General features: G+C 42.6%; 8 protein-coding genes, 3 long non-coding RNA genes, 5 other non-coding genes and 3 pseudogenes across 32 annotated transcripts in view; 11 read left to right on the top strand and 8 right to left on the bottom strand.

Annotated features, from left to right (window-relative positions):
- Positions 1-328088, top strand: part of MYO5B (myosin VB) — a 370702-nt gene extending 42614 nt beyond the window's left edge. The window contains exons 1-39 of one of the 2 annotated variants that reach the window (XM_054537888.2): positions 52735-53137; positions 96379-96489; positions 111695-111866; positions 114999-115143; positions 151656-151812; positions 160617-160760; positions 162529-162610; positions 168253-168360; positions 172521-172630; positions 178410-178675; positions 189983-190064; positions 190609-190749; positions 198568-198690; positions 199581-199664; positions 213582-213734; positions 214623-214720; positions 221312-221398; positions 238777-238888; positions 244303-244514; positions 246104-246260; positions 248110-248349; positions 255747-255980; positions 270359-270443; positions 271724-271872; positions 272932-273051; positions 274992-275132; positions 278596-278661; positions 286433-286672; positions 287492-287592; positions 297161-297359; positions 301139-301232; positions 303490-303633; positions 307389-307540; positions 309329-309418; positions 311492-311642; positions 312986-313271; positions 313906-314080; positions 315368-315448; positions 324252-328088. In XM_054537888.2, the coding sequence (XP_054393863.1) occupies positions 53114-53137; positions 96379-96489; positions 111695-111866; positions 114999-115143; positions 151656-151812; positions 160617-160760; positions 162529-162610; positions 168253-168360; positions 172521-172630; positions 178410-178675; positions 189983-190064; positions 190609-190749; positions 198568-198690; positions 199581-199664; positions 213582-213734; positions 214623-214720; positions 221312-221398; positions 238777-238888; positions 244303-244514; positions 246104-246260; positions 248110-248349; positions 255747-255980; positions 270359-270443; positions 271724-271872; positions 272932-273051; positions 274992-275132; positions 278596-278661; positions 286433-286672; positions 287492-287592; positions 297161-297359; positions 301139-301232; positions 303490-303633; positions 307389-307540; positions 309329-309418; positions 311492-311642; positions 312986-313271; positions 313906-314080; positions 315368-315448; positions 324252-324404 (5469 nt within the window). In that variant the 5' untranslated portion in view covers positions 52735-53113 and the 3' untranslated portion in view covers positions 324405-328088. Of the gene's footprint in view, positions 1-52734; positions 53138-96378; positions 96490-111694; positions 111867-114998; positions 115144-151655; positions 151813-160616; positions 160761-162528; positions 162611-168252; positions 168361-172520; positions 172631-178409; positions 178676-189982; positions 190065-190608; positions 190750-198567; positions 198691-199580; positions 199665-213581; positions 213735-214622; positions 214721-221311; positions 221399-238776; positions 238889-244302; positions 244515-246103; positions 246261-248109; positions 248350-255746; positions 255981-270358; positions 270444-271723; positions 271873-272931; positions 273052-274991; positions 275133-278595; positions 278662-286432; positions 286673-287491; positions 287593-297160; positions 297360-301138; positions 301233-303489; positions 303634-307388; positions 307541-309328; positions 309419-311491; positions 311643-312985; positions 313272-313905; positions 314081-315367; positions 315449-324251 lie in introns of those variants that run through there. The other variant, XM_024235813.3, reaches the window with a different exon arrangement.
- On the top strand, positions 59609-60873 carry LOC129051590 (ER membrane protein complex subunit 2-like). Its single transcript, XM_054537890.2, has one exon. The coding sequence runs from the start codon at positions 59641-59643 to the stop codon at positions 60532-60534; it is 894 nt and encodes a 297-aa protein (XP_054393865.1). The 5' UTR covers positions 59609-59640; the 3' UTR covers positions 60535-60873.
- An 8367-nt stretch (positions 328089-336455) lies between the features above and the next one.
- Positions 336456-336538, bottom strand: LOC112129995 (small Cajal body-specific RNA 18). The gene has a single exon (XR_002912318.1). It is a non-coding gene; the product is annotated as a small Cajal body-specific RNA 18 (non-coding RNA).
- An 84-nt stretch (positions 336539-336622) lies between these two features.
- On the bottom strand, positions 336623-336766 carry LOC112129998 (small Cajal body-specific RNA 17). Its single transcript, XR_002912321.2, has one exon. It is a non-coding gene; the product is annotated as a small Cajal body-specific RNA 17 (non-coding RNA).
- A 244-nt stretch (positions 336767-337010) lies between these two features.
- ACAA2 (acetyl-CoA acyltransferase 2) lies at positions 337011-365485 on the top strand. The gene is given in 10 exon segments (NM_001131319.1): positions 337011-337422; positions 348016-348182; positions 351561-351689; positions 353277-353393; positions 354726-354873; positions 356696-356871; positions 357423-357552; positions 361650-361720; positions 363680-363834; positions 365070-365485. Coding segments are annotated over 10 exon segments (1194 nt in total). The 5' UTR covers positions 337011-337406; the 3' UTR covers positions 365155-365485.
- Positions 365486-480719: 115234 nt separating this feature from the next.
- LOC100432967 (single-strand selective monofunctional uracil DNA glycosylase-like) lies at positions 480720-481536 on the bottom strand (annotated as a pseudogene).
- A 59964-nt stretch (positions 481537-541500) lies between these two features.
- LIPG (lipase G, endothelial type) lies at positions 541501-571046 on the bottom strand. 3 transcript variants are annotated; one of them, XM_024236098.3, is made up of 10 exons: positions 570495-571046; positions 566459-566640; positions 564332-564511; positions 562411-562522; positions 556382-556603; positions 552679-552921; positions 551857-551977; positions 550565-550783; positions 547521-547625; positions 541501-543888 (listed from the first exon to the last, which is right to left on the bottom strand). In XM_024236098.3, exons 2-10 carry the CDS (start codon positions 566495-566497, stop codon positions 543867-543869), a joined length of 1263 nt encoding a protein of 420 aa, XP_024091866.1. In that variant the 5' UTR covers positions 566498-566640; positions 570495-571046; the 3' UTR covers positions 541501-543866. The 3 variants fall into 3 exon arrangements, with proteins under 3 accessions (XP_024091866.1, XP_002828255.1, XP_009250645.1); XM_002828209.5 differs by lacking the exon at positions 570495-571046 and adding an exon at positions 569551-569930; XM_009252370.4 differs by lacking the exons at positions 556382-556603; positions 570495-571046 and adding an exon at positions 569551-569911.
- Positions 571047-605993: 34947 nt separating this feature from the next.
- LOC103892986 (uncharacterized) lies at positions 605994-638642 on the bottom strand. 2 transcript variants are annotated; one of them, XR_008515938.2, is made up of 3 exons: positions 638524-638642; positions 608163-608278; positions 605994-606409 (listed from the first exon to the last, which is right to left on the bottom strand). It is a non-coding gene; the product is annotated as an uncharacterized LOC103892986 (long non-coding RNA). The 2 variants fall into 2 exon arrangements; XR_008515937.2 differs by lacking the exon at positions 605994-606409 and adding an exon at positions 606956-607176 and having other exon boundaries at positions 638524-638637.
- Positions 638643-638708: 66 nt separating this feature from the next.
- Positions 638709-642852, top strand: LOC103892987 (signal recognition particle subunit SRP72-like; annotated as a pseudogene).
- Positions 642853-645141: 2289 nt separating this feature from the next.
- On the top strand, positions 645142-649053 carry RPL17 (ribosomal protein L17). 2 transcript variants are annotated; one of them, XM_024236009.3, is made up of 7 exons: positions 645142-645212; positions 646081-646133; positions 646220-646260; positions 646730-646864; positions 647110-647208; positions 647995-648186; positions 648968-649053. In XM_024236009.3, the coding sequence occupies exons 2-7, from the start codon at positions 646094-646096 to the stop codon at positions 649013-649015; spliced, it is 555 nt and encodes a 184-aa protein (XP_024091777.1). In that variant the 5' UTR covers positions 645142-645212; positions 646081-646093; the 3' UTR covers positions 649016-649053. The 2 variants fall into 2 exon arrangements, with proteins under 2 accessions (XP_024091777.1, XP_024091776.1); XM_024236008.2 differs by having other exon boundaries at positions 645206-645412.
- On the top strand, positions 645936-646001 carry LOC112129994 (small nucleolar RNA SNORD58). The gene has a single exon (XR_002912317.2). It is a non-coding gene; the product is annotated as a small nucleolar RNA SNORD58 (small nucleolar RNA).
- On the top strand, positions 646318-646382 carry LOC112129992 (small nucleolar RNA SNORD58). Its single transcript, XR_002912315.1, has one exon. It is a non-coding gene; the product is annotated as a small nucleolar RNA SNORD58 (small nucleolar RNA).
- On the top strand, positions 648237-648300 carry LOC112129993 (small nucleolar RNA SNORD58). The gene has a single exon (XR_002912316.1). It is a non-coding gene; the product is annotated as a small nucleolar RNA SNORD58 (small nucleolar RNA).
- A 1154-nt stretch (positions 649054-650207) lies between the features above and the next one.
- On the top strand, positions 650208-655792 carry C17H18orf32 (chromosome 17 C18orf32 homolog). Of its 2 annotated transcripts, none has more exons than XM_009252368.3 (3): positions 650208-650311; positions 653687-653874; positions 655046-655792. In XM_009252368.3, exons 2-3 carry the CDS (start codon positions 653710-653712, stop codon positions 655109-655111), a joined length of 231 nt encoding a protein of 76 aa, XP_009250643.1. In that variant the 5' UTR covers positions 650208-650311; positions 653687-653709; the 3' UTR covers positions 655112-655792. The 2 variants fall into 2 exon arrangements, with proteins under 2 accessions (XP_009250643.1, XP_009250642.1); XM_009252367.3 differs by having other exon boundaries at positions 650265-650452.
- A 10966-nt stretch (positions 655793-666758) lies between these two features.
- Positions 666759-667409, bottom strand: LOC112129935 (proline-rich protein 13-like; annotated as a pseudogene).
- A 9705-nt stretch (positions 667410-677114) lies between these two features.
- On the top strand, positions 677115-1090778 carry DYM (dymeclin). Of its 11 annotated transcripts, XM_024235728.3 has the most exons (18): positions 677115-677463; positions 706386-706578; positions 745775-745827; positions 757651-757744; positions 758704-758837; positions 774180-774252; positions 809501-809626; positions 811363-811505; positions 855643-855825; positions 860035-860213; positions 869958-870083; positions 883537-883650; positions 884934-885028; positions 923357-923521; positions 968705-968807; positions 1013624-1013806; positions 1034971-1035084; positions 1088081-1088481. In XM_024235728.3, exons 2-18 carry the CDS (start codon positions 706439-706441, stop codon positions 1088228-1088230), a joined length of 2175 nt encoding a protein of 724 aa, XP_024091496.3. In that variant the 5' UTR covers positions 677115-677463; positions 706386-706438; the 3' UTR covers positions 1088231-1088481.
- LOC129051589 (uncharacterized) lies at positions 1006013-1016258 on the bottom strand. Its single transcript, XR_008515936.2, has 3 exons — positions 1016050-1016258; positions 1013027-1013189; positions 1006013-1006282 (listed from the first exon to the last, which is right to left on the bottom strand). It is a non-coding gene; the product is annotated as an uncharacterized LOC129051589 (long non-coding RNA).
- On the bottom strand, positions 1083805-1108626 carry LOC112129919 (uncharacterized). The gene is made up of 5 exons (XR_002912228.3): positions 1108590-1108626; positions 1108020-1108107; positions 1106178-1106294; positions 1092210-1092278; positions 1083805-1084153 (listed from the first exon to the last, which is right to left on the bottom strand). It is a non-coding gene; the product is annotated as an uncharacterized LOC112129919 (long non-coding RNA).
- A 2458-nt stretch (positions 1108627-1111084) lies between these two features.
- On the top strand, positions 1111085-1113010 carry LOC100432207 (uncharacterized). Its single transcript, XM_054538145.2, is given in 5 exon segments — positions 1111085-1111175; positions 1111620-1111859; positions 1112260-1112458; positions 1112460-1112865; positions 1112867-1113010. Coding segments are annotated over 5 exon segments (1080 nt in total).
- The last annotated feature ends 40423 nt before the right edge of the window (positions 1113011-1153433 follow it).

The raw sequence follows: 1153433 nt of genomic DNA, 5'->3' as shown, positions 1-1153433 counted from the left end.
TCTCAGCACTTTGGGAGGCTGAGGCGGGCAGATCACTTGAGGTTAGGAGTTCAAGACCATCCTGGCCAACATGGCGAATCCCTGTCTCTACTAAAAATACAAAAATTAGCCAGGCGTGGTAGAGTGCACCTGTAGACCCAGCTATTCGGGAGGCTGAGGCAGGAGAATCGCTTGAACCCGGGAGGTGGAGGCTGCAGTGAACCGATATCGTGCTACTGCACTTCAGCCTGGTAACAGAGAAAGATTCCATCTCAAAAAAAGAAAATGGAATATTTCTCCCATGTCTCATGCTGCTTGTGGTTATAAATATATAATAATAGATTCCATCTACTAGGAGTGTCTTACATTCCAAGTCATGCCTCACTGTTAACACTGACATCTCTCGTTGCACAGGGGATCCTTCCTAGCTTGAAAGTCACTATTTTGAAGTTAACACTTGGAGCACTGAAGTCTTATGCCTTTTAGAAAACATCCTTATTTTCAATGTTTGAAACATTGAACATGACCCAAATCTTATTGTAATTAGTGTATATAGTATGAACGTGCCACATCTTACTGGGTAAGCTGGAATTTAACTTGGGTGACTAATTGTGCCACAGTACATTGATTAGTCTTTGGAATGATCTACCTGGGAATCCAAATTTCCTGCTTTATATAGCTATGTCAATAAGACAGCCACTTCAAATCTGCATGAATATACCAGCAGTAACTTTAGTTTGATTTCCTGCATTTTTTGCAAGGAAAATAAATTCTAGTTGTTACTTGCCTGAAGGGTGGAATCTATTATAGAATTCACCAATGTGTGAACAAGGGACATGTGTTTCTTTTCAGTGTGATACTGGTTTTTTTTTTTTTTTTAGTTTTGAGGATACATACTATTTCTTTTAATGAACACCAAAAAATATACAATCATAGTTTTTGTTTACTCTTTGTAGGTTTTAAGAACCCCAATATCAGAACTTAGGAAATGGTTATTTTAGCTTTCCTGGGTTTTAAAATCAAAATATAAAAAAAGTCGTGATAAAATACATTAGGCAGATTTCTTAGGCCAGTTGGGCCTGCCTGTTGGTGGCTGTGTGAACTGATTACCTGCTCTCATGTTGTAGTTCTTATGTGGCAAAGCTTGTGATGTCAAGACCTGTGGGTTGTCCGTCTTTAATATGTGATTGGGATAATGGAGTATGCTTTTCATACTCTCTTCTGGTACCCATTCTCAGAGGTTTTGGTAAATTCTGAAATAAAAATCACCAAAAAGTTGTCCTTTGGAATCATGCTGAAAGCAGTAGCACATTTACTAGAGTTTGTCATCTCTCACCTGTCTTAATACAGAAAGGATGACTTTAGTTTCTTAACCTAAACTGATCATCCCAGAATATTCTGCTCAGATTTCATTCAGGGAGTGCCCTTGGTGTGGGTTAAGCCCCTAAACACCTAAGAAAACCTATGAAATTCTGTGAAGCAGCTTACGCTGTGTGATTAGGCAGGTGGCTTTTAATTATTGCCCGCCACCTCAGCAGAAAACACGGGGCGGGGGAGGCACCACTGGGACTCGGGATCGGTAGGCTGTGCTTTTCACGAAGGCCTGTGAATCAAAGTGCTGTATAATGTATTGGTCTTTGGCTGAGGAATTGTGGTCCAGCGAGGATTTAATCTTTGATGACTCAGCACTCTTGTTTACATAATTCATTTCTGTCATCTCTCTCACTGTGCCCCCAGCCATCTTGGATCAAAGTCAAGGAAGGATCTGAATGGGGCGGATGGTCCCCCAGGATGCAGGCTCTCTGGGCTGCAAGTCTTGTGCATCCCTGGAGCTGGAAGGCAGGCTGAGGAAGCTGGAACCCAAGAGTAGTATGATTTAGGGTGGACCCTGCCCCCAAAGAAATGGGTAAGATCACCACGATTCAGAGAACTCATCCTCACTCACATCCTTTGAACATCAGAGTACAGACTCCAGGGAGCCAAAACAGAATTCTCTGATACAATACAATCCTAGCTGTGTTTAGGCTTAAAAAAAAAAAAAATCGGTATTTTAGAAGAAGGGAAACTAGTATATATATACTTTTACTAGAGCCAAGCATTTTTCTTGCATAGTTTAATGCACATAACAATGTGTTGGAGTTTATGCCAATTTTATAAGTGATGAAACTCTTACAGCCATACAGTTAGAAAGTGATGGAGCCTTTATTTAAACCTACATTTTTCTGACGTAAAAGTCCACCCCTATCGAAGAAGTCTTTGAATAGTAGAAATTTAAGATCATATTTGTATCATGATCCTTCAAATTTAGACCCTTCATGAGGGTGCTGAGACCCAGAATCGCTCAAGGACCACCTCAAGTTGACATCTTCTCCTTGGTCACAGAATTGGGGAAGAACTGAGTGACATGCAGTCAGTCCACTGTTCTCAGGAAGAACTTGTGGTGGGCTACAGTACGATGGAAATTCTTTATCCTTGGAATTTCAGACTAGCTGCTAACTCTGAACTACAAAGCCTTGGTACATTTATTTTTCAGAGCTGTTTTTTCCTGTGGGAGTGGGATTAAAAACAATAAGAAGCAAAAGTGAACTTTGGAGTAAAAAGGAAGCCAATGTCTCTCATCACCACATTTAGGGAAAGACCAGAAGCTTGACCCAAGAGACAGCATCCCAGCTAGGCATCCGGGAGGACAGAGGAAGACTCCTGAGAGCTGGCCTTGAAAAGTTACCCTTTAAAACTGATGCACACACTTGCTAGTGACTGTGACCATTTGGGGGCAGAGGCCTTACCTGTGTGAAGAGAGGTGTGCAGGGGAGCACTGAGTGTGGAGCTGTGGGTGTAGCTTTATTTTCAGCTATCTGTTGTGGCTTCCATTGCCCCATTTTTCACATCTGCCAATGCTGGTAACAGTTTCTGCCTCCTATTTACCTCACAGGATCCCAGGATTTGGCAATGTAGTTGCTTATTGAGCTCCTTAGAAAGCAGATTCCTTAATATTTAGTGTTTAGGGACTGTGCAGGCACTGGAGAGAGATGAGGGATAGAGTAGGGCCTTTGTACAAAAGAGTTTCTGGTGAGGTCAGTGAGGTCATTGGGGCCAGGCTCAGGAAGGGTCTTGTGTGCTACCAAAGATGTTAGGATTTTAGCTGAAGCAATGGAAAGCCATAATGGGATCTTAAATTTGATTTCATCACTAGAATAGGCACAATGTCTGTTTTGCTGACAGCTGTATCCTCGGGGCCTAGAATAGTGTCTGGCACAAAGTAGTTGCTCAGTGAAGACTGAATGAATGAGTGAATTTCTTCAGCTTCATGTGTTAAACAAATCCATGTACCCTGTGGCGGCTGGACTGGAGGCAGAGAGTACTAGAAGAAGGGATACTAATCAGGAGGTCACTGCAGTAATTCAGGTGACTCTGGACAGGGCAGTGGCAGGGATTAGAGGAGAAACCTGCTTTGGGAGAGAGGTTCCAGAAAGACCTTCAGACTCACTGGGTGTGGCAGGTGAAGGGAGTGAGCTAAGGGTGACTCCTAGGATCCTGACTTGAGTAGTTGGAAGAAGAGAAGCCACTGTGGGGAAGATGAGGGCTCTGAAAGGCGTGTTGGGCTGAGAAGTTTCTGGAACAGGGTAGGGTTGGCCTGTAAGCTTTTGGACATACTGTTCTAGAGCTCAAGAAGGCAGTCCAGGCTGAAATAAGGGTTAGGGATTCATGAAGGATCAGGTAGAAATGGAAACTGTCTGTAAGGAGACAAGATGATGACCACTGGTAGAACCCTGTGAAGTGTGATGCTCCTTAAGGGACAGGGAGAGAATTTATGTGGGAGATTGAAGGGCAGTGAAAAATACTCTGAGGGGGACAGGGAGTACAGAATTATACAAAAAGCCTGCCCTTCCTCCACCCCTACTCCCAGAAGTACCTGCAGAAGACATTTTGTCCTATATCCTTCCAGCTATTTTCTGTGTCTACACAACACTAAATATGTAAGTTTTTTATTTTTACCCAAATGGATTTCACTTTGTTCACATCCTCTTTAAGAGTCTGATTCACAGAGAAAAACATCTAAAGAGATCGCAAAATACAGATTGAGTCTTAGCACTGAGTTAATTCAGATGCAATAGCCCTTGATGAAAGTATAGAACTTAAACATGTTCATCCCAAACAGCAAGGGCTAGCTTGTTTGGAGGCCTTTGTGCTTTTTCGCTAAAGACATCTAGATGCAGGGTGGACACAGGGTCAAGAGCAAAGCCCTCGCCCTGCTCCCCAGCCTTTCCTACCTGCCATTTATGTTCTGGTGCAGGTTTCCTCACTGGGGTTGCCAGGCAAGCCCAGTCTCCTGACTGCACTGAATTGAAGCTGCTGGCACTCCAGCGGGCAGTCAGGTCATCTTGAGGGCAGGCTCCTGGTTTGCTTGCCTTTAGCCACAATGTCCCATGTAGGAAGAGGGCTTTCCAAGGTCCTTCTTTCCAGTTGGATAAGACTCTGCCATTCACTGGCTGTGTGACCTTGGGCAGGTGACTTCACCACCCTGGGTTTTGATTTCCCCATCTCTAAAGTGAGGGGCTTGGACTAAGAGCTCCAAGATTGTGTCTGGAGTAAATATTTCATGACCCCTGGCCCATCAACCTGCTAGGGGTTAGACTGAGTGAAGGCAGAACCTGCAAGTGTGCTGCAAAATACTACAGACTATAATTTGCCCTCAATAAATCATAATTAAACTGAGCTACTGTCTTAAGTCACATTTCCTACCTTCTAGGGAAGTGGCATAGTAATTTGTATATTGGGAAGGGCTGCTTCTTTAATTTACAAAACAAAGTTAAATACTTTGAAATGTATCCGTTTTTGGTAAATGGTTTCTTCCATCAGTGTCACAGGCACCAGTGAAGACCAATGGTGTAAACAAGTTTGCAGGCTTAATGAGAACAACTTTTGAGTTTCTAAAACACCTTGTTAATGGAAAACCATCCATTTTTTCTGATATACTTTGGTATCCCTCAAATGACATTTTTTTTTCCTTGTTTGCAGAAATCTTTTCTGGGACAGCCAGTGGTAGGTTCAGTTCCAACCTCTTTTGACTTTTGTTAGAGCTGTTTGAATAATCTTTTGAGAGATTTTGTTGTTGGTTGAATACTTTTTAAAAAACTAATGGGAAAACATACTTTTATGATGAATGAAATACATGTTTAAAGTCTTCCGATCAGCATTTTTAATTTAAATACTTTGCTTTTGGGGATGCTTCTGAGAGAATTTTTTTTTTTTTTTTTTTTTTTTTTTTTTTGAGATGGAGTCTTGTTCTGTCACCCAGACTGGAGTACAGTGGTGTGATCTCGGCTCACTGCAAGCTCTGCCTCCCAGGTTCACACCATTCTCCTGCCTCAGCCTCCCAAGTAGCTGGGACTATTGGTGCCCGCCACCACACCTGGCTAATTTTTTGTATTTTTAGTAGAGACGGGATTTCACTGTGTTAGCCAGGATGGTCTTGATCTCCTGACCTCGTGATCCGCCCGCCTTGGCCTCCCAAAGTGCTGAGATTACAGGCGTGAGCAGCTGCACCCGGCCAAGAATTGCTGCTCTTAAAACTTCTATAGACACCCGGAAGTAGGTCACTTTGGATTCCTTCTAATTTTTCCATTTTGGTGGGAGTAGTAGCCTCAACTTCCACTGTGCTGAAAAAGGCATGAAAGTTCCAGGCAGAATGTTTCTCCTGAAGGGAAGCACTGAGTTGTTGCCTCTCCCAGAAGTTACCTGTTTTAGGGTAAATAGGTGATTGATTCAAGGCCTGTATTGAGCCCTGAGTGTCCCCAACACTCTGAGGGATTTGAAGAAGTGTGGACATGAATCCTGCTGCCATAACTTGTTTTTACCTGGGATTTAGACTCAACCACCTGTGCATGTGAAGTGATCTGGGGGAGGGGTGGCCTTCGTCTTCTGAAGGGCCTGGAAGATGTGGATGAACTGTGTATACCTATTAGGTGCTATTTTAGGTATGGCAAAGGGCCGTTCACATTCATAATCCATACACTTCTTCCTGTAGACTCTTACTGGTATCTGAGTTAATATTTCACTCAGTTGGAATATCAGCATTTTCCTTCATCCCAGGCAGTGCTTTATATAAACCCTGAAGAATAAATGTCTTTCCCGTAGGTCGTTTGGGGGTTATTTCCAGGTTAATTTGCTACTGTTCTGTGTATATGTAGCTCATGGAGAGCATCTTCCAGAACCTCAGTTATATTTTCCACTGAAGTCCTGTTTCTGGATGGGAGAGTGAAAGGGGACTGTCGCAAAGGACTGCTGTTGGGAAAGTTCTCTGCCAGAACCCTGCCTATCCTCTTTTAAGTGAAGGGCAAGCTCAAACCAAAAAAAGGAGGCAGACCAAATCCTCCAGGTTGGGAGGCAATCGAAGACTTTGTTCAGGGGGATCATCCATATAAGGCAGTCTTGAGTTGGCAGCAAGACGAGGTAGGTCTTTATGCTTCCAAAGCACGCCTGTCTAGTCTTCTATACCATGGGAAGAAAAGAGAAAAAGTTACTGATGCTGTGTCAAGCCATCTGGTTGCTTTCTTAATCTATCCCTTTCTACTTAAAGGGATTATTTGGGTTTCCTACAATCTGGTTAATATTTCTAAGGGGGGTGGGGCAGAAGTGGTTACCTTGATCCTCTGGTCTCTGTGTTCTGTGACTCACTTTGATGTTACATGCCCAGAAGACATTTTCACAACACTTGAGTGTTCAGTGCAGCTTGCCTCACCAGCTTCCTCACCATAAGACAAAGCCTTTGGATAAGAAGGTGATAACATTCTGTCTGGCTAGTTGATGAGGCCCTCCAGAAAAATGGATATTCCATGCCTATGGTGTGCTTGGCCCTAAGCAAGACCCCTGTGGGAGCAACGAATAAGGCAGAATGTGCTTGCAGGTTGCCAGATGGATTAAGGCAGGTGCGTAGGAGACAGGATAAGCCTGTATACAAATTGTGTGTTGCACGCTATGTTCTGACCTTCTATTGCTGCCTTTCATGGTGCCCATCAGAAAAACATCCTGTCTATATAGATAGCCTCTAAGATATTTTTTCCTTAACAAATGCCTGCCTTCTATTCCTTCTACCTGTAGTCATTTGGGGGTTTTCTAAATCTCTAGCTATGTTATAGAACTTTTTATTCTTCCTTATTCCCAGCCTTCATATATCCAGATAAATATTGGCGTGATTAGTCACTGAGAAGCCTTAGACCCATACAGATCAACCGCTCTAATGCCCCATCCTGTGGCTGGTGTCAGCCGGTGCTGTTCGACAACACCTAAATACAGGATGCTGTGGTTGCTGAGCCTGTGGGATACTCACATTGTTAGAAGGTGGTTCTGCTCTCAGTAACTGAGGGGGGCCTCCTGGGTCCCACCTACTGACTCCACTTTCTGCCTTTGGAGTTAAAAGAAACCTATTTTATTCTACACAGCTGCCCTTCATGTTTTTCAAACAGATAACATCCTTTCCAAGGCTTCTCCCAGCTAAATAAATGTCCAATTCCCTCTTTCTCTTGTAACAGACCCCTTACTACTCTCTCTGTCCTATGAGTACTCACTAGTTTGCCAATGACCTTCTTAGTGTGCAGTGCTCAGGGTTAGATACAGTTACTTTGATGGATTGGAATGAGCAAGATAAAGCTTAATAGAAATGTTAAGTGCTTCATTTAGATTAAAAATATTTGACAATGCAAGTACCACATTCCCCTTGGCTGGACAGAAGTCTGTGTGAAGAAGTGATGGCGTTTTAGTTAAGCTCGCAGTGAACTCAGTTGGTAATTCATCAGGAGTTTCTGTGATTCATGCTCTTTCCATTCTTAGGTGTTTTCCTATCGTATGTCTGCTGGCACTCATCTTCACTGTGATTTCTTATGACCGGAATGATGCTGTTGTGATTTCACATGGTACGCCTCGGTGCACTTGAATTTGCAAATCAAGGCAAACCTGAATGCTGTTGCCATTGTTAGACTGAGGTTACCCTTTAAGCTCTTGGTCCAGCTCTGGCCATTATAATCTTAGGCTGTAATGGTCTTTTGGGGGCGGGGGTTGACTACTAACCACCTGTGATGTGGACTGGGGAACTTTGGTGCCCACACTACAGAGCAAGGCAGACAAGTGAAACTGAAACAATTCTGCAACTATTCCATGTTACTCTTTGAGTTCAGAAAACATCCCCTATATACCTTGGTTTTAAAATGAACAACACAAACCCCCCATATTCCTAATCAGATCCCCTTCAGCCCTTGTCAGAGACATAGATGAGGAGATTCCTACTTTGGTTGGGAAGTGGATGCAGTAGTTGTTTGGCTGCTCATGAATATCTGGTTCCCTTTCTCCTGACCACTTGGTAGAATTGCACTTCCTTACAGTTTAACTTGGACATGACGATGGGATTTGGTTTGATTAAGGAAATATGAGCTGAAGCCACTTTCATAACATTTCTGATAACACATTTTGCCAAGCTCTTCCTTGCCTGCCATGGTAGCCAGTACTGTTCTGGGAGGGTTGCTCCATCAACCTGAATTCCAGAACCCCAGGCAGCCCATGATGAACATGGAGCAGAAGCCAAAAGCAGACACCTTGTGTGTGCCAGTGAAATGTTGGATGGGGTTTGTGACCACAGTAGAACCCAGTTGGTCCTGACAGATGTATTAGATTGGTGGGCTTCTGGGTTAGCTTCTAGAAAAGCAGCTGGAGAATTACTTGGTTGAATCAGAGCAAAGAAAGTCTCATTGGTCCTAGAAGCAATAGCAGAATTCCCAGAGAGAAACTATCCCCATTTTGAGGAAGAAATGGAATTCGGATGATTTTCTCTTTCTTGAATTAAGCTTCCAACCCATTGTCACTACTTTGGTCTTTACCCCCTTTAGAGAGAGGTGAGGCAGGGAATGGGACTGGGCAGGGCTTCAGCTCCAGGAGGCAGGCTGACCTTGTTTCTTGGTTCTGTGTTAATGGTCAGGATAACTGACTTTATGCCTGGTACAGCCATTTGCTGCCTGGGTCTTAAATAATTTAACCTTGTCCACAAAGGGGTCTTGCCTTTGTTATGGGCTCAAAATATGATTTAGGGTAGGGGCTGGCAACCCCAGAAATACCAATAATATGATTTAGGGTCAGGAGCTGGTCATGCCATAGGGTAGGGTATGGCCATATCAGAAAGATTGATGCAGGGCAGGTAAGCTCCAAAGTGGGGCTTAGCCCATGAGGGTTCTTGGCTTCACCCAGGAAAAAAATTCAAGGTGAGCTGGTGGTAGGGTAGGAGAAAACAGCTTTCTTGAATTGGTAGTGTTACAGCTCAGGCAGTGTTACAGCTTCATGACAGCTCCTGCAGAACAGGTCTACCCCATAGGTAGTGTGCTGAAAGCAGCAGCTCAGGGCAATTTTGCAGTCACATTTATATCTACTTATAATTACAGGTAAATTAAGGGGAGGTTTATGCAGAGATTTCTAAGAAAAGGGTGGTAACTTTTGGGTCATCAGGTCCGTGCCATGGAAAGGGGCAGTGACTCCTGCGTGTCGCTATGGCAATGATAAACAGACATGGCTCATGGGTGGGCCTGTCTTATGGAAAGCTGTTTCCTTGCTGTCCTTTTTTAGCTAGTCCTCAGTATTGTCCAGTGTCTGAGTCCTGCCTCCTACCTCAAGAGTCAACTATGCCATTTAGGACGGGGGCTGGAGATTGAGGTCAGCCATGTGGCAGTAAACCACACCTGCATAATGAAGCCCCAGTGAAAACTCTGAACACTGTGGCTCAGTTGAGCTTCCCTGGTTGGCAGTATCTTGAGTGTTGTCACACATCTTTGCCAGGAAAGTAACACGTTTCATGCTTTTCCTGGTCTCTGTCCTATGCATCTCTTCCTTTGGCTGGTCTTCATCTGTATCCTTTAGCTAAAATAAATACTGTACCATAAGTACAACAGCTTTTAATCAGTCTTTCTAGTGAATTGTTGAACCTGCGATGTCTACTTGTGCAGTTGGTGTTAGAAGTGAGGGCAGGTGTGTGGACTGTGGTTATAACTAGACAGTTGGCCCTAATGGTTTGCACCCCCTTCTACTTCAAGGCTCTTCTGGAATTCATTAGATCTTCGTCCTAGTGCTCTGCTGAATGGAAAGAATTGGTTTTCATTCCTTTGGAGGCTGTTTGCTTCTTTGATTGTAAATGCCAGAAGGAAAGATTGAGAATGTTTTTCTATGGGCTTGGAGGATTTTCTTCCTATAGTGGGTGTGGGAATAAATACACAACTCATTCTTCCAACTGCAGGACCATTAGCCCAGGTGAGAAACAGTTTATCTCCATGTTGCCCAATAGCCCCAGGAACCTGAGACTTCTCTTGTGTCAATCAAAAATTAATTTCTGTGCACTGAGGCATTGCTTTAGTTTCCTCCCTGTTCACTCACTCAGCACCATGTTTGGGAAGAGTTGCTGCCTTTTAGTTTCAAAAAAGATAATGTGTTGCTTTCCTTGAGCATTTTGCAAATAGCCATCATTTATTTTCCCAAAATGGTAATTAATAAAGATAGCCTAGAGCAAGAAGCATAAAGTTATTTTAGATGTGATATCTAGAACCAAACAGGATTTCTGGATCTTTTCCAGTTACAGTGAGCTTTACAGAATGACCTCTGTTCCACATAGGAGATAAAAGAAGCAAAATTATACATCTACTCTGTATTGGATGCCACTTTGTTATTACTTCAGCTGATTGGTTTTTTAAAGTTTTCTTTTCCCCCTAGGATGTTTGTAATTTTAAGAAGTACAACGTTCTGAATTACACTTTTCTGATGAGAAGTTGATTAATTCACTGTCAGCTATGGTGTTTGATAAATTTATTAAGTGTATATTTATGTGTAGACTACACCAATGTAGATTTGTTTCTGGAGATATTAGGTTGGTGCAAAAGTAATTGTAGTTTTTGCTATTGGAGCTGTGAAGAGAATGGGACAATTTGCTGGTTGGGGGTGGTTCTGCCTGCCGGACCTGCTGCTTTGCTTTGGAGCTGGTGGGCTGCATCTTCTCTGGACATGTGGATAGAAGGGAAAAGCATGGATTCTCGCTAAGCCCAGGGCCCTTATTACTGATTGTATTTATAGAGTGGCTTGCCAGGCAGTGTGCTTTAGGGAAAGGCTGGATCCTTTGCTGGGCAAAGGGCTCCCCAGCACCACTGTCCTCCAGGAGCTTCCTTCACTCACCTGTGTCTCTTCCATGGCCAGCCTGTGACTTGGTTGTCTCTAAATCGTGCCAATGAAGAAAGCTAACTTTAAAAGTGTCCATAACTCAAAAGCCAAGACTCTTGTAAGGAGTTACTTAGAATTTCTTAGTTGTTGGAACAGAAGTAAAGTTGGGAAGCACCCTGTTCGTTCATGTGCCATGTTTGAGGAACCTCTGGGACAGAGTGTGATTTGCTAGGGTCCAGACCAAGAGATTTTTTTCTGACTCCAAATGAGTGTCCACTTTGTAGCATGATTGAGTCACCTTAATGATCAGCTGCAAAGTTGGGAGAGGGTCCTGGCTGTACCCCTGCAGGGCCCCCCACATCTCACATCTTGGAACCAACGGTCTTCTGAAGAAAAATGAGATGATGGGAACACAGATTTTGAGAACAGGCACTTCAAAGGCCTGTGGACCTAAATATTTCCTGGCTCTGGTCTGCCTAAATACTCTGGCATCCTCACATTAGATGAACATTTTTGTATTATACATAAGTTATCTGGGAAAGGTAACTGGCATGTGTTAACTTGGATTGTTTATTAGTTGAGAACAGGGTCCTGGGAAAATGGGAAGAGAGGCAGATGTTGAGGGTGAGAGAGTTTCAGATCCAGGCCTGCGTGGGCCATGGGGATGGTGGCACCACGCCCCGACACCTTGGGCCCTGCCCTGCAGAATCACCAACCCAGGCTGAGGCAGGATGGCTAGGCTCTGGTACTTAAGCAAATACATGGAAATTTCCCCTTGGAACCACCAGGAAATGGGGTACTATTTCTTCATCTGTGGATAACAAGGGCTTAACTAATTAGGCACCAAAGTGAGTATTTTGGAAGGACTTATCAAACCTCTTAGAGGTTATTGAGCATAATTTCACTTCTTTTTTTTTTTTTTTTTTGACTCAAGAGTCACCAAAAAAGGTCAACATTTCACTGTGGTTTAGCATGAGATTCCTGCAAGCTCCAACAAGGTGGACAGGGCTTCTGTCCTCCTCCTAAATGGAATCAGAGCAATTTAACACTGTTCTGGTGCCTTTCTTTTCTTTTGTCCTCTCCTGAGCTGCCACTTCTTCTGCAGTCTCTGTTCCTGCTTAAAGCAGCATCCCATTTACTGCTCCTGCCCTGCCCCCCGCCAGTTGGGCATACTCCAGATTCCCTTTCTCCTGTAACTTCTCAAAATAATTCGTTTCCTGTGTGGGGAAAGAGGGCAGGAAGGAGTGCTGAATACTGAAATCTTTGTGGAGATTGAAGTGATTCAGCTTTGATATAGAAAACATTCCATTTAACACTTTCAACCACACTTCTAACTACATTTAGAAATACATACCCTTTTTTTTTTTAATTTTAGGTTCAGGGGTGTATGTGAAGGTTGTGGGTATATTTTAGGTTCAGGGATATTTGTGGAGTATATGTTCAGGGCTACATATTTTAGGTTCAGGGGTAAATGTGAATGTAAACTTGTGTCACAGGGGTTTATTGTATGAATTATTTCATCAGTGAGGTATTAAGCCCAGTACCCAATAGTTATCTTTTCTGCTCCTCTCCCTTCTCCCATCGTCCACCCTCAGTTAGGCACCAATGTCTGTTACTTCCTTCTTTGTGTTCATAATTCTTATCATTTAGCTCCCATTTGTAAGTGAGAACACATGGTATTTGATTTTCTGTTCCTGCATTTTTTTGCCAGGGATAATGGCGTCCAGCTTCATCCATGTTCCTGCAAAAGATGTGATCTTAATTTTTATAGCTGCATAGTATTCCATGGTGTATGTGTACCACATATTCTTTATCCGATCTGTCATCAATGGGAATTTAGGCTGATTCAATGTCTTTGCTATTGTGAATAGTACAGCAGTCAACATTCGTGTGCATGTGTCTTTATGGTAGAATGATTTATATTCCTCTGGGTATATATCCAGTAGTGGGATTGCTGAGTTGAATGGTGGTTCTGTTTATAGCTCTTTGAGGAACTAAGAGAAACTTAGCTGTTTTGAGGCAATTTATTAATGGGCTAATTGACAGAGCTGCAGTAGTCATTGAAGATAATCTATACAACTTCCTCGTTTCCAGCTGAGAAAACTGAGCCTAGAGGTTGGCAGGACAGGACCTTGTCTAGGTTCCTTCACCATTTGCATAAATTTTTAGTTGATGGCATTCTTTTATTTGAGGGCTGCTTTGAAGGTGGGTTCCATGTCTTAGTCATCTTTGGCTTTCTTGGGGCCTTGTACAGTGCTGGCATAAAGCAGGCCCTGAAATAACATTTGTTCAAAATGTAAGTGGAGTATAGATTTTCCCTTTTGGTAGATAGGCTAAGAATCCTTCAGGGGAACCTGGAGTGCCTCGTTGGTATGCAGCTCTGCAGAGCCTTTTGATTGTATGTGAAGTAAACTGCCCTCGTGGCCACTGTTCTTTTCGCAATTGCTTGAAACTTGTTTTCACTTGAATTAGTTCATTTCAAAATATTGGAGCCCTTACTATCATCTTCTAAGAATCCATGAGGGACATAAAAGTAAGCACTACCCTCCCTCCCAGACCCTACCTTGTAAAGTGTTTAATCTATTTGGGCAGATAAACTGTTACCACTAATGGCTATAATACACAAGTGCCTGTAACAGGGCCTATAGATATTTTGGCAATTGAAGATGGAGTTTAGGAGTTGGGTAGTTAGGGAATGCTTTGTGGGGCTAATGGTAATTTATTGAATGCCTTTGTGATAAGGGGTCTGACACCATCGTTTTCTTTCATCTTTGCTATAATTCTCCAAGTGTAGGAGGTTGTCTCCTTAGTAACATTTGAGAGAAGTTAAATGAGGACACTACTTTACCAAAGAGCCACTAAGTGGCAGGGTTAAGATTTGAACCCAGATGCCTTAGACTCTAAGATCTGTACTCCTTCCATGCAGTTACCAACTTTGGTTGCACAAGAACTATGCATGTTTGTACACACACATACACACACACACCCCACCTCCAAAAAGTGGCCTTTTGGAGATCAGTTTTGAACTAAGCCTTGGAGTCTGATTTAGATTTGAAGAGGTTAAAAAGAATGAGCAAGAGCCATCTACCTAGGGAAGATGTCAGCACACTTGTCAGCTAATGTTTACTTGTATCATCACCTGGTAATATTACCATCCCGACTTCCTTTCTTAGCAATTTGCATGGATGCAAAAAAAAAAAAAAGTAAAAAAAACAAAAAACAAATATCCAGTTGATGTCCTTTCAGAGACTAAAGACAGGTAGATAGTATTATGGGTGTATCTTAGACCCTAACGTGGCCACTCCAGTTGAAAGGGTTCCTCTAGTTAAATGGCAAGACCACAGGAAGGCTTCCCCAAGTACATACTGTGGGACCTTGGGAATATCACCTGAGTTATCAGTTTCATCCTCTGTGAAGCTCCTGAATTAGCCGGCCATGTGAGGCCACAGAGCTCCAAAGCTGTATGCATGACAGACATGTGATACCGTGGAAAAATGCTGTGGGGCAGGCTTAGAGGACCTGCTGCATTCAGGCTGTGTGACCATGGGCAAACTACTTCACTTCTTCATTCCTCGCCTGTCAAATAGGATGATAATGAACACTCTCTGTCTCACGGGTTTTTGTATGGATGAAAAGAGAGGACATAAAAAGCGCATTGTAAATTGACATACTGTAAAACTGTTAGACCACTTGCAGGCACACCTATCAAGGGCCTGTTGTGCGTCCTTGGCACTTAGCACTGTGCAGTGTTTCCTCCCAAGTTCGTGGGCAGGGTCTCCAGGTCACCTCCTAGCAGTTTCTAACAGTCTAACAGGATGTAGATGTTTAAAAACCTGCTTTTACAATAGTAAGACAGCATGCATGGAATCTCAATTGTCTTTAACCAATCCTACTTCTTTTAAGGAATACACCAAAAATGATGAAATTAGCAATTTAAATACCTATTCTCTTCTCTCTGGGAATGATTCATCTAGATTGAATACTTAGCCCTTTCAACCAGAGAGGTGTCTTTGGGACATCCTTGGAATCTTTGTCTCTTTACCTAGAGGGTTTCAGTCTGTCCAGAGAAAGGTGTGTGCGTGTACATACAGATGGGAGTGATGTCAACTGTAAAGTGGATTTTTGAATCTGGCAAAGACGAATATGATCATCTCTTGACATGTTGGATTATCCATTCTCCTTTCATCATTACGTAATTGATGTCTTTTCACTTTCCCTAAACTTTGTAGGTTGAAAAGTTGAGTCTTCTGGACTCGCCTGTTTACTAGTGTGTCTTGAAAAACCTCAAAGCAAGCAGGCTTTCTTGAAGGGAGGAGAGAAGTGAAATTGGAAGGAAATGTGGCTATTTTTCTCTTCCAAAGGAGTACAGGGAGTAAGAAGTGGGAGATGGTCTCAGGAATATGAGGCAGGATACAAACACTCGAGGGCAGAATTTTGTTGGCAGTTGGGTCAGGAGAAATAGGCTCTTGTTGCCCTATGTATTTCCCGGTTGATATGTGTATTTAAAGAGGGAGAGTGGAGGGCATTATCTTAGAGGAACACACTTATTACAATCAGGCAGAGCAATCCAAAGCAGCCTGTATAACAAACAGTTTAGGAACTTAATTTCAAAGCTCTGAATCTAGTTATAAATTATTGTTTTATCTCTTGCAAAGACAGATCTGAGTAAGCGGCTGTAGGCATTGATTAAGTGACTTTAAGCATCAAGGGAGATAATTAAGATGGTTGAGGAATAGTCTGTTCTTTCAAAGAGTTAGCAGTTGACTTGGAAGACAAAAATTCCATGAAGAGAATATATGAAGTGCCTCATGAGCAATCCCCAGGGCACCGTCTCCCTCAGCAGGTGGATGGAGTGTCTCTCTTTGACTTCTGGAGCCTCGGTGCAGCCCAGGCAGAAGAGAAGGGTTCTTACATGCAAGAAATCACTGAGAGCTCTGGAATACTAACCCTTGAGGCCGCTATCTTTTATTTATTTATTTATTTATTTTTTGAGATGGAGTCTCACTCTATTGCCCAGGCTGGAGTGCAATGGCGCGATCTCGGCTCACTGCAACCTCCGCCTCCTGGGTTCAAGTGATTCTCCTGCCTCAGCCTCCCGAGTAGCTGGTACTACAGGTGAGTGCCACCACACTCGGCTAAGTTTTTGCACTTTTAGTAGAGATGGAGTTTCACCGTATTGGCCAGGATGGTCTCGATCTCATGACCTTGCGATCCACACACCTTGGTCTCCCATAGTGCTGGGATTACAGGCGTGAGCCACCGAGCCCCCCCACGCTGCTATTTTTATCCCTTAATCACTATTTTTACTTGTTTTTATGTGCCTCTGTCTACCCCTTTGAAGTTTGAACAACAAATTTATTTGATAATGTATCTGTGTAGTTAAATTCAAAGAGCTGAAAAGCAATATGGTGATGTTTCCCTTCTGCCTTTGTCCCCAGTCAGGCAGTTCCTTTTTCCGGGAGCAACCAGTGTAACAGGTTTCTTGTGGATCTTTTTAGAGATACTCTATATGTATATATCTCGTATCTGTCTCACTCCCATCTTTAAAAAAAACTCTATTTTCATTGCCCCATCTTTTCTTATACATAAGGCAGCATGCTAAACACACTGTTCTGCACTTGTGTCTTTCTCTTAAATGTATCTCAAAGATTGCTCCCTTTTGTGCTTAAATAACTCCCCCCACCTCCCTCCTTTTTTTTTGTGGCCATATGGTTCTCAAACTTTGTGTCTGGAATCACCTGGAGAGCTGATGAAGAATGCGGAGTCCCAGGCTCCTGGAGGTAGGAGGGGCCTGGGCCTTTGTGTTTTGACCAAGTGCCCCAGGTGATTCTGTTAAAGATCAGAGTCTGGCAACCACCGCTCTATAAGCCCCACCTTGCAAAGTGAGGAATAAGCTGGAGTGTAATATACCAGGGCAGTCATGGTGTTGCAGTGGGGGCATGGACGGATGGATGGACAGAGGGATGGAGGGATTTCTGGGCTCATCACATGACTTCTCTTGGTTCTTGAGTCAACTTCCTTCACTGGGCAGCTTCAACAGTTGTGTCTGCACCTACCTTTGCCTTCCGGGTCATGTTTCTGACGTCTGCACCATATGAGCTTTCACTCTTTCTATCGAAGGTTCTTTTAATACTTTGGAATAGCATTAAGGCCTAAACATGAGCCTCGTTTAAGGTAGCAAGCACTCTCATGAACTCTCTGATCTTGGGATGTAGTATCTTCTTTGTGGTTATTTTGTTTGTGCTTATTTTTACCTTTTCCAATTTAAGAAGAGCACTAGAGAAGATAGAGAACAAAAATAGTGTTTCTGTATGGCTTGAATCTCTTTTTGCCTGGGCTATGATAGTCTGTGTTGAAGTACTTTGAAGGGGGCCATGGATAAGGAACTTGAGACTCACTCCTCCTCATTGATATTTTTGCTTTTACAGGAAGGAAGCAGTCATATTCTGGATTAATTCTGCCCTCAGCAGCATAGACTGGTCTTGGAGAATCATCTTCCAGGCTTATTTAAAATAAAAACCAAAAAACTATGAACTTGGGTCTCTCTAAATTAGTAGAAAAAAAATTTCCCTCTCCCGTTGATTTAAATTAAGAAGACTTTTAAATACATCCCAGTGGTTGAAGCTATGGATGTATATGTAACCAGGGAGCTGTGAGAAGGAGGTGGAGGAAAGCAGTGTAAAATGATTTAAGGGATTAAAAGATATTTCCTTATAGAACTTACCTACCTTTCAAGCTTCAGCTGAGGTACTTGGAAGTTTTTGTGTCATGCTCCCACTTTACTATGTTTAAACATTGGAGGCTTAACCCATGTGAATTTTCTCTATCCACTTGCTCAGGGGCAACCACCATAATCTATTCCTGGGCTAATTCTGAGCAGGCAACCTTATTCCCAGGAAGAGAGATGGCAGAGAAGAGGGGAGCATGGTGGAGATAAGCATCTTACTGAGCACAAGTGAAATAAGTATTAATGTTCATTTTCTTCCCCAGCCTATGGCAGACTGCTGTTGACTGAGCTTGTCTGGCCTAGAAAGAGTTAATGTTATATATCAGCATTATTAATTTACACAGAACCATTGTGATGTCATATCACAGTACCTGGAATATGTATTAATCTCATATTCAATCTTTACAACGACGGAAGGACACAAGTCTCTACTACCTCAACTTTACATAATTAAACTGAAACCCAGAGAGGTTTAGTAACTTGGATAAGGTCACACAGCAAAGAAGTAGCTGCACCAAGATTTGAGCGCCTGATGTGTAACCATTATGCTCTGCTCCTCCAACCATGCTCGAATGTTCTTAAATTTCCAGAGGATCCTAAAAGGACTGCCATGGCCACTGTTTCAAAGCGGAGAGCAAGTGAGGGTTTGGGGGATAATGCTTGTGTTTTGTTCTTGATTTTATTCTTAAAGTGGGGAGGAAGTATTGGCACACTTGGGAAGAGGGAAGAAAACAGGAAATGTGGTATATTTTGCTAAGCCCACTGTGGAAGCAGCAGCCCCTTTCAATAAATAATTCTGCAAATTATTGTTTGGGAAAAAATAGTGCCAGTGGGGGAAAACTGCAGGTACAGAAATGAGAAATGTTCTCTCTTCACAAAAAGTTCAGGCCCAGATCTGATTGTGGATGGTGACTGGTTTGGTATTCAGCCTGCTGAATAATTAGAGTGATTCATAGTTCATGCACAGTGTGTGTTTGGGAGTCCAGCATTGCTACAAATAATAGAAGGGAGGTGGTTTCCCCTGCTGTTTGAAACTTGTGAAATGTCACATTGTCACCTCCTGTCATGGTGACAAATGAGCTTTTTCACTGATCTCAGTACTGTATCCAGCTAAATGCTTTCAAACTGCCTGTTGCCCCCATAGGTTTTTGAGCTACAAATGCTTTTAATGCACCATTCAGCCTACCTTGCTATCAAAGAATAATAATACTTACGATGATAATTTAGCTCCAGGGAGTACAAAGCACTGGGCCAAGTGCCATGCCAATATTGAAATGCTTGGGGCCAGTGTCAGAAAGGTGGCTTGATTGAGGGTGTCTATAAGAAGTGGCAGGAGTGAGGGAGTGGGCTCAGCACCTATTATTTTTCCTTGGACTCTAACTTTGGATGTGATTTGGTGAGGCCATTTTTGATAGGGATTTGGCTGCCTGTTTCATAGTCCTACTGGTGTGCTCAAAGAGTCATGGTACAAATGTGCTTGGATGAAGTGGGATGTTTCTTCCTGGTAGCCAAAGTCTGGCAACAAAAGGCCAGTCAGTTGGTGGTTAGAGCCTGCAGTGTGAGTTTTATCAAATAGTTTTCAAATTAGGACTCCCTTTCAGGACTAAGTTTCTATGCATTATATTCTATGATTCCATGCAATTAATGACTAATATTAGCTAGTATAGGGCTTTAATGCTTTTAAAGTGCCGTGCTAGATGTCATCTCATTTGATTCTCACAGAAAGCCCTGTGACCTAAGCAGAACTTGATTCCTGTCCATCAGTTTTAAGAATTGAAAATTGGAGGAAGAGGCTTGCTGCACATTCCATAGCTGGAACATGATAGGCATGGGGTAGAGTTTTTTCTGCCATGTAACTACCCAGCTTGGGATAAATGACTCCTAAAGTCCCCTGGAAGGAGAGGAGCTTGGTTAGGGTGCTAAAGCCAAAAGGGAAACTACCTTTTCCTGAGAGATGAGCTGATTCGGGATTCCTTACCCATTTCCTGTTAGCAGTGCACATCACAGTCATTTTGTAAAACGAGTCTTTTGCAAATTTGAGCAGATGAAAAATGGCCAGGGAAGAGTTGGTGGCATCCTGTGTAGATGATTTTGTTGGTTCATCTGAACTGTTCTAACTGGCTTGTATTTTACCGGTGTTCTTAGAATTCAGGCCTGGTGTTCATGATTAAACAGTAAATCCACAGAGGGTGTGCTTTTAATTTCCCGATTTCTGCATCGGTACCCACCAGTTCAGGTAGGGTGGATACTGCTTATTCTCATTCTTCTTGTCCCCTTTTGAAGGAGCCCTTGCCAATGCCCAGGAAGACCTTCCTAGAGCCACAGAAATGAACTGCATGTGTGTACATCTCAGGGTAACCTCCAGAAGCTGCCAAGGTTGTGCAGATTTCCTTCTGGAAGCCCTAAGGAAGTGCTCAGGTGTAAGCCATCTGATTGCCATTCGTCAAATTCTACAGGTCAACTGGGAGTTTTTCCTTATCCAAGAAAACTTAAGTATAAGTCCTGGTGCCTTCTGCTGGCTAATCGTTAATGAGCAAAGCTTTTTATTTCAAGGAAGTTCTTGAAAAAATCACAAGAGGCTTAAAAAAAATATGGCTGATGTATTTTTAATTGTACTCCCAGTATTAACCAACATTTCTTAATCGGATCACTAGGTAGCTGACAGCTGATTCCAGCCCAGTCTCCTGGTGGCCTGCCTGGCACTCAGCCTTGCTGTGGTTGCATCAATGTTTCTGTTTTTGAGGAGCTAATTCAGTGCAGGCTGTGCTGAACATGCTGAGTGCTCAGGTAGGGTAGAGAGCTCTGAGCTGCACTGCTCCTGGGAAGGGTTTGAAGGAAGACTGCAGGGGGTGGAGGGGGGGTGGTCGTTGGGAAAAAAAAAATTGGTTTAGTTTTCATTTTTCTATCTAAAGAAGCACTTCATGTTCATTTTAGAAAATTGAGAAAAATCAGGAGACAAAACAAAGCCCCTCTTCTGACTTTTCTTGTTGGTGGAGGCTCCTGTACTAGTCCCATGATTTGGTTTAGAGATGCAAGGTGTAGAGGATTTTTGAACTTTGGCACTCTTGAAAAGGGCTCAGGTTTTGGGATCTAGATTCTTGCCTGGACTCAGATTCCAGCTCTGCTACTCACTAGGGACCTCGGGCAAGTTATTCCGCTTCTTCACATTTAGTTTCCTCATCTGCAAAATGGAGATGATGTCTCATAGGGCTGTGGGAATTAAAGAAGTTACTAGAGAAAGGCTCTAGGAAATGCACTGGCATATGGTAAGGTGTCTGTAAGTACAGCTGTTATGATCACGTCTCTGATATTAGCTTGTGGATCATTTGCCTGCATTCCTCAAATCAAAATGCTGGACAAGAGCTCCAGTTATTTGAGTCTTCTGCCTTATCGGAGTTCATTTCCTGTTTCCTTTCATGGAATATATATGGTGTTTTAGTTACATCGGTGGCATGACAATTAATATAGGGCAGAAGCTTGTCCGTTGAAGTTCCCTTGACGGGAGAGGGATGCCCTGGGTTTGTGGTAAGTGTGCTGTGTGGACAGCATTTGCCGGAGTCTATGGGATTGTAAATGTGAGATAAGCTCTAGCTCCAGCTCGAGGAATTGCTGTACTGGTAAGTCCCTGCCCTCTCCACAGTCCTGCTTGGGCCCAGCCCTCCATCCCTGTCCATCCATCAGGCCGTGCTCCCCACACCGTGGGGCCTGGCCTGGGCTCCTTTCACATCACTGAGCGTTCCCTGCCACCTCGTCCTCCTGAGCCGGCTGTGACAGCCCTGCATTAAGCAGTGACTTACCGTGAGATTTGGCAGGTGGTTCTTTTGTGATTTTAATTAGGCCCTGGGTGTGTTTTGTGAAGGTGATCCTCTGCAGGTTTGTCAATAAAAAGCCTGCTTTTCCAGCCGGCAGCCGCTGATTGGGTATTCTGAGGCTTCACACCAAAGCAGTTTCCAGTGGAAGGTGGTTTCCCCCTTCTCACTGGGCCACTTCCTCCTCTAATGTTCTTTCACATTTTATCCTCACATTCCTTCTGGTACTCATGTCACAGGGAGGGAAACTGAGGCGCAGAGGACTTGAGTGACAGACTGGGGATGTGTAAAGGATCTCGGATTCTTAGGTGCTGGCATGTGGCCTTCTCCCTGGGCTCTTTGGCCTTTGTACCTGGGCAGGGTGCAGAACTGCTCTCCGAGCTGTTGATAAATCCAAGGGAGTGTGAGAGTCTTCTGTTCTCAAGGCACGAGAGACTTCCTGTCACTGAGCTAGGCGCTGCCATCCCACTCCGTACGTCTCCTCCTACCTGGACAGGTGTATGCTGCTGGCCTCCTGGGCTCCAGCCTTTTCTATGCTTATCCATGTGGGATCACTTCTCCTAAACTCTGCTTTTGTGTGATTCTCAAGATCACAGGCACCCCATCTACCTGTGTGGAGGGTCATGTTCAGAATCCATCAGCTGTTCTCAGATCAGCTGTTGCACCTCACAGTCCTCATTCCTGTTTGTTCTCTCTCCCCCTTCAAAGCCATTTTCTCATGGCCTTCCTATTCTCTCATTTTTTCACATCTTCTCTTTTCATTCAATTTCTTAGACTTCTGGAAGCTTTCCTCCCCTTTTACTCTCTGCCAAACCCACAGTAGTGTATTAGGATTCTCTGGAGAAAGATAACTAATAGGAAATACACATATTTATATATTATGGAATTGCTCACACAATTACAGAGGCCAACGGGTCCTAAGATCTGCATTCAGCAAGCTGGAAACCCAGGAGAGCTGATGGTGCAGTTCCAGGCTGAGTCCAAAGGCCTGAGAAGCAGCAGAGTCAGTGGTGTAAGTTCCGAAAGCCAGCAGGCTTGAGACCTGGAAAGAGCTCATGTCTCAGTTTGAGTCTGAAGGTGGGAAAAATAGCAGTGTCCCAGCTCATACAGGCAGGGTTCTCTCTTACCCAGACTTTTTGTTCTAATTGGGTTTTCAACTGATTGCACGAGGCCCACCCGCAGTGGGAAGGGCAACCTGCTTTACTCAGTCGACTGACTCAGATGTTAACCTCATCTAGAAACAGCTTCATGGATACACCCAGAATAGTGCTTGGCCAAATGTGTGGGCACCCAGTGGCCACATAAGTTGACACATAAAATTGATCATCCCAGTAAGCAATCTTTAAAGCCCCACCTAAATCCCACCTCTTCCATGAGGTTGTCCCTGGTTACATCAACTTACACCTGACTGGCTTAGCTGGATTCCTCTACCTTTTATGGACTCCACCAGGGCTCAGCAATTAGTGGTACCTGCCCCTCCATTGTTCTCTTTCAGCTGAGGACTCCTTACCTCCTCTACCAGGTGTGAAGGGTGGCAGATACCATGAGTTTGACCACTCTTGTCTTCCCTGTAATGTAGAGCACTGCATCTATTGTAGGTGCTCAGTAAAAGCTTGTTCTCTTAGCCCAGTTTTCCAGTGCATAAAGTGAAGTGTTCAAAACTTGGCTGCTGGGATTACAGACCAAGGTGATGGGCTTGGAGAACCTGGGTTCTTGGTTCCTACAGGCACCAGAAGAAATGACGGCCAGTATCTGGTATATAATAGGTGCCCAAATGTGGTTGAGATGCTAGAAATTTTCATCAAATGCTTTTGAATTATTGTAAGTGCCACAGTGTGGTGGGAAGAGTAGGGGGCTCTAACTAGCAATGTAAACTCAAGCAGCTTGCTCTTCCTTTGCCTCAATTGCCTATGTTAAATGGGGGCAGTTTGATCTTGCCCCACCTGCCTCCTGGGTCTTGTGAGGATGGAATAAGGTAATAATGATTATGAGAATAACAGCTAACTCTCTATGTGGCAAGGATTGTTCTAAAAAATACTTTTTAAAAACTTGTTTTTTTCTGTGACACTAACCAATGAATTGTAAAAACTTCCTATATGTCAACTCATTTAATAACCCTATTTTACAATGAGATGCTGAGATTCAGAGATCTAGTAACTTGCCCAAGATTACAGAGCCAGAGAGCAGCAGGGCTGGCATTCAAGCCCAGGAAGTCTGGCTTCACCGTGCACGCTCTTCACTACCATAGTGTGCTAGAAGATGGTGTGAAAATGCATTGGAGGCTTGGAGAGCTGTGCTGCTGTTCTGAGACACATTTGATCAGGTCCTGGAGATGATTCACGCGTGACTGCTGTTCACTAGGGAGTTTGCCAGAGCTTGGACCGTGTATGAATTGAGAGCAGGAATGTGTGCAAGCTCTTGACTTGTCAAGGCCTTTGCTCACCAGAATGACATGTAGGGTTTGCTGATGACATTTCAGATAACTCGGGATTCTGTAGCTTCCTGGCAACTTTGCCCTGACAGCCCCCCTTTGTGGTCCCCTGTGATCTGCCCTCTTAGCTCCATTCTTCACTTTGTGGTCTCTGCATTAATTGAATTAAAAGATGGTTGATGTGTCCCCCCAGTGGAATGCAGGTTCTGTCAGGGCAGGGCTGGAGGCTGTTTTGTTCACTACTGTGTCTCTAGTGTCCAGTGTGTGGTGTTTGGTCTGGCCAGAGGTGCCCACATCTGGAAAATAAGCATTATAGTAAAGGACCTGTTTCCCTGTTTCAGAGTAGTTTGTTTTTATTATGGTAAAATACAAGTAAAATTTACTGTTTTTAAATTTTAAACATTTTTTAGTTGTGGTAAAATACACATAACAATTTACCATTTTAACCATATTTTCACCATTTTTCAGTATACAGTTCAGTGGCATTAAGTACGTTCACATTGTGTGCAATCACCACCACCATCCATCTAAGAACTTTTTCATTGTCCTAAACAGAATCTCTGCACCCATTAAACAGGAACTCCCTCCTCGCAGCCCCTGGCACTCACCAGTCTACTTTCTGTCTCTATGGATTTGCCTCTTCTAGGTCCCTCATGTAAGTGGAATCATACAGTCTCGTCCTTTTCTGGCTTATTTCTCTTAGCATAGTGTCCTCAAGGTTCATCCATGTGATAGTATGTGTTAGAATTTCCTTCCCTTTTAAGGCTAATAATAATGAATTGTATGGATAGTCTGCTTGTTGATCCACTGATCTGTGAATATTTGGGTTGTGTCTACCTTTTGTCTATTGTGATGAATGTGTCTGTGAACTTGGTATACAGCTATCTGTTTGAATTCCTGCTGTTGATTCTCTCAGTTACATTCCTAGAAGTAGAATTGCTGAATCATCATAAAGTCATTCTGAAGATTCAATAACCTAGTATTTGAACTGTTCCTGACATGTAGCAAGCACTGTATATGAGTGTTTGCTAAATAAGACTTTTCTTTCTTTTTATTATTATTACTATTATACTTTAAGTTCTAGGGTGCATGTGCACAACGTGCAGGTTTGTTACATATGTATAAATGTGCCATGTTGGTGTGCTGCACCCATTAACTTGTCATTTACATTAGGTATATCTCCTAATGCTATCCCTCCCCCCTCCCCCCACCCCACAACAGGGTCCAGTGTGTGATGTTCCCCACCCTGTGTCCAAGTGTTCTCATTGTTCAGTTCCCACCATGAGTGAGAACATGCGGTATTTGGTTTTCTTTCCTTGCGACAGTTTGCTCAGAATGACGGTTTCCAGCTTCATCCACTGATGCATCTCTTAACATTCATTGTTCAGTTTGATATTTAGAAAGGTGTACAGCATAGTGCCCTTGAGAAAGAGAAGCTGTAAACGTAGTTTTGCGCTCTGTTCAATACCATTCAGATGGCTTGGAGACCCTGGTGCTTGTGCCAGGCCTTGCAGTCAGCAGGGGTACCATCTGTGGCAGGCCCCCCAAAAGTAGGGCTAGGAGTCAGGGTGGGCTTGGTTTCTGAAGACTTCTGCTCCAGCTGCTTATATCCAGTCCTTGATTTGAGTCTGGTTTCCAGTACTGTAGTCTCTTTATTGATCTTTGCAGCCTCTGTCCTTTCCCAGTCTGGGGAAATTAAAGTGGGGCTTCCCAATTCTTATGTTGTTATCTGCAGTTTATTAAGAAAGACTGTACACATTCCTGAAATAAGTTGACGCTTAAAAATAGCGTATACTATTCAAAATGATCAAGCGGGGTGTGGGGTGGGGAGAGATGTGTCAATTGCAAGCAGTGATGTGGAGTTAATGATAGGAAGGGCACCAGGGGGTAAAGATTTCACTTTGCTCACAGCAGGCTTATGCATATTCCAGATGAGGGATTTGTGCAGGGATTCTATGCAGGCTATATATGTCTTTCCTTCTGGTTCCAAAGCATTTTCTAGTTACAGGGTATTATTCTTCAAAAGATTTTTTTGTTGTTGTTTTCTTTTTTTTTCTTTGCTCTTTAACATTCACTTGAAAACAACTTGAAGTAGACAATCATACTTTCCCTAATCCATTTAATAGAAGAGCAGAGTGACGACTCCCATAATAGGAATGCTGCTATCCCATGACTTGAAGGAGAGTGATGGGACCATGTGCATGGGAAAAGATGCACCAATCCCCCTTTGGGAATGATTATCTATTCAACCAAAGCCACATGTTGAGGAAAATGTTTTTGCACTATGTATTGGAAAACTCTGAAAGAATCTCACAGTTTTATAACAAAGTCTACAAAGCTTCGAGAATAAAATGTTCAGTTGCCAGAACCTCTCTGCACTGTCAAGACCCAATTTAAGTGAGGCTATGTTATCGGAGGATGTATCTGGTATTTGCACATAGGTTATAAGGACATTGTGTGTTAATCATAGGGTGTAGTGTGACTTTGTTGAATTTTTAGATGGGAATTTAATCAGATTTACTAGGCGCAAAAGCACAAATAATGTGCCCATGGTGGAAATGGTCTTATTTATAGAGACATAATTATGGGCATATCTGCAATCACTCAAAAGACTCACTTAGCTTTGATTGGGAGCAAAGGCTGCCTTCTGTGGATGGCATGTATCTGTGTGTGTATCATATATATACATAAAATATTTGATGCTAAAAATGATCCACTAGGCTGTAAGATGTATGAGGGCAAGTACCAGCATTGAGTCTGGTGTTTTACATGTAGCAGGCTTCCAGTAGGTATTTAAGGAATGACTGCAAAAGGCTGACACATCTATATCTTTTTTTAAAAAGTAGAAAGCCTTTTATCATCTTATAGAGCCTTAACTTTTTTTGAGACAGGGTCTTGCCCTGTCACCCAGGCCTGGAGTGCAGTGGTACGATCATGGCTTACTGCAGCCTCGACCTCCCAAGGAGCTGGGACTGTAGGGTGCACCACCATGCCTGGCTAGTTTTTTTAATTTTAATTTTTATTTTTTGCAGAGATGGGTTTTCGCTACGTTGCCCAGTCTGGTCTCGAATTCCTGGTCTCAAGCAATCTTCCCACCTTGTCCTCCATCGCTGGGGTTACAGGTGTGAGCCACCTCACCTGGCCAATTTTTAAAAATTGAAGTGAAATTCACATAATATACAATTACCCATTTAAAGTGTACAATTCAGTAGTATTCAGTTCATCCACAATGTTGTGCACACACTCCCTCTCTCTAGTTCCAAAATATTTTCATAACCCACAAAGGAGACCTGTACCCATTTCTCCCTCCTGTTGGCCCCTGGTAGCCACTAATCTGCTTTCTGTCTATGCATTTGTGTATTCTGGATATTTCATATTAAATGGAATCATATAATGTGTGACTTTTTGTGTCTGACTTCTTTGAGTTAGCATATTTTTGAGGTTCATCTGCATAGTAGGGTGTATGAGAACTTTATGGCAAATAGTCCGTGGTATGCAGCTGATAGACACTTGGGTTGTTTCTACCTTTTAGCTGTTGTGAATAATGCTGCCATTAACTTTCATAGAAAAGTATTTCAGTACCTATTTTCAGTTATTTTGGGTATATAGCATGCAGTGGAATTGCTAGATCACATGGTAATTCTGTGTTCAGCTTTCTCAGGTGACATCAAGCTGTTTTCCACAGCAGCTGCAGATGCAGCATTTTACATTCACATCAGCAGTCAGTGTCTGAGGGTTCCAATTTCTTTACGTCTTTGTTGACACCTTATTTTCTATTTTATTTTTTATTGAGGCCATCCTAATGGATGTAAAATGGTGTCTCATTGTGGTTTTGATTTGCATTTCAGGGTCTGTTATTTTTTAATTTTTATTTATTATTTTTGAGATGGAGTCAGTCTCTCTCTCCCTCCCTCCCCTTCCCTCCCTCCCTCTTTTTCTCTCTCTCTCCCCCTTTCTTCTTCTCTCCCTCTCCCCCAGGCTGGAGTGCAGTGGCACAAATTCTCCTTCCGGGGTTTAAGTGATTCTCCTGCCTCAGTCTCCGAAGTAGCTGGGATTATAGGCACCTGCCACCACACCTGGCTAATTTTTTTTTTTTTTTTTTTTTTTTTTTTTTTTTTTTTTTTTTAGTAGAGACAGGGTTTCACCATGTTGGCCAAGCTGATCTCAAACTCCTGACCTCAAGTGATCTGCCTGCCTCGGCCTCCGAAAGTGCTGGGATTATAGGCATGAGCCAACACAACTGTCTAGGGTTCTGTTTTTAAATTAAGTACCATCAAGGAAGAACCACATTTCTACTTAGGGCAGATATCCTACCACTTAGTGGCTTTTAAAATGAATTTGTGTGATCGGGAGAAAGGTGTTTTGGTGGTGAAAATTGTCATTGAGCAAATGCGTCATCTGTGCCCGGTGTTCTGGTGCTTTCTGCACTTTATGTTTAGTTCTCACAGCACCCTGCTTTTTCCATGAGGAAACAGACTTAGGCTAAAATTATGCACTTGAGGTTGCATGGTTGCAAAGAAGCAGCTTTGGGGGTTGGTTCAGGGCTGCCTATTTGACTGCAAGCCTTATGAACTTTCCATAGCCAGTGTGAATCTTGGAAGCAGGAAAAAGGAAACTAAGGGTGATGTCCATTTCAAATATTTTAGTCTAAAGCAAAGACTTTACAGATTGCAGTGAGAAAGGACTGTTATTGATGGTTGCATGGGATCCTGGCAGTCTTTGGTTGTCTGCTAGTAGATCCATGAGTCAGGACCTACATTGCTGGAGGTATCCCTGGGCTAGAGGCTAGCTGCAGTGAAGACATTAGTGAAGACAGTGCCTGTTTGGGTTGTGGGGCTATAGGGTCTTTTTCTTGTCCCTGTGACGCACTTAAGTGGGTGCTTTGTATTTACACTGAATGATGAGGTGAGGAGGCACACAGGGCAGGCCCTGATCATAGTGAGTTCTGAAGAATGCCTTCCATTGGTGATAGTTAATTCTCAGTAAATTGAGTGAGAGTTCCTGAAAAAATCAATGTCAAACTGAATTCTGTTTTAATGCAGGGGCACTTGATATTTAAAGGAGTCCTCTGGTGAATCCTGCTACACATAGCCCTTTGATAAATCTTTTAGGTAAATCCAATTTTCACATGCTAAGTTTGTTTAGAGTGACATACATAAGACTTGAAATTTCACTTAAGAAGGTCATTGATACTATAATTGTCTCACTATATAAAGCTACCAGTGTATGTATATTAACAATGTTTATTAGACCACTTTGGACACCGGAGTGAAGAAATAAGTGAGGCCTTGAGGTGCTTATAATCTAGAAGGGACAGATATGCAAGCTGTGGAATGAAGACCACGTGGGCACGCTGGAGGCTGATGGTGCCACTGCAGGAGTTCAGGGAAAGCTTCACAGAGGGAAGGAAAGAGACTTCTCAGGACAGAAAGGATTCACAGAGGAGGAACCCACACTGGGTCTTAAGGACTGAGAAGCAGAGGAGAAGGGAAAGCATCTCAGATATGGGAGTGGGGTTTGAAAAGGCCCAGAGGAGAGCAGGTGCATCTGCACTGACCATAAGTTGCTGGTCTTGCTGACTTCCGGGCTGGAGGGCAGGCTGGAGATGGACAGAAGAGTCCTTCATTCTCTAGCTGAGGAGTTTGGTCTTAGAAGCTCCTGAAACATTGGAAGCCTTTTAAGCGGTGTGCAGGTCAGCTTTCACCATCTACCAGCTGACCAGGAAGTAGCAGTGCTCATCAGCTGCTCTAGTGAAGGTGGGCCAGCCTGGGGGTGTACATTAGGAATGGGGACTCCCCTAAAACCAGAGGTAGCCTTTTACCCTGGCACAAGGTATTCTCCACCCCTAGACTAAGCAGGGATTATTGTCTCCATATCACATACAAAGAAGCTGAGGCTCAGCTATGACCTGCTTGAGGTCAAGCAGCTTACTCAGGAGGGCCAGGCTGGACCCAGGAATGCTGGCTGGCTCCTGTCCAGGGCATTCCGCATGCCACCCTGGGGGAAGAGGGGTGAGAATGGTAGACAGATGTTCCTGGTGGCTCTGACAGTTCCACTTTGTAGGTGTGCTTCCTTAGGACATGGCCCGTTGAGACCTCACATGGGGTTCTCTGCGTCCCAGAAACGCAGACCAACACTACCCTGAGAATTGAAGGGTCACCCTCCTGCTGCCTGCATCTCCTTCCATGTTTCACCTTTAGTGAGTCAGGCAAGGGGTTCAGAAGACAGATGCTAGAAACCTATGGCTCTGGGAAGCCAATCTCGAGCAGACGTTGCCTTCAGACCTCACTTGAGTCTTCCACATTTACACTCGGTGCTCCCTGGAGGAGAAGGAACACTGTCTGTGAAGGTTGTGAAGCTGATCAATTAAACTTCTGGCCCCCAGAAGACATTAAAATTGAAAGCACTGCTCGATAAGTCTTTGTTCCTTCTGTCTATATCATAAATGCTGAAGTGGATTGCTTAAATACTTAAGAAGTTTTGCAAATGCACACACAACTTTCTGTGGAGAACACAGTGGTGTTTCTGTTTAATGCCTTTTTGAGTGCCGTATGTGCTAGAAGCTAGACCTTTTTTAAAATATGTTCCCAGGGAGCCCAATATTCAACTTTGGAGCTATGAGAAGACTGCCCATCTCTCTTGGTTCTAGCCCACTGTTGAGGAAGGGTCTAGTTCACCAGTTCATTTAAAATATTTGTGCTTCTCAGAAGGTATCACAGCAAACTATTTTTTTTTCCTTTTTCAGCAAGACCTTCTCTAGCTTATTTTCTTTAAAAATTTTCTTTGAATGTCTGGGACAAGTACTTGAAAAAGAGCTGGAGTGCAGTTCAGTGATAAGTGGCCCAATGAACAACTCAGGCTGATTTATATTGGTGGGGTTTTCCCTTTAATACATCCCTCCCTTAGGAGAAGGAGACATGTAAATAATTGAGCTGGAGATCATGAACTAATTCCTGCCGCTCACTGACCCTGGGTCTTTGGGCAAGCTCCGGAATCTCCCTCTTTCTCATCTTCAGGATGAGGAAATTATCCTTTCCAGTTGTCTCTCCCTGACCCTGTCATGCGAACTGGATAGATCATTGAACGGAAAACTTCTGCAGCCCATGAGATTACTCTGTTTGCAGTGACAGCAATCTCTGAATCCACAGACAAAAAGTTGAGGGAGATGGAATGCAGCTGTTGGTGTAATGAGTAGGAGAGAAAACAGAATTTGTTGAGGATTAAAAGAATAGGAAGCTGAAGGATGTGAAAACTGTAGGGTAATTGCTACTCAGCTTCATGTTTAAAATCAATGTAAATGCCGTTGGAGGAGCCTCTCGTCTGGGATAGAACAGTGCAGATCCATGTGGGCCTCTCTGCAGCATCACCGGGAGCTGGTTATAATCCAGATTCCTGGGCCCCACCTCAGATCTGCAGAATCAGTAAGTGGGGAGGAATCCAGGAATCTGTTTCCACAGAATCCAGCTATCTCTTTCTGGGTGATTCTTATGCATGCTAAAATTAGAGAAACACTATTCTAGAAGTCCAGAATTTGAAGCGCTGTTGATCATTTACATCTCATAGGTAGAGACAAGACCAGAGAGGTTAAATGGCTTCCCAGGAAGTCTGATAGTTGACTCAGGTTTTCTCAGTTGGTTATAGGTGAGCCGTGGTCTAAGCTGGTACTATTCTTAGTGTGGTCTGTGACTAGCAACAAACAGTAGCACCTGGGAGCTTGTTAGAAATGCCAACATGGCACATGTATACATATGTAACAAACCTGCACATTGTGCACATGTACCCTAAAACTTAAAGTATAATTAAAAAAAAAAAGAAATGCAAATTGAGTCCCACACCAGACCTGGGGATCAGCACTCTGTGCTGTAGTAAACCTTTCAGGAGACTGTCAAATTTGGGCATGCATATGAACTACTAACCTAGGCTCTTAGCTCTTAGTTGAATGCTTTTCACCAGAAAGACACTGACTTTAAGTTACTAAAGGCTGTGACAGCCTCTTCCTGCAACTCTCATTGGGCTTCAGATTGGACACAGGTGGTCCTATCTAAGATTTGTTTTTCTGCAGCGGCAGCCATAGGTCTGCTGGTCCTATGGTGACCAACCATCCTAGTTTGCCAGCCTTTCGTTGCTGAGCCAGGGAAGTTCTGGGCAAACTGAGACAGTCACGCTAGCTGGTCTCAGGGTTTAGTTGGGGGCGGGTGGATGGGCAGTTGTATCCTACTGAGTTGCAATCATTTGTCAAACATTTGCTTGATTGCATTGAGTGAAGGAGGCTGAGGCACTAATAAAAAGGCCATTTTCATCAGGCCGGTGGTAATGTATGGCTGTCATCGACTTGAATTTATTATCCTTTCACTTCCATGTGAAATCCGGCAGTGCAGGAGCACAGTTTCAGGAGGAGATGGGACTGCCCAGCACTGACTTTGCTCCTTTCATACAGTAAGTGCTTACTGTGTAAAGCCAGATCATGAGCCCCTGGACGCAAGCATGGCGTACTATGTGGTGGTGGTATTATATAAGCCAGAGACCTGTTCTATGGGCTCAGGCCTGAGGAGTCTGAAAGAGGAGGGATGTTTTTAGCAACAAAATCACTCCCATTTGTGAGCCGAAGCTGGGAAGCTGTTTGGGTCTGCCTGTAGCTTTTCTTTCTCTCCTGCTCTGCTGGGAATTGCTGGTACCTATGGATAGAGAATAATGACCCTGTTTTCTTAATGCACTTTTTTTTTTCTTGGCTTTTAGAGCATTTAAGGAACAAGTAGGTATTCTAATTCTCCCATTTTGTAAGTTACAAGTTTTTCCTCTAGAGAGGAAGAAAGTCAGACTCCCAGGGAGAAAGGGGGCGATGATATGGTATATAGAAAGATATAATCTAAACTTTGAAAATTCCATAACTAATGTCTTCTGCTGTGCTTAGAGATCATGGAGGCCTGTTCCTCATCTGTTAACGGGGCTGGAAGTGCTGTTCCAGGCCTTAGACAGGCTTTACAAAGGTGTGGGATGTTGGGTCTTCCTGGAAGAGCCTTGAAGAAATAAACCCATAGAGTTTGGAATTCATGAGCATGCTATCTTTTTTTTTTTAAATGAGAATTTGAAGTTTCCTCTCTAGACTTATTTGTAGAAATTTACTGCTGCCCTTTTTTATAGGGGCTTGGTCATATTCATATTCACCTAAGTTGCTTTTTTTTATCACCCCAAATTGGGACCAAAGAACATAATCGTATCTTGACCAAAAAAGGGCATTTTTGAAATGAGCTACCAAATATAGATGAATATTCAGAGATTGCTTATTATCAAAGAAGATAGGGTTAATGTTTATCTCATAACAAAATGTCAATTGCTGCTACGTACTTAATAGTACTTACGTGCTGTGACAGTGTGTCATTGTCAAAAAGGTTGGGTATGCGAGTCTTATGTAGGAAATACCTTCATAGCTAAATGATATCACAGATGCTGATTCTTCATTGTTGATGTTGTTTGTGGTTTTTGGTTTTTTTTTTTTTTGGTAACTCAGTGGTTCTCAGACTTCAGTGGGTATCAGAATTGCCCAGAAGGTTTGTTAAAGATTCCTGAATACCCTAGACCGCTAATTTAGTGGGTCTGGGTGGGGCCTGAGAATGTGCATTTCTGACGAGCTCCCCTGTGAAGCTATGCGGCTGATCCAGGGACCACACTTTGAGAACAGCTGTTCAAACCAGAGCAAGGGTTAAGCCGCTTGAGGTTAGGAACGGCCTTATTCACCTTCTGTGTCCCATTGTGTTAATTGAGAACTTGGCACATTGGAGAACTCAAGAGATGCAGCAGGTTTTTTCTTTTTTTGGATTTAAATCTGAAGCTGTCTCTTGCTACAGAGGGGAATGATTCCAGTTTGGGTAGGCAAAGTTAAGCCTGTCTTCTTTATTGGCAGAACTGCTTCTCAGCTCATGCCTGAGCTTTCCTCTTTTGGATTTGGGGAACAAGCATCCTGCCTCCCAGGTATTCATTTAGTAACAGTGAAGTTTTCTACGGACTGACTGCAGAGTGCCAAGTGATGACTGTGGACTAGTGATCAGACTGCTCCACCCCTCAAGTACTCCGCCTATACCACAGAGAGAAGGCTGTTGTGGGCATGGATCGCCGCACATTGGGGGATGATGGTGAAAGATAAGTAGCCATGCCCATGGCCAAAAACTTTGGTCTATTAGGATCACAGGGATGACATGATTGCTCTTAGGAGTCTGTCTTAGACTTTCAGTTTTTCCTAATTTTGTTTAGTGATCCATTTTAAACCTTCTTTTAGGAAAACCATTTTGGTTAGTGTCTTACACCCTGGAGAGATGGTGGGATGGAAAGGTAACAGGCTAGGGAGTAAAGGTCCCATGGTGTTGCATTGTTAGTTTCTTTCCTCGTGCATCTATGATTAGTGATAACTGGAAACATTCAAAACCTGCTCATTTAAAAGTAGAAGGCAAGCAGCCATTAACAACTACCTTTTTAAACAATGAAAAAAACCCAGAACTTTACCTACCACTACCCTCCCCCCTCCCACATACCCACAGAATCCTGACCAGAGAAACTGTTCCCCGTACACTGTCCTTAAGAATTCCCTAACATATGAGGCCAGATATCCGGTAATGGGGATTTAAATGTTGGAGCTGGTTATTAAGTGGCTCTAGACTCTTCTGTAAGATTCTGAAGTCATGCTAATCATTAGACTCCCACCATAAGGGGATTTGATCAGCTTCACTAGTAAACTGTCAGCTCTGAGGATAGGGACAGTTTATGTATGTATGTGTGTGTGTGTGTGTGTGTGTGTGTGTTTTGTTTATTTGTGTCTGGCCACCAACTTTCTAGAGCCTGGCACAAGACCTGGCCCTGGTAGGTGATCAGTACATAATTTGGTAAGTGAGGAATGCAAGTTCTGCAGGAAGGGAGAGGGTTGCATAACTGTTGACTTCTGTTATGTAAGGCTGAAGTCTAGCCATAAGATTGAATTCCATAGACACTTTCTGAAGGTTAGGCAAGGGCTCACTGCTGTCTGAGTATTGTGAAGAGTAGGGGAGAGGACCTTGTGGTGTGTCTGAAGAGCTAAGTCATGCCCATGGGATGCTGTTGGAGAGCATCCTAACACAGTGTGCAGGTGGCTGCCCACCTTGGGGATCAGGATCCCTGGGAGAGCTGTTGGCATGACTGGGACAGGTATGATGGAGCAGAGAGGAGGAAGGCACAGTTGTGGGGACAGGTGTAAGTGGTGGGCAGATGCAAACTGAGATACAGCATTGAGTGGACCATCAAATTGTGGAATCAGAAGGGTGCTGTCCTCCAGCTTTGTCTCTGTTCTCTGCTATGTCTGGATTTTCAAAATGTTCTTTGGAGCAATTGGGAGCCTCCTGGGTGTGAAAGCAGGAGGCAAGTTGCCATGTGGCTTCACCCAACTTTGGTGTGGAGGAGGGTTCTACAGATAAACAAGGTCTTGGGCAGCACTGCCTCCTGTCATGGGCTTTATCAAGGGGGCAGCCACCACACCTGCTCCACCTGTCGAGGTAACACCAGCATTACTGGTCTTCCCCACACCTCCTGGCCTTCCATTTTCATTGCTGTTCTGCTCCTAGATGCAGTGGTGCTGGCCACTCAAGTAGAAGGATGAACTCTTATTTCTGGTCCTCTAGTTCTTTGCCAAGTTCCGTCTGGAGCAGTGTGTGTCGAGGCTCTGATGGAGTCAGCTGACACTTAACATGCTTGCCCAGCTCAGACAAATGTCTGAATTGGGAACGGTTTATGTAACTTTATTATATAATGTGATTCTCTCCAAGGCCTAAGTTACCCCTTAATTAGAAGGCAGCTATCCTGGGAAGCCGGGCTCTACCTCTGGGTTCTTTGAGGATTGTGTGGACACCCTTTCCCAAGAGGAGCCTTGGTTAGCTTGGAGGAGTCAGTGTGGCTTTGAATAGGCTGAGAGTTAGTTTAAGCTGAAGCTCTGGGTCGTGGTTGAGACATGCACATCCTTTGTTTCTTTGCCCAGCCATGACTTGACTTTCTGTGCATTCTCCAAAATTTATATAACATAAACTCAGTATTATAACAGCACGGCAGTTTAAAGAAACCAAGTTCTACCTCTACCACCTTTTTTAATTTTTTTCTTTTCTTTTTAACTGTTGCTGGCCGGCATCTCAGTTTACTCATCAGCAAAATAATACCATCTCCTCATTGCAACTGCTTATTACCTTACAGGGCTGACATTAAGCCAAAGGAAATAATCTAACATGATTTAAAGAGAAGAGGCAAAAGACCACGAAGCCAAGCTCAGGTGGCAGATAGATTTTTAATGCCCTAAATGGGGCTGTGAGATGGAAGTTTAATCTTTTGAAATCTGATCCCATTTGTTCAGTCTAAGGACTTAACTTGGGAAATCGATAAAATGAGTTAATTGTGTGTTCTCTTTTTCAGTTGGTGTAGCAGCTCTTTAGGCTTTGGACAAAAGCTAAACTTCCATGTACTTTAAAATAGCATTTGAGATGCCTGGGTGATAAGAACAGCAGCCTGAGTCACTCCTGGTGAGCATAACAATCAAAGCCAGAAAGGGGAGTGGGTAAGAGAGGGCTTCTCTAAGCGGCTCTCACTGATGGAATCTGCCATGAGAAAAGACCCTCACACTAACTTCAACCCTTCAGGGCCCCACAGTACCTATCTTTGTGTAGTTGATGCTTTTGGGAATGTTCTTTAATGTACAGAAATGTATTGCAGTTTTCTGTGTGCACCTGATAATTGCGAGGCCACACTTGATGTTCAGGCATAAAGAAAAGGAGATAGCAGCTTCCTAACTTTAATAATTAAACCATATCAGAGCAGTGTTCCATGGTCCAGCAACGTGTTTTCTCTAACGTTCAGTTGTCCCCCATCTTAACACAAATGTGAAATGTAGTTATCTGCCTCCAAATCATGGTGAGCCCTAAAGTGCAATTGGCAAAAATGATCACGACAGCATCACAGGGAGGCATCAGTGACTCTTAGGAGGGAAGGCGAGGCTTTCGGTTTTATGTCAAAGCACCCCTTGATATTGCTTTAGGATGTGAAGCTTCCTGAGGGCAGGGAAGACTTTTTGTCTTTTTTGTTCACTGTTTTATGCCCAGTACTTAGAACAATGCTGACAACAGGTACTGAGCAAATATTTTTTGAGAATGGATGGGAAGCTACAGAAGATGCCTCCTCACACTCAGCAGTGTAGGTGGTGGGGACAGGCAGGGAATTGAGGCACACTTGAAACAGGTCTCAGGGAAAAACGATTAATTCTTGGAGATGAGAAAGTGTTCTAATTGTGCATTATTTATAAGCAGTCACTCAACGTCCATGTAACCTTCATTACATGGCATGATTTTAAAGTTTAATGTGGGTGACAGGGTTGTGTGTTTGTGATTTAATGACTATGTTGTGCTAACAAATGTCTTATTGAAATAAATGACCCAATTTGTTTTAAAAAAAATTGCTGTGTTGAAAGTGTAATAGAAAGCTGCTATACTGGATGTTACACTGCTGAAAATTGGTTCACAAACATTTTGACAATAGGGATGTTACTGTCGTTAGTCATTGTTATTTATTATAATTCATCAGCTACTGAGCTGCTACTGTGTGCCAGCTTAGAAACCTTCAGTCCAGTAGGGAGTGACTTACTATAGTGGGGGTTTTCTTGTGTATGTACCAGAAGGGCCTGAGTTGCCTTGGGGCAGACAGAAAAAGGTTTTTCATGGGGCATAACCAGTCTCAAGTGTCATGCACAGTGCATGCTCAAAGGCAGATAGGGCTGGTGGTGCTCAGCTGGTTAAGGCGCCGTGGGGGTTCTGAGCCTGGGAGCACAGGGGCCACCCCATGCGGCTGTCTTTGGAGCCCCGTTTGGGTGTGGGCAGGTGGGTGGGTGGCTCGGCAGGAGCCTTGCTTTTGCCTCTTGATGGGGACGTCTTGGTGTTGATGCTTTGCTGCTCTGATGGGCCAGTATTGTTGGGTACGGAGGATTCCATGTTTATCCTTATAGCAGTATTTCTCAAAAGGAGCCCCTTGGAGCTGTGATGCAGTTGCTTTGGTGGTTTGCTACAGTTATGGATTCCTAGATGTATCCCAGATCTCTCAGGAGTGGGGCTTCAAATCTCTTTATTATACTTTATCCCTACTCAATATTTAGGAGGTTTGCTCTCTCATTTCCGTCCTGTTGCTTCTCCATTACCACTTCCTTAGAGAGGCCTTCTTTGACTACTCGATTTAAAATAGCTCTCTTCCTTTGCCCACTTGGGTTGTTTCCAAGCCCCTTACCATACTTTACTTTTCTTCATAGCAGGTGTCTCTGTATCTGGTTTTGCCTGTTTCCCCAACTAGGATGTGACCTCCATTAGTGCAGCGATCTTGTCTCTTCCTTCTCTGCTCCAGTGCCCAGAGCCTGCATGGCACATAGTAGGTCCTCAGTAGATGCAGTGCATTGAAGTCTCCAGGTGACTTATGTGCTCAAGGTGCCTTATAGGAAGAGGGGATGAGTTGATAAGAGGCAGAGTCTTCAGAAGGTCAAATAAATGAATGAAAGGGCTAAGACTTAGAAATTCCAGTCCCAATGTTCAGTTAGTAAACTTAGTTTTATTTTACCTTAATGAGATCCCTTTACCAGCATAAACTGCAGAGAATTTAAGGACCTTAATAACTACTGCTATAATTGCAAAAGGTTCTGCAAACATACAGCAATAAAAGCAACAATAACCATTATAGATCTCAGTTCATGACTGATCCCTTAAGGAAGATAGGGTTTTAGCAGGTGCCTGTTTCTTTTGAATTCAGTCTTATCTAAATTTACCCAAGGAACATGTATTTGAATGAGAGATACAATCTGGAGAATTTGCCCCAGAACTTTCAAAGAGAATGAGAACCAGAAGGATCTGTTTTTCTGTCTACTAATTTAAATTATTATCTTGACATTGGGTGTGTATCTTCCAATCTGTGACTAACAAAATAATTTACTACCCAGTGCCCTTTGCAGAGTAGAGATTTTGTAGTTTTATGAATAGAATTTACTTCTTTGAGATAACTGCAGTTTAACTTTTTGACACTAGCAAAAAATGCTACAGATTATAAATGATGGCAGTGAAACCCTCAGTGCTGGCCTCATTACATACCTCTGAATTGGTAGTAAACCAAGGCATCAACATTACTGAGTTGACACAGCCTCTGTTCCCACTCTAGTAATCTTTGAGCTAATCTGAGCATTATCCCTTTCTTCTCTTTTTGTCTGTTTGCCATTTCCTTAATATAGTCTCCACCAAAGAATGAAAACGTTAACCTTATGAGAGGGGAATTATGTGACATGCTGAAGAGAAATCTCAATGTTGTTGAAATCTCATCATTGTGAACATTTTAAAGTAGTTTTATCTGCTGCTCTCTGTTTATGGTACACTATGATTGCAGGATCTTCTTCTGATATGTTTTGTATTTAGTAAGGCATTCTCTGAATCTGTAGGTGTTTGCCTGTTTTCTCCTTTATCTGATTTTTATGCTTCCATTTTTATTTTTCTAACAGACTCATAATCTACCTTGTCTAGATCTTCTAGGTGGTTAATAGCATTTAAACTCATCATTCTCGCTAATCCATGCTACAGACATATTTGGAAATTGTTTACTAATGAAGTAAAATTTGGTTCCTTAACTTCCATCCTCAGTGGGCCCTATACTTCAACATTCTGCATTTGTGGAGTGTGATTGGTGAGTTTCAGTGACATGCACTCAGGGATAAGGAAAGTACATTTAAAAGGAGAGGCAGGAGGGATTCAGAACATTGCTTTGGAGCTCTACAGACCTAGGGTCAGATTCTGGCTCTGGTACTTTTCAGTAATGTGTACTGGGCAAGGTACTTAATCTTGCCAACCAAGTACCCCACTTTCTTCTTGTATAAAATGAGAGAAAGCACTATCTTCCAAATCCTTGAGTTCCTATCAGCTGCTGGGCATACCTGGAGCAAATGAGGGAGGAAGGTGGGAGGGTTTAGGCCACAGAGAGCTTATCTCACGGGGAGGGAGATAAGCCGGATAAAGTATTTAGGGCATAGATGCTGTTGTTGCCGGGAGGAGAAAATAAAGCAGAGAAAGGAGATATGAAATGGGGTGAGGAGGTGATGGTGAAATTTGAGGCCACACAGAGAAGTTCACATTTGGCCAAACACTTGAAGCAGTTGAGGGAGGAAGCAGCGTGGATATCTGGGAAAAGAACATTCCAGACAGGGAAAGCAGGTGCCCAGGCCTGAGGCACAGCAGGCCTGGTGATTTTGAGGAACAGCAAGGAAGCCTGTGGCTGGAGCTGAGTGGAGGGAGAGAGGGTAGTATATGAGGTTAGAGAGGAGAGAGAGGCCAGACTGGGTAGGGCCTTTGAGGCTGCTGCAAGGTTTTGACTTTTGCTGGGACAGGGAACCAGTGGAAGATTTTGAACAGGGCAGTGACATGATTTGTTCTTGTTCTCGGTGCTGCCGTTGGCTGGATGAGGGTGCCTTTGCCTACCTTGGTTCTGCTGCCTTTGAAAAATCATGACTGCTGGTCGCGGTGGCTCACGCCTGTAATCCCAGCACTTTGGGAGGCCAAGGCGGGTAGATCATGAGGTCAGGAGATCAAGACCATCCTGGCTAATGCGGTGAGACCCTGTCTGTACTAAAAATACAAAAAAATTAGCCGAGCATGGTGGCGGGCACCTGTAGTCCCAGCTACTCGGGAGGCTGAGGCAGGAGAATGGCATGAACCCAGGAGGCGGAGCTTGCAGTGAGCCAAGATCACACCACTGCACTCCAGCCTGGGTGACAGAGCAAGACTCCGTCTCAAAAAAAAAAAAAAAAAAAAAAAAAAAAAAAAAAAAAAAATCATGACCAGTGGACCAGTTGTGGTAAGACTGGCAAGTTGGTGACAGAGCATGTTTTGTGAACCTCTGAACTTTTCTGGGGGCATTTCTCATAATTTATGTCTTCCTGTCTCCTGGCTTGGGTGTCTAGCATTCATGGTTTTTCCTGCTGGTCCCATAACAAATTCTGTTTTCTTGGAAAGGTATGTGGTCTGTCATGTAGCTTCTAGTCTTGGCTGGGATTCAGTTGCCATTTGCCCTCTTAGAGTATTGACACTGGAAACTTTCTTATCGTGGTTCTTCAGTGGAAGTTTGGTGGAAGCTGTGGATGGGGGAAGTGGTGGGACGGGAAGATAGGGTTTCTAGGGCTTTAAAAATCACTCAGTGCCAATGTTCAGTTAGTCCTGGTCCATTTAGCTAGTCTTGGTATCATCACCCCAGTGACTTTATTCTTCTTGGAGCCTGGGTCAGAGAAGACAGTTTTAGCATGTGGGGTCATCTAAAGCCAGGTGAACTGTATTGTGTGTGAGGAAAGGAAAGGGTTGCCTCACCCAGCTAGCCCAGCTGTATAATGGAAGCAGCACATACAGCCTCATGTTAGACTTGAACACTTCAGAGCTGGCTGGGGAAAGATAATCAGTTTTTATCTACATACCTGATATCCTCAACAGTAGAGTTACTACATATGTTTACTGATTCTGGTTTATCAGCACACAGCAAGGCCTTATTATTAGAACCTGAGATGATTGCTGCATACCTCCTCATAAGGCACTGTGGATTGTCAAGGATGCATGTTTGTCGGGGGTCCATCTACATAGTTTCCTATTCTTGGGCTTCTGTGAAACATGTAGCCAGTCTAGGCTGCCTGGAGAACTTGGCCTGTTTCTGCTCTGGGTATTCAGGTATTTTCAGTACAATCATGTTGAAATCGTGTGGACTCAGCTGATTCAATGTTAAAAACATAGGAGAAACACCATCAATATTTAAAACAAATACATTGTGGTATGTTCATATACTAGAATAGCACACAATAGCTCGAATGAATGGACTCTGGCAACACATAGGGACATGAACATATCTCACTTAATGCAGAGCAGAAGACTCAAACTATAAAACAGTACACACTCTGTGAAGTTCAACTATAGGCAAAGCTCAGCTGTTTGTCAGAGATTCTTACATATGTGGTTAAATTATAAGAGAAGCAAAGGAGTTATTTCAAAAGACAGGATAATGGGCTGGGCATGATGGCTCATGCCTGTAATCCCAGCACTTTGGGAGGCCAAGGCAGGCGGGTCTCCTGAAGCCAGGAGTTCAAGACCAGCCTGGCAACATGGCGAAACCCCATCTCTACTAAAAATGCAAAAATTAGCCAGGCATGGTGGTGCATGCCTGTAATCCCAGCTGCTCAGGAGGCTGAGGCAGGAGAATTGCTTGAACCTGGGAGGCGAAGGTTGTAGTGAGCCAAGATCACGCCACTGCACTCCAGCCTGGGTAACAGGGTGAGACTGTCTCAGCAACAACAAAAAAGGATAATGGTTTGCTCTAGAGGGAGGGCCACATGGGAGCTGGGGACTTCAGGGTGTGGTATCCTTGGCTTCTTGGGGCATGGTTATGCAGATATTCACTTCTGAATAATTATACTGTAAGTACATGTATGCTATGTGAATGTTAGCATATACAACTTAAAAACACGTACAACAAAGCAGTGAGAGGATGATTAACCAGGGTATTTTGCCTCTTACTGTTGCTCCACAGATATGTAGTGCTGTATGGCATGAAAACCAGGAAGAATGCCGGAATCACAAGGCTGGTTTCTAGCAGGAAATGGCTGTGTGGCTGGAGCCAGTCCCTTAACAACTTAGGGTTTCAGTTTTGCATCTGTAAATTTAGGGGATGATAATGGAATTTGGGATCTTGTTAAGTGTAAGTTGCAAAACTCTGAAACACAATCTTAATCGAAGCTCAAGATGTGAGAATAAGGTAGAACTCCCCTGGTTGTGGCAGGAGGGCTGTCTTATCTGAGCCCCTCATTTCTCTGGTGGTTGGTGGATCTTGGAGTTCTTCAAGAGCACCCTGGGTATCACAAGGTCAGGAGATCGAGACCATCCTGGCTAACACGGTGAAAACCTGTCTCTACTAAAAATACAAAAAATTAGCCAGGCATAGTGATGCATGCCTGAAGTCCCATCTACTTGGGAGGCTGAGGCAGGAGAATCACTTGAACCTGGGAGGTGGCAGTTGCAGTGAGCCGAGATCATGCCACTGTACTCCAACCTGGGTGACAGAGGAAGACTGTCTCAAAAAAAAAAAAAAAAAAAGGCACCCTAAGGTATTAGGAAACCCTGGACCAGGCAATCTCCAAGCTCTGTCTAGCCCATGATTCAGAGTCAGGGCAGCTGGAGGTCCCATAACTAATCCTCATTGTCTGGCTGTTTAGGCCAAGATGTTCTCCTCCCTTTGTGCCCTCCCTTAGTGAAAGCAGCAGAGTGAGTCTTGGCCAATGAGCATTTATTTCTCCAGGGTTTGCTTTATGAGATGGGAGGGACATAGAGTTATGTGGCCATACGAAAGGCACAAATTATGTCAGCAAGGCTTGAGTTCCTGTTGTAATAGGCACTGAGGATACAGCAGTGAATAAGATGCCTTTCACAGGCTGGGTCTATCAGGGACACAGATGAATTGTCTGACATGTGGAGTTAGCAGGGTTGTGTCAGGGGAGGCACAGAGGGGCACATGCCGCAGGCCTGGGGAGTTGGGAGCACTTCCTGGGGGAAGTGACATCCAGGCTGTGAAACCTGAAGAGGAATAGCCAGATAATGAGAAATGGGGTGGGTGAGCATTCCAGGCACAGGGAGGATACTGTAAAGGCCTAGCAGTAAGAACATGAAGCATTTAGGGAAATGGAACTAGCCTTATTTCCAAGGTAAAAATGGTAAGAGATGAAACTTACTAGGCAGAAACCTCGGGACAGGGCCAGAAGATGAAGGCCAGATAATGATGACCCCTTTGACACGCTAGGACTTGGGTCCCAAGAACAGTGAGGAGGGCATCTAAGAGCTCTGAGCAAGGGAGGGAAATTATTTGATTTGCATTTTTGAAATATCCACTTTGGCTGCAGTAAGGAGAATGCATTGATGTGGGGTCATACCAAAGGTCAGGGTTTTACCCTAGTGAGAAAAGGTGAGACCTGGACAGGGATGGCAGTGGTGGAGGGGATGGAGAAAAGCAAACAGATTTGGGAGAGAATCGGGAGATCTGCTTGGTGAATTAATGAGGTAGAGGGGAAGTGAAGACAATGTCCAGGGTGCATTGCTGGGCAAGTGAGTGGATGGTACCACTCTCTGAGGCAGGGAAGGGAGCAGGCGGAGGATGCAGGGGCAGGATGGGAGGACGAGTTCTGTCTTGAATAGTATGAATTTGAGGTGGTTCTATAAAAAGTAGCTGGAGAGGGTGAGTAGGGTGGACAGCCTACAAAGGAGGCTTGTTTATGTGAGTCTTTGAGAGTCAATAAAGAGCTCTGTTTTTGTGCCAGAAACACCAGAAGGTGCTGAGCTAGGAGGGCTGGAGTGGTGCTCATAGGAGTGACTTCATGGTTTTGTCCTTACTTAATTTGTCCAGCCCAGCTCCATACTCCAAATGGCATATGCAAGGCCTTGTGCTTTGATATTCTAGAGCAGTGGTTTTCTTAACCTTTTTGGGGAGTTTCATATTCCTTTGAAATCAGGTGAAACCTGTGTGCAGAAAAATACACACTGCAAAAACAAAAAAAAAAAAAAAAAAAAAGCACCCTGCAAACATAGTAATTTTTACAAAGTTATTTAACCTGGCAACCACTGACCTGTCCTCCATCACTATAGTTCTGCTTCTAAGAAGGTCATAAATGGAATCATGAAGTACGGAGCTTAAGGAGACTGTCGTGGGGTGCAGTTTTCCCATGTTGGATTCTGTGAACCTGGTTCAGAGCTCACACGTTAGGGAAGAAGCATTGCTTCATAGCTACACTGTTTTGTTTGGTAGAAAGTAATTGTTTAAGACTCCAGATGGTAACGATATCCTGGCTTTCACATCCCTCTGAACAACATAAAGGGGAGCCCCTCTTTATCCTGTCATCCTGCTTGCCCACCCAGCTCCAGTACCAGCATCAGCAGCTATTTTATCTATCTATTTATTTATTTATTTATTTATTTATTTATTTATTTATTTTTACCATGCCTTGACCTCTTGCTTACACCCTGACTGCTAGTGACTGGTCCCAGTCTTTTTTCTTCTTCCAGCCTCATCTTGGTCTGATTCCTACCTTGGTTTCCTTTGTAAGTATCCCAGTCAATAGGGAAACCATTCTCCTAAACTCCAGAAGCCAAGTCTTAACTTCCTGCTCCTAGATGTCCTCGTGTACCCCCTCTTGAGTCCTCCTGGTGGTTGAGTCCTGGTGGTCTCCAGAGTGCTCCATCCCAATTCTTCCATCTGAGCATCAGCCAGCCCACAGGTGTTGCTGTTCTGGCCTTTGCAGTTCTGTGATTGCTGGTGTTTATGCATTTTGGCAGGGCTGGGATGTCTCTTGTCCATCTACTTCCAGTTTCAAGGTTAATAAGGGGCAGATGCTACCTGTGTGGTCCATGTCTGTGCATTCTCTGGATAAAAGAATTTTCCCCTAGGACCTAGCAATTTCAAACTTAGGGAAAAGGCTATGAAAGATTATTATCAACTTAGCTGTAATGTAAGAGCACATGGTCTGAAACTTGTCATTACTATGAAGTACATTAGTCATTATTTGTGAGGAACTGGTTACATAGTTGTGGGAAACCTAAGAAGGTCTTAGGTTTATGATTATAAGCCCATGCTTATAATCATTACTCTTCATCCCCAAATAAAGACAGGAACCATCATGACAGTGAACAATTGTATTGTATGATCTTTGTAGAAACGTTTCTTCTGAACTAAAATACTAGTCATTTAAAGTAAAATTTTCCTCATTGAATAAATTAATGACCACAAATAGATGATCAGATATTTCACAGTAGAGACATAAACTAAGTAAAAACATTTTTTTAAAATTGGTAAATTTTTTTTGAATTTTTGTTCAAAGAATATGAGGATTTTCCTTTTTTAAATTTTTTGAGATTCATGAGATATATATATATATATATATGGTGCATGTATAGATACCCAGGAATCTTAAATTTCTGGCCAAAGACACCTTAAAGTTCTTAATGTCCTCCTCGCTAGGTATAATTTTCTTTTCTTTTCTTTTCTTTCCTTTTTTTTTTTTAATAGACAAGGTCTCATCTGTTGCCCAGGCTGGAGTGCAGTGGCATGATCATAGCTCACCACTGTAAACTCAAACTCCTGGGCTCAAGAGATCTACCTGCCTCAGCCTCCTGAGTAGCTAGGACTGTAGGTGCACACTACTACATTGGGCTAATTTTTTTTTTTTTTATTGGCGATGGGATCTCACTATGTTTCCTCAAAACTGATACTTTTAACTAAGAAGGTGAGCCTTATGTTACATTTAACGTAATTTGTAAACTCTGTTCCCGGATGATGATGCATGCTTGCCCTACCCATTTGGAACTCCATGTGCTTGATGGCAAATTATTATTTAGAGTCCATCAAGTTTCAAACAGTGATTGGTGGTATGATGTTAGAGTTGCTAGGTGTTTGGAATCTGTTTTTTGTTTTGGTGGGGGCAGATGAGGAGACAAGGTCTTGCTCTGTTGCACGGGCTGGAGTGCAGTGGTATAATCATAGCTCACTGCACCCCCAACCTGCTGGGCTCAAGCCATCTTCTCAGCCTTCCCAGAAGCTGCCACAGGTGCACACCACCATGTCTGGCTGATTTTAAAATTTGTTTTAGATATAGGGCCTCACATTGTTGCCTAGCTGCTCTTGAACTCCTGGCCTCGAGTGATCCTTCCACCTTGGCCTCCCAAAGTGCTGATATTACAGGCATGAGCCCCCATACCCAGCCTTGACCAGAATCTTTATAAAGGAAAAAAAAAATGGATTGAGACTTAACCAACCCACACCAGGTAGGGATTTTGAACAAGCACAAGATTGTAAGATACTGATTCTAACTTCCAGGGAGGGCCAGGATAGAGTGTCTTTTACCCTTCCCAGCCTCCATAGTTTAGGTTGGTAGAATCTACACAAAACTGGTTGGAAATGGAAACTAAGATAGTGGCTTAATGAATGGTTAGGCAGCACCTAGTTACCCTCAAATTTAGGACCTTTGGTCCACTGTTGAGGTCATGGCTTTGCCAAAATGCCCAGAGAGCTTTGCCCACAAAGTGGGCCTCCTGACTAGTTAACCACAGGAGCTGGAAGCCCAAGGTGAGCCTGTAGCCATGAGCACAGTCAGAACAAGGACAGGTGGGATAGGGGAGAAGTGGGAAGGAGAGAGCACAGCCTGTTTCGAGAGCATTGCATTTCCACTCACTGATCACATACAATCTGTTGGATTCGCTACTCTTCTCCTTTGGGGGAAGGACTGAGTTCCTGGGGAAGAAAAAAAAAGGACTCCCTCTTCATTGCTCCTGGGAAAGGGCAGAAAAGTCTCTTATGGGCTGAGGCTGGGGAGGGGAAGGAAAAGACTTTGAGAAACTGTGGGTTGGTACAGGATTATCTAATTCTTTGGCCTGGGGGGTTGTGGGACAGGCTCATATTTTAATGTGCATGTAGAACACTGGGGATTTTTTTTTACTTCATTGGTTCTGAGGTTGGAGATTATGTATTTCTAACAAGCTTACAGGTGCTGCTGCTCCTGGTCTAGGGACTATACTCAAGAGCCAGGTTCTGATTCTCTCATCTGGGCTGTGCAGGGCTGGCTTGGAGCAGCCTTCACCCTGCATCAGAGGTATTTTGCTAATTGTGGAAACTCTTTGTCTGGCATTAGTATTCCTAATCTGTAGCCACTCTTGCATTTCTAGCTTTTCACTGGATCTGTGTGTTGCTGGACCATTGAGGAGGTTCCTTACCTGGCTTTTCTCCACTTGGGTTGTATTCCTGCTGTGAATTCCCTCCCAGCAATCTGTCTTCCTTTTCTAAGAGTTAAGATTTGGAGGCTTTTTTTTTTTTCTTTAAGTTCTGGGTAGGATACATGTGCAGAACGTGCAGGTTTGTTACATAGGTATGCGTGTGCCATGGTCGTTCGGTGCACCTATTAACTCATCCCTCCCCTCGCCCCGCAACAGTTCTCAGTGTGTGTTGTTCCCCTCCTTGTGTCCATGTGTTCTAGTTGTTCAACCCCCACTTATGAGTGAGAATAAGTGGTGTTTGGTTTTCTCCTCCTGTGTTAGTGTGCTGAGAATGATGGCTTCCAGTTTCAACCTTCCAAGGACACAATCTTTCCTTCACCCAAGGACATGATCTCATTGCTTTTTATGGCTGCATAGTATTCCATGGTGTATATATACCAGACTTTTTTTTATCCAGTCTATCATCAATGGGCATTTGAGTTGGTTCCATGTCTTTGCTGTTGTAAATAGTGCTGCAATAAACATACGTGTGTGTGTCTTTATAGTAAAATGATTTGTATTCCTTTGGGTATATACCCAGTAATGGGATTGCTGGGTGAAATTGTATTTCTGGTTCTAGATCCTTGAGGAATTGTCACACTTTCTTCCACAATGAACTAATTTACATTCCCATCAACAATGTAAAAGCATTCCTATTTCTGCACAGCCTCACCAGCATCTATTGTTTCTTCACTTTTTGATAATCACCATTCTGATCTGCATGAGATGGTATCTCATTGTGGTTTTGATTTGCATTTCACTAATCAGTGATGTTGAGCCTTTTTTATGTTTGTTGGCTGCATAAATACGTCTTCTTTTGAGAAGTGCCATATCATTTTCCCAGTTTTTGATGGAGTTGTCTGTTTTTTTTCTTGTAAATTTAAGTTTCTTGTAGATTCTGGATATTAGACCTTTGTCAGATGGGTAGATTGCACAAATTTTCTCCCATTCTGTAGGTGAGGCATTTTTATAGTTATTTTTCTTTTTAATATGTGTCAATCAATATGCCTAGGACTTACAGAGAAGATGGCCCCGTACAGGAATATGATGGTCCAGGACTCAGGGATGCCTGGCTGGTGCCTCACTAAGTGCCCCTCTTCCCTGTGACCTTCTTTTTCCCCTCCATGTAGCTTTATCAAAGTACAGTTGACAAAAATGGCATTTAAGGTGTACAACTCGATGCTTTGATGTACATATACATTGCAGAATGATTATCATCATTAAGCTAATTCACATACTCATCATCTGTCACCTCACAGTTACCATTTTTGGGGATTTGTTTTGTGGTGAGAACGCTTAAGATCTACCCTCTTAGCAAACTTCAACTATACAGTATGCTATTGTAAACTATTGTCCCCATGCTGTAGGTTAGATCCACGGAGCTTATTCATCTTGTAACTGATTTTTCAATACCTCCCCATTTCCCTTCCCCCGACCTGTGGTCTTCTTAAGGAACAATTGCCAAATAGTAACTGAAGTTCTAGATTTTCATTGGCCCAAGCCCTCTCCCTCCCAAAGCAGAGTTCTGGGTGGGAAACTGCAGTTTCGGGTGATGCTGCTGGCTCCAGCTCTCCCTCAGCCACTTCCATGTCTAGGGGTCTTGCCATGCTCTGATTGATTGATCCTTGCAAAGTAAAGACAAGAAGAAGAGAGCAGAGAAAGAGCCCAGTGCTTTAGAAGGAATCTTCAGCTCTGGTTTGGTTTGCTGATCCCTAGACTGGGAAAAGAGAGGGGAGATGCATGCATGGTATGTGGCTTTTGGCCCCCAGTGACTGTGTCTGAGCAACAGCTAGTACCAGGTAATGTCTTGGACCCCGACCAGTCAGTACGATGTGCTTTGGGGAAAGAGGAGAGAAGTAGAAAGTGGGGAGGGTGGGAAGCAGAGGGGTAAAACTTCCCTTCCCTCCATACCATGCAGGCCGTTTCTCACTTGAATATAGTTGAAGCATAATTCTGTGCACTAGTTGAAGTCTTCCTGTGGTCAGTGGGTCTGTTGACTTGCAGTGATAGATGCTTCACAGATACCAAAGGAAGCTGGGAGCCTTGTGTCTGAAAAGGTTATTCTCTCAAGCTTTTGCTGGTGCAACACAACCAGCATCATATGTTCCTGCCTTCAGTGTGACAACTCAGGAGGAAACAAGATCCTGATTTAGCAGAAGCAGATGTCGCATAAAATACTTTAACCATGACAAAGTGAAACTGTGAATTAGTCATTTAAGTATTTACTCTAGTGAATATCCAAACAGATGTGCTCATATAGAAAAGAAAATAAGCTCCTTCCTTCTGTCATTGGACCACATGTGCATGTCACTTTATAGTGTTCTTCCAGTTTCTAGCCAGGTTGTTGCTGAAATATCTTGGCTGTGTATCTTGGATCTGAGCTTGGAAGGCACCTATAGTGATGTGGGAGGTAAATCCCTGAAGGTTGCTTTAGGACACTGGGAATCTGTGTGTAGACTGTGGAGCCCTGGTCCTATGTCCAGTGTCCTGAACTGGCCCAGTGAACCCATGGCAGGCACACACGGGCCCTACTATATAGTAGTCTATATTTAGCCCTTTTGGTGGAGGATAAAGTTTATATATCTAATGTCAGGTGCCCATTGGCATCTATGAAGCCAGTTGGCTTTATAGGGGGAACATAACTACAAGATACCTTGTATTTCTCAGCTAACTTCTGCAAATTCATGTAAAGATGGTTGCTGAAATTATGTGGAACTTCATCCCCACCACTTAAAAGCAGCTCAAAGCTCCAGTCCTTGCCATATGTTTCCTGGGGGCCCAAATCACCCCTAATTGAGAACGTCTCACTTAGAGTAAGGTCCTTGTGTTCTGTGGTGGCCTGTTGGTAGTAGAACCCCAAGAATCAACTACATTTTACTTACAAGGCTGGCTGACTGGCTGGCTTTGCATCTAAGCCAGGCTTTTGGGAGTGAAAGGAACCATGGCATCTTGTCAGACTTCTGTTCTTCCTGTTCCCTAAGTCTCTACTGTGTGTCCCACTGTTGCTAAGTATCCTTGAAGCCCAGTCTTCCTGTGTCGCTTATCCACTCTGGAACATCAAACAGCTGCCTGTGTTGAGAAGCCTCCATGATCCTGTCCCACTCTACCTGTCCAAACCTACTTCTCATTATTGCTTGACATGCCTTTTTTGTTTCAGGTGTTTTGGGTTTTATTGTATCAGTTGTTCTTATTCTGAACAGTAGGTACAAAAGATACGAACACTGTTGTGTCTTAGGTTGGAAATGTGCATCCTCAGACTTTAAGAAACTCCAGATTGAGACATGCTTGGATGTGGATTGAATTCATGGTCAGAAGATGAATTAAATGGAAAGAAAAAAAGGCAACTTGTGCTCGAAGCCTCTAAGCAGTTGCTGAGACTCATTCAACTCTTGTAGTTGTGCTTGGATCGTTCATACAAAGGCCATTTTTATCTGTTCTTCAGGTTCATTCAGGGGAGTATAAAGGTTTACAACTTTGACAGTGGGGCTGGGTGTTGAGGGAGGTGACTAGGAAGCTGGTGGCCTTGGCATCCTTAGGGTTTTTTTCTGGGATTACAGGAGCTGGACTGCAAGGGTCAGAGGTTCCATCATCTGAACTGCTGTCCTCTGGTGAAGATTTCTTTCCCAGCTGCTCAGTTGACCACTGTTGGTACCTGGATTGCTTATGCTCCAAGAGCATGTATTGGAGTCATCACATTAATGATACAGAGGAGCTTACTACATTGTACATGTTATCTACGTTATTTCATTTCTGTTTCTAAGACTTTCTTTTTCTTCTGCATAAATCCTACCATCTCTGCAAGCCTTTCCCAGTTAATCCAGTCCCCATGCCACTGTGCTTCCAATCTGTACCACACAGTTGGACATTTAATTTTTCAAAGCTAAGTTGTAGCTTGTAAGCTACTTGAAGTAAAGGCAGTCTATTTCCTTGTTGTGTATTTGCTTCCTCACAGCCAGCCTAGTACCCAGTAGATATTTTGGTATTGATTTTGATGGGACTCTTTATGACATCTAATATGAATGTTATAACTTCATTGGAATCCATAGAACATGGCAACTAAGTTTGGAGCCTGTAACTCCAAAGCAACAATTGCTAGTTTATACCTTGCCCCTTAAACAATTGGAACAATACACCTATAAGATAAAAAAAACTGATTTTAAGTAACATAGTGTTTCCACGAATCTGTTGGTATTAACTGTTGTTGAAGTATACCGCTAAGTAAATAGACAAACTGACCTGCTTGATGGAGGATGTTGGATATAAGCAAGTTATATTGTGGAGTAAATGTTAAAGTAAATATTTTATTTTGAAGGGAATTCTTTACTCTGACTTTGAGAGGTGCTCTCTTGGCTTAGACTTTGAATGTGGTTCAGGCTGTGAGAATTTGGTCATTCTTGTCCTTTCCTGACTCATACCACTAGCCTCTTTGGCAAAAAGCAGTGTGTAGTTTCTTTGTTTAGGGTAGAGCATTAGTTTCCAGGGTGGTGACTTTTCTTTGCTGGTCTGAAGTCATGCTGTCTCCAGTTTCCTCTGTTTCATTCTCTGCTCCTCCTCAGTTTCACCGGGGTGTGTGATCCACTGCCCTCATTTCCTTGTTGGCAGTGGGTCCTTTGGCACCTGCGGCTGCTTCATGGGCAGTCAGGGTTTGCCTGTAGGCCCCGAGAGGCTTGGGACTTGCAACAGAAGTTTACCGTCCTTCCCTAAGCACTGGCTTGTGTCATTTGATGACTACTTATTCAGAACCTGGAACTTTCTGCCTGTGAGGTCAACATAGCCATCATGCTTATTGCCTGGAGAGGAAGCCCTACATTCTGCTGCTGCTGCAGTGATGATTTTTAACAGACCAGAACTTACATGTCTAAATGAGTGTTGTTGTTGAGTGAAGTCACCTTAGGATGATGATTTAAATAACACCGTGATTTCTCAAGAAGTTTGGAACTTCTCTTATGGTTGAGTTCAAAGCCATTTTATGTTATATGTGGCCCAAACAAGTTTTATTAGTACAATTAAATCTTTATTGAGGACTTTTGATGGACCACATAGTGAACTTGGACTGGGAATCAAAAGAATGGTAAGGCACGGTATCTGCCTTCACTGTGCCTGCAGTCTGGCGGAGATGCACATGTGAACCACACTAGCACAAGCCAGCATGCACTGGCCTGTCACAAGAGAGGTGAGATCAATTCTCGGGATGCAGAAGTGGGAGTGATGACATCTGTAGGGAATGGGGGTGGGAGGAAAGTCAGGGAAGACACCAGCAATGAAATATTGGGAGGATTTGAGAAGAAAGATAGGGGAGGAAGGACAAGGGAACCATATTAACAGCAGTGTTGAAAATCTGGGGACTTGCCTGGGAAATGAAGTCATTTCGTTGGACTGACAATGCATACTGCAGTGTTGGTTTCCCTTCATAGGTGGAGCCAGGCCCAGCATAAGCACTGGCCCTGTGGATGGATGCCAGGTGAGGCTGGCAGGTCTGCTGGCCCAGGTGTTGTCTCCCGCAGGAGCTGGGAGCAGACGTTGTCTGAAGGTAGGGGTATATTGTAGCCACGCTGAGGAGCCAGCATAGAAGCCAGTGTTGGGCCTAGGGAGCTCCAGCGGGAAGACACTGGGGAGAGACATTGAGGAGAGGAAATAGAAATGCAAGGCAGGGCAAAGGGGGTTTGATGATGACGGTGATGATGATTTTTTGAGAGTATGTATTGTGAACAAAGTGGGAAAGGACTTGGGCTTATTTAAAGTGGACAGACTGGTGCTGGGGCAAGTGGGTACATCATAGAAATTAGGATGAAGGAGAGATGGAAATGGTGACCAGTGGAGATCGGCCTCAATGGCCTTCAATATAGACTAAGAAGTGTGACCTTGATCCAGGAGGCTCTGGGAGCCACAATGATCCTTCTTGAACACGGAGTGACATAGCCAGACCTAAGTTTTAGGAAGAGGGATCTTCTAGCTCTTGGTGGGATGGATTGGAGGGGGGAGAGGCTGAAGGCAAGACAACCTTGGCCTTCACAGCCTAATTTAAAAAGTAAAGAGCAAACACTTGAATCAGGATGCTTCAGATGGGGAAAGGGGGGAATTTGGTGTGAGAGGTAGATGTTGAAAGGATTTTGGGGATGGCTTGCATGTTGGGTGAGCACAAAATCCTTGTTTTCCCCAAAGTGCCTAGTTTAAGCCCAGTGTCTCAGCATAAGTGAATCATGGAGCTGCCTTTCTTTAGGTCAAAAATGGCCAAATGTGGCTATTTAATGTAGTCCAACGTAAGGTTAAATGTGCCTCCTTTTCATATGTGGGAAGTGTCCTGGTTTGGACAGTAAATGATTTGGTCCCCCTAGTTAGACATGGTGAGATATGGCAGAACAGTTTTCTTTGAAGTTCTAAGCTTGGTGACTGGGAGAATGCCCTGGTACCAGAAGTGAATTGGGATTGGGAGGTGGGTGATATTGACCTACCTGCTCACCAAACTTGGGACCGACTCACATTTGACTTTCAAATAATTCTGTTCCCTCTCCAAAGATGTAACAGTTTCATCTCTAAGGATATTGGAAGCAAAGAAGCTCTGAAGGTGGTTCCTGTAGAAGCTCTTGAAAGATTGTTTTCAGTGGCATGACCCGTATGGGAGTGTCTAAGTTCTGGTGGATGTGTTCATGAGTGAGGCTCCCTGCACTGTGGGCATTTCTCACATGGGTAGTTAGAGTAGGTGGCTGGCCATCCCAAGGTGCATGGGTCTTGTTCACTTAACTGTATCCATTAACTGATTTCAGACTCTTTCCTGAAAGACAGTTAGGCTCACACATGCTCATCCTTATTCACAGTGGGGCTGGGCTTGGGTGTGTCTAGGGGCTCAGTGCAGACCCACCCACCCATGTGTGCATCCCACAGAGTGCCCAGCAGAACCACTCTCATTCTGAACCCCAGCACATGTGCCTGCTTCATGATTTAAGCAAGTACCAGGTATCTAGTGGAGAAGCAGAAATGTCACGGTGATTAAACTTTTCAGTTTTATGAGATCTTGCTTCAGTCCCTTGAATACACAGGTGAACTGCAGGGCTTGCTGTGCGGAGGAGGGAAATGCAGGGAATCACTCCCACTTCTATTTCATGGGTGGAATTACTAGCTATACCAAAGCATCAGTTCCCAAGGATAAATAAATAGCTTTGTCAGGCCAACTATGACAATAGAAGATACTTCAGTGGAAACACATTTTTCTGAAATGGTTGCACTCAAGATTGTTGGTGAGGGGATACTCTGTGAGAAAGGTTGTGCAGGGAATGTTGACAGATTTCGGTCAGGTGTAGTGGCTAACACCTGTAATCCCAGCACTTTGTGGGGTTGAAGTCAGTGGATTACTTGAGGCCAGGAGTTCGAGACCAGCCTGGCCAACATGGCAAAACCCTGTCTCTACTAAAAATACAAAAAAATTAGCCAGATGCAGTGGTGCACGCCTGTAGTCCCAGCTACTCAGGAGGCTGAGGCATGACAATCACTTGAGCCTAGGAAGTGGAGGTTGCAGTGAGCTAAGATCACATCACTGTACTCAAGGATGAGTGACAGAGCAAGACTGTTTAAAAAAAAATGTACAGGTTTATATTACTGAGCAAGTCCAAGGCAATAGATCCTGGTTTCGGTTTTTAGTGGCCTAATGGCTACAGAAAGAGTCAGTACCACATCAGTGTGTTATGTACCAGGTTTATGGATGAGGAGATCTACAAACACCAGAGTTACCCAAGTCTCTGTTGTCTTTGATAAAAGCAACACTGGTCTCCATACAGGTTTTTTCCCTTGTTTGGTAAATGTTCTCATGGGGCAGCAGTGTAGCTCAAGGGTCATTTCTGCATTTTCTGCATTTTTCTCCTCGATGGCTTATTTCTTCTCTTTGAGAATGAACTACTCCTTTCTGTGCTTCATTATGAAATCTTGAGGTTTTAAATTCTTTCCAACTACAAAAAAAACTCAGTACTTTAGAAAACTGGGAGAAAACCAAAAAGAAGTGTCGTCCATAATTCTAGCATTTTTTTTTTAAACCACATTTTTCCCTCCCTGTTTCTAAGCCCACCTGCTCAGAGTTACACTGCTCAATTTTGGTGTGAACCTGTCTAGTCTAGCCTTTTGCTTACTTAAACAATGTATCCATAGATTGTTTTTTAAACACAAGGATTATACTATAACATTTTGTAACTTGTGCTTTTTGGTTAATAAACCTTGATTATCTTTCCAAATCAACCCATTAGTCTACTACATATTAGTGACTACAGGATTCCCATGGACGACTGTTTTACTGGAAAGCGGTCCTGATACAGACCGCGAGAGAAGGTTCTTAGATCTCACACAAAGAATTCGAGGCAAATCTAGAATAAAATGAAAGGAAGTTGATTAAAGTAAACGAATTAAGAGTGGCTACTCCGAAGGCAGAGAAGCCCCAAGGGCTGCTGGTTGGCCATTTTTATGGTTATTTCTTGATTACATGCTAAACAAGGGGTGGATTATTCATGAGTTTTCCGGGAAAGGGGTGGGCAATTCCCAGAACTGAGGGTTCTTCCCCTTTTTAGACCATATAGGGTAACTCCCTGAAGTTGCCATGGTATTTGTAAATTGTCATGGCACTGGTGGGAGTGTCATTCTTTTTTTTTTTTTTTTAGCATACTAACGCAGTATAATTAGTGTTTAATGAGCACTGAGGACGACCAGAGGTCACTTTAATTTCCATCTTGTTTTTGGTGGGTTTTGGCTGGCTTCTTTACCACAACCTGCTTTATCAGCAAGGTCTTTGTGACCTGTATCTGGTGCTGACCTCCTATCTTATCCTGTGACTTGGATGCTTAACTTCCTGGGAATGCAGCCCAGCAGGTCTCAGCCTCATTTTACCCAGCCCCTCTTCCAGAAGGAGTTGCTCTGGTTTAAATGCCTCCAACAACTGCATGATGATTTGTTAACATCCCACTGAACATGAGGCAATTCTCAATTTTTGCCCTTGTAACAACACTACAGTTAACATCCTTATTATTTACTCTTCCCATCCTCAAGCTAGTGTTACTGTAGGAGAGTCTTCTAGACTTGGCATGACTGGATCAAGTTGCTCTCCAGGGTTCATCCATTCTGCAGTTTTGTCAACATGAGCATGCTTAGTTTCCTATCTTGGTATTACTAATCATCTTTTGTGTGTGTGTGTGTGTGTGTGTGTGCGCGCGTGCACAAAGCTTATAGGTTAGTAGTATTTCACCATTTAATGGTCATTTCTTGAATCATGAGGGAAGTTGAGCATCTTTTCATGTTTATTGGCTCTTTGTGTTTTTTGAGTCTATTTACAAATTGTTCATAGTTTCTTACTGATTTGATAGCTTTGAGAATAATAGATATTGAAACTTTCTCTGCATGTTTGTTAAGGTTTCTTCTGCCATTTGTTTTTGTTTGTGGAGTCTTTTAAAAGAAAATGCATGCTGTCAAATCTGTCAGTCATTTTCCTTTATGGATTCTGAATTTTATAGCATGCTTAAGGTTTTAAATTTTTGAAAAAAGTATTTTTGGAGCCTAACACTCTTGACATTTATTCAATTATTCAATAATTCAATATTAGAGTATCTACTTAATGTGTTCTGTTCCTGCTAATTACCATATCATTTCCTCTTCCCCTTCAGTTCCATTTTGGGCTCTAGTATTTTACTGGCATTCATTCATGATTGCAGCTTTTTAGGAAATTGAATATCACCCTGTTGAAAAGCCTGAAAGTTATGGTCTAGCCAAGCAGCTGACCAGCCTCTTCCAGGAACCCCCGTAGTTTCTGGTCTTTATAACCCTTTTACAGTTCTTTGAGCAGATTGGGTGCTCTTGTGTTTAAAAAAAAAAAAAAAAAAACTGATTGTTAACAAAAGTCAAGGGCTTTAGACACACCCTGCTTTAGTGTGGTGTGTTAGAACGCAGCAGCAGGATGGCTATAATCTTCCTTCTCCATTATGCCGTGTGACCTTGGGCCTGTCCCTCAACCTTTTGTAGTCCCCTCTGCTCACTTTTCAAATGCAAGACCCAGTCTTCCTTTTAATGCTGCTCCCATCACTGTTTCTTGGTTTAATGATTCTTCTGAATTTCAGCTTGAGGCTGCGTCTGCTACTACAGTTTTTTGGCTTATCATTTTTCTCTTCTAATCTTTTCTTCCCATCTTTGAGCCTCTTATTTGAAATCCCTTTAAGGCAGGCATTTATTCATTTGGATTCTTCTTTGTTTCTGCTGGCCCTTATATGTGTCTGCTTCATTTCCTGGTCTCTGTCTTTGAAGCTGAAATTAGAAACCTGCAAAAGCATAACAGATGCTAGAATCTCATGAAGTAACAGCCCTGAAATAGCCCAAGTCTACTGGCACAGGATTTGGCCATAATTCTAGTGAAAGCTCACAATGTGGCTGCCCTGACTAATCACGTTTGTCCCTGTTTCTCACAAACTTTTGAGGATGGTCTCAGTGCATTGTCATCCCCTTAGCCAAAACCCTTGGCTGTTCTAGTGCCATTTCTCCTCTTTCCCTTTTAGAATATTAGCGTTGAAAACTTTGGGAAATTTTCAGTGCAAGCCTATGTATTACAAATAGGCATTTAAATCTGTAGAAGCTGCAAGCAGACACGGAACAGAAGTCAGGGGTGCTGAGATACATGTAACAGGGTGTGGTGGTGTCAGGTGGCTCAGTTGATAAATGGCTGCCTAGTGCCCTGTGAGACTCCTACAAAGACAGAAACAGCCTCCAGCAATGGGAGGAAGGCAGACAGTTGCCAGATTTGGGTTGAAGTTTCGGGGCTACCAGTTACTTTTTGTTGTACATACACCCGTTAGGCTCTCTGAGTATACCTACCCCATAGGATGGTTGTAAGGATTCAGGGATGAGATTGTGTATGTTAATTACTATGAAGTGCCATCTATACATGGTAATAATAGGTGATTAAATTTCCAAGAATGCAAGGATGGGTATGCAAATAAGCTTGAATACGAGTAAAATTTATAAATGCCCTCAGAGACTTTGCAGATACAGTGCCAAAGAACTTGAGAGGAGAAAGCTTCTGTCAGTCTGGGTATTGGAGGGGAATGCATAGCATTGATGTTAGTAAATACTCAGTAGTTGATCAAAGCTGCTATGAGATGGGCCTCCACTCCCTTTATAAACTTCCAGTGCATCTGAATGATAGTAGAGGACTTTGTTTTAGTCTCCTTTGACCTGGTGGCAAGTGGCTGCAATGCATCTATATGCACAGGTGGGGCTGTTGCCCTTCCCTGTCTTCAGGTGGGGCCTCCACTAACTGGGGGAATTCCCTTATGCTGGTGGTACCTGGACACCCAGGCACATACCTGCTGGTAAGCAACTTAAAATGAACTTCTTCATAGAAACATGTCACTATATTTTAGGAATACAGGCTGTGTAGGCTGTCCTGGGAAACTAGTATGGCTAGAATTGTTTCTGCAGAAAAAGTGAATTCTGAATTCCAGACTCAGAACTTGGAACACAGCTTGTTTGAACAGGAAGCCCTCACTTAATGCTATAGGAGGATGGGGGATGCTGTTGTAGGGAAGGTTGTGATACAATGAGGCTCTTTCTGGTTGTATCCAAGAGGCAGCAGCTCCCCTGTGCTGCATTATAAAGCACAGCAGGTCAGTTGTAGGCAGACTTCGGTAGAAAAGTGCTAGGGGAGGTTCTGGGAAGATGGCGAAGGTCTCAGAGCTTTACGATGTCACTTGGGAAGAAATGAGAGATAAAATGAGAAAATGGAGAGAAGAAAACTCAAGAAATAGTGAGCAAATTGTGGAAGTTGGAGAAGAATTAATTAATGAATATGGTTCTAAGCTGGGAGATGATATTTGGATCATATATGAACAGGTGATGATTGCAGCACTAGACTATGGTCGGGATGACTTGGCATTGTTTTGTCTTCAAGAGCTAAGAAGACAGTTCCCTGGCAGTCACAGAGTCAAGCGATTAACAGGCATGAGATTTGAAGCCATGGAAAGATATGATGATGCTATACAGCTATATGATAGGATTTTACAAGAAGATCCAACTAACACTGCTGCAAGAAAGCGTAAGATTGCCATTCGAAAAGCCCAGGGGAAAAATGTGGAGGCCATTCGGGAGCTGAATGAGTATCTGGAACAATTTGTTGGAGACCAAGAAGCCTGGCATGAACTTGCAGAACTTTACATCAATGAACATGACTATGCAAAAGCAGCCTTTTGTTTAGAGGAACTAATGATGACTAATCCACACAACCACTTATACTGTCAGCAGTATGCTGAAGTTAAGTATACCCAAGGTGGACTTGAAAACCTCGAACTTTCAAGAAAGTATTTTGCACAGGCATTGAAACTGAACAACAGAAATATGAGAGCTTTGTTTGGGCTTTATATGTCGGCAAGTCATATTGCTTCTAATCCAAAAGCAAGTGCAAAAACGAAAAAGGACAACATGAAATATGCTAGTTGGGCAGCTAGTCAAATAAACAGAGCTTATCAGTTTGCAGGTCGAAGTAAGAAGGAATCCAAATATTCTCTTAAGGCTGTCGAAGACATGTTGGAAACATTGCAGATCATCCAGTCTTAAGGTTTCAAAAACTCTTTGACATTAGATTTCACAACTGCACAATTGAACTTATTGGCCTGTAACTTATTTACTAAATGCCCAGTGCTATTTATATACTACAGTAATTTTCTGTTAAGAAGGCAGTTGTAAAGAATGTGTTTATATAAACCTAAAAATGCCTTTTACTGCTAAGTGGGAAGATGGGGGAAATCCATGGAAGAGAGATTTAAGACTTATTGATTGTACATCAGTCTCTTCATATCACATATACATATATATATAAAACTCTAATGTAGAATAACCTTGTTAAATAAACCATGATGATTTATTAAAAAAAAAAAAAAAAAAAAAAAAAAAAAGAAAAGTGCTAGGGAACTTTTCTGCTTTGATTTTTAAAACCACATTTTGTAAACCTTGGCTTACAGAAAATCCCCAAGAAGCCTAAAAAGGGTGGAGACAGCCACAGTAGAAACAGGAGCAGAAAGGCGAGATGGTTTGATTTTGGCGGTGGTTTCCCAGTTGAGTGTAAATTCTGACTGTGGAGCACATGGATGTTAGTTGATGAGTGTGGTGACAACTCAAGGAGAGATACTACCTAATATCCTATGGCTGTCAGTTCCTGGACTCCCGTCAGCAATGGCTGCATTTTTATGAGCAGACACAAAGTGTGTCTTACATGGACATCATTTGTTAATTTCCCTCAGAGGGAAATTTTTTTTTTTTTGAGGGTCTTGCTCTGTTACCTAGGCTGGAGTGTGGTGGCATGATCTTGGTTCACTGAAGCCTCAACCTCCTGGGCTCAAATGATCCTCCTGCCTCAGCTTCCCCTGTAGCTGGTGATTTGGTTCCTCCTGGAGTGGAGGAACACCAGGGTTCTTTGTCCTCATGCTGGTTTAGATAAAACAACATGGACATATGTGGAGTAGTTTTAAGGAGTAGATAATTTAATAGGCAAGGAGGAAGCTCCCTCAGAGACAAAGGGAGTGGGGCTCCAAAGCCGAGAGAGGGAACCCCAGTTGGGGTGGAAACCAACCAAGTATATATAGAGAGGCTGGAGGAGGTGGTGTTTGATTTGCATAGGTCTCAGGGGATTGGTTTGACCAGGTATGTCATTCACATAGCCTTCGAAAAAGCTGGCCGTCCCACCGTAGCTTTTTAATATGCAAATGCAGGGTGCCATGATGTTCTGCACATGTGGGGTTATGCGGGGGTGGCCATGTTGCCAGGAATATGTGGGTCAAGGGCACAAAGGCCCAGGGAATCACCGTGTTGGGTGGATATCAAAGGTTGCTGACCTGGCTCTAAGAGCGAGGACTTTACAAGAAACGTTTGTGTTTGCAGAGCAGCGTTAAAAACAGAAACTTCCCAAGGACCCCTTTTCCTTTCCATCTGCCTAAAATAATTTATTAATAACTCCTACGACACTGGGACACAGGCAAGTACCACCACACCTGGCTAATTATTTGATTTTTTTTTTTGGTAGAGATGAGGTCTCACTTTATTGCTCAGGCTGGTCTCAAACTCTTGGGCTCAAGCAAATCTCTCACTTTGGCCTCCCAATGTGCTGGGATTACAGGCATGAGCCACTGCACTTGGCTTTAGCGGGAATCTTTGGTTTGCTTTTTGTGTCTCTCACCCTTGATAAAAGGTTCCTATAACTTTTTTTTTTCTTTTTTGAGACAGTCTCGCTCTGTCGCCCAGGCCAGAGTGCAGTGGTGTGATCTTGGTTCACTGCAACCTCCACCTTCTGGGTTCAAGAAATTCTCCTGCCTCAGCATCTTGAGTAGCTGGGACTACAGGCACGTGCCACCACTTCTGGCTAATTTTTGTATTTTTAGTAGAGACGTGGTTTCACCATATTGGCCAGGCTGGTCTTGAACTTCTGAGCTCATGATCTGCCCACCTTGGTCTCCCAAAGTGCTGGGCTTACAGGTGTGAGCCACTGTGCCTGGCCAGGTTCCTATAACTTGAGCTCCAGATAAACTTTTTAAAAATGGTACTTAAAGGAAGCTGACTTGCTTTCCAGAAGTTTACTTTTGCCAGGTTACTGACCAGGAAAAATGAGCATTTTAGGGAGACTTTTCTCCCCTTAGATGATATTCACAAGTCTAGGGGCAAAAAACATCAGCTAATAAAGATCTGTCAAGCACTAACATATGCCTTCTGTTGGGCCAAGTCTTTTGGAAGAACCAAAAAGGTGTAATATGCAGGCTTTCTTCAAAAGAAGTGTGTAGTTGGATAGATAAGATAGATATGCAAAACAATGACTGGAAAAGACAGTATGAAATGAATTGCTATGCTATAAATCACTTTTGGAAGATGGAGGATATAAATTATACATGTGTGAATGCATACATTTTAAATGGCCATGTGCTTATACATAATCTAGACAATTAGTGAAAATTGATAATTTCTGAAAGTGCAGGCTTGAGCTAGTCCTTGAAAGAGGGTGAGGCTGTGGGTTGTGCAAAAGGATATGTCAAATATAGATTTAAAAAATATTGCTCCTTCAATTTTATTCCTAACAAACCTGGAGTTAAATGGAGAGGAACACAATTATTGTTTTAAAGATTTTAAAGTCACCTGAGAAATATTTAACATTGGTGGTTTTACCAGTGCTCCACTTGTATTTAAGCTGTGTCTAGGGTGGTAATAAATGGATAGCACATCACCTATTTTTCCTGTGTGTGGTAGGTGTTCCTATAGATGCCTGTCATGTGGAGTTTCCTGAGGCTCAGTTCCAATCTCACCTTTGTCTGTTGCGGAAACTTTCAGTAGCCTCCAGTAGCTTACAGCATGAAGTCCTCTCTCCAAGCAGGGTGTTTGGGGTCCCCATGGTCCACCTATAATCCTGACTTGCCACCTTTATTTCCTTCTACCCTCCTTTGGACACCAAACCCACAGTCAGCTTACAGCAGGTCACCCCACACTGGCCCTGCCGCTGTGTGTCACAGGTGCTGGCTTCTTTCCCTGGTCTATGGATTCTGTCTCTGCATCTTCAAATCTTCTACCTCCTTCAAAGCTTTGCTCAAAGTCCCTGCTTCCATGAAACCTTTTCTAACCTTCCAGCCAAAAGAATCTCTGCCATCTCAGAGTTTCTGTGGCACCCAACCCCTGCTGCTCTTGTGGCTCTTAGTACTCTCTTCCTCACACTGTTAGTTACTGTGCTTCCCCATTAGCGTGAGGGCTGAGTCCCCAGGCCTTTCTCATCTTGGTTTTCCTGCACCTAGCATCACCTCAGAGACCTGACCTCTTTGAGAAGGGTGCCTCATCAATCAAAACTGGCAGCCTCCAGTGAATGCCCTGGGCTTCATGACACAGCCCTATCTAGGAGACACCTGGGCCTCTTGTTGCTACCTCTGCATGTTTATTTGGAGGTTTTTACTGATGTCTGCATAGACGACAGACACAGGCAGTTAAACATAGTGTAATTCTTAAAACATTCGTTTTATTTATTTTTATTATTTATTTATTTATTTATTTTTGAGATGGAGTCTTGCTCTGTCACCCAGACTGGAGTGCGGTGGCACGATCTCACCTCACTGCAACCTCCACTTCCCAGGTTCAAGCGATTCTCCTGTCTCACCCTCCCTAGTAGCTGGGATTACGGGCGCGTGCTACCACACCTGGAAAACTTTTTTTTTGTATTTTTAGTAGAGACGGGGTTTCACCGTGTTAGCCAGGATGGTCTCAATCTTCTACTTCGTGATCTACCCGCCTCGGCCTCCCAAAATGCTGGGATTACAGGCGTGAGCCACCGTGCCCAGCCAACACTCTGCTTCTTAACAGTCTCTAAGATGTTTTATCCAGGGTAGAATCCTCAAAGCAGCTGGAGGAGTAAACAGGCAATCATTAGAGACACTTGGCAAACGTCGAAGTCCTACCTGGCTGTTGCTTTAAGGAAGTATCTTGCAGAATACTGAGAGAGAGCTGAAATAGGACGTGTCCATGGCTGCATGTTCTGGTATTGAGGAGTGTCCATGGCATGGTGGTTACCTTGTTCACAGCTGTGAGACTCGCTTAGCAGTTTCAGGTGTGCTATTATTGTGAGTCTCTTTCACAATTTACTGTAGAGGGTTACTATTCCCAGTCAGTCCGATTTGGGGATATTGGTAAAGTGATGTCCTTTTTGGTTCTATGTTGCTGCATACAGACCACTCCACTATATGTAGTGGCACAAGAACAGTTTGTCTTTTGCGTTTCTGTGAGTTGACCAGTTGTGTGTGTTCTTGTGGCCTGCTCATCTCCTCTACTGGCGTCACCCTCCCCCTGTAAGCAGAAGACTTCTAAGCCTATTTCTTAAGTCTTTACTCTCTTCTGTGCTCCAGACATGAAGATCCAACTGACTGCTGGCATAGTCAGTGCAATGCCGCAGCCTTGGCATTTCCACAAATGTGGAAATTATCTTTGGTTCCAAATGCAAGGGTTATATAATTTCTCCGTGTCTCCAGTGCCTGCACAGTGTATGGTACACATAATAGGTTCTGAGCAATATTTGAATCAGTGAGTAAAGAATACTTGTCAAGGTCCACCAGTGGGTGTTAGATATGTCAATTGTGATACACACACGTGCACACACACAATGGAATACTGAAACGAGTAAGCCAGATCTATGTGTATTAACAAGGAAAAAAATCGATGGTGAGTGGAAACAAATGTAGAATAGTATATGCTACCATTTTTCTTAAGTATACAACCAAACAATATTACATATTTACAGGTGTATCTAGTCATGGTACACAGATGTAGATGTGAGGGAATCACTCCACTGTCAAGATAATGGCTATCTTTTGGGACAGAGAAAAGGCAATGGAAGAGGGAAGGAACTCTCAACAGTAATAAGTTTATTTTTAAAAATCTGGAGTGAGTAGGAATAGGCCATAAATACGTTAAACAGGGTGTTGAGGATATGGATGTCTGCTTTAACTCTGTACTTCAAAAAAGTCTGCCATATTTTAAAATTAAAATTTTTTTTAAAACTTTATGATTATACTTTAAGTTTTAGGGTACGTGTGCACAATGTGCAGGTTTGTTACATATGTATACATGTGCCATGTTGGTGTGCTGCACCCATTAACTCCTCATTTAGCATTAGGTATATCTCCTAATGCTATCCCTCCCCGCTCCCCCGACCCCACAACAGTCCCCGGAGTGTGATGTTCCCCTTCTTGTGTCCATGTGTTCTCATTGTTCAATTCCCACCTATGAGTGAGAACATGTGGTGTTTGGTTTTTTGTCCTTGCGATAGTTTGCTGAGAATGATGGTTTCCAGTTTCATCCATGTCCCTACAAAGGACATGAACTCATCCTTTTTATGGCTGCATAGTATTCCATGGTGTATATGTGCCACATTTTCTTAATCTGATCTATCATTGTTGGACATTTGGGTTGGTTCCAAGTCTTTGCTATTGTGAATAGTGCCGCAATAAACATACTTGTGCATGTGTCTTTATAGCAGCACGATTTATAATCCTTTGGGTATATACCCAGTAATGGGATGGCTGGGTCAAATGGTATTTCTAGTTCTAGATCCCTGAGGAATCACCACACTGACTTCCACAATGGTTGAACTAGTTTACAGTCCCACCAACAGAGTAAAAGTGTTCCTATTTCTCCACATCCTCTCCAGCACCTGTTGTTTCCTGACTTTTTAATGATTGCCATTCTAACTGGTGTGAGATGATATCTCATTGTGGTTTTGATTTGCATTTCTCTGATGGCCAGTGATGATGAGCATTTTTTCATGTGTCTTTTGGCTGCATAAATGTCTTCTTTTGAGAAGTGTCTTCATATCCTTCACCCACTTTTTGATGGGGTTGTTTTTTTCTTGTAAATTTGTGTGAGTTCATTGTGGATTCTGGATATTAGCCCTTTGTCAGATGAGTAGGTTGCAAAAATTTTCTCCCATTCTGTAGGTTGCCTGTTCACTCTGATGGTAGTTTCTTTTGCTGTGCAGAAGCTCTTTAGTTTAATGAGATCCCATTTGTCAATTTTGGCTTTTGTTGCCATTGCTTTTGGTGTTTTGGACATGAAGTCCTTGCCCATGCCTATGTCCTGAATGGTACTGCCTAGGTTTTCTTCTAGGGTTTTTATGGTTTTAGGTCTAACATTTAAGTCTTTAATCCATCTTGAATTAATTTTTGTATAAGGTGTAAGGAAGGGATCCAGTTTCAGCTTTCTACATATGGCTAGCTGGTTTTCCCAGCACCATTTATTAAATAGGGAATCCTTTCCCCATTGCTTGTTTTTGTCAGGTTTGTCAAAGATCAGATGGTTGTAGATACGCAGCATTATTTCTGAGGGCTCTGTTTTGTTCCATTGATCTATATCTCTGTTTTGGTACCAGTACCATGCTGTTTTGGTTACTGTAGCCTTGTAGTATAGTTTGAAGTCGGGTAGCGTGATGCCTCCAGCTTTGTTCTTTTGGCTTAGGATTGACTTGGCGATGCGGGCCCTTCCCAACTAGAAACAAATTGTTGTCACTACCATCAGAACAAATGTCGAGATTTGGCCATATAGATTTGGTTTGAAAGTTCCCAGAAGGCAGGAGAAACATAAAGAACTTTACGGGCCTTCAGTAAGGGAAACAATTGCTGCCTCAGTGATGAATTTCCCTGCCCTGAGAGTATTGAGGCTCAAACTGGATGACCATTTTTGTGCCAGAGATTCAGAAGAAGGGATTTGAAAATTAAGTAGGCAGTTCCTCTCTAACTCTATAGAGAGAGTAGTAAAAATGGTTAAAGCAGAGTTTTAGAAAAACAAAACTGAGTATAACCCAGAAAGAGAAAGCTAAGGGAGGACGAATGAATTCTGGGTCAAAATTAATACTCCATTCATCCTGAATAAAGGGTTAAAGGAGCACAGAATCTTCTTTTCATTTTACAGATGGAAAATTGAAACTCTAATTGGCAACATATGCTGCTAAGTGTTAGCAACTAGGTGCCAGATATTGTTCTGAAAACGTTATTATGCCATGGAATTCTCTCATATACCTTTTGGAAGAGGTTCCATGATAAACTGAGGCACAGGGAGATGATGTGACTTGCCTGAGTCACATAGCTATTAAGTGGCAGTAGTACCATTCTGACGCTAGGGTCTTACTATGAAACTTCTGTGGCAGTTCGGGGAAATGATGACGTCATCTTCTGTAATTTGCATTTAACTGTAAACTTTCCTTGGGGTGGACTGGGATGGTGTGCCTGGGGGTGAATGAGTTTGAGATCCCTGGTTATCTTGGGTATCAGGTTGGTGACACCCACTAGAGGGTTTACCTCCTCCCAACTCCAGCTGTAGGTGGCCTTGGTAATCTACCTTGTAACTGAGCTCATGTAGTTGCAGAATGGTTGAACAGATGAGGGGAAACCCTCTGAGGCTTTGAATTAAAATTAACTGCTCCTGAACAAGGATTTAATTCTGGCTTGCCTTTGTGTGCTCAGTGCTGTGATGCCCACATGTCACATGCAGCATGCATGCCTGTGATAAATGTGTATATTTGGGTCTTTGTCCTCAGTTCTTGGCACACAGCTCCTAAAACCCTGGTAATCTCTGGACTGATAAAAGTGTCTTTTGTATGCTACTGAGATGGCTGGTGGCCCCTAGATATTATAATAGTTTCAGGATTGGGGCTGAATATCGGAGAGACCAAGACATGATTAGAGGGTTGGAATTGTCCCACTGCTTGACCTCTGGGAGAGGAAAGGGGCTGGAGATTAAGTCAATCATCAATGGCCAATCTGTCATGCCCATGTCATGAAACTTTCATTAAAAAACTCTAAATGGTGGGGTTTGGCAAGCTTCCAGGTTGGTGAACACATTGAGGTGCTGGGAGGGTGGTACACCCAGAGAGCTCACAGAGACTGTGTGTCTTCCCCCATACCTTGCCTGATGCACCTCTTCTATTTGGCTGTTCCTGAATTATATTCTTTATGATAAACTGATAGTAGTAAGCAAAGCACTTTCCTAAGCTCTACGAGCTGTTCTAGTGAATTACTGAGCCTGAAGAAAAGGGTCATGGGAACTCCCAGAATACAGGTGGGAACCTTAGACTTGGCACTGGCAGTGGGTGTGATCTTGTGGAACTGGGCTCTTAATCTGTGGGGTCTCCAGGTGGTTAGTGTTAGAATTGAATTTTAGGAGGAACATCCAGTTGATGTCTGGAGAATTGGTTCTTGGGTGGAAGAAGCCCACATATCTGGTGTCAGAAGTCCACATTTCTGGTGTCAGAAGTGTTGTGAGTAAAAACAGTTCTTTGCCTAAACTGGCTATTTTCTTCCTCAAATTTGCAAGTCTTTCCCTTGTGTTAAGGTGGTACCATTCATTTTTTAACTGAAGTAAAATAAGCATGCATTGTCTAATGGTCTTAGCTCCTAGGAGGGACAGAAGTTGGAAAGGATATCCATGAATAGAATTGAGGTCCCAATCCTACAGTTAATATTAGGCCGCACATTCCCTTGAGGTAGGAAGGATTGGGTCTCACAGTATGTTGAGTGACATTAGTATATTTTATCAATCTGCAGATAGCCTTTGCTTTAAGCAGAGGAAACACTTAGGTTCTTGACCTGAATTGGTTTTAAACAATGAATTGTACATGTTGATAGCTCCTAATAACATGGAATATCCTTCTAAATTTTTCTGTGTTCACATATTTGGAGTTTCAAGATGCGTTTTTCCACTAGAAACAATCTTTTTGCAGGTCACTGTTTCCAGGTCAACCTGTTGGTCCATAACACACTTGAGCTTATACTATTCACAGTATAAGGCTGAGGCCTGGATCCTGGAATCCTGGAATCCAGTAACCACAGGGAATAGGATTTGGTCCATGGTTTAGTGAGGACTTATGTCTGGCACTTTGCCTGCCTCCTGTTATATTTAACCCTCTCTCCAAGTCTCCTCCAGTCCTTGGTACCATTGTGGGCCTTGAGCCCCATCACACTTGAGGCTACCTTAATCTATGATAAAAAGACATTTCCTCTTAGCTGCCAATCTCAACTGTTTTTCTGCAGATGGCACTGAACTGACTTGTATGGGTATAAAGATATAAATACTAATATATTTCTTTTAGAGGTGTATTTTCACTTTGAGAAAAGAATTTTGTTAAACCAAACAAATTACTTCTTGGTAAAATTTCAGGTTCCATAACCAAGAATTTGGGAAGTGTGAAATATGAATTGATGAGGCAAGAAAGACCATCAGGCTAGCCTCAAACCCTTCTCCACATCCACAGTTGTCTTTTTGTATACAATTGTGAATTCCTCAATTGTGGGCTTTATTTTTTTTTTAACAAAGATTACAGAGCAGAGGGGTGGAATAGAAAAGGTTGCATGTGTGAATCAGAATGTTAAATGTTACTTGGACTGAAAAAATTTCCCCAGAAATAAGACTTTTGTCCCCATATAAGCCTTTTTGTCCCAGGACACCTGATTTATTTACTATGACCAAAACCAAACACAAAACACTGAAATCAGCCCCAAAGTATGGCAACCCTTTATTTGGGAGTGAGCTTTTAAATTGTATTACAGTGCAGGGATTGTGTACATTCACAATGAGGATGTTTCTCTCTCATAGTGTTTTCCTCCCTTTTCCCACTACCTTTACAGTAGCTGGTGGATAAATCACCTGTGTGTAGAGTGTATGAATCAGCTGAAAGAATCCCGAGCCCTCAGTTAGCTTTTGTTGGCTGTTAGCTGGTTATTTAAAAATAGTAGGTCTTTGTTTTCCTAAGGGTTGGGCAGCCTCCCATTGGGAGCGTGGGCTTGGAGGGTCCTTTTGGCTCTGGGAACAGGTCATCTTTGGTCAGCCAATCCTCTGGTGACTTTAGGAGATAATTCATTCTGAGGGCTGCTGGCCGCAACAGAAGGACCCACTGAAGAGGTTGACCTAAATCCAGGCTTTGTCAACCTTAGGAGAGGTGAAGGAGGAGGAAGGCAAAGCTGGTGAAGTCACCTGAGAAAACAGAGCAGATTCTTTCTTGGAAGGTGTGTTTGAGTCTCTGGTGACTCATAACTTTATTCCAAGTTTAGCTTGCTACTAGTGGCATGAAAATATATATATTGTTAGATTCTACCTCCTAGTCATATTTTGGCTTAATGATCAAATTCAGTATTTTAAAGAAACACACACCATGAAATGTGGAGCCTCCCACAGAGTGGGACGTGCTGGCAAGTGACTTAATGATGAAAGACCCCTCCTATGCCTTCCTCCCTGCTGCATGAACACCTCAGCAACCTGGATGGGAGAGCCGTGCCCCTGTGCTTATTTTGAAGTTCTCTTATTTGCTTCATCCCAGCTTATCCCATCCCAGCATGGGAACCTGGCACCATCGTTTGTACATAGCAAGTGTTGTGTAAATGTTAATTGTTTAGTATAACTCCAATGAGGCTCTTGATTCAGTAGCCTTTTTCAGTTTGTCCCCCTTCCTGTTGTCATCATCTAACTCGAACAGCTAATACTTGAGGAGGCTTCTGGTGACTGTGGATGGCCTACAAATGGCATGTGGCCTCTTGCCAAACTGTGACTATTAGGGGCAGCTGTGGGGCAAGTCGCCATTGGTTTCCCCCACATGCTCTATAAAAATGTCTGCCCTTGGAATAACATATGTCAAGAGCATTGAAAGGATGCAGGGAGAGAAATTGGCATAGAGTGAGGAGAGGCTCGCCTGTAGATTTGCTCTCAGGGAGGTAGTTGCTTTGATTGGCTGCCCTGGAAGTGAGGGCAGCACCTCCCCACACCCCACAGATGTCCTCCTTGAGCCTAGATGCAGATCCTTTAAGAAACTGTGTAGTTAACGTGACCTTGTCACTAACACCAAGTTGCTGTAGTGTCAGTCTGCTCCCAAGGGCTTGCTGAGATATTTACTCGTAGTTCCTTCTCTCGTGTCTTTTTAAAGTGGTACCGGTTGGTGGGTTGTTTCATGAGTCCAGAACTTGTTTGGGATGATGAAAATTCTGGAGATGGACAGTGGTGTTGGTTGCACAATAATGTGATTGTATTCAGGGCCACTAAGTTGTACATTTAAAAGTGGCTAAATTGTAAACTTAATATTTACCACAATTAAACTAAAATTGTGAAAATGGCACTGGTAACAGGAGCAGCCCCTCCCCATACTTGTCATCTCAGGCATCTGAGTTGTGACTGAACAGCACCATTGTGCTCCTGTGGCAACAAAACCCCTCTGCCCTAGGATAGACTGACGCTGGCAGAATTAAGGAGGGCGGGCAGGCAGGCAGGCATTCCACTGGAGACTGCCCAGCTGGGCTGTTGCCCAGGGGTTACATAGCAGATGCTTTGCCCTGGACTTGGACAGTCTGATTCTGCTGCTACAGAGGCTCCCGTCCATCCCATGCCACCTTTTGCTGCCAGCTGCCTTGAGGCCTGGGCTTCTTCCAGGAGCTGGAGAGTGGCAGGTGGCTGTGCAGAAGAGGAGTCAGCCATTCATAGTTATCCATTCATATTCTCCAACGTCAGTGAGACCAACAGGTATTTGAAAGGGAATGTGATTTCTGTATCCCAGGGTTTGAGGGAAGGGCTCTGCCTCAAGGCGGGAGAATTTGAGGAGTTTTATTTTGGAACACTCTGTCTTTTAAGTCGAAGTGTGAGAGGGAGGCAGTGATTGGTCCAAGGACCAAGGGGTGGATGTTCTCATCCCCATCTTCTGATACCTGGAGAGTGTGGGACAGCATTCTGTGGAGGAAGAGATACCACAAGTTAAATGTGGCACATTTTCCTGGAATATGAGTTATGAAAGATTCTGGGGGAGACAATATAGACACACATGTGGTGAGGGTGTTAAAGCAAGACGGAAAATTCTCTAACTTTCTTAAACTTTTTATTGAAGTAAGATTTATATCCAGAAAAACACATAAGTGTATATCTAACTTGATGTATTGTCACATACTGAACCCACCGATGTAACTAGAACCTGATCAAGAGACAGAACTTACCAGCATCCCAGAAGTTTCCTTTGTGTGCCCTTGCAGTCACTATGCCCTTCCCCAGAGTCGCTTGTCCTGACTCTAGTAAACAATGGTAAACACCATTGTTTACCTTTGCCTGTTTTTGAAGTTTCTGCAAATGGAATAGTTTAGTATGTATTCTTATGTCCACATTATAGTTGAGATGTGTCCTTGCTGTGGCATGTAGGGGTGGCTTCTTCCTTCTCATTGCTGTATGGTATGCTGCTGTGTGAATATACTGGGATGTATTTGTGCATCCTACTGTTAATGAACATTGGGTTTTTTTCTAGCTCTTGGCATTTACAAAAAAAGCTGCTGGGCATAGTCTTGTACTTGTCTTTTGGTAAACATATGTATGCATTTCTTTTGGGCATATATCTAGGAGTAGAATTGCTATGTCATGGGTGTGGCGGGTCTTATGCTTAGCTTTAGCAGATACTGCTGAAGAGTTTTCCAAAATGGTTTTACCTGTTTATACATTCATAAATATTCAGCTTGTTCCACATCCTTGCCAATGCTTGTTTTCTTTTCTTTTAGGCATTATGTTGAGTGTAAAGTGGTGGTGTGTGTAATGGTATCTCATGTTTTTAATTTGCATTTCCTTGATGACTAAAGTTGAGGGCTTTTACAAATTCATGTTCATTGTAAAGGTGAAATGTGTCAATCCAGATTTTAGTGGGTGGACAGTATGCATCTACTCCCTCCTGCCATTAGGGGACTTGCACAGAAAAATTTGCCTTAAAGCCCACCAAAATGTGCTTTCTCACCTTTGTCTGTGCTGTGATGTAAACCAAGCATGATCAAAAGGCACCTAATCTACTCCCAGGATGCTCAGGGATCTGAAGCTTATTTATAAGAAGGTACCAAGTGCTGATCAATTTCCTTTCCCTGTAGGACCTCCTGTGGAAGGATTTAGTTTAAAGAAACCAGATCTTTTAGCTTGGAAACTCTGCTATAGGCTTTATGTGATCTCAAGCTAGACAGATTCACTTAGGGTAAAGGGAATATTCCCGCTTTCCCTAGGATTCCAGTATTGACCTAGCTTCTGTGTTGTCATCTTGATTCCTCAACTTCCCCTGCCTCCAAGGAAATAAGTCCAGGCTATGATGCCTTTTGTGCTAATGTATGTCTTTTCCCCAATATAGGATGTGCGGTTCTCATGTGGAATTTCCAGTTCTGAGAGTGTGCTGAGTAAAGGTCAATGGATGTGTTATTGTAGTATGTAGGAACCGGAAACTTGCAGTGGGCCTTAGGGTGAAGAGGGTGTCTTATCCCTGGGTTACAGAGCAAATGAGCAGCAGAGAGCCCTCCTGACTGCTGTTCAACTGTTCTTTCCTCTGTGCCTTTGTTTCCCAAAGTGCATTTCATGGAACACAAGTGTCTCTCTTGAAGTTGCGTTGTTTTATGATAAAGCTTCTTTGTCAGGTGTAATTAAGAAATTCTGATTAAACAGATTTTAAAAACTATGTAGTTAAGCACTATGAATCTATAGGAGATGAGTGGGAGATGCAACATTCCTGAAATGGGCTGGACCGTTGAACTCCTTTACTGTGTGTGTGTGTGTGTGTGTGTGTGTGTGTGTGTGTGTGTGTTTTGCCTTGATCACCGATCACCTTAGCATCTCATGGTAGGCATGAGGTTTAAGCATCCAGATGCGGAGCCACTCTGAGTTACAGCCTAATTTCTCTTAGAAAGGGACTTCCGAGTTGTAATCTAACATGCTGTGAAGTAACAAGCGTCTCTGGTTTCTGTAACCCCATTTATGTGCAAAGCTATGGTGTGTTATATAAACTTGAACACATAGAGCAGACTTTAGGTTTCATGAACTAGAAAAAATAGTAAAAGACCGACAATAAGAATTCACTGATGTAAGTTCTTTTTTTTTTTTTTTTTTTTTTTGTTACTTTGCTACAATAAATTAACCCTAAACAAAAACACCAACTGCCATTTACTATCCCCATTCTGTTTCTTAAAAGCAAAGACATTTTAACAAGGGCATCCTCACAGCATAAAGAGTAGTCTGTTACATATAAAGACTGATGACATCTTTACAGGCATAAAAAGGAAATATATTTAAAAAAATTTCTAATGAGGAAACATTGCCAAAATTTTATTTTATACTACTGAATTTTTTTTTTTTTTTTTTTTTTTTTGCAACATCAGTTTTTTAGTCTGGGCTTGTTTATTGTTCAGTGTAACAGAAAGTGAAGTGTGAATGTCCCAACTGGTTTTTATCACAATCATTGTCAATCCACTCACTGGACATTACTTCACCCAATTGGGAATATTCTGAACAATTGAGAGACACACACAGGAGCTTCTGACTGCATCTCTGGCTTTTCCGGAAGAAGCAGGAAGGCAGCGGGGACAGTGGGCCAGGTGTGGAAGTCACGCCTGCTTGTGGTTAGTTGATAGGAGAGGAATCACATGACCACCTTTTAGAATTTTCTTATTTAGACCAACTGCTGGATCCCCTCTGCTCATTTCTAGGAATTTGACAAGCCCAAGGCTATGTCATGACAGGGACGGGAAGGACAGGAATGAATGCCAGTGTGTCCTGACATATTCCGTGCTTTGAAAAGCGCTTGGGAGGCCTCACCGGTGGCTGCCATGGCTGTGTGATCTTCGCTTCCTCTCCTTCTGCCACGCCTTTCCCTCCTTCCTGTTTTACCCTCATGCTACTGAGGCAAGTCATGTGTCTTTGGTGGCTGGTGCCCCTTACCTTCAGGGTGGTTGGGTGTGGATGGAACACGGTATGATCGTCCACTGCCACCTCCTCAACCATGTCAGCTCACAGTTCAGCTCACTTTCCGTTCAGTTCTGCAGCCAGGGGAAGGATCTTGACGTCCTCCTGAGTGTTTTCCCTTAGTTTAGCAGTGAGTGAGTTCTGTCTCTGGCTGCAGGTTGCTCTCTGGCACGCCTTTTGCAATTAAAAAGAAGAAAAAGGAAATATCTTGCCAACCCTTCTTTCTTGTTAACCTCCTAGCTGTGGCTTCTTTTGAGACTATTTTTCAAATAATGAGATCATCCAGGAGATGTCAGTGGAGGGTTAACAGGGGTTTTCCTTGAGGCCTTCCTGGATTCAAATTGCAGTTTGCAGTCAGACTTTCTGAATCAAAGTCCAGCCCTTCTGATCATTCTGCAGCGTGGCATGGCCTGGCCTCTGATGTGCATTTACTGGTAAAGCTGTACATTGCCACTGATACTTCTTTTGAAATGGGCTGGTGGTAGCAGGAAGGAATGCCAAGAACTGAAAGCTGTTGGCCTGAGGTTCTGGCTCCATGCTCCTGTTAGAATGAAAACTCATCTCTCCTGGATCCAAACTGAGTGCCACAGCTTGTTTTCAGGGGACTTGGGCTTCCTTCCCTGTGTTCTTCTTTCCCCTTTTGGCATCCACTTCTTTGAATCTAGAAGCCGAAAGCCTGTAGTCTGTCTTGGGGAACACAGTGTAGCACTGATGGAAAGTGTAGGACCTCACACTAGGATCTAGGCTTGCTCTGTCATCGCTGCATGGCCTTGGGCTGAGAGGGAGGCACCTTCTATGGGCTGCGGTCCCCGGTAGTCACAGAAATGAGGGTATTAATGTTTTACCAGAAGAGTTATAAGGATTAGATGACAAAGGATAGAAAATACCTGCTGCCTTCTTTACCCTGCTATGAAGAAGGGCAGTGATAGGCTAATTTCACCATGGGATTCGTGGTATACTCCTGTGTATATGTAGGTGTTTAAAACTTGGATTCTTCATGTCTTGGCACACACCTGAGATGTCTTTCTTCCTTCTCCATCCTGCCTCTTTTCTGTGAAGTCTCTCCAGTCTTCCAGACCCATGGAATCCCAAGAGACCCTTCTCTCCCCTGAATCTTAGCACTGGGGCAAGGACAACTGGAATGCACTCCCATGGTCTGTTCTAGCTCAAATGGTGTCCCCTACAAATATCTGAGTATACTTGGCACTAGAGAAGTAACTGAGAAAAACAGGTCTCCAGGCCGGGCATGGTGGCTCACACCTGTAATCCCAGCACTTTGGGAGGCTGAGGCAGGCAGATCATGAGGTCAGGAGTTCGAGACCAGCCTGACCAATGGTGAAACCCTGTCTCTACAGGGTGATGGCATGCGCCTGTAACCCCAGATACTCGGGAGGCTGAGGCAGGAGAATCGCTTGGACCTGGGAGGCAGAGGCTGCAGTGAGCTGAGATCACGCCACTGCACTCCAGCCTGGGTGACAGAGCGAGACTCCATCTCAAACAAAAAAACCCCAAAAAACCGTGGGTCTCCAATCTCCTGGAACTTACATTTATGGGCATGAGACAGGCAAGAGATGAACCTGATCGTTTCAGATAAGAAAATCTGATAGTGGGGTTGGTGGAAAGTGATTAACAGACCTGTTTTTATATTAGTTGGTCAGGAAAAGCTCTTCAAGGAAGGTGATGTTTCAACTGAGATTTACATGACAAGAGCCTTGTGAGACTCCCTGAGCAGAAGATCAGGATGCAGATTCAAAGGCCCAAGAAAAGAAAAGACCTATTGAGCTAGAATTGCAGTGTACTGGGTGGAAAGAGATGAGGTTGGTAGAGAGGATATGCAGGATTCAAGAGCCTCATTGAGGAGTTCAGGTTCTATTAATGCAGTGGAAGATTTTAAGCAGGGAAGTGACATCCAATGGGCCTTTTCAAAATGATTCTCTGACTGCTGTTTAGGAAATGCATGGTGATAGGTTTGGCTGTGTCCTCACCCAAATCTCACCTTGAATTGTATCTCCCAGAATTCCCATGTGTTCTGGGAGGGACCCAGGGGGAGGTAATTGAGCATTGGGGGCTGGTCTTTCCCGTGCTATTCTCATGATAGTGAATAAGTCTCATGAGCTCTGATGGTCTTATCAAGGTTTTCTGCTTTTGCTCCCTCATTTTTCTCTTGTTGCTGCCATGTAAGAAGTGCCTTTTGCCATGATTCTGAGCCTTCCCAGCCCTGTGGAACTGTGAGTCCAATTAAACCTCTTTTTCTTCCCAGTCTTGGGTATCTCTTTATCAGCAGCGTGAAAATTGACTAATACACATGGTTTGTGGAGGTTGAGAGCAGAAGCAGAGACCAGGTAAGAGGGAATAGGAGCAGTCTAAGAGAGGAGGGGGTTGGCAAGGTGAATGGAGAAGGATCAGATGCAAGATACCTGTTGGTAGTAGAGTGAATGGGCCTTGCCAATGGATTGGATGTGGATAATAGGGTAAAAAAATAGGAAGCCAGGAAGATGACATCTTCAGACTTTTGCTTGAACCACAAAGTAGATGGACGTATCATTTTCTGAGGTGGGAAAGACTAGGAAATAAACAGGTGAGGGGTAGGAAAGGATTCAGGGGCTCAATTTTGGCTTTTTAAACTTTCAATCTACATACTACACACCCAAATAAAGGCACTGAGTTGGACATGAGGGTTGAGATCTCAGTGGGAAGGTGGGGGCTCAGCTGCATACATGAGAGGTAGCAGCCATGCGGCTGGACAAGATCCCAGCAGGATTATGTTACATGCACAGAAGAAGGGACAGGGCTAAGTAACAGGTGCATGGAGGAGGGGAGCCAGGGAACTGCTCAGCAAACAGGTGGCCAGTGTGGAAGGAGGAAGGCCAGGAGTGTGGTCAAGAAAGCCAAGTTGTTTTGGGAATCTGGCTTCTCACGATGCTTGCATGTAGAGGAGGGCTTGTCCTTCCCAGTTCACCTGGGTTTGAGTTCATTTGCTTAGCTTCCTTGGCTTTTCTTATTTTGCCAGTTCCATCTGGGTGCAGAGTTTTGTTGAGTGATAAAATTGATATAAATTATTTGCTGGTATGCCTCATGGTGGTTTATAATGTTTTTATTCTGCCATCTGGGGACCCTTGACAAGGTCCCGGCTTCAGTAGTAGGTACCAAGAATAGCAATGATAACAATTAGCATTTGTATAATACTCAATCGTTGTAAGTATACTTTCTTTTATCCGGATCACTAAACTACTCAATCAACTTCTGGCTTCTCCTGTGTGAAGGATTAGGTGAGAGTCCCTTGGCTAGGATTAAATCTTTGGCTACAATGTGACTCCAGCCTGCGTTTTGGAACTTGCCTCCCACCATACCTTTCCACAAATCCCTGGCTTCAACCCAGCTGATGGCCTAGTTGGGCCCTTCCCTTGCACACTCCAGCCTGGAATGTGAGCCCTGGTTGCTCTCCTGCTTCTGGTCATACAGGCCAAGTTCTCTTCTGGGACTTCCTCCTGGACTCTTCCTTCCTCCAGTGGGAGCTCCCCATCGGCATCTCAGCGGGCTGGTTCCACTCACTAGATGCAATCCTGTGCTGATTTCCAATAACTGTGTGTCCTGCTGCTTACTTTCCATTGATGATTAATGTTTTCTGTTTTTATGCTTTGCCTGCTTAACTACACTGTTAGCAAAAACCTTAGAATGCACCATAGCGCCTGGTGGTGTCATCTCATGCCCACATGAGGTGTTGAGTATCTGATTGGAATTATTCTCTTTTGATGCCCTTGTGAGGTAAGATAGCTCCTACAAATGAGGAAACTGAGGAAGGACGTGGGCCAGCAGTTTATCCCAGGACACAGAGCAGTTAGGTTTGGGGCCAGCATTCACACCACCAACCCCCATTTCTAATTTCCCCCCAGGCTACACTCCCTGAATGTGATGCCCTTACCTGCTCACTCTTGTCTCTCTCCCACATAAATGGGGCTGCTTTTTCACCAGCTGCTCCACAGACTTTGGACTGGATCCCTGAAGCTTGGAAGAGCCTCAGCTAGACTGTGGCCTATTTTCTGTGTCCTCACAGGTCAGAGGCTAAATGTTAGTTTTTTTTTTCTCTTTTTGAAAGTGGTTCCTGGTTATGTAAGTTGCAAACGTACTCTAATCCCTTTTTCTGGGCAACCGCAGAGTGTCCCTCCTCCATAACATCAGTTCCCACAGGACTGAGATCAGTGTTTTCTGAAGTCCATGGAGAACTTCCAAAGGGAGTGCCTAGAGAATTAACAGGGCCTAGTGGTACCAAGGAGACCTTGATGACTTCCAGCTCCTATTTCCCTTTAGCCCAAGTCTTGGAGGGTTGCTTGTCCCCAGTGATGGAAGCTAGATGGTCTGTGTTATGCAGCACATTGTAGAAGTCAGCTGTTGATTTGTCTCCTGTTAATAGAAATGGGGCCTGGAGCATGGGACTCAGTGAAATTCCTCTCAGATGCTCCCCTGTAGCTCTTAAGCCTGTGCTAAGGATCCTGCTCTTGGCATTCGTCCATTTAGTTTTAGAGAAACACAAAACACTGTATTCATTTAACACACCCATTGCTTCAGAGCTTTCTAAATCTGTAGGACCCAGAAATTCCCACGGAACCAGGAGTAGTGACAGATAAGACCTAGAAGTTAGAGGAGCTGTGGCTGTGCTAACTCTGCAGAGAGAAGTGCAGTGTCGTCAGACTCCATACTGGAGTTTGAAGACAGAGCTGTTCTTCCTTGTGCGCAGATGTTCTCGAGCTGGTGAGAGCCCTGTGCTGATGAGTTATTTAGATAGTACTATTTTTAGCCTTTCTGGTGGGAGAGAGGCCATAGCTTCTTGCTATGAGAAGCAAGAATCTACAGTGCTAGAGTGTGTGTGCATGCGTCCGTCCATTCAGCATCTGCTTTGGTGCTTTGCAGGCCCTGTCCTGTATGCATGGGGCATCATGATGAACATTTTATCGCTACCCTTGAGGAAAGAGAAACGTCTGTACAAGTGAATGTAGTAGAATTCAAGGCTTTTATAGTAAAAACACGGAGAGACCCCTGGGAACAAGCATGAACAAACAGGCTTGACAAAGGGAGTAATGTTTATGATGGTCCTCAAAGGGTGAATAACAGTGGGGGAGGTGGAGGAAGGGAGGAAGATATCTTTAGCAGAGGAACCAGCATGAGCAAGGCCTACTGGCAGGAAAGCTCAGGAAGGATTTAAAATAGGTTAGTGCTGGGCACGGTGGCCCACACCTGTAATCTCAGTATTTGGGGAGGCCAAGGCGGGGAGGATGGCTTGAGCCCAGGAGTTTGATACCAGCCTAGGCAACACAGTGGGACTTCATCTCTACAAACAATACAAAAGTTCATACAAGACTGCAATTGGCCCAAATGTCCTAGCTACCCAGGAGGCTGAGGCCGGAGGATGCTGCAATGAGTAGTCATCTCACCACTGCACTCCCACCTGGGTGACAGAATGAGATCCTGTCTCAAAACAGGTTAATGTGGCTGGAGTGTGGGATGAGATGGTATGCAGGCAGGGGGCAGTGGGGGTGTGCGGGGACCGGGGGCTGCAGGTAGAATGGGGATGTGTCCAGAAAAGTCATTTGGGCCAATTGCGAACAGTCTTGTATGAACTTATCCTGTAAATGACATGGACATTTTTAAGCAGGGGAATGGTATGGTGCAGGGTGGGGTGTTTTTGTTTTTGAGATGATTCTAGAACAGAATTTCTCAACTGTGGCATTAATGGTATTTGGACTAGATAATTTTTTGTTGTCAAGGGCTATCCTTCATGTTGTGGTATGTTGTTATAGCGGCATCCCTGAGCTCTACCTACTAGATGCCAGTAGTACCCTCTCCCCAACCCTTGTGATAATCAAAAATGTCTGAAGACATTGCCACGTGTCCTCTGGGGACAATTTTGTCCCCTACCCCAGTTGAGAACTGCTCTATAAGCAAGCAGTCTAGAAAATCAGTTGGAGTGGGAACAAATTGGTTGCAGGAAGACCAATTAAGAGTAAATTGCAGCTGGGCACGATAGCTCACACCTGTAGTCCCAGCACTTTGGGAGGCTGAGGCGGGCGGATCACCTCAGGTCAAGAGTTCAAGACTAGCCTGGTAAACATGGTGAAACCTTGTCTCTACTAAAAATACAAAAAAATTAGCCAGATGTAGTGGTGGGCGCCTGTAATCCCAGCTACTCGAGAGGCTGAGGCAGGAGAATTGCTTGAACCCGGGAGGCAGAGGTTGCAGTGAACCGAGATCACGCCCCTGCACTCCAGCCTGGGTGACAGAGTAAGACCCTGTCTCAAAAAAAAAAAAAAAAAAAAAAAAGACTAAATTGCAATATTTCAGGTAAGAGATAAAGTCCAGAACTAAGGCAGCAGAGTGGAAATTGAGAGTGGATCCTGAATTTGAGTTTGATGTTGACATTATCTGGTATGTTCTAGGTGCCTGAATAAATGGGGATGAACCAACAGGTCTTGGTGATTGATTGGAACTCTTCAATTAAACTTGAATATTGGGTTGGGCTTGGAGAAGTAGAAGGAGCACTGGCTGGGGAGTCAAGTTCTATTTCTGGGTTCAGTTTTTTTTAGGGATCTGAGCATAGCTAGGTTCCTTAACTTCCTGGATCTCAGTCTTTCATCTGTAAACTGTATCTAAGAATCCCTGTGCTTCCTGTCTCATGGAATTCTAGGAATTACTATTTGCATAAGCCCTTTGAAAACTGCAATTACTCTCTGAACAGTGCCCTTCTAGCGGTACCAGGCTGAGGAGTGAGGGCAATAGGGACGAGCATGCTCAGACATGAGTGTGTGAGAGAGATACTGTGAATAGACAGTGGACAGTGTGTCACATCTAGCTGTAGACTAATGGTCGGTGAGGCTGGACAATACTGAAGACTCGGGGGATGGGATGTTGGGACTTGGAAGGGAAAATTTTGCCAATGTTGTGGTGCTTAACGTCCCTGCCGTGAGTGGTGGAACACTGTCCTGACATGATGCTGTTCTTCATCCTTACGTCAGCGGTCAAAACAGACTCCAGAGCTCAGCGTTAACCCAAATAAGAAGGTTCTCTGTTAAACACAGGCAGATAGTAGATACAGCAGGAGACGGAATGGCCAATAAGGGGTATGTTTTAAACATCCAATGGTTATTATTATTGCTATTTTTTTTTTTTTTAACCAGGGAACATTGCCCTTTTACCCATTTCCTACTTGCACCCAGGACAGTTTTTGGACTCCATAGATGAGTGTTCTTGGGCTAGGCACTGATCCTCCTGGGAGCCTTGTTTCCCTTACCTGCTAAATAATGATAGAACCTTCTTATTCTGAAAACAAAGCACTAAACTGATTGACTTCTATGGTCTCTCTGATTAGCGAGAGGCCTATGTGTTGAGCCACAAACTTTGATCTTTCCATGGATATATTAAAGGTGGACATTAAAGATGTTGCCATGGGCAAACGTCTTACCGGGAAGCAGGAAGGTGGTTAAATGATAAGTGCAAATGGAGTGTTGAGAGCTTAATTTACTTAACCTACTGATTGGGAAAACCGAGGTCAGGAGAATGTGAATGATGTGTCCAATGCTGTTTTGCTATTTGGATACTGAGGGAGGTCTATGTGCCTTGGTAACCTATTGACCAGAGCCATACTTCTTTCACACCAAGACCTAGTTGCCTTTTGCTTGACATCTCCAGCTCCATATTCTCAGTCATCCTGGATAGAATAAATGTGACGTGGCCTGTGTCCAGAACCAGGGTGCTTCCTTTTCTTTCATTCTGTTTCCTTCTATGCATTTCCAGTTTACTTAAGGTGGGACTGCTTGGATCACTTAACTTTGTTGGAGGAGTTTTGGTCAGTCCTTTGTGATGTTCTCCCAGACTCTGATCTATGAGGGCTTGGACCCCAGGAAGGCCTTGGAGCCAGGGCAATGGCAGGGGCCACTGGGGAAAGCTAATGCTGTAGATCTGGGATGTGTCCCTATTTTGACACCTAAGTAGTACTGGAAGGAATACAGTATGACTCAGGCTGTATCCAGAACCTGGATGATTTAACACCTGGTGTGGGTTTCTATTTTAAGAACTGGATGTATACTTGTTAAAATAGGGATGTGCACCTATTTCAGTATCTACCATTAATCTCACATATTTGACAAAAGCTTTATTGGCTACCTAGTATGTAAGGCATCTGTAAGAAAGTGAGAATTTTATTGAGGAATAGGGTTTGCTTATGTTGTCCCAGAGATTCTGAGCTCCTTTGGATTTAAAATATTTCCACTCTAAAAGTGTTGTGTGTGCATGCATGTGTATATGTGTGTGTGTATATATATGTATGTATGTGTGTGTATATATGTATGTATGTATATGTGTTCTAGAACATGTCTGTGGTATATACTTCGTAAGGAAAACAGCACCAGCAAGACTGGAGTGCTTTTGTGTTGCCTTCCCCATGGGTCACTGTTCTTAATACTAATTGTCTTACTCCGTTTTTAGTTGCTATAAAGGAATACCTGAGGCTGGGTAGTTGATAGAAGAGGTGTATTTGGCTCATGGTTCTGCAGACTGTACAAGAAGCATGATGCCAGTAAATGCTTCCGGAGAGGGCCCCAGGCTGCTTCCACTCATGGCAGGAGGCAAAGGGGAGCCAGCATTTGTGGAGATCACATGGCAAGAGAGGAAGCAAGAGAAGCAGGGAGGTGCCAGGGTCTTTTTAACAACGGGCTCTCGTGGAAACTAAGAGTGAGAACTCACTGCCTTCCACCCTGAAGGGCATTAATCTATTCATCAGGGGTCTGCACACATGACCAAACATCCCCCATTAGGCCCCATCTCCAATATTGGGGACTGAATTTCAACATGAGATTTGGAGGGGACAAAGATCCAAACTATAGCAGTAGCAATGGTAACTGGGACTCTGAACAACAGCATCTGAGGGCAGCACCGCCCATCGGATGGGTGTGTACATGCTGCTCAGGTTTGGGTTGAAGGAAGGCAGCAGGCAAAGGCTTCTGCTTGTAACCCTTGGGTCCAGCCATAGCTCATCCATGTACAGACAGAACAGGGAATATAACCGATCTTCCCATTTACTTCATAACTCCTCAAATGGTTTTCACAGTGACACCTCTCTTTTTTTTATTATTATACTTTAAGTTTTAGGGTATATGTGCACAATGTGCAGGTTAGTTACATACATATACATGTGCCATGCTGGTGTGCTGCACCCATTAACTCATCATTTAGCATTAGGTATATCTCCTAATGCTATCCCTCCCCCCTCCACCCACCCCACAACAGTCCCCAGAGTGTGATGTTCCCCTTCCTGTGTCCATGTGTTCTCATTGTTCAACTCCCATCTATGACCTCTCTTTTTGTGCAAAGTTTTAGATTGAGAAGATGGGGCACATCTCTCATTTTACCTTTTCTCATTAAGATGAATTCCCCCTTCCATATTCATAGTAGAGTGGATAAAGGGTGCATTTCACGCAACCTCATCTCTCCTTCTGTCTTCCTAAACTGTACTAAGTCTTTTCTTATGAGGAACACAGAGTGTCAGGCCAGTTATCTTTAAAGTTGCAGACACAGTTTTCAACTGGACATGAAAGGACATTTCAGGATGAAGCTGCACCTGAATCTCTCTAAAACACGTTCATTTGGCCTAGAGGAGTTTGAGGTAGCTGTGGTCATTCTAGGGGATCTATGGTTATCTGACAGCTCAATTTGTTTGATATTAACACTAGATAGAGCCCTCCAGAGAATGATTCGTTTCCAAATAGGCAGGCTGTATTATTGATAGTGTCTGCTCAGTAATTCATCTCAGAAGCAGGATGGAAATCAGAGGCAGCTTTTTAAGGTCTTAGGGTAATAGAAATTTAAGCAGCAGATACCCACTTAACTTTCCTAGCTCAAAAGTCACAACTGGTTTATTGGCTGCTACTCAGTGTGTGTGTTGATTTGGGAACATTTTTTCCTTTCTTCTGATATCCTAGAATTTTAGATGGTATTATTGTGCCATTTTGCTAATGTACCCAGGGTGAACATTTCTTCTCTATTCTTAGCATTAAACTTTTCCATTCAACCCTCTGAAACAACAAATTAGCTCCATATTGCCTTATGCAATGAAAAAAGTTGGTAGACCTGGTTGATAATGACATGAAATAATACATGAATAAGGAGGTTTCAAAACTGTATAAGTATTTCTACAGAAGTGTGGTGGGAATGGCAGTTTAGCAACTGGGTGTGATACAAGTACCAAATAAAAGGAATATTCAGGGGCAGAGTTTCAAAAACAGTTTATTTGGGGATAGTGGTAGGACAAATGATGTCCGTGATTTCCTATCATTGTTAGTGCTCGTATGAGGACAAAGGGAAAGGACTGGGGTTATGCACATTGCAAGACTGAACTATCACACTGATAATAATTCTTCCATATACACTCCATCTGTAAATCTGATATTTTTATCATGCAGTTTTGACCATGTCCTTTTCCATGTTTGAAATCCATGTGTAGTTTTCCACTGGCTATAGAATACTTTAAAAAAAATCTGTAATGTGACCCCCAAGAACCTACTGGTTCTGGCTTCTGCATCTCTTGCCAGTGTCATTTTGAGCCCCTTTCACCACTGTCCTCTGTCTCCCACCCACACTGGCCCTCTTTCAATTCCTTAGCGAGCCCTCCTCCTTCATGCCCCAGACTTGTCACACAGGTATCCTCTCAGCCTGGAAACCACCTCCTTCCACATCTTGCCCAGCTACCTCCTTATCCATCTAGGATTCAGCTTGAATCATCTCCAGTGAGGCCTTTCCCGATGACCCACAGTGGGTTGGGTCCCCTGTCACATGCTGTGAATGTCGGTGCTGTTGATGCATTTATGACCATTGCAGGAGATTAGCTGCATGTGGTCTGGGATCCTTGAAGGGCCCTGTGATATGGTTTGGCTCTGTCCCCCAACCCAAATCTCATCTTGAACTGTAATCTCCATATGTCAAGGGAAGGACCTGGTAGGAGGTGATTGGATCATGGGGGCAGTTTTCCCCATGCTGCTTTGCCTACAGTGAGTGAGTTATCATGAGATCTGATGGTTGTATAAGTGGCAGTTTCCCCTGCACTTTTTCTTTTCCTGCCACCTTGTGAAGAAGGTGCTTGTTGCTTCTTTGCCTTCTGCCATGATTGTAAGTTTCCTGAGGCCTCCCCATCCATGCAGAACTGAGTGAATGAAACCTCTTTCCTTTATAAGTTACCCAGGCTCTGGTATTTCTTTATAGCAGTGTGAAAACAGACTAAGACATCATGTCTCCTCTTCACTGTGCCCAGCACCTTGCACAGTGCCTGGCTGTTGTGCAGAGGTCTTCAGTAAATACTTGTAGAGGATTAGGTGAACTGGAGTCCATGCTCCAGTCTGTAAGCCTTGGTAGCCTATTAGGGAGATATAGGAGTTGAATGTTTATTGAACAGCTTCAAAGATAGGTGTTTGACTAATTGGAAATGCGTGGGGGAGACTGACATGCTCCCGTGGAAGGAAAATTGAGAGCTCGCTTGAGTTCCAGATGCAAGTATGTGAGGTGTGTAAGTTCTGAGATAGGTCATCTCTTGAAGACAGAGTAAGGACAAACCAACTAATGCACCCAAATACAAGGTGCAATTTCCCCCAGGTTATTTCTTAAGAAAGAGTGGTGCTCCTGTGCTTTCTCTTAATTATTTTGGTCAATGAAGTGGTTTGCAGAAGAGAATTTAGCCTAAAATAACTTCAGTCAGTGCTTGCTTTGGTTGCTTAGAGAAGTCAAGTAATGGAACAGGTTTTTAAAAAGAAAAAGGAAGCAAACTTAGACTGCATAAATATTTATAGGGCCATGACCTTTCAATAAGTGTTATGGTGATCATAAACTGTTAAGGTTGTTTCTCTGGAGAAAGCAATATACTGGTCTTTTATAGAGATGAGAATGTAAATCCACTGGATGAAGAGGAAAACAACTATCCTGTGATAGAATCAGATATGGATTTTAAAAGTTGGATTATGTCAATGAGCTTTGAAAATGAAGGTGGTATGCTCTGGAAAACTATCTTAAGTGACTTAAAGATTTTTTAATATGATAGTAGATTGCTTAATTCATATACTTGATTGCTCTGTTTAGGGAGCTTTGACAGTCTAAGGAGCTGAATTATGGAAGTAGGATTTTAACAGTTTTAGCTACTTGATTGGATCCGGACATATCCTTTAGCTGCATGATATGCACTAGCTTTGAGGAAATCTTTTTTAGCTTTTTTGGCAAGCAGGTTAATGGATTCAGCATTGCAGCCTTAAAAAGCCGACTTACTGTGGACACATCCCTTTTTAAATGGGAGCTTTCAGTGATCTTTCATCTTAGGCCATTAGGTCATTCACAGTCTCCAAACAATGTTCCCTTGTGCTCAATTCAGACTCAGAGATTTACAATCCAAGTTCATTGAAAGTGGACATGCAGAAGGTACTAAACTGATATGTCTGTTGTCCAAGTAGATTGTGGGAAGTCTTGAAGTGAGAGCATCACCGCATTGTTTGATAGGTATTTCTAAGCCTCTGCTATCACTGCTTCCCTCACCAACAAGTATACTACTGGTATAAACCAGCTGGATAAAATGACTCAGCAGTGTTCCTCGTACACCAAACGCTTCCCATCTTGTCAATTCATCACTTGAGGATGCACTGCTTACTCTGTTAACTACATTTGTAGGGCAGTAAACAGGTAAATTTTGCCTTCATCAGCCACATGGAGACTTGATTCCTTATTAGCTTCAAATACAGATATAGAATGTGTGATAAATGGAATTGTGACTGGCACAATGAGATATCACAGAAAGTTGACTTTCTTCTCAAGAGACTGGGTTGAGATGATACGATACCATAGCATGTGGATTTGCCTTTTGGTTATAATTGACTTTTGTTTCATTTAAATGGAAGGAAATGTTGAATGTTGTTATAATTGTGCTATGTGACTATGCAGTTACCACATCAGAGTGACTCTTTCTTCTCTGCTTTTTTCTCCTCTCCCCCCAGGTTACTCAGTGGCTCTCTGCTGTCCCCGTCTGTGTGTATTATGTTATAGTTCTTTCTCCTGGTGGTCTGCATACACTGGTTCTCTGTCATTTAAGAGAAAACAGCAGCAAGATAGGGAGGCATCTGGGTGGGACTTGGGAGTCTACCTAATTGGCTCAGAAATCGTACCTGAATTTTTAGTTACTTAGGTGGCTCTGGACAAACAGGATATTTACATGTAATTCCTTGTGGCTCTAAATTACAGGGAACTTTCCAGTGGAAAGCATTTGGGGAAAGGGGAAGGTTATTACTGGTTCAGGAAGCCTTTAATGGAAATGAGTAAACGGAAACTCAGAAGCATGGCTTGCCGCTGGGGGAGGAGGAGTTAACTCGAGAAATAATCTGGAAGCACTGAGCTTCTCTGTTCCCATGACACTTTATACGCACATCGTTCTGTTGGGATTATTTGGCTGGCTGTGCTCTCCTAGAGGGAGTCCTCTCTGGTTTTATTCACTCCCAGGGCCTGAGTCCTGCCATAGTAAGAACTACTAAGTACTTAAAATGTGCCAGATACTGGGCCAAATATTTCATATACATTATTTAATCCTAACAACAACCCTGGTGCAGAAGACATTTCCACCAGATGATGAATACCTTCTGAGGAAGCCGAGGCTTAGAAGTGTAGACCCTTATCTGATGATGGGAGTGGGGACCAGCACCCTATATCTGAATCTTCACCTCCTTGCTCTTCTGTCTCCCATAGTGGGAGCCCAGCCCAATAAATATGAAGGGAAGATGACCAACAGCACACCAGTGGGAATGTTCTTGATTTGGGCTCCCCAAATTTGCAGGACTAATCATCACCACTGGGTTCAGGATGCGGTGTCTGGGCCCATGAACACTCCTTCAGACAGCAGTACCTGTAGAAATGATTGTGAGAAGTTCTACTGGGAGGGGGTGCAGGGCTTAGTCTTTATCTTCTAAATTCTTACCTTGCAAAAGAGTGGAGTGTGACCCACTTTATGCAAGCACAGTTAGGTAAGGTGTTTTCATAGTTCCTACAACACAGCAGTATCCTTCCAGGTACCAAGCCACTTGGGAAACTGCTGTTTTGCTGGTGTTAAATGAAACTATTAGTTTAGAAATGTTTTTTCTTCCTTCTTTCTTCTGAACAGACCAGTGTTCCTGTTCTTGGTCCCCTAATCACAGGAATGGACACAGGGAGTTTATACTGCCAGCTATCAAGTTAGGCTGTGGGATCCCTTGTCCATTCCCAGGGGACTCTGCCCAGACTGCCCTGCTTCCGGTCAAGGCTTTATTGCAACTGAAACTTCAGCCTGTCTGATGCTTAATGCTGAAACTACCTGTGGCTTAACTTGGCGTGTCGTTGTTAATGGGCATTTGTACATTTTTTTTGTGTGTGTAATTACAAAGCACTTTACCTGTATAAGATACATACTCAGCAGGACTCTGGGCTGCTGTAAGCAAATCAATATTTCTCCAGGAGTGGGTTAGACAGTGGAGGACTTAGAGTCTGAGATCTTTTCTCCAGGCCTGCTTTTGACTAAGCTCTTGGCAACTTGCGCAAATTGTTCAGTACTTTTAACCCTCAGGTTTCTCCTGTATAAAAGAGGATTGATAACCCTGCTCATCCTAATTCAGTTTTGAAACTAAGTTGAAATGACTCAAATACTTAAGATTAGTTATGTTAGTAGGAGGGGATGGAAGTAGCATTATTATTAATTCCAGGGAGTGCAGATTTCAAATGTCCCTGTTCGCTTCTCCCTGAAGGTCCACCTTGGCTCCTGAGGTTCACTCTGAGATAGGAGTTTTAATTCTGACAGTGCATTCATCACTTGGGAAGTTTTTAAAAAATACAGTGTTTGGGCCCTACCCCCAGAGATTTAACTATTCAAGTATGGGATATGGGTGTTAGTGGTTTTGTTTTTTAAAGATCTGAAGATCTGCAGATAATTCTTATATGCCAGCCAGCATTGAGAATCACTTCTCTCAGGTTTTTGGAGTAGAAGTAGGTATTTATTTTTAAGGTAAGACATGGCTACCTATGTATTATGACCTACAGGACATCTAAAGGATCCCAGTAACATGGACCGCTTTAGGTTTCTTATTTTCCTTTTCTAATTTTCTAGTTCTATCCAAAATCCCATCAGGATTTCTCAACAAAACTGTATAGTAGTATCACCATCATCATCATCATTGCCTAATACTTATGTGCTGTGATAGTGGGCTCTCATTTAATTCTTAAAACACTTCACGAGGTAGATAGAACTTTTACCTGTTGTTCAGCTAAGGAAACTGAGGCTCAGACCCATTCATCAACTTACACAAGCTAATAAATCGCGGTTAGAATTCCTCCCCAAAGCTGTTTGACTCTAGAGCCCACACACTTGACCACAGTGCTACAGCCTGATAATTTATATACATGTGTAAATGCTGTGCTCTTCTGGACATTGTATTTACATTTTAGCTGGGGCTTTTTGGGAAAGAGTTCTTTAGCTCTGGGGAAATAATCTGCAGGCTGGAGTTTAATGTTTAACCACAGACTGGTAGCGAGAGGCCTGTAGCACATGAGGGTCTGTGATACCCTTCAAATCTGTTACCCAGTCAGCCACATGGAAGTACATTTTCAAACTCGCTTGCATATTAATTCATCTGGGGAGCTTCAGAAAACACTACCTGGTTCCCACCCCCAGAGGTTGATAAAAGTAGGATGGGGTGTTGCCTGGCATGGGAATTTGTGAAAGCTCCCTAGGTGGTTCTAATGTGTAGTCAGGATTGAGGCTCTTGTCATAGATGGCCACTCCCTCCAGCTGCGTATATAGGAGAACAGCTGCTGGAGCTGGCCCTGCAGTGGAATAAAGGAACAGGGGGTTGGAGAATAGCTTGGTACTAATGCATTTACATTTGATGTAGGCATCTGCCTTCTCTAGGAAATATGTGGGGCTCTTTTCAAAAGATCTTTCCAAAAATCACAAGCTATTCTTTGATAATTGGGGTCAGACTTGGCATTTTATTTACTTTGATATGATGGAATTAAGTGTTATTAAAATAGGGACAAATTGAGTGGCATGGTAATTGGGTTGTATGAGTGAGTTTGTCTTATAGTCTGTTGGCTTACAGTAAATCTGGTAGTGGTCATATTTGTTTGAAGACATTCCTTGAAGGTGAGAAAAAAGAGGCAACACAGATCCTTGGTTCTAGAGAGTTTGTCTGGCTCATAAAATAATGGCTTTCTGTGAAAATATTTTACTGCTTTTTCATAGACTAGTAATGCGAACCGATGCCAGAAGAGAGCATGTACAAGATACTGTTTGCATTCTCTACAACCAGAACAGTGTGTGTGTGTTTAAACTGAGAAAAAATTTACATAATATAAAACTAACCATTTTAAAGTGAACAATTTGGCACTTAGTACATTCAGTGTTCTGCAACCACCATCTCTGTCTGGTTACCAAAACACTTTCATCACTCCAAAAAGAAACCCTTCCCCTCTGAATCCTTTCCATCTCCAAACCTCAGATCATGTCTGCCTTCCTCAAGTCTTTCCCAGCTACTGTGGTCTTCTCTCTCCCTTCTTAGTTCATGTGTCTGTTTCTTGGCCATATATTTTGTACTCATCATATACTGCTTTGTACTTGATTACAGAAGCAATGTGTCTCGCAAAGCCAGCATGTAAGGCAAAATTTGATTATGGTTAAAATTACCCTTGGAAGATCTATAAATTTCTCATTATATGCAGTATGGATGACATTGGGTAAACAGCCCTGCTTAGTAATTTATAGACACTTTAAGCTGAGAATCCTTAAAGTAAGATAAAAGTGAGGAGGCAGAGCGGGGAGGTGGCAGCTGGCAGCTGTGAACCATCCTGCACGGAACAGGGGGTTCACTTCATTCTGATTTAACAATGAACTGCTGTAATCTCAATGCGTGTCCACGTGTCTTTATTGTGGAGATTGACTGGACACATATCTTGTGCCCAATATTTACTAGATATGCATCTAAAGCTTGCTTGATCAGATCTGCATATTCAAAATCCTTTTAAACATCATGCAAGAATTTGGCTACCAACTTTCTCTCTTCCAAAGTCGGCATTAACTTGTTTCCCCCTCTCTCCCTGTCTTCCTTCTCTCCACTGGATAGATGTTACTATCCTTAGGAGTTGGTCACATCACCCCATTAGGGCATATTTTTATGTGTGTTATCGACCTGACTTAGATATACATCCCTTAGGTTCAGGAGCTACATCTCCATGTTCATACTTGGTTACATGGTACTTATCACAATGTGTTTTAGGTATAAACCAGGTGCCCCATGAATGCACATTCTCTGTTAACTGATTCCTATACTCAGCCTGAACATTTAGTGAGCATCTGTTCCGTGCCAGGATGTGCTAGATCCTAGGGATACAAAGATGCCCAACGGTATATATGGAAGATCTTGCTGTAATGAGATGAAACTGATGTGAAAGAAATGACTGCAAAACCAAAAGGAAAGCTAATCATAGAAGAATTCATAGTGGCAGCTTATGGTTGGGTATGGCTAAACTCTATGGGGAACAGGGAAGGAAGTGATCAGTGAGGAGATGGTGCTGGAAGTTGGACCCTGCCCACATGGACAAGTGAGGAAGGGCACTGTGGCCTGAGGAAATAGTAAGTACAAGGACAGAGGTTGGCGTGCTTTCCTGTAAAGGATCAGATAGTAAACATTTTACTATGTGTTTTTTTTTTTTCTCTGAGACAGAGTCTTGCTCTGTCACCCAGGCTAGAGTGCAGTGGTACAATCTCTGCTTACTGCAACCTCCGCCTCCCAGACTCAAGCAATTCTCCTGCCTCAGCCTCCTAGGTAGCTGGGATTACAGGCACCCACCACCATGCCTGGCTAATTTTTGTAATTTTAATAGAGACAGGGTTTTACCATGTTGGCCAGGCTGGTTTCGAACTCCTGACCTCAAATGATCCCCCTACTTCGGCCTCCCAAAGTGCTGGGATTACAGGTGTGAGCCACTGTGCCCAGCCTACTATGTTTTTAAAATGGCTTTGAACCATAGGGTCTCTGTCATTACTTTTTGTTTTTTGAGACAGAGTCTCATTTTGTTGTCCAGGATGGAGTGCAGTGGCACAATCGTAGCTCACTGTAACCTTGAGCTTCTGGGCTCCAGGGACCCTCATGCCTCAGCCTCCTGAATAGCTAGGACTACAAGCATGCACCACCACATCTGGCTAATTTTTTTTTTTTTAAGTTTTGTAGAGACAGGGTCTTGCTATGTTGCCCAGGCCAGTCTCAAACTCCTATCCTCAGCTCCCAAAGTGCTGGAATGATAGGCATGAGCCACTGCACCTGGCCTTCAATTCTAGCATTAAAATGTGAAAGTATTAAATAGATAATACATCAACGAATGAATGAATGTGGCTGTGTTCCCAGGAAACTTGATTTATGGACATCAGAATTTGACTTTCATGTGATTTTTTCATGTTAAGTGAATATCCTTCTTTTGAGCTTTTTTCAACCATTCTTAACTCATGGGCTGTAGAAAAACAGGCAACACAGGCAGTGTGCTAGATTTGTCCCATAGCTATAGTTTGCTGACATATTCTCAAAGGCAGGGGAGAGTGAGATGATGTTGTGGGAATGGAAGAGTAAGTAGTTAGTATGAGGATTCTGATGCAGTGAATCTGGGGGAAGCTGAAATTCTGTGCTTCTAACCTGCTCCTAGGTGATGACGATGCTGAGGTCCTCACCTGGAGGAGCAAGGAGCTAAAGTACCATTGGGGTCCCACTGTGCCCCTTATGTTGTGATAGGTTTTGTGGGTATGGGACAATATGAGAAGCCAATTGTATGCCTACCAGGTGCCCTCAGTCTCTTTAGAGAGGAGAGATTTATATAACTAGAAAAGTACATGAACTCCCCTAGAATAAAAGTTGAGATCAAGCCAGGCAATGAGATTCTTCAGTGCTGGATGCAACTAACCACCCCACGAGTGGCATATGGGCCACAGGGTGATGGCCAGCCAGAGTCCTTGGCTGAGCTGGGACTGGGCTCCCTGGCTTCCAGGATCTATACAACATCACCTCCGTTCGGTTCCTGTTGGGATTTTCCTGTTCCTTTATGGTTATTCCTCATTCTGTTATCTTGAGCCGTTCCTGGCATGATTTACATGGAGTGGAGACTTTGCTTTAGGTAAAAATTTCTTGGGTGTGCTGGCTGAAGGGGGAGTCCCAGGAGTGGAACTCAGTGACAAGAGAGAGCTGTGGTGAGGCTGAAGGATGGACACTCACCTGAAGCTTAGGGACAGGAGCTTAAAGGTCATCACAGCTGGATGGATGGGATGGTGGACTTAAACAATAGTGGAGAAAGTGAGGACACCTGGGGGTAGAAGAAATGTTGACAGTTAAGGTCAGCATATGCTCAGAAGGTTTTCTCTGGAGGTACCTCAGAACATTCCTTATATTACTCTGGAGCTCTCAGATGCAATAAAGCTCTTTGTTATTTTAAAGCTCTATATTATTTTACTATAAAGATATGATAATATCTTGCCATAAGGCAGCAGGCTTAAGAAGCAGGGAGAAGGTTAAGATTCTGTGAATTTGTTTCTTAGTTAATGAAACAGATGACTTTGGCTTGTACCCTGAGTTGGGATGTCAAGGATGCAAAGTGGTCGATGTTTGCTTCCTCATTGACTGGTATTCTGATTCTATTGCCTTACAACTTTCACTGTTCCTTAGTGAATTAGAGACAAGTGTAGGAGGAGTCAGGATCTTGCTTTCAAAAAAAAAAAAGCCTCTGATTACCTGGAGGAAAACACTGCTTTGAAAAAAAAAGTCAGGACCAAAGTAAAGCCAGCTGGCTGCATGTGCACAGGTGACAGACTGGCCCAGGGTCTGTGCTCAGCTGTCACTCCAGGAGTGAAGTGGATGATGCTGACCCAAGCACATGTTCTGGTTGAGCTTTTGGTCAAAAGAACCATTTGTTTCAGGTTTCCTGATAATATTCTGTGGCCAGGAAGCCAGATATATGTGTGTGCACTGACAGCTTCTACAGAAAATAGGCCCTGTGGAAGTTGTCTACCTATGAGAGGAAAATGCAGAAATTGTTCTGACAGCTGTGCAGTGGGATCCCAGGAGATCCAGATGCTGCCATTCTGCACTCGTTAGTGTCTCTGGGAGCTTTTATGTCACCTCAGATCCTGACTGAGTTGGTCTGAGGTACAGCCAAGCATTGATATTTTCCAGGCTCCCCAGGTGATTCTGACTGCAAGTAGGGCTGGGAACCCCCTAGTCATGTTGAGAATGTGCCGGGCAAGTCACTGACAGTTAATCCTCTATCACTACTTTACCAAGGGCTGTGTTCTTTCCTGCCAGAACTTGGCCCCATTCAATGACTTTGTCTGCAAATCAGGATAGCTACTTGGGGGAAGGTGAGTGAAAGTTTTGGGTTTATGGCTTAAAGAATGGACAAATAGGCCCGGCATAGTGGTTCCTGTCTGTCATCCCAACACTTTGGTAGGCTGAGATGGGAGGATCACAGGAGTTGGAGGCTGCAGTGACCTGTGATCACACCACTGCATGCTAGCCTGGGTAACAGAGTGAGACCCCATCTGAAAAAAAGAAAAAGAGTGGACAGATAAATTGAGGTGGCTGACAACTAGAGGATACTTAAATACACTTTCCATTTGCTGACCACTTTCTTTCACTTCTGCAGGAAAATGACTTTGTCTCTGAATGCAGAATATCAGCAGAAATTCCCAAGCTTTGAACATTTGCTATACTGTCTTGGCTTTTCCCTGTGTTGTTTTGTTTGTAGCCTGCTAAATAACTCCCTCTGACATCGCTATTTTGTAATACCCTTTGAGTAATGGTGCAATATCTAGTGTATATAAACAAATGCAGGCTCAGCAGTCTCTTGGGTAGAATTTTAATTTCATTGATCTGCAACATTCTTTTAACATCTAAAAGGTGCCCTCTGCTACCAGTCCTGTGAGTTGTTCCCCTGTTATCATGATATCGGATCACGTTGTGTCCTGAAATGAGAAGGTGGGGAGATGTGTGCAGATAGCTTTAGAAGTTCTCCTGGTGGGCACTTTCTAGGTAGTGACACACATTTAGAAATCTGAGAGCTTTGTTCTGTATCTAAGTTTCTTCTGTTTTAATCTTTCAGTGCACAAGGGTCTGGATCCCTGACCCTGATGAGGTATGGCGCTCAGCTGAGTTAACCAAGGACTACAAAGATGGAGACAAGAGCCTGCAGCTCAGACTGGAGGATGAAACGGTAACAGCCAGTCTGGGGTGGGGGTTGGGGGGTTTTGGGGGGTGACGGGGAGCTCAGGTGTGCAAGGAACAGGAGTAGATAGTACATTGTGGGCTGGAGTTTTCCCTGGACATTGGAGCTCCTGAGCCCTTGGATTCTTTCTTGTTGCTATTGATGTATGTGAAAGTGCTAAGCCAGGAAGCTGCTCTATGGATGTCACACAAAAAATAAGTGTTTATTGGGGTTAGCAGCTGAGAGATCATTGGTGGTCAAGGCAGGTATCTTCTCAGTGGAGTGGAGGGAACAGGAGGTTGAGACCTCACTGGGAAGTGAGGGAGAGGAGCTGCTACAAGAGTTCCTGCAGGGCACAGTGGTTGGAGCCAGCCTGCCTGGGTTGGGATCCTGGCTCAGCCATCACTAGTTTTGTGACCTTATATCAGTTCGCAATCTTTCTGTGCCTGTTACTTCATCTATAAAATGGGAGTGCTAGTTTATCTAGGGCTGTTTTGAGAATAAGATGGGTTAATATGTGGCAAGTACTTAAAATAGTGCCTGGCACATAAGTGCTCCCTATGTGTTAGCTGCTGTAGTGAGCATTTTTTATTTTTTGACCTTCAGGCTGTTTCTTTCAAGTGGAAGACAAGGTAGTAACTGTGAAATTCTATTCCTCCTAAAAAGTCTGATTTAGTTTCCCTTCTCATGAGCCTTTTGTGACCACTGCCTCTGCAACTGGTGCATTTCACAAATAATGGATGCTCACCCTATATGCTGTGCCAGGTCCCAGGGGGGCAGAGGGTAAATGGTTGTGGCCCTGCTGTTTCAGATAGCTCAGTGCTAAAGGGGGGCAGTGAACATGAACACAAAAGTGAGACAAAGTATTACCATAAATGGCAGTAGGCATGGAATTGAGTGCATGAGGTATAGGAGAGAAAAGGAACCCACTCTTTTTATTTTTAAAGAGATGGGATCTTGCTGTGTTGCCCAGGAGGGCCTGAAACTCCTGGGCTCAAGTGATCCTCTTCCTGCCTCAGCCTCTGGAGTAGCTGGGACTCCTCTTGAGGAGAGGGGGTTTTGGGAAGGAGCTGGCCATGGAAGATTCAGGGGTGTGGTGACCAAGAGTAGGGTGTCCCAGGCAGGAACTGTGTGTGCCAAAGCCCTGAGACCTTCTTGTGTTCCAGGAAAGGGAAGGAGGCCAGTGCATCTGGGAGCTGTCAGGGAAGGAGACTGTTGGGTGGCTTCAGACTGAGGATGCAGGCAGAGGTAGTTCATGCAGGCTTTACAGTGGGGGAGACGACTGGGGGAAAAATAGGTTTGGAACAAAATGGTTGGTAACAAATTAAGAGTTGGCTTTGGGATGGATTGAGTTTGGGCTGCAGAACAGACATTGCTTGGAGAAAAGGTTCGGGTTGGAGAGACTCTTTCCTCTCTGAATGGCAACAGCACTAAAAGTGTGTACCATATCCTCTGTCCTTTGATCATTTCCTGCCTATTCTTGGTCTTGTCTCCTTTTCTAGATGGTTGGTGATTAATTTGTTGATTGAACATCCTACCACTAACTTCTGTTTTGTATCAACTTAAGCATATCACTTGGTAAACCCAGAACATGAGTTTATTAGAAAACGTCTGTACCGAGGTGTGCACCCCTCACATTCCTCTTCCTAGTAGGCAGCCTTCGCTAGCCGCCTCTTGCTTTTGAGATGAGAAGCACAACTCCCAACAGATGGAATTATGTTTACCATGTTGAATAACTTCCCACCCCACGCCCGGGAAAAAAAAAATGAAATTAGTCCACCCACTTTGAATGGTGTATCTTCTACTCTACTCCAGCAGATTTCATTTCAGTTGATCTTTTCTAGTGGGTGGGTGTTTTTAAAAAGTTGCACGGAGGTAGTGAGGAATGATCTGCCATGTTGCTAAAACAGAGCAGATGCTCGCCCACCCTGCTGAAAACGAATTTGGCCCTGCGTGACTAATCGTGGCAGCTGCCCAGACCCCATCTCCTCCTTCCCCTGCTACAAGGCCGGGCAGCATGTAATTGGAAGGGAAGCCTGGCGCGGGAGATTAGCAGCTCTCGAGAAATAATGGGCTCTGAACATCTGAGTCTGTCCAGGTTGCTCATGGGCAGTGGCTTGTCCACGGCTGGCTCTGAGCTATCATTACGAGTGACTTGGCAGAGCTGTGGACTAGAGGCAGGAGCACAGAAATTATGTGGCCACACTTTGAATGCAGAGAGTCTCCTCTGAAGTTGAAATTATCCATGGCGTACTATGCTGGCTGAAAAATCTGCCCCAGCAGCCTCTTTGAACCAACCTCATGCATCCTCCCTCCCCCTGAAGTTCAATAGTGTGGGTTTCACTGCATCAGCAAAGGATTAACATCAGTTAGATTATCTTCCAGGAAGACAATGATATTCCTAACCTCTGACTTATGATAGGACCTTCCGCCTGCTTGCTAACTTGTCCCCTCTTTAAGACAGTCAAGCTTCTCTCTGTGCCTCTAAAAGGTTTTTTCACTCTTGCTTTCGCTCATTCATTCATTCATTAATTTCTATTGTGGTAAAATATATGTAGCATAAAATTTACCATGCTAACCATTTTTAAGTTAAAATTCAGTGGCAGTCAGCAGCAATTCAGTGGTATTTACATTGTGTAACCATCACCACTATCCTTCAGAACTCTTCCTCTTACACAACTGAAACTTGGTCCCCATTAAACACCAACTTCCCAATCTCTTCTCTCCCCACAGCACCTGGAAACCTCCATTCTACTTTCTGTCTCTGAGTTTGGCGATCCCAGGTACCTCATAGAAGTGGAATCATACAGTATTTGTCCTTTTGTATCTGGCTTATTTCACCTGGCATAATGTAAGATGTTTCATATTGAAGTCAACAAGATGATAAACTTCTTGGGGGGAATAGCGTCTTATACCTTTTTCTCCCCAGAGCCATGATGGGTACAAGGTATCTAAGTGTGCCAACTCTTAGCACAAGACTGTTTTTAGAGTGGATCAGGCTTTCAGGGGATGCAAAACTTGGTGATGAGGTAGCTTCTGCATGCTCTGCCTGGAGCACCTCTGTGCAGGCCAGGTCTTCTCTCTCCTGGCCCCACCTCCCTTTTTGACTGCTTGACTCCTGCCCTCTAGTGTCAGGGAAAACTCTCCTTGTTTCCACGGTTTTTAATTTAAATTTCATTTTCCAACTGAGTTTGTATCTACCATCTATCACCCACCTTGATGATGAGTACTCCCTCTGGGCAAGGCCCTGACTTAGCATTCATGAGTGAGAAGAAGACAGGGGAGCATGTGAGCTTTTCAAAGAGTAACACACTCTACCGTCTCAGTATTTCCAAGCCCACCCTGACATTTGGAGGGCCAGGGCAAGAGAATGTAACCCTACATCTGTTTAAAGTATATTTTATCAAATTATTTAAATCTCATATTTTTAATTAACATTTTAAACATTTACTATTTTAAAAATAAAGATAGTTGCAATTCTATTCAATCTCTATCCAGCTGCCAATATACAGAATCACTATCTTGGTTTGGGCATGTTATACCTGCACATATGTGTAAACACATAAGAGTAGTATGAATTGTTCAGTATTGCAAAGCATTCCTCCTCTGTCATGTTGCAGGGGTTGCAAATACTTAGCACCCCTGGAACCACGACAAGAGCACATGGAGAAGCAAGGACTTGGACGCTTGGCCTAATTGGAAAATGATAATCCATTATGTAAGAATCTTTTGCATGTCCTATCTGAAAGGAAGGATAATGAGTTTGTCCTCCCTTTTACCTAAGCCTCTTTGCTGCCTGATTCTTCCCCACACTCCAAAGCGTAATTTCTCCAGTGCTGGTAGTGTTACAACCCATGAACCTCAAGGCAGCTGGGCACTGTTGTCTTATTTCAAGAACACAGGACAAGGTGTGCAGAAGCGTTTCTCTGAGGCCTGAAGGTGTTAGTCACCAGAGCGGTGTTGAGCATTTCAGGTCATGCTGTGACAGCACTGAATGTTGATCCCAAGGACGGAGGCACACCATGTGTTCTTTAGTAATTTATATTTTGTGATATTTAATGTCCTCTGCAACACAGTATCAGGGAAGGGGTCCATCTTGCTCAGGTCTAAGGATGGTACTGAACATATGAAGACATTATAGCAAGGTCCTAATCAAACATGTCCTCATGTCAAGAAGCTATAGTCTCACAGAACCACTAGGACTATTGTCCTTGCATATTAGTGCACTCAGACTCATTCACCTTGAGAATGCAGAGCGCTTGTGTACTCAGTGCAACTTAAATGCCTGCTGTGCACACATCTGGCGAAACCAGAGAGCTAAGAGTGTCTGAGGATACCCTTCTGGAGCCACCAAAGCTTCTTAGTAGAGGTAGAGTTTGATTACTTCTTTTAGCTGGCCATTTTAGTTCTTATAATGCTGGTTTTGGGTCTCCTAATAATTTTTATTTTTATCTTCATCTTGCTTTCAATTGCTCAGTTATGGTTATATTGTACACACACAAAATGTTTCAGCATAAAGTATAATGCATATAACTATCTACTGGTAATATTGCTACCACTAATTAGTCATCTTGTCTAAAGAGTCAAAGTGTAAAAAGAAAAAAATTGTGGTAAAATACACATAATGATTCAACATTTTCACTATGTTTAAGTGTACTCTTCAGTGGCATTAAGTATATTCACAATGTTGTGTGACCATCACCACCGTCTGTCTGCAGCTGAGTACCCTTGAAGCTCTTTCTAATTTATTGTCATTGACCTATTTTTCCTGCTAATTTTTTTCCCCATAGGTTAGAATGCTTTGCCCAGCTGCCTCAGATTAGAGATGAGTGGGGCAGCAATTTGCACCCCTGCCCCGAACATTTGGCAATGTCTGGGCACAGCTTTGGTTGTCACTACTGTCATGAGGAGGATTTGCTGCTGGCATCTAGTGGGATGCTTCTCAGTGCTCTGTAATGCACAAGGTGGCACCCCCACAACAGAGAACTATCCAGCCGCAGATGTTAACAGTGACAAGGCTGGGAAACTCAGGTTTAAGCCCATAAGGAAAGTGGTCTGGTCTGTCTGTTGCTGGAGTACACCAAGTTAGGAGTTAAACTGGGGCTCTATGGTTCTGACAGAATGTGTAAGCAGTAGAATAAATTGAAGTCAAAAGATGAACTTTGACTCCATATTTTTATGCTGCTGTAATCTTGTTTATAATTCAAACCTCTTAATTGTGTGTTGACCAGGCAGTTTATCAATAGCTTTTCATTTATAGACTTTTCTCCTAATTACTTGCATCACTGTTGATTTATCATTCATTCATTAAAAATTATTGAGCAATTATGTGCCAGAGTCTGATTATACAGCAGTAAAAATGACATATCTGTACCTTTGTGAAGTTTTCCATCCCACTTATGATGAAAATATACAATATAGGGTTTAGAATATGAAAAACTCAATTTCAAGAATCTGTAGAAGTCTTTCTAAAACAGTGGTGGCCATGGCAGGATATTTGGCGCTACTCCACCCACCCTTGTATCTGAGTCTCTGAGTCCTCCAACTTCACACTTTTTTTTTTTTTTTTTCCTGAGATGGAGTCTCACTCTGTCACCCAGGCTGGGGTGCAGTGGTGCAATCTCGGCACACTTCAACCTCTGCCTCCCAGGTTCAATTAATTCTTGTGCCTCAGCCTCCTGAGTAGCTGGGATTACAAGCGTATGTCACCACGCCAGCTAATTTTTGTATTTTAAGTAGAGACGGAGTTTCACCATGTTGGCCAGGCTGATCTCGAACTCCTGAGCTCAGGTGATCTGCCAGCCTCTGCCTCCCAAAGTGCTGGGATTACAGGCGTGAGCCACCATGACTGGCCCACACTCTTTTTGAAATCCTTTTGGATACTACTTGGATTTCCTGCTGACTTCTCAAAGCAGGAACACTTAGGGTGGCAGAGATGATACCTTCATGCTTTGCCATGGTTCCTAGCCACCTTGCAGTTCAGTGGGACCCTGTGATTACTTTTGTCGAGTGGGCACTAAGTAGAACTGATGTCCATCACTTCAGGTGGAAGCAGAGAAGAACCCACAGGAGTTTGCTGTGCTCTTCTCTTCCTCTGCCTGGTGACTTTCAGGCAGCATGTTGGTGTCAGTGTGACCTTAGAAAGCAGAGCCTCAGTACCAGCCAGCCTTGTGCACCTAGCATAAATGAGAAATAAACCTTTGCAGTATTAAGCCACTGAAGTTTCAGGGTTAATTTGCTACTTCCTCATAACTTAACTGAATTTCCTAATTGGGAAGGTTACATAAATCGGAGTATTTTATTTTTCAAGTAATTGAGTGCCTGTGTTGTGCTTCATGGTGCAAGAGGAAGAATAAGAAGGTTCTCTTTAAGGAGAATAAGCTTTCTGGGGACTGGAGAAGATGGCGATAAAACTTAAACACAGGACTGTTAGAGAATGAGAGACAGCAGAACAGTTGTTAAATGTTTGTGGTTTTTTTGTACACTTTTTATTATACTTTGTTTTAGGGTACATGTGTACAACGTGCAGGTTTGTTACATATGTATACATGTGCCATGTTGGTGTGCTGCACCCATTAACTCGTCATTTAGCATTAAGTATATCTCCTAATGCTATCCCTCCCCACTCCCCGACCCCACAACAGTCCCCGGTGTGTGATGTTCCCCTTCCTGTGTCCAAGTGTTCTCATTGTTCAATTCCCACCTATGAGTGAGAACATGAGGTGTTTGATTTTTTATCCTTGCGATAGTTTGCTGAGAATGATGGTTTCCAGCTTCATCCATGTCCCTACAAAGGACATGAACTCATCATTTTTTATGGCTGCATAGTATTCCATGGTGTATATGTGCTACATTTTCTTAATCCAGTCTATCATTGTTGACCATTTGGGTTTGTTCCAAGTCTTTGCTATTGTGAATAGTGCCGCAATAAACATACGTGTGCATGTGTCTTTATAGCAGCATGATTTATAATCCTTTGGGTATATACCCAGTAATGGGATGGCTGGGTCAAGTGGTATTTCTAGTTCTAGATCCCTGAGGAATCGCCACACCGACTTCCACAATGGTTGAACTAGTTTACAGTCCCACCAACAGAGTAAAAGTGTTCCTATTTCTCCACATCCTCTCCAGCACCTGTTGTTTCCTGACTTTTTAATGATCAGTGTTCTAACTGGTGTGAGATGGTATCTCATTGTGGTTTTGATTTGCATTTCTCTGATGGCCAGTGATGATGAGCATCTTTTCATGTGTTTTTTGGCTGCATAAATGTCTTCTTTTGAGAAGTGTCTGTTCATATCCTTCACCCACTTTTTGATGGGGTTGTTTGTTTTTTTCTTGTAAATTTGTGTGAGTTCATTCTAGATTCTGGATATTAGCCCTTTGTCAGATGAGTAGGTTGTAAAAATTTTCTCCCATTCTGTAGGTTGCCTGTTCACTCTGATGGTAGTTTCTTTTGCTGTGCAGAAGCTCTTTAGTTTAATGAGATCCCATTTGTCAATTTTGGCTTTTGTTGCCCTTGCTTTTGGTGTTTTAGACATGAAGTCCTTGCCCATGCCTATGTCCTGAATGGTATTGCCTAGGTTTTCTTCTAGGGTTTTTATGGTTTTAGGTCTAACATGTAAGTCTTTAATCCATCTTGAATTAATTTTTGTATAAGGTGTAAGGAAGGGATCCAGTTTCAGCTTTCTACATATGGCTAGCCAGTTTTCTCAGCACCATTTATTAAATAGGGAATCCTTTCCCCATTTCTTCTTTTTGTCAGGTTTGTCAAAGATCAGATAGTTGTAGATATGCGGCATTATTTCTGAGGGCTCTGTTCTGTTCCATTGGTCTATATCTTGTTTGTGTTTTTTTGTGCTTGTCTAGGACATAGCACAAAACAACCTTTTAATGCATATTAAATGAACCTAGAGCCACGTGCTTGCTACTGTAGTGAGGGTAAGTGGACTTAAGCTTTGAGGCCTTCTCTTACCTGGGAATAGAGTTTCCTTAACATTGTTTTTCTTCTAGGATAGCTGTTGTAATTTGACAAATAAGAAAACCCTTGCACCCATGGACCTAAGTTAAAAACCTTCAGCCAATGAAGTTGGAATGACCCATGAAGATTGCTGAAACTAGGCTTCCCATCTTACAATTAGGGAAACTGAGTTTCCTGGAAGTCAAGTGATGGGCTCAAGGCCTTACAGAACTTGGGTTCAGTTTTTCTCAACTGTGGCTGTGCATTACAAACCCCTGGAGAACTTAAAAGGCAAAGCCTAGGTTTCAGCCAGACTAATTAAAAAATCTTGGGATGGGATGTAGGTTATCTTAAAAGCTCTCCCAGGGATTCCAGTGTGCAGCAAGGGTTGAGAGCCACTGCTTTGATGGACCAGGACTTGAATACAGGGGTTGACTCCTATTTGGTGTGATTTCCACCTCTGGGTCAATACCAACTTCTTGCCAGCTGGTAACCCTGTTTTTACTAGCATATCTTTTTTTCTAGATCTTCTGGTTCCATGGGTAGATTATAAAAGCCAATTCTTTCTCCTCTTCTGTCCACTGTATGATTGTTATGTTCCAAATCTTTGGGAGTGTCATTCAAAGATGTTTTTATGATTATACCATCTTGCTGTTATACTATGTAACACAGACATAGATTGAGGTATGGGAGAAGTTATCAGTGAATCAGACATTTCACTCAACTAATATTTTTTGAGCACCTACTAAGTAGTATAGGATCATAGGCCCACAGGGCTTAGAACAGTCTAGGCCAGCGCTACCAATAGAACATTGGCTGTGGTGGAATGTTCTGTATCTCAGTTGTCTAATGTGTCAGTCACTAGCTACATGTAGTTATTGGACCCTTAAAATATGATGTGAAAGAAAATATATTAACTCTTGGAGGCCAGGATCATGGTGGCTCACACTTTGGGAGGCCGAGGTGAGTGGATCACCTGGGCAGTTCTAGGCCAGCCTGGGCAGCATGGCGAAACCCTGTCTCTACCAAAAATACAAAAATTAGCCAAGTGTGGTGGCACATAACTGTAGTCCGAGCTACTTGGGAGGCCAAGGCAGGAGGATCACTTGAGCTCAGGAGGCAGAGATTGCAGTGAGTCAGGATTGCCTCATTGCACTCCAGCCTGGGCAATAGAGCAAGACTCTGTCTCAAAAGAAAAACTCTCAGGACTCCAAACTCATGTGCCAAAGGGAAATTTAAGCTTGGGAACTGAGTCACGCAATACTACTTTCCTTCTGTTCCCAAACAGCTGTAATTTTGCAGCCCTGTGTCATAACCTCATCTGTAAGCCGTGTTCCCACAGTGATAGAAGACCACATTATCTCCCCAGGTGGCTTTCCTCACAAATGGCTTACAACGAAATTTCTTGAGTCCCTAAATCTTCCAGGGTACATGTCACTCCTATAAACTAGGCCTACAAAACTGAGTTCTGTTGACTCTCACCATGACAATGTCAATTACCAGCTTATCTTCACAGGTACAGCACAAGGACAAGACCAGAAATCATCCCTCTGCCTACTCTGAGACAAATGCACAATGGACTTTTTAATTTTCTCCCTCTTTTCACATGTAAAATATGGATTTACTGAGGCTAATCAGAGCCTCACAAGAATGTAACCATTTGTCTCACTGCCTACCCTCCCTCTCCCTCCTTTTTTTCCCCCTCCTGCTTGCTCTTTCCCCTTTAAATACTGAAGCTCCCAAATCCCCTTGGACAAAGCATAGGCTGCAGATCTCCTGCATCTTATATTTTTCCCTGCCTGCATCCTCAGCCTTGTGTAGACAAACCTCCATTAATCGAGACCTACCTCAGTCACTTTGCATTAACAGTGGCTAGTGTGACTGAGAACTGAGGTTTCAGTTGAATTTAATTTTATTAATTTCACTGAAACAGCCACATGGGGCTAGGGGCTACCCTACTGGAGAGCTCAGGTATAGACCAGTTCCTACTCTAGGCCTCCTGCCATTCTCACTCATCTAGTCCTGCTTGTCAGGCAGGGACCAATTGGGGACCTCCATCTGTTCCTGATTCCCAGCTCCTAGTTGCAGAAAGGAGCCAAGGTCCACTCTGAGTGGTGACTAAGCATTAATTTTGTGATAATTGTTAATATTTAGCCTCCTTTTCACCTCTAAAGGCCCAGTTATTATGGAGTGGATTGAATCTTTTGTGCCAGAAAGTTCATGGCCCCGATCACTGTCATAAACACTTAGATGTCAAATAAAACCATATTAGCTGTAAATGCCAGACACTAACAGCAGTATTAGAAGCAAATTCCTGTTACAGAAAAAAGTCTGTTCTCAAGTCTCTGACTCCTGCCTTCCCTCTGGATGTCCACACACCCAAGAATCTGTAACTTTGGCTGCTGAGCTTGCAGCCCCCCCTTCTTTTCTGCTGCTCTGGGCATTTTTACTACTTATCAGTTTTACTGAAACCGATACCACTTGTTTATTTGTGGATGCAGTTTTCACAAAACTGCATGTGTGTATGCCTCCACGTGCTTTTTTTTAAAATTTTTTTTATTGTCATAGGTTTTTGGGGAACAGGTGGTATTTGGTTAGATGAGTAAGTTCTTTAGTGCTGATTTCTGAGATTTTGATGCACCCATCTCCCAAGCAGTGTACACTGAACCCAATTTGTAGTCTTTTGTCCCTCACCCCTTTTCCTCTAAGTCCCCAAAGTCCGTTGTATCATTTTTATGCCTTTGCATCCTCATAGCTTAGCTCCTGCTTATGAGTGAGAACATACGATGTTTGGTTTTCCATTCCTGAGTTACTTAGAATCTCTAGTCCCATCCAGGTTGCTGCTAATGCCATTCATTCCTTTTTATGGCTGAGTAATAATTCCATTTTATATATAAATTATAAATTTTATATATAAATTATAAATTTTCATATAAATTTTATATTTATGTAATATATTTTATATATATTTATATATTTAAATATGTATTTATAAATATTTATTTAAATGTGTATATATTTGAATATGTATTTATAAATATTTATATATTTAAACATGTATTTATAAATATTATTTAAATATGTATTTATAAATATATGTTTAAATATTTAAATATTTATAAATATGTTTATAACATATTATAAATATATGTTTATAACGTATTTATATATTATAAATATGTTTATAACATGTTATATATTATAAATATATGTTTATAACATATGTTATATATTATAAATATATGTTTATAACATATGTTATATATTATAAATATGTTTATAACATATAAATACGTGTTTATAACATATAAATACGTGTTTATAACATAAATACGTGTTTATAACATATATTAAATACGTGTTTATAACATATTAAATACGTGTTTATAACATATATTAAATACGTGTTTATAACATATATTAAATACGTGTTTATAACATATATTAAATACGTGTTTATAACATATATTAAATACGTGTTTATAACATATATTAAATACGTGTTTATAACATATATTATAAATACGTGTTTATAACATATATTATAAATACGTGTTTATAACATATATTATAAATACGTGTTTATAACATATATATACGTGTTTATAACATATATTATAAATACGTGTTTATAACATATATTGTAAATACGTGTTTATAACATATATTGTAAATACGTGTTTATAACATATATTGTAAATACGTGTTTATAACATATATTGTAAATACGTGTTTATAACATATATTGTAAATATGTGTTTATAACGTATTTATATATTATAAATATATATTATATATATAAATATGTGTAAATACATATAAATAATAAATTCATATATATTATATAATATATATTTATATATTGTATAATATAAATATATATAATATATAAATATATCATATATAAATATATATATAATATAAATATATATAAATATATATAATATATAAATATATAAATATATAATATATAAATATATAAATTTGTATATGTTTATAATATATATTTATAATATATAAATATGTATTATATATTATATATAATAGATAATGTATAATATATATTTGTACATTTATATTATATATAATATTTATATAATATGTAATATATATTATATAATATGTAATATATTATATAATATGTAATATGTAATATATTATATATTATATAATATGTAATATATATTTATTACATTATATATTATTTATTATATATTATGTATTTATATAAATATAAACATATTTATAAATATATAAATATGTGTATATATAAATATATATGTGTATGTGTATATATGTGTGTGTATATATGTATGTGTATATATATATATATACACACACACACACCCGTTTCTTTATCCACTCGTTGATTGATGGGCATTTGGGTTGGTTCCAAATTTTGGAATTGTGAATTGTGCTGCTATAAACCTGCATGAGCAAGTATCTTTTTCACATAATGACTTCTTTTCCTCTGGGTAGATACACAGTAGTGGGATTGCTGGATCAAACGGTAGTTCTACTTTTAGTTCTTTAAGGAATCTACACACTATTTTCCATAGTGGTTGTATTAGTTTACATCCTTGGGGGGAGAGTTGAAGAGATTCATCTGAGAATCGAGAGGAGGCCAGCATTTGTGCCTCAGGAGTTGAAGCTGTTGGGCTCAGGTCCTGGCTTTCTAATCTGAAAGAGGAGTGCTCAGGTCCCGGCTTTCTAATCTGAAAGAGATGAGCTCTGTGGCTCTGCAGCTGGCGGTCCCTGTGCTGCCTGCTGAGCTGGGTGCAGAGCCTGGGAGAGGAGGGCAGCTGTGCTCCCTCAGGTCTGGGGACATCTCCACCAAGGTGTCGTTGGGATGCTTTGTGGGGAGGGAGGTCTGATTAGAATCCTGGTGATACCAGTAACAGTGGATGAAGAAGCCTGCAACTCTAGAATTGAATGAAACAAAAATCAGCCCTCGGACATTGTCCATTTCCCGCTGTTCCCACCTTTTGGAAATTTTTCTGCATCGTCTGCGTGATAGTTAATTGTTCACTGGTTTCCTGTGTAGACAAAGTTTCATATAAATAAAAAATCTTTTCACAAAAAAAGAGCCTTCATTAATGTAAAGAAAAAAACAGGAAACTGTATAAAGGAAATCCCACTAACAGAGATAACTAATGATATTTTGCATGGTCATCCATCTAGGCTTTAATACAGTTTTAAATAAAGGGAATCCTCTTACAAACTTTATTCTTATATCATACTTTTTTTTTTTTTAATTCAGAAGAATGCTGTGGGCAGCTGCCTGACTGTCCCTGTAGTTTTTCTTTCACTGTGTAGCTTCAGTGAGTCCATATCTTGGCTCACTTGTGAAATTATTTCATGAGACCAAGGAAGGAAGAGTTCATCCATGAAAAATTCTGATTTAGGTATTGCCTGCAGCCCTCCAGAGATAAACCAATCTGTCCCCACAAGTGGTATACCTGTTTGTCTACTCTTTTCCTTGTTAGGGTCTTGTCAGTCTGATAATAGTGCTGATAATCTTTTACTTGAATCTCTTTGGTTACTGATGAAGTTGAATAGTTTTTCATCTGTTCATGTGCTATTTTGTGATTTGTATTCTAGGTACGATTTTCTGTTGGGGTGTTGGTTTTCTTTTGAATTTCTTGTAACTCTTTGTATATTAAGATTAGGAATTCCATCGTATAATGAAGAATCCCTGTCCCCTTTTCCCTTTTCCCATTTGACTTTGCAAATAGTAGGTTTTATGATAGGTTTAAAGTTTTAAATTATAGTCAAATTTATAAATATTTTCCTACATGGTTTTGGCTTTTGCATAATTCTTCAAAAGTTCTTACTTCCAAAACTTACACAAATACTTGCCCAGTTTAAAAAAAATTTTGTTTATGTTTGTTCTATCTAAACTTATTTTGGTAAGAGAGAATAAGAATACTGGCCTATTTTTTTTTCCCAAATGGCTAGCTAATTTACTTGCCAATACTACTTGAAAAGATCCTTTTAACCTTTTATTTGCAATTTAACATTAATAACACACAAATTTTCTCTATGTGCTTGTGTTTCTTTCTGTATCTGCTACACTTGATTTATCTGCCTATTTTAGCCCTTTCATTGATGGGTTTGTTAATATACCTTAACATTTGATAACCGAGTCCCTCTAAAGATGGGGTGGGAGGAACATTGACATTTATATTATCTTGAAAATTGACTGTTACCCCAGTAAACTGAGTCTGTGTCCATATGCTTTCCTAAAAGATTTATGTAAAACAGAAATTCTTAAAAATTATCTAAAAGCCACCTGTATCAGAATTACTTGGGAATGTATTTTAAATTTCAGGTTCCTGAATCCTGCCTCAGAATTCCTGATAAGTAAGTTGGGCTCAGGAAACTTTATAAGCGTCTCAGAAGACTTTTAGGAACACCTTAAGAATCTTAGCACTCAGTTAAAACATGGTGAGCAGCAGCCAAGTTCCTCCTGTTTAAATGTTTAAAAACATCCCCACTACCTTCTTATAAACTACCTGTGTTAGATGTACATGTGTGCATACAGGTACTGAGGGTTACAAATGTATCCTGTCAATGAACATTTTTTAGTGCTTAATGTTGTCCAAGTGCTAAGAATACAAGGATAACACCTCGCATCTGAGATTTGACCTTAAAATGTGTAATCCTACTCCCTGATTATGCACATAGATCTCAAACTCCTAATATATTTTAGGTGAAAGCAAAATTACTGCCCTAGAAGAATGTGCAGTTAGTTGGGGAGAAATATATGCACAAATGGTTCAACTTGAGGCCGCTTATAGAGGACAATTCATCAGATACAAGATGATCCAGATAAAAATGGAGTGTGTTGGTTAATGGGGGAGAGTGTATGAAGTAACAGCAATAAATGGGGCCAATCAAGGAAGTTTTTCTAGATGGAAGAAAGAACAGCGTTCCAATTGCAACTGAAATTAAAGACTCAGTATTTTTCCCTTAAGAAGCAATAGAACACTCTCTTAGACCTGGTTATGTTTCCTGAGCTCTGTGTGTCAGTCTTCTACCTTAATATTCTGGGGTTATGTTATCAGCAAATTTTCCATCTGGACTGGTCTTTCATGGCAACACAGGTATTTTGTTCAGCTTGTCTTTCTTTAAAACATTATCTTCATTACTTACTATCATGTTAAGATGGTGATTCCAGCTAAGAAGACAGGACATTGAACACAGGCTTAGTGCTTCATAACCACCTTTTTGTGTCTGCTACTTTCATCTCTTTAGATTCTGGATTACCCAGTTGACGTACAACGCAACCAGCTGCCCTTCTTACGGAATCCAGATATCTTGGTGGGAGAAAATGACCTGACTGCCCTTAGCTATCTTCATGAGCCTGCAGTTTTGCATAATTTGAAGGTCCGTTTCCTGGAGTCCAACCATATCTACACTTACTGCGGTAAGTGGGGGGCATCTGTTGGCTGCATGCGTTGGAAAGTGCTACCAGCTTTAGACTTGCTCAGCTCAAATGCTTAGGAGTCCTCATTTCACTCTCTCATTTGTAAGTGTCTCTCCACTGAGACCCTTGAAAGGCTTGCAATCAGTGAATGTGGCTTAATTAGGCTGCCCCAGTCTCTGTGGGATGATGGGTGTTAATCATGGATCAACCAGGGAAGAAATGGGTCACACCATGTGGTGCGACTGGCTTAGCTCAGTCCTTGGAGTCCTGGGTCCTGGGAGAGGAGTAAGTACAGCATCGTGTCTGAGCTGGGTGCCTGCTCTCAGCACCAAACCCTTGTTTTGTTTTCTGCTTGAAAAGCCTGCTTTTCTGTGATCTTCTCACTTGCCTCTGTTTGTACTGACATAACACCCAATGAGTATTTGTCAAAATAGTGAGAAAAATTCATAACATATTTTAAAAGTCTTGAATTGTTATATTTGATTTTCTTAAAACTTCTCCTTTCCACCGGGTGCAGTGGCTCATGCCTGTAATCCCAGCACTTTGGGAGGCTGAGGCGGGCGGATCACGAGGTCAGGAGATCGAGACCATCCTGGCTAACATGGTGAAACCCCATCTCTACTAAAAACACAAAAAATTAGCCGGGTGTGGTGGCGGGCACCTGTAGTCCCAGCTACTCGGGAGGCTGAGGCAGGAGAATCGCTTGAACCGGGGAGTCGGAGCTTGCAGTGAGCCGAGATTGCGCCACTGCACTCCAGCCTGGGCAACAAAGTGAGACTCTGTCTCAAAAACAAAAACAAACAAAAAAAACTTCTTTCCTATATCACAAATTCTGATCTCTCTCTCTCTTTTTAAAGAGTATTGCTAAGTGGCATAGCGAAAATAGAACCCTATAAACCGTTGTTTGAGAGGTAAATTGAGGATCTGGTTGGGGATTCCGGCTGCAGGGCTCCTTTGTGGGAGTCACTCCTTTATGGTCTTGTCCTGGGAGGGAATGCCTGGCATGTGCCCTCTGGTCTTGCTCATCGTCATAAGTGACACCTCAGGCACTCAGGGGTTTTTCACTTTTATATTCCACTTTGGTTTGGAATTGATAGTTTTAGCTACTAAGTTACGGTGAGTTTTTCTTCCAGATTTCAGGAGCTGTCAATAGCAGGTTGATTCCAGTGCTCGAGAGCTGTGGTTTCCCAAAAGCTCCTTCACTCCAACTGCTGGTGGGAGTTTTATTTGAAACAAACTGTCAATTATCAGAGCCTTTAATAAGATATTTACTTCAAAAAGGAGATTTTTAAAATTCGACTCCTATTTTAGGAACAAAAGATAAGTGACCATCAGGTTCTGTTTTTAAAGGAATAACCTCTAAGATGTCCCAGTGTCTGTACATATTTATCCAAATGCATTTTGACTCCTCCAGTTCAAGCTGTTCAGAGTGACTGAATGGCACAGAAGTCTGAGTCATCCAGGAAGCACTAGATGCTGCTCTGGAGGGGCCAGGATGTTTAAGGAAAACACGTGACCTCGGAGTATGATACGGAAATGTGAATTGCATGCTACGTGAATTAGAATCTTATAGAACTCTATAACAAGCAGAACATGTGAGGCTGTTCCTAAGAGGATTCTCCAAGTGATTAGCCGCATTAGTGGAATTTATTAGGGTTCTGGGCCTTATATTTTGGTCTTTTCAGGCAAACTTCTGTCAAGAGGACTTGAGTGTCTTTTTTACCCCCTGGCCCTTTCCCCTTTATGTGGAATAATCTGGTTTATTACACTTCGTGTTCCCAGCCTCGCTTTTCAGACACCAGAAGGGAACACGATGTTGGAGACTTCCCATCTTAGCAGCTGCCCTTTCATTGCCTTCTCCTTCCCAAGTGACTGGAAAAGCTTCTGGTTTTTGTACCTCAGTCAGTGGGTCTTCTGACATCCAGAATGTGATCTTATGGGAAAGAAAAAGGCATATCTCTGTTTTGTCTGAAAGATCAAATTCACAATTTTTTCCTTCTACAGGCTCAAATATGAACCTGCCTCACATCATCCATAAAAGATTATCTGAACTTTATAGCATTTTCTAGTTGCTCAATCAATGTGTATTTACTGAGTCCATCATTGCAATGCATTCTTTAGGGACACAAGGTGTAAGGGAAAAAAGTTGAGATGTGGTGTAATAAAAAATAGCCAACATGCAGTGCTTACTATACAAGGCACTGGTCTTAAGTGTTCTCTTTTTTTTTTTTTTTTTTTAAGACAGGGCCTCACTCTGTCGCCCAGGCTGGAGTACAGTGGTGCCATCATAGCTCACTGCAGCCTTGAACTCCTGGGCTCAAGCATTCCTCTCAGCCTCCTCGAGCAGCTGGGACTACAGGTCCATGCCACCATGCCCAGCTAATACTTTTTTGTAGAGAAGAGGTCTCACTGTGTTAACCAGGCTGGTCTCAAACTCCTGGCCTTAAGCGATCCTCCTGCCTCAGCATCCCAAAGTGCTGGGATTACAGGCATGAGTCACCATGCCTGGAATTTTCCCTCGCACAATTCATCATTTTTCCTTAGGAAGTCCCAGATAAATGCAATTGTTATCTCCATTTTATATAACAGTTGAGGAAACTGAGGTACTGAGAAGTAATTGCCAAAAATGACATAGTTGGCTGAGCCAAGATTACATCTCAAGATATGTAAATTTTATTCTCTGTCCACATGTTATTTGTATTTTAGTTAAGATAACCAATATACAAATGAGAAAATTTATAATCCTTTCCCAGATTTTAGTTCTGAGATGGATTTTTAAGTCTCTCTAATATATACTGGTAGAATTTAATATCCTCTTCTCTCTGATCCTGGAACACCTTGCACATGTTTATTTTATTAAATCAATTTTTTTTTTTTTTTAGCATTTGTGAGTGAGTGTGTGTGTGTTTGTGTGTGTGCATGTGTGTGTGTGTATGCTTATTCCAGGCTGTAGGGTATCTGGAGACCTGAAGCACACAGATGAGCCTTGATTGAGCTGATTGATTGGTTAAGACTGGTTCTGCTGCCCTCTCTTTCTTTGGTTTTTGGCCTGTGTATGAATGGGTGGGTGCCTTGAGCTAATGCCAGGTGTCTGCTGTGCTGTCAGAATCTGACCACCTTGTCTGTTTGCAGGTATCGTACTTGTTGCCATTAATCCTTATGAACAGTTGCCAATCTATGGACAAGACGTCATCTATGCCTACAGTGGCCAAAACATGGGAGACATGGACCCCCACATCTTTGCTGTGGCAGAAGAAGCCTACAAGCAGATGGCCAGGTGAGAATGTCCTCAGCCCAGAAGTCCTCCTGAGTAGTCAGTGGGCAGGAAGGGGAGTTTTTACCTTCCTCTGCAACTGATGCTCACAGGGAGGTGGTGAGACTGGGATTGAGGAAACATCTTGGAAACAAAGCAGCCCAAGTTCTACTGCCTACCTCATTTCCTCATGCCTTTATCTTATTCTTGTTAACTTGAACCTAGACTTGGAGAGCAGTGGCTCTTTAGACTTATTTCATTTTTTTGAGCAATGGAATAAATTCCTTGCATTTCATCTCTCTTTGACTTCCTTTTGGCCCCTTTTCCTCCCTTCATGGTATAATATAATTCATTTGATAGCATCTCCATTCACTCACCCTAGCCTGAACTACAGGTAGTCTCACTGAAGACTCCCTTTTGAAGAAACCAGGACTCTTTGACAACTTCTTGAGATGCCAAGCACTGGAGGGCAGAAATTGAAGTTTCAAATTGGCAGCTGTGCATAGTGGTTTGGGGTCTGTAGCCTGGAAGTGGAGCTCTGTTTAGGCATTTAAGTAGATCTCCTCCTTATTGCTGTTATTCTTTTCACTCTGAAAAATAGCAGGTCTGTTTGTTCAGAAAATGGGTTGGGTGATAGGCTGTAACTTCAGCATAAAGTAGGGAAAGATAGCTTTATCAATGTTTTGGGGGAAATGCAGGTCTCAGTTAATGCTAAAATGCTAGATTATTTCAGTCGAGTTTTTCTTGTCACCTCTAGAGAACATTTTCTGGAGCTGGCAACATATAGCAAAGTCTTTTTGGAGAAGGAAAGCTATTTAGATTAATTTAGCCAAAGGAGTTAGTGATTTTTGTAGAGGGAGAATCCCATTCTAGGTGGTCTGTGCTTCAATGGATTTCAGGGTATCATTTTCACCCCAGTGAAAATTTCCATGAGGGAAGACTGTTTTATGGGCATCCTTGCAGATATATAGTGCTTTATTGCTGGCTGTAGAGATCAGTATATAAAAGGTCTGCTTCATTATAGATACTCAGTGATGTATTCAAAATAAGCACTGATTGGAGAGCTGAAAATCTAATAAACAGAATTATCTGTAACCATTTTATTTCTCCAAAGAGTGGAGCTAAAATTATTGCAACCTTTCACTTTTCTCTAATGCCAAAAGAAAGACCATACACTATATTAATGTGCTATCAGGGCTCAACTAGGAGTCCCTTAGCTTGGCAACTCATTGACGTGTACCTCCTACCCAATGGTGTGTGGTTCAGAAGATTGTGTGGAGAGAAGAATGAGCATTAGCATGTTGCACAGTATGCAGCCTGTGCATGAGTTTCTGTTGGAGGACATGGGTATGGCACAGAGGAGGGAGGCCTTGGGACTGAATGGATTCTGTGCTTTGGAAGAATCTATTCACCTGAGTCTACATGCACTTCATGTGAGAACAACGACACTCTTTCCTCCTTTAGAAGATGGTTTCTTTATGGTTCTGAAAGAGAAGGTAGGTGTGGCTTGGTTCTTACCATGTTCTACCATGCCAAGAGCTCTGACAGCTCTCTAAGACTTGTGCTGTCATGGCTGGTTGCTTTCATCCCATTCTCTTAGCCATTGCACTTAGATGTGTCAGAAGTTTCCATTCTTCATCAAAGCTGCTTGTGGACTCCTGTAGGCTTGAGAATCTTCTGGCTTTCCACCCTGTGGAGTCTTCTAGCCTTATCCACCCTGTAGACCCTTTTGACAAGATTCCTCTGTTCTTCTCTGCCATGCCTGAAGCTGAGTCCATGATTATCCTACACTTGGGTTATTTCACTTGCTTGGGACCTTTGCACCCATTATGGGGAAGAGGATGTGTGGGAGTCTGGGGTGATGGGTGTGATACCGTCTTGCTCTAGGGTAATGAATTTGTCAGTAGAGAGTTCGGATGTTAAAGCTGAACTGGGATTGCTTCCTTAAGGATTTTCTTTAAGGTTTTAAGGTTTATACTTGTTTTACCACTGGGTCCCTAATTTTGCTGAAGTTCTTGTGCAATTTTTGCTTATGAACATGCGTTAGAAGTAGGAAGACCAGCACATGTGGCCACAGGGGAGAGCTTTTTGTTTGTTTGTTTGTTTTTTTGAGATAGAGTTTCGTTCTTTTGCTCAGGCTGGAGTGAAGTGGTGCGATATCAGCTCACTGCAACCTCCGCCCCCCAGGTTCAAGCGATTCTCCTGCCTCAGCCTCCTGAGTAACTGGGATTATAGGCGCCTGCCACCATGCCTGGCTAATATTTGTATTTTTAGTAGGGACAGGGTTTCACCATGTTGGCCAGGCTGGCCTGGAACTTCTGACCTCAGGTAATCCACCCGCCTCAGCCTCTCAAAATGTTAGGATTACAGACATGAGCCACCACGCCTGGCTGAGAGCTATTTTTTAATTAGTTCTGTTGTCAGCAGCTCAGGGTTTCTGTTATTGATCTGAGATGTACATTGGAAACCTCAGCAGAATCTGTTGAGCCAAGGAAGAAGGGTGACCCATTGGTTAGATGCAGGACAAGTTTTTGCTGTATTTCCTGTATGGGCCTTCTCTATCAGTTTTGGATACTAGAACACATTCACTCAACAGTACTTGTCAACTGTCTGTTGTGCTTTTTCTGACTCATCAGTAGTCATTGAAATAATTATGTGGTTCAAGTAGCCATAGGCTAGCACAGTGTACTTTGAATTTGAACCTGCCTAACAGCTGGGTGAAATGAAAGGTGTAAGAAACTAACATTAATAGTTTTCAGTCTTTGGAGACTACAACTCAGGTGGCCTTGGACTCAGTGATTCTCTTGATTCACTGGGGACTGGATTTTCTTTCTTGATGTGGCTCACACAGGGACTCTTCATGCTTTGAGTGGGTGGGGAGACTCTGTGAGAGCATGAGGGGCTAAGTATAGATCTTTATTTCCCCCCATACCCACCCCCCAAGAGTTCTAGGAGAGAACTGCTAGTGCTGGAGGAAAGTTAGAGGAGATAGCAGTAAGAGAAGAGGATTCGTTCACTGTCCCTATCTCTGTCATATTCACCAAGTCTGGGCTTGAGGGTGAATGCAGATTCACAGTGAAGAAAAAGGGGGTGTTAAAATCCTACGAAACGTCATTTTAATGAATTCTGTCCACTGCATGAGAATCCTGTGAGGAAGGGGCTGACCTCCACTTCTTAGCTCTGTGCTTTCTACTCTTCCTTCCCTATCTGAGACTCAGAAGGCCCACTCACTCATTTTTACCTTCCTCAGCTCCAGCCTCAGGTCCTCCATCAAATCATTATCAGCAGATGTTTATAAAGTATCAGTTGTTTGATAGGCTCAATACTGGCCACTAGGAAATGTAAGACCTCACCCTGCTTCTTAAGAGGCTCACTGTCTGTTGGGAGAGAGAAGACGTACGTAGGCCAAGAAGCCTATAATTGCAGGAAGTATAAATAGAAACTGTGCCATGGTGTCATTTAAATTGCGCTTGGAGACCTAATGTCACAGGTCGTCCAAGAAAACTAGGATTTTAGCTGGGTCTTGATGAATTGGTAGGATGCACAGAATGAGAAGAGGGCCTCTAGGTGGATGGAGTAGTGGACCATGACCTCAGAAGTGGGGCATCAAAAGGCATCACGAAACCACAAGATACTGCCTTGCACTCACTAGGATGTCTACAATCAAAGATATGATAATGAGTGTTGACAGGGATGTGGAGAAATTCGAATTCTCACACCCTGCTAGTGGGAATGTAAATTGGTACAACTGCTGTGGCAAATAGTCTGATGGCTTTTTTGAAAAGTAAAACAAAAATCCCCCTATGACCCAGCAATTCCATTCTTAGGTATGCACCGAAGAGAAATGAAAACACTTTTTTTTTTTTTTTTGGAGATGAGTTTCACTCTTGTTGCCCAGGCTGGAGTGCAATGGTGCAATCTTGGCTCGCTGCAACCTCCGCCTCCCACGTTCAAGCAATTCTCCTGCCTCAGCCTCCCAAGTAACTAGGATTAAAGGCACCTGCCACCACACCCAGCTAATTTTTGTATTTTTAGTAGAGACAGGATTTTGCCTTGTTGACCAGGCTGGTCTCGAACTCCTGACCTCAGGTGATCCACCTGCCTTGGCCTCCCAAAGTGCTGGGATTATAGGCGTGAGCCTCCATGCCTGGCCTGAAAACACATATTTACACAAAAACTTACACATGTTTTTAGCAGTGTTATTCACAATAGCCAAAAGGTGAAAACAACATATATGTTCATCACCTGATGAATGGATAAACCAAATGAGGAATATCCATACAATGGAATATTATTGGCCTTAAAGGGAACAGAGAACTGATACATGCTACCACATTGATAAACCTTGAAAATATGCTAAATCAAAGAAGCCAGATACAAAAGACCACGTGTTGTCTGATTCCATTTCTATAAAATTTCCAGAATAGGCAAATCTATAGAGACAAAGTAGATTTATAGTTGCCTAGGGCTGGAGTTGAGGCAAAATGGAGCGTGATTTCTGAGAGGTATTTTTTTGGGGGGGTGGTTGTGGCAGGTGATGAAGTGTTCTAAAAATTGGTTGTGCTGCTGAATGCACAATTTGGCAAATGTACTAAAAATCATAGAATTATACACAGTAAATGAGTGAATTGTGTGTTCTGTGAATGATACCTTAATAAAGCTATTATAAACAAAAAGACATGGCCAGGAGACTGTACCTAGGCAAGTTTAACTTACATGGTGAATGGATCTGCAGGGGTGTTCTGGGCTATCAAGTTAGAAACAAGGTAAAGCCAGACTGTGGAGGCCTTTGCAGGCTGGGGGATCTTTGGGGAAGAAGTGTATTCTATTAACACAGTACAAAGATGGCCAAAAGAGTTTGGGAAACCGTGGGTTAACCAAGTTAAACATCTTCCTTGAAGGCAGAGCTTCCCAGAGGCCTTATGTTGACACGCCTTCTGAGTTTCCAAGATAGGGATCCATTATGCTGGGTTTGCAAATCATATTTAGACACAAAACTGTTTTCAAAGATTATTTCAAGGGACTAATGTTCTGTGCAACACTGTTTGAGAGATGCATAGGGCAATGGAGAAATTTTAGTGTCTTGGATAAGGAAATAATATGATACAAGAGATGTTCAAAGAAAAACTTTTCTCCGTTGGGTCCTATTTCTTAATGATATTTTCTTCTCCATATTCCTGTACATTTCCAAGGATAAGAGTACCTTCTCATCAGAAGCTTAGCTTGTTGTGGAAAGAACTTATCTGTGTATAGCGTGGAGGAAAGGCAGGGAATTAGAAAGTGTGAGACTTTGTGGCACAGTGTAATGTTCTGTTTCTTTTATCTTCCATGCTTTACCCCAGGGCATGTGATTGGTGCTCAAGAAAGAATAGGAATTATTCTCATTAATGCATTTAATTCGCAGAGTTGCTGTCTGAGATTAGTTATCCCCACAATACAGATGAGGATAGAGACTTTCGGATGCTGAATAGTTCTCCAAGGTCATGAAGATAGTAACCGGGTACGGACGGAGTTCAGACCCAAGCCTCTTTGCTGCACAGCTTCCTCCATTAGCTGAGAAAAATGATACTACCTCCCTAAATGGGCAGAGATGGAACCCAGACCTAATCTGATTGCCCAATGCTTCCTGCATTAGCCAAGAAGCTGTTCTACTTCCCTTAATGGGTAGCAATGGAATTTAGACCCAATCTGTTTGCCCCAGAGCCTCCTGCATTAGCAAAGAAGCCCTACCGCCTCTCTAAATTTTGTCTGCTCAGCCCCAGTCTTTCAGAACAGAGCAGATTCTGGTCCCCCAAGTAGCACTAAGGGGCAAAAGGGATAGATCTTTGTCCTTACAGTTTTGGTGTGTTTTCCAGCCTTGTTGGTGGGAGTGTGCCGTCTTATTTGGCTGGCGGTGTCTGATTGCTTTTTTGAGCCATGTGTTTTATTTGTGCCTTTTTTTTTTTTTTCTGAAGGGAAGTGGAGATGCTGCAGAGCAAATTTATTTGCTCAGGTAGCCAAGGTAATAGAGCACCCACATTCCCATCTGTCTCTGCTGTGTTGCCAGCTGTGACTAATAATGAAAGATGAGATTGCTGTTGCCTGGGGTCCCGGGGAGGGGTGTGCAGCTTGGAGGCCTGTGGAGGGTGGGGCTGGTGAGGAATGAAATGCACCCTTGCCAGAGTGGGAGCCATCCTGGAGACGGGATTTGGAGCCCATGAGGGTGAGAGCCTGTGCTCGGCAAGGATAGGGATTCTAGTTAATGGTCCTGGTTGGGCTCTTGGAGGAGGGTCTCTTGCTCGATTTGGATCCCCATAAGTGTGAAGAGCATGTAGAGAATTTGATGGTCTTCCAGGGAAGCAGTATGGAAATGAGTGTCCACAGTGAAAAAGCCCAAAGTGTCCCTCTTTGGTAAACAGGAGGGAAGAGGTTGCAAGGCTGATCGTATGAGTGGAAGTGAGAGGCTGTCCTCTGTTGCCAGGACAACCCTTAGTGAGCACATTGACTCCTCAGGGCAATGAGAGAAATTCCTGATTGTGGAAATACATTGCAGAAGGGAAAGGGAGTGAGGAAGCTATGCATTTTCCATTTTTGGAGGTCAAAACAACAATTAAAAATAGAATTGACAACTTTGTCTTCCTAATGATGGGGATGGAATGCTCTGGGATGCATGAGAAATGGACTCAGGACTTTTGCAATCAACTCCAGGCTGCAGATTCTGTTGAACTTGGATCTTTGGAAATACATCTTTCATAAAAGAATTATACAGAGGTGACCTAAATCTTCATGTTGCTTTGAGATCAAGTTTTAAATAAAATAATGTTGGTTTCTTCCTTCGGTTTTGGCATAAGGTGGTTTGTTATTCTGGGCTGTTACATTGTTTGGGGAGGTTGGGGATGTGGAGTGCTTCCTAATTGAGCCTCAGGTTTTCGGTGAGAGAATGTCATCATGCTGATGTGAGTGTGGAGCCAGGTTTTTCCTGTAAGTGCTATGCTGTGCAGGAGTATGCAAGGGTCTGCCCCCGGTAACCTCTTCTCTCCCAACCTGCCATGTGTCCAGAGGTAGACTCTCTGACCTCTGTGGTTCTCAGCATCTTCACACTTTGAGGAGAACATTGGCCTTGCTTCTGAGAGGAACTTGGATCCAGTGAGAAGTCATGAGGAACCTTTGAAAGCTCTTGAGTGCTGTAAGACTTTGGGCACAGTTGTTACAGCTGACAGATTCATGGGCTATGGTTGAGTACAGTGAATGGTGGAGTCCTTGGGGAGGTCAGTGAGTAGGGAGCAATGACTGGGTGAATTTTATAGTAAAGTCTGAAACCAGGACTTCAGTCAGCCCTGAATTTTGGATGAACTTTTCTTTCCCGGTCAATATAATTTCAAGTCAGGGTTAGTCAGAATTGCTTTAGGACAAGGTATAAGAGATGCTTAAGATGTCTGAACACAGGAGTGGTTTTTAATCTCTTCTCCAGCCCTGTCTCTTATTTCTTGAGCATGCCCTGAGCATTCCACATTCAGATTCCTTCCTGGGATGCTCTGGGCTGTTCACTTGTCCCTGTTCTTCCCTGTTCACCTGGGTCTCTCGTTCTGTGACCTCCTGCACAGCCATGCCCGTGCACACCTATCTCCCTCCCCTAGGGATGCTACAGCACTAAGGTTTTGTGAAATTGTTTTGATCCTTTCCAATGTCTTAGATGGTATTATTGTTTGTGTCTACCTATCATATTCAAATTGCTAGTTTTATTGTTAAAATTTCCGAGTAGGGGAAAGTTATTTAAGTGTGCAGTGAGTATGGCTAATGATGACATCCCTATTTTAAAAGAAATTGATAGTAAATGGATATTGCCATCTCCTTTTAAAATTGTGCATTTAGGAAAGAATAGGAGAAGCAGTTTTCTTTGCCTGCCTTCTATGACCCTGCAGAGGTCATAAATATTATTAACAGTTGCATATCTGCAGTGTACCCAACATGATTTGTGAGGTTAAATCTCAAATTGAAATCATAAAGCTAAGAGATATTTTAGTTTCTTAATATTCACTACTTTACCTGGAGAAGCACAGCATGTTAGAAAGGAGAGAGCCTGCGTCACCCGGTGGAAATTAGTTGTGCAGGATACTGTGTTCTGGCAAGCGGTCTTTTGGATGCTGCCCTACCATTCCCAGTATAGGATACTTTCTCAAATGTGTTACATTTTTAACAGCTTCCATTGTCAGGAGTTTCTCTATCACACAGCACTTTGCTGAGTCTCCATTTGCCTTCACCCATGGATCTGAGCTCTTCCTGTGCAGCTGTGCAGGATAATGATCATTTTCTTATATGGCAGCCCCTTCTGTCCTTGCCCGCCACTCTGGCCCAAGCCTCCTGGCTCCCACTGCCATTCCTTATGAGCATGGCTTTTCAGATACTCTCCTATCTGGCCACCCTGAGATGTCATCTGGTCTTTCTGTCTGATGTTGACGGTCGCTGGATGTGGTCTGCAGAATGTGGGGTGATGAGGTACTCATGTAGAATTTCTGATGGAGCCTGAAAATGCATTTATTTTTGGCAGGTGTTTCACGTTGTTGACTTATTGTAAGTTTACAAACCACTAAATTTCCATCCCTTTCCCTGCCCCACCCACATGCATACTCAAGAACTGTTTTTAATCACAGCTTTAATGGGATGTAAATAACTAGCAATAAACTACACATATTTAAAGGGAAGTCACACACATTAAATTGCACATACAATTAGACATTGTATAGTATACACCCCTGAAACCATGACCACAATCAAGATAGCAAACATTTCCTTAACTCCTGAAAGTTTTCTTGTGTTTTTTCTTTTTTCAAAGTCTCCCTCCATCCCCAGGTAACCCCTAATTTGCTTTCTGTCAGTGTAAATTCAGACTGCTCTTAAGGTATGTTGCCTTCATCCTGCACTTGCTCAATTGATTTTTTTTCCCTTTGGTATGCTGAGCAGGATTCTATCCATATTAAATTTCACCCTTGTACTTGTGTTCTGTTATTTTGTGAATGTATCTTTTGGAATTCTGATTTTTGCATCTGATAGGTCAGGTCTCCCTAGCTTGATGCATTGCAGATGTAACAAGTCTGTTGTGTCGTTCTTATCCAGAAGTGGTAATCTGGATAGATTCCTGTAATGTGCATAGATTCCTGTAATGTGCATGGAGCAGTTTTTTTCTCCAGGTACTAGTCACTTAATCTGGTAGAACTAAACATTGAGTCAAGTGCTCATGTGTATTAAGTCTTGCTAAAACCTGCACACACTGGGTTGGTCAATCATGACTTGTTCTTGGAGCACTCTTTGTTGTGTGTGAGGTGGACTAGCACAGACCCCAGTTAGCGTGCCAGCTTCACGCGGGTCAAGCTCCTTCACTTAAGGTGTGCCATTTCTTTATTGGAGCAAGGGCATGTGTGTGTGCACTTGTTTCCTCAGGTCACTGTAAGGCATAAATGGGCTCAAGTGTTGGAGCACTGAACACGGAGCCCTGTGCAGGCAGAACCCTCCTGGGTGTGGGCTTCTGTGGCTCCTACATGTCGTTCTGGTTACACAGCGTTTTCCTGATGTCAAAGTCAAACTTGTCACCCTACATGGATTTCTTTTGGAATTAATAGTGGTGCTGACATGTGAGTAGGATTTAGTTTTTCAAGGTGTCCAAAATAATTTTCATTAAAAAAAAGCTAATAGAATGTGAAGCCTAGCAGGATGAAATGGCATTGCTATTTACATCGTAGTAATGCCTTTCATGCTGTGTTAACCACTCTTTCTTTTTCAACTGTGTATTTTCACATTTATATCCCAGAAGACAGAGCAGCTGAAAACCTAGTCTGACAATGGGCCCGAGTTTTGCAGCAAAGGAAGATGCTGGGAAGCGAGGCGGCTAAGAGTTGAGTGTCCAGGGACAGTAACGAGACTGGCTTAAGTTCTTAAAACACAGTAGCTGTGTGACCCTGAGCAAGTTCCTCAAGTTCACCTCAATTTGCGCCAGGGTTTGTGTCTCTAAGATAGGGATAAATGTCATGTCTAACTCACTAAATTGTTAGAATTAAATCAGTTGATAAATGAAAATGCTTAGTATGATTTCTGGCACAGAGTGAGGGTTTGCTGTATGTCAGGCACAGTGGTGGTGATAGTACTGATGGCACATCATAGGTGTCATATCCTTCATCATGTCACAGTATCCAAAAGAAGGAAACAATGGAAGAATTCATAGTTGAGTAAGATTCCGTTTATAGGTTGTCCTCAGAACAGATTTTACTTTCAGGGCCAAGTGAACAGTATAAGGATAGCCAGTTCTATGTGCTCAGTGAAATTCTTTTGGACTTTTTAATAGGTTTGTGCTTGGCAACCAATTATAACTTCTATAATTCTAATTTCAATTTGTCTAGAGGAAATATAGCATAAACTATACTATGCTTATGCATTTATTATATATGGAAAACAAGCAGCTTTCAGTTCTACAGTTAGAGTGAAATTGCACTGTTAGTGGCTGAGCAGCCCCAGAATAGCGTTTAAATGTGGACTTTACTGCCCTTTTGGTGACACTGTAAACTTAAACAGAAAATAATATGTTCCATCGCGGGGACCAAATAATTATTTGATTGTATATAGCCAGTTTTTTGAAAGATGGCTAGCCAGACACCACTGATCATGTGGTGGATGCCAGAAAGCAGCTTTTCTTAAGTGGCTGGAAGTGATAGTCCCTTCTGGTGCTTGCAGTAGTGAATCAGTTGGTTAGAGCAGCAATCTTCAAACTGCTGGGGTGTACCAGTTTTTGGAAGATGATTCACTAGAGTATGTGAAGAAAATATTAAAACTTTATTTTTTCTACATCTTTTTAAAACTTAAAATATCATTTGTGTGTTTTATACTGTGCATAATATAGTACAGTGTCACAGAAAACAATTTATAAACTATAAGCATGCTCACAGTTTTCTTTATCGATAGGGATGCATGTCAAAAGTAAGATAATGAGTTTAATGTCCAGGGAAGTGTCTAAAGCCACATATGCAATGATCTTTGTGGACTAGTTCATATTTCAGAGGAAAAGCTGTCCCACGGCCCCTGCTGGGGTCCTTGTCATTGTACCTTTACAGTGGGGTGAAGATGAGAGAAGGTGGCCATTCCATCATAGGGAATATAACTGAGAGTGCAGGCCATTGTCCCTCTATTAGTGTCATCTGTCTAGGCTGGGTTAAAGAGCACTGCACTGTCTAGTAGCTCTTTGATTCTATTAGGATATAATGAACATATACTGTTACAGGACCAACAGGTTCATATGCCCACTGCACAGTAACAGACCAGTTACACTGAGACAGCAGGGTTTGCAGCAGAGAAAGAGTTTAATGATTACAGGGCACCAAGAGAGGAGATGGGAGGAGATCCTTAAATCCACCTCCTTGAGGAGTTCTGGGCTGGGGTTTTTAAGGGGATCACAGAGGGCAAGGGGCTAGACAACTGGGGTTGTGAACTGGTTGGAGGAAAGGTGATGAAATCATCCGGATGTGGAAACTGCATTCTTTGAGTTAGTTTCTCCTAAGGTCCTTCAGACCAGCTATGTTAGTATCACTGGTATGCAAGTCTTGACCTGTAGATGGTACTTAATAGCCTTGAGAATGGATGATGTCAATCAAGGAGAGATTGTTAGGGAAGTGAGAACTTCCCAGATCTCTGAAAGAAAATCTTAAATGGAAAATGTTTTTTAATGTTCAAGTTGTTATCTATAGAGCAGTGAAGGGGAGCTATAGTCTTGTAACAGGGTCTCTGTAATTCTAGGACAGTAGGCACCACACAACTATGAGGAAGAGAGTCAGAAAGCAAGCCGACCTCATGAATACTGAATGTGCTGCAAGCTTGGTTTATTTTCATTTTCCCACTCCCTTCTTCCCTGATTAATTTTATACAGTTCATAAGGACAGTTTCAGTATGATAATGAACAGTGTTTTGACTTAAAGGAACTCCCCAAAGCTCTTAAAAAAATCATGGAGATAGTTAAAATTAAGTCCCAGTGTATGGCTAGTCTACCTGGTCTTTGTCTACAGCAGACACTTGGGAAGTCAGGGAACCTCTCTGGGTGAGGAATACTGCAGAAAGGCCTGCAGGCAATGCAGCACGGCCAGGAGAAAGCCCCATGTCTATGTCCTTTAGAACCACAGTGGACAGGCTTAAAAGCAAATGCCTTTGAACTTTCCTGGCTCCTGCCCCTATTACAGATTGATAATGTTGGAAGCCAGAGGGAGGGGTGTACCTACAGCCAAAAGATGATGGAAATTAATTTGGTCCTCCGTATTCCCAGAACTAGAGAATAAAATGATTCATGATTGATGACTTGCTTTTAAAAAGATGTGCTTTTTGGTTAAAAAGAGAATTAAACCTTCTCTACAAGAGCAAGTACCAAGAATACTTAAGAATTACGGGATGTCTTTTGAGAAAATGTCTTGCACCTGGTAGCAGAGAGGAGAGAGGTGGAATCCCAGCACCCAGGACTTCTCTGCTTAGTCACCCTTCCTAGCTAAGAATGACTGCACCCCTGACCTTGTGTTCCTGAGAATGTTAATATAAGTGTTTGAACTATTTAGAGTCTCTCTAACCACATTTAGTTTAAATGTATGGTACTGATCTTCAGTTATGATATTGGGGATCAATATATGCTCACTCGGGTTTTTTCTGCTTCCCCACTGGGTCATTGGGCTCCTAGAGTTTTATTCCATTTGTCATTGCACATATTGATCCGTCATAATTACGTGGTGTGTACGAACTCTAGCTCAGCAATCTAAAGCAGAGATTTTTCTTCCTGCCTGTGTGGGGTTGTCACTTCTACAATTTTGTCCATTTTACTTCCTTATATTTATAGAGCCCCTTATATTTTATTTTGTGGAGTATGTGTTGATGTAGTGCATAGAGTGACGACTTTTTTTCTTCCTGAAGTTGGAAGGCTCTTCAGGTCAAACAGCATAGGACAGGGTTTCCTTTTTCAGCATCTTCAACGCATGGTACCCGGTCTAGGCTGGAAACTTCTAGTGTCTCCGGGAGGGAGCCATTCCACTTTTGAAAGCTCTTAGAGGTGAAGAGATACCAGCCACCCTGCCACCTACCACAGCCCCAGGGCCTGCCTCTTTCCTGGAGCAGCTGCTAGAACAGACTATTCTGGGAACGGTCTTTTAGTCTTTTTTCTCTAAGCGAAACTCTTCCTCATCTCATTAGCATTCTTCATGTGATAGTTTACTATTCTGATTGACTTTCTCAGAATATATTTCAGTTTTTCTAAGTATTTCATAAAATGTGGCTTCCGTAATTGAGCCAGGATTCTAACTCAACTGGCCAGAGAAGAGGCTCATGGCCCTCTCCTATTCTCCTGGTATCTAGATACTCTGGAGCTGCATTAATAGAAGCTTACTAATAGCTTCATACTATGATGGTTGATAATAACCAGAATACTCCAGTGCTTTCCATCTGAACTGTGGTCACACCACACCTTGGTTTGGTATAATACCCTTGTGAAGTGTCTTGTGGGCCTACTGTAGTTCAAAAACTTGTTTAGGTCATGTAGGCTAAGTGGCAGTGTCCATTTAGAATCCAGGTGCTCCCATTCTCTAGAGCTCTTTCCTCAAGAACTGAGGTGGGCTGATGATGCAATGTTCTTAGAACTAATGAAAGATGGCTTTACTGTCATGGTAGTAAATCACCAAAGTGACTTTTTTTTTTTTTTTTTTGTAAGACATTGTAGGATTTCTCACGTAGGAAATCTGTAAGAAGAATAGATGGTTTATTCTTAAAGAAGATGCCTAGAAGACCCTTTGTAACTTTGACAAAGCAGCAAATTCCACCTCCCATCCTGCCCCTAGTCCCATCTATGGGTTTATCAATTGCCTCCTCCAACAATGCTGGTCTGCTGTCATCTTAAACAGCAGCATACCAAAGCTGAACTTAGCTTCCCACTTTAGGCTGGGCTTCTTCCTTAGTCTGGTCCGGGGATTCCCTTAAACCTGTCCTAGAACCAGGAGGTGGGGGTAAAGGGCCTGCGTGGGGAGTGAGGACACTGGATGCTTCCCTTAGTTCTTCTGTGACCCTTCCCCCAGACTTGCCTCCCAGCCACCTGTGGCAAGCGGGACTTATGTCACTTTACATCCTGAATTCTGTCTGACCGTGGTGCAAAGTTCATATTCTTTAAACCTCACTCTTGATATCTGAGTAGGAATCTAACAAACTTTTGAATGTTCCTTTCTCCATGGCAGCAGGCAGGATTTCAAGACAAGTATCATGCTGAGACCCAAAAATCCTGTTCTGATCGTCAGAAGTTGAACTCTGTGGCATTTGTCCCTTGTCTTTGCCTTCTTACTATAATATTCATAATCCAGTTGAGACAAATTAATGCCTTGAGTTGAGGAAGGAGAATGTCATGTAAAAGAAATGTGGAAGAGAAAAGTGTATTAATGTATTTCAAAAATATTTCCCTGCTTTGATATGTGTAATAAGAGGGAATGTTTCTTAATATCATAAGTGATATATGAATGTTATTTAATTGCCATTAGAACAGTATCTCAATTTTATAGATTTGGCAATGGAATCACAGCGGAGTTATATATCTTCCCTAAGGCACATTGCTGGCAGTTGGCAAACATGATGTGAACCTGGGCGCCCTAACTCTAAACTGTGTGCTGTTAACTGGTTTGGTACACTTCTGGGTTTTTGGCTTGGGAAACTAGGTAGATGGAAGTTCTATTTGCTGACTCTGAGAAAATGGTCGGGGGGAGGGAGGGAAGAGACACTCCTAGGGGTGAAAATCAAAGAGTTAATCTGGAACCTGTTATTGTCTAAGAATTTCCTACCCTGCTTCTGACATCCAAGTACAGCTGTCTGGTAGCTGTACAATGCAGGTAAAACAGGTCTTGACCTGTAGATGGTACTTAAAGCCTTGGGAATGGATGATGTCAATCAAGGAGAGAGTGTTAGGGAGGAGAGAACTTCCCAGATCTAACCCCAAGGAATGTTAACATAGATCTGGTAGAGAAGGAGGAATGTACAAGTAAGAAATCTGTTCTAGAGAGTGAATCTCAGCCGGGAGTGGTGCTTCCTCCTTAGGGCAATTTGAAATGTGTATAAGATTTATTTATTTATTTTTTGGCACAAATGGGATGGGGTGTGGTGGAGAACCACTGCATCAATTGGGCATTGGTTAGGATGCAGAACCTGCAATGTGAGGGACAGTCCTGGGCATCTAAGAATGGCCTCTCATCAGACAGAGCATGACACCCAAACTGATCTTTAACACTTCTTGTAACTCACATTATACTGCATTTTAATTTCCAGACCTCTTTTCTCTCCCTTGCCTCATGGCTCTTGTCTTAACTCCAGGATTGTGGAAGGGCAGCCTTTATTATATCCCCTCTTGAGAGCTGAGGCCCTGAGAGGTAGAGCGATGGCCAAAGGCACCGAGTTCATGAGTGGCAGAACTAGTGCTGGAACCTGGTTCTCCCTCCTCTTACTCCAGTGTTCTTGCTGTTCAATTCTTGTGTTTCTCTCGATGGATTGAATCTGGAGAACCTGAGTTTCTAGCTGTCCTCCAAAGTGTTGCCAGGCTTGCACTAAATAATTTGCTCCATCCATTGGAAGGTTTTCACAGCTGTGGCATGGCAGGACCTCCTCGGAGGCCCTGTGTGAGCTGACCTGTTTGACACTCGATGGCTCCTCAGAGGAGGATGGCAGTGCAGGTAATTATGCTTGTGTGTGCATATATGTTCCTCTGCATGCACTGGGAGTGCAGAGCCAGTGTGGATTTCACAGGTTTGCTACACCATGTTCTTAGTGTACCTCTGCACACTGTATGTGCTCCATGTGGGCAGCTGCTGGGTACACATACAGTTTGAGCTACAGGAATGCCCTGTGTATCAATTTCTGCCCTAGAAACAGAGCAGCTTTTAAAATTCTGAGTAGGTAAGTAATTATGTAATACAAGTTAGATGACTGTCCACAGATTCTCCTACCTAAAAACATCCATCTCCCTGGCCTAGCACTTTGTTTAGCTGAGTCAGAAATTGTTAAAACATATATTTTCTGATAGACAAAGTCATCTATGCCACACCTCTCAAATGTGACTTGGGTCTGTTGCCTTCGATTTCTACCCCTGCTGCCTGAGTTCAGGGCCGCCTCCTCCACCTGGTTACTGCTGCTGCCTCGGCATGAACCACATCCTTGCTGCGTGTCTTCTGACTCCTCGGTCCATCCCCCTCACCGTTGTGGTCATTTTAGGTAAATGATTTCAGCATTGAATATGCTGTTGAGAAGGAGCCTGTAGGCAGGGAGGTTGAAGCTGGGAGAGTGGGAGGCAGAGAAAGGGGGTCACTAGTAGATTGAAGTCCTGACATTCAGGTAGGATCCAGAACTTAGATGGTGGAATTTTGCTCCATAAGAAGGCAGAGTTCTTCCCGTGTTAAGGGGAGGAGGAAAGCTAGGAGCTGCTGCAGGAAGGTTGGTGCATGTGTTGGTGGGAAGTTGAGGGACTGTTCCATGCCTTTTTCTGTTATCTTTTTTTTATTTTTTATTTTTTTTCTTTGGCATATGTGTGATAGCAGTTTTTTTTTATTATTATACTTTAAGTTTTAGGGTACATGTGCACAATGTGCAGGTTAGTTACATATGTATACATGTGCCATGCTGGTGCACTGCACCCACTAACTCGTCATCTAGCATTAGGTATATCTCCCAATGCTATCCCTCCCCCCTCCCCCCACCCCACAACAGTCCCCAGAGTGTGATGTTCCCCTTCCTGTGTCTATGTGTTCTCATTGTTCAATTCCCACCTATGAGTGAGAATATGCGGTGTTTGGTTTTTTGTTCTTGCGATAGTTTACTGAGAATGATGATTTCCAGTTTCATCCATGTCCCTACAAAGGACATAAACTCATCATTTTTTATGGCTGCATAGTATTCCATGGTGTATATGTGCCACATTGGACGTGAAGGACCTCTTCAAGGAGAACTACAAACCACTGCTCAATGAAATAAAAGAGGATACAAACAAATGGAAGAACATGCCATGCTCATGGGTAGGAAGAATCAATATTGTGAAAATGGCCATACTGCCCAAGGTAATTTATAGATTCAATGCCATCCCCATCAAGCTACCAATGACTTTCCTCACAGAATTGGAAAAAACTACTTTAAAGTTCATATAGAACCAAAAAAGAGCCCGCATTGCCAAGTCAATCCTAAGCCAAAAGAACAAAGCTGGAGGCATCACACTACCTGACTTCAAACTATACTACAAGGCTACAGTAACCAAAACAGCATGGTACTGGTACCAAAACAGAGATATAGATCAATGGAACAGAACAGAGCCCTCAGAAATAACGCCGCATATCTACAACTGTCTGATCTTTGACAAACCTGAGAAAAACAAGCAATGGGGAAAGGATTCCATATTTAATAAATGGTGCTGGGAAAACTGGCTAGCCATAAGTAGAAAGCTGAAACTGGATCCCTTCCTTACACCTTATACAAAAATCATTCAAGATGGATTAAAGACTTAAATGTTAGACCTAAAACCATAAAAACCCTAGAAGAAAACCTAGGCATTAGCATTCAGGACATAGGCATGGGCAAGGACTTCATGTCTAAAACACCAAAAGCAATGGCGACAAAAGCCAAAATTGACAAATGGGATCTCATTAAACTAAAGAGCTTCTGCACAGCAAAAGAAACTACCATCAGAGTGAACAGGCAACCTACAGAATGGGAGAAAATTTTCGCAGCCTACTCATCTGACAAAGGCTAATATCCAGAATCTAGAATGAACTCAAATCTACAAGAAAAAAACAAACAACCCCATCAAAAAGTGGGCGAAGGACATGAACAGACATTTTCCTGTCATCTTAATGCATAGTAGATACTGAAATGTTGGATGCATAATGAGTAGATTTTATGTTTCTCATGATGTTGATGTCCCTGGCAAATCCCTGGGGAGTGGAGATAGGATCAAGTCACTTGGAGAAGAAAGTGTGAACCTGATCCTGCAATGTATGCTGTGAGCTGATGCATAGTCGATGCAAAGGTGGGTGGGTGGCTGGATGAAATGACTGTGTCTCTCATGAGACAGGTGACTGAGGGTAGGGGGTGGAGCTGCAGGCTTTGCTAAACAGCCTGGGGTAGATGAGCTTGGTGAGCTGGAGTGTGATGTTGAAGACATAGCCATCAGTGTGCAATGCTTGTGGACTCATCAACCATGCCCTGGTCTGTGACCACAGACCCTCTCACCCAGGTTAGCTTGCACTTGTCATAGGTAGGGTAGACAGATTATGCAAGAGAAAGAGGGACACAGCCAGAGACCTTGACAGCTGGAAGGATCCTTAGATATTTTTTGGTCCAATTCTTTTATTTTAAAGCAGATGAAATTGAGTACCAGGGAGGAAAAGGGACTTCCTCCTGGGCCCTGCCTTGAATTTGTGTTGAGGCCACCAGGTACGAGACTCCCAGTCTTGCGCTCATTCTAATCTTCAGTAAAATGGTAAAATCCCTGGGCCAGTATTAGACCCCAGTTCTGCTCACTGTTGTCTTGACATGAACTGAGAAAGACCTTGAATCCTAACCTCCTCATGCCTTGGCCAAGATGAACATCACATCAAGCCATAATGGCAATTTAGTTTTGTGTGACCATTTTTCAAAGAAATAGCTAGCAGAACGCTGGGCTGTGGAGGCTGGACCACTGAATGAAAGAGTTTTGCTGGGTGAGATAGATCCGAAATAGAGGATTGTGTTTGTAGAATAGCATAGAGCAGCCAGCATGAGAAGCACAGGTGTGGTTGGATCCAAAGACGATCTGGGAGGGAAGTGGGGAGGGTAGCAGGGGCCGACTCACCCACTGAGCAGGTTGTGCCCTCTCACTGTGGCTTAGTCATTACCCATCTCATAAAAACTGCAAGGAAAATATTAAGGATGGAACTGTGACTTCTATAGGTTTATATTACATAATAGCTTATGGTTTCTACTAGCTACGTGATTATGGTATATTTTTAAAGCACGTTTATGAACTTTTTCTCTTGTCAAATGTCAAGGAGGTTTCATTTAGTGGTCAGTTGTGACTGTGCTGTGTTAGATTTGCCGTCTTGCCTCCCGAGTGGATAATAAATGGCTCTGGAGTGTAACACGGTTTCACATTATTCTTCCTTCAGAAAGTGAAGTCCAATAGAGTAAGTGGGCAATCACGTAGACTGGGGAATAGGTCTTCATCCCAGCTGGTCAGAGAAAAGTGCTACCTCTTTAGTTAGCTTGGGATATCTATCTCTACCTACTTTTCTTTTTTCTTCCCCTCCTCCCTTCTTTCCTGTGATTCTTAAAAATGCTTATTAAATCCGCCTTTCTTAGCTTGAGAGTGGTAGTTGAAATGGCTGCCCGCTAAAACCGTGTGTTAAGATGTGATACTAGCATCCCCCTTTATCATTGTAAGAAGCAGTGTAATGTGATAGCTTAGAGCCTGGATGCCAGAGCTAGCTGGCCCAGTAACCAGCTGTGTGACCTCAGGCAAGTGATATCAGCTCTCTGTTTCCTCATCTGTATCATGGGGATGATAATAGGACCTTATTCTTAGGGTTGTATATCTGATGATCAATTGATATACAGAAAGTGCCTGCCACCCGGAAGGTGCTATATGAGAGTTAGCTATTATTATTTTCATAAAGCTTGCCTTGACCATATTAATCCAGTTTAAAAGTTGTCCTCAAGTTGACATTTTAAAGATTGCGAAGGCTTCTCTAGACAGTTATAGCATATAAGGAAAGAACAATTTAGGAAGTTAAGATCTTAACATATCTTTAAAAGGAGGTGAAGACATGCAGAAAATATACATGCAAATGCAAAGTTCTTTAAAACATAAGGTAGACGGTATCATCAAGCAAAAAAAAATGGGTATATGTATGAGCAAGCAAAAGGATATGAGTGACTAGCTGGGCATGGTGGCATGTACCTGTAACCCCAACTACTCAGGAGGCTAAGGTAGCGGGAGATTGCTTGAAGCCAGGAGTGCTAGGCTGTGGTGAACTATGACCACATCTGCAAATAGCCACTGCATTCCAGCCTGTACAAGATAGCCAGACCCTGTCTCTTAAAAATACGTATTAAAAATATTTCTTTTGAAAAGGCTGAGTGACTGGAGGAAAAAAACACTTGAAAGAGACCTATTTGAACTCATATTTGAGTCACATGCAAATAGCAGAAACAACTACCCAAATAATCATATTGAAATCCCTAAATTGGTTTCTGTGTTTAAAGTACACTTGAATACTTGAAAATTTCTATAGGCAATTAATTAGAATTTAATGTTAACTGGTGTTTCTGGGAGTGAGGAACGTTAAACCAGTCTAATGATGAGTGGTATTACATGGTATCACAGCTTATTTAGGGAATAGTGATTGGAATGATTTCTGAACAGTATGCTGTGTCTCATCTTTTGATTTAACAATTAGATTTTGATGGGCTCAAAGTATGAGATTTTCAACAACTGTCCTTCAAGAAAATTCACAAAGCTACTATTATACCTGTAAAACATTTAACCCAAGAAAAATGAAAACACATGCTTACATAAATGCTTCTTCATGAATATTTATAGTAGCATTATTCATAATGGTCAAAAAGTGAAAACAACCCAAATGTCTATCAGCTAAAAAATTAAAATATAATCTGTCCTTACAATGGGATATTATATTGTTTGGCTATAAAAAGGAATGAAGTATGGATATATCCTACAACATGATGAACCCTTGAAAAAATTATGCTAAGGTAGCCGGGCACGGTGGCCCATGCCTGGAATCCCAGCACTTTGGGAGGCCGAGGCGGGTGGATCATTTGAGGTCAGGAGTTCGAGATTAGCCTGGCCAACATGGTGAAACCCCGTCTCTACTAAAAATACAAAAAAAATTTAGCCAGGCAGTAGTGGCACGTGCCTGTGATCCCAGCCACTCGGGAGGCTGAGGCAGGAGAATAACTTGAGCCCAGGAGGTGGAGGTTGCAGTGAGCTGAGATCATGTCGCTGCACTCCAGTCTGGGCGACAGAGTGAGACCCTGTGTCAAAAAAAACAAAAACAAAATGAAAAATTATGCTAAGGTAAATAAGTCAGTCACAAAAGACCACATATTCTATTCATTCCATTTATGTGAAATGTCCCAAAGAGGAAAATCTGTAGGTACAGAAAGTAGATTAATGTAGGGGATGGTAGGGTAGATTGGTGGAGTAGATTTAAGATAGGGGTAGAGATGGGGTGAAGGGGGTAAGGTTAAATTTGGGGTAGGGGTAGTTTTAGGGGTTAGGAGTTAGGGATGGGGTAGTGTAGGAAGAAGGGTAGATTTGGTGTAGGGAGTAGACACAAGCTGGGGGTCAGGGGGTTGGTTTAGGGCAAGGTATGGGGATTGGTAGGCAATGAGAAGCAACTGGTAATGGGTATGGGGTTTCTCTTGGGCGTGATGAAAATGTTCTATTGTGATGGTTGCACAACTCTGTGAGCACCTTTGAATTGTATATTTTAAATGGGTGAATTGTATGATATGTGAATTACATCTCAGATGTCACCATAAATAAGGCAAAGTGACAGGTTTGGAGAAGATATTTTAGAGAAGGTGGACAGGAAAAATGTCTCTTAGATGGTATCATTTGAGCCTAGATTGGATAAAGTGAGATTGCGACCGGTGGGACGAGGGCAGAGGTAGGTATGAATAATACACATTGTAAAGAATCCTGTCCAAGAAGATTGGTTTGTATTTCATAGGTATACATTATGTTGAAGAATTCAGTTACTGCATATGCTAACCAATATGGAAATAAATCTACCTTTTTATTTTAAAGGGGGTTTTTCCAAATTAGATGCCAGCCTTTAAACTCTAAGTTTTATTAAATGTAAAATGAAGGCTTAAACCCTTAGGAATTGGGTTCACATAGGATTGGATCATGGGTTAATACATATTTTGGTGGAATTGAGAGTCAGGCACAGTAAGGCAAACAAAAGAAAAAGAATGAGATTAATGAAACAGTTAATCAACTGGCCAGCAGAGTCCTCAAGTTCTGGGTTGCTTGGCACTCTGATTGTGCTTTCCTGGGATCTGAAGGCCTTGCCTACTGTCTGATACCTCCCATCTTTGGCCCTTTCCCTGTGTCCCGTCTCTACCAGTTGCGAATCTGTAAGATGGCTCTGCAAAATTTATCACCAAATTATGATTGCTGAACAGGTTTTCGAGGTAGGCTTTCCAGCCTGGTCTTGGAGCCCGTAGTGCTCAAGATGACCAGGACTGGAGGTGACTCTGGTTCCAGCAAGAATCTTAATATGTTCCAGATCAGCCCTTACCAAATGTCCCATGGAGCACAATCACAGTGCTCATACCAGAGAGCTCCTAACAGGCAGGATGTGCTACTTACAACAGGAGCTGTTTATTCAGTAGGGGCTACTGCAAGCACCTGGAGGAGGTGTTTGCTCACCTCGATGGCACAGAAGGTTGGGGCCTTGGAAGCTGTATTGGGATAAAACAATGTGGTATGACTTCATGTGTCCCCAAAGAAGATGATTGACAACTACCAGGAAGCCGCCTTCCCTTGCCCTGGGCACACCTGCTGCACCAACAGAATATTTAACTTAAAACTGAAAATGCCTGTAGATTTTGACAGATGACACTAATAAAACACTAAAGAACACTAAAAAAATTTCACCTTTTGGGATTTTACAAATGTTAAGAGACTTCTTATAACTATTACTGAAAATAGCCAGATTTCAAGAATTAAAATTATTAAAGGAACACCCAGAATAGTTTAAGAAAAAATTTAAGCAAAACAAGCAAATTCTGATCCTGGAAATATTTGAAGATTGCTTTAATTACATTGCCCAGTCAAAGGAGTGGTCAAATAAAACAGTTCCCCTACTCATGGGGAGAGCCATAGTTTAATTTTTGATCAAAAATGAAGTTCACTAGGTCAGAGGGGTTCATTTCCCTCCTGTGCACAAGATAGTTAAGAACTTGTTTGTACCCAAAATTGTCCTCCCAGAGAAAAAGCCCACACATTTCTGTCTTTGGTTCAGCCCCCTGGTCCCTGTCCAATGAACCCACTGCAGAGGAAATTCCTATTTTTCAACTTCCCTTCTGTCTGTGCAAACTTCTAATTCTTGGTCAAGATCAACCTTAGGGCTGTTAACATTTTGAAATCTAACAAGACCCCCAATTCCAGAAGACTTCCCCCAGGGTCATCTTCTCTGAGCCCTCAGATTGTTGACAGTCTATTTTGACACAGATGCTTCTCTTTGTCTTAGATGTGCTAGGTGTGGTCCCTTACTTGAGCATCAGCCCCTCAAGGGAGCACTTTTCTTACACTTAGTTACACAGCTCAAAATTTTACGCAAGGGAGCTGTGCAGTAAAAAATTGCCTGATGGATGGAACAGCTGAATCCCACCTTAATTCCCTTGGGGCCGAGATGTTTGTAGGTACTTGGGTAGAACAGACATCCTTCCCATCCTACAGGGAGAGAAAACATTCCATGTAAAATAGCAGCTGTCCCCTTTGGGCTCCTCATCCAGCCAGAATGGTAGAGTGGGAACACTTAAAAAGCTATGACAGATCTGTAAGGAGAGTCTGGGCTTCATTTACTGTGGGAGATAGGGCGGTAGGTGCCACATTACAGTGAACTAATGTCACCAAATTGTAGGCTGTATCTCGCCCAATCTGATGGCACTTTACACACCTCACCACAAGGCGTAGTGAGACAGTTAAGGGATCATTAATACTTCCTCTTACAAATGAGGAAACCAAGTTTTATAGAAATGAAATAACTTGCCTGAGGTGGAAATGCCCTTTCAAAGTCTTTTTAAAGAAGACCACTGCATTATCATTAATAAATAACACTGTATAGCTTCTGTTGTAAGTTAACCATACCCGTAGTTGTTTTTGTTTTTTTTTTCCTTTCTCATCCATTTTCTCTATAATTTTGGGACTTTTTTTAAGTAGACATTTGTAAAAGTATTTACTACTTAATCAGTTTTTCTGCTTCTGCTTCTCTTAACTGTGAGCTCTTTGGGCCCCGGGTTTCTCTTCCTAACACTGGCCACCTCAATGTCATTTTTATGATACAACCTGGTTTTACTACTTTCTTAAATAAAGAATTTGAAGGAAGAAGCTAGAGAAATTGACTACAATTGAGGGAGTCAAAGATTCCTGACTTGGAAGTAGAGCTCTGTGTCTTGGATTCTTGTCCATGGTGACTCAGCAGGCATACCCAGGGGCACCTGGGGCTGTAACCTGTGGGATGTTCTCCCTCCCAGCCCCTCTGCTGGGCTAGGCAGTGGAGAGAGAAGGAGCAGCACTGGGTCCTGCCAGGGAAACCCAAGCTTTGGATAAATCTTTTTGGCTCTGTACTGTTACTGTCTTTGTGAAGCGAGTGAGTGTTTTCTGACCTGCCTCATGTTGTCAGAAGGGAAAACTGAGGTTTCAGATGTGATCTTGAAGTCAGGTAGAACTGATAATGATTGTGAGTTTTGGTTGTCTGTGTTACCTAAGTCTGCTATTTTATTGCTAACTCTTGGCCACTTACATCTGTGCTGTATAAAAGGACACTTGAGAGAGGGCAGGGAGGTGAGTAATCCATTGGAACTACTACAAGGAAGATCTTGGGTTACTGTCTCACTGAGCCCAAGTTAGTGAGGGAATCTGTGATTCTCTCAAGAGGGCTGGCTGCTTTTGGCCTGGGGCTGCTATTGCAGAAGCTCAGTGCTTGACATAAGTGTCATTTTCTTATCTATTGAAATGGTGTCATTTGTCATCTTAAAATCTCAGAGTGTAGGTGCAGTTGGGAGGGATGCCTCAGAAGCCTAAGGTGTTGTGTGGAGGCATGGAGTTGGCATGGAGTTGGCATACTCAGACCTGTAGGCCAGGATTTCCCAGATGTTACCAATCCAAGACTGGTGTGGCTGAAAGAAGTGGGTAGTATTCTTCAATTTTAGTTTTGTTAGAGATGTTTCTGAGGTCAGCAAGTTTTCCTGCCAGCCTAATAAATGATTGATTTGTTTTTCATTATTGGGTCTTTTCTGGCCCACTAAAGCGAGTCTGTCTTTCAAGGACTCAGATGTGTCTAGCGACCTTATGGATGTAATTCATTTGTATCCCAGGATCCACAGACTTTGAGACATTGTACTAAAGAGACTCATGAATAAAAGAGTACTTTCGATAAGTACAGCCAGTGCTCACTGTGTGCTTGCTCTGAGTTCCAAAGTTACATGAATTATCTGCTAAGCCGTGAGGTTGATTATGTCTTTGCTAGAATGCCTTCAGTCTGAAGCAGATTGTTTACGAAGCAGCCTCTCCTGTGGTTGGACCCATGATGTGTTTGAAGGGTCCTTGCATGGGAGGAGGAAGGAATGCTGACCTTTGTCTACTTTGGGCTCTGAATTTAGAGCATGGCTTTCAACAAACCATTCAGCTGCTTTGCAGTCAATGTCACCCAGGAGAAGAGAAGGTAGCAGCCACAGAAGGGGCACCCAGGTGCTGAGCAATAGTTCCCTGGAAGGGGAAGCACTTTCTTTTCTGGTGAATTTTCAGGGCAGGTTTTCTAGGATGGCCTTTGAATTGGGCCTGGGGGATAAACAGGATTTGCACTTGAAACTTAATGCATGTGCGTCTATGTGCCTCTGACATCCAAAGCTGACCAGTCTACATCATTATTTCAATTATATGGCTGTCAACAATGTAAGTCCAGTGAATAAGGAAACTGTTTGTATTTCCAGGTGATTTATCATAAGCGAGTAGCTAGAACTTGGAATTAATAAAGGTTTCTGTTGTCTTCAGCCAGTAAGAGCAGTTAATACATTCATAAATTAAAGGCTGTTTAGTTTCTTCAAGCTCATCTTTCAGTTTAATGGTACATTGTATTAGGCTAATGTTGACCATGAACAAGTTACAAGGTATTTGAATTGCCGCCAGTTCCTGAACATGTTTATGTAGTGACCCATTTCATAAAGCTGAGTCTGCAGCAGTGCTTCTTAACCCTAGCAGAACTCATGTTCTAGTGGAATATTAGAAGCACTTGTGGAATTTTAAAAACAAATATCTGGGCTTCACCCCCCAGAGATTGTGATCTAATTGGTCTGGTGTGGGATCCAGCAGAAGTAGTTTCCTAAGCTCCACGAGCACTTCTCAATGTACAGCCAGGGTTGAAACCACTTTATGGTGGGCAAATAATGGTTCTGCAGTCAGCATTGCCTCTTCCCTGAACATTACCTGTGCTGTCCCACTCTTTGCACAGTCTGGCACCTCTGCTTGGAATGGTCTCTGGGAACAGCTCATGCAGGGCCTGGAGTGCCAGAGGCCCTAACTATACCCACCGTACTACAGGGTCTGGTGCAAGGGTGCTAAGCAGGGCCTGGACACATTCAGATGAGTGTTTTGGAAATGTGTTTCCAGCAGCAATGAGGGGGAATGGATTGAGTAGGGAATAGAATTGTCATGGGACGACCAGTTCTGCTGTGGTAGCATCTAGGAGGGAAAGGAGGAGGAACAGGGCTTCTTGGGGTGGATTAGAAAAAAATTCAAAGCAGTACAGTCAGCTTGGCCTCAAGGAGTAAAGGAGAGAAAGGAGTCATGGGCAGTTCCCAGATTCCCTGCTCATTGCTGAGCCATCCCTTGGGAAGGCAGGATGAAGAACAGATTGGTAGGGAGCTAAAGAGCACTGTTACGGACGTGCAGGCCTTGGAGCGCCTGTGCACCTTCCGCGTGTAGTTGTCCAGTGGGCAGTTGTGCATATGTGTTTGGCTCTCAGAGGAAGTATCTGGGTTGGGGAAATACCAGTGTGGACAACTTGTGGGCAGCAGTTATAATCACAAAGGAAGAGGAGATCACCTCAGAGGCCACCTGGAGAAGTGAGGAAGGTGCAGACATTGACCTTCAAAGATACCCTAAATTTTGAAAAATGTATGGATGAAGCAGTATCTATCAAAGGAAAAATACAAGACTTGTATCTTACTGGTGGCATGCCAAAGAGACAGTGTGGTATAGAGAAAGAGGGTGGGTTTTGGAAATGAGGGACTCATATGCACCTGGCTGAAATGCCAGCTTTACTACTGGCCAAGGAAAAGTCATTTTATTTGAATATACTTGAATATACTCCCTCGCTGCAAAATAGTTTCCAAGAACAAGTGAAATAAGTGAGTTTGAAAGTGATGTTTATTTGGTCTGACAGGCTACACATTCTATATGTGTACATCATAGTTCACACCTAGCTAATGACAACATTAGAATAAGTCTGTAAAGCATAAAATCACAGGAAACATGTGCCTCTGTTGCTCACTTTCATCTAAACCTGCAGCTTTCTGAATTCCAGTGTATTTTGGACATTAGCAGTTCTATAAACTTCAGTTGATATAGAATGTATCACACAGCTCCCATATAACCTGGATCTGGAATCACAGAATATAGGAGTATTAGGAGATCCTAGGGATAATCTTCCAGACCCTTATTTTAAGAGCAAGGGAATTGGCACATTCCCGTTTACACCGAGGAGTGCCCTAACCAGTGCTCTGTCTCCTTCTGTCTGGCCTGTCTGCCCAAGATGGGGTGGGCTGGGTGGCACTCCCCGGGTTCTTTCTGTGATGGTATCTCATCTGAGATGGAGACAGCCCCACTTGGGAATAGCCAGCAAGAGGAAGGGACAGATTCATTTCGCTGCTGTCTATATCACACTACACCTGAGAGGCTTATAAATAGCACTTAGCACTCCAAGGGCCACTGTTTAACTGAAGTGGGAAAATGATATTGGATATTAAATGTACTAAGTACTTATCTCTTACACTATCAGAAGGTTCATTTTCATCTTACCAAGTAGACACTTGGGACTTTACCTGCCAAATGCCAATTACACAGTTTCCGGTGAATATTCATGACAGCCTTCCTGAATGGCTTGGCTTCAGTTCTGGGCTGTGGCTGAGTAGTGCCCTGCCCTGGTAGGGAGGGTATGGTAGGGTAAAATGTCAGCACCTGGTGGCAGACTGCATGGGGACATCCCTCTGCCATTTTTACCCCAGGAACCTAGGACCTGCTCAGCCCTTGGGCCTGGAGAACCCCTCACACAAGTGCCCTGCCTCCAGGTGCCTGAGACACATCTTCTCACTTTCAGGCCTGGCTGTCTTGTTGGAAGGGTTTGTAGACTCTCTTGCTTGGAGCATTCCGGCCCAGCCCCTTCTCGCAGCAGAAATGTTATTTATAGTGCTCCCAACCTTGGGAGGAAGCCCTTGAATGTTAGAATAATTATAATTATATGGCTCTGTTTTGAGCCCAAATCTGACTTATGGTAATTTTCCATATACCTTCCCACCTGACTTGACCTCTATCTTAACCTACCTCTGCTCCCCAACCTTACTTTTCTCTCCCCACATAACCTTTTGTTCCCCCAATCTGATTTTTCTTTCCACTGGACTCTTCCTCCTATCTAACTTTCCTCACTATAATAGGATTTTTATATTTAATATAGTTTTATGTGTTTGTATCTCTTGGTATTCTGTTGTTTCATTTCACTTGTTTGAATTTATCATGAAAATCTACCATATTTAGTTTTTGTTGTTGTTGTTGTTGTTGTTGTTTGAGACAGTCTTGCTGTGTCGCCCAGGCTGGAGTGCAGTGGCGCAGTCTCGGCTCACTGCAACCTCCGTCTCCCGGGCTCAAGTGATTCTCCTGCCTCAGCCTCCCAAGCAGCTGGGATTACAAGCACCCACCACCCCACCCAGCTAATTTTTGTATTTTTAGTAGAGATGGGATTTCACCATGTTGGCCAGGCTGGTCTCAAACTCCTGACCTCAAGTGATCCGCCTGCCTCGGCCTCCCAAATGCTGTGATTACAGACGTGAGCCACTGCGCTCGGCCCATGTATGCTATTATCATTTTAAGTCACCATTGTTTCCAAGATTCATTGTCACTGTATTTTTCTACCCTGTCTTCCAAGTATTAATACTCTCCATGGTACTTATACAAATGTCTTTGTTGAACAGAAATTATTTTAAAATTGTATGTATTCTATTCTCTAGCATAGTCCTTCTTTTTAAAAACCATTGTCAGTGATCTGTGTTTTGGTGATGGTGTTGACTATATGATTAGAGCGTGTAGACACAGACAAGAAGCAGTAGATTGATTATCCCATTAGTGAACAGAATATATTCTGTTGACACACCTAAATCTTCAGATGATTTGTCACAGAGGATGAAATGATATAGAGGGGCTTCATGACCGGTTTGGAGATGAGATGTCCTTTCTGTGGTGGCTTGGCAAGCCAGGCTTCCCCTTCTTCCTGTTTTGCAACCACGGTGTGTGTCAGGCCTAAGTGAGTGTTGTTCCCACCTGTTCATCCTCTCAGGGAGTTTCCAATTCAGGTAAATAGAGTTGTACCTGTCTGAGGCTCAACTCCCTCCCATTCCCCACACACACAAGTCAGTCCCCTTCCTGTGGGTGAATCATGGAAGGCTGAGCATAGGACAGGGACGACAAAGTTTGCAGGCAGTAACTTGTACAACTCGAAGGGGGCTCCAGACGGTGGGCTCAGCCTGTGCTGCTATACATAACAGCGCTTGCTGAGGACTTCCTCTTAAAATCCAGGTGCCAGACCACTCATCCAAGTCCTTGTATCTCAGATTGACCATCATGGGATTTAGGTTCTAGTGGGAAGACCACGGTGGGAAGAACACTAAGTAGATAAGGAAAATGTTTGTACACTGTATAGTGAGTGCTATGAAGGTAGGATGGTTAAGGGTGGGTGGTGGGGGCCTTCTAGAGAAGTGATGTCAAGCCAGCCAGCACTGATGACCCCACTACATATTTAATCTTACACTGAGGCTAAGTTTGTTATGGAGGGATTTGTTAAATGCTGCTTTATTATACAGGAAGGAGTGTAATGATAATACAGAGATACAGGAGTGTAATGATAATACAGCATAACCTGGTGGAAAATTGTGCAAGGAGATGGAAGCCTGAGTTTGAATCTGGGCTCAGTGTCTCACTAGCTAAGGAATTCTGGGTGCATCATTTGACCTTTCTAAACTTCTGTTTTCTCTTATTTATAATGGGAAGACTGGCATCCAGTGATCTTATGAATCTTAAGCAAAGTCTATATACTAAGAGTCTCATAAACCATTTGAGCGTGATGTAAGTAAATGGTTAGTTAATTACATTAAACAGCAGTTATCGATGGGCTGCCATAAGGCAGGATGTGATTGAGTACCAGGCATTAAGAGCTATGAGATCAAAGAAGGGGATTATCAGTTTGAACTGGGACAGCTTCAGGCCACTGCAACGTGGAAGAGAATAAAGCAAGAAGCTCTGTGTGGCTTGAACATGTCCAGTAGAAGAGTGGCATGCACTGAAGCTGGAGAGAGGTGCTCAGTCCCCCAGAGCCTTGAACACAGTGGATGTGGGTCTTATTTAGAGGGCAGAAGGATGCCATTGGAAGGTTTAAAGCAAGGGAGAGGTATGGTCTGATGTTCATTTTCAGAAAGTTTCATAAGAAGGACATGTTAGAGGAGGAGGAGAGTACAGGCTGGAAAGCTGCTATTGTAATGTATGCCAGAGATGATGATGGTGTGGACTAAAAGGTACAGAGAAGAAAACAGACTACACCCTGGAGAGAAGTTCAATAGGGTGTGCTAATGTAGGGCTTGAGGGAAAGGGAGAAATCCCCAGTGACTCTTAGGTTTCTGGCTGGAGTGAATGAGTAGATACTGGTGCCACTTACATAGAGGAGGTGCCAGGGATAGGCTTGGATGCCAGGAGCCCTGGGAATTTGAGGTGAAAGCACAGAGCCTGCCGACAGCAAGCCCTCACTTAGTGATGTGTGAACTGAGTGTGGCTGATAGAACCTGATGTTTGAGGAGGGAGGATACCACGGGTGCCACCCAAGTCTGCAGTGGGACACTTGGCCTCACTGGTCACAGCCAAGCTGGTTGCTGGGGAGTGAAGCCTCTGGAGCTTTCCTGGGGATGCTTTGTCATCTCTGAGATGCTTTGAGTAGTGCTGCCGTGTGGGTTCTGTGTACATATAGCTGATTGGGAGACCACAGGTGACAAATTACGCCCCTCAGGAAACCCAAATAAGATAACACTTAGTGGGATTTCTCAAAACAGAGCTCCCTGGGTGCCTCCCTGGCTGATCAGCAGGCCTCTTCTTTGAGCAGAGTGACCTCAGGTGCCCTGCCAACCACCTGCATCACTCTCTTTCCCTGTGGCCCCACCCAGAAATGAGGAGGAAGGGCTTGATCTTGCTCATCAGCCTAAAGCACTGCAGTGGTTTGGTGGGAAACTTCTAGGAGGAGTTAGGGTAGTTTAGCAGAAGCTAAGTCCTGCCTCTCAGGTGTCACAGAAGGGGGCCAGTGTGAACTGGGGAGGTGGTGTGTGTGTGGATGTGTTGGTTGTCAGGTCTTTTGCCTGGAAGCTGCAGAATGGCTAAGTTCCTTACCTCAGGCTCCTGTACTCTTGTCTAAGTCCTTCAAGAGCCTTTTGCTGTTTGACTTTCTGAAGACCATGTGGACCTGAATCATGGCTGAGTACTAAATTCCTTGCCAATGGTTTACTTCCTCTAAATGAAAGGAATTTCACTGGGCTCAGGAGAGGTGGCTTTATTGAAAAGCGGATTGATGCAAGTTGCCAGCCAAGTCATTGGGGTGAATGGATGAAGCCACACATTGGTTATATTTTTGAAGGACATTGGGTCAGATTCTGTGCTTACAAACATCTCCCCCTTAATGAGCCCTAAATAGCCACAGTTTGAAACTAAGCTTTTCCCTACCCCTACTTCCTGTTAGGATTTTAGTCAGAGGATCATCAAATGTCAAAGTTAGGCAGTATCACTTGGGAAGTCCAAGTCACAGCCTTTTACTTTAGAGATGAAAAGATGGAGGGCCAGAAAACAGAAGCAACCCAAAGTCACACAGCAAGTGAAATGACCTCACTGGGACTGACTTCAAAAGAAGGCGAAATATGACAAGGTCTTAAAAGGAGGACAAAGCAAGTAATGGGGGACTTTACAAGCTGGTGAAATAATTGCCTTCTAGGATGCCTGGGTGGGGAGTCAGGGCAGACTGTCCAGGCATTGGACATGGACAGGACTGCATAGAAGCATATATATTGAAGGTTACCTCAGGTAGAGGGAATACCAGAAATGGCAGTGGTGGGAAAGTGTGTGGGCATTAAAGACAAGTAGTCCTGTTGGGTTGAACCTCGATACCATCATCTTATAAGAAATATAGGCCAGGTGGTAGCTCACGCCTGTAATTCTAGCACTTTGGGAGGCCAGGGTGGGCAGATTGCTTGAGCTCAGGAGTTCAAGACCAGCCTGGACAACATGGCAAAACCCCGTCTCTACAAAAAATAGAAAAATTAGCCAGACGTGGTGGCCTATGCCTATGCCTATGATACCAGCTACTTGGGAAGCTGTGGTTGGGGGATTGCCTGAGCCCAGGAGGTTGAGGCTGCAGTGAGCTGTGATTGTGCCACTGTACTCCATCCTGGGTGACAGAGTGAGATCCTGTATCAAAAAACAGACAAAAACATGTAGAGATCATCTCACAGTCTTGCAGCAAATATATAAGATGGGGAAGTATTCTCTATAATGTGGGTAAGTGGCTTACCAAGAGTTTGTTGGCAGCAGAACCAGGACTCAGGGCAGATCCTTTAGATTACAACCCCAGTGTCCTTTTCACAAAACCCCATACTTATCAAGGGTTTTAGCATTAGGAGTATGCATTGTAGAAGGGTTTACATGCTCAACTAAAAAGCTTAGACTTGATTTGATAAGCAATGAGTAGTTATTTAACTTTTATGAGTGCGAAAAACGGGATTAGAACTGTGCTTTAGCAATTTAATCTGGCAGGAGTATTAGAATGAATTAGAGACCTAGGTATCTTAATCATTGTGACTACTTAGAAGAGCTTGGGCTTCAGGGATCAGAGTTCTAACAGACTGAACTGAGATGATCTGAAGGTCAAATAAGTTAACTACTTTGTCCAAAGTCAGATGGCTAATCAGTGGTGCGACCGAGGTTCAAATTCAAGTCTGTCTTTAATGTCCATTTCTGGGGTTCCAGCTCCAGGAAAGTGGATGTGTACATAGAACACAGTGGGAGAGCTGCTGCACGCTGCACTTTGCAGGCTGTTACAGAATAGTGCGTATATGCCTAATGTGCACCTACCCCTCCTCTATTTTTTTTAAGAGTTGAAATCTTGCTCTGTTGCCCAGTGGTGTGATCATAGCTTATCATAGCCTTTGGACTCAAGGGCTCTTGCAATCCTCCTGCCTCAGCCTCCTGAGTACCTGGGACTACAGGCACATGCCCAGCCCTACTCTAGGCTAGGGAGGGAAGTGCCTAGTATGTGTAAAAGAAGTGCAGTAAAGCTAAGTAAAAATCATCAATTTTTCCAGACATTTTACCTCTGAATTAGGGAAGCTGTTGAATGGTGCTTGTTGGTCTAAGAAGTGAATTTATCTGACTTTAGCCTACATATCAGCATCAGATCTAACATCCGTGAAGTTAGGCAGAATTAGCACTATTGGTGATTTCCAAGACTTGTTCCCCAAAAGAGCCTCAATTGTAAAGATTTTTTAAACTTGTGGTTTTTTTTTTGTAACTCTTGATAAATTTCTTAGCCATGTATGTCCACTTTTATCAGAACACCAAAATTTGCCTTTTGCATCCTGCCAGTTTTACTGTTCCTTTGCCTTGATTCCTTCTTTTTGAATTCTTGACAGTTGTCATGTGACCTACACCCCTTTTTGATTCCTGGCCACTTACCCCCTCAGAAGAGCCCACTTTTTCTCCACATCTTGTATGAGTTGCTCTCTTTCCTGAAAAGGGCATGACTTTCCAGCCACTCCCCAGTGATATGCAGGGGAATTCCCTTATTGACGCCGTAGGTGAACAGTGACAAGCATCACTGGTGTGTGCCTCATTTGTCTCTGCCGAGTGTAACCTGTCAACTGGGTCTCCTTGTAGTCCAGCATCTTGTGTGTGCTGTGTTGATGCAGGAGCCTGGCAGCACTTACCCATCTCCCCTCCTCCACTGATGGGATTCATTCCTTCCTGGCATCTGTGTGTTGCTTCCCCGGGATCCTTATTAAGTACTTGGGATAGTATATACTTCTGCATTCTAACTGGTTCTTTGATAAGGATCAAGGCTTAGACACATTCTAAACTTATCCATTTATCTGGGGCTAAACACACAAATTTGGGACATAACTCTATACTTTTGGGTGTGGCTGCTATAATCTAGTTCTCCTTATTGCAGATACCCAGGAAGTTTTAAAGATGGTATCAAACTTGTCTGTTTCAGAGGTACAATGCCAAACTTGTGATGTTCTTACTTGCCTGGGATGGTTGTGCTCTGAGCAGTTCTCTAAGGACTTGATAATGAAGATATTAAGATTAGAGGTGACACCTGTCATTATCCTCTAGGTTTAGGGATGTATTATAAAATTAAATGAGAAGAGGCGATATAAACATCCCCAGGCTGCTTTAGAGGCTACCTTTCAGTGTCGAGATTTCACAGCAGCAAGGAGAGAGAAGCAGATGCTCTGACTACAATGATGTCCTAGAACTACAAGGGATCTCAGAAAGACACTGGTAATTCTATCCCCCAAATACTGGGTAGGATTCAACATACATTTTCAAGTAGTTGGTTGTGTATCAAATTTGAAATATACATTTTTTTCAGCTTTGTCTTCTCAACAGTGTGTACTAGCCACCCACATCCACTCAGGTCCGTCCCCATTGCTAACCGTTTGTATGAGCTGGGACACTTCTTGCTGACCTTGAAGAGCAGCTCATAGTGAAGGATTTTTTCATCTCAGCTACCTCATGACTCTGCCTTCGGCTCCCACCTCCAGCCTGCTGCTTTTCTGTCTAGGCCGTCTCTAATTGGACCATTCCCTTGTATCATCGCACCATGTTTCCAGCTGTTAGCCTTGATCAGAAGAGAGGCTGACATTCATTCCCCTGTGCTGATAAGCTACAGCCTACTCATGTTGACAGTTAGCAAGGCAGGGCAGGCCCCTGTGGTGCTTCTCTGTTCTTTTCTAGCCCACACTGCCCTAGGAAGCAATGGGAGCTGGTGTAAAGAGGGCCAGGCTGACAGGGGACCCAAGTTCTAAACCTGTCTTCATATGGAAAAGAAGGGAATTAGATTAGTTGAGAGCTAAGTTGCTTCCGGTTTAGTGATATATATTGAGTTTGTACTTTGTGCCTGGCACAGTTATAGACACTGGGGAGTGAAAGCAGAGTGCCTGCCCCCTTGACAGTGGGTTTGTGAATGGGAGGTAGGTGGTGGAATATAGCACTTACAAACCATTTCCCAAAACTGCGATCCAAACTTTTGTCCTCACTCCCTGCTTTGAGCATCCATCTAATCTAACTGCCTTCTTTTCCAAATGAAGACAGGTTTAGAACCTGGGTCTCTTGGCACCAGCCTGGCCCTCCTTCCACCAGCTTCTATGGCTTGCTAGGGACATCCATGTTCCTTGGAGACCCACTGAGCTGTTCTTTCCATTGCTTGTCTGTCTTCCTACTACCTGTTTTAAAGGGATAACTACAGAGGTATTTCTATCTGATGTAGAGTATCTTCTTTCTGCCCTCTGTTCTGTCTGACTCAGATCCCACTTATTGAAATTGATAGTTTTATCAAAGTTCTGAGAAACTTCAGGCAAGGTTATTTTGGTGGCTAATAGCATGCCCTTTGTGACCTACCTGTATGAACAAAAATGTTCAAAACTCTGTCTGCTGGCATGCTAGGCTCAAATGCAGGAGGAGAAGAAAAGATCCGTGTTTTTGAAAAAATTGTAATGTATACAGTGACACAAGATGGAAATGTTAGAGAAACAAAGGGGAGATGATATAACTGAAAGTGTGTGCTTGTGAATTTTTTTTTTTTTTTTTTTTTTTTTTTTTTGAGACGGAGTTTTGCTCTGTTGCCCACGCTGGAGTGCAGTGGCATGATCTCGGCTCACTGCAACCTCTGCCTCCTGGGTTCAAGCGATCCTTCTGCCTCAGCCTCCCGAGTAGCTGGGACTACAGGCGTGTGCCACCATTACCCAGCTAATTTTTTTGTATTTTTTTTTTAAGTAGAGACAGGGTTTCACCATGTTAGCCAGGATGGCCTCGATCTCCTGACCTCATGACTCACCACCTCGGCCTCCCAAAGTGCTGGGATTACAGGTGTGAGCCACCACACCTGGTCTGTGTGTGCTTGTGAATTCTTAAAGGATGTGTGTAAGGGAGTGATCTAGGGGCACTGCACCCAGATGGAACTTGGGAGAGTGGCCATTTGTCTGCACCACTCTCGCTCTAGGCCATAAATGAAGGTATGTGCCCTGTTAGAATTGCTTTCTTCCTCCTGCTTTCAGGATATTTGCAGGTGTCAGGGAGGGCAGACTATTTTTACACTGTTCCTCTGCGTTTATCCGTTAAAGTAGGAGAGATGCTCCCGGTGAGGCTCAGGCCCTTGTCAGACAGAGTCCCTGGATGGCAGCAGAGCCTTTCCATGGCCAGTGACTTATCAGAGCTTTTTTCCTTCCAGAGATGAGAAGAATCAGTCCATCATAGTCAGTGGGGAGTCTGGAGCCGGGAAGACGGTGTCAGCCAAGTATGCCATGCGCTATTTTGCCACCGTTGGTGGCTCGGCCAGTGAAGCCAACATCGAAGAGAAGGTGCTGGCATCCAGTCCCATCATGGAGGTAAAGCCTTCTAAGTGTCCTGGCCTTCCTGGCTGGAGCTCCTCCCACTGGCAGCAAGACTGCTGGGTGTCAAGCCTGGGTGGCAGCCTTCACACCTCTCCCTGAGAGCCCTCTGTCCACTGTGGAGGAAAAGTTACCAAGGTGCCTCTAAAACCGTGGATGTTGACCTGGTTGTGTCTTTAGGTTCCCAGTACTGGGTAGAGTGTCCTCATATTCTCCATGTCCCTTGACTCTGCTGAATGTTGTAGTGACAGTGACTGTCCCTCCCGACCTCCTCCACCTCTGTTGCTGTCCCCTTCCCTGCTGACATCACGTGTCAGAAATCAGTGTTCCACCGAAACTCTTAGAAGTTTTGAGGGCCTGCTGGATCAGAAAGGCAATTTTCATGGGGGATGGGGAAGCCTAGATAGAATATTTTTTCAACCCACAGTATTTGGGCATCTTATCTTTTTAGTGGGGAGGTAAAGCCAAAAGGTATGTGATAACCTAGGATCTGTTGAAGCTTCTCAGAAAACAGTTCCCTATGATGGCATGAATTGGCCAGGGCAGGCCCCATCTGTGTCTTCACTCCTCAGCCTTCATGATAGGGGCTGGGCTAGGGTGGGCTCAGAGCAGTTGACACAACTACAGGCCAGAGAAGTTTGCTAAAAACTAGATCTTGCTATAACTAAGCATGCTTTAGGATCAGAATGCTGTCTCTTTTTCTCCCTTTTCTGTTTGAAACCTTTGTTTTGATGGATTAGAATGAAATGGCCTTGTAGTCCCTGGGACAGCTTTCATTCCCCACCTTTGAAGCTAAAGCTCTTTGTTGTCTTGGTTACAGTTGTTAGGAGCAGGCCCTTCTGCCAGCCCTGGGCAGTCCCTTTGTTTTATGTCTGTCTAGTCCATCTCTAATTGGACAGTTCCCTTCTATCATCACACCTACAATAGTAAGAAGACATTAGTTGAGCCACAAGCTGCCAAGATAGCATCAGGTTTCCATGCGGAGCCCTGAGCCCCATCGACTAAGACACAAGTCACCATGGGGTTTGGTCTTTCAGATGATTTTGGAGCTTAGGGAAACAAGAATCTGCCTGGACCTTCCCCAGTCCCCTCTTTCTCTCTTCCTTTATCAAATGCAGGAGTAAATTGTGAGTCTTGATTCATAGGGGTTCACTGATTATCCAGGCAAAATCTCCTGCTTTCAGAGTTGCATTACTTGGAGGACTTTAATTCTCTGCTAAGTAATAGGATACAACCTGTTCACTAAGAATTTTTGAAAAGCAAGTTTCAGTATTTGTTCTTACAAGATTTGGGAAATGGTGAATACAGTTGAAGGCATTTGTACTAAACAGATAAAAAGAAAAACTTTTATTCCATTACAGTGCTTCTCAAACTTGAGGGTGCCTGAGAATTGCCTGTAAGACTTGTTAAAGCACAGATTGCTGAACCCCACTCCAGAGTTTCTCATTCAGAAGGGGTCTGGGAGGGGCCCCCCAAATTTGCATTTCTCGCAAGTTCCTAGGTGATGCTGGTGTTGCCTGTCTGGGTACCACACTTGGAGAACCACTGACCTATTAACAAGATAGGAAGGGCTCACTGGAAAATATGAAAGAATGAAAGGAAATAATCCCCTTTAATACTACAGCCTGCTGATAATCATCCAACATTTTGGTATATTTTCTTCCAGCTTTTTTACTAACTATTATAGCATAAGCCTTGTCCCCATATCATTCAACTTTTTATGAACTATCTTATTGGCTGCAAACATAGATTAATAAATGGCTTTACCATAATTTGACTCTTCTTTTCTGACATTTCATTGGTAGCATATTTACTCCGGCATTTAGTCTGAGCCCCGAACTGAGGCATGGCCATGGCCCAGGTCAGAAGCCGTTTGTGGACTGTGGCCTTGGCCTCCTTAGACCATGTACTATGCCTATATTGAACAGCTAAGACATCTGCTCCACAATTAACCTCATGTTCTACCTCAAATGAGAGTGAAAGCAGGATCTGTCCTTTGACCAAGTTTCAAGATTCTGTCCATCTTTTAGGCAGTAAGATATCGGAGACACAGTGTACTACTTCTTTTAGAAATAGTTATTCTGGGCAAAACGAAAGACAAGAAGCCTCTTTGAGCTCCAGAGACTGAAAAAAAGGAGTTATTATTAGTCATGTTGGAAATTTAGTGAAGGCAGATCACCACATTAGTAAACATGTATGAGACATGGGGAAATTTTTTACAATTTTGTCATAAAATACACATAGCATAAAGTTTACCATTTTAGCCATTTTAAGTGTACAATTTAGTGGCATTTGGTACATTCATGATGTTTGTACATCCATCACCACCATCTATTTCCAGAATTTTTTCATCATCCCAAACAGAAATTATTTACCCATTAAACATTAACTCTCCATTCTCCCTTCCTCCAGCCCCTGGTAATCTCTCTGAATTTGCCTATTCTAGGTACCCGACACAAGTGGAGTCATATACTCATCCTTTTGTGTCTGGCTTATTTCACTGAGCATAATGTTGTCAAAGTTCAATCATGTTTTGGCATGTATTAATATTTTGCTCCTTTTCATGACCAAACAGTATTCCATTGCATGGTCATACCACATTTTGTTTATTCTTCTACCTTTTGGCTATTGTGCGTAATGCTGCTGTGAATGTGGGTGTGAAAGTATCTGCTTTGGAAATGCTTTTTAAATCACAGTGGTCTGACATTATCTAACATTTGGAATATCCATTATAGCCTGAGTAGGCTGCTAGGCTGTGGGAATGCAGGGTGCTTTGACACGGCAGAGATGAAAAGCAACATGCACACACAGACATATGCTCAGTGCTTCAATTGCTAAGGTCTGAAGGACGAGTGTGTACATGAACCAGCTTAACCTTACATGGTCATGTAAATAAATGCTACAGTGCTTTGAGCTCAAAACATTAATTTTCTGCCTTGTGCAAATTAGTAGTTTGGAAATTATGTAAGTCCTGAGGGTTTCTTCTGTCAAATGGAGAATTTTGTCATCCTAGAGACTGTCCCTTGAGCTGTCATTAAGTATTATGTTTGAGAGAAGTCTTGGCTATGAACACGGAAAGGAAGAATTATAGCCAGGAAGAACCCTGAGTAGGATCAGAAAGGTTGTTGCCAAGCAGAGAAAGAGGCTTTTGCACTTCCCAAGTCTGAAAACATAACTTTTCAGAAGTTGAGTCTATCTGGGACCTTGTATCAGGAAGCCCAGTCAGTTTTGTGGCTGCTCAGAATGTTATAACCAGCACAGAGCATGTCTTAATCAGGGGACAGATAGCTGATTACTGATTGATTGCTCCGCCCCGTCCTAGGGAAGGATGGCACCTCCCAACAAAGCAATCGGTTATGGTCACAGCGTTGTCTCATTGCGTCGGCTGCCCAGCAGCTGCAGACACCTCTTGGGGAGACCTAGAGTTGAAGGTCTGAGGAGGCGGAAATCCCAGTGGTCTATGCTAAGTGGCAGTTGTTGGAATTAAAGGCGACTTGAGGATGGATTGAGATTGGTTGGGGTGCACTGGGATGATTTATTGTCACCACCAGCACTCTCTGACCCTGTTCTGTTTAAGAGCTTGTCAGCATCCCAGGAGTGATTTGTTCACAAGTCTGCACTGATTAAAAGAACATTGGTAATCAAGAGACTGTTAGAGGAGGAATAGAACCCAAGTTTAGGCCAGAGATATCACATCATTTCTCGGGGTGACTGGACTTTGCAGGCAGACAACTCTGAGAGCCACAGAGAATGCCTCTATTCTGGGAGAAAGACAGGAGGCTAGACGAGATCATGCCATTGCACTCCAGCCTGGGCAACAAGAGGGAAACTCCATCTCAAAAAAAAAAAAAAGAAAGAAAGAAGGAAAGGAGGCTAGAGTGAAGCTAGCAAAAATGATGACTAAGACCAGATATGTTATTTTCAGGATTTGCTTTTTTTTTTAAGACAGGACCTTGCTTTGTCACCCAGGCTGAAGTGCAATGGCATGAACACGATCACTGCAGTCTCTTCCTCCTGGGCTCCAGCGATCCTCCTACCTCAGCTTCCAGAGTAGTTGGGACTGCTAGACATGCACCACCATGCCCAGCTACCTTTTGTATTTTTTAGTAGAGACAGGGTCTTGCCACATTGCCCAGGCTGGTCTCAAACTCCTGGGGTCAAGCGATCCACCCACCTCGGCCTTTCTAAGTGCTGACTTACCAGTGCCTGACTAAGTGTTCACGCTTTTTAGGGCAAAAAAGAAAGCCAGACACTGTTAACCCATTTTTACAAGAATATGCCCCCAATACACCTTACCAATCTTATCTCCTGTTTTCTTTCACGTATCAACATACTTTAGCCACTTCAAACTTGTTTATTTTGTAACATAACCGTGTCCGTTTGTCCACACTATATTTATAGAATCTCTTCTTCTTTCCCACTGTCAGAATTCTGCTCACTTTAAGATCCACTTCAATTTTCCACTTCTTAGAGCTTTTCCCATACTGGGGCATGGTGGTTTTTGCTCCTTATCTGTGTTTTCATACTACTTGATACATACCTCTTTATTGTACAATCAGTTACACTGAAATTATTTCAGTCCATTTTTATTTCACTGTGTATTTCTGTATGCATCAAAAAGATTGTTATACCGTATGTACTTGGTATATCATATTCCATCAACCAGTTTGCAACTTTTCACTCTACATTTTTTTTATTAATCCATGAGCTATGTTCTAGTTTATTACTATTAACAGCTTTATGGCATCTGATTGTGTGAATATACCACATTTTATTTATGTTTTCCCTACTGGTGAACATCTGGGTTGTATTTCTTTTTTATTATTAGTCTGAATGGAACATTCTTGCCAACTTGAATTATGTGAGAATTTCTCTAGGTAACACCTAGAAGTAGAATTGCTGATTTGTTAGGTGCATGCATGTTCAGTTTTACTAGATATACCCAATTTTCCTTCAGAATGGTTGTTCCAGTACTTTTAGATCTATCATATCACTTTGCAAAGTAGCCTAGTAAAGTAAGGAAGGCCAATCTTTTGGCAATGATCTTTAGACCTTGGGCAAAGTTTTCCTAAGCTATCACAAGGAATGATCTCAGATATGGTAAGAGGTCTTATTGCTATCTTAGAAAATAAGAAATTTGAAATTAAAAGTTTGAAATTGAAACTTATCTGTTGGAACGAGCTTCTCCTTTAGAATTTTCTACAAACTGGCCTTTGCTGATTACATTTGTATGACATTGTTTAACATGTGCCTTTGTCCACTTTATTTCCTGTAAAGGAATAGTAAAATTTAGAGGCTGCTTTAGTTTCTGTTTTGTTTTGTTTTGTTTTGCTTTGCTTTGCTTTGCTTTTAACAGGAATCCTTAAGATGTGGTACTTGGGCCTCCATTAGGAGGCACAGAAAATCTGGCTTTTTGTGATGTGAGCAGCTATTGATTATGCCTAGATCTATTAATTCATCAGCAGTTACAAAATGCTGATATTGTCATTCTGTTACACCTCCTGCATGTATTAGCTGAATAAATCTGTGCAGAGAAACGTCCCCTCACCAACTACTTAATTGCCCTGAGATACAGTTTACACTGGAAAGTAGATGTTTGAGGCTTTATTTACTAGGTCACGTAGTAATTAGTTGGTTTTCTAGCATCTTCTGAGAGGCTTCTCCCTGCTTTTACATAAAAAGATATAAGTGAGGATGCAATCCCAGCACTTTGGGAGCCCGAGATGGGTGGATCACGAGGTCAGGAGATCGAGACCATCCTGGCTAACACAGTGAAACCCCGTCTCTACTAAAAAAAAAACAAAAAAAATTAGCCAGGCGTGGTGGCGGGCGCCTGTAGTCCCAGCTACTTGGGAGGCTGAGGCAGGAGAATGGCGTGAACCTGGGAGGCGGAGCTTGCAGTGAGCCGAGATTGCGCCATTGCACTCCAGCCTGGGCGACTGAGCAAGACTCCGTCTCAAAAAAAAAAAAAAAGAGGCTATAAGTGAGGATAAATATCTATCTTTATCCTTTGACTTGATTTGGCTATTTGAGCCGTGAGAAGTTGCCCACACGTGTGGTGGCTTTCTGTCCGGTAGTGAGTGGTTTGGAGGAGACAGCATGGAGGAGTGCTGTGACGCCATGTAGGTAGAATGAACGCACACTTTGGATTCAGGTATATCTGAATTTCTATCTTGGGGTTGCCACTTCCTAGCATGTGACCTCAAGCATGTGACTTGACCTTTCTAAGCCTAAGTTTTCCCATAAGTGTGGTGAAAGTTAGTAATGCCTATCTTGTAGGGTTCTTGGCAGCATTAAATGAGATTATAAGGGGCCCAGCCCAGGTCCTGGCTTATGTTGAAGGTCTGGGAAATGCTTTTTACCAACATTTTAGGAAATATAGCCTCCTTTTCCATTTTTCAAGTAGAAATTGGCTTATTGAAGTCTGGCAGTCTGCCATTGTCCTGTGGGGCCTTAAAGGCTAAGACTCTTTGGGGAAGGAAAGTGGGTACACTGAGGCCTCTGCTAAGATGACAAAGTTGGTAGGTGCCAGGAGCGTGAGTCCCCATCACCTTTGGTTGGAGGAAGCTGATGACATAAACTCTTCCAATTAGGTGACTGAGAGTTACATCAGGCTGGCTGGGCTCTAGCCTTGCCCTGACCTTGGGCATGTTCCAAGCACCAAGATGCCCTTCAGAGCAATCCAACATACCAAGGTTGTACTTTCTCCCCCTACACTTCCTTCCAGAGGTATATACTGTGTCTGTTAACATATAGGTTGCTTTATACACTTTATACCCTAAAGTAAAAAGTGTATATTGTGACTCTAACTGGTTTTTGCAAGACTTTGCAGTGGCAAGTTATGTATGAGGACAAGGAGTTCAATACTTACATTTCACAAGAGAAAAACTGAAACCCAGGTTCATTTACTCTTTCTCTTAAATATTTTTGAGTGCTTACCATGTACTGGGTGCTAGAGAATCTGTGCTGAAGCAGATGTATAATCTTTGCCCTGATGAACAAAGAGGGTTAACTGCATATGGGCTAAGGGGAAGAAGAGGGAAGTGTAGGGCCTGGAAGAGCATATGGCAGGAGGTGCTCCCCTAGCCGCGGGATCAGGGAAGGCCTGCTTGCCTGAAGAGGCGACATCGATGCTGAGACCTGAAGGAAGATGAGTCAGCTAGGTGCAGGGAGCTGTGGGAAAAGAGGGAACTGTATATGGGAAGCTTGGGTGAGGGCAGAGAGAGCGTAGGGCTTTGGAGAAAGAAAAAGGGAGTTTGGATTGTTAGAAGCCGGGACCAAGGGCAAGATTAGAGGCAGGGATGGGTCGGTTCCTGCCAAGCACATAAGCCATGCTAAGGATTTGAAAGTTTTATCTCAGAGGGCAGTGGAAGCCACTGAAGCATTATATACAGGGAGTATAATAGGTTTACATTCTAGAGGAATCACCCTGGCAGTTGAGTGGAGAATTGACAGCAGGTAGAAGATGGGAGTGGGACCAGGGAGACCATTGAGAGCCCATTGAAGTTGTTCAGGAAAGAGGTGACAATGTTGTAGGCTAAGGCTATGGCAGTAGGATAGAAATACGGACAGTTTGACCCATTTGGAACTTGGCATCCTCTATACTCGGAGGGTGGTGAATGGAGGCCAGTCCTGGGCTCAGCAGCTTCCCTGGTGCAGAGCTGGGTCTAGATTTCTGTGAGTGGGTGATTGTATTACTCAGCGCCTCCCTCTACTTGTCTCAGTAACAGGAACAGTTGTTCAGTAACAACTCAATGGTGGCATGTTTTCAGGAGCATTAGTTATAGGTCAACTTTGTGACCTTTTGCTTCTCACTATTCTGCCAGCCTTGTCAATAATAGGTGGCCACCAGGCATCGTGGTTTTGGGATGTCAGGAGACACTAATAGTTCTTCTGCTTGTATTGGGCTGGGCGGGACTTGAAGGGTAGGTTGGGATTTTGGCTTTTCTTTCAACTTCTTTGTGCCTCAAATTTTCTAGACCACTGAGAACTGATAGCAGATGTTTTTCAAGTGTTTTACCACCTAAAAATGTAAGCATGTGAAAGGGATTAAATATTAATGTGTTCTTTACCAATGCATTGGCAACATGGTGTTTTATAGGAAGCAAATCTTCACACGATAAAATTAGTCCCATATCCACTCATTTTAAAAATTATCGTCTAGTGTTTTGAACTGTAACCCTGATGCTGCAGAAGAAATACCAAGAGGGATGATGGCTTCCTGAGGTGGGAAGGAGTGTCGATTTGTGGCCTATTGCTAGGAAGGTATTATTTGTCAGTTGGGAGTGACATTTGGCTGACTACTCATGTAGAATTGATCAAAGTGTATTAAGTACAGGAAGGTTTGTTTTTTCCAGAAAGTTCAGAGCTAGTGGGCACTGGTATTGTTTTAGTGGCTCAAGAATGTCACAGCTAAGGTCTCTGTGATTCTTTAGGCCTTTTCCTCATGGTTCCAAGATAACTGCTATAGCTGGTGCCATCACGTGTGCATTCCAGGCAAGAAAGAAGGAAGAAGAGAAGAGGGATAGTGGGACGCACCTTCCATTGCACCTGGGTAGTCCCCTTTGAAGAGCCCACCAATGAACTCATTACTCTCATTGGCCATCCTCAGGAGTAAGAGGCTGGAAAAGAAGAGTTTCAAGTTTTTGTTTTGTTTTTTTTAGCTCAGTTCATTGTCATCCCAAGAACAGGGTTTCTGTAAGTAAGGAAGAGAAAGGGGACACATGCTGCCACAAACAGACAATCCTGAAATCAAGAAAGCCCTCTTTTTTTTCATACCTTTGTCTGTCTGGTCTGTGCAGGCCATTGGAAATGCTAAGACCACCCGCAATGACAACAGCAGCCGTTTTGGCAAGTACATCCAGATTGGCTTTGACAAAAGGTACCACATCATCGGGGCCAACATGAGGACCTACCTCTTGGAGAAGTCCAGAGTGGTCTTCCAGGTGAGTGAGAGGACTTGAGCCCTTTTGTGTATTTCTCGTGGACAATTAACCTTACTTCTGCTCCCTGCCCCACTCCCTGGGCCCAAAGAGAATCTCTCTTGTGAGCCTGGAATTGAATGTAGTTGTTCTTTTGGTTCTTATCTTTTATCAGTAAGTGTTCATTCAGATGGTATAGGGATTAGATCTCAAAAACCTTTATACAGTACTGTTTTTAGATTCAATCAACAAACACTGAATGCCTATTATGTGTTAGCTCTGTCCTAGACACCAAAGATACAGTAAAGGACAAGACAGACCTTTTCCTTATGGATTTTAAAGTCTTATCAGGGGAATGTCATAAATACAGAGTCTGGGTTTTAGGTTTCCTGAAAACTTCCTTATTTAGTAGGTTTAAAAAATAGATTATACTTGGCTGCCTACTTTGTTTTCTTTTCAAATAAGTGGATGTCCCACTTTTTAAAAAAAATTATACTTTAAGTTCTGGGATACATGTACAGAACATGCAGGTTTGTTACATAGGTATACACGTGCCATGGTGGTTTGCTGCACCCATCACCTCATCATCTACATTAGGTATTTCTCCTAATGCTATCCCTCCCCTAGTCTTCCACCCACTGACAGGCCCCGGTGTGTGATGTTCCCCTCCCTGTGTCCATGTGTTCTCATTGTTCAATTCCCAGATGTCCCACTTTTCACCTGACTTGATTCTTCACTGTTCTTTGCTTACCTTTAATTTCCTCCTGCCAGCTACTCTTTGCCTCTTTGTAATCCTTCTCCTCCTCCACCCTGACTTTAGTGGGCTTGGTGCAACTCACAACGCCAACAAAAGTCCTCCTTCAGCTCCCTTTGCCCTCCCATCACTGAACCAAGATGATGGTTCAGGTCCTGGTTTGAGTCTGCGGCAGACTCTTGCCTTGGGTTAAATGGCTTCCTGGTCGTCAAGCTTTAGCTGCCTTTAAGGAGACCTCAGAATTGCCTCAGCTGTTTGTTTCTTGGTGACATCTCCATGCTGATGATAGCAAACATCTAATGAATTTTTTAACCAGCTCCCCATGCTTTTGCCTGTGTTTTATCTGTACGTCACAGGTTGGCTTGATAATCCCCCCATCCTGCTTTACACCACAGCCAAGGGAGCAGCTTGCTGGGTTGGGTGTGGGTCTGATGTCTTGGTCATGGCTCTTTCCTGGACACCCCTGGAGCTTCCCTCTTCCTTAGCTCTCTTTGCTCAGGCCTCCTGAATCCCCACACCCACACCCACCCCACTGGTGTAAGGCCAGTCCAGCTGCAGGTGTTCCCCAGACATCCTGTCTCACTTGTGGGCCTTTCCTGTCTGCCCAGCCTGACCTGATGGGCATGCACAGCTTCCACTTATCTCTGAGCCTCCCAGAGGAGAACAGGAGCTCACAGAAGGGAACTGACAATCCATGGGACATCAACCAAGCAGCACAGAAGACCAAATAAGTATTTGTTGATTGACTGACTCACCATTTGTGAAGAGCAATGATGTCCTATATAGAAGGAAAAAAGAAAATACATACATGCTTTTGCATAAGTCAAGACATATAAATCCTCAGGTTGGAAGAAGGCCCCATAAGAGTGAATAGAAAGTCGGAAAGTGGGAATTGAAGGTGGCAGAGGTGTGGAGGAAAACACTGGGAAGAGTGGGGGGCTCAGCCTCCACCACCTGGAGCACCCTGGGATTAGAATGGCAGAGGGAATGATCTTAGAGGTCACTGCCCTAAAACTGCTTCACTTCTTCCTCCTCCAGGCAGATGATGAGAGGAATTACCACATCTTTTACCAGCTCTGTGCTGCTGCCGGTCTTCCAGAATTTAAAGAGCTTGCACTAAGTAAGTTAACAGGTGCATGCCTATCCTCTGGGGTGGGCTACTGCTCCAGTGGGTGCACAGCTGGGGGCTCTGCTCAAAGCCCTCCATCATGGATTCTTGTCTCGGCTCTGCCTCTTATGTGGCCATAACCCCTAGGCCTCTCTAAATTTCACTGCTCAATTAGTAAAAGAAGGTTAATTGTACGCAGTCCACCTGGCACAGAAAGGTGTATGAGAGGATAAGAGGTAGGGGTGGAAAAGTGTTTTGCATGGCATGGAAGTCTTTTCATGTTTTATTATCCTGAAAGATATGTTTGCACTTTAAGCATCATAGGAAGTGTGTCCCAAACCTAAGAATCTAGAGATAAAAGTAATATACATCATGTAATCATAACCAGCATGTTTTAACTCATAGTTAAGCATTGAGGCAAAGAGAAAGGGGTGAGGATAGAGCAGAGATAAAGCGGGGGTGGCTCTAGAGCCATATGGATGCAGTATGGCATGGCCACAGAGGATAAGAGGGGGCTTTGGCATGTGAGACTCTGGACTGCCAGGCTGTCTGATCTCTCCTGGACTGGCATGGAAGCTTCTAGCACATCCTCACTGGAGGGAGAGAGATGGAGCAACCCAAAGTGCCTCTCCACAAAGGCTGAGGGGATAAGGCACCTTGTCATCATCCCCATCAGATGAGCACCACCCTTTGTTTCCACTCCTGCTGCTTCCTGAGGGGTGTTAGCAAGTTTCATTTGCTTTGAGGCTATTGATGTGGAGCCAGTGGAGTAGTGAGCAGGCTTTAGTTCTTGACTCCATACCACAGAGCAGCTCTCCTTGGGTCTGGAGCCTTTGGCCCTTCTCTGTGTGGGGCCTTATCAGGTAATGACTGATTTTTGCTGCTGAGTCTTCAGACACATGTGTAAAGAGGGCAAGCCTTGAGCCCAGCAGCGTCTTGGTGTCTGCCACGCTTCCCGTCCCTGTCCTGCTGTCTGTGTTTTGGGGGCATGTGGGGAGGTCCAGTACTAGCAGATGGTATGAAGATCCGGGTGTCTAAACAGGGTAGTTGGTCTTTGTGCAGCTGTGCAAGAAACAGACTTCTGAGGCTTGGCTGTCTCTGATCCAAATCCTGGCCATCCTAAGAGTCCAGCACCAGACCCACCTGTGCTCCCAGTAGCTGAAATCCATCAAGTGGTTTCAGCGCAAGTCTGCCCTCATAACTCTTACTTGCTTATGAATCCCTGTATCTTCAGTGCTTGTACCATGCAACTTAGCAATAATTCTTGCATTTGTTCATCAAACTCTATTCAGGCCATGTTAGGCCCCAGGGATCCTGCAATGAGCAAAATAGTTGTGGGTCCTACCCTGCTTAGCTTGTCAATTATGATGCAGAGTGCTAAGGGCTGTGCTGAAGGAAGCAGAGCTGAGGAGGGCTGGGAGGCTCCCCCTGGGAAGTAATATTTAAATTGGGACCCCAGGGAGAAAACTCTGGCTGACGTCCATTGTTAGTTTTGTCCTGTTCTCCAGCTGGTCAGTGCTTGCAAGTCTGATTTTCCCAGGAACACGATGAACATGATAAAATCCTTGAGGACAAGGAGTATGTGTTCCCTGCTAAGCAAAACAGGTGCTGAGCACTCTTTTCACACTGTCCTGAGCTGGAGCCTGTGGCTCTGAGGGTGGCTGTCAGTCTCAAGCAGCCAGGTATGCCTCCATGTTAGGGGCCACTGCCATCCTCCTCTTTCCTTCCCAGAGCAGAACATAGGCCTAGCAGGGTTTTCAGGGCCAACTTGCAGGAGGTCAATTTTTTTTTCCTCAGGTCAGTTTTGTAGAAAATAAACAAATACTGGCAAGACCCATCTGGATGATTTGGATCACTTGTCCCAATTGTAATTCTAAGGTAATGGGGAAGAAATCCTCCTAAATTTCTTTTTCAGTTACATTAGTCATATTGAGGTTAAACATGATTTCCACTTATTCCCTGCCTCTGCAAGGTGCATGGGCCCCAGGATGCAGTGCTTGAAACTACCCAATTTAATCAGTTTTTTCCCCCACTCTTTCACCTTCATGTGCCCTCTGAGAATATTTTGGAGTGAAACAAGAGCCTTTGACGAGCGCTTGTGCTCTGGTGTCAGGCTGTCCTCGGCCTCATGGGTGGATCGGCTGAGGGCCCTGAAGCTTGGCATTTAGGTCCACTAATAACCCTAGTCGAGTAGCTGAAAAGAGCAAATACATGGACTAGCCAAGGGCTCTAAGTGAATATTTGGACCTGCTTCATATCCTTCTTCCTCCTCTTCACCCAAAACATGCAATTCAAATGCACACAAGTCTCTGCAGGAACCCTTGGCTTGGTGTAAATTTTGTGCATTTGTCTGAGAATGGAGGGTGCAGATTTGCATCCAGTTGTCCACAGTCATCTTCTGCCCCATTGTTGGTGGGCCATTGCATTTAAAATGACCTCAAGAGAAGATTTTTTTTTAAAGTCCAATGAATAATTTGTTAAGGTGTGAATAAATGATGGTAAAAACCATACAGGCCAAGGTCAATACCCTAGAATAACCTCCTGGCCCTTTTGTGAAGTAGCTGTACTCTACCTTCCACTCACAGCTTATTTCCTCCCCATCTCTGTCTTCCAGATACACCAATTTCTGGTGGTACATCCAGTTGTAATGGGCCCATTTTCCCTTAAATACAGCCTTTAGGGGATAAGAAGTAAATTCCTTTTCTTCTTTTTCATTTCCGTGGTTGTATGGATAGTTTTATAAACAACTTCTCTGGCCTTGCATAGGTCAGAGCGTAGCCTCCCCAGGTGATGTGCAAGCCCATAACCATGGCCTTGGTGGTCCGGTGCTCTAATCACTGGGTTCACATTCTCCTCTGTGTTCTGTTGACTGCCTGATCCAATCTCTGCCTGTTGAACTAGTTAATAGGAGGTTTGTGGTACATTTCTCCTTGGGAATTCTTGGTAAAGAGAGATCTAAACTGGAGGATGAGAGAAGTTGCTTTGGGATGGGATAGTCAGTGTTCAGCTTTAGTTGCTTTGGGATGGGATAGTCAGTGTTCAGCTTTATGGGCCTGAAAGGAGGGCTGAGATCCAGGAAAGCCAAGCAGGTGGGGGAAGACTGAGTCCTGTTTGGATGTGTCTTATTAAGAGGGTCCAGAGAGTGATGTGACGGAGCTGATTGCAGACCTTAACGCATATGGAAAGATGATCATTTTGATTGGTTTCAGATCATTCAGTAGAAAATGCTGTAACTGATCCAGGTGGCCCCTGCAGTAACAAGCCTCAGCCTGAGGAAGTTGCCCAGCTGGGCCTGAGTTGGGGAACTGGGCCTGACTTTGGGAACTGGGATCTGGGAAGACGGGGTGTCTGTCTGATTCATAGCAACATCAGGCAGTAGGGCCTTGGCTATTGACAATGAAAGGTCTTCGAAAGATGCTGAAAATGCCTTCCTTCCAATATGGAAGTCTAGTCTCCTCCTTTGGAGTCTCATGTGACTCTTTCTGATGTGTTTGGCTGACACTTGATGATGAGTTAGTTTGTATTTGTGGCAAAATCATGAGATGCCATAGATAAATTGTCGTTTTTCTACAATAGGGTAATCAAGTAATGGAATCCCAGGCCTGACCAAACCCTGGGTGACCCTGGGCACCCCTTAAACCCCATGTTACTCAGTTTGCTTTTCTGAAAAATGGGAGTAAATAATATAGACGGTCTTCTTCGGTGGACACTGTAAAAATAATCAAATGAGATACTTTGAAAGGTGAGTGTAAAGGGAAAAAATAATTGGTACTTTTATTAAGCCTTTGAAACTGTTGTATTGTTCTGTACTGGTGCTTGCTGAGTGATTAGGTAAGAAAGAGCTAAAATGCTATCTTCTACAAAGATCTGATGTGGTTTTCCTCATTAAAATGTGCTTCTGCCGAGGCTGTGAGTAACCACAGGGCTGGAGTCCTTCTTCTCTCAGTTCAAGTGCCTTGGCCACTGGTCCTCAGATTTTGTTACTCCTCCAGGAAAGCTTCACTCACAGAGTACAACTGATGTTTTGATTATTTGTGTCTGTGGGCAGGGTCACCTGGTGGTCATAGTTCAGGTTGTGTAGTCAGACTGGGGTCTAGGGTTGAGTTCTGTCTCTCCTTGGCTAGGCCTGTCCATGTATGCATAATGGACTGGAGGAATGGGCAAAGCTCAGTATGGCTTGGAGCATAGGATGCAAGGTGGGACATGGGGGGAGGTGAGGAAGGAGAGGTAGGCAGAGACCACTGAAGGCATGGACAGAGGGAAGAGCTGATGCATGATAATAAGGAAACTGGTGTATCTGGAACATAGAGATGGGGAAGGAATAAGCCATGAGTCTGGAGGGTATGCGGTGGCCACTTCACAAAAGGGCCAGGGGCTGTCCTAGGGTATTGACCTTGGCTTTGTGAGCAGTGGGACCTCTCAAAGGGCTTTTTAAGCGGAGGGGGTGGTATGATCAGACATACTAGCATTTTGGAGGTGGATTCGAAGGGACGGGTGCAGAAGCAGAGAGATTGAAGTAGTGTCTTTTTCAACAATTCTGACAATGGAGCTGAAGGGCAATGGCAATCAGGATGGAGAAAGGAGAGAGACTTCAGAAATTCTTGAGATCGAATTGCAAGGACAGGTGTTGAAAGAGCATTGGGAGTTGCAGTGAAGCTGCATCTAAACACCTTTAGCTAATGTGTTTCAGCCCTGCATGCTCAGGTCCAGGGAAAAGAATTTAGGGTTTTCAGGGAAAAGGAAACTCGGCTAGTGTCTCCTTTTTACATCCTATCAAAACCAAACGTTATACACTTAGAACATGAAGTACCAGGCAGGATAGTACCAGGCAGGATAACCATACAAGTACCATATCTTGTGAAAGATTTAAGCAGTTTTTAAGGGTAACTTCGATTACATGCAATTGTTGCCTTAAATGCTCACTTTTAAGCCCTGCTTCCTCCTAAGCGCTAATTCTGCCGTCCTCTTTATAGGGCAGATACTACCCAGGGCTTGTTGCATTTGTGTCCTCTTCTAAGCTTGGCTCTGAATTTTAAGACACCACCTGGGCCCTTCCTTGCCAGCTGTCCCCTAGGCTGTTACCAGAGGCCTGACTGAAGAAGAGTTAAGCTGGGGGATGACAGCACACATGTAAGGGTATCAACCTCCATTTGTGCATGTCCCCAGAGAGTTCAGGTGTGCCCAACTTTGTAGAACAAGTGAACAAAAAAACTGTCACCTCGGGCACATCACTGTTCCTCATTTGTCAAATGAGCTTGTCAGACTGAGATTATGTAAGTCTTGGAAGTCCGGTTCTAGGGTGGGGATACATTTTACTTGTATCAGATCTTTTTAAAAACAAATCTGTGATGAATCCTATTAAATTGAACTGTCTGTGACGTATATGCCTTTTGTGTTAACATATGTTTCCCAAGCCAATTTTACATAAATACAGCAGCACATTTCTGTCAGTGTCGTATAATTTTCTTGTACTATTCAGTTTTCTCTCCCATTTGCCATTGTGGATAAAGACTATTTTAAAGAGTTTCACATCCAGCTGGGCCTAAAATTTGGTCTGGGATAGCTTGCTAATGGAGTAGAATTTTCATGGGTCACGATCTGTGGGATGAACTGTCTTCCAGTGTCTCATGCCTTATTTCCTCGCCCCCCCACAGCAAGTGCAGAGGACTTTTTCTATACATCACAGGGAGGAGACACTTCCATCGAGGGTGTGGACGATGCTGAGGACTTTGAGAAGACTCGACAAGCCTTCACACTCCTCGGTAAGGAGCTTCTGAGTTGGGGAAGCAGGCCCCAAGGGCTGATGGCACGGAGGGTAGAATGCAAGGCGATGTCCCACTGTGCTTGCCAGCAACCTGCAGGAGCTAACGGGAGATGCACTCTTGCCCCTGGTGAATGTCATCTTACTGTCTTACCCATTCCAACCCTCAGGCTCTAGAACTTAAAATTCGGAGCTTCGTTGCCTTTTTAAAAAATAAGGTTATGAGAGTCCCTCTCCCAGGCACTGTGCAGTGTCCTTTTCCACTCGTGCAGGGTGTTGGAACCAGTGGAGACAAAGCAAGTGTAGCCACGTCTTCTCGTGCTGTGGTCTGGGCTCAGTGTGCTCTAGCAGGAAGAACACAACGTTGCGCCCACCCAGTGCACCTGTGCACCACAGCATGAAATCAGAGTTGGAAGCAGACTGTGAAGGTCTGGCAGCTGCATCACACATACAGCGTTAATTCTGTCAGCTGTTTCCATATAGAGCTTTAGCATTGGAATCCTTCAAACAAGAAGTTCTCTGTCCTTCAGGGGCATAAGGGGACAGTATGACTGGAGGAAATTGCCCTGCTCCCCTGCCACTTTTGGGGGAGAAGCGGTAAAGTAGAAGGTAAGCCTTTCTCAGTTGGGAAATTGAAGTGTTAAATTCCTGGGACCTGCAGCCAGAAAAAGGAAAGCTCCAGAAGTCAGCCTGAAAACCCAAGTGGCGCAGGATGGCACTTGTGTCTTCCCCAGCCCCTTCTCTGAAAGAGACAGAACATTTGGCTTCTGAGCCATGTGACTAACCCAGAGCAGCATGTTAGGTTCTTTGGAGGTCAGGGAAGTTCTAGCCAACGTCCAAATAAAACGTGGTCAAACAGGACACACCCTAACCTCTCTATGGGGAGGCAACCAGACCCTTATTTGCCACACTCCCAGAGCCAGTCAGTTCTCTGGGAAACTGGTACATAGTTCATGGGTACAAAAGACAAACCCTATCTGTCAGTCAGGAGACACAAACCACACTGGTTATTCCAAAATAGAAAAATTAATATAAACAATTGTTAACTACAGCAGTAGCAGGTGATTGACTACAAAAGGGATAAATGAGGACTTTATAGAGGGTCCAGAAGTAGCAGGTACAAAAGAACAGCTGCTATTCCTGGCGGGGGCCGGGGTGGGGTGGGGGAGATGAACAGCCAATAAAGGTAAGAGAGGCCTCCATCCTAGCTGAGCTTTAGTTCACTTCTAAGAGGATGTGATGAAGAAACTTGCCCAGAGGATGCAGGCCAGAGCTGGTTTGTACAAGCAGGCTGTAGGTGCCCCAAGGTGTAGGGGGCCAGAACTGCTCAGAAGCCACTGCTGATGGGGAGACAGGCCTGAGGGCAGAGCTGGAGCTCATCTGGAGGTTTCTGGGCTCCCTGATAAATCATGATAACTATGGAGGACCAGAACCAGAAAGGGAATTGTCTTCATGTTCTGTTGCCTTGCAAATTGCCAGAATACCCTCTATTGAGCAAGCTTGACATTCTACCTGTAGGCAAAGGAGAAATGTTTACAAGGCCCAGCTTCAGTTTGATAAAGCAGGGCAAAGGGGATGCTTTGAAGCTGAGAGATAAGTTGATAACTGGCATCCCTGACTTCCTCAGCACTACATGCCTGTTCTAGTCTCCAGAGTTGGGCAGGTTTGGAGCAGACTTGACAGTGTGCAGGATACATTCTTCTCTGAATTTATCAGAGAAAGGAGAAGGCGTCTGGCAGCTGCTCTTGTAGTGCTGATGTGGGCAGTGGGCACAAGCTGATATAAGGAGAGGATTGCTCCCTCCAAGGCTCTAAGGAGACTGGATACTTTAATGCTCAAAGCAAATTGCTTTTGTAAAACTAATTATTGTAATAAGACTTTCTTCTCTATTCTTTAATAAACATGTCCCTTTTTTAATTGCAGGGGTTAGCAAACTTAAAGGATAAGATAGTAAATTTTTTAGGTTTTGTGGGCCATACAGTTTGTTGCAAAGCATTCAACTGCTGTTTTGTGAAAGTAGCAATAGACAGAATGTAAGAGAGTGGGCATGACTGTGTTCTAATAGAACTTAGTTATGAAAACAGGCTGTGGGCCATAGTTTGCCAACCCCTGTTTTACTCCTTAGGTCTGATTGATTGATTTTTGTTTTTAGATTTTTTGCTTCCCATAGCGTGAGGTACCACTTACTCAAAGAATCCCACAGCTGGAAAGGATGTTCTTTCTCATCAGTGTAGTGCGAGGATCCTAACTATTGTTAGGATTCAGTATTCATTCTGTGTCTACCACTTAAATTCCTACCATGACAGGGTGGTTAGGTCTTTGGAAATTGACAGGGCATTGGTTCTCAAGAGTAAACGAAGTAGGCCAGGTACAGTGGCTCATGCCTGTAATCCCAACACCTTGGGAGGCTGAAGCAGGAGGATTGCTTGAACCCAGGAGTTCTGGGCAACATGGGAGACCCTGTCTCTACAAAAAATAAAACAAATTAGCCGGCCATGTTGGCACACACCTGTCCCAGCTACCCAAGAGGCTGAAGTGGGAGGATTGCTTGAGCCCAGGAGTTTGAGGCTGCAGTGACTGTGCCACTGGACTCCAGCCTGGGCAACAGAGCAAGACCCTCTCTCAAAAAAATAGATAAAGTAGAAAAGCTACTGTCTAGGGAGTATATCCCTCTTGTTCTGTGATGGTACCAGCACCCAGCTCCTGTCTAGTACTTTCAGTGGGACTTGACTTAAGAGCAAGATACTCTAAGCTCAGACAAAAAACCCCGGTGCTTTACCTCCTACAAGTGTGCATAAGCGCCTAGCTTCCTGTCTTGTCCTGAATACCAGCCTCTGGCTTTAACCTGTCTTCCTTTCACCAGGTGTATTCAGTTATGCTGAACCAAGATGGATGCTTAAATTCTTTGGTGTTTTTTGGGGGGGATTTTTAGGCTAATACCAAGTATTCGAATAATGCATATGTTTTGGTAGCTGCAAATACTTGCAGCCTGTGTAGCAGCCATTGATCCGATCATTCTACCATTTAGGTTTCTGAGCACCTGCTATGTTCCAGGCAGTGTTCAAGGCCCTGGGAATCTAATGTTGAAGCAAGAACAGGGATTCATTATATTATTTACTTTGTTATTCTTTACTTTGTATGTTTTGAAATTTTACATAATAAAGTAAATCTATGATGCTTACATGGTAGTGGCCATCTAACATAAAAGCCTAGAGTTAATGTTGCTTGGGTTGTCCACTTTGTAGATTATCGGGGGAAATTTTTTAATCCTAGCATGGCACATCTGTGCCTCCCATTTTTACAGGTGTTACTGTTTTTTAGCCTGAATAAAATATTGCCTTAAAAAATAACTGCAGCTGGGAGGAATGGGGAGAGCAGCTGTATTTCTTAAACTAAGTGGAAGGTTCACTGGTATTCATTCTATTGTTCTGTAGTCTTTTAAAAATGAGTCTGAATCATTTTGTAAAAATGCCAATGCCTTGCAAACTAAATACAAATTAAGAGATTATCCATGCCTTTGATGATTCATATACGTAAATAACAAATCTGACAACACGTGATTGCTGCCACAGTGGTTCTGGGGTCAGTGTGCCTGCCTATGACAGTGCATATAGTGTGGCAAACAGTTGCTCCCATCTGGGGATGGCCAGGGGCCAGCTGGCCATCCAGCCCCAGAACAGCAATCCCAAGAGAAGTTTCTCCTCTTCTTCCCTCATTGGCACTGGGGATATGTGTCACAGATGTTTACAGGATATTATGTTGGAGAAAAAATGATTGCAGATACATGACCATTCTTATTAAACTCATAAAAACATCCATAAAGTGTTTGGTTGAAATGAAGCCCAAAATGAGCCTGCAGGATTGCTGCCTCTCCTTTGCTCTTTGAGAAGTTAAAATGGCAGCATGACCCATCTGGTTTGGTCAGAACGATCATAGTGAAGATATTTTCTTTTTAGTCCAAGGAGCCCCTTTGCCCTCTGAGCTGTTACTGTGAGTGGTAATTACTTGGTGAGGAGCCTGGATCATTTTAGGAGTCATCGGGTCAGAAAGAAAAATCAAACCTTATTTAAAAAAAAAAAAAAAAAGTCCTTAAAAGGGGTAAAATGTCCTTTCCGTCCGACCATGGATACTGAGTGTCATCCATTCATTTTTCTTTTCCAGGAGTGAAAGAGTCCCATCAGATGAGCATTTTTAAGATAATTGCTTCTATCTTGCACCTTGGAAGTGTGGCGATTCAGGCTGAGCGTGATGGTGATTCCTGTAGTATATCGGTAAGTTGCACACCAACACCAGAGATAAAATGTACACAATTTACCCTGTTCTTACAGCTTGATATGACTGAAATGTGTCTTTCCAGTTAGAGGACACTTATAGGTTATTTATTCTTAACAGTAATGGTTTCTGTTCACTTGCTGATAATTTTTTAAAAGAGCCAACCCTTTAAAAATCAGCTGCCATCAAGTTTCTGTTGCCGAGGTCAGGGAATGTAGTGGCTATTTGATAAATTCTTTTTGTTGGGTTGATTTCCCAAGTATCCTGAAGTACACAGAATTCTGCTTGTTGTCAATCGAGTACTTTCTGAGTGCCAGACTGAGGTCCCCACTGCAAGGAGATGAAAGGGCACAGGGCACCGTACCTGGTGATGCTTCAAAGGGGCTTACAGTCTAATTGGGTGGACAAGACAGGTGGCAACCCTTGCCAAGATTCTCACAGCACAAGGCAGGCTGTTAAGTGAGACATCCATGTGAAAGTACTGCAAGCTGTTAAGTGCTCCGTGAAGGCTCATAATGAAGGTTATTTTCCTGATGCCCAGTGTAGTACTGATATGTGGTAGATAAATGTCTAAGTGGATGGACGGGTGATGGAGTAAGCACCAGGGAAGTGGCACCCACAGCAATTGCTGTGCCTTCTGGAATTTAATGGTGTTGGGAAAAGCTAAAGCTGGTATTCTAACCTTGGATAGGTGAATCTGCAACTGTTTATTCTATACCTCTTGTGCCCATTTGTGGCCAGGTTCTGGGGAGGTACAGAATATGATTCTTGCTTCCAGGGACTTGGAATTTAAATAACCAGACACTGGAAAAATACAAAAGACAACACTACCTGAGGACACGTGTCCATGCTGCTCACAAGCTGATGCTTATTCAATTGAGTGGACGTAAATTAACCTTCTGTTTGTCTAGAGTTGGGGGTTATGAGAAGTTCAAACTGGCCCTGTCTTCAGGGAGAGGAAGACCTGAACTGTAGCTGGGATTCAGTAGAGCTCATTGTGTATCATCCATGGACAGATACACAATCTGTGGGGAATGATCTAGGATTTGAGAGGGCCCCTGGGCCTGTCTGGCCTGCTGCCGTCCCTGGCGTGGACTCTGCAGCCTCGTGAGAGCCTTGAAGCTCCCCTGTCGGGCCCAGTGGAAAAGGAGGAGGTGTTGGTGCTGGTAGTGTTAGGTGCCCTGGAGCTGTTTTGGACATCTCCTGCTTATATACCTGTGTGGGTGCTCACCTTAGGGGGAAGGAGGGCATGGTACTGTGGAGTTGGCAGCAGTGATGCCATGGGAAGGACTGTCATGTTCGGAGGAGAACCTGTGGCCCAGGGGGTGGTGGAGGAACCTCCAGTGCAGGTCAACCCTCCCATAATCTGAGTCTTCAGGGCCAGTGATATATTGTCCCAATGTCTTTCCCCTGATGAGCAAGGCATAGAACATCTGTGCCTCCCCATGCACACAGCTCAGTCAATGTCCCGTGGTTCCTTAGGGCAGTTGTACTCTGTGTCAGGGACAGGTGAGATGAGGAACACCTGCAGTGACCAAGGCCTGACTGAGGCTGGTAAGATGCAGGAAAGGTGACAGATGTGCCCTGTGGTCTGTGGACCTCCAGCCCACCCAACACCCTGCTCCTCCCCAGGCCCTTCACAGGTCACTTTTTCTTTCATGGGTTCTTACCTCTCTGTGGGGCTGAGCATTGTGTGTGTGTGTGTGTGTGTGCGTGTGTGTGTGTGTGTGTGTATTACTTGCTGCCTGCCTTTCTCCTTTGTGACACTCCAAACTCTGAAAGAGTAGGGTCAGTTCTCGCTCTTTATTCTATCACCAGCATCTACTGTGGTGCTCAGCACTCACCAGGTACCCAAGAATTAGATGGATGGATGACTGAGGCTCTCCAGGCCTCAGGCGTGGCACACAGGAGAGTAACAGTGGATGGGCAACTCTGAGATCTTAGTGAGGCTGGTGGTTAGCATGAGAACCAGGGCTGGGGAGTCCCTGGGCACCTACCTGCATTGGGGGGTGAGACCAGCAAAACTAAGGCTTGAGCCTGTAAGTGAAGTGTCTCTGATCTTATAGTTGACCCTCTACACCCAGCCTCTGGAGAACGTTCAGGTGAGAAGGGAAGTGAGTGTTTATTAGGACTGTATCTGTTGGGCTCACTGTTCTCCCTCTAGTACCCACTGAGTGTTTATGTGGAGATAGTATGAGGGTGGGAACATCAGGGCCTCTTAGGAAGGCATGGATGGAGGATGCAGGTGGTAAAGGGGGCAGGAGGGAGGAGGCCTGAGAGGTTGAGGTTTGGATGCTACCTGGTGTGGCAGCCCTTTCTCTGCTAGGTGGCAGGAAGTTCCAGAAGGCATTTGAGTGCAAGTTTGTGATCTAGGCTGGTCTTCCACTGTTCTGCAATCAGAGCTGTACAGAGAACTAGTGGACAGCAAGGACTCTAAGTCGAGATGGCCAAGGTTCATATCCTGATTCTTCTTGCTGGATGTGTGACTTAGGGCAAGTGTGCTAACCTCTCTGTTTCCTCTTCTGTAAAGTGTGGATGACCACCTGCCTCAGTGCTGGAGTGAAGATCCCAGAAAGCCCTGTGTGGAAAGATTTTAGCACAGAGCTCGTGGTGAGAGAGTCTTTGTCCAATATCAGCCTTGTTATAGCCAGAGTGGACCTTAAGAGCATCCCTCTTGCTGTACAGGGAAAGAAAAAATAAGGCCCAGAGAGGGGAACCTCTTTCTCTGAGGTCAGAATGACAATGGCAAAGGTGGGACAGGGCCCAGGCAGTGTTCAGTCCCTTTCACTCCTGCCAGCCCGGCTTCCTCGGCTGGACTACAAGTCCTTGGGGAGGAGACTGCCCTCTGCTTGCCTGGTGAGCCCCATTGGTGCCTTCACAGTGCCAGGCACAGAATGTGTGCTTGAGAGATGCATCGTTAATAGTTGCTACCGAGAGCCCCACTGTTTGTGGTTTATTCCTCGGGCACATAGGATGGGCCTCCTATTAGAAAGGCTGTCTTTCCATACACAGTGTGCCTTCTGCTCAGTAGTTTTTATTTTTAATTAAAGCATGAGAATGTGCTCCATGACTGCCAGGGTTACCTTGGAGATGCAACAGCATTCAATTTGTTTCTTGAATTTAGCAATATGGGCCCATAAAACTGATCTGCTACCTATGATGTTGGCTATTTTTAATGGATTTAGCATCATTTAATTTTGCCTAAATGTAATTGCACGATGTTAAATCAGTTTCAGTCAGCACCTTCAATCAACAGTCGGAAGAGGGTGAGAAAATCAAGCCCCGCCCCACTGTGGTGGATAAAAGCCGGTCCCCAGGGTGGTTTCTCAGACAAGTCTCTAACTTGTGCTTTCTCCACTGCACTCACAGCGCGAGGCCTCAGGGAGGGGAGGGTGCCCATGGGCATGCCTTGGGCAGTCATGGTAGCTGCTGGCAGGCCACTTAAATGTCAGGGAATCCATCTGCAGTGCCGTGCCTGGCAATTAAGAATTTCTTGGAAATAGGTCAGATGAACAAATTGGACGCTTGCCACCTCTGAACTTGTGCCTGCCAAGCGGTCCCCAGGCACTTAACTCTACCACATATGGCTTTATGTTTAGGGGAGCGGGGGAGACAGGTTGGCTTCAGAGAAAAAGGATCTTGGCTGGGAGAAGTAGCCATGGAAACTCTCCGCTGAGTGTGAAAAGATGGGGGCTTCTCCACACCCACCCAGCCCAAACCAAGCTGATTGTCCTGCTGGGCTGGGGTTAGGAGCTCTGGGCCAGAAGGCAGGAGGCCTCACTCAGCTTCATCTGAATAATAAGGGACATTGGATTAGAATGCAATTTCTTAAGAACATAAGCATTCTCTGGTCAAATACATTCCAAAAATGCTTCTTAAAACATCTATCTCTTGGTGCTACATGGTGTATTAAACCAGTTCAGCTGTGTTTAACCTGGTCCTATCCTCTCCTTCTGTTAAGTAAAGCCAACTAATGTTCTTTGCAACTACTGTTCCATAAACCATACATTGGAAAAACACTGGCCTTAGTGATTTTGGATTCTATTATTCTGGTGTTCTATTATTTTATAACTGTTTTGGGTAGATGGATTTTAAATATATGTAGGAGGAAAAAATTGCCTGGGGATATGGTGTTAAGGGAAAAATAATACAGTTATCTGTGTTAATTTTCATTAAGCCCTCATTTAAATCCTACAAGACAGCCTCATCAGAAAATGAGTCCCACAGCAATTGAGGGCCATTAGGAGATGGCACATCATGTTCTGAAGGATTCCCTTTCAGCCTCAGCATTAATAAGCTTTCCAGTAGGCTTGAGGCTGGGCTACCAGCTTTCCCAGATGGATTCAGATGAGGAAATGAATAACAGGTGAGAGAATGAATAACAACGATGAGCAGGTTTTCTCAGAGTGCCCCAAGTGGGCTGCAAAGATTATCCAAGGAATTTGTACATTTTGGTGAAAGAAGACAAGACCCTGGGGGAAATGTGGTTCTCCAGTGACTCAGATGTCAGGTGATGTGGTTGGTATTTGCGTGAATGAGGGTCAAGACTCACACATAGTCCCTAGAAGCAGCTGGGTAGGCAGGAGATACATCGGGCAGGACAGTGGTAGAAGCCTTGTGCTGGGGGTGGGATGGGGGCCTGGTTGAGTAGTTGTACCTCTCTGGAGCTCAGCTCAGCTTTTTGCCTGTAGGAAAAGAGGCCTATACTGGAGGAATTCCAGTTTCTTTCCAGCTCTGAGCATGTGTGATATTATCAGTGGAAGTGTTCCAGATGATCTTCCCAGGTCAAGATGTGGTCCATGGGTTTGCCATGTCTCTTAGCTTTCCACGCTGAGGAACTTTGTTTACATACTTAAAACACTTGCTGCTTGGGGGAAAAGAAGTTCAGTTTCTAAGATTTTAGCATCACTGAGGCTAAGAAGAAAGCGAGCCTCCTTGGAAGCATAGGACAGTGCAGGGTCAGTGCTGGGAGTGACATCGTCCATTGCGTTTCAGCCTCTCACCCAGCACATCTGAACCACTCACTGGTATTATGTACAATTTCAAAAACTCCTCAAGGTGGTTCTCACTTAAGCTACCCACCCAGAAGAGAATCATTGATCTGGCCCATCATGTTATTTTACAGAGCAGGGAACTGACTTCTAAGGGAGGGACATGGCTAGTGCCTTCGAAGGGCCCATCCACCTTAGGAGCCTGGGGCTTGTTTCTGAGCATACAGCTGGTTAGATGGGGTGGGTCAAAGGCAATGCCTGTAAGTGAGGAATTATAAGAGAGAGGAAGAGAATTGCTTTCTGGGCTGTGGGTCAAGCACTGCATGCATACCTCAGCAGATGCAAAGTGCATTTGGTGTGGATCTGTTCGTTACTCCGAATGGATTGCATGGTCATAAGCGCTCAATTCTCTTTCTGTTCCCTTCACTCCGGGACTCGCCTCTTACCAGTTACTCAGCAGCAGCCTGGCATGGAGGGAGGGGACAAAAAAGATGGAGAATGTTTTGGTTTTTAAAGTCCTATAATTTGATCATTAGCAGGTGGAATGATCAGTTTGAGCATTGCTCTCTTATGGGCTCTGTCATCTCCACTTAGCAGTGTGTGTGTGTGTCTGTGTGTGTGTGAGAGAGACTGCTGGGCTGGCAGCAGGGGATGTGCTGGGATTCTGGAGGGCTGGGAGGCCTTGAGTTTGGCTTGTTTTCCCTCTGGGCAGGAGGGTGGAAGACATTGGTGGGGGGCGGCTTGTCTCCCACACTCCTCCTGAACCTATCTCCCCCATCTCCCACAGCCCCAGGATGAACACCTAAGCAACTTCTGCCAACTGCTAGGGGTGGAGCACAGTCAGATGGAGCACTGGCTGTGTCATCGCAAGCTGGTCACCACCTCGGAGACCTATGTCAAGACCATGTCCCTGCAGCAGGTGATCAATGCGCGCAACGCCCTGGCCAAGCACATCTATGCCCAGCTGTTCGGCTGGATTGTGGAGCACATCAACAAGGCCCTGCACACCTCCCTCAAGCAGCACTCCTTCATCGGGGTCCTGGACATCTACGGGTAGGCCTGCCGCCTGTCTCACTCTATCTGCTACCTGGGAGTGGCTTCCTGCTCATACTTTACAGCCAGCGGGGACATTGGAGAGCTTCCTGGTGGTTCTCAACTTAGGGCAGTTTAAAATGTGTGGGGCCATTTTTAGTTGATTAGTTGACACAATGATGGGGCCTGAGGCCAGGGAGGCTTAGTAGTCTATAATGTAAGGGAACAGTCCCCAAGCAAGAATGGACCTGTCAAAACACCAGGAGTTCCCCAATGAGAAACCCTGTAAGCGTCCGTTTTTACACCTGAGAAAGTGAGGCCAAGAGAGGGAAATGACCTGCCCAATGTGATTTTGCAAGTTACTATGAGAAATGGAACTTACATTCAAGTTCTGTATCTCAGTAATGTTTTATTTCAATCTACCATTTGACCTCATTGACTGTAACAGTCAAGGTGGCTATTTTAATACCATAATTTTGTCCAGTGCTGTGCAGATTTGTGTTGTGTGTGGTCATTCCTGGGAGGTTTCTCTTCCTTTCAGAATTCCAGCCTGATTGAAAGGACTATTATTTATAACTTTATTTTTGGCAGGGAGAGCCACCGTGGTGTGGTGAAAGTGTACTTGCCTAGCCATCAGGAGACTGTCCCCAACCAGCTGAGTGAATCTCCACAGATCACAGCCCCTCTCTGGGCTTTCATTTCATAGCTTCAAATGAGGTTTTGAGCCACAGTCTCCTTGAGGTTCTTTCTAGGTCCTTGTTTGAAGTTAACACGAACTGGGTTGCAACCTGCCTTGCACTTCTTTTCTGACCAATGTCCTGTCCTCTTTAAGCTAACAATAGACTAAATCTTCCTGGATCTTTAAATTATAGAAGTCATGGCATCTTAAAATAGAAATTCAGATCCATAGAAGTGAAGCGTCATAAGAACAGTGACACTCTAGTGCGAACAACTGCTTAGCAGGCTGGAACTCACCCGGTACTCACCTTATGATGAGGTTGGAATAAAGTCCAGTCCCCTGTAGAAGCGGCCACTTCCCCATGCGGCATGCAGAGACAGGCTCTCCTAATTACATCTCTGATGCTGTTGCTCATCCCTGGGTTTCAAATTGAACTATGTTGCATGCTAGGGAGAAAGAAGACAATCTTTGTGATTTCTGACATCATAAAGGCCTCAGGAACATGCTAAAGAGTTGTCTCATGCACGAGTTAAGTAACATAAGAGGCATCAGAAGAAATTGTGGAAGGGTCTATTTGAGGGTTCGGATGCTTCGTGCTGTACAAGTTTCAAGGCTGGAGAGGACACGCTTGCACAGTCGGGAAAGCTTTATGTGGGAGCTAAGATTTGAACTGGATCGTATAAACAGGGGTAGAATACGGAAAGTGAGGGAGGCACCTTTGACAACAGGAGTGCAACCAAGATGTGAGGAAGGAGCAGTGTGAAGACAAACCTCCTTGCTGATAAGGAGCTCACAGTGGAGAATCACCGAGAGCGGGAGGTGAGAAGAGGCATCCTCCCCAGGCCTTCAGCTGCATGACCCCAGGAAGGCCCCTTCTCCTCTGGTCCATCGAGTGCCTGCCTTGTGCTCAGCTCTTGTAGTTGCTCTTGGGAGAGTGTAGAACAGTGTGCTCTCTGGGAACTTCCAGTCTCATTGTCAATCATTAATTCTGTGTTGTTCTCTCTACTTTGAGTATTTTCAGGTAATTGGATATCCCAAAATACTGACCTTTCGGTATTACCATCCAAGTAAGACCTGGGGAAACCCAAGCTGACCCAATTCCCTTAATCCACTTGTAGAAGGATGTAATTTTACTGAGGTTTTGATTTAGGAAGATTAACATGCAGACTCGTCAATAGCATGTAAAAATTTTGATTTCTGTACTACTGCTACATAAAATACCATGCCTCAGTTCTGTTGTATTTATATATCATCTTAACAGTGCCTTGAATTTAAATAGTCTGCTTACTCCCTTCCCTGTGATCTTCCGCTGGGTTTTTTCCTGTTCTTAGGAGGCCTCTGTGAGCTGGGCTCCTGGGGCTGCTGAGTCCGCAGATGTCAGCCCAGTTTGTGCAAGCTGGGATTTTATGTTTATATTTGCCATTTAATTTTTGTAATTGTTTGTTTTCTCTAACATCCTGTGACTGCCCAAAGGGGAGAAATAGATCGCAAGGATGGCTTGTCTGGTTTGAAAACAATAGTTTTCTGTGAATGGGGTGGCAACCTGGAGGACTTGGTCTCCTGTTCCTAGTGCCAACTCCTCACTTGTGTCTCCTTCATCTCAGAGTGGCCTCCGGGCTCCTTTGAGACGATCTGACAGCTCTTCCATGAGGGCAGGGTCCCGACACAGGGCCATCAGCATAAGGCCATTTTTGGGAATTTTCCTACCCTTTGTGCTTTCTTCCGGGCATGCTATGTTGTTTTTTTCTTAATCTTTATTCTTTCTCAGAAGGCAATTCACTTTTTTTGTTATAAAGTTGTCATATTTTAAAAGTGACTATTCTTCTTGAGAGAAATAAGTCCCCATGCACAGTTACTCCTCTGTAACTCAATGCAGTGCTGAGTTCACACTCTCTCTGAGTTAAGGATAATAAGTTAGATACAAGGGAATTCAGAGTGAACAAGCTAGCTGTGTGCCTGGGCCATTGGTTGCCAAGAAAGCACTTACATACATGCCCTAAATATGGAAGTGCATGCTACTCAATGGTCTTATTCACCAAGAAATTTTACAAATGTGGACTGACCCAGGCTCTCTTTCTGGTAAGAGGGTATGTAATGAACTCTTAGGAGAATTCTTAGGAGATTAAAATCAACAAATTAACAGAAGAGCAGGTGGCTTGAGTCTGGAGGTACTTTCTAATCTATCAGGTCAGTGACATCATTTCTTAATCTGGGAGAAAACAACACAGAACCCTGAGTGGAGACTTGGGATAGCTTGTGTGAGCCGTTTACTGTCACCTGCCCCTTTCCACTTACAGTGTCTTATCTGCCTTATTTCCCTTGGACTTCACATACCTTCCAGAAACCCACCAAACCTGCCTTTTTTGTTTTTTAATGTGATCATTTCTTGGTTACCTGGAAGTGGGCATCACACTCAGCCCCACTTCTCGCCCTCTCTACTCACCTCCTTCCCAGTTCAAACTCACTCCACTTATTAGGCTTTATTCTATTCATGACTGTGGAAAGTGATTCTAAGGAGCTTTTCATCCTCTGTGGCATAAGAAAACCCAAGCGTTGTTTATTTTTTGAGTTTTCTATTCATATCCCTGGCCATCAAACCCTGGAGGAGAAGACCATCTGTCCATTGTCTCACTCCTTCTTAGCGGGGGTGTGGGGATGCCTGGGTACCCATAGAGGATGCCCTGGGGCTGACCTGATGTCTTTGATTTTCTCACTTCTCCTTGTCTCTTTTGAGCGAGAGTGGCAAAAGTGGAGTCCAGAGAGAACAGAAAGAATACTGGGATGAGTTTCTGAATACAGCCAGCCACATCCAGGAAGTGGAAGAGAACAAGGCGTTGCCTCCCTCTCAGGTTGGAAATGTGCAAAGCTAGGAAATGAGGGTGGAACTGCCCTTCTTCACCTTGACCCCACCAGTGGCCACTGATTTCTTCCACTGGGATAACTGTCCCTGGATGAACTGCAGTGCCTATCTAGGGCATTCCTGGCCTGCCAGTGAAGCTCACTCATGAACTGAAATAATTCTGTACCAAACATGAGCCACTCCACTTTTTCCTATAAATGTGTTAAATGTTACTACAGAATTCACAGCCAGAGTGAATACACACTCACTTCTCCCTATAAGCAAGCAGTACACATGCCAGCATCATATACACACATTTCTCCCCATCGCTGTGTTATGACTCATAGTTAGCTTGTAGAGGAGAAAGGCTGTGGGCTCCTAAACAAATTAGCATGGGCCACAGCTGCTTCCACCATGACTGTGGTGAGTGCTCTGCTCAGAGGCCCTTCTCCAAGGCTTTTCTCAATGGTTCCAGACCCCCAGTGTCTGGTGGAAGCTTCCCTACATCTTGCTCCTCTGTCCCAGCTCCACAAAAAGTGCAAAGCAAGCAGTACCCAGAGCAATTTAGCCACCCCAAGCTGAGCTCTTCACCTTAACCAAGGATCTGTGAAGTCGCCTTCAGGGTATTTTTGACCAGGCAGGGCATGGAAATTAATAGGGGAGATCCTGGCAGCTTTTGGCTGGGATTCCCTTTCCAGGTTGCATTAACCTGCATTTGCCTCTCTAGGCCTGATTAATTGCAGTCTCTAATCCTTTATACTTCTCCTCTCCTTGAGTCTCTAATCCTTTGTTCCTATCCTCTCCTTGAGGCAACAAGAAATAAATGGCTTCAATTTGGGAAAAATACACATTTACTTGTCTTTGATTTCAGCCTTCAAGATGCCAAGGTAGCAGAGGGCTTTAGCTATGGCCAGCCCATTCTTGCTGAGGACAGTTGGCCTGGGAGCAACACAGGCTGTAGCAGATTCATGTGTTCTGCTGCGGAACAGTTGGGGAGAGAATGGGGTAGAAGGCGGGGAAGTTTTGACCCCAGGAAGCAGGACATAGGATTTCCTGGGATTTTATATACTCCTCAGTCCTCTGTTACTTTCTTGTGGTACTTCCTAATAATAAATTAGCATCCAACTCTATTCGGTGCTCTTTAATGTTATGTTTAAAAATGCTTTTAAGGTCAGGCGCGGTGTCTCATGCCTATAATCCCAGCACTGTGTTGTTAATGGTGGAGGGTGTCCAGGTTCTTGGCGTCTTGAACAAAGAATTGGACAAAACGCACAAAGCAAGGAAGGAATGAAGGGATTTATTGAAAATGAAAGTACACGCCACAGTGTGGGAGCAGGCGGAATGAGTTTTACATATTCATTTACAAGTTGTTACATATTCTGGATATTAATCTTTTATCAGAAATATGATTTGCAAACATTTCCTCCCATTCTGTAGGTTGACTACAATGATATATTTTTAGTAAACTTCTTAGACCCACTGTTCACCTTTGTTTGGTGGGGAAAATATATTTTTTTCTTTAGTTTTCTTGGTCTCACTCTCCAAAATAAACATAAATAACCTCAAAGCTGCAATAGTTATTTGGAGGCTATCCATCTCCTCTCTAGCCAGTATCAAAAGGTTTCACAGAAAATGGAGGGGGAGAAATCAGTGATTGCATTAACCCTTCAGCCTGTGACAGTGTCTTAGCCCTGGACAGCCCAGAAGATCCCTGGACATGCCTTCTTCAGGGAGGACATGCATGGCTGGCCACAGTGTTCTCAAACCTTGCAGATCATGGGAAGCTCTTGGCTTCACCCTGGAGTCTCCCAGCCTCCTAGGAAAGCCTCATAGCTCAAGAGGGCTCTAAAGCCAGGCTCCACCTTCGCGAATTGTTCTGAGATGGCCCTTTGGAGCGTGCCTGGAGCCTGACACCACTGTGTGCTTCTGAGGCTCAGATGAAGTTCCATTTTCTCTCTGTCCATGCCAGTACTCCCACACTATGTGGCAGGCCAGGTCTCACTAACGCAGGCCTCTATAGCAACTGTTTCAGTACTGAGTGAGTGGTTAAGTTAAATATTAAAAGGTAAAAAAGTCAGTGCCCTCATACAAAGGCTGGAATGTAACAAGAGCCCACCAAGAGTCTTGCCTAGGCCCTTCCTGGGCCTTAAAGCATGACAAAATAAGGAAGGAATTCTTAACAGGACCCGTTTAAGATTAAACAAGTTTTATTGTGGGTCTGAAGAAACTCCCCAGGCCTCTAGAAACAAGTTTATTGGGGGGCCTGAAGGAACTCCCCAAACCTCCGTGATTTAGCAGGAGACAAGATAAGGGTAATCACCCTAGCACCTGGACCCATTTAGCTTAAGTAAATTTACTGAGGCTCCAGAGGAAAGTCTTAAAGACTCAGATCTTAGTTATAGATTAGAAGTTAATCACTTATGTCTTTGGATGAATGTACACTTACATGTAGACGTATAGCTTAGAAGGTATATAAGCTCTGGAAAACTTTGTAATTTTGAGTTGGGCTGGCGATAATTTCCAGGCCTTCTCCCTGTAACTGGTTGCAGAAAGTAAAAACTCTGTTCCTCCCCAGCTCATCTGCATCTTATTATTGGGCCACGAGAATAAGCAGCCTGACCCTCAGTTTGGTTTGGGAACACTATGGCCTCATTGTCTTCTAAAAGCCTACAGCACATACAATTTCTATTCCTTGGGGAGGCTCTCATGTACTAGTTTCCTATCGTCTGCCCAGTAGCTCTTCTGGGCAGGGACTGTGGCTTGCTCATCTTTGCAGCCTTCATAGTTTGGGACAGTTGGCTGTTAGGTTGGGAGAGGATCACCATATAGTGGATGTTTTCCTGTCCTGCGTTGGAGTTTCAGGCCTGAAGATGAGCTGGGAATTGGAGCATTTGGCAAACTGAGTGGATTTAGGTCCTCAAGAAGAATAACTGACCTTCACCTTGGGGTTTGAACAGTGCCTGGGATTGTGTTCTCTCTAAACTAGTCCTGGGTGGCATCTAGGCACAGAGAAGCACCTGAGCAGAATGCAGGCCCCACCATTCCAAGGTACAGCCAACATCCCGAGGTTGTTCAGTAAAGAGATCAGAGGGGTTGGCCTTTCTGACAGACCCAGGGTGGCCTTGTGAGATTTTATAGGCTTCAAGATGGAAAGGGACCTTGAAAGGATGTCTGGATCATTTCTCTGACCCCAATGCATGATGGCCCTGCTTTTAAAGGCTTCTCCAGGGAGAATTTCCCCATGTTATATTTTCTGTGTGACTTCTAATAATCATTCCCTGGAAGCTATCCTCTGTATGTAATCTATAGTCCATATCTTTTTAGTCTACCAAAGGCAGAATGCTGGAGAGTGAGCTTTATAAATTGGAAAGACCAGGCTGAGCTAGGAGATTTTAGTTCCTTTGACCAGTGCCAGGGGAACGTAGAGTTTCCCAATCTTCAAAGCATCTCACTGCCTCTCACTGCCTCTCTGTTCTCTCTCCAGGTCATGGAGTGAGAGGTTCAAGGAGGCTGATCATTAACTTAGTGACTAATTGACTTTTTATTGCAGTTTCACTTTCCAATAGACACTACCTTATTTGTAGAGGCATCTGTGGCCCTTACTACACTCTGAAGTTAAGGTAGAATGAGAAGGAAATTGCATACTTTTCGACTATGAAAATAGAAATTGAAACAGTGTGATCATTGTGCCATCAAGAGACCAGATGCCACATTTCAGCAGCGATTCTTATTCTATGTTTTGACCTTTCTCCGGCCCAAGGATTCTGGTTTAAATATTTTCAACATTGATTTTACAAGAGAAATTCAGTTCTCTTTAGCATATAAATTTCTTTGTGACACTTTAATGTTGTGAACTATAAATTGATTCATTGTGTTTATTTTAAAAAGTCTTCTCTGTTGATGGGAGGAATTACTACAAATACAATTCCATTGTAAAGGAAAAGTTACCCCATCTCCCTGACTCTGGCTTTCTGAGGTCTGTCATTTTAGAGGTTTCCCCGAGCTGCCCGAGCCCCTCATTCATTTCTGGGCCTCCAGCATTAAAGTAATTATGCTAGATGGCAGAGGAATTGTTACCAGATAATATCTTAGAAATAGGAAAATTACAAGCTGATTTCAGGCCATCTCAAATTAATGAGAATGTTCTTTGTGGAGTGCTACCAGTGTAAACCTTTAGAAAATGACAAGTGGGAGATATTTAAATCCTCTGTGGAGCTTAGCACAGCTCTGCCAGCACACCCAATTGCTATTATCTGGCCAATTGCTGGGGTGGCTCTTTTATCTCCCACCTAGGTTTTATTAATTCAATTTCCTCTGGGGCTTGGCTGTCATCAGCAGCCTCTCTCAGGGTGGAGGATCGAGGAAGGCCGTAAGGTTCTAAGGGACATAGCTCAGTCTTTAAGACTGTCATCTGGGCTGGAAGGGCCCCAATTCAAGGCAGTGACTGGCAGACACAGTGCTTCTCCTGCTTGGTCTGGAGTGCACAGGGGTGGCCTCCTTCATCCCAGCATACACTTTACATCTTTGATCTTGTTTTTTCAACACATGGGCACGGCCAAAGACTGTGCTTTAATGTGGTTTGTCTCCAAGCAGTTGACTCATTTAATCTCTGAATGATTTCCTACTCCTCCATGTTTTATACCTTGATGGGGGAGGTGAGCCCCAGGGAGGGAGAAGCCTGATGCATTCTGGGCACCGGCCCGGCCCCTTTGGGTATCTGCCTCTGTCTGTGGTGGTCCCTCTGCACAGGTGCTATCTCTCCACCACCACCATCCTCAGCCCCAATCAGCGCCAGCTGCAACATTTCTCTCTGGGGTGGTACTGAGGGACTATGCTCTATTTGGAAGGGCTTGCATGACACTTTGTATGACACTGAGAAAATTTAGTTGTACTGAAGAATGGAAAGGGTAGAGACATGGAGTGGGCTGAATGGAGCCTGTGTCCATTGCTGTTACCTCGTTGGTATTACTGGCCCTTTCCCATTCACCATGAGCTCAAATACCTCCTTCTAGGACATCATCCTCCATATTCACAGCCCTTCCACCTCATCTGTTTTTCCTTTTTCATGAAACTTTTCCTCCTCTCTGAATTAAGACTGTGGTCTCAGAAATCATACTGTCTGGGTTCACACACTGCTTCTCTGCCTACCGACTCTCTGGCCTTGGGCAGCACGGCTTATTCAGTCTCCCTGCCCATCAGTTTCTTCAGCCACAGGATGGGATTAATAATAAATCCTAACTCTTGGCTGCTGGGGGCATTACTCAGAACTCCTGGAGCACTTGGGCTTAGTGTTCTGTAGGCTCTCATTAGTGGGGCCACTGCCGCCCATTTGGTGCATTGGGCGGTATAGAATGAGAAGAGGTGTGTGTGTGTGTGTGCGCGCGCGCACGAATGAGAAGAAGTGTGTGTGCGCGAATGATAAGAAGTGTGTTTGTGTGAAAAGAAGTGTGTGTGAATGAGAAGAGGTGGAAAATGTCCATCTCTTCTGCATAGGCTTCTGCCCTTCTCACCCCTCAGCCTGATGCTGCTGTGGAGCATATGAGGTGGGCTGCAAGTATTTGTAGCTAAAGCTGCCAACGTGTGTATAATGTTGCCAGCATGGTGAGTGTGACCACATCTATCCTGTTGCCTGGGTCTTATCTGCACATCCAGTTGGTCATTTGAGGCTCTCTCATCCACATCTTCCTTCATGTCCAGAACCTTTCTATTGGTTGGCCACCAGCAGTGTACGTCAGGCCCTGACTGGATCTTTCTGGCTTCCTACTGTAGTAAGAACTACCTTGCTCACCTTCGTGCCTCCAGGCTTGTACACCCTCCCCCAGCTCACAGTTGTTCTCCTGCCGGTCTCTAAGGTGTGGGTCAGGTTGTCAGTTCTTGACATCCTTCAGAATCTCTCTGCTGCCGCCTGGTAAATTCCAGACCCCTTGGCATAGCCAGCGTGGCCTGGGGGATGACCCCTGCCTCTGCCCACTATGCTGCACATCATGACCCCCATCCCCTCTAACGGTTCCACCTTCCCCTGCCCAAAGATTGGGCCATATTGCACACGTTGGAATTAAGCAATGAATGATAGTGTTGATATTCTAAGATACAAAGCGCTCAAGTTAGTCCATTTTTAAAGTTAAAATCCAACAGAATTGACCAAGCATCAGACAATTCATGAAGTACAATGACTAGTACAGTCAGACAGAAAAATGTTGAGCTGTAGTAATGATAAGTTAAAATTCAGACTTTTTATGTTCCAAGGAGCCAAAGACTTTAAAAAGCTAACATTACACAGTTGACCAAAGAGCTGTGATACACTACCATTCCCAGACTCCCAGTGAAGAGGGGCAGGACCAGATGGGGAGAACACTGGAGGCTGACCCGAATGGAGCATGGGGAAATTTTCCAGGTGACGAAAATGTCCTCCATCTGTGTTTGCATATTCACAGAACATCTCGATCTAAAAATTCTCTATCAAAAATGCATCACCCATCAACAGATGTTGAGAAAAAAAATTTAGGAAAAATGCATGAAAATATACACTTAAAATTGGTGTATTTTACTGTGTGTAAAGGCCAACTCAATAAAGATGATTAAAACAAAATATTGTTAACCAGTATTAGAAGAACAAGACACTTTCGTACATTGTGAGGCTGGAGGTGGGGTCATAACATACATTAGTTCCACCTTTCCAGGAGTTAATTTGCTCTACCTTTTAAGAAAAGTGGTACTGTTTGACATGGTAATTTCTCTAGGATAGCATCCTAAGGAAAGAATTATGAAGTCAAAGAATTTGTCACAAAACTAATAGCAGCTAACAACTGAGAATAAAACCAAAATGTCCTCAATGGGGGTGTGGTTAAATGATGATGCATCTCTATGGGGGCCACTGCCAGCTCATGGGCACCTGTGTTGAATTAAGAAAAGGTGTCCCCTCCGGATGGGACATATCCCTCTGGGGCTTGCGAGGGGGCTGACTGAATTTCAGCACCACCTGTACCCTCACCTGGACACCATTGCAATTCCCAGGTCTAGACCACGGCCCTGATCTATACAGTGGTTGATGAGACAGATGTTAAAACTGATGCCTTCAGAACAGTGGTGTGGGGAAGTGTTTTCAATGGAATGTTAAATGATAATAATAGAAGGTAAGGCCAGGTGTGGTGGCTCATGCCTGTAGTCCCAGCACTGTGGGAGGCTGAGGTGGGTGGATCACTTGAGCCCAGGAGTTCGAGACCAGCTTGGACAACATGGCAAAACCTTGTCTCTACAAAAAAGTAGAAAAATTAGCTCGGCATGGTGGCAGGTGCCTGTCGTCCCAGCTACTCGGGAGGCTGAGGTGGGAGGACCCCTTGAGACTGGGAGGCAGAGGTTGCAGTGAGCCAACATTGCGCCTCTGCACTCCAGCCTGGGTGACAGAGTCAGACCGTGTCTCAAAATAAATAAATTAATTAATTAAATAAGTAAAACATTACATAGTTCTGACTTTTTTCAAAAATGCAAAATTCCTAAAAGGAAACCCACCAAGATATAACTGGTGGTCAATATGAATGATAGAATTATTGCTGGCTTTCTTTTTTAAACTTTCTTTTCCAAAATTTTCCTGCTGTCATTACTTTTTCTAGTTTTGAAAATAGACATGTTCTTTAATTAGGCTCTGTGTAAGTGCTAACATTTGCAACAGTGGTCTCTCTGAACACAAGATGAGACAATGGGGATTCTGTGGTGGCATCGGGGGAGACCTGGGTCAGAGCAGCTTTGTTGAAGTCCCAGTGATTCCTTTGTTGAAAGGAGATGTCTCTTATCTTCTCTTTCCCTTCTGTAGGTTTGAGACGTTTGAGGTAAACAGCTTTGAGCAGTTCTGTATCAACTATGCAAATGAAAAGCTCCAGCAGCAGTTCAACTCGGTAGGCTTGGTTTCTAGACCTGGGGGTACCGGGATGGGGGAGACTCCTCTGGGAGGGACAGCCAGGCCACTTCTCTTCCTCTGAGGTGGGTGGGCCCTGGCTATGTTCTGATATCCCTTGGTTTTCCTGGTGGTACCTCCAGCTTTTGGAAGGGGCTCTCCACTGTTCAGGAGGGAGAACTGAATGGGGGCAACTGTGCTGAGAGGGGAAATGATCCTCTCTTTGGCTTTGACTCCCATTCCTCTGAGCCTAGGTGTCTAGGGTATTTAAGCAACAGCAAGCCAGATATGGGGCTTCCTGTGATTGAATGGGAATACGGCAACTCAGGTGATTGTTAAAGTGCCCCCAGGAAGTGTTCATCCAGGCATGAGGAATCGCCTAACTGTGCTTTGCTTTTCTGCAGTCATAACGATGACTTAGCATCCAAACCTTATCTGGCAGTTCTCTGCTGTCCTCCAGAACCCAGAACTCACTGAGCCCCGGGGGGAGGTGAATGTTAAGGTGTGCCTGCAGTTCACTTGTGTGACCTTTTTACTTGCCCTAGCATGTTTTCAAACTGGAGCAAGAAGAATACATGAAGGAACAGATCCCTTGGACCCTGATTGATTTTTATGATAACCAACCTTGTATCGACCTCATCGAAGCCAAGCTGGGTATCTTGGACCTATTGGATGAAGAATGTAAGGTAAAACTGATGATGCAAATTAGTTCAATTCTAGGTTAGGGATGTGGTACAAGGGAATCACATAAGATCTCAAAGGTGGAATTTCATCTGTGATCAGCTGGCCTTCAGTGTGCTGGAAGAAGCATTGGCATGCTGCATACTAGAAGTGTGTACCATTCTGCGTGCTAGAAGGCAGCATGTTTAACGTGACTGGCAGGTGTTGCTACACTGGTAAACATGTGCCTCTCTTTGGGGAGCCCGGGTGGCATGGGTTGGCATGATATGATGGTGGTTTGGACTTGATGTCCCAGGTGGCCTAGGTGCCAAAAGAAGAACTGCAACATCTAATGGGCATCCCTAGGGAGTGAAGACTGAAGTCTGGGATTGCTAATGCCAGGTCAGGTGGCTTGTGAGTGATAGAGCTGCATGGCATGGTGGCAGGTGAAATTCATAGATTCCCCCATCTGGTTTCTGAGGGGCTGTACCTGGTGGGACAGGGTGAGTGCTGACTTGTTAGACTGGAGAGTGCCTGGCAGCACTGGGAGGGTAAGGTTTAGAGGATCTGGGTTTTATCAATTACCTAACTTCCTTAGCCTCTGGTTTCCTGCTCAATGATAGGGGTTGCATCTAATCTGCAAAATCTCTCCCAGTTGGGTGGTTGATTGCTAAAAGGGGTAAATATATACCAGTTCCTCCAGGGATGAAAACACTAATCAACAGGTGTAAAAGCCACATGAGTCTTGCTATTGCAAGGGAAAGAACCCACTTGCTTTTACTTTCTGCTCTCCCACATCTTGCCTGTAAAGGCTTAAGTGTGGCTTGATGGTTTGGTAGGAGGTGTTTCCTTCCAGAAGGGCTCTCCTAGTTTTGTTGCCTTTGAAAATGAAAGGGAAACAGTAGAAGACAGAGAAAAATATACCAGTTCTACAGCTTGCATATTTTTTTTTACCTCCTGAAGATTTTTAGCATTTCACTGGAGATGGGGGGCTTCATCCTCAGAATCAGTATCCAAGCAGAGATAATCTCTCAGTGTAGCAAGTGTTTGTCCAGGCTTGCCTAACCTGAGAGGTAGCAGTAAAGGTAAAACAATTGTCCCTAGATGGAGTAGCATTGGCTAAATGGCTGAAGTCACAGCCTTGGCCATCCTGCTGTTCATGACTTACTTTTATTTTCTTGGTTTCAGCATCCACTACCACCACCTCCCTTCCCAAACTCAGCCAAGGTCATGCTCCTTTTCCCCACTCTCTTTTGAGATTCCCATCAGTAACCGTCTCCTCCAGCTCCATACCCCCAAAGCTAAAGGCAGCACCATGTCCTGTGTTCAACCCAGGCCTCTGGGATGCTAAGCTGGTGTGGCTCCCTGGGGCCAGTACTCAAGGAGGACCCTGGCTTTTCACTCTCCTCCCAAGTGGTGAAGGTGAAGGTGGTACACAGTTCTCAGGGCACATGGAGTAGGCAGTTTGTCCTACACAGGTTTGTGGAAAGCCTGGGTTTCCTGCCAATCAGGCTGGTGGGGGCTAGACATGTCAAGACACTGGGTGGTACTGTGGATGTGACATGTGTAAACTCACACTGGTGGCCAAGGAGATGAGTTGAACACCACATTAAGGAATAAGACAAAAGTCCACAATGTGGAGACTTTTTGTAACAGGTTTAATTGTTCTGGGAATTCAGGATGATTTAGCATAGTCTGATAGAGCATCAGTAACAGGTGGATTTTAAGCCAACAGGTGTTATTACATTTGTCAAAACTCACTGAACTGTACGCTTCAGTGAAAGGGTGCATTTTACTGCATGGAAATTATTCTGCAATGAACCTTACTTTAAAACATAGTCGGGCCTGGAAGCACCCATGTCTCTGAGCCTGAGAAGGTTAGGGAATCCCCCTGGAGTTGCCATGGCTGGGCAACTCGGTGCCCCTTGGGAAGGATCCTGTTGGGCTGTGGAAGCAGCCTCGAACACATCCTTTCCTCCCTGTCTCTCAGATACTTTGCAGGGTGAGAGCGAATAATACATTGCACTGTGAACAGTTGAGTTCTGTGACCGCATGTGACAGGACATAAAGTCAGACGAAAGATTGGACTCATGGTGCAGAAGCAGCCTGTGGGAAAATCACTTTTCTTGGGGAAGCTGTGCAGTGGCAAGCAGGGTAGCGAGCTGGGGTTTAAATAAGAAGTGTGGAGATGGGGTGGCTGTGGGTTTAAAGGGGGAGCATGCAGGGAGCGCTCCCCAGGGCCTGTGACTGGTGCCACAGCTGCAGAGGAGAGTGCAGACTGGACCAGGGTATTTATTAAACCACCTGAGGTGGAAAAGCCCCTTTGCGGACAGGCCCCAAACAAGCCACAGACTAAAATTGTTCCTCCATTACCCAAGCCCACTCCTCCAAGAAGGTGTTTGATTGTCAGAAATGTTAATTTCCAGGCTGCTCTTAACAAGACTCTCCAAAGATGTCTGGTGGCGGGTGGGGCGTAGGTGCCCAACAGCCCCTGCTGCCTTCTAAGCCCTATTTGGGTTGGGATTTCCTAATATCTTCTTCCCATTCATCAGTCCACTTTCTCTCAGAGGAACAGGCAACCTTGAACCCTGGAAGCAATTCTAGTGAGTGAAGCCCAGGCGCTGTCTCAGGTTGGAGGTGTTGGAGCAATCAACGGCAGGTCTGAGTGGGGCGGCAGGCTCTGCCCTGTGTCCTGTGATGAGGATTGTTTCCTGGAAGAAAGGAAATCACTCAGGACTGTGGAGTGAAATCAACTCACTCAGTGGGGACGCCAGTGTCCCCCGCCCCCTGTTTCCTCACCTGGCCCAGCCTGCTGTCAGGAGGGTTTACTCTCTATTCAGATCAGGGGATTGTGGTTTCTTAAGAAGTGGCCCCACAGGTTTCCTTGTCTAGTGCTTTCGTGTAGAGGTGTGACTCCTGTGTTGGAGGGAGGTGAAGTGCCCTTGCCACATTTATGTATTCATTCACACGAGAAACCTCATGTTCATGGAATAGTGCACTGAGCCCCTGCTTTTCAGATGTCAGCACTTCTTGAGAGGGTCAGGTAAGCACTGAAGTGTCATCTTTGATGACAAAGAACCGGAAACACTGGAGGAAATGACGGAAGAGCGTCATGGGGAGAGCGTTCCCAAGCGAAGTCAGATGAGGAGGGGGCATTCTAGGTGAAGGGAATGTCACACTTGGAGAATTTGAAGTGATCTGATTTGTCTGGAACTCCTGGTGGGGGCAGGTAAGGTTGGAAAGTAGGGACCATGGGAGAATGAGAAGCCACGTCCACCCTGAGCAGGCACTTGGGCTTCACCCTGAAGGCTCTAGGTATCAGCCCACGGGGGAGAAGCAGGGGAGAGGGGGTCAGATGTGAATAATCAGATCAGCAGGTCCCCCAGACTGTGCGCAAGCTGAGGTGGGGAGGGCCTGGAGGGGGCAGCACCCTGAGGCCATGCGGTAGGCCAGGCGAGAGAGAACCAAGGCTTCCAGGAGCTCAGCAGGGAGAGGGCCTCCGTGAGTCCCTTGGGTGGAGGACTTCCTTCCAAGGGAGTTGTTGGAATGGAAGCCTAATTTCGGTAATTTGAGGAGAGCAGGAGGTGAGGCAGTGGAGACAGCGAGTTTGAACTCTCGGAGGCTTGGCTGTGAAAAGGAAGTGGCGTGAGAGAGGAGCATGGGCTTGGGTGTACTGCGGCCCTCCAGGAGGCAGGGGTAGATGGTTGGAAGGCCAGCCAGGATGGAGGCCTTTCTTCCATGAGAAGGACAGAAAGGTGGGATGGCTGTGGGTGCAGATGAGTTTCTGCACGTTAGAGCAGGAATTGGGGATTTCCTGCTTGACAGCCTCTATTTCCCCATGAAGGAGGAGATGAGGCATCTGCTGAGAGGCAGCAGGGTCAGAAGCTTGAAGAGGATGGAGGAAGGTGGGAATGGCTGCCCAGTAAACAGAAAGAGAAATTGCAGAGTGTGCAGATTGTTTGGCTGAGGTTAAAGACCATAAATTGAGGTTTAGGAGTTGTTGAGATCAACTTCCTGCTTAGGTCTAGAAACAGTGTCTTAATCCATAGAAGTGATTCTCCGAGTGAAATTCAGTTTTATTTTTTGGCTGCAGTACTTGTATAAAAGTATAATGGCAGGGCTTGGTTAAAGGAAGATGAGTTGATGTGTGGTCTCATCCAGCCACCCAGGTATGGGTAAGAAGAGAATGGGTAGTTGGATTCATCTAGAATTAATGTTTTGCTGAGCGTACAGACGGATATTTTGTAAAGGTGAAAAATAAAGGCCTGGAAGCGGCACTGGGGGTGGCTGGCAGGTGAGGAGGAAGGAGCTGCCTCCATTCCAGAGAGCAGTGAGGACTGCAGAGTCCTGGGGGGCCCAGCTGGGCTTCTGTGATGGCAAAGAGGGGAGGGGCCAGAGGGTACTCCTTAAGGAGGCTGGGGATCCAGAGATATTTATGGTACAATGATTTGAGAGGTCAGCAGGGGTACAAGGCATGAAGTATGGAATGGAAGGAGACAGTGAGTGACCAGGAAGGTTGGTGCCAGTGGCCCAGGAAGACAGGGATGAGAAAAGAAGCAGACATAGAATAACTGGCCTTGGGGTCTGGTTTTTTTTTTTTTTTTTGGCCTTTTGTTTTGTTTTGTTTTGTTTTGTTTTGTTTTGTTTTGTTTTGAGACAGTGTCTTGTTCTGTCACCCAGGCTGGAGTACAGTGGTGTCATCACAGCTCTCATTGCGGCCCCCATCTACCAGGCTCAAACGATCCTCCTGCCTTAGTCTCCCAAGTAGCTGGGGCTACACCTGGCTAATTTTTAAGTTTTTTGTAGAGATGAGGTCTCCCTGTGTTGTTGCCCAGGCTGGTTTTGAACTTCTTGGGTTCAAGCCATCCTCCCACCTCGGCCTCCCAAAGTGCTGGGATTACAGGTGTGAGCCATTGCGCCTGGTTGGCCTTGGGGTCCTTAAAAGTCAGCTCCTGTCAGCAGCTTTGTTGGGGGCAGGCTTTGGCCTCAGAAGATGTCCCAGGCCAGCAATGGCAACATCTGTGATAGAGAGTACAGTTTCTGTTTAGAGTTCCATAGGGAACATTGAGAGGGGCTTAGGGAGCCCAGAACTTGTACTCCCCCACTGCCATACCTGCTTTTTTATTTTTTTCTATTTTATTTTACTAGCAAGGAGTGGAATGAGGTCTAATGTATTTTAAACAGCTTTAATGAGATGTAATTGACATACCATACAATTCACCCATTTAAAGTATACAATTTGGTGGTTTTTAGTATGTTCACAAGGTTGTGCATCCATTACCAACCACAGTCAATTTTAGAATATTTTCATCACCCTGTAAAAAAGCCCTTTAGCAGCTACTCGCCATTGCCCCCCTCCAGCCCCGGGCAACCACTAATCTACTTTCTTTCTGTATGGATTTGCCTATTCTGGGCATTTAATACAGATGGGACCTTTACTTTTTGATGTGATCAGTCCCAGTACCACAAGGTCAGAGGGATTTAGGCCTCTGAGGGACAGAACCTGCCTAGACGAAGACTGAGCCATAGTCCTGGCTCCTGGCTCAGTGGTCTCTGCATTGCATTGAGAAGAGCGGAAAGAACTTCATATAAGCTGTATGTAGATTTCCTTTTTAAAGGATTCAGTTCAGCTGCATATTATGGAGCTACCAATATTCATGACCCAGAAGTTATCAAAATATAAGATTTTTTTTCTTTCTCCTGTGGCTGTTTAAAATCTATTTCTATGGAAAGATTTTTGGAGATAAGCACCTTCTACCTTGTTCTGCTTTTGTGGCAGCCTTTAAAACTCTCTCATCAGGCAGGAAGAGTTAACTTGTCATGCTTGGAACACCAGCTCTGCTATTTAATGGCAAAAGCCACAATTACTTTTGCACCAACCTAATACTTCCCCATTATGTGACCTTGGCAAGTTACTTAACCTCTCTGTCTCCATTTCCTCATCTCTAAAATGTTTACAAGCATAGCACCTAGCTGACATGATTGTATGAGGGTTAAATGAGTTGATACATCTAAAATGTGTAGAAAATGGCCTGGCAAACAATAAGCACTGTGGGCACTAACTGTGAGTATCATCTGAGACTCTTGATTGTTGTTAATTCCTGCCGGCCCTTATTTTTAGTTGGAGGTGGGGTGGGCAGTGAAAGGAGAGACTGATCCTTGTCAGAAAATATGTATACACTTGGCCTTGGTTGTTGGTTTCCTCTGCTTATTAATTCATGCCAATCTGAATTAGTGAATATGTAGGATTATGGAGTCTTCTCACAGAAGTCCAATTTCATCTCCAAGGCAAGATGATTTTGTTCCTAGCCAATTTTACCTGTCTGCCTATGTGGGCTTCCCACCATGGTTCTGTCTGCCCCAGTTTTGCCGGTCCTTCTAGGTCCGTCTTGTGCCTGTCCTCTATCCCACCCGCTCCTGACAGCCATACTGGGAAGACCCCTCCTTCCTTCACACCTGGTGGTTCTAAACACAGAATGCTTGGAGACAAATATAAAACAGTATGTATAGAAAGTGCTGAATTAAATATATTTTATTGTCTGCCCAGTACAATTAATAGCCTCCTTCAAGATATTTTTATTTTCTTTAATTTCCTATGGTGCTTAGCATTGAGTATTCAATATTAGTTATGCCAAAATGAATCTTGAGCAAAATCAGTTTGCTTACAAAGGATTTAAGAAATTGGTTCCCAAGTATGTAAGCATTTTCTTTATGGTGCGGATTTTATTTGTTTACCATAAAAATCCCTTTGTAAATGGCTAGTGCAAGGGTCACCTTCAACCCTTCCTGATCCAAATATGCAATCTAAACCAAAGAAGGGCAGGTCAGTCAGTGACCCGTCACTGAGGACTGGACTGATTCTGGTCAGTAGGTGTGTGCAGCGATGACCAGGGATGACAGAGGAGGGAGCACTTTCCCGTTGGAAGAGTTGCTGTCATCCTTGACAATTTGAATGGTGGTTACAGTGACTCTGTTACATTTTCAATGAAGTAAGATGCTTTTTACTTTTAAAGCCATCCATAAAGATATTGAAAGGGGCTGCCCTTCAGAATTCTTAATGCAATGGAACCTCTAAGTCTGACTTTAGACAGTGAGAGATGCAGAGATTAGCACCATGTAGAACACTCACTAGGTACTTAGTTCCCACTGCACGGCCAGAGCCCAGTTCTAAGTTCTTTCAGGGACACATAAGCAATGTAATGCACAGCCAGTCCTTGATCACAACAAACTTACAGTTTGTAGTGACAAAACCCAAAACTCAGGGGTGCACAATATGCTAGGGCACGTGTAAGAGCTTGATTGTGAGGGATTCCAAAGAAGAGAGAAGCGAGATCAACAGTGGTCAGGAAAGGACAGACTTGAGCCAAACCTGGACGATGGTATTTAGGTGAGTTTAGGGAGGGGGAAGGTAGGCTTTCTCGTGGCAGGAGTTCACCTGGGTGAGTGGGTGAGCTTGGCACTGCAGGTGGATGTGTTTGTGATGCTGATGTCACAGCCCCAGTTGCAGGGAAGTACCTTCAGGTGATCCTGTGGGCTGTGACTCTGCTCCTGTGACCTTGGCTTTCACCGTCATCCTCCCTAGCACTTCCAGTGTCTGCCAACCAGCAGGCTCAGCTGCTCCCACAGGTCCCACGGGGGCCAGCCCACATGGGATGAGGGCACGCCGTGGCCGGATCCTGAACATGTATGGTTGAATCATTCTTTGCACTGTCCAGTTAAGGTCCTGGTTCGAGGACTGAATCAACCTTCACAGAGCCAGCCTACTGATCCCATCCCTCTGCTGCAACCCAGGGCTTCCTTCTTACTCTTCACAAAGCACTCTGTCCTATCTTGTTGTTCTGCAGGTCCCCAAAGGAACTGACCAGAACTGGGCTCAGAAGCTCTATGACCGGCACTCCAGCAGCCAGCACTTCCAGAAGCCCCGCATGTCCAACACGGCCTTCATCATCGTCCACTTTGCAGACAAGGTGGCTCTCCTCTCTGTTGGCTTGGGTATTCCCTTGGCCTCTCTCTAAGTAGACTCAATGGGCTCTAGACCTAGAGAGAAGGCTGTCCCTTATGAATTCAAATGGCCTGAAGCCTCAGCTAGGTTCCCCTTCCATCCTCTTTTACTCACCCCTCTACTTCTAGGAGATACCAAGCTTACCACAAAACATAACTTCACAGGGGGTGCTATAGTTGCCTAGTCATTCATATATATATATACACATACACACACATACACACACACACATATATACACACATATATACATATACACACATATGTCTGTATATAGTCTATACACACACAAACACACACATATATATATGTATATATAAATTCTAAAGCAGTTAAGAGTCTACCCTCATGGAGCTTGAGAAAGAAGGGAGGGCTGAAAACAAAGTACTGAATGGTTTGGCTTCTTACCTGGAGCCAGTGTAGCTGCTCTTCAGGGGTCTGCTTTCTCAGTAGCTGGTGCATGCATAGAATTTTTCTAAGTGGATTTCTGTTTGCTATGCACTAGCCCGGTGTTTCTTAAATTGCAATGTGTGTATGAATCACCTAGGGTCTTGTTAAAATACAGATTGATTCACTGGGTCTGAGGTGTGGCTAAGAAGCTGCATTTATAGAGCCCTAAAGAAACCTTTTATTATGGGAACTCCCTTTAAAACAATTTCTTCCACAAAATGAATACTCAGTTCCCTGTATGTAAATCCTGACCAGTTATTGGGTTTGCATTTTAAGTGGAAACATCTGTGGGTTTCCTGTCTACTCACAGCTCTTTTCAGAAAATGCTACATGGATGAGATGAAAGTGGTTGAGAAACTGCTGAAGCACTAACGACTGTGTCTCTCTCTGGTTGCTGTGGCCCCAGGTGGAGTACCTCTCTGATGGTTTTCTGGAGAAAAACAGAGACACAGTGTATGAAGAGCAGATCAATATCCTGAAGGCCAGCAAGGTAAAGAGTGTCAGAAGTGGGGAATGGAGCAGGAATGCCCACGGCCAGTGCTGGACAGGGAGTGGTGATGCAACCCCCTTGGGGTGGAAAGACAGAGATGCTGGGCAGGGAGGAGGCCAAGGGGTTTGTTGGTCATTTCAGTATGAAAACACTTGAATGGCCATACCACTGTGAATGTGTCCAATCTTGTCTGAAAACACTTTAGTATGGCCTGATGGAGGGAAGAAAGCAAGGAGTGTAGGGGTAGGGGGAGAAAACTGGGAAAGATGCCTGCTAATAGAGGGGATGGGGAGCATGGGAGGTGACAGGAAGAGAGAGGACGGTGAGCACAGTGATGGAAATGTAGCTGGTGTCTATCATGTCATCTGTCCTCCGTCTCCTGCCTGCAGATGTAAGATTATTTAAACCCCATCACATCTAGTATCTGCATTTAATTTGTTCAGCAGTCTATAGAACCTCTCTATAAGCAGAAACTTAATGGAATAGAAGGTGGGATTTAAGGAACACTTAAATCTACTACTTTGGACTCTTTCTCTGTTATCAGAATTTCATTTATTTCCAAGCATAGGAAAAAGGTAGCAAATATTGTGTCCATTCTACAGGTAGAGGAAAGAAGGCACCAATTCACCCAAACATATCTTTACTAAGCACCTGCTTTGGAAGGCACTGCCCTAAACACACCATTTTCACACAAAGATGAGCAAGACAGAGTCTACACTCTGGTTGCTCCCCTTCTAATGGGCTGTGAGTGGGTAGGTAACTGTGAAAGGAGAGAAGGGGGCAGGGGGAGAGGGTGGTGCAGTCAGGGGAAGCATGTGTGCTGGCATTCTAAAAGCCGACTCTGATGCAGATGCTGTTGCTGGCTTTAGCCCTGCAGAGGAAACCTAGGGCCGGTGGTGGGGGAACTTCCCAGGATTTAGGAGGCTTTCTCCCAGACCACATGATACTGAACTCACTGCAGGAGCCTGATAACATTGTAGAAATGGCAGATTAATTTCTCTTTGTGATAAGCTTTAGATGAATGCAATAGGATGAGATGATAGAATGGAGAAAATATATCCAGCAAAGTGGACCCAGGACATAAAGCCAAGTAAACCCTGTTCTATCACGTGGTGAGGGGTTTAGGGAGGATTTGAGTCAGTAGCAGCATGCAGACTGCCAAGAACAGACCCCTGCCCAGTGTGATCTCTGGATATCTGGAACATCAGAGAATTAGTCATCACTGGGACAAACTGGCTGTGGGTAAAAGTGAATATCACTTAGGGAGCTGCAAGGTCAGTCTTGCATTGAATTCCAAATTTTTTAGATCTCCAGTCTGTGGTGGTTAATGTGACTTTTTCCATTTTTTTCATGAGGGTGGTGGCATAGGGAAGAGTCCCAAGGCACAGGGAAAGAGAGTAGATGGAAGAGTTCTGAACCCTAGGAGCCCCTTCCTCATTATGGTCTCTTACGATGCCTGGAGGCCTGTGACAACCTATAGGGCCAGAAAACTCTGTTGTCTTGGTAGAAGTTTCTCCTTTCAGATTAGGAGCAGAAATGAGGTATGGAGGGAAGAAAGGTGGGTACTTTTCATTTAATACAGAGTCTGGTTCTGCCATTGTGTTGATTTCTGAGCATCTTAATTTGAGTGACTCTCGAGGATTCCAGAATCTAAAAAGGAGTGGTGCCAGGAAAACTCTGTTATACTCACTCTCCAGCAGGTTATCTTTTATTAATAGCTGAGCTGCTTTTCCCTTATTTTTATTTAACAACTTTATTGAATATTTGTGTAGTATATAGTGGTAACCAACACATGTAGTTAATCTCATGGAACTTAGTGGAAAAGATGCACAGTTTAATTACAAATTGTGGTAACGCTAAGAAGGTCAAGAAGAAGGTGCTATGGAAGAGAATGATAAGGGTAGGTTGGTGGCCCCCAAGACCACTCCCAGGTTCAACCATTTGCCAGGAAGACTCACAGAACTTAGCATATAGTTATGGCTATAATTTGTTACAGCAAAAAGTAAACAGCAAACTCAGCAAAGGGAGAGGTGGATGGGGCAATGTCTCTGGGAGACCAGGCACAAGCTTCCAAGAGTCCCTTCCACCTGGAGTCATACAGAATGCATGTAATTCCCCCTAGAAGCAAGTCATGACACTTCTTTTGAAATGCCTACCAGGGAAGGTCACCTGAGCCCAGGCAGCCAGGATTTTTATTTGGGGTTGATTATGTAGGCACTCTTAGCCTAGCACAAACCAAAATTCCAAACTCCCAGAAGGAAAGCAGATGCTCAACATAAATTATTGTTTGCATGAACAATTTAGGCACAGTGAACAGTTCTTATCAGGGAATGGTGAAAATCCAAGTTCCCCTAACACCAGCCAGGGGTCAAGCAGCCTTTCTAAGGATAGCAGATGCAGGCCTGCTGTGTTAGCTCTTTTCTATACAAGAATATTGTTTTAGATTGTAGGTACTGGGTTTGTATTAGAAATTAAATATAAGCTCATAAAAAATTAAAATAGTGTAGAAATATATAAAATAAGTCTTCTTTCCCACTCCTTGACCCATTTTTTGATGGGTCAGAATATACCCTATTCTGCATGTTGGTACATCTTTTTAAGATTAAAATAAGTGCATTATAGACACATAGTCCTCTGTAATTTAATTTTTCAGTTACCATTGTATCTTGGTTGTCTTAAACAACTGCTGATAATTTGCTATTTCAAATAATGTAGCAATGAATATCCTTTATGTGTATCTTTGCATACTTCTGTACAATTATGTCTATTGGGTAAAATTTTAGAAGCAGATTGATGATGGTTCAAAGAGTATGCACATCAAAAGTGTATAGATGTTGCTAAGTTGGAGGACAAAATAGGTATGATCTACTCTTGAAATGCAACTTCTTCCTTCTCTTTCCTGCCCACCAAGCACAATACTAGCTTTCCCCCTCACCAGCTAAAATGTCTAAAGAGCCAATGACCTTGTTGCCACCCCTGTCCCCATCCCAGCAACACCCCTGAGATGCGGTGATGTTGGCTAGCAGCACTGAGATTAACCAAGAAGGGCTCTGGCCGACCAGACCTTAGCTGGAAGAGGGCTTGAGAACTCTCTACCCTGAGCCCCTCCTAGCTTGTTTCAGACGTCTCAAAAGACAGAAAGCAAAGATTGATGCTGTATCACCATAAACCTGCAGATGGGCTATACACAGACTGCAGCTGCAAATCAAAGAGTGATTCTAAGTATGCTCTACACCATTCAGGCAGATGGGCATGTCTGGCAGCATCTGTCATTTTAGTATCTTTAAAGCTCATCATTTACTGAGTGAGTCTATTTTCTTTAAAATTTTTAGTTTTCATAGTAGCCCTATGAGGCATATGTTTCTAACTCCATGTTAAAGAAAAATGAAAACCTAGAAAGATACAAGGTTCTATGTCATTACATTAAAATTGTAATGCTTAAATTTTTATTGGTTTTCATTTAGCACAGCTAAATCTCAAATCCTGTTTGTAAATTCATAATTTTACCTAAAGTACTTTTATTTTATGAGAGACTTTTTTCCCCCCATTGGGTGACATCCTTGATAAGAAATTAACAAGTCATCATGAATAATTAAGCAGTAGGGGGTAGAAGACACCCATATACTCTACCAACCAAAGGGATGTTCGAAGAACTCCCACTAAGAGCAGTGAAATAACAGGGCGTTAATGAGAATGTAATTAGTGAAGCCAGTTCCATTGTCTGAGTGGTTGTAATGTAGCTAATTGCTTTCTCAGCTATTGGATCTATAAATAGAGACTTAAGTAAAGAAATGCCTCTTTAAAACATGACTTCAATTTATTAACAGACTCATTTTCTTTAAATACTAAAGGATGGAGGTTTTCCCTTCCAGTTTTTATTTATTGTGAAAAGGAATAATTTATCAACCAGGAGAAAAAGAAAACTTTAAAAGGAGAATGTTTTTCCTCTGACGATTTCCTATTCCTGGCCACCACTACATGTAGGTCAGAGGGACAAGCTGTGGGTCACGTGTTTATGCCAGCATGTGCTGGGCAGTGAGGGTGTACTGGGCAGCGTTTCTGGGCTATGGGACAGGCATTCCAATGGCATCTTTCCACTCTATCCCAGCATAAGGGGTCTTGAGATGAATGTGGTCCAGAGGCCACCTTGGCCCAAAGCTACGTACCCTGAGTTCATGAACCCTACACCTCCTTCCCAGAATTAATTTTCCAACAAACTCATCCCCCTCTGAATCTCAGAGATCCTACCACTTCCAAATGCAGTCTCAATGACAGGGACCTACAATTAAAACCTAGATTTTAAAATAAAATACAAATTCACCAGACTGAACCTTGGTCATGTTGGTACCCAAATTACAGCACAGGAGTCGCAGGAACAGCTCAGACAAGGCCCAGGTGTTTACTCCCCTTCTCCCTCCTGCTGCTTATGGCTTGACTTCGGCTTGTCAAGGAATGACAAGTACACATGTCCATTGCTTTCCACGCTGATGTGTTTTTAAAAGGTTATATACACACACCTTGTTTTGACCAAACAAGTTTGCTTTTTAAAAATCTTATGTTTACTTTTAATTTTTTAACTTATTTTCTGTATAGGAGCTTGAGATAATAAACATACTATAAAATGTTCTCAAATGTACTTTGAGTGCTTCCCGTTTAAGATGTGCTGGTATTTGAAAAGCTTCTACCGATTCTTAAACCAAGCAGGGCACTATGTAGGATGACTTTTTAGTTGACAAAATAATATCATCTCCTTTATAATACGGGACAGTCCATGTTGTCTTCCAAAAAAAATGAAGTACTGAGACTTTTCCTCCAAAGCCTATTTAAAACCCTTTTAAAATATTCATCTAAATCTCAGAGATGTTTCCCTCCAAAGGGTACCATTAGTCATGTAAAAAGAATTGATTGACGGGAAAATGTGTTTATTACATTTACAGCCATAGATTTCTTTTTAAAGAAAAGATTCTGGGGAAGAGACACCCAGTCAAACTGTTCTTATACTGTGTCTTATTTTAACTTTATGTGTCTGTTTCAGAGGAAATATCTTTTATATTCTTATAAACACAAATGAGTAGGTGTGATTTCCAAGGTAACAGCTATGTCTCAGCTGTAATTGACTTTTTCTAAACTGCCAAATGGCCTTTAGAAAGTCTTTTCATGCTTCTTAGTCCCTTTTTGATTTGCCCCAGGCTTTTAAAAGCTATATATAGAAATGAATAGCAGAGAATACCAAAGCCAGTCCCTATATACAGGTTTTAAACAAGTGACAGGAAAGTGTTGGTTTGTCGGGAGGTGCTACCTTGAGTGTTTGAGTTTGAAGGGGACAAATTGTGAGAAATGCCCAGGTGGCTGCCCTAAGGTAAATTGTGGCAGCTCTCTTACTGCTCAGTCAGCTTAAAAACAGACTGCTGAATAGCTCTAACACATAATTGGAGTTTGTCAGTTGCCCTGATCTGATCACTATACGCTATATATGTCAAAACTAGGTACCCCATGTATGTACAGTTATTATGTGTCAATTAAAAAATAAAAATTTAAAAACTTCCTTTCACTCAGAAATTGATCCTTTGTATGGGTCCTTTGTTAAGTAAGAGCTTGGTGACTACGGCTGGGTGCGGTGGCTCACACGTGTAATCCCAGCACTTTGGGAGGCTGAGGCAGGCGGATCACAAGGTCAGGAAATCGAGACCATCCTGGCTTACACGGCGAAAGCCCATCTCTACTAAAAATACAAAAAATTAGCCAGGCGTGGTGGCGGGTGCCTGTAGTCCCAGCTACTCGGGAGGCTGAGGTAGCAGAATGGCATGAACCCGGGAGGCGGAGTTTGCAGTGAGCCGAGATCGCGCCACTGCACTCCAGCCTGGGTGACAGAGTGAGACTCCGTCTCAAAAAAACAAAAAGAGCTTGGTGACTACTTTTCATTGTGACACTGGGCTTGTGTATAGTTGGGACACTCCTCAGGTGAGGTATCCTTACCTAGCCCAATCTTCTTAAGGGATGGGTGTGGATGGAACCAGTAATTTGTATTTCTTGCCTGGGTCTTTTGTGGTTGTCTACAGCCCAGTGTTGAACATGGTATCTCTTAGTCTTTCAGTCCTGTCATCAAACTAGATCTCTTTCTATGTTCATTGAGTTTATAAAACAAATTTTGAATAAAATATGAAGCATACTGTACCTTCTTTTGAGAACTAATATTCCAACACAGTCATCTCCCTCTAAATCCCAGATCCTACCACTTCCAAATGCAGTCTCAACAGCAGGAACTTAAACGAAAACCTAGCTTTTCAAATAACATACAAATTCTTCACACTAAACCTTGATTATGTTTGTATCCAGATTATAGCACAGTGCCAGCTTAGGTACAAATCTGCCTTGGACAGTTTTTACTTTCTGTTCTTGAGTTACAAAGTCCCTGTTTAATGTATACAATTAAAAGCATAGATAGCCTTTCTAATGGAAGCAGAGGAAAGGGCCTGAAATCTTAAAATTCTCCCATTGGTGATTCTGATTTCCAAGTTCCTAGTGTGATTTTTCATACAGATCAAGCATCACAAATCTAGAATGCTCTAAAATTTGAAACTTTTTGAGCACCAATATGACACTCAAAGGAAATGCATCTACAGCCGTACTACCCCGAACGTGCCTGATCTTATCTGATCTCAGAAGCTAAGCAGGGTCGGGCCTGGTTAGTACATGGATGGGAGGAAATGCTCACTGGAGTATTTTGGATTTTGGGTTTTCAGATTAGGGATGCTCAGCCAGTAAGTATAATGTAAATTCTCCAAACTCTGAAACACTTCTGGTCTCAGGCATTTTGAATAAGGGATACTCAATCTGTACCTGTTACTGACCTTAGGGCTTAATATATTTTTTCACAGTAAAAGCTACTATGAATGATTTCTGTAAATTTGACCCCCTCCCCACCACCCAATAGTATAGTTATGCAGATTGGTAACTTCTACCCGTGCCTCAAACATCTTGAAAATTCACTTCAGAAAGTATATGAATTAGAATTATTTAATAAGCCAGTGTTTTGCTTTGCCATGACAGACAGGCATGAATCACAATAACATCTTCAAAATGTGAACCTGCCTCTAGCCTCCCATTATTTCCCCATGGAATTTTCTCAGCACCAGTCTGACGGACCACTTTGTCCTTTCTTACCTGTGTCTTGGCTCTCTGGCCCTGGTCCATGGAGCCCCCAGGCCCAACTCTTCTCTCCTCCCCTCCTCCCCTCCTCCCCTCCTCCAGCCCATTCTGCTCCTGCCACTCTCAGTGTTTAGTTCACCTGAACACTGTTCATCTATGGCTTTCTGCCATAGACAGTGAGGACAAACAAATGGGCCTTTAACATGTGGCTACTGGATAAAGTTTGCATCCAGAGAAAACTCTGGCTGTTGGTTGGAATGTGTTTGGGTGAAGGTGTTCCCAGAGGTACGCCCTCACGCTTTCGGTGACTGTGGTGATCCAGGAGAGAGCTGGGTAGTCCTGAGCTGGAGCAGCAGCTCCAGCTCCAGCTCCAGCTCCAGATTAATGAAAAAAAGGACTGCGTGATACTGCCCCATGGGCAGAACCTAGTACTTGGTTGAGATATAGGAAGTAGGGTGAGGACAGGATTCTAGCCTAACCTAGGAAGTCAGTGGGTGAAGGTGGTTTGGGCTGTATTGAATTCGGAGTTCCCAGTAGAACACCTAGAGGGAAGAAGAGCAAGCTGGAATTGTGAATCATAGTAACGGGAAAAGATCCAGACTGGAGTGGCAGGATCTGGGAGGGATGGTTGGAGCCATGGCCTAGGGGAGACTGTCCCCAGGGACTGAGGTAAGTGGTGAGGATGAGGCTTTGGAAAATGGCAATGCAAAGGAGGGAAGTGCAGGAAAAAGCTCCGTGGGAGGTTCTGGGAAGGGCTCCGGGCAGGGAGAAGATTGGAGGAAGCAGAACTGCTAAGTCTCAGGAAGGGACCTTTACAAGGAGTCATGGGCAAGTGGCACAGAGGCCTTTGAAGAGGTCGAGTAGGATCAAAAATGTAACCACACCACTTCTAGCCATTGGACTTGACAAGCACTGGAGTTGCTTTCAAGGTACATTTTAGCAGCATGGGGAGGAGGCCATCTGGTAGAGGGAGGTCTGAGGAGGAGCGGCGTGGAGGGCGGCGTCCATCTGTGGACGCCTTGCTCGAGGTGATCGATGGTAAAGTGAGAAGAGAGACAGGCTGAGCAGGGAGGGGTTTGAAGCAACAGAGAAGCTTGAACGTAGCTGTATGCTTGGTGGATAGAAGCCAGGGGATGGAGCGATTCAAGTATAAGAAAATGCAGGAATCCAGGTCAGGGAGTGACTTAAAGGAATCATCTGGTCAGCTCTTCCATTTATATAGATGAGCAAGTTAAAATCTGGTAAGCCTGAGAGGTTTGCCATGGGCCACACAGCTATCACGTTGCAGGGTCATATCTAAAGTTCAGGTCTCCTGACCCAGCCCCATGCCCTTCCTGCTATACCTCATTACTTCTGAGCTCCCTGCTAGGTTGTAAGCTCTTCTGGTCTCCCTGGTCTCCCTTGACTCCCTTGACTCCTCTAGGCACCCAGGGCAGGGCTTCACATGCAGTGGACTCTTCCTTGTGCTGTAGCCAGGGATCTGTTTAGAAAGAACTGCCATTGCTGGTTCTAGTCATTGCCGCTCTCTGTGGTGCATTGTTGCTTGGACTCTGGAGCCAGGCTGTCTGGGTTCAAATCCTGACTATGCTACATACAGCTCTGTGATCTTGGGCCCTAAGTCTCAGTTTCCTCATCTGTAAAATAGAGTGCAATGGTGCTTACACCACTGGGAGGCTTGGAGGAGTTCATGTGTGCCAGGCATAGTCAACGTGCTCAATAAATATTAGCCCCTGTTATTTTAACCCTTTAATGGCTTCCCATTGCTCTTAGGATAAAAATAAAAATTCTTAACTGAGACCTACATGAGCTGGTCCCTCTTACTTCCTTCTCACTGTGTACATTGTAGGTTGACCGGCTTTATCTTAGCCCCCTGAATGCACAGAGCTCCTTCATAGGTGCCGTTATTTCCACCCCATAACATACTGTCCTCCCCATTCAATGTCCTACAGTTCAGACTTCCCTCCCTAAGAGAATCCTTTCTTCATTTCCCACATCCCAGACCCCCGATTCAGTAGCATCTTTGTTGTTGATTTCCTTTAGGATATTCATCATCTTCTCATTATGTTTTTAATTGTGGGTTATTTTCATTAGCATTCACCTTCCACGCTAGACCATAAACTCCATGATGTAGAAGAGGCTAGGCTTGTTCTATAACACTTTTGTGTTACCAGTCCCTAGCACAGCACTTGTTGCATATTTGAGAGTCAGTTACTGTTGATAGATTAATGCGTGGATGAATGAATGAGTGAACAAACTAGTCAGTCTAGTTTTTTGACAGTCAGTGACCTAGTATTTACTTTCTCACCTTTGACTGCACATGGAATTGAGTACCTAATGAAAATATCGGTTTTTTATGATGTTGGCATACAGATTTTAGCCACAGATCTTAAATTGTGTTTTTATTTCTGACAGCTTGCTAGTTACCTTGCCGTCTAAAAAGACAATATTTATGACTTTGAAAAGCCATGCATGAAGAGAGGGAGGAAAATTTATTTCAAAGATGCTGAGAATAGCAACAGAATTGTCACCTGTTGGCAGCTAACACTTGGGGGCATCCTTAGTGATGTCACTGGGGGACCCTCCAGGGTACCTGCCTGACAATAATATCATCAGTATCCTTAGCAGGGATTTGTCTCTATTTCCTTCCATGGAGCTATTTATACTCTGCATGTTGTGAATAGGATCATCCCTTCCATGCCCTCAGGCAGGGATTTGAGGTGTGCTTTGCTCAGAAATATGGTGGCATTCTCTAGTGCTAATCATGGTGTCAGCAGCCTATTGTAGCCACAGAATAGCCAGCAGTGAGAATGGGCTTGCACTGCTCACCAGAGATGGCCTTAAGATCATTGGTTGGTGCTTTTAGACTGAACTTAGAACCCAGGCCAGGGAACTAAGGAACTGCAACTTTTATTTGCATGCAAGTCACTCTGGTGGAAAATGGGAATTGGATGCTTCTAATGGTTGGTGTGTCTGTGAGAAATGAGGAGTGCAAGGGAAAAGTGAAACTGACACGTGTTGATTCCAGCATGGTTGTGCATGTAGGTGCACATGAAACACTGTTGTTTCATTGCTTTATAACCCATTAGACTAGCTCCTGTGCTGTGTAAAACAAAACACTGACTTGTGTTAATTTCTCTTGACTCTTAAAACTGAAACTACTGAAATGTATGAACTTTGTAATAACTAAGAATGAGGTAAGAGGAACTAATTTTTTTGTATGTTTTTAGTTTAAAATGCTGGATGTAGAAGATTAGCCCATAATTTTCACCAGCATTAGGTGCTGTTTTAAGCATTAGGTATTGTTAACCTTGTATGTATGTGCAGGTGGGCACACTCATTCTAATCCACTGCGATAGTGAAGTGTTCCTGCATAAGGTGAGGCTTAAGACTTGCTGAAAACAAACCCTTGGATCCGTGGAATTCATACAAGTTGTTTTATGCTTGATCTTATCCAAAAGGCCTAGAAGCCTAAATATGTGAAAAATACCAGAGTCATCAGACTGAGGGGGGTTCACTGAGCAAAGTGTCTGCATCTCTCCAGTTTCTCCTTGGACGTGACCTGGGTAGTTGCTGATGGTCTTATGCCTGCCCTAAGCGAGGTCAGGTTGCAAGAAGCCCCATGGAAATGGGATGGTCATCGTGTGTTTTATAACCCCCGTCATATCACCCTGGAACTCCAGCACAAAGGTACCTAATAAGGTTGCAGAAACTGCCTTTGAGTGTGCTAAGACACCTGAATCTGACAGGTTCTGAGAACAGTTGTAGTGTGCCACAAGTACCATCTTGCTGCTCTGTCTGGACACTGTAATGTGTTAATGTGACACCATGACTCTGTACTGTCAGGTATCTCTGACTGCAGGAGGGAGATGAGCCAGGGCCCACTGTAGACTGTAATGTGAAAAAGCTCATACGCATTGCCTTGTTTTGATATGCTTCTAGGACTTTTTGAATTCACCTAGAATAGTGAATTATTTTGTGAATTTTGGACCTATTCTTACATGATTCTTTCTTTCCAAGCTCTTGGCATGATTCTCTTGGTATGAAAGCCTTTGTAGGTGCCAGTAAATACTCCATTAGGCTGGAACTTAATTTATTGAAGGTCTCGGCAGTGCAGAGCATCACCAGAACATGAGCTGTCACTGCTATATGGGACCTGTAGCCATACGTGAAGATGATGCTGCATCTTCAGTAGGTAGTTTGCCTTAGCCTGAATCTCCTACGAGTCTCAGGAGATGATGTCAGCTAAAGAAATGTTTCATGGAAGTGTTATCTTATGTATTTAATTGTTGTTGCAAGTACCTCAAAAGTCAAGGCTGTATCTGAAGCCCTTTTATATTTCTACTTCCTTGATATTGTGGGTTTAAATGACAAGGCTATATTTATGTATTGAAACAAACTCTGACCTGGGCATCCAGAGGCCGAGGTTCTAGCCCAGGCTCAGCCACTGACTAGCAGCCCTTTGAGAGCTGGTGCTGACCATTGTGCTTGGTGGCGGAGGGAACAGAGGTTGGAGCAGGATTCCGGTAGTTTCCTTCTCCCCAGTCACCTATATCCTCACCTGCCACATGGAGGTGAAAGTTGACCTTTACATTTGTTCCAGATCTAAAATTCTATGTTGTTTCTTCAGATCAAAAATACAACTTTCTTAAGCATCTGTGCTTACGTGGTTTAGAAAGATCACTCATGTAGGCCAGGCATGGTGGTTCACACCTTTAATCCCAGCGCTTTGGAAGGCCGAGGCGAGCGGATCACGAGGTCAAGAGATCGAGACCATCCTGGCCAACATGGTGAAACCCCGTCTGTACTAAAAATACAAAAATTAGCTGGACGTGGTAGTGCACGCCTGTAGTCCCAGCTACTCGGGACGCTGAGGCAGGAGAATCGCTTGAACCTGGGAGGCAGAGCTTGCAGTGAGTCGAGATCGCGCCACTGTACTCCAGCCTGGTAACAGAGTTGAGACTCTGTTTCAAAAAAAAAAAAAAAAGAGAAAAAAAAGAAAGAGTGTTCATGTACATTACTTAGTAAAAGTAATAAAACTAGATAATGTCTGAGCCCTGTATGCTGAGCACTCTTCTACATGCTTACACGGATTCTCTCATTCAGTTCTCTCCTCAGCCCTTGCTCTCGGGAGGAAAGGAAGTCTCAGCAAGCGTAGAGCTCAGGATTCAACACAGACCTCGGGGGGGTGAGGGCGTCCCAGGGCACCACAGAGCCTGTGGGAGACACAGACAGGAGTGATGGGTGCTTTGGGAGAGGGTCACGGGAGGGGCAGGGCTCAATCTTGAGAGAGGGGCCTCTCAGGATAAGTATAGAAGAGAAAGGGGTGGGGGTATTTCAGGTGAGAATAGTACAGTAAGCAAAGGTATAGAGGCAGGAGTAGTGAGCATTGTGCCTATGAGACAGCAACATGACCAGCTGGATGGTTTTGCAAGGTATTGTCTGAGAGGGGTGAGTGGGATCTGATCAGGGAGCCCTCAGACACTAGACTAGGGAGTTCAGACACAATGGCAGGAGAGGGGAGCCATTCATTTAAGTGGGGGTTAAAGGAAGAGGGCACAGGGTAGGTAAGAAGGAGCAGAGCCTAGCATCTGAGGCTCTAGCATTTAGCCTCTCTTCTGTTGAGATTGGAAGTGGCTCAGGATTAGCAAATGGGGCCTGTATGTTCCTTTTCCCTCCCTCCTTTTCCCCTGACCCCTGCAGGAGTGTGGTAAAAGCCTTGTAATACTTTATTCTAGCTGCAGCATTGACTTCCCCAAGGGATGATGGCAGGACTGTGTTCCTGTCAGACTGAACGTCTTGATGGCTGGGACTCTGTCACCAGCGCCTCATCCAAGGCCTGCATCTTCACCTTGTTACAGATGAAGATATTAACCTCTTATTTAGTATTCATAACAACCCCATATAACAGGCATAGGCTTATCCCTATTCTGATGAGAAAACAGGTATCAGGAAAGTTAACTTGACAAGGTGCAATAATGTAGAAAAATAGAACTTAAATGTAGGTGTATTAAAGTGTAGCCACCTCCTAACACACCACAAGGAAATGAAGTTCTGCCCATTTTGTAGTTGAAGATTGAGTAAGATTGTATGGGAAAGCAACTTTTTTCCTACCATTTAAAAAATTGAATTGTCATTCATACATTATAAAATTCACCCTTTTGAAGCACACAATTCGCTGGGTTTCAGAATGTTCACCAATTTATGCAGTCATCACCACTATAAGTCTGGGAATATTTTTATTACTCCAAAAAGAAATCCTGTCCCCCTTAGCAGGCACTCCCTTTCTTCCCTTCTTCCCCTTCTTCCCTTCTTCCCCTTCTTCCCCTTCTTCCCCTTCCTCTTCCCCTTTCTCCCCCAACCCCTGGCAACCAATAACCTACTTTCTATTCCCAGGATATTTCATGTAAATGGAATCACACACTATACTGTCGCTTGTGTCTGGTTGCTTTCACTTGGTATAATTTTTTTGAGGTGTGTCCATGTTGTGGCATGGATCAAGAGGTCATTTCTTTATATTGAATATATTAATAATGTTGAATAATCCATTGTATGGAGGTACCACATTTGCTTGTCCATTCATCAGTTGATATTTGGGTTGTTCCCACCTTGTGGCTCTTGGGAGTAACGCTGCTGTGCACATTGGTGTGTGGGTTTTGGCGTGGACATGTGTTTTCCGTTCTCAGGTATATATTGAAAAGCAGCTTTGAGAGGAAACATATAAGGTGCAGGAGATATCACTTTCATCATTCTTACTGTGATTGTTTCTAGTTCCCACTAGTGGCTGACTTGTTTCATGATGACAAGGACCCTGTTCCTGCCACCACCCCTGGGAAGGGGTCATTTTCGAAGATCAACGTCCGTTCTGCCAGGCCCCCCATGAAAGTCTCCAACAAGGAGCACAAGAAAACCGTTGGCCACCAGGTCAGCCCTGGACCAAAAGCTATGGGCCGAGGTGCATGTGCAGGGCTGGCCTCTCTGTAGATGCAGGATGGCGGCAGGGTGAGAGGGAAGCCATCACAACAGCCTTGACATCAGTAGCCTCAGCCACCCAGCTCTATCTTTGTCCTTAGAAGAAGGAAACTCCAAAACCTTCACCACAGGGAACTAACAGAGGGAGGAGGGAAGGGGCCGACCATAGCCTCCATAAGTATGTTAATGCCTGTGGTGGGGCTGTGCCACAGGGCCACAGACACCTAGTGTGGGAGGCAAGAGGGCCTGGAATTTATAGGTTAGAGAGGAGGCTTAAGGAAGCTGTGGATCAGGAGACTAAAAGCAACTTCTCGTGCTGTGGGGTCTCTGTGGCTGTTCTGCCCATTGTGTCTCTGGAGAGAAGAGAATGCTTGCCAAGTCCCTGGCAGCCACCACCTAACATTTATTCCTATGGGTTTGCCATTCTGGACATTTAGTAAAACAAATTATTTCCAGGATGCCCAGGCATCGGGGTCAGGGCCCCAGGCCCTCAGGTTTAGGAAGAGCAGGCTTCTGGTGCACAGTGACCAAATCTCTCCGACAGTATTTGCCCACCTTTCATCTTATTTGATCCACAGCACTGGGAGTTAGGCACATTAGGGGGTAGTCTCTCCCCCATGTAATTCGAGGAACCCTTAAATAGGAAGGACTTGATTTTGGTCACAGCAAGATAGCAGTGTCAGAGCTGGAATCTTACCCCAGGTCTCTGAAATTTCTTCCATCCTTCTGGATTAGTAATATAATAGTAACAATAACTACCACCACCTATATATGAGTTTTTCTTTATCACACATCCACAACTTGTTAAAAATAACCAAGCACTGGCTTTTGTCTCTCTAGTTCCGTACCTCCCTGCATCTGCTCATGGAGACCCTGAATGCCACGACACCTCACTACGTCCGCTGCATCAAGCCCAACGATGAGAAGCTACCCTTTCAGTAAGTGCCTGCTGGGCATTAGCCTGTCCAGCCCAGCCTTAGAGGTTCAGGTGGAACAGGGTGGGCCAGGCCTTGCCTGGGGGTCTGTGGCCTTCAGCATGATGACCAACTGGACTTACATTCCCCAGACATCTTACTTGCTGCAGACAGACTGACAGACACTTGCTGAGTACCACCTGTCTGCTGTCCAGGAGGTCTCAAGAGAAAAAATGCCATTCCCCGATCCCATGCAGCTTATAATGGTGATCAGGAATGTGCATGCTTGAATCAAATAGAGAATGTTAAATGTAGCCATGAGTACATCTCACAGCAAGTGTTAAACTCAGACTTGGAAAGGTTGCTGGAGTGGTCAGGAAAGGCTTTTCTTGAGTTGAAGAATCAAGACCTCACATGATGTGTTGGACAATAGGACATGAACATGGTCCTGTTTCTCACATTCCCCTCTGCTGCTAAGCTTCCAGAATTATCCACATTTGCTCCCCTTTTCCTCACTCCTGAACCTACTCTGATCCAACTTTTGCTTCTACCCTGACCTTGAAACTTTGTTCTGGTTCTGTCCATGCTCCTGTGGCTGACCTCATCCTAATCTGTAGAACTCTTAATGATCTTTGTACATCTTAGTTTCTACTAAATTCCAGACAAGTGTTTGTGCAAACCTACTACAGCTTCGTTATCCACCTTGCCCTCAGCACATCTGAGACCACACTCTTCATCTCCTGCCACCCCCCAAGAATGGTTCCTTTTTAATTGGTCTTTGTTGTAGTAAGAGGCATAACATTTCCTGATATCTCATCCACCCACGAGACCTGATCTCCCAGACTAGAAGTCTCTCTAACCTGCTGTGCAGGGGAAATCCCTGTGATGATGGGTATGTGCTGTCATCTGCCTTATCCAGCGTGGGAGCCGCTTGTCACACGCGGCTATCGAGTGCTTGAAACCTGTCTAGTGTGAGTGAGGAACTGAATTCTGAATTTTATTTCATTTTAATTTATTTTGGATACCCTGAGATGCTAGTGGCCACCATACAGCATGGTTTAACCCTTGATTCTTCCGTCTCCTTCACTTCCCAGTGTCTAACTGATGTCAAAGTCCCATGAAGTCTCCATGCAAGTTCCTCACCCTGGTCTCCCTTTTCTCTTCCTTATTCACCTTGTTCCAGATCCTCTTTTCTTGCCTGAAATACTACCTTAAACCTTTAAAAAAACATCCTCTCACTCAGCTCTGCAGTCTCTTCTGCTCTGGGCCTTCACACATGCTGCTCCGTCTGGCCAGAGGAGGTGTATTTTTAAATTTTTTAAGCACCTTATTCCCATCTTTCCTCCCCCATGATTTCTGTTTCGGGCCTAGTATAATTTCTTTCTGTGAAATAACTTACGTACTTTGACAATTTTGACTCTCAGACTGAATATCTGAACTGCCTTCTACACTCCTGTCATGTAATAAAGCTTGGCTTCCATTCAGATGGGCTCTGTGTGGAAAAGGTTAAGGAGACAGAATGTTATCAGTTTTCTTTGCGCTGTGCTGCTTGCTCGCTCTTCCCTTCCTCCAAATCTCTGAGACATGCTTAGGAATTCCCCCTGGGTGGCTTCTGTTTACCGGCTGACTCCAAAAGAGAAGAGGCTGTTAGAAGTGTAGTGTGTGTGAAAGACTCAGATTCTGTGTGGAGGGCAGAGTGCTGTGCAGGGCTCAGGGAAGAGGAGATGAGGGCTGTATACCAGCTGGGCCAGACCAGCTGTGGCCTTGGGCCCTTCCCTCATCAGAGTGTGGCCCTGCTGTGGGACAGATACTCTGCTGGGTCTCCCCTCTTAAATGAGAGAAGACACTGGGGACTTTCTAGTCCTGAGGTCCCACTTTTCTAAGACACTCCCTTACCTTCAGAACCAAAATCTTCCTCCCAATACAAAGAAAAGGTGGGAGGAATACTGACCGTGTCATGATACCTGGATTCTAGTTTGAGCTCACTGCTGATTTGGCCCGTCGCAAGCTAGTCTTTTGCTCTCTGTGTCTCATTTCCTTACCTGTTAATTCTGGTGAGGGCCTGGTGTGGTGGCTCATGCCTGTAATGGCAGTGCTTTGAGAGGCCAAGGCAGGAGGATCACTTGAGGCAAGGAGTTTGAGAGCAGCCTGGGCAATATAGCGAGACCCAACCTCTACAAAAAATTTTAAAATTAGCTGGGCATGGTGGTGCATGCCTATAGTCCCAGCTACTCCAGAGGCTGAGGCGGGAGAATTGCTTGAGCCCAGGAGTTTGAGGCTGCAGTGAGCTATGATTGTGTCACTGCACTCCAGTCTGGGTGACAGAGGAAGACTGTCTTTCAAAAAAATATAAATATCCTGATGAAAGAATCTGAATAGGAATTATTCATGAGAGTATAAAAATTTATATGATTACAGTTATTAGTTATGTCATCCTAGAAGGAAGTTTCTGTGTCTCTCCACCCATTTCCTGTAATCGGAGTTGCTCAGCCGCAGCAGCACTGACATATTGAGTCAAAAAATTCTTTGCTGGGGCAAGGGGTGCTGTCCTGTGCATCACAGGATGTCGAGAAACATCCTTGGCCTCTACCCACTAGATGCTACAAGCATCCCACCATTGTGACAGCTAAAAATGTTTTTAGACATTGCCAAATGTTCCCTTGGGGACAAAATTGCCTCCAGTTGAGAACTCCTGTCCCACATTAAATGCTTTGATAGCATGACCTATACAAAAGTCTTTTTCCTGTGCTTTCTTCATTCAAGAAACATTTATCATACCTCTTACTAGGCACTGGGCTAGGACAGGTAGAATGACAATAAGACATGTCCCCCATGCTTAAGGAATTGTCTGTCACAAGCAACTGGCAATGCCACAGAAGTGGCTGTCAGTGGTTCTGTGAAAGTGCTGACAGGGCAGAGGCAAGAGAGAGATGAAGTATCCAGAGCAGTAGTGGCCTGGGGTGGGAACGCTTCGTGGAGGACCTGGTCACTGGTTTTCCGAAGGCCAGCCCAGGTCTCAGAGTCTCAGAGTTCTGAGATGTGACTGCAGGATGCTGCTGAGCCTGGGGAAGCAGGTAGGGAGCTTGCAGCCCATGGAGAAATCAGTTCCATGGTGGGCGATTGTGGAGGTAGGGCTCGGTTCTAACACAGTGGGATCCTCTTTTTGCATCCAGCAGGCTCCAGGGTCTGTTAATCCTATTGGGAGAGGAAAGCATGAACTTCAGTTTCAGCACTGTGACCTTCTATATCTTTGATGATTTTTCTATGTTAATTGTCCTTGCTATGGTCCTCCAAGATTTAATAGAAGGAGGGCTGGTTTTCCATTCCTAGTCATCTAATAGTGAATGCAGTGAGGCGGATTGAGAGATGCATTTGACGGTGGGTTTTCTTTACTGTTGGGGAGAGGAAGTACAGGAGACCAGCTGGCCTCACACATCCCCTTGGGGTATGTGAATAGGGAAAGATGATGGCAATATCTTCTTTGTATAGTGTCTGTTAGCTTTTTCTAAAAGCATTCTTCTTCTTTTTTTTTTTTTTTTTTTTTTTTTTTTTGTAACATAGTCATTACAGCCACCACTGCTTTATAGTTGGGCAGATATGTTGAGCTCTCATTGAGTAAATGAGGAAAGTGAGGTACAGAGAGATTGTGTCTTGCCCAAAGTAACACTACCTGTTAGTGGCAGAGCGGAGGCCACACTGAGTTCTTTGCCCCAGACCACAGGGGAAAGCAGTGTTGCCTTCACAGGAGGACAGAACAGGTGTGGCAAAGGGAGGGGATTTGCTGAGCTGGTCATAAAGAGGGAAGAATGTTAAGGCTGAGTTCAGAAACTCTGTGCCAGGTGCCTTCTGGGGACCAGCTCCAGGCACGATGTGTGGAGACTCTAAGAGAAAACCGATGTCCCCAACCCTACCCTCAAAAACTCATGCTGTGCTGTGTGAAGGGAGGGGACCAACACTCAGTGAGCCATTGCCTGGCCCTTCAACAGGACAAAACTGGGATGCCAGAGGTCAGGAAGCATGATGTGGGGATACCAGAACAGAGAGGGAGGGGACAGATGGGGAGGAGAAGCAGTACTTTTAAGGAATGACGGCGTTCTCAGTGAGCTGCTGCTCATTTTGTTAGTACTATGAGGAAACAGTAGGAGGTCCTGGAAGAAGAAGGGACCCCCAGCTGGGCCTGTAGCCCACGTGGGACCTAAGGGTCCCAGATGCTCCTGAACACGCTGCCATCCCCGATGTGTACAATGGGCTGAACTTGACCCTGTGGTCATGCTGAACAGAGGAAAGAAGCCGGTGGCTGGCCTGGGGAACACGGCTGCTGTGGGCAGGGGCAGAGTGCCTGGGGAGGTGGTCTACAGACCACAGGATGCCTTTTCCAAAGCACTGGGGTGTCCGCTCTGCCTTCATGATGCAGGGCCTGGCTGACAGCTTTAGCAGTGAGAGCATGTGAGCAGGGGAGCCCGCAGCCCGAAGGCTTCTGATCACTCGCAGTCATGGGCAGCCTAACAGCTGCTTATGACTGGTCATTGCCACCCCTGGTGATGAAGACCCCCTTGGATCCTGGAACTGTGTTTCCTCTTGTGGCAGAGCAACCACAGGGGGCATTGGAGTGAGAGGGTGGGCAGGCAGTGAGGTGCTCAGCACATACTCCCTGCTGTCCTGTGAGACCCTCGCACTAAGGGGCTTTTACTCAAGTTAGAAAGATGAAGTCTTCTGAAGGAACTGTTTTGTTCAGAGCTGTGTAAATCAATGTTCCATTGTGCCTCACATGCTCAGTGCCATGGACTGTTGGAGCTGGAGGAGTTGGGAAGATTTTATGGAGAAGCTGGGTGTGGAAAAAGGTGGGGCTCGGGAGGGCAGAGGGAAGCAATGAAGCCCCAGTGAGCACAGCCTGGAGGGGAGAGTGTGGGTGTCTCACGGGATGAGACCCAGGGCTGATGTGCAACATGGAGTGTTGCCTGGGGTGAGGTGGCATCTTGCAGTCATCAGTTGCTTGGAAAATGCCCACTGTTTTCCAGTGCCAAGTGCCCACTGAGCCCAGGCACTATCTATCAAGCACTGTGTCCCAGAGTGAAAGGAGGAAAGGAAGCATAACTCTTGGCTTCAGCTGAGCTGCAGGACAGTCAGAAGGAAAGGGAGCATTTGTTCTTCATCCCTTCTCATGGAGTGGGGCAGTAATCTTAGCAAATTAAAAATAGTGATTAATTCTAGGTTGCCTTAATTCTTTCTCTATGAAGACTCCCTGCTTACCGTAGACAATGGTGATATCTTGCTCTCTGCCTTGTTTTTTTTTTCTTACTAGTGTTTTTATTTTTATTTTTTTTTGAGACGGAGTCTCGCTCTGTCACCCAGGCTGCAATGCAGTGGCGCAATCCCGGCTCACTGCAACTTCCGCCTCCCAGGTTCACGCCATTCTCCTGCCTCAGCCTCCCAAGTAGCTGGGACTACAGGCGCCCGCCACCACGCCCAGCTGATTTTTTATATTTTTAGTAGAGATGGGGTTTCACCGTGTTTGCCAGGATGGCCTCAATCTCCTGACCTCATGATCCACCCACCTCGGCCTCCCAAAGTACTGGGATTACAGGCATGAGCCACTGCATCTGGCCCTTCTTATTAGTTTTTATGATTTGTGTTTAACAACCTCAGACAATTGCTCTCTGGCTTCTTTTGACATTTTCACCATGTTTGTTATGTACTGTCTTGTATAAGCTTTCCTCTTTAAGTGGGGATACTCAGAAAGCTCACACAGCATCTGGCTTTTTATTCTACAGTGCCATACTCAATATATGTTTAAAAATGTACTGGGTTTTGAGTGCTAGCCTTAGCTTTGTAGGACATGTGAGTGGTTGAAAATGGTGCACATATCTCTGAAGACTGGAAAGTAATCTGTAATAATGTAAATGAAGTTTATCTACATGATTCTTAACTGAACAGCTGTTGCGATCATAGCTAACAACATACACAACGTATGTGCCCTATGCAGTGCTAGGCACGGTTCCACCTGCTTTCAGGGACCATTACATTTAAGCTTCACACTAACCTGATAAAATAGGTACTGCTGTTTTCCCCCATTATATGGATGAGGGTACTGAGGCCCAAGGGGACATGAAGTGACTTGCCCCAAAGTAGACACCCAGCTGGTAAGTGACCATGTCGTGATCGAAACCCAGATCTGCCTAGTCTAAAACTCATCCTTTTAATGCTTGAGCAAAATAATGGTGCTAAGCGTATATGCTTGGGACAGTGGGTGAAGATGCATGCCCATGTGGATAAAAACAGTAAGAGTAGGCTCTGGAGAGGAGCAGGAATGATGAGTCTTGGAGGGTGGGGAGGATTCAGGTGGGCAAAGAAGAAGGGTATCCCAGGTGATAATAAGAATGTGCACAAAAGCCTCAGGCACAGAACAGAAGATGCTGAGATGGCTCAGGTGCCTGCACATTGGCATCTTTTAGTCTATGCCTAATCCCTGACTTGAGCTCAAGGGTGCCTGATGAGCTGTAACTCAGTGGCAGCAGGTACTTCACATGCTGCAGGAAAAGATTCTTTTTTGTTTCTTTTTTGCAAATGTGGCCACTCATCTCTTGTCTTGCTTTTTTTTTTTTTCTCCTTTGGCAGCTTTGACCCAAAGAGAGCAGTACAGCAACTCAGAGCCTGTGGGGTGTTGGAGACGATTCGAATCAGTGCAGCTGGCTACCCATCCAGGTAACTAACGTGCCCGCCAGCTGCCTCCTGGGGCTGCCCTAGAGCAGCCAGAGTTTGGTTCCCCAGGGAGCCCTCTTGTGTACTGTCAGCCAGAAACAGATCCTTCAAAACAGTTCCCAAACATTGAGGCCCAAGCAGGATGCTGATGGAAACGAGACTCACATTAGCCTGAACAATTGAGAAGGTTAGCAGTCACATCCTCCTGGCTGCTTTTCTCTAAAGTCCTTTTCAGATTTCAGATTTTTGGTGTTGGTCTAAGTGATGAGCTAGCTAGAGTTGCAAAGAGGATTTCCCCTTCTCTCAATTCCTACGTTGTCCCCTTTACCATTCCCCCACCCTTTCTAACAGTGGGAAAATATACGTATTTACCATCTTAACTACTTTTTAAATTTTTTCAATAGGTTTTTTGGGGGAACAAGTGGTGTTTGGTTACATGAATAAGTTCTTCAGTGGTGATTTCTGAGATTTTGGTGCACCCATCACCCAAGCAGTATACACTGTACCCAATGTGTAGTCTTTTATCCCTCACCATCACTCCCCTTTCCCCCAAGTCCTCAAAGTCCATTGTATCGTTCTTATGCCTTTGCGTCCTCATAGCTTAGCTCCCACTTATGAGTGAGAATGTACAATGTTTTGTTTTCCATTCCTGAGTTACTTCACTTAGAATAATGGTCTCTAACTCCATCCAGGTTGCTGTGAATGCCATTATTTTGTTCCTTTTTATGGCTGAGTAGTACTTCATATATACATACCACATTTTCTTTATCCACTCATTGACTGGGCATGTGGGCTGGTTCCATATTTTTGCAATTGCAAATTCTGCTACTATAAACATGCGTGTGCCAGTGTCTTTTTCATACAACGACTTCTTTTCCTCTGGGTAGATACCCAATAGTGGGAGTGCAGTGGCATGATCTGGGCTCACTGCAACCTCTTCCTCCTGTGTTCAAGTGATTCTTCTGCCTTAGCCTCCTGTGTAGCTGGGACTACAGATGTGCACCACCACATCCAGCTAATTTTTGTATTTTTAGTAAAGACAGAGTTTTACCATGCTGGCCAGGCTAGCCTCAAACTCCTGACCTCAGGTGATCCACTTGCCTCAGCTTCCCAAAGTGCTGGGATGACAGACGTGAGCCTCCATGCCCGGCCCAAATGGTAGATCTACCCTTAGTTCTTTAAGGAATATCCACAGTTTTCCATAGCAGTTGTTCTAGTTTACATTCCCACCAGCAGTGTAAAAACATTCCCTTTTCACCACATCCATGCCAACATCTATTTTGTGATTTTTCAGTTATGGCCATTCTTGCAGGAGTAAGGTGGTATCCCCTTGTGGTTTTGATTTGCATTTCCGTGATAATTAGTGATGTCGAGCATTTTTCCACATGTTTGTTAGCCATTTGTATATCTTCTTTTGGGAATTGTTTTCTCATGTCCTTAGCCCACTTTTTGACAGGATTGTTTTTTTTTCTTGCTACTTTGAGTTCCTTGTAGATTCTGGACATTCGTCCTTTGTTGGATGTATAGATTGCAAAGATTTTCTCCCACTCCGTGGGTTGTCTGTTTACTCTGGTGATTATTTATTTTGCTGTGCAGAAGTTTTTTAGTTTAAGTCCCATCTATTTATCTTTGTTTTCGTTGTGTTTGCTTTTGGGTTCTTGGTCATGAAGTCATTGCCTAAGCCAATGTCTATAAGGGTTTTCCCAATGTTACCTTCTAGAGTTTTTATGGTTTCAGGTCTTAGATTTAAGTCTTTGATCCATCTTGAGTTGATTTTTGTATAGAGTAAGAGATGAGGATCCAGTTTCACATTTCTACATGTGGCTAGCCAATTATCCCAGCCCCATTTATCGAATAGAGTGTCCTTTCCCCACTTTTTGTTTTTGCTTTGTCAAAGATCAGTTGACTGTCAGTATTTGGCCTTATTTCTGGGTTCTCAGTTCTGTTCCATTGGTCTATATGCCCGTTTTTATGCCAATATCATGCTGTTTTGGTGACTATGGCCTTACAGTACAGTTTGAAGTTGGGTAATGTATTGTCTCCAGATTTGTTTTTTTTTTTTCTTTTTTTCTAGTCTTGCTTCGGCAATGCAGGCTCTTTTTCGGTTCCATATGAATTTTAGGATTTTTTTTTTTTTTTAGTTCTGTGAAGAAATATGGTAGTATTTTGATGGGAATTGCATTGAATTTGTAGATTGCTTTTGGCAGTATGGTCATTTTCACAATATTGATTCTACCCGTCCATGAGCATGGGATGTGTTTCCATTTGTTTGTGTCATCTATGATTTCTTTCAGCAATGTTTTGTTGTTTTCCTTGAAAGAGGTCTTTCACCTCCTTGGTTACCATCTTAGCCACTTTTAAGTGTACAGTTTAGTGGTATTAAGTACATTCCTTTTTTTGTGCTACCATCACCATCATCCATCTCTAGAACTCTTTTCATTTTGCAAAACTGAAACTGCGGCATTAACAATATTTCCCTATTCTCTCTCCCCCAGTCCCTAGCAGCCACCTTTGTACTTTCTGTAAATCTGGTGATTCCAGGAACCTCATGTAATTGGAATAATACAGTATTTGCCCTTTTGTGAGTGGCTTATTTCAGTTAGTATACCTTCAAGCTTCATCCGTGTTGAAGCATGTGTCAAAACTTTTCTTCCTTGTTAAGGCTGAGTAATAATATTCCATTGTACGGATATACCCCATTTTGCTTATCCATTCATTCCTCAATAGATTCCTTTAACTTTTAAATATAGAATGAAATCTGTGGTGGAAAAATGAAGTTTCTTTGAGTTAAAAAATAACTATCATGCTCTGATTTGCCTTGCGGATAAGCCACTGAACCAGTCCAGAGCTTGTTGGAGCTATGCCAACATTGGATCCCCTCTGGACACTTGCCTGAAATAGGGGTGAAGGGTGGCTGGTGACCCCACTAGCTCTTGTGAAATCACACTGCCTACCAGCGTCATGTAGACCAAACATCTGCCGTTAATTGGAGCTGAGCTGAACAGTGTAGCAGCCCAGAGCCTGTCCCACTGGGACCCTCTCTCCTAACAACTCGCTCGTATCAGAAGGTGGAAGGAACCAGAAGTGGGAATGAAGAGATGTGATATGGGCCTCCCCTCCTCCCTGTCTTCTCTCCACCTGGCACTTTCCCACTGTAGTAGAGGAACCATTTCGTATGCAGTGGTTAATTTCCCATAAACAACTTAACCACAAACAATTCCTAAATGTTTGGCCTGAGAAGGAAGCTGCTGATGGAATTAGGAATTTACATTTGACCTGGAAAGTACAAGAGCTGTCAGTAATCTGCAACACCCGGGCAGCTTTTCAAAACCCAGCGGGTCCCAGCATTGTTCAGGATGAACTGCTCTAGCTAGGTTGAAGGCTGTTGTTATTTTCTTTTCAACCACATCTGTCACTTCTTAGAAAAAAGGACAGACAGTGTCCTGGGGCTGCGTCCGATTTTTTGACCTTAGGTTCTGAACACAAATAGCTAACAACTCTGTTAATGAGGTGGGCCAAGCTTGTCACCTTAGATGAAAGCCTGGCACTCCTTTTCCCAGTCTGCCCTGCAGTCTCCTACATCGGCCTTTTGATGGAGGGGATGGGGCTCAGGCAACGGGTGCAGTAGTTCAGTTTTGAGTTCAAGCCACTAGTCTGACAAATTAGACTGCCTTTCAGTGCCTGCTTACAAGCCCAGGGTTCAGATCAGACATATCTTCATCCAATTTAAGAACAAGAAGAGGACCTTAGGGAGCTGCGGAGCTACTTGTTTTCAAACCATCTTCCATGGGCAGCTGGCTGCACTCCTGCTCCTGGCTCTTGTATCTGCCAGGCTTCCAGGAGAGGATACACCTACAGAAAACATTTTCTTATCCACTGTTTCTCAGAACTGTGCACTGCAACCCATTTATGGGTTAGGATATCAATTCAATGGGTTGTGTCAATGAAAAGAGTCAAACTATAGAATATTTGAAGAGATTTCTTCTGAGCCAAATATGAGTGACCAATGGCCCATGACACAGCCCTCAGGAGATCCTGAGAACATGTGTCCAAGGTGGTCAGGCTACAACTTGGTTTGATACATTTTAGAGAGACATAAAACATCACTCAGCACATGTAAGATATACAATGGTTTGGTTCAGACAAGTGGGATAGCCGGAAGGTGGGGGCTTCCAGGTCACAGGCATATTCAAAGATTTTCTGATTGGCAGTTGGTTGAGATATTATCAGTAGAAAGGACCGTCTGGGTTATGATAAAGGGTGGTGGAGACCAAGGTTTTATCATGCAGATGAACTCTCCAGGTATCAGGCTTCAGAGAGAATAGATTATAAACGTTTCTTATCAGATTTAGAGTCTGTTCTATTAGTAATTCCAAAGGGAGGAGGGTATAATGAGGCATGCCCAGCTCCCCATTCCCAGCATGGCCTGAACTAGTGTTTCAGGTTAACTTTGGAATGCCCTTGGCTGCGAGGAGGGATCAATTCAGATACTTGGGGCTTTAGAATTTTATTTTTGTTTTACAGTTGTGACCAATATACTGTTTTTGTTTTTTTCATGAAATAACTTGGGGTGGAAAATGGGAGAGGGCAATTTGTGGGAGAAAGGACATTGTGGCATGGTCATAGTTCAGTGTTATCTATAGGGATGGGTGCATCAGGATGTAAAGTGCATGTTTACAAGTGAGACACAGACAAGGAAGGGAGCTGCTCAAGATTACCAACCTGGTTGGTGGTTGAGTTAGGCCTAGACCTGCCATTCCTCTGCCCCAAGCTATGTTGTTGCTGCTGCCAAGCATCTTACTGCTGGTGTGCAGGAAGTGTTACCATCCCAGCAAAGGTTTATCAGAGGAGGAAGAGGTGAAGCAGGATCCTAAGAGACTGCCCTCTGGGGCTGCCTCCAAACCTGAGACAGTGCAAAACTCCCTCCTGTTTCCAGCTTGTGGGAGTCCAGACTGCAGAGCTGTGGCCTGCCAGAAAGCTGAAAGAGCCTGGTAGTTGAATTCTTGGACGTTGGAGTCAGGCCTGGATTCAAGTATTGACTCCCACACTTCTTGGCTGGGTGATCTTGGGGAAGTAAATTAATCTCAATGAACCTAGGTTTCCTTATCCTTAAAGAGAATGATCATACTCACTTGGTAGGTTGTTGTCAGGAATTAGGTAATGTATCTAGAGTTCTCAGCCAGCACTGGACACTTGAGCATTTAGTAAGATATTTATTACTTACTGGGATATGAGCAAGAAGCTACCTCCCTATGGGTGTAACTATCTGGGTAGAATGTGTCTATCTCAGAACTTTCTGGTGGTATTTTTGTGAAATCCCAACATGTGTGGCCACCTGAAAAGAGCATTCTGAAATTCCCAGACCTCTTCAAGCAATTAGAAAGCTCAGTTTAAAAAACATGTAAAGAAGTCTGTCAAAACAGACTGGAGCTGAATGTCCCATGTTAAACTGTTGAGGATCACTGTACAAGAAACTTCGGGATTGCAGGTCCTCACAACCATCCTGTGCTGTACAGTGCAGAGGTCTGGAGGTGAGCAGAGAGACCCAAGGTGCTCATGGAGGACTTGTCAGGTAGGAGGTGTGAACATTAGGACCATGTCAAGCAGGGGAGAAGAAACAAGGGAAGCGTGTGACAATGAGATATTCTAAGGCAGGTGGAACCTCTGGGACCCCTCTCAGTATATAAGGTGCCACCGAATTCACAAAGAACTTTTTAACAGAATGAATTGTCCAATAATAGAACAACAGACTACACAGGATGTTGCTTCAAGGGTTTCTCCTTGGAGAACGTTAGGGAGGAGCTAGAAGTCCATGGATCTGACGTGGTTAACCATAGACCATGCTCAGGCAGAGGTCTATACACATCTCTGCCACCTTGATTCATTGGCTGAGCTAGCTTGAAGCCTCGCTGTGTGAAATCAGAGTGACAGTGTGTGTCACCCACACTCCTACTGGTCTTGCTTTCTCCATGCAAAATGGTCTGTTTTAGAGGGGGAAGCCAGTGGGGAGAGGGTTTTGCTTCTAGGGGCTTACATGGGCTCTATGTAGAATGAGAACAGTTTTTGGCCTTTGTGGTTTCCTTCTCTCCTGGGAATCTTTCTCTTCCACATCTCATCCTGCACCGAGCATCTAGCCCTGTGCTGCTTCCTGGGAGGGAATGAAAGATGCAAGTCATGGGACCTGCCCAGTAGGAACTCACAGTCTCAGGGAAGTGATATGAGATTGAAACAGAGCAACATATAACCAGATGCAAGGTTGTAGTGCAAGTGCAGGAGGAGCTGCAACTTCACTGAGGAGTTGAGACTTGAGCTGGGCCTTGAAGGGTGGAGAGACTGCCTGCCAGGGAGCAACATGATGTCTGGTGCTAGGAGGCACAGTAAGTTGCAGAGGGCTTCTCTGGCCACTCACTGCCCTGTTCCTACTGCTTACACCCCTAGTTGTAGCATGCTGGGAGACCAGGTGTGATTTTGCCTCATCCAGGCAACCTCATTTTTAGCAGCTAAAAGAATGCATTTCCCCAAAGTCTTTAGACCCATGTGGAAAATGGGATTCTCCTCCTGTTCATTCCACCTTGCTGCGAATCAGAGCTGCCAGCAGAGTCAAGATGCCCACAACCCCTGGCCTCTTAAGGGGCAGCTGATAGCTGTCTTTTACTGCTATTCTGATTGTTCTGGACTTTTTTCTAGCAGATACTTACAAGGGTATTTGTACCATTTCTTTTTGTAATTAAAGGTATTGTGGAAATTGTAGGGAAGGAAGGAATGACTGTATTTCTGGTATCACAGGAACTGTTCTGTAATTCTGTGAATTAAATGTGTGGACTTAGATCTAGAATGCTGCCTTCCTTATCCTCCTGGCATTTGCCATCTTAGCAGGTTTTGCTAAAGGGTCAAAGAGAGGATTCCCTCCCCAAACTGCTATTTGAAATGTTAACTTTGCAAAGAGGCACTGTGTTTTGTGTCACTTTTGTTAGTACTGTATTGAGCTGCAGTCGAATCATCCTCACCATTTAATCCAGAGCCTAATCCTTTTCCTCTCACCACAACCAAGCCACAGCGTGTAGGATGGCATTGACTTTGAGGATGAGCAGTGAGAGCACAGGAAGCTATTACACCTGTAATATTTTGACTCAGCACCGTTGCTTAATCTTTTCCATCTGCCAACCATGGTAACCATTTGGAGTGATGTCACTGATTAAAATAATGATGCTACCTAACTGCTTAATCCAGGAGATTGGTATATGCCTACTGTATCTGGGGATAAAGCAAGTGAGGTTTAGTGGATACTGTGTGCCCAACAAGGTGTTAGCTACTGAAGGAAATATACAAGTGTAATGTGTGCTAGCTTCAGTGTGGAGTTGAGCAGTTATTTTGTTGTGACTTTAGGAGACCTTCATGGGACCAGAGGGACCTCAGTTGGGTGCTGGATAAATTGGGAGTTTTCTACAAAAATTCAGCTCTTTGGCTGCTGAAAACTCAACACAGCGAGGTGATTCAGCTCATATTAGCTTGTCAAGTAACTATACAACTTTGCACAGCTGTTTCCAAAAGAAACTTCAATGGCGCTCTTTGATTAAGGGAATTACAATTTATGCCATCTCCAACAGTTCTTACAATTTATGCCATCTCCAACAGTTCTTGTGTGGAAGCAGCCAAAGTGAGGGAGATGGCAAAGGAAAAGAAAATGTGTCATCCCAGGACTGCAGAAGCCTGTGATGAATTATCCACAGGGCTGCTCCCAAGAGCCCGAGCACAGGGCTTTTTCAGCAGAGTTCCTGTGTCCAGCCTACCGACGCCCCGGAAGAAGAATTCTTACCCCCCTTCCCCAAATTAATACATGCCGGTTACCACCAAAATTCGCCAAGCCAGAGAGCAGGAATGCAGCATTGCAGGACAGCAGTGGCTGCTGGGTATTCCCTTAGCCTGCCCTCGGGCTTCCCTATACCGGTCTATTTTTATCCTCCCTGAGAATTATGGCTCTCTGTGAGTTTGATTTAAAATGAAAATGTGTCACTCAATTTGAAATGCTGTGCAGTGGCTAAGAAATATGTCCATTGTTATGCACATAAAGCCCTGTGATAAATTCACTGCCCAGGAAGAGAGGCTTGTCCACCCGCCACCCAGCTCCTGGGTCTTGTGCCTGTGCAGTCATCTGTCTCCCTCTCCAGAGAGTCAGCAGCTTTGTGTCCTGGAGAAATTGTGAAGCAAATACTGCTTACCCCGAAAAGTGTGTGTGTGGCGGGGGGACTACTTAAATGTACAATGTTGATATTAAAAAAAAAAAAAAAAAACACAAAACTCTGCATGAACTTGAGTTCTCCTCCACATCCTCCCACCTTCACTTCATAAAAGTGGCGCTTTCTGAAAAGACTTCCACTTCTTCCTCAACTTTCTTCTCCCCAATCCTGTAAAGAGTAAATAGCATAAGATTGGAGAACTAGAGGGAAGCTTTAGAAGTGGCCTGCTTCCTCTCCCTATTTAATCATGGTTGAATTTAAAACAGATGCACAGTTACTTCCCTTGCTATTAAACATCCCACAGAGGAAGAATAATACAGAACTGATTTTGGAATGATATGAGTCATTACCTCAGGATCTCACAGCCTTTGGGTCTGACTCTTTTGCCTGAGATCTGTCTTCGTTCCTTTGGACTGGAGCCTGACCCAGGGGTTTTCACGCAGGGCTGCACGTCAGTCATGGGGACATACTCAGCAGTCTCAGAAGCTGGGCCCCCTCAGACCTATTAAGTCAGAGCCTGAGACTGAGCCCTGAACATCTGCATTTTGACAAGTTTCCCCAGGTGATTTAAAAATGCATCCTGCCTTAAAATCATTACCCTGAAGGCATGTGTTGGCCCCTGGGTAAACTACAAGCCACTTCGTCACATCCAGGCAGTGTTAGGATGGATTGGGTTTTCCTGTGTCCTCGCTTTGTGTCTCAGCTCCAACTCGGAGCCAGTGGGGAGGAATTGTGTTTCCTTCCCTCTGCAACAAAGTTCTGCAGGTCTCAGATCTAGGGCCACTAATGAGGCTGAGCCTGTGTTCCCCTAGGAGGCCCAGGACATAGTTGGGGGATAAAGGGAAAGGCAAACATGGAGTGTTTCTGATGGTGTGGGTGCTGGGTGAGCATCTGACAACCTTTGCACTAGGAACCCCTCCGTGAGTTTCAGAGCTGAAAAATCATATGTATTACTTTATAAAGGCCACCCACAAACCTCTAATGTTTTCATCATGTTATCTTTTCAAAATTTAGATATAATTTATCTACTATAAAATTCACCCCTTTAAAGTATGCAATTTCAGTTATTTTCATTATATACAGAGTTATACAACCATCACCACTGTCTAATTTCAAAATGTTTTTATCACCCCAAAAGGAAACCCTGTGCCCATTAATAGTCCCCACTCCCAGCCCCTGGCAAGTGCTAACCTACTTTCTATTTCTATAGATTTGCCTAGTTTGGCTTTTTCATATAAATGGAATCATATAATATGTGTCCTTTTGTGTCTGGCTCTTTTCACTCAGGGCTGTTTTCAAGATGTATCCATGCGCAGCATCCATCAGTAGTTTATTCCTTTATATTGCTGAATATTATTTCATCAGATAGATGCAGCACATTTTGTATTATCTGTTCATCAGTGGATGGATGTTTGGTTGTTTCTACTTTGGGGGCAGTAAGAATGCTGCTGTGAACACTTGTGTACATGTTTTTGTGTAGACACATTTTTTCTCTTGAGGGTATACCTTGGAGTGGAATTGTTGTGTCATATGGTAACACTCTCCTCTTCTGAGGACCTTCCATATTGTTTTCCACAGTGGCTGTACCATTTTGCATTCTTACCAGCAGTGTACATGAGGGTTCCCATTTCTATGCATTCTCATCAACATTTGTTCTTGTCTGTCCTTTTCATTATAGCCATTCTGGTGGGTGTGAAGAGGTATCTTGTGATTTTGATTGGCGTTTTCCTGATGACTAATGATGTTGAGCATCTTTCATGTGCTTGTCCATTTGTACATCTTCTTTGGAGAAATGTCTATTGATCTCCTTTGCCCATTTTTTTTATTGGATTACTTGTCTTCTTGTTGAGTTATAGGAGTTATAGCAGTTGTTTATATATTAAGAATATGAGAACCTTATAAGACATACGACTTGCAAATATTTTCTTCCATTCTGTGAACCATCTTTTCACTTCCTTAATAGCGTTCTTTGAAGCACAAAAGCTTTTAATTTTGAAGAAATCTGTTTATTTCTTTGGTTGTGCATTAGGTGTCATTGCATTAGGTTGTGCATTGCCTAACCCAAGGTCACAAAGACTAACATCTATGTTTTCTTCCAAGAGTTTTACTGTTTTAGGACTTTGATCCATTTTGAGTTAATTTATGTGTAAGATGTGAAGTAAGAGCCCAGTCTCATTCTTTTGTATGCATTTATCCATTTGTCCCAGGACCATTTGTTGAAAGGATCCCATTGACTGTTGAGGAAGGCAAGGTAGACAGTGACAACTTCATAAAGGGATAAAGAAATATACCCAAGAAAAGTGAAGTAATCAGATCAAGTCCTCCAGATAGAAAAGAGCCACCATACCGCATGTCCACAGGTTAAGGATGCCCGTTCCTGTGAGCCTTTGAGAAGGTGTCCCTCTCTTCTCTGATTTTGGCCTCTTATGTCCCTTTAGAAATTTTGTCCATCCCTAGTACACTTCCAAGGGAAACTCTTGTATCCAGCATCATCTATTTCTCTGCTGATTTGTTCCTTCAAAAAGGAAAAGAAGTGTATGTTGCTTGGTGGCATAATGAAGATTATCCATGTCTCAATATCCAGAGAGAGCCTGTTGGTCCTGGTAGGTATGCCTCACAGCATGGCCAAACAATTCTGCCCCACAAATTGCTGCTGGTTTCCATGTGAGACCTTGTAGGGAACAAAGTCCTGCTGAGGCTCATAGGTTCCTGTAAGGCTCTTTAACTAGAAAAGAAGCATACCTTTTGTATTCCACCTCCATGTGACCAGAAATCCTCCAGCTAGGTTGCATGATGGTATAGTGGAGTACCTGAAAGGATGGGTTGACCCACCTAATTCTGACTGGAAGAGCCCTGAGGGATTCTTTACCATTTTCTAAGGGAAACTTAGGTTACCCATCAGGACATCTTTAGGGATTCTTTTTGTGGACTGATGTCAGAAGTTGTGTGATTTAGAGCCTTATGCCATGGTCTTACTGGAGGGACTCTAGGGTTTGTCTGATCCAGCCAGTCCCCTCATGAAGAAACATGCCCGAGGGAGAAGAAGCACAAAGTGCTGTAACTCTGCAGCTCCATACCGTCTGTCCACATTGGTCCACTGGGGCCCTTGCAAGCAGGCATGTTGTTCTGCAGAATATTTGCACGTGCAGATGGTTAAATCCAGTGTTAGGCTCTGTATGGGAGCTCCGTTAGCCAAACACATCCCAAAGCTACTGCGCTTCCTGCACCATTCTTAGCAGCCATGTTACCACTCCCTGCCTTGAGCCTGAGGAGCTCATTACAAGGAAACATCTTTCCAGACTGGTGGGTTCTGCTGAATGCCTGTCCTGGCTCATCCCATATTGGCTTTTGTTACTGTCTCTGATCTCTCCCTCTTCTTACCAGGAAGCAGTCACGGGTCCTGGGCTTCTCCCATACACCCAATTGTGACTCCTTGACCCTGTCAGGGCGTCTGCTCCCCAGCAAGCTAGAGGCATTCCAGGTGAAGAAGGCCTTGATTCTGGAGGAAGCGTGCCACTGAAGTCCAGAATGCTCAGCCAGGCCCCTGACAAGCAAGTCAGAATCCAGGGAGAGCAGGGCTGAGTAAGAATTATGTTCCTGGAGTCACTAGATTTGGGATGAGGGCTCTTCTCCCACCATTAATGTGGAATGGAATGGAAGAGCAGCCAAGCCAGGATTGGGTGATTGGGTTAAAAGACGTCTCCTGGCCAGTGAGCCACAGAGCCACACTGAGTAGGGAAAGGCGTCTCCATGGCCATCTGATGAGGGTGGGGGTCATGCTGTGGAGGTGATGGAAGTCGAGAAAGTGTCTTGTTCTTCTGGAGTAAACATTTACAAACCATGTTCTGGAGTAAATGTTTTACAAACATTTGGGAGCATTTTTGATGTCTCAGTGAATGGGGTCAGGGATAATGATCCAAAGATGCTGCATGGTGTTAGGACTGTCCCACACCCAAGGGTGCTGCCCCAAAGCCAGTAGCACCCTCTGTGAGAAACACTGGTAGAAAAGGTTCACCGTGTTGAATGGTCAGGAGAATACCCATTTTTAAAACTGTAATTGGCAACTGAGTATAAAGACACCATGACATAGGTGCTGTAAGGGTTAAACGTGGGTCAGAGAGAGACTTGAAGGAGGTGCAAATCTCGCAGAGGAGCTACCCCTGCACGAACATATCCACAACACGAGGTGGAATGCTCTCTGTCCCACAGTGGACTCAGAAATAGCTAAAATGCTGTGAGAGGGGGAGATTCCGTCATGGCAGCCTCAAGAAACCCTGGACAGCCCGTGGTCTTCATGAGTGGGCTGTTCCAGCTTTAGGTGATTGCAATGAACACACACCCAAAGGTCCCCACCAAATCAGAATGCCCCTTTAAAAAGTTCTATTTTTGGAAAAAGAATCACAAATTCTCTTAAGCTTTACTTTGAAGATTTTCCTCTTAAAGGTGAGGGAGCCTTTCTTGTGAGAGTTTTATCTCTGAGGGTTTTCTCACAGAAATCCACAGAAAGGAGAATTCACATTTGATGCTGGGTCCTTCGGGGAGCGACATCTTTACAGCCCTTATGCCCAGACCCCATAGTGGGTACTGACCTCTCTTGGTCCCTTCTGAGGGTGTCGCCACCCTCACGGCCACGAAGCGATGGTGGTGCTTCTCAGTGGACGGTTTGCCTTCACACAGGAGCTGGCATCTCCTCCCCTCTCAGCCTCTCTGCACACCCTGTCTGTGGTACAGCTGTGTGTGAAGGACACCTTTGTGAGAAAAGGGGAAGGGAGTGGCTTAGGCAGGAAACAAGAGAATTCCGGTCTTTGGAAGCTTTGGAGCTCTCCATACGCCCCATCTCCTGAACTCCCTGGCTACTAAAGCCCTGTGGTGCTTGTATGAGATGGGTGATGTTCTCTCCACTGAACAGGTAGGGGAGGGGAGGCATCCAGGCTGGGACTGGCCCCAGTCACACTGCTGGCCGGCATCAGAGCCAGGCTTCTGTCCTTCTGTTCTCCAGGTTCGTCCTGTACTGGCCTTGATGTCTTTGCAGCCACAGCTCCTCACTCTAGTAATTTCCTTGAGTTATGGATCTGTCAGCAGTAAGAGGTTTTCAAATTAGAAGCATTTAAGGTTTTTAGCCCAGCTAAATGATGCTTTAATTATTTCCCCAGTGAAATTGCAAACTCTTAAGGAGAACTAAAACAAGTGTGTACGCAAATAACCATGGTGCATAATGTGGGCAGTGCCCTCAGACACACGGAAGGAAAGGGCAGGGCAGCTTTAAAGGGGGAGCCCGCACCTGAGCAGGTGGGTCAGCAAAGCCAAAAGAGTCAAAGATGGATGGTGAGCACTGGGAACAAGGGGACTTGGACTCTGTGAGGCCCTTTTTCATATGGTTTCTTCCACCTGATTCTTACCCAAATCCATCTCACCCCAAGAGAAGTGTCTATATTTAAAACTTGGGGGCCGAGACAGGAAGAACCTGGGAGAAATTCAGCCATGCTGGCATGTGTTAAAACGCACATCTGATGGGCAGTTTATCGGTTCTGGCTCTCTCTTCCCCAGGATTTCTGCATTAAGTTGTTCGAGTATGGGTCAGGGCTTAGGAGAGTTCTGGATATTTATTGCACATGATAAAATAATTAAAACAGCATATAGCTAGGCAAATAACCTTAAATGTTTCCATTTTTAAAGCCTCCTGTTAGAGATAATCAGCAACTCAATGGGTTTGGTTCACAGTCTTTCCACTACTAGAGGGACAGGAAATAGTTTCTGCTCGGTGAGTAAAGGGCAAAGGGCAGAGCAGCCCTTTCCAGGCCATAAGACAGAGGCCTTGGTGCTCTAAGCGCCCTGCGCCCTTCCTTCTGAAGGGAATCCACATGGATCTGATGAGCAGGGCCTTGTAAAGACTCATGAGCTCTGAGCAGAATACGGGCTCTTGTTCCCTTGTGCCACTACGTGCGTGACAGATGGGACCAATTAAAGAGGGAACGGGCATAGAGACAAAGTAGGTTAGTGGTTGCCAGGATCTGTGAAGAGGGGCGAATAGGGCAGAATAGGGTGTGATAGTTGCACAACTTTGCAAATATACTAACAATTATTGTACACTCTAAAGGGATATATTTTACACTATGTGAGTTATAGCTCAAACTTAATTTTATAATGGTAAGGAGCCATTTTACGTAGAGAAAAAAAAAGGAAAAGGGAGAGATGTCATTTTGTTATTTGCTCTTATACTCACCCCTTCTCTGAGACCCATGGCTGTGTTAGACATCTTCCACCAGACCAGGAAAAGTGTTTGCAAAGGAGCAATGAGGGAGGGGGAAAGGCAAGGAGCTCATCCTCCATTTTCCTTCTCATCCCAGGCTGCTGGGAGGGACAAGGCCTCCTAGGAACCCAAGGGCTGCAATGCTGGAAGATCTGCAGCTCTGAGAGAACCTACTCCAGGCACGGTGTGCCCCTACTGCCCACCATGCTGCAGCTGAATCCAAAGCTGTATGTGATACTCCACAGTACTTGTTTCTTTTTCTTTTTTTCTTTTCTTTTTTTTTTTTTTTTTTTGAGACAAAGTCTCTGTTACCCAGGCTGGAGTGCAGTGGCATGATCTCGGCTCACTGCAGTCTCCACCTCCCGGATTCAAGTGATTCTCCTGCCTCAGCCTCCTGAGTAGCTGGGACTACAGGCATCCACCACCATGCCCAGCTAATTTTTGTACTTTTAGTAGAGACAGGGTTTCACTATATTGGCCAGGATGGTCTTGAACTCCTGACCCCAAGTGATCCACCCACCTCAGTCTCCCGAAGTGCTGGGATTACAGGTGTGAGCCACCACACCTGGCCAAACTTTTACCTTGTTTCTTTGGACAACATTTTTAAAGGGCCCTCTTAAAAGGCAGAAGTGCTTCAGGAGAAGGGATACAATCTACTTACTCTCTTTTAATATCTCAAAATGAGTGAGTTTACCTGAGTATGAGACGGGAGAGTTCCCTGGCCCCCTGTCACAGGGTGTGCTACGGGGGTGTGGCTCTCTGTTTGCTGCTGTAAGCTCAAACCCCTTATGGAATGGGGAGCAGGCAGAAGGGCAGGTGCTGGAACCGGGGCAGGCCCTTTTGGGCTCTAGCCCCACAGCAACATCTAGGGGTGGGAGCCTGCAACTCCTGAAGCCCCAGTGTCACAGTGCTGTTTTAGCTCTGCCGTCGGTGGATGGCTTAAGTGTTAACCAGCTCAGTGCCCACTTGGTACCCGGGCCCTTGTCCAGGGTCCTGGAAGAGTCGGGTCACACATGGACTTGAAGGATGGTTGCTGGGGGGTGGTTATTGAGTGGTGGAGGTGGCTCTTAGTGGAATGAATGGGGAACTGGAAGCAGGGGATATAGTGGGAAGATGATCTTCCCCTGGAGTTTGGCCATCCAGTGGCTGAACTCCTCTCCCACCACCCCCAGGTGAACTCCTCTCAGTGTTCAGATGCTCTTTCTCTTCTCTCTTTCTGTTGTGCTGTTCTGCCATTGATCTGCTTGTCTCTTTGTCTCCTTGTCTGCCTTTGGAGCCTGGAGTTTGGAGTTTATATGGGTATAGGATAGGGGGCGTGGTGGGCCAAAAGGCAACTTTTTGGTCGCAAAAACAGGAATGCCCATCCTCATTTAGGGCCATGGGTATCCAGGCTTGAGGGTAGGGCCTTTGCCAGGGAACCATCCTCTTCTGTCCAGTATTTCCCTGTCTCCTGTCCATATCAGGTAGTTGGACAGTCACATAAATTACTTCCACGTGAGGGGTATGGACAGCACATGCCTCGGAAGATGAGAGTGAGTGGGGGGGCTGCCTGTACACCTCCACTGATGACACAGAGAAAGTGGGGATAGGCTGGACTGACCTTCAGAGGGATGTAGAGTGAAAATTCAAAGTCTCCTTAGAGTAGGGATTGTGCTGAGTCACCACATGACTATATGAAGAAGTTGTTGAATACCTCCCAAAAATTGAAAGAAGAATTAGTTTCAGGAGAATGAGCCTATGTATGAATCGAGACCACCTTAATGAGAAAGGGACAGACCCTACCTGGAAATAGCAGATTTGCTCATTGGAAAGACTGCATTTGTTTAAGCAGAGACCATTTCAGAGGCTAAGGGGAAAACTTAAGGCTTTCTTTAAAGATTCCCCTCCCACACAGACCAAAACAGCACTCACCTACATAGGTAGGGGTGTTGTAAATGCTCTTAATTATGTGAATTGCTGGACATTTTCTTTACAGTGGGCCTGTATTACTCTAATAATCAGAAGAAAAAAATCACAAGCAAAATCTACTTTGGGGAGAAAAATGGTTCCTTCTATACTGATTAAAACATAAACCATGTTATCTCTCCAGGGGTTAGGAAACGGCCACTTGTTATTTGTTAACATACATATTTCTGCATTTAAAAAGCTGTTTACAATGAGCAGTATTCTATAAGAAAACCAACATTTGAAAATAAAGCTGTGCTCCAGGTAAGGCTCCTGCTACTGAGGAGTGGAGCACTGCATGCTTGGGCAGTATATTAGACTGTTCTCATGCTGCTAATAAAGACATAATCAAGACTGGGTAATTTATAAAGAAAAGGAGCTTTAATGGATTCACAGTTCCACATGGCTGGGGAGGACTCACAATCATGGCGGAAGACAAAGGAAGAGCAAAGGAACATCTTACATGGTGGCAGGCAAGAGAATGAGAACCAAGTGAAAAGGGAAACCCCTTGTAAAACCACCAGATCTCATGAGACTTATTCACTACCACCAGAACAGTATGGGGGAAACCACACCCATGATTCAATTATCTCCCACTGGGTACCTCCCTCAACACGTGAGGATTATGGGAGGTACAATTCACGATGAGATCTGGGTGGGGACACAGCTAAACCATATCAGGCATAAACCTCCTGTTTAGTCCTCTAAGAAGTACCTTCAAAACTCACCTTTTTTCCAGCCCTCCAGCCACAATTCCAAGAATCACCTTTACACTGAAATTCTTGGAGGGCCCTGGGGAGGACAAAACTCCCCTGGGACTGTTCTGCTGCTCTGAGAATGACTTTGTGCCACAGTGTTGACCCCATGGGGAACTGTCTGAGGTCACTCATGGCTTTTGTGTGGCCAAGAGGCAGAATGTGTCACCGGATGCCCCTTTGCTTTCCCTCCAGGTGGGCCTACCATGACTTTTTCAACCGGTATCGGGTGCTGGTCAAGAAGAGAGAGCTCGCCAACACAGACAAAAAGGCTATCTGCAGGTCTGTCCTGGAGAACCTCATCAAGGTGAGCCACACAGCCCAGCTCCAGGAGAGGCCTGACCAGGGCCCCTAAAGATTGAGGGGGTGGCGTCATTATCTACATTTTTTTTTTTTGGTCTTCATCCTTCTTACTGAATCTATTTCTGGGATATTAATCCATTTTCCTACGTCAGTGACTAGAAAAAAAAAAGCAACCTGTTCACCTATCTAGAGCACTTCCCAACCTTTTTCACAGCTCAGCAGGCATAGAAAATGGAATTCTGTGGCAGCGCTACTCTCAAGGGCACCAGCTGCAGGGAGTCTGTCCCTTGCAGACCCCTGACCCAGTGACAGATGAATAAAGTACACTGACACACAGATATTCTGCTCTGCCAGTCCAGCTGAGGGTCTGAGCCACTTACAGGCTCCCTGCTGAGTCCTGTAAACAGTTGCGACTGGGCCCTGATCAGCTAGTCAGACTTACATTTATTCAGTAAGATTAATTAACAAAAGCTTGAGTCAACACCACTAGAGGGTAATTGACATTGTGGACTTCCCGAGTAAAAAAGCACTTACACAACATTGGTACATCAAAGGTTAGTCTTAAGATTATATGAGTAAACAAGCTAGCTAGGTAAACTACTCTGCCTTTCTTTATTACTATTTTAATTTGTTTATCTAAAGGTAAAGGTATCAGGCCACCTTCAGCCAGATCTGTTACCAAAGTTATGCAAACTTCTAGGCCTTCCAAGAAGATTTGTTTCTGTTTCTATAACTATCTCTAACATTTCTCCCACCAGCCTGACTGAACCCTAACAGAATTCTTTGTACGGCTTGCTTGGGTTTATGATGAGGCTACTCCTAACTGCAAGCTGCTGGCTCAGGATCTCTTGTTTCTCCAATTCTCAGGGGCTACATAGCACGGCCCATCTGGTACACCTGGGTAAGGGCTCTGATGTGGAGCCCAGGCCTAGCCCTGAAGCCAGCAGAGGGGAAGATAGCTGCTGCATCTAGCTGGTTGCATCACCAGCCTCAGGCCCTCCCCCAGATACTTGTTTTAAGTAAGGCAATAGATTTTATGTTTTAATTGAAACAATTTGAACTCACACCTGACAGCTGAGACTGGCGAACTATAGAAGCAGAGCTGTTGGGGCCTTTTGTGAGGGGCAAATCCTTAAACATTTCCATGGTGCCAGACATTTCAGGGATTACAGCAGAGTATGATCATTAATGGCTCAATAAAGGTTAAATTATATCAAAAATCACTTGAACAAGGTAATAAAAATAATTACCTCAGAAATTTTAATTCTTCAAGTTTTCTGTTCAGAAAATCTGTTCATCTGGAGTAGCTCATTGCCAGATGATCAGGATCTAAGGTCATGTTTTATTTTGTAAATGTGTCGCAGCCATCTTCCGAGCATCATCTTAGCTGCTCAAGTCTAGCTATAGACAGTGCAGAATATTATAGTAAATATATGCGTAGCTTTAAATTTGCCTTTTTAAAAAGAAGGTCTAAATACTAGCCCACCTTGCCATGCCATATATATTTTTTTTTTTAACAGGGTAAGGGGGTAACAGGCTGGTTAATCAAGGGCTATAGTTAGCTGGACTCTGGTTGATTGAGGTTTTTGCTGTGGTCCACCTATCAGTGTCTATATTTTAACGTCTTTTTATGGACAAGAAAAATCTCTGTTAAAGGTCAGCTGATTTCAGGGCCTGCGAGTAGCCCACTCTGCCATGTGGCTGCCTTCTCATTTGTCTAGGGTCATAGTTTCCCTCTTCTGTTCCTTCGCTGGATTTCTCCAGGATTACCATCAAGACCTCTGATTCCCAAAGAGGGAACTCTGGAGGGGACCTAGATCAGACTGGCTGAGTCGGCCCCCACACTGGGCTCTCCTCCAGTTAACGGGACCACATGCCACTGCCTGGGGCTGCTGCTGTGATGTGTTCAGGACACTGGGCCTTTCCTGGCACAGCTGCCTCTTCTCTTCACTGACGGGGAGCCTGCCCGCTTCTCAGTGCTAGGCTTCAGTGCAGCTTCTCCCTCCTGCTTCCCGTGGTCTAGCATGTGGCACTTCATGTCCCTCTTAGAGCTCATGGCATGCTGACCTATGTTCCAGATGTGTGTGTCCTTTTTTGTAGAGGACACTGTCTTTATGTTTACACCACCTCCTTAGTTATGAGCGCTGAGCCTAATACACGGGAGGAACCTACCTAATATTTATGGAACGAATGGAAGAACAAGTAACTTGCCTAAAGAAAAAGTATATGAATACATGCTGTTTCCTCTGCCTGCAATGCTTTTTCCCCTCTTTTGCCTGCCTGACAAAGTGGTATTCTTCCAAACTGAGCTCTGAAATACCTCCTAGCCTCCCAGATGTTGTTAGCTACTCCATCTTCTATGGGCCAGCAGCACTCACCTCCTCCCTTCCTTTATTGCGTTCATCCCCTTATTTGTAATTGAGGGCTTGTCATTTCACCAGACTGTGAACACATAAATGACAAGGGTCCTGTTGTGGCTGTGTTCTTAGGACAATTCCTGGTTGTCACAGAAATACATGAGTTTGTGCAGCTGGCTACATGGGAACCAGCCAAGAGCTGCTCATGACTAGAAACCTGCCAGTAATGGCTCATCCTATGAGGACTATACAGAAATCACCCTTATTTTACAGATGAGGAAACTGAGGCACAGAAAGCTGATATAAATTGCCCAAGGTCACATAGGTGGACTGATTCTGACTCCCGCTGTCTAAACTACATTGCCCTCTGATCCAGTCTGATTGAGTAATGTTACTGAGCGCAGTTATCCTTCCTGGAGACTGAATAGAGACACTAGTGCTAAAGATTTCCCTGGGGCCTTCTATTTCCTCCTTTTTATTTTTCTCCTCTTCTTTGGCCACATCCGGATACCCATACTTCTGATGCTGAGTGACCTGGGACTTCGTATCAAGACACTAAGACTCGACAGAGCTGCATGTTAACTTAGAGGAGCACATGCCAGTTCCCCGCCCTGTCCCGAGCAAGTGCTAAGTACGTTTTAGAACAGAATGATGAGGAGAGAAGTGGGGACAAAGGTGGCCTGCAGGACAGGCACCAGGCACTTAAAGAGCACCTTCCTGGAGGGGCAGCCTGGGGCTGGGGGCTGCTTCATTAGGCTGTCAGTGAGGTTTTAATAAATTGTTGTGGTGGTTTAGGGGAGAAAAGTGGATTCTGGTGGCCTCTCCCCTGCAAGGATTTTAGGAATAGCCCCTATCATTCTTAACCTGAGTTTGTTTATTCTTTAACTCCACACTTACTGAATTCTTTGTACTCTAATCTAGAGGGTTTAGTGTGAGGGTTATAAAAAGAGTGCATTATATGGACCCTGCCCTCCAGAATTAATAATAGTCTAATGTGATGATGGCCATAACTGTAGAGGACCACATCATGGAGACTGGCTGTCATGCAAGCCTGAACCTTCATCACAGTGGCGAAGGAGTGTATTAACAAACATCTACAGGGAGCCCACGGAGCACAAGGATGTGTGCGAGCACTGTGTAGAGGAGATAGTGTCACGAAAGGGGATGCTGCAGTTGGAGACTTGGGGCCTGGGAGACCCAGATCTGGGGTTATCCTTTGATATTTGCTCAAGTCACCTTGAGCAAGTCACTTCAGTACTCTAGGCTTCAGTTTTATCATCTGTGAAGTAAAAGGAGTGGCTTTGAATGGATTGCTAAGGTTGCTTTCAGCCCCTGCAGTCTGACTCTTGGAGAAAGGTTCTCAAAAGATGATTGATTGACTGATCAGTGAACAGTCAGTTCTAAGGGTTAGAGGAAGCAGATCTGGGTGGGAGATGTTCTGGAGACACACAGGGTGAGGACAGTGTGGAGATGAGGCTGATGGGTGTCTCAGTGGAGCAGGTAAGACCCTCAGAGAAATCCTTGTTCAGAAAAAGTGGCCTTGCAGAGCATATCATCCCTTCCTGTTTTTTTTCCAGAATAGGGAATGGAGTGCAGGTACTGCTGTTGCTTGGATGCAGTAGGCAGCCCCCAGCCTCTGGCTCTGCTTAAGCTGGAGGACCCAGGCTTGTCCCCCGACTCGGGGGCTTAGCTACCCTGCTTTGGCTGAGCCATGGAGGCTCCCCCAGCAGGGCAGAGATCAAAGCAGGGCCGTGGCTGCCTCAAAGCTCCCAAGCCCCATCCAGCCCTTGTTCCTCTCAGCATGAGCTGATGGCCCAGTGGGTGCATGGCTCTGAGCAGACACAGGGAGGAGAGCCAGACCCGGAGCCCACTCTTGGCAGCTTCACGAGCAGCCTGGCGCGGGCCGGGGACTGTCAGTGACACTTAAGCTGGAAGCTGTGCCGCCAGCTCAGTCTTAGCTCAGGCAGGACAGCCTTCCCAGTGTGTGGAACCTGACTCCTAGTAACCCAATAGGGTTTAACCTATGAAGAATGATGACTCGGCACTTTTCAGGGCCATTTGCCAACATGAAACGCAATGTTGTGTGTGTATTTTCCTTGGACTTGGCTCATTCCTTCCTTTCTCATTATGGTCTTCATGCCAGTGAGCAAAATGAGATGGCAGTTGATTTACAAAGAACTCTGTCATCATGGGTTACTCTCCCAGTGCTCTGTCCCAGGCTTGTCCACAGGAACCCTGCTGGGTTGTCTTTCCTCATCCACAGGGGTGAGCCCAGGGAAGGGCAACTAATTTTAACCTAATGGATGTAATTAAGACAGTAATTACAGGTCCAAAACAATCTCATAGTTTTATTTGGGGGTTATTTGCATCCTGTAATTATGCATACAACTGTGTGGCCATCTGAGGATAATCTTTTTAAAATGTTGATCAGATCAGGTCATTCCCTTGCTCAAAGCTTGCCTGTGGCTCTCACCCCAATTTTATGCTGCAACCTACAAGGCCTTTGGTGATTGGCTCCTCCCACCAATCACCTTCAATTCCCCCAGCTAGCCATCCTGGCTCTCCTGATCGTCAGATATACCCAGCGGTTGCACCACTGGACATAGGCATCCACTCTGCCCTTCTCCTGAAGCTTTCCTCCTTCCTTCTTTTCTGTGGTTGCCTCCTTCAGCTCATTTAGGTCTTTGCTCAGCTGTCACCTCCACAGAGCTGCCTTCCTTGAGCATCCCCATCCCACACTCACCAGCCCCCGGTTTGTTTTCTTCATAATCCTCACCATTCTCTGAAAACAGAAAGCATCTTTATTTGCTTGTCTGTCTGCCTTCACCATAATGTCAGTTCCTTGAGGGCAGGCATCTTGTTCACTGCCATGTTCTAGAGTCTGGCCCGCAGTAGGGTCTTGGGGTCTGTTAAGCAAATGCTGAGACTGTGTGTCCATCTACAGAGAGGGGTGCATGAAGTCTGGCCAGGGGATTCTGCATTGGAAGAACAAGGGTGGTGTGGGCCATGTTATTTCTCTGCTCACTGGTGACCAACCAGATCCCCTCCCTACCTTGTAAAGGACCCCGACAAGTTCCAGTTTGGCCGCACCAAGATCTTCTTCCGAGCAGGCCAGGTGGCCTACCTGGAGAAGCTGCGAGCTGACAAGTTCCGGACAGCCACCATCATGATCCAGAAAACTGTCCGGGGATGGCTGCAGAAGGTGAAATATCGCAGACTGAAGGGGGCTACCTTAACCCTGCAGAGGTACTGCCGAGGATACCTGGCCCGCAGGTGAGCCAGGCTGGGGCAGATCAGGGCAGCAGATCATGGCGGGGAAGATGGGGGTCTGTCTTTCTCAGCTACTTGGTTTCTCTCTTCCTCTGTGCTGAGAGTGGTTCCTGTTGGGGCCATGTCTGCATCTTGGCTTTTCTCTGGCATCTGGGCCTACCCCTATAATCAATGCCCTTCTCACCTCAGGGGGTAGGTCTAGTTTCCACATCTCCTGGTTTCCCCAGGCTCCCTCTATCCTACCAGCATTAGAACCAGCTGGTTTTGCCACAAACAAACCATTTCCCCTTTGCCTGAACCCCAAAGTAAAAAACTAACTACTTTTAGGAAAAGAGACCAATATAGCCTGGCACAGTTAACCTGCACTTGGCCTCATTATTTATTCCACAGATTTCATAATGCCTCGGAGTTGGGCGATTAGGGCTACAAAGGTCCTGGGAGGTCCCTTTTGTGTTACTGCACAAGCCAGGATGGAGAGAGAGTGGCTTGTCTAAGCACGAGTGTTGACCTAGGGGTAGAGCCAGGATGCCAATCAGCCTCCCCTGCCTGCCCCCAGCTTGACCCCAAGCAGAAGAAACTACTGCAGGGTTCCTTCCTCACTGACACTGGGCTGATGAGGCACTACAGCAGCAGGAGTGTGTCAGCCAAGACAGGCTGAAGACAGCCTGCCCTCTGACCCTACCCTTGGTTGTTAGGTTTTGAGCCCAGGCCTGGTTCAAGTCCAGTGCCCTCTCCAGAAAAGAATTTCCTTAGAGAAGTGACAATAATTGCCACAAAGTTTTGTGTTTGGAGGCCAAACAGAGAGCTAGACTAGGGAATCAGATGCATTTCAGCAAACAGGTGACACATGGGCTGAGTGGGTCACTTTCTCCTTTGAGGCTTTGCTGAATGATTTCCAAGGTCCTTTTTAGTATTTCACACTGAGTCTCTAATTGAGCACTTGTTATAGTTCAGGCAGCAAACAAGACCCTTCAGAAGGGGAGGAAGTGTTAGACTGGCTTTATTTGGGAGGTGAGATGGGAAGGCAGAAAGGCAAGAGAGGAGAGGAAATGGCCACATTCAGTGCATCTCGAGCAGAAACGGTTGAGGAGATAAAGGAAACAGAGATTGGTCTGGGCCTGAGAAGGTTTAGTCACTCAGCAAACACTTACCCAGTGCCTGCAGTGGGTCCAGGATGATGGAGAGACAGCCCCTGGGATCTCCAAGCCTGGGGAGGTACAGAGGACAGGCAGCAATGTGAACACACGATGTAGAATGCTACTGGTGAAGTAGTTGAGGACTGCCCAGGCACTGTGAGGTAGAAGAGTGCTCAGATAAGGATCATAGAGGAGGTCAGACTCTGACTGAGTTTGAAGCTTGTGGGAAGCCTTTCAGGACCATAAGGAAAGAACTAACACTGCTTTTCTAGCCTCAGCGTCAAATGCCTAAGGCATTGCTACATTTGTTAGAGGTGAAGAGAGTTGGCTTCCCCTGGGTGTGTTCAGGTAGGGCCACAGAGGGAGGGGTTTGCATTTGCAGATGTCTCAGGGTCCTCTGCATCAGGGCGGTCAATACTGTCTCCCTCACACTGCCTGTTTCCTCTTGCTCCCCAGGCTGGCTGAGCACCTGCGGAGGACCAGAGCGGCTGTGGTGCTCCAGAAACATTACCGCATGCAGAGGGCCCGCCAGGCCTACCAGAGGGTCCGCAGAGCTGCCGTTGTTATCCAGGCCTTCACCCGGGCCATGTTTGTGCGGAGAACCTACCGCCAGGTGAGTAGCCACTCTGAGGGCCTCACGGCTGCAGATTCAGAACTAAAGTGGCAACAGATGAATTACTGCCAACATGAACCTCTGTCAAGCACTCCCAAGTTTTTTCTAAATGCTTTCACATCTCTGTTCTCACCAAATCCTTTCTGAAGTCCCACAAGGTAGGAAGGGTGTGCATACTGTTGTCTTAGTCCATTAAATGTTGCTATAACAATATCTGAGGCTGGGTGATTTATGAAGAAAAGAGGTTTATTTGGCTCACAATTCTGGTGGCCGGAAAGTTCACAATTGAACATCTGCTTCTGGAGAGGGCCTCAGGCTGCTTCCACTCATGGTGGGAGGCGGAAGCCGGTGTGTGCAGAGATCGCATGGTGAGAGAGGAAGCACAAGAGTGGCTCTTTTAACAAGCAGCTCTAATGAGAACTAACAGCGAGAAATCACCCTTGAAGAAGGGCATTTATTTGTTCATGAGGGATCCGCCTCTATGACTCAAACATCTCCTGTTAGACTCCACCTCCAACATAGGGGATCAGATTTCAACATGAGTTTTGAAGGGGGCCAGCATCCAATCATGGCAGTTTTCATACCCCTTCTGATACCTGAGTTGCTCAGAGAAGCCAGGTCACCGGCCTGAGGGCCCAGGCCAGCCAACAGCAGGGCCAGGTGACCCACCTAGGTAGGGCTTATTCACACTTGAGAGCAGGCAGTGGTATTGGGCATCATCAGGTCTAACTCCTCCACTTAACGGATCAGGAGCTTGAAGCCCAACGTGGTGAGGTCAGGAGGGAGGCACCGACCTCTTCCCTGCCAGGTTCTTGCTCTTTGTGTTGTTCCAGTGAAGCCAAAACCCTTGGGTTCGGGAGCCCCACATCAGGACACATCTGTTCAACCGGTAACACCAACACATCTGAAGCACAGAGCTGACTTGAAACACGAATTGGAAGGAAATGTCTAAAATGGTTTTCTTTTTCATTAAATGAACATCTGTCTCTTCTATGATCACAGAAGGTGTGATTTTCTAAATAATAAAAGTAAAGCACTAAATTGATAATAATAAAAATGTGGTCAGGGTGGAGCACACCCTGGTGTAATATGTAGAGAAACCCAGGCCATTGGGAGAAGGTTCTGTGAGTGTTCTTGGGTGATGGGTGGCGTTGGTGTGCTGCTCCCATGGAAGGGGCAGGTGATGTTTGGGAGTTTCTCAGCAGGGGCAGCATGTGCAAAGAGTGAGCACTGATGTGGCTCCCAGCTCTGTCACTCATGGCTGTGGCACTGTTCACTGCTCAGCCTGTTTGCTAATTTACTCATTTATTCCACAAACATTTATTTTACCAGGTATTAGGGCAAGCACACTGATGATGCTTTGATTTCCTGAGTGGTTTTTTAACTTGGTAGAAAAAAACCGAAACAAAACAATGAGTTACACACCAAGTTTGTAATTATAAGCCATTAGCCTGCTGTGGACACTCACTGAAGTATCTTACTTCCAGCTCAGTGCCACCAGGAGGGGACCTCCACCTGGTAAATGGATAGAGAGCAAGTGGATGATCATTAGGCCCCTACAACCTTGAGGTTTTCAGACTGTGGTTTCCTAACCCATAAAACAAAAAGGAAAACAAAGCTGAAAAGAGTTTGACAGCTGATTCCCTGTGGATATGTGGGCTGCAGAACCTCGCTGAAATGTGTTATAAAACAAGCACCAAAGCCTTAGATCTTAGGGGGCACATTCTCTGTGTAACTCCTAGAACCAAGGCTGCCCTGGCCTCTCCCCTCCACAGGCAGTGATGTATGCTTCCTTCACTCCTGTCCTGCAGTGCAAACCCACAAGTTGTGTATCCTTGTTTCCCGCCAGGTCCTCATGGAGCACAAGGCCACCACCATCCAGAAGCATGTGCGGGGCTGGATGGCACGCAGGCACTTCCGGCGGCTGCGGGATGCAGCCATTGTCATCCAATGTGCCTTCCGGATGCTCAAGGCCAGGCGGGAGCTGAAGGCCCTCAGGATTGAGGCCCGCTCAGCAGAGCATCTGAAACGTCTCAACGTGGGCATGGAGAACAAGGTGGTCCAGCTGCAGCGGAAGATCGATGAGCAGGTCAGTGTCTGCAGCTCCCTACCTGGGTGTCGGGGGCTGGAGTACTGGAGCATTTTGAGAGAGCCCACGGCTTCCTTGGGGAACGGCACATGCCGAAGACCCAAGGGAGCACAGATGTCCTCAGACCACAGCAGATACCAACTGTGGCAGGCAGATCAGTGACCCTTAAAGACCCTCAGCCCTAGGATCTGTGAGTGTGTTACCTTATATGGCAAAAGGGACTTTGCAGATGCAATTAAATTAAGAACTATAGGATGGGAAGAGTATCCTGGATGAGCTAGGTGAGCTTGATATAATCACAGGGGTCCTCCTAAGAGGGAGGCTGGAGGATCAAGTTCAGAGAAGTGATGACAGAATCAGAGGTGGGAGGGATGCAGGCAGCCTTGAGAAGCCAGAGAAGATGAAGACATGGACTCTCCCCTAGAGCATCCAGAAAGAATGCAGCCCTGCCAACCCCTTCAGACTCCTGACCTCCAGAGCTGTAAGATAATGATTTATGCTATCTTGAGTCATAACTTGGTGGTAACTTGTTGCAGCAGCAGTAGGAAACTGACACACTAGCCCAAGGTGCTGGTGTTTTGCCCTTGCAGGGGTGACATAGGGTAACGCAGCAGCAGTTGGTGTGCATGGAGGGCTTGCTGTGCGGGGTATGGGGCTGGCGCTTTGTCTAGAGTAGCTTGTCTAATATAGCGGCCCTCCTACAGCAAGTATTACCATCCCCCTTTTTGTACAATTGAAGACACTGGAAGGGCACATGGCATCCTAAAGTCACGCAGGTGGCAGTGACAGGGTCGAGGTTTGAACCCCAGCTGTTTGGCTCCAGAGCCCATGCTCTGCATCACTTTGCCCTTCTGCCTCTGTCTGTCTATCTGTCTGTCTGCCTCTTTTGGAAAGAGTGTTTGCTTTGGAAATCAGAATTCAGTTCTTCTGCTTAAAAGTTGAGTGACTGATGTGACTACTCTGAGCCTCTTTTCTTATCCATAAAATGGGGCTGACAGGGCTGAAAGAAGAATAAATGGTCTAATGCATATGCAGGGCCTGGTATGCAGTAGGAGAAACTTGAAAAATGGTTAGCGCTCTTATTTTTAAGCTTTGTCCTCTTTTTACCCTAGCCACCTTCCCATGTCAGCCAATCACAGGAGTAACAAGCCATTGGTTAAATCCCTGTAGAGGGTTGGGTACCGTGCAAGGTAGTACAAGAGATTCGAGACAAGCACAGAACACTCAGCTTTGTCTAATGGAATAGACGAGGCTCACACGTATGCATGCACAAATCTGGACCCCCACTTTTTGGTGGCCCACATGGCCAGTCCTCCTTCCCTTCAGAAGACCTTTATTGGATGCCTGGCTGTTTCAGGTGCTTTGCTGGCCTTGCTGGACAGAGGATGGCTGTAACATGTGTCACATGCTGTATCACAAGGGAGGAAATCTTATGCCAACAGGCCGAACAGCATTGATCCTAAGGATTTTCCAAGCACCCACCATGTGCCAAGCTCTGCGATATGTGTTTTGTGTTCACTCTTATTTTATCTTCATACAATTTTGTGAGGTCATTTTGTATATGAGGAAATGGTGGGCCAGGGACATCAAGTCCCTTGCCAAAGTCACAGAAATAGAAAGTGCTGGGACCAGGATCCTACCCCAGCTCTGATCCAACAGCCATAATGAGGGCATTGCTGGTTTTTTAACCCCAAACATTATTGAAGGGTTTCAGTCCTTTCCCATGCATGCCTACTGCTGCCTTTGGCTCCCAGAGTTGAATGGAGGCCCACTGTTACTTTGTCCATGCAGGTTGTGGAGGTGACCACAGAACCAGGCTTCTGAGGTGCCCCAGAGGGTGCCTCCTAGGGAACGAAAGGACGTGAAGAGTGTGTATGGCATGGAGAAACAGAGAATTTTAGAGTTGGTATGGCCTTGGAAGTCATTGGAATTTAACGTATCTATTCTATACTGGGCATTTTTAAAGCTTCTCATGACCTAGTAGGGCAGGAAAAAAGCATTTTACACCTAAGCCAGCTGCCCTGAACAGGAGCCCAAAAGTAGTGCAGAGATAGCAATAGAATGCTTCTGTTTCCCTGCTCTTGCAAAAGACAAGGCTTTCTGAGAAGAGACTGTCACTGGGTGTTTCTCTGTGTTAGTTCTACAGGGTACCTTATTTGGCTTGGCTCCTTACTGGGGAAGCAAGGCAGAGAGCCCAGGCACAGGGTGGGCACAGGGCTTGTGCCTGCCCCTGGTCAGCCTGCTGTGATACACCAGGTCAGGGAGGAGGGCACATCCACTCAGAGGGAAAAGAGTACAAAGGAAAAGATCTGCTGTCTGGCACTGGCCCTTTGAAAAACACAAGCACAAAGCATGCCAAGGTGGCAGTGGCTGTTGTGGCTGTTGACAAGAAGAAAATACTTGCTTAGTCAATTGTTGTAAGTTAACCTTCCAGCCAGAGTGCAGTCTCAGGGATGAGTAGGCATTGACCGCTGCACCCTGCTGGGAGCCCCGTGCTGGCTCCCCCAGCCCTTGCTTTCCAGCCATGGGGCTCTGCATTGGCATTGCTGATTTCTAAAGTTAACTTGAAAGGATAAAAATAAATCTAGCATTTTACAATCCACGTGCTTGAAAAATCAAAGAAAAGCAGATTTAAATGGCCTATTTAAAAAAAAAATAAAAAAAGCTTTTTGCCTTAAGCTTCCTGCTTGACAAACATCTGTGAGTGGTGGCAGGTGTTAGCTACCCTGGGCAGGATGCCCTGTGTGTAGAGGGTGATCAGAAAAGATGGGAGGAGTGGATAAGCTCTTGCTTTCTTGTGCCCTTGCCCACACTACCTGATTAGGCACGCTCTGCTCTTCTCACATATTAACTCATTTAATCCCCACCAGAACCCTAGGAGATAAATATTAATATTATTCTCATTTTAAGGATGAAGGAACTGAGGCACACAGAAGTTAAATAGCCTGACTGAGGTCAAACAGCTAGTAAGTAGCATGGCTGGGATTGAAACTTGGCAGGTTGGTTTCAGGGTATGTTCTGCTACCTCTGACCAAACTATAAGATATCTAGCTATTGGGAGACTCTTGGAACATGTCAGGAGAACTCCTCAGTCCAAGGGAGACTCTTAGCCTTAGTTTGGGTTCATGCTCATACAGATAGCATTGTCCTTGGGACTGGCTGGCATTTAAAGTGGGGAGTGTGACCCAGTGTCAAATAACATGCTTGACACTCTCTTCCAAGGGGAAGCATTGACATAATCTCCATTAGAGCTCTATATAGGGGCTTGTTTCACTGAAATCTCTTAGCAGATGGAGCCAGCTGTTTGCAAGTGAATTTTTTTTTTTCCTATAATTCCTGGAGACAACTTAGGCAGTGGTCCTCTGGTCACACAAGGTTTCTAAGCCAGAAGGAGAGGATCTGCGAACACCAAGGACACCACAGGTGAAGGTGTCCCAAGGTATTTGTCAGAACAGCATAGGGAGTAGACAGAGTGCCCACTGGACAGAGGCCTGGGTTCTGTCTCAGTTGTATTCACAACCAGAGCTGATAGCTTGGAAAGGATTGGGCCTTTAGTTCTTCCAAGGGGATTTGCCTGAGATCTCTAAGGTAACATCTAGCTCAAAAATTCCCTGATAACCATGATCTGGCTAGAGTAGGGTTCCTATCCCCAGACCGTGCTCTAGAATCCCCTGGGGAGCTTTTTTCTAAAAAAGTATCCTCACTGCCAAGAAGTCAGTAAGGGAGGAAAGAAAGATAAAACCAGGGTAAGGTTAGCACCCGACATTCATATCCTAAGGCCTTGTACACCCAACTGGAAAGAAAAGATGCAAATTTGGCACCAAGTTTCTATGCAAACAGTAACAGGAAGAAAACTGAGTGGCTTGAGAGTTCTTAATAGAAAAGAATATGCAGTTCAAGAGGATTTGGAGCTGTCCATGGTGCTGACTTATTTTTCCTGTGGGCTTTCATAATCTGTGACGTGACAAGCCACATCCTTCACCATATCCTACAGTGATATATACAGTGCTGGTTCTTGAGACCATTTCTTACAGTGTCCCTGGGATAGGCTGTGGTATGACATCATTCAGTAAAATGATGTAGTCTGTGAACTCGGCTCTCTGCCAGCCTGACTTTAGTCAAGCACACATTTAGAGTTGGCCAGTTTAACTTACAATTTATTTATAATGAGAGTAAAGTTCCTTAGACACTTATGAATATAAGGTTATCCTTAAATATATTTTATATGAGAAATATGACACAAATATATGGAGTCAGTAGCCTTTTAAATCAATTTGATTCCATATACTTAGTAGTCACTTTGTAAATATGTTAAATTCGTTATATGTAATCATGCATATATGTCATATACAGTCATGCATCTGTTAATGACAGGGGTACTTTATGAGAAATGCATTGTTAGGTGAGTTTGTAGTTGTGTGAACATCATAGATTTCACTTACACAAACCTAGATGGTGTAGCCTGCTACACACCTAGGCTATGTGGCATAGCCTATTGTTCCTAGGCTACAAACCTGTACAGCATGTTACTGTACTGAATATTATAGGCAGGTGTAACACAATGGTAAGTATTTGTGTATCTAAACATATCTAAACATAGAGAAGGGATAATAAAAATATGGTGTAAAAGATGGCACAACTGTATAGGGCACTTACCATGAATGGGGCTTGCAGGCCTGGAAGCTGTGTGGGGTGAGTGAATGTGAAGGTCCAGGACATTACTTTCCACTCCTGTAGACTTTATAAACTGTCCACTCCTGTAGACTTTATAAGCCGTACACTTAGGCTACACTAAGCTTACTAGAAAATTGTTTTCTTCAATAATTAACCTTGGAGTACTGTAATGTTTTTACTTTATAAATAAGACTTTTAACTTTTGGCTCCTTTGTAATAAGGCTTAGCTTAAAACACAAACATGTACAACTCTACAAAAATATTTTATTTCTTGATATCCTTATTCTGTAAGCTTTTTTCTATTTTTAAAATTTATTTTTGGGGTATCCCATTCTTCATGATGTGCTTATTTCACATTGCATATCTATCAAAACATTTTATGTACCCCATACATATACACACCTACTATGTACCCAGAAAAATTAAAAATTAAGTTAAAAATTTTTTTTTTTTTACTTTTTTTTTGTTAAAAACTAAGACACAGATACATTCATTAGCCTAGACCCACACAAGGTCAGGATCATCAGTATCACTGCCTTCTACCTCCATATCTTGTTCCACTGGAAGGCCTTCAGGGCAGTAACATGGCAGGGAGGGTTTCTGGGGTCTCTGAGTGGACACCCCATGCCCTGCCCTCTGCCAGGCTTGGCTGCATGGCTGTGACACCTGCAGGTGCAAGGACGAGCCTTCTGGGGCCTGCCCTTCTGAAGTCAGATGTCCAGAACAGAAAATGCACTGCCTCCACAAGCCCCCAGTGACAATATCTGGATGCCCATGAAAAGACATAGGAGCTCCCCACCCACACCCCCGAGAGCCAGAGACTCGGGCAACTCTCCAGGGTAGCCACCATCTCTCCAGGGTTCTCCATAGAGAACCTGAACAAGGAAGATAGCTGATGTTTACTGAGCCCCTCGCAAAGTACTTTATCTCCCTAATCTTGATAACCACCCTCTGAGGCAGGAGTTACTATTATATTCCTGCTTTACACATGAGGACACTGGGGCACAGAAAGGTTGGTTGATTAGGTCAGATGTACACGGCTGATCAAGGATAGAGCTGGGATCTGAGCACAGGTCTGTCCCGCTCCAGCCACTCAACTCCCTGACATCCCTGAGCCACGTCTCAGGCGGTATCAAGATCAATGCAGCTGGGCCTCCTGGATACATCATACCTTGCATTAGAGTCCTGAGGTGCCATCTTTGTCAATAGCAGAATAGGATGTGCCTCCTGTTACCATGTGTGCCTCTCTTCATCCTCCAACAAGCTCTACCTAGAGACCTCCTGCCTAGTTATCCTTCCACTCCTAGTGATCTGACCCAGGCTGTGCCATGTAGAGAGAGCAACTGGGCCAAACCCCACATCCAGCCCAGAGCAGAGATGAAGTCAGAGGGTGGCTACTCCAGCATGTGTTCCCTCCCTGTGCCCCACTCCTCTGTGCAGAGACCCTCAGCCTCCAGTGGAGACCCAGACTGGAGTGGATAATACAGACATGCATTGGGGTTTTCAAATAGAATCTGCTTGATTGGATTTCTTCTTTGTGATGCCTTAGAACAAGGCTGCAGGCAGACCAGGCTTGAAGGTGTGTCAGGATGTAACTGGAAGGTTCCCACAGAGTGCTGGGGAAAGGGTAACATGTCTCATTCTGTTGTGTCGGTGCAGGAAATGGACTGCTGGCTTGTGTATTGCCGTACTGGTCACAACCACAAGGCCCCACAGCATCTGTGGCATTTTACAGTGTCCAAGGGCTTTTCTTTTGCTGCTCTTCACTGTTTTCTGTGAAGTTTAATTTCTTATGTGAATTAATCGTTGATTCCTGATGCTCCAGTTTATCAGTGATTTGGCTGCTAGCTCTGTTCTGCCTGGTGCTCCTACAGACCAGAGCAATGAAGAATAATCAATGACCATTGTTGCCTGCTTGATGATTTGGAGAGCCCTATTTCTTTCTCTCCATTTTCCTCACTGACCACTCTTAGCTAATGCCCTCAACTCTTGTGGTGCTGATTTCTTCCCATAATTTGCAGTAGCACTTGATACCAGCACTAGCTGCTTAGGGCTCTGGGCCCATGGGGGATGTTTCACACCTGTGTGTTGCCTGAGTGGGCTGGGATTGCATATCCCATCTGCAGGAGCATGGTGTGGGCAGGGTGGGTCAGGGCATCAGTTCCCTGAGTCTTAGAGTCTTACGGGGCAAGCCATGGCTGACAGGGGTGAGAGAGATTCCAAGACCCCATGGAGGGCCTCCTTGGAAGAGGGGATGCTGAAGGGGTCCTTTGTCTCAGAGCCAGCGATTAGGTTGCAGCTCTTTGTGCTGGCGAGTCCACAGGCAGGAGGGCTCTGTATGAAAGAGCAAAGAAACCTAAAAAGTGAAGGCTGCAAACCCAGAGAGCCAGCTTCTTTGTTTCTGCAACTTAAAAATAAGGTGTAGGATCCACCCAGCCAGACATAGAGCAACCTGTTACCAAGCAGTTTCCAGCTCTGCACAAGCTCATGAAAGCTCCTTGAACTCTTTGAATGTCGGTGTTGCTGTTCTTTGTTTTCCCCTATTTCTGTAAGTTCACAATAGTGTTTTGTTAGGGAGATGCCAGGCAAGTACTTGAGTGTGCAATGATTGTGAGACTTAATCCTACCATGGAAGTTCCTTTTTTGATTGCCTTCATGCTTTTTTCCTGGTAAAATAACACTTTCTCCCCTTACTTCTTCTCCCTTCTCCTTGTTCTCCACAGAACAAAGAGTTCAAGACACTTTCAGAGCAGTTGTCCGTGACCACCTCAACATACACCATGGAGGTAGAGCGGCTGAAGAAGGAGCTGGTGCACTACCAGCAGAGCCCAGGTGAGGACACCAGCCTCAGGCTGCAGGAGGAGGTGGAGAGCCTGCGCACAGAGCTGCAGAGGGCCCACTCGGAGCGCAAGATTTTGGAGGACACCCACAGCAGGGAGAAGGATGAGCTGAGGAAGGTATGCTCAGGCCAGAGGGGCAGGCGCTGGCAAGCAGAGTGGGTGGGCACACGGAGCCACCCCTCAGAGAGCACTGCTGCTTCAAGTGGTAAAATTGCCATGGTCTTGGGGTCATGTGCACAGACTGACCATTCATCTGTGTCTAGACAGAAAGTGGCATGCTTTGGGGAAACCCACACAAGCATGACTGTGCTTCTGCTGTTAGCTGGACACTGTGGCATCCCCTGGGAGGGGCACATGGTGTCTGCCTGTGAGCATTGTTTTTATGGTCTCGAGTTAGGCCCAGGGCTGGCTCTGTGGTCCACATCCTTGTTGGCAAGAAAGCTGTGACAGAGGCTGGGGATGATCTTGATGCTGCCTGCAGGGGAGGGCAGCCTCTGGGCACCCCTGCCCATGACGCAGCACTGTGCTTTGGTGGAGGTGCCTCACCTTTGAACACTTAAAGTCTCAGCCTGTCACACCCACCCTGGTGGGCTTATTTCTTACCCCATGAAATAGAACTTCCTGAGCTTTGCCCCAAACCTGAGCATCAGGCAACCGTTCCAGCCAGGGAAGTCCCAAGGGCCCCTGGAGAGCCCCTCACAGACTTGGGTCATTGCTGTTCTGCCTCCCACCACCGCCCCCCCACCCCCGACCACCATCTCTACAAGCCACGAGGAAAATAGCATGTTGCCCACTTTTTCAGTGTTTGTCCATCAATGGGGAGTCACAGTGGATGGGAATCTAAGAGGGAGAGATCCAGTGTTCAGGGTGTTGGAGTAACAACTTCAAAATTGGGGCAGGCTGGATGCTGCTGCAGGAAGGGCCCTGCAGTAGACCTTGGAGTCCCCAGATTCCCATCCCCACTCTGCCATTCCCAAGCATGTGCAGAAAGCCTCACTGGCCTTAGTTCCCTCATCTGTGTGTATATTTATAAAAGTTGGTTCAGATCATCTCCAAGGCCCCTTCTGGACTTGCACCTGGCCGCCACCATGAGATTGTGTTTGGCTTCTGGAAGGAGCAGAGGCCCTTGGCCCTACGTGGGAGTCCTTCTGTCTTCTATTTCCCACTGCCTTTTCCTGGCCTGAGCCCTCATATGCAGCTGAGGAACACACAGACATCCGTGGAGGTTACAGAGCCTACAGTGCCGGCCGGTGCTGGGCTTGCATAGATCTTCTGCCCACCTCGGGCCTCAGCACCATCAGCTCCTGCCTTCACCCAGACCCCAGGGATCTCCAGGGGCCAGAGGTGAGGTCCAGGTGTGGAGATTAAGGGAAGAAGAAAGTAAGATGTGGTCTTCCCATAAAAGGCCACCGTCCTGATGTGTTGCTTTGAGGTACCACAAGACCCTCTGCCCAGATAAGTCACCTGCCAGCCTGCCCACCATGAGGCATGAAGTGGATTCATTCTTTGGGAGAAAGCACATGGTGCTTGGAAGCTCCTGTTAAATGTGGCTACAAGCCTTGTAACCTACAAATCATGGAATTCCACACTTGCTGTTTGTCTACCCTTGGGAGCAGATGAATGGAATGGTGACCTTCCTACATGAATAAAAACCAGAAGGTGAGGTCCAAAGCCAGAAAGGATCAAGAATAGAACTGGAGACTCCTGAGACTAGTGACCCCGGGAGAGAAAACATTCCCTGCATGTGTGTCCCAGTCAGATCAGACACCTGCAAAGTCTGTTTACCCAGCAGATCCACAAAATCAGGTCTCACCTGTCTCTGCCCCAACAGATAGCACTTGACTCATCAGCTCCCCAGCCCCGCATCCCTGCTTGCTGCTAAATGCTACAACTTGGGGACTTCAGCACTCTAAAAACCCAAGTCTCCATCAAAGGGAGTGCAGAAGAGTTTATAATATGAAAATCTTCATTGGAGGAGCAAAACAGAGAAGCAGACTTCCTCCTCCTCTCCTTAAGAAATGTTGCTACTCTTCCCTAGCAATAATATGCTGACCTAGGTCTTAAAGAAAATTAGAGCTTGGAATTGGTAACAAAAAATTAAGGACGCTGCAAGGAGGGGATTGCTAGGAGCAGAGTAGTGCAAAAGCCCCTTCCCTACCCCAAATGTAAGCAAATTCCAACTTAGAAACACTCAGAAACCAACAGGAGATGACTCATGAAGTGGCATGTCCACCTCTTTCCTGGAAAAGAAAAAGCGGAAGCAAACATTCTTTAGAAGCTTCAGAATCTTTTTGTTGTGGTGGTTGGAGGTAGGTAGATGAGCTGGCTGGCTTTTTTTGTTTTGTCTTCTGTGCCTCCTCAGGGTATAATATTTATCAAAGGCACTGTGTCAATCTCAATAAATGCTGAGTAATCAGACAATCGGTTTCCTCCAGGGCTTGAGCAGGGGCCTGCTCTGCATTGAGCGAGATTGATGAGACCAACCAAGCACAGTGAGGGGGCCAACCACTAGTAGATGTTTAATGAGTTTGATATTTCCATCAGCAAAGGCAGCGAGTGTCATATTGGAACTGCTATGCTGGAAAACTCTGGGCTTGCCATCTCTGACGATATTAATTGGTGGGCCACGTGGCTGCCCTGCCTTGGCCTGTGGGAGGCCAAGTCTCCCTGAGGGCAGGAATTCATCTCTGTGTCCACAGAGTCCAGAGCAGCTCTGTCGCATAAGTTAGATGACATCCTTTTCTACTAAAGGTATCTGTTGTTTTGGCGCCTCCACGGGGTAGTCCACACGCAGGCCCTTAACCTCCTTCCCTTTTAGCCTGTGCATTGTGTACATTTTGGTCTTTTTGAAAGCTTCAGCGATCCCTATGCCGGCTGCTTTTGTACAGCTGTGCTGTTTTGCATGGCTACTCTGTTTGGTGAAAGAGAGGTGGCCCTCAGGTTTGCCCTAGGCACAGAGGTGACAGCTCATTATTCAGAATCTTCTCTGAAGGCTGCTCAGTGGGGCCAGAGCAAGGCTTAGCTTGGTGCAGGGCTGTGGTGGGTGAGGAGGAACCACCCACAGCCAGGTGCCTGGCTCTCAGAGGGGATCCCTGGTCCTTGTGAGAGATGACTAGCAGGCCTCCAGGCACTGAGCATTCGGACTAGTGGGGCTGAATTGTGCATTGTATCAAGACATCAGTCATAGAACCACTAGCCACTAGTTGATTGCCTTGGGTAGTTCAAGTTATAAAGATTTTGATTTCTCCAAATAGAGGTAGAGAGATCTGGCTTGGGGAATGGGGGCTCTCATAGCAGAGCGTGTTGAGCCTTCTCCCCGAAGGTGTGGAGCAGAGCTACTTTGACCAGCCAAGAGGGGGTTGTGCTTTCAGCAGCACCAGGACTCATGGTTCATGTGGAGGCTGAGGATTATTAGGAAGGGGACCCTGACCCATCCCTGGAAGGACGTTGTCTTGCTGCAGAAAGCACAGAAGCTCATGGTCCTTCATTCAGCAGGTGTTTGAATGCCTGTATGTGTTAGACCCTGTTCTACACACTGGGGCAAAAGGTGAATGGTGTTTGAAAAAACCCTTCTCATTTTTAAGGAGCTTAAATGTGTGGGGATGGGGGAAGAAAGTACAGACAGGAATCTAACGTGAATTACCCCCCAAGGGCTACAAACAACAATGAAGCAGAGTAAAGGGGATGGAGGGCGACCTGTGGGGGCCTGAGGGGTATAGTTTCACTTTTGATGGCCACAGAAGGTCTTTTTGGGAAGACATCTGAGTAAGGGGAGAAGATAAGCCAAGGCGATTTGGGGATAACAGGTTACAGGTGTGGCACACTTGCACGGGCCTTGGGATAGGAGTAGGCTGGGTGGGTGTGAGGACCAAGGAGGTGCTCACTGGGCTCAGGTGGAGTAAGTGAGGAGGCAAACAGCAGGAGCACAGTGCAGCCAGGTCAGGAAGGATCTTCTGACTTCAAGGGCAGCCTTGACCCATGAAACCTCCAGAGAGATGAGCAACTCTGTCCTAGGCACTTCAGCTTCTGTGAGCTTAGGGGTGAGAGAAGAATTAAAACACATCTGCAGGACCATTTTGAAGATATTTTAGCCATTGTTTCAAAGTTGTCTTACTATCCAAGGGAAGTTGATTTTCAACTTTTGCTTTAATAACTACTTTAAAAAACAAATTCATACTATGCTTACTTAGAAGAACATTCTCAGAAAATGGTCAAATACTTTAAGATTTTGGAGAATTAAAGGTGTTGTCCCTACCTAGGGCCATGCCTGTAAATGTGGTAACTGCACAGCATCAAGGACAGATGGCAGAGGAATCTCTTCTGATTGGCATTGTCCAACCAGTTTTCCCGTGTTTGCTATTAGAAACCTTGCGCTGGGTCTTCTTACAGTACTAATATCCCACTTGAAAAAAATAAGACAAAGCCCCTAGCTACATTTGTATCCCCAAAGACAAACTAGTAAAGACAGTTCTTTAGCATGTTGCTGGGGCATTTACTTAACTTAATATAGGTACTGTATTAGTCTCATAGATACAGGATTTTCCTCCAGTGTTGATTCTGATAAGCTGTCCCAAATAAGCTTTTAGAAGAAACAGTGAGTAATATTGCTTGCAAGATTTAAGACTAACCACTCCCCCCAGTCCAAAAAAAGGAGCTGCTGAATGGTGTTGAATGAGTCCTGAAACCTAAGGTGTTATTTATCATGCTCAGGGGATGCAGCCACCTGTTTTATGTTGTTAAAGCATCTCCCGCTGCACCCTGCAGCCCTGACAACCACAAAGTGGGGGCCATTTGGCTGCAGAAGTTTGTTACCTGCTGTGTCTGCCAACAGCTGTGTTAGCTGGCTGGGAAGACTGGGGTTGGCTGGTACCTGGGGAAATATGATCAAGGAAGCATTCTCTCACCCACCTGGGGTGTGGAGCTGAGTGTGGGATTGGTCCTTTCCTGATGTTCATGAAAGATCAGGAATATGGGCCTACCTCCAAAATTGTTTAGGCAAGCAAGAAAAGCAAATCCCCCTGATGCCACTTTAATGTATGGCTTAGAATAATAAAGCCAAGTCAGAGACCTGCATTCATGAATCAAAGAGAGAGACAGAGGGAAGAAACGAGCCTCAAAACAATAGGAGGTGTAGGTGGCATACATGCTGTGTTAACCATGGCACTCCCAGACTGTAGTCTTGGCTCAGGTTTTAGATCATAGGTTGTTGCAATGAAATCATGTGTTCTTAGGTGGCAGTCATAGGACTGGAGATTTCAGGACCCACTTGGTGATGATGTCATGCACTCTGTGCTGGTCAGATGGCATGTTCCATTTCAGAGTGATACTGACTGTGTGTAGGATGCTCAAAGGATGGCGAGGGGTCTTGGTCTTCTCAGGTGACCTACTGCTCTGTGAGCCATCTAGATATTAGGAGGATGTTAAGGGGAAGCAAAGTTTTGCTCCATGGTAAGGTCTGGTTACTTCACAGCCTGCTGTAAAACCTACCAGTAGTTGACTGATTCAGAGGGTATGGCCTTGTTCCTGGCAGGATGGGGCAAGACCCCTGCCTTCCTAACTGTGACATAGATCATGCTTCATTGCCCCACCCTAGGCTTTATTTTGTAGGAGTACATACCATGTGGTTTCTCCTGTTGGGTTGTTTTCAGTTTGATTTTATTTGTATGTCTAGAAAAGTGAAATCTATTCTGATAATTTGCCAACCTAATTTAAAGGTGCTCCTGAAGTCATTGAGTGAACTACCTCCAGTAATAGCAAATTAGATGCATTTGAAGAGTGTTTTTCCTACATTGTATATGCTTCCTAAGTTGAATTATTTGATTAAACAAGCTCATGTATTCTAGATATTTTAGTCAACTATGAACACATTTATTTAAAAAAAAAAAAATTTTAAAGGGAGCCCTTATTTGTGACTGAGGGAATGCAAGCTGCTTAACTTGGTCTGCAGGGCCCTTCTATTCATTTGATAAGCTTTCAGGTGCTGGCGGTGGCCTGGGTTTTGAGGATGTGACAGTCTGGTGATATAATCCCTTGGTCCATGTTGAGGACTCTGGTCCAGGCTGAGCAGGCAGATGTATGAGGAAGCACTGCTGTCCCACAGGCTCTGAAGGGATGTGCAGGCCCTGTCAGAGCAGGACACTGAGCATGGGGGCAACCCCACCACCCCGTGTGGTACAGGAATGTTTCCCAGGAGAGTGCTGGTCAAGAGCTAATAATGAGAAGAAAGTAACCGGTAAAGAATGGGAACGACAGAGCCCTAGCAGAAGGAACAGTGAAACATTCAGGCATATCCTGGAGGGCAGGAAGAGGCTGGGGAGAGGAGCTGGGCCCACCCAGGTCGAGTTAGGAGAATAAAAGGAGTTCAGTGTTTCCTGAGGACAAAGGAAGAGAAGCCATTCACAAGCTGATTCTCCTTCCCTCTACCTACCCAGCCTTAACTTTTCTCATTGCCCCTGCCGCAACCACACGTTTTGGCAACGTAGAACTCTTCACATTCCCAAACCCGTGCCCTTCCTCCTTCCAGACCTTTAGGCACTTGTTCTTTCCACCTAGAATGGCCCTCAGCTGCTTGAGACATCCCACTTGCAGGCCTAATCCAGATGACCCCCACCTCTTGTGAAGCCTTCATGGACCCTGAGGCTACCTTCTTTTCCTTCTAAATCATCTTATTGTAGTGATTCTCAGTCGGGGTGATTTTGCCATTAGGGGACATATGGCAGTGCCTGGAGACATTCTGGTTTTCACAAATTGAAGATGGGAGGAGGGTGTGTTGTATTGGCATCTAGTGGGTAGAAGCCAGGGATGCTGCTGAACACCCAGTAATGCACGGGAGAGTCCCCTACTCCCCCAAGAAAGAATTATCCAGCCCAGAATGTTGACAGTGTTAAGGCTGAAAAACTTTGCTTTATAGGAAGCTGCTACAACCCTTATTGATATCATTACTATGTATGCACCTGTCCCTCATCCCTGCCAGGCTGGACACTCTCTGAGGGCAACTACTATATTAGACTGTTCTTGCGTTACTATAAAGAAACACCTGGGCTGGGTGCGGTGGCTCACGCCTGTAATCCCAGGCCAAGGTGGGTGGATCACAAGGTCAGGAGTTCCAGACTAGCCTGGCCAATATGATGAAACATGTCGCTACTAAAAATACAACAACAAAAAAATTAGCTGGGCATGGTGGTGCACACCTGTAATCGCAGCTACTCAGGAGGCTGAGGCAGGAGAACTGCTTGAACCCAGGAGGCAGAGGTTGCTGTGAGCCGAGATCGCGCCACTGCACTCCAGTCTGGGTGACAGAGGGAGACTCCATCTCAAAAAACAAAAACACCTGTGGGTGCATAATTTATAAGTAAAGAATGTCTAATTGACTCACAGTTCTATAGTCTGTACAGGAAGTGTAGTGCTGGCATCTGTCCTGATGAGGGCCTCAGGGAGCTTCCAGTCATGGCAAAAGGTGAAAGGGGAGCAGGCATCACATGGTGAGAGTGGGAGCAAGAGAGAGTGGGGAGGTGCCACATGTTTTTAAACAACCAGATCTCATGTGAACTCAGTGAGAACTCATCCCTCACTGAGTTCACTCTAGGACAATGAAAACGTTGCTTCCCCTTAACATCCTTCTAATATCTAGATGGCTCACAGAGCAATAAGTCACCTGAGAAGACCAAGACCCCTCGCCATCCTTTGAGCATCCTACACACAGTCAATATCCCTCTGAAATGGAACATGCCATCTGACCAGCACAGAATGCATGACATCATCACCAAGTGGGTCCTGAAATCTCCAGTCCTATGAATGCCACTTAAGAACATTCATTGCACTTAAGACTTCATTGCAACAACCTATGATCTAAAACCTGAGCCAAGACTACAGTCTGGGAGTGCCATGGTTAGCAGCGTGTATGCCACCTACACCTTCTATTGTGAACTCAGTGAGGAATGAGTTCACCAAGGGGATGGTGCTACAGCATTCATGAGGGATCCACCCCCATGACCCAGTCACCTCCCACCAGGCCCCACCTCCAACACTAGGAATCACATTTCAACACGAGATTTGGAGGAAATGAACATCCAAACCATATCAACTACCATGAGTCGATCTATCTCATTTGATATCCCCCAGCCCTGGCAAGGCTCCTGGTACAGAGGTGTATCAGGAAATGTGTGATGGATGAGTAACAGCCTTGCCCTGTGTCATACTAGGGGCCAGAACTAGGCTTGGTGAGTGGGTGCCTCTACGGATAAAACATCGTCACTCTCGGTTGGTGCTTTTTCTTCTGTACCTTGCCCTCAACACCAGGTCACATTTTAGCCTCTGAAGACATACAACATCTGTTGCATTAATTATTATAGGCAATAAATATTATAGGCAATAAATGTTATTCTTTGGCAAAATAAATTGCCAAAGAATAACAACTTGGTATAATTAGTTTGATGCATGTATATTTTTATCAGCTTTATCTGATTTGACCTCCTGTGGGGCAGAAAGCCAGACCCTTTGCCTGGCTCTCCATACCGAGAGTCCCTGACTATGCTTATCATTTACTTGTGGGGTAAGGAGTTCTGCTGGATATAAAGACATAAGACCAGCAGCTCTCAACCTCTAGAGCTTCAGAATTACCTGGACGACTTTTGAAAACATGCTTGTGAGAGCCTCCTTCTTGTAACTCATGGAAGCCCATCCACAGATAAACGGATGAGACAAATTGAGTCTGCTTGAATTGAAGGGAAAGAAAGATTGAAAAACTCCTTAAATTTGAAGGAGTTCTAGACTGTTAAGAGTGTTGGTCAGGTGCTGGTGGCTCATATCTGTAAACCCAACTACTTTGGGAGGCCAAGGCAGGCAAATCACTTGAGCCCAAGAGTTCAAGACCAGCCTGGCCAACATGGCAAAACCCCGTCTATACTAAAAATACAAAAATTAGCTGGGCATGTTGGCAGGCACCTGTAGTCCTAGCTACTCAGGAGGCTGAGGTGGGAGGATCACCAGAGCCCGGGGAGGTCGAGGCTGCAGTGAACCGAGATCTCACCACAGCACTCCAGCTTGGGTAACAGGGTGAGACCTTGTCTCAAAAAAAAGGGTGTTAACAAAGTGCTTGGATCTTTTTGCAAGCCCTTAATAGTATTATATTGTGTATCCTACTTTTCTATATGAGGTCTTAAAGGACAAACCTAATGTAAGGCCACTACAGACCCATCAGCAGCTCCCCAGAGTGGCTGAGGCACCTTTAAGTGAGAGTCGCTGCCTTCTGAGTTCCTGGGGTGGGGAGAGCCAGTGACCTCAATCCTTAGCCCCAGTGTGTTGCCATTTTTTCCTGTCCCTTTCTACGTGATGCCGAGGGTGGGGCAGCTGCTCCCTTATTAACTCACCTCTTGGTGCCTTGAGCTTAATTTAAAGCCAGGAGAGGAAGGAAAGATGGCATTTAAGCATTGTAACCAGTTGAAATTCAAACTTCATGCAGGCTTCTGCTGGTTTAGTCCATATCCCTAGGGCCACTTCTCTTGGTTTTAATGCCATAAAGTCTAGAAGAGTTTGAAAGGTGCCTCTCTGATGGGGGTGCAGGTGGGTACTCAGGGGTCTGTATGGTCATTTCTCCTCTGCTCCACGTGGTCATCTCCTAGATTGCAGTCCCACTAGTCATCAATTAGTCCCTCTGCCATTGCACACTTGCTAGTCATTATGTGTTGTGGTGCTGTCCTGAGGAGGTCATTTTTGAGACTCTTTCTACACAGGTTGAGACGAGTTCTCTGGAAGATGACTGCATCCTGTGACTTAAGCTAGAAAGGGTGAGGTTGTTCTTTGTGTCAGTCAGCATACAAGTTTTTGTGTGGACAAGGTTTTCACTTATCTTGGGTATATGCCTAGGAGTAGCATTGCTGGGTCACATGGCAACTCTATGTTAAACCTTTCAAGGAATTGCCAGAGTGTTTTCCAGAGCTGCTGCACCATTTTATATTCCCACCAGCAGCATATGAGGGTTCTGATTTCTTCATATTCTCACCAACACTTGTTATTGTTTGTCTTTATTATAGCCATCCTAGTGAGTGTGAACTGGTATCTCAGTGTGGCTTTGATTTGTATTTCCCTAATAAGATATTGAGTGTCTTTTCTGTGTTTATTGGCCATTTGTATATCTTATTTGGAGAAATGTCTATTTCAGTTCTTTGCCCGTTTTTAAAATTGGGTTGTCTTTTTATTGTTGAGTTGCAAGTGATTTTTATATATTCATGCTATGAGTCATGTATCACAGGAGTCTCCAACCCCCAGGCCACGGACCAGTAGTGGTCCAGGAACCAGGCCACACAGCAGGAGGTGAGTGGTGGGCACGTGAGCAAGGCTTCATCTGTATTTACAGCCGCTCCCCATTGCTCGAATTACTGCCTGAGCTCTGCCTCCTGTCAAATCAGCAGTGGCATTAGATTCTCACAGGAGCACAAACCTTACTGTGAACTGCACATGCGACACTTCCTTTTAAGACTCTAATGCCTGATGATCTGTCACTGTCTCCCATCACCCCCAGATGGGACTATCTAGTTGCAGGAAAACAAGTTCAGGGCTCCCACTGATTCTACATTATGGTGAGTTGTATGATGATTTAATTGTATATTACAATGTAATAATAATAGAAATAAAGTATATAATAAAGTGCTTGAATCATGCTGAAACCATTCCCCCCTCACCCTGGTCCGTGGAAAAATTGTCTTGCATCAAACTGATCTCTGGTGCCAAAAAGTTTGGAGACTGCTGATGTATCAGATAGGTGATTTTAAAATATTTTTTTCCCATTCTGTGGGTTGCCCTTTCACTTTCTTGATGGTTTGAAGCATAAAAACTTTAAATTTTAATGAAGTTCAATTTATTTTTAATTTGGTTGCTTGTGCTTTTGGCATTGTATTTAAGAAAACACTGCCTAATCCAAAGGTCACAAAGATTTGTTGCCGTGTTTTCTTCTGAGAGTTTTATAGTTTTAGCCCTTACATTTAAGTCTTTAATGCATTTTGAGTTAATTTTTGTATATTATGAGGTAGTGGTCCAGCTTCATTTTTTTCCATGTAGATATCCATCTGTCCCAGCACCTTTGATTAAAAGACTATTCTTTTCCTCATTGAATTGTTTTGGCACGGTTGTCAAAAATCAATTGACTGTCAGTGTGAAAGTCAATTCTGTTTCATTGATCAGTATGTCTGTCTTTATGCCAGTATCACGCTGTCTTTATTAGTTTATCTTCTACTAAGTTTTAAAATTTAGAAGTGTGATTATTCCAGCTTTGTTCATCTTCTTCAAGATCCTTTGGGTATTCTGGATCCCTAGATATTATATACGAATTTAAGGAACAGCTCATGAATTTCTGCAAAGAAGCCATGCAGGATCTTCATAAGGATTACATTGAATCTGTAGATGAATTTGAGGAGTGTTGCCATCTTAAAAAGTGTTTTGATCCATTATCTCAAGATGTCTTTCCATTTATTAAGATCTTTAATTTCCTTCAATAATGCTTTTTCATTTACCGAGTATGAATTTTATACTTCTCTTGTTAAATTTATTCCTAAGTATTTTATGCCATTATAGTGGAACAGTTTTCTTAATTTATTTTTCAGATTGTTCATTGCAAATATGTAGAAATACAATTGAGTTTTGTATATTGAAATTGGACCCTACAACCTGAACTCATTTATTCTAATAGTTTTTAAGTGAATTTCTTAGGATTTTCTGTATACAACATTGTGTCATCTGCAGATAGCATTCATTCTGGATGCTTATATCTTTCTTGCCTATTGCCCTGGCTAGAACCTTCAGTACAATGCTGAACAGAAGTGGCAAGAGCAGACACCCTTGTCTTCCTGATCTTAGGGGAAATGCATTCAGTCTTTCACCATAAAGTGTGGTATGAGCTATGGAATTTTTATCAGGTTGAGGATGTTCACTTCTATTTGTAGTTTGAGTGTTTTTATCATAACCACTTGCTAGTATTTAGTTGAGGATTTTTGAATCTATGTTCATAAGAGATACTGGGCTGTAGTTTGGTTTTTTGTGATTTCTTTGGTTTTGGTATCAGAGTAACACTGGCCTCACAGAATGGAATTGGGAAGTGTTCCTTCTTCTAATTTTTGGAAGAATTTGTAAAGAGTAGATACTGTTTAAATTTTTGGTAAGTGGTGGAATGGTTTTAAAGTGTGTATTTCCATTTCATGCCCAGTAAGAGTAATGTAGAACCATCCACATATATTGATCAACTGCTCTATGCAGTGACTTCTGCTTGGTACTTCACATGCGTCATCTCATTGAATGATGAGAAACTCTGTGAAGTGGGTTTCCTTTTTTTTTTTTTTTTTTTTTGAGATGAGGTCTTGATCTGTTGCCAGGCTGGAGTGCTGTGGCACGATCTCAGCTCACTGCAACCTCTGACTCCCTGGTTCAAGCGATTATCCTGCTTCGGCCTCCCAAGTAGCTGGGATTACAGGCACACACCACCACGCCCAACTAATTTTTGTATTTTTAGTAGAGACGAGGTGTCAGCATGTTGGCCAGGATCATCTCGATCTCCTGACCTCGTGATCTGCCCACCTCAGTCTCCCAAAGTGCTGGGATTGCAGGCGTGAGCCACCGTACCTGGCCAGGTTTCCATTTTATAGAGGGGGAAACAGGTTTATAGAGCCCATGATCTGTGTGGCTGTGAAACTTGTTGTCTTTGCCATATACCACACTTAGGATGTGATCACAAGAGATTATTCTGTGGGGAATGGTGATGGATCAGCCAGCCATGGGGGAAGGGAGATCTCAGGTGTGGAGGCCTGAATTTTGAGGGGGCACTGGCATGTGTTCCTCATTCTCTCCCTGCCTGTTTTTTGCAATGCTCAACTATGTCCTCATCCATGTCACAAAGGCAGGGATGTGATTTTAGTAGGGAAAATTACTTGACAGCCTCCTGCAGAATGAATCTCTTGGGGATCCAAGCACAAAGGTGAATCAATTGCAATTTAGCCCCCATGTTGTAAAAGACCCTTTCCCATCCTCCTCTATACCAACTAATGATTTCAAATTCTCTTAGAACACAGCTGAATTGTTACTTTTTAAAAACCCATACAAATAGTTGCTCTAATAATAAATAGCGAAAACATTTTTTAAAAACTTTCTTCACACTTTTTTTTTTTTGAGACGGAGTCTCACCGTCTCCCAGGCTGGAGTACAGTGGCATGATCTCGGCTCACTGCAAGCTCCGCCTCCCGGGTTCACGCCATTCTCCTGCCTCAGCCTCCCGAGTAGCTGGTACTACAGGCACCCGCCACCACGCCTGGCTAATTTTTTGTATTTTTAGTAGAGATGAGGGTTCACCGTGTTAGCCAGGATGGTCTCGATCTCTTGACCTCATGATCCGCCTGCCTCGGCCTCCCAAAGTGCTGGGATTACAGGCGTGAGCCACCGCACCTGGCCTCTTCGCACTTTTAATTCTTACTCCTCTTTGAGTAGACTACAATTTTTCTTTAATTAGTATTTTTTCTTTTATACCTTTTTTTTCTGGTAATAGTCACCTTATTTTGGTTTTGTCAACATCATCAGAAGTCCAACACTAGATTAGACAGTTGAATGTCAATAGCACATCATCTCTTTTCTAGAATTTGAACTGTACTGGTCCAATAAGACAGGTAAAGCAAGTGGGATGAAGACCAGAGATCATTTGTTCATTGTGAGCTTTTGGCCTTCCTAAGACCAGATTTGAGAGCTCAAAATTTAGTAAGACAGGCAAACAAATACAAAAACATGAAAGCTGACGTGGACCCAATCCCTGTTGGACTGAACAAAAGGGGATGAATGCGGGAATAAAGACAAAGACAAAAGAGTATATTTGGAAGAAGGGGTCGGGGGCTCCTTGCTTCCAGTAAACAAGGGCCCTAAGCTTTTAGCTCCCTTTGTATTTATTGAGTAAAAGAGATAGGGAGAAGGGGGTGGTTGTCAGTCAGCAGCTTGACTTGGTGCAGGCTTGCACAACTGCATTCTCTGAACAGTAGTCCAGATGTGCCAGTAGATAACCTCAAGAAGCATGGTGCCAGGGACTGATTGCACTCAGCAAACCTTCTGGTGGCAGGTGCAGATGTGAGTTTGCCCACATCCTGCATTCATGATAAACAGTTTGCTGTTGGATCATATAGCCTCAGTGGAATGCTGACTTGGTCATGATCCACAGGCCTTCAGCTCTCTACAGGCCTGTTATCTTTGCAAGTTCCTCAACAAGGCATGTGAGCTTGTGATAGACTTTTCATGACGTGTTTATGGACATTAGATGACCATAAATAGTGCTGAGCTCATCTGTCTTGTTTTAATGGGATTTTTCTTTCAGTACACAATTTTTCCTTGAAAACAAAAGAAGCTTTAACCAAATCAGTTTTCTTAAACAAAAAGAGCATTTACACATATCCAGTTAAAATTCAAATCCCACAAAAGGAGCCTCTCCTCTTCCCAGCATCATGAGACATTTTCCCCCTGTTGCTCTCTTCCAGCGAGTTGCAGACCTGGAGCAAGAAAATGCTCTCTTGAAAGATGAGAAAGAACAGCTCAACAACCAAATCCTGTGCCAGTCTAAAGGTAAGTACCAAAGCACTTGAGTTTTATTTGGGGGTTTTAATCTCTTTTCCTCACTGACTTCCCTCAAAGACTCCTAGCAAGCGTGCAGTTAGACTAGAGGCTACAGTGGGGAAAGGATTTTAATAGAGGAAGATGAAGAAAGAATAATGACCTTTAAGATCCCGCTAGGATATTTGGCCTCAAGAGTCTAAAGAGGTGAGACACGTATAATGGGCAACATAGTACATGAGACTTGGAGTCAGGGAGGCCCGCACTGGAAGCATGATTCTGCTGTGTGCTTCTGTATGGCCTTGAATAGGCTTTCAGTTTGTTCCTCTACTACATGGACATAAAGGTCCAGACATCAGGGGGCTCATGGGAGGAATGAGGAAGAGGCTGCACGTGAAGTGCTTAGGAGGGTGCATGACATGCAGCGAGCACTCAGGAGCTGTCACCATCGCTGGGTTGCACATTTGTCTTTCGTGTCCATCCACTTGTTATGGTTTCTTCTACCCAGTGGGTCATCTGTTAATGTTTACTGAAGAAAGGGTCTTGAATCAAATCCCAGGTCAGCCTCTCTCAAGTGCCCACCAGCTCCTGGGCTGCCATCAGTCCTCATGTGCCACTCGGCTGTGGAGGAGCAGGGAGAGTCCACAGACCCCAGTTTCTACTCCAACTCACTGTGATTTTGAGCAAATCCCCTTCTCCCATACTCAGGTTCCTCATTCATGTCACAAGAGGATGGAACCACATGACCTCACAGTCCCACCCAATATCAATCTTTTTGAAAATGTGAACTGTTTTTAAATGTCCTTTTAAAACAGTTTTCTGTCAATGTGAATAAGTTTTGGCAGGAGAGTAGCCCATCCTTCTCTGTTTGCCTTCCTTCCTTTTACCCCAGTCGCCTTTAATCTCCCTGCACTCCTAAGAACTGAAAGATCAGGACTAGGAAAGGAGTGTGGAATAAGCCTTCATTCTTCCAGGAATGCTGCCAGCAGTTGCTGTGACAGTTGGCAGAAGAGAGGCTGGGGCATCAACTGAGGGAATTCTCACCTACGCTGCCAACTTCTCTCTCCCCATTCCCTGAGAGCAGGGTCTTTCTCTCCCTCTCTGAAGACTAAGCCAGAGTAATGAGACTCACCTTTGCTCTGCAGTAGGTGAGGAGCATAATAGATTCATCAAGAACCTCTGATGAGCTCATCATGGGCAGCCTCTTAACAAGAGATTAATCAGAAAGCATGAGTCAATACATGTGAGGGAATCCATCCAGAAAAACTGCAGCTTATCATGTTGCTTTCCAGATGAATTTGCCCAGAACTCTGTGAAGGAAAATCTCCTCATGAAGAGAGAACTGGAGGAGGAGCGATCCCGGTACCAGAACCTTGTGAAGGAATATTCACAGTTGGAGCAGAGATATGACAACCTTCGGGATGAGATGACCATCATAAAGGCAAGGGGGGTGCTTCTGCTGTGCCATGGCACAGGTCCCCGGCTCCTGTCCAGCTTCTGACCCCGTGATCTTAGGCACTGCTTTCTGATATGTGATGCTCAGTCCATGTGTCATATGTGCAGCACTTGCCATTACTGCAGAGAGGCAAAAGTAGCTGGGCTGGGTGATTCATTCCTGCTGACAGCTCCTTTTCCAACTTTGGGGTCATGAAGATCTCAGTTATGAGTTGAAGGAACATTCCACCCAAGTGTGTTATCTTTCCTGTTTCCTGTTATGGGAGCATTCCTGTGTTGAGACAGTAATGGGGTGCGGGAGTTCTCAGCTTCATTAGTGTGTGTGTGGCAGAGAGCCCACAAGGGCCTGATTGTGTCTCCTAATCTGATGAGATGCAGTATACATAGAGACAATTTTATGATATTTTAGGGTCTGTCATTCTTTTTTACCCCATGTAAACATTTCCTCCAGAAATGAGTATTCAAACAAGATGGAGTAAGTTAATTGCATAGAAGCCAGGAAGAAAAGCTGAATAGGAACATCCAGAGAAGTCTAAAATTGTCCTACCAAGCTCAGTTTTCACACTGACAGCCAAATCAGATGCAAGAAAAAAAAAGTATTTTTAAATGAACAGTATAAATAGTAAACTATTTTTAATATGCTACTATTTTCATAAAATTTGGGGAGTGCAGGTTGAAGGGAGGGGCCATTCTGGGCAGGTGTGGAACATTCCTTTCAAGGGAGAAGTGGGTAATGTGACTGCCTTTGTGCATTTCAAAAGCAAGACTGGGAGTGAAAGGTTTTTCCAGGACCTCTCGGAGAAATTGACCCAAGTGTTAGGAATTTGCATTTCATTAAGAGATGAAAAGTGGATGACTACAGTAAGAACTGTAGGTGAAATGTTTCATAGGACTAGCTCTATTTAGCCATCATTCCAAGAAGCAATGATACCTATTCTTGTTGACAAATTAGACAGAAAGATAACTCTAGGGCCTGCCACCATGAGAGGTAAATTCTCATGAACATTAGTTCCTAATGAGCTATCACATTTTTCTTGTTGAACAGCAAACTCCAGGTCATAGGCGGAACCCATCAAACCAAAGTAGCTTAGAATCTGACTCCAATTACCCCTCCATCTCCACATCTGAGATCGGAGACACTGAGGATGCCCTCCAGCAGGTGGAGGTGAGTGATGCAGGCTCTTGGGTACTGTCCTCCTCCAGAGGGAGTGTGTGTTTTTTTCTGTGTGGAACTGTCCAAGAGAAATTTACTCTTCTGCTGATGGTGACCAGAGTGCCCAGGGGCTAATTCTCAAAAGCAGGATCACTTGGACTACAGTGGATTTAGAGACAGTTCTCTGGAGTTAACACTTACTGTGCAAAGCAATACATTATTGTTCACCTTACGCCCTATCCAGAAAGGAAAGAAGAAGGTGGATCTCTGATTCCTTTTGAAAAACCAAGAAACTGATGCAGAGAGGTGAAATAGGTGGTTTAAGAAGGAACAGCTAAGTCATTAAAATAGATACAACTTATCCCCACTTAATATCATAGTGTATATGGTAATATCAGTAAATAAACAAGAAAATTGCCCCCTCACTTAGAAGCTGGATAAAACTCAGAACAACAAAAAATATTTGGAATGAAAGTATGCTGGGTGACTGTATCTTTGTTGGTAATAGCCTCTTAGTTGGTCGCTAAATATATCACACAGTGGAGTGTGTGGTCTGTGTGTAATTTTGTCAAAGGTACAAAAGATACAATTTTTCCTCTGGCATTTGAAAAAAAAAATCACAGGCACGTGTGTGCGTGTGTGTGCGTGCACACACACACACACACAACCTTGTAAAGTATGTGGAAATAACACGGAAGAGAGACAGAATAAAAACAAATGGGTTTGGAGCAGTTCTTTGTGCAGGATCTCCCGGTCAGTGCTAGAGAAACAGTGGTGACTGAGCCAGAGAAGTCCTTGCCCTCGTCTGACAGAAAGCTAGTCAATGAGCACTTAGGGAAGAAACATGTGATATGATTGCAGGTCCTGCTAAGTGCTATAAAGAAAAATAAGAGACCATGAGCAATAGAGAATGCTGGAACAGAGGGTGGAGGGAGAGAAGGAGGTCCCCAGTACTGAAGGTCTCCTCTCTGTTGTGCGGTTCTGCATGGCTTGCTGCCTGCCGGACGCACTTAGTAAGCCTTGCATAACTGCTGGCTTGAGACGCTTGGCTTTGCATTGCGGTCTTCTAAGTCTAGGCCCCTGGAGGTTTCAGTCAGCCTCAACTCCAGGCTTATCACCCTGGTGTTTGTATGTGTGACTATCTACATGTAGACATAAGCATTGTCATCACGGGGTTTATGTTCTTTAAGGAAGCCAAGACTGGTCCAGTGCTGGTTAAACATGAAGCATTGGTGGAACCAGTGCTCATTAAATCCTGGTGGAACCAAATTATATTGTCTCACATGTACATACATGTGCTTAAAAATCCACATGGATGTGCTCATACACATTACCCATTCACAGGCAGATACACGTGTTTGTACACCCCTATCCCCACACATTAGGGTCCTGGAGGGCAAACTCAGGCATGAATCCAAAAGGAACAAAATCTGGGAAATAGATGCTTTAAGATCTGTTGGATAAATAGGTTCCGGGGCAGAGCAAGCATTGATTCCATTTCAAGATGCAATCAAGTGATGGCTGACAGCACATTGCAGTGATTGGTAACCACGCTGATTCTTCATCAGGAAGTGCTACGTCCCAAGTTCTATAGTTTCTCTGGTGTGAGACCATTTTCCAGAAGTGAGCTCTTTTAACTTCCAAAGAAAGTGCCTGTGTTTTTATCCATTTGTTCTTGGAATATATGATTGGTCATTTTAAGTGGCTCACACAGGAGGAATATAAATGGCTGAGACTCAGATGTTATCTGGACAGAAAATGAGCCTGGAGCACCAACTGTGATATGAGAAATGTTAGTTGGTTGTCATTGGCTTTGTATTTGAGATGCAAATTGATGTTTGGGAGGAGAGAGGAGACAGATGGCTGATAGAGAGGCAGGCAGTGAAGTGCTGTGTGTTCCCTAAGGCATGTATTTAGGAAAACCTTTTTTCTGCGCCTGTCTTCCTTTGAAGGAAATTGGCCTGGAGAAGGCAGCCATGGACATGACGGTCTTCCTGAAGCTGCAGAAGAGAGTACGGGAGCTGGAGCAGGAGAGGAAGAAGCTGCAAGTGCAGCTGGAGAAGAGAGAGCAGCAGGACAGCAAGAAAGTCCAGGTTTGTGAAGGGGCTGCAGTGCTCTTATGGTGCTTGGATGAGAGAATAATCTAGCTCATGTGTCCAGGGCTCATGTGGCATGTGTGACCACATGGGATTGTGCTCCTGCTAAGTCTCAGAGGGCTCCTACTTAGTGCATTGGAGTCATGCTGAGTCTTCTCTGAATACCCCTACACCACCCAGCTGAATAGGAGTAAGCTCCCTCATGCCCCGGGTTTCTGCTGGTGAAGCTAGGGGGAAGTCTGTGGCATCATCACCTACTTGCAAAGAGGGGAGCTCCCTGCCAGGAGGACCAGGGTGTGTAATAAGAGTGTAAATACAGCAGAAGTCAAATGTTCACAGAGATGACCTATCACCCTTTCATACCTGGGATCTTGCATGGGCTTGGGTTCAGCCTTTTTGGGTCAGAGGCAGACCCAGTGTGTGTCACTCACTCTCCTCTCTCATGGCTGCACCCTTGCCTCAGTCCAGATTATCAGCAGCCTCTTGGGTCTAGAAAGGATATTGTTTGAAATCTTAGTAGCCCTAAAAGTAATCGTTCCATCTCAAGGAACTATTGGGCACCCATGCTGCATGCAGAACTATGCCAGTGCCAGGCACGTAGTAGGTACACAAAATGTTCATTAAAAGACAGCAGATAACAATATAAGAGAAATTCCCAGCCATTGAGGAATTTAAATGTTATGAGGAATTTAGATGTTATGTCTGGGAGAACTGGACATAACACAGGTGAAAAGTAAAAAATAACATTGGTAGCACTTAAATAAATGCAAGTTGAGTGCAAACAGGTTGGTGCCATAGGAGTAGGGAATCCATTGACTATAGCAGTGCTAAGGAGGAAAGAACCATTTATTTCTTTGGAGATAGAAGGACCACTTCTAAAGGGTACAAGGCCAATTCTGCCATGGGTTATATCATCAGCTGACCTCATGGTTTGAAAAAGGCCTTTGGTATGTTCTCAGGCCGGAATTATTAATTGTGGAGTTTGACACCTACCCCATGTTCTCAATCCCTACCCCTTCCCTCACTTCTGTGTCCAGTCATTTTTTGCAACACCTGTATTCCCTTTGCAATCAATTGTGATACAGATTCCGATCTATATTGCTAGCAAATTCTTGGTTTTTTTCCCCCTGAGCAGTAAGTGGGGAGGTAAATCTTGCCGATGGGTTTAAATTTCTTAGGTGGACTTGATTCAGAATGGAAAGTGAAAAGATTAGGTTTCTAAATGACTCATTGAATTAGAAGGAAAGCTGCCCTGACAGGCAAGTGCAAATCAAATCTATGAAAAGCTACACAGATGACATCAGACGGTGCCTGATGTACAAGTTCTTGGCCTATCCAGCTGTACCTAAAGATTCATTCTCCAGGCTCCCCATTGCAGACATGCCAACTAATTTTGGAATCTTGGCTTTAGAACCTCTCTGGATACCAAATAAAAAAGGGTATCTCTTTCCTCCAAAATAACCACTGAACAATAGTTAGAACTCTAGGGTTGGGCCATAGCTCTGTCATGCATATTAAGGATCTCTCTTTAGGAAGAATGGCCTTGTTTCTGACAGTTTAAGGAAGGAAAGGCAGGAGTGGGTTGGGAGAGGGTATGGGATCTCTCTACAGCACCCTGAAATGGAGCTTTTGGAGGTCAAGTTCTTGGATTTTCTGTTGCTCCAAAGAGGGATCCTGAACTACCTGGGTCTTCATTCTGGAGAGAGATGGCTCAGGTCTCAGCTGCAGAGAGAGGCCATGCACTGAGTGAGGAATGGCAGGGAAGCCCGTGGGATGTACCATCAGTATGGAGTGACTGAGGCGCCGTGAGGGTGGGGCCTCTATGACAGTCTACTGTCAGTGAGTAGACTCCCACCCATCCCTTTGACCTCCCACCCATCCCTTTCTCAAGCCTGGCAAAGTCACCTTGGCCAATAGGGTGATTCCTATGGGCTTCCCACTTACAAACATGACTGCCAGCCCATCTTAATAGAGCCCCTTGAGTCTGAGTAGGTGATCTCCATTTTCTGAGAATCTAGCGTACTCAATATCATCCACGGACACATGGCAAATCCATGCTACATAGAACACAAGTACAGAACTCTCACCGGAGCAGCATGTTGAATGCAGACCCTGGACAGCCACAGCCTCCTGTACCACTGGTGGTGGTGGTGGAGGCAAAACAAACACTGGTACCTGGGAGTGGTTTTAACCCCAGGTTGCAGGGCTGGAAACAGTGCGGTAACTGTAGGCATCCTTCAACTGGGAGGAGTACAGGAGATGCTCAGATCCTGTTCCCGTCTCCAAGCCTGGGGCATGCTAGTGCATCCACAGAGGGAGGACTTAACACTGCTAGCTAGCACATAGGTAATCTCATTAAGTGATGTGTCCATTTTTACCTCCAAAAATCTATCTTATTCAGGGACTAACACCCACTACTTGAAATTACTCCAAGTAGTTAACCATTTATGAAGCTGTTTCTACCCCTTCTCATTGGCAATTTAAGTCTAAAAGCAGCTAAATAACTGAGGAATTATTTGCTCAGCTGAATCCTAGTGAGTTGTTATTCCAGAAATTGCCATAGACAAGCACTAGCTTTGGAGTTCTGATGTCAGACAGCATTACAGAGTGTTGTGGGCCATCTCTACTACCTGCGGTAGTGTCATGGAGGAAGCAGCTCTCTGCAAGGTGCTTAGAGTTTAGTTGGGAAACAACACACTGGGGAGCTTTCCTCCCTCATAAATTGGAACGTAACTTGTTAGCCTTGTTACTAGAGACGTAGTTTTACAGTGTGTGTTAGCTTCCTAGAGCTGCTGAGACAAAACACCACAAACTGGATGACAAAACAACAAAAATTCATTCTCTCTGAGTTCTGGAGGCCAGAAGTCAGAAATCAAGGTGTTGACAGCCTGTGTTCTCTTGAAGCCTTTAAGGGAGAATTTGCTTTATGCCTTTCTCTCAACTTCCCATGTTTCTGGCCATCCTGGTGTTCCCTGCCTGGCAGCTGTGTGGCTTCAGCCTCTGCCTCCATCTTCACGTGGTCATCTTCCCTATGTCGTCTTCTGACTGGATTAGTGTCCACCCAAATTACCCCAGCTTAACTTGATTACATCTGCAAAGACCCTATTTGCAAATAAGGTCACATTCACAGTTTCTAGGGGTGAGGACTTCAGAATATCTTTTGGGGGGCAAAATTCAAGCCATAACACAATGCTATACGTATTCAACCTATAAGTGCCTGTGGGGACCATGTGAGTGAAGGTGGGGGTGGGGACAGGAGGGAGGTGTTGATGGAACACTTCATGGTAGGCTGGAGTGTTGAGCTGCACTTTGAAGGTGGGAAGGAAGTGGACTTGTGGAGGGTGGGGGTGTTGGGTATTCACGCACAGGCAGGATGAGCAAGTTTGACCACAGTTGGAAACACCTCTGTGGAATATCTTGTTCGAGGTCCGCGCTTATCTTTGTGTCTCTATCCATGCAGGCAGAACCACCACAGACTGACATAGATTTGGACCCGGATGCAGATCTGGCCTACAATAGTCTGAAGGTAAGATTCTTGGGGGACAGGCTTCCTGGAACGCTCCCCTGGCAGAGGGCAGATGACAAATCTGGGCATCAGGAAATCAGGCCCTGAGCCCCAGTCTGCTAACAAGGAGAGCAGTAAGCAGGTAGCTTCCCTTTTCCATGCTGTAGTTTCTTTACCTTTGGAATGAAGAAAAATTTGTATCTACTACAGGAATGATAATAAATACATAACCTACCCAATACAATTTCAGTTAAAATATGGTCACTAAAAATCACTTAGGAAAAAAATCAAGGCTTGCATGGGCAGACATAGGGCAGAGGGATCAGCCAGTGTGTCCTCTGCTGGCACGCAGGGAGACAGGGCGGTAGAACAGTGGGAGGTGAGCGGGTCCCACAGCAGGGAGGAACGCACAGAAAAGGGGCTTCAGAAGAGGCCCACCCCATTCCCATCCTCAAAGATGTAGTAATGTGGGAATTTAGCCTATCTGCCAGTCACTTACAGGACTACAAATAACTCTGGCTGGTTGGTCTGAAGGTAGTGAGTTATCTCAATGGGCTGTTCACAGTCTGTTACAAATCGAACTCCTTGTTCTATTCCTTCCCCTGTCTTACTGCTGCACTTGACTTGTCAAAAAATAAAAAACTTGTCAAAAAATAAATAACTCTGGTAACAGCTACATTGCCCAGGAGAACAGCCTTGAATCATTCCCATGGCTTATTTCTAATTTTTTAAAGTGTGGTAAAATACACAAAAATTTACCATCATAATTAACCCTTTTTAAGTGTATAGTTCAATGGTATTAAATACACTCATAATATTATGCTAGCATCTCACCAGCACTTATCTCCATAACTCTTTTCATCTTTTAAAACTGAAGCTCGTACCCATTAACAACTTCCCAGTTCCTCCTCCCCCAACCTCTGGCAACCACAATTGTACTTTCTGTCTCTCTGCATTAGACAATTCTAGGTTGCTCACATAAGTAGAATCGTATAGTGTTTGTTTTTTGTAATTGGCTTATTTCACTTAACATTTATGTCCTGATAGTTGATCTCTATTGTAGCATGTGTCCATCTTCTTTTAAGACTGCGTCCCATTGTGTGTATAGGGATCACACTTTGCTTATCCATTTGTTAGACATCTAGGTTGCTTCTCTGTTTTGGCTATTGTGAGTAATGCTGTACTGAACATGGATATACAAGTATCTCTTTGAGACCCTGCTTTCAGTTCTTTTAGGTATATACCCCGAAGTGTAGAGTTGCTGGATCATGTAGCCATCCTATTATTAATTTTTTGAGGAACTGCTGTACTGTTTTCCATAGCAGCTACACCATTTTACATTCCCACCAGCAGTGCACAAGGGTTCCAGTTTCTCCACATCCTTGCCAACACTTAGTATTTTCTTTTCTTTTCTTTTCTTTTTTTTTTTTTGATAGTAGCTATTCTGATAGGTGTAAGGTGATATCTCATTGTAGTTTTGACTTGCATTTTCCTAATAGTAATACTGAGCATCTTCTCATGTGTTGATTGGCCATTTCTATGTAGTCTTTGAAGAATGTCTTTTCAGACTTCTGCCTATTTCTGAATTACGCTGTTTGGGGTTTTGTGTTGAGTTTTAGGAGTTCTCTACATACTCTAGATATTAATCCCTTATCACATACATGATTGGCAAATGGTTTCTCCCATTCTGTGGGTCATCTTTTTACTCTGATAGTGTCTTTTGGTGTACAAAATGTTTAAATTTTCATGAAGTCCAATTTGTCTATATTGTTGCCTGTGCCTTTGGTGTCATGTTTAAGAAATCATCAAATCTGATGTCATAAGGCTTTTGCCCTATGTTTTCTTCTGAGAGTTTTACAATTTTAGGTCTTACATTTAGGCGTTTGATCCACTTTGAGTTAATCTTTGTTGATGATGTGAGGTAAGGGCCCAACTTAATTCTTTTGCTGTGGATGTCCGGTTTCCCAGAACCATTTGACTTTTTAAACAACCAGGGCCACACAGATGGCATAGGAGGGTGTATCATAGAGATCTCCTTCTGGAGTTGTTTATTAGACTTACTTTCCTTATGTGATATTCTAAAGATTCAAAACCCTCCAAGGAGCCTGGGAGTCTTTCAGTGGGATAAATGCCTGCAGCAAGGGGACTTCTGCATGCCAGCCTTCACCCGCCTTTCCCAAGGGAGGCTTAGCGCCTGGGGATGAAAATGAGCACGTGAACTATTATAGGTAGCACTTTCAGGGCATCAATCCCACCCATCCTTTTAGAACTAATGAGAGGGGCCCAGTAGTTCCCCAGGAGTAGATGTGGGACTGATGGCATCAGCATCGCTGAGCTTACTGGAAATGTAGATTCTCAGGTACCCGCCCCAGACCTGCTGAATCAGAAGCTTGGGATAGGGCCCAGCCATCTGTGTTTTAACAAGCCCTGCAAGGGATTCTGTTGCCCACTCAAGTCTGAGAACCACTGTACTACCCTACCCATGAAACTGCCTCCCAGACTCCTGCATTAAAATCAGCGCAAAAACTCCTCCTCCCATTTAGCTGTCCTTGAGGAAGATGCCCCTTCTTGATTTTACAGGCCTCATCTCCACTGCCAAGCATGGGGCCTGGCACAGAGAGGGCCCAATAAATATTTGTCTTAAACTGCCATAAGTCTAAATAGCTGCTCCACTCTGCTGCTGTTGACTTAGGCCAGGATTCTGAGGGTGTGAGACCTGGTTTTCCCAGCATTGTCTCTGATGAAATGATTTTACTTGTGGGCCTTGTCACAGAGGCTGGTCCCGGGGACCCCTGGGGTTGAAACTACCCACTGAAAGGAAGTACTCATGTTGAAGAGGCTGGCTTGGGTGCTTCTCAACCAGGCCCAGCCCAGACGTTCAGGGGACTTTATTACCACTTACTAGTATTTTTTATAATAATGGAAATCGGGCTCTTAGGCAGAACACTGTCAGCTTATATTTAGTGAGCTCAAGCTGTGCACATCCCTCCTGAATGCTCTGAAGTGTGCAAAGGGATGGGAAGTGTACTGTGCCCTCCAAAAGTATAGACTGTACCTGAGCAGGTAAGTCAAAGCGCTAAAATGATGAGTCAATACACCTGGCCACTCAGCTGCCTCTTCCAACCTGATCCTTATCCAGTTGGATTTGAAAAAGCTGCCCACAGGTAAATGCATAAGATGAAGCTACTCTAGGAAGACCCCTTGACAAGTAGTGATTTTTTGCTTAAACCCTTTTACCAGAATTTTAGAAATTTCTGCTGATCCTTCTGGAATGCAAAAAGTAACTGCAGCTCTCGGCAGAAGCACATTGACTACGTACCCTGCACAAGGCTTAGGTGCCCCCATTTGGGGTAAGGTCATGTAGAAGGGTTCTCAGGGCCAGTCACTCCTGCAGAGCATTGTCCCTGGAGGCCTGAGTAGGGTGGATGGAAGATGGGTCTCCCTGCAGTGACTGTTAGCCCTGGCCAGTGTGCAAAAGCAGAGGAGAATGAGTGGTAGGGATGGTGAGGGCAGGAGGGGTGGCTCTAGGGTCAGCAGAGGGGGAAGCTCACCATTCCCTGGTGCCTGAGACAGGCCTGGTAGTCAAAAAGAGCCATGACTGTGCTGACCTGGAAGCTGGCTGGGCAGACAGACCCTGCTTACGGCCAGCAGCAATGTTGGTTTTTCTTTATCGACGTGCTATCAGCCAGAGCTGGATTCAAATCAGGAGATGGTACCCACTGACTCAGTTTGTGCAAGAATGATAGAGAACTAAGAGTCCAGCTTGGCACTTAAACACTTTTCACCTCAACTGACTATCCAGCCATTGGCTTATCCAATGTTGAACGTGCATCAGAAAAGACTCAATTGAGAAGATTCTTTGAGTGTTTTTTTTTCTCCTTAATGTGTCCTTTTTATAGACATTTTTCATTTTATTTGTAAATTTATTAAAGTAATTCTGTTCATCTTAGAAAAATTTTAAAATACAAGAAAATCTAGAGAATTTTTAAAAAATCCATATTCCTGCCACTTAAAGGCAGTCTCTGATATTATTTGGATATTTATTTCTAATGCTTTTTATACGCATATTTATATAGTTGTTATTCTTCTTTTTTTCTCACTATAACGAGCATTTTTCTACATGTCTTTGTAAACATGATTTCCATGGTTGATTACAATTTTATGACATGATTATCACAATTATCCATTCTCTAATTGATGAATATATTCTCATGTTTTACTTTTATAAATAATCCTGTGATGAAACTAGGCTTTTTTTGAGAGAGAACTGGACTATTTTATTAAAATTCCTCATAATTTTAAAACAAACTGTATCCATTACTGTTTACTGTGGCTAGATTTGTGAGAGCCATTTTCACAACTTTAGCTTGTTTTATGGAACACGGATCAGTTTTACTGGTTTAAAATCTTACAAAGTTATAGAATGGTGGTATAGTGTTGACTATATATAGAATTTCCATGAACCCTTATTCAAAATTGTGCCACCTCCAGTGGTAACGCTCATCCCGTGTGAAATATCTACTTTGTAGTGGTCATCGTCATAGGGTGCTTTCCAGGGATGGACTGAAGTTTAAGAAATAGACACCCAAACTCTCTATAGAAAGGTTTCCTGCCCAGTCCAATGTCCAGCTAACCTAGGGCTACCCAGGGACAGGAAATCGGAAGCATGTGGTGTGCAGGGCCTCAGCACACTCTCCCGGGGCAGTTTCACCCCCACCCACCCACACATCCTCCCAAGACTTCAGTCCTCACCAACATACTGATCCATCTCTAGCCCATAATTTCAACTGCTCACTGCACTGTGGGGACTACAGCTGCACAATGTGAACCCTGAAACCCCATCTTGTCTCAATAGATGACACACGTCACCCAAGCATCTAGACTTTCTTCCCACTCACTTCCCACATTCAAGCAGTCTCCAGGTCTTGACAATTCCACCTCCTAAATCTCTGCATCTCATTCACATCTCCCTCTGCTCCCTGCCATGGGCCATGCCATGTTGTACTCCAGCCAGGTGGCCCATCTCCCCATGCAAACCAGGGAAACCCTTCTGAGGCTCTGCGATGACCAGCTCACTGCTTTTTCCTGGATCCAGCTCCCTTCCCTGGGTTTTGGAATCTCTTGACCCCCACCCCCTCTGCTCTGCCTTCTGCATGACAGCATTTCCCCGGCAACTCCTGCTTGTTCTCCTTCTCTAAGGCCTTTGTACCTGGAGGCCTCTTGTCTGTCTTTTTCACATAGCTAGCTGTTCCTGTCCTTTAGCTGTCAGACCTGTTCCCTCCCCTTACCCTCTGGCCCTACCCCTCTGAGTCAGTGGATGGCATTCTTCTGCGTTCCCCAGTCACTCTGGATTCACTCATGTCATGGTGTGTTCCAGGCTGCAGTGCCATGATCTGTACTTTAGTGTAATTGATAGGTTCTAAGCAGGTGTTGTGCCTGCAGCATCTAGCACAGTGCCTGGCCTGAAGAAGGCAGATGATGATTGGTGGGAGGCAGGGCCGGGGAATGGGACTCCCTTATTCTTCAACTGGAATGGCATAGCATTTGGGTGCATCAAAAATATGTCTTTCACACAAATTCATCTGTTTCCATTTATATGAGGTACCTAGAAGGGTCAAACTCAGAGACAGAAAGTAGAATGATGGTTGCAGCAGATGAGGAGTGGGGATGGGGAGTTCATGTTTCATGGGGACAGAGTTTCAGCTGGAAAAGATGAAAAAGTTCTGGAGATGGATGATGGGGATGGTTGCACAACATAAATGGACTTAATGTAAATTAAGTGGACTGTGCATGTAAAAATAGGTAAGATGGGGCCAGGTGCGGTGGCTCCTGCCTGTAATCCCAGCACTTTGGGAGGCCGAGGTGGGCAGATCACAAGGTCAGGAGATCGAGACCATCCTGACTAACATGGTGAAACCCCATATCTACTAGAAAAAAAAAAAAAAAATTAGCCAGGCGTGGTGGTGGGCGCCTGTAGTCCCAGCTACTCAGGAGGCTGAGGCAGGAGAAAGGCATGAACCTGGGAGGCGGAGCTTGCAGTGAGCCGAGATCATGCCAATGCACTCCAGCCTGGGTGACAGAGCGAAACTACATCTCAAAAAAAATAAAAAATAAAAATAGGTTAGATGGCTAATTTTGTGTTTTATATTTTTTACCACAATAAAGCATGCATATTCTTTTGGCACTGTTGGCCAGAAAGGATGATGAGGGAATGGTAGTGAGCCTGTGGGGGAGGAGAGGGGAGTGGAGAGGAGAGGTGATGGGTGGGGGACCAGTGGGGTATGGTTAGGGGAGATGGTGTCCAGGAATGGTTAGAGAATGGGATAAATAGAAATGTCACAGATGTGCCCTGGGTAGAAATCCTTGAAAAACAGCCAGAGCTTTCAACCAACCTGGCTCTCTTTGTCTTGAGGCACAATCTCACAGCTGAGTAGGTCCTGGCGTGGCTGTCAGCACAGGCACCCAGCCAACAGCTGTCACCGAGCTCAGTTCTGGCCTGTCACGGCTGGAGGAAACCTTAGCCACCAGCTGTTCTCACTCCCTTAAGCCACACCTGAGGAGGCTAAGGTTCCAGGACTGTGCAGTGTGCACCTTGAGCCAGGAGGGGACCCAGGGCTGCCTCCACACCCAGTGCTCCTCTAGCATGTGACACTGGCTCTCCTGAGGATGGCCTTGGCTGCCAGAAGATCACCCAGGCACTGAGGGGATCCTTAACTCCTGAACTTAGTAAATAGACTCACCATAGGCTTGGTGACTCATCAATGATCATTATTAATCACCTTATTTTGGGGCCCTCATCATGTCTGCAGAGTTTCTATCTCTGTGCATCGTTCTAAATCTTCTGGAAATCACCACATATATGGTGGAGTCATGGGGGCGCCCTGGCCCTCTGTCCTGGGTCAGTCTCTAAACTTGCTGTGAGCCTTCCCCTCCCTGGGCTCAGCTTCCTCACTCAGCAAATCAAGAGATTCATTCTCCCCAGCGGTCTCCTGGTTCCATCATGCTATGGCTCTGTAACGAACATGCAGCCAATGCATACTCATCCACATCTTTGGGTTTCCTTTGGGAAATTTTGAATCTCATGTATCCCAGGGTCCTGCCGGCAGTTTGTGTGTGATCATCAGACCTCATCTCAAACACAAAGTTAAATGTACTATCCAGAAAATATGAAGTATGTTCCAAAGTTGAGTTCCAATAACACATTCAATTCTGTATGTAGGTATTTTTCCTCTGCTGACAGTGACAGTTGGTGGCTTTCTATATGACCAAAACAACAAAACTGTGTCCCTGGTGTATCCTCTAAGTCTAATTAGTCCAGGACAAAAATGATGCTTCCTGAAAAATAGGGAGCAAGGGGTTCTCTGGGCAAATAAATTTAGGAAATCCTGCATTCTTGTATCTTTTCTTGGAAAGTCACAAAGTGTGTGAACATATTTGGATTCTAGGAATTCTTATGTTTACTATGTCATTTAAAATTGTGAGCCCAGCATTTCCACAAGGAGGAGTTTCACAGCCAAACGTGTTTAGAAACACGAACACTGTTGAATCACTTGGGAGACTGCCGCTCTGGAGGCATCGTGCAGGTGCTTCACACTTGTGACTTGAAGTCATGAGTTCACATCCAGGCCCCAGCTTTGACTGCTTGCTGATGGCAGTCAGAACTTTCCATGTGTTTCAACGTTTAAAGAGCGAAGTTTCCCAGTGGACAAAAGAAGAGGAGGAGGGGAGGCCCACACAGGGAGAGGGCCCTAGGGCAGGGAGTAACGGCAGCGGCCCTTGGGCTGTTTTCCAGAGACAAGAGCTGGAGTCAGAAAACAAAAAGCTGAAGAATGACCTGAATGAGCTGAGGAAAGCCGTGGCCGACCAAGCCACGCAGAATAACTCCAGCCACGGCTCCCCAGATAGCTACAGCCTCCTGCTGAACCAGCTCAAGCTGGCCCACGAGGAGCTCGAGGTGCGCAAGGAGGAGGTGCTCATCCTCAGGACCCAGATCGTGAGCGCCGACCAGCGGCGACTCGCCAGCAGGAACGCGGTAACAAGATGGCGGCCCGCGGTGGGGCTGCTGAGGGGTGACCCTAGGTGGTAGATTAGGGTTTTTTTAATGTATCTTTACCCACGAGGGTCTAAAACCTGAAAGAGCAGAGTCTCTCGCTGTGGGGTCTCCTCTAAAAAGGCAGAGCAAAAGACTTGCTGCCCTGTGAGCATGACCTTCCCTGGGGGATGCAACTACAAGCTTCTAGACTCTTCTGAAGTTAATATGATACGAAGATGTTTAATAGGTAACCTCAGGGTGGCCTTTTCACCTCATACCCGTTGCTGTTTGCTTTCTGAAGTGGAGAGAGTCATTGTGCCTTCTCAGTCCCCCAGGGTGGCAAGTCCTAGTCACTGTATTTTCCTAATGTTCTCACTTTCTGGGACAGACTAGAGCCAGAGGATGGGGACAGAGGCCACGTGGGTCACTCCATGGGCTCTAAAAGCCTGAGCCACTTCTGGGCATGAGCCTCGGGACAGCTGGGGTAAGCAGGTGCTGACAAGTGTGGAGGATTCCAGCTGAACCAGGGTCTACCTGTGTGCTCTGGACTTGGGTGCTCTATCCTCCCAGGGGCACCTCCTGGCCATCTTCCCCCACCACCCCACATGCAGCTCTGTCTTAGCCTGGCCTCGTTGTTCTGTGTCTCTTCCAAGGTGACCTTTTGGAGTCATGTTCCTGGCCTGGGTTTGATTGTGGTTATCTCTGTTCTTTCCAGGCCTTTGTCTTTTCCCAAAGACATGTTTTTATACCTGTTTGTATATAAAGCCATTTTGTGGCAATTGTTTAACCAGAGTTATTTTTTTATCTGGGGCTTCCTAGGAGCCAAACATTAATGCCAGATCAAGTTGGCCTAACAGTGAAAAGCATGTTGACCAGGAGGATGCCATTGAGGCCTATCACGGGGTCTGCCAGACAAACAGGTAAGGCGGCCGCGGAGAAGGGCCCTGCCCAGCCGAGTCTGTTTGGGGTTTTCCTCAGGTGATGACCATGTGCTCAGCATCAGAGAATTATTTATTAGAGGACACAGAAAGACTGACTCAGAACCCCTGCCCTACTGTTAGCTCAGCAAGGCTCGAGCAACACACTCAGCATCTAGAGCCCAGGTTCCCTGAAAAGGATTAGGAAAAGGGAGCTTCCCTGGGAGGATGACAGGAGTGGAATAGGAAGGTCTGGCTGAGAACAGCTTTTCTCCTTGAGAGGACGCTGGCTGGGGAGGGGGATGGGGGGTGGCTAACTGGCAGCAGAGGGCTGCCTAGCCACTTGCTGCAATGCCCTTCTCATGCATGCAGTGTTTGTCACACAGTGGGGGCCCACCCTCTGTCATTCAGAACAGATGGAACCCAAGCTGGGCACTTGGGGGTGGAATGGGAGCATTTCATCTCCACTGTCTTAGCCAAAATGAGATCTCCTTGGATGTGAGTTTAGCAACAACTGTCCCCTTGAAGATGAGCTGAGCCAGGGTTAGGGCAAGCAAGAGTGATTGTCTGAGGGCAGCAGCAGGGCCAAGTGTTGTCAGCAGACAGAACGCAGATCCCCAAGGCACAGTGTCTGAGAAGGTGCACTGCGGAGTCCACTCCTCACAGTTTAGTAGTGGTCACATGACTGATATGTGCCTCAGTTGCCTCATCTGTGAACTGGGGACAGCCATAGCGGCGTCCTTCGTGTGGCTTTGGGGAAGATGGGGTGAGCTCCTATCATCTGTGTAAGGGACTTGGGACGGTGCCTGCCTGTGGCGCGCACATGATGAGTGTTACTGCCGTGATACCGTTATCATCTCTGCTTCTCATGCCCCTGTGGGCACCTATTTTTAAAAACAGAGCTGGCTGGCCGAGCATAGTGGCTCACACCTGTAATCTAAGCACTTTGGGAGGCTGAGATGGGCAGATCACCTGAGGTCAGGAGTTTGAGACCAGCCTGGCCAATGTGGTGAAACCCTGTCTCTACTAAAAATACAAAAATTAGCCGGGCGTAGTGGCGGGTGCCTGTGATTCCAGCTACTCAGGAGGCTGAGGCAGGAGAATTGCTTGAACCCAGGAGGCGGAGGTTGCAATGAGCCGAGATCATGCCATTGCACTCCACCCTGGGCAACGAGAGCAAAACTGTGTCTCAAAAAAAAAAGAAAAAGAAAAAGACGGAGCTGGCCTCTTCCCTGGCTACCTTTCTCTCTTACCTCAACTGATAGAATGTTGATCAAGTATTTGTTCAAAATTGGTGAAAATAGCAAATAGCAAACATTTCCCAAAAATGTCATTAGGTGGCACTGTGAGTGCAACTTTAAGTTTTTTTGCAAGAATGTCACAGTCACTGAAGACTTCTGGTGCTTTGATTCCCAGATCTTTTCATCCAGTCCCTCTTTCTGCAGAGGAGGAGACTGAGGCTCGGAGGGGTGGAACAGCTTAGGCCTGCGGGTGGCCTGTGCCTGAGTCACGGTAGAATCCGGAAGGCCTGACTCAAGCTGGGGCGGCTTCCAGCCACTGAGTGGGTAATCAGAAATTGAAGGTGGTGTCGCAGGCTCCAGGAGGAAATTAAATTTCTTTCAAGAGAGGTATAATTCTTTTCCCCAAAGGAGGGAGAAAAGGAATGAAGGTGACTCACTCAGTGCTAAAACTGGAGTCAAGATTTAGTCATTTTAAATTATCTTGGGTTGAAGATGATAAATGAGATGAATAAGAAAAAGCCCAGGTGATATTAAAGTAGAAAGGAAGAAGCAGCCGTGTGCTTGGTCTGACAAGCGGTATGCGTATCTCCCCGATCTTCAGAGCCGTCACCGTTGGCAGCCCCTTTTATTCATGCAGCGGTTGTCAGGGATCCAGACCCCAGTTTAGGTTTTCCCAGGGGCTGCTTAATACCCTGGATTTGTCTTCCTTTACAGCAATAATAATGATGGTGATAAAATAAAAATAGCTTTTATTATATCTTAAAATAATTCTGTTCCCAGCAAGCCTGGTGTACAATAGGAAATTAATAGCCTGTGAAACTGAGTTAAGTACAGAAAAGGAGCCGGCTGCCCTGGGGAGTGGAGGCCTGAAGAGCCAGCTCCACAGTGTGTGCTGCACCAGGTGCTGTGGAAGTGGCCATGGTGGGCCTGCCTCTCTCCCAGTCTGGCCTTAGCTTTGGGAAGTGTTCATGATTGCTGCGGATCCCAGCATTGAGGGAGGAGAGGCAGGGAACAGGGACCCAACTGGGATTCTGTGGAGCCAGTGACAAGGGGATTCCCATTACCATGAGGGCCACCCTGGCAACTGGGGTGCTTTGGAGATAGACAGCTGCTCTGCTTTCCTACAGTTTTCCTGTAATGGAGAGTTCTACTGCTTAAATTATATCTACACATGTGTGATTTGTAGGAGACCATTTAGAATTTTGATGACATCTATCCTCTCCCTAGAAGAAGTTACACTTATATGCTGAATTTTACTTAGATTTCTGGGGGCTTCCATCACATTCCCAGTCGTAGCCTCTTTAAGCATTCATGATCCTCAAGTTCAGAACTTTTATCACTTGCTAACCTTCATAAGTTTGTAGAGTTTTGTTCTGGTCCCTATAACTGTGTCTTTTCCTTTGTTTTGAACTCTGGGGAGAGAAGCTATTATTGAGGGGCTGCTCTGAGAGGAGCTGCAGGAATGCAGGTGGCACTTCTGCTTCCACAAAGCTTTCTCCTTTTTTACCTCTGGGAACTAAGAGACACCAGCATCATTGTCACCATTTTATATATAGGAAAATGAAGGGGCAAGAGGGCTGTGAACATGAGCTGGGTGCTGGGCAGTTTGTCTTCTTTTCAGGGCTGTATATGGGAGAAGGATGGGGAAGTGGGTTAGGAGGGTACAAGTTGCCACTGCCCTCAGCCCAGCCTCACCTTGGGGTGAGCACTTAAAGTCAGAGGTAGGGGCAGGAGTGTGGCCAGGGCTCTGGTCTGGCTCTTTGACAGTGCTTCTTTGATTCCTCTCCACTTCTACCCAAGCCTTACCAAGAGTGTAGAACTCCAAAGTGAGTCTAGTGCATTCATGAAGTCCCAGAAAACCTCCTAGCAGCTCCTCTCTAACCAGCAGTTCCCCGGCAAGACAGGAGGCCTCCAGGCATTGCCACCTGGGCTTGATCGGGCGCACCTGGGGTTATTATTCACACCCCCCCCCCGCCCCCGCAATACACACACCAGGGGCCTGTCCAGGACAGCGGAGACTGTGTTTGACAAGGAACTGTGTGCAGTCTCAAGATTTGCTTGGAGCTGTTGGCTCATTTGACCTTGAGCCTCGACTGCTGTGGGCTGCCTTGCTCAGAATGGCAAAGAAGGCCGGAAGAGCTGGCTTCTGCCCAGCTCCTCCCCCAGAGGGCCCAGCTTTAACCCGTCCTGACTAAGAGCTCTTGGCTTTTTTCAAGGAAGTGATCATTTCCTTATGTTTCCCAAAGTTCTGCTGGTCCTGAGTTGGCAGCACAGTTTGGGTCTGCTGTAATTTCATGGCTGGGTCATATCAATCCACAAACCGTTCACCCTCATGTGGCCAGGCCTAGGGCCTCAGATGTTTCTCTGTTGTTCCTGGCGTTTGGAGTGTGCCTTCCATTTCCCAGAGGTCCCAGGGAATATGCTAGGAGGTTGAATAGAAAGCTTGGATATGAACTAAAGAAGTTAGGCTATCTGTGGAGCACGCAGGGGGCTTTTTAGAACCGGGAAACTGACCATCTCTGAGCTGGCAGGAACCTTGTCTGTTTCCCCAGGAAGGCAGGTTCTTAACTGTGGTGGGGCCATGATTGGTAGATCCTGTTTTTCAATATCTTCACAGAGGCAAAGTAAATATTATCCTAGGCCTTGTCTGGCTTTTTATATGATGTGGAAGAAACCTTTGCAATAAGGTTAGTAATTAAAGATCTGGAAGAAACCTTTGCGATAATTCAGTGGGCTGCTTTCACTTTACCCATAAAGAAAGAGAGGCCCAGGGCGTGGAGGTGATTAGCCCGGGCCATGGGCTCATTACAGGTAGGGCTGGGAGTTGCCCTGATGCTAGGTTCTCCAGCCAGTTTCCTGGATGCCGAGCCTCACTGCCTCCTGTGGCTGAAGACTGACTGCAGCAAATTAACTTATCTCTGTGTGTCACAGTAGTCTCTCTGTAAATATTTGTAGATTTATTAATTGATATCAAGGACTTACATTTTCAACAAAAAATCCTGAGCCAAGTAGTTTGGACTTTTTCTTTTCCCACCAGGAGGTGGCGCTCCCTCCCTGGCCTTGGCCCATAATGGCCTAAGTGGAGCTGGAGGATCTCCTCCAGGGGTTCTTTCCTCTGGGAACCAACGGCTGAAGCAAGTTGGTTGACTGGTTTTTAATTTACTTGTGTGTCTGATTTCCTGAGCACTGTGGGCTGCCGGGGCTGCACAGTTCTCTACTTTTATCTTTGTCCATAGTGCCTGGCTTGTTACAGAATTAAGAGTTCTGGGAGTATGGCCCTGTGAGGCTGGTGGCCTGGGCATTAATCCTAACTTCCTCGTTGTGTGAGTCAGCTTCGCGTGCCCCACCCTAGAGAGCTCTGCAGTCTGTAACTCTATGGGGACAACAGAGGTGAGGTGACCCTCTGAGACAGAGCCCCAGCAGCCCCTCCCTGGGGGGTGGGGGGCTGGAGGCTGGAGGCTGGAAAGGAGCTTTAGTGCAAGGTCTGAAGACCCTGGGTCCTGGCGCAGAAGTCAGTGTCTCTGGTGTGGGAAAGGAGGTGGGTGGAGCCCAGGATCCCTGCACTTGTTCCCTTTGAGTGCTGATGCTCTCTACTTCCGGCCCTCCCCGAGAATCACTGCAGTGGTGCCTACAGTCCTCCAGTGAGCTGTGCCTTTGGGTTAAAGCACCACCCATGAAAGGCCCTAGTAAAATGCAGGCACTAACACCTGAGACGGGATGATGCTGAGTTATGAGTTTGGGATTTGTTAAAGTCTGTGTTGATGTAACGATGGAAAGGTATAATGAGGCACGTCTGACCCCCACTTCCTATCGTGGCCTGAAACAGTCTCTCGGGTTAAACATTAAAAGAGCCCTGGCTGAGGAGGAAGTCCCTTCAGATGTGGGGGGCCTTAGGATTTTATTTTTGGTTTACAGATGGTTTGCCCCCTGGGAATGAAGACGAGGGGATTAGGGGTCCTCATTTAGGGCTGTTTGGATGCAGCTCTTGCTCCATTATTCCTGCCTGGAAAGCTGGAATCTGGCCTGCAGGAGGAATACTCCAGGAACAGAGGCTGTTAGGAGCAGGGAGGTGGGGCAGAGTCCTGCTGGGGGCAGCAGGCCCCTACCTGCCCTCCTCCACCCAACCCTGCTGGCCCTTGAGTATCTCTGTGTGCCCAGGGCTGTGCAAGTTGAGGACCTAGGTGGAGGTGGAACGCTGGACACACCTGACCTCCAGGAGCTGCCCTTGCTGGCATGGGGCAGACACTGGGTGACTTGGAAACAGCAAGAGAGTTTGCATGTAGAGGGGTAAGGAGTCCTGCTTTCCCAAATTGAGTAAAAAGTGGTAATGCACCCCAGTCCTAAGGTCAAGGGGAGATATCATTCAGTTCTCATCTAGGGCATCACAAAACTTGTTTTAGCTATTTGAGAAAGACCCTGCAAGGAGAGCTGGAGTTAAGATTAGTTAATATTTTTGTGCCTTTAAGGAGTCTCAGAAAGATCTGCATTGAAAAGCAGGTAGTGTCTGCAGTCTCCTTCCTTACCCTGGTTGGGCCTGACGTCCCCCAGGGGCTTCCCATGCTGCTCTGCAGATGCAATGTCTTCCCTACCATGAGCCTGCTCACTGCCTGCAGCTTCCTCCATGCACACTTAGGGTTCTCTCCTCCCAGCCCCTTTTGCATCTCTCCCTGTGCTTGTCTGAATCAATCTGATTGAGGGAAGCACCATGTGTGAGGCTATGTGAATGCTTCCACACTACCTGCACTGCTGCCTTGCTGCCATGCTGCCATTTACAGAGTTACCAGAACAAGCTGGCCCTCTGCTGTCTCTGGGGCAGCATGCTTTCCCACCTGGGGTTATTAGCAGGCCCCACATGAGACCACATGAACCCACTTCCAAGACAGTACCTGAAACCGGAGGACTTGTGGGAGAGATGCTGTTTGCAGGTGACAGGAGAGGAAGAAGGGAAAATGGGAGTTCTTGAGCCTTGCCTTTTTTTCATTTCCAAACCTTGGCTAGAATCGCCTCACTTTCCAGGACTCCCTGCCTGCCTGTCTCTTCCCTCTACACTGGACACCCTGTTTTTCTGTCCTTTGTTTCTAGCAAGACTGAGGATTGGGGATATTTAAATGAAGACGGAGAACTCGGCTTGGCCTACCAAGGCCTAAAGCAGGTTGCCAGGTGGAACATATTCCTTTCTTCCTGTGTCTGCTTTGTCTGTTGTGCCTGCTCATGTCTATGCTTAACCGTTTTTCAGCTACAGTGGGTGCGAGAGCACGGGGAACAGTTGGCATGCAGTCTGGCTGGTAGCCCCTGTGGTTGACCATCTGTTGCTGTGCCCAGGCTGTGCAGATATGACTGAGGGTGGCTGGTTGTTTGGGTCAAGGTGATAGCATTTAGCGGACCTCAGGAACCACATGGTCCAGCCCACTTGTTCTATAGGTGAAGAAAGAGACAAGTGCAGGAGGTCACAAGGCGGCAGGCACACAGCTCTTTAGAACAAGGCTGAGAAGGAAACATACCTCTGGGGAATCCTGGGCCTGTGCTGCTTCCACACTACATATTGGCCCTCCTAACTGCAGGATCAGCCAAAAATGTCTGCCTGATCTGTGCTGCTGGCTGTGCTCCAAATGTAACCTGTGCCCCCCAGAGCCTGCCATCAGTACGTGTGCTGGTCCTGATCTCTGGGACTCCCTGGAGCTGATGGCAGCCAAGTGCAGTGCATTCGCCTTGACATCTGGCCTCACAGCACCTTTGTGGGGTGGGGACACTGAAGCCCGGAGGGTTTAAGGAAATTGCTGGTGAAGCAGAAGATCCAGAATTTGAACCTGGTTCCAGCTGATACCAGAGTCTGTGCCTGAAACCCACTGGCCCTCAGCAGTGGGTGAGCAGCTTAGCCAGACAGGGTAGGCATGCACCGAAAGGACACCATGTGATGGTCACACCATAGGCCTGTTGACTGCAGGTGGGTTTTAAGAGCTGTGGCATAGCTTTGCCTATTGGAGCCTCTCAACAAGAGATGGACTGGTGGTCATTGAGCTCGCTTTCCAGAGAGGAAACCGGGACTCAACAAGGTGGCATGAGTGCTGGACCCAGCTCCCTCAGCCAGGTGGTGGCGGAGCAGGAGCCAGAAGCCCTCATGCTGCTTCTCCTTGCTGCCTGCTGAGGATGTAGTAGCGGTACCGTTGCACCAAGAGCATCTCTTCTTGGAAAAAGAAAGTTTACTCAGCTGATTGACAGGGTAGTGTTTCTCTGGGTTCAGATGTGGCCCCACAATCTGTGAGCAAGGTGACATGGTGGGTCTGTTTCCTTGTGAATGGAATAGGACCTTCCTCATGGGGCATTATAAGGAATAAGGTTAATACAGGTGAAGTACTTTGCACATGCCTGATATGTAACCACGGAATAATAAATATTAGCTGCTACTTCTATTACTATCGTGGTTACTATTCAATAAGATCAGATTTCTGTCCCACCAAGTAGTTGTTTTATTGGAGGAAGGACCCTTGTATGAAGCCAGGTGATTCCTTATGCCTCTCCATCAGCAGATCAGATGTGGCTTCATGAATCGGCAGCTGAATGCATTAATAAAGCACAGACCTATGAATCAAGAGTCCTGGTTTCTAGAATCAGCCCTGCCACTGGTCATGGCCTCAAAGCTCTTTTGGCCTTAGTTTTCTCACCTGCACGATGAGGTGGCTAGCTGAATGTTTAAGTAGGAACAGACCCTGGCTGAGTCACTCAGCTACAGTCCACCTGGAGAATAAGACTTGAACAGTGAATGTGCTGCACAAGGCAGGAGAGAAATCCTCAGGGCAGCTCGCCTAGAACCCAAGAGTGTCTGTTCTCTCTCATTAAATGTATAACTAATTGGTGACTACTTTTAATGTGCTTACTGTAGCCAATATTGGATATTATCTAAATGCTGTATTTCATTTAAAATCCTGATTTAATTACCCAATTATCCTCCACAAATCTCATGTTATTTTTGTTTGGTAATAGGTAATATCGCCTGTAGTGAATGAGTGATTTTCTCAATCACTTCTTCATTCATGTAACTTTGTTGAGGAGCCACTGGGAGTCAGGTGTTACACCCAGTGCTGCTATGGAGCTGACTCAGCTACATAAAATGTGGTTGCTTATATCAACAGTGTAGACTTTCCCTCTCTCTCTTGCTTCCTTGTAGACATGGTTCCACCTGTCTTATGACAATTCTCGCCTCCCAAACCATCAGAACTGTAAAAAACATAGCGCCTTCCTCCAGGGCAGCCACGGCCTCTTAACAGCTGTCCACTGGGCACAACCAGGTTCCTATCTGTGTGCCTACCTTGGTCATAATCGTTATTTGCATCCCTGGAAGACACTGGGTGGATTTTTTCCATGTAACCATGTCTGGAAGCTCTTTACAGTACAGTACCTCTCCCCCAGCACCCTAGCTTTCTTCCATATGAAGCCTGCTGCACTGAATCAGAAAGCTGGTTTAAGTAACTGAGTCCAAGAAGGACAGCATCATGGTCATGTTAGCATCTAACTTCCTGAAGATGAGGCTGCCTATGAGCCTTCATTAATCTCTTGCCTTCTATTATGATGGGAGCATTGCCCAGGTAACTGGCACCTCCTGGTCTTGGGCCTTTTGACTTAGAGTCTTCTGAGACTTCTCCTCAATCTTTGCAAGATCTCTAGGTCTTTCTGCGTCTTGTCATGACACCAGCTGATCTTACACCTTCCCCAAGATCATTTGCAAATAGTCTTAGTTTTCATTTTTGGCTGGAGGAAACTTGTATATAAAAATTGTATATGTAATAATTGTATATATAAAATGGGGCTAGTAATAATGGTAAAGATAAAAAAGAAAGCGGCTAATATTTTGCCTAAAACTTGTGGAGAATCTGCCACAGGGAAAATATGTGAATAATATAATTAGCTCAGTTTTGCCAGAGTTTTATCTTAAGAAGGAGGTTCTTGTGGACTTTGGGGCAGATGTACATGTTTTTACTTAAAAGATGCTTTAGAAATGTATTTCTGTTGATGGACATTTTGACAGGGAGACAGTCTTTCAATCCCAAACCATTAAACTATGCTCACAGAGTGAGGAACAAGGGTTGAGAAAAAGGCTTAGGACCAGAAGTGCCTTTGGCCTTGGTTTCCCATCATCTGAGAGGAGGACAGTTTGGCCTGCTTGCCTCGTGGTCCCCATGGCATATGTCTCCTGCTGCGTTCATCCCTCTGGGGGATGTGCAACCGCTGCTGCTGTATGCTTGGCTGCTCCCCTGTTGTGTTTCTGCCTGTGTCCCCTCACAAAGGGGGCCCTGGCCTGGGCCACATGCTCACCTGTCCTCTCCCTGGCACAGGCTGCTGGAGGCTCAGCTGCAGGCCCAGAGCTTGGAGCATGAGGAGGAGGTGGAGCGTCTCAAGGCCCAGCTCGAGGCCCTGAAGGAGGAGATGGACAAACAGCAGCAGACCTTCTGCCAGACGCTTCTGCTCTCCCCAGAGGCGCAGGTGGAATTCGGCATCCAGCAGGAGATATCCCGGCTGACCAACGAGAATCTGGTGGGTAGCCATGTCTAGTGGACCCCAGCTTTGGGAAGTCATGTTCTGGAAGCAAATGGGATCAGGATTGCCTTTGGCAAAACTGACAAGGTTCATGACCCTTGGCCCTATAGTAGGAACAGAGATTCTAGAAGTCTCCAGTCAAGACCCCTTCACTGGAGCTGAAAGATCTCAGACAGCCTCACTCCTATGTCTGGGGCCTTGTTGTTGGCTAGGGGGCCTCACCTGCCTTCTTGCTGAATTTCATTGGTCTGAGCTGCTTTACCTGGCAGCTGGCTTCCAAGAGGATGAAAGCAGGAACAGCGAGACCCCTTAAGACTCAGTCCCAGAACTAACTGTTGCTTCTGCCCATTGATCAAAACCAGTCTCATGGCTAGGCCAGATATGGTGAGAAAGAGATTCTACCTCTTGAGGGGAGGAGTAGTGGAAGAAGTTGTTGGGGGCCTCTTTGCAGACAGTCACCAAAGGAACCCCAGCAGATGCCAGAGAAATGGAAGACAGCCCCTGTCTTATGAGAGCTTGCAGATTGGTCAGTAGGGGAAGCAAGGTATGTAATAAAGAAGAGAAAGTAGATAGTGTTTTTAAAAGCATGATTCTGCATTGAGTTAACAATGAGTATTACAGGAAGAGAATAAATGGTGGGGCGAGCTTTTGGGAGGATGTGAGGCTTGAGCTGAGACAGGAGGTATGAAGGGGATGTAAATCATGGAGACTGGCAGAGGGGGAGGGAGAAGAAAAGCATGGACCAAGGCACCCAGACAGGAGTGAAGGCAGTCGGAGGGCGGGGCTCAGCAGTGCTGATCACCTTCTGGAGCTGAATGTGCCTGCAGAGTGCAGCATGTTCATGTGCCCACAGTGCATCCAGTCCAGGAGTCCAGCCATGGCTGTCATTTCACTTTATAACCAGATCATCTGTGGTTGGGTGGCCAGTTCACTTGATCCCAAGAGGAAAAGTGGGGCCCCAGACTCACAGCTGAATAGCACTTACATACACATGATCTTCCCTCCCTCCCTCTCTCTCCCTCTGTTTGTCTGCAAGTCACTCTCTGTTGCATATACATGTGTTACCTGGTGGCTTTATGAAAAGAAATGCACCATATTAAAGAAACCTACCTGACCAGCTTCTTCCAGGTAGAGGAGGCAGCCTAGGAAATGCATTTGGTGGCCTATGTTCCCTGGAGGGCCATTGACTAAGTAGTGCAGTGAACAATCACCCTATAAAGAGGGCTGTGCACCGTGCAGGTACTGCGTTAGCTCACGGCACACCAACACAGGGTTACCAAGGCCACACTTAGGAGAGTTTGTGAATGGAAAGAGGTGGGTAGTCTTACCTTAGGAGTCCTACCTTAAGAGAGCAAAAGAAAACAGTGCAGTGGGCCCCTCTGCTGGGGTGGTGACACTGGGGCATGAGTAGAGGCCTGTGCTGCTGGCCGGGCGAGGAGGAGGAGGGCTCCAGTTTGCAGCCTGCTGAGAGACTCCTTGGAGAACGTGGTCCTCATTTGCCCAGACAGAGGCTGGGACCCCTAAGGAGAGCCAGCTGCAGCAGGTTTCAGGGGCTGTTGGTGATGTATGTTCACCTGCTTAGCAAGCATTCCTGCCTACTGTGTGCCAGCTGGTGAAGCACTGACCTCTGACAGAGAGGAGACCGTGTATACACAAGTAACCACAGCACAAGGTGCTTGGCAGCCTCATGGAGAGTGTAAGGGAAGTCAGGGGAAATGGCTTGAGGCTGGAGTGGTGGGGAAGGTGTCTGTGTAGAGGGGAAGATGTGATTGTCCCTCCTGGTAGCAACTTGAAAAGTTTAGAGCCATCTTCAGATATGCTCATTTTTCATTTCCAAGATTCCTTATGAATTGAACTCATTATTCTGTAAGCTTTTGTAATTTTAGGCTTTAGGACTTTGGGCCTTGGTGTCTCCACAAGTTTACAACCACTGTGGCCAGCACTGTGTTCCCTTTATTTGTTCTAAATTTGTTGATTTCAAGCTTTAAAGATTCCCAGGTGGTTCCAATACCCCTACAAAGTTTGGGAAGCATAGCTCTATATAATTCCCCTTAGCACATTAAGGAATTCAGCCTTCTGGGATTTGTAGGGGGTTGGGGGTTAGACACCCAGGCATGTCTTAGCACAAAGCCACCATTAATACATGGATCTTTACAATCACCTCTGCTTGAGCATTTCGGGAGGGGTATTGGATTTTCTGGGCTTTCCTGAGAAGCTGACTGAGATGTCAGAGCTCTCAAAGACAGGAGTCAAAGCCTGGCCACTGAATTAATCTTTCCTTCTTGAAGCATGTGGTGTATAAGATGTTGCAAATTAGCATTAGAGCATTTATTGTCTGTCCTCCCAGGGTGTAGTGAAGGTTTTCAAAGTAATGGTGGAAAAGACACAAGAAATACTTTATCTTGTGGATTTGGTAATGTTGTACAGAGGAGCTTCGGACTGATGGTGGTCATAGTACCAGCGTCCTGGTCCCGATCTGTTCTGGAACAGCCCTGGGCTCCCCATTCACTGGGCTGGCCAAGTCTTGTGGCCCCAAGTGTTGGTTAATCCTTTGCAAGAGTCAGAGCTGTAGCTGAGGATTCAGTGGGATTGGATCTGGACAGGGTTATATGAGCACGAGGCGGGGTGGCAGTGCAGTGGAGCGGGGGAGCCAGGGGCATCACATGCTTTGGTGCTGCTTGGGAAGGCACCTAACGGGGGAGATGGAGTCTGAGTAGAACCCAGGGTTCACAGGAGACCTTCGGTAGCCACAGAGAATCCTGGCTTAATTTTCTCTAGACACCTGGGTCCTTTCCACCAGCTGGCCTCACACAGAGGCCATTCTTAGGTCACTGAATAAGGGTTTTACTGTCTGCCGCCTCTCCTGTCATTTAAACTGGGTTTTTAGATGCCTCTCCATTTAAGAAGTATTTTTAAAGATTTGCTTCTTTATCAAGATGAATAAAGTCCCTAACAACATCTATAACTAGGTGTGTAGCTTGGGATGGCCACATCCCTGGGACTGGGCCAACTCCTGTCAACAGGCTGATCTTAAAAAGTTGTCACCCAATGTGATTGTAGAGGCTTCACCATGGAATACTCGCTTCTGTCTTCCTGTCACTCTCTAGTCACCGAGGCCAGCTCTAATGGTGATGGAGCAGGGCTCCTCTTCTTCTCTTTGTGTCCCTGGCCACAGAGGACCGCTGCTCAGCTGGGATGGAGGTGACATTAATGACAGCAAACTCCTCCCTCAGCGGCTTGCTGTTCTAGGTCTCAGTGGGCTGATGGGCTTCCAGTGGCAACAGCTGCTAGGGACTGGGGCCACACCAGTGTCCTGTTTTGCCTCTGGGCCCTGGATAATCTCACTTGCCCACTTGCTCTTCCAACCTCCCTGCCCCCTGCATTCTCACACCTCTACCTGTCCTTTCCTTCCCAGGGCGCTGCCCGCCCCACCCTGGGACTCCTAGGCTGAGTGTGTCTCCTGGGGGGTTGGCATGGCAACCGAAGGAGGCTTGGCTTGGGGAGACTTGGGATTCAGCAAGGCGCCAGAGAGCCTGACCTGGGAGGAGTCTTGCCTTGAGAGAATGGACTCTGACTCATCATCTCCCACTTCCTGAGTTCCAGAGCAGGTGGCAACAGCCTGTGAGGAGCAGCTCTCCTGGCAGCGTCCCTGACTGGCGCATTTCTGACGGCTGCCCACGGGCCGCACTGGCCACCTCCCACTCCAAGCAGGATTTTACCCCCACCATCCCAGGCCGGGCTGATGTCTGTTCTCACACTGCTTCCTCTGCTTCCAGGACCTTAAAGAACTGGTAGAAAAGCTGGAAAAGAATGAGAGGAAGCTCAAAAAGCAACTGAAGATTTACATGAAGAAAGCCCAGGACCTAGAAGGTAGGGGGTTGTGAGTGAGTGTGTTTTGTGAATCAGAGGTACACTTGGCCACGCCTGTGGGTGTGAGCTGCCTGCCTGCCCTCTGCACATTCTTCCTACTTCACTGATTTCTTGGTAGCTCTGCCCAGTCCAGCCACGCAATAGAAGTCAGATCCCATGAGCTTACACATCTGCAGTTGCCAGAATATGGACAAAAGACACTTGAATTCAGCCAGTTTGGGTGCTTACTCTGAGCAAGGCTCTGCAGGGCTAGAGGAATGGGGAACCCAGAGGTGACCTGGTGGTCCCTGCCCTCAAACAGCTTGAAGTTGGAGGCAAGATTGATGTGAAATAATGCTGTGTAACACGAAGACCTAAACCCCAAGGTCCTCACTCCATGCTATGGGGTGTCAGGATTAAACTTCCAGTCTGGGATCTTCAGGTAGAGATTTTAAATCACTCTTCCAGAAAGACCTAGAATGTTTTCTCCCTCTGACTCCCTGCTGCAAATCTCACGGTGTCACTCTTTACATATGTCACCCTGCTTGGAACCCTCTTTCAGCCCCTCACTGCTTGGATACCCCTCCACATCCTTCCACCCTCAGCTCAGGAGCTACATGCCCAGGGCTTGAGTCTCATCTTAGTCCTGACCCCACTTGTGTGTTGGGCACAACCCTGATCACAGTTGTCATTTTACCTGTTTAATCTCCTGCTCCCCTAGACTGGAAGCTCTTAGAGGACAGGGATGTCTGTGATCTCTATCCAGGGGGGACACTTCTCTTCATATCTGCCCATGTGCCCACCAACTTTGGATTTGCTATTCCTCCAGTTCTCATTCTCCTAGTCTCTTGGCTTCAAGCTTTGCTTACTCCTAAAGACCTATCACTCCCTCTTTTCTGATGTTTCTCTGTGTCTGCCCCTACCCTTGTATCCAGTTCTTGTCCCCTGTTCCCAGATTGCTTAGTAGCTTTCCAGTCCTGTTTTTTCACAGCACTGTCTGGCCTTTGCCGTCACCTTATTGCCTGCAGAATGAAATCCCAGCCCTAGTCTGCCAGCCTTCATCCTCTCACACTCTCCCCCATCTCCACTCAGAGCCTCCCTTCAGCCACTAGGAGTTCATGGAGCACCCTTCCCTGGGTGTCACTCGTCCTGGTCCTCTTCCATTGGTCCTCTCCCAGTGGATCAGCCTCTTTGAACCTGGATGTGAGAGTCCCACCCGCCCTTCATCCCACCTCTTCCGTGGGGTCCTTCCAGCCCCACCACCATCAGCACCCACCCTTCATCCCACCTCTTCCGTGGGGTCCTTCCAGCCCATCACCACCAGCACCCACATCACACACTCCTGGCTTGGTACCTGACTGAGCTGTGTCGTAGTGTTTCCATGTGAATGTACAGATGTGTCTCCTTAGTTCAACTGGCCAGGGACAGATTAAGCATGCCATTGTATCTGTTCCCATGCTTAGGACAGCATTCCGTGTGCAGTCAGCACTGAGATGTGTTTGGGAATAACGCTGTGGTTGCCCACTGTCCCTCTACCACGGTGTGAGGCTGAAGAGAGGCCTGAGTGAGGGTTGACCAGGCCTTTATATCCTCAACCCTGCCACTGAAACTCTTCCCAAATAGTCATCATCTTATGTAGTTGCAAAGACTGCACTTGGCAGCTTCCTAAACCTGAACCTGCATTTAGTGGCTGAGGACGTGTCCTTACTATCACCATCACCACCCTGATCCACTGCCCACAGGTCACAGACAATGTCCAGGCCTTGCCCTGAACACCTGGTTTGCCCTGCAACTGCGTCATGATGGCCGCGTTATGGCCACACACAGGGAACTGAGTGTAGTGGGCCAGGCCGAGGCCAAGCACTTCCCAGAAAAACAGTATCTCCTTTCCTTAGAAGTCAGTAGGGAAAGAGAAACAGCTGTGCAGGAGCGGAGAGAGACCATGCTGGCTCTCATCCTTCACAAGTTTTCTCTGGTCTGAAACCTGCCTGCTGCCTTTTCGGATGTTTCCTCTCCCCTTTCCGGAGTGTGGACCCCAGTGCTGGATGCTGAGCTCCTCACACTTGGAGTGTGGCTCTGGCTGCAGGAACAGACCCTGCAAAGAGAGTGGAAGCTTGGAGAACCCAGTATGCCCCCTGCCCCAGGTCCCATCCTCCACCTGCCAGAGATGCCCCTTCCCCCGCCCCAGGTCCCATCCTCCACCTGCCAGAGATGCCCGCTACCCTCAGGCCTGCAGCTGGAAGTCTCATCCATGCTTCCTGTTTTCTTTCCTGCTCAGCTGCCCAGGCATTGGCCCACAGTGAGAGGAAGCGCCATGAGCTCAACAGGCAGGTCACGGTCCAGCGGAAAGAGAAGGATTTCCAGGGCATGCTGGAGTACCACAAAGAGGACGAGGCCCTTCTCATCCGGAACCTGGTGACAGGTCAGGACCCTCTGCGCCACCCCATGCTGCCTGCCCCTCCAGCCCCCACTCCCATCTCCATCCCCAGCACAACCCCCACACCCCTTCCTCCACCTCCTGCACAGCCCCCACCCTCTGTCTCCTACTTGCCCTTGCACCCACCCCCATCTTCCACTCCCCACACCTACTCTCATCCTCCCCCCAGCTCCTGCTGTGTCCAGCTGCTATTCTTGATGGCAAGACCCACTGCTTCTTTGTTCTGCCCATAGGATGGAAGTGGGAGGGGAGCCACCCACATGCTTTTCCTCAGCAGCAGCCACAGCTCCCTTTCCTTGGTGCAGCTCTCTGTGGGCCACAGTGCTTTGGCAATGATGGAAGCTCATGCTTTTGGAGCACATCCTCTGCCAGACACATCCCTCTGCCCGACTTATCCCTCATTTAATCCTCACAACCTCCCTTTAAGTCAGAACTGCTGCCTTCTCATTTTACACTGAAGGAAACAGAGACTCACTCTAGTAACTTGCCCAGGTCACACAGCTGGGAAGCAGTGGATCAAGGATTCAGATTCCTTCTGTTTGGTTAGGACTTTACAGTTTAAAGTGCTGTGTGGTACAGCACATGTGGGTGTGGTCTCTGGAATCACATGGGCTGTGTTCAGACCTGGCTTCTTTCCTAACTAGCCACACATGGCCGTGGCTGTGCTACTCACCAGTGTTCTTGTGTAGAGCACGGGAAAGGGGATCATGCTGCTGGCATGGAGTTGTGAGAATGAAAGTTCATATTTCTTTGCTCACACATGGTCCCTGGACCAGCAGCATCAGCATCACCTGGGAAGGGGTGAGAGATGCAGAGTCTCAGGCTCCATGCCAGGCTTCCTCGATTGCAAGGCACATAACAAGATGCCAGGTGACATTCACAGGCTCATTAAAGTGAGGAATGCTGAGCTCCTGCAGTCTGTCTGGGATCACCCTGGTCCCACTGTCAAAGTTTATCAGGGTTGGCTTTTACTGTCCCTGTGATCATCTGCAGTTTCTCATCCAGGCATGTGGCTGAATCAGGGCTGGCCTGCCAGCCCCCCACCCCCATGTGCTCCCTAGGGCCACCAGGCAGCTATGAGAGCCACTGCTCAGAATCTCTTCCCCAGCTGGGCTCCTAGAACTGAAAGACCTTCCACACTAGCTGCCAAGAGGGCAGGGTTTTCTCTGTGAAAAGAGGAGCCCCCGCCGCCCCTCTGAGTCCCTCTTGGCTGCTCAGCAAGGGCCAGGAGGGAGTCTGTGTGACCTGTGCAGCTTGCTCAGGTTTGTGCCCAGTGCTGCTTTGCCAGTCGTACCAGCTCCCTCCCCTCCAGTCTTGTGCCCCATCTGCCACAGGCCACTGCAACAGGCCACCTCCCTGCTCTGTACCAACCCAGTCCAGCATCCCCCTGCAGAGCCAGGAAGAGTCTTAGAGGAGAGAGTCCTGTGTGAAAGAGGAGAAATCTTTGGTGGTCTGATCCTCTGGACCCTGAGCCAGCAGCTCCCTTCTCCATGGCGCCTTAGTGAAATGGGATGATGACACTGACCTGCCTGCCCCATGATGTGAAGCGTGACAAAGGTGAAATGCTGTGTCAAAACTGCAAAACCCTTCTCAAATGTGAGGCTTTCAAAGGAGTGGTAGCTTTTGCAGGAATATTTGAAGTTCAAATAAGAGGCAAGCATTATTTTAGAGACACTTATGTAAGACTGAAGTGCGACTCTGCTGAGCACTGTGCCTAGGGCCGAGGGACCCAGGAAGAACAGATTGTGAAGTCTGCCTTAAACAGATTTGTTCCAGCTGTTTGGTTTGTGTGTTTTTAGTAGCCTGCTTCTTAGATGTATTTTTCTCTTTTAAAAAGCTTAATCTCCCCTACCGTTGTCCAGCAATTAATTAAATGTGATGTAAGTTTATCTTAAATTTCCTTAAACAGACTGCATCTTGTTCAAATGCAATTAGGAACAAACCTTTCATCTCTGGTGAATGAAACTTCCAATAAATAAGGCTGCTTGTGTCAGACAGGTGGCTCCCTCCTGCCATTTGCCAGGGTTTTTACAGAGAAAACCCTGCCATCAGCATGAGATGACCCTTGCTCAGGTGGCCCCAGGAAAGGTCATCTCCTGCTGAGCTACCTAGGAAAATCCTGCAGTCATCTTCCCTCCAAAAGACCCCATCCAAACAAATGCCAAAACTTGACTGCCGACCACCTACCTCTTAGGTACCTGGCACTGGCCAGTTGCTGTGGAGGAGAAATAAAACTGGTGTCATCGTCTCTTCCCCAAGATGCTAACATTTAGCTGGGGCACCCAAACAAGCTTTATTTAATCACAATAGAACATTCCAAGACAGGACAAGTTGTTTGTAATCTGCACATGGATAAGGTTTGAGGTAAGAAGTTATGGATTGGAAGTCTGGGCCTACAAAATACATTTTCCTGGATAAATGTGACTGGCATTCTAATTAGAGCCAATGGCCAATCCACAGCCATCTGCTGGACCTATAAAATGCCCAAATGTCAACCATGTACTCAAGAGTATTATGGCCTACAGTTATCATTTAACTAGAAGGATGTGTTGAAGCAGGGATGGTGTAACCCAAGTACCAACTGGAGCTGCTGGCAGCAGCGCCCAGCCCAGGACCGGCCTAGTAGAAGGTTTGCAAGGATACTGCCCACCTGCAGGTGGAAGGGAGGTGGCCTCCCTTCATTGCCATTCTGAGCCTAGAGGTGGCTCACGAGGCCTTGTTTGGGAGGGTATGAGTATAAAGAACAAGGGCTGGAGATACAGTGCAGAGCTATGGTGAGACCCCTGGGGCCTTGTGCTCCTGCCCCATTCTCACCTGTCATCTTGCCTTTGCACCAGGCCTTTCGCCTTTCCCCCTAGTTCTCTGGCCTCCTACCACCACCTGTTGCCTTAAGCCTGGCTCTCCTGGCATGGTCTGGAATAGAAAATGGTCTGACAGCTGCTTCCTGTCCCTCCAGGGCCTTTTGCAAGAATGGGCCAAAAGGCTGAGTCTGTAGTTAATGGGGAGACTCACAAGGCCCTTCCAGTCCAGCCAGAGCAGCCCTTGCCCAGGCAGGGGCAGGAGTGTGGGATACAGAGGAGAGCAGTTGGGGGAAGTAAGAGAGCTGCTGGAGAGATGCATGCCAAGCAGCAGCACCGGGGTGGGGAAGGGGGGCCTGCCTGATCTATTTGGCTGTGAAGCTGGGCAAGCACGGCTGGGTAATTTGTTCCTGAACTGATGGGTCAGAGGTTGTTCCAACCTCCCTAGCCCTCAGCAGGCTGGCCCTGTCTTTGGGAACATACAATTTGTCTAATTCTGGAGCCAGCCCTTGCCTTCTGGAAGTGGTGGTGCCCACGAATCAGGAGTTCCTGCCCCCATGTGGGAGCTAGGTCCTGTCCTCAGCCTTCCTCTTGCCATGGGCCCCTGTTGGCTGCGGACTGAGGCATCTGTGTAACTTGCAGGCATTTTTCCTCCATATTGTTAGGCTGAGGCATTAGAAGCCTGTTTCAGTGTTGTAGTGCAGATAATTAGGAATGTGGTTTTGTTTGTGTTTTTAACCACAGTGTCTGAAACTACTGGTAGGCATGCTCGGGAGTTTGGGTACCCTGGGTGGCTTCTCTCCCAATCCTCTTTGAGACATCTATTCCTAGATGAGCTATGGGGAAATACTGAAAACATGTCTATTCAGATGAGGATTCTGACAGCCTCCACTGTCCCCCATAGATCTAACTCTTGCCATTTGCTGCTGTCATTGCTCTTAGACTTGAAGCCCCAGATGCTGTCGGGCACAGTGCCCTGTCTCCCCGCCTACATCCTCTACATGTGCATCCGGCACGCGGACTACACCAACGACGATCTCAAGGTGCACTCCCTGCTGACCTCCACCATCAACGGCATTAAGAAAGTCCTGAAAGTAAGCAGCCCCTGCAGAAGGTCATGGTTTGTGGTGGGTAGAGCGAAGCCAGCCCCTTACTGTTGCTTCTCTGTGTCTGGGTTTGGCTGTAGTGAATTCTTCCAAGGCTCCAACTTTGAAGGTAAATGAGCCATAGAAGCATCCATGTAACCGGGATGCCTGGCAGTTCCCAGAGAAGGATGCTTAGGCCCAGCAATGGCAGGAAGCCCAGGACTCTGGTGTAGGTAGCCCTCCAGCACCTCCCTGCTGAGCCTCCAGACATGCCCAGTGCTTACAGAAGCCTTGGCCTGCCCACTGCCAGAGGTGCTAGGGAGACATCCTGCTGCAGCCAAGGGGGTGTGGGCCTCACCTTGGAGCAAGTTCAGGGACACCCCTGAAACATGGGCCCTCTCCACCTTTCCAAGGGGCCGGGTGCTTGCTTCCCTGGGGGGTAACACAGGGAGGGCTGTGACATTCCATCACCTCCCAAGGTGAGGCAAGCTAGGCCAGGACAGGGCTTGCCGCAGGGTGTTAAAGGTGCTCGGGACTGCCACCTGAAGGCACAAGGCTCTTCTTGAATGTAGTGCAGCCACTGCAGAAACAGGCTGGCCTGCAGGGAGGAGGGTGAGGCCTGTCCACACAGGGGTGAGGGCCAGGCAGTGGGGGAGGTGAGATTCTTGAGGGAGATGAACCCTCAGTGAGAGGGATTTCTACCTGCTAGCAGGCCTGTGCCCTGAGTATTATTGCTCTTAGAGACCATCTTTAGTTCTCACACACTACTGCTTCCAGGATACAAGCCATTCTCAAAAGCTCTCAGTCCAAACCAGTTCTGGAGTCCACTGAGCTGCTGGTTGCTGCTCTGAGAATTCCAGAACCAGCCTTTAAGTCTGATTTTCTGCTCTCAGTTTCTGCATTGCCCTCCACAGGCAATTTTATCCACTCACGGCTCTAAAACATACCTACATGCTCGTAGCTCTCAGATTTGTGTCTCCAGCTTTGATCCTCTTTCATGAGCACCATCCAGCTGGAATCTTGGGCCAGTCTAGGCCAATTTAGGGCTGACACAAATGTCACTTCCTTAGGAAAGCCTTCCCTAATTCTGAGCTAAAACAGTATGTCCCAGCCCCAGCAGTCACTTTCTATTCAACCTCATTTCTTTTTTTTTTTTTTTTTGGTCGTACCTCATACCACTCTGTCATTTAAATAATGATAACGCTTACTTGACAGAATGAGCTGCGTGAAGTCATCAGTTTTAATGCAGCAGCTGTCTCATAGCTGTTTGGGTTGCTGAGCAGGCTTTTTCACCTAGTTAGGGTTTGTAGCCATTTTCTAGAGAGTTAAAGCCATGATGCATCTGACGTCTAGATAAATGGGACACCAAACTATTTTGCTGTTATGCTCTTTAGCATCCCTTGTGTTGGATAACTGGCAGTTCAGAAACAGAGCCAGTTAGCCCAGGCGGTTAGACGAGAGCCCAGGGCTGCTGGGGCAGAGCCTCATCTGTCACTCAGCTTTGCACTCATTCTTCAGCCATGGAAGGCAGCCTGTCCTTTATGTGTGTCCCTGTATGTGCACCACTGATCAGGGGACCAAGATGGGGGTTCTGTGTACCATCCCTGGTGGCAGAGGAACACTCACACAGCCTCTCAGCAATGGGTCTCAACCCCGTGACTGGCAAGTGCCCTGCCCAGCCTCAGGGCTGCTCAGGAACACTAGGTAAGGGTAGGAAATGTGGAGAGAGAGGTACCGAGGAAGCATTTCACCAGATGGGAGCCACTTAGAGCTAAGGATGTCCATTTCTTTTCACAGAAGCACAATGATGACTTTGAGATGACGTCATTCTGGTTATCCAACACCTGCCGCCTTCTTCACTGTCTGAAGCAGTACAGCGGGGATGAGGTGAGTGGGGAGCCAGGCACCCAGGAGGCATTCCTGCTTCATCCAAATGTGGTTGAGAATTGCTTTGTATACCCTCAGAGATGAAGTGGGGTCTTTGGAGCACCCTTGGGGACCTCAGACCGTGGGCACACCTTATCATACCTTGTGGCTGGAAGCAGCAATAAGGCCGGCCACAGGAGACCTGCCTCCAGGAGGCCTTGATGAGCCCAAGGGGCCCCAGAAAGCACTCCTGGGTTATGTAAGTAGAGTCTGCATAACCCATCATCAATAGAGGCCCTGGGAGTCTCCATGAAACTCTTGTAACCTGACATTTCTGTATCATCTCTAGAAGAGCCCCACTGCCGTGGATACTGGCAGGAAGCTCAGTTGCCTAGTGGGTCACCCTGTCTCCTAAGCCAACCGATTAATCTGTCCATTTCAAGATAGACAAAGATGGCCACAAGAACAAAGGCACACCATAATCAGAACTACGTGTGCAAACTGACCTGGAGGCCCAGCTCCATGCATTTATCCAAATTGGATTCCTTGACCTGAGGCCCAACTACTAACCCCATCACTTCACAATCCACACCAGACCTGTAAGGCCCAGCTTTTTCTGGAACTCACATTCCCAGCTTTGGTCCCTGAAAGAACTTCTCCCATGCTCTGCACTCTGCCCAATGACCTAGTAATATGTGGCTTGTTTCCATTCTAGTTTCTCTGGTGAGAATCCCAACTCGTTCCAGACATGCCCACTCACAGGTTCCTGTAGGTCTTCTCAACTTTTCTTCACCTTCCTTTCACATATCTCACCATCTGCCCTTCCCAAGGTCGAGATATAGTGTAAACCAAAATAGTGCGACCATTTTTAAAGCTTTATTCCATCTTTTGTGCCAGAACCAATTTTGACAGACTCTTCTCCCTGGGTTAGTAAAAGGATATGCCCTTCCTTCCAGTCTTACCTTCTTTGCAGTTGGCTTGACTCCATCTCTCTCCTAAGAACGAGCACTTCATTTGATGGCCTGCTTTTATTATAAAAGGGATGGGCCAAAGGTTAAAGAAATAGCCATTTCAAACCCCATGCCTTCTGTTACAAAATCGTAATATCCAAGCATTTACTTGAAGCATAGAACTACATGTAATGTTATTTCATTGAGGTCCATCACTTTACCCAATGTTATACACATTCTAAATGGGAGGTTATATAAGGCTAGGGCAGGACCTGGAACTCCATTACATTAGGCTGCGGTTACATGTGCTCATATTCTCTGGGTCAAGAGCTGAACCACAGCATAACCAGATCTGTGTAGTCCAAATAACAAGGAAGAATGATTGACTCTATCTTCATCATTACAATTATCCCCTTTTCTGCCTGCTTTTGTTCATATTAAGATGGCTTTGTATTTGACACAGTACAACAGGCCTTGCTGAAGATGGTTGCCCTTTTGGGAGCACTAATCTTTCTGGCAGATACTGATTTCCCTCGGCCTGAATGAAAAGGACATTGGTCACATGAGTCCTTCTGATGTCAGCAGTTCCCTTAACTTACATGTGATTTCATCTGATTAATACAGAAAGCTAAGAGGACACAGTGCTGTAGCTATGAAATCACTTTAGTTCATCTATTAATTCTGATAACCAGTGATAGAATCTGTATAAAATTTCTCCTCCTACAAGCATATAATCTGGCCCATGGCCACACTCCTTTAGAGGCTGCACATCATCTAACATTTTAGGGGGGACCTGGTATATTGAGGAAAGCACTGGATGAAGGGAGAAAGCAGGGATCCCTTTCTCTGGACCTGGTACCAACCTGGGTTTTGCTACTGTAGGGAAATCACTTTGCCTCGGGGATTTGGACTGAGCGATTCAGGCTTTCTCTCTCATGTTCAGTTTTTCTACTTCCTTCAAGTTCAAGGGTGATCAATGAGGCCTCAAAGAACTGACAGGGTTTTGTAAAACATCATCTACACAGGGAGGGCCTGAGTAGGCCCCCTGCCCACCAAATAGATGACTAAAGTTACCAGAGCCCTGGAAGTTGTGCTGGGCCCAGCAGACCACAGAACTCAGTAGTGCACGCCTCTCCCTCTGCAGGGCTTCATGACTCAGAACACTGCAAAGCAGAATGAACACTGTCTTAAGAATTTTGACCTCACCGAATACCGTCAGGTGCTGAGTGACCTTTCCATTCAGATCTACCAGCAGCTCATTAAAATTGCCGAGGGCGTGTTACAGCCGATGATAGGTAAGCTGGCAGCAGGAGAGCTACATCACTCATCATGGGGTCTGAAATGAGGGGAAGGCGTGGTCAGCACCCTCTGCCTTTCGGGAACCAGATATCTTAGCCATGACCTCCAGAAAGCCAGAACCTTCCAGTGAAGGCAGAACTGAGGTGTGCACATCATGCTTAGAAAGAGCTGTGAAAGTATTTGACACAGTGCAAGAGGCATAGGTGACTTTCCCTATATCTCTTTTTCTGTAATATGTTGTATTTTTTCCCAAATTTTAATACATAATAAATGTAAACTCAAAAGGTACAAATGCATACACGGTGAAAAAGCATAACCCTCTTAACCTATTATGAACTTGATTCATGGAAAAAAGCAGGAGTGTTCATGCGAAAGGACACAGCAGTCGGCACGATGCATCAGTATTTATTAGACACTTGCTTTGAACCAAGCAGTGTATTTGGGCACTGAACATGAAATCAGAATTGAGAAATGAGAGCAGTTACATTTTCAATCGGAAGAAAAATGATGTGTAGATGCATTACTCACTGTGCTCTGCAAAGGCTGGGAAGGAAACTGTACCTGGACCTATTCATAATGCTTTCCCCAGGTTCTTACAACACAAGTAGCTTATGGGTGAATCCCAAGAAGGACCAATCTAGAAATACATTACTTGAAATGAGGTTCATTCCAAACCCTCCTTCCTGTGTGGAAATCTTTTTATAAGGCACCACACAGAGGGAGAACTGACATATCAAGCTGGAGATACTCAGAATAATGTGAAGGTTAATAGTACCAGTTCTGGAGTCAGACAGACTTGGGTTTAAATCCTGGCCCTGCCACTCCCTATCAGTGTGATCTCAGACAAGTTATTTAACCTCTTTATGCCTCAACTTCCTCATAAAAATGGATAGTACTTCATAGAGTTGTTGGAAGATTGAAAGAGATACTGAACATAAAGCCCCTGGTGCGTAGGCAATTGCTGCTTAGTAAGTATGACAGACCAATGAAGTTCTTATTTACATAGTCAGTGGCTGGACCAGGATGACACCCAGGTTGCTCAATTCTCAAACTGTGGACTTCAGCACAGGCGATGCCAAATCGAGCTGGTACGTGCCCATCATCTTTGTCTAATCGCCAGTAAATTAAGTGAAAATGCTGTCCACAGCTGTTTTATTCCATACAGAAATCAACACATTAGAAATTTTTTGCCAAATGTTATAAGTTCCTAAGCATGTCAACATTGCACACCTCTGGATGGTATCATTGCTAAAGCCTGGAGCACTAAATGATTTGAGTAGTCCAATCTTTGCATTGTTAGTGGGGAATGCAAGCTTCTCTAACTGTGCTTTTTTTTCAGTTTCTGCCATGTTGGAAAATGAGAGCATTCAGGGTCTATCTGGTGTGAAGCCCACCGGCTACCGGAAGCGCTCCTCCAGCATGGCAGATGGGGATAACTCATACTGCCTGGAAGCTATCATCCGCCAGATGAATGCCTTTCATACAGTCATGTGTGACCAGGGCTTGGACCCTGAGATCATCCTGCAGGTATTCAAACAGCTCTTCTACATGATCAACGCAGTGACTCTTAACAACCTGCTCTTGCGGAAGGACGTCTGCTCTTGGAGCACAGGCATGCAACTCAGGTAAGAGAGGAGCACCCCCCAACAACACAGGTAGAGTTGGGCCCTCACTGACTGCAGCTAGAATCAGAACACAAGACTGCTGTTTCTAAAAATGAAATCCAAATCTAATTGACAGTCCTTGTCTCCATCAGTCTGTGTGACTCAAATCCATCACCTTTTTACCTGTTGGTGAAATCCATCGAACACTGAGATGGTTGATTTGGTAAACAAATTAGTTCAAAGCTTAAAGATGATGATATACTCTAAGTTAAAGACTAAACACAAAGCAGATAGGTCAGAGAGAAAACTCAATGAGTTAAGAGGCATGAAGGCTCACATAGAAGTATAAATACATTTGTGAATGTTAAATATAAATACTTACAATTCAGTATATTTAATGCCTGTTTTTCCCTGTTAACTTATGTAGACACTTCAGGTATTTCATCTTTGCTTGATTTTAAGTACCCACTCATTCATGTATTCATTCTTTATTTAACAAATAGTTCCTGAGTGCAAGGCACTTGCCATGCTTTTTAACCATGTGAGATAAATAATGGCACTAGCTGCAGCTGGCCTGCAAAACACAACAGGTGTCCCCTTCTCAGTGAATTAGGAGGACCGGCTTAACACAACTTGCTTTCTACCTATGGCTAAGGTACAATATAAGTCAGCTTGAGGAGTGGCTTCGGGGAAGAAACCTTCACCAGAGTGGAGCAGTTCAGACCATGGAACCTCTGATCCAAGCAGCCCAGCTCCTGCAATTAAAGAAGAAAACCCAGGAGGACGCAGAGGCCATCTGCTCCCTGTGTACCTCCCTCAGCACCCAGCAGGTACAGTCACTCTGCACCTCTGTCAACCATGATATTCCAAGCAAGCCCAGCGTCCATTCCAAGTCTGTTCTCGTTAGTGGTTATTTGTTAGTGTTGCACTCCCACCCTTTATATATCCCTAATGATACAATTTTGAAGTGCAGCTGATGGGATATTCCTAGATGAACCAAAAACCATTTGGTCTATGAAACAAGATGCCACGGATACTGTTTTCTAGTAACTCTCTATCCCTCTTACTCACTTAAAAAGATAAGGTAGCAAACCCACAAAACGTCAAGTTTAGGTAAAAACTTTTTTAAATATAATGAATTCTGGAATGTTTCTTACATAGAAATCCACAAATTTTCAGAAATTGGCAGCATCAGATATTTGCTTTCTTTACTATAACTGTAAGAAAAAAATTTTTCTTTAAAACTAATTTCAGTATGGTCATATTTTCACTCACACTCATTTATATTGTTTTAAATGAAGTCATTAAGAACTTAGGGGCATTTAAGTGTTACTTTCCTTTTCCCTAAAAAATGTATAACCATGATTCAGTTGCCGACACATTGCCAGTCCCTGAAAGATAAATAACAAAATCCAAACTCAGTACAGAAAAACACATCTTAATATAGCAAAGTGAATACATTTCCTTACCTCCTCCACTTACTATTAAAATATTAAATATCGAACTCTTAAACTGCTTCCTTCTGTAAACATTTCCAGAAAGTCTTCAAACATTTTTCTCCTCTTTAAATACATTTCACTTAACATAAGTTTCCTTCTAGAATGCAGCTGGCATTGCATTTGGGCAGTCTACTTCCACCAAACCAGTGGTAGGCAGACAAAAGAGTATCTCCTGTTCAAATACTCATTTGTAGACAATGTTGGGGGACAGGGGGTAGTTAGGTATTAAAGAAGACCTTTCTCATCTAAGGTAAGATCTTCAGTACTCTTCAGAAGAAACCTTTAAATTACTAGTAGATATGAGGCTGAGGATTTCAGGCAACCACATTCTGAACTCCTCATTGTGTATACCAACGAGCATAGTGGGGAGGGGCAGGTGGGTTTACAGGAGACATGAATTCGGTGAGAGGGCTGAGATCCACCTGGCAAAGCTGTGGGCTCTAGTTTACTGGATGCGATGCAGGCTCCAAGTGTAAATGTCAGTCCAGCTCCATCTGTGTTGTGGGCCTTGTCTAAAGAGGATCATACTCTTGTACCAATGTCACATATTGTTTAAAGTTCAAAAGTTGTCTCATGTTCATTTAGCTCTGTGCTAAATTCCGTTTTTAACCCCAACAGATTGTCAAAATTTTAAACCTTTATACTCCCCTGAATGAATTTGAAGAACGGGTAACAGTGGCCTTTATACGAACAATCCAGGTGAGTTTTAAAATAGTAATTTTATAAAGTCCAGTCTAAGACTATAAAGGAAATTAAAAATTTGGGTTTTAATCTTGCTTCTCTTTATTACTAAAATACTGGTTACATATATGCTAGGAGACCTTACATTCCTAGGCTTTCTACTTAGGTAAACATGAACCATATCACCCATGAGTAACTTACTATTTACACACAGAAAACTCAACTTTTATAATCTCTGCCTCTCAGATTATAGACATAGTTTAAGCATTATTTCATTTGCCACTAGCATGTTACTGAACTATGAGCACCAAATGGAATTAACAATGTCAGCAGAATATCAGCCCTAACCATAAATGGAACTAAGAAATATTCTTTAAAGAAAACAATTTGAGCTCTTAAATCTTTGTCTAAGACTTATAATATAGGCCAGGTGCGGTGGCTCACTCCTGTAATCTCAGCACTTTGGGAGGCCGAGGCGGGTGGATCACAAGGTCAGGAGATCAAGACCATCCTGGCTAACACGGTGAAACCCAGTCTCTACTAAAAATACAAAAAAAATTAGCCGGGCATGGTGGTGGGCGCCTGTAGTCCCAGCTACTTGGGAGGCTGAGGCAGGAGAATGGCGTGAACCTGGGAGGCGGAGCTTGCAGTGAGCCGAGAGTGCACCACTGCACTCCTGCCTGGGCGACAGAGCGAGACTCTGTCTCAAAAAACAAAAAAGACTTACAATATTTGCTTTTAGGAAAATGCTTGAAAGAAAATGTATTAGGGAAAACGGTTATTTAAATCTGTCGTTTCCTAAGATGATGGGAATGTTTTACTTAAAGATGAGCTTCCTCAAGCCGAGCCCAAGGTGATGGCTGAGTGAGCGCCTAACCTTTGCATGTGATAGTAACTGTAACAGTGTTGGAATGATAGTCATGTCGCAGTGATTCAGAAAACAGGCCACACTTCTCCCATGATTACCTGTGGGGAGCACCTCAGGGGAGACATAGCACTCCCTCAAACTTTTAAATGACCTTGTTGGCCAGTGAAGTGATGTTGACACGAAACAAGGATTAAAAAGGGGTTCAGGGGGAAGTGATCAGAGGGAGAGTCAGGAAAAAGGGAACCAAATGGAGGTTTATCAAAGACACTGAAGAAACGTGAGGAATCATGGAGCTTTGTACAAGAACCTGTTCCCTTTGGAATACTCCTGGGATTTTATTTGGAGCTCTTTACAGTGTTTCAATGTAAGAGATTCAATGTTTCAATGATTCAGTGTTTCAATGTAAGAGATTGTACAGTGTTTCAATTCAAGAGATTCAGAGAGCCCTGAAAAGAGCTAAAAAGGGGTTTGAAAAGAGCCATGGCAAAAAAAAAAAACCTAAATGAACTTTAGCCCAGCATCTAAGTAGAGAACAGAGGCCAACAGAGGGAACGTCTGGGAAGCGGTGCCTAGTCAGACTAAAAGTTGTTCTCCTAAGGGCAATGACAGAAACACAGTCGATTGTTAAAGACACAGGCCGCAGAGCGGGGCAGGCAGAGTGAGTCTCTACTCACCAACATGAATATAACAATGGGGTTGTGGGTGGCGCTGACAGAAAGGATCCAGTTAGGATGCTCATAGTCAGCTGCTGAATGGGAAGAGTTTGATGACAGAAGCCACTGAGATATCTGAACCTGGACCTATTATATGGATTTTTATGGAGGGCTGATAATTTACACAAAAGTTCAAGTTTAGAAAGTCTTGTTTGGTTTTGAATATCTGAGACACACATTAGAGGGAGAACTATAACTGCTCATAAATTGGCAACCCCACTGTTTATGAGAATTCAAGTTAAAAAATATATGCCAAATCATACTGCAGGTTTAATGGATCAAGGACAAAGGAAAAATATAATGGAGGTTAAGCCCAAATATTCTCTTAAAGTATGTACAGTCAGATTCTGAATCTTCCTCAGTAATCAATTTCAGTGTCTCGCAGTTCTAGCAAAAGATTTTTTTTCGCGAGCTATAGCTTTATGTTCTGTTTCTACTTATACAATGCTCAGAAGAAATGCTGAACAATCAGTCCCGCCCTCCTACATTTGAACTCACATGTGTGATAAAGACAAGTTACTTGTTAAAGCAAACCATTGCTTGGGTGCTCTGGGCTTTTTATAGCTTTGTACTGACCTTTAAAAATGTAAATTTGAAGTTGTTAAACTCACCAAAGCATTCACAGGAGGATTTCTGTGAAATGACCATCTTGTATATTTTAATTGATTAAATGTATACATGTCTTTTGCTGTTGAATTGTGATAATATAGGTAATATTTCACTTTCTTTTCCCATTTTTATACTCTCTAAAATTTCTTCAAACCCTTTAGGTAGTGAAGTCTACTGTCACATCTAACTAATGTGGAGAAACACAAGGGCCCTTAAGTGCTACAAAGATGACTTTTTTTCCCAGAGCCTCCTGCCATTTCACATTTTACATACATATGCCATGTGATAGGTTCATGATAATAAACGCAGCAAACCTCAGAGTGGGCTGTGTGTGAGCTGTCAACAATCCCAGAGAATCATTCTGCCAGGCCACACCAGAGCCATCATTGAGTATCTTGAATTAGCGAGGCTAGTTGCTTATTCCTCCCTAAATACCTTTCTCTCCTTTAAGCTTCTCTCCCATTATTTCAAACGATTAAAATTACTTTAAAATTTTGGCCCATCTTTCAAGATGCCAAACACACGGGTACTGGAAATTTAAGTCATGCTTTCTATTCATAATTCAGGTAATGGATGAAAATGTGGGCAATTCTAGGTTCCCCTGCCACTATAGAGCCATCTTACAATGCCATGCTCCAACTGACTTCATTCTGTAAACCTATTTCCCAGCATTTTTCAAATGCTGCTGTGTATTTACTGACCATGGCCTGTTTTGAGGTTTAAGAAAAATAAATTGTGTTTTCACAAAATCAGGATATATTGATTTTCCTTTTTGGCAATACTCCCACAGTTAACCCTATTGACTTTTGTAAAAGTACAACTTCTACCAGCAGTTCATGGTTCAGAGGTCAATGGTTAATGCACAGGCAGGAGGAACAAAGGAGCATATTATAAAACTGATAACAGCAAATACAGCACTTACTATGTGCCAGTGATGGTACTCTGTGTTCTTTACACCTGTTAACTCTTTAAATCCTCACAACCTTATCAGAAGGGTCCTCTTCCCCATCCCTTGGTTTTGGGGTATGTGTGTTCTATTTTAACCATTTTTAAGTGTATAGTTCAGTGGCATTAAGTATATTCACAATATTACATAACCATCACCACTATTTCCAAAATTCTTTCATCATCCTAAACAGAAACACTATCCATTTGGGCAAATAATATTCTCCCTTCCCTTCAACCCTGGGTAGGCTTCTATATGTAAATTCTAGATATCACATGTAAGTTGACTCATACAATATTCTTTTGGGTCTGGCTTATTTCACTTAGGTTCTCAAAGGTCATCCATATTGTAGCATGCATAAGAACTTCATTTTTTTAGTGACTAATATTCCCTTTATATATCCCACTCTGTCTATTCATTGGTTGATGGAAACTGCACTGTTTCTACCTTTTGGCTATTGGGAATCATGCCGCTATGAACATTGTTGCACAAGTAGCTGAGATCCATTTTTCAGTTCTTTGGGGCATATATTTAGAGGCAGAATTACTGGGTCATATGGTAACTCTATATTTAACTTTTTGAGGAACCTCAAACTTTTCCACAGCAGCTATACCATTTTACATTCCCACCAGCAATGCGTGAGAGTTCCAGTTTCCCCACATCCTCACCAACACTTGTGATTTTCCAGCTTTTTAAAATTATAGCCATCTTAATGGGTGTGAAGTGGCATCTCATTGTGGTTTGGATTTGTATCTCTCTGATGACTAGCATCTTTTCATGCGCCTATTGGCCATGTGTGTATCTTCTCTGGAGAAATATCTATTCCAGTCTTTAATTCATTTTTAAATTAGATTATTGTCTTTTTGGTATTGAGTTGTAGGAGTTATTTGTATAATCTGGATATTAAATCCTTATCAGATATGATTTGCAAGTATTTTCTCCCATTCTGTGGGTTGTCTTTTCACTTTCTTGATAGTGTCCTTTGATGCAGGAGTTTTAAATTTTGAGGATGTCCAATCTATGTATATTTTTTTGTTTCCTATGCTCTTGATGTCATTTTTAAGAACCATAAATACTTCCCCCTATGTTTTCTAAGAGTTTTGCAGATTTAGCTCCCTTTAAGTTTTTGATCCATTCTGAGTTAATTTTTGTATATGGTATAAGGTGAATGTCCCACTTCATTCTTCTGTATGTGGATATCCAGTTTTCTCAGCACCATTTGTCAAAGACACTGCCCTTTCCCTCACTGAATGGACTTGGCACCCTTGTCAAAAATCAATTGACCAGAAATATGAAGGTTTTTTTTTTTCTGGGCCCTTATATTCTATTGGTCTATATGTCTGTCCATATACCAGTGCCATACTGTTTTGATTCCCATAGCTTTGTAAAAAGTTTTCAAATGGGAAGTGTGAGTCTTCCAATTTTGGTTTTCCTTTTTTTTTTTTTTTTTTTTTTTTTTGAGTGAGACTCTGTCTCACTCTATCACCCATGGAGTGCAGTAGTGCAATCTTGGCTCACTGCAACCTCTGCCTCCCAGGTTCAAGCAATTCTCCTGCCTCAGCCTCCCAAGTAGCTGGGATTATAGGCATGCACCACCATGCCTGGATAGTTTTTGCATTTTTAGTAGAGATGGGGCTTCACCATGTTTGCCAGGTTGGTCTCAAACTCCCAACCTCAGGTGATCTGCCCACCTCAGCTTCCCAAAGTGCTGGGATTGCAGGCATGAGCCATTGCACCCGGCTAATTTTGTTATTTTTCAGGATTGCTTTGGCTAGTCAAGATCCCTTGAAGTTCAATATGAATTTTAGGATTTTTTTAGATTTCTGCAAAAAACATCATTGGGATTTTTGATAGGGATTGCATTGAATCTGTATATTGCTTTATGTAGTATTGTCATCTTAAGTCTTCTAGTACATGAACATGGGGTGTCTTTCCATTTGTTTAGGTCTTGACTTTTTCAGAAGTCTTGCACCTTCTTGGCTAGATTTATTCCTAAGTATTTTATTCTTTTTGATGTTATTGTAAATGGAATTGTTTTTCTTTCTGATTATTCATTACTAGTGAATAGAAATACAACTGATTTTTATGTGTTGGTTTTTTATTATGTACTTTGCTGAATTCATTTATTAGCTCTAGCAATATTTGTGTGTGTGTGTGGATTATTTTGGTTTTTCTACATGTAAGATATGTTGTCTGCAAGAGGATCATTTTAAATTGGCTGCCTCTTATCTCTTTTCTTGTATAATTGCCCTGGCTAGAACTATACTGAATAGAAGTGGTAAGAACAGGCATCCTTATCTTATTCTTGATCTTAGAGGAAAAACTTTTTGAGTGTGATGTTTGTGATGTTAAATGTGGGGTTTTTACATATGGTCTTTATCATGGAGGGATTTATCTTTTTATCTTAAAGTTGGATTTTGGCAAATGCTTTTTCTCCACCAATTGAGATGATGTGGGTTTTTTCCTCTTCATTCTGTTAATGTGGTATATTACATTGATTGATTTTTATGTTGAACTAACCTTGCTTTCTGAAGGTAAATCCTGCTTGGTCATGGTGTATAATCCTTTTAACCTTTTACTGAATTCAATTTGCTAGTATTTTGTTGAGGGCTTTTACATCTGTATTGATAAGGGATGAATATAGTTTTGTTTTCTTACAGTGTCTTTATCTGGCTTTGATATTAGGGTTATCCTGGCCTCAATGAGTTAAAGTGTGCCTTCCTCTTTGATTTTTAGGAAGAGTTTGAGAACTGGTGTTAATTCTTCTTTAAATGTTTGATAGTCTTCACTAGTGAAGCCCATCTTGGGCTTTCCTTTGTTGGGAAATATTTAATTACTAATTCAATATCCTTACTTGTTATAGGTCTATTCAGATTTTCTATTTCTTCTTAAATCAGTTTTGGTAGTTTGTGTGTTCCTGGGATTTTGTCCATTTCATCTAGTTTATTCAATTTGTTGGTGTTAAATTTTTCATAGTATTCGCTTATAATCCTTTTTATTTCTGTAAAATTGGCAGTAATGTCCTCACTTTCATTTCTGATTTGCTAATTTCTCATTTTAGTCTTCCTGCACACCTGTAATCCCAGCTACTCGGGGGGTTGAGGCAGGAGAATCACTTGAACCCGGGAGGCGGAGATTGCAGTGAGCAGAGATCACACCACTGCACTCCAGCCTGGGCAACAGAGCAAGACGTCATCTTAAAAAATAAATAAATAAATAAAAAATAAAAAAGATTTGTCAATTTTTTGAACCAACTTTGATTTCATTTGTTTTGGGTATTGTTCTATTCTCTATTTTTTCCATCTGTGTTATTTCATTTCTTCTAGGGTTAGGTTTAGTTTGCTCTTTTTCTGATTCCTTAAGGTATACAGTTAGGTTATTGATTTGAGATTTTTTTTTTTAATGTAGACATTTACAGCTACAAACTTTCTAGCACTATGTTCATCCCATCCCATAAGCTTTGGTTTATTATATTTTTATTATCTAATTCCCCCTGTGATTTCTTTAGCCCACTGGCTATTTAAGAACTTATTATTTTCCATATATTTGTGGATTTTGCAGCTTTCATTTATTGATTTATAGTTTCATTCCATCCTAATCAGAAAAAATATTTCATATGGCTTTAATATTTTTAATGTATTCAGACTTGTTTGAATATTGGAGACTGTTCCATATGCATTGAGAAGAATGTGTATGCTGCTAAGTGGGGTGTTCCATATGTGTTTGTTAGGACTAATTGGTTTATAGTGTTGTTCATGGCCTCTATTTTCCTTTTGATCTTCTATCTGGTTCTATCCATGATTAAAAATGGGGTATTGAAATGTCCAACCATTACTGTAGAACTATTCTCCCTTAAAGTCTGTCAATTCTCCCTTCAAATATTTTGGGGTTCTGTTGCTAGGTGCAGATGTTTATTATATCTTCTTGATGAGTTGAACCTTTTATTAAAATATAATGTCCTTCTTTGTCTCTGGAAATGACTTAATTTCTCCTTCATTCTTGAAGGGTAGTTTTGCCAGATTTAGAATTCTTAGCAGACATGATTTTTTCCTTTCAGGATTTGAACTGTGTCATCCCACTGCCTCCTAGCCTCCATGGTTTCTGATGAAAAAACAGCTGTTAATCTTATTTGAGGATACCTTATACAGTCAGCCCTCCATATCCACAGGTTTCATATCTGCAGATTCAGTCAACCACAGATTCAAAATTTAGTATTCACAGGATGCAGAACCTGTAGCTATGGAGGGACAACTTTTTCTGTCTATGGGTTCTACAGGGCTGACAGCAGTACTTGCATGTCCATGGATCTGGGTATCTGTGGGAATTCCTGGAACCAATCCCCCATGGATACTGAGGGATGACTGTATGTGACAAGTCACTTCTTTCTCACTGCCTTCAAGACTCCCTCTTTGTCTTAGGGTTTTGACAATTTAGTATAATGTGTTTCACTGTGAATCTCTTTGCCTTTATCCTGCTTGGAGTTCATTGAACTTTTTGGATGATTACATACATGTCTTTCATCAGATTTGGGAAGTTTCAGGCATTATTTCTTCAAATATTTTGTTGCCCCCTTCTTGCTCTTTTCCTTCTGGTACTCCTGTAATGTGTATGTTGGTATACTTGATGGTGTCCAATAGGTCTGTTAGGCTCTGTTTGTTTTTACCTCATTATTTTTATTTTCTTCTCAGACTGGATCATTTCAATTGCTTTATCTTCAAATTCACTGATTTTCTTCTGCCTGCTCAAGTCTGCTGTTAAACTTCTCTAGTGAATTTTTCATTTCAGTTTTTGTACTTTTCCTAAAATTTCTGGCTTCAAATAGGAAGCAGGGAGGGGCTCTGTGCCTTTAAATTTTCCAGTTGATGCCACTAGTGGAAGCCATTGCATCCCAAGGAATGTCTAAACCAAGACAGGCATCTGCTGGGACCCACCAGATCAAAGTGCACAACCCCAAATTTTTGGAGGACAAGGTCCCACTGCCTGACCTGGCCAGCTAGCTACTCCAGGAATGTGAGCTGCTATCCCCATAGCTTCAGGGGAGCTGAAGAGGGGGGGATAGTAGCTGGGTCACACACACAGTTCCCTTAGCAAAGATCAGCAGCCTCTCCCTTTACCAATCAGTCTCCCGATTGTTATAAATGTCCAATCAAGTTCCAGAGTTATAGTTGACAATCACTGTTTCTAGTTCAAGGTAGCTTCAGTGGAGGGACCAATCCCTAGGGCTTCCTACTCTGCCATTTTATGTGATGTACTCTTCTCCCATTCTACAGGTAAAGAAACTGAGGCATAAAAAAAAAATCAGGAATTTGCCCAGGGTGGTGCCAGGATTAGAGCTCAGCTGTCTACCTAAAAAAAAACCTGTGCCCTTGGCCACTTCACTATAGTGCCTCTCCATATGGTTTGCACCTGAGATGTATTTTATATTCTCCCTTAGAAAATTTTTTAAAGAATGCTAGAATTGGGAGAGTGCTTACAGCCCTCTGATCTCCAAGAAGCTTAAGTCAGGGCTTCTCTCCCCACTAAATACCTCAAGGGTGAGGATATCACATTCTCCTAGTCCTGAAGTTCTACCTAACTGTCTTAGAAATCTTTCCATGATATATGCCAACTGACTTTCGTGAATTCACTTAAACTGGCTATTTTTAGGGGTACTCAAACTTTACATGGTCTTATTCTTCCCCATAGGCACAACTACAAGAGCGGAATGACCCTCAGCAACTGCTATTAGATGCCAAGCACATGTTTCCTGTTTTGTTTCCATTTAATCCATCTTCTCTAACCATGGACTCAATCCACATCCCAGCATGTCTCAATCTGGAATTCCTCAATGAAGTCTGAAGATGCATGTTTCCAGCATTAGTTTGATTCCCAATGTGAGCAAGAAGGAAGTATGTACAGTAAAGTAAATTCAAGGATCTGTTAAATCTGGTAAAAGTAGATCAAATCAGAGATTGACAGCCTGTGGAGGGTGCTGAACTATACAGAATTAGACACAACTATGTCATTATTTTTTGTACCTACTGCTCAGAATAAAAACACTTGAAATATGGAAGATTTTAAGTTTAATTTCAGTCCAACACATATACATAATTTATAGACACCAAGCAGTCCCCATAGACATATAAAAGGTGCCAATTCTATAAAATGAAGCTGCCTAGTTTTGATCTTTGCATATAACTGGAGAATGTCCAAATTAAAATACCAAATATATATAAGTCACATAAATTGCCTTCAAAGGGCTTTAACAAACAATGGTACTAATAACCATGATAATGGCATATACTGACATTTCCCAAAGTTTGCAAACCATAGGTGTGGTTGAGTTTGTGGTGAGATGTTTTAAGAACAAAAATATGGGGATGAGACTTCTGAGAAATATTCCCAAAATATTTTTTAATGGCTGATTATACAAAGACAATGGTGTAACTGACCTCCAGACCAGACATTTTGAGTACTGGTTTCTGAAGCAAAATTAGAAGTGCCAGTCCTCAGTGTGCTCAAACGCTTTTGTGTTATCTTGGTTTAATGGAAGAGATTATTAAAATGCTGCTATCCCAAACTCCAAGTGAGAAAGATGGAAAAATATTTTGTTTCTGATGCTAGTCCATACACTTTCCAAGTCCCACAAAACTTTCACAAAAATGTATATAAGCTAAATCTTAGAAAAGGATAACAAACTTGTTTTATTTATAGATGTAAAAACCAAACAAGTCAATGTGAAAGCTTTTAATCTCTTAATACCATTAAGCTTCCAGTAAGAGCATCACATAATGCTCTACTGTTCCAGAAACCAAATAGTAAAACAAACTAAAGTTCACACATCAGATCATCTGAAAAACCTTCAAAAATAATCAGTTCAGGGATATTATACAAAAGTTTGGGTTTTTTTTTTTTTAAGAGGATAAAATGGCTTAGGTCAACTTTCCCTTTTCAGGTTATTTTCAACGTTTTTCAAATTTAGCACACAAAAAATTGTAAATATCTCTCCTACAAAATAAGGATTTAAAAAAAGTAATTCAGTAATATAACAGGCTTAGATGTTTGCTGCTCTTAGAATTTTTTTTAACTTGTTTTTGGATTCTTCAAAAGCAAGCATTCAATTGGAAACCTATATTCTTTCCACACTTTTTTTTTATTGTCTTTTCCCTATTTCTTTATAGCAGTATGCTGTTCCCATAAGAAAAAAATGGTATTTGCAAATCATAGAACAGCCTCTGTATTACATTGAGAAAATAAGATTTATCCATGACTTGGAAGTAGAACAGCCTGCCTCCACCCTCTTTTACTCAACCGCTCAACTTAAAAGGCTCTTGGTAACACAGCACACTCCACGCTACCTTCTGCACTGTGCCCTTAGAGCACAGCTTCCTCAGTTGTTCTCAGCGTCTCCTGGGGCTTAGCCCAGTCTTAGCCTGGGTTAAGGCTGCTGACATTGTGTTCCGATCAGTTGTCATGGGCATTATCCCCTCTACATCCACATTAAACATGCTGGCTTCTCTTGGGCATCTGCAGAACTGTGCCTTTTTCTTTCAGTTACAGTTACATAATCACTGACGTCCATGACACTTACCCATGGATCCATGTGCTGACTTCATTTAGAAGGCCAATCTAAAACAACTGGGTTTGTGGCTACCTCTTTAAAGTTGTTTGTGAAGTATAATTTGTTTTTTAATGCACTTTAGTTTGAAAGTGAGTCTCTTATGTAAGGACTGTCCTTAAAAGACCAAAAATGCCTTGTTAGAGTGTTAAGGAGTTTTGACATGCAATGGTTCCACAAACACAGTGGCTTACCATCCTTATATACTGTCTTATACCATCATTCTCTCCACTCTCTTGGTCACTACTCTCTGCTGTCACTGGTTAATCACTAGGTGCCAAGAGCTTACTGAATAAAAGCTTGGCAATTAGAATAAATGGGGAGGGAAGGACCTTATGAATAGACCATTTAGCCTAAGAAATGACAGATTTAGTTCTTCTCTTCCAAAAGATAAAGGTGTATCCTGGAATTGTACTTAAAACTTATAGATGACTAACAAATATATACTTTATATGTAGTTAATATTTAGATCTGTCTTATTTAATACTTGGAGGCTAGAAGAAGCATCTTTAGGGGAACTATATAATCTTTTGTTAGCATTTTCTCTGCATTTTAAAAAATCATTTCAATTCCAACATTTATCAGTGTCATGAAATCAGTAATGACTCTTTAACAATTCAGGTTTGAACTCTGCATTAAATGTCTCTAATTTTTTAATATTTAAAATTTAGTTGACATTTTTTTCACCAGGTGCCTTTAGTGGTTACTAAGATAACTGACTTATCAATTGTTTCTCTGAAATAAGTGTTGCTGTGGGAATAATTTTAATGTTCAAGGTGATATCACAGGGGAGTTTTGTCTTTTAAAACATTAGAAGCATTTTAAATATTAAGAATCAAATATTTATAGATCAAAAACTTGTGTTTTAAGTATTATACGGGACCTGTTTACTTATAGTAAATGTGTATGTACACGAGTTGTTGCTGAAGCTGACAAGCATATTACATACATGCATTTTCTCTGTGCCCTCATAGTAAGCAGTTAGAGTTCCAGTACCTGTAGGCTCGCCTGGGAGGCAGATTAGACCCAAAGGTAGATGTTTTTCCCCTTTCCATGAAGCATGTCACTGGGAGTTGCTTCCTTTGATTTCCCTAGTACTAAATTTTAAGGCTTTTGTAAAAACAAAACAAAACTAGGAGCTTGGAACAATTAAAAATCAACACTGCTACCATCAATTCATCAAATATTTACTTAGAGCTTTCATATATTAAGATTCCAGTAACCAGTAAATTAGAATTCATTTATTCTGCATAAAGTAAATTTTCATACACTTGACCTACTAAGACAGCAAGGGTGTCCTAAATTGAGGCATTTGTATAATGCCTACATAACTAAATGGTCACTAAAATGGGACAGCATGGGGCAAGACCTTGTAGTTCTTCACAGAATATTTGTGGTCAGTTTCTCCAGTTAATTTGCTGCATGAGCCAAATAACCATAATTCACTTTTTATACCCACTGGTGCCATAATTAGAGAATCAGAGGGTGTAGACAGAGGTTAATGCCAATGGCAAACACAGGACAGGGTTTTTTTTATTATAAAGGTCATTAGATACAAAAGATTGTTTTTCAAAAAATTTCTAATTCTAACAAAGGGGATCAATCAGAAATGAAACTAAGCTACTTTCTAAAGTGACACTGTATCAGAATAATCCAGATTTGAATATAACATTTTGCCACCAACTGACGTTTAGATGAAGGACTGCCTCTCTGAAAGAGTTCAGATCATATTCAGGGGTGAATCTAACACCATGGAAGAAAGACTACTGATGAAAATATTTTTCCACTTTGCACAAATCTGTAAACTACACCTTTGTTTATAGAAAAATGCTTGTAATAGTCACTGTAATATTTAGCTGTGGATAAAAATTTGTGGAAATAAATACTTTTGAATAAAGTGTGCCAAATCTAAATGAAATTTAAAACTCTGCAGCTACAGGTTGACAAAGTTTCTTTGTAATGATCTCTTGAGAAGCTTCATTATGGGGGCCTATATTCTAATACGTGTCATGATCATTTAAACCAGAGGTCAGCATCTTACAGTCCAAAAGTTGGGGGCAGGGAGAAACGCTCAGATAACAAGGCTTATTGAGCAATTACTTTAAAGCTATGGAATTAAAGGCAGTTTTGGCATAGGCAAAAACAAGTAGATCAATGAAACAGAATAGGGAGTGCAAGGATAGGCCCAATCCTATGTATAACATAGCATACGGTAGAGATGGCATGAAAAATCAGTGGGAAAATAGTCATAAGATCTGTACGGAGGAATCTGTAAAATATAAGTGAAAAACAATGACAACATTAAAATGGAGAAATAATTAGGTACAAGAATTCAAGGACTCCATACCACTAAAAGTTTGTCAGTTGTCCCCAAGTTGATCTATAGATAAAAATCAAAATTTCGACTGTTTCTATGTGAAAACTGACAAGCTTATTATAAGATTTATATGGAAGAGCAAAGGCCCATGGATAAGGAAGACCCTCCTTGAGAAAGTGGGAAGCTTTCCTTAGCAGGCATTGAGACTTAAAAATTTCAGTAATTAAGATGTGTGAGGATGACAGACATGGAAATTTTTTTTTTTTTTTTTTTTTTTGTGACAGAGTTTCGCTTTTGTTGCCCAGGCTGGAGTGCAATGGCACGGTCTCAGCTCACCGCAACCTCCGCCTCTCAGGTTCAAGTGATTCTCCTGCCTCAGCCTCCCTAGTAGCTGGGATTACAGGCATGTGCCACCACGCCCAGCTAATTTTGTATTTTTAGTAGAGACAAGGTTTCTCCACGTTGGTCAGGCTGGTCTCAAACTCCCAACCTCAGGTAATCCTCCCGCCTCAGCCTCCCAAAGTGCTGGGATTATAGGCGTGAGCCACTGCGCCCGGCCCTGGACATGGAAAAATTGACTAGTGGAACAGAATAGCCCAGAAACTGAGCATCTATATGGAAATACTGATACATTTTTTCTTAACTAGGAGCACACATCAAAATCACCTGGAAATCTTTAAAAAAATTTACACCCAAATTTATGGAATAAGACATCTCCAGAGATGGTGCCCTTCCACACCCATTGTTAACCTGACCCACCTAAAAATATACAAGAAGACATCCCCAGGGATGGTGCCCTTAAGCACCCATCATTAGAGACCACTATTGAAATATTTCATGATCCAGAAAAATGGTCACAGTATAATTAGTCCTCAATGTCACTGATAAGTTCTAGGAAACCACGAGTATAAACAAAATGACATAATGACACCAATTTTAACATAAGCTAGTTGATATAAACAGTTCCTACAGCATATTTATGATCATACAAACACCACCAAATTTTTTTTTTTTTTTGAGATGGGAGTCTTGCTCTGTTGCTCAGGCTGGAGGGCAATGGCAAGATCTCAGCTCACTGCAACCTCCGCCTCCTGGGTTTAAGTGATTCTTCCTCCTCAGCCTCCTGAGTAGCTGGGATTACAGGCGTCCGCCACCATGCCTGGCTAATTTTTTTGTATTTTTATAGAGATGGGGTTTCACTATGCTGTCTGGGCTGATCTCAAACTCCTAGCCCCCAGTGATCCGCCTGCCTCAGCCTCCCAAAGTGCTGGGATTAGAGGTATGAGCCACCATGCCCGGCCAAACATCAACAAACTTCTAAATAAAGACCAAAACACTTCTAGAATTAAACACTGAAATGAAAGCTATACATACATTTAAGAAAGATTAATAAAAACAAATGAGAAAGTTGCCCACTTATTCCATTTAAGAGTCACTGAGGGCCCACCTCTCCTGGCAGCTCAGGGTGCCAGGCAGGCACCAGGCCTGGACAGGACCCCATCCTGTCACTGGGTGTGCTCACAAACCCACCCACGCTCAGACTGGGATTACTTAGACACATCCATTCACCTCATGTACACAGCTTTAGGACATGGGAGGAAACGAGAATCCAAAGAAAACAGTCATGGGGATCTCACCAGTGGAACGTATCCATGTCTGTATGAATGAGGCTGCAGCCTCAATTCTTGCCACCTCCGAAGAAAGAATTTGAGGGCTGTACAGCAGAAGGAGAGACCAAGGCAAGTTTTAGAATAGCAGTGGAAAGGCAGGAAAGTACACTTGGAAGAGGGCCAAGTGGGTGACTTGAAAGAGTCAAGAGCGTGGCTTAACCTCTTGAAAGAGTCAAGAGCGTGGCTTAACCTCTTGACTTGGGGTTTTATACGTTGGCCTACTTCTGCGGTCTTGTGTTACTTCTCTCAACTCCTCAGATCTTGTCAGGAAGTGGCTGATCACCAGTTTCACGTGTTTTGTATCGGGAGACTGCCTTTCTCTGATGCTGGCTGCGACCAGTGACTACTTTAGAAAGACAGTTAACAACTGCCTTGACCATCACTGGACAGTCACAAGATGCTCCTGGTGTGTGTGTGGAGGGGGGAGCTCTCTCCTGCCCTGCTCATGCCTGACTAGCTACCCACTGTAACAGGGAGAACCTGCAAACTCCACAAACACAGTGGCCCTGGCCAGGAAGCAATTCTTTTTTTTCTCACCAACATTATGTCAAAAAATGACGATGAATGAAACAATGTTATGTAGGGACCTGCTGTATACTATGCAGTGAAAAGTTGACTTTTGAACCCACCTTCCAGTCTAAAGATGGATTCACTTTTTGAGTGGCTGGCCAAACAATACCCTCACTTGAGGAAAGCCTTCAGCTCATTCTCAAAGAGGTTTAGGCCTAGCTTCAAAGCCTCAACAGGAAAACCACATTTGAAAAGCAGCAAATTTCATACAAGATACACTACAGTTCAGAAAGAGAAAAGCAGACTGACTTCCAGGAACTGATCTGAAACTCAGAGCTAGGCCTGGGTCATGCTAGAAGCTGGCCTGGTCCTCTATGCTGGGCTGTGTTGTTCTTTTGCAATGAACCACCTTATAAAACACCAATATCAGACGTGGTCACTCTGTGACTACACTAAAGTGATATGAAACAAGACTGTAATTTTGCCCAGGCACAAAAACAAGATCACTGTGTAAACCATGTAACACCAAATATGCCCTGTCCCAGGTAATATGAGGGACTGTAGCTGCTTTCCCAGGTGCAGCTTGAGCGTAGCTCTAATTGGCCCTCCTTCAGGATAAGATGATACTGTGACGGTTAATATTAGTTGTCAACTTGATTGAAGGATGCCTAGATAGCTGGTAAAGTATTGTTCCTGAGTGGGTCTGTGAGGTTGTTGCCAGAGGAAATTAACATTTGAGTCGGTGGACTGGGAGAGGAAGAGCCACCCTCAGTGTGGGTGGGCACCATGCAATCGGCTGCCAGTGCAGCTAGAACAAAGTGGGTGGAAGAAGGTGGGATAAGCTGGCTTGCTGAGTCTTCTGGCTTTCATCTTTCTCCTGTGCTGGATACCTCCTTCCATTCCTCCTGCCCTTGGACATCAGACTCCAGGTTCTTCAGCCTTTGGACCCCTGGACTTACACCAATGGCTTGCCAGGAGCTCTCAGGCGCCCTTTGGCCCCAGACTGAAGACTGCACTGTTGGCTTCCCTACTTTGAGGCTTTTGGACCCAGACTGAGCCATTCTTGGCTGAGCCTGCTGATGGTCTATTGTGGGACTTCACCTTGTGATCCTGTGAGTCAATTCTCCTTAATAAACTCCCTCCCTCCCCTCCCTTCCTTCCGCTTTTTTTTTTTTTTTTTGAGACGGGGTCACAGAGTCTTGCTCTGTCACCAGGCTAGAGTGCAGTGGCACAATCTTGGCTCACTGCAACCACTGCCTCCTGGGTTCAAGTGATTCTCCTGCCTCAGCCTCCCAAGTAGGTACAGATGCATGCCACCACGCCCAGCTAATTTTTGTATTTTTAGTAGAGGTGGGGTTTCACCATGTTGGCCAGGCTGGTCTCGATCTCTTGACCTCATGATCCGCCCGCCTTCGCCTCACAAAGTGCTGGGATTACAGGTGTGAGCCACCACGCCTGGACTTAAACTCCCTTCCATATATACATATGTCCTATTAGTTCTGTCCCTCTGGAGAACCCTGAATAGTACTGATACCCAAAGACTTGTCCCTATTTCCTGACAGTACCCAATCCAGAGTGAACCCGTACTTCCTTGGATCCTCCCCAAATCACCTAACCAAACCCCAAATCCTACCACCCTTTTACTGAGATGTGCTGCAGTTCCCAAAGGCACACCCATGATGTGCAATCTCCCTTCTTCCAAAGAACAGTAAACCCAACTTGTTCAACTACAGGTGTGTTTCTGGAGGTTTCTGGCTGGAAGGCAACAACAGCATTGTCTCCTTCTACCAACATTAGTATTTTGCAGAGTAAACTTAGATCCAAGGAAGATTTGCCTAAGGTTATGCTACTAAATGAAAGTTGAGCCAAAGATATAGACGCTGCAAATAACTTTCAGACAAGTAGAGAAAAAAGAAAAACAAATATCTATCTTAAGTTTGAGACAGTGCCTTAGGGTTACTGGGAACACATCAAGACTTACGGTAAACTTAACATGAGGGAGTTTGGCGTATTGGTGTCTTTATTACTTCCTGTCTACATTCCCTTAGAATAGGTAGCTAGGCAGACTTGAGTAGGGCAGGAGAAAACCTCCCCCACCCCGCCCAGGAATGTCAAGCAACTATCAGGTGATGGTCAGGCAAGTTGTTAAACTATCTAAAATAATCATTGGTCTCAACTGGTGTCAGGGCAAGGCATTCTCCCAATAGATGGAAAATACTAGAATCTGGTGATCAGCAGCTCGTGGATAAGATTTTGGGAGAGTGGGCTCAAACATGCTCACTAAGAGGCAAAATGGTGGAGTTTAACTGGTATATGAGCTTCCTCTAGGAACAAGACTGGTAAGAGAAGAATGTCTCCAGTGAGTATGTGCACAACTTCAGTAAACACACTGCACATGCCGCCCCTCCCAAGTGCTGGCAGGCCACTGAGCATGCCGACAGCCCACCCCAAGGGAAAAATCGGAAGAAGTAATGCAAGGCCTAGAACCGTACCAATGTATCAATCCCCAAATCAAGGGTCAGGTGGCACAGCTGAATCTCTCAAGTTGCCCACTTGGCCCTCTTCCAAGTGTACTTTACTTACTTTTATTCCTGCTCTAATACTTCTTAATAAACTCTCACTCCTGCTCAAAAACTTGCCTTGGTCTCTCACTCTGCCTTATGCTTCTTTCCTTTGAGGAGGCAAGAAGTGAGTTGCTGCAGGCCGGTACAGATTTGCCACTGCGAACAATTTCATTCATCTGATGTTCTTGCTTGGCAACTTGAACTTTCTGAAGAGTTAGTATTTGTTGTAAGAATAAAACCACATTCAACATTTGCCTTCTAATTAACAAAAATTGAAGTTATTTCCAAAGCAATTAGATTAACAGTGAGCACACACATAACGTTCCAAACTACTCAAGATCAGCAAATTCACTTATCTCACTCATTCAGATTCATATACTCATTTTTAAAAGTTGTCCTAGGCCCTACTGACTTCGTCAGCTTTCCCCAGTTTCCATTACTGAAACTTCTAAAGCCACTGCTGCTTAAGCCACCATCAATTTTTAGTGTTATAGGAAAGCAGGAGAAACTGTATTTAAGCATAGGAAAATAAGTATAGAAATGATAATATTGCATTTCTAAAAATACTGAGAGTTAAATGTCTAAAAATAGAACAATAACTTTACATCTCATGAAAGACTCCACATCTAGACAAAAATTATAACAATTTTAATATACATATTAAAATTACAAGAATACATACCTGCTTAAACATGATGTAAACTTCAACAGGACCAAATATTTTCAAAAATAACTTGTTTCAAGCAATTTTGTAGCTTACGTGAAGGACATTTTTTCTCCCAACTTCTATTTTGAAAGAGTTAAAACCTACAGAAAAGTTGCAAAAATAGAAGAATGTGGTACACGCCTGTAGTCCCAAGCTACTCAGGAAGCTGGGACAGGAGGATCCCTTAAGCCCAGGAGTTTGAGGCCAGCCCTGGCAACATAGCAAGCAAGACTCCCCACTTAGAAAAAGAATAATGGGCCAGGTGCAGTGGCTCACGCCTCTAATGCCAGCACTTTGGGAGGCCGAGGTGGGCAGATCACCTGAGGTCAGGAGTTTGAGACCAGCCTGGCCAACATGGCGAAACCCTGTCTCTACTAAAAATACAAAAATTAGCTGGGCACGGTGGCAAGCGCCTGTAATCCCAGATAATCGGGAGGCTGAGGCAGGAAAATCACTTGAACCTGGGAGGCAGAGGTTGCAGTAAGCGGAGATCATGCCACTGCACTCCAGCCTGGGCAACAAAGCAAGACTCTGTCTCAAAAAAAAAAAAAAGAAAAAGAATAATGAACAACTGTATATTCTTCATTTGGATTCCCCAGTTGGTAATATTTGGCCATATTTGCTTTATCTTTCTCTGCCAGTGTATAGTCATGCACTATCTTTCCTATGTTTAGATGCACAAATACTTACTATTGTGCTACAACTGCCTATAGCGTTCAGTACAGTAAAATGCTATACAGGTTTGTAGCCTAGGAGCAATAAGCTGTGCCATATAGCCTAGGTGTGTAGTAGGCTCTACCATCGAGGTTTGTGTAAGTGAAATCTATGATGTTCACACAGTGACGAAATCGCCTAATAGCACATCGTTCAGGATGTATTCTCGTGGTTAAGCAACACATAACTGTATATATATAAATGCATTTTTTCCAGTCATTTGAGAGTTAGTTGCAGGCCTCATGATTCTTCAGCCCCATATATTTCAGTATGTATTTCCTCAGAACAAAGGACAATCTCCTACACAACTACAATATAATTATCATGATCAGGAAACTTAATGTCAATATTACCATGTCATCTATAATTTATATGTTTCTCCAGTTGTCCCAATACTGTCTTTTAGAGTATTTTTTTAACCCAGGTTTTAATTAAGGATCTCATACAATATGTGTCACATCTCTATAGTCTTCTTTAATGTGATACTATTCATATTTTAGCCATTTTTTGTTTTTCACCACACTGATGTTTTTAAAGAGTTCAGGTCAGTTGTTTTGTGGAATGTACCTCCATGTGGATTTGTCTCATTGTTTCCTTATAATTAGATTCAGGCCAGATGTTTTCAGGAGAAATTCTACACAAGTGAGACTGTGTTGTCGCTGTAGCAAGGGGAGCTCATGACGTCAGTTTGTCCCTTTATTGGTGATGGGACACCATTACTTCATAATTTGGTGAAGTAATACCCGCAAGATTTATCCATTGTAAAGGTACCCTTTCCTCTTCATGAGACTTGGAGACTATGTCAATATTCTCTCATATATTTACATGTTTTAATATATGTAAACCTTTCACTGAATGGTTTTAGAATCCACTCATTAGTGACATTTCCAATTAGAGAAAACACAGTACATCTATAAAGACCTACTGATGGTGATCTGCAGTGGGAAGTTGTGATACTTAACCTTTCTTAAATATGTGGAGGCAAATTGAATAGAAAACTGTGTACAAAAATGAACACTCTATACATGAGCATCTTTTTTTTTTTTTGAGACAGAGTGTTGCTCTGTCACCCAGGCTGGAGTGCAGTGGCGCGATCTCGGCTCACTGCAAGCTCCGCCTCCCAGGTTCACGCCATTCTGCTGCCTCAGCCACCCCAGCAGCTGGGAATACAGGCGCCCGCCACCACGCCCAGCTAATTTTTTTCTATTTTTAGTAGAGACGAAGTTTCACCGTGTTAGCCAGGATAGTCTCGATCTCCTGACCTGGTGATCCGCCCACCTCGGCCTCCCAAAGTGCTGGGATTACAGGCGTGAGCCACGGCGCCCGGCCTATACATGAGCATTTGTGAAGCTTGTCTAAGATTTGTACAGTTGATTGCGTGGATATTTTGCCTTAAAAAGAACTGTAAATGAATAATGTGTGCTGATGTGTTCATGGGTGTAGAGTACTAAGGTCTGCATTAAAAAGGTAAGATGGTTTGATGGAAGAACAGGTGGATAGCAATATAGCAAAATGTTAACAGTTGGGTCGATATGTGTCCACTGTACAAGTCTTCCCACTTTTCTGTAAGTTTGAAAGTTTTCATAATACAAATTTGGATTTAAAAACACCCCAACATTGCAAGAGTGTCACCAAAGCGTTTGAAAAGCAGGATTCTAGGGGGGGCATTCGCTGACGACTCAGAGAAACCGTCCATGCCACCCACCACCCCTACGCACTCAAAGAAGCCCTCGCTAGGCAGCCCGGCCCTCCGAGCCCTGGTATCGAGGGGCTCTCCGCCTCTCCCCTGCCCCGGCCGCCTCCTGCTTGCCCGGCCTCAGTCTGTTCTCAGAACATACTCCATCACCTGGTTCCCAGAACTCAGATTGCGCAGTGGTCTCGTCATCATCGGCCAGGACTCACAGTGACCGCGGCAGAGGCCTCCCTAGACCTCCCTCCCGTCCAACCTCACCCGCTGCCCACTCTCCTCACGCCCCTGCTCCAGGTCCCCTGGCCCCACTTCGCTCGCCACGTTTTCATAATCCTCTCAGGCTCCAGGCAAGCGGCGCCGCCCGCAATGGGACCTGATCATATAAGGAAAATACTGCGGGCTCATCCGGGGGCTGCAATGGGGACCCGAAAGCGCCCTAGCCTACTACACTCACCGCACCCCAACTGCCCCCCACCTCTCTGCCCTGCCCCCAGCACAGTACCCAAACCCAGTCCGGGTCCAGCTCCGCGGCCCGAGCCTCCGCCCAGCGGACTGCGCAGCCGCCTGCCCCAGCCAATCCCGCCGCCGCCGCCACGCCCCGCCCACAGGACGTTAGATCCCGCCCCCGGCTGGCGGCCGCCAGCGCGCTAGGTCCCTCAGCCCTTGGCTCGTGCCCAGTGTTTAGGGTGTTGGCGGAGACGAAAGGGAAGAGTCATCGCCTGTAGGGGCTGGGATATGATGGGTGAGAGGTGTCAAACCAAATTCTCTCAGTTTGGAAACGGAGAAAATCTAAAAACGAGGATGTGAAGAAAGAGTCCGCTCTCAAGGCGCGTTGTGGTCTACCCGAGCCCCGTCCCCTGTGCTCCCTCGGGCTGGGGGGAGGCGGGCAGCTACGCGTGGGGTAGGACCATCTTACGCTGGGACCCCGCCAAGGAGCCCCGGGAAGTAGGTGAAAGGGCAGGGGCGTGGCTCTCGGGGCGCCACCCACGCTTTTGAAATCTGGGTGACTGCAAGCGGCTGCTCAGCGTCCCCCACGCCACAGACCCGCGCCGCCGACGACCCAGCCGCCGCCATGGCTCTGCTCCGAGGTGAGCGCAGCCCCCTCCTCCTCTCCTCGCCCCTCGGGGTCCTGCCCTCCCCAGGCCAGGCCTCCGCTTCCGGCCGCCGCGGAGAGTCGGGGTCGTGGGGTGAAGTTCACTCAACCTCCTCGGTTTTGGAGCGGACGTGATAAAAACCCAGCCCGAAGGGCTTGTTTGGGTTAAGGAGAAAACCCTTACTTGTAAGGCGCTAGCGACAGCGATTTCGGTGCAATTTCCTGTTGAGTTGAGACCAAAGTTTGCTTGCATGTGACCTTGGAGGTCATTCCTTTCTTCGCCTAACAGTGACCCCACTAGTTCGAGTCCAAGTATTAGAAAAAATGGGGCGGCGCCATAGGCCGCGGGCGCCTGCTGCTGGGCAGCTGCGCACTGGAGCCCACCGCTCGGCGTCGGTGGGCAGGGCTCCCCAGATGAATCGATGGAGAGGCCTGCAGAAATGGTAGCTGGTGTTCTGCTGGAAGATCTGCCTTGCTCCCTTTTCCGTTCCGTTGCTTTAGATTAGAGCGGTCACTCTATACCTAAGTTCTAGGGTTATGAACTTGTTTAAAACAACTGTGTAATAAACTCCCTTTTCAAAACAAGTGGGCACAGTCAATGGACTCTTACTTTAAGGATGTACGAGTCGAAGAACATTCAGGTGGAATACATATCGAGGCCCTGAGACAGGAAAAAGCTTGGCAGGATCTAAGAACCAAGCATTTTGGTGCTCCAGGGCCCTGTGGACTCTGTAAGAAGGTAAGGTTTTGTTCCAAATTCAGTGGAAGGCAATACAGGGATTTAAAGCGGGGTAATGACAGGATCTGATTTCCACTCTGTCCGGATTTGGGGCGGTCTGTGTAATGGCGAAGAGACCATTTAAGGATCTATTGTAGAGGTCCAGGGAGCAGCAAATGATGGCTTTGACTCGTGTGGGGCAGTGTAACTGGGGAGAAAAGGGGAGGGATGAGTTGAGATAGATTTGGAGGTGGATTTGATAGAAAGTGGATTGGATGTGGTGGAGTAAATATAAGAAGGAAATGTCAAGAATGACGAAAAGTGTCCGGTTTGATGAACCGTGTTCATGATGATGCCACTTACAGAGTGAGGAAAATTGGGAAAGGAATAGATGTGGAAAGAAGGATTGAGAATTCAGTTTTAGGCAGAAAACTTTTTGGTGCCTGCGAAGCAGCCAAGTGGAGGTGCCAGCTAAGCATTGGTTAGGGGGATCTGAAAGTCAGAAGAACCAAAGTGGCATGGGAACAAATCAAGGGAAAAATCGGTATTCTGGGACCAAATGCAGTGTTTACAGTTTCCTGCAACGTGGATTTCATTTGCCAGTGCCCTTCCTGACTGAATTTACTACATTTACTTCATAAAGCAGCGTGGTGAATTTTTTTTAGACGAGGCATTTACACTTCATTTAAAAGGTGCATTGTCATGAGCTATCTTCTAAAAAAGGAAATAATATTTTTACTGATATCCTTTTAATATTTTATCAGTGGTTCTTACCCTTTCTTATAATACAGACCCGTTTGAAAATTTCATAAATACTATGAACCCAAAAAGGAAAAAAATGCACATTGACACCTGTATTAAGGAAGTATAAAGTTTATAAATTTGTGGTACAATTTACTGTAGTGTTAGAGCTAGTGATCGTATTTTTTCCCATTTCCTTATTATAGCAATTAGGAGGACACTCATGTCGAGAGAGGTAAAGTGGTTGTGTATAATAACACAGGTAGTTAGTGGCTGTGACAAGAACCCAAGCTTTGAGCTTGAAATACTGATGTTACAGGCCGGCTAGAATCATTAAAGATACACTTCTCTCAAGCAGCATACCAAGTGTTTGCAGGATGGGTGGGAAGAAAGAAGAGCATGTGACTGATTATAGGGGAAAGGACACATTTGAGTTAAATTTTGTTAAGGATTAACATTAATTTATCAGATTTCAGTCAACAAGAAGAACCAGCTCCTAGGTTTTTATTAGCACCCATCCCAGTACTTGGCAGGAGGTTTTCACTCGACAGATCTTAGCTCTCCTACTGCTCCTAGCTTTGTTGGGAATGTTTGTGTATTTTTTCAAGGCAAGTAGACAGGGCTGCTCAATTGCCTTAATCTTGAAACAACTGGATGCCACCGCAGCTTTCCTTAATTTGCCCTCGTTGCTGCCTGAAGTTGCTCTTACCAAGTGAATATTTACCTAAGAATGTGATAGAAAGGTAGTGCTCCTGTTTCTTTCCTACTGGTGCTTTTCCTGTACTGTCAGCTCAGCACATCTTTCCAGGCCCTTTCTTGGAGCTACTTGGAGTCACTACACTCTGGGTTAATAGGTCTCCACTGTCTTTCAGTTTTGGGAAATTTTTAGCCTCTGAATTTTCAGGGTGTTTAAATGAGATTTCAGTTTGGTGTTAAAGATTGTTAAGTTTTAGACCTTTTCATATCCACATAAAATTGACATCAAATGAAAATTGACGTGGTATACAATTTATGAAATTAAAAAAAAAACCTTTAAACTTTAAACCTTTATAGTCTATCTGCGCATCCCAGATTATTTGTTAAAACAAAGATTTAAAATAATAATAACAAATTATTTTTTAAAATAGAGAAAACCAGTCTCTACAAAAAATACAAAAATTAGCCAGGCATGGTGGCACTCACCTGTAGTCCCAGCTACTTGGGAGGCTGTGGTGGAGGATTGCTTGAACCCAGGAGGTTGAGGCTGCAGTGAGCCTCTCTGCACTCCACTACCGCACTCCAGCCTGGATGACAGAGTGAAACCCTGCCTCCAAACAAACAAACAAAACCCAAACCAAAAATATATGATTGAGAACATTTTCTCTGTTCAAAATAATTGTGTTAGTTCAGTTAAGGTCTTACTTGAGCTAACCTTTACAGTCTGGGAGCATCAAATAAGAAGTAATATGGGTAAAGGGGAGGTTCTTTTTTTGTTTTTATTTTCCCATGCACACCCTTTCCTTTGTAGATATTGCATATTTCACTACTAGCACTGCCTTCTCACAAACACTTTCTTAGAATATGAGACATAGGGGAGAAATTCATAAAAGGAACTTTGTAGAGAGACAAATGAAATTAGGCTGTATTGTTTCTGAGAAGCGAGGGGTCATTTCTATGTGTGCAATATGTCGTTTTTATTTCTGGATGCTTTATATATTTTTGTTATCTTTGGATTTCAAAAGTTTGACAATGATGTGCCAAGCTGCAGGAGAACGGGGTGTGGAGTGTTATGTGTGGTGTTTATTAGAGTTGAGGTTTACCAAGCTTTAATATATAAATTTATGTTTTTTATCAAATTTGGAAATTTCTTCTTTATTATTTCTGCAAATGTTTTTTTAAATCCATTCTCTGTCCTCTCCTATGACTGTAACTTGTTAGTCCTTGAGGTTCTGCCCGTGTTTTTTTACTATCTGACTTTAAAGAAAAAATTTACAAACTTTGTTTTTGAGCAGATTTAGGTTTTACAGAAAAATTGAGCAGAAAGTACGGAGTATTACCATATGCTCCCTTGCCTGGTCCATTTCCCCTATTATTAACATTTTGCATTAGTGTGGTACATTGTTACAATCGATGAGCTAACATTCATATATTATTATTCACTGAAGTTCACATTTTGCATTCAAGTTCATTCCTTGTATTGTATAGTTCTATGGGTTTTGACAAATGTGCAAATGAGTGATGTCAGTATTATAGTGTCATGCAGATTAATTTCACCACCCTAAACATCATCTGTGATTCACTTATTTATCCCTGTCTCTGAACCCCTGGCAAGCACTGATCTTTTTACTGTCTCCATAGCTTTGCCTTTTCCAGATATCATATAGTTGGAATCATACAGTATATGGCCTTTCCAGACTGGCTTCTTTCACTTAGCAACATGCATTTAAGATTCCTTCTTTTTATGGCTTGATAGCTCATAAAATTTTATTGCTGAATAATATTCCATTGTATGGCTGCACCACAGTTTGTTTATGCATTCACCTGTTGAAGGACATTGTTGTGGGAAGTCAGGGACCCTGAATGGAGGGACTGGCTGGAGCCATGGCAGAGGAACATAAATTGTGAAGATTTCATGGACATTTATCACTTCCCTAATAATAGTCTTACGCCTGTCTTACTTTAATCTCTTAATCCTGTTATTTTCGTAAGCTGAGGATGTACGTCACCTCAGGTCCACTGTGATGATTGTGTTAACTGTACAAATTGATTGTAAAATGCATGTTTGAACAATATGAAATCAGTGCACCTTGAAAAAGAACAGAATAACAGCAATTTTTAGGGAACAAGGGAAGATAACCATAAGGTCTTGACTGCCTGCGGGGTTGGGCAAAAAGAGCCATATTTTTCTTCTTGCAGAGAGCCTATAAACGGATATGCAAGTAGGAGAGATATCGCTAAATTCTTTTCCTAGCAAGGAATGTTAAGACCCTAGGAAAAGAATTGCATTCCTTGGGGGAGGTCTATAAATGGCCGCTCTGGGAATGTCTGTCTTATGCAGTTGAGATAAGGACTGAAATAGGCCCTGGTCTCCTGCAGTACCCTCAGGCTTATTAGGGTGGGGAAAAAACGCTTCCTGGTAAATTTGAGGTCAGACCAGTTCTCTGCTATCAAACCCTGTTTTCTGTGGTTTAAGATGTTTATCAAGACAATATGTGCACAGCTGAACATAGACCCTAATCAGGAGTTTTTGATCTTGCCCTTTGCCTTGTGATCTTTATTGGCCTCAGAAGCATGTGATTTTTGTTCTCCTTTTTGCCCTTTGAAGCATATGATCTTTGTGACCTACTCCCTGTTCGTACACCTGCTCCCCTTTTGAAGTCCTTAATAAAAACCTGCTGGTTTTGTGGTTCAGGTGGGCATCACAGACCTACCGATATGTGATGTCACCCCCGGTGGCCCAGCTGTAAAATTCCTCTCTTTGTACTCTTTCTGTTTATTTCTCAGACCGGCCGACACTTAGGGAAAATAGAACCTACATTGAAATATTGGGGGGCGAGTTCCTGCGATAGGACATCGTGGTTGCCTTCAAGTTTTAACAATTATGAATAAACATTTGTTTTCAGGTTTTTGTTTGAACATAAGTTTTCAAATCATTTAGGTAAATACAAGGAACATGATTGCTATATCATACATATGGTTAGGTATGTTTAGTTATATAAGAAACTGCCAAAGTGTCTTCCAAGCTGGCCATACCATTTGCATTCCCACCAGCAATAATGAATTTCTGTTGTTCCACATCCTCACCAGCATTTGGTGTTGTCAGTGTTTGGGATTTTAGCCTTTCTAAAATCCAAAAGACTAATAGTTATGTAGTAGTATCTCGTTGTTTTAATTTGCAATTCCCTAATGACATATGATGTTGAGGATCTTTTCATATGCTTATTTGCCATCTGTATATCTTCTTTAGTAAGGTATCTGTTCAGATCTTTTGCCCATTTTTAAATTGGGTTGTATGGGTTTTTTTGGTTTTTTTTTTTAATTGCTGAGCTGTAAGAACACTTTGTATGTTTTGGATACCAGTCCCTCATCAGTTAGGTGTTTTTATAAATATTTTCTCCCAGTCTGTGGCTTGTCTTTTCATTCTCTTAACAGCATCTTTTGCAGAACAGAAGTTATTTATTCATTTGTTTTTAGAGGGTCCCGCTCTGTCGCCCAGGCTGGAGTACAGTGGTGTGAACACGGCCACTGTAGCCTTGACCTCCTGGGCTCTAGCAGTCCCCTTGCCTCAGCCTCCCAAGTGGCTAGGACCACAAGCACACACCACCACGCTTGGCTGATTTCTTAATATTTTGTAGAGACAAGGTCTCATCATGTTTCCCAGGCTGGTCTCAAACTCCTGGGCTCAAGCAATCCTCCCACCTTGGCCTTCCAAAATGCTGGGATTATAGGCATGAGCCACTGCACACAGCCAGAAGTTTTCAATTTTAATGAAGTCCAACTTAAGTTTTCCCCTCATGGATCCTGCTTTTGGTGTTATATCTAAAAAGTTATCACCAAACCCAAAGCCATGTAGATTTTTCTCATATGTTCTAAGAGTTTTGCGTTTTATATTTAAGTCTGTGATCTCTTTGTTTTCATTTCTGTTTTTTTAGATAAGAGGTCTCACTCTGTCACCCAGGCTGGAGTGCAGTAACTTGATTGTAGCCCATGGTAGCCTTGAACTCAGCCTCCTGAATAGCTGGGACTACGGGCACATGCCACTATGCCCAACTAATTTTTTAAATTTTTTAGAGATGGGGGTCTCACTGTGTTGCCTAGGCTGGTTTCAAACTCCTATCCTGACACAGTCCTCCCCCCTCATCCTCTTGAGTAGCTGAGATTATAGGCTTGAGCCACAGTGCCCAGCCCACGATCAAAGTTGACACATTTTTGCCTGGATTCATTTTGTTTGGTATATAGATGTTTTGTTGTTCCAGCACTATTTGTTGGAAAGACGATCCTTTTTCCAGTGAATTGCCTTTCCTCCTTTGTCAGACCTTGAGATTCTGGCTTTGTTTTTTAATCTTTTTTTTTTCATCTGTTCTTCAGATTGGTTAATTTCTATTTATCTATCTTCAGAGTCGCTGAATTTTTCTCCTTTCATCTCTATTTTGCTGTTAAGCCCATCCAGGGAATTTTTTATTTCAGGTATTTTTCAGTTTTGGAATTTCCATTTTGGATTTTTATAGTATGTATTTCTTTACTGAGATGTCCTATGTTTTATTAGGAGCATATTTTCCTCTACATCCTTGAGCATAGTTATAATAGATTGCTATTTTAAAATCCTTGTCTGCTAATTTCAGCATCTGGGTCATCTTGGGGTTGGTCTCCATTGATTGTCATATTTTTTGTTTCCTCATATGTGGATTAATTTTGAATTGTATTATGAATATTGTGGATGAAACATTGTGGAGACTGGATTCTGTTATAATCCTGCAGACAGAACTGACTTATTGATTGGTTGGCTATTTATTTTTTGTAGGCAGTTACTTTGCCTACAAAATCACCCCCATGCACCCCCATGATAAACTGTGTCTCCCCTTGTACTGGGCAGCAGCTTAAATCTAAGTTCAGTTTTTTAAGGCTTGGCTTAGGTGCTTGTGGTCTGACCTACACATGAATGGCTAAGGAGTCAGCCAAATATTTGGGCAGAGTTTATATGTGAAATTTGGAATCACCCTCTATGGTGCTCCTCTTTGCCGGATTCTCCTTCACTTTCTAGTGGCTGTGCTTACCATGAATTTTATTCTTTGATTCTTCAAGCCAGTAAGACTGTGAGTTTCTGAGTTCTAGCCATTCCATGCATCATGGATTGTTAGTCTTCAAGTTAGTTGCTATAAATAAATTGGACACTTACCCTGTTCTGTTCCCTTCCTCTAAGTGTCAGCTCTTCTCCTTACCTGTCTAGTTTTGTTCATTTCCAAGACCGTCAAATAGTAGTTGTTCTTATATATTGTCTGGAGTTTTTCATTGTTATCTGTTGGAGGGTTGGTCAGATAGCATAGTAGGCCGTGACCAGAAGCAGAACTAATGAAATTAGGAAGAAGGCATGGAAAGAGGAAAGAAGAATGAAATAAAGCAACCACTGATAGGCCAGGTGCAGTAGCTCGTGCCTATAATCCTAGCAGTTTGGGAGGCCAAGGTGGGAGGATTGCTTGAGCCCAGGAGTTCGAGACCAGCCTGGGAAACACAGCAAGACCCCATCTCTACAAAAAATAAAAAATAAATAAATAAAAATTAGCCAGGTGTGGTGGCACATGCCTGTAGTCCTACCTACTTGGGAGGCTGAGGCAGGGGGATCACTTGAGTTGGGGAGGTCGAGGCTGCAGAGGTCGAGGCTGCAGGGAGCTGTGATCACACCACTGCACTCTAGCCTGGGCACAGAGCAAGACTTTGTCTCAAAAAAAAGAAAACACTGATATAAAAATAGGCAGAGACTGTTAAGGAAGGAGGATGAAAGGAAACTTGAAAAGATTCAGGAAGGCATCATGGTACGGAATAACCAATTTACCAGAACAAAACATTTGTAATGCACCCGACTAGTATTTATGGCCTTTTGTAACTATCTGAATTTGTATCTGTAAAAAACTGAGTGGATTTGTTCTAGATTATAGTTATATATATTGCTCCTAATATTCCTTTAAACTGCAAATTTCTCAAAATAGGAATGAAAAGAGAGGTTGAAATAGAAATATTTTAGGTTAGGTTTGGTTTGTTTGATGAAAGAGATCATAAACTGGAAGATTATACTTAGATACCAGTAGTGGTATAATGCTTAAATAGTCTCATTTGTAGATCAGTATCTTATCACAAACCCATTGCCGAAAGTCCCATAATTTCTTGACAAGATGTGGAAATGTGAGCTTAGATTGTCTTGGAGAGAATAAAGTTAGTATATGCAAAGTGCTAGCATGAAGTCTATTCCATAGTAAGTGTCCCTCTATGTTAGCTATAATATTTACCTTGTAGAGTTGCTGGGAAGATTAGCTTTTGTATGGAAAGTGATAAAATGTCTAGTATTTAGTAGACGCCTAATGAATGTCAATATGATGAAATGGCTATAACTGATGCTGCTTACTGATATGCTGGTTTTGCACTGTACAGCTCTAATGATGATGAGTGGGTACCACTCACATCATAATCATATATTTGTACAGTCACAAGTTTTTTTTGGCAGATGGTAGTAGGTGATTGGGAAGGGGTGATTTTTATTTATTTGTACAAGGACACCGATTTAACTAATAGTGATGCTGCAAATTGATAGTCTTAGTTTGTATTAATAGATGTATAGATAATTCCTCTGTATTCTTTGTGTTTAGATAAAATGCATGCTATTTTGTTATTCTAAGGGACACATTTTAATAGGATGTTGGCAAACTACAGTGTCTTTAGAGGAAAGCAGTCAGAATTAATGTCAAATAAAGAACTATTGAAAGAATGCCTTTTAATTTACCTGAGATGAGAGTCGCTAGGTTTGGTGACTTACAGTTTAGCTGACTTCAGATACTGGAGGTGGGGGATACACATGTAGAAGGTAACCTGTTTTGCCCATTTTTTTCTAAGAGTAAAAGATAATAGTTCAGGTTATTTATTTGAAGTCTGTAACTTGAGTCATCCTGTGACCCTAGAACCGGTGGCATATATAATTCAAATTCAAAGCAGCATATATTCTAGAAACTACATCATTATCTGTGTTGGTGCTTTTGGATAGAACTAGAATTGATGGATGGAAGACTTTGTAAGCTGATTTAGTTCCATATAAAGAAATATCATTCGTTGGGGCTGGGAGTGGGTGACTCACGCCTGTAATTCTAGCACTTTGGGAAGCCGAGGCGGGTGGATCCCCTGAGGTCAGGAGTTCAAGACCAGCCTGGCCAACATGGTGAAACCCCATCTCTACTAAAAATACAAAAATTAGCCGGGCCTGGTGGTGGGTGTCTGTAGTCCCAGCTACTCGGGAGGCTGAGGCAGGAGAATCACTTGAACCCGGGAGGCGGAGGTTGCAGTGAGCTGAAATCGCGCCACTGCACTCCAGCCTGGGTGACAAGAGCAAAACTCTGTCTCCAAAAAAAAAAAAAAAAAAAAAGCAATATCATTAGTTTATGTTGTCCATTGACCAGCACACTGTTTCATGCTGTAGAGTATGCCCTCTTACTGAAAGTTTTCTGGCAGAGGTTTAGAGAGAACCTTTTGTCAGGAATTTTTAGAGGTAGTTCTTATAGAGTGAGTGGTTGACCTCAGACAACCCTAAGGCACCTTCTAGTTTGGAGATTCTTTTATTCTAATACTAGGCAATATACTCCAGCACATAGAAGGATTTTAGTTCTCAACATATGTTTCTAGCATTGTGAAGCATCAGAGAACGAGAAAGTTGTCTAACCAGAATGGCTTTACATCACAGTGTAGCAGGACGAGCCGCAGTCAAAACTCCTCAGACACCGGATTAAAGAAGGAAGAGGCTTTATTTGGCCGGGAGCATCCGCCAACTTGCTTGTTAAGAGCTAAGCTCCCTCAAAAAGAAATTCTTGGCCCTTTTAAGGGCTTACAACTCTAAGGGGTCCACATGAAAGGATGGTGATAGATTGAGCAAGTGTGGGGAACGTGACTGGGGGCTACATGCATTAGCTAACGGAGCAGAAAGTTTTGCAATGCTTTTTCATACAATGTCTGGAATTTACAGATAACACAAGTAGTTTAGGTCAGGGATTGATATTATTATTATTATTAAACTACCAGGGCCGGGTGGTGGCACCAGGCTATCTGGCTATTTATCTTACTTCTGTTTCTTTTTAACGTTTTGCTTTTTTCTTTTCCTCCTGTTTTATAAACTAGGCAAAGGGGGCGGGATGCGCAGGAGAAGTGGTGGTCTTCTTCCTTAACAGCATGCAGTGCAGTTCTTGGTACCTGCATGTAGGTGAAGATCAAACTGTCAAACTGGTAGTCCTTAAGACTCTGCTGCCATGGGTGTGACTTGTTCTAGGTATTATTGCCTAACAGAAATTTCCATTATCTAATTTTAAATTGTGTAAGGTTTCACAGTGAGATTATTCGAAGCATTTAGAGGTATTTACTAATCTGCGATGGCTTACAAATCTCTTCTTGTTGCAATAGGTGTGTTTGTAGTTGCTGCTAAGCGAACGCCCTTTGGAGCTTATGGAGGCCTTCTGAAAGACTTCACTGCTACTGACTTGTCTGAATTTGCTGCCAAGGCTGCCTTGTCTGCTGGCAAAGTCTCACCTGAAACTGTTGACAGTGTGATTATGGGCAATGTCCTGCAGGTTAGTAGGGTAAAGGAAGGTGTTCACTCCTATTGCTTCTTTGATCAGTTTCTAAAAATAATTCCTTTAACATATCATAATGGTAAACAAGTTAATAATAGTTATAAACTTTTTTTTTTTTTTTTTTTTTGAGATGGAGTCTCACTCAGCCACCAGGCTGGAGTATGGTGGTGCGATCTTGGCTCACTGCAACTTCCGCCTCCCAGGTTCAAGCAATTCTCCTGCCTCAGCCTCCCAAGTAGCTGGGATTACAGTAGTGCGCCACCAAGCCCAGCTAATTTTTGTATTTTTAATAGAGACAGGGTTTTACCACATTGGCCAGGATGGTCTCGATCTCTTGACCTCGTGATTCTCCTGTCTCGGCCCCCCAAAGCGCTGGGATGACAGGCGTGAGCCACCACTCCCAGCCAATAGTTACAGACTTTATACATTTGTAATTTGAGTAATTCTGTGACTCCAGAATCAATGGCATGCATAATTCAAAGCATCGTATGTTCTAGAAACTGTATATCTGACTTGGGATACATTTCAGTGCTTCCTAAATAGCAGATTGACTTCCTTGGCTTACTTGAAGTTAATTGATCTTCTGTATATGCCACCTTAGTAAACCCAAGCCATACAGCACACCTCCCCTAATTTTCTTACACATTGTAGGAGCTTGATCAGTGTTTGTTGTAAGAAATAAGATGCTTCCTTACCCTCTGTCTTGCTATGTGTGATGTACAAAATCAATCATTCATATGCAGGTAATTGAAAATTCAGAATTCCTTTAAAGTATACAAACATTTGTTGGATACCTAGTTAGAGGCTATTATAGGTACTATGGCACCCAAGGTGGACCAAAAGGAGGTAATAATCTAATGAAAAAGATAAGAGAGAGATATATATATATTTGATCAGTTTCTATGATATATTTTATGTATCATATATACACACACAAATATATATATGATATACATATTTAAAGATGTCAATGATGTGATCATTGCTAAAGGAAAGAGAATGACAATGGACACAGAAATCACTAGGCCTTGCATTTGAACTTGATTCTGTTCATCTTGCCGTTGTGTATCTTCACATCCAGAAAAAGCAGTGACTTTTTTCCTTTGGCAGTTATGTCTGTTGAACCTAAAATATTTTCATAAAGAATTCTCAGTATTGTCTTTTGTTCTTTTTATTTTGTAACTTTTACCTCTGACCTAAGAAGGCATTAGAACAGATTAAATCGAAATTGGATACTTTCGTTTTTTGTGTGTTCTAGAATTTTAAAGGAGTTTTCCTTCTAAAATATTTTTTTCCCAGCATGTATTCTCTCAAACTTTATAACATAAAGTCACTATAAATAGTATCAGTTTCATTGTGTTTGTGCCTCTGTTCCTAAAGACAGTTTTTCTTGCATTAAGTTTTCTGTCAGGCCAAGATAGAGTTTTCTTGTAAGGATGTTAAGTGCTTAACAGATAAATATTTGGGGTTAGGCATTTATGGTTAAGAGAGAACAGAATATGCTTCGAATAACATTTGACAAATACCACAAAGCTGCTTTTCTAATTGAGTTTAATATTATTAAATATCACTTGGAATAAATGAGTTTTACTTATTTCTTAGGAAACAATGAAATCCAATGTGGATTCTTTTTATTTCTTTTTCTTCCCTAATTGCCCTGGCTAGAATCTCCAATGTTGAATAGAAGTTATAAGAAATGGATATCTTTGTCTTATTCCTGATTATAGGGGGAAAGCATCTGGCCTTTCACCTTTACATATGATGATAGCTGTGGATTTTTATAGATTCCCTTTGTCAGATTGGGAAAGTTGCCATCTGTTCCTAGTTTGTTCAGTGTTTTTGTCATGAAAGGGTGTTGTATTTTGTCAAATACTTTTTCTGTTGACCTTTTGTGTTGAAATCCACATTGGATTTCACTGTTTCCTAAGAAATAAGTAAAACTCATTTATTCCAAGTGATATTTAATAATATTAAACTCAATTAGAAAAGCAGCTTTGTGGTATTTGTCAAATGTTATTCAAAGCATATTCTGTTGTCTTAACCATAAAGGCCTAACCCCAAATATTTATCTGTTAATAATTTACACAAGATGATCATGTAAATTTTTTTTATTCTGTTGATATGTGATATTTGACAAACCTTGGCAAAAGAATATCCATTGGCCAAGAATTTTTTTAGTGACATTAATTTGTAAAATAAGATAATTTCATCTCAGTCAACAAATGAAACATTTAGTTAGTAGATTGATTGATGTTATACTGAGTTCCACCCGGTTCCATCTGCATTCAAAACCTTTAACTTATAAATGTGCTGAATTTGTCAAGTTTTGAAAAACTTGAAACCTACACAAAAGTTAAAAGAATAGTACAATGAACATCCTAAAACCCCGTACCTTGATAGACCAATGTTTTACATTTTGTCAAACTTGCTTTTGCTCTTGCTAACAGCCTCCAAAACAGGCTGTTAATGTTTTTGGTTGTTATTGGTTTTTTTTAAGTCATTCTTTTTATTCAAAGTGTGGTTCTTGGACTAGCAAAATCAGCTTCACCAGGGAAATGGTTAGAAAATGCAGAATCTCCGGCAGACCTAGACCTGTTGATTCAGAACCTACATTTTATTATAACAAGATGCCCCCATATGCATTTTAAAGTTTTGGGAGCGGTGGTCTACTCCTACCTCTTACTCTCCTGACCAATCATTCATCTGTCTTCTCCCTAAGTATGCAGTCCTCAGCCTGTTTTACATTAGAATTACTTGGGGTGCTTTTTAAAAGTGACTACTGATGCCCAGGCCCCACCTCCAGCCTGTCTGGTTTAATTGATTTGCTTAGGAACTTGAGCATGAGTATGTTAATAAAGCTTCCTAGGTTATTCCAGCCTGCAACCAAGGTTGAGAACCACAGCCTCAGATACTTCCTTTGTTAAGGAGCATACTACTTTAGGATAGCATATTCCATTTTTAAATAACTCTAATTGTTATAAATTTCTGTCTTATATTAAGGACTTAATGGGATTTCTCTAAGTAGCAATTATCTTTAATATATTTGAAAACCAATTGACTATGGTTACACAACATTATGAATGTATTTAAATAATACCATTGAACTATACACTTAAAAATGGTTACAATGGTAAATTTTATGTGTATTTTGCCCCAATAAAAAAAATAGAAAAAAACCCAATTGACTGTAATTTTTATTCAAATTGTAAACATGTATTAGATATAATATGCTGTACTTAGATGCATTTTGTCCTACCTTAGAGCCATATAGTTTATCATTTTTGATAGATTGCCAACATTTCCATGTATTTTGTGCTTGTTCTTAATTAGTAGATTTATAGAGGAAATTATTTTTCTTTTCCTTCTCTCTTCTAGAGTTCTTCAGATGCTATATATTTGGCAAGGCATGTTGGTTTGCGTGTGGGAATCCCAAAGGAGACCCCAGCTCTCACGATTAATAGGCTCTGTGGTTCTGGTTTTCAGTCCATTGTGAATGGATGTCAGGTATGGACAACATTTTTTTAAATTCTCTGAAAATATGTTAATAGTTACGAGAAGAAATGTCCCACTGCAATATAACACTTTAGCTTTAGGGAGGATTGCTTGAGCCCTGGAGGTCAAGTAAACCATGATCATACCACTGCACTCCAGCCATGGGCAACAGAGTGAGACCTTGTCTCCAAAAAAAAGAAAAAAAAAAAAAGCTAATAATGAACCTGAAAGTGGAATAAGCCTGTCATAAAAGGACAAATACTGTATGTTTCTACTTCTTTGAGATACCTAGTGTAGTCAAATTCATAGAGACAGAAAGTAGAATGGTGTTCCCAGGGACTGGTGAGGGAAAGTTAGTGTTTAATGGATATGGAGTTTCAGTTCTGCAAGATGAAAAGCGTTCTGGAGATGGGTGCTGGTAATGGTTGCATCACACTATGAATACACTTAATGCCACTGAGCTGTATACTTAAAAATGGTTAAAATGGTAAGTATTTTATATATATATATATACTTCAATATTTTTAAAAGCTAATATGTTCATCATTCTTTTCGAGTGCTTCCTACATGCTAGGCACCCTACTAGATTTACATTCAATATCTCATTTAATCTTACATCCATCCTATGAAGCAAGAACTATTATTATTATTCCCATTTTACAGGCAAGGAAACTGATTAAAGCCATTAAGGTTACTGAGTCATAGAATTTGAACCCAGGTCTGTGAGCGTTACCTGTGAGGCACTGAATAAAGACCGTGAGGCAAGCAGGAAATCTCAAGAATTTAGGAGAGGATAAGGAAATGTATTTTATTTCAAAAGAAGCGAATGATGCTGTTAGTAGAAGTACAAACTAGTTTGACCTTTTTAAAGGACAGTTGGTTAAATACATTTGTTTCTTTGAGCACAGATAAGAGAGTAAAGTGAAATCCAATTTCATTTGTAAAAGTCTTCATTTTATTACAAACAAAATAAGAGCCAGAGGCGTATTTTAATAAACAATTTTCACATTAATTTGTTTCTGTAACGATATATCTTAAATAGTGACCTCGGTTTTCCTAGTAATAATTTTAAGAACCATCAGGTTCGTAGAGGCTCATTATTTGCTCCCTTTCTGAGAAAGGCAAATAAACAGTGGAAAGTGTTGGAAGAATGAAGTGGTTTCCTTTTCATGAGCCACCCAGATTGAACTAGTTCTTGTAAATCTCTGGTCTCATTCAGATACATCCATTAATGGGATAAATTTTTCTTTTGCCTTTTTAAAGGGTTTTTCCTTTATTATCTGCTGTACATTTATGCCAGATATTAATATCTGTTGATTTTCAAGATTTATATTGTGTTAAGAATTACTATTCTTAGCCACATGTAGGTAGGGCCTGTTACTCAGGCAAACATGATTGAAACCTTTTAGTTTTACATCTTGGTAATGGATACTTTAGCATTTGCTTTACAGTTACTTTAAAAGCATTTCCTTATGAGACACTATAAGCTACAGTACAATATTTGTTAGATTTACCGTTAATTTGTAAAATCAGTGTGTTTCTTAATACATTGTTTGGGTATGGTAAAAGGAGTTTTTATTGCTGTTTGTTTTCAAATAGGAAATTTGTGTTAAAGAAGCTGAAGTTGTTTTATGTGGAGGAACTGAAAGCATGAGCCAAGCTCCCTACTGTGTCAGAACTGTGCGTTTTGGAACCAAGCTTGGATCAGATATCAAGGTTGGAACCATAAAAATTTAAAAGAATTAGTTCTTATTAGCATTATATAAGTACTTTTAATAACATACCTTTTTATGGGAGAGAAAACTAATTTTGAAGCCAATTTCGTTGATGAGGATTGGCAAGATATGAATGATTAGAAGTTTGTAAACTATTTCAAAACTCTATTTTGGTGGTTAGTTTTGACATTTTAATCCATATGAAATTAGATTCTATCTCAGCAGACCTCTAGTAGTGTTATTATCCTGTGTAAGTGGCCATAGGCGTGGGAGAGACGGAGGAAGGGAAGAAGTAGATTAAAAAGATAGACAAAAGAGTGAATTAATCTCACTACTAAACAATTAGTAATCTGAGTAATTAAATCTTAAACGTGACTTATAGAAGTTTTATTTCTGGGATAATCTCAGAATAGATTTCTTCATCATCACAGAAAACATCTTTGAATACAGATTATATTGTCCCAAATCAAACAAAAACTGATTCTTTTATCTTTGAGAGCTACAACTTGAGAATGATGGTACAATACTGATAAAGAATGACATTTTCTTCTCATTCCCATGTGAAAGGGCTACTGACATTTTATATTTTTTAGCATTTTCTATAGTAATGTTTCTATAGTAATGTTTGACTTACACTGTTCACCCAGTTTCTCACCTGGCCTTTTTGGAAGTTGAAAGGAATGAGACTTAAGAGAATCTATGTGGATTTTAGCCACCAAACACATTTGAGATATCCTTTATAAAGACAGGTCAGTGAGTCAAACGTTGATGAGGCAGCAAAGTGGGGCACACTTATCAGAGACTAACTACTTGAATAATAATTAACAACCTTTCTGTAACTCTGGGAACCTGTCCCAAGTTCTTTTCAGCCGCATAGTAACCAATAGAACCAGCTATTCCTGTCACTGAGGCGCAGGATGAAAAAGAAAAACAGATAATACTCTTTATTACAGAGATCAGGGCTGGTTTACAAAGATGGCTATAAGAAAACATTGCATGAAGACTCATTGTCAAGTTTTCTACAAAATATACCTTGAGGATTTAATTTTTGATCGTAGGGTAACTTCTGTGATCTCACCATGCATGTCTAGTCCTGTTGGCTGTTCTTAGACCCCCCACATTTAGAGAGGGACAGAGAATGTGTGCATTTTATTGTGTGACATTGAATGTTTTTAAAAAATATCCCAGAACTGAATATGAATAATAATAGTAAATGGTTATCAGAAAGTCTTAATTTTACTTTTATTGGAAGTGTTGATTATTTAAAGAAATTATAACATTACTTTTAAAAGGTAATGCCTTAACAAGTCACTTTATTAATGTCTTTTAATAGCTGGAAGATTCTTTATGGGTATCATTAACAGATCAGCATGTCCAGCTCCCCATGGCAATGACTGCAGAGAATCTTGCTGTAAAACACAAAATAAGCAGAGAAGAATGTGACAAATACGCCCTGCAGTCACAGCAGAGATGGAAAGCTGGTGAGTGAAACTGGAAAATATCAGTATCTATAGAATAAATATCTATAGGAAATATTTTCATCATTTCTATTATGGTTATATAATATTTACAAATCACACCTTTAAGAATTATTACATCTTTTCATTATTCCTTTGTTTTTAGATGATCAGATATTTTATTAATTATTGCAAAATTAACTGGGAATTTCTCTTTTGAAAAAGTTAGTACTATTTAAAAAGTGGTATTGCTACTTGACCCTAGATGGACCCTTGAGTTTTGTGCTGAACTGGTCCTGTTGTCAATAGAACATGATGAGGAATATGATACACTCTGTCAGAGGTGATAGCTCACTGTGGCAACTGGAATATAGAGGATGTCCTCTCCCACAAGCCATATCATAATCATAAGAAGGGATAATGTATTTGGAAAAGACCCACTGGGTCTTTTATGCTTTCCTTCTCCCACTCCTAATTAAGAATCATCGTACCTGACTCAGAGACTTAGAACTAGTCCGAGACTCTAGTTAGAGTGCCCTGGTGTAGCACAGCAGGTTGCTATAGAGCCAGTCCAAAACAGGCAACGTGACAGCAGTTCTTTTAGCAGTGCAGCAAGTTGAAGAAATGTGATATTTAAAAAATTAAACTGTTAAAGCAAGTGGAAACTCTTATTTAGGAATATTAAATGCTTGAAGTAATGAGGATAAAGTCCATCTTAGCATTTCAGAAGGATAAGTGGAATAGAACTGATGCCATCTAACTCATCTGTGTTTTGTTACTTATATGTTCATAGTGGAAGAGGATTGGTCTAGAAGTCAAGAGTTATCAGTTCTGTTTCTACTTCTACCATGCACAACTTATCAAGCTCAGTCATATCATTTATTCACTGAACCTCTGTAAGATAGAGGTAACAATATTTGCCTTCCCTGTTTATCTAATAAGGTTGTTTTAAAACGAAATAAGGGCACATAAGGAAAGTATTTTGCCAATTATAAAGTGATGATATCAAAATTAAGGTTAGTATTATTCCTGACCCTATTTCCGAAGCTATAGATTACTACAGTACATTCTAGTCAGTGGAGGTCAAAGTAGGTAAGATGTTTTACTTATAATTGTATTAGTGACTGCTCCCATAATTTCTTCAGGTTGCCTATCACTATTAAGTTTCAGTTAGATTACTTTGTGGCATAGACAACTTGGTAACTTTTTAATTGCTTATCTCACCAAAAGAAGTTTAAAAGGGGTATTAAATCCATTTAGTGCCATTACATCTATAGCTAACAGACAAATGCTGCTAACAGTCTTAGCAGTACCTGGTGAAAAAAAAATTGTGGTTAAAAAATATAATGTTTAAAAGATGCAAAATGCATCTACATAAACACATGATGGTATCGTAAATCCTCCAATACGGAAGGTAAGTTGTGTAAGTAAATAGTAAAGACTCAGGCTGAGTGTGGTGGCTCATATCTGTAATCCCAGCACTTTGGGAGGCCAAGGAGGGCGGATCACGAGGTCGTGAGTTCAAGGCTAGCATGGCCAACATGGTCTCTACTAAAAATATTAAAAAATTAGCCGGGCATGGTGGTGGGCACCTATAATCCCAGCTACTGGGAAGGCAGGAGAATCACTTGAACCCGGGAGGCAGAGGTTGCAGTGAGCCGAGACTGTGCCGTTGCACTCCAACCCAGGTGACAATGTGAGACTCCGTCTCAAAAATTAATAAAGACTCAATATTAAAGTAGACTGTGAGGAAAGGGTAGATCAGAAATTAAACTGAATAATATGTTTGATTTATTTTCTTGTTTCTCTCTTTTATTCTTATGATAGTCTCTCTACTATTTTTCAGCTAATGATGCTGGCTACTTCAATGATGAAATGGCACCAATTGAAGTGAAGACAAAGAAAGGAAAACAGACAATGCAGGTAGACGAGCATGCTCGGCCCCAAACCACCCTGGAACAGTTACAGAAACTTCCTCCAGTATTCAAGAAAGATGGAACTGTCACTGCAGGGAATGCATCGGTTGGTATCACCACACAGATTAGCTTGAATTCTTCCTGGTGTGTTCAACAAAAATAATCATGAAGTATCTTGTAAATACTTTTTATGCCAGTCTTTAGTTGTTTAGCTTAAACTAATAGTGTTCGTATTCAATTAATTTGGGTTTTCATAGTCCCACACAAAATCTTTTCATATTTATATAATACTCTTCTGATTTCTTAGTTTTTTCAGAACTAAGAAATTTCAGAAACAAATCTATCTGGCTTATTATTTTGGTTTTCAAACTTTTTTTTTTCTCATGCATACAGTTCATCATTTTTCTTCTTACATCTACTCACATCTAGATAAAAGTTTTTCCTTGACACCGTTTTCCTTTTTCTTTAGTAAAGTTGTGTTCTGTGCCTTAAAAAATCTCCTTCATCCACCACAGTACCACTTTTCTAATTGTATCTCACACTGTGCACTGGCTTCCTATGTACTGCCATATTCCTAATACTACTAGTCCATTAGTTCAAACCTTGATTAACTGGATTATTTTAGCCTTTAGTTAATCTAGTATTTTTATTTTCAAGGGTATAGCTGATGGTGCTGGAGCTGTTATCATAGCTAGTGAAGATGCTGTTAAGAAACATAACTTCACACCACTGGCAAGAATTGTGGGCTACTTTGTATCTGGATGTGATCCCTCTATCATGGGTATTGGTAAGTTTATAGTAAAACAAACTGGTTCTATAATATTTCCGGAGGTAAGTCTTTGGCATTCAGAGTCCTGAAAAAGTGGCCAAACCAAGGTCACCTGTAGAGAAAAGAAGATTGGTAATCAGTTTAAATAAAAAATCTTTATGAAGAACTGTCCTAGACACAATAGAAAAACCAAGACCGTGTAAACGCCATGGAGGAAGTAATCATATCTTAGTGTCCATTTGAGATTTAAAAAATCAACACACAGTAATCATATCTTATTGTTCCTTTGAGAGTTTAGAAATCAACACACAGAAAATAACAGAAGAATTACGTGATCCTGACAAAATAAAAGAAATTATGAGATGGGAGAAATCCTGGGGTAAAACAGAGAAGGGTGTATGGAGAAGGTGGTACTGCAGCTCCTTGCTGGTTGTTTTACACACAATGGAAGTACTTCATTCAGTCTTCCCACATCTCCAGTAAGGGAAACTTCTTTGTGAATGAGAAAATTGAGGCTTAGGGAGGTTGTCTTATAAGGTTCCAAATCAGTAAGTGACAGCCGGGGTATGAATCCAAGTCTCTCTGAAATCAAGTGCTCTCTTCACTGTGAGTTAAACGCATAGTCTCAGGAAGTCAAAATAATATTCCTCTTGCTCAGGTGAATATTAGCAAAAAAAGTACTAGCTGGAAAAAATTTGGAAGTCTATAAACATGTATAGACTTGGCTTAAAATATTTGATTTAGAAGTAGAACAAAGAGCTTTTTGCTGGATGCACTCCTAGGAACCACACACGATGCTGAATTTTAATAGTTCCTGTCATTCTCTGGGGGAACAGGGAACCCATTAGGTGCCTCCCTTAGAAAACTAAAATTTGGTGCTCAGTAACTTTGATATATCCCACCTACATATAACCTCCCACTCTAAGGAAAAGCCTGCCCTAGGGTATAGGTTTCAGATTGTTTAGCCCTTTTTTGAGTAACTGTTTTCTGAGGTGGGTTCCAAGAGAGGAGGAGGATAACCTGTTACTGACCTGCCATCTCAGAGATCCTTCAGTGTAAGCCTACAGGTTCTACTCGAACAATACCACTTACACTGACTTGGGATTAATACTCAACCATATTTGCTGCTATGTCCCTCAGAGAAGACATATCTCTGTATAGAGTTCCTGAGAAAGAAAGCTGGCATGTTCATATTTTGTCGTCTTTCACTATGTGTCTCAAATTTATGTCAGCAAGAACTGCAAGATATTTTGACACATATGAAAAGTCAATCTTAAAAGCTTATTAGCTTTCGGCTATCCACTATTGGCAAAACATAACTTTTGTCTTAGAAATGGAAGGTGGTGGAAAAATTAAACATCCATATGTTGTTATGGCATTTATTATTTTGATATCTAGGGCAGTGGTTCCCAACCCCAGATGATTGTCAAAATCCACTCATAACCCCACACCCTTAGATTTTGTTTCAGTAAGTCCAGAGTGGAGCCCAAGAGCAGAGTTGGTTTTGTTTTGTTTTTTTTTTGTTTTGTTTTTGACACACAGTCTTGCTTTGTCACCCAGGCTGGAGTGCAGTGGCGTGATCTCAGCTCACTGCAACCTCAGCCTCCCTAGTAGCTGGTATTACAGGTGCCCGCCACCACGCCTGGCTAATTTTTGTATTTTTAGCAGAGACAGGGTTTTTCCACGTTGACCAGGCTGATCCTCAAACTACTGACCACAGGTGATCCGCCCACCTCAGCCTCCCAAAGTGCTGGGATTACAGGCGTGAGCCACCACGCCCAGCCCAAGAGCAGAGTTGGTTTTCTCCCCCCATACACCTAGATGCTTTTGATGATCAAACAAATGTATGTGACATGGGTTGGCTATTTTATACTCCTTTTTCAGTTTAACCTTATTTAATAGGTTCTGGTAGATTAGCATAGCCAGTGAGCCAAGAAAGTGTTGTTTTCCTTCCTTCTGTTCCTGGGCCTGAATATTTGCCCTAAAGTACAAAGAATGCCACTGTGGTAGGATTGTCATTTTTCCTCAGGGCTTAAACAGAGCTGTACATTCCAGATGTCCCACAGTATCAGCTGCCCCCTTCATCTAGAAGCTTGGCTGTCACTTGTATATAGTGATGGGATTAAACAAAGTAACTCGTTGAAGCATCCCAGATGAATAAGTGGGGAGAATAAGTTATTGAGTATCTAGTGGGAACTGGTTTGTTAATCTAACTTACAAGAATAGTGGTCCTCAGTTCTATGATTACCTAATGACTAGCAATCCTTAGCCCTGCAGAATAGCTGCAGACCAAAAAAAGGGGGGAAAGCCATGACTTGAAAAGAATAGTAGTGGTTCTGAAGAAATACACAGCTATAGAAAGACAGCGCTCCCTGGAACTCCTCGGGTGGCAATGGTAGAGGTTGGTGGGTGGAACTTTGAGCCTCTTCAAGTGGAGCAGTCTGGCATTATCCATTACTTGGCATCATATGCAGAAAGAATTCTGATGCTTAAAGAGAAAAAGGTTGAAAACCCATTCAGAGCACTATCGATGAGTAGCTTGATGCCCAGAGAGATGCACAAAGTCACACAGCTATTAGTGACAGGAATCAGGACTAGAAATAAGGTCTCCTTTTCCTAACAAGAATACTAAACCTTCCTAAAGTCCCAGTAAATAACAGTGGTCTGGGAAGAGTCCTTTAAAAATCGAGTTATGGCCTAGCATATTGTTACGGTGGATTCTGAGTTAAAGTGAACATACCAAGTCATGCTTGCTGTGTTGTTTATGCAGACAAGGAAGTGTGTACAGTGGTCTGAACATTGTCCACCTTTTATGTGTCTGTCACCACTGTTGGCTACTTCCTCCCCTGACCAGGCTGGATAACTGATGCTTTACTACTGACTACCCATCTCATTTTCATAATTTCGTGCTTTAGACATACAAAGAGAATCTGGAATTAGATCCTGTAGTAAATCAGTAGCCACATGAAACTGGCATTTTAAATTGAAATGCATTAACTGGATAGTCCTAATCAATAAGCACATGGTTTGTTGTCCAAAGAGCATTTTAACTGTGTGACAAAACATTATAAACATTATATTTAGGTTTCATTATGCCTTTCTTGTAAAGACTGATTTTCCATTTTATAAGGTAAAATGCTTGTGAAACTTGATGCAGAATATTTGACTACTTGAATTCAGCAGAATATACTACATATTTTTCTTTGTAGACATTTTTGGCAGTTTCATTCTTTAAGAACAACTTGAGAAGTAGATAATCTTCTCTACCCAAATTTTTTACCTTTTGAGAAAAAATAATGGATTTACTTAAATTATGAGCAATATTAAACTCTCATTACATCATCAGAAATCTGGGAGCTAAAGTTTATTTCAGAAGTCTTATTAGATGGAGTTGCATTTCTTAAATTAGGAGTTATGTTTTATTTAAATTTCCTGCCTAACTTTGGAGTTGTAAACATCACCTTACTTCATAAAACCTTCCCTGAAGTGCCTCATAGTTTCCCATCTCTCTGTGCCCATGTGGAGATACTGCTATTTCTTGTCTTTTATCCAAATGGGCGTGAAAATTCAGAGTGTAGCCACAATAACTTCTGTGCTGTGAATGCATATGGCTTGGATCCCAGGAGAACACTCAGTCTGCCTTGCTCTTTGATATCAATTATAATCTATTAATATAACTGACTGAAAAATCCCATATATGGACTCCTTTGGCTGTTTTCAATCTTAAAGCCGTTTATGATAGAACTTTTCATGTAATTCTCTTATCTGCAGTTTGAATGTATAAACAACTTTTCACCTTGGTTCCATTTTATTTTTATTATTGTACTTTTTTTTTTTAAGAGATGGGGTCTTGCTGTGTTGCCCAGGAGGCTAAAGTGATCCTCCCACTTCAGCCTCCCAAACTACTGAGATTACAGGCATGAGCCACCATGCCTGGACCCTTTTTCTGCCTCTTTATGGTCACTTCATTTAATAGGTACTGTCAAGATAGTAAGATTTGTGGCTACTAATAACTGCCGCATTATTTCTTCCTTACTTGGAAAGAAGGAGAAGCTTGATACATAAATATGACATTTATTTCTATATTTTTATAGAAGATTTTTATTATTATATAGGTCCTGTCCCTGCTATTAGTGGGGCACTGAAGAAAGCAGGACTGAGTCTTAAGGACATGGATTTGGTAGAGGTAAGTGTTTTTTTTTTTTTTAACAACATGAATAAACCGTGTACTTTTATAGCATAAATGACTTTAATTTGGTCTCATTGCTCTTTGAATTTCATTGTAGTTAGCCTTTCCAAATGATGTACATCTAAATAAATAGTACCTTCATTAGATGCCTTGTGTTGATACTTTTCCCCACCTGGTTAAAATGCTTTACTTATATTTGAATATTCAAACTGCCTGACTTCTCTTACTCAAGTATAAATTCCTGGGAATTTCTTACTACTTTATAAAACTGTTACATTTTAGACTATTAACATGCCTGTTGAATATTAGATAAGGTGGGAGAAAAGTAACTTTAACTTAATAGATTAAAGTGAAAAAATATATGTAAAATAATTGACATGATAGAAAAGCAATATTTAGTGCCAAGTCTACAAGTTTCTTGCCCTTCTCGCCAGATAGAGCCCCCTCCCTTAAATGTATCTTTGGCTTTATACGATAGTTGTAGCTTGATTTGGGATGCACCTATCATTTTTGACACTGGAACTTAAATTTATTGAGTGATTTCTTTTTAAATGTTAGTATTAGAACTAAAGTGTCTTAAGCATAATTAAAAGAAGAGGTGGAGAAACATTTAAAGATGATTATATACATTCCACACTTTTGGAATATTTGAAAATTTTAGGTGATTAAGCATGTGATGCCTGGCATTGGGAAATAACTAATAGAACAAAGGAAATCTAACCTTGATAGAGAAGGGGTAGGCACAGGTGTGATTTCCTCTATGATAATCTCTCACACAGGAAACCATTATTTCAGACAAATGGTTTATCCTTAAATCTCTTCCACTTTTAGCAGATCACAGTTCAGAGCCTCAAAGAGGCTGCTTAATTTATTATATTTGTGTCAGCAAATAGGTACCACTAAATTTCTCACTTTAGACTTCACATTTAAAACTATTAAACTATATCAACTTTGGGAAGTTTTTCATAATCATTTGGAAATGTATACATTCTGAAGGACATAACTCAGAACATAGTTTTCCTAGGTTCAAAAGCCTAGTTTCACTACCTATTCTAGGTCTCTTAGTACCTCCTTGAAGATGGCTCTATATATAGAGTAGAAAGATAATGGTGGATCTAAGCACAAATGAGGCACCATCTTGAGAGACCACAAAGTATAGTAGGAAAGAGCACAAGACTGAATTTTATCCCAACTCTGCAAAAGTTACCTTTCTTAGAATGAGTTTCCTTATCTATAAAATTCCTGAATTAAGATCATATGATAATACAGTACTATAAACTTGAAGTAAGGTAATTGCCAGTTTGTGTAAGTATAACATAATATACTTTTCAGTTCTGCCACATTTCAACATAGTAACTGTTCCCTTTATGTATGTGGCTTTGAAGGTTTATTCTTTGTTGTGTGTCAGCTTCTTGGAAGGATAGCTCCTAGTACTGCATAATAATAATAATAATTGCAACCACTTATGGAGTACTTGCCATGTTTCGGGTAATACACTGGACACTTAATACTCATGATTTTTATCTAACCTTGACAGTGACTCTTAGCATGATACCACAGTCACATTTTCACATGCGGAAACATGAATTTAAAGAGTTTAAAGAATATGCACAAGGTCACACCCTAACAAATGGTATAGCCAATATTTGAACCATCCATCCAGTTCTAAAACCTGTGGGCTTTCTACAATATCCCACCGTGTCTGGTATGTGTCAATTTATGGGATTACTGAGAATTTCCTCAAAGGGATGCATTTGACTAAAAGTATTATTTAGTAAATGTACACATTTCAAACCTGATAGCTTTATGCAGAATGATTGTAGATAAAATAACTTTGTGAGGTAATTTAAATAGGAAGAAACAGCAGACTTAGCTATTGATAGGACTGGACCATTCTCATTTAAAAATTAGTTTGTGAGTAAGGATTTTTGTTAGTGCTTTAATTTTTGTTTTAAGGTGAATGAAGCTTTTGCTCCCCAGTACTTGGCTGTTGAGAGGAGTTTGGATCTTGACATAAGTAAAACCAATGTGAATGGAGGAGCCATTGCTTTGGGTCACCCACTGGGAGGATCTGGATCAAGAATTACTGCACACCTGGTTCACGAATTAAGGTATTATTTGCTAGAAATAGCTGCATTTCAGATTTGCTGTTTTTTATAGAAATGCATGGATTTAGGTTTCCCCAGAACACTGCAACATTTTTCATTCTTCATGTCTCCTGCACTGGCTCTTACCAGGAACAAGTTACTTGCGTAGTGCTTTTCATCTGGTCTCATAGATGAGTCAGTCACCTTGTTAGTGGCTCTGCACTTAAGAACCAAGCTCTTCCTCTGTGTGTCCAGTCTCTGTGCACTGTGTGCCCACTCAGCTTGTGTTCACTGCATGAGCAGATAATGAGGCCCTGCTTCTCATGGCACTTGTATTTTAGTGCCAGTTACAGGAGTAAAATAAATCTATTTTAGAAAAAAAAAGTAGTGAGTGAGTACTGATCTAGATGCCATAATTTATGAAATCTAAGCAAACTGACATTTGGGTCTAAGTTTTCCTTTTCACTGCTTCCAGGGTTCCAGGAGGAACCTTTTGTGTGTCTGGTGCTTTTCAGTTTTGATAGATAGTACCAGAAGGAGGAGCTCTTCTATTTTTGGAACATTTTGCTCTGTAGAAAAATTGCAAACAAAACCAAGTAAGTCAGGCTGAAAAATTACTCTGACTCCCTGTTAGGCCAGGGGAAATGTGACTCTTATTTCACTTAATGATTCACTGGGTTGAAATAGGTGATTGCCACATACAAAAGTAATTCCTGGATAATTTTCTCGAAGTCATCATATTAGGAGTGAGGAGTACTTTAAAAGCGTCTAATTTTTATGAAAGGGACATGGATAGTTTCTAAATTATCTGCCCTTTCATAGGGACAAACTATTAATTACATTTCTTCTAAGATGCCATGAGGCTCTCACAGTATATAAATCAAAGGAGGTGAATGTTCATCCCCTTCCCCAGCTTCCCCTGTTTATCCAGTTACCTCCTCTTCTCACTCCTTTCCCATAACACACACAAGCTTGTGTATGTGTTTCAGGTCTTCTAACCCTAAATCCACTCATCTCCTTTTTAGTTTGCCTCCCTCTTCTGGTGTTTTTTGTTTGTTTTTGTTTTTGTTTTTTATTAAAAACTTTCAGCTTTCCAAAGTCTTTTGCCTGTTGTAATTATACCAAAATTGAGGACTGGGGAAAAGATTGAGCAGATGAGCTGAATAAGGATGAATAATGCAAATGTGATTGTTATTAGTTCTATTTCATTAATCTAATTTTTTATTAGAGTAGATTTCAGTCACTGCTTTCTTTTTCAGGCGTCGAGGTGGAAAATATGCCGTTGGATCAGCTTGCATTGGAGGTGGCCAAGGTATTGCTGTCATCATTCAGAGCACAGCCTGAAGAGACCAGTGAGCTCACTGTGACCCACTCTTACTCTACTTGGCCAGGCCACAGTAAAACAAGTGACCTTCAGAGCAGCTGCCACAACTGGCCATGCCCTGCTATTGAAACAGTGATTAAGTTTGATCAAACCATGGTGACACAAAAATGCATTGATCATGAATAGGAGCCCATGCTAGAAGCACATTCTCTCAGATTTGAACCAGTGAAATATGATTATTTCTCAACTATAGAAGACATTAAAAGAAATCATATTCTTGCCAAGTAACCACCACCTCTGCCTTAGATAATATGATTATAAGGAAATCAAATAAATGTTGCCTTAACTTCAGTTAATGTTTTCCTGTCATTTATATTTTTAAAAATTTTAAATTGTGATAAGATACACATTACATAAACTTTACCATCTTAACCCTTTTTTAGCGTACAATTCACTGGTATTAAGTACATTCACATTTTTATACAAACATCCCCACTTTTTATCAACAGAACTTTTTCAGTCATCACACACGGAAGCAATAACTCCTCATTCTCCCATCCCCCATCCCCTGACAACCACCAGTGTATTTTGTCTCTATAAATTTGATGACTCGAGGTACCTCATATCATAAGTGAAATTATAAATATTTGTCCTTTCGTGACTGGCTTATTTTACTTTATATAATATTCTCAAGATTCATCCATCTTATGTTGTAGCATGTGTCGGAATTTCCTTCTTTTTAAAGGCTGAATAATACTCCGCTGTGTGTATAAACCTTACTTCCTTTCTTCCCAGCTTAAAGGTCATCTTTCATCCTTTATTTTCTCCCTTTAAAATGCCCCCACAACACTTCCATTGCTTTATTTGTCTGTTGTAAGACTGGATATCTAGTAGGGCAAGGCCCTATTCTTGTTAACTTCATGAAAGAGCCATCGGAAATTTTAATTGAGATTAAATTGAATTTATGGGTTATACATTTATTGGGGAAAAAAATTTTTTTTTTTTTGAGACAGAGTCTTGCTCTGTCCCCCAGGCTGGAGTGCAGTGGCGCGATCTCAGCTCACTGCAAGCTCCGCCTCCTGGGTTCGCACCATTCTCCTGCCTCAGCCTCCCGAGTAGCTGGGACTACAGGCGCCCGCCACTACGCCTGGCTAATTTTTTGTATTTTTAGTAGAGACCGGGTTTCACCGTGTTAGCCAGGATGGTCTCGATCTCCTGACCTCATGGTCCACCCGCCTTGGCCTCCCAAAGTGCTGGGATTACAGGCGTGAGCCACTACACCCGGCTTTTTTTTTTTTTTTTTTTTTTTTTTTTTTTTTTTTTTTTTTGAGATAGCATCTTGCTCTGTCACCCAGGCTGAATTGCAGTGGCACAATCATGGCTCACTGAATAACAGATGTTAAATAATACTAGATAATGTTAAATAATAGTATCATAAGTACCTACACTGTTTCCTCAACCCTTTGCTTATATGGTTTCCTTCATTTGATTAAAAAGTTGGAGTGGCACATACATCCCCCTCTCTGTCATAGAGAGGCAGATGACAAGTGGTCCACCCATGGTTTGGGATAATGGACTAGTGGCAACAGGCAAGTCCAGCTTTTCTTGTTTGGGATCCTTACTGAGAAGCAGGCTTCCTCTAGTGTCATAAAAATATTAAAAAGTAAGAGCCCTGTATAATTTCTCATAATAAAACAATGTTTTGCAGAACATTTTGTTTTTTACATATTCTTCTTTTGTTGTAACTTATAATAAACTTTCTCTGTGGGATGAAATGACCAAGGCCACATGTTACCATCTTCTAGAAACACTAGTGATAGTTTATCAAGCCTATGAATTTCCAGATAAAGGAGGAATTGTCGCCAATTAAATAGCTGAAGCAATCCCCTTCCCAGGGCATCTCCTGGCACAGGCCTTGGTAAAGGTTTATCGCTTTTCCCCATAAAAGTCTTGTGTAGTTTTGTTATTCAACTGAGACCTTTTTCCTATTTTCTTTTACATTTGATTATTGCTAATGAATAACTTTTGGATATTATATATCTAGCCAGCTTGTGGGAACCCTTTTATTAATTTGAATCATGCAGATAGTATCTCATATATTTTTATTGCCTTTTTGCCTTGAGCTGAGACCACTGGCGCAGTACTGGAGGAAATAAAATGTGGTAATGCTCATATTCGTTCTTCACTAAGTTGATGCTTACAGTAGGTTTCTGATAGATAATGCCTTATCAAGCTCAGGAAGTTTCCTTCTATTCCTAGTTTTCTTAAGAACTTTATGAGTGGTTCATTCATTCTTCACTCTAATCTCACTTGGCTGCCACCACTTAAGCCACAGTTCTCTTGCTCATGCCACCCTTTATGTTCATATTGCCAGAACTAGTGGAGATCTTTTTGTCTTCACCTTATTTGACTTCTCCAAAACATGACCCAGTTGACCACTCCTCCTTGAACTGACTTCTGTTCATGTCTCTGCTTTTCCACTGCCTCTCAGGCCATTCTTTTTCGTCTTCTTGGGCAGCTGCTCCACTGCTGTGAGTTTCTTGGGATTGGTTTTTGGATTTGTGGCGATTTCTTTCTATGATTCTAAATACCATCACATTTGGCTGGGTACAGTGGCTCATGCCTGTAATCCCAGCACTTTGGAGGCCAAGGCCAGAGGATCACATGAGCCCACAACTTCAAGACCAGTCTGGGCAACATAGTGAGACCACATCTGTACAAAACAAAAAGCCAGAAAAATGAGCTGGGTGTGGTGGCATGTACCTATAGTGCCAGCTGCTCAGGAGGCTGAGATGGGAAGATTGTTTGATCCCAGGAGGTTGAGGCTGCAGTGAGCCATGATTGGGCCACTGCACTCAAGCTTGGGTGACAGAGTGAGACCCTGTTTCAAAATACATACATACATACATAATATATCATCACATTTACATCCCAGCACTGGTCTCTACCTCTAGACTCCTGTAGCAAACTCCCCTCTTGACTTTTCTCATAGATGACTTCTTAAATATGCCCTGAGCAGTAACTTTTATCATATCCCACTTAACCAGCTCCCTCTTAAAGTTCTTCTCAGTGCCAGTAGCTCAAGTCAGAAATCCAGGCATTTCCTTCAGTTCTACTCTCTCCCTCACTCTTATTTCCAGTCTATCAGCAAGTATTATCAGTTCTTCCAAGATATAGCTCAAATACATCCATTTCTTCCCCTCTCCACCTCCACTACTGTGGTCCTAAGCCACCAGAATCTCTTGCCTGGACAACCACAAGAGCTTTTAGAGGCTCCTACCTCCATTCTTACCCCTCTCCAGTCATTCTCTAAGAAGCCACCGGGAGCATCTTTTAAAAACTCAAACTATGGTGACTCTAACGTGATCTCAGGCCGCTCCTCTAGCTCCCAGTGCTTCAGACAAATGGCCTTTCTTGGGACGGCTTGCACACCATGCTCTTTCATGCCATAGGGCTTTGGCAGATGTTCTTTCCTGTGCCTTCCTGGACCTGGGTCCTGCTCACCAAGTCTCAGATGCTTCCTCTTCACCCTAAGTTCCTCTCCCTGAGACTTTCCATTGTAGCACCCTGACCTTTATGAAACTTTCCTGAATTCATATTCACTTAGTAGTCCATTTACTGTCTCACTCCCTCATTAGACTGTAAACTCCATAAAGGCAAAGACTTCATATGTTTAGCACAGCGCCTGGCACATGGTAGATGCACAAGAATGTTGTTGACGGAATGAGTACTTGGATGGATGGGTGAATGGATAGATGGACAGATGATGTTTGAAGAAATTATAGCATAAAAAATTGCTTAATCTTCAAAGGATTAAGATGATGGATGGGGCCGGGCACGGTGGCTCACACCTGTAATCCCAGCATTTTGGGAGGCCGAGGCGGGTGGATCACCTGATGTCAGGAGTTCGAGACCAGCCTGACCAACATGCTGAAACCCTGTCTCTACTAAAAATACAAAATTAGCTGGGTGTGGTGGCACATGTCTGTAATCCCAGCTACTCGGAAGGCTGAGGCAGGAGAATCACTTGAACCTTGGAGGCAGAGGTTGCAGTGAGCCAAGGTTTATACTCCAGCCTGGGCAACAAGAGCAAAACTCTGTCTCAAAAAACAAAAACAAAAAGATGATGGATAGGAGGCAGGACTAGATTACAGCTCCCACTGAGATGGATGGAGCAGTATGTGGAAACTAACATCATGAACTTTTGCTCTAAGAACTGGCAGGAACATACCAAGAAAGCTGAGACAATCCACAGACCCCCCTGTGAAGGAACTGGATCACTGCTGCAGGCTCCCTGAGACACGAAAAAACTGAGTCTGTTTGCTTTCTCAATGGGAAGGCTCATGGTCTGGGGCAAGTTCTCAGCCCCGGTCTTCGGCTGTCTGGAAATAGACTCGGTGCTGTTGGCAAGGCATGGTGGGAGTGAGACCAGCCTTTAGGACTGTGGGCTGTGTGGAAGCGGGGTGAAGCCTGTAACTGCCGGCTTTCCACCACTTCCCTGACGACCTGTATGACTCAGCATAGGCAGCCATAATCCCCCTGGGAACATAACTCCATTGGCCTGGGAACCACACTCCCATCCCTTACAGCAGCTGCAGCAAGCCCCGCCCAAGGAGAGTCTGAGTTCAGACATGTCCAACCCTGCCCCACCTGGGGTCTTTCTCTACTTGCCCTGGTAGCCGAAGACAGAGGTCATAATCTTTTGGGAGCTCTCTGGCCCTGCCCACTGCCTGAGAAACCTGAAAACCGGGTGTCCCCAGGACAAGTTTGCATCCTCCCTATAATACTGCAGCTGATGTGCTCTTGAAAGCACCACCTCCTGGCTAGAGGCCAACCAACACCAACCAGCACACAAAACAAAAATACAACCAAGGACCCTCACAGAGCCCACTTCACTCCCCTGCTACCTCCAACTGGAGCAAGTGCTGTTATCCACGGCTGAAAGACCTGAAGACAGATCACATCCCAGGACTCTTTGCAGACATTCCCCAGTACCAGCCTGAAGCCTGGTAGCTCTGCTGGGTGGCTAGACCCAGAAGAGCAAAAATAATCACTGCAGTTCGGCTCTCAGGAAGCCCTATTCCTAGGGGAAGGGGGAGAACACCACATCAAGTAAGCACCCTGTGGGACAAAAGAATCTGAACAGCAGCCCTTGAGTCCTAGATCTTCCCTCTGACATAGTCTACCCAAATGAGAAGGAAACAGAAAAACAATCCTTGTAATATGATGAAACAAGTTTCTTTAACACCCCCAAAAGATCACACCAGCTCACCAGTAGTGGATCCAAACCAAGATGAAATCTCTGAATTGCCAGAAAAAGAATTCAGAAGGTCGATTATTAAGCTAAGATAATTAAGACACCAGGGAAAGGTGAAGTCCAACTTAAAGAAATCAAAAAACATGACACAGGATATGAAAGGAAAAGTCTTTAGTGAAATACATAGCATAAATAAAAAACAATAATGACTTCTGGAAACCAAGGACACACTTAGAGAAATGCAAAATGCACTGGAAAGTCTCAGCAATAGAATTGAACAAGCAGAAGAAAGAACTTCAGAGCTCAAAGACAAGGCTTTCAAATTAACCCAATCCATCAAAGACAAAGAAAAAATAATTTAAAAAATGAACAAAGCCACCAAGAAGTTTGGGACTATGTTATATGTCCAAACCTAAGAATAATTGGTGTTCCTGAGGAAGAAGAGAAATCTAAAAGTTTGGAAAACATATTTGAGGGAATAATTGAGGAAAACTTCCCCAGTCTTGCTAGAAATCTAGATATCCAAATACAAGAATCTCAAAGAACACCTGGGAACTTCATCACAAAAAGATCATCACCTAGGCACACAGTCATCAGGTTATCTAAAGTCAAGACAAAGGAAAGAATCTTAAAAGCTGTGAGGCAAAAGCATCAGGTAACCTACGAAGGAAAACCTACAGATTAACAGCAGATTTCTCAGTAGAAACCCCACAAGCTAGAAGGAATTGGGGGGGTCCTATTTTTAGCCTCCTTAAACAAAACAATTATCAGCCAAGAATTTTTTATCCAGCAAAACTAAGCTTCGTAAATGAAGGAAGATTCAGTCTTCCAGACACATGCTGAGAATTTGCCACTACAAAGCCAGCACTACAAGAAGTGCAAAAAGGAGCTCTAAACCTTGAAACAAATCCTCAAAATGCACCAAAATAGAACCTCCTTAAAGCATACATCTCACAGAACCTAAAAAAACAATAACACAATGAAAAAAAACACACAAGGTATTCAGGCAACAAATAGCACAATTAATAGAATAGTACCTCACATCTCTACACTAACATTGACTGTTAATGGCCTAAATGCTCCACTTAAAAGATACAGAATGGCAGAATGGATAAGAATTCACCAACCAAGTTTCTGCTGTCTTCAGGAGACTCACATAACACATAAAGACTCACATGAACTTAAGGTAAGGGAAGAAAAAAGATATTCCATGTAAATGGACACCAAAAGCAAGCAGGAGTAGCTATTCTTATATATAAAAAAAAATAAACTTTAGAGCAAAAGAAGTTTAAAAAGACAAAGAGGAGCCGGGTGCAGTGGCTCACGCCTGTAATCCCAGCACTTTGGGAGGCCGAGGCAAGCAGATTACAAGGTCTAGAGATCGAGACCATCCTGGCCAATGCGGTAAAATCCTGTCTCTCCTAAAATTACAAAAATTAGCTGGGCGTGGTGGTGTGTGCCCATAGTCCCAGCTACTTGGGAGGCTGAGGCAGGAGAATCACTTGAACTGGGGAGGCAGAGGTTACAGTGAGCCGAGATCTCACAACTGCACTCCAGCCTGGTGACAGAGTGAGACTCTGTCTCAAAAAACAAAACAAAAAAAATGCAAAGAGGGACACTATATAATGATAAAAGGACTAGTCCAACAGAAAAATATCACAGTCCTAAATATATATGCACCTAACATTGGAGCTTCCAAATTTATAAAACAATGACTACTAGACCTAAGAAATGAGATAGATGGCAACACAATAAAACTGAGGAACTTTAGTACTCCACTGACAGCACTAGACAGGTCGTCAAGACAGAAAGTCAACAAACAATGGACTTAAACTATACCCTACAACAAATGGACTTAAGAGACATTTACAGAACACTCTACCCAACAACTGCAGAATATACCTTCTATTCATCGGCACATGGAACATTTTCCAAGACAGACCATATGATAGGCCACAAAACAAATCTCAGTAAATTCAAGAAAATTGAAATTATATCAAGTACTGTCTCAGACTACAGTAGAATAAAATTGGAAATCAACTCCAAAAGGAACCCTCAAAACCATGCAAATACATGGGAATTAAATAACAACCTGCTCCTGAATGATCGTTGGGTCAACAATTAAATAAAGATAATAAAGATGGAAATTTAAAAATTCTTTGAACTGAACAATAGTGGCACAACCTATCAAAACCTCTGAGATACAGCAAAAGAGGTGCTAAGAGGAAAGTTCATAGCATTAAATGCCTATATTAAAAAGTCTGAAAGAGCACAAATAAGACAATCTAAAGTCACACCTCATGGAACTGGAAAAACAAGAACAATCTGAACCCAAACCCAGCAGAAGAAAAGAAATAAAAATCAGAGCAGAACTAAATGAAATCAAAACAAAAAATACAGAAGATAAACAACAAGCCGGTTCTTTGAAAAGATAATAAAATTGATAGATCATTAGCAAGATTAACCAAGAAAAGAAGTGAGAAGATCCAAATAAGCTCAATGAGAAATGAAATGGGAGCTATCACAGCTGATACCACAGAAATACAAAAGATTATTCAAGGCTACTATGAACACCTTTACATGCATAAACTAGAAAACCTAGAAGAGATGGATAAAGTCCTGGAAATACACAACCCTCCTAGATTAAACCAGGAAGATACAGAAACTCTGAACAGACCAATAACAAGCAGTGAGATGGAAATGGTAATTTTAAAAATTCCCAACAACAACAACAAAAACAAGTCCAGGACCAGAAAGGTACACAGCTGAATTCTATCAGACATTCAAAGAAGAATTGGTACCAATCCTATTGACACTATACCAAAAGACAGAGAAAGAGGGAATCCTCCCTAAATCATTCTATGAAGCCAGTATCACCCTAATACCCAAACCAGGGAAGGACGTAACAAAAGAGAAAACTACAGACCAATATCCCTGATGAACATAGATACAAAAATCCTCAACAAAATACTAGTGAATCAAATCCAACAGCATAATAGAAAGATAATCCACCATGATCAAGTGGATTTCATACCAGGGACACAGGGATGGTTTAACATACATAAGTCAATAAATATGATAGCCACATAAACAATTTAAAACAAAAATCACTTGACTATCTCAATAGATGCAGAAAAGCATTTGACAAAATCCAGCATCCCTTTATGATTAAAACCCTCAGCAAAATCGGCATAGAAGGGACATACCCTAAGATAATAAAAAATATCCATGACAAACCCACAGCCAACATTATACTCAACAGGGAAAAGTTGAAAGCATTCCCCCTGAGAACTAGAACAAGACAAGGATGCTAACTTTCACCACTTCTGTTCAACATAGTACTGGAAATCCTAGCCAGAGCAATCAGACAAGAGAAAGAAATAAAAGGTATCCAAATCAGTAAAGGGGAAGTAAAACTGTCACTGTTTGCTGATGCTGTGATCATATACCTAGAAAACCCTAAAGATTCATCCAAAAAGCTCCTAGAACTGGTAAATGAATTCAGCAAAATTTCAGGATACAAAATTAATGTACGCAAATCAGTAGCTCTGCTATATACAAACAGCAACAAAGCTGAGAATCAAATCAAGCTTTTATAATAGCTGCAAAAAAAAATATACTTAGGAGTATACCTAACCAAGGAGGTGAAAGACCTCTACAAGGATAACTACAAAACACTGCTGAAAGAAATCAGACAACACAAACAAATGGAAACACACCCCATGCTCATGGATAGGTAGAATCAATATTGTGAAAATGACCATACTGCTAAAAGCAACCTACAAATTCAATGCAATTCCCATCAAAATACTGCCGTCATTCTTCACGGAACTAGAGAAAACAATACTAAAATTCATACGGAACCCCCCCCCCAAAAAAAAGTCCACATAGCCAAAGCAAGACTAAGCAAAAAGAACAAATCTGGAGTTATCACATTACTCAGCTTCAAACTATACTACAAGACCATAGTCACCAAAACAGCATGGTACTGATTAAAAAAAAAAAAAAATAGGTACATAGCCCAATGGAACAGAATAGAGAACCCAGAAATAAAGCCAATACTTACAGTCAACTGATCTTCGACAAAGCAAACAAAAACATAAAGTGGGGAAAGGACACTCTATTCAACAAGTGGTGCTGGGATAATTGGCAAGCCAAATGTAGAAGAATGAAACTGGATCTTTGTCTCTCACCCTATACAAAAATCAACTCAAGATGGATCAAAGACTTAAATCTAAGACCTGAAACGATAAAAATTCTAAAAAATAACATTGGAAAAACCCTTTTAGATATTGACTTAGGCAAAAACTTCATGACCAAGAACCCAAAAGCAAATGCAACAAAAACAAAGATAAATATATTGGACTTAATTAAACTAAAAAGTTTCTACACAGCAAATGAAATAATCAACAGAGTTAACAGACAACTCACAGAGTGGGAGAAAATCTTCACAATCTATACATCCAGCAAAGGACTAATATCCAGAATCTACAAAGAACTCAAATAAATCAGCAAGAAAAAAAAAATCCCATAAAAAAGTGGGCTAAGGACATGAATAGACAATTTTCAAAAGAAGATATACAAATGGCCAACAAACATATGGAAAAATGCTCAAGATCACTAATGATCAGGGAACTGCAAATTAAAACCACAATGCAATACCACCTTACTCCTGCATGAATGGACATAAAAAGTCAAAAAATAATAGATGTTGGCATGGATGTGGCGAAAAGGGAACACTTTTACACTGTTGGTGGGCATGTAAACTAGTACAACCACTATGGAAAACAGTGCAGATTCCTTAAAGAACTAAAAGTAGATCTACTGTTTGATCCAGCAATCCCACTACTAGGTATCTACCCAGAGGAAAAGAAGTCATATACAAAAAAGATACTTGCACATGCATGTTTATAGCAGCACAATTTATAATTGCAAAAATATGGAACTAGCCCAAATGTCCATCAATGAGTGGATAAACAAAATGTGGTATAGCTGGGTATGGTGGCTCACGTCTGTAACCCCAGCACTTTGGGAGGCCGAGGCAGGTAGATCGCCTGAGGTCAGGAGTTCGAGACCAGGCTGGCCAACATGGCGAAACCCCGTCTCTACTAAAAATACAAAAATTAGCCAGGCATGGTGGTGGGCGCCTGTAATCCCAGCTACTCGGGAAGCTAAGGCAGAATTGCTTGAACCGGGGAGGCAGAGGTTGCAGTGGGCTGAGATTACGCCATTGTACTCCAGCCTCGGCAACAAGAGCAAAACTCTGTCTCAAAAAAACAAAAAACAAACAAACAAACAAAAAAAGAAAATATGGTATATATATATACTATGAAATACTACTCAGCCATAAAAAGGAACAAAATAATGGCATTCACAGCAACCTGGATGGAATTAGAAAGTATTATTCTAAGTGAAATAACTCAGAAATGGAAAACCAAACATCATGGGTTCTCGCTCATAAGTGGGAGTTAAGCTATGAGGATGAGAAGGCATAAGAAATGATACATTGGACTTTGAGGACTGTGGGGAAAAGTTGGGAGGGGGTTGAGGGATAAAGACTACACATTGGATACAGTGTATACTGCTCAGCTGATGGGTACACCAAAATCTCAGAAATCACCACTAAAGAATTTACTCAAGGAACCAAACACTACTTGCTCCCTAAAAACCTATTGAAATAGGCCGGGTGCGGTGGTTCACACCTGTAATCCCAGCACTTTGGGAGGTCAAGGAGGGCAGATCACTTGAGGTCCGGAGTTCGAGACCAGCCTGACCAACATGGAGAAACCCCATTTCTACTAAAAATACAAAATTAGCCGGGCGTGGTGGTGCATGCCTGTAATCCCAGCTACTCCGGAGGCTGAGGCAGGAGAATTGCTTGAACCCAGGAGGCAGAGGTTGCAGTCAGCCGAGATCGTACCATTGCACTCCAGCCTGGGCAACAAGAGTGAAATTCCGTCTCAAAAACAAAACAAAACAAAACAAAAACCTATTGACCTACTGAAATAAAAAATAAATTAAAAAAGGAAAATCACAAAAAATAATAAATTGCTCAAAGTCATACAGAAGTAGAGCAAGTAGCTGCTCACACAATTTCCTTTACCCTCATCTGTCTCTATAGATTATCATGGAGTATGTGTATGTCTGCACATACACATGTGTGTACCTATGTGTTTTCAAAAGAGAAGGAGTGGAGAACTGGGGGAGATACCAAAGATATTGCCACCTGGCACTAAAGATCAATAGAAAGTGGGGTAACTATGGGAAATTTACTTCTGACCCAGCTACATGCTATAGAGAGAGCTGGGAAATAAAGCCAAATGCATCAGAGGTTGCCCCTAGGATGCCCAGTGAATTTATCATCCACACCAGGTCAGTCTTGAAAAGTGAAAGAGGACATTATTAATAATTGCCCTGAGACAAAAGGTGTAAACTGGGACTGTCCTAGGCAAACTGGGACCTAGAGGTACTCTAATAACCAAAGTGCATTGCAGTGACTCCACCTCAAGTTCAAGGAAGCTGAGCAAATATATTAAGTATGGATTGTTGGGTATGAAGATGATAAAGTAGTTGGTCAGAGTGGGATTCATTGAGTCCTTGACATTTGAGCAAATGCTCGAAGGAGGTGAAAGTGGCCACACAGGTATCTGGGAGAAGATCAGGGGAAACTAGCAGTGCCCATGCTGAGGCAGGAGCATGCCAGGTGTGTTCAGGGAACAGCAGTCAGTGCAGCTGGAGCAGAGTGAGTGGGGTGCATGTCATGCAGAGCCTTGTAAGTCATTAAGAGTGACTTTGGCATTTATTCTGAGTACAACCAGGAGCTACTGCAGGCTTTTGAGTAGAGAAAAGACATCATCTGACATGCATTTCTATTGATATGTTCTACTGAAATGAACTTCAGAGGGACAAAGTTGGAGGCAGGGAGGTCAATTAGGATGCTATTGCAGTCATCCAGGCTAAGGAATAATGGTACCTCAGATCTGGGAGTCTACAGTGGGGGTGGTGAGAGGTTGTCAGATTCTGGATATATTTTGAAACAGTCTTGAGATTTTCTAATGGGTTGATTAGCTGTGAGTTGGCAGAGAGAAGTCAAGGATGATTCCTGGGCCTTTTCTCTCAGCCACTGAGATAGAGAAAGCTGCAGGCAGAACAGGTTTTGAGGGTAGTTCAGACATTCAGATGGCGACGCCAAGCAGGCCCTTAGGTGAAGGAGTCTGGAGTCTGAAAGAATTTGGGATGGGGATATAGACTTGAGAGCCATCAGCTTATAAATAGGACTTGGTCAAGAATGGGTGGCCTTCATCCTAGATGGACATAAATAAGAAATAAATATCAATTTTTCTTCTTATTCCTAGGTTTTCATTTTTATGACTTTAAGAAAAATATGAATGACAAAAATAAAACATAAAATCAAATATATCTGTATCGCCCTTTGGGGGACACCATCTCTTGCTCACTTTACACAGTAAGTGCCATTTCCTTCACCTCCATGGAAAACATTTTGTAAATTACTAAGATGAATAACTTAAAATACAGGACGGGAACATACGTTTTAAAGGAATGCCTTTGTAAATGAGAAATTGTTTTTATAAAGTGAATGATGACTTTTCTTTCCCATTCTCTCTATTCTATTTTTTATTTTAAATTTTAAATGTGAGTCCTAGAACTTCACTGACTGGGTGACTTGCCATAGTCCAGCAATAAGCCCGGGCACACCTTGTACCCTAGGTGGCGCCTCAGGCTTGGGCTCCCTTGGTCACTTTCTCATCAGCATCTCAAAGAAGCATCTCAGCGAAACTGGCCTAACTCCTTCCCTTTCACTTCCTGGGACTTGAGGAAGAGAGAGAAGAAGCCAGGAGTAAAGAAACCTACGGTAGCAGGTGGGGCGCAAATGCCCCACCTCCTGGCCACTGCCCCAGTACTGTTGGCCAAAGTCACTGCCTTTTGTTTCTCGTCAGTGAAAACGTGCAGTCACAAAGCCCCCAGAGCTGGGGAGTTCGTGTAACACAGCCCCTGAGCCAGTAACAGAGCGCAGGCCCTCCCTGAGGTGCTGAGCACCAGGGCAAGTGAGGACATGGAGGGACACAGTGGGGAGCATGGTCTGGAGCAGCAGAGAAGATGCGGCAACAATCATGGCATTCCCCACGCTTCTCTCCTGGAGCCCCTGGAGCCAGGGTAGCTCTGCTTCCTCACCCTGTCCCCTGTACTTGAGAGTCCACAGCTGCCCCCAGCTGCTCTCATGCAACAGAGCAGGGCTGCAGGAGCTGTCTGTCTATCCCTCCTCACTTTCTATGACATCAGCTGATACAGCTGTCACCAGAGAGGTCTGGGGGGGATGGGGAGCAGCAAAAAGACAAGCATGGGGAGATGTGTGTCCTGTGCCCTTGTCTTCCTTCCCCACTGAACAGCCCAGCTCCCAGGACAGGAGCCCTGCTGCAGACTCCGCTCACACAGTCTAGTGCCTCTGGTACAAGCGCCTCAGCAAAGAAAAAAGCATCTGATAGATGCAAAACCTTCCAGGAGCACAGCCAGCATGGAACGCAAGTCCCCACCTGTCTGTGCTGCCGTGTCTACTCTCTGCAAAATCCATCAGTTCCAATAAGTGAGAGCAAAGGAAGTCATGAGATAAGCTCCCTCAGAGCCAAGCCCTGGACCAGTCTCAGCACAGCCGGGATGTAGACACATTTCAGAAGCTTGGACCTTCTGGAATGTTGTAGAAACAAGGGGCATTGGCAGAAGTAAAATGCAGAATTGGATCTTAAACATGAAGTTCCTTGGGAGCCTTTTGAGTAATACAAGATCAAATTAGAAACCCCACAATGAAGGAATATGCTGATACCAAGAGCAAGCTATTCTAGCTACACACACACACACACACACACACGCTCACGTATTCTTCAGACTACATTTCTAGATTGCAAAGAAAAGCTACATCCCCATGAGCTGAGGCCCACAGTGCAGACGAGATGGAACTCATTCCATGCTGGCCTGTAGGTTTATACCTGGTGTGACCATGAGCCTAGTGCTGGGACCCTACTCAGACCATCACCCAGGGCTCTAGGCCTGCGTCTTCCAGGGAGAACTAGCAGCACCCCCAGCCTTGCTGTCTCCCAATTCTATGCATCAGGTCATTACCCAGGCTGCTTTCTGGTCCCCACATGTAGCTCAGAGCCGTGAGATCACACGGATCTGCCCAGCCCTGGGAGGAGGCAGTCTGCCCACTGGAGACATTCCATTCCATTCTATACATTTCAATATGTCCATCACAGACATGAGCCCCAAGAGGGTCTGGAACCCCCAGACTGTTGTTCTTACTGCACATGGTAAGTGGAGAAAACAAAATATCCACTGAAAAGACAATGGCTGAGACAAGACCATGTTATGAAGGATACATTTGTGTTTGGTCCCTTTGAACATTCTAATAGGCAGTTTTAGAACAAATAGGAGGAAGTCCTCTTTACATGGGTGCAAAGTAACTTCAGCAACTTGTTTTCACCAAGAAATAGTACAAGGTGAAAACAGAAATATTCTTAAGACCAAAAACATTTAAACATTTCTCAGTGTAATGAAGGGTGGGTCAGGGAGGGCTTTGATGCCACCCTGCCTGCAGTGGTCCCTTCTGGGTCTCCAGGTACCTGGCCCTGCCGGGCTCATATATCCATCTCTGTCCTCCTGGGCCTCTGCATGGCTGCCTCTGTGCACCATTCATCAGCAGTTATCCTCCCAGCGCCCTGCGAGTCCAGGCCCCTACACAGCAGCAATCCTGCCCAGCCCCTCTGTCCTGCCCTGTGTCCAGTGTGCACGTTGAGGGCCTGTTAGAGGCCCAACAGCCTCCATTCAAAGATTCTAACCATAGAATTCTGGGCACTGAGTGGAGAATGTTCTGGTCAACACAGCCTCTGTGCCCCTCCAGATCCTTCTGCCTTCAGACGGGGGCTGCCCTGGCTGCCAGATTCCACGAGACCAGCCCACCCATTTCTCTCCTGGCATGCTTCTCCATGGGCCACTGGGCCACAGGACAGCGAAGGGCCCCGAGGAGTGAGTGTGTGTGCGTGTGTGTGAGTGTGTGTGTGTGTGTGTGTGTGTGCGTGTGTCTGCGTGTGTGTGTGTGTGTGTGTGTGCACGCGTGTAGATGTGTGGGGGGATGTGTGTGGGGTGTGGGGGGGTATGTGGGGAGGGTGTGTGTGGGGGTATGTGTGTTGGGGGTGGGGGTGTGAGTGTGTGGGGGTGTGTGGAGGTGTGAGTGTGTGAGGTGTGTGTGTGGGGATGTGGGGGGTGTGTGGGGGTATGTGGGGAGGGTGTGTGTGTGGGTGCGTGTGTGGGGGGTGGGGGGTGTGAGTGTGTGTGGGGTGTGTGTGTGGGATGTGTTTGGGGGTACATGTGGGGGGATGGGGTGCGTGAGGTGTGTGGAAGGTGTGAGTGCATGTGTATGTGGGGTGTGAATATGCATGTGTGAGAGAGTGTGGGGGTGGGGGCTGTGTGAGTGTGCATGTAGGGGGTGCGTGTGTGGGGTGTGTATGTGGGGTGCGTGTGTGGGGGGTGTGTGGGGGGTATGGGGTGTGTGTGGGGTGTGGGGCGGTGCGTGAATGTGTGTGGGGTATGTGTGTGGGGTGTGTGAGGGGGGTATGGGGTGTGTGTGGGGGTGCGTGTGTGGGGGGGTATGTGGTGTGTGGGGTGTGGGGGAAAACGTGTGTGGGGCGTGTGTGTGTGTGGGGTGCGTGTGTGTGGAGTGTGTGGGGGGGTACGGGGTGTGTGTGGTATGTGTGTGGGGGCACGTGTGTTGGGGGGTATGGGATGTGTGGGGGTTGTGTGGGGGGTGTGTGGGTGGTGTGTGCGGGCTGTGTGTGGGGGTGCGTGTGTGGGGTGTGTGTGGTTTGTGTGTGGGGGTATGGGGTGTTTGGGGGTGTGGGGGTGCGTGAGTGTGTGGGGTGTGTGGGGTGCATGTGTGGGGTGTGTGGGGGGAAGGGGTGTGTGTGGGGTGCGTGTGGGGTACGTGTGGGGGTGCGTGAGTGTGTGGGGTGTGTGGAAGGGTACAGGGTACGTATGGGGTGCGTGTGGGGTGCGTGTGTGGCGGTGCGTGTGTGGAGGTGCATGAGTGTGTGGGGGTACAAGGTGTGTGTGGGGGTACGAGGTGTGTGTGGGGGTACGAGGTGTGTGTGGGGGTACGAGGTGTGTGTGGTGTGCATGTGGGGTGTGTGTGGGATGCATATGGGGTGTGTGAGGTGCGTGTGGGGTGCATATGGGGTGTGTGGGGTGCGTGTGTGGGAGTATGGGGTGTATGGGGTGTGTGTGTGGGGGTATGGGGTGTGTGTGTGGGGTGTGTGGGGGGTATGGGGTGTGTGTGTGGGGGGTGTGGGGGGTATGGGGTGTGTGTGTGGGGTGTGTGGGGGGTATGGGGTGTGCAGGGGGTGTGTGTGGGGTGTGTGGGGTAGTATGGGGTGTGGGGGTATAGGGGGTGTGGAGGGTATGTGGGGGGTGTGGGGGTGTGTGAGGGGGTATGTGGGGGGTGTGGGGGGTGTGGGGGGGTATGTGGGGGGTATGGGGTATGTGGGGGGTGTGTGTGGGTGTGTGTGTGGCGGTATGGGGTGTGTGGGAGTATGGGGTGTGGGGGGTGTGTGGGGGGTGTGTGGGGGGTATGGGATATGTGGGGTATGTGTGGGGGGGTGTGTGGGAGGGTATGGGGTGTGTGGGGGTATGGGGTGTGTGGGGGGTGTGTGTGTGGGGTGTGGGGGTTATGGGGTGTGCGGGGTGTGTGTGTGGGTGTGTGTGTGGGTATGGGGTGTGCGGAGGGTATGTGTGTGGGTGTGTGTGTGGGTGTGTGTGTGGGGTGTGTGGGGGGGATATGGGGTGTGTGGGGGGTGTATGTGGGGGGTGTGTGGGAGGGTATGGGGTGTGTGGGGGTATGGGGTGTGCGGGGCGTGTGTGTGGGAGGGTATGGGGTGTGTGGGGGGGGTGTGGGGGGGTATGTGGGTGGTATGGGGTGTGTGGGTGTGTGTGTGGGGGGGTGTGTACGTGTGTGGGGTGAGTGTAGGGGTATGAGTGTAGGTGTGTGTGAGTGTGTGGGGATCCTGTCTGGCAAGTTTGCCCTTTGCTGAAGACCGGCAATGGCCGGGGCTTAGGCTCTGCCATCTCATGGAGGGGGACTGCTCCATCATCCACACCTGCCCCTGCCCCTAGGCAGCACCTCAGAACGACGCAGACGCCCTGAATGAGACCAGCTGGAGGTCTGGCGAGGGCAGCAGGCACAGTTTGGGATGAGCTGGGCAAGCCCTGGCCCCGTGCATTTCCCGACCACATGGTCCCCTCGTTTTTATTTATTTATTTATTTTTTTTTCCCCAAGACAGTCTTTCTCCGTCACCCAGACTGGAGTGCAGTGGTGCTCTCAGCTCACTACAACATCCACCTCCTGGGTTCAAGCAATTCTCCTGCCTCAGCCTCCAGAGTAGCTGGGATTACAGGCACCTGCCACCACACCCAGCTAATTTTTGTATTTTTAGTAGAGATGGGGTTTCACCATGTTGGCCAGGCTGGTCTTGAACTGGCTGGTCTTGAACTCCTGACCTCGTGATCTGCTCGCCTCGGCCTCCCAAAGTGCTGGGATTACAGGCGTGAGCCACTGCGCCTGCGACCCTGGTGCCCTCTTTTTTTCTTTTTTTAGATGGAGTCTCGCTCTGTCACCCAAGCTGGAGTACAGTGTGGCAATCTCGGCTCACCGCAACCTTCGCCTCCCGGGTTCAAGCAATTCTCTGCCTCAGCCTTCCGAGTAGCTGGGATTACGGGCACCTACCACCACGCCCAGCTAATTTTTGTATTTTTAGTAGAGACGGGGTTTCACCATCTTGGCCAGGCTGCCCTTGAACTCCTGACCTCAGGTGATCCACCTGCCTCGGTCTCCCAAAGTGTTGGGATTATAGGCATGAGCCACCATGCCCAGCTCGGTGCCCTAATTTCTAAGGTGAGCCACTGTGGAGTTCTGAGGCCTCTTCCACCGCCCCTGCAGAGGGACTCCCTTATCCCAGGGAGGCACCTGAGGAGGAAGTGACCTTAACTTACATGAAAACTGTAGATATTCACTGAGAGCTTCCTCTGGCAGGCCTTCATCCAAGTTCCCCAGGTGCTATTATCAGCACCTCCTGTTCAGATAAGGAACCCGAAACCCACAGGGTGGGAGGGAATAGCCCAGCCTCAGGGAGCTCCTGCATGGTGGAGGTAGGCTTTGAACAGGCAGCCAGACCGACCCCAACACGTCCCCTGCCCCCTGAGCTTGCACAGGAGCCCCACCTCACCCTTCACTCTCTGCCTCCATCTGGACAGATTATCCTCTGGAGCCCTTTAAGCCTTCCTTTAACCAGCCCCCTACACACACACACACACACACACACACACACACACACACACTCTCTCTCTCTCTCTCTCTCTCTCACACACACACACACACACACACACACACACACACTCTCTCTCTCTCTCTCTCTCTCTCTCTCTCTCTCTCTCTGCAGCCAGAGCGGCCCCACGCAGTTGACGGGCCCCGCCCCCAGCACCCGGTACTGTGTCCCGGGCCAGACTGTAAGCTCCTTAAAATGGGTTAGGGGGAGGGGGGACGCTCACATGCTCCGCGAAGGCCTGGATTTCCCAGCACAAGGCTGATCCTGAATAAACTGGATGTTGGGCATGACCCCCACTCTCTCAACACACACCTCCCAGTCCCCGCAGCAGCTCTTAGGGGTGAAATAAGGGCTTGGGGGTTCGTGGTGAAGTCAGTTTGGGACATACTCAGGGTTCTATAGGTTTCTTCACTGCAGGGCTTCTCAGGGCTTTCAAAAGGCTAAACACTCACTGGTCAGCTGAAAGAGGAAGATGCAGTGCACAGGTGCGGCAGCTCCCCAAAGGGAGGTGACCAGGGAACAGACTCTTTATCACTGAGTATCTCAAGGGAGCCCACTTTGAGAAACCCTGTCCAGAGCACCGGTACCAACATAATTAGTCCCGCCCAACAGAGAGTCTCTAAATCACTGCAAGTTTGTGAATAGTACCGGAAGGACGTGCCGCGAGGATGAATAAAACCTCCTGAGACGTCATAGCCTCTTATCCCCAGTGCCCACCACCTTCTCCCCTGGAGTTGATCAGCTTGAACTTGTTGAGTAGGCACTTTGCATTGCGGAAACCCACCCCCATCAGCCAGCGGGAGAAAGAGTCAGGGCAGCTTCTGGACCACCAGGAAGCCAAATCATCCCTCGGGAAACTCCAAGTTGATGTTAATGGCACTGGGGGTGGGGGAGGAGGAGAGGCTGTTAAAACACCAGCCTCACGCTGACTGCTACCTGAACAATGAGAAACACCCCACATGGCGCAGTTCGCCTTCACATCCACTTCTTTATTTGGTCCTCACAATTTGGTCCTCACAATAGCTCTGTGTGGTGATTAAAAACAAATACCACTGGCCGGGTGTGGTGGCTCACACCTGTAATCCCAGCTCTTTGGGAGGCCGAGGCAGGGGGATCACAAGGTCAGGAGATCGAGACCATCCTGGCTAACATGGTGAAACCCTGTCTCTACTAAAAATACAAAAAAAATAGCCGGGCGTGGTGGCGGGTGCCTGTAGTCCCAGCTACTCGGGAGGCTGAGGCAGGAGAATGGCATGAACCTGGGAGGCAGAGCTTGCAGTGAGCCGAGATCGCGCCTCTGCCCTCCAGCCTGGGTGACAGAGCGAGACTCCATCTCAAAAAACAAACAAACAAAACAAAAACAAAAACAAAAAACAAAAAAGCAAATACACTAACGAAAATATGTCTGGGTGTGATTGTGTGTCTGGCTTTGCTCAATGGAGTAAATTTGCCAGGTGGACACAGGGTCCTGGCTGGATTCCTCTTACTCTTTTTGCCCCAGCCCATCACCCTGCAATTCCCGTTGGCAGCATCCCCACAACACATCCCAGGCCGACTCCTTCACTCCCTGACACTGACGCCCTAGTCCAGGCCACCTGGGCACTGCAACAGCCTCCCAGTGGTCTTCTGACTTCCACTCCTGCCACCCCGGAGCCTGTTCTTAACACAATGGCCACCTCAAGTCAACCACCTGCTTAAAATTCTGCAGTGGCTTTCCATTGCATTTGGAGAAACGTCCCCAGTCCTTCTGGCTTCATCCGCTCTGCCTGCTCCAGCCCCTCCCACCTCCCCGCCCATCCCGAGATGCCCCACCCACCTCCCCGCCCACTTCAGAAAGCCCCACCCATCCCTGCCGGCCCCGCCCTACCTGCTGCCCTCAGCTGCTCAGCAAACTCCAGCTCTTAACTCCTGGCCCCTGCCAGGCTCCTCCCCTGCCTAGCATCCTCCCCAACTCTGTCTCCTCATTCATGTCTCTGCCCAAATGTCATCTTCACAGAGAGACTCGCTCTTGACTCACTGGCCTGCCACCAACCGCTCTACGGCATCACGGTCTCTATGGCCTTTATTTTGAATGCCGTCTTTCCTCTCAGTTTGCTTCCACTTGATTTTGCTCTGAGGGCAGAGGCAAGTATCTTTATCACCACTCTACCTCCACACTGAGAAAAGCACCCGGCCCACAGTGGATGCTGGACAGTGGGACGGTGAATGGTCAGTGACCTCTGGACCTCATCCCCTCATCTGCAATGGGGCCCAAGAGGGTCTCCAAGTCTGCCCTGGCTCTCACGTTTATCTTCCCTTCCCTCCGTCCTGCTCGTCCAGAGCCACACATTGGCTATCACACGCTGGCTTGGTTTGGTGCCCAAATTCTTGATCTCATCCTTTCCACAATTCAGGACAGAAGGGAGACAAGATGGAGGAGAAAATGATCCCAGGAGATGCCAAAGAGGCGAAGGGCTCAGAAAGGAAGACATCGTTTCTAGGAGTGGGTGGGGTCTTTCCTGCCTGCGCCCTCACACAGACTGCAGTGCATTCAAAGTCAGAGGGGACAGCGGGTCAGAGCTGCTCTGTGACAAGAGACCAGGTGGGCAGCAGGGGCTCTGGGAGGTGGCAAGGGCAGGATCCAGAAGAGGGCCCAGCTCTTTCCACGAAGGACAGGAGGCCCAGAGACCTCAGCCCGGCCCATCCGCCAGACCAAGGCCCAGTTTAGGACAAAGCTCCCTCCACCCAGAACACCCCAAGCTGCCTTTGTTCCCCTTCCAGGCAGTTTTTGATAATTCTTTGAGCCAGAGTGACCCTATCGGTTATTGCTCAAGCTGGGACACTTTTGAGAGTGAAAGGGGAACTATTAATAATTATGCCAGGACAACAGGCATAAGGTAGGCCCGTCTCAGGCAAGTCGGGGTGTAGAGTCACACTATTTTAATCCCATTTCACTAGATTAAACATCATAAAATATAACGCAGGCAAGGAGGCCCAACATGCTCCTAGAGAATTAATCCATCCTTGCAAATTCAAGAAAAAACTCATAGTAGGGGGAGAGGAAGGAAGATTTGAATTCTAAATCAAGCCACCCATGACTCCTGGTAAAGTGGTCAGGGCCTGGCAAGGGTGACTCCAGACACAGTCACAGTGGCCTTGGGCACCTTCCCTCTCCACCATGTTGGGGAGGATTGGGTAGACCATAAAGACCGGGAAGGCTCTGAGGAGGTGGTGAGCATGCACAGATGCTCACCTGCCACCGCCTTGTCCCCCATGTCTCCTCACCCCCAGCAGTTACTTAGTATTTGTCAGGAAGGCACATTCCAGGCCATGAAACCTTCTGAGTATTCTGAGCCCTGCAGACCCAGGAGCTAAATGCAGTTGATGGGAGCCATTCACTCCCCATGAAGTCAGTGGACTGTCTTGGGAAATGCTCCCTAAAGGCTATCTTGTGGCCTAGAGGGCACTGGGCAGAGAAGGTGAATTAATGCCATTATTTAGCTGCTACTTTCTCCCTGCAAAGGCTCTCTGGTTTCTCTCAGCACAGCCCCAGGACTCACTCATGTGCCGTCTCCCTTGCTTTTCCACCAGCTTGTTTGGTTTTATTCCACTGTGTTTCCTTAGTTCGCCTGTCTGCACTTGGCTGCCCCATGATCTGCCCTGACAAAAGCGTTGGAATTTTCTGAGTCCGTCCACAGAGGTGCCTGTCCAGCATGGAGCCGCCAGCAAGCCCAGCTGGACTCCAGAGTGGAGCCTTTGTGAGCGGCCAGTCATGGTTCTCTCTGAAAAGTTCATTCACTGGGTCCCCTGGTCACCCTGCATTAGAGAGTCTCCTTCCAGTTCCGTAGGCCCAAGAGCTCCCAGTGATGAGTAGACAGGAATAAGAATCAGGGGTCAGTAACTGAGTGGTTGTGGAGACTGCAGGCATTCCCCTGTGCTCAGTGACAGTGGTGGGTTCTGCCGCTATTCACCAACAACACGTCCTGATCAGGGCCCTGCTGTGTGCTGGGCCCTGTGCTAGGCACTAGGAGCAGCAGTGGACAAATGGAAAGAGGTCCCTGTCCTCACTGAGCTTACACTCAAATGGAGGAAATTGACAGTTCGTAAATGGATATGTACTTAGGGTCAGTAGGTTCAGTAAAGAAAAGTAAAGCCAGGTGAGGACGTGGGAAGTAACTGAGGTTGGGGGGTGGGTTGTGTGCTATTTCAGGGAAGGATCAGGAAATCCTCTTTGAGCGAAGACTGGAGTGAAATGAGGGTGCAGGACACAGAAACTCCCTGGGGAAGGACAGTCTCAGGCAGGAGGAACAGCAAATGGACATTCTCAAAACAGGGGGAGGCTCTGAGGCTCAAGAGGGTAGAAGGACGTTGGAGTCAGCGAGGTGGTGACCAATGGCCAGAGTAGGCCTTGTAGGCCAAGGTCAAAAGGCTTCAATCTCCCAGTGAAACTAACGTAGGATCAACGCCCAGCACAATGCCTGGCACATAATCATCAGTAGGAGTAGCAAGGATGACAATGATGATAACGATGATGACAACCAGCATATCTGCTTAGTAAATATTTTCCTCTCAGTTACGTGGTTTGCTGGGAGCTGGCAGGGGTTGGCAGGTGTGATAAACTAACCAGCACAGCTCTCAGGGCCCTTTCTCATCTATTATCTCACTGGATCTTTAGAGCAGCCTTGGAGGGTAAATGATTGGATATTATTATGATGCCACCTCTCAGTAGTTGCTTAGTTTCATCATCTATAAAATGGGAGAATACCTACCCCCAAAGAAGTAATGTGAGGATTGAAGGAGACACAATGGGAAAGGAGGACCCAACACCAACCAAATAGAAATGGAAATTAGCTCCATTTACATTACAGATGATAAAACTGGAGCTTGAGCTCAAGTGCCCATGGGTTGCCTTCCCTTCTTGCAGCACAGAAAACAAAGGCTGCTGAGTCAAATATGTTTGTGACTAGATGTATCTACCCACAAGAATGTTCATTTGCCCAGAGCACTCTTTCAATCCAAATGTCTGAGTCAGTGATTACATCCAGACAAGCTTGATGTGAGGATGTGATTTCTATCTTCCTCTGAGATAATTAACTGAAAGCTAGTGAAGTGAGTTTACTCATAGTTGTAAGTCACTCATTTTCTAAGTATTAGAAAGCTAGAGAAAACCTTTTTGGGCCTTTGCCTAAAAATGAGGTTAGTTCTCCACTGTGGATATGCAGAGCCCTTCTCTTCCCCATCCCCCTTCTGAAGATATTCTCAGGGGAGGGGCTGAAACTTACGGGAAATAGCAATAATACATATGAGCATGTGTACTTGGGAAATGTGGGCTTTCACAGAAATGAGAGCATAAGATTAAGGACTTCATAGAAAAATATATATTGAATAACCACAAACAGTTAAACATCAATTTTAAAGGGTATCTTGTGATAGAAATCAAAACAGTGATTGCCTCTGGGGCAGGGGGACATTGACTGGAAAAGAATATAAGGGAACCTCTCCCAGGAAATGGACATGTCTACATTTTGTGAGGAGTGGCGGTTATTCCACAGGTATATACAATTGTCAAAAAGAGAGTTTTGATACATACGTCAGAACTATATGCATATGTACACCTAAGTCTGTGTGTTATTGTATGTGATTATACCTCAATAAAAAAAGACTACTGGAGAAAAGAATACTTGTTACAAAAGCAACAAAAATATAAAGAACAAATAAATAAATCTAACTGAAGATATACAAAACATCAATGGAAAAAAGTACGAAACTTAATATTGAAGAAGTTAAATAGATATGCCAAGCTTGTGAATACAATGATTCAATGTTACAAAGATGTCGATTCTGCCTAAATTAATTTTTGAAGTTGCTGTACATTTCATATCACTGACAGTTTTAAATCCAATTAAACTTAATGTCAAGTATGTTGAGAAATGCTAACACATACACACTGCTAATAAAAGTGGAAAGAAATGTCAAAAGTGCACATATTCTACAATCCAGCACCATCGCTCTTAGACACTTATCCTATCCCTCAGGTCTTCAAAGGAAATATGTACAAAGATAGTCACTGCAGCATGATTTATAACAAAAGCAAAGATAAAAGACCTGGAAAACAGCCTAGATGCCTGTCAACCAGATGGATACATTATGGTATTTTCACATAATGGAATACTATACAGCAGTGAAAATGAATAAACTACAGCTACATGTATCAACACATTGTGTGTGAGTGTGTGTGTGTGTGTGTGTGTACATAAAATTTAGAAACACCTACACATGTAGCAAAAAAATAAAGAAATGCATGGGAATGATAAATAACAAATTAATTAGAGTGGTTACCCGTGTTGGGAAGATAGGAAGTGAGGGAGGTTCAGTGCTTCTGCTTCTGGAAGGACTCTGGCCAAGGTTGTTGATGAGAAGAAGAATATGCCAGAGTTTTAATTGTATTTGTAACACTTTACTTCATAAGCTGGGTGATGGGTTCATGGGTGGGAGGAATTGCATTCTTTCTTATACTTTTTGTACATCTTAAATATTTTATAATCATTCAAAAATCTTCACTGAGCCTAGATATTGACACCTGATATCAACCAACAGTTATCGTCCATCTAACTCAGGGATGCTGGGATTACAGGAAAGACAGGGCCCTTGCCATGAGTCAGTTGTTAAGTTAAGCAAGATACAATCCCCGGCTCATTCACTCTGAAACTGGAATCAGACATCAGCATCAGCATGGGCAGGGATAAGCCAAACCTCTACCTCATTGCCACATAATCAAGTCTCTTGCCAGGGATCACTTGGGTAGCATGGAAAGTTTCCAGGGTTAACCTCGGAGGCAGTTTAAGTATGCCCCTGCCCATGATGGGGGACCCTTTTCCCTTTCTTGTGGGAAAACATGCAGAAGACCTTCCTGGGCTGTAAAACAACAACTTTGGCCAGAGTCCTTCCAGAGGCAGAAGCACCAGCTTCAACCAAAGCCATCTCCAGCCTGGAGACCTCCGGCCTGCAGGTAAGTGGAATTGGACAAGTGTTTGCTCAGCTCACACTAGGGAAGGCACATGCTTACTTTCTAGTTAGATAGAGTGCAGAAACATGAGGCTTACATGAAAATGGGCAAGTTAGATAGCAGATACCACTGCTATTTAAGGCACGACCTTCGCTGGGAATGCCAGATTGATGAGCCAGAAAGCGGTGCAGGCATTACAGTTTCCTGGACTTGGAGAAGTGAGCAGTCCTCTCTGGCTGTACTATCCACTCTGTTCTTAGGCATGGCTAGGAGCCTGTCTCTGAGTAGGGTATGTCTTAGAAATGATTGTGTTCCTCCCTGAACACCCAACTCCATTGAATGGTTCCTGAAAAGCCCAGGGTTTCAGACCAAGTTGGCATCGCCTCTTCTAAGGCAAGTGATGACCAGAAACAGTCCAAGGCAGAGCTCTAAGTCAAGCTCAGCTTTGGGGCTTTGGTTCCCAGGTATCCGGAGATCAAGCATCCAATGAGGTACCCAAGATTCTGGTTACCACTTTCCCCAGTTCTTCCAGGGACCCTCGAATGGCCCTGGGCAAGTCACTTAACCTCCCCATTTCTCCAGCTGTACCTCTACATCACAGTTATCAGGGGAGGAATGCAACAGGGGATGGAAAAGCACCTTCTGAAGTATAAAGCACTCTCCCACTGTGGGAGAGCATTGCCAGGAATCAAAGCTTTGAACTTAAGAACGTAGCTTTCCAAAGAGGATTGGGGCATCCGCTAATGGGTAGGAGAATTCTTTGGAGGCAGGGGGGACAGGAGGGCTCTGCAGGGCCTCTGGGAATCATGCCCTAGGGATCCATCTATGGAAAGACCAGCCCTGGAGAAAGTGCTGCTGGATGCATGACTGCTCAAAGTTGACACTCCAAATTGCCATCACCTATGGAGACTTGTTTAGCAGGGCTGGGCAGAGCCAGATAATATTCACTTCTTTCTTATTGTCCAGAACAAAACCTGTCATCAACCTGTTCTCTCCACTGTCACTTATTGCTTGTTATTTGCTGTCACACACAAGTACACACATGTGCGTGCACACACACACACACACACACACACACAAAGCTACCACTTCCTGAGAACCTGCTACAGCCCAGGCTTTGGGTACATTTCATTGCTAAACCCTCACAACAACCCTTGCTACTCTCTGTCCCATCTTACGCCAGAAAACTGCCACTCAGGAAGATTAAGCACCTCATCCAAGGTGACATAGGCGGAAAGTGCTAGAAGAGGGATGTACTCCCAAATATGCATCAGCCACAGAATCGCCCTGCATTTCACCATCATGTGGTCTCTCCTTTAAAGTGATGATGACCATGAGCCAGTTTTCCCGGAGTGAGGATGGGGTGCTGGAGCCACCCACCCTATCCTGGCTGTCCCCACAGGGAGACTTGGGGTGGCAGCAGTGGGGAGGAGGTCGATGGCTCTGTCTGCAGCCCTGGAACACAGAGGGGCTGCTGAGCCCTTCTGGGGTCACTGGCAGAGGACACTCCCCTGCCTGGCTCACTGGCCTTCCAAAAGGGAAGCCCAAATGCTTCCTGATCTGCACCCAGGGCGAGCAGCTCAGAGAGGGCTTCCAAACTCACAACCCCATTTCATTTGCACAGAAACTCCCCAAGGAGGCAAGACAGGGACATGATCTCTCTGGGCAGCTGAGGAGTTCAGGGTTCAAAGAGATGAGACATGGGAGAGCTGGGGCTACAGCCTAGGACTTCTGACTCTTAGTAAAGTCAGTCAAGCTCTCTCCACTTGCCAAATGCCTCTTAGTAGAGAGCAAAGATAGACGAAGTATCTGCCTCCTGCACTGATGTTCACCCAAAGTAAACCACCCAAGTTATGCCCTGAATACTGCCTCCAAGTTATTTTCTAAATGATTCTTGAATTCATAAAAATATATGAACATGTTCCTTGTAAAAACAATAAAATAACGGTTGGGCACAGCGGTTCACACCTGTAATCCCAGCACTTTGGAAGGTTGAAGCAGGAGGATCGCTTGAGGCCAGGTTCAAGATCAACCTGGGTAACATAGCAAAACCCTGTCTCTACAAAATATATATATTTTTAAAATTAGTCAGGTGTGGTAGCATGCACTTGTCCCAGCTACTCAGGAGACTGAGGCAGGAAGATTGTTTAAGCCCAGGAGTTTGAAGTTACAGTGAGCTATGATGATGCAACTGTACCCCAGTCTGTGCAGCAGAGCAAGACTCTGTCTAAATAAATAAATATTCTGAAGCTAAAACTTTAACTACCCTGAGCTCAATGTCCTTCCCACATATAACCATTGCTGCCAGTATGGTACATTTCCTTCCAGACTTGTTTCATTTATATTTGTACTCAGATATTGATAGAAAATACAAAGTATTGTTTTGTAGCTTTTCTTTTTTTTTCCGAGACAGAGTTTCACTCTTGTCACCCAGGCTGGGGTGCAGTGGTGCCATCTCGACTCACTGCAAACTCCACTTCCTGAGTTCAAGAGATTCTCCTGCCTCAGCCTCCCAAGTAGCTGGGATTGCAGGCACCTGCCACCACACCTGGCTAACTTTTGTATTTTTAGTGGAAAGGGGATTTCACCATGTTGGCCAGGCTGGTCTCGAACTCCTGACCTCAGGTGATCTGCCCACTTCAGTCTCCCAAAGTGCTGGGATTAGAGGCATGAGCCACTGCGCCCGGCCTCCAACCTATTTTTTACAAAGGTGCAAAAGCCTGTCAATGGAGGAAAGATAACCTTTCACCCAATGGATGTCCAATGGAGCAATTGGACACCCATCCAAAAAAACTGAACCCCAACCTCAATTTCACATCTTATACAAAAATTGACTCAAAATGGGTCACAGACTTGAACATAAAGCATAAAACTATACAACTTTTAGAAAAAAAATAGGAGGAAATCTTCAGGGTATAGAGCTAGGCAAAATGTTCTTAGACTCAATACAAGAAGCATAATCCATAAAGAAAATATTGATAAATTGGGCTTCATCAACATTTAGAACTTTAGACTGGGAGAAAACATTTGCAAACCGCATATCTGATGAAGCACTAGTTACTAGACTATATAAAGAACTCGCAACAGTAAAATAAGACCAATCAATCGAACAAAGAAATGGGCGAAACCCACGAAGAGACATTTCACTGGAGAGGTGTACAGATGGCAAACAAGCACAAGATGTCCAACATCACTAGCTACTGGGGAAACGCGAGTGAAAACTACAGTGATGTGTCACTACATGCCTATCAGAATGGCTAAAATAAAAACAGCGGCAACACCAAATGATGATGAGGATGTGGAGAAACAGATCGCTCATACATTGCCGGTGGGTACATCAAATGTCACAGCCACTCTGGAAAACGGTTTGGCAGTTAGAAACACTAAACATGCAACAATAATACTACCTAGTGATCGCACTTTGGGGCATTTATCCCAGAGAAATGAATACTCAAGTTCACACAAAAAACTGTAAATGAATGTTTATCACACCTTGACATAAAATAGACCCAAACTGGAAGGTATTCGTCCCTGGGTATGTGATTGAACATGCTGCGGTGCATCCATGCCACGGAACAGCAATTAAAAAAAAAAAAACAACTATTGATAAGCAACCTAGGTGAATCGCCACGGAATTAGGCTGAGTGAAAAAAAACTAATCCCAATAAATTACATGTTACATGATTTCATTTAAATAACCTTCTAGACATGATAAAGTTATAGAAATGAATAACAGATTAGCCATTGAGAGGGATTAAGGAGTGCCGGGGTGCGAGGAAAGTGGGTGTGCCTGGTAAAGGGCCGCATGATCTTTGTGGTGATGGAAGTGCTTTGTATCTCAGCTGTGTCAGTGTCGACATTCTGGTTGTGAGATTGTACTACAGTTTTGTATGATGTTACCTTTGGAGAAATTCAGGTAAAGGGTACAGGGGTCTCTCTGTATTATTTCTTCCAGCTGCATGTGAATCTATAATTATCTCAAAATGCAAAGTTTAATTAAAAGGAGAGTTTGTCCATCTGACAGGTAAAGCATAGCATCTCTTGGTTTCAATGTTTAATGAGGTTGAGCACTTGGGGCATTGTCACTCAGGAGTGTTTGATTATGTGGTAATCAACTTATGAGACTTCAGGCCTGGCGCAGTGGCTCACACCTGTAAAGAACTCTGGGAGGCCGAGGCAAGTGAGTCAACTGAGGTCAGGAGTTTGAGACCAGCCTGGCCAACATGGTGAAATCCCCTCTCTACTAAAAATACAAAAGTTAGCAAGATGTGGTGGCAGGCACCTGTAATCCCAGTTACTGGGGATGCTAAGGCAGGAGAATCACCTGAACCTGGGAGGTGGAGGTTGCAGTGAGCTGAGACTGCACCACTGCCCTCCAGCCTGGGCAACAGAACAAGACTCCATCTCAAAAAAAAAAAAAAAAAAGATTTCAAACTTTTCCTTTCTGCTCTGTGTGTCTGTGTGTGTGTGTTTGTGTAGAAGGCCTTCTTTTCCCCAAGGTCATCAATATATTTTATATTTTCTTCTAATGTATTTATAGCATTCTTTAATCTATCCCCCATTTATCTTTGTAACTGGTATGAGGTAAGGTTGCAACTTGATATTTTTTCCTAATAGATAACCAACTTTCCCAACACTGAATCATATTTCCTTTCCTACTGACTGGAAGTGACATTTCTTATAAAATACTAAATTCCTATGCATACGTGAATTTGTTTTTCGACTTACTGGTTTGTTCCATTTGTGGAAGAAACAAAAGGAAGAAGAAAATAAACTTAACCCGAGGAATGTAAGTCCCTTTAAATCATCAGGCCCAGAGAGCACTGGAATGAATCAGCAGCCACGTCCATCCCCCTTGAGCTAAATAATTACCTCTTGAAGCCACTTGTTAAGGGGCTCTGGAATGACATTGAGTAGCTATAAAATGCCACACGCTGGACGCCTTAACTTCTACCCTGTAGTTCAACAGTGTATAGCCAATCACAAATCACGTTATTTCTGTCAACCAATGAGAATTCCTATCAAACAACTTCATCCAGCCCACTCCTGTTCCCTTTCCTTTAAAAATCTGCTTGCAGCAAAGGCTGTGGGAGCAGGCCCCAGGGCAATGTGGAAGTGTGTCCCAGGCAGCTGTCCTCACTTTGGCTCAACTAAAGATGCCTCAGCCTCTTCCTTTCAGGTCAACACACTGATCCAATTGTTTATTCCTGTGCTGAGAAAATGATGTCTTTCTATTTTTTTCCTAATAGTTTCTAACATATCTTTGTAGCTCACTGTTCTTTCTTTAAATGGACTTGGCTATTACTGTATATTTATCCTTTCACAAGATTCAGAATAAACGTATCAAGATACAAAATTTCAAAACAAGTGTATCAGAAAAATAAACACTATTTCTCCTCTCACACGGTCAACACTCAACACTTCACCCCAAAATGTGTGGGGATATCTCTCCATCAGCAGCCAACGCCCTGGCAAACACCAAGTAACTGTGCTATAGTTTAACTTCATTCGGACACTGTCTGCCTGGAGATACCATCAGATCCCACATGTTAGGACTCAGTCCCACGAGACTGTCCCCCAGTGGGATTGGCAGTTCAGATGCCAATCACAAGTAGTAGGTTGTCACCTATACATCTAACCAATCGGCTATAAATCAGGGTTCCCACTACCCCTTCCTTGCATTAGATTAATTTACTAGGATGGCTCACAGAACTCAAGGAAATACTTATGTTTACCAGTTTATTAAAAGGGATATTACAAAGGATACAGATGAACAGCCAGATGGAAGAGAGGCATGGGGCAAGGAATATGGGAAGGGTGGGGAGCTTCCCTGCCCTCTGTGGGCTTGCCGCCCTCCAGACACATCCATGTGTTTAGCAACCAGGACGCCCTCCAGACCCTGTCCTTCTGGATTTCTATGGAGGCTTCCTTACTAAGCATAACTGATCAAATAATTGGCCATTTGCGATTAACTCAACCTCCAGTCTCCTCTCCCCTCCTGTATTAGTCCATTTTCACACTGCTATAAAAAACTGCCCGAATAAAGAAAAGAGGTTTAATTGACTCACAGTTCTGCATGGCTGGGGAGGCCTCAGGTAACTTACAATCATGGCAGAAGGGGAAGCAGGCACCTTCTTCACAAGGCGGCGAGAGAGAAGAGAATGAATGTGGATAGGAGGAAGTGTCAGACACTTACAAAACCATCAGATCTCGTGAGAACTCATTATCATGAGAACAGCGTGAGGGAAACTGCCCCAATGATCCAATCACCTCCCACCTAGTCCCATCCCCAACGTGGAAATTATGGGGACTACAGTTTGAGATGAGATTTGGGTGGGGACAAAATTATGGGGATTACAATTTGAGATGAGACGTGGTTTGGGTGAGTCAAGCCACATCACCGCCCCACAGGTGGAGGAGGTAGAGCTGAAAATTTCAACCCTCTAATCACCAGCTAACCAGCTCCCATCTGGCAGCTAGCTGGGGGCTTGCTGAAAGTCACCGTATTAACATAAACTCAGGTGTGGTGGAAAGGGGCTTTTAGGAATTTTTAAAAGACACTTCTTTCACCTGTATCACTCTGGAGCTATTTCAGGAACCAGGGACAAAGACCAAATGTAATAACAATAGATGCTCCTTTTACCTTTACCACTTAGGAACTGACAAGCATTTTAGGAGCTTTGGCCAGGAGTGAAGACCAGAACATATATTTCTTCTTATATCACAATATCACACCCTGTCTTCAAATACAGTCACATTCTGTGGTAATGGAGGTTACGACTTCAACATATGGAATTGGAGAGGACACAGTTGAATCCATAACACGGCAAAATCCTTCTCAAACTTCAAGGCCTTCCCCACCCTGCCTGCATGTTCCAGCCTATCTCACCTTCCAAATGGCCATTTCCTGGGACAAAACAAATGACCCCTGTCCTGCTCAGCCACAGGTTGACTCCTATCCTCCTTGCAGTATCAATCACAGCACCTCTAATGATCTGTTCATGGGCTGGTCTTCCCTACTGCACTGTGAGCGACTTCATCTTAGAAGCTACTCCTCTTCAGCTCATCGTGTTCTGTGTATTGGGGGTCTCCCCTCTTTGGGTCTCCAATCATCCATCCAAATGAGAAAAGCGAGGCTTACACTCGTCAAGGCTCTCAGTGCTTTGCCTGCTGCAGCAGGTGCCGGGCATGAGCGCCAGAACAGCGTTTGCTCTCAGCATGGTTACCGGACCTCTGCCCGAAGGTGGACCATGCAAGTATGAGTGTCTGCAGAGATGCAGAATCACACACGGCTGGACTGAGACTGATGGAAAGGGAATGTGCTCTGGGTCAGGGAGCACCCATGAGATGGGCCTTACCCCAGGAGAGGAGGTGCAATCATTTTTAGAATAGGCTAGAATGTTCCCATCAGACCTGTGCTGACATGAAATTGGCCTCTCCACTGTGTCACTTTCACAGGTGAGGCAGGTTCAAGTTCACCCCCTGCACAGCTGACCTTCCCTTGAGGACCATGGACTTCTGGTGACGACGTCTTTTCCGTGGTCCCTGGGAAACAGAGTGGCACTAGTATGCTGGTGTATGGAGAAACTGCCCAAGAAGTGGGTGAGAATGGAACTGAGTCCAACCTGCCCTGTGGCACTGCCTCTGCCCTTGGCCCAGCCCCCTACAGCTGGCCACCCTGTGGTCCTTCCTTCCCTCCACACAGCAGCTGGGGCATCTGGTAGAACCTGAAGCATATGCTGCAGACACCAGATCCCTACCTTCAGGAAACCTCATATCCGAGCCACTTGAGCTGGGTGTGTGGTGCAGTTCCCATAAGCAGCTGGCAAAATGGGAGGGTCAGACAGTGAAGACCGTGGAAGAACAGTCCCTTCCTCTGTCCTGGGCTAACTGCACTCCCTGTTGTGGACAGCTCCTGTTAGTCCTGACCACCCTTCCTTCTCTTGGAGGAAGACTTTTCTTCATTCAGGTACCTACGCCCCATCCCCAGCCACCCATGTGGCTCCAGTGGGGACCACCCATCACAGTTTCCCATCCCCCCGACCATGGGAGTGAGCACTTGACCCAAGATGGGCCAGTCGAGGTTCTTCCCTGAAGATGTTCACGTTAACATCAGGAGAAGAGACTCAGGTCCATAATAATGATGAAGATGATGCTAAAAGCAGCTGTAACACTTAGCAATTATGAACAGTGAGCACCCACTAAGTGTCAGCACTGTTGCATCATCCTCTTTAATTTCTATAGCAGTCATGAAGTAGATTCTGTGATTACCTCATTTTACAGATAAAGAATCTAAGGTCAGAAAGGTAAAGGAATTTGCCCGAGTAAATGGCAGAGCCAGAATTCAAACCCAGGCAGTCTATCTCCAGAAACATCACTCTCAGCACCTCATACACTGCCTCTTTCCCGGGGGAACTGCCAACCTGAGGCCTGCAGAGGCTGGCAGCCATGCTCCCTGCTGTGTGGGAAAGCCGCATTAAAGCCAATCTGCAGAGAAGCAGCTATGAGCGATGGAAATCAGAACTTGGCAACATTTGAGTCCTTAGTTCTGCTTCCTTTTTCTCCTTTCCCATCTCTTGGTTTGGTTACATGAGGCAATAAATAATCTTTTTTTTTTTTTTTTTTTTTTTTGAGACAGAGTCTCACCTTGTTGCCCAGGCTGGAGTGCAATGGTGTGATCTCGGCTCACTGCAACCTCCACCTCCCAGGTTCCAGCGATTCTCCCCCCTCAGCCTCCCAAGTAGCTGGGATTATAGGCGCATGCCACGACGCCTGGCTAATTTTTTGTATCTTTAGTAGAGACAGGGTTTCACCATGATCTCTTTTTAAAATTATTATTATTACTACTATAATTTGAGACAGGGTATTGCTCTGTTACCCAGGCTAGAGTACAATGGCATGAACATGGCTCACTGCAGCCTCGAACTCCTGGGCTTAAGTGATTCTCCCACCTCAGCATCCCAAGTGGCTAGGACCACAGGTGCCTACCACCACACCTGGCTAATTAAAAAAAATTTTTTTTTATAAACACAGGGGTCTCACCATATTGCCCAGGCTGGTCTTGAACTCCTGGGCTCAAGCAATTCTGCTTTGGCCTCCCAAAGTGCTCGGAGGTGTGAGCCACCGTGCCCAGTCAGTGAATGATCTCTTTTTCCTAAGACGGTTTAGATAGAAGCTCTGTTACTTGCATCCTGCCTTGTGACCCTATCTCCTACCTGCCTACCTTTCCATCATTGTTGCGGTTTTCCTTCTCTCTATCTTCCACCTCTCCCCACCCTGACCCCTTGCACAGGTCCACTAAATTGCTAAAGCCTCACTCTGCCTAATAGAAACAACCTTTTCTCCTGTGAAGTCTGCACAGCTGCACCTTCCCCTCTCCTGTCATCCCACTCCGGGAAGAGCTGCCTCACTTGTGTCATCATCTGCTCCTTCCCTTGCCCTTCGCCGCCAGGCTTTGATGCTTATCTCCCTTGGAGGCCAATCTCTGAAGACCCAACCCAGTGGTCTTTTCTTAGCCTTCTTCCTCTTCAATCTCTTTCCCTCCTTTGTATTCCTAAATGTACAGGCATCCCAAGGTTTTGGACTTGGCCCTGCGCATGTTGGTCCTGACTTGTCCTTCTTTTGCAATCCCATCTGTCTCCTTGTTTAGATGTCCCTACTATGGCCCTCAGGTCTGTCCGTTGGTCCCTGACCCATCTCCAGCCCCGAATTCACAGTGGCCCTGAAAGCAGCCTCACCTGCATGCTTCATCAGCACCTCAGACTCAAACTGCCCAGAAAACATCTGGATATCATCAGGAAAAAGACACTGGACCCATCCCTTAGACCCTACACCAGAATACATTCCAAAAGGATGAGAGATCTGTATTTGAATAGTGTAAAAGAAAAATTGGAGACACAATTACATTTTAAAGAGTTTATTTGAGGAAAAAGCAATTCATGAATTGGGGTATGCCAGACCAAAAAAATGTTCAGTGTTCTAATGACATAGCGTCAGAGGCAAATATTTTTAGGGTGAATATGGAAACAAGATAAAGAAATTATTTGATTGGTGGCAGTTGCAAAATTATCTTATTTGATTCATCCCATTCGAAAGACCCTAGTTATATAATTAGAAACTTTTTGTCTGCCAATAATTGGCTGAGGTTTTCTTTCTAACAAAAGCATTTACCAGAAATGGCTAAAGTTAAGTTTCGCTAACGTTTGCAAATTAAGCAAAGTTAAGATGACTTATGAGGCCTGACTGCTTTTGTCTAGTCAGAGATTCTTCAGGCCTGGTCTCTCTTCATTTTAATTTACTTTAACAATAGTGAACTCATACAGGAATCAGAATAAAGACGGAATCTGCAAGACTGAAAGCACATACCACTTATTAGGAAAAATCTCTAACAGTAAACCTTCAGACACATTCTGGTTAAACCATTAAACTAAAAAAAAAATTTTTTTTTCACATTCAGGACAAAAATAATTCACTTACAAGGAGAAAAAAATCAGGTGGGTTTCAGATGTCTTTCCAGCAGCAATCAGTGCCAGAGCAAAGGAGAAATGTCTAGAAGGAAAAGAGAATATGACCCAAGTGGATTCTAGCCAGCCAAGTTGGAGCTTAGGTATAAAGGCAAGAGCTCACATTTTCAGACATGAATGGACTCAGAAAATACAACATCTGTTAGCCCTTGTGAAAAATCTACTTGATGGTGAGATCTTGTTATCTAAAGGTTGCATCAAAATAGAGTCCTGCCATTCTGAAGCTGTAGAAGTGGGATTGGTGGGGAGCATGGAATCCAGGTGGATACAGGAATGCTATTAACACCCACGAGAGATATGGTTTCAGACGCAGAATGAAATGTTGCAAACTCTGAAAAGTTGAAATAATTTAAGCATCGAAACCAGAAGGAAGAAGAGGGTAGGATAGAGGTGCATCTAAATATTAATCTCTTATCTTTCCCAACATGTCTTCAATCAATCTCATCTCTATGGAAACTAACTTTTTTTTTTTTTTTTTAGACATAGCACTCTGTCGCCCAGGCTGGAGTGCAGTGGTGTGATCTCAGCTCACCGCAACCTCCGCTTCCTGGGTTCAAGCGATTCTCCTGCCTCAGCCTCCCGAGTAGCTGGGATTACAGGCATGTGCCACGACACCCAGCTAATTCTTTTTGTGTTTTTAGTAGAGATGGGGTTTTGCCATGTTGGCCAGGCTGATCTCGAACTCCTGACCTCAGGTGATCTGCCCACGTTGGCCTCCCAAAGTGCTGGGATTACAGGCGTAAGCCATTGTGCCTGGCCGAAAACTCACATTTTAAAAAACCCACAATGCAAAAAAATAACAGATGCTGGTGAAGTTGTGGAGAAAAGGGAACGCTTATACACTCCTAGTGGCAATGTAAATTAGTTCAGCCATTGTGGAAAGTAGTGTGGCAATTCCTCAAAGAACTTAAAACAGAATTACCATTCAACCCAGCAACCCCATTATTGGATATACACCCAAATTAATATAAAGCATTCTACCACAAAGACATATGCATGTGAATGTTCATCACAACACCACTCACAATAGCAAAGATATGGAATCAACCTAAATGCCCAGTGGTAGACTGGATGAAGAAAATGTGATACACTTACACCATGGAATACTATGCAGCTATAAAAAGGAATGAAATCATGCCCTTTGCAGCAACATGGATGGAGCTGGAGGCCATCACCCTAAGCAAATTTACACAGGAACAGAAAACCAAATGCCACATTTCTCACTTATAAGTAGAAGCTAAACGCTGAGTACATATGACACAAAGAACGGAATGACAGACACCAGGGCCTACTTGAGGGTGAAGCGTGGGAGGAGGGTAAGGAACAAGAAACTACCTATCGGGTACCATGCTTATTACCTAGGTGATGAAATAATCTGTATACCAAACCCCAATGACACACAATTTACCTATATAACAAACCTGCACATATACCTCTCAACCTAAAATAAAAGTTAATAAATAAAAAAAATAAACAACCCACAGTGAGTCCAACTTCATACATTCACTCAGATTTAGTACCACCTTCTAGGAATTTATTTCCTTTATAGGAAAGAGCAATGATCTGAATTACAGTTTGACCGAAGCTTTTGTTCCTGTTAAATTCTTTTAAAATTAAGTGTGGTACTTATTTTCAAAAATACATCACATATAGTTAACACTATCATGATACAATTGTTTTCCATCTGTTTCAGCATCTCCTCTGTCTCTCTCTCTGTCTCCATCTCTGTCTTTCTCTAGATCCTTCTTTCTTTCTATGCATAGAGAGACGTCTGGAAAGATGTCAGTCAAATGTTATAACCAATTATTTTTAGGTTGTATAATTTTTGGTAATTCATTGCTTTCTTCTTCACACTTTTCTGTATTTGTTAATTTTTTTTATAATTAGTATGTGTAGTTTACATTAAAATAATCACACACTTAAAGAAAATAAAGCGATGGACAGAGAGATACCAAACAGATATGCTTAGAAGGAAAGCAGGAATAGACAGATCTACTAACATCAGGCGAAGTAGAATTTAAAGTCAAAAGCATTCATTGGAGTTATGAGAGACATTATGGTACGGTAAAATGTACATATTGGAAAAAATATAACAGCTATAGATTTTGATATTCCAAATAGCATAGTTATACATAAAACAAAAACTACTACAATATAAGAAGAACTTAAAGTATACGCACGCACACATATACCCCCACACATATACTGTAATAAAATACTTTAGATATGCCTACTTTTGAATTTTTTTATTTACTTATTTTTTGAGACAGGGTCTTGCTCTGTCACCCAGGCTGGAGTGCAGTGGCTTAATCACAGCTCACTGCAGTCTCGCCCTCCTGGGCTTAATTACTTCTGAATTTGGGAGATCTAGTAAAACAAAAATAAATGACATAGAGAATCTCAATATTACAATTAACAAGCTTGATTTAGTACATACATAGAATTCAGTGTCTTACCAATGAAAAATAAACATCATTTTATTTTGTTCTCAGAATCTTTGTAAAAATTGATCTCATATTTGTCTCCAAAGAAAATCTATAAAATATAAAAAGTGGAGATACACAAGCTAAATGTCCTAAGCTTCAGCCTATACAATTAAAATTTATCACAAAAGCACATCTTAAAAAGCCTTAACTATTTAGAATTAAGAAACACTCTCCTAAATAACTTCTACATGACAGGAATTCAAAATTAAAATTATCTAGAAAAGAATAAAAAAGAGATATACATGAATGCATAAAGAATTGAAAGAAAAGAGGGAAGGAGAGAGAGAGAGAGAGAACTAACCTAAATATTTTTTAGTTGTTTGAAAAAGCCATCAGGTGATGCCAATTAATAGAACCCCACCATGAGTCAGCAGGTGTAGGCTCTGGTCTCACTTCTGGCATCATCTTGGCAAGTCATTCTTCCTCTGGACCTCAGACTCCTAGCTCCAAAATGACAGACTCAGCAAGATGATCTAGGGTTTCTCCTGCTCCAGTTCATTCGAACAGCATCTTTTCCATATTTCAGTTAGTCACCAATATTTACATATCAGAAGATTTGACATAAAAAAATCCACGTCTATTTTCTTTTAAAAACCAGAGTTTGAGGTGGCACTCCTGGGTCTGCCTGGATCAAGGTCGCTCGTTTAGGTCACCAGAGTTCCTACCACCATCTTCACTCTGGTCTGCCTGGACTGTGGGGTTTTCAGCCCCTAAGCAGAAGAGAGGACCTTAGAGTATCAGTTGTCACTCTCTCCAGAGAAAACTCAAGGCTTTTTTTCTTTTTAGGTTTCCCCTTATAGTGAATATAGAGTCCAAGAGAACAAAACCTCAAACTAATTCTCCAAATTATCATTTTGGTTCTTCATAAAAATTTCCATCCAGGCAGTTTAAATAAGCCCAGTTGTTTCCAAGAAAATAGAAGGGAAATCTGAGGAAACTCCACCCCCCATGCCCAGTTCCCAGGGCTCCAGAGCTTGCTCTGTGCCCCAGACCACTGCCCTTCTGGATCCTGGTTGTGTTAGAGGAGCGGGCATGGGAGGGCACCATCTGGTAGAGAACTTACTGCGGTTTGGCTGAGTTATATAGGTGAAGCTTTCATTCTCAAATAAATTTTAAAAGATTCTTGCTCAATATAAGGATATGGGATATAGAGATAAATGTTCCAGAAAGAAAAAAAAAAAAGATTAAAAATCCACACAGGCAACAATCCTTCATCTTCTTAGGGCAGTCCAGTCCAGGAAGCTTCTCCTGCTTTTGAAGGTTTTTCTTTGATCTTAAAATAAATGAGGCCATGTGCAGTGGCTCATGCCTGTAATCTCAGCATTTTGGGAAGTCAAGGTGGGAGGATCACTTGAGGCCAGGAGTTTGAGACCAGCCTGGGCAATATAGAGAGATGCCATCTCTACAAAAAAATAAAAAAACAAAATTCGCGGCCAGGCACAGTGGCTCACTCCTGTAATCCCAGCACTTTGGGAGACCAATGTGGGTGGATCACTTGAGGTCAGGAGCTCAAGACCAGCCTGGCCAACATGGTGAAACCCCATCTCTACTAAAAATACAAAAATTAGCCAGGTGTGGTGGTGCATGCCTGTAGTCCCAGCTACTTGGGAGGCTGAGGCAGGAGAGTCACTTGAACCCAGGAGACAGAGGCTGCAAGAGCCAAAATTGCACCACAGCACTCCAGCCTGGGCAACACCCTAGATGTTACTTTTTAAGATGTCTTTAAAATATATATAAATTTTAAAATAAAATGAAAGTTTTTTTCTCTTCTCTCAATAGACTCAAGTTTTCTTTGCTTCTTGTGAATGGCCTCACTACGCAATCTTTTTTTCCCATGGTGAACGTGCCCAGAGAATGCAGGTCAGCCGGACACCAGAAGGGGAAGTGGAAAGGCTGTGGGCTATTGTCACTGAACTACAGATGGATGGGAACAGGCTGGTCTCTCAGACTTGGGAGGTGAGAACCAGATACCCCCAAATCCCATGAGCCAGAAAGAGCTACTGAGACCATCCTCATGAACACTTCTCTTGGTATGTTTTAGAGATTTAACCATACATTGTATGCAACTTTATATGCATATGGTGTGAGTTTTAGAGAACTAGAATCGTGTTGTTTAGGATGTTTTCTGTTCAGCAATATGTGAGATGTGATACATCTCAATCTGAAGAAATAAAAGATCTGCATCAGTGGGGCCGGTGGTACTAACTCATGTCTGTAATCCCAGCACTTTGGGAGGCTGAGGTGGGAGGATCACCTGAGGTCAGGAGTTCGAGACCAGCTGGCCAACATGGTGAAACTCCGTCTCTACTAAAAAATACAAAAATTAGCCTGGTGCAGTGGTGCTCATCTATAGTCCCAGATACTCATGAGGCTGAGGCAGGAGAATTGCTTGAACCTGGGAAGCAGAGGTTGTAGTGAGCCAAGATCGTGCCATTGCACTCCAGCCTGGGCAAGAGTGAGCCTCTGTCTCAAAAAACAAAAAGCAAACAAACAAAAAAAACACCAAGATCTGCATCAGTGGTGGTACTGAACACAGGTACAATTTCAACCACGGCTTCCTAACATGTTGTATCCATTTACAGTCCTAACAGCAGGATGTGAAATTGCTCATATTTTCTAGACCTTTCCTACACTTGGTTTTATCACTTTGTTTATTCTTCGCCAATCTAAAACTGTTCCAATACAATGTAAAATTTAAATTTAAATAAAATGTGCATTTCGCTGATTAATATAAGTTGGAATATCATTATCTTTTCATAGTTCTTGGGCAATTATATTTCTTCTGTCAGGTTTACACAGTCATGTCCTCCCAATTTTTCAATGTGACCATTTAGTTCTTACTGAAAAGTAAGTGCACATTTTATAACAGGAGTATTAACCCTTTGTCTTTTTTTTCTTTTTGTAGAATTTTGCAAAATCTTTGTGGCTTGTCTTTCCACTCTGATTTTAATGATAGTCTTGATTTGTTTGTTTTTAAAAAAACACTATGCTGCAGTTTTAAATTTCTATGTAGACAAATCTTCCGTCTGTGACTTGATAGAAAAGAAGACAGATGAGCCGGGGTGGATTGAGCAGGAGGGTCTCATGGCCCTGTGCAGAGTGCAGCTCACCTGTGAATTCTGACAGGTAATCCCAGCCACCGTCCAATAACTGCTGGCAACAGTGAACAAAGGAAAGCTTCTGTGCCTCAGGTGAAACAGGAGTCTAGAAAAAGTTAATGAAAGCAATAACTGAGTAAGTAGCAAATACGCATCTGTTAAATAGATGTCTGAAGCCACAGACTTTAATATTTGGAGCAAAAGACAAAATATTAAAAACTCAGGTAAGTGGACTCTTTATTTTTTTACTAAAAAAAGTTTGGAAATATCCCTGTGAAAAGGACCCCACAAAGCCTCTTTGCTGCTCTCACCCATCAATTCCTCTTCTGAAAGTTTCACAGGAAGGCATATATTTTGAATCTCAAATGAGAACAGGAAAGAATGATAAATAACCAAAATACCAGGAAACCAGCTTCTCTAATCTGAGGGGCAAAATAGTCTCCAAGAATAATGTCCAAGCCTCCCAGGGAAGACAATTTCTCTCCAAGTAGCTGGAACATGGAATGAACCCTCTGTACAAGGCAACTTTGTATTTCTAAAGACTCAAAGACCAATAAGAGGTGACAAAACTCATGACAGAATGGCCTGTATTTGGAGCGGTTTCATTTATTGAGGGTTTTTGATGTAAAAGAGCTTGCTAGGTTAGGGCAGCTGTGTTTGAGGACAGTGTGTTAGAAGGAAAGCAGATGAACTATAGAAGAAAGCCTGAACTTCATCAGCCCCAGAGCCCATATAACAGCCGACCTACAAGCCACACCATTGCATTGAGAGCTGGCCCTTTCCCGGGTATACCAGTTTTCTATTGCTGTGTAACAATGACTGCAAACTTAGTGTTTAAAACAACACACACACATTGATTATCTCCTAGCTTCCATGGATCAGAACTCTGAGTACAGCTTAACTCTTCTGCTCAGGATCTCATGGGGCTGCAATTCAGTTGCCCTGTTGGTCGGTGCTGCGGTGGTTTCACCTGAAGTTGCGGTCCCTTCCAAGCTCCTGTGGTTGTTGGTAGAATTCAGTTTCTTGCGGCTGTATGACTGACACCCTCAGCTCCTAAAGGGCACACATAGTTTCTGGCTGTGTGGCCCTCTCCGTAGGCAGTTTACAGTGGTGCAATTTACTGCTTCAAGACCAGTAGAAGATTCTGTCTAGCACATGCTAGCAAGATGGAACTACCTATATATATTACGTATGTATATCTTGTTCTCTTTCCCTCTCTGTATCTTGTGACATAATCATGGGGGTGGCATCCCATCTACTTTGCCATATTCTAATGGTTAGAAGCAAGTGAGAGGCCTTATGCTCCAAAGGAAGGGATTATCCAGGGCATGAACATGGCCCCCCGCCGCCCCAGCCAAAGTGTCCATCCATCACACCAGGCTTGTGATCCCCTAACCCAGAGTTTCCCAAGGGGTATACCTGAAACACTAATCCCATAACAATTTTTTTTTAAAATGGTATCTGAGTCATACAAGTTTGGAATTGGTACACGTTCTCTTCACCTCTTGGAGATTCAAAATACACATTAGCATATTAAAGGTACTGAGACTTTCTGGGTATCAATTATGATTGTGCTCAGCAGGAAGAAAAAAAAAAGCCAGAAAACTTAATGATAATACCTTCAAATGTTGAGTTTTTTAAAAAAGACAAGAAGCTCTGAGAGAGAAAGTTGCTGGCCTGGATTCAATGGGTCAGTCATGTTCGGGCAGATGTCACCGTGATTTTCTTGGCTTTCCCTCACAGTTACCACGAGGGCTGCCTCTGTTCTGGCCATCATGTTTGTATTTATAGCACACGAGAGGAGGAAGGAAAAATCCCAAGTTGGTCCTTTCGGTTTCATTCATCATGAAAGCATAAGGTTTCTAAAAACTTTCAACTTCTGCTTCTATCTCGTGGTTAGAACAGGATCATGTGGCTATCTGCAAGGAAGACTCATATTCCTATCTGGAAGGAAGAATATGGGAGTAAATATTCAACAATTCTTGCATTGATGGTAAGAAATGGTAAGGGAGATTGGGGTTGAGAGAGCCTTTAGGGGTAGCCAATGATCAGTGTCTGCTTCATGAAGTCTTAAAGAAATATGTTTAAATTTTCCACATGATGCTCTAATATGTAACCTCAGAGACACACCTTCAACAACGTTGCTGTAGCCAGAATGTCTTGGAGTGACAGAACCAAGAAAACTCAACTCCTAACTCTTTGGCCTGGACATCTGACACCGAAGTCTTCTCTGGTTCCTCTCATTCTTGAGAATAGCTCTGGGCTCAACCATGGGGTGAAGGGTAAGCCTCTTGGATGCTTCAACTCATCAGATGTCAGCTGTGCACGACCACAAGCTCAAAAGGATAGCCTTCTGCCCTCTCGACTTTGAAACCCCAAGACCCAGAAAACTGCTAGCCCAGCATCCCTTCCTTTCGTACCATAGCCAAGAAAGCCTCCTTAGCCAAAAACCACACCTTGTCACTGGGAAGGGCTCAAGAAAAGCTACTGGGAAGGAAACTGACCCCAGAGTTCACCCGTCTGGTTTCTAATAATAAGCTCTTTCAAACTCTCCCTTTCCTTTATTTCCATTTCCCAATTTCTCTCTCACTTCTTCTGACCCAAAATGGGTGTCAAGAAGTCCCTCTAGTCCCTTTTCTGGTTTTACATCTTCAACAAGATTGATTGACGTCCCTTTATCTCCTCTAGCTATGCTTGGCATTTTGGCTGGTGACTGCAAAGTGGAGTCTGTGGAGTACTCTTGGCATATTTCAAATGGTTGCAGATTTTCAGGTATTGTGATGGGACAACATGGTCTTGTAGAAAGAGAACTGGTTGGGATGTTCAGCTCCATCTTAACCAGTGGTGAGACTGTGGGCAAGTCGACAAGAAAAACCTTTGCGTTACAAAGGGGATGAGGGGAGGGAAACCTGGTTCTCCACCCCATGCAGGATTCCAACAGGAAGTTACCAGTCTAAGAGAGCACTTCTGGAGGCAGCAGATTGCACTTGGAAAAACTTGCCACTGTAAGAAAGGTCGCTGCTCTTAGGGTCAACATTTTGCAGCCTGAGCTCAAGGGCCCACCATCCTCATCCTCAGAAAGAAAAGGCTTCCAAAGGTCAGAGCACCTGCCCATAGTTACATTGATAAGAGCCCAGGTTTTTGGTTCTTTATTAATTTCTTCTTTGATCACCATTCTCCATCCATGGGAAGGGTTCATGTATTCATTCTCCATACTAACTCACTGACTCATTCAACATCTATTTATTGAATGCCTGCTGAATAACCCTATAAGCTATAAGTTAGCCCCAAGGAACTTACAATTCAGAGAGGAGACATCTGTGCTGCCAATAACAACACAATCCAATAATGACTGTGATATTGGGGTAGCAGGTAGCTTATGAGTGGTTTGGGTGGTTGAGCAGGGGTTGTCCACTTGGGCTAGGCCCTTCCAGAAGGGCCTTGATAGCATCTCTAGGGACAAATGATGTCATTCTAAACAGAACCCTCAATGGGCAATAGTGCTGAGCACCGTTGACTGATGGGAGGGGAATGGACTATTCTGTCTGACAGAGTGTCCCTGGGCTTGGCCCTGCAGAGCCTCCTATTTTCTCAATTTTACACTTCCTTGTCATTAGGTCCCCCTCTTCCCCCTTCCCTCCACAGACTGTATGAAGGATTGTGAGAACGTAAGAGGAGGAATACATAGGTCTCCGAGGAAGGAGCAGAAGGTTCCAGAAGAAGTAGCCCTCTATGTGAAGTGTGAGAACAAGAAGTCACTGCGACGGTGACAAGGAGGAGGCCTGGCAGGGTGTGGTGCCTCATGCCTGTGATCCCAGCACTTTGGGAGGCTGAGGTGGGTGGATCGCTTGAGCTCAGGTGTTTGAGACCAGCCTGAGCAACATGGAGAAACCCCATCTTTACAAAAACATACAAAAAATTAGCTGGGCATGGTGGTGTGCAACTGTAGTCCCAGATACTTGGGAGGCTGAGGTGAGAGGAGGATCACCTGAGCCTGAGAGGTCGAGGCTGTGGTGAGCCATGATAACACTACTGCATTCCAACCTAGGCGACAGAGCAAGATCCTGTTTAAAAAAAAAAGAAAAAAGAAAAAGAAAAAATGGAGGCCTTCCTGGGAGAGGGAGCAGCATTGCAGAGACATGGAGGAGGAGAGGGTTAAGGTATTCCAAGAATAGCAAACAGTTTAGTAATGCCCAGGCATCAGGGGCTGCAGGGCTGGGTGGGCAGGAATGCAGGAGGGAGGCTGAGCAGCTCAGCCAGGGTCATATCAAGGGTCTAATGAAGTCTCCCCATATCTGGTCCTATCTCAGTTTTCTGAGCCCAACAAAGTAGACGTAATACTTTCTTATTCTCCATATAGAAATCCTTAGGTATATAAACACAAATACCAAAGCCTCAAAATATACATTTTAGAATACTCAGCTCTTCTCCAAGCTAAAAAACCCAGGGTGGCCTATATGGCCGAATGGCCGTGAGCTCATCCCCCAAGGAACTGATCCAAGCTTCTCTACAGGAGCCACTGTGCACAGGCAAGAACTAGCCTGTGGGGAAGGAAGCCAAACAGCCAGTCACCTAAGCAAGGCCAATAAAGGCTAGGGGAAGCAGTCATTGCTCAGTAGTGTCTTGCCTCCAGCCTCACTCTCATCATTCAGAAGCCTGTTCCAGTGTCCCCTCCCCTTCATAGCTCCCTAGGTATGTTTCTGGACCTTGCATGGACTTGTATAAGTACACATATCACTGTGTGTTATGGTTCACTTAATAACATGTTCTGAGTCTATAAATTCCTTGAAAGCAGGAACTATGTCCTAATAATCTTTCTCTCGCACAACATAACACAGGGCTTGGTATACAGTAGAAATTCAATAAATATTTATTCAACTAGGCTGAACTTTGGGATCTGGCAAGAGACGCATTAGATGACTATGATGATCAAAAGAACCACGGCTGAAGAATAGGAGTGGAAAATAACTACAGGGGGATGGCCGATTTGGCACCCCAGTGCCAAAGCTACAAAGAGAGAAAATCTGACTAAAATTCGTTATATGAAAAGAATTTCTCATAACTAAAAAGTCCCAGGAGAACTTCAGGTGAAGCTTGATCTGTGAGCTCAAACAATATTACCAGGATGCAGTCTGTGTCTCCTGTGTCTGTTCTCTGGGCTGTCTTTATTCTCTGTCTCTACGTGGGGCAAGAGTTGCATGGCAGATCCAGGCCCTCACTGTCCAGGTTTGTGCATAGCTAGAAAGACCATGTGCCTTACTCTCAGTAAGTACAGGAAAAGTGGCATTGATTACCACCAGCTCTGCTGAAATACTTTCCACCCAGAACCAATCACAGCAGCCAGGGGAATGGGATATTCTGATCTTACAGCTGTAAGATAAAGATGATGGCCAGTCTGCAAGTACTGTGCTCATGGCAAGTCATGTGACTCACTCTCTGGTACAAATGGGCCCCCTGCAAGTTTAAGCAGGGGACTGTGGTTCAAGAGTCATTATCAGGCACCCCAGCTCTGCCCATAATTAGCATGTGAACAGGGCAAGTCACTTCACACAGCTTCACAGACTTCCATCTCCTTATCTCTGTGGGACCCTCTCCAGTGATCTGTCTTGGAAAGATTACTTGCCAAGCTCCACCCTTCCAGCAACAGCACCCTGGAGGCCTGTCTGCCCTAGTTCCTAGCTTTGCCCCAGCAGCTCCTCTGGCCATTCCCACCTCCAGCTGCAGGTGTCTGACCACAGATGTCACCTGAGCCTGGAGCCTGGGCATTTGCGTTTGGGTCTCTGTCCCTCTGGATTCCAGGAGTCACTGCCCATCCCAAAGGCCTCGGGCCCTGAGGAGCACAGCCTCACGCAGCAGAACTTCCAGGTGAAGGAGGCTTTATTTACACAGCACCTACACTGAGCCACTGGAAAAGTGTCCAAGATTTTTTTTTACTAAGGAGCAGACAGAGGGAGTGCAATAAGTTTGAGAATGTCAGGTTTGATCCAGGAAGACACCAGACCATGGGAGGCAGCAACATCCAACAAGCTATATTCAGTGGCACTTGGACAGTGTGGAAGGAGAGGGTGTGTCCCTCCTGGCAAGGGGCCTTCTGCAGCTGGCAGGCAAGACCACCACCCAGAAGGGGAGTAGGGCTAGGGTTGGGGAGCTCCTGGGGAAGAAAGGGGAGTTGTCTGGGTGATGTCCCTCCACAAGGTGGGGAGTCCCTGGGTCCAAGAGCTCTGAAGGGCAGCAGCGATGTGGAGTTCTTCACAGCCACAGGGTTTGTCTTATCCATGGTCAGCAGTTGTTGGAATATGCAAAATAGGTAGGCTCTAAATGGCCAGAAATACAACTGCTCCCCAACTTACAATGGGGCTGCCTCCTGACAAGCCCATCATAAGCTGAAAATGTCTAACCCCATTAAAGGTCAGAGAGCATACCGAATGCGCAGTGCTTTTGCACCATTGTAGAGCTGAAACATTTTTAATGGAACCATTGTGAGTCAGGGACCATCTGCATGTTTATTTGGATGATATTCCAAGCAATTGGATATGTAAGAATTTGAGTTTAGCACTGGCTGGCTTTGGGCTAATGGTCCTAGCCTGCTGTGAATAAATGAACAAGACAGGAACATGTTAGGCCAAGCCACTGAGGCCACACTTGGCCCATTCATATAACAGTGAGATGCAGCTGAGCGAGTATGTCTCCTGGGTGTGGGTCACCCACCAGCCAGGCATGTGTAGAACCTCCATCAGATAAATTGAAATTATCCCCAGAAAACTCAACCCTCCAGGGCCTGAGGAAGTTCTCACCGTGATTTTCTTTCAAGGAATTAAGTAAATAATAATCCTTTAAGTATGAGTGGAACTTTATCTTTTTCAAAGCCCTTTCATATTTGCTTCTTGCAACACCCTCTGAGAGAATCAGAATAGGAATGCCCCGCGCCCACGCCCTTCACAGATGGGGACATAGGCTCAGACATGTGAAAAGGACACTTGGGAACAGGAACAGGCACAGCCAGGACTGAAAGCTGGACTCCTAAACTTCTGACTGCTCTATTTTGCCAAACTGCTGGGGAAGCAGCTGGAAATTGTGCTCATTGAGGGCGAGAGAGGGCAGATCAAGACTATTTTCTGCCCCGCGTTCCTGAATTGCACAGACTGACAAAGATTTCATGATCTTGGGCCATGATCATGAGCCATTTGCTCCTTTTTTTTTCTTGAGATGGAGTCTCACTCTGTCATCCAGGCTGGAGTGCAGTGGCACAATCTCAGCTCACTGCAACCTCTGCCTCCCGGGTTCAAGCCATTCTCCTGCCTCAGCCTCCCAAGTAGCTGGGATTACAGATATGCACCACCATGCCTGGCTAAGTTTTGTATTTTTAGTAGAGACGGGGTTTCACCATGTTGGCCAGGATGGTCTTGAATTCCCGACCTCAGGTGATCTGCCCACCTTGGCCTCCCAAAGTGCTAGGATTATGGGAATGAGCCACTGTACCTGTTTTTTTTTTTTTTTTTTTTTTTTTAATGAAATGGGGCAGTTCTTATGGAATTTAAAGAGAAAGTGAGCCAGGCGTGGTGGCTCATGCCTATAATCCCAGCACTTTGGGAGGCCAAGGCGGGTGGATCACAAGCTCAGGAGATCGAGACCATCCTGGCTAACAGGGTGAAACCCCATCTAAAAATTAGCTGGGTGTGGTGGCACGCACCTGTAGTCCCAGCTGCTCTGGTGGCTAAGGCAGGAGAATCGCTTCAACCCAGAAGGCAGAGGTTGCAGTGAGCCGAGATCAAGCCACTGCACTCCAGCCTGGGTGACAAAGCAAGACTCCGTCACAAAAAAAAAAGAAAAAAAGAGAGAAAGTAGTATCAATGTCTTTGCTTTGCCTCACCCACTATCTCAGCTAGACAGGTCCCTGAGTCATTTAGGTGTCTCACAGATGGGGGAATGGAGGCCCATGAGAGGAAGTCTCATCCAAGGCCCAGAGCAACTGCAGTGCCTTTTCCCCATCGGGCTTGCTCCACCCTTTGGGCCCTAGGGGGCGCCAGGAAGCCTCACCTTTCCCAGAATCTATGCTGAGAGGAGAATGCTGCCACCAAAGGCCCAGTGGAGGCCATTGGCCTCCCCCTCTTCATGACACTGTTCTCCCAAGTCTCTGCAGCACCCCAATCCTGGGGCCCTCAATATCAGAACTCAGTGCTCTAGGGGCCCAAGAGGGGCCTGGCTTCCCTGCCCCACAGGAGTTTAAGGCCCACTGGCTCCTTTTCCCAGGAATGCCTTCATTGCTCCAAAGCCCTTCACTTTCACCAGGAAATAACTCTCCAAGGTGGCCCCAGACACTGCCGCTGGGATGCCCCAAACTCTCTTCTGGAAGCCACTCCTCTCTCTACCGAGGCCCAAGGGTGTTCACCCTGGCCCCGACTTGCTGCTGTCACGTGGCCAGCCATTTCCAGAAATGTTCTGGTTTGAGGACTGAAAGGCCCACGTTCCGGGAAACCCCTCCGTCCTGTGTAAACTGGGATATTGGTCACTGTACTGTCATCTCTCTCATGGTAGGTCGGCTCCAGCCCAGGGCTCAGCCCAGTTCTTGGACCCCAAGCATGGGTTTTGATTATTACTCCAAACCATGGGTCAAGTAAGAGGTCCTCTCTGCTGATCTGTAAGGGTTGGCAGGGGCCTGCCCTGTGCCCAGTTCTGCCCCTGTCCAGCCAAGGAAACAGACTTAGTGATTATCTTAGCAAACAAGGAGAAACTGTGTGAGTGAAATAGGATGGTACCATTGCCAGAGTAAATAATAGTAACTGTATTAAATCTCTAACAAGCGCCAGGTTCAACACTGGGAGCTTTGCGTGGACTCTTGCATCTAACCCTCACTGCAAACTACGAGGTAGGTCTCTTCCATACTGGTTCTGTGGATGGTGACTTGGCAGCTCAGCAATCATCAGCTTGCCTGAGGTCACCCCGACTCTAAGGGCACAGTCACAAGCTCTTTCAACCACATTACCCTGGCGCAGGAGACAGGGCATCTGGCTTCTCATCCCAACTTTTTCATTAGCTAATTACATGACTTTGAGGGAGTCCCTTGGGACCCCGGAGCCTCCACTGCATTGGATAAATGAGAGCTCTAAGCAAGGTGCTCTCCCAAGTCCTTTTGGGGGTAGCTTAGTGATAGAACATGGGCCCTGGGCTGAGATGGCATTGAGTTGAATGTCAGTGCTGCCACTTACAACACATATGAACAAGGACAAGTTACTTAACCTGCCTTCACCTATAAAATCAGGAAACTACCTCCAGTCATTTGTGGTAAGGAGTAAATGAAATGAGGCACCAAGGCTGGTGTTTATTAAAACTTTTTTTTAATGCCAGCTTTTATTGTTCCAGCTCCTACATTTTAGGACATTGTGCCCCCCTACCCCACCCCCTTTCACCCAGCCCTTATAACAGATCTATATTGCCCAGAATGCATTGTATGCAGAGCTAGAGAAAACTTCTTGGCTGGGCTTGGTGGCTCACACCTGTAATCCCAGCACTTTGGGAGGCCAAGGCAGGAGGATCACTTGAAGTGAGGAGTTTGAGACCAGCCTGCTGGCCAACATGGTGAAATCCTGTCTCTACTAAAAAATACAAAAAATAGCCGGGCATGGTAGTACTTGCCTATAATCCTAGCTACTCAGGAGGCTGAGGTAGGAGAATTGCTTGAACCTGGGAGGCAGAGGTTGCAGTGAGTCGAGATTGTGCCACTACACTCCAGCCTGGGCAAAAAGAGTGAGACTCCATCTCGAAAAAAAAAAAAGCGATAATTTCTTGATTCTTTTTCTCAAATATGCTTCCAGAAAATGGAAAAGACGTGTCCATGGTAAACAGAGAGAGGTGGCCTGCAGAGATGGAGGGGAGCAAAAGAGTTGGCTGAGGCCTGACCCAGAAGATAGGAGCCCGTGGTCACTGTGGCCAGTCAGTTTCCAGACAGTTACCATGGGAGAGTTGGTAAATCTTCCCTTCTAGGATTTCAGAGCACTGACCCGCCTGCCAGGCCCAAGTCTTAAGATCCAAACCAGGAATGAGCTACTACTATGGAAAGTGTGATTTTTCTGCAGGATTAAGAAGCCTTCACACTTTTTCAGTCACATCAGAATTGCCACCCCTGGGAGGGATGAGTCAGATAATTTGAACCAGGTGCAGACTTCGTGGCCTGTCTTTACAGGGCAGACACTCACACACAGATTTTGTTGGCTGTGCCACGGACTGTCTTTCTTATTTTCCTAACCTAGTCAGTACTTTCTTCCAAATTTCACAGACAGTTTCGAGAAGCCGCACACACTGCCTGCCAGGGGCCGAGCAGAAGCTGGGAGGCCACGATGGTAGAAATGCGTTCCAGTGTCACTGAGCCAGGCAATTGCTGCGGCCCTTGGGTCTGCTCCCTTCCAATAGGAGCAGGACTAGCTTTCTTCCAAGGGATCAGGAGATCCTCCCAGCCAATGCAAAGCTGGACCCCTGTGACTCACCCCCGGCGTGTGGCTTCTCAAGCAGATTTCCCAGGACAACATGAAAGGCTGATAGATTATTACTATCTGGTTTCATGTTCCTCCTTTTGTTAAAATTCCTAATATAAGGAAGTGGAGGTGGGGGACTGAAGGAAGTCTCACTTTACAGCCCGACCCCCACTCCCTGGCAGCTCAGCTATTGCTGGCCCTCCAGGGTGGCAAGAGACAGAAGTGTATTTCCCAGGACCAAGTCAAAGAGCTCTTCCCTCTTCATCTCTCTTCCCCTATCAAGGGTGTTAATCTTACTGGAATTCACTTCAGTACAGCACATGGGGCCAGATGGTAGAGGGGAGGAAATGACCCCAAGGTGTCTTGCCTATAAACCTTCCAGGGCCCTCGGAAACTTCTTGGGGGCACTCAGCCCGTCAGGCCCCCCAGGAACTTGTAGCAAGTCACAAATTCCCAACCCCTGGGGATGGAGACTGAGTCAGGAAGGTGGGCTAAGTGAGAAGGTAGCATGAACCCTCTTACCCCCACTCCAAGATATACTTTTTAAATATTTTCAAATTATTTTTAAATGTTCTTTAGTTATTTTTAAATGTTCTTACTAGGTATATTTAGTGTGTGTTTATTCCTCTCCTTCCACCCCTAAAGCTATTATTAAATCTATGAGGTATCTGATAACTGGTTATGGGTGAAAAGGTTGACATAAATGAATAAGGAAGAAACAGATTTTCCTGTATGTTACCATTCAATATCCTTTTTTTTTTTTTTTGCTATTTTCTTCCCATCAGCCTGGGTTTTTAATGGTTTTTATCTACTAATTTTTTAAATAATCTTTTTTAAATAATTAAAAATAGCAACTTGTATACCAATGTTTATAGCAGCATTATTCACAATAGCCACAAGGCGGAAGGAACCTGAATGTCTATTGACAGATGAATGGATAGATTAACTGTAGTCTATCCATATGATGGAATACTATTCAGCATTAAAAAAGAATAAGGCCGGGTGCGGTAGCTCACGCCTGTAATCCCAGCACTTTGGGAGGCAGGAGGATCACGAGGTCAGGAGATTGAGACCATCCTGGCTAACACAGCGAAACCCTGTCTTTACTAAAAATACAAAAAATTAGCCAGGCGTGGTGGCGGGTGCCTGTAGTTCCAGCTACTCGGGAGGCTGAGGTAGGAGAATGGCATGAACCTGGGAGGCAGAGCTTGCAGTGAGCTGAGGTCACGCCACTGCACTCCAGCCTGGGCTACAGAGCGAGACTCTGTCTCAAAAAAACAAACAAACAAACAAAAAACAAAAAAGAATGATAAATTCTGATTCATGCGCCACCATGGATGAACCTTAAGGACATTATGCTAAGTGAAATGAGCCAGACACAAAAGGCTAATACTGTACGATTTTGCTTATATGAGGCTCCTAGAGTCGTCAAAGTTGCAGAGATAGAGGTAAAATAGAAGTTACCAGGGGTTGGGGAAAGGGGGGATAGGGGAGTTATTGATTGATAAGCACAGCATTTCTGTTTGGGGTGATGAAAAAGTTCTGGAGATGGATGGCAGTGATGGCTGTGGAATATTGTGAATGTCCCTCAGTGCCACTGAACTGTACACTTAAACATGGTTAAAATGGTAAATTTTATGTTATATATGTTTTACCACAGTAAAAAAAATTTTTAAAGATAAAATTATTCAGGATTCCAAGCTGGTGACAGCAGAGCATTAAACCAAGCACAGGGCTTTCTGCTTGTGGGGCCCACCACAGCACAGGTCACATGCTTGTGAAGCCACCTGCCTGTACCTGGCATTAGGAACAGCATCAAATCAGACCTGGCCCTGCCAGCGAGGAGCTGGAGATGGAACCAAACCCCGAGACTCTTCCCGACATTGGCCGGGCAAGAAGAGCTCCTGACCAGTGTTTCCTGATCTGGGTTCTAAGCACAGAAAATGCTGGAATTTTGGCATGTAGCTAACTTTTGTGAAACACTCTTTCCTGACACATGACATTTCATATAGGTGAGGAAACTTTTGGTATTCTTTTAAAATAGAATTGCAGAATCCTGGGTAATTCAAGGGTTCCATCTCGGAGCTAGGTCTCATCATCACTTTCACCTTTCTGATCTTCCCTCCCGTTAAGATGAGAATCAAACAAGAAAATGCCACATCATGGTTCCTAGGTGAGCATCAGGTCAATACAATACATCTTCCCTCCCGTTAAGATGAGAATCAAACAAGAAAATGCCACATCATGGTTCCTAGGTGAGCATCAGGTCAATATAATACATCTTCCCTCCTGTTAAGATGAGAATCAAACAAGAAAATGCCACATCATGGTTCCTAGGTGAGCATCAGGTCAATACAAATAGAAGCCACTGAGATCAGAGCGCAAATGGCACTGAGAGGTGGTCCTGGGGTGCCACAACTTGTTGACAGGGGGACAACTACTGTCGACTGAGAATATGAGAGGCAGTGAGTCAGAGGGAGAAATCACTGATAAAGAACAATGCTCAATTGTCAGATGACGCCTCCCTGCTGATAACATCTCACTCTCGAAAAGGCTCAGAGTTTCTCTTTGCAAATTACTAAGGAAAAGGAAGAACCTCTCCACTTCTGGGCAATTTTCCCATCTCTCCTTATAAACAAAAATGTGATCACTGCCAGCCCGCCCTTCTCCTGCATCCCACACTGTGATGTGCCCTCGCGATGCCTAGAGTGACCGCAAGACGGGGCAACCCCCGGGGGCTGCCTTTGAGCCATGGCTGTGAGAGAGGGTACAGCCACATTTCAAGTTCTCTCTCCTCTGTTGTGTTTCCCAGACCTTCTTTTTTAATGTGTGAAAGCCTCCCTTAAATCCTTTAGGAAAACTGGCAGTACATAAAAAACAAAAACAAAAAGTCAAGAGTAGAACAATGATAGCTCGTCTCAAATAACTAAATGCAGAAATAAACAAGTTCTTCCCATAGCCTAGCCACTGATGGTGTGTCAGAATAAAAATGCGGACCTGGGAGTTCTTCGGTCAAATTGCTTTCATCAAATTATGTGCCCTTTGAGATATTTCTTGTCTCAAAAAGGGATAATCCTATTTCCCAGAGGTGTTTGGACACTAAATGAAATTTGCCGTAGAAATTCTAAAAACCCCATTGGACCTAGCTTTACCTAACATTGGGATCCAAGAACACCTGATGACAGCTCGTCCCACACCACAGAACTGAAGGTCAGCAGCTGGTTGTGTACAGGGAGCCAGGAAGGCTTTCCTGCAAAGCTATATTTTACTCAGAATATATCTATGCCTGTTTCCCTTCCAGGTCTCCCAGCAAGGTAAGTTTATCCTGTGATGTCGAGTTCTGGCCCCATGGTTTGACAAGTGCTACCTTAAAGAAAGGGCAGGGCTGAGCACCATGGCCTTATTGTCTTTGCTGCAATTTACTTTAAAATGCTTTCGTATAAACAGTATGATGTACCTGTGTGAAATTAGCTTATACATTTACTTGCTCAGACTAGGTAATACATTCACATGGTAAAACCATCAAAACAATATGAAATGTATTACAGTGAAAAGTCTTGTTTCTACTCCTACCCCTATTGGCCCTATTTCAAATCCTCTTTCCTATCCTCATCCCCAGAGGTAACTTACTAGTTTCCTGCATATCTGTCCAGCAAATACAAATGCAAATACAAATGCAAACCCTTATTCCCCTCCAGCTCCATAGGATGCAGCCAAGTATTTCCTCAGATGTCTGCACCTTGATCTTTCCCTGAACCCTATATCTTGGGGTGGGGGCAGGTGTTTCTCCACCAGTTCCTGGAAAGCTTCCTTATTTGCTTACTTCAGTAGCACACTGTTCCATTGTGTGATTGCACCAAATTTTCCTTATGGAGTCTCATGAAGGTGGGCATTTTGGTTGTTTCTAGTTGTAAGATGACTTAAATCAACATCCCGAGAGAGGCTAGTTAGCATTTAAAGCACTAACCACTTGATTTCAAAATTTAAGTCAGAGGGCTCCAGAATTAACATACAAGATGATAGAAGTAATTTCTAACTTTTCACTGGTGAAATGAATGCTGATCAACGTGGTTAGCTAGAAAGATGTTACAATACCCACCACCCATGAAAACAAGGTCTAAGAAGCTAGCCAGCCCAGCAACCCAGCCCCTCTGGAGTGCAGCCTAGAGTGTGAAATCCATCTGGTTCTGGGTTTGCCACTTCATGGCGGTGGGGCAGGGGTGGTCTGCCGCTGACTCACCATCATGATATTATTCCACCCCCTCTGAGTGCATGTCTGATGCAAGGGGCCTGATGCATGTCTGTGAGTGGGAACCTCCCTGACTTTGGAAGAACGGGTTGTTTGATTGCTTTTATGTAGAATCTGGTCTAATACTTGTGTAGGGAATGAAAATAATAACTTTTTTTCTCACCCATTGCTAGGTTCATGACCAAAGACCCTATAACAAAACACAGATTAACAAAAGAAAAGCATACAGATTTTCTAAATAAATGTTTTATGTGACATAGGAGCTTTCAGAAAGGAGAACTGAAAGACACAGGTAAACGTGTATATTTATGCTTAGGTTTGATGAAGAGTGGATAGTCGTGGGGCAGTATGATTAGCGGACAAAGGGGTATGATCTAGTGGTAATAAACTGGGGGAACTTAGCAGGGCCTATCTGTTCAGATTCTTCCGGGTGTCTCTGTCTTTGGCTCTTTTATAGAGAGGGTACCTCTTGAATGAGGATCTTAGATCTGCTTCAAGGGAAAAGGGTGAGAGAAGGTGAGAGTGACCTTTCTGCTCCTGTAGCATTCCCAAATGTCAAGTGGCTGTATTTGGGGGTAACATGTCCTGAACCCCATCACTTGCTTTTGTTGTAACATGCCACTTCAGGGAGAAATTGGGGGAAGGGGACAAAGTGCCTCTATTACTTCCCACTTCTGGAAGCTTCTGAGAGCTCACAGCAAATGCTGAAAGACCAACCTGATTGGCTTAGGTCACTCCCAAAAATGATGGAGTTGCATCTTGTCCTGAAGTCAGAATGGAAATAGAAAATCAAACTAATAAAAATCACCCTTGAAAATGCCTTAAATTTCCCAAAAGGTATACCACACATGGTTTTGTATATGCAGCTTTAGATTAGTTCCTGTCATTGTTAGTTAATTAAGACTTCTCTACAACCCTTAATTCAGTCCTTGCATTTCTTCTTCGAGAAATGAAAAACCATCACTCACCTGCCTGGCCACTTGCAGATAAGCTGTACTCTCTCTGCCATGGGTCAGGACCCATTTTAAATGACCCACATGTTCATTCCACAGATCTTGCTTGCACTGATCCAGGCCTTGCTGTCTCCATTGCTGTCTACCACGATGATGCAAAAGGCCTGATCCCAGAGGCTGGATATGAATCCCCATAAGTTACATGTGCCTAGGAAGAAACTGCTGTGCCTTCCACATGGGGCAGCTACAGGAGAGCCCTGAAGAAGTGGGGACCCTCCAGGGACCTAGGTACCAAAATCCAGGACAAAAATGGCTACATGGGAGATATGAAGTTGAGGGTGGGGAGAGAAATGCAAACACTTTTTTTTAAAGGAATAGCTCTGCTAAAAGTAAAGTTTAAAGTAAAACACACACACACACACACACACACACACACACACACAAAAGGACAGTTCTAAAGAAATTCCATGCTTCAATATTCAACAGACACTAGAATGATCCATGGGGACCATAGAATTTCATGGGAAAAAATATTCATGACACAATGTTAAAGTGAAAGAGCAAAACAAAAAACGGAACCCATATTTCACACTCACTCTGACTTTAGCTAAGGAGAGACACTAAACTAGGAGAGAATGCACCAAAATGGATGTTATAATCATGACATTATGAGTAGATGTTTTTTTTCTTCTTCTCTTGGTTTTCTAACTTTCTGTGATATGGTTATGCTGTTTTGATAATTTTTAAAAATTATAAATGTAGGAAAGATATACAAAGAAATGAGACAGATTTAAGGCCAGGTGCAGTGGCTCATGCCTGTAATCGCAGCACTTTAGAAGGCCAAGGCGGGCAGATCACCTGAGGTTGGGAGTTCGAGACCAGCCTGACAAACATGGAGAAACCCCGTCTCTACTAAAAATACAAAATTATCCAGGCGTGGTGGCACACGCCTGTAATCCCAGCTACTCAGGAGGCTGAGGCAGGAGAATCGCTTGAACCCGGGAGGTGGAGGTTGCTGTGAGCCAAGATTGCGCCATTGCACTCCAGCCTGGGCAACAAGAGTGAAACTCCATCTCAGAAAAAGAAAAAAGAAACAGATTTAAATAATAATAATTATTCGATTGCTGGCAAGATGTTGAATAGGAACAGCTCCCGTCTGCAGCTCCCAGCAAGATTGACGCAGAAGGTGGGTGATTTCTGCATTTCCAACTGAGGTAACCGGTTCATCTTACTGGGACTGGTTGGACAGTTGGTGCAGCCCACAGAGGGTGAGCCAAAGCAGGGTGGAGTATCGCCTCACCCGGGAAGCGCAAGGGGTCAGGGAATTTTCTCCCCTTATCAAGGGAAGCTGTGAGGGACTGAGCCTGAGGAACTGATAACTCCGGCCCAAATAATATGCTTTACCCATGGTCTTCGCAACCCACAGACCAGGAGATTCTCCCTGGTGCCTACTCCACAAGGGCCCTGGGTTTCAAGCACAAAACTGGGCGGCCATTTGGGCAGACACCAAACTAGCTGCAGGAGTTTTTTCCATACCTCAGTGGCGCCTGGAACGCCAGTGAGACAGAACTGTTCACTCCCCTGGAAAGGGGGCTAAAGCCAGGTAGTCTGGCTCAGTGGGTCCCACCCCCACAGAGCCCAGCAAACTAAGATCCACTGGCTTGAAATTCACACTGGCAGCACAGCAGCGGTCTGAGATTGACCTGGAACACTCGAGCTTGGTGGGCGGAGGGGTGTCCGCCATTGCAGCGGCGTCAGTAGATGGTTTTATCCTCACAGCGTAAACAAAGACACCAGGAAGTTCGAACTGCGCAGAGCCCACAGCAGCTCAGCAAGGCCGCTGTGGCCAGACTGCCAGATTTCTCCTTTCTGGGAAGCGCATCTCTGTAAAAAAGGCAGCAGCCCCAGTCAGGGACTTATAGATAAAACTCCCAACTCACTGGGACAGAGCACCTAGGGGAAGGGGCGGCTGCAGGCTCAGCTTCAGCAGATTTAAACATCCCTGCCTGATGGCTCTGAAGAGAGCAGTGGGCCTCCTAGCACAGCGTTCGAGCTCTGCTAAGGGTCAGACTGCCTCCTCAAGTCAGTCCCTGACCCCCGTGTATCCTGACTGGCAAACTGAATAAAATACTGGCAAACAGATGCTGGAGAGGATGTGGAGAAATAGGAATGCTTTTACACTGTTGCTGGGAGTATAAATTAGTTCAACCATTGTGGAAGACAGTGTGGCAGGATCTAGATCTAGAACTAGAAATACCATTTGACCCAGCAATCCCATTACTGGGTATATACCCAAAGGATTATAAGTCATTCTGCTATAAAGACACATGCACACGCATGTTTATTGCAGCACTATTCACAATAGGAAAGACTTGGAACCAACCCAAATGTCCATCAATGATAGATTGGATAAAGAAAACGTGGCACATATATACCATGGAATACTATGCAGCCATAAAAAAGGATGAGTTCATGTCATTTGCAGGGACATGGATGAAGCATCATTCTCAGCAAACTGACACAAGAATGGAAAACCAAACACTGCACGTTCTCACTCATAAGTGGGAGTTGAACAATGAGAATACGTGGACACAGGGAAGGGAACATCACATACCGGGGCCTGTAGGGGGGTGGAGGCTAGGGGAGGGATAGCATTAGGAGAAATACCTAATATAGGTGACGGGTTGATGGGTGTAGCAAACCACCATGGCATGTGCACACCTATGTAACAAACCTGCATGTTCTGCACATGTACCCCTGAACTTAAAGTATAATTTAAAAAAATTAAAAAAGAATAATCATTAACACCAATAACTTAAAGCCACCACTGGATTATGTTAAAAGGTTTTTGATGAATCTGTGTTCCAAATGCAGAGAGAGAAGGAGGGAGTGAGAGAGATTTTGTTTTTTGAATTAAAGCAAATCTGTTAGAAGAAACCTGAAAAAGGCTCAAGGCTGCCACATCTTCAGGGCTCAGCCTTGCCACTGGCTCTTGGTAGGCAAAGGCACAGAAAACTGGGCTAGAGCTCTGGGCAGGTGCCCAGCAGACATTCCACAAATAGTGGTTTTCTTAACTCTTGACTTTTCTTTTGGATTCCAGGGATACATGTGTAGGTTTGTTACATGGGTATATTTCATGATGTTCAGGTTTGGAGCATGAATGATCCTGTCCCAAGGTAAGTGAGCACAGTATCCAATGGGGAGTTTTTCAGCCCATGCCCCCTTCCGCCTACCCCGCTCTAGCAGTCCCCAGTATCTGTTATTCCCATCTTTATGTTTTTGTGTACTCAATGTTTAGCTCCCACTTATACGTGAGAACATGTAGCATTATTGTTCCTGGACCAAACCAAGGGTTGGGCTGCTTATTCTCGTGTGCCAATAATGAGATGTAGATGAACTGGGAAAGAAGAGAGGTCTTTATTTCTGTAACCAATTACAGGGAGAAGGCCTGGAAATTATCACCAGACCAACTCAAAGTTACAAAGTTTATATATCTTCTAAGCTACATGTCCATGTGTAAGTGTGCATTCATCTAAAGACCTAAGTGATTAACTTCTTTTAATCTATAACTAAGGTCTGAGTCTTGAAGACCTTCCTCTGGAGCCTCAGTAAATTTACTTAATCTAGATGGGTGCAGGTGCCAGGGGTAATTACCCTTATCTTGTCTCCTGCTAAATCATGGAGGTTTGGGGAGTTCCTTCAGACCCCTAATAAATTTGTTTGTGGAGGTCTGGGGAGTTTCTTCACACCCTCAATAAAAACATGTTTAATCCTAAACGGGTCCTGTTAAAGATTCCTTCTTTATCTTGTTATGCTTCAAGGTCCAGGAAAGGCCTAGGCAAAACTCTTGGTGGGCTTTTGTTACATTCCAGCCTTTGTATAAAGACACTGGCTCTTTCAGCTTTTAATATTTAACTTAACCACTCAGTCAGTGCTGAAACAGTTGTTATGGAGGACTGTGTTAGTGAGACCTGGCCTGCCACATTAGGTTTTCTGTTTCTGCATTAATTTGCTTAGGATAATGGCCTCCAGCTGCACCCATGTTGCTGCAAAGGACATGATTTCATTCTTTTCATGGCTGCATAGTATTCCACGGTGCATGTACCACGTTTTCTTTTATCCAGTCCACCACTGACGGGCACCTGGTTTGATTCCATGTCTTTGCTATTGTGAATAGTGCTCCAGTGAACATACACATGTATTTGTAAATGGCTGTTTTCTTGACTTTCATTCCCCTATAAAATCTGCACAGAGAAGGAATTGGCACATCAGTGGCTCCTCAGCTCCTTAGCTGTCCCCTTGGCAGTCCCTAACCCATTTCTTGCCCTGGCATCAGGAAGCCCATGTTTCCCCAGAGTCAGGAAGCCCCCCGGGAAATGCAGAGGCTGGCTGTGACCCAGCAGAGCTCGGCAGGGTGCAGTCCTGGGGTCAGGCTCAAGTTTCTGGGAAAGTGCCTACAATTATAGGTGTGTGGCTTTTCTCGGTATGAAACCCATACTTCCCCCTTCAACTCCAAACTCCAGCAAAAGGAGCTGCCCTTGGGAGCATCTTCCTATGAAGACAGGAACAGGAATAGCATGCATCCCCTTCAGTGGCACTAGTGGTATCCTCTCTCCAGCCTTATATCTTCCAAAGAAAGCCAGGGTAAAAACTAGGGGAGTCTGGTTCCCCCTCGTCAGAAACCACAGCAAGAAGTGAAAAGCATTCACAGACTGATGAAGGCCTGTGATGTGCCAGACACTTTGCAGGATTCTAGGTTAATGGGAGAGAGAAAATATCAACACTGGACCCCACTTGGATGGACTAAGTGCTCTCGAGGTGCTGAGGAGGCCCAGAGGAGGGAGTTTCTAGCTGCCCAGGGGAGCCAAGAAAGACTGTACCAAGGAGACTGGGCCTCAGCAGGGTCTTGAAGAGCAGATAAAACATTAGCCAGGGGCCACGTGCAATGGCTCATGTCTGTAATCCCAGCACTTTGGGAGGCCAAGGCAGGCGGGTCACTTGAGGTTAGGAGTTCGAGACTCTCCTGACCTATGGTGGAACCCCATCTCTACTAAAAATACAATAATGAGCCAGGTGTGGTGGTGCACACCTGTAATCCCAGCTACTAGGGAGGCTGAAGCAGGAGAATCGCTTGAACCCGGGAGGCGGAGGCTGCAGTGAGCCGAGCTCGCGCCACTGCACTCCAGCCTGGGTGACCATTTGCCAGATAGAAAAGATGGCAGTTCACTAGGCCACTTACCTCAACATTATACCAAGTGCTGGGTGATTTGATTCTGGGTTACAGCCGTCATAGGAGCTGGGGGCATCAGATTATCCCATAAAGACCTGACCTTTTGCCTTTCTGGTGGGTAGTAAACACTAGAGCTTGCAGTGCCCACCAGCTTAGCAAAGGGCCATTCATTCAGCCTCTCCTCAATCCCACTGTGAAACAGGCCTGTGTATATGCAGCTCAGCGAAGCTCTAGCACTAACTGCAGGGCAGAAGCTGGCTGGCTCCCGACTGACAACTTGATTTCTCTGCTAATGCCTTACCTCCCCCTACATAAAAATTTCCCTCCTAGACACAAGTTGAAAATAATATACTGATGGCTACTTAGTAACCTAAGAATTAAAACTGAGGTCATTTATTCATTTTGGAGAAAGAACTTACCTTTAAATCTTTTATCCTCTTTTGGTTAAGGTTTCCATTTAGGAAAAAAGTTGTCAAACAATCCCTGATTTTTTTTTGTATCATTTTCATTATTACACCAAATAAATGTTGGGAGTTGAAAGAAAAAAAAAGATGACAGAAGAAATAGCAGGGCAAAAGCCCACAAAGGTGGGCTCTGGAAGCTTCTTTAGTTGAATTACAACCATAGTGAGATTTTGAGTAAGTTGCTCTCTGAGGGCAATTTCCCCAGCTGGGAACCCCCCACCATAATGATCTGTACTTTCTGGGAACCCAAAGGGGAACTTAAATGTTTATCTTTAATAAACACCACTTTACCCCAGGAGGCTGAGCTAGGCTTTGAAAACAGTAAAAGAGGAAAGGGTGTTACAGGTGAGCGATATTCAGCTTGACTTCCAGTTTGATCAAAATATGTAAAAATGTGTTATTTCAAGAATAAGTCATATCATTAAAATGGCTTGAGCTTTTTAGTCTGAGAGATTGCAAATTTTAGCCGAGAAGTCTCAATGTTCACTCTGAATTGGGCTGCATCTTACAAATGTCTCCTCTCTGGATCAGAAACCAGCTACCAGAGCTGACTAGAGACGGGGACGAGTGGGCATTGAGAAAAAACTATTGGCTCACTCTGTAAACAAGAAACCCAATAAAGACAGCCAGACCACCCACCCACCTTTAGCAAGTCTCTTTAAACCATGTGGATTCATCAACAGCTGTTCAGGGGCATTTCCAGAAACTGCTTCAAGGTCAAGCAGTCTCAGAGATGAGCAGGCGGCTATTGATGACACCACCATCTAGAGCCTCAGAGATGAGCAGGCGGCTATTGATGACACCACCATCTAGAGCCTCAGAGATGAGCAGGCGGCTATTGATGACACCACCATCTAGAGCCTCAGAGATGAGCAGGCGGCTATTGATGACACCACCATCTAGAGCCTCAGAGATGAGCAGGCGGCTATTGATGACACCACCATCTAGAGCCTCAGAGATGAGCAGGCGGCTATTGATGACACCACCATCTAGAGCCTCAGAGATGAGCAGGCGGCTATTGATGACACCACCATCTAGAGCCTCAGAGATGAGCAGGTGGCTATTGATGACACCACCATCTAGAGCCACTCCACATAGTGGAAGGCAAAAAACATCATGTTTGTCGAAAACCAGAAATATTTTAAGAGGTAAGATGGATGTGTAAAAAGGTTTTCCAGACATTCCACTACATTTTTCTCTATTGCTGAGATCTTTTTTTTTTTTTTTTTTTTTGAGATGAAGCCTTGCTCTGTCACCCAGGCTGGAGTGCAGTAGCATGATCTCGGCTCACTGCAACCTTCACCTCCCAGGTTCAAGCAATTCTCCTGCCTCAGCCTCCCGAGTAGCTGGGACTACAAGTGCACACCACCACACCCAGCTAAATTATTTTTCGTATTTTTAGTAGAGACGGGGTTTCATCATGTTAGCCAGGATGGTATCGATCTCCTGACCTCGTGATCCGCCTGCCTCGGCCTCCCAAAGTGCTGGAATTACAGGCGTGAGCCACCGTGCCCGGCCTGCTGAAATCTTTTAAATATTACTAAAAATTTACAGATCCACATGAAATATGCTCACCATCATTAATTGCTAGGGAAATGCAAATCAAAGCCACAATAAGGTACCACCTCACACCCATTAGGATGGCTGTAACCAAAGAAACAGAAAATAACAAGTGTTGACGAAGATGTGGGAAAATTGGGGCACTGGTGTATTGCTGGTGGGTATGCAAAATGGAGCAGCTACTGTGGGAGCAAGTATTGTGGCTCCTCAAAAAAATTTAACATAGATTACCATATGATCAGCAATCCCACTTCTGGGTATGTTCCTCCAAAAAATTGGAAACAGGGACTCAAACAGCTATTTGCACACCCTGGTTCATAGCGGCATTATTCACAATAGTCAAAGGTGGAAACAATCCAAATGCCCATCAATAGAGGTGAGTATAAACAAATGTGGAATATCCACACAGTGGAATATTATTCAGCCTTCAAAAAGAAGGAAATTCTGGCACATGCTACGACATGGATAAACCTTGAAAACACTTTGTTAAGTGAAGTAAGCGAGACACAAAAGGACAAATACTATGATTCCACTTACATGAGATACCTTGAGCGGTCACATTCCTAGAGGCAGAAAACAGAACGGTGGTTGCCAGGGGGCTGGTGGGAGAAAGGGGAATGAGGAGTTAGTGTTTAATGGACACAGAATTTCAGTTTGGGAAGATGAAAATGCTCTAGAGATGGGTAGTGGTGATAATAGCACAACATTGTGAATGTACTTAATGCCACTGAACTGTTCACTTAGAAATGGTTCGGATGGGCCGGGCATGGTGGTTCATGCCTGTGATCCCACTTTGGGAGGCCGAGGTGGGCAGATCATCTGAGGTCAGGAGATCGAGACCAGCCTAGCCAACATGGCAAAACCCCCTCTCTACTAAAAATACAAAAATTAGCCAGGCATGGTGGCGGGCACCTATAATCCCAGCTACTTGGGAGGCTGAGGCAGGAGAATCACTTGAACCCGGGAGATGGAGGTTGCAGTGAGCCGATATCGTGCCACTGCACTCCAGCCTGGGTGACAGTCAGACTCCGTTTCAGAAAAAAAAAAAAAAAAGAAAGAAAAAAAAAAGAAATGGTTCAGATGGTAAATTTTTATGTTATATATGTTTTACTATAATTGGCCAGATGCAGTGGCTCATGCCTGTAATCCCAGCACTTTGCAGGGCTGAGGCAGGTGGATCACTTGAGGCCAGAAGTTTGAGACCAGCCTGGCCAACATGGTGAAACTCCATCTCCACTAAAAATAAAAAATTACAAAGATTTTTTTAAAAAAATACAAGAAAATTGAAAAATATGGCATATTTGTCATTCAGAAGCAAAAAAAAAATTTGAAAAAGTAAATAAAAGAGAAATTCACAGATATCTTGGAAAGTTAATTATAAAATATTCAAACAATATAGATAAAGCAAAAGTCCTTCTTGATTACGCCATGCCCTCAACGTAACCATTATCTTCAGTTTGAGGCATACCCCATAGATAGCTTATATGCATTTCCAATAGTGGATATATCTGTGTGGAATTCACATATTTCTGTTTTGTATTCAACTTTTACATAATTATTGTCATGTTGAGCACTGTGGCCAATCGGATTAAACTCTATTTCTCATACTAGATTGATTTCTGGATTTCTCATTGGGCTGACCATTTCTTCCTCTCCTTTATGGTTTCCCACGTCCTCCCTGCCTGATGATTCTGGGCCAAGAGAACCTCCCCTTGCTTTAATTCCTAACATTTTGGAAGAATGCAGGAACTTAGAAAGTGTCTGGCGTGGCCTCAAAGTAGGACATGACCGCCTTCACCCACACGATGCCCCACAGCCCCCGGGCTTATCTCTGATTGGACCACGCCCACTCAATCATGAGCTTACTGCACGGTTCCCAGCACCCAGCACAGCACTCAGCACATACAGGTACTAGGAAAGGACTTTTTAAAACAAAGCAATCAACCAAAGCACTTGATTAGTGCTTTCCTGGTAAATCTCTGAGTCCTGCCGAGCACTTAGAGGCTCCTGGCAGAGAAGGAAGTCATGGACGCCTGCCTGGCTTCTCTCTTTTATACCTGGCAGCACAAGTCTGTTTTTTTTTTTTTTTTTCATTTCGGTCAAATGTTTGGAAAATCTGCGACCTAGCGCCCCTACCCCATCTGCTGCCCATACTACTGTGGCCCCTTTCCTGGAGAAGCAGCTCCCAGGGGACAGGTCCTCAGGGTGCTTGTCTTCAGCGAGCGCCAGGTGGGAGCCAGCCCCGCAAAAAGACAATCTGAAGATTAAAGAACAAAACTGGGAGTGGAGAGGAGAGTGTTGGGCTTTTTGAAGGCTCATTAATGGGAGCACAACCAGCCCTGCTGGGTGAGGATATAGCAAACGTGAAACTAAGGGACTTTTGCTTTGCAGCCACATGAAAATAGAAAACGGAGTTCTCATGCTATTTGCCAGCAAAAGGGGAAAGGGCTTTTCACCTGTACCTTTCCAGAAACCTCAGTGCCTTTCCCCAGCCAGGTGACTGAACACTAGCAGGACAGGAATTGGGCTCAATATTGGTCACAGGTCTCTGGAGAAACCCTCACAGGACTAGATTTGGTGAGAATTGGGTGATAATTTTTTTTTTTTTTTTTTTTTTGAGACAGGGTCTCACTCTGTTACCCAGGCTGGAGTGCAATGGCACCATCATGGTTCACTGCAGACTTGACCTCCTGGGCTCAAGTGATCCTCCCACCTCAGCTTCCAGAGTAGCTGGGACTACGGACATATGTCACCATGCCCGACTGATTTTTCTATTTTTTGTAGAGATGGGGTTTCACCATGTTACCTAGGCTGGTCTCAGACTCCTGGGCTCAAGCGATCCACCCTCCTCGGCCCCACAAATTGCTGGGACTGTGCCAGGCACAGTGGCTCATGCCTGTAATCCCAGAACTTTGGGAGGCCAAGGTAGGCAGATCACTTGAGGTCAGGAGTTCAAGACCAGCCTGACCAACATGGTGAAACCCTGTCTCTATTAAAAATACAAAAATTAGCCAGGTGTGGTGGTAGGCACCTGTAATCCCAGCCACTTGGGAGGCTGAGGCAGGAGAATCGCTCGAACCCTAGAGGTGGAGGTTGCAGTGAGCAGAGATCGCACCATTGCACTCCAGCCTGGGCGACGGAGTGAGACTCCCCCTCAAAAAAAAAAAAAAAGTGCTGGGACTGAAGGAGTGAGCCACTGCACATGGCCTGGTGAGAATTTTTGTGCTTTTTAAGCTAGTTCTCTAAGATGAAAAAATCTGTTGGCATTTTCTTTCTTTTACAACTTACTGAGGTATACTTAACTTACAATAAACTGTACATATTTAAAAATACAATTTGATATCTTTTGATATTTGTGTGTACCCATGAAAGCACATCTTAATCAAGGTGTAGAAGTTTCCATCACTCCTAAAATTTCCTAATACCCCTTTGTAATTTTTCCCTTCCTCCCCACCCCATCCCTAGGCAATCAATAGTCTGGTTTTTGTCACTATAGGTTAGTTGGAATTTCTAGAATTTTATATAAATAAAATAAAAATGTTTTGCCTTTTTTTTTTTTTTTTTTTTTGATAGAGTCTCATTCTGTCACCCAGGCTAGAGTGCAGTGGGGCGATCTCAGCTCACTGCAACCTCTGCCTCTCACGTTTAAGCAATTTTCTTGCCTCAGCCTCCCGAGTAGCTGGGATTACAGGCTTGTGCCGCCATGCCAGGCTAATTTTTGTATTTTTGGTAGAGATGAGGTTTCAACGTGTTGGCCAAGCTGATCTTGAACTCCTGACCTCAAGTAATCTGCCCACCTTGCCTCCCAAAGTACTGGGATTATAGGCATGAGCCACCACACCCAGCTAATTTTTATTTCTTATTTTTTGTAGAGATGTATGTTGCCCAGGCTGGTCTTGAACTCCTGGTCTTAACTCCTGTCTTGGCCTCCCAAAGCGCTGGGATTACAGGTGTGAGCCACCACGCCTGGTCTGGTCTGACTTCTTTCACTTCAGCATCATGATTCTGAGGTTCATCCATGTTGCTGCACACATCCATAGTTCATCCATCCCCTTTCATTTCATTGGTTCTTTTTCATTCCATTGTACAAATATACCACAATTTGTCTATCCATTCATCTGTGATGGACATTCGGGTTGCTTCCAGTTTGGAGCTATTACCAAAATGGCTGCAATGAACATTTGTGTACAAGTGTTTGTGTGGACATATGTTTTCATTTCTCTTGGGCAAATACGTAGGAGTAGGATGGCTGGGCCACACTCATGGGTTTTTAAATAGGCCCTGGGCTAGGCATGGTGGCTCATGCCTGTAATCTCAAAACTTTGGGAGGCCAAGACAGGAGGACCACTTGAGGCCAGGAGTTCAAGACCAGCCTGGGCAACATATGTCTCTACAAAAAATTTAAAAAAATAAAAATAAACAGGGTGTGGTGGTATGCACCTGTAGTCCTAGCTATTTGAGAGGCTGAGGCAGGAGGATCACTTGAGCCCAGGAGTTTGAGGCTTCAGTGAGCTATGATTGTGCCCCTGCACCACTCTAGCCTGGGCGAAACAGCAAGATCCTGTCTCATACAAAACACAACAGGCCCAAAAGAGCCGTGGGCTTTCTGCCTAGACTGAGGAAGGAGCATGGAGCCTGATGTTCCAGTTCCCATTTCAAACACAGCAGCAGCTCCAAGAGGATCCTCAGATATTTGCTTTCTCTGTCAGCTTTTCTTGAAGAAAGGTTTCCACAGTCAAGAAAAGTTTGAAAATCGAATTCTTCTTCTTACTCTCCCCAGCCCCGTCATTTTATAGATGATGAAAACCAAGGTTGCCACAGCCCATGGCCAAGGTTAGTGGACTAGATGCTAAGCCTGCACTTCCCAGGCCTGGGTTCAGGCCTGTGACCATGGCCTCTTCAAGTCATCATTTTCAGCTTCTGGGGAGTGAAGAAGCTGCTGGAAGTATCAGGCTGGCATCAGATAGAATCATGTCTCAAATATGTAGACATTTCCTTTAGAAGCCCATGAAGCCGGACACAGCAGACAATTGAGGTCAAGGGGTCAGGAAGGCACTGCCAGGGGGCTTTCCAGAGCTGCAAAGTGGTCTTCCGGGGAGTCCCAGTGGACCCACTCGCTGCTCCACTAGCATAGATCTGAGCCAAACAGTGCTGGAGGGGACAGGTAATCAGGCCTGTCTTTTGCCCTCCAGGAGAGGGAGAGAGTGAAGGATTCTCAGGGCCCAGCCTCACCTCACTACTCCTACAAGGAAAATGAAAGACTCTTCCTCCAGGCCCTCCAGCCTGGCAGGCTCCTAGGCACTACATCCTGAGGACAGGGGATGAGCTAGTTTGCCTCAGTTTACCCAGCTGTTTGAGGTGAGTTGCAGCATGGTGGCCTCCAGGTTTGGCCTCTCCGAGCTCCCCTTTCCTGGGCCCACGCTGTCACTCCCCTAAGTCCTCTGGCCTAAGCCCAGGAGGAAGCCCTGACTTGTCTTTGCGGAAGTCAGTCCATCCATCCCAGCTTCGTACCCCTAATCCTGGCTGCGCATCTCTTTGCTGGAGCTCCATTTCCCCTCCGAGGGCCCCTTTCTTGATCCAGACACAAGGCTCCTCCATAGCATCCTGCTGTCTGGCTCCCTAGCAAATTGAGCAGCTGCTAACTACACACATCCCTTGGTCCCACCTCAACAGCTGACCCACCATGAACCTCTGAGGTTGGGACCCCAAAGCCTGCCTTTTTAATAAGATCCCCAGGTGATCCTGATGCCTTTAAGAGTTAGGGGGCCCTGGTTGCTTCTGTCTTTGGCCAGCATTGGCATTTTCATGAGAGAATGAGAAGGACAAAAAGGCTCGAGCAGCCAGAAGTCTGTCAGGGCAGAGCTTCAGTCAGCTTGCTGGGTGAGCGGAGGTGTGGTGAACTGGCTCCACGTGTGACCTGAAACCCAGCAGGTGTGGCCAGGGCTGAAAGGCCAGCCCCGGGCTCCATCACCCTGGGTTCAGGCAGCAGCTCAGCATGGTGAAAACTGAGCCATGTCCTTACCTGGGAAGCTGTGTCTCCATCCTGGGAGTCAACTCCACTTTGTATTTTTCTCTAAGTCTGGTGACAAGGATTTCCGAGTTTTGTATAGCACATGTACTTTTCACCAGCAGTGCTTCATTGTATCTCCCCAGAATGAGATATTATATCTCCACTTGACAGCCATGGAAACTGAGATGCAGGGAGGCAAAAGTCACAGATGACAATGGGACCACGGAGTGGGTGGCGATGCCTGGGGACAGGCCCAGGTCTGTGAGTTGAAGGCTGGAGTTTTGGCTCTATTACCAGGAAAAGGTGGTCTCTTTCACTCCCCAAAATCATCTTCGGCTCCAAGGACCCTTCTTCCCAAGACACCCGAAAAACAACAAAGGGACTTTTCACTTGCTTTCTTAACAGACTGTCCATGACAAAGGCTGGCAGAAAATTTTGTTGTTATTCCAAAAAAAGACGGGAAGCAACCAGCAGCGTTCCATTGCCGATGTAGAGGATTTGCTGGTTATAGAACTCATGACTGAGGCTCATCTGAATATTTTGCCAAATAATTATAACTCAAAACTTATTTCCTGAATCACACTAAAGAAATATGGAGTGAGGAAGGGGGAGTATCAGGCCAGTCTGTTTTTTCCCTATGTGGAAGCAGGCTTATCCTTGGCTTGTAGAAATCAATTATTCAACTAGAATTTCATTTCATTTTGACATATATTTATTGAGTACATATATTTACTATGTGCCAGGAAATATATTAGAAACTCTCAGGAATAAAACATGCTATGCCCTAGTCCCTGCTCTCAAGGGGTTACAGATGAGGCAGAAGAGAGAGGTGAGGTCACACGAGACACGCAGGTTCGAACTTGATCTTGAGAGCAATAGGAAGCCCCGGAAAGGCTTATACCGGAGATGGCCTGGCCACAGTTCTGTTGCTGAGCACAATCCAGGAGTCAGGCATACTTCAGCTCCCAGGAGCTGCCTCTAGCAAGACAGGACCAAATGAGGCACATGTGTGAGAGAGGTACAAGCCATCTGATGTGACAGTCAAGATGTTAGCCTGGACCGGGTGCAGTGGCTCATGCCCGTAATCCCAGCACTTTGGGAGGCTGAGGTGGGTGGATCACCTGAGGTCAGGAGTTCGAGACCAGCCTGGACAACATGGTGAAACCCTGTCTCTACTAAAAATACAAAAATTAGCTGGGCATGCTGGCGCATGCCTGTAATCCCAGCTATTTGGGAGGCTGAGGCAGGAGAATCATTTGAACCCAGGATGTGGAGGTTGCAGTGAGCTGAGATCGCGCCACTGCACTCCATCCTAGGTGACAGAGCCAGACTCCGTTTCAAAAAACAAAAAAAAAAAAAAGAAAAGAAAAAAATATTAGCCTGATTAATTCTCATTGGAGGATTCAGAGAAGCCTTCCTGGAGGGGGTGGCATTGAAGCTGAGCCTTGAAGGGCATGGTGGTTTGGATGCGCAGAGGGGAAGAAGGCAAGCTTAGAGGCCTGAAGTGGAAGACCAGCCTTACAAACAAGCGGTCCAGCAGAGTGGTCTGCTGGGGGTGGGGAGAGAGGAGGAGGAGGAGGAGGAAGAGGAGGTTAGGACAGGACTGCACAGTGCTAATAGCATGCTGAGGATCTGTGGTTTTTTGTGTAGGGAGAGGTGTGCTTGAAGCTGAAGCTTGTGCATGCCCCCAGCAGGGTTCTGGCACCTGGCAAGCCACTCAGGTAACACCTGTGCATTACTTACTTGAAGGGGTTCGGGAAAACTGATCCCTCCTCCTTCCCACACTCAGGCCCTTCCTCGGGTCATCTCTGAGGGGAGCAGAGCACCAAGGGCCACTAAGCTGCATGCTTTCTGCACCCCTACCCCCTTCACTCAGGAAGATCAGGTTACCCAGGGTGCAGAACTTGGCAGTAATGAATATTTATTGAGTGAATAAAGGAATATATAAATGAATGAATAAATACATAATTGAAAACTTCAAAGGGAAGTCACAAAAGGATTGTGTGTGTGTGTGTGTGTTTGTGAGTAAGGAAGAAGGTGCAGTCCTATCCTTTGTCTTGGCGTGTGGGCCTGGGAATGCTTCAGAGGGAGGGAGAGCAGGCTCTGACTGAGCAGAAGCTTCAGGGTGGTTCCCCAGCAGCTCCATCTCCATTTGTGCTTTTCCCATACACAGTTCCCCACCGCCAGTCTCCACACACAGGGCCAAGTCTGGATTCCCTGACACTGGCAAACACTCCATCCCGGCCCTGGGACTGAGCCACATTCCAAGGCTGTGAGGACTCTGCTGTCTCTCACATGGGCAGCAAGGGACTTGCTGGAAAGCCATCCAGGTCTTTCCAGCCATTAGTGCTATTTTTCCCTACAATCTACTTCCTGCTGAGTCCCTGTGTGAGTCCCAGCCAGAACCTCAGCCCACCCAAGCCATTCCAGTTCCTCCCTCATTTCCCTAAACTCACCAAGCCCAGTCCATGCAAGCTCGCTTTACTGCAGGCTGAGGACAGAAGGCCACGCCGCCCCCTTCCACAGGTTCCTTTCTAATCTCACACTCGCACTTCACAGCCTCAGAAGGCAGCAGAGGGCAGCTGTTCCCATGCAATCAGGCAGGACCAGAGAGGAACCCCAGATCCTTTCTCATCCTCTCAGAACCTCATCTGTAAATGGGAATAGTGATTACTTACCTCACAGGATTAGAAGGACCTAATGGCAATATCCTACAAGAGAAGTGGTTACCAATTCAGTCCACAAACACCGAGTTTTCCCTATCTTTTCCTTTAAGTTAACTCAATTCTGACTCCCAGTTTCTGCTCTAGATGCAGCAATCTGGAAAGAACATTGCCCACACCTTTACAACAACAAAAAAGCTGGAAAACCTGCAAGTTTAGAACTCTCATTGAAGCCATCAGAGAGCTCAGGTTCAGCCAACTAGCCTGAAATCTAAGAAGAGACAGGTGCCCACAAGAAGAGATGGGACGTGAACACTGGTGCACCTGGGGCCCCGCAGATGCACAGCAGTAAGGATTCAGCTGGAATACTTAATGAACTGGTAGGGATGGAGTTTGGGTGGGCAAGAAAGTGGGAAGTCTGAAGCAAGAGTTTGCACCCTTTTCCAGGCTTTCCCCCATGACCCCAGGTGGGTGGGGGAGGGTACGAGAAAGCATCCCTCATGATACAGGCCTGAGGGGCTGGGACAGCAGCCATGGCAGGAGGGACACAAAACCCTACCCAGATGTCTCTCCCCCAACTCCCCTATGGATAAAAGCTTTGATCTCTAGAGGAAAGAGCAACACCATTGCCATGAAAGCACCAGTGGAAACCCTTTAGACCTGGAGTAAGGGAAGAGAAAGAACCTGTACCCTGGGGGAGGAGCAGGAATACGTTCCAGGCCCAGAACTACACACCAGCTCCACACCACAGCCATCAACAGAACGGAAGAGCATCTACAGAACCAGACACAACACAGACACTGAAACTACCTGACAGGGAACTTAAAACAACCATGATGAATATATTAAAGGCTCTGATGGAAAAGAAGGACAATATGCAAGATCAGAAAGGTCCTTTCAGCAAAAATATAGAAACTATATGAAATAATCTAATGGAAATGCTGGAAATGAAAACACAGTAACAGAAATAATGTCTGCAATGAGCTCATTCATAGAATTGACACAGCTGAGGAAAGAGTCAGTTAAAGATAGTGCTATAGAAATTACCCAAACTGAAACACAAAGAAAAGACTGAGGGAAAAATGGAGAAAAGAACATCCAAAAGCTTCAGGACAATATTAAAGATCCTAATATACATGTAATTACAGTCCAAGAAATACATGAAAAAAGAGAATAAGGTAGGAGAAATATTTGAAGAAATGATGGCTGAGAATTTTCCAATAATCATGACAGACACTAAGCCACAGATCCATAAAGCTCAGTGAATACCAGGTTAAATAAGACCAGAAAATACACATACATATACACATCTAGGCATACCATACTACAACTGCTGAAAATAAAAAAGAGAATATCTTGAAAATAAAAAAAATGTAGAATGAAAAAACACATTATATACAGAGGAACAAAGAATTATAGCAGATCTCTTGTCAGGAGCCATGCAAGTCAGAAGATGACAGAGTGACAGCTTTAAAACACTGAAAGAAAAAAGAAACAAACTATCGACCCAGAAATCTATATCCAGTGAAAATCACTTCCTAAATAAAGGAAAGATAAAGACTTTCTCAGACAAAAACAGAGAATTCATTGTCAGCAGACCCACAAGAAATTTTAAAAGAAGTTATTCAGATACAGGAACATGATACAGAAATAAAACTTGAATTTGCATAAAGAAATGTAGAAGGTTAGGCATGGTGGCTCACACCTGTAATCCCAAGAGTTTGGGAAGCTGAGGCAGGAGAATCAATTGAGGCCAGGAGTTTGAGGCTGCAGTGAGCCATGATTACACCACTGTACTCCAACCTGGACAACAGAGCAAGGCCCTGTCTCCAAAAAAAAGAAAGAAAGAAAAAAAGAAAAGAAAAGAAAAGAAAGAAAAAAATAGTAAAGTAATGGAAACAAAATAATTAATGGTAAAATAAAATTCTTTCTAAAAATGCTTAATTACTCTGCTCACCCCTATAATCCCAGCACTTTGGGAGGCCAAGGCTGGAAGGTTGCTTGAGTCCAGAAGTTCAAGACCAGCCTGGATAACAAAGTGAGACCTCCGTCTCTACAAAAATAAAAAAGTTAGCTGGGCACAGTGGCACGCACCTGTGGTCCCAGCTACTTGGGAGGCTGAGACAGAAGGATCGCTGTGTCCCAGAGGTCAAGGCTGCAGTGAGTTGCTTTCAGACCACTGCACTCCAGCCTGGGTGACAGAGTGAGACCCTGTCTTAAAAAAAATTCTCATTAAAACTAAATCAGAAATTTTAAATAATAAAATAAAAGCCAACTTCTGCTGTCTATATCAAATATCTCCTTAAAAACTCTTGTGTTTCTTTGTCCACTTTTCTTTGGGGTCTGCTGATAGGCTGGCCTGGCATGGCTGGGTCCCATGCCTTTTTCCCCAGAGCTTACTTTCCTGAGACAGTCCTTAGAGTAACCTGGCAGCCTAGGAGAAGCCCAAAGCAAGCACGTGCCCCTCCACTGGAATCCATACAGCAATTGTTTAAATTAATATCTTCCGAAAGATTTCAAACTCCTAACAGCCAGACCGTGGGCCACCCCACACCCATCTCTGCAGCTTTACTCATTCATTTCTTTTTCACCAAGCCTGGACTAACTACCAAAATTGGTGCTTGGGATCCAACTGGGCACCCATATGATCTCTGCCCTCGTGGAACTGACAGTATAGGACGAGATGCACATTAATCAAATAATCACACAAACACACAAACACATAATCAATAACTATGGTGATAAGTCCTGTGAAGGAGAAGACCAGCTCAGCGTGAGAATATGTAGCAGGGAACTGGCTCTAGCCAGGCTGATCTAATACAAACATCCCCCACCATGTCCCATGTGTCTCTGGCCTGGATGGCCTTCTCTGCTTCTTTCCACCCATCCTTATCCTATTTGTCCAAGTCAGGTCACTTCCCCTCCATAAATCCTGATAGTTTGGCCTTGGGGATCTCTTCCACCTCTTTCCCCTTTGAGCAGGACCACTCCTTTGGATCTTAAGGACTGTGGGAACTTCCTGTCAAAAGGGTGCCACGCATTCACTCTTTGATCACTAAGTGTTGACAGACACAATATTTTTAAAAGACAACCAAAAAGACTTCTCCAGACTCAAAAACGAGATTAACATCTTTGTGGATGAGCAATAGGAGCACAAAGGGGTGAACAGAGCTGAAGCTGCAGCCTGCTGGGCTTCAGGTCTGGAGACAGGTGGTGGAAGCTGGGGAAAGGAGGACTAAAGGACCTCTATTCAAGATAGTAGAAGGGACCAGAGACACGCTCAGTACCTGAAGGCAGGCAGCGGAGTAGGGCTCCCTTCTTACCCATGAAATTAGGCTGACCAACCTCTGCCAAGAGCCAGGAATTTCTAAAAGCTATAGATGTAAGAGGCTGGAGAACAAGACATTGCTTGGTGACCAGAAGCTGAAACCAGCTACCCTTTGCCTCTGCATCCAGATCTACAGAACCCTCAAATCCCCACAGGGCAGGACACTCTCAACTGCCATTCAAGGATCCAGTTCTGTATTGGGGACCCAGACGGTTAAGTGGTGACCGTTACAAAACTGCTTGTTAAGGGAGAATGTGTACAGAGAAAAAAGACAGAATAAATGAAAAAGCAAGTACTCCAATCCTCAAAATAAGCCTGTACCTCAGAATTCCAAAACACATGGAGAAGCCCAGTGCTTACAAAGACAGTTCACAGATTTAACATTCAAAATACTAATTTACTCCAGATGAAATTAATTTTATGGAACAGTCTGACAAAGACTCTCCAATCAATATGCTTAGGGTGTTAAAGATATAAATGAAGGCATAACTTACGCAATCTAGATGTTGTACAAGCAAAGTGTGTGACCTGAAACAAAACTCTAGTTTTGTACTCCCACCATAAACTTTACTTGACTCCCAAATAAACTTTGAATTCAACGACTTTATTTGGTCCCTTCTTAGTTCCTGCCTCTCCCTGCTGCCTGGAATGCAGCTGTGCCATTAACCAAGAGGATGGGGACACTCCCTAGAGATGGTGGAGGGCTTAGAGGAAGGAGCCCAAGTCCCAGAGGGCTCCGTGGGAGAGAGATGCCCCATCAGCCCTGGACTTGTTGGCTTGTCTTGAGGATTTTAGTCACAACTGAACTTAATCCCAGTTATATAAACAGAGCCGTGCTATCTTTTTACGTGCATGTATCTGTTTTTTAGCTGGATTATATGGCCCTTAAGGGGGAAAGTGGTGTCTTAGAACTTTTTGGTATCTGCTTAATATCTAGCTTTGTAGTACTTGGTTTTCACAATGGCATAGTCTAGGACCAAAATCTAGTGAGTGTATCTTACATGTTGTCTTTGTAAAAGTTGTAGAAACTAAGTGTCTGTGTCCTAAATCCCCAGTGACTTCCATAGACTGGATTCATCTTTGTCAATCACAGACTCCAGGTCTAAATTTAGAATGAGTGTGCAATGTCTGGAAGCCTAATTCATTTTGGACACAGCTCAGTGCTGTCAGAAACTCTTCACAAGTCTGCTCTCCTCCACCCTAATTCACACCTTTTTTTCTTAATCCTCTGCTTCCTGCCTGGGACCCTGGGGACCCCCAGAAATAAACAACTTAACTTGCACTGAAAACCTGTCTGCAATGTGTTGTTGTTGTTAACAAAGGGTGTCATCTAGCAGAGAAAACGCATTTATTTCATGATTTAAAATAGTATACACATACTGGCAGTTTCACAGAATTCTCACCATTAAAGCTGATTCCTTTTATTCCTGGCTACTCACTCATTTCTTGGGCCTCATCCCCAGAGTGGCCTAAGAGGTGGCTGTTTCTGGTCCTGCTATGATAGATGAAGGGACCAGTGCTTACAGAAGTGCTGTGACTTCCTTAGGTGCTAGAGGGGGATGTGGAGGCTTGGACGCTGGAATGTTTGGTAGAACAGTTGAGGTAGGATTTGGGGAACATCATAACAGAATTTAGTTTTTTGAGAGGGAGTTTATCTTTTTAGAAAGCACAGATAGAACCCAATATACCCTAGACCAGGGGTCAGGTAACTTTTTCCATAAAAGGCCAGATAATAAATATTGTAGGTTTTGTGGGCCATATGGTTTCATCACAACTACTCAACCCTGCCATTGCAGCATGAAAGCAGAATGAGTGTGGCTGTGTTCCGGTAAAACTTTGTTTGCAAAACAGAGGCAGTCAGCCAGAATAGGCCCACAGGCTGTAGTTAGCAGGCCCCTGCCATGTATCACCTTGAGGACTCTTCTACAGGGGAATGGCAGTTTCTCCTTCCTTTCCCCAAGCCAGTACTCTGGGTCTGCCATGCCACTCCACAGTCCCCACAGAGGCCTCACAGCTGGAAGAGGCTGCTGACAGGCAAAAGCCTGACCTGCCACAGCCCTAGGCCAAGTTTGTCCTCGCCAACATCTCCCTCTCTGTCCAGGGATGTCCAGCTATTTCTTGAAGGCCTCTTGGTTGCAGGCTCCCCAGCACGCCCTTCAGGGCCCAGCCAGGATGCCTACCAATTCCTGTGCTCTAGGACTGTGAGACCTCCTTTTCCCTTCCTCCACTGAAATCGACCTGTTAGGAGGAAAGGTAACTCAGCCACCTAATCACCCTAAGGGATGGTGTACCCGCCATACATCCATGCACTACTGATGCAATGGAACAAAGCTTCAGGCCTTCCAATGGCAAGAGAACCAGGTACATGGTGACCTACAGTGTCTATGCACAAGGCTGGTTAACCTATCATAGGAGATGGTCTCGGGGCTGGGCTGCCCTGCCTTGCCTCCAAGTACATAACAGAGGCTCCCCTCAGGCTGGAACTCATTTAATGGTCCAGCTAGTGGTGACATGGCCCAGTGGGGCTCCTGGTCAGTTTCCTATAAGGTGTCTTCCCAGAAAGGACATTGACATCTTCTGTTTGTCTGCCTATGGGGCCACTAGCAAAGGTATATGTACTACTGACCATGTGTCATAAAAACAGACTTGTTAGTTCTCTAAACTTTTGCATCCCTCAAAGAGCCCCTTGATCAGCTTGTAGCAGCTCTCCATCCCACACCCCTCCAGCCAACCCTCCAAAAGCCAGATGGAACTTCTGCAGGAGGGGTTTGGGACCCTGCCAGGTTACTGTGCATGGGTCCGCAGACACCACTACCTCCCAGCCAAGGTTCTTCCGGTTCTCTGCCCCCACACACCCTTCCTCTCGCCTGGTTTTTCCCTCACCTTACTCCCACCCAACTAATGGCCAACTAATTCTGACAAAGCTACTTCCTGTTTGTTGTAGATGGCAATCACTGGGGAGAGGGTGTGGAGGAGCACTTATTTAGCTAGAATATCAGGAATCATGGATCAGCTATGCAGAAAGTTTTGGGAAACCAAGCAGATTCAAATCACTCAGATGGGACTCATTTCTTCTCACTCCAGTTCTTTTGGTTTTCTAAGGCACTGTGGCCCTGGAATGTACAAGCAATTTCTCTTTCTATTCTGATCTTTAAAGAGGTTGAAATAGTTGTCACTTTCATTTTTGCTTTCAAATTTTTTATTCTAGCTTCCATTAGAGTTGTATTCATTGCTGGTGGATAAAAACTTTAAAAATATGATTACATTTTAATTTCTGTCTTCTAGGATTGGGTGAATAGAGGTATAATACTGGACATATAACGAGACAATGAATGAAGTGTATCATTCTATCATTGTGAATTCATCACAGTGAGGCTGAGATGGGAGGAAGCTGAAGGGGAGCCATGGGCATCCGCTCATATTTGACTCTGGATCTCTGACCCAGCAAATACATAGGAGTCAATTTTAATAACTTTTTTAAAAAAGTAATTTTAGACTATGGAAAAGTTATAAAGATAACATAGGTTTTCCATATATCCTTCACCCAGCTTTCCCTAATGTTAACATTTTACATGATACAAACGCTCCTGTTTCCAAAAGCAGAAAATTAACACTGATGCAATACTGTTAACTAAACTATAGATCTTAGTTGAATTTCAGCAGCTTCCCCACTAATGTCCTTTTTTTTCTGTCTGGGATCCAACGCAGAATCCCACACGGCATTTAGTCATCATGTCTGCTTGGTCTCCTCCGCTCTGTGAAAGTGTCTCAGTTTTGAGGTTTGTCTGATGTTTTCTTATGATTAGATTGAGATTACTCAATCTTAGCAAGAACAACAGCAGGGAGGCTGTATCTTTCTCTGTGTGTCATATTGGTATACATGATGTCAGTAGGTCTTGTTACTTGTTAGCCTTGACCACATGGTTAAGGTGGTTTCTCCACTATAAAGTTACAATTTTTTGCTTTGTAAGTAATGAATATATTGTGGGGAGATACTTTGAAACTATGCAGATACCATGTTTCTCATCGTGCTTTTGCCTACTCATTTTAGCATCCCTCTCTGGTTCTTGCTAATTAGTGTGATATTTGCCAAATGATGATTTTCTATTTTCCTCATTCCTTCTATATTTAGTAATTGAAATTCTGTAAGAAGCAGCTGTCCCTTCTCTACCAATATTTCTTTATTTAATTATTTACTTATAACAGTATGAATGAATGTTTATTCTACTTAGTAATCTATATTTATATAATTTAATCTTCTCATTTTTTATAGTATTACTTGAGTTCTCCCACCTTTGGCATTGGGAGCTCTTCCAGGCTGGGCCCTGTGTCCCTTGCCATGCCCCATCTCTTTTTGAGCACTTCCTTACTTTCTGGCATAAGATGTTCCCGGCTCATGTCATATTTTCCCTGCCCTAACCCTGGAATCAACCATTTCACCAATGAATGCTGCTTCTTTTTATTGGAGAATGGTATTTAGGAACCAAGATCTGAGCAGTAGGCATACTCATTGCTAATGGAGTGTCATTCCTTCTAAGCCTCCTCAGCAGACAGACACAGAAAATACACACACACAGACACACACCTACATACACACACACACACTCATGCCTCTATTAATTTCTGTGTTCATCTATCTGTATCCACATTATGTTTATTAATTTGTTCAATCCTAGTGTAGACATAAAATAACTTCAAAACTGAAGAAAAATTCCCTATGAGAAACAAATTTACTAACTAGAATACAATATTCGCATACAATTCTTTTTGTCTTTAGCCTTGTAGTAGCCAGTGAAAAGAGTGAATTTGAACTTTTTTAGTGTTTAAGGGTCATTTTAACATCTTTTTTTGTGTGTGAAATGCCTGTTCATGACCTTCCCTCATTTTTCTATCAGGTTTTTGATGTTTTTGCCCTTCAGTTTTTGAGAGTTCTTTATATTGTAGGAATATTAGCTCATGGTTAGTGGTATATGTTGCAAATAACTTCTCCAATGATGTCAGTTATCATTTGAATTTGTTTAGGGTGATGTTTTTGTCATGAAGACTTGTGTTTTAAGACAGGGTCTCACTCTGTTGTCCAGGGTGGAGTGCAGTCGTGTGATCATGGCTCACTGAAGCCTCAACCTCCCAGGCTCAAAAGATCCTTCCACTTCAGCCTTCTGAGTAGCTTGGACCACAGGAGCATACCACCACACCTGGATAATTTTAAATTTCTTCTGTAGAGATGGGGGTCTCCTTATATTATCTAGGCTGGTCTCAAACTCCTGCGCTCAAATGATCCTCCTGCCTCAGCCTCCCAAAGTGCTAGGATTACAGGCAGAGGTAATTGAGTTAACCTCTTACCTGAGGTTAACAGAAATTCGCCCATGTTTTTCTCTAGAACTTTAATGGTTTCATATTTTACATTTAGATCTCTAATCCATTTCAAGTTCATTCTTACATGTGATGTGATGTATGGTTCTAACTGTATCCTTTTCTAAGTGGAGATCCAGTTGTACCAGCATCATTTATTAAAAAACCCATCTTTGCTCTGGAATTTGAGATGCTGCTTCTATCATATGCTAAATTTCCATGTGAACTTAGGTCTATTGATGGACTTTCTATTATTTTCTACTAGTCTATATTTATATTCATGCACCAATATCATGCTTTTAATTTAAAGAAGTTTATGGTATGTTTTAATGTCCAGTGGAGCCAGTGACCACCATACTTTTTATTTTTCAGTGTTTTCCATCCACTCTTGCAGGCCTGTTTCTCCACATGAATTTTAGTATCAACTTACCTGAACACCCCAAAAAAAGACTTGTTGGAATTTTTATTGGTATTGCACCATGTTTCTCCCATAACCTAGAAAGAACTGATATCTTTATGACATTGAGTCATCTTGTTCAACAATTGGAGCTATCTTTCCCACTTCTTAAAGCCTACTTTTGTGTCTTGCAAGAATGTTTTTAAAGTCCTTTTTGTAAAATTTAGATGTTTCTAACCAGAATAAGCTTAACAAAGTTTATACCAAAGTATTTAATATTTCTTATTGCTGTTATAAATGAAATTTTCTCTACCATTATGTCCTTTAACTGGTTATGATTTGTGTATATGATAGATATTGGGTTTTATATGTTAATTTTATTTTTATTTTTAGTATTTATGGGCACATAATAGTTGTACATATTTATGAGGTACATGTATTATTTTGATACAAGCATATAATATGTAATGATTAAGTCAGGACAATTGGGTATCTATCACCTCAAACATTTATCCTTTGTGTTGAGAAAATTCCAAATCTACTTCTCCAGTTATTTTGAAATATATAAAAAATAGTTACGCTATTGTACTACCAAATACTAGATCTTATTCTTACTATCTAATTGTATTTTTGTACCCACTAATCAACCCTTCTTTCCCCCCTCAACCATATGTTAATTTTATACCCTGTTACTTTACTGAATTTTTTGTTGTTTGAGATAGTTTTATCATTGATTTCTAAGGCTTTCCAAGGATAGTAGCTGTCATGGACTGAATTGTTTCCCCAAATTTCACATGTTGAAGCCCCAAGCCTCAGTACCTCAGAATGGGACTGTATTTGGAGATAAAGCCTTAGAGAAGTAAAGTTAAGATGAGGCCTTTAGAGTGGGCCCTAATCCAATCTGATGTGTGTCCTTATAATTAGAGGAAATTTGAACACACAAAATAGGCAACAAGGATGGTCCTGCACAGAGGAAAGACCACGTGAGCAAGAAGAGAGCCATCTGCAAGCCAAGGAGAGAGGTCTCAGGAGTAACCAACCCTGCTGACACCTCCATCTTGGACTTCCAGCCTTCAGAAATTCAAGAAAATAAATTTCTATCGTTTAAGCCACCCAGTCTGTGGTATTCTGTTATGGCAACCCTAGCAAACAAATACACTAACATATTGTCGACAAATTGGGGTAGCTTTTTTAAAAAACGCATTTTTATGCTTCTGAGTCAGGGGTCCCCAATCCCCGGGCCATGGAGCAGTACTGGTCTGTGGCCTGTTGGGAACCGGGCTGCACATCAAGAGGTGAGCCTGTGGCCTGTTAGGAACCGGGCTGCACATCAAGAGGTGAGCAGCAGGTGAGTGAGCATTACTGCATGAGCTCTGCCTCCTGTCAGATCAGCAGCGGCATTAGATTCTCATAGGAGCTCGAACCCTGTTGTAAACTGTGTATGCAAGGGATCTGGGTTGTATTCTCCTAATAAGAATCTAATGCCCAGTGAGACCACCCCCTTCACCCAGGGGAAAAATTGTCTTCCACAAAACCAGTCCCTGGTGCCAAAAAAGTTGGGGACTGCTGTTCCAAGTGATTTCTCTCATTTACTTTTATTAGGACACTAGCATAATATTGAATCATAGTGGAAATAGTCCTGATCTTTAAAAATGTACCTTTGGTGTTTTTGCAGGGGTTATGATTATGTGACCCAGAGCTGGAGGAATAAAATAAGTATAGCTAATATTTATTGAACAATTGTAATTTCCTTCTCTGTCTTCACAGAGCATCCCAGCAAACACCCACCTCATTTCATCCCAAATGAGAGAAAAGCAGCTACATGTCTGACTTGAGTTTTGGATGGTAATAGTCCCAGTCATTTTAAATCAATCAAGATTGTCTTTGTACCCCATCACAAAACTACGCCCCAGTTTTTCTTCTTAGGCAAATCCATAGGAGATGACCCACTAGGTAAAATCTCTGGGAACTCCAGACCATCTACCTTGGCAAAGTTTTATGGTACTGTCCAATAAAAATGCAACATGAGCCACATTTGTAATTTAAAGTTTTTAAATTGTCACTTTGAGAACATTAAAAGAAAGTGGGTTAAATTAATTTAACAATATATTTTATTTAACCTAATCCATTTGTAATATTATCACTTCAACGTGTAATCAAATTTTACATTTTTTTCCACTCTTCAAAATCTGCTGTATGTATAAAACATACAGCAGATCTCAATTTAGACTGCACAATTCAAGTGCTCAATAGCTACACGTGGCTGGTAGCTACTGTGTTGGGTAGCACAGGTTTAGGAGAATCAGTATTCCTATTTCTCCAAGGAAAAATGAAATTATATTTATTGAGTACCAAGGCACCATAGTTGTTTTAATATACACGATCTCATTTAATCTTCATTACAATGCTATACAGCTGGTATGATCACCCACATTTTACACATAAGGACGCTGAAGATCAGAGATATTAACTAACTTCCCCAAGCTCACACAGTCATTTGATTTCAAAATTAATGCTAAGAACTATCTAACCACCTGGGAAAGACTGACTGAGCCTGCAGGCAGAGTAGGGAGAATGCAGCCAGAAATCACTCCATACTCACAGGAAAGAGAAGAAACAGCAATTATAACTGACTAAGAGCACAGTTTCCTCTGCTCAGAAGGTGGTTTACAAAGACGTCTAGTCCCTCCCCAGCACTTGCTGTCTGCACGCAAATTGCATACTTGACTATATCCTGTTTCACATTGCTCTCTCAATAAAAATGAGGTACCTCAACAAGACCTTCATTGTCTCAAAAGCAGGGAAGTAAATTTCTATTTCTCTCCTTGTGTCCTCTACTTAGTAGAGATTGTGGGCATGATAGGTGCTCATGACTAATTGATAAAACAATAGGAAGTTTCTGTGTCTGATCCTGAATTTTACCCCATGGGTAATCTTTAGAAACAAAAAGGTATTTCCTATTTGCCTTTCTAAAGTTTTAGTCCCTGTTGCTCCAGTTCCAGGCAGTCAGTCTTGGTGTGGAGACAGCTTTCTTTGTCCCTAACATGAGCAAGACTTCCTGGTGGGAACTGGTGAATTGATTATATCTTGCACCTTGCACATGTATCTCTTCCTGGAGTTGAGCCAAAAGGCCAGAATGTAAACATTCAGAACCTCCCTTGTTTCACAATTTTTAAATTTTATACAGAGTCAGCTTTCTTGGTATCAAAGTTTACAGGAACCAGAGTCCACAGCCTGCTGGTAAATGGGCAATCGGGAGAGCCCATCAGCCACTTGGGAACAGCCAGGCATAAATTTTCTCCTGGCCACTGCCTCCACCGTGGCTATAGCTGCGTCCAGCACACATAGTAGTGCTTAAACAAATATCTGCTGGAGAGCAGATGGATGGAAGGATGGATGGATGGATGGATGGATGGATAGATGGATGGATGGATGGATGTTTACATTAATGATAGGCCAAGAAATGGTTGGAAGAATGGATGGAAGGATGGATGAAAAGATGGACAGATAGGCCAGGCACGGTGGCTCATACCTGTAATCCCAGAACTTTGAGAAGCCGAGGCAGGCAGATCACGAGGTCAGGATTTCGAGACAAGCCTGACCAATAGTGAAACCCCATCTCTACTAAAAATAGAAAAATTAGCCAGGGATGGTGGCATGTACCTGTAATCCCAGCTACTCAGGAGGCTGAGACAGGAGAGTCACTTGAACCTGGGAGGCAGAGGTTGTGGTGAGCTGAGATAGCACCACTGCACTCCAGCCTGGGTTACAGAGCAAGACTCCGTCTCAAAAAAAAAAAAAAAAAAGAAAAAAGAAAAGATGGAAGGATGGATGGATAGATACATTAATGATAGGCCAACAAATGGATGGAAGAATGGATGGAAGGATGGATGAAAAGATGGAAGGATGGAAGGATGGATAGATGGATGTTTGGATGGATGGATGGATAAATAGATGCATGATTCCTGCTTAGTGTGTCTGAAGTGGGAATCTGTAATCTGACCATTTTTCCAATTCCTATGGTAACTCTGATGATTGGTCAAGGATGGAGCAGCTCTCAGTCCTGTCCCCTGGCCCTGCAACTTCTGGACCTTTTACTTTGTGACCAGGAAGGGAATCAAAATCTCCCTTCTTACTCATTATCTGAAGAACCACAGCCTGTTTACTGAGAGGAGCTTTCTAGATTCTCCCATTCAGAGATGATAAGCTGTCAACTCTCAGTTTGAGCTTGCTTGGCCTGCAACTTTTTTTAAATCTGAATTAGCTGGCAACATTTAAAATTAGATGATTTTTCTAAAATCTGGATTTCTGAATTTTCTTGGGAATAAAAAGACAGAGAGAGAGAGAGAGAGAGAGAGAGAAGTCTTGGTAGAATTGGGTCATTATTCTTGCAAGGCACTGGAATCAAGACCCAAAGAGAAGAAGTCATTTGGATGGATTCAGGCTGTTAGCCAAGGGCAGACAATCCAGATCCCCCAGTGCCCAGAGATCCAGATTTCCCACATCTTTCCCTGCTGCATGGTAACTGTCAAAACAGGTCAAGAAGACTGAGATCTAAAATGTGTTCAAGGAAAATGAAGTAAGAAGTTGGCTAATTAAAGCATGGTCATCATCATCATTATTACCATCATTGTCACTTAAAAATTATAGAGCATGTATTATTTATAAAGCACCCTTTCATACAACAGAACAAGAGACACAACAAACACCTGACAAGGATATCAAGGAGAAAAAGCATTTAAGGATTATTTCAGAATGGGTGATAATATGAAGCAATATGCTACCACACCTCCTAAAATAACGCACATGCACTAAGCAAACAGATCATTTAGTAGAAAGAAGGGAACTTGATGTTTTCTCAAAATGGATAAAAATGTATCTTAGATATTATCTTGTTAGTTGATACATAGCAAAATAACAAACTAAACTCAATCAGCTCAAAACTTTTAGATCCAAAGGAAACAGGAGAGCTCGGCCATTTTCAAGTCATAGGCAATCTCCAAACTTTATTTTATGCCAGAAACTTATCAACCTTTTGTAATGCACAATCAAATCTTTGTTGTGAATTGCATCCCACTTCTCCCCACTGTCCCTTTCCTGCTCTTCCTTCCTCCCCAATCCTCACTTCTGAATCAAACTCTTGATCCATGAGTTCTCATGAGATCTGATGGTTTTATAAGGGGCTATTCCCCCTTCTCCTTCCTGCCACCTTGTGAGGAAGGTACTTGCTTACCCCTTGCCTTCTGCCATGACTGTAAGTTCCCTGAGGCCTCCCCAGCCATGTTGAACTGTGAGTCAATTAAACCTCTTTCCTTTATAAATTACCCAGTCTTGGGCAGTTCTTTATAGCAGTTATGAAAATGGACTAATATACTCACTAATGTTGAAATGTATGTGACTCACACTAGCATTCAGGGTCACAACTTCCAAAGGGGTTTAAGCTTTAATCGAGTTAAGAATTGCATTTGTAAGTGAACATTTCCAAAGTGTATCAAGGCTCACAGGACACCCATACTGGGGGGTATATTTTTCCCTATGTCCCTGAAATCACTCCCACTCAACCCACATCCTTCTCTGCAGTCACCAGTCTCCCAGCAGGAGCCATACCAGCCAAGACCTGAGATAAACCGTGTCCCAGTGTCCTGCCCTGCAGGCCAATGGGCCCTGGTCAGAACTTTTAACCTACTTCCCCCAGTGCCCAGGGATTTCAATTCCAATGGGACAGCCCTGGTCCACGTTGTTAAGTTTGACAACAAACCTTTGACTTACAGGATGGCTCTTGGCGGGAGCTGACAGGCCTTATCTCTGCCTGTGGCTAAGTTATCTCATGATAGCAAAACAGCAAAATGAGCCGAGGCTGCCAGCCCACCCAGTTTGCTGACACTTACTCTTTTCAAAGTATTTCTCCATCAGTTCCTCACTCCCACCGATAGCCCCTATGATAAGCATCATAAACCTGAGTTTCCAGAGAAAAACACATGGTCCAGAAAGTGATCAGTCTTGATCACACAGCCCAGCCGCTGTGGACTCTGGCAGGCTATCTGAGTCAGCCTCAGGCTCCCTGCTTTGCAGCCTGTCTGCTCTGTGGAACAATTCCAAATGATAGCCACACACATCTGGAAAGTCTCAAGCCGGTCAGTAGCCCAAGAATTTGCCCAGCTGGTTTGTGGAGGTCACCTCCGCCTCGGATGTGGTTGGTGAGCCTCTGCACAAAGGTACGCGCTTCAGAAATGGACAGTTGGAAGCCGGGTGTGGTGGCTCATGCCTGTAATCCCAGCACTTTGGGAGGCTGAGGCGGGCGGATCGCCCGAAGTCAGGAGTTTGAGACCAGCCTGACCAATATGGCCTCCCAAAGTGCTGGAATTACAGGCATGAGCCACTGCATCCAGCCATCTTCCACTCACTTCTAAATGAGCATTTATCAATAAATAGGCAGCAACTGCAGCAGCTGAGAACAGAAAGAGGAATTGCATTCTGAATAACTGAGGCTTCATTTCAACAGACAGGACTTGCATTCCATATAACTGAATAAACCCTTTTAAAAATATGATTTTAATTTAATAATTTTTAAAATTTATTTTTAAATGTTTTACCTGTCACTGACTTGAAGCTCATAATTTAACAAATTTTAATGCACATTGTCCTAAAGTACAGTGATACTTCTCTGCAGATAGGATTTTATAGAAAGATGCGGGATCTTGCACGAGGAAATACAACACCTGTTATCTCTGTGATCTTGTGCATCTCTGCCTCTGCAAACCAGCAATTGGATGATCTGAACCTCATAGCTTGTGAAGAGAAGGAAATGAGGCAATGTGTAGAGAAGCTCCTCACACACTGTAAAGTACTATGTACATATTGTCATCCTATTGTTCTCTGGACAGGATCAACACAGAAAACAATCTTTTCCTAGTAATTCAAGACCAAGCATCAGCCACCACAGTGTCCTTTAATTACAGCTGCAAAAGACATATGAATACCGTCCTGGGTAATAGCAGGAATGCCCTGACCCCCACCCCACCCACCCCCAGAGATGCAGTGGGTCCGTGGGTTGGGGTGCCACCCAAGGATCTGTCCCCCTAAAACATCCCTGGGTGATTCTGATGTTTCATAGCAACTGCACTTATGCATCAAACACTAGCTCTCCCCTTTCCCAGGTGAGGGACAGCATGGGTAACTGTTTATCCCCCTTCGCTCTGAATCTGTGGAATCATTATATTTTCTGTTCCATTTTCACCTAGTATCCCCTACTTGGCCTTGGGACTGTTTGCTGCTTGCCATATGAGCAGCTGCCTAACTGCTGCTTCTGAAGATGACCACGGCTGCTCTCACCCCTCAGTGCCCCACCCCTGCCCCACTCTCTTCTTTTCCAGGTCCTGCAGCTTCTCCTTTGCCCCATGGACTTTGTAAGAGAAGACTGGCCTTTGGTAGATCTTGTCAACACACCCCAAGACCCCAGTGCCCTGGGCTTCTATCTGCTGAGCAACCCCATCCCAGACTGGGCCAGTCTGCTTCAACAGCATCTCCTTCTAGTACATGGGGAGGCGAGGGGTTGTTTGCTGGCTTGGTTGTTTTTTTCCTGGAAGGCTTTGACACAAACAGTTCATGTGACTGAATATCTGAGAGACCAAGAGGAAAGAACCGATTGGCATTTGTAGGGGGTCATCGAGGGGGAATTCTTTGGAGCAGGGAGAATCAGAGTAGGTTTCCACAGACATTGCTGGAGTGTTTGGCCTAACAAAGCTGGTCCCGCTTCTCCAGGAAAAATGCAAAATGACTCGCAGATGATGTTGCAAATACTTCACTAATTCATGCTAAGAGCAGAAGGGGGAGTATACATACAAATCCAAATTTCATCTCTTCCATAACACCTATCTTCATCCTTTTGAGTTTTGCAAACACTAACAGCCCAAGGGGAATTGAGGCTCATTGTTAAAGGAAAAGCTGATCCCAGAGAGCAAATGAGCAAAGGATTCTGAGACCAGACAGAAGGTTTCCTCAATGCTCTCTTGCCTGCTCCATGTTTCTCTGGCCCCTCTCAGCATTGCAGCCCATGTTGCTGGTGGCTTCACTGTGACCATCTCACAGCAAGACTGGCTTGGGATACTTTTAGTCCTGCAGATTAGGTCAGGTATGGATTCATAGGACATGTGAACATACAGTCTCTTTGTTTTCATATGGACTAGTTTGCTAGGGTTTCCATAACAGAGAACCACAAAGTGTGGAACTTAAACAGCAGAAATTGATTCTCTCACAGTTCTGGATGCCAGAAGTTCAAAACCAAGGTGTCGGCAGGGTTGTTTCCTTCTGCAACTGTGAGAGAGAATCTGTTCTGGGCCTCTGTCCTGGCTTCTGGTGGCCTGGCAATTTTTGGTGTTCCCTGGCTTGTAGAAGGATCACCCCCATCTCTGCTTTCATCTTCACATGCCTTCTCCCCATATACGGGTCTGTGTTTAAATTTCCCCTTTTTATAAGGCCATGAGTCATATTGGGTGAAAGGTCCACCCTACTGCAATACGACCTCATCATAACATAATGACTTATGTCTGCAATGATCTCCAAACACGGTCACATTTTGAGGTACCAAGGGTTAGGACTTCCACATATGAATTTTGGGAGGATACAATTAAATTCATAACACTATGTAACTGATCTGGTCCTCTTTCTGGACTCCCACTTGCTGAATAGCATGTGGTGGGGAGGGGCAGGGAGATACAAGGTATAGCCAGTGTAATGGTTAATTTTACGTGTTGACTTGGATGGGCCACGGGGTGCCCAAATTAAGCATTATTCTGGGGGGGCCAGTGAGAGTGATTCCAGGTGAGGTTAGCATTGAATCAGTGGATGCAGTAAAGTAGATTATCCTCCCAATGTGGTTGAGTATATCATTCAGGCCACTGAGGTCTGAATAGAACAAATGGTAGAAGGGGGAATTTTCCCCTTTTATTCCTGCCTCACTGGTTGGGCCGGGGCATCATCTCATCCTCTCCTGCCCTCAGTCTGGGATTTACATCAGCTCCCCTGGTTCTAGAGGCTTCAGACTCATCCTGACTTACACCTCTGGCTTTTCTGGGTCTCCAGCTTGCAGATGGCACGTCCATTGTGGGACTTCTTAGCCTCTACAGTTGTGTGAGCTAGTTCTTCACTATATATAATAAATATTTCTAGATCTAGATATTACATACACACACACACACACACACACACACACACACACACACACAGATGTTCCTCAACTTAGGATAGGGTTACATTCCAATAAATCCATAGGGAAGTTGAAAAATCATAAATCCAACCATTGTAAATCAGGGACTGTCTGTGTAAGTCTTTTATTGGTTCTGTTTCTTGGGAAAACCCTGACTAAAACACCCAGTCCAACAAAATAATTTCAACAGGCTCTCCAGAAAATGTTTACCTCTCCAGGAAAAAGAAAATGATCATATCTCAGACCCCTCCCCTTCCTCTCCCACGTTCCTAAGATGACTGAAGGGTTTACAGCAGAGGAGGTGGCTTAATATGCCTGTGGTTGCCAGAAGAGTCGAATCTTCCAGCATGCTGTCCTAAGCCACTCTGCCTTCAAGGCAATGTCCCTCCTCTTGCGAGTTGCTGCTTGTCCTGCTGTCTTTTGAAGCTTAGGTCAACAGCTAGTGGAGTCAGGACCCATCTCCTCGGTGTCTAGGGCCCAGGCCGTCCACCCTAGCCTTGTCCTCTCAGGTTGCTCTTCCTGGAACTGAGGTCAGGCTGCAGTGGGCGTTTGGTCCTTGACCCAGGTGTTCTACCCAGTTGCCCAAAGCTACAGGATCACCTGTCCACTCTGTTCTCCACATGAACTGGTTTTCAAAAATGACCTCTTTTATTTTTAAAGGGCACTGAAAACCTTTGTCATCAAGGGCCTGCCCAGCCATATTCTAGCAGGGGCTACATCAGTCCCTGGAGGTTACCAAGGGCTGGAAATGGCCTGTGCTTTGTTAGGGGGAACTGAAGTGGCCTGTGTCTTCAATTTTCCTTTTTCTTTCAGTATTGAGATGCCTTTTGCCCTCTGCCACCTCCTTTTATCTTCTTTGACAGGCTCCAAGTTCCAAACCGAACTGAACTAAGAGAAAAGATAGACATCTTCCTTATTGCTCTTGTGGCTGAGCCAGAGGCCACTGTCAGTTGCCCTGGGAACAGCCAGTGAGGCGGAAGGGAGGCCAGATGGTTTCTAGTCCTCAGGGTTCCTCCCTCACTTTGCGTCTGCTGTTGCCCCTGGTGGGGAAGTAACTATGAAGGCCTGACATGTGCCAAACCAAAGATCTCACAGTATCAACAAGAAAACTGAAACATCATGTGTGCATGCGCCCTGAGGCACTAATGTAGCCCTCATTCAACTTCAAAGGAAGATTGAGACATTAATTAATTACTCAAGCATCAAACAATGTGAATGAAAACAGAAGCAGGAAGGAAAGAGGTGTGTTCATTCACTCTCGTCTCTCTCAACGTGGCTTTTTATCCCCATCCCATTACCAGCCCACCAAACTATTTCCTCAATTGAACTTTAATAGGACCAAATCGCATGTCCACATCTCATTCTTCTTTTTCCTTGAGTTCTGTGCCATACGGAACACTCTTCAAGACAATCATACCGGCTAACATTTATCCTGTGCTTGTGACGCCAGGCAGCCTTCTAAGGTCTTTACACTTTTTATCGCAATTCATCATTTTAAAAAACCCTATGAGAGAGGCACTATTATGAGCCGTAATTTCTAAAGAAGGAAATGGAGGCACAGAGAGTCTGGGTAAGTTGCCCAAGGGCACACAGGATGTGGTGGAGCCAAGAATTTCACCCGGGCCTTCATTTACAGAGCTCGTGTTCTCCTTGACCAGGTCCTAGCAAGAGGGAAAGGTGTTTAGGTCTTTGATGTAGCCCCAGCCTCCTGAGTAGCTGGGACTACAAGTGTGTGCCACAATGCCCAGATAATTTTTTTTTTTTTTTTTCAGTAGAGATGAGATCTCGCTGTGTTGCCCAGGCTGGTCCCAAATTCCTGAGTTCAAGCGATCTTCCTGCCTCAAAGTGTTTGGATTACAGGCTTGAGCCACCACACATGGCTCTGAGTCTTTTTTAAAGAGGTTCGTGGTGGGTCTTGGTTCACTTCATGGTGGGATGAAACTATATGACTCACATGACCTTGTCCTCCCTCTGGTTAAAAAAAAATGTCTTCATCCCATGGCCCTGGATGTCCTTTCCCTGTCTGTATAATTCACTGGGACTTTAGTTAGAGTTTCATTTGTCTAGCATGGAGTTGGTGCTTTGGAAGCCACTACAGGCAACGTCATGCCCTCTCCCCTGAGACCCATGCTCTCTGAAGTCCTAGCACACCTGACACCTGACCCAGGATGTCAGCATCCCTTACCTGGGTCAGGTGCCTCCTAGCCTCACCATGTCACCATGTTGCTGTGGGGACAACCCCTGGGGTGAGAGTTGAGAATCCCATCAGAGGCTACTCTCCTGTCCCCTCTCCAAGCCTTCCACAGCCATGGAGTCCTTCCATGAACGAAGAGTCTCAGCTTCTCACTTGTAGTTTGTGATGGTTAATTTTATGTGGCAGTTTGGCTGGGCCACAGTCCCCAGATATTTTGTCAAATGTTATTCTGGATATTTTCCTGAAGGGGTTATTTGAGATTAATATTTACATTGGTGGACTTTGAGTAAAGCAGATGACCCTCCATCATGTGCGTGGGCCTCATCCACTCAGCTGAAGGCCTTGAGAGAAGAAACACTGACCTTCCCTAAGTAAGAAGGAATTCTGCCAGCAGACTGCCTCTTGCCTGCCCATCATATTTTGGGCTCACCAAACCTCCTCATTTGTGTGAGCCAATTTCTCAAAATAAATTTCTTTCTTCTTTCTCTCTCTCTTCTCTTTTTTCTGTGTGTGTGTCCGTCTGTCTCTATACATAAATACATAGATATACAACTCTGATTAATGCATAGTTAACTCTTGTTTTCATGGAGGGCTCACCAGAGTATTGGTCTGGTGGATTTCCTAAAATATCAGCTGAACTCATAAACCCCCCAAAGACTCATGTTTTGCTCAGAGGCCTCTGATTCACGGCTTTAATTCAAAAGGACTGCTCTTGTTCCACATGAAGTTTCACTCACCCCAAATCCTAGTATTTCATATACTTTTTCTGTAGTCTTCAGGCCTCTGATAATTACAAAAAGTAGAATCTCCTTCATTCTTGGATCTCAAGTCAAACCTAGGTTAGTTGTAAAAGTGCAAAAGAGAACAAGTATTCTACAAATTTCCCCTTGGATCTTCAAGCCTCTGGGTTCCCAACTATACCATGTTCCCATGCCCACCCCTGCCCCCTCGCCGAGGAGGTAGATGGTATCATTCTGACTCTAGATTAGGAGATGCAGCTGATATATTCGAGGGTATGGCATCTCTGGAGTAGGATAAGCATGAGAACGTAAGCTTTGGTTTCCAGCCTTGAGCATCAAGCAATGCCAATGCCCGCTTCCCTAATTCTGATTTCAGCATATATTTCAGTTTATTACCACAATCTGTCTTATTTATCCAATCAACTATTCCTGGGAGGAGCAAGTCCCCAGATGCCAAAGCATCAAAATAAAGAAAAGATGTGGTTAATACAGGAGGCTTCTGCCACAGCATCTCAACAGAAATCCTGCCCAGTAAAGAGCAAATGTTCCAGAAATATCACTCCACCTTTATACAAATGCACTTCTTTTCTGAAATATGCACCTCTTTTGATGCCCTGATGGTTTGATATCAGTCAGTTAGATTCCTTGGTTGACACTTCCTTGGCCCCAGGAAAAAAAATGACTTTGCATCAGAAGTAATATTTCAGAACAAGGTAGAAAGAGCACTGGGCAAGAAGTCCAGTGGGATCTACTCCTTCTTCACTCACTCGCTGGGTGTGTGACCTTGGGCAAGTCACTTTCCCTCCCTTCAAGGGAGGATTGCTCCACTTACACCACTGTAAGTTTGGCCAAATGATCTCTAGGTCTGTGTTAGTCTATTGGGGCTGCACTATCAAAAATTCCATAGACCGGGTGGCTTATGAACAACTGAAATTTATTTCTCACAGTTCTGAGGGTGGGAAGTCCAATATCAAGGCACTGGCAGACTCAGTGTCTGGGGAGGGTCCACTTGCTGGTTCACAAACACCATCTTTTTGCTGCGTCCTTACATAGATAGGTGGAAGGGGCAAATGAACTCTCTGGGGCCTGTTTCACAAGGGCGCTAATCCCATCTGTGAGGCCCCACCCTCTTGACTAATCATCTCCCAATGGTCCCACTTTAAAATACCCTGCCATTGGGGGTTAGGGTTCAATATATGAATTTTGAGGGGACATCAACATTCAGTCTATAGCAAGACTTTATTCAGTTCTGGCCTCCCGTGACCACTACTCCTATGAAACTGGTACAGCCTAGTTACACAGGACTTTCTCCCATGGCATGCCCACATTGCTGATGACTTTAACTCACTCTACAGCTATCACATCTTTATAAAGCTCCTTAGTAAGCCAAAATTGTCTAATTTTGCCAAATGCAATTCATAGGTTTAGTTTAATAAAACAAATGTGTTAACGTATCTTAGAGCTCTTCACTTTCCTTTGAGGTAATATTTTCTAAAACAGTATATCTTAAAATTATATTAACATTTGGAATTCTCTATTTTAGAAAGTTTTTTAAAAAATTCATTAATACTTGCTACTAGACTAGAAGGACATGAAGTTTTGAGAAGGAAGCCACAGAAATTGATTAATGCTCAGGTCATTGATTGAGTAGTTTGTTCTAAGGAGCGATGTCTTCTCATAGAACAGAGGCCATCATTTCTATTCTTATTAATAACATTTGATGTTAGAAGATGCTTCATCATATACAGAACACCACTGCTTACCTGTGTCATTTAATCAATGCAACAACACCGTGAGGGAGGCGTTGTTACCTGTAGTGTACAAATGAGGAGACTGAGGTTCATGAAGCTTAAGAGACTTCTCCAGATTGCTCAAGAAGATTGCTGGCCAGGTGCGGTGGCTCATGCCTGTAATCCCAGCACTTTTGGAGGCCAAGTGGGCGGATCACCTGAGGTCAGGAGTTCGAGACCAGCCTGGCCAACGTGGTGAAAACCCATCTCTACTAAAAATACAAAAAATTAGCCAGATGTGATAGCAGGAGCCTGTAATCCCAGCTACTCGGGAGACTCAGGCAGGAGAATTGCTTGAACCTGGGAGGTGGAAGTTGCAGTGAGCCGAGATCATGCCATTCCACTCAAACCTGGGCAAGAGTGAGACTCCATCCCAAAAAAAAAAAAAAAGATTCTTTGGGTTCTAGAAGAGTGGAAGAAAAGCTGGACTCCAAATCCCTTGGTTATTTGATAAATACTGGCTGATAACGGTGAGGCAGTGGAGATCCTAAGATGACCTGTCTGACTCTTCAAATTATGAAGAATGGTGAATTGAAAAAGTTAGATGAAAATCAAATCCTTTTAAATGTTTCCCTAGGGAATTTGCCTTTAAAAACCTTGAAGTGACTCATTTCTTACTAGTAAAGATTAAAATTGTGAGGTGCATAATTATCTCCTTATTCATCTATTTTTAAAATCCAGATTGTTCCATGCCCACATGACCCAAGTGCACGGTCCATTAGCATCATGAAGAGAAACACCTGGGTTGTTGAAGCAAAAGCAGTGCCGTGAATCACAATGTCAGGTGACTTAGATACCTACTCACACCACTTTTCTAGTCTACACCTGCCTTTATTCAGGCTTGACAACTAACAAATACTTTAGGTTAGATTTGGACTCACGCTGGAGAGGGATCAGTCTTTCTGACCCATTCCTTAAGGCAGACGTGGGAAGAAAGAAGGAAAGGAATGGGATTTGACAATGGTGGGTCCTTTGTATCCATGACCTCTTGACCTCCACTGGCTGATAGTGTTTGAATGGAGTTACTCTTATCTTCCTCCCCATTCTTTTGTTTAAACCAAAAAATGGTCAGAAAATGTTGGGATGCATTGGCCTCCCTTCCCTTCTCGCCACTCCTAATTCAGTCTAAATGAAGCTTCAGATTCTGTTTGGAAGAGGAACAGATTTCCTTGGTGAAGAGCCAAATTCTTAATGAGAGACTCTGAGAATTCAGTCTGTTCACGTCTCCTGAGGATCCTGAGGCTGAGCACAGCTTTGGCTGCAGAGCACAATAGGTTCATCCCACATCCCAGCAGTTGTGTAAATACTAGCTCCCCAGCACAGTAACCTTGGGCGAGAGGCGGCTGGCTTCCCTGGCTCTGCCCAAGATAACAAGGACCAGAACACCAGCAGGGAAGGGAGATGAACAAAGCCAGCATGGGACCAAGGCTACCCAGAAAGAGGGATCCTACCACCTGCCCCCTCACCCGGAATGTGCCTGGTGACCTTCCCCCTCCTCCCTCCCCCCACCCACCCCTGCCACTTGCACATAGCTCAGGAAGCCTAGAGAGTGGGATGGAACAGCTGCCTATCTGGAGAGTTACTCAGACTCCCAGGGAAAGAGCAAAAGTCCCTGAAGTTTCCAGCATGGTAGAGAAGGAACAGGCTTTGTGGCGGGGAAAGGGAGTTTTTTTTTTTTTTTTTTTTTTTTGCTTTTTGTTTTTTTGTTTTTTTTAAAAAAAAAAAAAAAAGAGAGAGAGGATGGCCAGGTGTGGTGGCTCAGAACTTTGGGAGGCCGAGGCAGGAGCGTCACTTGAGCTCAGGAGTTTGAGACCAGGCTGGGCAACATAGTGAGACCCTGTCTGAAAAAAAAAGGAAAAGACAAAAAGAGGAAAAGGGGTTAGAAACAGAAGGGTTATCAAAAAAAGCTCTCTGAAAAAGACCAGAGAGCTTAACACAGTGACCAGGAGGAACGTGGTGCTCATCTAAAACGCCTTTCCTCTCAGAGCATGGACCAGCCCATGTCAGGGCAAGAAGGGATGCAGAACTCAGAATTCTTCTGCCCTAGACTGCCTGGAGGTTCTGGTATAAAGCTGGGGAGCTCTCCTGGGAAAAGTGCCTGTGAGCTCACTCATATGCATATCACGCACACACGTGTTCATGAATGAATTCAGGGCTTTCATAGACGTCTCAAAGCTCCTCTTTGGGATCCCCAAGATCTACAGCTCCCTAGCTTAAGAACTCCGCTTCCAGTCTACGAGTTCTCAACTGAGGGCAATTTTGCCTCTCCCCATCTCCCATCCAAGGGGGACATTTGGCAGTGTCTGAAGACATTTTTGGTTGTCCCAACAGAGAAAGAGGGGGCACGACAACAAGCATCTAGTGTGTAGAGGCCACAGGTGCCACTAATCATTTTATCATGCACAGGCCAGGCCCCCAGAGCACAGTTATTGACCCCAAATATCAACAGTACAGACGTTAAGAACCCTGCTTCTCTCCCAACACATCATCAAATCACAGAAATCTCAATAATCTGACCCAGATCACAGGTGTGGTTATTCGCAAGACCAGGACTCCCAGTCTTGATAGGAAATGATGATTGCTTATTTATTGAGAACTTATCATTTTCCAGACACTATTCCAAGTACTTCACATGAATGGATTCTCTTAATTCTCACAACTATCCTCTGAGATGAATGTGGTTATCCCCATTTCACAGATAAGAAAGTTGAGGCAAAGAGAAGCAAAGTCTCCCACCCAAGGTCAGATGGTCACAGCAGCGAGGCAGAGTGTGAAACCAGGCAGGCCGGCTCAAGAGTCCGTCTGGCCAGCAACTCTTACAGGGCTCTGCCGGGATTCTAGTTGCCACCCAGATTCCAAAAGGGCCAGCACAAACACAGCGTCCTCCTGGCTTTGCAATCTTAGTCCTCTAAAGCCTTTTTTTCTCATCCAGACCCCAGCTTTAGCTTCTTAGTGTTTTAGGCTTGGCAGTTTTCCTTCTTCTTCTGAGGATCTATTTCTCCGATTCCTAAGTGCATCTTACATTTCTATTGTCACTTACAGTTTTCAAAATATCATCCACTATTTCATCTGAGTGTCTAAACAAGCCTATAAAACAAACAGGACACTTCGCAGATAAGGAGAAGGAAGAACAAGGTCACTGGGGAATGAAAAGTCCAGAGCCAGCACCGGCAGATCCGAGGGACGCATATTCCAAAGCTTTTGTGTCCTTCCTCTGACCACTGCCACCAGTCCAGGTGGCTCTGCCTCCAGCTTGGAATGAGCTGGGAAGCCCAGACCCTCAGCCTGAGAGTGGAAGTGTCCTTCTAGCCTCTGCAACATGGGAATTCCTAATCACATGAATATTGTATTAAGCATTTTATTGAACTTCAATAGAAGCATAAATTTGTGTTAACAATGCATGACTTTATGTGAAATTTATGCACTTTATCTTTGCTAATGGGATGAAACAATCTAAAATTCCTACACGTCATCCTAGCTCCTGAATTGCTTAATCTGTCTCCCTTCCAGCTGCTTGCTATATTTTTCTGTTCAAGATGATGCTATGTTGTTGGTGGTGTTGCTGTTTCATTTTGGTTTTTCAAAAAATGAGCTGTGCTGGGCTGCCTGCCAGCTGGTGCCCCGACTCCATCCAGAAAACCAGGGGTGCTGAGCTGAGCAGCACCCCTCTGCGTAGCCTCTGCATATCCCCAGACTCCCAAACCAACAGGTCCAATCTACAATTTGCATCTTGTCTTGGCAGAAATCTCTTCTGCAAGAAATGGTTGCCAGTATCTGAATAAGACTGAGTCGTTTTAAGCAACATTCAGAACAAGATTGCAGAACAGAAAAAGAAGTTCCAATTTTCCTTGTCTTTCCCCCTGAGTCTTACAGGCTTTGCCTCTTGATTCTTTACAGCAAACAGAATTGCCTCTGGGTAAAGATAAAAGTTAATGGACTCTCAGTTTTCCTTAATCTAATTACAAATGTATGCATTGGCTCATCTTCTATCTCATATACGCATAGCATCTATTACATATTACTCCTGTGCCTCAACATGCTCTGATTTAAGGCAGATGAAGGGGTTATTTGCAAAGATAACTAATTCTGTTTGGTTTAATCATATAACTATATCTTTACTGTCTGTTATTTTTTTTCCTCTCAGGCTGGAGTGTAGTAGCTCACTGCAGCCTCAAACTCCTGGGCTTATGTCAGCTGACTATTCTAAATCAAGATGAGTCATTCCCAAGAGACATTTCAAATCATTTTGGAGAAGTAAGATACTCACACATGAAGCACTTGGATATTCATAAATAGGCCTCTAACCCATGAGTGGGTTAATTCATATAGGTCAGGATTGTGTCATATATAAGGGACAAAAAGTCCACTGTGGCTGAAGGAAAGGAGTCAGGGAAGCACAAGGACAGTGCCTGTCTCAGGGACAGCTAGGATGGGGGGCTCCCAAGATAGACCGAGAGAGACTCGCTGTCCTCTGGATTCTGCTTCCCAGTGCCAGCCCCCAGGTTTGCATTATTCTTCCTGCTGCAGAGAATTCTTCTAAATGGCAGTAGGAGGCAGGTCAAGGGCAAGACAAGACAAGACCGTTGAAGACCATGCAATGGACTGAATGTTATGTCCCCCCAAAATTCCTATGTAAAAATCCTAATCCCCAAGGTAAGGGTATCAGGGAGTGGGGACTTAGGGAGGTAATTAGGAACTGGCGGTGGAGCCTTCATGAATGGCATTAGTGTCCTCATAAATGAGGCCCAGGAGAGACCCTCTTGCCCCTTCCACCATGTGAGGACATAGCAAAAACTCACCACCTATGTCTTAGTCTGTTTTCTGAATTGGGAAATTTATAAAGAAAAAGAATGTATTTCTTACAGTTATGGAGTCTGAGAAGTCCAAGGAGGAGGGGGGTCACCTCTGGTGAGCACCTTCTTGCTGGTGGGAACTCTGAAGAATCTCAAGGCAATATGGGCTATCATATGGCAAGGGGACCAAGCGTGCAAACCCACTTCCTCAGGTCTCTCTTCCTAGTCTCATAAAGCCACCAGTTCCCCTCCCATGCTAACCCATTAATCCATTCATCCACAAATGGATTAATCCATTCATGCATAAATGGTTTAACCCATTCATGAGAGCAGAGCCCTTCACTTACCTCTTAAAAGCCCTGCCTTTCAGTACTGCCACATTAGGGATTAAGTTTCAACATGAGTTTTGGAGGGGACATCCAAACTGTAGCAAGCTATGAGCCAGAAAGCAGGTGGTCACCAGATACCAAATCTGCTGCCACCTTGATCTTGAACTTCCCAGTCTGCAGAACTAGGAGAAATAACTGTCTGTTGTTTTTAAGCCTCCCAGTCTAAGGCATTTTGTTATAGCAGCCTGAACAGACTGAGAAGCTCATATCACCCCTGCTCAGCAACCTCCACCAGAAGGAAAGGGTCATTCTCATTGCCTCCCTATGTCAAAATCTCAAGGTAGAATGACAGCTGACCAAACCCTGGTCATGGATTGCAGGGACCAATCATCGTGTAGGTGGGGGGTGGGGCTACTGTGATTGGCCAAGCCCGGGTCACACGTCCATCCCTGGGACCCTGAAGTGGAGTCATGTCATGGCAGCCCCAGCAAGGTCACAAGTCTGGAGTTAAAGAGTTGCACTTCCCCAGAGGAAGGGGGGTGGGCGGTATTATTGCCAGAAGAAGGGGAAAGGGCCATTGGACAGGCCAAAAACAACAGATGTCCACTATAATTATGTTCCAAGAGTTCCTCTGAAAGTGGTTGTTTGGAACTAAATTACATTTCCCAATGAAAACAATTGTATAACAATGCCTTATATTTGCGTGGCGTTTTATGAGGCACTTCCTTACCCATTATGTTATTTGACCCCTCGGTTGCCCTTCCAGGTAGAAAGGATAGGTAGTTCCCTTCTGCCACATTGAGCCAGCCCTTAAAATGCTCCAGCTGAGGGCCCCCGCTCTGTGCCAGCTCCCGGAAGCCCTGAGGTTCTGGGCAGGGAGGCAGCTTCGGTGGAAGCACTTCCAGGACAGGGGCAGGTGTTGTGGGGAGCTGGCTGCTCCTGCCAGGCCTGAATGCTTCTGCTCCCTTCTCGCCTGACTGTGGCCTGGGCCCCTTGGATGGAGTCTCCAGGCTGTTCCAGGGCTGTGTAAAATGCTGGTTGGAGTAGAAGTAGAGGGTGGAACAAGAAAGGGGCAGTGGGGAGCCCACACTGCATCCAGGGCAAGGGGCGGAGCTGAGCTGAGCTGAGCAGCACTGCAAGTGGCTGGAAATAGGAAATGGGAGGAAGCAGTGGGGCGGGGGCACTTTAAAGGCAGAAATATTTTATTTTAATTTATCCACTGCATGATACTGCAATAAAACTCTCCTCATATAAATCCCTGAATCACCAGTTAAACTGTCCAGGACAAGACACTCAGCTTTCCTGAGGAGGTAGGGTGGGTGCTGAGGGATCACAGGGAAGGGACAGAGGGAAGGAAGATTTGGAGAGCTCTGGAGAAGCAGGAAATTGGAACCAGAGATGCCTGAAGGACACATAAACTCCAGGGATGAGCAGGAATTGTGGGAAGACATTGGACACCCCAGGATGGGAGGAGAGGTGTTCTGGGCACAGGGCTGGGGACCTCTGTTCAGTAGGATGGCAGTCCCCGCCCCAGCCTCAGTGCTCTGTGACCTGAGCCCCAGCACCAAGTGCTGACCCACACCCAGGCCCTAGAGGTGGTGGCCAGGGATAGAGAAGGCTAAAGAGGAAGACAAGTGGTAGGAATATGAAGGGAGAGGCCCTCTTCCTCAGGGATTATGGATAGACACCGGATCATTCTCAGGGGAGGAGTGCAGACCAGGCAGGAGCCTCAGGGGTTGTCTTCCATAAAAAAGTTAAAAGTAATCAACAAAAGCGAGAAGAAAAGAAGACACTTCCCACATCACTTTTCTCAGAAACTTCCAGTCATTCCCTAGGGCCTAGGGCACTAAAGGCCTTTGAAATCTGTAGAACGTTTGACCTAGTAATTCTGCTTCTATAAATTTATTAAGAAATAATCCAAGGTACATATAAATATGTACATACAAGAATGCCATCGAGCCTTCACATATCCTGAAAAATTTAAAATAATCAGATAACCATTAATAAAGAATTGATTAAGTACATTACAGTCTTCCCTCAGTATTCACAGAGAGATTTGTTCCAGGATCCCTGAGGATACCAAAATCTGGGATGTTCAAGTCCCTAATATAAAATGGCATAGTATTTGCATATGACCTACACACATCCTCCCCTAGACTCTAAACCATCTCTAGATTGCTTATAATATCTAATACAATGTAAATGCTATAAAGATAGTTGCTATACTATATTGTTTTTTAATTTATATTATTTTTATTGTTGTATTGTTATTTTTACTTTTTCAAATACTTTTGATCCAAGTTTAGTTTAATCCTCAGATGCAGAACCCACAGACACGAAGGGCTGGCTATAAAGATGAATTACTGTGCGTCCATTAAAAATCAGGTTTCAAAAGATGGCTTCATGAACAAATGCTCATAACATATTAATGATATTTTTAAAACAAGTTATAAAGCAGCATGCAACATATGACTATGAAGACTGTGACCAAAAGTTACTGGAGGGAAATATATCAAAGGCATTGCATTCTCTAGGTGATATGCTGACTCATGATTCCTTTTGGCTTTGTTCTTTTCTATATTTTCCAACATTTCTATAATTAGCAAGTATTACCTTGTAGAAAAAAGTAAAGGTACAGTTGTTTATTGATTATCCATTTTAAAAGAGTTCTCTACTGCCTACTGGAACAATTTCAGCTCTTTACCTTGGCATGCAAGACCCTTCACAATGTGTCACGTTCCCCATCTCCTGCCCTCTTCTCTCCTCAGGCCAACCCCTTCCTGGCCCCTACACAGGTTGTCCCACATCCCATCCCCAGCCTCTCTCACCTTCTTTTCTGCCTATTCAAATCCCAACAGCGTTTGCAGTCACACCTCCCCAAAGCACCTCCGGGCCTTACGTATTTGAACTGGACCAGAAACAAGCACCTGGGCTTGACTGGCTGTGTAGCTTCTCCAGGTGCTCTCAGAACATCAAGGGCAAAGAAAACCTCACTTTTGCTACAAGCCCTCCCCTTGGGAGCTTACGGCAGCCTCCCACATGCCTGCGCACTCTTTTCTTCCTCCTTACTGTCATGCTTGCATAAAGGGGAGTGGGTGCTCACCAATGCAGGGAGGCCACTCCTGTTGCCACCAGACTGTCGACCAACATTGAGAATCCAAGTCAGCTCAATTCAATGGTCAAAATTTCAACATTTGGAAACCACTTCTGACCCTAAGGGCAAAGGAGAAAGATACAACCACTTCATTCATCCATTCATTTACCCCTTATTACATTTATTCATTTTTTGGTTTAGTTATTCACTTGGATGATAATTTAAGCTGCAAATACTTGAGTATCTACAAGCACATTCCCAGGTGTTGGGACTATTCAGATGTACCGGCAGTGTCTGCTGCCTTCATGAGACACTTGCTGCATGGCGGGAGGCAGACAAACGCAACCACAGGGCAGTAAAAGGCAAGACAAGCCGGGCCCACTCCCAGAACACACACGTGCACAGGGACCTGCAGGCACACAAACACACATGCATTTCGAGAGCAGAGCATGGAGTTTGGCCCATAGCAAGCTAGATGGATGGGGTGGCAGGGCAGCCGTGAATTGTTTTTTCTCTCAATACTTCCAATACCAAATATATGGGAGTTTTTTTTCCCATCTCAGCCAATTCTCCAACTCTCTGACACCAAATGAGTATTCTAGAACTCAGTTCAATTCTGCCACTAACTACTAGAGTTAGCATAGACCCTCCAGGGTAAAGGTTCAGTCCTATCAACTCCCCACTTCACATGGGGACTCTTGAAAGTCTCAGGTTGCCGCATGTTCTTTGGACCCACTGGCTATAAATGGGGGTACCCACGACCCCTCCTCAGGTCTGAGAACTTGCTAGAACAGTTCACAGAACAGTCCACATGAAAACACATCATTACATTTACTATTTATTATAAAGGAAACAACTCAAGAACAGTTGTTCTTTAGAACAACTCAAGAAGTTGCTCTTCTCAGAAATGGAGGAGACGCACAGGGCAAGGTATGGGAGAAGCGCCGTGGGGCTTCCATGCCCTCTCCAGGTGCACGGCCCTCCCAGCAGCTCCATGTAGTCACCAACCTGAAAGCTCTCTGAACCCCATCCTTTAGGGGGTTTATGGAAGTTTCTTTCTGCAGGCATGATTAACGAAATCATTTGGTCTTTGGTGATTAAGTTTATCTCCAGCTTCTCTCCCCTCCCTCGAGGTCGGGGGTGTGGCTGAAAGTTCCACCCTTTAATCATGCCTTGGTCCTCTGTCAACTGCACTTCTTGAACTCTCTAGCTATCAGGAGTGGCCTCATCAGAACAAAAGACTTCCTATCACCCAAGAAATTCCAAGGGATTTAGGAGATATGTGCCAGGAACTGGGTGGTGGGGGAGACCAATATTTACTTTTCATATCACAGGGGGCTTTTAAATAAATGATTGCCTCTTGTTCAACCCCACACAAGAAAGGAGAGAAGACATTTTATTTTTTGAGATGGAATTTCGCTTTGTCGCCCAGGCTGGAGTGCAGTTGCATGATCTTGGCTTACTGCAACCTCCACCTCCCGGGTTCAAGTGATTCTCCTGCCTCAGCCTCCTGAGTAGCTGGAATTACAGGTACACGCCACCACACCTGGCTAATTTTTGTATTTTTAGTAGAGATGGGGTTTCACCATATTGTTCAGGTATGGTCTCAAACTCCTGACCTAGTAATCTGCCCCCCTCGACCTCCCAAAGTGCTGGAATTACAGGCGTGAGCTACTAAGCCTGGCGAGAAGATATTTTAACATGGCAACAGTCATTAGGCTCAGAGCTTGTTTCTCAGCAGTGGAAAGTTCTGTATAGACATTTGTAAAGGCATAGAAATAAAGGAAAGTAGTTCAGTGCGGCTGGAGCTCAGCCTCCAGGCTGGGTTTATGGGACAGGTAAGGCTGGAGGGGTAGGCACACCCAGGTCAAGAAGAATGTTTTACACCATACACAGAAGAACTTCATCCTGAGAACAATGGTGTCCACTGAAAGGCTGATATGAGTGGATTTATCACTAAGAATGATGCCTCTGCCTAAAAGAAGAAAGGATGGGGAGAAAGAAGTAGAGGAAACGTAGGGGCAGTATGTTTTGTGGATGGTTGGAAGGTTGCCACGAAGAGAGGTGACGGCCTAGACTAGGGCAGTGCCTGAGGAAATGGTGAGACATAGAATAATTGGAAGCATATTTGCATAACTTGGTTTCTAACACCATTCTCAATAAAAGGAACCAAGGCTCCTTAGAAACATTAGGGGCATTCCTGCCTCCTGGGGCAGGAAATGAAGCCTGGTGCATCTTGTAGTGCCAGAAAGGAAGGAAGTGCTACAAATACAAATATACACACACACACACACACACACACACACACACGGATGGGAATACGGCCAAGGAGCATGGGAGCCAATCGAAAGAGCTTCCAATGACCAAAGCTGGAACAATTTGAACAACAAAATAAAGTAGGATTGGATTATAATGCAAAGTATAAAATAAATATCCAGGAATCCATGCTAATATAAATAAATGATTGCCAAGTTAATAAATGAGAGAGAAGAAATAAATTTCCTGTGCAGAAGAATTCCAAATAAATTATGTAGATTCCCAATCCTCATAATTCCCACTCCTTAAGTGTGACTTCCTTCCAAACAATACAGAATGGAAAAGTGGAAAAACCCAGTAACTTTACAGTGGAGAAACCTGACAAAGTCCATCTCCGCCAGGTGATCAAGGTCAACATCAACAGTGATAAATTGTATCATTAGTATGTGCCCTTGATAGCATGTGATGAAGCCTATTCAAAGAGGTAAGATTTCATTCATTCATAACGTTTAATGTATATAAGCTATTCATTCATGTGAAAAATATTGAGAGCCTTTGTACCAGGCACTGGTCTAAATGCTGAGGATTCATCTACTGGAGGGAGACAGACAATAAACAAGGAAATAGACAGCACTGCAGGTATAAGTGTTGTGAAGAAAAGAAAAGCAGGATAAGAATGTCAGGAGGGTAGGGAAGTTATTTAAAAGGGGTAGGCTGTGAGGCCTCTCTGATAAGAAACATTAGAGCAGGAAATCTTAAGGAATCGTGGGTCAGCCTTGCAGTTGCTGAGGGAAGGACATCGCAGGCAGAGAGCTGCGTGGTTGCAACCTCCAGGATGCCCCCAGCGATCCCCACCTCCCATTATTTGCACCCTTGTGTGGCACCTCCCACTCTGAATCAGGGTAGCTCTGTGTGACCGACAAAATGGATCAGGAGTGATGCTGACCTTGGAGGCTAAGTCATAAAAGGCATTACAGCTTTCACCTGGCTTCCTGGACGCTTTCGCTCTGAGGAAATCCAACCTTCATGCCCTCAAGACGTCCTAATGCAAACCCACGGAGAGCTCCATGTGCCTAGGAACTGGGGCTCTGGCCAACAGCCAGCACTAACTTGCCTGCCAGCCACATGAGGGGGTCCCCTCAGAAGTAAAGCCCCCCTACTAGCCAAGCCTCAGATGATTTGGCTGCTGCCAACATCTGTCTGCAACCTCATGAAAGGCCATGAGCCAGGACCACCCTGCCCAGCTGATCCCGAATTCCCATCCCACAGAAACCACGAGAGATCATAGATTATTCTTATTGTTTAAAGCCACTAAGTTTTGGGGTGATCTGCTATGCAGCCTTAGATAACAGAAACCTCCAGCAGGTATAAAGACCCTAGGCAGTAGTATGCTTGTGGTATTCAGAGATCCACGGAGCAGGGCTAGGGGCCAGTGTGACTGGAGCCCAATGAGGGTACAGAATGGAAGGGGCCACAGTGAGGATAAGGGAGTGACTCAAACTGCAGAGGGTTTGAGCTGATCAGAGGAGCATGGTCAGATAGACAGACAGATAGATATTATATATCTATATATAATACAGATAGATACCATTTATTTATTTGAGACAGAGTCTCACTCTGTTGCCCAGGCTAAAGTGTGGTGGTGCAATTGAGGCTCACTGTAGCCTCAACCTCCCAGTTTCAAGCAATTCTCCTGCCTCATCTCCCAGAACAGCTGAGACTACAGATATGTGCCACCACACTCAGCTAATTTTTATTTTACTTTTTGTAGAAATGAGGTCCCACTATGTTGCCCAGGCTGTTCTTCAACTCCTGGTCTCAAGTGATCTTCCCGCCTTGGTCTCCCAAAGTGCCAGGATTACAGGCATGAGCTACTTACTGCACCAGGCTCGCTCACTCTCGCTCTCATTCTCTCTCTCTATATATATATATATAAATATATACACAAATATATAATATGTATTATATATATGTGTGTGTGTGTGTGTGTGTGTATTTAAATATATACTGGGCTCATGCTGGGATTACAGGCATGAGCCACTGCACCAGGCCATATATGTGTGTGTGTATGCGTGTGTGTATTTAAATATATACTGAGCTCATGCTGGGATTACAGTCATGAGCCACTGCATCAGGCCATGTATGCGTGTGTGTGCATGCATGTGTGTGTGTGTGTGTGTGTGTGTGTGTGTGTGTGTGTATTTAGAGACAGGGTCTTGCTCTGTTGCCCAGACTGGAATGCAGTGGTGCAATCACAGCTCACTATAACCTTGAGCTCCTGGGCTCAAGTGATCCTCCCACCTCAGCCTACAGGTGTGCACCAGCTAATATATATATATTTTTTAAATTGTAGAGACAGGGTCTTGCTAGGCTGTCCTGGCTAGATTCACAGGCACGATTATGGGGCACTGCAGTCTTGAACTGCTGGGCTCAAGCAATCCTCCCTCCTCACCGTCCCAAAGCCCTGGGATTACAGGTGTGAGCCGCTGTGCCTGGCTATCCCATTTATGGTTTGACAGGATCCCTCCCCAGCAGCGCTGGGAATAGGCAGCAGCAGGGTGAGGATGGAAGCAGGAGGAGCAATCAGGACGCTTCCACGGTGTCCCAAGCAAGAGCTGATGGTGGTCTGCACCAGGATGGCAGAAACAGGCAGTGAGGTGGGGTATGAGAGAGTCAAGAATGACTCCAAAGTGTTTGGCCTGAACACCTGTGAGAGTAGAGTTGCCGCTTACTGAAGGAAATGGTTAATTGGAAAAAACCAAAAGTTTGTTTTGTGACTTGACTAAACAGGAGGAGAACAAAGATGATGCAAAAGGAGAAGCCAGGGACAGCATCTAGATTCCTGAAGGAGAAAGGGGTCAGCTTCTGGCCTTGGCAGAGGTGGCTTTTCCTCACAACTGTGTTCTTGATCCTTTGGAACATGGGACAACCATTGGGGTCCCTGAGGCTGCTATAGTCACATGCCTTCTTCCACTGGAGATACTTTCTTTACCTTCTGGTCTCTTCGTTTTTGTGCCTCAGGTAACACAGGCCAGGACTGCCTTGGAAATGAGAAAACTGAAGGGTCAATGCCCCATCACAAGTGACAGCCATGATTGAGAACACAGGGCTGTCATACCTTCCATTTCATCAAGAGGGACTAGAAATTCAGATTTTTATGCAAAATCTTCCAGTCTTTAAATACTGTCATGCAATAGTGCAGTGGCATAATCATGGCTCACTGCAGCCTCAACTGCCCCATCTCAAGTGATTCTTCCACCTCGGCCTCCCAAGTAGCTAGGACCACAGGTGTGCATCATCACACCCGGCTACTTTTTTTTTTTATTATTTGTAGAGACCAAGTCTTGCCATGTTGCCAAGGCTAGTCTTGAACTCCTGGGCTCAGCCTCCCAAAGTACTGGGATTACAGGTGTGAGTCACCAATTCAATTTTGTTTAAAAAAATTATATAGACCACAAAACACAACAGTGGCCTGGAGGTGGCCTGAGGGCCGCCACTGTGCAATCGCGGCTTTAGATCATAAGCTTGTGTTCCTTTCTGACTCACTCTCCCTGCCTGTGAAGTGGCGTTGAACATCTCACACATCTGCTGGGAGGCAGAAGAATTAGACCGTGTGAGGGATAAGGCTTATCAACTCCAGGATCTACCAAAGCAGAGTGGCGTTACTGCTGTGGGTTACTAAAGCCATCAAGCCGGTGGTGCAATATCCCTTAATGAATCTTTGTTGACACCGCCAACAGTACAAGTCTCTACACTAGAGTGCAATTCAGTTACTCACATTACTCAGTTATTTAGCTGAAACTCATTTATTTCCCACAGCACCTAACAGTGCCTGACTCGTAATAGATAATCTGAAAGTAGTTGCTGTAGGTGACGTTAGTCATTTATTCACTCATTAACTCCACTAGGATTTTTTTTCCTTTGGTACCAATTATGTGCCTATTGTTGCCTGGGGGCCACTATGGAAAATACCCAGCCTCAATCACACCCAGGTGACCATCCAGGTGTGAAGAACACACGGACCCCTGAGCGCTCAGTGGAAAGAGGACTGTCACTGCCAAGGAAGTAAATCCAGCTGTCCAGGTTTGCCTGGAACTGAAGTCTCTCAGAATGTGGGACTTCAAGTGCTGGAACCAGGACAGTCCAAAGTAAAGCAGGATTGCTGGTCACCCTGAGTAGAATAACTAATAGTCACAAACATAGACTCAAAACCAGACAGCACGCAGTCACCCCTTTCCCACTGTCCTGGCTGTGTGATCTTAGACAAGTTACTTAACCTGTCCAAGCCTTTGTTTTCTTAGTTATAAAATGAGAATCTATCTTGTGAAGTGGTTTGAAGGACTAATGAGAAAATACTCACTGTAAACACTCAATAAATGGCAGCCACCATCATCGGCATGATTCCTGGTAAAGGGGGAAAACTGTTGTTCTCCAACATTCCCAACACATTGTGTTTGTCCTTTTGTGGCGGGATCCTCAAGACCCAGCAGCTGCTCTCATGGTAATAACTCTATGGCCTACTCCTCTTGGGGAGGACAAGTCTGATCTGTTTTCTGAGGCTGGACACAACATGAAGGAGGTCTTAGAACATTTTAACCAATTAAAGAGCTGAAAGGAGAAGTCAGATACAATGGCAAGCAGCTATCTGGGTGATAACAAAATCCACACACAATCAAAATATCCCACCTTCATAGCAGGGATGTCTGGAGGGGCTGCAGAGTCCCCCCTTCTGCCCTCTATATTCCAAACGGGTTGTAGGCAGCATATACAAGACAACAGGCAACATTTTGACCCCCCCCCCCCCACCCAAATTAAAAACCAAGGACATAACAATCCATTGAGAACACTCAGAGTGCCCCACCCTGGCAGCTGCTGAATCCTCACCCCACACTCCTGAGATATTGTGGTTCTTCTTCTTCTCTAGCACCACATCTGGCTGTGGTCCTACCCCCATCATGTGCCACCCCATCCTTAACAACTATAACCTTTCTTGACATTTTTTTTTCTTGGAGACAGAGTCTCACCCTGTCACACAGGCTAGAGTGCAGTGGTGCAATCTTGGTTCACTGAAACCTCTGCTTCCTGGGCTCAAGTGATCCTCCCACCTCAGTCTCCTAAGTAGCTGGGACCACAAGCGTGCACCACCACACCCAGCTAATTTTTCTGTATTTTTTGGAGAGACAGGGTTTCACCATGTTGCCTAGGCTGGTCTTGAACTCCTGAACTCAAGCAATTCACCCACCTTGACCTCCCAAAGTGCTAAGATTATAGGTGTGAGCCACCGCACCCAGGCTCTTGAGTGACTTTTTAAAAATAAATATAATACAGCTGTTTTATATTATCTTATATTTTATTTTCTTATTAATATATTTTTTAAAATATTTGAAATTTTAAAATATTTATTTTAAAAATAAATATAATGCAGCTGTATTATATCAAATATGCAAAAACAAGATTGTAAAAATTACCTTTAAAATTCTTCCAACTAGGAATAAACATCAAAAGAACTTGATATCTACCCTTCTAGAAGCATATCAATCAATAGATAGATGCATGGATACATACATACACACATATTTACATGTATACACACATACATACTGTGATGGTTAATATAGAGTGTCAACTTGATTGGATTGAAGGATGCAAAGTTTTGTTCCTGGGTGTGTCTGTGAGGGTGTTGCCAAAGGAGATTAACATTTGAGTTAGGGGACTGGGAAACGCAGACACATCCTCAATCTAGGTGGGTACCATCTAATCAGCTGCCAGCGTGGCCAGAGTAAAAGCAGGCAGAGGAACATGGAAAGGCTAGACTGGTTTAGTCTTCTGGCCTCCATCTTTCTCCCACGCTGGATGCTTCCTGTCCTTGAACATTGGACTCCAGGTTATTCAGCTTTAGGATTCAGACAGGCTTCCTTGCTCCTTGCCTTGCAGACGGCCTATTGTGGGACCTCAGCTTGTGATCGTGTGAGTCAATACTCCTTAATACACTCCCCTTCATATATTCATCTATCCTATTAGTTTTGTCCCTCTAGACAACCCTAATAAACACACACATATACTTACATACATACATACACACTATGGTATCCATTCCTCCCTTCGTCCTTACTAACAAAACCTCAGTTGTACCCAAATAAAAATTCTGATTTTCCAAGTTTCCCTCATAGCTAGGGATGGCCAAGAGATGTGATCTGATCCTAGAGTCGTAAGCATTCATTTGCTGAAGATTTCTCAGAAAGTTTTCCTTTTCCTAAGTGCTTCCCCTTCCTTCTTGTTTTTTCCTTTTTGTTTCCCCAACTGGAATATTTAAACAGTGTATACTTTTTGGAAATGCCGAGGCTGGATACAACTATGAAAAACATCCTGAACCTGAAACTTTGCACACATCCACGATGATTTAATAGAATAACTGCCTAGAAATGGAAATTGCTGGGACAAAAGACATGCATCATTTTTTCATATTTTTGATTGCAAAATACTGTCAGGAGTTGAGTATCACAGGAGTTGAGAATCATCAATCACATCAGGAGAATGTGAGCCCTTCCCTCACCCTTGCACGTGCCCCTGCTAAATTTTTGCTAGTTTAATAGAGAGAAATTGTATCACAGATACTTACATTTCTGGTAGTGTGGCAGACAACGAAACATAGAGAGCTTTCTGCTCCAAAAACACCTAGAAGTGGTAGAGAAAAGATAATGAACAGGCTTTCAAACGCACTAACTGAGCTTTGCTAAAGAAAGAGAAATCCTGCAGCCAAAAGGAAAGCAAAGAAAACTGAAACCAAAGAAGTAGGAGATCGTGGGGGCAGCTGCACTGGATGCAGGGGAGGTGGAAGGGGAGAGCTGCCAATCTTGGTACCCAAGAAGCTTTGGATGTAATGGCCACCAACAAGGACAGGGGCTGAGTCCTGGGCCTAGGGCACGCATGCGTCAGAGCTGTGAATCCTGCGTAGAGCCAAGACTTTCACAGGCTTCCACTCTAGAGAAAAAGGTGACAGAAAAAACAATCTGCTCACTTGCAAAGAGAGATGATGAAATAGCTTATCTAGCTTGTCCAGGGCTCTAGATAGAAAACGTATCTCCCCTGATCATTCATGAGGGCTCTGCCTTTATCTAGGCCTGACATTCAAATGTATGTGATCTACAGGATCCATTAAGCTCCCACCACACCCCAGGTGGCACGGCCCGGAGACGGGGGCGGTGCTTTATAGTTATTTTTAAAAAGAGTTTAAGAGCTTTTATTTTTATTTATTTATTTATTTATTTTTGAGATGGTGTCTCACTCTGATGCCCAGGCTGGAGTGCAGCGGTGCGATCTCGGCTCACTGCAACCTCCCCTTCCCGGGTTCAAGCAATTCTCCTGCCTCAGCCTCCTGAGCAGCTGGGATTACAGGCACCCGACACCACACCCAGCTAATTTTCCTGTTTTTAGTGGAGATGAGGTTTCACCATGTTGTCCAGGCTGGTCTCAAACTCCTGACCTCAAGTGACCCACCCACCTCAGCCTCTTACAGTGCTGGGATTATGGGTGTGAGCCACCACATCTGGCTGGGTTTAGGAGGTTTTAATGCTTAGATTGGAAAAATCACAGGCTGGGTTTGTCATAAAGTCATTGGTCCATCTCTGACAGGGAAAGAATTCACCCCTCACTTTGGCCACAGGTTGGAGCCCAGACTCCTCCCTAGCAGGGTCTCCTGAATGGAGAGGGGCTTTCCTCATAGCACAGTGTGGTGACTCCCCAACCCCAAGGTAAGAAAGCACGAAAGCAAAGCCACGAGCCAGGCCTATGCAAGACAATTTTTTTTTTTTTTTTTTTGAGAGTCTTGTTCTGTTGCCAGGCTGGAGTGCAGTGGTGCGATCTCAGCTCACTGCAACCTCTGCCTCCCAGGTTCAAGCAATTTCCCTGCCTCAGCCTCCCAAGTAGCTGGGACTACAGGCACACGCCACCACACCTGGCTAATTTTTTGTGTGTAGAGACGGGGTTTCACCATGTTGGCCAGGATGGTCTCCATCTCCTGACCTCATGATCCACCTGCCTCAGCCTCCCAAAGTGCTGGGATTACAGGCATGAGCCACCACGCCCGGCCAAGACACTTTCAAGTGTTGTCTCCATTGCCTTCACACAAACCCCAGGAGGGAGACAGCCCCCGTTTACAGAGGAGCAGCCTGAAGCCCAGGCTCCATCAATTTGACCATCATAAAACTCACAAGTCGCAAAGCTGGGATGAAAATCCCGGTCTTCTGACTTTCACACTGCCACACTGAATTCTTTGAGCCAGCCTCAGCCTCTCATGAGAAGGTCACTCTGAATTTCTTGTCCCATGCTTTGTCCTGGCCCCTATGAGGAAAGGGATCAGCTGAAGGCAGCTATTCTATAAGGATGTGTAGGGATCCTGACAAGGTATTTCCTCTGAAAAAGCAAATGCGACCTTAGAAGTCAGTCTAGGGAGCTCCCCATTGAATAGAGACTTCCAAAGAAATGACGAGGTAGAAGCATCTGAAGAGCAACAGTGCGCCTTCTGCTGATTCCCTCCCACAGAAAAGACAATGCTCAGGGAAGGTGAGGAAAGCAGGACTCGGCAGGGCAAACAGGAGTGGGGTAAAAACTGCCACAGCAGGTTGGAAGACAGTTCAACAGATCGAAGGGTAGGTTTCCTGGCAACCAGGAAGCCCAGGAGGACCTCTGGCTTCAGTCCGGGGTGTGTTGTTATCTGCTTGCCCAAGAGTGACTTGGAGGCCTTGAATGTGTCCCATGCCAGGCCCCAGCGGCACTCATTTCCATAGCCGCGGCAGCAGCCCCAACTCACTTGGTCGACTCACTTGGTCACTGCCTATTAGCCCTGTTGGCCTGTGGGTTACGGGGAGAGAGATGCAGGAGCCCCTCCACCTGGACCTCTGGCATCAGGCCTGCCAGAGCCATTCGTGCCCACTACTGCACCAGCCGGGCCACTCCCACCCCCAGCCAAACCCCCAGCCGCTGCACCTGCCGGCAGAGGGGACACTAAGATCCCAAGAAGCTGTTCTTGCTGCTTGGCAGGAAGCTCAGCAGGAGTGAGGTTGTGTTCTCTGGGAGCCAGGAATAGCAGAGAACACAGATTGTGGACAAAGCAGTGACAGGAGAAGACCTCAGGCTTTCCACAGAGGTTCTGGAAAAGCCCCAGAATCGAGCACCACTCACCTCTCACTGAGCACGCCAGTCCCAGTACCCCAGTCCCAGCTAAGACAGTGCTCTTGGGGAGGGGTTAGCACAGGCCCTCCAATGCCCAGCCAGTCCCAGACCATGTTCACTTCCTTAAAGGGCACTCATGTCTGGGCCATGCTAAAAGGTCCTGGGTTCGTGCCCAGGAAGAGCACTTCCTTGGGGCCCTGGCAGCAGCAAGTCACAAAGTTGCAATGCGGCTCTTATACAATACTCCACGGGATTGTGAATGATGCCTGCAGACTCCAAAAACTGCAGTTGGTTCAGCTCAGCATTGAGCCAAAGCTCCTCCTCCAGGAAGCCCTCAGCCAAGCCTTGAGGGCAGGGCGGGGGCTCTCTCTGGGCACCTGCTGGCTCATGCAGGGTCCCTAGTGAAAAAGTCTGGGGCATGGCCACGCTTTTGTCACCTGGTCCAGCACCTCCTACGTTTTTTTTGGGGGGGGCAATACATGCCCCATACCATTAGTGCACAATTCAGCAATTTTTAATGTATTCCTGTGATTGTACAACTATTACCTTTATCTAGTTGCAGAAAATTTTCATCAGCCCCCAAAGAAACCCCATACCATTAGCAGTCCTTCCCCTTCCCTCTTCCCCTAGTCCTGGCAGCCACTGATCCACCTTCTGTCTCTGTGGATTTGACTGTCTATTCTGCACATCTTGTATAAACGTAGTTACGTAAAATGTGGCCTTTGTGTCTGACTTATTGGGCTCAGTGTAACATTTTCCAGGCTCATCCATGTTGGAGCATGTAGCAGTACTTCTTTCCTTTCTTATGGCTGAACAGCATCCCACTGTACGGATAGCACACCTTTTGTTCATCCATTCATCACTGATGGACAATTGGTTTGTTTCTACTTTGGGCTTTTTTTTTTTATTGAGATGGAGTCTCGCTCTGTTGCCCGGGCTGGAGTGCAGTGGTGCGATCTCAGCTCACTGCAACCTCCGCCCCCTGGATTCAAGCAATTCTCCTGCCTCAGCCTCCCAAGTAGCTGGGATTATAGGCACATGCCACCATGCCCTGCTAATTTTTTTTTTGTATTTTTAGTAGAGATGGGGTTTCACCATGTTGGCCAGGCTGGTCTCGAGCTCCTGGCCTCATGATTCGCCTGCCTCGGCCTCCCAAAGTGAGCCACAGTGCGTGAGCCACTGTGCCTGGCCCTGTAGTGGGCCATGATGAACAACGCTGCTGTGCATATTTGTGTGCAGGTTTCTGTGTGCAAATATTTTCTCCCATTCGGTGTTTCGTCTTTTCACTTTCTTATAATAGTGTCCTTTGAAACATGAAAGTTTTTAATTTCGGTGATGCCCAACTTACTTTTTCTTTCATCACTTGTGCTTTTGGTGTCACATCTAAGAAACCATTGCTTACTCCAAGGTCTCAAGATTTACCCCTACATTTTCTTCCAATAGTCTTGAAGCTTTTAGCTCTTCCAAAATGTCTTTTGATTCCTTTTGAGTTAGTTTTTATAGATGGTGTGAAGTAGGATCCATCTTCATTCTTTCACAGGTGACATCCAGCTGTCCTGGCACCCTTTGTTAAAAAGACAAGACAATTTCCCTATTGACTTGTCTTGGCACTTGATAGTTATATTCAATGGGACCGCCAGAGGATGCAAAAGAAAGCCAAAAGCCAAAAGAAATTTAGGATTCATTAATAACCATTCCCAGGGTGTCAGTGCTTCTTTTCTGGGACAGACATGTCCATTGGGCACCTCCACCACCCCTGAGCATTGCCACTAGGGGCAGCTCTGTCAGTTCTCTTTTTTTTTTTAAGCTGTACCTGGATGTAAAAGTTAGTTATGCTTTAATAGCTGTATTCACAAAGCTAGTACAGGAATTGTACAAGTCTTTTCGGCACTGGTAGTAGGTATTTCTCTGAATCACTGGCCATTTTTTCCTCACAAACAATTTTATTTATTTATTTAGAAACAGAATCTCACTCTTTTGGCCAGGCTGGGATACAATGGCACAATCTTGGCTCACTGCAACCTCTGCCTCCAGGTTTCAAGCAATTCTTGTGCCTCGGCCTCCCAAATAGCTGGGATTACAGGTGTGCGCTACCATGCCTGGCTAATTTTTATATTTTTTGTAGAGATGAGGTTTCACCATGTTGGCCAGGCTGGTCTTGAAGTCTTGACCTCAAGTGATCTTCCCACCTTGGCCTCACAAAGTGCTGGGATTACAGGCGTGAGCCACCTCGCCTGGCCCTGCGTAAACAATTTAAATGCTAGGAAAGTCCATCATTTCAGCAACAGCCGACCTTTCCCTGAAAGCAGCTGTTCCCAGCTCCATGAGTGTGGAGTGACCTCAGCAGACACTGGGCTTAGGCCATATTCACTGGGGAGAACACAGTGGAAAGTCAGGCTGCCCCACTTCTGCAAGACAGCTTGACTTGGGTGAAGCATATGCACTGCTGGGTAACTGGATTTACTTCTACGCTCCCGGTTCCTGAGTCTCTTCCCTTGTCAGGGCCATAGGCTTGCAATGGCCAAGTCTTCCTGGATTGCTTTGGGAAACATTCATCACTTAGAGATTTCCTAGCATTTTGCTTACAGCTTTACTATAGCATTGAACAGCTTGAATTGTAATACAATTAATAGCTAACATGGATTGAGAATTTATTACGGGCGAGGCATTGATCTAAGAACATCGCCTGTGTTATGACCAGATACTGCGTTTATGTTCACTTTACAAATGAGGAACGAAACAGAGTTCTTAGGTAACTTTAGAAAGAGCACATAGCTCATAGGGATTTGGACCCCTGGAGCCTGGCCCCAAATCATTAATCATTCACATACTCAGATTATGAATCATGGAGGACACCATCTGCCTCTGTTGCTTTCCTCATGCCCACAAAAAACTGTTTGAAAGCTATTCAATTATCATGAACGTGATCAAAAACTATCTTAGTCCATTTGTGTTGCTATAAATGAACACCTGAAGCTGGGTAATTTATGAAGAAATTACCCACAATAAAGTGCATTTTCCCTTTACTCATGGCTCATTTAAGGAAAAATGTCTACATTGTGAGGAATGTCTACAATGAGCAGGGGCTGCTCTGGGTCTTTGGATGTGCCTCTTGCCCATGTCAGATTCCTCCACACGACCCCGGCCCCCAGGGCGCCAGCAGAGTTATAGCCAGACCCACTGCTGACTGTGCCTCACCAGTAAATATGCCAAAAGCAACATGTGGGTGCCACTAAAGGCTGTTTGCATGGCCCCTGGGGGTGAGAGACAAGCTGAAAAATGCCATTTCAGGATTCCCGGGATATTTCAAAGGTATATGGGGACAATAGGACAGAGTATTTGAAATCAGGTTTTGCTGAGATCTTGACTGTGAAGTCTCCATAAGTTGCTAGGCCAACAACTTGATTTAATGAAGCTTCGAGTAAAAGAATAGTAAAAACATAAACTGGCCTCACCACAGCACAAATTTCCTCCAAAGAACTCCCAGCTCTGACTGATGTTTTATCACCCTTATCATCAGAGGACACCTACACACCACAGAGAAGGCTGCTATTTTGCTGTAGTTTTAGTTAGCAAGTGTAAGGTTCAAGAAGGATAATGGCCCAAGGCCACAGAACCAGCTTCCAGCAGAACTGGCCTCATGCCCTACTCAATGCACTTGTGCCATCTGTAGAGCCCATTGCCATTTCCTTGTTCAGAATTTGATCCTCAATCAAAATCAGGTGACTGGTTTAAACTTTGAAACTTTGACACATGGTATTAAAGGCTTAGTATGTATATGGTAGATCAGTTGTTCTCAACTGGAGACAATTTTACTCCCCAGGGGACATTTGGCAATGTCTAAAAACATTTTTAGTTGTCACAAGTCAGTTTGCAGGGTGTTGTGGCTGACTGCCACTACTACTACTTGAGGCCGTCATTACAGCAGTTACTACTGTTACTGCTTGAGACCTTCATTACAAGACTGAACGAAGGTACAAACATAGAAATGATAACAAAAAACAAAAGTAACTATTTTAAGGAAAGGCAACATGGGGAAGAAGAGAGCTCCCTGCTTCTAGTGAGCAAAGGCAGTTCCTGAGCTTCTACAAACCTTTGTATTTATTGGGTAACAAGAGCAAGGAGGAGGAGGTAACGACTGGTCAGCTGCTTAACTGATCACAGGTTCATATTGCTCCTGACAGGCTTCAATTATGCCTAATCATAAGAAACATTTGTGCGGCCTCCAGCAGGGTGTTGCTATTGGCATCTGGTGGGTAGAGGCCATGGATGCTGCCAAACATCCTGCAACACACAGAACAACTCCCCACAACAAAGAACTATGCAACCCCAAGTGTCAGTAGTATCTCATCTCTAGATCCCAGAGTATAGGGGATTAGGGTAAGAGGGGATATAAGGGGAGTCATTCCAGATTAATCCAAGAAGGGGGCAACTCCAAATTGCTGCCTTGGGTCCAGGCCAGGGAGACAATTAACAGCCAGCTTTGGTTTGCTTGAGTGTTTATATAAAAAGGGGATTGTTTATGTTCTTCAAAAGTCCCATGGAAATGACTCTGCCTGCCATTGCCAAGGAGGCCTGTCATCCCAGAGCAAGCACATTCCTCCCTAAGGAAGCGAGTCCTGGCTGCCGCTCCTCCCCAGCCCCACGCAGGCTGATGCTTCATCCAAAATGAAAGTGCCCTGGGACACACATGGAGAACACCCAAACCTTCGGGATCCTCCCCACCTCTTCCTATTGCAGCTCTCCCCAGGGACAAAGGGCCATTGCTCGGATTGGATTCTGCCATAGCCTGGCTCAGAATCTGTCTCACGCCCCCTCAGTGGAGAGAGAGGAGTGGCCTGGATCTCGAAGATTCCTGTGGAAAGCATGCCCTCCTCCATCCTCCGCCTCCTCGCGCCCACTGTCTCTGACCTAATTCCCCTCCTTGTGACCTACTTCCCGTGGCATGGAACAAGAAGATAGAAGATAGGCATCACATGGTGGGGGAAAGTCGGTGGGGGAAAAGTTTGCTACAGACCTAATTTATTAGGCAAGTCTATCGCAAGGAAAATAATTAGTAAATTAATAAATGAGGATCCTATTCTACCTTAAAGTCAACTCCATCCTTTATCTCATAGAATAAAGGTTTAAATTTTTTTAGGCATTGTCTTCCATAAATATATAGAAAAACATATTTCTATTCTCATAGGTATGTTTAATTTTGACATCATTAGCATTTCAGGGCAGATACAATGTATTTCAGATGAGAAATGGTGTCACGTTGGCTAAAGATGCTTCATGCTAGCATCATGGAGGCAAATTGTTCTTCCTTGCTCAGGTCCTCATCCAAAGGCCTTTTTCCATACTCGTTCACTCAACAAACACTGGCAGAGCTCAGGTGAGTTATAGGCCAGGGCTACCAAGGTAAGCCATGGGTCTGCTCAATGGGGCTTACAGACCAGCAGGGGTGACAGACCTGTAAGAAGTAAGAGTGGCCTTTCGGAACTGCAGAGAGCTGGGGTTTACCAGCAGGTAGGCATGCGGTGGGGAGCACCACATGATGTTGGGAAGGCAGGCAGCACTAAGGATTGGGGTCTTTTGTTCTGAGGAGCCACAGGACCATAATAGGAAAGAAATGAAGTGATCAGAGTTGCTTTTTGGACTACTGGATGAAGACTCTTCTTTTTTTTTTTTTTTTGGAGATGGAGTCTCACTCTGTTGCCAGGCTGGAATGCAGTGGCTCAATCTCAGCTCACTGCAACCTCTGCCTCCCGGGTTCAAGCAGTTCTCCTGCCTCAGCCTCCCAAGTAGCTGGGACTACAGGCGCGCGCCACCATGCCCAGCTAATTTTTGTATTTTTAGTAGAGAGTACAAAAATACAATAATTTTTGTATTTTTAGTAGAGATAGGGTTTCACCATGTTGGCCAGATGATCTCCACCTCTTGACCTCGTGATCCGCCCACCTCAGCCTCCCAGGTGCTGGGATTACAGGCATGAGCCTCTGCGCCTGGCTGAAGACTCTTCTATTGCAGCCAAGGCCCTGCCACTTCCCAGATGAGAGACCACATTGGCCTGAAGCCCATGCATGCAGGGACCCCTCTGAGACTCCAGGCCTGGCTGCTCCCAGCTTCTTCATCAGGGTAGACTGGAAGGGGGTCAGCCCAGGGCAACAAAGTCAGTTTGGATGCCACCATAATAATTCAGACCAAAGGAAAGAAATGAGTCTTAGTGGGACCAATTTGCAGGTAGTTGAGATAACATCCTAGGAACTAGATGCTGGTTGAAACAGGAGTCAGGGATCTCTCTTTTTCCTGATTTGGGCAAGTGGTGGAAGAGACTGGGGATTCTGTCTCCCTGGATATGTGAAAGGCAGAGCAGTTGTGGAGAAGAAAATAGGTCACTCAGGGATGTGATTAACTGGGGGCCCCATGGCTTGGTGAGGGGGCCATGAAGCAGACATCCCAGAACCCAGGACTTGGCCAGAGAGTGGGAAATGCTGGACTCGGGAGCCAGATGGCCTGGGTTCCACCTGCAGCCCTGTTATCCTAGTTGTGCCTCAGATTCCTCAAACACTCACTGCCCAAAGTGCCCATAAGGAGTAGAGGATAATGCCTGTGCAGTGCTTACCTGGCGCCCAGGCCAGCACAAGGTAGGTGCCCAGTGAACATTAGCTGTGGTTATTTCAGGAGGTGCTTAATAGATTAATTTGTTGGATGAGACCAAGACTGTCTCAATGAAATTAAAACCAACTATAAGACAGGCAAGACCCCAAAGGACAAATACTATATGACTCCACTTACATGAGATACCCAGAATAATCAAATTCATAAGGAGAGAAAGCAGAATGGTTGTTGCCAGAGCTGGGGGAGGGAAAATGGGGAGCTGCTGTTTCATGGAGACAGAGTTTCAGTTTGGGAAGATGAAAAAGTTCTGCAGATGGATGGCGGTGATGGTTGCACAGCAATGTGATTGCACTTAATGCTTCCTAACTGTACACTTAAATTGCTCATATGGGGCTGGGCGCTGTCACGCCTGTAATCCCAGCACTTTGGGAGGCCAACGCAGGCGGATCACAAGGTCGGGAGATCAAGATCATCCTGGCAAATACAGTGAAACCCCATCTCTACTAAAAAAAAAAAATACAAAAAATTAGCCGGGCGTGGTGGCAGGCGCCTGTAATCCCAGCTACTTGGGAAGCTGAGGCAAGAGAATGGCGTGAACCCGGGAGGCGGGGCTTGCAGTGAGCCGAGATCGAGCCACTACACTCCAGCCTGGGCGACAGAGCGAGACTCCGTCTCAAAAAAATAAAATATAAAAAAAAAATTTGTTCATTTGGTAAGTTTTACATTATGCATATTTTACTATAATAAAAATAAAATTTAAAATCTTCAAAAAATAGAGAAGCTAAGACAGCCTTGGGAAAAGGAATGGAATGAGATGATAAGAGGACAATTGAGAAAACATGATAGAGAGGAAAGTGCTTTCATTCAAAGCTCAGTGCAAATAAAATTTATAATTAACAATGTGGTCCACTAATCATCAGAGAAATGCAAGTTAAAATCACAATTAGCTATCACCTCACACCAGTTAGGATGGCTATGATCAAAAAGATGAAGATAGGACGTGTTGGAGAGGATGAGGGGAAAAGGGAACATGTGCACACTATTGGTGGGAATGGAAATGAGTACATCCATTATGGAAAACAGGTACTTCAAAAAGTTAAAGATAGGACTACCATATGATCCAGCAATCCCACGACTAGGCATATAGCCAAAGGACATTTTTGTGTCAATTTATTTGACCATTTTTATTTGCCAATTTAAAAAATAATTTTCTTAAAAAAAGAATATGGTCTGGTTCTAACACTTCAAAGACTCATTTCAAAACTCCATGTTCCCTGGCTTTGCACACTAGAGTTCACCAAACCAGGAGCTGATTGATACATCAGAGAGATCTGCACGCCCATGTTTACTGCAGCACTATTCACAATGATCAAGATATGGAATCAACCTAAGTGTACATCAATGGATGAATGAATTAAAAAAAAAGCTGTTATATATACACAGTGGAGTACCATCCAGCCTTAAGAAAGAAGGAAATCCTGTCATCTGTGACAACATGGATGATCCTGGAGGATATTACGTTAAGTAAAATAAGCCAGGCACAGAAAGACAAATACTGCATGACCACTCTCATATGTGGAATCTAAAAAAGTTAAACTCATAGAAGCAGGGAGTAGAATGATGGTTACCAGAGACTATGGTAGGAGGTTTGAGGAAGGTACTGTTAGACAAAGGGCATAAAATTTCCATTACACAGGAGTTCAATTGTACCATGTGGTATACTATTGTACCACATGGTGACTACAATTAATAACAATATATTACATACTTGAAGATTGCTGAGAGAGAAGAATTTAAGTGTTCTCACCACAAATAAACATGTGAAGTAATATATATGCTAATTAGCTTGATTTAATCATTCCACAATATATGTTTTTTTTCTTTTTTTTGAGATGGAGTCTCTCTCTGTTGCCCAGGCTGGAGTGCAGTGGCACGATCTTGGCTCACTGCAACCTCCACCTCCCAGGTTCAAGTGATTCTCCTGCCTCAGCCTTCCGAGTAGCTGAGATTACAGGTGCATACCACCATGCCCAGCTAATTTCTGTACGTTTAGTGGAGACGAGGTTTCACCATGTTAGCCAGGCTAGTCTCGAACTCCTGACCTCAAGTGATTCGCCCGCCTCAGCCTCCCAAAGTCCTGGGATTACAGGTGTGAGCCACTGCGCCTGGCCAATATATGCATATTGCAAAACATCATGTTATGCACCACAAATATATACAATTTTTGTCAATTAAAAAAAATAATTCCCTTTTAAAATAATATGTTCTGATTCTAAGGCTTTAAAGACTCATTTCAAAACTCCAGATTCCCTGGCTTCACACACCAAAGTTCATCAAACCAAGAGCTGATCATTTATGCAGTTCTGGGCCAATACTTAATGTTGGGCATGTAAGCACCTCCCATGTGTGTAAGAGCAGCCCCTGCTGTGAAGAAGCTACAGTCTACAGCAGATGACATAATACAATGGAGGAGAATGTGTTTCAAGAACCATGAAGCATTATAGAGAACATTGTAGAATACAGGCTTCTGGATAGAGACTTCTGCTTCCTCTCTCCACCTACAGAACGCCAGGCACCCCCAGGCTGGCTGGTCCTTCATTTGCCTTCTCTGTTAAACTGGCTGCTAGACCTGGGCATAGGAAGGTGCCCTCTCCTGCCACATTCTATGAGCTTAATACTCCCGCTCCACAACATATGTAGTGACACTTGTCCTCTTTGACACTGGCTGAGCCCACCGAGGTTCTTCCCCAAGACCACCCCAAAACACACACACACCTCCACTTTTCCCTCCAATCAAAAAATTTAACATTTATTTACTCCAACTAATAACTAGCTTTCCTCTCACTTCAAACATAGCTGCTGGTGTGGGCAGCTACCTGGTCACCTGCCTACATGTGGGTCACTACTGACCTTTCTGAACACAGAAAGGTTCGACACAAGGTCCCATTTCCTGTGTATTTCTGTACAGCTGTCCCCAAGACACAAATCACATCACCAGATCAAACTGCCCTCTTTTCTTTCCTCTTCTTCTGCCCCTTGGCATTCCCCCTTCCTATTCAAAGAAGCCCCCTAAAGCTGGGGGCCTTCGGTTCCCACTGAGTGGAGGTCCAGGCAAAACCAGCTTCACTCTGGCCCTGCCCTCAAATCACACTCTGCTGCCACAGGAGGGGGAGACCCGGAGGAGCCCCAGCCACACCCACCTCCCCAGGAATGCTGGCCTCACTGACCAAGCAGAGGATGGGAGAGGAAGAGAACTGTCTGTCTCTCAATGGACCCCCCTAGAACTTGCCCCTCCTGGAGGAAGAGGGAGACAAGCCTGGTGCTGAGGTGCCCTCAGGGATATTTCATGATCCTTAGCTCCCTTCACCTGCTGGCTCCTCTCATCCCTCCTTCAAGCCCAGGCCAGGCTGTTTTCCCCTTTCTCAGCTCCCATGATGCACAGCTTCCCGCCAGCATGCTTCCAGGGGCAGCTCTTTGGGCTACAGCCTGTCTTGAGAACGAAGGGGCTAGTGGCATAGAAAGGGGTCTGGGAGCACTGGGGAGCTTGCCTCTGCCTCCCTGGGTGGGGCCTGAGATCAGTGTGAGCTGAGCGGCTGAGAGCCGCCTACCCCAAATGTGAGGGCGCCTTCTTTGCAACAGACGCTGCTGCACCAGGTGGCACACCCAGGGCAGGGGGAGGAAAAAGGTTGGCAATGGAGACGGGATTGTAAGGGTGGAGCAATCTTTTCTGTTCTGGATAAAATGTAAAGAGGAAAAACTCCCATGAGATCATTGCTGCAGCTATGACCAAAATCTGGGGAGCCCCTTCAGTGAATCCTGAGTGTCCTTCAATTCCTCAGCTTCCTCCCCATGACCCAGGAAGTCAGGACCCGGCCTGGCCACCGCAGCTTGGCCACTCCATGCACTGCTGGTCAGAGCCTGTGAGGAAGGGGCGTGGTGAGTCAGCAGGGGACCCACAGGGACCTTCTGGGTTCTGCTGACTCAGAGTTGGATCTCATCAGGCTCTCATCAACATGGCCTTGGGCCAGCCGGAGCAGAAGAACAGGAGGTTCCTGTTTCCTCAGTTCCTTTCCAGAAAGGTCCCTTTCCAGAAAGGCCCAAACACCATCATTCTCCTCCTCCTCCCTCTTCCAGCCTCCCTCGCCCTCCTCATCTCCACCCTTGCCTTTAAGAGAACAGCACCGTTACTAAAAACGTGATGATTCAAACCACACTGGCAGCTCATATGTGAGGCTTGGATAGCGCCGAGAAGGAAAGGGCTTACAGTGCCCCATCCCTGCCCAGTGACATGAACAGGAGTGGCGCGCATCCACAGCACAGCAGAAAACATCAAAACATGACCCGAGGCTGCGGCAAACATGACAGGGCCCTTCCCCATGCCCCCTGCAGCTGCGTGCACTGGCCAAGCTTCCCAAGCTTGAGTTCTGCTGGAAGGACCAGGTGGGGAGCCGGGAACCACAAGTGGTGCTCTCACAGAGCCAAAGCAGCGACAGTTGTCCCTACACCTATCATGTCCACCCAGGGAGAAATAGGGTAGAGAAGGCAGAGGATCTGAGGGGAGAAGACCTGGGTGCACCCCCAGTCTTGCATCTCCTGTGTAGTGTGCCTTGAGTCCTTCTAATTTATCTGAACCCCGTTTCCCATGTGTACAAAACGAGACTAATAAAAACCCACAGGTTAATTCTATGAAAAGAGAGACAAAATCTTCCCCAATGTTGGTTATAATTACGGCAATGATTATCCAAATGCTTAGTTAATCAACATGTATGTATCGATCACCTACGGTGTGCCAAGGACATTATGTACATTGCTTCATGTTATCTTCACAACAACCCTCAAAGGAAGACAGCATTGTTCCCATTTTATGGATGAGGACAGAAGGCTTTGGTTAATCATTTGCTGAAAGTGACACTGCTAATAAGTGACAATGCACGTGCAGGTGTGGGGGCCTCCAGAGCCCATGCTGTTCGTAGTGCAGGACTCTGTCCCAGATCTCAAGGACAAAAAACATACACAAGAGACAGATATAGGTGGATAGGACAAGTAGAATGTGGGTAATACCAACGATAAGGTGTCACACTAAATGATCCCAATGCCTGCAGGGGAGGTCAGCCTCCAGGAAGATCAGCAGGGCCTACATGCAGGGAGGCTTCTAGCAGTTGGTGAGGCCTGCCCAGGCCTCGCACAGGGGGGCCCAGCTGAGAACTGGATGCAGCTGGGGAGCAGGGCAAAGAAGGTAGGCTTGGGAGGTGTGCCAGGTCACAGAGGTCCATGGCAAGTCTCTGGGAATGTTCTTTCCTGCTACAAAGTGTGGTATCCCCATCCCCAACCCCCAGTCCCTACCCAGGGCATAATTACAACTGGGCGCAGTCAGCCTGTATCCCCTGAGGCCTTCCCCGTCTTCCGAGATTTCCTTGGGGTTTCCCTTCCCATCTCAGCACTCAAGGCCTCCGGATTCCTCCCCTTTCCATTGGTTCTCAACCCTGTGAGCACTAGAATCTCCTGGGGACTTTTAAAAACATAGACGTGGACTCCTCCTAGAAATTCAGTTTCCACTGGTCTAGAGGCAGGGAGGAAGTGGTGGACAATTGCCTAAAAGATAAAAGGACTTGCCCAGGTCACAAATCCCCCTGGTAGGGAAGCCTGGACTGGGATAAGGCTCCCAGCAGCCATCAGGAGCGGAGTGTGGAACAGGTGCTAAGGGCTGTCCCACGCTTGTTTCTCAGATTTTGGACTTCCAAGTCGGAGCTCCTTTCTCAACACCACTCTGCCACCAAGAATGACTACCATTGTTTCCCACTTGATATCACAAGCATGTCCTTCAACAGAGCCTGACTTTCAGACTTTGGACAGTGAAAAATACACCTTTGACAGCCAGGTTGTGTAGAGCCCAAAATAAGTTTCCAAACTCCTGTTAGCCACAAGTCCTGTAAATAGATCTCACTTAACACCCTCAGGTCAACTCCTAGAGGCCCTGAGCACTGCTTTCCAATTATTCAGTAGAAAATAAATAATAACAATATAAAACTTACAATGCTCTTGTAAGAATTACTTGAAGTAATACCCATAAGGAATAATGCCTGACAGGGAAGCCAGCATCCAGTCCTTCACAAATGCCTCTGTGGGATCTGCCATGGGCCAAGCACTATCTGAGCATGGGGGTACATGGTGGCAACCCTAATATGGCCCGGAGTCTGCCATGGGCCAATCACTGTCTGATCCTGTTAGACTCTGGTCTCAATCCCCCATCCGCTTTCATGAAAGTCAGCCAGTGAGTGTTCTGTTTAGTTGGTCCTTAGAAAAAAACAAATGTGTTAGGCCATTCTTGTATTGCTATAAAGAAATACCTGAGGCTGGGTAATTTATAAAGAAAAGAGGTTTAATTGATGTAAGGTTCTGATGGCTGTACAGGAAGCATGGTGCCAACATCTTCTTGGCTTTTGGTGGGGCCTCAGGGAGCTTACACTCATGGCAGAAGGTAAAGTGGGATCAGCACATCACATGGTGAGAGCAGGAGCAAGAGAAAGGAGGGGTCCTAGACTCTTTCCAACAACCAGATCTGGCATGAACTAACTGATGAGAACTCACTCATCACCACGGGGATGGTGCTAAGCCACTCATGAGGGATCCGTCCCCATGATCCAGTACCTCCCACCAGGCCCCACCTCCAACATTGGGAATCACATTTCAACATGAGGTTTGGAGGGAACACACATCCAAAAACATCCAAACCATATCAAAATGCATTAATAGTTGAATATTCAAAGCAGACACAATGGTGAGCAATCCTCCATTTAACAAAAGAATTAATTACAGGACTTCTCCAAAGAGGTAACTCCCTTAGTCCATCTAAAACAGAATTTTACAGCCTGGACAACATGGCAAAATCCCGTCTTTACAAAAAATACAAAAAAATTAGCAGAGGCCGGGTGCAGTGGCTCATGCCTGTAATCCCAGCACTTTGGGAGGCCGAGGCAGGTGGATCACTTGAGGTCAGGAGTTTGAGACCAGCCTGGCCAACATGGTGAAACCCTGTCTCTACTAAAAATACAAAAAATTAGCCAGGCATGGTGGCAGGTGCCGTAATCCCAGCTACTCAGGAGGCTGAGGCAGGAGAATCACTTGAACCTCGGAGGCAGAGGTTGCAGTGAGCCGAGATCACAACATTGCACTCCAGCCTGGGCAACAAGAGCGAAACTCCATCTCAAAAAAAAGAAAATAAGCAAGCTGTAGTGGCTCACTTCTGAAGTCCCAGCTACTTGAGAGGCTGAGGTGGAAGAATCGCTTGAGCCCAGGAGGTGGAGGTTGCAGTGAGCTCGCACCACTGCACTCCAGCCTGGGCAACAGAGGGAGACCCTGTCTCAAAAAGAATTTTTAAATAAAATAAAATAAAATTTTATTTATATAGCATCAATCTAGTCACAAATTTTTTGGTATAAAACAAAAGTTCATAATTTGCACATAGCTCTCTATGTCTGTATGGTTGTGTTCTCACTATAAATGTGATTCAAGCAGGACCTTTCAGGTGAGGAAAGCTAGACTTGGAGAGGTTCTAAGCAAAAACAGACATTCCCAGCACTCCACATTTTGTGGCTCATTGTTGAGAGCACATTTCTCAACCTGCCAAAATCCTGTTGTCAAGACTATAATTCCAGGGATTATTTCTAGGTTCGTTACTAGAGAAATTTCTTTGAATGTGTAGAGAAAAACAAAAAATCCTATTGTTACATCTACACTGTCTACAGAAAGTAGAGTACACGTTACCAGGGACTGGAGTGAGAAGGAAATGGGAGCTATTGTTTATTAACTTCTGTTTAGGACAATGAAAAAGTTCCAGGGTTTCTGTTTGGGATCATGAAAAAGTTCTAGAGTTTCTGTTTGGGATCATGAAAAAGTTTGAGAGTTTCTGTTTGGGATCATGAAAAAGTTCTAGAGTTTCTGTTTGGGATCATGAAAAAGAAGTTCTAGAAATGGATAGTGGTGATAGTTGCACAACAATGTGAGTGTAGTATGTATTTAATGCCACTGAATTGTACACTTAAAAATGGTTAAAAGGGTAAATTTTACGTTATATATATTTTAACACAAAAAAAATCAAAAAAGTATCAAATTAAAAATAAAATCTAACGTAGAAAAAAGAGACCTAGCACAAACTCTGGGTCACAGTAGGCTTATAATGTTGTAAACTTAACTTCACCTCTGCTCTTTCCTTCTGCCTCTCTCTACCCCAGTGTAATATAGAGGACTAATTAAAAGAAAATATTCAGAATTGAAGTAATGCTGAGATACTTCTAACCCAGTATACTGGCAAAAAATAATGTGTGATGATACTCTTTGCTCAAAAATATGTAGGAATAGGATACTTTCATATATTGCTATTGAAAAGAAGAATCGGTCAGCCTATTTGGAAAGCAATTGAGCAATACTTTATGAAAATATATTTATTAAAATTAAAAATAAGTACACTAAGGCCAGGCGCGGTGGCTCACACCTGTAATCCCAGCACTTTGGGAGGCCGAGGTGGGTGGATCACGAGGTCAGGAGATCGAGACCATCCTGGCTAACATGGTGAAACCCTGTCTCCACTAAAAATACGAAAAATTAGCTGGGTGTGGTGGCAGGCGCCTGTAGTCCCAGCTACTCTGGAGGCTGAGGCAGGAAAATGGTGTGAACCCAGGAGGCGGAGCTTGCAGTGAGCCAAGATCGCGCCACTACACTCCAGCCTGGGCAACAGAGCGAGACTCCAACTCAAAAAAAATAATAATAATAAGTACACTAAAAAATATCTGGTATTAGAGAAAGCATAGACATATATATTAATGGAAAAGATTAGAAAGTCCAGAAATAGACCTGAACAAATACGGTCAGTTGATTTTTTACAAAGGCATGAAGTCATTTCAATGAGAAAGGATGATCCTTTTAGCCAATGTTGCCAAACAATTGGATGTCCATATGCAAATGAATTAACCTTAACCCATGCAGCCTACCTTATTCAAAAATTCACTTTAAAAATGAATCACATGCCAAAGTATAAAATCAAAAACTATAAACCTAAAATTATAAAACACAGAAGAAAACATACAAGAAAATCTCCATGACTTTGTGTTAGGCAAAGATTTCTCAGGTGCTGTACCAAAACTATGATCCAGAGAAGACAAAAATTGTTGTTAGACTTTACTAAAAACTTCTTTTTAAAAGCACACTTAAGAGAATGAAAAAAAACAGGCTACACACTGGAAAATAATATTTGCAAACACATAAATAACTTGTATCCAGGTTACATAAAGAACTCTCAAATAAGAAAACAAGCAGTTGAATAAAGAAAAAAGGTAAAAGATTTGAACAGAATCTTTGAGAAAGAGAAGAAAGATAGATGGAAATTAAGCACAGGAAAAGATGTTTGATGACACTTGTCATTAGGGAAATGCAAATTAAATCCACAATGAGATACCAGTAAACACTAGGATAGCCAAAATCAAAATAATAACACCACGTGCTATCAAGGATACAGAACAACATGTACTGCTGGTGGGAATTCAAAGTGGTACAGCCATAGAAAACAGGTGGCAGTTCCTTATAAAATTAAATACATACTTAGCATACAACCTGGCAATCCTATTTCTAGAAATTTAACCAAGAGAAATGAAACCATATATCCACATAAATAAACTTTACATGAATGTTTACAGCAGTTTTATTTTAAGTGTCAAAAAATGGAAACAAAACAAATGTCTCTCAACTGAGGAATGGATAAATAATCCATTAGTACATCCATAGAGTAAAATACTAGTCAGCAATAAAAGGAAACAAATCACTGATATTTGCAACAATGTGAATCTTTTTATAAATGAATGATATGGATGAATTTTGTTATGAATGAATGAGTCTTGTTGTGGATGGATCTTATCATGCTAAGTGAAAGAAGCCAGACTCAAAAGTCTACTCTGTGATTCCATTTATATGACAATCTAGAAAAGGCAAAACTATAGAAATAGATCAGTGGTTTCAAGGGTGGGAGATAGGGAAGAAATTGACAACAACAACAAAAAAAGTAACTTTCTGAGGTTATGGACCTGTTCTGTATCTTGATTATGGTGTTGGTTATATTCTGTAGGTATCTGTGCAAACTTGCAGAAATCTACATGTACATGGGTTAATTTTACTGTACCTAAATCGTACCTTCATGCATTCTCTTTAATCAGAAATCATGTATGGGAATCTATTCCATAGCATTAAAAAGCACCAATTGCCTGGGCATGGTGGCTCACACCTGTAATCCCAGCACTTTGGGAGGCCGAGGCTGGTGGATCACTTGAGGTCAGGAGTTTGAGACCAGCCTGGCCAACATGGTGAAATCCCATCTCTACTAAAAATAAAAAAATTAGCTGGGCATGGTGGTGGGCGCCGTAATCCCAGCTACTCGGGAGGCTGAGGCAGGAGAATTGCTTGAACCCAGAAGGCAGATATTGCAGTAAGCCAAGATCGCTCCATTACACTCCAGCCTGGGCGACAAGAGCGAAACTCCATCTCAAAAAAAAAAAATCAACACAGAAGCATTTTTTATATTGCATAAAACAGAAACCAGCCTGATGGCCCATCAATAGAAACCTGTTTAATAAATGGTGGTGTAGCCATTTCAAAGAATAGTATTTAGCCATTTAAAAAGGCATATTATTTATGCCAGTTAATATGGAGGGATTTTAATAGGACATTGTTACACAAGAATAGCAGAATACAGAAAGTCTATATAGAATGATGTTATTTTATGCTCACCATCACTGGCCATCAGAGAAATGCAAATCAAAACCACAATGAGATACCATCTCACACCAGTTAGAATGGCGATCATTAAAAAGTCAGGAAACAACAGGTGCTGGAGAGGATGTGGAGAAATAGGAACAATTTTACACTGTTGGTGGGACTGTAAACTAGTTCAACCCTTGTGGAAGTCAGTGTGGCGATTCCTCAGGGATCTAGAACTAGAAATTCCATTCGACCCAGCCATCCCATTACTGGGTATATACCCAAAGGACTATAAATCATGCTGCTATAAAGACACATGCACACGTATGTTTATTGCCGCATTATTCACAATAGCAAAGACTTGGAACCAACCCAAATGTCCAACAATGATAGACTGGATTAAGAAAATGTGGCACATCTACACCATGGAATACTATGCAGCCATAAGAAATGATGAGTTCATGTCCTTTGTAGGGACATGGATGAAATTGGAAATCATCATTCTCAGTAAACTATCGCAAGAACAAAAAACCAAACACCGCATATTCTCACTCATAGGTGGGAATTGAACAATGAGAACACATGGACACAGGAAGGGGAACATCACACTTCAGGGACTGTTGTGGGTTGGGGGGAGGGGGGAGGGATAACATTGGGAGATATACCTAATGCTAGATGACGAGTTGGTGGGTGCAGTGCACCAGCATGGCACATGTATACATATGTAACTTACCTGCACATTGGGCACATGTACCATAAAACCTAAAGTATAATAATAATAATAATAATAATAATTACAATAAAAGAAAAAAAAAAGAAAAAAAAAAAAAAAAAAAAAAAAAAAAGAATGATGTTATTTTAAAAAAAATACACAACCATGAGTTAACCCATAGATGAGTTTGTATGATTGTGTGCACATATATGAAGAAAGGTGTGGTGGGATGGGCACTAGTCTGTTAACAGTGATGACTTGAGTTGGGGAGCTGGGAATAGAGAGTCAAGGTGAGTTTGAAAGGTGGGAGGGAATGGAGGGGGGTCAGGCTCAAAGGATGAAGGAAGGAAAAATGCCTAGAACTAGCCTGAGATTAGCTGTGACTACAGACCTCTCCTTCGCTGGGTTCTCTCTCCTTATTGCTGAGACTTTTTATCAATATCTCAGTCCCACCAGGAGAGGAAGAGAAAGGGAATTTCAAAACTTCTCCCAAGGACCTGCAGCCTTCCTACCACACAAGGGGCTGGGACTGGCATCACTCAGTTCTGCATCCCAGCCAGGACGTAGAAGGAAGCGTGTCTCTTTGCTGTGGGCTGCCTTCCCCCACTCCAGGACAAGGCGAACATTGTGGGGCTGGTGGGAGAGGACCACAAGCAGGAAGAGTTTGGGGAGGAGAGGCAGCTGTGAGTAGATCTGATGTCTTCTTGAGGACAGGAAGCAGCGAGGGCTGCCGAGGCAAAAGCCTCGCTTTCTGAGAAGCTGGAGCAGAGCCAGAGTCATTCTCTGATGAGCTCTGGACACAAGAATCAGCCAACAAGCCCTGACACTCCCTTACCACGCACTTAGCTCTGCACGAGTTGCTAAGGAAGAAATATGAGAAAATAGGTCTCATACACCAGGGAATGGATCTCACGGGGTTTACACTTTCATTAGGGGAACAAGAGTATTGCATTTAAAAAGTAAAGAGCACTCAAAGAGTGTTTATTAATACAAATGGAGCTCAGAAGAGAGGGGCCAGGCACAGGAATTTTTGAAATAGTGCCCATGCCCCTCTTGTCTTTGCCCTTGCCTTCTCCAGCTCTCACAGGTGGTGGCTTCAGTTTCCTTGCCTGGGAGAATTTTGCAGCGCGGTGTCTGAACTTTCCAAAGTTGAGGAGAATGGGGCTTGAGGAGTGGGATGTTCCTAGACTAAAATCAGTAACTGGGGAGTGGCCTGTGGGTCCCCAAATCAATAGAAACTTGCAACCTGCTCCCCGAAAGCACCTCACACTGAGAGGCTCTCGGAAGGAATGGCTTTTATGGCACAGCAGGGAGGCTGGACCCTGGGCACTGGGCTCACCACAGAAGCCCATAACTCAAAGGTGACCAGCAAGATGCAGAGCGGTAGATCCACAGAGACCACACCTGCCAGGCAGGGGCATCCTCCACTGTGACCAGTATGGACCCATGGCAAGAGGGGCTGGGAGCCTTTAGCCAACCCAGTGGGGGACCAGAGAGTGACCAAAGACCTGGGGTGAATTTCTGGACAGCCCAGTGTGATGGAGATGTGAAGTCAGCATTAAGCCATTTTACAGAAAATGAAGAACTATGGTATTGCTTGGGTACTCCAGTTAGTGAACTGAGCGTCTTTGTGGTCTTCCGGTCCCAAGAGATCTGGAGGTGGGGATTATGGATGAGGTGGGGTTCAATCTGACCTTGGGGACAATAACCAGGACTGGGGACAAAAGTAGGGACTAGAGAACAGAATGAGCAAATGTGATCACCAGGGGAGCAGGGAGCTTGTGACAGGGACAGTGAAGAAACAGGCTTGGCTGGAGCCCAGGGTCCAAATCAGGGAGCAGAAAGAAAGCTACTTTCAATGTCTCTCTTCCTTATCGTCAGAACACATCTATCACAGAACACCTACATGCACAAGAGGCCCGGCTGCCTGTGAGGTCGTAGAGGAGCGAAACGCATGGCTGTGCCTTCCGGGAGCTCATGAGGTGGTTAGGATGATACACGCACGTGCAAACAAGCACACCTAAGGCAGAGTGCCGCAGGAAGGACAGATCATTCGTGCGCGAGTGTTGATCCAACCAGGGCTTCTTGAGAGACTTCTTCACACTATGCCAAGCACTGCAGATGCAGAGGTGATTAATACAAGGCGCCACCCTGGAGAAATGCCTAGAAATCACTCCCAGTGGAGGCAGGTTTCCTAGAACTGGTCCTAGATTGTGTGGCGAAATTTGGTGGGCATCTAGGGAGAAAGCGAGTGCTCCCCACCTTCGGTACTAACGGCACGTGGGGTCAAAGGCCTGGGGAACGTCCTAGGTGAGTCAGGGGTGAGGTGGGCAGAGAGGGTGCCAGTCTGAGCAGAAGATCCAAGGGAGAGGAAAGGCAGAAGGGGCTGGAGAGGACAGTTGGGAGGAGATGATAAAATGTACTGGATGGTACCCGAAGGTCTCTGGGCTTTACGCTGTGGGCCCCTGGAGCTACTGAGGATTTCTGATCTGCAGTGGGGCCCTAAATGTGCCCCCACAAAAGCTCCTAACACTTCCAAGGTGAGTGGCAAATGGGACTGGGTGGGGCTGGGGTTTCCATGTGGGGAACGTGTCCCAGCAAAGATCATATGTAGCCTGGTTATGTAGTGGCCATCTCTGAGTAGCCTCCCAGACATCCTGTCAGCCATGGACACCAGCGAGAGCCTGAGGACTCTGAGTCCTGAGGGAGCCCACTGTCCTCTGCGATGGGCTGATTTCGGGCCTTCCTTTCTCCTTCTAGTCAGACAAGAAAAGATAACAGAGGGTCCCCATCACAGCAACTTCTGTCCCCACTGTCACCTGAAAAGGGGAGAGTGATGAACCCCTGGGGCCCACAATAAATCTAAGTGCACTCCATGAGTCCCAGGATTGCTCAGATGGAGTCTGGGCCAGCTAGGCCTGGTTGACCATCAACTTAACTGCAGGATGCACAAAATGTATCGTCAGGTGCCTCAGGTAAGGAAGGGTGTGTGTGTGTGTGTGTGTGTACCCACAAGGCTCCTGGTCACAGGGTGTTGGGTAATCCAGTCCTGATGTCCCAGCCCCACAGCAGCTAAACGATTGCAACAGGCATTGCCTTTGGATATGCCAGCAAGCAAACTCCCTGCAAACAGGTCATTGTCCCCATGAACTCTGACGTCATGAACAAGTTGCACCATATAGTCCCTCTTCTCACAGAAAGTCCTATACAGCTGAAAGAAACCAAACACCAAAAGCAGCCTAGACTTTAGGCTGTGCAGCTATTCTCACCAACACTTAGGTACCCAATAAATGTGTGTTGATTTAATGGTAAAGGGGTAACAAAAAGACCCACCCCAGGGAGTTCTGTAGGACCTGCCAGGGCAGAGGAGCTTTCCACACCTTACCTTGGGATGGTGGTTATGGTGGTAGAGGTAGTGGTGTTGATGGGAAGAGACAGAAGTTGTGGATTTGCTAAATCAGAATTTTCAGGTTTAGGTTTGCTTTTTTAGGAGCAAAAATTAAAAATTTTAAAAATCATAGGTTTGCTTTCTTGATGAGAATGAATGGATGAATAAAATAAAGTAGGAAAGAATTTCCAGGCCATTAGCAATGAGGCATTAATATTTTCAAAAGCACCCCAGGTGAAGTCAAAGACTGAGAACCAACAGCCCCAAGGGAAGAGTCTCAAAGAGGAGCTTGTTTTCAAACCGAATTACATGCCTGGAATCAATCGATCAACCATTTCTGTAGAACCCACCCATGAGCCACCACTGCACCCCAGATTCCTGCCTCCTTCTATGGGCTCCATTCCACATCACCCCCTTAAGTGCCCTGCTGCCCATTTGACTGCCAAACCCTTAGCACTTTCTTCCAGCCTCAGGTGTGAAAAACCTACGATCACTACCCACTGTCTAGACCCCACCAGCTCTCGCCCTGCATGCTTTGGGATCCTCCCCTGACTGCAAGAGGTAAGAAGAGTTTTTTGTTTTGTGTTTGTTTCCCAAGCGTACAGGCAGCCAGATGTAGGGAAAATAGGAGCATATTCAACATGTGACTGCCAGGTGCAAGGGCGAGCACCCGCTGGACTGCCAGCTGACTACAGCCCTGCCAGGGCACCCTGCACTTGGAGTCCTAAAATGCAAATTTCCCCTGTGGCAGCCCTGGCCTCTTCTGCAGGGGGCAGCCACTCTGGAAGGAAAGATGAGGTTTAAATTGGTAATCAAGCACTGTACCAAATTGGACTTTGACCTTGTTCAGAATTCCACTGGCCCATGTTCCCTGACCCCCCTGCCCCCTGCTTCTGCCCAATTGTTCCCTTGAGTAGCTGCCTGCCATCCGAGGCAGTCAGGCGGGCTGTCGCCAGCTGCTCCTCCCTGGCTGCCTTCCACCTGGCCAGCTCAGAAAGCAGTGGAAATCAAGCAGCTTCACCTTTCCAGCTTCTCTTGCTACTTCTGGGCGGGGAGCAAGACAAGAGTGGTTTGGATGGGGCCTCGGCCCCGCCTGGGCCTGCTCATAGGGCATGGGAATAGGGGAGTGCAGCCTCAGCACTTCCGTCACTCTCAGTGTATTCTTGGTTACCAGAGCAATTCCCAGACAAGGCTTGGAATGGCCAGCATGGCCCACCGGCCTGCTGCATCCAGGGCAGCAGCACAGAACCCACACTGATTTCTTCAAGCTCCCTCCACTGCCTCAGAACGCCCTCTGCTCTCACTGCAAAACACCGAGGTTTTGCTCATTTCCTCTGTCTGGAAGTCTTCCATGTTCTCATCTACATGTCTAAATCCTACCCTTTCTTCCAGGTCTGGGAAACTGCTGGCTTCCTAGAGAGCACCTACCCTCCCCTACAGCCCCACCATTCTTCTCTTACCTCCTCAATCCATGATTCAAATCAAGTATCTGGGGCATTTAATCGTATTTGCCTTGTCCCGTTGTTTCAAGTCTCATCTTCCCAACAAGATGGTAAGCTCCCAGGGACTGTGTATTACCTACATTGGCACTGAGTAGGCCTACTAGGAATTAATGAATGAAAGAATAAATGAATGAGTAAACAGAGTGCTTTGGTCATTGAAATGCTTCCTTTATAAGCCCAGGAATTCTTCCCACCAAGAGAGCTAGCTCTTCTTTGCATTGGCTTTCCTGGAGACCAAGCCTCTGGTGGAAACTGCCTTCAGTGCCTCCCAGGAAGCCAGGAAATGTCTCACCAGGAGTAACCAGTTAGCCAAGCAGCTGGACTTCTGCCAGCGTGCAGGGCACTAGTGAGTGCAGGGTGCATCTCCTGCCCTCTTTGATCTAACTGGGATGACAGAATGTGCTCACATGAAGCTTTGGTTTCCTGTCAACGTGCAAAGTCATAGCCGTGATATGTAAGTGCTGAGAGCAACAGGGTATAAGAGGGGCCTGAGCCATGCTGTCTTAATCAGAGAGCACTCGAAGGACATAGCAAAGAGAGCTGTTGAGTGGAGGCAGGGCAGAAGCCCTCTCCTTCCTCCTCCCCAGCCAGATTCCTTCCCTGTCTACTTCCTCTACTCAGGTCAGCAAGATTCAAAGGATGGGGCCAGGACCAGGGATAAGATTGAGGATGGGCTGGAGGATGGCTGACTGACTCAGGGCATTAATCTGGGGGGCCAGGACCAGGGATTGGCCACATCAGAATGCAGGGTAGCCCCCACATGTTCACTATTGATCCAAAAGGGGAAACAAAGAGAAAGAGGCTCAAAAAGCCAACCGAGGATGGGTGCAGTGGCTCATGCATAATCCCAGCACTTTGGGGGGCTGAGGTGGAAGAATCACTTGAGGCCAAGAGTTAAAGACCAGCCTGGGCAACATAGTGAAACTCCATCTCTACAAAAATCAAAATTAGTCAGGCATGGTGGCACACACCTGTGGTTCTAGCTACTCGGGAGTCTGAGGTGGGAGGATCCTTGAGCCTAGGAAGTCAAGGTTGCAGTGAGCCATGATCATGCCACTGCACTTCAACCTGGCAACAGAGCAAGACCTTGTCTCAAAGAGAGAGCGAGCGAGACAGCGAGAGAGAGAGTGAGTGCACGAGAAAGAGATACAACACCAAAAGTACAATCTATTTTTAAAAATTGATTAATTGGACTTTATAAAAAATAAAAATAAAAGTCAGCAGGATAGAATAGACAGGCAGGAAAGAAGATGTGGAAAGACAAGTGAGGTGTGAGCTGTTGCATTTTTGACACAGGGAGCCAGGGGCTGGTAGGGCTGTTGCTGACCTCAGTGCACACGACTTCCTTCTTCAATCTCGGAAGGAAGTCAGGAGCCAGGGGCCACGCTGGGGGCAACCCAGGCAAGGTGCATGCTCTGCAATGCCCCCTTTGTGCAATGCCCCCTTGCCTCTGTCCTCCCTGTGGCAAGGGGAGGAAGCCCTTCGGGTGACAAGAGGCCCGTGCTTGTCTTCTGAGGCAAAGGGGAGCGGACTTGGAGCACAGAACATCAAGGGAAGGGGGGTGGGCAGTGACTGGCCTAGAGGCAAGCATGTGGAGTGGGCAAGGCGTGCCTGTGGGCCTGGAGAAACAGGGTTGAGGAGGCTTTCTAGGGCACCCCTAGGGACAAAAGGCCCCCGAGTTGTTCCTCAACAGTAAATCCCCCAGGGCATGGTGTTGGCCCCTCCACCATGGCTCAGAGCCCTCCCCACTGTGCAAGCAGTGTCATCTATCATCAGTGACTGAGCTAAGTGCCAGTTCTGCTCCTTTTATTACTCATGCATTCCCAGGGAGAGGCAAGGACCCAAAGCAGAAAGCAGCCCCTGTGGGCTGGCACTGTGGGCACACCTCACAGCTAACACGGCACCTTTCTTTCCAGAGGATTTTTTTTTTTTTTTTTTTTTGAAACAGAGTCTTGCTCTGTCACCCAGGCAGGAGTGCAATGGCATAATCTTGGCTCACTGCAACCTCCGCCTCCCAGGTTCAAACGATTCTCCTGCTTCAGCTTCCCAAGTAGCTGGGATTACAGGCGCAAGAGTAGCTGGGATTACAGGAATGCGATACCATGCCTAGCTAATTTTTGTATTTTTAGTAGAGATAGGATTTCACCATGTTGGTCAAGCTGATGTCGATCTCCTGACCTCGTGATCCAACTGCCTCAGCCTCCCAAAGTGCTGGGATTATAGGCGTGAGCCACCACGCCCAGCCTTTCCAGGGGAATTTTATACAACCCACTGTAAGACCACCTATCGATGGCAAAACTGTTGGTCCACAGAGCACTTGTCCAGGCCAGAGACAGTTCCACCTCTGGGGTGCACCTTTTCCTTTCGCTTCCAAATGTTCCCCAACGCCATGGGAGGGCTCTGCTCCCTCCAACAAAGGAACAGCATCCCAAAGCCCGGTGCACATGCAGATGAACTTCCTCTCCTACACAGCCTGAGACGTGGAAATGAGGAAAGCAGTGATTCTCAAAACCGGCAGGGAAGGGCTGTGGGAGAGTTTCATTCATTGTGGGGAGGGTGGATCTGAGAACTGTACACTCTTGAGCATGCACACATGTACGGGCACGCACACAGAGTGTAGCGTGGCAGCTGAGAAACAGTGGAGAAGCACGGAGAGGGAACAGAATGGGGGCCAATTTGGAAGTTGATGTATCCACCGCCTATCACTTCATACTGGGTTAGAGCAGTGGTTCCTGTACCTGGCTATGTGACAGAATCACCTGGTGAGTTCAGTAAACATGCAGATTCTCAGGCCACACTACAGTCCTACCAAGACACAACCACATGGGTAGGGAAATGTGTGTGTGTGTGTGTGTGTGTGTGTGTGTGTGTGTGTGTGTTTCACCAGCTCCCCTGGGAATCCCTATTCTGAGTTTAGAATTGCTGGATTTAGGTGAGGTTGCAGGCAAATCGGCAATGCTCTTGTTCAGGCCACGGGCCGCCCTCTAAGGACACACTCTGGGCCCAGAACACAGACTGGGCAAACCAGATTTACTCCCAGAGAAGCATCGTGCAGCCTGAACTTCCTGCTGTCACGCTCTTGGCCACACTAGCTGATCACCTTTGGCCCAGATAAATCAACTTTCACTATTCCATAGGACCTCTCTTCTAGCACTTTGCTGTTTATTTTCACAAGATCAAATATTATGGATATTTAATGATGGAAATCTGAATGCTATTCTCATTCCTGTTTAATGTGTTTGCCCACGAACCTCACCTGCCAGAGGTAATGTGGAAATCCATCACCCACTGGCTCATTCAAGACAAGCCTGGGGTCATTAAACTATGACCTTATTTTCTTTGGAGCTTCTATTTGCCTGAATTGTTCTACCTTGCGCTACAAAGGGATTTGAAGAGCCAGGCTTAGACCAGTACCCTTGGGCACAACAGCTGCGCAGAATGAGACAGTGCCTTTGTTTCTCTGTTTGTTTTTTTCTACTTAAGCTAAGCACACAGTCACAGAAGAAAGAGGATAGCATCTGTGTGGGCTGGAGCCCAGTCCTTGTGATTTACCACTGAGGTCTCACTCAGGAAAAACCCTGGGTCTGAGTCACACATGGCAGGGCCTTTAAGAGGAGAAAAAATAATTCCTGAAATGAACGAGTTTACATTTTGGCCAGGGAGGCCATGCCATGGAAGCACTCCCTCTCACCCACGTGGTCAGGACTGGTCAATGATGGAAATTGGTGAGAGAGGTTGTGAAGCTGGAGAACATGGAAAAGAAGGCTGGGGCCATCCCAAAGCAGGTAGTCAGACAGGAAACTTTATGCTGGGTCCCCAAAGAGCTAAACCCGAGTGGAAAAGTGGAACAAGAAAATATCTGTCCCACAAAGTGAGAAGATTACTTGTCTCAAACTTGGCGCTGAGTCAAGGGGAAACTGTCTTCCCTGAGAATGTGTAGGGAAGGAAGGATGGGCAGAACGAGGCCAGAAAACTGATACCTACTGAGTGCCCTTTATATGACAGGCACTCACACCACACTACCATAGTTAACCTCACAGATTCTCCCCATGTTTACAGAATAAGAAGCTAAGACAAGAGCGCAGAGGCTTATGGCGTGAGATTGCAGATCCCAAGGTCACTGGCATCATCTAAAGTGAAGAGCTCTGCTCAGACTCTGACTTCTGCTGTCATCCAATGCCCAGAAATGGCTTCCATGTGCACCCCTGGAACACGCCTTCTTTCCATTCATCTGGGGCACAGTTTGTACTCAGAGACACCCACACATACCCTAGACCCACACCATCGAGACCTTTTGCTCTCACAGTGGGACAGAGTAACAAACCCTACACGGCCTGTCCAGCAGTTTCTGTATTGCTGCTGTCAGGAACACAGACGTATCTGAGGCCAAGTCCGTGTTCTCCGTTAGCTTTTTTTTTTTTTTTTTTGAGATGGAGTCTCACACTGTCACCAGGTTGGAGTACAGTGGCGTGATCTTGGCTCACTGCAACCTCTGCCTCCCAGGTTCAAGCGATTCTCCCACCTCAGCCTCCCAAGTAGCTGGGATTACAGGCGCACGCCACCACGCCCAGCTAATTTTTACATTTTTAGTAGAAACGGGATTTCACCATGTTGACCAGGATGTTCTCGATCTCTTGACCTCATGATCTGCCCACTTCAGCCTCCCAAAGTGCTGTGATTACAGGCATGAGCCACCGCGCCCAGCCTCTGTTAGCTTTCCTTGTTATCCATGATTCCGCTTTCCATGGTTTCTAAGATCCTCCTATTGAGTACCTGAGGTCCACCATGGTCTAAAAATATTAAGTGGAAAATTTCAGAAATAATCCAAAAGTTTTAAATTTCTCACCCTCTGAGTAGTGTGATGAAATCCACACCATCCCGCTTCATCCCACCTGGAACATGAATCATCTCTTGTCCGGCATAGGCTGCCCCCTGTTTTAGTCACTTAGCATCAGGCTCGGATTGGCTGGGTAGCAGTCAGATCTTATCGTATCACTGTGTCAGTATGAAGTATCAGTGCTTGTGTTCAAGTAACCCTTCTTTTTACTTAATAATGGCTGGAAAGTGCAAGAGTAATGATGCAGGCATATTGTTATAATTGTTCTATTTTATTATTATTGTTATTAATCTCTTGCTGTGCCTAATTTATAAAGTAAACTTTACCATAGGAATGCATGTATAGGGCTGGGCATGGTGGCTCACACCTATAATCCTAGCACTTTGGGAGGCAAAGGTGGGAGGATCACTTGAGGTCAGGAGTTTGAGCCCAGCCTGGCCAATATGGTGAAACTCCATCTCCATTAAAAATACAAAGTTACCCAGGCATGGTGGCAGGCACCTGTAATTCCAGCTACTTGGGAGGCTGAGGCACAAGAATCCCTTGAACCCAGGAGGTGAAGGTTGCAGTGAGATTGTGAGATCATGCCACTGCGCTCTAGCCTGGGTGACGGAGCAAGACTCTGTCTGGAAAAAAAAAAAAAAAAAAAAGGAATGCATGTATAGGAAAAAAATAACATATAGGGTGTGGTACTAACCACAGTTTCAGGCATCTACCGAAAGTCTTGGAATGTGGATCCCCCTGAGGATAAGGGGGGACTGCTATAGTCACAAAGTTAAAGAATCTCAGTGCTGAAGGGGATCCTGATAAAGCTCATCTGGTCCAAACTTCTGTTTTCTTCAGGGGAAACTGAGGTTCTGAGAGAGGATGGAGTCCCAGCATAGCCTGACAATGCAGAAGTCAGGACTAGATGCCAAGGAATGCATTCCAGGCAAGAAGGTTGTGAGAGTGAGTGTGCATACGTGTGTGTCACACACAATGAAGTTGGGGGAAGGTCAGGGACCAGAGCAGGGGTGCTGTGGCTGCAGACAAGTTTAAAATAGGGAAGGGCCTGGGAGAGCACCAGGTCCCTGAGTGAGTTGTTCAGAATGGGTCCATCACGTGTGCAGGGAGCCTCTAAACACATTTGGCCTGAGGCGTGGCATGAAGAGGTCTTACAATCGTGTGAAGGAACATTGTGCAAAAGAAAAAGATGCGAAGGAAACCTCCTAAAAGCCAAGCCTTGGGACAGAGGTCTCTAACTGGAGACATAAATTAGGATACGCGATCCAGGTTAGAGCCAGAGGGGATGCATTACCAAGTTCCACTAGGAAAAGGTAACTGGGGTGGCGGAAGAACATGGGGGGAAAGGTGGAAGGAGAAAGAACGCATTAGTAAAGGAGAGACCTTACAAATGATGTCAGGGCTAAAAAATAATAAAAACATAAAAAATAAATAGAAAGGTAGAGACCACAAGGCAACCTTCCAAGGAGTTATCCCAACTGTTCAAAACTAGGAACAGCAAGGGGCCATAGAGAAGCCGAGAAGCCATTCCACAGCCCGTGGTCACAGCCACCAGAGCAGCCTGAAGGCCCATGTGGCACTGCAGCTTCCGAGCTCCCGGCTGGGGGTGAGGCGAGTTTAGCCTATGTCACTGCTGCAGCCTCTTGCCCCGTTTCTCCCACCCTTCCAGGCCCTGTAGGGTCTGTTTCCCTGAAGCTTTGTCCTAGGAGATGGGGGGCATGGCGTCCACCCTCATCAGGGCTACAGAGCCCTGCCTCGCGGTGGCAACATTCACACATCCAGCCCTTCCTTAAAAACCCTCCCTCCTTGCCCAGCCCTCCCCTCAGTCACCACTTCTTGTCAGGGGACTTCAGCTGTTGAATCAACTCTCTGATGAGGTGCCCGACCCAGATCTAATCTCAGGAAAAGATCAAGACGATTTTCCCGTTTGGGTTCAGCCCCAAGGGCATTCTCGGAGAGGAATCTGCCAGCATCCTGCCTTGACAACCGTTCATTATTAAAAAGTCGCAAACATGAATAAAACATGTTCATTTCTAAAAGAGAAAACCTGCTCCATCTCATGCCTCTCTCCTCCCTCCCCCATTTGTCTCTCTCTCTCTCTCTCCTTTCCAAACCTGCTCTCAGAGGACGGGGAAGAAATCATGGGTTCCAAGGAGCATCCTGTACTCACCAGTCACCCCACAGAGACAAGCACACACTTCAGTCACAGACTCCGGCTTCTGGCTTGAGCTGCTCATCGAGGCACAGGAAAGGGAGAGGGAGCACACTAAGTCTCACCCACTCAGTTTGGGTGTCTGGAGACAGCTGAGTTGAGCTCAGGAAAGAAGTCCAGTTAGGAATGAGGGATTGGTGGTGGTTTGTATATTATGTTGGAGAAACAGCTGAGAGTAAATGTAGGAAAAAGAGAGAGAGAAGAGAGTGTTTAGGATGCAAGAACAGAGCCTGGTAAAGGAGACTGAGGAGGGGAAGTTGGAGACCCAGGAAACTGCGAACAGGTGTGGGATCACAGACCGTAAGAAAGGGATTTTTTTTCCCCAGAAACAAGAGGTCACCCATTGTGGAAAACAGTGTGACAATTCCTTGAAAAGCTAAAAGCTGAACTACCATTTGACCCAGCAATCCCATTACTGGGCATATACTCAGAGGAATATAAATTATTCTATTATAAAGATACATGCACACGAATGTTCACTGCAGCACTATTCACAATGGCAAACACATGAAGTCAACCCAAATGCCCATCAATGATAGACTGGATAAAGAAAATGGCCGGGAGTGGTGGCTCATACCTGTAATCCCAGCACTTCGTGGGGCTGAGGCGGGTGGATCACTTGCCAGGAGTTCAAGACCAGCCTGACCAATATAGTGAAACCCCATCCCTACTAAAAATATAGAAAAGTAGCTGGATGTGGTGGCGCAAGCCTGTAATCCCCAGCTACTTGGGAGGCTGAGACAGGAGAATCACTTGAACCAGGAAGGTGGAGATTGCAGTGAGCCGAGATCACACCACTGCACTCCAGCCTGGGCGACAGCGTGAGACTCTGTCTCAAAAAAAAAAAAAAAGAAAGAAAGAAAGAAAAGAAAAGAAAATGTGGTACATGTACACCATGGAATACTATACTATGCAGCCATAAAAAATGAGATCATGTCTTTTGTGGGAACATGGATGGAGGTGGAAGATGTTATCCTTAGCAAACTGAAGCAGGAACAGAAAACCAAATTACCACATGTTCTCACTTATAAGTGGGAGCTAAATGATGAGACCCCGTGACACGAAGGAAACAAAAGACACTGGGGTCTACTTGAGTGTGAAGAGTGGGAGGAGGGAGAGGAGCAGAAAAAATAATGATTGGGTACTGGGCTTAATACCTGGGTGATAAAATAATCTGTACAACAAACCCTGGGACAAGAGTTCACCTATACAACAAACCTTCACATGTACAAAAAAGAGGTCAAGAGAGTTGTCTTGACCTCTGTCAAGAATCTATCTAGAAGGATGAACATTGGCCCTACCCACAGGCACCTTGGCACCTCACTGAGAGCAGTGTTGGTCCTGAAGAGAAGGACAAGCCAGACAGTTTAAGTTAAGGCAGGAATGAAAGGTAAGGTAGTGTGGAAAGGGCAAGTTTAGAAAACACCTTCCAAAAGCTGTGAGAAACAGAAAGGTAGCAACATAGGGCTGTGAAGGCAAGGCAGCAGGAGGGAGCTTTATTTATTCATTTTTTTAAATGAATGAGACTTGAAAATGTTAAATGCAGATAGAAAAAGCTAGCCCAGAGGAGAAGTGTTAAAGACATATGGGAGACAACGTTTGGTGGGATAAGCAGGTTGTGCAATCCAGGGCACAGTTAGCAGGGAAGGGTCTTTCTCTTTGGCAAAGTCCTATTTCAAATCGAGGAGAATGTCCAAGGCATCACAGAGGTGACAGACTTGCAGTCCCTTGGGCAACTGCCTTCCAAGGCATGTAGCCAGCCCTAGGAAGCATCGGATCTCGCCCATGACATAGCAGCTTCTCTCCAGAGGGATGCTTTAGCTCTAGGAGGATGCATGCTTCTCACAGCTCAGACTGATGAATTCATGCCTTCAGGCTACCACCAGCTCATGGAGGCAAAAACATGGATCTCCATGGAAATGCACAACCGGCTTGGTGTGGCTCTGCAGATGCCCTGGGCTGGTGCATTGCAGATTTCTGAGACTCTCCCAGCAATACCCTAAACCCCTGTCACACGCGTTGGTACCTCCCTAGTACTGGCTATCGCATTCCACCACGGATCACAGCCATCCAAGTGGCTCTATTCATTGTTCTTTCCTGTAAGTTCCTTAAGAGCAAAAACCCCATGGTTTTGATTTTCGTATCTTTGTTCAAAATTGCCCTCTGTGTGAAACAGATCGTATTTTGGCTGAATTCTACCATCCTTGTGCCAACATTTTGGCTCAGCCGCCACTCGGAGATGGCCCCAGCAAGCCACCACCCCTGCCCTGGCACTGGCCTGCTTCCCAGGAGTGTTTTAACAAGATGATGGCTAAGGATTTCTAACCCAACCTACCCCACTCCCAGCAGCCAGATACGAAAGGAGAACTCCAGATTTTCAACCCTTCCCAGCTCAGCTGCCTCCCTACCAAAAAAGAACTTCTGGGAGTTTGTGCGATCCCAAGTCTGCAGCTTCCATTGTCCAGCACAGGACTCCCTGGCCTACCCCCTTTATTAATTCAACCTCTGGGAGTGCTCCGAAGAGATGGCCACATTCCAATCACATCGTAACTGGGGAAACAATAAAATGCCTGACTGGCTATAAACTGTCGCAGAGATAAAGGCCCGTCCCTGATCATTCCCCAACAATGGCCTTCTGGAGGGACTGCGAGTGCAGTTCCAGGAACACTTGGTTTGCTCACTCAGCAGAAATTAGAAAAACATTGCCAGCAATTTCTTTTCTTTTTTTCTTTGAGACAAGGTCCCGCTCTCACTCAGGCTGGAGTGCAGTGGCACAGTCATAGTTCACTGCAGCTTCGAATTCCTGGGCTCAGGCAATCTTCCTGTCTTGGCCTCCCAAAGCACTAGAATTACAGGCATGAACCACTGCACCCAGCCCCACATTGCCAGCTTTGAAGCCCCAACTGGCTCTAGCTCAGGGAAGAATGGGCAAGAGACACAAGGCAACAGATGGTGCTGCCAAGCTGGAGGGCCCCAAAATTGAGCAGAGATCACCCTACACCCACAAACACCCCACGCCCCTTGCAAGCCGGTGTGGTTTGCTTTAGCAGATATCAGGTAGGAAGACTCCAGCTGGTCTGTAATCAAAAGAGTCAACTCTTACATCAGAACAGCATGTGGCAGCTCCTTAGGCCCCCATTTTTTTTTTCATTTGATCCTCAAAACAAGCTAGGAAAATTATTATCGTTCCCATTTTATAGATAAGAAAACTGAGACCGGGGTAGTTGAAGCACGCATGGATCTCAAGTAGCAAAACCACTCAGGTCTTCTGACTCTTTTTTTTTTTTTTTTTTTGAGACGGAGTCTCACTCTGTCACCCAGGCTGGAGTGCAGTGGCACGATCTTGGCTCACTGCAACCTCTGCCTCCCAGTTTCAAGCAATTCTCTGCCTCAGCCTCCCGAGTAGCTGGGGTTATAGGCACCCACCACCAAGCCTGGCTAATTTTTGTATTTTTAGTAGAGATGGGGTTTCACCATCTTGGCCAGGCTGGTCTTGAACTCCTGACCTCGTGATCCACCTGTCTCGGCCTCCCAAACTGCTGGAATTACAGGCGTGAGCCACCACACCCAGCCCCTGACTCCTTAATTCACAGCTTTTTCCTAAAAAGTGCACAGCCTCCCCTTTACAGAGTGTAGTTTTTGCAGCTGAAGTGATAAACAGACTCTGAAGATGCTGTAATTCTTTCATGCTCTCCAAGCCCATTTGGCAACAGTGTATCAGAAAAGGTCTCTTCCATTTCAGGATATAAGAACACTTCCTAGAACAAGCTCTGAGCAAGTCACAAAACATGCTCTCCCTCCCTGATCTGAGCCAGTTGGGGAACAACATTGCCCTGGGATCCCCAGGCTCTCCAGCGGGCCTGATGGAGGTGGTCTGGAAACACATCCCACTGCAAAAGTAAAAGGACCCAGAGCACAGAGCTCCCTGTTCAAACAACCAATCTGAGCTTCCTTCAGAGTCAGATTGAAATGGCAAATTTCAATGTATATAATTTAGGAAATGTGAAAACCACTTTGTTTTTCCAGCTTAAAACTTATCTAGCCAATCATCAAGTATTTTAGGGGCAACCCCTCTTTGCCCAGCCCAAGGCTAGGCACAGACAAAGAGGCAAATGCCTTTAGAAAATAGGCCCTTTGCAGAGCCCAGCGATGCATCATCTTCTCTTCTTTCCTGCCTGAAACTTCAAGGCTAAAGAAAAGAGAGAACAGAGTTCTATCAGAATCTCTGCTCTACCCACCGAGACTCAAAACCAGGCCTTCGTGGGGTAAGCTCCTCATGGTGCCAAGAGCAGACAGAAGCTCCTTCAATGCTTTGCCGTAGAACAGAGAGAAGGATGCACCAGGAAGGGCACCCAGGAGGCTACCTTTTCTCCCTGCAGTTCTGGGTCTGCTCTAGCACTAGATTACCTTGAAAGGTTGGTTACAGCACAGGGTAAAACCAGAGAGTTCTCAGCCCACCTCATTGGCCTATGGGCTACTTTCAGGGCAGGTCTGAACTGGTCTGGTTCAAACAACCACTTCTCATTGGAGCACATATACATGGCTCTACATAAACCTCTAATCACCTAAGACTTGCTGTGGTCATCCTCACTCCTCAATGGGTTGGCAAGTGGCCTGGGGGCAGGGAGGGAGGCAGAGCCCTTTGCCCTCCAAAGAATCCCTTCTTCCCTCTCAGTTGCTTAACATTCTTCCAGGCCCTTCTGATGAAAACCCACTCTCAAGAAAGGACCTGAAAGCAGAATCAGAGCCACCTAAAGCTGGAATGACACCTTGATTTTCCAGATGAGGAGACTGAGATTATTGCAGCACTTAAGATGTGTCCCCGCCCCTGCAACTCACACTTACAGAGACCAGGAAAATTCTAGGCATCAGTGAGGAGGGAAATATTATTTGTGAGTGGTTAGCACCTATTTGTGAAATCAACACTGGTAACTTCTGCTTCCCTTTTAAGATTCTTCATGGCCCGGTAAGGACAAGACTTAGGACACCCTTGCCACCCACAACACCAGTTATGGGAACAAATAAGTAAGCTATTCTGGGTCTATGTACCTGAGGGGAACGTGCTTGAGCTCGCACTTAAGCATCTATTCACAAGACGTTGGCCTTGGGTCAATGATCAGAGCAACCTCAGATCCCTTTGTTCTTGCACCATTTTTCTCAGTTACACTAGAGTCACCATATGTCCTGCAGCTCCAACCCCAGGACACTCACAGTTCACCCCAGGTAGGCAGTGACTGGCAACGGGAGCCTTTATCCAACATCTTGCTCACACAAGCTGGTTCAAGAGACACCTATTGAGTACGTATTTTGTGCCAGGCCCTGGGATAGGGGCAGGGCGGCCAAAGTCACAGAAGGCCTAGTCCCTGTGCTCCCTACAGTCTCATGGGGGAAGATGCGTACACAACCAGCAACCCCAGCTAACCATGTGGGTGCTTTGCTAAAGCTCTTCAGAGGACTGCGGGGCTAAGACAACAGTGTGCAGCCCAGACTGAGGTGAGCAGGGGTGCCAAGGGGAGGCTGGGGAGCAGTGAGCAGGGGTGCTGAGGGGTGGCTGCAGGGCAGATGTCCACCTACAGCCAATTTCAGTAAAATGTGGAAAGTGAAAGGACAGAGATATGTACAAAATCTGCCTTAAAACAGAAGCCTTCCCTACACCTGTTCCCTTTTTTCTTCATTTTATTACCTCCTATCCTTCATCGCAGGGTTTTTTGAAAGTATTATCCACACTCATTCCCCACTCCATTGAAATTGTTCTATAATCACCAGTCACCTTATCATTGACGATCCAGACAGCTCATCTGCATCTTAGAAGCCCCCTAATGTATCTGGGTCCCTTGGTTATTCTCTCCTCCTTTCTTGGCCTCCCTCTCCCTACCCCGCCCGCCTCCCTGGCTGCTAACTCCTTGGTGGTTCTCTTTTTGGTTCTCTTCTTTTTTCATGCCACTCAGTTCCCCCAGGGTCATTGTATTCACATCCAGCTTCAACTACCACCCACCCCCTCAACCCCCATTGATTGAAACAGTTTCCTGAGTGCCCATAATGTCCCAGGCATTGTGCTGAGCACTTCACGTGTGTTATCTTGCTTAGTCTTCCCATAATCTTACAAGATAGTACTTAGACTCCTTTTTAACAAACAAGGCAAACAACACACAGACAGAGCATATGTTATGTCTTCTTCGAATGTGTACAATTAGGAAGAGGCAAAGCCAGGATTCAAATTCAGCTCGGTCTCCAAAACATCTTCTCTAAGGCACCAGGTTTCACCACTTCCAACATCAAGGTCTCTCCTTCAGTCCAGACCCATATGTCTAACTTCCCAGGAGTTAGCTCCACCAAGCCAATCCACAGACACAGAAAACAGAGGTGTGGCTGCCTCTCTATGGAAATCTTTCCCAGGGGAAAATCTGTCAGGAAGAGAGCTTCTCCTCCTCCACCATGACTGTGCTTTCTATGTCTCCTCGGTCTCTATTCCCATGGCACCACCGTGTACCCAGGCTCCAACCCCAGGCATTGAGCTGGAATCATCCCCAAACCTCCTCTTTCTCACAGCTTCCTTTCTTTCCCCACTGTCCCTGCCTTGGTCTCACTCCTCAGCAGTTCTGATACCTTCCTAGTCTTCCCATTTCCAGACACCCCAATAGTCTATTCTCCACACTGCAGCCACTCTGATATAGTTGGATATTTGTCCCTGCCCAAATCTCATGTTGAATCGTAATCCTCAGTGCTGGAGATGGGCCTGCTAAGAGGAGTTTGGGTCATGAGGGCAGATCTCTCCTGGCCTGGTGCTTAACTAGCAATAGTGAGTTCTCTTGAGACCCAGTTGCTGTACAGTGTGGCACCTTTCCCCAAGCTCCCCACCATGGGAAGGGCCTGCTCCCACTTTGCCTTCAGCCATGAGTAAAAGCTCCTGGAGGCCTCCCCAGAAGCAGAGGCCACCATGTTTCCTATATAGCCTGCAGAACTGTTAGGCAATTAAACCTCTTTTCTTGTAAATTACCCAATCGGTTCTTTTTTTAGTGAAGTTTTATTTTTATTATTGTTATTTGAGATGGAGTTTCGCTCTTGTTGCCCAGGCTGGAGTGCAGTGAGGCAATCTTGGCTCACTGCAACCTCCGCCTCCCAGGTTCAAGCAATTCTCCTGCCTCAGCCTCCTCAGTCGCTATTACAGGCACCTGCCACCATGCCCGGCTAATTTGTTTTTTCTTTTTTTGTTGTTCTTTTCTTTTTTTTTTTTTTTTGTATTTTTAGTAGAGACGAGGTTTCACCATGTTGGCCAGCTTGGTCTCGAACTCCTGACTTCAGGTGATCCACCCACCTTGGCCTCCCAGAGTGCTAGGATTACAGGCATGAGCCGCCGCACCTGGCCCAGTCGCGTATTTCTTTATAGCAACTCAAGAACAGCCTAACGTACATTCTCTTTCTAAAACATAATTCTAGCCACATGACCCTGTCATTAAAATTCCTCACTGTGCCCCGTGCCCTCAAGTCAACTCCTAAACTCTTTAGCTTGGAAGATAGAGCCTTTTAGGACCCACCCGACCTCTGGGTCTCCACTTTGCCTCTGCGCCTCTCCACGGCCCAGCTATGCTCCATGGTCTAGCCATAGCTGAATGACCTTAGCCACCTGTCGTTCCAAGAAAGCCTCAAACCCTTCCTGCTCATGTGATTTTGTACATGCCTTTCCCTGTCTGAAACAGCTATGTGATAAACCCCTACTCATCCTTAATAATGTGCAGATGTCACCTCCTCCAGGAAGCCTTCCTCAGCTCCTCCCCACCTGCCTGCACTTCCCAGGCACATTACTGTGCTCTCTCCTCAGCACCCCCAGAGCATTCAGTACCTCCCTCTATTCACCGGAATACACAGAAGCTCACTCAGCTGTAACCTCTGCACCCCCGCTGGGCTGCACACGCCTCATTCCAGATGGGGCCTTATTAATCTTTGTATCTTCAGGCTTGGCACAGTGCCTGGCAAATAGTTTCTCTAATAGATATTCATTGGTTGGTTGATTGATTTATTAAATATGAAACAAGGTCCCCTGTAAAGGAACTGCAATTTAGAGGGGGAGCAAAAGCAATCCCGGATGAGACAATAAAAGATAATGCCAAGAGCTGCAAGTTGTTCTGACCACAAGGAGCTGTAGAAATTTGGAGGAGAAAGATATTTGAAAGAGCAGCCCACACAGCAGTTTTCCTGGATGAGGAGAGCGTTCATCAACGTGCAAGCCTGGGCCAGGGCTCCACCTACACCTGGTTTCTGATCGGAAAGTAGCAGCATTAGGAGCCAGCATCGGTGCCAACAGGCACCCAGGGTCTCTTCCACATAATTAGCATGTCTCTGGGGGAGGCCTGAATCCCACAGTCTGGGACGTAGACAAAGAGAGTCTGTTCCAGTTATGCTAATTGCGGCCTCTCTCCCACAGGCGATGGGGCTGTGAGAGATTCCAGGAGGCAGCCAAGCGAAGGGGAATTCCTTAGCTCCTGCTTCCCCTGCTCCTCCAGCCGCCTGCACCCAGAGGGGGGCCTGCCCTCCATCACCAGGAAAAGCTGTAGGCAGAGCTGCATCCATATGGGAGGTGGGATTTGAAGACCAGGCAGCTTCCTACCGAGGAGCCTCAAAGCTTAAAATTCCACTTTAGAAACAGTGCTTTCTCCAGAATGCTGCTTTTTAAATGCAAATGACCCTGAAAGAAGTAACACATGACATTCCTAACACTTACCAAGGTTTCTGGGCAGCTTTTCCAAGGGACCTGAGGGCAGCCGGGATGGCAGGTGCACTGAGCTGTAGAGGGAATGCAGGAAGACTGGAGGCTCTGGCTCACAAATCCACTCCTGCCACAAATGTGCCCCCCACTCCCGTTAATGCCCAGTGGCCCATTGCTAAGCTGGCCCTTCCCTGTGCCACCATCCTGGGCTGAATAACTCTCTCACCCTTAGCAGCACCCACCATCACATTCCTAAACGTCTCTGGTCAAGGACTGTCTCTGCTCAGTATCAGCAATTCCCAGAGGCCACAGGCAGTCTTCCGCTGCTCTACTGAGGTGCTGCTCCAGGGTTGGGAAGCGTCTGGGAGGGACTAGAAGCACTTGATAGCCCTCCACAGTGGTTCTCAAGCTCCAGTGTGCATCAGCATCACCTGGAGAGCTTGCCAAAGCGGACTGCTTGGGGAGGTGGGGGCAATGGGAGATGCTGGTCAAAGAGTACAGAGTTTCAATTAGACAGGATGACTAATTTCTGGATGTCTATTGCACAGCATGGTGACTACAGTTAATAATCTTAATAATCATGTATTGTATACTTGAAAGTTGCTAAGAGTAGATTTTAAGTGTTCTTTTCACATACAAAATGTAACTATGCGAGATGATGGACATACTAAATAGCTTGATTGTGGTCATTTCACAATGTATAGATACATGTTGTGTATCATAAATGTATACAATCATGCTTTTTAAAAAAACATTGTTGGGCTTCACCCCCAGAGTTCCTGATTCAGTAAGTCTGAGATGCGGCCTGATAATCTGCATTTCTAACAAGTTCCCAAGTGATACTGATGCCCGTTGAGGACTCACACTTTGAGAACCACGGCTATGTAGCCTTGCTACCAAGCTGCAGTCTGCAGACCAGCATCCCTGGCATCATCTGGGAGCTGGTTAGAAATGCAGAATCAGAAGCTGCAGTTTAGCAAGGTCCCCAGGTGATTTGCATGCACATTCCATTCCGAGAGGCCTTCTCTAAAGTAGGGTTTCTCAAAGTGTGGTCCAGGCCACCTGCATCACAATCATCAAAGAGCTTGTTAATAATGAAGATGCAGCCGGGCACAGTGGCTCATGCCTGTAATCCCAGCACTTTGGGAGGCCAAGGCAGGTGGACCACTTGAGGTCAGGAGTTTGAGACCAGCCTGGCCAACATGGTGAAACCCTGTCTCTACTAAAAATACAAAAATTACCCGGGCGTGGTGGCAGGTGCCTATAATCCCAGCTGCTTGGGAGGCTGAGGCAGGAAAATTGCTTGAACCTGGGAGGTGGAAGTTGCAGTGAGCTGAGATCATGCCACTGTACTCCAGCCTGGGTGACAGAGTGAGACTCCGCCTCAAAAAAAATTTTTGAATTAAAAATAAAAATAATGAAGATGCCCAGCCCCACCCCAGGTCCCCTGACTCAGAACTTCTGGTCAAGAAAGTGCATTTTAACAGCCCTCCAATGATCCTTACGACTACCACCATCAGCACTGTGTCCATTTTGGCTGCTCATTAGAATCTCCTGCAGTGCTTGTCCAGGCTGTACCCCAGAACAATTAAATCAGGCTCATTTTGGGGACACCCAGGCAATGGCATTTTTTAGAAGTCCCTCAGTTCATTCCAATGTGCATTTGAAGTTGAGAACTTCTGGTCAGCAGCAGCATCCTCTTGACAGCAAGTGTTTGAACATTTACCCCAAGTTACTTTACATCAGAGTTTCTCAAATTTGGCTGCAAATCAGATTCCCCTGGGAAGCATTTTACTTTTTATTTTTTAAGATGAAATTCAGTTATCTTGGGTGTATACCTAGGAATGAAATTGCTGGGTCATATAAAAACTCCACATTTAACATTTTTGGAACTGCCAAGCTGTTTTCCAAAGCATCTGCACCATTTTACATCCCCATCAACAGTGTATGAGGGTTCTGAGTTCTCCACGTCCTCACCAACACTGCTTTTCTTTTCTTTTCTTTAATATATCCATTGTGGGGGCACAAAAAAGATACTATGAAATGTGGCACTTTGACATACAAATTAAGAAGCTGGCTTAAGGTCTCTCTGACCTTCCCCCACCTCTCTTGTCTTTCCCAAAGGCACAGGATGAGGCTATTCTCTGAAATTTCCTTAACTACCTAGAAACTGGGCCTGCTAAAGAGAAACACAATTGCCTTTGATCCTTTCTCTAAAATTACGTTAACCAGAGAAGATTAAAATTCATGTCACAAAGGAAGAGACTGAAAATTAAACACCACACCTACAGTCCAGACCAACTTTGCTCCAAACTATTGTTTGTTCTCCAGTACCTTCAATTTACAAAGAGAATCCTTCCCAAGCTAATTTCTGCCTCCAAGGTCCATTCATCTCTCCTAAAATCATTTACTCCTACACCCCCTGTCTCCCCTTACCCTATGTAAAAGGGTATGAAAGCATCTGCACCTCAGTGGGTTACTGGGTAATTATTCTCCTGTGATTCCCCCATGCTTAGGCACATTAAGTAAATTTATATGCCTTTTTTCCTGTTAATCCATCTACTGTCAATTCACTTCAACAGCCTTAGACTCAAATCTTCAGAGGGAAAGTTTGAAATTCTCCCACACCATCCTATTAGGTGTGAAGTTTATCTCTCAGCTTTGATTTGCATTTCCTTAATGATATTTAATATCTTTTTCTGTACTTATGGGCCACTTGTAAATCTTCCTTGGGAAAATATCCATTCAAATATTTTGCCTATTTTTAATTGGGTTATTTGTCTTTTTTATTTTTGAGTTGTAAGAGCCTGGAGGGCTATTAAAGTCATTCATACTTGGGCTTCAAAACAGTTCAATTAAATCAGAACACTGGACTGGGCCTGGGATCAGTATTTTTTTTAATTCCCCTGATCTGTAGTCAGGGTTGGAAATCACTGGTTTATGCCATGTGGCCACGCAGGAACAGAGATGCCACGTAAGAACCCACATAATTTATGAGCTCACCCGATCACCATCAGGCCTGACTGGGCCTGTTCATCATCATACATTAAGTGCCTTTTTTGTGCCAACCACAGTGTTAAAGTGAGGAGAGGTGGAAGTCAAGAAGAAATGGAGATAAATAAGATGCAGCTACTGTGTATAAGAGCCCTCAGCCTCATAGAGAAGATGGGCCCCGCACAAATCATTACAACACAAAGTGCTCCAGTGGATACATGTGCAGAGTGTCAAAGGGCTTCAAGAAAGAGAAAAGCAACTCATTTCTTCCTGAGTGCGTCAGTATCGCTGAAGGTGGGTTGATGGTCACCCGGGCCTCTGCTCTAAGGACAGTCCCCTAGCAGCAGACAGAGTTAGCACCCATGGGAGCTTGTTAGAAATGTAGAGTCCCAGGCCCCACCCCAGATTTAATGAATCAGAATCAAGTTTAACTAGGTCCCCAGGTGATTCATGTGTACATTAAAGTTTGAAATGCACTGACCTCAAGTGATGTCAATTAAGAAGCATCCAGAATGTCTGCCCACCTAAAACAAAATAAAAGCTACTGTAATGAGCTCATTAAATTTTTCCGTAAGGTAACTGACTTCCTCTCTGTATCCCACATATTAAATAACTCTTAGTCATATATATCTTAGCAGGAATTTACCAGAATGGTTTCACCTATGTCATTCTCTTTCTGAAGCTCCTCTGCCAGCCAAGTTACTAATGAACAGGAGTTGGAACCAGATTGGGGTAATATTGGCACTTGGGACACAAGCACAGTTGAAATTGAAGTATAGCAGCAACAGAGAAAGCAGAAAAAAGCTTAGTGATTTCCTTCAAAGCCAGCCCTTACTTTACAATTTTATAGCTGATTTGTAGAGGCAAATGTCTTGCCCAGCATCACACAGTAAATTACTGGCCGGCAATAGCTGGTTTAAAATTTGGGTGAAATGACCCATTTGACTCTATTCAAAGCATTAGATCATACCTGATCTTGATCCTTCAACAGGCTAAATCACAACCTATCCCCTGACTGTGGGGCTTTCCAAGGTTGAATGATCCATGCCCCAGTCTCATATTGGGTTACATCTAATTCCCAAGTATCTTCCTACATAAAAGGTCCCACGTCTTCCCAGAGGTGATTCAGCCCAGTGTTTTGTGAGCTTTGCTGCTGGAGAAATCTTTTCATTTAACTTAAATGACATATGCCACAATGGGAGATGAGAATTCTTAGGGGCAACTGATTTCCTTGTGCCAGATTTCCATGCTGAAATGCCAAATGAGATCCTCCTGCTGTCAGCCCCTCAGTCTCACAGACCAAGACCCCAAATGAGACCCCAGGTGTAATGCTCACTGAGGGGTGAAGAGATGTGTAAATATACGGTATGGCTGGTTCTATTAAAGCCTTAATTCAAAATCCCTTTGGACCACTGCCAAAAGCCCTTCCGAGCTCCAAATCCTAAGACTTAAGCCTAACTCTTTTCTTCTCTTCCCCCTCAACTGACTGGGCATTAACAAAGAGCCAGGAACTTCAGAATTTGTCCATTCAAGTATCAAGTGCCTACTCGCTTCAGCCTCTGCAGTGTCCAGGCCAGGCCCCCTCCTTATCTCCCTACACAGCCCTCAGCTGTGGTCCCAGGAGTACTCCAGGAGGTACAAACACAGCTGCAGCTTCCCTCCTTCGACACTCAGAATCTTACACATGGGCTCTCCTTACTCATTTTTAACCACTTTATTGAGATAGCATTAACATACCATACAATTTGCCCATTTAACAGTACAAGTCAGGAGTAGTTAGTATGTTCACAGAGTTGTACAACCATCAGTACAATCCATTTCAGAACATTTTTATCACACCAAAAAGAAACCCTGTACCATTTAGCAGTCACTCCCTTATGTCCCTCACCCAGCCCTAGCCCCAGCCCCTCAACCAAAGGAAACCACTAATCGACTTTCTGTCTCTATAGATTTGCCTATTCTGGACATTTCTGTTGTTGGGGCTCAGAAAACAATATCCAAAAATGAAGGCCTCAGATGCAAAAGATTTTCACTGACCTTATCCTGCCCTCCTGTCTCTGGCCTCTCATTCTCTCCTCTAGGCTAGCCATAGAAACTAGACTCCCTCTTCCCCAAGGAGGGTCATAGAAACCAGAACCCCTTTCCCCAAAGCCAGCCATAAAACCTAAAGATATCATATTACCCTAACTTTCTTCCTGCCTGTCTGTGTAAAAACTGCTCATAAAGAATTATCTCAGCCGGGCGCCGTGGCTCATGCCTGTAATCCCAGCACTTTGGGAGGCCGAGGTGGGTGGATCACGAGGTCAGGAGATCAAGACCATCATGGCTAACATGGTGAAACCCCATCTCTACTAAAAATACAAAAAATTAGCCAGGCATGGTAGCAGGTGCCTGTAGTCCCAGCTACTCGGGAGGCTGAGGCACGAGAATGGTGTGAACCCAGGAGGCAGAGCTTTCAGTGAGCTGAGATGGTGCCACTGCACTCCAGCCTGGTCAACAAGAGTGAGACTCCATCTCAAAAAAAAAAAAAAAAAGAATTATCTCACCTACGTAAATGCACGATGGTGGACATTTAGGTTGATTCCATTTATTTGATATTGTGAATACTGCTGCAATGAACATACATGTAGAATTATATTTTCAAGGTTCATCCACATCAGAACGTAATTCCAATGTTACTCCATTGTATTGATAGGCCATATTTTGCTTAACCTTTCTTCAGTTGATGGACATTTGGGTTGTTTCCACCATTTGGCTATTATCAATAATGCTACTATGAACATTCATGTACAAGTTTTTATGTAGACATATATTTTCAATTACTTCAGGTATTTACTTAGGAGTAGAATTGTTGGGTCATATGATAACTATTTAACTTTTAAAGGAACTGCCAAAGTGTTATCCAAAAGGACTGCATCAATTTACATTCCCACCAGCAATGTATGCGCATTCTAACTTCTTCACATCCTTGTCCATACTTGTTATTATCTGTACATCTTATTATGCTCATCCTAGTGAGTACAAAGTGGTTTTAACTGTGGTTTTAACTTGCATTTTCCTGATAACTAACAATTTTGTGCATATTTACATGGGCTTATTGGCCATTTGTATATTTTCTTTGGAGAAATGTGTATTCATGTCCTTTGCTCATTTATAATTGGGTTAGTTGGGGTTTTTTTTGAATAGTTCTTTATTTGGGATATAAGCCTTTTATCAAATATATGATTTGCAAATATTTTCTCCCGTTCTCTAGGTTGTCTTTTCACTTTCTTGATATGTCTTTTGATGCACAAAAGTTTTAATTTTGATAAAGTATAATTTATCTATTTTTCTTTCATTACTCATGCTTTTATTGTTATATCTAAGCATCCATCGCTAAATCCAAGGTCATTAACAGTCATTCCTATGTTTTTTTCTAAGAATTTTATAGTTTTACTGCTTATATTTAGGTCATTGATCCATTTTTAGTTAATTTTTGTATAGTGTCAGATAAGATCCAACTTTATTCATTTGCATGTAAATATTCAGTTGTCCCAGCACCATTGTTGAAGAGATTATTATTTCCCACACTGAATGGTCTTAGCACCCTTGTTGCACATCAACTGACCAGAAATGTATGTGTTTATTTCTGGAGTCTATATTCCACTGATGTATATGTCTATACTTATGACAGTACCACACTATTTTGATTGGTATGGCTTTGTAGTAAGTTTTAAAATCAGTAAGTGTTAGTCCTTCAATTTTATTCTTCCTTTTCAAGATTGTTTTGGCTATTCAGGACCCCTTGTAATTCCATATAAATGTTAGAATCCGCTTGTCAATTTTTACGAAGAAGCCAGCCGAGGTTTTGATAGAGATTGCATTGAATCTGTAGATGAGTTAGGGGATTATTGCCATCTTAACAATGTCAATACATTTTTCAGTTCCAGAATTTATGCTTGGTTTCCTATGACGATTTCTATCTCTTCCTTGATATTTTCTATTTGTTCATACATCATTCTTTTGGTTTGCTTTAGCTCTTTGCGCGTATTTAAGACTTTTGATTTATAGTCTTTGTCTAGTAAGTTCAATGTCTGTGCTTCCTCAGCAACAGTTTGTGTTAATTTCTTCTGTAAATGAACCATACTTCCTAGTTTCTTTACATGCTTCATACCTTTTTGTTTAAAACAGGATCTTTAATTCTGGAAATCAGATTCTTCCCTCTACTCAGGATTTATTTTCATTGCTTGCTATGGGTTGTATCTATTCATTTGCTTAGTGACTTTTCTAAACTATCTTTGTAAAGCCTATATTCTTTGTCATATGTGATCTCTGAGGTCTCTGTTCCTTTAGCTTTTAATCAGCTAGTGTCTTGACAGAGATTCCCTTGAACACCAGAAGCCAAAAATAGAAAAGAAAAGGTCGGGGGGAAACTCTCCTAGTCATTGCAATGAGGCTCTGCATTGGGATCCTCCTTCAATGCTTAGCCATGTCATTTACAACGCTGCCTTAGCCTTCACCTGCTGCTGGTTCCAAGTCTAAAGACCAGCCAGAGCTGAAAGATAAGGTCTTCTCAGATCTTTTGTGAGCATTTATCCTGTCCTGGACATGCAGGTGGCTTTCTAAATTCACAGTGGACACAGTTCAATGCCCTCATTTCCCAATAAAACTCTCTCCCAACTTTTCCTCCCAGCTTTTGGTGATCAGTTGTTTACCTTAATTGTAATCTTTTGGCCCAGGCAGTAGAGGATTGTTCATTTTTCCAGCAATGTTTTCCGGGAATTCCCTGCATATAGATGCTCCTTCACAATGAATAAGTTCTGAGTTAGGTGAATCAAAGACAAGACCTTCGCATTAGTCCTTTAGGTAGCCCACAGACAGGTTAGAACAGACAAACACAATTCTTTGAGAATAAGACTTGCTCTTCTCCTTCCAGAACCAGGGACCAAGATCCATACTTGGAATGCAGGCTGCAGTCTTCAGGACTGCTGCCTTGCTGAGGAGGGCGGTGAGACAAGGGTAAGTAAGAATATGACAAAGCTCTTCCAACATTTTTAAGGTTTTTTTTAAATTTATTTCTTGATTGTTTGGTTGCTGTAAACCAGTGACTGATTTCAGAGTTTTGACAAAATTAATACTGACAGTTTTTGCTTCAGTTTTCCATGTTTCTGTGGAGGGACAGGCCCTTGGAGCTACCTACTCTTCCACTTATGCTGATGAACCTTACTTATTTTGAACTATAAAATATTCCCATCCTCCTCATTCTATACACTGTGTTGTTTCCTCCTGCCACGGGTTTGAGTGACTTCTGTGGTTTTGCCTGTTGCTAGAATCTGATCTGAACAATGCCTACCATATCACTTGAACTCTAAAAATAAAATGCTTTTTGCTTCCCAAAAGAACCAGGAAAAACAAGAATCCTATTGATGACCCTAAGACTTGGAATAGAAATAAATTAGTGCAAGGAGAGAAGTCAGCAAGGTTCATTCTCTTGGACCATTTACATTTACTACACTTCACTTTTGTTGTTTTAATTAATTACTCCTTACCTTTCCTAAGGGAATTTGGAGACCATTTATTAAATCATTATTAGAGCATTTACCTGTTATACATGAGAGCCAAAATTCCAGAACAAAATAAAAGAAAATTACCATCACGTGGATAACACATTATCATTCAGATATTACATCCACAGTCAGGTGTTCACAACTGTCCCACCTTCCCTGTGGTGACCAGACCCAATGCGCCAGCATCTTCCCCTGGCCTTCCATGAAGTGTCACTCCTCAGCAGTGTCAGCCAATTCTGCCTTCATGGAGTTTGGGCAAAGCCACCAGGAGTTGCTGAGAAATTATGTACACATCTTCCGGCTGGGATGATCCAAGACCTGTAACAACCTGCAGAAAGTTCAAGCTCATTCTCCAAGCACCAGCTGAGTATTCTTGCAGAGTCTTTTATTTATGGAATAATTTGCACATCTTTAGAGCTCAGGTGAATCTTGTTATACCAGTTAATACCATAATAACACTTCCTGATTTTGCACAGATTAGGACCAGTGACTCCTTAGTGCCTCTAGGCTGGTTTAGTCCTGGCTCAGGGAACGTTACATTGATCTTTTGTCTTTCTTTTCCTCTAATGGTAATTAGGATTCTGATGAGCTCATTCCAGCAGGTGCAGGCTCTTGCTGGGTCTTCCTTGCCAGTCACCTCCAGTCATCTTTGTCCATTTCTGTACCTCTCTTTTATTCTCACACACCCATACTTATCTGTGCACAAGCTTTTAGCTTATCTTTTCTCCCTGTTAAAACTGGTTTGAGTACGGTAAAGATTTGTACCATACCATGGACTGAATTCTTGGTAGACTACTAACTCCTTGATGGAAAAGTGTCTGAATTACTATACAAAATTACAGTTTTAAAAATATTCAGTGGGACTTATATTCAGCCAAAATGCTGTGGACTTCAGCCTTAATGAAGTACACTGATGATGACAGACAGAGAAGAGAATGAAGTGGAGAGGCCCTCGCTTATTTATCATGATGTGCAAACCCAGAGTGCACTTCCTTGAAGATGGTCTTCATGTAATCCAAACTTTCTCCAGAGTAAAGCTTATAGATAGGGATATCATCTGATTTCCTGGACTGTTTGCACTCTGAGGGGAAGCAGGAGGTGTAGTCTGGGAGGAAGTCACCCACAGCAGGTAGCAATGACTGGAAACAAGAGCCAGGTCCCCACTGCACAACAGGGGAGTGTGGCCAGAGGGAGGATGGGCAGGGGGTGCAGCCGTTTAGCCAATGGGGCCAGCATCCCCCATCAGGAGCCCAGCTCTGGGCAGAGCATTGTAGCAGCTACATTGAGTAAGGCCAGGAGGCAAAACAGGAGCTCTCCAACAAACCTCTTGGCAATTGTTTACACAGGGACCAAGGGAAAACTTCCCTATCACCCTCTGAAAGTTAGCTGGAAATCACTGACAAAAGGCAGATTGATATAAGAAAAGGCATACAAATTTATTGGATCACAGTTTTACATGATGCAGAAGCCTTCAGAATAAAGACCCAAAGATACAGGGGAAACTGTTCATTTTTATACTTAGATTCAACAAAGTACAGACAGCCTTGTAGAAATATGATTGGACAAAAAGGGTAGGATTAATGCTAATAGAATGAATGGGGAGTTCATGCCTGTAATCCCAGCACTTTGGGAGACCAAGGTGGGTGGATCACCTGAGGTCAGGAGTTCGAGACCAGCCTGGCCAACATGACAAAACCCCGTCTCTACTAAAAATACAAAAATTAGCCGGGTGTGATGGCAGTCACCTGTAATTCCAGCTACTTGGGAGGCCGAGACAGGAGAATCGCTTGAACCCAGGAGGCGGAGGTTGCAGTGAGCCGAGATTGTACCATTGCACTCCAGCCTGGGCAACAGAGCGAGACTCATCTCAAAAAAAATAATAATAATTAAAAATAAAAAAGGAATGAATGGGGAAACCCAGCAAGGCCTGTCTGGATTCTTCTTGGCGTCTCTGTGCAGCATGTCTTCCTTCTGGGTTGGGCAGGGCCCTCTCTGGAATGGGGGTGTTATGACCCAAAGATACAGCAGAAACTGTTCATTTTTATGCTTAGATTCAACCAAGTATGAACAGCCATGTAGAAATATGATTGGACAAGGTAGGTCAGATGATTCCTTTACACAGACAGGCAAAGGGGAAATTCGAGTAGTATATGATATATTTAGGTTTCATGCCTGGCTTTGGGGGAAAAGGGTTCTGGTTTCTACGACCCACCTTAGGGAAGAGGGAGTCTAGTTTCCATGGTTAGCCTCGGGGGAGAATGAGAGGCCAGAGACAGGAGGGCAGGGGGGCAGACAGAGCTGATTCTGAGACCTTCATTTTGGGGTTTTGTTTTCTGAGACCCTCGGATGTGGCCTGTGGCCTGACCATATGGGAAACAGTGGCCGTGCCTGGAGAACCAGAACTCAGTATACCACCCTTCTGGCAATGCCGTTTACAAGGCCACCTCTCAGGGTCCAAACTACTTGTGCTTGTAAGGGATTCTCTGATGGGTGGGTTGAGGTAGGAAAGATGATGTCTCCCGATAATAAGCTCAGGTAAACACAGAGCAGCTCTGGTCTGTCTTACAAGGCGGGAGGAGCATTACATGACCTAGCGGACTCTGCTAAGTGAAGAGTGCATGCCAGATGCTGTCCTGCCCCTTCCCCCGCCCCCAGCCTCTCCCCTCTCAGTAAGCAAATGTTGAAGAAATATTTTAAATATGGGTCAGAATGCAATAGAATTCATTATCCTGCCTCACTCTATATTCAGTACAACACAGTGATTAAAAACAACAGTTTTGGAGTCAGAGGACCTGGGCTCAAATCCTAACCACCACTTACATTTGCTAAGCCTTGGCGTTTCAGCCTCTCCAAGACTCCATTTCCCATTTGAAATAAAGGAAAGAAAAACTGGCCTCACACCAGTACAGTGAGGATTAAATGTGATAGGACTGAAAAGGGCCTGGTTTCATGCTGGACCCTCTATGACTTCCAGAACCTTCTGAGCCTACCTGATAGCTGGAGCGTGTCCAGGACTCAGTTCATAGATTCTTCCTCCTTGCACCTCCTCTTCCCTTAGCCGCTCCTCTTCCCAGGTGGCGTCTCTTCCCATCACAGGAGGAGATTCTGCTGGTAAAACATCTCCAGGCCATTCTTCAGGAATGTGTGTGATACTGATTGTCCCCAGAGAGCCAGTTGGGCAAGTTTGGAAATCTTGGCAACTGCCAATCTCCCACCAGACTGACGCACGAGAGAGATTATTTCTTCACTGTCCATTTTCTTATGAGAAAGTGTTGAAATGGATGCTCTCCCAAAGAAAGCAGGCGGCCCCCACCTTATAACAGATGAATATCCAAATTTCTTCCCCAAGGCAGGTCACAGAAACCAGAACCCCTTTCCCCCAAAGCCAGGCATGAAACCCAAAGATATCATATACTACTCGAATTTCCCCTATGCCTGTCTGTGTAAGAGCTGGCCATGAAGTACTCATCTGACCTACCTTGTCCAATCATATTTCTACCTGAGAGGAGAGAGAGACTCACTAGAGGAGTCATCAGAAAGGTAAATTCTTGCAGCGCTTGTAAGGGAAGGATACAGCTCAGGCTTTAGTATCCATGAACCCAAGTTTAAATCCAAGTTTTTTCACTAAGATGCCTAGTACCTGCCACTTACCTCCTTGAACTCAGTGTTCTCTGCCAAGGACAAATACCTACCACATAGATTATTGTAAAGGTGAAATGAGGGAACACAGGTGAAAGGACTTTATAATACAATTAATGTATTCATCATTATTTTACAATTAAATTTACAAAAAATATATATAAGTATCTCTGCTGTATAAAGTGAAGCTCACTGACATGAGGAAGCCCAAGACTGTTCATTTTAAAACTTTTTTGGAGACAGGGTCTTGCTATGTCGCTCAGGCTGGTCTTGAACCACTAGGCTCATGCTATCCTCCTGCCTCAGCCTCCCAAGTAGCTGGGAGGGTAGTCATGAGCCACCACGCTTGGCCATCCCAAGTCTTTTTTTGAAGGCACTATTCTAACTTAAAAAAGGTGGGGCACATACCCTTGGGACAGAATAGGACAAGATTTATGTCAAGATGGAAGACACAATGTTGGTTAATCTCTGTGGCAAAGAAGAGTAATTAGGAAACACATCTGTTAGATCTTGTTCACCCACCCCTTGGTTCTGTTCACTCTGGGTTTCATCAACATCCATACGTGAATAAAAATGTGTGAATACCATAACGTTCAATTTGATAGTACCTCCGGTACAATTTCCTCTGACTTCTCATCTCCCACCTCCGCCCCCATTGAACAGGAATTAAGAAAAGCTACAAAGTTGTCTTGTCTACCTTCCTCATCAGGGCTCCCATCCAATGCTGTGATCCCCTGTTCCCAGTGGGTGAGCCTCTGTTCAGCTTCCCTTGGCCCTATACAGAAAGTCTCCCTCTTTCCCTCTCTCTCCCTATTGTGTCATCCAGGTCCCTGCCACGCTGAGAAGGCGGAAGCCTGCCAGGTGCTTTCTCCCCCTTCCACTGTCAGGTGGATTCGCTCAGTGATGTGAGGTGTGAGAGGGAAAGCCCCTTGGACTAAGGCAAGTGACTTGGACTCTACACCATCTGGGGCCACTGACAAACTGCCTTTCTGTTTTTCCCATCTCTCATATCTGAGCCTCCCGGGCTGCCTGAAGATTGATAGTTACAATCTTTTAAGTCCTTTGCATTATTTGCAGACTGATTAGGAAATAATCATCTGTCAGGTTGGATTCCCCAGGAACACTGTCTGAGATGGAGATTTGCATGCAGAAGTTTACTGGGGTGAGTTCTCAGGACAAACACCTGGTTGGTGTGACCTACCTCCCTTAGCCCCTCCCCACCAACCAGGTGTTTGTCTTTGTGAACTTCTTACAGATGATACTAAAAGCAACATCTCTAAAAGAACAAATGGATAAATTATATTTCATCGAAATGTAAAACTTCCGCTCTTTAAAAGACACTAATGTGAGAATGAAATGACAAATAACGAACTGGGAGAAAGCATTTCCAAAGCATATATCTGATAAAGAACTTATGTCCAGAACTTATATCCATTACATAAAGAATGCCCAACACTCAATAAGAAAGCAAACAACCTCCCTCAAAATGGACAAAAGATTTGAACTGATACTTCACCAAAGAAAATATGTCAATGGCAAATAAATACATTAAAATATCCTCAGCATCATTAGTCATTAGGTAAATGCAAGTTAAAACACAGTGAGGTACCATGATATATCTGTTAGCATGACTAAAATTGAAAAGACCGACGATATCAAATGCTGGAGAGAATATAGGACAACTGGAATTCTCATACATTGTTGGTGGCAACGTAATATGGTACAACCACTTTGGAAAACAGTTTGGCAGTTTATTTAAAAGTTAAACATATACATTCCATATGATCCAGCTATCCTACTCCCAAAAGAAATGAAAGTGCATGTCCATACAAAGATTCATATGCAAATGTTCATAGTAGCATTACTCATAATAACTCAAAACTGGAAACAACTTAAAGTTCATCAACAAGTAAATGTCTAAACAAAATGTTATTTATCTATACAGTGGAATACTGCTTAGCAATAAAATGGAATAGATGACTGATCCATGCAAAGATGTGGATGAATCTCAAAATAATTATGCTGAGTACAAGAAGGCAGACACAAAACAGAACATACTGTAGATACACTCCACTTATACAAAATTCTAGAAAATGCAACTAATCTACAAGGACAAAAAGCAGATCAGGGACAACCTGGGGAGAGGGCAGCGGGAAGAATTACAAAGGGGCACAAGAAAACTTCTGGTGGTGGTATGTTCACAATCTCGATGTGGTAATGCTTTTAGTTTCGTGATGATTTCCTGTACCAAAATGTCAAATTATATGATTTACCTGTGTGCAGTTTATTGTGTGCCTGTTATAACTCAATAAAAAGCTGTGAGAAGAAGAAGGAGAAGGAGAAGAGGAGGAGGAGGGGAGAAGGAGAAAGAAGCAGGGAGAAGGGGAAGGAAAGAGGAAGTCTACCTTGAAGGAGAGAGAGGGAGCATGGCCAGGCCCACTGGCTCATGCCTCTAATCCCAGCACTTTGGGAGGCCAAGGTGGGTGGATTGCTTGAGCCCAGGAGTTTGAGACCAACCTGAGCAACATGGCAAAACCACATCTCTACAAAAAATTCAAAATGTAGCCAGGCATAGTGGAGTACACCTGTAGTCCCAGCTATTTGGGAGGCTGAAGTGGGAGGACTGCTTGAGTCCAGGAGGTCGAGGCTGCAGTGAGCAGTGATGGCGCCACCACACTCCAGCCTGGGCCACACCGCAATACCCTGTCTCCAAAAAAAAAAAAAAAAGAGAGAGAGAGAGGCAGCAGCCAGGGAAACAAACCCCAGGGTTGTGAAGCCACATTTCCTAGGACCTCTTTTTGGCTGATATATATTCTTCAAAAAGAATCCTATATGGAATTTGGGGCAGCCTAAACAGAAGGAAGAAGCTCTGTGTATCTAATAGAGGATACAGGATGAATAGTAAGACTGACATCTCTGGCAGGAAAATGAAAATGAATTATTGAGGTCATGATGGAGTGCTCTCCCTCACAATAAATAGTTGAGGCTTTGACTTCAAAACAAGCCAACTGAAGTTGCCTTGGGATAATAACCAGGGCAGAAGTAAAGATAATGTCATTTTAGCTTCTCCATTCCAGTGAGATAACCCTGCCTCTGTTCCTGGCCTCAGCCCTTTCTCATGTGGCATCTGTCCATTGCCTCTGGCCATGAGCAATTCTTGTGAGTCCAAAACCATTTGCCTCTGGTGAAGGTATTAAACCACATAGCGTGCAGACTCGTCTGGGCTGAGATAATTAGCAAATGGCCCAGATAACTCTGCTCCCTGCTGCCCCAGCTGGCCTCTGGGCCTGAGCCCTCACCTGCTCAGACCTGTCCTAGCTTCCAGATTCTTCTTGCAGCCCTTCCCCTCTACACACACACACGCACCAGTGTGATTTAAGGAAAGTCAAGGTTAAATGGTATGGATAACCACAGGGGTTTAGGAAAACAAATGACTTGAGCCCTGATTTATATTTGTTTGATTCTTATTCCTCTTATTTACATATTAATCTTTTTTAGGAGAGGCCACCCCCAATTTATAGATAACCCACAGTTACAAAAGAGGGCACCGACACCTCTCTTCACCTCTCTATGGCAACCGTTGCTGCCATGGAAACCACTGGGCATAGGTGGGGAGGGACAAATACTGGAGTTTACTGAAAGGCTCTGTAAGTTCAGGAGGGAAGAAATGAAATCAACTGTAAAAATCAGGAATATTTTAGGGGCCTCAACTAGAAGAAAGATTCCCAAGCAGATCTAGCCTATGTGTAAGGTGGCTGCCCTGCTCCACTGTTTCCCTACCCCAACAGGAAGCTTTCCTTTTGTTTCTTGGTTTTTGTTTGTTTGTTTGTTTGTTTCTGAGTTTGCTTGCTAGGGTGAGGAAACTTTCCTTTTGATTTGATCCACTGCCTCCATGCAAATCAAAGATTAATTTGGATTAACAAACGTCTTCTTTAAACAATGCAGACAACTCTGGGCCAGGTAAAGGTCTACTAGCCATTGACAATGTGCATGACTTCAGTTCAGTTACAAGCTCCCAACAGATCCCTTGTGGAAGTCAGCTACACAGAATACCAGAGAGCTGGGGCTAAGGGAGTAGGAAGTCAAATGCATTTGGAAAATGGAGCACTTGAGGGATATGAGGAGGGGAAATGCTTGGAGTCACATGACAATATGTCACAGGGGCCAGGAAAGGGGGCACCAGGGGACCAGGGCGGACAGAAAAGAAATGTGGATCTGATGGTCAGCAACAGAGGAACGGCTGACAAAAGGGTAATTGTCCACCTGCTGGATGGACATTTCTGTGGACTTTTTTTTTTTTTTTTTTGAGATAGAATTTTGCTCTTGTTGCCCAGGCTGGAGTGCAGTGCCACGATCTAGGCTCACTGCAACTTCTGCCTTCTGGGTTCAAGTGATTCTCCTGCCTCAGCCTCCCAAGTAGCTGGGATTACAGGTGCCCACCACCACGCCCAGCTAACTTTTTGTATTTTTAGTAGAGACAGGGTTTCACCACATTGGCCAGGCTGGTCTCAAACTCCTGACCTCAGGTGATCCACCCTCCTCGGCCTCCCAAAGTGCTGGGATTACAGGCATGAGCCACCGTGCCTGACCTTAAGGAGTACATTTTATTAGCATTTTAATTTATTTAATATTCATTGTTCTATTTAAATGTTCTTATTCTAATTGTGACATTTTACATTTTTTCAGTTTTTATACAGGTTTTGAATTTATATTTCATAATATCTATTAGCATGATGACTTTCACATTTATATCTTTTATTCAGGTGGAATTCATTTTTGTTTTGGGGGGGTTGATGGTTTTTTTAACTTTTATTTTAGGTTTAGGGGTACGTATGCAGGTTTGTTATATAGTTAAATGGTGTGTCACGGGAGTTTGCTGTACAGATTATTTCATCACTCAGGTAATAAGCATAGTACCCAATAGGTATTTTGGAATTCATTTTTGTTGCGTGTTAAAATAGGAATCTAATTTTGTTTCTCTTTATCAGATGAGCCTACTTTCTCATCATCCATCCATTCCTTTCCCAAAGATTAATAGGCCCCTTTTATCATACATAAAATTTCCGCATATATGTGGAAAGGATTTTATTTTATTCTATTCTATTTTATTTTATTTTGAGATGGAGTCTCACTCTGTTGCCTAGGCTGGAGTGCAGTGGCATGATCTCAGCTCACTGCAAACTCCATCTCCCAGGTTCAAGCGATTCTTCTGCCTCAGCCTCCGGAGTAGCTGGGACTACAGGCACGTGCCACCACGCCCAGCTAATTTTTGTATTTTTAGTAGAGACGGGGTTTCACCATATTGGCCAAGCTGGTCTCGCACTCCTGACCTCGTGATCTTCCCACCTCAGCCTCCCAAAGTGCTGAGATTACAGGGGTGAGCCACCGCGCCCAGCCAGGATTTTATTTTTATCTTTGTCTCACACTGTCCTCTTATCAATTCAAATGTTTACAAAACACGAATACTTTCTTTTTTAACAATGTACCTTTAACATTCACAACAACCCTGAGCAGTATTGTCTCTGTTTCTTAAATGAGCGGATAGAGACTCAGAAAGGTTGTATTTAGCCTAAAGCTCACATAATGCTGGATGACACACCAAGAATTCTGATTCCAAACTAACTGCTCTTTTCCCAGATTACCTCCTGCCTGTTTAAGCACCTAGTTTCTTATATCTAATAATTTCATCTATTTATTTAAATATTCATTGAACACCCATGATGTTCCAGACACTATTCTAGCTTCTAAGATAATGGCAGAAAACAAGCCAGATAAAAATCTGTGCCATCCAGAGAGCTTACATGGCAGAGGGCTTGGGGTAGCTCTGAACACAGAGGTGACACCTGAGAAATACCATATTTGATGACAAAGACTCTTCTAGTACCTACTTTGTATCCATCCTTCCAAGGAGTCTGGGGCTTCAGCTTGTTTGGAGAGTCAAAGGAAGTCCTGTGGAAGTTCCCCTGACTCTAATTAGTAACTGAACCCCCAAGCCAAACAAGGCACTTGAAGTCAACCGGGCTCTGACTCTTCCTGTGGGAAATTTCAACAATTTTCTTTAGTATGCCAGAGACACCATTTTCTGCTTTCCTCTGACATCTGAACCAAGTTAAGAATTTACCTCTTATTGTCTAACCCAACTCCCTACAGCCATTATCAAGCCTGGTTTCAGAATGTCCTTGGTAGAGATGGACAGTGGAGTTTCCACCATCATTAAAGCCCCTTATAAAGAGCTTCCTTGTCATTTAAAAATGTTTTCACACCCCCCTCCCCCTCCCCCTCTCCGTCTCCCTCTCCCTCTCCCTCTCCCTCTCCCCTTTCTTCGGTCTCCCTCTCCTTCTTTTTTCGGTCTCCCTCTGTTGCCGAAGCTGGACTGTACTGCCGTGATCTCGGCTCACTGCAACCTCCCTGCCTCGGGCTCCTGTGACTCTCCTGCCTCGGCCTGCCCAGTGCCTGGGATTGCAGGTGCGCGCCGCCACGCCTGAATGGTTTTTGTATTTTTGGTGGAGACGGGGTTTCGCCATGTTGACCGGGCTGGTCTCCAGCTCCTGGCCTCGAGTGATCTGCCCGCCTCGGCCTCCCGAGGTGCTGGGATTGCAGACGGAGTCTCGCTCACTCAATGCTCAATGGTGCTCACGCTGGAGTGCAGTGGCGTGATCTCAGCTGGCTACAACCTCCACCTCCCAGCCGCCTGCCTTGGCCTCCTAAAGTGCTAAGATTACAGCCTCTGCCCCGCCGCCACCCCGTCTATGAAGTGAGGAGCCCCTCTGCCTGGTCGCCCAACGTCTGGGAAGTGAGGAGCGCCTCTGCCTGGCCGCCCCGTCTGCGAAGTCAGGAGCGCCTCTGCCAGGCCGCCCCGTCTGGGAGGTGAGGAGCGCCTCTGCCAGGCCGCCCCGTCTGGGAGGTGAGGAGCGCCTCTGCCAGGCCGCCCCGTCTGGGAGGTGAGGAGCGCCTCTGCCCGGCCGCCCCGTCTGGGAGGTGAGGAGCGCCTCTGCCCGGCCGCCCCGTCTGGGAGGTGAGGAGCGCCTCTGCCCGGCCGCCCCGTCTGGGAGGTGAGGAGCGCCTCTGCCCGGCCGCCCTGTCTGGGAGGTGTACCCAACAGCTCCGAAGAGACAGTGACCATCGGGAGCGGGCCATGAGGACAACGGCGGTTTTGTTGAAAAGAAGCGGGGGAATTGTGGGGAAAGGAAGGAGAGATCAGATTGTTGCTGTGTCTGTGTAGAAAGAGGTGGGCATAGGAGACTCCATTTAGTTCTGTACTAGGAGAAATTCTTCTGCCTTGGGATGCTGTTGATCTATGGCCTTTCCCCCAGCTCCCTGCTCTCTGAAACATGTGCTGTGTCAACTCAGGGTTAAATGGATTAAGGGCGGTGCAAGATGTGCTTTATTAAACAGATGCTTGAAGGCAGCATGCTCTTTAAGAGTCATCACCACTCCCTAATCTCAAGTACCCAGGGGCACAAACACTGCAGAAGGCCGCAGGGTCCTCTGCCTAGGAAAACCAGAGACCTTTGTTCATGTGTTTATCTCCTGACCTTCTCTCCACTGTTATCCTATGACCCTGCCATATCCCCGTCTCCGAGAAACACCCAAGAATGATCAATAAATACTTCATAAATAATAATAATAATAATAGTAATAATTAAAAAAAGAATGAGCTGAAAAACAAAAAAATAAAAATAAGAATAAAAATAAAATTAAAATGTTTTCACACTTAAGACCAGAAATAAAGTCAAACTGATGTAATGCATTATACTTCATAGTCATAGATCAATTTAAGATTACTAAAAATTGACTACAGGATTTAATCATTTAAAGAGTACTCTGGTCTATCTCACTGGCTTTAGCAGAGAAAAGTTAATTCCTGATAAACGGATGGCAAGATCCAATTTCCCTTTTAATAAATAGTAATTGGTAGAGGGAAAGGGGAAATAGGGACAGAATTGTTAAAAGATACAAAATTACAGCTAGTGGCTGGGCCCGGTGGCTCACACCTGTACTCCTGACAGTTTGGAAGGCTGAGGTGGGTGGATCACTTGAGGTCAGGAGTTCAAGACCAGCCTGACCAACATGGTGAAACCTTGTCTCTACTAAAAATACAAACATTAGCTGGGCGTGGTGGTGCATGCCTGTAATCCCACCTACTTGGGAGGCTGAGGCGGGAGAATCTCTTGAACCCAGGAGGCGGAGGTTGCAGCAGGCCAAGATCGTGCCACTGCACTCCAGCCTGAGCTACAGAGCAAGACTCCATCTCAAAAAAAACAAAAAAACAAAAAACACCAAACAAAACAAACAAGATTACAGCTAGACAGGAGGAATAAATTCTAGTGTCCTATACCACTGTAGGGTAAAACTAGAGTTAATAAAATATGGTTTCAAGTAACTAGAAGGAGGATATTGAATGTTCCCAACACAAAGAAATGATACATGTTTGAGAGGATGGATATGCTAATTATTCCAATATGATCACTATACCTTGTATGTATTGAAACATCACGATTTTCCCCACAAATATGTACAATTATTATATGTCAATTTTAAATAAGTAAATAGTAATTAGATCTTCAGCAGGGCCCATGGTCACCCTAAATAAACTGTATTTCCCAGCCTGTCATGTGACCATGGATTCATTTCCGGCCAATAGAATGTAGGCAACTTCTCAGTCATGTCTTTAAGAGGAGACTGTTCATCCCTTCCCTTTTCTGGCTTTCCATTGGCTGGTATGGGACCCCTGGGCTGTGGGGATGCGAGGAATACCCTATGAATGGCACAGTGAAAAACTAAGAACCTGCACCCCTCTTGGCCTGTAGAATAGAACCTTACTACCAGCTGGGACTTTAACCAATAGAGAAATCAGCTTCCCTCTGGTCTAAGTCACTGATATCTAGTTCCAATTCAACCAAACCTAATAATCTCACTAATGCTCCCCAATGTCCAGCCATGCTCCCTGTTCTTCCTAACATCCACCTTCAGGCCTTCAAGCTGCTACAATTGAAATAATTTTTCTTCTCGTCTTTAGTGAAATGATGTTCTTGTTCTGGTTCTTTAGTGAATTGCTGTCCACTTCTGCTAACGATGAGTGTCAAATAAAGAATATGCCTTATATTAGAGTAACTTTTTGTCAGGCTCCAGGTTGGGGCAGCTATATTCTTTCAAACTTTAAGAACTCGCCAGGCACGGCGGCTTGCACCTATAATCCCAGAACTTTCAGAGGCTGAGGCAGGCGGATCACTTGAGGCCAGGAGTTCAAACCCAGCCTGACCAGCCTGGTCAACATGGCGAAACCCTATCTCTACTAAAAATACAAAAATTAGGCGGGCATGGTGACACATCTCTGTAATCCCAGCTACTCAGGAGGCTGAGGTGGGAGGACCATCTGAGCCCCGGAGGCAGAGGTTGTAGTGAGCCAAGATTGTCACTGCACTCCAGCCTGGGCAACAGAGAGAGGCTCTGTCTCAACAACAAAAAAAAAAAAAAAAAAAAAATTGAGTTGCCAGACCATTAAGAACTTTATAATTTTTTATTATTTTACTATTTAAAAATTTTAATCTTGAAATTGGTTAACCTTAGGTAAAAACTAACCATATATTTGTTTTTATACATTATACACACGAGAAATAAATAGTCTTCTAAATAGCATTTTTTAAAAAGCATCGTTATATACAATTAAGGCTTCAAGCCAGGTGTATACAACCCACTGAGAATTTAATTCGCAAAGCTTCCATTAGTAAAAACAGAAGTCAGAAGTGACCAGGATGTACAGCCAATAATATGGGTTGAGCATCCCTAATCCAAAAATCCAAAATCCGAAATGCTCCAAAATCCAAAACTTTTTGAGCACCAACAAGACAACAAATGGGAAAACCCCTCACATAAGTTACTCACCACAAACTATACTTCATGTACATAACTATTTAAAATATCATATAAAATTACCCTCAGGCTATGTGGATAAGGTGTAAATGACACATAAAAGAATTTTGTGTTTAGGCTTGGGTCCTATTCCCAAAATATCTCATTATGTATATGCAAATATTCCAAAATCTGAAAATAATCTAAAATTTGAAACACTTCTGGTTCCAAGCATTTTGGATAAGGGATAGTCAACCTGTACAAGCTTCACTTTGGCTAGAAAGCAATCACAGAAACAAGAGAAGCACACAATTGGCTTGAGAACATATCTTGAATTAAGACTCAACTGGTTATGTCTTCAGAAGTTTAACAGTGATACAACTTTGGCATGATACAGATTAAAACAATGTCCTTAGAAAACCTAAGTACAAAGAAAATCATTCTTCCTCTCCTGCTTGGTGTCACACTTCCTCCCGAATCTCAGCCATAAAAAGTCCAACGGTTGGCACAGATGTTCTCCTGGTTATACATTAATAAAAGGGCTTAGGATTTTATGGATGGCTCTATAAAAAAAAAAAAAGTCCTTGTTTGTCTCACATCTGGGGCATATTGGTGGGAATTGGCTGCAAAAGTCTTCATGGAGTTTCACAGATAGACTTTGCCTCCAGGAAATCTGAGTCCTCTCCCTGGCTGCACCACTAACTAGGTATATAAGTCTAGGCATGTGGCTGAACCTCATTAAGCCTCAGTTTTGTAAAATGGGGATAATAATAGCTGCCCTTCTCCCCCTATTCTAATTAGGTAATGCATATACAAATCTTTTGAAAAGTATAAGTGTCTCAGATATTGTGTGTATTAATTCAAATCAAGATCTAGAATTGGTGGCTTTTCCAAGAAGTTCAACAAGAAAAGGCACTGGTATTAAAGCAGAATATTTCAAAGAGGAAAAAAAGCACTGTATCAAATCTTAGAACCAGCTCTGTCTGGCAGGTGCCAGTTTCTGTGTACACAGATGTGTATTACATATGTCATACCTTATATCTCCCTAAACAGAAGAGATTTGCTCCAAAGCAGTTATATCTGGCAACCGGCCATCATTCTGGCCCCAGCATGAATGATACTCTGCTTGCTATTCTGCTAGTGATCAAACATGTCACTCATAGGGGAGGTGGCACATAATTACTAAGAAGAAATAGAAACCACTTAAAGCCTCAGGGTCCCTGATGCTTATATCCTATAGCCTCCCCCAGGCCCCAAGTGCCTTTCCCTATGCATATACACATACACCATCCAAACAGAAAGAGGGTCTAGAAATCCCAACTCCACTGGGTTCCAAATGGAGAGGCTCAGTAATATGTCCACTGCCACATTCTAATTAATTTTAAGTGTTCAATAAACATTTGCTCCATTAAAAAATGAATAACAGAAAAATAAGAAAGCCAATGATGTGTGCTTCAGAGAGCGAGCTGGGGAGCAGGACGGAATGGCTAAGATGTAACCAGTATAGTCAGTGCAACCCATGAGAACCCCAACAGCCAGGGCCTGAGCAAGATACCAGGCCTCCTGACATGAGTCAGCTCCTATCGGAAGGACTTCTCACTAAGGCTCAAAGCAGGCTGAGCAGCTGACAGCCTTCTACACAGGGCCTCTTCGGAGCCAGCGTTCCTTGTCAGGCAGAGTACAGGCTTGTCCAGCAACTGAGAAACCAATCCAGTGTGCATGAGAAGCCCCAGGCACCCAGCTGCTTACACACAAATCTGGACTTGGTGCTCTGGAGGTATGGACAGAGGTTTGGAGTTAGAGCTATTCAAGACAGGCAGCAAGAGCTATAGCAGAGCACAGTCCCCTCCCACGAGGAGTCCCAGCCATCACAGGAGACCAGTTGTTCCTGGTGCTTCAGAGTCAAGGCTGAGAAGAATCCTTCCAGTGGGTGGGTCCTCAGCAGTAACTTTCCTCCATGTGCTTGGATAGCAGGAAGTCTTGCGGCCTTGCTGGCAAGATTTGCCCAGGCACCCTCAGGGAAGCTCCACAGTGGGACTGAAAGAAACCGTGTGAGAGTGGCATTTGTTAGCTCATGCACCAGCAAACGTGCAAGCCTGTATTCAGGGTGTGCTCTGTTGACCTCAAGACCAAGCTTTCTGACACCCCTATGGGACTATTTTACCTGCATTCCTTTCAGAATAAATGGACAAGGTCCCGAGTGCTGCCTTCTCTCCCTAACCTGACAAGCCACAGATGCACTTTGAGAAACACCACGCTGCAGCACCCTCTGGACCCTGAGTTGAGTACATCACAGTACTTGCATTTATATATTATCCACCCACAACATACACACACAAACACACACACACACACACACAATCACGGACACACAAGTGTGGGGAGAACTATCAAAGTGTCCTCTTTGCCTTGATCTAGAAATACAAGAGAGACACTGTATTGGCAGAAAGGGGGCAAGACTGAGAGTTAGGAGACCTGGATTCTAGTCTCAGCTACGTGAACACACCACTGAACCTCTCTGAATCTCAGGTTCCTTATCAGTGAACATGTGAACAGCATCCATGTCAGGAGGGAGGATACTGAACATGTTACATATGATGCTATGACTTCCTAGTGTTCATTTATTACTTGGACTCCTATTGTTTTTGAGGGAAAGGAAAAGGACAGCTTGTTTTCTAAAATTAGTAGTGAGAGGGTGAGTCATAGAGTTCTTGGGTATATGAATTCCAAAGCGGGAAAGAAGAATAAATATCTTAGCCTTTATCATAAGAACAGCCATCCTGACTGTGCACGGTGGCTCATGCCTGCAAACCCAGCACTGGGAGGCCGAGGCAGGCAGATCACTTGAGCCCAGGAGATAGAGACGAGCCTGGGCAACATGGTGAAACCTCATCTCTACAAAAAATCAAAAATTAGCCAGGCATAGTGGCACATTCCTGTAATCCAAGCTACTCAGGAGGCTGAGGTAGGAGGATCATCTGAGCCCAGGGAGGTCGAGGCTGCAATGAGCTGTGATCGTGCCACTGTACTCCAGCCTGGGTGACAGAACAAGACCCTGTCTCAATAAAAAAAGAATAGCCTTCCTTAGCCATCTTTCCTGGGTGTGTCCAATCTACATGGTTGTCTGGAGGATCAATGAAGTTAATATATGTGGAAACACTTTGAAATGTATACATTTAAATACATAAAGATTTACAATTGTTATAATAGTAGAAAATCATACAAGCCTATGCTAGACCGAGTCCCTTAATTAGATGGCACGAGTCCTGTGACGATGGTGCTTGTGGTTGTGTTGAGCTCCTAACCAGGAGACAGAGCAAGCTGGGATGCAGCCCAGCCTTGGGGGTGGCAAATGGTTAATCACAGGGGACCCCGGAGCACAGGCACAGCTGCCTGATAATTGATACCCAGACAAATGCAAGGTGATTCATCTGAGCACTTGGAGCCTCGGTACTCAAGAACACAGGCTTTGGGGTAGACCAACCTGCTTCAACTCCCTCTGCCATTGCTGGGGGCCTTGGGAGAGAAACTTCATCTCCCTGGGCCTCGGTTCCTCATCTGTACACAGGGATAACAACCCCTGCCTAGTGGGGTTGATGATAAACATCATTATGTAAGTCCCTGGGTGCAGGCTGGGCCCAAGCTAAGTGCTAGGTGTACCACAGCGGTATTATAATCCAGTATCCTGGTTAGAGCAAAGGGTGGAGACAGGCATGGTGTGAGGAGACAGTCTCCTTCCTCCTCAGCAGGTGTTTTGGCTTAGAGGGCGTGTGGTTGTTCCCCAGGATGAGCCCACTGCCTCACACCACAAGATGGGCCTTCCTCACATCTGAAATAACGGATTGCAGCATGGGACAAGGGGATAGTGAAGCATGACAACCCCTCTGTCTCACTTAGCTCCACATACATGGGCATTTTTGTTTCCCAAAAAGAGGGGGGATTGGGGTCGGGCACCGTGGCTCAAACCTGTAATGCCAGCACTTTTGGAGGCCAAGGTGGGCAGATCACTTGAAATCAAGAGCTTGAGACCAACTTGGCCAACATGGCGAAAACCCATCTCTACTAAAAATACAAAAATTAGCCGGGCGTGGTAGCAGGCATCTGTAATCCCAGCTACTCGGGAGGCTGAGGAAGGAGAATCACTTGGACCCAGGAGGCAGAGGTTGTAGTAAGCCAAGATCACTCCACTGCACTCCAGCCTGGGTGACAGAGTAAGACTTTGTCTCAAAAAAAAAAAAGTGTGTGGGAGAATTAGGCCCACACTCACCTGCATTCTAGAAAACCTAAGAAAGGAGAACATGCTTTGTGCTTCTCTTTATCTCCCACCTCATTCCCAAACCTGACCTGGTGGCCAGAAGGAAGCTAGGAGCCCTTAGGCACCTTCCCACAGCTCTAGTTATTACAGAGAAGATGTCAATCAAAGATGGCAGGGGCCAGGCACAGTGGCTCACACCTGTAATCCCAGCACTCTGGGAGGTTGAGGCAGGTGGATCACTTGAGCCATGGAGTTCAAGACCAGACTGGGCAACATGGTGAAACCCCATCTCTGCAAAAAAAAATACACAAATTAGCTCAGCGTGGTGGCACGTGCCTGTGGTCCCAGCTATTCAGGAGGCAAAGGTGGAAGGATCACCCAAGCCTGGGGAGGTCGAGGCTGCAGTGAGCCAGGATCATGCCACTGCACTCCAGCCTGGGTAACAGAGTAAGACCATGTCTCAAAGGAAAAAAAAAAAAAAAAAAAAAAAGATACTTTAAAGCCTGCAGGCATGGGCCCCAACCTGGGGACTTAGTTACAGAGAAGATCTCATGCAAGTAGGGTCATGTGCAATGAACCCCTACAGGTTGGGGCAGGACAAAGCAGAAGAGACATTAACACTTCCAACATCCTGTCTACAGTATTTCACTTGCTTCTTTATCTCCTAGCAGAAGGTCAGCTTCTTTCTTTTTTTTTTTTGAGACAGAGTCTTACTCTGTCACCCAGGCTGGAGTGCAGTGGTGCAATCTCAGCTCACTGCAAGCTCTGCCTCCCGGGTTCACACCATTCTCCTGCCTCAGCCTCCCGAGTAGCTGGGACTACAGGCACCCACCACCACGCCCGTCTAATTTTTTATATTTTTAGTAGAGACGGGGTTTCACTGTGTTAGCCAGGATGGTGTCGATCTCCTGACCTCATGATCCGCCTGCCTCGGCCTCCCAAAGTGCTGGGATTACAGGAGTGAGCCACCGCGCCTGGCCCTTTTATTCTTTTTGAGACAGAGCTTCATTCTTGTCACCCAGGCTGGAGTGCAATATTGCAGTCTCAGCTCACTGCAGCCTCCACCTCTCAGGTTCAAGCGATTTTCCTGCCTCAACCTCCCAAGTAGCTGGGATTACAGGCACGCACCACCATGCCCGACATTCTTTTTTTTTTTTTAGTAGAGACGGGGTTTCACTATGTTAGCCAGGCTGGTCTCAAACTCCTGACCTCAGGTGATCTGCCTGCCTTGGCCTCCCAAAGTGCTGGGATTACAGGCTTGAGCCACCAGGCCTGGCCCAACTTCTTAAAGGAAGAGATTTTTATCTGTTTTTTTCATGCTATGTCCCCCGCACCCAGATCCATTCCCAGCACATGCTAGGAGATCATCATGTCAACATGTCCTGGGTGGAACGTGTGAGAAAGTCTTGGTTACCTGGTTTCGTTTTTCATCCTCCAGCCATCCCGACACTTGCGAAACCAGAGCTCCCGGCCTGGGGATATGCTGGTGTTCTCAGGGTCTTCTGCACAAAATGTCAGTCTAGGAGGGAAAAGAAACCACTGGTATAGGCAGAACTTTAGGGGGAATCCAGCTGTGCTGTCTAGATTCAAGGCAGATGGGTGAGGAGGCAGGGGTGAAATTTTCAGGCCAAAGCCTTCAGAATTCCCCATCGCTACTGCAGGGACTCTAACCTGTGTCTCACTTTGAGGCTTCAATGATTCAGCCTCATGCAGCCTCCGCCAGACCTCTCCCACCTGCTTCCCTCTGTCTATCCAAAAGGCCACCTGCCTCTCAAGGCCATAGCCTCTCAGAAGCCTTCCTGACTGCCTGAGCCCTCATTAACCTAACCCTCCCTTGGCCTTTCAACTGGTTACAAAGTATGTCCTTATATAAATATTGCTTTTGTTAGTGTTGCTACTTCTTGCAACATGGAGTTTTTAAAAATGTTTTATTTTAAAACGTTATGCCCTATGTGAAATTGCTTGCTGATTTCTGTGGTTGACTTCTCCATAAACTTGAACGGAGTGATTTAAAGTACCTCTAGTCCAGTGCTCTGTAAATATCCATTGACAAGAGCAACTGCAACTCAGCTGCAAGTCAAAACCAAAGATTCAGCAAATGGACAGCCAAGACCACAAGAAAGAATCAGGGCCTAATAACCATTTCCATGTAATTTATGGCTGCCCCACGCAGCCTCAGGGGCGTGTGATTAGCCTGACCACGTAATCCTTAAGGGTGTGGGGCACCTGACCCTGGAGCTGAGGCAGGACAAAAGCCCCATTCAGAACAGTTTAAGAACCTTTCCCAGGAAGCCCTAAGGACCTTAGGACCTATATGTTTATACACATATAAAAACATGACCTATCTCACGCACAATCAGGAAATGCAAATTCAAACAACAGCAGGGGGCCCATTCACACCTAACAAAATGACAAGAATGTCCCACCAGACATGGGTGAAAAGGAGGGAAAAGAGAACTCTTCATCCATAGTTAAGATGGAAAATTAGTTCAACCACTTTGGAGACAGATTTAATAATATCTGTTCAGGCTGGAGAATGCATATACTACAACCCAGCAATTCCACTTTTTAGAACACATGCTGAAAAACAGCCCTTACACACATGTGCACAAGGAAAATGCAGAGGATGTTCATCTCAGCACCATTTGTAACTACAAAAAAGCAACAACAACTATTCAGCAGAACAATGGCAAAACTATTTGTGCAATGGTGATTTACATACAGGAGTTAAACAAGAATAGATTAGATCTTTGTGTTTTGGATAAATTTCACAAACAATATTAGAATGAAAAAATCAAATTGTAAAATATTATGTCCACTCATGTAAAATTCAGAAGCAACCAAAACAATTCTATACATTGTTTATGTATACAAGCAGAAGTACTAAGGCGGCTAGGCGTGTTGGCTCACACCTGTAATCTCAGCACTTTGGGAGGCTGAGGCAGGCAGATCACCTGAGATCAGGAGTTTGAAACCAGCCTGGCTAACATGGCGAAACCCCATCTCTACTAAAAATACAAAAATTAGCTGGGCATGGTGGCACACACCTGTAATCCCAGCTACTCAGAAGGCTGAGTCAGGAGAATCACTTGAATCCGGGAGGCAGAGTTTGCAGTGAGCCAAGATCGTGCCACTGCACTCCAGCCTGGACGAAAGAGCAAGACTCAGTCTCAAAAAAAAACATGATGGAAGAAAACACACTAACATTTGTTATTATTGAAATATTAGTTATATTTGGTTTGAAAGAAGGAGAAGGGTAGAGCAGAGAAGGACACAGGGGCTTCAACTGCATCTATAATGTTTTACTTTTTAAAAATCTGATATCTAAACCCATATGGAAAACTATTTACATGTGTAAGTCTCAATGGTGATTTAATAGGTGTTTATTTTCTTTGAAATATTTTATTTATAAATGATCGTCTTTCTGCTCTCACACCCATAGGTATAGTTTATACCTGCAAGGGCCCAGAGAAGTAAAAAGATACACAGTCTAGACCACAGGCCAGCACCCCCAGTTCACAGGTTTCTAGACTAGAATCATTCAGCTGAGGGCTCCAAGCCTCCACTTCACTTCCCTCTGCTGCCAAGCTGTGCCATAGATGACGAATGTAAACCAGACATGGCAGCAATTATAATGGAGAAAATGCCAGAGGAGGGACAAAGAGGGAGGCAGCTGCCTCCTCCCATGCCAAGGCTGGCAGTAACCTCTCTAGAGGTCAGCTGAAGGACTTGGTTAAGGAAACTTTCCCTTCTTGACAAAGGTCTCGCAGGCTTCCCCGGCTTCTGTTTAGAAAGAAGCCTGCTCAGGGAGTCAAGGCACGGTGTTAGGAGCTGATAGAAAGATCTGGCTCTTTTATGCTAGGCTTGGGGTTAAAAGAAATGGGAAACTGCCAGCTAGCGTGGCACAGAGGATTCTCTGTTACTTGCAGTTAGGACCACAACCCCATATCCTTGACTTAGAACCTCTGAAGGAGAGAGAATAATGCTCTGAAAATCAGATGCTGGGGAAAAACAGCTCCTCCCACAGACCTCGTCCATGGGGGGGTCCCTGGAAGTGATACTCCAGTCTGCTCTGCTCAGAAGCAAGCAAAGCCTTTTGTCTGCATGGACCCCACAGTAAACAGATCAACAAGGCAGCACTCCTAAAAAGCCCGGTCCAGGAGATGTCCCCCTCCTCCAGGCTGACACAAGGCCTGGCAAACAGAGCCAGGGCTGAATTCCTGCCTCCACTGGCGCACCCCTCTCCCTGAGGGCCGATGTTCAGGGCATGAGATGCATAACAGTTTTGATAGAAGCCTTGATCTAGAAGTCACTTGTCCTTGCAAAGGTGTTTGAAGTTTTACCCGCATGCTGGAGGGAAGGATTGAGGGTGGATGCAGCAAAGGAAAAGAAATGTCAGAGGCACAGCCTTCTGTTCCCCACCTACACCAGGCAGAAGAAGGAGCAGGAGGCACTTACTTCCGCTGGGTTTCCCCAGACTTCACCCGGATGCGCCTGATATTCAGCTCCCGTCCGGGGTTGCGGGGTTGAGACAGGTAGCTGCGAAGCTCCTTCCACAGGTTGTACCAAGACTGAGAGGCGCCCTCCCAGGTGAGCTGGATCTTCAAGAGGTCTCCCAAGTCCTCCTCGGTGTAGACCAGGAAGGTGTTGGTGGCATTCTGCTCGATCCGCTCCACTCTACAAGTGGGAGAGAAGCTGATCTCACTCCTCTAACAGCTAGAAAACTGCCACACTGTGTGGGGTGACATGGTGGCAGTAACAACCCCACACAGACAGGAGAGAGACAGTGTGAGTGCTTTCCCCACCTCTAGCCCTCTACCTCCTACCAGCAGGACCAAGATGGAAGCTCAGGTGTACTCCACATGGGCCGAACTAACTTGGCCCACAGCACCCCAGCTTCTTATCAAAACCATTCCTGGGCACCCCCTCCACCCCACTTATGCTACTTCCTGAAAAGACAGAACCAAGAAAGAACACAATAAGAAAACACAAAGAAGTCACATCCCCACTCAAGTGCGCTGTTCCGCTCAGCCTTAGAACCTCTGAAGGAGAGAGTTAATGATGCTCTGAAAATCAGATGCTGGAGAAAACCAGCTCCTCCCACAGTCCTCATCCATCCCACAGACAGGCATCTGTCTCCCCCAAACTCCTAGCTGCTTCCTGTCTGTCCCTCTCATTTGGCTTGGCCTCGTCTGCCTTGCCCTACCTGTGTGTAAGTGTGCATGTGCCTGTACAAACCTGGTCTCCCAGCTAGACCGCTAGCCCTGAGAAGTGAGCTACTTTGATGATGTTTCATCACAATCCCAACATTACTTGGCATGATGCTTTGTCCCTGGTGGATACTCAACAAACATATACAGATCGCTATGCACCCTTCCCATAGCCACATCATTAGGAAAGGTCCAGGGATGACGTTTATGAAGTTACAGATTGCCTGAAGCATCGTCAGGTGTTGCCTGGAATGAAACAGCAGTTTCCGCCCAGCTGATCCAGCTGCTGACCCAGCAGCTTCTCATGATGCTGATTCATCCCAGGAACTTTTCTCGCCGAAACGCTGAGTCAGGGCTTGGTAGAGAAGGTGCGGCGGGAGAGAGGACTGCAGAGGCCCGCCAGACCACCTGGCTCCTCCCCAAGCAGTCGGACTCCACTCTCCTGCGTGCTGCACTCGTTCACACGCTCCCTTGTGCTCTCTCATTCTCAAACCAGCCTGTTCTCTGTCCCGAACCCAGCAAGAGAAACTGATGACTTACATTTCCAGTGGCAGAGTCTGGGAATCTGCATTAGTGCCATAAAGGGTGACATAAAAGGTGGGCTCAATTTCTCCCATGTTCTTGTAACTGAAGACATGGATTTTCATCTGATAATGGTAAACTGCAGCGACAGCAGAACAAAGATGCTTGTAACCCTCGCTTGTCATCACAGGAGACCCCTGACCCAAACTGAGTCCCGCAGCACAGAGATTTTAGGGCTGGCGTTCTTTTGGTTGAGCCCAGCCTGCAGCCCCCATCTGCTCTTGTTCTGTCCAATGCCATAAGAGACCACTGCAGGAAGAACGAGCCCTGCACGTGGGGATTAGATCTTTTGAGGATTTTCACTTAGCTGCTTTCTAACTATGTGCCCCTGGATCAAGGACCAAGGTATTAACCTCTCTGTGCCTCAACTTCCTCATATGTAAAATAATACCCACAGTACCCAGAAAACCTTGTGATTTTACAGCACATTATAAAAATGTAACATGTCATTTTGGTCCCCTGTTCATCTGCCTCAGATTTCTTGTGATGATCAAGTGAGAAAACAAATATGAAACAGCTTTGAAAGTTAAATGCAAGATACAAATTTAAGATATTGATATTGTGATCATGGACTGATAGCCACATCACAAAAAGGGTCCGCACTGTTTATTTTGTAAAGATTCCCTTTTCTAGGACATGCGCAGTGTAATCTGATTTGCAACAATTTGATTTGATTGTGCTGGCCACTTCTGCTGGGCTAGGATGTGCCCTGCTCTGCAGCATGGTATTAAGGAGGTATTAAGGGCCTCCCTCAGGGACACTCCAGGGACTGAAGGTTACCTCTGAAAGGCATGCCTGCCCGGGTTTTTAGGTACATTTTGCTGTTCCTCTTGTTCCTCATTTTCTTGGCATTGTAGCCAATGCTATTACAACGGTTCTTGCGGCAGCTCAGACAGATCCCCTTTTTGAAGCGATTGGAGTCAGTGCACTGGAAGGCAAAGCTCGGCTTGTCCTGATTCACCAGAGAGTCAACAAAGAGGTGGATGGCTCGCTCATGCTCACATTTTACCACCTCTGTGATTGCTAGGGGTGGGAGAGATAAAAAGCATGCAGGATGAGCCCTTCTCGATGATTAGACACTCAAATAATAAATACTGTACTCCTCAACAGTGATAGCTGTTTATTGTTGCTGTTAGTATTTTCATGTAATTCTTTTGCTTATTTGTTTTGAGACAAGGTCTCACTCTTGCCCAGGTTAGAGTGCAGTGGGACAATCATGACCCCCCGCTCACAGCAGCCTCAACTTCCGAGATTCAGGTGATCCTCTCACCTCAGCCTCCCCAGTATCTGAGACGACAGGCACATGACCACCACACCTGGCTAATTTTTGTAGTTTTTGTAGATACGGGGTTTCACCACATTGCCCAGGCTGGTCTTGAACTCCTGGGCTCAAGCAGTCTTCCCACCTTTGCCTCCTAAAGTGCTGGGATTACAGATGTGAGCCGCTGCACCCAGCCTGTGTAATGCTTCATTAATGTCCAGCAAGGTGCTAGGCTCCCATTAAGATGTAGAAGAATTTAAGGCCATTCCTGCTGCCTAACTGTTCACTCTCTTGATGGAAAGACAGCACGAATACACACAAAGCAATAAAGAGCAAGAACGCCCATATAATAAGTGATAAGTAGGGTGATGCAGACCAGCTGTGCAGCAGGAGTCACTACCTCCTAACAGGGCTATACAGCCACAGAATGCTACAAATGGATCAGATCCTAAACATTATCTCACGCAGGGCTCAGCAAAATATGGCTTGCAGGTTTGCTACCTCTTTTTTTTTTCTTTGCTTTGTTTTGTTTTTGTTTTATAAACAGTGTCTCATTATGTTGCCTGGGCTGGCCTCAAACTCTTGGGCTCAAGTGATCCTCACCTGGGCCCAAGCAGTCCTCCTGCCTCAGCCTCCCAAATAGGTGGGACTACAGGTGCACCACACCATGCCTGCTGGCCACCTGTTTTTGTAAATAAAGTTTTATTGGAACAGTCACCCTCATTTGTTTATATATTGTCATGGCTACTTTCATGCTACATCAGCAGAGTTGGAACAGAGGCAATACGACCCACAAAACCTAAAACATTTACTAGCTGAGGCTTTAAGAAGATGTTTGACAACCTCATTCTAGTCTAATCCCTTCAATTAAAGATGATGACCCAAAGGTCCATAGGGGTGAAGTAATCTGCTCAGGGTCATACAGACAGTTGGTTACAAAGTTAGGCATACAATTAGGATTTTCTGGCCCAAATAATTTCCGGGATCTTACGAAAAATTTGGCAAAGCCAACCCCAACCCTGCCTCATTGGCACCAGCAGCCTTAAGAAATGCTATCATCCAGCTGGGCATGGTGGCTCACACCTGTAATCCCAGCACTTTGGGAGGCCAAGGCGGGTGGATCACCTGAGGACAGGAGTTCGAGACCAGCCTGGCCAAAATGGAGAAACCCCATCTCTACTAAAAATACAAAAAATTAACTGCGCATGGTGGTGAGCACCTGTAGTCCCTGCTACTTGGGAGGCTGAAGCAGGAGAATCACTTGATCCTGGAAGTGCAGGTTGCAGTGAGCAGAGATCGCGCCATTGCACTCCAGCCTGGGGAACAAGAGCGAAACTCCATCGAAAGAAAGAAAGAAAAGAAGGAAAGGAAAGAAAGAAAGGCCATCATCCTATATTCTGAGGAGGGAGTAAAATCCCCTTGCATGGACCTCCAAACCCTGCAGAGCTACTTGGATTAAACCGGGAGAGGGGAAGACTGAGCAACAGGGCAGGACATGTGGAGGGCAGAGCATCAGAGTGGAGAGAGCTGCCTGGGTTCAAGACAGGAAATGCTGTCAGCAGCCAAGGCAGAAAAGGATAAGAAATCCCCCCAAAATTGGTCACTGCCCTACACCTCAGTTTTAGCAGCAAATTCAGTTCAGCCCAAATCTGCTGAGAATAGGCTCAAGCATTCAGAAGATAAATTTTGGAACCAGGTATGGTGGCTTGTGCCTGTAGTCTCAGGCTGAGGCAGGAGGATCATTTGTTTCCAACCTGGGAAACATAGTGAGGAAGAAGGAGAAGAAGAAGAAAAATGTTAAGTGAATGGAAAAAACTTAAGTGAAATGGTTTTGCTTCTTTAAAATGTTACCAGAAGTTAAAATAGAGTGTATCCATGCTATGGAATATTATACAGCCTGTAAAAATAATGTTAGTAAATCTGTGTGCTCTGATATTTGAGAATATCCATAATAGCAAGATGCAGTGGCACATGTCTGTAGTCTCAGCTATTTGGGAGGCTGAGGCAGGGGGATAGCTTGAGCCCAGGAGTTCAAGGCTGTAGTAAGCTATGAATAGCCACTGCACTCCAGCTTGGGCAACATAGCAAGATTCTGGCTGAGTGCAGTGGCTCACACCTGTAATCCCAGCACTTTGGGAGGCCGAGGCAGGTGGATCACCTGAGGTCAGGAGTTCAAGACCAGCCTGGCTAACATGGTAAAACCCCGTCTCTACTAAAAACACAAAAAATTAGCCGGGCATGGTGGTGGGGGCCTGTAATCCCAGCTACTGGGGCTGAGACAGGGGAATTGCTTGAATCTGGGAGGCAGAAGTTGTAGTGAGCTGAGATCGCACTACTGAACTCCAGCCTGGGCAACAAGAGCAAAACTCCGTCTCAAAAAAAAGCAAGATTCTGTCTTTTAAAAAAAGAAAAGAAAAAGAATATCCATAATATATTATTACAGGAAAAAAAAGAAAGTTGAAAAAAATTAAAATAAAAATAAAGTTGCAGAACAATGTGATTTGGGGGAAAAATATGCATGCAAATAATTTGCAAAGAAAAAAGACTAGAAGGATACACACAAAAGCATTCATACTGGCTACATCTGAAGAGTGGGAGTGGGAGTGCACTTTTGCTTTATGCAAGTCTGTAATGCTTGATTTCTTTTTCAACAAATGTGTGTATTCCTTTTGTCATAAAAAGAAATTAATCAGCCGGGTGCGGTGGCTAACGCCTGTAATCTCAGCACTTTGGGAGGCCGAGGCAGGTGGATTACTTGAGGTCAAGAGTTTAAAACCAGCCTGGCCAACATGGTGAAAACCCATCTCTACTAAAGATACAAAATTAGCCAGGCATGGTGGCACGCGCCTGTAGCCCCAGCTACTCGGGAGGCTGAGTCAGGAAAAACGCTTGAACCAGGGAGGTGGAGGTTGCAGTGAGCCGAGATTGCACCATTGCACTCTAGCCTGGGCAACAAGAGCAAAACTCCCTCTCAAAAAAAAAAGAAAAGAAAAGAAATTAATCAATAACAACTGTGACCTTAAAGCATGAGAAAGCAGAGCAGGAACCACTGGGTCGGTTAGTCTTGGGGAACAATGAGAAACATTAAATACAGCATTGGAGGCCTCTGTGGTGGGAGGTGAGAATAATGAATAAATAGTGCCTGCAGCGCTAAAGGCTCTGGCTGATTTAGAAGGAGATGGGATAAACTGAGTCAAACACAAAGCAGAAGAGGGAACTCACTTCCATATGCAATTGATCCCAAGACATCGTTGAGTCCACAGCCTGGCTGAAAGTCACCCCCATTGGGGTAGATGTCAATGTGGCCCACAGGCATCTGAATACCAATACTCAAGCCGAAGGAGCGCGTGTAGGTGTGGAGGACATCCACAAAATCTGCATCGTCTGGAGACAGCCTCTTGTGGATGTCGGCCCCTTCAAACATGGGCCCGGCAGGATCCAAACCTGCAGCAGAAGGAGGCCCCAAAACAGCTGTGTCAGGCGCACCAGGTCAGTGAGTCCTGATTACAAGTTAAGTCTGAGTGTGCAGAATGAAGATGCCTTCTGAGACCAGCTGGGAGAATCAAGACATGGAAAGCATGGAAGAAAATAAGAAACCCATTTCCATATGCAATTGACCCCAAGACATCATTGCGGAAATTAAATCCTACTGTTATGAAATTTATACTTTCTTCTGAAGCCTTCATGTATCCTGACACCTCCGCCAAACCCCGTCAACTAGCCACAAGGTTCACGCTGCCACACAGCTCCAAGGAATTGCTCCTGTTAAAACTGAAGCAGTTCTAGAAAGAACTCAGACTGCCTGAAACTAAGCCATTTGTCCCATTCATTCTGCCACTGAGCACCTTTCATGTCCTTAATTTTAGCAGAATTTTTACAGAATAACTAAGCTGCCTACATCCTTCTGGAAGGAGAATCCAGTCTCCCCAAATTGAGCTATTTGTATCTGAATTTATTCTTCCCCTTCCTTTAGTCAGGCCCAGGGGTGGAATAGTGAGAGAGAAGAGGACACCCAATACACTGAGAATCCATACATCAGGCCTCCAGAATTCCTCTATTTTGCAGCCACCGTGAGAAAACCTTTCTGCCTCCAAACATTTTGTGTTGAGCAGGCAAGCGGCACTGTTGAGAGCACTGGGTCTCATATTTGAAACTGGGAGCTTGTTAAATTTAAATTCCACCATACAGCTACAAAAAAATCTGGAAGGACACACAAGCAACTAGTTACCTGTATGCATGTGCGTTGTGGGAGAGAGTGGGTAAGGGAAATGGACAGGTAGCAAAGCAGTAAGAGAGACTTTCACCATCTTTTGATTTGAAAACTGCATTAATGTAAAACCATTCCAAAAGAGAACTTGCAAAGTATAAAATGCAGATTCCCAGGTCCCTGAACTCCTAGTGGGTAGATATGAATTATGGCGCCTAGAAATAGATATTTATTCCCCAGATGATCCTAAAAGTAGGTATTCTGTGGGCCAAATATTGAAAAACTTCCCTGTGTTTCACTATCATTTATAAAATGGAACCTGAATTTATACCTTAATTCATAAAGTCCATGTGAGATCTTAGACTGAGTGCCTGTCAGTATTAGCTACTATTACCAAGCCCAAGTGATTATGGGAACCAGATTTATCCCAACCAGAACGGCTCTTTGCCCAGACACACAGGAAGGACCTGGAGAAAGTTGAGAGATAAAATGTGCCAGAAAGGAAGGGCCGCTGGAACAGTGGTTCACCACCACAAGTGGCTTTGCCCCCCAGGGGACATCTGGCAATGCCTGGAGACCTTTTTGTTGCCCCATTCTGATGGAGAGAGTTGCTAGCATCTAGCAGGGCCAGGCCAGGAAAACAGCTAAACATTCTACAGTGCACAAGTCAATCCCCCCAACACACACACCCCCCACACCAAAACCTTACCTGGCCCCAAATGTCAATATTGCCTAGGCTGAGAAACCCTGGCCTCGAAACACCAAGGCTGGGAGGAGATGTGACCAATAAGAGTTCTGAAAGGAAGACACGGGTAACAACCGTGTTCACCAGACCCCAGCACATTAGAACCACGGAGCCTATCAGGAGACTTGAGATGATAGTTTCCGGATAAACAAGAGGCAGAGCTACCGTCTAGAATGGACGGTCAACTTGCAGAACTCATTACTCATATGAGAACTGGTAGAGGCTGAAACGCTAAATAGTTTCCAAAAATTTAGATAACTTTTTTTTTTTTTTTGAGACGGAATCTTGCTGTGTCACCCAGGCTAGAGTGCAGTGGCGCGATCTCGGCTCACTGCAGCCTCTGCCTCCTGGGTTCAAGCAATTCTCCTGCCTCAGCCTCCTGAGTAGCTGGGATTACAGGCATGAGCCACCATACCCAGCCAAATTTAGATAACTTTATGTGTAACCAAGACAGAAAGGGAGCCCAGGCTGCTTGAGGGTTCATCCCTAGCCCAGGACCCAAAAGAAAGATGGCACAAAAGCAGTGTGCTCCCAGAATAGCCCATGACAACCCATTTCAGAGGCCGCAAGGACCACAGTACTGACACAGCGGCCTCTCCCTGCCTCTCACCATGTCCCCTGGAGGAAAGAGAAAGAGAGAGCAACATTCTGCTTTGCAATCAGTACAAGAGAGAGGCTCTTTATGTGGTGTGAACAAAGGTCCCCACCAGACGGTCAGTGCCATGGAAACCAGGCTGTGTTGGAGGAATGCAGGCAGCTGATGGGGTTTCACTGGCTGGCTGGCAGGCAAGGCTGGGCCTTCACCTACCCAGCCAGAGCCTGCCTGCCCTGCTCTGACTGTCCCTGACACATATCTGTGGCCCACAGGTTCAGGGGTGCAGTGGCACATTTAACTTTTTTAACTAGGGGTGAATGACAGGGAGAACTGCCTCCTTAAATAAAGAGGAGATTGAGAACCTCCGCCACTTCTTCCATTCAGTCATAGACTCCTCCAGAGTTGCTTTGTCCAGCAAATGGAGCACACACACACGCACACATGCAAAACTTCCAGGCTTCCAGGGCTGTGCTTTCTGGCCTGGCAGGGCAGGGCCTGCTGTAGTTCAACAGCTACTTTTTTTTTTTTTTTTTAAGACAGGGTCTCACTCTGTTGCCCAGGCTGGAGTGCAGTGGCCCAATCTCGGCTCACTGCAACCTTCACCTCCTGGGCTCAGGTGATTTTCCCACCTCAGCCTCCCGAGTAGCTAGGATTACAGGCATGCACTACCATGCCTGGCTACTTTATCTCTGTCTACAGAAGAGAGGCAGCATGGCACAGCAGTGAGGTGCATGGGATCTGGAATCTGACAGCATGGGTTTGAGTCCTAGCTCTGCTACTTATAGGGCCCAGGATATTGGGCCCTTTACTTAATCACTGAGTCCTAGTTTCCCCCTCTGTAGAATGTTCAGGGTTGCTGTGTGGTTCAGAGATAGCATAAAGTAGCTGTCATATATGAGGTGTTTTTTGTTATTTTTTATTTTTTATTTTTTTTTTGAGACAGAGTCTCACTCTTGTCACCCAGCCTGGAGTGCAGTCGCGCGATCTTGGCCCACTGCAACTTCTACATCCTGGGTTCAAGAGATTCTCCTGCCTCAGCCTCCCGAGTAGCCGGGATTATAGGCACCCACCACCATGCCCGGCTAATTTTTGTACTTTTAGTAGAGATCGGGGTTTCATCATGTTGGCCAGGCTGGTCTTGAACTCCTGACCTCAGGTGATCCACCCACCTCGGCCTCCCAAAGTGCTGGGGTTACAGGCGTGAGCCACTGTGCCCGACCACACATGAGGTATTTGACATTAGCTAGCATCTAGCCTGCACATATGGACACATTTCTTGAATAAATTCATCTGCTTGCTTACCTGATTATAGCAAACAAGGCACAGGTTCAACTATAAATATATGACCTTTTTCCTAGTATATCACAGGCTTCTCTCAGAAGCCTAAGAAAGTAAAACTCTAGCAAACCCCTATCCACACCCTCTGGTCCAAGCAAGATTGGGGTTCAGATATACCCTTGCAAGGCCCAGGCTAAGGACTGTCTGGTGGCCTTGGCATAGTGGCATCACTGGACGCAGGACCCCATGCAAGCCTCAATCTGTCCTCTTACCAGTTGTGATCACCTTGTCCACAGGTCCATGAGAAGTCTACCAAGGGGAGAGGAGAGGACACAGCCTCCCCCATCAGACATACACAACAGCATGTGTCAGGGGTGCTGCTTGGCAACTGGACAGAGGCCAGGCCCCTTCTCTACAGAGAAAGGCCAGAGGGAAGGGGGTATGCTCAGGGCATGTGGGCATCATGCTCCATGCAAACATCCCAGAGCACTAATTAGCATTCTGCCTGGCTCCCCTGCCATCCTCAGGAGAAAAGCCCTTACCCCAGCAGGTGCCACTCAAACAGGCAGGGGGAAAGAACTGGAAAGTTCCCTCCCTAGCCCCATCTCATTTCAGATTTAGAAATAGAGAAAGGCAAGATCTGCAGTTTGTCATCATTACTGACCTCCTGGGCCTGACTCTGGTGTGTGCTACAATTTGAACTCAGCTGCCTGGATCTGAAACATCACACCTCTCATTCAGGGGCTAGGAAGAGGCGCTCATACGATGGAACCCGAGTGGCTTCAAGTCAAACTACTTTGCACCAGCAAGGGGTTAATGAGCAGTCATGGGTGGCCACACAATCATAGCCCACTTTGGGCAGCTCAAGCCCCACAGTCTTGGAAATCAAAAATAAAGCTCTCAAGCTGGGATGAATCAAATCATTGGATCAACAGGCATGTGCGTGCATGCATGCTCATGTGTGTGCACGCACATACTAGACTCAAGCCCAGGGACAGGATTCAGGAGAGCCAGGAAAACTTCACACAGATATTCTTTTTAAAATTCTACCATATCAGCTTGTCACTGAAATCTGAAATTCTACCTTTACCAAATCATTATTTAGCTAAGGACTGTCTTCTACCTGAGTTTTGTTTTGTTTTTTGAGATGGAGTCTTGCTCTGTCACCCAGGCTGGAGTGCAGTGGTACAATCTCGGCTCACTGCAACCTCTACCTCCTGGGTTCAAGCGATTCTCCTGCCTCAGCCTCCCAAGTAGCTGGGATTACAGGCACCCGCCACCCACAGCTGGCTAATTTTTGTATTTTTAGTAGAGACAGTGTTTCACCATGTTGGCCAGGCTGGTCTCGAACTCCTGACCTCGTGATCCACCCACCTCGGCCTCCCAAAGTGCTGGGATTACAGGTGTGAGCCACCACACCCAGCCTGAGTTTTGTTTTAAAATGAAAACACTGCAGGGAAAGGAATTGTTCAGATCTTTCCTTCTAGGTGATCACCCTTAGAATCTTGGAAGTAAGGGGGAAGCTAGGGGTAATTATAAATAAAATAATGCTGGAAGAAGGATAGAAGTTCAGGGCAACAAATTTACCATTAATTGTAGCATAGACGAAGCTCTGTGTATATACTTGAGGGGCCCAAAAATGAGAAAGAAAACCTTTTACACTTTTCACAATCATTAAATGATTTAATCCAAACTCTCATGTTAAAAGCTCACTAAGATGCAGTTTTCAACATGGAAAATTCAATTTTCTATTGACCCCCTGGGGACCAATATCAGAAAGGTTCCTTTTATTACAAAGTTGAACCACCTGTTCCAAATTGGTAGCTCTCATTCATAAATATGCTACCTTAACATGGGAAAGAGGCTATTGGGAGACAAGATAGAAATCAGAGGCAGAATTCAAACTAAAATCTACTATTAATCCTTTTCCCCTGAGTCCTTGGGTGGAGATCTAAAGGGAACAACACCCAAAAGCGTTGAGGCCAGGGCTCCATCCAGCTTCCGCTCTTGAGTTATTAGCTGTTTGCCCCTGGGCAAGTTGCCTCACCTCTCTGTGTTTGTTTCCTCACCTGTTGGACCAGACCCATGGTTTTCAAACTGTGTTCCCTGGTGCTGAGACTCAGATGCCTCTAGGGAAGGGGAACGCCCACATTGGCAAAGCTAACACAAGTTGCCATATACCCACCCCACTTCACCCACAGCACCCCCCTTTCTGTGTCTCATATACTGCAGGCCTGTGCGAGTTCAATTTGGAAAAAAAAAAAAAGGTTCTTGTGACTAAAAAGAACACTTGGGAAGTTTTGAATTAGATGCTTTCCAGGTTCCTTCCAAAGCTAACTTTCTATGACTCACTCTGCTGCCTCATTTGGGAGCATTCTGGCTTAGCGTAGCTGAGGGAGCCCTTTGGTGATGGAAGCGGAGCTCACCTGTGATTCGGCCCACTGTTCCTTTCACGAAGTTGCCAGCATACCCAGCCACGTGCGCTCCGAGGCTGTAGCCGATCAAGTGGACATTCCCGAGAGAAAAATCATCCTTCTCCTATAGAAAGTCACCAAAGTATGTGAGCAGAAGAGCAGGGTCCAAAGCCCCCAGAATCAGCAGCAGTTCAACAACTCAATCACGGAGCAGGAGGAGATGCAGGGGCCGTGGACACAGAGACTCCCCAGGGCCCCACTGGCTTTGCTGGTGATGCCACATGTGTGGGTCACAGCCAGCTTAGGGGAGGCCAAAAGGACTTGGTGGCACTGCAAATGCCAAGTGCGGGGACAGGGTGGAGGGTATGACTGGAGGCTGCATATGTGGCTGTTCCCTACACGTTTCCTGTTCTTTCTGGCAGTATCTAAGAGCGGGGAAGGTGGTGGTGAGGAGGTCAAAGCTGCCGTACTCACTGGAGACTGCAGTGCCAACCACAGCCCTCAGCAGAATGCCCTCTGCCTGCCCTCTAAGGCCTGACCTCCACCCAGCCCCAGGAGCTGCCAACCTCCTCCTCACAAGCCCATGTGGGACCCCAGACTTGACGCATTGTCCTCTGTCAGAGCACTCATCTGGGGGGTAAGGAGGTAACCCCATGGCTCAGAAACCAAACTCTATAGAAGAGCTTAGGCAGAGGACAGAGGGACTGCTCGAGAATCCTGACCAGAATTCTGCCAGAATTCATCCCATTCCACGGGAACAAGGCCAGGCCGGAATTGCCCAGATAGTGGTGCCGCTTTGACAGTGTACCCTGCCCTGCCTTCTCCCAGCTAAATCCACTGATCTCAGGCAGATTATTAACCTATTACAAGTAAATAGGCTGGGTGCGGTGGCTCACGTCTCTAATCCCAGCACTTTGGGAGGCCGAGGCAGGCAGATCACCAGAGATCAGGAGTTAGAGACTAGTCTGGCCAACATGGTGAAACCCCATCTCTACTAAAAATACAAAAATTAATTGGGCATGGTGGCTCACACCTGTAATCCCAGCTACTCAGGAGGCTAAGGCAGGAGAATTGCTTGAACCCAGGAGGTAGAGGTTGCAGTGAGCCAAGATCATGGCACTGCACTCCAGCCTGGGTGACAGCGAGACTCTGTCTCAAAAAAAAAGTAAATATAAGACTTCAAGATCTGTTTTCCACACTTCATATTTTAAAACAGGTATCAGGCAGGCTGGGCACAGTGGCTCACGCCTGTAACCCCAGTACTTTGGGAGGCCTAGGCAGGCAGATCATGAGGTCAGGAGATCAAGACCATCCTGGCTAACACAGTGAAATCCCGTCTCTACTAAAAATACAAAAAATTAGCTGGGCATGGTGACACGCGCCTGTAGTTTCAGTTACTTGGGAGGCTGAGGCAGGAGAATCGCTTGAACCTGGGAGGCGGAGGTTGCAGTGAATCGAGATCACACCACTGTGCTCCAGCCTGGGCAACAGAACAAGACTCCGTCTCAAAGAAAAGAGATATTTGGCTGCATTTTTTAAATAACCTCCTCCCCACCCTCCGCACAGCCATGCTTCAGAGACAAGAGTAGGCTTTGTAGGAATTTCAGATCACAAGCCTGGCCTGGTTCCTGGCCATCCCCAACCAACCTAGGGGCATCTGTTTCTAAGATCAGGAAGAAACAACATATAAGGCCAATTTTCAGCAAATTAAGTAACAGGAAAAATCCAGAGATGTATCAATAATTAAAAGGCTCTCGAAAAGTCCCAGCTTTCAGGTATTCCAAACAATACTTAATTCAATAAAACTTTTAATCTCAAAGATTTTTATCAGACTCCAGAAGTTCATGGCAACAGATGCATGACCTGCATTTCTTAAGAAGATTGGGTTTGAGATCCTGCTGGCGACAGGAGACTCCCTCTCATCCCCCAGTACCTGCAGCCAGTCGAGCATCCTGGCAATGCTGTGTCCCACCACCCTGGTATTATTGACCGCATCCGTGTAAAGCTGGTGGGCCAGGGGGAGCCAGTCAACCACAACTACATTGGCGTCTTTCTCTCTTGTGTGCAGGGCTGACACAAGTTTGTGCAGCCAGTTTTCAAAGATACCGCTCATCTGCAGAGAAAAGTGGAAGTTATTTTTTATTCTTGGTTTCAGAAATCCTAAAAAATATGGAATTCCTTTCCATATGACCCTCTCCCCAATTAATTTTTTTTTTTTTTTTTGACTCAGGGTCTCACTCTGTTGCCCAGGCTGGAGTGCACTGACAACAATCTCAGCTCATGATAGCCTCCAACTCCTGAGCTGAGGCGATCCTCCCACCTCAGCCTCCAGAGTGACTGGGTTACAGGCATATGCCACCATGCCTGGGTAATTTTTAAACTTTTTGCAGTAACAGGGTCTCACTATGTTGCCCAGGCTGGTCTTGAACTCCTGGGATCAAGCGATCCTCCCACCTAGGCCTTCCAGAGTGCTGGGATTATAGGGTGAGCCACCATGCCCAGCGCCCCCAGACAATTTTAGAACCTGCACATTGGCTGCTCAGGGACCAAACATTTGCACACGAGCAGGACCAGCACAGGCAGAATCACTACGCAGGTATTTGTCTTCCATTGCTCTTTACATCCCCAGTATTTCCCATCAAAACTTTCCTAGCTAATATCCTATGCTGTTGCCCCACTGTCTGTTAGGGCCACTATGAGATACGTGTTAAGGGTGATACTGGCATGAGGCTGGTCTGAGTCCCTGTTACAGGCAGGCAAGTGGCCTGGTCCATCCTTCAAAGGCAGCTGGGGAGGGTTGCCCTGGAGAATTAGCTTCTCTCTTAGAGAGGCAGGGAGATGCTGTCTCCTAGGTGAATGCAGAGTTAACAAATGACCCCTTCCCACAACCCATCTCTGCCATCCCTCTTGACCCCAGAGTAGGGAAAATCTGTCCCCGGAATCCCAAATTACAACTCAGAACATATTTTCCCACAGAAACAAAGTTATAAATGGTGACTAGGTCCAGTTGTAAACCTATCCACAAGCACATTATCAAATAAATAGATTTTCTGTGCCTAGCCTGGGAACCTAAACACCATTTACAATCTTGCTTCTATGGGAAACTGCTGTTCCAAGTTCCAAACAGATTACAAAAGAACTTTCTGGAATGCAACCCACTTATAAGTCGCAGGCAGCTTGTATTTGCATTTTGACACGGGGCCTTAAAAAGATTCACACATATGATTCTGATTGTAGGTTGTGTGATGAGCAGGGTTAGACAGGCTCTTAATCATCTCTTCATTCAACTAGGTAGGCAGGCACCTACCCTCTCTTGCCCCGACCTCAACCATGGATGACAGACTTAAAGACCCCAAAAGCATGTAACAGATATGAATTTTTCATCATTAAGAGGAGGACTGTCGCCTTCCAATTAGCCCAGGCAGAAATCTGCTCACTTAATAGTGCCATTTCCCTACAGACTGGCATTATATGAATGAATAAATTCCTGGCTGGTCAAAAGCTTCTGAAGCTGAGCACTAAAGCCCTTTTTTGTTGAAGTTTGTCATGGGCTTTTCAATGTGAATTGCTCAGCTAGGGCACATAAAGAGCCCCAGTGCCTTTAAACGGGGCTATCTCTATGCAAACAGGAGGGCACTATGCCAAGGGCAGCCAGCAATCCAGGCCAGCTGGCTACTCATAGGTTCTCTGAGCCAGTCAAGTTGCTTTAGTTAAGCTCAGCTCTCATGGCAGGACAGCCCCCTCCAGGCAGTGGTTGACCAGCGTAATTAAGTGTAATTAGAGGAGTTCTTAAGAGCCAGTGGAGCTGGGCTGCTGCCCTCAGGAGAGCCACTTTCTGAAAGCCCGTTGTATGCCATCATTAATACCACTCTGCTGGAGTCCAGATTGCCCCTTAGTGAATGCCCATTACATTCTTCACAGCTGTCTGAAATACAAGCAGCCCACAAGGAAAGGGGGGAAGAGGGTTTGGAATCTGGAAACACCAGAATTCTTTCTAATTGACCAAAACAAAAGGAATCAAATCTTATATAAAGCCACAGAGCTCCCTCCCTGGGCTCACCGTCCATCCGTGAATGATGAAAAAGGTTTTAGCTGTCATGTTGAAACTGCAGTCTTCTAAGGGCTGGCTGTGGCCGAGGGAGAGGTAGCATCCTTCATGCTCTGGGTCCTTGGAGGTGCGGAGGTTAAACCTCACAGATGGTTTGACCTCAGTCTGTATAGCTTTGGGTTTGTGGAGCTTATCTGGGGAGACAGAACAGAGCGTGGGTGCATCTAGCAGACTTGCGGAGTGAGAGACCTGGGGTCTGATTCTAGTTCAATCGAGAGCAAATTGCTTAAGCCATCTGGGTTTTGGTTTTTACATCTGCTGAATATTCCCTTTTCACCTCCCAGAAAAACTGTGAAAATTTTATAAAAAAGGACATCTCATTTATACTTAAAGAGTATTAATTAGTCACTAGTATTAATTACTGTCACTCTGAAATAAATAGATCTCTCTCTTGCATTTCCCTCTTCTTTCCTATCAAAAGGCGTTCTACTTCCTTCCTACTTTTAGAGTACAGGTTCTCAATTCTTTTTCTGAAATGCTTGGGACCAGGTGAGTTTCAGAATTTAGAAGTTTTCAGATTTTAGAAAGGCATTATGGAGCATACACCATATATTATATAATGCTGCCAGTGGGGCCTGGGCTATTCCCCCTGGATCAAACACCCTAATATTTCTGCAGAGAAATACATAACCACTCACATTTGAGGGCAAACATAAAGATAACCAATAGCCTCCTGTTATCTCAGGCCAGGTTTTTGCTGCCAAATAAGTTCAGATCAGGTAAGGCCAGGTCTTGCTGCCAAACAAGTTACCAAACACATTTTCCAGTTTTGAGAGATTGTGGATTTTGTAATTGGAGGCAAGAGGCTGTTGACCTGCTGGAAAATAGGCTTCCCCTAGTGTTCCCATCTAGGGAACTTCAGGCATCATCAGTGCCCCTTCTAGTGGTGGCATGTGCCAGGCATTCATCCAGTTTGTTAAGTAAATGACTAAAGCCATGGAGAAACTTCTAAAAGCAACAAAAATCCCCCCTTCCAGCTTCACTGCTCATGCACAGTGCCACCTAGGAGCAGCCCTGCTCCCAAAGTGCAGCTCATGTCACTGATGGCCACTGTGGCTTAACACTAAGTAGGTGCTGTCATCATGACACTGTTTCAGAAAGTCATAAATGGACCCCACCCAGCACTCTTTCAGCCATCCTGGGATGCATCACTGGATAACTGGCTAGGAAGTTAGAGTATCAAACTCTCCTATCACGCAGCAGGGAAAGATGCCAAATGACCATCTTGGAGTTAATTTATATCAGAGTTAAGAAGCAAAAGGAAGAAGATAGCAAAAGGAAAGAGATATAGTGGTGGAAAGGGTGGAGGGGAAAGGAGGGAGACGGGGGAAGAATGCAGCAGATATAAGAGGGATAAGGTTCCAGAAATTGCTGCTGAATGCACATGAGCAGAAATCAGGTTAACCGTCATGAAAGTAATGAACAAAAACCCCAACCAGCAGAAATTTGAACCATGGACATGATGAGTTCGACAACTCCCCACCTTCTACCCAGATAGCCACTCATAAAGAGGCCAGATGGGGAAACCTAGGAGAAAAGAAGGCTCCTGGATTCCTGAGACAGATCTGCGGATAAACCCACATATGGACAAAGACTCTTCCTCTTAGTGTCTGACCTGCTCTGACCCCAAAGTTCTCTAGGTGCATTCCTACTACTTTTGGCCTGGGTCACTTCAGCCTCTGGGACTTTCTGATTGTTCCTCACCCAGATGTCCTCATGGCTCCTTCTCTCGCCCCCTTCAGCTCTTTGCTTAATGGTCAACTTCTCCAGAAAGGCCTTCCCTGACCACATCATAAAATCGCGCCACCTTCCCCCACCAACATGCCCCACCTTCCTCCTCTGCTTGATTTTTCTCCATAATACTGAGCACCACTGATATTTTAATCAGTGCACTGTCTGTCTTCCCACCACTGAAATGTAAGTGTCACAAGGGCAGAGATTGCCATCTATTTTGTCCACTGCTCTCTCCCCTGCTCCCAGAATAGTGTCTGACACTAAGTAGGTATGCAGTAAATACTTTTTGGAATGAAGGAAATGACTCACACATACTCAGAGGCCCAGAACACAGAAGTTAGAAGGAACTTTAGCATTTTACAGGTGAGGACTCAGAGATGAGACCTGCCCTAGGCAATGCTTCTAGTTAGCACCAGAGTTGGAAACATGTTGAGGAAAGCAAGGCTTTCCATTCATTCACAGTAACCCTCCCACACATACATAAGCCCACACAGATCATTTGGCACAACCTCAGCAGACTAGAAGATGAGATGATGGGGTTCAGTTTAGAGGCTCCCCAGCCTTCCACTGCTTATCAGCTGACTTAGTTCTCACTCTGATTCTGATTCCCCCAGAGCTGACTGACTCTGGATCCCCCACGGCAAGCTGCCTCCACTGGAAAAGGCTGCCATACAGAACCCAAGAGGAAGAAAAGCTAAAAGCCAGGAGGAGGAAAGGGAGGAGGAGTGGGAAGAGGAAGAGTCAGGGGAGCGCAAGTGTGTTGAAGAGGAAAAGGCTGGCAACCTGGGGGAATAGGCCCTGCAGCTTCTAAGTACAAGCGACCCACCAGACGCTCCCTGCAAGCACGAATCAAACCAAAGCCAGCTACCCTGCCACCTGAACTTTCAAGACACCTACACCAAGATTAAAAGGCAGCTCCAGGAGACACAGCTCTAACAACCTTCTTGCCTCTCAAACCTCCAGGTTCAGGCATGAGGACAAGGTTTCAGAGCTGCAGCCAGGCCGCTCGGCTGGCTGGACAGCACCAGCACTGGCTGAGGGAGCCGTATAAGGGAAGGAGGTGGGGGTGGGAGGGCTGGCAAGAGCCAGCGCACCCTGCCAGCCTTTGCCTTTTGCATGACTTGCCGGGGATGCCCCCATCAGACGCGCAGAGAGACAGGTGGACTCCAAGGTGGATTGGAGGAGAAAATGGGCAGCGCAGTGGGAAAGGAAGAATTTCATAGGAACAAGGAGGGATTGACGAATCAGCAAGACAGAGGGGACCCAGCACAGAGAAGTGGCTGGGGGGAATAAAAACAAATACACGTTACCTTCCAGCCGTCCCTCTGGACCAAAAGGTACTGGGCTCCCCGCAGCAAAGCAATAGCAGAGGCTCCAGAAACAGAGCAGAGGAACGGAGTTGCTCATCCTGCCCCGCCACACCCCCTCCCCAGAAACAGGAGTTTTAAAAACAAAAACCACCTCTTGGTGTTTCCAGCAATCCCGGCCGGTAAGACCCTTCTCTCGGCCAGGGGCTGGGGAACTGGAGGCAGAGAAGGTGGAAAATGAAAACTTGGCGGCACCGAGCCCGGGCGGCGGCAGGGAGCGAATGTGAACGGCTTGCACCAGAACCAGATCTGCCCTTGTCCTGAGCCGCCGGGAGGCAAGGGCTCGCTGCTGTCACGCTCCTTTAGAGGTAGTTTTTAAAAGTATGGGAGTCATCTGACCCATCGCCAGATGGTGATTTGCATAATTTATTCCCGTCTCTGGGCTCTGATTGGTCACACCTTGCTGACGCCGGAACCGAGACTGGAGAAAGTTTGAATGAAAGCGCTGCACACTCACCGCGTGGACGCCCCACGCTCGTCCCCGCTTCCTCCCGGGCCCGCTCCGCAGGCAGCTGCGACTCCAGCAGCCCCAGCTTTCTCCCACTGCCCTCCTCCGGACACCCAGATCCTCCTCCCCCCCCTGCCATTCCAAGTGGCGGAGGCGGACATTTCCCTGAAACCCTGCGTCCGCTGGGGACGCGATCCCTGGAGAAGGAGAGCATCCTCTCCAAAGCGCAAAGCCACACTCTCTCTGGGAGTGGTCTATCCGCTCCCCGGGCCGGGAGTCCGTCGGGGGAGAGCCACCTGGTCATCCCCTTTATCCTTCTCTTCTCCCTCCCCTTCCGCCTAGCGAGGGCCGCAACAGGTGCAGAAGGCGCCGCCGCACAATAACCCGGCGGAGCCAAGGGGCTGTGAGCTGCGGCCCGCGCTGGAGCATCGCACAGTACCTGCTCGGAATCCTCGCTCCGCCACTAGCTGCAAAACTCCAAGCGAGCCAGCCAGCTTCTCCGAGGCAGTTCTCTCGTCCGCAATACGGGGGTGATAATGTATCGGCGGCTTAGGGATGTTGGGAAAACTAAGAGTTCACGTAGCAAAGCACTTAGCGAGGCGCGGAGCTCGTGGCAGGCGCTCTCCTACGGTGGGGTGGAGGGCTACGGGAACACCAGGCGACCTCCTCAAAGGGACCAGTGAGCCGCTATTTGGAGTCTAAGACGCGTGGCCAGCGCCCAGTGTCTGCCGATGAGCACTAACTCCTTGGCGAGTGAAATCAAGCATCTCCTTTCTCTCTGTTCTCCATCATTTCCTCCCGGCTCTCATTCCCTTTATTGATCCGGGTCCTGGGGCAGAAAGCAGCGAGCGGAGGGAGAACTTGGCCCGGAGTCTGCGTCTGGCGCTGGGGAGCGGGGACTGAGCCCGGAACACCGACCGGGCGGCTGCGCCAACAACCACTGCGGACACAGGGCGGGTGCGAGAGGCTGAGGCTGCGCCCCGCCATCCAGCCTCGCTCCAGCCGGGAGGATCCGGCTCTTTAAGACGATACCCTTAACCCTGCAGTCGCCCGGAACAGGTCCTGCCCCTGCCTGGGGAGGGAAAACCCCCACAGCAGCCCCGCGCCCCTTCCTCCCTAGCGTCGAGGCTCCAACTGGAGAGACCTGTGTGAGGAAACCGAGCCGGAGCCAGCAGATCCTGTTCCGACCTAGCCTGATTACTTTTGTTACTCCAGCTGCCAGCAGAGCACGCTTTGTCCCTCCCGTGTGCTATCATTCACTAACAAGACGCAGACGGGCTTTAGTTTTTTAGTATAGAACTCAATGCTCTGTATGTGATGGTAAATATCACCCCCAGATATGTTGTTCCCACTCTGTCTCTCTCTTCATGAGGAAACTATACAGACATAGGTCTAATGTTATCTCCACTTTACAGATGGGAAAACTGAGTCATGGGGACAGGCTGCAGATTTGAAGAAAGTGTCAAGAAAACCAGGTCTCTCTTCTCTGCTCTAGGTTCAATTTGGCCAATTGACCTTTAAATGTAAGCCCTTGGCAACCTGGTCTAGTGGCTGAGGCAGGGGGTAAGCTGTAGTCAAAAGTACTCTTCCCTAACCCTGGCAACATAGACACTCATCTCTACCAAAAAAAAATTTTAAATTAGCCAGGCAAGGTGGTACACCTGTAGTGCAAGCTATTAATACTTGGGAGGCTGAGGCGGAAGGAGTCCTTGAGCCCAGGAGTTCAGGGCTGCAATGTACCATGATCACACCACTACACTCCAGCCTGGACATCAGAAGAAAAAAACTCCTTCCCTGTTCTGAGTTTCTCATAGCCATGGTCCCTAGAACATTAACTGGATAATGTGGGGAGTGTGTCTTGAGAGCCTTTGTTATAGGTGAGATACCCCCACTAGGTAGGGTATTTTGCAGGGTATTGTTGGAAGGTAGTCCTGCAAAGTTAGTTATCCTGCCTAGAAAAAAAGAAAAACCTGGCCTGGCGCAGTGGCTCACACCTGTAATCCCAACACTTTGGGAGGCCGAGGCGGGCGGATCACCTGAGGTCAGAAGTTCGAGACGAGCCTGACCAACATGGAGAAACTCCATCTCTACTAAAAATACAAAAAAATTAGCTGGGCGTGGTGGCGCATCCCTATAATCCCAGCTACTCGGGAGGCTGAGGCAGGAGAATCACATGAACCTGGGAGGCGGAGGTTGTGGTGAGCCGAGATCACGCCATTGCACTCCAGCCTGGGCAACAAGAGTGAAACTCCTTTGCAAATAAATAAATAAATAAATGAAAAACCTGTGTTTTACAGGTTCAACAACTCAACATCTATTTTTTAACTGCCAAGGCTATGAAACCATTTAGGTTTTATTGCTAGTTGGTTAGAGTGCCCTCCTGTGTCTCCACATTAAAATAACATGCTAGAATTTTCAAAGGACATCATGAAATTATAATTGTAGCATTAGAATGTATGATGTCAACTGTTCTGCTTCATCCTTCTCAAGAACAAGGAGATCTGAAGAGCCTCTTGCCTGGAGGAGTTCCAGCTGAGGAGTCTCGATGGAACTTCTGCTGCGTTGCAGTCAAAATTTCAAGGTCTCAGGCAACACAAGGGAAGGGTTCCAGTCCTTATGTGGCAGCCCAGCATCTAAAGACCCTTCCAATGTTAAAGGAATAAATCTTCTGCTTATGATAAGACCCCACTCTCCACTAAAAAAAAAAGCTCAAAAGAAATTGCTCACCTTCCCAGCCCCAGCCTCTCTTGCAGCTAGAGTCCCTGATTCAAACTCAATCAACTGAACTCTGAACTGGAAGCTAATGAGGCTGGAAGCACATACCCATGCCACTCTGCCAATGGGCAGCCAGCTCTGGTTCTCTGGGGCAGCAGTGGAGTCACCCCTAGACTAGTCTGCAGTGGGATTTGGGACATTGCTGTCTGCCTGAGTATATCCTCCAAGCCTGGTTCTTCTGCCCTGCAGAGATTCCAGTTGTTACCCAATATTCTCTTAATGAGGTCCTCTTTTACATACATTATCCAGAGACTGTTTATATTCTTACAATCAAGAAAATGACTTAATTGCCAGAAGCTTATTGAGCAGCTGCTAGGGAGGAAACACTGGCCTGGAGACCATGCCTGTGCTCTCACAGACACAATACAGAAAGTTACAAGTGCCAGAAGGCTGGCTGGTATGTAGGAGTTCCCAGATATCTGGACCAATGCTGTCCAACAGAAATATATAATACAAACCGCATGTCTTGGTCAGTTTGGGCTGCCAGAACAGAATACCATAGACTTAGTGGCTTTAAACAACAGAAGTTTATTTTCGTATAGTTCTGGAGACTAGAAGTCCAAGATCAGGGTATCAGCATAGTTGGTTTCTGGTGAGGGCCCTCTTTCTGGCTTACAGATGGCTGCCTTCTCACTGTGTCCTCACATGGCAGAGAGAGAGAGAGAGGAGAGAGAGAGAAAGACAGAGAGAACACGCTGATGTCTCTTCCAATAACAACTCTAATCCCATCATAGTGCCTCACCTCATAACCTCCTCTAAACCTAATGATCTCCCACAGGCCCCATCTCCAAATACATCATAGGGAGTTAGGGCTTCAACATAGGAATTTGAGGGGGTCCCAATTCAGTCCATAGCGGCACATATATAATTTTATGTTTCCTAGTAGCCCTATTATAAAGGTAAAAAGAAACACATGAAATTAAAATTAAGTGGCTGGGTGTGGTGGCTCATGCCTGTAATCCTGGCACTTTGGGAGGCCAAAGTGGGAGGATGGCTTGAGGCTAGGCATTTGAGACCAGCCAGGGCAACATAAGGAGACCTCATCTCTACCCAAATAAATAAGTAAAAACATTTTTAAAAAGAAATTAATATTAATAATATATTTTACTCAACCCAACATATCCAAAATATTATTTCAACATGTTGCCAATATAAAAAAATTATTGATATTTTACATTTTTGTTTTGAAATCCAGTGTGTATTTTACACTTACAGCACATGTCAGTTCAGACTAGCCATATTCAAGGGCTCAATAGCCACATGTAGCTGGTTGCTACCATATTGGACAGCATAGATCTACAGTGTTAAAACTAAAATAAACCTTAGAGATCATTTAGTACAACCATCTCACTTTACAGATAATGATCCCAAGACCCAGCCAGATTAACTGACTTGCTCAAGGTCACACAGTTGGTAAAAAGGCAGGGATGGAACACAATGTTGGGTTACTCATTCCATTTTTTTTTTTTTTTTTTGAGACAGCGTCTCACTCTGTCACTCAGACTGGAGTGCAGAGACAAAATTATGGCTCACTGCAGCCTCAAATTCCTGAGCTCAAGTGATCTTCCCACCTCAGCCTCCCAAGCTACTAGACTACAAGTGCCTGCCACCATGTCCAGCTATTTATTTATTTATTTATTTATTTTTTGAGATAAAGTCTTGCTGTGTCCCCCAGGCTAGAGTACAGTGGTGTGATCTCAGCTCACTGCAACCTCCACCTCCAGAGTTCAAGTGATTCTCCTGCCTCAGCCTCCCAAGTAGCTGGGATTACAGGTACACACCACCACACCAAGCTAATTTTTGTATTTTTAGTAGAGACGGGGTTTCACTGTGTTGGCCAGACTGGTGTCGACCTCCTGATCTCAGGTGATCCATCTGCCTCGGCCTCTCAAAGAGTTGGAATTACAGGTGTGAGCCACCATGCCTGACCTTATTTTCTTTTATGTTTTTGTAGAGACAGGGTCTCACTATGTTGCCCAGGCTGGTCTCAAACTCCTGGGCAAACGATCCTCCTGACTGGGCCTCCCAAAGCGCTGGGATTACAGGTGTAAGCCATGGCACCCAGCCTCTAATTCCAAGATCGGTGCTTTTCCCATGGCCTTTCCCCATTCAAATACAGAAAAGATGATGAAGGACTGAGAGGACCAGACTTAGTAGAAGACCTGAAATAAAAACATACCATTGCCTGAAAAAACGAATACAAACATGACCCCTTCAAATACTCACTGAACACCTACCACATTCCTGGCATTGTCCTAGGTGCTGTAGAAAACTCAAAAAGAAATGACAAATATAAATGAATGCACAGTTTACTCAACTCTGAAATCCAAGTGCAGAGAAGAGAAAAAGTATTAAGTGAAGCAAATTGATAGGACAGACCATTAGAGGAAGGTAAGACTTGAGAAGACCTTAAAGGAAGAAAAGCTCTTACTTTTTGGCTCTTGGCTAGCACTTGGATCCTCCTGAGTTATTTGCTGCCTACAAAGTTTAGAAAGGGAGTGCCAAGCTTCCACCAGGCAGCATCTCTATGCCTACCTGGTCTTAGTTCTGGATAACATGTAGGCTTGGCTATCCCCTCAATAAGTTGAAAGGCCTGAAACCTCCAACTGCTTATGGGTTTTTTGGGGGTTTTTCTGGTTTTTTGTTTGTTTGTTTGTTTGTTTGTTTTTGAGACAGCATCTCATTCTGTCTCCCAGGCTGGAGTGCAGTGGTTTGACCATAGCTCACTGCAGCCTTGAACTTCTGAGCTCAAGCATTCCTCCCGCCTCAGCTTCCCAAGTAGCTGGAACCATAGGTGTATGCTGCCACACCCAACTAATTTTTCTTTTTTGTTTTTTATAGAGACAGAGTCTCACTATGTTGTCCAGGCTGGTCTTGAACTCCTGGCCTCAAGCCATCCTCCTGCCTCAGCCTCCCCAGTATCTGAGACTACAAGTGTGAGCCACTGTAACCGGCTCTTCCTTAAGTTTATATTAGCAGCAAGACTTCCTCTAAGTGTAGTCAACTAGAGCAGCATTTCCTAATGTATGGCCCTAGGACGTTGTTAGCTATTACATGGAATAAAAATTAGAACACTGAGTTAAACAAGCAAGAATGGGCTTTTTCACTGCAGAACTTCTCAGGACTTTTAATATGTTTTATGCTATCAGTGGCTCAGCTTCAAGGTCAAGATCCTTAACATGCCTATAACCACCTTCATGGACTGGCCCAGGTGAGTGGCAGCACCTCACATCCTCGTCCCTCTGCCTTCCTGCCACACTGGCCCTGCCACCAGTTTCTCTAGATCCATGTCATTGAGTGCAGCATCCACGGGCCCCCTGTGGCTACTGAGCACTTGAGACGTGGCTAGTATACATTGAGATGTGCTGTAAGCAGAAAATACCCACCAGATTTTGAAGACTTAAGACAAAAAAAAATGTAAATTCTTACATTAATAATTTTTATGTTGAATGCATATTGAAATAATACTTTGGACAGACTGAGTTAGGTAAAATATATTATTAAAATTATTTTCACCTTTTTTTTACTTTTTATAATGTGGTTGCTGGATAAATTGTAATTACATATGTGAATGACGGTATATTTATATATAAATTTTTTTTAAATTTTTTTTTTTCGAGACAGAGTCTTGCTCTTGTTGCCCAGGCTGGAGTGCAATGGCACAATCTCATCTCACTGCAACCTCCCCCTCCCGGGTTCAAGTGATTCTCCTTTCTCAGCCTCCCTAGTAGCTGGGATTATAGGCGCATGCCACCATGCCTGGATAATTTTTATATTTTTAGTAGAGATGGGGTTTCATCATATTGGTCAGACTGGTCTTGAACTCCTGACCTCAGGTGATCCCCCCACCTCAGCCTCCCAAAGTGCTGGGATTACAGGTGTGAGCCACTGTGCCTGGCCAATCACAGTATATTTTTATTGGACATCCTAAAGCCTCAAGATCTGGCCATTGGCCTCATTAATGCTAATTCTGCAAGCTTCAGATAGCTGTTTGCATCCTTTCCTCAAAGCCACTTTCCCTCACCCCTTGCCTAGGTTTCCTATAAGCATATTCCCTTCTTTTGTAGAACTTACCTTAGTTTGTAATTATACATTATTTGTCTGGCTATTTGATTAATGTCCATCTCCCTATTAGGTTAAAAGATCCATGAAAGCAGCAACTGCATTTGCTTTCTTTTATTACCATTCTCCCAGAGCCCAGAATAAAGCCTGGCAGATAGAAAGAGCTTATTACATGATTACATAAATGAAGTGTGTTGTGAATCTTCAAGAAAGGGACAGAATTTTCAGTTTTTACTAAATTGATCTGACAACAGAACCCTTGCCCCACAAAGAGTTTAGTGAGTGTTACAGCAAACTAAACATGGCCTGAGAAGGATCTCTACTTCTTTTTTTTTTTTTAGACTGAGTCTTGCTCTGTTGCCCAGGCTGGAGTACAATGATGCGATCTTGGCTCACTGCAACCTCCATCTCCCAAGTTCAAGTGATTCTCCTGCCTCAGCCTCTCAAGTAGCTGGGATTACAGGTGTGCACCGCCATACCCAGCTAATTTTTGTATTTTTAGTAGAGACAGGGTTTTACCATGTTGGTCAGGCTAGTCTTGAACTCCTGACCTCGTGATCTGCTCACCTTGACCTCCCAAAGTGCTGAGATTACAGGCATGAGCCACACACCCAGCCAGGACCCCTACTTTCTATATTTCTTACTTCTATATTTCAGTCCTTGTGGACAAACCATAACCTAACTTAGTAGGTAGACAAGATTGAATGTTGTGGGAAGTCAGGAACCCCGAACGGAGGGACCAGCTGAAGCCATGGCAGAAGAACATAAATTGAGAAGATTTTATGGACATTTATTAGTTCCCCAAATTAATACTTTTGTAATTTCTTACGCCTGTCTTTACTGCAGTCTCTGAACATAAATTGTGAAGATTTCATGTACACTTATCACTTCCCCAATCAATACCCTTGTGATTTCCTATGCCTGTCTTTATTTTAATCTCTTAATCCCACCATCTTTGTAAACTGAGGAGGATGTATGTCACCTCAGGACCCTGCGATGATTGCGTTAACTGCACAAATTGTTTGTAGAGCATGTGTTTTTGAACAATACGAAATCTGGGCACCTTGAAAAAAGAACAGGATAACAGCAATGTTCAGGGAACAAGAGAGATAATCTTCAACTCTGACTGCCAGTGAGCCGGGTGGAACAGAGCCATATTTCTCTTCTTTCAAAACCAAATGGGAGGAATATCACTTAATTCTTTTTCTCAGCAAGGAACATCCCTGAGAAAGAGAATGCATCCCTGAGGGTAGACCTCTGAAATGGCTGCTTTAGGGGCAGCTTCTTTTAGGGTCGCAGCTGTAGGGATGAAATAAGCCCCAGTCTCCCTTAGTGCTCCCAGGCTTATTAGGACGACGAAATTCCTGCCTAATAAAATTTTGGTCAGACTGGTTGTCTGCTCTCAAACCCTGTCTCCTGATAAGATGTTATCAATGACAATGCCTACCCGAAACTTCATTAGCAATTTTAATTTCGCCCGGGTCCTGTGGTCCTGTGATCTTGCCCTGCCTCAATTTACCTTGTGATATCTTATTACCTTGTGAAGATGGGATCTCTGTGACCTACACCCTATTCATAAACTCCCTCCCCTTTTGAAAATCACTAATAAAAACTCACTGGTTTTACGGCGCAGGGGGCATCACGGAATCTGCGACATGTGATGTCTCCCCCAGACACCCAGCTTTAACATTTTTCTCTTTTGTACTCTTTCCCTTTATTTCTCAGACCGGCCGACACTTAGGGAAAATAAAAAAGAACCTGCGTGACTATCAGGGGCAGGTTCCCCCAATAATTGAAAACCTAATTTAGGAGTATGCGCCTATAACAATAGCTGAGTCTTGGCCAATCCCAGCAGCCACACTTCAACCACTCATAGGCTGCTGAGTGTTCAAACTGTGTTCAAATAAGGCAAACACCAACCTGTAACTAATCCAGTTGTTTCTGTACCTCCCTTCTGATTTCTGTATGTCACTTTCCTTTTTTTGCCTGTAAATTTGTTCTGACCATGAGGCATCCCTAGAGCCTCTCTGAATCTGCTGTGATTCTGAGGGCTTCCAGATTCGCGAATCATGCATTGCTCAATTAAACTCCTTTAAATTTAATTCGGCTGAAGTTTTTCTTTTAACATGAGGGATCAGAATTCTCCAGGAACACAGTCTGGGAAGCACTGAGTGACAGACTACAGAGCAAGGTGACTGAGCCTAAATTGAAATCTCTACTTGCAGTATGACCTCAGCTCTCCTGAATGCTGAAGGTAGCTTCTGATAGATGTATTTCGGTTTATTTCTTTTTTTTTTTTTTTTTTTTTAGAGATGTGGTTTCACCATGTTGCCCAGGCGGGTCTCGAACTCCTGAGCTCCAGGGATTCACTCACCTTGACCCCCCAAAGTGTTGGAATTACTGGTGTGAGCCACTATGCCTTGCCTGGTTTCTTTAATTTTTATGCTTCCCCTCATTTGAAAATCATGAGCTCCAATTTCTTGAAGCCTTCCATTCAGAAGACATCTAGGGGAAACCAAATAATTAATTTTCATACAACTTCACGCATGCGATTCATGCATGGTTGTGTTTTTCTCCTGCATTTATATAGGCAAGAAGCAGGTGAAAAATTAGCTTTAACCAGCATTTGGGGGAGTTCAAAGGGATTTACTTGACAGACCAGCCAGGCCTGGCACATTTCTTTTGGGAGAGGTTGTGCATGGTAATTGGCCACATTATGAGAGGCTCAGGGAATGGTGTCGGGTTCCACTTACCCCACCCTCCTCACTCCTATAAAAAACAAAATACACCAGAGTGGTTCAGCTCAGAGTGTTTGTTGTTGTTGTTGTTGTTGTTGTTGTTGTTTGAGACAGAGTCTCGCTCTGTCGCCCATGCTGGAGTTCAGTGGTGTGATCTTGGCTCACTGCAACCTCTGTCTCCTGGGTTCAAGCAATTCTTCCACCTCAGCCTCACATGTAGCTGGGATTACAGGCATGTGCCACCACACCTGGCTAATTTTTGTATTTGTAGAGACAGGGTTTCGCCATGTTGATCAGGCTGGTCTCGAACTCCTGACCTCAGGTGATCCTCCCAAAGTGCTGGCATTACAGGCATGAGCCATTGTGCCCAGCCCAGAGTGTTATTTTAATTTACTGGATTAATATTCTTCTCCTACTTGTCCTATACAAAAGCTAAATGACCACCTATGAGATCAGCCAAGAACTTCACAACTCTGAGCAAGCCTAGAGATCAGCAGCTCCTGTTGACAGCTGATGTAATACCTTGGTTCTTGTCTTCTTGGCTTAAAATAATTTAAACAGGGGACACACAGCAAAGGAGGTGTAACATAGAGTAATCTATTGCAAAAGAAAAATAGTATTTTGAAAGTTAGGTGCAGAATAGACAGTTGATATGGTTTGGCCCTGTGTCCCCACCCAAATCTCACCTTGAATTACAATCTCCATAATCCCCATAATCCCCATGTGTCAAGGGCAGGACCAGGTGGAGGCAATTGAATCATGGGGGCAGTTTCCCCCACACTGTTCTCATGATAGTGAGTGTGTTCTCATGAAATCTGATGGTTTTATAAGCATCTGGCGTTTCCTCTGCTGGCTGTCATTCTCTCTCCTGCCACCCTGTGAAGAGGTGCCTTCCGCCATGATTGTAAGTTTTCTGAGGCCTCCCCAGCCATGTGGAACTGTGAGTCAATTAAACCTCTTTTCTTTATTAATTACCCAGTCTTGGGTATTTCTTCCTAGCAGCGTAAGATGGACTAATACAACAGTGCACCCTGAGAGAGTTCAGGAGAGGCTGCATGTAAGGATGAGACAGCAAAAACTGGCACTAGGGGACTCCCTTTCTGGAAGTCTTACATGATTATTCATAATGTGGGGAAAGGTGTTGCTAGTAAGCATGTTCTGGGAGGTCTTCTGGGTGCACATGTGCAGTAGCCATACATATTTGTTCATACGTCTCATGTCTCATTAGCATCTTAAATCTCCACCCAGGGGTGTGTCTTTTACTATTATAATGAGCAAAGGGTCAGTTTGAGGACAGGTAAAATCAAAATGTACATGCTTTCTAGAGGGGAAAGTCCCTACTGAAGATAGCTTTGCTTGAATGACCTCAGTTACAATGCAAATCCTGAGGCTTATTGTGTTGGCTGTATGGTCATTGTGGTTGCTGCCTCCCAAGAACATGGTCGCTTCCTTGACTACCTATCCTGCCTCACTCCCAGGGACAGGACTGTAGCCAGCACTGTACTGATGAAACATGGCTGAACAAACCATGCAGCCCACCTGCTGGCATGCTTCTGTCTCCCATCACATCCACAGACTGGAAGAGAGAAAGGCAAATGGCAGACTGGAGGCCTAGATCACCAAGTGATGTTCAATTTTAATTGCTCTGGGCATCTCCAAAGTTCTGTGGGGGAAAAAACCAAAACAAAACAAAAGAAAAAAAACCTGATCCAAAATAGTCCATTTTCTAGCAAAATATGTGATAAAGAACTGATGCTAGAAGATATAGAATATCTAAATGGATCAATAAACACAAGAAAAAAAATTAATAAAAATGACTATCCTATCCAACCTCCCACCCCAAAATGTCAAGGGCATATGATTCCTCAGGTACACTTTTTTAAACCACCAAACTCTTGATTAAATCCAATTTTTCACCTATTCTGGTAGCTATACCACCAGAGCAGAACAAACCAGAAAAAAGCACTGCTAAATTCAATTAATGACCACTAACCTCAACAGGTCTTTTAATTTTGCCTAGCAATAAAAGTCTATTTCCCTGGACCATGTACCCCATCTACTCCTCCTTCTAGACAACCCTCTCACATCTTCTTTCTCCTCGAACTTCCATCATCTCTCCCATCCTCACCCTCAGCTGATGACCTGACTTCATATTGTACTAGAAAAATAAAACAACCAGAAGAGAACATCCATGAGCCCCCTCCTCTATCACACCCATCCAACTATTTGTATCTGTACCATGTCCTCAGCCTCCTTCCTGTTCAGACTGTGCTTCTATCTAAACTCACACCCCCTCCATTTACACACCAGATTCCATCCCCTCTCACTTACACAAGGCCACCACTCCAACTATTTTTTGCTGTCTACTGGATCATTCCCATCATCATGCAAGTCAGTTACAATTTCTCCCTCTTTAAAAAAATGCAATTAACTTCCCTCTCTAGACTTTTCTGCTTCCCTTTACAGTAAAATTCCTTTAAAGAGTCCTCTGTGCTCCCTGGTTCCAATTCTTCCCTATTACCTCCTATTAGGCTCCAGCCAGCTTCTCCCCGACCCCAACCACTCTCAGCAAGGTCCCCTGTGGCCTCCACCGAGCCACAATCCTCTGCTCTCACCCCCTGCTCATGAACCACTCCCTCCTCCATGAAGCCCCTTCTGGTTTCCCTCCTGTCTGCCTGGTCCCTCATCTCAGTCTCCTGTGTTCACAGACTCCTTGTTGCTGAAGAGCCTGGGGTTCAGTCCATGGACCTCTTCATTTTTGTTTACCTAAAACCACTCCTTTGATAATCTCATCTACTCTCATGCTTTCAAAGCCATCTTTATGTCGTTCTCAAATCTTACCTCCAGCCTGAACCTCCTCCCTGAACCCCACACTTGCCTATTCCCTTGCATACATGAAAAGCATCTCAAATGCATCATGTCCAAAACTGAATCACTGATCATCCCCAGAAATCTACTCCCGCCTCTGTCTTCCCAGTCTCAATAAATGGCAAACAAATCCTTCCAGTCACTCCAGCCAAAAACTGGAATCAGATTTGACTTCTCCCACTTTTTCTTATCCCACATCCAATAGCCAACAAATCCCAGTGGATCCACCTTCAAGATTCGACGGGAGTCTGACCACCTCTGAACACCTCCATTGCTCCCACACTGGTCCAACCACCCTGAGCTGTCACCTGAAATAAGCCACCAGAAATACCCTCCAGTGACTCCTCAATTCATTCATTGTAAAGATGACTCCTTACTCTCAGGGCCCCCTCTACCTCTGATGTGAATTCACACTTCTTTCCCCCTGGCTTAGCCCTACTCATTCTGATCTTCTTATCGTTCTTTGAACACCCCAGGCAGTTCCCATCTCAGGGCTTTAGGACTGTTGTTCCCTCTATTGACCTCTCAGTACATACACAGCTCATTCCCTCACCTCCTTCAGGTCCTTGCCCAAATGTCACTGTCTCTGTGAGGCTTCCCTGACCTCCCTTTGTTTTTTTTTTTTTTTTTTTTTGTAAGACCAAGTCTTGCTCTGTTGCCCAGGATGGAGTGCAATGGTGCAATCTCTGTTCACTGCAACCTCCGCCTCCTGGGCTCGAGCAGTTCTCCTGCTTTAGCTTCCCGAGTAGCTGGGATTACAGGTACCCACCACCATGCTTGGCTAATTTATAGTAGAGATGGGGTTTCACCATGTTGGCCAGGCTTGTTTCAAACTCCTGACCTTAAATTATCTGCCTGCCTTGGCCTCCCAAAGTGCTGGGATTACAGGCATGAGTCACCATGCCTGGCCTCCCCATTTAAAATGGCAACCCCTGCCCTGCCTCCTAGCACCTCTGTCTCCCTCCTCTGCTTTATTTTCTCTAGAACACTTAGACCACCTGACATATTATATATCTTAACTATTTCTTTGTTTACAGTCTGCCTTCCCCTGCTAAGATGAAAGGCATTCTTGTCTATTTTGATCATTGCTGTATTTCCAGTGCCAGTACTTAATAAATACTTGTTGAATAAATGCATGATAAATTCTGAAGCTATTTAAACTTTTTCAGAGACAGACCAAACAATAAAAGTGTCAAAATTTCTACAAAGCCAGAATAACACTAACAACAAATCTGAAAAATAATTGAAATGCAAAGAAAATCATAAATCAATCTCATTTCAAGTATTTTATATCTTTAACAAATAAAACTCAACAGTGCATTAGAAGGTCATGACCAATTGAGGTTCATTCAACCCAGAAATGCAAGCAAGTGGGGCTCAGTACAAGGAAATCTACACACATAGTTTACCACATTTACACATCAAAGGTGGATCAAAAATTTTTTCAATAGGCATTTGAAAAACATTAGAAATGAAATACTTTAATAACAAGGGTGATTATATACTTATTATACAAATGTCTCTACTTCTTTAACTCAGTGGTAAGAATTTACTTTTTCAATCTCATAAAGAAGGGCTCTCTAAGCAAGATATAAACATAGAAAATAAAAGGGAAACATAATAAACTTGGCTATACACATTTTTTTTTTTTAACAGTCTTGTTCTGTCACCCAGGCTAGAGTGCAGTGGTGCAATCTCAGCTCACTGCAACCTCCACCTCCCAGGTTCAAGCAATTCTCATGCCTCAGCCTGAGTCATGTGCCACCCGCCCCACCCCACCCCACCCCCACCCCCAGCTAATTGTTCTATTTTTAGTAGAGACAGGGTTTCACCATGTTGACCAAATTTGTTTTTAACTCCGATGAAAATGAGTTAAAGTCAAAGATAATTTAAAACTAAGTCACAAAATATTTGCAACATATAAGAACTTGTTTTCTTAGTTTTCAAAAAATTTTCACACTATTTTTTTAAAGACAAAAATCCCGTATGTCACTTTGATGCAAATTAGAAAAAGGACCCCCTTCCTCATCATACTTTACCTCCACTTTTTGGAAAAACTATCACAATGTGCTAATTTTATTAGAGCAAGACACTTCACTCGCATCTGCCAGAAAAATGGCATAATAAATATTAAAATCTATGATTTCTATGATGTGAATAGCATCTCCTAGGTTGGACAGAACTGAACAACTGTTAACATGTATATTCTAAATTTAGAGCATAGTAAACAGGATTTTTCACTTATATGAACATCCACCAGGATTAAAACATTGTGTTGGATGCAGGTAAATTCTTTTTTTCTTTTTAAGGATGATAAACATTCTTTACCACTCCCCCAATTCCGTAATACCTGCAATCATCGAAACAATCAAAAATACTCCCCAGCCTTTCCAAAGTGTCCCCAGGAGATGGCACCCCCCCTTTGAGAATCAGGGGTCTAGAAGTCAGCAGGGGAGGCGGGTATTTTAACTCTAAATTTTATGCTTTTTGATGTGGTTTGGATGTTTATCCCCTCCAAATCTCATGTTGAAATGTAATCCCCAATGTTGGAGGTGGCGCCTGGTGGGAGGTATTGGATGATGGGGGCAGATCCCTCATGAATGGCTCTGTGCTGTCCTCGCCATAATGAATGAGTTCTCTGGAGATCTGGTTGTTTAAAAGTGTGTGGCACCTCCCCTCTCTCTTGCTCCTGCTCTGGCCATGTGATGAGCCTAATCCCTATTCGCCTTCCACCATGAGTGAAAGCTTCCTGAGGCCTCCCCAGAAGCCAATGTGGCACCACACTTCTTGTACAGCCTGCAGAACCATGAGCCAATTAAACCTCTTTTCTTCATAAATTACCCAGTCTCGGGTATTCCTTTAAAGCAACACAAAAAAGTCCTAATAAACTTTTCTGTACAGCTTGAATTTTACCATGTGCATACATAAAAAATGAATAACTAAAATATAAAAATATAAATAAATGAAATTAGTACTCTAAGGAGGAGATCAACATCAGGGATGGAGGGGTGATTCCAATAAAAGACACGTAATATTTATGCCGGTATATAATGGTAACAGAGGTCTGAAGTCTATCTCAACAGTAACTAGTTGAAAAGCCTGGTCCAGAAAGCCAAAGGCTTGCATCTCATGGTATCTTGCACCTCTAAATAGATGGACCGCCCGGAGTGCAGCAGTGCTCAGACCCATTCAGATGGGAGAGCATCTACAGGTCATGATACTTTCTGCTGAAGTGCATTAAATGTGAAATACTTCATTTTCTCACATAAAAATGATCTCACAAACACCATTCATTTAGCTAAAGTGCCTTGCTTTAAAATGTCAGCTTAATTAAATTTGCATGCTTTCCAAGATAATGGAAAACATGATTTTAAAATACAGAAGAAAAGCCAGCTGTCTAAGCATTATTGGCAACTTTTGAGTCTTTTCACTACAACTCCTCTGTTACTTGTTTATGTGTTCTTTCATCTTTTGAAAGCGTGAAAGCTGTAGAAAGTACAAAAGCTTTTTTAAAAAGTAAGGTTTAATTTTCCATAACCCTGGCCGGGCACGGCAGCTCATGCCTGTAATCCAGCATATTTGGAGGCCGTGGTGGGAGGATCACTTGCAGCCAGGAGCTCGAGACCAGCCTGGGCAATAAAGTGAGGCCCCATTTCTACAAAAAAAAATTTTAAGTTAGCCAGGCATGGGAGTTCAAAGCTACAGTGAACTCCTAGAATTAATAGAAAGCTATGGTCACACCGCTGTACTCCAGCATGGGCAACAGAGCGAGACTCTGCCTAAAAAAGTAGAAGATCAAAATAATTTTATGTAAGCCTAAAGTAAGTTCAGAATAAGTTTTTTAACATGATAAAATTGGCCAGGCGTGGTGGCTTATGCCTGTAATCCCAGCACTTTGGGAGGCCAAAGTGGGCAGATCACTTGAGGTCAGGAGTTTGAGACCAGCCTGGCCAACATGGTCAAACCCCGCCTCTACTAAAAATACAAAAATTAGCCCGGTGTGGTAGTGAGTGCCTGTAATCCCAGCTATTCAGGAGGCTGAGGGAGGAGAATCACTTGAACCCAGGAAGCAGAGGTTGCAGTGAGCCAAGATCATGCCACTGCACTCCATCCTGGGTGACAGAGCGAGACTTTGTCTAAAAAATTAATTAATTAATTAATTAAAAGGATAAAATTCAAGTAAGTTCTGTAGTTTAGTTAGTATTATTGTGCAAATATTGAGCTCCTAGTTCTGATCATTTTGCAGTGATTATGTAAAATGTTAACATTAGGGGAAGCTTTTGAGGGATATACAGGGCTCATTATACTATTGCTGCAACTTTTTTGTCAGGCAAAAATTAGTTCAAAATTAAAAATTAAGAACATTATGGGAGAAAACTTGCAACTGAAAATGATACTTACATTACATTAAGTTTTTTTGCAAATTGGGAAAAGGCAGTTATTCCATTGTAGTTAAGAATGTTTTATTCCTGCTTGAAATGTGCCAGAGGGAGTACAGTTTGGAAAACAAGGTCTGGGGCTCAGCAGAGACCTGAGACCCCAGCCTGGCTCTGCTGCTAATTCAATCAATGCAATATCTTAGTTTCCTCATTTGCAAAATGAAGGGATAAGAACAAATAGGTTCTTTCCCAAGAAGCCCACACATTTGTGTGGTGCAAAAGCTCCTCAAGTGATTTGAACCTACACTCTTGGTAAGAACCACAGGGGGAGGTGCTCCTTAATGTCTTTTTCCAATCCCTTTGTCTTGTCCATTTGGCAATGTCCTATTTATTCTTAAAAACCTAAGTCAGAAATCACCTCCTCTATAAAGTCCTCCTGCCAAGAAAAGACCAACTGGAATTCTGGAGACACTGTTCCCAGGCGAAGTAAATTTATATTATAAATCTAGTGGAGCTGACTGGCTCAAGGTTATATTGCAGTGGGCATAGCGGTGCATGATTCAAATGTCCCTCTCAGGTCCAGTGCACTCATTTTCTCAGTTGATGGAGTGTTGGCAGCTGAGGATTCAGAGCTGAATCCCTCCCTAGGAGTTACTCTTGGCTTGAGGGAACAAACCACCTACACACTAATCTTTTCATCAAAATCCATTTTCAGGGCCAGGCGCAGTGGCTCATGCCTGTAATCCCAGCACTTTGGGAGGCCAAGGCAGGTGAATCACCTGAGGTCAGGAGCTCAAGATCAGCCTGGCCAACATGGCAAAATCCCGTCTCTACTGAAAATACAAAAATTAGCTGGATGTGGTGGTGCTCACCAGCTACTCAGGAGGCTGAGGTAGGAGGATTGCTTGAACCCAGGAGGCAAAGGTTGCAGTGAGCTGAGATCATGCCACTGCACTCCAGCCTGGGCAGAGTGAGACTCCATCTCACAAAAAAAAAAAAAAAAAAAAATCCATTTTCTGGAGAATCCACCTTAAGACAATTACAACTACCAATACCCTGCACTGTGCAAAGTCACATATGTGCAGGAAAATTTATTACAGCATGTTTGCAACAGGAAAACATTATAAACATTGTCCATCAGCAGGGAGCCATAAATCATGGCACATTGCACAACCGAATAATATCCAGCTGTAAAAAAGAATGAGAAAGCACCTTATGTCATGACATGACACAAACTTCAATGTGTAAAGTGGCTGGACACAGTGGCTCACACCTGTAATCCTAGCAACTAGGGAGACTGAGGTGGGAGGATAACTTGAGGCCAGGAATTGGAGACCAGCCTAAGAAAGATAGCAAGACCCCATCTCTAAAAAAATAAAAATAAATAAAAATAAAAAATTAAAGTGAAAAAGCAAGGTATGGAGGAGTGTAATATGCTACCTTTTTTTTAATGAGAAGGTTTGACAAATAGAAGTAGCTAGTTTAAAAAATGAGAAGGCCTGGTGCAGTGGCTCACACCTGTAATCCCCGCACTTTGGGATGCCGAGCTGGGGCGGGTCACCTGAGGTCAGGAGTTTGAGACCAGCCTGGCCAACATGGTGAAACCCCATCTCTACTAAAAATACAAAAAATTAGCCGGGCACGGTGGTTCACACCCGTAGTACCAGCTACTTGGGAGGCTGAGGCATGAGAATCACTTGAACCCAGGAGGCAGAGGTTGCAGTGAGCCAAGACCGAGCCACCATACTCCAGCCTGGGCGACAGAGTGAGACTCTGTCTCAAAAAAAAAAAAAAATGAGGAGAATATATATAGTCATCCCTCAGTATATGCGAGAAATTGGGTCCAGACCCTCTGTGTATACCGAAATCCATGCATACTCAAGTCCCGCAGTCAGCCCTGCAGAACCCATAAATACGAAAAGCAGCCGTCTGTATAGAGAGGTTTCCTATCCTGTGAGTACTATATTTTCCATTTGCATCTGGTTGAAAAAATATCTATGTATAAGTGGGCCCTCCAGTTCAAACACATATTTTTTTTTGTTTGTTTGTTTGTTTTTGAGACAGACTCTCGCTCTGTCGCCAGGCTGGAGTGCAGTGGTGCAATCTCTGCTCACTGCAACCTCCACATTCCAGGTTCAAGCAACTCTCCTGCCTCAGCATCCCGAGTAGCTGGGACTACAGGTGAGCCACCATGCCCAGCTAATTTTTGTATTTTTAGTGGAGATGGGGTTTCACCATGTTGGCCAGGATGGTCTTGATCTCTTGACCTAGTGATCCACCCTCCTCAGCCTCCCAAAGTGAGGGGATTACGGGCGTGAGCCACCATGCCCGGCCTCAAACCTATATTGTTTAAGGATCAACTGTATATATGTTTATATTCTTACTTCCAGGAATGTTTAGAGGAAATTAGGAAAATTGGTTGCCTCTTGGGAGGGCATTTTGGATGGCTGCAGGAAGAGCTGAAAAGAGAATTTCTTTTCATTGTAGAGCTTTTTGTACCTTTTAAGTTTTGAACCGCGAGTACTTTAGTCAAAACTAAAGTGATTGAAAAAAGCAAAATAGAATAAATGTTGAGGACTGAAGAGAGACCTTTGGGCTTGGAGAACAGGAGCCATGGATGGTCCTCAGGAAAGTTTCAACAGAGTTATAGAAATAGAGCATTTTGGCCAGGTACAGTGGCTCACACCTGTAATCGCTGCATTCTGGGAGGCCGAGGCAGGCGGATTGCTTGAGCCCAAGAGTTTAAGACCAGCCAGTTCAATGCTGCAAAACCCCATCTCTACAAAAAATACAAAAATTAGCCAGGCATGGTGGTGCACATGCCTGTGGTCCTAGCTATTTGGGAGGCTAAGGTGGGAGGATCACTTGAGTCCAGGAGTTCGAGGCTGCAGTAAGCCATGATCATGCTACTGCACTCCAGCCTGGGAAACAGAACAAGACCTTGTCTCAAAAAATAATAAATAATTTTTTAAAAAACGTAAAGGAAAAAAAAGAAATAGAGCTCCTCCTGGGGCAGAGTGCGTAGAGAACAGGAGGAGAGGAAGTGAGAGGATACACTCAGGCGACTCTTCCAAGATGTCTGGGAGAGCAGGGGAGGTTTCCTCTCTGTGTCCCTGGCCCCGTCTTCACAGGTGGACACCTGAGCCAAACACAGCTACTTTCTGGGCTGGCCAGCAGCCTGTGAGGTAGCAAGTGCTCTAAACTCCGCCCTTTCAGGAGCAAACTTGGCTAATCAAGTTTCTCTCTATTCAGCCTTTAAACTGGGGAATATGTAAAGCATCAAGGAAGAGCCAAGAGTGAAGCCAAAGAGATGCACAGAGACGGGCAGTTGGATGGCTGGGTGAGGTGGCCCATGCCTGTAATCCCAGCACTTTGGAAGGCCAAGGCGGTCAGATCACCTGAGGTCAGAAGTTCGAGACCAGCCTGACCAACATGGAGAAACCCTGTCTCTACTAAAAATACAAAATTAGCCAAGTGTGGAGGCACAGCCTGTAATCCCAGCTACTCGGGAGGCTGAGGCAGGAGAATCACTTGAACATGGGAGGCAGAGTTTGCAGTGAGCCAAGATCGCACCATTGCACTCCAATTCCATATCAAAAAAAAAAAAAAGAGGCAGTTGGATTGAGGGACCCTGTTATGCCATGCAGGGTCAAAACCACCAGTGAGTAAAGCAAGCTGAGATGTAAAGACACAGGGAGCAGGAGGTGTGAACAATCCTGAGAGAATAAAAGCACCAAAAATAGAGAAAATAGGCAGGGCGCAGTGGCTCACGCCTGTAACCTCAGCACTTTGGGAGGCCAAGGAGGGCGGATCATCTGAAGTCAGGAGTTTGAGACCAGCCTGACCAGCATGGTGAAACCCTGTCTCTACTAAAAATACAAAAATTAGCCGGACGTGGTGGCGGGAGCCTGTAACCAGCTACTTGGGTGGCTGAGACAGGAGAATCACTTAAACCTGGGAGGTAGAGGTTGCAGTGAGCCGAGATCGTGCCACTGCCCTCCAGCCTGAGCAACAAGAGTGAAACTCCATCTCAAAAAAGAAAAAAATAGAGAAAATAGAGGAGGTAGCTACACAACCAACATGACTCCACATGGCTCGGGCCAAGATCCATGGGCGTCTGTGACTGAGATTGCCAGGCCTGCTTTAGACAGGGGGAGGTCTCAAAGTGTGGGGCCTGGACCAGCAGCGTCGGTATCACCTGCAAGCTTGTTAGAAATGCACATTCTCTGGCCTCATCTCGGTCCTACTGAATCAAAAACCCTGGAGGTGAGAGGCCCTGAAATCTGGGCTTTAACCAGCCCTCCAGGTGATTCTGGTGCACTTTAGTTTGCAATCCACTATCTTATACCCAGTCTCCACAAGGGCCAGCTGTAACAGGACCCCTATGCGTGGATCCCTGGCTGTGTGTCTTTATGACAAATGCCACTGCTAAAGCTAGCATAAGCTCTCTAGCATAAGATCTCGTTTCCTTCACCAAGAGAGCCTAACACAGCCATGCCCTGCTAGTCAAGCTAACTCCTATTCTTACTCTGAGTCACCTCCTTCAAGAAGCCTTCCCTGAAGATCTATCCCAGTCTAAGTTAGACATCACTCCTCCGTGTTCCTGCAGCCATCCTTGTTGTGCGGAACCCATATCAACACCAATGGGGATGGCACCAGGTTCAAGAGGCCAAAGAAGAGACCCAAAGCCAGCCAATGAGACATGAGGTTTTTACTGGGTACTTACATATGGGGGAGAATGTCCAGGGCAGTGGACCGAGCAGGAGAACTGCAACCACTTGCAAAAGGCACACAGTTTCAATAACATTTTCACATAGTATCCTCCCTCTGACAACCTCCACCTGTCAACCTTCATTTAACCCCAAACAAAGGGCCTGGGTACCCTGTACAGCCTGAATTCCACGGGATGGGTATAGGGTCAGGGGCTCAGAGGTTCTTCATAGACAAGGAATGAATCTCCGAGTAAGCCATGCCTGGATTCCTTAGCTCAGAACTCCCAACCGTATGCAGGGGCGTCCGCCATGCAAGGTCCTTCTCAGGGTATGCTTAAGTTATGCTATCAGGTGAGTTTACCATATACCACACTCACCCCCCAACCCCCTGCAACTTCTAGCATAACACTATCACCCTGTCCTGTCAGCAAGGATTTATTAGTGCACCTCTCACTAGAGTGGGACTATGTCTTCTCTGTATCTCCAGCACTGGGTACTCAATTAATACTAGCTATTAATAACTATTATTATTAAGCAGTCTATACACAGAAGAGGGAGGAGAGAATGCTTATTATTTTACATAAACCATAGCAGTTTCTTTAAATGTCTAACTGCTGTCTGGTGAGTTTGTCCAGCAGGACAAGCCTGCTGAGCCAAGTGATAACTATTAGTAATCCTAAGTTGAATTAAACCCATTGTTTCTGTGCAGGGAATTCCAGGTGGTTAGCAGATGATCACTGGGCAGAAGCAACGGAAGAATGCCAGGAGGCATGCTCAGTAGACTGGGCCTGTTTGGTGTATATATAAAAGGTCCCTTCCCTCAAGGATCCTGCCTACCAGGGAGGCAGACACATATCAGATCACCATAACACAAATGGTAAGTTCTACAGGGATGGTACAACAACGAGATAGAGGGAGAGAGGGGCTGGATGCAGTGGTTCGCACCGGTAATCCCAGCACCTTAGGAGGCTGCAGTGAGTGGATTGCTTGAGCCTAGGAATTCAAGACCAGCACGGGCAACATGGCAAAACCCCATTTCTACAAAAAATACAAAGATTAGCCAGGAGTGGTGATGTGCACCTGTAGTCCCAGCTACTCAGGAGGCTGAGGTAGGAGGATCACTTGAGCCTAGGAAATGGAGGATGTAGTGAGCCAAGATTGCACCACTGCACTCCAGCCTGGGTGACAGAGCGAGTTCCTGTCTTAATGATAGTAATAATAATAATAATAATAATAATAATGGGAGAAGAAGAGGGAGAAAATAAGAGAGTACTGAATATAGACACATAGCATATACATGTGAGCCAAAACCATGAGTGGATAAAGGGAAAATATGCATAGCTGCCACTGTCTTCATTTCTTTTCTTTTTTTTTCTTTTCTTTTTTGAGATGGAGTTTTGCTCTTGTTGCCCAGGCGCAATCTCGGCTCACTCCAATCTCCACATCCCAGGATCAAGTGATTCTCTTGCTTCAGCCTCCCAAGTAGCTGGGATTACAGGCATGTGCCACCAGGCCCAGCTAATTTTGTATTTTTTAGTAGAGATGGGGTTTTTCCATGTTGGTCAGACTGGTCTCGAACTCCTGACCTCAGGTGATCTACACGTGCCTCAGCCTCCTAAAGCGCTGGGATTACAGGTGTAAGCCAGCGTGATCAGCCTACTATCCTCATTTCTATGCTAGTCACAAGGCTGCAGTTGATAAACTTTTCTTCTTCCACTAGTCATTCCATGTTCCATTTCCTCAGCCAGTACCTCAGCTGTTCAAGTTCTGTACTTGGGGGGGTGACTCAAACCTTCACTCCCAAAGGGGCTGAATCCTTGGTAGGCCTACCTTTTTTACTTGCTATATTTTTACATTTAACATCTCTTTTGGGGTATGGTAGTACTAAGAGGTGTTCCAGAGACTGCTCTGGGTTCCAGACATGGCCCTCCTTGCCTCTATTGTGTGACAGCCACCAAATTCCCCCTGGTAATTGGAATCAATCACTCCAGCCAGTAGTTCATGGCCAAGTGGCCATCTTGTCTCCAAATCAATGGAAGCATCATGGTGTCTCCTAATGGAAGAATTCCCAAGACCTCCAAACCAACAGAGCCCAAAGTTGCAGGAACAGCAGGCAAAAATTCTGTGAATGGGTTAAGTGTGTAAAAAGAAACATCTAACATACAATAAAATTTTAAAGACTTTGAGTAAGAAGCAATTTATAAATTGGGGAACACCAGGCCAAAAGAGGTTTAGTATTCCAATGACAAATCCTCAGGGGCAAGTATTTTGGGGGTAAATGTGGAAGCAAAATTTAAAAATTATTTGGTTGCCAGTAATCAAATTGCATTTTTTATTGGAAAGTCCCTAGTCACATTAATTGGCTGCTTATGATTGGCTGAGCTTAAGTTTTCTAACATAAGCTGACGTCACTGAAAATGACGAAAGTTAAGTTTCGCGTACATTCGTAGTTATGACCCAAGTTAAATTTTACCTGTGTTTGCAGTTTAAGCAAGGTTAAGGCTACTTTAAGGCCTAGCTGGTTTTGTTTGCTCAGGAATTTTTTAGGCTCGATCTCCATTTTAATTTTGCTTTAACAATTCCCCGCTTTTGTTCATCCAAACAGCAAGCTGAGAACGTGACCAAATAGCACAGTGTTACTCTTGGCTGTCACTACTGACATAGATGGAAGAAAAGTTAGGTAGATGCTGTTATCATCAGTAGATACGCTGGGCTTTGGAGAAGTGTAGCTGCTGCTAGGAATTACATAGTCAGTGTTTATTAGTTTACTCAAGTTGTCTGAGCCTGGTGGCAATTATCTGATGTATGAGTGGCAGCTGAAAAGCATTGAATACCCTCAGGAAGCATATGACACACCAGGGAGGTAAATACAATAACTGTAAGGAGAATGGTGGCCGTGGATTGAAAGATTCCTCTGAGCTAAGATTCCTGGGAAGCAAGATTTAACCAACTGAGTCAATGCAGAAGCCAGTGCTTATCTGACGAAAAACTCCTGTTATTCTTAAAGACCTTTTAAATTTTGGTCAACAATGCCTGACTTGTTAACATCAAAACAATACTTTTCACCAATTAGGTCACAAGCTCCTCCTTGTTGAGCAATCGAAGTGTTCAGAACTCTTCTAGTTTGGAGTACTACTGAGGCCAAATAATTCATCTCAGATTGCACTGCTTAGAGAGAATCCAAAATATCAGCAAAGCTTTTTTCAGGAATTGCTGAAATATTAATAAGTCATTTTTCCAATTCAGAGATTCCCAGCTGAGGAGAAAGTACTCTTACAAAGGAATGAAGGCAACTCTTTTATTTGACTGGGTTTGGGAGATGGGGGTGGCTGTCCTTTTGTGAGGGGTCACTTCATGTACAAGTGACCCTAAATTAAGGATTTCACTAGCATATAGGAGTCTCATTATACCCTCTTCCCTTTTGGAATTTGGGGAAAACTGACCAGCATTTAATATCAACAGATCTTAAGTCTGATAAGAAACACAATCTATTTTCTCCGAAGCCTGCTACCTGGAGGCTTCATCTGCATGATAAAACTTTGGTCTCCACAACCCCTTATCGTAACCCACATATTCCTTTCTATTAATAACAGTTCTTACAACAAATTGCCAATCAGAAAATGTTTAAATCTACCTATGATCTGGAAGCCCCTACTTCGAGTTGTCCCACATTTCCAGACTGAATCAATGTATATCTTACATGTATTTGATTGATGTCTCATGTCTCCCTAAAATGTATAAAACTAGGCTGTGCCCCAACCACCTTGGTCACATGTTCTCAGGATCTCCTGAGGGCTGTGTCACTGGCCATTGATCATTCATATTTAGCTCAGAATAAATCTCTTCAAATATTTTAGAGCTTGACTTTTTTGTCAACCATTTTAAGAGCAGAATGTTTAACAAGTGAGATTCTCAATCTAGCCCTGTAATCACAAAGCAACTAATCTTTTTTTGGCTTACACATGTAAGCAAAAAATTTATTTTGCCAAGGTTAATGACATGCCCAGGAGGCAGGTGTCTGTGCCTTTCTTCAAAGATAATTTTGAAGGCTTTAATATTTAAAGGGGAAAAACAGGCTGGAGAGGAAAGAGGGAGGGTATGGTAATCCACGTGTTGCAAGAGAAAAGGAACAGTTAAGGGAATAGTCAATTATGTATTCATCTCCTGCTCAGTAAATCGTGAGATAAGATGAATATAGAGGAGCTACCTGTTGAGATATTCAACATTTTACCTGTAGCTATCTGCTTAGAAACAAAAGGAAAGGCAGTTTCTTACGTACTCAGCTTTCAGCTTGATTTTTTTTCCTTTTGTCCTAGTGAATTGGGGTCCCAAGTTTTTATTTTCCTTTTATATTCCTCCCCTGTTTCCTTTTGAAAATCTTTTGGAGAAAACATTTTAGAAGAAAATGAGTCATTGGTCTTGGATTTTGCCTGATCTTTCATGGCTAAGAGAGTTTATTCCTAGACAAATAGGTCCTATGTTGTTGGGAAAGCTCATTTGGAACAGGTTGTGAACTCTCACATCCTATGAAGAAAAAATAGGGGAAGGAAAAGAGAAAGAAAACAGAGGGGAAAAAGGAGGCACTAACCAAAAAAAAGGGAAGAAAAATCCCAGAAAACTGATACAGACCATATTACTCTGAAGTCCACACATCAGTAGGCAGATATGAAAATGGTTTCTGTATATCCATAGGTTGCTGTCATTTTCTTCCAAAGTTTAATTTGTCTAGCTTCAGTATTTCAAATCAGGAAAAATGGGGAGGAGGAAAAAGAAAGAAAGAAAACAAATTGAAAACATTATTTTAAGACCTTCCCTCCCCCTCCCCCTCCCCCTCCCCCTCCCCCTCTCCCTTCTTCGGTCTCCCTCTCCTTCTTTTTTCGGTCTCCCTCTGTTGCTGAAGCTGGACTGTACTGCCGTGATCTCGGCTCGCTGCAACCTCCCTGCCTCGGGCTCCTGTGACTCTCCTGCCTCGGCCTGCCCAGTGCCTGGGATTGCAGGTGCGCGCCGCCACGCCTGAATGGTTTTTGTATTTTTGGTGGAGACGGGGTTTCGCCATGTTGACCGGGCTGGTCTCCAGCTCCTGGCCTCGAGTGATCTGCCCGCCTCGGCCTCCCGAGGTGCTGGGATTGCAGACGGAGTCTCGCTCACTCAATGCTCAATGGTGCTCAGGCTGGAGTGCAGTGGCGTGATGTCGGCTCGCTACAACCTCCACCTACCAGCCTCCTGCTTTGGCCTCTTAAAGTGCTAAGATTACAGCCTCTGCCCCGCAGCCACCCCGTCTATGAAGTGAGGAGCGTCTCTGCCTGGCCGCCCATCGTCTGGGATGTGAGGAGCCCCTCTGCCCAGCCGCCCCGTCTGGGAAGTGAGGAGCACCTCTGCCCAGTCGCCCAACGTCTGGGAAGTGAGGAGCGCCTCTGCCCGGCCGCCACCCCGTATGGGAAGTGAGGAGCGCCTCTGCCTGGCCACCCCGTCTGGGAAGTGAGGAGCGCCTCTGCCTGGCCGCCCCGTCTGGGAGGTGAGGAGTGCCTCTGCCCAGCCGCCACCCCGTCTGGGAAGAAGTGAGGAGCGCCTCTGCCCGGCCACCACCCCGTCTGGGAGGAAGTGAGGAGCGCCTCTGCCCGGCCGCCCCATCTGGGAAGTGAGGAGCGCCTCTGCCCGGCCACCCCGTCTGGGAGGAAGTGAGGAGGGCCTCTGCCTGGCTGCCCCATCTGGGAAGTGAGGAGTGCCTCTGCCCAGCCACCACCCCGTCTGGGAAGTGAGGAGCGCCTCTGCCTGGCCACCCCGTCTGGGAGGTGAGGAGCGCCTCTGCCCGGCCGCCCCGTCTGGGAGGTGAGGAGCGCTTCTGCCCGGCCGCCCCGTCTGGGAGGTGAGGAGTGCCTCTGCCCGGCCGCCACCCCGTCTGGGAGGAAGTGAGGAGCATCTCTGCCTGGCTGCCCCGTCTGGGAGATGAGGAGCACCTCTGCCCGGCCACCCCGTCTGGGAGGTGAGGAGAGCCTCTGTCTGGCCACCACCCCATCTGGGAGGAAGTGAGGAGCGCCTCTGCCCGGCCGCCCCATCTGGGAAGTGAGGAGCACCTCTGCCCGGCCGCCCCGTCTGGGAAGTGAGGAGTGCCTCTGCCTGGCCGCCACCCCGTCTGGGAGGAAGTGAGGAGCGCCTCTGCCCAGCCACCACCCCATCTGGGAAGTGAGGAGCGCCTCTGCCTGGCCACCCCGTCTGGGAGGTGAGGAGCGCCTCTGCCCAGCCGCCCTGTCTGGGAGGTGAGGAGCGCCTCTGCCCGGCCGCCCAGTCTGGGAAGTGAGGAGTGCCTCTGCCCGGCCGCCCTGTCTGGGAGGTGAGGAGCGCCTCTGCCTGGCTGCCACCCCGTCTGGGAGGAAGTGAGGAGCGTCTGTGCCCGGCCGCCCCATCTGGGAAGTGAGGAGCGCCTCTGCTCGGCCGCCCCGTCTGGGAGGTGAGGAGCGTCTCTGCCCAGATGCCCCATCTGGGAAGTGAGGAGCGCCTCTGCCTGGCCGCCCTGTCTGGGAGGTGTACCCAACAGCTCCGAAGAGACAGCGACCATCGGGAGCGGGCCATGAGGACGATGGCGGTTTTGTTGAAGAGAAGGGGGGAAGTGTGGGGAAAGGAAGGAGAGATCAGATTGTTGCTGTGTCTGTGTAGAAAGAGGTGGGCATAGGAGACTCCATTTCGTTCTGACTAGGAGAGATTCTTCTGCCTTGGGATGCTGTTGATCTATGGCCTTTCCCCCAGCCCCCTGATCTCTGAAACATGTGCTGTGTCAATTCAGGGTTAAATGGATTAAGGGCGGTGCAAGATGTGCTTTGTTAAACAGATGCTTGAAGGCAGCATGCTCTTTAAGAGTCATCACCACTCCTTAATCTCAAGTACCCAGGGACACAAACACTGCAGAAGGCCGCAGGGACCTCTGCCTAGGAAAACCAGAGACCTTTGTTCATGTGTTTATCTCCTGACCTTCTCTCCACTATTATCCTATGACCCTGCCACATCCCCCTCTCCGAGAAACACCCAAGAATGATCAATAAATACTTCATAAATAAAAAAATAAAAATAAACAAAAAAAAAATAAAAAAGACTTGTGGACAGGAAAAATTTCTGGATTCAGTCCAAATTGTAGAAAATAATAGAAATTGGAAAACACTGCACAAGGCTAGAACCTAATAACATGTGTACTATACATTATTTTGAAACATAGTTTTTCTCTCTTCAATTTCCCAATTTTATTAAAGACAAAAATCATAGTAGGACCAGTTTATTTGTAAAATAAGTCTTAGCCTTATTATACTTGGCTTGATTATTTGCATAAAGTGCAGCAAGAATAATCATTTGCTATGTAGACTCAATTTTTTTTTTCAATTGACTTTGCTGGAAGCTTTTCCTCAAGGCATCTGAGATTAGACCTTTTTAAAAACCTCAGGCTCAGCCTGGGTGACTTCCTCTTTTCAATATCCCAAGAAAACTTGGGATTCCTGGGCCTGTCAGAAATCGACATTCTTTACTTGTCACAGGTCAGAACCCTATGAAGGATGAGGTATGGGGCCAGTTTTTCTGAAAGGCTTTAATTGGCTCTATAGGTCAACCTCATTTCCTCAAGGCAATCTGAAAATATGCCATTCCAGTCAAAAACTTGGGAAAATAACCAGTGTCTCCAGGTATGGCCTGTAATAAAAGAAAGCAGGTTCTTATGGAACTTATACAAATAAGTATATTGCCATAAATTAAGAACACTCACAAATAGTTTCTGAATTTCAGAGAAATTAGGTAGAGAGAAATAAATTATGTTGTAAATTTTGCTTGCTAGAATACACTTTACTCAACTGTTAAAAACTGTAAATAGCTTAAAAGAAGAAAAAGTTTTCTTGACTGAAAAACAAAACAAAAAGAATCAGCAAATGTTTTAAACAAAAAGTAATGAAAGATTACTTCAGGCTTCTGTTAGTTTAATCCATGCAATTAACTTCTGTTCTTCCAATATTGGATCAACGATCCTCATGAATACATCAGCTCTCCATGAGAGTCCTGGAAGTTTTTCTCTCTATTCCAATGGCACAATCTCTAAAATTATCAGAGTGCTCAGAGTTCTATAGTTGATTATAAACCACTCTATAAAAGGATCAAAGTAAAACAACAATTGTGGATGACAAAGTCTTAGAACAGCCATGGTTAAAGACACAAATGACAAGGAAATTTGGTTACCTATGTGGCATGCAACAATTTTAAATAATAATCATAATACTACCATAATGTATACTAATACATATCAGAATTATAGGAATTTCATACAATTCTGGAAGGCATACTAATAATACATTTATATAAATATAATCCAAAGAAGGTTAAACACCATTTCATATTTAATAATGTTTTCTGTACACTTTTGTTATACCAAATAAGCTAAAAATGTCTCTTTTGGACTTCAGAGGACCTAAATTCAAAAAATTAATGAGGTCAAAAGGATTGAACTTAGAATTTGATTTTGGAAAGTTGGTCAAACATAAAAAGTTTTAAAAACATTTGATATCACAAAGTAGGATCATAAGTCATTGTAAAATAAGTCATTTATTTAGACCACATTATAACTCAAAGATTTCCCAAAAAAAAAAGAGGCAGAAATCTTTATTCTTTGAGAAAGGAGACTTAATTTCCTAAATAATAAGCCTTAATAAAGACAACATGAGGCCAATTATATCTCTTAAATCTTATCAACAAATCTATTACATTTTAATCATCTTGACCATCAGATATAATTTTCATAAGCCTTGTTATAACTGTTTGTAATTTTTTTTTTGTTTTGAGACAGAGTCTTGCTCTGTCACCCAGGCTGCAGTACAATGGTACAATCTCAGCTCACTGAAACCTCCGCCTCCTGGGTTCAAGCGATTCTCCCGCCTCAGTCTCCTGAGAAGCTGGGATTACAGGCATCTGCCACCAAGCCTGGCTAATTTTTTTGTATTTTCAGTAGAGACGGGGTTTCACCATGTTGGTCAGGCTGGTCTCGAACTCCTGACCTCAAGTGATCCACCCGCTTTTGCCTCCCAAAATGCTGGGATTAGAGGTATGAGCTACCACACCCAGCCTATTTCCCATTGTTATAATTTATCTATAACTTATAAAGTTGTAAAATAGGCTGGGAGCAGTGGCTCACACCTGTAATCCCAGCACTTTGGGAGGCTGTGGCAGGCGGATCACCTGAGATCAGAAGTTCGAGACCAGCCTGGCCAAGAAGGCAAAACCCCGTCTCTACTAAAAATACAAAAATTAGTTGGGCATGGTGGCAGGAGCCTGTAATCCCAGCTACTCGGGAGGCTGAGGTGGGAGAATTGCTTGAACCCAGGTGGTGGCGGTTGTAGTGAGCCGAGATCGCACCACTGCACTCCAGCCTGGGCGACAGAACAAGACTCTGTCTCAAAAAAAAAGTGGGTTAATTCTCCAAGAAAACCTTGTTAATCTGACACAGGGACCCAGATGCTGGTATTGTATCAGTGTGCCTTTGATATTAATGTTTAATTCATAGAAAAACTCTGAACAATTTTCTCTCTCAAAATCAGCCCTTACAATCTCATGTGCCTACCTCTTCTGCAATAGTCTCTGGGCCTAGAGAAGTTGAATAGTTTTAATTTTTGGCCCAGTGTCTTATTAACACGGTTTATTTTGATTGTCATCTTCTCTGGATCTGAAGATGAGGCTTCAACTGCTGTCAGTGTTTAAGGTTTAGCAGGATTTGAAGTCCTTTTTAGACCCAAGAGTCAAAGCCCTATAATTTAACAGCACAAGGACTTTAAAAGCAATGTAGAAAGTTATGTAGATGTGATAGCCTTGGTTTTTTCATCTTAATTTTCCTAAGCAAATCAAAACTTAATGACAATGATGTAGGAATTATTTCAAAAAATGTAAAATCTGTTTGTTAGGCCACTTACCAAACAGCAAATGCAAAGACCTTCTGCAGTGTGATTGTTTTTCCCTACAGGGAGTACATTTAGATAACCTGCAAGTCAAAACTCGTGAAAATGGTACTTGAATTAGTTAGAATAGGAAGACTGTGTCTGGGGTCATAAGTGAAAATCTTTGATTTCATAGAACAATTTTTAAAGCCAACAGCACAGAGTGTTACATTGGAAGAAAATATTTCCTTCAGACCTTTAAGATAAAATATTTTTAGCATAAGGCCACAGCAGCAGTTAGAACCTGCAGAGATTACTTATGAAAACTGCAATAGTCATCATTTAAAGTTATTTCCCTGTTAACCATTTTTACAGCGTATGAATTTCAGTTGTTTACATAAGTAAGAACCTTGAGGTTAAATAAATGGACTTTTTTTGCCAATAACTCAGAATTTCATTGTTTTCATTAAAACAACAACATTAAAGGTAATTCTCTTTTGGGCTACATTTATAGCTTTATAGCCCTCATGCCAAATTTTGACACCTTATAATATCTAGCAGAGATAAATATAAAACCACTTGACCAATAAATCTAAACAATAATGTATGCTGATAATTCAGAAGGCATTTCTAATTTTATTTTACCAATAACTTTTAAACCAGCTTATTTATTAAAGATTTGTGAGTCATGTGAACCTGAAAACACATTTGAGCTTAAAGTCTATTTTTCTGATAAAATATTTGATTTAAGTGCCTCTTTTGTTCTTTAAGCTAATTAGAGCTCTTTTATATATTTTGGGTAGTGAAACCGAGAGAAGAGAGACCGACCCTCTCATATTGTTTTATATTGTTTTATACTCAGAAAAGAAAAGAAAAGCGAAACAAAAGTCAGGTAGCCCGGTGCCTAGGAACCAGACCCGAAGCCGAGGAACCAGACCCGAAACCAAGCCTGGGCCTGCCTGACCTAAGCCTAGTAGTTAAAGATCGACCCCTGACCTAACCGGTTATGTTATCTATAGATTCCAGACATTGTATAGAAAAGACATTGTGAAACTTCCTGGTTTGTTCTGTTTCACTCTGACCACCAGTGCATGCAGCCCCTGTCACGTACCCCCTGCTTGCTCAATCAATCACGAGCCTCTCACGCAGACCCCCTTAGAGTTGTGAGCCCTTAAAAGGGACAGGAATTGCTCACTCGAGGAGCTCGGCTCTTGAGACAGGAGTCTTGCCAATGTTCCTGGCCGAATAAACCCCTTCCTTCTTTAACTCGGTGTCTGAGGAGTTTTGTCTACGGCTCGTCCTGCTACAAAATGTATACATGACACAAATACATAGATGTATCAGACACACAGGTAGAAGTAGATCTTGTAGATTCATGAGACTTTCTTTTGGTCGGACGCAGTGGCTCACATCTGTAATCCCAGCACTTTGGGAGGCCAAGGCAGGCAAATCACTTGAGGTCAGGAGCTTGAGACCAGCCTGGCCAACATGATAAAACCCCGTCTCTACTAAAAATACAAAAATTAGCCAGGCATAATGGCAGGTGCCCGTAATCCCAGCTACTCGGGAGGCTGAGGCAGGAGAATCACTTGAACCTAGGAGATAGAGGTTGCAGTGAGACAAGATCGTGCCACTGCAGCCCAGGCAACAGAGCAAGACTGCATCTAAAAAAAAAAAAAAAATTCATAAGACCCCCTTTTTTTGAGATAAGGTCTCATACTGTGTCACCCAGGCTGGAATGCAGTGGCACAATCATAGTTCTCTGCAGCCTTGACCACCTGGGCCCAAGTAATCCTTCTGCCTCCGCCTCTTGCGTATCTGGGACTACAGGCACGTGTCACTATACCCAGCTAATTTTTATATTTTTCATAAAGATGGGGTCTCCTTATGTTGCCCAGGCTGGTCTCAAACTCCTAGCCTCAAGCAATCCTGTTGGGAACAAGCCCCCCAAAATCTGGCCATAAATGGCCCCAAAACTGGCCATAAACAAAATCTCTGCAGCACAGTGATATGTTCATGATGGCCATAACACCCACGCTGGAAGATCGTGGGTTTACTGGAATGAGGGCAAGGAACATCTGGCCCGCCCAGGGCGGAAAACCACTTAAAGGCATTCTTAAGCCACAAACAATAGCATGAGCGATCTGTGCCTTAAGAACATGCTCCTCCTGCAGTTAACTAGCCCAACCTATTCCTTTATTTTGGCCCATCCCTTTGTTTCCCATAAGGGATACTTTTAGTTAATCCCATTTCCCATAAGGGACACTTTTAGTTAATCAAATATCTATAGAAACAATGCTAATGACTGGCTTGCTGTTAGTAAATACGTGGGTAAATCTCTGTTCGAGGCTCTCAGCTCTGAAGGCTGTGAGACTCCTGATTTCCCACTTCACATCTCTATATTTCTGTGTGTGTGTCCTTAATTCCTCTAGCGCCACTGGGTTAGGGTCTCCCAGACCGAGCTGATCTCGGCACAATCCTCCCATCTCGTCCTCCCAAAGTACTAGGATTGCAGGCGAGAGCCACCACACCCAACCAAAGATCCCTTTTTTCCTCCTACTTTAAACTTCCAATTTCTTGGGTTTTGTTTCTTTTCTTTTCTTTTCTTTTTTTGTGAGACATTGTCTCGCTCAGACAGGCTGGAGTACAGTGGCATGATCTCAGCTCACTGCAACCTCCACCTCCTGGGTTCAAGTGATTCTCCTGTCTCAGCCTCCTGAATAGCTGGGATTACAGGCATGAGCCACCATGCCCAGCCAAGACTTCCAATTTTTTGGTAACCTGTTTCATTACCCTAGGCAACTGTCAGTAAGACAGCCCTAAATGTGCATACTAAAGCAACAACTCCTAGGTGAAAATCAGATAGCAATATTTATATCTCCAAGTAGGGAGAGAGAGAGCGTGGTGTGTTAGAGGAAGATTAAAAATGCCTGGCAAGTCAAACATAAAATTATAGAAATCTACCACAGGATTGTATAAGGAGACCATTTTTATTTAGATAAGTAGTTTTAAACTTAGTCTCTATCTTTTAACTGGATCTCTGAGCTCTGAGCAGAGCTCACAGGGAATCCTGGGTCTCCAAAAAAAGAGCTGTCATGGGACTAGGCCACGTAATGCTTTTACAGTGCACTTTGTTACAAAGACATTTCTCTAAGTGTCTAAACCACACCCTTTCTTATCTTAAACACCCAAGAGTAGCCCCTGTTGTAATAACCGTAAACCAACAAGTATCTGAGACAAGTCTCAATCAATTTAGAAGTTTATTTTGCCAAAGTTAAGGACATTCCCATGACACAGCCTCAGGAGGTCCTGACAACATATGCCCAAGGTAGTTGGGCTACAGCTTAGTTTTATACATTTAAGGGAGACATAAGACAGCAATCAACACATATAAGATGTGCATTGGTGGGACAACTTGAAGAAGCTGGTGGTGGGGGTTAAGATTGGGCTTCCAGGTCATAGGTAGATGCAAAGATTTCCTGACTGGCAATTAGTTGAAATACTTTATCTGAAGATCTAGAATCAATAGAAGGGAATCTCTGCATTAAGATAGGTAGTTTTGGAGATCAAGGTTCTTATTATGCAGATGAAGCCTCCAAGCTTCAGAGAAAATAGACTGTGTTTCTTATCAGACTTAAAAAGTCTGTTCTGGACCCGCCGGTGGCTCACACCTGTAATCCCAGCACTTTGGGAGGCCAAGGTGGGCGGATCACCTGAGGTCAGGAGTTCGAGACCAGCCTGGCCAACATGGCAAAACCCCATCTTTACTAAAAATACAAGAATTAGCCAGGCCTGGTGGTGCAGGCCTGTAATCCCAGCTACTCAGGAGGCTGAGGCAGGAGAATCACTTGAACCCGGGAGGTGGGGCTGCAGTGAGTCAAGATAGCACCTACTGCACTCCAGCCTGGGTAACAGCAAGACTTCACCTCAAAAAAAAAAAAAAAAAAAATGTCTGTTCTATCAGCCTTAAGGTCTCTGCTTTAATGCTAACACAGGGAGGAGGATATAATATCTGACCCCACTTCCCATCATGACCTGAACTAGTTTTTCAGGTTAACTTTGGAATACACTTGGCCAAGGGGAGGGTCCACCAGTTGGTTGAAGGGCACTTAGAATTGTATTTTTGGTTTACATAACTATTTTAGTCAATAGAAAAATCAGACAACACAATACAAAAGCAAGCAGTTTAAGATCTGAGCAGAACTTGTCTGTTCATCCCCCTGGGATTCCATAAGGAAACACAGAGGAAAATTCCCCAAAAAGGAGTCTGGCACCTTCTCTGTTTTCTTTAAGGAATCCCAGGCTGTCAGAAATTAGTTTAGGTTCCTCATGCAGTAGAGGATGGCAAAAGGAAGAAGAGACAGGCAGAAGTAAGTGGAGAGAACAGAATTCAGTTGACTGAGAATTAAAAAAAAAACAAACAAAAAAAACTTTTTCTCAAAAAACAAGATCCTGGGACAGAAAAAAAAAAAAAAGTATAAAGTCCTTTTAAATATGCACATATACATATTGGATATCAACTTAGAAGTTTATTTTGCCAAGGTTAAGGACAATGCCTGGAAGAAATAAACATGGAATCATAGAAACAGTCTGTGGTCTGTGCCTTTGTCCAAAGATGATTTTGAGGGCTTCAGTATTTAAAGGGGAAAAGCGAGCTGGAGGGGAAAAAGTGAGGGCATGGTAATCCAGGTGTTGCAAGACAAAAGAAGCAGGTAGGGGGATAGTCAATTATGTATTCATCTCGCACTCAGTAAATGGACACGTTGTATAAGATAAGGTCCCTGTGGAGATATTTCACCTTTTATCTGTAGCTATCTGCTTAGGAACAAAAGAAAAAGCAGCTTCTTGCATGACTCAGCTTTCAGCTTGATTTTTTTCCTTTGGCATGGTGAATTGGGGTCCTGAGTTTTTTATTTTCCTTTCACACCTGTTTGAATAATGGAGCAGTGAGTCTTTTATGGAAAGACAATGGGGATAGCTTCTAAAGTTTTTCAGCCATTTTTCTGGCATCTTTGGGCCACCCTAGAAGTACCACTTGCATGACTGGCAGTACTTCCTCAGGCATATCCCATCCTGCTGTGGCCATCCAGTTACTTGCCTCCCCAGGTCCCATCTCATGTGTATAATCTGACACAAATTGGGAGATCCAGAGTCACGGGCTCCTGTGAGAATTCTAAATTCCTCAGCAAATTTTTGGGGGTTTTCTCTAAGGTTTGGAAAATCTTTTGCTATGACTCTGAGTTCAATTTTTCACCAGTTTTTTTACTCAGTTTTGAGCAAAAGTAGTTATAGGAACCAGACGTGGCTGTTCTGAGGGCCTAACTTCCCATCTGTCATCATCTTCAGGGTATAAGCATAACTGGGCAAAAGGATTAGTAGATGTAGGCTGAGAAAATGAGTGAACAAATATATTGAGGATAAAGGGAGGAAATGGTCAAAATCATGTCAGTTACCATATAATTATTTTTATTTTCATCTTTAATTCATCTCTTAAGCTTTTCAGTTTCCTTATTTGCCTTTAGAAAGGAGTCTTTTAGAGAGGCAATTTTGGAACCAGTCAACCTTTTAGAAGCCTCCGTCTACCAAACAGGAAATGCATCCCATTGTTTCTGAGACATGTGTGATCCCTCCTTTTCCAATGTGCCCCATAAATGAACAGTTTTATCCAGCTCAAAACTTCTCATTGTTGTGAACCTAGAAATTAAGTTTTAGTTTAAAAAAAAAAAAATGTTTTTAACCCATCCCACTGCCACTTTAAATGGTCTCTAGTAAGGTGCATTCATTTCTCTAGAAAACCACAGGTTTGGGGTCCATAATTTCTGAACATATTATTGGCTTGTGTTCTGGACAGAGGACTCCCAGACTCTTTAGATGCTGATGAACACATCATACCCTGTCCCTCTAAAATTTTACCTACCTGAAGCCTCCAACTGAACCCAGTCTAGTTCCCACTGAACACGCAGTTCAACCTCTGGGTCCAGTCAAAAATAAAATTACTCCTGTAATCCCAATACTTTGAGAGGCTGAGGCAGGAGGATCACTTGAACCAAGGAGTTCAAGGCCAGTCTGGGCAACATAGCAAGGCCCCCATCTCTATGAAAAAATGTGTTTTAAAAAATTACCCAGGCATGGTGGCATGTACCTGTAGTCCCAGCTACTCTGGAGGCTTAGATGGGAGAATTGCTTTGAACCCTGCTTTGTCCAAAGCTGCAGTGAGCCATGATCACACCCCTATACTCCAGCCTGGATGACAGAGTGAGAGCCTGTCTCAAAAAATAAATAAATAAAATAAAATTACTCAGCCGGACACAGTGGCTCATGCCTGTAATCCCAGCATTTTGGGAGGCTGAGGTCGGCGGATCAGTTGAAGTCAGGAGTTCCAAACCAGCCTGGCCAACATGGAGAAACTCCATCTCTACTAAAGTATAAAAATTAGCTGGGCATGGTGGCGTGTGCCCGTAATCCCAGCTACTCGGGAGGCTGAGACATGAGAACTGCTTGAACCCAGGGGGCAGAGGTTGCAGTGAGCTAGATCACGCCACTGTACTCCAGCCTAGGCAACAGAGCAAGACTGCATATCAAAAAAATAATAATAATAATAAAATAAAATAAACAAAATTACTCAAACTTGGAGAACTCAGGACACAAACTGTGGAACTCAAAATCCAAGAGATACTCACTCAAGACCTCCAGATGCAGTGAGAAAGCAGTGAGTACGGTGGGCTCAGCAGGTACCTCATGCCTGCTTCCTTGATGCTCCTGGGGGTTGCTGGGTGTCTTAGTCCATTTTGTGTTGCTAAAACAAAATTCCACAGACAGGATAATTTATTTCTCATAGTTCTGGAGGCTAGGAAGTCCAAAGTCAAAGGGCCTGCATCTGACAAGGGCCTTCTTGAGCTGAACTCATCCTTTTTTCAGGAACCCACTCTCTTGATAACTAGCCCACTCTGACTATAACAGCATTACCCATATATGAGGGCAAGCCCTCGTGACCTAATCACCACTTAAAGGTCTCACCTCTCAACACCACTGCTTTAGGAATTAAGTTCCCAACACACAAACTGTTGGGGACACATTCAAACTATAGCCGTGGGACAGTGGTGGTCGTCACCTTTGGATCCCTCTTTTGACAGCAAACTGCAAATGAAAAACCCGAAGCACAATAAAATTGCAAACTGTTTATTTGAGTAAGAAGTAATTCATGAATTGGGGACACTGGACCAAAACGGGTTTAGTATTCCAATGACAAATCATCAGGGGCAAGTATTTTGGGGGTAAATGCAGAAGCAAAATTTAAAAATTATTTGATTATTTTTGCAATTACAAAATTGCCTTTTTTGTTGGAAAGTCCCTAGTTACATAATCATATAAATTGGCTGCTTAGGATTGGCTGAGGTTAAGTTTTCTGCCTAACATAAGCATTCACCAGAAATGACTCAAGTCAAGTTTTACCTATATGCACAGTCTTGACCCAAGTTAAGTTTCACTGGTGTTCACAGTCTAAGCAAGGTTAAGGCTGTTTTAAGGGCTAGCTGGTTGTATTTGCTCAGGAATTTTATTTCTTTTCTTACAGAAGGGGTCTATACAGCTCACTGTAACCTCGAACTCCTGGGCTCAAGCCAGCCTCCTGCCTGAGCCTCCTTAGTGGCTAGGACTACAAGGGCATGCCACCACACACAGCTAACTATATTGCCCAGGCTGGTTTCAAATTCCTGGCCTCAAGTGACCCTCCCAGCTTAGTCTCCCAAAGCACTGAGATGACAGGTGTGAGCCACAGCACCTGGCCTGCTCAGGAATTTTTATGCCTAGTCTCCATTTTAATTTTGTTTTAACAAAGGTAATTGATGGAGGCTCTCCTGAATTCCAGACCGATATGTCTGGAGAAAATCAGTGTCATATTTTGGTCACTGACTCAAAGCCCATACCACATCCTATAAAAGCTACAACTTCAGTGTCTCAGGTTAGTGACACCAATGGTATCGCTTTGGGAGGCCAAGGCAGGAGGATCACTTGAGCCCAGGAGTTTGAGACCAGCCTGGGCAACATAGTGAGACCCCATCTCTATTTAAAAGAAGAGGAAAAGAAAAGAAAAAGAAGTCTGGACACCAGCTCCATGTGGCCTCTCTTCTGATGTTCTAATTCTGATGTCCCTAGCCTCTTCTTGTTCCTTCTGCCCCCCACCCTAGGGGTGGTAGCTGCTTTCTGTGCTTACTCTCTCTGGATTAGTTCAGTGTGCTATTTTTGCTCTTTCAGACAATGGGAAGTGAACTGTGGTGGGAAGAAAGGTCAGGGTGTTTGACCCCCTCCCTCTCTGTCTCCAGGGGAGACAATGGCGCCAGCATGGCTCCAATTGCTATCAGCCAGACTAGCTGTGATTCCAGCCTCCTTTGGGTGATCCCAGCCCTTGGCTCTGGTGACACCACCTCCTTCCTTTGACTCTGACCTAAGGATGATAGGGTATTCTTTCTGCTGCTGTTCTTTGAATGGCATCATCAGCCCCTGTTCAGCTCCTCATCTCCTGCGTCCCCTGTGTAACTGATGCCCAGCATTGAATCTCCTCTGTTTCATACACTCACAGTGGTATCTCTTATGCTGGTTAGGCCCTGACCGATACCAGTATATTTCTTGATTGATTGAAAGCGCTTATACAAATCCATACCCTACCTCTATTGTTGCCTGGAAAAATTGTATTTCACGCTTCAAAGTTCAGCTTAAAAATTATTTTCTTTCTGAGGATTTTCTTATCTTCCACTCCCCACCTCATCTCACCTCATTCCCACCCGTGAATTCATTGCTGTAACTCTGGGATCTCCTAGCACTTGGCTTCTCCAACATGTCCCATATAATTGTTTTTATGTCTGTCTTCAGCTAGAGTAGGAGTTCCTTTGTTTTTTTTTTTTAAGACAGGGTCTCTCTCTGTTACCCAGGCTGGAGTGCAGTGGTACACTCATAGCTCACTGCAGTCTCAATCTCCCGGGCTCAAACAATGCTCCCACCTCAGCCTCCCCAGTAGCTGAAACTATAGGCACTCTTTAGTAGAGATGGGGTCTTGCTATGTTGTCCAGGCTGGTCTCAAACTCCTGAGTTCAAGTGATTCTCCCACCTCGGCCTCCTAAAGTGCTGAGATTACAGGCATGAACCGCCACTCCTAGCCTATTTATTTATTTATTTATTTATTTTCGAGACAAAGTCTTGCTCTGTGGCTCAGGTTGGAATGCAGTAGCGTGATCTTGGCTCACTGCAACCTCCACCACCCGGGTTCAAGCAATTTTCCTGCCTCAGCCTCCCAAGTAGCTGGGACTACAGGCATGCGCCACCACGCCCAGCTAATTTTTGTATTTTTAGTAGAGAGGGGATTTCACCATGTTAACCAGGCTGGTCTCAAACTCCTGACCTCAGGTGATCCACCCACCTCAGCCTCCCAAAGTACTGGGATTATAAGTGTGAGCCACTAGGCCCAGCCTCTAGCCAATTTTTAAAATTGTCATTATTATTATTTTAGACACAAGGTCTTATTCTGTTCCTCGCTCTGGAGTGCAGTGGTGCAACTGGCATGATCATACTCAATGCATCCTCAAACTCCTGGGCTCCAACAATTAGGGTGGGAGTTTCTTGATGGCAAAAACTAAATTTTATTCATATAATTTCCTATTTATATATTTGACACATGATAGATACTCGGTAAATGTTTATGGATGAATAAAGGAGTGATATTGATTTCTTCTATTTAAGACAAAAACAAGAGACTGGGGAGAGGGTTGACTAGGGACTTATTGCTTAATAGGTGTAGAGTTCCAGTTGGAGAAGAGGAAAATGTTCCAGAGATGGTTGGTGGTGGTGGTTGCACAACAATGTGACTGTACTTAATGCCACCGAACTGTATACTTAAAAATGGCCAACATGGTAAATTTTTGTTATATATATTTTACCACAATTTTAAAAAATGAACTAACAACTAAAATACCCTTTATTCTCAACTATAAAATGAAGTTCCACACCCTGTGGATCCTCAATTCTACTTCAAGATCTGTGTCTTCGGAATATTCTCACTCTTGCATACAGGGATGGAAGCAAGTCTGTGGGTTTCATTGCAGTCTTACTTGCAATAGCAAGAAAAGGGGTATGGGTAGGGGGAAAGGAGAACCTAAATGTCCAGTTAGGAAAATGGCTAAATTTTACCATTTCATACTATGGGAGAGTATGTAATATTCCAAAGGAATCTATGAAAGCAACAGGGATAAATTACAGATAAATCTCACAAACACAGTTTTATGTAAAAAACAAAGGCTGCAAATGATATTGACAGTATGATGCCATTTTGTAAGCCTTCTCTTTTTTTGAGATGGAGTCTTGCTCTGTTGCCCAGGCTAGAGTGCAGTGGCGCGATCTTGGCTCACTGCAACCTCCACCTCCCGAGTTCAAGTGATTCTCCTGCCTCAGCCTCCCGAGTAGCTGGGACTACAGGTGTGCAGCACCAAGCCTGGCTAATTTTTTGTATTTTTAGTGGAGACAGGGTTTCACCATGTTGGCCAGGCTGGTCTCGAACTCCTGACCTCAAGTGATTCACCCGCCTCAGCCTCCCAAAGTGCTGGGATTACAGGAGTGAACCACCATGCCCAGCCAGATTTTGTAAATCTTTAAAATAAGCAAAGTAAAGTATTATTTATGGCAGCATTCATATATATAGTAAAAATGTGAAAATCTGCAACTTCACGTTAGTGGTTCGCCCATGGAGAGGGATCTGAAAGGGATGAGTGTATTGGGTTTTAGCTGTGCCTTTAATACTTTATTTCCTACAAAAGGAAGTAGGAAGTAAATATGGCAAATATTACACATTTGTTCAATCAAGTGAATGACTGAACGATAGATGGGGGGGTCAATTATATTTTTCTGTACTTTTTTGTATTCTTGAAATATTTCATAATTGAAATCTAAAAATTAAATTAAATTGATAAAATAAAGGTCGGACTCCTTAGTGACACACACACTTTGACTAACCAGATTCTCACCACATAACAATCTGCCAGCCCAGGTCCTTGCCCACTTACCAACGCACACTAGTCAATGTGAGATTCGAATATGAGGAAACACTTGCATTTGGACGATTTGGGCAATTAAAAATCTCACACTACACATGTGCATGTGCACACACAGACACACACACGGACAAAACAACCACCCATACAACGCTAAATTAAAAACCCAAGTGCCTGCTGTAAGATGGCAATAGAATAGAAATGGAATACTCTCTCTTTTGTATTAAGAACAAAACCAATTAGGTCACAACTTGGAAGTAAAATCCTTCCACTAATGACAGCCTTTGCAAGTAAGATAGTTCCCCTGAGGCTGGTAACAATGCTGGCAGAAGAGTGGAGAAGGATATTGATTTCACTTCATCTGGCCCAAGAGCCCCACCAGGGAGAGCCAAGCAAATGGCATTGTGGGGCTTAGTAAGAGGGTGAGATAGGAAGGGAGGGAACCACCTGCCCAGGAGTTCCCGCCACTCACAGAGGAAACTTTGCCAAGGCCTCTAGTGCATGGAATCCCTAAAAAGCTCCCGGCCTAAGTGCCTCCCTACTGCAGAAATCGCTTTCACAGCTGCTTCTGTCAAAACTCCACTTAAACATTTCCAGAGTTGGGGCCCAACTGCTTTTGAGGCAGCCCATTCCATTATTGGACCACTTTAGTTGTTGGAAGATTCGTATATTTTTTAAGAGAAATAATCAGATCTGAAGCAGGAAGCACAATATATAATCACATTGTATAAAATGACCCTGAGTGTGTGAGTGTGTGCACGTGTGTTTGGGAGGTCACATGCCAAAATACTAACACTATGAGAGTTGGAATTACTGATAATTTGTATTTTCTCTTTTTTGCCTGTCTGTATTTTCTAAAATGAACAAATTTACTTGGTAAAGTGGGAAGAGATCATATTACATATTGTTTAGGATTAGTGGGAAGAGATCATATTACATATTGTTTAGGATTAGTGGGAAGAGATCATATTACATATTGTTTAGGATTAGTGGGAAGAGATCATATTACATATTGTTTAGGATTAGTGGGAAGCCAGGGGTGGTGGCTCATGCCTGTAATCCCAGCACTCTGGGAGAACAAGTTGGGAGGATCGCTTCAGCCTAGGAGTTTGAGATCAGCCTGGGCAACATCATAGGAAACCTGTATCCATGAAAAAAAAAAATTTAACTAGCAGTGCATGGTTGTTGCATGCCTGTAGTCCTGCTACTAGGAGGCTGAGGTAGGAGGATCACTTCAGCCTGAGAGGTCAAGACTGCAATGAGCCATGATCACACCACTGCATTCCAGCCTGGATGACAGAGAAAGACCCTGTTTAAAAAAAAAAAAAAAAAAAAAAAAAAGGTTGGTCACAGTGGCTCACACGTGTAATCCTAGCACTTTGGGATGCTGAGGCGAGAGGATCACTTGAGAGTAGGAGTTCAAAACCAGCCTGGCCAACATGGTGAAACCCCATCTCTACTAAAAATACACAAAAATTAGCCAGGTGTGTTGGCGGGCACCTGTAATCCCAGCTACTTGGGAGTCTGAGGCAGGAGAATTGCTTGAACTCAGGAGGCAGAGGTTGCAGTGAGCCGAGATTGCACCACTGTACTCCAGCCTGGGCAACAGGGCGAGACTCCATCTCAAAAGAAAGGAAAAAAAAAAAAAGGTTAGTGGGAGATAAAATATTTTTCCTCTCACAAAGGGGAGATAAATCCTTTCATATTTTGCACCCATTGGTCCCAGTTCTGTTGGATCTACCCTCAAGTGGGCAGTGGTCCCAGATGGGGCAGCCAGTCAAAGGCCAGGTCAGAACTTTCTATGCTGCTGGTTCAGCCTGAACACATGCCACCCAGTATAAGAGGAAGGAAGCTTTTCAGCAGCTATGGTAAACTTAAGCACGTCCACACTTCAGTGAATTCAGAAAATCAATTTCTTCTCAGAAAAGGGGGTGCTCAGCTGTCATATTCTAATCAGTACTTTCCAGAAATGCAATGAATTTACAGCCAGTTTAGCTAAAGACAGGTTAGTGGAGAAACGTTTTGGTCTGAGCAATGCAGGGGAAGAAAATTATAATCCCTGGCATTTGCATAGCCCTTTGAGAGAAAATCTTCCACAGGCATGAGCTTATGTGACTTAACCCAGAATACCCTCTTCCCACACCACCCCAACCAAAACACACAGTTCATCCAAAATATTGTATGGGTATGCATATTCAGTTTGCAGGGAAGAAGGGCCTCATTGCATCAGATTCTCTAAGGGGTTTGTTAAAGGGTTAGGGCCACTGGTCTGATAGATGCAGCTTATAACTGGTTTTTAGCAAACTAAGTCCAGGTCCTCATCTGTTGAAAAGCAGTGTTGGGTGGCATGATCTCTGTAATCTCTTGCAGCTCCTGCTGCCCCTGTCTTTGTTACACTCTCCAGGCACTTGGGAGTCAGAACTTTCTCCAGGACCTAGAGGTGACCCGACCTTCACCATCTATCACGGCCTGCCCCGGGACCTGTCAAGGAGTGATGAGGACGTCTGCCTGCCTGGTGATGGGATTTGCAGCCAATAAAACCCTCCACCAGGCAAGAGGATTGTGAGACCTGTCTGGCTACAATTTATTCTCCTTGGTCACTTTGACTGACTGCAGCCAAGTGCCAGGGGAAATTTGAATTTGAATGCTGCTGCCTGTGAAATTAGCTTAGAAAAATATACAGGCTCTCTTCAACAACGGGCAATTCCAGCTGAATCTAAACAGCCACAACTGGGGTGGGATGAAGACACACAAGCAGACGCTGTCCAGTTCGGAAGAGTCTCAGGAAACCAGAGGGAGATTAACTTCTTACTGGAGGGAGCACGTTAGCCTGCAGGAGAGGCAGTTGCTCAGCTTAAAAAGGATGAATGCAGGCAGGAGAGACCAGAGGGATGGGGGATAAGTCAGAAAGACATTATTAAGCTCATCTGAAGAATACATTCAGGAAGTCATGGGTGTAAGCAAGAAAAGGGCAGCTTCCAAAACAGATGTGCAAGCACAGTTGTTGCAGCAAGGTGTGTGTAGGAGCAAAAGGTTGGAGGCAACCTACGTGTGCATCCCTGGGAGATGGCTGAAACATACTGGGGAATACTATGTGGCCATTGAAAAGAATGTGGTAGAGGCCGGGTGCCGTGGCTCATGCCTGTAATCCCAGCACTTTGGGAGGCCAAGGTAGACGGGTCACCTGAGCTCAGGAGTTAGAGACCAGCCTGGCCAACACGGCAAAACTCTGTCTCTACTAAAAATACAAAAATTAGCCGGGTGTGGTGGCAGGCTCCTGTAGTCCCAGCTACTCGGCAGGCTGAGGCAGGGAGAATTATTTGAACCTGGGATGTGAAGGTTCCAGTGAGCCGAGATCAGGCCACTGCATTGCAGCCTGAGCGACAGAGTGAGACTCCATCTCAAAAAATAAGAAAAAGAAAAAAAAAAATTTGGTAGATCAATGTGGACTGATATAGAAAAAACTCCACTTTTTCTTTGCTAAGTAAAGAAAAAAGCAAGGCATAGAAAAGCATGAAACGTATACGTGGAATATGTTACGCTTTATGCTTTTAAAGGGAAAATGCTTATAGAGTTGTATTATCTCTCTGAAAGAATTTCCAAGAAACAGATCAGGAGTGGAAGGGAGACTCACTTTCCACCTTCCACCTTTCTAGACTTTTTAAATTATTTACTATGTGCCTGTATTCCTGTTTGAAAGTGTAAATAAGTGAATAATGTTAACAAAGGAGAAGGAAGGGAAAGCAGTAGTTGCTGTCCTCCCTCCAAAGTCAGCTCTGCCACGGAGCCATCTTCCCTTTCCAGATGGGATGGTTAACTTCATGTGCCAACTTGGTGAGCCATGGTACCCAGATAGTTGGTCAAACATTATTCCAGATGTTTCTTCAAAGGTATTTTTGGGGGGTTTTTTTGTTTTGTTTTGTTTTGAGATGGAATTTTACTATTGTTGCTCAGGCTGGAGTGCAATAGTGCAATCTCGGCTCACTGCAACCTCCACCTCCCATGTTCAAGAAATTCTCCTGCCTCAGCCTCCCAAGTAGCTGGGATAACAGGCATGTGCCACCACGCCCAGCTAATTTTTTTTTATTTTTTTTTAGTATTTTTAGTACAGACAGGGCTTCACCGTGTTGCCCAGGCTGGTCTCGAACTCCTGACCTCAAGTGATCCATCCACCTCCACCTCCCAAAATGCTGGAATGAGGTTAAATTTAAATCAGTAGGCTTTGAGTAAATTAGATGACCCTCCATTGAATGGGCCTCATCCAATCAGTTGAAGGCCTGCATCGAAAAGAATTCCTTTTTGCTCAGGAGCAAGAGGGAATTCTGCCAGCAGACTGCCTTTGGACTCAAACTGCAACTCTTCACTGGGTTTCCAGGCTGCAGGCCTACCCTGCAGATTTTGGACTTACCAGCCTCCATCGTCACGTGAGCCAATGCCTTAAAATAAACTTCTCTATAGCTATATACTCTGTTGGTTCTCTTGACCTGGAGAGCACTGACACTGGGGCTTGAGAGAATCTCTGAGCTCAGGCTTGTGCATAGGTGAGGCGGCCTTTGCTACCTGCTGGGGAAAGGGTGGGGTCTGAGAATCATTCACTTGGAAACTGGACATTGACCTCACTCTGGGGTCAGAGCTGGGAGGAAGGTGGGTCTGGCCAGGCCTCTCCCTGCATATGAAGCAAGCCCACCCATACCTCTCCCACGGACACTTTGAATACTCCCCAAGTATGAACTGGAAGCTCTATTTGCTTCCTCCCGGCCCTTCCTCACAATCTTTCTTTTTTGTTTCCTCTCTCACTCTCCAAGTTCTTTCCCTTCCATGTCTTCCTTGTGAACAAGGTTACACCAATAAGGCAAAAATAAAAATGTTGCTATGTTGCTGTTTCCTCCCCAGCTATGAGCCTATTTGCCTCAGTTCAGTTACTCCTCATGGCTTCCAGCGCCAGCAAGTTCTGCTGAGCAGAAAAGACAGTCGATCTGCTGGTTACTTTGTCTCAAAGACCCAAATAGTAAGTTTGACCATTGTCCTCTGCTTTCATTGACCAAATAAAACCAGGTGATTCAAGTCAAAATGATTGAAAATGACATGCATATGTCGGGCGCGGTGGCTCATGCCTGTAATCCCAGCACTTTGGGAGGCTGAGGCAGGCGGATCATTCGAGGTCAGGAGTTTGAAACCAGCCTGGCCACCATGGTGAAACCCCATCTCTACCAAAAATACAAAAATTAGCCAGGTGCAGTGGTGTGCTCCTACAATCCGAGCTACTTGGGCGGCTGAGGCAGGAGAATTGCTTGAACCCAGGAGGCAGAGGTTGCAGTGAGCCAAGATCATGCCACTGCACTCCAGCCTGGGTAACAGAGCAAGACTCCATCAAAAAAAAAAAAAAAAAAAAGAAAGAAAGGAAGAAAGAAAATGACATGTACAGATACTCTTTTTTTTCTCCCTTCCCAACTCATGATGCACTGCATTATTCATTCAGATTGTGTTATTCATTCCTTATTCCACCATGAAATATGGCATAAAATAGTCTCAGACCTTGTATTGGGTGGTCCCTTTACACTAAGTCTCCTTCCCCATATTCCAGATTCAATGAAGTAGTCAATCCAGAAAGACATACTGAAATCAGTTATGATGAAGGCAGCACACTAGCCACTGAAAAGATTCAAAAGGGCAGAAAAAGAGCTTATGGACAAGACAAGTGGATAAAGTGCAACAACATAAATAGATCATAATAAGCAAAGCAGTATAAGGCTAAAGAAGTGACAGATCAGAGGAGAGCAGTCACTGTGGGCTGGAGTATCTCAGAAGGCTCTGGCCTTGAAGATACATAGGAGGGCATTGAAAATAGATAAAAGTTAAAAAAAAATCCTGCTTTACCTTCTGTTACATCATTTAATCCCTACAGCTACCCAGCAGAGGAGATGGTTCAGGCAAATCTTCCGGTTGTCAGGTGAGTTCAGTTCAAGGAAACCAAATGTTTCCTGCCACACACCAGGAAGGGATGTTCAAAGAGGCCAGTTGCTTTCACCAATGTTATGGAGCATGTCAATGCCAGAATCAGGGCTGGAGCCAGGTTTCCAAACTCCATAGTTGGTGCTCTGGTCATTGAATGAGAGAAATGGACAAGGATTTCCAGGCCAGCTCATTCAGGCAGAAAGGCCCAGAGGCACAAGGGAGAGGAGCCAAGAAAAGTGGGCACCCATTCTCATTCTTATAGGACATGTATGCACACACATGCATGTGCACACACATGCACAGTCCATTTTCCTCAAATTACACTTCTGCCTGAGAGAGTATGAACAAGCAAAGCCTTATGCACACGTCAGTGACACCAGGATTCAAGAGAACAGCTTTGACCTCTAGACCCTTGCCCCCCATAGGACTCGAGCTCCAAATTCATTCAGCAGGATTAATATGATAATAGAAAAGCTTGCATTTGAGGCTGGGCATGGTGGCTCATGCCCATAATCCCAGCACTTTGGGAGACCAAGGTGGGCAAATCACTTGAGGTCAGGAATTCAAGACCAGCCTGGCCAACATGGCAAAACCCCATCTCTACTAAAAAATACAAAAATTAGCATGGTGCCCATCTGTAATCCCAGCTATGCGGGAGGCTGAGGCAGGAGAATCACTTGAACTTGGGAGGTGGAAGTTGTAGTGAGCCAAGATTGTGCCACTGCACTGCAGCCTGGGCAACAGAGCGAGACTCAGTCTCAAAAATAAATAAATAAACAAACAAACAAACAAACAAATAAATAAATAAATAAATAAATAAGCTTGCATTTGAGTTTGTCTGACTTTATGTCAGAAACTCATAGAGGAAGTAATAGTATAATAACTCTATTCAGCCAAGTAAATAAATGGAGCTTTATCATCCATGCAAAGTTATGCACATTGTCGCAGAGCTGATAGTTGCAGCCATACACAAGAGAATTATCAGCAAGACAAGGAATTTGTTCTAGGAGCAGTAAATTGTGGGGTGAGTTGTTCAGTTCAGCTCATTGCTCTGGGCCTTCCAAATGGACAACACTCCACCATCGGGTGACCAGCCTGGATACACTATCACTGGGAGCTGTTACAAGCCCAGCTGATGTGAACAGAAAAGGAATGAGTGTGACCTGCCAAGAGATACTGGACAGTGGCCTCCACTTTCTCTACCTGGGTCAGCCAGTCTCCTTATCGGCACAGTCAGGATAATAAAACTCCAGGTTTATTTGGATCCCTCAGAGGACACTGCCACGTGGGAACAACTGAGCTGTCATCTTGGACTTTACTCCCCAGCAGACTCAGTGGGGAAAGGGGGGAACATTCTGGGGACCTCGGTAGAGGGGCTTCAGACCTGGATAGATTCCCAAGCGGGGTAAAGTTCAACTTCCTCCAGGGTATTTCCTTCCACTGCTGCTGGGTTTTGCAATGCCCTCCCTTCATATTATCTAGAAATCCAGACCCTCTGCTTTTTTTTTTTTTTTTTTTTTTGAGACAAAGTCTCACTCTGTTGCCCAGGGTGGAGTACAGTGGCACCACCTCAGCTCACTGCAACCTCCACCTCCGGAGTTCAAGCAATTCTTCCTGTCTCAGCCTCCCAAGTAGGTGGGATTACAGGTGCCAACCACAACACCCGGCTAATTTTTGCATTTTTAGTAGAGATGGGGTTTTTGGTCATGTTGGCCAGGCTGGTCTTGAACTCCTGACCTCAGGGGATGCGCCTGCCTCAGCCTCCCAAAGTGCTAAGATTACAGGCATGAGCCACTGCACCCAGGCTATTTTATGACTTTATAAGTTACAGATAAATTATAACAATAGAAAATAGGTTGGGCACAGTAGCTCACACCCGTAATCCCAGCATTTTCGGAGGCCAAGACGGATGGATCAGTTGAGGTCAGGAGTTCAAGACCAGCCTGGCCAACATGGTGAAACCTCGTCTCTACTAAAAAATACAAAAATTAGGCGGGCGCCTGTAATATCAGCTACTCAGGAGGCTGAGGCAGGAGACTTGTTTGAACCTGGGAGTCAGAGGTTGCAGTGAGCTGACATCACACCATTTCACTCCAGCTTGAGTGACAGAGCAAGAGTCCACATCGCACACAAAAAAAGGAAAATAATTATCTTTTAAACACATGCAAACGAACTCCATCCAGTGGAGTGACAATTCTCCCACTTCACCACCACCACCATTAAGGAAAAACCTGTTTCAGGCTGGGCGTGGTGTCTCACGCCTGTAATCCCAGCACTTTGGGAAGTCAAGGCAGGTGGATCACCTGAGGTCAGGAGTTCAACACCAGCCTGGCCAACATGGTGAAACCCTGTCTCTACTAAAAATACAAAAATTACCCAGGCATGGTGGATTATGACCACGTGCCTGTAATCCCAGCTACTAGGGAGGCTGGGGCAGGAGAATTGCTTGAACCCAGGAGGTGGATGTTGCAGTGAGCCAAGATCGCACCACTGCACTGCAGCCTGGGTGACAGAGCCAGGCTCCATCTCAAAAAAAAAAAAAGTTTCACCTCCATTTACGCCTTTATTTTAATATTCCCAATCTTCTTTGGATTGTCCTTTTTTTTTTTGAGTCTCCCTCTGTCACCCAAGCTCGAATGCATGGCACAATCTCAGCTCACTGCAATCTCCTCCTCCTGGGTTCAAGCAATTCTCATGCCTCAGCCTCCTGAGTAGCTGGGACGACAGGCACGTGCCACCACACCCGGCTAATTTTTGTATTTTTAGTAGAGATGGGGTTTTACCATGTTGGCCAGGCTGGTCTCTAACTCTTGACCTCAGGTGATCCACCCACCTGGGCCTCCCAAAGTGCTGGAATTACAGGCATGAGCCACCGCACCTGGCCTGGATTGTCCTTTGTTTTTGTCTTGTTTTGTTTCATTGTTTTTTGAGACACAATCTCACTCTGTCGCCCAGGCTGGTATGTGGTGGCACAATCTCAGCTCACTGCAACCTCTGCCTCCCGAGTTCAAGTGATTCTCCTGCCTCAGCCTCCAGAGTAACTGGGATTACAAGTGCATGGCACCATGCCTGGCTAATTTTGTATTTTTAGTGGAGACAGGATTTCACCATATTGCCCAGGCTGGTCTTGAACCCCTGACTTCAAGTGATCCACCTGCCTTGGCCTCCCAAAGTGCTGGTATTACAAGCATGAGCCACCACACCTGGCCTGGATTGTCCAGTTTTCTTTTTAATGAGTTAAATATAATCTTTTTTTTTTTTTTTTAGACAGGGTCTCACTCTGGTGCCCAGGCTGGAGTGCAGTGGTGTGATCATGGCTCACTGTAGCCTTGATTTCCAAGCTCAGCGATTCTCTCACCTCGGCCTCCAGAGTAGTTGGAACCATAAGCATGGGCCACCAAACCTGGCTATTTTTTTATTATTATTTTTTGTAATGATGGGATCTCACTACATTGCCCAGGCTAGTCTCCAACTCCTGGGCTTAAGCGATCCTCCCGCCTCGGCCTCCCAAAGTGCTGGGGTTACAGGCATAAGCCACCATGCCCAGCAAAATCTTATCATGTATTAACTTTTTTTAAAAATCTACTCCTGGCCGGGCATGGTGGCTCACATCTGTAATCCCAGTGCTTTGGGAGGCCGAGGTAGGTGGATCAGTCAGGAGTTCAAGACCAGCCTGGCCAACATGGTGAAACCCTGTCTCTACTAAAAATACAAAAATTAGCCAGGCATGGTGGTGGGTGCCTATAATCCCAGCTACTCGGGAGGCTGAGGCAGGAGAATCTCTTGAACCCAGGAGGCGGAAGTTGCAGTGAGCCGGGATCATGCCACTGCACTTCAGCCTGGGAGACAGAGTGAGACTCCGTCTCAAAAAAAAAAAAATCTACTCCTGATAATTCCCACCTATTGGATTTAGTTCTGTACCCTCATCCATGCTGTGATTCAAGTCCCAGAAGACTGTCAACATGGATCCCACTCCAGGGTCTTTTCTGTTCCAGGCCAAACATTCCCAATCTACCTAGTAATACACTAATTACAAGCTGCAAATCAGACAGGCCTGGTTTGAAATCCCTTGTCTATAACTTTATACCTAAGTACCCTTGGCAAGTTACTCAGTATTGCTTATCTTCATTTCCCTCACCTGTGTAAAGGGAATAGCAATGCCCACTCCAGGCCAGGCATGGTGGCTCACGCCTGTAATCCCAGCACTTCAGGTGGCCGGGGCAGGCAGATCACTTGAGGTTAGGAGTTCAAGACCAACCTGGCCAACATGGAGAAACCCCCTCTCTACCAAAAAATACAAAAACTGGGCCGGGCGCGGTGGTTCAGGCCTGTAATCCCAGCACTTTGGGAGGCCGAGGTGGGAAGATCATTTGAGGTCAAGAATTCAAGACCAGCCTGGCCAACTTGGTGAAACCCCATCTCTACTAAAAAATACAAAAATTAGGTTGGGCACAGTGGCTCACGCCTATAATCTCAGCACATTGGGAGGCTGAGGCAGGCAAATCACGAGGTCAAGAGATCAAGACCATCCTGGCCAACATGGTGAAACCTCGTCTCCACAAAAAATACAAAAATTAGCTGGGTGTGGTGGCACACACCTGTAGTCCCAGCTTCTTGGGAGGCTGAGGCAGGAGAATCACTTGAACCCAAGAGGCAGAGGTTGCAGTGAGCAGAGGTCGTGCCGCTGCACTCCAGCCTGGTGACAGCGAGACTTCGTCTCATAAATAAATAAATACAAAAATTAGCTAGCGTGGTGGCATGCCCCTTTAATCCCAGCTACTCAGGACATTGAGGCAGGAGAATCGCTTGAACCCATGGAGGCAGAGGTTGCAGTGAGCTGAGATCGTGCCACTGCACTCCAGCCTGCGCGACAGAGTGAGACTCTGTCTCAAAAAAAAAAAAAATATATATATATATATATATATATATACAAAAAATTAGCCGGGCATGGAGCACATGCCTGTAATCCCAGCTAATTATGAGGCCGAGGCAAAAGAATCACTTGCACCTGGGTCTTAAAAGAAAAAAATTGCCCACTCCAGAGATGCTATGTCAGACAGACTCCAAGACGGCCCCTGCAGCATTCACCTGCTGGTACTCATTCTCTTGTCCCACCCTGGGGAGCAAGGACAGGGTGCTACATGCACCCTTTGCCCACAAAAATGATGGGGAAAAGATTCTTCCGATGCTGAACTGGTGCCATCTAGTGGCCCATGGTGTCCCTCAGCCACTCCACCACAGAAATGAAGTTTTTGTGAATAGTAGTATTTATTTAGGGCTTCTTTCTGGACTAACCCTTGGCAATACCCAAGACAAGTTTTCCCATAATTTTGGTATCCCTTTTCTGAAATTCTCTCCCATGACAGGCAGGTGTAATGGAAAGAAAGCAAACAGTGTCAGGCTCACCTAGGTCTATACATAATGCATTCCCAACCGCTAACTGGCAGTAGGACCTTGGGCAAACTACCAAACTTCCCGGGGCCCCAAGTTCATCTTCTGTAAAACGTGGGTAGTACAATCCTCCTTACAAAGTTATTCTGGGGAATATGTGGGAGGAACCATACCCAGTGCTCAACATGCAAGTAGATGCTCGCTAAATAATTAGCTGTATTTTCATGTCTTCCCCTTCATCATAGTTCCATCCTGTCTTCTCTCTGGGCTCCAGAATTACTTTCCATTACCTAAAATATTCATTGACACTAAGAAGCGTGAGACTGAATGTATTCCTCTCCCCAAGAACACAAAGGATTCATGCTAGGAGGCCTGGGGTTCCGTCCTGCTCCAGCTCTGCCATTTACTGGGTTAGTTAACCTTTCTTGTAACAAAAAAATTGCGTTGTAAAGATTATTTGATTTAATGAATGCGAAAGTAACTCACATAAAATAAGCATTCAGGCCGGGCGCAGTGGCTCATGCCTGTAATCCCAGCACTTTGGGAGGCCAAGGAGGGCAAATCACTTGAAGTTAGGAGTTCGAAACCAGTCTGGCCAACATGGCAAAACCCTGTTTCTACTTAAAAAAAAAAAAAAAAAAAAAATTACAAAAATTAGCCAAGCATGCTGGCGCGCACTTGTAATTCCAGCTACTTGGGAGGCTGAGGCACTAGAATCTCTTGAGCCTGGGAGGCAGAGGTTGCAGTGAGCTGAGATCATGCCACTGCACTCCAGACTGGGAGACAGAGTGAGACTCTGTCTCAAAAAAAAAAAAAAAGCATTCAATAAATATTAATATTCATTCCAGAAATAGATGAATTTTACAAGAGGAAAGACAGAAGAAGGCAACTCTAACATAATTAGTCACTGGTGGAATTTTAGAAATGAAGTCAGATATCCAGGCACGAATCATATCTAACTGCATTGCCGACTCTACATAGGTATGTTAATCCCAGTCTCATTGTCCCCTTCAAGTTTTTAGAAGAGTATTTGTCACTGGGTATGTAGAGGAAATCAACTCTTTAATAATTGTTAGTATAAAGGAGTTAGCACGTTGAAAAGAAATGGAACATGGTGAAGAGGAGGACGGGGAAGCCGCTGACTGCACATATAGACAGTGCTCACGCAGCTGAACCATCATTTATTGCCAGGGCATGGTGGTTACTCCTGACTGTGTCCATCATCCAGGGTCCCAGCTAGAAACAGAATTTGCCAAGCGTAGCTCAAGTGAAAAAACCCTAATGAAGGGACTCCCAGTAGAGGCATAGATAGAGTTAAGGGAGCAAACAAACAAAGACTGGTCACCTCCCCTGGATAGAGGAGGAAAGGAGAAGATGGAGCTACTAGAGCCCAGTGAGACCTGAAATCATGGAAGAGGACCACCATCGGGAGCAGGGATCATGGAGGAAACAACTGGTGTAGATTATCCATTGCAAGCAAGAGACAGCCCTGGACTTTGGAGATTTTTGTCTGTTGAATTTTCCCTTGTGTGTGTGATTAATTTGACTATTTTAAAAAAGTTTTTTAATTAACACATAATAATTGTACATATTTATGGGGTACATAATGATGTTTTGATACACATCATGTATAGTGATCAGATAGATCAAGGTAATTCACATACCCATCATCTCAAACATTTATCATTTCTTTGTGTTGGGAACATTCAATATCCTCCCTCTAGCTATTTGAAACTATATATTATTGTTAACTATAGTCATCCTACAGTGGTAGAGAACATTAAACCTTATTCCTCTTATCTAGCTGTAATTTTGTATCCTTTAGCAAATCTCTCCCTATCCCTTTCCCTACCCTTCCAGCTTCTAGTATCCTCTGTTCTACTTTTTACTTCTATAAGATAAACTTTTCTTAGCTTCCACACATGAATGAGAATGTGCAGGGTTTAACCTGCTGTTCTGGTGGGGGTTTTTTTTGTTTGTTTGTTTTGTTTTTTTTTTTTGAGATGGAGATTTGCTCGTCACCCAGGCTGGAGTGCAATGGTACGATCTCGGCCCACCGCAACCTCTCACTCCTGGGTTCAAGCAATTCTCCTGCCTCAGCCTCCTGAGTAGCTGGGATTACAGGTGACCGCCATCACGACCAGCTACTTTTTGTATTTTTAGTAGAGATGGGGTTTCAACATGTTGGCCAGGCTGGTCTTGAACTCCTGACCTCAGGTGATCCGCCGACCTCGGCCTCCCAAAGTGCTGGGATTACAGGCGTGAGCCACCGCGCCTGGCATCTGGCTTATTTCACTTAACATAATGTCCTCCAGTTCCAGCCATGTTGCCTCAAATGACAGAATTTCATTCATTTTTATGGCCGAATAGTATTCCATTTTGTATTTATATCACGATTTCTTTATACATTCATCTGTTGTTAAACACCTAGGTCATTTCCATATCTTGGCTAGTGCGAATATTGCTGCAATAAACATGAGGATGCAGACGTTTCTTCAATATACTGATCTCCTTTTCTTTGGGTAAATGCCCAGTAGTGGAATTGCTGGATCATGTGGTAGTTCTATTTGTAGTTTTTTAAGGACCCTCCATACAGTTCTCCACAGTGGCCATACTAGTTTACATTCCCAGCAGCAGTGCATAAGAATTCTCTTTTCTCTACATACGTGCTAGAATTTGTTAGCTTTTGTCTTTTTGATAATAGCAGTTCTAACTGGGAAGAGATGATACCTCATTGTGGTTTTAATTTGCATTTCCCTGATGATTAGTGATGTTGAGCATTTTTTCATATATTTATTTGCCATATGTACATCTTCTTTTAAGAAATGTCTGTTCAGGTCATTCACCCACTTTTTAATTAGATTGTTTGGTTTTTTGCTGTTGAGATGTTTGAGTTCCTTGCGTATTCTGGATATTAATTCCCTGTTAGATAAATAGTTTGAAAATACTTTCTCCCATTCTTTAGGTTGTCTTTTCACTGTGTTGACTGTTTTCTTTGCTGTGCAGAAACTTTTTAGTTTGATATCATCCCATTTGTTTATTTTTGCTTTTTCTGCTTTTGTTGCTTTTGAGGTCTTATTCATAAAATATTTTCCCGAGCCAATGTCCTAAAGTATTTGTCCTATGTTTTCTCCTAGTAGTTTTGTTTTTTGTTTCTGTTTTTGTTTGTTTGTTTGTTTTCAGATGCAGTTTTGCTTTTTTGCCCAGGCTGGAGTGAAGTGGTGCAATCTCGGCTCACTGCAACCTCCGACCCCCAGGTTCAAGTGATTCTCCTGCCTCAGCCTCCCAAGTAGCTGGGATTACAGGCACCCGCCACCACACCTGGCTAATTTTTTGTATTTTTAGTAGAAATGGGGTTTCACCATGTTGGCCAGGCTGGTCTTGAACTCCTGACCTCCGGTGTGATCCACCTGCCTTCGCTTCCCAAAGTGCTAGGATTACAAGCGTGAGCCACTGCACCTGACCTTCTCCTAGTAGTTTTATAGTTTTAAATCTTACATTTAGGTTTTTGATGCATTTTCAGTTGATTTTTGTATAGCGTGAGAGGTGAGGTTCTAGTTTAATTTTTCTGCATAAAAATAACCAGAATCATTTATTGAAGTGATCACCCTTTGCTCAATGAGTGTTCTTGGCATCTTGGTCAAAAATCAGTTGGCTATAGTTACGTGAATTTACTTTTGGGTTCTCTATTTTGTTCCATTGGTTTATGTGTCTCTTTTTATGCCAGTACCATGCTGTTATTATAGCTTTGTAGTATATTTTAAAGTCTAGTAGCATCATGCCTCCAGCTTTGTACTTTTTGCTCATGCCTCCAGCTCTTTACTTTTTGCTCAAGATTCCTTTGGCTATACAGTCCTTTGTGGTTTGGTACAAATTTTAGGATTGTTTTTCTATTTCTATGAAGAATGTCATCAGTATTTTGATAGAGATTTTAGTTGAATCTGTAGATTGCTTTGGGTAGTATGGTTATTTTAACAATATTAGTTTCAGAAGGAATGGTACCAGCTCCTCCTTGTACCTCTGGTAGAATTCGGCTGTGAATCCATCTGGACCTGGACTTTTTTTGGTTGGTAAGCTATTGATTATTGCCCCAATTTCAGCTCCTGTTATTGGTCTATTCAGAGATTCAACTTCTTCCTGGTTTAGTCTTGGGAGGGTGTATGTGTTGAGGAATTTATCCATTTCTTCTAGATTTTCTAGTTTATTTGCATAGAGGTGTTTGTAATATTCTCTGATGGTAGTTTGTATTTCTGTGGGATCGGTGGTGATATCCCCTTTATCATTTTTTATTGCATCTATTTGATTCTTCTCTCTTTTTTTCTTTATTAATCTTGCTAGCGGTCTATCAATTTTGTTGATCCTTTCAAAAAACCAGCTCCTGGATTCATTTATTTTTTGAAGGGTTTTTTGTGTCTCTATTTCCTTCAGTTCTGCTCTGATTTTAGTTATTTCTTGCCTTCTGCTAGCTTTTGAATGTGTTTGCTCTTGCTTTTCTAGTTCTTTTAATTGTGATGTTAGGGTGTCAATTTTGGATCTTTCCTGCTTTCTCTTGTGGGCATTTAGTGCTATAAATTTCCCTCTACACACTGCTTTGAATGCATCCCAGAGATTCTGGTATGTTGTGTCTTGGTTCTCGTTGGTTTCAAAGAACATCTTTATTTCTGCCTTCATTTCGTTATGTACCCAGTAGTCATTCAGGAGCAGGTTGTTCAGTTTCCACGTAGTTGAGCGGTTTTGAGTGAGATTCTTAATCCTGAGTTCTAGCTTGATTGCACTGTGATCTGAGAGACACCATTCCTTCTGAAACTATTCCAATCAATAGAAAAAGAGGGAATCCTCCCTAACTCTTTTTATGAGGCCAGCATCATCCTGATACCAAAGCCTGGCAGAGACACAACAAAAAAAGAGAATTTTAGACCAATATCCTTGATGAACATTGATGCAAAAATCCTCAATAAAATACTGGCAAATCGAATCCAGCAGCACATCAAAAAGCTTATCCACCATGATCAAGTGGGCTTCATCCCTGGGATGCAAGGCTGGTTCAATATACGCAAATCAATAAATGTAATCCAGCATATAAACAGAACGAAAGACAAAAACCACATGATTATCTCAATAGATGCAGAAAAGGCCTTTGACAAAATTCAACAACCCTTCATGCTAAAAACTCTCAATAAATTAGGAATTGATGGGACGTATCTCAAAATAATAAGAGCTATTTATGACAAACCCACAGCCAATATCATACTGAATGGGCAAAAACTGGAAGCATTCCCTTTGAAAACTGGCACAAGACAGGGATGCCCTCTCTCACCACTTCTATTCAACATAGTGTTGGAAGTTCTGGCCAGGGCAATTAGGCAGGAGAAGGAAATCAAGGGTATTCAATTAGGAAAAGAGGAAGTCAAATTGTCCCTGTTTGCAGATGACATGATAGTATATCTAGAAAACCCCATTGTCTCAGCCCAAAATCTCCTTAAGCTGATAAGCAACTTCAGCAAAGTCTCAGGATACAAAATCAATGTGCAAAAATCACAAGCATTCTTATACATCAATAACAGACAAACAGAGAGCCAAATCATGAGTGAACTCCCATTCACAATTGCTTCAAAGAGAATAAAATACCTAGGAATCCAACTTACAAGGGATGTGAAAGACCTCTTCAAGGAGAACTACAAACCACTGCTCAAGGAAATAAAAGAGGATACAAACAAATGGAAGAACATTCCATGCTCATGGGTAGGAAGAATCAATATCATGAAAATGGCCATCCTTCCCAAGGTAATTTACAGATTCAATGCCATCCCCATCAAACTACCAATGACTTTCTTCACAGAATTGGAAAAAACTACTTTAAAGTTCATATGGAACCAAAAAAGAGCCCGCATCGCCAAGTCAATCCTAAGCCAAAAGAACAAAGCTGGAGGCATCACACTACCTGACTTCAAACTATACTACAAGGCTACAGTAACCAAAACAGCATGGTACTGGTACCAAAACAGAGATATAGATCAATGGAACAGAACAGAGCCGTCAGAAATAATGCCACATATCTACAAGTATCTGATCTTTGACAAACCTGACAAAAACAAGAAATGGGGAAAGGATTCCCTATTTAATAAATGGTGCTGGGAAAACTGGCTAGCCATATGTAGAAAGCTGAAACTGGATCCCTTCCTTACACCTTATACAAAAATCAATTCAAGATGGATTAAAGACTTAAATGTTAGACCTAAAACCATAAAAACCCTAGAAGAAAACCTAGGCATTACCATTCAGGACATAGGCATGGGCAAGGACTTCATGTCTAAAACACCAAAAGCAATGGCAACAAAAGCCAAAATTGACAAATGGGATCTAATTAAACTCAAGAGCTTCTGCACAGCAAAAGAAACTACCATCAGAGTGAACAGGCAACCTACAAAATGGGAGAAAATTTTCGCAACCTACTCATCTGACAAAGGGCTAATATCCAGAATCTACAATGAACTCCAACAAATTTACAAGAAAAAAACAAACAACCCCATCAAAAAGTGGGCAAAGGACATGAACAGACACCTCTCAAAAGAAGACATTGATGCAGCCAAAAAACACATGAAAAAATGCTCACCATCACTGGCTATCAGAGAAATGCAAATCAAAACCACAATGAGATACCATCTCACACCAGTTAGAATGGCAATCATTAAAAAGTCAGGAAACAACAGGTGCTGGAGAGGATGTGGAGAAATAGGAACACTTTTACACTGTTGGTGGGACTGTAAACTAGTTCAACCCTTGTGGAAGTCAGTGTGGCGATTCCTCAGGGATCTAGAACTAGAAATTCCATTCGACCCAGCCATCCCATTACTGGGTATATACCCAAAGGACTATAAATCATGCTGCTATAAAGACACATGCACACGTATGTTTATTGCCGCATTATTCACAATAGCAAAGACTTGGAACCAACCCAAATGTCCAACAATGATAGACTGGATTAAGAAAATGTGGCACATATACACCATGGAATACTATGCAGCCATAAAAAATGATGAGTTCACGTCCTTTGTAGGGACATGGATGAAATTGGAAATCATCATTCTCAGTAAACTATCGCAAGAACAAAAAACCAAACACCGCATATTCTCACTCATAGGTGGGAATTGAACAATGAGAACACGTGGACACAGGAAGGGGAACATCACACTCTGGGGACTGTTGTGGGGTGGGGGGAGGGGGGAGGGATAGCATTGGGAGATATACCTAATGCTAGATGACGAGTTGGTGGGTGCAGCGCACCAGCATGGCACATGTATACATATGTAACTTACCTGCACATTGTGCACATGTACCATAAAACCTAAAGTATAATAATAATAATAATAAAATAAAAAAAATAAATAAATAAAAAAAAAAAAAAAAAAAAAAAAAAACAATATTAGTTATTCCGACCCATGAGCATGGGATATCTTCCAATTTATTTATTTATATTTTTTTTATTTATTTATTTATTTATTTATTTTTTCTTTTTTGAGATGGAGTCTCGCTCCGTCGTCCCAGGCTGGAGTGCAGTGGCACAATCTTAGCTCACTGCAACCTCCGCCTCCTGGATTCAAGCAATTCTTCTGCCTCAGCCTCCTGAGTAGCTGGGATTAACAGGCATGCACCACCATGCCCAGCTAATCTTTTTGTATTTTTAGTAGAGACGGTTTCACCATGTTGGCCAGGCTGGTCTTGAACTCCTGACCTCAGGTGATCCACCTCCGCTTGGCTTCCCAAAGTGCTGGGATTACAGGCGTGAGCCACCGCGCCCGGCATCTTCCAATTCATGTTCTCTTCAATTTCTTTCGTTGGTATTCTTTAGTTTGCCTTGCAGATATTTTCTTACTTCCTTGGTTAAATTTATTCTTAGGGGCCGGGCTTGGTGGCTCACACCTGTAATCCCAGCACTTTGGGAGGCCAAGGTGGGTGGATCACCTGAGGTCAGGAGTTAGAGACCAGCCTGGCCAACATGGTGAAACTCCATCTCTACTAAAAAATACAAAAATTGGCCAGGTGCGGTGGCTCTCACCTATAATCCCAGCACTTTGAGAGGCCGAGGTGGGCGGATCACGAGGTCAGGAGATCAAGACCATCCTGGCCAACATGGTGAAACCCTGTCTCTACTAAAAATACAAAAAAAAAAAAAAATTAGCTGGGCATGGTGGTGGGCGCCTGTAGTCCCAGCTACTTGGGAGGCTGAGGCAGGAGAATGGCGTGAACCCGGGAGGCGGAGCTTGTAGTGAGCCAAGATCATGCCACAGCACTCCAGCCTGGGCAAAGAGCAAGACTCCATCTCAAAATAAATAAATAAATAAATACAAAAATTAGGTCGAGCACAGCAGCTCACGCCTGATATCCCAGCACTTTGGGAGGCCAAGGCAGGTGAATCACGAGGCAAAGAGATCAAGACCATCCTGGCCAACATGGTGAAACCCTGTCTCTACTAAAAATACAAAAATTAGCCAGGCGTGGTGGCAGGTGTAATCCCAGCTACTTGGGAGACTGAGGCAGGAGAATCACTTGAACCCAAGAGGCGGAGGTTGCAGTGAGCTGAGATTGCACCATTGCACTCCAGCCTGGGCAACAAGAGCAAAACTCCATCTCAAAAAAAAAATTATTCTTAGGGTTTGGGGCTTTTTTTGGGGGGGGGTTGGGGTGTAACTATGGTAAATGGGATTACCTTTTAAATTTTTTTTCTTTTTTTTGAGATGGGAGTCTTGCTATGTTTGTCTGAACTACTGGGCTCAAGCAATCTGCCTGCCTCAGCCTCCTGCGTAGCTGGGATTACAGATGTACACCATTGTGCCATCTTGATTTCTTTTCTTGTTTGTGTCTAGAAATGCTACTTGTTTTTGAATATTGATTTTGTACCCTGCAACTTTACTAAATTCACTTATTAGTTCTGAGAGTTATTGAGTAGAGTCTTTATATTTTTCTTTTTTTTTTGAGACAGAGTCTTGCTCTGTTGCCCAGGCTAGAGTGTGGTGGTGTGATCTCGGCTCTCTGCAACCCCCGCCTCCCAGGTTCAAGCGATTTTCCTACCTCAGCCTCTTGAGTAACTGGGATTACAGGCATGTGCCACCACGCCCAGCTAATTTTTTTGTATTTTTAGTAGAGACAGGGTTTCGCCATGTTGGCCAGTCTAGTCTCGAACTCCTGACCTCAAGTGATCCACCATCCTCTACCACCCAAAGGGCTGGGATTACAGGCGTGAGCCACCGCGTCCGGCCTGATTTTTCTATATATAAAATCATGTCATCTGTAAACAGGGACTATTTTACTTCCTTCTTTTCAAATTGAATGTCCTTTTTTTCTTTCTTTTGCCTAATTGCTCTGGCTAGGACTTCCAGTATTATGTTGTAATTCAAGAAATATTTGTTGAGAACTTATTATAAACAAAAAAAATATTCTAGGCACTGGAGGGAAAAAAGACAAACAAGAACTATGTCTTCTGCCAGGCGCAGTTGCTCATGCCTGTAATCCCAGCACTTTTGGGAGGCTGAGGTGGGCAGATGACCTGAGCTCAGGAGTTCGAGACCAGCCTTGCCAAAATAGCGAAATCCCCTCTCTACTAAAAATACAAAAATTAGCCGTGGTGGCATGCGCCGGTAATCCCAGCTACTGGGGAGCCTGAGGCAGGAGAATCATTGAAACCCAGGAGTCGGAGGTTGCAGTGAGCCAAGATCATGCTACTATACTCCAGCCTGGGCGACAGAGCAAGACTGTCTCAAAAAAAAAAAAAAAAGATCTATGTCTTAATGAAGCTTACATTTTTTGAAAAGGAGATAGAAATTTAAGAAGAAAACTAATAAACGTGATAATTTCATTCAGTGAGATATGTTGTGAAGACAATAAAACAAGATTATGTCAGAGAGGAGCTCCATAGACTGTATCAGGGAAGGAGTTAAGGCTTCAGTGACTGGAAGAAGCCAACACGTGAAGACCTAGTTGTAAATCATCTTACATGGAAGGAAGGGCAAAAGCAAAGGCATCAAGACAGGAATGAGTTAACTGTATCCCTGAAGCAGCAAGGAGCCAATGTGGCTGGAGCAAAGTCAGTGCAGAGGAAAAGGATAGGAAATGAGGGCCTGGAACTAGATCAGCCTGCACAGCACAGTAAGCAGTTTGGACTTTACTGGGTGTGAAATGTGAAGTCTTTCAAGGGTTTTAACCTGGGAAGTGCTTTGGAGAGAAGTGGGGAGTGTTATATTATATAGTTTATATTTTTTAAAGATTATATTTTCTAGTTATAGTTATTATAGTTCTAGAAACTGTATTTTAGAACAACCAAATCACCCCAGTTAATAAGAGAAAGCTCTTTTTACAAAGAATGCTAAGCTATTCAGATTAAAGAAAAATAAAGAGACATGGCAACCAAACACAATGTCTTATTCTGAATTTGGCTCTTCGTCCAAAAAAAAATTCTATAAAAGATATTGTTGGGATAATTGGCGGCAATTAAATATGGTCTCTAGATTAGATAATAGTATTATAGTAAATGTTAAATTTTCTGATTCTAAAACTGATTATGAAAGAGGACAATCTGGCCGGGCACGGTGGCTCATGCCTGTAATCCCAACACTTTGGAAAGCTGAGACAGGCAGATCACCTGAGGTCAGGAGTTCAAGACCAACCTGGCTAACATGGTGAAACCCAGTCTCTACTAAAAATACAAAAATTAGACAGGCGTGATGGTGGGCGACTGTAATCCCAGCTACTCAGGAGGCTGAGGCAGGAGAATCACTTGAACCCCGGAGGCAGAGGTTGCAGTGAGCCGAGATCGCGCCAATACACTCTAGCTTGGGCGACAGCAAACCCGTGTCTCAAAAATAAAATAAAAAGAAACAACAAGCAGATGTCATGTGGGACCTAGATTGGGTCTTGCTTTGTTTCCAATTTTTTTGTGTGTGCGTGGCTGCTTTTGTTTGTTTGTTTGTTTGTGATAGAGCCTTGCTCTGTCACCCAGGCTGGAGTGTAGTGACATGATCTCAGCTCACTGCAACCTCTGTCCCCCAGCTTCAAGCAATTCACATGCCTCAGCCTCCAGAGTAGCTGGGACTACAGGTGTGTGCCACCACGCCCTGCTAATTTTTTCTATTTTTAGTAGAGACAGAGATTCACCATGTTGGCCAAGCTGGTTTCGAACTCCTGGCCTCAAGTGATCTGCCTGCCTCAGCTTCACAAAGTGCTGGGATTACAGGTGTGAGTCAGTGTGCCTGGTGGGTCTTGCTTTGAACAAACCAACTGGAAAGGACATTTGGGGAACAACTGGGATAACTAAAATTGAGGTTAGGTATTAGAAGAGATGAAAATGTATCAACATGGTAAAATTGAGATTAACTGGAAAAAAATCTGATTATGAAATAGCATGTACGGTATAATTTCACCTGGTAAGTATATATGTATATACATACACACATGAAGTATATATCTCACACTATACTAGAAGGATATATTAAAGGTTAATCTTTTGGAAATATAAGGATTTTATTTTCTTAATCTGCTTATCTGCTATATCTGACTTTGTACAAAACACATATAAATAATTTTAAATTTTTGAATAATTTTAAAATTTTACTTATTATTTATTTATTTATTGAGATGGAGTCACCCTGTCACTCAGGCTGGAGTGCAATGGTGCGATCTTGGCTCACTGCAACATCTGCCTCCCGGGTTCAAGAGATTCTCCTGCCTCAGCCTCCCGAGGACCTGGGATTACAGGCACGCGCCACCATGCTCGGCTAATTTTTTATTTTCTTTTCTTTTTTCTTTTTCTTTTTGTTTTTTTGAGACAGAGACTCACTCTGTCGCCCAGACTGGAGTGCAGTGGTGCGATCTCGGCTCACTGCAACCTCCGCCTCCCAGGTTCAAGCCATGCTCCTGCCTCAGCCTCCTAAGTAGCTGGGACTACAGGCGTGTGCCACCATGCCCGGCTAATTTTTGTATTTTTAGTAGAGAGAGATGGGGTTTCACCGTGTTAGCCAGGATAGTCTCCATCTCCTGACCTCGTGATCCACCCGCCTCGGCCTCCCAAAGTGCTGGGATTACAGGCATAAGCCATCTTGCCTGGCAACTTTTTCTATTTTTAGTAAGGACAGGGTTTCACCATGTTGGCCGGGCTGATCTTGAACTCCTGGCCTCAAGTGATCTGCCACCCCAGACTCCCAAAGCGCTGGGGATACAAGCGTGAGCCACCGCGCCTGGCCAATTTTAAATTTTTTAATAAATAAATTGCTCTGGCTGTTCTAGATGGATTACAGGGGCAATCAAGAGTGGAAGCAGGTTGTCTAGTTGATCAGCAATATGCTTTTCAGTATCTGTTTCCCAAGTCTAGGTGGAAGCCAGATTCTTGCTGGAAATGAAGCTTCTCCTTCATGGGAATCCCACATACATCCAAAGAGATCTTATGTCTGGGAGCACAAACTGGGTATGTTAAAGGGCTTGATATTCTCCAGGGTATTTTGTTGTCCAACAAAGCTGGGTAGAGATTTGCACAGGTCCACGGAGCTGCTCAGTAGAGGGAGGGTCCGGAGGAGTGCTATCCAGCAGACTAAAGGCAAGGCACCAGCCCTCTTTGAAGTTATTCACTGGCCCAGCCAGGGAAATCACAAGCACACACACATACCCAACATCAGTTAATGACAAGATGAGAAAGAAAATGTACTTTTAAATTTGATCTTAAAACAATTCACAACTCTCAAAAATTATGCAGAATAAGCCAGGCGTGGTGGCTCACGCCTGTAATCCCAGCACTTTGGGAGGCTGAGGCAGGTGGATCAAAAGGTCAGGAGTTCGAGACCAGCCTGGCCAATATGATGAAACCTCGTCTCTACTAAAAATACAAAAATTAGCTGGGCATGGTAGCACGTGCCTGTAGTCCCAGCTGCTCAGGAGGCTGAGGAAGGAGAATTGCTTGAACCCGGGAGGCAGAGGTTGCAGTGAGCTGAGATGGCACCACTGCACTCCAGCCTGGGCAACACAGCGAGACTCTGTCTCAAAATAAATAAATAAATAAATAAATAAAATTATGCAGAATAAGTAGAGCTATAGTAATAAAAAGAAAACTTTGCAGCTTGAGGAATTAAAGTGTCTCACAAACGGAATGAAATCCCTTAGGAAAGCCTAGTGAAGAAAAATGTCAGCTATTACCCTAACTCTGGGAGGTAAGGGAGACAGCCAGGCGGCAGAGAGGAGCAGCCAGCAGCCCAAGGTCCGGAGAGGCGAATAAAAGGACTCCAGCCGCCTGAGTAAGGGATTACACTTTCCGACTGTTGTGAAAAGAATTCCCCTTTCCTAGCTAATAAAGCCAATTTCTAAGTGAAGCTCAAAACAGCATTGTATGGGAGGCTCCGACTGAGAAGAACAAAGTAAATCCCTGGCAAGGGATTAAGACTTTCCTCTCCCCCAACCACCCTACCCTACTGCCCGCTCTCCTGGAGGCCCAGGAGCCAATCCTCTAAAGAGAATTCTACGAGGGGCAGGGGAAGTGGATGATAATGCTAAAAGACAGAGCACTGAATATTCACTCATCTGAAAATCCCCAAAGACGTTGTTTTCTAAGAAGATGGTCAGAGTAATCCATACTGGCCAACTGATTTAATGTGCCACACTGACAAACCCTTTCCTAAGAATTTATAGCCTCAACTAAAAACAGTTGTTTGGACAAACTGTCAAACTCCTGCAGGGCCCACTTGACATCCGTCTTTGTCAGGTCAGTGAGGAGAATGGCTATTACTTTGAAAAGGCTAAGGGTTTCTTGTTTCCTGCTGCTACCAGGAGATCTACAGAGTAAGCGAAGCCTCCGCGGTTACCACTAGGCAGAACCCAATAGAAGTCCTCGGGAGAGCCGTGTTTAAATTCAGCACTTGCCCAAGGCCGGCCAATCACTTGAGGTCAGGAGTTCCAGACCAGCCTGGCCAACATGGCGAAACCTCGTCTCTACTAAAAATACAAAAAATTAGCCGAGCATGGTGGCGGGCACCTGTAATCCTAGCTACTCGGGAGGCTGAGGCAGGAGAATCGCTTGAACCCCGGAGGGGGAGGTTGCAGTGAGCCAACATTACACCACTGCACTCCAGCCTGGGCGACAGAGCAAGACTCCATCTCAAAAAATTAATTAATTAATTAATTAATTCAGCACTTGCTATTCCATTCCCATCTTCTTGGCTCTTGCCTGGATTTCTGCTACAGCTATCCTGGTGCTCTGCTTGGAATTCAATCCCGTGTTCCTGGCCTCATGAATGTACCCAGCCTCAGCACCAGAATAGTCCTCCTCAACACAGCTTTCACTGGGTCCACTTTGATGAGTTCAGGCAGCAGCGAACGCGGAATGTGATGTGGTGGATCAAGCCCTGAGAACAGAGCCAAAGCTGGGGTGAAGAGAGACAGGTGACCAAGAGACAGACTGCCCGGGGCAGGACAGGAGAGCAAGACTAGAACATAGAGTGCAAGATTACCCGGAAACATGGCGGTCCCGGTAAGAAGTCGGGAAGGCATGAAAATGTGCGGAACTGGCAGCAAGGACGGTGGGAAAGAGCACAGGATTCAAAGGTATTAATAGATCTAGGCTGACATCCTGGCTCTGTCCCTTCTGAACCTCAGTTTTCTTATCTGTAAAATGACACATTAATACCTGCTGCGGTGCACACTGCGTTGTGCTTCCCAGACACCTCCCAGGAATGAAGGACTCAGTCTCCCTCTGCTGAGAGTGCTGTTAGTCCTCTCTGAGGATTGGCTGAAGAAGACTGCCCCACCCAAGGTCACACCTTCTTCCTGGGGCCGCCCACAGCCAATGACTGAACAATAGGAGAGGAACAAATGCCCAGCCCTACCCCCAACGTGGGGCAGCTGCGGGAATCTCCAGCTACTGAATTCCCCCCGGGGTCGGGGAGAAGTGTTGGGGCTGCGTCAGTCCCCTCTTCAGTTCGGCTTCCTGACGCTGCCTTCCAGTGTGGAACGCAGGCGCACGGTTTGCTCTCTGAGTCCGCTTCCTGGGCAGCCCAGCTTGCCACAGCCATCTCATCCAATCATGAGGTTCCGTTAACCTTGTTTTTTTGTTTTGTTTTGTTTTGTTGTTTATTGTTTTTTGTTTTTTTGTTTATTTGTTTGTTTTGAGACAAGGTCTCACTCTGTTACTCAGGCTGGAGTGCAGTGGCACGATCTCAGCTCACTGCAACCTCCACCTCCTGGGTTCAAGTGATTATCATGCCTCAGCCTCCAAAGAAGCTGGAATTACAGGCATGGGCCACCACTCATGTCTAATTTTTGTATTTTTTGGTAGAGACGGTTTCACCATGTTGGTCAGGCTGGTCTGGAACTTCTGACTTCAGGTGATCCGCCCACCTCGGCCTCCCAAAGTACTGGGATTACAGGCGTGAGCCACCAAGCCTGGCCCGTGATTGATAGTAAATGTGAAGCATCCGGCCACAACACGCGGTATAGGCTGAGTATCCCTAACCCGAAAATCCGAAATCCGAAATGTTCCAAAATCGAAAACTTTTTGACAGCCAACATAACACCGCAAGTGGAAAATTCCACACCTGACTTCACATGACAGGTCACAGTGAAAATGCAGGTGCACAACCCAGTTTATTTAACCTACCCAAGGAACAAAGACCCTCCCAGTGCCCTTCAGCTGCACTAGGTGCAGGCTGGACACACCAAGGGCAGGTTCCCCTCAATGATGTCCCACATGGATCCAAGACCTACGTGCATTACTTATTGCAACTTTTTTGCTTATTCTCTGCTCTATGGTATAAAAATATTGAAAGATAACCAAATTATTGAAAGAGAGAAAGTTCTTTTTTACACAAGTCCAATATAAAAAATGCTATGGAATAACAGAATTACAAAGTCATTATTTTTCAACACCTGATGACATAATGAATGTAGGCTCTGAACTTTAATAGCTCCTAAAGCCATTAGATGAAAAGCTGATGAGTAACTTCATAAGGAAGGGGTCACAGCAACAACTCCTGAACTCATTTGCCCATCTTTTTTTTTTTTTAATTTTTGATTCTGGAAACGGTGTCTCTGTTACCCAGGGTACAGTGAAGGGGCATGATCATGGCTCACTGCAGCCTCAAACTCCAAGGCTCAAGCAATCCTCCCACCTTGGCCTCCCAAAGAGCTGGGATTACAGGCATGAGCCACTGTGCCTGGCCAACTGCCCAGTGTTAATATCAGTAAAAGTGAGACAATCAGATGACATTATGTACACACAAGGCAAAAACAGAGTCAAAAGTAATATAAGTAGTTTATTTGGGCCAAGTTTGAGGATTGCAACCTGGAAGCATAAATTCAAATTGCCCTAAATGTACGCTCTGGTTCACAGCAATTACAAGTGGATTTTTAAAGGAAAAAAAGAAGAGGCAGTTTCTAAATTGTTTACCAAGAATTTACAGTAAAATAACTAAGCTAACCAGGCGCGGTGGCTCACGCCTGTAATCCCAGCAATTTGGGAGGCCAAGGCGGGCGGATCATGAGGTCAGGAGATCGAGACCAACCTAGCTAACACGATGAAACCCCATCTCTACTAAAAATACAAAAAATTAGCTGGGCGTGGTGGCACACGCCTGTAGTTTCAGCTACTCGGGAGGCTGAGGCAGGAGAATGGCTTGAATCCGGGAGGCGGAGGTTGCAATGAGCCGAGATCGCACCACTGCACTCCAGCCTGGGTGACAGAGTGAGACTCTGTCTCAAAACAAACAAACAAACAAAAACAACAACAACAACAAAAACAAAATATAAGCTATTGATTGTTGTACGTTGTTTTTGTATCACAAATTCCAGGAACATGAGAATAATGGGTAAGGCACTAGTCAGGAAACTACAGGAAAGAAAAGAAAGAACAAAATATCTTTAAACAATAGGCTGGGCTGGGCATGGTGACTCACACCTGTAACCCCAGCACCTTGGGAGGCCAAGGCAGGCGGATCATGAGGTCAGGAGTTTGAGACCAGCCTTGCCAATGTGGCGAAACCTTGTCTCTACTAAAAATACAAAAATTAGCCAGGTGTAGTGGTGGGCGCCTGTAATCCCAGCTACTCCGGAGGCTGAGGCAGAAGAATTTCACTTGAACCCAGGAGGCGGAGGTTGCAGTGAGCTGAGATTGTGCCATTGCATTCCAGCTGGGCAACACAGCGAGACTCCATCTCAAAAAAAAAAAAAAAAAAAAAAGAGAAAAGAAAAGGAATATTGCAACTACAACTGAACAGAATTATGAATGCCTTGAAGACAATAGAAAGTGCCAACCAGCAGACAGACAAACTGAAGGAGTTTTATGGACAAGCATTATGCAGTTTGGAACGCTATGATGAATACTTAGAGTATACAGAGATCTCGCCTGAAACTCCCAAGATGATTATGATAAGGAGAGGAAAACAAACTTTTCAGCAGTTGTTACTCCTCAAAGCAATTGGAAAAAAGTGGTTCCAGAGAACTTGGGTCTCCAAGAAGGCGCACATGAGCTATGCTACAACACTGCACATGCGCTGATTGGACAAGGCCAGCTGAACCAGGCCACGAAAATCCTACAAAAAGCTGAAGATCTTTGCCGCTGTTCACGATCAGAAGACTGTGATGGGACTGAGAAAGACCCACAGGCAGGACTGGCCATCATTCATGGTCAGATGGCCTATATTCTGCAGCTTCAAGGTCGAACAGAGGAGGCTTTGCAACTTTACAATCAAATAATAAAACTGAAACCAACAGATGTGGGATTACTAGCTGTAATTGCAAACGACATCATTACCATTAACAAGGACCAAAATATCTTTGACTCCAAGAAGAAGGTGAAATTAATCAATGCAAAAAGAGTGGAGTTTGAGCTTTCCAAGAAACAACTACAAGCTATAGAATTTAACAAAGCTTTACTTGCTACGTACACAAACCAGGCCAATTAATGCTGCAAAATATCCGCCAGTTTATAGTCCCAAAGTCCCGAGCATCTCCCACCTGTGTTAATCCAAGCTGCCCAGGTTTGCCTGGAAAGCAGCACACAAAAACAACAGAGCTGCTTCAGAAATTTTCAGATCAACATCCAGAAAATGCAGCTGAAATTAAGCTGACCATGGCACAGTTGAAAATTTCTCAAGGTAATATTTCTAAGCATGTCTAATATTGAGAAGCATAGAGAAGTTAAAGCAGAAACCAGGCATGGTGTCTGCATTCGTGATCATGTATAGCCATGAAGAAGATATTGATAGTGCCATTGAGGTCTTCACACAAACTATCCAGTGGTGTCAAAACCATCGGCCCAAATCTCCTGCTCATTTGTCCTTGATAAGAGAAGCTGCAAACTTCAAACTCAAATATAGACGGAAGAAGGAAGCAATTAGTGACCTAGAACAACAATGGAAACAAAACCCAAAAGATTTTCACACCCTGACACAGCTTATTTCTGCTTACTCACTTGTAGATCCAGAGAAAGACAAAGCTCTTTGTGAACACTTGTCATTATCAGATAGCGCGTTCTAAAAGTAGATGTCAAGGCTCTTGAAAATTCTCCTGGTGCTACGTACATTTGGAAGAAGGGTGGCAAATTTACTGGAGATAGTCAACGAAAGGAGCAAGGGTGGGGAAATTTGAAAAAGAAGAAAAAGATGGGAAAATTGCCTAAGAATTATGACCCAAAAGTTACCCCAGATCCAGAAAGATGGCTACCAATGCAAGAACATTAAGAACGTTCTTATTACCGGGGAAGAAAGAAGGTTAGTAAAAAGAAAGATCAGATTGGAAAAGGGATCCAGGGAGCAACTGCAGGAGCTTCATCAGAACTGGATGCCAGAAAAACTGTGAGCATCCCACCCACCTCCCCAAGACCTGGCAGTGCAGCGACACTATCTGCCTCTGCAAGTAACATCATACCCCCAAGACAAAGAAACCTGCAGGCGTTCCAGCAACAAAAAAGAAACAGCAACAGAAAAAGAAGAAAGGTGGAAAAGGAAAAGGTAGCTGGTGATGAGAATACTCTTGTTGCAGGCTATTTTTTAAACTAGTCTCAGGAATATAATTTTAAACTAGTCTAAGAATATAATAAAGGTAACACACCAAGAAGCAAAAAAAAAAAAAAAAAAAAAAGAGAGGCCACAGTGCACTATGAATGAGCCACTGCACTCCAGCCTGGGCAACAGAGAGAGATTCCATCTAAGAAAAAAGTTCATTTAAGTTTTATAGGAAAATCACTGAAGGTTCAAAGGACAAACTATTCACTCAAAAGGAAATGATCTCACAAGGCTTAAATGTCTTTTAATCTAATCCAATGCTGGCTAACAGACTCAAATGTGGTGTGACTATTTTTAATTATAGGCTTGATTTCTCCCTAAAATCAGAGAAAATATGGTTGGAGTCCATAGGGGATGGAGAAAGAAGGGATAAAAGATGAGGCAGGCAAATGCCAGGTCATGGAAGGCTCTTATATCATCCCCAAATATTTGGAACAGGGGCCACAGGAAAAAAAAAAAAACCCAAAAAATGACATGATCATTCTGACAGCCATTTTAGAAAAATGACTCTGTCAGGGCCAGGCGTGGTGGCTCACGTCTGTAATCCCAGCACTTTGGGAGGCTGAGGTGGGCAGATCACATGAGGTCAGGAGTTCAAGACCAGCCTGGCCAACATGAGAAAATCCTATCTCTACTAAAAATACAAAAATTAGCTGGGCATAGTGGTGGGTGCCTGTAATCCCAGCTGCTTGGGAGGCTGAGGCAGGAGAATTGCTTGAACCTGGAGGCGGAGGTTGCAGTGAGCTGAGATCACACCACTGCACTCCAGCCTGGGGCCACAGAGTGAGACCTTGTCTCAAAAAAAAAAAAAAAAAAAAAAAAAGAAAGAAAAAGAAAAGAAAAGAAAAATGACTGTCAGGAATATGGAGGATATATTAAAGTGCAGAAATAATTAGGGCAAGAAGACCACTTAAAAGAATAATCCAGATTTTGTTAAATAATTGTATGTGCAAAGACAAGAAGACAGGAGTCTCTCATCTTTCTGGTTTAAGATCCTAGGTGTATGGGGAAGTCCCCAAACAAGGAAGGGAGAAAGGCAGGGTCACCTAGGGATGCAGAGCTTGGTCACAGAAGCCTGCCTTGGATCCCAGGGCTGCCACTCCCAGCTGCCAGACCTTGGGTTTGCGGGGGAGTTCCTTTTTTCTTCTTCTTTTTAACACATTATAGCAGCCAGATCAACTTCATCATTTACAAATGGTTGTCCTAAGGATTACTTGAGGAAATGCATGTAAAAACACTGAAAATACTGCCTGGAATCTAGTAAGCTTATAGAATCATTGTCTGTTAGTCTTGTCACCATGCAACATAAAAGAGGAACCCGGAGGAGAAGATAAAGAGTTCTGTTTAAGGGCATGTTAGGTTTCAAATAACCTCAGGTCTTCAGGGACCTCCCAGAAAGGATGTCCAGGGAGTAGTTTGCTATCAGGGTCTAGCTCAGGAGAAAGATGTGGCGCTGGGGTGTTAATCTGGGAGTTAGCATGCAGTTGAAAGCTCATGTGAGGGGAGGGAATTACCGAGGAAACACCATGGAATCCAGCATCAGCAGTGGAAGTGGAGTCTAGGGGAGAGACTTAGGGCTGAGGTCTCCTACACTGAGGTCAAGGAAGCAAGTGAGCCTAGCCTGGAGTCTACTCTCCTGGAGTTTGAGCTGCCAAGAGGGATGGTGCCATGAAATAGAAGACCTAACAAAAGCTAAGTGCATCACTGACTATGAGGGAATAACCAGAGAGATGACCTGGGGAAGGAAAAAAGGGAAGAAAATGCCAAAAGGTTTTCTCCTCCAGATGAAGATCTAGAAGCAGCAGGGAACAACGAGGATATTGAACCAGACCCTCCAGTTAGCGCATTTTTCACACAGGTTATAATACAATTGATTGGATGACATTCTCATCCTGAGAATTTCCTGATTACCATAATTACATCTCATCCTTTCATCTTTTTAATTGGCCATTTACAAACCACTTTCAGGGGTACAGGGCCACATAATCAAACCTAACTAATGTTGACGAATAAATAAAATGTTTCTTTCATATCTAATAATACGTAGCCTGTCCTAGAACTACAACCCTGCTTTTAATTGACTGACATTTAAAACCCTGAATTTTTATTTCTTTATACAAAAAAGAGAACTTTGAGACAGTCCCTAAGGAGGCAATTCGTTTTCACACGTTCTTAAAACATATTCCACACTCCCTTCGCTTTCCGCCCTCCTGCCTCCTCAGATCTCGTTTCTTCGGCTACGAATCTCGCGAGAAGTCAAGTTCTCATGAGTTCTCCCAGAATCCACCGCTCTTCCTCTTTCCCTAAGCATCCTGAGGTGAGTGTTTCTCCTGCGTTACTCCGAGGGCTGAATCCTCCTGCCATCGCCGCCATCCTGGCTTCGGGGGCGCTGGCCTCCAGGCCCCCGGGAGGAGAACTCCTAGGGCTACTAAATTCTCGCTGGAGGCGGTGGTTTCTTATGCGGGAGGACGTGGCGGAGGGCCTGACTTTGGGAGCCGGGGTCGGTCGGCCTCTGAGGTCCGCAGAGGGACGTGATGGGCGGGAATGGGGACGACCGGGCTCCTCCACTGGTGGGGGCGCCGGCCCGCCGTGGGGTGCGGGCCGCCTGTGGTCCGTGCGGACTCCGGAGGTCCAGTGTCTAGTGGTGAGTGGTGGCCGCAACGAGAAAAAAGTTTTGGGGGAAATAAAGTCGGGTGGAGGCGTTAAACGTTACTACAAGAGTGTTGCGTACCGGAGGGCTCTTAACATGGGTCATAGCCCGAAGGTGTTGAGAGAGACGGCATTACCTGCAGCCCTGACAGTAAAGGGGTTTCTGTAGAGCGGGAGGGAGGAGGTGTAGAGGGTTGTAGTTGAGTTGTGCCATGCGGATGCGTCGAGTCATTTTACATCTGGAAGATCCAGCATTGGATTGAAACAGGCTGTATTTTCTTCCAAAGGGTAGACTGGATTGGTGAGGCCCGTGTGGCTACTTCTGTGGAAACAGTGCTGTAGTTATTGGCAGATAAAAGAGAAAGCAAGCCCTTGGTGGGGGAAAGGATGGCTGCGATGATGGCATTTCTTAGGACACCTTTGGATTAATAATGAAAACAAATACTCTCTGAGCAGCTGTTCGAATCATCTGATATTTATACTGAATGAGTTACTGTAAGTACGTATTGACAGAATTACACTGTACTTTCCTCTAGGTCATCTGTGAAAATGGTTCGCTATTCACTTGACCCGGAGAACCCCACGAAATGTAAGTGGACAGGAGGTAGATACCTATTTCCTACTTGGGAGTTGGCATAAGATACCAAAAATTAACCAAAACGTTTTATTTTCTAGCATGCAAATCAAGAGGTTCCAATCTTCGTGTTCACTTTAAGGTATGCGATTCATAGTTGTGATCCAACGGTTCCTCATGTTCCACTCAAAAAAGGTAGCTGCAGTGATGACTTTCTTAGGACACCTTTGGATTTACCGTGAAAATTAATAAATTCTGAGCAGCCACCTTATATTTAGGCATTGATGATCAGGGTGTAAGGATGTAGCGTTTGTGAAATTGAGTAGAAGTACCAGAAAACCATTTGAAAACCTAGTGTGCAGATCAAGATGGGGCATTTAAATTGTAATTACATGATGATGGAATTTAAACATTTTATAGTGAATAAATGGAGTTTTGGCGTTTTCTCTAGCTTCAACGAAGTTTCCTTGCTTTTCGTCACAAGTTTTTTTAATTGCCTTGCCCCCAAAGAATAGAAATAACTTGACATTTTGAAAAGCTGAAAATTTAACGTTTACTTTAAAAATTAAAGCTTTGATCTAGTTAACCAACACTTTATTCTTCATACTTAGAACACTCGTGAAACTGCTCAGGCCATCAAGGGTATGCATATACGAAAAGCCACGAAGTATCTGAAAGACGTCACTTTACAGAAACAGTGTGTACCATTCCGACGTTACAATGGTGGAGTTGGCAGGTGTGCGCAGGTGAGAATTCTTAGTTGCCATTTGAAAAGACAGATTTTAATGGAAAAGTGATGGGATAGGATAAGAATGGCTAAGATCTGTGCTGATGAACCTATTTCTGGTTGCTGTAATGACAGGACACCTTGGATTGATGGTGAAATAAACCATATCCTAAGAAACATTGATATCAGATAAAATAAATTCATCTTGGCTGTAATGTTAATTTAAATCAAGGAAAATGACTCATCATCTCCATTTTCTTTCAGGCCAAGCAGTGGGGCTGGACACAAGGTCGGTGGCCCAAAAAGAGTGCTGAATTTTTGCTGCACATGCTTAAAAACGCAGAGAGTAATGCTGAACTTAAGGTACCCAAACCATTAACATCCTGTGCAACTTGGGTGGTTGTTTAATTAATGTTGGCTGTTCAGATTTATGTCCTTGATTTTCTTGTTTTCAGTAATTAAGTCATTTAGGATTTTTTAAATTTCTACCTCCAGTTTCCACATAACGAAACTATTTCCTTTTATTTTTTTTTTTAGTCCCTTTATGGCAAAATTCTGTGAAGATCCAGAAGCGTGCTCTGTGGTCTCTTTAAGCCTAACACTTAGTATTTCTAGTTTTCTGCTGTCTTTTTACACTGGAGGTAGTTTACCAGGGGCTTTTACAACCCTTTTTGTGCCATACACCTTTGGTAGTATGATTAATTATCAAAATGATTGCCTTAGCAGTGATTAAAGTGGTTATTACCCATTAGCCTTTTGCATTTGAAGGTCTGGGCCTGAACTGGAATTAGTTTAGGTCTGTATGGCTCCAAACCTTCTAAGCCATGCTGAGAAATTTTATCATCAAGACTTCAAATTGGGTTCTTCCTTACCCCTCAGCTCTCCACCCATCTAAGGATCTTTGGGAAGGCCACTCAGACAAAATGTATAGCACACTGAGTTTGGTGGCAATTTAGACACGTAAAGGTGAAGGCAGACAACTGCTTAAAAAAATGCGGTTTGCAGAATAAAAGGATTGCCTTTCAAAAATGATTTCATTGAGGCAGGACTTTGGATCAAGCCTGGGAATTCATATTTAGCAATGATAGTTTGTGGTGTTTTACTAATTAAGGATGTTCCTGGTTTCATTCTCCTTCCGTTCTTCCCCAGGGTTTAGATGTAGATTCTCTGGTCATTGAGCATATCCAAGTGAACAAAGCACCTAAGATGCGCCGCCGGACCTACAGAGCTCATGGTCGGATTAACCCATACATGAGCTCTCCCTGCCACATTGAGATGATCCTTACAGAAAAGGAACAGATTGTTCCTAAACCAGAAGAGGAGGTTGCCCAGAAGAAAAAGGTAAATTAGTAGTTGCTCAGTTTTGTTTGTGATAGTAGAAAGATTTGTGGTTGCTGTGATGACTATCTTAGGACACCTTTGGAATAACTATGAAAGAAAACTATTCTGAGCAACCCTTTCACCTGTCTTATTTTGGCTTTTGTAAGTTTGTTTCTTGACTAATAATAAATGGTAAGTTTTCTGTAATCCCAGCACTTTGGGAGGCCGAGGCGGGTGGATCACAAGATCAGGAGATCAAGACCATCCTGGCTAACACAGTGAAACCCCGTCTCTACTAAAAATACAAAAGAAATTAGCTGCGCGTGGTGGCGGGCGCCTGTAGTCTCAGCTCCTCAGGAGGCTGAGGCAGGAGAATGGTGTGAACCCGGGAGGAGGAACTTGCAGTGAGCCGAAATCGCGCCACTGCACTCTCGCCTAGGTGACAGAGCGAGATGCCATCAATGATAGTTTTATATTCAGTACCTCAGGCCCATATGATCATCTGCTGATGGCCCCACTTAGATGTACATAGCCACTTCAAAATGGGCCCTCTCCCCAAATCTAAGAAGCTTGTTTTCAGTAATTGATCACATTCAGTTCTTTTAAGTCAAGAACCTGAGTGATTCTGTACACTTCTCTTTACATCTAACGAACTTAAAGTTCTGCTGATTTCTACCATTTAAGTATTTTTCCCCCTTAGTCCTTAACGACTAGGTTTCCTGCCTACAGAATAATAAGCTGAAGTCCTCCAAGATGTACTGTGGTTTTTTCCAAGAAACTTAACACATTTTTCTTTCCCCAGATATCCCAGAAGAAACTGAAGAAACAAAAACTTATGGCACGGGAGTAAATTCAGTATTAAAATAAATGTAATTAAAAGGAAAAGAATGTTGGTTGTCTTTATTAGTGAACATATTTCAAGTGTCCTTACAAGATGGGTCAAATGAGGATTTTTTAGGATTAGAACTAGAAACACAGATTGTTTACCCTACACCATTAAAAACCATTTTCATGGTTGGGCACAGTGGCTCATTTCTATAGTCCCAGCACTTTGGGAGGTGGAGGCTGACTGCTTGAGCCCAGGAGTTCAAGCCCGGCCGGGGCAACATGACAGAACCCTGTCTCTCTTAAAAAAAAAAAAATTAAGTGTGGTGTCACTTCCATGTAGTCCCAGCTAATTGGGGGGCTGAGGTGAGAGGCTGCAGTGAGCACTACTGCACCCTAACGTGGGCAAGACAGAACAAGACCCTGTCTCAAAAAAGTTTCATTATCCCAAAAGGAATTTGCAGCGGTTTTCTTTGCAGAATAATCCAGTATGTGAATATACGAGTTGATCATCCCCAGTTGGAAATGGCTCCATTGAGCATTGCCTTTGAGTATGATAACAGCACTCAGGCTCAGGTTTTGAAGCTTTTTTAGGTTGATGTTCAACCTGTATTTCGTCAGTTGATAAACGGGTTTTGTTTTTGCTGTTAGAAACGATGCCACTGTGAACGTTTGTGTGCAGATTTTTGTGTTTTCATTTCTCGAGTATATACTAGAGTAGGATTGCAAAAAGGCTGCACGTTACATTACCACGAGCGGTTTATGAGGGTCCCAGTTCCCACGCATCCTCGCCAACATGTACTGACATCCTAGCGAGTGTCAGTACTTTTCGTTTATAAAAGTGATGTAACTGCTGCTTTTAAGCAACTGACGTTTGTAAAGTTGGCCTTAATGTTAGTTTGTTCTGCCCTTGAATTTAAGAAACCAGCAAAACTAATAGCTTATCCACAGTTGCCTCAACGGCCTAGCTGCCACCTTCCCTGTGGGTGCCGCGCCGTTTGCACGGGCGTCATCCTTTACCGAGACTGTTATGAATTTTAATCCTGCGTTCTGGGTCTGGGAGTAGTCAGGTCAGGCTTTCTTCCCGCAGCGGAGCTTTGAGTTGAACACCTGGGACGCGCAGGACTTGCGCGCTACCTGCAGGCCGCAGAGCCGGAAGCCTCGCCACATCCCCGTGGGCAACACTGCTGCGTGCTGTGCGTCCCCGGGCTGACGCAGGCGCGCCTTTGTCGTCTCCGTTGAAGGCGCCCATTGGCTCGGCTGCGGATCGTCCCTCCCTCCGGAAGTGCGGACATTGTCAGCTGCGTTTCCGCGGTCGCGGGTGAGTGTGTCCGGGCTAGCGGCCTGGGTTGGGCTTTGTAGCTGCTCTGCAGGCCCAGCCCGGGCCGCGCTCGCAGAGTCCTAGCCGGTGCGCGGCCTCCTGCCTCCTCCCTCCTCCGCGGTGCCCGCCTTCGCTCTCAGGGTACCTTCCTTCCGCAAGCGCGCTCCTCCGCCCTCCCCTCCCCTCTGTCTGTATTCTTTGTCCATCACCGGCGCCCTCGGTGCTTGCATTTGCCTCTCCGATACTTTATATTGATTTTGTTCTTTTCCGTGGCCAAGTATCGGTTTCACATCCCTTCTATGACCTTCACCGTTAGGCCTCTGTTCTAGTCTCTTTTCAATCATTGTCATTGATTCAACCTGTCCCCGCTCCCTCTGTCTCCACTAAGATGGCATGCTTAACTGGATGACTTGGAGGAAGGTGGCTTTCCCTATTATGCCTTCCCTATTCCGGATGGAGCCTCAGACTTTAACTGTCTACTCTATTGTCTGGACTTAAGTCGAGTGAAAGAAGATTCCTCTGCAACAGCTTTAATCCGTTTTGCTCGCTTTGTTGGCTTGGAGCAAATAATTAAAATAATAATATCTCGTAGCCACCTTCTAGACTTTTCTGACCCAGTTTCCACATGTGTGAAGTAAAATATCTTACCGAAGAATTATTATGAAGATTAAAATATAAGATAACAAATAGGCTTCATTCTGAAGAGAGCTAAAAAGTCTCTTAAAAGCCATAATTGTGGCATAAGTGATTAGTAGTATTTGTTCTTGAGAGTTTATGTACACTGTAATGTGTGCGAACTTACTTAAAACACAACTGCAGAAGTAAAAATGAATCTTTGTGTTGGAGGGCCTGTTAGTCACTAAACTAGTACTGGTAGCATTGCCAGTTGTTTTGAAGGGATTTAGTTGGTTTGAAAAGTTTGGTAAAAACATGACCATTGTGTTTTTGGAAGAAGAAAAGGCAAGAGCGTTGAGGAAAACCAGAACTGGAAATAATGGTCTTAGGAGCTCTAGTTACCAGTTACCTCTGTGAGAACTTTGGACAGGTTACAAACTTTTGGATTTTTTTCTTTTCTTTTTTTTTTTTTTTTTAAATCTTGAGACAGGGTCTGCCTCTGTGGCCCAGGCTGGAGTCCAGTGGGCCATCATAGCTCACGGCAGCTTCGGCTTTCCTGGGTGCAAGCGGTTCTCTCCTTCCTCAGCTCCCCAAGTAGCTGGGACTACAGGCACGTGCCACCACACCTGGCTAATTATTAAAAAAAAAAAAAAAAAAATTAGGCCAGGTTCCGGTAATCCCAGCACTTTGGGAGGCCTAGGCGGGAGGATCACTTGAGCTCAGGACTTCAAGATCAGCATGGGCAACACAGTGAGACCTCATCTCTACTAAAAATTAAAAAATTAGTCGGGCATCGTGGCGCAGGCCTGTGGTCCTACCTACTCAGGAGGCTGAGGAAGGGGGATAGCTTGTGTCGGGGAAGTCAAGGCTGCAATGAACTCTGAACACAAGTGGTGTGTTTGAGCCACTGCACTTTAGCCTGAGCAACAGAGCAAGACCCCGTCTCAAAAAAATAAATAAATAAAATCACTATTGCCCAGGCAATTGATTTTTTTTTTTTTTCTGAGACGGAGTTTTGCTCTTGTCACGCAGGCTGGAGTGCAATGGCACGATTGCTCACTGCAACCTCCGCCTCCCAGGTTCAAGCAATTCTTCTGCCTCAGCCTCCCCAGTAGCTGGGACTGCAGGTGCCCACCACCACGCCCGGCTAATTTTTGTGTTTTTAGTAGAGACAGGGTTTTGCCATGTTGGCCAGGCTGGTTTGGAACTCCTGACCTCAGATGATCTGCCCCCTCGGCCTCCCAAGGTGCTGGGATTACAGGCGTGAGCCACCGCGCCCAGCCTCAATTTACATTTTTGTTTATAGCTCTTGCTTGTAATTCATTTCAAAGACACATTCAGATTGGATTATCTATACCACTGTTTACCTGTATTGTGAATAATTTTAAAATGCCTAAGCATAGATGGTGCTGACTCATTTGCCCCCAGATGCTACTTAATTTGCAATATTTTGAAAATAAGAAATCTTTTTTTTTTGAGACGGAGTTTTGCTCTGTCACCCAGGCTGGAGTGCAGTGGCACGATCTTGGCTCACCGCAACCTCTGCTTCCCGGCTTCAAGCAATTCTCCTTCCTCAGCCTCCCGAGTAGCTGGGATTACAGGCGTGCACCACCATGCCTGGCTAATTTTGTATTTTTAGTAGAGACAGGGTTTCACCATGTTGTTTAGGCTGGTCTTGAACACCTGACCTCAGGTGATCTGCCTGCCTCAGCCTCCCAAAGAGCTGGGATTACAGGCATGAGCCACCACGCCCGGCCCATTTTTTAAACTCTAAATAGAGATAGTAGCAAAGGTACCCAACCTCACTGATTGTTTGAGGATTAAATGAGTTAATATATGTAAACTGTCTAGCACCTACCAAATGTTGTTTTTCCTTTATTATCAAATTCATGATTAGGGAGCAGTGATTGGAAGTTTGGAAGCAGGCACCTCATTATTATTCATGCCTACCACCTATTATTTCTTTATTTTGAAATGGAGTCTTGCTCTGTCACCCAGGCTGGAATGCAGTGGTGGGATCTCCGCTCACTGCAGCCTCTGCCTCCTGGGTTCAAGCAGTTCTCCTGCCTCAGCCTCCTGGGTAGCTGGGATTACAGGTGCACGCCACTACGTCTGGCTGATTTTTGTATTTTTAATAGAGACAGGGTTTCACCATGTTTGCCAGGTTGGTCTCGAACTCTGACGTCATGATCCGTCCACCTCGGCCTCCCAAAGTGCTGGGACTACAGGCATGAGCCACTGCACGTGGCCTATTTCTTTACATTGTAGATAGCAGCTTTTTATTTAATAAAGTCTTTTTTTTTTTTTTTTTTTTTAGCAAATATAATAGTATGTTTAAGTTTTTCCTACACTGTAGAAAGTCCTTTCAAATATATATATATAATTATTATTATTTTTTTCTTTGAGACAAAGTCTCTCTGTGTCATCCAGGCTGGAGAGCAGTGGCGTGAACACGGCTCACTGCAGCCTCAACCTCCTGGGCTCTAGTGATCCTCCTGTCCAAGCCACTTATGTAGCTGGGACCACAGGAGTACATCACCATGCCCAGCTGATTTTTTGATCTTGTAGAGACAAGGTCTCACTTTGTTGTGCAAGCTGGTTTCAAACTCCTGGGCTCAAGCTATCCTCTTGCCTCCCAAAGTGCTAGGATTACAGGCGTGAGCCACCACATCTATCCCCTTTCAGATATCTTAATCTTGGTAAATTCTTTCAGTTACTAATCTGTGATGAACTAATTTTTTTCTTCATATATATCAACAGTTGAGGAGCTCAAGCTCGGGAAAATGGTGTGCATTCCTTGTATCGTCATTCCAGTTCTGCTCTGGATCTACAAAAAATTCCTGGAGCCATACATATACCCTCTGGTTTCCCCCTTCGTTAGTCGTATATGGCCTAAGAAAGCAATACAAGAATCCAATGATACAAACAAAGGCAAAGTGGACTGTAAGGTAAGAAAATTCACATGCCTTGAATAAGAGCAGTGAAAGGGGGTGGTACTTGGGTGAAACACTTAGATTTTGGAAAGACAAGTTTTAGAACCAGAAGCTTCAATAGTTTGTCTAACATTTGGCTTAAATTAAAGTTTTAAAGTAGGCCTCTGACTAATGCATTTGCCCTTTGGCCAAAATGATAACCAGTATTTTCCGACTGATAAGTGTAATGGTAAATAGCTAATGGATGAGGAGAGATTATACTAATACAAACCAGTTTCACTGATTGATAACTTTGGTAAGAGATTTAATTAGAAGGATCATAGAGATTTAAAAAAAAAAAAACAATTTTTAAAAAAATGAGTGGACAACTCTGTTGTCTTTAGAATTGGTGCTTTTTTAGATTCAACTTTGTACTCAGCTGCACTAATTTAGCCATCCTGCCCATTTCTGGAAGCAAAATGTTTTCACTCTGAAGCTTGTTGTCTGTTTTTAAAGAGAATGTTTCTTGAGCCGGGTGTGGTAGCTCACACCCCAGCACTTTGGGAGGTCAAGATGGGTTGATCACCTGAGGTCAGGAGTTTGAGACCAGCCTGACCAACATGGTGAAATCCTGTTTCTACTAAAAATACCAAACTTAGTGAGGCACAGTGGTGGGCGCCTGTAATCTCAGCTACTCAGGAGGCTGAGGCGGGAGAATCGCTTGAACCTGGGTGGCGGAGGTTTCAGTGAGCCGAGATCACATCATTGCACTCTAGCCTGGGCAACAAGAACGAAACTCCATCTCAAAAAAAAAAAAAGAAGAGAATGTTTCTTAATATCTTTTTGTTGTAATAATTTCTTTCTTTCTTTTTTTTTCTTTTCTTTTCTTTTTGAGATGAAGTCTCCCTCTGTCACCAGGCTAGAGTGCAGTGGCACAATCTCGGCTCACCACAAATTCCGCCTCCCAGGTTCAAACGATTCTCCTGCCTCAGCCTCCTGAGTAGCTGGGATTACAGGCACATGCCACCACACCCAGCTAATTTTTGTATTTTTAGTAGAGACGGGGTTTCACCATGTTAGCCAGGATAGTCTCGATGTCCTGACCTCGTGATCTGCCTGCCTCAGCCTCCCAAAGTGCTGGGATTACAGGCGTAAGCCACCGCACCCGGCTTGTTATAATAATTTCTAAAATGTTTTTTCATTTTAGGGTGCAGACATGAATGGATTACCAACAAAAGGACCAACAGAAATCTCTGATAAGAAGAAAGACTAAAGCAATTTTCCTAAAGGACCTCATCATTTAAAAAATGGACCTGATAATTTGAAGCATCTTCCTTGTGATTGTCTCTGACCTTTTTATCTGAGACCAGAATTCAGGATAGGAGTCTAGATATTTACCTGATACTAATCAGGAAATACATGATATTTGTATTTAAAATGTAGTTAGTTATATTTAATGACCTCATTCCTAAGTTCCTTTTTCGTTAATGTAGCTTTCATTTCTGTTATTGCTGTTTGAATAATATGGTTAAATAGAAGGTTTGTGCCAGTAGACATTATGTTACTAAATCAGCACTTTGAAATCTTTGGTTCTCTAATTCATATGAATTTGCCGTTTGCTGTAATTTCTTTGGGCTCTTCTAATTTGAGTGGAGTACGATTTTATTGTGAAACAGTCCAGTGAAACTGTGCAGGGAAATGAAGGTAGAATTTTGGGAGGTAATAATGATGTGAAACATAAAGATTTAATAATTACTGTCCAACACAGTAGAGCAGCTTGTCCACAAATACAGTAATTACTATTTATTGCTCTAAGGAAGATAAAAAAAAGATAGGGAAAAGGGGGAAACTTCTTTGAAAAACGAAACATCTTTTATATAAATGTCTAATTATAAAATTTTAATCCTTACTGCATTTCTTCGGTTCCTACAAATGTATTAAACATTCAGTTTAACTGGTAGTTCATTTTCTTTTAAAGTCTATTGAAATATTCAAAAGGGAAATTTTTCACCACATCAGAAGGCAGAATTTGGATGTTGTGATGGCATCTGTATAGTGATGGGACAACAGTTACCATTGTTGCATAACAAGACACTCCAAAATTTAGTGGTTTTCAGCAGCAGTGACTCGACTGGGCAGTTCTTTGCTGTTCTGGGCTCACTCATGGCTGGCTGGGCCTGGGCTGCTATATGATTTTTATCTTGGGCTTTGAAAATTCAGTGTAGGGACCTATAAATATTCAAAGATGATGAGATGCATCCTTATATATTTTTTGTATTCCCTCTGAAGCTGGGAAAGATTAAAAGGAACTCTTGCCCTTGGGTTGCTAATGAAGTCTGGGTCCTAACTCAGGCTCTATTAAGTTCTGTGGCTGGTCAAGTCATTGATTTACCTTGGACTTTATTTGATATAAATCATATAAATCAGCAGGTCTCAGCTTTTCTGTCCAAAGCCACCTGAGGGATGAGATAAATTCTCATTAGCAAATAAACTTTTTTAAGGTATAAATACTATTATAAAAACATATTTATAGTAAAACAATGCAAGAGCATCCTAAATGAAAAGCGAATGTTTTTTCTCAACTCTCATTCCCTTATTCCAGTTCCACAGAGGTAACCAATTGGATTTTTCTGTTGTTGTATGGTTTGTTTTTGTTAGACAGCAGTCTTTTCCTGAACAGTGCTGCTCCTTGTGGAGCAAGGCTAACTCATAGGCAGTGCGTCCAGAGTCCGCCCCAGTTGATTTTGTCTGTAACCTTCTAGCAACTTTTTGAAAATTAATTTGTTCTTAAATATGCACATCATTTTTATTTATTTATGTTTTTGAGACAGGGTCTCACTCTGTCATTCAAGCTGGAGTACAGCAGCATGATCACGGCTCTCTACAGCCTCGAACTCCAGTCCTGAAGTGATCCTCTCATCTTAACCTCTCAAGTAGCTGGGACTACAGGTGCACACCACCATGCCCAGCTAATGTTTTTTGTATTTTTTTTTTATAGAGACAGGGTTTCATCATGTTGCCTGGGCTGATCTCGATCTCCTGGGCTCAAGCGATCCTCCACTTTGGCCTCCCAAAGTGCTGGGATTACAGGCATGAGCACTGCACCTGGCCCACACATCATCTTTTAAAAATTAAGTAATATTGTAACATTTCTAATTGTCCCTACTTCTTTGCTCCTCAAAGGTTTTACCTATTGAGCTGTGGGCTTTTTAAATTTGTCTCCATATTTATAAGTAATACATATAACCATTTTATTTTTTGAGATAAGGTCTCACTGTCACCCAGGTGCTGGAGTGCAGCAGCATGATCATAGCTCACTACAGCCTCCAACTCCTGGGCTCAAGTGATCCTCCCACCTCAGCCTCCTTAATTGCTAGGACTACAGGTGTGTGCCACTATGCCTGGCTAATTTTTTGTAGAGATGGGGTCTTGCTCTGTTGCCCAAGCTAGTCTCAAACTCCTGGCCTCAAAGTGATCCTCTTGCCTCAGCCTCCCAAAGTGCTGGGATTACAGGCATGAGCCACTGCCTGGCTATACTGTTATATTTTGAGCCATCAACTTCAAACATTGTTTCCCATAATGGTTGAGATGCAGCTATCTTACACTGCCTCTGCTCCTCCCACACATCCTCCCTATGTGCTTTTGTAAATTTTGCTTAAGTCATCAGTGTTCATAGCATGAGTGTGTCAGGTGTCTTTCATTTGCCCCCACAAGTCTCTGCTCCCCTCATCCTGCTTTTCAGCCCAAGGAAGCTGTATAGACATCAACAGGCTTCCCATGCCTCTGAGTTCTGCTGGGCTTGGCCAATAGCGATCGACAGCAGGAGATGGTGGGAGGGAAGAGAATGAAGGCAGAGTGTTTATTCCCTTGGCGCTCTCTCTGCAAGGTCACTTCAGGCCAACTGTTCCTCAGCCAGAAGTCACTGTGCCTCAAGGAACACTCCAGGCAGCCACCTCCACCTGACTCCTTTCATTTTTCCTAACCTGTCCTTCACCCTGCCCTCTTGGGCCCAGGGGTGGTGGTATTTTTGTTACTGGCTCTGGGCTACTGCTTCCTCTCAAGAGTGCCATCTGGCTTGCTGGGACACTGCCTGGGAGAATGAGCATGTACTATTGCTCACTGCACAGGTTAATGCACTGTGATTGCATCCCTTTTAATATACAGGTGGTTCTTCCTGGAGTGACCAGTTTACCTTCTCCCCATACACCTCTCCTGCCTAGTTGTTGTCTAGACCTGGTGCACACTGCAGTCCTCGGGACTTTCTGTTGCCACCCTCCTGTGTTGGATGTCTTGTTTCTGGATTTCCTATCCTCTTGCTTCTTGGTTTATCCCTCATTTTTTCTGTGGCCCAGCAGTTTTTTAATTCAATACTTTTAGGAGGTTGAGTATGGATAATTTTGGAAAGTGTCCCCAGGATGATTCCAATTTATTTAAGCCCGTTTTCCCGAGAGCTACGGGTCTCCTAAGGCCTTTCTCATTTCTAACGAGTCTCGCTCTCTAGAACGCTGGTTCCCAGTCGTCGTTTTCATACTAGCAACATTTTAAAAGCAGGATTGGGGTAGCTAGTATGCAATTGCCAATTTTTGATTTTTCCAAGCAGCAGTGTATCAAAAAGTTATAATTTATTACCAGTATTTCGTAAAAGAAAAGACAGTTTGACACCAGAAGAGTGAAAAAGAACACGGGAATAGTGGATAAAAATAGCCATTAGTTTGATTAAGCGTACGAAAAGTGTTAATTTTATGAAAAATTCACTATTTTTCTTATTTTGAAGGCTGACTGTTAAAAGCTTTTATCAGTTATCCATGGGCTGGAGTTGGTAACCACTGTTTGATACCACACAAATGTTTCTTTGCCCTAAAATATCAACATCTGTCAGTGTAAAGGTCAGGGCTGCCTTTTTAGTAAGAGCTACCACTTGTTAGACACACTGTGCCTGCACTGTTTAGGGGTGTTTCACACACACGAACCTACCTGGTCTGCATAAACCTGAAATACAGTCAAGAAAACAGGATCCGCCGGATGCGGTGACTCAAGCCTGTAATCCCAGCACTTTGGGAGGCTGAGGTGGGTGGATCACTTGAGGCCAGGAGTTCAAGACCAGCCTGGCCAACATGGTGAAACCCTGTCTCTATTAAAAATACAAAAATTAGTCGGGCATAGTGGTGCACACCTGTAATCCCAGCTATTCCAGAGTCTGAGGCATGAGAATCATTTGAAACCAGGAGGCAGAGGTTGCAGTGAGCTGAGATCACACCACTGCACTCCATTCTAAGCGACAAAGAAAGACTGTCTAAAAAAAAAGAACAGGGTCCCAGCCTGGGCAACATAGGGAGACCTTGCCTCCACAAAAAATAAAAAAATTTAGGCATGGTGGTGTGCACCTGTGATCCCAGCTACTCTGGAGGCTGAGGTGGGAGGATTGCTTGAACCCAGGAGGTCAAAGGCTATAGTGAGCTGTGGTCAAGCCACTGCACTCTAGCTCGGACAACAGAGCAAGACCCTGTCTTAAGAAAAAAAGAATAATGGAGTTTAAATATGTAAATGACAAGTCTAAGATTTCAAGGTCATACTTTGACGCTGTCTAAGGAGCCATCACAGCTACTAATATATATATATATATATATATATTTTTTTTTTTTTTTTTTAAATGGAGTTTCGCTCTTGTTGCCCAGGCTGGAGTGCAATGGTGCAATCTCGGCTTACCGCAACCTCCTCCTCCCAGGTTCAAGTGATTCTCCTGCCTCAGCCTCCCAAGTAGCAGGGATTACAGGTGCGCGCTACCACACCCAGCTAATTTTGTACTTTTAGTAGAGACGGGGTTTCACCGTGTTGGTCAGGCTGGTTTTGAACTCCCAACCTCCAGTGATCTGCCCACCTTGGCCTCCCAAAGTGCTGGGATCACAGGCGTAAGCCACTGGGCCCAGCTGCCACAGCTACTAATATCTTAATTGTTAGTAATACCTTATTGGGAATAATTAGGCAGAAATGGAGAGGGTGAGTTTAGATTAATCAGTATTTGTGAACTTGTTTTAAGTTTCTGGAGGCTGAGGTGAGAGGATCACTTAAGCCCAGGAGGCGGAAGTTGCAGTGAGCCAAGATCACACCACTGTACTCCAGCCAGGGCAACAGAGCAAGACCCTGTCTCAAAAAAATAATAATAAAGTTAATTTTGCTAACCTTATATCATGACTTTTTAATTTACCTACTTTTCAACAACTTATTTTTGCTTTATGAATTTTAACTGCATTTCCTGCCTCATTTTATGAGTTAGACTCATTTTCTCAGGTAATTACTTAAGGCTAAAACTTGGGTTTCATCACTTTTTTTTTTCCATTACTAGGCTGCCTTCTTAGGAAACATAGGTGACTCAGCACTTCCTTAAAGTGACCATTCAGAACTGGCACGTTGACAGAATGGCTGGATTAAAAAGAAACTCCAACTGCTGATCTTTTCATTTGTTATTATTTTTTAGAGACAGAGTCTCACTCTGTTTCCCAGGCTGGAGTGCAGTGGCGCACGCGATCATAGCTCACTGCAGGCTCAAACTCCTGGGCTGAAGTGATCCTCTTGTCTCAGCCTCCCGAGTAGCTGGGACTACAGGCATGAACCACTGCGCCCGGCCCAGGGACTGATCTTAAGCCTAGTTCAGTCGTAATCAAAGAGGAAATGGAGGGAAGTTTTCTTATGGTTTCCTCCACAGGGAGCTACTTGCTTGTTCTAACCTCAAAGCTAAGTTTATTGACATGGCGACAGCTCCTTAATGAAGCAAAGACTATGGGTTCTTTGGTTTGAATGTCCGCTCCAAAACTCATGTTGAAATTTAATCCCCAATGTGGCAGTAGTGAGAGGTAGGGCCTTTAAGAGGTAATTGGGTCATGAGGACCCTGCCCTCATGAATAGATTAATTCACTCATGGATTAAAGGATTAGTGGGTTAATAGATTTAACAGGTTATCATAGGAGTGGAACTGGAAGCTTTTATAAGAAGAGGAAAAGGCGCCAGGCACAGTGGCTCACGCCTGTAATCTCAGCACTTTGGGAGGCCGAGGCGGGTGGATTGCCTGAGCTCAGGAGTTCAAGACCAGCCTGGGCAACATGGTGAAACCCCGTCTCTACTAAAATACAAAAAAAAAAAAATTAGCCAGGTGTGGTGGCATGCACTTGTAGTCCCAGCTACTTGGGAGGCTGAGGCAGGCGAATTGCTTGAACCCGGGAGGCAGAGGTTGCAGTGAACCCAGATCGCACCACTGCACTCCAGCCTAGGTGACAGAGTGAGACACCGTCTCAAAAAAAAAAAAAGAGGAAAAGGCTGGGCACCGTGGTTCACTCCTGTAATTAAAGCCCTTTGGGAGGCCAAGGAAGGAGGATTGCTTGAGGCCAGGAGTTTGAAACCAGCCAGGGCAACATAGTGAGACCCTCATCTCTACAAAACATAAAAATGAAACAATTAGCCTGGCATAATGGTGCATGCCTGTGGTCCCAGCTACTTGGAAGTCTGAGGCAAGGGGGTCACTGGAACCTGGGAATTTGAGGCTACAGTGAGCTATGATTACGCCACTGCACTTCAGCCTGGGCAATAGAAGGAAACCCTGTCTCAGAATAATAATGATAAAATAAATAAAAATTAAAAGACCCTGTCTCAGCAGGGCATAGTGGCTCACGCCTGTAATCCTAGCACTTTGGGAGGCTGAGGTGGACGGATCACGAGGTCAGGAGATCGAGACCATCCTGGCCAACACAGTGAAAACCCATCTCTACTAAAAATACAAAAAAATTAGCTGGGTGTGGTGGCATGTGCCTATAGTCCCCGCTACTCAGGAGGCTGAGGCAAGAGAATTGCTTGAACCCGGGAGGTGGAGGTTGCAGTGAGCCGAGATCACGCGACTGCATTCCAGCCTGGCAACAGAGTAAGGCTCCTTCTCAAAAAAAAAAAAAGTATCCCTACAAAAAATTAAGAATAAATTATCGCCAGGCACAGTGTCTCACACCTGTAATCCCAGCACTTTGGGAGGCCAAGGCAGGCAGATCACCTGAGGCCGGGAGTTCAAGACCAGCCTGACCAACATGGAAAAATCTGTCTCTGCTAAAAATACAAAACTAGCCGGGCGTGGTGACACATGCCTATAATCCCACCTACTAGAGAGGCTGAGGCAGGAGAATTGCTTGAACCAGGGAGGCAGAGGTTGTGTGAGCCGAGATCATGCCATTGCACTCCAGTCTGGGCAACAAGAGCGAAACTCTGTCTCAAAAAATAAATAAATAATCTGGGTGTAGTGGGACCCACCTGTAAACCCAGCTACTCAAGAGACTGAAGTGGGAGGATCGCTTGAGCTTAGAAGTTTGAGGCTACAGTGACCTGTGATCGTGGCACTCTAGTCCAGCCTGGGTGACAAAATAGGAAAAAATTCGAGCTAGCACACTTGGCCGTGTGATGTCCTGCACTGCCTTGGGACTCTGCAGAGTCCTTACCAGCAAGAGGGCTCTCACCACATGCAGCCCCTCGACCTGGGACTTCTTAGCCTCTGTAATTCTAAGAAATAAATTTGATTTATAAACTACCCAGTTTCAGATACTCAGTTATAATAACAGAAAACAGAAGAAGACAATGGGCAAACTTGTTCTTATGAACTGACAGCATGGAAGTTTTGAAGAAAAAGAGCAGAAGGCATTTGGGCAGAGAGTTGAATATCGGTAAGTTTAAATTGAAGATGTAAAGAAATTTCAGATTTTTCAAGTGAAGGGAGAGGGTGAAATTGAGAAAGTAACAACTATAGATGAACTGTGAAGGGCCGGTGTATGGTAGATGATTCACAAAATATACCAAATGCTCCAAACGTTGAGCTGGTCTGGACCTTAGGGTACGTTCAAACCAATCCTCTCATTTTTACTAAGGGCTAAAAAGGTTAAAAGCGGTAGCCCAGATGCTGTAACAGGGCATGAGCCAAGTTTCCTACAAGGGTGCTGTGTACAGTGGGGCTAAGCGTGCACTGCCCAATTTCAGAAGGCATCATACACATTGACGACAATGTCAAAGATTCCCCTAGGTCTATACTTTACACAAGGGTCTTATTCCTGACTTGATAATTCAGCAGGTGTAGTTTCAGAATTCCTTGGTACATTGGTTTTCTATAGCTGCATAACAAATTGACACAAATGTAGGGGCTTAAAGCAACCCAAATCTATTAGCTCCCAGTTTTAGGGGTCAGACGTCCTGGTATGGTCTAGTTGGATTCTCTGCTCAGGGTTTCACCAGGCTAAAATCAGGATGCAGGCCAGGTCCGCAGTTCTCATCTGGGCTCAGGGGTACTCCTCCAAGCTCACTGGTTGTCAGCAGAATTCATTTCCTTGTAGTGCTGTTTTCCTCCTAGTCAGCCAGGGCCTGCTTTTAGCTCCCAGAAGCTGCTTGCAGTTCCTTAGCATGTGCCCCCCAAGGTCAGCTCCCCACATCGATGTTCCCTTTCTTCCAACTCATCTAGAGCGTATTTTTCTGTCTTCTAATCTTCTGGGACCAGCTAGAAAATTCTCTGCTTTTAAAGGACAGAGTGATTAAATCAGGCGTGACTGGATAACCTCCCAAGGTCAACTAATTTGGGACCTTAATTATACAGTGTCTGCAAAATCTCTTCACAGCAGCAACCAGGTGAGTATTTTCCTTCTGCTTCTGCTTCTTCTTCCTCTTCCTCTTCTCCTCCTCCTCCTCCTTCTTCTTCTTCTTCGTTTTTTGTTTGTTTTTTTGAGATGGAGTCTGTCCAGCCTATCACCCAGGCTTGAGTGCAGTGGCACAATCTCAGTTCACTGCAACTTCCGCCTCCCAGGTTCAAGTGATTCTCCTGCCTCAGCCTCCCAAGTAGCTGGGACTACAGGCACATGCCACCATGCCCGACTAATTTTTGTATTTTTATTTTATTTTATTATTTATTTGAGACAGAGTCTTGCTCTGTCACCGAGGCTGGAGTGCAGTTGCAAGATCTCGGCTCACTGCAACCTCTGCCTCCCGGTTCAAGCGATTCTCTTGCCTAAGCCTCCTGAGTAGCTGGGATTACAGGCATGCCCCACCACGCCCTGCTAATTTTTGTATTTTTTGTAAAGACGGGGTTTCACCATGTTTGCCAGGCTGGTCTCGAACTCCCGAACTCAGGTGATCCACCTGCTTTGGCCTTCCAAAGCGCTGGTATTACAGGCATGAGTCACTGCGCCCAGCCTAGATGAGTATTTGATTGGTGTTTGGGAGAAAGTGCCTGTACTTCACGGTTCAGGAATCTAGGGGCCTATCTTAGAAGTCTGCCCACCAAACTTGGCCCCTTTCCTGACAAACTATTCCAGTCCTTCAATTACTTGGGAACCCGCTGAGGATTGGAATCTCATAGTTCCCATCTATTAATGCCCCTAGGCTTTATTGATTTTAAACTCTGGAGAGTTTATTATCTTGTCATTTAGAGAGCCACTCATCATAGTCTTTTCTGACCCTAAATCGGATGACTAGAAATCATTTCGATGGAGGGGGCATGAGGAAGACAGTTAAAGAAATAGTGTATTTCACATAGGAGAGGAAAGAAGACAGGTGCGTAAATATGAAGACACAGGTTTCATCAGAAAAATGCAAATTAGAACCCTAATGAGAAACCACCAGAATGGTTAAGATTAAATATCAAAGGTTGGGAGGATGAAGAGCAGAGGCAGTTCTTGTGTACTGCTGGTGGGAGTGCAAATTGATACAACTGCTTTGTCGGCATTATCTGGTAAAGTTAAACATGCACGGCTGGGCACAGTGGCTTATGCCTGTAATTCCAGCACTTTGGGAGGCTCAGTGGGTGAATCAGTTGAGGTCAGGAGTTCGAGACCAGCCTGGCCCACATGTTGAAACCCCATCTCTACTGAAAATACAAAAAATGCAAAAATTAGCCAGGTGTGGTGGCAGTACCTGTAATCCCAGCTACTCAGGAGGTTGAGGCAGGAGAATTGCTTGAACCAGGGAGGCAGAGGTTGCAGTGAGCTGAGACAGTGCCACTGCACTCCAGCCTGGGTGACAGAGCGAGACTCTGTCTCAAAAACAAAAACACACTGTGATCCAGCCATTCCTTCCTAGAGTGTGGATCCCAGTGAAAATAGTGTACCTGTATACCTGGAGACAGGTGGAAGAATATTCTTGGAAGCACTGTTTGTGTTAGCCCCCAAAAAAATCCCCAAAAAAGTCCTTCTAAAGTAGGAAGGATTAAATAAACTGGTATAATAAATCTCTGTTATGATGTTTTAAGTGAGTTTCAAAAAATACCATTGTGTAAACTGTAGTGTCATTTTAGGTTAATCAAATAATGGAGGTAAGCTTGCTTAGCTAACCTCATCCAGAGATCCAAGAGCCAATCAGCAATCACTTTATGACCAAATTTACAAAACATAGCCAGGAATGGTGGTATGTGCCTGCAGTCCTAGCTACTCAGAAGGCTGAGGTGGGAGATCACTTGAGCCCAGGAGTTCAAGGCTACAGCGAGCCATGATTGTGCCACTGCACTCCAGCCTGAGTGACAGAGCAAGACTCTGGCTTAGAAAAAAAAAAATATATATATATGTATGTACGTATGTATAAAATATGTATATACTGGAATACTATGCAGCAGTGAAAAATGAAAGAACTCAAAACTAATGTTTGTTGCTTAAGTATGAATGGTGGTTACTTCTGTGGGATAGTAATTGGAAAGAAGAACAAGTGAGCTTTCTAGGGTGCTAAAAATGTTCTCTATCTTGATGTCAGTGGTAGTTACACAAATAAATACATACAAATGTTAGATATACCCTTAACATTCATCAGCTTAGCAAAGCAAGTGAATAAAACATAAATTAATTTAACTGAATTATTAGATGCATGCATGCATCCACATGGGTGAATCTCAAAAAGAATTTTGAGAGGAAAAAAGGAAGTCATAGAATAATACATACTGAATGATTCTGTTTTTATATAGTTCAAAAACAGACAAAGCTAAATAATACATTATTTAGAGATACACAGAAAGGTAGCAAAATAATTTCTAAAAATCTAGAGTTATTAGAGAAGTCAAGATGGTGGTTATCTCTGGGGAGAGAGAGAAGATCCCAGGATCAGCACAGAGGGGGCTTCTAGGATATTGTTCCTATTTTATTTCTTAGTTGGATAACTGTTTTTAGCCTCAGAATGTTAGAGGGTATTATCCTTTAAACTGTGTGTCTGACATGCACACCCACGTTTATAGCAGCACAATTCACAATTGCAAAGATATGGAACCAACTTATGTGCCCATCAACCAACGTTTACATAAAGAAAACGTGGTATGTATACACCATGGAATACTACTCAGCCATAAAAAGGAATGAAATAATGTCTTTTGCAGCAACGTGGATGGAGGTGGAGCCTGTTATTCTAAGTGAAGTAACTCAGGAATGGAAAAACAAATATTGTAAGTTCTCACTTTTAAGTGGGAGCTAAGCTAGGAGGATGTAAAGGCATAAGAATGATATAATGGACTTTGGGGACTTGGTGGGGAAGGTTGGGAGGGGGTGAGGAATAAAAAACTATATATTGGGCACAGTGTACACTCGGGTGATGGGTGCACTAAAATCCCAGAAATCACCACTAAAGAACTTATCCATGTATCCCTAAACCACCTGAACCCCCAAAACAACTGAAATTTAAAAAAAATTTTAAATTGTGCATCTGTTATATATTTCTTTTCATTTATGGTATGTTTCACAATTAAAAAAAAAACAACTGCAGTATAATCAGCTCTCTAAAACTTAACTTCCCAACACATCTTTCCTAAATTTTAATTTTATTCTGCAAGTAATACATTAATATATTCGTACTGTAGAAGATTTATTTTAACTTGTCTTCAACACTTAGTTCATCATCTTCACAAAATGGCTCCCCTGCTAAACTCATTAGCTATGTGATCTATCCAAGCAGCAAGAAGATGGCCATGCCATGGCAATCCTCTTCCCATTTTCCCTCGCCACTCAGGGCTCAACAGCAGGGTGAGGCTTGGGGGGTGGTGGTGGGGGGAGCACAAGGGCTACTTTCCCCCAGTACAACATGGCATCTGATGCTTGATGGAAGAGCAGAACTGGTGAGACTTGAGGGAAGGGTCCAGGGCTGTATTCAGTCAGAGTCACTGCTGGAAGAGGAGGAGGAAGAGGAGGAGGAGGAATGCTTGCCATGCTTGTGGTGCTTGTGCATCTTTTTATGAGCTTTCTTAATTTTCTTCTGCATCTTCTTGTCCACTGTCACTCCTGGTCTAACCAAGCCAGGGGCCAAGGGATTCACAGGAGGCATTCCAGGGGCAGGCGGTGGGTATGAAGGAGGGTAGGGACCCAAAGGTTGGACACCCTGGCTGTGGCACAGGATGAGGGGGTCCACCTGGGGGGAAAGCTGGATTGCCCTGGGGAGCTCCTGGGGGAGGAGGAAAGGGGGCTGGGGGGAAGGGTGGATTGACAGGTGGTGGGTGGGCAGGATTGGAACCTCCAGGGTACCCAATGTTGGGGGGATATGGATTTGGCCCTGGCTGCCCGGCATTGGGATTCCACATGTTTAGGTGTGTCCTCCCGCCCCATCCCTTTCCACCACCGCCTGGGCTTGATGTGTTCTCTGTAGAAGATTTTTAAAAATACAAATAGTATAAAAATCCCTCCTGACCCCTCATTTGGATATTTTTTAATGGTGCCTTTTTTTTAATTGTTGACGTTCAAGATAGACTTTAAACAATCTGAAGGAAAATAAACCAATATCAATGACAGTCATGCACACTCAAGCAATCTGTTTTAAAGCCTAATCATTTGTCATCTATTCTCAGTGTTTCTATTATAATTTTTATTATAATAATAGTACACGCTGAATCCCCAGCACCTATAGCAGTGCCTGGTTCAGAATCGATACTTAAATATTTATGGAATGAATACTAAATGTTCTTTCAAAAAATGATAATTCAGGAATATCTGTATATTGCAAAAAGTAAAAGGTCTTCCTTACCCTCCCCCGCTCCATTCTGATGATTAAGCGAAAGGAAAAGTCTCTATCCTTGGTGAATCTCTCATTTAGCTTTTCTTTTTTAAGAAGTTGTGTATTCTGGTGGTCTTTAACAGAAAAGGGCTATGTGTTATTGGGGGTTCATTGCCACCTGTAGGAGGCAAAATAACCTGTAATGAGTTGGCCCCATTGAAGTACCACACCTCTAGGAAGCCTTCCCTTCCTCCCCTTCTCTTGCCCTTGTTTCTGCAAGCTCTGTACAACACTTCTTATCCGGGTGACCTTGCCCTACAGGTAGCTGGCTACCTGCTGTGTCTTTCACAAGATGGTGAGCTCTTTGTAGACAGCACTGTCTTTATCTTGCCACCTCCCATGGTGCCTTGGAGGGTACGGTTGCTAAACGTTTTGGAACTAAACAGAAAAAAACACAGTACAATGAGAAATTACCATAATGCTAAATCAACAAATTACTTGAATCTCTTCCCCTGACACTTTAGTAGCTCTTGAAAGGGCAATTTCAGTGATCTTGTCAAACAGCTAAGTCACCTGGTGACCTAGAAGAGGGCTTGGAAGTTTGAGTCATTGCTGTTCAATACTCTTTCCTCTCAACATCCTGACCCCGATCCTCTGCAAAACCATGGGCAGTGCAGAGTAGGTCACAAGTATTGTGTTTTTATTTGTTTGTTTGTTTGTTTTTAGAGATGGGATCTTGCTGTGTTGCCCAGGCTGGTCTTGAACTTCTGGGCTCAAGTGATCCTCCTACCCCGGCTTCCCAAAGTGCTGGGATTATAGGTGTGAGCCAACATGCCTGGCCTGGGTTGTAAATCTTCCAGGCTCATGCCACTGGCTTCTGGGAGATTCACCTTGCCTAATGAGACTATAAGATATAACCTAGTGTAAATGGAAATAATTTTTACCTATTTGGGTTCAAACACACCAATAAATCTGTTCTTGGCCACTGAGGTCAGCTCTATTTCTTCAAATCTTGCCTAGAGTAGTGTTTGCACCTCATGTTATGGGTTGAATTGTGTCCCTCCAAAATTCATTTGTTCAAGTCCTAACTCCCAGTACCTCAGAATGTGATCTTTCAATAGACAAAATTAGGATTGGGTGCAGTAGCTCATGCCTGCAATCCCAGCTACTCAGGAGGCTGAGGCATGAGAATTGATTGAACCTGGGAGGTGGAGGTTGCAGTAAGCCCAGATCACGCCACTGCACTCCAGCTTGGGCAACAGAGAGAGAAAAAAAAAAGACAAAATTACAACAAATTTAAATATTTTAACTGCTTTTATTTACAATTCTAGAATCAAGCAACACCTCATCCTATAAAATAAAACGGGTGTTCCCAAGAGCTGAGCAGAGGAATTTGGTCCAATGGAGAGAAAAAGGCTAAGGAAAGCGGAAACAGAAAACAAAAAGTGGTTTGGTTGTTTCAGAGTTACTTCCTTGTTAAGGCTGAAGCAGAGGGGACTTCCTTATCATGCCGGCTGAAACTGGCTTCTTTGGGGATTTGGCTATTATCCCTCACTCTCTTCATTTCTCAGATGGTCAGATAAACAAGTTAGTTTCGATTTGGTGACATGGAACCTTAGCATGAATGACTCCATTTTGGTTAGGCGTGGTGCAGGAGCTCAGTCCCAGCCAATGGCCGCCTATAAATTTTATTTAACAGGCTTTTTTGGAAATAGGTACATTGTAGATAGAATTAGGTTATAATGAAGTCACAAGGCTGGGCCCTAACCCAATATGACTGGCGTCCTTATATAAAGAGGAAATTTCTATGTAAACACACACACACACACACACACACACACAGAGGAACATGTGAAGATGAAGGTGGAGATAGGGGTGTTCCTTCTACAAGCCAAGGAATGCCAACAATTGTCAGTAGACCGGCAGAAGGTAGGGGAGAGAGAGGCATGAAACAGTTTCTTCCTCGCAGCCCTCAAAAGGAACCAACTCTGACAATGCCTTGATTTTGGACTTTTGGCCTCCAGGCCTATGAGACAGTAAATGTCCGCTGTTTGTGGTACTTTGGTATGGCACCCTAGTAAACCAATATACCCAGGTATTCCAGTCAGATATTACAGTTCCTGTTGGCTGGAAACACAAGCTAACTCTGAGGAAGCCAAGTGTGAGTCTTCCAACACTGGCAGTGTTGGCAAAAAGAGCTCTGAGACAGCCTTTTCCAGTGAGTGACAGTGTGGGCTGTGCAGCTAGACTGCTGGTGTGTGAGCCTCCACTGGCTAGCTTTGCAATGTTAGGAATTGTATTTAACTTGTTGCGGATGTACAATGGGGGACGATAAATAAGTCCCTTGTCTTAGTCCTTTTGAGACTTTTGTTGTTGCAATAACAAAATACCACAGACTGGGTAATTTACAAAGAGCAAAAATTGGCCGGGCACAGTGGCTTATGCCTGTAATCCCAGCATTTTGGGAGGTCGAGGCAGGCGGATCATGAGGTCAGGAGTTCGAGACCAGCCTGGACAAAAAAACTCCACCTCAAAAAAAAAAGCAGAAATTTATTTCTCACAGTTATGGAAGCTAGGAAGTCCAAGATCAAGGCACCAGCATATTAGGTGTCTGGTGAGAGTCTTCTTGCTACGTCCTCACGGAAGGGCAGAGGGGAAAAAAGGCCTAGGTAGTTCTCTCAAGCCCCCTTCTTCTTCTTTTTTTTTTTTTTTTGAGTTGGAGTTTTCACTCTTGTTGCCCAGGCTGGAGTGTAATGGTGCAGTCTCAGCTCACTGCAACCTCCACCTCCCAGGTTCAAGTGATTCTCCTGCCTCAGACTCCTAAGTAGCTGGGATTACGGGCATGCATCACCATGCCTGGCTAATTTTTTGTGTTTAGTAGAGATGGGGTTTCACCATGTTGGTCAGGCTGGTCTCGAGCCCTCTTATAAGGCTAGTGATCCCATTTGTGAGGAGGGAGGAGCCCTCACTCCACTCAATCACCTCCCCAAAGGCCTCACCTCTTTTTTTTTTTTTTTTGAGACGGAGTTTCACTCTTGTTGTCCAGTCTGGAGTGCAACGCACTATCTCGGCTTACAGCAATCTCTGTCTCCCGGGTTCAAGCAATTCTCCTGCCTTGGCCTCCTGAGTAGCTGGGATTACAGGCATGCATCACCACGCCCGGCTAATTTTTTGTATTTTTAGTAGAGATGGGGTTTCACCATGTTGGTCAGGCTGGTCTCAAACTCCCGACCTCAGGTGATCCGCCTGTCTCGGCCTCCCAAAGTGCTGGGATTACAGGCGTGAGCCACTGCACCCGGCCAGGTCTTACCTCTTAACACCATCACCCCAGGGTTAAGTTCCAACACAGGAATTTTGGAGGGACACATACATTCAAACCATAGCATACTTATTCTAAACGTCCCTAATGACCATTAAGTGAGTTTAATAGATCTAAAACTTTCTTTCCTGTTTTCATTTATGTTATTTTATGTGTTTATTTATTTTAAAATACAGATGGGGTCTCCCTATGTTCCCCAGGTTGGTCTCAAACTCCTGGGCTTAAACAATCCACCCACCTTGGCTTCCCAAAGTGTTGGGATTACAGACGTGAGCCAATGCACCTGGCTGTAAAATTTTAGAGCAGTGCCTGCCATAGGTAAGTATTTCTGATACATTATTAACTATTTGTTGTTGTTGTTATTGTTGTTTTGTTTTGTTTTTGTTTTTTTCTTGAGACAGAGTCTCGCTCTGTTGCCAGGCTGGAGTGCAGTGACGCGATCTCGGCTCACTGCAACCTCTGCCTCCTGGGTTCAAGCGATTCTCCTGCCTCAGCCTCCTGAGTAGCTGGGACCACAGGTGCGCGCCACCACGCCCAGCTAATTTTTGTATTTTTAGTAGAGATGGGGTTTCACCATGTTGGCTAGGATGGTCTCGGTCTCTTGACCTCGTGACCTGCCTGCCTCGGCCTCCCAAAGTGCTGGGATTACAGGTGTGAGCCACCGTGCCTAGCCCTGGTTTGGTTTTTTTTTTTTTAAAGACAGGGTCTCGCTCAGTTGCCCAGGTTGGAGTGCAGTGGCATGACCATGGCTCACTGCAGCTGTGATCTCCTGGGCTCAAGCAATCCTCCTGCTCCAGACTCCCAAGTAGCTAGGATACAGGTGTGCACCATTACACCCAGCTATTTTTTTGGTAGAGATGGGGGTCTCACTATGTTGCTCAGGCTGATCTGGAACTCCTGACCTCAAGTGATCCTCCCTTCTCAGCCTCCAAAACTATTGGAATTGCAGGCATGAGCCACTGCACCTAGCCCCCATGTTAACTATTATTAGTTTGTGACTCTTCCTAATTTGTCCCAGACAGCAAGGAGACAGTGACAGGTGCACTATGCCCTCTTCCCAAGTTCTGTCATCAGAACTGCTCCTCTGACATCTTTTCTGATGGCCAGAAAGCCACCAGGACCCATAGTGATCGGGCTGTCCCAACCTCTTTTCCCAGGCTAGGCTAAGGGCTCAGGAAAAGGAAGAATGAATGGGGGCTCTGTAGAGTGCATCTAAGCTCTCCTGCATGCAGGAGGGACTGGAGAACGAATTGTGTAGCCTCTTACCTTATCAGGCAGGCAATACCCAGGAACGCTGGAGTCCCTGCCTTTGGAGCATTCAAACTCTCTGCAGCAGTATCTGAGTCTTGTTACTAACAGCTGGCCTTGCAAGGAATTCATTACCATAGCACCACAGGAGGCCTTAGAGGACGTCGGTTCAGGAGCTTGCTCAGTCATTTGCGCAGCTCACTGGCTGTGCATCTCTGTTGGAATCCTCTCATGTCCCTAGAACTCAAATCACTAACATTCCCTAAGCTGTTGTAACTTTATTTTACTACCTGTTCAGCCAGCCTCTGCTTGAACACATGCAGTGATTGGGATCTCATTTCTCTTCCAGATAGACCATTTCACTACTAGTAAGCTTAATTTCACTGAACCATCTATGGTGAAGTGTTTCCTAAGTCATTAAATAACTTTCTACTGCACCCTTTCTCATAGGGTTGTTTGGAGACTTAAATAAGATAACAGTGCCTTGCTCACAGAAAACAACCTGTAATGTGAATTGATAATATTGCTGCTGATATTGTTCTCAGAAAGTTCTTATATGGAGCTGAAATCTGCATTCTGTAACTTCGAAAACTTGGTCTTAATTTGGCTCATTGGCATAACAGAAAATAAGTCTAATCATGCCCCCCTGAGGATGGTTCTACTTACCACAAGTCTCCTCTTATTCTAGTTCTTCATACTCAGTTCCTTCAGCCCTTCCACATGGGATGTAATTTCCAGATCTCTCACCATCCTGACTGCCCTTCCCAGGACAGGTTCTGGTTGATCTTCATCCCTCCTTGGAGGAGTGGCCAGGTGCTGGCAACTAAGACATGTGAGCTGTCCACCATCTGGATTATGCGGATGAACTAACATTGAAAATGACATGCTACATGCATTACTTAATTTCATTCTCACAGCACCTTCATGAGGAGAAAACTGAGGCTCAGAGATGTTAAGTAGCTTTACCCAAATCGTTTAGCTCAGAAATTGTGGAACCAGAATTCAACCCAGATCTGTCTGACTCCAAAGTCTGCTCTTCTTTCTTGGGGAAGTGGAAGCCTGCGTGCTGTTCTTGGAACAGCCTCAAGACAATAATCTGGGGACTGTCTTGGTCCTGCTTGCAGAGGGTCCTTCTGTTATGTATGGGTCCTTTCTGGCCCTTTAGCTTCTACAAAGAAAGTCAGTCCCCCTCCAAACACGTGAAGTCTGTTTGCAGTCCAGACCTTGCAAACTTGTAGTTATAGAAACCTCAGCCTACCAGGGCTTGAAGGATACTTGGCTCCACTTTACGTCTCCATTCTTCTTTTCCTCCTGTTTTTAATGTAACCTGTAATCCTAGCACTTTGGGAGGCTGAGGCAGGTGGATCACCTGAGGTCAGGAGTTCAAGATCAGCCTGGCCAACATGGTGAAACTCCGTCTCTACTAAAAATACAAAAATTAGCTGGGCTAATTTTTAATTAGCATGGTGGCCCGCGCCTTTAGTCCCAGCTACTCAGGAGGCTGAGGCAGGAGAATTGCTTGAACCTGGAAGGCGGAGATTGCAGTGAGCTGAGATTGTGCCATTGCACTCCAGCCTTGGCAACAAGAGTGAAACTCCGTCTCAAAAAAAAAAGTATTCTGTCCACCACGTGGAATAATGTAATATTTAGTAATAAGAACAGTTGCAAGGTGTAGAGAGTTACTGTATATCCATCACCCAGCTTTCCTTAATGTTAACATTTTATATAACCACAGCATCATTTTGTCAAAACTAGGTAATCAGCATTGGTACAATACTGTTAACCAAACTCTAAACTTCATTTAGGTTTCATCAGGCTTTCCACTATTGCCTTTTTCAATTCCAGGATGCAGTCCAAGATATCCTATTGGATTTAGTGGAAGGATTTCATAACTTTTCTATTGCTGTTCCTGCACTAACTAGACACTGAAGTTGTCAAGTCAGTCAAAGTTATCGTAATACTTCTTTTTTTTTTTTGAGATGCAGTCTCACTCTGTCACCCAGGCTGGAGTGCAATGGGGCGATCTTGGCTCACTGCAACCTCTGCCTCCCAGGTTCAAGCAATTCTCCTGCCTTAGCCTCCTGAGTAGCTGGGACTGCAGGCCTGCACCACCACACCTGACTAATTTTTTTTTTTTTTTTGTATTTTTAGTAGAGATGGGGTTTCACCAAGTTGGCCAGGCTGATCTTGAACTCTGGAACTCAGGTGATCCGCCCATCTCGGCCTCCCAAAGTGCTGGGATTACAGGCTCACGTGAGCCACCATGCCTGGCCATCATACTTCTGCAGGCAGTTTTGAAAGTTGGTGTCCAAGGATAATAATTTGCACATTACATGTACAAAAAAGGTGCATAAGGACTGCTACTCTAACTCATGTTTCCTACGTAGTAAAAAATATTCCTGATCTTATCTTCTGATTTATGACATTTGCCTAGCAACATTATAACATTTGCCTAGGAACACAGGCAAGACTGTTTATTTCAAGTCATCCAAAAATGACCAAAGGGAGATGATGTAAAATTTTACTAATAGGATCCCCTTAAAATAAAATATTTTGCTTCTTGGTCTGTAAAGCCAGTTCTGAGGAGACGCTCATAACTGTTGCTGAGTCAGTCTGGGGAAAGTAGACTGTGTGCCAGACAATATTAAAAAATATTTTGAGTTTGGTTTTCATGCCTGAGTCTCTTTTTTTTATTTTTTATTTTTTTGAAACAGAGTCTGGCTCTCTCGCCCAGGCTGGAGTGCAGGGGCATGATCTCGGCTCATGGCAACCTCCACCGTCTGGGTTCAAGTGATTCTCCTGCATCAGCCTCCCGAGTAGTTGGGGCTACAGGCGCATGCCACCACACCTGGCTAATTTTTGTATTTTTGGTAGAGACGGGGTTTCACCATGATGGGCAGGCTGGTCTCAAATTCCTGACCTCAGGTGATCTGCCTGCTTCGGCCTCCCAAAGTGTTGGGATCACAGGCATGAGTCACCACGCCCAGCCCTGAGTCTCTTTTTGCTGTAATTTTAAAATAAAATTGTACATGTACTTCATATTCCTTGCAGAAAAATTAGAAAACATAGGGAAAAACTAATTTTAACCACACACGATCTCATTACCCAAAGTTGCAATGTTGTTAATATTACTTGTCTTTTTTCCAACAGCACATATACATAGGTATTATAAATATTATGGTAAACATTATATTACACATGTTATATTAATATATCACTTAATATATTCATATAAATATTATATTAAGTGGCAAAACCACAATTAGTTTTGCACCAACCTAATATAATTCACTTATGAAAATTTGATACTATATATGTTTCCACTCAATGTATCATGAAAATGTTTTCAAATAAATATGCATCCGTAGCATTCTTTACAATGACTGCATAGTAGTGTCCATGGCTTTTTAGTTAGGAGTTTGGGTTTTTTTTTTTTTTTTTTTTTTGAGACAGTGTCTCGTTCTGTTGCCCAGGATGGAGTGCAATGGCGAGATTATGGCTCACTGAAGCCTCAACCTCCCGGGCTCCAGCGATTTTCCCACGACAGCCTCCCGAGTAGCCAGGACCGAGGGTGTGCCCACCACTCCCAGCTAATTTTTGTATTTTTTGTAGAGACAGTGTATCGCTATGTTGCTCAGGCTGGTCCTTCCAAACTCCTGGGCCCAAGTGATCCTCCCACCTCAGCCTCCCAAAGTATTGGGATTACAGGCATGAGCCACAGGGCCCAGTCTACTTTGGGTTTTAATATGTTTTCCTGTCATAATTCTGCAAGCTCAGTGAATTTACTGGCAGTCTATGCTAGAAAAGAATATCTAATATTTGTATAGTACTTTACAGAGTACACTGGCACATATTGACTATATAATGGGAATAACGGTGCTATCTGTTGCATAGGGTCATTTTGCGAAATAATAGTGCATGGCAAATAGAAAACAATCCATAATGTAAATTGTTATTACTAGAGTAATGTGAACATTTCCTGTAATGGCAGAATCATCATCATGTACATATTTTAGGTGAGGAAACTGGCTGAGAGAGGTGAAGTAATTGCTCAAAGACGTCAGTGTGGAAACCTCAGCTCATTTGACTTCAAATTCCATAGTTTTGGCACTATCTCGTATTGCTACTCTTTCCCGTGGGACCTGTGCTTTCCGACAACATTGCAGGCAGGGCTAGCCCTGCCAGCTGCCTCCATCAAAAATTATTTTCCTATTTCTCAATTCTCCAGAATCCCACACAATATTGCTTGACTTTGGGATGGTTATTCAGCTGCAATTAACAGGGGCCTTAATAAGGTTAAGCCGCCAGAACGAGCGGTGTAGCATGAGCGAGGACTCTAGCACCTGGCAGGTGAGGTTGACTCTAGCACCTGGCAGGTGAGGTTTTTGCGCTTCTCTCTTTTTTTTTTTTTTTTTTTTTTTGAGAAGAGTCGAGCTCTGTCGCAAGGCTGGAGTGCAGTGGCGCGATCTCGACTCACTGCAATCTCCGCCTCTCGGGTTCAAACGATTCTCCTGCCTCAGACAGCTAATTTTTGTATTTTTAGTGGAGACGGGGTTTCACCATGCTGGCCAGGATGGTCTCGATCTCCTGACCTCGTGATCCGTCCACCTCGGCCTCCTAAAGTGCTGGGATTACAGGATGAGCCACCGCGCCCGGCCGTTTTTGCGCTTCTCGATTTCGCCACGTGGCTTTGCGGTAGCCCAGGAGGTACTAGGAGGCCGCAGGCACGAATAACACCCAAAGGACTACAGTTTCCAGAAGCCCGCGCGCTCCGCGTGCCACGTGACCGCCTGGCTGGCGCGCGCGCCTGGGGGTTCGGTCCCTAGCCGCGTTCTCGGTCGCTTCCCTCTTCCCTCGCCGCCTCCTGGCCTTCGCACCGACGCGGCCCGGGCTGGAGCCGAGCCGGGGTCGAGCTGCAGGCCGAGCCAGAGCCGGATCCGTACCCGCAGAGACGTGGAAACATGGAGGCCTGAGCCGGTGTGCGCCACCTGGGGCTGCGGCGGCGACAGCGACTTCTCCTGACCCCTCTGCCACCCGCCCGTCCGTCCGCCGGTCTGTGGAACTGGAGCTGATCCCCCCGCCGGCTGAGACAGGTGGGCTGTAGCGCCGCCCCCCTCAGCGCGGCCCGGCCCGAAAGCCCGGTGTCCCCGGCCTCCTGTCAGAAGGGGTCGGGGCCACCCTCCGCTCCCCGGCCAGCGCCCCGGGGCGGCGGCGAAGGGACCCTCCCTTCCCTGCCCGCGGGCGCCTGGGCCACCCGGAGGGGCTGTGCTGACAGCGGACCGACCTCTGTCCGAGTCCGCTGTTGGGAGTCCGAGTCCGCTGTTGGGAGTTGGGGGATACCGAAGGCCAAGACGGTGCTTCCGGAGATGGGGCGGTGTTGGTCTGACAAATGGGCGTGTGATGGGCAGGGTGAGCAATAGCTGTTGGGTTTTTCTTTCTTCTTTTTACATTCATAGTTTATTGAGATATAATTAACATATCAGAAAATTAACCCTTTAAAAGTACAACTCAGTGGTTTTTAGTATATTCGCAGGGTTGAGCAGCCATCACCACCGTTAATTCCAGAGCATTTTTTTATCACCCCCCCCAAAGAAGCTCGTACCCATTAGCAGTCACTCCTCCTCCTTCTCTCCCTTACACTATTGATCTACTTTCAGTCGCCGTGGATTTGCCTGAGCAATTGTGTTTTGACTGAAAAGTGAAAGGGTGGGTGTTTGTGAACTGGGGGCAGTAGTGGGGTTTGAGGGTATTGGTGTGGTAAAGCTGATTGGATAAAGCTGTTCTCTGCTGAACAGGGGTAGAGAAGTGATGGGATGATTGTAATTGGCCAGCAAAGCGGGTGCCCAGGATAGACTGATTAGGGGGCACAGATGGAGTGAGATCCTTGAAAGAGGAGAGGGGAAGTTGGAGAGAGGGGTGTGTAGAGCAAGGGTGATGTGCTGAAGGATGAAAACCTGGAGGCTGGAGGCGGTGGAGAGGAATGTAGCGTCCACCAGAGGAACTCAGGTGCTCAGGCTGATGAGTTGAGGGCTCAAGAGAAGAACGAGGTGGAAGGGAAGAGAATCTATAGGAATGCGTGAATGGTTGTTGCAGAGGATGAAATTAACGAATATATGGATTTCTGGAGTGATTATCCTGCTTTGAAGTTTTATTTTAGATAATCCTCTCAGCAACTTGGAGATAGACCGGACAAGTATGAATATTTCCATTCTGTAAATGAAGAACTAGTCTTTTAGAGGTTAGGTGTCTGGCTTAAGCTCATAAACTGAGTACATAGGGCAAAATGAGTTGGAATAATTGATGAAACTATCAGTCACAAGTGGATTAAATGGCAGAGAACTGAGTTGGGGCAATGTTAATAGGAAGGAGATTCAGCTATTAAGAAGTCTGTGTTACGACATATAGGTCAAGGAGTTTTTATGTTTTTGCACCTTTTAACCATAGAAAAGTTCACACAGTGAAATAATAAAGGGTACTCCCATGTACCCATTACCCAGCTTCAACAGTTAACTCATGCCAATTTAGTTTTATCTATGTCCCTATCCATTCCTATCCCCACTCACAATTATTTTAAAGCAAATCATAGGCATTCAATTTCATCTGTAAATATTTCAATATATATCTGTAGAGGATTGAATTGCTTTTTTTTTGTTGTTGGTGGTGGGAGGCAGAGTCTCGCTCTGTCATTCAGGCTGGAGTCCAGTGGCGTGATCCCGGCTCACGGCAACCTCTGCCTCCTGGGTTCAAGCAATTCTCCTGCCTCTGCCTCCTGAGTAGCTGGGATTACAGGCACGTGCTACCATGCCCGGCTAATTTTTTGTATTTTTAGTAGAGACGGGGTCTCATCATGTTGCCCAGGCTGGTCACGAACTCCTGAGTTCAGGCATTTCACCCACCTCAGCCTCCGAAAGTGCTGGGATTACAGGGGTGAGCCACTGCATCTGGCCTGCTCTCTTTTTAATAGGCCCACAGTACCATTATCACACATAAAAATTAATAGTTTTTAATATCTAGAAAGATTTACTGTACTTTAAAAAAGTGTGGTAATCCATTTGATACAAAGAGGATAAACAGTGCAAACGCTTTTATGTTTGACTCTGAAAAATGTGGCATAATTATCTCCTGATTTTTCCATTAGATCCTGCCATCCTGATTGTTCCTTTTTTTTTTTTTATTAATATGGCTCATTTTTCTACAGAAAGTTTGAAGAATTGTCACTTTGGTAGGCTTTTTAATGAATGGAGGGCAGGAGAGAAATAGAATTGAAATATGTTACAATATGTACAAATGGCTCTTTCTTATATTGCTCCAAATATTTGGGCAATTTGGTTATGCTTTTCTAGATAATTTCACATATTATTAGAAGTTGTTTAATGTTATGTATCAGTTTTCTATGATTGCTGTAACATGTTACCACAAATTTAGTGGCTTAAAACAATGCATTTATTATTTTATAGTTTTGTAGGTTAGAAGTCAAAGTGGGTCTCACTGGCTGTCAACAAGGCTGTGTTCTTCTCTGGAGGTTTCTAGGGGGCATCTATGCCTCTTCCAGCTTCTAGAGGCTGCCACTTTCCTTGGCTTGTGGTGCACCTCCTCTATCTTCAAAGCCACCAGTGTTGCATCTCTCTGATCATACTTCCATCCTCAAGTCTCTGACCACAAGTGGGAAAGGTTCTCTGCTTTTAAGGACCCATGTAATTAAATCAGGCCCACTTGGCTAATTCAGGATAACCCCCACCTCGAGGTTCTTAATTTAATTGCGCCTGCAAAGTCTCTTCCCAGCAACATAATCAGAGCTTCCATGGATTAGTATGTGGACATCTTTGGAGGCTATTATTCTACCTACCACAATGTGTTTTGGAATATTTTGCCGAGATTTAAGAAAGTAAGTGATTTCTTTTGCTGCTGTACATGCAACAGGAGGGCCGTCTTTTACTTAGGATTGTAGATAATGGGAATGGTTAGATCTAGAGAAGACTGTTCATTTTTCCTTTTAGTGAAATATGGGAAATACCTGTGACACTTGTAGTATAGGCTTTGGTAAAATGAGACCTTTAAAAATGATTAAGTATAAAAGCAATACAGCTCCATGTAAAGTTTTTCTATATTTCGTTTTGGTCTCTTTTTCATATTCATGTCTTAAAACGTAGTATATATGTGTAATCAGAGGGCTAACCTGATACTCGACACAGGACACGCTGGGGGCAATGATGGTTCCCATGCCCAGGGTGAGAAGGCAGGGACTCTCTGTCCAAGTGGGAGATAAAGGCACCCCCATTTCAGCAGCAAAAGAAGACTCCTAATGAAAGTGAGAGAACATCTTCAGGCAGAATGAACTACTGTGAGATTTGGACTTGAAGCAGCCTTTTCACAGGTTCTTCTGTGACTCAGCTGGCAATGGTAGAGTGCTGTGGGCCTAACAGAGCGGAGTGATAAGATGGCCATTGCTGCTTTTCCTTTCTTCGGACAGAGAGAGGACTAATCTTAAAGATTGAAAGGATTTCTGGAAGTCCTCCAGTTTGGTATCCTGTTTCCTGGTGGGTTTCACTTTCCTACTTAGCTGTCAAAGTCCTGACTGTCTCTAGGTGTGAAGGTTCTGGCTTTCTGGTGGTAGTGCACCATTTATCAGGAAATGTGATGGGACTTATTAAATATCTGCTCTTGCCTTTAAGCATTTTTTTTTCTAGTAAGGTTTTTAGCAGAGCTTAATGCTTTGAACTTCGCTTGTAAACAGTTTGTAAGTTATCCTCACATTACTTAATTCTAGACAAAATGAACTAGTGGGGCTGGGAACAACTTTACATATAGGTCTTATTTAGTAAAAGTTTTTGTTTTTTTAATTTCTTAAGGAAGTTTGGTTAGTGATTTTGGTATCTTCTCTGATTTTTATCGCATTCTTTAAAAATGCAGGCAATGAAAGTGGCTGAAACTTTCCAATAAGGACATTGGAATAATTATTTTTAAAAAGCTCATCTTTTCTTTTATTGCTGTCTTTTGGGCATTTAAAACCTTTTGTCCATCATATGATCGATGATAAATTTCTTTGTTAGGTTGAGTCAGTCACTGAATCTTGACAATTATTCCTTCAAAATATGTCATGCAACCCTCCATCCAGAATACTTTGAAAACCCTACCTGTATCAGTTAGGATTAGGTTTGGCTATGAATAACAGAGACCTGAAAAATAATAGCTTAAACATATGATTAGTTTCTTTTGTAAAAGAAGTCCAGAGGTGGACAATTAAAGGCTGGTTTGGCAGCTCTGCTGTCATCAGGAACCCAGCCTCCTTGTAGTTTCTTACACTGTTAACCCTAAAGTATGGCCCTTGATTTCTGGGTCCAAGATGGCTGCTGGAGTTCTAGCTAAAATTTCCATGTTCCTAACAGCAGGATGGAGGAAGGGATAAAGAAGTGACTGTCCACTCTTAGAGACTTAAATATATCTTAGTTGAACAGGAATATGCCTGGTCAAAAAATTGTTCTGTTACTAAAAGGAAGGGAGGATTGGAGATTGGGTAGGGAATTAGCATTTTTTGCTTTTTTTTTTTTTTTTTTTTTTTTTGAGACAGTCTGACTCTGTTGCCCAGGCTGGAGTGCAATGGTGGGATCTTGGCTCACTGCAACCTCTGCCTCCCAGGTTCAAGTGATTCTCCTGCCTCAGCCTCCTGAATAGCTGGGATTACAGGCGTGCGCCACCATGCCCGGCTAATTTTTGTATTGTTTTTAGTAGAAGTTTCACCATTTTGCCCAGGCTGTCTCGAACTCCTGACCTCAGGTGATCCACCCACCTCAGCCTCCCAAAGTGCTGGGATTACAGACAGGAGCCACTGCGCCTGGCCTCTGCTCCTTTATAATTAGTTTCTGTGAACCCAGACTAATCTACATACTTTTTGAAACTATAGGTTTGAATCCTAGTTCTGTCATTTATTTGCTTTGGCATGTTACTCAACCTTTTTGAACTTCAGTTTTCTTATCTGTAAAATGGGACTAATATATACTTTATATGTTTGTTAGAGAATTAAATGAAAATGCCTCTATGTACCTAGTAATATATACACTATAACTATTAGTTGTTTTTCATTCTCTTCCTTTAGGTTTCTCAACTTGGATATCTGAATGAGTGGTGTAAAAAGATGAGAATTGGAGACGGACAAGGAGAAGGATATATATTCAGTTCAGTAGAGAGCATGTGGAGTTTGAGGTGCCCTTGGGACACCAGATGGTGATAGATGTTAGGCAATTAGATAAACGGGCCTGACACTCAAAAGACACTTCTGACTAGACATAGACATTTTGGATTGTCAGTGTATAGGGGTAGAATTCATCAGTCTGGAAGTCTTAGGGAGGATGTATGCAGTTGTACAGTTACTATGTGCAAAGTAAGAAGACATGTCCTTTAGTGAGTCTCTCTGTAAAGCGTCAAGCCTCAGCTTACTTTCTGGCCTTTTCTTTATTATTTTTATTTTTTTGTGGGTTAAGGAGTGGAAAGTCTAATAGAAGAAAGGAGAGAGGAGAGCAGCTCCTTGAGAAAGAGAGAGAGAGACGTCCAAAAAAGGAGAAGGCCATGGACCGCAGCAGATTTTTTTTTTTTTTTTTTTTTTTTTGGGACGGAGTCTTGCTCTGTCGCCCAGGCTGGAGTGCAGTGGCGCGATCTCGGTTCACTGCAAACTCTGCCTCCCGGGTCTACGCCATTCTCCTGCCTCAGCCTCCCGAGTAGCTGGGACTACAGGCGCCGGCCACAACGCCCAGCTAATTTTTTTTTTTGGTATTTTTAGTAGAGACGGGGTTTCACCGTGTTAGCCAGGATGGTCTTGATCTCCTGACCTCGTGATCCACAGCCCTCGGCCTCCGAAAGTGCTGGGATTACAGGCCTGAGCCACCGCGCCCAGCCCGCAGCAGATTTTTATATGGAGAAGGCAGTGCTGATTTACATAGGGCTCACAGATTGGTTCGATCATGTATGACGTCTACAGAGTACGTGGAGAAGGCTGGTTGCCTCAACCTGATCTTATGCAAATGGGCTTTCCAGTTGATTGGCGCCATCCTGTCTGCTCCTTTACAGTATATGTGGCTGGCAGAGAAGGGAAGATGGAGCCGCCATTTTGAAAATGTCTAGTCCTTAGTTTCTGCAGGCATTATCCTGTGCAAGCTCCCAGCTTGCAGGCTGCTCTTTGTTAGAAAATGATTTGGGGCTGCTTTTCATTAAAAAGAAAAGCCTTACTGAGGACTCCCATGCCCTTGCTATCTGCCTAAGTAATTCCTTGTTAACTCCTATATCATCATTCCCTGCTCTGGAGTGGCAACCCTAACTGCTGTTAGGGGGTGTTGGGTGATGACTCTTTCTGGCTACTTCCTGCCGAAAAGGGGCATCATGTGGGGATAAGCAGCTAGGGCTCCTCCTGGGGTCAGTCTAAGGATCCTTGGAAGAAAGGCATGTCCGTGTGTGGTTCTGTCTGCAGCATCGTTTGGAGTTTGATTCTGTCGCTATTCTGATGGGTTGTAACACTGGTTTGCCTCCACCAGATGTTGTTGAAATGTTAATATAAAAGTAACATTCCTTTTAGGATAAGTTGCATTCGATTTGGGTGGCTGGAGTAACTTTAGTGTTAACCTTGGCTAGATCTTTCCTGCGGTTATCAATCCCTTCATGACTTCCACAGAAAATCTCTTTCCTTTATAACCTTCTTTGCATAGCCAGGGTGTGACATATTACCAAACCCAATAAGAAGTTCTAGCTAACTTGGTGATAGTAAAACTTTTATGCTTCTGTTTTGTTGGTAATTATCCCTGCTATCAGGATAATAATTAAGCAAATTCTACAACAATGGAAACTCTCTTTCCAGTATTTCAGTTAGAAGGTGCAATTGTGTCCAGAATTGGTGGGTTCTTGGTCTCACTGACTTCAAGAATGAAGCCACGGACCCTCATGGTGAGTGTTACAGTTCTTAAAGGCGGCGTGTCTGGAGTTTGTTCCTTCTGATGTTCGGATGTGTTCAGAGTTTCTTCCTTCTGGTGGGTTCGTGGTCTCGCTGGCTTCAGGAGTGAAGCTGCAGACTTTCACGGTGAGTGTTACAGCTCATTAAGGCAGTGTGGACCCAAAGAGTGAGCAGCAGCAAGATTTATTGCAAAGAGTGAAAGAACAAAGCTTCCACAGTGTGGAAGGGGACCCAAGTGGGTTGCCACTGCTAGCTCCGGCAGCCTGCTTTTATTCCCTTATCTGGCCCCACCCACATCCTGCTGATTGGTCCATTTTACAGAGAGCTGATTGGTCTGTTTTGACAGGGTGCCGATTGGTGTGTTTACAATCCCTGAGCTAGACACAGAAGTTCTCCAAGTCCCCACTAGATTAGCTAGATACAGAGTACTGATTGTTGTATTTACAAACCCTGAGCTAGAGACAGAGTGCTGATTGGTGCATCCACAAACCCTGAGCTAGACACAGGGTGCTGATTGGTGTGTTCACAAACCTTGAGCTAGACACAGAGTGCTGATTGGTGTATCTACAATCCCTTAGCTAGACATAAAGGTTCTCCAAGTCCTCACTGGACTCAGGAGCCCAGCTTGCTTCACCTAGTGGATCCTGCACTGGGGCCGCAGGCAGAGCTGCCTGCCAGTCCTGCGCTGTGCGCCTGCACTCCTCAGCCCTTGGGCAGTTGATGGGACCAGGCGCTGGGGAGCAGGGAGCGGCACTCGTCAGGGAGGCTCAGGCCACGCAGGAGCCCATGGCAGCAACTTGGAGAACCTTTATGTCTAGCCAAGGGATTATAGATACACCAATCAGCACTCTGTGTCTAGCTCAAGGTTTGTAAATGCACCAATCAGCACTCTGTATCTAGCTAATCTGGTGAGGACTTGGAGAATCTTTATGTCTAGCTCAGGGATTGTAAACGCACCAATCAGCACCCTGTCAAAACAGACCAATCAGCTCTCTGTAAAATGGACCAATCAGCAGGATGTGGATGGGGCCAGATAAGGGAATAAAAGCAGGCTGCCTGAGCCAGCAGTGGCAACCCGCTTGGGTCCCCTTCCACACTGTGGAAGCTTTATTCTTTCACTCTTTGCAATAAATCTTGCTGCTGCTCACTCTTTGGGTCCACACTGCCTTAATGAGCTGTAACACTCACCACGAAGGTCTGCAGCTTCACTCCTAAGCCGGCGAGACCACGAACCCACCAGAAGGAAGAAACTCTGAACACATCCGAACATCAGAAGGAACAAACTCCAGACACGCCGCCTTGAAGAACTGTAACACTCACTGCGAGGGTCTGTGGCTTCATTCTTGAAGTCAGTGAGACCAAGAACCCACCAATTCCGGACACACTGCCATGTATAACCCTACTGCAAATAGTAGAGTGAATATAGCAATTCCCACAAGTGTGGTGTAGTAGATACTTTCCATCTAAAATTTTATTTGCCAAGGTATCCAGATTTTTATGTTACCCATCTCTTTTGTTTCTTCTAAGCTTCAGGAGATCACCACTTGATTTACAGGAATAAGCAGGGTTAGTCTAAAATGTAGGCACACAGCTTAAAAATAATTAATGTGACTAGGATTTAATGACAAATGTATGATAAGCTTTGGAGCATGTTTTCTCTCTCTAGTCCTCATTTTGGTAAAAACAAATTATGATAGGACTGTGTTGTTTGTAGAATAAACTTTAATCTTATATTTGGCCTGGTTATTTGCATAAAGTTCAGCAAGAGTAATTATTTCTGCATAGTCCTTTTGGATTGGCTTTGATGGAACTCTGTTCCACAAGAAATCTCAGATAAGACTTCTTAAAGCTGAGCCCAGCATAGATTTGTACCTTCAAATACCTGTGAGTTGGGTGATCCTTTTCTCTTAAGGTCCCAAGATAAACTTGGAGCTCCTGGACCTGTTAGAAAGTGACATTCTTTACTGAACAAAGGTTAGGAACCCTGTGCGGGGACTGTGTAGACAAGGTATGAGGCCAGTTCTTCTCATGGGGCTTTTTCAGCTCTGCAAGTGGAGGTTGACTCCTTAAAGGGAAGCATACACTTCCAGTCAAAGTCTTGATAAAATAACCAGTTTTTCCATTTGTGTCCTGTTGAAAAAGAAAAATGGATTCTTATTTCACTGATGCCAACACCTATATTGCCGTAAGTTAAGAGTTCTCACAGATTAGAGGAACCAGGCAGAGAGAAACAAACATGCTTCAAGTTTTGTTCACAGGAGTATACCTTACTCAATTATTAAAGGCTGTAAATAGTTCCAAATAAGTTTCCTTGACTCTGAAAAACAAACCAAGGATCAGCAATATTCCAAGCAAAAGTCAAAAAGATTGCTTTAGCTTTCTGAGTGCAGTCCATTTAGTCAACTCTTGTTTTGCTTGATATTTGTGAGCATTTCAGTTCTTCATGAGTCCTGTACGTTCTTTCTCTCTTCCAGTGTTACAATCTTCAAAGCTGTTAAAAACCTGCATTTGAGGACACCTGTTAAAAGTCCTTAAAATAGCTTGATTATAAACTGTCTTTTGAGAAGGAACAAAGCAAGACAACAATTGTGTGTGCATGACAAAATTTCTAGGTTACAGTTAAAAACATGACTAAAAAAGTTTAATTAACCTTAATTATGATTGATAGTATATACTTAGACATTAGAATTTTAGAAATCCCGTACAATTTTGGAACATATATTAGTATTATTCACCAAAATATAACTTAAAGAAGATTGGACATCGTTTTGGCAATTCTCATGTGACTAAACGTGTCAAATAATCCTGTTTACCTCTTCTCTGGATGTTTCAGGGGCCCTCTGAACAATCCAGAAAGCCAGGCATCAGGAAAGACAATTTTGAAACTTGAAGCTTGATTTTGGGATGCCTGTTAAATGTTGGAGGTTTAAAACACTTGATGTTATGAAATAGAATTCCAAATTGCCATTATTTATTTTGCCAAAATGATGTCACAAAAGGCAAAAATCTTTCATTAGCCTTTACTATTACATGAAAATCCTGTTTAAAGCCAAATTTTACCCTTTTATTAGTTTATTAAAGTTGTAAACAACCTTTTGATAAAACCTCATAGGAAAGTTCACCTAATCTTAACCAATGAATATGGGGTGAAGTCTTTACAAACCCTTTACAACCCCTTTTGCTAAAGGGCAGATTAGTGTCTTAAGACAGCCTTGCCATGCTTTTCTTTCAATGCTCAATTTAGGAAAAGACCCTTTTGAATTTAGTTAATGTTTACACATTTTTGCAAGATTAATTTTTGTCTTTCTGTAACTTGCTTAAACCTCTAGCTCTGTCTTATTAAATTTAAGATAATCCCTTATCCCTGGGAAAAATTTATATTTTCATGCTTTCTTATATTTTACTAAAAAACACATTTCACTGTTTTTATAAGCCTTGCATATAAAACTGTTAGAGATCTCAAATACGTGTTGCACTGTTAACTCTCAGCAACTTTTACTTTAGGTAAAAAACCTGGTTAGTAAGTGATTTTAATTATATACCAGGTGTGGAGTCTAGGACCCAGACGAAGTCAGGCTTATGGGGTCCTGGGCCTGCATCCTAACCTAAGGTACCCTTTCTTTTGACAGAAAGGTACAGAAAGACACACAAAGCACACCAGATTGGTTACAGCTTAAGACCAACCTCACAAATTCTTTTTTATTAATTAAAACTTTACAGAGAATAAACAATGATCCTTATTATCCTTGTTACCGGTTTGCACAGGAAGAGATAAGCCAAAATGTTGACTGGTAAAAAAAACTTTTACCCTTTTGCCAGCATGTCAGGCTTCTGGGTTCCCTTCCCGTTAGCTCAACTCTAAGTCAACCATTTTAAGGTTTGGGGAAATTAACTTTTCCTACTTTGGAGGAACGTTATAAAGGAAGAGATAGGAACCATTGTACACTGTGAAAGAAGGAAAAACACCATAGAAAAGTCTGGGGATTCCAGTTAGGGTTGTCAAGAGGTACTGCCTCTCTTCCTATTGGGAATTGTGTTTCTCTTATTTCTTTGCCTTCCCTATTTTCTCTTTTCCTTTTAGGCCTACTATAGGAAACACTGTTCATCTTTCAATTTCTTTGCTGCCTGCTCTTCGGCTGTAGTTAGTGTTTGGCCTAGAAGCAACATAAAATATCTTCATGAGAGGTCAAACACCTGAGTTAAATTTTGGAAAGCTTCTATATACCTATCAGGGTCTTCAGAAAATTGGCCTCAGTCTCCTTTATTTGCCTAAGGTCTTGCAAAGAGGAGGGAACTTGAACCCTAGTGACCTCACCTCCATTGGGCATTTCCTGTAGAGGTAAGAGTGAAAGTGGGGAGTGGGAAATTTTGGAGATGGCGGAGGTGGAAGAACTGGTGATATGGTTGGAGGTGGCCCTAAATAAGGGGGACTTGAAGGGCTGGGACACCCAATAGCTGCCTCAGATGATTTCCCCAGAAGTTGCTTCTCTAATTTTGGGGAATTATTCTCTTTGGGCCTGCTCAATATGATTGCTAAAAGGGCTGGGTTAATTTTGTAACGCTTGCAAAGGTCTAGTAAAAAAGCCATGCCCTTGTGCAAAAGAAAATGAGCCGCTTTGTAAAGTTTCAGGGTCAAAGAAATCCTTGTGCTTCAGAATGCACTCCAGGGGAGTGCAGGATGAAGATGGTACCCACTTAGAGAAAAAGGTGGCCCTTTAGTCTCCTTCCTTTTGGTGTGACCCATGGCGGAGAGGAAGACAGTGGGGGCATCCCCCCTGCTTTTTTCCCGGGTCCCAGGCACCTTGTTGAACGTGCTGCCCATGGTTGCAAGTGTGACCCCCAGTCATAGAACCAGAGGAACTAAGTCACTAGGGCTAGTCATGCTCACCCAAGTGGCTCTAGTCCTCTGCCTGTGATTTCCCTTTAACTTCCTAGACTTGTGTGACTTGCCTGGCTTCCTGAAAAATGGATTTCAAGAAAAACTACATAATAGTTGGGCAAGGCCCCTTTAATGCAGGGGGTGTGCTAGATTGAACTCTGTATCCTGCTATTATGGCCTGTGCTGAAGTGTTTACCCTTAGATAATGGTTCCAGTTAACTTCCAAACTTAAAATTCCCTTACTAATTAAGTACTACTCTAATTGAAGGCAGAATAGGTGGCTTAAAACACTTAGGGATTGAATGGCCATTTCCCTGCTGATGAGACAGTATTGAGACTAAATTTTGGCTTTGGAGGAATATTTTACCCCTAATTGTTGAAGGCAGAATTTTCTCATTTGCATAACCAGCATAAAGCCTGCTTTCTAGTAGAGAGGCACAAAAAGGAAAGAGAATTGGGAGGCTAGGGTGTTTCGGTGAAGGACTGACAATGTGCTTCATGGAGAGGATTCCTATTTCACTAGGTGACGCTGTTGACCTTGAAACACCACGTACTCTCTAGACCAAGGGCAGAGAGAGACCTGGAAAATGCCATGTGCTCTCCAGACCAAGGGCAGAGAAAGAGAAATGCTCACTGTTGGGGGGTCAGGGAGCCCTGTTCTTGGAAAATCACAAAGACCCTTCCCCTTGAGCTATATGCCTGGTTACTACGACATTCCCTGATCTTACCAAACGAGATTACTTCCCTGAACCATAAAACTTCCCACACATTTCATACAGAGAGGATAAGAGATATGACGGTTGTGAACAGGAAAGGAGGAGATTACAATAGGAAAGTTGGAGATCCTGTTGCCGACACCACATTGGGGCGGTTGGAGGCTGGGGTCCAGAAGCCTTTGGATAACACCAGGGGGTAGCCCTGGCCAGAAATCCTCAGTTGCCCCAGGATTTCTTCCAGCCCCACACGACAGCTAAGTCCTCTGTGAAAGGTCTAAAATGGAAGCCGAGAACCTTGGAATAAAAGGACAGAGTTAGAGTTCGCTCTTCTACTTACCGTTCTGATGAATGTTGTACCTTGGTGTCCCAGACAAAGCACCCATTATGAAGTGGCTACATTATCTGGGGTGTATACCCTGGGGTTTGTTGTTGCCCGCCGAGAAAGAATTAGGACACGGACATGTGGGTGGGTTAAGGAGTGGAAAGCTTAATAGGCAGAAGAAAAGAGAGAGGAGAGCAGCTCCTTGAGAAAGAGAGGTGTTCGAAAAAGGTGCTTTCTGGCCTCTTATGTTTCTGCTTTGATTCCTTTTCTGTTCCAGCCATGTTAAACTTTCAGGTCCTTGAACAGGCCCTACCTGTTATTTCTTAACCACAGGGCTTCACACGTGCCGTTCTCTGCTTTGGAAGTTTCTGAATTCCCACATCCATCCAGGCCAACCCTTCTTGTCCTTTAGGTCTTAACATTTTTTTTTTTTTTTTTGAGATGGAGTCTTCCTCTGTCTTGCCCAGGCTAGAGTGCAGTGAAGTGATTAAGCTCACTGCAGCCTCTACCTCCCAGTTTCAAGTGATTCTCCTGTCTCAGCCTCCCAAGTAGCTGGGATTACAGGCGCCTGCCACCACACCCGGCTAATTTTTGTATTTTTAGTAGAGACGGAGTTTTGCCGTGTTGACCAGGTTGGTCTCGAACTCCTGACCTCAGGTGATCCACCCACTTTGGCCTGCCAAAGTGCTTGGATTACAGGCGTGAGCCACCGCACCCGGCTGGTCTTAACTTTTATGGTATGACCTTTTGGAAGCTTTCCCTTGGAAGCTTGAATAGTTGCCATCTTAAAATTTCTTGTTGATTTATCCATATCTCTGTATATCATTCCATTCTTCACAACTTTAACCTTGGCACTTTGCATACTGCTGGCCACATAGTGGGCACTCAGGAAATACTTATTGACTGTTGATAGGCTTCATGTGCTTAATGTAACCATAATGTGATATAGCTTACATATGGCTTATTTGGTTTTTCAACCCTGTACTTGTTCTTTAGTATTTGCACATTGAATTGTTTATATGAATCATTGATTATGAAATAGTAAAGCTCATTCTCCCCTATTTATTTTGATATTTTTTCTACTTAAAGTAATACTTGTGTATTGTTAGAAAAGGTAAATAATAATAAAGGCAGGTTATAAAAAGTCAGCAGTATTCTTACCCATCCCCACTTTTTAGTCTCATTTTCAGAGGCAGTTACTTTTAAGAACTCTGTCTCTCTCTCTCTCTCTCTTTTTTTTTTTTGGTAGAGATGGGGTCTCACACTGTGTTGCCCAGGCTGTTCTTGAACTCCTAGCCTCAAATGGTCCTCCTGCCTGGACCTCCCAAAGTACTGGGATTACAGGCCTGAGCCACTGCACCTGGCCCTAAAAATTCTTTTAAGCTTTTTCTTTTGATACTTACCTCTGCGTTTATAAATCTGCCTAAATTGCTATTTTGTGATTTATCAATTTTAGATAATACATACTAACTTCTTGTTATGGTAGGTGCGGTACTCTTCCATATCCTTCCCCTATTTCTAAAAGCCCTTCCAGTATAGGTATATAAGAATTCTTGGTTAATTCAGTGTTTAGCTTTTATATTATTATGACTACATAAATATTGTTCACTGCTGGTGAGTACCTTATCATGTTTCCCCTTCCCTCCCCCTAGTTTGCTTAGTTTTCCATGGATATATTATTAATTTTTACCAAATATTTTGAACGGCCTGTGGGATTTAGTGCCTAAGAAATTGATGCAAGGTGTTACTCTGGCTACTGCTATTGCAGTTGTTTTGTGTCCCTGTTCCAGAGGTTCTATGCCTTTTTCAGCTTTGTCAGTAAAGTAAAATCTCAGATCCCCACCGTGCCTGACTTGACAGTGTAACATCCCCCATTTTGTTTGTGCTTTCTTTTTGGAACTGTTACTATTAATATATTAAAATCTTCTAAGTTATTCTTTAAATTTTCTATTTTTTCTCCTCCTGTTTTTCACTTATTTGTCCTCTTGTTCTTTATTATGGGAGTTCTCTTAACTTTTATCTTTTCTTCGTTCTTTTAATCTTATTTTAAATTTCAGGTGTCCTTTCTTGTTCTTTATTTCCTTTTTTATGACATCCTACTCTTGCTTCATGAAGCAATATGAAACAGTGGTTAAAAGAGAATGGTTTCTGTACTTATCCTACCTGGGTTTAAAACCTGATGTGCCACTTTCTAGCTCTATAATCTTGGGCAAGTTACTTAACCTTTCTTTGCTTTAGTTTATTCATGTAGGCTAGGAGTTGGCAGACATTTCATGTAAAGGACCAAATCATAAATAGTTCAGGCTTTATGAGCCGAGGCAAAATGAAGGATATTTTAAATTATTTAATCATTTCATTGTGTAAGTACTTATATAACAAGAGAGAAAACATTTCTACAAGTTTTTTATTAATAAAACTCAAAATGCAATACTAATAATGATTGAGAACAATTTCTGCAGTAAAGATTTGCTGATGAGAAGAATGAATTTTTTTTGGAGGAGAGGGGATAAGTTAATGTTCTCTATCATCAAAATTAATGATAAATGTCCACCTATTAATGCTGATTTGTAATGAGATTTCATGTATTTCATCTTTGAAAATGTCTTCTTAGATACTGCCAAATACTGCTAATAGTCTGTGAACATATGGTTTTAATAGAGCATATTCATTGCTTGGAAGACATTTACAGAATTCTTTTAGACTCTTTTCTTGATACTTAACGTTTAGCAAATCATTATACTGCAGACTAATCACTTCCAATTGAGGATTACGTAGAAGCTCCTCATTGCACAGTTAAATGCTTTTTGAAATGTGGAATGTTCGTTTCTACTTGCATTGAGGTATGAAAAAATACTGCTGGAAATGTTTGATTTTGGAAAATATGTCTGCTGCATATTTGTGTGGCAGTAGAGATCTTCTTATTTTAATTTTTGACAGCACAGGAAGTGCACGAAGTATCTTGACATGACTTGTGACTTAGGCAATGTTAGTTGTCCTTGAAATGACTATCTCAATGTAGGTTTTGCATGTAGACCCTGTTGTCCTTCTAACTTTAGGCTGAATTCATTAACAGATATATCAAGTCTGCAGCAACAATAGTGGTTGAGGGTCATTCTTTTCATTCAGAAAAATTTGTCTCAGCCTGGAACTTGAAACATTTCAGTAAAACTCTGCCATTGTTAAGCCATTGTATTGTTTCGTGGCAGGATGCGTCAGGTTATTTAGCTTCTATTTCTGACAAAAATGTCATGAGAACAAATGAAATTTACCTTTGACATTACGGTTCAATAACACATGATAGATTCAGATGTTTTCTGCAGAGTACCTGCTGATTGAGAATATGATTAATAGCCATAAGCTTTAAACACCTTACATTTCACAAGGCTTGTAAATTTTGTCCAGCTAAGCCGTTTTCTGCTTCATACGTATTTTTACCACCATCAGTTGTTACACATCTTAGCAGATTCTACTTCAGATTGTGCTGAATTAGTATTTTCTTGATTTTTTTGAAAATATTCATAGCTGTAATTGTTTCATACATACTGTACTTCGAGCCACTTTTCATGGAAAGAGTAAGATGTTAAAGATATTTATTTTCACTGGACACAATTCTTTGGCTGCTGTAATCAAACACAATTTAATTAACTCACCATTGGTAAATACTTTCCTTGCTTGCTTAACAAATGAGCCATTTGGAAATTTACTTTGGTTGCAGCCCTATTTCCATTTTTAATTTTTGGCAAGACATTCTGCTCTGAGGAGGTATATCTTGTTTTACATTTGACCATTTTCCTGCTCATTGCTCTCATGAGTTGGGAGTGAATGCTGTGTGGCAGGGCATATCGGGATATTGTGATGAGTGCTTAGTCTAGTAATACTTCCTATATTGTATTTTGCTGGCACAGCTGTGATGCTTTTACATAATAAAGTACTTTGACATCTAACTAGATTTAAACAATCTACAGTCCACTGTGACTTACAAGTGTGACATCAGAGTACTTCTGTTCTTTTGACGTGATAGTCACTGGTAAAATAGTTATAGTATGGCAATACTCATGACACTTGAAATGCTGTTGAGTATAACCATGTCATTGAGATTTGTGGTGCACTGAGAGTATAAAGGGATGAGGGCACCAAAAATGGTCTCTGTAGCAACTACCCAAGTCTGCTGTTGTACCAGGAAAACAGCTATAGACCATATGTAAACAAATGAGCATGGCTGTGTTCTAATAAGACTTTATTGACACTGAAATTTTCTTTTCATATAATTTACACATCACAAAATATTCTTTTGATTTTTTTCAACGATTTAAAAATGTAAAAATCAGGTTGGGCGCAGTGGCTTATGCCTGTAATCCCGGCACTTTGGGAGGCTAACGTGGGCAGATCACCTGAGGTCAGGAGTTTGAGACCAGCCTGCCCAACATAGTGCAACCTGAAAATACAAAAATTAGCCAGGCATGGTGGCGCATGCCTGTAGTCCCAGCTACTAGGGAGGCTGAGATGAAAGGATCACTTGAACCCAGGAGGCGAAGGTTGCAGTGAGCTGAGATTACTCCACTGCACTCCACCCTGGGCGACAGAGCAAGACCCTGTCTGAAAAAAAAAAAAAAAAAGTAAAAATCATTCTTCAGGCAGCACATAGGGTTTAGCCCTTGGGCTGTAATTTGCCAATTTATGATTTAGGCAATGAGAAAAAAAGGTACTACGCCATAGTTTGTGATGAGTGTAAATCAGTTAGTATGTGTGAAACATTCAAGATGGTGACTGGGGACATAGTAAGTGCTAAATAAATGTTTGGTATTATTATTGTTACTGTTTTCATTATTATCTATCTAAGGATATTTTAGTTTTTAATTTTTTCTTAGAATCATCTGTTTTCTATGATTCCTTTCTTTAGTTTGTTTTGGTTTCTTTTTTTTTTTATTTTTGAGATAGGATCTCGCTCTGTTGCCCAGGCTGGAGTGTGGTGGCACAATCACAGCTCACTGCAGCCTTGACCTCTCAGGCTCAGGCAATCATCTCACCTCAGCCTCCCAAGTAGCAGGAACTATAGGCGTGCACCATCACGTCTGGCTAATTTGTTTATTTTTTTGTAGAGACGTTAAAAATGTCTCTATGTTGCCCAGGTTGATCTCCAAGTCCTGGGCTCAAGTGATTCTCTAGCCTTGGCTTCCCAAAGTGCTGGGATTCTAGGAGTTAGTCACCAGAACCGGGCTGTTTTGGTTTCTATATTTCATGTTGGAGGCTTTACTCACAAGTCTAATCATTTTTGACTGTCCATTCTTATTTAAAGTTGAGACTACCCAAAAGCTGATTGGAAGCTCTTTGTGTAAGTAGATTTTGTTGAGTGGTGGGCATTGCTGTGAGGTGACGATCTATTTTTTAAATTGGCCTGGCAGTTCCTAAATGTCTGTATCTTTTCCCTAGGTTCCTATTCAGTTTCTCTTGAGAGGAATCCTTCAGTCTCCTGCCTTGGAGGCAGGGAAACTCACTGTGGAGCTGTAGCAAGTTGACTTTATCTTCATTCTCTTGTTTTCTTCATTTTCCACCTTATTACCCTCCCCAACCTTGGTGTTGGTCTCTCTAGTCGTATTTCTCTGGGGAGCACGCATAATAGTCTCTTCCTGGGGAGAGAGACCCCCATACTTTAGCCCTGCACCTTGCCCCGCCTTCCCCAGTGCCCTGTCTCTCACTGTTTAGCCTTCCCACGGCTCCATGGGGTGAATTGCCTGCCTTCTTGTTAGTGTCCCCCTTGGCAGGAACTCCCTTTGGGGCTTCCTCAGGTCTGCTGGTTCAGGTACACTCCTCTGTCACCTTCCCATCTTCCACACTTCCCTTGATCTGATCTTTGTGGGTTTATATCTTTCTTTCCATTGCTTTCATTTCATTGGGCGGAGAATACCCAACTGTACTTAATATAGCGTTTGGAACCTAGTTGCCTTTCAGAGAATGTTCTATTACTTGTGGACTCATGGCACCTGTGGCATTTACTCTGTCCTTTGGCCGGTGATTATTGCCCATTATTTCTCTGATCTCCTGTTTCAGCTTTCTCCTTAAAGTCTCTTAGGTACAAGTGGGGCATATATGTGTGTTGTGTGTGTTTGTACACACAATCCATATATATATTATATTACATATAATTGTATTATCACTTTCCTCCTAAATATATATATTATATATCATATATCATATGCTATATTATATATCATATGCTATATTATATATCATATGCTATATTATATATCATATACTATATTATATCGTATATAATATTATATGTATATTTAGGAGGAAAGTGATTCTGGAATATAGTGTAGAATTTGTGGATTATCAGCCTGAGAAGGGACAAAGGGCATTAGGGCATCATTTACACATTTTGAGGGTGTTAAAACAGAATTTGGTTATCATGGATTTTCAGATCCACTAATGTTTACTTTCCATTTAAGGCACATTAAATCAAGAGATAGCCAGCACACATAAAAGAGGAGATTTACTTTATGTATTTATCAAATATTTCACAAATATAAAATATATTTATTTATTGGTGACAGAGTCTCCCTCTGTTGCCCAGGCTGAAGTACATGATTGTATAATAGCTCACTGTAGCTTCAAAATCCTGGATTTCAGGTGATCCTCCTGCCTCAGCCTTCTGAGTAGCTGGGACTACAGGCTCATTAGCCATGTTGCCTGGCTGATTTTTAAATTTTTTGTAGAGGCAGAGTTTTGCTTTGTTGTCAAGGCTGGTCTTGAACTCAGCTTCTGGAAATCCTTGTACCTTAGCCTCCCAAAGTGCTGGAATTACAGGCGTGAGCCACAGTTCCTGGCCTGCTACCAAGTATCTTTTAACGTTTACTAGTTTGATGGGTAAAAATGATACATTATTGTTTTAATTAGCATATTGTACTCAGAATTTAGGCTGAAGATCTTTTCATATATTTATTAGCTGTGAGACCTTGGCTATTTCAGCAAGTATTTTTTGAGTAATTTCTCTTTAGCAGTATGCTGGAGATTGATTAGGGTTAAGGAAGAAGTGTAAGGCCTGATTCATGCCTCTCAGGAATAATCTACCTGGGGAGATATGTTATATGTACTACAGCAAAATAACATTTCAAGGCAGCTCTTACATAATTGCAGCTTTAGGGGAGTAGTGGAGAGTTTTAAGGGGTAACAGGGAGGGATGATAGAATCAGTTTTGCACATGTTAAGACTGAGTTCTTGCATTGAAGATAGGTCCTTTTAAAGGTTTACTACTAAAAGCATCAGCAATAGCCTACTTCTCATTTCTAGCATAGACTTACATAAGGATCATTGTTACCAACAAACTTACTGATTATATTATATATATTATCCTTGAGTTAAAAAAAGTCTTAAATATTTTAGAGATATCAATAGAACTGGCTTCCTGGCCAGAGGTTGGGTCTAGAAGGAGAAATTTGAAAGTAGTATCATGGAAGCCACTAGAAAAGCCAGGAGATGGGATCAGTTACTGACAGATTTAGAGAAAGAAGAGCTGAAAGCCAAGGGAGTCTAATGATGCCCAGTGAGGGCAAAGGCAGTAGGACTCTTTGGAGATTATCCAATAGTGTTTTCTACTTTCTAGTTTTCATTGATCAGGGTCTTGAGACTTCCAAATAAATTGGGAGCAGGCGATTGTGCGTGTGTGTTTGGAATCCTTGGCAGGAATCGTTGCAGAAGAGATGCCGTTGGGGCTCAGTTTTCTACTTTGCTTTCTGTGGGGGAGCAGGTGGATCTTTCTGGCGAGAGTGCCTCAGTGGCTACTGGTCTTATTATGTCTGAACTTGTTCCGCTTTATACTCCAGGTGCCCAGGGTGTTGCCTTCACTCTGTTCCTAGCAGGTAGCACCCTGTTGTTGCTTCCTGTGGGAGTGAGGGCTTAGGCAGGGGTGTCTGCTCAGGTGCACTAGCCAAGCTTCTGTTAGTTGCTTGTGGGCCTTTTTCTGGCCTTTCTGCTTTTGTGCCGGAGTTCCTGTTCACACTCTTTGGGATGGTGCCCTTGAAGGCCCTTGAGCCTGCTCTGGGATGCTATTTCCCTTTTTAGCCCATCTCCAGCTGTTTTCTATTTTATGGGGATTCTTCACAGCTTCTGGCCCCCTGTTATTTTTTGAGCATGGCTGTGTAATCACTGGCTATTTAAAAAAATATGATTTATATTATTTCTAGGGTTTGGTGAGAAAAAACGGGGAAGGAGGCACTGTACTCTTTACTCAATTGGCTGTCTCGATTTTTTTTTGTTAACGTTCTGTTCAGTGTCTCTCCTGATATGCTTGTAGGCTTTATTCATATTGTTTTAGAAAGATTTCATAGTGTTCTTGGACTGAGCAGTTATTTTGATTTATTAATTTTATTTTTGATACGAAGTCTTGCTCTGTTGCACAGTGCAGTGGTGTAGACGTGGCTCACTGCAGCGTCGAACTCCTGGGCTCAAGCGATCCTTCTGAGTAGCTGGGACCACAGGCTTGTGCCACCATGCCCAGCTAGTTTTTAAATTTTTTGTATAGATGGGGTCTTGCCCAGGCTGGCCTCGTACTCCTGGGCTCAAGCAATCCTCCTGCTCTGTCTCCCAAAGTGCTGGGATTACAGGTGTACAGGTGTTTGATTTAAGACTTAATTTTGTGGTCTATCCTAGCCTCTTTGAAAATAAAGTTTATTTCCTATAAACCTGTAGAAAACAGTCATAGAATATGAACAGGTAATGGTCTTATTCACAGCAAGAGAGATGCAAAATAAAATTGTATTGAAAAACTTTTTTTTTTTTTTTTAAATCTAAGTTGGCAAGGATCAGAAAGTTTGGTTAAACAATGGTGACTGTGGAGTAGAGAAACAGGCGTTGCTGGTGAGAATCCAAGTTGGTACAGCCTCTATAGAAGGCAGCCAGGCAGTATCTATCAAAATTACAGATGCATATACCCTTTAACCCAGCAATTCTATTTCTCTGGATTTATCGTATCTGTCTACTCATACCTGTGTGAAATATTTTATATGCTTATGTAAGTGATAGTATAAGATATAAGTAATGTATATATCTTATTGGAGAATGACATTTATATTCTATTACTTGGAGAATGATTTGTAATAGCAAAAGATGTAGAATACCTAAATGTCCATCAATATGGTATTTGAGAAATTATAAAATGGAATGTTACACAATTGTAAAAAGGAATGAAGTGCTTCGTATATGGATATATAATGACTTCCTATATATTGATGAGTGGGAATAGCAGAGTAGAGAGGAATATGTCATATGCTATGGTTTATTTAAAAAGAGGTTGAACATATGTTTGTATATACACAGAATGTCTGTGGAATGATGCCCAAGAAACTGTGAATGTTTTCTCTGAGTTGAGAAGGTGGTTAGAAGATGGGATGGGAAGGAGACTTTTCACTGTATATCCTTTGAAGTTTTGTATTTTATACCATGAATATTACTGATACAAAAAGAATATAAAATAAACAAAAATATCTGACAAATTTTGTTAGTAGACTCTTTGATAGTATTGTTTCTCATTGTTGCTTCACCTGGTGGGAGGAGGAGGTTGATTCCAAAATCAAATTTTGTTCTCTTGAAAATTCAGCATTCATGTACTTAAACTCCTAGAGTAAAATTGCTTGCTTTTAAGTTACCACACAAAAAAAGTAAGATACTGGTCTATTTAACTGAGAACAAATTGTTATGATTCTCATTTCTTTTGATCTGGTGTCATTTTTATCCTGTTAATTTTAATGAAGCACAGAGAAGGAAAATTGAGTACATGGTAGAGCCAGGAGGACCCATACTTAAATTGCTGTCAGTAAACCAACACTCTTTGAACTAACCCACTTTCATCCATACAGTTAGAGGTGCTTATTCAGTACACTAATATTAGGCCTACAATCCTAACTGCTAATTAGCATAAGTCCCCTGATAAATAGCATACTGTAAACAAGTAGTCAAGGTCTTTTTTACTCATATGTTTAAACATATATTTTATTGAGGCATATTCAGGGTCACAGGGATTATTGGACAAATAAAAATAATTTGAAAGCTTTGGCTAAAAAGGAACTAGCAATATCCTTAAGTAGGTGGTGGAGGACAAAATCTGTTGTATACTCATCAGAGTTAATGAAATTAATGCAGAATCCCAGAGGACCCAAGAACATTACTTTTTTTGCTTTTATTGAAAAAGTTCAATTTTGCATAAAATTTGAAAGAAATAATTTATTGGGTAGCTGGGAGAGGTGGCTCATACCTCTAATCCCATTGCTTTGGGAAGCCTAGGCAAGAGGGTCTCTTGAGGCCAGGAGATTGAGATTAGCCTCAGCAACATAGCAAGACGCCCATCTCTACAAAAAATTTAAAAAAGGTAGCAGGGTGTGATGGCATGTACCTGTAATCCCAGCTACTCAGAAGGCTAAGGCGGAAGGATTGCTTGAATTCAGGAGTTTGAAGCTACAGTGAACTATGTTCATGCCACTGCACTCTAGTGTGGGTGACAGAGTGAGACTCCATCTCTAAAATAAGTAAATAAATTTATTTTGGAAAACTAGTCTAAGTGAAAGAACATTCTATAATAGGACACCAAGTAACTAGAATATGAGATCCTAATATCTCATCATGTATAATATGGATGATGAAGTAACTTAATATGTAAAAACAATCCTAGTGGTTGTGAAAGAAAGTACCTATTAGTCTGATTTGTTGGCACCTCTCTGGGACATGTAGATTCTTTTTTTGTTTGTTTGTTTTTGTTTTTTTTGAGATGGAGTGTTGTTCTTGTTGCCCAGGCTGGAGTGCAATGGCGCGATCTTGGTTCACTGCAACCTCCACCTCCTGGGTTCAAGCGATTTTCTTGCGTCAGTCTCCTGAGTAGCTGGGATTACAGACGCCTGCCACTTCACCTGGCTAATTTTTTGTATTTTTAGTAGAGATGGGGTTTCACGATGTTGGCCAGGCTGGTCTCTAACTCCTGACCTCAGGTGATCCACCCGCCTCAGCCTCCCAAACTGGTGGGATTACAGGTGTGAGCCACTGTGCCCGGCCTTGTGGTTTTAATGGAGCATTTTATGAGATTAGATTTCTCTTTTCTTAGCATATCAATTATACTTTTTTTTTTTTTTACTGTTTTAGTGTTTACCCTAGAGTTTACAATATACATTTTCAAGCAATCCAAGATTGCTTTTAAATAATACAGTAACAACATCAGAACTTCACAGATTGTGCAATACTTTATAATAACAAAGTATTCCTAATTCCTTCTGCCTATCTGTTGTATTTTCAGTTCACATATACATTGCTCTCCTTCATTTCACTTCTTTTTTTTTTTTTTTTTTTGAGATGGAGTCATGCTCTGTCGCCCAGACTGAAGTGCAGTGGCATGATCTTGGCTCACTGAAACCTCCGCCTCCTGGGTTCAAGTGATTCTCGTGCCTTAGTCTCCCTAGTAGCTGGGATTATAGGCGCACACCACCACACTCTGCTAATTTTTGTATTTTTAGTAGAGTTGAGGTTTTACCATGTTGGCCAGACTGGTCTTGAACTCCTGACCTCAAGTGATCCGCCTGCCTTGGCTTCCTAAAGTGCTGGGATTATAGGCATGAGCTACCACACCAGGCCCAAAAGTTTTTAATTTGATGAAGCCCAGTTTATAAATTTTTTTCTTTTATGGGTTGTGCTTTTTTGTTGTTGTTGTTGTTGTTGTTGAAATCTCCATGCACCACCATGCCTGGCTAATTAAAAAAATTTTTTTTAGAGACAGGGTATTGCTATATTGCCCAGGCTGGTGTCTAACCCCTGTCCTCAAGTGATCCTCCTGCCTCAGCCTCCTGAGTTGCTGTGATTACAGGCATGATCCACTGTGTCTGGCCAGAAAATATTTTATTTTTAATCAAAGTAGTATATGGACGTGATTTTGAAAAGTCAACTAATATGACAGACTTAATATAAAAAACTGCTCTACCACCCTCGCCACTCCAGAGTCCTTTTCCACAGGGGTGGCCACTTTCTTTTTCTTTTTTTTTTTTTTGTTTTTTTGAGATGGAGTTTCGCTCTTGTTGCCCAGGCTGGAATGCAATGGTGCGATCTTGGCTCACTGCAACCTCTGCCTCCCGAGTTCAAGTGATTCTCCTGTCTCAGCCTCCCAAGTAGCTGGGATTACAGGTACCCGCCACCATGCCCAGCTAATTTTTGTATTTTTTTGTTTTTTTTCAGACGGAGTCTTGCTCTGTTGCCCAGAATGGAGTGTAGTGGCAAGATCTCAGCTCACTGCAACCTCCACCTCCCAGGTTCAAGTGATTCCCCTGCCTCAGCCTCCCTAATAGCTGGGACTACAGGCACGTGCCACCACACCTGGCTAATTTTTTTTGTATTTTAGTAGACACGGGGTTTCACCACGTTGGCCAGGATGGTCTCGATCTCCTGACCTCATGGTCCGCCCGTCTCGGCCTCCCAAAGTGTTGGAATTACAGGCATGAACCACTGCGCCCAGCCTAATTTTTGTATTTTTAATAGAGATGGGGTTTCATCATATTGGTCAGGCTGGTCTCAAACTCCTGACCTCAGGTGACCCATCCGCCTTGGCCTCCCAAAGTGCTGGAATTACAGGTGTGAGCGACCGTGCCTGGCCACCACTTTAAAATCTATAAGCTGTTGCTTTTTGCTATTTACCTCCTTATTTATTTAATTTGAGACAGAGTGTCACTCTGTTGCCCAGGCTGGATTGCAGTGGCACAATCTCGGCTCACTGCAATCTCTACTTACCAGGTTCAAGTGATTCTTGTGCCTTAGCCTCCTGAGGACCTGGGATTATGGGCATGCTCCAACATGCCCAGCTAATTTTTGTATTTTTAGTAGAGACGGGTTTTCACTATGTTGACCAGGTTAGTCTCGAACTTCTGGCCTTAAGTGATCTGCCTGCCTCGGCCTTCTAAAATGTTGGGATTACACCACACCTGGCCCTACTTCCTTATTTATAACTAATAAATTTTTACTGTTTTTTGATTTACTAACCTTACGTATTTTCTATTGAGCACTACCTGTTACGGAAGATGAAGGTTTAGCACTCGTAGACCACCAATCCTGCTGCTTCTTCCGGAATCTTCTCAGTAGAGTTACCTCACAATTTTTGGTTAAATATTTAGTATTTATATCATAGTGATTATGTAAATGTTGATTACTGTTGAACTTAGTCATATACTATGATTACATGACCTTTCTTGAATAATTTGTTTTTCCCAAAGTTTGTAGTCTATACAAAATTATTTACTGTATTCTCCATATAACTATTATTCATTGCTTCCAAATTCTCCTACAGTATTGTAACATTCCACAGAATAAGGTTAGACACATCAAGTGAACTGTCAGTTCTATGCTTTCTTCTCCTGGTTGATCCGGGAGCTGTTTTGACTCTTGTCCCAGCCTGCTGCATGGCTGTGATTCTCTATACCACTGCCCTGTGTTGGATCCCCTGTTTCTTGAATTTCTTCCTTTTTCTTGGCTTGTTCCCTTATGTGGAAGGAGTACATCTTGTAGCTTCCTTGTAGGTTCCTGGGAGGTCTTTTGAATCTTGGCAAATCAGAAAATGTTTTTATTCTGCTTTCAAACTTAATTGGTAGCTTGAAAAGCTATAGATTTCTAGTTAAATTATTTCCTCTTGGCCAGGCTCAGTAGCTCACGCTTGTAATGTCAGCACTGTGGTTGAAGCCAAGGCAGAAAGAGTTCGAGACCAGCCTGGGCAACACAGTGAGACCCCATCTCTACCAAATGCAGAATATTAGCTGGGCTTTGGTGGCATGTACCTGTAGTTCCAGCTACTTAGGAGGCTGAGGCATGAGGATCCCTTGAGCCCAGGAGTTTGAGGTTACAATGAGCTATAATCACGCCACTGTACTCCAGCATTGTACTCAGCAACAGAGTGAGGCCCTGTTTCTTCAAAAAAAAAAAAAAAAAAGTTTTAATACTAGTGCTAGCTATGAATAAATCCATAATACTTTTTGCCAGTTTTAAAATCTTATAAACGAAAGCATACCATATCTATTAGGTAGCTTGCTTTTTTTTTTTTTTTAAAACATTTTGTATTTTTGAGATGTATCCATTTAGCTCTGTTTCATTCATTTTCACTAGTGTATTATGTCCCCTTATAATTTTGATAGCTTAAAATACTATTGTAAGTTAGGAATTTATATATTTCAGAGTATTTCTTTCTTTCTTTTTTTCTTTTTTTTTTTTTTTGAGACAGAGTCTTGCTCTTGTCGCCCAGGCTGGAGTGCAATGTTGTGATCTCAGCTCACTGCAACCTCCGCCTCCTGAGTTCAAGTGATTCTCCTGTCTCAGCCTCCCTAGTAGCTGGGATTACAGGTGTGTGCCACCATGCCAGACTAATTTTGTATTTTGAATAGACAGGGGGTTTCTCCATGTTGGTCAGGCTGGTCTTGAACTCTGGACCTCAGGTGATCTGCTTGCCTTGGCCTCCCAAAGTGCTGGGATTACAGGTGTGAGCCACCGCGCCTGGCCTTCAGGGTATTTCTTTTATAGCATTTTCTAATTGGGCTTAACAAGCCCTACTTTAAGAAATTAAACCTTGTGATTAGCTGTCTTAATATAGAGGCTTAATTGAAGCTGAATTATTATTCAGTTGAAGTTGAATTGAGTTACTGGGGCCCCTGTCCCCTTGCAGGAAGGATGAAAGTAGTGGCTGGCCTCAGGTTCAGGGGCAGGCGATGAGGAGCCAGATCAGTATTTCTATCTCAGATTCAGAAGACCCAGCTGTCCATGTGCATCATCGGGGAAGCATCTTGCTCTCAGAATAAGCAGCTCAATCCAGCTTCCAAATTCTGACCGTGGCTTCAGTGCCTTTGTGGAATGAGAAGGGACATGAGGAAGAAAGTGAGTCACTAATATACATTCTCACCTGACCTGAGCCACCTTTGGTCCCTGAGCCCATGTAGTTTCCTTTCATTGTGATGGTAATTTTAAAATAGTATAATGTATTATTTATCTTATCACCATTTTATTATTCAATGGGAGACCTTTTCTGAACAAATCAAGATAAAACATGATCTAAAACTATGTTAAGTGTGATTTAAGGAAGACAGTGATTCATATTTGTAACTAAACTATTAGTTTTCTTCCCTTAGTGACTGAGAACAACCAATACTGACTTTTGAAGAGCCTTGTGGATACTGCTTATTTATTCACTCCCTTGTTCCTTCAACATACTGCTTAGGGAATTTTTTACATGCTAGTCTAGAGAGTGGGCATAGAAAGATGAATAAGATAATTCCTGTCGTAAAAATGTGCATGGTTTAGGGGAAGAGGCATATCAACAAAAACTACATATGTGCCCTACAGCAGAATGAGAGAAACATTAAATGTGATTCCTTTGTAATTGGGATCTCTTTCACTTGAAGTGGGTAATTCAGGTTTGTCCCTATGACCCCCATAAGTAGAAGTAGCACATGGTAATTACTTGAGCTATGTTCCCTTCCTTGTACATTCAAGCCATCCAGATTTCTGTATTTCTTTGTCACCATTGTTTTCGTTGTAAAACAGCTTCATTTTCAGACTAATTATAAGTTACCATTATTATGATTTTGCTTTGAGATATTTTCTTGGGTAGAGCTATGCCCATCCTAAGATACATGGTACAAGTACAATACAGATTTGGATTTTTGTGTTTGTATTGGCTAAGACAGGTGTTAGCTCCATATTTCTTTCTTTTTTTTTTTTTTGAGATGGAGTCTTGCTCTGTCGCCAGGTTGGAGTACAGTGGCGCCATCTTGGCTCACTGCAACTTCTGCCTCCTGGGTTCATGTGATTCTCTTGCCTCAGCCTCTTGAGTAGCTGGGACTACAGGTGCGCACCACCATGCCCAGCTAATTTTTGTATTTTTAGTAGAGACGGGGTTTCACCATGTTGGCCAGGATGGTCTCAATCTCTTGACCTCGTGATCTGCCCGCCTCGGCCTCCCAAAGTGTTGGGATTACAAGCGTGAGTCACCATGCCTGGCCTAGCCCCATATTTCTTGTAACTTTGTATCTGATGTCTAATATATTTATAAATACAGAAAGATGTGATTTTCTTTAGTACGTTTATAGTTTTTTTATAGGTAGACAAAGCCTGATGACTTTTGAACAAGTTTAAAGTTTTTTTATTTTTATTTTTTATAGGCTGTCTTTTGGAAATGCAGGTTTAAGGACAAACTATCTGCTTAAGCTAGAAGATGGGATCGAATAGCAGCAGAATTGGCGATCTTCCTAAAAATCAGTACTTGAAAAAGTTATCAGGCACGGAATCCATCTCTGAGAATGACCCGTTCTGGAATCAGCTTCTCTCGTTTTCTTTCCCTGCACCAACTAGCAGGTAAGAGATTGCCTGGAGATTGAAAATTTGAATAGAGGGCCATATCAACTTGTGTGGTATGCTGATTAAAAAAAAAATTTAGAAATGTTCTGTCTATCTATCTAGTCTATCTGTCATACATAGATCAGTAGAAAATCCAAAAGATTTGAAAGTAGAAAATAAGCTTTTCTTTTTACCCAACTCAGTAGCCACCTCCCTTCTCTAGAGGTGATCACTGGTAGCAGTTTATTTTGAATCGTTCTAGAGATAATATAGGTTACTTAAGCATATATCCCATATAGTTTCACAAAATTGTTTAAATACAAATGGTAGCATACTACACATACTATTCTGTCCCTTGCCTTTTTTCCCACAGTTAAGTAAAATATATCTTGTATATGTGGCACATATGTAACTTCCTTATTCTTTTTAATGGCTGTGGAGTATCTGTAGAATATATTTAATTGATTTTTCTGTTGATGAACATTTACATTGTTTCCAGTCTTTGTGATAACAGTTACTGCCACATACATCATTTCTCATACACACAAATATATCTTTAGTATAAATTTCTTGAAGTAGAATTGCTGGGTCAAAGTGTATGTGCATTTGCAGTTTAGTAGCTATGCCAAATTGTGCTCCATGGAAGTTGTAGCAATTTACACACCTACCAGCAATGCATGAGAGGTGTGTTTCCCCATATCTTTGTCAGTTTGATGCATTTTTAGACCTTTGACCTTTGCCAGTTTCAGAGGTGAAAAACAATATCTCATTTTTAATTCTATTACAAAAACTGACAGACAATAATAATGTAGAATGAATAGAATATTGAATTCCCGTACACTCAATAACTAGATTTAAAAAATTTTTATTTACTTTTTAAGAGCTTTATTATGATAGGCAGAATAGTAGCCCCCCAAAGATGTCCATGTCCTTGTCTGCAGAATCTGAATATGTTACATTACATGGCAAAGGGGAATTAAAGTAGCAAAAGGTATTAAGGTTACTAATCAGCTGACCTTAAAACAGGGAGATTATCTTGGATTATCTGGGCAGGCCAGATAACTTGAAAGTGGAAGAGGGAGGTAGAAGAGAAAGTCAGATGTGATGTGAGGAGGACTCAACCTGACCTTGCTGGCTTTGAAGACGGTAGGGAGGTCATGAGCAAGAAATATGAGCAGCTTCTAGAAGCTGGCAGAGGTAAGGATGCAGATTTCCCTCTCGAGCCTTCAGAAAGGAATGCAGCCTTATTGACATCCTGATCTTAGCTCATTGAGTGTCAGACTTCTGACCTACAGAACCGTAAGATAATAAATTTGTGTTGTTCACACCACTAAATTTTGATAACTTTTGTAGTGGCAATAGAAAAATAATACACTTTTTGAGATATGTTTCATATATCATGTAATTCACCCATTTAAAGTGTATTATTCAGTGTTTTTATTCACAGAATTGTGTAACCATCACCAATTTTAGAACATTATCATCCCAGAAAGGAACCCTATCCCATGCCCATTAGCAGACGCTCCCCCAAACTCTAGATTGCACTAGCAACCACTTATTTATTTATTTATTTTTTGAGAGGGAGTCTCAGTCTGCTAGAGTTCAGTGGCGTGATGTCTGCTCACTGCAAACTCTGCCTCCTGGATTCAAGCAATTCTCCTGCCTCAGCCTCCCGAGTAACTGGGCTTACAGTTGCATGCCGTCATGCCTGGCTAATTTTTGTATTTTTTGTGGAGATGAGATATCACCATGTTGGCCAGGCTGGTCTCAAACCCCTGACCTCAAGTGATCCACCTTCCTCAGCCTCCCAAAGTGCTGGGATTACAGGCGTGAGACACTGCGTCCAGCCACTAATTTAATAACTACTACTAACTTCGCCACTTCTAGACATTTCATGTAAATGGAATTGTAACAATAGGTGGTCTTTTGTGACTGGCTTCTTTCTTTTTTTTTTCTTCTACTTTTTTAGAGATGGGGTCTTGCTCTGTTACCCAGGCTGGTCTTGAACTCCTGGGCTCAAGCAATCCTCAGCACCCCAAAGTGCTGGGATTAGAAGCGTGAGCCACTGCGCCCAGCCGTGACTGGCTTCTTTCACTGAGTGTAATACTCATACATGTTGTAGCATGCACCAGTACTTGCATTCCTTTTTTTCTTTTTTTTTTTTTGAGACAAGGTCTCACTCTGTTGCCCAGGCTGGATTGCAGTGGTGCGATCGTAGCTCACTATAGCCTTGAACTCCTGGGCTCAAGTGATCCTTCCACTTCACCTTCCCAAGTAGCTGGACCGCAGGCATGCACCGCCATGCCTGGCTGCTTTTTAAAAAATTTTTTGTAGACACAGGGTCTTGCCATGTTGCCCAGGCTGGTCTTGAACGAACACCTGGCCTCAAGTGATCCTCCTTCCTCTGCCTCTGAAAGTGTTGGGATTATAAGCATGAGCCACTGGACCCAGCCTCCATTCCTTTTTATTGCTGAGTGATACTCCATTGTATGGATATACTGCATTTTGTTTGTCCCTTCAGAAATTAATAGACATTTGGATATTGTTGAGTGATACTCCATTGTATGGATATACTACATTTTGTTCATTCAGAAATTAATAGACACTGGGTTGTTTCTATATTTTGTTCATTATTGTTTTTTAAGTATCTTAAAGTCTTTTTTTTTTAACATAACCATAATACCATTATCACACCTAATAAAATTAACAATAATTTCTGCTACCCAGTTCATATTTAAATTTTTCCATATTTAAATTTTAATTTAATTTAAATTAAAGTTGTTTTAATAGTTTATTACAATTAGGAACCAAATAAGGTGCATATGTTGCACTTGATGGTTCTTGTTCTTAAATGTCTTTGAATGTAGAATATGGGTATCCACTTCCCACCCTTGCCACTATTTTTTTCCTTCATGTCATTTTTAAAACAAATTGTGTCAGTTTTTCTGTAGAATGTTCCATCTTGAGTATTTATCTGATTGTTTCTCACACCTTGTAACTTGTTCTTTTATTCCATATATTTCCCGTAAATTGGAAATTTAAAAGCTTGATAAAATTTAGGTTAATCATTTTTGGTAAGGTATTCCATATGTAGAAAAAGTGTGTTTTATACCAGTTATCATGCTAAGATTGATCAGAGTTTTGAGTGTATTTTCGCATCTATTGATTTTTGCCTGAATCACCTTTTTTATAAGAGGTTACAAAATGGTAATATTTCTAATTTGGTCATTTCTACATTTAATAACTGGAATTCTTCTGTAAGGAGGACTTTACATCATCAATTAGGTTATATAAAATATAGTTCTTACTATGTTTATTACTAATTAAAGGTAAGCACTTCAGTTTTTTTCTTTACCAGTTTTCAGGAAGGGGTTGGTGTAATCGTGACAAAGAAGTCTATACTTCTCATTTTCCTTTACCTCAGAAGTAGAGGGCCTATTTCTCTGTCTTTTGAGGGTAAATTCACACACACACACACACGTTTTTCAGTGTGAATAATAGCAGTCGTTTTTCTTTTTGATACCCAGTTCAGCAAGTTTTGGATAGTGGTCCTTATGGTTTTATTTGCCTTTCTTTAATAATTAAGGTTGTGTTTATTTTCATATGTTTAAGGGGTATTGGTATTTCCTTTTCCGTGAAATGTTTATATCTTTTGGCAATAAATTTTAATTTTTTTATTATTATTTTTTATTATACTTTAAGTTCTAGGGTACATGTGCACAACATGCAGGTTTGTTACATATGTATACATGTGCCATGTTGGTGTGCTGCACCCATTAACTCATCATTTACATTAAGTATATCTCCTAATGCTATCCCTCCCCCCTCCCGCACCCCACGACAGGCCCTGGTGTGTGATGTTCCCCACCCTGTGTCCAAGTGTTTTCATTGTTCAGTTCCCACGTGTGAGTGAGAACATGCGGTGTTTGGTTTTCTGTCCTTGCGATGGTTTGCTCAGAATGATGGTTTCCAGCTTCATCCATGTTCCTACAAAGGACATGAACTCATCCTTTTTTATGGCTGCATAGTATTCCCTGCTGTATATGTGCCACATTTTCTTAATTCAGTCTATCATTGATGGACATTTAGGTTGGTTCCAAGTCTTTGCTATTGTGAATAGTGCCGCAATAAACATACATGTGCATGTGTCTTGATAGCAGCATGCTTTATAATCTTGTGGGTATATACCCAGTAATGGGATTGCTGGGTCAAATCGTATTTCTAGTTCTAGATCCCTGAGGAATCGCCACACTGACTTCCACAGTGGTTGAACTAGTTTACAGTCCCACCAACAGTGTAAAAGTGTTCCTATTTCTCCACATCCTCTCCAGCACCTGTTGTTTCCTGACTTTTTAATGATCGCCATTCTAACTGGTGTGAGATGGTATCTCATTGTGGTTTTGATTTGCATTTCTCTGACGGCCAGTGATGATGAGCATTTTTTCATGTGTCTATTGGCTGCATAAATGTCTTCTTGTGAGAAGTATCTGTTCATATCCTTTCCTACTTTTTGATGGGGTTGTTTGATTTTTTCTTGTAAATTTGTTTAAGTTCTTTGTAGATTGTGGATATTAGCCCTTTGTCAGATGGGTAGATTGCAAAAATTTTCTCCCATTCTGTAGGTTGCCTGTTCCCTCTGATGGTAGTTTCTTTTGCTGTGCAGAAGCTCTTTAGTTTAATTAGATCCCATTTGTCAATTTTGGCTTTTGTTGCCATTGCTTTTGGTGTTTTAGACATGAAGTCCTTGCCCATGCCTATGTCCTGAATGGTATTGCCTAGGTTTTCTTGTAGGGTTTTTATGGTTTTAGGTCTAACATTTAAGTCTTTAATCCAACTTGAATGAATTTTTATATAAGGTGTAAGGAAGGGATCCAGTTTCAGCTTTCTACATATGGCTAGCCAGTTTTCCCAGCACCATTTATTAAATAGGGAATCCTTTCCCCATTTCTTGTTTTTGTCAGGTTTGTCAAAGATCAGATGGTTGCAGATGTGTGGTATTATTTCTGAGGGCTCTGTTCTGTTCCATTGATCTATATCTCTGTTTTGGTACCAGTACCATGTTTTGGTTACTGTAGCCTTGTAGTATAGATTGAAGTCAGGGAGTGTGATGCCTGCAGCTTTGTTCTTTTGGCTTAGGGTTGTCTTGGAAATGCACCTCTTTTTTGGTTCCACATGAACTTTAAAGTAGTTTTTTCCAATTCTGTGAAGAAAGTCATTGGTAGCTTGATGGGGATGGCATTGAATCTACAAATTACCTTGGGCAGTATGGCCATTTTCACGATATTGATTCTTCCTATCCATGAGCATGGAATGTTCTTCCATTTGTTTGTGTCCTCTTTTATTTCGTTGAGCAGTGGTTTGTAATTCTCCTTGAAGAGGTCCTTCACATCCCTTGTAAGTTGGATTCCTACGTATTTTATTCTCTTTGAAGCAATTGTGAATGGGAGTTCACTCATGATTTGGCTCTCTGTTTGTCTGTTATTGGTGTGTAGGCTTGCTTGTGATTTTTGCACATTGATTTTGTGTCCTGAGACTTTGCTGAAGTTGCTTATCAGCTTAAGGAGATGTTGGGCTGAGATGATGGTGTTTTCTAAATATACAATCACATCATCTGCAAACAGAGACAATTTGACTTCCTCTTTTCCTAATTGAATGTCCGTTATTTCTTTCTCCTGCCTTATTGCCCTGGCCAGAACTTCCAACACCATGTTGAATAGGAGTGGTGAGAGAGGGCATCCCTGTCTTGTGCCAGTTTTCAAAGGGAATGCTTCCAGTTTTTGCCCAGTCAGTACGATATTGGTGGTGGGTTTGTCATAAATAGCTCTTATTATTTTGAGATACGTCCCATCAATACCAAATTTATTGAGAGTTTTTAGCATGAAGGGCTGTTGAATTTTGTCAAAGGCCTTTTCTGCATCTATTGAGATAATTATGTGGTTTTTGTCTTTGGTTCTGTGTATATGATGGATTACGTTTATTGATTTGCATATGTTGAACCAGCCTTGCATCCCGGGGATGAAGCCCATTTGATCATGGTGGATAAGCTTTTTGATGTGCTGCTGAATTTGGTTTGCCAGTATTTTACTGAGGATTTTTGCATCGATGTTCATCAGGGATACTGGTCTAAAATTCTCTTTTTTTTGTTGTGTCTCTGCCAGGCTTTGGTATCAGGATGATGCTGGCCTCATAAAATGAGTTAGGGAGGATTCCCTCTTTTTCTATTGATTGGAATAGTTTCAAAAGGAATGGTACCAGCTCCTCTTTGTACCTCTGGTAGAATTCGGCTGTGAATCCATCTGGTCCTGGATTTTTTTTGGTTGGTAGGCTGTTAATTATTGCCTCAATTTCAGAGCCTGTTATTGGTGTATTCAGGGATTCAACTTCTTCCTGGTTTAGTCTTGGGAGGGTATATGTGTCCAGGAATTTATCCATTTCTTCTAGATTTTCTAGTTTATTTGCGTAGAGGTGTTTATAGTATTCTCTGATGGTAGTTTGTGTTTCTGTGGGATCATTGGTGATATCCCCTTTATCATTTTTTATTGCATCTATTTGATTCTTCTCCCTTTTCTTCTTTATTAGTCTTGCTAGTGGTCTATCAATTTTGTTGATCTTTTCAAAAAACCAGTTCCTGGATTCATTGATTTTTTTGAAGGATTTTTTGTGTCTCTATCTCCTTCAGTTCTGCTCTGATCTTATTTCTTGCCTTCTGCTAGGTTTTGAATGTGTTTGGTCTTGCTTCTCTAGTTCTTTTAATTGTGATGTTAGGGTGTCAATTTTAGATCTTTCCCGCTTTCTCTTATGGGCATTTAGTGCTATAAATTTCCCTCTACACACTGCTTTAAATGTGTCCCTGAGATTCTGGTAAGTTGTGTCTTTGTTCTCATTGGTTTCAAAGAACATCTTTATTTCTGCCTTCATTTTGTTATGTACCCAGTAGTCATTCAGGAGCAGGTTGTTCAGTTTCCATGTAGTTGAGTGGTTTTGAGTGAGTTTCTTAATCCTGAGTTCTAGTTTGGTTGCACTGTGGTCTGAGAGACAGTTTGTTATAATTTCTGTTCTTTTACATTTGCTGAGGAGTGCTTTACTTCCAACTATGTGGCCAATTTTGGAATAAGTGCAATGAGGTGCTGAGAAGAATGTATATTCTGTTGATTTGGGGTGGAGAGTTCTGTAGATGTCTATTAGGTCCGCTTGGTGCAGAGCTGAGTTCAATTCCTGGATATCCTTGTTAACTTTCTGTCTCATTGATCTGTCTAATGTTGACAGTGGGGTGTTAAAGTCTCCCATTATTATTGTGTGGGAGTCTAAGTCTCTTTGTGGGTCTCTAAGGACTTGCTTTATGAATCTGGGTGCTCCTGTATTGGGTGCATATAAATTTAGGATAGTTAGCCCTTCTTGTTGAATTGATCCCTTTACCATTATGTAATGGCCTTCTTTGTCTCTTGTGATCTTTGTTGGTTTAAAGTCTGTTTTATCAGAGACTAGGATTGCAACCACTGCTTTTTTTTGTTTTCCATTTGCTTGGTAGATCTTCCTCCATCCTTTTATTTTGAGCCTATGTGTGTCTCTGCACGTGAGATGGGTTTCCTGAATACAGCACACTGATGGGTCTTGACTCCTTATCCAGTTTGCCAGTCTGTGTCTTTTAATTGGAGCATTTAGTCCATTTACATTTAAAGTTAATATTGTTATGTGTGAATTTGATCCTGTCATTATGATGTTAGCTGGTTATTTTGCTCATTAGTTGATACAGTTTCTTCCTAGTCTCGATGGTCTTTACATTTTGGCATGATTTTGCAGCGGCTGGTACCGATTGTGCCTTTCCATGTTTAGTGCTTCCTTCAGGAACTCTTTTAGGGCAGGCCTGGTGGTGACAAAATCTCTCAGCATTTGCTTGTCTGTAAAGGATTTTATTTCTCCTTCATTTATGAAGCTTAGTTTGGCTGGATATGAAATTCTGGGTTGAAAATTGTTTTCTTTAAGAATGTTGAATATTGGCCCCCACTCTCTTCTGGCTTGTAGAGTTTCTGCCGAGAGATCTGCTGTTAGTCTGATGGGCTTCCCTTTGTGGGTAACCCGACCTTTCTCTCTGGCTGCCCTTAACATTTTTTCCTTCATTTCAACTTTGGTGAATCTGACAATTATGTGTCTTGGAGTTGCTCTTCTCGAGGAGTATCTTTGTAGTGTTCTCTGTATTTCCTGAATTTGAATGTTGGCCTGCCTTGTTAGGTTGGGGAAGTTCTCCTGGATAATATCCTGCAGAGTGTTTTCCAACTTGGTTCCATTCTCCCCATCACTTTCGGGTACACCAATCAGACGTAGATTTGGTCTTTTCACATAGTCGCGTGTTTCTTGGAGGCTTTGTTCATTTCTTTTTATTTTTTCTCTAAACTTCTCTTCTCGCTTCATTTCATTCATTTGATCTTCCATCACTGATACCCTTGCTTGCAGTTGATTGAATCGGCTACTGAAGCTTGTGCATGCGTCCCATAGTTCTTGTGCCGTGGTTTTCAGCTCCATCAGGTCATTTAAGGTCTTCTCTATGCTGTTTATTCTAGTTACCCATTCGTCTAATCTTTCTTCAAGGTTTTTAGCTTCTTCGCGATGGGTTCGAACATCCTCCTTTAGCTCGGAGAAGTTTGTTATTACCGATCTTCTGAAGCCTTCTTCTCTCAACTCGTCAAAGTCATTCTCTGTCCAGCTTTGTTCTGTTGCTGGCGAGGAGCTGCATTCCTTTGGAGGAGAAGAGGCGCTTCGATTTTTAGAATTTTCAGCTTTTCTGCTCTGGTTTCTTCCAATCTTTGTGGTTTTATCTACCTTTGGTCTTTGATGATGGTGACGTACAGATGGGGTTTTGGTGTGGATGTCCTTTCTGTTTGTTAGTTTTCCTTCTAACAGTCAGGACCCTCAGCTGCAGGTCTGTTGGAGTTTGCTGGAGGTCTACTCCAGACCCTGTTTTCCTGGGTATCAGCAGCAGAGGCTGCAGAACCGCAAATATTGCAGAACAGCAAATGTTGCTGCCTGATCGTTCCTCTGGAAGCTTCGTCTCAGAGGGGCACCTGGTGGTATGAGGTGTCAGTCGGCCCCTACTGGGAGGTGCTTCCCAGTTAGGCTCCTCAGGGGTCAGGGATCCACTTGAGGAGGCAGTCTGTCCATTCTCAGATCTCAAACTCCGTGCTGGGGGAACCACTACTCTCTTCAAAGCTGTCAGACAGGGACGTTTAAGTCTGCAGAAGTTTCTGCTGCCTTTTGTTCAGCTATGCCCTGCCCCCATTGGTGGAGTCTACAGAGGCAGGCAGTTCTCCTTGAGCTGTGGTTTGGGCTTCCTGGCTGCTTTGTTTACCTACTCAAGCCTCAGCACTGGCAGGTGCCCCTCCCCCAGCCTCGCTGCCGCCTTGTAGTTTGATCTCAGACTGCTGTGCTAGCAGTGAGCAAGGCTCCATGGGCGTGGGACCCTCTGAGCCAGGCGTGGGATATAATCTTCTGGTGTGCCATTTGCTAAGATTGTTGGAAAAGGGCAGTCTTAGGGTGGAAGTGACCTGGTTTTCCAGGTGCTGTCTGTCATGGCTTCCCTTGGCTAGGAAAGGGAATTCCTTGCACTTCCTGGGTGAGGCGATGCCTTGCCCTGCTTCGGTTCATGGTCTGTGGGCTGCACCCACTGTCCTGCACCCACTGTCTGACAAGCCCCAGTGAGATGAACCAGGTACCTCAGTTGGAAATGCAGAAATCACCTGTCTGCTGCATTGCTCATGCTGGGAGCTGTAGACTGGAGCTGTTCCTATTTGGCCATCTTGGAACCTCCCCCCAAATTTTAATTTTTAACTTTATTGTATACAATTGGATTGGGCCTTAGAAGTTTAACTTAGTTTAAGCCAGGTGTGGTGGCTCATGCCTGTAATCTGAACACTTTGGGAGACCAAGGCAGGTGGATCACCTGAATTCAGCAGTTCAAGACCAGCCTGGTCAATGTGGTGAAACCCCATCTCTACTAAAAATACAAAAAATTAGCCGGGCGTGGTGGCGGGCGCCTGTAATCCCAGCTACTTGGGAGACTGAAGCAGGAGAATAGCTTGAACCTGGGCGGCGGAGCTTGTGGGGAGCTGAGATCGTGCCATTGCACTCCAGCCTGGGCAACAAGAGCAAGACTCCGTCTCAAAAAAAAAAAAAAAGTTTAACTTAGTTTATAATTAATCTGATGGCTTGGATTACATGTATTTTATATTGAAGTGGTTACTTATTCTTGCTTCTGAGATCCTTGGAAAATTAAAGGTGGCTGTGGATTGGTGGGAAAGGTCATACTGGGGATGAGCTATAGCATCAACAAATTTTGAAATCATTTCCTTAATCCTTGCAGAATTATTACTGAGTACTGCTGCTCATGTGATAGTGATATGACTTAGAGGAAAAGAGGGCAAAATGGAGAGCATGATTTATTGTTCAAAATAATTTTTCTTTTCACTTATGTAAATTCTAATATAATTTATAAATTTATTCCAAATTATAGTATATGGTTTTTACATTGAAATATACTAAAGTACACTTAACTAAATAGAGATATGTACGATGTTTAAGGAATAAGGAGACTATGGTAAAAATGTCACTTCTTTTCAAATTGACCTATAGATTGAAGACAATTTGAATTAAAATTCTGAAAGCCTTGTTTTGGAAGATTGGGGGATCTTGATAAGTTTATTCTGAAATGTGTGTGAAAAAGAATAAAGAACAAGAATAACTAAAATACTTAAGAATAAGAATAAATGTATGTGTATGTACTTGATTTATGTGGAGCTGGCATTTCAGTGGGGAAAAAGATGAACTTCTCAAAAAATAGTGATGGGAATAATTTGTTAGCCATTTTTGTCTACTGTGCCAGTGCCTCACAGTTTAAGTTATTATGGCTTTATAGTTTGTTTTGTTAATTACTATTTTTACTTAAATTTTATTTTATTTTATTTTATTTTTTTAATTTTTGAGACGGAGTCTCACTCTTTCGCCCAGGCTGGAGTGCAGTGGTGGAATCTCAGTTCACTGCGACCTCCGCCTCCCAGGTTCAAGCAATTCCCTGCCTCAGGCTTCCGAGTAGCTGGGATTACAGGTGCCTGCCATCATGCTTGGCTAATTTTTGTATTTTTAGTAGAGGCGGAGTTTCATCATCTTGGCCAGGCTGGTCTTGAACTCCTGACTTCCTGACCTCCTGATCCACCTGCCTTGGCCTCCCAAAGTGTTGGGATTACAGGCGTGAGCCACTGCACCTGGCCGCCATTCCCTTTTCTTAAATCACCCAGGTGATTTAAGAGAAACGTATAAAGGGATCTTAGAAAGTGAAAAAACTGTAAAGTAAATAAACTGCATTGTAAATCTGTGAGAGTATATTTATAAAGGTTTCTTCCCGCCCCCACCACCACAAGTGAGTTTACATGATAGAGGTTTCATTTGTGGTGTTGCATATACTTTTGGCCTGTCACTTTCTCTTTGGCACTGCCCTGCTCCTCACTGATGGTATTTGATGTGAGACCTTGGGACTGAGTAGGCTTTGAGGTAGCAGGTGGCCCCTCGTTGACAGAGTCAGGGGCCAAAATTACCTATTTCATGAATTATTCAGGGCTAAGATGAATCTCAGTAGAGGAGACTCTGAATCTAGATAATTCTGAGATTGTTCACTCTTGGAATTCTTTAGATACACATGTGCCATCTTCAAGTAAAGTCCATTTTTGTAGCCAAAAATTGATGTTTGCTGCAATTTTTAGAAATACTAATAAGGCCTTTAGGACGAATCTAATCCTTCCTTACTATTAACTATTTTTAGCATCAGAGTAATCAGATTTTGTTAGAGTTTCCAGGTATGGTTCTAAAATCTTACTTAAATTATTTAATAGTTTTTATTTTTTCACCTTGTTAAAATTAGTTGTGCAGCAAAGATCTGAAACAAAATGAAGAATAATTAAAGACTAAAGGTTAATAATATACACTGTTTTTTTCCTAAATATTTCAAACTGCTTATATGACTGATTTTATACATGTTTATAAACTATATAATAGCAAAAATGAAAAATAGACCTGTGCTTATTATATTTTGGTTCATAGGCATCTGAGGCTATGGTGTGTGTGAACATAATCGTGTGTCATGCTTATCATTGAGAACTGCTGGACCAGATGACGTATCTCTGAGTATCAAACTATTATTCATTTATTTATTTCTCAGGCTATAATAGTTAGCTGGATATATGATGCCTCTTGTCCTTAAAGGCTTATAATCTTTTTTTTTTTTTTTCAGACAGAGTTTCACTCTTGTTGCCCAGGCTGGAGTACAGTGGTGTGATCTTGGCTCACCACAACCTCGGCCTCCCGGGATTAAGTGATTCTTCTGCTTCAGCCTCCCAAGTAGCTGAGATTACAGGCATGCGCCACCATGCCCAGTTAATTTTGTATTTTTGGTAGAGATGGGATTTCTCTGTGTTGGTCAGGCTGGTCTTGAACTCTCGACCTCAGGTGATTCGCTTGCCTTGGCCTCCCAAAGTGCTGAGATTACACGCCCAGCCAGGGCTTATAATCTTATCTGTAAATAAGCAAACAAGTATGGTGAAATATGATAAAGGGTGTTATAGAAGAATTGCATTTTATGCATATGCAAACAAATATGCACATATATCCCTTCTCTTTTTTTGACAAATAATAGCATGTATATTATACACACCTTTTTCACTTTGTGCTTTTTTTCATCAGTTATATCTTGAAGAGCCTTCTATGAATTAACTTCCTCACTCTTTTTAATGGGAGGCATATATACCAAAATCAATTGGATTTACCACTTGGGTTTTACCATTTGGATTGCTTCCAGTATTTTGTTATTACATATAATGTAGCAGTGAATAGCCTTATACAAGCTGGGTGCGGTGGTTCATCCCTGTAATCCCAGCATTTTGAGAGGCTGAGGCAGGAGGATCTTTTGAGACTAGGAGTTTGAGACCAGCCTGGGCAACATGGCGAGACCCCCATCATCTCTACAAAAAATAAAAAAATTAGCTGATCTCGGTGGCTTATGCTTGTAGTCCCAACTACTTGGGAGGCTGAGTCAGGAGGATCCCTTGAGCCCAGGAGTTCAAGGTTGTAGTGACTATGATCAGGCCAATGCTCTCTCCAGCCTGGGCAACAGAACAAGACCCTGTATCAAACAACACCACCACCAACACCACCACTACCACCTTATACATATGGGTAGAAGTGACTTCTTGTACTATAAAGGAAACGTGGCCAAATGACTTTTAGTAATGCTTCCAGTTTGTGTTGAGCAGAATGGGAATCAAGTGTAACAGGTTGGGAGTGTAGAAAGTGCTTCCCAACATAGTTCATGATGTTTCAGGGTAAATTGATAAGGCTACTTGGGTCTAGAGTGGTCTGGGGCTCTGAAGGGTGTAGGGGCTCTAACTATGGAAGGCTGAACTGGGAAATAAAAATATGTCCACCTATTACCTGTTTTTGGCACACTTGTTAGAAAGCTGAGGATTAGAAGTAGGGTCCCTTGTAGGCTCTTGTTGAGTGGATTTGGAGAAAACATTGTTTCAGAGACATTATTTTTTTAAGTAGGGTGAGTAGGTGGAAAGTGCAGAAAGAAAAACTAGGGCAGGAAAACAAAATCTGAGACATCTGCAGCAATATACCTGTGATGTGCTGAAGGTCTGAATTTCTATTACTGTGTAGGAAATGGAAAGTCCTACATCTCACTCAGTAAGTGTGTGTAACCAGCTAACAGCAGTATAGAGAATAATATCTTTAAAAAGTTCTTTTGTTTTAAATTAATACTTGATTTGAGTGTTAATACTTAATGAGCTTAGAGTTCCAGATTTGAGAGCAGCTCTGAGCAGTATAGCAGCAGCCTGAATACTCTTCTCCAGAGGAATTGTTTTGCTAAAAGGTGCAGTGACTTTGGGTGAAGTGTGAAGAATGGAAACCATGTAGCATGGCAGGGGGAACATGGATTTTGGAGCCAAACTGACCTTGCCTGAGCTCCACAACTGATTAGTTTTTGAATTCAGGAAAGTTGCTTAATCTCACTGAGCCTGTTGCTGCTTTTGTAAAATGGAAATAATTAATCCCTACCATGTAGATTCGTAGGGATGATGAAACACTATCACGCATGTAAAGTGTCTGACTTTGCTCTTCTTTCAAGGAGTAATTACCAATTAGTTTACAAAGACCTAGGACTCTGTCTCGAGAGTTAGTCTAAAATATTTGAGGAATGAAAATAAGCAGCAGAAATTTAACCAATTTTCTGATGACCGCTTTATCTTGATGATTGAAAGTCCCGTGCTTCTTTTGAACCAATTGTTCTGCTGTTTTAAAAATTAAGCCAGTGATTATAGTAATAGTCATCTTTGTGTATAAACAATCTACCTTTTTTTTGAGTCGGATTTTCGCTCTTGTTGCCCAGGCTGGAGTACAGTGGCACGACCTTGGCTCACTGCAGCCTCTGCCTCCCAGGTTCAAGTGATTCTCCTGCCTTAGCCCCCAAGTAGCTGGGATTACAGGCACATGCCACCATGTCCGGCTAGTTTTATATTTTTAGTAGAGACAGGGTTTCACCATGTTGGTCAGGCTGGTCTCGAACTCCTGGCCTCAAGCAATCCACCCGCATCAGCCTCCAAAAGTGCTGCGATTACAGGCGTGAGACACCATGCCCAGCCACACCCTACTTTTTATAAAGGCTACTTTTCAGAAAACTTTACTGTGTTATAGAAATTGTATTATGTGTACTGAGCACTAGATGGTGCTCATATAAGGCAAAAAGGGCAGCTCTTGGCACAGTCACTTAAAACTCATTTTTCTGAGTACCAAAGTAATGCATGTTCATTTTTAATACTTTTAAATACAGAAAAGCACCAGGAAGGCAAAAAAAAAAAAAAGATAAAAATAATAACAACCAAGAGTAACTTGTTAACATTATGGTGTATATCGTTTTAATTCTCTCTCATTTTTAAAATTAAAAAAAAAAATTTTTTTTTTTTTGAGAGACCCAGTCTCACTCTGTCACCCAGACTGAAGTGCAGTGGTGTGATCTCAGCTTACTGCAACCTCCGCCTCCTGGGTTCAAGCAATTCTTCTGCCTCAGGCTCCTGAGTAGCTGGGACTATAGGTGTGTGCCACGCTTGGCTAATTTTTGTATTTTTGGTAGAGACAGGGTTTTACCATGTTGGCCTGGCTGGTCTCAAACTCGTGACCTCAGGTTGAAGCAGGAGAATCGCTTGAGCCCTGGAAACAGAGGTTTCAGTGAGCTGAGGTCATGCCACTGTACTCCAGCCTGGGAGACAGAACGAAACTCCACATCAAAAAAAAAAAAAAAGTATTTTTTTGATTAATATACCTAAAAAAATTGTAATGGAGTGTCTTCCAGTTGCTAGGGACTGTTTTTAAGGACTAAAAACATGAGTGACACGGTCCCTGCTCTCATGCAGTTTATATGTTACTAGAGGAGATGAGCGATAAACAAGTGAACAAATAAATATGTTAGGTCATTTCTGGAAGTGTCAAGTGTAAGGAAGAAAAGCGAAGCAGAGTGAGGTGATGGAGAGCAATAGCTTTAGGAGATTTCTTTAGCCAGAGGGTCTCTGGGAAAGCAGCATTTGAGCAGAGACATTATGACGCCAGGGAGTGAGCCATGCATGTTTTGTGGAGAGTATTCCAGGTAGAGGGGCAGTGAGTGTAAAGACGCTGAAGCGGGAGTAAGTTCTGCTCGTTAGAAGAGCAGCAAAAGGCCCGTGTAGCAGAACAGCCAACACGAAACAAATAACATAAGGATTTGGCTGTGTGAAAGATTTTATAAGTTGTATGGTATTCCAGAGATGAGCCTGTTTCAATATCACTATTTGGGAATTGAGTCTAGTCTGCTATAATTTACTAACTATCCTATAATATGGAAAGATTTTATTCATGTATTTTTTTTATTGTGGTAAAATAAACATAAAATTTACCTTTTCAACCATTTTTAATTGTACAGTTTAAAGTACATTCACAGGGTTGTGCAACCATCCCCACCATCCCTTTCCAGAATGTTTTCATCACCTCAGATAGAAACGCCGTACCTATTAAACAATAACTTCCCATCCTCTCCCTCCAGTTTGTGGTCACCTCTATTTTTACTTTCCGTCTCTATGAATTTGACTACTCTGGGTATGTCATATAAGCGGAATCATACAATATTTGTCTTTTTGTGACTGGCTTATTTCATGTAGCATAATGCTTTCTTTTTTTTTTTTTTTTTTGAGACAGAGTCTCTCTCTGTTGTCCAACCTGGAGTACAGTGGCGCGATTTCGGCTCAATGTAACCTCCACCTCCCGGGTTCAAATTGTCCTCCTGCCTCAGCCTCCCAAGTAGTTGAGATTACAAGTGTGCGCCACCATGCCTGCTAATTTTTGTATTTTTAGTGGAGACGGGGTTTCACCATGTTGGCCAGGCTAGTCTTGAACTCCTGACCTCAACTGATCTGCCTGCCTTGGCCTTCCAAAGTGCTGGGATTATAGGTGTGAGCCACTGTGCCTGGCCTAGTGTAATGTCTTCAAAGTTCATCCATGATGTAATTTCCTTCCTTAAGTCTGACTAATTACCCATTGTAGTTATATACCACATCATATAATGTTTTCTAAACTTCAGTTTGCTGTACTCTTATCCTTTAAAAGGGCTTCCATTTCTCTTTAGCATTGTTAGTTTCCACTTGTCACTTTGACTTTTCTTTCAGGGATTTTTCTTGCATGATAAAAAATTTAATTATACTGAGATAAATGATAAAATAGAATGATAAAATGATAAAAGATAATGATAATATAATTCTGCTAAAAGGATTCGCTAACATAAGCATCATTGTTACTTTACCAGTTATTTATTGAGCTGTTTGTCAGATGCTGGACCCATTGCTGTAGGCACCTCCGTTTTTTTAGTTCTATTATTGTTATTCAAGTCTATTATTCCCATGTGTGAGAGAACTGAGGCCTAGGAAGGTTGTCTAAAGCCACACAGTGAGTAGCGAGTAAGGACCAGATTTAATTTAAACCAGGTTTATTTGTCTAAGTCCAGAGAGGAATTCCGTTGACCATCATGCCACACTGTCTCCTTGGGAAGCACAGGCTAATCTGAGACCCAGTTTCACATAAGTACTAAAGAGCTGCAACATTAAATCGTATGGTAATCTTTGAGAGTAGAACCACCAGATTATATGTTCACATTTTCAAGCATTTTTCAAAGCTGCAGATCATAATCAGAGGTATCTTGAGTGCCATCATTTACAGTGATCACACAAGCTGATGGGTAATCTGTTTAGTATTTTCACCTTGCCTTGAGTAGAGTGTATCTTCTCTCTTTTTAAGCAGAGCTGCCTGAATGATCCTTTGTCAAAGTTTCTTAGTCTGTTTCCTCAGTTGACACACAGGAAGAGAGACTTCTGTTTAATTAGGTCACGTTTTTAACTGACAGAAGCAAGTGATTGTAAAATTACTTTCTTCTTTGAATCTTTGATGCCTGTCTCTGTTTCTATATTTTTAGGCTCTTTGGCACACTTTATGTTCAATTTTATTAGAACTTTTCAAGTTGAAAAATCTGCTCTGTTGTAGAGGTGGGCCTGGGATCGCTGCTAAACCATCTTCTAAATTCTGTTTTAACTTTTTCTTCGTAGGTTTGCTTGGTTGGTGACCAAAATAATGTACTAGGCTGTTTTACTCAGGGAATAAATAATTTGAGACTTTTCTTGGCATCTTATTATATTTTTCAAATTGAGGGACCACAAGAAGTTCAGTTTTTACATCTTGAGTCAAAACCTTTATTTCCCATTCTTTCGTTTATACCTTTCTATGCAAAAATCATTTTAGAAGATGCTTAAGTTTTCCCAGGATTAATCAGTCCCTTAAGCTAAAAGCTTAAATGGGGGAAATATATCCTTTAAAGCATTAAAGTAAAGGGACATGTAAGTTTTACTCCAGGTGCACCCTTGATTCCTCTTCTTTCTCACTGTGTTGGTTGGAATTTTGTTTTGTTTTTAAGTCAATTTTTTTCTCTTTCTTGGGAAAATAAACACAATATTATCTAGCATAGTAGTTGCTGAAATTTTGACATTTTAATATTTATAGTTCCTTTCATTTTGGCAGTTGAATGACAGCATATACGATTGTCTGTGAATCACATGAATGTAAACACCTTTTTGGTTCTGCATGGGTACATTAAAAATTGCTACAATTTATATGCAGTTTTTATCCTTTGACTTTTTCCTATGAATAGGTCCTCTTAAAACATTAACCTTCCCACAGTTTAACCACTGAATGGGCTGATTCTTGTTAGTTTTGTGAATGATTTCTGTAATTCTCTTTGCTAAGGTAAGGGGGAAAATGTCATCAGAAGTGCTTCTGTCCTTTCCTGAATGGTTACTTGTTGATTTATTCAGGTTATGTCTTTGACTAACATTATATATTTATCAGAATTTGTATGTTGTTGGCTGAAAATGACATCATTAATATAAAATGTCAGTTTTGAAAGAATTTTATGGCAGAACTTTCAGCTGAAGGGACTAAGGATTTTCAGTGTTTATGTTATGAAACTTATAGTTTGATTGTTCAGCAAACCTGTGTTCAGAGGTCTGTTATAACTTCTCCCTCAACAATTTTTTTGCCTATCTGCTTTTCTTAAAAATATTTGAGCTATGAATTTCTCGCTTTTCATTATTGAGATTCATATATGAGAACGGTGTGCCTAAAAGTAAAATAAAACCAGTCTAAATTACAGAAAACTGTGAATTAGGGAATACTTAATTTAAAATTTTAGCTTCCTGACCACACTATAGTTTATGATTTCATAGCAGTTACAAGAAAGTTGTCTATCATCTTACCATTTTCCTTATTAGATTTAAAATTTTGTTTTCTTCCAATTCTTTATAAGTCACATAATTTTTACATGATTGGAATTATAATGTAGATATACTTTTTATAATAATTTATGTGTGACACAACTTCTTTTAGGAATATATAGAAATTCCAACTAGTTGCTGGAGTGTTTCTAGGTTGATATTATGTGGGTTTGCCTTAAGAGTATCTAATTTAATATTATTCATATTGAAAGAGTATTAATCTTGAAGTTAAATATGTTTATTCTTATACCGTGACATTGGACAAGTTACTCAGCTTCTCTATTTCTGTCACTTGTAAAGTGAGGATACTCCCATTTCCTCGGTCAACTTCTGAGGGTTTTTAAAAGAAATCAAATGAAGTAATAAAGGTTAAAGAACTTTGAATAGTGTATATAGGCCTGTACAAAATGCAAGTTATTTCAGCAAATTTATTTGCATGTGAACAATAATATGCTAACATCTTTAAACACATTTCTTTTGTAGAAGGTTAAATAATACTTTTTCTAAATCCCCTTTTCCCTTGTCAAAATGATTTCTTTAAAGTATAACACAAAAGTCAGTTTCAACTCAATTTATTTAATTTTAATTTTAATTTTTTTGAGACAGGGTTTTGCTGTGTTGCCCAGGCTGGAGGGCAGCTCATTGCAGCCTCCACCTCCAGGGCTCAAGGAGCAGCTGGGACTGCAGGCACTCTACCATGCCCAGCTAATTTTTTTTTTTTGTAGAGAAAAGGTCTCACTATGTTGTCGAGGCTTCAACTCAATTTTAGACAAACAGCCCCCAATCCTGAATTAGTAAATTTCAGATCAGTGAAGTCTGCTAAATGTATATAATAAGACTTTTTTTTTTGAGGTTGTGGTGTTATTATACAACCAATTGGTAAGCTTTTTTTCTAAGATTATATATTATTCAACTTCTCATTTTTTTTTTACCTTCATCCCTGAGGACTAACACCAAGGCCTGGCAGTGTCCATTGGTACCTCTTATAATACTTAAAAATCCAGTGGCCGGGTACTGTGGCTTATGCCTGTAATCCCAGTACTTTGGGGGTCAAGGCAGGAGGATTGTTTGAGGCCAGGAGTTCTAGACCAGCCTGGGCAACATAATGAGACTCCATTGCTACAAAAAAAAATTTGCTGGGCATGGGGCACACACCTGTAGTCCTGGCTACTCAGGAGGCTGAGGTGGGAGGATTGCTTGAGCCCAGGAGTTCTAAGCTGCAGTGAGCTGGGATCACGACACTGTAATCCAGCCTGGGGAATGCATCGAGACCCTGTCTCTAAAACACACACACACACAAAATCCAAAGTGTTCAGATGAAGAAGAAAGAGACAGATGAGTTAGTAGAAAAGCAGATTGAGATGACAAAGGAAAAAAGTGTTGGATGATAGAAACCACTAAAGAGGCACAAATCATTTCTTTAGGTACTACGTATAGGCTCCATGACCTAAGTCACAGAGCATCAACTAAGTTAGCTTAAGTGTGCTGCTTCTGTTGACCCCAGTTGTGAGTATTTTACTTGCAAACTGTAGCCTACCTGACCTGCTACACCAGTTGACCAACATATTGTAAATACCTCTTGCATGTTTTCATATGTGACAACTATCAGGACTAGGTATTTAGTTTATTAGATGGTCCATGTTATGTATTTATTTTTATTGTGGAAACTTGAATTCTTGAACTACAGGCTTCATATGAAAGAGGCTTTTTTTCCCTACCAACAAATATTTTTTCCTTATTAATTTGTCAGGATGGGAAAACTAATTGACATCCAACAGTGGTACTCTGTTGATGAACGAAGGGATACATGCTTTAACGCCAAGCTCTGGTCTTTTTATTCCATCATTCATGAGCTGTGGTGGTGTCTCCCCTGAGTTGTGGTGGAGAGCAGATCTACCACCAAGGCCATGGTTGTTTCTCTTCCATCACCTCCTGAATTGTGGCTGATGACATTTGGAAGCATTTTCTGCTTAAGCAGCAATATAGTCGATCATGTGTCTTTATAATGAACAAATATAATCCAGAATTTTTTATTTAACATTTGCTAAGTTTTTTTCTTTTTTTTCTTTTTTTTTTTTGAGACAGAGTCTCACTCTTTCACCCAGACTAGAGTGCAGTGGCACAATCTCAGCTCACTGCAACCTCCACCTCCCAGGTTCAAGCGATTCTCCTGCCTCAGCCTCCTGAGTAGCTGGGACTACAAGTGTGAGCCACTATGCCCGGCTAATTTTTGTATTTTTAGTAGAGACGGGGTTTCGCCATGTTGGCAGGCTGGTCCTGAACTCCTGACCTCAGGTGATCCACCTGCCTCGGCCTCCCAAGGTGCTGGGGTTGCAAGTGTGAACCACCGTGCCCGGCCCACATTTACTGAGTTTTTGCTTTTTCTGTCACAACTGAATATTTCTGTATTTTGTTGACTAGACCATTCTTGAAGTTTAGGCCAAGCTGTTTGTTATGCCAGAGGATTCTCACACGAGTTTAAGTCCATAGAGGTTATAAACTCTGTATAATATTTATGTGCCCCGTCCCTCTTGTTATTTAATACAACAATTGATTGCCTGGGACAGCTAAAGAATTTAGGTCGTGTTGAGTAGGGTTCCTTCTAAATTTACATGGCATGGTAATAATTTGCTACTTAGACATCATACCCTTTAGGGGTTCCTCTGTAGGCCATTTTAGAGAGAAAACAATCCATATTTGTAATAAAGCTTTATGCTTGCTTACTGTCATCACATACTTATTTGAGTTTAAAGATAACTGGATTTGGTGTCAAAAGATCTTGATTTGCAACTTTGCAAATCTAGCAATGTGTGGAAGATTATAAGCCACAATTATGCACTACTGGTGGGTAATCTTTCTGGAATATAATTTGCGACATTCATCAGAACAGAAGTGTTCATTGACCTAGCAATTGCACTTCCAGATTTATGTTAAGGACATAATTGGACAAGTTCAGAAATATATGTGGAGAGACATGTGTAAAGACATTCATAGCAATGTTTATGGTAGAAAATTGCTAACAAATGTCCACCAGTAAGATCGGCTACATAAATAAAAATGGTGCATCTGCACACTGGAACAACATATAGCCATTAAAAACAATCCTATGTTTTTAGATATGGAAAAGGACCTACAGCATATTAAGTAGTTAAAGCCAGTTATAAAACCATGTGTATAACATAATATTGTTCATGCAAAATTGTATATATATTTTAAAATGTATATGATATATTCATTTAAATTTTTAATATAAGTTTGTATAGCTTTTTATGGTTCAGAGTTTTTTGTTGTTGTTGTTTTTGTTTTTTTTTTTGAGATGAGGTCTTGCTGTGTTGCCCAGGCTGTTCTTAAATTCCTGGAATCAGGCAGTCCTCCCCCCTCAGCCTCTTGAGTAGCTGGCACTACAGGCATGTGCCACTGCACCTGGCTGGTTCAGTTTTTAAAACTTACTTGGAAATAATTTAGGTGGATTAGAGGTTGCAAAAATGTACAGGGTGGTTCTTTAGCTCCCACAGTTTGCTGTAACTGTAACATCTTGTATAACTACAGTATAGTATCAAAAATAGGAAACTGACATTGGTACAATCCCCAGAGCTTATTGAGATTTCAGCTGTCAGTGATACAGTTTGGATATTTTGTCCCCTCCAAATCTCATATTGAAATGTGACCTCCAATGTTGGAGGTAGGGCCTGGTGAGAAGTGTTTGGGTCATGGTGGCAGATCCCTCATGAATGGCTAGCGCCATCCCCCGATGATAAGTGAATTCTTGCTCAGTTTGTTCATACAAAATCTAGTTGTTTAAAAGAGTGTGGCATCTCTTTCCTTTCTCTCTCTTGCTTCTTCTCTTGCCTTGTAACATGCTGGCTCCTCCTTCACCTTCTGCAATGATTGTAAGCTTCCTGAGGCCTTACCAGAAGCCGAGCAGATGCTAACACCATGCTTCTTATACAGCTTGAAGAACCATGAACAAATTAAACCTCTTTTCTTTATAAATTACTCAGGCTCAGGTATTCCTTTATAGCCCTGCATTCATCTGTGTGTTTATGTATAGCTCTGTACAGTTTTATCATGTGAGTAGATTTATGTAACCAACCATGATCAAGATACAGTGCTTACCCTTTATAGCCACACCCATCCTCTCCTCCCCATCCCCATCCCTAATTCCTGGCAGCCACTAATTAGTTTTCTATTTCTGTAGTTTTATTTCAGCAATATTATGTAAATGGAATTTGACATTACGTAACATTTTGAGAAGGGCTCTTTCGCTCAGCATAGTGTCTTGAAATCCATTGACGTTGTTATGGGTCTCACTTGTTCATTTCTTTTTAATTGCTAAGTAGTGTTCTGTATTGTAGATGTGCCATAGTTTGTTTAGACAGTCACTCATTGAGGGACATTTGGATCATTACCACTTTTTGGCTGTAATGAATAAAGCTGCTATGAAATTCATGTACAAGTTTTTGAGTGAACATAAGTTTTCATTTCTTTGAGATAAATGTTCAAGAGTGCAATTGCTGTGTTGTATAGTTAGTGCATATTTAGCCTTATAGGAAATTGCCAAATGGCTTTCCAGAGTGGTTTTATCACTTTACTTTCCCACCAGCAATGTATGAGAGAGCCAGTTTATCTGCCTCCTCGCTGGCATTTGATGTTGTCACTATTTTTTATTTTTGCAATTTTGATAGGTGTTTAGTGTTGCCTCCTGGTGATTTTGGGGTGGTTCATTTTTACAGTAATACAAAGTAATAGCCACTTTCTTTTTTCTTTTCTTTTCTTTTTTGAGACAGAGTCTCACTCTATCACTCAGGCTAGAGTGCAGTGGCGTGATCTCAGCTCTCTGCAACTTCTGTCTCCTGGGTTCAAGTGATGCTTGTGCCTCAACCTCCCAAGTAGCTGGGATTACAGGCGTGAGCCACCACACCTGGCTAATTTTTGTGTTTTTAGTGGAGTCGGGGTTTCACCACTTTGGGGTCAGACTGGTCTCAAAATCCTGACCTCAGGTGATCTGCCTGTCTCAGCCTCCCAAAGTGTTAGGATTACAGGCATGAGCCACCATGCACATCCAAAATAATAGCCATTTTCTTTTAAAAAATAAAAATAATGGCCATCCTAGCCTGAGCAATCAGGCGAGAGAAAGAAATAAAAGGTACTCAAATAGGAAAAGAAGAAGTCAAACCACCTCTTTTTGCTGACAGTATACTTCTAGAAAATCCTAAAAACTCCAGAAGACTCCTAGAACAATGACTTCAGAAGGATACAAAATCAATGTACAAAAATCAGTAGCATTTCTATACATTGATAATATTCAAGCTGACAGCCAAATCAAGAATGCAAACCCATTAACAACAGCCTCACAAAAAAGAAAATACCTAGGAATACATCTGCCCAAGGAGGTGGAAGATCTCTATAAGGAGAACAATAAAACACTGCTGAAAGAAATCATAGACAATACAAACAAATGGAAAAACATTCCATATTCATGGATGGGAAGAATTGACATTGTTAAAATGGCCGTACTGTCTGAAGCAATCTACAGATACAATACTATTCTAATGAAACTACCACGTCATTTTTCACAGAATTAGAAAAAACTGTTCAAAAATATGGAACCAAAAAAAGAGCTTGAATAGCCATAACAATCCTAAGCAAAAAGAACAAAGCTGGAGGCATCACATTTTCTGACCTCTAAGTATACTATAAGGCTACAGTAAAAAAACCAGCATGGTATTGGCACAAAAACAGACCAATGGAACAGAATAGAGAACCCAGAAATAAAGCCATATACCTACAGCTATCTGATCTTTGTCAAAGTGGACAAAAATAATAAGGAAAAGACTTCCTATTCAATAAATGGTGCTGGAATAGCTGGCCATATGCAGAATAATGAAACTCGACCCCTGCCTTTCACCATATAAAAAGTTTAACTCAAGATGGATTAAAGATTTAAATGCAAGAACACAGAGTGTAAGAATCCTACAAGAAAACCTAGGAAACACCATTCTGGACATCGGCCGTGGGAAAGAATTTGTGACTAAGTTCTAAAAAACAATTGTAACAAAAACAAAAATTGACAAGTGGAATCTATTTAAACTAAAGAGCATCTGTACAGCAAAATAAAAAATCAACAGAGTAAACAGACAGCCTACAGAATGGAAGAAAATATTTGCAAACTGCATTCAGCAAACATCTAATATCCAGAATCTGTAAGGAATTTAAACAGTTCAACAAGCAAAAACCAAATAACCCCATTAAAAAATGGAGAAAAGGCATGAATGGACAATTTTTTTTTTTTTTTTTTTTTTTTTTTTTTTTTTTTTTTTTTGAGACGGATTCTCACTCTGTTGCCAGGCTGGAGTGCAGTGGTGCGGTCTCGGCTCACTGCAGCCTCTGCCTCTTGGGTTCAAGCGATTCTCCTGCCTCAGCCTCCCAAGTAGCTGGGATTACAGGCACGCACCACCATGCCTGGCTAATTTTTGTAATTTTAGTAGAGATGGGGTTTCACCATGTTGGCCAGGCTGGTCTTGAACTCTTGACCTTGTGATCCACCCGCCTCGGCCTCCCAAAGTGCTGGGATTACAGGCTTGAGCCACCGCGCCCGGCCATGAATGGACAATTTTCTTTTCCTTCTTTTTCTTTTTTTTTTTTTTGAAATGGAGTCTCACTCTGTCACCCAGGCTGGAGTGCAGTGGCGCAACCTTGGCTCACTGCAACCTCCGCCTCCCAGGTTCCAGCAATTCTCCTTCCTCAGCCTCCCGAGTAGCTGGGATTACAGGTGCCTGCCACCATGCTCAGCTAATTTTTGTATTTTTAGTAGAAGTTTCACCACGTTGGTCAGGCTGGTCTCGAACTCCTGACCTCGTGATTCACCTGCCTTGGCCTCCCAAAGTGCTAGGATTACAGGCGTAAGCCACCATGCCCAGCCATGAATGGACAGTTTTCAAAGGGAGACATATGAGAAGGCAACAAACATATGAAAAAGTGCTCCACATCATTAATCATTAGAGAAATGCAAATCAAAACCGCAGTGATTTGCCATCTCACACCAGTCAGAATGGTGTTATTAAAAGGTCAAAAAATAACAGATGCTGGTGAGGCTGCAGAGAAAAGGGAGTGCTTATGCATCGCTGGTGGGAATGTAAATTAGTTCAGCCACCATGGAAAGCAGTCTGGAGATTTCTCAAAGAACTTAAAACAGAATTACCATTTCACCTAGCAATCCTATTACTGGGTATATATTCAAAAGAAAATAAATAATTCTACCAAAAAGACACATGCTCTTGTATATTTATCACAGCAGTATTTGCAATAGCAAAGACATCAAATCAACCTAGGTGCCCATCAACAGTGGATTGGAGGCTGGGCGTGGTGGCTCACACCTTTAATCCTAGCACTTTGGGAGGCTTAGGCAGGAGGATCACTTGAGGTCAGGAGTTCGAGACCAGCCTGGCCAACATGGTGAAACCCCATTTCTACTAGAAGTACAAAAATTAGCCAGGTGTGGTGGCATTTGCCTATAATCCCAGCTACTCAGGAGGCTGAGGCAGGAGAATTGCTTGAATTCGGGAGGCGGAGGTTGCAGTGAGCCGAGATTTTGCCATTGCACTCCAGCCTGGGTGACAGAAAGAGACTCCATCTCAAGACAAACAAACAAAAAAACCAGAAAAAACAACAGTAAATTGGATAAATAAAATGTGCTATATATAGGCCATAGACTATTATGCAGCCATAAAAAGAATGAATTCATATCCTTTGCAAGCAACATGGATGCAGCTGAGGCCGTTATCCTAAGGAAATTAACATAGGAACAGAAAACCAAATACTGCATGTTCTTACGTACAAGTGGAAACTAAACATTGATTACTTATGTATATAAAGATGACAACAATAGACACTGGGGACTACTATGGGGGGAAGAAGGAGGGGGACAAGGGTTAAAAAACTGTTGGGTACTTTGCTCATTACCTGAGTGATGGAATCATTCATATCCCAAATCTCAGTATCATGCAATATACCCATGTAACAAACCTGCACATGTACCCCCTGAATCCAAAATAAAAGTTGAAATTAAAAAAAAATAAAAAAACCTAGACTTAAGTCGTTGTTCTGCCACTTAGTATTTTCTTTATCAGTGTGAATATCTCATCTATAATAGAAATACTATCTGCTATTCCTTTTTCACAAGATGGCTGTATCAAATGAAATATTCAAAACCACCTTGTAAACTATAAAACATCATACAAATGTAAGTTGCTTAATACTGAGAGATGTCCTAGGTGTGAACAAGGATGTTGATTTTCTTTGTCATCTACTAGGTTTATACTTCTATTGTAATGAAACATTAATGTAAATAAAATCAAAGCAGATCACCTACAGTTGTTTAGTAGAGCGGCTTTGGTACTATTTCAAAACGTATAACCACTTCAAAATTACTAAATGATGTTTTATACTCCCCTCCTGCTCAGTGCAGGGGAAGATAAGGGAAGGCTGATAAATTAGTAATTTAAGTGTATATTAAGGGATAAATAAATAAGTAAATAAATATTTGACAGTTCAATGCTTGTGGGTTTTCTTGTTGTTTTTGGGGAGTTAGGGAACTCACATTTATTGAGCTGTGTGCTGGGCACTTTCCACACATTGCCATATCATCTTCATAGCTGTCCTATGAGTTGGTGGCATTTTTACCTCCATTTTACAGATGAGAACTGCGATTCTCAAATTAAGTAATTTGGCTAGGTCATACCAGTAGTTAATGAAGAAGTTGGAACTTAAATATGCAGCTTCAAAAATCGATCTCTTTCCATTATACCAGGGGCATATCTGCTTTTCAGCAACAAGCACAAGATTGGAAATCTATGTGAGCAGTGTGCAGGAGTTTTGCTAATTGATGGCAGTGGTTAAACTGAGAGGTAGAGTACACTTGGTGTATATGTTTTAAACATGATCCGCCTATGAATCCAGTGGGTGCAGAGACGTTCCATATTCTTGCTGTTGGAATTCCTTCCTAGTATTTTAATTTGGTCTATAATTTTAGTGGAATTAAACAAAAATTTTTAAAGATTATGTACCTGATTGTGTTGTGATTTAGTAACAGTTAGTGGTTCATCAAAATCTGCTAGCCAGACACTTGGCGGCAGTGGTTAATTATATAGGGATTGTTGTGAGCACATGGTTAGACTTTATCGTATACTGTAGTGGAGACCTGATTATTGCTGTCGTTCTCATTGTCTTTTTCTTCCCCCCTGAAAATCTCAGGATGGTTGTAGCCAGGGTCAGATATTTAACCATTATATACCCTGACCATCTTGCTGCTGCTCTAAGAGTTTTGTTAACGTTTGTTTTTTATTTTGTGCTTAATGACTCCCCATTAGATGTAGGATGGAATCCAAACTCCTTAGCATGACATAAGGATACTTCATTCTTTTGCTCTGATTTACCTTACCAGTCTTCTCTGCAACCTACACTTTATGTAGAGGGTGTGAGGTTGAGGTTGATGACAGCTGTCTCCCTAGGGAGATTCTCTTCATGAAATCCAAGGAAGCAAACAGAATATGGCCCAGAAGTGGCAATGGTTATGTTTAAGAGCTTCCCCTATAGTTGTGAACATTTTCTTTTTTCTTTTTTCTTTTTTTTTTTTTGAGATGGAGTTTTGCTCTTGTTGCCCAGGCTGGAGTGCAATGGTGTGATCTCGGCTCACTGCAACCTCCGCCTTCCGGGTTCAAGTGATTCTCCTGCCTCAGTCTCCCAAGTGGCTGGGATTACAGGCACGCATCACCACACTCAGCTAATTTTTGTATTTTTAGTAGAGATGGGGTTTTGCCACGTTGACCAGGCTGGTCTTGAACTCCTGGTCTCAGGTGATCCACCCGCTTCAGCCTCCCAGAGTGTTGGTATTACAGGCGTGAGCCACCGCATCCAGCCTAGTTGTGAAAATTTTCATAACCACTTCCTTACTGAATTATCTTCTGGGTAGCCCAATGAAGGTTCTTGACTGTGTTTCAGATTTTGTGTGTGTGTGAGAGAGAGAGAGAGAGAGAAAGAGGGAGAGAGAAAGGTTGATTGATTGATTCTTGGGCATAGTTCTCCAATCCCTTAGTAATGTTCATTGTGATGTCACCAGCAAAACTGACACAAAGAAATGACAGATGTTTGAGATGAGGATGTCCCAATTACCCTGATTTGATCTTACACACTGTATACATGTATCAAAATACCACATGTATCCCACAAATATTTACAATTATTATGTATCAGTAAAAAACAAAATAAAATTGAGATTCCAGTTTTGTGACTCCTATCTGTTTATGCTGCTGCCAAAGTGACAGTGTGGCCATCCTCTGAGAAGAAGGCTTCTAATATATGGATTGCTTCAGGGAGAGTCACACTTGGTCATTGGATCAATATGGTTGTTGAGAGTTTAGTTTGTTTAGCTACTTTGACTAAGAGATTACTAGTTTTAAGTATTTATCCCTAATTTCCCACTATTGACAGTTTTCAAATTGACCTGGAGGTATGGAATTTATGTATGCATTAAACTTGAAGTATACCGTGTGATACTTATTTAGTCTGAATTAGTATGAATATTTGACACTGCCTTTTTGCCCCTTTTATGTGTTTTTACTGCCCAAATCTGCCTTCAGAAACAACATTTGGTTTCTAATTGTAATATTCTTGGAAACACTGGCATATTTTTACAGTACCATTTTACTTTTATTTACTGCAAATGATGATTTGTTAGTTGCCTGCTGCCAGCACATCTGAGCTCATTTGTTTAACTAAAACAGTATTATGCATAGATGCCTGTAACAGGCAGCAACAGTTACCAACCACCCCAGTTCCTTACCACCTCATTATAGCTCTAAATCAAGCAAATGGGAAAGCAGATTATTCTTAAAATGTTCCAAGAAGTTTAGAAAATTGAGGGATGGAAGGATGAGAGGAAAGGAATTCTATGATAACAATTGGTGTGTTGTTTTTGGCAGGGGTGTGCCTGGCTGATTTCTTTTGTAGAAATAAGTAACACTTCAGAGTGCAGAAATTGCAGGCATCCTGCAACAAACAGAGCTCTATGACTCCTTTAGTTAATTAATAATTACCAAGTGGTTTTTTTCTGGCTGAGCCACTGTATCAGACACAGCGGGGGATGTATAAGTGAATGAGGTCGTCCTGTTCTCTTGGAGCTTATAATGTGGGCTCTGAAGATGCTTCTGCTCTAAAGTGTTGATTGTTGAATGAGGCAGTGGCAGTGGTGCTGTTTCAGATTGTGGCTGTGTGTTGGGGGATCCAGGCCTGGGGGACATAGTCGCAGAATGGCAGGTGCTGGCTGGCTCACCACAGTGGGGAGCTTTCCAGATAATTCTGACAAATCAGACTGCTTCAAAAGGATATGCTCTTTTATATTTGGAAAGAAAGAAATGTCTTTTAGTCTGGGTGCTATGGCTCACAGCTGTAATCTCAGCACTTTGGGAGGCCAAGGTGGGCGGATCACCTGAGGTCAGGAGTTCAAGACCAGTCTGGCCAACATGGTGAAACCTCATCTCTACTAAAAATTCAAAAATTAGCCAAGCGTAGTGGCAAGTGCCTGTAATCCCAGCTACTTGGGAGGCTGAGGCAGGAGGATTGCTTGAGCCTGGGAGGTAGAGGTTGCAGTGAGCCAAGATTACTCACTGCACTCCAGCCTGGGTGACAAAGGAAGACTCTGTCTCAAAAAAAAAAAAAAAAAAAAAAGAAAAATAAAAATAAATGTCTTTTAAAAAATATTTTAACAGAAATTTAAACTTGAGCGGCAGACCTTGCCTTGAGGGCTGGAGACTGGGAAGTGTTTCCTAAGGAGCCAGGGGAAATAATTCTGTCTTCTGGTAATGAAGGTCTGAGTGGTGTCTGACAGTGCCTAACTGCCTGCTCTGTACCAGGCTGGAATGCTGTGATGAATAAGGAGCCCACAATCTAGTGGGGGCCATAGACAAGCAACTGGGCAATCTTACTGCCACGTGCTCAGTTTTATGATTGAGAGCTCTTGGGTGTTCGGGTGGAGAATGGACTTCTTACCTTGTCTTAGGTGAGACCTGATCAGAGAAGGCTTCCTGGAAGGAGTGATGTTCAAACCAACCTCACTAATATATGTTGGAATTAATCCCCTTTTCAGGCTAATACTGTTGTAAAAATAAACCAGAGCCGTGTTTTGGTTTTTGTTTATACCCAAAACAAAAATGGAGAGACTGAACTTGGTATTCCAGCCATCTAGAATACTTTTCCAGCTTTGTAGTTTGCCATTCTCCTGTGTTGATTAACCACCCCTTCCCAGGGCATGCCAGGCTCTCTGTGACTGCCATGCCTCTGCATACACTATTCTCTTTGCTCTGCCTGCCTGATGTCTCTTGGCCCTTCAGGAAGAATAGTTACTTCCTCCAGGATGGCCTCTTTGATTCCTTCTATGGTACATTGAGTGCACATCCTGTGAGCTCACACACAGGGCTGGTTTCATAATTCATACTTCTCCTGCACTGAACAGTCTGTCTGCTTCTTCATTCCTCCATGTAGCCTGGAGGCAGAGGCAGCATCTTTCATGAAGCCTAGCATGTCCTAGGCACCTAAGCAGTATTTGCTAAATGAACAAATTTAGCAGCTTCGAAGATTATAGCCATATGTTTATAATTGAAACTCTTGGTTCCAGTCAGCTTTAAAAGAGAGTGCCATTGACTGAAGAAAGTGAAATAGATTTTATGCATGTGGTCTAGTTATTAATTTCATAAAGCTTTTTACAATCCTTTGCATTTTATACCTCTTTTAACTTTTTGTCTGAGTAACCAATAAACCGAGTAATTCATAGTTCCCACTTCTTGCCAACTACTAATGGGTATCATTAAATCTGACCACAGTGATTTATTAATTAGAAGTCTTCTGGTTGTCAACAAAAATCAATTTTACTTATTATATGCCAGAAAAAGGGGAAGATGTGATGAAGACACTGGAGTGTCTCATAGAATCCAAGATCAGGAACACACTCAGGCTTCTGGAAGAACTGGTCCCAGGAATTGGAAAGCCAGCAGCAATCCTGAGAGTCCTTTCTGTTTTTGTCTTTCTTTCTGCAAAGCTTTTACTCATCTTTCTTACTAACTGGCTTTCTCTGCCACTCTGTCGGTAGAGGGTGGCCTCCCACAGCCCTAAACTATGCAGCCAAGTTCCAGCCAAATGGAAAGCCTGTCTTTCCATCTCAATTCTAAATTATCTGAGACTTGGGCTAGGCTTGGGTTAGATGTCTGTCCCTGGACTAGTCAGCTGTGGCCAGGAGCGGAGACATGCTGCACATATCTGTCTGCCTCTGCTCACCTCTGAAAAGTAGGTGGGAAGATAGAAAAAAGGGTAGGGAGGCAGCAGACAGAGAGACAGACAGCAGAGAGACATTGTAAGGCTGGCAGACACTTTATAAATATCTAATATGGTGAGTCTCCATAAACTACTACCCTTAAACTATATCATAGGATCACTTCTAGGTTATCTTATTAAAAAAAGTCAATCTTAGGTGAAACTTAAAAAATTTAACTTTAAAAAGACGACATCTTTTAAAATATGCATATAATTTGAGACTTTTAAGGTAACGGGATATTCACTATAGTTAGTAAGTCTTAGCTTTGTGTGTATATATGATATTTTTTATGCATGACACTCTTTAATTGCTGGGAGGTTCTAGCAGCTCTGTCCAGAAATACAAGATAAGCCACATTTGTAATTTAAGGTTTTCTAGTAGCCACATTGAAAAAGTAAAATGAAAAAGGTGAATTTAATTTTAATATATTTTATTTAACCCCAGTTTCCCAGATATAATCATCATATGAATATAAAATTAATGAAATGTTTTACATTCTTTTAAAAATCTTTGAAATCTGGTATGTATTTTATGCTTTAGCAAATCTCAGTTTGGACCATTTCAGGTGGTCAGCAATTACACATGGCTAGAACTAAGAGGAATCAGTTTTCTTCCACAGTTTTTCTAAAATTTTCTTGTCAAAAACCTTGATGGTATGAATCACTCTTTTAAAAAGTGCACTTCACCAGCAACAGAAAAGAACCCTGGAGGGGTACGGGTTTTAAAGCTGCTACAAAAGAGTTGCCCATTTGGAGAATTTACTGCACCATGTGTATTGGTAAAAAAGAAAACATAATTTTTAACCAAGTCACCAGGCTCTAAAGCCGGTTCTTGTTCTTCTCAGACTTCTGATTCCTGGAATTTTACTTTAAACTCCTTGGATGCCTCAGTTTGCTTATCTATAAAAATAAGGTTTATAATGGTCCTGTCCCACAGAAGAGATTTTCATGGAATTTAATTGCACCAATATATTTGAAAGTGTTTTGAAAGATATTTAAAGGGTTAAACAAATGTGAAGCATTATTTTAATTTATTATCTATGGGGAAATTACTACATTTTGGAATCAATAATAGTTATCATTTTTAAAAAGTTTTATTTTGTTAATTGACACATAATTGTACATATTTATGGGGTACCATATGATGTTTTGATGCATTATACATTGTGTAATGATTAAATCAGGGCAATTAGCATATCCATCACCTCAAACACTTGTTATTTCTTTGTGGTGAGAACATTCAAAATTATTTTAGCCATTTTGAAATGTAAAGTACATTATTGTTAACTCTAGTCACCTTACTGTGTAATAGAACACCAGAACTTATCCCTCTTATCTAATGTAACTTTATACCTGTTGACCTCTCTCCCTCTCACTGCCTGTCCTACCCAGCCTTCAGTACCACTATTCTACTGTTTACCTCTATGGGATCAACTTTTTAAGTTTTCACAGATGAGTGAGATCATGTGTTATTTGTCTTTTGTGCTTGACTTATTTCACTTAATGTCTTGTGGGTTCATCCAGGTGCCGCAAATGACAGGATTTCATTTATTTTTATGCCTGAATAGTATTCCATTGTGTATATGTACTTCATTAAAAAAATTCGTCCATTGATGGATACTTAGGTTGATTCCATATCTTGGCCATTGTGAATAGTGCTGCAGTAAACATGGGAGTGCAGATATCTCTTTGACATACTGATTTTGTTTTCTTTGGATATAGAGGTTGAGTATTCCTAATCCAAAAATCTGAAATCCAGAATGCTCTAAAATCCAAAACTTTTTGAGCACTGACGTGGTGCTTAGAGGATAATGCTCATTGTACTATTTCGGATTTTGGATTTTTGGATTAGGGATGCTCAGCTATAATGCAAATATTTCAAAATCGGAAAAAAAAATCTGAAATCAGAAATACTCCTGGTCCCAAGCATTTTGGGTGAGGGATGCTCAATGTTTATACCCAATAGTCGGATTATTGGATTATATGGTAGTTCTATTTTTAATTTGTTGAAAAACCTCCCTACTGTTGTCCTTAATGGCTGTACTGATTTACTTTCCTAGTGTCTTGGTCTGTTTTGTGTGGCTATAAAGAAATACTTGAGGCTGGGTAATTTATAAAGAAAAGAGGTTTATTTGGCTCACACTTCAGCAGGCTGGTACCAGCATCTGCATCTGATGAGGGCCTCAGGCTGCTTCCACTCATGGCAGAAGGTGAAGGGGAGCTGGTGTGTACAGAGAACATATGATGAGAAAGGGAGCAATGGGACGGGGAGGTGCCAGGCTCTTTTTCACAACCAGTACTAATGGGAACTAATAGTGTGAGAAGTTACTCACTTCTGAGGGAGGGTATCAATCTGTTCATAAGGGATCTGCCCCCATGAGCCAGACATCTCCCATTAGGCCCCACCTCTAACATTGGGGATCAGATTTCAATATGAGGTTTGTAGGGATCAAACATCCAAATTATAGCACCTACTAACATTGTATAAGAGTTTCTCAGTAATATCACAAGGACAAAAAACCAAACACCACATGTTCTCACTCATAGATGGGAATTGAACAATGAGAACACATGGACACAGGAAGGGGAACATCACACTCTGGGGACTGTTGTGGGGTGGGGGGAGGGGGGAGGGATAGCTTTAGGAGATATACCTAATGCTAAATGACGAGTTAATGGGTGCAGCACAACAGCATGGCACATGTATACATATGTAACTAACCTGCACATGGTGCACATGTACCCTAAAAGTTAAAGTATAGTAATAATTAAAAAAAAAAAAAAAAGAAAAGAAGAGTTTCCCTTTCTCTGCATCCTTGCCAACATTTGTGATTTTTTGTCTTTTTAATAATAGCCATTCTAACTGGGTGATGTGATATCTCATTGTGGTTTTGATTTGCTTTTCCCTGGTGATTAGTGGTGAGATATATGTTTCATATACCTGTTGCCATTTGTATGTCTTCCTTTTTTTTTTTTTTTTTCTGAGACGGAGTTTTGCTCTTGTCGCCCAGGCTGGAGTGTAATGGCACGATCTTGGCTTACCGCAACCTCTGCCTCCCAGGTTCAAGCGATTCTCCTTCCTCAGCCTCTCGAGTAGCTGGGGTTACAGGCATGCGCCACCACACCCGGCTAATTTTGTATTTTTGGTAGAGATGGGGTTTCTCCATGTTGGTCAGGCTGGTCTCGAACTCCCGACCTCAGGTGATCCTCCTGCCTCAGCCTCCCAAAGTGCTGGGATTATAGGCATGAGCCACTGCACCCGGCCTTGTATGTCTTCTTTTGAGAGGTGTCTATTTAGGTCTTTTGTTCATTTTTAAATTGGATTTTTTTTTTTTGGCTGTTGAGTTCCTTATGTATCCTGGATGAGTCCCTTGTCAGATGCATAGTTTGTGAATATTTTCTCCTTTTCTGTGGATTGTCTCTTCACTTTGTTCTTTCCTTTGCTGTGCAGAAGCTTTTTAGTTTGATATAATCCTATTTGTCTATTTTTGCTTTTGTTCTCTGTGCTTTTGAGGTCTTATCCAACAATTCCTTGCCCAGACCAATCTGCTGAAGCATTTTACTTAAGTGTCTTCTAGTAGTTTCATAGTTTCAGGTAGTACATTTAAGTCCATATTTTAAGTTGATTTTTGCAAGTGGTTAGAGATAGGGGTCTAGTTTCATTTTTCTGCCTGTGAATATTCAGTTTATGCAGTACCATTTATTGAAGAGATTCTTCTTTCCCCAATGTGTGTTCTTGATGCCTTTGTCAAAAATCATGTGTAGATTTATTTCTGGGTTCTTTATTCTGTTGAACTATCTGGAAAAGAAATAAGGCAATACATTTACAGTAGCTCTTAAAAAAACCTAGCAATAAATTTAACTGAGGAGGTAAAGATCTCTGCAATGAAAACTATAAGATATTGATGAAAAAAATTGAAGAAGACATAAATAAATGCAAAGAATATCCCGTTATGTATCGGAAGAATAAATATTGTTAAAATGTCTATGCTATCTAAAGTGATCTACAGATTCAATGCAATCCCTATCAAAATACCAGTGATATTTTTCACAGAAATAGAAAAAAAATTCTAAAGTTTCTATGGCAACACAGAAGACCCAGAATAGCCAAAGCAATCTTGAGCAAAAAGAGCAAATCAGGAGACATTACATTACCTGATTTCAAAATATACTACAAAGCAATAGTAACCAAAACAGCAAGGTACTGGTACATAAAAAAAAAAAACACAGACAAATGAAACAGAATCTATCATTTATTGAGGATTTACTTTGTGCCAGGCACTGTTCTATGCGCTTTATCGATATCGTATGATTAATTTAATCATAATAACCTTATGAAGGTATTGTTACTATTTCTGTTTTATATATGAGGAAATTAAGACATAAAGATTAAACAAACCAGCCCAAGGTCAACTATCTAGTAAGTAGTTGAACTGGAGTTGAAATGCACTTAAAAAAATTGTGGTGAAATATACACAATGTAAAATGATCATTTTAACCATTTTAAAGTGTATAGTTCTGTGGCATTAAGTATATTCACATTATTGTGCAATTATTAACACCATCCATCTCTAAAACTTTTTAATCATGGCAAACTGAAACTCTATACTGACTAAACACTAGTTCCCTATTCTCCCATCCCCAGCCCCTGGCAACCACATTTTTACTTTTTCTCTTTGAGTTTAACTCCTCTAGGAGCCTCATATGAGAGGAATCATACAATATTTATCTTTTTGTGGCTGGCTTATTTCACTTAGCATAATGTCTTCAAGGTTCATTCATGTTGTGGCATATATTGAAATTCCCTATTTTATTTTTATTTATTTATTTTTATTATTATTTTCTTTTGAGATGGAGTTTCTCTCTTGTTGCTTAGGCTAGAGTGCAATGGTGCCATCTCAGCTCACCGCAATCTCTGCCTCCTGCATTCAAGTGATTCTCCTGCCTCAGCCTCCCAAGTAGCTGAAATTACAGGCATGCACCACCATGCCCGGCTAATTTTGTATTTTTAGTAGAGATGGGGTTTCTCCATGTTGGTCAGGCTGGTCTTGAACTCCCGACTTCAGGTGGTCTGCCCGCCTCGGCCTCCCAAAGTGCTGGGATTACAGGCATGAGCCGTTGTGCCTGGCAAAATTCCCTATTTCTTAAGACTAAATAATATTCCATTGTGTGTATGTACATTTCATTTATCCATCTATCTGTTGGTACACATGTGGGTTACTTCCTCTTGGCTACTGTTAACGGAGCTGCCATGGACACAAGTGTACAACTATCTCTTCAAGACCCTGCTTTCACTTCTTTTGGGTATCTACCTGGAAGTAGAACTGCTGGGTCATATGGTAATTTTATGTTTAATTTTTTGAGGAACTGCCATATTTTTGCAATAGTGGCTGCATCATTTTACATACCATCAGTGCACAGGGGTCCTAATTTCTCTGCATCCTAGCTAACACTTGTTACTTTCTGACTTTTTTCCTTCCTTCCTTCCTTCCTTCCTTCCTTCCTTCCTTCCTTCCTTCCTTCCTTCCTTCCTTCCTTCCTTCCTTCCTTCCTTCCCTCCTTTCCTCCTCCTCCTCCTCCTCCTCCCCTCCTCCTCCTCCTCCTTCTTCTTCCTCTTCTTCTTCTCTTTTTTTTTGAGATGGAGTCTGACTCTGTCTCCCAGGTTGGAGTGCAGTGGCACGATCTTGGCTTACTGCAACTTCCGCCTCCTGGGTTCAAGCGATTCTCCTGCCGTAGCCTCCCAAGTAGCTGGGATCACAGGCGTGTACCACCATGCCTGGCTAATTTTTGTATTTTCAGTAGAGATGGGTTTCACCATATTGGCCAGGCTGGTCTTGAACTCCTGACCTCAAGTTATCCACCCTCCTCAGCCTCCCAAAGTGCTGGGATTACAGGTGTGAGCCCACCTCGCCTGGACTTTTTTTTTTTTTTTTAAATAAAAGCCATCCCAATGGGTGTGGAGTAGTATCTCACTCTGGTTTTAGTGTTTCACTAATGACTAGTGATGTTGAGCCTGTTTTCATGTACTTATTGGCCATTTCTATATCCTCTTTGGAAAATGGCTATTTAAGTCATTGGTCCATTTTAAAATTGGGTTGTTTGGTTTTTGTTGTTGTTGAGTTGTAGAAGTTTTAAAAGTATATTCTGGATATCAATCTCTTATCAGATATGTGATTTACAAGTACTGTTTTCCATTCTGTGGGTTGACTTTTCACTCTGTAGATAGTATCCTTTGATGCACAGAAGTTTTTAATTTTGGTAAGTCCAGCATGTCTGTTTTTTTCTGTTGATACCTGTGCTTTTTGGTGTCACATCCAAGAAATTGTTGTCAAATGCAATCTCAAGAAACATATTTTCTTCTAAGCTTTATTTCTGTCTCTATCTGTGCCTCTTTTCTCTGTGTCAGTTTGAGTCTGTCTCTGTATCTGTTTCTGTATGTTTGTATCTTTGTATCTTTTTTCTATATATTTATAAACCACCAAAACATATATGTATTGTCTCTCTTTTCTTGCTTTATTTCTTCCTTTTCCTTTTTTTCTAGAACTTTTTGAAACTACTGTAGCAGTCATGACACTCCATGTATTTCCTGAAAATAATAGCATATTTCCAAACTATAATTAGTACTACCTTTAGAATTGGGCACACAGGGTCCCTGCCTTGAGCTCTGTACTTTGGAGTGCCTTTCTTGAATTTTTCTAAGTCTCCCCGCTGCCTCAATGCCTGAAAGGCAGGGTGCCCCAAGCTCTTCTCTTTCGGAGTCTCATATTTAGAATTACGGTAAATTTCCCAATTATATTGAAAATTGAAGCCTAACTTTTTTTTTTTTTTTTTGCTGATCTTATTGTTCACTACTGTGTACCATATTTTTCTTCTAAATTATTTTTCTTATCTTTATATATTTCTTTAACTGATTAGCATGTACATATTTAGTATTATAGTCATTAATTACCTTTATTCTTCTGTCTCTCCAGTACTGAGTTGAAACTCTTGGAGGAAGCAACCATTTCAGTCTGCAGGTCGTTAGGTAAGTGGGAAAAATGTGTGTGGGGTGTTGTTTTCAAATTTTGTTTTAGATTTTGATAGTATAATATGAACTGAATTAATGAAGTAATTATTCTTCTTAGATAGCAATAATAATAATTTTTTCTATTCGTGGCATTCACAGATGCTGCTAGAAGGTACTCTTCAGTCAATAGCAATATGACACATGCTTGGCTGTATCTGCAGTAGTGGTAATGGACTCTGCTAAGCCATAGACACTCTTTCGGCTTGTTCTTTTTGTGAATTTAGAAATACTGAAAATAATGTCATTTACCAACTGCTGTTATTGACTGTGTTCACCAGAATAATATCAAAATCTATTAAGAATATACATTAGGAAGTTTCTATAACAACTTGATATTATGGCAAAGAGCATGGAATCCAGAATCATTTTATGATTTTAATTTCAGCTGTGCTACTTATTAGCTGAGCCTTAATTTCCTCATATAAATTGAGGATAAGGACAACTATTTACAGGATTCTTATAAGGAAAAATTAGGTAGTATGAAATATTCAGTACAATGTGTGGCATGTAGTCACTGCAAACCATTTATGTCAGCAAATGTTACCTTTTTCAGGTCTTGTTTCTCAAATGCCTAACTTTCAAGTTCATAGCAATTGGAAGGAAATTGTATATATTTTTAAAATGCAGGCAGTTATACTTAGATTGCATTGATGCTTTGAAAAGTAAGATAATGTGTCTGTGAAATACCTAGTGTACAGGAATGTAGTAAGTGAGAACAATATTCTGTTTTAAAATCAGGCTATCTAGGCCAGACACGGTGGCTCACGCCTGTAATCCCAGCATTTTGGGAGGCTGATGCGGGTGGATCACGAAGTCAGGAGTTCAAGACCAGCTTGGCCAAGATGGTGAAACCCCGTCAGTACTAAAAATCCAAAAATTAGCCAGGCATGGTGGTGGGCGCCTGTAATCCCAGCTACTTGGGAGGCTGAGGCAGAGAATTGCTTGAACCCAGGAGGCAGAGGTTGCAGTTAGCCGAGATCGCGCCACTGCACTCCAGCCTGGGCGACAGAGCGAGACTCTGTCTCAAAAAAAAAAAAATTCGAGCTATATGGGTAACTCCCATATAAACTATTTTGCTAAAAACAATTTTTGATGATTTTTTTTTTTTTTTAAGAGATAGAGTCTTGCTTTGCTGCCCAGGCTGGAGTGCAGTGGTGCCATTGTGGCTCACTGCAGCCTTGATCTCCTGGGCTTCAGTGATCCTTCCACCTCAGCCTCCTCAGAAGCTGGGGCTATAGGCACCACACCTGCCTAATGATTTTATTTTATTTTTGTAGAGATGGGGGTCTCCTGTGTTGCCGAGGCTAGTCTCGGGCTCCTGGCTGCAAGCCATCCTCCTCCTACCTTGGACCCCCAAAATGTTGGGATATTACAGGCATGAGCCACCATGCCTGGGCCCAGATATTTTTGTTTTTAAAAACAAACTATGTTGATAATGAAAAGGCGTTATTGTAGTAGTTGTCTTGCCTTACAACCATAGCTTAGGGAATTTTTTGCTAAATAGAGCTGGCTTTCAAAAGCCATGTTGCAATTCAGTGCTGAAAATTAAGGAGTTTTATGTAACAATATTAGTGTAGTTACTGTGATAATGGCTTTTAAGGTGACTTTGGGTTTTCATAGAAATTAAAAAATTAAAAGATGAAAAAACAGAAAAATATAACAAAGCAATGAGAAAATAAAGAAAAAAATTACATTAAGAAAACTGAAAGTAGCTGGGAGTGGTGGCTCATGCCTATAATACTGGTAACTTTAGGAGGCTGAGGCAGGAGCATTGCTTGAGGTCAGAGTTCAAGACCAGCTTGGGCAACATAATAAGACCCCATCTCTACACACAAAAAAATTGAAAAAACTTAGCCAGGCATGGTGGCATGTGCCTGTAGTCTCAGCTGCTTGGGAGACTGAGGTAGGAGGACTGATCGAGCCCAGGAATTTGAGGCTGCAGGGAACCATGATGGCGCCACTGGACTCCAGTCTGGACAATAGAGCAAGACTCCAAATCTAGGGGTGAAAAAAAGCAAGTAATATTTATTCATTATACATAATGTGGAAAGCATACTAAAATGTAAACAAGGTAGTAATTGCTCATAATTTGAAAACCCTGACATAGGCATTGTTGATATTTTTGTATTTTTTCTTTTAGTACTTATTCAATGGATATAAATTTATATATATATCATCCACCATACACACACACACAGACACACACACACACACATTTTAATCTGTGTTTTTCACTTGACATTGTATCAGGAATGTGTTACATGTTTAAAAATGCTTTTGGGAACAGCAAAACAAGATGAACATTTATTGCCCCAAATTCCAGTAATGTGATGGTATGGCTAAAATAAAAATCATCTCATATTAAACAGTACATGTGTAATCACTGCTAATCTTTTGTGACAATTTCATATAAATGGTATTATTTATATTTTGTTTACACTCAGCAGAATGTCAGGAACCTCTTCACATCAATAAGTATAAGTGCATATCAACTTTAAGGGCTATGTGAGTGTGCTTAGTTTCCTTTTTGAAAAAAAATTTTTTTTAAGTGCTGGTCTACTGGCAACAATTTTCCTTCTCTTTTTTCTTTTTTTTTTTTGTCTGAAAATGTTCTATTTTTTTCTTGGCTTTTGAAGCATATGTTTTGCTGGATATAGAATTTTAGATAGACATTAATTTATTTTCCGTACTTTAAAGGTGTCATTTCGTTATTTTCTAGCTTCTCTTGTTTTTGTTGTGAAGAAAGCAGTCAACCTTATTGTTGCTTCTTTGAAAATAATGGAATTTTTAACTTCGGCTGCTTTTAAGTTTTTCTTTTTATCTTTTGATTTTCAGTAGCCTTAGAGTGATGTGCTGAGGAGAGGTTTTCTTTGTTTTTTTGTCACCTGAGGTTTATAGAGATTCTTAAATCTGTGAGTTGGTGTCTTTTATCAGTATTGGAAAATTCTTAGCTATTATGTGTTTATATATAAAATTTTTGTTCTATTCTGTCTCTCCTCTCCTCCTGGGACGCTTGTTACACTTCTGTTCAATGTTTTGTTTCCATTGTGTCCCATATACTTGTTAGGCCTTTTTTCTTTTGTAGTTTACATTCTTTTTCTCTCTGACCTTCAATGAGATATTTTCTGTTAATTCATCTTTAGTTTCTAATCTTTTCCTTTTTTTTTTTTAATTTTTATTTTGAGACAGGGTCTCACTCTGTTTCCCAGCTAGAGTGCAGTGGCACTATCACCGCTCACTGCAACCTCAGCTTCCTGGGCTCAAGAGGTCCTACCACTTCAGCCTCCTGAGTAGCTGGGACTACAGGGATATGTCACCATGCCTGGATAATTTTTAAGTTTTCTGTAGAGGTGGGATCTTGCCATGTTATCTTGAACTTCTGGGCTCAAGTGATCCTCCCACCTTGGCCCCCACAAAGTGCTGGGATTACAAGTGTGAGCTACTGTGCCTGGTGCTAATCTTTCCTTTTGATATGTCCCATTTGCTGTTAAAACTATCTACTGAGATTTTTAAAACAAGCTTTTAATTTTAGAATAGCTGTAGATTTATGGAAATGTTTCAAAGCTTATATAGAGCATTCCTGTATACTCTTCAGCTATTTCCCCTATTTTATTATCTTATTTTAGTATGGTACATTTGTTTCAACTAAGGAATCAACATTGGTACAGGTACACCCCAGAGATATTGTGGGTCAGTTCCAGACCACTGAGATAAAGCCAGTATTGCAATAAAGTGAGTTGCATGAATTTTTTGGTTTCTCCATGCTTATAAATGTTATGTTTACATTATACTATGGTCTATCAAATGTGCAATAACGTGTTAAATGTATGTATCTTAATTTTATAACTGTTGCAAAAAAATGCTAACACATCATCTGAGACTTTAATGAGTCATAATCTTCTTGCTGGTGACAACATGACATCAAAGATCACTGATTCGACCAGGCACGGTGGCTCACTCCTGTAATCCTAGCACTTTGGGAGGCTGAGGTGGGTGTATTACCTGAGGTCAGGAGTTCAAGACCAGCCTGGCCATCGTGGTGAAACCCCATCTCTACAAAAATACAAAAATTAGCTGGGCATGATGGCAGGTGCCTGTAATCTCAGCTACTCGGGAGGCTGAGGCAGGAGAATCGCTTGAACCCGGAAGGCAGAAGTTGCAGTGAGCCGAGATCGCAACATTGCACTCCAGCCTGGGCGACAGAGTGAGACTCTGTCACCAAAAAAAAAAAAAAACAAGAGATCACTTTTTAGAGATCACTATAACAGATATAACAATAAAATGCTTGAAATATTGCAAGAATTGGCTGGGCATGGTGGCCTGTAATACCAGCACTTCGGGAGGCCAAGGTGGGAGGATTCTTGAGTCCAGGAGCAACATAGCAAGACCCTGTCTCTACAAAAAACTAAAAGAAAATTAGCCAGACATGGTGACTCCTGAGTAGCTACTCAGGAGGCTGAGATGGGAAGATCTCTTGAGCCTGGGAGGTTGAGGCTGCAGTGAGCTGTGATCACACTACGACATGCAGCCTAGGTGACACAGTGAGACCCTGTTTCAAAAAAAAAAAAAAAAAAGTAAATAAATACGAAGAAATTTTGCAAGAACTACCAAAACGTGATGCAGTGACATGAAGTGAGCACGTATTGTTGGAAAAATGGTGCTGATAGACTTGCTCACTGCAAGGTTGCCACAAACCTTCAATTTGTAAAAAATGCCATGTCTTTGAAGTGCAATAAAGCAAAGCACAATACACTGAAGTTATGTTAATTCTATTAACTAAACTGCACACTTCACTCAGACTTTCACTAGCTTTCTCCTAATCTGCCTTCACTGTTCCAGGATCCCACCTAGGGTGCCACATGACATCTAGTCGTCATGTATTTCTCTGGTCTGCAACAGTTTCTCAGATTTCCCACATTTTTTATGCCTTTTGATGATTTTGGGGAGTATTAGTAGGGTATTTTCCAAAACGTTCCTCAATTTGAGTTGTCTGATGGCTTTCTCATGCTTAGACTGGGGTTATAGGTTTGTGGAAGGAAGACCATGTAGGTGAAGTGCTGTTCTCAACACACCGTATCAAGGGGACATGCTGTTAATATGACTTATCACTGATGATGTTGATGTTGATCACTTGGCTGAGGTACTATTTATCAAGTTTCTTCAGTGTAAAGTTGTTTCTTTCTCTCCTGATTCCTTCATTTTTAAAGGATAGTTTTTCTAGATATAGAATTCTTGGTTAACATTTTTTTCTCTTTTAGCACTTTGAACATATTATTCTACTGCCTTCTGGTCTCTATTTTTTTCAGATAAATCTGACATTAATTGTATTGTTGTTCCCCTGAAAATGATGAGAAATTTTTTCCTGCTGCTTGTAAGGTGCTCTCTTTGCCTTTTAAAAGAGTTTTTTGGCCAGGCATGGTGACTCACACCTGTAATTCCAGCTCTTTGGAAGGCCACGGCAGGAAGATTGCTTGAGGCCGAGAGTTAAATGCCAGCCTGGGCAACATAGCAAGACCCTGTCTCTACAAAATAAAAATAAAAATAAAAATTAGCCTGGCATGGTGGCATGCATCTCTTAGATGTGTAGATTAATGTTTTTCAACAATTTTGGGAAATTCGTTGCCTTTTTTTTTTTTTTTTCTTTTTTTAAGGAATAGGGTCTCACCCTCTTATCCAGTCTGGTCTTGAACTCCTGACCCCAAGCATGCCTCCCACCTCAGCCTCCCAAAGCACTGGCCATTATTTTTGTTAGGCTTTTTGTGTTTAGCTTTATTACTTTTTTCCTGAATGTACACATAAGGTTTTCTGGATCAGATTTCTTTTTTTTTTTGAGACAGAGTTTTGCTCTTGTTGCCCAGGCTGGAGTGCAATGGCGTGATCTCCACTCATTGCAACCTCCACCTCCTGGGTTCAAGTGATGCTCCTCCCTCAGCCTCCCAAGTAGCTGGGATTACAGGCATGCACCACCACACCCAGCTAATTTTGTATTTTTAGTAGAGATGGAGTTTCACCATGTCAGTCAGGCTGGTCTCAGAACTCCTGACCTCAGGTGATCCACCCGCCTTGGCCTTCAAAGTGCTGGGATTACAGGCTTGAGCCACTGTGCCCAGCTCAGATTTCTTATTAAATACTTCACAGTAAATAAGACGTCCATTGGTCCTTCTTTGTCCTAGTTCTTAACCCACTAGGATGATGCAGTGAGAGCCAGGTCAGTTGTTTTATATGATAGTCAGACTCCCTGTAGGTGAGGGATGAGGAAAAACGTTTGCCAGCTTATAAAGTGTAAAAAAGCAGCTGTACCATCCTCTCCTGAAAGAGTCTGCTCTTTAGCCCTTTGGCATATAAATACAATCTTTTCAGGAGCCAGGTATCCTCACTTCTTGTTTTGGCATTTTGACCTAGGGATATCTCCAAGTTCTGTGGCCTCATTTATCCTTTTTTTTTGCTTTTTGTTCATGAGACTTTTTCCTTTAACCCTTGGTGGTAAATATTTCTCATTATGCTTTTTCTCTTTATGGTTTTTCCTGTAATTTGATGAGGTGTTTTGATTGGTGTATTAAGATCTTTTTCAGTTCAGAAGTTGTTTTTTTTTTCTGTTTTTCATTATGGCTCTGATGTTGTGTTTTAGTTTCTTCTCCCTACCTCTTGATCACCTGTAATGTTCAGGTTGGATCGCTGTTCTTTACTTTCTGTATCTTTTTGTCTCTGTTCTTTTCTCATATTTCTTCCTTTGTATGATTGATTTCAATGTTTTCTACACTGCCAGTTCTCCTCTTTTACTATTGTAGTGTATGTTTTAGCTGTTATTACATTTTTAGTTTATTTCTTAATCATTTCTAGTCGTTTGTAGATCTTTTAATGTCAGGCTGCTCTCTTCTTTTTTTTTTTTTTTTTTTGAAATGGAGTCTCGCTCTGTCCCCCAGGCTGGAGTGCAGTGGCACAATCTTGCTCACTGCAACCTTCACCTTCACTTCCTGGGTTCAAGCCATTGTCCCACCTCAGCCTCCCAAATAGTTGGGATTACAAGCATGCGCCACCATGCCTGGCTGATTTTCGTATTTTTAGTAGAGATGGTGTTTCACCATATTGGCCAGGCTGGTCTTGAACTTCTGACCTCAAGTGATCTTCCTGCCTTGGCCTCCCAAAGTGCTGGGATTACAGGTATGACTCACTGCACCCAGCCTTTTTTTTTTTTTTGGAGACATGGTCTCACTCTGTCGCTCATGCTGGTAGTGCAGTGGTGTGATCATGGCTCACTGCAGCTTCAACCTCCTGGGCTCAAGCAATCCTCCTGCCTGGCCTCCTGGGTAGCTGGGACCATAGGCATGCGCAACCACACCTGGCTAATTTTTGTATTTTGTGTAGAGATGGGGTTTTGTGATGTTGCCTAGGCTGGTCTTGAACTCCTGGCCACAAGCAATCCTCTCACCTTGGCCTCTCAAAGTGCTGGGATTATAGGCGTGTGCTACTGTACCTGGCGTGCTCTCTTTTCATTACGTGCATTCCCCCCAATGGATTTCTGTTCTTTTTTAAAAAATAGGTGGTTAATTTTCCTGTTGTCCACTGTTGATTGCTGTGTATTAAAATTCTTTTGGCAATTTTGATTTAGCTTTTCTTCTGAGGTTTCATCGTAACTCATTTCTTATCCTCTGGTTGCTGTTGTTGTTATTTTCTCCTTTTCATTAAACTAACACATATTTGTGGAGCACCTACTATATTACAGGCATTATCCTATAAGCTTGGGCTGTGACTGCAAAAAACACTGACCTGGGTCTCTGACCTTATGGATCTATCTATTTCATTGAGGAACCAGAGAATAAATAAATATATCTAGTTTATATAATGGTGGCTGTTCAGAAAAATAAAGCAGAGTAAGGGGATGGGGTGTAACCCATGAAGCTGCATTGTTTGCTCCCAGAGAGGCTGTGTTTATTTCCTCTGTTGCTTATGTAGATCCTATAGATGCTTGTTGAATCTGCTGTTATTTTAGTTTGAGAGCAAGTTGATATAGTTTCCCAACCTAATTTATAGAGCCCAAGAAGGTTTTATTTGTCCAAGTTTCTTAGTTTAAATGGGACCTTCATTATCCTCACTTCTTGGCTTTGGGGTATGAGGGAATTCGGAAGTTCCCAGATTGAACATCTATATCAGTGTCTTTCTGCCTCTCCCTCTACCATATGCTGCTGTGTTGTCCAGGCCGAATATGTATCTCTAAATAAGGATTCTTAAAAAAAAGTACCACTATCTTATTAAAAAAACAGCTTTTAATATCACAAAATATTCAGTGTTCAAATTTGTAACTGTCTCATTTTGTTTGAATTGGGGGCCAAATAAGTTCACACATTATTTTTGGTTATGTCTTTACATTTCTTTTCAAAGCAAGTTTCCCTTTTCATCTGTCTGTTTCTTCTTTTCCCTCTCTCAGTGTATTTATTGAAGAAAATGGGTGGTGGAGTTTCCCACAACATAGATTTTGTTCATTGTATCCCTGCGTGGGGTCATCTTGTCCTGTCTCCTCTGTATTTTCTCTACATTGGTTGTTGGATTTTAGAGCTCATGAGTCTTTCGATGAGATCTTAGAAAAGTTTGTTTCAGGGACTAGAAGCAAATTTAACCTCTCATCTCAAACAGAAATCCTGTCTGCAATACCCTTACCTGAATGTTACCCAAACTTTGCTTGAATTCTTGTAGAGATGGGGGCATTCCCTTCTTTACACAAACATCACTAGTTAACAGACTGCTACAAGTTCAAGCTCTAGCATCAGGTAAGTTAGCTCTTTATTGAGCACTCTTGTTATCTTAATTTTACAGATGAGGAAACTGAGGCAGGGGCCACTTAGGTAAGTTGCCAAGTGTTCTACAGCTGGTCAGTGGTGGAACTGAGATTTGAACTTTGTCAGAATCTGTAATCTAGTACCATTACACTTTTCTGCTTTCCTGTCGGACCTCCTGTGTTGTTACTCTGGCTCCCGAAGCTCATTCAGCTTCAACATAGCATTTTATTTGCACCAATTAACTGTGATCATGTAAAATTTCTTTTCTTCTACCATTGAGATATTTTGGAATCTTGAATCTACCATGGAGTATTGTTTAAAATCATTGAGTGTATTTAATTTTATTAACTTATTGCCCTAATCTTCATCTTATCCAAAAGAGTATCATGGAAACTTTTTAACTGTCTTGGTAGGTAAGCTCCATGAAGACAGGGAGTTCTCTTTACAAGTATCTCCTTAGAATCTGAAACAGTGTGGGCACATAAGAGTAGCTCAATAAATACATGCTGATTGAACGAATCAATGAAGAAGGTACACGGCGCTTTAATTACATCAGTCAAGTAGTCTGGTTACTCTTTCCAAAAACACAAGATGTTTTGTTTTGTTTTCTTAAATAGCTAATCATTTATACATTCAACAATTACAAGGCCATTCAGTAATAAAGGGGGCTGTTGAATGAACAAAGATTTCAAAGTTGGGATTCTGAGTGGTGATTGTAGTCATGTTATCCTCAGCTTAGTTTGTTTCAGCATTTCGTTTGGATTTACAATGGCTAGATAATATTAAGTCCCACAGAGATGCGTTTGCAAACCTTAACTGTTGTTTTTTTTTTTTCTTAAAAAGTTTATCCTGAGGTCTCTGGGTATTCTTTCATTAACCCTAAAGCTTGAAAGAGGAATAGGACATTTTTGTTTCAAAGTGAAACTCTTAACATTATGTACTATCTGATCACATATCTATTCTTGATTGTGAAGGCTGGACAAAAACTCCGCTGACTGACAACAAATGTTGCACCTTGCTACTCACAGTGGGATTCTTCAGCCAGCAGCAGCAGTAGTGGATGTCACTGGGGAGTGGTAGAGATGCAGAATCTCAGTGCACATTTCACACATGTGCAGTCCATTTGCATTTAAATAAGAATGACTTGTGATTTAAATGCACATTAAACTTTGAGAAGTACTGTCAACTTCAGTTAGGAGTATGGTGGACCTGGGATTCTGAACTTCCACCAAGCTCTCAGATAATGCTCTTGTGGCCAGTCCATGAGCCACGCTTGGAATAGCAAAGTGCTTGACATTTTATCACAGTTAGAAAGTTAGGCAGTTACTTGAATTGACTCTCAAGTCGTGACAAAAATATATATGCAGCAGGGAGTGAGCTTGGCAGTTATTAAGCACAATGCAGGTATGCTGTAATGCTGTACTTATTCCCATGTATAATATTTTAAAATATATATGTATGGGCCTGAATTTTAAAAAAATTCTGGAAAACTTCATTTTTTCAAATCTTGACACATTTCAATAAGTTCAAATATACCAGCTTGGGCAACGTAAGGCAAAACCATTTCTACAAAAAATACAATTAGCTGGGCATGGTGGTGCATGCCTGTAGCACTAACTACTTGGGAGGCTGAGGCAGAAGGATCACTTGAACCCAGGAGCTCAAGGTTGCAGAGAGCTATGATTGCACCACTGCTGTCCAGCCTGGGTGGTAGATTGAGACCCTGTTTCTACGTTAAAAAAAAAAGTTCAAATATGTGCGAAATTCCCATATCTGCGTAAGAATGAACTTTCCTGGCAGCCTAAGTCAGTGTGTTTGAGTATTTGCATTTCTAGTTTTCAAACTAGTTAAAAATACACTTCAGAAGAGAAACAATTATCCAGGACCCTGGAATCTCACATTTTGAAAACTACTGGTCAAGGAAAAAGACTGTGTTTGCTACTAACATGTTGTTGACTTTAAGCTCAGCGCTTAGCCTTTCTGAGCCTGTCTCTTCATCAGTCAAATGAAAGGTTCTACAAAATAGTCTCTCCCTTCTGATGAATTCTTAGCTTCCGTGCTTCTGTGACTTGCTGTGCAGTCCAATAGAGCTTTATAGTTTCATTAAGTCCAATTTGTTGATTATAGAGGTTGCTTCAACCTAGCAGTTTAAAGTCAAAGATTTGAGCCAGTTGATAAGGATGTTTCCTTGAGCAAGTAACAACCTCCAGGTGAGGATCTGTGAAATGGAAGTGATACTAGTGCTTTTTTTTTTCCTGGAGGGTTGGTGTGAGGATTAAATGAGTTAATGCATGTAAAGCACCTACTCTATGTTGTTCAGCATATGTTAGCTGTTGTTTCTTTTACAGATGAGAAAACTGAGGTTGGAGAAGTAAAGTGATTTGTCTGAGGTTCAGTATTCAGTTAATTATAGACCTGGATCTAGAAACTAAATCTTCTGATTCCTGATATAGTTGCTGAAATGCCCATCGTTTAAAGTTAAAAAAAAAATTCTTTAAAGTTTTGTCTGCTCAAATAGCGCCCCCTCTAGCCACACTGCTTTGTTGATATGTTTTCTTAATATTTCATTCAAATGATTTGTAATCTGAAGAGTGTTTTAGATTTAATAAACTTTTATAGTTTATTATATTCTATATACTGGAGACATAGATGATCAATTTTTGAGTTTTTAAAAATCTCCTTTCTAGAGAAGGATTTAGTGTGTAAGTTGAATGTGTCTATTAACTATTATTTTTTCCTTTATGATTTTGGATTCTGAGATAAGATGGCTACTTGTACTATTTCTATCATTTTCATTTTGCAAATCAGTTTTTGATGTTTAGAATTAAGACCAAGAGCAGCAGTTTCTCTCATTGCTTAGTTCTCTCATTGCTTAGGAATGAAATTAACAGTAAGGTTGGTCACTGAGCAATTTTAATATGACATTTGGTTTTATAAATGTTATGATAAGCTCACTTTGATTTTAGTTCTTAAATTTAACTTTTTAAAACCTTTTCTTCTCTTGCAGTTGAAAACAATCCTCGAACAGGAAATCTTGGTGCACTAATTAAGGTCTTCCTTTCTAGAACCAAAGAACTAAAACTTTCAGCAGAATGTCAGAAGTAAGCTGGCTAATTAAACCATGTTTGCTTTATATTTAACAATGTGAATTTTAGTTTTCATTTATTGGTGGAAATGGACTGTGGTCTTTTGAAAATCTCTGTGAAGGAATTATTATTAAGGAAAAAAGGTAGAGAGCTTTTAGGTTAGTGTCTAAGTCACTGGGGTGAGATTATAGATTCTGGAATCTGATTTCAGCTTTTTAGACAATCTTTAGACTGTATTCTTTAAGAAGATGAATAATGATGTAATTATCATTAAGAAGGTAATTCCCCTCCCCCCCAGTATCACTACTGCTGCTATCTAGTTTAAATGATGACTTAGTCTGAGTTTTATTTCATTCTACATCTGTTGCCGTTATTTCCGTTATATTCTTTACATCAATGGAAGGTTAACTTTTTATGCACTGAAGCATTTTTCAAAACCATGTTTGGATGTCAGTCTCTGAAAAGATTAAAATATTTTGCATTGTCTTGCTTATAAACAAATTACATTGAATCCAATAAAGTTTTTCTTGGGAGTTCATGGTCATTAATACAAATAAAAAGTATTTTACTGTGCTACTGGCAATGCCTCATTGAAAATTTTGGTTACATATTTGCATGTATTCTTTTTATGTTACCACAATTTTTAAAATGTTTTTTGTAGCTTTCTTCTCTTTTAATTGCCTGTATGTGGTATACCTATTAGGAACAAAGAACCATCATTCCCACAGTCATCAGTAAAGATTTTTATTACGTAGATTCACTATGTAAAATACGTGGAATGAACTATGAAGTAAAACATAATATCACTGGTACAATGTAATAAATCATGAGCCATTAAAAGATATGGACATTATCCTGATATTACCAATAGGATGGACAAAATGGTTGTCAAATCAGGAAGAAATCATGAACTAGAAGTAAACTACGATGCTTATGTTTAAATATTTATTCTTGTATGATTTTGGTCTTTCTAGCCACATCTTCATTTGGCAGACACACAATGCTTTGTTTATTATTTGCTGTTTGCTGAAAGTGTTCATCTGTCAGATGTCAGAGGAGGAATTACAACTTCATTTTACTTATGAAGAAAAATCTCCTGGCAATTACAGTAAGTATTATTTTTAAAGATGTTCTGGATATAGCATGTGTAACATTTAAGGATAAAATTTCAGGAATAAAAGTATAATTTTGAAAATTCCAGTTATCCTTATAATTTTCATTTTAAAATGAACTTATACTGTCATTTTTTCTTTTTCTGTATTAAATGAGTCAAGACTCAAGTGTTTTTTGTTTTTTTTTTTCGTTTTAAATAAGAAAGCTGCTGGGGTTGACGCTTTCATTTATTTTGACTTTCATGCATGTGGATGAAGAAGAAAGTAATATAAAAAATAAAACTCACATAAATATGTATTTCTTTCAGAAAACAGAGGTGTCAGTTTTAAATATCATTGCCAAGTCAATATATTATTAAGGGAGCCAACTAGTCAGATTTTATGTTAAAGTTTACTTTCATAGCGTGCAGCAATAGCTTCTGGGTCTGAGTGTCTTTGGGACTACGACACTTTATCAGAAGTAACATTTTCAAGGACAGTTTTATGATGCCAAAGTGTGTCATCTTTTTCTGAAGATACAGGGAAAGATTACCCTTCACACAATCTTTCCTTTCTGAGGGCAAGGCAGTGTTGTCCCATGGTTTTCCGAGTTCTGTTTTCAAAATAGATCTCCACCCTCATCAGGCTGACAGCATCACCTGTGTGATTCAAGGTCGTATGTTACCATCTCTTGTGGGGACAGGTATTGGGAGAGAACTTTGAGATGTGTATACTTTTAATGGAGGTCTGTGTGCTATGTGGATTTATGCATATACATAATCACACTTAACTTTCGTATACCTAGGAGTAATTTTTCACTGTGGTTTCAACTGTGTTGCTAAATACCTGTTTTTAAATGTCAAAGTCAAATATTGACAAAGGGAAATAAACGTATAAAAGAGTTACTGTTCATCCAGGTCAACATCACAATGTACTGATTTTTCAGTATATCCATGTCTATGGGGAATATTTCTTAAATTCTATTATATAATTTTTATTTATATTTATATTTTTATTTTTTTTTGAGATGGATTCTCGCTCTGTTGCCCAGGCTGGAATGCAGGGGTGCGATCTTGGCTCACTGCAGCCTCTGCCTCCTGAGTTCAAGCAATTCTCCTGTCTCAGCCTCCTGAGTAGCTGGGACAACAGGCGCATTCCACCACGCCCAGCTAATTTTTGTATTTTTAGTAGAGATGGGGTTTCACCATGTTGGCTAGGCTGGTCTTGAACTCCTGACCGCAAGTAATCCACCCACCTTGGCCTTCCAAAGTGCTGGGATTACAGGCATGAGCTACTGTGCCCGGCCTAGAATTTTTAAAAACAATATTATGAGGAAGTAGAAAAGATTCTGTGGAAAGTTAACCTTTTGTGCATTCAAGCATTTCTTAAAACTATTTTTAGATGGCAAAAATCTTATGGAAATTCTGGTTATATCATTGAAATATATTAAGGTATTATGTTACATTTTGAGCAAATGAAATGACATGGTACAAGAAAACAATATTTTACAATACTTTCAACTCAAGTAGCAGAGTGACCGTGTGTATTTATCTCTTCTCCCTCTGAGACCCCATTACCTGATGGTAGAGCAATTTTCTACACATACTATTGAGCAACTTAGGACAGTCATTTCATCCTTCTTTAGGCTCCTTACGGCCTCTTTCAAGATCAGGAAATGGTTTTGGAGAAATAGAATATGAATTTCTGTTTTACTGCAATCTTTTTCTTCGTTCTTATCCTCAGTGTATTTCCAAATTAGAAAAGGACATTCTTCTTGACTCACACTTTGAAAATACGATTTTACCATCTTCTAACATTTTAACATCTTTTCTGTGACTGGCCACCTTGATAGCCATTTGGCAGGTTCATGTCCAAGGAGTCTATCGCCTTTCATTTATGTAAGGTCCGAATCTCACTAAGTTCTGCAGGTTTTGAGAAAACTGAAAGGTGGCAAACATCACAGGGCAGGAAACTACTGCTTCATAGCAATGCTGTGTGCAAGGCATGCAGAACATTTAGCAGGCAAGAGCTCTTCATTTTCTTTGGTCAGAAGTTTGTAGACTGAATGGAATTTGCTGCAGTTTACATATGCCCTGTCCCCAAATATGCAGATAGATGAGCAAACTCTAGTTTGTGCTTGAGCAAGATATCATCAATCTTTTGTTTTCTGTTTATGTGGAAATATTTTTGTTTTCCTCTACTGATACTGGACAAATACAGGTTGAGTGTATTTAAATTCAAGTTTCATCCTTGAGAGCATACTGAATTAAAAATATCACAATTCAGTTTGTTTCGTAAGTGTTCTAAAGTTTCTTTCCAACAGATGACATAGTTGGCTGGTTGCAGGGAAGGGAAATCATATGTTCTACTTTTCTTTGAAAGTTATTGTATTAGGGTTCTCTGGAGGGACAGAACTAATAGCATAGATGTATATATGAAGGGGAGTTTATTAAGGAGTAGTGACTCACATGATCACAATGTGAAGTCCCACAATAGGCCTTGTGCAAGCTGAGGAGCAAGGAAGCCAATCTGAGTCCCAAAACCTCAAAAGTAGGGCTGACAGTGCAGCCTTCAGTCTGTGTCTGAAGGCCCAAGAGTCCCTGGCAAACCACTGGTGTAAGTCCAAGGGTCCAAAAACTGAAGAACCTGGAGTCCAGTGTTTGAGGGCAAGAAGCATCCAGCATGGGAGAAAGATGAAGGCCGGGAGACTCAGCAAGTCTGTTCCTTCCATCTTCTTCTGCCCGCTTTATTCTATTGGTGCTGGCAACTGATTAAATGGTGCCCACCCAGATTGAGGGTGGGTCTGCCTCTCCCAGTCCACTGACTCAAACGTTAATCTCCTTTGGCAACACCCTCACAGACACACCCAGGAACAGTACTTTGCATCCTTCAATCCGATCAAGTTGACACTTGATATTAACCATCACAGTATCACAGGTATTATTCTACATTTCATAGCTAAAATGTAGATAACTTTATTATTCTTGAATAAAGCAAGCATATCAATTTTAGCAGTTTTATTTGCTGTCATCTTTTCCCTTCTGTCCCAGAAGACCATTTCATGGAAAGTCATTTATTGTTTTGTCCAGTTTTGAGTTAGTATGAATTACTACCTCATTAACTTTGAGGGATGGGGGGAAGGGGATAGGAACTGAAGTTCTCTTTGATGCTGTTAAAAAAATGTTAAATTTCAGATACTGTACCATGTTACAATTTATTAAGAATAATTTCCTATAAAGGGTGAATAAAATGACAATGAATATGTGTGTGTGTGTATATATATATGTGTATGTGTGTATACATATGTTTATATATATATATATTTTTTCTTTTAAAGCCCAAGGCAGGTATAGGTGTGTGTGTGTGTGTGTGTGTGTGTGTCTTTTCCCCTTTCCCACTTTGTAACTGTGAGAGCCCCAGGTGTTTAGGGGCTGCCCCATGAGTATTTCCCTTGGAGAAAAATGTTTACCTTGTCTTCTCAGGGAAAACAACTCTCCAGTTTCACTGTAGATCAGACAGACATTCCTTTCTTGGATTCTGTGCTTTCTACTCTGAAGTAATGCCTGCTGAACTTTTGAGATTCTGCTCCAAAAAAGATAGGCAGCCAATTTTTTTTTTTTTTTTTTTTTTTTGAGACAGAGTTTCACTTTTGTTGCCCAGGCTGGAGTGCAATGGAACGATCTCGGCTCACTGCAACCTCCGCCTCCCGGGTTCAGGTGATTCTCCTACCTCAGCCTCCCAAGTATCTGGGATTAGAGGCATGTGCCACCATGCCTGGTTACTTTTGTATTTTTAGTAGAGACGGGGGTTTCACCATGTTGGTCAGGCTGGTCTTGAACTCCTGACCTCCTGTGATCTGCCCACCTCGGCCTCCCAAAGTGCTGGGATTATAGGTGTGAGCCACTGGGCCCGGCCTAGGCAGCCAAATTTTATTGAAGCTACCTTTCATTAAGCTACCTTGGAAAAGGGAGCTGAGGCACAGGAAGCAAGCTGAACCGTCCTAATATTTTTAGAGATTGAGCATTTGTCATTTCACCAAAATTTATTTCAATAATAAAAGTCCCTTTGACTCCACATTTGATTAGTGGTACTGGAAAAACAGGTACTGCTTCCTCTTCCCCCTAAACTTTCACAGGCAAAATACATTTTCTGTCTCTTTCTCGGTCACTAAGTAGGAAAGGAACATAAGTCAAGACCTTCTAAGTTGTTTCTGAATATAGCTAGATTTTTTGCTGGTCTTGATCTTTTTTTGGGATTGACCATTATGTTCTCTGACTACCATGTAACTGTATGTTATAGTATAGACTTAATCAAGGATTTTGAGGAAGTTGACTAAGTTGGTGTGTGAGAGATACTGCAGAATTTTAGTATTTTGAATGTTATATACTTTGTTTTTTTCTAGGAGGGAATGTTTGTGAGAATTATGTAGAATCTAATTAATTTAATGTAACTATTCCCAAACCACTCCATCATCTTTCACAGTTATTGTTTATCATTTAGCATTGATTTTCAGAGCTTGTGCTTTATACATTGAGTTTGAGTTTCAAGAGATGGATATGTTTAATTTACTATTTTGATCATTAGCCTTCTATATTTGTTAAATATATACTGATGTCTAAAGTTAGAGCTTTTAATTAGAATTGTGTCTTGCGTGTGTTAGTTTTGTTAATGCTGGCCTTCATGTTTGTGATGCCAGTAGTACTAAAACCATAGTTCTGCTTGGTAAGTTGCAAGCCTTCCCACGAAGTGCTAGCAGCAAGAATGGAGTGAATGTTTATCCTCACAGGGCCCAAGAGCATAGCCCACTCAATACCTGCAAACCCAGCACTTTGTTTTGTATTATGTCCTACAAAATATGCATATTTTATACTTTATTTAACATGATATTGTCAGAGGCATGGGAACCAGAACAACTCCATCTTGAATAGGAGCTGGGTAAATTAAGTTGAAACCTACCAGGCTATATTCCCAGACAGTTAAGACATTCTAAGCCACAGAATGAGATAGGAGGTTGGCACAAAATACAAGTCATGAAGACCTTGCTGATAAAACAGGTTGCAGTGAAGGAGCCGGCCAAAACCCACCAAAACCAAAATGGCCACGAGAGTGACCTCTGGTCGTCCTCACTGCTACACTCCCACCAGCGCCATGACAGTTTACAAATGCCATGGCAATCTCAAGAAGTTACCCTATATGGTCTAAAAAGGGGAGGCATAGATAATCCACCCCTTGTTTAGCATATAATCAAGAAATAACCATAAAAATGGGCAACTGGCAGCCCTGGGGACTGCTCTGTCTCTGGAGTAGCCGTTCTTTCATTCCTATACTTTCTTAATAAACTTGCTTTCACTTTGCACTGCGGACTCGTCCTGAATTCTTTCTTGCACGAGATCCAAGAACCCTGTCTTGGGGTCTGGATTGGGACCCCTTTCCTGTAACATATTTATCTGTCCTGTAACAATATCATTTTTATTTTAATATAAAATTATTTTTCATTATATACCATTAAGTGAACTGATGCATTTTAGAGATATACTGTATTTGTTTTGGGGTCCAAATCTCAGAGTATCCCTGCACCCTCCACCCTTGTCCAAGCTTGGGAAGCAAGGTTTTTTTTTGTGCATCCTAGGTAACCTAATGTAAGGGTAGTGGGAGAATGACACTTTTTCATCCATAGGCCACATTATCAAGATGGTTATCTCACTGAAAGAGCCATCTCTGTGGTAATCTCTCAGTGATTCTGTCCGTATATTGACAGACCTTTTCTTTCTTTTTTTTAAATTTGAACCTATCATTGTGAATATATGCTTCCTTTATACAGAGTTGACAGTTCAGGATTTTATACATGGTTTTTTTTTTTTTTTTTTTGAGGCGGAGTCTTGCCCTGTCACCCGGGCTGGAGTGCAGTGGTGCAATCTCGGCTCACTGCAGCCTCCACCTCCCGAGTTCAAGCAATTCTCCTGTATCAGCCTCCCGAGTAGCTGGGATTACAGGTGCCCGCCACCATGCCTGGCTAATTTTTGTATTTTTTTAGTAGAGACAGAGTTTTGCCATGTTGGCCAGGCTGGTCACGAACTCCTGACCTCAGGTGATCTGCCCGCCTCGGCCTCCCAAAATGCTGGGATTACAGGCATGCGCCACCTCACCCGGCCCTATACATGTTCTTTAGTGTTTATAATTGAGCCTACTCTTGGTCCACCAGCTTAAGTCCAATGAATATCTTTTAAGACTAAAAACTTTCTGTTTTTGGCATATGTAATTATTTTTACCTTAGTCTTCCATGTTGTTAGTTTGAGATTTCTACTTTAGCCCTTTTTATATTTTCTACCAATTTCTTTTTACAGTTGATAAAAGAGCAATAAAATTAAATGATTACAGAGATACTGTTGAAAGGGGGAAAAATGGAGCATCACCATGCAGTAGCTGAAGACATCCATTTATCAGCTGATATATGATGTCTGATTTAGGTATATGAAAGACTGGGGTCGATAATATACAGTGGTACAGGTTGTTTGAAGGTCAAATTTACAAAAGTAGAGGGCCATCTGCAAACAATTGAGCGAAGTCAACTGAGGCATCTTAGGTATGTTGGCTTATTCCACATACAGCATTTTTTTCTTTATTCCAATCCATTGTAATACTGCTGTGATCACATGGATATTGCTGGCATTTTCAGTGAAGCAGTCTTTATGAGAGTAATGTGACTGTCAGTAAGCTCTTAGTTTGTAATCTAAATTTGTGAGGATTTTGTATTTGAACATTTTCCCATAGGCTATGTATGATGTGGTAGCAGATTGTTAGGGAGAATTTGTATTATTATATGAGGATAGCTCTTTCCATTAGTCCATGCCTTTGAGAATCAGTCAAAGGGGACAAAGCCAGCCCTGGGCAAAACTATGAAGTAATACAAAATTGTTTCCATTTTCCTTTTGCCTTCAATGTAAGTTTTTCTTTCCTCCGGCTTGGTATTATACCCCATTCTTGCCAAGGTAATACTGATATTTATTTTACATTTTGTGTCTCATAAATCCAATATTTTAAGTCCTTAGGGGCCTAAATCTGCTGTTTGTTTTTGGAAACACTTCTCATGGCTTGTTTCCTTATGTATTTGATGTCATTGTTTGTATTATTGTTATTTTTTTTTTTTTTGAGACAGAGTTTCTGTCACTCAGGCTAGAGTGCAATGGCACAGTCACAGCTCACTGAAGCCTCAGCCTCCTGAATAGCTAGGGCTACAGGCACATACCATTAAGCCTGGCTAATTTTTAAAGATTATTTTTGCTAGAGATAGGGTCTCACTATGTTGCCCAGGCTGGTCTCAAATTCCTGGCCTCAAGCAATCCTCCTGCCTTGGCCTTCCAAAACACTGGGATTATAGGCATGAGCCACCGCACTTAGCCTTGTTTGATCTTATTTGAGGCTCCAAATAAGGGAGAGATTGGCATTTGCTTCTAAAGGAGTCCAGGGGCTGTAACACCTGATGCCATGTTAGCCTCCTGCAGCAATTCTTGACTTAATGTGGAGTCTCAGGTTCAGGCCCCATTCCTTGCCACTGACTGAGGCTTAGTCAGTGGGCTTCATTCTAACTGGCATTCATCCTCAGGGTTACCTATCTTAGCGTTTGCTTACTGCTCAGTGTTTTACTCTGGATTCAGGTCCATTTATTTGCTCATAGGTTGTTCTTTTGGTTATAGGGTTGGAGTCCTTAGAAATTTGCTTTACATTCTGGAAGCCCATCAATGCACTAAAAAGTGTTATTTTAGCCAAGAACTAGATGTTTTGTACTGGAGGGCTTATTGGAGTAACTACTCCACCATGCTGCAGTGATAGTTTCTTTTTCTTTTATTTTGGAGACAGAGTCTTGCTCTCTTGCCCAGGCTGGAGTGCAGTGGCGCGATTTTGGCTCACTGCAACCTCCACCTCCTGGGTTCAAGTGATTCTCCTGCCTTAGCCTCCCGAGTAGCTGGGAATCACAGGCACATGCCACCATGTCCAGCTGATTTTTATATTTCTAGTAGAGATGGGGTTTCACCATGTTGGCCAGGCTGGTCCCAAACCCTGACCTCAAGTGATCCGCCCTCCTTGGCCTTCCAAAGAGCTGGGATTACAGGTGTGAGCCACTGAACCCGCCTATAGTTTCTTTACAAATATTTTTTATTTAATTTTTAAATGAGGGAAGAAGCCTTTGGAGATTGAGAGGCTGAAGATAAAAGCAACAAAGTGGGGGTGGTGGGAAATAAAGCTGAAAGGAAGGTCCAGGGAAGTAGGAGGTGCTAGGATGAAGAGCCCAGAGAGGGAGTTAGTCCTGTTTTGTTTTTTTTTTCTGAGATGGAGTTTCACTCTTGTTTCTCAGGCTGAAGTGCAGTGGCGCGACCTTGGCTCACTGCAACCTCCGCCTCCCAGATTCATGCAATTCTCCTGCCTCAGCCTCCCAAGTAGCTGGGATTACAGGTGTGGGCCACCATGCCCAGCTGACTTTTGTATTTTTAGTAGAGATGGGGTTTCACCATGTTGGCCAGGCTGGTATCGAACTCCTGACCTCAAGTGGTCCACCTGCCTCGGCCTCCCAAAGTACTGGGATTATAGGCGTGAGCCACTGTGCCCAGCGTTAGTCCTGTTTTGAAAGAGATTACCACCTGTGGCCCGGTGGGCAGCTCTGTGAGCACTGAGGGGAGGGAGGCAGCAGATCAGCTGCCCAGACCTGGGGCGAGCAAGGTGCATAGGCCCAAGACACTGTATGACCTGTGAGTACAGCTTTGTGGAGAGTAGGAAAGGGACAGGGACTCGACAAGGCCAAGCAGAAGCATGGCTTTAATGGCACTTCCATGGCGTAAAACAGTTCAACATAAATTTATTTTTAAAAAGTTATTTTGTGGGACTTGCTCTCAAGCATAGTGGATTAAACCTGCATGTTTGCTTTCTCCTGGAACTCCAATAAAATATCAGCAAAAGGACTTTTAAAAAGTCATGAATTTATTAGATTGAAGAAGAGAGGGGAACACAATGTTAATAACATTTTTAAAGTTGGAAAATGGAGTAATGATGAGCTTCACTGATCTGTGAAAGCTGAAAGCTAAATGGCTTCAGGGTTGGAGAACTCCAGAAAAAAAGCCAGTTCTTATTCCAGAATCCTGGAAAGGCTTAGGAATTGGAAGTGCCAGGTGTCTCTGAAGGCATTCAGGCTTGGTTGGAAGAAGCAGTTCTGTCCAAGGTTCTGTCTCTTCCCATGCGTTAGGAGGCCACCCCCCCATTCCCAGTTTAGTACTAGAGATCTGTTATCCATAGAGGCTGAACCCAGAGAGTCTCCTGAATGAACTCTCAGGCAATGGGGAAGGAGGGTGGCCTACTGAGACAAGGGCTCAGTGGAAAGGCCACATATGGAAGAGTAAGGTGTCTTGACTAGGCTGCTAGAATGCTGGCACCAGGATTTTACCCACCCTATTCCCTTTCCTGCCAGATTAGTGGATATTCTTATAGAGAAAATGAACCAAAACGGGGAAAAGGCTTACATTTCAGTGTCCCCCAGTGAAGCAGCCCAAAACCCTCCAGTGGGAACCGCTGTTTGGCAGGCTCTGCCTATGCACACCGCGCTTCCAGTCAGCATTGGCCTCATGCTGGCAGATCAGTGGAGAGCCAAGGATTCCAAACAGTGAAGGCAGTGGCTGACTTGTGAGAGATCAAAACAAAACAAAAAAATGATACAAGAAAGGAAATTTGTGGAAGTATATTTAAAATTTGTTAATTACCCCCTCTCTAACACAAGCAGTTTCCTTTCCATTCTCCCCAGGCTTAAAACATTTTTGAAACTCTTTCTTTGGAATCACTTTCAAAACCTGTGGCATGTTTGTTTTGCCAAACTCAGTGGCAGTGAGTCCTGTGAAACCAGCTTTGTTTTTCCAGATGGCTCAGGTGCTTTGGCTGCGACGGCAGCAGGTTCCCTGCTCTCTTTTCTCTGCTGGAACTGGGCCCTAGAGACTGGGGCAGGCGGTAGTAGCTCAGGAGGTAAACCCAAAATTGTATAGTATGTGGTTGGGTGGTTTTTGCTTTGTTTGTTTAAATAACAAATTTAATAATTTAACCTTATTAGTTATAGGTAAGCAACGCAAAAAGCAAACCCATATGGAAAAATGCGGCCCAGAGAAAAAAGAAAGCATGGACTTATTCCTTTAAAATACTGACTTGTAATATATAAGACTTGTAATCTGTCTCTGCAGAAAAACAAAAGTGCCTCTAGGAATTCCTGAACTGTTCTTTGGTCATATAATAGGTGTGATTGTTTTGTAATATTTCTGTCTCTTCTCTCCCTTTCTTTCCCTTACGTTATCAGTGGAACAAAATCAATTAAACTTTTCTAATAGGCACATTTTATAATCAAACCTGGTAGAGTATATTATCTTTTAGGGTAATTAGAAACATTTCTGTTTGACCAAAATAATAGCAGTCAACCAGAATTATTACTGATCTGATTGGAATGGTATAGGATACAAGCTTATAAATACTGTAGTGCACTGAAATGCAGATCACTTTTCTTTTTAGAAGAGTCCTTTTGCCTTTCCTCTTTATGATTAACCTACAAGAGACATTTTTGGTTTTGCTAATTAGAAGTTTAAATCTAATATTTTAGAATAACTTCAATGTTAGTTTCATTATTAAAGTGGCAAAAACATAGACTCTACCGTGAGTCTTTTATTTTCTGAATGTAAGTTTTTAATAAATATAATTTAATTATGTGTCTTCCATTTTAAGGAAGCCAATTTTATTCTGAACTTCTAAGGTACTCTGTTAACCTGTTTTTGGAGTACAGCCCTGTTCGATTAAGTTTTTACTACTTGTATTTGGCACAGTGTAATTTTGGGCAGCATTAAAAAACTGGCAGTTCAACCTTCTGAATGCAAAGAAAACAAAGACAAAAACTCTGTCTTTTAACATTTCTTTTAATGACTATATGTATTCTGATTTAAATCCATATGTTTCATTTTTCTGCTTGCTTTGTTTTCTAATGATCAGTGAGTGCTTTTTAAAAATAATTTTTTTGCTGTCTTCCCTTCCGCTCCTACTGTGATGGAAGGCATTTGATTAGGACAGTATTGTACTGTTCTCTGCTTCTCTCCCTAAGGACAACACAAGAGTGCTGTTTCACTCAGCACATGGTGCTGAATGGATGCTGAATAGAATGAACTAACAGGGACTGCAGCTTAATTTTGAGTGTAGATTAATGGAACCTTAAGGGACCCTAGATATCATCTCGCTTGTCTACTCCTTCCCCTGGTGAAGTTCATAGGGACTAGAGCAGTGGGGCTTTAAAGTGAGAAAACTCCAGGGATAGGGCTGGGATTTTAGTGACCTTGTTCTGTACAATACGGATGATAATAGCTTATATTTATTCGTTGTTTTAGATTATTTGTACATTGGATTTTGAAGGAGTCAAGAATTCTAGTATGTGTTGATGAATACATAGTGTGTCATCTTGATGTATAAACTAATACATAGTACTTCAGATGTCTCCCTCCTAACCGGGCCCATAGTACTTGGGGTTTTGTGTTTACAGCGTTCAGTAAAACATGAATTGGTTGAATATTTTCCCTCAACTTTGTATAGAAACATATCTTTAAAAATAATTTAAAGGATATTTTCCTTTTAATTTTTTTCCTTGAGAGTATAGATTTGAGTTCAAATCTGGTTTCTGCCCCTTACTCTAATTAAACTAACCTATCTGAGCCTTGATGTCTTCATCTGTAAAATGATGATCATAATCATTAACTATTCATCAAGAGTTATTGTCAGGATTAACGTTAACATGACATTGAGTATAAAGTGCTCATCACAATGCCTGTCAAAGGGTAGAGTACTCGGTAAATGTTTGCTGTTAATATGATCTTATAGAAACTAAGACTTAAAATATTAAAATATTTGTCTGGAGCCATTGTGGTAATTTAAAACTCTTTAAGGGAGAACTCTTGTTTGTTTGTTTGTTTTAAGAGACAGGGTCTTGGTATGTTGCCCAAGCTGGCCTCCAACTCCTGAGCTCAAGAGATCCTCCTGCCTCAGCCTCCTGAGTAGCTGGCACTATAGCATGTGCCACTGTGCCCAGCATTGAGAGAGAACTCTTAGGAGAGAAATGTTCTTTCTTAGAGAACTCTAAGTTATAGAACTTCACAATACAGTAAACACACTGAATCTTTGCAAAGACCTTTGCTCAAAGAACCTCAGTTTATTTTGTCATTGACCTGCAAATTTCAAGAACTTTTAAGATTATTTTTGCTGTATGAAATGCTTGAATGTGTTACTATACTTTTTGTAGGTGAGTTTATATTTATTTTTTGGAACTAAGGAAGATATTTGGCCTTATAAGAAAGCTAAAGTGATATAAGTGCTAGTTGGGAAATAATGCAATATGAATGGCTTGCTTGATGTCAAACCTAGTAAGCAGTCAAATCTTGTCACTCTTCACTTAAAATACAATTATTTACTTCTAGATTAGCTGAGAAACAAGAATTTAGAATTCTGAGGAATTTTTTTTAGTGAATGGAAGACTTAAGAGATTTCAGCTGGAAATTGCTTATTGTCTTTTGTTAGAGTTTTGGCCTTGAAATATTACATTTTACTTCTATGAAATGTGTTTATCATCATCTTCATTATTTTATTAGATTGGTAACAAAGCTGTGTGTATACTCCTTAATTGACCCAACTGTAAATTTGGCCAAGGTTGTGATTTGAGTGGCACATGGAATTGAACAGAGAATCCTTGTCATCATTTTAAGATGTAAAAATTAGGTGTTTTTATACCCTGGAAGTTAAAAAATCAAATCAGGCACCATCTGTGGTTCCTGAGTGCTTGGTCTCTCACCTTCTGTAATTAAAAAACTGTGCTGGCTGCTTGGCTGAACAGGGATGTTATTAAACTGGCATTTGGTCTGAAATGTTTCTTAGGGAATCACTGAATGATTTTAAGTGTTCTTTCTTGGGCCTGGGACACTGCATCCTGTAGAATGAGTTAAGGAGTGACCATTTAGCAAACATACATTGAGTATGTATTATATACCAACAAATCAACTTGTTGGAGTAGGTTGTTAACTTGAGTTATGTTGGACAGCCTTGGCAATGAGAGGGATTTTAGTTAGATCTGGTAACTAATTATGCAGTCCCAGAGACAAGTGTGACTTACTCTCTTATTTTTTTTTCTTCACTAACAATAGAGCCAAGCCTGATGCTTCTTGGAGTGAGATTTAATTTGGTTGTTGAACTTGAGTCTTGCTGTGTATCCTTTTCAGCATTGATCGCTGTGTTTAGCGTGATTTAATATTCTTTTTAAGATTTGTACTTACCTCTCACGGGGTTACTGTGCCAGTTCTTTTTGTGGCAAAGAAGGATGAAATTTCTTTATAATTTCTGAATGCTAGGTGATATTGTGGCCTAGAAAAGAAATTGCTAAACTTTTTTTTTTGAGACTCCAAGTGCTTTGATGCTTTGCAATTAACTGCTGGATTTTTTCTGAGACACTTGGGCTCAGTTCAGCAAATTGTATTGAGTACATACTATGTGCAAACTCTTTGTGAGTCATCATCCTCAAGAAATATAGAGTCCAGTAGGAGCCTGCCTACTTGTAGACAAAAAATGATGGCATAATGTAACCAACATATGCAACGCAAGAGACATGCACAAGGCATAGATACTTTATTATTCAGGGTGAGACAAGGGAGTGGGTTTCATGGAGGAGATGAAACTGAGGATGGTTCAGATGGATACAGATGGGCTTTTTAAAAATTAGGTTTTAATTGTTGGAGGCTATTCCAGGCAGAGGGAATGTGACTGAGGTGTGAAATGGCATGTAGCAGATAGCTTGGCATTGCTGGAAGATACACTGCAGTACTGGAGGAAGATAAAGGTAGAAAGGGATGCAGGACCTATATCTCCAAGAGTCTGGCATGCTGTACTTTGGAGCATGGAATTTTTCTGGTATATATTAATCAGCTTAAAGTAATTGAAAAGGACTAAGCCAGGAGAGTGAAAGGATGGAGTTTAGTTAGCTCTGTCTGATTGCAATGTGGAGTTTGGATTGCAGAGGAGTAAAATTGGAACTACAAATACTAACTAGTTATGAAGGTTAAAGGAGTCCAGGAGTCAGTTTTCTTTCTTTTTTTTTTTTTTTTTGAGACATAGTCTCACTTTGTCGCCCAGGCTGGAGTGCTGTGGCACGACCTCAGTTCACTGCAACCTCTTCCTCCCGGGTTCAAGCAATTCTGTCTCAGCCTCCTGAGTAGCTGGGACCACAGGCGTGCGCCACCATGCTGGACTAATTTTTGTATTTTTAGTAGAGGTGGGGTTTCACCATGTTGGCCAGGCTGGTCTCAAACTCCTGACCTCAGGTGATCTGCCTGCCTTGGCCTCACAAAGTGCTGGGATTATAGGTGTGAGCCACCACACCCAGCCCAGGAGTGAGTTTTAATTTAGTAAACTTGTTTAGCTGAACTGTGGTGATGAGATAATGAACAAAAAAGCACGACAATGGTGGAACTCTGGGGAACATGCGAATAGTTGAAAGGTATTTTGAGGAAGCAGACACTGGGAAGAAATAGAAAAAGAAGTTGGTTAAAAATAAGGTATTATAGGAACTGAGAAAAGAAAGAATTTCAGGAAGGAGTAGGTGTCAGTAATGTCCAAGACCAGAAGTCACATAAGATACTGACTGACTTTGGGAATTTGGAGGTCACTTACCTGTAGTAGTTTGGGATAGGGGAACATTTACATTGGAATGGTAATTTGCATCCTGCCATTGCCACTTATTTATTCTGTGACTTGGGAAAGCCCTTTTACCTTTGACTCATTGTCTGTAAAGAGAAGGTTGGCCTCTTTAATGGGGTTCAGTCTATGATCTGTGGAGCGCCAGAGGTTCATAAAAGGTGCCTTGAGGCCCATCAAGAAATCAAGGGTAAGGCCAGATATTTGTTGGGGAGGGAGGGATAAAAGTCCTCTACCCCTGCTTCAAACAAAGCAGTGAGAGCAGCTTGATTTTTATCTGTTTCATATATTTGGCTTTAATGTAAGATTTCATTGAAAGAAACACAGTGCAGTATAAGAAATCTGACAACTGCTGGTGTACAGGAGCCTTAAGTACCTTCAAGCTTGAACAGCTGTATTATTAACAGCAGGTGTTGAAAGGCCCTGTGCTAGATGAAGGTCATGATGGATGCTAACCTGTTCATGATTTGGATTTTATTCAGAGCTCAACATTAATATCTGAGTTTATATAATGCTAACTGTTTGTATTCTCATTAGGAATGAAAATGTAACTTCTGAACAACTGTATTCTACTGTGTACTTTGTTTAAAAAAAAAAAATCTTTTTATGTGTCTTACCAGGTTCTGACTCAGAAGATCTTTTGGAAGAATTGCTGTGCTGTTTGATGCAGTTAATCACTGATATTCCACTCTTGTAAGTTCTGGCTAGGCCAGGATTTGTTTTATCTTCTTTGTATGTGGCAGATAATCATTGATCATGTTGAGGAGTTTGTGGGTCCTGGTATAGTACTTATATGTGTGCCTTTTAAGGATTCTATATCCACAGAGTTCTTTCCTCTCTACCTAATATTTAGACTGACTATTCATCGTCAAAACAAAAATGGTACGTTGTTAAGGGGAAAACAGTGAAACTATATTAAGAATATGGTAGGCACAGAATTAATCTCTGTATTAAGAGATCTTATAGATCTTTGGAAACAAGATTTTAAGAGAGAAGCAATTTGAATCTACTTCATATTGTGGTAGACACAGTGAGTTGAGTTCTCCTTATCTTCCTGACTTCCTGATTGTATTTCCAGCCTCTTTTGAAGGCAGATTTTCATTTCCAGCCTTCTTTGAAGCTAGGCATAGTCAGTCAGATGTAGAGGAAGGTCCTCCAATGAGACCTCTGGGTAAAGCTCTCTAAAAGGAACTGATTGAGTCAGCCAGGAGGCACATCTTTTTGATCTTGACAGCCCTTTCTCCTGCTGTCTGGAATGTGGATAGTCTTTTGAGTTGCATAGCCTTCTTGGCACCATGTACCAAGAGACTCACAGAAAATTCTGTTTTGATGTCATTGAGCTGCTGAACCAAAGTCAACAACTACCAGTACCACCTTTTTTCATCCTGGACTTCTCATGTAACAGAAATAGACCCTTATTTGTTAACACTGCTGTAACTGGGCTTCTGTCACTGCAGCTCAATGCAATTCCTATGTGATTCGAAATGTTCATCTCGTTTGTTGCTTTTTAAAATTTAAAATAGAGACAGGGCCTCGCTATGTTGGCCAGGTTGGTCTCGAACTCCCAGCTTCAAGTGATCCTCCTACCTCAGCCTCCCAAAGTGCCTGGATTACAGGTGTTAGCCACCGTGCCTGGCCTCATTTGTTACTTTTAAAGCAGTGATTCTCAACCTTTAAAAAAAAAAATTATTGGCCAGGTGCAGTGTCTCACGCCTGTAATCCCAGCACTTTGGGAGCCTGAGGCAGGTGTATTGCTTGGATGCAGGAGTTGGAGACCAGCCTGGGCAATATAGTGAGACCCTGTCTCTACTTAAAAAAAAAAAAAAAAAATTAGGCCGGGTGTGGTGGCTTATGCCTGTAATCTCAGCACTTTGGGAGGCCAAGGTGGGCGGATCACGAGGTCAGGACTTCAAGACCAGCCTGGCCAACATGGTGAAACCCCGTTTCTACTAAAAATACAAAAACTAGCTGGGCATGGTGGCACGTGCCTGTAATCCCAGATACTCGGGAGGCTGATGCAGGAGAATCGTTTGAACCAAGGTCGGGAGGCAGAGGTTGCAGTGAGCCAAGATCGCGCCACTGCACTCTAGCCTGGGCTACAGAGCAAGACTACGTTACAAAAAAAATAAAAAATTAAAAAATTAAAAAAAATTGTCCCCCTGAGAAGCCTTGTTTGACATTTCTTTCGTAATTGCCTTTCCCACTTAATGAAATTTGAATCCCCAGACACACTGAATATCTGTTTACGTCCTGCAGCCCTTTGGAGGAACGCAAACCATTATTATTGTATCTATGAAGATTTTTACTTACCTCTGTGGAACGAATTTACATCTCCTGTTGAAAATGCATATGTACAAGGAATTATTTTTGAAATAAAAAAGTAGATTTTAATGTTTCTCATCACAGAATCTCAGTCTACGTGGAGATATAATTGGAAATGTGCTATTTGTCTATAGCCCCAAAAGGAAAGACAGATATTTGTGAGAAAATAGGCTCCAGGCTGCTGTTGTACATGAATGCAGCATCTAGAATTTTAATATAGATTTCGAAGTGAGAACCACCAACCCCTGTTGTGATATGGTCTGGTGGTATGCACCCGGGAAGGTAGGGCTGAGACAACTGAAGAGTCATCGCCTAGGGAAGGAAATGGGACAATTTCCCATTCAACCGGAGCTCCTGCAGCAGACACATGCATGCCATCCTTTCTCCCCTTCCATTCTAACAGAACTCCAGTATTGTTTAGAGTGGTGCTGTGTGCCCACATTAGTTTTTCAGACACTTTGGCGGTTCCATGTGACCATGTGACATAGTTTGGGTCAAGTATATGTGAGCAGAAGTCATGAACTTGCAGAGCATATCCACTCTAACCTTTTGCTCATTGCCTTCTCTTCCTTCCTGGAATGTGGAGGCAATGCTTGGGCTGTCTTGAAACTATGTTAATGAGCATTGCATGCAAAGACTAGTGTCCTGGGAGCATGGGACATTGGTGACAATATGAAACTATTACATTGGCCCTGGATCCCATATCTTTGGGTTTCCTCGTACATGAGAAAAATAGATACCTATCTTGCTTAGGCCACTGTGGTTAGGTTTCTTTTACATGTGGTCAGATCAGGGAAGGGAAACACATATACTGTGTACCGTTTCATTGTCATGGTATGTGGAGTGCTTCATGTGTTCCTGATGTAATTTTAAAAGTAGCACCACCTGCAATTTTTTTTTCTTTTTGAGATGGAGTCTTACTCTGTCACCCAGGCTAGAGTGCAGTGGTGTGATCTCAGCTCACTACAACCTCTGCCTCCTGGGTTGAAGCGATTCTCCTGCCTCAGCCTCCTGAGTAGCTGGGATTACAGACGAGCGCCACCACACCCGGCTAATTTTTGTATTTTTAGTAGAGATAGGGTTTCACCATGTTGGCTAGGCTGGTCTTGAACTCCTGACCTGTGATCTGCCCGCCTCGGCCTCCCAAAGTGCTGGGATTACAGGTGTGAGCCACCACACTTGGTCCTAAATATTTTTTTTTATATAACACAATACCAGGAATTTAGTATATATCCTAAATGAGCACACGCTTTTTTTTTTTTTCTTTTTTTTCTTTTTGCCTTTATTGATAAAATGTTTTGGTGACATTCAGGGGGATGGAAACAGTAAATACCTTTAGATAGTAAATTGGCTCCAAACACAATGAATAGAGCAGGCATTTAAACACTCTTGAGGAGCAAGCCGATTGTGTTGTAATATATCAAACATTTCAGTGTTTTAATGTGTTTATACCTTTTAAATTAACTGAAAATGCACCGCTAGCCAGTTGTTTCCTATTATGTACACTCAGCTTTAACCAGCTGCTGAAACAATTTCTGATGATTTAATGTTCTTGGAACTCCGTCCTACAAGAAGGTTTGTCTTGGTAACGGTTTCCATGTGAAATCAAACTCCTCTTTAAATGTTTCATTTCATCTAACTGTAGTGTAGTATTTATGGATCAGTGTATAATTTAAGAGGAAATAGGAATATATGCAAACCAGGAATGCTCACACCTGAATATCATCAGAAGTGCTATAAACGTTTCACATTTCACATGGGTAATTCATCCTGTGCTGCATTAGCAGGTGAATAACAAGATGAAACTAATTTTATTGGCCACTGAGGGTAATTCAAACTAGCGTAAATGTTTCTTATGAGACTTTTTAAATCATTCTGTTAATATTGAGAGCAAAGGGGTTACTACGGACACATACACGTGTATGCTATGTATTTATTTAGAGATCTGTAAACTAAAATGTAAATAATACCTTATTATAAAGAGAATAGGATCAGTGGCAGTACTTGAAATAAACTCCCAGAAGTTCACTACAGTGATCTTTGTAGGAGTTCATTTGTAATGAAGATTGACTTTTAAGTAGTTAGTGGCTATTGTTTCTCAGACACTTTGGATTTCTTGATAAAATATTAATTCACGGAGGTACTAATCTTCATTAAAATTGTTCATCTTTCAGGAATCCTTCCTTAACTCCATAGCTCTCAGCATTTATATATTTAAAATAAAGATTAAGTCATGCACCGGCTTGACATTTTTCAGTGTATATTGGATTGATCCCATTAGAATTTAAATAAATCTGCTAAAAGCAAATCCTTGCCTTTGATTTTTATACCTTCCCTGTGTCTCAGTGAAGTAAACAGGAAAGTAATAAAGATAAAGGTATTTTCCTCAGGACACTAATATGGAGTGTTCTAACAGAAAGAACATGGGTAGGTAAGCCAGAGGTAAAAGCCCAGCACTTGGAATTTGTGACACTGTCTGGGTTCTTGTAGTGTTACTCTAAGGGCTGAATGAGACTTGTGGGAACCAACTGAGTGGTGGGGTCAGGCGGGGCCATAGCTGCAGAAGCAGTGATGCCGTATAGACCCACCCTTGTATTTTGGGGCTACTTGTGATGCTGTTTTGTTAAGAAATGGAAGTTATTTTGAGGACTCAAATTAGATTTTTTTCCCTTGTCTTTGTGTCTATTTTTGTTGCTGTCATTTTTCAGCAAATCTGTGGCTGTTAGTTGTACATGATGATGTCGGTGTCAAGCACAGGCCCCACTCCTTCTCACTAGTGCCACCACTCTGGGTAGGTCTGCTCAGAGTAGGCCTCTTTCTATTGGCCTCAGACCCAAAATACAGCCTCTTTCTCTGGGATCCATTTCTGTGGTCTTTCTTATGAACCCGTGAACTCATTGAGGACTGTTTAATTTTTAGTCTGGCCCTGATTTGCAGATTTGTCAATTATAATTTAATCTAAGAAAACTTTTTCTAGTTTTTTTCGTAAGGTATAGATTGATAAAGATGAGAGTTTCGTAATTGATTGCTTTCACTGCCTTTTTCAGGGAGTGTGTATCTATTTGTGTACTGTGATTTGTCGAGTACAGGGGATATCTGATGTCATCTGCTAACCCTCACTGGTGGTCTTGCTAATGTGGAGCATGCCAGTCCATGCTGTGTCTAGGGCCTTTGCCTTCTTTCCTTCTGCAGTCTGTCTTCCTTTAGATATTTGCATGGCTCACATTCTGACCTCCTTCAAGCTTTCATCTGCTTCAAGTTTTGTTTCTTTAGAAATGGCCACCCTGACTACCCCATAGAGTAGCTTTGACCACCTGAAAATAGCTCCCCTCTCATTCTGTGTCTTTTTTTCATGTGTTATTTATTTACTTATTTATTTATTTTTTTGAGATGGGATTCCCACTCTGTCAACCAGCCTGGAGGGCAGTGGCACAATCACGGCTCAGTATGGCCTCAACTGCCCAGGCTCAAGCAATTCTCCCATCTCAGACTCTTGAGTATCTGGGGCCACAGGTGTGTGCCACCATGCCTGGCTAATTTTAAAAATTATTTGTAGAGATGAGGTCTTGCTGTGTTGCCCAGGCTGGCCTTGAATTCTGGGCTCAAGCAACCCTCCTGCCTTGGCCTCTTAAAGTGCTGGGATTACAGGCAAGAGCCACCACACCTGGCCTGTTTTTTGTCTTAACACTTTTCACTACTCTTCATATTATCTGTTACCTCTCTTGCTCATGTTTTCCCAATAAAACTAGAATGAAAGCTCCATGAAAACAAGGGCTCTTGTGGCAGCATTTGGTTTGCTCACTGCTGCTGCATCCATGATATTCAGGTTAGCCTGGCACATGGTAGACTGAAATATTTCTTTACTGAGTAAATTAGTAAGGGTCTAACCTGTTCATTGTGCTTAAAGCATTTTGTTTGTTTGTTTCTCAGCATCTAGTCTATATGTAAACAGTATTGTGCTAAGGCATATTCCACTGCAAGTGTAATGGCTCATTTGTAGTTGGCACATTGTAACAACAGGGTGTCTTACTGACATTTGTAGTAGAAAGGGGCTACTGGAAGCTGAAACACTGAGAAATAACATCTGAGAATGTTTAAGGAACTAGTAGATTAATTAGTTATAAATGCTGAGTATTTTGGGGCCGTTTAGTTTAGGGACGATGGGCTTTATATCTCAGTAGTCCCTAGATTATTCTTAGTATAATAATTTCTTTTTAATTCAGGTCATCCTCAAAAACATATTGTGAATATACTATGTGTGTACAGTGGAGTAGACCCTGAAAATAAAAAGGTGTGACTCTTGAAGAGCTTAGAGGTAGATAGACAAAAAGATACCCCGATGAGAAGAACATTTGATAAATGCCACAGTCATTTGGAGTTGAACAGATTAGCACTGGCTAAATCATTAAAGAGGCAGAAAAGAACTGGATAGGGACTTCTTAGGTATGAATAATGTATTTGGAGAATCACAAGCATATTAGGTTGAGCAGAGGGTTTGTGGAATATTAGGGATAAAGAAGCAATGTTGATGTAGCAAAGACTCAAATGTTAGAGGACTAAAGATTTGATTATTTTTAGGGTTCTCTGTTTATTGAGATATAAAAAAGAATATAATTATTAGAAATATTTTTCTAAAATCCATTTTGGAAATATTTGAGTATGAAACTGAGAATCTTATTTATAAAATTCAGTTTATAGCATTTCTAAAATGTAATAACATTATATAAGATACACATTTATTGGACCCATAGACTAATAGTACTGGGTTAGATGTTCTACTGTGGAAATTTGAGTACTGAAAACATTTGGTGGTAACAGTGAGTAGATGGTTCAAGAACCTAAAGAGTCATAAATGGTTTCTTTATGGAGTCTCCAGTTGTTGGAAGAGAGTGAAGGTACAGGAGAGACCCATGGTTAGCAACGAAGGGCCTAGCTGTTGGGAAAATGACTTTCCACAGCCCTGCCTGTTGATGCTAAAATACTTCTCTGAATCTAGCCGTAAGGTGGGTGGAGGAGTGGGGGTGGGGTTGGGGGGTGACTACAGCAAGTCAGCATTTTAAGTTTTAGGTGTTGCAAGGTAAACGTCCAGTATAGCTTTCTGAATGAATTAGGCATTTAAGGCATCGATTGAATCAGTGAATCAAAGATTGTAGTATTTTCAGATACCAAGGCAGTATTACGTATTAAGTTCACAATAGCTTTTTAGTTTGAAAATTGATGTCTGGTGCCTTCAGAGAACTTTTCCTGGTAAAAAACCAAGATTGTTACTGAATGCTGCTGTTAATTTTGTTTGCTGTTATTAAGACATGTGTAGCAAAATAGGAATAAAGTGATTTGATATTAACAACTGCAAATTTTAATTCTCCCAACAAACAATTGATTTTTTTCTTTTAATTTTTTTCTGACATATAACTTACTTCTTTACAGAGTAATTTCTTTTCAGACATAATCCAGATTATATTACATTTGAATATTTTCTGATAGTCATTGGTGCGGAATTTTAAGTGGTCATATATGTATGCACATGATTTGGGGACAAAATCACATTGCACAGAGGCTTATAATGAGAACAAATGTTATTTGTCTCATCCCTTTTTAAATGTTTCCTCCTGAGAGACAAACTTTCTAAATTCTCACCTGTTCTGGTGGTTTATATAAACCTTTACCTTCATTTAACCTTTTATATTTCTAAATAATATACCATTATTTTGAAAAAGTAAGTCTTTATTTTTTTACATTTAGTTTTGAGAGTAATTTTAGGTTCACCACAAAATTGAGCAGAAAGTACAGAATTAAAAAGAAAAAAAATTAGTTGTTTGTTGGGAGAATTAAAATTTGCAGTTATTAATGTCAAGCCACCCCCACACACATATAGCCTCCTGCACCGTCAGTGTCTCTCAGCAGAGGAATACATTTGTTATAATTAATAAAACTGCATTGGCACTGGATTATCACCCAAATATAGTTTACTTTAGTCTATAGTTTAGTGTTCCCTGTCGGTGTTTATCTTCTATGGGATTAGACAAATGCATGATGAAATGTATCTATCAGTGTATCATATTGATCAATGTATCTATTGTATCTATCAATGTATTGATCAGTGTATCAATTGGATCTGTCAATTGTATCTATCAGTGTATCAGTGTATCATCTATGTATCATCTATCAATGTACCTATCAATTATTGATAGATACATCTATCTATACATTGATATCTATCTATGATATCTATATCTATTGATATCTATACATTGATAGATACATCTTTCAATGTATCTATCAGTTTATTGATCAGTGTATCAATTGTATCTATCAATGTATCGATGTGTTGATCAATGTATCTATCATTGTCATATACAGAGTAGATCAATGGATGATGGTTAAAGTATGTTTAATTTTGTAAGAAATTTGTATTCTATGGGATTAGACAAATGCATGAAATTTATATTCTATGGGATTAGACAAATGCATGATGAAATGTATCTATCATTGTCATATCATACAGAGTAGATGAATGGATGATGGTTAAAGTATGTTTAATTTTGTAAGAAACTGCTTAACTGTCTTCCAAAATGCCTATACCAATTTTGCCATTCCCACCGGTAATGAATGAGAGTTCCTATTGCTCCACATCCTTGTCAGCGTTTGGTGGTGTTAGTGTTTTAAATTTTGGCATTTGAATAGGTGTGTAGTGGTATCTCATTGTTTTAATTTGTAGTTCCCTAATGACATATGATGTTGAGCATCTCTTCATATGCTTGTGCCATCTGTGTATCTTTTTTGATGATATATCTGTTAGTCTTTGGTCCACTTTTTAATTGGGTTGTGTTCTTGCTGAGTTTTAAGAGTTCTTTGTATATTTTAGATAACAATCCATTATCAGATATGTCTTCTGCAAGTGTTTTCTCCCAGCCTGTGGCATTTCTTCTCATTCTCTTCACAGTGTCTTTCACAGAATAGAAATTTTTAATTTTAATGAGGCCCTTGCTATCAGTTATTTTTTTCATGGATCATGTCTTTCACAGAGTAGGAAACTTTAAATTTTAAAATTTTAATCTTACTATCAATAATTTCTTTCATGGATTGTGCCTTTGGTGTTGTATCCAAAAAGTCATCACCATACCCAAGGTCATTTGGATTTTCTCCTATTTTATCGTTTTAGAGTTTTATAGTTTTGCATTTCATATTTAGATCCGTCTTTTTTTTTTTTTTGCATGTGGATATCCAGTTGTTTCAGCATCTGGTTGAAGAGAGTACCTTTCCCCATTATACTGTCTTTGCTCCTTTGTCAAAGACCAATTAACTATATGTGGGTCTATTTCTGAGTGCTCAGTTCTGTTCTGTTGATCTATTTATTCTTTTGCCAGTGTCATGCTGTCTTGATTACTGTAGCCTTGTAATAGGTCTTGAAGGATAATTCCAGTCCTTTTAGTTTGTTCTGCTGTTTCAATTTGTGTTGATATTTATAGGCCTTTTGCTTTTCTGTATAACTTTAGAACCAGTTTGTTGTGTTACTACAAGTTACTACCAAATAACTTGCAGGTGTTGTGATTTGAATTGTGTTGGATCTGTAGATCACATTGAGAGGAATCTTGACAATATTGAGTCTTTCTATCCATGAACATAGAATATCTTTCTATTTATTTAGTTATTTGATTTCTTTCATCAAAGTTTTATGGTTTTGCTCATACAGCTCTTGTACATATTTTGTTATATTTATATCCAAGTGTTTTATTTTCTTGGTTCTTAATGTAAATGTATACCACTTTTTTGATTCATTAAATTATTTATTGACATCTGCTCAGATGATTATCTCCTTCTGTCTACTTGCACCTTTTCCCTTGCTATATTCTATTATATTTAAATTATCATTTTTAGTTTTTCTGTGTAATATATGTCTTTTTATTCCTTCAAATATAGGCAGTAACACTTGACTTTCCCTTTGTAAATTAAAGATACTACTTCCCACACCCTTCATTCAGTTCTCTTTCTTTTCTCTTCTTACTTGTATTATCTGTACTTTAATATCTACTTATTTTACCCCAGGATGACAAGTTTACTTAAGAATATTCTTTGTAGGAAGTACACAAAAGGAAGCCAAAGAGCAGGGATTAGTTGGGTTCCGTAAAAATAATGAGAAGACAGAACTCTCCGTCTCTTAAATTTTTACTTTGTATTTTAATTGTTTTAAAATATTACTAATTTCTAGATCAGAAGAATCTAGGTAAATCTTGTAACATGATTGGAGCTAAGTTAGAGGATAGATAATCTAAATGGGAGAAGTGACTTGGAAATGTGTATATTTTCTTTGAGTATATTTATTGTTTTGAGAATTTACTTTAAATCGGCTAATGAAACTACTCTATGAAGACCTGACTAGGGAGAAATTTGGAAACTTTTTTGTTTCTACATTTTGGACCTATTTTACTCCCTCCCAAAAATCTGTCAGGATGACAGAGAATCAGAATTTACAGAGAAAGCACAATGTGTACTTGTAATTTGCAGTAGATATATTGTATTTCAATAAAGAGTATTGAAAAGCTTTTAAAAAAAATCAGACCCTCCCAGTTATCTACTTAGGCACAGGGAGAGTTTAATAAAGTAAATCACTAGATCGTGTCCGTTATTTCGGCATCAAATTTTGCTAAATAATCCATAGTTCATTCCTTAAGAGTCAACTTCAACTACAAAAATCCACTCCAGTGTCACAGGAGGTTTTATTTTATTTTATTTTAAAAGTTACGTTTATTGATGTATAATTTACATTTAGCAAAATTCATCTTTTCTATTGTTCAGTTCTATGAGTTTTGACAAATGCATACGGTTACACACACTGAAATTATAATGTAGAACAATTCAATTACATCCCTCTCAACTCAAGTTCCCTAGTTTTCCTTGTAGTCAGTCTGTATCCCAACTCCCAGTCCCTGGCAACCACTTGGCAAGTATAGCATGATCTACTTTCCCATGTAAGATTTTGTTTTTCTTGAAATTTAATGGCATTTCTTAGCTTTTTGTGTTTTTTCCTTTATTTTAGCTTCACTTTTAAAAATAAAGCTTTATTGAGATAGCATTCATATGCCACAAAACTCAGCTTTCTAACTTGTACAATTAATTGATTTTAGTATATTCACAAAATTGTACAACCATCACCATTATCTAATACCAGAACATTTTCAGCACCCCAGGCAGAAGCCATGTGCCCATTAGCAGTCACTCTTCATTTCTCAGCCCCTAGCAAAACCGACCTACTTTGTGTTTCTATGGGATTTGGCTATTCTGGACATTTCATACAAATTGTATCGTATCACATATGGTCTTTTGTGTTTGCATTGTTTTACTTAGTATGTTTTCAAGGTTCATTCTAGTTATAGCATGGATCAGTACTTCATTCTTTTTTTATTATTTTAGCCTAATTTTTGAAAGTTCTACGTGTAGTCTTGGGACTACCCTCATTGACACCATCAGTCCTCTTGCTTCAATCTAGACTGGTTGCTTTCTGGGGCTATCACATAGCTGTGTCATCTGGGATTCCTCTTCACTATTTTCTTGGGTGGACTCCATTGTTGCCTGATATTCTTTAAAGCCATTTTTGGTTTATTTCCTCAGTTTTCATGTAGCACGTTCTCATGTAGCTTTTGAAGAAAGTATTAGTCCTTATTTGTCTATATTTGTATGTATTTGTCTTGTATGTCTACATTTGAATGATAGGTAGGCTAGTTATGAGTTTCTGATTGAGAATCAGTATTCCCTAGAGTTTTGAAGATATTCCATCATTGTCTAATGATATTATTAGTGTTAGAGGGAATTCTGATGCCATCTGATTATCATTGCTCTGTATGGTTTTTTTTTTTTCTTTTCCTCAGTGGAAGATTTTAGAATCTTGGGTTTGTCTTTAGAATTCTGAAATATGGTGATGTGTTAGTGTGGCTGATATTTTTTCATTGATGGACTGCTTATTAGTCAGTAAATATTTGTTCTTCAACTATGGGTAGTTTTTTGTGTTATTCAATATTTCTTTGTGCATTTCTGCCCTCTTTTTAAATGTATTTTTATTTATTTAGAGACAGAGTCTCGCTCTGTTGCCCAGACTGGAGTGCAGTGGCACAATCTTGACTCATTGCAACCTCCGCCTCCCGGGTTCAAGCGATTTCCGGCTAATTTTTGTATTTTTAGTAGAGCTGGGGTTTCACCATGTTGGCCAGGCTGGTCTTGAGCTGCTGACCTCAAGTGTTCTGCCCTCTTCAGCCTCCCAAAGTGCTAGGATTACAGGCGAGAGCCACTGTACCCGGCCCTTCCCTCTTTTTTTAAGTCTCTCTAAAACTCATGTTCAAGTCAGATACTGGACTTTGTAGATTTAACCTCTCTTATCTCAACTTTTTACATCTTTTAAAAAAATTCTGACTTGTTGGAAATTTGTTTGATTTTTAGCTTTTGACCTCCCTCATCAAAATTTCTGTACTAAAATACTTATTTTTAATAGGTAATATGTGTGCATGGAAAAAAATCAAACAGTATGAAAGGGAATATAATAAGTCATCTTCTCACTTTGGACCCTTACTGTCTAATCTTCTAGTCCCTCTCCCAGTCATAGCATACCGCATAAAAAGTGTTTTTTGTTGTTTTTTTTTTTTTTTTTTTTTTCTTGAGATGGAGTCTCACCCTGTCACCCAGGGTAGAGTGCCGTGGTGATATCTTGGCTCACTGCAACCTCCGCCTCCCGGGTTTAAATGATTCTCCTGACTCAGCCTCCCGGGCAGCTGGAATTACGGGCGCCCACCACCATGCTCAGTTTAGTTTTGTATTTTTAGTAGAGATCGGGTTTCACCAAGTTGGCCAGGCTGGTCTTGAACTCCTGACCTCGTGATCCGCCCACCTTGGCCTCCCAAAGTGCTGGGATTACAGACGTAAGCCACTGCGCTCAGCCAAAAGTGTTCCTCAATAAAAATGATACTAGCCACACAGACTATTCTGTAAGTTGCTTTTATCACTTTTAACTTGATTTTTCCAATCAGTAGCAATAGATCAACTTTGATTTTTTATAGCTATGTATGGTTTGTCTGAATATATCATAATTTAATCAGTCTCTTATGAAAATTTAGTTCATTTCCAGTCTTTTACTGTTATAAACAACACTCCAATGAATATTCATGTACATAAATTCACTTCATATATACAGATATAGCCATCATATGTATTTTAGAGTTGGCATTAATTGTGCACATTTTAAGTTTTGATAAAGATGTGATAAATTTGGTAACAATTTATTCCCTAAAAAGATTATACCAATTATAGCCCCACCAAAAGCCTCTAGTAGAGCCTTGCAAACATTGTATATTATAAGATTTTTTATAAGTTAAAAATTAAAGTCATACTGTGATCCTTTTTAAAATTTTTTTGAGACAGGGTCTCACTCTATCACCCAGGTTGGAGTACAGTGGTGCGATCATGGCTCACTGCAAGCTCGAATTCCTGGGCTCAAGCGAGCCTTCCTTCTCCACTTCCCTAGTAGCTGGGACTACATGTGTGTGCCACCATGCCCAGCTAGTTTTTTAAATTTTTAGTAGAGATGAGGTCTTGCTATGTTACCCAGGCTGGTCTCAAACTTCTGGCCTCAAGCAATCCTTCTGCCTTTGCCTCCCAAAGTTTTGGGATGACAGATGTGAGTCATGGCGACTGGTTATATTGTGATTCTTATGTGCATTTTCTCATTATAAGTGAAGTTGAATATCTCTTAATATTTTTAAAAGCCATTTCTAACATTTGATGAAATTTTACAATAATTTTTAGTTCCAGAGAGTTCTTTTTCTCTGATTATTCCATGTTTTATGAATGCAACATTTTGAGTTGGCCTAATTGCACTTTGGACATGTACTTACCCACCATAAATTCTTGTTAACAATTTTGGAATATTTGCTTTATCATTATGTGTCCATCTTTTCAATCTGTCTATCTTAATTTTTGTTTTTAAGAATATTTTTAATAACTTTTTCTGTGTTGAACTTTAGTTTATTTCAAGAAAATTTGTGGCTATATTTTAAATTTTGATGCATTTTTTGCATATACAGTATGGTATTTAAGTTAATAAAAGTTCAGTTTTTAATATTTATGGTTTTATGGGTTTTTTTTTGTTTTTTGTTTTTTTGTTTTTTTGTTTTTGAGACAGAGTCTCACTCTGTCACCCAGGTGGGAGTGCAGTGGCACGATCTCAGCTCACTGCAACCTCCGCCTCCCAGGTTCAAGCAATTCTCGTGCCTCAGCCTCACCGGTAGCTGGGATTACAGGCACCTACCACCATGCCCGGCTAGTTTTTATATCTTTAGTAGAGATGGGGTTTTGCCATGTTGGCCAGCCTAGTCTCGAACTGCTGTGCTCAAGTCATCTGCCCACTTCGGCCTCCCAAAGTGCTGAGATTATAGGCATGAGCCATTGCATCTGGTGTGTGTGGTTTTTTTTTTTTTTTTTTTTTTTTTTTTGGTGAGGAGTCTCACTCTGTTACCAGGCTGGAGTGCAGTGGCGCGATCATGGCTCACTGCAATCTCCACTTCCCGGGTTCGAGTGATTCTCCTGCCTCAGCCTCCCGAGTAGCTGGGATTACAGGCGTGCACCACCATGCCCAGCTAATTTTTGTATTTTTAGTAGAGACGGGGTTTCAACATGTTGGCCAGGATGGCCTCTATCTCTTGTCCTCAGGTGATTGACTCGCCTTGGCCTCCCGAAGTGCTGGGATTACAGGCATGAGCCACTGCACTTGGCCCATTTTTTTTGTTTTTTTTATAAATTATAAAAAAAAGGAATGAATATTTTAATTTGTGTGATCCATCCCTTTAGTTTTTTTTAAAATTATTATTATTATACTTTAAGTTCTAGGGTACATGTGCACAATGTGCAGGTTAGTTACATATGTATACATGTGCCATGCTGGTGTGCTGCACCCATTAACTTGCCATTTAGCATTAGGTATATCTCCTAATGCTATCCCTCCTCCCTCCCCCCACCCCACAACAGCCCCCAGAGTGTGATGTTCCCCTTCCTGTGTCCGTGTGTTCTCATTGTTCAATTCCCATCTATGAGTGAGAACATGTGGTGTTTGGTTTTTTGTCCTTGTGATAGTTTACTGAGAATGATGATTTCCAGTTTCATCCATGTCCCTACAAAGGTCATGAACTCATCATTTTTTATGGCTGCATAGTATTCCATGGTGTATATGTGCCACATTTTCTTAATCCAGTCTATCATTGTTGGACATTTGGGTTGGTTCCAAGTCTTTGCTATTGTGAATAGTGCCGCAATAAACATACGTGTGCATGTGTCTTTATAGCAGCATGATTTATAGTCCTTTGGGTATATACCCAGTAATGGGATGGCTGGGTCAAATGGTATTTCTAGTTCTAGATCCCTGAGGAATCGCCACACCGACTTCCACAATGGTTGAACTAGTATACAGTCCCACCAACAGTGTAAAAGTGTTCCTATTTCTCCACATCCTCTCCAGCACCTGTTCTTTCCTGACTTTTTAATGATCGCCATTCTAACTGGTGTGGGATGGTATCTCATTGTGGTTTTGATTTGCATTTCTCTGATGGCCAGTGATGATGAGCATTTTTTCATGTGTCTTTTGGCTGCATAAATGTCTTCTTTTGAGAAGTGTCTGTTCATATCCTTTGCCCATTTTTTGATGGGGTTGTTTGTTTTTTTCTTGTAAATTTGTTTGAGTTCATTGTAGATTCTGGATATTAGCCCTTTGTCAGATGAGTAGGTTGTGAAAATTTTCTCCCATTTTGTAGGTTGCCTGTTCACTCTGATGGTAGTTTGTTTTGCTGTGCAGAAGCTCTTTAGTTTAATTAGATCCCATTTGTCAATTTTGGCTTTTGTTGCCATTGCTTTTGGTGTTTTAGACATGAAGTCCTTGCCCATGCGTATGTCCCGAATGGTAATGCCTAGGTTTTCTTCTAGGGTTTTTATGGTTTTAGATCTAACATTTAAGTCTTTAATCCATCTTGAATTAATTTTTGTATAAGGTGTAAGGAAGGGATCCAGTTTCAGCTTTCTATCGATGGCTAGCAGTTTTCCCAGCACCATTTATTAAATAGGGAATCCTTTCCCCATTTCTTGTTTTTGTCAGGTTTGTCAAAGATCAGACAGTTGTAGATATGCGGTGTTATTTCTGAGGGCTCTGTTCTGTTCCATTGATCTATATCTCTGTTTTGATACCAGTACCATGCTGTTTTGGTTACTGTAGCCTTGTAGTATAGTTTGAAGTCAGGTAGCGTGATGCCTCCAGCTTTGTTCTTTTGGCTTAGGATTGACTTGGCTATGTGGGCTCTTTTTGGGTCCCATATGAACTTTAAAGTAGTTTTTTCCAATTCTGTGAAGAAAGTCATTGGTAGCTTGATGGGGATGGCATTGAATCTATAAATTACCTTGGGCAGTATGGCCATTTTCACGATATCGATTCTTCTACCCATGAGCCTGGAATGTTCTTCCATTTCTCTGTATCCTCTTTTATTTCATTGAGCAGTGGTTTATAGTTCTCCTTGAAGAGGTCCTTCACATCCCTTGTAAGTTGGATTCCTACGTATTTTATTCTCTTTGAAGCAATTGTGAATGGGAGTTCACTCATGATTTGGCTCTCTGTTTGTCTGTTATTGGTGTATAAGAATGCTTGTGATTTTTGTACATTGACTTTGTATCCTGAGACTTTGCTGAAGTTGCCTATCAGCTTAAGGAGATTTTGGGCTGAGACAATGGGGTTTTCTAGATATACAATCATGTCGTCTGCAAACGGGGAGAATTTGACTTCCTCTTTTCCTAATTGAATACCCTTGATTTCCTTCTCCTGCCTAATTGCCCTGGCCAGAACTTCCAACACTATGTTGAATAGGAGTGGTGAGAGAGGGCATCCCTGTCTTGTGCCAGTTTTCAAAGGGAATGCTTCCAGTTTTTGCCCATTCAATATGATATTGGCTGTGGGTTTGTCATAGATAGCTCTTATTATTTTGAGATATGTCCCGTCAATACCTAATTTATTGAGAATTTTTAGCATGAAGTGTTGTTGAATTTTGTCGAAGGCCTTTTCTGCATCTATTGAGATAATCATGTGGTTTTTGTCATTGGTTCTGTTTATATGCTGGATTACATTTATTGATTTGCATATATTGAACCAGCCTTGCATCCCAGGGATGAAGCCCACTTGATCATGGTGGATAAGCTTTTTGATGTGCTGCTGGATTCGGTTTGCCAGTATTTTATTGAGGATTTTTGCATTAATGTTCATCAAGGATATTGGTCTAAAATTCTCTTTTTTGGTTGTGTCTCTGCCAGGCTTTGGTATCAGGATGATGCTGGCCTCATAAAATGAGTTAGGGAGGATTCTCTCTTTTTCTATTGATTGGAATAGTTTCAAAAGGAATGGTACCAGTTCCTCCTTGTATCTCTGGTAGAATTCGGCTGTGAATCCATCTGGTCCTGGACTCTTTTTGGTTGGTAAGCTGTTGATTATTGCCACAATTTCAGATCCTGTTATTGGTCTATTCAGAGATTCAACTTCTTCCTGGTTTAGTCTTGGGAGAGTGTATGTGTCGAGGAATTTATCCATTTCTTCTAGATTTTCTAGTTTATTTGCGTAGAGGTATTTGTAGTATTCTCTGATGGTAGTTTGTATTTCTGTGGGATCAGTGGTGATATCCCCTTTATCATTTTTTATTGCATTTATTTGATTCTTCTCTCTTTTTTTCTTTATTAGTCTTGCTAGCGGTCTATCAATTTTGTTGATCCTTTCAGAAAACCAGCTCCTGGATTCATTAATTTTTTGAAGGGTTTTTTTGGTCTCTATTTCCTTCAGTTCTGCTCTGATTTTAGTTATTTCTTGCCTTCTGCTAGCTTTTGAATGTGTTTGCTCTTGCTTTTCTAGTTCTTTTAATTGTGATGTTAGGGTGTCAATTTTGGATCTTTCCTGCTTTCTCTTGTGGGCATTTAGTGCTATAAATTTCTCTCTACACACTGCTTTGAATGTGTCCCAGAGATTCTGGTACGTTGTGTCTTTGTTCTCGTTGGTTTCAAAGAACATCTTTATTTCTGCCTTCATTTTGTTATGTAACCAGTAGTCATTCAGGAGCAGGTTGTTCAGTTTCCATGTAGTTGAGTGGTTTTGAGTGAGTTTCTTAATCCTGAATTCTAGTTTGATTGCACTGTGGTCTGAGAGACAGTTTGTTATAATTTCTGTTGTTTTACATTTGCTGAGGAGAGCTTTACTTCCAACTATGTGGCCAATTTTGGAATAGGTGTGGTGTGGTGCTGAAAAAAATGTATATTCTGTTGATTTGGGGTGGAGAGTTCTGTAGATGTCTATTAGGTCCGCTTGGTGCAGAGCTGAGTTCAATTCCTGGGTATCCTTGTTAACTTTCTGTCTCATTGATCTGTCTAATGTTGACAGTGGGGTGTTAAAGTCTCCCATTATTATTGTGTGGGAGTCTAAGTCTCTTTGTAGGTCTCTAAGGACTTGCTTTATGAATCTGGGTGCTCCTGTATTGGGTGCATATAAATTTAGGATAGTTAGCTCTTCTTGTTGAATTGATCCCTTTACCATTATGTAATGGCCTTCTTTGTCTCTTGTGATCTTTGTTGGTTTAAAGTCTGTTTTATCAGAGACTAGGATTGCAACCCCTGCTTTTTTTTGTTTTCCATTTGCTTGGTAGATCTTCCTCCATCCTTTTATTTTGAGCCTATGTGTGTCTCTGCACGTGAGATGGGTTTCCTGAATACAGCACACTGATGGGTCTTGACTCCTTATCCAGTTTGCCAGTCTGTGTCTTTTAATTGGAGCATTTAGTCCATTTACATTTAAAGTTAATATTGTTATGTGTGAATTTGATCCTGTCATTATGATGTTAGCTGGTTATTTTGCTCATTAGTTGATACAGTTTCTTCCTAGTCTCGATGGTCTTTACATTTTGGCATGATTTTGCAGCGGCTGGTACCGATTGTGCCTTTCCATGTTTAGTGCTTCCTTCAGGAACTCTTTTAGGGCAGGCCTGGTGGTGACAAAATCTCTCAGCATTTGCTTGTCTGTAAAGGATTTTATTTCTCCTTCATTTATGAAGCTTAGTTTGGCTGGATATGAAATTCTGGGTTGAAAATTGTTTTCTTTAAGAATGTTGAATATTGGCCCCCACTCTCTTCTGGCTTGTAGAGTTTCTGCCGAGAGATCTGCTGTTAGTCTGATGGGCTTCCCTTTGTGGGTAACCCGACCTTTCTCTCTGGCTGCCCTTAACATTTTTTCCTTCATTTCAACTTTGGTGAATCTGACAATTATGTGTCTTGGAGTTGCTCTTCTCGAGGAGTATCTTTGTGGTGTTCTTTGTATTTCCTGAATCTGAATGTTGGCCTGCCTTGCTAGATTGGGGAAGTTCTCCTGGATAATATCCTGCAGAGTGTTTTCCAACTTGGTTCCATTCTCCCCGTCACTTTCAGGTACACCAATCAGATGCAGATTTGGTCTTTTCACATAGTCCCATATTTCTTGGAGGATTTGTTCGTTTCTTTTTATTCTTTTTTCTCTAAACTTCCCTTCTCGCTTCATTTCATTCATTTGATCTTCCATCACTGATACTCTTTCTTCGAGTTGGTCGCATTCACTCCTGAGGCTTCTGCATTCTTCAAGTAGTTCTCGAGCCTTGGCTTTCAGCTCCATCAGCTCCTTTAAGCACTTTTCTGTATTGGTTATTCTAGTTATACATTCATCTAAAGTTTTTTCAAAGTTTTCAACTTCTTTGCCTTTGGTTTGAATTTCCTCCTGTAGCTCGGAGTAGTTTGATCGTCTGAAGCCTTCTTCTCTCAACTCGTCAAAGTCATTCTCCATCCAGGTTTGTTCTGTTGCTGGTGAGGAACTGCATTCCTTTGGAGGAGGAGAGGCGCTCTGCTTTGTAGAGTTTCCAGTTTTTCTGCTCTGTTTTTCCCCATCTTTGTGGTTTTAACTACTTTTGGTCTTTGATGATGGTTTTGTACCAATGGGTTTTTGGTGTGGATGTCCTTTCTGTTTGTTAGTTTTCCTTCTAACAGACAGGACCCTCAGCAGCAGGTCTGTAGGAGTTTGCTAGAGGTCTACTCCAGACCTTGTTTGCCTGGGTATCAGCAGCGGTGTCTGCAGAACCGCGGATTTTCATGATCTGCGAATGCTGCTGTCTGATCGTTCCTCTGGAAGTTTTGTCTCAGAGGAGTACCCGGCCGTGTGAGGTGTCAGTCTGCCCCTGCTGGGGGGTGCCTCCCAGTTAGGCTGCTCGGGGGTCAGGGGTCAGGGACCCACTTGAGGAGGCAGTCTGCCTGTTCTCAGATCTCCAGCTGCATGCTGGGAGAACCACTGCTCTCCTCAAAGCTGTCAGACGGAGACATTTAAGTCTGCAGAGGTTACTGCTGTCTTTTTGTTTGTCTGTGCCCTGCCCCCAGAGGTGGAGCCTACAGAGGCAGGCAGGCCTCCTTGAGCTGTGGTGGGCTCCACCCAGTTGGAGCTTCCTGGCTGCTTTGTTTACCTAAGTGAGCCTGGGTAATGGTGGGCGCCCCTCCCCCAGGCTCACTGGCGCCTTGCAGTTTGATTTCAGACTGCTGTGCTAGCAATCAGCGAGACTCCGTGGGTGTAGGACCCTTCGAGCCAGGTGCGGGATATAATCTCCTGGTGCGCCGTTTCCTAAGCCAGTCTGAAAAGCGCAGTATTCAGGTGGGAATGGCCCGATTTTCCAGGTGCCGTCTGTCACCTCTTTTCTTGACCAGGAAAGGGAACTCCCTGACCCCTTGCGCTTCCCGGTGAGGCAGTGCCTCGCCCTGCTTCGGCTGGCGCACGGTGCACTGCAGCCACTGTCCTGTGCCCACTGTCTGGCACTCCCTAGTGAGATGAACCCGGTACCTCAGATGGAAATGCAGAAATCACCTGTCTTCTGCGTCGTTCAGGCTGGGAGCTGTAGACCGGAGCTGTTTCTATTCGGCCATCTTGGCTCCTCCCCTCCCCCTTTAGTTTTTATATATGATGAAGTTGATAGGTAATGTGGTCGATAACGGTAATGAGTGGCAGTTCTGAGACTAAAATCTACATTTCTTGAATCTCAAATGCCAAGCACTCTTTCTTCTAGTGTTAAGACTTTTATAAACGAGGAATATTACCATGTCTTTGATTTGTTAATTTTTAAAACTAGCCATTATACTAACATACTTTTGTTGACAATATCTGTACTATAGCACATTATTTTTTAGTCTTTCCACATATTTGACTCCTAAAATCTCCATGTTGGCATGCATTGATATTTCTAAATTTTGGTCTCAATCGTTTGAACTTGTCAGTTGTTTTTATTAAACTTATGTTCCATTTACAGTACCATCAGGTTTCTTATCCAATAGTAAGTAAAAGGAGGATGTTTTTTTCCTCTGTATTCGTTGACTGCCCTTAGCCAACAGTAACACCCATTTCATGAAGTCTTTTGTCTTTATCCAAGTGTTCCACTGTGCCCTAGCAGTGCAGTGCAGTGCAGGGTCATGGCGCCTGTCTCTTTTTCTTCACATGAAATTAATAACTTGCTCCAGCAGTAGTTTGTTCTAGGACATTTCCAGAGCAGATGGTGGAAAGTTCTTGGGATAATATGGCAGCCAAAGCAGTATTTTGGCTTTTTAAGGTTGACTTTGTTTTGGTGATTGTGTAATGAAAATCTTCTGACATTAAAACAAGAAAGATCTGTTGGATTAAAACATTTTTCATCTTCTAAAAACCACCACACTCAGCATGGTAGAATTTTGGTTTCTTTCAAGTATTGGCCTCTCTGGCTCTTTTTCCTGATTATTTGGCACTTAAGGTAGCCAAATTAATATATTTTTAATTTTGTCTCCACAGAAATGTAACATTGCTTTTGAATTCCTTTTTAAGAGCATTATAGAAAGTTACAGGAGGAAATGACATTAGAGGTCCTCTTGCACAGTATACTTATTTACAAATAAGAAAACTGAGACCCAGAGAAGTTATTTATTGAAGTTAACAGAGTGATTTAATAGATACTTAGAAGCAGACCCTAACTTTCTTAATTTTGAATAGGTGACTCCTGCAGCATACTGTTTGTGATTGGGGTAACTTCTTTTTTTTCTTTGCTTTTATTTCAATATGTTATATTTTAATTAATAAAAGTTCAGTTTTTAATATTTATGGCAGTCTTCTGTTTTTAGTTATTAATTTTTATATAGATGATATATTTATATTATTCAAAAATCCAACACATAAAAGTATGCATGAACAATCTCCCTCTCATCTTTGTCTCCCATCTCCCTAGTCCTTCCATTCACCTCCATAGTTAACTGCTATCCTTAGTTTCTTACTTATCCTTCTTATAATTTTTCACAAATATACAGATGACCTCCAACTTAATGATAATTCGACTTATGATTTTTTGGATTTACGATTGTGTGAAAGCAATAGGCATTCAGTAGAAACCGTACTTCAAGTACCCATACAACTATTTTATTTTTCACTTTCAGTACAGTGTTCAATAAATTACATGAAATATTCAACACTTTATTATAAAGTAGGCTTTGTGTTAGATGACTTTGCCCAACTGTAGGCTTATTTAAATATTCACGCATGTTTAAGGTAAGCTAAGCTAAGTTATAATATAATAGGTTAGGGTATTTAAATGCATTTTTGGCTTTTGATACTTTCAACTTACAGTAGATTTATTGGGACATAATTCCATTATTAGTCGAAGAGCATCTGTATATTCAGTAATGAATATAGATTCTTATTTCACCTTGCTTCCACATAAAAGGCAGGAAATTCTACATATTGTTTTGAACTTTATTCTTTTTCTAGTTAACATTCTATCCTGGCAGTTGTTGTACACTATATAGAACTTTCTCATTTTTATTTTTTAAGTAACAACTTTATTGAGATATATTTTAAATACTAAAATTTTCACCCTTTAAAAATATACAGTTCAGTGGTTTGCAGTATGTTCACAAAGTTGTGAAACCAACACCACTATCTAATTCTAGAACATTTTCATTATCCAAAGAGAAACTGTGTACCCATTAGCAGTCACGCCTCATTTATCCCTCTCCTCTGCCCCTAGTAACCACTCATCTGCCTTCTGTCTATGCATTTCCCTATTCTGGATATTTTATGCAAGTGAAATCGTACAATATGTGGCTTTTGTGTCTGGCATTTACTTCATATAATGTGTTCAGGGTTCATTCATGTTATATAATATGTACCAGTATTTCATTCTTTTTTATGCTGAAAAGTATCCCATTGTCTGTATATACCACATTTTGCTTATTCACCCGTTGATATGCATTGGGTTTATTTTTACTTTTTGGCCATTATGAGTAATGCTGCTTTGAGCATCAATGTACAAGATTTTGTGTAGAAATGTTTTCAGTTCTTCTGGGTATGCATCTAGGAATGGAATTGCTAGGTGATATGGTAACTCTGTATTTAACTTTTTGAGTTAACTGCCAAACTTTTCCACAGCAGTTTTACCACTTTACCTTCCTGCCAGCCATGAAAGAGGGTTTCAGTTTCTCCACAGACTTTCTCACTCTTTTTCAAAAGCTATATAATGTTCTGTTGTAGATCAGTATCAAACTATATTTAATCGTGCCCTTATTGATGGACATTGTTAATTTGTTTTTGCTCATATCCTTTGCTCAGTTTGTATTGCCGCCTCTATTGTATCTTTCTAAAACCCTTTCTGTGTTAGAATTTAAATATTTTTTTCAGTTTGCCTGTTGACTTATTTGCTTATAGGATATTTTTGTTTTTGTCATGATGACTTTTTAATAAAACAATTTTGAATAATTTAAATTTATCCATCTTTTATAGCTTTTAGGCTTAACGATCTATAAGCTGACTCAGTTTTACCTTTTTAAACCTCATCTCTTACTACTCTTCTTCTTGCACATTCTATTCTAGCCCTACTGGCCTCTTTGTTGTTCCTTAAAGGTACTAGGTGTATTCCTACCTTAGGGACTGCGTGTGCTGGGCCCTCTACTTGGAAGACACTTCCCTTGCCACCTTGCTTCTTTCAAGTCTTTGCTTAAATGTCAAGTCCTTGTTGAGGTCTTCTTATTTAAAATTGTAACACACCTGTGATAGGTTGTCAGTAGACTCCCAAATTTATCTTCTTTATTTAGAGTTTAGCTGGACAACGGCTGTCCAGGTAGAGATGCCATTTATCAGGATCCCCTGCAGCTAGGTATGGATGTACCAGAAGAAGAGATATATGCTTTCACATTTAAAAAAAAGAAATGACTTGCCTTGGAGTGCATTTTTTCCCCTTCTCTTTGGTGGGAAATTATGACAACTGGCACAAACTTTGAAGCACATGCAAAGGGTAGTAGAGCTTCCCTCCCAGCATGGGCCTTGCGTATTCTTATCAAGTAGAGCCTACCTGATCTGGATTATTTTCTGGATTATGATATGGCAGAGAAATTAACTTTGATCCTGTTTTAAATACTTGAACTTTAGACCTCTTTGTCACAGCAGCTTAGCCTGTTACTTACCCTTCTACCCTAACCTGGCACTCTTGGTCCTACCTTTATACTTTACTTTTTTCATAGCACTTATCTTTTAATTTAGTGTATAACATATTTATTTATCTGCCCCTCTAGATTTAAGCTCTGTGAAGCTTGTCTTACAGTAGATACCCAATGAATGATTGGAAAGACCTTCACTAAAGCATGTTATAAAGGAATTCTTCCATTTCTTTTTAGATTTAAACCTTTGATATATTTGGGATTTATTTTTGTATAGAGTCTGTGGTATGGATTCAGGTTTGTTTTTTGTTTTTTTTCCCATAAGGTTATACAGTTGTCCTACTATATGTATTAATGTCCTTTTAGAATGTTACTGATGAAGTCCTATTACTAACTTCTATAACAATGATTTAAAAATAAGAAATGTCTACTCTTCTTCCTGATAGATTTCTCATGGGAGAGATAACTGCAGACTCAATCATCTTCAGATCAAAAGGAGATTTTTTTTTAAGGCAGTAATTCTTGTTTTCTCTAAATCTTGTATTTTTATTTGTATTAAGTGGTGTGTTGACGTGACATCTCTTGATCTTTGGCTTGTAGTTACAGGCTATTTTGTAAATAATCAAGAATAACAAAGTCCAAAGTCTTGAGTTATGAATATGAGTTAGCCAAGTGGTTTGAAGGCAGAAGGGGAAGTTGAAGCCATCACAGAGATTTAGGAGATGTGAGGGAACGTGGTAACGAGGAAGCAGTAGTTGATGGATAGTTGCATTTTGCCCACATGTGTCTTTAAAATGTATTTCTTAAATGGCTGTTCCAGGGTTTTTCTGTTTACATCATTTTTTCCCCAGATATGTAGAACTCAAATTTGGGTTCCTTATTTTTAAACTGACTTTTGAAAAACATCAGTCATCTTCAATACCATTTATTACAGAAAATGGATTAAATGAAGGTATGGGCTGCTTTGAGTAAGTCTTGCTTCAAATGAATGTTGAGTAAATTTTTTTTGTTGTTACTAGTTCTGTTACTGTGGCTCCAGGAGTCTAATGATTTTTTTTTTTTTTAATGTGGTGTAGAGGTGGGGTCTTGTATGTTGCCCAAGCCTGTCCTGAACTCCTGGCCTCAAGTGATCCTCCTGCCTCGGTCTCCTAAAGTGCTGGGATTACAGGCATGAGCCAGCATGCCCAGGCATAAATTTTTCTGCAGAGTGCTAAATCATAAAAAAGTGTTTAGAAGCTGGGAGTTTCAGATATTTTTCGTCATTTAAAATTTGTACACGAATGGATATATTTTTCTTGGTTTTGGTAAAATAGTATTAATTTCTCACTGTGCCTGTGAGCATAGTTGAAGAGACTAATCAAAAATATGTGAGTATTCACTGGTTGTCAGTCCTTGTTTTAGGTGCTAGGGATACAATACTGAATAAGATATAATTCTAGTTGCAAGTGGGATAGGACAGACAATAAATACATTAATATGTAATATTAGGATGTGATAAGGGCAATGAAAGAAATAGTAATGTGGTGGTATTTTAGCCAAGATCATAAGGGAGGGCTTCTTTTGAAGTGGACCTTATAATAAAGTCAAAGACAGAGTCCTGTTGCTGTTTGATGGGAGAGCATTCTAACAGAGGGAACAGCAGCAGCTTCAAGGCCTTGAGGCGGGCACATGCTTGGTATATCCCAGGACACTAAGCAGGCCAGTAGAGCTGAGCAGAATGAGCAAGGATGGGGAGGGTATGTGGTAGAAGATAAGTTAGTATGGATGCAGAAGTCATAGAGGGTCTTAGAGGCTGAGTTAAGGACTCCGAATTTTATTCTTAGTGGGGTGGGCAGCTGTGGGATGGTCATTATCCTTGTCTGAATATTTTTGCCCTGTGTATTTAAATTTTCCCATGCTTTGTGGTTATAAGAACTACCCTCAGACAACAAAAATTGGAAATTAGGTTCTTGACATCTTTGCCCACCTTCTCCCCACAAAATCATTCTGTTCTTGCTATTTTTAATATTTATACTTTTGCTACCATTTGAAGCTGTGCTTCATTGTGTATACAGTTATGCATTGCTTAACGATGGGGATATTGTGAGAAATACATTGTTGGGCGATTTCATCATTGTGCAAACATCATAGAGTGTACTTACATAAACCTAGATGTTATAGCCTGCTACACACCTACCCTGAATAGTATATAACCTGTTGCTCCTAGGCTACAAAGCTGTATAGCATGTTACTGCACTAAATACTGTAGGCAGTTGTAACACAATGTAAGTATGTATCTACACATATCTAAACATAGAAAGGGTACATTAAAATATGCCATTATAATATGGAAGCATTATCATATATGTTGTCCATTGTTGACTGACATATTGTTATGGGACCCATGACTGTATTTTTATTATCCTCACCTCCCCACCTAATCTGGCAGATAGTATAACAATGAGTAATATTTTTATGCTGGCTGGTAGGCAGATTTTTGGTTCTTACTGAAATTAGCACATAATCTGATTCTTACTGAGTACTAGTGGTAGGCAGACTAATGCCATTCCAAACCCCGAAGATGTACATGCTCTAATCCCTGGAACCTGTGAGTAACATAACTTATATGTCAAAAGTGATGTTGTAGATGTGTTTAAAGTTAAAGACCTTTTAATGGAGAGACTGTCATTCATTATCCTGTTGAGCCCCGTCTAATCACATGAGTCCTTAAATGAGCAAAGCAGAGTGGGTCAGAGAGATGTGATATAAGAAGTCACTCAAAGCCCTTGCTTCCTTTGAAGATGGAACAAGAGATCCATGGGCCAAGGGATGTGGTGACCCCTAGAAGCCAAGAAGTGCCCTCAGTTTACACCCAGCAAGAAAACAGGGACCTGGGTCCTACAACCACGAGGAAATGAGTCCTGCCAAAAACCCAAATGAACAGGAAATGAATTCTTTTCTTTAGAGCCTCTAGAATGGAATGCAGCTTGCTGACACCTGGATTTTAGGCTCATGAGACCTGTACTGGACTTCTGACTCCCAGGACTGTATGATAACAAATTGTGTTGTTTAAAGCTGCTACATTTGTGATGATTTGTTAATGGCAGCAATATAAAACTAATACAGTGCTGATAGAACATATTCAGCTTCTCAAAGCACACATCTTTAGCAAATTAGATTTAAGTACAGAATTTTCAATGGTTCATTCATTCTAATATTTGTTAAATACCTACTATTTTCTGGGAACTGTGGGAGGAGCTAGGAATAAGAGAGGCTCCTGACTTCCCCAAACTCATGGTCTACAGTCACTTATAAATAGTCAATTTTTAAATTTATATTTTTGAATTTATGGAAAATTTCAAGCATATAAATATAGAGAGAATAATGAAACTCCATGTGCTTGTTGCTCAGGTTCAATAACTATCAACTCATGGCCACTCTTCTTTCATGAATACCCCATCCACATCCACCCTTGTGTGGAATACAGACCTTGCTTTTTAGTTTATCATTTTATCATCTTTTTTTTTTTTTTTTTTTTTGAGATGAAGTCTCACTCTGTAGCCCAGGCTGGAGTGCAGTGGTGCGATCTCGGCTCACTGCAACCTCCATCTCCCAGGTTCAAGCGATTGCCCTGCCTCAGCTTCCTGAGTAGCTGGGACTACAGGCGCCCGCCACCATGCCGGGCTAATTTTTTGTATTTTTAGTAGTTTCACGGGGTTTCACCGTCTTAGCCAGGATGGTCTCGATCTCCTGACCTCGTGATCCACCCGCCTTGGCCTCCCAAAGTGCTGGGATTACAGGCGTGAGCCACCACATCCAGCCTTTATCATCTTTGTCATAGTATAATTTATCTGTGAATTCATTTGGAATTTTTTACTTTCTATTTCATGTCATGAAATTTGGTCTAGGATTTCTGTGGTGCAAGTTAGAAAATTAATGTAGATTAGTTCAGTTAGCAGAAGTGCTGCAATACTGATTTGGGGGTTACAAATAAATTGTAGTGAATGGGTGATTTTACAAATACAGAATCTGTGAATAATGAGTGTTGACTACATATATGGCAATTTTCCATTTCCTGTGTTCTTGATTTAGTTAATGGCATCACCATCTCTGGGTGCTACATTTAGAAAGCTTAGTCTTTCTTGATTAATCTGTTTTTCTTGCCCGTTTTAAGTGTCTCTGATCTGTCACTGAGTGGTAGTAGTTTTATTTTGTTAAATGTTATTCAAATCTGATTGCTTTTTCATTCATGTTGTCACTGTTTTAGTGGATGTCCTCATTATGTCCCCCCAAATGATTTATTGCACACATCTTTTGTTTCCAGGATTAGTTTAAACATTTTCTCACATCAGTATGTTCCCCATCCTCTTATGTGTCCTTTCATCCCACAAGCCCTGGTTTTAGACTCATCAGACATAGGGTTGAATTTGTCTATTTGTCACATTCTTTAGCACTATCATCATCAGCTCCTGTAAGGCCTGTCCCTTCCTCCATTTAATATTCATCCATTCATTTATTCTCTTTTATCTCCGTTCCCTGTTTCCTTTTCTTTCCCATAGATAGCCATTCTAATGTGTTTAATATGTTTACATCTACATATGTATGTTCAAGTACAAAATGTTATTCGTATGTGTACATGTATTTTTAACGTATGTATATAGAATTGTGTTATAGAACTCATTCTTTTTTTTTACTTTTTTCCTCTCAAAACTGTTTTTAAGAGTTACTTGTGATGCAAAGTGAACATCTAGTCTGTGGCTTTTAAAACTGCTCCATGCGGGCCGGGTGCGGTGGCTCACGCCTGTAATCCCAGCACTTTGGGAGGCCGAGGCGGGCAGATCACGAGATCAGGAGATTGAGACCATCCTGGCTAACACAGTGAAACCCCGTCTCTACTAAAAATACAAAAAAATTAGCCGGGCGTGGTGGCGGGAGTCTGTAGTCCCAGCTACTGGAGAGGCTGAGGCAGGAGAACGGCATGAATCCGGGAGGCGGCGCTTGCAGTGAGCCGAGATGGCACCGCTGCACTCCAGCCTGGGCGACAGAGCGAGACTCTCTCTCAAAACAAAACAAAACAAAAAAAACCAAAAACCTGCTCCATGGGTGGCTCCGTCTCTTTTTACTTATTTAATTCCTCGGTTATACCCGGATTGCCTCCAACTTTGCATGTCCACAAATAATGGATGTTTCGTGTTGTTCGTCTATTGCTGCATAAAAATTACCCAAAACAGCTGTTTAGAACAACAAATATTATTACATAGTTTTTTAGGGTCAGAGATCTGAGTATACCGTAGCTTTAAGCCTCTGACTCAAGGTGTCACATGAGGTTGTAGTCAAGCTGGGGCTCTGGTCTCACTTGAAGCCTCAGCTGGGGGACGCCTTGCTTCCTAGGTCTCTCATCTGGCTATTGGCAAGATTCAGCTCCTCAAGGGTTGGACTGAGGACCTCAGTTCCTCACTGGCTGTTGATTGGAGGCCTCCCTTAGTTCTTTGCCGTGTAGACCTCTCAGTATGTTAGCCTACAGCAAGGCAACTGGCCGGCAAATGGAAGAGCAAGAGGGGCTACTCAACACACATCGTAGTTATTTTGTAAGCTGATCTCTCAAAAGTGACGTAAGTCTCATTTTTGTTGTATTCTGTGAGGGGAGGGGATTACACAAGCGCATGAATAGCAGGAAGCAGGCATGACTGGGGTCATTTTAGAGGATGTCTACTATATTTCTCAGACATATCTCTGTGGATTTTTCTTTGGCACGTGCGCATGCACACGTGTGTGTCTGTGTGTCTGTGTGAATGGACATAGGTTCTCTAAAACTGGCTGTGCTGGTCAGTATTCCTATCAGCAGAGCATGAGGGTTTTTATATCACCACATGCCTGGCAACACATTACATTCTCTAGGGCATAGGGGCATATCACCTTGTTTCAGATTGCCTGTTTGTATCTTGATTTTTTTTTCCTAGCAGAGTTCCTGCCTTTTTGTTGGTTGTTTGCAGGAGTTATTTGTAATAGTCTTGATATTAGTTTCGTGTTCTTCTTTCAGTCTATTATCTGCCTGTTAACTTTGTCCAGGGATTCATTCGCTGAGCAGTAATCTTTAATTCTGATGTAATTTAATGTGTAATTTTTGCCTTTGTGGTTTGTGTTCTTAGGCTTTTATTTAATAAGCCCTTTCTTGTGCTTATGTTACAAACTTACTGTACACTTCCTTCTATCGACTTTAGTTTTATTCACATCTAAGTCATTAAGTCTTCTGTAGTAGGTCTTGAGTATGTTGTAAAGTGTAGTGATCTGTCATGAAATAAAAGAGGTGTTTCCCATTACCATCTTCTGTACAATGTGTTTTTCTTCATTGATTTGTGGAGTAATCCTTATTGTATATTATTTCCATATATACACAGGTCTGTCTTTGAATTATCAATTGGGGTCCTTTGGTTTGTTTATTTTTTGTACAAATACCATGCTGTTTTTCTTACTACAGCTGTATAGAGTGGCTTGATATCCAGTAGGGAAAGTGCCCCTCTTCATTCTTTATTGTCAAGGTTGACTTGGCTATTTGTTTATTATTTCATAAAAGTGAGTCAGTTTATGCAGTTCCTCAAAAAAGTCCGGTGAGAATTTTGGTTGTGATTTGTTGACTTTCCGTATTAATCTGGGTAGAATTATTATCTTCATAGTATTGTCATCCTGTTCAGATCATCCACTGTGTCCTTTTTAAATGTTTTTCTTCATAGATGTCCTATGAAGGACCAAAACATTTTATTCCAAACATTTTAGTTATTCTGGCAGTCTTGCAAAATGCTGTTTTGTTTTTGATAATCTACTATTGTTGGTTAGCGCTGCTAAGGAGAAATGCTATTTATTTATCTTTCAAAGTTGATCTTGTATCTGGCCTAGTTGGATTTTTAAATTTATTTGAATAGTTTCTTGATTTTTTAATAACTGTTTTAATCTCACTTCTCCAATATATACATACTTTTTCCATTTTATTAATTTCTCAACTCCCAGTTCCAGTTCCTTTGCTCCCACCCCTTTACCCCACCTTCTTTAATCTGTTTGATCAATATTGAATTTCTTGTTTTCCTTCAAAACTACCAGACCTTTTTGTGACTGCCTTTGTATGGTTTCTTCACTTTAATGCCCTTCCCCTTCTTCTTCTTCTTCCTCTGCTCAAATATCATCATCTTTGTGAAGCATTTCCCTTCTGCCCCAGGCAGAATTGGTTGCTGTTATCTCTGTGTTCCTAATACAGATAGTTCATATTCTTTCATGGGATTTGCCGGATTTCATAGCAATTTCTTTTTCTATGTTTGATTATTCTGCTGACTCTTCACTAGGACTCCTCTCTTTCTTCTCTCCTTTTTGCTCCTTCCCCCTCAATCTCTTGTCACTGCTGTGATGTCCTTAATCTCTCGTCACTGCTGTGATTGGCTACGTTCTCAGGCAGGATCCATCGACAGAGAAAACCAGTAGCAGCTCTATCCATACATGGTTCTTAGCACTCACAATCTCAGAAGGAGAGAGTGCCTCTTTTCTGATAGTTCCAGAAGTGCTGGGAAGGATTTTGACAAGGACCATTTTTATTGCCCAAACTTGGATCACCAGGAGGCAGAGTCATGCCCCATCCAATCCACATGTATGGAGGGGAGGGAGGTTCTCAGGAGGACAAAAGGACTGCTTTTGCCAGAAGAACAGGAGGTGGATGTTGGTCAGGCAAAATCAACAGAGGACAGCTGTAAGCCAGTCAACAACATTCTGGATCCTTCTTTCATGAAATTCCCTTTACATTTTTGTTGCAATGAGTATTCCATTTGTGCTTATGAATACTTATTACCTGACCTCAGCATTCTTCTTCCTCTTTGCTATTCTAAGTTATATATGCCTTGTACGCTATGCTGATGGATCTATTAAGGAAGGTATTCAATAAGTTTCCAGTCAAAATGAAAACAGTAAAGATCCCTCCATCTTCCCATTTATGTATCCGTTGAGTACCTATTATGTACTAGAGTTGAGAATATAAACAACAGCAAAAATGAAAGGTTCTCTAGCTAGAGTCTCATATATTCTAGTAAGAAAGATTTGTAAGTAATTGCCACTCATACTTCAGGTTTTAAATGCCACTTTTTAAGAGACGCTTTCTTTTGATCCCATAGTTAATATCAGAGTGTCCTGTAATCCTCTCCTGTTATTACTTGTTCTTTTCCTTTATAGTCCTTTTTGGAGTGATTATTATTTGATTTTTCTTTTTTCCACTAAACTGTAAGCTTCATAAAGGCAGGAGCCTTGTCTATTTGTTGATGGATATGTCCCCAATATGTAGCATAATGCCTGTCTAGACATAGTAAGAATAAATTTTTAATCAATATTTGTCGAACAACATATGAGCAAAAATACTGTGTGATAAGAAATTTGATATAATTTGTTTCTCTGGTCCTATGGAAGACACACATGGTTCTGTTTAGGAATTTGGGGAAATAGGTTTTTAGCTTGGAGTGACTCTTAATGTCATGTTGTTTCAGTATTCTTATGTGCTGGAAGCTTTCCTTACCTCCCAGCATCAAACCCCCTACTCTTCATTCTTCTACATTTATAGAATTCCATGGTAAGAGAGGATGATCCAAGGTTAACACTTTTTTGTTCTCTCACTTCTGATTGTTTTTGGCCCAATTAATTTTGAAGGACAACAACACTTTTTTCTAAATACGTATTCTTTCCCTAATGTTATTAGACCTAGTAATTATTAGTAGTCATAGATTTTAGTTTAAGCAAAACTAAAACAATTTAGTAAAACAATTTGTTTCTCGATCTGAGGCATACAGTAAGATGTTAAATTGTAAACCACCACAGCTGATTCTTTATTATTGATGCAATGACAAAATACATTTGCAGTCTGGCACGATGGCTCATGCCTGTAATCCCAGCAGTTTGGGAGCCCCAGGCAGGCAGAACACTTGAGCACAGGAGTTCCAGATCAGCCTGGGCAACATAATAAAACCGCCTCTCTATAAAAAAGACAAAAATAGCTGGGCATGGTGGCGTCTGCCTGTAGTCCCAGCTACTTGAGAGGCTAAGGCAGGAGGATCCCTTGAGCCCGGGAGGTGGAGGTTGCAGTGAGCCAAGATCGTGCCACTAGGTGTCAGCCTAGGTGACAGACACAGACCCTATCTCCAAAAAGAAGAAAAAAAAAAAAAAAAGACAGAAAATGTTTGCAAATGTATTGGACGTAGTCATCCATCTGCCTATCTAAATAGGCTCTAACTCACAGCCGAGTATTTGTTACGTCAGGATTTGGCTTTAAACTCTGACCCAAGTGAAAAGCCTAGGCGGGTGACTATTGGTATGGATTCCAGACAGGCGTGGGCTATGTTATGAATGAATGATTATTGTGATACAAAATTTTTGGGGGTTCTGAGCACCCAAATCAAATCATCATTAGTAAATCATAACATGACATGAAACATCAAGTTTGTCTTTCATTCAATTCATGAAAGAAGAACAAATACAAGAATTGCTTTATTTTATTTTTTAAATTTTTTATTTTTATTTTTTGAGACAGAGTCTCACTCTGTTGCCCAGGCTGGAGTGCAGTGGTGTAATCTCGGCTCACTGCAACCTCCACCTTCTGGGTTCAAGTGATTCTAGTGCCTCAGCCTCCTGAATAGCTGGGATTACAGGCATGCACCACCATGCCCAAGAATTGCTTTTTACAGGTTAATTTTTACAACAGTGATTATGGAAATTTCAGGAAAGAGATTGTTCTACAATACTTTAAAAGTCAGATTTTTGAGTAGAGCTGAGCTTTATTCAACATGTACTAAAGCTAATTGCGCGGGTCTCTTGTGTTTTTCTTTTTTTCATATGTCATGTTTAAATATATTTCTTTTTCTTTCTTTATTTTTTGTTTTTGAGACAGAGTTTCGCGGTTATCGCCAAGGCTGGAGTGCAATGGCACTATCTAGGCTCACTGCAACTTCTGCCTCCCAGGTTCAAGCCATTCTCCTGCCTCAGCCTCCCGAATAGCTGGCATTACAGGTGCCCACCACCATGCCTGGCTAATTTTTTGTATTTTTAGTAGAGATGGGGTTTTACCATGTTGGCCAGGGTGGTCTCAAACTCCTGACCTCAGGTGATCCACCCGCTTTGGCCTCCCAAACTGCTGGGATTACAGGCGTGAGCCACCGAGCCTGGCCTTTTAAACATATTTGTATCAGTAATAACTCCTTAAGATATCTGGTAGAATTTAAATTTTTCCAGTTCTAGAAACAAGTCATCATTAATTTGTTTAATGAGCTTTCATTTAAGTAGATGTTAAGTATTTTTCTTTGTTTTTCATAATTATTTCATTTTTATAAAAATATTTTAGTATTCTTTTGGTGCTATTGCTCTTTTTGCTGTGTTGTTGAGGTTTCTACTTCCTTGGTCTTAATATGTTCCCCATTATAATCCCGTTTAAACTTTTGCAGTAACTGGAAATTTCCGGATGCCTTTATTCCTCTGTGTGCTTTCTGTTCAGCTGACTGTTTTTCTTTTTATTTGATCTAAGATTTGTTTCCCAAAGGGGTTTATGATCTTCATAATCAAAATATGCTTAATAAAACAGGAATAACTTGTTTACTGTTAGTATTTTGCTGAACATGCAAAGTTGACCTTGAGAAAGGTAGGCACTAGAGACACAAGATCTAGGGTGTATTATTGTTCTGATTGTAAAGTGATCATCAACGTGAAAAGGCATTGTTTTCTTCCCTACACTGTACCTTCTCTTCAGCTTTACAATCTGAGTATTTGTCTCTATATTATCACTAAACAGAAATGAACATAGAGGTCTAGAGTGGATCTTCAAAACAGAACACTGCTGGTAACTATTTCCATTATACACAAATAGACCTGTCATTTAATAGGAGATGGGAACTGGAAAATAGGGAAATAAAGGCATAACTAATCCAAATACACCAGCTAACGACAGGGAAGGAGTTTAATATTTTTGCTTGACTTAATTTTTGTATTAAACATATTAATATTTTTCAGTAACCTGAAAATACTGAATATTTAGATTTGAGTTTTTAAATGTACAGTTCATTTAGAAAAGAATAGTGTCTTAATCTTCCAAAGTGATTGTTACTCTGTTTTTCTTCCATTTCAGAGATATTACATATGAAATATCAGTAGAAGCTATATCAACAATGGTTGTTTTCCTTTCCTGCCAACTCTTCCACAAAGAAGTTTTGCGACAGAGCATCAGCCACAAGTATTTGATGCGAGGTCCATGGTATGTTTGTACTTTAAGTATGTCTAGTTTTTTCATTGTATAAATCTGTATTTCTAGTTTTGTCCTCTTACCTGAGTATCTCCAACCAGGTGTTTCCTCTAGTTGTTCTCTTACCTGAGTATCTCCAACCAGGTGTTTCCTCTAGTTGTTCTATTGTCTCTTTAAACCCAGTGCATAGGGAACCGCATTCTGCTTTCCTGTGCCATCTACCCATCCTCCCTGTTCTTCCTGTCCCCTAGCTTCATTACCTTCTCCAGTGTTGCTTTGTAGAATTGAAACTTTGAAATCATCTTTTTCTTCCGTCTCCTTCATTCTCTCTATGTTTAAACAGTCAAGTCATATTTGTTATTCAGATTATTTTTGTGTCTTCCTCTTCTCAGCATTCCCTTTGAAACAACTGTGATCTATGCCCCCTCACTCTCTTTGGACTTCTCCAACAGCCTCTTCGCTGACTGTTCCTACTTCTTTGAGCCTGCAAATATTTGCTGTGTGCTAACCATGTGCCAGGCATGTTAGACTGTGGGGCTATGCTCTTGAGCAGAAGCTTACGATCTCCTAGAGGGTGTGGATGCAAATGACCAACACACATGCACATACCTGACCTTGTATTAACATAATCTTCACAAAACTTTAAAAATGTAAAACAAATCCAAATAAAGTACCTTTGAGGAAAGTTCTCAGGTAGTGGGGAGCTTTGTCTTCTTATTCTTTTTGCTACCCTGATTATTCCTGTGGCATGTATGTTCTTTGAACATATTTGAAAATCACTGAGGGAAAGGACCTGGGCTTTGGAGTCAGAGGTTTGCATTGGAACCCTCTCTGACAGAGACACTCAGAATGACTGTAGTTTGAAGTAGTGCTGGCATCGTGGGACTGTGTGCATCTTTGCTGAAACAAGATTGTGAACTTCATTCCTTAAAGTGCCAGAGTATTCAAGTTGCTTTTTAAAAATAGACATAGAGGGTGTTAGTGTTCTTATTTTCTAAGTAAGGTTTTTATAGTATCATTATGGTGCCAAATATTTAAACCGTAATATGTTCTTTACTTATTTTTGTGGTTCATCTTGGAAACCATATTTAAAAAGCTCAATAGTACATTAAAGAATCTGTTAAAAAGTTTACTCTAGATTGCAGGAGTTAGTTTAATACCAATTGAATAATTGAATAATTTTGTACTTAAAAAGTGTAGTCCTATTATTTTTAAATTCTTGCTTTTTTCTACTGATTCTTTATTACTACTTTGCCTTCAATTGCCAGATAATGTGTTATGCACTGAATTTATAATAGCTCACAGTGTTATACAGAATATAGATAAAGTAACTGAAGTTCAAGAGTTCAAGTGGGCTGGGCATGGTGGCTCACGCCTGTAATCTCAGCACTTTGGGAGGCCGAGGCGGGAGGATCGCTTGAGTTTAGGAGTTTGAGGACCAGCCTGGGCAACATAGTGAGACCTTGTCTCTACCAGACCTTGTCTCTCACCACTGCAGAAAAAAAGTATTTAAGTAATTTGATCAATATCTTATGATGTGATAAGAGGAAAAGCGAGGATTAAGCCTCATAATTGCTCTCAAAGCCCATGGTCTTCACTGTTGTGTGCAGTGCTCAATTTCTATGAGTTGTGCCAATAGCCCTTTTATATTAACAGATAGTGTTAATGGCAGAATTATTTCTGTATTGTTATTCAGAATTAGAAGACTCCCATAAATGAGTTTGATTTTTTTTTTCCTTTTTGTGTAGTCTTCCATACACCAGCAAACTTGTGAAGACCTTATTATATAACTTTATCAGACAAGAAAAGCCACCTCCTCCAGGAGCCCATGTTTTCCCTCAGCAGTCGGATGGGGGAGGACTGCTTTATGGACTTGCATCAGGAGTAGCAAGTAAGTTTTATCAGATTTTTTCAATTCTTTGGTGCACATAAATTTTATCTATTTAGGCATAAGAAATTCTGTTTGCTTGGCTGCTGCCATTAATAGTTACATTGAATTTGTGCAGCTGGTTAAATTTGAAAACAAAGTAATTAAAATATTAATCTTTCTGTTTTGTGCAGTGATTTATGTAAAATGTATGCAAATAATGAATAGATTACCTACAAAACATCGTTTTTCAGGAAGAATGTTTACACATAAATATGCGTATTGCGTGAATTATAGCTGTATAGTAAAAATAAAATTAAGCATTTGAAAACTTATAACACTACTTGTATTATAAGAGGAAATCTATTTTAGGTTATTTTAGGGTATTTTTTGGTTAGAATTTCATGTGACTAATTAGGTGCAGTTTTCCTATTACACTAAGTGCTTTATTCAGTGACAACTGAATATTTTGCAGAATTTTGTAATAAGCTGTGAAATGGCACAAACTTGAGTTTTGTTTGATTGGGTGCAAATTTCTTAAGAAAGCTCTTCCCTACCTTACAGTAAGTCCTCATTTCTGCTTCACTTCACAGTATTCGGACTACAGACACTAGAAGTAAGAGAGTAGTTCTGGTGGAGGGCCTGGGTCATGTGAAGCTATATAAATGAAACTTCCTAGAGCGACACTTTGGTACTTGTGAGGTCTGCCTGGGAGCTCCTTACTCCTCCTAAACCTGCAGCATGTCCTCTCCCTAATCACGCAGGACAGAGTCAAGTGGAACACATTTCCACAGCTGCATTATGGCTGTGGCGTGCTCTACACTCCAGCTGGACATCAGTTTGATATGAAAAGGTAGCACTGTGATAACTTACTAGTGTTGGGAGCTTCTTTGGATTCAGAGACCTCTTCAAAAAGCAGTAGACTTGGTCTGTTAATTGACAGAAATCAGTGAACCAGACTTTCTTAGATTTGCCTTCCTTTGATTTCTTTTAATATTATGAATTGAGTCACACTTGTGATCACTTCTGCCTTTGGTGCTGAGCAGCCTGCCAAGAGTGCCACACCTGCATAGGTTCTTTGAGTTACACCTATCCAGTTTCCTCATTACTTCAGGGGCTTTTTGTGTCCCATGGGAAGGCTTAATTGATCTATTACTGTTTTCTTTTTAAAAAATCATTAAACTGGTGTTAAGTATTTAAAAGCTGAATATTTCTCAATATTCCAATATGGTTAGAGGTTTTTTTGGGGTGGCAGAGATAGTATAAGCCTGTAAGTGCTTTCTTCAAAACAATGACAATACTTGGGCAGTTTTTTTAAAAAAGTAAACATAGATTTGTGTACGGTTTTTGGGTTTTCTTTCAGTTATGTGTCATATCAAAGGGAACTCAGTATTTTATGTGGTGTCATTGGTGTTCCAGGTGCCAAAAAACATGAATTTAACTTTAGATCTTTTCCTAACTAGATAGCAGGAAGGAAGCCCCTTATTTTTCCTCTGTTTCCCTGTCTATCTAATTAGAAGGTGGGTTGAGATGGTGATTTCTGAGATTATTACTACATAACTTTCTACGGTCTTTTTTTCTCACCATTTTAAAATTTAATATTCAGTTAAGTGCATTAAAATAGATGTATGGTTTTTAGTGTGCTATATAGTCACAAGACATTTTACACAGCTTTCTTCCTAAATCTTTATAAAACTATTCATGTAAAAGTATAAATCAAGATGGAGTAATTATGGATTCATTATTTCATGATATGTGTGACTCAAAGGCTTATTAAAAAAACAACAAAAGGACATTCTCCTAAAAAGCACAGCTATGTTCTGTGGGCAAAATTAAATGTAAAAATGATCACAGTCATGTAATTTTAAGTTAATCCACATTCCAGGAAAGTCAATCAAGTTGCCAGGATTTGACTTAAGTTGTGTGATCACTTCTGATGATCTTTTGGTTGGTAGTTAAAGAATTCTCTTACTTTACTATTGGCTTGAGAAAATATGATTTGGAAGTTCCTCACTGAAAAAAATTATATTCCAAAGCCAAATGTAAATTATAAACTCATTTGGATTATATTCATTTTTGTTGGGATTGAAGTTTTCCTGGATATAGCAAGCATTTCTTTTCATAGCAGTGTGTGCATTGTATGTGTTGCTTACATTATTTCCTTTGAAACAGAGTGCCTTGTTGTAAAAAACCTTACAGTTCCGGAGTGAAATTTGTTGTCACTGACAGGGCAGGAGGAGAATCCTTGTACTGGAACTGCGGCTGGATGAGTAGTGAACCACTTGCTTGGACCCTCCTATGAGTCAGGCAAGGCCTTCTGCAGTTTCTTCTCATTTACTTTTACAGATGTGTTTTTGGTTATCCTTTTGTTTGTTTCTGAGACTCTGTGAAAGAGTCTGTTACTTTGTTGCACCCTGATACTCTCCTTTTGCTTTCTTCTTCTTTTTTTAAATTATACTTTTTCTAGGGTACATGTGCACAACATGCAGGTTTGTTACATATGTATATATGTGCCATGTTGGTTTGCTGCACCTGTTAACTCATCATTTACATTAGGTATTTCTCCTAATGTCATCCCTCCCCCCTCCCCCCACCCCACAACAGGCCCCAGTGTGTAATGTTCCCCGCCCTGTGTCCAAGTGTTCTCATTGTTCAGTTCCCACCTATCAGTGAGAACATGCGGTGTTTGGTTTTCTATCCATGCAATAGTTTGCTCAGAATGATGGTTTCCAGCTTCATCCATGTTTCTACAAAGGACATGAACTCATCCTTTTTTATGGCTGCATAGTATTCCATGGTGTATATGTGCCACATTTTCTTAATCCAGTCTATCACTGATGGACATTTGGGTTAGTTCCAAGTCTTTGCTATTGTGAATAGTTGCCGCAATAAACATACGTGTGCATGTGTCTTTATAGTAGCATGATTTATAATCCTTTGGGTATATACCCAGTAATGGGATGGCTGGGTCAAATGTTGTTTCTAGTTCTAGATCCTTGAGGAATCGCCATACTGTCTTCCACAATGGTTGAACCAGTTTACAGTCCCACCAACAGTGTAAAAGTGTTCCTATTTCTCCACATTATCTCCAGCACGTGGTGTTTCCTGACTTTTCAACGATTGCCACTCTAACTGGTGTGAGATGGTATCTCATTGTGGTTTTGATTTGCATTTCTCTGATGACCAGTGATGATAAGCATTTTTTCATGTGTCTGTTGGCTGCATAAATGTCTTTTGAGAAGTGTCTGTTCATATCCTTTGCCCACTTTTTGATGGGGTTGTTTGATTTTTTTTCTTGTAAATTTGTTTAAGTTCTTTGTAGATTGTGGATATTAGCCCTTTTTCAGATGGGTAGATTGCAAAAATTTTCTCCCATTCTGTAGGTTGTCTGTTCACTCTGATGGTAGTTTCTTTTGCTGTGCAGATGCTCTCTTTTTTCATGCCTTCACTAGGATAGAACAGTAGCTTGGAGTCCTCCTTACTTCTCTCTCTGGCTCTTTATTTTCTGCCCATTCATCCATTAAGGACCGTCTTGAGTTCCACCTTCTCCATGAAGACTTCCTTTGCTCTCCTGGCTAGATGCGATCTTTTCCTATAATGCTTTACCACTATACCGCTCTGCTTTGTAGTAACTTATGTACATGCATCATTCTCCCTGTGTTGGCTCCACATACAATAAAATGAGAACTAATATTTATATAATATGAGTTTACAGTGCCACTTTTTGAGCATCTAATTTATTCTCATAATAGGCTCATCTAACTGAAATAGATGGTTTTAATTTTTTAATGATGGATGAAGAGATTTTCCTGGTTAATATGTTATTTTGTCTAAGATTACATAGGAAAGAGATGACGTTGGCTCGTTAACTTAAGCTCAGTTCATCAGACCCCTGAGCCTTTGCTGTTTTTGCCTTTTGTTATTGTGATCACCCAAGTCCTAAGGGCATAAGCTCCTTGACTTGTGTGGGTGTCCCCTGCAGTATCCGGCAGAGCGCCACCCAACATCTGTGGACTGTAGTGAATACTGGTGTGCGATTAAATGCCAAAAGCTAATACTCAAGATAGATGTGAACTCAGTTGTAATAATGATGTCTGTCATTTGCTGAATGCCTTCTGTTTGCCAGGCACTGTGGTAGCTACTTTACATACCTGATTTCATTTATTCTTTATTTTTCTTTTCTAACATTTTATTACAGAAAATTTCAAGGATGTATAGAGTAGATGCCAGGTGCGGTGGCTCATGCCTGTAATCCCGGTGCTTTGAGAGGCTGAGGTGGGTGGATCGCTTGAGCTCAGGAGTTTGAGAACAGCCTGGGCAGCATAGTGAGACACCACCTCTATAAAAAACACAAAAATTAGCTGGACGTGGTGGTGTGTGCCTGTAGACCCAGCTACTTAGGAGTCTGAAGTGGGAAGTTCACTTGAGCCTGGAAGGTCAAGGCTGCAGTGAGCTGCGATCACGCCACTGCACTCCAGCCTGAGTGACAGAGACTCTGTCTCAAAAACAAAAAAACAAAAACCAAACAAAACCCTAAAGATACACAGAGTAGAGACAATGGTAGAATGAACTCCCATCTACCCACAACCCCTGTTAAAAAATGACCAACAATCTTTTTTCCCATTTGTCTGCATTCTCCTACTTAAAAAAAAAATTTATTTTGAAATAAGTTCACACATATAGAAAAGTCCTCAAAATAAAAACATCACAAAAAACTATATGTAACTTTATCCAGATTGATTTATTGTTAACATTTTATCCCATTTGTTGTGTTGTTTTTTCTCCTCCTCTGTCTCATTCTGTACTTTCTTCTCTCTCTCTCCCCCTTTCTCTTTCTCTCCCCCCCCACACATACACACGTACACACACACACACACGGTTTTTTTAAACCATTTGAGGATAAGTTACATGCGTCATAATATCCCTTTACTCCTAAATACTTTAATGTGTATTTCCTGAAAGAGGATATCGCTTATGCTACCACAGTGTACTTACCAGCTTCAGTAAGTTTAGCATCCAACTGTCCTTAAAAGCCATTTGCTTCTACATCAATAAAAATAAGAAAATGGATATTTTCCTCTGTATTTTAAGGTCTCCTTTATTGAATATAGCGTTGTTTGTATTTCACTTAAGTTGAATTTTTACAATTAGGTATTCTTGTAACCACTCTGCTATCAATTTATCTATCTTAGACTAAAAGCCCCATGAGGCAGGATCCACCTCTCTTCCTTCTGTTTATTATTGGCACTGCAGTACTCAGTGAGTGCTTGATTGGCATTCAATCAGAATGTAATAAATAACTGGAAGAATTACTAATACCTTTTAATTGCCACTAGTAAGTTTTTAAAATTAGTGTAATAGAAATTAACTTATAGATTTTAGGTTTTTTTTTTTTAAGCTTTTCAAATGTGTCAAGTGTGGTTTATTTCAGTCACTGGAAGTGGTTAGAATGAATTATATATTAATATATTTATCTTGTGTTATATCTATACTAGGTGCAAGCAAACCTGTATTCATAATTTTCCAGTACAAGAAAAATTGTTTCCTTTCTGTTTAGTTTAACTATTCTAATATGCTGACAAAATGGAAAAAGAATCAATTGATATATTACTTTACTAATTAGAAGGGGGTGTTGCAGTTTTAATTAATGTGGTATTTTTAAATGAACTTTTTACTGAATCATAGAATTCCAGAACCACCTGGCATACTTAAAAAAAATAAATATGCATTGTAGTTAGAACTTGGAATTTCTGATTCATTAGACATGAGGTGGGACCTGATAATTCACACCTTCAGTAATTATTCTAGGTGATACTGATGTATCCGAGTCATTTCAGCAGCACTGATGAATGCATCCTCCTTTCCAGTTCCTGAATCTCTTCTACTGTGGGCCTTTCATGGCATGTGGTTGAGCCAGTACTACTAACTACTGAGGAAATGTATTGTTTTGAGGCAGCTTATAATGGATTTAACAGACCCCTCCTCATGTATTACCTTGGTTTCTGTTTTTAGTGTGCTCTGTTGCTGATGAGGTCCAGTTTCCAGGATAAATCTGACAATGAGTGCAGTACTCTAACATGGAATAAATAAATTGGAACTCTAACTTCCCTGATTCTGGACTCTGCGTTTAAAAAAATTAATCTAAATGCACACTAACTCTTTTGGTGCTAATATTCAGTTATTAATAAATTTTTTGCCTATTTTATCATCTAAGCCTTTTCCAGATCTGTAGTTTTTATGTCCTATCTTCCTCTTTCAAACTTTATATATAAACGTATGGCTCTCTGTGTAGCTCAGTGAGATTCAATTTTGTTAGGTGTGTGGCCCATAATTACAGCCAAGATTTGCTCTTATTTTCAGCTCCAGATCATCATTAAACCTATATTTTGGGGCTTTTTGCTTTTCTTCAGGATTGTGTCCTTGGTACCATATTGAGAGAGGAGTAGCACATTTTAATTCTTGTGTGGAGAGCAGAGTGTTTCTGTAGATGTCACATGTAAAATAACAACAAAAGTGAATGTAACTAGGGATTTTTTGACTGTTTTTTATAGAATAGATTTCATTTGCTGGAAGCCTGGTAAGGATTTTTGCTGTGAGGTCAGTAGCCTGGGTTTTCCAGGCAACAGACTTTAGAGTTAATAAGGAATAAGGATTCCTATAGTTTCCCCTGTGTTTTAGGACTTACCACAGGAATCTTTGCAAAACTGGAGCTAGTAGTACACCTGGTGGTGCGAGGTGCCTGGGAGCCTCTTAGGGGTTCAAATCCCCCCAATATCTCACCCTGTATTATTATTATCCTGGGACCTCTCAGATGCCTTTTCTCATCTCCCACTCCTGGACATCCTGGTGGCTAAGGGTGGATTCTAGAGCCTGATAATCAGAATCAGAAGATTTGGGATAGAGTCATAGCTCAGCATGACCTTACCAAGTTCTCCAGCATTTAAAATCTCATTACCTGGTGTGTAATGCTGATAAATATGAGACCATTTGAACAGAGTTATTGTGAAGAATAAATGAGATATTATATACAAAATAGAAAATTATACATCTATTCTCATGTAAATAACTGTTTTTGTTTTCTGCCCTGAAGCTGTGCTGGTGCTTATTAGTTAAAATAGAAAGAAAGAAAATAAATTTAATTAGAACAACAGCTAATGATCAGAAAATCCTGGACAAATTTATATAAGACAATTTAAAAATTTAAGAACTTTGAATCTTTTTGGTCTGCTCAAATTTGAAATTTATGTTAAAAATATTTTTGAAAAACTGACAAAAGTGAATATGCCAGCCATGTTTTCTCCAACTGGCTTTTCATTTTATGTGGTGCAAAATTTGGCCAATAACAGTTAAAAAAGGAAAATTTGATTGTTAAACAGAAATTGCCCACAAGAGATTTCTCCTTGCTTCCTAAGTGAACTTGCCTTGACAACAATCACTATGGTACCATTTCTTATTGACTAATTTATCTAAAAGGTTATTATATTTGCTTTTTTGACAGTTTGTTTATAAAATTTGCCAATTAAAGATTTTCATAAAGAAAATATTTGATGCGGACTCAACTGGAATTACAATAAATATTTCAAATGTTTCAAACTAATCAGTGATATCAGTATTATGGGTAGCCTTAAGTATAGTCAGTAAGGCAGTTAATAGTTAATTCTTTCTTTAATCTACAAGCACATCACCCTGCCGTGTTAAAGATTTTTTTTTTTTTTTTTGAAACAGAGCCTATCTAGCTCTGTCACTCAGACTGGAGTGCAGTGGCATGATGTAAGCTCACTGCAACCTCCGCCTCCCAGGCTTAAGCGATTCTCGTGTTTCAGCCGCCTGAGTAGCTGGGATTACAGGCACCTGCCACCACTCCTAATTTTTTGTGTTTTTACTAGAGACAGGATTTCACCATGTTGGCCAGGCTGGTCTTGAACTCCTGACCTCAAGTGATCTGCCCGCCTCGGCACTGGAATTACAGGCATCAGCCATCATGCCCATCCGTTAAAGATGTTTTATAAAGCAAATGACTGAAGACCCCTACTTCCATAATTTGTTATGTTATGGGACAGGATGTTAGATGGTAAAGTATTGTCTTAGCTTGGGCTGCTATAACAAAATACCGTAGGCTGGGTGTCTTGAACAACAGAAATGTATTTCTCACAGTAACAACGGAAATGTGTTTCTCACAACAGAAATGTATTTCTGGAGGCTGGGAAGTCAGAGATCCAGGTGCCAGGAGATTCACTTCTTGGTGTAGAACCCTATTCCTGACTTGCAGATGTCCACCTTCTTGCTGTGTCCTCACAGGGCAGAGAAAGGAAGCTCTGGTCTTTTCTTATGAGGGCACTAAGCCCATCATGGGGGCTGCACTCTCACGATCTCATCTAAGCCTAATCACCTTCCAAAGGCTCCACCTTCTAATGCCTTCACATTGAGACCTGTGGCTTCAAGATAGGAATTTTGAGGGTGACACAAAAATTCAGTCCATACCAGGTATTAAGTAGCTCGTGCTGGAATGCTCCTCACTGAAATTCTCAATTTGGAAGGCTACTGGTCTCTTCTGCATGTTGGCATCTAAGGTACCTTTCAGCTCTAGCCATTATCTTAAACCACAGCTCTGCTTAGTGGTGTTGGTGAGGACTGTGGCCAAAGTGGATCACTCACTACCCATTCTAACCCTGCTAATTTGTTTGTTTGTTATGTTTTGTTTTTGTTTTTTAAAAAACAAAAAACAAAACAGGCCAAAATGTTTAAGGGGCCCCTCAGAAAACAATTCTGTGATTGAAACAGGTTATCGTCTTTTCTAATTTTGAGGGCCACCACTTACATTGTCCTTTGGAGGATCTAGCTGTGGGTTACAATAATTTGGTATTACAGAAGAGGGATGTACTGGACTCTAGATGTTTGTGTTAGGTAGACCTGGAATTAAATGCCAGACCTGCTATTTATTAACTGCGTGTTCTTGAGCTATTAACCTTTCAATGACTTAAATTCCTCACAATAAAATGAGAATAATACCTTCCTTTGTGGGGCTGCTGAGATCAAATGAGCAAATGTATAGGAAAAAGACAGGTACCTTGGAAGTATACAATAAATGGTCACTATTAGTATCAGATATTATTACATGGTAATATTTAAAATATAACTTTTGTTTTAAAAATACTGAAAAGTAAAGGCCTTGTGATTTCCAAGTTTATTCAGATTTTTAATGTAAATAAATTATGAAAATTATCAGATGTTTGGTATATACACTGTATATATTGTAATATAACATACATATAATAATGTATACAATAAATATATAATAGAGATTCAGGTAGATGATGAAAGAAATATGTTGAAAATTTGATACCATGAGGTGAAATAAATTGTAACATTTATTTGTTTTTTGTTTGTTTGTTTGTTTTTTTCATTTGATTCTGTCCTTACCACTTTGGCCTTTTCTTTTAATATATTTTTCTCTAATGTCTAAAAAAGGGGTGAAGCAAGGAAGTGTTGACTTTGAAATTTCTTCTGTGTTTTAAGTTATAAGACAAAGCTGTAATGTCATTATAATTATTTCATATTTTGAAGAGTCAAATCTAATTAAGTGTGTTCTGCCAAACTTCATTTTCCACCACAAGTTCTGAGGTTTTACACAATAACTTCTGATATATGGTTTTTCCATTTGAATGAGGCATCCAAAAAATTTTTTTTTCCTTTGCTTGCAATGGTGTGTGTCCAAGCCAAATTATAAGGCCAAAGGAGTGTTTATTTCTTTAGGCAAATGCTATGATAGAGAAATTCATACAGTAGAACTTGAAGATTAAAACTCATATTCCTAATTTCTGTTTTTGAGAAAGCTGTTGAATTCATTGTGATGGGTATGGTATGCAGTAATTATAATATATTTTACTTGATTGTTATTTTTCTTTTCAGTTTTGGCTTTTTCTAGGGTGACTCATTGAGAGAGAAAAACTACAGTAAGAGAAAAAGTATGTGGCAATCAGAAACAGGCATAGTTGTGAAAATAACAGATTTCTAATTAAAACACTTTTAACTTTCAAAAAGAAACTGCTTAATAAACAATAATTATATTCTCATTTCATCTCTATTTGGAATAATTTGAGAGATTTTATGTGCTCACAGAAAGAATGACTTTTTTTCCCCCCTTTTCAGGATTGAACTCATTTTGTGACTTATAAAATATAGTTAATTTCTGTTTACTGTTTCTGTGCAGTGGTTCCTTGCAGGGATACATTGATGATTTAGAATAGTGTTTATGATGCAAAAGAACTATATTTAGTTGTAGAGTAGTAATAAAAATTATTTTATTTTTAATTGCTCTTTGACAAAAGTATGGTTTCAGATTTTAGACTTCTTAAAAGGTATTTTAAAAATGATATTCATTGGAAATAATCTAATGTCAAAATACAGCTTTGTTATCTTTTTTTCTTGTAATTTGCTGACAACCACTTTTAAACCAGTTCCCAGAATTGGCTTTGGGAATCATTAAGCCCACCTTCTACTCTCATTTTCTTATTAACAGATTTGAAGGGAAGACTGATGGCCTTTTTCATGCTACAAATAGTTGAAGAATGAATTAGTTTGTATTTACAAGGAGGAATATAGAATAAAACAATCAATTGCAGATGAAATCCTGGGATAAGTTTCTGAGGCTTGCTACAAGTGCCATTTATTTGGTGCTAATGATTTAATCTGTTTTTGAGACTGAATTGTAAATTGTAGAATTTAAAAATATTTAAAGGTAAGAGTATTAAAATTGAAATTATGGAATTCTATTTTTTGAGACTATAAATCTTATTCTTTGAAAAATGCAGTGGTTAAAACTGATTTGCTTTGAAACTGTTAAATTATATCCCAGTCAAGTGAGTGTAAACTTTTATTAAGCAGCTGTTTTAATTTATGTTTATTTCAGAATGGATGTTTGGAGTAAATTTAAAGATTAAATTTATTCAAGGTTACTCACTGACAGAATTTGTGTATGGTAGGAAAAATCCTCAAACTATAGCTTGTGTAGTTTTGAGACCACCTTTTACATGGATAATTCTTAATATTTATAATTACATAAATATTTTTTTCAAAGACTAATGGTAAGAGTTATTCAAAACTTTCCCTTTTAAAATAGAATCAGGCCAGGCATGGTGGCTCACACCTGTAATCCCAGCACTTTAGGAGGCCCAGGCAGGCGGATCACCTGAGGTCAGGAGTTCGAGACCAGCCTGTCCAACATGGTGAAACCCTGTCTCTACTAAAAATACTAAAATTAGCTGGACTTGGTGTTGCACCTGTAATCCCGGCTATTCTGTAGGCTGAGATGAGAGGATTACTTGAACCTGGGAGATGGAAGTTGCAGTGAGCCAAGATTGTGACATTGCACTCCAGCCTGGGCGACAGAGCGAGACTCTGTCTTGATTAAAAAATAATAATAATAAATAAATAGAATCACTGTGTTTCTGCAACTTAACTTTGACATACGTTAATAAAATAAGTTACATTTATGGATGAATAGAGGGATTGATAGATGGATAGAGATATTATCACAAATACAGCAAAATGTTAATGTAAAATCTTGGAGCTGAGTTTATGGGTATTCATTATAGAGTTTTTTTTGACTTTTCTATATGTTTGACTATTTTCATAATAAGTGTTGGAGGAAAATAGAATCACTGTGAGGATGAATTACTGTTGTAAATTTCAGTTTGTCTATTAAAAATGTATATCTTAATCTTTAGTCCTTCCAGAAGTGCTAGGTAAGACAGTATATGAAGAATGTGGGGTCTGATCAGACCTGACTGCATGCTAATAAGCTCTATACTTGGGAAAGTTATGTAATTTCTCCAAGCTTTTCCCTGTCTTTAAAAACGGAATGATGATGCTTTATAGGATTATGGCACATGGCTCTGCATTTTTCCCCTCTTGTACTTGTTCATAATCTTTGTGATACCATGGTCCTTAAAGGCCCATCAAACACAATTGGACAAGTGGTGGAGAGAGAGCAGGGTGCCATTCATCGTGGTGCTTAGCAGCCTTCATCTCACTTCTGCAGGACACAGGGGTCCCATACTTGACAAAAGGAAGAGAGGGAGAGAAGCAGCTGTCCCTCTTCACCAGCAGGGTGGTGGATTGGAAAAGGATATGGCTTTTGGCATCAGAAAGGTCTCAGCTGGAAACCAGGCCCTGCCTTTTACAAGTTGAGTCACCTTGAGCAGTTATTTAACTTTGCTGAGCCCCAGTTTCCTCATTTAAAAATGGAACCTAGAGTATCTTTGTCTGTGGGCTTTTGTCACATTTAAATAACATGTGATAAGTGTCCAGAACAAAATGCGAGCTGAAAACAAATACTTATTTACCATTCACCTACTTCATCTTTTTTTCTCCCTCTCATCTATGTCAATTTCTTTAGTTTTCCAAACAACCTTAAATGTTTTTATCTTTCTTGTTTCATGGTCCTTTAGCCTTTCAGCTTGCAAAATTACCTGCAAAATTAATGTAATTTCCGCCTTTTTTAGATTATTAAAAAGGATAATAAGTGCACATTAACCCCAGTAGCACCCTTCACCATAACTTCATCAAATTGGAAGCCTTGCTAGCTATCAGTATCATTTTTCAGGCCTATTAACATTTTTCATGACTATTAACTCTAGTCCTCATGCTGTACTTTAGATCTAGTTTGCTTATTTTAGAAAGTGTAGACTAGCAGATATTAACTTTAAGAGAGCAGATGTCTTCAATACTAACTGTTTCAAAGTGTAAAGCTTTGCAACAATGTTTCTAAAAGTAGAAATAATGTTACCTATTTATGGCCAGTTGTGTGGCTCACGCCTGTAATCCTAGCACTTTGGGAGGCTGAGGTGGGTGGATCAGAAGATCAGGAGTTCAAGACCAGCCTGGCCAAGATGGTGAAACCCCGTCTCTACTACAAATACAAAAAAAAAAATTAGTTGGGCGTGGTGGCAGTAGCCTGTAATCCCAGCTACTCGGGAGGCTGAGGCAGGAGAATCGCTTGAACTTGGAGGGCGGAGGTTACAGTGAGCCGAGATCGCGCCACTGCACTCCAGCCTGGGCGACAGAGTGAGACTCTGTCTCAAAAAAAAAAAAAAAAAAAAAGAAAAAAGAAATAATGTTACCTATTTTATATACATGTTGATCAAGAGAGATACTATTTGAGTAACTAAAAAATTGTGGGGTTGTCACTTATTTTTAAAGATAATTTCTTAAATAAAAAATTGTGGGACCCTTATTTTTAAAGATAATTTCTCTCTCTCTCTCTCTCTCTCTTTTTGTGGGGGGGACAGAGTCTCGCTGTGTCGCCAGGCTGGAGTGCAGTGGCGCCACCTCGGCTCACTACAACCTCTGACTGCCTGGTTTGAGTGATTCTCCTGCCTCAGCCTCCCAAGTAGGTGGGATTACAGGCACACGCCACCATGCCCAATTAATTTTTGTAATTTTTTTTAGTAGAGACGGTGTTTCATCATTTTGGCCAGGATTGTCTTGATCTCCTGACCTCTTGAGCCGCCTGCCTTGGCCTCCCAAAGTGCTGGGATTACAGGCGTGAGCCACCATGCCCAACTTAAAGATAATTTCTAGACCTGGTTTGTTCTCAAGTCTCCTATTCTTGTCTTCTCTCAGTCCCCCATATTGTTCGGATCCTTCTTCATTGTTCTTGGCTTAATAGCCCCTGCATTTCCTGCCTTGGTTTGCTTCTGTGTATCCTGAACAACTGCTTGCATCTCTGGGTTGCCATGATGCTGTAAGCAATGGTGGCTCCAGGAGAAACATTGTGGTCATGAGTTTGTGGACTTTGGGGCAAGGGTGTGGGGTATCAGGTGTAGGCGTGGAGCAGAGTGAAATGGAGTAGAGAATTACATGGAGAGATGGTAGGGTCTATGTAGAATCATCTGTTTTCCTGGGTAGCCATGGGTTCTTAAACTGCTGTAGGCTTCTCTGTGACCTAACTACTCTCCCCTCTAGAATATGAAGAATGTGTTATAAGCAGGAGTTGCTTATTGTACCTGCACCCTCAGTGCATTAGCAGAGAGCCTGGGTTATGGAAGATACTAAATATTTGTTAAAAGGATGAATGCCATCAAGCCTTTGTTAGAATGATATGAGCAGTCTTGAAAATCTGGGTGGCTTAGCTGGGCATGGTGGCAGGCACCTATAGTCCCAGCTACTTGGGAGGTTGAGGCAGGAGAATCGCTTGAACCTGGGAAACAGAGGTTGCAGTGAGCTGAGATCGTGCCACTGCACCACTGCAACTCCAGCCTGGGTGACAGAGCGAGATTGTCACAGAAGAAAGAAAGAAAGAAAGGAAGGGAGGAAGAAAGAAAAATCTAGATGGCTAAGGACTAGGGCAGTACCATTATATGAGGTGATTGTTTTACTTAAAGACTTTTGACAAACCTTCATTTCCAGGCCCACTTCTCACTGTTGCCCCATTTCACATGCCTTCTCTACTTCTGGAACCCTGCCAAAGATTCTGCCAGGAATTTCTTTCATCCTCTTCTCTGAGAATTTGACTGTGTCTCACCACATTCACTGCTAACTTTCTAAGAAAAATTGTTAAAATCCATCAACCACTTAAGACTCCGTTATCATTCTCTTTATGGTTGTACCTTTATCCTTTTAATTCTTTACATTTTACTTTAAAAATTAATAGACTTTATTTTTTGGAGCAGTTCTAGGTTTACAGAAAAATGAGCAGAAAATACATACAGTCCTCATATACACATTTCCTCTTCAAGTTTCCGCTGTTAGCATCTTCCATTAGTGTGCTACATTTGTGACAGTTGACAAGCCAATATTGTTACATTATTTTGGACTAAAGTCCATAATTTAGGGTTTACTCTTTGTGTTGTACAGTACTAAGGGTTTGGACAAATGCATAATTTCCCCAAATTGGAAGCAACCAAGATGTCCTTCTACAGATGAGTCAAACTGTGGTACATTCATAAAGTGGAATTTTATTCAGCAATAAGAAGAAAAGAGCTGTTAAGCCAGGAAAAGACATGGAAGAACCTTAAATGCCTATAGCTAAAGGAAAGAAGCCAGTCTAAAGAGGCTGTCTATACTGTATGATTCAAATTATATGACATTCTGGAAAGTGCAAAAAAAAAAAATAGAGATAGTAAAAAGATCATTGATAGCCAGGGGTTCAGGGGGAGGAGAAGATACTTAAGTAGATAGAGCACAGAGCATTTTGGGGCAGCAACACTATTCTGTATGATGTGATGATGTATCCTGCTGTTTAGCTGTAAACATGATCACATTTCTCCTATTGTTATAAACTTCAGTTAACATTGTTTTTATTATCTCTTCTGTGTGGATTTACTATCATTTATTTAAATTGCATCTTATATGCATTTAGATGGTTTATAAATGCTTGCTTAAGTATTGTTGCAGTAAAACATCTTTGTACCTGATGTTTTTCTTCTATAATTTGGAATTTTTTTCAGATATATTAGTTCTGGGGCATTTTGATGGAGGCCTTCAGTTTTACAGAATAAGCTAGTGAAAACTTACATTCCTTTTCTTTTTGATTTTTGTAAAATATTTCTCTATATTTAACTTGAAAAGTATTCATGATTTTTTTTTTTTTTTTTTTTTTTGAGACTGCGTCTCACTCTGTCACCCAGGCTGGAGTGTAATGGCGCGATCTTGGCTCACTGCAACCTCCGCCTCCCAGGTTCAAGCGATTCTCCTGTCACAGCCTCCCGAGTAGCTGGGATTACAGGCATGTGCCACCACGCCCGGCTAATTTTAGTATTTTTGGTAGAGATGGGATTTCACCATGTTGGCCAGGCTGGTCTTGAACTCCTGATCTCAAGCAATCTGCCCACCTTGGCCTCCCAAAGCACTGGGATTACAGGTGTGAGCCACTGCACACGGCCTATTTATGAATATTTTATTTTATAAAATACATGTATATTTTTAGCAAACTTGGGTATTTTATTGTCCTGGCACTTCCATTATATTTCTAAAAGAAAACACTTGTTTCATATTTTTCTCCAATAGACTGGTTTCTCTAATTCAGTAACAAAAGTGTTGACACAGGGTTCCAATTACATGGAACACTGAGATGTTTTCAGATTGTCAATGATTATATGAGTATTTTGGTACAACAAAATGATATACTATGATTCATTTGCTTTTAAGTTATATTTTTGTGTTTTAAATTTTTATTTGTTTTATTTAAGATTCTGGCAGAATTAGAAAATAATTGTGCTAATTATTTGAAATGTATTTATTTTGAAAGATTTTTTAAAATCACGTCTTTTAGTCTTTCATGTAGTCAGTGCAGAGCAGCGTAATTTAAGTAATCAGACCATAAATATTGATAGTTTTTTATGATGGGCAAAGATAGGTGGAAAGAGGCGAGTTCTCTGGAAAAAATATCTTTGTTCTTGTGTCTGAAGTTTGTAACATCACATACATCTTCATAGTACATAAAACTCAATATTTAAGAAATATATTACATTTTCTTACTACAGATGTTGCCATGCCTGTTTTTCCTCCCATACCTGGTAGGCAGGTTAGATGTAGTTCTGATATTGAATGATAAAAATACCATACAATTTTTTGTGCATGGGAATTTAAATTTATGGGGCCTAACTTGTATGTTAAATGGTTAAAGAAATAAGCAATCTTTCTTTATACTTCTTTTTTTTTTTTTTTTAACACAGGGTCTTGCTCTGTCACCCAGGCTGGAGTGCAGTAATGTGATCTCGGTTCACTGCAACCTCCGCCTCTCGGGCTTAAGCGATCCTCCCACCTCAGCCTCCTGAGTAGCTGAGACTACAGGCATATGCCACTATACCCAGCTAATTTTTGTATCTGTTGTAGAGACTGGGTTTTGCCATGTTGCCCAGGCTAGTCTCAAACTCCTGAGCGCAAGCCATCCACCTGCCTCGGCCTCCCAAAGTTCTGAGATTGTAGGCCTGAGCCACCACCACTGAGCTACCGGCCTGGCCTTTAAGCAATCTTAGTAAACATGATTGCAACACACAAAAAGAGTGAGCCAAACAGAAAAGAGAATGAAGAGCTCTAATGACCTTGGGATTCTTGGTATAACTTCCAGAGATGTACAGAAGCCAATCACAGGATATGAATATCTGAATTCCCCCTGCTGGTTCTGTGTGGAGCTAGATGTTGCTTATTGGACTGGAGATGTAATTTTACTCTTATTTTGCATAAAGTGAAAATGAATTAAATCTCTTTCAAAATTGGGCAAATACTGAAAACAGTACAATTGCCAAACTGGAAATGAATGTTACATTTAAATTATAAAAGGAGGCAGCGTGCCAGTAGGAAATATTACTTTGTTAAGAATGTAGTTAGGTGCAGCTGCTTTGGTCTTTATTTAGTAAAACTGATTATGTATCTACTCTTTAACACACTGCCTCCATTCTTAGATATACTCCATAGGAATTTGCATGTGTGTACCAGGAAGCCCATATAGAAACATTCCTAGCAGCATTCTTTGTAATGGTCTCAGGCTTGAAGCAAGTCAGAAGACCATCAACAGTGGCATGGATAAAAAGTATTATGTTCAATATACACAGCTGAAGGACCTACAGCTACTCATATAAACCTGGATGACTCTTACAGCAAAATGTTGAGTGAAAAGCAGCTTGCAAAAGAACACATATAGTGTGAAAGTTCAATAGGCAAAACTATATTTTTTGAAAACTGGCAAAACTAAACTATATCATTTAGGGTTTTATCTACAGGTGGTTCTGTGTGTAAAGAAAAGGGAGGAAATGATTATCATAAACTTGTAAAATAATATTTGATAGGGAAGAAACTACCTATCCCTAGTTGGCCTGGCTGGTCTCGAACTCCTGACCTCAGGTGATTTGCGTGCCTTGGCCTCCCAAAATGCTGGGATTACAGGTGTGAGCCACTGTGCCTGGCCACATGTGTTTTTTCATATGATGTTTACAATAGCCCTTGGAGGTAAGTGGTGCAAGTCAAATGTCATCTTTATTGGTAATTTTATTTATACCAGTGGCTTTGTTACCGGACCCCACCACTTACCCAAAGTTAGCCCTGGGTCAGGGGTTTCCTCATTATTGTCTCTTCTGTGAGTCACCAAAAAGATGTTACCAGAAAGGGGTCCCAATCCAGATCCCAAGAGAGGGTTCTTGGATCTTGCACAAGAAAGAATTCTAGGTGAATCCATACAGTAAAATGAAAGCAAGTTTATTAAGGAAGTAAACGAATAAAAGAATGGCTACTCCATAGACAAAGCAGTCCTGAGGGCTGCCGGTTGCCCATTTTTATGGTTGTTTCTTGATAATATGCTAAAGAAGGGGTGGATTATTCATGCCTCTTTTTAGACCATATAGGGTAATGTCTTGACAGGTTTTGGCCAGGTTCTTTACTGCAGCCTCTTTTTTTTTTTTTTTTTTTTTTTTTTTTGAGACAGAGTCTCGCTCTGTTGCCTAGGCTGGAGTGCAGTGGTGCGATCTTGGCTAACTGCAACCTCCGCTCCCCGGGTTCAAGTGATTCTTCTGCCTCAACCTCCCCGAGTAACTGGGATCACAGGTGCGCGCCACCACACCCAGTTAATTTTGTATTTTTACTAGAGATGAGGTTTCACCATGTTGGTCAGGCTGGTCTTGAACTCCTGATCTCATGATCCACCCGCCTCGGCCTCCCAAAGTGCTGGGATTACAGGCATGAGCCACCATGCCCGGCCTACTGCAACCTGTTTTATCAGCAAGGTCTTTATGACCTGTATCCTGTGTTGACCTCTGGTCTCATCCTGTGACTCAGAATGCCTTAACCTCCTAGGAATGCAGTCCAGCAGGTCTCGGACTTATTTAACTTAGCTCCTATTCAAGATGGAGTTGCTATGGTTTAAATGCTTCTGATAGCTTCAAGGATTAATTACAAGTGCATGTACATAACGCCTTATCTCTGGCACCCACCTCTCTTCTAACTTTGTGGCACATGTGATTAGGACTCTGTTAGTCTTAGAGGTACCTAAATCTGTGCTTCTACTCTACCTTTGCTGTCTCAGAAAACCTACCTTCCATTTAGCTCTCAAAGCCAAGAGCTAACCCAACTGATGCAGGATTTTTCTTCTTAGTCACTTTGCAAGTTGGGGACCCCTGGTGGCGATGCCCCACCTGGGCCTTGCTTGGCCATGCTGACATGCCCCCGCTCACCTGTGTTATAGCTTGTACCCATGTTCAGCGGTTCCCAAGCTCTCGTACCATGCCCAAGAAGAATGAGGATATGCAGAACATTGAAGGGTGAGGAGGGCAGAGAAGAATTTTATAGAGCCATGAAAATGGCTTTCAGCAGAGAGGGGATGCATAGGGGATGCTTCCTTTACCTGAAGGTGGGAAAGTTCTCCCTGTGTGGCTGGGTCCAGGGTCTCTTATGGACTCAGACTGGGGAGTGTGTGCTAATTGGTTTGTGAGTATGCAAAAAAGGTTAAAGCAAAGACACCACTCAAAGGTGGGCATGACAGTGTAGAAAACCAATTAGGAAAGGGTCAGTATATGTAAAATAGGTGAAGGGTGGGGACCAGTCAGGGGAAAGCACGCCAAACAGGAAGACAAGTTCTTAATCCGGTCTGAGGATTTAACTTGCATCTTGGCTTTCAGGCTTTAAACTGTCTTTGGCTTGGAGGTGAAGTTTCACTGGGGACCTGCCCCTGTCTGCCTAGACATTTGGCTGCCTCCTGCTGCTCTCACAACCTGTGTTCTTGATTTCATCCTTTACTTTCCCCAATCCCAATATGCTCTCAGTTATACAGTCACACACAGTGCATCAACATAAGCAATAGTGAAGTTTATCAGCTATACCAGTGTCTGTAGCTTTCCTAGAGATAAAGATGGCCAGTGTATGACAAAAGAAAAAAGGTTACCAGGAAAATATAAATGTCCTAAGTTTGTAGGTACTTCTCCTCAATTTTACCTCCAGATCATCTGTCTGCCCCTTCCTCCCATAACCTTAACCTTCATCATCTCTCATGTGAATTCTTTTTTATTATTATTATTATACTTTAAGTTCTAGGGTACATGTGCACCACATGCAGGTTTGTTACATATGTATACATGTGCCATGTTGGTGTGCTGCACCCGTTAACTCATCATTTACATTAGGTATACCTCCTAATGCTATACCTCCCCCTTCCCCCCACCCCACAACAGGCCCGGGTGTGTGATGTTCCCCACCCTGTGTCCAAGTGTTCTCCTTGTTCAATTCCCACCTATGAGTGAGAACATGTGGTGTTTGGTTTTCTGTCCTTGTGATGGTTTGTTCAGAATGATGGTTTCCATCTTCATCGATGTCCCTACAAAGGACATGAACTCATCCTTTTTTATGGCTGCATGGTATTCCATGGTGTATATGTGCCACAGTTTAATTCAGTCTATCATTGATGGACATTTAGGTTGGTTCCAAGTCTTTGCTATTGTGAATAGTGCCGCAATAAACATCTTTTATGTGAATTCTTACAGACCTACCTTTTGTTACAGTTTTTTCCACACTTTTCTTTTGGAGAGAACTTTCTAAAACAGCTAAAACTTTATTGTGTTGGCTCTCATTTATATTCTTTTGGTGTGGATCTCACTGATAAGAAGATTGTAAAGTCCTCAGTGGCACACAGTGACCATCATAACTGGCAGTTCGCCTGCCTGTTGATCCTCAATTCCGCTTACATGATCCTTCCCTTCTCCAGCTGTGCCTTGTGCTTCTCTGCCTCTGTGGCTTGGGTCCTGTTGTCCCTTTTCTAGACCTGTGCTGTCTCTATGGAAGCCTCTAGCCACATGTGACTTTTGAGCATTGAAATGCAGCTACTTGAATTTATGTGGTCCAAGTGGAAAATACACAACAAATTCCAAAGATTCTTAAAAAATGTAAAATACTTAATTCATCATTTTTATATTGATTGCATTGGAATGCTAATATTTTGCCTATATTGGATTAAATAAAATATATTAATGTAATTATTTTTACCCATTTCTTTGTAATTTTTTAGTTGGCTACTAGAAAATTTAAAATTATAAATGTGGCCCTTATTGTTTCAATTGAACAACATTTGGCTAGAATGCTTTACCTTCTTTTTGGCTTATCAAGCTCAACTGTAATCCTCTCAAGCATATATGTTTTTTAATGTAAAGGCAACATTTTCTATAGTGTATTGAATTAACAAGGTACTAGTATAGAGGAACATCTTAGCAACAAAGTGAAATGGCCTGGAAAATACAGATACGAGTATATACTCTGTATTTGGAAAATATAGAGAACTGTAAAGAAAACTTAAGATATCTAATAATTCTTTTGGCCACACATAATTATGGTTAATAGTTTGATATATCTCCTATGTATATGTGACAAATATACATACATATACCCTCTTTCACATGTATATGCATAACTGAGGTCATACTTCAGGTATGTAATTTTACACATGCGGGGGCATCTTTTGTGCTCAGAAAGTAATACTGGCAGTTACTTGTGTTTTATACTAAGATTTTTATACTTTATTAAAGTAACATTTTCAAGTTTACCCTTTCCTTCAGCTTTTAAGTTCAGGGTAACTTAAATTGAATAAATTTTAGCAATAGCTTTCAAAAAGACCTTTGATTAATATTCACTGAACTCAGGTTAAACAGACTGAATCCCATGTAATTAATGTCATTTATAAATTTAGCTAATTAAATCCATTAAAATAATAAAACTGCCATTACCAATTTGATACGTTAGATTTTCTTTCTAATCACTTGACTTGTCTACCCAAAGCACTTCCTATTCTTAAACAATCATAGTATATCCAATATAGTAGATTTCTAATTCTTTAAATATTTTGGTATTATTTACAAGCTTTGAGTTTTGTATGTCTTGGTGCTGCACGCATCCATGCTGTTTTACCTTAACACAGGGATGGCTGGCTATACACTGGACCCTTGTGTTGTCCCTGTGATAGCTAAGAATTCTGGGTCCATGCCGTCTGGATAGGGTTGATTTCGACCCTTCCATGCACCCATGGGTTCAAGTTACATTAGTACTTTATCCTTCAGGGAGATTTATGTTGGCCAGTGTTTCTTAAGCTTTTTTTCCATTATTATTCCCCTAAGGATCCTTTTTGGGCTATTTTTTCCTAATTGTCATTTCTCCTGCAATGGCAGGAAATTTTAAGACCACAGATATACTATGTATTGATTATGTACTTTATATATCTGTGGTTTATACATTACAAAGTTAGGTTTAAAAACATTTGTTTTTTTTTTTAGAGACAGGATCTTGCTTTGTCGCCCAGGCTGGAGTGCAGTGGTGCGATCATGGCTCACTGCAGCCTCGACTTCCTGGGCTCAAGCTATCTTCTTGCTTCAGCCTGCTGAGTAGCTGGAACTACAAGCATACACCACGACACCCAACTAATTATTTATTTATTTATAAAGACAGCATCTTGCTGTGTTGCCCAGGCTGGTCTCAAATTCCTGGCCTCTAGTCAGCCTCCTGCCTCAGCCTCTCAAAATGCTGGGATTATGGACATAAGCCACTGCACCCAGCCCAAAAAGTTAAAAAAACAAACAAACAAAAAACCTTTCAATCAAACTTTCAAGTTTGCCACCTTTGAGAGAAAATCCTTAGCGTAAGCATAAATCTGCAGCCCTCTACTTAGGTTGACTGAGTTTTCTCTAAGTATGCTTTTTACTGCTGGATTGCATTTTCTGTTCTTTTCATATCTTTCTGTCAGGCTTGGACATAACTTTCATAGATATTTAAATGATACTGAATTTGAATCTGAATTTTTTTATGCTCTTGTCTAGCTCTGCAGTAACAATATTAACATAATGCTAATGACAATATAGCTTTTAAAATCCTATCTTGTTTATGTACTGTTGTGGTCTGTTTTCCATGCCATTAATATTTCTTCATGAATGTAATTTTTTAATGGTGTATTATATGGATCTACCCAAGTTTATTTAGCCTTCAGCCTATGGTTGGTCATTTTGGTGGTTTTCAGTATTTTGCCATTCCAGATAACACTTTAATGAACATCTTTCTACATTACACTGCAGTAGAACCTGCTGGCCCCACTCCCATGGAAGCCTTACTGCCTGAGCAGGAAGCCGTTGGACCCATAGTTGCATCTGCCAGAGACCCCACAGGGAGCAAAAAGAAACATGGTTCCCCCATTCTTTTCCTCTTCCCATCTCCTGCCAGTGTCTCCCATTGTCTGACCCTAACCTGAATCCAGCAGGCAAAGTAGTTTTGGGAATATAGCTTGCAAGTTTCTAGCTCCCTGCAGTACAGATCATAGATGGGTGGGGTGGAAATGAAAGCAACAGACATGAAATAGCTGATACTGTGGTCTTTATTGTAGAGAAATTATATAATTCTCACGAAGGTACACAACTAGTAGACGGTAGGACTGGACTTTAAAATCATGTGTGGCTTCAAAGCCAGGATGTTTTCATGATACCATCTATCTCTATCTTTATACTATATACATGTGTGTAAGATATATATATACACAAGTGTGTATGAAGTGTCTGTTTATAAAATTTTAAAACGTTGCATAAAGAGCATTCAAAGTTCTGAAAATTAAAAAGTAAGTTTAGCTATAATTCTGTCTCTGTAAAAAAAGAAAATAGCTGTTTTTGGTCTTTCTCATTGTTTTTCAGTTTTTGTCCCTAGATATATGTATAGATTATATTTCAGCAAATTAAGTATTATAGTATTTATTGTTTAAAATGTTAAGTAATGTCATTTTATTTTGTCATTAGAGACTATTAAGGGTACATTATGAAAGTAAAATTGCATATTGCAGTATTTTTGAAAAGCTGAAGTCTACTAGAGAAAGGTGCAGTTTGAATCCAAGCTGTCACTTTTATTAATTTCAGTTCCTGACTTGGTCACATCAAGAAAGCAGGCAAATTCTTGCTGTCAAGCAGCTGAAGTCATTTTCCTCCTTTTGATTCCATGATTAATAGCACATGTTTTGAGGAACCTTGTTGCTTTTATTCAAAGGGAGGATGTTAGGGTACTTCTGCCAGTTTTCATGTTGTTAATGAAGCTCACTGGTTTATCTGGGCACAGTTGTTTGTTCTAATCTAAGTTAAAGAAAGGACGTGAAGCACAGGGTATGGAAGGTAAACTATCTTTTCTGTCATATCAAGTGAAAAGGAGTGTTCTTGGGGCACAGCAAAGGTTTTACTCAGATGAGGTGTGGCAGTGACTGCTAGTTGTACCCCTTCCTCATTTTAGCTGACTACATGCATACCAAGAATAGACCATATTTCTCATTCTTCTTTGTAACCAGGTATGGTCCATATTTTAGCTGATGGAATGTAAGTAGAAATAGTATGGGCAAATTTGCAGGTAGAATTCTTAAAGGGAGTACATATGCTCATCTTTTTCCTGCTGACTTGAATGAAGATGTGATGGCTGGAGCTGGTTTAGCCATCCTGGACCATGGATAACCTTTAGAATGGAGACAATCCACAGTGAAGCAACAAAAGAAAAGGATCCTGGCTTTTGACCATCATGAGGCAATGTGCAAGCTCTGCTGCCCTTACTTTTGGACTTTTGTTGAAGCCATTATTATATACAGGTCTGTTGTAACTCTCCCTAATCCTTACTCATACTACGGTATAACATATAGTAGATGAAGGCAAGACCATGACATAATAAACTAGCTTTCTAGATTGAATTTTTGCAGAAATGATTATCAGAACTTCATAACAAGCAGAAGAGAGTGGGATGAGAGAGATCCATATATTATACTTCTCCCTTTCTGGGTACCAGTGATTATCAGAACTTCATAACAAGCAGATGAGAGTGGGATGAGAGAGAACCATGTATTATACTTCTCCCTTTCTGGGTACCAGTTTGTGTCCTCAGTCTCCCGATATTTTCATCATACTCTTCACAAAATAAAACATTTAAATCCACAGTAGAAGAAACAATAAAAACACAGTGAATTACACGAAGAATCTTCTTTGTTAAATAGACCCTGAATCCTGAAAATCATAGTAATTCACAGGTTGTTGAGAAAGCCATTAGAGAGCTCTTTAAGCTTAGTCTTTAGAGCGGAAGAAAATAAGTGCATAACTCACTTATGAATCGAAGAATTTGTTAGAAGCTGGTTACCACATGCTCAAGTTTCATAGTTTATCTTATAAATATATGCACATTTGAAGTTCTACTTTGGTAAATATATCCATGTTTGTTTTATTACTGAAAAGATGTAATCACATGCCTGTTCAATTACTTAATTAACTTCCTTGAATTCCTTTTAGAAAATTAATGTTCCAGGAAAATGTCATTCTGTGGTTTTGCTTATTCCTAGTGCACCATGGGCTGTCTCCAAGAATTCACACATCCCAGTTCAAGAAGCGGGATAATATGTGATTTGTGCCTAAAGGAGTTTCTGAGCCAACTGGATTTTTCTTTCTTTCTTTTCTGAGTGATGTGGTATATTACAAAAAACATAAAACCTAGACTTAAGCCTGCTAGTTTTCTGACCTTAGAAGGGGAAAAAATAATTAAATCTCTACTTCTGGGTAACTTTTGTGATCTGAAGTTTTAATTTGTTGTATTATGTCTCTGCTATTCAGCTTTCTTCTTAAAATGACCTGTCAGGCTTGTTGGACCTTCTTATTCTATTCTTCATGTCTCTTGGTCTCCTAGAATTTCCATTTCTCTTCCATCTGCATTTTGGGTAATTTCCTTGGATTTATCTTTCAGTCCACTAATCTTCTTTTCAGCTGTATCTGATCTACTACGAAATACTTTCAGTGACATTTTCTAACGTGTGAGTTATAATGTGTGTGCAATAAAGTACACATCTTAATTGTACAACTTGATGCAGATTTAAGTAAGTGATTAAGTAAGGCGAGGACTTAGAATGGACTGTTGGTAAATGAATGGACTGGTACAATGGAAGTTGGTGGTTACTTTGTCATGAATCATTTATTTGGAATGGTGTTTAGGAAGCTAGTTAGGATGGGTTGAAGGGAGAAAGGAAGTCAGAGTATAGGCAGAAAAATAAGGCAACAAATGGAAGGGGGCATGGATTCTAGGGAGGTTTTTTGTTTTTGTTTCTGATTGGAAATTTTTACATGTTTGTACACTGTGATAGGAATAATTCAACTTATTTCCACAAATATTTATTAAATGCCTACATTTCGTTGAGCTTACATTTTATTCAAAACAGAGAGATTGATATTCCTAAATATAGGAGGAAGGGTATTTCATCTGAAGGCAGAATGTACATGTTAAAACAGGTGAATGTGTAGATTTTAAGGTGGAAAGTCAAGGTAGTTCTCTTCTGATAGATTCTATCTTTCAGTTAAAAAGAGGTAAAAGTCAACTAAGCATGAAGATTAGGGATTGTTGTTAGAAGTTTAAAGAGAACAGTAGGAGAGTCAGGTTTCCCCAGGGACTAGGTCAATGTAGTAGGATTGCTGGGCAGAGCTGGGGGTGCACTTGAGATTTGTGGTGATGAACTTAAAAGTAAGAGCAAGTGGAATGGTTATGTTGTTCTTCAGCTATATGTAACTGCCCTGGGACATGGAGTAGGTGGAGAGTTGGATTTAATCAAGGTTAGGGTTTTGCCAGGCAAATATGGAGGAAAAGAGAAGTGAGGGAATTGGGAAAGCATCAGCAAGAAAGTGATTTCAGTACTGAACTTCAGAATCCTAGCTGGGTGAGGAGAGAAGTGAGGACATGAAGATGGCGATGGACAATGAGAAAAGTAGTAGAGATAACAGAGCGGGTCAAAAACTGTTTGAGTCAGGACTAGAAGAAGTGACCTGAATGCTGGGAAGTGGTAGTCAGGGGGTGGAATGCATGTATTCAGAATTGTAGTGGCAGTGCAGTCACCAGTGGAGAGAATGTCTAGGCAGGATGAGACTAAGGGGCTGGGTAGCTGAGGTAGAATAGAGGAAGTGAGCAAGCAGATCAAGGACTTAGAGGCCGTGTTGTTGGGTGCCTTGTCTGCAGGGATGTAGAAATTTACAAAATGAGCATGGGAGTAGTGTGGAGGGAAAGACAGTGAGCTAGGTGCTCAGATTATCAGAAAATGAGCAGGAGTGATGGTGATGTCTGCAGATGACTGGAGCAAGAAAGGTTGATGGATGGAGTAGTCTGATGGACTATTTCAAGGTAGCTGGGATGTTTGAGGAGAAATGATTTGGAAGCAGTAATGAAGAGTCATCTCCATGGTACGTGGCTTGTGGAGAGAGAACTAAGAGGTCACCACTTGAAAAGCCTTCTGAGAAAGAGCTGTCCTCAGGGGACACCCAGGTTTCTGTTAGATCAAGGGTGTTCAAGGAGGCTGAGGTTGACAATATAGAGGGTTTTTTCCTAATGAAAATGGATGCTCCAGAAGGCTCAGTGGAAGGGCTGGGATGGAGAGAGCTGTGGCCGTGGACAATAAACAAGGACATAAAGCATAATATGATAATGTTGGTGTTTTAGGGGAAGGTAGGTAGTGAGTTCTGATTCTAGCCTTTGACAATTTGTCCTGGCCAGGGAAGTGGGTGTCCTACTTAAAGGGTTGAGAGCTGTGGGAGCCTCTTTTATATCCTGCTGGTTCCTTATATCCTGGCAGGGGAAGGATGTTGGCAGACTATGGTCTTAACAGTCAGTGCATCTCTGTATTGTGTAGGGTTAACCAGGGAACCCAAAACCATCTTTGACCATTTTGAAGTTAATAGAAACTTATAATTGAAAAAGCTAGCATGCATCAGTTGAAGACTATGACCAATATAAAACCAAACGCATCAATAACAGAACATCTTTCTTCCAAACTGCAGGAATTCCAGACACCTGTGGTGTGTGTCTGTGTGTGCATGTATGTACATGAGGAGCTCTGCAGCACAAACAAGCACTGCATGCATAGCAGCCAGACTGTTTTGTAGGAGACTTAGTTAAGATGTCCTGTAAATGCTAGTAATTTTCCCCCCATGTATATGAAAACCAAATGCAATATCCCATAATTCATTTAGTAAATTAATATTAGTTGGTATTAATCATAGTAGTAAAAATGAAAATGAAAGATACATACTTTATGCCATTCATTTGTATGAATATAGGAAAGCACTTGAACTTTTGGCCTGTCTGTGGTACTTCAGAATTGGGCAGTGGAACATCCTGTGGGAAGCACTGTCATGTGGGTACCTCAGAGCCTGCCCTCTCTTTTCAGCCTTACCTCACTGCACAGCTCCAGCCAAAGGGCCACGTGCACCAAAGGGTCACACCTGACCAGCTTTTAATCATTCCATACACTGAAATGCCTTCCTCCTCTCCACTTGCAGATCTGTCTCTCTCCAGCACACTCCAGGTCATAGGCAGCCTTCGTTTGGAAGCTCTCCTGGAGTTCCCTAGCAGACTTCGTGCTCTGTGTTCCCACAGGACTTTGTAAACCTCTCATTATATGGTATTAGAATGACATTCTTGTGCGTTTTCTTCTTTAAAATCATGGGCACCTTAAATGTAGTGACAACGATTTATTCTTTGAGGAATTTGAGCAGGCCTGCAAAGAGACAGTTTAGTGAATGCTTGTTGAAGGAATGAACCATAAAGAAAGGGGCAAAATGCCTAAGAGAGATTGTCCCTCAGGAGAAATCAGGAAATGCAGATGCGATACCAAGATGAACAGATGGCAGAAGAGGCAACAAATCAAAACAGGCAAACACAAAAATCACAGAATTGCATCTTTTTGGACTAGCAACTGTTTCCTTTTGGATATGGGCTTCTGTGGATGAGGATGAAGGAGTGGGAGAGAAGTCTGGGAAGATAATTTGGAGCTAGACTCACTGAAAACCACAAAATGCAATTCTCTAGAACAAATAGATTGAATTTAGTCCTGTTAAATCCCAGGTGCCGAAGTTCTATTCTATGGCAGATTCTAAACTGGTATTATTTTCAGCCAGGGTGAGGGGCCCCCTTTATGGTTTTGGAGTAGGAGAGGCATGGCCTGGTGGTTGAGAGCATCAGTTTTAGAGTTGGAACAGCATGGATGCAAATCTGCGTAGCATTCTGTTATGTGAGTAAGGGACTTAACTCCTTTGAGCTTTAATTCTTTTTTTTTTTTTTTTTTTAATGCTAGTGAGATTTCAATGTAGTAATTTGTGTGGATCATCATTAAATAGCAGAAGCTACTGTTTTTCTTCCCCCTTACTTCTCTTCTTTCACTCGTCCCCCCACCCCTGCCTTCAACAGTTCCTTGAGTATGATGGACTTTAAACTTTATGGATCATATATCCCATCAATATAACCATTTAAAGCAGCACCCTGATTTAGGTGAATTGATTTAGAAATTATATAATACATAGTTATATTAATTATGACATCTACAATTGACATTTTTCCAAGGATAAAATTAAGTAAAATTTTTAAAGCATTTTAAAATTGTGTTTTCACAGTAAGAAAATCTTTTATATTGGAAAAATATTAATAATCATCTGAATAAGTTTTATAAAATGCTTTGCTAATCATGATGGCTTAATGGCATCATTGTTTAATGTTGCAAGGAACAGTATCTATTTAGAGCCATGTTCATTGTTAATAATGGTGGATGTAAATCTGTATTTCAGAGAGTCTTGGTAATGGATAGAAGAGTAGTTTTCAGAGATCTGATTAATATTGTCTTTGTTCTGAGCTCACAAAATGGCTAACAGAGCCTTTTTGTGTCATTGTCTGGCTTGTACTTGGATCATTAATGATTTCTTTTCATCTGTAATTTCTTTGCACGCAAGTTTTAAAATAGCTTTATGATTCCATTATTTTTAAATGGAATTTTATGAGAATCAGTTTAGTTAAACCTAAGTGGTAGGGTTATGCACACTGAACCACCATGTGTCTCATTTTGTGAGACAGAAGGAAGGAGAGGGTGCCTGTCACTCCTGTTGCATGGCAGGGCTGCACTCTTCTCTCAGAATACCTAGGGCACCACACATGACTGTGACTTCCTTACAGATGGACCGAGTGCAGGTGCCACTGTCAGGCTGGATTATGCATACTGCTGAAGCTTAGCTGCTGCATATTTCTGAGATGAAAAACAAAGCTCTAATATTTTCTTTCCTCACCAGCTTTGGAGACTACTAGTGTTAGTGTATGGTTATTAACTGCTTGTTGAAATGAATTGAATGCTTTGGGGATAGTTTTTCAATTTCATAAATACTTTCAGATCATTCCTATCACTCCTATTTGCATATTTCACATTTACTACATGTAACTTTCTTCTGTGGATTACTTATGTCTTGGGAACCTTTTTTTTTTTTTTGAGACGGAGTCTCACTCTGTTGCCCAGGCTGGAGTGCAGTGGTGCGATCTTGGCTCGCTGCGAGCTCCGCCTCCCGGGTTCATGCCATTCTCCTGTCTCAGCCCCCCGAGTAGCTGGGACTGTAGGCGCCCACCACCATCCCTGGCTAATTTTTTTGTATTTTTAGTAGAGACGGGGTTTCACCATGTTAGCCAGGATGGTCTCGATCTCCTGACCTCGTGATCCGCTCGCCTCGGCCTCCCAAAGTGCTGGGATTACAGGCGTGAGCCACCACGCCCGGCCCAGGAACCTTCTTAATTCTTTTTAAGGAGTAAAGGCATACACATTTATTTAACATGCATACATGGAAGCCCCCATAATAAAGACCCCATATTAGAATGAAGACCCCTTGATTTATTAATTTGAAATCTTCTTTTTCAAATAGTTACGTGTGTTCCTTTATTTCAAAGATTTTAGTTTTCCGGTGCTTCCCGAACTCCCATCTTATTCCTCTCCTTAGGTTGATGACTTTACTATTGCTAACTTTAAGGTTTGAGGCACCATGCTCCACATATATTATTTATATATATAAAATATATATTTATATATTTTTATATATTTATATATTTTTATATATTTATATATATAGTTGTTTTTTTTTCTTGAGACGGAGTCTCACTCTATCACCCAGGCTGGAGTGCAGTGGCACGATCTTGGCTCACTGCAAGCTCCATCTCCCAGGTTTATGCCATTCTCCTGCTTCAGCCTCCCGAGTAGCTGGGACTACAGGTGCCCGCCACCACGTCCAGCTAATTTTTTGTATTTTCAGTAGAGACAGGGTTTCACCGTTTTAGCCAGGATGGTATCGATCTCCTGACCTCATGACCTGCCCACCTCAGCCTCCCAAAGTGCTGGCATTACAGGCGTGAGCCACCGTGCCCGGATCATACGAATATTTTTATATAAAATGTAAAAAATCATCTGTAAAAATGCAAAATTTAAATAATTCTCATTGTTTTCCTATTTAACGTAAAACAAAAGATTATGCTAGATCCTAGGAGTACGAAGGAATCAAACCATGGTGAAGCAGGGAAGGCCCTCTCTCAAGGAACCCACAGTTTAGCAGGAAAGATGGGTATGCATGCCAGGGCTGTGTAGTAGTGGAGGGTGGACAGGGTGTTGCAAGGTTAAAGTCTGTATATCGTAAAGGAACTGTTTTAAGAACAGGGCTTGTTTTGTTTGAAGAAGGAGTCTCTGGTGGTGGTATACACTATCAGATGCTTAGAGACTTGTCTGTTTTCCTAAAAGGTAATATTTCCAAAACTTTAGCCACATCCATGCCACTGCCACGATTTTGTCTTATGAGTACAACTTGAATTCCAGTTTACTTAGTTCACTTTAGAATGACTTTTTCAAAATTGTAAGCTTATTATTTACTTTATTCTTATACTATGTGGTAAAGTCCTTGAGCCTTCTGAGATTGATGTGCTAGTTATATATGTCTAGTATACATAACCATTAAAGTTTTTTTTTAAAGTTTTCCTCTGCTTACACCATCATCATTGATCCATGTACCATTTTGGGAAACACTGCTTTAGGGGATGACATCGGGACATATGGAATGAAGTTTCTGGGAACCAGACGTGGACTTGTTTAAAGGAAGGGTTGTCTGTCCCTCCGAGCTCACAGCACCCTTTCCTGTTTCATGGTTCATAGTTAATTTGTTTATTCTTTTTGCATATATGGGCGAGATAGGATTTATCTCTGAGGGCACAAGGCTTTTACATTTATTTTGTTTCCTTTTATGCTTCACATTTTAAAATATTACCTGCGTCATCTAAGTTTCTCATAAATGTTTATTGTAGGGATATGTGAACCAAGAGTTTCACTGAGACAGTTGAATTCTAGTACCTTTCATGATTGTTCATTTTTGAAAACAAGTAAACAGGAATCGATCTTCATAATTACTGAAATATTTCAGTGGATTTTTTTCAACTTTTTGGAAACAGTTCTATTTTCTATTCTTCAAGGAATTAAACTTTAACAAAACTTCCATATGACATATATTATGCCAGATTATAAGTCAGAGAGATTCTGACAGAATTTTTTTTTTTTTTGAGACGGAGTTTCGCTCTTGTCACCCAGGCTGGAGTGCAATGGTGCAATCTCAGCTTACTGCAACCTTTGCCTCCCAGTTTCAAGCAATTCTCCTGTCTCAGCCTCCCAATTAGCTGGGATTACAGGCACCCGCCACCAGGCCTGGCTAATTTTTGTATTTTTTAGTAGAAACAGGGTTTCACCATGTTGGCCAGGCTGGTCCTGAACTCTTGACCTCAGGTAATACACCTGCTTTGGCCTCCCAAGGTGCTGGGATTACAAGTATGAGCCACCACGCCCAGCCACTTCTGACAAATTTGAAACTACAAAGGTGGATAAAAAGTTTTACTGTGCTATGAGTTTTAAAAAACATTTTTCTTTGTTCTCCCATGTGTTTTTTTTTCTTTCTTGAGATGGTCAAAGCCTTCCTTTTGGGAGACAGGATGGGTTAGTAATATCATGTTTTGTGTTAGGGAAATTGAATTTGACTCAAATCTGTTTTAGGAAGTAGCAGTCACCAGATATTTCAAGAGTGTTTTAAGTGTAAACACACGTATAAAGGTGAAACTATTAGTGACCCTTTTTTCCCCTTTCCTAGCATTATAACATGATTGGCTGTCATTCAAGGTTGTGTATGTTACTGTTTTACATTCATGTTTAGGCTGGCAAAAATAGGTATTGGAGACTGTGTTTTCTTAATATATATGTTGATTACATAGAAAAAGTGATACTTGAGGATTATGCCTTTTAATAAAGATGCAACATCAAGTATGATTTTTTTTTACCTGATTACACCAACACTGTTTCTTTTAGGAAACATTGTTGTACTAAGGCTATTCTATTAATTTTTTTCTAATTAAATTTTATTGTTTCTTTTGTTGTATGTTCATTTTAGAAATCAAAGTATTCTGATGAGGAAAAAAATCACCCAACATATAAACATAAGCACTTAAAGCATGATATATACCCATCATCATTATTATCATAATCATTTTACAAAAAGGGATACATACTGTGTTTTTCTTTTTCTTAATGGTAAACTTTTTTTATTTAAGTGTAACATATAGAAAAGTGCGTAATTAGCATGTGGCTCAAGTAATTATTATAAAGTGAATGTGTTCAGTCAGGTGAAATAATTTCAGCACTCCAGAACCTCTCTCCAATACTCTCATCTTCACTCTGCCTTCCCAACCACTGAGGATATCACTATCCCAACTTCTAATACACTAGGTTAGTCTTGCCTGGTTTTGAACTTTATATTGGTGTATTTTTTTGTGTTTTACTTCTTTTGTTTATTTGTGAAATTCATCCATATTTCTGCATGAAGCATAGTTTGTTCATTTTTATGACAACTAATTTCATCCTATTAAATATTTTAAGTACAGTATATATTTATACTTCATCCTACCACTAGTGTCTGAAAGTACCCATCTCCTAGTGCCCTCATCAGTGTTAAAGTATTACAACTTAAAAATACAGGATTAAAGCCAATTGACACCTATATTTAGAACTTTGAAGATAACATGCTTTTCCTTTAAATAGCAAATATAAAATTCTTATTACTTGTACGCTTTAAAAATATCCTTCAGTAAGTACTTTGTGAAGGAATAAATTAAGTTTATAAGTTGGAGCCCTCTAAGATTTATACAATGTGAAAAAGAGACAGCTCTTTCTCTTCAAGGAGTCTACAGGAAGACTTGTGTATATATAATACACATAAGTATAATCCAAGTCAGACAGTGGTGCAGATGATCATAGGAGATATAACCAGCGTGCTATGAGAGAAGAGAGGAAAGAATAGTTATTTTTTGCTTTGTATTAGAACAAATGACTGTGACTTGGACCTTGAAGAATTTTCTAAGCAAGGAAAAAAGAGAGAAATGAGAGAAAATTTTAAAAAGGCAGGAAATAGAATGGCATTCTTGGTTGAATCTAAACATTTAGTAAAAAGTCCACCAACCAATGGTCAGTTCTAGTCATTGATAGATCTCTGAACTATTTCCCTCCACCAATAGTCATGACATTTAGGTAACTTTTCTTATTACCCCCGACAAACTGACTGCAGTTTATTTATCTGTCTCCGTTTCATGTTAGTTTCTCCTTTAGACAGAAGCTGCATGGGTAGGGCATTAGTGTCATTTTGGTTGATCATGTCTAATCCAGTTTTTTGTACTTTGCTCAATCCATAGCAGGCCCTTAATAAATGATGAATTGAATGTATACAAGTACATAGGCAGCAAATACACATTGGGGCACAGCAAGCTTCCTCTGTGGTAAAGTATAGATTGGTCAGGACCCTTGAAAGAAATCAACTTTAAAGAAGTTAACTGATCATCAGACAAATATTTTTTTCAATATGAATGCTTCTAACTAGAAATAGTATGGTTTTGGGTGGCTAGTGCCTGTAATCCTAGCACGCTGGGAGGCTGAGGTGGGCAGATCACCTGAGGCCAGGAGTTTGAGACCATCCTGGCCACCATGGCAAAACCCTGTCTCTACTAAAAATACAAAAATTAGCTGGGTGTGGTGGCACATGCCACGCGCTACTAATCCCAGCTACTCGGAAGGCTGAGGCAGGAGAATTGCTTGAACCCAGGAGGCGGAAGTTGCAGTTAGCCAGATCATGCCACTGCATCCAGCCTGGGAAACAGAGTGAAACTCTGTCTCAAAAATAAATAAATAAATAAATAAATAAGAACGGTTTTGGTTTTAAAAGATACTACCATTAGAGGAAGCTGGGTAAAGTGCACATGGAATACCTGTGTATTATTTTTTTAGCAAAGCATGTAAATCTACAATTATCTTGAAATAAGCTTAAAAAATTGTGATGAGCCAAGAATTTTTTTAAAAAGCAATAATATTCTGGAATTTTATAATACATACCTGCATTAGTTAGGATATTGGTTTGGCTTTTAGTAGAGACCAGACACCAGTGGTTTAAACAAGAGACAAGGCTTACATTTCTCTCACATGGAAGTCTGAACTAGTCTAGAGGCAGGCTTGCTTTCTGAGGTCATCCAGGGACCAAAGTTCCTCCAATCTTGTTTTACCATTCCTCCTGCAGTGTTCTCATACATGGTCTGGCTCCCACCACTATGCCTGGGTTCTAGCCAATGGCAAGGATAAGGATGTGAGGAGAAAATAGCTTCCTTTTAAGGATATGACCTGAAACTTGCGTGTACTGCTCCCGTTCATATCCCATTTGTCAGAATTTAGTCATGCAGACATATTTTGTTGCTGCAAGAAAGACTGGGAAATGTAGTCCTACCCAGCTAAATCTAAAGTTTTAAAATTTTATTTTTATCAAAAAGAAGAAAGGGAGCATGGTATGGAGGTCAAGTAGCTCTGCCACTTTGTCCTGCAATGCATGTTCAATAACTTTTTTGGTGAAACTTTCTTTCCTTATTATTTTACTATACTTATGTAGGAAAAGCATGGGTGTTTTAAGATTTAGATGTATTTGTTGGGTCATTATGGAAATAAAAATCAGTTTATATGCAGTTGTTTTAATGCTTGTATCCCCATTGCACTGTTAACTTCCCCAAAGGAAGAGTGTTTCTTCTTTGTATTTTTGGTTCCTAGCATGGGACCTGACCCTAACAGGAACTCATTATGTGTCTATTGACTTTTAGCCTTTTATAGATGTTGACTGAACATCTCTAGCAGAATTTTTATACATCTCTGCTATCTGACCTGCCTTCTCCTTAATTCTTTCATGGTATATGGTTTATATCAGTATTACAGTTTTAAAATATATGATATGCCCCTTTTAGAAGATTTTTGTAACTGTGGCTGACAGTGCATAGTATCTTTTTTTTTTGGTATAGTTCTGATTGAATAGTGTTTTGTAATATATTTGTTAGATGCAAGAAATCATTTATAGTTTAGCAAGTAGCATGTTTAATATGAAAAAGCAGTAACTTACCTCTATTTCATTCAATCTTGATAAATTTATCAAGCATTTGAGTTCATTTTTTAAAAATGAGGGTTATTTTTTCCTTGATTATTATTTTTATTGATGTTTCATACTTTGTGTCCTCTTCACATTTTGAATGTTAAGGATAAGTAGTGTTCAGTCAGTACTTCTATAAAAAACTTGAATTGTCAACCACTGATCAAGGAAATAAGAGAAGACATGAACAAATGGAAAAACATTCCATGCTCATGGATAGAAAGAATAAATATTGTGAAAATGGCTGTACTGCCCAAAGTAATTTATAGTTTCAATGCCATCCCCATCAAGCTACCATTGACTTTCTTCACAGAATTAGAAAAAAACTACTTTAAATTTCATATGGAACCAAAAAAGAGCCTGTATAGCCAAGACAATCCTGAGCAAAAAGAACAAAGCTGGAGGCATCATGCTACCTGACTTCAAACTATACTATTAGACTACAGTAACCAAAACAGCAGGTACTGGTACCAAAACAGATATATAGACCGGTGGAACAGAACAGAGGCCTCAGAAATAACACCATACATCTACAACCATCTGATCTTTGACAAACCTGACACAAACAAGCAATAGAGAAAGGATTCCCTATTTAATCAGTGGTGTTGGGAAAACTGGCTAACCATATGCAGAAAACTGAAACTGGACCCCTTCCGTACACCTTATACAAAAATTAACTCAGGATGGATTAAAGACTTAAACGTAAGACCTAAAGTCATAAAAACCCTAGAAGAAAACCTAGGCAATACCATTCAGGACATAGGCATGGGCAAAGACTCCATGACTAAAACATCAAAAGCAATGACAACAAAAGTCAAAATTGACAAATGGGATCTAATTACACTAAAGAGCTTCTGCACAGCAAAAGAAACTATCATCAAAGTGAACAGGCAACCTACAGAATGGGAGAAAATTTTTGCAATCTATCCACTGACAGAGGGCTAATATCTGGAATCTACAAGAACTTAAATTTACAAGAAAAAAAGCAAACAACCCCATCAAAAAGTGGGCAAAGGATATGAACAGACACTTCTCAAAAGAAGATATTTATGCAGCCAACAAACATATGAAAGCTCATCATCACTGGTTGTTAGAGAAATGCAAATCAAAACCACAATGAGATACCATCTCATGCCAGTTAGAATGATGATCATTAAAAAGTCAGGAAACAACAGATGCTGGAGAGGATGTGGAGAAATAGGAATGCTTTTATACTGTTGATGGGAAGTGTAAATTAGTTCAGCCATTGTGGAAGACAGTGTGGTGATTCCTTAAGGATCTAGAACCAGAAATACCATTTGACCCAGCAATCCCATTACTGGGTATACACCCAAAGGATTATAAATTATTCTACTATAAAGACACATGCACACGTATGTTTATTGCAGCACTATTCACATAGAAAAGACTTGGAACCAACCCCAATGCCCATCAGTGATAGACTGGATAAACAAAATGTGGCACATATAATACCATGGAATACTATGCAGCCATAAAAAGATGAATTCATGTCCTTTGCAGGGACATGGATGAAGCTGGAAACCATCATTCTCAGCAAATTAACACAGGAACAGAAAACCAAACACCTCATGATCTCACTAATAAGTGGGAGCTGAACAATGAAAACACATGGACACAGGGCAGGGAACATCACACATCGGGGCCTGTTGGGGGGTAGGGGCTAGGGGAGGGATAGCATTAGGAGAAATACCTAATGTAGATGGCAGGTTGATGGGTGCAGCAAACCACCATGGCACGTGTATACCTATGTAACAAACTTGCACCTTCTGTACATGTATCCCATAACTTAAAGTATAGTAATAATAAGACAAAAAACTTGTCAACACCAGATTTGTTCTTTTAGTTAATTTTAGTTTTTAGTTTTAGTTAGATGGATTTTAGGAGTTCATTTGGAAGACCCAAGGGATACAATTAAGAAACTTTGGGAACCATCCTAAATTTGGTTTTTGGAACACAAGGAAATATATTGTAACTTTCCTTATTTTTCTGGTGGACAGGTTTTTTGTTTTTTTTTCCAACAGGAAAATGCAATTCCACTAAGATTCTTGGGTCATAGATCAGAGGCTTGGACCAGCAAAGAGAAATGAACTTTTGGAAGAATCTTTGTCCAGTATCATGGGCCAGTTTAAACTGTAATGTAGGCAGTGACAGGCTGCTTCATCTCTCCCTGCAGTACTGTTTACCAGAAAAAGGAAGGAGGGCTGTGTGTGTGTGTGTGTGTGTGTGTGTGTCTGTCTGTCTGTCTATGTGTCTGCCTGCCTGTCTGTCTGTCTGTCTGTGTGTTGGTGGATTCAGGGAAAGACGGAGAAGCTTCCCAATAAAATGTTAGTTTATCTGACATTAGAAGCAGCTTCTCAGCCCTCGTGGAAAATCTTGAAGAAAGAAGAGTGAATCTGTGTTGAAAGAGAATCAGAATTTTGTTTGTGCAATTTATTCAGTAGTAGTCAATTCATTTCTACTAGCAATAAAGATGAGCAACTGTGAAGAGGATCCAAAAAACACTTCTGTTTGACCTTGGGGAGCATGTTGTGATTATTTTTGTTGCAGATTGAACTTTGTAACTGTGTTTCTCATTGCTCTGAATCCTGGAACACACAGTGAGGGATATTGGAGCTGACTGTCATGGAGCATACTCTGAGTGGAAGAAAATGGCTTTAAATGTTTTAAAATGATACAAATAAATAACACAAATCAAACCCAAAGCAAATAATTAATACTTGGCTACTGGCTGTACCTTCTTAATAATTTTGATTTTCTTATTAAATGTTTCAAGTTCTTCAACTATGTCATGAGGATTTAAGTTTTGAATAAACTTAAATTTGTGGTCTATAATTACCAATTATTGACAATTTTAATTCAGATTTTCCTTATGAAATGGAGGCAGCACATTATTTAACAGAAACTTTCCTGTGTTCCTCAGTCATCTTAAAATCCTTCCTGTATTAAAAAACAAACCAAAAAAACCTCTTCTTGCTGATCCTTGAGTTTGCTTATACCTATACTGAAAATTTATACCAGATGTGCAGTTTGAGGTTCCCAGTATACTCTTCTTTGAGGGCCTCGAAATTTAGGGATAGGGACTATTTCCCCCCTTCCCCCATAACAGCTCCTTAAAAGTTAGTAGTAAAACCATTTCAGTAATCATTTAAAAAGCTTGATATTTGTAGGATCACAATTGTGTAAGAAATTACATATTGTTAGGCTATTCATAAGATACTTTATTTTGTGTGTTCAATAAAAGTACAAAATATTAGAAATGAACAGATGTTCACACTGAACTGTTTACAATGTAAAGTAGAAATAAAAAGTATCTGCTTGTGTTAGTTCCGGAGAAACAAAACGTTTCAGTTGCTTATTTTGTTATACATTGTTTATAATTTATTTACAGAAGCACTTAATTCATTGAATAAGTGTTTTTGTAAAAAGGACATCTGCCCATTATAATAAGTAATTTAAAATATGTATATGCAAAGATTAAAGTTAAATATCATATCCATTGCCATGGTCCTCGATGTAATCAGAGCTAACATGTTGATGATTTTTCCCTCCAAAATTATCAGGAGGTTTTCTGTTTTGTTGTTAAAGTAAAAATTACAGGGCTGTATCCTAGTTCCAAAGTATTTGCATCACATTTTTGGGGGAGTTGGTGACCAGGAATTTTCCTCCTTCCCTTCCTTATTATTTTTAATGGCTTGTTATGCTTGAATACGTCTATGTTGTAGAAGAGTCAAGCAATACAGTAATACTACACTGAACAAAGTCTGAGACTCTCCTGAAGCCACCTTCACTCCCACTCTGCTCCATGACGAATGACCACTGTCTACAGTGGACCCTGCCAGGGACCTGTAGATGGACTTACATGCACAGATATGTGTATTTGCAAGTTCTTAAAACAAATGGAGCATGCATATATATCTATATATATGTAGTTTGTGAATGGCCTTTTTCACTTAGTGATTTCTGATGAGATTTTCCCGTATTCTACCTACTAATGGGATCTATATTGTTCTGTTATTTTAATTTTATTCTTTTACATTTATTTTTAAAGAAATAAATATATTACTACTGGGGAAAAACTAAACTATACAAGTAAAACAAAAGTCTTCCTTGAATTCCTTGAATTCCATGCAATCCCACTTCATCCTCTAGAGATACTCTGTGTTTCCAGTGTGATGTATACTTTGTCCTTCTTGTTTTTTTTTAAATATGTACATATGGATACATATATGGTTTGGTAAGTGATTTTTTAAATTGTTACATCGGTTTTTCTGCAACTTGTTTTTTTCACTTAACGGTATTTCCTTGTTGGTACATAGACATCTACATCTTTATATTGTATTCCATGGTATAGTTTAACCATAGCTTATGTCACCATTGTTACTGGTGAGCATTTATATGTTGTTTACATTATTGGACCATTATAAACAATATTACAGTAAACATTCCTATACATACTCTTTTGTGTGCCTATTCAAGTATTCCCTGGTATAGAAAAAAAAAAGAATTGCTGGGCTCATGAGTATGTGCATTTTATTTTCAATGAAAACTGCCAAATGTACTTTAAAAAGTCCTGTACCACTTGGATCTCTTACTGTTGGTAATTTCCTATACCTTTACTGATACTACTGAGTATTATCAGTGTTATTAGTCTTTTAAAAATGTTCTAGTCTCATGGGTCATCTCATCATCATTACATTTTTAAAAATTATTTTTATTGTTTGGACTTTCATTGTCCATTTAAAATATATATATATATATATATATATATTTGAGATAGGGGCTTATTCTGTTGCCCAGGTTGGAGTGCGGTGGCACAGTCACAGCTTACTGTAGCCTCTACCTCCTGGGCTCAAGTGATCCTCCTGCTTCAGCCTCATGAGTAGCTGGGACTACAAGCATGCACCACCATGCCCGGCTATTTCTTTTTAAATTATTATTATTTGTAGAGACAAGGTCTCACTGTGTTGCCCAGGCTGGTCTTCAACTCCTGGGCTGAAGCAGTCCTCCTGCCTCAGCCTCCTTTATTGCCCATTTTAATTTTGGATTACTTTTTTTTTTTTTTTTTTACTGATTTGTAGATTTAAAAAAAAAATCCTTTTGTTATACATGTTACAAATGTTTCTTCTTCATATGTTACTTGTCTTTATGATGTGTTTTATCATGTAAAAGTATTTAATTTTTAAATGGTCAAATGAGTATTCTTCATGTATTCTTGAATGTTGTTTCTTGCATAAGAAAAGGGCTTCCCTGACTCAAGGTTTATACACATACTTCATAATTAAATACTAACAAAATTTTATTGTCCCAAGAACACTTAACAGAATTTTATCCTTTTCTTACTGATCTGGCACACTACCTTTATCATAATCTTAATTATCAAATACATGTAGCTCTGTTCTGACCTAATTTCTCTTCTGTTGACCTATTTGTCTCCTCTGCTGCCAAATCACACTTCTACATGACTATAGCTTTATACAAATTGTACTATGTGAATGGATGTATACTTCCCCAGGTCAGTCTCAGAATTGTTTTCTTATGTATTTTTTCATGTAGAAATGTTTTATTTACACTGTATTACAAAATACCACATAAAGTCTTGTTGGTATTTTGATGGTTATTATACTGAATTTTAGATTTACTTAGAGACATTTGACTTTTGTTTTTTGTTTTTTTCTTTTTTTGAGACAGAGTCTTACTCTGTCGCCCAGGCTGGAGTGCAGTGGCATGATCTCGGCTCACTGCAACCTCTGCCTCCCAGGTTCAAGAGATTCTCCCGCCTCAGCCTCCCAAGTAGCTGGGAGTATCAGGCGTATACCACCACACCTGGCTAATTTTTGTATTTTTAGTAGAGACGGGGTTTCACCATGTCGTCCAGGCTGGTCTCGAACTCCCGACCTCAGTTGATCCATCTGCCTTAGCCTCCCAAAGTGCTGAGATTACAGGCATGAGCCACTATACCCGGCCTAGATTTGACATTTTATAGTATTGACTCTTTTTATCCAGAAACACGTTATGCCTTTACGTTAATTCAGATCTTGTATGGTCTTCAAATTCTATGGTTGTCAGCCTAAAGGTCCTCTCTATTTTAGGTTTATTCCTTAATATTTTATTGGATTTGTTGACATTTTGATTGGAATTAAATATATTTTCTAATTATTTATTGATTGTATGTAAAGCTTTTAATTTTTATTGTTGTTGGTGTTGACCATATAGCCATAGTACTGCACCAAAATCTTCTATTAGTTATAGTGTGTCAGTAATGGAATATCAGGTGACTCTCTTTGATATTCTAGAACAATTAACTCTGTCCAATAGAAATATGAAGCCACGTATATAATTTTAAATTTTCTAGTGGTCATGTTCAAAAAGTAAAAAGAAACAGGTGAAAGTAATTTTAATGCTAGTGTATCTAAAATATTATTTCAACATGTATTTAGCATAAAATATTAGTGAGATAATTTACATTCTTTTTTTGGTATTAAGTCTTCAAATTTTCATGTGTATTTTACACTTATAGCACAATGTGATTTGAGCTACAGTAGACTCACTTTAAATGCTCAGTAACCACAAGTGGCTAGTGGCCATTGTACTGAACAGTGCATTTTTTTTTTTTTTTTTGAGACGGAGTTTCGCTCTTATTGCCCAGGCTGGAGTGCAGTGGCGCTATCTCAGCTCACCGCAACCTCTGCCTCCTGGGTTCAAGCAATTCTCCTGCCTCAGCCTCCCGAGTAGCTGGGATTACAGGCGCCCGCCACCACGCCTGGCTAATTTTTTTGTATTTTTAGTAGAGACAGGGTTTCTCCGTGTTGGTCAGGCCTCCCAAAGTGTTGGGATTACAGGCGGGAGCCACTGTGCCAGGCCCGGACGGTGCATTTCTAAGTGGACCAGAGTATTGCTTGCAAATAATGAAATTTTTTCTCTAAAATTTTTTTTGGTCTTTTTTTCTTTTGCCTTGATGTTTTTGCTTGGGCATTAGTAGTACCATGCTGATGTTGATGATATTAATGAGAATACTTACAGTGTTTGACCACTGTGAATTTTTGGCTTGCGGTTTCCTTCCCTTTCTAGTTTGTAAGAATTTTTCTTTAAATCAGAAACCAATTTTAAGTTTAAAATATATATATATATATTTAAATATATATATGAAAATGTGGAAACTCTCGAGATGACCATATTTTTTATTTTAAAAAATAGAAATAATACTTTTAAAATGGTGAACAATTCTTGTACTTTAGAAACAAAGCCTCTTGATCATAATGCATTTATTATTATTATTATTATTTTTTGAGATGAGTCTCACTCTGTTGCCCAGGCTGGAATGGAATGGCATGATCTCAGCTCACTGCAACCTGTGCTTCCCAGGTTCAAGCTATTCTTTTGCCTCAGCCTCCCGAGTAGCTGGGACTACAGGCGCCTGCCATCACGCCCGGCTATTTTTTATATTTTTAGTAGAGATGGGGTTTCACCATATTGGCTAGGCTGGTCTCGAAGTCCTGACCTCTTGCTCCACCTGCCTTGGCCTCTCAAAGTGCTGGGATTACAAGTGTGTGCCACTGCGCCCGGCTTGCATTAATTTTTTTTAGCAAATTTTTCTACTAAATTTCATTCACTTTTTAAAAAAATTTAGGTTACCTAATCATAAAAATCTCTATTTCTCTATTTTGTTGTAAATACAGTCAATCTTTGTCCAGTTTCTATAGCAAGGAGGATTTTCTGGCCTTGTGAAATGTATAGACATGATTCTTGTTCTACACTTTGGAACTGCTCATTACCATATTGTATTATATTACACAGAATACTTTACAGAAATACATTCATCTCATTGGTGGCAGCACATCCTAACAGGGTGTTTTCCTCCCCAGCAGGACTCTGGACTGTCTTCACACTAGGTGGTGTGGGCAGCAAAGTGGCTGCCTCTCCAGAGCTTTCTTCCCCTCTGGCCAACCAGAGTCTCCTGCTTCTGCTGGTGTTGGCCAATCTGACAGATGCCTCAGATGCGCCAAACCCCTACAGACAAGCCATTATGTCCTTCAAGAACACACAAGGTTTGTGGTATTTTTTCTCCAATATTCTTTGTAATGGGGAGAGTATTGCTTATTCTATATTGTTTATTGTCTTATAGTTTTGGAGATGAGTGTCCATTTGTATGTTTTCATATTGGTCAAACATGAGAAAAACTTTAGCTTTTCATGTCAATATTATCAGGAAGGTCAAGCATCCTTTATATCTGATCCTTTATATCTGTTTAAATTCATATTTCTTTCAGGGACAACCAACCAGCATGTGTTTAATTTGGGTCAGTCTGTACTACCTGTTAGGGATAGGAATTAACCTGGAAAACCCAAATGCTAGGTTGTTTTAAATTTTCAGTTAAAGTCTGTGTTCTAGAGTTTTATAGAACTAAAAATTAGGTCTCAAAAAAAAAATTAGAACACAAATCAGAAAACCTTTTTCTGTAGAGGGTAGTGGCTTTGTGGAGCCACATGGTCTCTCCTGCAGTCTCTCAGCCTTGCCGTTGTTCCATCAAAGCAGCCATAGGTACTATGTAAACAAGTTAGATGGCTGTGCTCCAGTAAATCTTTACTTCCAAACAAGGAGCAGGCTGCCCATGAGCTGTGTAACTTGGTATTAATAACTCCTAAAGTAGAAGGTGAGCATATGGCTTCATGTTGAACCAGTATTATCTCTTCTCAAAAGGTTACATTCTAAAAGCAATATTCCTGTAGTACAGTCAAGTGCTGCTCAACAGCAGGGCTGTGTTCCATTAGGCAATTTTGTCGCTGTGTGAATATCATAGTGTACTTAGGCAAACCTAGATGGTGTAGCTACTACATAACTAGGCTATGTGGTGTAGCCTATTGCTCCTAGCCAACAAACCTGTTCAACATGATGATGTACTGAATACTGTAGTCAGTTGTAACACAGTGGTAAGTATTTGTGTATCTAAGCAATCTAAACCTAGAAAAGGTACAGTAAAAACGTGGTATTATAATCATATGGAATCACTTTGAGTATGTGGTTTATCACTGACTGAGACGTTATTATGCAGTGCATGACCAGATGCTCAAGACATTTCTAACACTAATGTAATAAAGATGGGTGGGAAGTACAGTGATTGGATGGGAGCATTTGTAAGCCTTCTGATGCCCTGTGCCATGATTCTTCCGGGTTATTCTGATACGCATTTCTTATAGACGTGGTTAAATGTGCCCATTAATTGTGCCTCTGCCAATTCTGGTATTATTTTCAGTGTGTCTTTGTCCATTTGTGCTGCTCTTACAAAATACCTGAGACTCAATAACTTATAAGGAACAGAAATTTATTTCTCACAGTTCTGAAGGCTGGGAAGTGAATCTAAGATCCAGACACCAGCAGGTTTGGTGTCTGGTGAGGGCTCAGTCTCTGCTTCCAAGATGGATCCTTCTATCTGTGTCTTCACATGGCAGAAGGGAGTCAAGGGCTAAAAGGGCTGAATGCTATGTGGGCCCTCTTTTATGAAGGCCTTCATCCTATTGATGAGAGAGGGGCCCTTAGGACCTAATCACACTGTAAAGGCCCCACCTCTTAACTTTATTTCATTGGAGATTAAATTTCAACATGAATTTTGGAGAGGACACAAACTATAACACAGGACAATAGGGAATTAATAACAATTTTACAAATTAAAAAACGAAAACTGGCGTATCTGTTAGTATTTTTCTGTTCCCATTACTTACTCTTCTTGGTGACAGTATGGCTTAATGGTTAAGAAAGCAAGTTTCAGAGTCAGGCATACCTGGCTTCACACCATACCTCTATCACTTCAGAGTGTGAGACCTTTGACAGTTTGCTTAATCTCAATTAGCTTCAAAAGCTTTGCCTATAAAATAGAGATAATATCACCTAATAGTATTTGTATAAAGACCAAGAAAGGTAAGTCTTTAAAATGATTAGCCCAGATTTTGCAACAAAGCACGTATTCAGTATATGGTATCTACTATGTTACTCTTGTTGCTCAGGCCAAATATTGGTATTTAGGGCTGAACTTTGCTTGGGATGGTCATGGTTTGGGAGACCATGTAGTACAATGAAGCAAAATGTTGGCTGAAGGGTATTCATATCCATCAGGGCTGATCTTGGCAAAGTTACTTAATCCCTTTAAACATCTATTACATTCCATGTAAAGCTGATCAGAATAATGACATGTTTGTTGTATGGGTTAAATAAAGGATAACACAAAATGTTTAGTATAACAGATGGTTCATAGCATTTATTAGCTAGTAATGTATATATGTTGTGGATACATATATACAACACACATATTCCCTTTGCAGTCAGGTATAATACAGGTTGGTGAATTTGTTACTTTGCTTCAATATTAAAGAAGCATAGTGTGTCTAGAATCCTCCTCCAGTGAGCATTCTGTAGATTCCATAATATCTGCATACTCACTGCACATGGCAGCACTTCCTTTTACCATCGCTTGCAAAAATATAAAGCCAACCACACACAAAAAAAAGGAATTATTTTTGTAAGTGTCAAAAATACAGTGTTAGTATTGAAAAAATAGCCTATATTTCAAATGTGGAAGGAAAAGTGAGGGCACTGGATAGTAAACTTGAAGGCATTTTGATGCATTCTCCTCACAAATGTAAAGCTTAGAAAGGAGAATCTGAGAGGCAAGGATTGTGTTGGAACACATCTCTTTTTCCATAAGAGCACACCTTTTAGAAATGTTAAAGCAAGTTGTTTTGTTTTCGTAGTGCTTCTGTGTTTTAAAGGCTTAAAAATAATTTGGTGCTTTTTAGAACATAAAAATATTAGCTCTTTGTGCTACCATGTTCAGAGTTTTATTTGATTGGATGATGACTTTCTCTGAGTCCATTGAACTTATCTTTATCTTCTTTGTTACTTCCTAACCTTGGTTGCTTCAGTTTCTCAGCAAATCCATTTAACTGTTGGAAAGAGGCTGTGTCAGTTTGGAATATCAAGAACTTTTCCTAATACAGGCTGTGATTTGTGCTTTTCATTGTTCCAGTGACTGTACTTTAAAAAAAAAAAAAGTTTCTTAACAGTTGTAGTCAATTAGGTTTGCATTGGAGATTATATTTTATTTTATTTTAAAAAAAGTTATTGAAGTTTTCTGGTAGTTGTCTCAAGCTTGGTGTGTTCTTTTGATTATAGAACCTAATGTTGAGCATACACAGATGGCCCTCAACCTACAATGGCTGGACTTAGGATTTTTTGACTTTATGATGGTGCAAAAGCAATATAAATTCAGTACTGTATTTGATAAATTACATGAGATATTCAACACTTTGTTGTAAAATAGGCCTACTGTTACAGTTGGATTGATACAATTTAGAACTGTACACAAATATAATAGGTTAGGCTAGGCTAGACTACACTATGATGTTTGGTAAGTTAGGTGTATTAAATGCATTTTCAACTTAGAATATTTTCAATTTATGATTAATTTATGGAAATATGACCCCATTGTTAAGCTGAGGAATGTCTATACTGATTTTGATATAAGTGGATGCTTCAGCTACAATTTATTTAAAGGCAGTCTTTTTCTTTTTAATTCTATCTTAAAAGATAATTTTCTATTTTGTGTAGAAATTATGTTTTTCTCTAGATATTTTTTATTCAGGACTCATGGTTATTTAGTTTTGGTAACAAAGTATTTTATCTCAATGTCCTGGTTAAGTTGTATTGTTTGGAGGGCCTTTTGCCTAGCTCGTAATTCTGTTTATTTAAGTTCATGTTCGTATAGCTGATTTATTTCAGCTATGTTAATGGGAAAATAGTAACAGAGTCAAAGTATATGACTTAGTTTAGTTCTTTTTAAAGTAAAATTTTTGTTTTGTTTTGTTTTAGACAGAGTCTCACTCTGTCACCCAGGCTGGAGTGCAGTGGTGCATCTCGGCTCACTGCAACCTCCACCTCCCAGGTTCAAGCCATTCTCCTGCCATAGCCTCCTGAGTAGCTGGGTTTACAGGCCCACACCACCATGCCTGGCTAATTTCTGTATTTTTAGTAGAGGTGGGGTTTCACCATGTTGGTCAGCCTGGTCTCAAACTTCTGACCTCATGATCCACCCGTCTCGGCCTCCCAAAGTGCTGGGATTACAGGCGTGAGCTGCCTTTGAATCTGAAATGTAGTGACTTTCCATAAAATTAATGGGAATTGAGTTGTACACATTACTTTAACAATATTTTTATTTATATAAAGCACAGCTAGAAATTACTGATGTGCTGTTTTCTGTATTCCAGATAGCAGTCCTTTCCCCCCATCAATTCCACATGCCTTCCAGATCAACTTTAATAGTTTGTACACAGCTCTTTGTGAACAGCAGACATCTGATCAAGCAACTCTCCTCTTGTATACCTTGCTCCATCAAAATAGTAATATTAGAACATATATGTTGGCTCGCACAGATATGGAAAACCTTGTAAGTATCATACTAAACATTCCATGCGTTTGTATTTTTTTTTAAATTACACTTTAAGTTTTAGGGTACATGTGCACAACGTGCAGGTTAGTTACATCTGTATACATGTGCCATGTTGGTGTGCTGCACCCAGGAGCTCGTCATTTAACATTAGGTATATCTCCAAATGCTATCCCTCCCCCCTGCCCCCACCCCACAACAGGCCCCAGTGTGTGATGTTCCCCTTCCTGTGTCCGGGTGTTCTCATTGTTCAATGCCCACCTATGAGTGAGAACATGCGGTGTTTGGTTTTTTGTCCTTGTGATGGTTTCCAGCTTCATCCATGTCCCTACAAAGGACATTAACTCATCCTTTTTTATGGCCACATAGTATTCCATGGTGTATATGTGCCACATTTTCTTAATCCAGTCTATCATTGTTGGACATTTGGCTTGGTTCCAAGTCTTTGCTATTGTGAATAGTACTACCATAAACATCCGTGTGCATGTGTCTTTATAACAGCATGATTTATAATCCTTTGGGTATATACCCAGTAATGGGATTGCTGGGTCAAATGGTATTTCTAGTTCTAGATCCCTGAGGAATCGCCACACTGACTTCCACAATGGTTGAACTAGTTTACAGTCCCACCAACAGTGTAAAAGTGTTCCTGTTTCTCCACATCCTCTCCAGCACCTGTTGTTTCCTGACTTTTTAATGATCGCCATTCTAACTGGTGTGAGATGGTATCTCATTGTGGTTTTGATTTGCATTTCTCTGATGGCCAGTGATGATGAGCATTTTTTCATGTGTCTTTTGGCTGCATAAATGTCTTCTTTTGAGAAGTATCTGTTCATATCCTTTGCCCATTTTTTGATGGGGTTGTTTGTTTTTTTCTTGTAACTGTTGGAGTTCATTGTAGATTCTGGATATTAGCTCTTTGTCAGATGAGTAGATTGCAAAAATTTTCTCCCATTCTGTAGGTTGCCTGTTCACTCTGACGGTAGTTTCTTTTGCTGTGCAGAAGCTCTTTAGTTTAATTAGATCCCATTTGTCAATTTTGGCTTTTGTTGCCATTGCTTTTGGTGTTTTAGACATGAAGTCCTTCCCCATGCCTATGACCTAAATGGTATTGCCTAGGTTTTCTTGTAGGGTTTTTATGGTTTTAGGTCTAACATTCCATGCATTTGTATTTTATAATATTTTGGAGAAAATCTTCTTTTCCCAAGAGGGCAAATTTATTTGCCTGGTTGCCACAAAGGTGATGGTCAAGAAATTGATAGGGAGATGTCACCAGACACAGACAGAGGGTAGGAGCTTCTCCAGCATAAGACACAGCTCATGTGGAGGTGGCCTTCCAGAGCAGGACACTGCAGCATCCCTGGCTGGCTTGACAGCGTCCCTCCCTGTCCTTACAGTCTTTAACAGCCACGCGTTGCCCAGGATTCAGCCTGTTGAAGTCTTCCAAAAACCCTCTGCAATTCTCAAGGAGATTTTTAAATCATCTTGGTCCCTGCCATCTGCTAAAGTGCCCGCCCACCAAGTTCATGTTACTCATCACAGTTGCTGAATATTCCTGGTGAGAATGCTGAAAGGAAAATGATGTTTCAACTCAGCTGTCCAAATGTCCCATCCGCTCTGGCAGGCTTAGGCTTTAGGACTGTCTGAACTCACTCCCTGGAGTCTTATAGTCATTTTAAGGTACCTTTGTCAGATATCACTTAAATTACACTATCCATCACTACATGAGTGAAATTAGTTTTCAAATTTTTGTTCATAGACAAAAACTCCTGTAAGCAATAATTGATTTCCTTTATGACTAATGTGCAAACATCAGTGTTTCTATGAGGGGCAGAGTGAGCTACCTCACCAAGTTGTTAATGTTGTTTGAAATACATACTATGTAGATAACTATAGACCCTTAAAATACATTCATAAAAATGTGAACATTCCCGAAATAGCCAGTAGCTGGCTGACAGCAATGAAATGTTCCTTCTGCACCAGTTTTTACAGGTTGATAGCAGGATTCTCCCAGTATTTGGTTACCATTTTTTCAGTGTTAAATTTAAAATACTGCATAAATAGTGAAGAAATATGGAATACTAGAATTCATTGAACATATTCTACATCAAATTGACACTAAGAACAAAAAGTGTGGTGAAAGAGTGTCTGCACATCAGGTCTAGGTGGGAAACATTGCTTAAATAACAAATTGAGTATGAAAGTATACTGCTCATATGAGTAAAATCCTATAAAGAGAAGGCTTGTTTCCTGTTGGGTGTGGATAGGCATAGAGACAATTCTGAGTATGATGTATTCTAAGGGAAACGTTGGCAATAAGCAGGAAACCTGTGACATCACCTGTTTCAGAAAGTTGTATGGTAAGGATGCAGGTATATAAGATGGTGCAGAGAGCAGCTGTCTGCGTTTGATGACATACCCGGTGAAAGGTTAAAAGGTTTTGTGTTGTAGTTTTTTTGGAGGGTGGTGTTTGTTTATTTGTTCTGGTTTTGTTGGATAATTTCTTAATTTATGCTCCATCTGTCCTTTTACCTTTCTTCTATAATAAATATGTTGAGGCTCTGATTAGAAAATATGTTATCAGTAGGAAATTTACTGTGCTGATCTGATTTTGTTGTGGTTATCAGTTCTTTTATTCTGCAGTCTTTGACATTAAGAAGGTAATGTTTGACAGATTACAGTGTTTCTGAGAAATACCTTATTGTGTGTAAATCCCATAAGGCTGGAGGCAGACCTGCCTCTATTCAGCGTAGGGTGTTGGCTGACTTGGATTCTTTCTATTGATGGTCTGACTCACTACTGTTTGACTTGTTTTAACTCAAAACAAGTTAATTAATCTGGTGTAGCTTCTTGCGGTACATTTTTAATTGGTATCTATTAGAATAACAATACAGTGACTCTTACATTTTCTTTTTGTGTCTCTGAATAGCGTCTAGGGCGAATCCAAGTGCCTGAATATTAAGAACAGGGCATAAGAGGGCATACTTTTTAGAAAAACCCGTTATGGACATGAACACAAGTTTTATATTTTATCACAATTAAATGTTTACCAAGAAAAGCAGCTAGACATTTGAGATGGTCATGATTCTTTTAGTTGTAACAGACCCATTGCTTATGCCTAGCATAAGCAAAAAGAAATATATCTGTACAAATGAAAAATTTGTGCTTTTTTTTTCTGGCTTCAGTCATAGCTGATTCTAGGGGCTAAATGATGTTATCCAGGCTTGGCCTCTCCATCTTTTGCCTCTGCCTTTTATAGCTTTGGCCTTATTCTCAGGCACACTTTCCAAGTGGGGAGACAGGTGGCCACCAGCAGCTCTCGATATATCATAAGCTAAAAGGGGGAAACACAACTACTTCAGAAATATTTCATGAAACACAACTACTTCAGAAATATTTCGTGAAGGGCTCCAGTACTCTCTTCTTGGGTTGTGTATCCACTTATTTGACCAATGACAATGGAAGGAGGCACACTTAATGCTAAGTCACCATAGCCACAAAGGTAAAGGGAAGTTCCTTAAGGAAGGGATCTTGGACAAATAATATATAGTCACTTCAACACTATATTGCCTGTAACTTCCTTAATCAGGGCATTATGAGTTAGTCACTCTTTTAATTTCTGTTTGTGTTAGTCCAACAGAGATTTGGCTGGTATTTCCCTTAGGCCTCCAGCAGTCTTCTGCTTTTGGGTCAAGCCTTGAGCCTGCACAATATTGCAGATATGCAACTCCTGTCATTTTTATATCGTACTCATTTGAATCTTCACTGAAGAGACACTTAGAAAATGAGATTAATATTTACAGTGATATGCAGTCTATGATTTATCATTAATTATATCTTGTTTTAGATGGACTAATAGTCCTTTATTTTCTGAGTGTGGTTTTTATATAAACATCAAAAAGGAAAAATTTTTTTTAGCCCTTTTCTTTTCATGCTAAGTTTCTTGAAAGCTACATTCTTTGCCTTTACTTCTTATGCACTTTTCTACCTGTTGTGATCTAACATCTGTTCCCACAACTTCCTCATCAACAGCTCCTGATTGCTAGTAAATCTCTGGGCATGTTTCATCATTTTCTTATTTGACTGCATTGCTGCATGACACTGTTCATCTCTTTATTCTTTAAACCGCCAAATACCTATGTCTTAGTCAGTTCTGGCTTAGTCAGTTCAGAATTTAGTCAGGCCTGACTGCTTTAACAAACATACCATAGACTGGTGCTTAAACAACAGAAAGTTATTTCTCATAGTTCTGCAGGCTGGGATTTCCAAGATAGAGATGTCAGCCCCCTTGGTGTCTGGTGCAGACCTGCTTACTGGTTTGTCAATAGTCATCTACTTGCTGTGTCTTCACATGGCAGTGAGCAGAGGCAGAGAAGAAGCAAGCTGTCTCCTATCTCTTCTTATAAGGGTACTAATCCTGTCATGAGGGCTCCACCCCTGTTACTTAATCTCCTCCCAAGGGCCCCACCTCTTAATAGTGTCCCATTGCGTGTTAGGGTTTTAACATACGAATTTTGGGGTCCCAAACGTGCAGTTCATATATCTACAAACATATACCTTGGCTTTCCAATCATTGTACTCTGCTGGTTTTTCCACCTCTATGCCTACTGCTTTTCTCTTTTATGTCTTATTTTTCCTTGTCCTTATTTCTCTCTCTTTTATGTGTTATTTTTTCTTGTCCTTAAATGTGTCCTGCTGCAGGATTCTGTCCTTTTTGTTTTTTCCCTGTACTTCTCCCTAAAACATCTAAGCAAATTCAGTTGCCATTTATATGTTGCCAGTGTATATGTTCCCATTTATATGTGCCATATGTATTCAGTTCTGTATTTGCAGTCCTGATTGCCTGTATCTCATATCCATGTATCCAGCTGTCCCAGACATTTCCCAGTGGCCATCTCATAGACACCTTAAACCAAATATGTAAAAATTGGGTTCATTATTTTCCCTGCTGTTCCTTCTCTTACTCCTGTATTGTCTGTCACAGGGAGCCATCCATAGAGTTGGCAAAAGCTTTGACTCCTCTGTCTCATTCCCCCATATCCAACCAAATATTTTTTATTTTCTCTCCTTATTATCTTTGGAATGTAATAGTGTTCTTTTTCCTCATTGCCATTCCTTTGGTTTAAGCTGCCTTCATCTCTTACTAAAATTATTGCAACGTCTTTAACGGTTTTCCTGCTTTCTGTCTTGCTATCCTTTAATATTTTTTATCCTGTTTCCAGAGTGAGTATATTAGAGTCAAATCTGATCATGTCACTTCCCTACTTTTAAAGCCCTTTCATGTCTCCACAGTGCCCTCAGGTTAAAGCTCTTACTCTTAATGTGGCTAACAAGACAATTTATAGTTTTGCCACAGCTTCCATTTTGGGTCTCATCTCTTTGCCATTATGTTCTTTTTATTCTGTATTTAATCATAATGAATTAATTTAATGGCTCTCAATCTGACCTATCTCCTAAGTTTAGACTTGGTTTTCTCTCTAGAATACTTCTCCTTGGAATTTTCTCCTTTTTCCTCTTCTCAGATAACTCCTAGTAGTTTTTCAGATCTCGGTTTAGATAGTTCTTTCAGAATTAAAGTGCTATTATAAAAGTAATTATATACCATATCCAAGTGGGATTTATCCCAGAAATGTAAGCTTGATTGGACATCTGAAAGTCAGTTATTGTGATACATCATATCAACAGAGTAAAAAACAAAATCATATGATTATTTAAATAGATACAGAAAAAAGCATTTGACAAAGTAATCACTTTTTTATGAAATAAAAATATTTAACAAACTACGAATAGAAGGGAACTTCCTCAGTTGAATAAAGGGCTTCTATGAAAACCCCACAGCTCACATTATACTTAATGGTAAAAGACTATGTTTTCTTTCTCCCCGAGATCAGCCACAAAACAAGGATGTCTGCTTTTGCCATTTCATTCAACATTTTACTGGAGATTCTAGCCTGGGCATTTGATTAAGAGAAAGAAATGAAACATATCTAGATTGGAAAGCAAGGTGTAAGATTATCTGTATTTGCAGATGACATTATCTTATATATAGATAATCCTAAGGAATCCACTAAAAAACTCTTAGAATTAATAGATGAGTTCAGCAAAGTTGCAGGATACTAGATCAGTATAAAAAGTCAATATGCAAAAAATTGTATTTTTATATATGAGAAACCCCAAAATGAAGTTAAGAAAATAGTTCTGTTCATAATAGCATCAGAAATTTAACAAAAGAAGTACAAAACTTACACTGTGAAAACTACAAAATATTATTGAAAGAAATGGGAAAACATAATTCATTGATTGCTACATAAAAAAAAAAAAAGAGATAGAGATAGGGTCTTACTATGTTGCCCAGGCTGGTCTTAAACTTCTGGCCTCAAGCGATCCTCCCACACTGGCCTCTTAAAGTGCTGTGATTACAGGCATGAGCCACCGTACCCAGCCCTGATCACGGTACTTCACATTGTTAAGATAGCAGTATTCCCCAGACTGACATACACATTGAGCGCAATACCTATTAGAATCCTAGTTGACTTCTTTATAGAGATTGACAAGGTGATTTAAAAATTCATATAAAATTACAGAGGACCAAGAATAGCCAAACAATCCTGAAAAGGAACAAATTTGGAGGACTCATACTTTCTAATTTCAAAACTTACTATAAAGAAACACTAATCAATACTGTGTGTTACTGGCACAAGGATAGACGTAATACATCAATGGAGTTGAATTGAGAGTCTAGAAATAAATCCATGTACCTATCATCAACTGATTTTTAGCCAGGGTGCCAAGACCAATGTGGAAAGAATAGGTTTTTTCAACAAATGGTACTGGTGCAACTGTGTAGTCACTTGCGAAGGAATAAAGTTGGGCTTTTGCTTCACCCCATATACAAAGTTAATTCAAAATGGGTCAAAGACCTAAAAAGAGCTAAAACTATAAACCTCTTAGAAGAAAATGGGGGTAAATCTTCATGACCTTGGATTTGGCAAATGACTGTTAGATATAACAACAAAAGCATGAGCAATGAAAGAAAAAACAGGTAAATTGAACTGCATCAGAATAAAAACGTTTGTGCTTCAAAGGACCATCAAGAAAGTGAAAAAATAGACCGCAAAATGTGAGAAGATATTTGCAAATCACTTATCTGGTAAGGAACTGTATCTATAGTATATAAAGAACTTTTTAAACCCAATAGTAGAAGGACAACCCAATTAAAAAATGGATGAAAGATCTGAGTAAACATTTCTGCAAAGAAGATATACAAATAGCTAGTAATACACATAGGAAAAGAAACAACTTGACATTATTAGTCATCAGGTAAGTGTAAATCAAAACCACAGCAACATACCACTTTACTCCCACTGTGATGCCTAGAATAAAATGTTAGATAATAAGAAGTGAGGATGTGGAGAAATCTCATCTCTCATACACTGTTGGTGGAAATGCAAAATGGTGCAATGGCTTTGAAACAGTGGTAGTTCCTGAAACAATTAAACGGTTAGCATATGATCCAGCAATTCCAAGGCTAGATATATACCCAAGAGAAATGAGTATATGTCTGCAGGAAAACTTATAAATGAATGTTTATAGAAGCATTGTTCATAATAGCAAAAAAGTGGAAACAGTTCAAATGTTAGTCAACAGAAGAATGGATAAATGAATTGTGGTATGTTTATGCAATGAGATATTATTTGACATAAAAAGGAATGAGATCCTGATACATACTGCAACATGGATGAACCTTGGTAATATGTTCAGTGAAAGAAGGTAGTCACAAAAATCTACAGTCTATGATTCTATTCATACGGAAGTCCAGAATAGGGAAATCTATAGAGACAGAAAGTGGTTCCTTTGGGCAGGGTAGATAGGGGTCTGGGGGAGGTGATAGTTAAAGGGTATGGGGTTTCTTTTTGAGGTAATGAAATTTTTCAAGTTGCCTGTGGTGATGGTTATACATATGTGTGAGTATATGGTAAACCATTGAATTATGCACTTTGAATGGATTGTATGGTCTGTAAATTGTATCTCAATACAAATATTTAAAAGAATGAAGTACTATTCTGACATAGTCTCATTGGACCCGTTACTTACTCTTACATTATTATTTCTTTGAATATACCATTTGCTTGTGTGTCTTGTCAATATTTTCAGTACTCTATTGGTATTATGTACTATAGGTAAGATGTGCTTTCTACAGGCGTAGCCAAAAAAAAAAGAATATGGCATAAAATATATAGTCACATGTTGCTTAACGTGGGGAGGCATTCTGAGAAATGTTTTATTAGGTGATTTTGTCATTGTGCAAATATCATAGAGTGTACTTACGCAAATCTAGATCGTATAGCCTAACTACACACCTAAGCTTTATGGTGTAGCCTATGGCCCCTAGGCCATAAACCTGTACATCATGTTACCGTACTAAATACTGCAGACATTTGTAACACAATGGCGTTTGTGTATCTAAACACAGAAAGGGTACAGTAAAAATATGGTGTTGTAATCTTATGAGACAATACAACCACAGACTGTTATATGCGGTCTGTCGTTAACGGAAATGTTATGTGGCGTATTGAAAACTCCAGAATCAGAATTAACAAATGTTGAGTTAAATGACTAAAAAATATAACTATGCTTACTAGGTAATATGGAATGTGAGTACAGTGTATTATGTTTGACACAATGTCAGAAGGAACTCCAAAGACAAGAATGCCTGGGAAAAGAGACAGAGCAATGACTACTTGGTAACTGGTATACTTAGTTCCTGGAAGTTAATAGTACTCATGCACTGAACTTCATAATTTAGAGGAAGTTTTAGCTACAACTTGTAAAAGAACAAAACACACCAGTGCCACATTTTAAAAGCTTCCTGTAATAGGTGTGCCTGTCAAAACACGTATGCCCCAGTGTGCGGCATACCAGCCTGTTTTGGTGGGCTTTGCAGACCAGCCTGTGCTTTAGGGACTTGTATGTGTAAACAATTTACTCATTACATGTGTTGTCTGATTTAGATGATAGATTTTTTTTTTGCCTATTTTCTAGCATTCAGTGGATAGTGTTCATGGTTGTCTCCTACAAGACATGCTATGTAGATAGTCTGCCCATCTTTAATAAATAATTTCAGTAACCTTACTTTAGTAAAGAAGGAACAAATTGAAGGTGTCAATGATTTGAAATAAGCACAATTGTAAACAGCATTATGAAATGAAATGTTTGATAGATACACTGAAGAGCATATCTTAATACATATGTTGAGAAAATGCACCTTGGGTTCCAAGAGTCTGTTTAATTATGTATTTATTTAAAATATAGTTCTTGAAATATATTTTTTACTTATTAGCTTTAAAAAGATGGTGCTGAGCACATAAATTAAAAAGTTAACTTCTGAGGAGCTGTGCTTTCCCCTGTACTCCCACTTTTTGGTTAAGTTGGGAGAAGGCAATGTGACTTCTTAAAATCTTCAAAACAAACGGCGAGCCTAAATGGTCCTTGCAGATCCAACCTTTATGTTGGTTAGACCTTAAGAGACCTTCACAGAGTTAGTGGTGATTTTCTCCACTGGCATCTTAGCTATACATTTGGAAAATACATTCAGTCAGAAGTGGGTTTATATGGTTTTTTTCTCTAATGAAAAATATAACTATGATATTAAAGCGAAGAGTACAAAATGAAAGTGTAAAGATTTAAAACATTTGGATTTATAATGAAGTATTGAAATAGTCAATTATAATTTTTATTCTCTAGGTTTTACCAATTCTTGAGATTCTGTATCATGTTGAAGAAAGGAATTCACACCATGTGTATATGGCCCTTATAATATTGTTGATCCTTACGGAAGATGATGGCTTCAACAGATCCATTCATGAAGTGGTAAGTTACCATTACTTGGATTAGAGTTAGAGTTACAGAACTCTACTCTAGACATGTCCCTACATAAGATTTACTAGTCTTTACATTTCTTTCTGGTAGATGTTCCTGTGAGAACCTGCATTAGAAATGTTATGTCTTTCTTCAGATTTATGAAGTGGTGCCTTTTTTCCTTTTTTCCTTTTTTTTTTTTTTTTTTTTCAGAATGACTATTAATCACTATTAAAAACTCTCAAAATGGTTCTTTGGTAATTGATACAAATGCTTTTGCTGCTACTGGGTTCATTTTTCATCAGCATTTCATTTCCACTTTTTCTTTGTGGCAGAAATTGTCAAACAGGTTTGCTTCATGCATACAGAATTAGAGAAGAAAAAGGGACCAAAACGGGAGAAGTTTGAGAAATCCATTGTTTTATATATATATTTTTAAAGAACATAACATAATTTAACTTTTTAAATTTTGGTCCTGTTGGAGAGTTTTATTCCCAAACTGGTTTTATGTTCTTCTTTGGCATTTTTTAATTTTATTTTTTGCATCAAAGTAATACACATATGTAGTTTTAAAACTTGTATAGAAGTACGAGGTTTTAATGAAAAATAACAGACCCATGTTCACCCTATTTCTGATTCCCACTCCTGTAAGGTAAATGCTTTCAGTTCTGTCCATGTTTCGAAGTAACATGCTTATATTGTGATTTCTTGATTTTTCAGTTGTAGACATTAACTATTATCGCCCAAAGATGGAAGATAGTCATTGGTTCTTCCTGCATACCACAAGTGTTCCCTCTGGGTTCCCAGCACACTTGCCGGCACACAGACTTTTTCCTTTTTCCATCTTATTACCATTTTTGGTTAACTCAGCTTTTACATTACTATTTTTGATGTTATTTTTAGTTCAGTTGTGTACTGTAGGATAATTGCATTTCTTTTCTTGAACATGTTTTACCATTTCTGTAGCACATCATTGCCCTGTTTTTTATTTGTGTACTAATACACTGATTCTACCCCCAATACTTCAACAGAACTGAAAATTTGCTCAAAATATATTCAAACTTACTGTTTTTGGACTCCTGTCTTTCCTGGAGCATCTGGTGGCCCTGGTTGATCTGTTCATCTGTAGGAGTAAGCACTAAGAAGTCGATTGGAAGTCCTGTGTGTGGGCAGGTCTTACTTACTGTACCTTGTTGTATGTACATAGTCTCTTTCTCTGGGACTCTGTCCCTGCAGGCCATTTTTTGGGTGGATTGTTTTTGATTCTTCCAGTCTCCTTGCTAGGGGGTCTATAGGAGAAGGGCGCTGGGCCTTCACTCTTTATAAGGGTACAGATAGTTTGTTTTCTTCTCATTTTCAGTAGGGCTTTTATATTATCTTTACTCCTCTCTAATGTTCCCTTAAGTCATGTTTTTGCCTCTTACATAGTATGACCATAATTTCAACTAAGATTTAAGGAATCTTGACCATTGTGGAAGGAGTATTAAAGATACAAATTTATTTTTTGTGTGTATATTTAAGGTATACAACTTGATGTTTTGATATATTAATACATGTACATAGAGAAATGGCTACTATAGTCAAGTAAATTAGCATATCCGTCATCTCACATAGTTACCCCCTTTATTTTTTGTGGCAAGAGCAATGATACTCTCCTACAACTTGATGTTTTGATATATTAATACATGTACATAGAGAAATGGCTACTATAGTCAAGTAAATTAGCATATCCATCATCTCACATAGTTACCCCCTTTATTTTTTGTGGCAAGAGCAATGATACTCTCCTTTGGCAAAAATCCTGAATCCAATACAGTATCATTAACTGTAGTCCTCATATTATACATTAGATCTCTAGACTTCATCCTATATACCTGCAACTTTGACCTATATCTCCCCATTTTCTCACATCCACCCCCAGTACCCATTGTAATATCCTCTATCTGTGTATTTGACTTTTTAAAAAGATATTCCACATATATGTGAGATCATGAAGTATTTTTCTTTCTCTGGTTTATTTCACTTAGAATAATGTCCTCCAGGTTTACCTATGTTATGCCAAATGTCAGGGTCTTCTTTTTTAAGGCTGAATAATATTCCTTTGTTTATACAACCATGCAGTACTTAACAATTGGGAAGCATTGTGAGAAATGTGTCCTTAGGTGATTTTATCATTATGTGAACATCGTAGAGTGTGCTTACACAGCCAGGATAGTGTAGCCTACTACACACCTAGGCTGTGAGCTATAGCCTGTTGCTCCTGGCCACAAACCAGTACAGCATTGTTACTGTATACTGTAAGCAGTTATAACACAATGGTAAGTATTTGTTTATCTAAACATAGAGAAGCTACCATAAAAATACAGTATAAAAGATTTTAAAAGGCACATCTGTGTAGGGTACCATGAATGGAACTTGCAGGACTGGAAGTGGCACTGACTGAATCAATGAGTGAGTGGTGAGTAAATGTGAAGGACCAGGACATTATTGTATGTTATCGTAGACTTTATAAACACTGGACACTTAGGCTACACTAAATTTATAAAAATATTTTTCTTTAATAATCAATTACCCTTAGCTTACTTGAACTTTTTTACTTTATAAAGTCACCACAAACACATGAATAGTGTGTTGTGCTACAATGACTACAACATCTAGGTGATAGGAATTTTGTTGTTATCATCTGGGACCTTCTTTGTATATGCTGTCTGGCATTGACCAAAACATTGTTATGTGGCAAATGACTGTATGTATTACATTTTCTTTATCCATTTGTCTGTCAACGGACTCTCTGGCTGTGTCTGTCTTGGCTATTCTGAATAGTGCTGCAGTGAACGTGGGAGTGCAGCTATCTTTATAGGTGCTGATTTCATTTTCCTTATGCCCAGAAGAGGAATTGTGAGATGATACACTAGTTCTATTTTTAATTTCTTTGAGAATCTATATACTGTTTCTCACCTTGGTGGCTCCAATCTACATTTCCACCAACAGTGTGCAAGGGTTCTGTTTCCTGCATCCCCTCCCATACTTGTTATCTCTTGTCTTTTTCATAATGACTATCCACACTGGTGTGATGGTTTTGATTTGCATTTCCCTGATAATTAGTGATTTTGAGCACATTTTCATATACTTGTTGACCATATTTATGTCTGTTTTAGAGAAATGTCTATTCAGGTCCTTTGCCCATTTTTTAATGGGATTGTTTTTCTGTTATTGAGTTGTGTGAGTTCTTTAGATATTTTAGATACTACCCCTTTATCAGATATATGGTTTGCAAATATTTTATATCAATTCAGAGGCTGCTTTTTCATTTCGTTGATTATTTCCTTTGTTGTGTAGAAGCTTTTTAGTTTAATATAGCCCCATTAATTTATTTTTGCTTTTGTAGCCTGACCTTTTGATGTGAACATAGAAATTTATTGGTTCTTGTTTTCAGTAAAATACTATGAGAAGTAATATTTTCACTGATTTCCTCAACTTTTTAAATATGACTTTTCTTTTAATAAGGAATTAAATACGATTTTTAAAAACATCTTAAAATTGAAGTATAACATGCATATAAAACACACAAATTTTAAAGGAAAACTAATGAAAATTACATTCTATATTTGTGTCATTACCACCCAGATAATTATTTGCTTCAGCAGCAGCAATAACAAAACAATCAGAACAAGAAGAAGTAACTATAACCACACAAAAAACTTTGAAGCAAACATGACAAAATGTTAGTTTTTGGCATAATTCATATGTGGGTATACGTTTTATTGTGCTATTTTCTATACTTTTCTGTATCCTCATTCTATAATTAAAACACTTTCAAGTTAGCAGAGAATTTTGCATTAAAATTAAACTTCGCTGACTGCCAAAACAGGGTTGGTAAGATAGGGAAAGTTCAGTTCACATTGAAGTTCAGTTCCATTGGATTTCAGGATATTTTAGATGACATTTCAAATTCAAATATTGAAACACTTGTTCTTTTTCTCTAGAATCTGACTTTCTTGTTGATCTCGATTTATTTTGGTCCCTTCCCTTTCCATATGTAATAGTAGAAAAGAGTAAATTCAAATGTTTTACCAAGTTTCTCTACATGGAATCATTAGTGTGAACCTAATTGCCTATGATATATATATTGTTATCTCATTTTGATTTGAATTTGCATTTCTTAATACCCAATGATACGGAGAATTTATTTTTAATGTGCTTTTTGTGTGCATATATATCTTTTTGCCATTTTTTAAATTATCTTTTTTATTTTGAAATAATTGTAGATTCACATGCAGTTTTAAGAAAAATAAGAGAGACCTCATATACCCTTAATACAGTTTTCCCCAATGGCAACTATAGTTGTAAAACTGTAGTTCAGTATCACAGTCAAGATATTTGATACTTTCGTTTGTTTGTTTGTTTGTTTGTTTGAGACACAGTCTCGCTTTGTCTCCCAGGCCAGAGTGCAGTGGTGGGATCTCAGCTCACTGCAACCTCCGCCTCCTGGGTTCAAGTGATTCTCATGCCTCAGCCTCCCGAGTAGCTGGGACTACAGGCACACGCCACCATGCCTGGCTAAGTTTTGTATTTTTTATTAGAGACAGGGATGTTTCACCATGTTTGCCAGGCTGGTCTTGAACTCCTGACCTCAAGAGATCCAGCCACCTCGGCCTCCCAAAGTGCTGAGATTACAGGTGTGAGCCACCACACCCAGCCTGACATTGATACTTTTTAAGGTATAGAACATTTCTATCACCACAGAATTATATCCCTCATCTTGCTCTTGAATAGCCATACCCCCTTTTAAAAACTTGGCTTATCTTATTATTGAGATGTAAGAATTTTTTATTCTTGATCTTTTGCTTTTTTATATTCTAGTTTGTTAATGTGAATTATACTGGTTATTGAGAATTATACTGATTATTTATTGAATAATAAATCAACTTTGCATCCTGTGCATGTAAAGTGCACTTGGACATGATATGTTTTTAAATGTATTTTCATATACAGTCTGGTTAAGTTTTGAACTTTGTGTTTTCTGAGGAATTTGTACATTTCTTTTAAGGTAATGAATCTATTACAATAAAATTGTTCATAATATAGTCTTATTACCTCTTCCTTTTTTTAAAAAAAGCTACCTTTTAATGTCTGTACTAGCCACAGAGAGATTACCCTTCATTCTTCATGCTGATAATGTGTCTATTCTCTTCTTTATGTTTCTAACTTTTTTAAAAAGTTAAAACTTTAAAGAACTAACTTTTGATTCTATTGATTGTTTTTCCTCCATTTTTTGTTTTCTATTTTAATTATTTGTGCTCTTTATTATTTCTTTTCTCCTGCTTACTTGAGCCTCAATTTGCTTTTTTTTTTTTTTCCCAACGTTTCTTAAGGTAGAAGCCTAGACCTTTGATTTTACATCCTTCTGCTTTTCCACTGTAAGCAAAATATATGAAAATGTTTTCAGACTTTGGACAATAGGCAGCACAGGAGAGTAATGCTAGAAAGAAAAAAATATATTTAACAGTAATTATTTTTAAGAATTTGAAAATACATTAAAGTCAAACTTTATCACTACCACCTAAGATGTGAATACTTTGATTTAAGACAAATGATTCTACTGTTTTAGTGTAAATGATCATACTCATTCATTAACTAGAAATTAGAATTATTAACATTAGGTGAACATCATTTTCAGAAAATTTTCTTTTTTTTATTTAAGTTGAGACAGGGTCTCACTCTTGCCACCCATGCTGGAGTGCAGTGGCACAATCGCTGCTCACTGTAGCCTTGACTTCCTGGGCTCAGATGATCCTCCTACCTCAGCCTCCTGAGTAGCTGGGACTGCAGGTGCATGCCACCATGCCCAGCTAATTTTTGTTTCTGTGGAGATGGGTTTCGCCATGTTGCCCAGGCTGGTCTCAAACTCCTGGGCTCAAATGATTAACTCAGCCTCCCAAAGTTCTGTGATTACAGGCGAGAGCCACCATACCAGACCTTCATTATGCAATATATTTTGTAATATTATTATATGGTGAAGAAAAGAGATTTTGGAAAGCTAAGATGTTAGAATCATTGTTTAGTTATTTTAAATCCATGTTGCAGCTGTAGAGAGAACCAGTGTACTTCTTAATGAGAAACATGAGAGCATTATTAATTCCACACTTCTTTTCATCTTTCTTCCGATTTTTTGTTAATTATTTAATTTTGTAAAAAATTTTTTGAGACAGAGTCTCACTCTGTTTTATGCAATTCTTGTGCCTCAGCCTCCCAAGTAGCTGGGATTTACAGGCAAGTGCCACCACACCTGGCTAATTATTTTTTTTTAGATTATTCAAAACTTATAACATTTCCATTCTGTTTTGTAACTCAAATTGCCAAAATTGCCTAATACTGGTTTTATTGGATGTGTTGTCTACCATCAGCCCTTTTACCATAGTTTAGTTTCTGTATTCCTGAGTTCTTTATTTTTATTCATCTTCTTCTATGTATCTGGCTTTTATTTTCAGTATTTTCTTCACAGAATATTTCTGTGGCATATTTTATTCACCTTCTCATGTTTGAAAATGTCTGAAGGTTCTCATTTTCTCTCCCACACCTCCTTCCACTATTTAGTCGGAAGAAGAAACAAATAAATAAACCTACCAAACTTGTTTCTCTCTCTAGATTTGGGGATTTTCATCAGAATTTTCAGGATTTTGTCAATTTTTCCAAGGGACTGCTGCCAGGTAAGGCAGGATTCAGTCAGGCATGTACTTCTTGAGCCTGCTCTTGGGTTTTCTCCTTTATCATGCATCATGGACGCCAGTACACCTATGACTGTGGACTTGGGCTCATAGAAGCATTTTTTTTTACCACGTGTTACCATGGGACAGCCTGCGATTTATAGCACATATATTGTTTAGTGAGATTGTTTAAAGGACTGTATATACTTTGTCCACTCCCACATAGGTGTGAGATTAGTATATTTGGTATTACTAATTCGGTAAGCATTTAATGAGCATGAACCACCTCTCATACCTGTGGTAACGGTGAAATGAATTTTAAGACACAGTCACTTTTGTAGTATAGCTCCTAGTTTTAACTTGCCAGATAAGTCATGTGCTTTTATTCTGTTCTCCAGATTATAGAGGTGTGGTAGACTTTGAGGATATTAAGTTTGGGCTCTAGTCTATTTGTTCAGTGTACTACTCTTCTAAGGCAAAACTTTAAAATTATGATTTCACAATTTCTACCTATTACCATGCCTAGAGATGTGATACATTTATGCCTTTTGATATTTCTTTCTCTTTCCTAGCCCTCTTCTTGTCAGATGTAGATGTGCTTATACATAACACAAAGTATTCGATAGAAAAATGGGCAAAATAATAGAAAAACAGACTAGAGACCCTGAACAGTAATCATTGTTTAACCCAATGCTTCATCAGGATCATGCCAATTAAAGCAACTGAAATATTCTGTGCCTATCAGAGTAGCAAAAATGACAAAATCTGATATATCAAGGGTTGGTGATGTTTTTATTACTATGGGGTTGATGAAAGAAAAAAGAATTGGTGAGGATATAGAGAAAAGGGACTCTAATATGCTGGTAGTGGGAGTATAAATTGGTAGAACCACTTTAGAGAGGAATTTGTCCTCTCAAATTCCTCAAATTGTATACAGAAATAAACACTCCACCTCTCAGAAGTTCCATTTCAGGGTTTATGTTTTAGGAAGAACTTCTTCAAATATGTTCTCATGAGAACATATTTGAAAGAATTTTCACTGTAGCATTGTTAGTTGTATTCAGAAATTGAATACAGCTCCATTAATGGGAGAGCAGATTATGTAAATGAAATATTGTAAAGCAGCTAGAATGAATGCATAGAGCTATGTGTATTGATAATAAAACTCAAAAAAAAAAAAAAAAAAAAGCCCATCCAATTTCAGGATAGTGGCTGCCTCTGGGGAGGCAGGTTATCAGTGTAGAACAATGAGGAGGCTTCAGGTACTTTAGAAGCAAGAATACTAACATTTGATAAATCTAGGTGATGGATACAGTGGTGGTCTCTATACAAGGCTAATCAATCAAACTTTCTATCCTCATAGAAGTCTTCTATGACTTCACTGTAAGTATGCTCACACCTGAAAAGTAGCTAGTATGGCTGAGGAATCTGTTTTACTTTTATTAAATTTTAATTTAAATATCCACTTGTGGCTAGTGTCACTATGTTGGACACTGCTGCCCTATGCTTTTTAGTGTGTTAACACAGTTAATAGTAACTATACTTTTTTTTTTCTTTTTTGAGACAGAATGTCACTCTGTTGCCCACGCTGGAGTGCAGTGGTGTGATCTCGGCTCAGTGCAACCTCCACCTCCCAGGTTCAAGCAATTCTCTGCCTCAGCCTGCCCAGTAGCTGGGATTACAAGCGCCTGCTACCAAGCCCAGTTAATTTTTTTATTTTTAGTAGAGACAGGGTTTCACCATCTTGGCCAGGCTGGTCTTGAACTCCTGACCTCGTGATCCACCCACCTCAGCCTCCTGAAGTGCTGGGATTACAGGCGTGAGCCACCACACCCAGCCTATACATTTATTTTTAAAAGAAGATATTCAAGCCGGGCGTGGTGGCTCACGCCTGTAATCCCAGCACTTTAGGGGGCTGAGGTGGGCGGATCACGTGAGGTCAGGAGGTCGAGACTAGCCTGGCCAACATGGGGAAACCCCATCTCTACTAAAAATACAAAAATTAGCTGAGTGTGGTGGTGGGTGCCTGTAATCCCAGCTACTCAGGAGGCCGAGGCAGGAGAATTGCTTGAACCCAGGAGGCAGAGGTTGCAGTGAGCCAAGATCGTGCCATTGCACTCCAGCCTAGATGATAAGAGTGAGGCTCCAACTCAAAAAAAAAAAAAGAAGATATTCAATGATTCAATGATTTGGCAATTCTGCTTCCTAGTAAATTCTCGCTGATGTACTTACGAAGTCATGTGCAGGTATTTTTGCTTTCAAAATCTGTGTGATTCCTGAACTTAGGTAAAAGTCCGGATAGTAAGAATATGGAGAGTAAGGAATTCTTTCTTTTTTTCTGAGTTTCATATAGTGAGATTTAGGATAGTGATCTGAATTGTAACATTGTTTTAAATAGGAAAACAACTGTAAATAGCCTAAATTTCCATTAATAGAGGAATGGATTTTTTTAAAAGGTAGCCTGCTAATATAGTACTCTAGAGTGGTTACAAGGAATGAAGTAGACTTGGATATAGAGGTGACATTTAAATCACTTAACTGGTATGGATGGCACCAACACCAGCCAGTAAGAATGGATGTGGACCATAGTCCTTTGTTCTCTGCTGTATATTACCTGGGGAAGTGGCTTGCAACAAAAGCTATTTACTAACTAGTATTGAGTATTCCATTTTAAAAAAAAGAACTAGTTACTGTCAGACAGGCATACCTGGTGAATATTCTTCTTATATGTATCAATATAGGAGGGTTTCAGAAACATACTGAGTGAAAAAAGTAAGATGCAAACAAACCAGATGTGTGTTAGTTTCTTAGAGCTACTGTAACTGACCACCACAGTTACTGAGTACTGCTGATATAAATGAAAGATACTTAGTGTCTTCCAGAGTTGTCTGAGTACCACAGCTAGGTGACTCCTAACAATAGAAGTTTATTGTCTTCTGTAGCCTGAAAGTCCAAAGTCAAGGTGTCAGCGGGGCCATGCTCTCTCTGAAGGCTCTAGGGGAAGACCCTTTCTTGTGTCATCCTAGCTTCTGGTGGTTGCAGGCAATTCTTGGTGTCCTTTGGCTTGCCATCTACATCACTCCAGTCTCTCCTACTGTGATCACATCCTTCTCTCAGGAGGTGTCTGTCTCTGTGTCTCTCTTCCTCATCTTACAGTCACCAGCAGTCATACTGACCTAGAGTCCACATTAATCTAATGCGGTCTCATCTTGATTATATTTTCAAAGACCCTCTATCCATGTAAGGTCACATTCACAAGTTTTGAATAACATAGATTTGGGGGGAAACCATTCATTCTAATACATGATGTATGGTACTATTCATGTGTACTAGAAGACACACAAAAGAATGCTGGTTTTTGGTGTTTTACATATATATGTATGTACATATATGTATATATGCAGATAAAGTAATTGAAATGGTCTAGAGGATACATACTAAACTCAAGATAGTGTTTGTTCCTCCATGGGGGAATAAAATGAGATTTTTATATTAAAAAATATTAACAGTTGGTAATGTGAATTGTGGGCATATAGATGTTAATTATTTTTTGTACTTTCCCAAACATATTTAATTTTTTTAAAAGAGTTGATATTATATAATGTTACTGTATAATACTCTATCATATATAACTTATGGAATTTATTTTTGAAAGAGTCTTGCTCTGTCATCCAGGCTGGAGTGCAGTCACTGCAACCTCTCCCTCCCTAGTTCAAGTGATTCTCCTGCCTCAGCCTCCCAAGTAGCTGGGATTACAGGCACACACCACCTTGCCTGGCTAATTTTTAATAGAGACAGGGTTTCACCATGTTGGCCAGGCTGGTCTCAAACTCCTGACCTCAGGTGATCCATCCACCTTGGCCTCCCAAAGTGCTGGGATTACAGGCATGAGCCACCGTGCCCAGCCAAACTTTTATATTTTTTACTTTTCAATTCTAAATAATATTTAACCACCATGTAGTGAGTATTTGTTATATGCTAGCCTCTGAGTGGAGAATGCAGTCAGGGTGGGCTTATTTGTAATGGGGGATGCTGGGTGATGTGGGGCCAGAGAGTTAAATGAGTGAAAATATGTGGAGGGAAGGCACCTGTATATACTTGTACTTTCAAACATATTGATGTGAAATTGAGTGTGGTATTCCTTTGTGTTTTTATTCTTTTTATCTGTTCCTATACTCCCTTCTCATTCCTAATATTGTTTGGAATTTTTTTGTTGTTAGACTTGCTAGAGAATGATCTGTTTTAATCCTCTTTTAGAAAAACTAAGGTACAACCATATTATTTAGATTTAATTCTGTTTTCCTGTTTCATGGATGACTGTTGTGTTTGTTGTTGTTTGTATTCCATATTCTCCTTCTCTTGAATTCTCCTGGATTTGTCCTGCTGTTACTGTGGTGAGGAGGGGCAGCTAAATACTTACATGTGTTGTTGTGGTGTTTTGTTTTGTTTTTTCTCCCGGAAATGGTACATGGGTGGTTCATGCTGAGTTTATTTTGCAACATACTTACTTGGTAGTTTCTCAAGATGTAGAATTCTAGAATCATAATGTCTTCCCTCAAAAATCTTGAGACATTGTTCTGCTGTCCTTCAGATGTGTAGTGTTCAAGATGGGAACTCTAACATTAGTCTGCTTCTCTTTCCGTTGGTGATAACATGTTCTTCTGTCTGGAAGCCAATGGAACTTTCTCATATACTGCAAATTCATTAATCTTGCGAGAATGTTTTGATGGTTTTTCATGATTTTTTCTTGGAATGTTGAATGTTTTTCTTTTCCTCTCAAAGAAATTTTCTTGTATTACTAATTGTTCTGTTTTTCTTCTAGTTTATTTCTTCTGGAATTTTTAAGTGGCTATGACGTCTGCACTTTTCTCTTATAGTTTCTGTGGAGAACTTCTCAGTTTGGTCCTTTGCATCACAGATTTAATTCTCCATAGTGCTCACTCTGCTACGCCCAGGCTGGAGTGCAGTGGTGACATCTCGGTTCACTACAACTTCCGCCTCCTGGGTTCAAGCGATTCTCATGCCTCCACCTCCAGAGTAGCTGGGACTATAGGCATACACTACTACACCCGGCTAATTTTTTGTATTCTTAGAGAGTCATCATTGGGCCAGGCTGGTCTCGAACTCCTGGCCTTGGCCTCCCAAAGTGCTGGGATTACAGACATCAGCCACTGTGCCCAGCTGCCATGATACTTTTATAATCTTAAGCAACTTAGCTTTTGTTCTGTGATTTTCCCTTTTCATAGCAGTCTCTTCTTATTTTATGGATGCAATATTCTGTCAAATCTCACTAGATATACTAATCAGAATTTTTTTTTAAAAATCCAGCTTCCTAAATCCTCTCTCTTTAATTAGAGGTCTGTTTGCTCTGCCTGTTCAGTTTCACAGTTTATTATTTATTTATTTACTTTATAAAGTTTTTATTATGAACACTGTGAAACTTAAATATAATTGGAGAAAATAGTAGCATGGATCTTCATGTAGTCGTTATTAACACTCTGCTGTTCTTATTTCATCTACCCACTTTACGCTCAGCACCTTTTACATTTTGATTTCTATTTTTTAAAACAAATCTTCAATATAATTTCATGTATAAACATTTTAGTATGTTCTTTCAGTATCATACCATTAGTACATTCAATAAAATCAACAATAATGTTTAAATTCTTCCTAACAATTTATTATTTCCAATTATCTTTAAAATATCTTCTAGAGTTGATTTGTTTGAATCAGATTTCAATGTCTACTGCATTTAGTTCTTAAGACTCACAAATCTATAGCACTCTCTCCCTATCCCAGCTTATTTTACCCCTTATTTGTTGAAGAAACTGGGTTATCTGTTTAGTAGGATTCCCCGCATTTGTCTTTAGCTGATTATGTATCATCATGGTATTTAACATGTTCTGTCCTCTGTATTTCATGTGCACTGGTAATTAGAAAAGAGTCTTGATTAGGTTCAGCATATCACTCTCTTAGGTTGAATGTCTTTACTTGGTGGTTTTGTTGTTCATCTGTAGTTATAAACACAAGTCTAACTAACTTGTTTTGCAAGGTGGTGGGTTCCCCCCTCTGCATTTGTGAGTGGTGGGGAGTCTGCTGTACTCTGTGGATGTGTGCCTCTTCTTAAGAGAGAGGGCAAGAATCAGCCCAGCAGTCTCTTCCTTTTTCATGCATAGGTAGAGAATAACATGGCACAGTGAATCTCCTTGAGTCACGGAGAAAGGATGCAGAAGTAACCTTAACGAAAGAGAACATTAGGGAGTTCTAGTGCTCAGCTGAGCCTGTTGGTTTGGTTTTTTTGTTTTTTCCCCCATTTTACCTCTTTCTTTGGGGCAGCCCAGATTTGGCTGCTGTGCTGCCCAGTGTTCGCACCTGTCTGCCTGTCTGCCTGCCTATCTCTCTCTCTCTCTCTCTCTCTCTCTCTCTCTGTGTGTCTCTGTGTGTGTATGTGTGTGTGTGTGTCTCTCTATGATCCCTAGGTTACAAATCTACAATGGAAATGTCTTAACTTAGAAAACAGTTCTTGCTTACTTAGGCCCGGAGGTGTGCGCCAGAGCTGCCTACTCTCCATAGCCATGGCAGAGCACTGGAGCATCTCTACTTGAAGATCTGGACTCATTTGCATTCTTGGCCTCTCTCTGTGCTGCTTAACTCACCTTCAGAGCAAAGTCATCGTTTATCAAAAATTGTGGACATGGAGTAATTCTTTTGTCTGTAAAGCAATCATTTTTTACTTAAACTTTTCTTCCCCTTTACAGATACTAAAAAATATTACTTGGTATTCAGAACGAGTTTTAACTGAAATCTCCTTGGGGAGTCTCCTGATCCTGGTGGTAATAAGAACCATTCAATACAACATGACTAGGACAAGAGTAAGTATTCCAGCTGCTATTCTATCTTTTTTGCATACAGTACAATTAAGACGATAGTTTAAAGCAATCCCAATTTTTAGGGTGCTAAAATTCTCGTGACATATGGTAGAAAATACAGGTCACTGTATAGTCACTGTATTACATGATCCTAATGTAACATAAGGTCTTAATATTTAATGGATTGTATGATTGGAGATATTTTACATGAAATAGAAAACAAGCAATGCAAAACATTTAGATAAAAGCTATTGTATGTCTTTATTTGGCCAGTAACACTGATTTGCCTTTTTTAATAGCAGCAAATAACAAAGTACAAGAGGATATGAGCACAAGAAAATATGAATTAAAATGAAAAAGAAAAGTAGAAGAGAGAGTATTTTAAAGAGTAAAAGACAAATTTCTGCTGGATTCTCTTCACAGTACCTGGGAGCAAATTTCACTTCTGGTTAATAGAAATATATTGTTAAAGAGAAGCAGTGTACAGAATTCATAGCTAAGAGAAATGGCATTTTTTTTTTTTTGAGCTATGATTGTGCCACTGCACTTCAGCCTAGGCTGCACAGGAGTGCAGTGGCACAATCATAGCTCACTGTAACCTCCAGTCCCCGGGCTTAAGTGATCCTCTTGCCTCAGCCTCCTGAGGAGCTAGGACCACAGGCATGTGCCACCACACCTGACTAATTTTTTTTTTTTTTTTTTTTAAATAGCCAAAGTCTCGCTATGTTGCCCAGGCTGGTCTTGAATTGGTTTTGAACTCCTGTCCTGAAGTGATACTCCCACTTTGGCCTCTCAAAGTGTTGGAATTACAGGCGTGAGCCCCTACTACTCCCAGCCCGTTTTCAGTTATTTTCCTCTGTGGGGCTATTGCAGATACACATTCATGTTTTTTATCTGAAACCCTAGGAGCCAGCTATGTTTTAGAAAGCAGAAGTTTTTGGATTTTAGAAAGATAATTATAGTTTATATACTCTACTATGTGTAACCATTAGGGCCTTAAGTAGCATGCTTTAATTAAACATTATATTTCTGTAGCAAAATATTTCAGTATTCACCATGGAGGGAATAATGAAGACCGTCAGGAACATCATCATTTTTTGTGTTGTGGAAAAAACTTCGAATTTTCAGTGCTTTATGGATTTAGGAATTAGAAAAAAGAGATAGTGGATCTGAACTTTCTAAAATCCGTGACAACTGAGTTTACATTTGCTTCTATTAATAGTTAACCTTGGTTAAAATATAGAGAAGACTTGATTGTATGTTTTACACTTGCTGTTTCCTCACAGGACAAGTACCTTCACACAAATTGTTTGGCAGCTTTAGCAAATATGTCGGCACAGTTTCGTTCTCTCCATCAGTATGCTGCCCAGAGGATCATCAGGTAAATATGAACTTTAAAAGAAATACTGATTTGCCTCTGGCTGAGCTATTAAGATGGATACTATGGTGGTTCCTTTTTAAATGTTACCTGTGAGGACTATCAAATTTTGCTACTTAATTTTTATCACCTTCTTGTTTGGTTGAAAATATCTTGTTCCATTTTGTTTTCTAACTTAACTTTTTGATCAAAGTTAATTGTATTTACGTTCAATCTTTTTATAAAATGTAATTTTAAGTGTAATGTTAGTTTTTTAGAGGAGCAGGTATATTTTTTAGTAATGCAAATTAAATATGAATGTATTTGATGCACATTTTATAGAGCATCACACTACGCTTTTAAGGATTTATCTGTGTGCGTTTTAGAGAATTTTTATAGCAGTTCACCCGTGTATTAGTTTCCTATTGTTGCCATAACAAATTACCAAAAATTAGTGGCTGAAAGCACAAATTGGTCATTTTAAAATTCTCTAGTTTAGAAGTCCACTGTGGGTCTCACTAGACTAAAATTGAAACAGAGCTGCATTTCTGTCTGGAGGCTGTAAAGGAGAATCTGTTTCCATGCCTCTTCTAGCTGTTGGAGGCTGCCTGCATTCCTTGGCTCATGGCCCCTTCCTCTGTTATCAAAGCCAGCAGCAGTAGGTTGTTGAGTCCTTCTCATACCTCATCACTCTGACCTCCTCTTGTGGTTCCCTCTTCCACATTGAGGACTCTTGTGATTTCCTGGACCCTTCCTGATCCAGGATTATCTTCCCATTTCAAAGTCAGAATCATAATCACAAGGTCCCTTTTGCCATGTAAGGTAACATTCATAAGTCCAGGGGATTAGGACATGGACATTTTTGAGGGAGCCATTATTCTGTCTGCCAGAAACCCTTGTCTCTTCCCTACCCATTGCCAAAGACATGACTTTTTTTTTTTTTTTGAGACGGAGTCTCGCTCTGTCACCCAGGATGGAGTGCAGTGGTGCGATCTTGGCTCACTGCAAGCTCCACCTCCTAGGTTCACGTCATTGTCCTGCCTCAGCCTCCTGAGTAGCTGAGACTACGGGTGCCCGCCACCACACCTGGCTAATTTTTTTTTTGTATTTTTAGTAGAGACGGGGTTTCACCCTGTAAAGACATGACTTTGAAAGATAGGAAAGCTAACTAACCAGTCATAAGAGAATATCATTGCAGGGCTTTTTAACATATGGGGGTACTTTTTTGACTTCCTGTAGGATGTTCAGTGTTGTCCAAGTAGCTCTCAAATAGAACCCCAGTGAAGTCATATTGTTTCCTTTAATTCTTACTTTTGGGGCAATGCAGGATTTTTCTTCTTCTTTTTTTTTTTTTTTTTGGAGACAAGAGTGTCACTCTGTCGCCCAGGCTGGGGTGCAGTGGCGTGATCTCGGCTCGCTGCAACCTCTGCCTCCCGGGTTCAAGTGATTCTCCTGCCTCAGCCTCCTGAGTAACTGGGATTACAGGCACGCGCCACCATGCCTGGCTAATTTTTGTATTTTTAGTAGAGACAGGGTTTCACCATGTTGGTCAGGTTGGTCTCAAACTCCTAACCTCGTGATCCACCCACCTTGCCTCCCAAAGTGCTGGGATTACAAGCATGAGCCACTGCGCCCAGGCTTTTCTTGTTTTTTTTAAGAGACAGGGTTTCACTCTGTCAACCAGGCTGGAGTGCAGTGGAGCAACCACAGCTCACTGAAAGCTCAAACTCCTGAGCTCAAGGGATCCTCCTGCCTCAGTCTGGGCATGTGGTTTTGACCATTCAGTTTTGTTTAGCAGTCATTGGTGGTGATAACAACTCTGTATCATTTTTAAGTGCTGATCTCACATTCTCTTCATTGGTTAGCCATTGATTGACCTGGGCTCATTTTTAACTTACTCAAAATTAAGTTGTCTGTTTATCTTCAGAATTTAATACAGGATATTTTGCATTGACTCACTATTTAATTTATGTCTGGTCTTAATACATTCCATTAGATTGTTTTTTGGGTTTGTACTTGAGAGATCATCTAGTTGACTGACATTGGACTAATGTGAACCTCACGATTTAAAGTAAACATAGCAGTCTCCTCCTACCTTGGAGTTTTTCAGGTATTCTGAAGAGCCTTTAGTTTCCAGGAGTTAACCTTTGTCACCATGCTTTATTTCACCATAACAGAGTTAATGATTTCTGTGCTGTTTTGTAGGCTGTTTTTCTGTTTGTGTGCAGTTTTATAATGGTTTCATGAAGATTTCATTACACAATTAACTTTTCTGAAATGATAAATGAACATTTAGCTTGTTTGATATGAAAATGCCAAATTAGCTGGTTGATCATTTAAGTTCTGATAAAATACATTTAGCACGATTAAATATTTTTGAGATGCAAAAAATTTTCTAGTTGGGAAAAATGCATATTAAAACACTGTGCCCAAGTTTTAATCTGTGATGACAAAAGTAGAAAATAAACCAATCATATTTGAAGAAATAAGAAACATAGTTTAGATTTGTGATTTGAGAGCATTTAGATTGTTTATCATCAATAATGAGTAGTGCTTTACTTCATTTTAATAGATTTTTAGTTAGCATAATATGAGTAAGGAACTATGTTAAGCAATGCAAGAAGTATCAAAATAAATAATAAAGATTCCTGACCTCAAGTAGCTTGCAATTCAGTAGCGGGAATAAGACCAGGACCCATCTATGTGTATATATATGATACAAGGATCTTTTATACAGCAGAATGTTATATGAAATATGTTATTATATCTTAATATTACAATGAAAGAAAAATTGCTATGGAGGGGGTGAATGGCTGGTTCCAAGAATGGCAAGAAGGCTTCTCATTGAAAGATTAAGCAGGGTGGCTACAGAAAGATGACATGATGGATAAGAGAGACTGGCCTGATACAGCAATCATCAACTGCAACAAACCAAAGCAAAACAAGAGAGGGACTATGGTGAGAGAGCATGATTTCTATGTAGAAAATAACCAGTTTCATGGAACTGGCATGTTGTGGACCTCTATGGGGATCACAGGTGAGAGGCCTGAAAGAAACAGCTGGGGCTATTACTGTGGAGGGGCTTAAGGGTTGGACTCACAGTTTAGAATAATGGAAAGGAATGGAGAGAAAATAAGGTCTTGAGTTTTTAAGTGGATTTTGAAGAAAAGAATTTAAGGTAAATTTCTTGAGTCACCTGTTTGAGCAGATGATAGTATCATGGTCTGTTTGTCGCACTGAGGGAAGTGTAGTTCTACCCAGCTCCCACATGCTGACAACACTTTTCTTGTTCAAGGACCACATTTGAGTAGCCGGTGCAGACCAGAGCATCGTGTCATACAGGAGGGAGCTTGTTGGAAGTGCGGAGTGTAGGTGTGGCTTTTGACCTACTGGATCAGAGTCTTCTTTTTAACAAGATCCCCAGATGTTTGTATCCACATTAAAGTTTAGAAAACACTTTGAGTTTTGGCCTGGAAATCATTATGTGTTCCCTGAGAAAATATTTGTCTTGAGCTGGAAATGGGGGCCAGCTTTTTTGTACTTTGAGGGAACTCATTTTCTACTACATATTTGTGTTTAGGGTATAGAAATGTAAAGTATGATAAGGGATGCATGACAAAAACTGTTTAGATACCCAGAAGGGTTATTATAGCAGTACAACTCAGAATTCACCAGATGCTCTAGTAACCGCTTCAAGTGAGAAGTAAGCAGTTTTCATATACATGATTCCTCAATCCTCTTTTAGAAGGAGACTACACAATTTTATATTTGTCAGTTGCAAAACTTAGAAGAGTCAGTATTTCACATGATCTTCAACAAAATGTAAAACAGATAACATGTTACATTGCTATGAAAGGATGTTGATAAAACTTTGAAAAGCCTCCTTAGCTGGACATAAATGTAAGGAATGATTCCTTACAGTACCTAGGCTGTTGCTCATACTTAATGACCATGTGCCTTCTACAGACTCCTGGTGTTCTAGGAGAATCACAGATCTAATCTGAGTTTTGCTCAACTTTGTAAGTCTTTTGGATGTGCCATAAGTGTGCATATTTGCTGTGTTCTTTATTTGGGATTATGAGGTTATTCAATTTCAAGACATTTATGAAGAGTAGATTATATGCAAGGGATTGCTGTAGGTTAGAAAGATACCATTTACTTCCAGCCCTTAAGACTATCCCTTATTGTCTCGCATGTCCCTCCACTAGCTGTTTCCTCTGGCTTCTCCTTCACCCTTTGCTTAACAGGTAGTTTTCTCTAGTATCTCATTCTGTCTTGTTTTCTTCTGTCTTTACACATTTTCTCTGGGAGATCACATATATGTCTATGACTTTATCTACTGTTATTTGTATACTGAAGATCACCTGATAATGGTTAGGCTTTGTGTCCCCACCCAGAATCTCATCTTGAATTGTAATCCTCATAATCCCCACATGTGAAGGGAGAGAACAGGTGGAAGTAATTAAATCATGGGGACAGTTTCCCCGATGCTGTTCTCATGATAGTGAGTCTCACAAGATCTGATGGTTTTATAAGGGGCTCTTCTCCCTTGGCTGTGCCACTCTTCTCCCTGCCACTTTGTGAAGAAGGTGCCATGCTTCTCCTTCACCTTCCACCATGATGTAAGTTTCCCGAGGCCTGCCCAGCTGTGCTGGACTGTGAGTCCATGAAACCTCTTAACTTTATAAATTACCCAGTCTCGGGCAGTTCTTTTTTTTTTTTTTTTTTTGAGACAAGTCTCACTCTGTTGGCCAGGCTGGAGTGCAGTGGCGCAATCTTGGCTTACTGCAACCTCCACCTCCCAGGTTCAAGCAACTCTTCTGCCTCAGCCTCCCGAGTAGCTGGGATTACAGGTAGGTGCATGCCACCATGCCTGGCTAATTTTTGCATTTTTACTAGAGATGGGGTTTCACCATCTTGGCAAAGCTGGTCTTGAACTCCTGGCCTTAAGTGATCTGCCCACCTTAGCCTCCCAAAGTGCTGGGATTACAGGTGTGAGCCACTGTGCAAGCCTCGGGCAGTTCTTTATAGCAGCATGAGAACTGACCAAAACACCACCCCAATCTAAATTCATAATCTAGATCTTTCTCCTTCACTGTACTGGCAGACAGTACAATGTAGAGGATAAGCACATAGCCTCTGGAGCCAGACTGCCAGGGTTTGAGATCTCAGCTCCAGAACTTTACTACCTATGGAATCTTGGTGATGATGTTCTTTACCTTCTCTATGCAGCAGTTTCCCATCTGTAAGATGGGAGCAGCAGTAGCTGCTATCTCAAAGGATTATGGTGAGGATGAATCGCGTTGACATTTGTAAAGGGCCTCACACATAATTTACCCTGAGTAAGCATTAGCTGGCTGAGCACCAACCCCACTAGGTTCACTACCTGGGTATCTCATGCTTACTTCAGACTTTCATTATGTTTAAAACTGAACTCGTTTTCAAACCTGCTCTTCCTTTTAAATCCCCTATCCTAGGTAATGGCCCTCACCACAGTCACCTAAATTGCCAAGCCAGTTCTATAACTTTTCTCCCTTTCTCTCAAATTCTATCTTACTGGACCCTGAAGTTGTACCTAACTCTGCCATTGTAATTTGCATATATATGCTCTTCTCTTTCTCCATGGCTGCTATCTTGGTTCACATGTGTGTCGTCTTCACCCACACTATGCCAGTAGTCTGACTGTGTCTTTTTGCCTCCCTACTCACCCATGCACACTGCTGTGTTCATTGGAAAAGCAAATCTCATTGCTTCTTTTGCTTAAAAATATTAAATGGCTTCCTATTGCTATCAGGTTAAAAATCTGACCTGTGCTCTTCACTGGGTTGATTTTGCCTCCCAGGGGACATTTGACAATACGTGGAGATTTTATGTTGTTGCCAGAAGTGGGAAAGAGGTTGCTACTGACATCTAGTGGGTACAGGCCAGAGATGTTGCTAAACATTCTACAATGCACACTACAGCCCCCACAAGAAAGCATTACCCAACCCAGAATGGCAGTAGTGTCAAGGCTGAGGAACCCTTTCTTAAAGTGACATAGTCTGGGCCCTTTCCTTTGCCCTTCATCTTCAATTGCGATTTGCCATATACCCACTGTTTCTGCTTTACTGAATCATTACAGTTCCTTGCTCTTTCACAGCTCTGTCGCTGAATCTGGATAAATGTGGTCTGGAACTAGAAAAAAGTTGAGGCAGTTCTTTGTGTCACCTCTTTTTTTCTGTAGGTTTTTCTTTTTCAACCAGCTTCCCACCCCTTTATTCCGTGTCTTTTATCTTGAACCTGCAGTGGCTTCTTCAACTTGCTGAGGTCTCCCCAGTTCAGCTCCTAGGCCTTTTATTTGGACCAAGCTGCTGCTAACATAGTTGTTTCATATTCCCCATTCTTCAGATTACAAAGAGAAAGAACGCATTTGGCCCTCTTCATCTCTTCATAGCAGCCCATGGATCACTGTCAGTTTCTGGCCTAGGGGCTAGTTACTGGGGCTAGAGCAGGAAGGAAAGACCCAGGAAAAGAGACAGTTACATGTTAGAAGATCTGGCTATGGTTACCTGGCTTCTTTCAGAAGTAGGTGTGGGAAAGATAGAACTTCCAAGTCTTGACCTGTCCAGTGTAGGTACTTACGACATACTGGCCTGGCCTGGAGTTGCAAGTCCTGTTGCTTAAGCAGAGTAATAATTACTGGAGATAAAAGACTTATTTTATATTTCTTTGCATTACTTTACAGAGAGTCACTCTCTCTAGGCACACAATAGACTTTTAATAAATACTTAGTGACTGATTCTTAGAAGATGGACTGGCATCTGGAATTTAAACTTAGTTCTGGCACCCACTATTCTGAGACTTCATGCAAGTTGATTAGCATCTGGCTATGTTTTGCAGGTGTCTGCTGCCACTTGAAACTAGTGAAGTTGATGATCTTGTGTCCATAAGATGCTTTAGACAGTGCCAGACTCTATTGAAAGCTTTCTGGGTTTTCACACCTCTTGACAATAAAGTAATACAAAGTATAGATTAGGTTTTAATTAAAACAATTTTATGAGAGCAATACAGTTATTTCTGATAAAATTTAATCATGCAATTTAAGAATTTTAAAATTCTCAAATCCATGACTTATGCTTTCACTTTTTCTCACAGCCATCAGGAGTGAGTATATACACTTCAGATTTTACGTGTATGGTTATGCAACTTCCGTATAGTAGTCTCAAGTTGGCATTTTATGTGAGTTGCCTTTTCCTGCCCTACACACATGATGACACATATTTTAATCACCCAGCATTTTTTTGAAGACTACAAAACACAAGTTGGTTGTTGAACTATGTGGTCAGCTACTCTATTTTGGGCAAATAAGATCTTTTAGACCATTCAGGCTCATGGAATTAAAGAAAGAAAGACAATTTGCCCCCAGCCTTCATTTGAATAATTCTTTAATATTAACTTACCCCAACAGGCTTCCTCACTTCTGTTCCCACTGAATTAAGTTTTCATGGGTTTTTTTTTCTCAAACATAAAAGGGAATATTAATAAGCACATTGATCTGTTTGTTGGGATGAATTTATATTAGACACACACGCACATACGCACACAATTCAAATATTTAATAACATATGATTATGATAATTTTAGAAATATTGCCTTATTTTTTAAAAAGTCCATTTAATGATAACTTTATACCTGCCATCCTCAGTGTCTCACCACTTATCTCTCTTGTGTTAGATTTAAGGCTAGTTGAAGTCTGGAGGTTTAGACAGTTGAGGGTATTGACTCTTCATAGCTGGTAAGTGGCTGTCCCAGGTTTGTCCAGATCAAAAGCCTGGCTCACTCCAAGAATGGCAGAATACTCTTTCCGAGAGTGACTCACTCACCATGGGACCATGGATCCAAACTCCTGGGATTGATCTGGAACAGACAGTTCTCTAAAATCTAAGGTAGCCGTGCCCTTGGTGGTCATTCAATTTGCTTTCCCCTAGCCCTGATTCCACCTGCCTCCCAATCTATCTAAGTACCTAAAGTTATAGTAGCAAAGACAGGAAGGTCTTTTCCACTTTTTTAGAACTGACATGTTTGAGACAGGTATGGATGTGTTCAGGTATTACAATACATGGTATGTGGAAATTATCCTGGAAAAGAGTGATAAGAACTGTGTGTCTTTTAGCCTGAGACAATAATATTTTTTATATCTAATCCTTGATATTAAACTTTATTTTTAATTTAATACTTATGAATGCCTACCACTGCTGAAGTCCTCTTTAATTTGAGATATCTTATGTTTTTATTGCAGATGAATGCCATTTGTTGTATCTAGGAATTAAGTGTTATAGTTGGTTTTTTTTTTTTAAACTTTGATTTTATTTCAGCCTTATATTATTGTTAGCACTGTAGTCAGGAAATTATTTCTTTAGGGAAGGAATTATCTGATAGTAAGAATTGTAATGAATAGTTCAGTTCTGTTTCCAAAACCTTGCTGAGTTATTTATTTTTCATCTCTTGAATGAGATATCATACCTACTTCATTTGAATGGGGTAAGAGTTAATGATGGCTTGTAAAGTCTTGCATCTCTATTTTCTCTATTATAGTATTATAACATTTTTGAGATATTTTGAATCTAAAAATAAATCTGAATAACATCTCTACAAAAGAATTTACTGGTCTCTGCTAATATTGCGAGATTCTGATTCCCTGCCTGATGGATTTTTGAATTGCCTATATTCCCCAAATATTTTTCTAACAAAGAAAATGAAGATCTCACTGAACATAGATAGAAGTTTTTAATAATTGTTTTATTGTAGGAGATCTGAGCAGTGGCTTGCAGTATAAATACTTCTCTTAAATGTATATGATTTCATTTTTTAAAAGATAGAATTAGCTTGCTCTTGCCCAATGCCCAGGCAATAAAAAGGTTGCAGTTTCTTCATTCCTTTGGTCTTTGCTGATCCTTGTTTGATCTTGGCATAGCAGTAGCCAGGAAAGGAAGGAGGAATGTTTGTCTTGAAAATCTGGCTTCCTGTATTTCCTACAGCCAGTGGTACTTTGAAGGCAGCTAAGTTTTTCAGGGTAATCTGGCTTGGTTTGCTTTTTTAGTTTAGTCCTTTCTTAAGCAGTACATTGAGAACATTTAGACAGCTCCTCTCTGAAAATTTATAAGTTTCCAGTAGAAAATTGTTACCTATTCAAAAAATTGCTAGTATTGTACAACAGGGTATCTTGGCAGACTTGATGGGACACAAGAAAACTTCATAATTGGTTTAATTTCAGTTTAGACTGCTGGCACATTCAAAATGTCAGCTTTAAAGAAGCATGTGATATGTTTATCAGATTGTTTATTTCTTATAAGTAAAGACCTTTGTGGACAAAATTGCCACACAGCAAATTAAACTTTAAAATAACTTCCATAGAGCTTTATTGAATGTCACCATCATGTTACAGAGGTAACTGGGTGTGGTTCAACTTTGTCCTCTTAGCCATGAATTATTAAGCCTCCATTCTTGTTTATTTTTATGAAGGTTGTAAGATTTTTACCTACTTTCAAGCTAACAAATTTACCTGCTACAGTTTTGTAGATTCTGGTAGGACACCCAAGACTCCTGGGTCAAGGACAAAGGAGAGTTTGTTATTGTCCTTTTTTTATATTTTTTATCATAAATTATTACTCGCAGCAGTAGTAGGAGCCAGAATATTCATTTCTTGTGTGGTTCCCATACCCACAGGGCAACATGACAAGGGCCAGGTGACACCTGTAAGTGCAGTGGGTTGCAATACAGGAGTGGAACCCAGAGCTTGGGAATCCTATAGTTAATGATTTTTTTAAAAAAAAATATAAAATGTGCCTGCTTTCTTCATTAGTCAAACATGAAGATTATATTGAAGCGTGAGAGTATTTGTCTATTCTTTACTGAATAAACTTTCATGGACCCATTAGTCCTGGAAATTCAGAAGTATATACAACTCTGTCATAACTTACTGCCTGATATCGACATAGTAATGGTATCTTAGTACATAAGCCAATCAGAGACCTTCATATCATTATGAACTTCCAATTTAGGATCACTCAGTGTTAAATGAATCACTGAGATTCTAAGTATGTTCTCTGAGAAACTAAAGAGACTGGTTCTAGCAATGATTTCTTTTTTTCTTTTTTCTTTTTTTTTTTTTTCTTTGAGACAGAGCTTCGCTTTGTCGCCCAGACTGGAGTGCAGTGGCATAATCTCAGCTCACTGCAACCTCCACCTCCCAGGTTCAAGCAATTCTCATGCCTCAGCTTCACAAGTAGCTGGGATTGCAGGCACATACCACCACACCTTGATAATTTTTGCATTTTTAGTAGAGACAGGGATTTACCATGTTGGCCAGGCTGGTCTCGAACTCCTGGCCTCAAGTGATCCACCGTCCTTGGCCTCCCAAAGTGCTCATATTACAAGCGTGAGCCACCACGCCCAGCCCTAACAATGATTTCTTCGTGAAGTATTTTAAACAAGAGTAGGTATTTAGGGGACATATAATCATTTATCAGATATTTTCTGTGTGGCTACCATGTGTCAGACATCTCCAGGCACTGGTGATTCACACCATAGACTCGTGCTGCCTTCAGAGAGCTTATCATCTAGCAGGCTCTGTGTTTTACTGTGATGAAAGTGGGACCCAGGAGAAGGCAGCCTGCTCACCTGAGTGTCACGGAAGCCTTACCAGTGAGATGATTGATGCTTGAGTTATATCTGGGAAGATGAGCAGGTCTCCTCTTTTAAAGTAGTGAGGAGGCAGCTCTTTTCTCTGTCCATCTGGCTCTTGGCCCTTCCCTAAGCTTCCCTTAGAAACCCTAGGTATAGGCTGGGCGCGGTGGCTCACGCCTGTAATCCCAGCACTTTGGGAGGCTGAGACGGGTGGATCAAGAGGTCGGGAGATCGAGACCATCCTGGCTAATACGATGAAACCCCGTCTCTACTAAAAATACAAAAAAATTAGCCAGGCGTGGTGGCGGGCGCCTGTAGTCCCAGCTACTCAGGAGGCTGAGGCAGGAGAATAGTGTGAACCCGGGAGGCGGAGCTTGCAGTGAGCCAAGATGGCGCCACTGCACTCCAGCCTGGGCAACTGAGCTAGACTCTTGTCTCAAAAAAAAAAAAAAAAAAAAAGAAAGAAACCCTAGGTATAACTTGACGTTTTTAGGTGTACTTCCCTTTCAGTGACCTACAGAAGACTCGAAACTTCCTTCATCGAACTTGACTCCCACAAGGTGATGAAAGTAAACCATGTATTAAAATAAAACCCATCTAGAGGCTGTGTGTCAAGCTGACCTTCATCCAATTTTAATTTGTTTTCTTACTCAGGAAACTTTATTTTTCAATGTATATTACAGTTATCAGATGGTTGAAATACTCAGATTACTTTATGTATTTTTATTGTTATTATTATTTTTTGAGACGGAGTCTCACTCTGTCACACAGGCTGGAGTGCAGTGGCGCTTCCCACTCAGTGCAACCTCCGCCTCCCAGTTTCAAGCGATTTTCATGCCTCAGCCTTCCAAGTAGTGGGACTACAGGTGCACACCACCATGCTCAGCTAATTTTTTTTGTATTTTTAGTACAGATGGGGTTTCGCCATATTGGCCAGGCTGGTCTCAAACTCCTGACTTCGGGGGATCTGCCTGCTTCGGCCTCCCAAAGTGCTGGGATTACACCCGTGAGCCACTGCACCCAGCCCAGATTACTTTAAATTAGATCAGCAGTTCTCTGCCACAGTGGAATGGTGGGGTGGGGTGAGAGCAAGTGGAGTGTAACTCCAGGCAGCCTGTCTGACTCATCTTCGCAGAAAGATGCCTGAAGAACGTGTGTGGTGCATGTTGTAGTTCTAGGAAAATGGTTGATAACTCGCAGCATAGAAGGTGACTTATTGTAGAAACTGAATTTGTACATTATTAAATTAACGACAGTCGATGCATAATTATTACAGAAGCCTCAAATGAGTGATCAGCTTTTTCCTTTTTAATTTGAAAAATATGAAATATGTTTGAAGAGAATTATATAATGAAACTTTAGATTCTCAGCACCTACCTTCGGCAGATATCAGTTCTTGACAAACTTTATTTCATTTATTTCCCCACCTTTTTCTCCCTACCCTGGATTATTTGGAAGCGATTCCTGACATCATTTTATCTATCAGAATTGCATTATGTAAAGAGGTACGTTTTTATGAATATCCATTTATGATTTGGTCCCTCTACAAGTGGTGGAGAGAAAAATAAAATCAGGTTACCACCATCTTCCAAAACATGGAAATTAGCCATAGTTTTGGTCCTTAGTCATTTAGAATCTGATTCAGTTCAGGGCTTACTCTATCACTCATATTGCTAGTCAGTGTTTTATGGACGCTGTCTTATTTAATTGTAACTCTAGCCATCTGTAAGGTACAGAATTTCTGTTTAATAGATGAGGAAACCGAGACTCAGACTGAAACTTATCCAAGGTCATGTAGCTAATAGTGTGGAGCTGAAATTGAAATCCAAGTTTGACCCTAGCCTAGAAATGTTCTTTTTGGCAGACCTGACATTGATAAAACTGAAAAGGATAGGCAGACATCATCTACCTTATACCTGCACTCAGATTCTCAGTTGTGAATGAGTAGAATGTCCACTATATAAAGTTTCTGTGCAGTCTTGGATCACTTCTGTGCATTGATTCTCAAAGTGTGTTCTGTGGGCCACAGAGGGTCCATGGAGTCTAAGCCTTTTATAATAAGACATCATTTGCCGTTTCCACTGTGCTGACATTTGCATCAAGGGTACAATAGCAAAGTTGGGGTAAAACTGCTGAGACCTTAGCATAAATCAAGTGGTGCCTAACTGTACTAGTACTCACTATATTTTCCACAACCACACACACATTTGTGGTAAAATAAAAACAATTTTCACTGAAAAATGTCCTTGGCGAAATAGTAAAAATGATTAGTTGTTATAAATCTTGACCCTTGAGTACATCTTTTTGATATTTTCTGTTGTAAAACTAGAAGCTCACATAATGCACTTCTACTCCCTACTGGGTTCCAATGATTGTCGTGAGGAAAAGCAGGTGTGTGATAGAGTTGTGAGCTGAACTAGCCACTTTTCTGATGGAATAGCATTTTTACACAAAAGAACATGAGACAGTCTTGGCAGAGAGGAAACTGCCAGTGTTGGTTGCCAATAAAAAAAGTTTTCAAGTCAAAATTAAAATTTTGAAAAACTTATATTTGGCATCATAAGTTTGACAACTTCCCAATAATTTAGACTTTTGTTATAACATCAATGATGTTAGTAAATATGGATTTTAAAAACTATTATTTGATGAAATGTGTCAACATTTGGAAGATCTGCGTAATTCAGTGAACCAGTATCTCTCAAATGACTAAAGGGGCTTTTTCATTAACTGTATTAATGTTAACATGTAATGTGTTTATTATTAAATTTAAATGAATTAGTAAATATTTAATATTTTTCACAGTTTTAATATCTGTCAGTATAACTGACATATGAAAAAGTTCTTTGGGGTTCTCATTAATATTTTTAAGAGTTGTAAAGGGCCCTGAAAAAAGTATAAGAACCAGCACTCTGATGCCCTTTCAGGTTGAGATAGGTAGAGTGGATGTGAGCATGTCTGTATTACAGAGTTCAGTGTATATACTTTTAAATGTCTACTATTTCTGAATTAATTATACCTTTACTTCCTTCCATCAGCATAATCAATATTTAACTATATTTGTATTATTCATGCTTCCATTTAATAAATATTTATTGAGAACATAATTATCAGAGGTTGGAAGAGAAGGGGTATACAGAATATATAAATCATGTTTATTCTCTGCAAGAGCTCATGGTCTCTATCCTAAAAAGTCATAAAATAGCAATGTTACTGTACGAAATTGCCTTTTAAGTTTATTGCTTATCTTGCCTGGGTGTGGTTATGAAATAAATTTGTTGCTGTTGTCTATTTCTGTGTAACAAACTACCCCAAAACTTAGTGGCTTAAAACAACGATTTGTAATGACCTCCACAGGGCTTTGGGTTGATTGCTTAGCTAAGTGATTCTCTACTTGCGGTCTCTTGTTTGCCATCGTAGAGCAGCTGGGCTGGGTGTCCAGTGTGCTCCCATCTCAAGGCTGGCAGTTGATGCTAGCTGGGAGATCTGTTGAGGTGTTGCCTGGAACACCTCAGTTCTCCTTGTGACCTTGCTATGAAACTTGGCCTCACCGCAACGCAGGCAGGTTCCCAAGAGGGGACATCCCAAGAGTGGCTGAAACTATAAGGTTTCTGATGGCCTAGCTCAGCTATCCCTGAATGTTACATTTTATTGGTCAAAAGCAGGTCACGAGACCAGCCCAGGTTCAAGAGGAAAGAACCACAGAAGGGCATAAGTGCTGGGAGATGTGGTTCATTTGTGGACATCTTTGGATACTAGCTGCCACAAAACTGCTAGAAGACTGTTGAATTAAGTTTTATAAATTATTGCTTATTGTAGCTGGAAAAATGAATACTTTCATTCTTAAGATCAACATCCAGGCTTCTGTTCAAAATAGAAAATTTAAGCTGAATCCATTCAAATGCTGTTCTTTGCATTTTTTTCCTTTAATTTACATTTGACATTAACATTCTCTCCCTGACTTTTGCCTATAGTTTCTTCTGATGAGTAGGAAATGCCCACTATCTAGTACAGGTGTCTTCACTTATAGTCAAAATGGAAGAGGAGCAAGTGCACAGAGTTCCTGTAAGATGCACGTTCATGTGGCTGCACTTGCTGGCCACTGAGTTGTTGATATTGACAAATCTTGTCTTTAGTCTGAGAAAATGTAGGGCTGTGTTATCTTGTGGCAGTGTGACAGGCTGGATGTTCACTCTGACAATAACAGCTCAAGTTCTATACAAGAGAGGCTGAGGGGCAGCATTTGGAGGGTGGAGTTTGAAGGTTGTTTGCAAGTGCCATTTAAACAGCATTCACAGTGTCTCCAGTTTGATTATGTATTTACAGTGGCTTGGAAATCTGGCTGGAGGAAATTTTTTTTTTTTTTTTTGAGACGGAGTCTCACTCTGTTACCCAGGCTAGAGTGCAATGGCATGGTCTCGGCTCACTGCAACCTCTGCTTCCTGGGTTCAAGCGATTCAGCTGGAGGAAATTTGATAGGGGGATGCTTTAGCTAAAGCTCCCCCTTGGTGGTGCTGTTGCACTATAACTTCCAAAGAAAACATCTTTTTTGTTGCCCATTTTTTTAAGCAAACGTTTTATTGGACACTAAGGTGCACCAGGCTCTGTGCTAGGCTTAGGGGAACTAATACAACAGTTAATATCCTTATAGTCTAATCCTGGCTATTAACTTTCTTAACATCAAGAGTGAAGAAATAATATTATTATATACTATTATATTAAATAATAATATTAATACATAGCTAATTAATTCAAGCCAGATCCACTGCTGCATGTAGACACTATGGAGGCAGTAACCAATTTGCCTAAAGATGATGCATTCACAAATTTCACAATTTTAAAGGTTACTTAAAAGGGTATCACATAGCCCCTAAATTTAGCTTAAAATGCACAGTTTAACTCTAATAAGAAAATTGCAGTTTAAAACGTCACTGACATGCTATTTCTTACCTATCAGATTAGAAAAATCCATTTTCCAGGTTATGTGGAAACAGACCGTCTCAAAATTTTCTGGTTGAAGTGTAAATTGGTACAACTCCTATGAAGAATGTGGTAATATCTATCCAAATTTCAAATAACATCACCCTTTGACCCAGCAATCCTATGTGCATTTGTGCAAAATGACAATGTACTAGTTTATTTTGGGAGTATTTTTTATAATAGCAAAAGATTAGGAACAACTCAAATATCCACCAATAGAGACCTACTTAAATATAGTACATTGATCTAGTAGTGTTCAGCTGTAAAAAAAAAAAAAAAAAAAAGAGTAAGGTACTGATGGAAGGCTCTTTCAGATATATTACGTGAAAAATACAAGATATGGAATAATACATGTAGTATGTGATTAGTGTAGGGGAAAATAATATTTGTTTGCATTTATCTTTGTTTACATGCAGAAACTCTGGAAGGATACACAAGAAACTGATAAAAGTTGTTATGGGGTGGGAGGAGAGCTAGCCTTTTCACTGTGTATGTTTTTCCTCTCATCTCTTACCATGTAAGCACCAAAGGGGCAGTGATCTTTATTTTTTTCACTAATGGTATCCTTATAACAATACATGGCACATAAATATTTTTAGAATAAATGATTCAAAAATAACTCAAAGAACAAAAGTAACATAAGCTGATTACAAAAAATATAGACAAACTTGAAGCCAACTGTTAATATAATGTCTGCTTCCAAGTAATCCTTAAATTGATGTCTTGTTGTGTAACACTCTAGATAATTTTCTACCCATTTATATGCAATTAAAAAAAACAGTTTTATAGGCATTTTCCATAATATAATCTATGTTGAAAGATATATGGCCTCAAAATATCATTGAATTTATCCAGTTAATATTGCTAATGCCATATATTACGACATTTAAGTTGTTTATGTATGCATGTCTAGACACATACAAACAGCTCTGGAAAGAAAATATTCACTCATGCATCAGAGACAGTGTATGACAGTGTGCACACTGGAATGAGAGACCCACCTCCATTTCTTGCCAGCTGTGTGATCTTGGGAAGTTACCTAACCTTTCACTGTGTACAGTCCTTTAGTACTTGTCCCATAAAGTGATTGATTCCCGGGTTCCAAGCGGGAGACCCTTATGGATAATTTGCTTAATAAAATTGAGCATGAAGATACCTGGATAAGCAACTGCAGGAGGGTTTCTCTCTTCAAGAGGGTAGGGCTAGGTGAACTGCTCCCAGATCTGATGTGTGTCTTGAGCTTCGTGAAGCAACAAGGAAAAAGACTGAAAGTCTAGCAGGAACAAGTTCAAGATGAGGGACCACTGATTCCTTGGTTCACCTTGCTAAGTTATATTTGCAAAGAGCAGATGGTTTGGACTAATCTGACTCTCGCGTGCATGTTGTTTTCATCCTCTACCTCAGGCTGGGAGTTCTGCAGGCCCGGCTCCTAGAGAGTGGCCTTATGGGAGCAAGTTCACATTTTCCTATTTACTTACATTGTTATTTTTAAAAGACTTTGTTTTCATTTCCCATTGTTAATTGGCTCTTGCAATTTACCCCTGCCTATTTCCCTTCCTGAATCTTGCCATTTATAAAGCAATTTTTTCTTTCCATATATTAGTTTTCCTAAAGTGGGGTATATTTGATCAAATTCAAATAGTTCTGAAATACCAGTAACATGACTGAAAATGGCTATTTATTTATTATTTTTTTATTTTATTTTATTTTTTTTTTTGAGACAGAGTCTTGCTCTGTTGCCCAGGCTGGAGTGCAGTGGCACAATCTCGGCTCACTGCAAGCTCCATCTCCTGGGTTCACGCCGTTCTCCTGCCTCAGCCTCCCGAGTAGCTAGGACTACAGGTGCCTGCCACCACACCCTGCTAATTTTTTGTATTTTTAATAGAGACAGGGTTTCACCATGTTAGCCAGGATGGTCTCAATCTCCTGACCTCGTGATCCGCCCATCTCGGCCTCCCAAGGTGCTGGGATTACAGGTGTGAGCCACCGTGCCCGGCCTGTTTACATATTTTTTAAAAATTTGTAAATGGGCATTTCGCAGGCCATTCTCATATAAGAGGGAGAATTGGAAGTCCTTTGAAATATGTTTTTTAAAAAGGTTTTAATTTTTAAGTTATCCAAAGTGACACCTATAATGTGAATAGGACATTCCAGAACAAAAAAGTTGAAACAAAATTATTAGTGTTTTATACAAATTTTGTACTCCTTATGTAGCTGGAAATCAAACGTTTCATATTAAAATGAGAATTGAATTAGTTCAAACAAATTTTGTTTGCAGAAGTCTCTCCTTATGAAGAGGAAAAGATAATATGAAAATTTTATAGTATTATGTTTTTATATTGCACTTACAAAATTGAGTGAATATTGTGTGATGATTGAAAGATTTTAGGCATTTTTTCAAGCCACAAGTTTTTTTTTTTCTTTCACAGTGATATATGGTACTTACTGGAAATTTTACTTTTCTTTCCTACCATATCATTTGCACCTGTTTTGCTGGTGTGTGTTGATTGGTCTTATTGTATCTCACAAGTAATTACTAACCCTGACTGGTCCAGACACTGACTGGTAGCAGTGTAATCTCATGCCACTTAAAAAAGGACTTTCTTAAAATTGGGCCACAGACTAAATGTTATTAAGTTTGAAGTATCACACCATATCTTTGTTGCAACTGAGAAAGTGAAAATAGGCCTTATTAAAGTCTGTTTAACTTATATCATTACATCTATTTTTAAAATTTTTTCACAACTTGAATAGTATTTCACTTTAGCTTCTGTTATTCTTTAGCTTTTGATCATGATATTGCTATGTGTTGAAAGGATTTCATCAGGTGTATCAGTCAGATTTAGGTTCAACTGTGAATAAGAGAAAAACCTAAAATCTGAGTATCTTAAAGAAGAAATAATTTCCTATATCTCCAAGTAAAGTCCAGAGCAGTCCTTCTGAGACTGATAAGGAGGCTCTGCTCCAGGAAGTCTGTATTAGCTTCCATTTGCTGCTATAACAAGTTACTGCAAACTTAACTGCTTAATCAACACAGATTTGTTATCTCACAGTTCTGTAGATCAGAAATCTGGCTTGGCTCAGCTGGTTTCTCTGTTCCAGGTTTCACAAGGTTGAAATCAAGTTGTAGGCCTGCTGGGCTCATTTGGGAGGCTCTGGGAAGAATCTACCACTAGGCTCATTAAGGTTGTTGGCAGAATCTAGTTCCTTGTGATTGTAGAACTGAATTCCCCCTTGCCTTACTGAGGGCTGCTTGTAGCTCCTGGAAATCTCTCTCTGGTCCTTACATGTGGGCCCCTGCATCTAACTGGCACATCAAATGCTGCTTCTCATGCTTGAAATCCCTCTGACTTCTGCCACATGTCTCTGACTCCAGACAGATAAAGTTCTCTGCTTTTAAGGGATCATATGATTAGATTGTGCATATTTGGATAATCCAGGATAGTCTCCCAGTTTTAAGGACAATAATCTTAATTATGTCTGCAAATTACCTTTTGACCTGTAATGTAACATGTTCACAGGTTCCAGGCATTAGAGCATAGACATCTTTGAGCAGGGGGAATTCTGCCTATCACAAAGTCCTCAGAGACTCACACTCTTTTCAGACCCACCATCCTCGAGGGTTTGATCCTCCTTCTTAGGTCCAGGAAGCATCTTAGTTGAAGCCACAGATAGGGGAGGAGGCAAACAATAAAAAGTGAGGTGAGATACTGGGTGACTTTTCTTTTTTTTGAGACAGGGTCTCTGTTACCCAGGCTGGAGTGTGGTGGCACAATCTTGGCTCACTGCAATCCCCCCTTCCCCGGCTCAAGCAATCCTCCCACCTCAGCTTCCCAAGTAGCCAGGACTACAGGCATACATCACCATGCCCAACTAATTTTTTTCTATTTTTTGTAGACACAGGGTTTTGCCATGTTGTCCAGGCTATTCTCGAACTCCTGGACTCAAGCAGTCCTCCTACCTCAACCTCCCAAAGTGTTGAGATTACAGGCATGAGCCACCATGCCTGGCCAGCACTGCGTAACTCTTTAGTTTTTTTTTTTTTTTTTTGAGGCGGAGTCTCGCTCTGTCACCCAGGCTGGAGTGCAGTGGCGCGATCTCGGCTCACTGCAAGCTCCACCTCCCGGGTTCACGCCATTCTCCTGCCTCAGCCTCCCGAGTAGCTGGAACTACAGGCACCCGCTACCATGCCCGGCTAATTTTTTGTATTTTTTTTAGTAGAGACGGGGTTTCACCATGTTGGCCAGGATGGTCTTGATCTCTTGACCTCGTGATCTACCCACCTCGGCCTCCCAAAGTGCTAGGATTACAGGCGTGAACCACCGTGCCTGGCCAGCACTGAGTAATTCTTAATGAAGGTTCTCAGAAGCTGCCAGGAGACTTTCAGTCTAGCAATCCAGAATTCACCACGGGATCATACTTAAAAGCAGTGGAAGCTGAGAAATATAGTCTTTATTAATTGCAGCCATGTGCTCTGCTAAAAAAAAATCTGTTAGTGTAGAAGAAAGGGAGAAATGGATCATTGGGGAACAGTCAACAGCTTCTGCCCCACCAAGTGCGTTTATCTAATCATTGGAAACCAGCAAACTGGAGGGAATGATAGCACAACTACTACATTGTGGGAGTGGGGCAACAGCACCATAATAGGCAAGTTAGAGGTCCATAGGGTTAGATTGAAGAGAAGTCTGTCATGTAACTACATCTGAACACAAAGATTTTATACCTGAAAGAGCCATCTAGAAGCTCTTTCATCTGACTGAAAAAGTGGATGCTTTTTTCATATGACTGTTCTGTGAAAGGTGTTTTTTTTTTCAGTTTTGTTTTTTTTTTTTTGATGGAGTCTTGCCCTGTCACCCAGGATGGAGTGCAGTGGCTTGATCTCGGCTCACTGAAGCCCTCCCTCCTGGGTTCCAGCAATTCTCCTGCCTCAGCCTCCCAGGTAGCTAGGATTACAGGTGCGTGCCACCACGCCCAGCAAGTTTTTGTATTTTTAGGAGAGACAGGGTTTCACCATGTTGGCCAGGCTGGTCTCAAACTTCTGATCTCAGGTAATCCACCTGCCTTGGCCTCCCACAGTGCTGGGATTACAGGCGTGAGCCACTGCGCTGGCCGAAAGGTACATTTTTAGATATTGTATTAAATCTCTGCTAGACACCCCCACAGTTTGTAACCGATCCATATATTTTTTTATTATATGGATCTTTAATTCTTACAGCATCTAAATACCTTATCTACTGAAAGGGAGTGTGAAAGTACACTTTAAGTATAAGAAATTGCGTTTCAGGCTGGGTATGGTGGTCACTCCTTTAATCCCAGCACTTTTGGGAGGCTGAGGTGGGCGGATCACCCGAGGTCAGGAGTTCAAGACCAACCTAGCCAACGTGATGAAACCCTGTCTGCTAAAAATGCCAAAATTAGCCAGGCGTGGTGGCACGCATCTGTAATCCCAGCTACTTGAGAGGCTGAGGCAGGAGAATCGCTTGAACCCAGGACGCAGAGGTTGTAGTGAGCCGAGATCTTGTCACTGCACTCCATCTTGGGTGACAGAGCAAGACTCTGTCTCCAAAAAAAAAAAAAAAGAGGCCGGGCACAGTGGCTTACGCATGTAATCCCAGCACTTTGGAGGCCGAGGCGAGCAGATCACGAGGTCAGGAGATTGAAACCATCCTGGCTAACACGGTGAAACCCCGTCTCTACTAAAAATACAAAAAATTTGCCAAGTGTGGTGGTGGGTGCCTGTAGTCCTAGCTACTTGGGAGGCTGAGGCAGGAAAATGGCATGAACCCAGGCGGATCTTGCAGTGAGCCGAGATCGCGCCACTATCCAGCCTGGGCAATAGAGCGAGACTCCTTCTCAAAAAAAAAAAGAAAAAGAAAAAAAAGAAGAAATTCTGTTCCAATTAAGTAGGATTTCCGTATAGCCAGCTAATATAAGACAGAAAGTGATAAATTGTGCAAAGTATATGAATATGGAAAGTGGGGGGAGCAAATAGTTCCGAACTAGGATAAAGCAGAATACTTCATAACGTACCTGTCTTTCAAAGATCTTAGCAGATGAATAGTATTTCAGTAGGTAAAAGGCAGGGGAACAGGAAAATCACATGTGTCATGTAGAAACATCCACAGGTTGCAAGAAAAAGAATTTTGGAAGGTATATATAACTGAGTATTCTTATAAAGGAATTACATGTTTTAAAATTTTTTATCTATGATTGTTTACTTCTGAAGTTTTCTTGTCTCCAACCTGTGTTCCTTTTCTTGCCTACAGAAGTAAAATCAGATACAGATGTTGCAGTTTTAAGAATCATGTTGATGTGACCCTTTTCAAGGCTAGTTAGTACTTACAGTTTGTATTTAGAGGAATCTTTGACTAAGATTCCTCTGGTGACTTTTTAGCTCCAGATGTGCTAGTACACTACGAAGCATTGTAACAGCTGTTTATTTCATTACAGTTGGATCTAGACTGCCACTACCTCAGAGGAACCAGATACAAGTAGATCCACTCCACTTTATTTGACAAAGGAAACATGCTGATCCTAATAACTAAAAGGAATGTGGCAACTCATTCGTGTATTTCAGTATCTTTCACATAGGACAGTGTAACTGTGACCTGCATTTTCACTTGGGAAAGAGCCCTGGGAAAGACCTAAGAGAACTTAAGCTGTTCAGCAGTGGCTGCATACCTTTGGAGGCACCATCAGAGAGATGGATGGAAAATTGGGTAAAGGGAGGTCTACCCCCTAATCCAAGTTTCTGTGATTCTGATACCTTTTACTTTAAAGCAATCATTTTCAGGTTCTGTGTTTTGTTCTCATACTCTAGATCTCCTGCTTTCTTTGCTGGTGGCAACATGAGCAGCCACTAGCTGCTCTGGGATACCCACTCTACTCCTCCCAGAGCAGCTCCCCTCTGCTTTGATCTGTTTACACGTTGCCATTTCACATCAGCTTTCACTGGAAGAAAGGGTTCCATTGCTTTAAATATATGCATACATAAGCACATACATATATGAATAAATAAGTTGAAAATTAGAAAACCCTTTTTGAAGGATGGAGTAAGGAGGTTGATCTTAAGGTTCTTTGAACTTCTCAAAAGGCAGTGTAGTAGTTTAAGCTAATATATCTATCTAAAAGATGAATATTGTGCATTAGAAAAATAGTATTCTTTTAGTGACATTCATGAAGTCATTTTTAATTTATTTTATTTTTTTTATTATTTTTTTGTTTTGTTTTTAATTTTTATTATTATTATTATTATTATTATTATACTTTAGGTTTTATGGTACATGTGCACAATGTGCAGGTAAGTTACATATGTATACATGTGCCACGCTGGTGCGCTGCACCCACCAACTCGTCATCTAGCATTAGATATATCTCCCAGTGCTATCCCTCCCCCTCCCCCCACCCCGCAACAGTCCCCAAAGTGTGATGTTCCCCTTCCTGTGTCCATGTGTTCTCATTGTTCAGTTCCCACCTATGAGTGAGAATATGTGGTGTTTGGTTTTTTGTTCTTGCGATAGTTTACTGAGAATGATGATTTCCAGTTTCATCCATGTCCCTACAAAGGACATAAACTCATCTTTTTTATGGCTGCATAGTATTCCATGGTGTATATGTGCCACATTTTCTTAATCCAGTCTATCATTGTTGGACATTTGGGTTGGTTCCAAGTCTTTGCTATTGTGAATAATGCCGCAATTTTTAAATAAATAATGGACCCATTTGATTATTTAAGCTCTATGTGCATTTTAAAATATATTCATCATGTAGAAATACTCTTTTGTGTCTTTTGCTTATTTCTACATATAGGTTATTGAGTTTTTCTGCATGGTTCTGTATCTCTTGTTCTCTGCCCTCTGCAGAATTTTATCTGATAGCAGATAGAATGTAGATTCTTAAGGAGAAAATCTGTTTTATTAATTATAAGGCGTATGTCTCAGACTACCAAACCAAGTATACTGAGTGTTTTGAATTAAATATTTAGTGCTTCATTGACTATTTCCTCTGACTTCCATTAAGACCTTGAGAAATAACTCTTCTCTAATAAGCCTTTTGTTTGTTTGGGGCCAATATACAGATTGATGTGGAATGAACCATTGCTGTAGTATTTAGGGTGTGGTAAGCTTTTCTCAGGAACTTATCTCATTTCAGTATAGCTCATTTTTGGTAGGATATTAACAAGTCTCTGTCATGGCAGAAAACACTTGGTTTTGTTCCCAGATGTCTGATAGTAGTTCTTTTTTGAGATAGTAAGATTTTTTGGATGCTAGCATGGGAAAGACATGTGAAAAGTGTAGAAAGATTATAAGGGGCTTGATATCAAAGGTTTTTAAAGACAGATGGTCTGTGCTTGAACAGGACATTAGAATTGAGCTTGAAATCTATAACCTAATTTTCTTCTTCCCTTGAATACTGTTGGTATATTTGACCAGCATAGGCTACTGCTTCACCATGGTGACTGTTGTTTTTAATTTTTTAGGACACTAAAAAATGTATTACATGTAGAAAATTTCCCTCTTTTAATAAATAGTTCTTTGAGTTGACAAATACGTACAGTCATGTATTTACCACCACGGTGAAGATAATATGTTCATCTCCCTAAAGATTCCCCTGTGTTACTCTGTAGTCAAACATTCTTACTACCCAAGCCCCTTTCTGTTCTTTAGTTTTCCTTTGCCACTTTGTCATAAATCTAATCATATGGTATTTAGTCTTTTGAGACTGGAGATGTATCCATGTTCTTGTGTGTATCATTCCTTTTTATTACTGAGCAAGTATTTTATTCTATAAATACCACAGTTTATCCATTCACTGGTTGAAGGACATTTGGATGTTTTCATTTTGGGGCAATTATGTGTGAAGCTGCCATAAATATTTGTGTAGAGAATTTTGTGGGAACCTACATTTTCATTTCTCTTGGGTAAATACCTAGGAGTAGAGTTTCTCAGGCATATGTAATTGTATGTTTAACTTTATAAGAAAGTGTCAAAGTATTTTCCAAAGTGGCCATACCATTTTGCATTCTTGCCAACAATATATGACAGTTCTAGTTGCTCCACATCTTCACCAGAAATTAGTGTTTTCTTTTTGTAAAAGCCATTTTAATAGTTCTGTGGTGCTCACTCATGGTTTTAATTTGCATTTCCCTAATGACAAATAATGTTGAGCATCTTTTCATGTGTTCTTTTGCCATCCATATATCTTCTTTGGTGAAATGTCTATTTAGATCTTTATCCTTTTTAATATTGGGTTGTTTGGGTTTTTGAGTTTTGAATGTTTGAGTGTTCTTTATATATTTTGGATACAAGTACTTTGCAAGTATGTTGTTTTGCAAACATTTATTTCTTCCAGGCTGTGGCCTGTTTTTTCTCAACATTTCAAATAATCCATAATCCCCACTTATCATTTTTCCTCTGATACTTGTTTATAGACCACAGTACTTTATTTTGTCCCTGTTCTTATAGCTCTTATTGTTATACATTTATTATTTTGTCTAATAGATTTATTATTTGTCAAGTAACTTGGAATTATTAGATTATTAGGTTAATCTAAAATTAGTTTTATTATTTGTCAAATAATAAATAATATAGAATCATTTTATGTCTTGTTGTTTTCTTGTTTAACTTTTAGTAAGTATGTGTATACTTTACATCTTCAACTAGATTATAAACTGCTTGATGAGTAACCATTGGTTAATTTTCTTTAAAATTATGTATAAAATAGAGATAAAGGGAAGAGTTAAATAACTAATAACTGTTTATTCAGATGTGAGATAAATAAGAACCTTTGTCTTTTTCATCAGAATTTAGGTCTTCCTTGGACCCAGTTTTCTCCTTCTAGGAATGGCCACTAAAAATGCACTTTAGCTTGTCTTCCTATCCACAGTAATTTCCTCCCAACCCCCATCATGATCTCTTTCATTGCACCTCACCCATTTCCTATATCCAACAGTTACAACTTTTACCTGAAAAAGGATAGGTAGCCTTCATAAGAGACCCTAGTTCTAGAGGTTGGTAGAAGTATTGCTGATTTTGATTTAAAATAATCTGAAATAATTCATAGAATGAATAAAGTGATAACTATAAAGTCTTCAGAACTATTTCAGTTTGGCCAACTGTGAGATTAATCATGTTATTCTAGTTCTCTACTCTGCTGGAAGAAAATAGAAAGCTTTCCTTTTGGCTGGGGACCAGGGATGATTATAATGATCGAATTTTTCTCACTTCTGCAAAATGGCCAAATTGTGGGGTTTTCTTAAGATTTTAAGAAATGAGCAGTTAAGACCTTGGGAATTATTGTGTAAGTTCCTGTTGCCAGTGATTTATAGGCCTTTGCTTACTCCTAAGGAAGGAAGTAATTTTATGTTTATGGTTATGACTCTGAATCCCAGCCCAGCCTAAACTGTGCTTGTCAGTCTAATATAAAGGTAATGATGATGCATAGAACTCCCATACATAAGATAACTTGTGGATCATTGAATATGGAACATTAGTTTTTGTCCATTTCCTGCAGTTAATAAATATGGTGGTTTCTTATGCCAAGCACTATACTAGGTACTAGAGAAACTAAAATAAAAACTCACATCTGCCCTCAAAGAGTCTATGATTACTGAGAGGGGAGATAGACAATAAAGCCATTTACAAATGCATTTTGTGAAGTTGCATGTTGGTAGTAAGCATAAGGCACAGCAGGAACCTAGAAGGGAGAGCACCAAAATATGCATGTAGCAATCAGGGAGGGCCTCATAGAAGAGTCACACTTAGTGAAGGGTAGTTTTCCAGAGGATACGGAGATTGAAGGAGCATCTCCAGATAGTCAGCAGCAGGTGCAAAGACCAGAGACAAAAGACTGCATAGCTTGTCTTTTTCGCTTGGAGAAGATGCTGCGGTATATGCCTCAGTCACTATGGCAGTCAGGCTGATACTTCAATTAGGCTGGTTAGAACATTGGACTGGTGAGACCAAGATCAGTCTTTTCATCTCCACCCAGCCACCCCAGCGAGCTTCAATTTCTGATGACTACATTCCTGTAACAGACAGCTCCCATAATCCTCACCTGCCAGCTCACAGATGTGGGTTTAGTGTGTATCACCACACCCTTCTGAGTACAAGGGTGAGAGACTGTGGATGTTTCCGTGTATATCCATGACCACAACTGAAAAATGACTCTGAGATGGTCTTCTGATAATGACTTAATGGCATAATTTCTGTGTATGTATATGAACACTTGTTCTTATTTTAATGATTCCAATAGACTTTAAACTCTTACCATTATGTAGCATTTTATCTTGTGTGTGTTTTTTCTGCTCTGCTATAGAAAGGATATGACATAAATATTTAATCAGTCTCAGCAGAATTGGCCTTATTTCATGGCTCCAGATTATCTAACTTCGCTGATCTAATATTTGTGGCATGGATGTTGAATCATAACTTAGAGCTCAGTTTTTTAGGAAGAATTTTATAATGACTGTAAATCGTTCTGCCAAGAGGCAGTTTGTACAAAATAATGACTTTAAAAATGAGCAAGCTTTTTGATGATCATAAAATGTGCTGAATGTGCTATTTTATACCTGTTTATTTGTGAACTCAATTTTTCCATTACATTCTTAGTGTTTATACCTCAGATTATTCAGTGCAGACAGATGTGTGTGGACTGAAGAACAGTTTTGATTTTAGCATATAATCATCATTCACATCCCCCAAAGTCTAGATTTTTTTAAAACAAGTATCTTAATTTCTCTGGATGACATTAAAAGGTAAATTTTAATATTTTCAGGCTGAATTGCATGTCTTTGATGGCTATTTTTGTAATAAGCATGTGCTTTAGGTCTTTTTTTCCTTTAGTCAACTGCATTCCCACTGGAACCAGTTTGGCATCTGTGGGAGTCATCGTTTTAATGTGTGCTCTCTCCATCCACCATTTCCTTTGGTACAAAGAGGAACATAATAACATTGAAATGCTTCTTTCAAAATATAAGTTGTAAACAAATCTAATCAATAAATTATTTTCAAGCAAATTTTGTTCTTATGAAATCTCCATTAGAGTTCCCTTCACCCGAACTCTATATTCATGAAAAGAAAGTGCCAGAAAGATATTTCAAATGAATGTCTGCATTTGTGGAGTTTTAGACCTTGCTTATTAGACCACAAGTAGAGTAGAGAGCAACATGCTATTAACACATTGAAATACAACTTCAAGCCATATAGCAAACTGTGCATTGCTGGGAACCAAGCCAGCTTCACATTGCTGCATGGCCATATTGGGCATTTGCAGAGCAAATGTCTGTAATGGAGAGCCATGACAACATTCTTTTTAAATAGTTGCTTTGTCCGAAGTCAAAAGACATTTTTCATTCACATACCACGTAGGAAGGAATGCTAGTAATAAATTGATCTGTTTATCCACACCTGTAAATATAGATGGTACATCTGTAAAACAAGGGACAGTGGTATACTTAATGAGTTCCCTGTACATTTTCATCTGTTCAGTCTCGGAATTTTAGATAACCTGGTGCATATGACTTACTGTTTACAAAACTTTTAAAAACTATTTTCAGGTGCCTTGTCCCCTTTGCTTTGGTGGTATATGATAATCCGTGCATTTACTTTGTTTTCTATGTGGAAGAGAATGAGATTCTATAAACTGTGATCAAGTCTTCAAAAACAAGTTAAAGTTCTCAAAAATATTCTTGGAAATAAAATTTGTCCCTAAGAGATAATATGATTATTCCTGTAGCTATTGGCAAATTTATATCTGAACCTAGTAATGTTTACAATATTTTGAAATCAGAAAGCAAGTAATTTGACAAAGGTATTATAAAATTGCTATTTAAGATATTTGGCTGTTATTTATGTTTCTACAAATGTTTAGGTTTTAGATGTTTATTGATGCACTTATATACCAGAATGAGTGGCTAATTTAGGATGAAAGTTCTTATTGGAAGGTTTTGAAATCAGCAGAGAATATGATTAAATCTCAAGTACCAGTGATGGTATACATTTTACTTGATTAAAAAATTATATTTTACTACAGATGTAGGAATTTCTTATTCTGAATTTCTTCAGCAATTAATAAAACAACTCACAGAAAAGATGCTAATATTGTTATGTTATATTGTAAAGAGGTTCATTATTATTATTATAGTCTCTATTATTTTATAAATCTGGCAGTGGGATGTTAGGTCATTTCATCCCCTTTGAGCTAGTACTAGATTGTTCCCTTCAGTATATTTTCCAGTGTTTGAGCCAGTCTGTTAATCCTTCATACTAGAGATTCCCAGGATGTTCGTTGCTGGCAGTAGATTCAGCTCCAGGAAAAATGGCTCCTGCTGCCAAGGAATTAAATGATTCAAGGGTTGTGCTTGCACCACTGTTGTATAGTTTCCTGACATTCGTTCCAGATTTTCCTTTGCTTATTTTCTTGGATATGTAAGTTTTATACTGTGTAAAATTGTGTGTGTGTGCGCACGCTATTTTATAAATTTTTAGTTTGCAAAAATTTCCCCTGGAAACTTAATGCATATTTAATGCATGTGAATGAGCTAATCAATGGGATTAAAGATATCTCAGGAAGTCTTACATTCAGATTGTTTTAATCAATGGTATTTTTAATGTTACTAATGAAAAGAATTGTTGGTCACCAGTGACCTCCATATTGCCAAATCCAGTGGACATTTTCTGTCTCATTTGTCCTTTCAGTTGTATTTGACACTGGTAACCTTTACTCTTCATCAAGATGACCTCTTCTTGGTTTCCTCATCTTCTTTATGGTTTTTTTGGCCACTCTTCAAAACTCTGTAAAAGTTTATCTAGATTTGAAGTGATCTTGTGATACTTTAAATGTTGGCATTTCTCAAAGTCACCCTGTCTTAGTTTGGGTTGCTATAACAAAATAGCATATACTGGGTAGCTTATAAACAACAGACATTTACTTCCCACAGATCTGGAGTCTGGGAAGTCCAAGATCAAGGCGCTGACTGATTTGGTGTCTAGTGAGGACCTGCTTACTGACCCAAAGAGGGCAGTTTTTTCTCTTGTCTTCCCATGGTGGAGAGTGGAAGCAAGCTCTCTTGGACTCTTATAAGGACACTAATCCCATACATGAAGGCTCTACCCTCATGACCTCACCTAATCCTAATGCCTTCCTAAAGACCCCACCTCCTAATACCATCACCTTGGGGGCTAGGATTTCAACATATACATTTGTGGGGGACACAAACATTCAGACTGTAGCAACCCCCTTCTCTTTTCTCTCTCTACTCTTTTCCTAGGTGATTGTAGCCACTCCCATCCTTACACAGATGACTCACAAACATACATTTAGCTAGCCCTATCCTCTGGCTTCAGACCTGCATGTCCGATCAGATGACTAATGTCATCTTTTGGGTTTATCAGAGACATCTCAAACTCAGCATGTCGAAAATGGAAATCTTGCCCTTTCCCAGAGTCTTTTGATCCTCTTTCCCTGTTGCCGCCTCATTGAATGACACCACCATTTATGCATGCCAGAAACCTGAGAGTCAATTTTGACACTCCCTGTCACCTGCCATATTCAATTCATTACCAAGTCTTGTCAGCAACCACCCCTCAAATCCATTCATTCTCCTTTATCATCACCTTAGTGCCTACTCTACTGCAGTAACTCTTTAACAGGTCTGATGTCAACTCTTGCTTCATCAGTCTCCAACCAGACGGATCATTTCAAAATGCATATCTCATCCTGTGACTCCTCTGCTGTATACACTTCAGATGCTTCCCATTGTTCCTAAAATGAAGGCATAATTCCTTGGTGATTTTACCTACCTCGGTTCTTCCCCAGGGTCAGCTCCTTACACATTGTCCTTTACTTTTGCATAGGAGACATGTTTCCTTCCAGTCTCAGTCCTATGTCTGCCTTTTTCCTTCGCTTGTAATTATTTTCCTGCTTATCTTTAGTCATCTGGCAAATCTTGACTGAATCGTTACTTTTATGAGGAAACTTTCCCTTACCTATCTATTCAGGCAAAATCTCATCTGTTTCAAGTTTCATCTGTAGTACTTTGTTATTCATTTACATCAATTTGATTATTTAGTTTGTCCACTCAAGAATATTAACAACACTTCCCTTAATATTATCTGATTCAAAACCCATATTCACATTATGCCTGATTATCTTAGAAAAAAATGTTTATTTTGATTAGTTCAAATCAGGATTCATACAGGATCCCACACCACATTTGATTAGTCACGTGTCTTAGTTTTTTTTCAATCGAGCAGAGGCAGGTTTTTGTAAATGAAGTTTTGTTAGAACACAGCCATGCCCATTTGTGTGCATCCTATGGCTGCTTTCTCACATCAGTTGCAGAGTTAAGTGATTTTAAGTGAGACAATACAGACTGCAACTATTTGCTACCCAACCTAAGTTTAAGAAAAAAGTTGTGCAGTACCCCTTGCTTGCTTTTCTTTTTTAACTGTTCAACTCACATCTTTGACTAGTTGGTCAACAGGTAAGCTGTCTTACAGAATATCTCACATTTCAGATTTGTTTGTTTGCATCTTCCTGTGTCCTTCAATTTGTTCCCTCTCATCAATTCTCTTGTAAACTGAAAATTAATTCTAGAGGATAGATCATTTAGATGGAATTTTTTGGCAAAAATACTTAATACGTGTTCCTGTTTATTTCATATTCTATCATATCAGGAGATACATAATGTCTAGTTATCCTGGAGATACTAAGATTGATCAGTAGGTTCAGATGGTGATAGCTAATCCTTTCATTCTAAATTTCACCATCATTCTTTCATATGACTTTCATTTGACTAAACTGTTTTATTATATGTTGCCAAATGTCAAATTTCTAATTATAATATTATGTGCATATTTGTGACATAGAGTTTTTCTGTAAAGAAGAATTTTCCTTCATCCACTGTGTAATCATAGTTGGAAAGAGGGGAGTAATGCTTAACTGCTTCCTTTTAATATTTAATTTTCAAAACTAGAGTTTGATGCCTTGGTACCTCTGGTAGTCATTGATACATTTTCATTTTTTGTTTTTTTATTTATTTTATTATGAAATTCTGTTCATATTGTCCATATAGATTGTATGTTTTTGATCAGTCGCAGAGCAGTTATTATTTTTGGTTTCTGATTGTTTCATTTTTGGCCAGTGGGAGATCCCTTATGTTGCCTCTTATGTCCTTTTGACAGGACTCCTTTCATCTTTGACAGTTTCCTTGCTTCCTTCCTTGCTTTTAAGGCCAATAAGATGTCTCAGACTCATTTGTATCAAATACGTTTCTTGTCTTGGACCTAGAAGCCACAATATTGTTGGTAGGTGATAGGATGCTCATTATTGAGGAGTTTGTAATTTTTTTTAGGTCTCTTCAATGGACAAAGCTGAAAAGATATAAATTCTTGTAAAGAAAAAAGATTATTTGTACTCTTAGTTCTGATTCAGATTTCAGATTATTTAACAGAAATTCTGATTTGCTTTTTTGAATAACATAAATATAATGTTTTTCTCTTTATTCTATTCCATGTGTGTATATACAGTTGTTTCACAATAATATTATGACTAATTTTAAGTAAGTGAATGAAGTTTAGGATTTTTTTGTGTGTGTTTCTATTTGTCCTTAGAATATAACCCACTGAGTATATAATGTCAATTCTACATTTGAAAGTTATTCAAAATAATTCTTTGTGTAGTTTCATTACCACTTGAGATACAATTAAACTTGTTTTAGTTTTCAGTTTGAGGGAATTTGTTTTTCTTTTTAGTTTAACTTTAGTTTTTCAGTATGTATAATTTTAAGCTGCGTTAATAGAGTATAATCTTTTCAACACTGCCCAAAACATGACACATCTAGAATAATGTGTTTACTTCTTTTTGCCATATTTTAGGAATGGCCAGCCTGGTATCAAGGGTGGCATGATACAAGTGGTTTATCCTGGATATGGATGGCAATAAGGGGATATATTGTCTATGTCTGTAAAGAATTTCAAAACTATAATAAAATTAACAAAATTTGTTCTGGGTTTTTATTCTCACCATGCACCAGCATTTCTCAATACTACCAGTGAGAAAGTACTTCTCCCTGCACTGAGTGTGTTGCTAAGAAGCTTATTAGGCAGTTTGAGCATCCAAAGGAGAGTAATAAGACTGACAAGGAATCCAAAAACCATAGCCCATGAGAGATGAACAGATTTTAATATCAATCAGAGAAGAAAAGATGAAGAAATTCACAATTTCCTCATCTATTTAAAGACTGTAGTATAAGGAAATAAGTTAGACTTTGTGTACTGAATTCCAAGTTTCATTACTGGATAGAAGTTACAGAACAAATGGATTTAGCTTATTATAAGGAGAAGTTTTCTAATTGTTAGAATTTACATATCTGTGGAATGAGGCTATTTGTCAAACTAGAGAGTTCTTTTTCCCTTAAAGATATATAGTAAGAGCAGTGTGAACATCTCACAAGGGATGTTAGATATTCTTCTGTGGATAAATCTTGCACAAGATGACCTCCTGGGCTCTCCCAGCCCTGTGATTCTGAGATCACAGTGCCCATTTTCAGGAATCCTCACTGTCTAGACCCATCCACTAAAATGAATCATCATCTTATTCACATCTAAGCCCCATTACAAGTTTATTAATATCATCCCTTTCAGTGGAAATGAGAAATATTTTATTCAGTTATGCTAATGTAATTAGCTTATAATGTTGTCAAATGCTTGAGAAGTTGAGATTGTAGTTCTGCTGGTTATTTGTTTCTCATGTCAAATGTCATACCATCAGTGAAATCGTTCATAACCACCAAAATTAACGATTAGCCTCTTCAGCCCCTCTTCCACCTTTATCATATTTTATTTGGTTAACAAATTTATCTTTTTTTTTTTTTTACTGATTGATTCTGAATCTCCTTCTATTTAAATGTATATTCTGTGACAGCAGTCCTCAACCTTTGTTGCGCCAAGGACCAGTTTTGTGGAAGTCAGTTTTTCCACAGACAGGGCAGAACGGGGGATGGTTTTGGGATGAAACTGTTCCACTTCAGATCGGATCATCAGGCATTAGATTCTCATGAGGAGCGTACAACCTCAATTCCTTGCATGTGCAGTTCATAATAGGGTTCGTCTTTCAATGAGAATCTAATGCCACCACTGATCTGACAGGAGGTGAAGCTCAGGTGGTAATGTGAGCAATGGGGAGTGGCTCTGAAAACAGATGAAGCTTTGCTCATTCGACTGCCACTCACCTACTACTATGTAGCCCAGTTCCTAACAGGCTTCAGAATGGGGGATGGGGACCCTGGTTCTATGAGAGCAGAATCCATGTATCTTTTTGTACCACTGAATCCCAAGCATTTAATGTTGGTACATTTTTCTGTAAGGGAATCCATGTCTTTTGTTGGCTTTTAAAATGGCCACCTAAAAAAATTTAGGAACTACTATAAGAGTAATGTTGTCAAAATCAAATACCACTGTTGAGATTTTGAATCTGTGAAGGATAATTGCATTCTTTATATTTTGTCTTCCCTTTCAAAAACATGCTAGTTAGTATTTCTTCATTTATTCAAGATTTCTTTTATGCCAAATAGTAAATTTTGATAATTTTCTTTATATAGGCCATAAACATGTATTATTAATTTAATTTCTTGGTATTTTTTAATCTACTAATGGGTCTACTAATGAGCTTTCTCAAAGGAAGGAAAGGAGGGAAGAAGAAGGGACATTGGAAAAGGATATACAGAATATTTTTATTAGTCTAGGTAAAGGTTAACCTGCCTCTGGTAATCTCATTTTTTTTAAGTTATTTAAGCATATAGATAATTAAGAAAATAAATTGGCCAGGCACGGTGGCTCATGCCTGTAATCCCAGCACTTTGGGAGGCTGAGGTGGGTGGATTGCCTGAGGTCAGGATTTCAAGACCAGCTTGACCAATATGGGGAAACCCCATCTCTACTAAAAATACAGAAGTTAGCTGGGCATGGTGGCATGCGCCTATAGTCCCAGCTATTCAGGAGGCTGAGACAGGAGAATTGCTTGAACCCGGCAGGCGGAGGTTGCAGTGAGCCAAGATCGCGCCACTACACTCCAGCCTAGGCAACAGGGTAAGACTCCATCTCCAAAAGAAAAAAAGTTAGAAAAAGTTGCTATGGAAATGTGTTATAATTGTATTATTAAAGTACTGAAAAATACATTATTAGAAAACTTCACCTTAGAATCTTTTTTAAGCATTACTCTTTTGCTTGTGGTTTTTGTCATCTTTTACAGACTTGAATGTTGTTCTAGGATAGAATATTGTCATACTTTATTTTAGTGAAGCATAACCATATCGAATAACATTTCAGAACTATACATTGCACAATCTTGGACATTTTCTTGTAAGAAGGCACTAAGGAAATTTTATTTTTGTGAAAGTAATTCTTAAGTAACAGTGACTGTTTTTTATGGGCTAGCTCCAGACCACATTTGCCTACTTCCCATGATCTTGTTTTTCTGATATCCCAAGCTTTAAGTGTAGAGGTCAGAATGACATTTTAGGGCTCTAGGTTTGAATCTCCTAATCTTAAAATGGATATTATTCAGTTTATCAAAAAGATCAGTTCTATTTTTTTTTTCAGATTAAAAATAAATTAGGCCGGGCATGGTGGTTTATGTCTGTAATCCCAACACTTTGGAAGGCCAGGGTGGGTGGATCACTTGAGCCCAAGAATTTAAGACCAGACTGGGCAATATAGTGAGACCCTGCCTCTAGTAAAATTTTTAAAAATTAGCTGGGTGTGGTGGCACACACTTGTGGTTCCAGCTGCTTGGGAGGCTGAGGTAAGAGGATCACTTGCCCAGGTAGTTTAGGCTGCAGTGAGCTATGATTGTGCCACTGTACTCCAGCCTGGGTGACAGAATGAGACTCTGTCTCAAAAAAAAAAAAAAAAATTAGTTTTACCAAAAATAGTGCAAATAATTTTCATTTACCTTTAACTCACATTCCCAAATGTTAAAATTTTGCCACATTTGCTTTACTATTGTGTTTGTGTCTTTTTTTGAAATGGTTGAGAATAAGTTTACGGACATGATGTCCCATTACTAAGTACTGCATGGTGTATTTCTTAAAAATAAGGATATTTTTCAAAATCAGGAAATTAACATTGATAAAAACTATTTTAAGTAAAAAAATGCCTTTTTCCTCCTCCAAGTCAGGAATCTAATACCAAAATCATATTACATATAGTTGTCTTCTTTCATCTTTTTAAATCTGGAATGGTCCCTCAGTCTTTCTTTGTCTTTTATGGCCTTTAAAATTTGGAGAATACAGAACAGTTTTTTGTTTATTTGTAGAATGTCCCTCAATTTTGGTTTGCTTGATTTTTGGGGAATTAGATTTTGACTGTACTGTGATCATATCAGGAGACACATGACATCTACTTGTTCCATTACTGATGTTAATGTTAACTGTGATCGCTTGTTTAAAGTGCTGGTGATGCACATTTTTCAAGAATATGGTTCTTGTATTTTCTTAAGTTTTTGCTCTCTTTTGGTGGATGGAGTCCTAGAATCCTTTCCAAGACTCAATAGAAATATCTCTTTAAATATAAGCCTACTTTAAAAGATTTTTAACTACTCTGTTTTGGAGATTAACAGCTTCTTAAGACTTTCTCTATTTCAGAGGAATTTTGTTTTGTCTAATATCTGTCTCCTGCTCTAGGCTGTAAGCTCCTTAAGGGTAGGGATTGTGTGTACATCATTCCCCACCCTGTCTTCAATGCCCAGCACTGTTCCCACATGCAGTAGATAGTAGTTACTGCTTGACTGATTGGTTGTTTGATAGGCTAGTGGTTGAATGGATGAATGGATTGTTCATTTGTAGAAATTTGCCCATTTCAAATCTTCTAACTTACTAGTTTTGGGTTCAACATACTTTAAAAATTACCTGTTACCCTCTTGGTATTAATACTTTGATATAGTTTTGATGTAGTTCTTTAGACATGATTGTCAAGGACTAATAATAGCCAAGGCATATCACATGATATGTTCACTATTTTGTTGATTCACCTTGTCAGATTGATCTTACATTCTCTTCTCTCTAGCTTGCTATTTTTAAATGGCCTGAAATGTGGCATCAGTGAAACTACTCTGACAATAATAGTAATAATTCTTATTGGTCCTCTTATTACTTTATTTTTTGTAATATCACTTTAAAATCTTGGAGCAGTCTAAAATTTTTTACTTCTATGTTGTTCGCTTATGGGTTTGAGGCTTAGAGAGATCATACACCCACTATTATAAAGCTGCCAATGGGTGAGCAGGATTTAGATTTCTAAGTTTTGTCTTTCTTTAAAAAATTTTATTTTTGCAAGCACTTTTCCAAAGGATTTCTAAGTTTTCTGACTCCTAATTCAGTGTTCTCTCTACCATAATCTCTTCCATATTGTAGTAGTATTATTGCCTACTTGCCAGGAACATATTCATAATACCGTGAAGAAAAAGTATTTTGTATCACTTTGTTCTACCAAGGCATATTTTATGTGGTTCACTAATGACAGCCTCATATTTTGAGACTTTTCTCCCAGTGAGTATGCCTTTTCTTCCCTAAATGGAATTTTTAAAGAGCAGTTTTAGGTTCACAGCAAAAGTGATCAGAAAGTATAGAGTTGCCATATATCCCCTGGCCTCCAACCTCCCCCACTATCAACATCTTGTGCCAGAATGACATATTTGTTATAGTTGATGAACCTGCATTGACACATAATCATCCAAACTACATAGTTTACATTAGGGTTCACTCTTGCTGTTGTATATTCTTTGGTTTTTGACAAATGTATGTATCCACCATTATAGTATTAGTAGAGTAGCTTCACTGCCCTAAAAATCGTCTATGCTTTGTATATTCATCCCTCCCTCCCCTCTAACTCCTGGCAACCCCTAATGTTTTTGCTGTCTCCATAGTTTTTTCTTTTCCAGAATGTCATATAAATGGAATCACACAATATGTAGCCTTTGCAGATTGGTGGCTGTCACTTAGTAATTTAGGTTCCTCCATGTCTTTTCATGACTTTATAGCTCATTTTTTTAGCCCTAAATAATCCATCGTCTAGATGTACCACCGTTTATTTATTTATTCATCTACTAAAGGACACCTTGGTTGCTTTCAAGTTTGGGCAGTTATGAATAAAGCTGCCGTAAACACCTGTGTGCAGATTTTTATGTGGATATAAGTTTTCAACTCTTTTGGATAAATTCTAAAGAGCATAATTTCTGGATTGTATGGTAAGAGTATATTTAGTTTTATAAAAAAACTGCCAAACTGCCTTCCAAAGTAGCTATACCATTTTGCATTTCCACCAGCAGTGAATGAGAGTTCCTGTTGCTCCACATCCTTGCCTGCATTTGGTGTAATCCATGCTCTGGATTTGGGCCATTCAAATAGTCTGTGGTGGTGTCTCATTGTTCGAATTTGCGTTTTCCTAGTGATGTATGATGTTAAACATCTCTTCATATGCTTATTTGCCATCTGTATATCTTCTTTGATGAAGTGTCTGTTTAGATCTTTTGCCCATTTTTTATTCTGATTGTTCATTTTCTTTTTTATCTTTTTATTCTGACAGTTTTTTTTTTCTCGGGCACCAACTAGTGAAGATACACAGAAAGCTTTGAGGACATAAAAAATGATTTATTTTTTTCAAAGGAAAACTCCTCTCTTTCTGTTTCTCTCCTTTTACCTTTGTCTTTCAGTTATACCTGCCGCCACTTGCGGAGATATGTTTATGTGTTGGACAAACTGTATTTCCCCCACTCTCACTGTTCTACGCTTCAGCATTGCTTCTCGACCCTCAGTGACAATGGAGAGGAACTCTTGTCTTTAACTTGCTCTCACATTCTCAGATCCTATGCTTCCAGGTTATTAACCTCTGCTGTCCATTTACTGCATGCTGCATGTTGTATATGACTGATAATTGCATGTTTTAATAAGACATGTGTCAATTAAATTATTAAAGAGAATATTTATATTTGAAATGGTACTAAATAATTTGTTTAAAATAATAGCTGGATTTTGTTTCCTTACAAATGTCTTCTTAAGTAATTTATATTATGTTTCATGGGAGAGAGGAAAGCTTTCAACCACAGAGTTGTCTATATAAACTTGCCAGAACTATTCTATATCGCATTCCATTTGGGAATCTTTTGATTTAATTTATAGTAGTTGGAGTGCTCTGATTTTTATATGAAATAGACTCTACAGTTACTATGACCTTTGAGTCCTCCTTCACGCAAGCACACCTGAGAGCTAGCTGTAGGATTTCACCTATGTTCCGATAGAGGTGCATTCAGTTGAGCAGGTTGATTTTATAGGAAGGCAGAAATTATACTATTGGGGTTTTGTATTTTGTACTCGTTTTATTTATATACAGAGTGGCTATAAAATCATATAAAATCAGCAGGTTGCAATGTGTCATGGATGAATGTAGATTAAACATAATGGTGGTAGGTGGAGTAAGGAAGAGACAAGCTGTCAATCTCGAATATCAGAGAAAATCAACACCTGCTGTTTTGTGTGTATCATGCATCAAAATAGAGGGGCAGTATGACATTACCGCTTTGTGCTTTGCAGTTAACATTTTTAACACTTTTTTTTTCTAAGTAAGAGATGACTTATACCAGCGCTATACTGTTAGCTAGATATGATGATTTAAGGCAATATCTTCACTGCCAGATGATTTAGATGAAGAAGGAGAAAACTCCATGACAACCTTAACCAGAAATTAGCAAACATTTAGAATTTAAAATAGACCTTTTCAGATGATGAAACATATAAAACTTGAGACTATACATAATATCTAAGTGAAAACACTTGATTGCTAGGAAAGGAAAGCAGTCTGGTGTGTAAGTTGACAGAGACTTTTCTTGGGAGCAGAAAGATTTTATAGACTCGTGATGATGTTGATCAGCCTCTTATCGAGTCAATGTAGATACTTTTGAGAAATAAAAAACTGAGGGTTAGAAAAGCAGGTGAAAATAATAGAATTAACTTTTACGTATGTAATGTTAGAAGAATTTATCAAATTTAGCAGACTAAACCCAGTGACTTTCCACTGGCTTATGGAAAGTGAGGGAATATCAGGTAAGTTGCATGATACTCTCAGGAATTGGAGACAGTGTGTCTGGTTTCGAGGAATGAGGAGAACTGCTGCTGATCATTGAACTTCTGAAATGCGCAGGATAATTGACATCTTTTTCTTTTTTCTTTTTTTTTTTTTTGAGATGAAGTCTTGCTCTGTCACCCAGGCTAGGCTGCAGTGACTCAATCTCAGCTCACTGCAACCTCTGCCTCCTTGGCCCAAGCAATTCTCCCACCTCAGCCTCCTGAGTAGCTGGGATTACAGGTGTGCGCCACCACGCCTGGCTAATTTTTATATTTTTAGAAGAGACAGGGTTTCACCATGTTGGCCAGGCTAGTCTTGAACTCCTGACCTCAAGTGCTCTGCCCGCCTCGGCCTCCCAAAGTGTTGGAATTACAGGTGTGAGCCACTACACCCTGTCGACCTTACTCTTATTTACTAGTGTATCATCAGGACCCTCCACAAAACCAATAGGAGATTTTATATGTAAATGGAGAGAGAGAGACAGAGACAGAGCTATTTTGGGAATTGGCTTTGGCGATTGCAGGGGCTTGCAAGTCTGAAATCTGTAGGGCAGGTTGGCAGCCTGGAAATTCAGGTAAGCCTTGATATTGCAGTCTCAAATTCTAAATGCACAGGGCAGGCCGTCAGACAAGTGACTCAGGCAGGATTTTTATGCTGTGGTCTTCAGACAGAATTCCTTCTTCCTCAGGAAACCTCAGTCTTTATAATAGCTTCAGCTGATTGGGTGAGTCCCATTCATGTTATAAAAGGTACTCTGGTTTCCTTAACATTCCATAAATGTTAATCACATCTGCAAATACCTTCACAGCAACATCTAGACTAGTGTTTGACCAGACAACTGGGCACAATAGTTTAGCCAGGTTTACACATCAAATTCATCATCACACTGTGCTTCTCCTCTGTGTTCTTTGTTACCGCGTATCTGTTCCATGTGTTTTTCTTTGTGTGTGTCCTATCCTGTCATATCTATCCTATGGTTTTGTGGAAACTATAAGCCTTCTGGGTGTAAACACTATATCTTGTTCATTGTTATACGTCGTATAGCATATCATGCCTGGCACATTGTTAACCCTCATTGATACAGCTGGCAGCAGATTTTAGCATTCGTCATATGTGACAGAGGCCCCTGTCTTTTTTCTCCTGGAGTCACACTCCTCACCTAGCAGGAGCAGACAGGAGACAGAAATACACGTTCAGCTGGGAAAATAAAAGAAAATGAAAAAAAAAGGAGAAGGAAGACAAAGTAGGGAAAAACAAAAGTTTAAAAATGAGAGGAGAAAGATGGAGACAACATGTGGTGAAAGCAGTGTCCAGTTCCTGAGCCCCCTTCCCCCAATGTCCAGCAGAGTTCAGCCAACACTCAGTTTCTGAGTCAGTGTAGAATTTATTCTGCATTTTCTGTTTCCTCTTTCAACACCTTTCCTGGAACCCCCTCATTCCTTACCCACTTGGGTTTCTCAGTACTTTCAGCTGGGGTTTACAGTATGAAGCCTCCAAAGGGTATTTTTTCAATACCAAGCCCTCCTGAGGCCCTGTCCATTTTTTTCTGAGCAACAGAGAAGAAATACAGTGTTAATATAGTGTAGTGGCTAGGGGCAAGGGCTCTGGAGTTAAGGCTTCCTCCCCATACCCCCAACCAACTTTCACTCCTTGCCTTACCACTTGCAGTCTGGGACAGGACAGAGGACGCTGTTTTATTCAGGACAGACCTGAATAGATTTGCATAAAAGGAATTACCTGGCCATCTTCTCTTGCCGTGTTCCTTTGCAGGTGACAAACATTTTGCATACACAGTGACACATGGCCAGGTGGAGTGTACTCCCTGCAGGTGAGAGATTTTCTTCAACAGAACTACATTATATAGAGAGACAAACCAAGCCAAATATCTGAATGGAGCAATCATGGACTTACTTAACAAAATCAAATAGCTTTCTGTTATGCGGAATTTAAAAATGTAACTCAGTTTCTAGAGAGAAATATATAAGCTTATTTCTTAAAAAAGAACTTTACCAGCTGGGCGCGGTGGCTAATGCCTGTAATCCCAGCACTTTGGGAGGCCGAGATGGGTGGATCATGAGGTCAGGAGATCAAGACCATCCTGGCTAACGCAGTGAAACCCTGTCTCTACTAAAAATACAAAAAATTAGCCAGGCGTGGTGGCACACGCTTGTAGTCCCAGCTACTCAGGAGTCTGAGGCAGGAGAATCGCTTGAGCCTGGGAGACGGAGGTTGCAGTGAGCCGAGATTGCGCCACTGCACTCCAGCCTGGGTGACACAGAGCAAGACTCTGCCAAAAACAAACAAATAAACAAAAACTCTACCTTAGTCAAACGTGACTTACTGCTATAGATAGAAGTCTTACTCCACTGCAAACTTCTTCCAAATGTAAGAATTCGTTTCACAGCATCCCTGAAAGAGAGCACTTCTGTGTGCTGCTTACCTCAGAAGGCAGTAAAACTCTTGCTGTTTCATCTTTAGAAAGATTAGAATATGTTAAGCCTGCCTACCAATAATTTTTGTATTTTGGCTATAGCTCTGTGCTTTGGAGAAACACACAAATGTATAAACTGTGCTGTCTATGAGGTCCCCTTGGGTTTTTGAAAACACCTGTCATTGACTCCCCTTAATTTTTGTTCTCTTCAGCTTAAATACCTTGGCCACTTAAACCATTCCTGACAGCTGATGATTTTTAGATTATGCAGTCTTTTTATTATCTTCTTGGATGATTGATAGTACCCATCATAAAATTCGATATCCAGAATTGGATATATTTCAGTATATTTTATAATTTAAAAATATGAATTATAAAATTATAGTTATAAGTTATATGTATTTTTTTCTCATCTACTATGGCAATCTGTAATAAATTATACTCTTAGTTTGTCCTAAGACTGGAGTGATTTTTAAAAACAGGCACGCCTTGACTCATATAGAATTACCAGATCTTTTTCACACAAAAACACATTTCTCTAGATTTGTACATTTAATTATTTGAATGTAATTGCAGGGCTTTACATTTGTTCTTATTGAAATGTAATGTGTTGAGGCCAGGCGCCATGACTCACGCCTGTAATCCCAGCAGTTTGGGAGGCTGAGGCAGGTGGATCACCTGAGGTCAGGATTTCAAGACCAGCCTGGCCAACATGATGAAACCCTGTCTCTACTAAAAATACAAAAATTAGCCGGGTGTAGTGGTACATGCCTGTAGTCTCAGCTACTTGGGAGGCTGAGGCAGGAGAATCGCTTGAACCCAGGAGGCAGAGGTTGCAGTGAGCCAAGATCACGCCACTGCACTCCAGCCTGGGCAACAGAGTGAGACTCTGTCTCAAGAAATAAATAAACAAATAAATATATGTAATGTATTGAGTTTATCTTGTTTCTGAGTCACATTTTATGAAGCCATAAGCCTTTCAGACCTGTTAGCTCCTCCATTTTACCCCCAGAAGCATTGAAATCAACTCTCAAGCTACCAACCTTGGATTTGACTTCTCTAGAAATCCAATTTAGAATTTTGAGTAAGCACTTGAGAATTTCAATTCATTGCTAGGCTTTTTTGGTTTCTGTGTGGACTTCAGTAGCAAGTTGAGGTTTACTTAGTGCTTTTGAGAATGATTGTGATATGGTCAAAGCATGCTGCTTCTGATGACTGTCATGCATTTAAGTGAATCTGAGAGAAAAGAATCTGACTTTAGGTAACAGACCAACATTCCTTAGAGTTCCACGTCCAATTTTAAGTTCTAATTTCTTAGGTTTCAGGGTGGAGCAGTGAATAAGTTTGGTGAGAAATCTGTGAAGTAAGAAAGTACCTATTTGTCGTTATTTTTACTTCACATACTTTGCTGATGTCAAAAATATAGCTGCTACTATTGTTTTAATTAGGCCTCAGGCAAGGAAAAATGAAGGGCTAAGTTTAGTATTGACTTAATTCTGTTGCAGTGGCACAATTTATTTTGAGTTACTATTAACTCGGCTCTTCAGATTGTTGCTGCTTGATGAGAGAAAGCTGAAAAGAGCATCAGACATGTTTAAAAATTATTTTCTAACACACATTGAGTTAAAAACATTATGTTGTCTTCTTATAAAGTAAAGCATGTTAACACTGAAGTCCTTGACTAGTTAACACTTTGCCAGGATCAATGGTTCCTGACCTTTTGAGGCTCATATAACTGTTCTACAATCTGTTAAAAATTATGGACCCTCTCTTCAAAAAACAGAAATAGGAGAGGACCTGATTTAGGCTTACATGGACCTGATTTAGGTAGAATTTTAGATATAGCTGCTGTGTAAAAGAGAGACTCCCCTGCCCAAATAATAGTGGCTTAAAGAAGCAAATGGAAGTTTACTTCTCAAGTAAAAGTATGAGCTGATGTGGCAGCTCTGCCCCATAGAATTTTCAAGACCCAGAGTTCTTTTCTCTTGTGTTCCACCACCCTCTGTGTGTTGCTCTGACCAAAAGGTCTCAAATGGCTCACCACAAGCTCTGCATTTCAGATAGCAGAAGAGTGGAAGGGACTAGGGTTGGATGTACATTTCCATTTTAAGGGCATCACACATCCCTTTGGCCAAAAGTTTGTCATAGGACTACCCAACATGCATGGTGAGCTGGAAATAAAGTTTTCAGCTAAGTGGCCCTGTGGCCTGCTAAGTATTCTGCTGTTGGGTAAGAAGGGAAGATGGTTATGGGGACAACTAATAGTCTCTGTCATACGATAGAGAGTTCCTGTCCTGAGTAATTAACAAATGCTTACTCAGTGATTACCGTGTGATTAGTCCTGTGCCAAACAGCAAATGGGGTTCACGGTGAAGACAGAAAAATAATACCATTGAGAAAAAATCATTACCTTGTACTGTTAGTTAAATATAAAATTGGTAACACATAAAAAGCGATCTCTTCTGACAGGAGAATCTGAAGTAGTCTGAAACAGGATTATCTGAGCAGTAACTAAGAATAGATAATGTGCTATTAGCAGAGTAGGCATGGAAAACTCAAGTCCAGAAGTTCACGTATAGAAGAGCACATGACATATGCTAAGGCAGTAATAGGATGTTTGGCAAAAACAGATTTATCTGTGATATTAATCAGTATTGCAACGAGTTACATTCTCTAGGGCCAGACTCCCGAGGGCCTTGAATGCTAGGCCAGGCCATTTCATATGTTTTGTTTTTGGCTTTTTTTGTGTATGATTTTGGTAGCCCATTGAGTTTTACTTGGTGCTTTTGAGCCTGACTGTGATGTGATCAAAGCATGCTGCATCTCATGACTGTCGTGCATTTAAATGAACCTGAGGGGAAAGAATCTGAATTTAGGTAATAGACCAACACATAGACTACCTGATTGTGGCAGTAGAGATGGAAAAAGAAGGACTTAATGGAGGTGAACTTTGAAAAGAATTGAAGTATGATATTGAGAGAACATAATTCAACATTGAAATGGTATAGTATGAATTATTAATAGGAACTGTGTTATTACTTCTGTGCATGTAGTTAGTTCCTATCAACATGGCGAATATTTAGTATGTATCATTTGTGTGGTTTATATTTTATACTGTAAGAGGAATGTGCTAGGGGTATTCTTATTACTGATACTCATATTAAAAGCTTTGTGTAATCAGTTGGTAAAAGAATGATTTTTTAAGAGTGAAGATTTTTTGCACTGTCCAACCATTTAAAAATTTGTTATACTAAAGATATGGCATAATACATGATTCTGGATTATTTTCCAGTCATATAATGCAATACAAAGAATGGCGATTCAAGAGATCTGTTTCACAACCTGGTGATTATTGTTAATAACAATGTATTGTATACATGAAAATTGCTAAGAGAGTAGATCTTTAAGTGTTCTTACCACAAAGAAATATGTGAAGCAATGAATATGTTAATTTGCTTGATTTAATCATTTCCACAATGTATACGTATATCAAAACATCATTTACATCATAAATATATATATAATTTTTGTCAATTAAAAAAATTTAGTAGTAATGAAGATAGTGGATTCTATAAAGAAATATGCTAGAAGTATTTACCAAAAGTCATGTTAATATATTGGAATTTATCTTAAGGGAAGAACTTAACCTAAAGAAAGAGTTATATTTAGCAACAAAATAAAAGAATGGTCAAATAAACTATATCCTATCAACTCAATGGAATATCATACAGCCATTAAAATATTGTAAAGAAAAATAAGTAGAAATATGGAAAACATTTGACATAATGTTTATGAAAAAAGAATATAAACATATACTGCTATTTTGTGTTTTTAGTAGTTATATTTGACATAATGTTTAATGAAAAAAGAATATAAAATTATATACTGCTATTAAAACAACTATATAAAAATTATGTATGTGTCCAAAAACCAGATAATGTATAAAAATAGCTGTGGAACAATAGTAAAATGTACATGACATTTCTTTTTAAAATAATTTAAAATTTATCTTATAAATTAAAAAAATTATGCAAATTTAAATAAATTTTTTCTCTCCCTTTTCTCTACCCTCCTCCCAACCACCCCTAAGTTACATGTATGTCTTTGGATTTTCTTTTCTTTTTTCCCTCTGCTAACATAATGCAGTGCCACTTTATTAATAGGCAAAGAACTGCAGTGGTTTACAGGATTAGGTAGGAGTTCCCCAGTATGATCACAGAGAATTTCTCCCATGGTTTATTTTAGAACTTTCATAGATTTGCTTTTTTTCTTCTTTTTTTTCTTTTCTTTTTAACTGAATGGATTTATAATTCTAAGTAAGTGTAACATGAAATCATTTCTATATCTAAACTGTAGCACTTTCAAATTTAGGAATATTTTTACCCATTTGTCATGTCTCTTATACTGTGCTTTAAAAAAAAAAAATCACATCTGGTGCCATTTTATTACTTTCAAAGGATTGCATCTTCAGTCTAAATCTAAGACAAAGCTCTAATGAGTTTCCTCAAAACAAGTTTTAAAAATTGCTGGAATGGTCTTGTCATACAATATGCTACTCACTAAATCTGTAATGAATAAATACTTGAAGCTATAGTAATAATTTTTCATGAATATGATACTGTCTTAATAATTCTGTTGTGGCTGTACTTTATTGATTTCTGTGCCACTTCTGTGGCATGAAATGAAATGTATTATCCCACTTAAACCGTTATGGTTTCCTTTTGAATTACATATTCACTACTTGATCCTGTCATCAAGCCTATTCCATTTTCTATAATATGGTATTCAGTCTTAAAGATTTACAGCGTTAGTGAGTGCAGTGTAAGTCAAAATAGGACAAGCAAATTCAGATCAGAAAAGTTGGTAAGAAAATATAATAGGTAAATTTTTTTATTTAATTATACTGTAAGTTTTAGGGTACATGTGCACAATGTGCAGGTTTGTTACATATGTATACATGTGCCATGTTGGTGTGCTACACCCATTAACTTGTCATTTGCATTAGGTATATCTCCTAATGCTATCCCTCCCCACTCCCCCCCACCCCACAACAGTCCCCAGAGTGTGATGTTCCCCTTCCTGTGTCCATGTGTTCTCATTGTTCAATTCCCACCTATGAGTGAGAACATGCGGTGTTTGGTTTTTTGTCCTTGCGATAGTTTGCTGAGAATGATGGTTTCCAGCTTCATCCATGTCCCTACAAAGGACATTAACCCATCCTTTTTTATGGCCGCATAGTATTCCATGGTGTATATGTGCCACATTTTCTTAATCCAGTCTATCATTGTTGGACATTTGGCTTGGTTCCAAGTCTTTGCTATTGTGAATAGTGTCGCAACAAACATACGTGTGCATGTGTCTTTATAGCAGCATGATTTATAATCCTTTGGGTATATACCCAGTAATGGGATGGCTGGGTCAAATGGTATTTCTAGTCCTAGATCCCTGAGGAATCACCACACCGACTTCCACAATGGTTGAACTAGTTTACAGTCCCACCAACAGTGTAAAAGTGTTCCTATTTCTCCACATCCTCTCCAGCACCTGTTGTTTCCTGACTTTTTAATGATCGCCATTCTAACTGGTGTGAGATGGTATCTCATTGTGGTTTTGATTTGCATTTCTCTGATGGCCAGTGATGATGAGCATTTCTTCATGTGTCTTTTGGCAGCATAAATGTCTTCTTTTGAGAAGTGTCTGTTCATATCCTTCACCCACTTTTTGATGGGGTTGTTTTTTTCTTGTAAATTTGTTTGAGTTCTTTGTAGATTCTGGATATTAGCCCTTTGTCAGATGAGTAGATTGCAAAAATTTTCTCCCATTCTATAGGTTGCCTGTTCACTCTGACGGTAGTTTCTTTTGCTGTGCAGAAGCTCTTTAGTTTAATTAGATCCCATTTGTCAATTTTGGCTTTTGTTGCCATTGCTTTTGGTGTTTTAGACATGAAGTCCTTGCCCATGCCTATGTCCTGAATGGTATTGCCTAGGTTTTCTTGTAGAGTTTTTATGGTTTTAGGTCTAACATTTAAGTCTTTAATCCATCTTGAATTAATTTTTGTATAAGGTGTAAGGAAGGGATCCAATTTCAGATTTCTACATATGGCTAGCCAGTTTTCCCAGCACCATTTATTAAAGAGGGAATCCTTTCCCCATTTCTTGTTTTTGTCAGGTTTGTCAAAGATCAGATAGTTGTAGATGTGTGGCATTATTTCTGAGGGCTCTGTTCTGTTCCATTGGTCTATGTCTCTGTTTTGGTACCAGTACCATGCTGTTTTGGTTACTGTAGCCTTGTAGTACAGTTTGAAGTCAGGTAGCGTGATGCCTCCAGCTTTGTTCTTTTGGCTTAGGATTGACTTGGCAATGCAGGCTCTTTTTTGGTTCCATATGAACTTTAAAGTAGTTTTTTCCAATTCTGTGAAGAAAGTCATTGGTAGCTTGATGGGGATGGCATTGAATCTTTAAATTACCTTGGGCAGTATGGCCATTTTCATGATATTGATTCTTCCTACCCATGAGCATGGAATGTTCTTCCATTTGTTTTTATCCTCTTTTATTTCATTGAGCAGTGGTTTGTAGTTCTCCTTGAAGAGGTCCTTCACGTCCCTTTTAAGTTGGATTCCTAGGTATTTTACTCTCTTTGAAGCAATGGTGAATGGGAGTTCACTCATGATTTGGCTATAATAGATAAATTTTAAAAAATTGTTCTTCTACCTTAGTATGTTTCTGGTTTGGGGTTTTTCTTTTTTTCTAGAACCATGGGAATGAGTTGTTTACATGCATTCTAGGGGAGAGTAGAAGGCACAGTTTGAGAAACTTCACCGCCTTCTTTACTTGACCTCAACAGATGAGCTAGGTAGCGCGGCCCCACCCTCTTCTTTTGGCTTCTGTGACAGCGTACTCCTGGCTTTCTTCCCTCCCTTTTGCCATTTCTTTTTATACTTTTTGGTTTTAAACATTAGAATTTTAAAAAAGCTGTTCCTAAAGTCTTTTTCTGTACTTAAACTCTTACCTTAGCCATTTTCATCAATTTCTATTACTTTACATGACATCCACGTGCCAATATGTTCCAAATTGATAGTCCAGCTGAAACTCTGAGCCCTTGTCCTGTCCTGAGAGCTGCCTTACTAATAACGTCAACACTCATACCTCACATGTCCCATCTCCTAAGAGAACTCTTAAGCTTTCTCCATAAACCTTTTCATCTCCATGAATGGTGCCTGCATCCGTCAAGTTGCTTCTGCCCACCACCTAAGAGTCATCAGCATTTCCCCCTCACCCGCTGTATCCATCCTCACTACATTTCAGTTCTCTGTCCAAAGTATAAATCAAATCTGTACTTTTTTTCTCTGTTACGACTGCCAGTCACCCTAGCTCAGACAGTCCTTATCACACACCTGGACTCCTACCTGGTCCTTTTCCTCAATTTCTGTCACCCCACCCTCGCCCCTAATTCCTGTTCCAGCAAGCATCTTCATAGATTCTAAGTCACATGTATCTTCCTTGCTCAACCCTTTAGTGACTTTTCTTTGCCCTTAGGATGCTACATTCTCTAGCCGTATCAATTATGCTTTCTCTTCCAGGAGTTGCTCACCCCTTTTCTATCTCAGGACTTTTTGTATGTTCTTTCCTGTCTTTTTCATTCTCCATACTTTCTTACATTTGTCACTTCCTCAGACCGGTTTTCCTTTTATCCAAAACATTGTTATGTTAATATTATGGTTCTTCTCACACACCATCCCTTGCACTCTCACTCTTGCTGTCATTCTCACTCTACGAGTAGACCATTAGTTCCATAAGGGCAGAAAATATGTGTGTGTGTGTGTGTGTGTGTGTGTGTGTGTGTAACCACTGATCCCTAGCATTTAATATGATACTTGGGTATTCAATAGGTGCTTCATATTTGCTGAGAATGGGTAATTTTGTTTTGCTGAAATGAACTTAACTTTTTGCAGACTTGCTCAGTCTACTAATGACCACTTTTCAATAGACTTAGAGAAGCAGTAAGGTGTGATCCTGTTATAAAGCTACTGTGTCTTAAAAGTAGCATTCAAGGCCGGGTGCAGTGCAGTGGCTCATGCCTGTAATCCCAGCACTTTGGGAGGCCAAGGCGGATGGATCACCTGAGGTTAGGAGTTCCAGACCAGCCTGGCCAACATGGCGAAACCCCATCTCTACTAAAAATACAAACAATTAGCCGGGTAGCCGGGTGTGGTGGTGGGTGCCTGTGATCCCAGCTACTCGGGAGGCTGAGGCAGGAGAATTCACTTGAACCCGGGAGGTGAAGGTTGCAGTGAGCCGAGATTGCACCACTGCACTCCAACTTAGGCAACAAAGTGAGGATCCGTCTCAAAAAAAAAAAAAAAAAAAAAAAAAAAAAAAAAAAAAGTGGCATTCAAGAGAGCATAATTAGATAATGAAGTATTTGGTTGTAGTTCTCTGGTTATAGTTTCTACAGATGTACAGTAAAACTACCTGACTAAACGAAGGCTCCCTAAGTCTTCTTGAATATGTGGAATTGCATTGCTTTCCCTCCCAGTGAAATAATTTACAATTTTCCACTTACTGAAATAAATGGAATAATTTTCCACTTACTGAAATAAATGGAATAATTTTCCACTTATTGAAATTATCTTACTGAATTTTCCACTTACTGAAATTATCTGATAACCATGACCATCAAGGCAATATCAACATGCTTTGAAACATCTCTCCTAAAAACAGAAAACTTTTTCTTGTGGTTGTATCAATAGTGTTGGTTGGGTAGGGTGCTTTGGCTTCAATTCTGGGTAGATGCAGTAGCGTAGATTCTGTATGATTTCCTCAGCTAGGAGGGGAGGATAGGGAGAGGCTGGTTAATGAATACAAAATTATAGCTAGCTAGGAAGAGTGAGTTCTGTTGTTCTGTGGTACTGAAGGGTAAATATGGTTAACTATAATTTATTGTATATTCTCAAAAAACTAGAAGAGAGAATTTTGAATGTTCACAACACAAGGAAATGATGAATATTTGAGGTGATGGCTATCCTAATTACCTTGATTTGATCATTACCCATTGTATACACATATAGAAGTATCACTCTGAATCTCATAAATATGTACAGTTATAATGCATCAACTAAAAAGGAGAAAACTTAATTTTAAAGTAACACAATACTTTGAGTAGACGATGAACTGAACTAACAATTACATCTTGTTAGGTAAGAATAAAGTGTTGGGAAAATATATACATATATGACCATTAATTAAATAAAAGCATGAAAAAATCATAAAATAACATTTACTCTGCTAGCTTCAGCTAAGCAGAAGAGCACAGAAGAGAAAGCAAAATTATTTTACGTTAAATTTTGCCTGTTGACATTTAAACACAAAATTGGAAAACAATTTGAAAATAGAGTAGTCCTAGCAAGCTTTACCATCACCACTCACTCCCCCAAAAAGTTCTCCTTTGGCATAAGTAAATTATGGAGGCTAATGACTGCGATAGTAGTAACAGAGTGAAGTTTCAGGAATATAGGTAAAACATAAGAAAATACATATTTGTGTATATTAAAAATACCATTTAACTTTTTAATTCAAAATGACTTAGCAGAAAATCAAATAAATTTGTACTATACCCGGAAATATTTTTCAAATATTTTTGTTGTGTTACTTATGAGAGTATTGTTAAGATTTATTGAAGACTAACAGTAACATTAAAACCCCACCCAGAATAAATTTTATATTACTAGCCTGCCACGGTGATCTACACTAAAATGTCACCAAATTGTAGTATCATTCAAAAATGGAAGAAATTAAGTCAGTGACTAAAAATATAACAAAAATACTTATTAACTTACTGGATTTTTAATCTGTAGGAAGGATGTCATGAGAATTTTGGCATATGGAAGCAATGTAAGAATAGGACCTTAGGAAAGAACGATATGAAATTCATATTTGATCCAAAAAATGGTAGTAGATCATTTTTTCCCACCAGATGCTCCTAGGTGTAGATCGCATTGGTGAAGGAGGCACTCAAGTCTCAGTTGATGTAGAGTGTGTAGGTGTGGGTGTGTAGGTGTGACCAGAATTCCTGAATATGGACATGCTAAATAACAAATTAAAATTTCTCATGCAGTTTAAACTATGTGTATGGAGGATTTGGATTGGATACAAAATTCCTCAAGTTGGATGCTCTTCCCCTGGGCTGCCATTTCCAGGGAATTTCATGTACATATTCAGACATGCAGACTTGCACAACTGCTTATTATAGAAATATTCTTTGTTACTAAATGTCTAACAGACTTAAACATACAGGGTTTCCGTATATGGAGAAAAGTGATTCCACCCACTCCATGCCCTGGCACGTCATGATGCCAGCCCTTAGATTTATTTGACTTCCAGAATTTAAATAGACAGTGATGTAAATCAGAAGTTAATGTTTCACCTACGGGCACTAAGTAACTAAATCATCACACTGGTGATGAGGAAGGTTAATCCTTTTCAGTTTGGCTACAGAATGGAAATGACATTTATTCCAATATGATCTAAGTTATATTGACAACAGAATGATTTATTTCTGTGTTATAAAAGATGAAGAAGGAGAGGAGAATACAGAGAAGTTAAATGGTTTGGCAGTGATCACACAACAAGCAGAAAGTAGAATCCAAGACTCTCTGGAGTCCCGTCTCTGATCAAAGTTTCATCTTATTGAATGTCACAGCATTATAAAGTGAGATAAATGTATCTCACCACACATGTGCTTAGTGAATTATTCTCAGTAGATAGCTTCTTCTATTTTTAAAAATTTTGTTCTGAGATTTTAAAATTTCAGTTCTATTCTCTTATGTTTTAAAACCGTTCTTACAGATTTGAGCTAAAATGGGAATCGAAGAGTGACTTTGGCATTTTTCCATGACTATTCTTGTATTGATCTTAAACTGGCGTCACACGTGTTCCAGGAGGGCACTTGTTTTGCACAACAGTTTTACAAACTAGCTGTCTGTAGACGCAGTTCATTAAAAATTAATTTTTAAATGATCTTTAGGTGTATAGATTTTTTTAAAGACTACATATTAGAGAAAGCATGCATACAAATTTTTTTTTTTTGCTCAGTAGTGGTGATAATAGCTAACATTTATTGAACTCTTACTCTGTAATAGCCACTGTTCCAGTGATTAACTCTTTATTTTAATTTTTTTAAATTTTATTTTTATTATATATTGACAAATTACAGTTATATATTTATGGGGTGCAAAGTGGTGTTAAGATTTTTTAATACAATGTGGAAAGATTAAGTTAAGCTAGTTAGCATATCCATCACCTCGATATTTAACATTTTTTGTGACGAGAACATTAGAGATTTACTGTTAGTGATATTGAAATGTATATAACAATTATATTCACCATGCTGTGCAATTGATCTAAAAAAGGATCAAACTTATTCTTCCTGCCTGAGGCTTTGTACCCTTTGACTGTAATCTCCTTTTCCCCGATACCCCCTTGGCTGCTGGTAACCACCATTCTACTGTCTACTTCTATGAGTTTAGTGGTTTTTCAATGCAATCTCTATAAAAATTCCAATGTCATTTCTCATACATATAGAAAAATAATCCTAAAATTTATATAAAACCACAGAGAAACCCAAGTAGCCAAGGCAATTGTAAGCAAAAAGAACAAAGCTGGAGGCATTACACTGCTAGATTTCAGACTACTGTATTCTATAAAATGATAGTAATTAGAACAGCGTTGTACTAGTATAAAAAAAGACACATTGACCAGTGGAACAGAGAGCCCAGAAGAGAACCCATGCAACTGTGGTCAATTGATCTTCAACAAATGTGTCAAGAATATACAGTGGGAAAGGGCAGTGTCTTCAATAAATGGTGTTTGGAAAATTGGATATCCATATGCAAAAGAGGGAAATCGGACGCTTACCTCACACCACCTACAAAATCAAATCAAATTGGATTAACATCTTCAACATAAGACCTGAAACTGTTAAACTACTGGAAGAAAACATAGGAGAAAAGCTAAATGACATTGTGTCTGGACAATGATATTTATAGTTATTAAATATTTTTATTTAAATCCTCAAAACAACTCTATGAGATATTATTATTCCCATTTTATGGATAAGGAAACTGATGTACAGAGTGATTAAATGACTTGCTAGAGGCTAGGTGCAGTGGCCCATGCCTCTAATCCCAGCACTCTGAGTGGAAGGATTGCTTGAGGCCAGGAGTTCAAGACCAGCTTAAGCAAGACTCTGTCTCAAAAAAAAAAAAAAAAAAATAGCCAGGCATGGTGGCACATATGTATAGTCCCAGGAGGCTGAGGCAGGAGGATCACTTGAGCCCAGGTGTTTGAGGCTGCAGTGAGCTATGATTGCACTACTACACTCCAGCCTGGGTGACATAGTGAGACCCCGTCTCCAAAATGAGTGAATGAATGACTTGCTTAGAAAGGTATTAAAGCAGTATTGCAATCCAGACATTCTGGCCCCCAAAGCCACACTTTTGACCTTATTCTTTGCCTCCTAAGAATCCTTTTAATAATAGTATGATTTCATTAGCTTTGCCCTTGAAATCATTTTGACTCATCATAGAGCCATTACAAATTTAATATTATTTGATGACTATACATTCTAAATTATATTTGTGTCTAAATTATTGAACTTCTGTTCTTTACCTACTCACAATTTCACTAGGAGATAATTTATAAAACTGGCTAAAATTTAAAATTGATGTGTAAACTGTAGAAACAGAAGAAACTCAAAACCATTTTTCTTGGTCGTTTAAATTCTTTATTTTCCATTTAGTCTTGTCTCTGTTCTCTAAATAGTGTCTCTTGTTTTCCAAAGCTACTAATCCTTATAAAAATTTCATGGTGTTGTATCCAAAATATCTAAGTTCAGTTTTGATTTTTTATACAGGTTTGATTTTTTTTTTTTTCTTCTCAAAGTAATAATGGATATAGGGTATTTTCAACTAGATTTCACAAAGTAAGCATTTATAGGCAGATTTTCAAGGTAACCCAAAAGATAAGTTTTAGGTTTTACTTAGTACTGGAAGATGAAAAATTAAGAGTAATTACCAACTGAGTATAATTTATAATGGTGATTAATATTCTCATAGCTTCTTTGTCATTCTTCTGTTTAGTTACTAACAATTGTATTTATTATTCTTCTAACTTTAAGTAAACAAGCAGGAACTTTTCTGGGGATTCTGAAGTATAGTTACTATCCAAATATAGTCGACCCTTGAACGATGTGGGGCAAGATGCCAACCCCCAAAGCGCCTGCACTCCCCCCAGCACAATCACAATAGAACTTTGACAAATAACTTTGCATATGACTTTGAACTTCCCCACAACTTAACTACTAATAGCCTACTGTTGACCAGAAGCCTTACCTAAAAAATACACAGTTGATTAACATGTATTTTGTATGTTTTATGTTTTATATACTGTATTTCTACTATAAAGTAAGCTAGGAAAAGAAAATGCTATTAAGAAAATCACTATTTATTACGTAGAAATGGATCATCGTAAAGGTCTTCCCTGTCTTCACACTGAATAGGCCAAGGAGGGAGGAAGAGTAGGAGGAGGTGGTCTGCTGTCTCAGGGGTGGCAGACGTGGAAGAAAATGCATGTATAAGTGGATCTGCACAGTTCAACCCTGTGTTGTTCAAGACACTGTATGTACACTTTTATACAGGTAGTATTTATACAGAGACTTAAAAATGTTCACTTTTAAGTTCGTTCTTGTATCTCATGTTGATACCATTATTTTCATACGTGCATTTATTTTCAAGTAGCACATACTGTATGCCAATAGGAAGTTCAAGACCCTATTAATTATGATAGTAGAAGTCTTAAGAATTCAATGTATTGTCTCTGCATCCTAGCATGCAATGGTTGTGGCATTGAGAGTCTGGGTGGAGAGAGCAATGTATGTCTGATTAGGGTGGTTTCATGTGATATCCTTCAGTCCTAAACCTCCAAAATCACTTTTAAAGATAGCAATGTAACCATATACAATGATATTTCAGTCTTTTCTGTAAAATGTTAAAAGTAAAAGAAAAACCAGTCTAGTATCAGTGAATAAAAAGCTGCGGGAAAATTTATTTCTGTGTGTTCAGTTAGAAAAGTGTGTTTGGGAAATACTTTTCACAGTTTAGCTGATTGTACAATAGCCTCTGAATTTTTCTTACTATCCCTAAATGGTCAAGTCAGAGAGCATCATTATGGATTAAATACTGGTCAGTAAAACACAATGGACAGTCATCTGTTCTGTGATTATCTTGCTGTTTTCTTGTCTTGCGTAACACTGTAGTACTATAGCAGGCAGCTATTGAAACAATGTTGTGATTGTCTAGTTTAACAGAAGGAAAAGAGCTTTTGTTTTCATTAGTTTTTTAATATTCCTTTTGAAGAATCACTGTCATTTAATTTCGGTGCCTGGCACTAAGCAGCAAATGCAAGAGGTATGCAGACTACCAAATTTTATGTAACAGTTGATGTGACTATTGCAAGAGTTTGTGGTATTTCCTGTTATGGTTGTTTAGAGAAATTTTATTTCATCCTCACTGTCTAGTTTTCTAGTCCCTCCTTTTCCCTGTGGCTTTATTACTGATATTAATAACCTGTGCATTGATTCTATATACAGTAATAATTTGTGGTTCTACAGAAAGATGATCCATTTGAGCTGGAATCATGGTATAAACTAAGAGGCACTGGTTTCAAAGTGTAAATGTAACTCACTTATGCCTGTGACTTTTGGGTTATTTCGATTTATTTTTCTGTTACTCTTTTTGCCCACATGCTTGTTATTTGGTCATTTCTGGGCTTGGGTCGTTGTTTGGCAGATAGTAAATGTAGATTACTTGTTTTTTTAACTACTCTGGGGACAAAATATGGTAACAGCATATTATCTAATGCTTCCCAGTGCTCCATATGCCATTTAGAAGTTTGGCCAGAACTATAAAAGCAAAGTTCTTTTGCCCTGGAAAAGAAGAAGCAGTTGAACTCATATTCTTTTCCCCACCTCAACCCCTTTTTAAAAAATTTTCGATTCAGGGAATACATTCAGGCTTGTTACAAGGATATATTGCATGATGCTGAGGTTTGGACTTCTGTTGATCCCGTCACCCATATAGTGAACATAGTACCTGATAGGAAGTTTTTCAGCCCTTGTCCCCTTCCTCTGTCCCCAGTTTTGGAGTCCTCAGTTTCTGTTATTCCCATCTTTATGTCTGTGTGTACCCAGTGTTTGGCTCCCACTTATAAATGAGAATATGTGATATCTAGTTTTTTTTTCTGTGTTAATTCACCTAGGAATCGCTGCAAAATACATGATTTTATTCTTGTTTATGGCTGCTTAGTATTTAATGGTGTGTGTGTACCACATTTTCTTTATCCACTCCGCCATTGATGAGCATCTAGATTGATTCCATGCCTTTGCTATTATAAATAGTTCTGTGATAAACATGCAAGTGCAGTTGTCTTTGTACCCATATTCTTTTTTTATTATTATACTTTAAGTTTTAGGGTACATGTGCACAACGTGCAGGTTAGTTACATATGTATACATGTGCCATGTTGGTGTGCTGCACCCACTAACTCGTCATTTAACATTAGGTATATCTCCACATGCTATCCCTCCCCCCTCCCCCCACCCTACAACAGGCCCCGGTGTGTGATATTCCCCTTCCTGTGTCCATGTGTTCTCATTGTTCAATTCCCACCTATGAGTGAGAACATGCGGTGTTTGGTTTTTTGTCCTGGATAGTTTGCTGAGAATGATGGTTTCCAGCTTCATCCATGTCCCTACAAAGGACATGAGCTCATCATTTTTTATGGCTGCATAGTATTCCATGTGTACCCATATTCTTAAGAGGAACTTTTCATTTATGAACAGCTAGATCTTAGAGGCCCACTTTCCTTTTCCATTGTGTGTCACAGACTACCCCTGACAAGGTATATTAAGAATACACTCCTTCTGTGCTACATTGTCTAGCTGTGATGGGCCTCATAAAACAAAATGGACAGAACCAGGACCCCTTGGATGGAGTACTTCTACTTCCCACCTTATATGCATCTTTTCTTTAAATGAGACCAAGTCAGTTTGGTGTTAATTTGAAATGCCTTCTCCACAGTCAAACTGGTGGTGGTTTTGTTCTGCCGTAGTGATAATGCTACCCCCAAACAGCCAAATGAACTCTTAAAATGATCGCTTTATAGTTAACTCAGCTCTGGGATATTTGTATTCTTGGATTTCAGTTTGTTGGCACACAGCTTAAATCACTGCTTTTTACATATTGGGGAATGTATGTCCTTATTTGAGTAGTGCTTTTTAACTTCAAGAATGAAACAAAATCAATAAGTTGTTTTTTTCAGAGGATAAGGTGGCCTTATTGATTTATAACGTGAAAGTTTGATATCTCTCTCCATAATCAAAACCACAGAACTCACTTTCTCAATACCTATTGTGTTTTTTAGCATAAAGAAGCCCTATGTATTATCATGTTATTTTTCCTAACATGGTTCTGTAGGTGATATTCTCTGATTTTGTATATTTAGAAAACTGAATTTTTCCCTCTTACATAACCAAATGACATTTCTTCTGATGGTCTATATTTATGTAAATACAATAGTTATTTTCTGGCCTATTAATATTTGTTACTCAAATATTTGGGGAGAATTTCATTCTCATTCTATTGTTTTTAGATATATTATCATCCCATTAAAAATATCTTTCTGATGTCCTATTTCAGCTTTGAATTTTAATTCCTGGTATTAGTCTTAAACTGTGATGTTCAAAAATCAGTGTTACCTAGAATTAATTGTCTTGTTTAATGTACGATTCTGCTGAAAAATATGTTAATGGGATTTCTAATGCCTTAGCTCATTATACTAGCTCACTAAATGTATAGTCTTTGGCCCAAAAGTGACAGCTTTCCATGTGTGCTATTTTGTTTATTTATTACCGTCCCTACTGTCAATGTGAACAAATGAGCACAGAGTTGATACTCAGAATTGGGCAAGTTGTAGGTGTTAGGAGCAGGACAAGACCAGATCTTCACTTCACCCATTTTCCCCATGAGATTGAGAGTAACTTTTCTTAGATTGTATTCCAGCAGCGGCTGGGCGCGGTGGCTCACGCCTGTAATCCCAGCACTTTGGGAGGCCAAGGCGGGCGATCATGAGGTCAGGAGATCGAGACTATCCTGGCTAACACGGTGAAACCCCGCCTCTACTAAACATACAAAAAATTAGCCGGGCATGGTGGCAGACGCCTGTAGTCCCAGCTACTCGGAAGGCTGAGGCAGGAGAATGGCGTGAACCCAGGAGGCGGAGCTTGCAGTGATCGCCGAGATGCCACCACTGCACTCCAGCCTGGGCGACAGAGACTCCATCTCAAAAAAAAAAAAAAAAAAAAAAAAAGATTGTGTACCAGCAGTGAATATATGATCTCCCTTTTGACAATCGGATATTCACATCTGACCGTTTGTCCCTATGTCCTCTGAAAGCGATGGTTGGATTTATAATTTTTTAGCAAGATCCCTCTGGATTATGCATGCATTTTTGGTTACTAGATATAGATATACCTGAAAGCCCTACTTTTACATTGTAAAGTTTGTTAGAATTCACATTCTCTTCCGTGTGAGTGAAGATGGTGAACCTCATAGTAGTGTAAAAGTAATAAAGTTTCAAATGTGAGCCTCAAAGAGGTTGGCCTGATGGATTCAGTCCATAAATTGGACAGGTGGGTGGATGGATGATCTTAGGTAGGCTTACTGACTAAAGTGACTTTTAAAGAAGTTATTGGAGGACAGACCTTTGGTGGATTAATAGGTTTGTTCCAAGCGTATGGGGTGGCATGAAAGAAGATATAGGCAATAGTGGGCGAGAGAGCAAAGGATTCATTTAGGAGAAAACAATAGGGAATGGGACAGGATGTGGGAGGAGATGAGATCAGACATAAGAAGTGGAAAAGAGTTGTGGACCATTTAAAGACAAGAAAAAAAGCTGTGCTTTAAATGTTGAGAGCCAACACTGATTAGAAGTGTGTTTGAACATATACTCCCTCTAAAAGAGAGAATGCTAGCAGTTCAGTAAGTTTCATTGTTTAATAAAAAAAGACAGTGGGCAGAGCAAAAAATAAAGTGATTATTAAGTGAGTGATTATATAATTTATGATCCAAACCTGGTCACTTTAAGAGAGTGAAAGGGATGCTATTTAGTGAGACAAAATGTGTAAACTGGGACTGGACAAATCAAGACATGTGGTTATCCCATTATTATTAAATAATGACTTGGAATTCATTAATAGATCACAAAGACAGGAAAAATTAAAATCCTGAGTTTTGAAAGTGACACATCATAATAATCCTTTTTTAAAAACTAAACAGGAAGGTGTCAGATTTTGGTCAGGACAAGCAGAAACAGTTGCTGAGGTTGATAGACAAATGTTGATGTTTTCATAGCATTGTGCATATGGTGCTTAGGCTATGAAGCAGGCTGCCTAGGCTTGAGTTCTAGTTCTGCCACTGACCAGCTGGTAATCTTCAGCAAGCAAGTTGGGAATAATAGGGAAACCTACCCCTCTGGGTGGAGGCCAGGTTTAAATGAGGCAATGTGTACACGCAAAATACTTTGCACAGTACCTGTCACATGCTAAGCACTAACATGTGGCTATTATTTTTTTCTACTATTACTACAATAACAACTACTTTTTATACATTAGCAGTTAGCATATTTTCAATTTAAAGATAAATACTTTAAGCTTTCTGATGTTGTTGTGAGCTTTCTGCCTTTTATTTCTAGCAATAGTTCAGTAATTGATAAAATAAATTTGAAAAACTGTTTTTCATTCCAGCTTTAGTATTATGAAGCTCACATTACACCTTCTACCTGTCTAGACTGTTCTTACTTTTCATAAGTAGACAAGTTTCCACGGTCATATAATAGAATTATTGAATACAGTAATTCTCATTTTACATTCAAGTAAGTCTTAAAGATGTAATTTTTAGCAGCATTGTGTTTTTCAAATCCAGTTCCTGTTCTGTAGCAGATAGGTTCTGTTGTTGCTATAAATGATAGCTGAATAGTAATCATTTAATTTTCTCTTTTAAGAAAGATGAAACTTTTCTTGGGGATGGGGGATGGTTCTTGGCAAACAAAAATGATGTGATTTAGGTCTTTTAAAGAAATTCATGAGATTACTTGTAATTCAACTTGAACATGTCCTTCTTGTATTTGTTGTTCCTTTTTATTGAAATATTCTTTCTCAAGATTGTGCACAACTCACACACACAGCATCTTCAGGTCTTTGCTTAAATGACACCTCCTCAGTGAAGCCTTCCCTGACTACCCCATCCAAAAACTAAAGCCTCCTTCTAGCACTCCTCATTCCTTCTTTAGCTTTATTTTATAATGTCATAAATGATGGTTATTTTAGAAGCCCTGTGATAGTTCTTCTTACCTCTGAGATATATGCGGTGGTCCCCCATTATCCTCGTTTTTTTTTCTGGGGTTTCAGTTACCCACAATCAAATGTAGTCTAAAAATATTAAATGGAAAGTTTCAGAAGTAGAAAATTCATAAGTTTTAAATTGTGCACTGTGCTGTGTAGTGTCATTAAATTTTGCCCTGTCCCACCTGGAATGCGAATCATCCCTTTGTGTAGTATATCCCTGTTGTATATGCGACCTGCCTGTTAGTCACTTAACAGGCATTACTTAGCAGCCATATCAATTATCAGATCAAAAAACCATAGTATATATTGGGTTTGCTACTATCCATGGTTTTGGGAATCCACTGGGGCTCTTAGAATGTATCCCCCATGGATAAGGGGAGAATACTGTATTGCTGAAGTATCTCTGAACTCTGACTCTGTGATGGAATAAGGGTTTGCACTTCTCTACTACCTCAGTAACCCAGTCCTTAGGGAATTGAGCTTTCTTTTATAATTAGTTTGCTTGTAAGATAACTTATGGAATGTCTAATCTTAGTTGGGAGTGAGTTGTGGTCTTGGCTAAGGATGAAGTGACAATACTCTTTCAAGCATAGCCCTCTGGAGAAAAGGCCGCTTCCCTTCCCCCACCAAAAAAAAAAAAAAAAAAGTTTTTTTTTTTGTTTTTTGTTTTTCCCAACAGAAGAGTTTTTACTACTGGAGGCCCAAGAGCCCTAACTTGCTTTTTAGTGGGAAGAGAGGAACTGCCTCATCTTAAACACCTCCCTGTGTATATTGGTCAGCTCAGGCTCATAACAAAATACCATAGACTGAGTGGCTTAAACAACAGAAGTTTATTTTCTCACAGTTGTAGAAACTGGAAGTCCAAGATCAAAGTGCCAGTAGGGTGGGGTCTGGTGGGGTCTGGTGAGGGCCCTCCCCTTGGGCTGCAGATGGCTGCCTTCTCACTGTGTGTTCACAAGGCCTCTTCTTAGTACGTGCATAGAGAGAGAGACCTGTGGTGTCTCTTCGTATGAAGACACTAATCCTTTTGGGTCAGAGCCTCACCCTTATGACCTCATTAACCTTAATTATTTCCTTATTCCAAATACAGCGATACCAGGGTTTAGGGGCTTCAAGATAGAAAATTTGGGGGAGACACATACATTCAGTCCCTAACACTGTGCATCCCAAATTATTTCTGAGTTCAGTTCAATTAAATAAACATTTTTTTGAGACCCTGTTAAATGTACAGGCACTATGCTAGGCATCAAGGAGGCAGAAGTGAATTATCCCAGGCTCAAGAACTTAATATTTAGTGAAATAAAATGTATATAATTAACTTGAAAATGTGGTAAATATTTTTCTAAGCTACATTTTTAAGGATGAATCGAAAATTGCCAGGCAGGTTTGTATAGGGGAGGGAAGTGAGTGTAGGCCGAGCAGTCAACGGAGGAACAGAATGGAGTGTGCAGGAATGATGAGCGGACCGATGTGGAGTGAAGTAAAGAGTGATGGGCACAAATTTAGAAGTGCAGGACTGCCTTGTGGTGTTTGTCCTTCCTGATGGAAGGACACAACCTTTTCTGGAAAAGTAGCAAGTACCTAATATGTTGATTTTCACAATGAAAGATAAGTTTTAAAGGACTAGCAATGACTGGCATTTACAATCTACAATAAGAGACTGGTTGTGCAAATAAAATACAGTGATACAAATCACTTAATTAGTGGGATTAAGTGAATAAAATTTCCCCACATAGTGTTGTATTTGAAAAATCACGGTGAAATTTAAAATACTGTGGTTATCAGAGATGGAAAAAAATGTGCAATCACCACTTCAAGTAAGGAAAAATATTACATTAAAAATCTTTGGTTTTCTCCAGTGTTCCTTAAGTTTCTATTTAAAATTTCTAAAACTGTGGGGTTTTCTTCACACAGATGTTCAAAAATCACTATTCACTTCCAACCAAGATAGAGTAACAGAGACTGGATTTACCCTTCTGCCTGAAACAACAACAAAAACAGACACAGTATATGGAACAGGGACTTTGGAGACACTGGGCATCAGGCAACAAAAGAAACAAATCCCTGAGAGATGTTAGCAATTGAGGGGAGCCCTGTGAGTATTGTAGCTTACTGTCTTGAGAGTTCCCAGACCACTGCTCAGAATTATAGCTAGTAAGCCAACAAATGGAATCATAAAAATACTCAACTGAAAAGAAGGCAGAAAAAATGGAAAAAGGGGGAAAAAAAGAATAAATAGGACAAATGGAAAACTACAGCAAGAGGATAGATGTAAATGCAACCATATCACTAACACCAGTCAAAAGAAAGCAGGAGGGACTTATCAGGCAAAGTGACTTCAGAGAGGAAACATCACCAGAATAAAGAAAATTATTTCATAACAATGAAGGAATCAGTGTATCAAGAGGACTATTATAATCCTAAATGTATACTTTATAACATACACATTTGAAGCAAAAACTAATAAAATTGCAAGGAGAAACAAATTACAGTTATAGTTGGAGCTTTCAATATCTCTTTGTTATTAATTAATAGAAAAAGTAGACAGAAAATGAGTAAGAGTGTAGAAGACTTAATACTATCAACCAGCTTCACCTAGTTGACATTTATAGAACACTCCAACCAATAACAGCTCCAGCCAAAACATTTGCATAGGAACATTTGCCAACAAAGACCATATTCTATGCCATCAAACAAGTCTCAGTAAGATTCAGGTTATAAGATTCCAGTCATGGAAAGCTTGTTTTCTGACAACAATGGAGTTATAATAGATATCAATAATGGATAGCTTTCTGGAAAATCCCCATATATTTGGAAATTAAATAACATACTTCTAAATAATCCATGAATCAAAGAAGAAACTAAAAGCGATTTTTAAACTAAGTGAAAATGAAAATAGAACATATCAAATGTTGTGGGATGGCTGCCACTAAAGCACTATTTTAAGGGGAAGGTATAGCCTGAAATGCCTATATTGGAAAGAAAGAAAGATCTCAAATCAATGACTTCAGCTTTCACCTTAAGAAACTAGAAAAAGAACAACAAATTAAGCCCAAAATAAAGAAAATAAAAATAATAAAAAGCAGGAAACACAGATATAGAAAACAAATGCAGTAGATAAAATTAAAACCAAAAGCTCATTCCTTGGGAAGATCAACAAAAATGATAAACCTTTGGCCAAGATTGTATGTGGAATTATTTTGGGCTGTATCTTGAACATATGATGGTTACACAGATTAGGTATCCCTAATCTAAAAATCCAAAATGCTCCAAAATTCAGAACTTTTTGAGCACTAACCTAATGCTCAAAGGAAACGTTCACTGGAGCATTTCAGATTTCAAATTTTTGGATTTGGTATGTTCACCTGGTAAGTATCATGCTGATATTCCAAAATTTGCAGGAATTCAAAATTAAAAACACTTCTGGTTCCAAGCATTTCAGATGAGGGAAATTCAGCCTGTATTGTGGGGACTCTGGACAATTCTATTATAAACCAGCTGGTCTATGTCTCATAAAACAGAATAACATGTTCTCTTTACTGGGGGATCAAGGATTAAATTAAAATACATTTATGTAAAAATTAAAGATTTTTTCATTGGCATATAAATATAGTTCTGAGTTATCTCAAAATCATGCTGTTCCAGGGAAACATTCATTTTGCTTTGGGTTTCTCTCATAAAATCATCTTAACCTTTACCCTTGACTTTTTCTTACCAGAGCACATCTCTTTTGTTTAAAATACCCATCTAACTCCAACACAACCTTGACTCTAGATGGTTTGCTCCATTTCATGACATGCGGTATTTCCAGTGATTCTCCAAATCAGAAACTGCATACTAACAGCCTGCAGCCTGGACTTAGGCTAGAGAGGTGCTCTGTTTGGTTTGCACAGTTTTTGTTTGTTTGTTTGTTTTTGGTTTTTTTAAGTTAGAATTTGTTGCTAACATATAGCAAGTTGGAACAGCTGGCAATGCGGAGCCCACAGTCCTCCATGCCAGAAATCAATTGGAACTGAATGGTGACTTTTTCCATAGGTTCTCTCTTAAAGGTTTTTACATTAATTCCCTCAATTTAACCATCACAGCAACTCTTAACTGCCACCATCATTATCACCAAGTATAAGGAAGCTGAGTCTCAGAAAAATTAAGTGTCAGAAATCCCATGAGCTATTAAATGGAGGAGTGGGTGTTTAAATACAAATGTGTCTGAATTATCCTATATTCCTTTCTGTATAACATCAAAAATGAAGTTATTTTATCTTTCATTTCAGCTGAAAAATCATTGGTATCCATAAATATTATATGATGCTAGCTATAGTGCCCCAGGTATCAAGTTTATCATGTTAAATTGTGCAAGGTTAAAATTTACATTCATTTGTCAATTTTCTTTAAGTTCCTTAATGTGGAGTTTACCATAGATTACTTTCTCATTTCTAGAATATTGACATTTGTTACCTGTACTGTCCATATAAGTTACTGATAAATAATTGAGAAAGGTGTTCACTTTAACATTGTTTTCCTATTTAAATTCTTTATTTAATATGATTCCTGTTTATGAAAATAACAACTAATCACTACCAGAGGATGAGGATGGGCACTGACATCTATAGTTTTCTGGTTTCAAAAGGAACACAGAAATTAAACTTCATTTTGAATAAAAGCTGTCCATGATTTAGATAATTTATATCTCTTATCAAGAAAAAAAGTCTTCCTTACAACGATAGACTTGTATAGTTTAGCTTAATAAATATTTACTTTTTGAGTGAACAGATTAGATTCTTTAATCTGGGACTGTTTGTTTCTATCTAAATAGCATTGTTATCAGACTAGAGTTAGGTTTTTCCATACAACAGATCACTGGACAAATAATTAAATACATCTATTATACAAAAGTAAATTGGAATTAAATACTAACATTTATAGTCTAGGTCATGTAATTTCCTCTACCAAAAGTAAGGAAAATATTAACCCTCTCCACTTTAGTATAAACTTTAAAGAAGTTCAACAGATTCATGCTTTGAATAAAGTATCTTTTGCTTTCTTTTTTTTGCCTTAAGTGGAAATGATGGTGCTGGTAGTAAGAGATTATTTTACTGTTGCTATCTCTGCTGATTAAGAATGAACAAAATACCAAAGCATTTACATACAGAGGAAGCAGTAGATACTTTGTGTTAAACAGACCTTGGGCAATTTACTTTCCCTCAGCTCCCTTCTCTGTAAAATAGGGATAGTAATATCTACCTTATGTTGACAATGATTTCTCTAAAGACCCAATCCTGTATTTGTTGTGTAATAGATACTCTGTAGGTGGTAACTATAAGCCTATTCATCGTTGTTGTATCATCATCATCATCTTCATCACAACAAAATGACTGGTTTTGACAGACCTGAAGATATATTGTGTGGTAACTATATATTCCAAGTCAAAAGTTGTGACATGGTTTGTAAGCAGATGGTAGAATCACATTAGGTGACATTTTAAGTACTCAGTATATCAAGAAACTTTACAGTAGGTGTCTTAAATTGGACACTGTTCAAACAAATTAGAAATGGAGACACTCTTTAAGCCTAATAGATCTTTATTGAATATTGGTCAAATCTCCTTATCAGTTGTAATTACAGTACAGTGAAAAATCTGTGTAACCCAAAGATACTGAGCTTCAGATTTTAAATAACTCGTAGCAAAATAAAGTTCAGTAATAGTCTCGTACATGAAGGCAGTGAGATCATTATGGAATGGAAGGAGCACTGGATTGGGAGTCAAAAGACCAGAGTTTTTCTGGCTCTCAGAACACTTTGTGACTGTGGTCTAGTTGTCACCTCTCTTGTTTTTCGTCAACACTCAAAGAAGGGAGCTGGATTACATTGTGAAGATCCCAAATATAATATATCAATGTCTTTCAGTGTGCTGTAATGGGAATTAACTGTAGCTTTTGAGCCAGCAGAGGGAGCACGAAGCATGAATTTATGTCTGGGTTTTAGGAAAATGGGGGTGTGGTGGGGGGGGGTTACATGGTTAAACATTAATCACAGTTCTTAAAATAGATTATTTCCTATCAGGTTATGCCCAACTTGATTTGATCTATATTATTATCTGGAGATGGTGGCATTCTTACAACTACTGATAGAATTCTACCTCTATAATTATCGGTATTTATAATAAAGGACTATATTCCAAAAGTACATTTAATCCATGGTTATTTTTGAGGATTACTATCGTTCATTTTCTCTATTGTTAGTTTATTTTTGTTAGAAAGAATTATAATTTTATCATTTTGGAAATATTCTGTTGATATTGAAATAACTGGGCTATTTGAAGCCATAAGAATCTTTAAGTGATACCTCATTTATCTAGCATTATTGGGAATTGTGCAGTCCACATATTTTCCAAATAACAAAAGTATGTTTCACTAAAGCAGCACCTTAAAAATGTTAAAAAGTATTTGGGATAGAGATCTTGCTGTTGCAGACTTCTGTGAGTTTGAAGTAAAGACCTTACACACATTTGAATCTTTTTCTCATTGCTGCGGGGTTGTTGATTTGAGCATGTACTGATGTACTAAACCATAGTGGAATTTTTTGCTCCTTCTTTGATGTTGAGGCCCATATTTCTCTTTTTTGTCACACTACTCTTAGATTTTTCCCATTTCCACATATTCCCATTCTGGTTTTCCTTTCTTCTTTGTTGCTTTTATTATTTAGAAGCTTTAGCTGAGGAAGCCAGTAACTGAGCTTTATGAGAACTGTGTTAAATTAAGACTCTAATTTAAGGCCTAAGGAGTTAAATCCATGGCTTTCCTATGGGCATTGATAACAACTTCATTCATGGAAATTGTTCTGTCTTTGTGGTTTTGGTTTATGTATTAAGAGGTTGGAAAGGGGGCTACTTCTTTATTCAGGATGAGTCACAGTAGAGGTGGGTTTCTTATGAAGTTACTGTAAAATATATGATTGGTTTTGTGGTTTTTCTAAAAAGTAGTTTTAGAACTTTAACTCAAAGAATATCTTATCCACCAGTCAGTAGATATTTTATTTATAAGGAAAATGAGGGATCATTAACCCACTGAAACCATTGGTATATACAGGAGGCATTGTGGAAGTGTTAAAAGAAGAAAAGAAGAATGGACATCTGTGCCCTTGAACTTGTATTCGCATAAGAAATGAGACAAACATACAAACAAAAGAGAAAGGAAGACATGGGAAAAATGTGTAGGACAAGTATAAATTAATAATTAGGTACACAAAGATCAAAAGGAAGTTGAAATAAATGAATAAAGTTTTTACAGACATAAGATTTTTTTATAGTGATGAAGCTAATAGGTGTTGAAAAAAGGCATTTACCAGTAAAGACCTATAATTCCAGCTAAGACTTCCTGTTCCTATGGCCATCCCAAAGACTAATTATATTCACTAAATTAAGATTAAGGGCTAAGCAAAAAAGAAATTTCAAAGTTCCAGTTGGGATTCTCAAATTAAGAGTCCAACACCTGGGAAATATTTTGGCTATCAGTTGTGTTATAACGTTGTTATAGGTACTCTGCAGCATTTCCCCAAAGTTAGCAGTATCATGTTTCCTGTGACTATCTTTGTAAAATCTGACATATAGTAAACATGCTTTATTTGGTAGGTTTCCCCTGAGAGGAAATTTCTTTACACTTAGGAAGTGCCTTATGACCTGTGATAATAATAACTTCTACACTGCCATCCTGGCTCCTCTTGTGCTCACTGTGAGGTCATTCCACTTTCCAAATGAATTTTCTCATTCAGTGTTATTTTGATCCCAATTATTCCCATAAATTAGTGACACTGTGCCATAGGATTTTTTAAAAACTGGACAGATTTCCTTGGCATGCAGTTTTCTCAAGAGACTAAGAAAGGGTCACCGAAAAAGACAACCAAACTTCTTTCAAGTCAGAAAATCTCTTTCTTTACAGAATATAATTTTCTAATAGAGAAGAGAAAATACCATAAAACTTCTAACAAGATTGATATCTTTAGAATTGCATACTAATTATAAAAAATTAGTCTTTCATTGTAGTTTAGTTTATAAAGGATACACATTTTTAAAATACATTATGCATGGAATATGTATAAAAGGAGTAAAGTGCTTTTGAGATAAATTACCAATTTTTAATTTTGTAATTTTAGCTAAATAACATTTCTGACCAAATCTAGTCAAAATTGGAAAGAAGCCAAGCACAGTGGCTCACACCTATAATCCCAGCACTTTGGGAGGCTGAAGTGGGAGGATCATTTGAGGCCAGGAGTTCGAGACCAGTGCAGGCAACAAGGCAAGACTTCATCTCTGCAAAAAAAAAAAAAGCCGGGTTTGGTGACACATGCCTGCTGTCCCAGCTATTCAGGAGGCTGAAGCTGGAGAATCACTTGGGTCCAGAAGCTTGAGGCTATCATGAGCTATGATTGTACCACTGTACTCTAGCCTGGTCAACAGAATGAGATCCTGTTTCTTAAAAAAAAAAAAAAAATTGAAAAAAAAATTGAAAAAAAAATGTACTTATGTTAAAAACACAAATGAAATTTGCATGAATGTTTTTGTGGAAAATGAAAATAATTGTCTTTAAGCTAATGTTAGATTCCCTTATTTCAGTCTCTTATAAATTTGATAGTATAGTTACAAGAGTGTATATTGACAGATTGTATATTTTATCCATTATTTTCAACATATTTTATCAGTAATAATTTTTGTAACATCATTTTTAAGTTGTTAGCCATCTTTCAGTTTTCTTTCTATGTCTTCCATATTTTGACTTCAGTTACTTTAGCTAGGGGAAATTCAATTCCTGAGTTTCAGCATTTTTTTTAAGAAACATTGTTTAGTCCAATACTTTGCCATGTTGTATGACTAGTTATTATTGGGTTTACATATAATTTTTGATTATGCAGTCATACCATGAAGATCATACTGAATGTTGTACTATAATTTTGAGTTCTTGCTAAGATACATTATGTGTTTTTAGTATTCTAGGATTGGCTTCTCCAGTTATAATGCAGAGTGTGCCCTTTTGGTGGGAACCTCTTTCACTAAATATCACACATATATTTCTTTGTCTTTTGCTTTTACTATATATAGAGTTTTTGAAGATGAGTTATTGTGTTTTCTTTATAGTGTTGAAATATGGAGCAGTAGGTTCTACTAGAACATGTGTGGTGCTTAGTGTACTGATGGACACATCTGTTGTCCATGCATTATGCTGTGTACTGCTAGTCACAAGACATTTGCATTTTAACAAGCATTACTTGACAGTCAGCAAGCTGGTGGTGCTGAGTTTTGTTATTTTGTTCTCCACCTTTTATGCCATAAAATCAACACCATTTTAGCTCTTGTCCTGAATGGAAATGAATTTTAAGCTAGTTATTATATGCCTAAAATAATGTTTATGGTTATTAAGGCAATGTGAATGAATGGGCAGTTTACCCTGCCCTAACCTTGCTTCTTTGTATAAATGTCAGTGTTCTTAGCAAAGATTGTTATGTAATTAGTCTTTCCTTCATTTTAACTTTTGGTCCTTAAAGATAAGATTTTTAAACTAAAATCAACTAAGACTGTTTGTTTCTGATTTTGTAAGGCAAGAATACTGACGTCATTGCAGTTACTTTTATTGGAGTAAGAACGATAGAAAAGAAGATAAACCATCAATTAGTAGTAAGCATATTTTAGACCATGTTGGGTGCAGAACACTGTCCAAGGATCTACAATCAAGGCCTTAAATGAACTTGGCATTTGGAAAAATACATGTTTACAGTACAAATATGCATTACACTTGTGTGTAGCAGTTTAAGAGCAACTATGAAGCCACATATTGAAGCAAACAAATAATTAAGATGACATAATTTGATAGAGAAAAAAAGCTTGGGAAGTTACTGTTTCTATTATAATCTGCAAGTAAAAAGAGACAAGTTTCATAACATGAATTTGTTCTGTCTTCATCGGTTTTGATGATTTTTTTTTGTTATGGTGTATTAATTCTCACATGTTTTCCATATTTGTTAGAACCATCGTTATCTGTCCCTTTCTCCTTCAGCCTTTTCCCTCAGTTCTCGCTCTCTCTCTGTCTCAGCTTAAGTTCACTTCATTCTCTCTTCTTGCACAAGGGTTTTCTCTGTGAAGCTAAGCGTGACCATAGCCAACTCCAGGATTACGTTTTTACAATCTTCTAACCAGAGAGCAAAAGCGGCTTTCTCACCCTTTCTAGTTAGTAAAATCCTAGGGAATATTTCCATCTGGCTCAACTAGAGCTTATATTTATTGACCAATCTTTGTGACTCAGGGAATGAGCCTGTGTCATAATCTCACTTTTTTCAGGAAAGTAGTTTCTGTTCCTGAAAGTAGGGGGTGAGAGTGAATCATATTGGACAGGAAAAAAAATAGCCATCATAATTAATAAATCTCCATATAAGAGATAATGAAGTGGTGTAATGAGTCCATGGTCTAGACTCGGATTACCAGACTGTGAATTCTAGCTCTTTCATTTATGAATAGTATAGTCCTTGGCAAGTTAATGTACTTCTGTATGTCATCACTTAAAATGTGATGTTAATAGTAATACTGTCTTCATTAAGGAGTTGTATATTTAGTTAACAAATATAAAAGGTTAGAGAGATGTGTGGCATAGAGCACATTCTCAGTAAGTGCTAGCTGCCATCATTCTTATTATCTATATCATCATCATACAAAAAGATACCATTGGGACCCATCCTAGGAATGTAAGTGTGGTTTAACATGCCATAATCAATCAGTACAATCCACTACTTTATTAGACTTAAAAAGAAAACTATATGATCATCTCAGTAGGTACAGAAAAAGCATTTGACAAAATTCAATGGCCATTTATGAAAAGAAATGAAACCAGCTTTCACATAACAAGGAATAGAGGGAATTTCTTCATCCTGACAAACAGCATTGATGAAAACCCTACAGCTAAAATCATACTTAGTGAAAAATGATACTTTTCCCCTAAGATCAGGAAAATGGCAAGAATATGTACTCTGACCTTTATTCAGTATTGTACTATAGGTCCTAGCCAGTGCCATAAGTCAAGAAACAGAAATTTTTAATATCCAGATTGGAAAAGAAGATTTAGAACTATCTTTTAAATTCTATTAACTATTTAGCTATTTGCACAAGACATGAATATGTGTTTTAAAAGTCCTAATGAATCTACAAGAAACCTATTAGTATTGCTAAATGAGTTTAGCAGGATCACAGGACACAAAAAGGTCAGTATATAACAATTTTATTGTTGAATTTACTGTTAAATTTGTTATTGTCAGTATATAGCAAATTTATTTCTACATTCTTGCTATGAACAATCAGTAATTGAAAAATAATGCCATTTATGGCAGCATCAAAAATGTGAAATAACTTAAGAATAGACTGAAAATACATTCAAGACCTGGTACACTGAAAACTATAAAACATTGCTGAAAGAAATTAAGGAAGACCTAAATAAACAGAGTGATTTTATCCTCATGGATTAGAGACAGTATGGTTAAGATCCTGAAATTGATCTATACATTGAACACAATCCTAATCAAAACCTTACCAGGTGATTTGGTAGAAAATGACAAGTTGATTCAATATTATACAAAGGACCTAGAATAGCCAAAAGCAATTTTGACAAAGCCTAAGTTGGAAGACTCACACTACCTGATTTCAAGATTTACTATAAAGCTGATGTAATCAAGACAGTGGGCTAGTAGTGTATGACAGATTTATGGACCAATGGAATTGAATAGAATCAAGAAATAGACCAGTGCATATATGCTCAATGAAATTTCAACAAGGGTGCCAAGGTAATTTAATGGGGAAAGGATAATCCTTTTCAACAAATGGTACTGGAACAATTAAATAGCTATATGCACAAATTAAAAAAAAAAACACCCAAACCAATTAAATAAATTGTGACTCTTCATGCCATATACACGTATTAACGCAAAATGGATCATAGACGTAAATACAAGAACTAAAACTATAAAACTTAAAACAACTATAAAACTATAGAAGAAATCATAGAAAATCTTTGGGATCTTGGATTAGGCAAATATTTCTTAGATAGGACATAAAAAACCATTTTTTTTATTATTATACTTTAAGTTTTAGGGTACATGTGCACAATGTGCAGGTTTGTTACATATGTATACATGTGCCAAGTTTGTGTGCTGCACCCATTAACTCGTCATTTAGCATTAGGTATATCTCCAAATGCTATCCCTCCCCCCTCCCCCCACCCCACAACAGTCCCCGGTGTGTGATGTTCCCCTTCCTGTGTCCATGTGTTCTCATTGTTCAATTCCCACCTATGAGTGAGAACATGCAGTGTTGTTTGATTTTTTTGTCCTTGCAATAGTTTGCTGAGAATGATGGTTTCCAGCTTCATCCATGTCCCTACAAAGGACATGAGCTCATCCTTTTTTATGGCCGCATAGTATTCCATGGTGTATATGTGCCACATTTTCTTAATCCAGTCTATCATTGTTGGACATTTGGCTTGGTTCCAAGTCTTTGCTATTGTGAATAGTGCCGCAATAAACATACGTGTGCATGTGTCTTTATAGCAGCATGATTTATAATCCTTTGGGTATATACCCAGTAATGGGATGGCTGGGTCAAATGGTATTTCTAGTTCTAGATCCCTGAGGAATCCCACACTGACTTCCACAATGGTTGAACTACTTTACAGTCCCACCAACAGTGTAAAAGCATTCCTATTTCTCCACATCCTCTCCAGCACCTGTTGTTTCCTGACTTTTTAATGATCACCATTCTAACTGGTGTGAGATGGTATCTCATTGTGGTTTTGATTTGCATTTCTCTGATGGCCAGTGATGATGAGCATTTTTTCATGTGTTTTTTGGCTGCATAAATGTCTTCTTTTGAGAAGTGTCTGTTCATATCCTTCGCCCACTTTTTGATGGGATTGTTTGTTTTTTTTCTTGTAAATTTGTTTGAGTTCATTGTAGATTCTGGATATTAGCCCTTTGTCAGATGAGTAGATTGCAAAAATTTTCTCCCATTCTGTAGAAAACAAACCATTTTTTAACAATGTGATGAACTGATGAATTTCATCAAATTTAAAATTTTTGCCCTTCAAAAGACACTGTTTTTTGAAGAAAATGAAAAAGACACACTGCCCCACCACCACCACCCACAGGCCATAGACTGAGAAAATATTTACAAAACTTATAACTGATAAAGAACTTGTATCCAGAATATATAAAGAACTCTTACAACTCAAGGAGGAGAAAAACAACCCATTGTTTTAAATGGGCAAAGATTTGAATAGACACTTCGCCAAAGACAACATATGAGCACTAGAAAACTCATTTGGAAAATGCAAATTAAAACCACAGGGAAAATTACTTCACACCCACTAAAATGGCTAAAGTTAAAAAGACTGAAATGCCAAGTGGTAGCAAGAATGTGCAACAGTTTAGCAGTTTCTTATGGAGTGAAACAAATAACGTACAATCCAGCAATCCTACTCATAGTTATTTATTCAAGAGAAATGAAAACATATGTTCACACAAAAACCTGTACAACTGTTTACAGCAGCCTTCTTCATAATAGACCAACACTGATAAATAAAGAAATTGAGGCACGTCTGTGCAATGGAAAACTACTCAGCAATAAAAAGGAATGAATTACTGATATACAAAACAGCATGGATGCATTTGGAAAGCATTATGCTGAATGATAGATGGCAGACACAAAAGAGTACCTAAGGTATAATTCTATTTGCAGGAAATTTTAGAAAAGGCAAAACTACAGTGATAGGAAGCAGATCAGTGGTTCCCTGGAAGGGTGAGGGGAAGAGTATTGGAGCAGGAGATTGAGTGTAAAAGAGCCCAAGGGAACTTTTTGGGATAGTGGAAATGTTCTGTATCATGATTGTAGTGATGGATTACATGAATGTTTACATTTTTCAAAAACATTTTTCATTGCACTGTCTACTTAAAATTTGTGAGTTTTATTATATAAAGATTATTTCTCAATAAAGCTGATTAAAACTAAGGTAACCAGTAGCATAGGGCTGTCATTAAGGACCACCAGTGGTTCAGAAGCAGGGAGAGCACAGGTTTGAGAAATCTTTCCAAGAGGGTGTGGAATCGGTGGTATGGGGGCTGTAAGGACTTGTAGGAGAGGAGGAAGGACGGGTGTCTACACGTAGAGGGAATCAGTGTCTGCAGCTGAGAGCATGGTACGTGGTGTGAGATTTGGTTTCTAGCTCCCACTCCACCTCTAATAATTTTAATAGTTTTTTGTATTTATTTATTTTTTTTTTTTTTTTTTTTTACATTTTAGTAGCTCTTTAGGATTTATAAAGAACTTTTGTATTCACTACACAATGTAAATTTGATCACGGGTCAAGTACCTAACTCTCTACACCTAGGTTTCTTTATCTGGAAATCTTCTGCTCCCAGGCCTTTTGTGGAGTTCAGTTACTTCTCTTTTCCCCCATGACTGCTGTTACTAGTGTGTTAGAGGAAGAACTGAGGCATGGAGAGAGAGGTTGGCTGAGAGTTGTGAGGATTGGCAGGGCTCTCCTAGGAAATGTCTGAAACTTTCAAAGACAGAACCTCCACACCCCCTCCCAGTAAGTGACCTTTCTGTGATGTGTTCCCTTTCCCTTCGGAGCATTACTCTAGCACTCTGCTCCCCAGCAATGTTCAACTTCTTAAAAATCTACACCTATTTTCTGTACTTCCTCACATTCTACTTATTTCTCAAGTGCTGCAGTCCAGCTTCCACCTCCTCCTCTCCTCTAACAGTGGATAAAGTCACCACTGATTTGTTTCCTTGTGCCAAATCCAGTGACTTCGTTTTTTGGGGTTTTTTTTTGTTGTTGTTTTTGTTGTAAATCCTACTTTACTATTTGACAGCTTTTAACAGTGACTATTATTTCCTCCTTAAAATTGTTCTCTTGGCTTCCAGAACGTCTTTCTTTCCTAGTTCTTCTCCTATTTCTTATTTAAGTGACCCTTTCTGGCCTCTGTTCACCCTTTCAGTCTTTGTGTTTCCCACAGTTGCTTTTTTTTTTTTTTTTTTTTTTTGAGACAGAGTCTCACTTTGTTGCCTGGGCTGGAGTGCAGCACTTGAGAATCTCAGCTCACTGCAACCTCTGCCTCCCGGGTTCAAGCGATTCTCCTGCCTCAGCCTCCTGAGTAGCTGGGATTACAGGCACGTGCCACCACGCCTGGCTAGTTTTTGTATTTTTAGTAGAGATGGGGTTTCACCATGTTGGTCAGGCTGGTCTCAAATTCCTGACCTCGTGATCCACCTGCCTTGGCCTCCCAAAGTGCTGGGATTACAAGCGTGAGCCACCACACCTGACCTCCTACAGTTCTTTCTTACATTACACAATATCCTTGGGTGATCACCTCCACTTTTGTGATTGCAGCTGATGCAAATAACCTAAAATTTCTCCTCCCCTGTCTTCTGAGCACCACATTAGTATTTCTAAACTGCCCATCTGCTTCTTTCTGACCATCTCCACCTGTTGTTCCTGAGCACCTGTAGGTTTCCTAGAAGATTTGTTAAGAGCACAGATTCTAGAGCCAGCAATGCTAGCATTGACTCCTGACTCTACCACTTAGCTGTGTGCCTAGGCAAATTACTCTCTCCGGTTCAATTCCATCATCTATTTACAGAAGGGGGAGGGAGAATGGATAATGGTAGGACCTACCTCACATGGTTGTTAGATGGACAGCACTTGATACATAACTCATAACTGCTGCTACTGTTATTAATTTCTTTGTCTTCCTGAGCGCTCTCCCTCCCTTTTAACTTGTTTGTATTCCTAGCATGTCAGTCATCTTATCAGCTAGCCACTGTGTTTCCCAAGTTAGAGACCTCAGTCAGCCCTGATTCCCTTCTTTCCCTCTCCATGCTGTCTCTGCCTTCCACATAGCTCCCATTTGCTTTAAGGCCTCCTCATCTCTTTATTTGGATAATATGGACGTTTCCTAAAGGTTCTACTTCTACTCTTGTTCACTTGTCATCTCCTGTCCATCCTTTTCTCCAGGAGCAGAGGAGTCTTTCTGGAACAAATAGAATTTTATACACTTGGCCCACATTGCTCAGGTCAGTGGTTTTCAACCTTCGGTTCTAGGAGCCCTGAAGTTCCATGGTAGGGACTCTGTGGCCACCATAGATGGCAGGGCATAGGGAGGAGGCTCAGGACATAGATGCACAAGGAGTAATCTGCCATCCTTACTGCTGAGCCCTGCCTCCCACCTCACACCTCAATACCAAAAACAGCAGCTTTGCGTTGATCACTTTCTTATATTGTAGTCCTGCTTTCATAGAACGCCTCTGGCTTTCAGGATAAAGTCCAAGGTCTGAGAGAGACATAAGAGGCAGTTGATGAGCCATCCTCACTGCTACCCAGCCTCATTGCTGTGCTCTGCTGTGTACTCAACACTTGATGCACGTGCAGTGCTGCTTCCCCCACCCACAGGACTGGTATTTCTCTGCCCAACTCACCTTTGTGGTTGCCTGATTTGCTCAGCTGACTCCTAATTGTTTCTGAAGATGCAGTGCAGGCATCATCTCCCGAAGTGATTTCCTCTTTCTCCCTTCAGGTGCAGTTGGGCAGTCCTCACCTGTGTTCCCCTAACATTCCATGTTCACCTTCAGTCTATTTAGGCACATCCTTTCTCACCTGACCGCGCCCTCTGGGGAGGCAGGACAGAAACTGTGTTGCTTTTGCTTTCACATTGCCTGGCACATACTAGGCCCTGGGTAAATATTTGACTCACTGTCTGTCTCAGTGGCTAAGCAAGATGAAATGCAGACCTCTTAGCATGGTCCATGTGGCCTTTTTTATTTGGCCCCTCTTGTCTTACCGGCTTCATTTCTTGCCACTTCTCACCCCTGTGAGTTTTCTCTATTCTTGCCTTATAAGCTATGGGTATTTCCTTGAAATCTCCCAGTGCCTTTCTAAACACTTTCCCCCTTCTGAATTACTCTTCCTTCCCCTTTGCTTTTCCAAACAGCAAGTCCTCTAACCTTCAAGGCCACGGTCAAGATAGATTTCCTCTGTGGAATGCACCTAATCTTCCCCCTGTTCTCCCACAGCGCTCTCTTCGACCCATGGCATTCTCTGATTTCAGTATTGTAGTTTTTTTTTTTTTTCTCATCCCAGTAAACTTGAGTTCCTTGGGGGCGGAGAGCCATGTCTCTTTCATTGTTTTGTAAGACTGATGTTCCATTAGCTTCTCACTCCGAATAGAATAAAAGTCCAGGGCTTTTGATGTGCCATAAAGCGGCCCTTCACAGTCTGGCTTCAAACTGTCTTCATTCTGGTGTCATCTCCTGCCACCATCTGTGCACCCTACACTACAGCCATTTCCACCAGCTTGTGATTTTCTCAGCGTGTTCCCGTTTGGACTGACCACACTTATTCTGTTTACATGCTGCTTTCTTTTGTGAAGTGCTGTCGTTGGCAGGGGCTCTGTTTTCTTCAGGATAGCATGTTCTTTTTATCAGATTTTTAAAATGTTATGTAATACTTCCTGCATACACAAAAAATAGAGCAATATACCACTCTCTCGTGTATGTATCCAGTGTTACCAAAAGAACATTTTATATCTACTGTATATGTGTCCATATATATATAGAGAGAGAGAGAGAGCGAGTACTCATGTGAGAGCTGGATTCCCTTTTTCCTCCTTCTTCAGAGAACAGTGGCTATCCTAAATGTAGGATTTATCATTTCCATATGTATTTGATGTTATTAATATATTTTATCTGTAAATGATACGTAATATTGTTTTCCATTTTAAAAACATAAAATCCGCTTGTTCATATTTTCTAAGGATTCCTGCCTATTTTTTACTCAGTGTTGTTTTTGAGATTTATTAATATTCATACATGTAGCATTAGATAATTTTAAATTGCTGTATAATATTTCGTTGTATAAATATCCCACAGTTCATTTACCCATTCTGTTCTTGATTAGTGTTTTGGCTGTTTTCATTTTTTAAATTTGTAATGAACATTCTTATGCAAAAAGAAAAACTAGTCTTTTTCAAATTTTAAAAAAGTATTCTAGCAAATAGATCCCAGCTAAGTGAATATTAAGCTAACTTAAAGATCATTTTTATTTTTAAGACTGATTTTTAAAATGAAATTTATCCATTTACATACAAACATCATATATCTTTATTATTCTGATTAGCATTAAGCTAGGGGGTAAGTACGTTGAGTGCAAAGCTTTAAGCAAAATTTACTCTTTTCACTCAGCAGTTTGCAAAGTCATGTCTCATATACATTTTGCCTTAAAAATGTTAAATAAAAGCCAAAATTAGAATGTTTAAATAAAACTTTGAAAGCACTTGCTATAAGATTTTACTAAAATGCCTGTTAAATTGTATGATAGTAACAAAGTAAGTGTGAATTCTCTGTTTCTCTTTGATGGAGAGCGGAATGTGACCTCAAATGATCTATTCTTACAGAGAATTTCTTAAAGGTAGCTAGAAGCAGTATCCGCAGCTTCTTGGGGTATACCATTTCAACATTTATGTCCTTAGTAGTAAAATTTTCCATTATGCTCAACCAAAATATCTCATGTTTGAATTGAAGCTCACTTCCTTGTTTGGTGTCCTACTATCAAGCAAAACAGCGTGTTCATACTATCTTTTAAAATCAATAAACAAACAAACTAGCCTTTCTTCTCCAAAAGAAACAGTTTCAAGTGTTTTTTGCTCTGGTCCCTAGGACTGTTTAATAATTTTCTTAAATTGATGATGAAAGTTACTATAGATCACCTCTATTGTTCTCTGATAGTGCACTAATAGGGGACATGCACACACACACACACACACACGGAATGTGAGAATGAACATCCCAGGTTTGCTGAACTCAGGAAGCACCTCCTGAGTTCTTATTTTTTCTTCAACTCAGCAAAGTATGCTGCTGTGCTTCACTTGTTCCATTTCTTCGTCCTAACACCAAGAAGCTCACTTCTTTCAGGTGTATTTATTGCTTTTCTTTTTTTGTTTGGGTAGCCAATTTATGTTTTTGAGTCTTGCCACACCTTGTGCAAGAATTGACTACCCAAAGTTCTTTTAGTCTCAAAAAACTTCGGAAATTCCATTTATTCCATAAAATATACTGCAACCAATTAGAAGCATGGTACTGATTTCCTTCTGTATGCATTTCCATGTAAACATGTCTTATAAACAATCCCAATTTTTTACCTTTTTTTTTGCATCTCCTGCAAAATAATTTACATAGTTGAAAATATGGACCCCCTAATGCAGTTCAGTATTATGTTCAGTTACTCTTACTGAGCAGTTTTGCTTCAGGCAATTTATCCTAAAGATAGTCTCACTCAGGCATGCTAATACTTATTTACAAGGGTGTTCATTTCAATGCTGTCTATAATATAAAAATTTTGGAAACAATTGCAGTGAGTGATCAATAATGGACTAAATAAATTACGGTATATCCATATCCTTTGATATCAAGTAACAGTAAACACTCATGTGTTTGTTGAATGAAGGAAGGAATATATTGTTAGATGGACAAAGTGCAAGGTACAGCATAGTGTATATTTCATGGAATAGAAAAGATGGATATATATGTATACAGTATGCATTTGTTTACATGCATTAATGCATATAATGTTTCTGGAATCATACACAATAAACAATATTAGTTATCAGTGGGTCATGGGAATAATGGTGAGTGGAAAGTATGGTGTTTACTGTTAACCTTAAAAAGGAATGATAAAGCAAAACTAAACCTCAAATGGAGAAGACCCAGAAAAATAAAATGATTGGAAAAAAGTGTGTGTGCCCTTATGTACTGAATTCTGTTTTCTACTTCTTGTATAGTACCTCCATTCCAATTTTCTTGCTCTCTCCTACTTTTGCCTCTGTGCTTTGCCTTCTATTTGGAAGTGCCTCTTATTCTCTCTTGCATAGATAACTCTTTCTTCTTTTTCAAGACATTGTATAGGGCCTAAGCTGACCTTCATGAAACTTCACTGGAGTATTTCATTTCAAGAGTGTTTCATTTCAAAGAAACCGTTCGTTCAGATATATTCTCAGCATGTAACCAGTATCATAAAATTTCATACTTATTCATTCAGTAATTATTTCATGTAATTATTTTTCTTCCCACTTTATTTACGTATAAACGTAAATAATATTCATTACCTCTGTTATGTTTGTTTTGTACAACATCTAACATTACCAATAAATATTAAGGAATTTTTTTCCTTGATGATATTAGTTGAAACTTAATCTAGAAAGACTACTTAGTGGCCCTGTCTTCAACAGATATCCTTTTTAAACCATCTGAAATAATTACAGATTTTCCTCAATTGATATTTAAATAAATATTTTATTTGTAAGGGGATTACTAAATACTACAGTGAAGTTTTGGCATGAAAAAAAATACTACAGGCCATACTTCAGATTTTTATGGAAAGTACATTGAATCAGAATTGCCTTTATTTTTAAGCTGCCATCTATCCCAAAGAAGAATCCTTTCTTTATTAGATACAATAAATTTAATATTGGGATCATATAATTACAATAAATATCTCTGAAGTTCTTTTATTAGGCACATAAGTATTTAGGATTGTTATGTTTTCATGGTAAACTGGCTTTCATCATTATAAAATCTCCCTCTTTATCTCTAGTAATAATAATATTGTTCTTAAGCCTACTTTGTCTGAAATTAATATGGCCACTCCAACTTCCTTATAATTAATGTTTTTATAGTGTGTCTTTTTTGTATCCTTTTGTTAACTTATCTGTATCTTTAAATTTACAAGTGTGTCTCTTTTAAATCGCACATGGTTGGGTCTCGCTTTTTTATCCAGTCTGAAAATCTCTGACATTTAGCTGGAGTGTTTAGTGCATTTATATTTAATGTAAATCAACTGGATTCTTTGAAGATTGTTTGTTTTGCTCTATTAGGGTGCCTCTTAGAATAAAGTAATTTGCACTCTAGAGTAGAATAGCCTGACTCCTAAAGCATGGCCTTTCTAAGAATTCAACTGAATGTTCATGTTCATTGACTTTTATCTTCTGGCTGGTTGGAGCTCCAGTATCCCTCAGTCTGTTATGGTCCCCAAAATCTCTGTTTAATTTACAGCTCCTGGGTAGTTGTTTACTGCCACACCTTGTGGAGTCTTGCTCTGCACATTACAGCTTAACATTTCTACAAACATTCAAGAAGACACTTCGATTTCTGGACCTGCTTTCTGGAAATTCTCTCCTCTCTAGTATTCTGCCTTGCAAAATGCAGTTGCCACAGCAGTGTTAAATTCCTCTCTCTGTCTTAGCTCAGCACAACACTGCTGTGTACTTTTTGGGTCCCACCTTCCTGGACCATAGTCTGCAATGTTCCTTGAGACAGAAGCTCACCATTATGGGGCTCATCTTTATCTCCCTTTTGTTAGGGATTATAATCCTTTACTTCACATGTTGTATAACATCTGAAAACAGTTGTGTCATTTTTTTTTTTCGTTTTCAGTTAGTGATAGCAGGAGAGTCAGTCCAGTATCGGTTAATCTATCATGGCCAGAAGCAGAAATCTTATAAAACATTTCAAATCATTATTTTTGAGAAATAAAGCTATAATACAGAACCATAGACTCTGTACAACAGTAGAGAAATAATCTTGTCCAACGCACTTTTTCAGAAGATGAGAAGATACATAAGCTCAAGTGACTCGTAGTAGATTGCACTATGAGTTAGCCATAGTCTACATCTCAGGTTTTCTCCACTGTTCTTTTCCCTATAGTAATCTTATGAAAAATGCTCCTGTGTTTGAAACATAATTTTAAACTGTCATTAAAAAATTTTTTAGAACTCTTATGATTTAAACATCCTCCCCACTCCTTTTTTCTTACATAAATAGTATTGTTAATCTTGCTGTTAACACAGGCATGAAGAAAGAATCATTTACAAGTATATTTTAGAATAATTGACATGCTGTGGAACTATGTATTTCTACAGAAGACAGAAAAGAAAACAGTTCCTTTAATATAATTGGTTTTTTGTTTGTTTTTCCAGTTTATTTTCTTTGCTGTCTAAAAAACACAACAAAGTTCTGGAACAAGCCACACAGTCCTTAAGAGGTTCGCTGAGTTCTAATGATGTTCCTCTACCAGATTATGTAAGTAGTTACCTTATTTCATCAATAAAAAATTTTCCTTTCGGCCAGGCACAGTGGCTCATGCCTGTAATCCCAGCACTTTGGGAGGCCAAGGCAGATGGATCACTTGGTCAGGAGTTCAAGACCAGCCTGGCCAACATGGTGAAACCTGTCTCTACTAAAAATGCAAAAATTAGCCATGTGTGGTGGTGCACACCTGTAGTCCCTGCTACTTGGGAGGCCAAGGCAGGAGAATCACCTGAATCCGGGAGGCAGAGGTTGCAGTGAGCTGAGATCATACCCCTGCATTGTAGCCTGGGTGACACAGTAAGACTCTGCATCTCAAAAAAAATAATAAATAAATTATTTCATTGTAAAATTTATAATAACATTACCCCTCTCTTCTCAAAATCTTACTATGCTGAAAATCTTTGCTGCCTGAGAAACCTCTAATATGCAAATAAAAGAGTGATGTCTCAAATCAAGGGAACAAGTTGTAAATGATTGTTAACAAGTGGTTGAAGAAAATCAACCCTAAACCAATAATTTGTACATAATTAAGAATCTTTATATCTGAGTTGAGAAACCCACTCAAGCTAATAACACAACAACAAAAGCAGGGATGATTTTATAGGAAGTATGCAAAGATTCCTCACTGAACTTAAGGGGAGCAAGTACAACTGGATTTCCCAGAGATCTGGAACCTAAAATTGAAAAGCCATTGAGTCCTGTTTTTGGGGTCATTTCGTTTTTGGTCTCTGCTTCCTTTTGCTTCTGCTTTATTCTGCTGCTGCTTTCTACCATCCAGGTTTATCTGTTTGCTTACTTGGACCTAAAATAGCAACCCCAGCCCTTCCTCTTCTTCCCTCCAACCTATAAGCATGTCCTTGTGAGTGCAGTGCCTTTAGCTGTCTTAAAGTCCTCATTCTCAATTCCTGAGAAAGAGAATCTAATTGGCTCTGCTCTCATCAGTATGTGTCTCCAGTCTTACCAGACATGGTCAGAAGAGAGCAGCCGTAACATGTGGACTTTCTTCCATCCACCTTAATGACGGAGAGCTTATTACCAACTGCTACCGTTGAATGTGCCATCCAAAACTAATGTTGAAACTTAATCCCCAGTGTGGCAGTATTGAGAAGTGGGACCTTGAATAGGTGATTGGATCCCTTATAAATGGATTAATGAATTCATGGATCAATCAGGGGAACTGGTAGCTTTATAAGAAGAGGAAGAGAGACTTGAGCTAGCATGTCAGCATGCACTATGCGATACCCTGCATCATCTTGGGATGCCAGAGAGAGTCCCCACTAGCAAGAAGGTTCTCACCAGCTGCATCTCCTTGACCATGGCCTTCCCAGCCTCCATAACTGTATAAATTCCTTTTTCTTTATAAATTACCTAGTTTCAGGTATTCTGTTCTAACTGACAGAAAATGCACTAAGACATCACCTGACCTTAGAGGATGCTGATGGAATAGAATAGAAACAGCACAGGGGTGAGCATAATATAATAATAGGAAAGAGAATGTGTTATAAATTTTCTTAAAGTAGTGTGACTACCTGTGACATTTCTTATATTTTGGAATATGGCTTAGATGAAGATGCTACAAATTATCTTGCCATTAACCACAGGAGAAGTTCATCAAGTTCTAATAAGGACGGCTCTAAATCTCCAGACAACAACATAGTGGGTTGGTATTTAGAAACTTTATTAGAGAACTCTTTAATTCTGAGTTTGCAGTGATGATGCATACCAGACAGCTGTAGAGTTGCCTTGCTTCTTTCCTGTGGTTTGTTTCGTTTCTAAATGGTTGTCCTGATATGAGACTGGGAACAGTACCCAGTCCAGATATCAGTCAATGATAAACAAAGATAGCTGTGTGCAGCCACAGCCTGACTGGTGCTAGTTTTTCCTCGTGTGTGTGTGTGTGTGTATGTGATGTCACAATCTGTCATCCCCTTAAGGTATTAAGTTTATAATTCCAAAATGTATCTTTTGAGATTTTCCTGTTAAGTTGAATGTTCTAACTTTTTAATTAGCATAACAGCTTGCTTAATTCTACACTTGCCATACCTGTGATAAGAAAAATATATCTAATAACTGTTTAGAAACCCTATCAGGGTCAGGGTGGCAGTAGGGAGTTGTGTTTACCAAAAACTTGAATTTGGGTCATCTGCAAATGTTTTGTTATTTGTAAGCAATTATTATTTGATTTATGTAGTATTCCTGTGCCATTTACTCCACAAAAATGTGTTGAATATGTATAGTTCTGAAGTTCTGATGTTGCCTTAGTAGCATTCTTCTTTAATCAGAGATCTATAAAATGAATATTTGAGGAAATAGGTCTTATTTACCGGTATTTGCCAATCATGGAGGTAATTATGCCATGATAGGACAATTTGAATTTGTAACAGTGCTGTGAATTCTGCTACTGAAGTTTACAGATTTTAGAGTCACTGATTGAATATTTTCTTCTTGTATAAAATTTTCACTAAGTAAAAATGAATTTCTTAAAGCATCTGCTTCCGAGAAATAGTGGGAAAATTCCATTTGGAATCTGTTATTGACAATCCTTTTTTTTTTTTTTTTTCTTAACATTTATGTGTATGAGACTTTGTAAATCACAACATTTTTCAAATGGGTTTATGAACTTGAATTTTGCTGCCTTTTCTCAGAGTTAATTGAAGAGAATGGTTAGCACTGATTCAGTAGGAGAGATGACTGTGAATCACTCCTGATAGAGACCTGAAAGGTGATTAAACAAACAGCAGTAACCTTAAAAATAAGCACCGTTGTATGCTCTTTCATGATACTTCAATGTTTTATTGGTCATTCCCATTGCTCAAAACACTGTTGTATAAGTGATTTACACATTTGAAACCATTTCTCTTTTACATTAGTCATTAACTGGGAAAATGAACACGTTCCTTCCTTTTCTTTTGCAGAAGTTTTACTTAAGTACCTTTGCCAGTAACCACATAAAATTCTGTGTCCTGGACTAATGCTTTAAACCACTTGTTGGTAAAAGATGAAAAAGGAAAATGAGAAGGTCTTAATGCAGCAGTGGATTCCTAGATGTGTACTTTTTTTTTTTTTTTTTTTTGAGACGGAGTCTCACGACGTGTACTTTCTACACCAAGACTGAATGAACTATATTAGCAGAGTTTGAATAAGTACTTAAAAATAAGGACATGTTTTTCTTCTCACTGTGGTACATAGAGTACTTTCAGTCTACCTAGAGATTTCTAAGTTTATTAAGAAAATGTTTATCCTCATTATACTGTATAATTCACAAATCAGTTGAGTAACAGCATAGAAAGCAAATTGCAAGTTCCAAAAACATTAGTATTAGTACTTTAGTGCAACTATGTTGGTCTGAACATCTCTGGGGAAACCTGAAACCTTCAACTGAGTTCCAGATAATGAGGAAACTGCCCTGGCTGTTTAAGGGGAAATAAAACAAAAATTGTACTCAAGCCTGTCGGGGGAGAGAATGCCTCTACAGGGGCAATAAGGGAGTTTAAGAAAGCAAGTAAAGTTCCATTGACTTGGCTTTGCTTTGGTGTTTGTATGATCAGGATTACATAAAATTTAATTCAGTGACTAACGGGGACAGGAGAGAATTGTTAAAGGAGAATCTTTCAACAGATTTTTTTTTTTTTTTTAATAAAAATGAACTGAACTTTCAGAGAAGTTTGGTCATATATAACCAAATATGGAACCTGAATATAGAAAATGAAACAAAGATAATAAATGAGTTATGAATGCTTTTTAAACCATAACCATATGAATATTTAAACTTTAACCAATGAGGAATATTGTTACTGTACCATATAAGCTTTGTTTCCCTAGTTCCTAACAATTTAACTTTTATTCTAGTTGCAACCATAAGGAACCAAATTATATTGCCCTGTGGTCATCAAATAACTTTGAATCTTTCTGGAGGACTGACTCTACCATCTAACTCCAAAATTGTAGAGATGGTGTCTCACTATATTGCCCAGGCTGGTCTTGAACTCCTGGCCTCAAGTGATTGTCCTGCCTTGTCCTCCCAAGGTGCTAGGATTACAGGCATGAGCCACTGTGCCCTACAGATAGCTTGCTTCTAAACTAACTTTCTAAAGAGTAAAAGCCATCCGTATGAAATTTATTTTCATCAAGTCATGATCGCTCATTATTATAATTCTATATGGAATTCTAAGATACTGTTAACTCTGGACTATATCATTGGCTGACCTTTTGACTTCATAGCTTTTATGAATTAATAATCTTTTAGACCTTGTTTACAAACTTTTAAATCTGCTTTCAGACATTTAGTTTCTTCAGAAATGTATTATAGGATATTCTGATCTGATTTTCATATGACAAAATTTAAATTCAGAGATGTTTCTATTTTCCACCCCATCCCTTTTAGGTTGTTCTATTATTAAGATTCTGTGTGGTGTTTACTCTTTAACTTAGATCTCAAATTCATTTGACTCAATAGTTGATGGATAAATAATATTGAAAACTATCTTCAGTCAATTGTTTTGTACAATGTTTGTGCCTTTACTGAGCTAGTGTTAAAATGCCCCTTTGTACACACACATACATAAATAATACAAAGATATACATACATATTCTTTGTATATAATGGTATTAGAGTATTTTAAAAATTTTTATGGGTACATAGTAGAAGTATATATTTATAGGGTACATGAGATATTTTGATACCCACGTGCAATGAGTAATATCAGGATGAATGGGGTAACCATTTATCCTTTCTTTGTGTTACAAACAATCCAATTATGCTCTTTTAGTTATTTCAAAATGTACAATAAATTATTGTTAGCTGTAATCACCCTGTTGTGCTATTATCAAATACTAGATCTTATTCATTCTATCCAACTATATTTTTTTACTCCTTAATCATCCCCTCCCCGCCCCAACTACCCTTCGCAGCCTCTGGTAACCATCCTTCTTGTTAAGTGAAACAAGCCAGGCACAGACAAACAAACATCACACGTTCTTACTTATTTATGGGAGCTAAAAATTAATACAACTGAACTCATGAAGACAGAGAGTAGAATAATGGTATTAGTTCTTGATGGAAATGTCCCTTAAAGATTTTTCTGGAAGATTTAAAGGCTGGGGTAGGTAATCTAACACTTATGTAACATGGGAACAGTTATCTTAGGTATGCTGCCATATCCAAGAAGTTTGAAAAGCTGAAATTTGTTACTCTTAAAACAGCTCCTTTCACATGTTGTCACTTTTGACAGTTGCTTTTGGGGGTCAACTTTTCATGCGTTTATTCTAGTGATGATAACAGCAATCAGAATATTATTAAAACTTTTGTTTTACATTACTTTACCATGGTGTAAGAGGTAAAAATGAAGAAGGCATAGTACCTACTTACAGAATAGTTAAAACAGATACACAACTAAAATACAATTCAACATATAACCAATTTTATAAAAGCTACAGAACCAAACTTGTGGGTTGTCAGAAGAGAAAGTGAGAGGGAACAACTTCTAGGAAGAAGGGGAGGTACTGTGGCAGTCTTCATTGAAAGGAGTTGAAATTTGAGCTGGGTAACATTTTTCAAAGGAGAGATTCAGACAGGAAAACATTCCAGGTGTTATGCTTCTTCAAAGAGGGCATGAAAGTGAAAAATGGTCATGTGTCATTGTCACTGAGTTGTTTGTATCCAGCACAGTGTCTGGTGTATAATAGGTGTTCAATAATTATTTGCCATCCCTCACTCATTCTATACACAAGAGTTAACTCAAAATGGACCATAGACCTAAATGTCAGAGCTAACATTATACAACTTTTAGAATAAAATATGATTAAACCTTCATGACTTTGGGTTAGGCAAAGACTTCTTAGGTGATGCCAAAAACTCAAGTGACAAAAGAAAAATAGATAAATTAGACTTCATCGAAATTTAAAACTTTGTGTTTCAAAGGATGCAATTAAGAAAGCAAAAAGACAGTCTACAGAATGGGAGAGGATATTTGCAAATAATCCATCTGATGAGGGACTAGTATCTATAATATGTGAAGAGATCAATAATAAAAAGATAATGGAATTTTAAAATGGGCAAATATTATATTTTGTGAACTGGTTCTGTGGCTTGTGACCTGTGTGGCCTTAAGTATGTCGTTTTGCCTCACTGGGCCTCAATTACCTTGTCTGTACTATGATGGCCAGAACCAAAAAGACAAATAATAATGAGAATTGAACACCTGGGGTTCTTTTGAGGATTAAATGAATGAGGTAGGATCCTTGGCATGAAGCAAGTGCTTGATAAAGTTAACTATTACAGTTATGTCATGCTGCCCATGTGTGGGAGAGACAGTCTGGGACCACAGGCATTAGTTCAGAAGATGGAACTGTCTCTGAGCTCTTTAGTGCAGAAAGAGCTTCCTGCAGGAGGAGGAGTGGTGTGATATTAGATGGAGAGGTAGGGATCACAACAGCCAGCAGTCACTAACTACAGGTGAGCAGCAACATCAGGAGGATTTTCTAATCTGTCTGGGAACATCTGGGTAGTTACTTGACATCACAGCGTGTACCTGAACCCCAAAGATGGACTCCCTCTTCCCAGGGTGCTTCCTAACCTTGGAATTCCCAAGGTCAGGCATGTCCAGGAGCCCCAGAAATAAGCCAAACCAGAGTGACCACCAAGAACAAAGAAATGGGGGTCATGTTGGCAGGCTTCCTGTCAACCAGCTGCTTTTCCTGAATGCCAGGCATTGTGCCAGGCACCCCACTAGGCTTTAGGTGAGGCAGAGACTGGCCAGATGCTCCACAAAACCCATTTCCTCTCCCTGATTACACAGCAAAGCAACATTTTCCAGCTCCCTTGCATCTAGGAGGGGGGCATATGACTAGCTCTAAGTCAGTGGAATGTAGGTAGAAATGCTGTCTTCCACACTTTTTTTTTTTTTTTGAGACAGCGTTTTCACTCTGTCACCCAGGCTGGAGCACAGTGGCACGATCTCAGCTCACTGCAGACTCTGCCTCCTGGGTTCAAGCAATTCTCCTGCCTCAGCCTCCCGAGTAGCTGGGACTATAGGCATGCACCACCACACCCTACTCATATTTGTATTTTTAGTAGAGATGGGGTCTCATCATGTTGGCCAGGCTGGTCTCGGACTCCTGACCTCAGGTGATCCACCCACCTCAAACCCCCGAAGTGCTGGGATTACAGGTGTGAGCCACCACTCCTGGCCATTTTTTGTTATTTTTTTTGGGGGGGGCGGGAGGAGGCACAGTCTCTGTGTGTCTTCCACACTTCTCTTTTCTCATCATTTGCTAGCTGGTTGCAGGAGACCCAGTGGGAGATTCCAAGGTCCCACAGGATAACATTTCCTGGATCCCTGTGTCCTCTCATGGAAGGCCAACTGAGCATCTTGTTGGACTGTGATGCAAGTTAGCAATAAAATTTCTACTGCATTTTTTAAATGGGAATATCTTAATAGACATTTTTCCAAAGAAGATATAAAAAGTGGCCAATTAGCACATCAAAAGATACTCAACATCATTGGCTATTAAGGAAATGCAGGTCAAAACCATGAGATACCACTTCACACATCTATTTTGATGGCCAGAATAAAAAAGCAGATAATAACAAGTATTGGTGAAGATGTGGAGAAATTAGAATCCTCATGTACTGCTCATGGGAATGTTAAATGGTGCAGCCATTTTAGTTCATCAGTAATTAAACACAGAGTTGTCATATGATAGAGAAATTTCATTTCTGGGTTTACATACAAATGAATTGAAAACATATGTCCACCTGAAAATGCAAATGTTCATAGAACCATTATTTGCAATAGCCAAAAATCGAAACAACTGAAGTGTCCATCAGCAGACAAATGGATAAATAAAATGTGGTGTATCCATACCACGTGAGATACCATGTGAGATACTACTAGCCCTTCTCAGTGTATCATACGATAAAAAGGAATTAAATGCTGATACATTCTTAATCATGGATGAACCTTGAAAACATTATGCTAAGTGAAAGAAGCCAGTAACAAGGCCACTTATTGTTTGATCCCATGTATATTGAATGTCCAGAATAGGCAAATCTTATAGAGGTAGATAGTAGATGCCTTAGGGCTGGAGTGTGAAGCAGAATGAGGTGTGACTACTAATGGGCACAGAGTTTATTTTGGGAGGTGATGAAATGTTTCAAAATTAAGCTGTGGTGATATTTGCACAACTCTGTGAATATACCAAAAACCATTCAATCATACTTTAGATTGGTGAAGTATATGGTATATGAATTGTATCTTGATGAAGCCATTGAAAAAAAAAGTAGTTCTTTGAGCACTGGGGGAAAAAGAGAGCTATTTGTTGGGTGTGTGTACTAGTAGATAAAGATCAGCATGGCTAGCATTATGGCACAAAGGTGAATGTAGGAAAATAAATCTTATACTTTGAAATAACTAACATTTTAAGGAGGCAAAATATGTTTGAGTGATTTGACTTCAGAAACTGCGAAAGTCAGCTAGATATGCAGTTCCACAAAGGTGTGTATATTCTTCAACCTTGTTTAAGAACAAAAAATAGAAATAAGCAAAATATCCATCAATAAGAGACTTATTAAATAAACTATAAATTCATCCAATGCAGTATTCTACAGCTATTTTTTAAATGAATTCAATCTATATGGGTTTATATGAAAAGATACCCATGATATATAAACCAGTAAGAAAGATGCTTTATAGAATATAGTTTATACATACATGTATGCTTGAAAATATGCATTAAATTTTTCAATAATGCACAAGAAACTATTAAATAATGATTACTTCTGGGGAGTCAGACTGAAAGATCTCAAAGAAAAAAGAATAACATACTTTTTACTTTATATTCTTCTTTGTAGGTGTAGATCTTGAATTTCTGTCAAGTATACATGCAACTAGCTTTCCCTCCATTCCTCCATTAAGATAATTTTAGACTTATAGAGATGTTTTGAAGAATTTCCAGCTGGGCGCGTTGGCTCACGCCTGTAATCCCAGCATTTTGGGAGGCCGAGGCAGGTGGATCACCTGAAGTCAGGAGTTTGACATCAGCCTGAACAACGTGGTGAAACCCCATCTCTACTAAAAATACAAAAATTAGCTGAGTATGGTGGCACACGACTGTAATCCCAGATACTTGAGAGACTGAGGCAGGAGAATTGCTTGAACCCAGGAGGCGGAGGTTGCAGTGAGCTGAGACTGCGCCATTGCACTCCAATCTGGGCGACAAAAGCGAAACTCTGTCTCAAAAAAAACAAAAATGAATTTTCATATATACTTCACCCAATTCTCCCTTTTGCTAACATCTTACATGATCATGTAACATTTATCAAAATAAAGGAATTAATACTGGTACATTACTGCTAACTTTAATAACAATCTCATTCAGATTTTACAATTTTAACATTAATGCCTGTTCTTTTCTGGGACCCAACCCAGGATCCCGTATTAAATTTCCTTGTCATGTCTACTAAATCTTTCTTGTCTTTCGTGACCTCAACACTTCTAAAGACTACTAGTCAGTTATTTTGTGGAATATCCCCCAATTTGGATTTGGCTGGTGTTTTCTCATGATTAGATTGAGGTCGTGCATTATTGACAAGGATTGGGAAGAGGTGAGCCCTTCTCAGTGCATCATACTGGGAAATACATGATATTGATATGTATTACTGGTGAGATTTACCTTGACCATTTTGCTAAGGTGAGGTATGCCAGGGTTTTTTACTGTAAATTTGTTATTTTTCTCTTTGTAATGACTATATATTTTGGGGAGATACTTTGAGACTATGCCAATATCTTGTTTCTGCTTACAAATTTTCCCACAAATTTTGAAATCCATTGATGGATCTTGCCTGCAGCATATATCACTGATTTACTAGTGATTTTCTTTTTTTCTCATTCCTTCTGCCATTATTAATAGAATTCTGTAAGGAAGAGTTGTCACTTCTCCCTAGTGTATTTACTTATTCAATTATTTATTTCTATCAGTTTGGACACATGGATCCTTGTTTTATTCTGTGTGTTATAACCAATACTGTTATTATTCTGTTGCTCACATTGTTCCAGCTTTGGCCATTGGGAGCTCTTTCATGTTGTGTCTTCTGCCCTCTCAGTTTACTCTTATCTTTTTTTGAGACCCTCAAGATGCTCCAGTTCATCGTGTATTTTCTCTGCCCCAGCCCTGGAATCAACCATTTCTCCAGGAGGATCATGAAATTTGGGTCAAGATCTTTATATTTACTTTCTTATTGAAGAAACTGTGTAAAACAGTTAGAGCCAAACCCTGTGAATAAAATTGGTGAACATCCCTAGCACAACTGCTTTGAACTTAAATAGATTCCAAGCCCCACATTGATTAGGTCCCAGTGAGTTTCTTCTTTAGTGCAATCGATTTTTTTCCCAGGTTTATGAGTCATAATAAATAAAAAGTTGTATATTTTGGAGTATATGACATGATTTGCTATATGTATACATTGTGAAACAATTACCACAATTAAATCAATTAACACATCCATCACCTCAAATAGTTACCATTTTGTGTGATGAGAACACTTAATGATCTACTCTCTTAGCAAATACCACGTGTACAATACAGTATTATTAACTCCAGTCACCGTGCTATACACTGGGTCCACAGAACTTACTCATCTTACATAACTGAAAGTTCGTACCCTGTGACCAACATCTCCTTTCCCCCACCCCCTGGCAACCACTGTTCGGCTCTGATTCTATGATTTTGACTTTTTTAGATTTCACATCTAAGTGAGATCATGCAGTATTTCCCTTTTTGTCTCTGTCTCATTTACTTAGCATAATGTTCTCCAGGTTTATCCATGTTGTCACAAATGATAGGATCTCCTTATTTATGGCTAAATGAGATTCCATTGTGGATACGCACCACGTTTTCTTTCTCCATGTGTCTGTCAGCGAGCACTTAGGTTGTCTTCATATCTTAGCTGTAATTAATAATGCTGAAATGAATACAGAAGTGCAAATACAGATACTTCATTTCCTTTGGGTATATACCCAGAAGTGGAATTGTTGGATCATATGGTCATTCTATTTTTAATTATTTGAGGAACCTCCTGCTGCTTTTCATAATGGTTGTACCAATACAATTGATTTTAAAATTCAAGCAAAGTCTGTAGCGAGTAAGCAAACTCCTCATCCCCCGACCCTACCACTTTTTTCCTCATGAACAGCCAGGCCTGACTTTGACGTAATAAGACTAATTTTCATGCTTGTGTTCTAACTTGGCTAGGACCTGAGAGTTCCAAAAATGTTCTGAGAGTGATTCTAAGGACAATATTGAGTTGGAGGGCTCCCCTCTTTTTTAAAACAAAACAAAACATTCCTTCATTTTTAAACTGAATGAAACACTATTGGCTTTTCTTACTCCTGAAGAGGAAGGTCGTTCTGTCCCTTCTTATGGAATATGGTAGAATATTATTTTTAAGGACTTTTTTAAAAATTATTAAAAATACTTAAATAACTTCTATGTTCCTTCGTCTCTCTGGCTTATAAAAAGAAATAGGATGTGTTTACATTGAAATCTGGCAATGATTAATTAACTTTCTAAGGGAAGTTTAAAGAATACAGAAAAAATAACCCATGCATATTCAGTAGTAACGTGTGATAGATTTCTAAAAACCAGTGATCACAGTTTCTTTCCCCCTCTTTCCATTCTAGTGAAAAAGTTTTTACTTCCTGCTGCATAGAGCTAATATAAAAACACCTTTTCCTGAAATATTTTTAAGTTTCCTTTTACTTATTTGAGAAATCTTTAATTTTCTGTTTGCTCAGATCTTGATTGTTTTTCATTCTGTTTCTCCCTTTCTGCCTGTTCATAGTTCCTAATAGGAAGAAAAGAAGTCTCCTATTTGTAATTTTCTTTGATTTATCCTTGATTTACATGGCAAATAGAAAGCAGCTGTCTATTTAAGCATCTAATTCTTGAAACCATAGTCCCCTCAAGCGTCATCTGGAAATAATGTAGCTTGTAAAACAAAGCTAAGAAGAAAAGGCAATGTTTGTTTTATGTGGGATGAATGATTTCTGTTGGGGTCCTTTAATTCAGCTATTATGAGGGTTATTAAAAAGCAGTATTACAAAAGAGGCTTAAATGAAAAGAATTTTTTAAGCTGGTATCTTATTATTACAGTTGATTATACTCAAAGCTACAAATGTTTTGTAAATGCCACTTTATTTGAGTTTCTCTAAATAAGACCCCCAAAACCAGTAATTTTATTCATTGTATGAGTGGAAATTCAACCCTTTCCTTGGTTGATTTAATTTCTGAAAACAAATTGTATTCGAGAATTCAGCTCTGCTTGTTTTTCTGGAAATTTCACGGATTTCTGACGAATTCATGAGAAGAATCCTTAACGAAAGTATTTGAGAATTACCTTATAAATGCAGAGAATGAATATGAAAAGCATCAGACTTTATCTAGACTTAAGGTATTATTAGAAAATTCACTGAACACTAGATAAAGTTAAGTCCTAAATTGTTTCTTAATTTATTCATAAATTATTTGAGTTTCTGAGATAGAAATTTGGAGATCTTGGTAATGGGAAGTGGTATACTTTGGGAAGTAGGAAGGCCAGTTGATTTGTGCTTTGATGGTTGTTAGAGGCCATTCCATGATTGGAATGTGTTGATTTTCTTGATTTATTTGTTATTACAACAAAGCAGTTATTCTTGGACAGTTGACATTTCAGAACTAAACAATCCTTAAATATACTTGGAATTACAGAAATGGAATTACTTGGCACGTTTGTTTAATAATCAATAGGGCAGTCCTGTTTAATTATTTTCACACATTTGAGTCACCTGTAATCTCTCCCCTAATCTCTTCTATGATCTTAAATTTGCATCATGCTTGACATCATAAGGAACATTGTTGCTCAGAAACATATCCTTTGTCCTTTAATAGGCAGTGCTAGCTAATCCATCTGGTTGCTGAATGAATGATCCATCCTCTTTAGGGCCATGTTTTAAGCCTGTGTTAGTCAGCTCAAGATGCCGTAACAAAATATAGACTGGGTGGTTTGAACAACAGAAATCTATTTCCTCACAGTCCTTGAGGCAGAAAGCCCAAGATGGAGTGTCAGCACAGTTGGGTTCTGGTGAGGCCCCTCTCTTGACTTCCAGACAGCCACCTTCTCAACGTGTGCTCACATGGCCTTTTGTTAGCATGTATGTTAGCAGAGAGACCAAGAGCAAGCTCTCTGGTGTCTTTTAGTATAAGGGTACTAATGTCATCAGACTAAGCTCTGCCCTTATCACCTAATCTCCTCCCAAACACCCCCTCTCCAAATATCATTACACTGGGGGTTAGGCCTTCAGCATATGAATTCGACTGGGAACACATTCAGTCCATAACAAAGCCTAAACAGTACTGAGCCTTTAATAATCAGATATAATCTCTCTTAAGTTTCATACTAGTTAATGAATTCCAGTTAGACTAACTTTTGTTCCATTAGTAGTAGTGCTTTAAACCTCTATGTGAAGTAACTCATTAACCAATTCCAAGTCCTAAATTTCCCATACCCATTATGAATGCGCTATAAGTTATAAACATTCTCCAGGTTACCAGTTTTAAATAGCAATTGTGAAAGACTAATGCAAGTATAAAAAACTTTGTGAGGCTAGGGGTGGTGGCTCATGCCTGTAATCCCAGCACTTTGGGAGACCAAGGCGGGCGGATCACGAAGTCAAGAGATTGAGACCATCCTGGCCAACATGGTGAAACCCCATCTCTACTAAAAAAAAGACAAAAATTAGCTAGGCGTGGTGGTGCGCACCTGTAGTCCCAGCTACTCGGGAGGCTGAGGCAGGAGAATCGCTTGAACCCAGGAGGTGAAGGTTGCAGTGAGCCAAGATTGTGCCACTGCACTCCAGCCTGGTGACAGAGCGAGACTCCATCTCAAAAAAAAAAAAAAAAAAAAAAAAATACACTTTGTAATGGTGCTTGAAATTTCTTACTCTTTCATCCAACAGATATTTAGTATGCAGCTTTTATGTTCCAGGCACTGTCCTCTGCCCAGTGACAATAAAAAATCTCTGCTCTCATGAAGCCTTAATTCTAATGTAAGGAGGGATATATAACAATTTCATACATAGGTGAATGAATGAAAAAATTAATAAAATGTTAGAAGATAACAAGTTCCATGGGAAAATAAAGCAGGATGAAGAGATTGGGAGTGTTGGGAATGGGAAGGTAGCAGTGCATATGGGTGATCAGTGGAGCATATATCTCATTTAGAAGGTGATAGTTGAGCAAAGACCTAAAGCAGGAGAGGGAATGAGCTTTGTAGATATCTAAGGGAAGTGTGTTCTCATGGACCAGTATGGTCCATGGCCCGTTGGAACTGAGCCACACAGCAGGAGGTGAGCGGCGGGCAAGTGAGCAAAGCTTCATCTGTATTGGCAGCTGCTCCCCATCACTCCATTACCTCCTGAGCTCCACCACCTGTCAGATCAGGAGCAGCATTAGATTCTCATAGAAGCGCCAACCCTATTGTGAACTGCACATGCAAAGGATCTAGGTTACACACGCCTTATGAGAATCTAATACCTGATGATCTGTCACTGTCTCCCATCACCCGCAGATAGGACTGTAGTTGCAGGAGAACAAGCTCAGGGCATCCACTGATTCTACATCATGGTAAGTTGTATAATTATTTCATTATATATTACAATGTAATAATAATAGAAATAAAGTGCACAATAAATGTAATGTGCTTGAATCATCCCAAAAGCACCACCACCACCACCCGGCATCTGTGGAAAAATCATCTTCCATGAAACGGTCCCTGGTGCTACTCTAATAAAATAGAGCAGGGAGTGCAAAGGCTTTGAAGCAGGAGCCTCACAGACCACTTACAAGGTACTGGGGCTGGAAAGGAGTTTATCTGAATCTTGTTTATAATCATCTTAAACAAATGCTAATTGAGGAATGATCCAGAAAAGTTTTGGATAGAGTGACAGGCTGAGAAATAGAAGACCTGAGTTCTGTTTTTAAGCTAACTTTAATTTACTATGAGCTTGGGCAACTTATTTCACCATTTTGACCCTTGATTTTCTTGTATTTAACATGTATCTTAAAGGCTTGGTGCCGGGGCTCGCACCTGTAATCTAGCAATTTGGGAGGCTGAGGCAGGAGAATATCTTCAGCCTGGGAGTTCGAGACCAGCCTGAGCAATATAGGGAGACCCTGTGTCTACAAAAAATTAATTAATTTAAAAAATGTTAAATAAATTTTAAAAATGTATCTTAAAGTACATTTTCTATTTTCTTTTTTTGTTCTTTTTTTTATACTTTAAGTTTTAGGCTACATGTGCACAACATGCAGGTTTGTTACATACGTATACATGTGCCATGTTTGTGTGCTGCACCCATTAACTCTTCATTTAACATTAGGTATATCCCTAATGCTATCCCTCCCCCCTCCCCCCACCCCACAACAGGCCCTGGTGTGTGATGTTCCTCTTCCTGTGTCCATGTGTTCTCATTGTTCAATTCCCACCTATGAGTGAGAACATGCGGTGTTTGGTTTTTTGTCCTTGCGATAGTTTGCTGAGAATGATGGTTTCCAGCTTCATCCATGTCCCTACAAAGGACATGAACTCATCCTTTTTTATGGCCGCATAGTATTCCATGGTGTATATGTGCCACATTTTCTTAATCCGATCTATCATTGTTGGACATTTGGCTTGGTTCCAAGTCTTTGCTATTGTGTATAGTGCCGCAATAAACATACGTGTGCATGTGTCTTTATAGCAGCATGTTTTATACTCCTTTGGGTATATACCCAGTAATGGGATGGCTGGGTCAAATGATATTTCTAGTTCTAGATCCCTGAGGAATCGCCACACCGACTTCCACAATGGTTGAACTAGTTTACAGTCCCACCAACAGTGTAAAAGTGTTCCTATTTCTCCACATCCTCTCTAACACCTGTTGTTTCCTGACTTTTTAATGATCGCCATTCTAACTGGTATGAGATGGTATCTCATTGTGGTTTTGATTTGCATTTCTCTGATGGCCAGTGATGATGAGCATTTTTTCATGTGTCTTTTGGCTGCATAAATGTCTTCTTTTGAGAAGTGTCTGTTCATATCCTTCACCCACTTTTTGATGGGGTTGTTTTTTTCTTGTAAATTTGTTTGAGTTCTTTGTAGATTCTGGATATTAGCCCTTTGTCAGATGAGTAGATTGCAAAAATTTTCTCCCATTCTGTAGGTTGTCTGTTCACTCTGACGGTAGTTTCTTTTGCTGTGCAGAAGCTCTTTAGTTTAATTAGATCCCATTTGTCAATTTTGGCTTTTGTTGCCATTGCTTTTGGTGTTTTAGACATGAAGTCCTTGCCCATGCCTATGTCCTGAATGGTATTGCCTAGGTTTTCTTCTCGGGTTTTTATGGTTTTAGGTCTAACATGTAAGTCTTTAATCCATCTTGAATTAATTTTTGTGTAAGGTGTAAGGAAGGGATCCAGTTTCAGCTTTCTACCTATGGCTAGCCAGTTTTCCCAGCACCATTTATTAAATAGGGAATCCTTTCCCCATTTCTTGTTTTTGTCAGGTTTGTCAAAGATCAGATAGTTGTAGATATGCAGCATTATTTCTGAGGGCTCTGTTATGTTCCATTGGTCTATATCTCTGTTTTGGTACCAGTACCATGCTGTTTTGGTTACTGTAGCCTTGTAGTATAGTTTGAAGTCAGGTAGCGTGATGCCTCCAGCTTTGTTCTTTTGGCTTAGGATTAACTTGGCAATGCAGGCTCTTTTTTGGTTCCATATGAACTCTAAAGTAGTTTTTTCCAATTCTGTGAAGAAGGTCATTGGTAGCTTGATGGGGATGGCATTGAATCTATAAATTACCTTGGGCAGTATGGCCATTTTCACGATATTGATTCTTCCTACCCATGAGCATGGAATGTTCTTCCATTTGTTTTTATCCTCTTTTATTTCATTGAGCAGTGGTTTGTAGTTCTCCTTGAAGAGGTCCTTCATGTCCCTTGTAAGTTGGATTCCTAGGTATTTTACTCTCTTTGAAGCAATGGTGAATGGGAGTTCACTCATGATTTGGCTCTCTGTTTGTCTGTTATTGGTGTATAAGAATGCTTGTGATTTTTGCACATTGATTTTGTATCCTGAGACTTTGCTGAAGTTGCCTATCAGTTTAAGGAGATTTTGGGCTGAGACGATGGGGTTTTCTAGATATACAATCATGTCATCTGCAAACAGGGACAATTTGACCTCCTCTTTTCCTAATTGAATACCCTTTATTTCCTTCTCCCACCTGATTGCCCTGGCCAGAACTTCCAACACTATGTTGAATAGGAGTGGTGAGAGAGGGCATCCCTGTCTTTTGCCAGTTTTCAAAGGGAATGCTTCCAGTTTTTGCCCATTCAGTATGATATTGGCTGTGGGTTTGTCATAGATAGCTTTCTGTTTTCTAATGTGGTTTTTTTTTTTTTTTTTGGTGGTTGTTTTTAGCTTCAGCATTCTCTCATTTCATCATTTCCTTGAGGATACCCTGGATATAAAGAAAGAGAGTTAGGATATTACTTCAAGTCAGATGCTGGGAGAGAAGGAGGAGGAAGAAAAGGAGGCAATTAGCTGATTTCAATATTACATATAGTAGGGAATCAATAGAAAATGACAATTAAACTAAGGGGACTAGGGAGTTATATAAAGTTATTCATGTAAAGGGAACTATTAGAACAAATATATAAACCTTCCTAAATACCAAAAAAAAAGGTAAAAACTAAAATATAAAAAGAAAACAAGTAAAATAGACCACATATTGAAAGACTGCTTGCATAAAAGACTTGAATACATAGACATATATATAAGAACATTAAAAACAAACAGATAAATCTTCTACCTACAGCTCCATCAGTAAGAATTCGTTGAATAAACTTTGGTACATTCACACAAGAAAGTATTATACCATGCAGCTATAAAAATGAATGAAAACATCTCCATATGGAGCTCTATATGCCACCACATAGGCATCCTCGGGACAGGTTGATGATACTCATTTGTATCTATTTATATTTTGGAAACAAATAGGGGAAGGACAAACTATAGAAAAAATTGTTAAACAGTTACCTATAAAGATAGTGAAGAAATTGGGTAAAAGTGAAAGAGGAATGAAACTATACTTCTTTGAGTATTTTTTGTTCTTTGATGTAACTTAAGAACTCCATAAATATTTTACATGATTATGAAACAAAAGTTTAAAGGAGCAGTCTCTAAAATTTAAGTAAATTGAAATCAGTGAACCTAAATATATATCCATTTGGTGGCATAACTAAACATCTAAGTGACTATTCCTAGTAGGCTATACCTTAAAGACACAATTGAAAAAATAGTTTTTACTAATGACATTTGTATAGAAACCTTTATATTGTTACTTCAAGACGCATGTAATGTGAGTTTAATAAAACACATTAGTAATTGTGAAATATTCTAATTTTGTTTTCCCATTGGGAACCTATATTTGTATATTATATATATAAATTATATATATATGAATTTTTTTGAGACAGGATATTGCACTGTTGCCTAGGCTGGAGCTCAGTGTGTGATCATAGTTCACTGCAGCCTTGAACCCCTGAGCTCAAGCAATACTCCCGTCTCAGCCTTTCGAGTAGCTGGGACTATAGGCACGCATCACCACGCTCAGCTAAGTTTTTTATTTTTTGTAAATGCAGCAGGGTCCCACTGTGTTGCCCAGGCTGCTCTGAAACTCGTGCCCTCAAGCAGTCCTCCTGCTTTAGCCTCCCAAAATGCTGAGATTGCAGGAATGAGCCCTGATGTGCCTGGCCCAGGAACCTAGATTTTGACATGGAAACATTATATGCAGATTTAAAATAGAAGAGATTAAGTAAGAACCCTTTGATCTTGAATTTGAATAGGAAGTACCTGCATGGACTTATGCTTTTGTTGTTTTAATATTTATAGTTATGTCTAGTCATTCTACTTCTGTCCTTTGAACTCATGGTAACAGTGACCAACCCAATAACAGCTTTGAGCATCTGTAACAACCAGATTTCTACTAAAAGGAACTGGAGATTTGTCCTGCCTTTCAAATAAGATAGTAACACTAGATGTCAAAATAGTAGATATGGAGAAGTTCCTCTTTAGAGAAATATTCATAATTGAAAAAGAAATGATAGAATTAGAATATCACTGTTTTGCAAACCCTAATTAGTAGATTCAAGCACTGAGCATTAGTGACTATGAACTTACCTAAAGAGAGAACCATACATTATGTTTCTCCTGATGTAGAACACACCACCGTCTATGAAGTAGTCTTGCAAAAAAAAGAAAAAAACCAAAAAACTAATCAGACCAAGCCTCTAAATTTAGCTACCAATTTTCTGGGAAAACCCAGAACAGAGAAAAATTAAACATCACCAAAATCCAGGTTGCAAGAATCTATATAGGACAAATAACCTTGTTTCTTCAACTAACAAATTGTAATACGAAAGGAGAGAGAGAAAAACACATTAATGAAGACCAATTACACCATAGAGATTTTATTTGAATTCTCATTCTGCCTTTAAGAAGCTTTTTTTTAAAACCTAATTAGAAAGTTGAGCACTGTCTGGATATGTGGTAATTTTCAGGGATTACTATTAATTTTTTATGTGTGAAAACTGCATTGTGTATATTTTTAAAAGAATCTTTATATTTTAGAGATACTTAACCAATATATTTATGGTTGAAAGATTTGTTTGGACTTTGCTTCAGAATAACACTGGAGAAGAGGAAATGAATGAGTATAAGGAAACGAGATTAGCCATGAGTTGATGGGCTGGGTGATAGGTATATGGAGGTTCATTATACTATCCTGTCTGTCTTTCCATATATTTGAAATTTCCCAATAAAGAAAGTTACAGAGGTTATATAGCAGTGCGAATATGCTTGGCGTCACTGAACTGTATACTCAACAATGGTTACAATGGTAAATTTTATGTTTATTTCACCACAATTTTTTTAAGTTAAATAATATGAGTATTGAAATCAGAAAGAACTAGATTTAACTTTTATGTGACCTTGACCTTAACCTCTCTGATATTTGGTTTTCCCAACAGTTAAATAAGAACAGTATCCGGCTTGCCAAATTTTATGAGAATTAAATTAAATACTACATCGAAAGTACTTAGCAAAATATTTGGCGTATAACAAGTACTGTGTACATATTAATGACCTTAATTACTACCACTACAGCTTCTACCACCTGAAAGATAGGAAGATATGCCCTTTATTCTCTTATCACCTAAAACCAAAGCTTATTACTGAGGAAGGCTGTTTAAAATTCTCTTTTCATTGCACTGTGGCATAAAGGAATAAACTTACACCGCAAGTCAGACAGACTTCACTCCCCATTTTAGGATTTACTAGCTATGCTGTGTTGGTTAGTAGTTACCTTAGAGAAGTTACTGTGCTCTCATGTATAAAGTGAGAATACTAATATCTACTTGCCAGAATTGGATTGAATATTAGTAATTATATGTGTAATGTTCTTGGCATAATGCCATGATCATAGTAGGTTTTCAGTAAATGATAGATATGATCATATGATTGTATTCAAATATGATTATCATTGTTCAGGAATGGAAAGTAAGAAAAGGTCTTTTCCATATATTCTTCCTGAACGAAATTGATCTGAACATGAGAACAATCTATTTCTGATTTAATTATGGGCTTTAGAATATATTATTAAATGGTATCTATTTTCTCAATTTTAAACATTTATGACTTTATTTAACTGGGGTTTTATCAATAGCACCTTATCAGCTCTCCTGTTAGGGGGATGATAAGTTGCTACTGTGTTGGTGATTGCAGCAGATTAAAAATAACTGGTAAGCGATGCCCAGGGTTAACCTATTCTTTTGTAAGTAACTCGAAAATTTTATACCAAAAAGGATTTGTTGTTTACCAGATGCAAATAGATAAAGTACTCTGCCTTTCCCTTTCTCTACTGGAGATTCAAGTCCAACAGAGATGAAGTCTGCATCTAACAGAAATGTTTTTAAAACAGACTCTGGAAATTTTTTGCCTGGAAAGAGACAAAAAAGAATTGATTGTAGAAAATCTGTATTCTCAATACATGAGTAATGTAATAACATGCATCCTCTTTCGGAATGAAAGCAAACCCTTCAAATTCTCATTTCTTAAGTCCTTGGTAAATCACTTCATATGTCCAAGCTTCAGTTTCCCCACCCAAGAGCAAAGACTCTAGATTAGAAATATCTGGATTTGAATCCTAGTTCTGTCTCTTAATAGCCATGTGACAGTGAGGAAGTTACTTAATCCTTTTGAGTTTCAATTCTACATCTGAAAATAAACACACTATAATTAATTAGCTATAATTAATTATCTTTTAAACAGAATAGATATAGTAGATGCAGAAGCAAAATATGGAATAAATACAAGGAAAACATCATCCATGAATATGTTTAAAACATATTGGCCAGGCGTGGTGACTCACGCCTGTAATCCCAGCACTTTGGGAGACCGAGGTGGGCGAATCACAAGGTCAGGAGATCGAGACCATCCTAGCAAACACGGTGAAACCCCTGTCTACTAAAAATACAAAAAAAGAAAAAAAAAATTAGCTGGGCATGGTGGCGGGCGCCTGTAGTCCCAGCTACTCAGGAGGCTGAGGCAGGAGAATGTCATGAACCCGGGGGACAGAGCTTGCAGTGAGCGGAGATCGCGCCACTGTACTCCAGCCTGGGCGACAGAGTGAGACTCCGTCTCAAGAAAAAAAAGAAAACATATTTATTGATTTTATTCATGTCATATTTTGTCCCAGACATTGAGTACATAGCAATGAATAGGCAGTCATGGACCTTGCCTCAAGAAGCTAGTGGAGGGAAAATAAACATTTAGCAATTAAAAATGGAGCTAAAATAACAGGGACATAATGCAAGAGAATCGCAAGAATCCTGTTTTAGATTTAGAGGCTTAGGATTCAGGGGTTTGCTCTCTGAGAAAGTGATATTTAACTGAGACCTGATGATGAATAAGAGTTGCCAGAGAAAAAATGAGGATAGAGTGTTTTTAACAGCATGTGTGAAGGCCTGAAGCAGGACGGAGCTCTGTTTATTTAAGAAACTGTTAGCAGGCCAGTATAGTTTGGAGTGTGGATAGTGGGGGAGAGTAGCATTAAATGAGTTTGAAGGAATAGGTCATTGTAGGGCTATGTTCAAGGCCTGATGAGCCCATTTATGGTAAAGAGTTTGGAGGTTAGCCATAGTTCAGCATAAAGTCATTGAAGGATTTTGGGCAGTGAAGTAACCTGGCCTTATGGACCTTTAAAAAAAGCACTGTGGAGAAGTGATTTAAAGGGCTAAGTGTTGAGGCTGGGAGGCCAGTTGTCAACATGCTGAGAGATTACAGTGGCTTGGAACTCAAGAGGAAAAGGCTAGGCTGCAGATGGAAACATAGGTGACATCAGCATAAATAAAATGTTCGGAGTCATGGCAATTGATGAGTGAACAATGGGAAGGAAAGAGGGATAATCTGGAGCTCTGAGAGACCTCCAACCTTCAGAAGCTGGGTAGAAGAGAAAATGCTAACAAAAGGAATCAGAAAAATCACAAGAGCATGGTGTCAGATAGGTATGTCTTAAAGTGAAAGAAATAGTGAACAACTATACATTGAAGATTGAGGGTAAGATGAGGATTAAAACACATACATTGGATTTGGCAAAACAGAGGTGGTGTCAGGGCATGCAAAAGTGGGGATTATTTTGAATAGTATAAACTGACAAGTAGCTAGATTAATTAATCATGAGAGGATTCTCTTAGGGAATAGGTTTTTTAGTTGAAGTCTAAGAAAGGACATGAAATTTATTATTCTCATTCTCCTATTTAGCCTGTCTTATCTTAGAATATGTCCATACCCCTGTTCCTGTTTTTTAGCCAACCCACCTTTATGAAGTTCTTGTGGAGTCTAATGATAATAGATAAACTTGTTTAAAATACAAGTTTTATATCACATTAATTAATAACAGCTCATAATAAACCTTATAGTTGCTAAATATCTTGACTTTTTAAAATTCATATCAGATTTTAAATTGTTATGCTTAATAAACCAAGTGAAAAATACTAAAGTCAAAGTGTATTACTGTATCTTAGGTTATAGGAAGCTCCAAATGGCCTCATCATAACACTGGAATTATTTCCATGAGATTGCAGGATATATTTAAGTATCTCTTACATTATATAATAAGCCTTGCAGTGATCAGCCCATTTCAAGGAAATACTCCTTGAAAGTATGTATAAATGTGTTTCTGCTTTACAAATGTTTGTCATTTTCCTATCAAAAACTATAGAGGAAGAGGTTTTGAGAACCGAGTACAAATGAGGAAAATGAGTGCTATGTGGCAAAGGATGACAACTCTGTGTATGTATGTGTGTGTGTGTCTTCTGAAAAAGCTTTAGACTGTTTTTTTCTTTTTAATGTTTTATCCTAGCCTCTCTACTATTATGTTACTTATGTAGAGCCCTCTGTCCATTGAGTTCAAAGCACTTAGAATCATCAAGTCATTTATTTTTTGAATTTATTGAATGGGTGCCCATTGTTCAAAAGCCTGTGGGCGTAAGTACAGAGTTATAAAAGCACGCAAATTAAATGTAATGGCACAGGAGTAAGAGAGAAAGCCAGCAGGATTACCACTGTGCCTATTGGGAATGCCAGACTCTTAAAGAAAAGAAGAGAAAGCAAAAGAGAATAAGAAAAGGAAAAAACCAACAACCTAGGATTCATCATGTTCTGAGAGTTACAAAATAAATTTGTCAGTCAAAGGGAATGACCATGGGGTGCAGTTAGGAGAGTCCTAATTGAATTTGCAGGGCACTCTGAAAATGCTCCAGCACTCACAGACCCAGATTTTCCTCTAAAAACTAAGCCTGATGAACTATTGTTCTGTTTTCTTCATTTTAATGATAGACATTCAGATATAAGGGGATTTGCTTAACTGCCATTGTCTCAAAGCAGTATTGTAAATTTGAAGCATGATCTTATTCTCAGATTCCCAGTTAATTCTTGGTTTTGTTTCTTTCAGTCATTTATTTTAGAGGAATATCCATTTCATTTTAGTTGTCTCCCTCAAACAGTAGTTTTAAAAATGGATATTTTCACAGTTTAGTAAATCAGTAAAACTTAGTAAGCTCATTCTAAAATTAATTTAGAAGAGGGAATGCCTCGTTTTTTTAGGAGTAAGAAGTCAATAGATAATTGAAAATTATAAAATTTAAAATAATAGTACACGTTATTTCAGAATAAGGAGGCAAATGTTGGAGGAAATAGAAAAAATGGTACAAAGTATTTGCCTCTAGGTCATGGATTTGGGGAAGGGATAGGATGGATCAGAGGACTGCTCTTTTTCTGTTTTAAGTCTAGTAATCTTGAATTTCAACTGCTTTCTTATCACTCTGATAAAAATTAAAATTACAACAAAAGTTTAGGAAAAAGAAAAATGAGAACAGGAAAGCTATTCCTCATGTACAATAAATTTTTGAAATCATTTTCAAAACTGAGCTTAATATATTATTTTCTAAGTATTAGTCTGTACAGTTAATAGGTTCATCAGCACCCTCCCTCTCTAAAGCATAGTCTAACTCTTGGAGAGACTGGCTATAACTGCTAATAAATTATGCATTCTACAATTAGGCCTTTTCTCCTATTTCTGGTATTACTCCTCATTTAATTGGAATTTCTAATGACACTTGACTGAAACTCTTGAAAGTATTATAATATGAAGACTTAAATCGGACACTTCCTGTACTCCTGTATTCAGGTCTCAGTCTAAATTGTATTAATACTTATCTATCCTCCCTTTTCTCTGCTTTCATAGCATTTTTCACAGTTTTCAGTTCTCCCCTACTGGACTCTAAATTCCAGTTAGTACGGTACCTGTTCATAATGTCACTGTTTAGTATTTGTTAAATAAATGACACATTTCATCTGGGAATATTGTGGTGTATAACTGATAGCTGCTGGGAGAACTGATTAAATTGCATCAATTAGCCTGTTAATCTGAAGACGTTAATGAGACCTCCCCACCTGCCTAGATTACATTGAACCAAACCTACCAAAACCAGTAAATTACAGTGAAACAGAGAACGCAGGGCAGGTATTAAGTATCCATGTTATCAAAGTCCCTAGGAAGTGCAGGGAATATTCAGATAGCAACTGTTCTGGGATCTTTTGTAAAAGGCAGTTTGCAACTGTGGTTTTTTGTGTGTGCAGTTAATGCATTTTTAATTTCTCCCTCTGTGTCTTTGCCTTTCAGTTTTCTTATTCTTGTTGTTCAGCGTGTCTGATTCCTCATTCAATTTACTCAAAATTTAATTGACATAAAGTTGAAGCCATTTAGAAGGTTATAATCATTCTTTTATTTGGCTTGTTGACATACCAAAGGGTGTTAGAGTTAGCAGTGACTATTGAATAATAACCAGTAAATTAGTTCAAATAATGGCACGACATGTTTCTTATATATAAATCACATACATAAAAAAAGAAAAACCCCTTCCTAAACATTTTGCTTGGTGAGGCAATTTTATTAAGAAGGCAATTAGATTACAAAAATTGGTTTTATACTACCATTTTCCTATTCTTTGAGCATAGAGATTTCTTGTTCACCTAACTCCCAGTGTAAAACCAAGGGGTTTTTAGAACTATTTTAACTGATCATCGGCTTTATTGATGAAATGTGGCAGAGATTTTCTAGTTGCTTCTGTGCACATTTAGGCGCTTCCCAAGGTTAAATGAGTTGTGTTCACTACAAAACACTTTCTGTTGCTCCCTATCTCTGTGATTGGTGCTGAGGTGGTGTGTACAGTCTGTCCCACTGGAGCTGGTGCCTGTCTCATGATGTCTCTGACTTTGGATCTTAGGGAAAGCATGGTTTGCTTTTAACTAAAGAAAAACTATCTGTTATTTACAAACTTAGAGGATAGCTGACCAAAGAGAATTATGGTCACTTCCTTTATCCAATGCTAAATTATCTATCCTTATTGCTCTTTCTTAATATTCCTACTAAATTAGGGGATGGCAGGGTTTCTAGAGTCAAAGGCAAAAATTCAGTCTTAATCAACATGGTTGATTATACGTTTCTGTAGCATTTACAGTTAACAAGTCATTTTCAAATTAGTCAGTTCTCATAAAGGCAGGCAAGCATCATATTTCTACTTAACAAAAGAAAAGAAATTCTCAGATTAAATGAGTTGCTCAAACTCTGAGGCGATTATTTAGCAGAGTCAGGTCTAGAACTGAGGTCTTTTGACTCCCTGCCAGTATTCTTTCCATTTCACCAGGACAGGACTGAGAAAGTGTTCTGTTACTACTTGCCAAGTGCGAGGCCTGTACTGAGTGTGTTATTTAACTCATTCAGTTCTCATGACACCACCATGAAGTAGGTCGGTGCAGGAAGGAAATGTCTACTTGTCACATTGGTCATAGCAGAAGATATGCTGTGGTGGTCAATTCAGTGTGTTCTGGTGATAGGATTGTCCTATGCAAATGTTACAGGGTTCACACATTGTAGAATCACCTGCGTCTTCATTCTGTACTGTCACTATACTTTGATAAGAAATGCTACCAAGTAAATTTTAGCTTTGTTGCCATTGATACTAGTATGAGTACTGAATGTTTTCTTGTTATAGTGTATTCATTACCATAAAATGTCTTTTACTTGCATTCTGTATCTTCCTCATAACAAAATCTTTTCCTTATAGCCAAACCATTATGAGTGGATTAAAGAAATGCAATAGAAGAAATGAGGGAGTTGGTTAGGGATCACATTCCTTCTTGCCAAGTAAATTTTGACTGAGAACACCCTTTAATAGCATTTTTCTGCATTTCTACATTAATATCAACTTTTCTTTGCCTCAAAAAAAGAGGATTTCCTTCATGCCTGATTAAGAGTGTTTTTATTTCTGGTTTTATATTTTACATATTGAGAGTTGTTTCTACAAACTTCTTCCCAAGAAGACTCTCAGGAAAATAAAATTAAGCATTTGCCTCTTCCAAAGAAATTGACACCATATAGCAAAATGACAGGCAGCTCCCAACTCATGATGTAATTGATTGCTAGAATATGATTCCCAAGTTGAGCCATTTTAAGTCAGACCCTTATAAATATTATACATATTAAGTCCTATCCCCCCAAACTAAATTCATTATAAAAACACAAAAATAGATTACAACGAATGAAAAATTTGTGTTTTAAAACCATGTAATCATAAAAGTAGCTAAAAATTGGGATATATATATATATATATAACATATATGTATGCTTTTGGGTTCCTTTGGGGCTTTGAAAATGTAAGTCCAATGCTATTTGGACTGAAGACATCTTGTTATAGTAACACTTGCTGTAGTAAGGATTCTTCATTACTCTAAGGACTTTCAAACTGTTTTTAAAATTAGTTTCTGCCACAGGAAATAAATTGCAAATTTAATACAGGATTGCCTCCTAAAGTTCTTAAATGGCAGTGGCTGGGCCACAGGCAGTTTCCATGGCAACCTCAGTGATCCCTTGCTCTAATTGTACCCAGCAGACTGAGTTAGCCTCACTGCTGTTGACCTTGACTGAATCATGAGCATTAGCAGTTGTTTGGACAAAATGTAGGCATTGATTCCATTCATTAGACAATCATAAATACAACTTTTGGTCATGATTGTGAAATATAGTTATAATGCAGTGAGGTTTCAAAGCAGGCTATCTCCAGTCAGGGTTACCTATATTTCAGCACTAGACTTAAAATATTTTTTAAACATATACATAATATTTTCTAAGGAGATTAACCAGAGTTTAGTATAACAATAGCATTTAGGTTCTTAAAGATCTCAGATTCACAGCTTAGAGCATTTCATTGTAATGCACTTAAATGTTCTAAAATTCACATTTCAGCCTGATGGAAACACTTCTCTATAAGAAGACATTAAAGTACAAGTCAGAAAACGTTAGTTTCTCTTAGTGCCTGATAGCCTTCTTATACCTCCTAAACACATCTGCACCTAATAAGAAACATTTGTTATTACCATTGCTTTTACTAGTAAGAGCAACAATTTCTTGAGCTGCTACTCTGTATTAGGCATTGGGGTAGGTGTTTTGCGTGTTCATTGTCTCATTTCCACTCTTCTGTAATAGTTTTGCTGATAATGAAATCAAGGTTCAGACCCTCGCCCACGGTCACATAAGCAGTAAATAGTAGAACAAGCGTTCGAAGGCAAGTCATAAGGAGCCTGGCCTGTTAACTCCTGTGCCACAGTGTTTCCTCTTGTATATCTGGCCAATTTTTCATACAACTGGGGAGTCTTTAATACACAGAGTAGTTGCTCCTGATTTGAATCTATGACAGTAGTTTTTTGTGTCTTCAGTGAAGTTCAGCATTCTTCAATTGTATTTGCAGTATTATTTCCAAGTGGAAATAGCCACTTTTTCTTTTTTTTAAAATGTTGTTTATTTACGTATCTGGAGAGAAGTGGTTTTTTTATGTTTTGTTTTTTTCCGAGATGGAGTTTTGCTCTTGTTGCCCAGGCTGGATCGCAGTGGCACAATATCAGCTCACTGCAACCTCCGCCTCCCAGATTCAAGTGATTCTCCTGCCTCAGCCTCCTGAGTAGCTGGGATTACAGGTGTCTGCCACCACGCCCAGCTAATTTGTTGTATTTTTAGTAGAGATGGGGTTTCACCATGTTGGCCAGGCTGGTCTCGAACTCCTGACCTCAGGTGATCCACCGCCTCAGCCTCCCAAAGTCCTGGAATTACTGGCATGAGCCACCATGCCCAGCTGAGAAAAGTGTTTTAGATAGATTTCTGCCTTACAAAACTAGACAAGCATTTTATAACTCCAAGGTGAAATAAATGACAAGGACTACATTTTATTTTATATCCTTGGTATCTATTCTCAGTGCTTAAGACAATGCTACGTGTCATGATGTTGGCACTCAGCTAATGTTTGTGAAATCATCGTGGTTATTTTCTATTCATTTTATTGTTTGTCTATTTCAATAAACTGAGGATCTGTTTTGTCAAATTTTGTTAAACTGTCAGGTAGATTCACTTATTTCCATGTAGAAATAATTAAATCAAGACAGCATTCATTTTATGTGTTAATTATTCTAGAGGGAACTTTCCTTTTGAAAATAAAAATTCCTCAAGCATATTATTTGGCTTTTCACTAACAATTCAAAAAATGCATCCTATACTATTGCTTTTCTATTTTAATTTGCTAATTGCTTGAAAAATAAAGTGAGGTGATATTTAATGCTGTTTGAAACTTAATCTCCTTATAAACCATTATGCAAAAGCTTATTCCTGCTGCTTCACTAGAAATATCTTCATAAATGTCTAGATTTTCACCCAGTGAAGTTGGATCATTGGGGCTAATTGGTTTTTTTCTCCAACATTTTATTATTAAAATTTTCAAATATACAAAAAAGTTGAAAAATGTTGCAGTAAATGCCCATATACCTACCACCCAGATTCTTCAGTAAATTAACACTTTACTGGACTTGCTTTATTACCCTCTATTTATCTCTCTGTTCTTCTATCAATCAATCCGTGCTGTTTTATGCATTTCAAAGTTAGTTACATGATACCTCATTTTAATAGCTTCATGGTATTGCTTTGTCCAGATGTACTATAATTTAATCAGTCATCTACTATCGGACATTTAGAATTGTGGTAGATATAATAATAACCCCTGAAAAGTATCCACATCCTATCCCCAGAACCTGTAGGTATGTTAAGTTACATAGCAAAAAGGACTTTGCAGATATAACTAAGGTTATGAACCTTCAAAGAGGGACATTAGACTGGTTATTCCAGGTGGGTCTAACCTAAACACACAGGCCCTCAAAAGCAGAGAACTTTTTGTCCAGCCAAAGCAGGAGAGATGTATCAGACGGAGATCTCAGAGAACTTCAAAGCTGAGTGGCATTTGACTTGCCATTGCTGGTTTGAAGATGAAGGGGGCAACGTGATGGGGAATGCAGGCACAGACTCCAAGCTTATACCAGCAGGAGAGTAGCTCTGCAGCTACAAGGAGCTGAATGCCTCTAACCTGAATGAACTCGGAAGAGATTCTCTCCCTGAGCTCCCAGAAAAGAACCCTGCTCAGCTGACACCTTGCTTTTGGCCTCATTAGATGCGGAGGAACCAAACCTATCTGAATGTCTGCAGAACTGTGAGACGACAAATTTTGTGTTGTTTTAAGCAGCTAAATTTGTGGTAGTTTGTTATGACAGTAACAGAAAACAAATTCAGGGATGATGAAAGTTTTTTGTTATTGTACAATAGACATCCACAAAGTAAATCCTTGGGCATGGTCTTATTTCCTTAGGATAAATTTCTAATATTAGAATTGCAGGGACAAAGAGTCTTCACATTTTTTAAGACTCTTAAGTACATATTTATAAATGGGTCCCTGGAAAAGTAGTTTCAGATTATACTTTCATCAGTGCTCTGTTGAGAATGCTATCTCCTTTCTTCTTGACAACACAGAATTATAATCATTTGTTATTTTTATAACAAAAACAAATGGCAAAGAATGTATAGCATTATAATTTACCAGACATTGTTTAACTACCAGCAAAGTTGAACATATTTTAATATTTTATCTTTGGTAAATTGTGTGTTTGTGTCGATTGTGCATTATTCTTTTGAGTTGTTTGTCAGGAAGCCCCTTTCTCCTACTTTACTAAAACAATTTTTTATATGAGAAGTGCCTATTGACTTTTCCCTAATTCCTTTTCAAAATCTATTAAGATGATCATGACTTTTTTCTCCTTTGAATATTTACTATGAGTACATCAATAGATTTCCTAGAATTGTGCTCTTCCAGAATTCTTGAAATTACTTGGATTGTAACCCTTTTAGCACAATGTTGAATTTAATGTTCATATGTTTGAGTATTTTAATGACGGTTTTTATTTTTATTTTTCAACTAACTTTACCAATTTTTGAAATTATAGTTATGTTACCCCTGTTTAAGGAAGAACAAAATGAGAAACGTTCTTTTTCTCTGATTTAGAAAGCTTAAATGGCATAGTAATTATATATTCCTTGAAGATATAAAGGAGTTTACTCATAAAACCATACGAACCCAACCCCCTTTTTTAACCGTGTATCTCTGACAGATTTTTCCCTTTTTTCATGGTTATTCTCTTCACATTTTTTGTTTCATCTTAGGTCAAGTTGAGGAATTTATAGTTTCCTACACAATTTTTCCTTTATTTAAGTTGTCAATTTAAAAAATTTTATTATGAAAAAGTTCAAACATACACAAAAGTAGTTTAATGAACCCCCATGTCTCATTACCTTGTTTCTGCAATTAGATTTTGTCATATATCCTTTATCTGAGCTTTTTATTTTTCTTGTGCTGAAGTATCTTTAAATAAATCTTGAGATTTTACTCCTTTATATTTTGGTATGCATCTCTAAAAATAATATTTTCTTTCATAATCACATATCATTATCACATCTAACAAAAGTAGCAATATTTCCTAGGTATAATCTAATGCACAGCATATTAACATTTCTCCGGAAGTCTCAAAAATGGCTGTTGGCAATGTGTTAAAATCAGAATCCAAATAAAATTCACACATTTGGTTGTTGTGTCTCCTGTCTCTTTTAATCTAGAGCAATCCTGTCTTTCTTTTTTCTCCCATCCAATTATACGGCAGAAATTGAACCACTTGTCCTGTAGAATCTTTCACATTCTGGTATGTCCTTTTGTTTCCCTTTGGTGTCATTTACCTTGTTCTCTGTCCCTCATATTTACTATAATTAAAGTTAGCTCTAAAGTCTTAAATAGATTCAAATTCTCCTTTCTTGTTACAAATACTGCATAGCTGGGTACTATTTGGTTCACAAATGAGAAGGTATGATTGTCTCACTTTAGTGATGGTTTAGTGTTATAGACTAAACTGTTTTCTCCAAATTAATATGTTGAAGCCCTAACCCCCAGTAAGACTGTTTGGAGACGGGACCTTTAATGAAGTAATTAAGGTTACACAAGGATGTGCCCCTTATCCAGTAGGGGTGGTGCTCTTATAAGAAGAGGCAGAGGCTGGGCGTGGTGGCTTAGGCCTGTAATCCTAGCACTTTGGGAGGCCGAGGCGAGTGGATTGCCTGAGCTCAGGAGTTCAAGACCAGCCTGGCTAACATGGCAAAACCCTGTCACTACTAAACATACAAAAACATAAAAAAAAAAAATCAGTCAGGCGTGGTAGAGCAAGACTCTGCCTCAAAAAAAAAAAAAGAAGAGGCAGAGACACCAGAGCTCACTTGCTCACTTGCTCGCTTGCTTGCTGCTTACAGAAGGCCCTGTGAGGACACAGGGAGAAGGTGGCATCTTCAAGGCATGAAGACTCCATGTCTGTAGTCACATTCTCTTTGTCACCTTAAAGTTGGATATTTGTGTTTTTCCTCCTTTTTTCTTCCTTCTTCTTTCGGATTAGCATTTTGTCTGTTGTTTGTGGTAAGTATAATAACCACCAGGTAAGGAATACTCTTTATCTGCTACGCAAGACCATAAAGAGTTTTAAATATGTTATTTAATCCTCACATCCTCTACAGTAAGTAGTTCTCTCATTTTTCTCACGGGAAAGCTGAGGCTTAAAAAGGTTCAGTGAATTGCCCAAGGGCACACAGCTAACATATGCTAAAGCTGGAATTCAAGCCTGACTCCAGGGCCTATGTTCCTACTATTTGTCTATGTCCTCCTCCCCACAAAACCCCCAGCCCTATTCCAAGTGCTCCCATAGCACCTTGTACTTTCACAGGGTGCCTCTCCCCTAAATGGTAACCTGTGTGAGGGCAGGAACATGTCTGGATCCCCACTCCAACCCAGCATCTGCCATAGCGCCTACCAAGTCATATAGTCCATTGTACAATTCTAGGAAATCTATTGATGTAGTCATAGTAAATATTCAAAGGAGAAAAAAGTCATGATCATCTTAATAGATTTGAAAAGGAATTAGGGAAAAGTCAATAGGCACTTCTCATATAAAAAAAAATTGTTTTAGATAAAGTAGGAGAAAGGGGCTTCCTGACAAACAACTCAAAAGAATAGTGCACAATAGACACAAACACACAATTTACCAAAGATAAAATATGGACTTATGGACTCAGGTGTCTCATTTTCTGCTGAATGCCGGACATTGTGCTAGGACGTTCAAATCTGAGGTTAAAAGCATTTATGCCTGTAAATGGGGAGACCTTTGCTTTTAGACTATTAATGGGAGTTGGTTCCTTCTAGTCAGAACTTGAGCAGAGTTGGGTTTTGTGTCTTCAGTGCACCACCAGCTTCAGATCCCCCAGTAGCTATTTTATGCTTAAAGGGTGGAGTCTGCAGTGTCAGAGGGCTTTTTTCAGTGTTTCTTTACTACTCCATTTTCAGCAGTCCCAGCAGTAGGGCTGGAGAAGAGACCTCTCTGTTGTCCTAGTCCAGCCTCAATCCTGGAGAGTCCCTGTGTGCACCTGGATCTCAGAGGTAGACCTTTCTCTGTGTTCCTGTCCCTTCTCCAGTGGTAGCAGACCTGTGCTTGATATTGGTATGCGTATAGGATCCTGAACCCAACTTGGTTTCCTGCCTCAAATCCCAGGACTAGAAAGTTTTTTGCTTTTATTCCTCTATCAGCAGGATTGGATCTTTATCTATGTCCTGGAGGTGAGAGAGCTTCCTACCTCTTGTTCAGGGGCAGACATGTTTCTACCTTCCCCCTAGAGACAATGAAAATTTGCCTGTGCTACAGGCGAAGAGGGTTTGCTGCCCTGTAGCTTATGGCTTTTTCTTAGCATGAGAGAAGAGTCAGGGAAGAAAATGAGTTTTGGAGCCTGCCCCCAGTAGCAGTTATTACCTCCTGCAAGCTTGAGCAGTGATAGAGGGGCCCTCTTCAGTCTCCTGCTCCATACCAGCCTTTCTCATGAGCACCTAGTAGAGGATAGTGAGAAAGAACTCTTAAGTGAACATAAAATCTCTTGCATCTGGGCTTCAGGTTTCAAGACTGACACATTAGCCTTTAATAATTCATCAACATTTTAGCTGCTTTCTTCTTTGCCACTTCTGTGGACACCACTTCTTCCTTGCATGCTCAGCCAAAGGTGAATGTTTGTGTCCCTTCTCTCCTTATAAGAGGCACTTGACCCTCTTTGGAATTCATTTGTCTGGTTGCCTTGTGAAATCATATTCTGATGAACTTAAGAAGATTTAAGATTTATTAAGTTACCTGTTTTTTTTCTCCTCACTAAGGAGAGTCATTCTTTGTTACTTTCCACATCCTACGCGGAAACGGAAGTCCACGTTCCTTATAATGTGTCCACACGTGACCTAGAGAGCCTATTTATCCTACATTTGAAGGAAATGAGGCCTGCAAAAGTGACGTGCCCTGTCTAGGGCAAAACTGGGACTAGAACCCAATCTGGAGCTTCTCTCCATGGACTTGGAGCTACTCTGTTTTTCTTTCTTTTTTTTTTTTTTTAACTTGAGCTTATTACACACCTATATGTGACCCTTTACTGCCTTTTTTGGCATCACTGACTCTTCTTCCCAAGAAAGAATGAAAAAAAGGCATCAAGCGTCATAGGTCTCTGAAGTCAATGTGTAATCCATGACACACAGGTTTACAGATTATTTCCCTTCTGTTTATTAACAGTACCAAAGATAAATAGCATATATTGAAAACAGAAGAATCAATAGATTCCTTGGGTTGGATAATGATTATTTTGAAACTTAGTTTTGTGCATTTTTACTTGTAAAGGTTTTTGGATTTTCTTCTTCTAAAAACCAATAATGACTCTATTCAAGGTGGCAGGGTAATCTAAATTCTGAATTTTCCTGAAGTTTGAAGTTACTCTGAATACTTTTCTGTTTTAATTGAATTTTTTGGTTATATTAATAAAATTTACTTTCCAAATTCAGTATTGACTAAATACTTTATGAAGCTGAGACTTGAGATTAGGAACGGGTTTTAAAAAATTATGTAAGTACTTATTTTTGCAAATAAAAACTGTAACTCAAGTGATGTAGCAAAGGTCACACAGCTAATTATTGGCAGTGCTGGGACTCCTGGATCTCAGATTGGGATGAGACAAGGCACTCAGTAGAAAGTCAAAGACTTTTTTTAAAAAAGACACATCTTCCTAAAGTATTGTTTTACTTAGATTTTACTTTTCATAGGCTGTGGAAAGGGATTTCTTTTTCTAATAAAACACCAATATAGTCTAAGAAGAATGAAAATAAACACTAATACTTAAGGTAAAACATTGAATTTTTAAAAACAGAACACCAAGCTCTGGTACGCGCTTGTCTCTTCTGCTGGCAGTGGGCCTGAGGAAGGGTGAGAAACTCTATTCTGCACCCCAAGTTCTGTCCAGTACAAGTGGCCTGCTAACATAATCTGATTGTCAGGGGCTGCAGCTTTGCTGGATTTCAATCAGAACACTCGTTTTTGTATGAGTTCTCTGGCTCTTCTCCAGGTGTGGAAAAACATGGCTTTAGCCAGTGTACCCTAGCAGCCACAATTCTCTTGTCACTGCCTCCAGTGCCTTTGCAGTAGTGTATGTTAAAGAACGACTTTCCAGAGTGTTGTGGTTGAGGCTCGTGGGTCACATTCAAACCACATCCAAGGAGTGTAGAAAAAGACCACGTGGTTTTACATCCCCGCATGAGACCAGTGGTGCGGTGACTGCTCTCTCCTCACCGCCTCCCCCTCCCACTGCTTTATTAAGGTTACCCATTGTCTTTTTAGGTCACAGGATTTATTCTTCAGCTCTGATTTTATGTGTAATATAAAACCTGTTCTTTCTATCAGAAGCTCAGTATTTTGGGACAAATCCAGTTCTGGCTAGAAATAACATGGCCACAAAGCTTTCCAGTGTGTGCACCAGTGAATTAGCAATGTAAAGATAACAAGAGTCTATCACCAAGTGATTGCCTTTGAAGGCCATTGGCGCATTAACTTTAAAGAGAACTTTGCTTGTGCATTTCCTCCCCCTACTCCCCCCTTTTGGCAAAATCCCATTAATTTTGTTGAAGGTTTTATTTTCTGCTGAAAATGCAGGAAATTTAGACAACTCTCTTGGAATCCCCCCAAAACTAATACAAACAAGATACATATGCTTCTCCTAAGGAAACTAAAAATAAAGATTTGAAACTATTTAACTGTATAAATTCCCTCTTAAAAGGAAAAGGAAGTTTATAGAATGAGAGGCAACTCTGACTGCTGTTAACAAGGTAAAACATTCCCACAATGGCCAACTTCTCTATTTGATATGAAATTACTACTTCGCATAGAATTTGTTGAGCTTTCATTCCCAACATGTTTGATGTATCAGAAACATCAGAAAATGGAATCATTTTCTTGTTTTTTCATTTGAAATTGTCTGCAGTAAAATAAGTATGCCCATTTTTTGGAGGAGAAAGCCTGTCTGATGTGGGATCTGTTCCTGTTACAGAAGCTATAAGGACTAAGAGGAAGATACCATGGCTGCTCCATTGATGAGCTAGCAGATTCTATTATGGCTGCTCCATTGAGGAGTCAGCAGATTCTACCTCTGACAAAGCTAATTTTGACACAATACTGAGGAAATATGGTTAGTTTTCAAAAGCATGTCTTCTGTAAAATCTTATTTTATTTCATAAATGCAAGTCAGTTTTTCTATACATTGATAAATTAATAAGAGTGGGATTTTGGACTTACATTTAAAACTAAGAAACATGAGTTCTGAGTTCTTTGCACTTATAGTAATTTCAACTTTGGAAAGCCATTTATATTTTTTATGATAATGTCTAAAGCTAAAATGATTTTTCTACTTCAAAATACTTCGAAAATATATTTGTGGATGTTTTGGATAACACTCACATAGTGCTTACCATGTGTTACACACAGTTTTAAGGACTTTACAAATGCTGCCTCATTTAAAATTTATGAAAAAAAATCAAATAATACTAAATACCATTTGAAATTCTGACCCAAATCATGAGATTAGATGACATTTTAGGTCTATTTAAGTACTAAAATTTGGATGGTTTTGTAATTTTAAAGAAACTTTCCAAATTCATGCTTTTTCTTCTTTTTACAAGTGGTGATTATAACCCAATAATGCTTTTAAAAAATGAAACATAAAGGATTTCATTTATTACCATGTATAGTAGGTACCTGCACCAGACATCTAATCATAGTAGCAAGTTGAAGATTCAAGTAACTGGGAAATTATAGTTGTTGAGATAGTTTTCCTTAGAAATTAGAATTAGTCAAAAATTTGATACTTTGTTTTTAGTAAATCAGAATCTCAGGGTACATAATTTACCCCTCTGGCTGGTGATTATTTCATGATCTGCTTGGTGCCTTGAAGCTGTAGGTGATCTTCCAACACCAATGGGAGGATCCAGAGCATGGTTTCCAGGAAACGACTTACGCAGTAGGAATTCTGGCTGTTCCATGAAGGATAATTAAAGTAGTGGTTAGCAGAGAACTGTTGTCACTTAAAAATGGAAATGAATTAGTTGCAAGGATTACAAGTGTATAAATACTTACGTATCTTAATGGAGATAATGGAATACACTGCATTACATCTATGATCAAAACAGTCCAAATGCTAGATATCTAGCAAAGTGCAAATAAAATGATGAGAAGGCTTTAAGCCAGGTTGTATTGAGGGACACTTGAGGTTGCTGATGGGCTTGAGAAGAAGATGATAGCTATGACAGTGGAATAGACTGAAGACTGGCGAGTAGGAGTAGGGCAATGGACTTCTGCCAAACTGCAACAGCTTTCTGTACTGCATAGAAAGAATGAGGAGCCTTTCAAAAGTGTTGCATATTCAAGGATGGGCTGGTTGACCACTTGGGATGAATGTTATAGAAGGGATTCTAGCATTAAGGGGAGTGACTTTAGTGTCTTTTGTATCTTCTGAGTGTGTTTTATAATTTTACAATTCTTTGACCGAATTCTAACTGGATAGATAATAACTGAATTAGAAGTAAATTAAGGAATTGCTGAATTGAATAAAGTAATGCACGTAGAAATTCTTGGTATAGTTTTTGGAATATAATAAAACCAATTAACATAGACCTGACTTCAAGGAAACTTCATTTTATTTTTCTTTCTTGAGAGAGAGTACTTAAGAGTACTTATGTCACTACTACCACTGACATCCAGCCAATGCAAGCTAGTAGGGCTGCCCTAGTTGTGCTCAACCTGCATCCACTAGGACTAGCAGTGCCAACTAGATGTTAAATATTTGGAATTTCACGCCTGGGTATAACTAGAAAGGAAACTATTCTTAACGTCATAAAAAGGGTATTTATGTTGAGGTTTATAGGGATTCTTTATATTGAAATTTTAATAACTTTATTTATTTATTTATTTTTGAGACAGAGTCTCACTGTCACCCAGGCTGGAGTGCAGTAGGCGATCTCGGCTCACAGCAACCTCCGCCTACTGGATTCAAGTGATTCTCCTGCCTCAGCCTCCTGAGTAGCTGGGATTACAGGCGTGTGCCAACTGATTCTCCTGCCTCAACCTCCTGAGTAGCTGGGATTACAGGCGTGTGCCACCACACCCAGCTAATTTTTTGAATATTTAATAGAGGCGAGGTTTCACCGTGTTAGCCAGGATGGTCTCTATCTCTTGACCTCATGATCCGCCTGCCTCAGCCTCCCAAAGTGCTGGGATTACAGGTGTGAGCCACCGTGCCTGGCCTAATAACTTATTTAGAGTGTTACATCTTAAAGTAAATATTGACAGAAAATTATAATTAGCTACTCTTTAAACTTATTTCTGAATTATGTTTCTCATTTTTGTTTTTCAAAATAGTTGTACATTAAAATACAGAAGATTCTTTCTAGCATGGCAGTCCAGCCAAATACAATATCATATAAAATGTGTTTGCTGTAACCTCCCACAGTATGTTGTTAGTCAATTTGAGTAATGCTAGAAACGATATGTTCTTGTCATTTAATTTATAAATCTGCAACTGAATATAATCTGTAAAAGATGATATTAGAATTTGTCACAGAAACAATGTAAGAGAAGTTTGGTAAAATACCCAATAACTCTAAAAATAAGAGGGTTAGTGTAACTCTTAAAGAGCCTTTAGTCAGAGTCTTGCAAAGTAAAAACGAATGTAGAACATGCTTATTAATATAAAGTTTCTTTCTTTTTTTTTTTGAGACAGGGTCTCACTCTGTTGCCCAGGCTGGAGTGCAGTGGCATGATCATAGCTCACTGCAGCCTCAAACCCCTGAACTCAGGCAATCCTCCTGCCTCAGCCTCTTGAGTAACTGGGACTATAGGCATACACCACCACATCACACCTAGCTAATTTTTAAGTTTTATATAGAGATGGGGTCTTTCTCAGTTGCCCAAACTGCTTTTGACTCCTGGCCTCAAGTGATCCTCCTGCCTCAGTCTCCCCAAATGCTAGAATTACAGATGTGAGCTATTGTACCCGGCCTCAAGTTTCTATTTTATACTTTCCCTGACTTGGGAATAAAATTAATAGTCAATATTTTAGCCTGGGTTTAAAGTAGCAGGTGCCTAGTTAGGAGTTGGGTGTATAACCCTGTTTGTTTCAGCAAATTACTTATTTAAACATTGAGAATAAACTCTCAATGTGTTTGAAAGCAGAAATTGTAAGCTATCTGCAGATAATTTTTGAAATATAAGTTTCATATATCAGCACTTATACTTAGCATAAGCGAGTGTATAAAATAAATATGAACATAAAATTCTACAGAAAGCTAATATTTTGACTTGATTATATTTCTAAAGTAGTCATACCATTTCGTTGGGTTGCCCTTAAATGACCGTGAGAGAGAATTCTGAAGCTTGAAGTCTCTTCCTTCTATACTAATTCAAATACCAAAATGAGAAGCAAACATAATTCAGAGAACTTCTGGTCAAGATTATCTTGTTAGTTCCAAATTTGAAGTCTCATCTCCTCCCCTTTGCTTCAAAAACATAACAATAATAGATGAATCATAAAAAGAAAACATTTTAAACACATAGCCAAGTCCCAAAATGAGACAGCTATTTCTTGATGGGACAGAAGCAGAAAAAGCAGTCAAAACAGTGAGCCTGCTGAGCTGGAAGGAGAAGTGGTTGGGAGCTCAGCTACTGTAGGCCAGACACTAGTGCCAGATTCCCTGCTAGAAATTAGGAGCTGGAATAGATCCTTTATTGAAATAAAGAGCCTGAATAAATGTGCTAATAATAACAGTTAAATTATATGTCTAGGGAGGCAAGAGTACACAGGAACAGCCTCACCATGGGATCTTGAAACAAACTGATACTGGTATGGTGATAAACCCGGCCAGTACTGTCTTTAGTATGATTGCAGGGCAGGAGCATCGAGGCACCAATTATGAGACCTGGTTTCAGTCTGAGACTCTAGGAAGCCACCACATAACCTATAGATTTGGAAGTATTAAACCATATTAGATAAGCTTGCATAACAAAGTACATGCGGAAATTAACAATAGAAAGATAACAGTCATGATCATAAGGTAAATTTATCCAAATAAAATTGAAAACTAATAGAATAATTTTGGAAATACTTTGAGTAGCCTCAAAGATAAATGAAGGAACAATATTCATAAAAAAGAATAAATAGGAAATAAAAACAGAAATAAATGAAGTAACAACATGACTGTGAGAGAGAACTAGTTAACCAGAAAGCTTAAAATGAAAAATATAGTCATTAAAATTCAAAGCTCAGTAAGCAACAGTGATCTATACTGGACACTATCAAAGAGAGTTAATAAATTGGAAGATAATAATTAGAAAAGATCATCCAAGTTATCTTTATGGAAGAGACTAGGTTGTCAGGTCAAAAGTACACTCCAAATATACTGAGCAAGATGAATAAAAATAAGCCAATACCTAGACTTCTGGTTGTGACGCTGAAGAATGTAAAGCAGTGGTCCCCAACCTTTTTGGCACCAGGGACCCGGTTTTGTGGAAGACAGTTTTTCCATGGACTGGTTAATGGTTTCAGGATGATTCAAGTGCATAACATTTATTGTGCACTTTGTTTCTATTATTATTACATTGTAATATATAATGAAATAATTATACAACTCACTATAATGTAGAATCAAGGGGAGCACTGAGCTTGTTAATCTGTATTTGCAGCTGCTCCCCAGCATTAGCATCACCTCCTCAGTTCCGCCTCAGATCATCAGGCATTAGATTCCTATAAGGAGTGTGCAACCCAGATCCCTCACATGTGCAGTTCACAAGAGGGTTCACACTCCCATTCAGGGAAATGGTCACTAAGGTAGTAACAGTGTATTTCTCTATATCTTTCAGGTAGTGAGTTTTAAAAAGAACAAGTATACCTGCTGTTGGTGAGAAAATGGTAGAAAGGGCCTTCCTACATTGCTAACTTAAGTGTATTGTCATCACCCTAAACAATCTGACGGCATCTATTAACTTTACAAATACAGCCTTTTCAGCAATCCCTCTCCTGGAATCTATCCCAGAGACGTAAAAGTACCCACATATAACTCATCTACGAGGAGGCTTATCAGCCTTATTCATAGTAACAAGGAAACTGGATATACATTGGTTGTCCATCAGCAGAATGTTATGATATATTTTACATGTTATATGTATATATGCTATAAACCTATAATACATCTCTACTATTTTTACTTTAGAAGTCAACTCTCTTTTAGAATGATTAAAAATAAGAAAAATATCTTGTTTCCCTTGTGGACATCTACATTTCTGTCTGGCTTCATATTTCTTCTGCCTGAAGAAATCCCTTTAATATTTTGTATAGTGCAGGTAATAAATTATCTCAACTTATTTTTGTCTGAAAAAGTCTTTTTTTCACCTTCATATTTGAAAGATATTTTTGCTGTTTATGGGATACTTGGCTGTTATTTCAGCGCTTTAATGATGCCACTACATTTAGGTTGGACTGCTGCATCGTTTCTCCTAAGTCAGCTGTGATTCTTATCTTTGCGCCTCTGTATTTAATGTGTGTGGGTTTTTCTGTTTTGTTTTGTTTTGTTTTGTTTTTAGCTGTCCTCAAGATTTTCTCTTTGTCTTGGTCTTTAAGAATTTGAATTTGATGGATCTAAGTACATGGGTTCTTTTGGTTTTTGTTTGGGGGTGGAGTGACCATGGGTATTTTCTGACATGCTTGAATCTGTTTGATTTTTTTTTCATTATTTATAGGAAATACTCAGTCATTATCTCTTCGAATATCTCTTTTGCCCCATTCTTTCTCTCTTTTCCTTCTAGGAGTCAATTACATATATATTAATGCATTTCATACTATTTTACAGCCCTTGTTGGATTCTCTGTCTTGTTTTCTCACTCTTTTTTTCTCTTTGTAGGGTCAGTTTGTGCAATTTCTGTTAACCTGCCTTCAAGTTTGCAATTCATTCCCAAGCTCTGTCCAGTCTATTGTTGAAACCTATTTAAGGCATTCTTCATTGCAGTCACATTTTACAAAATTTCTAGCATTACTGTTTGTCTCTTTCTTATAGTTTTTAACTCTGCTGAAATTCCCAATCAATTCAAACAGATTTTGTAGATCATAGTTCTTTTATATTCCCTCTTTGATATTTTCAGAATGTTTTATCTCTGTGTCATATTCTGCTGATGACTTTGTTCAACATGGATTCTTTTACTTACTTTTTTGTGTGTTTCATACATTTCAATTCAATGCTAGACATTGTATTTAAGAAAACAGAGGCAGAGGCTGGGTTCAGTGGCTCACCTATAAAATCCCAGCACTTTGAGAGGCTGAGATGGGAGAATTGCTTGAATCCAGGAATTCAAGGCTGCAGTGAGCTAGGGTTGCGCCACTGCACTCCAGCCTAGGTGACAGAGTGAGACCCTGAGTCAAAAAAAAAAAATAAGAAAGACAGAGGCAAATTGTATGGAAAGGCATACCTTTTCATCTCTGAAGCAGGGGAAGTAAACTTTTTCTGTGAAGAGCCAGATAGTCAATATTTTTTATTTTGTAGGCCAGATAGTCTCTGAATTCTACTTTATCTGATACTAGTATAAGTCAGTCCTCCAGATTTTGAGTTATACGTGCACAGATTCAACCAACGCAGATTGAAAGTACATACAGTTGGCCCTTCATATCCTCAGATTCCACATCCACAGATTTTTTAAATCTGTGGATGGAGTGAGCAACTGTAGTATGCCACTTTGTATAAGGGACTTGAGCATCTGCAGATTTTTGGTATTTCCGAGGCAGGGGGATGTCCTGGAACCAATCCCTTAAAGATACGGTATACTGTATAGCCACTCCTGCTTTCTTTTGACTTATGTTTGTGTAGGTATCTTTTTCCATCCTTTTACTTTCAACCTAACTATATTAGAAGTTTCTCATAGATAGCATATAGTTGGGTGGTGTGCTTTTAATCCACTCTGCCAATCCTCGGATTTTAACTATTGTAGACTATTTGCAATTAATATAGTTATTAATGTGTAACTACCATTTTACTTTCTGTTTTTAGTTGGTTTCCCTTTTTCATTTGCATTTTTTCTGCCTTCCTGTATGGAAATTTTTTTAGAATCCCATTTTGATATATCTCTAGTTCTTTTTTTCTTTTTTTCTTTTCTTTTTTTTTTTTTTTTTTTTTTTTTTTTTTTGAGACAGGGTCTGGCTCTGTCACTCAGGCTGGAATGCAGTGGAACAATCTCAACTCACTGCAACCTCCGCCTCTCAGGCTTAAGCCATCTGCCCACCTCAGCCTCCCGAGTAGCTGAGGCTACAGATGTGTGCCACCACGCCTGGCTAATTTTTGTATAGATGGGGTTTCATCATGTTGCCCAGGCTGGTCTCGAACTCCTGAGCTCAAGTGATCTGCCCACCTTGGCCTCCCAAAGTGCTGGGATTACAGGCATGAGCCATCACACCCAGCCTTGATGTATTTATAGTATTTTTGTTTCTCGTCAGGTAGATTTGCTCTAGACATTACATTATATGTACATAGCTTATCGCAGTCTAGTAGTGTTGATATTTTACCAGTTCAAGTGAGATGTAGAAACCTTTGTCCCTTTAAATCCCTTACCCACCTTTGTTTATAATTGTTTTAGATATTCCTTTACATACATTGAGAACCACATCAATGTTATAATTTTTGCTTCAACTGTCAAATATATTATAGAAAACTGAAGAGGAGAGGGAAGTCTGTTGTATATACCCATGTGCTTGCTCTTTCCATTGCCGTTTTCTTCCAAGAGGTTTGCTGATTGCTTGCTATGCGCTTTACTGTTTGGTGACTATTTTATGTTCAGATTCCCAAAGACTATTCATTCCGAGGAAACAGTGGCAAAATCATAGTCTGTTTATCTGAAATATAGAGACTGAAATGACAGTGTAGAGAAATGAAGTCATCTTCTGAATTAGGCATTTTTCTTGGAATGGGTACAACACTACCACTACTCTACATAATGGGAGTCTTAACGATTTAGGGTAATACAATAATGAGAATACCAATATGGATCTATTAAATGAGGAGCTGAGTAAGCTCCAAATTTCCCTCTAGATTGGTAAGTCTATAATTTATTATATGAAATTCCTAATTATTACCATACTAAGTTCAAAAGATTTTAACCCAAATCCTTTAGTAACTGATAAACCTCATTCTTAAGATTCTTGACAGAAATAATCTTGATGAGCTTCTCTTCATGATCTTTCCAATGCTGTTATAATTTTGAGGCAATTACTCTTATTTTGATTAATTCTATTGCAAGGAGGAAAAGACTGACTCTGTGTTGGGGTTTCTTTTCTCTATAAGGCACAAGACCTAAATGTCATTGAAGAAGTGATTCGAATGATGTTAGAGATCATCAACTCCTGCCTGACAAATTCCCTTCACCACAACCCAAACTTGGTATATGCCCTGCTTTACAAACGCGATCTCTTTGAACAATTTCGAACTCATCCTTCATTTCAGGATATAATGCAAAATATTGATCTGGTGAGTGTAAATGAAGACATTTATTATGGTTCTTTTTTAAGTGTTAAACCAGAGAATGTTTAATAAGCCTTGGTAAGAACTGTAATAGTAAGAGTTTCTTCTTTCAACATTAACTGTATTTGCAGTCTATTTTGCTATAATAGTTGTGGTAATCTGTGTGTGTATTGTATATACACACACATACGTATTTAATACAACTGAAGTCATACTTCATACAGTTCTTTATTCTGCCATTTTTACTTTACACTTAGACCATGAGCATTTTTCTATGGTATTATCAATTCTTTGAAAGTCTCACATTTTAATTTCTATCTAGCCCATGTTTGTATCCTAAAATATATACAACTATTATCCCATTTTTGCTCATTTATTTCCAGTGTTTTATATCAATTCATAATGAATGAAAAGTTTATAAATAAGTCTTATCTCAAATTTTGAAATTATATTTTTGGTATGGTTTTAAAGCTGGAATTTTACCAGTTTTTACTGTCAAAAGGTATCTTTATTTTCAAGATTCAACACAGGTTGCCAAATTGCTTTCCAGAAAAACTATAGAATTTATGCCTGTAGGCCGGGCACGGTGGCTGATGCCTATAATCCCAGCTACTTGAGAGGCTGAGGCAGGAGAATCGCTTGAACCCAGGAAATAGAGGTTGCAGTGAGCTGAGATCACACCATTGTACTCCGGCCTGGGCAACAAGAGTAAAACTCTGTCTCACAAAAAAAAAAAAAAAAAAAAAGACTGGGCGCAGTGGCTCATGCCTGTAATCCCAGCACTTTGGGAGGCTGAGATGGGCGGATCACGAGGTCAGGAGATCGAGACCATCCTGGCTAACACGGTGAAATCAACCCCATCTCTGCTAAAGCTACTATAATATATGTACCATCAACACAAATAGTAAGCAAAGAAAGACGAAGACAAAGGAGCCGGGCTTAACCAAAGGAGAGCACTGAAGGCAATTCCCAAGAATACACTGTAGTGTGCAGAACAAGTGCACAGTGGGTGTGGCAGGTAGCAGGTCTCCATAGAAAGAGCGGATTTGAGAATGTTACTTGATCTGTTTGACTATTTGGAGAGGAGTTTTAGAGTTCTGTTAAAACGTTTGTAGCTGTGTTAGAGATTGGCTATTTGCAACATACAACCAAGAAAAGTCTAGAATCTAGAATATAACAATAAAATATATATTAATAATAGATAAATAATAGAAAAACTAACAAGAATTGAACAGGCACTCCCAAAAGAGGAACTCTAAATGGCTAATAAACATATGAAACACATAGGATGTATTAACTGCTGGATACTCTGGAATCTACACAATTAAATGTGAGTTTAACCTACAGTTGAGTATACAGTTGCAAATCCATTCATTGATTTTCATGGCTTTTTCATGATTGCTAGTAAACAGAAATTAATATTAAAACTCTTCTGTCAGCTTAATTTCATTGGCTTTCCTTAAGCTGCTTCAACCATATACCTAACGGTTGCAGCTATAGCTAAATATTTTGCCATGGACACTCTTGTCATTTTCCTAAACTTATGTCAACATCATTTAGGTATCATTAACAGAATTGGGGAATTTGGGTATAGTTGCCATCAGTGCAATCAAGATAAAGCAGAAACACCATTTCACACAAGGATGTTTATTTTAAGAATCAAACTTTGACATTTTAAGGGAAATCTTTATGAACCATTACTCCGTGTAGCTTCACTGATATTTAGGATGTGTGTGAGAGCATCCTTAGCAACTTCTCAATTATTTCATCTCTGGCCCCATGTCCTTGTTAACTCTGAGTTTTAATTAAGAAGTATTGGTGTTAATAAGATCTCTTTAAAATTGAGAAGTGTCAGTGTTAATAAGATTATGAAACAAAGTATTGCCTAAGGAACACCTATAACGAGTTAACTCCGTCTTCTTTTATGGGATAGATTATTTTTGACAACATGGTAATCTGTGGTTTATAGTCTAAGAATTCCTGTTAGTTTTATGCTTTGATAGAAGATGAGAATGCAAAAGTACCAGTTATTAAGGAAAGTAAAGAGTCCATGGGGGCTGGGGGGTATCTCATGGGAGAATGCCGTCCCTGCTGTCATCTCAGCTCTCAAAGAAACTATCCGGAACTCAAGCAGGGCCTTTATCCATTCCTCTTAACAGTTATTCCTGCAAGCAGTCTTAAGGATTATAACATTCAGTAGAAATAGTTCTCTGTATGAAGGCAACTTTATAGGCTAGCTGTTTACTTACTTCTGAAAAGCTTTTTCTAACCATGTTATTCATGAATTTGTCCAAATTCATTTCTATTTCTTCCCAGTAGTATTTTTGGAGGTAAAATACTGAGTTTAAGACTCATTATGCTTGTGAGTAAAGGTTTCACAAAACTCTTTCCCCTTTTACATGAGAAATTGGCCTTGGGTTAAGATGCTTCTAGCTCAGTTCTCTGGAAATCTAATGGAGATAGAATGTCAGTTGTGTTACCAAGCAACACTGCTATGATAAAATGATGATGTGATAAAATGACATTTGATTGGTAAGCTGAGTCATTACTTGGAGGACTACAAATGAACTACAAATACTTGATGAGAAGCCATCACTTTGGGCTTCTCCGAATGAGAGAATTCTTATAACTGGGCATGTCCTTTACAAGGACGTAGAAGCTGAGACTGTCACAAGGATATTGGTTTCTATTTGGGACATGGTTTCTAAGGTAGGGTGGCTATTGCATCTACCTACAGTAGTCTCATTCTCTTGCATCTGAGCTGTCGTTTGAAGGGTCAAAGACTAGCCCAAAAACTGCTATAAGGATTCCCAAGGAAAACAAAAACCTATGGGGCTATGCTGTTGGCATGCTACTTTTCCTATCCTTCTATCTTTTTAAAATTAATCTGATGTGAAGTGTGGCCTTTTATAGTCTTGAGACTCTTGATGTCTAATATTTCGTCTAAGAATATCACCCAAAATGGGCATTGTAATATTAAAATAGTATTTTCTTACATTTGTTTATTAATGTATCTCTTTCAAGCTCCAGGAGATATTCCTGGTTTTCCAAGATTTATTCAGATCTTTACATTCTAGAAATATCCAACATGTCCATTTTCAGTCTTCATGCTTCTAAACTGTGTCATCCCATTCATTTCAGTCTGCCCTTGTGGCAGTCCTCTATCCCATCTGTTCTAACTTTTACCTTTCTCTGGACCTCCCTCATTACAATTTCTTTTTTCATTCCTTCCTATCTTTCTTTTTTCCTTTAAAAAAATGTTTAAAGATAGTCACTTGAACTATGGACTATGTATGTCTGGTAATATACACCTGCAGTAAATGGGAGAGAAATAATCTCTAATTCCCAGTACCTTTCATTGTGATAGGCAATATTTTCTTTGTATTTCTGACAAAAGACTAAACCAGAGATTTTTTTTTCCCCTGTGGTCATAGCTGCAATAGCTGCAATATTACACATCATTTGGAGTATTTAGCTTTAACATTTTATTTAAACCACATCAAAAGCCATTTGCTTCTTTTCTAATCATCACTAGCTTTTATTGCATACTTGCTAAGCACTACATGCATTAACTTACTTAATCCTCATTAAAAAATAAGCCATGAGGTATATTTCATTTTAGTCCTCAATTTACAGATAAAGAAACCAAGTTAGAAAAATTAATTAACTTGTTTACTGTCACACATTCAGAAAGCGATACAGCCAGAACTTAAACCCAGAGTTTGATGATAAGGCCTATGTTTGTAATAATTCTGCCTAACCACTACATACATTCACTAAATGCTCCCACAGTTGCCTATGAAACCATCTGATCATATCCACAAACCTAATTACTTTCTCTTTCAAAATCAGTTCTAATGACGTTGAATTGGTCTTTATTCCATCAGTGGTGCAATGAGGAACATTCTTAGTAACCAGGCAATTGATATCCTTAAAAATGTCTCTGAGAGCCAGGCGTGGTAGTGCACTGTTATCCCAGCTGCTCAGGAGACTAAGTCAGGAGAATCTCTTGAGCCCAGAAATTCAAGACCAGCCTGGGCAATGTAGCAAGACACCATTTCTTAAACACACACACACACACACACACACACACACACGAAAGAAAAAGAAAAAGGAAAGAAAAGTCTCTGAAAGACCATATTAATTTTTTTTAATCAGGACACACAGAACCATGCAAAGAATTTAAACTACATCCATTTGAAACACATTCTCCTTTGGAGGAAGTGAAAGGCAGAGTGGAGGTGAGGAAGTAGAAAGGACCTCACTGTAAGCACACAGTATAGAACCATATAGAAATAAAAGCAGGATGTTAAGTTGGACTTATACCCAGTGCTTACTTTTCTGTCATTGTCAGAAGAATGGGCCACTTATTTACACTTCACCTGTATTCAGTGAAAACTGCATTCTCAGGCTAAACATTTGACTATATGCTGTTATGCAGTTCTTAAAACCACATAAACAAATGCCTAAACAGTTTTAAGTACACCTTCTAAATGATGGGAATGAAGCTTGAGTGCCTCATGTATATGACCTCTTTTACCATCCTTAATCCATGTGAGCTAGGATTATTATCCCACTTTACAGATAAGAAAATCAAGATGCTGAGCGGTTTCTGAGATGCTATTAATATACATTCCTGCCTAAGGATCATTGTCTTGGATAGTTATCACATGTCATTGCAGGAGGCTTTATGTCATTGGCCCTTTCGCCATCCCTAGGAGGAAGGGAGAGCAGGGCTAGAGAAGGGAAATAGTAGGCTTGAGATCACTTAGCTAGCAAGTCAGTCAACCAGGCCCTGAATCCAGGTTCTCATTCTATTAAATCCCGTGTTTTCAACATTCACTTGGATAAACCTAATCAAGGTTCCAAATGAGCAGGTTTTCCAACAACTTTTTGTTGAATACTATCATCCAAAATAGTGCTGGGCACACTGGAAATTCATTTAAAAAACAGTTTAAACTCCTTTTACATATTTTGAAAAGAATGCTGTGATAAAGATATAAATAACATCTTTACTCTGTGCCTTTTTCAGTACTTTACCTTCCCCTTCTATCCCCCAAAGACCCCTGAAATTTTGGCTTAAACAAGCTTTTGCTACTTTCTTCTTTCATAGAGTTAACCTTCAAAAGTTAACTCTGTGAAAGACTATAGAATAAAAAAGTTGGTGGAGGAGACGAATCTACTGTTATTTTTAGTAGGCAGGGAGTTGAGAGTTGATTATTTTTGGTTAAGACATTTAGCAGCGCTCAGTATCTCAGAAGACAGAAGTGGCTAACCTTGGAGCACTTTTAACTTCTGCAAAAGGAATTAGATATATGTTTTTCAAGTGCCCACCTTTTCATTACACACTGGTGCCTATCTCTCCTGGCTAAAACATAAGGTGATATGATCAGGCTGAATTAAGCAGCAAGACAAGGTAGAATATGACACCAAACAAGAGAGAACATAAAATAAATTGTCTGGTTACCTAAGAAATGGCTGAATATGAGTAGGGGACAGATGCAATGAACTATAACCATTGTATAGTATGGTAAAGGCAAGAAATCTTTTTATCTCTGGACAGTGTAGAATTCACATTAGATCTTGTGTATTTCCAGACCTGACCATCCTTATCAAGCTCTAAACTAGCACATTAGGCTACTGACTTGACAGTCCCACAATTGTTGAACAAGGTTAAATCATAATTCTTGATTTTCTGCAAAAACCAATGCAATATAAAATATTTTCTTCTATAGTCTTTCTTATCCCAATATATGACATCAATATTTACCCAGTTGCTTAAGGAAAAAAAAAAAGAATAAGAATAATGAGAGCTCGTTAGAATACGGGTAGGAGATTGCAGATTTACACAGTGTAATCAGGGAAGCCTCTTAGAAGATGCGTTTGAGCCAAAACTTGAAGCAGGTAGAGAGTGAGCTATGCAGCTATCTGGGGGCAGAGCACTCTAGGCACAGAGAGTAGTGGGTGGGATGGAGTGATGGGGAACTGGCTGGGAAGGTGGAGTGAACATTCTGTGATAATGAGGGGCAGATGGTTACAGGGTATGCATATTTGTCAAAACTGGTTGAACTGTACCATTAAAGTGAGTAGGTTTATTTTATTGTATGAAATTGTACCTCAGTAAATTTACTACTAAAAAATAAATTCCCTAGAGTGGACTTCCGCCTAGGATATAGAAAGCTAGGAAGAGTTCTACCCTAACAAAGAGAAAAAGAGGTAAACTACAAAATCATAACTTTTCTTGAACCTATCAATGAGCCAAGGTCACAGGGCAACCAAGTAGCCTAGATCCCAAGGAGGGATCATCGGCCCACCCACCCCTCAAGTTGAGGTGAGACACCAGGACTGGATCACCTGTGGCAGAGCACAGGACTAGGCAGCCACCATACAAGTGGGTAAAAAGAAATCAGATGCAATTTTAAGAACTTGCTAAAGGTTGAGTGTGGACTAGCGTGACATTACAGAACACCCAGGAGACCCAAGCACCAGAGGAATTTGCACTCACAGGCTGTTTTCCACTGAGACTGGGGGCACGGCAGGAAGCCAGAGAGAGCCTCCCAAGGTGATGTACCTATAGAAAAATGGGTAGCATCATTCCCCTGCCAGACCTTTCTTTCATATGGTGCAAAAGCCTTAGATTGCCGGCAGGGGTGGGAGATGCAGAGGGGAGGGGGGTGCAGAGGCAGGCACCAAAGGCCTTGTTGCCCTCAGGGTATAGGTAGAGACCCATTATTGCACATAAAAGATAAAACAAAAAACTCTCTACTTCTGGGTAAAGGGCAGGAAACTGTCCGAGCCCCAGGATTCTATAAGAGTTCCATTAGAAGTATCCTACCAACAACTCATCACAGATACAGGGCAAAGTATGGCTGCCAACGGAAGAAAGGGAAGAGAAAGCTAAGAAAGCCTTATGCCCTAGGCCCAGGCATAGAGATCCCCATTTAAGACAGAGGTCTTGGGACAGCAGGTAGAGAATCCCCTACTTTCTGCCACCAGCCTAGCAAGTACTGAGTAACAAGCAGCAGCATCTACTGCTGGGAAAGATCAAGAGCATGGATACAGACCCTGCTCTGGGACCCAGGTATGCAGAGCTCAATGAAAGCAGAAAGTGGAGCATGAACATTGAAAAACCTGTGGCACTTCAGATCCCAGCAAAGCAGAAGGCATCATTAGAGGATGTGGTACACTGAAGGTAGCCACAGCAACAGCAAAACTCAAATTTAGCTCACCTTCTGAGTGAATCAGCTCAACCTCCAAGCCTGACCTAAGAAGAGATGTGCCCTAATTTATCATAAATAGTATTTCTGTCAGTCTCTACAGTTCTACACATGATGTCTAACATTCAGCCAAGCATTATGAGACATAAAAAGGCAAGAAAAATATAATGTTGTCAATAGGCAACAGACCCAGACTCAGTGATGACTCAGATGTTGGAACTGTCAGACTAGGGCTGTAATTATGATTTATCAGTTTCAAAGATCTGGTGTGAAGGTCAACTAAGTAGGACCCATCGGGCAAATGCAGCCCACAGCTTGTCTTTGTACAGCCTGTGAAATAAGTATGTTTTTTACATTTTTAAAGGGTGGTTTTAAAAAAGAAGAAGAAGAAGATGTTACAGAAACTATATTGGGACCCACAAAACTTAAAATATTTACTACCTGGTTCTTTATAGAAGACATATACCAACCTTTGTCCTAAGGGAAAAGGTGACAACATATATAAACAGTTCCAGAGAGAGATGGGAACTGTAAGAAAAAATAAAATGGGAATGCTAGAAGTAACAACCATATGACAGACAAAGAATTGCCGTGACTGGCTCATTAGTGGGCTTGTGAAAAAAATCTGTGATCTTGAAGATAGGTCAGTAGAAATTATGCAAATAAAAACAATAAGAAAAACGTGAAAAATGAGAACATAGCATCCAAGAGCTATAGGACGATATCAGATGATTCAATATACATATAATTGGAGTCTCAGAAGGAGAAGAGAGAAAGAACAGGTCAGAAGAAATATTTAAAGAGATAATAGCTGAGAATTTTCCAAAAATACTGACATCAAACCACAGATCCAGGAAGCCCAGAGAACCCCAATCAGGATAAATCTATTTTTTAAAAAGACATTATATTTAAACATCTGAAAATCAAAGATAAAAGAAAAAACACAGTCTTGAATTCAGCCAGAGAAAAAAAGAAACATTATATACAGAGGAACAAAAATAGTAACAGCAGTTTACTTGACAGAACCTAGGCAAGTCAGATAATGAAGTGACATCTTTATAAGGCTAAAATGAAAAAAAAAATCTTGCCCCCAAAAATGTCTTTAAAAACTGAATACAAAATAATGACATTTCAAACAAAACTGAGAGAACTTATTGCTAGTGTGTACTATAGACTAGTTAATGGAAGTTATTCAAACAGAAGAACTATCATATCTGATAGAAACTTGGATCTACAAAAAGAAATTAAGAGCTCCAAAAATAGCAAAAATAAAGGTAAACATAAAAAGCTCTTTCTTATGTTGATTCACTGTATAAAATTATTGACTGTCGGAAGAAGAGGTCCTCAAACTTTTTCTGTAAGTGATCAGATTGTAAATATTTTAGTCTTCACAGGCCGCATAGTCCCTGTCACAACTATTCTACTCAACAATTGTAATTCAATGGCAGCCATAGACTATGTGTAAACAAGTGGGTATGGCTATGTTCCAATAAAACTTTATTTACAAAAACAGACAACAGGCCAGATTTGGCCCATAGGCTATAGGTTGCCAACCCATTTTGTCTAAAATAAAAATAGCAACAATGTATTGTGGGGTTTATAACATGTAAAAGTAAGATGTGTGTCAGCAGTAGCACAAAAGATGAGAGGGAAGAATTGGAAGTTGGCACATATGTGTGTTGGGAGATAATTTTCCAGAGATTTCCTCTTGTGAGCAAAGGCACTGACTGTCCTTTGCTCTAGATTATCTTTTCAAAGATGTTTGTATCTCCCTCTGGAGTAAAAGATAGGCATGGTTACTGACCACTCTAAGAGATTCGGGTTCCCTAAGCTCAGGATTCTGTCCTTTAATATAATTTACTGCATGTGCAGGTGTTGTCTGACCCTTGTCACATCACCCTGAGCAAACTGGGGCTTGGGGAGCCAGTGTGGTAATGCAGATGCTGTGATCACTGCTGTTGGTTCCCTCCATCTCTGACCCAGAAATATCTCTTCTTCCAGGATCCATGAACTGTAGACTGGATAACTTGTTAACTCACAAGTAGGGTACCATTTCACTTTTCACGGTTCTTCACAATGTCAAGTAGTATAATATTATTTGAAGGTAGACTGTGATAATTAAAGGTGTATAGTATAAACTCTAGGGCAACCACTAAAAAAAAAAAAATGGAAATAGAAATATAAGTAGTAAGTCAAAGATGGAGATAAGACAGAAATCATAATATTATACCCAGCCCAAAGGCAGGCAGGAAAAGCAGAATAAATAATAGTGGAACAACAACAACAAAAATCCATCCGTGTATTTAAATCCATCCATGCCAATAATTAAATCAAATGCAAATAATCCTGATGCCTCAATTAAAAGACAGAAATTTTCAGATTGGATAAAAAGCAAGACCTAACTATGTGCTGTCTATAAGAAACCCACCTTAAACATAAAGAAATAGATTGGTTAAAAGCAAAAGGATAAAAGAAGTTTTACTATGTAAGCATTAATTTAAAAAAAGGGTAGGATGACAATATTAATAGCAGACAAAGTAGACTTCAACACGGGGCATTACCAGGGATAAAGAGGGACTCCATGTAATGATAAAGAAGTCAATTCACCAAGGAGACATAACAACCATAAATGCGTATACAGCAGAGCTTCGAAATGCATGAAACAAAAACTGATAGAATGGCAAGAAGACACAAACAAACCCATAACTGGAGAAGTCAGCACTTCTTTCTCAGTAATTGATACAACAAATAAACAGAAAATTTGTGATGATATAGAAGACCTAAACAATACTAACCACCAACTTGATGAGTTGACATTTGTAAAACATACCACCCAACAACATCAGTGCACGTGAACCATTCTCTAAGAGAGACCGTGTATGGGGCCGTAAAACAAATCTCAGCAAATTTAAATGACATAAGATCACCTAGAGTATATTCTTTGACCACAGTGAAATTAAGCTATTGAATAGAAATCAATAAGAAGAGCCAAGATGGCCAAATAGGAACAGCTCCAGTCTACAGCTCCCAGTGTGAGCAATGCAGAAAACGGGTGATTTCTGCATTTCCAACTGAGGTACCAGGTTCATCTCACTGGGGAGTGTCGGAAAGTGGGTGCAGGACAGTAGGTGCAGCGCACTGAGCGTGAGCTGAAGCAGGGCGAGGCATTGCCTCACCCGGGAAGCACAAGGGGTCAGTGAATTCCCTTTCCTAGTCAAAGAAAGGGGTGACAGACGGCACCTGGAAAATCGAGTCACTCCCACCCTAATACTGCGCTTTTCCAATGGTCTTAGCAAACGGCACACCAGGAGATTATATCCCGCGCATGGCTCGGAGGGTCCTACACCCACGGAGCCTCGCTCATTGCTAGCACAGCAGTCTGAGATCAAACTGCAAGGTGGCAGTGAGGCTGGGGGAGGGGCACCCGCCATTGCCTAGGCTTGAGTAGGTAAACAAAGCGGCCAGGAAGCTCGAAGTGGGTGGAGCCCACTGCAGCTCAAGGACGCCTGCCTGCCTCTGCAGACGCCACCTCTTGGGGCAGGGCATTGCCAAACAAAAGGCAGCAGAATCCTCTGCAGGCTTAAATGTCCCTGTCTGACAGCTTTGAAGAGAGTAGTGGTTCTCCCAGCACGCAGCTGGATCTGAGAACAGACAGACTGCCTCCTCAAGTGGGTCCCTGACTCCCGAGTAACCTAACTGGGAGGCACCCCTAGTAGGGGCAGACTGACACCTCACACAGCCGGGTACTCCTCTGAGACAAAAATTCCAGAGGAACGATCAGGCAGCAACATTTGCTGCTCACCAATATCCACTGTTCTGTAGCCTCCACTGCTGATACCTAGGCAAACAGGGTCTGGAGTGGACCTCCAGCAAACTCCAACGGACCTGCAGCTGAGGGTCCTGACTGTTAGAAGGAAAACTAACAAACAGAAAGGACATCCACACCAAAACCCCATCTGTACGTCACCATCATCAAAGACCAAAGGTAGATAAAACCACAAAGATGGGGAAAAAATAGAGCAGAAAAATGGGAAACTCTAAAAATCAGAGTGCCTCTCCTCCTCCAAAGGAACGCAGCTCCTACCAGCAACGGAACAAAGCTGAATGGAGAATGACTTTGACGAGTTGAGAGCAGAAGGCTTCAGACAATCAAACTACTCCGAGCTAAAGGAGGAAGTTTGAACCCATGGCAAAGAAGTTAAAAACCTTGAAAAAAAAATTAGATGGATGGCTAACTAGAATAACCAATGCAGAGAAGTCCTTAAAGGACCTGATGGAGCTGAAAACCAAGGCACAAGAACTACGTGACGAATGCACAAGCCTCAGTAGCCGATTCGATCACCTGGAAGAAAGGGTATCAGTGATGGAAGATCAAATGAATGGAATGAAACAAGAAGAGAAGTTTAGAGAAAAAAGAATAAAAAGAAACGAGCAAAGCCTCCAAGAAATATGGGATTATGTGAAAAGACCAAATCTACGTCTGATTGGTGTACCTGAAAGTGACAGGGAGAATGGAACCAAGTTGGAAAACACTCTACAGGATATTATCCAGGAGAACTTCCCCAATCTAGCAAGGCAAGCCAACATTCAAATTCAGGAAATACAGAGAACGCCACAAAGATACTCCTTGAGAAGAGCAACTCCAAGACACATAATTGTCAGATTCACCAAAGTTGAAATGAAGGAAAAAATGTTAAGGGCAGACAGAGAGAAAGGTCAGGTTACCCACAAAGGGAAGCCCATCAGACTAACAGCGGATCTCTTGGCAGAAACTCTACAAGCCAGAAGAGAGTGGGGGCCAATATTCAACATTCTTAAAGAAAACAGTTTTCAACCCAGAATTTCATATCCAGCCAAACTAAGCTTCATAAGTGAAGGAGAAATAAAATCCTTTACAGACAAGCAAATGCTGAGAGATTTTGTCACCACCAGGCCTGCCCTAAAAGAGCTCCTGAAGGAAGCACTAAACATGGAAAGGAACAACTGGTACCAGCCACTGCAAAAACATGCCAAATTGTAAAGACCATCAAGGCTAGGAAGAAACTGCATCAACTAACGAGCAAAATAACCAGCTAACATCATAATGACAGGATCAAATTCACACATAACAATATTAACCTTAAATGTAAATGGGTTAAATGCTCCAATTAAAAGACACAGACTGGCAAACTGGATAAAGAGTCAAGACCCATCAGTGTGCTGTATTCAGGAAACCCATCTCACGTGCAGAGACACACATAGGCTCAAAATAAAGGGATGGAGGAAGATCTACCAAGCAAATGGAAAACAAAAGGCAGGTGTTGCAATCCTAGTCTCTGATAAAACAGACTTTAAACCAACAAAGATCACAAGAGACAAAGAAGGCCATTACATAATGGTAAAGGGATCAATTCAACAAGAAGAGCTAACTATCCTAAATATATATGCACCCAATACAGGAGCACCCAGATTCATAAAGCAAGTCCTTAGAGACCTACAAAGAGACTTAGACTCCCACACAATAATAATGGGAGACTTTAACACCCCACTGTCAACATCAGACAGATCAACGAGACAGAAAGTTAACAAGAATATCCAAGAATTGAACTCAGCTGTTAACCAAGCAGGCCTAATAGATATCTACAGAACTCTCCACCCCAAATCAACAGAATATACATTCTTCTCAGCACCACACCGCACTTATTCCAAAATTGACCACTTAGTTGGAAGTAAAGCACTCCTCAGCAAATGTAAAAGAACAGAAATTATAACAAACTGTCTCTCAGACCACAGTGCAATCAAACTAGAACTCAGGATTAAGAAACTCACTCAAAATCACTCAACTACATAGAAACTGAACAACCTGCTCCTGAATAACTACTGGATATATAACGAAATGAAGGCAGAGATAAAGATGTTCTTTGAAACCAACGAGAACAAAGACACAACATACCAGAATCTCAGGGACACATTCAAAGCAGTGTGTAGAGGGAAATTTATAGCACTAAATGCCCACAAGAGGAAGCAAGAAAGATCTAAAATTGACACCCTAACATCACAATTAAAAGAACTAGAGAAGCAAGAGCAAACACATTCAAAAGCTAGCAGAAGGCAAGAAATAACTAAGATCAGAGCAGAACTGAAGGAAATAGAGACACAACAAACCCTTCAAAAAATCAATGAATCCAGGAACTGGTTTTTTGAAAAGATCAACAAAATTGATAGACCGCTAGCAAGACTAATGAAGAAAAGAGAAAAGAATCAAATAGCCGCAATAAAAAATGATAAAGGGGATATCACCACCGATCCCACAGAAATACAAACTACCATCAGAGAATACTATAAACACCTCTACGCAAATAAACTAGAAAATCTAGAAGAAATGGATAAATTCCTTGACACATACGCCCTCCCAAGACTAAACCAGGAAGAAGTTGAATCTCTGAATAGACCAATAACAGGCTCTGAAATTGAGGAAATAATTAATAGCTTAACAACCAAAAAAAGTCCAGGACCAGATGGATTCACAGCCGAATTCTACCAGAGGTACAAGTAGGAGCTGGTACCATTCCTTCTGAAACTATTCCAATCAATAGAAAAAGAGAGAATCCTCCCTAACTCATTTTATGAGGCCAGCATCATCCTGATACCAAAGCCTGACAGAGACACAACAAAAAAAGAGAATTTTAGACCAATATCCCTGATGAACATCGATGCAAAAATCCTCAATAAAATACTGGCAAACCAAATCCAGCAGCACATCAAAAAGCTTATCCACCATGATCAAGTGGGCTTCATCCCTGGGATGCAAGGCTGGTTCAACATACGCAAATCAATAAACATAATCCAGCATATAAACAGAACCAATGACAAAAACCATATGATTATCTCAATAGATGCAGAAAAGGCCTTTGACAAAATTCAACAGCACTTCATGCTAAAAACTCGTAAATTAGGTATTGATGGGACATATCTCAAAATAATAAGAGCTATCTATGACAGACCCACAGCCAATATCATACTGAATGGGCAAAAACTGGAAGCATTCCCTTTGAAAACTGGCACAAGACAGGGATGCCCTCTCTCACCACTCCTATTCAACATAGTGTTGGAAGTTCTGGCCAGGGCAATCAAGCAGGAGAAGGAAATAAAGAATATTCAATTAGGAAACGAGGAAATCAAATTGTCCCTGTTTGCAGATGACATGACTGTATATCTAGAAAACCCCATCATCTCAGCCCAATATCTCCTTAAGCTGATAAGCAACTTCAGCAAAGTCTCAGGATACAAAATCAACGTTCAGAAATCACAAGCATTCTTATACACCAATAACAGACAGAGAGCCAAATCATGAGTGAATTCCCATTCACCATTGCTTCAAAGAGAATAAAATACCTAGGAATCCAACTTACTAGGGATGTGAAGGACCTCTTCAAGGAGAACTACAAACCACTGCTCAATGAAATAAAAGAGGATAAAAACAAATGGAAGAACATTCCATGCTCATGGGTAGGAAGAATCAATATCGTGAAAATGGCCATACTGCCCAAGGTAATTTATAGATTCAATGCCATCCCCATCAAGCTACCAATGACCTTCTTCACAGAATTGGATAAAACTACTTTAAAGTTCATATGGAACCAAAAACGAGCCCGCATAGCCAAGTCAATCCTATGCCAAAAGAACAAAGCTGAAGGCATCACGCTACCTGACTTCAAACTATACTACAAGGCTACAGTAACCAAAACAGCATGGTACTGGTACCAAAACAGAGATATAGACCAATGGAACATAACAGAGCCCTCAGAAATAATGCCGCATATCTACAACCATCTGATCTTTGACAAACCTGACAAAAACAAGAAATGGGGAAAGGATTCCCTATTTAATAAATGGTGCTGGGAAAACTGGCTAGCCATAGGTAGAAAGCTGAAACTGGATCCCTTCCTTACACGTTATACAAAAATTAATTCAAGATGGATTAAAGACTTAGACCTAAAACCATAAAAACCCTAGAAGAAAACCTAGGCAATACCATTCAGGATATAGGCATGGGCAAGGACTTCATGTCTAAAACACCAAAAGCAATGGCAACAAAAGCCAAAATTGACAAATGGGATCTAATTAAACTAAAGAGCTTCTGCACAGCAAAAGAAACTACCATCAGAGTGAACAGGCAACCTACAGAATGGGAGAAAATTTTTGCAATCTACTCATCTGACAAAGGGCTAATATCCAGAATCTACAAAGAACTCAAACAAATTTACAAGAAAAAAACAACCCCATCAAAAAGTGGGCAAAAGATATGAACAGACACTTCTCAAAAGAAGACATTTATGCAGCCAAAAGACACATGAAAAAATGCTCATCATCACTGGCCATCAGAGAAATGCAAATCAAAACCACAATGAGATACCATCTCACACCAGTTAGATTGGTGATCATTAAAAAGTCAGGAAACAACAGGTGCTGGAGAGGATGTGGAGAAATAGGAACATTTCTACACTGTTGGTGGGACTGTAAACTAGTTCAACCATTGTGGAAGTCAGTGTGGCAATTCCTCAGGGATCCAGAACTAGAAATACCATTTGACCCAGCCATCCCATTACTGGGTATATACCCAAAGGATTATAAATCATGCTGCTATAAAGACACATGCAATGTATGTTTATTGCGGCACTATTCACAATAGCAAAGACTTGGAACCAAGCCAAATGTCCAACAACGATAGATCGGATTAAGAAAATGTGGCACATATGCACCATGGAATACTATGCAGCCATAAAAAAGGATGAGTTCATGTCCTTTGTACGGACATGGATGAAGCTGAAAACCATCATTCTCAGCAAACTATCTCAAGGACAAAAAATCAAACACCGCATGTTCTCACTCATAGGTGGGAGTTGAACAATGAGAACACATGGACACAGGAAGGGGAACATCACACCCCAGGGCCTGTTGTGGGGTTGGGGGAGAGGGGACGGATAGCATTTGGAGATATACCTAATGTTAAATGACGAGTTCCTGGGTGCAGCATACCAACATGGCACATGTATACATATGTAACCTGCACGTTGTGCGCATGTGCCCTAAAATTTAAAGTATTAAAAAAAAATCCATAAGAAAGATATCTGGAAAATCTCCAAATACTTGGAAATTGAACAGTACACCCATGCGTCCAAAAGAAGTTTACAAGGGAAATAGAACAAATTTAAAGTGAGCAAAAATGAAACTGTAACATGTCAAAATTTGTGGGACCCAGCAAAAGCTCAGAGAGAAATTTACAGCCTTAAATAAGCTAATGTCTGCACAGCGCGAAGTGCTTTGCACATGGTAAGTGCTCACAGAACGTTAGCTCTTACTGTTATTAGGTGTATATCAATACCCTCATTTACAAAATGACAGAGTTGCCACATTATCATTATTGGTTCCTATGCAATAGATGCTGCTACTTTGTCACTTTGAAGATGATATAAGGAGAGGTGGGATTTAAACCCAAGCAGTCCGACACCAGGTAAGTTCTCTAAACCACTGCATCATGCTACATCTAGATGTTGAGTGTTTTACAAGTCACATAGCTAGTATCAGAGGCAGGACTCAAATCTAAGCCTTCTTTGAGTAGTTCGTTATCCACTTATCATGATGTCTATTCTAATTATACAGGTTTGATCTGTCTTACCTCACAAATTACACTGTGTCTTTCTTCAAGAGAGAAAATGGTATCATCTATTTATTTCCCTGGTAAATCCTCGGGAGAGCTCCTCTGCTGAATGGATTGTCAATATATGTATTGATTAAAATACAGTAACTTGACGGGAAACTCAAACAAGTCAATGAGGAAATATATATGTATTTTACTTGTTTATCATTGTCTTAAAAAATAAAAATAAAATAAAACTTAGCTATCTACTTCTACCTCTTAGGAGAGTGGCCATTTTTAGCAAGCAAGCATTTTGCCTGAGGAGCACATACTAGCTCCTTTTTATCCTCCTCTACTCCAGAAAAGCTTCTCATTTCTATTAATCTGTGATCTATTAATAATAATCATTCACTTGTTTCATGACAGGTGGTTAAATGTGATTTAACATTACTCAGAGTATACAACTGATTAATCAGTATATGACATTGGGCAATCACTGTTCAAAGCTAATAGCATAATGTAAGGTAATATGCTGTACTTGGATTTCATGAGTTACAGCCAAATATGGTAGGTAGAGGAGGGTTGTAAAACATGCGCTGTGGAAAAGTACCTTCCTTTGAAAGGTTGTCTTTGAATTACACTGACAAAGCATTCATCCCCACTTTCACTAAAGGTTTTACTTAAATTTTTTCTGTTATTGGCTGTGTCTCATGCAGAGATTTTCAGAGGAATAAAAGTTCATCTATTTTAACAGTTGTAATGGTTGCTATACAAATTGATAAAAGCCACACATCTGTTGTAGTCATCATCACTAAAAGTACTATTATATGCAAAATTATAACCTGGGAGTAGGAAATAGAAGCTCTTATCTTTGAATGAATTGTTTCACATTCTTTGCTGATGTTGCAGTCAGACAACATCTGAAAGGTTTGGCTAAACAACTTAAACCTTTCACTTAGATATCTCCTATTTGAAAAACGAAGCTAGTGCTCCATTTTGCTACGTAGGCATTGCTGGAGATGTGATAAAGTAAGAAGAAATACCTGAGCTGGAGTCCTACTCCTCCCACTTGCCTGGGTCACCCCAGTCTAGTTTGTCTCTCTGATCCTTTTTATGGTTCTATAGGACAGAGATTTTTATCAGCCTCATGGGATTGTCGTGAGAATTAAATAAATAGTATATGTACAGCACACAGTCCATGATAAACATTCAGGATAGATTTGTTTCCTTTGGTTTTGATACATAAATTATACTTCCCTTCTGCAAGTGGTTGTTTTATCATTTTCTAAAATCGTGTGAGTTTGAATGCAAAAACATGAGAATGTCAGCTTTAAAACGTACAAATGAGAACCAGCTTGAAAAAGGAATTTAGTTGGAAACCCAGCCTCATGCCTCCCCTGCAGCTCTCCCAGTGGAAATGGAAATTCCTTGTGGCTTAGAGGAAAGCCAGTATAGGCCGCAGAGTCAACAAAGCAAAACTGTCATTGCATTACTTTGTTCTTGGTGCTGTGACACATAAATACGCTCCCTTTTGTTGGTTTGTCGTGTCTTTGAGTAGTAAGTGAATACTGTGAGTTCCCTTTAACTCTGATTATGTGCATTTTGTTATCTCAATTAGTGATTATCAAAGTGGATGGCTGCACATGCCCCAGAGATTGCACTAACGGTTCATCCATAGAAGCATGGGAAGAAAATATTAGAGCTGTTATTTATTCATCTAAAAATAAGGAGATTTAGTTTTACTAATAGTATTGGCCTTTACAACCTGCCAGGGTCTGTGTCAGCCTCAGTACTCCAGATACCCCGAGGGAGGTGATAGGAGTTCCTCAACTTGTAGGGCTTGGCATACATGCACTCACCTGTTCATTCACGTAAAGCTTAGTGTAGTATATGTGTTCCTGGTTACAGTATCTAGATTTAGTTAAATCCTCATGAAATAGCGTGTTTTCCCACACACTGAAGGTGATAGAAAAATATAAGCACATATGACAAAAGATAATGGCAGAGCTGACATCCCCCTCCTCCTGGAACAAGTGCCACGTTACAAGGGAAAAAACAGTGATGAACCAGTCTAATCTCACAGAAAATGGATCCATAAAAGTTATCAGGAAGACTGTTGGCACTATGGATTTAGTATTCACTGTAATAAATGATGCATCTTACCGTGGGTGAATACTGTGCTTGCTGATGGTCAGGTGAAACTGCTGTGAGTAGTCATCTGTAATTACCAAGATTATTTTCAATGACATTTTAATGAGTACAAAAAACGTGTTTTGTATCATTGGTTTTTTTCAATCTAATTCATTTTATCTCATTCTTTTAAATTTATTTTATGAACATTTTATAATATGTAAAACATCAGTGCTGTAGTATATTGCATGATTTATAAAGAACTAGAACATATATTGCAAGCACATCCTCATTTTTTTACTTGTAGATGTATACAACCTGAAAAGTTTGGAAACCTCTGGTCTAGATTCTGGCTGATCATCAAAATCACCTGGAGAGCCTGACGTATAATAGAAGGTCCCTGACCAGACCCTGGGATCAGAATTTCACAAGGCTTCTCAGCTACTTCTGATGATCAGCCATGCTTGAGAACTACTCCTTGTCTATATGATCTACTGCTATAAACAAAACAAAAATCCAGTAGTGAAATGTCAGCTTTCAGCATGTTAGAAAGAAAAAAAAAATTCAGTAAGCCTCAAGCATATGTAACATCTATCTACTTTTTAATTATCTTTTTTTATTTTTTAGAATGTGTTTTTAACAGATATGCTCCTACTTTGTAAATATTTTTTGGTCAAAGAAGATAATATGCATAGGTGTTAGGTTGACCCATATGAAATTTCTAACATTAAACCATTTTTTTACCAACAAAATTGGCATTTCATATGATTAACCAATTCTTTTCTCAGAAAAACTATGCTCAGTTTACAACCTGTGAAGATATTTACACAAAAGGAAAGCATTTATTTTGTGTATTCATTGTTGCATATTTTTAATCTATTACAATATGTTTTGCTATCTGTGTTGTGTCTTCAAATATTCACTATATTATAAAAATCAATTTTTGGACCTGCTGTGTCTAAACTCTGTGAACAAAATATTAATCCTAGAAACTCAAAAAGAACTTAAAATCCGACATGGGGAAGAACAAGGCCCACAGGCACATACCGAAAAACCAACTTGTGGACAAAATAAGCAACTTGCAAAGTAGCTGGTGGTGCCAGCAAACTGCTTGAGATAAAGAAATGGTTTATCTGGAATCACAAGCAGTGTCACCAGCCATGAGCTGCCTTTGTTCTCACTCATTGCCACAGAGTTATGAGGCACATGCTTGTTAATGGCTGTGGCGCCAGCTAAGTCTCTTTACCTTCCAGAACAAATGCATTTAGTGGCATTTATGTAATATAGTGTACTTTCCACTAGAATGGGTAAGAGAAAAGTTATCGTACTCTTAAACAATTAGCATTTAGGAGAGTAATTCTGAAAGAAAATGCATAAAAACATTTGTGAAGGGTTGTTTGTAACTTAATATATTTTACCTATAAAATAGAAGACATAAAAGGTAATGCTCAACTTTACAAAAACACAATAATGTTTTATATTTTTGCATGTCTGACTATAAACACCTAAATGTTATTCTCTTGAATTTAAAAAGGGATCTGCAGTCTTCTTGATTTATGAACATTGTGGTTTTAAAAATAATTTGCTGAAAAATGATGTTTTGTTTTCATTTTTTAGTGACAAATATTTAGGGACAGTGTATTTCCAGAATGCTACTGTGTTAATATCTTGCTGCATACTTTGGGCTGTGCTATAACATGAAGCAAAAGTAATTATAGGTTGCTATTTGTTATCCCTGGTTATCATGATAAGGGAAATGTGGCTAAATTCATAGATAATCCCCAAAACATCATTTTAGCCATTAGTTTCAAATTCTTTCCTGTTAAACCCTTTTGAGAGAGAGAGCTAATATTAAGCTTCAAAAGTGATAGGCTTTAGGGTTTAGCTTTCTCTCCCCACTTTCTGTTGGATACTGCTCTATAAATGAAATATAAATGCAAAGTCAGGCAGCACAAGCAAGAGTAGAATTCAGGAGGCTACTTAATTCACAGAATGAATAATCAGCCCTGGATGTTGAGGGATTGCCTCTGATTCGGCTATCAAACCCAACGGAGAGCAAACTGCGTTTCGGAGAGCTAGTGAATTAAAAGCCAGGTCACTGTAGGAATGGAATCATGATAGTTTGACTACCATGTGAGAAAGGCGGCTACTAAAAATACATTTCATACCTCTTCTTGTTTAAAAAATAACATTTTACATTACAGGTGATCACCTTCTTTAGCTCAAGGTTGCTGCAAGCTGGAGCTGAGCTGTCAGTGGAACGGGTCCTGGAAATCATTAAGCAAGGCGTCGTTGCACTGCCCAAAGACAGACTGAAGGTAAGAAGGCTAAAGAAATGTCCACTTGACACTGCCGTGTCCCTTGATGTAAATGTTAGTGTCTTAGCAGACCCTATCCAGAATCGTGCTGCTTACCCAGTATATAGACTAGAAGGGCACCTCAGAACTGTGACAAAGGTTTCTGACAGCTTTTCAAAAGAAGCATTAATACTTTCATGCCACTGCATATCCTACAGGTAACCGTGGCATGCACTATAATTCATATACTGTAAATAAAAGGACACCTTATTTTTTTAACCCAGTAAAACAAATTCGGCCTTAAAAGTATCATCAAGAGTTGATGGGAAGGTGGTGATGAAGATGATCACAACAGTAGCTAATATTTCCATAGTGTGACTCAGTGCCACACAGGTTCTAAATGTGTTATATCAAGCTCATTCGGTCCCTACCACAGCCCTTTAAGGTGGGTAGTGGTATCATCCTAATTTTTCAGATGAGGAAACTAATGTACAGTGAGGTTAAGAAACTTAGCCAAAGCCATACAACTGGAAAATGATGGAGCCTGGAGATTGAAACCCAGGAAGTCTAGCTCCAGAGCCCACGTTCATAATTGCTGCACTGTTTACTGTGTGCCTGGGATGTAATAGTGGAAAGAGATGCACTTCGTGGAGAAGGTGGGGGAAATGCTGCATTTGAAGAAGGCATTTACATCTGTTTGATAGATGTACTCCTGAAGCAGTCTCACAATATCAAACTCATACTTCAAGACTAATTATCCCATAAGAAAAAGATGTAAAGAAGATCCTTTGGGGAATGCATGAATGTACAGCATTGCAGCTTACTTTTACTTTACTGTTCTTTTTAATTTTTTCTTCATTAGCTCTAATTTTTTAGAGTGCTTTCACCTAAATTACCAACACAGGAGGTCATAGTGGATATTTGGCCTTCATAGTGTTTTGTCACAACTCACGTCTGTTCCAGTGTTACTGTTTTTGGGGGCTGTGTTTTTCAGCACTATCACTAGAACCACTGCTTAATGAATGCTTGAGAGATATTGTTGTAGGATATAAAAATATTTTCAATTATAATAACAGAGTTTGTAAAATAACAGCACATTAGTCATCATAATCACTTACTGAAGTTCCACTGTACATAAACAACAGTGAGATTCACACGGTACTGAGCAAAGATGGCAAATGTTCTGTTTATCAGCCAAAGTGGCACCACCATGTGGTAACAGCATAAAAACAGGTTACAGTTCACTGGGCCCTCCAGCTTGGATGTGTTCCTATTCCAGATAATTTTTTTAAATATAGAGAATTCATATTGTTTCCATTTTTACATAAAGTAAGACCTTGGTTTGTTGGTTGGTTTGGGGGTATTTTTGTGGGATTTTTTTGAACTATTTCAAATTTATGTATACTATACCATGTGAACCAGTACAAAAAAATCCATGAAGATTAAAGTGGCTACTCCCAGGAAGTGATGGATCTTGGTGTGTAAGCTCAGTCAAGAACAAAGTAGAAATATCGAGGCTGCCAAAAAAGAACACTGCAGTGGAGTCTGGGGAAGGTTAATCTTATAATTCACTGTGATACTTACCCTAAAGCGAAATGAATTACAGTGTGCAGGCTAAGTGCTAGAATGTTAATATTTGTTCATTTATTATACTATGTTCAAAAATAAAATGTCATTTATATTTGAGACAGTGACATATAAACAAAAATGTAACTCTTTTCGTTTTTCAGAATTATGGCTAAATAGAGAAAATAATTGATCTATGGTGGGTCCCAGGCAAGTTGACTCTGATTTAGAGCAAGATCCTATTAAGGCCAAGGTCATGGATAAATTTCTTAAGAGGGCCAGTTAATTTGGTTCTGGAACATAGCAAGAAGTTGTACTCCTGACCTCAGCTTGCCATCTCACTTCATGGTTGCAAAAGGATAGAGGATGGATGATTCAGTTTAAAAAAAAAAAACTATCACCAGTACTAGAAAAGATTACATTTACTAAAATTACATTTACCCACAGATGGTGAGTCATCCTAGTTGGTTTAAATGATAGCATATTATTACCACAGATGTTACTAGAAATAAAAGGCTGTTTATCCTTACAATCAAGCCTTATCTCAATTATTTTAATCATCTTTTTGGATTGAGTGTTTATAATAAAATGAATCACTTAAAACCTCTAGAGTTTGATTCACAGAATACCACAGTATCTAAAGTTGATTGAAAATTCAAGCTGTGTTGAATAATGTTTACATTATACTACGTGAAAGCACATTATAGTCTTTGGAGTAGTTTACTAATATATACTGATAAAATAATTGTCGGGTATGTAATAATAGTTTCATACATGATATTGATGTAAAAGTTGGTTTCAAATTGGAAATGCTGTCTTAATAAGCCCTCTATGAAAATGTGGAATAATACCTACTAATTGATTTGTTGTTTCTTAAAATATATAAATTAAACACTTAGAAACTCAGAATTCTTTACTACTACCTTCTGGGTTGTTAAGAGGATCACAGCGCCCCTTACTCATGAAAAATTCACCAGCTAATGTCAGCTGAAGCCGATGAACCAAAAGTTTTAGAAGTTTCCCTTGCATTGTAGAATTGAAGCCAACTTTGTAGAAGTAGTATTCTTCCAATTTTGGGCAAGTAAACAGTAAGATCTGGAAGCCCATGGAAGAGTAATTGACTTCCAACCAAATAAAATATTTTTCAATCAAATATTATTTGACATAGCCTTCTAAAATATTTGTGTAATATCCTATGTGGGAATACATACTCTTTGGATAAATCTGTCTATATAGTTAAACAACTTGGCTGTTCAGAGTAAATAGTATTAATATCATTCTAAACATTTTCTTCTTACTGGTATTCTGTGAAGTCTGGGAAAGGCAATACCAGGTAATTATTTTTTCCGGAGCCTCCTGCTTAAACAGAGACCTAAAGAACAGGCTCTGAAATCCTGAGTCACTTATTTCTCCTTTAGGGTTTGGAAGGAAATAAATAAAGTTAGTATGTCCTCTGGGAGCCGACTTAGAAGCCGCAGCTCAAAGCTCTCACTGTCTGTATCCACAACAGGGCATGTTCCTGGCTCGCGTTTTGCTTACTGTGGAGCAATTTGAATGTCATGGTGATGGGTCAGAATTCATCCAGATCCGTGCGTGTTCTCATACCACTGCCACCTCAGATTTTATTATGTTGGGCTCTCAAGTCCCCTCTTTTCTTCAGTTTAGTGAATTATCTATGTCATTTGAGGATTAAGAATTTTACTGTGTTTAGTGTTTGAAAACTAGGTAGTGCTTTTCAAGGGGAATTAACCAGAAGATAACTTACCTTTTAGTGTAAATAAGAAAGTATGGAATAATATGTTATTGACAATAACCAAACTTTTCATTTACTCAAGACACTTGATAAGTCATAGGAATTAAAAGTAATTACCAGTTTCACACTAAATGATTTTTAAAGCCTTTATTTTATATCCACTTTTTAGAATACTTTCATGGTTGTTTTTAGTTGCATAAAGAAAAATATAAAAAATCACATTAACTGACTTGCTTAAAACCTTTCCCCTTGCTCCTATTTGGGGGTCTCTTCCCTATCTCACCCTAAGCATCTTTTGTTTCTTTGTCAGTTCTCTATCCCCAGAGCAGATTCCTGAGTGCCGTACTGGGAGGGCCCTTCGGGGTCCCACAGGAACAACCCCTGTGTGTCCACAGTCACTCTCTTCTGCCTCCCCACACATCCACACTCCTTGTGTATCTCTACCTGTGGAAATATGAATAGCCAGCATCCTCCCTCTAACACAAAAGTACTGTTAGATCCCAAACCCTAGAAATTCTCATTTCTCGAGTCATTCCTTTCCCTCCACATTGCCACCCTCCCATGTGGCTGCTCCACATTTCCCCCACAGTCTGTTGCTATAAACTCCTAATTGGAGTCTCCACTTCCGCATCTTTCTTCCTCCCCAGGTGTCCTTAGCCCTGTTGCCATCCTTATACCCTGCTCTGATCCAGCACGCAAGGCACTTCATGGCCTAGCTCCTGACTTAAGTTGTGTTCTTTTTCCTCCTACGGATCCTGTGCTCCAACACTGTCAGCCGCTGGCTGATCGCCAGGTGGACAGAGTCCTTGCATGCCAGGCCTTTGTGCATGCAGCTTCTGGGTTCTCACAGATTCATGGCTTGTCTGTCAGGTGAGCCGATCATGCTCCCCACTTTCTATGAAGCCCACTCTGATTCACCCACGCACACTCGGTGGTTTTCTCCACATTCCTATGGCGCACGTATGTCCCTCCATTATAGCAAAACCATCCCCCAGCACACCCATCTCATTCAATACATATTCGTGGGGTAAATTAACTTCTCCACTCTGCCTCTGGATTCCTATTTCTCTCCTTCTTCTCAGCCAAAATCTTGATTTCTCCTTTGGTCCTTCAACTCTCCTTATTCATTGCACAGCATTAGTGCAGAACATTAAAGGAGGGACTCCCAGTGAAGAGTGAGGCTTTTCTCCATGGCTTGCTGTCCCAAGGACCCCTCAGCCCAGGCTCTCCGGTGGAAGACTAAGGGTCTCTTACCACTAAGCTTTCCCTGCTAGTTGGTTTTCCTGTATTTGGCCCTTCTCCTTCTGTCCCCAGATTTGCTTCTCAGGATGTATGCACCCACCTGTTCCTTTACATTAATTTGCATCATCATCATCATCACCGATATCACCTGTAATATACAAGCAAAGCATCTCTTATAAATGTGGTTTGTTTCTTCCTACTGCAGCTCGTTATTTTACCCCCACTTTGACCACAACATTGCTAGGACATTGGGGAAACAGAAGTATGTAAGACACCACCTCTGCCCTCAGAAAAATGTATCACCTTTCAGGAGAGAAAGGCACCCCCTTGCATTGCAGAGCTGAATAGAGCATGGCACTTTATGCTAAATGTCAAATGAATGGTGTAGAAGTTAAGTTCTGGAAGAAGGAATGGAGACACTGCTGGGAAGAACTAGTCAGGGAACGTTTAAGAGAAACCTGGACTTGACCTTCTCTGTCTTAAAGGGATGGTAAGATTTCCATAAAGCTGGGATGAAAGAGAAATCCAGATGGAGAAATCCGTGTGTGAGTACAAGAGAAGGCCCAAGGCAAGTTCAGCTTAGTGTCCAACTGGAACAATAGGACTCCCCTAATTCTCTCTGCTGTATTAATGTGGCTTGTATTATTTAATGGTACAATAAAGTAATTAGTGGCTTTCAAACTCTTTAGACTGCCACCCACAGCAAAAAATACATTTAACATCATGATACAATTCACACATTTATATACAACTGAAATGAAAGTTTGATAAAACAGTACTTAACCTCATTAAATGTGATGGGCCCCGATATTGCCTATTCTGTTTCTTTTTTTAAAATTGTTAGTCAGACCCATTAAATTGATTTAATGATCCACTATTATTTAGTAACTCAGAGAGTTTTAAAAATAATGTATCAAGGCTGGGTGTGGTGGCTCACACCTGTAATCCCAGCACTTTGGGAGCTGGAGGCGGGCAGATCACGAGGTCAGGAGTTCGAGACCAGCCTAACCAACGTGATGAAACCGAGATCGTGCCACTGCACTCCAGCCTAGGGGACAGAGCGAGACTCCATCTCAAAATAAATAAATAAATAAATAAATAAATAAATATCAAATCATTGTTTTTCAAAGTGTGATCCTCATAGCAGCATCAGCATCCCCTAGGAACTTGCTAGAAATGGAGGTTCTCTGGCCCTACCCCAGACCTATGGAATTAGAATCTGTGGGGCTGGGGCAGTCAGTGCGTAACATCAGCCCCTGTGTGAACTGATGCCTGCTCCAGTTTGAGAAGCACAGCACTAGATAATTGCTCCAAACACACCAGCCCTCTCCACTCTTAGAGCCTTGCCTAGATCACTCTCCCTGCTCCAGATATCTGCTGGCCTCATTCCTGCATCTCCTTCAAGTCTTTACTCTCGTGAGCAAATGAAATCACTCTCTCCATCATGCCTGCCCGACCTTCCAGTTAACATTTCTGCACTCCCAGTCCCCCAATCCTACTGTATGTTTTCTTTTTCTGCAGCATTGTCATCTAGCATACTGTATAATTATTTATTATTATCCTCCTAGATAATGTAAGCTCCAGGAGGCCAGGGGTCTTCATATTTTGTTCACTGGGGTATCTGAAATGTACCTGGCACATACTGGGCACTTTAATATTTGCTGAATGGGAGGGAGGGAGGAAATGAGAAAGAGAGGGATACCAACGAACAATGGGCCTGTTGACCATAAAATGCCACTTCAAGAAAACATTCTTTGAAGAACAGCTCTCCATAGACTCTTAAAAGGTCAGCTTTTATTCCAAAATATTATAAAGAAGCTTGGTTAAGACTGGAGGTCTTGGTCACTTTGTTGGAATAGTTGCTTTTTAAAAGTCTACATTATTCCACATTTATGCATTCTTATAGCTACAAAACCCTACTGTGAAGACCTCCATTTTAGTAGTTCTCATCAATAAGCTAATTCTTATGTAAATTGGCCTTACTAAATTTTTAATAGTTTCTCAGGGGTTCTCTTCTTGACTGTCACCTGCAGTGATTTCATAGTTCAAGCAGAGTAAAATATTCTGATTTATGGTACTAGGATAAATTTTTCAAGTGATCTCATTTTTTCCTATTTCTGAACCTTTCTCAGAGGGTGAAGAGCATGGAGGGCCTGTCAGGCTCTATGAGAGTCCAATAAAGAGCCACTGTTTGCTTTTTCTGGTTCATTCTCTCTACTTTCCCTGATCCATGTAGAGCATGTGTGTGTTCAGGGCCTGACAGAAAGTCGAGGAGACCGAGTGCCTGACACCGTCCACCAGCCCAACAGCAAAGCCTCTTCTTCAGACTAAATCTGCTGCTAGCTTATAGCTACTTTAATTGTACAAATGATGTCATTTGACTTTTTTCTCCTGTTTTTATTTTTATCACTTTAGACTTTTAAAAAATCGTTTTCTCTCTTTCCTGACATATTGTTACCTTTTTGCTGTGGGATGGGAGCTAGGAAGCATTCAGCATAAAGGGGATAGCTCTGTGCTGGGCTTCTATCCTCAAAGGAGAGATGACATTTCTGCCATTCCACCAGGCCCAAAATGATCTCTGCAGAATTCAACAATCACAGTGGCTCTCCCTCCCATTCTGACTCTCCTTGAGTTTCTTGTCCAATAAAGACAAAGATCAAGTCTTATAAGTTACTTCTGCCTCCCATGGAATAGTAAACACAGGCTCATAAGTGGCTCCAGAAACTGCTAGAATAATGTAATACCTGATTCTTAGGACCATTTAATCCTCATATGAGAAATTTTATGTTATGAACTCCATGGTCTCACATGCACACATGCACACACACACATTTGCAGGATGTTGCTACAGCTTTCCAAGTCACCAGTTCTACATATTGGGAAGGAAACAAATGGGAAATCTTAGCCAAGGCCAGTCCCTCAGTTGAATCCCTCCAGAGTCATTTTGTAGGACAAGGACTATAGAAAGCACAATAGAACACCCATAATGTTGATACTAGAATCTCTTCTGTATTGGGGTTATCTAAGAAGGAATCTGGTCACATTGATTCTCCCTCCATCAAAATGAGGATTTCAAGAGAATTCTCTTTTTTTTTTTTTTTAATTTTATTATTATTATACTTTAAGTTTTAGGGTACATGTGCACAATGTGCAGGTTAGTTACATATGTATACATGTGCCATGCTGGTGTGCTGCACCCATTAACTCGTCATTTAGCATTAGGTATATCTCCTAAAGCTATCCCTCCCCCCTCCCCCCACCCCACAACAGTCCCCAGAGTGTGATGTTCTCCTTCCTGTGTCCATGTGTTCTCATTGTTCAATTCCCACCTATGAGTGAGAATTAATGAACAGTCACCTGGAGCACTCTTTTCATATGCAGGTTCCGGATCCCACCTGAGATTCTAACCTAGTAGACTGGTGATGAACTCAGGAATCTGTCTGGTTAAACAGTTCTTTGAGCAGTGCTGATAACCTGCCAGATTTGGGAACCACTACTGTATGGACCAGTTTTCTTCAATTCCCTGCCCTCACAAAAACTAAGGAGATGATGGCTAGGATTAACAGTTGGCCTTGATAAGCTTGGAGCTGTTTTTTTCCAACTTCCCTACAAAAGACAGAGAACTTTCACTTTGTGATCCTTAAAGTAGATTCCTTTAAAGTGGAAAATATTTTACATGTAACCCAAATATAAGATGAGAATTACTTTAAAATGAGACACAGTAGTAAAATTCCATTAATAAAGTCTGTGGCCTTTTAAATGTTGCATATACTTTTCAGTCTGACATAAGTATCCCTCTTTTGACTCAACTTCCTTTTTCTTTGTTGTTTACTATTCAGTTAACATTAATTGAGCACTTGCTCTATACCAGGTGCTCTGGTAGGTATTTTTATATAGGTGATCTCATTTAGTCTCCCTAGCAATTCTATGAGGTGTAAGGATAATTTCCATTCTGCAAGTGAGGAAACAGGCTAAGGAGTTCACTGGAGCCAGGTGCAGTGACTCATACCTGTAATCCCAGCGGTTTGAGAGGCTGAGGCAGGACGATCACTTGAGCTCAGGAGTTTGAGACCAGCCTGGGAAACATAACGAGACCTCATCTCTACTAAAACTCCCCCCTAAAATATTAGCCAGGTGTGGTAGTGCACACCTGTAGTCCCAACTATTCAGGGGGCTAAGGCAGGAGGATCGCTTAGGCCCTGGAAATTGAGGCTGCAGTGAGCCCTGATCCTACCACTGTACTCCACCCTGGGTGACAGACAAGATTATTTTAGTCCCTCTTACCTTTGAGCCATGAATTTCAGCTATTCCTTCTTTCAAATCCTAAATTTTTGCTTCCTCTTACCCATTTGCTTAATAGACCAATTTGTGTAACTGAAACCATACATAATACACCAAATTAAGTCCTTGAGTTTGACAATATCTGTACTCAGTGTTGTAGAGTAACCTTTGAAATGTTTGAAAGTTATGTCCATTGCTGCTTTATGGAGTACTGAAAGGCTGTTAGGCCTTTCTTTTTTTTATTTTTTTATTATTATACTTTAAGTTCTAGGGTACACGTGCACAACGTGCAGCTTTGCTACATATGTAAACATGCGCCATGTTGGTGTGCTGCACCCATTAACTCGTCATTTACATTAGGTATATCTCCTAATGCTATCCCATCCCCCTCCCCCCATCCCACAACAGGCCCCCGTGTGTGATGTGAAATGGGGAAAGGATTCCCTATTTAATAAATGGTGCTGGGAAAATTGGCTAGCCATATGTAGAAAACTGAAACTGGATCCCTTCCTTACACCTTATACAAAAATTAATTCAAGATGGATTAAAGACTTAAATGTTAGACCTAAAACCATAAAAACCTGAGAAGAAAACCTAGGCAATACCATTCAGGACATAGGCATGGGCAAGGACTTCATGTCTAAAACACCAAAAGCAATGGCAACAAAAGCCAAAATTGACAAATGGGATCTAATTAAACTGAAGAGCTTCTGCACAGCAAAAGAAACTACCATCAGAGTGAACAGGCAACCTACAGAATGGGAGAAAATTTTTGCAATCTACTCATCTGACAAAGGGCTAATATCCAGAATCTACAAAGAACTCAAACAAATTTACAAGAAAAAAACAACCCCATCAAAAAGCAGGCACAGGATATGAACAGACACTTCTCAAAAGAAGACATTTATACAGCCAAAAGACACATAAAAAAATGCTCATCATCACTGGCCATCAGAGAAATGCAAATCAAAACCACAATGAGATACCATCTCATACCAGTTAGAATGGCGATCATTAAAAAGTCAGGAAACAACAGGTGCTGGAGAGGATGTGGAGAAATAGGAACACTTTTACACTGTTGGTGGGACTGTAAACTAGTTCAACCATTGTGGAAGTCGGTGTGGTGATTCCTCAAGGATCTAGAACTAGAAATACCATTTGACCCAGCCATCCCATTACTGGGTATATACCCAAAAGATTATAAATCATGCTGCTATAAAGGCCTTTCTTGTACATAATATTGAAATTGCAGTAAACATACAATGGCTTAATGTCATATTTACTTTCTGACTAATCATTCTTGATAAACAGGCTAGCCCATGATATTCATTATAATGTCTTACATTATTTTTGTTTAATTAAATATATGGTAGATGTGTAAGCAGTTTATAAGCAGTTTTTTTCTTTGCAATGGATAAGCAAATTAAGCATAGTTTTTACTTTGTAATCCTAGAGTAGAAAAATTTAGTCTTTATTATCATTGCATCTTGAATGTAGTCATAAACTAAAACACTTAATTGAAAAGTGATAAATATCTAATGTTTTTGGTAGCAAAATAAATCTTGCCCAGTATTTTAGTTTGTTCAGGCTGCTATAACAAAATACCATAAACTGGGTAGTTTGTAAATAACAGAAATTTGTTTCTCAGAGTTCTGGAAACTGGGAAGTCTAAGATCAACATGTCAGCAGATTTAGTGTCTGGTAAGGGACTGCTCCCTGATTTATAGATGGCCATCTTCCTGCTATATCTTCCACGTGGCAGAAGGGGTAAGGGAGCTTTCTGGAGTCTCTTTTATTTTATTTTATTTTTTATTATTATTTTTTTTTTGACACGTGCTTCACTCTGTTACCCAGGCTAGAGTGCGGTGGCACGATCTCACCTCACTGCAACCTCCACCTCCTGGGTTCAAGCAATTCTCCTATCTCAGTCTCCCAGGTAGCTGGGATTACAGCTATGCACCACCATGCCTGGCTAATTTTTGTATTTTTAGTAGTGATGGGGTTTTCCCATGTTGGCCAGGCTGCTCTCGAACTCCTGACCTCAGGTGATTCGCCCACCTTAGCCTCCCAAAGTGCTGGGATTACAGAGCCACCGCGCCCAGTCCTGGAGTCTCTCTTTTGAGGGCACTAATCCCCTTCATGAGGCTCCACCTTCATGCCCTAATTATTTCCCCAAAGCCTCACCTCCAAATACTATCACACTGGAGATTAGGATTCCACATATTAACTTTAGGGGAACACATTCAGTCTATGGCACCTAGTTCTCCAGACCATGGTGCTGTGGTTTGAATGTCCCCTCCAAACTTATGTTGAGACTTAATTTCCCAGTGCGGCAGTATTGAGAGGTGGGGCCTTTAAAGTGTGATTGGATCATGAGGGCTCTGCTCTTGTGAATAGATTAATCCATTCATGGAGTAATGGCTAATGGATTAAAGGGTATCATGGGAGGGGGACTTGTGGCTTTATAAGAGGAGAAAGAGAGGCCTGAGCTAGCACATTTAGCCCCCTCCCAATGTGATGCCCTGCGCTGCCTTGGGACTCTGCAGAGGGTCTCCACCAGCAAGAACACCCCCACCAGATGCAGCCCAATCTGGGACTTCTAAGCCTCCATATCTGGAAGAAATTCCTTTCTTAAAATAATTACCCAGTTTCAGGTATTCTCTTGTGAGCAGCAGAAAATGGACTAGGACACATGGTTTCCAATGACTGCAGGACCCAAGTTCACAATGCAAGGGCAGCTGTGGAAAAGGCTGGCACTCTTCAGTAGAAAAGGAAACATTAAGCTGTGTGATTTTACCTTGAAATCCCTGCTATTAGTTTTGATAGAATTTTCTTTGGTCAGAAATGTGTGATTCACAAACTAAAATTTCCTAAAAAGATAATCTAACTGTGGTGCTTAAAAAAATAGAACCAGTTGCCGGGAGCAGTGGCTCACGCCTGTAATCCCAGCACTTTGGGAGGACAAGGCGGGTGGATCACAAGGTCAGAAGTTCAAGAGCAGCCTGGCCAAGATGGTGAAACCCTGTCTCTACTAAAAATACAAAAATTAGCTAGGTGCAGTGGCAGGTGCCTATAATCCCAGCTACTCGGGAGGCCAAGGCAGGAGAATCACTTGAACCCGGGCAGCAGAGGTTGCAGTGAGCTAAGATCATGCCACTGCACTCCAGCCTAGGTAACAGAGTGAGGCTCCATCAAAAAAAAAAAAAAAAAAAAAAAAAAAATAGAACCAGTTGTCCTTATTGATCTGCCTCAATTTTGACTCTTCTGTTAGATTTGTCCAAATGTTGGACCAGTATTTCAGGGAACTTCCTAATCTCTGACTAATATAATGTCAGTTACTGGATTGTGAAAATCACTCCCAGCATGTTCTGCTTGCCCCACTTGAAGAATATCCACTATTTTTAAAAACCCTAACATTAAAAGTGGTAAGTTGTAGACTATTTGTGTCTAGAAATGATCTTTGCGCATCAAAGCATGTTCTTTCAAATAGAAATTACCCTATTAGATTTAAAATATGAAATAGTTCACTTAAAGTCACCTTTTCTTTGGCGTTAAATAAGTTAAACTTGAGGTGGGTTTGGTATTATATTGTTGCTCAGTAGTCTCACAGTGAGATTGGAAGGAACATATTTTATACCCAATTTCGGAAGTTTATTGAGTCATAAGATTAATTCCCTGTTTTTGGTCATACATCGTATCTAGAACATAGTCAAGGTCTCATCTACTAATAAAGCTACCCCCCTTCTTTTTTTTCAGTGTAAATTGAGAGATCATATATACAAATAAACTATAGATGTATACTGTAAAATAATAGTTACAAAGTAAGTATCCATATAATGGCTATTCATATCAAGAAATTGTCATTGCCAACAGCCCAGAGGTCCCAATATACCCTCTAGAAGTAAAAACTGTCCTGACTTTGGGGATAACTGTCATCGTCTTCATAATTTTACCATCTGTGTGTATATTTCTAAACAATGTGGTTTCCAATTCTGACCTTTTCATAAATGGAACCATGCACTATATTTTCCTTTGCAACTTTCTTCTTTCACTCAACATTTTGTTGATGAGAGCCATTTATGTTGTTAGACAACATTTGTTCCTATCCACTGATGTATTAGTATTATATTGTATAAATAGTTCACAGTTTATCCATTCTATTGGTGGACATCTAGATTATTTCAAATTTTGAGCTACTAAAAAAATTCCCCAAAATAAATGAAACAAAACTTGACAGAACTGAAAAGAAGTAGAGATAATTCAAAAATAATAGTTGGAGACTAATGCCCCAATAATAGAACAACTAGATAGAAAGACAGCAAGAATATAGGTTTAAACAGCACTATCAACCAACATGATCTAACTAACATCTATAGAGCATTCTACCCAATGGCAGCAGAATACGTATTCTTTTCAAGTACACGTGGAACACTCTCCAGGATAGACCACGTGCTGGGTCACAAAACAAGTCTCAGATTTGAAAGGATTGAAATCAAACAGATATGTTTATTGACTACAACATAATTAAATTAGAAATAAACAAAAGAAAGGTATTTGGAAAACCTTCTAATATTTGGAAATTAAGCAGCATACTTTTAATAGGTCATAAGGAAAATTTAAAAACAGTTTGAACTAAATGAAAATAAAAATACAGCATATCAAAATTTGTGAGATGCGGCTCAAGTGGTGCTTACAAGAAAATTTATAACTTTAAATCCTACGTTAGAATAAAAGAAACATCAGATAATCTAAGCTTCTGCCTTAAGAAACTAAAAAGAAAAGCAAATTAAACCTCAAATAAGCAAAAGGGCAGAAATCATAAAGATCAGAGCACAAATCAATGAAGAGAAAACAGAAAACAATAGATAATATCAGTGAAACTAAAAGCTGATTCTTTGAAAAGATCAATAAAATGGATAAGGCTTTACATAGACTGAGCAAGAAAAAAAGAGGAGACACAGATTACCAAAGTGAAGAATGAAAAAAGGGCACCGTTATTGACCCTGTAGAAATGAAATATAAAGGAATACAATATTAGAAACAAATTGAAATGAACAAATTAAACATTGTAGATGAAATGAGCAATTCTTAGAAATATACAAATTATTAAAACTGACTTAAAAAGAAATATAAAAACTGGATAGACCTACCACTATTTTTTTAATGAATTAGTAATTAAAATCTTCCCATAAAGAAGAACACAGGCTCATATGTCTTCACTGGTAAATAGTTTTTGCAAAGAAATAATGTGAATCCTACACAGACTCTTTCAGAAACTAGAGTAAGAAAAAGGAATGCTACCCAACTCATTCAGGGAGGCCAGTCTGACCTTGATAACAAAATCAGACAAAGACATCACAAGAAAAGAACAGATCAGTATCTCTCATGAACAGAGACACAAAAAAATCCATTACAAAATACTAGCAAACTGACACCAGCAGTCTACAGAAAGGATTGTACACCATAACCAAGTCAGATTTATCCCAGGAATACAAAATTAGTTTAATATCCATAACTGAAATAGTATAATATGCCATACTAGTAGAATAAAGGACAAACCACATGATCATTTTAATAGACCAAGAATCAACAAACCACAACCCACAGGCCAAATCCTGCCTGCCACCTATGTTTGTAAGTACAGTTTTCTTGGAACACAGCTACACCCACTTATTTATGTATTGTCTGTGTCTCCTTTCACACGACAGTAGTGAGTCAAGTAGTTGTGACAAAGATCATATGGCTCACAAAGCCTAAAATGTTTATTACTGGGCCCTTTATAGAAAATGTTTGCTGACCCTCACAATACACACAGACAAAACCTAACATCTGTTCATGATAAAAATTCTAACAAAACTAGGAGTATAAGGTAAATTCCTCTCCTGACAATGGGCACCTGGAAAAAACCTACAGCTAACATCACACATAATGATGAAAGACTAAATTTTTTTTCCACTGATCAGGAACAAAGCAAGAATGTCAGCTCCCAGCACGTGTATTCAGCATTGTGCTTGAGGCCCTAGAAGAGCATACAACAAGATAAAGAAATCAAATGTATACAGATTAAAAAATGAATAAGTAAAACTGTCTGTGTTTGGCCAAGCACAGTGGCTCACGTCTGCAATCCCAACACTTTGGGAGGCTGAGGTGGGAGGATGGCTTAAGGCCAGGAGTTAGAGAACTCCTGAGCAACATAGCAAAACTACATCTTTATATTAAAAACAGCAACAACAACAACAAAAACTGCATTTTCAGGTGAAATTATCCGGTTTTTGGAAAATCTTATGGAGTCCATAGCACAACTAATAGAACCAATAAATGAGCTTCAAAAGTTGCTGGATAAAAGATCAGTGTACAAAAATCAATTGTGTTTCTTTATACTAAAAACAATGCTGTATGGACAGTGGTATTCTGTCAGTATTGAAATTGAACATACCCATCTGTTCAATTTCAGATTCAAATTGCTACCTAAAATGGTTGTGTCAATTTATATTTCCATCAGAAGTATTTGAGGGTTCTTGTTTTTCCACATACTCAAAAAAGGATGTCATCCCTTTTACTTTTCAATCCAGTCGATGCGTGTCAGTATCTGTAGTCCTATATATTCTTTATACTTTTCTGCTTCCTAGAAGATTACCTCTTGCTTCTGGAAATGCCATCTAAAACAGGAAGTTATTCTGGCTTCTCAACTGCCTCTAGATAGACACCGGGGATTACTCCTTCGTCTTCACCATCCCCTAAATATAGGTTTACCTTATCATTATGTCTTTCACACTCGTGGCCATGCCAGTCTCATCAGCCTTCCACTCTTATCCGCACTGAACCATGTACTCTTGTCAGAGCATTACTTGCATTTTTCTACCTCTGTGCCCTTGGATATGCCACTTCCTGTCTTTCTTTGAAATTCTACCCATGTTTCAAAAAGCATTGCCAAAACCCTCTCTCCAAGTTCTTCTTTACCATTCTGTACTGTTTTTATCTCCTGCTACCTTGTGTATTAATATGTATGTATATACTTTAATCTCATTTCATTTTTAAGTTAATTGTTGTGTTTTCTATGTTTATGTCACCCCATAGCATCTTGACATAATACACTACCTTGCACAGAATAGCTACTTGTTAAATATTGCTGAATAAAGTAATGCAGCGTGGTTGAAAATTGGCTTGGGAATTAAGTTTTTGCTTCTAGGTATCAAGACCCTACCAGATAATACACCCTACAGAAAACAACTGTAAAGTCTGAACATATAATATGAAACACAACTACCTGAAGATACTGGAGAATAAATAGAAGCAAACCATTTCAGGCTGTTTATGCTCATTTAGAGGAGAGGAAACAGGAAGCTATATACATACATTTCTATTTCCATGGCTTTTAGCCTGGGACCAAGTACAGTCCATGTAGTTCGTGGCATGGTGGCAAGCACCTCACGTGGAAGACTCTTGATATTTCTGGCCTGGGAAATCGCAGAAGAGAAACTGGGAAAGCATGAATGCTGAAGAGAGTAGAAGAATCCTAGAAGGGAAAGAGCTGGAAGGGAATTCCCAAGCTGCCTGTCTACATCTCTGAATCATAGCAGCTCAGCTAGAAACCAAAACTCTGAACTAAGACCAGCTCTGAAGATACAGAAGAGTGAGCAGATGCAGAGACTCTCATGAAGAGGGTGCATTCTTCACTTGGAGGATGGAAAATAACAAACCTACTTCCTGACACTTTCAGCCTTGGGCTGACTGCAGTGACAGCATCACACTGCACACAGAGTAGAGATGGGGCCCATGTGGAAAAGTAGCAGAGCCTTTCTGGCCTGAAAACCAGAAAAGAGAAGTTGAGAATCCATAAACTCTGAAAATAGTGGAGTAATCCCAGAAGAGAAAGAGTCAGAGAAAGGAATCCTTAAACTCTGCCAGTCCACATCTTTGACTAAATCTTGAACCACACATCTGCAGAACAAACTTTAAGCAGCCTGGCTAAAAACAAAAGATCAAAATATAGAGTTTTCAGTTCTAGCCCAGACAAGGATCTCTACCATGTAACATTAATATTATTCAGGATACAACCCAAAATGTCCCAACATCCACAGAAGCAAGAAAATGGAACACATTTTCTGCACACAGCAATCAAGTTTTCTACCCCAAGACGAACCAGATGTTAGAACCAACAAAGATTTTGAAGTAACTACTATGGCTTTCCTCATTTTTTTTCTTTGCATGAAACATGTTTTTAATGCATGAACATTCCAGCACAGAAAGGAGATATCTCAGCCGAGAAATAGAAACAATTAAAAATTTTAGGGCCAAATGGAAAAAAGACAGACAGTTGTAGATATGAGATGCTGACACCAAACAGAATAAACACAAAGAATCTCATGTCAAGGCATTTTAGCATCAAAGCTGTTGAAAGCCAATGACAAAAACCAAGAGAAAAACAACAAAGTATAACATATACCAAGTTCCCTTATGCAGGAACAACTCAATTAACCTTGCACTTCCCATTAGAAGTCAGAGAGTCTCAAAGAGAATGGAACAATGCTAAAGGAAGTTCTTCAGGCTGAGCAAAAATGATGCCAGATGGAAACTCAGGCTTTCAGAAAGGAAGGAAAAATATGTACAAGAAGTAGTAAATATCTAAGTAAATACATAACATTCATATTTATATTTTTCATTCTCTTCGCCTTCTTCCCTCCCTCCCTTTCGTCCCTTCTTTCTCTTTAATTTTTAAATAAACTAAAATTCCTAAATGACATGGTGGCAAGCACCTCACCTAGGAAACTCTTGATATTTCTGACCTAGAAAAGCACAGGAGAGAAGCCGGGAAAGCATAAATGCTGAAGAGAGTCCCAGAAGGGAAAGAGCCAGAAGGGAATAACCAAAATTATCACATTGGCTTTTAGGATTTATAATCTATGTGGATGTATATATAACAACTATAGTATATAGGAGAGGAGAGGAGGGATATGGCCCTGTATGGTTGTGAGAGTTGTATAGTTTACATGAAGTAGTATATGTATATTTTTTTAATTTTTGTGGGTGCATAGGTATATATATTTATGGGGTAGATGAGATGTTTTGATACAGGCATGCAACGTGAAATAAGCACATCATGGAGAATGGGGTATCCATCCCCTCAAGCATTTATGCTTTGAGTTACAGACAATCCAGTTATTCTCTTTAAGTTATTTTAAAATATGCAATTCAGTTATTACTGACTATGGTCACCCTAAGTAGTATATTATTATCTGTAAGTTGACTGAGAAAAGTTAAGAGTGTATATTGTAATCTCTAGGGCAACCACTGTAAAAGTAATAAAAAAAATGAATAGCTCAAAAGCCAACAGAAAAATTAGAATTCTTAAATACATTCAAATAATTTTTTCCCCAAAGCAGGAAAGGAGGAACAAAACAATAGAGGATTTGAGTAGAAAGCAAAATATAATATTGGCAGATGCAAACCTAACCATATCAATAATTACATGGAATGTTAATGGACCAAACACTCATTAAAAAGCAAGAATTGTCAGAATGGATAAAATAAGACCCAACTATATACTGTCTGCAAAGGACATGCTTTAACTATAAAAATACAGGTTGAAAGCAAATCAGAAAAAGAGGTACCATGCAAACAGTAATCATAACATGGCTTTACTAATGTCACATAATACAGATTTCAAAACAAAACCAAAGGTGAATGGGGATACTTCATAATGATCACAGGGACAATTCAACAGGAAGACATAACAGGCACAAATGTGCATGTGCCAATAGCAAAGCTTCAATATCATGAAACAAAAAGCTGACAGACAGCTCCACTGTGTTGGAGACTTAACCCTCCCTCAGCAACTGGTAGAACATTTAGACCAGAAAAATTCGCTGAAGACATAGAAAACCTGAAAAAGACTACCTCACCTTGATTGATATTCCCAGAACATTTCACTGGACAGTGGCAGAAATTCACATTATTTTCAAATGTATGTAACACCCTTACCAAGATAAATCCTATTTTGAGCCATAGAACAGATCTCAATAAGTTTAAAAAATTAGAATTGTCAAAGTTAAATCGATGAAATCAATAAAAGCTAGAAAAGGCAAAACTGAGAGAGAAAGCAGATCTGTGGCTTCCTTGGGCCCGGGGGACAGCACAGAAAATCATGTGCAAAGGGATGGGAAGGGGCTTTCTACTCTGCATCTTAATTGTGTGGCCACACAATTGTATACAAACGACGAAATTTATGAAATTGAACACTTAAAATTAGTAAATTTTATCTTGTGATCATCTCAAGAAGCAAAAAATAGGGGAACAGTCAGTTTGGTCATTTTCATCCAACAAATGCCAGAGTTCAATTTTAAAATGTAATTGGAGACCAGAAAAACATTGCCAAAGGGAAAAAAGTCCTTCTGTGAAGCTCCCATGTTGTGCAGGGCACCATATGTTTCACCACCTGAGACAAGAGCTAATTTATGGTTAGAGAGTTTAAAGAGTCCAGGTTTTTTGGAAAAAGGAACTATATACAAGTTAAGCTTCTGAGGAAGACTTAAGAGCATTCTTTCTCCACATTCCTTCTCGCACAGCCCAGAACTAGTCTGGTAACAGAAGAAAAGCTATGAAAGAATCACCCTGAAAAACCAGGCTTCTTTATGTGCAATGAGAAGATTTTTCATCTAAGTATATTATCTGTTAAAAAGTGATCAGGGCTGACAGCAGCAGTCTGTTCTGTGGCATCCACAGCCTGTCTATGGTGTTCCCAGGGAGAATTCTGGTAATAACGGATACCATATTTTTGCAGTACCTTCAAGGGTTGTTTTAAAGCAGAATGTACAATTCACCTCTTCCCAGGTGTCATCAGGATGTGAACATGCGGCACTTTATATTGTTATTACATTTTACATGATAACTCTTTATATAAAACGTAAAATGGCTCCAGAAAAATGATTTTATATGGTACCTACTCTGAAAACCTAAACAAAATGGTGCTTGTTATTACATTGGTGTTGTGAATTACTTGAACTGTTACGATAGCATGTTTCACTAAAACATATTTCAGTAGTTTTCTTTTGGCATAATATCTGCAGCATGGAGAATAAGTGTCATCTCAAAGTAGAAAGGCATGGCATTTTTCTTAATGTGTCTTTCAGACTCGAAGTTTAAAACATCATAATATTTTTCCTGTGATTGCTACTATTTTTATATTCATATATCTCTACACACACATACACATACAGAGACACACAGATACATACAGAGAAAGATTATTCCCCAAAATGAAAATATTTACTTTGAGCAATAAAATTAAGGGTGAGTTGGTTGGTTAATCAGTTTTGCTTTGCTTTTTTGAAATTTACTTTAATGTTGTTATACTGCCTCTACAGTAACAGGGTGCCCCTGCTAACACATTTCTGACATTGCCCTATCAAAATGGAGGATAAACATTGCCACAGCCCCAATGAAAGAAAATATGTGTTATCAAGCTTTTAAGTGTATGGGGTTTAAACTCTTCTCATGCTATATCAGATCTTTACTGTAAACTAGCCAGAATATTTCCCAGCAGAAAATAGTAAGTGTGTCTTCAACTGCAAAGAGCACTTCATAAAACTCGTTTCACTACAAAACAGAGTAAACAGTCTTTTGATCCCTTCTTCTTCCCCACCTCAAAAGTTAAACTGCCATTCCTTGTTTCCAAGACTCACAGTAGTAAATGTTTTGAATTTTCCGTGTTGGAAAAATTCTGACATGGCATTATCTACTACCCCCACCATTAAAATGAGGATGGGACTATGTGTCTATAGTTTTACTGTACCAGTGGCCATTTTCCCAAGCAAGGATCCAGAAATGTGTATTTTCCTCTTGACCCTGCCATTGATTCCCTGTTTATCCTTCACTGAATCCTTCTTTCCCTACATTTCCTTGGCTCCATAATGGACATATTGGCTCACTTTAATTAAAGATTCCTGAGTGACCCTGATCCTTGGATGAAAATCTGAAGAGAGGGATAAGGAGTAATGTGATGGGAGTAGGGGAGTATCCCACAGCAGTATTCAGGAAACAAACCTTCAGCATTCAGGCTTCGTCTGTCCCCAACCAAGCCAGCACAACCTCCTCCTCAGGGGCTGCACACTCGGCCCTCAAATGGGATGGTATTGGGACTCATGTTGATGGACGGAAACCAGGAAGGAAGAGAAAGCAACTGAAAAAGGGAATGTCCCTGGCTTCTCATCATCATGAGTACTTGAGGTCCTTAGGGTTATGGGTCCTCACTGATTGTCTAGCTGTAAAATCCATGCTGTCCGTCTCTGTCCAGCAAGGAGACAGAAGTGAAAGCTAGGTTCCTGGCCTCCTGATTCTGGGGTTGATGAGCATCAGAGAGGATGCCCAGCCTGTCTGCCTCCCCCATTGCTTATCAGCAGCCCCTTCCTCAGGACTCTGTGAGTCCATTGCATCCAACCTTTTCCATAGTAGTCTCAACATTAGTGAACTTTTAAGCCTTCTCTGTCTTCTGTGCAACTCCCACCCACATCTGGCTTCTGAATTTGAGACGATCTGAAAGCAACCACATTCAAAAGAAAACAGAAAAACATTTTAGTTCTCTTGGAACTTACTGTATAAGAAACTCATGTGCTTTGCGGAATATTTACAAGTAACGGTTCTTCAGATTAATTAGAGGTCTCAGATTTGCTTTTGGCCGTTAAACTCGGGTAGTTATTTGTAGCTCTGTTCTACAAAGCACTGATGAGTATCCTCTAAATAACTCAGTTTTCATGTTATGAAACAGACTAATTCTCGTACTACAGGTAATAAGCCCCTATTTTTGAATCAAACCTTTTGATTTTTCCAGTTTGGCTTATTTTCTGAATTTAAAAGTACCGTGCAGAATTATATGTAGACAATTAAAGTTTGAAATGGTTCCTAAGCACAATACAGTTATCTCTCTGTATCCATGGGAGATTGGTTCCAGGACCCCACCCCCCAAAAACCCCCCATAGATACCAAAATCCACAGATGCTTAAGTCCATAATATAAAATAGTGTATTTGCATATAACCTGTGTACATCCTCCTGTATACTTTAAATCATCTCTAGATTACTTACAATACCTAATATAATGTTAATGCCATATAAATAGTTGTTATACTGTATCATTTAGGGATAATGGCAAGAAAAAACAGTCTGTAATGTTCAGTGCAGATGCAACTATCCTTGTTTTTTCCTCAGAATATTTTAAATCCATGGTTGGTTGAATCCAGGGATGCGAAACCTATGGATACAGAGAGCCGACTGTGTAAATTTAGTTTTGCTCTTTATAAGCTGTGGAGGCCAAAAGAACCTTGCTTTTAAAGTGGTCATCTTTTTCAATTCATATGACTGATCAGAATCACAACTCAGATAGTTTTAAAATAACCTAGGAGACCCCCTTTCCCTTCCATCTTAACGTTTTGATACCAAATTATTTTACCTTAATAAAGCAAGTGTAACACTGCCTCCCTATAGTGAATGCACAGACTTCTCTACTTATCCTGGGCCTGGACACAACCCAACTCAGTGTCACCAAGAATCTAAAATCGAAGTCAAAAAAAGAATGTGTCTTGTGGTTCCAAAACCATGGAAGAAGAAAAAATGGATTAAATGGTTAAAGAGGAAGCTTAGGGCTCATTGGCATTCCCCCATTCCTTGTTTTAGACGTGGTTATTATCGGTGGGTGAAATTAGCCTCGGCCTCTCTGTAGACCTCCAGCATGTCCTTGTTGCTGCCGTGACGTGGGTTTGCAGAGTGAATTTAATCAGGTCCAGGCTTCCTTACTGCCAGGCCAAGTCTGCCAGCCTCTTGAAAGCTCACTCGTTTCAGATTTTGTTTTTTGGATTTTCTAATTTTTTGTAATTGAGGGCCTGAAGCCATTATTTAAGACTTTTCCAAACTTCTCTTGCCTTCAAGTGTTCATTTGACTATTTTATGGGGGTGGGGGGAGGTGGTATTGTTTGTGTTTTCTAAGCAAACCCAAGTTACGTATTTTTTCATCTGTCGAGTTAACCTTTGACAAAAGTTTACTTGAATTCAGTAAACATATTTGTGCTTTGGCCAATTCTGAATTAACGTGAAAAGTGTTAAGATATTTTTAAATTTTTAGGCATAAATATAGCACATATAGAGTTATGAGAATTGCCTTTTAGTTTACTTAAACATAAAGATACTCATTTCAAGTTTAAAATGTAAATGATCTTGTGACAAATGAGGCTATTCACATTTCAGATGAACTTGTTTCAATACTTTGAGGCACTTTCTATTTGTCATAACTTCTCTGAGATTGAGTCACTATGTTTTACTCTTGTTTATCCACGTATGTGTTCATTTTTATACATTACATTTTCCCAACTCTAAATCAAAACTGAATGCTGAGGATATTTTGTTTTTGGTTGGACGAGGGGAGTTACATTTAAATGAGAAGACTATTAAACCTGCTCTTCTAAAATAATTTTAATAGGCGTATGTTTCCAGCCCTGCAGGTTAAAGAGCCTAGTCTAATGGAAGGGGCACACGACAGCAATGTCCTTTCTTAAAGGGATACCACATGTTTGTGAAGCCCTATCAGTTGTGCTTCAGCGAGGGCTCTAAATGGAGTCTGGCAGCTCTCCTGTTTGCATGGCGCTGTCTGTCTCAGCAATGATAAGCAAAGACAGGCTGGCTACTTCAAGGAGCCTTTCATAAAGTCTCAGCTCTCAAACGTTCCGAAACTCACTGGTGGACTTTCCCCTGTGGACCATTCATTTATCAGGAAATGAAATTGGTTACAGGGTTTCTCACGTTGCCAAACCTCACTGACGAAATCTGGTTTCTTCCAAAGTTCAGGAAAAGCATTTACTCTTTTTTGCTGTTCACTACTTCTTGTCTTTGTGGGAACCACTGTCAATACAAGGGTTTGAGAACTCCACAGGGAAAAGGTTGGAGTGGGAAGTGGCCAGGGAGTGAGTCTGGGGGCTACTTTCATAGATATCAAATCCCATACCTTTCGAATGGGATTTTTTTTATGTTGGCATCTTCATCTTTCAAACTACAGTGTCAGTTTCACAGGAGTGATTTTTTCCACTTCAAAAATGAAAGCCTTTAAACATGACACGAATCACCTTATTGGCAGCATAGCCTTGTAACTTAGACCAGAGATCATTGTTTAAACTTCGTGAAACTAGAAGGTACAAAAATAAAGAGAAACATGTAGTTGTATGGCACAGAGAATGTTTGGATAAGTGGAGGTTAAATTATTACAAAGTATGTAATCTAGTTCATATGTTTAAGGAATGGAACTAGGCTAAATTGTCTAAAATATTCTGACGTACTGAATCATTTCACTTTGTAAAACAAAATCTGACTAGCAGGGCATTCTGTTGTAGGCCAGTCTGTTGAGTGCAGTGTGCAAGCTCCTGTGTTCGGAATTAGCAGGCCCAGGGGTAAGGCGCAGCGTGCATGTGGCAGTTATTATGGCTGTGGAAGTGGTTGCTAGCTAATTGATAGCAGTAGCAGTAGAAACAACCTTATTTAATTTTCAATAGTCCCTATGACAAGACGCTATACATGGGATCCTTTGTAGTCTTACCATTATTGTTCTTTCTCTCCCTGCCATTAAATATGTGATAGTTAATATATACACTTATGATATTAAGAAATGAATTCCTTTTACTCTTTTTACCCCCTTTGGAGCATCTTCACATTTGACTTCTAACCCTGATTATTTTAGGCCCCCAGGTAAGTAGTGATTTACTATCAGTGAGCCTGTTACCCTTGACTGTTGTAGCTCCGATTTGCTAAAAATGTACTTGTGGTCACAAAGCCACCTCTTAGCCTATGCTGGCTGGTGGCTTTGCTCATAATCTGAACCCCAAAGAGACACTGGTTCCATAAAGGGAAAATGAATGAATCGTCTTCTCTGTTCATCATGGGGAGATAAGCTTTTGTGAACTTGAATTGCCTTCAGAGCATTGTGTCCATGGTTTCAATTGTATCACAGAATGTTACACAGACTGAAGTTAAGTGGTTACTTTTTCTCAAGGGTTATCTTATTTTTCTCCATTCAGTTTAACATGTGTACTGCAAAAGACAGTATTTTTGGAAATGAAGGCATAGTCTTTCATTTAAAACATGCATTAGAGGGATTTCACTAATGAAAGCGTTCAAATCATGTGCCTAGTTCTTGTTTCTAGCAGCCTCTGCCATTAAATAAATATCGGTCTTATCAAATTCATGCATTCAACATTTTTCCTGTTGATACAGGCATGAAAAATAAAAGCAGGTAGGCACTATAAAAGATTTGCCTTCATCTTTGGTGATCTGTATCCCAGCCCTAACCTACAGGAACTGAAAATGAAAAATCAGTGATTATTTTTGTCCTTTATAAATGGTCTGCACATTCCACCATACAGCCTCTCATTGTTAACAGTCCCTATTGAAGAGAAAACACCAAACCCAATATTGAGAGTTTTTCAAATCAGGGCACAATGGGGTACAAGGAACCATGTGGACTCTTGATCATTATATTTATTTATGGTGTTCTCACAGTCTTTAGGCCTCTGAGTTTTTGAATAAATATCTCCAACATCCAGCAGCTAACATTCCTTTTCCTACAAAGCTACTATTTGCAATAGAGATTTTCTTGCCTTTCATTTATTTGTTCAACTAGTATTGATTGAGCAACTCCTACCTGCACAGCACTCTGCTAGTGGTTGTCCCTTAAAGAACCTTACTGTTTAGGGGGGCACAGTTTCTAAAGTAGCATTCAAAGAAACAGCTTCTCTACTCCCTTCCTTTTCAAATGTGAGGAACTTAAGCAAATTAGAGAATGCAAATGGGCAAAGGGGGCTTGGGAGGGAAAAGAAGCCTGCTCAAACTCTGAGGACTTTGAGCTGCAGTGGTTTCCTTGAGTGTGAAATGAAGAATGGCTGTGGGCAGAATGCAGATTCTGAAGCACATAAGTGGAGAGGCAGGTGGGATGCTGGAGGGCTGAGAGTGAGTCCCCAGTCCTGCAGTCTGGGGCAAGTTATTTCACCTTCACTGTCCATGAGTTTCTCACCTCAAGGGCAGGTCTACCTCATCACCTTACCTACATCCTGGAATAGTTGGAGAAATCAAAAGGAACAATGCACGTAAACTCCCTAGCACAAAGCAAGCTCTCAGTAACTGTTAGCCAATGTTAGTTTCTCAGATATCTATCAACCTCACTTTTCCAGAACAAAGCCAAAAACTAGAGTTGTAGATTCTGAACAATCAAAATGGATGGCTCAGAGCTCTTGTCTTGTACTTTATTAATCAGGAAGCCTCTTGCTCACAGCCATACTCTTTGCTTGATACAAGTTTTGTTTGTTTATTTGTTTGTTTTTGAGACAAAGTCTTGCTCTATCTCCCAGGCGGGAGTGCTGTGGCACGATCTTGGCTCACCACAACCTCCACCTCCCAGGTTCAGGCAATTCTCCTGCCTCAGCCTCCCAAGTAGCTGGGATTACAGGCATGCGCCACCACACCCGGCTAATTTTTGTATTTTTAGTAGAGATGGGGTTTCACCATGTTGGTCAGGCCAGTCTCAAACTCCTGACCTCATGATCCACCTGCCTTGGCCTCCCAAAGTGCTGGGATTACAGGCGTGAGCCACCATGCCTGGCCCAATACACAGTTTTAATAAGCTTAGCCATCTGGTTCCCAAGTCCATAATAGACTAGAAGCCACAACTTAAAAGAACTGCTACAAGTTAGCACACTAACAGTTATGAAAATCAAGGGCCACTTGTCCTGATTAGCAAGGGAACAAAACAACACACGAGTCTTACTTTTATAAGTAAGTGTGTTGTTTTATAAACTAAACAACACACGAGTCTTACTTTTCAGCATCTTATAAGAACTTTTACATGCTACTCATGAAAATATACCAAAAAGAGTTGTGAGTCTGTGGCAGTCATGACCCTGAAGAAAAGTTGGGATGATACAGGACATAGAGCTGGTATCATCTCTACCCTTCAGAAACACAAAGCCCTGTCTTTGAGAATAGTCAGTGGGTGACCTAAGCCTAAAGAAGGCTCAAGACGCCAGTCTGAACTTTCAGAATAGGTAAATTGCTGAATGATTTTCTTTAGCAGGTTAGTTTTCTTTTTATTTTACTTTGGGAGGGATCATAGCAAGATTCTTGTAAATGCTGACTTTAATGTATGATTTGGTGTATAACAATTTAGTTTATTCACTATTTTCCATGAACACATTAGTAGCTCTGTCAAGACTAAGTTGTCTAATTTAACTCACACATCATCCCATCTGTGTATGTAATTATTTTACTAATGTGTTGTCAAATGAGTGTAAACTAGGCTAACTCCAAAGATCCCTTCTTTCCATAATCAATTTATTATACTTCTTTTGTTTTGCCTGTGTCTCCTCAGTATACATTCTATTCTCACAATAAGCAAAAACTGAAAACTTGGCATTGTGAACTTTCTCCTGGTTCCAGTGTTTGTAAAAGATATTCTAGTGTTTGTATTTATGAAAAAATATCAATTCCATGCAGATGTGTTCACGTGAACTATTTAGAATTGACCCTGATTCCGAATCCCATAAGTGACACTTTCCAGTAGAATAAAAAAGATGGTTTGGAATGTAATCATTTCTGGAGAGGAAATAAGAGAAGCTGTTTCCTTCTTTTAGATTTCCACTCTTTTATTCTGCTGAGAGATGGCATAGAAAAAGGGAAAAAAAGGAATTTCCACTCATCCTCAGCATATGAGAGCTGCATGTGGCTTTTTAAGTTTTAAAAAAAGCAGCCAATGAACAGACACTTCTCAAAAGAAGACATTTATGCAGCCAAAAAACACATGAAAAAATGCTCACCATCACTGGCCATCAGAGAAATGCAAATCAAAACCACAATGAGATACCATCTCACACCAGTTAGAATGGCGATCATTAAAAAGTCAGGAAACAACAGGTGCTGGAGAGGATGTGGAGAAATAGGAACACTTTTGCACTGTTGGTGGGACTGTAAACTAGTTCAACCCTTGTGGAAGTCAGTGTGGTGATTCCTCAAGGATCTTGAACTAGAAATTCCATTTGACCCAGCCATCCCATTACTGGGTGTATACCCAAAGGACTATAAATCATGCTGCTATAAAGACACATGCACACGTATGTTTATTGCAGCACTATTCACAATAGCAAGGACTTGGAACCAACCCAAATGTCCAACAATGATAGAGTGGATTAAGAAAATGTGGCACATATACACCATGGAATACTATGCAGCCATAAAAAATGATGAGTTCATGTCCTTTGTAGGGACATGGATGAAATTGGAAATCATCATTCTCAGTAAACTATCACAAGAACAAAAAACCAAACACCGCATATTCTCACTCATAGGTGGGAATTGAACAGTGAGAACACATGGACACAGGAAGGGGATCATCACACTCTGGGGACTGTTGTGGGGTGGGGGGAGGGGGGAGGGATGGCATTGGGAGATATACCTAATGCTAGATGACGAGTTAGTGGGTGCAGTGCACCAGCATGGCACATGTATACATATGTAACTAACCTGCACATTGCGCACATGTACCCTAAAACCTAAAGTATAATAATAATAAATTTAAAAAAAAAAAAAAGCGGCCAAGTGTCAGGGTACCCAGTTCGTTTTTGGAGTTGTTCTGGCTTGTCATATACTCCTCACCTCCAGCAGTCCAGCCTAACAAAAGCATTAAAATGACTTAAAAACAATATTCTCTGGAGCTCCCTTCATTTCTAAGGAGCAGCATCGAACTGTGCCCTTTCTCCATTGTAAGCCTTAGGATTTGTGGGAAATGCTTTTGTTTAAAGAAAGGTATGAAGGAACCAGTCATGAATCTTCTGTTCCTAAGGAAGTGGACCAAAAAATATCCTTTCTCTCAGCATTAGTTGTTAGAATGGAGAAAGAAGAGATACTTGAGAAACCGTCTTTTCAACCCCCTTGTTTTATCAATAGGGGAAATGAGAATTGCCTCATCCAAGGTCACAAGGCTGGTGGGGGCAGATCCAGGCTCCTATCCTGGACTTCCTGACTGCACCTGGTAATGTCCCTTTGTACTACACATGGCTTTTCTCTGCATTCAAGGGACACTGTAACTGTTAATATCAGTCCACAGTCCCCTCTCAAAGCAGCCTCAAAAAAGCTTGAAAATCCAACTATTACTAGTCATTGGACCTGTGCTATTCTTTGTGTAGAAGGATGATGCCATGAGTTTTGGCTTGATGTTTATGATGTTAACTCAAATACTCTTTCACTGACCTATCCTCTTTGTGACTAATGAAATGCCTTTGCAAAAGGGCCAGTTTTGGAGGGGTGGGTGTTCTGTCAGCAGTAACATCTCAGATCTATTTATGCCTTGGAGGGACCATGTCCTCAGGCTAGGTCTTAGGGGCTCAGTATTCTAGTACCATAAATATTTTTAGAACTGTATTTTTGAGTTGTACTTTCATGCACATTTGTGACTAAATTTAATATTTTTAACTGGCATACTTTATTTTGTTATGTGTTATTTAACTGCAAGTTGATCTTTAACTGGCCATTTGAGAGGCAGATTCTTCTGCTCTGCCCCTGCATGTGGCATGGACAATTGTTTCAGGATAACGTTGATCCCTCCCAGTTTTCTGAACATGGCATGCACACTCCCAGCCTCAGCCTGTGCTTGTTTCCCACGAGGGCCAGCGAAGGCCAGAGCTTTTCCCCAAGATTTTCACACATCACCCCACTCTTCCCTACTGAACTTCCATAACACTGACATCACCCTACTCCTTCCCCTACTGAACTTCCATAGTGCTCACATCACCCTACTCCTTCCCTACTGAACCTTCGTAACACTCACATCACCACACTCCTTCCCCTACTGAACCTCCATAACACGTCACCCCACTCCTTCCCTACTGAATCTCCATAACACTCACATCACCCCACTCCTTCCTCTGTTGAACCTCCATAACACATCACCCCACTCCTTCCTCTACTGAACCTCCATAGTGCTCATATCACCCCGCTCCTTCCCCTACTGAACCTCCATAACACATCACCCCATTCCTTCCTCTACTGAACCTCCATAGTGCTCACATCACCCCACTCCTTCCCCTACTGAACTTCCATAACACTCACATCACCCCACCCCCTCCTCTATTGAACTTCCATAGTGCTCACATCACCCCACTCCTTCCTCTCCTGAACTTCCATAGTGCTCATTACCTACACCATTTATTAGCTGTTTAGTATATGCTGCTTCTGGTAAGATCTTGACTATATTTTCTTTCTCCAAATTCGGTTGTAACACCTGATGTCAAGGACCTGCTATCTGCCTTTTTATATCCCCAATAATCAGCCTGGGACCCTGTATACAATAGACACACACTGCATGTATCTTCATTGTGATGGGATGAAGAGGTATGAGTGGCCAAAGTACAGGAGGCTATATTGGCCAAGATGCAAGTATGATAGCCACCTTGTAAGCTGTAACAATATCCAGGGAAGGTTTGTTATAGGGCAAGATCAGGGATAAGAAAAGCAGTAAAGAAGGTATGATGTGGTCATGAAAACCTTAAAAAAAAAAAAATCCAAATTGTACAGATACTTTGGAAAACAGTTTGGCTTATCTACTAAAGTCGAACAGTTGTATATGCATACTCTCTCCCACTCCTAGGTAAGCGTCTAACCTAAATGCCTGCCCTTGCACACGAGGAGATGTGTAAGAATGTTCATAGCACAATTGTTCATAACAGTCTAACCCTGGAAACAACCCAGTGTCCATCAGTGGTAGAATTCATTAATAAGTTGTGGTATATTCAGGCAGCAGAATACAGCAGTGACCGTGAATGAATCACAGCCAACCCCAACATGTTTCAATCTCACATGCTTAATGGTAAGTGAAAGAATCCAAATACAGAAGGTTATACACTGTGTAATTCCATTAACATAAAATTCACAGATAGACAGAACTTGCCGAGAGTGCTATGGAATGCAGGTATAGGTAGTAAAAGTAAGTATAAGAAAGAGCAGGGAGCGCCTACCACAAAAGTCAGGGTGGTGATGGCCAGGGAGAGGGGAGAGAGTTCCCTGATCAGGCTGGAGCAGTAATTCCATAAGTGTTCACCTTCTGCTATAGGTTGGTGCAAAAGTAATCGTGGTTTTTGCTATATGGCAAAAAATGCGATTACTTTTGCACCAACCTAGTTAGTTGTTACACTTTTACACTTGGGAACTTTTCGGTATGCATATTATATTTCACAAAATAAAAGTTTTTTTAATGAAGTGGGGAGGGGCGGTCCATGAAAGCTCGTTTACTTAAAAAGTAAACAAACGATGGTAAGTGATAGAAAGGTTAAAGGGATTCCAATGAAGGTAAAAATCACCTGTGTAGAATTATTCTCCCTCTTTCCATTTGCATATAAAAATCAAATGATTTCATCCATTTTTGCTGTCCTAAGATGTGATCTATGCCCCTCACTAAAAGGACTAGAAAGAGATACATCAAAGTATTTCATAGTTGTTATATATTTGGATGGTGGAACTAATTTTAGTGATAATTTTATAAGCCCTGTTTTTAATTTTTTTCAGTGAATAATATATTTGATTTTACTACAAGCATGTCATTTAAAAAAAAAAAAAATTGAGGCTGGGCGCAGTGGCTCATGCCTGTAATCCCAGCATTTTGGGAGGCCAAGGCGGGCAGATCACCTGAGGTCAGGAGTTTGAGACCAGCTTGACCAACATGGAGAAACCCTGTCTTTAACTAAAAATACAAAATTAGCCAGGTGTGGTGGTGCATCCCTGTAATCCCAGCTACTCAGGAGGCTGAGGCAGGAGAATTGCTTGAACACAGGAGGTGGAGGTTGCGGTGAGCCAAGATTGCACCATTGCACTTCAGCCTGGGCAACAAGAGCGAAATTCCGTCTCAAAAAGAAAAAAATTAACTGTTCCACTAGAAAAAGGAAAATATGGCCTAGGCAGTATGAGTTAGAGGAAGTTGTTGTAATGAATGTATGGACTTGGAGCTAGCAGAGTTACTGGTTTTAAAGCAAATAGGAATGGGAAAATAGATTATATCCCTGCTTTCTCTAAAATCAAGACCCAAGCCTTCTGTGGGTATTTTAGTGATGTGCAGTACAAAGAAGCCCAAGCCAAGCTTGTGATTTGTCTGTGAGCACTTACAGCCAATTTGTATTTTTTAGTTACTCTCTCTGATCTACCAATGAAGTGGCTAGACAAGTAACTTTTAAGCATGACTTAAACAGTTCAATACTTTCAGAAATGAGTGTAGCTAATTTAAATCATGTAAGTAAGTAAAAACTTTGAGAAAACAATTTGTTAATAGCTTAGCAACCCTTGGGGATAGAACATCTGTGTTTTTAAGAGGCAATGTTTAGTCATGAAGTGACTATAAATTCATACTAGATACATTATGAACAACAAAGAGGTTGAATTCCAAAACAGTATTTGAAAGTAGAGAGAAACTACAATTTTGAACATGGTAAAAATTAAACCTAAATTTATTTTAGTTGCAGATTTAGAAGTGTGAAAAGGAAAAATATATACGTATTTTGAACATGCTATCCCAGTGATTTATTAATAGAGCTTAATACACTCTTGCTGGAGATTTCAAATGCCTGCTAGCCTCTCCACATATAAGTGCAAAGGCTAAAACTTCCCTTGCATCAGTCTAGCTAGTTTTGTGTTATTTTTAGTTTTCAAGTAGAATTTAATCAAATAGATCATAGAGCAGCCCTCAGAAAGTGAACGCAAAATTTCTTACTGTTAACAGTTTCTTTAGGGAGTATGAAGTCATAGACCCTGGTGTGGAGAGCTTCTCCACACCAAACAGAATTATGTTTGATATGAATTTTTGCATGTTTACTTCGAAGGCATTTTCATTATAAATGACAAATGACTTTTGAGGAGGATAGAATAAAAAGATTAGCTTAAAATAATTGAAATCTGAGAAGTTAATTTTATTGACCAATGAATAGGTTTATGAAGCATCCCATTTTGAAATCAGAAAATTTATATTTCCAAACTTGAATCTGCCTAAAAATGCCACTTTTCTAGGCATGGCAGTTGTTCTGATTAGATTTTGTATAATGTACATGGTTAGACTATCAGTTTCATGTAGGATTCTATACAGGTTTATAAATTGTAAACTCTCAGTATATAATAAATTAAAAATAAGAAGCCTAGTCCTTTTGGGAGTGACTGGTTCTACTGTCTCCCTTCTAAAGATAAAGTTATTTTCATTGTTTTTGCATACATGACTCTATTCAGATTTTTTCCCAATGTCTAAAGTGCTTCTTCCCTACCCAAAGTCACCCCTTTCTTTTTTGGGTTTAGAAATTATTACCTTCAGCCAGGCACGGTGGCTCACATCTGTAATCCCAGCACTTTGGAAGACCAAGTCAGATGGATCGCTTGAGGCCAGGCGTTCAAGACCAGCCTGGTCAACATGGCAGAACTGTGTCTCTACAAAAAATACAAAAAAGTTAACCAGGCGTGGTGGCAGGTGCCTGTAATCCCAGCTACCTGGGAGGCTGAGATGGGAGAATCGCTTCAACCCAGGAAGCGGAGGCTGCAGTGAGCCAAGATGGCACCACTACACTCCATCCTGGGCGACAAGAGCTAAACTGTCTCAAAAAAAAAAAGAGAAATTACTACCTTCTCAGCAAAGCCTTTCCAACCACTTAGCAGCCCAGCTATTAGAGCACTTCATATTTTGAATTATCAGCTTGTTGTATGGTTGTGGCTGTCCCTTTAGAGAACGAGGTCCCCCCAACAGTGACTGCCCTAAACCACATTTAGTTTCTTAGTCCTGTAACAGTGTTTTTCATTTATATATTTCTTTAGTTCTGTTCATATATCTATTTACAAAATATAACTTATTTCCCAAGCTTTTTAGTAAGAGGGAAATGCTTTAGGCATGGATTTAAAAAAAAAAAAAGAAAGAAACCTGGTTTTTCTCTTTTGATTAATTCCTAATCTCGCGGTTTCACTCATCCTTCTCATGTGGTTTCTCCCTGGACAGACCTGTGTTAGGTGTGGGAAATTGGGCAGAGAATGTAATAATCTCAGTGGAGGGTTCTGTAGCAGTTGTTTTTTAACTTGCTGAATATGTGCTTTTTCTCTTATTTGTTCCTTTGTCCTAAAAATAGGTGTGCTTTAGTGAAAGTTCCAATTAGTAGGGTTCCATTTCCTGTAGATTTTGCTACACTGGAAGTGAGAGGTGGCTAAAAACTGATCATGGCAAAATATTCCAGACACAGAAAGCTCCTGCACGGGGAGTTGGTTGCCTTCTGCCCACAGATTAAGGCGTATTGCCTCATTGGCTTTCCAGATGGATTATAATCGCTTTCCCATCACGACATCCATCTCCACTCTCATTTTCAAAGGTGAAAAGGAAACAGGGTGGGGAAGAATCCCTGGGGTGAAATTTGAATGCACACTTCTGAAGGGGAGCGACTTTTTCTAAACTTTGTAAAGAGGATGACCCCTCACTGAAGTCAGTTTTTCTAAGCTGGAACCGTTAGCCCTAGTGTGTTACAAAGACTCCTGTTTCCTTTCCAAATAATTCAGGAGTCAGGTGGAGGAGAACAAATGGCAAACAGCATGGCCACCCGTGTGTGTTCTGTGCATGGCAATCAGGGCTGGGCACTGTGCCATTGGTGCAAAGCACCTGGAGTCAGTCTAGTCCACTTTAACTCTTGTCTCCGGAATCTTAAGGGCTCGTGGTTTTCCCTGAAACCTGTAGGAGGAAGCTTGCTGGCTTCACATTTATGGCAGGAGGACCAGAAGAGTCCATCAGTGGCTGCATTTGCAGGCCTCGGAGATTCCACAGTCAAGGCCTGGGGACTGACTAGGTCATAGTCAGCAGGTCCTGAGCTGAGCTAGATAAGAGTGTGCTTCCTAGACTGTGATCAGAAAGTTAATCGTTGGTGACAGTGAGTCCGCCCTTGTTCCTAAGCCATTGTTTTAGTTTTGTAAGATTTACAGGGCTGACAATCAGATTAAAATGTACAGAATAAGTAAAACCTCCTTCCTTCAGAAATGTGTATTGGGACTTTCTCCCAGTCTGTGTCTCCTCGTTTTCTAACCTTTGAAGATAAAGGCAGGAGAATTATAATTCTGACAAGCCTTCCAGACAGCTTGCTTAATCTGGGCTATGAGGCTATCAGGCCCGGAGGCTTGTCTCTGCAGCTACTGCTAAACTGAACATCCAGGCACCATGAGGTCAGCTGCACAGAGACCCTTTCCCAGAGGCAAACTGGCTCAAAGAGACCGTATCAGAAAAATAAAGACTCATTAGGATGGAGCCAGATGGAGGATGGAAACAGAATTTTATTTGTCTGCTCTTTTGTTTCTAGGGAAAAACAAAAGCAACACAGGTCATTGGACTCTAAACATATGAAGTTTGACTATTGACAGAGGAAGCTCTTGGATTCATTTCTAGATCTCTTCCTTCCCAGCCCTGATTTCCTTCCCTTTCTGGGGAGAGGCAGCTGTGAAGAGCTGCCAAGTCTCTCTGCCCACTCACCCTGGTGGCACTGCCAGCTCTCCTCTGTTCCCACTGTCATCTTTGGGTCCTGGTCCTCAGCCCCCATCGCCTAGACCCTGTACTAGTCCCCCAGCTGCTCCCCTCCAAGGGCTGCTCCCCTCCAAGGGCTGCTTCCTTCCCATCCAGAGGGATCACATTGTTTCCCAAGTAGTCTCCCAAGAGCACGCTCAGGTCCTGGGCACATCTCTGCTCAGGTGCATGGAGTGGCCCCACTTTGTATGCAGAAAAGTCTAGGCTCAGTCTCAGCAGATCTCCATAAACCTGCCTTCCAAGCTATTTTCACATTCCCCCTCTTATTCTCAAACACACTGGCTGGTCCGTGGGCACCCTTGTGCTTTTCTGTCTCCCTGTCTGTGCTTCTGTTATTCCTCTGCCTGGGATGCCCTTCCCCCCACCTCCACATGCCCAAATCCTACCCTTTGTTTACAGACTACCTAGGTGCCTTCTCCTCCTTGAAGCCTTTCTTGAGGCTTCCAGTTTAATTTCTCCCTTCCCTGGATCCCCACAGATTACACTTTTTTGCACACTTCAGATGATCTTATCACCTCCTATCTTGTCTGATAGTTATTTTTGTACATGTTTTATCTCCATGTCTAGATTATGAACACCATGGTTCGGAGGCGCTGCCTCTACTTTTTGGTATCTTCTGTGGCAGTGGTTTCCATTGAGAAACCATTGAGATTTTTTTAAGCACAGAGTAACATGATCAGATTTTTATTATGGACTTTTTTGTTCATGCCCCCCTCACTACCCAGGAACTGCTCAGAAAGGGATGGTTCAAACCTTTTTCTCAGCCAGGCTTCTGAACAATTTCCCTGACTAGACAGTGCCTTACACTTCTCTCCTCTCCATCAGGACCACCCTAGGTGAACTATCTTGCCAGCATCCCCTGACTGTACTTTTCACAGAGTCTCTCTCTCTCTCTCTCTCTCTCTCTTTCTCTCTCTCTCTCTCCCTCCCTCCCTCCCTCCCTCCCTCTCCCTCCCTCCCCCTCCCTCCCTCCCTCTCCCTCCCTCCCTCCCTCCCTCCCTCTCTCTCTCTCCCCGTCCCTCTCCCCCCCCTCCCCCTCTCTCCCCCCTCCCCCCTCTCCCCTCTCCCCCTCTCTCCCCTCCCCCTCTCCCCCTCTCTCCCCTCCCCCTCTCTCCCCTCCCCCTCTCCCCCTCTCCCCCTCTCTTACTTCTCTAAGCCACCCTGTGGCAGAGGGTACTGTTCCTCACTCAGCAATGCCTGACCTGGGGCTGCATGGCACACAGAGAGCCTACCTTCAAATCATTTATGTCCAGTAGTGAATGGAAACTATCCAAACCCATGTCCAGCCAGGCACTTTGTAGGAAATATACAGGTAATGCTGTAAGCAGGCAGGTACTGGGCACTGGAGAGGACCACGCAAGACTCTGGAGGGAGGGAAGCATCTGCACCAGCACTGTAGGAAATGGAAGTGTGGTGGGAAGGACATCCTGGCTATAAAGAGACCTGTCAGAAATGGCATGGAGGCGGGCATTTGCCTGAAGTGTGCAGGGGACCCCAGGGAGCTCACCTGGCAGAGGCTGATGGTTTGCTTAAAGGAGAGGAAGCAAATGAAGCTCAGACGTCCTGGGCACCCAGTTTGTGGAGAATCCAGAGTCCATACAAATCAGAACTGGCAATTATTACATTGTACTTTCTAACATTAGATTATGTTAGAGGATTGCTTTTTAGTGATTTTTTTTTTCATTTGCATTTATCTTAGCTCTCCAAGTAAATGTTAAAATCCTTAAGGGCAGGGACCATATTTCATATTTTTATTAAATGCTTTTATGATACAAAGGGTCACCCTATAATTTATTTTATTCTCATATTAGGTTTTCTTAAAGCAGGGTAAAACGTTCTTACCTGTTTAATTAGGTTAATATTTAAGAGTGAAAATATATAATGTCCAGAATTAGCATCAAACTAATTCAGAGGAGGGAAGTTGGGGTAGCTTAAATAGTGCCCATGAGTTAATGGCTTGTAGCTGGTTGATGGGCACACAGTGTTCACTGTATTATTTTCCCCACTTTGGTGTGCATGGATAATTTTGCATAAGATGTTGGGTCTCCGGTGGTACTGAGTAAGCCTTCAGCTTGCAGGACTCCCAGCACAGCCCCCTCCCTCATACCACCACACTGTGTAGCAGCCACCTGGGCCCCTAGCTGCCAGCTGAGCCCCTTGCTACAGGCCTGACCTCCGGAACAGCCAGGAAAACAGCTAAGGATCAACCATTGGGTTAGGGTCCTGTACAGTCACAGCTCAGTGATGCAGACCCATCAACCAGGTGGCAAAGATGACCATTATTTTGTATCACCATTGTGTTTGTTAAAGCACTAGTGATTATAGTTATAATGTAAATATTAATAAAAAGGAAGGAAGGATGCATGGGTGAGCAGGTCACCTTTTGTCTTAGTCCGCTGGGGCTGCTATAACCAAATACTGTGGAGTGGGAGGCTTATAAACAACAGAAACTTATTTTTCACTGTCCTGGAGGCTGAGAAGTCTAAGATCAAAGCACCAGCAGATTTGGTGTCTGCTGAGGGCCCACTTTGTGGTTCGTAGACAGCACCCTCTAGCTGTGCCCTTACATGGTGGACGGGACTAGCTGGCTGGCTGTGGTCTTTTCTATAAGGACACTAATCCTTGCAAGAGGGATTTAATCAGAAGTTTTATCTTGAAACATCTTTCTTCATCAGAAAGTGTTTTGTATGCACTTAGAGGTAGAAACCATAGAAGTGTATTTACAGTGTAAGTTTCTCTTTAAATAAGCACATCATTCTATCTTCCTTAAATCTGCTTTTTCACTGTACAAGTTCCAAAACTCAGATGTTGTCACCCCTTTCGTGCTGAGCATACATTAGTTCTCTGTAGGGGAAATTTAGAGTTTTCACTTTTTCTTATATATAACAAATTTTGATTTAAAAAAAAAAAAGGTATGTTCTACATCCTCTTGCTCTAAATAACCCCAAATATAAGTGTCTTATTATAGTATGTTGATTATTTAAATTTGGAATTTTCTTTTGAAAGATCCTTTAAAATGTTTTATGGGTGTTTCCAAGGTAACTCTCAATGTTGTTTAATTTTCATGCTTACAGTGTATAACAAATTGAATTATCTATCATTGGTCCCTTAAGAGATAAGCAGTGTGTCTTTCTTTATTGAAATATGTAAATTTGTGCCAGGCAGTGTGGCTCACACCTGCAACCTAAGCACTTTGTGAGGTCAAGGCAGGAGGATCACTTGACCACAAAACCAGCCTGGGCAACATAGTGAGACCCCATCTCTATAAAAAATTTAAAAATTTGCCAGGCATGGTGGTGCAGACCTGTGGTCCTAGCTACTCAGGAGGCTGAGGCGGGAGGATCACTTGAGCCCAGAAGTTTGAGGCTGCAATGAACTATGATCACATCACTACACTCTAGCCTGAGCAACAGAGCAAGACCCTGCCTCTGAGAAAAAAAAAAAAAGAAAAAGAAAAAAAATGTAAATTTAGCATAATTGGAGCCTGTGTTATAAAATATGAGTGCTTGCTCTTAATTCCTTGTTTTGGAAATGACTAGAGGTCTCCAAATGCTTCATCTACAGATGTTTTACTTGCCTTCTGGGGCATTGATTTGAAAAAAATCATGATAGAGAAGGGAAAGGTCTTGTATTTTCCAGTTGTCTTTTGGCTGTGAACCTTGTTCCAAGGCAGAAGATGGACTCCTTTGAGGTCCTTCTCTGGGATTGCTTGGAGAAGTCAGAGCAAGGTGCTAACAGAATCTAGCCAGCAGTTGTGCCTGGCCCTCACTGGGCCTCTCAGCCCTGCCTGTGCCACCTCAACATCATAGTCAGTCTTCAGCTCCAGTCTCCACCAGTCAGAGCAGACCTCATCAGCTGTAATGGTTTACAGATGAAGTAACTAAGTGTCAAAGAGGGACATGGTTTGTCCGAGTTTATTAGTGTCAGAGCCACCTCTAAAATGCAGACGTCTTGAATTTTCCCTCCATGATACCATTCATAGCCTAAACGGGAGAGGTACATGGTAGTCTTAAAAGTTTACACTTCTTTTTCATGGTATTTATTGAAATTTCAAGTCATTGATCAGTGTGACAGTTGCCATGGGGAGCATGAAATGCCAGCTGCCTGCTGCTCTTCTGTCTTCCAGCCTGTCTAGGCTGAGGAGAGGAAGACAGCAGATGTCATGGTGGTGTGCCTGGTGCAGCTTCAGCTGTCAGACTAGGAACAATGGGGCAGGGTGACTCCTGGGCCACCACCAAACCCCCCACCCCAGTTAACATGTGGGGCAGGTGGGAATGAGCATGACTCCCAGCTCCCTTGCCCTGGCTCTTTCTGGCCCCATCGTGCCACAGGCCTGCCTGGGAAACACTATGCGTGCTCGTCTGTGGCCCTGCCTGAGCCAGCCCCTGCGCAGTGTCCACGAGAGACCTGGGCTCAAGGAGCAGCAGTCTTCGGAGGTGTCGAGTCCTTCCTCTCCGCGGTCTCCTTGTCTGATCGGTCAGCATCACTGCTTTGCCACCTCTGAATGTACTTTCCCTCTATCCTGCCCACAGTGTTATTGCTAGTTCATAAAGTTGTAAACTGTGAAACTGCTCCCTTCATAAGAAAATTACCAAAAAAAAAAAATTCAGATCACGTGGATTTATACCAGTGCAGTTAAATTTCTAGCCTGCCCCAAGGCCAGATCGAGACCCTATTTTGGATATGGTGAGCCAGGTTTTACATTGCTAACACACTGAGATATGAAACTTACGACCTATGCCTTTTTGTACAGGAAAGGGTAAAAGCAGGAATTGGGCCGGGCCATGGCTCAGACCTGTAGTCCCAGCACTTTGGGAGGCTGAGATGGGCAACAGATCTCTTGAGCCTCAGAGTTTGAGGCCAGCCTGGACAATGTGGCAAAAACCTGTCTTTACAAAAAATACAAAAATTACCCAGGTGCGGCCGGGCACGGTGGCTCACGCCTGTAATAGCAGCACTTTGGGAGGCCGAGGTGGGCAGATCACGAGGTCAGGAGATCGAGACCATCCTGGCTAACATGGTGAAACCCCGTCTCTACTAAAAATACAAAAAAAAAAAAAAAAAAAAAATTACCCAGTTGTGGTGGCATGCGCCTGTAGTCCCTGCTACTAGGGAGTCTAAAGTGGGAGGATCGCTTGAGCCTGGGAGGTTGAGACTACAGTGAGCCGAGATCACACCAATGCACTCCAGCCTGGCCAACAGACTGAGACTCTGTCTTTTAAAATAATAATAAAACAAATAAAGCAGGAATCATGAATGAAAAAGAATAGGCTTTTATTAATGGAGATTCAATCTTTGTTTCAGCTTACAAATATGAATATTTTTACACTCATTAGCCCTCTGTGAAGATTCTCCTCTCCTCAGTGGCATGTAGCCTGAAAGCCAAATCCTGTTTGATTTCTGATCACATCACCTGTCCCTTGCTTATTAGCTTTCTCTACTTTGGTTTTGGAAAACAGTTTCAAGTATTCTCTTTCTTTTCTACTCTAACAGTGTCAATGAAAATGGCCTGTCTTCAGTGGCTTTTAGGGGCTCTGTGGCAATGCTAGCAGAAAGCAGGGCCTGAGCCCATTTGGTGGCTCTTGAGTCTCTGAGTTGTCTGAAGAGTCCTGCCTCCATTTCAGGAAAGTGGGAGCAGAGGGTGACAGCTGAAGAGACAGGAACGACTTGAGAAACCCCAAAGTTTCCTTCAGCCTGCACCTCCCCCAGCCCCCTCATTACTCACTTCCCCTAGCCAGGCTCACGTGGCTGCTGGGCTGAGTCGCCTCAGCTGCCGTGGCAGCATCACCACCTCCATCCTCACTGGCCAGCAGCGGGGAGCCGTTGTTCCGTTAGAGTCAGCCACTGGTTGCTTGTTCATCTTTTGGTGTGAGCCCTCCCAGGAAATTTCCTGGAACACTGGAGGGAAATATTTCTTCACCCAGCCTTTCCAGGCTTCAGCTCATCATAGTCTTTGCCTTCCCATTCTCACAAAGGCAGGGAGACCTTTGTCCAAGAAAGGGAATTCAGGTTACTCACCCACAGCATGCTGCTGTGCTTTTGTTTAGCATTCTGCCCATTTGGCCCTCAGCATTTTGGGAAGCTTTGCAGCTTGGCGTGGGGCTACTAATGGGCAGGATCCCACGCAGTCTGTTCAGAACCTCAAAGACAGCATCACTGCTGTAGGTTAGGAAGGACTCTTGGCACCTTGTATTCAGATTCTGTCTCTCATTAGTATCATCATCTTTGAAGACAGACAGCAGAATTCTCCACTTTTGCCCCCATCTCCTACCTTGGAATCAAAATATTCTCCTACTCCCAGCCTCCTAAGTAGGAATTGATTTGCATCAGGCAGTTTGACTCAGTAATGTAGTCAGCCTTCCTGAGGAGTTGACGCGTAGGCAACTTCACCTGCTGCCCCGCAGCTGATGGCTTTTAGATCACGAGTCTCTGTCCTCCACCTGTCCCCTGGACTCTAGGCTTCTCAGGTGAACAGGCTTCCCTCAAGGCTGCCTCCGTGCCTCCACCCACCTTTCCAAACTTACCTCTAGCCACACCTCACTGCAGGTCGGCCCCAGAAGGGTGCTGTCAGCCTCTGTCTGCTCCAGAGGGTCCCTCCACATGTAGTTCCAGCACCCCCCACCCCAGCCCTGTCTCCACAAGTCAGAACCCTGCCCACACACCAAGGCAGCAGGAGAGTCTGTACCTTCCCACCAGCCCCCAGAAAAGAGAGAGAAATTGAAAACCGAAGATAAAGTCTCTCTCCTTTCTGTGAATCCCCTTAGCCTGGGTCTGTGACAGAGGTCCTACCAGGGACATTTGCTCAAGATTCAGACTCAGGGGGGCTTCCAGTTCTAGCTAATGATACGATGGTTTGTGGAGAGCTTGTCCCAAGCATGGGGCTCCACTTTATATCCTCCATGTTTTCCCGAAGAGTCTTTTCGCCCTCGCTTACAAAAACTGTTAGTGTCACTTGTGGACACTCCACAGTGGTGAAACCATTTCCTGAGCTCAGGATCCGTGTCTGCCAACCTTGTAAGTGTCCCTCTTGGGTGGTAACTTAGTGCCCAGAGACCCCCTGCCCAAGTCCCTCTGTGTCGCCAGCCATGGTGTTCCTAGATATGCAATGTGTTGCAACTGTCTTTTGAGCCACTCTCATGATGGGCTTCATAATTTTAACTTTGTATTTCTTAACTTGTAACTTCTAATAAGTGGTCCTTTATAATTTTCTGTATTTTAAATTTAGTTCTGGCCCAGCACAGTGGCTCACACCTGTAATTCCAGCACTTTGGGAGGCCAAGGCGGGCGGATCACCTGAGGTCAGGAGTTCAAGACCAGCCTGGCCAACATGGTGAAATCCCATCTCTACTAAAAATACAACAAATTAGCCGGGCGTAGTGGCGTGCCCCTCTAATCCCAGCTACTTGGGAGGCTGAGGCAGGAGAATCACTTAAACCCGGGAGGCGGAGGTTGCAGTGAGCCGAGATCGCACGACTGCACTCCAGCTTGGGTGACACAGCCAGACTCCATCTCAATAAAGAAATAAATAAAGTTCTTCATTAATTGTAAAATTAACATAAAATGAAACTTTTCCACATTCATTGCTGATGTTATTCATAGACCAGTGCTTATCTTCTTTTTGTTAAGTTATAATATTTGATAGATTTGTCACTCCCTCCATTACACTTGGAAGAGCCTGCACTTCAGTCTTGATCAACAATTTAGCTGAACTGATGATTCATTATTTCTCCCAGAGTTTGCTGTCCAAGCCCACCTAAAACCTCCTGGCCCCAGTGTTCACCAGAACTACCTGGGAGAGCATCCTCCGGGAGCACCACCTACCTCCCATCCTGGGTCATGCTCCCTGCTTGTTCTTGTTTCCTCCCGCTAACTGACACACCCTGTTCAAGGAGCAGAAGTTATTCTTCTCTTTCCTCTACAGCCAAGCAAATGCCTCCTGTTTAGCTGAAGCCCACCAACATTTGGTTTAAGAACTCATCATTGACGAACTAAAGTTACACAGCAATAGGGTATGGGGGAGGAATGATAGTGAGGCTACATAATCCCCAAATTTATCCTTCACCCCCGGAATTAAAAAAAGAATGTAAATGCGTCCTCTGCTATTTTATGACAGGATCTCAAAACCCGTGTAGTTTTCATCTGAGCAGGATTGCCCACCACAAGCCCTGCACATGCTGTCTGTAGTCACTAACCCATCACTCCTGACCTGCGCCATCTGCCAACAGTTACTGGTCTGCCTTGCGACCAGCAATCTCCCATTTCCTTGTCTATTCAGAGGCTTAATATGGTCTTGAATTTTTTTTTTCAATCTGCTATGTAGCTATTGGATTTTAAATTGTATTAGACTCTCTGGACCTGTGCCAGGTGCTTGCTAGAGTTTCTGATGCTATCTTATATCATCTTTAGGTGGAAGGGGAAAAACTCCATTGAACTTTCGTGGTAATAAAATTATTGCAGTTGTGCCCTCCATCTGTTCACTGAACTTCCTGTGGGTTTTCACCAGATCACATGACTGACAGCAGAGACGGCTTTCAGGATTTTGGTCTGCTTGTTGTACCCAAATCTCAACCACCAAACCAGACCCTTGCTTTGTCTCTGAGCTGGGCGTCCGGATGTCCCACTGTGGTAGGTTGATTCACTGGAGCTGATAAAAACATTCCAGCCAAACTTGAGAGTCTAGCATTACCTCTGGCTCCGAAAATCAAAACAACAGGATTGCTGTAAAGTAGCTTTGGACTGAGACCAAGCTACAAGCTTGAGGGATGAGTTTTTCTCCTTGTTGAGCTGTGTCACAGGACAAGTATCTCAGAAAAAGAAGCGTGAAAGCCAGGGGCTCCTCACCAAAGTAGCCTGAGCTTGAGATAACCAGTGCCCTGCCCTGTGCCAGCCAGTTTTAGCTGAATTCCTGCCGTAACTATGAGATCCAAGCCCCCTGATCCTTCCCAGGCACCTCCTCTGCTTTCCCAGAGCTTTAGTCTAAGTCCTCAAAGCACATTGACCTGAGAGTCACTAGCTAGAGGCCAAAGGGGTTCTGAGAAGCCCAAGGGAGGGGAGATGTGGGCAGAGAAGAGCCAGACAGATGTCGGAGCTAAGAGGGCCTGGCGATGCCTGAGCAGCCGGGGCCCTGGGCCACCAAGAGGGTTTGTTGGCCATGGCAGAGATGAAGACACTCTCAAGTGAAGAAGTTGGACTTCCCTTAGCCTCACAGGATGGCATCATTGTTCTCTACAAAGGGACATAAAGGAAAGAGTGACCTTTTCTAGGTTGTTGATTTGACGTTCAGACTGACATTTCTTGGACTCAGTCCTGACAAAATGTGTCCCCAGTGTCCTTAGTGCTAAATTAAACCTTTTGTCTTTCTTTTCCTTAGTACTTTAGACTTCTAAGACATCTTAGAGGGAGGAGCACATATTTTTAAGAATTGCTATTTAAGTCTCAAACCATGCTGGCTTTCTCTATAGGGAGGTAGATGGACAGGTAGATTCAGAGAGGGGTCAAATTAAATTCAGCTCGGGCCTACCCAGGTTGACTGAATAACATTCTCAAAATTCTTTTATGATTTATGCCTAGTGTTCACCCTTTTAAAGTGTTCCCAGGCACTGCCCTTACAAACAACTCCCTTCAGGAAAAAGGAAGCTCCTTACCGTGTGCTTCCAGGTGTTTACTCTGTGTAGCCAGTCCTGGAGAACATGCATAAATAACAGAGTGTGATTCCCCTTTCTGAACCTTTTAGGTGCTAGTGAAAAGTTCCAAGCAAACAACCCTAAGGAACAATCTCTCTGCTCCCTTGCTCACTGTGGGAGAGGAGCTGGTGCTGTGGTTCGGGGAATGCGCAGTGCTGTCTGCATGTTCAGGTTTTCCAATAATGGCCGTGTGTTCACGCTGCTCTCTCTACCCGCTCTTTCGGTCCCCCCATGACCAGTAGTGCACACTTGGGAGACAGCAGTTTGGGAACCCAGTCTGTGGAGGGGACCAGGCCTTCACTAGCCAGCACAGATGGGGGCAGCGCCTGGAACCTCAGCCCACTTAGCTGGGAGCTCCCAGGCCACAGAGCAGCTCAACAGCAGCTTCAAGCTTGTCTTTGTTTTCAGCAGTTGGGAGCCTTAGCCTTTAAAAATGTCTGTTGTCAACCTCCAGGACATTCAGATACCATCTCCAATGCAAAGTCTAAGTAGAAATCAACAAATGCTTGACTTCAGGGTTGCAGCTGAACCCAGGCCCAACCCATTCAACCCTTTCTCCAACTGAACCCTGCAGAGCCTAGAGGCATGGCAGGGAATACACCTTTAGACCTTATTGGTCTAAACATAAAACCACATCTCATAAAACCACACCTAGTCAGAATTGGAAGGAGCTCAAAGTTCCTTCATTTTTCACAAGGCTAGAAAACTGAGTCCTGAGAAATGCTATGACTTGCCCCAAACTGCCCAGTTTGCCAGCTGCTGAGCCAAGACAGAGCCAAGGCCTCCTGTCCCCAGCCTGGGCTCACCTGGTGATCAACCCCATCACTCACAGTGAGGAAACACGGCCACAAAAGGTTAAGTGAGTTGTTGGTTAGGAGGATATTGAAGAAACATCTGAAGCTCATTATTATTACTTGAAAGACATGAAAACCTAGTGTCCACGTTGGCCACAGACATTTTAAGGGCACACTTAGGTCCCTTTTGACCCTGGGGAGGCTCCAGAGGAAAGGCCTGAGCTTCGTTCAGCTTCTGGCTCTACCATTCACTGCTGTGGCCTCTTTTTTATGTGACTTATTCTTTTGGGGCCTTGGTTTTTTAAATATCTATAATAGAGTTAATAATACCTGTGTCACAGGATTGTTGTGCAGATTTTACGTCATTCATTCATTTATTTAATTCCTCATTCAGCAAACGTGTCTTAAGATGTCAGTGACATGCCATATGCTCATAAGATCCCTGCCTTCTTAGAGCCGGTATTTGTTCTAGTTGGGGAAACAAATGGTGCACAAGTCAACAAATAAATAAGAGAAGCACCAATTGCACTGAGTGTTGTGAAAGCAATAAGCCAGTGAGCCGAGAGAGGCCACTTTTGTTTTTTATAGGGTGGTCATTAGTGAAGCAGGAAGTGCCTGGTACATGGCAGCTCTAGCCAAAGTCATTTCCACTGAGCTTCCTACTGGGCTGTCTCTGTGAACTTCAAGCAGAAGGCTTCATTCCTGGTCAGCCACAGCCCCCGCAGCCCCTTGTGGCTCAGGGAGTTAGCTGCCATGCTGGATGTTGTTGAATATGCTGCACGATCTTACAGGAAGATGGTAAACACCTAGGTCACATACATTGCAGAAGTTACCCCTTCTTAGATGGTAAACCCTTCTTAGTTACCCCATTAGATGTCAAAAGCCTAATGTCACATACATTGTAGAAGTTACCCCTCTGGACCGGGCGCGGTGGCTCATGCCTGTAATCCCAGCACTTTGGGAGGCTGAGGCGGGCAGATCACCTGAGGTCGGGAGCTCAAGACCAGCCTGACCAACATGGAGAAACCCCGTCTCTACTAAAAATACAAAAAAAAAACTAGCCGGGCATGGTGGCACATGCCTGTAATCCCAGCTACTAGGGAGGCTGAGGCAGGAGAATCGCTTGAACCCAGGAGGCAGAGGTTGCAGTGAGCCGAGATCGCGCCATTGCACTCCAGCCTGGGCAACAAGAGTGAAACTCCATCTCAAAAAAAAAAAAAAAAAAAAAGAAGTTACCCCTCTGTCCACCTTATCATAGCCATAAACCCACTCCAGGGCCAATCTTCTCCCCTCCAGCTGAGCCTGACTCTGAGACAGAGAAAGAAGGCAGTTCTTCAGCACCTGCCTTCTCTTACTGAAACAGCTTTGTTCTTTAAAAATGTTGATGAAGATGAGCTCAGTGCCTTTAAGCCATTTGTCAGCACTTGTGTCTGGTTTTCATGCAGGGAGGCTTATTTCTATTATTAAGAGTCAGTTGCCAAGTGAGAAGTATCCATTTGGGTGCATAAAAGAAATGGGCTTTTAAGAGAAATGGTCTCTGTAATCACGTCTAAAGACTAGACTTCACTATGACCAGGCCATAGTAAACATCATAGTATGTCTAGTCTTTAGGTTTGATTACAGAACATTGTAAGAGCATCCCTTATACTTGCATGTCATTTTAATGTCAGTAATAATAGCCAACATTCATTGAGTACTTACTCTGTGGTGGGTACTATACCAAGCCCTTCATGTGGCTTATCTCATCCGATTGTCAGTACAACTCTGTGAGGTAGGAAGGATGGTTACATTCCAAGCCTCAGAGTATAGTAAACCTTAAGAGCCTGATCTGAGCAAGGATGTGAGACTAGTCCAAGGTCACTCAGCTAATAAGGACTGGCCTTTTAGCTCTTGAAGGCTGGGACCCCATGTATCCTAGTGGCTGTATTTTTAGTCCTGTGCTTACTATACACTAGGCCATCAGTAAGTATTTACTGAGTGAATGAATGGGAAAAGATGGGGCTGAAACTCAAATTATCTGCCTGCCTTTGGAGTTGCTTTTTCTAGTTGTTTCAAAGATGAAATGAGTAACTATATGTAAATTCTTTGAATATGCCTGCCATATAATAGGTAATCAATTGTATTAGCTATAAATGCTAGGTGTAATCTCAGAATTTATTATTTTTATGGAGAACTTCTATGGAAATAATGATTGATCAGCTTGAAGAATAACTTCATAATAAAATCTACACGTCTTCTCTTGACAGATAAAGTTTATACTATTTTATACCATTTTTGTGTACTATCATATGCTATATACTGGATGTTCCTGAGATTTTGTTTGCAACATTTGAAAGCCATAGTTACTACCAGCCAAAGAGTGTACTTTCCGATTAGAGGAAAGATCTCTGTTGCTGAGAGATGTCCTGTGCCTTTGTGGAGGGTGAGATGAGTTATTGTTTCAACATCAACTTGAGGCATTTTCACTTCTGGTTGTACCACATAGTGGGAAGGATAGTCACGGGGGTGCCAGGTATTTTTCCCAGATCCTCTTTTGCAGGATTTAAGGGCAGTCTTTGACTCATTACTCCTAGTGGAATAGTCATCAGTTTCCCCAAAGCCATGAGGGCAGGAAAACTTACTGCCAGCCCATCAATTTAGTAGCAGCTCTTGCCTAAGTTTCTGTAATTCAGCTGGAAGGAATTCTTCTGAGAGCAGTTTACAGTTTATTGGTTTTATTTCCCATTCCACCCTTCTTAGAGATGCGGAAAGCAGCCTTGCATAAGCTGCCTCACAGCCTCTCCTAAGGCCTTCATGGGAAAACCCCCACGTAAGTCACTGAATGGAGAAAAGCTTTCACATCTTTGAGTCATTTTTATTTCTAACAATGAGAAGTGCGTTTTAACAGCGACATTACCACATAGAAATGTAAGATGTTACTATTCCAACGAAAACAAGCCATGGGGGGACTCTGCACCCCCACCCAGCCCCTCTCTTCTCTCTGAGTCCGTGTGAGGTTTTCTAAAGTTTGAGGCTGTCCTAAGAACTAGGATTTTCGTCTCCGTTATCATGGGTGAGTTTCATTTCTTCTTCACATAGCACCACAGTCCTCTCGTGATTATTGCCCTCATGTGGTTCTTTTTTTAAGGACCAGCAGCGTGCTGAGCTCTGCGCCTCTCACACCCAAAAGGGTTTCATGGAGCCTAAGAGAATCAAATTTAAGGATGAAGCATTAGGGTGGCCAGAACTCTGATGTCACTTTTCAAACTAACTTTGCACACAGTCAGACCCACGCTTTAAACCTGACTCCACTCCAGCAGGCTGCACAACCTTGCACTGGGCACTTAGCCTCTCTGAGCTCCGATTTACCTTCTCTTCATGGGGTTGGCACTGGCCTCAGCGGGACATTTGGTGACTGACCAGGATGCCATGGGAGCTTCAGACGGCATGATGTGTGGGGAGCGTGGGTTGGTGGGAGCTACTTGTTGCCCCCCTCTTGCTACAAATGCAGATTTTTCACAGAAAAGAACATCATCGTGTTGATACCTCTAAGACACCTGATTCCATGACAAAGACTTCCCTTTAAGCACCCACATACCTGAGAACCCCATGTCAGGCTGGAATCAACACAGTGTATGAGGAGGCTCCCAAACTCTCCAGGCCCTAGGAGACCCCCCACCAGCAGTTAGGGAACACCCAGAGAGCACTGTGCAGGGCAGGTGGGGCGCAAGGGGACTTCAGGAGTGGACGAGGAGGGAGTAGAAAGCTGGGGGCCTTAGGTGTCAGCTGAGAGGAGGGAAAGAATAAAGAAAGAAAATAAAGCTGGGGCCTCATTGAACTCTGGCTCGTGTCAGCAAGTGCTGGAAGTGGTGCCACATCCTGAGCTGATCAAACTTTGTCAGCCAGACTGAGCCAAAGAGCCCAGCTAAAGAAGTCCCCTCCATTGCAGTCATGAACAACATCATCAGCAGACACTACTTCCAGCCTGTGCTGATGATGGCAAAGAGCTGGAAGGAAGCACTGATGGTCTGAAAAGGCACAGGTTTCATTGAACTGGAGTAGTTTTGGAAAGGGGACTGCAGTGTGGGGGTGCAGGGCGTGGGAAGATCTAGGCCTAGGTAGTGCTAGAGCTTGGCGTCTATTTATTTACAGTCTAGTAGCCACAAAGTGGGGAGCTGCTGATCACTGAAGCCATAGCAGATGGGGGCTGTGTGTTGAAGTTACATCAATGGCCAGAACACCCTCCATTTTAGGAATCCTTACACACTTTTTCAAGACGTAACTCTTGCTGCAAAGTCTTTGCTGCTTCACTCTGCTCCTCTCTGATCATTCTGGAACTCTGAAGATCCAGCACTTAGATGTTTTTAGTTGGTTTTCTTAAATTTATTTTTCAAATTTAATTTTTTGGTTTAATTATTTTTAGAGACAGGATATCACTCTTTGGCCCAGGCTAGAGGGACTGGCATGATTCTAGCTCACTGAAGCCTCGAACTCCTGGGCTCAAGCAATCCTCCCATCTCAGCCTCTTGAGTAGCTACAGACATGCACCATCACATCTGGCTAATTTTTAAATTTTTTGTAAAGATAGGGTCTTGCTAGGTTGCTCAGGCTGGTCTTTAACTCCTGGGTTCAAGTGATCCTCCTGCCTTGGCCTCTCAAAGTGCTGGGATTACTGGCGTGAGCTACTATACCTGGTCCAGATGCTTTTAGTCTTAATCACTGTAAATGTTATTTTAAAATTCTTGTTACTGTGTGTGTGTCCGTGTGTGTGTCTATGTGTGTTGTGTCTGTGTGTGGGTGTGTCTGTGTGTGTTGTGTCTGTGTGTGTGTGCATGCTGTGTGTCTGTGTGTCTGTGTCTGTGTCTGGGTGTGTCTGCATGTGAGTGTGTGGGTATGTTTTGTGTGTTGTGTGTGTGTACGTGTCTGTTGTGTCTGTGGTGTGTGTGTATACGCATGTCTGTGTGTTGTCTGTATGCGTGTCTGGGTGTGTGTGTATTGTGTGTGTCTGGTGTGTGTGTGTGTGCATGTTTGGGTGTGTTGTCTGTGTCTGTGTGTGTTGTGGGTATGGATGTGTATGATGTGTTTGTGTTATGTGTGTGAGTCTGTGGTGTGTGTGTCTGTGTGTGTGTCTGTGTGTTTTATCTGTGTGTGCGTGCCTGGGTGTGTCTGTGTGTGTGTCTATGTGAGTGGTGTGTATGTGGGGATGTGAGTGTGGGGGGGTGTGTGTGTGCACATGCAGCTCCTCTACCTGCTCCTCCCCTTTCCTAAATATCTTAAATCCACCCAGCTAGCATCATCCTAGTTCAGGCCTGTTTCCCCCTTCCCTGGACTAGGCTCCTGCCCCTGCCTGCTGCACCGTGTCCTCCAGTTCTCCCCACTGTGATGGGAGCAGCCACTGCACAGTGCCATTCCCATGCCGTAGCCTTCAGGCCCTTCAGAGGCTTCCGGGACCTTATGTGCGGCTCCCGAGTCTGGCCTCTGCTCCCCGGTGTGTGCTCTTCCCCCACCCCCTCCTTAGCCTCCAGCATGCTGTGCCTCCTGCCTCACACCCAGGCCTTCCCCGTGCGGGGCCCTACAGGGGAGCTCACCTCCCCTTCGTCTGGCTGCCGCCTCCTCCCTTCTGGCTCCTTGTCCTCCCCTGCCTTGCTGCCCTGTTATTATTGGTTTTTTGTTGCTGCTGCTGCTGTTTCTGTCTCTCTCCTCCATGAAGATTTACCTTCCATGAGAACAGGAGCTGGGTTTGGCTGCCGCACCCCCGTATCTCTAGGCCCTCGCCCACACAGTGACTGCCTGGCACCTGCCAGCAGATAGTCAGTAGACTGAAGAATGAGTGAATGAACAAATGAATGGACTCCCATAAGAAGGACTAAATTAGATAATACATACAAAGCATCTACAATGTGTCTGGGACATAGTTGGCCCTCAATACATGGTTGATTGCTTCATTGATTCATTCACTCATCAGTTTATTAAGTGCCTGGCTAATATCCTTGGGGATGCAGCAGCTGACAAAACAGATAAAAACCTCTCTGCCCTATGGGCCATGCCTTCTAGTATAATATAATAAGTGCGGCTGTGGATGCATGTGGGGAAGTGTGTGGTTTCTTCTCTTTCTCTCTTTCAGCCCCCTCTTTCTCAGCCTTCCACCGTACTCCTCCTCCCAGGACCCTGTCCCCTCTCTCCCCACCCAACCTGGGACAAGGGTCACCAAGCTGCGGCCACTCCTGCCAGCGACACCTTGGCAAAGGAGAGGCCCAGGGGCCTTGGGTAGACTCTAGCCACTCCTCAAGCTGCTGAAAGTGGAATCACTTCCTCTGCCCTGGCTGGAATAAATAGGCCAGGAATAAAAGTAGAAAATCAGAAGCCCAAATCCCAGTGATGTGCTAAAACGCAAGTGCCGCCTTAGGCCACTGAGCTGCACGACTCCTTACATAACAGAGGACTGGAGTTCGCAGACCAGGGCACCTGCGATGTGTTTGTAGAGCCAGGCCTAGGCCTTTTCCCAGACTCCATGAGGAGCAGCCTCGGGCTCCCTCTCCACAAAGCCAAAGCCATTGCTCCTGCCTCCAGGGAGGAAGAGACTGAGGCCAAGCTATGGCCAAGCAAGCTGGCCACCCCAGACCCCCGCTCCTCCTGAGTAGCCCCCCTCCACCGGTGGCGCACGCCTACCCCTTCAGGTCAGGGCTCAGGATTGTGAGGAGGAAGGTCCTCACCTCCAGAATGACAGAACCCTGAGGACAATGCCTCTCAAAAGCCAGTCCCTAGCATTGCACTCTGGGGAATATCAGCCTGAGCCCTGTCTGCCTCCCAGGCAGGGTCCATGTCTCAGCTGGGATATTTCTCATCATACCTTAACCACTGTTGGGGTCCCTAGCAGGGAACTATCAGCCAAACTGACATTAGCCAACCAGGACCCATTGTGTTACTTGCTCTCTCCATCGGTAATTCATATTTTCTCAGGAGCCATTTGATAGCTGAAATATTTTAAAGCCCCAGAGCTCTCAGGCCCTGTGACCAGTTGGCAGGGGTGGGTGGGCTCCCTGCACACCACAGCACCACCTGCAAACTCCCACCACTTTTGCTTGTGCATGGAACTGTGGGATTATAAAATCGTCTTATTTTCATTGCAGAAATTTCCAGAATTGAAATTCAAATATGTGGAAGAGGAGCAGCCCGAGGAGTTTTTTATCCCCTATGTCTGGTCTCTTGTCTACAACTCAGCAGTCGGCCTGTACTGGAACCCACAGGACATCCAGCTGTTCACCATGGATTCCGACTGAGGGCAGGATGCTCTCTCGCCCGGACCCCTCCAGCCAAGCAGCCCTTCAAGTTCTTTTATTTCTGGGTAACAGAAGTAGACAGACAGATTACTTGGTGTATCTTCTGTTAAAGAGGATTGCACAAGTGTGTTTTCCTCACACACTGGTTTGGAGAATTGGTGCCAGTTGGCAATAGATAACTCAGCGTAGATAGTAGTGCAAAAAGGGGAGGAAATACACAACAATAATAAATGTAAAAACCTGCTATTCAACACGCAGTTTTATTTCGAAGCCAAAAATCTAGAGCTTTCCCAAGATCCTGTTGCCTTAGGCACATCACAGTTCAACAGTGCACACTATTCAACAGTGTACACTATTCAACAGTGCACACTATTCAAAAGCGTAGACTATTTTTTGCATGTGCAAGATATTTGTTTTGGTCTTATGTGTGTGTGAGAGAGAGAGATTCCTTTGACATTAAGGAGCATCAATGAGAAAAGATGATGAGGCAGGAATTAATAAAGAAATGAAGTCGTGTGTGTTTGGTTGCCTGTCAGAGGACCCATAATTTCATAAACACCATGCCTGGACAATTTGATATTAATCTTTAACACCTCTGCATCTTTCCTTAAAAAAGAATATGGGCCAGATACAGTGGCTCACATTTGTAATCCCAGCACTTTGGGGAGCCAAGTTAGCAGAATCGCTTGAGCACAGGAATCTGAGTCCAGCTTGGACAACATAGTGAGATCCCATCTCTACAAAAAACTTAAAAATTAGCCAGGCATGATGGCACATTCCTGTAGTCCTAGCTACTCAGGAGGCTAAGGTGAGAGGATTGCCTGAGCCCAGGAGTTCAAGGCTGCAGTGAGCTAAGAACGTGCCACTACACTCCAGCCTGAGCCACAAAGTGAGACCCTGTCTCAAAAAAAAAGAAAAAGAAAATGGCTACTTCTCATGAAGCCCAGATTAGCTTTTCTGTGAATATCGCCTGTGAACTGTTGCTGGAATTAAATTGGAGTCTAGCACAAATTAAGTTAATCTACTCTGTATTAATCATTGGGAAAAAGAAAAGCTTCATTTGAAAACAGTCTTTTTTCCTTCACCCACACTAATAGAAAAAGGAGAGTAATTTGTTCATACTGTATTCCATGTGGGATGAAAAGCATGTTTTGCTCTTTGTTTCTGGGCTGGTGTGATCCGCGTGTTGCTACCTGAGCTGGAGGAAGGAGCTTCTCGCAGGGAAACAGCCACTGGGGCCACACTGAGGGCCAGTTGGGACCTTCCTTTCCAGTCACACTCTGTGTCCTGATGGGCCCCTTCACAGTCTAGATAAGGAGCCTAGTTTCATTCTCAAAGAAAAAGTATTTGTTCTTCAACATAGAAAGCACAAAAGCCCAGACGAGACTGAGCACACTGTTCGAATCCACTGCCAGCTCATCTGTGTCAGGGCTGGCTTCTCCTGTCCCGTGTCCCAGGGCTGCAGGCCCGTGTCATTCGAGTCCATCAAATCTTCCAAGGGCCTCGGAGGAGCCATTCTCAGTCACCCCAAGCTCTGTAAAAGGTCAAAACACTGCCAGCCTCTCAGTGCACCACTGTGTGGGCTCCACATGGGAAGGCCTGGCCAAGCTGCGCTCTTAGAGGCTGTCGAGGTAGGGCAGGCAGCTTCCCTATCCTCGTCTGGATGGAATGAAACAGAGGCTCCCTGAGGCCAAGGGACTCGTGGAGGGCCCATCCCTGGTGGGGTCCCAGAGGCGACTGCAGCTTGCCTCGTGTCCCCGAGGGGCTTGTTCTGTCAGGCCTCCTCCAGTCACTGCTGGAGTGGGGACTCTGACTCCTGTGTTCACCTCAGAGCCCATGTACAGGCTAGAGGTGAGGCTTGGCAACAGCTTCTACTAATACTTAGCTTTGTTGGAGGGCCAGTCTGAAGGAGGAGAAGCAGCTCTCTCAGCCAGCAGGGGGAGTGATGATTATCTTTTCAGGTAGCAAGGATATGTATTTCCTATGTGGGGAAATAATTTGCAACTTTAATTTGTTTCCAAAGCATTTTGATTGGCTTCCTTTTCCTTTAAACCAAAAAATTGTTTAAATGTTTAAGGGTCATGTGGAACAGCTGAGCTTCTGGCAGGACCACAGAACTGTCCTCTGAGTCTGAGGGCTGGGCAGTGCCACAGGACAGTCCCTGGGCTGCAGGACTGTCAGTGCTTGTCGTGCGAGGAAATGAGGCCCTTCAAAAACCCAGTCATCTTGACAGAGGGCACACTCCCAAGGAAGACCTGACTGGGGAATCATACAGCCTCTCCTCCAGGCCTCCGGGCTCACTGAGATGCCCCCAGAACCCTGATTGCCCTCCCCTCTTTCCCTTTTCTCATTCATCACACAGTAGAAGCACTCACTGGCTAAAAGCTCAGCTGGGGCAGCAGCCTCCAAGGAGGCCTGCAAGTGATGCTCCCAGTCCTGGTTCCCGCTCAGGAGGGAGGCCCCACCACATGCATCACTGCCTCAGCTCTGCAAAGTCACCAGAGGCTTCTTCCTGATTTCTGTGAAAGATTTATTATATGGCAATAAATCTGAATGATAAACTTTCATTATACTTGCATTAATTTTGAGTATTAGTTTGCTTAGAAATTTTTACACGAAGTAAAAATGTGTAATGATGCAACACAGGATCATCATGTGTTCAGATGGAAATTAACATCTGATTTTACCCCAGATCTGAAGCTGTTACTGCATTGTGTCATTTTATCAACAAAGACTTCTGCCACAATATTTACTTTTAAAAGAATTTGTCCCTTTCAATAGCATCTTCCCTATCAAGAGTTCAAGGCACTTTGCAGAAGAGCTTCAGATTTCTAACTCTAGTTCCCACAGTCACCCGTTGAGGCTGGTGTCATACAATCTATGAACAACAACCTTGCAGCAGGACTGCCACCATTCAGCAGTGCAGACAACACAGCTCAAGGACAAAGACAGAGAAAGGAAAGAAGAGAAGGTCCGTGAAGGTGAAGCATAGAAAGTACACTGCACACACAGTTCTCTCTGGAAGGAAAGCACAGGAGCTGGGAAGTAGACGATGGAAAGTGGAAAGGACAAAGGACCAGCATCAGAACACTCAGCAACTTCCTAAGAGCTTGCTAAGGTACATCCAAGAGAAATATTTAGTGGGGGAAAGTTTTAAGCACTGGACTTGTCAATATATCATACTTTAAGCAATATTTCATCCTTTAGATTCCGGGGAGCCAGGGTTTTGCATTGGGTGGTAGAGCTCTCTGAATAACTGAGTCACCCTGTGCTTTTTTGCAGAGCCATAAATTAGTTTTGGCACTTGCTGATACTTCATAGGCTGGAATCTGCAAGATCAACCCTTTGGATCTCTTAATTCTCTCCTAGGCACTATCCCTGCAATATCAGTAGTTGCCACTTGATTTTAGGGACTGATCCTTAGGCCTTCTGACTCCAAATTCAAAACTATTCCAGTGTCCTACATCACCTCCTGGAGTCAAAGAGGTCAGGTTCTATTCAGTGATGAAGAGCAAGGCTAGCTATGCATATGAAGAACTGAGAAGTAGATTATAGCACACAATCCACAGCAAATAATGCATATTTATTTTGTATGAATTATGTTAAAGCATAAAACTTAATCTCATTAGGGTATAGCTATTCAGAGTTCCTACCCAAAGCAAGGGAGACCCACCAGTAGCCCCAAGACCCTTAGTCAGGTCATACTCAACCCCTAATCTAACTTCACAAGGCTGTCTAAATGTCAGCTACTCAGACACAGCCTCTGGCATTAGCAAAATCCCCCAGAGGAAAAGCAGCCCCATAAAGCTGGACAAGTAATACTTAACTATCTTGTTGGCTCTGGGGTCCTTCAATCAAATTTTAAAAATATTTTTACCAGATTTCCAAGTTGTCCTTAGCTGGAGGGTTGGTCTTCCATTACTGTCATTGGACTATCCCTCATGGGTACTGCAGTTCAACTTCTAAACCACCTCAGTACCTGAATGTGGTCCGAGGTGAAACCAGATTACTGATGCCTTCAGATGCCCAAATGAAACAAATGCAAATTCTGTGGAGGAAGTGAACATAACCTAAGGCCTCAAATTATTTCTGCGGTGTTGCAATCAGAAATACCCAGGTATGGGAGAAGACCAGACAACATTAATTACTTGAATTAAAACCATTAGAGGAAAACACAGACAATAGAAATATCCAAAAGGATTCCAGATACATTAGTCGCAGAATTTAAAACACTTATGCTTACTGTGTTCAAAAAAATGAGACGCATGGTCAAGAATTTCAGCAGAGAGTTAGAAACTATAAAAGGCCCATTGGATATTCTATAAAGTACTGTAATGAGAAGAACAGTGAACAGGTTTAAGAGCAGATTAGAAATAACTGAAAAGAGAATGAGTAAGATGAAAAATTGGGGGTGAGCGGTGGGAGCAGGAATTATATAGTAAAAAAAAACAGAACATGGAGAATAGAGGGTAAGAGACTTAAAGGGTACAGTGAGCATGTCTGACCTGCTCAGACATGCAGTGTAGTTGGCATCTCAAAAGAGTAGAAGAAAGGAATATTTAAATAAATGGCTGAGAACTTTTCCAAAACTCATGAAAGATATCACACCAAAAATTCAAGAATCCCTCCCACAAACTCCAAGTGGGATAAATAAAAACAACCCACACCTGGAAACATCATAGTAAAACTGTTGAAGACCAAAGAAAAATAATATTTTAGACCTGCTGGGGTGGGAGAGGGAATATAACCATTAAAGGAGCAATAATATTAGACTGACAGCTCCTTCTCAGCAGAAACAATGGAAGACAGTGAAATACTGCTTTTTATGGTTCTGCAAGAAAATGACTGCCAACCTAAAAATGTCTAATCAGGGAAAATATCCTGCAAAAATGAAGAGGGTATGAAGACATTTTTAGAGAAACAGCTAGAAGAATTAATCAGCACACCTACCCTAAAGGAAAATTTAAAAGGTGTTTTACAGACAGAAGGAAAATAATCCCAAACGTAAGGACAGAGCCCTAGGAAAGATTGAAGAGCAATGAAAATGACACATAAATATTGACTACATAAAACAATAATTATGTCTTATGGAGTTTTAAATATAGAGAGAAATAAAATGTATGAAAATAAAGGGATTTATGTGGCAATTTTAAGTGTTCTAAGACACTTGGCATCATCCAAGAAGAGAGTAAGAATTCATTTAATATTAGTCTTTGGTAAGTCATGTATGCATGATAATATTTGAGATATCAATAAAAGTGTGTAGCTTTCCACATAATAAGAGAGAATTGGAATAATCAATTCAGTGGAAGATTTAAGAATTGCAAAAGAGTCTAAGAAAGAAGAAAAAGCAGAACAGGTGGAACAAATAGAAAGCAAGATATTTGTGATAAATCCATTATTACACTAAATGTAAATGGACTAATGCTCAAGTGTTGACAAATATTGTCAGCCTTGTTTTAACTACAACCATATGCTATTTACAAGAGACATTTTTAAAACAGGAATTTAGAAATTTTGGAAGAAAAAGATGGAGAAATACATACCCAGCAAACAGTAACCATGAGGAAACTGGTGTAGATATATTTAAGCAAACTTTAAGGCAATAATTTTTTTAAGAAATAAAAGGGTCAATTCAATTACTAGAAAGATAATCTAAATGTATATGCACTTAAAATATAAACTCAAACTATGTAAAAGAAAATTTGATAGGAAATTTAGACAAATATGCAACCAGAGTGATATTTTAGCATGCCTATTTTGTTAATTGGTAGAAAAAAAACTGGCATACAAAAATCAAGTTATAGAAGATTTAAGCAATGAAATGAACAAACCAAATGGATGTATGTAGGACACCAAACTCAATAACATACTTTTCAAACACAAATGGCACACACTCCAAAATACTGGGCTATAAAGATTTCAACAGGCTAGGTGCAGTGGCTCACATCTGTAATGCTAGCACTTTGAGAGGCCAAGTCAGGAAGATCACTTGAGCCCAGGAGTTTGAGACCAGCTTGGGCAACATAGTGAGGCCCCACCTTTACAAAAAATACAAAAATTAACTGGGCATGGTGGCATGTGCCTGTAGCCCCAGCTACTTGGGAAGCTGAGGCAGGAGAATCACTTGTGCCCAGGATGTCGAGGCTGCAGTGAGCTATAATTGCACTACTGCACTCCAGCCTGGGTGACAGAGCAAGACCCCGTCTCGGAAAAAAAGTCTCAACAAACCTGAAAATACTTCAAATGAAATATGTTCTCTGACCATAATAGAATCAAGACAAATTATTTACAAAAAGATAATTTTATAATCCTCATATTTTTGGAAATAAATTTCCAAATAACCCATCTGTCAAAATCTTAATGGAAATTTGAAATATTTTGAACTGATCATGAAAATACTGCATATCGAAACTAACAGAGAAAAAACTTGTGGGATGCAAATAAAACTATGCTTCAGAAGATGTCGCTTAATTTTATTTTAAATTTAAAGAGTACATGTTCAGGTTTGTTACAAGAGTATATTGGTGATGCTGAGGTTTGGGCTTCTAATGATCCTGTCACCCAGATAGTGAACATAGTACCCAACAGAAAGTTTTTCAGCACTTGCTTCCCTCTCTCCTTCCCTTCCTCCCTCCTTTTGGAGTCCCTAGTGTCTATTGTTCCCCTATATATATTTAAATGTTTATATTAGAAAAGAAGAAAAGTTAAAAATCAATTAAGCAATTACCTCAAAAATTTTAAAAACAGCAAATGAAACCCAAAAATAAGCCAAATTACTGATATAGAACACAAATATACAATAAAGAGAATCAAAGTCAAAAGTTGGTTATTTAAAAGGATTTAAAAAGATTAAGAGGACTCATTGGCTGGGCGCAGTGGCTCACACGTGTAATCCCAGCAGTTTGGGAGGCCAAGGTGGGCAGATCACCTGAGGTCAGGAGTTCAAGACCAGCCTGGCAACATGGTGAAACCCCATCTCTACTAAAAATACAAAAGTTAGGTGGGCGTGGTGGCGGGCATCTGTAGTCCCAGCTACGCAGGAGGCTGAGGCAAGAGAATTGCTTGAACCTGGGAGGTGGAGGGTTCAGTGGGCAGAGATTGCGCCACTGCACTCCAGCCTGGGCGACAGTGCGAGACTCCGTCTCAAAATAAATAAATAAAAGAATTCATAACCACTTAAAAGACTGATCAAAGAAGGAAGGAGAAAGGGCAGGAGAGAGGAATAGCCAATATCAGAAAACAGGCAAGTTACTTCAGATTATGCAGACATTTAAAATATTTAAGAGCCACCCTGGATAACATGGTGAAACCCTCCTGTCTCTACACACACACATAAATTAGCTGAGCATGGTGGTGTGTGCCTGTAGTCCCAGCTACTGGAGAGGCTAAGGTAGGAGGATTACCTGAGCCCAGGAGGTAGAGGCTGCAGTGAGCTGTGGTCATGGCACCACACTCCAGCCTGGGCAATGGAGTGAGAGACCGTGTCTCAAAAATATGTATACATATTTAAGAGAATATTATGAATACCAATAAATTTTAAATCTAGATGAAATGGTCTTTATTGCAGTGGTAGGTGTATACATATATCTAATCAAATTGTATACTTTATTACATATATGCAGTTTTATATATTAAGTATGCCTCATTAAAGTTGTTTTTAGATTTTGCATAAAATGAACAAATTCTTTAAAAAAAAAAAAAAAGCTCTCCAAAACTGACATGAAAAGATCCTGAACATTGGAATCATCCTATATCTAGCGCATAAATTGAGTCCATAATTACAATCTTCCACAGGAAATTTACAGACCAAGATGGCTTCAGTAGTGAATTTAACCAAACATTTAAGAGTGAAATAATGCCAATTTTAGACAAAGTCTCCCAGAAAATAGAAAAACCTTCTAATTTATTTTATGAAACCAGCTTAACCTTAGATATAAAGAATCTGCCAAGAACAATACAAGAAAGGAAAATTATAGGCCAGTCCTCATGGTATAGATGCAAAAGGTCTAAACAAAATGTTAGCAAACAGAAACCAGCAATCTACAAAAACAATGTGTAAAAATACATCATGATCAAATTGGATTTGTCATTCACAAATCAATTAGAGTTATTCACAGAATACAGAAGGAAAAGTAAATGATCTCAATAAATGTAGGGGAAAATGTGATAAAATTCAGCAGTCTTGAGTGATAGAAATGTTTAGCGAACTAGGAAAAACAGAAGCTATCTTAATCTTATAAATATTATTTTAAAACTACAGCAAACACATCATACTTAAAATTTCAAAAGCTTTCATTCTGAGATCAGAAGCAAAAAAAGGATGTCTATTATCACTTCTATTCAAAATGTCTCTAGGTAATGCTATGCATGCCTAAGTATTTAGTGGGGAGTGTACTGGTACCTTAAATTACTTTGAAATGCATCATGAAGAGGGAAAAAAGGATGGCTTGATGGATAGATATATATGTGATAAAGCAGATATAGTAAACTTGGTAAAGTCTAGAATGGTAGAATCCAGATGGTGGGTATACAAATGTACACTGTGCAACACTCAATTTTGCTATACGTTGAGGAAACTATCACCTGAGTTCCTGGCCTAGTATAGCAAGATTTCCTTTTAAATTAATTGGGTAGGGTCAGAAGAAAATAAACTATCATTATTTGTAAATGACATGATTGAGGATATAGAGAATTTAAAAGAATTAGCCAATAAACTAGTAAAATTAACAAGGTTTCTGGATACAAGGTCATAGACAAAAATAACTTGTATTTCTGATGCTAGCAATAAACAGTTAGAAAATGAAATTCTGAAGGATATGAACAGACACTTCTCAAAAGAAGACATTTATGCAGCCAACAGACACATGAAAAAATGCTCATCATCACTGGCCATTAGAGAAATGCAAATCAAAACCGCAATGAGATACCATCTCATACCAGTTAGAATGGCAATCATTAAAAAGTCAGGAAACAACAGGTGCTGGAGAGGATGTGGAGAAATAGGAACACTTTTACACTGTTGGTGGGACTGTAAAGTAGTTCAACCATTGTGGAAGTCAGTGTGGCGATTCCTCAAGGATCTAGAACTAGAAATACCATTTGACCCAGCCATCCCATTACTGGGTATATACCCAAAGGATTATAAATCATGCTGCTATAAAGACACATGAACATGTATGTTTATTGCAGCACTATTCACAATAGCAAAGACTTGGAACCAACCCAAATGTCCATCAATGATAGAGTGGATTAAGAAAATGTGGCACATATGCACCATGGAATACTATGCAGCCATAAAAAAGGATGAGTTCATGTCCTTTGTAGGGACATGGATGAAGCTAGAAACCATCATTCTGAGCAAACTATCCCAAGGACAGAAAACCAAACACCACATGTTCTCACTCATAGGTGGGAATTGAACAATGAGAACACTGGGTCACAGGGTGGGGAACATCACACACCGGGGCCTGTCGTGGGGTGGGGGGAGGAGGGAGGGATAGCATTAGGAGATACACCTAATGTAAATGATGAGTTAACGGGTGCAGCACACCAACATGTCACATGTATACATATGTAACAAACCTGCACATTGTGCACATGTACCCTAAAACTTAAAGTATAATAAAAAAATAATAAAACATTAAATACTTAGAGATCAATCTAAAATAAAGTGTGATTGAAACTAAAGATCTAAATAAGGGTTCCCTAAATAAGGGACCATTCCAGGGTCATTAGATTCATAAGTTGGAAGGCTTGATATCTCAGAATTGATCTACGGATTCAATGCAATCTCAATCCAAATCCCAGTATTTGGGGGGAATGGGAAAACTTGACAAATTGGTTCTAAAATCTACATGGAAATGCAAAACGCCCAGAATTGCACAGAAAACCTTGAAAAAGAATAAAGCCCATACTTACATTGCTAGATGTCTACAACTTACAGATGTACTCTAATTGAAACCTATAGGCCAGGTGCAGTGGCTCACACCTGTAATGCCAGCACTTGAGAGCCTGAGGTGGGAGGATTGCTTGAGACCAGCCTGGGCAACATGGTGAAACTCTGTCTCTACAGAAAATTTTAAAAATTAGCCAAGTGTGGTGGTGCACACCTGTAGTCCCAGCAGCTGGGGAGGCTGAGGCAGAAGGATTGCTTGAGCCCAGAGGCAGAGGTTTCAGTGAGCTGAGACAGCACCACTGGACTCCAGCCTAGGTGACAGAGCAAAATCCTATCTCAAAACGAAAACAAAGACTTACAGATTTACAAAACAAAGACTTACAGATTTAAGTTTAGTATTGTTATAAGGGTAGACAAAATATATTGATGAAATAGAACTTAAAGGTCCACATATATAAGGACAATTCATTTGACAAAAGGGACACTGCTGGGTAATGGGGAAATGATTTTTTTTCCCAATAAATGGCATTGGCACAGTGAAGGGAAATGAATCTTGACCCCTACTTCACTCTGTCTGCAAAATCAGTTCCCAGGGGACTGTAGAGCTAAATGTGAAATGTTAAACCATAATATTCTAGAAGAAAGCATAGGAGATTATCTTCATGTCCTTTAGATAGAAAACAAAAAATACTAACCATAAAGAAAAGGTCAGATAAATCAGATTACAGTCAAATTAGGAACTTCTGTTTAACAAGAGACATCAATAAGAGAGTGAGAAGGTAAGCTACAGAGTGAAAGCAGACCTTTGTAATGTATAGAACCACAAAGGAGTCAAATAAAGACTATATAAAGGATTCAATGAGGAAAAATAAAATTGGCAAAAGACAGGCATTTCTCAAAAATGTTTTCAGTTCACCAATAACATGGAAAAGTGCTGAAATCAAGGAAAGATTCAAATTGAACCCACGATGAGATACCCACTACTCACCAGAATGGCTAAGTTAAAAAGGTCAACAACATCAAGTGTTGGTGAGGATGTGGAAGAACAGGAAATCTGATACCCTACATGTAGTCCATGTAGGACTATAAATTGATAGCACTTTAAAAAACTGTTTAGTAATATCTACCAAGGTTGAAGATACTCATCCCCTAAGACCTAGCAACAGGTTCAAGACTGTTGATAGTGCAATTATTCATAATACCTAAAAACTGGAAACACCAGGATTATCAACAGTAGAACATGTAAATAAATAGCAATATATCTATGCAATGTAATACTATGCAGCAGTGAAAAATAAATAACCAGCTGCATTCAGTTACACAGATGAAACTCAAATATTATAGCATCCAAAAGAAGACTGATACAAAAGAATACATACTGTATGAGCTCATTTACATAAAGAAAACAAGGCCAAAATAAACCTATAGTTTGGGGATGTACACTTAAGTAGTAAAACTTTGAAGAAGTACAAGTACATGCCTAATGTGAAAGCCAGGATACAGGTTACTTTTGGGAAAACAGAAGCGACCGTGATTGGGAGAGGTACAGGAGGGACTCGGGAAGCTGGCAGTGTTCTATTTCCTCACGGCCAGTGGTCACGTAAGTGTTTCATTGGCAATAAATTAATGAACTGTTCATTTTTATCTTGTGTATTTTCTGTATGTTTATTAGATTTTACAATTAAAACTGTTAAAGCTAATCTAAAGCTAATTTGCATTTTAAACAAGACTGATAGAAATTTACCTCAGAATAAGTTAGTCATTTCTCTTAAATGTTTCCTCACCCACTAAATTCTAGATGGGTCTTGCTAGAGGAACAGTATTGTAACTAGTCCTAAAACAATGAATGAAACAGAGAAGATCTGGCTTCTGGGAGGTTGAGTTGGTTGTTTTTCTTAAGTTCTCAAGCTTTCCTCTTGGATATTCGATTACTGTTAAATGAATTTCTGCCGACTGATGCATGGAGCCCAATGAAATGGCCGTTCATTGAAATGAATGCCAAAATCGCCCCTCCCCACAGAAAGGCAGTAGGTGTCAGTAAGCCCTGATGAGCCCAGTCTCTACCCCCAGCCCCTTTCCTCCGCCCAGTGCTGTCGGGCCTCACACCTGAGCATGAGCAGGGCGACCCCCCGCACCCAGCCAGGAACACTGCCTGCCATGAGAAGGGCCCCTTCCCCCTAAGCATGGGGATTCCTGGCCTGTGTTCTTACCACTTCCTGAGGCAGAGGAGGGGCCTCCAACCCAAGACGGGGAATTTCTCTACACATGTGGCAGCTGCTCTCTGGGCTTTGGGCCCCCAGCTCTGAGCCAAGGCATGGAGAGACACTTAAATGTAAAGCCCTCATGGCCAGCCTGGGCTTTAGGGAAGCAGCTCCACTCTTCACCCTACTCTGGCATTCGCTGGCCGCGTGGCCTCGGCAAGTCCCCCACACTTCCTGACGTCACCGTCCTCCTTGTGAAATGGGACATTTACATGAGACACTGTGTAAGGGGGTGACATTACAGTTCATGTTTCCATCTTCTCACACGCCTGTACTCATCTGGGCCCCAGCCCCACCTGTGATAAAGGAAAGACAGAGAAAGAGGCCGAGAAGTCACACCACACCTCAGATCTCATCATTCTCCCACACCCCACCACTGTCCTCAAAATCCTTATTTTTTTGGAACATTGAGGAGCCCCTTGCACCCAGCTCCCACTATGTGGATGGGGACATGGATTGCTTCCTTGAAAATTTTGCTATTGCAGCTGATAGAGTGGGTTCACTGTCCCTGAAGGGGGCCCAGGAAGAGCTTGTCAGAGAAGAGACCTCCTCCCTGGTCTCCAGGGTCCTTCACTGCACTCGGGGAGATGAGACAGATTAGCGTGTGAGCCAGGGATGTAATTCAGCCAAACCATCATGGAGGCATTGGGGGTGGGCACCCATCTGTTATCATCTTCCATGACTCCAGAGCCTGGGTTTCAGTTCCATGTGCCAACTGTGAAAGCTCAGGCCAACACAGTCTCTTGGGAGCTCAGTTTCTACATCTTCCTATACCAAGGTGTGGTGGAACAAGGTTAGAGTCATTGAAAACAGGCCATTAGCTTCTTCGGGCGGGTTACTAGAGGGTTAGGGCACCCACCAATGGAGAGGTGGTGAGCTAAGCAACAGTTCTCAAAGTGGGATCAGGAGACCTGGGGGTCCCTAAGATGCTTTCTTTATCATCATCATCATCATCATCATCATCATCATCATCATCATCTCATGTTATTTGCCTTTTCTCTTTCATTCCTTCATGAGTGTTTGGTGGAGTTTTCCAGAAGCTGCATGTGTGTGATATTGTAACAGATTGAATGTGGAAACTGATATGAGAATCCAGCTGTCTTCTATTAAGGCAGACACAAGAGATTTGCAAAAATGCAAAACGATGCCACTCTTTTCACAAATCTTTTTTTCTTTTGAAACAGTATTCTTCATAAAAGTTATTTATGTTAGCATGTCATGGGTTTAGTATTGTTACTCTTTAGTGAGTTACTATTTTTAAATTTCTGCTTAATTTTTTAATAAATATGGACAGATCTAACCCACATAAACAAAAGCTTTTAGGAGTCCTCAGTAGTTTTTAAGAACGCAAAGTTGTGCCAATCCCAGAGACTTTGAGAACTGATCTGAGGATGATTTCTAGAGGGATGGTTCTGGTCTCTGCTTCTCAGCCCAGCCCTGTACAACAGTTTTATCAGTGTGTGGAGGAAGATATAGAAAGAATGTTCTCCACATCTGTGAGTGATGAGGTGACGGGGCTACTCAATACAGCACATGATAGAGAGGATCCAGAGAGAGGAACGGGCTGAGTCCCAGGGATGAGATGTGGCAGGAACCATCGTGGAGCTCAGCCTTTGCGTCTAGTGGTTTGGGTTTAGGAAAACGAGTCTCACTCGGTGGCTTCACTCAGGACAGTATTTAGGAGTTCCAGTTGTGTGTAGTGGCTGCCAAAAATGATGATGTGATTATTCCTCATTGGTAGACATAACAGGTACCCAGGACAGGGTGGTCACCATGCTGATGACAAATTCAGCTTTTGTCTATCTATAAATGCCTTTCTTTTGTCTTCGTTTTTGAAGATGTTTTCAAAATTCTAGGTTGGAGTCTTGCTCTGCACAGGCTCAGCTTAGCCAGTGACTTAAGAGGAATTACTGGCAAATTTGGGGCTCCTTCCTCTCTAGTATCTTGTCCCTCTTCTTCCAGCCACACTGGCTACCCCAACCTGCACCCTCTGACTCGCAAGCCCAGGAAGACCATGACTTTGCTTGGGCTCTATTTCCTGGGTCCTGGTGCACTGGAGAGGCCGTGGGGAAATGCAGGCGAAGGAGGATGTTACTTAATGATGTCTCCCTTTCCCTATCCAACATCCATGCACAGCCACCTTCCCCTGCAGAGAGCACCACACACCCTCCCCAAAGAACAGGAGCCCGAAGAAAGTTCCATCTTATGACTGCGCCAGCCTCATGTCTGGCTGTGGCCTTCCTTCCTACATACAGAAGGCAACAGTTTGACCTAACCTTTTTCCACTGCATAACAAGAGAACCAGCTTTCTACCCATGCTGGGTGAATTCCCACCATCTACCACCAGCCATCTCCCGTAAGTGCATTTTAGATGATGTTATTTGCAGTAAACATGTAATCTACTTGAGCTAATTTGGAGAAAAAAGGGTTTATTTCTGAATATTAGATAGGTGCCCAATTCCAGGGTGAGCCAGGGACCTAGGCTTGGATGACACCCAGCCAGGAGAAACTCCCAACTGCTCCCCAGGACTGAGAGGCAAACGTGGCTGCTGCCCTGCCCAACACTCGGCATCCTGCCATGCAGCTAGAGACCAGTCGTGAGACTCTGCCCACACTGGCCCCGGAGAAGCCAAGGGCCACCACTTTGCCCGCATGCCCACGCACTTGCCGTACCCAATGCTCACTCCACTTTCCAAGTCCCAGCTGGGTGGCCCTTCTTGGAGAAAGCTGGGCTGCATGCAGAACCCCAGCCTCAGAAGCGCCTGGAGAATGAAGCTTTTTGCTTTCCAGCCTCTACTGTCTGGAGAGCCCTCTCTATGTGGGGAGACTGTGTCTCGAAGACAGACCATGACGTGTGCACTTCAGCTTAGGCTATGGTTCGAGGCTTAAGTGAAATAGCATTCAAAGAATGGAGAATGTGGCTGGACCTGTAATTCCAGCACACTGGAAGGCCAAGACAGAAGGGTCACTTGAAGTCAGGAGTTTGAGACCAGGCTGGGCAACATAGTGAGACCCTGCCTCTACAAAAAAAAAAAAAAATTAGCCGCATATGGTGGTGTGTGCTTGTGGTGCCAGCTACTCAGAGGCTGAGGTGAGAGGATTCCTCGAGCTCAGGAGGTCAAGGCTGCAGTGAGCCATGACTGTGCCATTGTATTCCAGCCTGGATGACAGAACAAGACTCTATATTTTTTTTAAATGGATAATGTACCTTCTCAGGGAGCAGGGATTTATGTGTGATTTCTGCACATCTGCATCCCACACCTCGTAATCTACCTGATTACAAGAAATAATGGTTGAATAACGTAAGCATTTAGCACTGTGTCTAGAAATGGTAAGCCCTAAGGAAACCAGAGCTGGTGTCATCTCACAGGTTAGGAAGCCCCAGTGAGGGCGAAGGCAGGAGCTCAGTGCCATCCTAAGGTCCTATGCTGTGTCCCTCTGTACTTGACATCCTCTGGCTGGCTTCCCTCATACTCACAAGACGGCTGCCACAGCTCCTGGTGTTACATCAGAGCGTGATCTCATCTGGAGTACAGTTCAGGAGTGGGGCTCCTCTCCCAGAGGCCCCTTCACATTTCCATGCCCAGGCCTGTTTCCCACACCCATTCCTAAACCATTATTGGCAAGGAGAGGAGTCCCCATCATGGCACCGAATCAGGGGCGGGGGCCACCCTACTTAGCTGTGGAGAGGAGAGTGAGTCCCAGGATATTAATCAGGCTCTGATATGGTTGGGATGTTTGTCCCCTCCAAATCTCATGTTGAAATGTGATCCCCAATGTTGGAGGTGGGGCCTGGTGGCAGGTATTGGATCATGGGGGCGGATCCCTCATGGGTGGCTTAGTGCCATTCCCTTGGGGATGAGTGAGTTCTTGCTCAGTTAGATCTGGTCGTTTAAGAGTCAGGGGCCTCCCCCCTGGCTCTCTTACTCCCTCCCTCGACATGTGATACACTGGCTCCCCCTTCGCCTTCAGCCATGACAGTAAGCTTCTTTTGGCCTCACCAGAAGCTGAGCCGATGCTGATGCCATGCTTCCTGTACAGCCTACAGAACCATGAGCCAATCAAACCTCTATAAATTACCCAGCCTCAGGCATTCCTTTATAGCAACATGAAACAGATTAACACAGACTCTTTCAGGAAGAAGGACAGGGAAGGCAGGGATGGGCAGGTGACCAACCATAGTTTGCCCACGGGCAGAGGAGAAGGTCATAGCCAGGTGTGTAGTGAGAATCCCCATCCAGAGCCCTCCCAAGTCCCAGCTCTCAGCCCTTCAGTCAGATGAAGCTGCTCCAGAGCCAAGGGACAGTTCCCAGGACAAAGGCCAGCTCTGCCCATGGTTGGCCAAGAGGTATGGAGAATAGACATGTCCATAGCCTTTCATGGCCTCTCCAGCCAGTCCTCAGCACCCACTACACACACACACACACACACACACACACACACAGAGAGAGAGAGAGAGAGAGAGACTGCATGATGGAAGGCAACTTCTCCATCTCCCGGAGTCTGCTTAATAGGAAACAGGGTTTAGTTGAACAATTGATGGCAACCCGAGCCCTCAAACTGGAAACATCTGTCCTTGCCATAGCTCACCCTCCCCAATCCAGCCCCAGCCCAACTCCTGAAGGGGCCCAACCGCCTGGCCTGGGGAACTCAAAAACCTTCCAGGGATAAGAGTGGAGTCCCCAGCCTGGGAGGGGTCTGTGGGCTCCCAGCTCTCGACCCCAGCGCCTCATGCTGCCCCCACCCTGGGCCATGAGGGGACTCAGGGCTGATGGTCCCAAGGAAGCCCTGGGCTAGACTTTATCTACCCACCCCACTGGGGGCCAGGGATGAGCAGAGAGATGTCTCAGGTGAGGGGTGTAGCCTTAGCCCCCCAAGACCCTCACTCGTCCCCCTGCCTCTGCTCTGTCCGGACCACCCTTCTGTCCTATCTCCCTTGTCAGTCACTGTCCCCCTTCAAGGCCAGACTCAGCAGCTGTCCTTGCAGCCAACCCAGCTGGTCAGATGCCCCTCCCTGGGCCCACAGTATCCCAGTCAGGACCCTGACTCGATGATGTTAGGAAGCCCCTCAGGGCAGCGTCATGCCATGCGCTTCACACAGGAGCCCCGTCGCCATGCCGACATCTGTAAGGTCCCCAGGAACATCCGGACAGGAGAGGTGACCAGATGCTCCTGAGACCAAGGAGCCATGGCACAGGGTTGGGGCCACAGTGAGTTCCAAAACACGGAGGCTGATACCCACACACTTGGCTCCCTCCTGGCCACGACTGCTGCGGTAGAGACCAGGGTGCTCCCCACCTCCCCGCCCCACTGGAGAGAACCTGGCCTTGGAGTAGCTGCCTGGCTACCCAGGGACACCTGTGTGCCTGGGCTGTCACTGGACTCTCTGAGCCTCAGTTTCCCCATCTGTACCTGGAATGCCAAGCCTGTAGAAGCAGGACTGTGGAGCACAAGATGACAGATGCAAAGTGCCCGGGAAGCAGGGGATGGAGAGATGGCAGGGGCTCAGTGGTGGCGGCTGTCACTGCAGGCTGCCAGCAATATTGGTCCCGACCTGAATTCACCTGGATGACAACCTCATGGAGGGAATTTCCCTGGGTGTGTGTTGAAGAGATGCAAAGGCCAGGCAGTGGGGCGGAGCAGCACCTAAACCCCAAGAGCTCTGCCCACAGCCTGGCATGAGGGGCCTTGTGGTGGGGCTGTCTGTCTTTTGGGTGAGGGTAGAGGGAGCAGAAGAAACTGCCTGGGGCCAGAGCCTGGGTCTTAGCCACCTCTGAGGAGGACTCACCTCATTGACCAGTTTAAATCCCGCCTCCTCCAGGAAGCTGTCCTGGATCAGCCCAGCCCCAGTATCCTTCCTTCCCGGGCTCCCAAAGCTCAACCACAGTCCTGCCATTCCCGTTACCTGCCAAGCGCACAGGACAAACAAAACACCAGCGTCAGTGATGAGGAGCTGGCCCTTCCTGTGCCCGGTCTCCAGTCTGCATAATGGGGATGACATTCTTCCCTACAGACCTCAGAGGCCGTGGAGGCCAGAGGGGAGGTTGGCCCACCCTGAGGCTAGGAGGAGGCTTCCACTTGGCAGGGGGCTGTTGGCTGAGGGACGTAGAGGCTGAAGGATCTGTTGTCATTGGGAGAGGCTGGTGCCAGGGTGTGTGGAGAGGGGGGCACTCAGGGAGGTGAGTCCTGCTCAGGGTCGGTCCCGCCCAGCCACTGGCTGCACCAGTTCGAGCCCCACCAGGACAGAGCTGGCAGAGCAGGGGATGTCCAGGGCAGAGAAACATCCTCAAACCAGCCACTCCCCACCCCACAGAGAGCAGAAAGCCCCAACTCAGCCTCCTCCTGGGCGTAGAGACCAGGAAACCAGACGTGGTGAGGTGGCCATCTCAAAATGCACACGCCTTCAAAGCGGGGCTATTTTCCATGTCCTTTGGGCAATTTTAGAACAAGTTTGTAACACTGGGATGCTAATGGATGACAGTCATGCTGTGTTCATGCAGGCATCTGTGTCTGGGCACCTTCGGTGGCTGTTGCTGATACATCTCTTGGGAGGTGGGGTGGGGAGGTGTTTCTTAAAGGACCTCCAGATTTCCTTTTAGCTTCACTGCATGTTGCAAAGGACTGAACCTTCAGGAATTGAGGGAGGGGCTACAGAGCCAGCTGGCGAGGGGGTGTGGGCAGCCCTGAGGACCCTCTGTCTGGGGGGTGGGGGTGGAAGGCACAGTCTCGTCTGAAACCACCCTTCACACACCCCTTCTCCCGGCTCCACGTGGAATCCGGGTGTATTCATGCGCTGAGGCCACCATGACAAAGTGCCACAGACAGGGCAGCTGAAACAACAGATGTGTATTTTCTGACCATTCTGGAAGCTGGATGTCCATGATCAGGGCGTAGGCAGGGCTGGCTGCCCCTGAGACCTCTTGGAGAAGCCTTGCCTGGCTCTTGGAGCAGCTGCCCTTAGTGGTGGGGCTTGCAGACGGCCACCTTCCTGCCGCTGCCTCGCATGGTTGCCCCGGTCTGTGTCTTGTCTGTGCCCTAATCTCCTCTTCTTTTAAGGACATCTGTCATGTTGGATCAGGGCCCACCAATATGGCCTCACTTTAACTTCACTACCTCTCTTTAAAAACCCCATCTCTGGACCAGGCACAGTGGCTCATGCCTATAACCCCATTGCTTTGGGAAGCTGAGGCCAGGAGTTTGAGACCAGCCTGGGCGACATGGTGAAACTCCATCTCTACAAAAAAATACAAAAATTAGCCAGCCATGGTGGTACACACCCCTCATCCCAGCTACCGGGAAGGCCGAGGCAGGAGGATCTCTTGAGCCCAGGAGGTGGAGGCTGGGGAGGGCCATATCATGCCACTGCACTCCAGCCTCGGGGACAGAGTGAGGCCCTGTCTCAAAAAAACAAAAACAAAACAAACCCATCTCCAACACAATCCCATTCTGAGGTACCAGGGGTTAGGACTTCAATGGAGGAATTGGGGGGACATAATTCAGCCACAACACCAGACGCCTCTCATTACTTTGGTCTGACCCCCAGTGCTTCCCTGTTTAACCATGTTTCTTTGCTTTCCTCTTCTGTCAGGGGCCCTCCCCACTCCACACTCCCTGCTCAACATATGCCCACCCACACACAGGATGGGGGATCCGAAAGCAGCTCCTTTGCCATCCCTGCCAGCCTGAGCTTTCTTCTCACCCAGCAGAGCTGCCCATCCCTGAAGCAGAAACATGGGGTCCACTGCTCCCAGGCAGCTCTCTCCCCGTGAACTCTGATCCTGCCACCTCCTGGGGCTGAAGGCCCCGGGGTCCCCCACCAGCCCTCCAGCCTGGCCTGATTTGCACAGCACCTCCCTGGACCATCTCTCTGCGGCACCCCAGAGGCGGCTCAGTAGACCAGGTGACCAGGACAAGGGCCGCAGGAGGTCTGGGAGGAGAGGCAGGCCAGGGCCAGGGTGCTTTGGGCTGCCGAGGAGACATCCCACAGGCCACCCAGGATGTGGTCTGCCCCGGGGACATGGATTTGGGGTCCTGTGCATGGGAGATAAGCATAAGCTAAGGTGGAGATCCTGGGGTACACCCACATTCAGGGGAGCTGGACAGAAGGGAGCTCCTTGGGGGGAACTGAGGCCCAGGCATGGAGGAGGAGGAGGGAACAGGAGGGAGGAGGGGTCATAGAAGCCAAGGGCCAGGGTATCACTGAGAAGGCTGGAAAGGGGCTGAGAGGTGAAGAAAGGTCACGCAGAAATGAGCACAGTGAATTCAGCCACCCAGAGGTGCCAGGCTCTGTGGTGACAGGAGTCTCTGTGCAGGGTGGGCAGGAAGCAGGTGGCAGCTGTTTTGTTTATCAGTTACTGCATGACAAGTAACGCCAGAACTCAGCCACTTCAAACAACCGTTTTCTTATGCACCCGGATTCCGCGGTTAGGAGATTGGACAGGGCGCAGAAGGGGCAGCTTGTCCCGTCCATGATGTCTAGGGCTCACTGGCAGGTCTCCACAGCTGGGGCCAAAATGACCTGGATGTGAATGTCTTCCCTCACATCTTGGGGGGGTGACGCTGGCTGTGGTCTGGGACCTCAGCCGGGGCTGTCAGCTGGAACCTGGCCTAGGGCCTGGGATTCCTCCCAGCATGGGACCTCACAGTAGCTGGACTTGGACGTGGTGGCTCAGGGCGCCAAGCAAGTGTCCAGCACGCCAAGCCAAGGCTCCATCACCATTCACTCCAGAGCCTGAAAAGAGGGAAGGCAGCATCATAGAGGGGCTGAAGAACAGGCACCCCGGAGACAGGCTGGCTGTGGGACCTCTCAGGGCCTCCGTTTCCTTATCTATAAGATGGAGGTAATAATTGATGTTCACGCAAAGCTGTTACGAAGATTAAGCCCGTGCTGCAAGGTGGCGCCCTCAGAGCAGAGCCTGACGCATCCACGGTCCATGCCTCACAGGTGTGTGTTGCTGGAAATATTATCCTGAGGGGAGCTCCTAAGAGGCAAGGTATGGACACACCTGTGGGAGGGGAGGCGGGAACCCAGGGAAGGGAGAGCCTGCAGCCTCGGGGGTGGGTGGTGCAAAGCCTTCCAGGGGCCAGGGCAGCCTCCACGTGCAACGTCACATTTCAGCTGTGCCTCAAAGTCCATATGGGGGGATCCAGCTTGGGGACACCATGAGCAAGGGCTTGGTCAGCCCCAAATCAAGGCAGGTTCAGAGAATGGGAAGGGGCTCCACTCAGCTGAGGCCATGGCCAGTGGAGAGGGTGGCCCCGGCCCTGGCCCAGTGGGTCCTAGTTAGGGCTGTGATGATGATTTTGATGTTTGAGAACATGTGGCAGGCCCAGCAAAGTGGCTTCAGGTCAGCTCTTCCGTTCCAAGCCCATTCCCCTGTCCCACGGTCACTCCTTTACTTCACTGTTGCCATCCTTAAACAGGGCAGAGGCAGTGTGAGCCCATTAGGACATAGGTGTGAAATAACTCCCAAGAGGCTGTGTGTAATCCCAGTACTTTGGGAGGCCATGGCGGGAGGATCATTTGAGCCCAGGAGTTCAAGACCAACCTAAGCAACATAGTGAGATCTTGCCACTAAAAAACATTTTAAAATCTAGCTGGGTGTGGTGGCACACACCTATAGTTCCGGGAGGCTGAGGCGGGAGGACTGCTTGAGCCCAGGATGTCGAGGCTACAGTGGGCTATGATCATGCCATTGTATGATCATGCAATTGTATGATCACCAGGCTAGGTGACAGAGCAAGACCCACCTCTTTAAAAAAAAAAAAAAAAAAGGCTGTGTGGACCCAAGTATGCACATGTGTGCATGTGTGTGCGTATGTGCATGTGTGTGTGCACACGCATGTGTGTGTGTCTGTGTGTAACAATCAGGGCCATCACGTTGTGGGCCAGCCAGCATGTCAAGTCTGTATGTGGGGCGCCCTCTGCAGTTAAGCAGTGCACAACCCATGCAGCCGTACCTGGCAGCCCTGTGTGTGGACTGTGGGACCCTCTGCTAGGTAACCTCCCTGACACCAGGCCCAGGCCCCGCCTCCCAGCCCTTCATGCCCTGCCTGCGGGAGCTGCAGACCTGAGCTCACCACTCTACAGGCTCTTTTCTCTCTGGTGAGGCTGCTCCCTGGGTCTCCGGTCCTGGCGTGCCCCTCCTGCAGATGCTGTGGGGACAGCAAGGTGTAGGGCGGTGTGACCTTGGCTCTGAGACTGGCTAGGCCCCTCATCTGTTACCTGAGTCATGGAATTCTCCAGAAGTGGGCAGGGCTGAGGCCTGGAGCCAGGAGAGGTGAGGTCATGGGTTGTGTCTACCATGGGCCCTGCCATCAGGCAGGGAAGGGTGTGTCCCCTCCGTGGGGTGTGGCAGCTGAACCCAGGTTTCCCGGAGCTCCTGGCTTTGACCTAAGCCCGAGCGTCCCTCCCGCAGGCCGGAGCTTTCTCGTTGGTGCTGCACCTCCATCCGGGGCTACATGTCCCCTCCACCTTTCTCACCCAACACTGGACGGCAGGGAAGCCCTGTGAGGGAAGAGGGGGTGAGTTAGGGCCCTGGGGGCTGCGTGCTGCAGATGGAGGTGGGGGACCACACTAGCTGTGCGCTTTGCCTGGAGAGGCAGGGATGGGATGTCCTGGTGAAGGGCTAGAGGGGTAGCCAGGGCCTAGCTGTGGCAGTGGGGGCGGTGGCACTGGACTCCAGTGTGGTGAACATGCCGACCCTGGAGGGGTCTGAGCCGGGGCATGGCTTGGCAAAGGTCATGGTGGAGCCGGACAGCTGTGTGGGAGAGGAGGGGACGCCAGGTTAGGCAGGGCCCTCACAGGCAATTGCAGCCAGGCCCTGACGACTGCAAGGGTTCCCATGCGGGATCCGGGATCCACACTGGCCAAGCCCCCTGCCACTCTCCACACACCTCACCCTGCCTCAGTCACTCTCCCGCCAGCTCCGAAACAGAGGGGAAACTGAGGCCTCAGGAGGTAGCTCTGGGCCCCGGGTCACACAGGGATTGCAGGGGCTTGGACCCAGCTTCCCCAACTCCAGAGCCAGCACCTCTTTCCCCTTGCCTGCCACGCGGCCGCCTCTGTCCCTCCGGGTGGGATTTGGCTCCAGGTGATGGCCTCAGGCTGGGCGCCCGGGAGGACGTCAGTGGAGGGGGTGGCGCGTTTTGGGGCCGAGGGGAGATGAGGAGGCTGTTTTCAGGCATGCTGAGTCTGTAGTGGGGATGACACACCCCTGTGGACATGCAGAAACCACCGGAGACATAGGTCTGGACTCGGGAGAGGCCATGACTGGGGCTTCCACTGTCAGCTCCCCAGAGGCAAGAAAGACAACTTCAGGCCACCTGAGCCTTCAGGGGATTCAGAGAGCAGAGGTGCCAGGATGGGGGAATGGGGGTAGGGTCTGTGGGTTGCCAGACTTCCACCCCAAACCACAGCAAGCCACCACCAGGGAACCTGGTTTGGGGTCTGTGACGATCTACCGCAGGGGTGAGGGTGGAAGAGGCATGGGGCACAGGGTGAGGGGCAAAGGGCAGCCTCCCTGGGCGGAGAAGAAGGCCAGGGGTGGGGGAGTCTGCATATCCACCCAAGTCCCCTGTCCCTAGGGCCGGCCACGATTCCTCCCGCCCCAGAGCTGCTGGGGGATGCCGGGGCAGGAAGCTGGGGTGAGGGTTACAGCCAGGGCAGCCTGATGGCAAGAGAGGCCATCCCCTCCTGCCTGACACCCCACTCCTGTGTGGAGCACATTCATGGTCGTCACCCCGGTGCTGCCTGGGGACCAGCTCTTCACGCTCAGCAGTTATAGCAGGAGCCAGGCTGCTGGGACACAGTGGATGGGTGGCCTGGGGGACCTTGAAGCATTTTTCCTCACTCAGTCCCAGACTCACAGGGATCCGTGCATGTATGTGCACACACACACACATACACACACACCACACATCACACACACTCATTCACACACACACACCACACACACTCATTCACACACATACCACACATCACACACACTCATTCACTCACACCACACACCACACACATCACACATGCTCAGTCACATTCACTCACATCACCGCACATCACACACACTCATTCACTCACATTCACACTCGCTCACACACACTGACTCACTCGTACTCACACACGTGCACACACTTGCAGCCAAGATAGGGCTTATGTCATGGGACCAGGGGGACTCCAGGTGGGAAGGGGGTTCCCTGGCTGGGTGTCCTTGAGGGAAAGTTGCACTTCAGAGCTGTGGCCTGCAGCCAGAGAGGACAAAGACTGTGGAAGGTCATCCAGCCTGTCGGGCGGGCCAGGGCTGGATGGCAGAGCTGTGTCCCCCATACCCCCAGGCTCCCGGCTCATTTCCCCGCTGTTCTCCCGCCTCTGCTTCCCTTCAGGATGGCACCGCCAGGCCTGAGACACTGGTGCCCCAGAGCCCAGGCCTGGAGGTGCCCCTTGCAGGTGTGTGCCCAATGCCAGGGGCGTGACTGTGTGCTCTGGGGTGGCCCCGCCTGAGGACCCTACCCCAGAGACTGGTTCCCCAACCTGCACCCAGAACTCCAGTCCCTTGGCGGGCAGGAGTCCCCCCCGCCCCTGCCGTGGCCTGGACCATTCCCCAGCCATGTCCTGGGCGGTGAGGAGATGAACCAGACAGCCCTCTGCAGAAGGCCTGCCCCGAACGCCCCAGCTGGCGGTCCCCTGCTCACGCCTGGCTGCGGGGGTCTGAGGTGTCGGAGGAGCCGGCAGATCCTGGGGCACAGCAATCCCCGGGTTGAGGATCACTTCCCGGGACACTTCAAGTCCCTGCTCTGTCCTTTCCCAGGACGAGGACACGCCCTCTCTAGACCTCACTCCGTTTCTGCGCTGTTTAATAGAAGCCCCCTCAGGCGGCTGCTGTGGAGGTTAGATGTGAACATGCGTGGAGAGGACTTGGTAGCGCTCTCGGTAGTGGAGGCTTAGCAGATAACACCGTTAACCCCAGGCCCAGGGTACAGTGGCCTCTGTCCCTCAGCCATGGAGGCTGAGCTCAGGTCGGGGATGAGAATAAGCGAGGCCAGGGCACCCCCAGGCCAGGGATAGAGACCTGGCCCAGGTCTTTGCCACCAGGGAACCCTGCTCATCCTTGTAGGGTGCGAGGGGCAGGGTCTGCCGGAGGAGGGGCCTGCTGACCACAGCTAGGGAGATGCAGAGGTTTCCTGGGGTTACCAGCCCCCAAGGGCAAAGCCACCCCGGAGGTGGGGACATGGCGGCCCTGGAAATGAAGATGGCGGCCCTGGAAATGAAGCGAGGCTGCCTGGGCCTCTCTTCCCTCACCCTGAGCAGGGCCATTGCTTCGTAAAGACTGGCAGAGCTGCCTCAGGGCCTCTGGGCCAGCCAAGGCCTGCTGAAGGGGCCTTAGGAGCTCACGGTTGCACGAAGCCCAGCGCCTCCTGGAAAGGCCCAGACTCAGGCCCAGACCCAGGCCCCTTAGGCATCAGGAGCTCAGCTCGGCTGCTCCTGCAGGCGCGCCTGTCCGTTCCCTCTCCTGTGTCTTCCTGGGTTCATGCCACTCCTCAGACTCCCCAGAGTGGGGGCAAAGCCCCTGCCTTGGTTTCCCCAATAGTGCCTGGCCAGGTGGGGCAGGTCTGCAGCAGGGGAATCCCCTGGGAGGGCAGCATTGTGACCCCATGGGTGGGAGTTGGGGTGGTGCAGGCGGGGACCGTGGAGGCAGCGTGGACCCTGCACCCGGATCCACCTTAGAAAGGAGCCGGCCAGGCCAGGGGCGGTGGCTCACGCCTGTAATCCCAGGACTTTGGGAGACCGAGGCGGGCGGATCACGAGGTCAAGAGATCGAGACTATCCTGGCCAATGTGCTGAAACCCCGTCTCTACTAAAAATACAAAAATTGGCTGGGTGTGGTGGCACACGCCTCTAGTCCCAGCTACTCGGGAGGCTGAGGCAGGAGAATCGCTTGAACCCGGGAGGCAGAGGTTGCAGTGAGTGAAATCACGCAACTGCACTCCAGCCTGCTGACAGAGCGAGACTCTGTCTCAAAAAAAAAAAAGAAAGGAGCCGGCCTAACTGGGCCTTTTTGTGCTAACAGCCCTGATTTCCATGGGTTTGGTGGAGGGAGCAGGGGGCCTCCTGCTTCTTGAGATCCTCTGCCCACAGGGTGGCATCTATGGGTGGACCCTCTCCCTCCTGGGCCTCAGTTTCCTCCTCCTGCAAGTTGACACCGGCCTGGGACGCCTGGGGCCGTCCCCATGAGCACTGAGGTCATGGCTGGGAGGCCACGAGGCTCCCCCAGGAGGACGCGCCATAAATACCTCCTTGGCCTCATTATCTTCATTAGAGCCCGGGAGCCCAGGCGTGCAGAGCTGAGCAGGCAGGGCGCGTGAGTCACCTTAAAAGAATGCCCCCCTCCACACACACACACCCTGGATGTAGGAGAATGGGCTTCCAGCGCTGGAGAGGGCTCCCCCGAGTCCCCCAGCCCTTGACCCTGAGGTCTCTCCTGCTCCACCAGCCCCTCTCGCTTATCTTTTATCCCTCTCCTCCCTGAACACACAAACACACACACACACACACACCTCTCACCTCTACCTGTAAACCCAGGGGAGGAGCATCCACTGTGTGCCACAGCCAGCAGTGACAATGCTGCCGAGGGTGCTGAGGGGCCAGGGGTGGCCTGGAGGGAGAGAGGGCTCTCCGGGTGAGGTGCCTCCTGAGGAGGAACTAGGAGAGAGGGAGAAGGCATGGGCAGAGGTAAGAAGGGGTGCTGTGCCTGGAAGGGGTACCTGGAGGTAGGCAGGGTGAGAGAGCTGGCCGAAGTGCTGGGAGTGACAGCAGCAGGGGGACAGTCCCTTCTCTGGTCCCCCACAGCTCCCTGTCTGGTCAGGCGTAGGCCCAGCCCATCAGCATGTTCTGAGCTGGTGACAAGAGACCCACAGCCACCCCAGCTTGGCCCTGCCAGCCCCTTTTCCCTCCTCAGACCCCGTGTATCTGAGGCTGTGAACTGACAGCTTTCCCTCCCTCCATTGTTGGTTCCCCTCTCAGCCCTCCTCAGTCTTCCCCCACCTCGCCCCCTTCCAGGCTGTGTCCACTCACAGGCCAGGGCACTGGGCCCTGCCCCAGCCCCAAGAGCCTCAGGGCTGTGATGGGTTTTTATTTTTATTTTTGGTGTGGGAGGGTATACGTTCACGGAGACAAAACTCTCCCCTTCTGAGACTTGAGTGGGAAGACTCCCCTTCTGAGACTTGAGACGGAGGACAAGACGGGTCACCTCTGGGGAGGAGGCAAGGGGTGTGGGGGTAGCACTGAGTGCCTCATGCAGGGATCAGACAAGCCTGAGCAGGGGAGGGGCCGTGTGCCCTCCTGCCATCTCTTAAATATTCTTATGACATGATGATAGCTTAAAACCTTTTGTGATAAAACCACTCAAGAAACTACGAACAGACGGGAACTTCCTCAATCCCATAAAAGATTTCTATGAAAACACATCACTAACACAGTACTTAGTGGTGCAAGACCGGATGCTTCTCCCTTAAGAGCAGGAACAAGGCAGGGTGTCCCCATCACAACTTCTGCTCAACACGGTGCTGGAGGTTCCAGCCAGGGTGATCAGGCAAGAAAAGAAGTAAAAGGCCTCCAGATTAAAAAGGAAGAAGTAAGGCCGGGCACGGTAGCTCACACCTGTAATTCCACCACTTTGGGAGGCCAAGGTGGGTGGATCACCTGAGGTTGGGAGTTGGAGACGAGCCTGACCAACATGGAGAAACCCCGTCTCTACTAAAAATACAAAAATTAGCTGGGCGTGGTGGTGGGCGCCTGTAGTCCCAGCTACTCAGGAGGCTGAGGCAGGAGAATTGCTTGAACCCAGGAGGTAGAGGTTGCAGTGAGCCGAGACTGTGCCATTGCACTCCAGCCTGGGCAATAAGAGCGAAACTCTGTCTCAAAATAAATAAAGAAATGAATAAAATAAATAAAATAAATAAAAAGGAAGAAGTAAAACGATCTCTGTTTGCAGATGACAAGATCTTATGTATAGAAAATCCTGAAGAATCCATTAAGAGACAATTAGAACTAATAAGTTCAGCAAATTTGCAGGATATAAAATCAATACACAGAAACTGACTATTTCTATACACTAGAAATGAGGAACCTAAAATGAAATTTAAAGAACAATTCTATTTACAATAGCATAAAAAAGAATAAAATACTTAGGAATAACTTTAACAAAAGAAATGTAGCATTTGAGAGCGTGAGGCAGGCAGATCACCTGAGCCCAGGGGTTCAAGACCAGCCTGGGCAACATGGCAAGACCCCATCTCTACAAAAAATAAAAAATAGCCAGGCTGTGGTCTCAGCTACTCGGGAGGCTGAGGTGGGAGAATCACCTAAACCTGGGAGTTCAAGGCTGCAGGGAGCCATAATCTCACCACTGCACTCCAGGCTAGGTGATGGAAGTGAGACCATCTCTCAAAAAAAAAAAAAAAAAAAAGGAGATCTTTTTATACTCTAAAAACTATAAAACCTTGTTGAAGGAAATTTTTTAAAATTACAACAAATAGAAAGACATCCCATGTTCATGAATCCCATGTTCATGAATTGGTCTTGTTAAGATGGCAATACTTCCCAAATCTATCTAAAGACTCAACACAATCCCCCTCTCTTAAGGCTCTGAAATGTCTATTTCTGTGAAGCAGAGATGGGGCCCTTATTTGGGAGAGTTGAGGGTCTCACCTTTATTATTCCCTCAGGACTGCCCGCAGCTAACACCAGAGGACTGTCCACCTTAGGGCAGTAAGTTAGTTGTGGAAGGAAAACCTGGATTCTGGGGCCAGACAGGCCTGGTATGAATTCCAAAACTATGTGACCTTGAGTATATTGCTTAATCTCTCTGAGCTTCTTTTTCACAATTATAAGATGGGAATTGACGTCACCTATCTCACAGGGTAATGAAAAATACAGAATATTTGTGAAGCACCTCTCATGTGGTCCAGCATACTCAGGGCGCCCAACTAAGGTTGGCTCCTGCATGTGCCTTCTCTCACCTCCAGCACCCCCAGTGCTCCCGGGTCAGATGGATGCACCCACCTCGGGACAGGCCCAGGCCTAGGGAAGGGTTGGGACCCAGGGTGATGTGCACGCATGGACGTTGCCCGGTGGCCCGACCTCCTGCCACAGAGCTGGGACCCACTGGAGGCTCCCAGAGCCCTTGGGATCCTTCATCATCAGTGTAAGGGCAAGGTTCCCCCAACACCCAGCTTCAAGGCTCCACAAAGAGATGGTTTGTGGGTGAGTGGGAGACACACAGCCATGGCTTCTGGGAGGCTTGTGGAGGGGCCTCAACCCTGTGGCTAGACCTGAGGCTGGGGCTGCACGAGTTTCCCTGCACGAAAGCTGAGCCTCTGGGAGCCCCGAGCGAGGCATGTGCATAACGAGTAACATCTGTGGAGCGTAGCAGGCACAGGAATGAGCGTGTATAATCTCATTTAATGGTGATAACAACGCGATGGGGGAAGTGGTCTAAGTGGTCTCTTCGCTGGCAGGTTTGCAGAGGTGGTAAGTGCTATCTTTCATCCCACGTTTACAGAGGAGGAAGCTGAAGGTAGCGGGCAGAAAGTGGCTGTGCTGGGGCTGAGGCCTGGGCTCTCTGGCTCTGGTGCTCTTCGCCACTTCTGTGTAGTTCCTCGGTCAGAAGCGTGAGCCAGCTGCCTTGGAAATGGCCACAGCCACTGTGAACTGGGTGAAGAAAGGTGTCACATGAGCTAACATGGCCCCAACTGGAGAGACAGAGTTGGATTCCCAGTTTTGTCATTCAGCAACTCTGTGACCTTGGGCAAAATCACTTACCCTCTGCAAGCCTCAATTTAGTCATCTATAAAACAGAGCTGTATCCACTTCTAGTTGATGGAAGAATTACGGATAATACATCGAAAGAGGCTGCAGGCCCAATGAATAGCAGAGGCTTTTATTAGCCCTTTAGAATGTAGGGATGCTGCATGAGAAATAAACCTGGAAGAGTAAGTCATCGGACAGAGGGTCATAAATGCATTTGGATTGGGCTATGATGGAGAAATCCAAGAATCTGTGCAAAGGGAAGGAAAAAGCATGCCAGGTGCCAGGAATAGAAATAGCCAAAGCAGGGAGGTGGGAAGGTTTGAGAAGGAAAGTCAGACCCTCTCCAAGCATTGCAACATTCAGCCTTCCTGGGAGCTCACTTCATAGAGGAGACACTGGAGCCTAAAGCACTGAATAACCTTCCCCGAGGCTGTGCAGCAGCGAGGGGTGGAGAAGGAATTCCCCTCTGTGAACGGCTAGCCTGTGGCCTCCCCAGCCTGACTCCTTATAGGGTGAAGTGTGGGCTGTGGGCTGGGCGCCTGGGAGGAGAGGTGGGGCGCAGAGGGGACGGGTGGCCTGGATCAGACACCCAATAGTCCAGCCTTGAAAACTCCAGGAAATTGACCCAGGGTGAAAAATAGAGAGACACACTGGCAAAGTCAAACCATAGTGAAAAAAAATGTGAAGTCCAGCAAGAAGTGATTGTCATCAAGTCAGGACGGTGGCTACTTATTAGGGGGAAGGAGGAGGAGAAGCTTGGGACTACTGGGAGGGGGCCCCCCAGGACGAGGATGGCTTCTTGGGTGCTGGAAATGTTCCCATGATCTGCGTGGCTGCAGGCATTTCCTTTTAAATCATTTATTCCACTGCACATTTGTCTTGAATGCACTTTAGTTGATGCCTATTTCATGATAAGAAAAGTTTTCGAGGCCAGGCATGGTGGCTCATGCCTGTAATCCCAGCATTTTGGGAGGCTGAGGTGGGCAGATCATGAGGTCAGGAGTTTGAGACCAGTCTGGCCAACATGGTGAAACCCCGTCTCTACTAAAAACACACAAAAAATTAGCCGGGCATGGTGGCATGCGCCTGTAATCCCAGCTACTCAGGAGGCTGAGGCAGGGGAATTGCTTGAACCAGGGAGGTGGAGGTTGCAATGAGCCAAGATTGCACCACTGCACTCCAGCCTGGGCAACAGAGTGAGACTCCATCACACACACAAAAAAAAAAAAAAAAAAAGGAAAAAAAAAAGAAAAGTTTTTGAAAAGAAAAAACAAAAACCCCACAGTAATAGGGCCAAGAAAGGGAGCACAGCCACAGGTAAGAGTGAGACTTTTACATCTCTAGGAAGTATTGTATATAGGCCAGGCCTGTGGTTCACACCTGTAATCCCAGCACTTTGGGAGGCTGAGGTGGATGGACCACCCGAGGTCAGGAGTTTGAGACCAGCCTAGCCAGCATCGTGAAACCCCGTCTCTACGAAAAATACAAAATTAACTGGTCGTGGTAGTGCACCTGTAATCCCAGCTACTTAGGAGGCTGAGGGAGAAGAATCGCGCAAACCTGGGAGGCAGAGGTTGCAGTGAGTCGAGATCACACCACTGCACTCCAGCCTGGGCGACAGGGCAAGACTCTGTTTCAAAAAAAAAAAAAAAGTAAAGTATTGCTGCGCCTTGAAAGTCGGGATGATGTGGATGCATTTTTGGGAACGCAGGAGAAAATGACTTGAGAAGTGGTAGAAGGGGTCTGATTGGCTGGGCGCGGTGGCTCATGCCTGCAATCCCAGCACTTTGGGAGGCCGAGGCAGGCGGATCACAAGGTCAGGAGATCGAGACCGTCCTGGCTAACACAGTGAAACCCCGTCTCTACTAAAAATACAAAAAAAAAATTAGCTGGGCGTGGTGGCGGGCACCTGTAGTCCCAGCTACTCGGGAGGCTGAGGCAGGAGAATGGCGTGAACATGGGAGGCAGAGCTTGCAGTGAGCCAAGATCACGCCACTGCACTCCAGCCTGGGCCACAGAGCAAGACTGTCTCAAGACAAAAAAAAAAAAAAAAAAAAAAGAAGGGGTCTGATCAGCTCCAGTATAGACCCCAGGTCTGGAACAGGGTCCAGGCGGCCTGCACACACAGGGCTTGCTTTTGTGATGGCTGCAGTTTTTGTATGTAGCATGTAGTGCTCTTACAATAGAGAACAACCCACATGCTTAACAAAGGGCAGCTATGCTCATGGCTGCTGAGCAGGGCTGGCCGGGCGGTGGTGAGGCTGTGCTCCAGAGGCCGCCCCTCCACTGGCCCATTTTCCAGAAGCGTCCTCCAGAGGCCTGAGTGATAAGGCTGGCATCTCCCCTGGACTTGTAATGCAGTCAGTCAGGCAGTCTCCCCACTGGAGCCAGAGCCCCCCTTCTTCAGGAAAAGTCTATCAGCTTATCTCCCCTATTTGGGTGCCTTGGAGGCAGTGCTGCAGAGAGGGCCCTGCTGGCTGGGTCTGCCCTCACCTCTCCTCTGGAGGCCAGCAGGATAGCATCTGGGAGGAGCAAATCACCCGCAGCTCCCGCTCACCTCCTTTCCTGGGGAAGTTTGGGGCCTGGATCAAGCTAGTGGGCCAGGGAATGTGGCTGCAGCCCTGGGGGAGGCTCAGAGGCTGGGATCCACCTGGCCCGGGGTCCCTGCCTGACATAATGCCCCTCCTGGTTAGGCCCCTCCAAGCTTGGCTCTTATACCAACAAGGTCTGAGGGTCTGAGTCTCCATCATGTTTACCCTGGGATTCAGGGAGGTGAGGAACACCCAGAAAGCAAAAGGAAATCCTTTGGCTACTTGGAAACAGAAAGGGGAGAATAGGCATCATTTACAAAGTTCAAAGCTGACACACCATGAGAAAATAAATAATTTGCAATATATGTAAAATATAAAATGTTAGTATCCTGAATCGCACATAAGAAAAAGGTAACACAATAGAAAAATAAGCAAAAGATGGGGAGAAGAAATTCCCAGAAGAAAATAAAATGGTTCATAAACTTATAAAAAGAGGCTTATTTGCTCCAGTGCAAATAGACAATAATGAGATATTTTTTTCTCTACCAGACTGGAAGAAAATAAAATATTGATAATATGCAGTGCTGGGGAGGATGTGGCTGAATAGCTCATTTACTGTTGGTTTGAATGAAAATGGATGCAGCCTTTTTGGGGTTAATTTAGCAACAGCTGTTCAACATTTAAGTACATATTGCTTTCAACCCAGCAATTCTATGTCTAAGAAAACATTGCATAAAAGCACTTTCTTTTTTTTTTGAGACAAAGTCTCGCTCTGTTGCCCAGGCTGGAGTGCGGTGGTGCAATCTTGGCTCACTGCAACCTCCACCTCCAGGGTTCAAGCAATTCTCCTGCCTCAGCCTCCCGAGTAGCTGGGACTATAGGCGCCCGCCACCACGCCTGGCTAATTTTTGTATTTTTAGTAAAGATGGGGTTTCACCATGTTGGCCAGGCTGGTCTTGATCTTCTGACCTCGTGACCTGCCTGCCTCGGCCTCTCAAAGTGCTGGGATTACAGGCGTGAGCTACTGTGCCCGGCCTCATAAAAGCCCCTGCACTGGCTCATGAAAATAGTTTGGACAGATGTCCATGCACCTTTGTCTGAATTAGCAAAATATTAGAGGCAGCTGAATGCCCACCAGGAACAATGAATTAGCAAAATATTAGAGGCAGCTGAATGCCCACCAAGAACAGGTTGCTCCAATAAATTATGGCACCTCTACTATGAATCCCAGGCATGGCATGACTTAGAAAGAACTTTTATGATAGTGTATCTTTAAGAGAAGAAGCAAGTCATGGAGGAACATGTAGAAGATGACCTCAAGTTTGCGGAAACAAAACAAATCAATGTTGATAATAAGAGAGAATAAACACACACAGAGAAAGGGACAGACTGTCATATCCAGAGAGTGGAACTAGAAGGAGGTGGCTGGGGATGGGGTAGACATTCATTTATTTTTCTTTCAAGTATTCTGTGAATATTTATTGAGAAACTAGTATGAACAAATGCTATTCTAAGTGCTGGAAATGCAGCACCCTTTTTTTTTTTTTTTTGAGAAAGGGTCTTGTTCCATCACCCAGGCTGGAATGCAGTGGCTAGATCACAGTTCGCTGCAGCCTCAATCTCCCTGGCTCAAGCCATCCCCCCACCTCAGCCTCTGCTGAGTAGCTGGAATCAAAGCCTGGCTAATTTTTAAAATATTTTATAGAGACGAGGTATTGCCATGTTGCCAGCCTGGTCTCAAAGTCTGGGGCTCAAGGAATCCTCCTGCCTTGGCCTCCCAAAGTGCTGGGATTACAGATGTGAGCCACTGCGCCCAGCTAACTTTCACTTCTTCTTTAGATCTTTTGTGTTGTTTTAATATTTTTCAGCAAACATGTAAAGAAAAGTTAGAAAATAAAAGGGATGACCTTGAGAGATCTGGCAAAAGCTCTCAAGTGAAGGTGACTGTTGGCGTCTGGGGGTGAGGGTGGGGACCGGAGTGTGCTCTGGGTTATGCACAGATTGGCCCATCCCTGAACCCTTCATCTTTTTCAGCTGCCTCTGGCCTCTTTGACAGGACTGCTTCCCTCAGAACCACCCCACCCGCCCAGTACTCAGTGGGAACCACTGCCTGTCTCCCTCTGTGGCCCTTCTAGGTTGGTCTTTCTGAAGTGCAGAGACCACTGGCGCCCCTGTTTCCACCCCAGGGCCCTAAGGCTGAAGCCTCTCAGATGGCTCCCTCCAGCCTTCCTTCCCCATGAGGCCTGAGCCTCCTGCTGAAACCCACCACCGTGCCAGGCCTAGGCCTCGGCTCTGCCCCCTTCCCTCTCTGCCAGGCAAAGCCCACTCACCCTGAAACTGCCCAGCTGCCTTCTGGCCTTGGCCCTACTTCTGGCAATGCCCTTGGCCCGCCATTTTGTCATGGTCTCAGAAGGCTGGAAACCAGCCTCACTTATAAGGAAAGGGATGTGTGTGTGTGTGTGTGTGTGTGTGTGTGTGTGTGTGTGTCTGTGTGTCTGTGTGTCTGTGTAGCCTTGAGGGGTGGTAATCTCAGAGGCTCCTGGGTCCTCTGCAGTCTCAACCAGGGCCCCAAACCAGTTGATGGATGGGTGGTTCTCCCTCAATGGGCAGAGAGTCCTGCTGCAGGGGACCCAGGTGGGTCAGGGAGAGGGACAGCAGCCATCCTCTCCCCTCACGGCCAGCAGCCATTTTTGGGAGCCACACACGAGTCCTCCTAGACCTGGACTGTTCAATAGGCAGCGGTAGTTGGGAGGAGAGACACCAGCAACCCCTCACTCAGACCGTGATGTCCCCCAGCGCCCCCCAGGTCTCCCCATTACTGCGGAAGTGGGAGGAGCAATGCGGGACCGTCAAGCAGCCACAGGCTGACACTCCTCACAGACCAATTCACCCCCCTCCCCTGCTCCCGCGCTTCCCAATTTTCTTAAAATTAAACTTAAAAAAGAATTACAAAACACACTTGTTATTTTAAAAATCCAAACAGTAGGGACGTATATACAGTAAATGTTGAAAAACCTCCACTCCCCTCCCACTCTCCAGAGCTGACTCCTCTTAATAGTTGAGAGTGAATCCTTCCAGACCTCCCACAGTATAGAGAAGCATTTCTTGTACACATGCACATTGTAACCAAAATGCTTCCCGTTCTCCTACTGACTCCAAAGTCAGCTCCCCAGCTTGGGGCCTGGGATCCTGCATCATCCGTCCTCCCTGGCACATCTCATTTTATTCCTGTATCCGTTCAACAATTATCTAAGCATCTGCTGTAGAGAACCAGACAGACAGACTCAGTCCGTGTGGAGCCTGCGCTCTGATGAAGGGGACAGCAAGTAAACCAAGGAGATACTCTTGGATGTCGCTAAGTGTTTGTCGCTCCAGACCCCTCGTCACTGTCTCCTCGCCTGGAAGAACTTCACTGTCCTACGGACGTTGCAATTCCTCCCCATTCTCTAAAATGCATCTCTTCCTAATTACCCAGCCTGCTGGGATCTCTCTCCTCCTCCAAACTTCGTCACTGCTTAGTAAGTGGTGCTATGGATTTTAGTTTTCACTATGAAGTGACATTTGTCCTGTGAAAGTGTTAGGCACCTATGTTAATCACCTAGGATGTGCCCAGTTCCGTGCTACAGAGTGAGGCCTGTTGATTAAAGGTCACAACCCTACAAATTTGTTATGGCCGTTTTACATATGAGGAAACTGAGGCACAGAGAAACAAAAAGACTGACTCAAGGTCACATAGGGTTGAAGCCCGGGTCAGCCTGAGCCCCAAACCCAGGAAGGTTCTGCAAACTCCACTGCAGGAATCAGGTCTCGGTCCTGTAGCCCCCATGACAGCCATCCCTGATTGCCTAGGGCAGCACTGGCTTCAGTCCTTCTCCCCAGCGCATCTAAAGTTTTGTTCTGAAAACGTGTTGTTCATCCCCTGAGCCTTGTGCTAGCTGAGTAGTGTGGTTTAGAAAAAAAGATGGGGTGTGGATTTTGTGGGTGCCCCCCCACTTTGCCCACCTCAAGAAGGGGAGAGAAAAGGTCTGTGCATGGAAGAAATGCCAGGCTGAGAGAGGAGTGGGTGGAAGGAGGGGGCGGGCCCTGGGCTCTGCCTGCGCTGACGAATCCTCCCAGCGTGTTTTGACACGTCTCGCTCCGAGGAGGGTGTAATTATTTTCAGTAAGGGTTTCCTAACGTATCATTAATGGATCGTTTCCCGCCCGCTGCAGAAGGCAGTTGCTGAGAGACTGGGTGAAGGGGCACATTCTCTAAATGTGCATGAGAATCTAGAGAAAGCTGGATGGTGGCCCAGCCGCCACATCAGCCCACCCTGCTCCCCAGCCCCCTCCTCACCACAGCAGACTCCCAGGAGCCAAGCATTCCCTGCCCAGCACTGGGGGAATGAGAAATTCTGGAGCTTTCTTTGTGCCTTTTTCCAGGATGGATTGGTCCCAGGCCACTGAGCCCTGGGTTACCTTGTACTAGATGTTTCTCCAACGGTGGCTGTGTCCACGCTGCAGTAGTGTGAGGCTGTGTGTCACCTCCTGCTGGTGGGATTCAGTGACCTTTTGAGAGGACTGATGGAAACACCAAACACCAGCTCCTTTATCTGGGCAAACTATTTTTGCCCAGTTTTGACAAACTGCTTATCCTCTCTGAGTTCAGTTCTCTGTTCATAAAATGGAGATGGTAAGGGTGGAGGGGTGAGTGTAGAAAGGTTGGTTAATGGGCCAGGCGTGGTGGCTCACGCCTGTAATCCCAGCACTTTGGGAGGCTGAGGGAAGCAGATCATGAGGTCAGGAGCTTGAGACAAGCCTGGCCAACATGATGAAACCCTATCTCTACTACAAATACAAAAATTAGCCTGGCATGGTGGCAGGCACCTGTAATCCCAGCTGTTCAGGAGGCTGAGGCAGGAGAATTTCTTGAACCTGGGAGGCGGAGGTTGCAGTGAGCTGAGATCATGCCACTGCACTTAAGCCTGGGCGACAGAGCAAGACTCTGTCTCAAAACAAACAACAAACAAACAAAGGCCAGGCGCGGTGGCTCACGCCTGTAATCCCAGCACTTTGGGAGGCCAAGGCGGGCAGATCACTTGAGGCCAGGAAATCGAAACCAGCCTGGCCAACATGGTGAAACCTTGTATCTACTAAAAATACAAAAAATTAGCCAGGCGTGGTGGTGGACGCCTGTAATCCCAGCTACTTGGGAGGCTGAGACAGAAGAATTGCTTGAACCTAGGAGGCGGAGGTTGCAGTGAGCCAAGATTGTGCCACTGCACTCCAGCCTGGACAACAGAGCGAGATTCCGTCTCAAAAAAAAAAACCAAAAACAAACAAACAAACAAAACAGAAAGAAAGGTAGGTTCATGGGCACAAACATGTAGTTAGAAGGAATAAGCTCTAGTGTTTGATAGCACAGTATGGTGACTTCAGTTAACGATAATTTATTGTATATTTTAAAATAGCTAGAAGAGAAGATCTGAAACGTTCCCAACACAAAGAAATGACAAATGTTCAAGGTACTAGATATGCTCATTGCCCTGATTTGATCATTACACATTGTATGCATGTATCAAAAGATATCACATGTAGCCCCAAATAATGTACAATTATTATGTATCAAAAAAAGTCAAATAACCAAACTTACACCAAATAAAATCAAGTACTCTAACAGTAAAAAATACATTAATTAAAAAGATAAAAAGCAAAAGCAATTATTTTTAAGAGAAAAAATGGAGATGGTGCTGTGAGTTTTTAGAAATTCTGAGAGAATTAGAGCTAATGTTTGAAAAGAGGTCAGAATAAAATGTGCTCAAGAAATAGTAGTTGGTGGGAATTGAACAATGAGAACACATGGACACAGGAAGGGGAACATCACACACTGGGGCCTGTTGTGGGGTGGGGGTGTGGGGAGGGATAGCATTTGGAGATATACCTAATGCTAAATGACGAGTTAATGGATGCAGCACACCAACATGGCACATGTATACATATGTAACTAACCTGCACGTTGTGCACATGTACCCTAAAACTTAAAGTATAATAAAAAAAAAAAGAAATAGTAGTTATTGCTGTTTGGGGTTATGTGGATTTTCATTCATTCATTCAACAAAGACTTATTCTGTGCTTCCCCAGCCAGAGTCAGGCACCTTTATCGGCACTCAGGATGCCTCAGTGAACACAAGGGGCAAAGATTCCTGTCCAAATGGAGTTGACATTCTAGTGAGAGAAGTTAGCCTCTAAGCAATAACATCATAAGAAAATTATACGAAATAGAAGAAGATAATAAATAGTGACAAATGGAGTTGAAATTTTATTTTATTTTTTTGGCACAGAGTCTCACTCTGTCACCCAGGCTGGAATGCAGTGGCACTATCTTGGCTCACTGCAACCTCCCAGGTTCAAGTGATTCTCCTGCCTCAGCCTCCTGAGTAGCTGGGACTACAGGCACCTGCCACCATGCCCAGCTACACTGTTGTATTTTTAGTAGAGACGGGGTTTCATCATGTTTGCCAGGCTGGTCTCAAACTCCTGGCCTCAAGTGATCCAACTGCCTCAGCCTCCCAAAGTGCTGGGATTACAAGCGTGAGCCACCGCACCTGGCTAATATTTTTGTATTTTTAGTACAGATGGAATTTGGTCATGTTGGCCAGGCTGGTCTCAAACTTCTGACCTCAGGTGATCCGCCCACCTCAACCTCCCAAAGTGCTGAGATTACAGGCGTGAGCCACCACACCTGGGCCAAGAGTTGAAATTTTAAATAGAGAAGGGGACACTGAGCTGAGACTTGAAGGAGGTGAGAGAGTGGGTGATACAGGTACAGAGAGCACAGCCAGGACAGAGGCTGAGGGCAGGGCGTGGCTTGGTGTCTGCTGGTCAGCAAGGAGGGCTCTGTGGCTGGAATGAAATGATTGATTGGGGTGTGGGGGCATGGGGACCGTCAGGTAGGTCCTTACAGACCAGTGGTCCTCAAACTTGAGCCAGGGCTGTCAGGATCACCTGGAGGACTTGGGAATCCCAGCTTCCTACTCCCCCAGCCCTACCCAGAGTCTCTGGTTCAGTAGGTCCAAGCCAGTGCCTGAGAGATTGCATTTCTAACAAGCTCCCAGGTGCAGGTATGGGTGGTCTGGGGGCCCTACTTTGAGAACCGCTGTAAAGATCACTGCCAGGTCTTTGGTTTTACCCTGGGTGAATGGCAGCCCTTGGAGGGGTCAGCACTTTGAGCAGAGACTCAGTGATATGGCCTGCATTTTGGAAGGACTCTCTGGTTGCGATGTTGATGTGAGGCTGCAGGGGAACAAGGGTGGATACAGGAATGAGAGTGCGGAATTGAAATTTCCAGAAGAGATTGTCGTAGTAATGCCGGTGGGGAGAGGTGGTGGATTCTGGCCATATTTTGAAGGCAGAGTCAATAGTATTTCCTGATGGATTGGACACCCGGTAAGAGAGAGAGGTCAAGGGTGACTGCAAAGTTTTTGGCCTGAGTAATACGAAGCTGCCATGAGCTCAACTGGGGAATCCCTCAGTGAGAGGAATTTGGGGAGGAGAAGCTCAGGAGGTTGGGTTTGTTGAGTTCAGGAGAGAGGTCTGGGCGGGAGAGTGAATGTGGATGTTGTCAGCCAACAGGTGAGATTGGATGAGACCACCAAGGAGACGGGGAGCCAAAGGAGCAGAGTGGAGTCCAAGGACCAAGTTCCGGGCATCTAACCCAAGAGGGCAGGGAGGAGAGGAAGGAGTCTAGGAGGAGGCAGGGGAGGAGGGAGAGGAGGTGGAGGAGGAGGGGGGAGGAAGGGGGAGAGGAGAAGGGGAGGAGGATGGAGAGAAGGGAAGGAGGAGGAAGAGGAAGAAGGGAGGAGGGGGAAGGGAAGAAGGGGAGGAGGGGGAAGGGAAGAAGGGGAGGAGGGGGAAGGGAAGAAGGGGAGGAGGGGGAAGGGAAGAAGGGGAGGAGGGGAAGGGAAGAAGGGGAGGAGGGGAAAGGGAAGAAGGGGAGGAGGGGAAAGGGAAGAAGGGGAGGAGGGGAAGGGAAGAAGGGGAGGAGGGGGAAGGGAAGAAGGGGAGGAGGGGGAAGGGAAGAAGGGGAGGAGGGGGAAGGGAAGAAGGGGAGGAGGGGAAGGGAAGAAGGGGAGGAGGGGGAAGGGAAGAAGGGGAGGAGGGGGAAGGGAAGAAGGGGAGGAGGGGGAAGGGAAGAAGGGGAGGAGGGGGAAGGGAAGAAGGGGAGGAGGGGAAGGGAAGAAGGGGAGGAGGGGGAAGGGAAGAACGGGAGGAGGTGGAAGGGAAAATGGAGGAAGGGGAAGGGAAAAAGGAAGGGGAAGGGAAAAAGGAAGGGGACGGGTAGAAGGGGAGGAAGAGGGGGAGGAGGGGAAGGAGCCTGTGTGAGGAGGGAAAGGCAGGAGGGTTGTGCCTGGAAATGAAGAAAGTGAGTCAAGGAGGAGGACATCTCTGCGAATGCTGCTGATAGATCAGACACGTCAGGCCAGGTGAGGACTCAGACCCCACCGCTAGGCTCGGTATCACAGGTTATTTGGGCTCCTGTCATTCCTTCAGGTTCGTGACTGACCCGGTCATGCATTCATTCAGGCATCTGCTGAGCACCAGCTCCGGGCCAGGCTGTGTTCCATGCGGTGTCAGGGCCATGGAGAAATGGCAGCCCCTTCCTACCCTTGAGGCAGGTTCCGGGACACCCTGGCGTGTACAAAGCACTTTAGCCATTGCAAGGGTTTCTGCAGAAATTCTTCATTCTCATTCTTCACAAAAGCATGCGGGAAGAAGGGGAAATATTGTTATCTGAGGGCGCTGTAGCCCAGTGTGGCTCTGAAGGGTTTAGGTGGTGAAGTTTTGATGAGAATCTAAGTTTTCAGGCCTTTCCACATGTCAAGCCTGCCTGGCAGAAAGCCTCTGGGTAGTTGGAGGACACTTGAGCAGTCTGTTCCTGTGTTTTTCTTGGGTTTTCTACTTTTTAATTAAATAAGTAATCATGAATTTGTGTCAACTGTGCATGATTTAGACGATACCAAAACATACAGCGTGGAGAGGGTGTCTTTCTCCCTCCCGACCTTCCGGAGTCACAGCCGTCCCAGGCTTGCTGTGTGCCCTCCAGGGTCCATGCTGACAGCAGAAACAGAGGCAGCAGGGAGGCTTCTCCCATTATATACACAGGTCTCATGGTGGGTGTACACCTGCAATTTGCTTCTTGTTCTCACTGTGTCTTGAAGACCCTTTCTTGTCAGAACCAAAAATCCATTTTCATAGACTCTGGTGGCCTGAATGCTGCCCGGCCCCCAGCCCCTTGGGATCCACTCCCCACCTCACTGCTCAGCTGGGTCAGGGAGGCTCCCAGCCAGGAGGTCAGAGGCAAAAGGAGGCGGTGAGGAACTCCTGCCCACTCCCCTCTGAGGCTGAGGCTTGGTCAAGGCTGTGTTCTTCCCCCACCAAGTCCCGCAGGTCAGTCCTCAAAAAGCAGCTCTCTCCTGGCTCTGTCAACCGCCCTGCAACGGGAACTGTCTTCCTCCTAAGCCTTCAAGCTGGGCAGGTGGTGCCTTGTCTCTCCTAACCTGCCCGCACCTTTGTAAGTTGTCCCTCCACCCCCTTGTCTGTTACTCCTTCGAGGCCCCTCTAGGACTCCCTGTGGGGACCATGCCCCAGGCAAGCACTTTCTAGGTCCAGGCACAGCTCTGGGTCCTTTTCAAGCATTAACTCATGCAGTCCTCACACCAGCCCTCAAGATAGGAATTGTCAGCCCCATTTTGCAGGTGAAACACCAAGGTCCAGTGAGGTGAAGCACCTTGATCTCACTCAATCTGCAGGCGTATTAGCTGGGCCCCTAGGATGGAATTGTGTCTCATGCTTTCTACAGGTGACCTTTGGGGCATTTGAAGCCAGGAATGTGCTGGGTGTGGACACGGGATAGCTTCCCCTAATTGCCCACCTTCCTTCTCTTCCTTCCTTTCCTGCCTTCCTCTCAGGCCATCCAGCCCTCAAGAGTAGCTGCTCCGGAGGCCAGTGTAGTGGGGCAGGCCTGAGGTCTCAGTGGAGGCAGGCTCAGATTCAAGGAAGACACACACATGGCAGGCCCTGGAGGAGAGGCAGCCCAGAGCCTGTCTCCTCCTGGGGCCTTGGCCCTGAGCAAGCTCGGCCCTGAGCACATTCCCTCCTTCCACTCCCCACTCCCCTGAAGGTCCTGTGCTCTGCCCAGGAAGGGCACCGAGTCCAGGTCTGCCTAGAGCGTCGGGTTGAGGCAAAGGGCACGATGCCAGCTGGCCTCATCAGAGAGGTCGAGCCTGCAGGTATGAGGGCAAAAACTCCAGGCTGGGTCCTGGATCTGGGGGCTCCGAAGGCTGTGGAGGGAGCCATAAGGCACCCCTTGCTCCACCAGATCCCAGCTGCCTCCGCCCCACCCCACAGCCTAATTCACCCAGCAGATTCAGGAGAACAGAGACCTAATTATTTCTATCAACGGCCTTAACGAGATTTCACAGAAAGGCGCAAACTGCTCCCCCATCTCCTCCCTGCCACCTCCACCTTCCCTGCTCTCCCATCCCAGGGCCTCTTGTGCTTCTCGAGAGGCTCATTTTGCCAGGATACTTTTCCATCAAAAACAGACCAATGAGCCTGGCACGGTGGCTCAGACCTATAGTCGCAGCTACTTGGGAGGCTGAAGCGGGAGTATCAGTTGAGTCCAGGAGTTCGAGTCTAGCCTGGGCAACATAGTGAGACCTCATCTCTAAAAACTAAAAAGTAAATTTAAGGCTAGGCACTGTGGCTCATGCCTATAATCCCAGCACTTTGGGAGGCTGAGAATGGCAGATTGCTTGAGCCCAGGAGCTCAAGACCAGCCTGGGCAACATGGCAAAACTCTGTCTCTACTAAAAATACAAAAATTAGCCGGGCATGGTGGTATGTGCTTGTAGTCCCAGCTATTCGGGAGGCTAGGGTGGGAGGTTCGCTTGAACCCAAGAGGTCAAGTGAGGCTGCAGTGAGCCATAATCACACCACTGTACTCCAGCCTGGGTGACAGAGCAAGACCTTGTCTTTAAAAAACAAAAAAGAAAGAAAAGAAAAGAAAAAAGGCAGGATGTGCCTTTTCTATAATCCCAGCACTGTGGGAGGCTGAGCCAGGCAGGTCACGTGAGGACAGGAGTTTGAGACCAGCCTGGCCAACGTGGCAAAACCCCATCTTTATTTAAAATACAATTAGCTGGGTGTGGTGGCGGGCGCCTGTAGTCTCAGCTACTCAGGAGGCTGAGGCAGTAGAATTGCTTGAACCCAGGAAGCGGAGGCTGCAGTGAGCTGAAATCGAGCCACTGCGTTCCAGCTTGGGCAACAGAGTAAGACCCTGTCTCAAAAAAAAGAAAAGAGATGCTTGATGTCACTAATCATTAAGGAATGCAAATCAAAACTACAATGAGCTAGCACCTCACACCTATTAGGCTGGCTACTATTTTTTTAAAATAGAGAAAATAACAAATGTTGATGAGGATGGAGAAATTGGAACCCCTGTGCACTGCAGGGGGGATGTAAAATGGTGCAGTTACTGTGGAACACAGTACGGCGGTGCCTCAAAAAACTCAACATAGAATTATCATAAGATCCAGCAATCCCATTTGTGAGTATATGTTCAAAAGAACTGAAAGCAGGGTCTTGACGAGGTTTCTGCACACCAGTGTTGACAGCTGCACTGTCCACCACAGCCAAGGGGTGGAAGCCACCAAATGACTACCCGCAAATGAACGGGTAAAAAAAATGCAGCCTATCTACACAATGGAATACTATTCAGCCTTAAAAAAGAGAAGAAAATCCTTTCATGAGCTACAACATGGATGAACCTTGAGGACATTATGCTGAGTAAAATAAGTCAGTCACAAAAGGATAAATACTGTATGTTCCCACTTTTACAATGTATCTAGAGAAGTAAAAATCATGGAAACAGGCCGGGTGCAGTGGCTCACACCTGTAATTCCAACAATTTGGGAGGCCCAGATGAGTGGATCACTTGAGGTCAGGAGTTCGAGACTGGCTTGGCCAACATGTAAAACCCCGTCTCTACGAAAAATACAAAAATAAGCTGGGTATGGTGGCACACACCCGTAGTCCCAACTACTCAGGAGGCTGAGGCACAAGAATTGCTTGAACCTGGTAGGTGGAGGTTGCAGTGAGCCGAGATCAAGCCACTGCACTCCAGCAAGGGCAACAGAGCAAGACTCTGTCTCAAAAAAAAAAAAAAAAAAAAAAAAGTCATGGAACCAGAAAGTCAAATGTGGTTGCCAGGGACCGGGGGGTGGGGAAGAGGAGTTGTTTAATGGGAACAGAGTTTCAGTCTGGTGAGATGAGAAAGTTCTGGAGATTTGTCACATGGCAAGGTGAACAAAGTTAACACCACTGAACTGCACACTTAAAAATGGTTATGAAGGTAAATTTTATATTATGTGCTTTTTACCACAATTAAAAATAAATATAAATATAAACTGACCAATGAACAAATTATAAAATCTTATTTTAGCGGATAGCCTGTGTTTGCTTGTTTAGGGGCTTGGAGCTCTATTTTTACTGATACACACACTGCCTTCATTATATTTCCAAAACCTAACAAGCAGGTCACCTCCATTCTCATCGGCCAGCACCTTCTCCCACCCCAGCCCTGTTCTAGCATCCCACAGCCTCTCGAGATCTTACGTCTTCCCCAGCACCCCGGAAGGGCCCTGGGTAGAGCACAGGGCTAAGACCTGATGCCTGGCTGAGGGTCTTGGAGCCTGAGGACTGTTGGCTCCTGCAGGACAGGCAGCTCTGCTCAAGCCAGGAGAGGAATGTCAGAGCCCAGAGGGTGCCCGGGGCCCCTGAGACGCTTGCCAAAAGGGAAAAGCTCAGCAGCTGGTCGGGGAGGGGACGCTGGGCAGGAGTTCCTTGGCTCTCAACCTTGGCTGCACACTAGAATCTCACGGTTACATCAGAATCAGGATATTTTAAAGCACCCTAGGTGGTTCTAGCATGGAGCCGAGGCTGAGAACCACTGCTCTAGAGAATGGGATGGAAGGGTGTCCCCACAGGTCTCAGGACTGGGCCTGTTGTCAGTGGGAGGTCTGGCTCGGGGCCAGGACACCCTCCCAGCCTCCACCCCAAAGCTGGTGAGCGCGGCTCTCAGCCGCACCTGACCTTAGTCAAGAACTGGCGGGCAGGCACCAAGGGTCCCGCCTGGAATTCCAAGGCGGTCACGCATTCCCCACCACCCCCCACCTGGGAGCCAGGGGTGTTACATCATGTCCAGGGCCCTGAGTCACTACGGATGTCTCCCCTGATGGCCACAGAAAAGCAAGCACCCAGCAGGAGGGAGGAAGCTGTGAGCACAGCCCCACGCCCACGTCCCCTCTCAGAGCAGCCCCATAAACAGGACCAAGCTATTTTAGGGGAAGAAGATCAAATGTAGGGATCAGTTCCCCCCAGCTACTTTTGACTCAGTCCTTCAGGCTATTTCTGTGAGGGCGCAGGCTGGTGTCACCCCGCGTCACCAAGCACTCTGGGCCTGAAATTAAATGTGTCTGCTGGAAGAATGAGTGTGAATTCCTATAGGATAGACGGTTGCCTGGCAACACAGTGTCAAGGCCAAAACATGGGCCAGGGCAGGATGGGCGCGGGAGACACTCAGGTTTGCAAAGTGCCAACTCAAGCCTGTGACAGTCTCAAGGGTCTCTGAGACTCGAGAAACTGATATTTGCCCAGGACGCCTGTGGGCCTTTAATCACAACGAAAGAGGGTAGAGTGTGGAGCTGAGCCTTGTGCCTCTGGACACATTACAGCCTGGGCCTCTTCCAGGACCCAGCACCGAATTTTGATCAGTAATTCTGTATTATTTTCCTGAAGGAGACACTCTTGCAAATTGTGTAAGCTTCAGGGCCCCTCAAAACCTGGAGAATCTTCTGACCCCTTTCCATACCAAAAGAAAAAGTTCTACGTGTGAGTATCCAGGTAAATTTTATGTATAATAAGCACCCCGGCAATGGAAGGCTCATGGACCAAAGCTCTGGTCAAACACTCAGTTAAAATCAGTTCTGGATAAATAATTGGGAACTGGCAGGAACTTTAAAATCCACCTAGCTCGTCCCTTTTCAAAGAGAGGGAAATGCAGCTCTGGGAGGTAAGGCGGCGCTGCCCCCCTGAGAGGGTTTTCAGCCGCGCCTCCCATCTCTGCAGGTCCCTGGAGCTGGCAAGAAGGGGAATTGACCTATGATTAGTTTTGAAAACGTGCCTCAGAGGTGGAAGACACAGGGTGCAATGTGGCATTTTTATTATCCTTGTGATGTCATCACTTTGAGAAGCTTATCTATACACACATCTCCCCACCCAAACAACAAAGTCAGCTTCAAAAAAGAAAGCCCTGAAGCAAGCTGTTTGTTTCATGAGTTGCTTAGCAAGCCAGAGGCATCTGCTCTCCAGATTCTAAAACTGTAGGTGTCGTGGGCAGCAGAGGCTCCCAGGTCTTGCTGGCCCTGGCCTGCCCTCCCCAGGCCAGCCAGGCCACAGCAGTGTCTGGGGGGTGGGGTCAGTTCAGGGTGGTGCCCAGGAGGAGGAGAAGGCCTAAGCCAAGACAAGCCTCAAAGCCTCCTCTTCTCCAGCGCTGGCCCTGCCCCACTGACTTCCAGAAACCTCTGCCAGCCTCCCTGCCTTTGCTCCCAATTCACCCGTCCTCCAGAAGTGAGACCTGGAAAGGATCGCAGAGGTCATTCCATTGCAGCAGCTTTTCAGGTGGAGCCTTGAGGCTCTGATGTGCTCAGGGTCTGGGGACCATGGGCTGCTGACCTCTCATGCACCCTTGGGGTTTTTTTGGGTTTTTGTTGTTGGTTTTTTTTTTTTTTCTGAGTCAGGGTCTCACTCTGTCACCCAGGCTGGAGTGCAGTGGTGTGATCTCAGCTCACTGCAACCTCCACCTTCTGGGTTCAAGTGATTCTCTTGCCTTAGCCTCCTGAGTAGCTGGGATTACAGGCACCTGCCACCGTGCCTGGCTAATTTTTGTATTTTTAATAGAGACAGGGTTTCACCATGTTGGCCAGGCTAGTCTCCAACTCCTGACCTCAGGTGATCCACCCACCTCGGCCTCCCAAAGTACTGGGATTACAGGTGTGAGCCACCGCGCCTGGCCACCCTTGGTTTTTCTGAATCACCAGTCTTTTCTCCTGAAATATCACTGCCCTAGGTCCTGTTCCTGTGGGGATTGGCTGGGCCAGTGGTTTTCAAAATGTGGCTCCTAGACCAGCAGCCTCAGCCTTGTCTGGAAACTTCTGACACAAGCAAATTCTCAGGTCCCACACCAGACACCTGCTGGCTGGGAACTCTGGGGCTGTGACCAGCTTTCTGTGTTAACAAGCCCCTCAGGTGATTCTGAGGCACCTGCAGCTTGGACACCTTTCTCTAGACAGAAGCTCTATGAAAGCAGGGAGCCACCTGCCTTATCCACTGCCACTTCAGCAGGGCTCCTGGAAGATGGTGGCTGATTAATACATGTTTGTTGAGTGACTATCCTAGACCCAAGCTAGAGCTGCTGAAAATGGGCGTGTGGGAGACCTTATGGACATCTGCATTTTAGCAGGCCTTCCAGGGGAGCGGGTGATAAGGAGCTGTGAACACCATGAAGGGGCAAAGGGCCCCAGTTCCTCTGTCTGGGGTGTTTGCTGGTCCTAAAAGCAGAACAGGCAGCTGACTTCGGGAATAGGGGATCCTCTATTCTCACGCTGTCTTTATTCAACCAACCTCTTTTACAGAAATGGTCCTCTTGGTTTCTGGGACACGAAGCTACTGAATAATCAAGAAATGAAAGATGAGTCCATCACAAACCGGACAATCGCTCGGGACTCCGAGGATGTCCTGTCAGCAGTTCTTGATGCAGAGGAACCCATGTGGACACGTGGCTTGCGCCTAGGCTGATCCCCGGCCCGGCTCCAGGCGGGCATCGCTGTCTGCCCTGTGCTCTGTCTTCCCGCCCTGCTCACCAGCTTGGAGGATTCTGAAAGGGAGCCCATGCCTAGGAGGTCTGGCGGCTTCTCCTGCCATCCTATTTCTGGGCCTGGCCACAAGGAGGTTTCCAAGAAGGGCCCTTGGTCAATATCACAGACAGCTCTTGGGTTCCTGAGGTGTGCCTTGTTAGGACAGACCATAGAATCCAGCCACAAGCACAGGCTATCACCACCACCTGCTCCATGCAGGTCCCTCCTCTGTGTACCGGAGGTGTGAGGACACTTCTGGGGCTCAAGTTACAGGCCCTGTACCCCTCAAAAGACAGAGTCTGACTGCAGGGGGCAAACACTCCACAAAGCCATCTGAAAAGCATTGAGTGGGAAGGCAGTGGGGGGCTCTGAGTGTGACCCCCGTGCTGAGGCATCCGCTCAAGGGCTGATGGGTGGGAGAGGCGCTGAGAGCTGGGGAGCAGGATGTGGAGATGGGAGTTCTGGGAAGGCAGGTCTTGCAGGGCTTATGGCAGGATGGTGCAGAGAAGGGGTCCCGGGAAGCAGGGGACTGGTGTGGGTTAGGTGGGTTGGGTCACTGTTTGGGAGGCATGACAGTTGTCTCTGCTTTCTGCATGCCTTCAAACTCAATGGCACGAACTGGAGGGCACAAGGCCCCTCCTCTCAAAACCCCCAAATCGCCCACCATCTCTGCGTCCTGCTACTGGCCACATTTTAACAAATGATGTTCAGCACAACTTTTTCCCTCTGGGTTTGTCAGAGCAGGGTTGTCCCTGGATGTTCTGTAGGGTCGTTGTGTCTGGGGCAGGGGTGGGGGAGGAGTAAAGGGGGAGCAGGGAGGAAGGGAGGGAAGCACCCTGGGAACTATTTCTACACAAATAACTAGCTATTTTAGTTTCCCTACTGGACTAAATGCCAAGTATCAATTAAATATTTTTTGAAGAAAAAAATAGATGTATTAATTCTTGCTTCCTCCTTTTGTTGGCGGGTCTGCCCTTTGCCGTTTGTGAGGCCGTGTGTGGGTGTGAACGTCTGTGTGTGCACATGAAAGGCTACGTGTGCTGGACACGTGCTGTATCCACGCATGTACTTATGCCCGGATGACACGGCACCCTTCACCAATTATGAAACTGCTTCACGAATCCAACCTCAGAAACGACTGGATTTAGTGTTTTTATGGGGTGGGATGGTGAGGCACATCCCCCCTGCATGCCATCTCCCATGAGGACAGAAAAGAGCATCATACTTTATTTTATGACCAACAGGTCATTCGTCTATATCTGCTCTTGAAAGCCACTGAGGACATTTTGCCAATCACTAGGAGAAACTAAATAAACAGAGCCAAACAGTGTCAGCTCTCTGCGGCTGAGTAATTATGAGGAATTCCTCTTTAAATAGAAGTTTAAGTAAATATAGAAAGATCACTTTACAGAAGGCAGCTCGAGAAGAGATGGGGGAGCGGGGCAACAGGCGACCCTTCCAAGTCAAGGAGAAGCTAAAGGCCGAGCTTGGAGAAACCAGAACCGAAGGGTTTCTGATACGAGCCATGCTTCTCCCTCTTCGGGGCCTGGAAGCAATGTGCCAAGTTCTTTCTGCCTTCATCTTGGCAGCCTTCAATTTCGGATGCTTCATTTATAAAAATGGCTTCTGTTCTGGGCCTGGGCTGAAACCCTGGCCCTGAAAACTCACTCTTGTCCGCCAGCTCACCAGGGCTCTGTCCCATTGGTCACTGTGCTGGGCCTTGGAGGAGGGATGGAGTGTGGGGAACAGGTAGAGCTCGGGAGATCACTGTACACCGAGAGGAGCCCTTGGTAACGCGTAGTAACTAGTTCGTGATACTGTCGGTTGGTGCTAGGTGAGTCAGAAAGGCCAATGAGCAATGGATGAGTGGAAGATGATTGTTATCCTGGTCTGGGGAGACAGAAGGTCTCTCACAAGTCTGACCAGTCCCCATGGAGAAGCCCCACCTAGTGCGAGCTGCCCACCCTATTCTGTCAACATGAGGGCTGTGCAATGATCTCTCTCCCCTTGTCTGAACATTCTCTGGTCCCCCACAGGGCTGTGAATTCCCCCGTGGTCATGGCAACTTAAAGAGTCGTTGCCTTGAAAGCTCAAGCAGAAACTGTGTTCTGCACTGTGAAACATCAAGACCCGTTCTAAGTCCCTACCACACAAAGACTGAGAAGTCCTGGAAGGCTTCCCAGGGGAGGTGGCACACGAATGATGTTTTGAGGAATGAATAGGAGTTTGCTGGAGGACGGAGGCAGGGCATTCTAGAGCAGGTGGACATCTCAGAGGGATCAATCCCGACATGTTGGGAAACTCTGAGCAGACGGAGAATGGCTGGAATGTGGGTGGAGGAGGGAAAAGACGAGGGCAGATGGGAGCAAGGACGAAGGAAGGTCAGCCTCCTTCCAGAGGACTCTGTCCTAGAGCAGTGGGAAGCGATGGGAGGAGTTAGGCAGGAATATGGCACACCCAGGCTCCCCTGTTTCAAACTTCCCAAGGCGGGGTATGAAGGCTTGAAGGTGGATGAGCGTGGCAGTGTGACATTCAGTTAACAGATGGCTGCAGTGGTTTGGTGACAAACGACAATGCCTGGCCCAGGCTGGTGGAGGGAGGTGGAGAGCAGTACGGGGAAGTAAGTGCTGAAATCAGCCATGAGGTTAGTAGCGGTGGGGGCAGGAAGGAGTCTAGGACAAGGTTGAGGAAATCTGTCGGATGACGCTGTCATTTGTGCATTGGGGAAACCAGAGCAGGACCAGCCTGAGTGTGGCCAGGCTGGGGCTGTGCCTGGAGAGAGGGTCTACACGCAGCTGGGTGAGGGGTCCGGAATTCAGAAAGGAGGTCTGGGCTGGAGAGGCCTTGGGCGCAGATAGCATTTGAAACCGTGGTTTGGGTGAAGTCACTCCTGGGAGAATGTGGAGCGAGGACAGTACTGAGGCCAGTCCCCAGGGGACCCACATTTGGGGCAAGTGGCAGGGGAGACTGAGGAGTCCACTGACAGGACAGTTGGGGGAGTGGAGAGTGTTCTAGAAGACGAGGCAGGAGGCAGAGGAGAGGAGGGGACGGTCCATGGCATCAACATCACCCAGAGAGGGCCTGAAAAGCGGCCACTGGATGACAGCAAATGAGGCTGGAGGCCATGGAGAGGCCTGTTCAGTGAAGAAGGGGACACCCCAGCTGGCCTGGCCTGCAGACTGGCCCTTCCAGCAATTGCCACACTTCCTCCTGCCAGGAACATGGTTGCCTCAATAGTGCCAGGTGGGGGACACCGTCCGGCCAGTGCTGGACAAGGAGAAGGGAGGAGCCAGACCCACGCCCTCCTCCATGTCTGACCCGAGCTTGAGGCTGTGGGCAGGTATGAGGTGAGCCTCTATTCCTGCCAGAGCAGAAGCTGCCACCTTACTGTGGGTCTGCACTGGGTGGCCAGCATGAGGTGCCTGGGTAAGGTGGCTGGCCCTCACCTGCAGGACAGACCAGCTGTGACAGTCATCTTCCTGGGTGAGCTGGGTGTTAGCAGTGTGGGGAAAAGGCGTTGGAGAAGGTGCCTTCCCTGGAGACAGGTTAGGCCCTGAGGCAGAGTCCTGAGCAGCCTACACACCAGACCAATTAAATCTGAGCCACTGCTGCGAGTCTCGGCCCCAGTGTTTGTGAAAGCTCCCCAGGTGATTCAACCCCTCCAGGGCTGAAAACCGCCAGTCTAGGGAGAGAGAACCCAGGTGTAGGGCTCTGTGAGCGCTTTAGATCAGAGCAAAGCAGCAGCACTGAAGCAACAGAACCCAGGAAGAGGCTGAACTCAGATGGGCAGGGCCGGCTGCGCGGCAAGGTCAGCCTCCCTTCCAAGGGGCTCCTTCCTTCTCCCTCCGGTCCTCGAGGCACTGGTGTTGTCTTCCTCCAGGAAGGGTCATCCCCATCCCACCCTCAGCCCCCGTCTTAACCCAGCAAGATCCTCTGGAGCTCCTGCCTCCCCTGCCACCCCCCGCCACCGTTTCTGGGAAACTGCCCCGGGTGGGCTCCTGGGTGGTCATCCCCGGGCGCCTCTGCATTGGTGAAGCTCACAGCCCAGTGCCAGCCCACACCCCAACCTGAGGCCACTCTCCAGTGTCAGGGAGGTGGAGGACTGCCTGAGGCCCCTCAACCTACATCTGTCCTTGGACCCACAGCATGGAGAGAGGGCAGCCCACCAGGGTCACTGACCTCAGAGCCCAGACTTTTGCTCTGAGCTGGGGAGGGTCCCAGGCTTGGCAGGGTTGGGGCTCAGGAGGAACTGGGGGAGGGCCCGAGTCAGTGTGGTCCCTCCTTCCTGGAGGAGAGCTCTTGGAAGCCAGGCAAGAGTTCTGCTTCTGGGAATTAGGAACGAAGAGGTCCTGTCTGGAGGCCAGGTCAGAATCCCGTCCAGCCTCAGGGCAGGGTGGCCCCAGCACCCCTCCCATCATTCCTGGGATGAACTCCCGGAGTGGCATGACCCTGATGTGACATGCTGAGCTCTCCCTGGCCTCCTTCATAACAGGTTCTGCAGGGACAGACTGACCTAATCTCCTCCTGGGGTAGGACTGAGGATGCCACAGACCAGAGGTGAGGTGACCTTCACAGGGTTGCGCAGCACCTGGTGGTCTGGTCAGTTCTAGAATCCCAGACTCCAGAGGCCTGCTCCTGTGGACTTTCCAAACACTGCCATGACTCACTAATGGTGACACATACCGAGCATGGCCTGTGTGCCCTGCCTCCGTCTTGGAAGCTCACTGAGGGGACAGTGTGGGTGTGCAGCCCTTTGCTACCAGGGAGCCCACAGCATGGGTGTGGACACCCCTTCCTGCACACATACAAAAACCCCAAAAGCCTCGAGGCAGCAGTGTCTCTGCTAAGCCTCGTGGCTCAGACCGGACCTGGGATGGGGACACGTAGGGTCTGGGTGAGCAGTGTGGCAGGCAGAGGGTGCAGGAGGGTGAGCAGGAGACCAGCTGAACGTGTATGTGGACAGGCGGGGAGGCTCCCAGTCACAAGGCCGAGCCTCACTGTGCAGGAGGGAAGCTCACTCTCTCTCTCCAGCTGTGGGGCTGGATGGAGCAGGGACAGGGAGGGGCCCAGGACAGTGGAGGGCCTCTCAGGCTGTCTCCAGGCTGGGCTTTCTCCCTCCTTACGCCTCCCTCCTTTCTGCCCATTGCTGTATGAGAGGGCACCCAGGCATTCGCTTTTAGAGTTGTCTTTACGGTTGTGGAAATGGAGAGAAATAGGGGCCTGGTAGGAAGGATGGGGGCAGGAGGCTCTGCACAGCAGTGTCAAGAATTCAGGAATCAAGTCACTGGGAGAAACGGGGCTTCTCCCTGGCCCTGGCCCCTCACTGGGGTCTTAAGCTCCCAGCCCTCGCCGGCCACCTCCTCCCTCATCCAAGTTAAATGAGCCTGGAGTTGGATAAGAATTCTAGGCCAGGACCTTTGGGAAGTAGAAACCGCCAATCTTATCCATTGGGCTCTGAGGAATTTGGCAGGGCCAGGAGGAAGGGGCTCCAGGGACTGGGCTGGCCGCCCCAGCCTATCTCCCCCACCCTGGAGCAGGGGGCGCGCTCATTATTAATAGCCCCACAATAAACCCCAGCGATAAGGCTCTCCTCTTCCCACCACCCAGATAGTTCTTCCAGTTCAGAACAAGGAAACAGAGAACAAACAGCCAGGTTTCACGGAGGGGTTTTGTCCATAGAACAAATCTCTGGGTGGATGCCACAGCGCACGGCCAAAGAGGTCTCACACCTTGGTCTGCCTGACCTGCCAGGGGATTCTCTTTGCTGTACAGAAGAAGCGCCCATGCAACCTCACCTCGGCTCCTCTGTTCAGCTGTCCCTCTCCCTGCCAGCTGAAAGCTAACCCAGGCCTGGCAGCCAGTTCCAATAAGGCCTCCCCTATAGCCCCACAGTCTGAGTTTTCTGCCAAAGCAGCGTCAGAGGTGCACCGTTGGGTGGTGGGCTAATTCCTTCCCCTGAGAGCGTCCTGTCTCCAGTTTGGAAAAGCCCAGGTTCCTAGGTGGAGGTCTTTTTTTTTTTTTTTTTTGAGACAGGGGCTCACCTGTCACCCAGGCTGAAGTGCAGTGGTGTGATTATGGCTCATCACAGCCTCGATTCCTATGCTCCAATGATTCTCTTGCCTCACCCTCCTGAACAGCTGGGATTACAGGCACATGCCACCACATCTGGCTTAGATAGGGTCATAAGAGCAATCACACAGCAAACAATAAGCTTGTGAAAGCAGAGAAAAATGGGCTGGGGCACAGTCGGCAGCTAGGGTGGCACCTGCCCTGGCTCCAGGGTACCTGGGATCAGGGTCTGGCATCCTCTGCTGGCTGCAGGTTGACAGAGGACAAAATGTTCCTCAGCGTTCTACGGCTGGGACTCTCCCCAACTCACAGCCCCTGGGCAGCCCCAGAGGGGCTGTGAGACATCCCCTCCAGATACTGCCACCTGGGTCAGGCCTGAGCCTGGGGTGCAGCCAGAGAACCTGATTTTGGGGTCAGCTCAGGAGCCCCCTAAGCCACTAAGTAGCCAGCTTCCTAGGGTCCCACAGGAACACTCAGAACTCCAGCGGAGGAGCTCGGCTCTGCCTGATTCTGACCTTGAACTTGGCCTTGCCTGGCAAGACCTGTGCCCTGGGAAGGCCCCCAGCGCCTCCCTCCCCTGTCAGGCTCCAGGAGACCACCTTCACTCCGTCTGAGCCCCCAGCCTTGGGCCTGCTCTGAGCTCCTGAGCTGAAGGCCTGACAGTGAGCCTGCTGCCTGATCTCCGGGCCATATCCCACTGGGCCATGCCACAGGGCAGGCCACAGGGAGGCCAGACCTTCCTGGGGGTGCACCCTGTATGAAGCTGGCCCTCCTCCCCCAGCTCAGGCTGGGTTAGCAGAGCTCTCCCAAGACCGATGCCCACCACAGGACCAGAGGGGTCGAGATGGGCATGTTGGGCTTTTCAGAAAAACACGAGCCTCTTCCTCGGTACAAGAAAATTTGGGGAAAGTTTTTTTTTTTTTTTTTTTTTTTTGAGACGGAATCTAGCTCTGTCACCGAGGCTGGAGTGCAATGGTGCAATCTTGGCGCACTGCAACCTCCACCTCTCAGGTTCAAGTGACTCTCCAGCCCCAGCCTCCTGAGTAGCTGGGACTACAGGCTCCTGCCACCATGCCCAGCTAATTTTTGTATTTTTAGTAGAGACGGGGTTTCACCATGTTGGCCAAGCTGTTCTCAAACTCCTGACCTCAAGTGATCCACCTGCCTTGGCCTCCCAAAGTGCTGGGATTACAGGCGTGAGCCACCGCATCAGTCCTGGAAAACTTTTAAACAAGGAAGCCACATGGGGGAGGGTGAAAAGGGGCAAAGAAGAGGAGGGCAGGAGAGGCCAACTTTTTTTTTTTTTTTTCTAAGAAACTTATTTCTCTCTGAGTAGCCAAGCAAGTCCTAAGCCCAGCAGTTTTGGGGCAAGATTCAATAAAAACTCTGTCTGCTGGGGCCTGGGCAAAGCCACTGAAAATAAATACTTCGTGGCTTGTCCGGTCTCCTGCCGCCTGGAGCCTGGAGGGCCCAGTGGGATATGCACCGAGGGTGGAATTCTCTCCCCAGCCAATCAACTTCCTCTCCCCGGTTAGGACCATTTAAAAATCATAAGTAGAGTTTCCGGTGTGGAGGGGGAAAAACAGAAGAGAGCATATTTGGTCGAAGGAAGAAAAAAAGAATTGCAGAAAGGCCAATTTATTTTCAATCAGAGCTGTTGGATTGTCTTGTTCGCGAAAAATAATCTTTGGGGTTAGGACCTTCCCTTAGCTCTCACACTTTTCACCTCATGTCTCCTTAAACTCCAGGCCTGCCGCAGGAAAGCCCAGATGTCTAGAGTCAGGGCTGGCGCAGGGTCTTCCAGGGGCTGAAGAGCCCAGGACCTCCTGCCCCAGAGGTTGCTGCCAGGGCTGGGGAACGTGCAGGCCGCAGGGACAGTGGCAGCTCTGCAGGCCTGGCTGGGGGATGACTGGAAAAAAATGTGCAGGAAACCAGGCTAGGAAAACGCTCAGGGTCACAGGCAAACAGCAGAGAGCCACACTCCGCCGCACCAGTCAGAGCAGAGCAGACTTTACAAACCGGGTATCTGTATCTGGGAGCAGGAGGAGAAAGGATTACATTTGATACTGGGGGATGGGGGGCGGTTCTAGAAACCCAGGAGGAAAGAAAGGGTGAGGCACCACCGGATGAGCGGGTGGGTGGTCCAAACAGAAACGGGAGGACTGCAGGAGAGCACACGAACCCCCACTGGGGCCTAGGAACTGGAAAACCCCCCCCCACTTTTTACAGTGTTACAGGTCAAAGCATTTGAACAGCCATCTTGGGGTGTGGAAAGTCCTAACACCAAGGGTAGCCCGCAAGAATGTGACCCATTTCCCCTTCCTATTCGTTGTCCAGACCCTCCCTCTCACTGGGGGTCCGGGAGCCTCCAGAAGCTGTGGGAGGGCTAGGGGGGTGAGCTAATGCTTCTTTCCTTCTCCCACCACATGTCCAGGATGGAAACAATGGTTGGCTCTTGCCTTCCAAGATCCGGACAGGGCACAGGGCTGCAGGGCTGCAGCCTGGAGAAGCTGTGTCCCCCTCTTTTAGCCACTGCCACCTTGGAGGGCCTGACTGGGCAGCTGAGGGCCACAGGCTCGGCTTGTGTGGTCCCCACTCAGTCCCTGGGCATGATATTCCACCCTCAAGAGCCACGCTATTCAGTTCAAAGCATTATTCCCCCAAAAGTTCTTATTTTAAAATGAAGACACTCTTGAGAGGGCTGATTCTGAGCAGGTGTCTATCTGGCTGACCTCCTCAGGGAACTGGAGGATGGAAATGTCAACATGGCCCAAATCTTATAGGGGGTTGGTCTTTCTGGTAGAGCCAACAGTTCCCCAAAGCTCTCTCCAAGGCCTCAAAGTCAGCCTTGGTGGGCTGGACGAGGTGGCTCACGTGTGTAATCCCAGCACTTAGGGAGGCTGAGGTGGATGGATCACCTGAGGTCAGGAGTTTGACATCAGCCTGGCCAACATGGCAAAATCCCGTCTCTACTAAAAATACAAAAATGAGCCGGGCATGGTAGCAGGCGCCTGTAGTCTCAGCTACTCAGGAGGCTGAGGCTGGAGAATTGTTTGAACCCGGGAGGCAGAGGCTGCAGTGAGCTGAGATCGCACCACTGCACTCCAGCCTGGGTGACAGAGTGAGACTCCATCCCAAAAAAAAAAAAAAAGTCAGACTTGGTGGCTCCTTGTACACAAGGAGAATCCCAAAGCCTCTATTTTTTGGGAGGGAGAAAGAATGGAAGAAGAGGACAAGAAAGTGCTGCTGACAGTCTTAGCTCTGATCCCCACTTTCAAAGACACGGTGGATAGTCATGGGTAATTTAAAAGAAGCATCTTGGGGCAAGGACTTGATCTCTTTAGAAACTGTATTTACAGGCTGGGCACGGTGGCTCATGCATGTAATCCCAGCACTTTGGGAGGCTGAGGCGGGAGGATCACCTGAGGTCGGGAGTTCGAGACCAGCCTGACCAACATGGAGAAACCCCATCTCTACTAAAAATACAAAAATTAGCCACCGTTGTGGCACATGCCTATAATTCCAGCTACTCAGGAGGCTGAGGCAGGAGAATTGCTTGAAGCCGGGAGGCGGAGGTTGCGGTGAGCCGAGATCATGCCATTACACTCTAGCCTGGGCAACATGAACAACAACAACAAAAAAAACCTCTGTCTCAAGAAACTGTATTTACAGGCCAGGTGCAGTGGCTCACGCCTATAATCCCAGCACTTTGGGAGGCCGAGGCAGATGGATCACCTGAGGTCGGGAGTTCGAGATCAGCCTGACCAACATGGAGAAACCCCATCTCTACTAAAAATACAAAATTAGCTGGGTGTGGTGGTGCACACCTGTAATCTCAGCTACTCAGGAGGCTGAGGCAGGAGAATCACTTGAACCTGGGAGGTGGAGGTTGCAGTGAGCCGAGATCGTGCCATTGCCCTCCAGCCTGGGCAACAAGAGCAAAACTCTGTCTCAAAAAAAAAAAAAAAAAGCAAAGAAAGAAACTGTATTTACAATGAGTGGATGAGTGGTGACATGTCAACTAGTCACAAATCCATGTATCTAAAACCCCCATAGGACCAGAATTAAAATAGAAAAGACTTCTGAGCAGCCCAAATAGATATTAAAAACCCCTGCTCTAAAACACAAGCTCTTTGTTTATTTGTGAGCCTTCAGTCAAAACCTTTGAATTCGTATGTTATGTACAGTTGCAACTGCCTGTGTAAACCGATATCCAAAACCATGAGGGAGAAAAGGGTGCAAGGAGGGAAAAGAACTGTTATGGGAAAAAATGATCAAAACTCGGCTGTCTGGAGTATTTGGTATAGGGATGGGGTGGTGGGGTGCTGGCTGCCATAGTGCTCTGAAGTTGTGGGCTCTCAAAGCCCAAGGAAATGATAAGATTCATATAGGGGATCGTGAGTCACCAAGAAAGTACTCAACTCTGCTCAGGGCAATATGTGATAGATTCAAAGAAAATTTATATTCAAAATTGAACAGGGCTGTGACTCTTAAAGGGATAAACACTCCTTTATTGGAGTACCAGGTTTCTCCTCCATCTGAGTTGGTGGTGGAGATTTTGCTGTGCCCAGCTCCATATCCAGCAAGTTCCTCAGCTATCCTGAAGCACTGTTACAGGAGAGAAGAGAATTGGGCCCTGACCTGAAGCCTGCATCAGTGACCAGTCCAGGCCAGTGACCCATCAAGCCCCGGGAGCCCTTGTACCTTCACTGTTCAACCTCAGCACCTGTGCCCCTTCTCTCTTTTCTCTTTATTCTGCCTTCTCATTCTCTCTCCACCTCTCCTATTTCTCCTCTCCATTCTACCCACAGCCACCCACCCACCCACTGCCATCCTGTAGGACTTTGTGCAATAATGGAGATGTTCTGCCTTTATGCTGCCCAATACAGTAGCAATGAGCCATGTGGCTACGGAGCACCTGAAATGTAGCTAGGGCAACTGAGGAACTTCATCTTTGGCTTTCATTTGTTTTAATTATGTAATTATTTTATTTTATTTTATTTATTTATTTTTAGACTGAGTTTCGCTCTTGTTGCCCAGGCTGGAGTGCAATGGCACAGTCTCGGCTCACGGCAACCTCCGCTTCTTGGGTTCAAGCAATTCTCCTGCCTCAGCTTCCTGAGTAGCTGGGATTACAGGTGTGCACCACCACACCCGGCTGACTTTTTGTATTTTTAGTAGAGACGGGGTTTCACCATTGCCAGGCTGATCTTGAACTTCTGACCTCAGGTGATTCACCCGCCTTGGCCTCCCAGAATGCTGGGATTACAGGCGTGAGCCACTGCGCCTGGCCTATTTATTTTTTAAAACAGGGTTTTTCTCTGTGGCCCTGGCTGGAGTGAAGTGGCATGATCACAGCTCACTACAGCCTCGACCTCTTGGCTCAAGCAAACCTCCTGCCTCAGCCTTCCAAGTAGCTGGGACTACAGGCGTGCGCAACCCACCCAACTAATTTTTGAAAATTTTTTGTAGAGATGGGGTCTCACTGTGTTGCCCAGGCTGGTCCCAAACTCCTGGGTTTAAGTGATCCTCCCACCTCTGCCTCCCAAAGTGCTGGGATTGCAGACGTGAGCCACTGTGACCAGCTTCATTTTAATTTAAATAGCTACATGTGGCTAGCAGTTACCGCTTCTGGAGAGCACAGTGACCCTGCAGGAACTCCAATGGGTCCCCTCAGGCTGCTCACTGGCCTGTTGGCCTGGATGACCACAGGCATTCATTTATTGTACATGCAACTGTTATTAAGCACCTACTGTGTACCAAGCAGAAAAAGATTATCTTGTGAAATACTTCAGTGAGCTCTCAGTCCCTTCCTTCTCTGTTTTTCCTTCATTTCATCAGCAAATCCTGGCTGCCTGCCAAGCGCTCAGTGCTGTATGACAATGGTGTGTGAACTGCAGTGAGCCTCAGGATCACTTCAGGGACCTGTTTAAAAAATGCAGAAGCGGCAGTGTGCAGTGGCTCACACGTGTAATCCCAGTACTTTCGGAGGCTGAGGCGGGCAGATCATGAGGTTAGGAGATTGAGACCATCTTGGCCAACATGGTGAAACCTTGGCTCTACTAAAAATACAAAAATTAGCTGGGCATGATGGCACGTGCCTGTAATCCCAGCTACTTGGGAGGCTGAGGCAGGAGAATTGCTTGAACCAGGGAGGTGGAGGTTGCAGTGAGCCGAGATCACACCACTGTACTCCAGCCTGGCGACAGAGCAAGACTCTGTCTCAAAAAAAAAAAAAAAAAAGCAAAACCCCCTTTCCCACCCCCACCCATTAGATCTACTGAGCCAGAATCTCCAGGGCAGGCCCAGCATCAGAGGCTCCCACAGGAGAATATATTCCCACAGGGAATACTAAACCAATGGCAGATGCTTTTCTACCAACAGCTTATAATTTAGAAGGTGTGATAAAAAAAAAAAAAAAAAAAAAAAAAAAAAAAAAAAAAAGGCCAGGAAATGGTGAGCTCTTTTTACAAACAGCTATTCTCCAAGAACTGTCTGAAAATGCCCTAGAGAGAACTAATACCTTAAGCCTTGTTATGGTGACATCTTAAGGGAATGTCTTTGGCAGATGTTTTTCCTGCCATGGAGTCAAATAGCAGAGTGGTTAGGAACCAGGCCTGCAGGGGCAGCTCTGGCCTCAGGTCCTGCCTATGTGACCTTGACAGGGCTGACCCGTATCTGTAAAACAGAGATAATTGTCTCTGGCTTCCATGTCACAACAGTTCATTACCAGAGTGGATCACAGGGAGACCAGGACAAGTTTCAGAAAGCTGAGAACCTTAGGGTCTCAGGTACCTCAAGGCCAGGAGGGACCCAGCCCTTCAAGAGTCCCCTGAACAAAGGGCATTTAGACCCTTAAGGCTTTAGTTTGGGATGTTTTCAGCTTGGAAAATATTGTTCTAATTTTATTCCAGTCCAACTGGAATGCATTTAGAACATGCATAGATCTGGTTCCAATTCAAACTGGTTCATTGGGTACTTCTTGGGTTAAAGAAAATTGTCATATAAGGAATCGGTAAAAAAAAAAAAAAAAAATCATTATCATATCTGAGTTCAGGGTTGAACTTTTCAGTTGGAAAGTTGTGATTCTTTGGTTTAGTTCAAGTACCTGTTTACAAATTAACTGTACAAGCATTTATTTAGCACCTAGTTTTGTTCCAAGAATAAACCAGGTATGAGACAGTTGCAAGGAATTTCTGCTCACCTGTGGAAAGAGACAACTAAACAATCATAATCCCCTTAACGACCAAACAAGCAAAATCCCAGGGACGCCCACTAGGCAGCAAAAGGTTCTGGGGAAGGGTGGCCAGCAGACACGCCGTGGAGGGGTGATGTGTGAGCTGGGTGCCGAACAGTGAGTGAGAGGGATTTCCCGGGCAGTTAGCGGTGGGGAGGAAGGGAAGCAGGAAGGTGAGATAAGCTGAACTGTGCACGCAGTCACAGAACAAGAGGAAGGACAGTCTAGACTGTGGGTGGCCCATGGGCTTGCAGAGGTGCTTGCGGGAGATCATGAGGACACCAAGCTCTGCCCCGGACTTGCTACTCTGTCCCCACCCCAAAAAGAGGACCACTTTTCCTGGCCAGAAAGAACATATTTGTATTTCCTTGTGTATTTATTTGTTTTAGTAGCTTTATTGAGATATAATTCATATACCACACAATCATTCATTCAAAGTGTATAACTGAATGATTTTTAGGACAGTCACAGATACATGCCACTATCACCACAGTCAATTTTAGAACATTTTCATCACTGCAAGAAATCCCATATCCTTTAGCTATCTTCCTCCCACCCAGCCCCCATCACCCTCACCTCCTCCCCAGCCTGAAGCAACCACGAATCTACTTTCTGTCTGTATAGATTTTTCTATTCCGCACATTACAAATAAACGGAGTTGGCTGGGCATGGTGCTCACGCCTGTAATCCCAGCACTTTGGAAGGCTGAGGCGGGTGGATCACCTGAAGTCAGGAGTTCGAGACCAGCCTGGCCAATATGGTGAAACCCTGTCTCTACTAAAAATACAAAAATTAGCCAGGTGCAGTGGCAGGTGCCTGTAATCCCAACTACTCAGGAGACTGAGGCAGGAGAATCGCTTGAACCTGGGAGGTGGAGGTTGTAGTGAGCCGAGATCGCACCACTGCACTCCAGCTTGGACAACAGAGTGAGACTCCATCTCAAACAAAAACAAAAACAAATGAATTGAGTCTTACAATATGTTGCTTTCAGCATCTGGCTTCTTTCACATAGCATAAAGTCTTCATCCATGTTGAGTCCCATCCATGTGGGAACATGTATCGGTCTGTCACCCCTTTTTATGACCAAATAATATTTTATGGTATGGATAGACCACATTTTATTTACCCACTCATCTGTGGACAGACGTTTGGGTTGTTTCCACCTCTCGGCTATCATGAACAATGCTGTGTGAACATTCATGATGCATTTCTGTGTAAGTCATTACTGTCATAACTCCCATGTCACAGATGAGGGTGCATGTTTTCATTCCACCGAGGAGTGGAACTGTTGGGTCACAGGGGAAATCTATATTCAACTCTGCAAGGAATGGCCAGGCTCTTTTGTATTTACATATTTACTTTGAAAAGAAGGAAATGCCGGGTGCAGTGGCTCATGTCTGTAATCCCAGCACTTTGGGAGGCCGAGGCAGGTGGATCACGAGGTCAGGAGATCAAGACCACCCTGGCTAACACGGTGAAACCCCGACTCTACTAAAAATACAAAAAAATTAGCCAGGTGTGGTGGCGGGCACCTGCAGTTCCAGCTACTCAGGAGGCTGAGGCAGGAGAATTGCTTGAACCTAGGAGGAGGAGGTTGCAGTGAGCCGAGATCACACCACTGCACTCCAGCCTGGGCGACAGAGTGAGACCCTCTCTCAAAAAAAAAAAAAAAAGAAAAGAAGGAAATGAATGAGAAGACAGGAGTAATAATGGAAATCTGCTTGAAGCCAAGGGGCAGCTATGTTCAGGGAAAGGAGAGGTTAGGGCAGCAATGAAATCACCATGGGTGGCATTACATTTTCCCAGGGACAGTGCCAGCTGGGAGGAGATGGGCCCAGGGCCAGCACCCTTGGCCACCCACCTATGGATCGAGGGCACCTCCTTGTCACTGCCCCACCCCTCCACAAACCAAGGCCCAGGCTGGCTGTGAGTCTCCATGGAGCACAGCAAACATGTCTCCGCCCCAGCCTGCCATCTCTCCCTTCAGAGACAGTTAAGGAGTTCAAATTCCAGAGGGAAGAAACATATCCAAGGTCATGTTCATCCTGGCATATCTGGTGAGCCCCCATGACCTACAGGACCGCTCAGCATGTCCATATGTTCTGTATACATAGTGCTCACTGTGGGCCAAACACTATTCTAAACCCTTTCCAAATCAAAATGCTTTAAATACTCAAAATAACTCTATGAGAGACTTCCTGTTAGGACTCCCATGTTACAGACAAGACACTGCGTCAGAAAGGGAAGCTAGCTTCCCCAAGGTTGCATGGCTCATAGTGACGACGCTGAGACTGAAGGTAGTCTGTCTGGCTTCAGCACCCACCTTATGCCACCTCAACTATTCTCCTTCAAGGGCGGTGTTGAAATTCTCATCCCACAGACAAGGACATTAAGGCTGAGACTGATACACTTTCCCAAGGTTGGGACTCAAGCCCAGTCTCTATTCCACACCACGGCCTCCCTTTGTGGTGAGAGGGGGCAGAGATCAGCATGCTTTGAGTCACAGCAGTTAGAAGGCGTGTGCCTTTGTCTACTGCCACCTCTTTCAGGAAGCTTTCCCTGACTGCTCCCTAGCCAGGGGGCTCCCACAGCTGCCAGGGATGTTCTGCCACAGTCCTGCTCCCTGGGCATGGCCATTGGTGTGTAGATGGCAGATGCCTGCTGAGGATGAGTGTGACTTCGTCCCCTCTGTCTCCCCAGCACTCAGCCAGGGCCTGGCACCAGCAGGTGCCCCATAAGCATGTGGGGGATGAAGGATGTGGTCCAGGTACTAAGAGACTGAGGGGCTTGGGGAGGGAAGAGCCAGTTGTGCCTGGAGCCAGGTACTCAAAGTGGGGCACCCAGGGCCAGGGAGGAACGGTGGAGCGGGGCATGGGGCAGGCCCTTCCAGTGGGGAGGGCTGGGGGTCCACAGGGGCCTGATGTCTCACCGTCCAGAGAGGACTGGAGGTGGGTGGGGAGTGCTCTGTGGTCATGGGTGCCAGAGTCTCAGCCAGTGCAGAGGGCACCTTCATGCCAGTTAGGAGGCACCCTTACTCCCTCCAGGTGCCCAGCCCTGCCCCAGGACCCTGGGAGCTGCCTCGGACCCTCAGCTGGGCACCCTTGTGTAGGACACAACCTGGGTGCTGCGTGTGAGACTCTCTGGGTATGAAGTGTGACTGTGTTGTGTGGGGCTGTGGGATGTGGTATATATGCACACATGCAGGGAGTGGGGTATGTGTGGTTGGAGAGGGTAGTGTTGTGTGTTGTGTGGGGATGTGGGATGTAGTATATACGCATACATGCAGGGAGTGGGGTATGTGTGGTTGGAGAGGGTTGTGTTGTGTGTTGTGTGGGGGTGTGGGATGTGGTATATATGCACACACGCAGGGAGCGAGGTATGTGTGGTTGGAGAGGGTTGTGTTGTGTGTACACAGTGTGAGAATGGAGAATTAGTGTGGTATGCGTGTG

The sequence above is a fragment of the Pongo abelii genome, chromosome 17, assembly GCF_028885655.2.
Source record: "Pongo abelii isolate AG06213 chromosome 17, NHGRI_mPonAbe1-v2.0_pri, whole genome shotgun sequence".
In the NCBI taxonomy this organism is placed as follows: Eukaryota; Metazoa; Chordata; class Mammalia; order Primates; family Hominidae; genus Pongo; species Pongo abelii.
Note: the sequence above shows the minus strand (reverse complement) of the source record. Positions and strands in the feature narration are given on the sequence as shown.

Coding starts and splice junctions, on each gene's coding strand:
- LOC129051590 (XM_054537890.2), top strand. CDS start 59,641: ATGGCGAAGGTCTCAGAGCTTTACGATGTCACTTGGGAAGAAATGAGA.
- LIPG (XM_002828209.5), bottom strand. CDS start 569,647: ATGAGCAACTCCGTTCCTCTGCTCTGTTTCTGGAGCCTCTGCTATTGC. Junction 566,641..569,550: donor TCCAGAGGGACGGCTGGAAG/GTAACGTGTATT, acceptor CTGTCTCCCCAG/ATAAGCTCCACAAACCCAAA. Junction 562,523..564,331: donor GGATGCTCGACTGGCTGCAG/GTACTGGGGGAT, acceptor GACTTTCTATAG/GAGAAGGATGATTTTTCTCT.
- RPL17 (XM_024236008.2), top strand. CDS start 645,354: ATGCGGGAGGACGTGGCGGAGGGCCTGACTTTGGGAGCCGGGGTCGGT. Junction 646,865..647,109: donor GAGTTGGCAGGTGTGCGCAG/GTGAGAATTCTT, acceptor ATTTTCTTTCAG/GCCAAGCAGTGGGGCTGGAC. Junction 647,209..647,994: donor AGAGTAATGCTGAACTTAAG/GTACCCAAACCA, acceptor GTTCTTCCCCAG/GGTTTAGATGTAGATTCTCT.
- C17H18orf32 (XM_009252368.3), top strand. CDS start 653,710: ATGGTGTGCATTCCTTGTATCGTCATTCCAGTTCTGCTCTGGATCTAC. Junction 653,875..655,045: donor AAGGCAAAGTGGACTGTAAG/GTAAGAAAATTC, acceptor TTTTCATTTTAG/GGTGCAGACATGAATGGATT.
- DYM (XM_024235728.3), top strand. CDS start 706,439: ATGGGATCGAATAGCAGCAGAATTGGCGATCTTCCTAAAAATCAGTAC. Junction 883,651..884,933: donor ACAACATGACTAGGACAAGA/GTAAGTATTCCA, acceptor GTTTCCTCACAG/GACAAGTACCTTCACACAAA. Junction 1,035,085..1,088,080: donor TGCCCAAAGACAGACTGAAG/GTAAGAAGGCTA, acceptor TTTTCATTGCAG/AAATTTCCAGAATTGAAATT.